The sequence below is a fragment of the Carcharodon carcharias genome, chromosome 5 (assembly GCF_017639515.1).
Source record: "Carcharodon carcharias isolate sCarCar2 chromosome 5, sCarCar2.pri, whole genome shotgun sequence".
NCBI lineage: Eukaryota > Metazoa > Chordata > Chondrichthyes > Lamniformes > Lamnidae > Carcharodon > Carcharodon carcharias.
In genome coordinates, this window is record NC_054471.1 from 24794889 (window position 1) to 25926817 (window position 1131929).

The 1131929-nt window shown below is 44.9% G+C and overlaps 5 protein-coding genes across 9 annotated transcripts; 3 read left to right on the forward strand and 2 right to left on the reverse strand.

Annotated features, from left to right (window-relative positions):
- Positions 1 to 29652: 29652 nt before the first annotated feature.
- Positions 29653 to 31462, reverse strand: LOC121277665 (zinc finger protein ZIC 5-like). The gene is made up of 2 exons (XM_041187267.1): positions 31390 to 31462; positions 29653 to 31019 (listed from the first exon to the last, which is right to left on the reverse strand). Exons 1-2 carry the CDS (start codon positions 31447 to 31449, stop codon positions 30618 to 30620), a joined length of 462 nt encoding a protein of 153 aa, XP_041043201.1. The 5' UTR covers positions 31450 to 31462; the 3' UTR covers positions 29653 to 30617.
- Positions 31109 to 746841, forward strand: LOC121277667 (serine/threonine-protein kinase MRCK alpha-like). The gene is made up of 37 exons (XM_041187269.1): positions 31109 to 32064; positions 278135 to 278226; positions 338066 to 338149; positions 360664 to 360759; positions 383524 to 383672; positions 432398 to 432491; positions 442032 to 442232; positions 449349 to 449597; positions 450961 to 451040; positions 461684 to 461850; positions 464685 to 464807; positions 478980 to 479113; positions 488908 to 489150; positions 491654 to 491764; positions 497685 to 497932; positions 514419 to 514524; positions 519522 to 519646; positions 530804 to 530909; positions 532086 to 532234; positions 544175 to 544266; positions 545491 to 545567; positions 568335 to 568451; positions 649960 to 650040; positions 650630 to 650735; positions 662179 to 662315; positions 668077 to 668216; positions 669089 to 669170; positions 684311 to 684527; positions 686534 to 686596; positions 691949 to 692542; positions 696928 to 697025; positions 697774 to 697858; positions 698544 to 698664; positions 699173 to 699290; positions 702422 to 702545; positions 703436 to 703593; positions 744397 to 746841. Exons 1-37 carry the CDS (start codon positions 31890 to 31892, stop codon positions 744526 to 744528), a joined length of 5274 nt encoding a protein of 1757 aa, XP_041043203.1. The 5' UTR covers positions 31109 to 31889; the 3' UTR covers positions 744529 to 746841.
- Positions 63907 to 64240, forward strand: LOC121277666 (ATP synthase subunit g, mitochondrial-like). Its single transcript, XM_041187268.1, has one exon. It carries the CDS (start codon positions 63907 to 63909, stop codon positions 64228 to 64230), a length of 324 nt encoding a protein of 107 aa, XP_041043202.1. The 3' UTR covers positions 64231 to 64240.
- Positions 746842 to 748835: 1994 nt separating the features above from the next.
- coq8aa (coenzyme Q8A, genome duplicate a) lies at positions 748836 to 823363 on the reverse strand. Of its 5 annotated transcripts, none has more exons than XM_041188760.1 (15): positions 823244 to 823363; positions 806632 to 806833; positions 805405 to 805749; positions 797840 to 797906; positions 790863 to 790937; positions 774025 to 774150; positions 765185 to 765270; positions 764480 to 764620; positions 760630 to 760711; positions 757535 to 757628; positions 753879 to 754020; positions 752635 to 752742; positions 752186 to 752251; positions 750574 to 750660; positions 748836 to 749550 (listed from the first exon to the last, which is right to left on the reverse strand). In XM_041188760.1, the coding sequence occupies exons 2-15, from the start codon at positions 806806 to 806808 to the stop codon at positions 749251 to 749253; spliced, it is 1896 nt and encodes a 631-aa protein (XP_041044694.1). In that variant the 5' UTR covers positions 806809 to 806833; positions 823244 to 823363; the 3' UTR covers positions 748836 to 749250. The 5 variants fall into 5 exon arrangements, with proteins under 5 accessions (XP_041044694.1, XP_041044693.1, XP_041044695.1 ...); XM_041188759.1 differs by having other exon boundaries at positions 823283 to 823357; XM_041188761.1 differs by lacking the exon at positions 823244 to 823363 and adding an exon at positions 818403 to 818549.
- An 80466-nt stretch (positions 823364 to 903829) lies between these two features.
- LOC121278336 (inositol-trisphosphate 3-kinase B-like) lies at positions 903830 to 1083000 on the forward strand. Its single transcript, XM_041188643.1, has 7 exons — positions 903830 to 904854; positions 999802 to 999901; positions 1011151 to 1011364; positions 1013150 to 1013354; positions 1067485 to 1067586; positions 1068035 to 1068106; positions 1081720 to 1083000. Exons 1-7 carry the CDS (start codon positions 903943 to 903945, stop codon positions 1081927 to 1081929), a joined length of 1815 nt encoding a protein of 604 aa, XP_041044577.1. The 5' UTR covers positions 903830 to 903942; the 3' UTR covers positions 1081930 to 1083000.
- The last annotated feature ends 48929 nt before the right edge of the window (positions 1083001 to 1131929 follow it).

Sequence of the window (1131929 nt, forward strand, 5' to 3'; positions counted from 1 at the left end):
ATTTTAGAATGCCCCAGAAAGGGGAAACATCCACTCCACATCTACTTTGTCAATCCCCGTTAGCATCTTATATACCTCAATTAGATCTTCTCTCGTCCTTCTAAACTCTAGCAAGTAAAGGCCTAAACTGCTGAATCTCTCCTCATAAGACAAGCCCCGCATCTCTAGAATCAATCTAGTGAACCTCCTCTGAACCGCCTCCAATTCAACTACATTCATGTGAAGCCCATCCCACTGGAACTGCTCCCTTCTACCCCAGTGCTGGTGCCAGTGCCCCATGAACCGAAACCCATCCCTGGTCTTAAATGGAAGATCCCTTAGTCCTAAACTGTGTCCCCTAGTTCTCGCCACCCCCACAAGTTAAAACATCCTCTCAGCATCCATCCTATCAAGTCCCCTCAGGTCTTATATGTTTCAACAAGATCACCTCTCATTCTTCTAAACTCAAATGGGTATAGGCCCAACCTGATCAACTTTTCCTAGCAAGATAAGTCTCTCACCCAAGGAAAATTCCAATAAGACTTGGGAAAGATGGTATTGCCTGTTATTGAAGAATCCTGCTTTTGACACCATGAAATAGGTGTCCTCATAGTCTAGAGTATGTTAACAGTAAGCTTTTATTAACAACTCATAACTATGTACATATTTACAGTAGAGAGTACTGGTATGCAGCTGACTCGAGTCTAGGTCTTTACCCTTCTTTGTCCATCTCTAGACTGACCCTGGCTCTGGGTCATGTGTCTCCTTACATCACTTTGTGGGCGGTACTGTACTGAGTTCCACATTAACCCTTTATGTACCAAACTCTTTTACTACACCACTCTCCAACTCTTTATCCCCTGGATATAGAGTTATTTTAGTTTAGTTCCAAGTCTTACATTGTTATGAGTCTTGTGCATTAACCTTATTGTTACAACTTTAATTCTATAGTAATATTATTGCTATTACAGTATTAACATTAACAGCATCAACAACATTCTCACTACCCCCATCTCCCCCTTTCAAGTCTTTAACGTTAGAAGTTCAGGCAGCCTGGAGGCTTTATAACCCTTCTGCCACTTGTTGGCCATTTTGTCGGGAGAGTGGTGGGCTCTGGTGTTGGTTGTTCTGGTTGTTGTCATGGAGTTTGGACTGGTGTTTGGTTATGGTTTCATCCGTTTCTTCCATTGCTTGATGTTAAACCACGTCTGTCTGGTTTGGCGGTGTATGGCTGTTGTTTGTCTTGACCATTGCTTGCAGGGTGGATGAAAATGGTATTTGTCTATTTGGAGGTGTTTATTCTTCTTCCTTTGCCAGTTAGGTTGTCTGGAGGCTCGCTGAGGTTGAGGAAGAGTGTTCCTCTGGCAAGAAGGAGATTGAGTAACATGCTCACCCCTGCCTTATGTTGCTGATGGTGAGCAACTGCTGCCAGGTTCCAGCATCCCTTGTGGTTTTGGCACCGCTGGCTGGAAGTTGCCATGTGTACACAATGGTTGGTGTGTCTACCAACTGTACCATCATCATTGTTGGAGGTAAAGGCTCCTCAGACTGTAGATCCTTCTCTGGTACCATTTCCATCAGAGGTGCAATGGTAATCTCGTGTGCAGGAGGTTGGTCTGACCATTGGGGACTTTCCAGGATCTGGAATGATGATGGACAAACTTGCGCCACATAAAGGGAAGAGAGATTACAGTGAGATCAGAGCCTAAGTACTCGTTAGTGTTTGATGACTCAGGACCATGCTGTTCTGGCAGTGGTCGTCTTGACATCTTCCACTGGCTGGAAAGATCAAGGGCTACACAGACATCCCTGGTCAAAAGAGAGAAAGGCTGATTGCGGATGACATCTATCAGCTCAAAGATTTATTCGTCACCTTACCTCAGTGGCTCAAGCATCATGCATGCTGAGGGCTGGGAGTCAGACTCCCCCTCCTCCATATAGCGGAGTGTCTGACATTCGAATCCAGCAACCTCGGAGCCATGTTCCTCCTCCGACAGGACTGTCACATTGGCACCTGAACCTTATTTAAAATGTGTTAAATTACCATTTACCGGGATATCCACATTTCAAAATGAAGAAACACTCGTGTTCCCCAAGAAGCATGGCTGTGCGTTTTCTGGGTCCTCAGTCTCGACCTCATGGCTGACCTTTGGTATGTCTGTGTGGTGCTGGAATTTTGACTCACTCACTTTACCCTAGTGTCCCTGTCTGTGGAATTGGAAGCATTGGCCAGCACTCGCAGGGCACTGATCTCCCCTGTGAGGGCACTTCACACCACAGTGCTGGCAAAGTCACTCTGCTGGGAGTTGCTTTCCCTGACTTGGGTGGTCCCTGCGTTTTTGTGACCTGATTTGGTGGACTGAGGGTTGGTTTCTGCCCCATGAAGTGTTCCCTGCCCTTAGGATGGTCCCATATTGCTCACATAGCTGACAGTCTAAATAGCTGGATTGCCTTGTCTAGAGTAAGACAGCCTCTAGCTTGCAGTTTGCAGGTTTTTTTCTGAAGTCAGCAGCAACGCTACATCTTAAACTCCTTCTCCTCCAAGGACTCCAACTGTGTGACTGGTATGGGCCATGGGTGAATGTAAAGAACATATTTTTATTTTTTGGACTGTGGCATTTAAGATTGGACTGCAGCTTTAAAAACTACCTTGGCTGCAGTTTAAAAGAGAAGTTCACTAGAGCAGGAAGAAGAAAATCTATAACGTTGCTATCCCCTGGAACAGTGTGTGCCAGGTTGGACAGAATGGTGCTGGAAAGGGGACCTGGTTTAAGAGGGAACTGCCTAGCGATGGCATTTTGATTGGCTCCTGACCAAGCGGCCAGGTTCTGTGTGAGGATAGTGCAGTAGATCAGCTCCTAGCCTGAAAAGAGGAAATACCTGAAATCTCTCTCTCCTGTGTTTTTGTAAGGCTCCAGTAATCCTGCCATAGTAGCTAGCTGGCTATTCCTCACATCACTGTATCCTGCTTTCTTTGAGAAACCCCTGTCGGGAGGAAAAGGGGAAAAATCACCAGTAGGGACATTAAAAGCAAGTTTCAGCCAGAGAACCACATACAGCAAATGCTGGGAGACCACCTCGTGTCAGCCAGAACAACCTGCAAGGAATTTGGAAGAAGGCAATCAAAGTCAATCCATCTAATCCTGAACTCCGCATTGGTGCTATTGAACTGTTTTATCTCACCCTTAAAATCCATGTTTTGTGTGTCTTATATATGTATGTGTGTGTGTGTGTGTGTGTGTGTATAGGAGTTAAAGAAGGGGTAGAGTTTAAGTTATAGAGTTAAAAGTTAGCAGTACATATTTCGTTCTTTTGCCAGACAATTACAGACAATTTGTTTAATAAACAGATATTTACTTGTTAAGTTTGCAACCCTGGTGTTTATATTCTGTTAACCTAAATTAAACAGTTAGGTAGAATCGGGACAATCTGGTTGTCTAATCAAACTTGTCACATTTGTCACAGCTGAGGGACCAGTGGGGCTTGATACTACAGTGCACTGTCCCCAGTGAGTGGTGACAGTGAATCCCAGTGGAGCTGGAAGTGTGGAATTGCAGTCCATTTCTGAAGATTTTAAAAAGTATGGGGACAGCTTTAATAGATTTCAGGCTTCCAAGAGGGCGTGGCCAGTTACTGCTGAACAAAGCATCTTCCGGCTCTTGCTGGTCTTTGGCAGGCTTTTCAAAATAGCGGTGGTGTGTTCCTGGCTGAAGAAAAAGCTATGCAATGGCGGCGTAGGTCAGCTGGCTGCTGACTTTATTCATTCAGCGGGATCATGTTACAAGTCAAGACTCTTGAAAAGGAACTGCTGGCTTTCTGTTTCCAAACTTGAACAGTTGCGAGGTACCAGCAATGGACTAAATCAATTATTAGTGATTTCTATTTTTGCCAGACTCGGGAGCCACATGTTGAGACTTGGAGTCTGGGACCAGGTTTAGTGGTGGGTTGTTTTCAAATGGCGCTTCTGACTGAATGACGTTCAAGGGGTTTCTCAGGACTAGCTGGCCTGGAATTTAAAAATTTGATCTCACACTGCAGGCTGCGAGCTCTGCTTGCTGAAGCTGGACTTCCAAATGGGATGCAGTGGAGTCTTCTGCTTGAGTAGAACTTCTATCTTTCTTGTTTGCTTCCAGGCTCTTCTGTCTCTGGAGCTTCTCATTTGTTTTTCTTCCTTTGGTGAGTTTTTGCAGCGTCCGCATCTTCAGTTAAAAATGTCCTTTTTCTTGGTTTCTCAGCATTCTTTGAGGATGAGGGTTTTAATCTGGACACTGCCACCATGAAGAATCCTGCTTCAGACACCGTGAAGTGGGCCACATAGTCCAGCGTATATTAACAGCAAGTCTTTGTTAACAATCATAACTATGTACATATTTACAGTAGAGGGAACAGGTATGGAGCTGACCCCATTCTTGGACTTTACCCAACTTTGTCCATCTCTGCTGACCCTGGCCATGGTTCATGTGTTTTCTTACATCACAGTGTAGGCGCTACTGTACTCAGTCTCACATTGACCCCTTATGTTCCAGAGCCTACTACTACAGCTATAAACCATCATCCAAAGTAAAAATTAATCACTTCTTCTCTGTCGCAACTTTCCTTCTCTCTCTCCACCCTATGGAGGTGGCTAATTGTTATTAATTCTCTGAACTTTCCCTGCTTGTTCTTTCGAATCTCTGTTTATATCATCCTACATACTTTTCATTCTCTTTGCTTTCTCACAGTGTCAAAATCAGGATTCACCTCACCCATCTCCAATGCCAACCCATTCTTCAAAAGCTATGGAGTTCCTTTAGGCTGCCATTCCTCAAACAAACTTTCAATACCTGTCACTTATTCATTCTCTGATCCAATTATTTCATCTTCTCTCGTGCTCTTTTCAACCCATTGGACTTTAGCTCTTCACTTCAGCTTCTCCATGAATGAAAACATTTATTGGCTGTTCATCCCACCTGCATGCTACCATTTCACCATCAGAGGTCGCTGCATCACACCAGTTAAAAGCACACAGTGAACTGCTGTTTTCAATTGCTCTATGTTAAAATTGGATAGAAGGGATAGGTTGCAAAGTATATTTGGCTTTACACTATTTGTCACTTATCTTCATCTTTCTTTCTTTAATGGCCCTGTTCCCTTATACACTGTAAGCCTCTCCAGTCCTGAATGCTTGGGACCAAGCCATTTCTGGATTTCAGAATGTTCTGGATTATAGAATGACATTATAGGACCTAACCCCAAGTGTATGAACTGGAAAATACGGTAGTTCTAAGTATTTACCTGAACCACATAAGAGTGATAAAATGTTATATTGCAGTAATACAAATGGTATTGCTGATTCAAATACTGTATCTTCAATGTTTCCACTCCCAGCTGTACTAAAGTGATGTTGTGAGTTACTTTTTTTTATTCATTTATAGGATGTGGGCTTCACTGGCTGGGCCAGCATTTATTGCCCATCCCTACTTGCTCTTGAGAAGGTGGTGGTGAGCTGCCTTCTTGAACCGCTGCAGTCCATATAGTGTAGATACACCCACAGTGCTATTAGGGAGGGAGTTCCAGGATTTAAACCCAGTGACAGTGAAGGAACGGCGATATATTTCCAAGTCAGGATGGTGAGTGATTTGGAGGGGAACTTGCAGGTGGTGGTGTTCCCATCTATCTGCTGCCCTTGTCCTTCTAGATGGTAGTGGTCATGGGTTTGGAAGGTGCTGTTGAGGGACCCTTGGTGAATTCCTGCAGTGCATGTTATAGATGGTACACACTGCTGCTACTGTGCGTCGGTGCTGGGGGGAGTGAATGTTTGTGGATGTGGTGCCAATCAAGTGGGCTGCTTTGTCCTGGACAGTGTCAAGCTTCTTGAGTATTGTAGGAGCTGCACTTATCCAGGCACGTGGGGAGTATTCCATCACACTCCTGACTTGTACCTTATAGATGGTGGACAGGCTTTGGCGAGTCAGGAGTTGGGTTACACGATTCCTAGCCTCTGACCTGCTCTTGTAGCTACAGTATTTATATGGCTAGTCCAGTTCAGGCTCTGGTCAATGATAATGATGTTGATAGTGGGGGATTCAGTGATGGTAATGCCATTGAACATCGAGGGGCGATGGTAGGATTCTCTCTTGTTGGAGATGGTCATTGCCTGGCACTTGTGTAGCATGAATGTTACTTGCCACTTGTCAGGCCAAGCCTGTATATTGTCCAGGTCTTGCTGCATTTGGACATGGGCTGCTTCAGTATCTGAGGAGTCGTGAATGGTGCTGAACATTGTGCAATCATCAGTGAACATCCCCACTTCTGACCTTATGATGGAAGGGAGGTCATTGATGAAGCAGCTGAAGATGGTTGAGCCAAGGACACTACCCTGAGGAACTCCTGCAGTGATGTCCTGGAGCTGAGATGACTGACCTCCAACAACCACATCCATCTTCCTTTGTGCTAGGTATGATGACTCCAACCAGTGGAGAGTTTTTCCCCTGATTCCTATTGACTCCAGTTTTGCTAGAGCTCCTTGATGCCACACTCAGTCAAATGCTGCCTTGATGTCAAGGGCAGTCACTCCCACCTTGCCTCACCTCTAGAGTTCTTTTGTCCATGTTCAAACCAAGGCTGTAATGAGGTCAGGAGCTGAGTGGCCCTGGCAGAACCCAAGTGGGCATCAGTGAGCAGGTTATTGCTAAGCAAGTGCTGCTTGATAGCACTGTTGATGACCCCTTCCATTACTTTACTGATGATTGAGAGTAGACTGATAATTGGCCAGGTTGGATTTGTCCTACTTTTTGTGTACAGGACATACCTGAGCAATTTTCCACATTGCCGGGTAGATGCCAATGTTGTAGCTGTACTGGAACAGCTTGGCTAGGGGTATGGCAATTCTGGAGCAAAGGTCTTCAGTACTGTGGCTGGAATATTGTCAGAGCCCATAGCCTTTGCAATATCCAGTGTCTTCAGCCGTTTCTTGTTATCATGTGGAGTGAATTGAATTGGCTGAAGACTGGCATCAGTGATGCTGGGGACCTCTGGAGGAGGCCGAGATGGATCATCCACTCGGCACTTCTGGCTGAAGATTGTAGCAAATGCTTGAGCCTTATCTTTTGCACTGATGTGCTGGGCTAGTCCATCATTGAGGATGGGGATATTTGTGGAGCCTCCTCCTCCAGTGAGTCATTTAATTGTCCACCACCATTCACAACTGGATGTGCAAGACTGCAGAGATTAGATCTGATCCATTGGTTGTGGGATCACTTAGCCCTGTCTATCACTTGCTGCTTATGCTGTTCGGCACACAAGTAGTCCTGTTTATAGCTTCACCAGGTTGACAACCTATTTTTAGTTATGCCTGCTGCTGCTCCTGGCATGCCCTCCTGCACTCTTCATTGACCCAGGGTTGATCCCCTGGCTTGATGGTAATGGTAGAGTGGGGGATATGCTGGGCCATGAGGTTCCAGATTGTGTTCGAGTACAATTCTGCTGCTGCTGATGACCCACAGCACCTCATGGATGCCCAGTCTTGAGTTGCGAGATCTGTTCAAAATCTATCCCATTTAGCACGGTGGTGCCACACAACACGATGGAGGGGATCCTCAATGTGAAGGCAGGACTTTGTCTCCACAATGACTGTGCAGTGGTCACTCCTGCCATGGACAGATGCATCTGCGGCAGACAGGTTGGTGAGGATGAGGTCAAGTATGCTTTTCCCTCTTGTTGGTTCTCTCACCACCTGCTGCAGACCCAGTCTAGCAGCTATGTCCTTTAGGACTAGGCCAGCTCAGTCAGTAATGGTTCTCTGAGCCACTCTTGATGATGGACATTGAAGTCCCCCACTCAGAGCACATTCTGCGCCCTTGCCACCCTCAGTGCTTCCTCCAAGTGGTGCTCAACATGGAGGAGCACTGATTCATCAGCTGAGGGAGGGTGGTACGTGGTAATCAGCAGGAGGTTTCCTTGCCCATGTTTGACCTGATACCACAAGAATTCATGTGGTCCGGAGTCAATGTTGAGGACTCCCAGGGCAACTCCCTCCTGACTGTATACCACTGAGCTGCCACCTCCGCTGGGTTTGTCCTGCCAGTGGGACAGGACATACCCAGGGATGGTGATGGTGGTGTCTGGGACATTATCTCTAAGATATGATTTTGTGAGGATGACTATGTCAGGCTGTTGCTCTCCCAATTTTTGCACAAACCCCCAGATGTTAGTAAGAAGGATTTTGCAGGGTCGACAGGGCTGAGTTTGCCGTTGTCGTTTCCGGTGCCTAGGTCAATGCCGGGTGGTCTGTCCGGTTTCATTCCTTTTTTGTGAGTTTGTAGCGGTTTGTTACAACTGAGTGGCTGCTAGGTCAGAGGGCATTTAAGAGTCAGCCACATTGCTGTGAGTCTGTAGTCACATGTAGGCCAGACCAGGTAAGGATGACAGATTTCCTCCCCTAAAGGACAATAGTGAACCAGATGGGTTTTTACAACAATCGACAATGGTTTCATGGTCATTATCAGAGTTTAAATTGCAGATTTTTATTGAATTCAAATTCCACCATCTACCATGGCGGGATTCGAACCCAGGACCCCAGAGCATTGCCCTCGGTCTCTGGATTACTCGTTACTGGGTCTGCTCAAAACACTTCAGAAAAATTGGTGTTTCAAAATAATAGATTTCCTGACTGGAGAGATTACAATGTATTTCCATCCTTAGACTGGGCAGATTTTTGCCACTCTGATGTCATGGTTAAAGGAAACAGATAGGGTAAATAGAGAGACGTTATTTCTATTGGCTGTGGAGTCTAAGACCAGAAGGAATAGCCCAAAAATTGGAGGCAGATCTTTCCGGAGTGGAGTTAGGAAACACGTGCACACACAAGAAGTTGGAAAAGTTTGGGACTCTCTCCCGCAAACAGCAGCCAATGTGAGGTCAACTGGTAATTTTAAACCTAAGCTTGATAGAATTTTGATGACGAAGGTAGTATGGGATACGTAGCAATGGAGTTAGGTCACAGATCAGCCATGATCTCATTGATTGTAATCATTATTCTAAGGTAGACCTCATCAGATTGATCCCTCTGCTTCCTCCTTAACCACCAAATAGAAACTGCCTGAAATCCATTGACGTGCCTGCCTGGGGAAAACATGCACAACTTCAAATTCTACCAACCCACTGCACTGAATTACTCCCAGGCACATTGTCTAGTTCCCCCCCATTCCACTTTTTCTGCACTATTCCCAGAGATACTGTGTACATCCCACCATTCCACTGGTTTTGTCTTATTCCCAGAGAAACTGACCATATCCCACCATTTCATTGTTCTGTATTATTGGTATAGGAGAGGTGGTGTGTCAGGGTAATGTCACTGGACTAGTAATCTGGAAACCCAGGCGAATACCCCACCACGGCCCCTCAGGGAACTTAAGTTCAACTAATAAAAATAATACTGGAATTGAAAGTTAGTCTCAGTATTGGCGACCACGAAACTATCATAAAAACCCATCTGGTTCACTGGTGTTCTTTACGGCAGGAAAGCTTACCCTGGTCTGGCCTACATGTGACTCCAGACCCACAGCAAGGTGGTTGTCACACACACGCAAACAGACACACACAGGCACACAGACAGACACACAGACACACCCACACCCACACACCCACACCCACACCCACACGCACGCACCCACACACACACACACACACACACACACGCACACACCCACACACCCACACCCACACCCACACGCACGCACACGCACCTACCCACACACACACACACAGGTATCTGAGATAAGAGGAGTTAGACACCAATAAAAAAAGGTAAAAGAATAAATGCTGTCTGTAGTAATTGTAAGTTAAACCATTTCTTACTGTTATGGGGATCATGTGACTGTACAGACGAATCAGCCTTAAGCATGGGGTATCTTAGGGGCTAAGCTTTTGAGCCTTAGTCTTGGAACAAGCATGTCACCTCACCAGGAGTCTGTAAATAAATTTTACTGTTTCTTACAAGAAACCAGCCCTGCATTTCAAGTTTATTACAGTGTCCTATGATTGTCCTTGAGGCATAGATTTTAAATGCTGTAGCTGGTTTGGGTGAGCTGGTTTCTTGGATGCAGTCAGATATAGAAGATGCTGCAATTATTATAAGATCTGGGTTCGCTGGTAGGTTTCTGATAGAGTTGACTTCTCGAACCAGGCGTCACACTTATTCCAAAATTGAGAGAGAGGAAGAGAGAAACCTTCAGCCTGCTTCCTCTGCTGAAGACTTTCTTGACACCACCTGTGTCACTTTCAATCTCTCTCTAGTGTCTGGGAAGCCTTGCTTGAAGTACTTCACCCACTGTGTATTTCCAGGAGGTTTTAGGTGTGTCTGTCTATAATGGCCATTGTTTCAATAACCAGCACTTTGCATTTTTAATTTTTCTTCCTTAGACATTTACAACTTTCAATGGGTGTCTGGATTATAGGAAATGTCTCTCACTTCACACTCCCATGAGGGCAAGTCAGAGCTAAGCGATTCCACGACCAACGGATCAGATCTAAGATCTGCAGCCCTTCCACATCCAATCATAAATTGTGGTGAACAATTAAACAACTCACTGGAGGAGGAGGCTCCACAAATATCCCCATCCTCAATGATGGACTAGCCCAGCACATCAGTGCAAAAGATAAGGCTCAAGCATTTGCTACAATCTTCAGCCAGAAGTGCCGAGTGGATGATCCATCTCGGCCTCCTCCAGAGGTCCCCAGCATCACTGATGCCAGTCTTCAGCCAATTCGATTCACTACACGTGATATCAAGAAACAGCTGAAGGCACTGGATACTGCAAAGGCTATGGGCTCAGACAATATTCAAGCAATAATACTTGTGTTCCAGAACTTGCCACACCCCTAACCAAGTTTTTCCAGTACAGCTACAACACTGTCATCTACCCGGCTATATGGAAAATTGCTCAGGTATGTCCTGTACACAAAAAGCAGGACAAATCCAACCCGGCCAATTGCTGCCCCATTAGTCTACTCTCGGTCATCAGTAAATTGATGGAAGGGGTCATCAACAGTGCTATCAAGTGGCACTTGCTTAGCAATAACCTGCTCACTGATGCCCACTTTGGGTTCTGCCAAGGTCACTCAGATCCTGACCTCATTACAGTCTTGGTTCAAACTTGGACACAAGAGCTGAACTCCCGAGGTGAGGTGAGAGTGTCTGCCCTTGACATCAAGGCAGCATTTGACCGAGTGTGGCATCAAGGAGCCCTAGCAAAACTGGAGTCAGTGGGAATCAGGGGGAAGCTTTCTGCTGGATGGAGTCAAATCTAGTACTAAGGAAGATGGTTGTGGTTGTTGGAGGTCAGTCATCTCAGTACCAGGACATCACTGCAGGAGTTCCTCATGGTAGTGTCCTCGGCCCAACCATCTTCAGCTGCTTCATCAATGACCTTCCTTCCATCAAAAGTTCAGAAGTGGGGATGTTCACTGATGATTGCACAATGTTCAGCACCATTCGTGACTCCTCATATACTGAAGCAGTCCATGTCCAAATGCAGCAAGACCTGGACAATATCCAGGCTTGGGTTGACAAGTGGCAAGTAACATTCGCGCCACAGAAGTGCCAGGCAATGACCAACTCCAACAAGAGGGAATGTAACCATCGTCCCTTAAAATTCAATGTCATTACTATCATTGAATCTTCCATTATCAACATCCTGGGGGTTACCATTGACCGGAAACTGAACTGGACCAGCCATGTAAATACTGTGGCTACAAGAGCAGGTCAGAGGCTGGGAATCCGGCAGTGAGTAACACATATGAACATACATATGAACAAACAAATTAGGAGAAGGAGGAGGCCATTCGGTCCCTCGAGCCTGCTCCACCATTCAATAAGATCATGGCTGACTGATTGTAACCTCAACGCCACATTCCTGCCTACCCCTGACAACCTTTCACCCCCTTGTGAATCAAGAATCTGTCTAGATCTGCCTTAAAATATTCAAAGATTCTGCTTCCAACACCTTTGAGGAAGAGAGTTCTAAAGACTCACAACCCACTGAGAGGAAAAATGTCACCTCATCTCTGTCTTAAATGAGCGACCCCTAATTTTTAAACAGTGATCCCTAGTTCTAGATTCTCCCATAACAGGAAACATCCTCTCCACATCCACCCTGTCAAGACCCCCCCAGGATGTTAAATGTTTCAATTAAGTCACCTTTTCCTCTTGCAAATTCCAGTGGATACAAGTCTAACCTGTCCAGCCTTTCCTCATAAGACAACCCACCCATTCCTGGTATTAGTCTGGTAAACCTCCTCTGAACTACTTCTAACTCATTTACATCTTTCTTTAAGTAAGAAGACCAATACTGTGCATAATACTCCAGATGTGGTCTAACCAGTGCCCTGTACAACTAAAGCATAACCTCCCTACTTTTGTAATCAATTCCCCTCACCATAAATTATAACATTCTATTAGCTTTCCTAACTACCTGCTGTACCTGCATACTAGCCTTTTGTAATTCATACACTAGGCCACCCAAATCCCTCTGTATCTCAGAGCTCTGCAATCTCTCACCATTTTGATAATAAGTTTCTTTTTTAATTCCTGCTTCCAAAATGAACGATTTCACATTTGCCCACATTATACTCCATTTGCCAGATCTTTGCCCACTCACTTAACCTATGTCACTTCCTAACCTCATGTCCTCTTCACAATTGACTTTCCTGCCTATCTTTGTGTCACCAGCAAATTCAGCCGCCATTCCTTCAGTCCCTTCATCTAAGTCATTTATATAAATTGTAAAAAGTTGAGGCCCCAGCACTGATCCCTGTGGCACACCACTCATCACATCCTGTCAACCAGAAAAATAACCATTTATGCCAACTCACTGCTTCCTGTTAACTAACCAATCATATATCCATGCTGATATATTACTCCCTACACCATGGGCTTTTACTTTCTGCAATAACCTTTGATGTAGCACTTTACCAAATGCCTTCTAGAAATCTAAACACAGTACATCCACCAGTTCCCCTTTATCCACACCAGATGTGACGCCTTCAAAGAACTCCAATAAATTGATTAAACATGATTTCCCTTTCACAAAACCATGTTGACTTTGCCTGATTGCCTTGAATTTTTCTAAGTGCCCTGCTATAACATATTTCATTATAGCTTCTAACATTTTCCTATGGCAGATGTTAGACGGACTGGCCTATAGTTTCCTGTTTTCTGTCTCCCTCACTTTTTGAATAAAGGAATAATATTTGCTATTTTCCAATCTAATGGAACCTTCCCTGAATCTAGGGAATTTTGGAAAATTAAAACCAGTGCATCAACTATCTCACTAGCCACTTCTTTCAAGACCTTAGGGTGGAGTCCATCCGACCTGGGGATTTGTCAGCCCACAGCCCCAATAATTTGCTCAACATCACTTCCCTGGAGATTGCAATTTTCCCGAGTTCCTCCCTCCCTTCCATCTCCTGATTTATAGTAATTTCCGGGATGTTACTTGTGCCCTCCATAGTGAAGGCCAAAGCAAAATTCCTGTTTAATTCATCGGTCATCTCCCTACTTTCCATTATCAATTCCCCAGACACACACTTTATAGGACCAATGCTCATTTTGTCAACTCTTTTTTATTTAAGTATCTATAAAAACTCTTACTATCCGTCTTTATATTACGAGCTAGCTTTCTTTCATACTCTAATTTTTCCCTCCTTGTTAATCCTTTTGTCATTTTCTGCTGTTCTTTATATTCTTTCCAATCTTCTGCCTGATTCACCTCCTGACTCCCCAAAGCCTGTCCGCCATCTACAAGGCACAAGTCAGGAGTGTGATGGAATGCTCTCCACTTGCCTGGATGAGTGCAGTTCCCACAACACTCAAGAAGCTTGACGCTATCCAGGACAAAGCAGCCCAATTGCTTGGCATCCCATCCGCAAACATCCACACCCTCCATCATCAATGAAAAGTGACAGCAGTGTGTATCATCTGTAAGACACATTGCAGAAGCTCACCGAGGCTCCTTATACAGCACCTTCCAAACCCACGACCATTGCCATCTAGAAGGACAAGGACAGCAGATAGATGGGAACACCAGCACCTGGAAATTCTCCTCCAAGTCACTCACCATCTTGACTTGGAAATATATCACCATTCCTTCACTGTCGCTGGGTCAAAATCCTGGAGCTCCCTTCTTAACATCACTGTGAGTGGTTCAAGAAGGCAGCTCACCACCACCTTCTCAAAGGCAATTAGAGATGGGCAATAAATGTTGGCCTAGCCACTGACACCCATATCCTGTAAAAATGAATTTAAAAAACTCACTCTCTTATCCTTGGTCTGGATTATCCTATTGGTTCTAACTGGGTCTCTTTAAGTTCTGGACAGCGCGTCTGCAATCACCTTCAATTTCCCTAAAATGTGGATGATTTTTAGGTGATATGGTTGGAGAAGTAAACATTGCATTCTGAGCTTTGAATTTCTCCACAAAGGTCAAAGAGTTGTGGTCACTGTGATCTCTCTATCCATGTCGGGCATATATCTCAAAGTATTTGAGAGCTATTAATAAACCTAGAGTTTCTTTTTCTACTGTGGAATATCATTTCTGATTTTTGTTCAGTTTATTGAAGAAGTATCTGTTTGGTCTCTTTATTCCTGATTCCTCCTCCTGATGGAGAACAGCCACTGCCCTGATCTGACTGGCTCTTGGCGGCCTGTCCATACTGGGTAAAGAATTGTGTTAATTTGCCCACCATTATTATGTCAGGTGTGGTTCTCAGGGGATTGGTCTCCAGGAAGCGGGCAGCTGCACCCATGCTGGTAAGGATATCCCCCTTTTGTTTTGGACAGGGGCCCTATACAGTTCACTAGCGTCTTGCTGAATGGTTCTCCAAAAGCCGGCGTCAGAGTTATAGGTGCGAGTTTTATTGCAGGCTGGGGTTTTCCCACAGCCTGGAAGGAGTGGCAGGCTCTGCAAAACCTTACTACATCCCTGAGGAGGTGTGGCCAGTAAAAATGCTGGCTAATGGGAGTTGGGTTCTTCATTTGCCAGCATTCCCACACATCAGAATTTCATGTGCCAGCCTTAATATTTTCCCCACAGTACCTCAGCGGCACCACTACCGAGTGGATCACTGTCCACTCCTTGTTTGCAGGTCCTTGAAGTGGGGGGGGTCTCCACTTCCACATCAGCACCTCATTTTTAATGTAGCGGCGTTCAGGGATTGCCTCTGCCTCAGCTTCAGTTTGGGCTGCCTGAGCTAACTTTTTTAACAATGGGCCGGCTTGCTGAGCCTCAACCAAGGAAGATCCACTTATTACCTCCTCAGTGTCCTCTAAACTCCCCAAAAAGAACTCAGATAACCATTCAGGGGGGGGGTCATCTGTCTGCAGTGCCATTTCAGCCACCTCTGACAGAGTTTTTCTGGCCATAGACGGGATTACCAGGCAGTCAGGGAAAACACCAGGCACTTTCTCCTGCAGCTGTTCTGTCTCCCTGACCTTGGTCGGCTTCTCTGAGACCACTGGGATTGCTACCACTTTTAATCCCACCAGGTCATTGCAGAGGAGCAGCTCAACTCTGTCCACAGGCAAACTGGGGACGACTCTCACGGTCACCGGACCTGACACGAGGTTGTGCTCCAGGTGCACCTGGTATAAGCGGATGGGCATGTACCCTCCTTCAATACCCTTTACCAACACCTTGGCACTTACTGCACTCTCTGGCGGAAAGGTCATGCCTCTTCCCAGCAGGAGAGGTTTGCTGGCCTTTGTATCCCTCAGTATCACAATAGGCTTACTCACCTTGCTCTGGGGAAATGTGGCTACTCTCCCTTTCTGATACAAAATCCTTGTAACTCTCAGGGATATTTTTAACTCATAAGCTGCACTCACAGTAGGTGTGTCTACAGGGCTTTGCTGCCACAGAGGCATAGCCTGGTCTGCTATGGTCCCTGTCTGACTCCCATTTTCTGTGCGGGGATTGTGTGCCCCATGGGTTTTTCCCATAACCCCCAACAATCAGCATGGAGATGGCCTGCCTTGTTAAAACACACAGGCCTGTGGCCTCACTCCTCTTCTCAGCACCATTCTCTCTAGCCTGAGGAGGGTTCCCTGTGTTTCCAGCCGTCCCTTCTCTCCCATGGGTGCTCAGTTTCCCATCGCTCTCCCACTTTCTATCATTTTCAGTTGGTTGGGGGTGACTAGGGAAGGGTTTCCTTTGGGATGAGGATTTGTGGACAAGCTCATAATTATCAGCTAGGCGGCTGCCTCTCTAGCCCCGTTACTCTCTGTTCCTCTGTATAAGTTCTTATTGGGAAGGGTATGGAGCTTTCGAACTCCTTGAGGAGAATTATCTCACAAATGTGGTAGGTGGCTTCAATTTTGAGCACCTGTACTCACTGGTCAAAAGTGAGTTGCTTAAGTCGTTCAAATTCCTGGTACGTTTGGTCAGGTCGTTTCCTGAGGGAATGGAATTTTGGACGGTACATCTCCAGCATTAACTGGCACTCACTTAAAACAGCCCTTTTTACTGCCTCATAGCTTGTTGCACCTTCTTCAGGCAAGAGGGCGTAAACTTTGTGATCTTTTGCTGTCAGCTTACTCTGCAATAGCAGGGATCAGTGATGGGCTGGTCACTTTAACAGCTGAGCTAACCTTTCGAAATAGATAAAGAAGACATCCACCTCTTCTTCAAACTTAGGGATTAAATGGGCAAACTGTAATACCTCAGGCCCTAAGTCTGAGCTAGGGGTGGTTCCCTCACAAGGGATGTCTTCAATGGGCAAAGTGGGATCCTTCCTTCTCAGCTCGAGCTGTTTTAATTTAAACTCCTTTTCCTTTTCTCTTTCCTGGAATTCTCTCTCGTCCTCCTGTTCCTGCCTCTCTCTCTTTCCTCAAATTCCAGTTCCAATTTCCACTGCACAAATCTTCATTTCTCTGCCGCTATTTATCTGTTTCAGTGTCCTCATTTTCCACCTCTAGATGTTTCGACACTCATTTTAAAATTTCCATTTTTCTGGCTTTCAGGCAAAATTCCACCTCTAAATGCCTAGCTACACCTTTTAATTCTTCCAAGGACAGTGCGCTTAACTTCTTGCCAGTTATCTCATCCTGATCCATGAAAGCATTGACATCGAATGTGGATATTTTAGCACTTTAGTATTGCAGGCTCAAGGAAACCTTCTGCAGTTTTTAAATTGCTTTTGAAGCAACAATTTACTTTCCCCACTCCAATTCTTTCACCAGTCTGTGAGAACGATCCCAGACATGGGCCCCCCGATTTTTGTTATGACCAGGTGAGAATGGGTGAACTGGTTTCACACTATTCAAACCCCTGGATGGTCACAACAAAAGTTTAAGTTTCTTTTTCATGAGGAAATGCCTTTTCCAAAAGAATGTATTTAACTATTGAAGCTGTGAGCAATAAGGAACCAATCAAACAAGGTTTCCTTGAGTCAAAGAAAGAGCAAATTTATTAACTGCTAAACCAGAGAAAAATAATAAAAATACAACGTCAAACATTCGGCCCTCGTGCAGTCATTACACACACACACACACACACACACACACACACACACACACACACACACACACACACACACACACACACACACACACACACACACACACACCCTGAAACACATACAAACACACACACACACAGATACACACACACACCCACACCCTGAAACACATACAAACACACACACACACACACAGATACACACACACACCCCAATACACACACACACACACACCCCAATACACATACACACACACATACACACACACACAGATACACACACACACCCACACCTCAAAACACATACAAACGCACACACACACACACACACACACACAAATACAGAAATAAGGGGAGTTAGAGTCCAATAGAAAAAGGTAAAAAAATATACAGTTAAGTGCCCTTTGAATGTCCTTGAGGCATAGATTTTAAAACCTGTGGCTGGGCAGGTTAGCTAGTTTCTTGGATGCAGTCAAATGTGGAAGATATTGCAATTATTAAGAGACCTTGGTTTGCTAGTAGGTTTCTGTTAGAGTTGGCTTCTTGATCCAGTCATTACAATTATTCCAAAAGAGAGAAGGGGAGAGAGAGCAGCCTTCAGTCTGTTTCCTCTGCTGAAGACTTTCTTGACACCACCTATGTTGCGTACAATCTCTCTCCAGTGGCTGGGCAGCCTTGCCTTGAAATCCTTCACCCATTGTGTATTTCCAAGAGGTTTTGGGTGTGTCTGTCTATGGCAACTATTGTTTCAATAACCAGCGCTTTGCATTTTAAATGTCTCTTCCTTAGTCAGTTACGAATTTCGATGGGTGTCCGGATTATAGGAAATGTCTCTCTCTTCACACTCCCATGAGGGTGAGTTGTTTGTTTCTCACCATCACCCTGGAACGTGGCCTTGCATTTTTAAGCAGTTTGCTCTGTCTCAGTTCAAATTGCAAAATTTCCAGTCAGCTAAAAGTTGAAAAATCATATGTTCAAAATTAAAGGGGCATAGAATGGTACCACCAGACCCTAAAAACATTGATCGAGGCATACTGCCATGAGTACCCCCATGACTGGGATAAAGGACTAGGTTTTTTTCTATTCGCAACCAGGGACTCACTCAATGAGTCCATCGGTTTTACACAATTTGAATTGGTCCATGGACAGCAAGTGGGGGGTCCTCTGAAACTAAGGAGAGATTTTTAGAACAGGAGGAGGAAGTCTCCATGTTAGACTACATAATCATGTTCTGTGAGTGACTCATGAGAACTTGTGACGTGACTCGAGAACACTTAAAAATTTCCCAAACAGCTATGATAAAATCGGCAAACATGGCAGGGCCTGAAGCTTTCAGCCAGGTCACGGTTTAAAAATGAGGGGTTACCCATTTAAGACAGAGATGAGGAGAATTTTTTCTCTCAGAGGGTAGTGAGTCTTTGGAACCCTCTTCCTCAAAAGGCAGCGGAAGCAAAGTCTGGGAACACTTTTAAGGCAAAGGTGGTTAGATTTTTGATAAGCAAGGGGGTGAAAGATTATAAAGGGTTAGTGGAATGTGGAGTTGAGGTTACATTCAGATCAGCCATGATCTTATTAAATGGTGGAGCAGACTCGAGGGGCCGAATGGCCTACTCCTATTCCTAATTTGTATGTTCGTATAGCTTCATGACGTGGTAGACAGGCTTTGGGGAGTAAGGAGATGAATTAGTCACTGCAGAATTCCCAGCCTCTGACCTGCTCTTGTAGCCATATTATTGATATGGCTGGTCCAGTTCAGTTTCAGATCAATGGATTCTGTTCATCATCTCTTTTCTATTTGTGGGAGCTTGTTATGCCCAAATTACAAATGAGGAAAGTCATTCAGCCCATCTTAATTCATCTATCCAGAGATATCATAATGTACCTCACTTGCAGCTTCCAGTTGTTTCTTAAATCATTTTAGAGTTTTTGTCTTCACTGCTCTACCTGGGTTTTTCTTCCACACAATAAACTACTCTGGAAAATTCCTCTCAGGCCTTAGGCTGTCAGAAACCAGTCCAAGAGTTCAAATGTGTTTTCTCTAAAGACATCCACCTTCTTTATTCTAGAGGCTTGTTACTCAATTGGAAAAGAATGACTTTAACATCCAGTCTATTCCTATTTCTATATAGGTTAAACAATGGTGTGATTTTGTTTGAGTCCTTTCAAGGCATAAGGGTTGGAATTGGTCCCCTTTACCTGTGGCTGAGGGTGAATTGGGGGAGATGAGGCAGGAAGAAGAATGACCACAGCCTCTCTTACCTGGAGTTACCTCCAAACAGGAGGTGTCCTGAAAGGGGCCTAGATTACTCCCACCTCCTGAGGTGCAAATGCGATTTATGTCCTCTCCAGCTCCAGGAATTCTAGTTGCTGTGCCTCTGGTGAAGTGGCCACAGAGTTATTTCTTGGGGTGGCAATCTGTGATTTGATGTAAATACACCAAGAGCCAAGAATCTCACCAGGATACAAACAGGAGGACACCCATGCAAACTGAGGAATCAGGGGTTGAGGTCAGAATGTCTGGATGTTTTCTTTTTTCTAGAGGTTGATCAATTGGTGAACTTAGATTCTGGAGGAAGGTAACTCAGACAGAATCCTTATAGCACTTCAAGAAGTTGATGGGCAGGCTACTGGGGCATGAGGACAGTAAAAGTAAATTATCCTGGAAATAATGCATGGATCTGCAACCAGCGATCGCTGACGAGAAATTGGAACAGAGCCATTGCCAAAGGGCTCCTAAATTGGTTGTATATCTCAGAGGCGGAGGTAAGGCTGTTTGGTGCACAAGGGTTCAAGAAGTCAAGGGTGGGAGAGGCATGGGAGTTGGGAATGTATGGAGATTGTGGTCTTGGATATACTAACTTAAGCAGGAGGAGGCCATACAGCCCACTGGGCCTGCTCTGCTCAATTAGATCATGGCTGATCTATATCTTAACTCCATTTACCCACCTTAGATTCCTATCCCTTCATACACTTACCTATTATTGATCCCAGTCTTGAACATATGAACTGATCCCAAATATCTACAGCCTCTTTAGGGAGAGAATTCCAGATTTCTATTATCCTTTGTGTGAAAAAGTGCTTCCTCATCTCCTAAACTGCCTAGTCCTAATTTTAACATCCCCCACCAGACGATATAGTTTCTCTGCATTTCCCTTCAATCCTTTATACCAAAGTGGGAAAACTATGCCCCCCGGGAGCTCTCAGCCATGCCAGGGGGTCCAATGACTACAGGAAATAGTTTCAGCTAATTAAGTGGCTGGAGGCGTATGTTTCTCAAGGAGTGTAGGCACCATGTGAGAGAGGAGGAATGGATGTGGAGGAGTGCTGAGGGCAACACAATGTAAGTAACAATAATGTTTGACAGTCCATCCAGGATATGGTTGATGAAGAGCAGTCATGGTGATGGATTCAAATCTGTTTTTGAATTTTAGGATGCAAAGGTAGACTGGTGAAAGATAAGAGAAAGGCAGAGATGAAGAAGCTATTGAGGTCATGGTGCCAAACATTATAGAATATTCTCTATTTACCTGTGGACCTAGATCATGGAAAGAGGAATTTTACTCATTGGGATGTAGAAAGGGGAATATCTACCTGGTTAGGTGCCTTGCGCTGCTCTATTAGATCTCCTCATAATTGGCCTGACAGGAATCGGCTGAGGGTATGATTTCTCCAATATCCATTATAAGATGTCCTTCTACAATTCTTGTGTAGCTTCCAGTGTAACAGTATTTGATTCTGACCTGGCCTTTTAGTGGGTTTTATGGTTAATTTAGCACAGGGGCAGGTGTTTTTCAAGGAGTGCAGCTGCCCTGTGAGAGTTCAGAGTGCACGTGCAGCATTATTGAGACCAACACAATGAAAGCCAAGAAGGCACGAAACAGGGGGTGCATTAGGTTTCATTATTGTAGGGTATTGTTATGTGGTATGATTATCATAATAATTAAGGTTTTACATTTATTTGTACCAAAATTTACCTTTTTTTGATTTTGTTTCCTAAGCATTTATTAGTCTCCCATATAATTTCCATACCCAGATGTGACCCTCCAGCTGAAAAGTTTGCCCACCCCAATCTATATTCAAGGCAATAGCTTATGAACTGAAATCAAAGAGAAAGCAGGAATGGGATGGTGATAAAGCAGCTGCTAATCTCACTGACCTCCTTATGTTTCCTGCAAACATCCCTGGTGACACAACTGTGAAGTTGGTTAATCGATAAACTGCTGTGTGCAAATAAGTATTGATGAAGGGAATGAAGCCCCTGGACCAATCCCAATGGACAGTGATTCTGTTAAACTGGACTTCTCTGGAAATAATCAGCTCACGATCCCCAGATAAAAATAAACCAATCTCTTCCCTGTCAAGACTTTGTTTGTGACTCTGACCCTGGTGTCATTGCATTGGATTAAAGTAGCGAGACTGTAATATCATCGCACCGAAGGCATGACCTCTTGTCCATTGTATTAGCCATGAGGGTTACACAGAGCACATCTGATGAGTAATTAATACATTTCTATCCTTCCTATTGTGCATTATACATCATGCAATTAGGAAAAAAAGGGAATCTTCATTTTCTGTAGCATTTTCCTCTAAACTAATTATAACTGAGCAGACCAGAAAGACCCATCAGATTTGCAAATGCTACTGCAGCTGTTCCATTCAGACTGTGCCTGTCAGTGCCCTCTAACGCACTTTCTGCCTGAGTTAATGGGAAAGCTTGGAACTGGTAGCCACAAGCATCAAGGTGGTGCATTGCCAGTGCCCACCTGTCCCTATAGCTGGAAAGTTTGGTGCCTGCCTGTTATGGGAGGAGAGTTTCCCAATCCCCAACCCAAACCTCAGCCATGTCCCCTTCTGCCCTCTATGCAAACGTAAACTTTTCTGGACAAGAATTCCACTGAGGCTCTTTAAGGATGTGCATGGTGGAATTCCCAGGATCTGCCCCCTGAGGTGAGGGTGAAACAAAGAAAAGGTTCCCCCATGGTATTCACTCCCTGCCCTCACACCAGTTCTCCTGTGTGGAGAATATTGGATGAAATCCTGGCAGAACCACATGCTACATTCTGCCCACTGGCAAACGATCCGCTGGAATTACATCCATGATCTGGGCTGGAATTTCTGCTCTTTCAGCTTTGAAAGGTGATTCAGAGATGATGCCTGAGATTTTACAACAGGTGCAATGGAAGGTGGGTGGGGGAGGTGTGGGAGGGTGGGCTATAAAATTGCGTGTGGTGGGTCAGGTTATGCACCAGCACATCTTCCCAAATTCCAACATCATCACACCAGTCCCAAATTTTACGAGTGGCGGATAGAAAGCCATGTGGGGATGCCGCTGGCATTTTCAAAATCAGCATCTGACAGGTATTTAATGTTAAGGGTAATAGACCATGATTTTACAGGCCCCTCCGGATTTAACAGTAATCGTGCAGGGGACATGGGAGATCAGAGCCTCGACAGCTTTTAAAGGGGGCACAGGGAGGCAGCTGTTGTTATTGTTGTACTTGGCAGCCATGGATTGAGGCTTTTTTCATTCATGGTTGAAAGGATTTGGGCATCAATTAATTTAGGACCAAGGCCCCCTTGAGGAAACTGTGCCCCTGGCAAGGGGCTCACTGGAGAGGGGACTGAGAGGGTGTGGGATAGGCTGCATTGCAACAGCTACTGGCAGGATGTTCCTCTAAGAACGGCAATGTCCAAGTGTTCACTCTGAAGGATGGTTCCTCCAGCGAGGAGAACTTGAGAGGGGGGATGGTGGGAGGCGCACACGTCAGGACAGCAGCAACTTTCAGGCCGCCTGCAGGGGCAGACTCATGGTGGGGAATCAGCAGAAGGCCACAGAGGGGACCACAAGTGTGTGCCAGCGTGGAGAGGAAGGTACCCTGTCGGCCAGATCTACAAAGGATGAGCTACCTGCAAATGTCAGAATGGCAGGACCACCAAAAACTGTGCGTCTCCCGAGAGGCTATCGCTGACCTGTGTGTCATGATGGTGGTGGAGGTGAGCTCCGGTGGTATTGGTGATCATCTGATGCCAGTGGATCTCAAGGTCACTGTGGCCCTGAATTTTTACACCTCAGCTTCGTTCCAGGGGCACACTGGAAATATGTGCAACATCTCCCCAATCAGTTGTACATCACTGCATCAAGGTAATGGCAGAGGCCCTCTTCTGGAGAGCCAACCAGCATATATGTTACCAAACTGACATGGACAGTAAGGTCAAGAGAGCCAGTGTATTCAGTGACAAAAGCCTAAAGTGTGTAGAATTTCAATGTTCCTTAACATTGTGTTGATCCTCACTACTGAGTGAATCAAGATAGTATTTTAGCCAGTCTGGTCCACATATTGTTGAAGTGCAAGTAAATCTAGTACTGCGCATTTCGATAAATCCACAACTAATAAATTGCAGAACTAAAGCTCCTTGTGACCAATAGAATTTGTTTGGATTCATTATTATTTTATTCCTCTCTTGCAGAGTTCTTTTTTGCATGAGTCACTTCAAGGGCCTTGCCTCTCTACTTTTGGTAGTTCACTGTAAAATGATACTAAGAGTAACACCTGAAACAGAATTAACTGCTTCTTGGCCATTTCTGAGTTTCATTTGCCTATTATCCTTTAGGAAAGGAAATCTGCCATCCTTATCCAGTCTGGCCTAGATGTGACTCCAGACTTACAGCAATGCCACTCAATTTAAGGGTAATTAGGCAAGGTGAGAGTGAATACATCAAGGCTGTATTTGATTGAGTGTGGTATCAAGGAGCCCTAGCAAAAATGGGAATCAAGGGGAAAACTCTCCACTGTTTGGAGTCATACTTAGCACAAAGGAAGATGGTTGTGGTTGTTGGAGTTCAATCATCTCAGTTCCAGGACATCACTGCAGGGTAATATCCTCAGGGTAGTATCCTCAGACCAACCATCTTCAGCAATGACCTACCTTCCATCATAAGGTCAGAAGTGGGGATGTTCACTGATGATTGCACAATGTTCAGCACCATTCACCACTCCTCAGATACTGAAGCAGTCCATGTCCAATTGCAGACCTGGACAATATCTAGGCTTAGGATGACAAGTGGCAAGTAACATTCACGCCACACAAGTACCAGGCAATGACCATCTCCAACAAGGAAGAATCTAACCATTGCCCCTTGATGTTCAATGGCATTAACATCACTGAATCCCCTACTATCAACATCTTGGGGGGGTTACCATTGACCAAAAACTGAACTAGATTAGCCATATAAATACTGTGGCTACAAGAGCAGGTCAGGGTCTAGGAATAATGCAGTGAATAACTCACCTCCTGACTCCCCAAAACCTGTCCATGATCTACAAGGCACAAGTCAGGAGTGTGATGGAATACTCCCCATTTGCCTGGATGAGTGCAGCTCCAACAACACTCAGGAAGCTGACACCATCCAGGACAAAGCAGCCCGCTTGATTGGCACCACATCCACAAACATTCATTCCCCCCAGCACCGACGCACAGTAGCAGCAGTGTGTACCATCTACAAGATGCACTGCAGAAATTCACCAAGGCTCCTTCTTCAGCTCCTTCCAAACCCACAACCACTACCATCTAGAAGGACAAGGGCAGCAGATAAATGGGAACACCACCACCTGCAAGTTCCCCTCCAAGCCACTAATCATCCTGACTTGGAAATATATCATCATTTCTTCACTGTCGCTGGGTCAAACTTCTGGGACTCCCTCCCTAATAGCACTGTGGGTGTACCTATATCACAGGACCTGCAGCAATTCAAGAAGGCAGCTCACCTCCATCTTCTCAAGTGCACTTAGGGATGGGCAATAAATGCTGGCACAGCCAGCGATACCCACTTCCTGTAAATTAATTTTTAAAAATCATCTGCTGATTGAGGATCGGGATCACCCGGTGATCAAGGATCAGGATCAACTGGTGGTGTAGGTTCAGCGTCATCTGGTGATTGAGTATCAGTATAACCTGGTGATTGGGATCAATTGGTGATTGAGGATCTGCGTCACGAGGTGAGCAAGAATCTGGGTCACTTGGGATCAATGATCAGGATCACCCAGTGATAGAGGATCAGGATCACTTGGTGATCGAGGATCAGGATCACCTGGTGATAGAGGATCAGGTTCACTCAGGGATTGAGGATCATGATCTCCCAGTGATTGAGGATCAGGATCACCCAGTGATAGAGGATCAGGATCAACTGGTGATAGGGGATCAGGATCACCTGGTGATAGAGGATCAAGATCACTCCATGATCGTGGATCAGGATCACCCAGTGATAGAAGATCAGGATCACTCAGTGATCTAGGATCAGGGTCACCAAGTGATAGAGGATCAGGATCACCCAGTGATCGAGGATCAGGACAACCCGCTGACAGAGGATCAGGATCACCCAGTGATCGAGGATCAGGACAACCCGCTGATAGAGGATCAGGATCACCCAGTGATAGAGGATCAGGATCACCCAGTGATAAAGGATCAGGATCACCAGGTGATAGAGGATCAGGATCACCCAGTGGTAGAGGATCTGGATCAACCAGTGATAGAGGATCAGGATCACCCAGTGATAAAGGATCAGGATCACCAGGTGATAGAGGATCAGGATCAACCAGTGATAAAGGATCAGGATCACCAGGTGATAGAGGATCAGGATCACCCAGTGATAGAGGATCTGGATCAACCAGTGATAGAGGATCGGGATCACCCAGCGATAAAGGATCAGGATCACCAGGTGATAGAGGATCAGGATCACCTGGTGATAGAGGATCAGGATCACCCAGCAATAAAGGATCAGGATCACCTGGTGATAGAGGATCAGGATCACCCGATGATCGAGGATCAGGATCACCAGGTGAAAGAGGATAAGGATCACCCAGTGATAGAGGATTTGGATCACCCAGTGATAGAGGAACAGGGTCACCCCGTGAAAGAGGAACAGGATCACCAGGTGATCGAGGATCAGCATCACCCAGTGATAGAGGATCAGGATCACCCAATGATAGAGGATCAGGATCACTCAGTGATTGAGGATCAGGATCACCCAGTGATAGAGGATCAGGATCACCCAGTGATAGAGGATCAGGATCACCCAGTGATAAAGGATCAGGATCACCAGGTGATAGAGGATCAGGATCACCCAGTGATAGAGGATCAGGATCACCCAGTGATAGAGGATCGGGATCACCCAGCGATAAAGGATCAGGATCACCTGGTGATAGAGGATCAGGATCACCCGATGATCGAGGATCAGGATCACCAGGTGAAAGAGGATCTGGATCACCCGGTGATGGAGGAACAGGGTCACCCTGTGATAGAGGAACAGGATCAACAGGTGATCGAGGATCAGGATCACCCAGTGATAGAGGATCAGGATCACCCAATGATAGAGGATCAGGATCACTCAGTGATTGAGGATCAGGAACACTCAGTGATAGAGGATCAGGATCACCCAGCGATAAAGGATCAGGATCACCAGGTGATAGAGGATCAGATTCACCCGGTGATAGAGTATCAGGATCTCCCGGTGGTAGAGAATCAGGATCACCAGGTGATCGAGGTACAGGATCACCTGGCAGTTTAAAATTGGGATCACCTGGTAATTGAAGAACTGAATGAAGATCTGATGACAGAGTATTGGGATTACCTGTTGATGAAGGATCAGGATCTGTTGGTGATCAAGGATTGGGATAAGCTGGTGAAAGAGTAACAGGATTACCTGGTCATCAAGGTTCAGTTTCACCTGGTGATAGAGTAGTGGGATCATCTGGTGATAAGAGTTTTGGGGTTACCTGGTGATCAAGGTTCAGGATCACTGGTGGTTGAGCTTCAGAATCACCAAGTCATTGAGGATCATCTTCACCAGTGATCAAAGATCAGGATCATGTCTTGGCGTATGGGGATCACCCAGTGATAGAGGATCAGAACCACTTTTTGATGGATGATAGGGATTGAGTCAATTTTCTGTGACAACGTGGTAATCTCATTCCTTTGAGAGAGCAGTTTTCCATAAAAGAGGGCACTTGTATCAGCAGAGAGGCTGGCTCATCAGTGGGATCTAGAGCATTATATATGTCACTGAAGTTTGAAATGTTGCTATTGTCTACAAATAGCCCTGTATGTTAATGCTCTAATATGTAGGGTGGTATATATTGAAAACTGGAAATGTTTGCCAGTGCTCTGTGCTGGTACACTGTATAGAATTAAACAATAGCTAAATGCTATCAGTATCTCTGTACACACCTGAGGGGCAGGAAGGCTCGGGATTTCAAATGTATGACTAAGTTGTCTGTAGTAAATAAGGTGACTTCCTACGGGCTGGGAGTGTGTTCCATATCAGCATATTAAAGTGTTACCTCGGTAATTTCTCAGCAGATCGGAGACTTGTAAATGCAGGAGTGGATTCTGAGGCTTGTCAAATACCCATGGACCGACCGAAAAGAAAACCCAGCAAATAATTATTTACTATTAATGTGGAGTTTCTTCCCCTTTGTGCTCCAAGAACTTGTTTCCATTTTCCTTGTGCCTTCAGAACATTTAACAGGAAAATATTTCGGGGAAAATTGCAGCAAGAACACCTGTGCAGAGGTGCTCAGCACATTTTTATCAGTGGGACCTGCTGTTTTGAAGCAGCCCAGATTAAAGAGGTAAATGGCTCATTTGGGCGTGTGGCTCTTTTTTGAGAAACAAAATCAATAAGTTAAACTAAAAATCAATAAATCAGAGTGGGTGATAGCCCCTGGCGGGGCACTGTAACTGAAACAAAAAAGTGAAAGGCAACTTACAAAATCAGATCAAAATGTCGTTTCTGGGGGTGATGATGTGCCCCAGCCCCTCTAGCGTACCCTCTCCAGGGCCACCCAGCTGTGAACATAGCCACGGTAGAGGGGCGGGCAATCGGGTCGGATGACCCCCTTGACTGACTGTCTGGACCTGTTGTTGGCTACCTTGGCCAGGCCCAGGAGCAGGCGCACGAGGAGGTCCTCCTCCCTCCCCGCCTCCTCCACACCGGGTGCACTTGTTTTCTAAGTGTCCAAAGTGAAATGAAATTTTCTAGTTCAATTACAGTTCCTAATAGTTGTGAAGCACACCACAAATTTACCCTTCATTTGGAAATAATTGCCGTTTACTCAAAAAACATAAGACAAGTTTAAGCTGAAAAACTGAAGTTTGTCTTTCTTTTGTACAAACTGTTGAAATGTTTAACAACTCAGCCACAATGACGGGAGTGTGAATGAAGCTGAAATATCATTCTGGTACAATAGAGGGCACTCCATTTGGGCAGAGCAGAGAAAGTTAAAACTGCATTGAAATATGCTGTACCAGGTCTGCGAGTGCTTGAAGGTGACACTAGCTGTTTAAAACAGAACTGTTTTCTATGCTAAGTGTGCGCATTTGCAAACTAAAAGGTAGGAGTCAGCTTTTTAGTGGCCCGATGCTAGAACTATGGGTATTGCCGGAACACTACTGGAACTGAAGGTTGCTTGCAATCCCACTTTGAAGTCCTTTCCCATTAATGCGCCTTCAGCTGCTTTTTCATCAATTGCAACTTGCAAGTTGGGATTTTTCTGATTGCAGATTCACTTGCAAAATATATGTGCATAAATGCATGAAAAACAGGCACAATGGATAGTTGGTAGTGCATCTAAGGTCAGTTAGCTTCATTCAGCTCCCAGATTGGGCTGGCAACCTTGTGCATATGCCAAACTTCTGGTCTTCCAACTGCCTACACCTTTACTCCTCCAGAATCCCAGCATGCTGGTCCGATCATGTGCCATGGTCTCTCACCCTCAAGATGTCCCAAAGTGCTTTCTCAGCTTTGGAAGTGTAGTCACTGTCATAACGCAGAAAATGCAGCAGCACATTTGCACACAGCAAGATCCCACAACAACCAATCATATTTATATATTTTTTATTCATTCATGGGATGTGGGCTTCGCTGGCTGGGCCAGCATTTTTGCCCATTCCAAGTTGCCCTTTCAGAAGGTGGTCAGCTGCCTTCTTGAACCGCTGCAGTCCATGTGGTGTACGTACACCCACAGTGCTGTTTCAGAGGGAGTTGCAGGGTTTTGACACAGCAACAGTGAAGGAATGGTGATATATTTCCAAGTCAGGATGGTGGTGGCTTGGAGGGGAGCTTCCAGATGGTGGTGTTCCCATGTGTCTGCTGCCCTTATCCTTCTAGATGGTAACGGTCGTGGGTTTGGAAGGTGCTGTCTAAGAAGCCTTGGTGAGTTTCTTTAATGTGATAAAATATCCCAAGACATATCACAAGAACATTATAAAACAAAGAATAATATGGAGCCACATAGAGAGATGTTAGATCAGATGACCAAAAGCTCAGTCAAAGAGGCATGTTTCATGGAGTATCTTAAATGAGGCAAGTGATGTACAGAAGTGTAGGGAGGTTATTCCAGAGCTTAGGGTGAAGATATGGTCACAGATGGTGGAGTGATTATAACTGGGAATGTACAAGAGGCCAGAATTAGAGGAGTGCAGATATCTCAGAGGGTTGTGGGGATGGAGGAGATTAGAGATAGGGAGGGCAAGACCATGGAGGGATTTGAAAACAAGGATGAGAATTTTAAAACCAAAACGTTAATTGACCAGGAGCCAATGTAGGTCAGTGAGCACACGGATGATAGGGGAATGGAACTTGCTTTGAGTAAGACAAGGGCAACAGAGTTTTGGATGACCTCAAGTTTATGGAAGATAGAATGTTGGAAACCAGCCAGGAGTGTGTTCTCATGTGCTAATAGCCAGGTAATCTGTTTTAGTGATGTTAATTGAGGGATAAATATTAGCCAGGAGATAAGGGATAATTCCCCTTCTCTTTGTATTTAGTGCCACAGGATCTTTACATCCACCCGAAGGAAGGTGGAAGAGTTCTCAATGTAATGTTTCATGCAAAAGATGGCACCTCCAACAGCACAGTGCACCCTCAGTACTGTACTGACCCGTCAGCCTGGAGTTTTGTGCTCAAAAGACTTGGCCCCAGAGCCTTGCACCGCAGAGGTGAGAGTGTGCTACCAGGTAAGCCACGGTGAAAGTGGCCTCAATCCTAACCACACTCTGCCAATACTCCAACCCTTCCACTTCCAGCGACCCCAACCAAAGAAAAGAAAATGTGCCTTCACTGATCCTATTCCCCACCGGCTATACCGCTCATCCTCCATCATAGCCACCACCGTTATCCTCGCAGCCTCCTCTTCGCACGTTAGTATTCCAGTATCCCGGCATGCTGGACGGCCGATTCGCACCCTTCAGTCCTCCAGTATCCCGACGTGCTGGGCAGTCGGTGTGTAGCCCCTCCCCCTCCTCTCCATCTCCCAACCTGTAAGTCCTCCAGTATCCCGGCGTGCCGGGCGGTGGCGGTGGCGGTGGGTTGGGTTGGGGGTTGGGTTGGCTTGCGGGCGGGCTGCCCCTCCCCCTCTGGCCGTCAGTCTTGTGTCTCAGTCCCGCAGGGAGCGGTCGCCATGTTGTGTGTTTTTTTTTAATCTCAGAAGCAGCAGCAGCAGCGGCCGGAGCAGCAACAAGGAGGAAGAGGAGGAGAGGAGTGAGATGATGCTGTCGTGAGAGAGGAAAGAGGCAGCCGTTAGATTTAAAAAATATATAAATATATATATATATATATATAAAAATAAAAAAAACCGGTTCATATATACATTGGTTACTCACTGACCAAAACGAAGAGAGAGAGAGAGGGGGGGAGGGAAAAAAAAGACAGACGGAGGAGACCTGATGCGGGAGAAAAACAATATTCGTGTGTGTTTGTGTCTGGGGGAAAAAGGGAAATAAAAGAAAACTTGTCAGGCCGGGTTGGTGGGGGCTGGAATCTGAGAGAGGATAAATAATGAGGATTTTCTCTCTCCCTCTCTGTGAAGTGAAGCCGAGGCGGTTTTGCTGAGGAGGAGCTTTCTCATCATTCATCACCCACCGTAATCGTGTTGTTGCTTTCCCAAAGCCCCTCGGATCTGGGGACACAAGGATGCTGCATCTTCCTGCTCCTGCTGCGGTCTGAACTGTGAAAGGAAAGGGGAGGGGAGGAGGAGGAGAGACTGTGAGAGAGAGAGAGAGAGAGAGAGAGAGGAAAAAAAAGGAGGATTTTAACCGAAATAACCTTCAGCGGCTCTGGCGCTTCCTGCAGCTGGAGGGAGAGGGTAAAATGGGCGAATAATGTGTGTGTCGGCTCTGCAGCTCTCCACCCGGATTATTACACTGCCGCTTCGACCTGGACCTTGTTCTGTGTTTTGTTCAAGGGAGAAGAGATACATAAATAACTGAGTCCGAGACTCTTTCCCCTCCTCCTCCCTCCTCCCTCCTGCCTCGATTGTAATACTTCTGTATAGACGGGGAGGAAAAGCAGGCACATCTGATCCAGAGAGCCAGCCAGCCAGCCAGCCATCCGCCGGGTTAAGGCTGGTCCCTGAAGCCAAGATGTCTGCAGAAGTGCGTTTGAAGAAACTGGAGAAAATGATCCTGGACGGACCTCGGAAAAACGGTGTGGCGGTGAGCATGGAGACCTTGCTGGACATTATCATCTGCCTGTACGACGAGTGCACCAACTCTCCCCTCAGAAGGGAGAAAAACATCAACGAGTTTTTGGAGTGGGGTGAGTTCTGATCTATTTACTACCCCACTAAGATATGCCGCAGCCACTGCATCTCGTTAAAACAAAAATCAACATCTCGATTCAACTTGTTGGGGGTCATTCGTATTTATTGTCATTCAACCACCCCCCCCCCCCCCCCCCCCCCAACAGCCTGTCTTCATTGGGGTGATATATATGTCTGTGCAAGGTATAATTTTCAGTTTATTCTGTAAGGAAGCATTCTATTTTCGGCTGCGAAAGCATTTTAAAAATTGTAGCTTGTGGTGTTTTTTTTGTTCTGGATTTGGGAAGCAGTGTTGCAAATCCCAGCAAAATGTATGGAGGGGAAATAGACACGGATCTTTCACGCAGGCCTACTGCTATTCATGCTGCAGTCCTTTTGGATAGTTTTCCTTTTTAATTGGGTACCGATCCTCTTCTACATTAGGTTACTTTGGGAGTGAAGCACAAACTGCTTTGTGTGTTTGCTGTGCCCTAATGGTTGGTTTCCAAACACAATTGACACTTTCCACCCACCCCACGAATCCTAGAGCGTTACGAAAACTGCAGATTGTTTTAGGGCATTCAGTGCTGTTTCGTTTTGTTACAGAATCCCCTTTTTAGGGGTAGATTGCAGTTGAAAAATGTGATTACAATTTCCTCCGTCCCATGAAATATTAGAAATAATACATTTTGAGTCGTCATTAACCACAGGGTGAACATCTTATCTCGCCTTTTCTGTACTATATTAAGATTCCAAGTCCACAGACTGACAGGGAGTGCTACATCTATTTGCGCGTTCTGTGGTTCCAGTTGCTAATATGACAACTGGTCAGTTAATTGTTTACTGTGACAGCTGGAGCTGGGTTGCGAAGTGAAATGGTAATTTTTCTATTTCTTTAAAATGACAAGGAAAGAGAATTCGTTCAGAAATAGTACTGATAACGTATGCAGTGAATGAATACACGTCATACTTGACTAGTACGCCCTCAAGGTGTTTTCTTCACTATGCTTGCAACCTTGGAGACAGTTGAGGCAAAAAGTACGTGGAGTGCCCTAAAGAATTTATAGCCCTGTTAAACATTTTAGTGGAGTTTGTAACTAACTTTAACCTTTCGTGGTGGTTAAAATATTGTGGAGGAACATCTGCATGAGCTATTTCAAGATACATTTCTAAATAAAACTGATGAGCTTTAAGGCATATGCAGTCATGGGCTTGGAAGGCTCAAAGCTAAAATGCTGAGGGTACAGTGCAGATTCTGTCGAAGGGCTACTAGAAATTTCAGGATATGCTTGTGAAGAAAGGCCTCAAGATGTGTTTATTTTAATTGGCATAATGAAAGTTTAAGTGGAGGGTCTGATGGGGGTTTTCAAAGTTATAAAGATTTTGAGAGGGTAAATAGTGATAGTTCCACTGGAATCAGTAATAGGCAGGTAAATACTCATCTATCCCTAGAAGGAGGAAATTGCAAGAAATGTTCTCACACAGAGGACTGCCAAAATGTGGAGTGCTTGGTTGCAAAAAGCTATGAGGCAGTGTGTAAAGGTCATTTTAAGAGGTTTCTTGTGTAAGTATTTGAAAAGGAAGAGTATTAAAAGATACAGGAAAATCAAAGTAGAGCAGCTAGTTTCTGTTGAAGAACTATCATCGGAGACATGAGTTGAATGTCTATCCCTGTGTCGTATGTTGCTTGTGTTAATTAATAAATCTGTGCCTATAAATAGTTATGAATTGATGATTGCAGCCAATCAGGACACACACTGGTTGCTCCTGTTGTTCATTACTGTTGTTAGGCAGCATGATACAGGGATAAGTGGACCTGCTGCACTAGTTGATAATTTGGGAATTGGTTATTTTTCAAGAGATATAGCAATCCGTAACATACACTGTATTCAGATACGACATACAATGAGTCAAATACTGGTTTTAATTATATGATTTGATTACATTAAATAATCTGTCATTCTCAGCCATGATGTGACAAGAAAATAAAATAAAAATGTTCCTCTTTCTTCCTCGCATGAACACCCTGCTTTTCCCTATTCTTGATTGGGTGCCTGGGATGTGATTAAAGTGGGTATTTGTCTTGGTGTTCAGTTGGCATTAATGAACCATTCAACTAACTCCCTTTATAGTTTGACATTTCAGCGTCTTATTTTTACTGCCCTTGCGATGCACTACACATTTGCAATCCTTTCTCTCTACAGAGAGCTGGCATTGACTTGATGGACCAAATAGCCTCCTTCTATGCCATAATGATCCTATGACTTTATATAATTAGATTCAACACCTTGATATAGATTTGCAAAGGATTCAAAAGAGGCGTAGAATTGGTTTGGCATTGGATATGGAGTCTTGTGAATGTATGGTGCTCAAGTGTATAGGCTGAAACTGAAAGCATCTGGTACAAGTTATTTTAAATGTTGCTGATGGGGTGTTCTGTTAGAAAATTGGGTAATATTTTGATTTGTGAGAACTTGGTAATGTCAAAACGACAATGTATTCTCATTACTCATTAGCTTTATTTGTATGGATGGGTGATATGGTGTGTGTGTATAATGTGCCATTTGCAGTAGTGATCCTGGAAAGTGTGAAGTGTATGAATTCGAGTGCTGCCTTGGTACCTCTATATGGGCATTTGAGGTAACATTTTTCTCTAGCTCTCAGGGAATTAATGCTTGGGTGGGGTGTGTAGTTTGGCTTTTCTTCTGCTGTTGAAAGATGGTAATGTAGCTGCCATCACTATTTTAAACAGATTAATGTAGAGTGGCTATACAGTAGTTAGTGGTGGGTAATAGGATGTGTGAGTGGGAATTTGCCAGTTGTCATCTGAAAGGACAGCTGAACCTTAATTGTAGGCTGACTGAAAGACTGTTTGTTGTTTTATTAAAAAAAATTCTATACTTGTATCCAGATGTACCATGTTGCAAATTACATTGCACTTTAATATTTGCCTGAAAGAAGGCAATGAAATGTAGTTTTATTTTATGTATACTGCAGATGAGAGCAGGGGTGTTTCTATTGCTTCCTCTTCAGTTATGTTTGCTCCCCCACCCCAGAATTTGTCTAGAGTTTACAGTGGGTGATTCAAATTTATTTATCATCAGCATTGTGAATTAGCTGGATGTGATCTGGAAAGATTGAAATGCTAATACAAGGTATTTAAATGGATTTTTATGTTCACTAGCTAGCTGAGAATGTCCATAGATGTACCAAATCATAAGCTGTGATACCTTACTGTAATCAACAAAGAGTTGCAATTTGGATTCAATGTTTTAGAATTGATTTCACAAACATAGCACCTACCCTTAAATCTCATGCTCTTACTAATTCTATTTATATTCAGAACTTGATATGGTCTTATAGGTTACGGGGAGAAGGCAGGAGAATGGGGTTGAGAAACTTATCAGCCGTGATTGAATGGTGGAGCAGACTCGATGGGCCGAATGGCCTAATTTCTGCTCCTGTGTCTTATGGTCTTATGATGTATAATGTTTGTCTGTGAAAGATTGATTTGTGGAGTTTGTTTCTTCACAAAGTCCAGAAGTAGGGCACTGGCAATTTTTGATCTGCAGCTACTGCCCAAAGAAAAACCTGCAGTGCGAAACTACGTTTTCAGCTCTGTCCTACACTCCCCCAACCACCCGTCTACCCATGCACGTTGAAATGATTCAATCATTGGGAGTTTTGGGGGGGAGGGGGTTGGTGTGATGTTGGGGGGGGTTGGGGTGGGAGTTGGCATTGGTTAGAGTTGTGGTTTTAACTAGTGTAGCAAGTTCCTTTTACAATCTGTCTGGAAATTTGTGTGGTCAGTCTCTTTATAATAGCTTCCTGTTTTACTAAAGTAGCTTTAGTTGGCATTTTTAAGTTCTGTTTTTAGTTTAGGAGTCAGTTGATTGAAGGCCATAATAGAGATTCTTAATTTTGATATGATGTCAGTTTGAAAAATTGTGTGTGAATTTCCTGCCTGGAGCAAGAGGCATTTTTCCAGCAGTTTCCCACTGCCATTGTTTTTCTCTGGAAGGTGTGTCAAATGTAATATACAGCACAAAAGCTGCAGTGTATATCAGGAAGTAATACATAGTTGGGAGCATTTTAATATTGTTTAAACTTCAAGATGTGGTCTATCTGCATAATTATAGGTTGATTTTGGGGTGATTCCTTCCAGTTTAATACTTTGGATAAATTTGGAAGAAAGTTACAGAATGAAAACATTTACACTTGGTTTGTACCTTTCATGTCCCAGGATGCCAAGTGAGCTACCAAAGTGCAGCCACTGTTCCTTAACAGAAGGAGAATGGACCCAGTGGTCGAAACGTGATTTGAACTAAATACTGCAGGTTCAATTTCACTTGATCTTGCAGGTGAATAGTATTCCCTGGTTGCATGGGAATACTATGTAAGCAGGGAATACTATTTCCTCCATTGTACCATGTTAAAGGTGAAGTAATGAAAATTGAGAGCAAAGCTCAAGCTGTTGTTTGCTGTTATTTTGGTTTTGAAACATGTTACCACTTTGGAATACACACTAGAATATGTTGCTCCGCATAAGCTATATAAATATGGTTCAGGTTGTGTGATTTTAGTTTTGCTGGTGGGGTGGGTGTCGTGCCTAATACTGCTGGTTGAATTTTGTAGCTTGAATCGAAGTTTGCTTACATAAGTTATTGCATTTCAGAAATAAATTTATTGTATGAAGGCCTTTTGATATATTTCAACATGATAAGTTGCAATATTAGTAGCACCAAACTATAATCACACATTGGATATTTTTCTGGCAGTACTGACTGTAATCCTCATTGCTCTTTAGTTCAGCTGGTGTGATTATCACTGCTGTTCAGATTGTATTTCACATAACTCTACCTAATTCATGGATTTTTATAAATGCAAATAGTTTTTATAAATAGTACTTTGTCATACTATCTGAACAGAGATATTGGGATTTATTTTGTTGTACGTTACATGGAAATGTTCTAAAATAGCAAACTGTACTTTGAGCAGATTTATTAGTTGGCTAGTGAGAACCAAATGAGGTTGACTATAGCAGTATAGCCAGACTACACAGTACACTTTGCACTTCTCCTGTACTATTGAAGATGCTCTAATAGATTTAAGCTTTCTGAGATCCTGTGATTTAAAGAAAGACAAACATGCTTTATAACCAATGAATTACTTTGGAAATGAATTCACTGTTGTGTGGGTAAGAGTGTACATCAAGATCCATCAGGCAGCAGCAGCAAGGTGAATTTTTTTGTGGTGTTGGTTGAAGGAGAAACAGCTGGTACACTGGGGGAGGAGCTCCCCTGTGTTTCTTTGAATAACACCATGTCTACCTGAATGGCAGAGAAAATCAGTTTAACATCTCGTTTTGTGAAAGGCATCACCAACGGTGTAGCGCTGTTGCAGTAATGCACTGAAGTGCTACATTTGGTCATGTGGTTACATCCTGGAGAGGTGCTTGAACACAACTTTCGAACTTGGCGATAAGAGTACTACCTGCTGAGCCCAGAGTTTTAATATTCAGGTAAGATGGCACTGTAGTCTGGTGATATCCCATGCAATAAACTACATTCAAGATATTTACCTGTTATGCTATAGAAGTCAAATCGTTGGCATTAAGGGTAAGAACTTTTGACTGTGCTTATAAATGACTTATAAAATTTTATCCAGTGGCTTTTTCATAATTTTCAGCTTGTTTTAGGCATATCCTGTAGAGTTGTTGGAGATATTTGAGCGATATTAGAAGAGTAAGAGGCGACTTGATTGAAGCATGTATTATCCTGAAGGGTCTTGACAGGATGGATGTGGAGAGGATGTTTCCTCTTGTGGGAGAATCTAGATCTAGGGGCCATTGTTTAAAAATAAGGGGCCGTATATTTAAGACAGAGATAGGCGGAATTTTTTTCTCTCAGACAATAATGAGCCTTTGGAACTCTCTTCCTCAAAAGGTGTTGAAAGCAAAGCATCATTTTGAGTATTTTTAAGGCAGAGCTGGATAAATTTTTAATTAACAAAGGGTGTAAGTTTATCGGGTGTTGAGGTTACAATAAGATCAGCCATGATCTTATTGAATGGCGGAGCAGGCTTGAGAGCTGAATGGCCTACTTCTGTTCCTAATTCATATGACAGGAGACAGGTGGTTTCATATTTTTCATTGTGGCTGTAAGCATGGCCCTAAAATAGTTGGGAATTGTGAGGAAAGTCAGGTGTGTACAGAATGTCTAAATGGTGGAATTTTAAAGAAGCAGAAAAAAATCATTGCTTTCTGAAGGCAGAGTGAACGACATGTGAGTCATTTTTATAACAGCAATTGGCTATTAAAGATAACTGTGAGCAACAAAACTGGTTTTACTGTTATTGGCACATTGACAAAGATATATGACTGATAGCCCTGGTAATGAGATGTGCATTTGCCTTTTGAGGAAGCATTTGGATTCCACTTACATGGGGTCAACCTAATTTAGTCTTTATATTTAATAAGGCATTGTTTTGTCTTGTTCGTTCTTGTCCCTAAGAAAACAGGAATGAAAATTGCCATTTAAGCTAACTCTTGTCTGATTTGTTAGTTAGGCAATTTATACCTACTTTATAGCCAATTTCATATTCTTGAATCTAAGTTTGGCATTGAGCAGGTAAAATTGTGCAGTTGATTTATTGAAGGACGATCAAACTGTATAGTGAAGTATTATTTTAATAGCATTATCCAAAAATAATATTGTTCATTGTACATATATACTTGATATGTCAGTCTGTATACCTGATTAAAATAACACAATTTAAGAATTTTAGTGACTTTTTCTTGTTTCCTATCTCTCTTTTGTTCTCATTTTAAAACTGCCTGCTGTTTATTTCCCTTGGAAGCACAATGTGGCTGCAGAATTCTAAGTGCTGTCAGCACAGTATACCATCAGCCAGCACATGGCATGCGTTGTTACGCTGCTTCTTTATCTAGAGTCGAATAACTTGCGTTGCTGCTGCTGGTCTTGCTGAGAACTAACAAACTACTTAACTCTAATCTTTTTCTAAATTACCCGGCTACTCCTTGAGAACCTTGTTTTTAAGATTAGCAGTTTGCTAGTGATTTTGAGATAACTTTGGACAGCCTCAGTTCATTATCCAATGAGTCCGTGCCACAAGATCCCACATTTTATAGCTCAGCCATGAGAGAGTGTGGGGAGAATATTACTTCGGTCACACTGTGGCTCATTCAGGAGCACATGATGCTAATCCTGAATATCGAGAGCTGGAAAAAGTTCTGTAATCAAAAGTTGACATTCTTTCCCTTGAGATTAAATATTTACCAATGGACAGCTATCTATACCAAAGTCTCAGAGCATTTGAGTTTGACTGTAGTGCATTAAACCTCCATGACACCTTTGCAGCTTTTTGATATGGTCAACCACATTATCTTCCAATGCCTCTTGTCCAGTTCATTGGAACTGTCCTCACTTGGTACCACTCTTTCCTGTACAGTTATTGCCAGGATATCTCCCAGCAAAGGCTTCTCTTTCAAGCCCCACGCTATTACTTCCAGAGTGTCTCAGGATCTATTCTTGACTGCTTCCTTCCTCTCCATATTCCTCGACCACTTTACCATAGATTTACCAACGGTTGTCTCCCACATGTACACTGATAGTACCTAGCTATTTGTACCCCTCTACCACCACTCTTTAATCAACCACTGCCTCTGTTGCTAGGTTGCTTGAGTGACATTCAACCATGGAGCAGCCTCTCTGGGGAAATGTGTGCTCTATTGGTCCCTTTGATGATAGATTGGAAACTTTCAATGTGAGGGCTAGAATGGGGCGCCCGAGTCATTTTCCCAGCACTCTGTAAAGCTGCTGCAGCAGTGCTGCTGTTGCTGAGATATTTGTGCAGAAATATTGTAATTATAATTCTACCCCACCTCCCCAACCCCACCCTAATAAAACCAAACTTGAAGAATCACTGAAAACTCAGCAAGTTTTCATTCCTTTATTTGGTTAGCACAATTTCAGTGAAGGAGGTTTGCATCAGCTGACAAAGCATGTTCTGCGCAAGTTTATTTTTAAATTTTGTAAATGGAAACATTTTAGTGGGTTATTTTTATGAGTAAAGTGCTTATAAATCTGAGAAAGCAGTATAAAGCAATGTTTTTGGCCTGGTTCTCACTTGCTTTTAAACACAGCTTATCCATGTTCTCTGTGGTAGTGCATATCAATGCTAGAGATTTATCAACTCCATATATTTTATTTTTTCTTTTATTTTCCTGTTTTCTCTGCTGGTTTCTTTTGGAAATTGCTCAGTAGCAGTAAGTGTGTGTACTTGGGGAAGGGCTATGCATATAATCTTAGGAGGGTCATTCATTTTAGAAGTTTTGCTTTTGCACTTGTGATTTCCTCTGGGGTGATTGGGAGAAGGAGCTGCTCTGGAACAATGTAGCAGTTAAAGAATTCAAAAATTAGAAAACAGAATGTAAGCAATACATGCTAAAATGCTGAAACATTGAGGCTTATTTTACTTCTTTCATCAGATGTGGACCTTACTGGAAAGGCCAGTTTTTATTTTGTAGCCCTCTCTTGCTTTGGGAACATGTTGGTGAATTAACTTCTTAAACCAGTGCAGTCTGTGTGGTGAATGCCCTTCCACAGTGCTGTTAGGTAGGGGGTGCCAGGATTTTGAAGGAACAGGTGTATTTCCAAGTCTGCACCTTGTGTGACTTGGAGGGGAACTTGCATGTTGTGGCGTTCTCGTCAACCGATGTCCTTATTCTTGTGGAGGCCTCGCTCAGGTTTGGAAGATGCTGACAAAGAAGCTTGACGAGTTGCTGCAATGCATCTTACAGATCAGGGGTGGGCAATGTTTTTGGCCGGAGGGTTACAACTAGGTATGGAAATTGTAATTGGAGGGGGGTGGCCATAAATGTTCAAGAAAATAACAATTATAATAAATTTTGGTCCATAACGCTGCATCATATGCAATAATGCCATCAATGATACCCACTTGGCTTAATGCGAATAATGCAGTTGGTCATCCCTCTTTACAATAATATCAAAGTCCGGTGTCACTCTTTCTCTCCACAGATTGGAGAGCTGAGTGCTCCCAGCCTTTTCTGTTTTTATTTCAGATTTCCAGTATATGCAGTATTTTGCTTTGTCTTGCTATTATAAATACTAATTTACTGTGATCTACAGTATGCTGTTGCAAGATCACCAAGGGAGAACAGTAAAGAAAAAGGGAGAGAAAATGTAGAGAAACCAAAAGGCCTCTCTGAGTGGTGGGTAGTACAGAGATCTGGATCCTCCCTCTACCTCTCGCTCCGCGAGCTGGAATTTAATAACCTCACAGGACATTTTAAAAGAGGTGCTATCAAGTGCATCTGCAATCTGTTCCACATCTGTTAGGTAATACGTTCCTAATTTTCTCAAAGCACAAAACTCTAACCTACAATCACACGTTCTTCACTTTCTCTAACATCCATCATCCTTCTTTCAAAATCTAAACTTTAGCTGTGCCTCTGGTAAGAACAGAAGATGCTTTTGCAACTCTAATTTTCAGAAGTGCATAAACAACTGATCACTGAGATGCTCATCTCAAAATATTAAACTGAGATTGATTGTGGAGACCTTCAGTCATACATAACTTGGGATTTGCTGTAGCTAGCAGTGTTTAGGCTCCGAGATTTCAATCCTTTGTCCACCAGCAGAATTGTGGATCAGGTTTTTGCTGGGTCTACAAGTCCATTATCCTTTGTGCCGTCTGGTTACCAACCCTCCTGCCACCAGAAACAGTTTCTCCTTTTTTACCTAATCATTACCCTTCATGATTTTGAATATCTCAATTAAATCTATCCTTAACTTTCTCTCTTTTCAGGAGAACAACCCCAACTTTTCTCACCTCCCCACTTAACTGAAGTTCCACGTCCCTGGTACCATTATAAATGTGGCTGTAGGAATTTATAATGTTAAAAGGTTGCCAATATGTACACACAGGTGCAGGATTTTTAAATGGATTATGGATATATAACCTTTCTAGTGAGTGAAGACACTCTTTGTATTCCTATGGCAATGCAAATCTCAAGGTCCCAGGTTCAAATCCTGGACTGCCAGCACATTTGGCACCAGACCTCAGTAAGAAGCACCTTCAGTGAGAGAATGAGGAAAATGACAACAAAAAACTATGTAAGAGTTGAGTTGACTATTGATAAAGAGCATTAAAACTTAAGTGTAAAATAAGTTAAAGTTTTAAAATTGCAGTGTATATAACTTGCCAAACCAAAACATCAGCAATCTATTAAGTGATCTTAAACGTACACTGGTGCTGTTCTCACTGCTGCTTCACATGTGCTTGCCTGCTTTAACAAGGCAGCTGCGCGTGCTCCCCAAAAAGTGCCCGCCTCGAGCCTCTGATCATTGGCTAACTCCAACTTACCTGGAAGTACTTCCATTGACCTTGAAGGACTTATCTTGAAGCTCTCCAGGATCTGCATTTTACTTTCACAGCACTCCACATGATATCAAGAAATGGTTGAAGGCACTGGATTTTGCAAAGGCTATGGGCCTTGACAACATTCCGGCAATAATACTGAAGACTTGTGTTCCAGAACATGCCACACCCCTAGCCAAGCTGTTTCAGTACAGCTACAACACAAGCATCTACCTGGCAATGTGGAAAATTGCCCAGGTATGTCCTATACACACACAGCAGGACTAGCCAACCTGGACTATATCCAGGCTTGGGCTGACAAGTGGCAAGTAACAAGCCACACAAGTGCCAGGCAATGATCATCTCCAACAACAGAGAATCTAACCATTGCCCCATGACATTCAATGGTAATACCATCACTGAATCCACCACTGTCAACATCCTGGAAGTTACCATTGACCCGAAACTGAATTGGACTAGCTATATAAATACTGTGGCTACAAGGGCAGGTCAGAGGCAAGGAATCCTGTGGTGAGTAACTCACTTCCTGGCTCCCTAAAGCCTGTCCACCATCTACAAGGTACAAGTCAGGAGTGTGATGGAATACTCTGCACTTGCCTGGATGAATGCAGCTCCCACAACACTCAAGAAGTTTGACACAGTCTAAGACAAAGCAGTTCGCTTGATTGGCACCACATCCACAAACATTCACTCCATCCACCACCGATGAACAGTGACAGAAACTCACCAAGGCTCCTTAGGCAGCACCTTTCAAACCCATGACCAGTACCATCTAGAAGGACAAGGGCAGCAGATAGATGGGAACACACCACCTGGAAGTTCCCCTCCAAGTTACTCAACATCCTGACTTGGAAATATATCGCCATTCCTTCACTGTCGCTGGGTCAAATTCCTGCAATTCCCTCCCTAACAGCACTGTGGGTGTACTACACCACATGGACTGCAGCTGTTCAGGAAGGCAGCTCACCATCACCTTCTCAAGGGCAACCAGGGATGGGCAATAAGTGTTGGCCTAGCCAGGGATGCCTGCATCCCATAAATGAATTAAAAAAAAAGCTCCTAATGCCAATCAGTCAGACATCAGAAACGGTTCTACATGCACACTCTGCTCACACTACATTTGCTGACCCACCTTGTGTGCTTTCTCTGGTGCATCTGCAAGGCTGGATTAGAAGCTCCCATGGGCCTGATGCGGTCCACCAGCTGTAGTTTTCCCAGATGGTGAACACCGCAGCCATGGTGTTTTTTTTAATCGTTATTCTTTCTTGGGATGTGGGCATCACTGGCAAGGCCAGCTTTTTTTGCCCATCCCTGATTGCCCTTGAACCAAGGTAAGAAGAGTGAATCACATTGCTGTGAGTGTGGAGTCACATGTAGGCCACACCAGGTAAGGAGGGCAGATTTCCTTCCCTGAAGGACATTAGTGAAGCAGATGGGTTGTTTTTAATGACAATTGATGGTTGTTTCATGGTCAGCATTACTGAGACTAGCTTTTGATTCCAGACTCTTTATTAATTGAGTTTAAACTCCACCAGCTGCCGTGATGGGATTTGAACCCAAGCCCCCAAATGATTTGCCTGGACAGCCGGATTACGAGTTTAGTGATGCTACCACTATGCTGCCATCTCCCCTGTGCCAGTGGGTAAAGGGAGCAAATGTTTAAGTTGGTGGCCATCAACTGGGCTGCTTTGCTTGGGTGATGCTGAGCTTTGTGAATGTTGTTGGAGCTGCACCATCCAGGCAAGTGGGGGAGAGTACTCCATCACACTCCTCACATGGTGGAAAGGATTTGGTGAATCAGGAGGTGAGTTGATCGCCGCAGAATTCCCAGCCCCTGAATTGCCCATAGCCTTGGTATTTATATGACTTATTCAGTTAACTTTCTAGTCAGTGTTAACCCCCATATAGTTTGATGGTGGGCATCCATCCATGGTAATGTCATTCAGTGTCAAAGGAGATTGTTGGATTCTCTGTTGTTGGAGATGATCATTGCCTGGCACTTGTGTGGTGTGAATGTTACTGTCATTTATTAGGCCAAGCCTAAATGATGCCCAGATTTTGATGCATGTGGGCATGGACTACTTAATTATCTGAAGAGTTGCAAATATGATTGACCACTGTGCAATTCATCAGCGAACATCTCCACTTCTGATCTTATGGTGGAAGGAAGGCAGCTGAATATGGTAGGGCCGATGACACTACCCTGAGGAACTCCTGCTGTCATGTCCTGGAGCTGAGATGATTGACCTCCAACACCCACAACCACCTTCCTTTGTGTTAGGTATGACTCCAGCCAGTGAAGAGTTTCCCCCTGATTTCTGTTTACTAAGTTTACATAACATAAAATGCTACAACAGGAGGCTGCCAAAGGAAAAGAAACACTTGAACTTAAAATTTCTTCTTAGCTGATATCAGAATATTAAGTGCTTAAATCTGCATGTGAGTAGATAAAATCTAGAGTTTTTTAAAAATAACATCATGACTTCAGCTGTACTGCTGATACAGAGAGGCTTGGCAAGGAGAACTAAGAGAGCCTGTTTACTGAGTTTCTGATATTTGTTCTCCAGAGGAAAAATTGTTGTGTTTGAGTAAGCTGTGAGAAAAGAAAAAGTACTCAAATCGGTGACTAATCTAGCAATGCGTTAATGCTGATGGTTTGTATAGACTGCAAAGTCTGGAGCAAATTTGTTTATCTAAGGTTTGGAGGCTTGTTGTAAGGAATTGAGCATTTTGAAGGAGTTCTCATTCAGGTTTTCCATTTATTAATTTCGATGTACAATAGCTTCATGTGCTTTTCAGAAAGCACTAAGTTGCAATCATAAAAATTTCCCTTTTAAGAAATTGTGTATGCGTCACCTGTTTCTTGGACTTTGCTCTAACATGGTGTTTACTAGATGTACATGTAGAACTTGTCCCAGCAAGTTTTGATTTTGGTTGTCGTTTTAAGAAATGAATTTCCAGGACTCCTCACTCTGAGGATTGGCAGTCCTTTCTGCTGCAAAATATCCTTGTCGAGGCATAAGAAAGATGTATTAATGGTTTATTATGAAAGGCACCATCGACTGGAGCCACTAAATAAAATGTTCAGAAAGCCAGTATTGTGGTGGTAGTTTGGGGGGGTGGAGATTCGTGGATCCTTTTGAACAGTGTTGAGTCATCCAGGATGGATTGCATTATTAGGTTTGTAGAGGGATAAATAATAGTACATGGAACTTTAGAGTAGTAGGAGTCCTAATGTGCTTACCAATATGCCAGGTCCCTAATGCAAAGAGGATTATTAACATACTAAGCGGTGTTGTGTGAAAGACTTTTGTCTGTTGATGTTAGCATTGCTGCTAGGGGTTGAATTTGGGTATAGCTCTAGATGAGTTCTTTGATTAAGCCATAAACCGTTTCACAAGAATTGTATAACAGGAATGCTGACACTCAGACTGCCTTATTGAATGCTGACCCCATTATTTCTGCTGTTTATAAAGCTTTTGACTGTTGACAGTGTTATTTATAGTAAAATGTTAGAATTTAATATCATTATGCCATCCACAAGCATTTTTCTAAAATACAAATATGCCAGATTTTTTGGTCCTGCTCTGGAATTACTGGAAACTTGCGCACATAGGAAACAGAGAGGTTTTAGGTATTTTCCCTTTCAGGTTAGAAGCTATTCTGCTGCAGTGCTGTCAAACTATGGTCACCTGGTAAGGAGTCATTTAAAAATTTGCCAGGTAGTTCCCCATTAGACCAGACTCCTCCTCTGCACCATCCTGTCTTTCATGGCACACACTGTTCCAGTAGGCATGTCCATCAAATTGCAGCCATTGTAATTTTTATCCACAGTCCAACAGAAATAAAAAGATATGTTCTTTACACTCTGCTTCAGAGCTAAAGACAGGTTGAACTGTGATGGATTTTAAACTGTTTGAAGGCGTGGAGCAAAGTAGAAGGTCAGGGATAGGTGGGAGCTCAGGAGAAATTGGGCAAAGATGAAATGAACACAAGACATAGGGAGTGTTAAAGACTTAAAAAAAAAGCTGATAGCATAAAGGAAAGATACAGAATATGTTAATAGCAGAACAAGGATCAGCACATTGCGAAAGCAAAACATAAGAACAAGTGACAGATGGCCATTTGGGGGGTGGGAAGGGTGTGTTGGGGGAAAAATTGGATTAAAAAGGGGGTCAAGATGGAGAAGAGAGTTCATAGTCTGAAGTTGTTGAACTCAATGTTAAGCCCACGGCACCTTCTCATGCAATTGTAGAAGGTGCAACACCTGCCCCTCTACAGTCTAGAAGGCTGTAATTTGCCTAATCAGAAGATGAGGTGCTGTTCCTCCCTGTTTGTGTTGGGCTTCATGGGAGCATTGCAGCAGACCAAGGATGGACATGTGGGCACAAGAGCAAGATTGTGAGTTGAAATGGCAAGCAACAGGAAGATCTGAGTCATGCTTGTGACTGAGCAAAGTTGTTCCGCAAACCGGTCACCCAGTCTGTGTTTAGCTTCCCCAATGCAGAGCAGACCGCATTGGGAGCAGCTAATACAGTAAACCAAATTGAAGGAGGTACATGAAGCGCTGCTTCACCTGAAAGAAGTGTTTGGGGCCTGTGACGGTGAAGAGGGAGGAGGTAAAGGAGCATGGGAAGGTGCCAGGGGCTTAACATTTGAGTTCAACAGCCTCTGACCATGAACTCTCTTCTTCATCTTGACCCCTTCTTTAATATAGTTTTCCCCCTTTCCCCCACAGGGTGATCTGACACTTGTTTCTATTTCTATGTTTTGCTTTCACAGAGCGCTGACCCTTATTATACTATTAACATATTCTGTTATCTTAGCTTTATGGCACCATCAGCACCTTCTTTAATCTTTAACATTACCATTAACACAACCATTTGTCTTGTGTCTGTAACATCTTTGCCCAATCTCTCCTGAGCTCCCACCTATCCCTGACCACCTACTCCACCCTGCCCCCAACAGTATAAAATCCAATACATTTTTACCTCCCTTTAGCCCTGAGAAGTCATACGGACTCCAGATAAAACTGTTTCTCTCTCCACAGATGCTGTCAGACCTGCTGAGTTTTTCCAGCATTTTCTGTTTTTATTTCAGATTCCCAGCATCTGCAGTTTTTTGCTTTTTTCCTATCCATGATAATGTGTTACCAGCTACACCATGAGCGCCTATTTTGTGTAGCAACTTTTGATACTGCACCTTATCAAATGCCTTCTGGAAATCCAAGTCCACCACATCTACAGGTTCCCCTTTGTCCACGTTACTAAGTTGTCCAAGTATCCTGTTATAACCTCCTTTAATAATAGATTTTAGCAGTTTCCCTATGACAGATGTTAGGCCAACTGGTCTATAGTGTTCTGCTTTCTGTCTCCTTCCTTTCTTAAAGGTGTACGTTTGCTATTTTCCAATCTGCTAGGACCTTTCCAGAATCGAATGAATTTTGGAAGATGCTAACTGATGCCTATGCTATCTCTGCAGCCACTTCTTTTAAGACTCTAGGATGCAGGCCATCAGGTCCTGGGAACTTGTCAGCCTTTAGGTCACATAGTTTTCCCGGCAGCTTTGGTGATGGTGATTGTATTAATTTCCTCCCTCCTGTTCACCTCTTGATTTTCAAGTGTCTTTCGAAAGTTTTCTAAGTCTTCTACAGTGAAGACAGATACAAAATACCTGTTTTACACTTTTGCTATTTCCTTGTTTTCTATTATTGATCCCCCAGACCCCCTCTAGAGGACCAATACCCTCTTTAGTTACTCTTTTCCTTTTTAAATACTTATAGAAGCTCCTACTATCAGTTTTTATATTTTTAGCTAGCTTTCTTTCATTCTGAGGGTTGAGGAATGATATATTTTCAAGTTATGATGGTGTGTAATTTGGAGGGGAACTTGCATCTGCTGCCCTTGCCTTGCATCTGCTGCCCTTGTTCTTCTAGGTGATAGAGGTCAGAGGTTTGAAAGATGCTGTCGAAGGGGCCTTGGTGAGTTGCTAAAGAGCACCTTGTAGATCAGGTGCTTCCCAAATCTTTTTCCACTGGGACCCCTTTTTGAGGTTTCAAAATTGCTGTGACCCCTCAGAGAGACCTATGAGAGCGATTGGTGGGGGAATGGGGTGATTGGGGCACAGTTTTCCACAGAGTTTTTCGTGTCTTTTTAAAAGCCTACTTTTTCAGTTACTTTTTTTGAAGCAGGAATCAGACCTCAAGTATTTGGGCCACACCCACCATTAAAAAAAAGATTTAAAGGGGTCTCGAAGCTGTTAACATTCAATTGGAGTTCCGTGGCAGCCATTGCTGATGCAGAGCTCGCGACCCAACTGGAGGTCATGACCCCCAGTTTGGGAAGCCTTTTTGTAGATGGTACACACTGCTGTCACACTGCGTCAAAAGGATGGAGTGAATCTTTAGACGGCATGTTGATCAAGTGGCTGCTTTGTCTTCGATGATGTTGAGCATTTTAAGTGTTGTTGGAGCTGCATTTATCTAGGCAAGTGGAGAATATTCTATCACACTCCTGACTTGTGCCTTGTAGATGGTGGACAGGCTTTGGGGAGTCAGGAGGTGAGTAACTTGCTGCAGAATTCCTAGCCTCTGACCTGCTCTTGTAGCCATAATATTTATATTGCTGGTCCAGTTCAGTTTCTATCAATGGTAACTCCTAGGATTTTGACAGTGCGGGGATTCAGTGATTGTAATGGAATCTGCAGAGTTGCAAATGGTACTGAACACTGTGCAATCATCAGTGAACATCACCACTTCTGACATTATGTTGGAGGGAAGGTATAGCTGCTTTTGTCCATGACATTACAGCAACATCCTTTCAGCATGACAGCTTTCAACAACAACTTATCTTTATAAAGTGCCTTTAATGTAATGAAATATCCAAGGCACTTCAAGTGAGCATTATAAAACAAGGTATGACCCTGACCATATAAAGAGTTATTAGGTCAGATGACCAAAAGCTTGGTCAAAGAGTTGGTTTTAAGAAGTATCTCAAAGGAAGTAGAGAGGTGCAGAGGTGTATGGAGGGGATTCCAGAGCTTGGGGTCTAGGCAACAGAAACTACTGCTCCAGTGGTGGAGCAATAATAATTGGGAATGCAGAAGAGGCCAGAATTGGGGGAGCGCAGATATTTTGGAGGCTTGTGGGATTGGAGGAGGTTACAAAGAAAGGAAAATACTAGGTCGTGGAGGAATTTGAAAACGAGGATGGGAATTTTAAAATCAAGCCTGACGGGGAACCAGTGTAGGTCAGTGAGCACAGGTGTGATTGGAGATCAGGACTTGGTGCGAGTTAAGACATGGGCATCAGAGTTTTGGATGACTTCAAATTATCTAGTTAATTAATGTCTTCCTCGTGAGGGATTTCAACTCTTCACTTTTGAAGAAGGCTTAGTCTCTGAATTCCCTCAAAAGCTGTTCTGACTCAGACTGCTTCAATGATTGCACACCACCTGATGGTTCAGTGAGATTGTTTTCCTTGAGATTCACAAGCTGCGCTCAGGCCTCTTATTACCGGCACACTTCCAAATCTTTCGCAGGCGGCTAGCTTCATTAACTTGGCACTGCCCCCTGGATTTTTATAAACTTCAGTTTCCCAGCTGCACTGAGCTATAAATGGCTCCATATCTGAGCCCTAACTTCCTGGAGCCTGCTAACATCTCCTAGAGCTGCAAATCACATGAGGTCCAAACTGCAACCAATCCCCTCTCCCTGCATATGCACGCAGATAAATCAAAGCCAGAGAACCTTCTTAAGCTCCACCCATCTCCATGACAGTGTAGCTTTCAGGGTTCACTACTTTTAAACTAATTTTGTTGTAACTCCCAAAACAAAACCTCTCCCTGGACTGTATTTCTTTGCAGGCAGTGTAGACATCATGTTTCCAGTTCTCCAGCGAAGTAAGCCCACCTGGTGTTTTATGGCTTCATCTCTTCTATTCTGACACTAGTAAACAAACATGGTTAACCTTCTGAACTGCAGTTTTCTTTTAGATGTTCTGGCAATCTCTAAAGCCCACCAGTTAAGTTACTTTACCCTCACAACAACAATCTTCCCAGAACTAAACATTACCTCTAAAATATTAACACAAACTATTAACTAGATATTCTTCATATGACAAAAATAGCAGATTGGGCGCTAGAATTTATTGAGTTACAGGAAATGTAAATACAAAATTACTTACTAAAGTTGTCAACTTTGGAAAATTGTTTTTGCTTCCAAGATATTCAAGTTTGCTGAAAAACTTCCCTGACACAATTCATAACATTAAACTTGTTCTCCACAAAACTGGTGTAAACCAAACATTCTACAATTGCCCTAGTTGTGTTTGTTTTTTGTTGTCATTCTCAAGTATTTCTTCAAAGGGAGTAAAGTTCTTCTCAGGTACATTTACACTACAGCTATACTGTCGCTATGCTTAGTGTAAATGTAAGGATTACTTTTCTTGCCTTATGCTACTGGCAGCTAATTATGCATTGTGCACACCAACATTTCTAAATACTCTGTTCTGGTGGATGAGATTTCTTGGTGGAAAGTTGAAAATTATTCTTAACATTGTAGATGCAGTCATGGAGTGTGGAGAGTGATCATGTTCGTTAGGTGTACTTCATTTTGAAATCAGAGTAGGCCTTAACTTAAGTCTTGCAGCACAAAATTTAGTGTCATAGGACAAAATGTTTGTAGCATACATGCACATTTAGTTCAGCACGTTTCAGAATTTGGCTGTTGTAGTATGAAACTTGTAATTTTGTTTCACCTTTATAATTTTTGATGGCTCACCTGTTGGGAAATTGAGCTTCCCTGTCCTTCCTACTTCTAGCATGCATGCAAGGGCCATCTTATTGTGCGAATACAAACATACGTACGAGCTAAGAGCAGGAGTAGGCCACTCAGCCCCTGGAGTCTGCTCCGCCATTCAATAAGATCATGGCTGATCTGATTGTAAACTCAACTCCATATTCCCGCCTACCCCCGATAACCTTTCACACCTCCCTTTTTCACCTCTTTGTTTATTAAGAATCTATCTATACCGTGGCCTTAAAAATATTCAAAGATTCTGTTTCCAGCACCTTTTGAGGAAGACAGTTCCAAATACTCCCTGAGAGAAAAAAAATCTCCTCGTCTCTGTCTTAAATGGGCGGCCCACACAAAGAAACATCCTTTCCACATCCACCCTTTCAAGATCCCTCAGGCTTTTGTATGTTTTAGTCAAGTCGCCTCTTACTCTTCTAAACTCCAGTGGATACGAGCCTAGTCTGTCCAGCCTTTCCTCATAAGACAACCCGCCCATTCCAGGGATTAGTCTGGTAAACCTCTGAACTGCTTCCAACGCATTTACATGCTTCCTTAAAAAAGGAGACCAATACTGTACACTACTCCAGATGTGGTTTCACCAATGCCCTGAAGCATAACCTCCCTTCTTTTGTATTCAATTCCCCTCGCAATAAACAATAACATTCTATTAGCTTTCCTAATTACTTGCTGTACCTGCTTACTAGCCTTTTGTGATTGGTGCACTGGGGCACCCAGATCCCTCTGAATCTCAGAGCTCGGCAATCTCTCAGCATTTATATAATAATTTTAAAATTCTTCCTGCCAAAATACCTTTCCCCAATTATACTCCATTTGCCAGATCATTACCCACTCACTTAACCTATCTATATCCCTTTGTAGCCTCCTTATGTCCTTTTCATAATTTACTTTCCTACCTATCTTTGTGTCATCAGCAAATTTAGCAACCATACCTTTGGTCCCTTCATGCAAGTCATTTATATAAATTGTAAAAAGTTGAGGCCCCAGCACTGATCCCTGTGGTAGACCACTCGTTACATCCCGCTACACAGAAAATGACCCATTTATGCCTACTCCCTGCTCCGAAAAAGACAGAAAAGTTATGAGCTGGTTAAAATTCAATTAGGATGCATGTGTTGCTTTAAAATAGAATGGAGGATTTAAGAAAATAGTTCTTGAGTATAATTTGACATAGGCACAGTGAAAGAGCACTTTAGATGGAAAGATTTGTTTTTTTATTTCAGCAGGTTCTTTGGGTAAAGCTATCAGTTTTGGGGAAAGTCATGGATTTATTTGAAATAAAGAAAACAAATGACAAAGTTGTTCTCATTTTGTCACCGAAATGTTTAACATCCATCAGTGTAAAAGGTAGCGGTTGAAGTAGTACAGGATGTACTATTGTCTGGTCCAGAGATGACTCATTTTTGGTCAGCTGCCGAATGTTGAGTAGTGACTGACATTGTTCTTCATGTCGATGCAGTTATAAAGCTTGGTTTTTGATTGGCTTTGTGGCACTGGGGAATGTGTGATTGAACACTGAATCTCACTGCAAGGAGGCACTAAGTGCAGACTGTGCCATATCTCCAACCAGGGATTAAGGATAAAAGCAAAGTACTGCAGATGCTGGGAATCTGAAACAAAAACAAAAATTGCTGGAAAAACTCAGCAGGTCTGACAGCATCTGTGGAAAGGAAGACAGAGTTAAAGTTTCGAGTCCGTATGACTCTTCAACGTTTCGAGTCCGTATGACTCTTCATCGGAACTTCTGATGAAGAGCCATACGGACTCGAAACGTTAACTCTGTCTTCCTTTCCACAGATGCTGTCAGACCTGCTGAGTTTTTCCAGCAATTTTTATTTCAGGGATTAAGGATGGCCAATTATCACCAAGGTCACTTACTTTCACAGCATTTCAGTCTCCATCCTTCCTTAACCCTCACTGCTACTGAAACCCTCAAACCTGATGCTGTTTCCCCATCTCCCATCGCCTTTGTAAATAGTTACAATGTAAATAAATGTAAACAAAAAACCATTGCCTCCAGCAAGACCTCTTCTGGAATAAGAAGCTAACGAATCCTGAGATAAAACCGCAATAACAGTTTTCCAGTGGGTGTAGTCACTGGTGGCAGCAGTGACTACACCCACTGGAAAACAGTTTAAAAAAAAAAGGCGGGAAAAGCCTCAACTGAAGCCCAGCAACAGTGCAGCTCAGCAGGTGAAGGACTTCGCAACCAACCTAGCAACCACACCAGAGATGACAAAATAACGAGAGCAGCCCAGCAACTGGCAAGACGAGCAGCGAGGGAAATGACAATTTCAAATCAGGGTGAGAAATGACCACTACTTTGCCCCTCCTTGAGTCATTTCAAAGTATAGAGGGCCCCAGACAGGCTGAGCAATGGCAAAATTGGCGAAGATGCTTTACCCATTACTGCAACGCCTCCGGTCTTGCGAGTAAAGCAAACAAAGATCAAGTTAGCACTTTATTTTATGCCGTTGGGAGCATAGTAGACGATATGCTGGCCAGGCAAGGGTGAACAAGGAGACAACCTCCAAAGAGGATGTTATCGAAGCCTTTGACTCACATTTCAGTCTTTGTAAAAATATTGACAATGAGAGGGCGAAATTTAAGCAGTGCAGTCAAAAACAGGATGAAGGGAGTGACTTATTTATCAATGAATTATGCCGCCTAGATGAAAATTTAGAGTATGGAACACTAAAAGGCGACCTGATCAGAGATAGAATAGTCATTGATATTTTAGTTGAGAATCTCTCTGACTTATAATCTTGGGAAGATCTAAATATTAACAGAGCTGTACAATTGGCCAGACAGGCTGAAGAGCAGAAGCAGAATTAGGCTTTTGTCAGAGAGGTGAGGGAAATTTCCCAGGAACAGCCCAAGGAAATTGTTCAGTTTGTGGATTGTAAAACTGTAAATTTAGGAAGGCAGCAATTGGGGAAATGTTGCCATTTTCCAATGTCCCTGCTGTGGCAGGAAGAAGGTCCACAAGCAGGAAGAATGCCCTGCCTGATTTGTGAGTGCCATGGCTGTGGCAAGTTAGGTCATTTTAAAGTGGCCTGTCATTCTAGGAAATCTGTGTTTATAAGACAAGGAGAAACCTGTTAAGGAATTCAAGACTTTGAAAACCAGGAGAAATAAAGGAAAATAAAAACCAGTGTTGGAGAGCTGACATTGGTGTAAATGGGCATCTGACCAATGGAGCTGGTGTCTCAGTATTATCTGACAAGAGTTCTGTGGCTGGATAAAGTGACACTGAAACCATCCTTTATTTAACTCCAAGGAACACAGGAGGATATTGCAGATTTTTACTTTTATTTGGAGACAGTCTAGAAGAAGTGGGAACAAGACGCACCAAGAATGACCGTGACCACCCCCAATATAATCTAGACCTTAATTTGCCCTTTCAGGAAAGGGTGCAAGAGAATGAAGCCACTGCAGAGGCAGATGATCTGTTGGAAGAAATGGTTCTGTACCTTACTACACTCTTTGACTCCACTGCCTATAAAAGTAAAGTCTTCGTTGCCTTTTTTTGAAGAAGGTAATAGAGTTGAATTTGTCTGCTTAACCACTGAGCCCACCAATCACATGCAACAATTGCAAACAACTAGCCAAAAGCTATTCAGGGAGCATGAGGCACATAACTCCAAATTGGATCAAATAACTAGTGAATGGTCAGAGGTTATTAATCCATAAAAATGTAAGCTGGAGCCCACACTTGGATCTCATCAACAAACCATGGAAGCACATGAGTTTTCTTGCAGTAAAGAAGCAGAAGCTCAAACTACAGAGCTTCGACAGCCGATGAGTCCCTTGGAAAAACTTAGCTGAGCATCAAGTAGAGTTTGAAAATATTAAAATTAAACATGAGTTGATAAAGTCTAATTATCTAAAAGAGAAAGCTGAACTACAAACCCAGCTATTAGCGGTCACACAGACTACCAAGCCACAGAAGGATTTACGCATTAGAAATGGTGCAACAAAAGAACGTGAACATATTGCAGTGCAGGAGTGTGCAAATACTGTACCGCATCAAAGGAAATGGCCATAGTGTCAGATGAAAGAGTTAACTACAGAGCAACTATCTGAAGAAGTACTGACACTGGCTGTGCTTCGTATTACTACTGAAACTCTTGTAGTAGTAAAAATGTTCAACGCTGAAGTTGAACTTTCAAGCAAGTCTGCAGACTAGAATGATATGCTTGAACTTATAGATTCTGGTCCTGAAGTTTAGTCCATTGTTTATGATGGCACAATCCGACTTTCTACAGCTGAGCCTGAGATATCATTGTCTACAATAGAGCAGCCTTATACTGAAGCAAGCATGGGAGTAATACCACTATCTATAGAAAGAGAAATTCCTAAGAGTAGTAGAGAAGTTTTCCTTACCTCGTCTCCAGCAGTGTCTTCGGGATGTTCTTTTTGTTTACCAGATTCATTCTTCGCTCAGGTATTGAATGCTTCCCTTATCGTCACAGCAGCAGTAAATTATACAGGTGCAAAGTTCTTCCTTGTGTCAAGCCGGTGCTTTCACCTTTACCCAGTATTCAATGCAGAAGATGATGAGAGGGAGAATTTTAGTTCATTGCCTTCCTATTCAAGGGGTTGTGATTGTTTGAGTCCTGGAGGGTTCTCTCTTGAATCAGTTTTTCCGTGATTGGTCTTCACTGCCTTTACATTCAGGCCATGGTAAGTGTCACAGCCCAGGAGCCAATTGTTATGAGAGGCTGCTATCCCACTCCACCAAAGTGGACACATCCTCCAAAAGAGGAACACTGTTGGTGGGGGGGGGACGACACCTTTGGCAAAAGTGACTTGGGGGGCAGGGGGATGGTGTGGGTGGATGAAAGTAGGAGTTGGATGGAAACTGTAAATACTACGAGGTTAACAGTTTGTGGGAAGAGTGAACTTGAGAGGCGATGTCGAATAAAGGATTAATTCTACATATGTTTACAAGGTGTTTACTAAAACCCACTTTCACAGCCATATCTCCTTTCTCAGTGACTGTCTCCGTCTCCGACTTACCCCACGTGGATTTCAACTGAAATTCCACCCCTCATGTTTCGAACCCACCCAGGATTACAGGTATCTCCGGGACATAAAACGTTTCTCGGACTGCTGTTCCCGTCACATTCTGAAATCCACACTCAGTGCCATGCACCGCCATATGAACACACTCGACCTCTCCCTCCAGCAGCACCGCCATACCCTTTTTCAAAGCTGCGCGTGCCCCCAGTTTCATTTTATCCTTCGGCTCATCCGACGCCTCAACAAGAAACTTTTTCTCTTTCTCTCAAGTGCTAAGGAACGCAAGCTCCAACAACTCATTGACACCAACACCCATCTAGGACCCTCCACCCCTGCCTGTCCCTCCGTCCCCACCCTTTCTTCCAATCCCAACCCCAGCCGTGTATTCACTATACCCCCTGACCTTCCCCTCTCCGATGCTGAACGTTCAGTGCTTAGCAAAGGACTTAGTTTCATACCCTTATGCCCTCACCTCAGTGAATTTTGGGCTCGGCATGATACTGAACTCTTCTTCCGCCGTCTTCGTCTCCGGGCTCACTTCTTTGGGCAGGAGTCCTCTCCCAGTTCAACGGATCCTTTTACCCATCTCCAATATTCTCCCTCCACCTGGACCCCTCCCTCTGGATTCTTACCTTCTCTCGATCTTTTCATTGAGAACTGTCGGCGCGACATTAGTCATCTCAATTTCTCTGCTCCTCTCACCCATTCTAATCTGTCTCTCTCTGAACTTACTGCACTCCATTCTCTCAGGTCCAACCCTGACATTGTCATCAAACCCGCTGACAAGGGTGGTGCTGTTGTCTGGCGCACTGACCTCTACCTCGCGGAGGCTGAGCGTCAACTCGCAGACACTTCCTCCTACCTCTCCCTGGACCATGACCCCACTACTGAACATCAAGCCATTGTTTCCAGGACTGTCACTGACCTCATCTCCTCTGGGGATCTCCCTCCCACAGCTTCCAACCTGATAGTCGCCCAACGTCGGACGGCCCGCTTCTATCTCCTACCCAAAATCCACAAACAGAACTGCCCCGGTAGACCGATCGTCTCAGCTTGCTCCTGCCCCACAGAACTCATTTCTCGTTTTCTTGACTCCCTTCTCTCTCCCCTTGTCCAGTCCCTTCCCACCTACATCCGTGATTCCTCTGACACCTTAATGTCACATCAACAATTTCCAGTTCCCTGGCCCCAACTGCTTCCTCTTCACCATGGACGTCCAATCCCTCACACCTCCATCCCCCACCAGGATGGTCTGAGGGCCCTTAGCTTCTTCCTCGAACAGAGGCCCGAACAATCCCCATCCACCACTACTCTCCTCCGTCTGGCTGAACTTGTTCTCCCGCTGAACAATTTCTCCTTCAACTCCTCTCACTTCCTCCAAATAAAAGGTGTGGCTATGGGTACCCGCATGGGCCCCAGCTATGCCTGTCTCTTTATGGGGTATGTGGAACATTCCTTGTTGCAGTCCTACTCCGGCCCCCTTCCACAAATCTTTCTCCGGTACATCGATGATTACTTCGGTGCCGCTTCATGCTCTCGTCGGGACTTGAAAAAATTTATTAATTTTGCTTCCAATCTCCACCCCTCCATCATTTTCACGTGGTCCATCTCTGACACTTCCCTTCCCTTCCTTGAGCTCTCTGTCTCAATCTCTGGTGATAGACTGTCCACCAATATCCATTACAAACCCACCGACTCCCACAGCTATCTCGACTACAGCTCCTCACACCCCGCTTCCTGTAAGGACTCCATCCCATTCTCTCAGTTCCTTCGCCTCCGTCGCATCTGTTCCGATGATGCTACATTCAAAAACAGTTCCTCTGACATGTCCTCCTTCTTCCTTAACCGAGGTTTTCCACCCACGGTCGTTGACAGGGCCCTCAACCGTGTCCGGCCCATCTCCCGCGCATCCGCCCTCATGCCTTCTCCTCCCTCCCAGAAATATGATAGGGTCTCCCTTGTCCTCACTTATCACCCCACCAGCCTCTGCATTCAAAGGATCATCCTCCGTCATTTCCGCCAACTCCAGCATGATGCCACCACCAAACACATCTTCCCTTCACCCCCCTTATCGGCATTCCGTAGGGATCACTCCCTCCGGGACACCCTGGTCCACTCCTCCATCACCCCCTACACCTCAACCCCCTCCTATGGCACCACCCCATGCCCACATAAAAGATGCAACACCTGCCCCTTCACTTCCTCTCTCCTCACCGTCCAAGGACCCAAACACTCCTTTCAAGTGAAGCAGCATTTCACTTGCATTTCCTCCAACTTAGTCTACTGCATTCGTTGCTCCCAATGTGGTCTCCTCTACATTGGAGAGACTAAACGTAAACTGGGCGACCGCTTTGCAGAACACCTGCGGTCTGTCCGCAAGAATGACCCAAACCTCCCTGTCGCTTGCCATTTTAACACTCCACCCTGCTCTCTTGCCCACATGTCTGTCCTTGGCTTGCTGCATTGTTCCAGTGAAGCCCAACACAAACTGGAGGAACAACACCTCATCTTCCGACTAGGCACTTTACAGCCTTCCGGACTGAATATTGAATTCAACAACTTTAGGTCGTGAGCTCCCTCCTCCATCCCCACCCCCTTTCTGTTTCCCCCTTCCCTTTTTTTTTCCAATAAATTATGAAGATTTTCCTTTTCCCACCTATTTCCATTATAAAAAAAAAACCCCCCGCTAGAGCCCTACCATCCATTCTTAATTAGCACATTCGTTTAGATAATATCACCAACTTTAACACCTATGTTTTCTATTGTACTATTGTAGTTGACATCTTTTGATGATCTGCTTCTATCACTGCTTGTTTGTCCCTACAACCCCCCCCCCCCCCCCCCCCCCCCCCCCCCCCCCAACCTCTCTGTCTCTCTATCTCTCCGCCCCCCACACACACACCTTAAACCAGCTTATATTTCAACTCTTTCTTGGACTCGAACTCAAGTTCTGTCGAAGGGTCATGAGGACTCGAAACGGCAACTCTTTTCTTCTCCGCCGATGCTGCCAGACCTGCTGAGTTTTTCCAGGTAATTCTGTTTTTGTTTTTAATTCTAATGATAGCTACTGAGCATATGTTCAGTGGTTATGTCACAGTGATGTCACTCACTGAGAGAAGATGACCGAGAGGCATCTCCGAGAGTAGTTTCAGCTACATCTTGGCCTTACTAACTATTTACAAAAGTTAGGTATGTAAATAAATGTGTTTTTAACAAAAGACCATTGTCTCCTGCAAGATCTTTTCTGGAGCAAGAAGCTAACGAATCCTGAGATAAAACACACATAATAGAATGTCCAACCCCTCATAAAAACCCTTCATTCAGTTTCTTTCAATTCTTCTCTACCCACTCTCAAAGACACCCGTAAAACCAACCTCATTGCCATGCCTATAGAGACTATCTCTGACTTGCCTCCTATTACCACTTGAGTCTGACTCTAAACTATGAAGTGCTTTGGGATAACAAAACAAAAACACCTGGAAATACTCAGCAGGTCCGAAAGCATCTGCGGAGAGGAACACAGTTAATGTTTCGAGTCCCTGTGGCTCTTCAACAGAACTAAGGAAAAGTTCTGTTGAAGAGTCATACGGACTCGAAACATTAACTGTGTTTCTCTCTGCAGATGCTGTCAGACCTGCTGAGTTTTTCCAGGTAGTTTTGTTTTTGTTTTGGATTTCCAGCATCTGCAGTTTTTTGCTTTTATCTTAGTGCTTTGGGATGTTTAGTTATATTAAAAGTCAGTTATTATTGTATTGAATGGCGGAGCAGGCTAGATGGGCCATATGGTCTACTCCTTCTATTTCTTGTATTCTTCTGTTTTTGACTTAATAAATATATGTTTTTGAAAAGTAATTACAGGTGGATTCCTGGCAGCCAGCAACAGGGTGCACTAGCAGCAGGAATGGAGCAAACAGTTCTCCTCCATAGCTCTGGGGAATTGAAGATAATTTTGGCATCTTTCCTGATTGAGAGCAATTGACCAAGCACTGAACTGTGAATATTCTTGGTTTATACGGTCAAGTTCATTAATTAATTAAATGAAACCTGTATTTGTAAATCATAACGGGGTAGCATATTTACCAACTAAGTTCTTGGGCAGTTCTTAGTGCTGTTTAAACACACATAAAGTTGACAGTTTTTACTTAATGTGGAAAAGGTTACGTTACATGGATCATAATCTCACCGGCATAAATGATATTTGATATTAGAAAACTGTTTTGAAAAAGTGACTTAGAAACTGAATCCAATTTTGGGGCTTGTAAGGTTGTCTGAATTCATGATAAGTTGTCTCTGTGCCATTTTGCTGAATTCTATTGCGTTGTCACTGAGGCTCTATCCCTTGCTAAAAGGAAGCAAGCATCTCAAGTTAAACTGCTTGAAGTATTCTAATTCCATATGGCAGCCTATGTTGTGACAGGTAACTGGTGTGTAAAGCATACTATTCACCAGTGGGCTTCTGGCACCAGCTGAAACATTTTGCTGCCCCCACCATGCCATTGTAATAACTGCCATTGTACATTCCAGGCTGCAAGGTTGCCTCAGTGAGTTTAATTTTTCTTACTTTTGTATCATTCTTCCATGTTTGGTCTGAATTTAAAGCTGCTTGATGGCTTCAGACTAGTTGTCTTCACTATTTTTCAAGCAACGGCCACTTGGCAAAAAACCTACAATGTGAGAGCCAAATTATCATTGCTTACTACTCCAGTATAAAAAATACATGACACCAACGGTTGAATGCTCTGCTAGTTCTGTGGTGGTTGCAATGGTAATATAACTGTTACTATACAACGCATATACTTAGATATACTTATTAGCGCACATTGTACCATGTGGTCAATGTGACATGTAAAGAAGGCTGACTTCTGATGGGCTTGGTACGCATTTTTTTAATGTGAAAAATAAAATACATAGGAATATAGTGCTGAGTTGGGCTCCAGCTTGCCACGATCCTCTCAGGATAAAGTGGTTACTGAAAATGGATGGATAGAGTCGAGGAGTTGCACATAGTGTCGATGGGAGCCGCTGTTGGCTCGAAGGCCTTTCAATGAAGAACACTGCTTTAGGTGATTCCATTGCAACTTCTCAAAGAATGAAGCAATTTGTGCCCACATGCAGCAAGACTTGGACAACACGCAGGTTTGAGCTGATCAATGACAAATGACATTTGTATCACAAGTGCCAGCCAGCGACCGCCGCCAATGAAAGAGTTTAACCACGTCCCACTGACATTCATTGGCATTGTCATCGCTGAAACTCTCACCATCAACATCATGGGAGTCACCATTGACCAGAAACTGAACTAGAGCAGCTATATAAATACTGTGGTTACGAGAACAGGTCAGAGGTTGGAAATTCTGCAGTGAGTAACTCACCTCCTGACTCCCCAAAGTCTGTTCACCATCTAAAGGCACAAGTCAGGAGTGTGATGGGATTGTTCTGGAGCACAAATAGTACAGCTGAAATGTTGTCAGGACCTATGGCCTTTGCTGTATCCAATGTGCTCAACCGTTTCTTGATAACAGGCAGGGTGAATCGAATTGGCTTGAACCTGGCTTCTCTGTTGGTGGGGACCTTGGCAGAAAGCCAAGGTGGATTGTCTATTCAGCACTTCTAGCTGAAGGTGGTTATGAATGCTTTAGCCTTGTCTTCTGCACTGATATGCTGGCCTGCCATGTCATTGAGGATGGGGATAATTGTGGAGCCTCCTCTGGTTGGTTAGTTTATTGTCCATCACCATTCACAACTGGATGTGGCAGGACTGCACAGCTGTGACTGATCTATTGGATTTAAGAGTGCTTAGCTCTGTCAATGGCATACCGCTTCTGATGTTCAGCATGCATGTAGACCTATGTTGGAGCTGTACCAGTTTGGCACACATTTTAAGTTCTTGGTGCTGCTCCTGACATTGTCTTCTACACTCCTCGTTGAGTCAGGTTTGGTGCTTGATGATAATGGTAGAGCTTACATTATGAGGTTACAGATTGTGATGAAATATAATTCTGCTGCTACTGGTCCACAGCACTTCGTGGATGCTGAGTTTTGAGCTGTTAGATCTGATCTGAATCTATCCTATTTATCAGGTTGGTAGTGTCACCCAGCATGATGGAGGGTATCCTCAGTGTGAAGATGGGTTTTATCAAACCAAATTTCAACCAAAATCCTGGAACTCTTTTCCGAACAGCACTGTGGGTGTACCTACGTCACACGGACTGCACGATTCAAGAAGGCAGCTCAACACCACCTTCTTGAGACAAATAAACGCTGGCCTCACCAGCAACACCCACGCCCCATGAACAAATAGAAAAAAGGGCTGGCCTGCTTTAAAGCCTGTATAATGAGTGATGTAGTACCTGATGCAAATTGTGATGAATTCTAATCTAGTGTAACTGAAACCTGGTGAATACATAACCAGATTGGTAACATATTTATACATAAATCAAGGTTGTGCTGGGATCAGGATTTCTGTATAATCAAATTACACTAGGATTTTTCAGTTGTCTATGCATATTTTGTAGCTCTACTTTAATAACTGAGTGGTATTCTCCCTGGAGTTACCAGATAATTGTTCACCAGACTAGCCAACCAGCTATTAAATTTGGAATTCCTAAATCTATAATGGATTTACCTGTAGAGAGCACTGTCGCATCTGAAAATATCTCTTGTGTGTTTTTATGCTTTGCATTTTGCATCCCATGTGATGAATTACATTTTATGTGAGAGCAATTTTAATTTTCCTTCAAGGAAAAGCATGCTTTAAGGGCTGAATAACATGTGGGGAAGGTTTCTACACAATAGCTTTCTCTAATTAGCTTTGTGTATTTCACATCCCCTAGAAAAATGATTGCAAATGTTCTGATCTTCTAATTGTCTTTCAGCAGCAGAGGCATAAGCAAATTACATTTCAATCTGGTAGATCATTTTATGAAGAAGATGAATATTGGGAGGCTTAACCAGAGTTGCAATTATTAGTTGTGATAGTAGACTGGAGAAGTGCCCAAATCCCCATTTCGACAGAATTACAGTATACCCTCATGTGCTTAGCTAATTATCCTGAAGCCCATTTAGAACATTTAAAACCATCTATTTTCTGGGCTTTAGTAAATGAAATATGAAAGACAGATATTGCACATGCATGATATCACCTACCTGTACTGATTTAAGTAAGATGCAGTGCAAGGAAATGTTGAATGTGTGTTTGTGCTTTGTTGGCCATTTATTTCCACAATGCGAATTGCTACCTACTACCTAGTTTTTGTCTCTGTTTCTACATTTATGTGTTGAAGACTGTATTGGGAATTATAGGCCATGAAAATAGGCTGAATCTGTTCACTGTCATGATGGTATTTGAATCACAGTGCTATAGTTACTGTGACAAGTGATACAGGTAATTTGCTTTGCTTTAAAAGCAGGATTTATTTTTAAAGTCTTGAAACTGATACCTGTTAATGTTCAGATAAACTTGAGTGTACTTGTAGAAAGAGCACAAAGTTAGCATGCAGGTACAACAAGCAATTTGGAAGGCAATTGGCATGTTGACCATTGACCTTTATTGCAAGGGGATTGGAGGTCTCGGGGTCTTTCCCAGAAGCGACATTATGAAGATGGCGGAGGTGGCGCGGCGGCTGGTGCAAAAAGTGGTGACCGGCAGCCTCAAGCTTGCCCTGGTTGCTACTAATTACTCTAAACCACGTCTGGCTACCTTCTGGAAATATGCTTGGGTGGAGCTGAATCCTCCAACTCCTGGAGAAATCCCAATGGTTGTTGAAAGCTTCAACGGTCTTGTGGCATCATTTAAGGCTGGGAATTACAAACAAGTAACTGTAAAGGATGCCCCAAGGAACACGCATGTGGCCACAGAAATTGTGATGTGGTTTTACATTAGCGAGGTCATTGGCCGAAGAAGCCTAATTGGATATAATGTCTGAACTCTATCCTGTGTTGGACCAGCTTTCCATTGTAAATGAATGAATAATATTTCAAATTAAATCAAGCCATTATTAGGACTTAAAAAAAAAGAAGTCTTGTTACAATTGTAGAAGGTTTTGGTGAGGTCACACCTGCAGTATTGCATGCAGTTTTTGTCTCCCTATTTAAAGGATATCCTTGTGGATGCTCCATCGCTGAATCATTAAGACTGAGTTGGACAGATTTTTATGCTTTCGGAATTGAGGAATGTGGGGAGCAGGTAGGAAAGTGGAGGAAGGCAGAAAATCCAGCATGGATGCATTGAATGGAATGGTCTATTATTTTGTGAGTTCTTATTCGAGAAGAGGTTTTGTGATAAAACGATGAAGTGTTAAAGGCAGACTATGAATGTAAATTGTGTTTTGCACTTTATGCTGGAAATCTTCCTATTCCTTCAACAGCAACAATTTGCATTTATATGGCACCTTAAATGTGAAAAACATTCCAAGATGTTTCACATCACAGAATATTTGGGATAAAGACAGGGACAAAGATAGGAGGGGTAAACAAATGTTCTGTCAGAGAGAGCTGTTTTGAAGAGAGTCTGATGAGGAAGGGAAGCAGATGAAGTGTGAGAATGGGCCAAATGAAGGTTTTTCTGCCAGTGGTGGATTGAACAAAAGTAGATGCACAGGAAGTTGGAATCGGGGATAGAGAGTTTGGGTAAGTCGGGAGGAGTGGGGCCAGGAGCTGAAGATCGGAAGGAAAGACACAAAGCTGGGTCAAACTTGGAGATCATTTTAATATGCATTGGAAAATGAGCCTGCAGTGCAGTTGTAGGTAGAAATGTATGTGTATGCATGCACACAAGAAGTTTTGATGTCTTAACGCATATGTGTTCATCTTTATATTCCTTCTCTCCTACACAGTTTGAGCCACACTCAAATTTCTTTGAAGAAAGTCAGTTGAACCCAGAATGTCGATATCCTCTTAAATTGACCCTTGTATGCTTTGTATGAACTATGTTGTTTTAACTAATATCAGTAGGAAATTGAAACCTTAAATGCTTGCTAGCCTTTGTGCAGAAGAATAATGAATTGTATTTTACGTGCTCACCCTCTGATTTAAATATCTAATTGAATTTTGAATTGATTACAAGGCAATAATCTAATAAAGGATTTCTGATAATATAGCCTTGTTACTGAGAAATCATTTGTAGTTGATTACTGTGATTTGTTTTATGGCTGGTGTGCGTGAGGTTAGGAAGGAGATAGGTGATACAGTTAATATTTGGATTTGTGTTTGATTTGTATCAATTGCAAATTTCACTTTAATGTTAGTTGTGTCCTTCAGTTTCGTTGATAACTAATTAGTCCTGTCTAGCAATCTACTTTTGGTGCCTGGTGGGAATGTTAGTGTCACAGGATGTATTTTTACAGTCTGAAGAACATTTGCACAGGTGCGAATGGATCGAAGAGAATTGTTTCCCATGGGGAAATGTGAAACGGTAATTATGACTGCTGTAACCAGTCTTAGCAACTACATCAAAAAAGTTTTAAAAATATGATGCTTTTTAAAACACGTATAGTCACGTTTGGCTGAAAAAGCTTGTCGCTCTTCATAGTCCAACACCCCCTACATTGATATTACACCATATCCTCTAAAAATTGTTCTTGCTGTTTGATATACCATGGTGTGACGGTGAGTCAGAGGCTGGATTTTGGCACACAAAAAGTGATAACAGCCATTTAACATTCTATTACAGTATAAAGACTAAACAAAAAGTTCTGTAAGTCCACCTGATTTGAAATTCTTTGAGCTAGGCCAGCCTTGAAAAAGCAGTGCAAATTTGGGAGTGCTGTTGTCTGATATCAGAAGTTCAAAGCGCACATTTCAAGATTTTAAAAAAATACTGTTTTGTCCCACTTCTGTGGTAGTCCCTAACCTAACCTTAACCCTAATGATTCCTCAACTTATATCACCGAATATGACATCAAGGAACCTCAGCAAAACTGGAGTCAGTGAGAACCGGGGGAAAACATTCCGCTGGTTGGAGTCATACCTAGCACAAAGGAAGATGGTTATGGTTGTCAGGGGTCAATTATCTCAGTTCCAGGAGATCACTGGAGTTCCTCAGGGTAGTGTCCTTGGCCCAACTATCTGCAGCTGCTTCATCAATGACCTTCCTTCCGTCATAAGGTCAGAAGTGGGTATGTTCACTGATGATTTCACAGTATTCAGCACCATTCTCAACTCCTCAGAAACTGGAGCAGTCCATGTCCAAATGTAGCAAAACCTAGACAATACCCAGCCTGGTCTGACAATTGGCAAGTAACATTCACACCACATAAGTGCCAGACAATGACTGTCTCCAACAATAGAGAATCTAACCATCGCCCCTTAACATTCAGTGGCATTACCATCACTGAATCCCCCACTATCAACATCCTGGGGGTTATCATTGACCAGAAACTGAACTGGACTAGCCATATAAGTACTGTGGCTACGAGAGCAGGTCAGAGGCTAGGAATCCTGTAGCGAGTAACTCACCTCCTGACTCCCCAAAGCCTGAGCACCATCGACAAGGCACAAGTCAGGAATGTGGTGGAATACTCCCCACTTGCCTGGATGTGTGCAGCTGCAACAACACTCAAAAAGCTTGACACCATCCAGGACAAAGCAGCCCACTTGATTGGCAACACATCCAGAAACATTCACTCCCTCCACCACTGATGCACAGTGGCAGCAGTGTGTACCATCTACTGCAGGAACTCAACAAGGCTCCTTACACAGCACCTTCGAAACCATCAACCACTGCCACCTAGAAGGATAAGAGCAGCAGATAGATGGGAACACCACCTCCTGAAAGTTCCCCTCCAAGTCACTCACTATCCCGACTTGGAAATATATCACCATTCCTTCACTCTCGCTGGGTCAAAATCCTGGAACTCCCTTCCTAACAGCACATGGACTGCAGTGGTTCAAGAAGGCAGCTCACTACCACCTTCTCAAGGGCAACTAGGGATGGGCAATAAATGCTGGCCCAGCCAGTGAAGCCCACAACCCGTGAATGAATAAAAAAACTGAAAACACTGGAATATTCTTTGAAGCAGGCAGGGCCTGTGAACAGATTAGACTTTTTTCAGTTGTTGCTCAGTTCTGAAACACCATACTTGTTTTCTCCAAATAAGTTGTGTGAAATAATGTAATAGTATTATTGTGTGATGATGGGCGGTTGAATTTGTAAACAGAGGAGCAGAGGGAGGTAACTAAGTGCATAAAGTAGCAACTCCCTTATTGCAAGTGGCTTTGGCATGAACAAAGATAAGTTAACTTGTCAAAGCAATTATCTGGAATTGCAGTTTAGGATAAGTATTTGGAAAAAGTGCCAATTTTTACGGTCTAATAAAAGAATTGCTGAGGAACAGTCACCATTTAGAATTAAGTATAATCGGGAATTACCGCAGTCATTATATAAAGCAAATTATGCACTTTTGGTAGAATTAAAATCTTAAGTATGACTGACGGCTTATTTGGCTACTAATGCATCACACAGATTTGTTTTCTGAATAATTTCAAGTGCTCATGTATATGGACATAATGACCAGCTTGTTTATTCTTTTGACTTAACTCAGTTTTTTAATTTGGCTTTTGGTTAATTTTGTGTGTGTGGTGTGTGTTTTAGTACTTTTAGGTCAGCATTTGTTGCCCATGTGGACTGCAGGGGTTCAAGGATGCAGTTCACCACCACCTTCTCAAGGGGAATTTGGGATGGGCAATAAATGCAAGTCAATAAGGAATGAAACTGGATAGACCACCTGGCATCCACCAAAGTGCCAGAAACTACAAAGGCAAACACAGATCTGTTGATCCTGTAAAGTCCTCCTTACTAACATCTGGGGGCTTGTGCCAAAGTTGGGAGAGCACAAACACACAGACTAATCAAGCAACAGCCTGACATAGTCATTCTCATGGAATCATATCTTACAGATAATGTCCCAGACGCCACCATCACCATCCCTGGGTATGTCCTGTCCCACCGGCAGAACAGACTCAGGAAAGGTGACGGCACAGTGGTATACAACCAGGAGGGAGTTGCCCTGGGAATCCTCAACATTAACTATGGACCCCATGAAGCCTCGAGGCACACGATCAAACATGGTCTTAGAAGCCTCTTGCTGATTACTACGTACCATCCCCCCCTCAGCCTATGAATCATTACTCCTCCATGTTGAACACCACTTGGAAGAAGCACTGAGGGTGACAAGGGTGCAGAATGTACTCCAGGTGGGGGACGTCTATGTCCATCACCAAGAGTGGCTCGGTAGCACCACTACTGACTGAACTGGCTGAGTATTAAAAGACATAGCTGCTAGATTGGGTCTGCGGAAGGTGGTGATGGAAGACATAGTTGACCTCATCCTCACCAATCTGCCTGCTGCAGATGCATCTGTCCAAGACAGTATCGGTAGGAGTGACCAATGTACCGTCTTGTGGAGACGAAGTCCTGTCTTCTCATTGAGGATATCCACCATCGTGTTGTGTGGCATTACCAGAGTGGTAAATGGGATAGATTTCAAATAAATCTAGCAACTCAAGGTTGGGTAACCATGAGATGCTGTGAGCCATCAGCAGCAGCAGGATTGTACTCGAACACAATCTGTAACCTTATGGCCCAGCATATCTCCCACTCTACTATTACTATCAAGCCGGGGGAATACCCTGGTTCAAAAAAGAGTGCAGGAGGGCATGCCAGAAGCAGCACCAGGCAGACCCAAAAATGAGGTGTCAACCTGGTGAAGCTGCAACTAGGGACTACTTGCGTGCCAAACAAGCAGCAAGCGAGAGACAGAGAGCTAAGCAATTCCACAACGAATTGATCAGATCTAAGCTTTGCAGTCCTGCCATATCGAGTTGTGAATGATGGTGGACGATTAAACAACTCACTGGAGGAGGAGACCCCACAAATATCCCCATCCTCAGTGATGGGGGAGCCCAGCATAGCAGTGAGAAAGATAAGGCTGAAGCATTTGCAACGATCTTCAGCCAGAAGTGCCGAGTAGATGATCCATCTCCATCTTCCTGGAGGTCTCCAGCATCACAGATACCAGGCTTCACCCAATTTGATTCACTCCACACGATATCAAGAAATGATTGAAGGCACTGGATAGTGCAAAGGCTATGGGCCCTGACAATATTCCGGCAATAGTACTGAAGACTTATGCTCCAGAACTTGCCGCACCCCTAGTCAAAGCTGTTTCAGTACAGCTACAACACTGGCATCCACCCAGCTATGTGGGAAATTGCCCAGGAATGTCCTGTATACAAAAAGCAGGACAAATCCAACCCAGCCAATTAGAACCCATCTACTCTCGATCATCAATAAAGTGATGGAAGGGGCTATCAACAGTGCTATCAAGCGGCACTTGCTTCGCAATAACCTGCTGACTACGTTTAGTTTGGGTTCCAGTTGGGTGACTCAGCTCCTGACCTCTTCACTGCCTTGGTCCAAACATGGACAAAAGAGCTGAACTCCAGAGGTGAGGTGAGAGTGACTGCCCTTGACATCCAGTCAGCATTTGACCAAGTGTGGCATCAAGGAGCCCTAGAAAATTGGAATCGGCGGGGGGAAAACTCTCCACTGGTTGGAGTCATACACAGCACAAAGAAAGATGGTTGTGGTTGTTGGAGGTCAGTCATCTCAGCTCCAAGACATCACTGTAGGAATTCCTCAGGGTAGTGTCCTAGTCCCAGCCATCTTCAGCTGCTTCATCAATGACCTTTCCTACATTATAAGATCAGAAGTGGGGATGTTCGCTGGTGATTTCAGTGTTCAGCACCATTTGCAACTCCTCAGATACTGAAGCAGTCCATGTCCAAATGCAGCATGACCTGGACTTGGGTTGTCAAGTGGCAAGTAACATTCGAGCGACAAGTGCCAGGCAATGACTATCTCCAACAAGAGAGAGTTTAACCGCTGCCCCTTGATGTTCAATGGCACTACCATTGCTGAATCCCTCACTGTCAACATCATGTGGGGTTACCATTGACCAGAAACTGAACTGAACAAGCCATATAAATATTGTGGCTACAAGAGCAGGTCAGAGTCTAGGAATCCTGTGGCGAGTAACTCACTTCCTGTCTCCCCAAAGCCTGTCTGCCATCTACAAGGCTCAAGTCAGGAGTGTGATGGAATACTTTCCACTTGCCTGGATGAGTGCAGCTCCAACAACACTCAAGAAGCTTGACACCATCCAGGGCAAAGCAGCCCCCTTGATTGGCACCACGTCCACAAACATCCAGTCCCTCCATCACCGACGCACAGTAGCAGCAGTGTGTACCATCTACAAGATGCATTGGTGAAATTCACCAAGGCTCCTTAGACAGCACTTTCTAAACCCACGACCACCAGCATCTAGAAGGCCAAGAGCAGCAGGTAGATGGGAACACCACCACCTGGAAGTTCCCCTCCAAGTCACTCACCATCCTGACTTGGAAATATATCGCCGTTGCTGCATCAAAATCCTGGAACTCCCTCCACTGTGGAGCACCTGGACTGCAGCAGGTTCAAGAAGGCAGCTCACCACCAACTTCTTAAGGGCAATTAGGGAGGGGCAATAAACCCTGGCCTAGCCAGTGATGGCCACGTACCATGAATGAATAAATAAAAAGTTACACCCACAGAGCTATTCGGGAGGGAGTTCTGATGGAAGGCAGAATACAATTAAATTATATATTCTCTTTTACTGATTGACACTGCAAAATCCTCATATAAAGCATTGGAAGACTTCATATACAGTAATTCTTCATGTTGTAGCTACGTTCCTGAAGAGTGCAACTTTAAATGAAAAACATTAAGTGAATCAGAATTTCCCGACAGCCAATGTAAAAGCTTCAGTTAGATTCTGTAGGACCTTTCCTGACAGAAAAAAATTAAAACCTTATATACTTAGAACTTGAGTATTCCTAAATATAGACATTTTGTTGAAGCTTATCATCTTGCACTCGTCAGGACAATCACAAGAATGCCAATGTCAGAGGAAGCAGCAAATTTATACTGTATGAGAAGAGAGTGCTGATTGGTTGGCAAGTGGACTCTGATTGGTAGAGGTGTTGTGGAGAATGCACCAGTTAATGGTGACTGACAGTTAACTGACAAGCATTGTTTGAAATTTTAAACCAGGCAGCTTGACTCTGATTGACCAAGGCATTCCCCAGAGGAATTAACCAGCGAATGGCTGTCACTTACTTTGTTTAGCTAAAACAGGCTCAAGGTGTGTACATGTTCTTTCTGTCTGCGTATCAATATTTGTACATGCACGTGTACCACACTGCGATCTTAAATTGATTATCAGTGTAATTTTTAGCACATTGAGGATTATTTAGCAAATATTGTCCACTTGCGGAATTGCATCTAATGTTGGACATTGTGTTTGCAAAACTCAAAACACAGACTGTACCTTGCCCGTTATGAACAGCGGCTGCAACATGTGATTTGATATGATCTGCCAGTCTTTGGGATGTACGGCCTACATACCTAGCATCACACTGGCACTGAAATTCATAGACCACAATACATGTTTGTGTGATAGGCAAGAAATCTTTTTGGCTTGATGGCAGCATCCTGTTAGTGACTAATACCACTTGTGTTGCTACTGCATAATAGCAGTGTGAAACAGCTAACTTCACCTGTTACTCAAATTTTTGAGATACCTTGCCCTTCTAGGGTAATCTGAGGTTGTCTGAGCACTTTTCAGGGCTGAAAGTGATGGCCTTCGGCCCATTCATGAGCTTGTGCAATATACAGTGCATAAAGAGCAGTTGGTTATTGAAAGAATGTTTCAAACAACTTTTATTTGAAATAGTTAAACTTCAAAAATACTGCAATCCAGGTTGCATTTTTTTCTTCCACAACTCCCTTTTGCTCTCTGCTTCAGATTTCTTACTGATACAATCCTGAACACAGGCTATGTGAGTTAAAGGGATGATGTGTTGGAAGTGAAAGTTGTGGCACTAAGTTTGCACTTACCCTACTGGGACACAAATTTTAACTGGAGTCTCATTAAAATAGGCTTCTCTTCTCATTATAAAATGAAATTAGATGAAGTGTTTTTTCTAAAGAGCTTTCGGTTTGATTGATTCATTGGGAGAGATTTGCATTCGAAGGGAAAGGATTTCCCCCTTTTGCTTGCTTAAGCTGTCCTGATGCAGTCTTGACTGTTTTGACACATCTCCAGTGCTAATTTCAGTTGAGGCAGTTTTGAATTTGAATTTTCCAATTGTGTAATGTCTACTAACCATATTGGCAGGTTGTTCGTTCAACTGTTACTAAGTTAGAGCCAAGTTTCTTTCATATGTTTTCTCTGCATTGTCTATAATCCTGGTTGCCTTGTATTTGATACTACAAAGGTGAATTGCATCTAATGTGCTTATGTTATATGATCTGATTGGTATGTAGGTATCATGCATTTGGATAGCTTGTTTGATCAACCTTCCATTTTAATACAAATAATGCTTTACAATGCATCCTGGAAGCAGACTTACTTCCACACATCTGCCTTTAAGGTGAAAACCGATTTGACCCTCTCACGGTGATGTTACAGATCTCAGTTGCTGTCCCATGTAATTCGAGTAGCATCTTGTAAACTTCATGCAAATTATGATTTCTCCAGCAAGCTGACCTTCAAAAAATACTTGTGGAAGATATGAAAATAATACTATTGGTTTTGTATTATTTTGCACACTCAGGATGTATTCATAAATATGCTCATTGTTACATTTTGTCTTTCTTCAAAACATTTATTAACTGGCTATTTCCTCAAAGCCCTGTGAATTCTGGAACTGTCAGAAATGTGCAATTACCAGTTCTAATAGAACATTGTCGAACAGTGTTTTACTGGTTAAACTGGATTATAGCTGTGAGCCAGCATATTACTGCAGATTAAATAGGGTAGCATAAGCGAGACAATTTATTTAATACACTGATCAGTTATCGCTGATAGAGCACTGGTCTGCAGTAGATGATCCATCTCGATTTACTAAAATTGATGACCTTTGGGGATAATGAGCTGTGAAATTGGATTATGGTAACCTGGACGGTAGAGTAGTGATGAACCGGATCCTCTCCCTCTGCCCTCCATCCTATCAGTTCATCTGAAAGGAAACATGCATAAAGATTTAGGAACCTGGAGAATCCAAGTGGGTATCCATGGGCTTGGAGTGTGAACCAACAGATTACCTTATTAGCATCTTATTCCTGTTGCTAGGCACAAGTAAAAAAAAAAATTCTACAATGATATCACTGTTTGACAGCTAATGTTATCTTTCCAAAGTTCAAGCAAGGAGACCCTAGCAGTTTGTCAATATTATTTTGGAGTCTTCCCACAGGGACGCATTCAAAAATGCAGAATCTGTGTGATCCACCATGTCAGTTTTTTGATATGAATATAGTTCACTAATGTCCTTTTGGGAAGGAAATCTGCAATCCTTACCTGGTCTGGCCTATATGTGACGCCAGACCCACCGGTTGAGTCTTAAATGCCCTCTGAACTTGTGCTTGTTCTTTCTTTCACCCAATAATCTTCAGTTTGATGCAATCAAAAAAGACAATTCCCTGATTTAGATAGCCTTTTATTTATTTTCAATCCTGACAGTGGCCTGTGTAATGGTCCTTTAACATAGGAGACTTGTTTTCAATTGACAAGCCAATGTACATTTAAAGGGCAATTAGGCATGGGCAATAAATGCTAGCCTAGCCAATGACGCCCACGTCCCATGAACAAATAAATAAAAAGTGAGGTAATAAGATATCTCATTCTAAACCCTGTAAACCCTATTTTTGTTTTACCTTGTACTGTTTAAAAACACAATTATATAATTTCGCATAGTGCAAACTATATTTTCTTAGTAATTAATTGAGTGAAAATACTAGCCAGTGGATTCTATTGTATGTTACTCTATAGTACCATAGAAGCAGTGCACGTGCAACTTGAAAGGTTTTTGTATTATAGCTGGGTTTATTTTACTTCTTTCAAGTAAAGCGATATTTCTAGCATTGTTTGTGTGATTTTAGATTTTAAGAGCAAAGGCACTTCCCTAAATTTTTATGATTTTTAATATTCTTTAAATTTACATTGGCTTGTCAATTGAAAACAAGTCTCCAATGTTAAAGGACCATTACATAGGCCACTGTCAGGATTGAAAATAAATAAAAGGCTATGTAAATCAGGGAATTGTCTTTTTTGATTGCATCAAACTGAAGATTATTGGGTGAAAGAAAGAACAAGTACAAAAGCAAAACACTATGGATGCTAGAAATCTGAAATAATAGAAACTGCTGGAATCACTCATCAGGCAACATCTGTGTTCAGGTCGTTGACCTTTCATTGGGGAGACTGGGGAGATGGTGGTTTGGTGGTAATGCCACTGTATGAGTAATCCGGAGGCCCAGGCTAATGCTCTGGGGACAAGGGTTCAAATCCCTTTAATCGTTTAGAATTAAATAGCTAGTCTCAGTAATGGTGGCCATGAAACTATCATTGATTGCTGTAAAACCCATCTGGTTTACTGATGCCCTTTAGGGAAGAAAATCTACTATGCTTACCTGGTCTGGCCTACATTTGACTCCAGACCCACAGCAATGTGGTTGACTTTTGACTGCTCTCTGAAATGGTGTGGCAAGCCACCCCATTCAAGGATAATTAGGAATGGGCAACAAATGCCGGCCATGCCCACATAATATGAAATAATACATCTTTGGGTAGAGATGAGGAATAGTGGGGGAAAGAAGTCACTATTGGGAGTGGTCTATAGGCCTCCTAACAGTAACCACAGTAGGACAAAGTATGCAAGAAGAAATATTGGGTGCTTGTGATAAAGGAATGGCAATAATCATGAGTGATTTTAGTCTACATATAAGCTGGAAAAATCAGTTGGCAGTAGTAGCCTGGATGAGGAGTTCTTAGAATGTTTTCAAGATAGCTTCTTAGAGCAGCACGTTCTGGCACCGACCAGAGAGCTGGTTATATTAGACTTTGTAATGTGTAATGTGACAGGATTAATTAATGACCTCAGAGTAAAGGCACCCTTAGGTAGCAGCGACTGCAATATGATTGAATTTTACATCCAGTTTGAAAGGGAGAAAAGTGGGTCTAAGGCAAGTATTTTAAACTTAAATAGGGGCAAATATGTGGCATGAAAGCTGATCTAGCTGAAGTGAACTGGGATACTGGGCTAGAGGATAGATAAACGGAGAAGCAGTGGCAGACATTTAAGGGGATATTTCAGAATACACAACATATTCCTACTTTAAAGAAAAATTCTAAGGGGGAGAACCCACCATCCGTGGCTAACTAAAGAAGTTAAGGAAAGCATCAAACTTAAGGAAAAAGCATATAACCGCGCAAAGATGCGGCAGATCAGATGATTTGTTAGAATATAAAGAACGGCAGAGAATGACTAAATGGTTAATCAGGAGAAAATAGTGTGAGAGGAAGCTAGCTAGAAATGTAAAAACAGCAAATGTTTCTCTAGGTATTTAAAAAGGATAAGAGTAAGTAAAGTGAGAGTTGGTTCTCCAGAAAGTGAGAATGGGGAGTTAATAGATAATAAAGAAAAGGCGGATGAAATGAATAGATATTTTGCTTCTGTCTTAACTATAGAAGATACAAAAACCATTCCAGGAATAGCTATAAATCAAGAGGTGGAAGGGAGAAAGGAACTTGATGAAATTACCATCATTAGGGAAGTGGTACTGAGCAAACTGATGGAGCTGTGGGATGACAAGTCTCTGGGTCCTGATGGAATTCATCCTTGGGTCTTGAAAGAGGTGGCTAATGAGGTAGTGGATGCATTGGTCTTAATTTTTCAAAATTCGCTAGATTTCATCAGACTAGGAAGTAGCAAATATAACCCCTCCATCCAAGAAGGGAGGGAGGCAGAAAACAGGAATCTATAGGCCAGTTGGCTTGACGTCTGTTGTTGGAAAGGTGTTAGAATTGATCATTAAGGAGGTTATAGCTAGTCACTTCAAAGAGCTCAAGGCAATTGGGAAGAGTCAGCCTAGTTTTGTGAAAGGGAAATCATGTTTAACCAATTTATTGGAGTTCTTTGAAGGAGTAACATGCGCTGTGGATAAAGGGGAGCACTGTACTTGGTCTTCCAGAAGGTATTTGATAAGGTGCACATGAAAGATTATTGCAGGAAATAAAATGGTGTAAAGGGAACATATTAGTGTGGATAGAAGATTAGTTGACTGGCAGAAAGCAGAGTATGCATAAATGGGCCCTTTTTTGATTGGCAGGATGTGACGAGTGGAAGCTCTGCAGGGATCTGTGCTGGGGCCTCAACTTTTTACAATTTATATCACTGACTTAGATGAGGGGAGTGAAGGCATGGTAGCTAAATTTGCAGTTGACACAAAAGATAGGAAGGTAGGTTGTAAAGAGGACATGAGGTTGCAGACGGATATAAATTGGTTGAGAGAGTGGGCAAAAATCTGGCAGATGGAGTATAATGTGGGAAAATGTGAAGTTGTTCACTTTGGCAGGAAGAATAAAAAAGCAGAGTGTTACTTAAAAGGAGAACGGCTGCAAGGTGAAGAAGGTTAGTATGCAGCATGTAATCAAGAAGGTTAATGGAACGCTATCCTTTGTTACCAGAGGAATTGAACATAAAAGTAAGGATGTCATGCTTCAGTTATACAGGGCATTGGTGAGACCACACCTCAAATACTGTGCGCAGTTTTGGCCTCCTTACTTAAGGAAGGATGGAGATATGTTGGAGGTGGTTCAGAGGAGGTTTACTAGATTGACACCTGGAATGAGTGGGTTGTCTTATGAGGAAAGGTTGGACAGACTGGGCTTGTTTCCACTGGAATTTAGAAGAGTGAGGGGTGACTTGATTGAAGTATATAGGATCCTGAATGGTCTCGACAAGTTGGATGTGGAACAGATGTTTCCCCTTGTGGGTGAGTCTAGGACTAGGGGGCACTGTTTTAAAATTGGGGCTTGCCCTTTTAGGATAGAGATGAGAATTTTTTTCTCTCTGAGGGTTGTGAGACTTTGGAGCTCTTTGCCTCAGAAGGTGATGGAGGTGGGGCCATTGAATATTTTTAAGGCAGAGGTAGATAGATTCTTGTTAGGTAGGGGAATCAAAGGGAATGTGGACTTTGAAACACAAACAGATCAGCCATGATCTTATTGAATGGCAAAGTAGGCTCGAGGGGCCGAATGGCCTATTTCTCCTGTTTCTTATGTTTGTATGTTCGTATTGGAAAGAATAAGGTTAGATGTTTCAAAGCTTTGAGGTTGAGTAGTTTTACAGCTTTTGAGGCACTGAAAAAGAATGGATTGGTAATGGCTGTGTGAAATGAGCATTAGTGTAGGGTGGAGGAAGTGCTTGCAGCATAGCGCCTGGTTTCCCTTGATTCAAAGTTGCTTGATTGAAATTTCCTGAAAAATAATATTTTTGAACACAACTTAACTGCTGCACAACACTGATCAAATTGATTAGCTTATTGGATAATTCAAATTACATTTGTGCCAAAGAAAAGACTTATCAGGCAGTCCAAGATTGCTTTTACAGCTTTGGGAGGATTGAGCAGAAAGCCCAGAGGACTGACCTTAGTAATATATCGTTTAAAATGGTGATGAAATGAGACATTAAAGGTAAAATAGGGACTGCTTAACAGAAGGTATATTTTGGTAAGCTTAAAGTACTCTGTTTGCATTAAAACTAGCACTGCAGGAAGTTTAAGAAAAATAGATGAGTGTTATTGCAAATGTATACTTTTCTATATTGGCTTAACAGGGTGGATACTGGGGTGATATTTCCCCTGGCTGATGAGTCTATAAAGGTCATGGTTTCAGAATATATAATCTCAGAATATGGCCATTTGGGACCGAGATGAGGAATTTCTTGACTCAAGCGATAGAGAATCTCTAGAATTCACTACTCGAGAGCTGTGGATACTAAGTTGTCGAGTATGTTCAAGATGGAGATTGATAGATTTTTGATAATAAGGAAATCACGAGATATCGGGTCAGTGTGTGAAGATATAGGTAAGATAGAAAATCGACATGATCTTATTGAATGGTGGAGCAGGTTTGAAGGGCTGAATGGCCTATCCACATTGCTTTTTTTTTTATTCATTCATGGGATGTGGATATCCCTGGCAAGGCCAGTATTTGTTTCCCATCTCTAAGGCCCTTGCACTAATAGGCTTGCTAGGCCATTTCAGAGGGCAATTAAAAATCAACCACATTGCTGGCAAGGTCAGGATGGCAGATTTCCTTCCCTAGAGGACATTTGTGAACTAGATGGGCGTTTACAAAAATCAATGATATTTTCACGGTCACCATTACTGAGATTAGCTTTCAATTCTAGATTTATTACATTTTTAAATTCCACCAGCTGCTGTGGTAGGATTTGGACCTCTGTCTCTGGAGCATTAACCTGGGCCTCTGGATTACTAGTCCAGTGACACTACCACCATGCCAGTGACTCGCCCATATGTCTTAAAATAATTACAGAGCACAGGAGTGTTGAGAAAAGAAATGACACCACTAGTAATTTTCCAATCAGTACTCCAATTCAGCTTCAGTCATTCACGCCAAGGTCAAGGACAGGATTGTTGGGAGCAGGTAAAGTTCCTTCTGTGTAAGAATAGGTCTCAACTACAACTTCCAAGTACCCTAACAGACATTCTAGCATTTAAGTTTTCCTAGTTAACTATCTTTATAGCCTGAGCGAGAGAGAGTCTGTAAGATTGCCAGTTTATTGCCACCTTGTGCGATGCCCTCGTGTACAGTAGAACAGAATAGAGGCCATTCAAGCTGATTTTGAGTCGGACCTTCATCAACAGTAAGAGATTTTTATCCCAATAGGCTGGATAGGTTGAAACTCTAGACTTGGGGTGAAAAAGTCTGTGTTATCCCTTGTTGGTTTTAGTGTTTTTATTCTACTTGTTTTTAATTTAGATTCACATTTTGTTCTCTGTTTAAATTTTAAAGCTAAAGGAAGTGAAAATGTGATACCTTGATTATGTTTATGCTCCTGCATTCATCCTTTTTCATGATTTATTGATTTTTATGAACACTTGCCTATTGCTACATTAGTAACCTTGAGTTCTATAGAAGAAATCCTGGCCATTTGATGGAAGCAAGGCAAAATATCTAGCATTGTGTTTCTCAAATCTACAACTTGACTATCTTCATGTCTAGGAGAGTCATACGGACTCGAAACATTAACTCTGTTTTTCTCTCCACAGATGCTGTTAGACCTGCTGAGTTTTTCCAGCATTTTCTGTTTTTGTTTCAGATTTCCAGCATCCACAGTATTTTGCTTTTATTTTACAATTTTTTTCATGTCTCTTTTCCCAAAGTTAGCTGTGAATCTTCCCAATTTGGTTTTTTTCTGCCTGATAAAGTTTGCATTATAGCATGTATGCAGGTTGTTAGATTACTGTGGGGTTGTGTATGGGTGTTGCAGGGTGACAGTGATAACATGCACTGAATTTTATCAAAGAACATAATCAGGAAGTAAATGGCTACATATAAACCACAAAGTAAAATTGGTGACCTTCAGTTGTAATGAAGTCAACCCTTTTAGAAACAGAAGAAGAGGGATTATGAGTAAGGATATAAAAAAGGTTGGGTAGTTCTGATGATTCAAGGACCATTTTAAACCCTAAAATATTTAGTTAAATCCAACTTGGACTGGGAGGAGAGTGAAGCATGTTAGGATCACTGTGAGGGGAATATCAAGGTACGCAGAATATTGGAGAGACAGATGGTACCATAGTAGGAAATAGTAAGGTATTAGGTGGGTTCAGCATAACAGGGAATGTAATGAAGTCTAAATTAGCATTACAGTGTTTGTATGCGAATGCACGGAGTGAGGTAATTAAGATTGGTGAGTTACAGGCTGAAGTTGACAAATGGGAATATGATGTGGAATAACAGAGGCCTGGCTCAAAGAAGAACAGGACAGGGTATTAAGTATCCCTGATACAAGGGGCCTTAACTTCTGAGCTCCCCAGTGTTGGATTTGGGGGGTACCCCAAAGATGCGCTGGGAAATCCCCTTTGGAAGTTTGTAGGTAAAGTTTGTACAGCAATTGCCCAGAAGTGCAAACTTCCCCAGGGCAATTGCCCTGCATTGGGAACCATCTAAAAATGCGATTTAAATTGCAAACATCGGATGGTTCTGACTATGTTACATCAATAGTTACCCAGAAAAAGTTAGAAGAATTAAAATCGCTTCTAACTTCTGAGTAACTATTGCACAGCGCCCCCACCCAGTACAGGCCTGACCAACCCCCCACCTTGAGCCCCCCAGTCCTCTCCCCTGACCACCGATTTCCACCTCCCGCCCACTGATACTCCTTGACCTCAGTTTCCCCTTCCCTCAATCTCTGATTCCCCCCACTCCCCAAAGCCAATCCACCTTAGACACTTACCTTCTCCCTGGCCTGTTAAGGACCTATAAATTTCAGTGGAATTTTAAACTTACCAGATTTACGGCAATTAGTGCCATAAAAAATGGGGCATGGCCTCCTTCGCTTCGACTCTCTCTGCACTAAGACACTGGGCCAGGGGATGTGTTACACTGGCCTGATCTCGCCCGGCCTGAGTTGGAAGTTGGGCAAGACAGGCTCGGAAAAAAATTAATGTAAATAATTAAAGTAAACAATCCGATGCTGATTGCCACTCCGAAGACGTTCAGGCCCACGGTGTTCAGGAAAGGAAGGAGCGGGGAGGTGGTGGCAGTATTGAGTAAGGAGAACATTGCAGTGCAGGGGAGAGAGAGGATGTCCCAGAGGGGTCAAGGAAGGAATCTATTTGGTTAGAGCTAAGGGGTAAAAAAACACATTTCTTGGTGTAGTCTGTAAACTACAAACTAGTGGGCAAGATGTAGGCGAACAAATTTTTAAACATATTACATAGAAGTGCAAAAATTACAGAGTAGTTGCAATGGGGGACTTTAATTATGCAAAGTTCAATAATGTTCAGCTCCTCTGTTCTTCCTGCCAAAGCCCATAAGCTCATATTCCATCTGCCACTTTTTTGTGCACTCGCTTAACCTGTTTATATCCCTCTGTAGACTCCATGTGTCATCCTCACCACTTGCCTTCCCACCTATTTTTGGATCATCTGCAAATTTTGTGATAGTACATTCACTTAGTAATAGTGTAAAGGACAGAGGGGGGAAAAAGTTCCTTGAGTGTGTTCAGAAGATGTTTCTGCAGCAGTATATTCCAGTAGAGGAAGGAGGCGTTGCTGGACCTGGTTCTTGGGAATTAGGTGGATCACTTGACAGTGGGAGAGCATTGCATCATAAGGTTTAGCTCGGCTATGGAAGAATACAAGGAGCAATACAAACTAAGAATAATTAACTGAGGGAACGCCAATTTCAGTGAGGGTAAGAATCGATCTGGCCCAGATAAATTGGAATCAGATTAACAGACAAAACTGTGACTGAACAATGTGCTGCCTTTCTTTTATTCTTTTCATGGGACGTGGGTATCACTGGCTAGGCCAGCACTTATTGTCCATCCCTAATTGTCCTTGAGTAAGTGCTGGTGAGCTCCTGCCTTGAACTGCTGCAGTCCCTGTGGTGTAAGTACGTCCATAGTTCAGGTAGGGAGGGAGTTCCAGGATTTTGACCCAGCGACAGTGAAGGAACAGCAATATAGTTCCAAGTCAGAATGGTGTGTGGCTTGGAGGGGAACTTGCAAGTGGTGGCATTTCCATGCATCTGCTGCTCCTGTGGTAGAGGTCACAGATTTGGAAGGTGCTGTCAAAGGATCGATCCTTGGCAAGTTGCTACAGTACATCTTGGAGATGATACACACTGCTGCCATTATGCTTCGGTGATGGAGGGAGTGAATGTTGTGGATGGGGTGCCAATCTGTGAGCTGCTTTCTCTTGTATGGTGTCGAACTTCAAGTGTTGTTGGAGTTGCACTCATCTAGGCAAGTGGGGTGTATTCCATCACACTCCTGACTTGTGACTTGTAGATGGTGGACATGCTTTGGGGAGTCAGGAGGTGAGTTACTCATTGCAGGATTCTTAGCCTCCGACCTGTTCTTGCAGCCACAGTATTTATATGACTGGCCCAGTTCAATTTCTGGTCAATGATAGCCCCCAGGATATTGATAGTGGGGGGTTCAGTGATGGTAATGCCATTGAATATCAAGGGGAGATGGTTAGTTTCTTTCATTGTAAATGATCATCACCTGTCACTTGTGTGGCATGAATGTTACTTTCCACTTGCCAGCCCAAGCCTGGATATTGTCCAGGTCTTGCTGCATTTGGACATGGACTGCTTCAGTATGTGAGGAATCATGAATGGTGCTGAACATTGTGCAATCAGCCAACTTCTGACCTTACGATGGAAGGTCACTGATGAAGCAGCTGAAGATAGTTGGGCTGAGGACACTACCCTGAGGAACTCCTGCAGTGATGTCTTGGAGCTGAGATGACTGACCTCCAACAACCACAACCATCATCTTTTGTGCTACGTATGACTCCAACCAGTGGAGAGTTTTCTCCCTGATTCCAGTTGACTTCAGTTTTGTTAGGGCTGCTTGATACCATTGTTAATCCAGTGCTGCCTTGATTTCAAGGGTAGTCACTCTCACCTCATCTCTGAATTTTAGGAAAGATGTGAAGGCATTAGAAGGGTTGCAGAAAAGGTTGATTTCCAGGATAAGGAGCTTCAGTTATATAGAAAGATAGGAAAGTTGGGAGTGTTCTCTTTGGAGAAGAGACGGTTGAGAGATTTGATAGAGGTATTCAAAATTATGAGGGGTCTGGACTGAGTAGATAGGGAGAAACTGTAACTGTTGGTGGACGGATTGAGAACCAGAGGGCACAGATTTAAGGAATTGGATCATTACCTGAAAAGGAAAAGCATGCAGGGCTGTAGTAAAAAGACAGGGGTGTGGCACTAGGTGAATTGCACCTTCAGAGGGCCAGTACAGACAGGATGGCCCAATTGGCCCCCTCTGCTGTAACCATTCTATGAATCCATGGCCTCAAACTTCTAATTAATCTGCATCAGATTTGCTTCAGATAAATTAAGGCCTTTGGAGCATTCCCGCATCATAATCCTTTGATAATCTTAATAGCCATAATTTATAGTTGATTTTATTGCCCAATGTTGCATGGCCATGTGCCAAAACAAACAGAGGCCTGTCAAAATTCACCTTGTTCAGTATTGGTTCCACCCCCTCCCATTTAGACTTGGTATCTTTCAGGCAGTACTGGAGTAAGCTGATAAAACCAAAAAACTGTGGATGCTGGAAATCCAAAACAAAAACAGAATTACCTGGAAAAACTCAGCAGGTCTGGCAGCATCGGCGGAGAAGAAAAGAGTTGACGTTTCGAGTCCTCATGACCTTCAGCAGAACGAAGAGTCATGAGGACTCGAAACGTCAACTCTTTTCTTCTCCGCCAATGCTGCCAGACCTGCTGAGTTTTTCCAGGTAATTCTGTTTTTGTACTGGAGTAAGCTGAGCTGTGTGGAGAAACGGTTTCCACTGGCAGGTAGGTCAGTAACCAGGTGACACAGATTTAAGACAATTAACAAAAGGACCCGAGTGGAGATGAGAATTGTTATGCAGCAAATGGTTAGGATCTGAATTCACTGCCTGATAGAGTGATGGATGCTGATTCAATCAAAACTTTAAAAGAGAATTGGATAAGTGCTTGAGAAAGAAAAGAGAATTACAGAGCTGTTGGGAAGAGCAAGTGGGGCTAATCAGAAAGCTCTTTCAAAGAGCCAGCACAGGCATGATGAGATGAATGGCCTCATTTCTGTGCTGTAATATTTTCTTCTACAGATAAAAACCAAATGATTGGCATTTTTGAAAATATTGGCAACAACATGATGTCCATGTTCTAACCTCAGTAGTGGGGAAGTTATTGGAAGCAATTCTGAGGGACAGAATTAATCTACACTTAGAGAGGCAGGGATTAATCAAGGACAGTCAGCGGTTTTGTTAAGGGGAGGTCATGTCTGACGAATTTGATTGAATTTTTCGAAGAGGTGACCAGGTGTGTAGATGAAGGCAATGCATTTGACGTAGTCTACTTGGACTTCAGCAAGGCTTTAAACAATTTAGACTTGAATGTAGGAGGGTTGATCGGTAAGTTCGCAGATGACACGAAAATTGGTGGGGTGGTAAATAGTGAGGAGGATAGCCTTAGATTACAGGAGGATATAGATGGGCTGATCAGTGGCAAATGGAATTTAATCTGGATAAGTGTGAGGTGATGCACTTGGTCAGGACAAACAAGGCACGGGAATACAAGATGAATGGTAGAACCCTGAGGAGTACTGAGGATCAGAGGAACCTTGGTGTGCATGTCCACTGGTCCCTTAAGGTAGCGGGATAGGTAGATCAGGTGGTTAAGAAGGCATAGGGATACTTGCCTTTATTAGCCGAGGCATAGAACATAAGAGCAGGGAGGTTATGTTGGAATTGTATAAAACGCCACACCTAGAGTATTGTGTGCAGTTCTGGAATCCGTATTATAGGAAGGATGTGATTGCACGAGACAGAGTGCAGAGGAGATTTACCAGGATGTTGCCTGGGCTGGAGGGTTCTGGTTATGAGGAGAGATTGGGTAGACTGGGGTTATTTTCCCTGGAGGAGAGGAGGTTGAGGAGGGACATGATTGAGTTGTATAAAATTGTGAGGGGCATAGATAGGGTAGACAGGAAGGAACTTTTCCCCCTTAGTGGCGGGGGGCGGGGGGTCAATAACCAGGGGCCACAGATTTAAGGTAAGGGGCAGGAGGTTTAGAGGGGATGTGAGGGAGAATTTTTTCACCCAGAGGGTGGTGGGAATCTGGAACTCACTGCCTGGAAGGGTGGTAGAGGCAGAAACCCTCATAACATTTAAGAAGTATTTGGATGTGCACTTGCGAATGCCATGGCATACAGGGCTATGGACTTAGTGCTGGAAAATGGGATTAGAATAGTTAGGTACTTGTTTGACCGGCGCAGACTCATTGGACCAAAGAGCCTTTTTCTGTGCTGTAGACCTCTATGACTCATATGGCCTGACCTGTCTTCCCTCTTTACAAATGCTGGTGGTCCTGCTATATGTTGTCAGCATTTTCTGTTTTCATTATGGTTAAGGCTATCCAACTGAAATTTATTCAAACCTAAAGCTTCTCACATTAACATACTTCTCAATTCAAGAACTGGTGGCTATGCTACTTTGATTCCCGTTGGGGTCACAGGGAAGCAGTGGGAAGGGATGAGAAGGAGAAGGTACGCAGGGTCTGTTATGGAAGTGGCAGCTCCAAAAAGGAATTCCTGATGATAAACATTCACAAACAAGTCATTCCTCTGTGGTAGACTTGGGAATTCGTTATCTGATTGAGACAAGTCTGACCCACTTGAGTGCTGCTAATGAGTGACCAGCCAGTCTGGCTCATTAATCCGATAAATCCTATCATTGGGAACTGGTAGTGTTGCATCAGGTAAGGTAGTCCGAGCTGAAGGAGAAGCAGAAAGCTTCTCTGTGGCCAACTCTAGTAAATTGCATGGCTAAATTCTAGCATATATCTGTGCCAACTTTTGGTTCAACCAATCTCTACCTAAGGCCTAGGGACTTAGTAGGTAGTCTGCATTCTAACATGTCATAAACCCACTCCACCTTGGATTTCTCAGTAGCTGAAATTGTAGATGCAAACATATTGATGTTTATGTATGAAGTAGTAATCCCATTGTCTGAAAATGTAACAAAAACAAATAGAACACAGTTCAAAATTTCTTTCCCATCATCCTGAATCTTCCCTACTACACCACTAATAGGCATGCTTAGGATGAAATACCGTATTGCAATGTTCAGTATGGAATCTCTATATAGCCAAACTCTAGTGAAACTCAACCATTAATTTTTTTTTTTTTAAAAGTCTTTCGCAGGACAAGGCCAGTGGAGTTGAGTCACCTTCCTGAATACAATTAAATGGGCTGCTAGGTCATTTCAGACAGCAGTTAAGAATCAACCCCAATGCTCTGGGTCTGAAGTCACATGTAGACCAGACATATGAACATATGAATTAGAAGCAGGAGTAGACCACTCAGTCCCTCAAGCCTGCTCCACATTCAATAAGATCATGGCTTATCTGAATGTAATCTCAACCCCACATTCCTGTTTACCCCCAATAACCTTTCACCCCCTTGTTAATCAAGGATCTATCTAGCTCTGCCTTAAAAATATTCAAAAGCTCTGTTTCAACCACCTTTTGAGGAAGAGAGTTCCAAAGACTTACAACTCAGAAAAAATTTCACCTCATCTCTGTCTTAAATGAGTGACTTATTTTTAAATAGTGACCCTTAGTTCTAGATTCTCCCACAAGAAGAAACATCCTCTCCACCTCCACCCTGTCAAGACCCCTCGGGATCTTAAAAGTTTCAATCAAGTCACCTCTTACTCTTCTAAATTCCAGCGGACATAAGCCTAACCTGTCCAACCTTTCCTCATAGGACAACCTGCTCATTCCTGGTATTAGTCTAGTAAACCTTCTCTGAACCGCTTCTAATGCATTTACATCCTTCTTTAAATAAGGAAACCAGTACTGTACACAATACTCCAGATGTGGTCTAACCAGTGCCCTGTACAACTAAAGCATAACCTCCCTACTTTTTTTAATCAATTCCCCTCACAATAAATGTTAACATTCTATTAGCTTTCCTAACTACCTGCTGTATCTGAATACTAGCCTTTTGAGATTCACGCACTGTGACACCCAGATCCCTCTGAATCTCAGAGCTCTGCAATCTCTCACCATTTAGATAAGTTTCTTTTTTTATATTTCCTGTCAAAATGAACAATTTCACATTTACCCACATTATACTCCATTTGCCAGATCTTTGCTCACTCAATTAACCTATGTCGCTTTGTAGCCTCGTTATGTCCTCTTCACAAGTTACTTTCCTACCTATCTTTGTATTATCAGCAAATTCAGCCGCCATTCCTTCAGTCCCTTCATTCAAGTCATTTATCTAAATTGTAAAAGATTGAGGTCCCAGCACTGATCCCTGTGGCACATCACTCATCACATCCTGTCAACCAGAAAAAGACCCATTTATGCCTACTCTCTGTTCCCTGTTAACTAGCCAATCTTCTTTCCATGCCAATATGTTAACCCCTACACCATGAGCTATTATTTTTTGCAATAACATTTGATGTGGCACTTTATCAAATGCCTTCTGGAAATCTAAATGCAGTGCATCCACTAGTTCCCCTTTATCCACAGCACTTGTGACCCGTTCAAAGAACTCCAATAAATTGGTTAAACATCATTTCCCTTTCACAAAACCATGCTGAATCTGCATGATTGCCTTGAATTTTTCTATGTGCCCTGCTATAACATCTTTAGTAATAGCTTGTAACGTTTTCCCTATGATAGATGTTAGTTTAACTGGCCTGTAGTTGCCTGCTTTCTGCCTCCCTTCCTTTTTGAATACATGAGTAATATTTACTATTTTCCAATCCAATGGAACCATCCCCGAATCTATGGAATTTTGGAAAATTAAAACCAGTGCATCAACTATCTCACTAGCCACTTCTTTCAAGACCTTAGGGTGAAGTCCATCTGGACCTGGGGATTTGTCAGCCCACAGCCCCAACAATTTGCTCAATACCACTTGCTTAGAGATTGCTATTTTCCTGAGTTCCTCCCTCCATTCCATTTCCTGATTTACAGCTATTTCCGGGATATTACTGTATCCTCTATAGGCTGAAGACTGAAGCAAAATACCTGTTTAATTCATCTGCCATCTCCGTCCTTTCCATTATCAGTTCCCCAGATGAACTTTCTATAGGACCAACGCTCACTTTGTTAACTCTTTTCCTATTTAAATATCTATAGAAACTCTTACTATCCGTCTTTATGTTACTAGCTAGCCTTCTCTCATACTCCAAATTTTCCCTCCTTATTAATCTTTTCATCATTCTTTGCTGTTCCTTATATTCTTTCCAATCTTCTGACCTGCCACCCTCTTTGCGTAATTACATGCTTTTTCTTTAAGTTTGATACTGTCTTTAACTTTTTTAGTTAACCACTGATGGTGGGCCCTCCCTTTGGGATTTTTCTTCCTCATTAGAACGTATATATTCTGTGTATTCTGAAATATCTCTTTAAATGGCTGCCACTGAATCTCTATTGACCTATCCCTTAACCTCGTTTGCCAGTTCAATTTAGCTAGCTCTGCTTTCATGTCCTCATAATTGCCCTTATTGTTCGAATACTAGTCTTGGACACACTCATTTCTTCCTCAAAATGAATGTAAAATTCAATCATATTATGATAGCAGTTATCTAGGGGTGCCTTCACTATGAGGTTATCAATTAATCCTATCTTGTTGCTCAATACCAGGTCTAGTACAGCTTGCTCTCTGGTTGGCTCCAGAATGTACTATTCTAAGAAACTATCCCGAAATCATTCTATGAACTCATCTATGCTACCTTTGCCCATCTGATTTTTCCTGTCTATATATAAATTAAAATCCCCCATGATTATTGCTATACTTTCCTGACCAGCTCCCATTATCTCTTCTTTTATATCCTGTCCTACCATGTAGTTACAATTAGGGGCCTGTACACCACTCCCACAAGTGACTTCTTGCCTTTATCATTTCTCATCTGAATCCAAACTGCTTCTACATCCTGGTTTCCTGAGCTTAGGTCATCCCTCTCTAACTTGCTAATACCATCATTAATTAATAGAACCACCCCTCCGCCTTTTCCTAACTTCCCGTCCTTCCTAAATGTCACATACCCTTCAATATTCAGGTCCCAATCTGTGTCATCCTGTAGCCATGTCTGTGATGGCTATCAGATCATACTTTATTTCTATTTGCACTATCAGTTCATCTGTTTTGCTTCAAATGCTACGTATGTTTAAATGCAGGGTCTTTAGTTTTGTGCTTTTATTATTTTTGTAGCATCTAGCCTAATCTGATTTACTCTTAGGTTTGTACTCTCTGTCCCTTCCTGTTACAGTCTGTTTATCATTTCCCATATTCATGCCTTTCTCTCTTGCCTTGTGTCTACTCTTTGATTTACCACATTTTCCCAAATTTGATCCCTTGCCCCAACTATTAAGTTTAAAATCCTCTCTACTTCCTGAGTTACATGGCTCATGAGGACACCAGCCTCAGCACAGTTCAGGTGTAGGCCATCCCAACGGTACAGCTCCCACTTTCCCCACTACTGATACTAGTACCCCAACAAACTGGAACCCACTTCTCCCACCAGTGTTTGAGTCAAGCATTCATTTCTCTAATCTTATTTGTCCTATGCCAATTTACACATGGCTCAGGTAATAACCCAGAAATTATTACCTATGTGCTTCAGTTTCTTAATTTGGTGCCTGCTTCTCATATTGACTATGCAGAGCCTCCTTCATCATCTTGCCTAAGTCGTTGGTACCTACATGGATCTTGGCCACTGGATTCTTCCCTTGCCACTGCAAGTTCCTCTCCAGCCCTGAGCAGATGTCCCGATTCCTGGCACTGGGCAGGCAACACAGTCATCTGGACTCTCGGTCTTTGTGACAGAGAACCGTGTCAATCCCCCTTACTATACTGTCCCCTACTACCACTACGTCCCTGTTTACTCCTCCCACTTGAATGGCTTCCCATGCCATGGTCAGTTTGCTCATCCACTCTACAGCCCCTGCTCTCATCCAAACAAGCTGAGAGAACCTCAAACCTACTGGACAGTTGCAAAGGCTCACAATCCTACCCTCTGGGTCACCTTACCTGTCTCGCTCGCAGTCACACCCTCCTGTCCCTGGCCAAATCAGAAGGCCCTATCCTAAGTGGTGTGACTGCCTCCTGGTGTAAAGCGTCCAGGTAACTTTCTCCCTCCCTGATGTGTTGCAGAGTCTGTAGCTCAATGACTGAGCCAAAGTTCCTCAAGCCGCAAAAACTTACTGCAGATATGTTTGTCCTGGATCACAATGTTATCCAGGAGCTCCCACATGCTGCAGCCTTGACACATCACCTGTCCTGCCATCCTTAATGTGTCTTAAATAATTACTTAATTATCATAATCACTTATTTATGTAGCTTTCTTATATACTTTATTATTACCACCATTTTATGTACTATTTTAAACCTTAGGGATAGAATAGAATTTACCCACTTACCAGATACTCACTAAACAGCTAGGTCATTTCCCTGTAGTAGAGCAAGAACAAATTCCTAAGGGATGAGAAAGATAGAAAACAGAAATGGACACCTCCTTCCCCAAACTCCCCTTCTCACCAACTCCAAGTCTTCATTCAGTTAGCTCAGCTCCATTCTGTTTGCCTTGGCTGTACTAAAGAGCCCTGAATTTATAGTGAATTGAATTGGGCCTACAATAACCAAATTCAATCAGTTAGCTAATTAACTACTCAGCTCCTGCAGCTGAGAATGTGTTTACCTTGTCTAAACTACAAGAAAAACTGGCTAAGGACAGCAGATTTCCTTCCTTAAAGGGCATTAGTGATCCAGGTGGGTTTTTATGAGAAACTGGTTGTTTCATGGTCACCATCACTGAACTGGCTTTCGATTCCCGACTTTACTTATTTTATTGAATTTAAATTCCCCAGATGCCAAGACGGCATTTGTACTCATGTCTCTAGATTAATCGTCCAGTAACATAACCACTATGCTACACTGCCCCTAGCTTGAACAAAATAAAGAAAATGATTTGCACAAGTCTTGCAAAAAGTCATCCAGCATTGATCCCAGCCAATAACCAAATGGTTAAGGGGCTGAGAAATTTTGTATTTGGTGGAACAGATGCTATGCACCCTTGTAGTGCCAAAGGAATAAGTGCAGCTAAATAGCATGATCTTTTTTAGCTTAACTATATTGCTCGCAATGTTTCAATGAATCCTCCAGTGAAATCTCAGTAAACATAGAGTATTTAACTTTCTGCGTTCGATTAGATGAAATGAACCTTCCACTCCTTTGAGAAGACACCTGCTCTCCACACATGCCTTTTCAGAGATAAAGCTGCAAGAAATTTTTAACATTTGCTGAATTATTCTGGCTTAACTTGCACCATCTAGCTCTTGAGATTTTGACTTTACAGTTTTCTCCTTTTTACATTCCATGCTGATCCCCTCCTTCCCATTTCCAGTACCAGAATAGAGAATCAACCTGCAATTCAATTTAATATCCGACTGCTTAATGTCATACATGACTTGAAGTGATTTCCTCAATACTTTCAGGGCAAAAAGGGAGGATTAAAAGTACCTGGTTTCCTTTGTCAGCAAGGCTGGGGCAAGTAACTCAGTGGCATCTAAGAGATAGGCGGTACATTCATGCACAAAAACTGCATCCCATCAACTCTGCTACAACCGGGTATTTCTGACAATTTTACAGCTACTCCTTCCTTGGTGACCTCTACATTGATTAACCAAAAATAAGGTATCTTATGCGTGCAGGTCCATGCAGGCCTCACGCTTCAGGCGTTACATTTGGTTATAGATGCAACAAAAAAAGGCTTAAATGCTATGTGTTTCTCAGCAGAAAACTGAAACTAGCAAACACATCCCAATTTGCAATCAAACAACTGAACTGATTGTCCTGGATAAAAGCAAAAATACTGCGGATGCTGGAATTCTGAAACAAAAACAAAAATCGCTGGAAAAACTCAGCAGGTCTGACAGCATCTGCGGAGAGGGATACAATTAACGTTTTGAGTCCGTATGACTCTTCATCAGAACCTGCTCTCCTGATTGTCCTGGAACTCTGTTTATTTAACTATCAGATGTTGTAGCCTAAGGGACACAGCTTCATATTGCAAGCAGAATTCACACTATCTTCCCTTACAAACGTATCATTCCACTTACCTCAAGTACCTTGGTGAGTGATTATTAGTAATGATATATTAAAATATTACGTCAAGACCCTTTTTACAAATGCAAACAATTATAAAATCAGATGATGCTGAGCAAATTGAAAGTGATTGGCATAACTCTGCAGGTCTGCCTGAACAAAACAGTTAAAACTTTGGAATAAAAATAAAAATGTTTGAAGTACTCAGCAGGTCAAGCAGTACCTGTGGATAGAGAAACAAAGTTAGCATTTCAGGTTAGAACTGGAAATGGACGGAACCGGTTTAAAGCAAACAAGGGCAGGGGAAGGCGTACAGGAAGGAAAGAACAAAAAGCAAAGAAAGTTTATAACAGATTGGAAGGCAGAAGAGGTTAAATAACAAAAGGGATGATGGTGCAAGGCAAAAAAGGTTGATCATGAGACAGAGAAACAAAATATGGGTTTAGAAGAGGTGCAAATGGCAATAGCAGAATAACCAACAGCTGCTGTCTGAAAAAAATGTTGATATGGATGGCTTCAAGTTTCCAGAGGTAGAATGTGAAAGGCCAGATTGGAATAGTTGGAAAGATCAAGTCTAGAGGTAACAAAGATATGAATGAGGGTTTCGGTGGCAGATGAGCTGAGGCAGGAGCAAAGTTGGGGGATGGCACAGAGGTGGAAATGGGCTGTTTTAGTGATGGCACAGAAATGGGGTCAGAAGCTCATCTCCACATCAAGCATGATACCAAGGCTTTGAACAGTCTGGTTTAATCTCAAACAGGGAGAGATAGTCGATAGCTGGGGAACAGAGTTTGGAGTAGGAACTGAAAACAATGGCTTCAGTCTTTCCAATGCTGAATTGGAGAAACTTTTTGCTTATCGAGTATTGGATGTCAGATAATTTAACAAAAGAGGAGCTGGTGAAGTGGAGCTGTTCAGAGTACATGTGCAGTTTATGCTGCATTTTGATTATGTCACTGAAGGGAAGTTTGTAGGTAAGAAATAGGAGGGGTCCAAGGATAAATTATTGGGGTGGGGGTTTGAAAAACCAAAGGTAAGAATGCAGGAGCAGGGAAAGAAACCATTACAAATGATACTTCACTGTCACTGGGTCAAAATCCTGGAACTGCCTTCCTAACAGCACCATGGGTGTACTGACATGGGCTGCAGTGGTTCAAGAAAGCAGTGCACCACTGCCTTGTCAAGGACAATTAGGCATGGGCAACAAATGCTGGCCTAGCCAGTGACGCCCACATCCCATGAAAGAATTTTTAAAAAACTAATCGTGTGACAGAAGAGCTTGATTTGACCGTGATGGCAAATTGTAAGACCATGTTGTGAGCAGAGATCATGGCAAAAAAGCTGTTGCAGGGAGTGAGTGCTTCAGCCTCCACTCTAACTTAGCAACAGAATAGAGAGTCAGCTCATAGGAACATGCGAATTAAGAGTAGGCCACAGCCTCTTGCGCCTGCTCCGCCATTTGATAAGTTCATGGCTGATCTAATTGCGACCTCTACTCCACTTCCTGTCTACCCCCACACTCTTTGATTCCTTTGTTCGTCAAGAATCTATCTACCTCAACCTTAAAAATATTCAGTGACCCTGCTTCCACTGCTCTCCAGAGAAAAGAATTACACAGATTCATGACCTTCAGAGAAAAAATTTCTTATCATCTCCGTCTTAAATGGGAGATCCCTTATTTTTAAACCCGTGTCCCCGAGTTCTGTCTCTCCCATAAGGGGGCATATTCTTTCAGCATCCATGCTTTCAAGACTCCACAGAATCTCATGTGTTTCCATAGGATCACCTCTCATTCTTCTAAAGTCCAACCTGTGCAGCCTTTCCTCATAAGATAACCTCTTCATTCCGAAATCAGTTGAGTGAACTTTCTCTGAACTCGTGGATGGCAAGTCTCCCTGCCACAAAGCCTTAAATGAAAACCTGGATTAAGCAGCTATTGATGAATCAATTTGGAATGCAACACTTTCTTTTATTCATTTATGGGATGTGGGCATTGCTGGCTAGGCCAGCATTTATTGCCCATCCCTAATAGCCCTTGAGAAGGTGGTGGTGAGCTGCCTTCTTGACCGTTGCAGTCCATGTGGTGTGGGTACACCCACAGTGCTGTTACTAAATTTGGATGCCTAGAACATTAAGGTGCTTCGTATATTAAGTCCTTCCACCATGAGAACATAAGAAATAGGAACAGGGATAGACCGTTCGATCCTCCCGTAGCCTGCTCGGCCATTCAATAATATCATGGCTGATCTTATTGTGTTTCGATTTCCACATTCCCATCTAACCCCCATAACCTTTGATTCCCTTGCCAAAAAGAATCTATCTATCTACTTCTGCCTTAAAAAGATTCAATGATCCCACCTCCACTACCTTCTGAGGCAGAGAATTCCAAAGTTGCACAACCCTCTGAGAAAAAAATTCTCCTCATCCTGTCCTAAAACGACCCCTAATTTTAAAACAGTGCCCCCTAGTTCTGGACTCACCCACAAGGGGAAAGACCCTTTCAACATCCGCCTTGTCAAAGTGGTTCAGGGTCTAGTATACTTCATTCAAATCACCCCTCACTCTTCTAAACTCCAGTGGAAACAAGCCCAGTCTGTCCAACCTTTCCTCATAAGACAACCCACTCATTCCAGTTATCAATCTGGTGAACTGCCTCCAATGCATTTACATCCTTCCTTAAATAAGGAGACCAAAAATACCATAGTATTCGAGGTGCGGTCTCACCAATGCCCTGTATAACTGAAGTATAACATCCTTACTCTTATGTTTAATCCCTCTTGTAATAAAGGATAGCATTCCTTAAGACCATGCTTAAGACAAATGTTAAGCACCGTTCAGTCATGCCAGCTACTGGAAGACAGCACAAGGAGAGTGTCCACTTTATATATCCAAGGGCCTACAATGAGTGACTGCAGGGTAGGAAGCACTCAATACTGAAATGTATGGTAGTCCCTTAAATCCATGGTCTGGAGGATGGTGGCAATTCATTCACAAATTTCACTGAGCTGTGTTGCTTACCATGCCACTCATGTATTTTTGGTTCCTGCCATCTGTCTGCTTGTATACAGTGCAGCTGCCAGCATTTCTGCTTCAGACAAAAGCTTCAGGGAATGAGGGGGAGAAATTTGTCATTTGGAGTGGGGAACAAGAGATTATACAAACGATTAAAAAAACCACAGCTACTACTTTATTTATGCCTGACAAAGATTCACCTGTATGAGTGCTGACTCACCCACAGGTAATTCAGCTTGGTTTTTGGGACAAGATTGTTTCTTTTGTAGATATCTTTGTGCTACGGAACAATCACCAAGTCCCCTGCTTCAGCTCACGGAACGGTTAGTTGGGAGGGTTAATGCACTGTGATTCTGCAAATTAAATTTGTTTGTTTGCATTTCCTTTGGTTACATAATTCAGCAAATTGAAACACCCAAAATAAGTAGTTAGCTACATTCCGAGCAGTATTCAAAACAACTAGTGACAAGACCTTCATTCTTTTTTAAGGGGGAGAGTGGGGAAAGAGAAAAAATTTGAGAGAATTAATTAAATTTAAATTAATTAAACATTTTTAAACTGTAGCAAAAAATAAACCAGACCTTTAGATTGGATCTTACAACCTTTGTAACAGGAGTCGGTTTGGTTACATGGACATCATGTTGTTGCCAATATTTTCATAAATGCCAATCATTTGATTTTTATCTGTAGAAGAAAATATTACAGCACAGAAATGAGGCCATTCATCTCATCATGCCTGTGCTGGCTCTTTGAAAGAGCTTTCTGATTAGCCCCACTTGCTCTTCCCAACAGCTCTGTAATTATTTTTTCTTTCTCAAGCACTTATCCAATTCCCTTTTAAAAGTTTTGATTGAATCAGCAGCCATCACTCTATCAGGCAGCGAATTCAGATCCTAACCATTTGCTGCGTAACAATTCTCATCTCCACTCTGGTCCTTTTGTTAATTGCCTTAAATCTGTGTCACTTGGTTACTGACCTACCCGCCAGTGGAAACCGTTTCTCCACACAGCTCAGCTTACTCCGGTACTACCTGAAAGATGCCAAGTCTAAATGGGATGAAACCCATAAAACTGGGAAAAATGGCATTGAACTTTGAGTATTTATTTTGGTTTAAGTACAAATTTTCATGAATGTGTTGTGCATAAATAGAATGCCTTTACAGATTTTAGCAACAGCATAAAACAATGAAATTAACTTTTTCAGGACTATGCAGCATTCACAAAACAAAAGTAACTAGAATTAAAATAGATGATGTTGTGTGGGGAAAAAGGGGAAAGGCATTATTATCTTTCTTACATCACTCTGCTGAATGGAGTATTTAATGTTTTCCTTTGTTGTCCAAAATTATTTCAAATTGAAATCCTTTTTGTCTTGTATGCCGGTGTTTCCCTCTTTCCCTGCTCCGAGAAAATGACTCATTGTCAAGTCACGATGGTTCAATGATGTAAATTGCCTTATATGTGCAATTAATTCTTTGTGGTGAATAGCAGTGGTAACAGTTCAAATCTTGTAAATGCAGTTGTTTAAATTTCCCAAATGGTCTTGTTTTGTTTACATAGTCAGTGCAGGTCATCACAATCAACCTGTCATCGGAGAGAAATCAATAGCCAGCAATGGCTTAGAGGAAAAGGCACCATTCTCCATGCCTTTGTTAACTCTAGACTTGACAATTCTAATGCATTGTTGGCTGGTCTTCCACATTCTACCCTCCGTAAACTTCAGGTCACCTACAATTATGGAGAAATGGATAGGGACTGGGCTTGGGACACCAGCAAAGTTTCTGACTTATAATGGAGATTAATTTGCCGATGACATATTCAGAGGTATGCATGAGAAACTAATATCATGGTCATGACTATAGAATCTGAACTTTTTTAGCAATGGTCTTGTGAAAGGAATCAGGTTATGATTGATGAAATGGTGGATAAAATTTTAGCTAGTCAGCCAGACTGTAAATTGACAAGCGCCCCGGCATGTGTGGTTCATACAAAGAATTCTCCTCAAATGGTTGAGATATATACTCATCAATTAGTCCATGCGTGAAATTAATTTAATTCCTGTTCTTTATGATAATTCTCCTGTTCTAGAAGATACTACAATTAGTTCCATTTTTTTCTGCACATTTGAATGTTTTGCATGCAGGAAGACAGGCTTTATCAAGGCTCAGATCTCAGCGAAAATTCTTAGAACGCTGAGGCATCGTATGAGACCATCTGAGACAGTTCACTTAAGGAGATGTGGTACACTATAAAATTGAAGGTCATGGGGAATGAAAAGCTGTGGTAAGATAGTGCTTAAAAGTGACATTTGAGGTTCATTTCTCACAATTAATCGCAAAAATTAGAAATGTTGGACCCTGAGCACTTGATAGAAGTAAATGAGATACTTCTGTACCTCAAGTGCTCAGACATTTTGTGATGAGGGTCCTGAGGAGCAGAATACTTAGTTCAAGGACTGGGTAATGATAATCATGGCATACTTAATAGAGCTATCACATCCACAGACCAACTGCCCAGAGTGGATTTTTGCAGAGTCATAGAGTCATTACAGCACCCAAAGAGGTCATTCAGCCCATCGAGTCAATACCAATTTTCTGTGGAGCAATCCAATCAGTCCCATTCAGGTGACATATATTCCAGAGAGGTTTAATGAGTGGAGGATGTGACAATTATAGACATGGAGGAAAAGTTACTGGTGAGTTTAAATATGGATCGAAGGTTCGGGATGATGATCAAGAAGCAAGATTCATGGACTTGCAGAATAGGGTGATAGAGTGGAAAGTAAGAAAGCACAGTGCAAGTACTGATAGTGTCTGGAATGACTCTTGTATCAGAAAATGACCATGAACTGGAGAATGAACCTCCAATAGTGCAAGAGAGAGATCTTGCAGTAGTAATCCCAGCAGATATAAAAATGGAAATAGAGGCTGTAGCATGAACAGATTATACAATGAAATAAAGGCCACAGAGTAATCTCAAAACAAAACTAGAAGCAGAAGCCCTCATAATCATAAAGTTTGGATCGGTGTCATTAAACTTCAGAATAAACTAATAAGCGAGGCAAAACGGAGGGAATTAGATAGTTGGAGTGAGTTTGAAATTTATTCCAACGTTCCAGATAACGGGTAACCAGTTTTGTCACTTATGTGGATTTGTACTTAAAATGTGCCTACTGATTGGACTTATAAGACTAAACAAAGTGAGGCTAGTTGCTCTGATTTTGAAGATACAAATGTGAGTGGGCTATCCCACAGCTGGAAAGTAATCTTAAGATTCTTTTAATTCTTTGACCTAAATTCCCGTGACTATGTGACCATCAACATAAAAGCTGCATTTTTGCAGTGTGACACCATTCAGAGGGAAGTGTTTCTGAAACTGTCCAAAGAGGCAGCAGATGCAAAAGGAAAGCTGTCAAAACTGAACAAGTGCATCTAAGGCCTGAATGCTGTGGTCTTTTTTGGCAGGATCTGAAAATATATTGTGTTCAACTGAAAGCAAATCCCACAATGTTTTATTGGTATCATAAAAAAGAACTTCCAGATATGTATGATGCATGTTGATGATTTCTTTTGTGATGCTCCTGCGTCATTTGAAAAATGTGTTATTGATAAGATTAACAGCGAATTTTAAATTGGGAAGCAGGTTTGTGGGGCTTTTAAATATATTGATTTTTAGCAAAGAAGGTCCCGAATCAACAATTCTATTTAAGAGTGTCGCTCCAATCTTGGTTAATCGTACCAGGTCATCACAGAAAGACGATTTAAGAGACAGAGCAATTGCAAAGTTTGATTGGTCAGTTGAACTGGTTGTGCAGTCAGACTAGATCAGATGCTAGTTTTGATTTGCTGGAGTTAAGTTCTACGATGAAGCACCCTAACTGGAGAATATTTTAAAGGCAAATAAAACATGAAGATTAAATCTGGATAAATGCATACTTAAGTTCCCATCCCTAGGTGACCAAGGACATGGAGCTAACCATTTTTGGCAATGTTTCACATTCTAATCTTCCTGATGGGATTGGTATTGTAGTACAGCATGGGTCAGAATAGGAAATGTTGTCCTTTAGTTTGGGAAGCTAAGAAAATGAAAGAGTTTCTAAAAGGACTGGTTCTTGTGGACGCAGTGGAGATGGGATTCTATTTGTCAGTTTTTTAAAAGTGAGATTTAAGTGACAATAAGTGTACTAAAGATAATATGCCCATTGAATGTTATGTTGATTGTTCATTGTGATTTAATATGCACTCTAAGAAAGGTGTGAGTGAGAAAAAGTTCTGGATTGATCTGGATTCAGCATCCGCAGTTTTTTGCTTTTATCTGGATTGATCTTGCTGGCTTGAAACAAATACTGGAGAGGAGGGAAGTCTCTGAAATTAAATGAGTGGATACAGGTTTTACAGAAAGAAGATGGGTGTCTTGCAGTCCAATTTTGTACCGAATATGGAAGTTTTTGATTTAATTTTTGAAAATTTATACATATAAACTTTAATTTTAATTTAAAGACTAAGAATGGAATCTGATAAATGTATTTATTTGTACTCAGGTTCTGGGCATTAACTGGGGATTCACTTGTGCTCCTATATATAGCCTGGCTGTGTGTTTTGAGGTGCATGTTTGTAACCTGTTCCTCTAAATAAAAGCTTACAAGTGTATAAAGATTAGGGGCAGTTGTATCCTTTACCGCCTGGCTATCTATAATAGAATTCTGTGCCATTTGTGGGTGCCATTTTTTATTGCAATGCGCTGCTACATTTACCTTATAGAATTGCCAATAAAGTCTGATGCTGGCAGAAGCTTTGCAGGGCAAATGCAGCCTAAGAATATCTCTAGTTAATATGCTCCCTTAGGCATGTCCCACATATGTCAAATCACATGCAGAATCAGCCGACACCAAAAAAGTCAGTTTCCTTTGCAGGAGCTAGCTCATTAAATCTAGCCTACAGGCAACCTCTATTCACAGTGTTCAGTTGTTCTGTTTTCTTTCTTTGTGACTTGATTTTTATTCTCCTGGGAGAGTAATTTGAAAAGAGTTGATCCTGTGTAAGTTTACAGTGAGACCCTGAATGCTTTGTTAAGATAATTTATGTCATAATTTATGGTTGCTGTGGATGCCCTTGGTCATTTTGTGCCCTAACTAAATGTTATAATTGGTCAGTCCCTGTTCTTAAGTATGTTAAAAGAAAGAGCTACATTTATGTAGCCCCTCCATGACGACAGAATGTCTCAAAGTAATTTACAGCTAATGAAGTACGTTTGAAGCGTTGGTACTTTCGCAATGTAGGAAATGCAGCAGCCAATTTGCACACAGCAAGCTCCCACAAACAGCAGTGGGAGCATGATCAGATAATCAGTTCTTGTGATGTTGGTTGAGGGATAACAATTGACCAGGGGATAACTCCCCTGTTCTTCTTTGAAATAGTGCTTTGGAGTTAACTGACAAGGCAGACAGTGCCTCAATTTAACATCTCATCTAAAAGATGGCACCATCGATGGAGTGTCAGCCTTCATTTTTCTGCTTAAGTCTGGGACTTGAACCCACAATCTTCTGATTCCGTTGCTAATTGAACCATGTCATATGTTGTAAGCTGACTTCATATTATACACATTTAACTTATGTCTAACAAAAAACCAGTTTACACGTGTATAAAAATGTTAATATTTGACTCCACTGGATGGCTGCATTTGAAATTTGACCTTGACAGACGACACTTGATTTGTTCAGTATGGACCGCTGCTGAGCACATTTTGGGACAGTGTAATGTGCGGCTGAGGTTTGTGGCTGAGATCACACAGTTTAAATGCTAGTGTTATTTGTGGCTGCCATTGAGTCACTAGGTTAGGTAATGTGTTAAAATTAAATTATCAGATATGGGACCATGGTTGCCAAGAACCTCTGACCTGGAAGGTCAAAGACCTTCAATGTCAGCCACTGTAATTCTGCTATTGTGAGGATCCTGATCCATGAAACTTATTCAGGTGGTTTGTGCTTTTCACACTTTCATAGGTTGGTGGGTGTCTGGAATTCACCACTAAGTTAGTGGTTGAGGCTGAAATGCTCAATTCATTTATAATGCTCATCTGTATCTGAAGAGCTGTAACCTACAAGGCTATGGACCAGGAGCTGGAAAGTGGGATTGAAATGAGCGGCTAGTTTCCTTTTTTTGTTTTTGGCTGGCACGGACACAATGGGCTGAATGGCCTCTTTCTGCACCATCTACTGTGCCTGTCCCAGTCTCTGCACATGAGTGCAAAAATTCCACGAAAACTCAGAATCAGCAATATCCCACAAAATATATTGTTGTGTTAAATTAAATGGCGGGTATGGAGTAGTGCAGTGGGCTGTTCGATCCCAGCTTCTCTGTGTTATAGCCTTGGCCAAAGTTGAGTCATAATGCACAAAAGAAAATTGAAGAAAAAAATAGACCATCTTCCACAACCTGTGGGCATCCCAAAATGCTTCACAGTTAATTCACTACGTTTGAACTATCGTCATTGTTGTTAAATAGGCAAATGTGAATTTGAGGTTCCACAATCAGCAATGAGATAAATGATGAGATAAAATTTTTGCGGAGGTTGGGGAATATATGTTGGCTGCCCTACTTTCCTTCAAATATGGGATCTTTTAAGACCACCTCAATAGGAACATAAGAAATAGGAGCAGGGGTAAGCCATTTAACCCGTCGAGCCTGCTCCGCCATTCAAACGGATCATTTTTGATCATCTACTCCTACGCCATTTTTTCCACTATCCCCAAATCCCTTGATGTCATTAGTACCCAGAAATCTATCGATTTCTGTCCTGAATTTGCTCATTGATTGAGCTTCCACAGCCCTCTGGGGTAGAGAAGTCCAAAAAAATCACCATCCTCCCAGTAAAGAAATACCTTCTCATCTCAGTCTTAAATGGCTTGCCCCTTTATACTGATACTGTGTCCCCTGGTTCTTGACTCACCATCAAGGGAAAACATCCTATCCACATCTATCCTTTCGTGTCCTGTAAAAATTTTGTAAATTCAATGAGATCACCCTTCATTCTTTGAAATTCTAGAGAATGCAGGCCCAGTTTCCTCAATCTCTTCACATAAGACATTCTTGCCATTCCAGGGTTAGTCTGGTGAACCTCCACTACATTCCCTCTATGGCAAGTACATCCTTCCTTAGAGAAGGAAACCAAAACTGTACACAGTACTCCAGGTGAGGTCTCACCAAGGTTCTATGCAACTGCAGCAAGACATCTTTACTCCTATACTCAAATCCCCATGTGACGAAAGCCAATATACCATTTGCCTTTCTAATTGCTTGCTGCACCTGCATGCTAACTTTTAGTGACACATGAACAAGGACACCCAGGTCCCTTTGGGCACCGTCACCTCCCAACCCCTCACTCTAAGAAATACTCTGCCTTTCTGTTTCTTCTACCAAAGAGGATAACTTCTCACTTAGATTATATTCCATCTGCCTTGTTATTGCCCTTTCACTTAGCCTGTCTGAATCCCCTTGAAGCTTCCTTGCATCCCCCTCACAACTCAAATTCCCACCTAGTTTGGTGCTATCAGCAAATTTGGAAATATTACATTTGGTCCCCACATCCCAAATCATTGATATAGATTGTGAACGGCTGTGGACCCAGCACTGATCCTTGCGGTACCCCACTGGTAACAGCCTACCTCCCTGAGAATGACCTGTTTATTCCTACTCTGCCGTTGCCCATCCCTAATTACCATTGTGAAAACGGTAGTGAGTCCCTTCTTGAACAGCTGAAATCCATGTGGTGTAGGTATACCCACAGTGCTGTTAAGAAGGGAGTTCCAGGATTTTAACCCAGCGATACTGAAGGAATGGCGATATGGCTCCACATTAGAATGGCGTGTGACTTGGAGGGGAACTTGCAGGTGGTGGTGTTCCCCATGTGTCTGCTGCCGTTGTTCTCCTAGATGGTAGTGAGTTTGGGAGGTGTCATTTCATCAAAAAGCCAGCATCTCCGACCGTGCAGCGTTTCCCTTGTACTGCATTGAAGTTTTAGCCATATTATGTAATCAGGCCCTGGAGTGGCACTTGGATCCATGACTACCTCAATTTAGACAAGAGTGCTATCACTAAGCCAAGGATGACACTTCAAATGAATGCACAAAAGTGCTCATAATAGTACTTTTGATAACTGCAAGACTTTCACTGAGCCGTGCAAATAAAGGAGGTCTCTTGGTTCTTTATTTGCTCTGCAATGAGCTAGTTGATTTCTCCTGGGTTGATAGTTAATATGGTGCAGTCATCTTCAACCACCCTGAGCTGCAGAGAGGAAAATTCAGCTCAAGTTTACAATGCTGGTGTGGCCTGTGCTGAAAACTGTATGGGGTGTGAGGTAAGATTTTATTTCTCTTAGATACTTCATCTTTATTACCAAAGTTGGGGTCCTTACCATTATGCTGAGCCTCCTACTTTAATAGTTGAACTTGTTTTCAAAATGGCTGTGTATAACTGTTTACCATGTGTTTTCAATGTGTGCAATATTACTATAAATGGCCATTCTGTGTGATTGTGTATATTGAAAATACAAGCTAGCCAAATGCCAAGAGGAATTTGTTTCCACGTCTTGTTGATTTAGTTGATGTGCAGCTTGTAGAAGTTAATAACAGTAAGTTTTTTTTCTTTATTCCTTCATGGGATGTGGGCCAGCATTTGTTGCTCATCCCTAATTGCCCTTGAAATGAGTGGCATGGTTCGCCATTTCAGAGGTTAGTTAGAGTCAACTACATTGTTGTGGGTCTGTAGTCGCATGTGGGCCAGACCAGGCATATCTCCTTCCTTAATGGACATTAGGGAACCAGATGGGTTTTTATGACAATTGATAGTTTCATGGTCATCATTATTGAGACTAGCTTTTAATTCCAGATTTATTAATTGAATTTAAATTCCACCAGCTGTCATAGTGGGATTTGAATCCATGTGCCCAGCGCAATAGCCTGGGCCTTGTTTACTAGTTTAGTGACATTACCACTATGCCACTGAATCCCCAGCAGCAAACATCAGGATACAGCTGCACTACTATTGTGTATAATAAGATAAGTTAGTGATTATCCTTGTTTTGAAAGAGTGATGAGAGCCCTGTTGCTCATTTTAAAAATTATTTTCAAATAATTAACTTAACTTTTCATGTAAGGATTAAGTCTGTAATTTTATCAGTTGTTTCCTATTTGAAACACGGTACCACATTGGCTTCTTTCCAGTTCATTAACTTTTTCAAGATGACTCTCAGTGCCTTCAAAATTTTGTCCCCAGTCTCACTTAATATCCATCTCTGAGGATTTTGAACCTTTTGGGTGTTAAGGTTGTTGAACCTCCTCTGATCGATGGCATGTTACTAATGTCTTCCAAGTAGTGCTACTAGTAAAAATTCAGTACATTAGCTTTTAGCTCAGCTTTGACTCCGCTGAAATCTTCATGTCCTCAATAATCTTGTTGTACTGGAAGATTGTTTTTAAACTTCATTTTGGCTTCTATAGTGTGCTCATTTCTAGCTATCCAGAACCCCTTTTTAAAGTAACATTTTTGGATCTTTGCCCTAGCTTGTTAAACTTGCAACATAATCTTGCACATACTTTGGATTTTACTATATCTTGAAGTTTGCTAAACAGAAAGTCAACCTGTAGAGAGTTCTTGAGTGGCTTGGTTTGGAGATTGTTACATTGAAATTTCTGCATGCATCAGACAGCCCACCAAATCTGGAAAAACAACTCAAAGCCTTCTATTGCCAAGCAAATTTGATATTGCTGCTGGTAAATAGCTCAAAACTTGATGACAATCATCAATTAAGTCAGGCTTCTTGCTTGGGCTGGCCCAGTTGCAAACAGTTTTCTTCCAGTGGATTTTTGAGCATTAACTAGATGCTTTTTCCCCAGCTGGTATCTTTTTCTGAGGCACTCAAAACTACACTCTAAACTCACTATTACTTCAACTGAAGAGCAAGCACGAGTTTCTTAAACTCAGTCCCCAGCAGTCTTGTAGTGTTTCTTATCAGAGAGCTTCCCTTTCTGACATACACACTCTGAACTTTTTTTGTCTTTCCCTATGTCTGTTTGTGTATCTTTGGACCCCTGTCACTAGGCAACAGCAGTTTTTTCTACTTTGTTTTTTCCCCCCCAAATCACTGAACTACTAACCCCTTTGTAACCCATCTTTTCACTTCAAGGGTTGTAAAACCTCATTAAAAATGCACGTATACAAACAAATCCAGAAAACCCAAACTTTTTGTTAGGGGACCCAGACTTCGCAGCACCAAACTCACAAAAAAACCTAAATAAAAATGAAACCGTATTCCATCTTTCTTAACACACAGATATAAATATAAATTAAACTTAGTTATTCATTGTTCCTAATGAAATGCTTCAACCTCGCACTCAACATTTAAAAAAAAAAGTTAACTGACAAAATCTGATCCCTTAACCTGAGAATGAATGGTTTATGCATTTTTTTCCCCAAAGAATAGAATCATATGCTTGCACAATTGGTTCTAGGGGCTTATCTCTGACTTTTTCAGTAGTGGTGCCAGACTTCTGTTTCTGCTCCTCGAGGTTTTGCTTTGGGTTGAGCTGGCCACCCAACAAAGAACAGAATTTGCTTGAGATGCTGACAAATGCGATGTAGAGTCTCATTGATTGTCCAAATCAGACCAATGTTGTTTTATGAATATATCTTCAAGCTAATGAACATTTCAGTGCAGAAAGAGGCCAGTTTGCTGTTCTACTATGTGACAGACCCATCTGCTGTATTATCAGTTTCTGGCTCTTTCCCTGTATCCCTCAATATTTGTTTTTGAGTGTTTTGCCTAATTCCCTCAAACGTTGTGAATGATTCAGCTTCAGTAGCTACGTGTGCAATGCATTATTTATTTGATTGACACTTAATGTGACAAAGTTCCTTCTAACTTGCCTTTTATGTCACTCTGCAATCTGGCATGAGCTGCTATACATTAGAGCTGTGCTTGTAAATTGCAACCTTTTCATGAGTAAAAGTTGAACTCATTACATAGAATTCACAGAATTTATAGATTTGTTACAGCACAGAAGGAAGCCATTTGGCCCATTGTATCTACGCCAGCTCTCCGAATGAGCAGTTCACTTAATGCTATTCTCCTGCCTTCTCCCCATAACCCTGAACATTCTTCCTTTTCAGAGAACCGTCTAATTCCCTTTTGGATGCCTCAATTGAACCTGCCTCCATCACACTCGCAGGCAGTGCATTCCAGACCATAACTATGCACTGCATGAAAAAGGTTTTTCTTATATTGTTTTTACTTCTTTTGCCAAATACTTTAAATCTGTGCCCTCTCATTCTCAATCCTTTCATGAGTGGGAACAGTATCTCCCTATCTACTCTGTCCAGCTCCCTCATGATTTTGGATACCTCTATCAAATCTCCTTATAGCCACCTTTTCTCTCAGGAAAACAGCCTAACTTTTCCAATCTGTCTTCATAACTGATGTTCCTCATGCGTAGAACCCATCCTCGTGAATCTTTTCTGCACTGTCTCCAATAACTTCACACCCTTCCTAAATTGCGGTGCTCAGAACTGGGCGCAATACTCTAGCTGAGCACAAACTAGTTAGTATACAAGTTCAGCATAACCTCATTGCTCTTGTACTCTTAAACTCTGCTGATAAAACCTACAGAACTATATGCATTAGTAACCACTCTCTCTACCTGCCCTGTCACCTTCAGTGACATAAGCACATGTACACCTAGGTCCCCCTGCCCCTGCACCTCCTTCAGAGTTGTACCCTTTATTTTATATTGTATCTTCATGTTTTTCCCTACCAAAATGAATCATTTCACATTTCTCTGCATTGAACTTAATCTGCCAACTGTCGCCCGTTCCACCAACTTGTCTCTGCCCCTTTTGGAAGTTCCACACCATCCTCACATTTCACAATACCTCCTAATTTCGTGTTCCGAAAATTTTGAAATTATGGCCTGTGCATCAAGGTTTAGGTCGTTATAAAGTGAGGGTCCCAGCACTGACCTCTGGGGAACTCCCTCCAAACCTTCCTCTAGTCCAAAAAGCATCCAATTAACCACCACATTGTTTCCTATCACTCAACCAATTTCATATCCATGTTGCTGCTACTGTCCCTTTTATCCCATGAGCTGTAACTTTTCCCACAAGTCTGTTACGTAGCACTGTATTGAATGCCTTTTGGAAATAATTGCAGCCATTACTTAAAAATGAAATCATTCTTTTTAAAGAAACGTTGCGCATGAGGATGAATTCAGTTGTTATTTTCAGTGATCTAAGCAAAAGCCTGTATTTGTAAGTAACATATTCCTGTGGAGCTCTGCTTAGTGTAGATCACTGGGTAAATTGGGATTATCTGTCAATCGCCCAACATACTTTACAATTTACGAACATTCGACATATGAAAATAGGAGCAGGAGTAGGCCACTAGGCCCCTTGGGCCTGCTCTGCCATTCAATAAGATCATGGCTTTTTCTTTTTAACTTTTCAGTAATTATAAGAGGTTTTATACTGTAGAGGGTAATGTGGTGTGGAAGAGAGAGTATGGAGGAGAAAACATGACTAGGACAGAGGGAAAGCTGAAGAGAGAAGAGCTGAATCTCATTATATCAAGCAGCACCTCGTTTAAAGAGCCGGCACAGTGGACTGAATGGCACTTGTGTTTATGTATGTGTACTATTTTGTCATCCAGCCTCCTTCAAGCTGCATTCAGGGCGTGAACACTAACACGTTTATTTCACTGTGCTCCTGTCTCGTGTACCACAGTTATCTGGAGGAGGGGGGGAAGAGTAATGCATGAATCTTTTGTACAATCAAATACTTTAAAATGAATTTCAGAGAGGTCTAAATTTGTTTGAAGGGCACGATATCACCTTCATTAATTTAAATGGAAGCATTGCCTTACCACATACAATTGCTGATTGCATACTGGAAGCAGCACAAAACTCCAACAGTGCCTGCTGTTTAGGCAGGTTTAGTTTCCTTTTGTTTGCTAATCATTCCTGCCCTTGCCTATGTAGCAGAATAGAATATTTTCAGTTTGTTGTAATTGGTCCAAGATACTTCAGTGAAATATACCTCAGTCATAGTTACTGTTAATTTTTCGAGTGTCCAATGCACAACATCATTTGCACAAATGTTTTTTCCATTAGTAATAGCTGAATCTGTGTGTGACTGTCATGCCATTGCACAAGGCTTGACATGAAGGCTTAACTTAATTCCACATTGGAAGTTTTCATGAGAGTCTGGTCAATGAATAATGGATGGTTATGTATTTGGAACTCTGCTGCCCCTTACTGTACACATCCAGTGTGTTATTTTCTTTGGTAAGTATCAATAAAAAATTCCCAAAGAACTTCTAAGTGATACAGATTTTAAGAAATATATAAGGTTCAAAATGAACTGAAGCCTTATTATTCTTCATTTCCCTTTCTCTCCCCTTTCACCCTTATTTGGCCTGCTTGTGTGACCTTGCATTCAGTTCAGCCTTTCTTCCCATTCATTCTGTTATCCATTGGGGAGTCATAGAATCATCTTGCCCTACATCACAGTTTACAGTAAATGTTCTGTGCCTGCTATGCCATTAACATGAGAAGATTCCTTGATTTTGTCACTAATAAAAAGATTCATTAATTAACGGTGTCGGCACAAATCAGTCCAACATTTTGGAAGGCAGTGCAAGCTGTGTAAAATCTTTAGAAGTGAAAAGTGCGAAGTCGAGGAAAAGCAAAGTACAGAACTACTTCAATTTTAGAAGAGTTAGTTCAAATAAAAAACTTCACTAGCTGTCTAATTAATTTTGAAACTATCTTTACATTTGAGTCATTCATATTTTAGATGTCGGTAGTTGTTTTTCTATACTGAGTAGAAAAAAATGCAAATTGCAAGGTAATTTTTGTTAACTGGCGTGGGGGAAGAAACGACTCATTTTGCCTTTGGAAGGATGTTGTTGCAGCTGTGCAGTCCTAGCTGTTCGGGTACCAGCAAATGTACTTTGAATTAAGTTGGAAGTCTCAAATAATGGAGCAGTCAGTTTTGCTACTGATTGTTCCTAATGATGAGACTGATGAAGATGTTGTGTTCTATGATGTAAAAAATGTATTTATCCTTCAGAAAAGATCAGTATTTTAGGAGAGCATATTGGCAAAGGCTGATGTAGTTTTATCTCTAATTTCTCTCCTTTGTTATTCTTTTATTTCTTTCTGTTTTTCTGTCTCTTTTACCCCACTCCCATTATCTTTGCATTCTAAGAAAGTTTGCCTTGTACTGATGGAGGACAAGTTTACTTGTACTCTTTGGTGAAAATGAAACTACTCTATAATCATGGGTTTATCCAAACTCGTTAGTGAGAGTAACATCTCTAGTTTATAAAGTGTTTGGTCTCACTGCGCGGTATGGATAAATATAATGCTCAATTAGTATAAAACACACTTCCAAGAAATCTTGTACAGGTGGCAGGGGGGAAACAGGTAATAGTATATTGCACCACTCTTAAGCCCTTGTACGATGTTGACCATGGAACATTGACTGAAAAGTATGTTGGCGTAATAAGACTTTGGGGCCTTGAAGCCCTAGTGTGGTTTTGTCTGCTGTTTTATTAACTGGCTCACTGTGATCACAAGTTTGTCTCTCATCTCTTTTTCCCACTCTCTCTATGATGGCCAACAATCATAGGAAGAACTTTGATGCTTGTAATACCATGAGCTGAAAATACAGAACATCGTTATTTTTAACTTGAAAATTACCTGAATTGATTATATTTTCAAACATTGAATGAGAAAAGCCCATTAAGTGTAACAAACCTGTTCTTTCTAGTTATTTAGTTTGCACTATCATAAAATCTACCCAACTTATTTAACTTTCTGCTGAACGATTCTGCAGTTTCTCTCTGTCTGTCAAAAGGTAAACAGACCAAACTTTCAAAATATCTCAACAGCTTTAAGTGCTGTTATTCTTCCATGAGCATGTGCTTTCCATGACCTGACATTTCTATGGACTATGCAGCTCAGGAGCCAAGAGGTTCCATGCAATATTTGCTTGTCTCAACCTGCATTTATCCTTCTAAACCTCAGTGTCATTTCGAATCAGATATGCACGCAGTTCCTTTTTCCCCAAGCCATAATTCACCACTTGAGCTCTGTGTCTGCTCAACATATTCCATACTACGTAGGACAAATACTTTCGTATATTATCGAATTGCAGCCATATTAGTGATATGAAGGAACCAGAGGATTTCCAGAGCAAGTTACTATTTGTGGGTGCAGGAAGTGGAAGTACGAAAACCAGCTCAATCAGTGCAGCGACTTGTGTTTCTCCATGTGCTTCCTGTTGTCTTAATCATAGGTTTCTCAGTACTTCCTGTGTGTGTGTCATAGAGGAAACTGCAAATTCATTCATTTGGGGACTGTGGCAAATGACACAACCTAAGGAAATCCTGTGGTATAGAAGAACTGTAATGCAATTGTGTTGGTTAATTCCAGCCATTTAAAAAAATGTAGCATGGCCAAGCAAAATTGTGCCCGAGATCCCTTGTGACCTCCTAAATCGTTTTAAATCACTTCATTGAACAAGTTAATATTTTGTTTAGTCATGCAACAAACTGTACACAGGCTCGCAATTAATTCCCACGGTTTGGATAGAGAGAACTTATCATAGTTTCTGAATAATTTGTCATTGAGTTGGAGATTTTAGGGTCATAAAGTTGCAGAAGTGCATTTGACAGTGGCTTAAATTTCTGCTTAATGAAAACTTAAAAGCTCACATTTCCCTGTTGAAAACGTTAATGAGAGATCAGTTTTGCACAGTTCTGTTTGAAGTACAGCAACACAACAGACATATTTAGGTAATAATTTGTTGCATTACTTTTATATTAGGAAATGTAATTCTGTTAGATCTCCAAAACTGTTTCCTTGCTTTATCCTCCTCTTAGTTGAATGGCAATATTAGACTATAGTGACATTGCAATGACAGCTGTTTTCAGCAGATTTCATTTTTTCCTTCGTTTAAACTGTTAATAGTTGCATTTCACTGAGGCTATAATATATGAAGAATGTGTATTGTTTTCTTAATGTAGCAGCAATATGTGATATTAGGGAGGTGATGGTGTAGTGGTATTGTCGCTGGACTAGTAATCCATGGTAATGCTCAGGGTTCGAATCCCGCCACGGCAGTTGGTTTGAATTCAATAAACATCTGGAATTTTTCATTCATGGGGTGTGGGCATCGCTAGCTAGGCCAACATTTATTGCCCACATTGCCTAATTGCCCTTGTTCAACCACATTGCTGTGGGCCTGGACTCACAAGTAGGCCAGACGGCAGATTAGTGAACCAGATGGGTTTTTACTACAATCGACATCATTAGACTTCTAATTCCAGGTTTTTATTGAATTCAAATTCTACCATCTGCTGTGGCAGGATTCGAACCTGGGTCCCCAGAGCATTACCTGGATTACTAGTCCAGTGACAATACCACTATGCAATCTAATGATGAGCATGAAACCATTAGATGGCGTAGTGGTATTGTCGCTGGACATAGCTGCTCGACTGGGTCTGCGGCAGGTGGTAAGGGAACCAACAAGAAGGAAAAACATACTTGACCTCATCCTCACCAACCTGCCTGCCACAGATGCATCTGTTCATGGCAGTATCAATAGGAATGACCACTGTATAGTCGTTGTGGAGATGAAGTCCTGCCTTCACATGAGGTTATCCTTCACTGTGTTGTGTGGCACTACCACTGTGCTAAATGGGATAGATTTCAAACTGATCTAGCAACTCAAGACTGGGCATCGATGAAGTGCTGTGGGCCATCAGCAGCAGCGAATTATACTTGAACACAATTTGTAGCCTCATGGCCCAGCATATCCCCCACTCTACTATTACTGTCAAGCCATGGGATCAACCCTGGTTCAATGAAGAGTGCAGGAGGGCCTGCCAGGAGCAGCACCAGGCATACCTAAAAAAGAGGTGTCAAATTGGTGAAGCTCTGAGACAGGACTACTTCTGCGCCAAACAGCATAAGCAGCAAGTGATAGAGCTAAGCGAACCCACAACCAATGGATCAAATCTAAGCTCTGTAGTCCTACCACATCCAGTTATGTATGGTGGTGGGCAATTAAACAACTCAGTAGAGGAGGAAGCTCCACAAATATCCCCATCCCCAATTATGGGGGAGCCCAGTACATCAATGCAAAAGAAGCATTTGCTACAGCCTTCAGCTAGAAGTGCTAAGTGGATGATCCACCTCGGCCTCCTCCGGAGGTGCCCAGCATCACATATGCCAATCTTCAGCCAATTTGATTCACTCCACGTGATATCAAGAAATGGCTGAAGGCACTGGATACTGCAAAGGTTATGAGTCCTGACAATATTCCAGCAATAGTACTGAAGACTTGTGCTCCAGAACTTGCCACACCCATATCCAAGTTGTTCCATGACAGCTATAACACAGGCATCTACCCGCCTATGTGGAAAATTGCCCAGGTATGTCCAGTACACGAAAAGCAGGACAAATCCAACCCAGCCAATTACCACCCCATCAGTCTACTCTCAATCATCAGTAAAGTAAGGGAAGGGTTCATCAACAGCGCTATCAAGCAGCACTTGCTTAGCAACAACCTGCTCACTGATGCTCAGTTTGGATTCTGCCAGGGCCACTCAGCTCCTGACCTCTTACAGCCTTGGTTCAAACATGGACAAAAGAGCTGAACTTACGAGGTGAGGTGAGCGTGATTACTCTCGACATCAAGGGCACATTTGACCGAGTGTGGCATCAAGGAGACAATGGGAGTCTGGGGGAAAACTCTCCACTGGTTGGAGTCATACCTAACACAAAGGAAAATGGTTGTGGTTGTATGAGGTCAATCATCTCAGTCCCAGGACATCACTGCAGGAGTTCCTCAGGGTTGAGTCCTAGGCACAGCCAGCTCCAGCTGCTCCATCAGTGACCCTCCTTCCATCTTAAGATCAGAAGTGGGGATGTTTGCTGATGATTGCACAATGTTCAGCACCATTCGCGACTCCTCAGACACTGAAGCAGTCCATGTCCAAATGCAGCAAGACCTGGACAATATCCAGGCTTGGGCTGACAAGTGGCAAGTAACATTTGCACCAAACAAGTGTCAGGCAATGACCACCTCCAACAAGAGCGAATCCAACCATAACCCCTTGATGTTCAATGGCATTACCATCACTGAATCCCCCACTATCAACATTCCGGGGGGGGGTGGTGGTTTAACCATTGACCAGAAACTGAACTGGACTAGCCATATAAATACTGTGTCTACAAGAGCAGGGCAGAGGCTGGGAATCCTACAGCAAGAAACTTACCTTCTAACTCCACAAAACCTACAAGGCATAAGTCAGAAGTGTGAATGAATGCTCTCCACTTGCCTGGCTGGATGCAGCTTCCACAACACTCAAGAAGCTTGACACTCTCCAGGACAAAGCAGCCCGCTTGATTGGCACCACATCCACAAACATTCACTCCCTCCACCACCGATGCACAGTGGCAGCAGTGTGTACCATCTACAAGATGCACTGCAGAAATTCACCAAGGCTCCTTAGACAGCAGCTTCCACAAGCCCATGACCACTACTACCTAGAAGGACAAGGGCAGCAGATAGATGGGAACACCACTACCTGGAAGTTCCCCTCCAAGTCACTCACCATCCTGACTTAGAAATATACCGCTGTCCCTTCACTGCCGCTGGGTCAAAATCCTGGAACTCCTTCCTAACAGCACTGTGGGTGTACCTACACCACATGGACTGCAGCAGTTTAATAAGGCAGCTCACCAGCACTTTCTCAAGGGCAACTAGGGATGGGCAATAGCTGCTGGCCCAGCCAGTGAAGCCCATATCCCGTGAATGAATTGAAAAAAGCAATTTGTGTGGTAAAGTAGTTTCAATTGCAGGAGCTTGTTGTCATTTATAGTTTGTTGTGATACTGCTAGTGCCAAAACAATATATCCTAGAAATCTGCCTGTAATAGTTTTTGTTAGTAACCACTTGTAGTGTATTGCATGCTTTCCAGGTTCTGTTGACTTCAGAAAAATATCTTGAACTTTGCTCTTGGTTTGTAATTTTATCCCCCGAGTTAATGGCTTGACTGCTGTAGTCTGAGTTAAGCCAATTAATTATTTTATATGTGGTGTTTATTGTGTTTAAAATTAAGTGAGAGGGTTGTAATTTAATGCAGCAAACAGGAAATTTTCCTCAGCCCCATTCAGTTATCCATTACTATTTGAACCCTAGTAATAATTTCAGCCATATTACTCCCAGCCATCCATAATTCTATTTATATTGCATTAATATGTAACAATTTAGTTTATCGTTGATCGATCTGTCCGCCCTACATATACCAACAAATCCCAAGAATACCATTCTAAATTTCTAAATCTAATTGGGGTCAGCCTTGACTCAATGGGAGGCCATGCGTTACAATAGCCCAAGCCTCGGCTAGCTATTGTCTACAAATACTAGGTTGTTTCTCCATTTGCTAACTTTCTCATACCCAACTTCTTACCTGTTAACACTTATTACACCTGTGATATAATATTGCATGCTTTATTAACTACTCCAAATTCCTCACTCAATTGCTTCACAAAACGCACCATTGTAAAGTATCTGCAACAGCTTCACTTTTTTTTAAGCAATTGGTAACAAATTATGCTTCCTTTTCCTTTTCTCATGTTACCCATAAGGGTATCTAAAGGTATTTTTGACATGTTCAGGGTGGAACAAAAGCACTAAATAACCACAAAAATCACAAGGTAAGGCGAGAGCATGTTACTGTAAACAGTGCAGACAAACAACTAGACTTCCTGCGCTAAGGTCAGGTCCACTTGGTGAAGTTCTTGTCAGCTCGGGTCACGGATTTCCCACGCAAAAGGTTGGTGAGGTTCGTGTTGGCTCAGGTCACAGATTTCCCACGCAAATGGTCGGTGAGGTTCGTGTTGACTTGTATTAGGGTACGTTTAAAAAAAAATGTTCTGTTTTCGGATGTATGGGCATAGGATATTTGACTGTCGTACTGAGGGAGTGCACATGTAAGGAGTGCCATTTTCTGGATGAGGCATTAAAACATAAATTCCTTGGCAGTACTTGAGCTGGGGGAGCTCTCCAGATGTCCTAGCCAATATTTATCACTCAACCACCATTGCTAAAACAGATTAATTGATCATTCTCTCATTGCTGTTTGGAGGAATTTGCTGTACACAAGTTGGCTGCCGGTCACTATGCTTCATAGGAACAGGAGGAGGCCATTTCACCTCGTTGCTAGTTCTGCCATTTAATGAGCACATAGCTAATTTGTGACTTAACTCCAGATACCTACCTTTTCCCTATATTCCTTCATAGCTTTGTCTAATGAAAATCTATGAATCTAAGATTTAAAATTAACAATTAACCTAGCATCAATTCCTATTGTCGGAAGAGAGTTTTAAACTTCCACCACACTTTGAATGAAGGAGTGCTTCCTAATTTCAATCTACCCTATCTGTTCTCCTGAATATCTTGAAAACCTCAATCAAATAATTTCTTAACTTTATAAATTTTGAGGAATACAACCCTAGTTTATATAATTTCTCTCCAAAGCTGAACCCTTAGAGTCCAGGTATCATTCAAGTAAATCTACACTGTACTCCTTCCAAGGCCAATAGAAGTTATGTCCTACCGATTAGGGTACCCTCCCATTATCTGTACTAGCTGTCCTGTTTCTCAGTCAGTTTCATAACCAGGTCAATAATTGCCCTCAAATCCATGGGCTGCAATTTGAGCTAACAGTCTTTTATGAAGGGCTTTATTGAATACTTTCTGGAAGTCCATATAAATAACATCCCTATCAAAGGTGTTTCATTGGCTGTGAAGTGAATTGGGAGATCCTGAGGTGATCTGGAAAATGCAAGTTTGTTTATTCTTTCAACCTTCTGAAATGGGGAACCTGTGTGCAACTAATAGTAGCCTTGCTGTTAATTAATATTGCCAAAATTATCCAGCTGGGTGCACAGTATATTGTCTACTATAAGCTGTTTTGATTCTGTAATTGCAGATTAGTGCTTGGTTGGGCAGTACCAAGGGAGGGATGTTATGTGTATCACCTAAATAATAACATGTCCCTTGACTAACCTACTTTTTGCATGACTAGTAGTAGTAGTTCATGGGAAATTTGATACATATATATATACACACACCAATCAACATCTGAAGGAGATAAGTTAAAATTCCTGGTAACCCTTCATCAGAAACAATAAATCATATGTGCACAATGATCTCTGAAATTTCTTTGTTATATATTGCATAACTATTTATTGCCAGGATTTTGTATTTGGAATCCATATCTCCAAGAACTGTAAGCCTTTTTTTTTAAAAAATGGAAGGACATTGAATTATTTGGACACACTCCTGAGTTTTTTTCACTTTGGCCTGTGAGCAGGCTGCTTTTTTCAAGAAGCCTCATGACTTCAGCTAAATGACCAGCAAGACATCTGTGGAGATGAGTTATTTTGTTTACTTGAGTTAAAATTTTTAAAAAACTGCTGTTGCCAGGCTGTTAGCTCCTACTGATTGGCTGAAAGGTGTTGGTGAGCTGCCTTCTTGAACCGCTGCAGTCAGTGTGGTGTAGGCACACCCACAGTGCTGTTAGGGAGGGAGTTCCAGGATTTTGACCCAGCGACAGTGAAAAAAACGGCAATATATTTCAAAGTTGGGATGGTGAGTAGCTTGGAGGGAAACTTCCAGGTGGTGGTGTTCCCCATGTATCTGCTGCCCTTGTCTTTCTAGATGGTCGTGGTCATGGGTTTGGAAGATGCTGTCTGAGGGAGCTTGGTGAGTTCCTGCATTGCATCTTGTAGATGGTACACACTGCTGCCACTGTGTGCTGGTGGTGGAGGGAGCTTTTAAAATTCATTCATGGGTTATGGGCTTTGCTGGCTGGGCCAGCATTTATTGTCCATCCCTAATTGCCCTTGAGAAGGTGGTGGTGAGCTGAGATGCTGAGGTAAGTTCTGATGATGAGAAAACTACGCCCAACCCAAAGCCCAGTAGGGAGATGTTAAGTTTGTGCAAGTCCTTGCAATGTTTGAGGAAAAGGTAGAAGCTTTCTTCATTTTGTTTGAGAAAGCAGCTAGGAATTGAAGTGGCTAAAAGAGAACTGGACTCTGCTCCTGCAAAGTTGGTTGGTGGGAAGAGGTTATGAGGGTTATGCATCACTTTTGATTATGACACAGTAAAAAAAGCATATATGAGTTGGCCTCTGAGTCATGCAGGCGGAAGTTTTGAAACATAGGGAAACAGCCTGGGCAGACCTACATTGAATTTGAAAGGGTAAATCAAAGCAATTTTGATGGTTGGTTGCGGACATTAAAGGCAGATGCCACGTATGAAGCTTTAATGGAAATAATTCTCCTGGAAGTGTTTAACAATTCACTTCTTTCATTAGAACTCATGTTGAAAACCAGAGGGTCCCTACATCTAGACAGGCAGTGGAAGTGGCTGATGATTATGAGCTGGTCCAAAATTCCAAACCTTTTTTCCGTCACCCCCACAAACCTGAGAAGGATACAAAGTGTGAGAGTGAAAGGAAGGCAGGTAGCCAGGGAAGAGAATGGAGAGCTGGGACTGTCCCGTGAGGCCCTCCTCAGACTGGAAAGAAAAATGCTGAGGGTGGAGATGGTATTCGAAGGCCAAAGTGTTTCTTTGTAACAAGGTGGGTCATCTTTGCTCAGACTGTTGGAAGTTGTGCGGGAAATCCATGGACTTATTAGGATACGTAAGGGCATTTCAAAGAAAAGAGCCTTGACTGAAAATATAACGGATCAAGCTTTAGTTTTAACTATAGCTGTGAGTCCGAATGTGAACAATGCTGAGAGTTCAGGGGAGGTGAATAAGGTACATGAGGGTTTTAAATAATTTTTGTCGAGAGGAGAAATAATCCCATATCCCTCAAATGAGACAGCTAAACATATAATATTAAAAGATACAGAAGCCACTTGAATACTTTGTTGTTGAAAGGCATAACTTTCCCAGCAGAGTGCGTGTTAAAAGCCAAGGTTTTAATAAATAGTATTGGCGGGGGGTATATACCCATATCTTTTTACCGGGCACACTTGGAGCATGACCTAATGTCTGGGACAATGACGGTAGGCACTGTCCAGAAGTTACCTGGGAAATGATTTAGACGGAGCGAAGGTAGTAGCTTCTCCCATAGTTATGGAAAACCCAAATGAGGTTAAAGAGATGGAGCAGTTACTGGAAAAGGTACCAGGGCTTTTTCCTTCGTGTGTGATGACCTGAGCAATGGCTAAGCAATGTTCTTTATCTGAAGTCAAAGTGATACTACAGACAGATGTTTGGTTAGTTGAAACTTTCTTTAAAGACTTGGATGATCCTAAAGAGATTGTTAGCAACTCTGCCCTAATCGAGACTCAACATGTTGATCCAGAGTTAAGTAAGGTAGCACAATCAGCCTAAACTGAAGCTGAGGAAGTTCTGGAATGTTATTATGTTAAAACGGAAATTCTAATGAGGAAATGGAAATCTCCTCACAGACCATCAGGTGGAGAGTAGACAGATTGTGGTACTTCCCAAATATGATGGAGAGATATTATGGATAGCACGTGAAATTCCTATAGCAGGACATGTAGGGAGGGATACAGAAAACTCAAGCGTGGATAAACCAGCAGTCTTACTGGCCAGGTCTTCACAAGGATGTGGTGCAGTTTAGTTAAACATGCTAGATAGTGGGGAAACTACAACCTACAATCAGACCAACACCCTTAATTCCTATACCAATTTTTGGGGAACCATTTAATAGGGTCTTAGTAGACTGTGTGGGGCGAAAGCAGGACACCAGTACATCCTCACTATTATGGATATGCCAACTCAATTTCCAGAGGCCATCCCTTTGAGAACAATTACAGTTAAAGTCGTGATAGGGAAGTTAACCTAATTTTTTACTCAATACGTTTTACTGATGGAGGTCCAGTCAGATCAAGCAGAGCGAGCTCTCCTAAATTGTTAGTGCCTAAATCTGATGGGTCAACCAGATTCTGCATAGATTACAGAAAGGTTAATGCAGTATCAAAAACAGACCTCAACCTAATCCCTTGTTTAGAAGATTATATTGTTTGGGTTGGCAGTGCCACATTCCTTACTAAGATAGATTTATTGAAAGGGTACTGGCAAGTACCTTTAACACTGCGAGCTAAGAAGATATAGGCTTTTGTAATGCCAAATGAGCTATACCAATGGCGGGTGATGCTATTCGGGCTAAAAAGCACTCCAGCCACTTTCCAATGACTAATGAATCAAGTTATAACCAGTGTTCCTTACTTGGACGATGTATTGATTTATACTTGGAAAGATCATTTAAAACAATTGGAAACCTTATTTGAACAATTATGATTGGCAGATCTCGTGATAAAGCTTGCGAAGAGTGAGTTTGTGAAAGCGCGAGTGACTTATCTGGAGCATATTGTAGGGCAAGGACAAGTGTTGCCAAGAACAGCTAAAGTACAGGCCTTGGTGGAATCTCCTGCCCCTAAAACTAAATGAGCAATCGAGACTTTTTGGGATGTGTGTCTTCTGTCGTAATTTTGTGCCAAATTTCACAATACACAATGTATTACTTAAATGGAGAAGGGCTGCATAATTCTGAGATGCAGAGGGAGCTAGGTGTTCTAGTACATGAGTCACAAAACGTTAGTATGCAGGTACAGCAAGTAAATAAGAACGCTATTGGAATGCTATCCTTTATTATGAGAGGGATTGAACATAAAAGTAAGGATGTTATGCTTCAGTTATACAGGGCATTTGGTGAGACCTCACCTCAAATACTGTGTGCAGTTTTGGTCTCATTAAAGGAAGGATGTAAATGCATTGCAGGTGGTTTAAAAGAGGTTTACTAGATTGATACCTGGAATGAATGGATTGTCTTATGAAGATAGGTTGGACAAACTGGGCTGTTTCCACTGGAGCTTAGAAGAGTGAGAAGTGACTTTATTGAAGTATGCAAGATCCTGAATGATCTTGACAAGCCGGATGTCTAAAGGATGTTTTCTTTTGTGCATGAGTCCAGAACTGGGGGTGGGGGCACTGTTTTAAAATTAGGGATCACCTTTTTAGGATAGAGATGAGAAATTTTTTCTCAGGGTTGTGCGACTTTGGAATTCTCTGCCTCAGAAGATGGTGGAGGTGGGGCCATTGAATATTTTTAAGGTAGAGCTAGGTAGATTTTTGTTAGGCGAGGGAATCAAAGGTTATGGGGGTTAGATGGGAATGTGGAAGGCAAACCACAAGAAGGTCAGCAATGATCTTATTGGATGGCAGAGCAGGGTCGAGAAGCCAAATGGTCCACTCCTGTTCCTATTCCGTATGTTCTAAGAGCTGTTCCACTAACAGATTTATTTCAAAAGAAGGTAAAGGTAATATGGACAAGGGATTACCAGACAGCTTTTGAGAAACTGAAGGCAATTTTAACTAATGAACCAGTGCTAGCTGCCCCTAACTTCACTAAACCCTTCAAGATGGCAATCGATGCTAATGACTTGTGTGTGGTCTTATTGCAAGAAGCTGAAATGGGCATAGAGAATCCAGTGGGGTACCTCTCTTTTAAAAAAAAGTTAAATGGGCATCAAAAGAGATACTCTATCGTAGAAAAGGTAATTATTTGAATAGAAACAATGTACAAGGGTATGGGGAAAAGGCAGGGCAATGGCACTAGGTCATAATGTTCATTTGGAGAGCTGGTGCAGACACGATGGGCCGAATGGCCTCCTTCTGTGCTGTTAAAATTCTTTCATTCTGTGATGCTTTTCCTGTACACTTCGTAATGAAAGGCATTTGGAAATGGGGTTTCATTGCTTAAGGGTGGAGGCATGTTAGGAATCCACATCTCCAAGAACTATATGCTTTTTTAAAAAATTGGATGGACATTGAATTATTTAGATACACTCCTAAGTTTTTTTAAAGGTTACAAGTCATTTTGGCCGGTGAGCAAGCTACCCTTTTCTGACCTCAGCTAAATGACCAGCAAGACACCTGGGGAGATAAGAGTTTTGTTTACTTGAATTAAAATTAAAAAAAAACTGCTGTTGCCAGGCTGGGCGCTCCTGCTGACCAGCTGAAAAACACCTGGCCTGGGAGAATTTCTGTCTGAACATGTCTTTTGAACTGTGTGTGTGTGTCTTGGGGGAGAAATCTGTGAAGGAAGATTGCTTCTCTCTTCCCCTCCTTTCTCTCCCCCTTTTCCTCCTTTTTCCTGCACTGCTTGCATTCCAGAGTGGGTATTTATCTTCAGTCATAAAATCCTCATCTCAGTATAATCGCCTATATTTGAAAGCCCATGAGGCTGCAACAAGCAAAAGTTAACAAAGACAGTGTTTCATGGAAGATCCTTTGGGAAGGACTCCCAGCCAACTACTGTGACCAGTGTTCCATGTTTGCATGCTGGAACACCAAATTGACAGCGCCAAAACCGTTTTGTACTTTATCCTTTTTCATAAAGTGCTCCCTTACACCAACCTCTGCAGAGACCTTATTTGTCTTGTACTTTTTTTTGTGTGTGTGCGCACGTACACAGGTACATACACTGGGATTTTAAAAGGGGTAAATTGTTACATTTCTAGATTGCAAATTTTATGTTAACCAGTTTTGCAACTTGTTTTCAAAAAAGAAGTTTTATTTCATAGTAAGTCAATCATTCTGCGTTTATTGAAGGAAACCTGGTTAAAGTCTCTTTTATCCTGGGTCTACAATTGGCCATTTTGGTGAATGAATTAAACAGTTACATTTTTATGGTGCAACCCTGTGGAGTAGTGGGGCTAGAGAAACAGTGCACTCCTGCCATCTCAGTTGTATCAAAAGCCATTAGCTATATTGATAATTTATAAACCTATTTGTTTAATAAAATGGACCTAAAAGCTAAGGTACTGACTGTCTTTCCAGGTGAATGGAAAAGACCCATTGGCACTGTTAGAAGCCATAATTAGCCCGTACCCAACACAGCTCATGTGGACTTTATCAAATATTCCGCCTGAAATGTTTAATCAGCCTTCTTGCTCTCTGCTGACTAACCCCTCCACTTGCAGCATTTTTGTTTATTTCTTTTATCTCTGGGCCAGTTTGATTCCTTTCCTCATTAAAGTCTCTGTGAAGCTTAAATCATTTTTGTTTTGAAATTACAAGTCGAGGACCTAACAGGAGAGCAAACTAACAAATAAACATAATTAATATACAATTACCAGAATTAGGAAGAAGGAAAAGACATATAACATGCTAAAAGGTACTTAATTTGATTGAAAGAACTATAAATTCAAGCAAAGCAAGGCCAAGAAAGTGATGAGGTGCAAAGAGGGAGGCATAATATAAAATATAAAGGTCAAATACATGCATTCAAATATATTGGGAGGAAGGGAAGGGAATAGAGGAAGGCTGACAGTAGGGAGATGGTGACTAAGAACCAAGAAGGGACTAAAAGCCAACAAGTACCCTGGAACTGACAGTATTCATCTTAGGTTTTCATCATGGCTGCAAGGATAGTGGATACATTGGGTTTGACCTTCCAGAATTCACTGGATCCTGGAACAGTTCAGGTGGATTGGAAGGCAGCAAATGTAACTCCACTGTTCAAGAAAGGAAGGAGTGAAAAACCAGGGACCTTATAGGCAATTAACCTGATAAAAATAGGGATAATGTGAGAATCTATTGTTTACCACATTATTAGTAACCACAGGGCACTTTGAAATGTACAATATGATTAGGCAGAGTCAGCACTGACTTATGAAAGGGAAATATTGCTTGACAAATGTGTAAGAATTTTTTGACTTTGGAACTAGAAAGGTAGATAAGGAGGAACCAGTGGATGTAGTGTATTTGGATATGGAAAAAAAGAATTCAATAAGGTGCCAAGCAAGAGCTAATTACACAAAATTAGAGCTCAAGATTGTGGAAAATATGTTAGCGTGGATTGAGGATTGGTTATTGAACAGAAAACAGAGTAGGAATATATGGGTCATTTTTGGGTTTGCAGGCTATAACTAGTGGGATATCAAAAGGATTGGGGCTGGGCTTCAGCTGTTACAAACTACATAAATGACTTAGATGAGGGGATCTTGTGTTATGTACCCACGTTTCCTGTCGATGTAAAGTTAGGTAGGAAGGTAAGCTGTGAGGAGGATACAGAGGCTGCAAAGAGATATAGACAGGTTAAGTGAGTGGACAAGGACATGGCAGATTAAATAAAATGTGGAGAAGTGTGAAGTTATAACTTTGATAGGGAGAATAGAGAAGCAGAATATTTTTTAAGCTGAGACACACTTGGAAATATTGATACTCAGAGGGGATCTGTATTGTCCTTGTACATGAGTAGCAAAATTAATATGCAGATGCTCTTAAGCAATTAAGAAAGCAAATTATATGTTAGCCTTTATAACAAAGGGCCTGGAATTTAAGACTGAAGAAGTCAAGTTGCAATTGTATAGAGCCTTAGTGAGACCACACGTGGTGTAGTGAATGCAGTTTTGGTCTCCTGATCTGTGACTTAATACCATGTATCTGTCTTTGCCCCATATTCCTTAATATCTTTGTTTAACAAAAATCTATCAATCTCAGCTTTTAAATTAACAATTAATCTAGAATCAATTGCCGTTTGTGAAATTTCTACCCCCCTTGTGTTTTTCTTAATTTCACTGCTGAAACGACTTGCTCTAATTTGTAGACAATGCCTGTATTACTCAACTCTCCAACTAGCAGAAGTAACTATCAGTTCCTTTCAATGTCTTGAAAACTTAAATCAAATCATCACTTAACATTCTAAATTCTGGGGATTACAACCCTAGTTTGCATAATCCGTCCCGGTTACCTGAGAGTTCTGATATCCTTCTGGTAAAGCTATGCTGCAAGGCCAATACGTATCCTTCCTAAGGTGTGGTGCCCAGAACTGCTCACAATACTGCAAATGTTGTTTAATCAAGGCTTGTAAAGCTGAAGCATGACGTGTATTCTATTCCTTGAAATATTAAGGCCAATGTTCTAATTACTCTTTTTAATGATTTTCTGTACCTGTTCATGATATTTTAATGATCTGCACATTTGGATTCAAGTTTCTTTGGACTTCTACAATTTCTAGCTTTTCACCATTTTAAAAAGTACCCTGTTCTCTCCTTTTTAGGTCCACAGTGGACAACTTCACAAAATACTTGTGAATGGAGTATTATGTGAGGGCATCATTGTGGTTGAACGTGATGGTCACAGCTGTTGATCCTACTGATGTTTAGGTCCATGTGTGAAGTATAATGAAATACCAGTGTCACATGGGGGACTGTTATTCCAGCAAGAGGAAGAGTGAAAATTAGAAAGAGGGCAAAAAAACTGTCCACAAATGTCAATGAAACCTCATCATTAATTTTTATAATTATTGACAGATCCTCACTCCCTAAATGTAGTAAAATTCCTACGGAGTTGCATCTGTTTTGTATACCTGGCGGATGGTGTGTTGCACAGATGGCAAACGTTTCTGTTCAAACCAGGAAAACTAGGACAGCGATGCAAATAGAAATGTAGGTTAGTGCTGTGCAAAGTCTAATTTGTTCAAACCTAAATGTAGGTTATGTTGCATTGTGCTTTTACAGGCTGTACAGGCTGGAGATTTTTATGAAACAAAAATGTGCTTAACAATTACCAATCTCTGTCTTTCAGCAGATTTGTGTTTTCATTTTGTCAGCCTCATATTTCTATTGAAGCAGAGTTTGTAAATTTTTTTAAATAAAATATTTAAAAGAGTATTAGTTGCTTGAAAATGAGAAATATTATAGTTTATGGGAAGCGTGTGGGACAGTGGTATTAGCCTACGTTACACGTGCAGAGAAAAGCATGGCAGCCTTGATCAATTAAATGGCCCATTCCTGTCCTGTAACATTCCAAGGGGCTGAAGTTTTGATGGATCTGCTCGGTTGGCACAAATATGGCACTCTAGTTGATGCTCACAGACCCAATGACAAGTCTTTGAGATGAAGACAGTAGTATGAATGGGCTGGTCTGCCAGTGCCCATGGGTGCATTTTAAATATACCTGCTCTGATCCACCTTTTTAAGGAGGAGTGACCTATGGTCATTTTGTTAGAAGTTCCCCAAGGACCTTTTCAGACTGAGGATGAAAATATTAAGGTAATGACCCCCCTTTGTTTTGGAATTCCCAGTTTACCAATGGCTGCTGACATTTTCTAACTGTTTGAACCTAACTAGGGCTTTCATTCTCAAATTCAGACTATCATCAAGATTGCTATATCTCACCTTTACGTCATTCCTCTGCTACTGATGTGTCAACTTTGCCTTTGTTATCTCGAATATGACATTTCCAAATATTTTCTTGGCTGGCCTTCTCACTTCATCTTAAAGTTTAGCTTATCAGGATCTCTGGTTCCAGCCATCCCCATGTGAAGACCCAGACATCTGTTGGCTGAATGTTGGCCAAGCTCCATGTCACAATGAAGATAGTCTTACCATACTACACAGTGTTTGGGAAATCAACTCTACATCAGATCAGATCTAAACTTTGCAGTCCTGCCACATCAAGTCATGCATGGTGTTGGCAATTAGACAACTAACAGGAGAAAGAGGCTCCACAAATATCGCCACAAAACGCAACACACCACAAAAGGCTAGGCTGAAGCATTTTCAACCAACTTCAAGTGCTGTGTGGATGATCCATCTCGGCCTCCTCTGGAGGCCCTCAGCATCACAGATACCAGTCTTCAGCCAATTCGATTCATTCCACGTGATATCAAGAAACAGTTGAAGGCACTGAATACTGCAAAGGAAATGAGCCCTGACAGCATTTCAGCAATAATATTGAAAACTTGTGCTCCAGAACTAATTGCACCCCTATTCAAGCTGTTCCAGTACAGCTACAATGCTGGCATCTATCTGGCAGTGTGGAAAATTGCCCAGGTATGTCCTGTCCACAAAAAGCAAGACAAATACAACCCAGCTAGCGCCTCATCAGTCTACTGTCGATAATTAAGGAAAATAATGGAAGCTGTCATCAACAGTGCTATCAAGTGGCACTTACTCTGCAATAAATTGCCCACTGATGCTTGGTTTGGGTTCCACCAGGGCTGCTCAGCTCCTGACTTAATTACAGCCTTGGTCCAAACATGGTTAAAAGAGCTGAACTCGAGAGGTGAGGTGGGGTGCCCTTGGCATCAAGGCAGCATTTGACTGAGTGTGGCATCAAGGAGCCCTAACAAAGCTAAAGTCAATGGGGATTGGGGAAAACTCTCTGCTGGTTAGAGTCATACATAGCATAAAGGAAGATGGTTGTGGTTGTTGGCGGTTAATACTCTCAGCCCTGGGAAAATTGCTGCAGGAGTTCCTCAGGGTTGTGTCCCAGACCCAACCATCTTCAGCTGTTTATCAATGACCTTCCTTCCATCATAAGGTCAGAACTGGGGATGATTGCACAATGTTCAGCACCATTCGCTACTCCTCAGATAGTGAAGCAGTCAGTGTCCATACGCAGCAAGACTAGTACAGTATTCAGGCTTGGGCTGATGAATGGCATGTAATATTTGAGCCACACGAGTGCCAGGCAATGACCATCTCCAACAAGAGAAAATCTAACCTCTCGCCTTGATATTCAATGGCATTACTGTTGCTGAATGCTGCAGTATCGACATCCTGGGGACTACCATTGACCAGAAACTGAACTAGACCAGCCATATAAATACTATGGCTACAACAGCAGGTTAGAGGCTGGAAATTCGCCACCTGATTTCCTGAAACCTGTCCACCACCTGCAAGGCGCAAGTTAGGAGTGTGATGGAATACTCTACACTTGCCTGGATGAGTGCAGCTCCAACAACATTCAAGAAACTCGAAACCATCCAGGTCAATGCAGCCCGCTTGATCACCCCATCTACCATCTTAAACATTCACTCCCTCCATCATTGATGCACAGTAGCAGCAGTGTGCCATCTACAAGATGCACTGCAGCAATTCACTAAGGCTCTTTCGACTGCACCTTCCAAACCCGTGCCTCTACCACCAAGAAGGACAAGGGCAGCAGATGCATAGAAACACCACCACCTGCAAGTTCTCCTCCAAGTCACTGTCAGGAAGATATAATAATTCTCATAATGTTATTGGAATTTATTGTAAAATAGAGTAATTGTGGGATGTGTCTGTGTGTATGTGAGTGAGAGAGAGACTTAATTGAATTAGAGGCAACTGGTCTGGATGCTTTGATATAAAAAGAGAAGTTAGGTTTGAAATGTTAATTAAGTAAACATGGAGGAAGTTTAGAATGTAAGATGAAAGAACGTTTTCATTTTAAATAAACTAGACTAGATTGTTTTCAAAGGAAGGGTGAAATGTGTCACTTAGCCTGGTAAAGTAAGTAAAGCGTGTTTATTTTTCCCAAAGGTTACTGGTAAAACTTAGTGCTATAACAGGTTTTTATAATCAGGAAGATAAAGTCCAAAGACATAGTGAAACAATGGGTATTTGCATTCAAAGGGGAAAATATGTATAAAGGAGCGAAGGCTGTGTATAAGAGTGGGCATTTTAAGATCTTACAAGTGTGAAAAGCCTTCAGCATCTATGCCTCAAGCTGCTGTTTTCAAAGGTCTAAAGTTAAGAAAATTCACTTTGAATTTGAACTGTTCAGGGTATCATGTTTGATGCTGCCAGACCTGCTGAGTTTTTCCAGGTAATTCTGTTTTTGCTTTTTATCATGTTTCTTTGTCTGGTGTATGTCTTACTGTTGCCTTAATGAAAGTGCAACTGGGAGTTAGATGAAGAAGGGGGTTTAACCAAGGGGCAAAGGGAGGAAATAAATAAAATAGCTATAACTAAAGAAATACTACTTGGGAAACTAATGGGGCTAAAGGCCAATAAATCCCCTGGATCTGATTTCCAAAAGGCGTTTGATAAGGTACCGCACATAAGACTATTTAATAGGATAAGAGCCCATGGTGTTAGGGGTAGCATATTAGCATGGATGGAGGATTGGCCAACTAATAGAAGACATAGAGATTAGATAAGGGGGCATTTTCAGGATGGCAACTTGTAACTTGTGGAGTGCCACAGGGATCAGTATTGGGGCCACACTTATTTACAATATATATTAATGACTTGGATGAGGGAAGTGAATGTATTATCGCCAAATTTGCGGATGACATAAAAATGGGTGGGAAGGGAAGTGGTGAGGATGACACAGAGTCTACAGAGGGATTAAGTGAGTGGGCAAAAACTTGGTGGATGGAACATAATGTGGGAAAATGTGAGGTTATGCATTTTGACAGGAAGAATAGATGAGCTGAATACTATTTAAATGGAGAAAGACTGCAGAAAACTGCTGCACAGATGGATTTGCAGGTCCTCGTGCATGAATCCCAAAAAACTAACATACAAGTTCAGCAGGTGATAAGGAAGGCAAATGGAATGTTGGCCTTCATTTCAAAGGGAATGGAGTATAAGAATAAGGAAGTCTTGCTAAAACTATACAAGGCAATAGTTAGACCATATCTAGAACACTGTGAACAGTTTTGGTCCCCTTATCTAAGGAAAGATATACTGGCATTGGAGGCAGTCCAGAGAAGGTTCACTAGGTTGATCCCGGGGATGGAGGGATTTTCTTATGAGGAGAGGTTGAGTAGGTTGGGCCTGTACCCATTGGAGTTTAGAAGAATGAGAGGCAACCTTATTGAAACATATAAGATTCTTAGGGGGCTTGACAGGGTAGATGCTGAGAGGTTGTTTCCCCTTGTGGGAGAGTCTAGGACCAGAGGGCATAATCTCAGAGTAAGAGGGCACCCTTTTAAGACAGAGATGAGGAGGAATTTCTTCTGAGGGTAGCGAATCTGTGGAATTCTTTACCGTAGAGATTGGGTTATTAAGTATACTCAAGGCTGAGATTGACAGATTTTTAATCATGAGGGAATCAAGGGTTATGGGGAAAAGGCAGGAAAGTGGAGTTGAGATCTCATTGAATGGTGGAGCAGATTCAATGGACCGAATGGCCAACTTCTGCTCCTACGTTTTATGGTCTTATTTAGAGGTTATCATAGTAATTTATAGGCCTATATATGTATTCAAAAATCATTTCTCTTATTAATAAATGTTTAGTCTAGTTTGGTAAAATCTATAAGACTTGGTGGCCTTATTACTGAATTCAAGGCACGCAACTCGAAATTTATACAAACTGCAAAACACGTTGTGGCAGTGGTTTCATGTTTCCCTTTGGGATTTGAACAACTCAACATTTATCATCAGCTGTGCCATAACAGTCACACACCATCCTGACTTGAAACTATATTGCTGTTCCTTCACTGTTGCTGGGTCAAAATCCAGGGAGTCCCTCCGTAACAGCCTATTGGGTGTTCCTACAACCTATGGACTGAAGCAGTTCAAGAAGTCCGCTCACCACCACCTTCTCAAGGGCAATTAGGAATGGACAATAAATGCTGGTCTAGCCGGGGACGCCCATCTCCCATGAATGAATAAAAAAAAATCCTAGCCTATCTGACAACCTTTCTGCCCTTTCCAAGTTGTATTTGCTTCTTACACAGTTAGATAATGTTATTTGAGATCATTGCACAGTGACTCAGGTCAGATTAGGCCATACAGTTGAGGAAGACCTTTGGTTTGAGCTGAGTTAGCTGGTCACAGCTGGGACATGGGTAGATGTGTTATAAATGGCTACAATGCCCCTAAGTTAGCATAGGATTGATTCTCCAGATCAATTTACAGTGACTACTGCTGGAACTGTACATGTGTGGACAGACTTGGCATTGATTGCTGTTACAATCAGATACCCTGTTAACACTCCTTACGGTTCATTCATGAATGATAGTATGTGGATGAAGTGCTGCTCTGTGACTAGAGTCCTTGTGTCCCAGTGAGGTAGTTAATGCCTTGAGGAAAGGAGAGCAGTTGGAGTGGGGATTTCAAGTGGAGTCTCTTATTTGAGCAGGAATTGAGTTGTACTGGCACAATTGAGTGATTTTAAAATTGTTTTTATCTGAGGGACGGGAGGAATTCATGTTCCTAAGGTCTTTTGATTGCAAGCATTTTTCTGGCACAATATATATTACTTAACTTGTTAGTGTTAGTAGTTAATTAAGCCATTCAATGCAAACAGAAATATTTTTTACAATAGAACTTTCAAGTCTCCAGTCACATTTTAAAAAATCAAGCCAGTCAATAATTTCTTGCAGGCCTAACTCTGAAAACTGCTCAAGAATTTCTGCTTAGTACATAAAACTTAAAGCTACATTTTTGATTTGGCTTAACATGGAATATGCTGCCTGACACATGGAATTGTGATGAGAGGGCCTTATCCCATGGTCTTTTTTTGAAAATGGTCTGACTGCTCAGAACAGTCTGTTTAATTTGTAAAATGTCCCTCCATAACATTCAGTTATGATGTCAAGATAGATGACTAGATTCAAGAAAATTTTTAAAAAAATCCTGTGTTCTATCTCCAGTGCAGCAGGGATATCTACGTAATAGTGTTGGTGACATGTCTACATCAAACTGATATTCTGTACAATGTTTTCCTCAGATTGGTCAAATTTTGTTTGATAATGCTCCTGTGAAGAGCCTTGGGACAGTTTTACAATTTTAAAGGTACCATATGAATGTTATTGCTGTCACTTCAGACCTGGAATATGGGCACCTTGCCTGAAATAAACTAATTCAATAAAGACTAGAATTTGAACCCAAAACTTACTGGCTTCTATTGTGGAAATCTAGACTGAGCAGCGAATTTCTAGATCAACTCAACTGCTTGATTTGATAAAAGCAAAATACTCCGGATGCTGGAAATCTGAAATAAAAACAGAAAATGCTGGAAAAACTCAGCAGGTCTAGCAGCAGTGGAGACAGAAACAGTGTTAAAGATTTGAGTCCATACGACCCTTCTTCAGAGCTGTAGAGAAGTGGAAATGTGATGAAATTTATACTGTTTAAGTAGGGTGGGGCAGGTGGAGCTGGATAGAAGGTCAGCGATAGGTGGGGACAAAGGAGGGGTTGACAAAGATGTCACGAACTAAAGTAGAAAGGGAGTATCTATCCTTGGCCTTCTGTAAAGTTCCAGTGAAGCCCAACGCAAACTGGAGGAACAGCACTTCATCCTCCAATTAGGCACTTACAGCCTTCTGGGCTTAACATTGAGTTCAACAGCTTCAGACTATTAACCCTCTGTTCCATCCTCACCCCTTTTTTTAATCCCCTTTTTTCTACATTCATTTTTATTTTTCAACCACTTTATTTTTAATTTTATCATTTATCCATGGTTTTATCCCTTTTTTTTATCCCCCCCTTCTATCCCATTTTCTATCCTCCCCCCTCCCCTCCCTTCCCCTCCCCTACAGGGCCATCTGTTACTTGTTCCATGTTGTTCTTTCACAAAGCTACCCTTGTTCTGCTATGATTACATCCTCCTTTCTTACCTTTCTGCCACTATCAGCACCTTTTTTTAAGCACTAACCACTACCATTAACATTCCCTCTGTCGTTTAGTTTATGACATCTTTGTCAATCCCTCCTTTGTCCCCAGCTATTGCTGGCCTTCTACCCAACTCCACCTGCCCGACCCCCCTAAAACAGTATAAATTTCAACACATTTCCACTTTTCTTCGGCTCTGAAGAAGGGTCATACAGACTCGAAACATCAACTCTGTTTATGTCTCCACAGATGCTGCTAGACCTGTTGAGTTTTTCCAGTATTTCCTGTTTTTGCTTGATTTGGTAGGTGCTTTGCATAGGTTTTAAACTAATGAGGGAACCATAATCATTGTTTTGTAACAGAAGTTGTATGTGGACTTGTTAATGAGGGGGTTGATTCTGGTGCTTATAAAATATTACATTGTTAAAGGAGTGGAAAAGCACTTTGAATAGACTGGGATATTTAACTTGTGCAAATGTACTGTAACAGTAAATGAAAGATTTGTATTTGTGCCACTAACTGTTCAATATGAATAAGCTTACCTGCAATAAGGATCTTCTACTTGGAGAAATTTTTCACATCTGCTCCATCTGGACAAGAAATGACTATTACATATAAGCTTCACATCAATAACACTTGCTTTTATATTTTCTTCTCCTCCTGCGGATGTAACAGAATGATGTTGAACTGAAATGAGACTCACCTGCCTTCTCCCTAGCCAGGAATTAAAATGAACTCACCTGTGACCTGTCTGCTACAGGCCATGACCGTTGGCACTTGCAGTACTTGGGTTTGTTCACACCTGAAAACTGTACTTGTTGTCAGCTTAAATGAGTGAACAAAACACGGAGTCTTAACTGGCCTTTATATGTTGTTTCGGAATTGTGAACAGACTTGATTGCTTTTTTAAAATTCCTCATAGCACCTTCAGTACTTGCACATGATAGGCATTGGGAGATTAAAGGCAGTGCATCAACAATAAAATTCCACTTGTGCCAGTTCCTTTTTAAAAAAAAAACATGCAGCTACTGTATTGAAGGAAAGAAAGTCCAAGCTTGGAGCAGTTTTAATATGAATCCAATTTCTCTGAGTTTGCTGTATTTGTTAATGTAAATTTTGAGGTGCACATGCCGTTTCTATTCCCATTTCTTTCTTCGTAATGTGATGACTGTTGCAAAAACGGAGACCAAAATAAACATGCCCGAAGAGCTCTTGTTCTGTTTTTCAATATCCAAGAACAGAATTCAAAAGGCCACTGTGTGGGATATCTTTCTGTTTGACGAATTTGGGATATGTTTACTGAAGTGTTCTGCACTGACACCGCTGCTTGCTCTCCATTCCTTGGAAGGCAAGAATTTGGAGTTGTTGTGCTCCACAAAAATGGCCACCATGTCCTGTCATAAAGAGAAAGAGCAATTTAAACCATCAGCCACTTGTTTCTGTGTAATGGCCTTTTGTGTTGAATTTAGAAACTAGTTAAATTAGAAATGGCACAGAGGAGGTTTACCAGGGTGTTACCAGGGATCAAGGACTTCAGTTAGCAAGAAAGGTTGGAAATGGTAGGAATAAAACCAGAAAATACACAACAGGCCAGGCAACATCTATGGAGAGAGAAATCGAGTTAATATTTCAGGCCAATGACCTTTCATCAGTTCTCCCTCCACAGATGCTGTCTAACGTGCTGCATATGTCCAGCATTTCTGTTTTTATTTCATTTTTCCAGCATCCATAGTATTTTGCTTTTAAAAATATTAGGACTGTTCTCCTTGGAACAGAGAAGGTTAAGAGGTTTTCAAGGTGATAGGTTTTGATAAGAATGAATACTCCTTCTGGCGAGTGTGTCAATAACTAGAGTTCATGGATTTCATATCATTAGAAAATGATCGAGAGGAGAGATGAGAATTTTTTTCTCAGAATTGTCAGAATCTGGGACATTCTCCCTGGAAAGGTTGTGGAAGCTAATTTTGAAAGGAATTTGAACAGGTACTCAAGGATGAGAAATTTACGGGGGTACAAACAAAAAGTGGGGATATGGGAAGCACGGTTGCTCCTTCAAAGAGCCAGCAGAGGCCCTGGGGTCTGAATGGTTATCTTTTGTGCTGTTAGTTTTGATGATTTCCTGCATCTGTAATTTCCTGCATTAAGCTTGAATTAGTATTAGGCTGTGAACCTTTCCTGGCTAAGAAACCAGGTGATCTTATTTTTCTGTTTTCTGTTTGGTGTTCGGCAGTAGCCTAAGGATGAGTCGGCGTATGATTTTAGTCTAGTTTGGGCATTTCTACTTGTTTCCTTTAGTTTATTGATCAGTTAATTTTTGTGCTCATTCCTCTGGATTAACTTTAATAAGCACTTCCTTTCCATATCCATTGTCAACATCTGACAATCCCTATTTGATTTAATTGCATTTTTAGGTTAGTAAAGTGTGAGTTCTCAACCCCAGAAGAATACCCTGAACGTACCAATCTCAGATTGCTGGTGTCTGCTGAGTAGTGGGTGGTTGAAGCTACACTAAGCAGAAATGGATTCAGACTGCTGCTCAGACTTGTTTCACTGAAGAGACTTCCATCATTACTCAGCTATTGATGCTAAGGACCAATATTGTAGCTAACCCATCTCTGCATCATCTGGAAGACTAAGTGCCTCGGTAACCAGACTGGGAAAATGTTTGAGGTGTGGCCTGGCAGATTGCAATACATTTTGAGCATTTCTTCCCCTAACTTGTACTCTACTGTTTTAACATTAAACATTAGAATTCTGTCTTTTTTAGATATATTGCTGCTCTGCAGTAATTGAACCTGTTGAGCAGAGTCCCCAAAAAACAAGAGAGTCAAGGGTTATGCTTAGCAGGCAGGAAAGTGGAGTTGAGACCACAATCAGATTAGCCATGATCTTATTGAATGGCTGAGGAGGCTCGAGGGACCGACTGGCCTACTCCAGCTCCTATTCCTTATGTCCTTATGCAGGCTCTCTGTAATCCAGTCAGTTCCGTTTCTGACTCTATCCTGTAACCCTGGGAATTTATTTCCTTCAAATGCCATCTTCACTTCCATCACCCTCGTAGGCAATGCATTCCAGGTCATTACCATTTGCTGTGTGAAATTCTCCCTCCCCACCCAGATTGTATCCCTTGCCCAAAACCTTTCACCTGTGTCCCCTGGTCCATGACTGTTCAGATAATGGGACGAGCTTTACTTTTTCTACCTTATGTAAACTTTTCATAATCTTATTCGCTGTTTGCTCCAAGGATTACAGTCCCAGCTTCTCCAAACTAGCCTTGTAGCTAAAACCCCTCATCCTGGAACTATTCTGGTAAAACTCCTCTCTACCCTTTCAGAACCCTGATACCGTTCCTGAAATCTAGCGACTAGAAGTGGATGCAGTGCTCAAGTTGTGGCACACCCAACGTTTTGTAAAGCATAACTTCCCCTGTTTTTGTACTCAAAACCTCTATTTGTGAAGCCTGAGATCCCTTTGCCTTACTCTCTCAATGTGCCCTAGCACTTTCAACGATCTATGCACATTAACCTTTAGGCCCATCTGTCCCTGCACATACTTTAGAATTGTACAGATTGTGCCCTGTACATTCAAGTCGAGGTCTTTAACATATGTCAAGATAAGCAGCGGGCCTAGTACCAATTCATAGGGCACTGCACTCTATACCTTCCTCCAGTCTGAGAAACAACTGTTCACCACAACTCTGTTTCCTGTCTCTCAGCCAACTTTGTATCCACGATGCCACTCTCCCTATTATTCCATGGGCTTCAACTTTGCTGGCAGCCCTTTTACGTGTCACTGTATCAAATGCGTTGTGGAAGTCCATGTACGCCACATCAACTGCATTACCGTCATTAACCTGCTCCCCCAAAAACTGAATCAAATGAATTGTAATGGACATGTGACAGCAAGATCCTACAAACAGCATTGAAAGAAATGACCAAATAATCTGAATTTTGTAGTATTGGTTGAAGGGCAAATACTAGTCAGGATACATGGGTGGAGAAGAAGGGGTGTCAGTGAGGGGCACAGGGGAAAGCATTCTTCAAATGGTGCATGGGATCTTTTATACTCATCTGTACAGAGTTGAGCTTTGATTTTAATGCCTGACCCAAAACAATCTCACCTCTAACACTGTACTCTTTCAGTACTGCAGCAAAGTATTGGTCTAGACTATGTGCTTAAGTCCCAAGTGTATCTTGAACCCATAAACTTTTAATTCTGAAGTCACAATGCTACATCTGAGCCAAGCCTGACAACTGACTGGAACATGTGTTCATTGGAGATCACTATGGTGAACCCTCATTGGTGAGGCATATCTGAGTGTCAACATGCTTCATTGTTGGCCATCTGTCTGTAATTTACAATTACCATAGCCCTCCCACAAAATTTAATTTTAAACCTGAATAATAACAATCACAGGATGTAAGATGCATATTCCCTCCCACAGTAGTCTTTTTGCTGTTGACATAACTAATGGGTATATTTTTAAAAATTACACTGCACATTTACATTGTGTAAGAACCATGGTAGTGCTGCCACTTTGACCAAGTGCACTGTACTGCAGCTGACTAAAAGCCACATGTAAAACCAAAAGGACATGTTAAGGCTAGATGCTGCAGGGGCAGGGATGGAAAACCTCAGGATTTCTACAGTAAGGTACCTGTTAACCAGAAATAAATACCCACGTTACAGTTCATGTTGTACCTTTTAATACTGCAGCTGAACTGGATTTCTTCTATAGATTCAATCTATAAACACATACCCGGAATACTGCTGATTGGGTTTGAAAGAAGCTAAGTGGATCACGCAGCAGAAAATTGCTCTTAGACGGGGATATTTATAGGCAGGCATCATTTCTTTTTTTATAAAAAAATCCTTCACACCATTGCTTAGAGAACAGATGTAACATTGCAGGTTTGCAGTTCAAAGTTCTCCAGGGCCAATTGTTAGATCAGATACCAATTTGGCATTTGCAGCTGTCCTCATGATTCTATTAGTGAAAGATGGATAGGCGGTGGTGGGGTGGGGTTGGGGGGAGGTAGCAAGAACAGAAATGTGTTAACCAGCTTCCTTAAGGGATCAGCCAGCAGCTGCTTAGTCCTTGAACTCATCTATCTAATTTTGTAAACACTTACAGCGGTTCCCTCTGCCTGAAAGACAAATCCTGTAGCTCAAAGACGAAGGATGGCGATAGCAAGGGGTGTTGGCCATAATTTTTTGTTGGATATAAAATGAGTACCAATACTTAGAAATGGAGTGATGTTTTTAAAGAATTTGCTTTTAGTATTCTTTTGTTTATTGCAATGGATTGTGGCACATTTTTTCTGTTAAATGAACTTAACTAGTGTGAAGGAGGTGTTCCATAGATAAATTAGTTAAAACCCGTGTGCTTATTGTGAAGCTGGCTTTTCAGACCATATGGTCTACTCCTGCTCCTAAGCCTTGTGTTCTTGCGCTGCATTTGCTTAAAGCTCTGCCTCCCACAGTGGCATGGTAAACTAAATGAGACACTGCCACTGCCCCTGGAGGGTGCCTGACCTAATATAAGAAGTGATTGACAAATGTGCTTGGGAGGCAGTGAGCCTTTAATAGCAAATATAAAGATTGCTTAAGGAACTAGACAAATCTCCTGTATAGGACAGGAGTGTGATTTTATGCAGTTTCCTAATCTACTGATGAAGGTTGCAGTGACAGAACCGAAGCTTCGAACCGTGGCTTTAAGAGAACACTGTACATGAATATTGTGCAGCGTTGGTATTATAGAATTCTCATATTTAAACTCTGGTTCATTTTATTATTAAAATACAGCAGTATGAATTCTATCACCATATTCTGTGGTTTTATTATTAAACAGAAAATGTGGATGCTTGCTGATTTTCCCCTTTGATAATTTGATTCAAATGATTTGTTTTAGAAATGGGGAGTGATATCAGAATTGTTACTGATCTGCACATTGCAATTATCTGCAGTATGCTGCGAATGTGAGAAGAAACATTTAATCTTCCAATTAAACTTTTCTCATATTACTATTTACTTCAGATTTTAAATTTCACTTTTAATTTTGTTTCCAAATTGGCTTGAAGATATCACAAAACCATTTGTACTAGCTTCCTTGATTGCAATACTGAAAAAAATCAAAAGCTCCTTTTTCTAGACCAGATGTTTAAAGTTAAGTGGGTAAGAAAAAGGGCTGGGAAATGTTACCAGCATTTGCAGAGCTGTCTGGGAATTGTCAATATTTACTGAGTTCCCAACAAATGAAAGTTTGGAAACCACCTTCTTTAATTATTCCCTCGCAGCTCAACCCCTTCATACTTGAGGCAGGTCTCATCCTCTGTACCATTTTGAATATGTGTGAACAGTAAGTCCTCATTTTAAGTTGTGGTTCCGTTCCTGAAAATCACAACTTTAAGTGAAGCAACTTGGGTTCCCTTAGCAATCAATGTTAAAGCCGGAGTTAGGTTCCTTCAGATAGTTCTTGCCTGGAAAACCAATGTACACGTTGAAATACTGGACTGTACATGTGCAGCATTGTGCATTCCTGGCTGGAATAACTTGCAAAATAAAATAAAGTCACTGAACATAACACATACTGTATAGATTCAAATTAGAAAACTGATTCGAGTTGCACCCGGGGTTGGAAAGGAGGTAGAGAGAAGTGACAAATGCTTTTAATAAAGGCACATATCAATGTGAGCTTTGTGTGTATCAGAGGTACCACAGACTGAGAGAACATTTGCAAAAATATTTTTCCCCTTTAACTTCAGTTCGGAGCCAAGGACGTGGTTTTCCAGTCAGCCGCTTTAATTGTATTGGATGCCACTTATATAGAGAGCTCAATGTTTTGTTTTCTGAAACCTAAACCATTAAAATGGATCAGACCCAAACTGTACCTGAGAGTTGCTCTGTTAGCAGTTTTAATTCCAATTACATTGCCTTGGCAACTTTGAACAGATTATCTTAACCAGATCTCAGATCTTTTCCAGCCCAAGTTATAAAAAAATACGTTATGTAACTTTATTCTTTCACTTCTTCCATTTTAGATCTGTGAAGGAAGAAAACTGCATAACTGTCAAAGAATGACTATGTTTCATTGTGTATGTTATGTTATGTACTTGGAAGGGGAAAAGGCCTATACATAATTTACCCACTTTCTTACCGAACTCGTCCAATTTCACCGCCTTTTCTTTTCCACTTCAGAGATAAAAAAAAGTAGTAGAAAGCAATCAGGAATTCATTGTCAAAAATTAGCGTCAGACAAGCCTCAGGCCTACTGTTTATTACCACAATCTTACTTTCCTCTGTTGTAACCATAAAGTTTTCCAAAAACGCATCTCAAACCTTCTGAAGGACTGAAAGGATTCAATTCTATTAACTAACAACTGTGCAATTTTGTCCCATAGCTTGATGACCTCCAACAAGCTAACAGCTTGAATATTCTCAATGCCCTTTAATAATTTTAAAATATTAAATCAATTTCCCTGTAACTCTACTCCCCTCCAGTGAACCTAAACTCGAGGCATGAAGCTAGTCTCCATGGCTCAATACACAAAGGCTGCAGATCATCCTTGCCCTTCTCTTGAATAACGATGTCCTCCTTAGGATGGGTGGAACAAATAAAGGTGCTCAGTACTCCCGAAGAGGATGCACTAAAGCCTATATAATCCTATTATCATAACCCTGGCTTTATATGGAACAGCCCAGGAATTAGAATCCATGACCCAGTAACCTGGTCACAGCTGCCTTACTCTTGAGCATGAATATTTCAGGGGAGTTAGTGACCGTCTCCAAGTCCCTCTCCCTTCCTGTCTCTTTCTTATCTTGCACCTGCTCATGCAAGATGAATATACCTGAATTCTGTGCATAAATCTGGCTAACTGCACACTTAACTATATTGAAAGATATTTGTCAGTCTTGGGGTCTATCAAAAATCCAGTTGCACTGTATTTCTTAAAGTGCAAAGTTTTGTATAATCTCTAAATTTATTAGCTTGTTTGTCCAAGATGTTAATACATGCAGTAAATAGGAGATCCAGTGTGGCACTCTGGGGCATTAATGACCAGGTTCCTCTTTGCTTCCTCAGGCAATTGAGGATGAACATTAAATGCTGGAGATACTCATAACCCAAGAATGATTTTTTAAAAGATCCATTTCAAGCCAATTTGCAATCCATCTCTCTATTGCTCTTGGTGATATGGGACTTCATTTTAAGCACAAGGACCTCAAAAACCTTTTTGATAACCTAGGTGGGTGACGTTTCTGGATCTTCCTGATCTGCTATTCACTTCTTGAAGTCAACAGATCAGTTTTGTTAAATGATTTATTATCTTTCTCACAAGTGGGATAAAGATAATGAGTTGCTGCAAACCCTCCACTGTTAGATTTTGAGTTTAAACTCCTTTAGAGCATTCTGAAGAACTGAAAGTGACCAAATAGAAATTAAGGAAGTGTACTACACATTCCACATTTCTTCCTTCTGGTTCAGTAATTTTCAGTTCAACTTGCCCTGGTAACTAGTAACTGAAGAATAACATTAACCAACTTTAATGTACCTCCTTTATTGTTAAAAAAAATGGCCCAGCCATTTAATGGGCTATCAAATATGGAGCAGAAGTTAGAGAGTTAGGGGGATGTGACTGAAGGTTTGTATGGAAAGGTAGGTTTCAAGAGAATTTTCGACGGTGGGAGAGAGGTTGCAAATGAGAGTTTTTGGAGCTGAGTGGGGAAGGCCGAGGATTGTGATGGCTGAACACAGTGCTGACAATGGTAGGACGGGGTAGAAAGGGGGTATACAGAAGACCAGTGTCAGAAGTACAAGCTGAGCTACTCTGCTGCAGGAGGTTGTCGATGTGAGGGATGGACAGTGGAAAATGAAACCATGGAAAGATTTGTAAATGGGGCTGGACCAGGACTTAGAAACTTTTATTAAAAAAAAGTCAACGAGGACAATTATGACAAATTTAGTGGTTTGATTGAACTTACAAGACCAAAACTGTAAATGGTAAAATGATTGGAACCTCTTCTGTTGCTGGTAATCATTTTATAATTGAGATTTGGCAGTAGCAAGTAAACAATATATAGACCCTTCAATTGTAGAATATATTGACGACTTTGAGCATGTAAAGGCGTTTATTATGTTGCTGTACCCTTTTTTCATAACCTGATCTGTAATGCAATTTTACCGGAATAAGCTGATCACTTTATTGAAGACCAGCCATTGCTTGATTCTGTAAAGCTTCAGTTCAGTTTTCTCAATTGTTATTTTTAAAATGGTTTGATTAAACGGGATTAGGTTATCTTGAACTTCATCTATTTCATTAGTTTGATCCTGACAGTGTCACTTTATCCTGCAGTTTAGTTTTCAATGCTTATCTCTGAGGTAATCCCTTGCCTTAAATTCCAAAAGGAAAAACACTATATGGTACTGTGAAACTTAGGTTAAAATTGAGTGCTGCTCGTTTGAACCAGTCAAGCTTTATGAGGAAGTCCTTGTTGGCACAAGGAGAGCTAGAAAAAAATTGACAACAATCTTTACAAGTTGTGGTATCCCCCAATATTAATTGGACAAATTTTTTTTTTTGTTCATGTGATGTCGACATCATTGGCAAGGCCAGCATTTATTGCCCATTCCTAATTTCCCTTGAGAAGGTGGTGGTAAGCTGCCTTGTTGAACTGCTGCAGTCCATGAATTCGAAACACAAATAGATCAGCCATGTTCTTATTGAATGGTAGAGCAGGCTTGAGGGGCCGAATGGCCTACTACTCCTATTTCGTATGTTCGTATGAGGTGTAGACTGTTAGGAGGGGGTTATTAATTCAGTGGCAGTGAGGGAGTGGCGATATGTTTCCAAGTCAAGATGGTGTGTGACTTGGATAGGAACTAGCAGATGCCTGTTAATTCATGTCCTTCTAGATGGTGGATGTGGGTTTGGAAGGCGCTGTCAAAGGAGGTTTGGTGATTTGCTACAGTGCATATTGTAGAAAGTACACACTCCTGCCACAGTGCACTGATGATGTAAGGAGAGAATATTTAAAGGTGGTGAATGTGGTGCCAATCAAGCAGGCTGCTTTGCCCTGGATGGTGTCAAGCTTCTTGAGTGTTGTTAGGACTGCATTCATCCATGTAGGTGGAGAGTGCCCCATCACACTCCTGACTTCTGCCTCTGCAGCCCACCACCCCCAAGAGAGGAGCGAGAGAGATGGAGTGAACAGGCGGGGAGTGAGAGAGGTGGAACGAGCTGAAGAGATGGAGCGGATGGGGGAGAAGAGCGAGAGAGATAGAGTGAGTGGGGAAGGAAAGGAAGCAAAAGGTTGAGCTGAGTTTCAGGTGTGCTGTGCCTGAGATGCAAGCAGTGCTATTCAGGACTTGTTTGGGCACTTTAGTGTTTTTCTAATTTGAATCTATACAATATTTGTTATACTCAGTGATTTATTTTATTTTGCAAGTTATTCCAGCTAGGAATATACAGTGCTGCACATGTACAATCCCCTATTTCAACGTGTACATTGGTTTTTCTGGGCAACAATATCTGTAGGAACATAACTCTGGCTTTAACATTGATTCCTATGGGAACCCAAGTTCTTTCACTTAAAGTTGTGATTTTCAGGATTGCAGCCACAACTTATAGTGAGGACTTACTGTTCACACGTATTCAAAATGGTACAGAGGATGAGACCTGCCTCAAGTATGAAGGGGTTAAGCTGTGAGGGAATGATTTAAAGAAGAGAAAGGTGGTTTCCAAACTTTCATTTGTTGGGGACTCTCAGTAAATGTTGACAATTCCCAGAGAGCTCAGCAAATGCTAGTAACATTTCCCAGCCCTCCTTTTTCCTACCCCCTTAACTTCAAAAATTCAGCATTAGCAAAGGGAAATAGCACTATTATCAGCTTACATAGCCTTATTCACCTGTTAGTGCTCCCATACAGATTTATGAAGATCTATGGCACTCTGGTTGAAAAACCCATGGTTTGGAGCAATGATTTCCATGCCTTGTGTCTTCAGGAGATACATAGATACGTATCATGGGGCCTTCCTGGACCATGTATAAAGTTTATTCCCATTTAATTTTTATGTCTGAAGCTGCTAATTCTATCAAATATGATTGTTCAAGTTTAAGAACTGCCCGTTTGAACCTTTAGGATGTTAACATTCAACAGGACAAAGTATTGAGTAAGAATTATGAATAAATTACCTGGGTTTTGGCGCTGAAATCAGCTGCCCACACATAACCAACATTGGGCTCCCTCATGGATCAGCTCTCGCACCAGCTTTTAAGGCTTTTCACGTATGCCGACAACTTGGCCTTGGCTTTCCAGGCTAAAGTAATTCAGGACATCAATCTTCAAAGAGTGTTTTCTCTATGCCCTCTGGAACCCAACTTTGGCCAAATACTGCTGTTTCAGCCTTCCACCTGAAGAGCTTGAAGGCCAGGGGAGAACTTCATGTCCAGTTCTGTGACTGACTGCTCACTCAAGACCCATCGCCAAAATACGTTGGCATCACTCTTAACCATATGTTGACCTACCAGTAATTCCTCCAGAACACTGGAACCAAGGTCAAGATGAGAGTGAATCTCGTATGGAAACTAGCAGGTATCACCTGAGGCGGCAGCAGCCTACACAGTGCTTCAGTCGCCCTCGTCCACCCAACAACAGAGAACCACTGCTCAGCCTGGCTCAGAAGCCGCCACATAAATGTGGTAGATATTCACCCGGGAAGTCATGAAGATTATTTCTCGGACATTGAGACCAACACAGGTCGAGTGGCTTCCTGTGTTAGCACATATTGAACTTCCTGATCATCCTCCTCAGAGAACAGCACTGGCTAACACCTAATGAAGCACTCCCATTTGCATAGGATCTCAAACAAAAAACCCACACGCTCATATGAAATCCTGAAGCCCCTACCGAACACACTCCGCGCCTTACAAACTGATGACAGCCTCTGGTGCACTTCCTGGCCCAAGTGGTGAAGTCCCAGGTTTTAACTTTCACGGAAAACCTGGACAACTCTCAGCCGCTCGAGGACAGGCTGGGGAAGAGGCGGCCGCTTGCTCCACAAGTAGAACATGAGGAGCAGCTCAAATTGTGACTCTGGCCATCCAAATCAGACCTTCAACCACAAACTGAAATTCTGCCCTGAGGGATCCATTCCTGGTGGCATCACAGTCATTCACGTTGTGCCAGCTGAAGTTGTTGAATGGATTGTTAATCTTGATATTGAACTATAACTGTGTCCCCAGCCATAAAAGCAAAATCGGGATTTTGAGAGGAGGTTTGCATTTAATTCAGGAGCTATAGTGACATCCTTGCTTTAGAAAGTATGTGGTTCAGGAGGAACTCATAAAAACATTAAGGAGCATGGCTGAGGTAAAACCAGAATATTGCTTCAAAAGTAGACAAAGAAAAGAAGACAAGATAGAAAAAAGTGATGAACATTCAGAAATACGTACCTATATGTTAAGTAACCTGTCATCTAGATAAACATTGAGAATATGTAATACAACACTGGATGACCAAATGGTTTACTTCCCTGAATTTGCAAACATTCCTATCATCACAGCTGACAATTCATAGTAACCACATGAATGAGCTCCTCCTATTTGCTTTTAATAAATTTTTGATAAATTCACATCCAGCATCATTCTTGATTATTATTTACTAATTTTTTTTTCTTTTCAGTGATGGTTTCTTGACATATTGGGATTGAGTTTCTGGAAATCTGGGGCTTGTGTTTTCAATAGTTAGCTCCATCCTAGTACCTAAATGAAAAATGTTAAATTTATTAGAACAAAGTGCAAACAAGTATTTGCTAGTTTTATTGTACAGACTTACAAGCTCCTTCAGTCTTACCTTTAATTTTCATTTTGAAAGAATGACATCTTTTTCACCAGAACATCTTTTGAAGCAAAGTAGGAAAAGTTTGTCATTTTATTAAAGCTGAACTAAAAAGGGCACATATGTGAACTTCCACATATAGAGCTCCTTTTTGATATGTAAGCATGGTAAACTTGATTTTTAAATTTGTGTGCAGAAGCTTCTGCAGTCTGGATGTGGGACCCTGTTTGCAAACTTTCAGGGGCCTGTCACTTCTTTATGTAAACTAAACTAAATTAACTAAACTAAACTAAATCACGTGAACATATAAGTGACTTTAGCCTGTTCTTGATGTGAAATAAGCATGTAGGTCAGCTCAAAACCTTACTTCGGAATGAAGGTTTTTGACCTGAATTGTTAATTCTGTTTCTCTCTCCACAGATGCTGCCTGACTTGTTGCATACTTGCAACATTTTCTGTTTTTATTTCAGATTTCCAGCATCCGCAGTATTTTGCCCTTATGTAAGTTAATTCTGTGAACTAAAGTGGTCTAGTTTGTACAACTTCCGAGTTTCAGTTTCTCCACCTAATTCCCTTGACCCACCTGCTCCAACCCACCATTTCATATCACTATTGCAACATGTAGGGCCAGTCTTGTGTCCATATGCACCTGGACAACATTCAGGCTTGGGCTTATAAGTGGCAAGCAACATTTTCACCACGCAAGTGCCAGGCAATGACCATCACCAACAGGAGAGAATCTAACCATCGCCCCATGACATTCAGTGGCGTTAGCATTGCTAAATTCCCCATTATCAACATCCTGGGGGCTACCATAGACCAGAAACTGAACTGGACCAGCCATATAAATACTGTAGCTGCAAGAACAGGTCAGAGGCTGGGAATTCTGCAGCAAGTAACTCACCTCCTGACTCCCCAAAGCCTGTCTACCATCTACAAGGGACAAGGCAGGAATGTGATGGAATACTCTCCACTTGTCTGAATGAGTGCAGCTCCAAAGCTACTCAAGCTCGACACCAGGAGCCCACTTGATTGGCACCCCATCTTAAACAATCCATCCTTCACCATCAGCTCACAGTGGCAGTAGTCAGCACCATCTAGAAGATGCACTGCAGCAGGGCTCTTTCAACAACTCCTTCAAACCTGCAACCTCTGCCAACTAGAAGGACAAGGGCAGCAGACACATGGGAACGCTACCACCTGGAAGCTCCCCTCCAAGCCACACACCGGCCTGACTTTGAACTATATTGCCGTTCCTTCACTGCCGCTGGGTCAAAAACCTGGAACTCCTTTTGGTACAGCACTGTGGGTGCACCTACGCTACATGGACTGCAGCAGTTCAAAAAGGTAGCTCACCACCACCTTCTCAGAGCAGATAGGGATGGGCAATAAATGCTGGCCAACGAAGCCCACATCCCATGAATGAATAATTAAAAAACCTAGTCTGTAATTTATGAGTCAGCCATCACACAGGATGGGCGTACCTCAGAACCATTTGCACCCTGTTACAAAAATATTTATTAGTTTGTTTCCATGATTTCTTCTGTTCCCATGCTGGAGCTGGCTTATTATTTTTCACTGCAGCTGTCCTCATGGCCTCTTTGAATAATATTATCCTATTGATGCCAGTAAGTTTTGGCTTGAAATTTACTCATCAGTTTGAACCTCTGTTCTCTTATTCAGCTGCCATGTTTAATCCTGAAATAATGTGTTTTTTAAAATATATTTATTCATTCACGGGTTGTAGGGCCTTCTGGAAAGGGTAGCATTTATTGGCCATTCCTAATTGCCCTTCAGAAGGTGCTATAAATAGTTTGCACTATTTAACACCTTGGATGCTTTGGTAAGGTCTTTTAGCTGTTGCCTTCCTAGACTGAAGTCAGCAGTTTTTCCAATCTACCTATTCCAGGGTTTGAGCAAAAAACTCAAGGCTGTCCCTCCAGTCCAGTACTGAAGGAGTGCTGCATTGTCGGAGGCACCATCCTTCAGTTGAGATGTTAAACCAAGGCCCCATCTGCCTTCTCGGGTAGATGTAAAAGATCCTATGCCACTATTTCGAAGAACAGCAAGGGAGTTCTTCCTGATAGACTGACCAATGTTTATCCCCTCATTAATGTCACAAAAACAGATGATCTGATCGTTATCACATTGGTGTTTGTGGGAACTTGCTGTACACACATTGGCTACTGTGTTTCCTACAGTACAATAGTGACTTCAAAAGTACATAATTAGTTGTAAAGAGCCTTGAGACATCCAGTGGTTGTAAAAGGCACTGTATAAATAAAAGGCTTTCTTCTTTCTTTAGCCTCCTAGTTCAGCTGCTTAATTACAGAAATCTGCCTTGTTGTTCTTAACATCCACCAGAGAATAAATGTTTCTTTGCATCTTGCTGACAGAAATTGAGCACAGTACTCAGTGCAGTCACATTGTACAATTCAAGCACGACCTTCTCTGGTTTATGTTTAACTGATTGGTAGTATTACTAATTCAGCATTTTGTTTGCTTTGTTAACTGCTGCTTCAGTGCTTTGACATGGTAAATGCTGAGCCAACTAACACCCCCAGATCTTTTTCAGCTATTTTTACATCACAAAGAATGTATGTTGCCCATTTTTCCCATTGTACAGTACCTTACACTGCTAATACCAGTATTAAGTTTCGCATACTGTTCTGCCTAGTTACAGATAATATTAAACTCCTTTAGTAGACCCTGCTGAACTCCTCTCTTTTGTCCTCCAAAGGTTGATATTGGCAAGTTTGATAACTTTGCATTGAGTTTGAGTCCAAGTCATTGTTATCAATCAGAAATAGCAGGGGCCTCAATAGTGTCGTGTGATAGTTCATTCTGTACTCTCTTTGCCCTCTCATTGCTCTTCTAAAAACGTACCCACTATTTTCAACACCTCCTTACTTTTCCCCAAGCCTTTAGGCCAAGTTTCCTTCAAAATCCCCACCTGCTCTGGTCTTGAGCTCTCATTGTTCTTTATTTTTTTCTACTGTTTCCCCACATGTACTCTGGAGGTCCATCTTCGTCCATGAAACCCACCTCCTGCTCACTTGACTCTATGCTGTGAAACTGATGAAACTGATTGAGTATAAAAGCTGGGAAGTCATGCTGCTGCAGCTGTATAGAACCTTTGTTAGGCCACACTTGGAATATTGCTTGCAATTCTGGTCGCCACATTACCAGAAGGATATGGAGGCGTTGGAGAGGGTGCAGAGCAGGTTTACCAGGATTAAGTGCTTTTGAAGTGCGGTCACTGTTGTGACATAGGAAACATGAAGACAATTTCCACAGAACAAGCTCCCACAAAGAGCAATGTGATAATGACCAGATCATCTGTTTTAGGTGTTGACTGAGGGATAAATATTGGCTAGAAAATTGCTCTTCTTCAAAACAGAACTACAGGATCTTTCATATCCTCCTGCGAGAGTAGACTAGGCATTAGCTTACTATCTCATCCAAAAGATGGCATCTCTGACAATGCCGCACTCCTTCAGTATGCCACTGGAACTTTAGTCTAGATTTTGTGTCCAAGTCCCTTGAATGCAACTTGAACCCACACCTTTTGAGAGGCAAGACTGCTATTCCCTGAGCCACAAAAGACACTACAATAACATAGAAGACTGAGGGAAAGGCAAGAACCATTAAGGATGATAAGTGGGATAAAACAGAGGATAAACAGAACTGCTTCTTAGAGGTATTCATTAGAGAAGCTCTTAGCATGATACCTTCCACATAGGCACACACAATCCTAACTATCTACATAGACTTCAAATTAATGACAGGCTTGCAAAACTCAAAACAAACAAATTTATGGGTCTGATGTTATTTATCTTAGGGTATCAAGAGAGACAAGTGATTAGAGTTATAAAGTGCTGATTAGCATTGAGAGGATCATTGAACACGATAGAAGTTTGACTCAATCGAAAACAATTTAATGTGGTACCCTGTACTTAAATTCAAACAGATGACAGATCTAATATGAGAAACTACAAAGTCAATGAATGGACCCACAGAAATGACAATTAAAATAATGGAATCAATCAAGACTCCATGCACTCATCCTACAGTTTGGGAGGAAAAAGAAACCCTCACCCCCCCACATCAGGGAAGGCAACAATTGTAACTAAATCATACTGTAAAAACCCTCAAGGTATTTCCCTCTTCTCCATAGCAGGGAAAATCCTGTTACGCATTCTTCTGAATCACCTACTTTCTGTGGCTGAGGAAGTCCTCCCAGAAACTGGCTTTGGATTTTCCAGAGGAAGCTCTGACATGGCCTTTTTTCTTGGATTTGTCTAGAAACAACATTGAGGACAACACCAAGAACTCTTAAACAAAAACAGAATTACCTGGAAAAACTCAGCAGGTCTGGCAGCATCGGCGGAGAAGAAAAGAGTTGACGTTTCGAGTCCTCATGACCCTTCGACAGAACTTGAGTCCGAGTCCAAGAAAGAGTTGAAATATAAGCTGGTTTAAAGTGTGTGTGTGGGGGGCGGAGAGATAGAGAGACAGAGAGGTGGGGGGGGGTGTGTGTGGTTGTAGGGACAAACAAGCAGTGATAGAAGCAGATCATCAAAAGATGTCAACGACAATAGTACAATAGAACACATAGGTATTAAAGTTAAAGTTGGTGATATTATCTAAACGAATGTGCTAATTAAGAATGGATGGTAGGGCACTCAAGGTATAGCTCTAGTGGGGGTTTTTTTTAAATTTTTTTATAATGGAAATAGGTGGGAAAAGGAAAATCTTTATAATTTATTGGAAAAAAAAGGGAAGGGGGAAACAGAAAGGGGGTGGGGATGGGGGAGGGAGCTCACGACCTAAAGTTGTTGAATTCAATATTCAGTCCGGATGGCTGTAAAGTGCCTAGTCGGAAGATGAGGTGCTGTTCCTTCAGTTTGCGTTGGGCTTCACTGGAACAGTGCAGCAAGCCAAGGACAGACATGTGGGCAAGAGAGCAGGGTGGAGTGTTAAAATGGCAAGCGACAGGGAGGTTTGGGTCATTCTTGCGGACAGACCGCAGGTGTTCTGCAAAGCGGTCGCCCAGTTTACGTTTGGCCTCTCCAATGTAGAGGAGACCACATTGGGAGCAACGAATGCAGTAGACTAAGTTGGGGGAAATGCAAGTGAAATGCTGCTTCACTTGAAAGGAGTGTTTGGGTCCTTGGACGGTGAGGAGAGAGGAAGTGAAGGGGCAGGTGTTGCATCTTTTGCGTGGGCATGGGGTGGTGCCATAGGAGGGGGTTGAGGTGTAGGGGGTGATGGAGGAGTGGACCAGGGTGTCCCGGAGGGAGTGATCCCTACGGAATGCCGATAAGGGGGGGCGAAGGGAAGATGTGTTTGGTGGTGGCATCATGCTGGAGTTGGCGGAAATGGTGGAGGATGATCCTTTGAATGCGGAGGCTGGTGGGGTGATAAGTGAGGACAAGGGGGACCCTATCATGTTTCTGGGAGGGAGGAGAAGGCGTGAGGGCGGATGCGCGGGAGATGGGCCGGACACGGTTGAGGGCCCTGTCAACGACCGTGGGTGGAAAACCTCGGTTAAGGAAGAAGGAGGACATGTCGGAGGAACTGTTTTTGAATGTAGCATCATCGGAACAGATGCGACGGAGGCGAAGGAACTGAGAGAATGGGATGGAGTCCTTACAGGAAGCGGGGTGTGAGGAGCTGTAGTCGAGATAGCTGTGGGAGTCGGTGGGTTTGTAATGGATATTGGTGGACAGTCTATCACCAGAGATTGAGACAGAGAGGTCAAGGAAGGGAAGGGAAGTGTCAGAGATGGACCACGTGAAAATGATGGAGGGGTGGAGATTGGAAGCAAAGTTAATAAATTTTTCCAAGTCCTGACGAGAGCCTGAAGCGGCACCGAAGTAATCATCGATGTACCTGAGAAAGAGTTGTGGAAGGGGGCCAGAGTAGGACTGCAACAAGGAATGTTCCACATACCCCATAAAGAGACAGGCATAGCTGGGGCCCATGCGGGTACCCATAGCCACACCTTTTATTTGGAGGAAGTGAGAGGAGTTGAAGGAGAAATTGTTCAGCGTGAGAACAAGTTCAGCCAGACGGAGGAGAGTAGTGGTGGATGGGGATTGTTCGGGCCTCTGTTCGAGGAAGAAGCTAAGGGCCCTCAGACCATCCTGGTGAGGGATGGAGGTGTAGAGGGATTGGACGTCCATGGTGAAGAGGAAGCGGTTGGGGCCAGGGAACTGGAAATTGTTGATGTGACGTTAAGGTGTCAGAGGAATCACGGATGTAGGTGGGAAGGGACTGGACAAGGGGAGAGAGAAGGAAGTCAAGATAACGAGAAATGAGTTCTGTGGGGCAGGAGCAAGCTGAGACGATCGGTCTACCGGGGCAGTTCTGTTTGTGGATTTTGGGTAGGAGATAGAAGCGGGCCGTCCGAGGTTGGGCGACTATCAGGTTGGAAGCTGTGGGAGGGAGATCCCCAGAGGAGATGAGGTCAGTGACAGTCCTGGAAACAATGGCTTGATGTTCAGTGGTGGGGTCATGGTCCAGGGAGAGGTAGGAGGAAGTGTCTGCGAGTTGACGCTCAGCCTCCGCGAGGTAGAGGTCAGTGCGCCAGACAACAACAGCACCACCCTTGTCAGCGGGTTTGATGACAATGTCAGGGTTGGACCTGAGAGAATGGAGTGCAGTAAGTTCAGAGAGAGACAGGTTAGAATGGGTGAGAGGAGCAGAGAAATTGAGACGACTAATGTCGCGCCGACAGTTCTCAATGAAAAGATCGAGAGAAGGTAAGAATCCAGAGGGAGGGGTCCAGGTGGAGGGAGAATATTGGAGATAGGTAAAAGGATCCGTTGAACTGGGAGAGGACTCCTGCCCAAAGAAGTGAGCCCGGAGACGAAAACGGCGGAAGAAGAGTAACTGGGAGAGGACTCCTGCCCAAAGAAGTCAGCCCGGAGACGAAGACGGCGGAAGAAGAGTAACTGGGAGAGGACTCCTGCCCAAAGAAGTGAGCCCGGAGACGAAGACGGCGGAAGAAGAGTAACTGGGAGAGGACTCCTGCCCAAAGAAGTGAGCCCGGAGACGAAGACGGCGGAAGAAGAGTAACTGGGAGAGGACTCCTGCCCAAAGAAGTGAGCCCGGAGACGAAGACGGCGGAAGAAGAGTAACTGGGAGAGGACTCCTGCCCAAAGAAGTGAGCCCGGAGACGAAGACGGCGGAAGAAGAGTAACTGGGAGAGGACTCCTGCCCAAAGAAGTGAGCCCGGAGACGAAGACGAAGAACTCTTCATTGCCTTAATTGACCTGATCAAAGTACTTGACTCAGTTAATTGTGAGCCTCTGTGGGTTGTGCCCCAAAGATTTGGATATCCATGAAACTTCTTCACAGTCCTGCAATTGCTTCATGATAAAATAACTGGCCTTGACGTGAGATCTGAAACAGATATCTTTAAAATCCGGGGGTCAAGCAAGGCTGTGCGACAGCACACCCCCCCTCCTCACTTTTTAAAATTTCTTTCTTGGGTTGTGGGTGCCTCTGGCTAGGCCTGCATTTTTATTGCCCACCCTTAGTTGCCCTTAAGGTGCTGATGAGCTGCTTTCTTCAACTGCTGCAGTCCATGTGGTGTAGGTACACCCACAGTGCTGTTAGGGAGGGAGTTTCAGGATTTTGACCCAGCGACAGTGAAGGAACAGTGATATATTTCCAAGTCAGGATGGTATGTGGCTTGGAGCGGAAGGTGCAGGTAGTGGTGTTGCATGTGTCTGCTGATCTTGTCCTTCTCGGTATAGAGATCGTTAGTTTGGGAGGTGCTGTTGAAGGAGCCTTGGTAAGTCGCTGCAGTGCATCTTGTAGGTGTCACACACTGCTGTCACTGTCTGTCAGTTGTGGAGTGAGTGAAGGTTGAAGGTGATGGATGTGGTGCCTATCAAGCGGCTGCTTTGTCCTGGGTGGTGTTGAGCTTCCCGAGTGTTGTTGAAGCTACACTCATTCAGGCAAGTGGGGAGTATTCTATTATACTCCTGACTTGTGCCTTATAGATGGCAGACAGGTTTTGGGGAGTCAGGAGGTGAGTTACTCTCTGCAGAATTCCCAGTCTTTGACCTGCTGTTGTAACCACATTATTTATATGGCTAGTCCAGTTCAGTTTCTGGTCAATAGTAAGGATGCTGATAGTAGGTAGTTCAGTGATAATAATGCCATTGAATGTCAAGGGGCGATGGTTAGATTCTCTCTTGTTGAAGATGCTCATTGCCTGGCACTTGTGTTTTTCTTAATTCATCATGGGATGTGGGCGTCACTGGTTAGGTCAGCATTTATTGCCCATCCCTAATTGCCCTTGAGAAGGTGGTGATGAGCTGTCTCCTTGAATTGCTGTAGTCCATGTGGTGTAGGTACACCCACAGTGCTGTTAGAAAGGGAGTTCCAGGATTTTGACGCATTGTGAATGTTACTTGCAAGTTGTTAGTCCAAGCCTGAATGTTGTGTAGGTCTTGCTGCATAGGGACATGGACTGCTTCTGTAAGTGAGGAGTCGTGAATGGGCTGAACATTGTAAAATTATTAGTGAGCATCCCCACTTCTGACCTTATGATGGAGGGAAGGGCATTGATGAAGCAACTAAAGATGGTTGGACCAAGGACACTACCCTGAGGAACTCCAGTGATGTCCTGGGACTGAGATGATTGACCACCAACAACCACAACCATCTTCCTTTGTGCCAAGTGTGATTCCAATCAGTGGAGATTCCACCGTGCCCCCCACCCCACCTCCCGTTTCCACTTACTCCAGTTTTGCTAGGGCTCCTTGTTGCCACACTTGGCCAAATGCTGCCTTGATGGCAAGGGCAGTCACTCTCACCCCACCTCTTGAGTTCAGCTGTCTTGCCCATATTTGGACCAGTGCTGTGATGAGGTCTGGAGCTGAGTGGCCCTGTCAGAACCCAAACTGAGCGTCAGTGAGAAGGTCATTCCTAAAAGCACAGTTGATGAACCCTTCCAGCACTTTGCTGATGAATAAGAGAGGACTGATCGGGTGGTCGTTGGCTTGGTTGGATTACAGTCAGATCAGCCATGATCTTATTGAATGGCGGAACAGGCTCAAAGGGCTGAGTGGCCTACTCCTGCTCTTAGTTTGTATGTTCATATGCAGTAGTGGACAAGAAATATCTGGGCAATTCTCCACATTGCTGGGTAGATGCCAGTGTTGTAGCTGTACTGGACCAGTTTGGCTGAGGATGCAGTTAGTTCTGGAGCACAAGTCTTCAGTACTATTGCTGGAATGTTGTCAGGGTCCATAGCCTTTGCAGTATCCAGTGCCTTCAGCCGTTTCTTGATGTTATGTGGAGTGAATTGAATTGGTTGAAGACTGGCATCTGTGATGCTGGGGACCCCTGGCTGAAGATGGTTGTAGAAACGTCCACAATGCTGTTAGGAAGGGAGTTCTAGGATTTTGACCCTGTGACAGTGAAGGAACGGTGACATAGTTCCAAGTCAGGATGGTGTGTGACTTGGAGGGGAGCTTGCAGGTGGTGGTGTTCCCATGCATCTGCTGCCCTTCTCCTAGGTGGTAGAGGTCGTGGGTTTGAGAGAACATAGGAGCAAGTGTAGGCCATTTGGACACTTGAGCCTGCTCTGCCATTCAACTGGATCACGGCTGACCTTCGACCTCAATGCCATCTTCTTGCATTATTCCCGGATCTCTTGATGTCATTGGTATCTAGAAATCTGTCGGCCTCTAATTTGAACATACTCAGTGACTGAGCCTTCACAACCCTCTGGGTAGAGAATTCCAAAGATTCACCACCCTCTGACTGAAAAAAAATCCTCCACATCTCAATCCTAAATGGCTTACCTCTTATTCTGAGACTGTGTCCCCTGGTTCTAGACCCCTCAAACAGGGAAAACATCCTGCATCTACACTTACGAACCCTGTAAGAATTTTATGCATTTCATCGAGGTCACCTCTCATTCTACTAAACTTCAAAGAATACAGGCCTAGTCTGGCAAACCTGCCATCCCAGGTGAACCTTCATTGCACTCCCCGTATGGAAAGTATATCCTTCCTTAGGTAAGGAGGCCAGAACTGTGTACATAATTCCAGGTGTGGTCTCACCAAGGCTCTCTACTTCTGCAGCAAGACCTCATTGCTACTATCCTCAAATCTGCTTGCAATAAAGGCTAACATACCATTTGGCTTCCTAATTGCTTGTTGAACCTGCATGTTAGCTTTCAGTGACTTATGAACAAGAACTCCTAGGTTCCTTTGGACACCACATTCCCCTATCTCTCACCATTTAAGAAATATTCTCCATTTCTGTTTTTCCTACCAAAGTGAATAACTTCATATTTTTCCACATTATATTCCATCTGCCATGTTCTTAACCACTCACTTAGCCTGTCTAAAACTCCTCGAGGCCTCTTTACACCCTCCTCACAACTCACATTCCTACCAAGTTTTGTGTCATCAGCAAACTTGGAAATATTACATTTGGTCCCCAAGGGAGATCTCGAGGTTCAGTGAGTAGCATCCCTTCCTCCGTGTAGAAGCTCTTGGTTCGTTGGTTCAAGTCCCACCTCAGGACTTGATGGCCATGAACATAATTTTATAACGTGGCCAAACAGGTTAAGTATGAACCTGCAAGTACTTCCAACATGCTGTGGCAGTCAGTAAGAGCAGGAGAGATTCCTGGTCAGCCATGCACTGGAAAGAAAGCTGGAACCTCTACCATGGAGCTACTCATAGCTTTGGGCCACAACATGCATGTAAAAGTGCATGTTGTCACAGCAACTCGGACTCCCTGAGTGAACTATAACAGCACCACACGCACACATATTGAAAGAGAGACCCTGGAATATGTTGAGCATTTCCCATACCTGGGCAGCCACCTTATTCATATTGCCACCATTGACAAGGAAATCCAACAGTGGATCAGCTGCACCAGTTCAGCCTTCTACAAATTAGGGTAGCGAGTGTTTGATAACAAAGAACTTCTCAAGTCAACAAAAGTCCTAGTGTACAGAGCAGTTGTTGTCACCACTCCCCGTACTACAGAGTGTCCTGGACTGTGTATCAGTGACACATCCGAGCGCTAAAGAAGGTCCATCAGCAATGCCTCTGCCACATCCTCCGAATTCAATGGGAGGATAGTTGAACAAACACTTGTGTCCTCCTTGAAGCTAGATCCACAAACATTCAGGCAAAACACCTGCAAAGTCAACTTTGATGGACTGGACAAAGTGGCTGGGTGCCACGTCTTGTTTTCTCAACTCTAAAATAGCCTGCGTTCCAGGGGAGGACAAAGAAAACACTTCAAAGACATTCTGAAGCTCTCCTTGCAGTGCAGTGGCATTGATGTTAATGACTAGGAAGAGCTTGCTGCCAGTCATTGAAAACAACGACAACTCGTCCATCAAGCTGCATCATGCTTTGAGTCCAAATGCTTTAATGATAAGGCACAGTGGCAGCAGAGACGGGAAGAAAATTCTGCACTCCGGATCCTACAACCTCATGCGAGACACGTGTGCCCAAAGATCTGTGGGTCGAGAATTGGCCTGTTCAGTCACATGAACTCACGGCCCTGAGTAGACATCATCCTTGAATTGAGGGGCAACTGACGATAATAGGATACAAGTGTTTTCTTTTCTTTACAATACTGGTGCAATTTCTTGGTGTCCTGTTTAGCATCTGTAGCTGTTGTTTTTTCTACATTTAGTTTCCTCCTCTGTCCATACTTCAGGTGTTTTTTTCATTGATCCTGTCTTCTTAAAAGTGTGCTCTTATTCCTTTTCCTGATCAGTTTTGTGTTAGGTTCCTTATTTGACTTTGGATAGTCTGGCCTTGTTTATCAATTTTTGAAGTGTGCTTGCTTAACCTACGCTTGCTTGTCCTCGATATATTTATCTTTAAAGCTCTTGAGTATGCGTTTGAAGTTGTTCCATTTGTCCTCCACTGAGGTGTCTGCAAACAGCTTCCCTCAGTCAATCTGTTTCAACTCTTTTTTCATACCATTGAAATCCACTGGGAATTATATATATACTGCTTCCAATTTGTGCTGCTTACACCACTTACCTTCAGAATAGTTTTGGAAATGGTGGGGGGGGGAGTCAGTAAAATGGGTAGTGGTGGGTGTAGTTGGCATATTTCTGGCTGGGTTGTATTTGAACTTGGAGCTATAAGGTCATTTTTCAAATGCTATAATTTTAGGACTTTTCACCTCTAAAAGAAAATCAGATTCAGATTCGCATTTTACAACCATATCATATATTTTGAGTAGAAAAAAACCCATACTTGTATAAGAATAGTATTTGTCGAAACTTAAATGACAATATTGCCAAATGTTCCTTGACAGAGCCAACTTTTTAAAGGAATTGTGTTACAAAATTTGTTTACACATGTAGGAATTTTTATAGTTCGTTTTAATTTTTTTTTACATTCTTGGTTTGAATGGTTTGTGGTTTGGAAATTACGGATCCCTCCAGGAGTCACTGATGTATTTTTGGGAACTTTCTATATGGAACTGTCCCACAGGTTAAGGTTCAGCACTTGTGTAATAGTAAAAGTTGTACAGCAGTTAACTCTTTATTCTCTAAGTGATCAGTGTTAAGAAAATTACTTTTTTTCTTTTATTACTTTAAAAGTTTTGATCTCCCTGTAGACTTCTATTTATAAATATTGCTGCTTTGCGTAGAAAACACGTTAAATCACGGGTAAACACATTAAATTTAAACTCTCTTTCACCATGTTTCCTCTTGGTTTAATGACATGCCTTTTATTAATTTTTAAATCTGTTGTTACGAATATCTAGTTCATGGTTCATGTTAATATTTTGAGGTAATTTTAGTTCTTGGAAAATTAAAGTCTATCTGTAGAAAATGGGATAAATGCAACTAAAGCAGCTTGGACTCTATTACACCTATTAGGTTGGGGCTATGTTGACTTAAGGGGTTGCCAGCTAGAAAGGTAAGATTAAACAACAGGTAGGCTTACTTAGCTGGAGAGCTGGAGACCTGATGTCTACAATCCTTGCAAAGAAGTGCAGTCCAGAGAGATGTTTTGTTTTGGGAGTTAGAATTAAATTAGTTTGAAAGCATACAGTAAACCCTGAAAGGCTATGTCATCATGGAGATGGATAGAGCTTAAGAAGGTTCTCTGATTTCAATTTGTTTGTGTATTTGCTGGGAGAGGGGATTGATTACTGCTTCGACTTCGTGTGGTTTGCAGCTCACAGAGAAGCCCTGGGAACTGTCTGCAGACTCCAGGCAATTAGGGCTCAGAAGTCCTGGAAGGCTGAAATGGTGGCAGAAGGCACTGCATCAGTGTCAGGCAGTTAAGGCTCAGAGAAGCCTTGGGAGCCATTATAGCTCAGTGCAGAGCTCAGAGAAACTGTAGTTGGAGAAATCCATTTTTAATGCCATCTTAGAGAAGTCAATGGCCTGCGAAAGAGTTGGAAGTGTGCCAGTAATTAGAGATGCCAGTGCAGCTTTGTCAACCCCACGGAATGCAATCTTAGGAGGAGAGATTGAACCATTGGGAGGTGAGCAGTCATTGAGGCAGGTTTTGAGGGAATTCAGACACTAGATCTTCAAAAGTTGGGTTGAAATCCCTCATGAGGGAGACCGAGTTTTTGCGACTTTTTGAGTCTCTCAGTGAATACTGATATTTTGGTGGGTTGCTGAGAATCCGTGGGACCCGTCTTGGTTGCATCTGCTAATTAGTGTGCAGTGTGGTGTGTTTGACCACAGTTTGCCTGTTAATTCATATTTACCTTATGTTAATCCTGAATGTTAGAGTATAAAATAGATATTGTAGACTGTTTTACTTTTCTGACTTTGTATAGTGATGTTTATTTTGTTTGTAACTGTGGAATCTTGAGGCTTTTTTAAAATTCATTCCCGGGATGTGGGCTTCGTTGGCTTGGCCAGTATTTATTGCCTATCCCTAGTTGCCCTTGAAAGGTGGTGGTGAGCTGCCTTCTTGAACCGCTGTAGTGTCCATGTGGTGTAGGTACACCCACACTGCTTGTTAGGGAGGGTGTTGCAGGATTTTGACCTAGCGACAGTGAAGGAATGGCAATATATTTCCAAGTCAGGTTGGTGAAAAGCTTAGAGGGGAACTTCTAGGTGGTGGTGTTCCCATCTATCTGCTGCCCTTGCACTTCTAGGTGGTAGTGGTCATGGGTTTGGAAATTGCTGTCGAAGGAGCCTTGGTGAATTCCTGCAGTGCATCTTGTAGATGGTACACACTGCTGCTACTGTGCGTTGGTGGTGGAGGGAGTGAATGTTTGTGGATGTGGTGCCAATCAAGTGGGCTGCTTTGTCCTGGATGGTGTCAAGCTTCCTGAGTGCGCTCACCCAGGCAAGTGGAGAGTATTCCATCACACCCCTGACTTATGCCTTATAGATGGTGGACAGTATTTGAGAAATCAGGAGGTGAGTTACTTGTCGCAGGATTCCCAACCTCTGACTTGCTCTTGTAACCAGAGTATTTATATGGCAAATCCTGTTCAGTTTCCGGTCAATGGTAGCCCCCAGGATGTTGATATTGGGGAATTCAGTGCTGGTAATGCCATTGAACATCAAAGGGCATAGGTTGGATTTTTTCTTGTTGGAAATGTTCATTGCCTGACACTTGTGTGGTGTGAATGTTACTTGCCATTTGTCAGCCCAAGCCTGCTGCATTTGGACCTGGACTGCTTTGGTATCTGAGCAGTTGCGAATGGTGCTGAACATTGTGCACTCATCAGCGAACATCCCCACTTCTGACCTTATGATGGAAGAAAGGTCATTGATGAAGCAGCTGAAGATGGTTGGGCCGAGGACACTATCCTGAGGAACTCGTGCAATGACGTCCTGGAGCTGAGATGACTGACCTCCAACAACTACAACCATCTTCCTTTGTGCTAGGTACGACTCCAACCAGTGGAAGGATTTCCCCCTGATTGCCATTGACTCCAGTTTTACTAGAGCTCCATGATGCCACACTTTGTCAAATGCGGCCTTGATGTCAAGGGCAGTCACAATCACCTCACCTTTGGAGTTCAGCTCTTTTGTCTATGTTTGAACCAAGGCTGTATGAGGTCAGGAGCTGAGTGGTCCTGGTGAAACCCAAACTGGGCATCAGTGAGCAGGTTATTGCTAAGTAAATGTCGCTTGATAACACTGTTGATGACCACTTCCATTACTTTACTGATGATCGAGAGTAGACTGATGGGGCAGTAATTGGTCAGGTTGGATTTGTCTTCCTTTTTGTGTACAGGAAATACCTGGGCAATTTTCCACATAGCCGGGTAGATGCCAGTGTTGTAGTTGTACTGGAACAACTTGGTTAGGGGAGTTGCAAGTTCTGGAGCACAAGTCTTCAGCACTATTGCCGAAATATTGTTAGGGCCCGTAGCTTTTTCAGTGTCTAGAGCATTCAGCTGTTTCATGATATCACGTGGAGTGAATCGAATTAGCTGAAGACTGGCATCTGTAATGCTGGAGACCTTCAGAGGAGGCCAAGATGGATCACCCACTTGGCACTTCTGGCTGAAGGTTGTAGCAAGTGCTTCAGCCTTATCTTTTGCTCTGATATGCTGGGCTCCTCCATCATTGAGGAAGGAGATATTTGTGGAGCCGCCTCCTCCACTGAGTTGTTTAATTGTCCACCACCATTTACGACTGGATGTGGCAGGATTGCAGAGATTAGATGTTATCCATTGGTTGAGGGATCGCTTAGCTCTGTCTATCACTTGCTGCTTATGCTGTTTGGCACACAAGTAGTCCTGTGTGATAACTTCACCAGGCTGACACCTCATTTTTAGGTATGCCTGGTGCTGCTCCTGGCATGCCCTTCTGCACTCTTCATTGAACCAGGGTTGATCCCCTGGCTTGATGGTAATGATAGGGTGGGGGATATGTCGGGCCATGAGGTTACAGATTGTGTTCGAGTACAGTTCTACTGCAGCTGATGCCCAGTCTTGAGTTGATAGATCTGTTTGAAATCTATCCCATTTAGCACAGTGGTAGTGCCACACAACACGATGGAGGCTATCCTCAATGTGAAGGTGGGACTTTGTCCCCGCAATAACTGTCAACTTCTACCGATACTATTATGAACTGATGCATCTGCGATAGGCAGGTTGGTGAGGATGAGGTTAGGTATATTTTTCCCTGTTATTGGTTTCCTCATCACCTGCCGCAGACCCAGTCTAGCAGCTATGCCCTATAGGACTCAGCCGGCTTGGTTAGTAATGGTGCTACAGAGCCACTGTTGGTAATGGACATTGAAGTCCCCCAACCATCGTACATTCTGTACCCTTGCTACCCTCAGTGCTTCCTCTCAATCGTGTTCAACATGGAGGAGCACTGATCCTGCAGCTGAGGAAGGGCGGTATGTGGCATCAGCAGGAGGTTTTCTTGCCCATGTTTGGCCTGATGTCATGAGGCTTCATGGGGGCCAGAGTCGATGTTGAGGACTCCCAGCGCAACTTCCTCCTGACTGTATGCAACTGTGCCGCCACCTCTGCTGCGCCTGTTCTGCCGGTGGGATGAGACATACCCAGAGATGGTGGTGTCTGCGACATCATTTGTAAGATATGATTCCGTGAAATAGCTCTCCCAATTTTGGCACTGGCCCCCAGATGTTAGTAAGGAGGACTTTACAGGGTCGACAGGGCTGAGATTGCCTTTGTCGTTTCCGGTGCCTAGGTCAATGGTGGTCCGTCCAGTTCCATTCCTTTTTTTGTGACTTTGTAGCGGTTTGTTACAACTGAGTGACTTGCTAGGCCATTTCAGAGGGCATTTAAGAGTAAACCACGTTGCTGTGGGTCTGGAGTGACATGGAGGCCAGACCAGGTAAGGTCGACAGATTTCCTCCCCTGAAGGGCAGACATTAGTGAACGAGATGGGTTTTTACAACAATTGACAATGGTTCCATTGTCATCATTAGACTTATGATTCCAGATTTTTATTGAATTCAAATTCCACCATCTTCCGTGGTGGGATTCGATCCAGGGACCCCAGGGTATTTCACTGGGTCTCTGGATTACTAGTCCAGCGATAATACCACTACGCCATCGCCTCCCCAAATTATTATTCTTGTGGGTAACTGGGATTTCAAACTTTGTCTACTTTAACAAAAGGTTCCTCGTCCCTAACGGGATCATAACACGGTTAAGGTCAATTGGCTACCTGAAAGATCAGTGGTAGATTTAAACAGATGTTGCTGATTCTGTTTTTACCCTGTTTGTGTCGAGGAGATATCCAGCCAATATTGAATAGATAAGTGTATGTCTTATGGGATTTAACACTCTAATTCTTATGGTAGGACAGCTGATGTGGGGGGAGAGACAAATGACAACTTTAGACATTTTGCTTATTTATATAAAAAATAAATAGCACAAACTCAATTATCTCTTTTTGTAGGTTGTCTTGCCCACTATGACATGGCAATTAAAATGTGCTCTAACCCCTGTGTTAAAATGTATGGAAATGCTAATCAAAAGTTGAGTCTTTTTTATGGCTGACTATAAGCACATAATTTAAGATGTTTTGAAATAATAGTCTATGCTGTAAATATTTTAAGTGTATGTCTGGAACCTTGGAATATAATTCGAGCTTGGATAAATAGGAAAAGTGGCAACATTAGTTTTCTGAAGATTCAAAAACATTTTTTTAACTGAGCACAAGGTTAAGTGTATTCATTGATCACAGAGTGAATTTGACACCAGTTTACATTTAGATTAATGCACGCATTGTTCCTTCTTTTCTCATCTTGGCCTGGATTTTCCAGTCAGTGGTGAAGGAACAGCACCTGGTTGTTCATTACAAAGAGCTGCTCTCAAAGTTTTAGCAGGTCTGTAGTGTAGACTTCCTCTTTTCTGATGTCAGTTTGAATTTGATGCCTTCTACAGGGGATTTGTGGGGTATGTGAACAGGAAAAGCAACAGGCAGGTTGATCATCCAACCAGTTCGAAGGATCCATAAATACAGCAAAGTAGGAAGTCAGAAATTAAGAAAGAAAAATTACAATTCAATTATTACACAAAGCAAAATAAAGATTTGGATTGCACAAGAGGTTAAGGGAACAACTTTATTTTTCTTAAAAGAGACTGCAACAATTAATTTTCTTCTGAGGAAATGAGACTCCACACTTGTACAATTATTTTTTCAGGGCCTGAGAGGTTGTTCAGTAACAATGACTTACTAAGCCCTTAATCCTGAATGAACAAAGTTTTTCATGCCTTTAATGTGATAATAGTGTAATTATTTTAAATTCACTCCTTAACACCACTGTATGGTAATTCAGTGGGCGTAGTCTATAACAGCACAGCATGTGGAGAAGTGGGGTATCACTGACAGCAATTTCTGCATTTCCACGTTTACCTGTGCATGTGCAGATGCCAGTGGATTCTATGGCTTTACCCAGTAAGGATAGCAAGCACTGACAGCCTCACTAATATTATTACTCTGGGCCATTGTTTCTTGGCTGACACAGAGGAGGGACTTATTCCTATGCCTCACTGAACGCTGCTGTGAAATTGACCACTTGGCATGTGAAGACATTCTAAGATAAATTACTGCAATTCCTCCACTAGCAGGGAAGGTGCAGAAAGTTGAAGAACAGCACGCTTTATGTGTCCACATATGAGTGTGCATCCACATCCTGTTCTTTCTAATGAAATGTGATTTCACTCCCATTTTGTGGTCGCAACTTATTGCTTTGATGTGCTTTACTCTAGGTTCCAATTTGTGGGATATGAAAGTAATATTGATTAACTTGTCTCAAATTCTCCCCTTTATTTCTAGTGTAGCCTCTTGCTTCCATTTCTTATTTCTTCCAAGCTACACTCTTTCTCCTCCCCACATTCCTGCCATGCTGAAATCAAGACTACTACCAGGGAACATCCTGCTTTAAATTGTTTTCCTGTGAAATCTCTTATCTCCATAAATTTTTTCCTGCAATCTTCAGGCCTTTAAAACCAAACTTGGTGATACCTAATCACTACTAACATTTTTTTAAAAATTCATTCATGTGATATGAGCATTTCTTGCAGCCTAGCATTTATTACCTATCACTAATTGCCCTTGAGAAGGTGGTGGTGAACCACTGCCTTGAACAGCTGCAGTCTGTGTGGTGTAGGTACACCCACAGTGTTGTTAGGAAGCAGATTCCAGTGTTTTGATCCATTGACAGTGAAGGAATAGCGATATAATTCCACATCATAATTGGTGTGTGACTTGGAGGGGAGCTTGCAGATGGTGGTGTGTCTTGTCCTTGAAGGTGGTAAGGTTTGCAGGTTTGAAAGGTGCAGTTGAAGGAAATTTGGCAAGTTGCTGCAGTGCACAATGCTGCCAATGTGTGCTGGTGGTGGAAGGAATGAATGTTTAATGTATTGGGTGGGATACTGATCAAGCGGGCTGCTTTGTCCTAGATGGTGTGGAGCTTCTTGAGTGTTGTTGGAGCTGTATTCATCCAGGCAAGTAGAGAGTATTCCATAATGCTCCTGGCTTGTAGATGGTGGACAGGTTTTGGGATTCAGGAGGAGAGTTACTCGCTGCAGGATTCCTAGCCTCTGACCTGCCGTTTTAGCCACAGTATTTATATGGCTAGCCCAGTTCAGTTTCTGATCAATGGTAACCTTCAGGATGTTGTTGGTGGGGGAGTCAGTGATAGTAATACCATTGAACATCAAGGAGCAATGGTTAGATTCTCTCTTGTAGGAGATGGTCATTGCCTAGCACTTGTGTGGAGCAAACGTAACAAATCTCTCTCGCCTTGACTTTTAATCTTTTTAACCTTGGTGATGACCCGCATTATGAGATTTCTCAAAACCAGCATTTCATCGGAGGGTTAATCAAGTTGACATACTGGGTTGCAGGAAAAGTGGATCTAGATGCACACCTTTGGAATTAAATGTTTACCACTCTTGAAGGCAAAGAGGAGACATACTGTCTTGCTGCAAGAAACCCTTTGAAAACATGGTTAGAAGTAGATGAATGTTTGTGTAGGTTTTAAAAAGATAGTGCGCCCCAGTTGAAGACTGCATGCACAATTTAACTGGATTAAAACAATTCTTCTCTGTGTTAACACCTGGTGACAACCTTAGAATATTGAACCCCATGCAGTTTATTAAAGTATTCAGGAGGCAATATCCTTATGTGCAGGCATGTATGCGGAACAGTAGAGATCTCGCTTACCAAATGGTAGTTTGGAACCCTGGCATGGCTCCACACTCCATGAATGGTCCAGGCAAGTCAATTGCAACTTGCTAATTTCACCATTTAAGGATAGGGGATTGAAATGTTTGTACTGTCAGCACATGTTGGGCATCAGAAGACAATTGTGAAAAACAGCTTGTGCCAGCAGAAATTGTGCAGCCAGTCATGCAAAGAAGATCCTGAACATTCATGTAATTACAATGTGTAGGAATCTATACCAAGATGTATGTTCCTTCTTTAAACCTGAAATTGGATCTAGTAATGGATAAAAGTAGCAGGTAGTCTTTCACCTATTGGGATCTTGGGTATGGTTTTGCATTGATTGTACAATTGCTAGTTCTTGGCAACTCGTTAAGATTAACTTTGCTACACCGAAAATCCTGGAATCTGTACTGAAGATTATTTGGTTACAATATATATTGAAGAGATTGGAACAGTCAGTTTTGGCTTATCTCCACTGAGCACCTGTTTCATTTGCTAATAGTTCACCTTAGTGAATTAAAATGGTTTGGGGAGAGAGTGCATGAAGAAAGGCAGCCCATCATTGATGTCAGTTTACTGGTAATAACATTTCCTTCTCGAGAGATAGAATTGTTAAGGTGCAGAAGGAGGGCATTCGGCCCATCACGTCTGCACCAGCTCGCAAATGAACATTATAACTTAGTGCCATTCTCCTGCTTTTTCCATATACCGTATTCAAATAATCATCCAATGCCCACTTAAATGCCTCGATTGAACCTGCCTCTACCACACTTCCAGGCAGTGCATTCCAGAGCCGAACCACTTCTGTGAAAAAGTTTTTTTCTCATATTGCATTTGCTTCTTTTGCAAATCTCTTTAAGTATGTGCCCTCTTATTACAAAAGTGTCTGTTGTGTCTAGCCCCGTCATGATTTTGAACACTTCTATCAAATCTCCTCTTAACCTTCTCCTCTCCAAAAATAGTCCCAACTTCTCTAATCTAGCTTCATAACTGAAGTTTCTCATTCCTGGAACCACTCTTGTAAACCTCTTCTCCACTCTCTCCAATGTGTTCATGTCCTTCCTAAAATGTGGCACTCAGAACTGTACACAATACTCCAACTGACGTCTAACTGGTGTCTTATGCAAGTTCAGCATAACCTCCTTGCTCTTGTACTCTATGATACTATTAATAAAGCCCAGGATACTGTATGCTTTATCAACTGCTCTCCCTACCTGTCCTGCCACCTTTAATGACTTATGCACATATACACCCAGATCCCTCTGCTCCTGCACACCCTTTAGAGTTGTACTCTTTAACTTTTATTGCCTCTCCATATTCTTCCTACCAAAATGGATCACTTCACACTTTGCCGTGTTGTGCTTCATCTGCCACTTATCTGCACATTTCACCATCTTGCCTACGTCCTTTTGAAGTTCTACATAGTCTTCTCCACAGTTTTATGATGCTTCCAAGTTTTGTATCATCTGCAAACTTTGAAATTGTCTCCTGCACACCAAGATCTAGATCATTTATATATCAGGAAAAGCAAGGGTCCCAATTAATATCCCAGGAATTACCATGTGATATATAAAAGTAATGTCATTTATTTTCACTATTAATAAAGGGACTACTTCTGGGTATTCCATCTCATATTAATCCCTGGGGAACTCCACTACAAATCTTACTCCAGCCTGAAAAATATCCATTTATCATTAACTCACTGTTTCCTGTTATTCAGCCAATTCTGAATCCAAGTTGCTACTGTCCCTTTTATTCCATGAGCAATAACTTTTCTCACAAGTCTATTGTATGGCACTGTCTCACATGCCCTTTGGAAGTCCATGTACACAACATCAACAGCATTACCCTTATCAACCCTTTCTGTTACCTCTTTAAAAAAAAACATGATTTTCCCTTCAGAAACCCATGCTGACTCTTCCAAATCAATGCACAGTTTTCCATGTGACTATTAATCCTATCTCAAATAATTGTTTTATTTATTGCCCATCCCTAATTGCCCTTGAGAAGGTGGTGGTGAGCTGCCTTCTTGAATGGCTGCAGTCCATGTGGTGTAGGTACAACCACAATGCTGTTAGGAAGGGAATTCCAGGACTTTGACCCAGTGACAGTGAAGGAATTTAACACCTCAGCCATGCCCCTGCCTCCAAATCTCCTTTTTGGTGCCTCATTGGCCTTACTCCTCCTTTTACTACCCTTTTACTATTAATGTGCTTATGGGAGACTTTGAGATTTCCCTTTATGTTGGCTGCCAGTCTTTTCTCAAGTTCATTCTTTGCTTCTGTTATTTGCTTTTTCACCTACTTTCTGCTTGGTTCTCAATTGTATTTTCTACCTGACACCTGTCATATGCACACTTTTTCTTCTTTGTCTTAATTTCTAACTCCTTTTCCATCCAGGGAGCTCTGGATTTGTTTGCCCTACCTTTCCCTTTTGAGGGAATATGCCTTGACTGTGTCTGAACCATTTCTTCTTTGAAGGTAGCCCATTGTTCAGCTACAGTTTTTCCCACCAACCTTTGGCTCCAGTCTATCCAGCCCAGCTCCATTCTTGCCCCATTTATGTTCTCTCTCCCCTAATTAATTGCTCTTATTCTTGATTACCCATGGTCCTTTTCTACTGCCGTTCTAAACCTTATGATACAATGATTACTGTCTCCAAAATGTAGCCCCACGGACACTTGGTCTACTTGGCCCACCTCATTTCCAAGAACCAGGTTTAGCAGTGCCTTTTTCATGTTGGATTGGACACTTACTGCTGTAGAAAAATTTCCTGAACACAGTTCAGGAACTCTTGTCTCTCTCTACCCTTTACACTAACTCTATCTCATAGAAACATAGATAAAAAGAACCAGAGTAGGCCCTTCAAGCCTTCTCCACCATTCATTATGATCATGGCTGATCCTCTATCTCAACGTCATACGTGTGCTCTCCCCATACCCTTGACACCTTTAGAGTCAAAAATCAATCTACTTGACTTGGTCTCCACAGCTTTCTTTGGTAGAGAATTCCACAGGTTCATCATGTCTGAGTAAAGAAGCTTCTCCACATCTCAGTCCTAAATGGCCTACCCTGTATCCTGAGACTGTGACCCCTTGTTCTAGACGCCCCAGCCAGAGGAAACATCATCCCTGCATCCAGTCTGTCCCGCCCTGTCAGAATTTTATGCGTTTCAATGAGATCTGCTCTCGTTCTTTTAAACTCCAGTGAATACAGGCCTAGTCAGCCCAATCTTTTCTCATGTGATAATCCTGCCATCTCAGGAATCAGCTTGGCGAACCTTTGCTGCACTCCCCCAAGTATATCCTTTCTTAGGTAAGGAGACTAAAACTGCACACAGTGTGCCAGGTGTGGTCTCACCAAAGCCCTGTAAAGTTGCATTAAGACATCCTTGCTCCTGTACTTGAAGTTCTCTCGTAATGAAGACCAGCATACCATTTGCCTTATCTGCTTGCTTGCTTTCAGTGGTTGGTGTACAAGGACACCCAGATCCCTTTCTACATCAACATTTCTCAATCTATCACCATTGAAATAATATTCTGCCATTTTCCTACCAAAGTGGATAACTTCACACTTATCCACATTATACTGCATCTGCCATGTATTTGCCCACTCACTCAACCAGTATAAATTACCTTGAAGCCTCTTAACACCATTCTCGCTGCTTGGAGGCTAGGAATCGTGTGAGGAGTAACTCACCTCCTGACTCCCCAAACTCTGTCCACCATCTACAAGGCACAAGTCAGGGGTGTGATGGGATTTTCCCCACTTGCCTGGATGAGTGCAGCTCCCACAACACTCAGGAAGCTTGACACCGTCCAGGACAAAGCAGCCCACTTGATTGGCACCACATCCACAAATGTTCACCCCCTCCACCACCGATGCACAGTAGCAGCAGCGTGTACCATCTACAAGATGCACTGCAGGAGTTCACCAAGGGCCCTTCGACAGCACCTTCCAAATCCATGTCCACTACCATCTAGAAGGACAAGGGCAGCAGATAGATGGGAACACCACCACCTGGAAGTTCCCTTCCAAGTCACTCACCATCCTGACTTGGAAATATATCACTGTTCCTTCACTGTCGCTGGGTCAAAATTGTGGAACTTCCTTCCTAACAGTACTGTGGGTGTACCTACAGTGGTTCAAGAGGGTGGCTCACTACCACCTTCTCAAAGGTAACTAGGGATGCGCAGTAAATGCTGACCCAGCCGGCGAAGCCCACATCCCATGAATGAATTATAAAAAATTCCCACCAACCTTCGTGTCGTCAGCAAACTTGGAAATGTTACATTTGGTTCCGTCATCCAAATAATTGATATATATTGTGAAGAGCTCAGCCTATATTCAGACAATTGAAGTTCCCCATTATAACTAGTCTATAATGTTTGCATCTTTCTATAATTTCCCTGCAGATTTGTTCCTTTACACCCTTCCCACTAGTTGGTGGTCTATCGACTACACCAACAATATAATAGCACCTTTTTTGTGCCATAGCTCTAGCCAAATTGATTCTGTCCTTAAACCCTCTGGGACATATTCTTTCTCCAGCACTGCAATGCTCTCCTTAACCAATACTGCCACCCATAAGACATCGGAGCAGAAGTAGGCCATTTGGCCCACTGAGTCTGCTCCTCCATTCAATGAGATCATGGCTGACCTGATAACCCTCAACTCTACTTTCCTGCCATTTCCCCATAACCCTGATTCCCTTACTGATTAAAAATCTCTGTATTTTTAATACACACCACTATCGATCTTTTACTTAAGCTATAAGAAAAAGAGCCCCTCCTCCTTTCCTTCCTTTCCTATCACTTTTGAATACCTTGTACCCAAGAATATTTCACACCCAGACCTGTCCTTGAGCCAGGTCTCTGTGATCGCCACAACATCATAATTCCACATGGCAATCTGCGCCTTTAACTCAACAATCTTTTTTACTATACTCTGCATACACATATGTGCAGTATAACCTTGATTTAGACTTCATTATTTCTCCCTCACTCCATCTACACCTATTAACTCACTTTTCTCTACTTTAGCAGTATCTGTCTCTCCCATTATTTTGTGCACCCTGGTATTACTCTCTTGTATGCTCTCCTGGTTCCCACACCCCTGTCGAGTTAGTGTAAACCCCAACAGCACTAGCAAAACGCTACGCAAGGAACTCAGTCCCGGCTCTGTTCAGGTGCAACCCGTCCAGCTCGTACAGATGCCATCTTCCTCAGAGCCAGTCCCAGGAATCCAAAGCCCTCCCTCCTGTACTATCTTTCCAGCCACGCATTCATCTGCTTGATCCTCCTATTTCTGTACTTACTTGCACGTGACAATGTGCAATCCGGAATAATCCGAAAATTACTACCTTTGAGGTCCTGCTTGCTAATTTTCTACCTAGCTCTCAAAAGTCTGACTGCAGGACCACATCCTCCTTCCTACCTAAGTCATTGGTATCGACATGGACCACAGCCTCTGGCTGTTCACCCTCACCTAGAAGAATGTCCTGCAGCTGCTCTGACATCCATGACCCTGGCACCAGGGAGGCAACATACCATCCTGGAGGCACGTCTACGGCTGCAGAAACACTTTGACTGTTCCCCTAACTAACGAATACCCTCTTACTTTGCTCTTCCTTTCTTCTTCCTCCCCTCCTGTACAGCCGAGTTGCTCATGTGCCACAAACTTAGCTCTGACTGCACTCCTCTGAGGAACCAAAGCCCTCATCAGAATCCAAAACAGAAAACTGGTTTGCGAGTGGGATCCCAGGGGACTCCTGGAGTACCTGCTTGGTTCCCTTGGACTGCTTGACGGTCACCCATTCTCTTTCTCCCTCCATGCTCCTAAGCTGTGGTGTGGCCACCTCTCTGAACATGCTGTCCACACAGTTCTCCACCTTGCGGATGTTCCACAGTGACTCCAATCCCCTCTTGAGCTCCGAAAACTGGAGCTTAGGTTTCTGCAGATGGCAGCACTTCCTGCACATGTGGTCATCTAGTTCACCAGTACTGACCACGAATTCCCACATATTACAGATACAACGTTAGTATGGTGCGGTGCAGTGCAGCACTGGAATGCCAGTCTGTGTCTGATTGGTGTCTCACCACCAATCTCAGCTGTGGGTCTGTGAGGAAGCCCTGAGCAGCAGCTAGGCATAACTCCACCAGGGGGAAGTCATCATTCTCATTCTCTCCTTCACCCTCCAGCAGCCAAATTGGAACAACATTTGCAACATCTTGTACTTGTTCACCTTCAGGTTGCTATATGACCTCAAACAGTGTTGTCTAAAATGTTGGCTATTAGCCATATTTGGCTCATTGAGAATCCAGATGTGGCTAATTAAATTTGATTAGTAAATAAAGAATGAGTATCTGACACAGGTGTTGGACGTATGATCTCAATACTCAGTTGCACAGCATGTGTACATCTACTTTAACATCTTTGTATGTTTTTTGGTGAAATAGATGATACATCAGAGCTTGAGTGTTTTTTGATCTTTGTGACTACTTCACTTCCTTCGTTACTGAATGGTGGTAAACATTTACGTATTGTATGTAAAGCTTCTTATAAAGTTAATGCGTTTAAAACGGCTGTTGCCAAAGCTACAGCTGTGACGAGTGAGCAATTTCTATTGGACTACACTGTCTGAAAGAGACATCAAGAGAACCGGAAGATAATGGAGTAAAGGTTACCCTTGAATTTTGGGCAAATAGCAATTATGGTTTATTGTAAAACATTTCAGATAGCTTCTCTGATGGCCAGATCTCCCCAAAATTAACAATCTACTAACTATTATGATTCTGTCTCACATGTGGCTTAGGGAGATGTGATTTTTATTTATTTATTCATTGAACATAATTTAACTTCATTCCCCTTTAATTCTTTTGCCAATTATTATAAATCTAACCACTTGCCAGAGTTAAAAGCTTTTTCCAATTTGCTCTGTCAAAACACCTTATAATTCTGATTAACTCTATTAGATTTCCCCTCAACTTCCCTGCTCTAAGGAGAAAAATCCAAAATCTCTCCAAATAACTTGAAGTCCATTATCCCTGGTATCATCCAGATAAACTTCCTCTGTCCTCTTGCCAAGGTCTTGCTATCCACCCTAAAGTGCGGTGAGGAAAATCGTACATAATACTCCATCTGAGGACTAGCCAGTGATTTTTAAAAGTTTAGCATGACTCATGTTTTTTTCTGTATTCAAGGTACTTATTTTCAACAAGTACCCCATGCACTTCCTTAACCACTTTATCAACTTGTCCAACCACCTTCAAGGATTTCTGAATATGCACCCCTAGATCCTTCTACTCTTCCACCCCTTCAACATAGTTCTATGCTGGATCTCCATGCTGCTTCTTCCAACGTGCATCACTTCATTTGTATCCACATTAAATTGCATCTGCCTATTTCATCAGTCTATGGACCTCCTGAAATCTTGTACTGCTCAGTAGTTTGTATGTTGTCAAGTTTTGTATCATTCACAAACTTCAAAATTTTGCTCCCTATACTCAAGTGCAAATCATTTATATGCAGCAAGAAAAGCAGTTGTCCACCTTGATCCCTGGGGAACCCCCACTATATACATCTCCCAGTCAGAAAAGCATTCATTTACCACTAACCTGCCTCCTGTCTGTTGGCCAATTATGTGCAAAAGTTACTGCCATCTATTTTCCAAATAAGTATTATGAGGCCCTTTATCAGATGCCTTTTGAAAGTCCATACATACAACATCTACTCCGCTACCTTTATCAACCCTCTGTTAATTTATCAAAGAATCTTATTTTTCCTTTGTCAAGGAGAAACACCAAACTCTGTATCACTGAAGTGTGCAAACTCACACACAGCTGCTCCATGGTTTTGTTCTTTTCCATTTGAATGTGATTCAGAAAGTGGAGCATTATGTTATGCATACCATTGCTTTGGACTAAAAGATCAGTGTTCTGAAATTGTCTTGCAATTGTTGGTAAGCACCAAGATAAAATTATCTGATGGTTCCAGCCACATCCAGGCAAAGTCAACATGGATTTGTGAAAGGAAAATCATGTTTGACAAACCTACTGGAGATTTTTGAGGATGTAACTAGCAGAATAGATAAAGGAGAACCAGTAGAGGTGGTGTATTTGGATTTTCAGAAAGTTTTTGATTAAGTCCCACATAAGAGGTTAGTGTGCAAAATTAAAGCACACGGAATTGGAGGTAATATATTGGCATGGATTGAGAATTGGGTGGCAGACAGGAAACAGAGTAGGAATAAATGGGTCTTTTTCGGAGTGGCTGGTGGTGACTAGTGGGGTACAGCAGGGATCACTGTTTGTGCCCCAGTTATTCACAATATATATCAATGATTTGGATGAGGGAACCAAATGTAATAATTCCAAGTTTGCTGATGACACAAAACTAGGTGGGAATGTGAGTGATGTGGAGGCTGTTAAGAGACTTCAAGGTGAGTTAGACAAGTTGAGTGAGTGGGCATATACATGGCAGATGCAGTATAACGTGGATAACTGTGAAGTTATCCGCTTTGGTAAGAAAAGCAGAATGGCAGAATATTATTTAAATGGTGATCGATTGGGAAATGTTGCTGTAGAAAGGGACCTGGGTGTCCTGGTAGACCAATCACTGAAAGCAAGCATGTAGGTGTGGCAAGCAGTTAAGAAGACAACTTGTATGTTGGCCTTCATTACGAGAGAACTTGAGTGCAGGAGCTAGGATGTCTTACTGCAGCTGTACAGGACCTTGGTGAGACCACACCTGGAGTATTATGTGCAGTTTTGGTGGTCTTACCTAAGAAAGGATATACTTGCTGTAGATGGAGTGCAGCGAAGGTTCATCAGACTGATTTCTGGGATGGCAGGATTGTCGTATGAGGAGAGATTGGGCTGACTAGGCCTGTATTCACTGGAGTTTAGAAGAATGAGAGGGGATCGCATTGAAACGTATAAAATTCTGACAGGGCTGGAAAGACTGGATGCAGGGATGATGTTTCCTCTGGCTGGGGAGGGGGAGTCTGGAACAAGGGGTCACAGTCTCAGGATACGGGATAGACCATTTAGGACTGGGATGAGGATAAACTTCTTCACTCCGAGGGTGGTGAACCATTGGAATTGTCTACCACAGAAGGCTGTGGAGGCCAAGTCACTGAATATATTTAAGAAGGGAATAGATTTCTAGACTCTGAATGTGTCAAGGAGTATAGGGAGAGAGCGGAAGTATGGTGTTGAGATAGAGGATCAGCCATGATCATATTGAATGACGTAGCAGGCTTGAAGAGCCGAATGACCTACTCCTATTTCCTATGTTTCTAACCTAAAAGACCATGATTCTGTTTTTGTCCATGTTGTTGGATGTAGGTTACTATGGTGATTTAATGTACATTATATGCTTTTAAGACTATTGCAGCGTAAGGCTAACAGTAATGTGGAGATTGGCATTAGTTGGAATGACACTTAAATATTGAATTATTTCTAGTTACAGGTGCTTTCTATTACATCCTAAGTGTCAGTCTCCTGAACATCCACATTTGGCATGTTTAAACGCAGTTGTTTAGACCTTTATGTTAACCCTGAGCTGATTATTCTGAGCAATGAAATCATTCAGCCTGAAATGAAAGTGCAGGATGTTGTAACTGCCTGTGTTAGCCTGTTTAACTGTAAATGGTGAATGGCCTAACCAGATGCCATTCTGCAGCCGCTCAGACATTGTACAGCTACTCAATCAGGTTACAAACTACGTTTGAAAGTAGTTCCAAATTTTGTACATCTTTATTGCTCTTGAATGTAGGGATGTTTAGTGGTTTAGTAAAGTCAATAATAGAAGATGAAGGCCTTGCATAAATTCAAAGTTGTTTTTCTCAGCCTGGCTAATGTCAGATACTTTAATTTCTTTGAGTCGCTCCCAATGTTTTTTTTAGGTTAATTGAAAGCAGAATTTGAAAAAAAAAACAGGAAAGAAATTGTGAGGATGAGCTGCTTGTTTTGTTAGTTGACAGGAATTGGTTTCAAGTTGAAATCAGGGTGATGGAATGGGGGAGCTCTTGTTGCCAAGATGTGGTAAAAGCAGCCAAAGATTAGAGAATTTCCCTATTTTTCAGGCCCTTCTCCTTAAACTTTGCAGGGTTGTTTATATTGCTGTTAACAAAATAAACACCGACTGCAAATGTTTCAGCATTGTCATGTTTTATTTGGCTTTATTGGTTTAACAGTTACAAACCAAGAAATTTGTGCTTTTATTTTGAAAGGAACACCGGCAGTATATTCTTTCAGTCAATGATGAAACACTTCATTTCTTCAAAGAATTTCGCAATCTTTGGGAAACTAGTTTAAAGTACCCAATTTTTGCTAGGGTATTGAGAACATAACTTATGCAATGCCGCCTCCATTTATACTCTCCCTGCTTTGTCCTGTGTCCTGTATCTCTCTTCAGCATCAACTCATTCTATCTGGAAGTTGTCCTGATCCTCAGTTCCATTTTATCCTTCTCCATATCTGGTGCTTTTATTAAAGTTTTTTGTCTTCCTTGCAGGTGTCAGGAATCACAAGCTTCAACAAACCTTGGATACCAGTGCACCTCTGGATCTTTCTTCACCTTTGCTCCTATTTCTTATGTTCTTATGACCCATTGTTTCAGCCTGTTCTTTCCTGTGGAAATGATTTCTTCCCATCTTGATATTTTTTTTCTCTGCTTGCCCAGTCTCTTCTCACCTACATTAATGACTCTTTCGCCACCTTCCATCATTTTAACAGTTTCCTGGTACTAACTAGGAGGGGAAGATGGTGGTGTAATGTCAATATTATTGGACTACTAATCCAGAGGCCAGGTTACTGCTCTGGGAATGTGGGTTCAAATTCCACCACAGCAACTGGTGGAATTTAAATTCAATTAATAAATCTGGCCTTATAATGCTAGTCTCAGTAATGGTAACCATGACAACTATCATTGATTGTCATAAAAACCCAACTGATTCACTAATATCCTTACGGGAAGGAAATCTGCCGTCCTTGGTCTGGCCTACATGTAACTCCAAAGCCACGGCAATGTGGTTGACTCTTAACTATTCTGTGAACTGGCCTAGCAAACTACTCAGTTCAAGGACAATTAGGGATAGGCAACAAATACTGGGCCTTGCCAGTGACACCCACATCCTGTGGAAAAATAAAGAAAAGAAAATCTCCTTTTCAGCATGGACATCCAATTCCTGTACATTTCCATTGTTGATCAGGGTCACCTGAGGGTTCTATGCTTCTTACTTGAACGGAGACCCAAATAGTTTCCATCGACTGCCACTATCTGGTTGAACATTGAACAACCTCTCTAACTCCACGTGCTTCCTCAAATAAAAGGCACTGCTATGAGCTGCTATGTCATCTAGATCCTAGCTATATTTCTTATGGGAGATGTGGAACATTCTTTGTTCCAGTCCCACTCAGATTACTTCCCTCAGCTTTTTTAGTTAGGAAAATCGTGTCTAATTTGCTGGAGTTTTTTGAAGAGGTAACAGAGATGGTTGATGAGGGCAAGGCCATTAATGTGGTGTATATGGACTTCCAAAAGGCCTTTGATACAGTGCCACACAACAGACTTGTGAAAAAAGTTGTATGTCATGAAATAAAAGGGACAGTAGCAATGTGGATACAAAATTGGCCGAGGGATAGGAAACAGAGTAATGGTTAATGGGTATTTTCCGGGCTGGAAGAAGGTTGTAGTGGAGTTCCCCAGGGGTCAGTATTGGGACCCTTGCCCTTCCTGATATATATGAATCATCTGGATCTTGGTGTGCAGGGGACAATTGCAAAGTTTGCGGATGACACAAAACCTGGGAGAATTATAAACTGTGAGGATGACAGTGTGGAACTTCAAAAGGACATTGACACATTGGTGGAGTGGGCAGATAGGTGGCAGATGATGTTCAATGCGGAGGAGTGTGAGGTGATGCACTTTGGTACAACGAACATGGAGAGACAGTAAAAAATAAAGGATACTATTCTAAGGGGTGTGCAGGAGCAGAGAGACCTTGGTGTATATGTACATAAGCCATTAAAGGTGGCAGGACAGGTAGAGAGAGCTGTTTCTAAAGCATACAGTATTCTAGGCTTTATTAATAGGGGCTTAGAGTACAAGAGCTAGGTGGTTATGATGAACTTGTACATGACACTTGTTAGACCTCAGCTGGAATATTGTGTACAGTTCTGGATGCCACACTATTGGAAGGATGTGAATGCGTTGGAGAAAGTGCAGAAGAAGTTTACAAGAATGTTCCCCAGGATGAGACACTTCTGTTATGAGGAAAGATTGGAGAAGTTGGGACTGTTTTCCTTTGAGAGTAGAAGGCTGAGAGAGGAGACTTGATAGAAGTTTTCAAAATAATGAAGGGCCTGGACAGAGTAGATAGGGAGAAACTGTTCCCACTCGTAAACAGATTGAGAACCAGAGCGCACAGTTTGCAAAAGAAGTAAATTGGAAGTAAGAGAAAGCTTTTTTACACAGCAATTAGTTAGGCTTTGGAATGCACTGCCTGTGGTGGACATAGGTTCAACTGAAGCATTCAAGAGGGCATTGGATGATTATCTAAATAGAAACAATGTGCAGGGTTACAGGGGAAAAGGCAGGAGACTGGCACTAAGTTGTAATGTTCATTCATGAGCCAGTGCAGACACAATGGGCTGAATGGCCTCCTTCTTCACTGTAACAATTCTGTGATTCTGAGGTTCTGTGATTTTTTTTGTCCACTACATTGATGACTGCATTAGTGTTGTTTCTTGCTGTCACCCCAAATGGAAAATTTAATCAACTTTGCTTCCAATTTCCAGCCTTCTCTTGCCTTCCCATGGTCCATCATTGATCTATCCCGATGCTTCCATGATTGCTCCATCTCCATTTCTGGGAATAGGCTGTTGATCAATATCCACTATGAGCCCATTAACCCCTTCAGCTACATGATTGCACTTCGTCCCAGCCTGCTCTCTTTATGGACTCCGTTATCACACTTTCTCTGTCTGTCCTATCGGTTCTGATGATGCCAACTTCCATCCTAGTGTTTCTGATGTGTCTTCCCATGCAAGAGCAGGAGATGCAACACCTGCTTTTTTACCTCCTCCCTTCCCAACATCCAGCTGCTCCTTCCAGGTGAAAGAGTGATTTACTTGCATTTTCAATCTAGTATAATGCATTCACTGCTCATGATGTGATTTTTACTACATTGTGGAGACAAAACATAGACTGAGTGATTGCTTTGTGGAACATCTCCATTTGTTCTGCAAGTGTGTCCCCTAACTTCTTGTTGCCTGTCTTTTCCTCTGCCCCACTCCTATGCTGACCTCTCTGTCCTCTGCCTCCTATACTGTTCCAATGAAATTCAATGTAAGCTCGAGGAACAGTACCCCATCTTTCGATTAAGCAGTTTACAGCCATTCCTATTGAGTTTAACAGGTTCGGAATTGGGATCGTAATCTATGATCTAATTTTTTGGACAGCAGCTTTTGGGAATGATTCTGCCATTTCCATTTACAGCTCCTCTACACACATCTTTTCCATATCTATTTTCTCATTGCAAATTCCTTTTGCCTTGTACCATCCTTCCTTTTGCCTTGTACCATCCTTCCTTTTGCCTTGTACCATCCTTCCTTTTGTCATTTAATCTACCCATTTAAGCCTTCCCTTTTGTTTTTGCTCTCCTCCCCACTTTCTCTGCCTCTGTACTTGTTTAAAACCTGTTACGTCTCTAAGTTTTTCCCCTTCTGATGAAAGATCATCGACCTGAAACATTAACTTTGTTTCTCGCTCCATAGATGCCTTCAAACGTGTTAAGTATTTTAAGCATTTTTCTTTTTTAATTTGGATTTCCAGCACCCACAATATTTTGCTTTTCTATTTGTAGATCAATCAGATTGAAGGACGGTCATCCTTATTAAAGTATGTGAATCACTGGGGATCTTTGCATAGATTGTTATTTCCAAGGCTCATGTTGAAAATCAATAAAAACGGATTCTGGATTGAGATTTTGGAAAATATCTAGAGTCATAACGGCACAGAGGGAGGGCATTTAGCCCACTGAGTCCATGCCGGCTCTCTGGAAGTCAGTGCAGTCAGCCCTATTCCCCGCTGTATTCCTGTACCCCTGCAAGCTTATTTCCCTCAAGTTCCCATCAATTTCCTTTTGAAATCCGTAATTGTCTCTGTTTCTACCATGCCTGTAGGCAGCAGAACATTACCACTCGCCATGTAAAAAAAAAAATTCCTCACATCCCACTGTATCTCTTCTCCAAACATTTAATTCTGTGTCTCCTGGACCTTGTACCATAGGCTAATGAGAACAGCTCTTCTTTGTCTACCCTATCTAAACCTGTCATAATCTTACACACTTCTATCAAATCTCCCCTCAACCTTCTTTGCTTCAAGAAGAAAAACCTTAGCTTCTCCTGCCTATCGTTGTAGCTAAAATCCCTCATCCCTGGAACTATTCTGGTCAGTCTCCTCTGCACCCTCTCAAGGACCCTTATATTTTTTCTATTATAATATTGTGTAAATTCTTAATCCAATGGTACGAACCGGACAAATATACAAAGATTAATTAAGAGAGAAAAATTAGAGTGCAAGAGAAAGCTAGCCAGAAATTTAAAAATGGATTGTAAGGGTTTCTATAAATATCTTAAAAAGAAACGAGTTATCAAAGTGAGCATTGGTCCTTTAGAAAGTGAGTGTGGAGAATCGATAGTGGAAAACAAGGAAATGGCAGATGAATTGAACAGGTATTTTGTATTAGTCTTCACTATAGAGGATAAATTAACATCCCAGAAGGAGCTATAAATCAGGAAGTGGAGGAACTTGGGAAAATGACAATCGCCAGAGAAGTGGTACTGAGTAAATTCTTGGAGCTGCAGACTGACAAGTGCCCGGGTCCTGACTGACTACATCCTCGGGTCTTAAAAGAAGTGGCTAGTGAGATAGTTGATGCATTGGTTTTAATTTTCCAAAACTCCCTAGGTTCAGGGAAGGTCCCATTAGATTGGAATATAGCAAGTATAACTCCAAAAAGGGAAGGAGACAAAAAGGGGGAAGTTACAGGCCAGTTGGCTGAACATCTGTCGTAGAGAAGCTGTTGGAAGCTATTATTAAAGAAGCTATAGCAGGACACTTGGATAAGTTCAATGTAATCAGGCAGAGCCAGCATGGTTTTGTGAAAGGGAAATCATGTTTAATAACCAACTTACTGGAGTTCTTTGAGGAGGTAACATGTGCTGTGGATAAAGGGGAACCAATACTATACTTAGATTTCCAGAAGGCGTTTGATAAAGTGCCACATCAAAGGTTCCGTTATCGCGGAAAATAAAAGCTCATGGTATAGGGGGTAACATATTGGCATGCATAAAAGATTAGCTGGCTAACAGGAAGCAGAGAGTAGGCATAAATGGGTATCTTTTAAGGTTGGCAAGATGTAACGAGTGGTGTGCCACAGGGATCAGTGCTGGGACCTCAACTATTTACAATTTATATAAATGACTTGGATGAAGGGATGGATGGGATGGTTGCCAAATTTGCTAATGACACAAAGATAGGTAGGAAAGTAAGTTGTGACGAGGACATAAGGAGGCTACAAACAGATATGGATAGGTTAAGTGAGTGGGCGAAGATCTGGCAAATGGAGTATAATTGGGGAAAATATGAAATTGTCCATTTTGGCAGGAAGAATAAAAAGAGAATCATATTATCTAAATGGTGAGAGATTGCATAGCTCTGAGATGCCGAGGGATCTGGGTGTCTTAATGTGTGAATCATAAAAGGCTAGTATGCAGGTATAGCAAGTAATAAGGAAAGCCAATAGAATGTTATCATTCATTCTGAGAGGAATTGAATACAAAAGTGGGGAGGTTATGCTTCAGTTATACAGAGCACTATTGAGACCACATTTGGGAGTACTGTGTACAGTATCGGTCCCCTTATTTAAGGAAGGATTATAGGTGTTGGAAACAGTTCTGAGAAGGTTTACCAGACTAGTACCTGGAGTGGGTGGTTGGTCTTATGAGGAAAGGTTGGACAGGTTCGGCTTGTACCACACTGAAGTTTAGAAGAGTAAGAGGTGACTTGATTGAAACATTTAAGATCCTGAGGGATCGTGACAGAGTGGATGTGGAGAGGATATTTTCACTTGTGGGAAAATCTAGAACTGGGGGGGTCAATGTTTGTAAATAAGGGGTCGCCCATTTAAAACAGAGATGAGACAAAATTTTTTCTCTTGAGGGTCGCAAGTTCTCAGAGGGTCGTTGGAACTCTCTTCCTGAAAAGGCAGTGGAAGCAGAGTCTTTGAATATTTTTAAGGAGGAGGTGAATACGATTCTTGGTAAGCAAAGGGGTGATAGGTTATTGGGGGTAGGTGGGATGCAGATTTGAGGTTACTATCAGATTAGTCATGATCTTATTAAATGGTGGAGCAGACCTGAGGGGCCAAATGGCCTACTCCTGCTCCTTGTACATATCTAAGTCATGTAGCTAGGGCTTTAACAAACTCATCTGGTGGACCTCTGCTGCACTCCCTCTATGACAAGTATATCCCTCTTTAGATAAGGAGACCAAAATTGTACACAAGATTCCAGGTAAAGTCTCACCAAGGCTCACAATTGCAGCAAGACATCTTTACTCCTGTACTCAGATCCCCTTGTGACTCTTAATTGCTTGCTGCACCTGCATGTTAACTTTTAGTGACTCATGAACAAGGACACCCAGGTTCCTTTGGACACCTGCACTTCCCAACCCCTCACCATTTAAGAAATATTCTGCCTTTGTTGTTTCTACCAAAGTGAATAACTTCACATATTCACATTGTATTCCATCTGCCACGTTCTAGCCGATTCACTCAGGCTGCCCAAGTCCTCCTGGAGCCTCCTTGCATCCTCCTCACAACTCACATTCCCACCAAGTTTGGTGTCATCAGCAAACTTGGAAATATTACAATCGGTCCCCATATCCAAACCATTTCTATAGATTGTGAACAGCTGTGGCCCTAGCACTGATCCTTGCTGTACCCCACAGGTAACAGTCTGCCATCTTGAGAACGATTCGTTTATTCCTACTCTCTGCTCTGTCTGTTAACCAATTCTCAATCCATACTAGTATATTTCCCCCAGTTTCATGTGCTCTAATTTTATTTACTAACCTCTTGTGTGGGACCTCATCAAAAGCCTTCTGAAAATCCAAATACACCACAGCCACTGGTCCTCCTTTATCAATTCTGCAAGTAATATCCTCAAAAAACTGCAACAAGTTTGTCAAACATGATATCCCTTCAATAAATCCATGTTGACTCTTTGTCCTAGCTAATCTTTTCCTTTTCACATATCTAAAGAAGCTTTTATAGTCTGCCCTTATGCTCCTTGCTAGTTTTGCACTCATATTCTCTCTTTCCTTTCTTAATCAGTCTCATGTTCCTTCTTTGCTGTGTTTTAAATTGCTCCCAATGTTCAAGCTTACCACTTTTTTTGGCATTCTAATAAGCCAGTTCCTAATGCAATCTTTAACTTCCTTCATTAATCATGGTTGATTTACCTTTCCCTTTGGCTGTTTATGCCTTAGAGGAATATATATCTGTTGTAGACCATGTAGTATTTCTTAAATACTAGCCATTGCTTGTCTACGATGAAATTTTGTGTATTTTCCCAACCCACCACAGCCAACTTGCCCCCTCATACCTTCATAATTTCCTTCAGATTTAAGACTCTAGTTTCAGAATGAACTATATCGCATTCAAACTTAATGCAAAATTCTGTCATATTATGGTCACTATTTCCCAAAGGCTTCTTTACAGCAAGGTTATTATTTAGCCCTTTCTCATTGCACAACACTAAATCCAAATAGCCTGATCCCTAGTTGGATCCTCAACACACTGCTCAAGAAACCCATCTTGTACACAACACAGGAATTCCTGCTGTAGAGCATTAGTGCTGATTTGGCCTATGTGTGAATTGAAGTCGCCCATTATTACTGTATTGCCCACATTACATGCATCTCTAATTTCCTGATTTATACTGTGCCCAACATTAGCACTACAGTTTGGTGGCCTATAAACAACTCCCACCATTGCTGGCTGTCCCTTGATGTTTCTTAGTTCCACCCAAACTGATTCTACATTTTGACCCTTCAATCTAAGATCCTCTCTTACCAACGTCCTTTGTTAAGAGTGCTACCCCACCTCCTTTTCGTTTTTGCCTATCCTTCCTAAATGCCGAATATCCTTGGATATTCAGTTCCCAATCTTGGTCACCCTGTAGCCATGTCACCATAATGGCAATAATACCCATTTACCTCATTTTGTGCATTCAAATTACCAACTTTTTGTGAATGCCATGTGCATTCAGATAGAGTGCCTTTAATTCTGGTTTTTAAACATCCTCTATTCTGATCTTATTTCATGCTTCCCTGTGCTTTGCCTGCCTTCTATTTTTGCTTTCTACTTTTCTACTTCCTTTTACCAGTTTTGCTTCCCTTGAATCTCCTTCTCAGGTTCCTGCTCCCCCCACCAACCTAGTTTAAACCCTCCCCAACAGCACTAGCGAATCTCCCTGCGAGAAGCGATTAATGAGCAGGACCTCAAGGGACTCCTGCACTACCTGCCTGGTTCTCTCAGACTGCCTGGCAGTCACTCATTCCCTTTCTGTCTCCATGCCCCTAAACTGCCGTGCAACCACTCGCTGAATGCGCTATCCATGTAGCTCTCAACCTCGCGGATGCACCACAATGACTCCAGCTGCTGCTCAAGCTCTGAAACCCAGAGCTTAATTTTCTGCAGCTGGTGATATTTCCTGCACATGTTGTTGCCTAGGTCACTGGTACTGTCCATGACTTCCCACATACTACACCTTCCTCGCAATCGAGCTGCCCTGCCATGTCTTAACTTTATTTTACTTAACTTTATTTTACTTTGGTTTGCTTATATTAATTTTGCTTGGCCTTAACTTAATAAACCTTACAATTATTGATAAACCTTACTCGTACTGTAAATTCACCCAATACTTAACACACTTTACAAGATGCAATAGACCGTACTTAAAGCACCTTTTTCTCCCGTGCACCAAATTCCCACATAATTAACACCAATTGAACCAACTACTTTCAGCAAATTGACAGATAACTGCCACTACCATTCAGTTCCTTGTTTAACGAGATAGTCTGACTAACCTGAAGTTTGTTAGTTCTGTCAGGAACTTGACTCCTAATCTATATTTAAACCTGTAAAAGACTTGATCAGGAGTTACCACATGAACCTAATTCACTATTCACTCCGTCTTCATCTCACTCAGGTATAGCCTCCTGACTGTTGGCCCCTTACTGAAAGTTAGCATTCCTTGTGCCATTCTTCAACACTGAGGACAATCTTTTGGGGACTAACTGAAGAATGGTTGCTGAAAGCTCTACTACCTATTCCAGTGCTATTTTATTTCAATTTTTATCTAATTTTCTGTATTTTATCACTCCTAATTTTGGAAATAAATGCATCATGTCAAACCTCTGGTCTGTATTATGATACATCTTTATCCTTCCCTCCTTCATACTGCAACTAAGGAATCATGTGGCCCCAAGCCCTGGCCACCCGACAGTGTACAGATGACTCAGCTCTGCTTGTGCTTATACTTATTTGCTTGTTTACCTTGTTTGAATTTTAGGATATGGATGTTTGGAAAGGGCTGTTCTGAGCACTTTCTCCTCACTAGTGTTTAAAATCAGAATGCCAAGATATATTTGTGTCTGCAGTTTGAGATCTTTGCCAATTAATGGAAGCATGAATTTCGGCATTGAGCATGGCCCAGATGGTTCATGAAGACAATAACCTTGGCACCCAGGTCCATCCAGAATGAACATGGGAACACTGGATTAGACTATGCTTAATTCAGTACTATTGCAGCAGCAGATTAATTGTTAATCCCCTAGCTTCATATGTTCCTCGGGGATGGTGAATGCAAAGGATTAGATTTGAAACTATTGAATGAGAAATTGAAGCAGAAGATCCTGAGACACCAACAGTCTCAAATGAGGTGGCCCACATATTCCATTGTCCATGTTGGGTAAAAAAATGCATTTTTTTTTGTTTAACAGTTTTACTTCTCCTACTGAGAACTGCAGCCAACTCTCTTCGCAACATTGAATAACCTTTCCGTCTGTTGATTTTTCAAGGACAAACCATTTATAGCAGGAGAGCTGCAGAATGGAAGCCTCATGACTTTGGAATCTGCTGTTTAAAGTCAATCCACAAATCAAAATAGTTCAGTAACATTTCATATGTACTTGTGTAATATAAATCATTTTCTACTTTTATTCTTGCATATTACACTTAATATGGCACCAGTGATGATTTATTAAGGTATTTTTAACTTAAGGGCATATTTTTTCACATGCCAGTTTCTTTTTATTCATTCACATAATGTGGGCATCACTGGCTAGGCCAGCATTTATTGTTCATCCCTAATTGCCTTTGAGAAGGTGGTGGTAAGCCTCCACCTTGAACTGCTGCAGTCCATATGATATAGGTGCATGTCAGGAAGATATAATAATTGTCATAATGTTATTGGAATTTATTGTTAAGTAGAGTAAAAGTAGGACCTGTGTCTGTGTGTGTGTAATTTAATTGAATTAAAGGCAGCTGGTCTGAAAGCTTTGATGTATTAGAAGATAAGCTAGGTTTGAAATGTTAGGTAGGTAGACATAGGTGTAAAGGGAATATTTGCATCTTTAAATAAACCAGATTAGATTGATTTCAAAGGAGGGAGAAATGTGTCATCTAGCCAGGTGAAGTTCAGAAATAGTGTACTTATTTTTCCCAAAGGATATGGGTAAAATTTGATGCTGAGAGATTTTTATAATCAGAGAGGTAAAGTCCAAAAATATAGTGAAAAATTGAAATTTGCCTTCAATGGGGAAAATATGGATAAAGGAGAGAAGGCTGTGGGCAAGGGCAGGAATTCTAAGATCTAAACAAGTGTGAAAAGTCTTCAGCATCTACGCCTCAAGCTGCTGTCTACAAAGAACTGAAGTTAAGAAAACTCACTTTGAATTGGATTATTCAGAGCATCATGTTTCTTTGCCTGAGTCTTTTAAAACCTATATGTCTTATTGTTGCCTTAACAAAAGTGTAACTGAGAGTTAGATTAACTAGGGGATTTAGAAGTTATCATAGTAGTAATTTGTAGATATATGTATGTATTTAAAATCATTTCTTCTATTAATAGGTTTCTTTCAAAACTAAATTAAATCTGTTCTGTTCTGAATAAGTTCTGTTAAAGAGTCATGCGGACTCGAAACTTTAACTGTGTTCCCCTCCACAGATGCTGCCAGACCTGCTGAGTTTTTCCAGGTATTTTTATTTTTGTTTTGGGTTTCCAGCATCCACAGTTTTTTGCTTTTAACTTAAATCTTTATAAGACTTGGTGGTCTTATTACTTCTGAATTCAAGACACACATCTTGAAATTTATACAAATTGCAAAACAGTTGTGGCAGTTGTTTCAAGTCCTTTGGAATTTGAGCAGCTCAACATTTACCATCAGCTGTGCCATAACAAAGTTGGGGGCTCATCTGGGAAATATCTGAGATTCCTTGATTGGTTTGGAGTTGGTGAATCTTAAGGTTATGAGTACGAGAAGCACTTTGAATTCAGGAATTGGTGTGAGTTTTTTTAAAGTGGTGAGACTGCAATATGGGTTTGGTAGTTGCTAAGATTTGCTTGGGAGTTGAAGTTACAACTTTGGCTGGTTTACAAAAGGTAACTAAAGTTAAGTTAATGGAATTGGTGGATAAATTACAATTGGGATTATCTGCAGGGCCAAAGAAAGCAGATATAATTGAAGTGATATCTGACATGAGTGTCACAGCTGAAGGTAGTCAGTTACAAATGAAGAAGCTTGAACTTGAACAAGCAAAGGAAATGAAAAAACTTGAGCCTGAGGCAGCAGAAAAAGAAAAAGGAAGAACATTTCAAAGGGAAAGAAAGAGAATTAGAAATGGCGAGGTTGGAAAAGGAGGAAAGAGAAAAACAGAGAGAGAGAGAGAGAGAATTCCAGCTTAAAATGCTGGCAGTTAAAAAAGAGACACTAGTAGGGGAGGAAGGACTTATTTCCAGACTAGAACCCAGTGGGGAGATGTTTAAATTTGTACAAACTCATCCAAAGTTTGAGGAAAGAGATGTTGAAGCATTCTTTATTTCATTTGAGAAGATAGCTAAGCAGATGAAATGGCCACAGGAAAACTGGACATTGTTGTTACAATCCAGGTTGGTGGATAGAACACGAGGTTTATGCTTTACTGTCAGAAGAAATGAGGGTAAACTATGATGCGGTAAAAAGGGTATTTTGAATGCATATTAGTCGGTTCCTGAGGCATACAGGCAGAAATTTAGTCCATCTGGTGTCACAGTGCACCCACGGTGCTGTGAGGAAGGGAGTTCCAGGATTTTGACCCAGCGACAGTGAAGGAATGACGATATATTTCCAAGTCAGGATGGTGTGTGGCTTGGAGGGGAAGATGCTGGCGGTGGTGTTAATTTTAAAAAATTTCTTTGAGCCTTTTCACACTCATGAAGTGAATTCCATATAAATAACATAGAACTGAAATTGAGAAAAGCCCTTAAATCTAGCTTTTCCCCTGTTTTAATTGCATACACAGGACTGGCATAGACCATTATCACCTTCCTCCTGATTTGGCCCCAAATCTTGAATCTCACTGCCTATATTTAGGGAACCTACTATCTCCTGATAATACTTCAAGTTGAGGATGATTCATTCTTGCGAATGACTGAGTAGAAGTGATATGTCAGTTTTGGCTGTGGGTTTACAGATGGCCTATGGGACCTATCTTACCTGCCTTATATGTTCTCCTGCGGTGAGGTTATCAGCTAGGAGGATTGGTGGTGGATTGTTAGCTGGAGCAGCTGCCCTCTCTTTCTGTCTCTCTTGCCATTCTCTCTTGAGGGTTGCTCTTATTGATTGGAAAATCCTGACACCGCTTTTCATGACATTTTGGTCATGATTGGGCATTTGCTTCCCATGTGTTCCTGTTAATAGAACAGATCTTCATAGAGTCTTTGAGATTGTCTTTAGAATGTTTTTATTGGCCCCCGTGTGAATTGCCTCCCTGGCATACTCTGAGCAGAGTACCTATTTGGACAGTCTTGAGTCAGACATTCTGACAACATGTGCCATACATCTCAACTGATACGAGATTATCATGGCCTCTTTGCTTGGGATGTGTTATCTTGGAGGATGCTTCTGTTTGTTCTTTTGTCCTCCCCACTTGATTCTCAAGATTCTTTTAAGACAGTTTTGATGACATTGATCTAGGGCTTTAATGTGGTGCCTGCAAGTCGTCCAGCAAATGAATTGGTGGTCTGTCCCAGCATTCATCAGCCGTAACCATAGCATATGTAATGTGGCATATTTTTGATTTCTGGTCCTGACTATTACATAGTCTATTAGGTGCCAGTGCTTTGATCTTGGATGATGGAAAGATGTCTTGAAACATCTTATTTGGAGTAAAAGGGTGTTAGTGACCACAAGATCATGTTAAGTGTACAGGGTACAGAGGAGTGCACCATTGGAATTGGAATTTGCAGCTCCATGCTTTCAAGTGGTGTTCGACAAAGGGCATGGTTGCCCCTCATTCTGGTATTGAAATGTCCAAGAAATATAAGGTTTTACTGTGATACAAGTCCAGAGACTTGAGTGCATGATATAGGCTGGCGTTTCAGCGCAGTCCTAGGGGAGTGCTGCACTGTTGCAGGTGGTTTCTTTCAGATGAGATATTAGTTTCTGCCTCAAGTTTACATAAGCAATCTCATGGCACTGTTCAAAATAATTGGGAATTCTCCTGGTGCCCTGGTAATGCTCACCCCTCAACCAACAACAACTATATTGTCCAGTCATTTATCTCATTTGTTTGAGAAACCTTGCTGTGCCCAAATTGGCTGTCGTATTGCCATGTGAGATCAAATTCAGATAAAATTTATGCTAAAATAAGATAGCAGCCAAAGAATGGAAAGGAATGCTCGAGTTAAGTAGTGCCTTCTATACTTAGAACTCTTTATTTGTGGAGTTACCACATTGTGCAGTGAACATGGATTTAGTTAAGCATTCAAAGAAAAGTTCCCTAAAAGCAATCTCAGCGCAACTCTGGCAGCTGTACCATCACAGTCAAAGCTCAAACTTCTCGGTGATTTAATACCAGGATAGGGGGAAGCCATGCCTTTTGGAAAGCATGTAGTTACAAAGTCCAATTGCAACAGAGTATGCCTCCATATGCTGTGCGTTTAACATGATCTTGTGATCACTAATACCCTTTCATGTTGAATAAAATGTTTCCAGACATCTTGCCACATTGTAAAACAAATTATGACACTGAGCCACGTAAGGAGATATTAGGTCAGATGACCAAAAGCTTGGTCAAAGAGAAAGATTTTAATGACGTCTTAAAAGAGGGAAAGCAAGGTAAAGAGGCGGGAAGGTTTAAGTAGGGAATTCGAGCTTGGGGCCCAGGCAACTGAAGGCATGGCTGTCAATGGTGGAGCATTTAAAATTGGGAATGTACAAGAATTAGAGGAGTGCAGTATTGCAGAGGGATATGGTGGAGATTACAGAGATAGGGAGGTGGTGAGTCCATGGAGAAATTTGACAACAAGGATGAGAATTTTAAAATCAAGACATGGCTTGGCTAGGAACCAATGAAATTCAATGAGCACAGGGGTAATAGGGTATTTGGTGCAATTTGAGACAGGGTCAGCAAAGCTTTTTATTATTCATTCAAAGGTTTTTGTTATTCATTCGTGGGATGTGGACGCCGCTGGCTAGGCTAGCATTTACTACCCATCCGTAATTGCCCTTGAGAAGGTGCTGGTGAGCTGCCTTCTTGAACCACTGAAGTCCATGTGGAGTAGATACACCCACAATGATGTTGGGAAGGGAGCTCCAGGATTTTGACCTGGTAGCGATTTTATTCCAAGTCAGGATGGTGTGTGACTTGGAGGAGAATTTGTAGGTGGTGGTGTTTCCATGCATCTGCTGCCCTTCTTCTTCTAGGTGGCCAAGGTCTCGGGTTTGTAAGGTGCTGTCAAAGGAATCTTGGTGAGTTGCTGCGGTGCATCTTGTAGACGGTACACACTGCTGCTACTGTGTGTTTGTGGTGGAGGGAGTGAATGTTTAAGGTGGTGGATGTGCTGCCAGTCAAGTGGGCTGCTATCTCCTGGATGGTGTCGTGCTTCTTGAGTGTTGTTGGAGCTGCACTCATCATGCAGGTGGAGAAGATTCCATAACATCCCTGACTTGTGCCTTGTAGATGGTGGACAGGATTTGGGGAGTTACTGTCCACAGAATTCCCAGCCTCTGACCTGCTCTTGTAGCCATAGTTTTTATATGGCTGGTCCAGTTCCGTTTCTAGTCGATGATAGCTCCCCAGGATTTTGATAGTGGTGGATTCAGCAATGCTTATGCCATTGCATGTTAATGGGAGATGCTTAGATCCTTTCTTGTAGCAGATGGTCATGGCCTAGCACTTGTATGGTGTGAATGTTTCTTGTCACTTATCAGCCCAAGCCTGGTATTGTCAGCGAACATCACTATTGCTGACCTTATTATGGAGGGAGAATTATTGATGAAGCAGCTGAAGATGGGCCTAGGACACTACTCTGAGGAACTCCTACTGTGATGTCCCAGGACAGACCTCCAGCAGCAGTAATTATCTTCCTTTGTGCTAGATATGACTCTGACCAGTGGAGAATTTTCACCTGATTCCCATTGACTTCAGTTTTGCTAGGGCTCCTTGATATCACACTCAGTCAAATGCTGCCTTGATGTCAAGGGCAGTCACTCTCACCTCACCTCTTGGACGAAGGCTGTAATGAGGTCAGGGGTTGAGTAGCCCCATTGGAACCCAAACTGAGTGTCAGTGCGCAGATTATTCCTGAGTAAGTGCAACTTCTAGCACTGTTGACGACATGTTCAATCACTTTGTTGATGATCGAGAGTAGACTGATAGGGCAGTATTTTGGCTGGGTTGGATCTGTCCTGCTTTTTGGAGATAGGACAAACCTGGCAATTTTTCACATTGATAGGTAGAAGCCAGTGTTGTAGTTGTACTGGAACAGTTTGGTTAGCTCTGAGGCACAGGCCTTCAATACTATTGCCGGAATGTTGTCAGGGCCCATAGCCTTCGCAATATCCAGTGCCCTCAGCCATTTCTTAATATCACATGGAGAGAGTTGAATTGGCTGATGACTGATACGTGTGATGCTGAAGGCCTCAGGAGGAGGCTGAGATGGATCATCCACCCAACATTACTGGCTGAAGAAGGTTGCAAGCACTCCAGCCAAAGCTTTGGATGACCTCTACATGGAGGCTAGAATGTGGGAGAACAGATAGGAATAGGTTGGAATAGTTGAGCCCAGAGGGGTTACAAAGGCATGAGAGTGGATTTCAGCAGGTGGATGAGCCGTGGTGGGCAAAGTCAAGCAATGTTATGGAGGTGGAAATAGACGGTCTTAGTAATGGCACGAATGTGAGGTTGGAAGCTCATCTTGGGGTCAAATGTGACACCGAGTTTGGTTTAATCTCGGATTGTTGGGATGGGATGGGAATGGAATTAATATCTAGGGAATGGAGTTTGGAGTGGTGACAGAAATAATGGCTTCAGTCTTCCCAATATTTAATTGGAGGAAATTTCTGCTCATCCCGTTCTGGATGTTGGAAAAATAGTCTGATAATTTAGCAACACTGGAGGAGTCCGAGAGAGGTGTTGGTGCGGTAGAGCTGGGTGTTGTCAGCGTATGTGTGAAAACTAATCCTGTGCTTTCAGATGATGTCACTGAGGAGTATGTTGATGAGAAATAGGAGGGGGCTAAGGATTGACCCTTGGGACACACCAGAGGTGTGGGAGCAGGAAGAGAAATGATAACCATGCCTCCCTCTCTTCACAGACTTTGTTTTTTATATTTTCTGGTTTTTTTTAACACTTCTCACACATTATCCTCTAAACATGTCTCTGTAAGATTTACAATGTACAAGTAACTCCTCTAATCTAATGAACAGCAATTGCCACTCATGTTGCAGCCTTTTCTACACTGGAGAAACCAAATGCAGATTTGGTGAAAAGTTCGCCAGATGATTCTAGCCTCCTGTGGTTTGACAACACTTCAATTCCCTTCCATTCCACTCTGAACTTTCTGACTTTGGCCTCTTGTTCTAGTCAAGCTCAGTGCAAACCTCTGGGACAATATTTTGTCTCTACTTTGAATCATTAGGATCCGTGGTGCGAAGACTATTTTCTAAGGATTTTCATTACTGAAGGTTTTAATGCTTTATTTTGATCTCTTCAAGGTTCTTCACTGCCTGAACAGAAATGATCTTTGTGCATCATTGAGCACTTTTTCATCTCTTCCCCCTCCATGGGCTATTAAAACCATTAAGTGCTTCTTTGTTAACTGCAAGCTATCACAGTCAACTAATGGGTTTAATAGTTCACAAAGCTGGATAAGCACTTGATAGACACAGTTTGCAAAGCTGAGACTTTTAACTGGCACTCTTTCTACCCTACACCACCCCACCCCCCAAATTCCAGCCGAAGAGCTTATAAACCTAGTGTTTTACTGCCAGAGTTAGAGTATCAAGTATGAGTATGAAGGGGATACTGTTGCATACGCATTACTTTTATGCAGATACTTGTGTTCGATCTGTTACTGCTACCTTTGTTCTGAAAAAGCTAATCCTGCAGGTCTGTAGAAAGCTGTGGGAGTACAGTATAATGCTTTTATCATGTGTGCGTGCCAACCTTTTTTACAGCACTGATTACTGGAGGCTTTTTGTGATAATTTGCAGAATAGTCTTTGGCAGTTCCCATCTGTCAAATTAGACAAGAATCAGTACTCTTCTTACATCTCTTCCTCCCAACAAGCGTCATTGACTGCAAATGCCAAGTACTGTGCAAACCAATTCATTAGGTGGGCCAGCTTTTGTGCTGCAGGGCAGTCATACTCATGCTTTTAGAATTAGTCATCATTACAGGGAACTAAGGTTTTCCCTGATTCTGCGTCTACTCATCTTGTGTTCAACCCAAGTTTTGAGTTGGATTTGCCTCGTTACGGATGCTTGCCTGCACCCCAGTCCTTTCAAGTGAATATCCCACGGATCACATTCATGTAAAATCAAAAAAGATTTGCTTTTGATTCAGAATTTATTTCCCTTTCGTCATCCTCCCTACACCATGGCAAAGTTGAGACACAGCCTGTTGGGTAGAATCTTATTAAACTATAGTCCTTTAAGAGCTGTTGATGCTGCAACTAACCAGTAGGTTAGTAGCTGGTAGCAACTACTTGCATTTATATAGTATTCCTCAGAAATCCCAGAGCACTTCAAAGATTGCAAAATGATATGGATGTTTAGTGGATGAGGCAAGACTTGAAAGAATGGAGTCAAGGGGTGGAGGAAGTTGCAGAGATGGGGTGTGGAAGGACAGTTAAGTGACCTGAAGGCAAGGATGAAAGCTGAAAGATTTACTAAGATGAAAGACTGGGAACTAGCGAGGGCAGGAGTGATTGATGATCTGCACTTAGTTTAGTGCTGGATCTGGCTGATTGGGCTTGGAGAGGGTTACAAGGCAAGTAGTCAAATCCAGAGGTGACAAAAGCTGTAGAAGAAGGTTTCAATGCGCATCTCAAAAAAAGTAATTGAGTGAAGTGCTGCAGCTTTTCCTTGTGGGTAAATTATTTGTTAATACGCAATTTTTTTTTGTGATCATGTCAGCACCTTTATTTGTGCACTATATGAATGATTTCCATACCTGCTTACGACCTCGTGAATGAAATTGCCAACCTGTACCAGATTATGGTGTGGGCCCCCACCCAATGTCCAGTTAGTAGTTTGCTGAATTTGAACCCAAATTATTTGATTGTGATAAATAATCCTAGCTAATTTAACTACTAGCTCATAACCCAGGTATACAGTAAGCAATTATGCTGCACCATCACCACTTTACTGAGCAATATTGCGAATCCAGCCCAGACATGGAATCAAACCTGGACTACTCCGTTCTGGATGGCTCAGCAGAATTGGTCTGTGTGTTTTTAGAGAACATTTCAGTCTTATGAGATGTTTAATTTTTGACTACACAAGGATGCATTTCACAGATTGGAGAATGAAGTGGATGTTAATTTCTTTAGATAAATGAGTTTTGAAATGATATAAATTGGGCTTTCAGAGTATAGTCCTTTTAAGTTTGTGAAGAATGTTCAAGGGTTTATCTTTGCTTTTAGAGGACAGAGAAACCTCTAAATGGAAATAGAAGTACATTAGAATAACAAAAGAGTAACTGAATTTATAATCATGTGCTAGATAAATACCACCCTGGATTGCCTGTTAGATCTTGCAGTGTCTCTGATACCCTAGAGCTGACTGTAGTGATCATAAACTTGCAAAGAAAATGCAAAAAAAAGTCAAAATGCTCAAATGTTCCCTTACAATTAAAGTAAATTTACATATGGAAATAAATATCAATCTTCATTGTTTAAAGTAAGGCTGAATACATCACATTCAAAAGGCCTTATCGTAAAGGAGCCTCTAGTTAGCAGTGATCATAACATGACTGAATTCCACATTCAGTCTGAGGGAAAGAAGGGTGAGAAGCGTGGGTCCAAGAGAAGTTTCTTATCCTTGTAATTGCTTTTATTTAAGTTTGAGGGCAAGAGTTGGCAAAAGTGAACTGGGAAAACAGGTTAAATGATAGGACAGTAGGGAAACAGTGACAGACATTTCAGGAAATATTCCATAATTCTCAGCAAAGATAGGAGGAGAAAGATGCAGCATCTGTGGCTGACAAAGGAAGTTTAAGATAGTATCAAATGGAAAGAAAAAGCGTATAACACTGTGAAAATTAGTGATAGCTCAGAAGATTGGACATTTTAGAAACCAGCAAATAATGACCAAAATAAAATAGGAGAAATTATAGTGTGAGAGTAAGCTAGCTAAAAATACAAGAACAGATAGTAAGAGTTTCTATAAATATTTTAAAAGGAAGACAAGTAACTAAAGTGAGTGTTGGCCCTTTAGAGGGTGAGACTGGAGAATTAATAATGGGAAACAAGGAAATGGCGGAATTATTGAACAGATATTTTGCATCTGTCTTCACTGTAGGAGACATCAAAAAACATCCCATGAATACTTGAACATCAGGAGGGAAAAGGGAGGAACTTAAAAACAATCACAATCATCAGGGAAAAGATACTTGGAAAAGTAGTAGAACCAAAGATTGACAAATCCCCTGGTCTTGATGGCTTTTATTCTAGGGCCCTAAAAGAAGTGACTGCAGAGATAGTATTAGTAGTGATCTTCCAAAATTCCCTAGATGCTGGAAGGATTCCAGTGGATTGGAAAGTTGCTAATGTAACACCCCTATTCAAGAACGAAGGGAGATGGAAAGCAGGAAACTAAAGGCCAGTTAGCCAAATGTCTGTCATAGGCAAAATGCTCGCATCCATTATTAAGGAGGCAATAATAGGGCATTTAGAAAATCATAATATAATCAGGCAGAGTCAACATGGTTTTGTGAAAGGGAAATCGTCTTTGATTAGTTTATTAGTATCCTTTGAGGAAAGAACAAGCGATATGGATGGAGAGCCTATAGATATGGTATGCTTGAATTTCCAAAAGGCATTTGACAAGGTGCCACATCAAAGTTTATTTCACAAAATAAGAACTCATGGTGCAGAGTAACATATTAGCATAGATAGAGGATTGGTTACCTAACAGGAAACAAATAGTAGGGATGAATGGGTCATTTTTCTGTTGGCAAGCTGTGTCAGTATCGCAGGGATCAGTGTGGGGCCTCAGCTATTTACAATCCATATCAATGACTTGGATGAAAGGGTGCAAGGTATGGTAGCTAAATTTGCTGATGATACGAGGATCAGTAGGAAAATAAGTTGTCAAGATGACAGTCTTCAGAGGGATTTAGATAGGTTAGGTGAGTGGGCAAAATTTGGCAGATGGAATATAATGTGGGAAAATGTGAATGTGTCCACTTTGGCTAGAATAATAGAAAAGCGGTATACTATTTAAATGGAGAGAGACTGGAACTTTATGCATGAGAGGGATCAGGGTGTCCTGGTACATGAATCTCAAAAAATTGGTACACAGGTGTTGTTAGTGTTTATTGCAAGAAGAATCAAATATATAAATAGGCAACTTTTGCTCCAGTTGTACAGGGCCTTGGTGAAACCACACCAGGAGAACGGTGTAGTTTTGACCTCCTTATTTAGAAGCAGTTTGGAGAAAGTTTGCTTGACTAATTCCTAGGATGAAGGGGTTATCTTGTGAGGAAAGGTTTGAGCAGGTTGTGCCTATACCCATTGGAGTTTCAAAAAATGAGAGGCGATCTTATTGAATAATTTGAGATCCTGAGGGAACTTGACAGGGTTGAGAGGATATTTCCCCTTGTGAGGGAGTCTAGAATAAGGAGACACTGCTTAAAAATTAGGGGCCTCCCATTTAAGATTGAAATAAGGAGAGGTATCTTTTAAAGGATCGTTAGTCTGTGGAATTCTCTTCTCCAGAGAGCTATGGGGGCTGGTTTATTGAATATGTTCAAGGCTGAGTTAAACAAGTTAGGGAGTCAAGGGTTATGGGGGGCAGACAGCAAAGCGGAGTTGAGCCCACAACCAGCCATGATCTTATCGAATGATGGAGCAGGCTCAAGGGGCCGAATAGAATGCTCCTAATACTTGTGCTTTGATTTTATGTTCTTGCGTATTCCTCTCCTATGGCCTGAGCCTTCGAACTACAATGAGAATTTTAGTATAAAGTACATAGAAGTATATTAGATTGGGCACTTAAAGCAACCTTTACAAACCTACCCTGCCCTCATTTGTTTACTCCTTACTGTAGTTACTTTTCCTACAGATTATGTGCATAAAAGCAAGTGGGGAGTGTAGGTTAATGCACATGCAATCAAAGGCAACTGGCTGTTGAGGCCATAATGTCATGAGATAATTTTGTATGAGGGAGACCACTTGGGTCATTTGTCTTCATCCATTGAGATGACCACATGTTGCCATGCTTCAACATCTGATTCTTTCTTCAACAATTCCAAGGTGTTTGCCTCCACAATATGCAAGACCCATTCCATATGTTGATTAAGGTTAATCACCTGTCCACATACAGGACTTGTCTTACAGAAACATTCCAAAGGTAAAACGCTTCTGTCATGGACTTAAACAAATGCAGAAAATGATAACTTAGAAGCAAGATATGACACTCTCATAGTACGGAATATTAGTGGAGGAAATAGGTTGCCACATGTTACTAGACACAGGAGATTAAATGAATGAAGCAACATGCTTCTAAACCTCCAAGAACATGTCTTCACTGTCTCCTTTCCAGGCTGAAAATCTCCAGATTCCCCAATCTTTTTTCATAATTCGGACATCTGATAATGGGAAACAGTCTTAAAGCTTTTTTTTTGAACTGCCTGCAGTGTTTGAGTGTATCTTTATATATTAGTGATCAGAACTAGGTGTAGTTTGGCTAGAGAATTGTAGTTTAATTAATAACTCCTCTATACCGTTCATGGGTGTCTCTGTCACCTAGTTTTCCTTCTGATGTGCAATACAATACATTAACATTAAATTCCACCTGTAATTACTGTGCCTAAATGCATATTTTTTTCACTTATTCAGTTCAGCCCTAAATATTGAGTTGCGTTGTGGACTCAAGTGGTGATTGTGATTGGGCTCATTTGCAGTCTGCAGAATGCAGTTCTTAATCAGTTTCCGGATTGTTTTAGTATCCATTGGCAGCAAAGGATAATTATTGTAGCAAGATGTGTTAGAGCAAATTTCACATCCAACATCCCTTTAAAAGAACAAAGATTTATCACAAAAATTTAAAAAAAAACTTTGATTATTTGTAATTATTTATCTTTCATTAGTCAGTTAGCTTCCTCAAACAGGAGGAACTGGGAGGAGTTACTGCATACATTGTTCTGACACCTTCACACACTGTTGAATAGTTTTGATTAAGCTGAAACATGATGTAGCCTGGTAGTGACTGCAGAATTATCTTTCAGAAAACTGAGCTTGTTGATGTGCACAGGAATTATAACATGGAAACACTTCATTTAGTTCAACCATGTTTATGCTGCAATTTATCCTAAACACATTTACATCAAAAATACCTCATAGCACTATCTATAGGCAATGAAATGCATTGACTCTTTATCATAGAATTATAGAAATGATGCAGCCCAGTAGGAGGCCATTTGGCTGTTCATGTCTGTGCTGTCCCTTTTAGTAGAGTTATCCAATTAGTTCCACTTCCCTGTTCATTACCAATAGCCTTCTAATATTTTCCCCCCGTCAGGTATTTGTTCAATTCTTTTGAACATTGCTATTGAATCTGCTTCTACCACCCTTTCCAGCAGTGTATTCCAGATTACAACAGCTCACTACATGAAAAAAGTTTCCTCGTTCTTTTGACATTTGCCTGAAATCTGTGTCCTATGGTTACTGACCCTCCTACCACTAGAAACAGTTCCTCCTTATTTACTCTTAGCCATTCATGATTTTGAACACCTCTATCAAATCTCCTATTAACCTTCCCTTCTCTAAGGAGAAGAGCCCCTGCTTCCTGCAGCCTCTTGACATCACTTGTTCCTGGCTCTGTTCCAGTGAATCTCTTATGAATCCTCTCTAAGGCCTTAACATTCTTCCCAAAAGTGTGGTGTCTGGATTGAACATATTACCTCAGCTGAGGCCTAACGAGTGCTTTATTAAAGGTAAACAGGCCATTTGTGCAGCAAGTTTCCACGGAAAACAATAAAGTTATATCGCTTCCTCTAAGGACTCTGTTCCATCCTCTTAGTTGCTCATTCTCCATCCCATCTGCACTGACACTGCTGCCTTCCACATCAGTTCTTCAGGTATTTCTTCCCTTTTCCTCAGCTGAAGACTCTCTGCTACTGTGGCTAATGGTGCCCTCGATCATGCCTGTCCCATTTCACTCACTCCTGCTCCTTGCCAGAAACATGAGTTCCCCTTGTCCTGACCTTCCACTCCACCAGCCTCCAAGTACAACAGATCATCCTCTACCGCCCCCAGTGTGACCAAATAGATCTTCCCTTCCTCATTCAAAAGGCAGCCTTTCTTCTGTGGCACCATGGTGTACTCTTCAGCCATCTCCAGCACCAATTTCCCTTCCCATGCCAGGAGATGTGATACGCGCTCTAACATGACCTCAAATTGTTTAGGGCCCCAAACATTTCTACCAGGTTAAATAAATTATTTGTATTTCTTTCCATTTTGCATACTGTATTTGCTGCTCATGAAGCAGGGAACTGTCCCTGTGCACATACGCAGAAGAGAAGAAGCGAAGCAGTGTGAAACTGTGGGTCAGGTGACCTGAATAGGAGCACCATTTGAAAGATGGTGTCCCAGGGAGCAGGACACTGGGAGGGGGACAGGAGAAGGTCCCAAACCAGGGAGTGGGGCAGAAAGAGGTCCCAGAAGAAGGTCCCAGGCAGAGACAAAGACAGCAATAGGAGATAGATCCCATTGAGTCAAGATGAGGAGCAAAGAAAAAAAGGCTCCATGTTAAAGAGCTGCAGGGAGCAAACTTGAAACAAAGTGGGCGGGAGAGAAGCCCAGAAGATCTGAGAGGGCAGCCGAAGGTTGGTGACTCCATGCTATGGGCCGTAAGAGCAAAGCCCTTTTGGAGCAGTGGTGTTCTGCTTTGCATGGCTGCAGATCTGGAAGTATGCTTGGAAGGTGAAGTGTGAGTTTATTTGGAGATCCAAAGGAAAGGAGTCTCAGAAGGTGAGATTGAAACTCTGGAGGTGGATTTTTGTTGAAGCCACCCTAAAGGGAGTGACCTTTGCCGAGAATCCCAAGGTGAGTTCTTCAAACGTGGAGTTTGGAAATCTTCATGAGAAAGACACATTTTCAGTGAGATCTTTGGCTCACAATGTGACAAGCGTCTGGGTTGGTTGTTGAGAAATCCATAGAATTTGCTTTGGTCGCATCAGTCATTTACTTTAGAGTGTGTTGTGTCTGACCACAGTTCACCGGTTAATTCACATGTACCACACACTTACCCTTAATATTAGAGTATGGATAAATACGATAAATTGTTTTTCTGAACTAGTATGTGTTTGTAAAGGTATAGTTGGAGTGAGGGAATAGTGAATACTTGAATAATTTCCTTGTGTTTTTATTGAGATCTTTCCAACCTTTTTGACTGGTGTAATATAGTTCATTTTTCTTGTTTAATAAATGTTTTATTCTTTGTTAAAAGTTCATCAATAGACTCCTGATGTAAATTTGTTCAGTAACTTACCTACATGGTTTGAAAAAAAGCTAGGATCTATCAAGCTAGGTTTCCCTCTGCAATCTGACTTGTCTAATAGTAACATCAGGTGGGATCATAACACATGCCATTTTAATTCCCATTCCCAGCCTGATCTCTTTGTCTTTGGTCTCCTACACTGTTCTAATGAAGCTCAATGCAAGCTTGAGGAACAGCTCAATTTTTAGATTAGCCACACATTGAGTTCAGTAACTTCATATAACTACTGCTCCCATTTTTATCATACAGCGGGTGCTGGTGATGATTCTTTTGTTGCAATTCACGACACCTCTCGATCATGTTTTGTTTCCTCACATGTCCGTTGCCATCCCTTTTGCCTGGTACCATTCCTCTTGTCATTTAAATCGCTCCTGCTTTACACCGTATCACGGACCTTCCCTTTTATTGTCTCCCTCCTCCCCCAACCCTTTTTCCTCATTCAGTTTCCTTTTGTTATCAAAGATGATCATTTCTTGCATGTGTAGAGTCATCTGTTGCGCATTCTGACATGGCTGTGGAGACTGATTGCAGTGGAGACAGTGTGGGCAAGGATGAATTGTCTGATTTTTTGTTGTTGTTGTTGGGACAGCCAGATTTCTAGCTTGCCTTTTGTCCTTTGCTGTCTATATTCTCTGCAGTTTGAAGAAAACAACACCTACTGGAGATAGCTCCCCAGGTCATTCTAGAGTATTTTTCTCCCAGTCTCCTACCTTTGTACTTAAAACAGTTCTTTTTTTCAAAATACTTTTCAGTTCTTGTGACAAGTCACTGACCTGCAATGTTAACTCAGTTTCTCCTCCACAGATGCTTTCTGATCTGTGGAGCATTTACAGTATCTGATAGGAACAAGTCATTCTGTCTTTGGTGGCTTTGAATAAAAGATGTTGGCTAGGACACCAGGAAATAGGAGACATAATTTTTGAAGTTGGACTCTGATGTCCAACTGAATCTCAGTGTAATGGCTCATCTCAGCCATTGACAGTTCAGTATGTCTTCAATACTGCACTGGAACCTCAGCTAGATTACATGCTCAAGTCCTGAAATGTGGCTTGAACTCATAATCTTCTGACTCAGATGAGAGTGCTACTAAGTCAGCCAAGTGGGGTAATTTCTAATTGTTTAAAATTTCACCATCTTAGAATGGGATGTTGTGGGAGTAGGCATCCTTTTTTTGCCTGACTTGTGGGAAAGTTAGCCTATAATATAAGTGAGGTGATTTGGTGGCTGAATTTAGTGCTGTTTTATGGGTGAGGTCAAGTCTAAATGGATGTTAAGTGGCTATGATTCTGAAGCATTAAGAAATGCTGTGACGTTGTTTCTAGAAGATGGTGATGCCACACCATATTGTTTTTCTCCATCTGTATAGACTACAGTGCATTGAGAACTATACAGCTCACGCCTTCATCTGAATGTAACCCACTCGGCATTCACCCAACGCCTCTATCCAAGCTTCACTGGCTCCCAGTGAATTGATTTCAAGATATTTGAGCTTAATTTCAAATGTATCCATAGCCCAGTGCCATCTCATCTTAGTGTTCTCACCTAGTCGCACACAGCCTCTGCTTTGTCAACTTCACTTTCCTTCTTGTCTCTCTTGCCCCCTCTACATTGGCAGCCACTTTTGCAGCAAATGTAGTTCTGTCCTCAGGAACTCCCTCTCCACACCTTCACATTGCCAGGTTTCCTCCCTGTCTTTATAAGCCTAAAAAAAAATCGTTTGTCCTAATGCATTTCTTCCTGTTTCTTTTGATTCTCCTCCCAAGTGCCTATTTTTACATTAGTCCTCTAAAATATTCTGAAATGCCTTGAAGTATGTCAGGAGTGGCTTAAATTGCAAGTCATACTCTGCAACAAGCATTTCAAAGTGGTCTGTTTAAAAAAAACACAATCTACATACTTATCCCAAGGCTTATGAAGACCTTTTTTGCTTTATTATGTAGAACACTGTACTCTTTGTTTTCTGGCAGATAGCAAGCTGAATATGATGTTAGATTAGAATTGTAGTGGTGTTGTCCTCAGTACCAACAATTGTACCGCAGTTTAGTTATATCTTGATTATTTAACTGGACTGCGATACAATGGTTGGGTTCAGAGGACAAAATAAGCTGTAACAATGCATATGGCTTCCTGTAGACAAAATAGAATTTCCTCTCAGCTGCAGTAAATGGTATTTATAACTTAAGTTGTATCCTGCAATTTTAAAATCTAAACTCTGAGCCCTTTGTGATTCACTTTAATTTTGCTGCAGTGTAGAATACACACAGCTTCGAAAGGCAGCTTTTGTTTTTGACCTGTGCTGAACTTTTTGTACTGTGATCAGTGGATGCACGGATCAGACTGGTATATGACCTGCCTTTAAGCTAGGGCAGACTTGTTTCCTCCTTCATATTTCTACATGAGTGGCTGATCTTTTGTGGTGTTGCTAACAGGTAGTTGACTGTCTGAAGCCGGTCTGTTCCAGGGTTTTGTTTCCATGGGGAGATGATCAATATAGACAAATGGAGCCAATTGTAGCTATTCGTAAACTTCTTTGTTCAATTGGAGGACACTTATAACCTTTTTTTGGCACACAGTTCAGGTTTAGCCCTGGCATATTACTAGACCGTCAGCCCAACTCCTTCCTTTACATTTGCTATATCACTCAGACAGCTTTTTTCATTCATTCATGGGATGTGGGTTTCACTGGCGAGGCCAGCGTTTAGTGCCCATCCCTAGTTGCCCTTGAGAGGGTGGTGGTGAGCTGCCACCTTGAACCGCTACAGTCCATGTGGTGTAGGTGCACCCACTGTGCTGTTAGGGAGGGAGATCCGGGATTTTGACCCAGTGACAGTGAAGGAATGGTGATATAAGAAGGCAGCTCACCACCACCACCTCAAGGGCAATTAGAGATGGGCAATAAATGCTGGCCCAGCCAGCGAAGCCCACATGCCATGAATGAATATAAAAAATAAAAAATTCCAAATCAGGATGGTGAGTGACTTGGAGGGGAACTTCCAGATGGTGGTGTTCCCATGTATCTGCTGCGCTTGTCCTTCTAGATGGTAGAAGCTGTGGATTTGGAAGGTGCTGCCTAAGGAGCTTTGGTGATTTTTCTGCAGTTAATCTTGTAGATGTGACACACTGCTGCCACTGTGCATCGGTGGTGGAGGGAGTGAATGTTTGTGGATGGGGTGCTTTGTGCTGGATGGTGTCAAGCCTCTTCAGTGTTGCAGGAGCTGCACTCATCCAGGCAAGGGGAGAGCATTCCATTACACTCCTGACTTGTGTCTTGTAGATGGTGAACAGGTTTTGGGGAGTCAAGAGGTGAGTTACTCATTACAGGATTCCCAGCTTCTGGCGTACTCTTGTAGCCACAGTATTTATATGCCTAGTCCAGCTCAGTTTCTGATCAATGGTAACCCCCAGGATGTTGATAGTGGGGCTTTCAGCAATGGTAATGCCATTGAATGTCAAGAGATGATTGTTAGATTCTCTATTGTTGGAGATGGTCATTGCCTGGCACGTGTGAATGTTACTTGCCACTTGTCAGCACAAACCTGGATGTAGTCCAGGTGCATTTGGACATGGACTGCTTCAGTATCTGAGGAGTCACGAATGGTGCTGAACATTGTGCAATCATCAGCGAACATCCCCACTTCTGACCTTATGATGGAAGGAAGGTCATTGATGAAGCAGCTGAAGATGGTTGGGCCGAGGACACTACCCTGAGTAACGCCTACAGTGATATCCTGGAATTGTGATGACTGACCTCCAACAACCACAACCATCTTCCTTTATGCTAAGTATGACTCTAACCAGTGGAGAGTTTTCCTCCAAATTCTCATTGACTCCAGTTTTGCTAGGGCTCCCTGGTACCATATTCATCAAATGTTGCCTCATCTGTGAGGTTGGGGACTTCTGGAGGAGGCTGCGACCAATCACCCACTCCGCACTTCTGGCTGAAGATTGTTGAAAATTCTTCAGCCTTTTGCGCTGATGTGCTGGGCTCCTCCATCATTGAGAATGGGGATATTTGTGGATACTCCTCCTCTAGTGAGTTGTTTAATTGTCCACCACAATTCACGACTAGATGTGACAGGACTGCAGAGCTTAGATCTGATCCGTTGGTTGTGGAATCGCTTAGCCCTGTCTATCACTTGCTGCTTATGCTGTTTGGCACACAAGGAGTTCTATGTTGTAGCTTCACCAGATTGACGCCTCATTTTTAGGTATGCCTAGTGCTGCTCCTGGTGAACCAGGGTCTTGAAGGTAAATGGGGGATATGTCGGGCCATGAGGTTGCACATTGTGGTTGAGTAAAATTCTGCTGCTGCTGATGCTCCACAGTACCTCATGGTTGACCGGTTTGAGTTGCTAGATCTGTTTGAAATCTATGCTATTTAGCGCCGGTGGTAGTGCCACATAACATGATGGAGAAGTCAGGTCTTTGTCTCCACACCGACTGTGATGGTCACTCCTACTGATACATGGATAAATGCATCTGTGGCAGGTGTGTTGGTCAGGATGAGGTCAAGTATGTTTTTCCCTCTTCTTGGTTCCCTCAGCACCTGCCACAGACCTAGTCTAGCAGCTATGTCTTTTAGGACTCAGACAACTCAGTCAGTAGTGGTGCTACCGAGCTACACTTGGCGATGGAGATTGAAGTCCATCCCCAGATTGCATTCTGCACCCTTGCCACTGTCAGTGCTTCTTCCAAGTGATGTTCAAAATGGAGGAGCACTGATTCATCAGCTGATGGAAGGCGGTACATGGTAATCAGCAGGAGGTTTCCTTGCCCGTGTTTGACCTGATGCCATGAGACTTCATGTAGTCTAGAGTCAATGTTGAAGACTCCTAGAGCAACTCCCTCCATACTGCATACAACTGTGCTGCCACCTCTGTTGGGCCTGTCCTGCCGCTGGGATAGGATAAACCCAGGGATGGGGATGGTGATGGTGATGGTGGTGTCTGGGTCATTATCTGTAAGGCCGGATTCTGTAAGGATGACTGTGTCAGGCTGTTGCTTGACTAGTCCGTGAGACAGCTCTCCCAATTTTGGCACTAGCCCCCAGAAGTTAGTAAGAAATATTTTTCAGGGTGGACAGGCCTGAATTTGCTGCTGTCGTTTCCATTGCTTAGGTTGATTCTAGGTGGCCTGAATCAAACTAAGTCAAAGGCAGTGGTCTGAAGGCTTTAATTATTTAAAGATAATAATTATCTTTATTAGCAGATAAGTTAGGTTTGAAATGTTAAGTGGATAAACATGTGGGAAGTTGAGAATGTCATGTGTAAAACAATGTTTGCATTTTTAAGTAAACCAGACCAGATTGTTCTAAAAGGAGGGGTGAAATGTGTCACCTAGCCAGGTGAAGTTCAGAAACAGTGTGTTTATTTTTCCCAAAGATTACTGGTAAAATTGATACGATGATAATTTTTTATGATCAGGGAGCAAAAAGGCTTGGTGAAACAATGGGAGTTTGCATTCAAAGGGGAAAATGTGTACAAAGGAGAGAAGGCTGTATGTAAAGGCAGGCATTTTAAGATCTAACAGGTGTGAAAAACCTTCAGCATCTACGCCTCAAGTTGCTGTCTACAAAGAACAAGGAAACTCACTTTGAATTGGGTTGTTCAGGGTATCATATTGCTTTGCCTGCGTCTTTTAAAATCTGTGTGTCTTACTGTTGTCTTAACAAAAGTGTAACTTGGAGTTAGAATATTTATGGGATTTAATTATTATATTAGTAATTTGTAGACATGCGTATGTGCTTAAAATCACTTCTCTTATTAATAAATGTTTAATCTAGTTATGTAAAAACCTATAAGGCTCAGTCTTATTACTACTGAGTTCAAAGCTTGCATCTCTAAAACATATAAATTGCAAAACTAGTTGTGGCAGCTGTCTCAAGTTTCACTCTGGGATTTGAACAACTCAGCATTTTTCATCGGCTGTGCCATAACATCATTGACATTTTAGAGGTTTGATACAACTGAGTGGCTTGCTAGGCCATTTCAAAGGGTATATGTGAGTCAACCACATTGCTGTTGGCCAGGATTCACATGTCAGCCAGACCAGGTAAGAGCAGCAGATTTCCTTCCCTAAAGGACATTAGTGAGCCAGATGGGTTTTTATAACAATAGTTTCATGGTCATCATTAGACTTTTAATTCCAGATTTTTATTGAATTCAAATATCACCATCTGCTGTGGTGGGTTTTCGAACCGTTTCCTCAGAGCATTGATACGCTTGATCTCTGGATTACTAGTTTAGTGACAATGCACCACTGCCTCCCCTGTCTCACCTGCCTTTACCTTTGTCATTGAAACCTAATCTATGTTTTCTTTCTTCATTGCTGAACTCTCAAATGCTCTCATTGCTGGTTTCCCATCTATCCTCATATACTATGTCATCCAGAATAGCATGGATCACATCCTCAACCATTGTAATGATCACAACCTCATCGCTTCTCACCTTACCAGTCTATTGGTATTTCTTATGTGAGAACTCAAGTTAAAGTTTTCATCTTTACTTCAAACCCTTCTATCATCTGTCCCTACATTTGTGGTCTCTTCCAGCTTGGTACCCCCTGCATGCACCCTCTAGCCTTAAAACATAACGTCCTCCTCATTTCCTGTTCAACATCTGGTACCTGCTCTTTCAGCCAACTTAGCTCACCCTTTTCAACTGTCGCTCAGACTTTCTGCTTGCCACCTTCGTAATATTCACCTCTCCAGCTGTGCTTTTACCCCTCAGGACTCTCTTCATTACCTGACTCATTGCTCTGTGAAACACTTGGAGACATTTCTATATGGATGAACATGATCAAGATAGTTTTTGTAATTCAATATATTGGAGATTTACACAGGTACTTCATTTACTTCAGAAACACATTTCTGCCCACAAAATTGTTATGGTGCAGAAGGAGGCCATTCAGCCCATTGTGTCTACACCGGCTTTCTGAGCATTTTAACTTAGTATGAATTTCCTGCCTTTTCCCCTGTAACCCTGCACATTGTTTCTATTTAGATATTCATCCAATGCCCTCTTGAATGCCTCAATTGAACCTGTTTCCACCTCACTTCTAGGCAGTGCATTCCAAACCCTAACTACTCACTGTGCGCAAAAGATTTTTCTTACCTCGCATTTGCTTCTTTTGCAAATATTTTAAAATTATGCCCTCTGGTTCTCGATCTGTTTATGAACGGGAACAGTTTCTCCCTATCTACTCTGTCCAGGCCCCTCATTATTTTGAAAATTTTTATCAAATCTCCTCTCAGCCTTCTCCTCTCCAAGGAAAACAGCCCCAACTTCTGCAATCGTTCCTCATATTTGAAGTGTCTCATCACGGGAATCATTCTTGTAAACTTCTTCTGCACTCTCACCAATGCGTTCACATCCTTCCAATAGTGTGGCGCCCAGAACTGTATACAGTATTCCAGCTGAGGTCTAACAAGTGTCTTACATAAGTTCATCATAACCTCCCTGTTCTTGTACTCCAAGCCTCTATTAATGAAGCCTAGAATACTGTATACTTTAGAACCAGCTCTCTCAACTGTCCTGCCATTTTTAATGACTTAAGTACATATACACCCAGGTCTCTCTGCTCCTGCACACCCCTTAGAATAGTATCTTTTATTTTATACTGTCTCTCCATGTTCTTCGTACCAAAGTGTATCACCTCTCACTTCTCTGCATTGAACTTCATCTGCCCCCTATCACAATGTGTCAATGTCCTTTTGAAGTTCTACACTGTCCTCCTCACAGTTTACAATTCTCCCAAGTTTTGTGTCATCTGCAAACTTTGAAATTGTCCCCTGCACACCAAGATCTAGCTCATTTATATATATATATATATATATATATATATCAGGAAGAGCAAGAGTCCCAATATCCACCCCTGGGGAACTCCACTACAAACCTTCTCCCAGCCTGAGAAATATCCATTAACCATTACTCTGTTTCTTATCCCTCAGCCAAATTTGTATCCACATTGCTACTGTCCGTTTTATTCCATGGCCTATAACTTTCCTCACAAGTCTGTTGTGTGGCATTGTGTTGAACGCCTTTTGGAAGTCCATATACACCACATCAATGGCCTTGCCCTCATCAACCATCTCTGATACCTCTTCAAAAAACTCCAGCAAATTTGTTAGACATGATTTCCCTTTAACAAATCCATGCTGACTTTTCCGAATCAAACCACATTTTTCATGTGACTGTTAATTCTATCCTGAATAACCGTTTCTAGATGTTTCCCCACCACTGAAGTTAAGGTGACTGGCCTGTAATTGCTGGGCTTATCCTTACAACATTTTTTGAACAAGGGTGTAATGTTTGCAATTCTCCAGTCCTCCAGCACCTCCCCTGAATCCAGGGAACATTGAAAGATTATTGCCAGTGCCTCTGCAACTTCCACTCTCACTTCAATATTCTTGGATGCATCTCATCTGGTCCCGGCGCCTTTTGAACTTTTAAGTATCGACAGCTTATCCAATACCACTTCCTTATCAATTTTAAAGCCTTCTAACGACTGAGCTTCCACCTCTGTCACCATGGCCTGTGCAGCATCTACCTCATAGGTAAAGACAGATGCGAAGTATTCATCTAACACCTCAGCCATGCAGCTTGTCTCTGTGTAAATCCCCTTTTTGGTCCTTAATCGGCTCTACTCCTCCTTTTACCGCCCTTTTATTATTGATGTGCTTATAGAATACTTTGCGATTTCTTTTTATGTTAGCTGACAATTTTTATTTCATAATCCCTCTTTGCTTCTCATATTTGCTTTTTCACATCCCTTCTGAACCTTCTGTATTCAGCTTGGTTCTCAATTGTATTTGCTATCGGACACCTGTCGTAAGCACACGTTTTCTTTAACTTAATTTCTATCTCCTTTGTCATCAATGGAACTCTGGATTTGTTTGTCTTACCCTTCCCTTTTGAGGGAACATACCTTGCCTGTGCCCAAACTATCCTCTCTTTGAAGGTAGCTCATTGTTCAGCTACTGTTTTTCCCGCCAATCTTTATTTCCAGTCTCTCTGGCCCAGCTCTGTTCTTGCCCCATTCATGTCCGCTCTGTGCCAGTCGATTATTCTTACTCTGGATTGACCAATATCCTTTTCCACTGTAATCCTAAACCTTATGATACAATGATCACTGTCCCCTAAATGTTCCCCTACTGTCAATTGATCTATTTGGCCCAAGGTTGCGCAATGCCTCCTTTCTTGTTGGACACATACTGCTGTAGAAAATTCTCCTGAACACAATTTAGGAATGCTTGTCCCTCACTGCCCCTTACACTACCACCATCCCAGTCTATATACGGGTAATTAAAGTCCCCCATTATAACTACTCTACAATGTTTACACCTCTCTGTAATTTCCTTGCAGATTTGTTCCTCTATATGCTTCCCACTAACTGGTGGCCTATATATTACACTGAGCAATGTAATTGTACCCTTCTTATTCCTTAGCTCTAGCCAAATCGATTCTGTCCTTGAATCCTCTGAAGCATCCTCTTTCTCTAGTGCTGCAATACTCTCCTGAACCAATAACGTCACCCCACCTCCTTTATTCCCTTTCCTATCATTTCTGAACACTTTGTAACCAGGAATAATTAGTACCCAAATGTGCCCACCCTTAAGCCAGACCTCAGTTATCGCCACAACATCATAATCCCACAAGGCAATCTGTGCATTCACATACATGCAGTGTAATCCTGATTTAGACTTCTTTACTTGCTCCCTTACTCCGACTCCATCTATTAACTTACTATTCTCTATTTTAGTGCTATCTGCCTCTCCCAGCATTCTGTGCACCCTGGCATTACTCTCTAATATTCTCTCCTGGTTCCCACACCCCTGCTGAGTTAGTTTAAACCCTCCCCAACAGCATTAGCAAAATGACCCGCAAGGAACTCAGTCCCAGCTCTGTTCAGGTGAAACCCGTCTGGCTTGTGCAGGTACCATGTACCCCAGAGCCAGTCCCAATGTCCCAGGAATCTAAGGCCCTCCCTCCTGCACCATCTTTCCAGCCAAGCATTCATCTGTCTTATCCCCTTATTTCTGTACTCACTTGCACATGGCACTGGGAGTAATCTGGAGAGGTCCTGCTTGCTAATTTTCTACCTAGCTCCCTAAATTCTGATTGCAGGACCACATCCCGCTTCCTACCCATGTTGTTAGTACCAATGTGGACCACAACTTTTGACTGTCCGCCGTCCCTGACAAGAATGTCCTGCAGCCATTCTGTGACATCCTTGACCCTAGCATTAGGGAAGCAACAAACCACCCTAGAGTCATGTTGACTGCCACAGAAACGCTTGTCTCCTCCCCTAACTAAAGAATCCCCTATCAGAACTGCCCTTCCGCTCTTCTTCCTCCCCTCCTGTACAGCTGGGCCACCCCGGTGCCTTGGGCTTGGCTATTGTTGCGCTCCTCCATTGATCAGTCGCCCTCACCAATATCCAGAATGGAAAACCAGTTAGTGAGCGGGACCTCTGGGGACTCCTGCACTACCTGCCTGTTTTTCTTGGTCTGCCTGGCAGTCACCCATTCCCTATCTGCTTGCTTACCCCTAACTTGTGATGTGACCACCTCTCTGAATGTGCTATCCATGTAGTTCTCTGTCTCACGGATGCACCTCAGTGACTTCAGCCACTGCTCAAGCTCTGAAACACGGAGCTTAAGCTTGTGCAGCCGGCGACACTTCCTGCACATAGGCTCGTCTGGTCACGAGAAATGTCCATGACTCCCCAAATGCCACATGATAGTTTACTAGTAAACCTTGCCAAAAAGTACAGTTCCTACTTTATTTTAAACCTTATAAATAAAATACTTACTAGATACTCACCGGACACCAAATAGCTAGCTTCTTCTCCAGCCAATCAAATTGCTTGCTTCTTGTAATGTCAGTTTTTTTTTCACTCTCCTTTCCAAATTGCTTCTCTTTGCCTCTTTCTTTATTTAAACAAAGTTTATTTAGCGTCTCATTCTTGAGAAAAGACGTTTTTGTTTAGATGATTTGTTACGGTTACCAAGAGACCCTAATATGTTGGGTATGACGATTCATAAAAATGCTGCTCAATTGACATCCCCTTTGGTCCTGGGTGCTGACCCTGAAGCATCAACTTTAAAAGCTCAATACAGTTCAATCTTGAGAAAATGCTGTGTTGTCATCCAGTATTGAGCTAGCCTATTGCAAAATCCACTAACATTATTGGGGAATGATTCTCAGGTTAACTGCCCTTCACAAGAGTGGTGTCCAGATTGCAGCCTGCAACTCCTGACGCTTTTGCCCACAAAGCTCAGGCAACTGATTTCAACTTTTTTTAAGGCCTGGAGCTTAGGATAGGCTGTTTTTAGTACTTCCAGGTAATTCTGTTTTTGTTTTGGATTTCCAGCATCCGCAGTTTTTTTGTTTTTATCTCTGTTTTCAGTACTGTTAATTGGTGAATAGATCCTCAATGAGAACACATATATCTTGCGTGAACTTAGTTTGTGTTTACTAATACAAATTTGTATATACTAATATGGACAAGAGCAGAAATAGTGCCTGGTTCAGGACTGAAGCAACAGAGGACTTGAGAGGAACATAAGCAGCTGTAGATACATCTCGACAGTGTGGCAATTAACTCTATATAATCCAGGTGCCCTGACATCCTTTTTGGTCTTGGCTGCTGATCCAATACAGTTGGTACTAGCAAATTTACTGTGTTTGCTGGGTAACATTGGTCAAAAACTAGCAATGGTACCTTGTCACATGTTAGCTTGCAGTTTCTTCTGCATGTGCGACTCTCTGCAGACACTTGGGACTGTTATGTTTTGAATGCAGCAGCTCAGATGCAGAGATTTACTGTGAATCTGATTTGCTGGAGCATTGCTTGGGCCATGGGAAGGCTGCATCCTAATGCTAATTTAGGGATTTCTGTGCTTCCAGCAATCACCAGAGTTAAATCCGCAACACATATGTCCATGTTTCACTTTACCTATGTGTTAATCTTTGGCACTTGTGAGCCAGATTAACTTATTTTAAAGTTGTTTTGAGGACCAGGCAAAATAAAAAGAAAAGATCCTAGATGATTTGGGTGTATTAACAAAAGCGGAGGAATGCTTTCAATGTAAAGTATAACCAATCCTCATTCCTGTAGTAAAGTTCTCTGATTGGATGTTAAGTGAATTCCTGGATTTGCTTGATGTGTGGCGGGGAGCATTCTGTGAAGTTTCAGTTTGTACTTGATTGCTACCTTATGACCTAAACGTTACTTTTAATTTTGGTGCTTCCAAAAATGTTACAGCTAATTAGCGTACAGTTTATAAGTTTACAAAATGTTGTTGATCCATGACTCAGCACTTATTTTCAAGACAACGTTTGCTTTTATTTATGATTTTGACTGCTTTTTGAATCCTTTCTATTACTTGTTGAAACCTTTCATTACTTGGATTTGTTTATTTTTCTTGAAGTGCAGCTTTTTCGTGTGCTATTTATTGCTCAGTGGCCTGCATGTGTAAATTGGTTTTGCTTGTAAATGTAGAGAAAAGGTGCAAGGTTAAAGTTTAATTCTGCTGACTTTTTTTAAGATTGTTCCCCTTGTATAACATACTGTGGAGACCAGGGGAATATTTACATTCACATGTTAGTATATGTAATAGATGAATATGGAAGTCATAGAGTCAAGTTAAAGAGAAAGTTGCATTTTTTCCAGGTGAAGTATCCCCTCTTCATGTCAAATTACTCAACTTGGGATCGGTCCGTATGTTTGCATTGGGTCTTGCTGTGTTGTTACAAGGTATAATTGTTACAACTGCAGCAGGTGTTATTTGCTGAGCAAGCCAAATTCCAGAGAGAAACTTGTCTTACTGATCAGAACCTTTTTTGTTGTATTCTGAAAATGAGGAGAAACCCACTGATCCCAGAATTCCAGTAACACTTTTGGGATTTTAGAAATTAAAAGATCTATTAACAAGAAGTAAAGAAAATTTAAGCGCACAAGATTAAAGTTACACAGTTAAAACAGTCTCAAAAGAACCCACTTGGTTAGAACGCACAAATAAACGCCTTCTTGGCAATACTCCCTTACAGATTTTTAACTCTAAAACTCCAGTAGTATTACCCAAGGCAAAATTGCTGTCACTTTAGTAAAAGTATATCACACAACTTCTCACTCTCCTCCACTCTGCTGTAGCAAGAGTATTCAGAAACAAGACTGCTTTCCGAAACAAAGACTTGCCTGGTTTCTGGATCGCTGCTTCAGATTTCACATTTTCTCTCAGCACAGAGCTGGTCCCAGGATATCTCCCCCACACAGCCAATACAACTCGGCTCAACATCTTTTCCTGATATATCTTTTTTCCCTTTCATCTTGGATTCCATTTTTCTCAAACACCTCTTTTAACTCAAATTTTCCAACTATAAAAATCCTTCATGTTTTCTTATTGCCTCCACTTTGGGGTCAAATAAAACTTAATTTTCCCTCGTTTACTTATGAAACCTTTGTAAGTTATAAAAGCTCCTTGTCACTTCTAAACTCCCCTTTGAAATTTACCAGCTGAAAACTCAAGTCCCAACTTATAATGCAAATTTCAAACCCGACCTAATTACTTGAAATCCAACTTCACCATAGCCTCTCATTACAAACGCATGCATCTAGCACCTTTACCTTTCATCTCTCAGTTCCCATAGACAAGCTGCCTTTACTAACCTTCTTCCACTTCAATTAATCATGGACACACACCCACACAACCTTCTCTACAGAATACCACCATATTCCCCAAAAATATTTTAAAAATTCATCTTCACACAATGCATAAAGGAATGCAGTTGATAACACAATGATGTAGATAGTGTGTGGAATGAAACCTCCTGTGCTTTGTTCACAGAGTAGCATTGAAAGCCTGTGACAGGTTGTTATGAAACATAGTTTTGAAAATCAGTGTTTGATCTGCCTAGTTTCATTTTTATTCAGAATTCCTGCTTGAATTGTGGTGACAGATGCCTGTTTTCATTAATGCAATCCTTGCTAGTCGTGTGCTGGAGTTACCTCTCGTAGCTAAAAATAGAGGATTGTGCTAACTGCAGTGCATGTACACCCTTCAGAAAGTTGGCTTCTAGCAGAATTTTGGGGGAAAAGTAAAGCTTTTAGTTAATTGAAAACAGGCTGTATCTGGATTTGGAATTGCTTGTCAATTGTCAGCCTGGAGAATAAGTGCAAAACAGCACTCGTTGACCTTGTGCTGGGATCCAAGCAGTTTGTTTTCTATTTCAGCATTGTAAAATAAATCCCCATTCAGCAAAAAGCTTAGACCAATAATGTCTGTTTTGTGCCATCATTGGTACTTAACATGCACAACAGCAATCGCCAAGGTTCCTTTGACAACCCCTTCCAAACCTGTGAACTCTATCACCTAGAAGAACAAGGACAGCGGGTACACGGAAAAACCACCACCACCAAGTTCCATTCCAAATCGCGCACTGTCCTGACCTGGAAAGATATTGCCATTCCTTCACTGTCGTTGGGTCCAAATCCTTGAACTTCCTCGCTAACAGCACTGTAGGTGTACCTCCACCAAACAGACTGCAATGGTTCAAGAAGGCTACTCACCATCAGCTTTTCAAGGGCAATTAGGGATGTGCTACAACTACAGCCTTGCCAACAATGTCTGCATCTCACAAACAAATAAAAGAGAAAGCAAGCCTTCATATGGTGTCACTGTGCTAGGAGGTTACCTTGCTTTGTTTTGGAGCTATTGTATATTCCCATAGTAGCTGTGGAATAACTGGAGGAAAGCTTTCTGTAGAATTCAGTGCAGTTCAAGACATCATCTGTAGGGAACCAATTTACATTTATAAAGCTTCCGTCGCATCATCTTCACATTCTGTGGAACTGAGCATCTTGTGGAACTGAGCATCTTGTCGCCTTGTGGGATCCAGCGCGGGGCCAGTATACTGTTAAAAAAGCCTCACAACAATTAAAAAAATAAATGCCAGCTATTTCACAGGAAATTGTCTGATTTAGATCATAAATCTGAATGGTGGAACATTGCATCATAGTAGAACAATACAGTGGGTAAGTGGACCAAAAACAGGAAATGCTGGAAAAACTCAGCAGGTCTAACAGCATCTGTGGAGAGAAATACAGAGTTAATGTTTTGATTCTGTATGACTCTTTTTCAGAGCTAAGCAGAAGTAAAAATGTGATGTCATACGGACTTAAAACGTTAACTCTGTCTTTTTGTCCACAAATGCTGTTAGACCTGCTGAATTTTTCCAGCATTTTCTGTTTTTGTTTCAGATTTCCAGCATCCGCAGTATTTTGCTTTTATCTCAGTAGATAAGTGGACCATCCAGCCTATTCTGCCTGTGCCGGCTCCTTCCTGAACTAACGATTTGGTCCCAGCCCTGCTCTTTTTTCACAACTTTGAAATTTATTTTCCCCTTTAAAATATTCACCCAATTCACAGTTGAATATTTCTGTTAATCTGCTTCCACCACCTTTTCAGATTGTGCACTCCAAATCATCGTGCAAAAAAAAACGGTTTCCTCATTTCACCTGAGTTTCTTTTACCAATCACCTTAAATTGTTGTCTTCTGATTACTAATCCTTCTGCTGCTTTCTCCTTATTACTCTATGACAACACTTAATGATTCGGAACACATCTAACAAATCTGCTGTAAGGAGAGCAGCCCCAGTTTCTGCAGTCTGCCCACATAACTTAAATTGCTTATTCCTGGTACTATTGCAGTAGATCACTTTTGCACCATCTCAAAGGCCTTGTCATTCTACCTTAAGCGGTGCCAGATTTGAATGCAATACTCTAGCTGAGCCCTAACCAGTAGTTTATAAAGGTTTAGAATAACTTCTTTGCTTTTATACTGTGTTAACAAAGCCAACTCATTTACCTTTTTTAACACCCTTCCCAAATTGTCCTTTCATTATCAACAATTTGTGTGCATACACCCCTTGGTCTCTGTGTTCCTGCACCCTCTTTAAAATTGACAAAATTATGTTGTCTTTCCTCATTCTTCCCACCAAAGTGTATTGTTTCACATCTCGGCATTTCATCTGCCATGTGTCTGTCCATTTCATCAGTCTATGTCTTCTGGAAGTCTGTTGCTGTCCTCCATATTGTTTACCACTTTTCCAAGTTTCACATTGTCTGCAGACTTCAAAATAATGCCCAAGTTCAGGTCAGTAATATACATCATAGAGAGTAATGGTCCTAACACCAACCCATGGAGAACACCACTGTATTATTCCCTCCAATCTGAAAAATAACCTTTCACTGCTACTCTGCTTTAGTCATGCTGTCAGTCCCTTTAATCCCATGGCTTTAATTTTGCAAGTTTATTTTATGGTAATTTATCAAATGCTTCTTGATCGTCCAGATACACACAAACCACACTACACTTAACAATCCTCTCCATTACCTCTAATGCTATTGCTAATTACACATTTGTAAATTTCAGAATTAGAATATCCCTCTTTATGAATAGCAGTAATTTTGTTTATTTGAGGACTGTATGTATTATTAATCAACATTGTGTCAGTGGGTTAAGCTGAATGGTGAAATGGAGTTCAAAAATTTCAGATCATAATCTCTGCCTCCATTTTTTGGACAGTAGCTGCTCGTGATGATTCTGCTATCTCTAACTTTTTACAGGTTCTGATGAAAGACCAGACCGAAATGTTAACTGTTTAACTGTTAAATGCAATATTTTAACCTTCTATCCTTAAAAAAAAAATTCCTGGAGATTCCACCTGTACAAGGGAAGTTACATTCTTCTGTTCATTGTGTATGATCTATTCATTCACAAATAAGTTGCAGACTAAGAGCTGCAAAGGAACTTAGTAGGAGCATTCCAGAACTACTTCGTGGCTGTACATAATAAGATCATCCACATGTATTACTGTAAATATTTTTGGTTTTGACCTTATCATTTGCAAATGTCAGAACATTTTTATGTATTTTCGCATTTAAGTTATTGGAGTTTTGCCATGACTGTCTCTTGCTCTCTCTAAGACTATTTTTAGGAAAGGAAAGGCGAGTGGGATATGTTTCTGTGTTGAGGGGTGAGGAAAGGGGAGTGGGATATGTTTTTGTGGTGAGGGGAGAGGATAGGGAGTGGGATATGTTCCTGTGGTGAGGAGAGAGGGAAGGGGTGGTGGGATATGTTTAGAAAAATAGCAGTTGTAGGTCTTCCGGCCCTTCCAGCCTGCTCCACCATTTAAATGATCATGGCTGATCCTCTATCTCAACACCATACTCCCTCTCTTCCCATACCCCTTAAAGCCTTTAGAGCCAGAAATCTATCTCCTTCTTAAATATATTCAGTGACTTGGCCTCCACAGCCTTCTGTGGTAGAGAATTCCTCAGGTTCACCACCCTCTGAGTGAAGAAATTTCTCTTCACCTCAGTCCTAAATGGCCAACCCTGTAGCTTGAGACTGTGACCCCTTGTTGTAGACACCACCACCACCATCCCCCCCACCCACTGCCCCCGCCAGAGGAAGCATCATCCCTGCATCCAGTCTGTCCCTGCCGTCAGAATTTTATATGTTTCTATGACATTTCCTCTCAATTGTGTCCCAGACATGACCATCACTGCCCCTTGGTATGCCCTGTCCCACTGGGAGGACAGACCCAGCAGAAGCAGCGGCACAGTAGTATACAGTTGGAAGGAAGTTGCCCTGGGAGTCCTCAACATCAACTCCAGACCCTATGAAGTCTCATGGCATCAGGTCAAACATGGGCTGATTACCACATACTGCCCTCCCTCAGTTGATGAATCAGTGCTCCTCCATGTTGAACACCACTTGGAAGAAGCACTGAGCATGACAAGTGCGCAGAATGTACTCTGGGTGGGGGACTTCAATGCCCACCACCAAGAGTGGCTCGCTAGCACCACTACTGCCCGAGCTGGCTGAGTCCTAAAGGACATAGCTGCTAGACAGGGTCTGCAGCAGGTGGGGCGAGAACCAACAAGAGGGAAAAACATACTTGACCTCATCCTCACCAACTTGCCTGCAGCAGATGAACCTGTCCATGACAATATCAGTAGGAATGATCACCGCACAGTCATTGTGGAGATGAAGTTCCATCTTCACATTGAGGATACCCTCCATCGTGTTGTGTGGCACTACCACCATTCTAAATGGAATAGATTTGAAACAGATCTAGCAACTCAAGACTGGGCATTCATGAGGTGCTGTGGGGCATCAGCAGCAGCAGAATTGCACTCAAACACAATCTGTAACCTCATGGCTCAGCATATCCCCCAATCTACCATTACCATCAAGCCAGGGGATCAACCCCGGTTCAATGAAGAGTGCAGGGGGGCATGCCAGGAGCAGCACCAGGCATACGTGAAAATGAAGTGTCAACCTGGTGAAGCTATAACACAGGACTATTTGCGTTCCAAACAGCATAAACAGCAAGTGATTCCACAACCAACGGATCAGATTTAAATAAAAACAAAAAAATAAAAACAAAAAAACTGCGGATGCTGGAAATCCAAAACAAAAACAGAATTACCTGGAAAAACTCAGCAGGTCTGGCAGCATCGGCGGAGAAGAAAAGAGTTGACGTTTCGAGTCCTCATGACCCCTCGACAGAACAGATTTAAACTCTGCAGTCCTGCCACATCCAATTGTGAATAGGGGTGGACAATTAAACAACTCACTGGAGGAGGAGGCTCCACAAGTATCCCCATCCTCAATGATGGAGGAGCCCAGCACATCAGTGCAAAAGATAAGGCTGAAGCATTGGCTACAATCTTCAGCCAGAAGTGCCAAGTGGATGATCCATCTCGGCCTCCTCCGAGGTCCCCGGCATCGCAGATACCAGTCTTCAGCCAATTCAATTCACTCCACGTGATATCAAGAAACGGCTGAAGGTGCAGGATACTGCAAAGGCTATGGGCCCTGACAATATTCCGGCAATAGTACTGAAGTTTTGTGCTCCAGAACTTGCCGCAACCCTAGCTAAGCTGTTCCAGTACAGCTACAACACTGGCATCTACCCAGTTATGTGGAAAATTGCCCATGTGTGTCCTGTACACAAAAAGGACAAATCCAACCCAGCCCATTACTGCCACATCAGTCTACTCTCCATCATCAGTAAAGAAATGGAAGGGGTCATCAACAGTGCTATCAAGCGACATTTGCTTAGCAATAACCTGCTCACTGATGCCCAGTTTGGGTTCTGTCGGGGCCACTCAGCTCCTGACCTCATTACAGCCTTGGTTCAAACATGGACAAAAGATCTGAACTCGTGAGGTGAGAGTGACTGCCCTTGACATCAAGGCCGCATTTGACCGAGTGTGGCATCAAGGAGCCCGAGCAAAACTGGAGTCAGTGGGAATTGGGGAAAACTCTCCGCTGGGTAGAGTCATACCTAGCACATAGGAAGCTGGTTGTGGTTATTGGAGGCCAGTCATCTCAACTCCAGGAGTTCCTCAGGGTAGTGTCCTCAGCCCAACCATCTTCAGTTGCTTGATTAATTAATTCCTTCCATCATAACTTCCAGTTGTGGGGATGTTCACTGATGATTGCACAATGTTCAGCACCATTCGTGACGACTCAGATACTGAAGCAGTCCATGTCCAAATGCAGCAGAGCCTGGACAATATCCAGGCTTGGGCTGACAAGTGGTAAGTAACATTTGCACCACACAAGTGTCAGACAATTATCACCTCCAACAAGAGAGAATCCAACCATTGCCCCTTGTTGTTCAGTGGCATTAACATCACTGACTCCCCCAATATCAACATCCTGGGGGTTACAATAGATCAGAAACTGAACTGGACTGGCCATATAAATACTGTGGCTAAAAGAGCAGGTCAGAGGCTAGGAATCGTGCGACAAGTAACCCACTTCCTGACTCCCCAAACTTGTCCACCATCTATTAGGTACAAGTCAGGAGTGTGATGGAATGTTCTCCACTTGCCTGGATGAGCGAGCTCCCACAACACTGAAGAAGCTTGACACTGTCCAGGGACAAAGCAGCCTGCTCGATTGGCACCACATCCACAAACATTCACTCCCTTCACCACCAACGCACAGAAACGGCAGTGTGTCCAATCAACAAGATGCGCTGCAGGAATTTACCAAGGCTCCTTTGACAGCACCTTCCAAACCCATGACCGCCACCATCTAAAAGGACAAGGGCAGCAAATAGATGGGAACACCACCAACTGGAAGTTCCCCTCCAAGTCATTCACCATCCTGACTTGGAAATATATCGCCGTTCCTTCACTGTTACTAGGTCAAAATCCTGGAACTCCCTTCCTAACAGCACTCTGGGTGTATCTATACCACATGAACTGCCATGGTTCATGAAGGCAGCGCACCACCACCTTCTCAAAGGCAACTAAGGATGGGCAATAAATGCTGGCCCAGCCAGCGAAGCCCACATCCCATGAATGAATAAAAAAAGTCCTGCCATCCCAGGAATCAGTCTGGTGAACCATCGCTGCACTCCCTCAATGGCACAGAAACATATCTCACCTTTCCTGTTCCCTCAACACAGTAACATATCCCACTCCTCTTCCCTTTCACCACAGCAACATATCCTTTCTTGGGTTCCTGTGGTAAGGGGAGAGGATAGGGAGTGGGATATGGTTCTGTGGTGAGGAGAAAGGATAGGGAGTGGGTTATGTTTCTGTGGTGAGGGGAGAGGAAAGGATAGTGGGATATGTTTCTGTGGACAGTAAGTGTGTTTCTCTATCAATGAAATAGAAACTACCTTAGAGGCTTTTTCAATAGCTTGGATTGGCAACACTTAAACATAGTGATGGATTTTTTTCACATATCAAATATGCAGCTGACCACTAAATTGTTTCATTTCATTTTTGGATAGCCTGGTGAGAACCTAGAGGCTTCCAAGATAGCCATGTGGCCATATGACTTTGGTGTCATTGCGATGCTATTTTGGCTGATCTGATAGTAACCTGAAATCTGCATACCACCTACCCCCGATAACCTTTCACCCCCTTGCTTACCAAGAATCTCTCCGCCTCTGCCTTAAAAATATTCAAAGACTGTGCTTCCATTGTCCTTACAGAAAGAGAGTTCCAAAGACAACCCTCAGAGGAAAATATCTCCTCATCTCTGTCCTAAATGAACGACCCCTTATTTAAAACCATGACCCCCTAGTTCTAGATTCTCCCACAAGAGGAAATGTCCTCTCCACATCCACCCTGTCACAACCCCTCAAGATCTTATATGTTTCAATCAAGTTGCCTCTTACTCTCCTAAACTCCAGCAGATTCAAGTCTAGTCTGTCCAACCTTTCCTCATAAGACAACCCACCCATTCCAGGTATTAGTCTGGTAAACCTTCTCTGAACTGCTAACACATTTATATCATTCTGTAAATAAGGTGACCAATACTGTACACAGTACTCCAGATGTGGCCTCACTAGTGCCCTGTACAACTGAAGCATAACTTCCCTACATTTGTATTCAATTTCCCTCAATAAACAATAGCATTCTATATTGGCTTTCCTAATTACTTGCTGTACTTGCTTACTAGCCTTTTGTGATTCATGCTCTAGGACTCCCAGATCCCTCTGCAATCTCTCACCATTTAGATAATATGCTTCTCTTTTATTCTTCCTGCCAAAATGGACAATTTCACATTTTCCCACATTATACTCCATCTGCCAGATCTTTGCCCACTCACTTAACCTATCTATATCTGTTTGTAGCCTTCTTATGTCCTCGTCACAACTTACTTTCCTACCTATCTTTGTGTCATTAGCAAATTTGACAACTATCCCTTCAACCCTCTCACCCAAGCAATTTTTATAAACTTGTAAACAGTTGAGGTCCCGGCATGCCACTCGTTACAACTTGCCAGAAAAAGACCCATTGATGCCTACCCTCTGCTTCCTGTTAGCCAGCCAATCTTCCTTCCCTGCCATGAGCTTTTATTTTCCGCAATAACCTTTGATCTGGCACTTTACCAAATGCCTTCTGGAAGTTTAAGTTCAGTACTTTTTTTTCATTCATTCATGGGGTGTGGGCATCGCCATCCCAAATTGACCTTGTTCAGAGGACATTTAAGAGTCAACCACTTGTTGTGGGCCTGGAGTCACATGTAGGGCAGACCAGGTAAGGACAGCAGATTTCCTTCCCTGAAGGAAAGGACACAGGACATTAGTGAACTAGATGGGTTTTTGCAACAATCGACAATGGTTTCAATTTTTAATTCCAGTTTTTTTTAAACTCAAATTCCACCATCTGCTGTGTCAGGATTCAAACCTGGGTTCCCAGAGCATTATCCTGGGTTTCTGGATTACTAGACAATACCACTATGTCATTGCTTCCCCATTCACTGATTTCCTTTATCTACAGCACATGTTACTTCCTCAAAGAGTTCCAATAAGTTGGTTAAACATGATTTACCTTTCACAAAACCATGTTGACTCTGCCTGACGACCTTGAGCTCATCCAAGTGCCCTGCTACAAATTCTTTAATTATAGCTTCTAACATTTTCCCTCCGACATATGTTAAGTTAACAGGCCTGTAGTTTCCTGCTTTCTGTCCCCCTCCCTTTTTGAATAATGAAGTTACCTTCCCTGAACCGAGAGAGTTTTGGAAAGTTAAAACCATTGCATCAGCAATCTCACTAGACACTTCTTTGGGTACCCACATGGGCCCCAGCTATGCCTGTCTCTTTATGGGATATGTGGAACATTCCTTGTTCCAGTCCTACTCCGGCCCCCTTCCACAACTCTTTCTCCGGTACATCGATGATTACTTTGGTGCTGCTTCATGCTCTCGTCGGGACTTGGAAAAATTTATTAATTTAGCTTCAAATCTCTACCCCTCCATCATTTTTACGTGGTCCATCTCTGACCTTGACCTCTCTGTCTCAATCTCTGGTGATAGACTGTCCACCAATATCCATTACAAGCCTACCGACTCCCACAGCTATCTCGACTACAGCTCCTCACACCCCGCTTCCTGTAAGGATTCCATCCCATTCTCTCAGTTCCTTCTCCTCCGTTGCATCTGTTCTGATGATGCTACATTCAAAAACAGTTCCTCTGACATGTCCTCCTTCTTCCTTAACCGAGGTTTTCCACCCACAGTCGTTGACAGGGCCCTCAACCATGTCCGGCCCATCTCCCGCGCATCCCCCCTCACGCCTTCTCCTCCCTCCCAGAAACATGATAGGGTCCCCCTTGTCCTCACTTATCACCTCCACCAGCCTCCGCATTCAAAGGATCATCCTCCGCCATTTCCTCCAACTCCAGCATGATGCCACCACCAAACACATCTTCCCTTCACCCCCCCCCCGGCGGCATTCCATAGGGATCGTTCCTTCCACTTCCTGGTCCACTCCTCCATCACCCCTACTCCTCAACCCCCACCTATGGCACCTCCCCATGCCCACACAAAAGATGCAACACCTGCCCCTTCACTTCCTCTCGCCTCACCGTCCAAGGGCCCAAACACTCCTTTCAAGTGAAGCAGCATTTCACTTGCATTTTCCCCCAACTTAGTCTACTGCATTCGTTGCTCCCAATGCGGTCTCCTCTATATTGGAGAGACTAAACGTAAACTGGGTGACCGCTTTGCAGAACACCTGCGGTCTGTCCACAAGAATGACCCAAACCTCCCTGTCACTTGCCATTTTAACACTCCACCCTGCTCTCTTGCCCACATGTCTGTCCTTGGCTTGCTGCATTGTTCCAGTGAAGCCCAACGCAAACTGGAGGAACAACACCTCATCTTCCGACTAGGCACTTTACAGCCTTCTGGACTGAATATTGAATTCAACAACTTTAGATCCTGAACTCCCTCCTCCATCCCCACCGCCTTTCTGTTTCTTCCCCCTTCCTTTTGTTTTTTCCAATAATTTATATAGATTTTTCTTTTCCCACCTATTTCCATTATTTTTAAATCTTTTATGCCCCCCACCCCCACTAGAGCTGTAGCTTGAGTGCCCTACCATCCATTCTTAATTAGCACATTCGTTTAGATAATATCACCAACTTCAACACCTCTTTGTTCTTTTGTTCTTTTGTCTGTGACATCTTTTGATGATCTGCTCCTATCACTGCTTGCTTGTCTCTACAACCACATCACCCCCCTCCACTTCTCTCCCCCCACCCAACACCACCCCCCCCCACCTTAAACCAGCTTATATTTCACCCCTCTCCTTGGATTCATGCAGTTCTGCTGAAGGGCCATGAGGACTCGAAACGTCAACTCTTTTCTTCTCCGCCGATGCTGCCAGACCTGCTGAGTTTTTCCAGGTAATTCTGTTTTTGTTTTGGATTTCCAGCATCCGCAGTTTTTTGTTTTTATATATATTTTTACTTCTTTTAAGACCCTGGGATGAAGTCCATCAGGACCAGGGCTCTTGTCAACCCCAGCTCCAACAATTTACTCAGTACCACTTCTCTGCTGACTGTAATTTTCCTGAGTTCCTTCCCACTTCCATTTCTTGGTTTAAAGCTGCTTCTGGGATGTTACTTGTATCTTCTATATTAAAACTGATGCAAAATACCTGTTCAATTCATCTGCCATCTCCTTGTTTTCCAGACTCACTTTCTATAGGACCAATGCTCACTTTGTTAACCTTTTATAAATACCTTTAAGAACACTGACTATCTGCTTCTATATTTCTGCTGGCTTTCTCTCATACTCTAATTTTTCCCTCCTTATTAGCCTTTTAGTCATTCTTTGCTGTTCTATTCTGTCCAATGTTCCGGCCTTCCACCTATCTTTTCACAATTATATACTTTTTCTTTAAGTGTGATACTTCCTAGTTAACCATGGATTGTTTGCCTGTCCCTTGGACTTTTTCATACTTGTTGAAATGTATCTATTTTGTGCATTCTGAAATATCCCCTTAGCCACTGCATCTCTATTGACCTATCCCTTAACCTAATTTGCTATTTCACGTTAGACAGCTCAACTTTAATGCCCTCATAATTGCCCTTATTTAAGTATTAAAAACTTAGACTCAGACCCGCTCCTGTCTCCCTCAAACTGAACGTAAAATTCAATTATATTATGTTCACTGTTACCTTGGGGCACCTTACTATGAGATCATTAATTGCTGCCACCTCATTGCACAATACCAGGTCGAGTATAGCCTGCTCTCTGGTTGGCTCCAGAACATCCTGTTCCAAGAAACCTATCCCAAAAACATTAAATGTGCTCCTGATGAAGGCTACCTTTGCCGATCTGACTCTTCCAGTCTGTATGTAAATTAAAATCTCCCATGATTAACATTGTGCCTTTCTGACAAGCTCCTATTATTTCTTCCTTTATGCTCAACCCTACCAGTGGTTACTATTAGGGGGCCTGTGCACAACTCACACATGTGACTCCTTGCCTTTAACATTTCTCATCCCTACCCAAATTGTTTCCACGTTCTGGTTACTGAACTTAGGTCATCCCTCTCTGTTGTGCTAATACCATCATTAACTAACAGAGCTGCCCCTCCACCTTTTCCTTACTTCCTGTCCTTCCTAAATATCCTGTACCCAACCATCTTCAGCTGCTTCATCAATGACCTTCCTTCCATCATAAGGTCAGCACTGGGGATATTCGCTGATGATTGCACAATGTTCAGCACCATTCGTGACTCCTCAGATACTGAAGCAGCCCATGTCCAAATGCAACAAGACATGGACAATATCCAGGCTTGGGCTGAGAAGAGGCAAGTGCCAGGCAATGACCATCTCCAACGAGAGAGAATCTAACCATCACCCCTTGACATTCAATGGCATTACCATTGCAGAATCTCCCACTATCAACATCTGGGGGTTAACATTGACCAGAAACTGAACTGGACTAGCCATATAAATACTATGGCTACAGAGCAGGTCAGAGGCCGAGAACCTTGCGGTGAGTAACTCACCATCTGAATCCCTAAAGCCTGTCCACCATCTACAAGGCACAAGTCAGGAATATGATGGAATATTCTCCACTTGCATGGATGAGTGAGCTCCCACAGCACTGAAGAAGCTGGACACCATCCAGGACCAAGCAGCCCGCTTGATTGGCACCACATCCACAAACATTCACTTCCCCACCACTGACGCACAGTAGCAGCAGTGTGTACCATCTACAAAATGCACTGCAGGAGCTCACCAAGGCTCCTTAAGATGGTACCTCCCAGACCCACAACTACTACCATCTGGAAGGACTAGGATAGCAGGTGCATGGGAACGCTACCACCTGGAATTTTCTCTCCAAGCCACTCACCATCCTGACTTGGAAATATATCGCCGTTCCTTCACTGTCGCTGGGTCAAAATCCTGGAACTCCCTTCCTTACAGCACTGTGGGTGTACCTACACCACATGGACTGCTGTGGTTCAAGAAGGCAGCTCAGCACCACCCTCTCAAGGACAATTGGGATGGGCAATAAATGCTGGTCCAGCCAGCGATGCCCACATCCCATGAGTGAATGAAAAAATATCAAAAATTTAAACAGATAAGTGCTCCCAAGTAATGTTTTTGTAAATATTTATATGTATACTTGTGTCACATATTAACACCTACTTTAAAACATTTTCTGTTCTATTTTAGCCTAAGAAATTACTTGCCTATTGCTGTTTTTATGAAAAGGTGTCACAAATGAGTCTGGTCAAAACTAAATTATACTGTGTCTATTATATCATTGAGATTCCAATAGATAATCAAGACAGTAATTGTAAACAAGATGAATATTGCATGAGAAATCATGTTGGGATTATTAAAACTGCTGAATTACTAAAAGCTGGATTAACAGTTCACCCCTGATATGTTTCATTTAAACTCTGGCACTGTAGATTGATTGACTTGATTTCATAAACGTTTTAGCTTGGTGAGGTCACCAGGTGCACAGCCAACGTCATTGTCTATGCAGTTGTTGTCTACTTTAAAACATGAGCTGTGATCAAATAACCATTAGCAGCTTTTCATTGTGAAGACCTGTATTCATTACTATTAACTTGAATTAGGTCATTTCCTGCACATGGCTTTAGGTATTCTCTTTCGATATGAGGCCCATGTGTATGTTTCTCTAAAAAACTGGCAAAAGTAATGGTGAAACATTGAGGTCACAATAGAATGTCTGACATTACAACAAAGAAGGTACAGCTGATTTACCATTCTGAATCTTGAATCGTACAGCTGGCTGTTAGAAGCAATGCAACCATTCCTTTTCTGACAGCACCCTTAAAATGTATTGATACATGAATAAAAGCTGTTTTATGAAGCAGCATTTTGCACCATCCCATCTTTTTCCAGCAAAAGGATTGTTTAGGATCCATGATCCCATGTTGGATTGAGCTGTTGTTATTGGTTGTGCCTTAATGATTATATGAGTCAATTTGCTTGTAGTCCTCTTCCTGCGATTGAGATACTTTCAGTCATGATACTTTTGTAAATAGATCTTTTGGAAAGATCTCTGGTGCCAAAATCTCAAAAAAAATTGAATTATCACTGAAAAAAATGACACTTGTTTTCAACAAATTTGTTAATAAGGCAGTACATGCTAGGATCAATTGTAATTTTCAAGATGTAGGTCGCCAGATTTTTGTTGGGTAAGGCTATCAAGGGATGCGGAACAGGTTGATGCTGGGAGTTAAGGTACAGATCAACTGTGACCTAATTGAACGATGGAGCAGGCTTGATGATTTGAATGGTCTAACCCTGCCCTTGTATGTAGGGATCTGGAATTGAACTTGTGATCTTAACAATACATTATGATTCCTTTAACCACTAGATTGTTGGAGAGTGTAGCTTTTGTTTTCGTTCCTGTTTTGAGAGGTTTTATGAATCTAGAGTGGTTGTAGCTGTATTCCAATAATCACCTTGACATTGTCATCATAATTTTCTAAATCCAGATCTGATACATAAGGAATCAGCATGCTCAAATTTGTTTATGTGGAAACAACAAAATTGGCACTCCAATTAATGTCTAAGGATATAGAGAGCTATTTGAAATGATGTTTACTGGAAATTATTTAGTCGATCTAGAATGATAAATGCCAGACCTTTCCTATAGTTACTGGTTATTTGTCATGATATTTTGTGGAATTAGAAAATTGCCCTATTGGAAATTCCTAGAGGAGAAGGTAGTCGTCTGGAGACCATTTAATCATATGTGCAATAATCTGGTTGTTATGTATCCGGCTCAATAGAACCAATATATTAGTCAATCACAAATATATTTAAGTCACTAAACTGTTAATCAGAGGTGATCTGACAGATACCTGAAAATGACTATATAGATCGGAAAAGAGAGACATGCTGCCGAGGTTTTTCATCTTGCACTCATCAGGACAAACACAATGCCAGATTTCAAACGATCGCAACAATTTATACTGCAGGAGGAAAGGGTGCCAAATTGACTCTAATTGGCTGAGGCGTTGCCACGGAGAAAACAACAGAGACTACAGGCTTCCCAAGCTCCCGGGTCATGTAAAAAAGTCGCAAGCTCGTGACATGTCTCATTTACACTTGCTAGAAGCAACATGTATTCATACACAGGGGCCCGTTCTCTGCAAATAGATGGAATATGTTCAAGCCTTGTGCTCTTTATGAATTACCTGGGAGCTTAGAGAGCCAATAGTTCTCCATTGCTTTCTCTATGGCAATGCCTCGGCTAATCAGAGTCAACTTGTCAACCAAGCAGCACCCTTTCCTCCTGTAATGTAAATTGTTGTGATCATTTGAAGTTTGGCATTCTTGCATTTGTCCTGATGAATACAAGGCAAGAAGCTTTAGAACATATTTCTCTTTTCAGCAAAATTCGAGTTCTCTACTACCAGTGACTGTGTCCTATAGTCCTTTGAGAACAGGCCTGGAAAAAAGAATTAACATTTTTCTGTTAGTTCATGGTATTGATAGTGAGCACAGAGTAGTTATTCAATTTTAGATATAGTTATTTCCAGATGTCTGTCTTATAGTCTCTGACTTACAGTTTAGTGACTTAAATGTATTTGTGATTGACTAATATATTGGTTCTACTGAGCTGGATACTTAACAACTGGATTATTTCATATATGATTAAATGGTCTCCAGGCGACTACTTTCTCCTCTGGGAATTTCCAACAGGGCAATTTTCTAATTCCACAAAATAACATGACAAATAGCTAGTTTCCTGCATAAACGTTAAATTGGTGCATTCATTTATTTACTTTAAATAGTTACCATGCTGCTAGTCATTCTCAACTGTGTTAGTTCCCCTAGCATTGACTGAGGTAGTTTGTGACTTGTCACAGAATTTCCAACTGTTTGGGTAACCTTATAGAAACACCTATTTTCAGTAGGATTGTCTTGTTTCTGGTACTGGGTTAGTGCAATATTGACTGCATGCTCCATTTTTGAAGAGGTTAGTACTGCTATGGTATGAAATGTTTTGCAGAACCTGAAAGAGTCAGCTCTTGAGATTAAGCACAATATTCATGTGACTTGGAAATTAAAATGTGGCCATAGTCAATGTGTGTTAACTAATATACACTTTCATAACCTGCCTCTTTATGACTGACTTTGATTATACCTTTAATCATGGATGTTGTGCAAGTGCATATTATTAGCAGCTTTAATTTGACTGAAGCTGCAATATATGCCTTTTTAAAATTTGTTCATGGAATATGGGTGTCACTGACGAGGCCGCCATTTATTGCTCATACCTAATTGCCTTTGAAAACATGGTGGTTAGCCGCCGCCTTGAACCCCTGCAGTCATGTGGACTGGTTGCTAAGCAGATTCTGCAAGGGCGTATCTATAATTTCACTTTCTTTACATGAGGATTGCTAGTGTCACCACTTTTCTCCTTGTTACTTTGTTACACAGTGGTAAAGGCTTAGCAGGCTTAGTAATGGTAATATGGCTAAGCTTTAATTTAAGATCAACTTTTCAATCTGCTTGGTTGTGACTGAAAGAATTGGAAAGAAATGCACTGCAATTACTTAAGAACATAAATACGAGCAGGAGAAGACCAAACAGTGTATTGAACCTGCCATGCCATTCATTACGATCGTGGCTGATCTTAGGCTTCAACTCCACTTTCCCACCTGCTCCCTGTATTCTTTGATACCCTGAGAGACCAAAGATCTGTCTTATCCCAGCATTAAATATATTCAGCGAAGGGGCATCCACAACCCTCTGGGGTAGAGAACTCCAAAGATTCACACCCCTATGTGTGAAGAAAACTTCTCCCCATCTCAGTCCTAAATGATCGGCCACATCATGAAACTGTGTGCCCTTGCTCAAGATTCTCCAGCCAGGAGAAACAACATCTCATTATCTGCCCTGTCAAGCCCCCATCATAATTTTGAATGTTTCAATGAGATCACCACTTGTCAAAGTCTCTCAATTTGAAAATGCTGCTCTCTGCATCCTGTCTGTTAACCAATTCTCTATCCAAGTTAATATATCACTTCCAACTCCATGAGCCAATTTCTTGTGTATTAGCCTTTTGTGTGGCACCTTATCGAATACCTTTTGGAAATCCAAATCCACTTCTGGTTCCCTTTTATGTACTGTACTAGTTACAAGCTAAAAAAAACTCGAATAAATTTGTCAGGCAGAACTTCTCTTTCATAAAACTATGTTGACTTTGTTCTAATCATACTATGCTTTTCTAAGTACATTGTTAAGACTTCTTTAATAATAGATTTCAGCACTTTCCCAATGACAAACTGGCCTGTAGTTTCCTGTTTTCTCTCGTCTCTATCTTTTTCTCTCCTTTCTTGAATAGTGGTGTTACATGTGCTACCTTCCAATCTACTGGGACTGTTCCAGAAGCTCGGGAATTTTGGAATTTCGTCATTGCCATGATAAGCTCTCCTGTCTTTGCTTCTAAGGGACCAATTTTACTTTAGCTACTCTCCATTTTATGTACTTTTTAAAATTCATTCATGGAATGTTGGCTTCGCTGGCTGGGCCAGCATTTATTGCCCATCCTTTGAGAAGGTGGTGGTGAGCTGCCCTCTTGAACCGCTGCAGGGGTGTAGGTACACCCACAGTGCTGTTAGGAAGGGAGTTCCAGGATTTGGACCCAGCGACAGTGAAGGAACGGCAATATATTTTCAAGTCAGGATGGTGAGTGACTTAGAGGTAAACTTGCAGGTGGTGGTGTTCCCATCCATCTGCTGCCCTTGTCCTTCTAGATGGTAATGGTTGTGGGTTTGAAAGGTGCTATCGAAGGAGCTTTGGTGAATTCCTGCTGTGCATCTTGTAGATGGTACACACTGCTGCTACTGTGCGTCGGTGGTGGAGAGAATGAATGTTTGTGGATGTGAAGCCGACCAAGTGGGCTGCTTTGTCCTGGATGGTGTCAAGTTTCTTGAGTATTGTGGGAGTTGCACTCATTCAGGCAAGTGGGAGGTATTCCATCACACTCCTGACTTGTGCCTTGTAAATGGTGGACAGGCTTTGATGAGACAGGAGGTGGGTTACTTGTCGCACGATTCCTAGCCTCTGACCTGCTCTTGTTGCCACAGTATTTATATGGCTAGTCCAGTTCAGTTTCTGGTCAATGGTAACCCTCCGAATGTTGATAGTGGAGGATTCAGTGATGGTAATGCCATTGAACATCAAGGGGCAATGGTTGGATTTCCTCTTATTGGAGAAGGTCATTGCCTGACTTGGTATTTTTCTTTGCAACATTATAGACCTCTTCTTTTAATCTAACAATATCCTTAATCTCCTTAGTGAGCCACGGATGGACCTTTCTTGCTGAGTTTTTGTTTTTCAATTAAATGTAATTTTGTTGAACATTTTGATTGTTTCTTTAAACATTTCCCACTGTTTATTTAACACCTTACCTTTTTATCTATTTACCTACTCAATCTTAGCCAGCTGTCCCCTTAATCCTATATATTGGTTTTGTTTTGGTTATGAAATTGGATACAAATTGGCTAATTGGATTCATGTCCACCACCCTGACATGAATCAGAGTATTGGTTAATGGATGTTTTTTGGATTGGAGGAAGGTTTGTAGTGTAGTTCCACAGGGGTCAGTGTTGAGACCCTTGCTTTCCCTGATGTATATTAATGACCTGGACCTTGGTGTGCAGGGCATAATTTCAAAAATTGTGTATGATACAAAACTTGCAAGCATTGTGAGCTGTTAGGAGGACAGTGTCGAACTTAAAAAGAACAAATTACTTGAAATAGACATGTTGGTGGAATGGGTGACAAGTGGCTGATGAAATTCAATGCAGAGAAGTGTGAAGTGATTCATTTTGGTAGGAAGAACACAGAGACAATATGTAATAAAGGATACAATTATAAAGGGGGTGTAGGAGCACAGGTCCTATGTATATGTGCATAAGTCATTGAAGGTGCCAGGACAGACTGTGAGCATGGTTAATAAAGCATACAATATCCTATGCTTTATTAATAGGGGTATAGAATAGAAGAGTAAGGGGGTTTTGTTAAATTTGTATACGCACTGGTTTGGCCTCAACTGGAATATTGCATCCTGTAGTGGGTGCCATACTTGGGACAAGTGTGATGGCATCAGTACAGATGAGTGAGTGCAGAAAAGATTCACATGAATGGTTCCAGGGATGGGGATCTTCAGTTAAGAAGATACTCCCAGCATCTCCAATCCGTTTTCTTTGGAGAAGAGAAGGTTGAGAGGAGATTTGAAAAAGGATATTCAAAATCATGAGGGGCCTGGACAGAGTAGATAGGAAGAAACTATTCCCAATGGTGGAAGGATTGAAAACAAGACAGCACAGACTTAGGGTATTCGCAAAAGAAGCAATGGCGAACTTTTTCACGCTCCAAGTGGTTACAATCTGTTATGCGCTCCTGAGAGTAAGGCAGAGGCACTGAAAAGGGAATCTGAAAAGGCAGAATGCGCAGGTTTATGGGGAGAAGGTGGGGGAATGGCATTAGTTGCATTGTTCATTCAGAGAGCCAGCGCAGAGATATTGAGTTGCATGGCTTCCTTCTGCGCTGTAAAAATTCTTTGTTTCAGTTTAAGATTCTTGTTTGTGATTGGTGTATGTCAATTTGAAACTGAATGTGGAATTCAATTGTCTTATGATAACTATTTTCCAGTGGATCTTTTACTATGACATTACCAATTAATCCTGCCTCATTTCAAAATATTAGATGTAAAACAACTTTACTCCTAGTTGGTTCCACAATATGTTGTTCCAGGAAACTATCACGGAAGCATTGTACAAACTCACTGCATATAAACTACTCCAACAGCGTTTTCTGATCCTTGCTTTTCCCCATCTTCACCCATACTGATTCTACTTCCTGATTTGCTGAGCCAAGACCCGTTTTCACTAATATCCTTATGCTATCCTTTATTATCAGGGCGACTACTCGTTTTCTATTCTGCCTGTCTTTTCAAAATGGTGTGTACCCTTTATTTCCTAATCCAAGTCACCTTGTAACCATGTCTCTGTAATGGCAGTTAGATCTAAACCATTTATCTCAATTTGTGCCATTAGTTCATTTGTCTTATTGTGGATGCTCCACATATTCAGATAGTGATTTCAATTTTACTTTTTCTTACTACTGTTCCCTGCATGGACCTTACTCTCTACACTATTACTGTTAAACTCTGTCTCTCCCTGTCCCTCAGCTTGTCTTTAGCTACCTCAGTATACTTTACCATTGCCTCAACTATTATCTTTGGATTTCTAAATCTCCCTTCACGCGAACCCTCCTCCCATCTGTTAGTTGAAAGATATTTTCCCCTGCTGTTACCATATTTGCTGATACACTCACATGTTTGTATGCTCTGTCCCTTCCTGTCACACTCTGGTTACCATTACCTGCGTCATTACATTGCACTATTGCCTTGTCCTTTCTCTTTAACTTTCCAAATCTTCCCTAACATGAACGCTCCCCATGCACTATAGTCCTAATTATACGACTCACCAGGATACTTGTCCCAGTGCAGTTCAGTTCAGATGGTGAAGACCTTCCCAATGGTATGGCTCCCTGTTCCCCCAGTTCTGGTGCCGCAAAACATATTTCTCCAACACCAATCTTTGAGCCACACGTTCAACTCTGATCTTATTTACCCTATGTCAGTTTGCTTGTGGCTCACATGGCAATCCTGACCTTTGTGATTCTGCTTTTTAATTTAGCCTCAAATTGTTCATACCCTCTCAGCAGAACCTCTTTCTTAGACCTACGTATGTCATTGGTACCCACGTGCACCATAACCACTGGAACCTTCCCCTTCCCTGCACCTCCCTCCAAATTCCAAGATGTTCTTAACCCTGGCACTGGGCAGGCAATACAGTCTACGGGACTCACATTCTCTCTGCTGCAGATGTGCGGACTGACAGTGGCATAGTGATAATGTCACTGGACTAGTAATCCAGAGGCCCAGGCTAATGCTCTGGGGAGATGGGTTCAAATCCCACCAGGGCAGAAATTCACTTAATAAAATCTGGAATTGAAAGCTAGTCTCAGTAATGGTGATCATGAAACTACCATTGATTGTCATAAAAACCCATCTGGTTCACTAATGTCATTTAGGGAAGGAAATCTGCCATCCTTACCTGGTCTGGCCACATGTGACTCCAGACCTACAACAATGTGGTTGACTCTTAACTGCTCTCTGAAGTGGCCCACAAGCCACTCAGATCAAGGGTATTATGGATTGCTAACAAATGCTGACCTTGCCAGTGGCACCCTCATCCCATGGAAGAATAATTTTTTTAAAATCCCCTGAACTATAATGTCCCCCAGCTGAATGGCCCTTTGTACTTTGCTCAACCACCCTGCAGTCCCTGCTCTCGTCCACGCAAACTGCATGAACCGGAACCCCAGGACAATGGAAAAGGCTGGTTCCATTACCTCCCTCACTTGCAGTCACACCCTCCTGTCCCTGGCCACAAACCAAATTAGAAATACCTAGCCTAAGGAGCGTGACTGCCTCCTGGAACAAAGTGACCAGGTAACTTTCCCCTCTCCCCGATGCATCTCTGTGTCCAATGCTCAGATTCCAGTTCATCAGCTGGGAGTTGAACTTCCTGGAGCTGCAGATACTTAGTGCAAATGTAATTGCTGTTGATCACACTGATGTCTACCAGTTTCCATAAGCTACAGCTGCAACATGCCACCTGCCCTGCCATGATTATTGTGTTTCATTTAACTAATTAGGTTTCAGGTTTAGAAATATCACTCAACTCTTTATCTGTTGTTATATTCACTAGTTTAAATTTTTCGCTGCAAATTTAATGCAATACTTATCTCCCAGTACTAGTTTAAACTACCCCCGTTTAGAGGGATAAAGTCTTCAAACTAATCAAATAAAATAATTTTATCATCTCACTTCTCCTTTTTCCTAATCCCCACCTATAACTGAACTGATTAATGGAGGTGATTAAAGAATGGCTTAAGCTAACATTTCCCTCTGGATTTACTTTGCTATCTACCCCTTAACCTCCACACACATGGTCATTATCTTAGCCTTTTGCTAACTGCACGCCTGGGTTTAGGAACTTGCAGTGTGGAGAGTAGAGATCCATATTTTAGCACATTCCATTGCTGTGCTGACTATTAGCAAAATACCACTAAATGTAGATTCCCTATGTACTTGGTTATGGCAAGAGCCTCCTATGAAGATAGCTTTAGGGATGACCCCAAAGCATCCTTGAATAGGTCAAACATACATGCCGACTCATGGGAGTTCCTGGCTATCTAAAATGGAGAAGGTTTATCTGGGAAGGTATGGACACATTGAGAAACTTCGTCGGGAGCATGCATAGGCGAAGTCGAGGCATTGGAGAAAGTGTGCAAAACCTCCAAACACCTCATCTGCCTGGAAAAACTCAGCTGGTCTGACAGCATCTGCAGAGAGGAACACAGTTATCGTTTCGAGTCTGTACGACTCTTCAACAGAACTAAGTAAAAATAGAAGAGAGGTGAAATATAAGCTGGTGTAAGGGAGGGTGGGACAAGTAGAGCTGGATAGAGGGCCAGTGACAGGTGGAGATAGCCAAAAGATGTCATAGACAAAAGGACAAAGAGGTGTTGAAGGTGATGATATTATCGAAGGAATGTGCCAATTAAGGGTAGAAAGCAGGACAAGCAAGGTACAGATAGCCCTAGTGGGGGTGGGGTGAAGGAACCAAAAAAGGCTAAAAGGTAGAGATAAAACAATGGGTGGAAATACATTTAAAAATAATGGAAATAGGTGGGAAAAGAAAAAGAAAACTGGAACATGCATTAGCCAGACCTCCCTGTCGCTTGCCATTTCAACACTCCATCCTGCTTCCATGCCCACATGTCCGTCCTTGGCCTGCTGCATTGTTCCAGTGAAGCTCAATGCAAACTAGAGGAACAGCACCTCATCTTCCGACTAGGCACTTTACAGCCTTCCGGACTGAATATTGAGTTCCACAATTTTAGATTATGAACTCTCTCCTCCATCCCCATCCCCTTTCCGATCCCCCCCCCCTTTTTTCCCCATTAATTTACATAGATTTTTCTTTTCCCACCTATTTCCATTATTTTTAAATGTATTTCCACCCATTGTTTTATCTCTACCATTTAGCCTTTTTCGAATCCTTCACCCCACCCCCACCAGGGCTATCTGTACCTTGCTTGTCCTGCATTCTACCCTTAATTAGCACATTCCTTCGATAAAACACCACCCTCAACACCTCTTTGTCCTTTTGTCTATGATATCTTTTGGCTATCTTCACCTATCACTGGCCCTCTATCCAGCTCTACTTGTCCCACCCTCCCTTAAACCAGCTTATGTTTCACCTCTCTTCTATTTTTACTTAGTTCTGTTGAAGAGTCATACGGACTTGAAACGTTAACTGTGTTCCTCTCCGCAGATGCTGCCAGACCTGCTGAGTTTTTCCAGGTGTTTTTATTTTTGTTTTGGATTTCCAGCATCTGCAGTTTTTTGCTTTTAACCTCATCTGCCTGACTCTTCAAGCACTATCTGCCCTGCATGTGGCAGAGTCTGCAGATTGGGCATTGGACTTATCAGTAATCTCAGACCCCTAAAATTTAATTTTCTTAAACCTACATTAGTGAAGCAAAATGGGTTTTTCTTTCACAAGATATAAGTAATGTATTTTCAGTTATAACAACTTATAATGCACGGTTCAACAAATATGAATGGCGTTGTGATGAGTTCTCAGCAAGTGAATTAAGTAAGATAAAGATTATTTTGCAGTCGAATGTGGAGATAACGAAAATGAAATCTCCCTCACTTTCTCAGGTTGTAGATTCAAGAATATTGATTCATTCTGGAAAGAAGTGGAATTTTGTGTCTTTTTGTCTTTCCCCATCTTATGAAATAACTGAGATTTCTCGAGAGCTTCTTCATGCTTTTATTTGGAACCGGAGAAAGATGTTTGATGAAGGATATGTTGTGTTGCCAGTGTTTATTTTGTAATCCATGTAAAGATTCAGTTTAGCCATGTTTCTAATATTAGATCAGCACAACATGAACTGTGTATTCCATTTTTGAACAAAGTTTAACAATTAAAAATAAAAGTGGAAATTGCTGGAAACACCCTAGGTCAGACAATATCCATAAAGACAAAAAAACAAGTTATGAAACTTTGCAGATGAGGTGTGTTCCCCATTGGAATCTGTCTTCTCTCTTCATAGATGTTGATTGATCAGCTGAGTTTTTCCAACATCTTATGTTTCTATTTCAGATTTCTTTTTTATTTTACTGTGTTTAATAAAAATTGGTGTAATGGAAGTACAAGAAATCAGAAATGGGCTGATCTATTGTGCTTGTTAATTCAGGGCTGCTCCTGGCCTCTGTCTGGGTTAATTTAAATTAATTTAGAACAGATAGGAAATGAAATAATTGAAATTCATTGTGCACCACAACTGGAAGAAAAGGAACACCATGAAAGTAAACCCATGGATCAGGTGACCAGGAAGTGCAGATTGTGTACATTTTGCCAAACTTAAGGGGCTGTTGCAAAATCAGAAAATCTTGCAGTACATTTAGCATGCACAGCAAGTAATGTTGGGCCCCCTAAACAAACTGCATCGGAAACCTATAGTGACTGCTTAAAGCGGCATGTGAAGATCAGTGACAACAGCAGTAAGCTTACCAGAAATGGTCTTTGAGCTGCTTTATTTCCTACTTTTCCTCATCAGATTTTTTAAAAAGACATGTTTTAACAAAGGATTTCAGTATCTACCCAACCAAAGCAGTTCTGTTACTTTTAATCACCAGAACTTTCTCTTAGCCTCCCACTTCTAGTTTTCACAACGATAATTGAAGTGATGTGAGATATGGTAATGTCACTGATGTGGTTAAGGTTAACTCTCCTTTGCACAGCATTTGCACCATGTTGAAATTTTCAGCACTTAAGCCTGTTTTAATAAATACATTTCCAACTTTGTGGAATGCACAGTTTTTTAAATGAAAGTTTTAAATGATCGAAGTTTTTGACTTGAGAGATTGTTTAAAATCTGTAGTGGAGAGTTTCAGAAGGGGCCTTGTGTAATTTAAGTACTGGTTGTTATTCACCTTCATTCCTCCAGAGTATACTCTATGAAGGAATGGCATTGACATTTTTTTCAAGTAACTTTCTCATTCCCTTTTTAAAGTACTAATGGACTTTGCTTCAACATGTAGTGTCATTAAATGAAGCTTTCTCCTTGCTTAATTAAAGGGCAAAAAAGGGGAAATGCTTAACAATAGCAACTTGTATTTATTGAGTGACTTTAATATAGCAACATATCCCAAAGTGCTTCACAGGAGCGTTATCATGGGTAAGGGAAAGGGGAGGAAGCTGTTAGAGTGTAACTTCACTTGGTTAGAGTTTTAATGTAACTTCTTGGCACACAAATGATAATTAGATCACGAATACTGAGATTCTGCCAAATTAAGATATATAACTCCTTCAAAGGCCTGCTTTATATTAAATGTAAAGATTGAAAAGGATATTTGATATAATGGAAAAAAAAGCTTCATTAAGAATGCAAAAAAAATTTGGTTCCCAATTTGTAGCCATAAATCACTAACAAACTGAATATTGCTGAAAAAAGAGAATTTTTGTCAAAGCTTTTCGTGCACTCATCAGGACCATTTGCAAGAAAGCACCAATGTCAGGGGAGGCAACATATTTAGACTGTATGAGAAGAGAGTGCTGATTAGTTGGAAAGTGAACTCTGATTGATAGAGGAATTGTCGTAGAGAATGCATCAGCTGATTGTGACTGACAGCTAATTGCCAAGCATTGTTTGCAATTTAAACCAGGTAGCTTGACTCTGATTGGTCATGTCATTACCCTGGGGAATGAACCAGTGAATGGCTGTCACTTATTTGGTTTAGCTGAAACAGGTGCAATGGATGTACGTGTTCTTTCTGCCTGCAGACAACATGGCCCTATGTATAAATATATGTGGCTTCCAGTACACACAAGTGCACCACACTGCGAGCCCAACTGACAATCCTAAATTGGTTGTCAGCGGAATTCTTAGCACACTTAGAAAACTGCCAGGGAGTTCCTTACCACGGTCTACCACAAACCTACCTTCACTGGTCACACATGCGTTGGGACTCGCTCTATAAGTTTGGTCTTATTGACAACCTCATAAGTAGGGCCTGAGCCATTTTCTCACCTTGCAAGTTTGATGCTGAAATAGGGCGCATCAAAGACATCCTGTGGCATAATGGCTACCCTGATCAGATCGTTTTGCGCTGTATATAATTGGAAACTCATGAATGGGCCTAAGGCAGCTACTTTCCCGCCCTGAAAAAAGCCCATTCTACTTCGGATTACCCTGGAAGGGCAAGTTATCTCAAGAGTTTGAGCAACAGGTGAAGCATGCAGCAGCACCACAAGTGATATTCACCATTAACAGGACACTGTCGTCAAACCAAAAAGATATTCTGCCTATAACACAAATGAGTAATGTGGTGTAAGAATTTTGGTGCAGGTGTGATGCCAAGTATGTAGACCATATGTCCCAAAGACTGGCGGGTTGTATCAAACAGCATGTTCCAACCGCTGTTCGCAACAGGCAGAGCACAGACCGTACCCAACCAGCCTGTGCTTGCCAAACTCAAAACAGTTTCCAACATTATATGTGATTCTGCAATTGGACAACATTTGCTAAATAATCCTCAGTGTGCTAAGAATCATGCTGACAACCAATTTAAGATTGTCACTCTACGTATATTAATACTCAGGTACCCATTCTTTGCAGACAGAACATGCACACACATTGCACCTGTTTCAGCTAAACAAAATAAGTGATAGCCATTCGCTGGTTCATTTCTCAGGGTAATGTCTTGACCAATCAGAGTCAAGCTGCCTGGTTTAAATTTCAAACAATGCTTGGTAGTTATCTGTCAGTCACAATCAACTGGTGCATTCTCCATGGCAATGCCTCTATCAATTAGAGTCCACTTGCCAACCAATCAGCGCTCTCTTCTCATACAGTATAAATAAGTTGTTTCCCCAGACATTGGTATTTTCTTGATGAATTGTCCTGATGAGTGCAAGACAAAAAGCTTTGACAAAAAAAGTCTCATTTTTCAGCAATACTCAAGTTCTGTTTTACCAAACAAACTGAATATCCTGGCATAAACATGAAATGGATGATCTCCAGCTGACCTAGATTAGAATACTGCTATTTCTGTTATAAAATCTAAGCAGGAAAAGTGATAGTGTTTTTTTTCGTGCAGCCTCTTGTTCTGTCCTCCTCAAAGTGCTGAGAACCCTTAAATTGCCAAATGTCATCACTTGCAGGGAATTTGGAAAGTTGCTTTCATAGTGCCCTTTGTCACCAAGACCAAAGACAAAACCTGCAACCTTCCTCATCTACATGGCTCAGTCCCACTGCAGAATTTAAATGCTGCTGATTTTTCCTTTCCCATTGCTTTAGATAATTTTTGAGAATGCTGCTATAGAACCAAACTGATGATGAGGGTGAAATTCAGCTAGGCGTTCCACTTGTAATCACTATCCAGTGACCATTGTTGGAAAGTGAGAGTGTGGACCTGATGAAGGACTCTTCCTGTGTGCTGCCTTCCATGTTTGAATAGCCAGCTGCTGCTCTGTCCGGTCTCAGGTTAAGAATCTCCACTTAGCTGCTGTTGCCCATAAAACTGTAAACCAGTATGAATCAACAACACCTGTAGGAGACGTGGAGAGAAAACTGGGGCATTTTGAAAAAAAAACTCCAAAACCCTGTAGTTAAATGTATTTGGAATTCACAATCCCGACAGCAGGTTGCAATCCTGTATTCACATGAAATGTGATTCACTGTCAAACACAAGTTATGATGTTTGGACTTGTGTTGTTTATGGGCTTCTTAAATTGGGACAGTGTTGATTTGCACTTGCTGACGGCTAAGGATGGGTGATATTGAATGCAACCTTCAGGGTTAATGGGATTTTATCAGTTTTACCAAGAGAAACTGCTGTGAGTTGCTTTGCTCAGTATTTTTATTCCCTACCAAACATTTTTTGATAGAGAAATGTGATGGTTTAGGTTGTTTGGCAGAGAATCGAGCTATCCTTATATGTTCAGTGTTCTATGGGGAGAAAGAATCTGTGCTTGGCCTATGTTGCAGAATGCATTTATTGAGACTCTGAGCTTGACCACATTTGGTGTTCTGTCATTTCAGATATCTTATGATTTGTATTTGTTTAGTTAGCTAGTGTGCTCTTTGCCTTTCACAAAATATGTAGTGTTTTAATGAACTTCTTTTGATGAAACAGAATCAAACTTAAACAGCCTTGGAGAGATTTCAAGTCCATCTCATTTCAGTGCATCCTTACTTTGCTGTTATGGTTTCCTGACGATTTTTTTTACCCTGTTGGATTTATTGTGCTCCAGAAAGTACATCTTGATGTGGCATGATCTCTTCTCTTCCCCCTATAGAGATTTCCTTTCTTATGCTGCTAGGGGGAAACAGTGAGCGAATGTTAGTTGCTAGCTCGCAATGGAGAGGGGAGAATCAGTTAAACTGAGCCCACATACTTCTCTTATTATTTGATCATGGAATGTAAACATTACTTTATTATTCATCACTAATTGTCCTTGAGTAGGTGGTGGCGAACCACCTTCCTGAACTGCTGCCTTGCACGTGGTAAAAGTTTTGTTCTTTTTGTTTATGAAGTGGGATGTGGGTGTTGCCAGGCTAGCGTTTATTACCCATCCCTAGTTGCCCAAGTTCGGAGGGCATTTAGGAGTCAACCACATTGCTATGGGTCTGGAGTCACATGTAGGTCAGACTAGATAAAGACGGTAGATTTCCTTCCTTGAAGAACATTAGTGAACCAGTAGACCAATAGTGCTGTTAAGTGGAAGTTCCATGACTTTGCCATTAAATTTGTAATATCTTACACCATTTTAGGTAACTGAAGAGATCAACAACCACCCATTTACTGATGAGTATCACTTATTCAGTATAAATTTTGCAGGCCTATTTTTGGGCTGTTTCTAAAGGTAGTATTGAGCACTCACAAAATGAGGTCCTGGGACATAGGAATGATGTCAGTGAAGGCACAGAGTTGCCCCTTTTGAATTTTTAGGTACCAGTGTTTACAGCCTTTCCAGGCAAACTGATTGCTACTTGCAAGGCTGAAGTAAAAGGAGATTTTTATTTCTGCTTGACCGGAAGATAGCATGGGTGTGATGTAGAGATGTCAAGTAAAGCAGGAGAAATATCCCTTTAAAAAGGATAGCTTGTTAACAAAAAAAACCACGGCGAATATGCTGAGACTAAAATTGAACTCTTCTAAAATTCCTTGTGCTTTGTTGAAGGAAAACTGATGCATGGTGATGTTTATTTCATCTTCCTGTGTTTGTAAACATGATAAATGTCTGTATGGACCCCTACGGAAATGAATTTGATAAATAGCTAAATTTCCCCTCGTTCTTAGCCTTCCCAAAGAAAAGATAAATTGTGCTACCATCCCTATTTTGGAAGGTGGAACATTTATCTCTCTGGACGCTGCTGTAGATTATGTCACATTTCCCGTGTACTGCACACACCAGTGGGTTGTCTAAGACTTTTAGGTAAAGCTGCACCACAGATCAGAGACCAGGAGCCGTGAAGAAGGTCAAAGGTTGGCTAATGCCCGAGTGAATGCAAAACCAAAAATGCTGTTACAGGACTGTCATTGAATGCCATGGGGAGATGGTTTGATCACCTGCCTGAATGCTATTTAGTTAAATTTGTGCCTGACTGAAGGGGCACAGCTTGCCAGAGTGTTAATCAGCATTCAACTTGTTGGAGCTTAGCTATTGCCACAGTACGCTTCCGGTTTTGGACAGTTTTGTTATTGATCTGTGCAGAGATTGGCTCTCGATTTAAATCTCTTTTGAAAAGCCATTACTATTCAGTAACATAATATTCTCAACGTTGTGATGTTCTGTGCAGTTTCCAGTCCTTTTTTGGGTCAAGCTCGCAGCTGATAGAAGCAATAGCCCTGTATGCCCATGAGAAAAGAATGCACTCTATATCGAGAAAAATGTATATATTCCTCAGCTTGGGGATTGCAAGCACGACAAAGAACTTTCACGTTCATTGCACATCCAACTGATTTAAAAAGTTAGGTTTTTAGAATTGTTTGGCTCCACCCTGAGGCAGATGTAATGACTGCAGATATCTTGCATGTTTGCCCAGGGAACAGGTTGAGATCATAAGAATAAAAGGATAGAAAGGCAGGAGTAAATCATTTGGCCGCTTGAGCTTGCTCCACCATGCAGTAAGATCATGGTTGAACTCCTGCCTCAGCTACATCTTCCTTCACTGCCCCCATGTCCCTTGATTATCTTAGAATCCAAAAATGACCAATCTCTGAATTGAACATTCTCAATGACTGGGCATCCACAGCTCTCTCAGGGAGAAAATTTTAAAGATTCACAACTCTTGGAGAGAAGAAATTTCCTCTCATCCTAGTCCTAAATGATTGACAGTCAGTCTTTGCCCTCCTGTGTTTCTGAATTCCCAGCCAGGGGAAACAGTCTCTCAGTATCTACCCTGTCAAGCCCCTTCAGAATCTTTTATATTTGAATAAGATCTCTTCTCATTTTATTAAACTCTGGAGAGTATAGAAAGATGAGATGTTGCATTTGAACAATGTTGGAGGCCAAGTACAGAGAGATTAGGGTGGGAGTAGGTTCCCCTAGTTCATCAAGCACTGGTTAACTCTCCCATGCATTACCTGTTGTGAACTGGGACTGTTGAAATTACACAAAACTAATTTTTATACCTGCATATCATCAAAACAATTTTTAAAATTCATTCAAGGAATGTGGGTGTCGCTGGCTAGGTCAGCATTTATTGCCCGTCCCTAATTGCCCTTGAGCAGATGGTGGTGAGCTCCCTCCTTGAACTGCTGCAGTCCATGTGGTGTAGGTACACCACAGTGTTGTTAGGAAAAGAGATTCAGGCTTTTGACCCAGCGACAGTGCAGGAACAACGATATATTTCCAAGTTAGGATGGTGAGTAGCTTGGAGGGGAACCTCAGGTGGTGGTGTTCCCATGTATCTGCTGCCCTTGTCCTTCTAGATGGTAACAGTCGTGGGTTTGGAAGGTGCTGTCTAAGAAGGCTTGCTGAGCTCCTGCAGTGCATCTTGTAAATGGTACACAGGTGGTGGAGGGAGTGAAAGTTTGTGGATGTGGTGCCAATCAAGCAGACTGCTATGTCCTAGATGGTGTCGAGCTTTGAGTGTTGTTGGAGATGCACTCATCCAGGCAAGCTGAGAGTAGTTCATCACACTCCTGACTTGTGCCTTGTAAATAGTGGACAGGCTTTGGAGATTCAGGAGGTGGGTTACTCATTGCAGGATTCCTAGCTTCTGACCTGCCCTTGTAGCCACAGAATTTATATGGCTAGTCCAGTTCAATTCCAGGTCAGTGGTAACCCCAGGATGTTGATAGTGGGGGATTCAGCGATGGTAATGCCATTGAACGTCAAGGAGTGATGGCTAGATTCTCTGTTGTTGGAGATGGTCATTACCTGACACATGTGTGGTGCCACTTGTCAGTTCAAGCCTGGATATTGCCAAGGTCTTGCTGCATTTGGACATGGACTGCTTCAGTATCCGAGGAGTCGCGAATGGTGCTGAACATTGTGCAATCATCAGCAAACATCCCCACTTCTGACCTTATGATGGAGGGAAGGTCATAGATGAAGCCGCTGAAGATGGTTGGACCTAAGAAACTACCCTGAGGTACTCCTGCAGTGATGTCCTGGAACTGAGATGGTTGACTTCCAACAACCACGACTATCTTCCTTTGTATGACCCCAACCAGCAGAGAGATTTCCCCCTTGTTCCCATTGACACTAGTTTTGCTAGGGCTCCTTGATGCCACACTTGGTCAGATGCTGCCTTGATGTCAAGGGCATTCACCTCTCCTCACCTCGTGAGTTCAGCTCATTTTTCCACAATGGAACCAAGACTGTAATGAGGTCAGGAGCTGAGTGGCCCTGGCGGAACCCAAAGTGGGTGTCAGTGAGCAGGTTATTGCTAAACAAATGTTGCTTGATAGCACTGTTGATGACCCCTTTCATAACTTACTGATGATGGAGAGTAGACTGATGGGGCGGTAATTGGCTGGGTTGGATTTGTCCTGCTTTTTGAGTACAGGACATACCTGGGCAGTTTTCCACATAGCTGGGTAGATTCCAGTGATGTAGCAATACTGAAACAGCTTGGCTAGGGGCACGGCAAGTTCTGGAGCACAAATCTTCAGTACTATTGCCGGAATATTGTCAGGGCCCATAGCCTTTGCAGTATCCAGTGCCCTCAGTCATTTCTTGATATCACATGGAGTGAATCGAATTGGCTGAAGACTGGCATCTGTGATGCTGGGGGACCTCCGGAGGAGGCTGAGATGGATCATCCACTCAGGACTTCTGGCTGAAGATTGTTGCAAATGCTTCAACCTTATCTTTTGCACTGATGTGCTGGGCTCCTCCATCATTGAGGATGGGGATATCTGTGGAGCCCCCTCCTCCAATGAGTTGTTTAATTGTCCACCACTATTCACAACTCGATATGGCAGGAGTGCAGAGCTTAGATCTGATCCATTAGTTGTGGGATGGCTTAGCTCTGTCTATCACTTGCTGCTCATGCTGTTTGGCACATAAGTAGTCCTGTTGTAGACTCACCAGGTTGACACCTCATTTTCAGGTATGTCTGGTGCTGCTCCTGGCATGCCCTCCTGCACTCTTCATTAAACAAAGGTTGATCCCCTGGCTTGGTGGTAATAGTAGAGTGGGGGATATTCTGGGCCATGAGGTTACAGATTATGTTCAAGTACAATGCTGCTGCTGATAGCCAATAGCACCTCATGGATGCCCAGTCTTGAGTTGCCAGATCTGTTCAAAATTCATCCCATTTAGCATGGTGATAGTGCCACACAAAGCAGTCCATGTCCAAATGCAGCAAGACCTGGACAATATCCAGGCTTGGGCTGACAAGTGGCATTAACATTCAAGCCACACAAGTACCAGGGAATGCCCACCTCCAACAAGAGAGAATCTAATCATCGCCCCTTGACATTCAATGGCATTACCACCACTGAATCCCCTACTATCACCATCTTTGGAGTTACCATTAACCAGAAACTGAACTGGACTAGCCATATAAGCACTGTGGTTACAAGAGCGGGTCAGAGGCTCGCAATCCTGTGATGAGTAACTAATCTCCTGACTCCCCAAAGCCTGTCCACCATTTACAAGGCACAAGTCAGGAGTGTGATGGAATACTCCCCACTTGCCTGGATGAGTGCAGCTCCCACAACACTCAAGAAGCTTGACAGTGTCCAGGACAAAGCAGCCTGCTTGATTGGCACCACATCCACAAGCATTCACTCTCTCCACCACTGATGCACAATAGCAGCAGTGTGCACCATCTACATGATGCACTGCAGGAACTCACCAAGGCTTATTCGACAGCACCTTCCAAACCCACGACCAGTACCAGTTAGAAGGACAATGGCAGCAGATAAATGGGAACACCACCACCTGGAAGTTCCCCTCCAAGTCACTTACCATCCTGACTTGGAAATATATTGCCGTTCCTTCACTGTTGCTAGGTCAAAATCCTGGAACTCCCTTCCTAACACCATCGTGGGTGTACCTACACCACATGGACTGCAATCGGTTCAAGAAGGCAGCTCAGCACCACCTTCTCAAGACAACTAGAGATGGATAATAAATTGAAGGGCAAAGCCCACATCCTGTGTATCCTCATCATGAAGACAGGCCTTCGCTTCCACAAGGACTGTTTGGTGGGCACTCCTACTGATACTGTCATGGACAGATGTATTTGCGGCAGGCGGCTTGGTGAGGATGAGGCGAAGCATGTTTTTCCCTCTAGTTGGCTCCCTCAGTCTAGCAGGACTCAGCCAGCTCAGTCAGTCGTGGAGCTACCAAGCCATCCTTAGTGATGGTCATTGAAGTCCCCCAGTCAGAATATATTCTGCGCCCTTGCCACCCTCAGTGCTTCCTCCATATGGTGTTCAACATGGAGGAGCACTGATTCATCACGTGTTGGGGGACAGTGGGCGCAGTACATGGTAATCAGTGAGAAGTTTCCTTGCTCATTTTTGACCTGATGTCAGGAGTCCTCAAGAGGTCCGGAGTTGATGTTGACGACTCCCAGGGCAACTTCCTCCAGACTGTATACCACTTGCCACCAGCTCTGCTGGGTCTGCCCTGCCGGTGGGGCAGGACATAGCCAGGGATAGTGATAGTGGGGTCTGGTCTCTAATGTTATCTGTCAGGAATAATTCCTGAGGATGACTATGTAAGGCTGTAGCTTCACTGGTCTGTGAGACAAATCTCCCAATTTTGGCACAAGCTCCCAGAACTAATAAGGAGGATTTTGCAGGACCAACAGGCTGAGTTTGCCTTTGTTGTTTCCGGTGCCTATGTCGATGCCGGGTGGCCCGATCAGTTTCATTCCTTTTCAACTTTTTAGCGGTTTGATACAACTGAGTGTGTTGCTGGGCCATTGCAGAGTGCATATAAGTGATTTAGTGACATTTCTGTTGCTCTGGAGCCAGACCAAGTAAGGACAGCAGATTTCCTTCCCTAAAGGTCATTAGTTAACGAGATGGGTTTTTACAGCAATTGGCAATGGCTACATGGTCATCTTGGCCTTATAATTCCAGATTTTTATTGCTTTCAATTTCGCCATCTGCCATGGTAGGAATTCGAACCGGATCCCCAGAGCATTACCCTGGGTCTCTGGGTTACTAGTCCAGAAACGATACCACTATTCCACCACCTCTCCGTAAAGTTGAAGTTAGGGTTGGATGAGTAGAATAGTAAAATATAGATTCACCACAAAATGTCAATTTTTGATGTTCTTTGGGATAAATACAGTGGAAAGAAAAGATCTTGGCTTGGAAAATCAAGGTGTGGAAGCAGTTTAGCTGGAGCTAAGAAACTGTACAGGGCAGAAAACACTTGTGGGTATAGGTCACTTATCAGTAATTGTGGTGTTGGGCAGTGTATAAACTAGGAAATTAGAGATGCATGTAGCAAGAGTAATACGTAATCACAGATGTCAGCTATGGCTTAGCTGGTAGCACTGTATCCTCAAAGTTAGAAGGTTCTGGGGTTTAAATCCTACTCCAGGACTTGAGAACAAATATCAGTCCAGTATAATACTGAGGGAGTACTGCACTTTAAATGGTGCTGTCTTTTGGATGAGCTGTCAAAACAAAGCCCCGTCTGCCCTCTCAGGTGGACCTAAAATATCCCATGATAGTATTCAAAAAAGAATAACTGAGTTATCTCCAGTATCCTGGACATTGTTTATCCCTCAATCAACATCACCAAAAAGAAGTTATCTAATCATTATCACATTACTATTTGTGGGAGCTTGCTGAGTGTTTTTTTCTACATGCTATGTTTCCTACATTAAAACAAAGATTGCACTTTAGTAGTATTTAATTGTGTAAAGCACTTGGGTTGTCCCAGGGTTCTGAAAGCTACTATGTAAATGCAAATCTATTTTTTCTTTTTTTTTGACTTTAACATTCATTTAGACTGGGCAAAGCACTAATATTGTGGAGGACCAGTTTGTGGTTTCCATTCAAAATAGCCTTCTAGAGCTGTATGTCCAGGAACCAATTAGAGAGCACACTATTTTAGATCTAATGCAGTGAGACTGAGTTCATAATTTTTTAGTAAAGGAGCCTCTGGGGAAAAGTGATCATAACACAATAGAATTTAATATTGAATTTGGAGCAGTTTAGGTAACCAGGGCCTTAAATCTGAACAAAGCAAACTACGTAGGGACGAAGAACGAGATGGCTGACGTACACTGGGAAACTAACTGAGAAGCAGTGATCATAGATAAGCAATGGCAAACATTTAAATAATCTATTATAATACGCATTTATTGTCTGATTGGTTGGAGGTTGATTTGGTGGGTGGACCCTGGTGCATGTGGAAATCTAGAGTGTGACCAATGTACGGCTGCCAACATGTTGGGGAGGTCATGACATGGCAGGGGTGGCAGGTGGAATGGATGGGGGTATGTAATAGAGAATGGGGATGGTATAGGAAGAAGGGGGAGAAGATGGAAAAGGGATGGATATGGCACCAAATGAATGGCATGGGATGGGGATTTAAAATAGCACTTGTGAAATAACGAAACTAGTTTCACTGCACATTTTTTGTGGGGCCTCTGCTAGTTAATTCATAATGAAATATTTTTCGCTTAAGGCAGTGCTTCCCCGAACTTTTTCGGCAATTGAGAGCAGGGGGCATGGGGGAAGAGCAGCGGAAAATGGCTTGTCCATAATTTTGAAGACTATGATGGGCCTGGGAGCTAAGAATTATGCCATTAGATTGCGTTCGCAAAGATGGGTGGCAGGTCATAAGATTGGAAAGAATATGAAGAACAGTAAAGAATGACAAAAAGATTAATAAGAGGGGGAAAAGTTAGAGCATTAAGGAAAGCTAGCCAGTAATATAAAGATGGATAGTAAGAATTTCTATAGATATTTAAATAAGAAAAGAGTTAACATAAGTCTTTACTATGGAGGACACAAGTAACATCCCGGAAGTAGCTGTAATTCAGTAATGGAAAGGAGGGAGGAACTTGGGGGAAAATTGCAATCTCCAGGCAAGTGGTATTGAGCAAATTGTTGGGGCTGCGGGCTGACAAATCCCCAGATCTAGGTGGCCTTCACCCTAAGGCCTTAAAAGAATTGGCTAGTGAGGTAGTTGATGCACTGGTTTTAATTTTCCAAAATTCCCTTGTTTTGGGGAAGGTTCCATTAGATTGGAAAATAGCAAATATAACTCCTTTATTCAAGAAGGGAGGAAGACAGAAAGCAGGAAACTATAGGCCAGTTAGCTTAACATCTGCAATAGGGAAAATGTTAGAAGCTATTATTAAAGATGTTATTGCAGGGCACTTAGAAAAATTCAAGGCAATCAGGCAGGGTCAACATGGTTTTATAAAAGGGAAATCATGTTTAACCAATTTATTGGAGTTCTTTGAAGGAGTCCCATGTGCTGTGGATAAAGGGGAACCAGTGAATGTACTGTACTTAGATTCCCAGAAGGCATTTGATAAAGTGCCACATCAAAGGTTATTGCAGAAAATAAAAGCTCATGGTGCAGGGGGTAATATATTGGCATTGATAGAAGATTGGGTAGCTAACAGAAAGCAGAGTGTTGGCATAAATGGGTCTTTTTCTGGTTGGCAGAATGTGATGAATGGTGTGCCACAGGGATCAGTGCTGGGGCCTCAACTTGTAACAAGTTGTTCAAAGAAATATATAAATGCGTTAGAAGCAGTTCAGAGAAGGTTTACTAGACTAATACCAGGAATGGACAGGTTGTCTTCTGAGGAAAGGCTGGACAGGTTAGGCTTGTATCCACTGGAATTTGGAAGAGTAAGAGGCGACTTTAAGATCCTGAGGGTTCTTGACAGGGTGGATGTGGAGAGCTTGTTTCCTGTTGCAGGAGAATCTAGAGCTGGGGATCACAGTTTAAAAATAAGGGGTCCCTCATTTAAGACACAGATGAGGAGAAATTTTTTCTCTAAGGATTGTAAGTCTTTGGAACTCTCTTCCTCAAAATGTGGTAGAAGCAGAGTCTTTCAATATCATTATGGTAGAGCCAGATAGATTCTTGATTAACAAGGGGGTGAAATGTTATCAGGGGTAGGCAGGACTGTGGGGTTGAGGTTACAATCAGATCAGCCATGATCTTATTGAATGGTGGAGCAGGCTTGAGGGGCGAGTGGCCTACTCCTCCTAATTCGTGTGTTCGTATATACCCCCTCCATTACGAGCGCGCTCAAGGAATTCCCCGATTAACCCGTTGGAGCACTGAATTGAATGATCAATTAGGGCACTGCAAGAACAACGAATTAGGACAGTGAAAAGCTGTCCCATTGACGAACTGTTTGGGAAAAAATTCACGTCATGGCCTGTGTCTCTGCCCGACAGTTGCCATTGCTGCTTTGAGCTGACAAATCCAACTGATTGGCCCCATGATTTGCGAACCTATGCTTTAAGGAATAAAACTCTTATGGAAAAGGCCTACTTTGGCTAATAAGAAAAATTTAATATTTTAGTTGATTAAAGGCAGAGTCTTATAATGTTGCTATAATAAATATTAAGACTGAGGATTGGGAAGAGTTTAGAATTTAGCAAAGGAGGACCAAGAAATTGATAGAGAAAGTAAAATAGAGTAACTTAGCTAGAGCTATATAAACAGATTGTAAAAACTTCCCTAAGTAAACAAACAAGAGACTAGCACAAGTTAACTTATAGCTCGAGTCAGGAAAAGTTATAATGGTGAATAAGGAAATTGTAGAGTCATTAAACAAGTACTTTGTATCTGTCTTCACAGTAGAAGACGTAAAAAATATTCCGCAAGTAATGGCGAACAAAGGATCCAGTGAAAATGAGGAATTTAAAGAAATTAGTGTTAGTAAAGGAGTAGTACTGCAGAACTTAAAAGCACACATGAGTTTTAAAAGAGGTGGCTGCAGACAAAGTGGGTGCATTATATTACGATCCCAGCTGATGTTAGTACTGGGCAAATCAGATCCTAGAGTGAAACCTGGCTTCATAGATCCTGACTCTTTTTTCAGAAACCTTGGAGGAAAGTTACTGAACAAATTCACAGGAGTCTGCTGATGAATTTTTAACGCAAAGAGTAAAATATTTATGAAACAAGAAAAATAAACTATATTACACCAGACAAGAAGTTTGGAAAGATCTCAAGGAGACGATTCAAATTCCCACCATTCCTTTACCCAAGCAATATATTTACAGGTGCATATAAATTCAGATAGATAAGCAATTTCCGATAACTATCTTATACCCTAATATTCAGGAGAAGTATGAGATGCATGTGAATTAACAGGCAAACTGTGGTCAGACACACCACGCTCCAAAGTAAATGACAGATGTGACTAAAGCGAATTTCATGAATTCCTCAGCAACCCACCAGACGATTGTCACATTGTGAGCCAACCAGTCTCTCAGAACCTCTCTTTCTCACGAGGGTTTCCAATCTCCACATTTGAAGAACACACCTTGGAATTTTTTCCCACACCCACTCAGACAGCTTCAACAAGGATCCACCTCCAGGGTTTCAATCTTGCCTTCCAAGATTCCTTTCCTTTGATCTCCGTGTACATTCAAGCTGCACCTTCCAAGCACATTTCAGGTCTTTGGTCATGCCAAGCAGAACACCATTGCTCCAAAAAGTCCGCAGTAAGGAGTCACCAGCCTTCAGCTGCCTCCTTGGATCTTCAGGGCTTCTCTCAAGTCCATTTTGTTTCATATATGCTCCCCACAGCTCACTCTTTAACTTGGAGTCTTTCTCTGCACCTGTCATTTACCTTGACTCAGTGGGATCTACCTCTGATCCCTGTCTTTGTCCCTGCTGGGGACTTCTGGGACCTCTTTCTGTCCCACTGCCTGGTTTGGGGCCTTCTCCTTGCCCCCTCCCTGTGTCCTGTTCCCTGGGACACATTCTCTCCTAACCCTGCTCTTGTTCCAGGTCATCTGACCTGCTTCTCACACCGTTTGACTTCTTGTCCCATGGGCAGGCGTACTGGGCTGGTTTCCGGCCTGAAGAACGTAAAAGGACCAACGAGGCCCAGCCAGCTCATGCGAGAAAGGTCCAAAGTACATAAACAAAAAACCCAAACTGCACATGTGGTTATCTGCTGGCCGTTGCATGTGTAGGAGGTCTGATGCTCACTGGGAACTGGAGTTCCTGGCCTCCAAACTCCCGATTAAGTTATGTGTTTTGTGTTTCATCACAGTTGGTTTTGATCTCCCAGAATTCCCAAGATTCTAAATCAGTCCCTGTGGATTGGAAGGGAGCAAACATTATTCTGCTTTTCAAGAAAGCAGCGAAAGAGAAAATGGGGAAATCCTAGGCCAGTTACCCTGATATCAATAGTACGGAAAATCTAGAATCTATTATTCGAGATATGATAACAGAGTGAATGTAATGTATTTGTATTTTCAAAAGGCATGTAATAAGGTGTCGCATAAGAAGCACAAAATTAGGCAGCTGCAATTTGGTTAATCGAAAACAGAGAATAGTAAATAAACGAGACATTTTCACATTTGCAGACTGTAACTAAGGGGTACTGCAAAGATCAGTACTTCAACCTCCATATTTATACACTACAATCAATGACTTAGATGAGGGGAATGAGTGTAACATATTCAACTTAGAGTCATAGAGCCACTCTGATGCAAAAGGAAAACAGAATTACCTGGAAAAACTCAGCAGGTCTGGCAGCATCGGCGGAGAAGAAAAGAGTTGACGTTTCGAGTCCTCATGACCCTTCGACAGAACTTGCGTTCGAGTCCAAGAAAGAGTTGAAATATAAGCTGGTTTAAGGTGTGTGTGTGGGGGGCGGAGAGATAGAGAGACAAAGAGGTGGGGGGGGGGGTGTGGTTGTAGGGACAAACAAGCAGTGATAGAAGCAGATCATCAAAAGATGTCAACGACAATAGTACAATAGAACACATAGGTGTTAAAATTAAAGTTGGTGATATTATCTAAACGAATGTGCTAATTAAGAATGGCTGGTAGGGCACTCAAGGTATAGCTCTAGTGGGTTTTTTTTTTATTTATATAATGGAAATAGGTGGGAAAAGGAAAATCTTTATAATTTATTGGAAAAAAAAGGGAAGGGGGAAACAGAAAGGGGGTGGGGATGGAGGAGGGAGCTTACGACCTAAAGTTGTTGAATTCAATATTCAGTCCGGAAGGCTGTAAAGTCCCTAGTCGGAAGATGAGGTGTTGTTCCTCCAGTTTGCGTTGGGCTTCACTGGAACAATGCAGCAAGCCAAGGACAGACATGTGGGCAAGAGAGCAGGGTGGAGTGTTGAAATGGCAAGCGACAGGGAGGTTTGGGTCATTCTTGCGGACAGACCGCAGGTGTTCTGCAAAGCGGTCACCCAGTTTACGTTTGGTCTCTCCAATGTAGAGGAGACCACATTGGGAGCAACGAATGCAGTAGACTAAGTTGGGGGAAATGCAAGTGAAATGCTGCTTCACTTGAAAGGAGTGTTTGGGTCCTTGGACGGTGAGGAGAGAGGAAGTGAAGGGGCAGGTGTTGCATCTTTTGCGTGGGCATGGGGTGGTGCCATAGGAGGGGGTTGAGGAGTAGGGGGTGATGGAGGAGTGAACCAGGGTGTCCCGGAGGGAGCGATCCCTACGGAATGCCGATAAGGGGGGTGAAGGGAAGATGTGTTTGGTGGTGGCATCATGCTGGAGTTGGCGGAAATGGCGGAGGATGATCCTTTGAATGCGGAGGCTGGTGGGGTGATAAGTGAGGACAAGGGGGACCCTATCATGTTTCTGGGAGGGAGGAGAAGGCGTGAGGGCGGATGCGCGGGAGATGGGCCGGACACGGTTGAGGGCCCTGTCAACGACCGTGGGTGGAAAACCTCGGTTAAGGAAGAAGGAGGACATGTCGGAGGAACTGTTTTTGAATGTAGCATCATCGGAACAGATGCGACGGAGGCGAAGGAACTGAGAGAATGGGATGGAGTCCTTACAGGAAGCGGGGTGTGAGGAGCTGTAGTCGAGATAGCTGTGGGAGTCGGTGGGTTTGTAATGGATATTGGTGGACAGTCTATCACCAGAGATTGAGACAGAGAGGTCAAGGAAGGGAAGGGAAGTGTCAGAGATGGACCACGTGAAAATGATGGAGGGATGGAGATTGGAAGCAAAATTAATAAATTTTTCCAAGTCCTGACGAGAGCATGAAGCGGCACCGAAGTAATCATCGATGTACCGGAGAAAGAGTTGTGGAAGGGGGCCGGAGTAGGACTGTAACAAGGAATGTTCCACATACCCCATAAAGAGACAGGCATAGCTGGGGCCCATGCAGGTACCCATAGCCACACCTTTTATTTGGAGGAAGTGAGAGGAGTTGAAGGAGAAGTTGTTCAGTGTGAGAACAAGTTCAGCCAGACGGAGGAGAGTAGTGGTGGATGGGGATTGTTCGGGCCTCTGTTCGAGGAAGAAGCTAAGGGCCCTCAGACCATCCTGGTGGGGGATGGAGGTGTAGAGGGATTGGACGTCCATGGTGAAGAGGAAGCGGTTGGGGCCAGGGAACTGGAAATTGTTGATGTGACGTAAGGTGTCAGAGGAATCACGGATGTAGGTGGGAAGGGCCTGGACAAGGGGAGAGAGAAGGGAGTCAAGATAACGAGAAATGAGTTCTGTGGGGCAGGAACAAGCTGAGACGATCGGTCTACCGGGGCAGTTCTGTTTGTGGATTTTGGGTAGGAGATAGAAGCGGGCCGTCCGAGGTTGGGCGACTATCAGGTTGGAAGCTGTGGGAGGGAGATCCCCAGAGGAGATGAGGTCAGTGACAGTCCTGGAAACAATGGCTTGATGTTCAGTGGTGGGGTCATGGTCCAGGGAGAGGTAGGAGGAAGTGTCTGCGAGTTGACGCTCAGCCTCCGCGAGGTAGAGGTCAGTGCGCCAGACAACAACAGCACCACCCTTGTCAGCGGGTTTGATGACAATGTCAGGGTTGGACCTGAGAGAATGGAGTACAGTAAGTTCAGAGAGAGACAGGTTAGAATGGGTGAGAGGAGCAGAGAAATTGAGACGACTAATGTCGCGCCGACAGTTCTCAATGAAAAGATCAAGAGAAGGTAAGAATCCAGAGGGAGGGGTCCAGGTGGAGGGAGAATATTGGAGATGGGTAAAAGGATCCGTTGAACTGGGAGAGGACTCCTGCCCAAAGAAGTGAGCCCGGAGACGAAGACGGCGGAAGAAGAGTTCAGCATCATGCCGAGCCCGAAATTCATTGAGGTGAGGGTGTAAGGGTATGAAACTAAGTCCTTTGCTGAGCACTGAACGTTCAGCATCGGAGAGGGGAAGGTCAGGGGGTATAGTGAATACACGGCTGGGGTTGGGATTGGAAGAAAGGGTGGGGACGGAGGAACAGGCAGGGGTGGAGGGTCCTAGATGGGTGTTGGTGTCAATGAGTTGTTGCAGCATGCGTTCCTCTTCACCATGGACGTCCAATCCCTCTACACCTCCATCCCCCACCAGGATGGTCTGAGGGCCCTTAGCTTCTTCCTCGAACAGAGGCCCGAAAAATCCCTCTCCTCCGTCTGGCTGAACTTGTTCTCACACTGAACAACTTCTCCTTCAACTCCTCTCACTTCCTCCAAATAAAAGGTGTGGCTATGGGTACCTGCATGGGCCCCAGCTATGCCTGTCTCTTTATGGGGTATGTGGAACATTCCTTGTTACAGTCCTACTCCGGCCCCCTTCCACAACTCTTTCTCCGGTACATCGATGATTACTTCGGTGCCGCTTCATGCTCTCGTCAGGACTTGGAAAAATTTATTAATTTTGCTTCCAATCTCCACCCCTCCATCATTTTCACGTGGTCCATCTCTGACACTTCCCTTCCCTTCCTTGACCTCTCTGTCTCAATCTCTGGTGATAGACTGTCCACCAATATCCATTACAAACCCACCGACTCCCACAGCTATCTCGACTACAGCTCCTCACACCCCGCTTCCTGTAAGGACTCCATCCCATTCTCTCAGTTCCTTCGCCTCCGTCGCATCTGTTCCGATGATGCTACATTCAAAAACAGTTCCTCCGACATGTCCTCCTTCTTCCTTAACCGAGGTTTTCCACCCACGGTCGTTGACAGGGCCCTCAACCGTGTCCGGCCCATCTCCCGCGCATCCGCCCTCACGCCTTCTCCTCCCTCCCAGAAACATGATAGGGTCCCCCTTGTCCTCACTTATCACCCCACCAGCCTCCGCATTCAAAGGATCATCCTCCGCCATTTCCGCCAACTCCAGCATGATGCCACCACCAAACACATCTTCCCTTCACCCCCCTTATCGGCATTCCGTAGGGATCGCTCCCTTCGGGACACCCTGGTCCACTCCTCCATCACCCCCTACTCCTCAACCCCCTCCTATGGCACCACCCCATGCCCACGCAAAAGATGCAACACCTGCCCCTTCACTTCCTCTCTCCTCACCGTCCAAGGACCCAAACACTCCTTTCAAGTGAAGCAGCATTTCACTTGCATTTCCCCCAACTTAGTCTACTGCATTCGTTGCTCCCAATGTGGTCTCCTCTACATTGGAGAGACCAAACGTAAACTGGGCGACCGCTTTGCAGAACACCTGCGGTCTGTCCGCAAGAATGACCCAAACCTCCCTGTCGCTTGCCATTTCAACACTCCACCCTGCTCTCTTGCCCACATGTCTGTCCTTGGCTTGCTGCATTGTTCCAGTGAAGCCCAACGCAAACTGGAGGAACAACACCTCATCTTCCGACTAGGGACTTTACAGCCTTCCGGACTGAATATTGAATTCAACAACTTTAGGTCGTAAGCTCCCTCCCCCATCCCCACCCCCTTTCTGTTTCCCCCTTCCCTTTTTTTTCCAATAAATTATAAAGATTTTCCTTTTCCCACCTATTTCCATTATATAAATAAAAAAAAACCCCCACTAGAGCTATACCTTGAGTGCCCTACCATCCATTCTTAATTAGCACATTCGTTTAGATAATATCACCAACTTTAATTTTAACACCTATGTGTTCTATTGTACTATTGTCGTTGACATCTTTTGATGATCTGCTTCTATCACTGCTTGTTTGTCCCTACAACCACACCCCCCCCCCCCACCTCTTTGTCTCTCTATCTCTCCGCCCCCCACACACACACCTTAAACCAGCTTATATTTCAACTCTTCCTTGGACTCGAACGCAAGTTCTGTCGAAGGGTCATGAGGACTCGAAACGTCAACTCTTTTCTTCTCCGCCGATGCTGCCAGACCTGCTGAGTTTTTCCAGGTAATTCTGTTTTTGTTTTGGATTTCCAGCATCCGCAGTTTTTTTGTTTTTATCTGATGCAAAAGGAGGCTATTCAGCATACTGAGTTATTACCAAAAACAGGTTTAAGTAGATGTTGAAATTTATGGGTTTTGCCTTCGTGCAAGATGTCCATTACATTTGTCTACAAAAAGATCACTGTACTTCAGGGTTTTTCACTCTTTGTAAAGTGCTTTAGACGTTTCTATCATCACAACAACTTGCATTTATCTGATTTCTTTAACATAAAAAAGCGCCAAAGTGCCTCATAATGGCATGGGCATTGAGCTTTGGAGAGATGTGATGAAGTGTTCTGCCTCTGTAAGTCTGTCTTTCCTTATGTGCACAGTCAATAGAAATAGGTAAAAATGTTTGAGCATGATCAGCCTTTTCTGTACAGATAAAATGGGGAAAATCAAATGCTGGAACTCTGAAATATATACAGATAATAAAAACAGAAAATGCTAGAAAAACTCAGGTCTGGCAGCACCTGTGGAGAGAGAAACAGGGTTAATGTTTCGAGCCCGTATGACTCTCCTTCAGAGCTAGAGAGAGGTAGAAATGTGATGGATTTTATATTGTTTAAGAAGGGGTGGAGCAGGTGGAGCAAAATAGGAGGTCTGGGATAGGTGGGAACTCAGGAGAGATTTGACAAAGATGTCATGGACACAAGACAAAGGGAGTGTCATGAAACTATTAATGTATATAATAGTTTGGAAAATATTTTTCTTTTGAAACAGAGGTTTAGCCTGCGGGTATGTCTTAATTGAATTAAAGCCAGCTAGTCTGGATACTTTGATATGTATCAGTTTTGATATGTAAGAGATATAGAGTGCATTTGCACTTGTTGAATAGAGCATTCAAGAAGTGGGGTGAAAACTTGATGACTTTCTAGCAGCTACCAAGCAATATGTTTATATTATTAATAAAATTGGTATTATAAAGGAGTTTTATTGTAAAGAGGATGGTGAGACAATGAGAATTTGAATTCAATCAGTGGTGGTAGGTATAACTTCAGTAGTTTTCAGGTGTGCAAACAGGCAATCTAAGATCAAAAGGCAGCTGCAAGCTTCTAACTGGCTCCACAGTGAAAAGAACTTCATTTTGAATTTGTAAGGTGAAAATGCTTTGTCTGGTGTCTGATTAAGTCTATGGGTTGCTGTTGCCTTAATGGAGATTAGTTTAGGAACTTGTTAAAAGTTATGATAGTAATTTGTAGCCATGTGTACATATATTTGAACCTGTGTAAATTAATGAAATGTTTCATTTAGTTTAATGTAAACCCTCGAACTAGTGGTCTAATTCCTGGGTTTAGAGTCCCATCTCAAATGTAACATTTAAAATTATTGGTCATGACAGTTGTTTAGAGTTTCCCTCTGAGATTTTTAAAATAACTCTGTTTTGCCAACTGTATTGGTCATAACAGGAGTATTAATGGTAGTGGTAAGGACTAAAGAAGGTGCTGATAGTGGCATAAAGGTAAGATAGTAGAATGTGTTGCTAGCAGAACAAGGGTTCAGTACTCTGTGAAAGCAAAACGTAAGAACAAGTAATAGATGACGCTGTGCACGGTGGTGGTGGGGGTGTCAGAAATTGGGTTTAAAATGGGGTTAAGATGGAGGTGAGAATTCATAGTTTAAAGTTGTTGAACTCAATGTTAAGTCCAGAAGGTTGTAAAGTGCCTAATCGGAAGATGAGGTGCTGTTCCTTCAGTTTGCGTTGGGCTTCACTGGAACATTGCAGCACATCAAGGACGGACATGTGGGCCTGAGAGCAGGATAGCGTGTTGAAATGGCAAGCAACAGGAAGGTCTGGATCATGCCTGCGGACTGAGCAAAGGTGTTCTGCAAAGTGGTCACCCAGTCTCCGTTTAGCCTCCCCAATATAGAGGAGACCACGTTGGAAGCAGTGAACGCAGTAGACTAAATTGAAGGAGATGCAAGTGAAGCACTGTTTCACCTGAAAGGAGTGTGTGGGCCTTTGGACACTGAGAAGGGAGGAGATAGAGGGCCAGATGTTTCACCTTCTGCAATTACATGTGAAGGTGCTATGGGAAGGGGATGAGGAGTTGGGGGTACTGGATCCGGGTGTCATTATTGATGAGAAAAAAACAAGTTAATAGGTAACATTCTGATTAATACACTGATTGTGTGCATGCTCAGTTTACCTCAGGTTTAGCATCTGACTGTGGGTATGTGCCTGTTTAGAAAAGGGGGGAAGAGGCGTTGATACATAGAGTTGCATATTATAAGAGTTTACAGCATAGAATTGGGCTTTCCACCCAACTGGCCTATGCCAGTGTTTTTCCCATCCAACCCCACTCCCTTGTAATTCTGTCGTCCTCGTATACACATCAAGCATTCCTTGATATATGTCAGTACTATCTGCAACAAGCTCTCCATATGACGGCTGTTCCACATTCCTATCACAAGTAATTTCTGGCAAGGACCCAACTGATGGTGATTGCTGTTCAGGATAAGTTACAGAACCGAAGATTTCTTTCATTACATTCTAATTTTGGTGTGGAAAACAGATATGAAATGTACTGGAGGGTTTGCAATGGAAGGCAGATTCCTAAATTCGTCTTGTGTGTACATCACGATTAATCATAGCAGTCTGTATTAAACTTAAATTCTTAGAGATATCTGCACTTTCTTTGGTAACAGTTCAAATGGGCACTTAAATTAACTGATTTTAATATTTCTGATTAGAATTCTCAAAAGAAGGTGGATAATATTTTAGAAACCCTCCATTTAACCCAGTGAATATCTGCTGTGTCTTAACACAGAAGTATAGTCAGGAGTGGCCAATCTTTTTGTCTTTGTGGGCTGCTTAGGTATATATGCTTAGGCTACACATGCAGTTTAAACGAAACAAGTTAATTTTTATGTCATCCAAGGTACTGATAACTGATTTTGTGTGGCTTTGCTCTGAGTCAGCAGGTTATTGGCCCAAGGTTTAACATGAATTTGAAACATATGAATAATCTAGGCTAATTCTATTGCAATCTTGAGGGAGTGCTGTATTGTCAGAGGTACCATCTTCTGGGTGAGATGTTAAACTGCTCACTTACCCCCATGGCCCAATGCCAAGAAGGACAGAATTTTACTGGTGACCTGACCAATGCTCCTCCCTCAGCAGTGAGCATCAATAAGATATTTGCTTACAATAAGCATGATGAGGGAGTAAGTACTGGAGGGACTGACATCCTTGAAGGTGGATAAATCACCAGGGCTGGATGGATTGTGTGCCAGGCTGTTAAAGGAAGCCAGGGAGGAAATAGCAGATGCTCTGATGATCGTTTTCCAATTCTCACTAGATACAGGTGAGGTACCAGAGGATTGGAGGTGTGCGAACGTGTACCATTATTTAAAAAGGGTGCGAGGGATAGGCCTAATAATTACAGGCTGGTCAGTCTGACTTCTGTGGTGGGCAAATTATTTGAATCAATTCTGAGAGACAGGATAAACTGTCAAATTAGAAAGGCACTCAGGAATAGTCAGCATGGTTTTTTTTAGGGAAGATTGTGTCTTACTAACTTAATAGAATTGTTTGAGGAAGTAACAAGGAGGATTGATGAGGATAGTGCAGTAGATGTTGTCTACATGGATTTTAGTCAAGAATTTTTCAAGATCCCACAAGGCAGACTGGTCAGAAAAGTGAGATCCCATGGGATATAGGGGAAGGTGCCGAGTTGGATCCAAAATTGGCTCAGCGACAGGAAACAAAGGGTAATTAGTGATGGATATTTTTGTGAATGGAAAAAGGTTTCCAATGGTGTTCCACAGGGCTCATTGTTGGGTCCCTTGTGTTTGTCGTTATAAACGATTTGGACTTAAATGTGGGTGGCATGATTGGGAAATTTTCAGATGACACAAAAATTGTATGTGTAGTTGATAGTGGGGAGAATATCTTTTGTCTCCAGAATTATATTAATGGTTTGGTTGAGTGGGCGGAGAAGTGGCAAATGGAATTCAATCTGGAAAAGTGTGAGGTAATGTATTTGGGTAGGGCAAACAAAGGTAGGGAATATGCAATAAATGGGAGGAGTTGAGGAAGCGAGAGAGTGCATGTCCACAGATCGTGAAGGTGGCAGCACAGGTGGATAATGCTTTCCTTTATAGCATGAGGTATCGAATACAAAATTAGGGATGTAGCTGATTAGGCCACAGCTGGAATTTTGTGTACGGTTCTGGCCACCACCTCAGGAAGGCCATAATTTCTCTGGAGAGAGTACAGAGGATATTTGCAAGAATGTTGCCAGGGCTTGAAAATTGCACTTATGAAGAAAGATTAGTTAGGCTAAGGTTGTTTTCCTTAGAACAGAGGAGGCTGAGGGGTGACCTAATTGAGGTGTACAAAATTATGAGGGGTCTAGATCGGGTAGATAGGAAAGACCTGTTTCCCCTAGCTGAGGGGTCAATTACCAGAGGGCATAGATTTGAGGTGATTGGTGGAAGACTTAGAGGGGACCTGGGGAAAAGCTTTTTCACCCAAAGGGTGGTGGGCGTCTGGAATTCACTACCTAAACCTGTGGCTGAGGCTGAAATGCTCAAATTTTAAATTTAAAAGGTACCTGGATCTGCACCTGAAGTGCTATAAACTGAAAGGCTATGGACCAGGTGCTGGACAGTGGGACTAAAATGAGCAGCTAGTTTTGTTTTTTTCTCTTTTTTTTGGCCGGCGCAGACAAGATGGGCTGAATGCCATATTTCTGCACTGTAACTTTTCTATTGCTCTATAGTCAGTCATTAATATGTTGTTCGTGGGATCATCCTGCCGGCCTACTGACTGCTGTATTTGCCCACCTAATAACAGTGTCTGCACGTTGTAAAGTAATTCATTGCTTCAGAAGGAAGGTGTTAAATCCTTTCTGATTTTAGATTTATGCACCAATGTGAAAACAGGAAACAGAACAGCCATTTCCAAGTCTCCATGACCCTGAACTTTTCAGCTGCTGCTGCGTCCATATGACGGTGCAACCTATGATACCAACACTGCTCGATTTTGGAAGGTCTGTGGATGTGATTGCACATCTCTTCACTCTGCCATACAGTGTACTTGCACGCCAGTACCCTAAAGCACCAACAAACCATCTGTAAGTGGCTTTGTTACATATGACCCAATTTTCTACAGTGGTCTAATAGCCTATTGGAGGAGACAGAAAATGCTGGAAATACATCAGTCAACTTCTGAAAGAGAAAGGCCAGTTAATGTCACTGATCCAAATCCTTCATGAAAGTTCCAGTTCTCTTGGGCCAGAGTTTTTCCTGTGTTGGACGGCCTTGGCAGGAGCAGGTGGGGGCTGTCGCGGAGCTGCCCGCGATCAGCTCTCCGTACCGCCATTTTACATGGGGGGGCTGATTAAGGCCCGCCCAGCTTAATACATGAGCGGTAGCGCTGGCGGGCGGGGGAGGAGGAGCGACTAGCGCTCTTTCGCGCGTGCACACAAAAGAGCGCTTTAACCTCCCTGAGGCATGAAGCTGCCACGGAGATTGAAGCGCTTTTGCAAAAAACTAAATACATGCAATAAAAAATTTAATGAAACATGTCCACTCATGTGACTCTGTCCCACCAACCGTTAGGTTGGACAGGCAGAGTAAATTTGAAATTAATTAGTTTTAATTAATTGGCGGGTGCACAGCCAACCCCGGCATGCGCCCTTTGAATGAAACATTGCGAGACAGCTCAATGACTTTGAGACGCTTGCCCAACGTCATCACGCATCATCTTACATGTCGGGCCTGGCCCCGAACGCCGACTGTAAAATCCTGGTCTTGATGTCCCACCCCGAGTGCTAATCTCTTCGTTTCTTTTTTGGGTACTTACTGACCTGCTGTGTTGTTGCACCAATATGGAGTTCCTTGGGGTGGTGTCCTGGGCCGAACCATCTTCAGCTTCTTCATCAATGACCTTCTTTCCATCATAAGGTCAAAAGCTGGGATGTTTGCTGATTGCACAGTGTTCAGGGCCATTTGCAGCTCCTCAAATACTGAAACAATCTGTGCCTCCATGCAGCAAGATGTGCACAGCAAAAAGGTTTAGGCTGGCAAATAACATTTGTGCCAACAAATGCCAGGCAATGACCATCTCCAACAATAAAGAGTCTTAACCATCTCCCTTTGACACTGAACCGCTTTACCTTTGCTGAATCTTCCACCATCAACATCCTCCGGGTGCAGGGTTCATCATTGACCAGAAACTTCACTGGATCAGCCACGTAAATACTGTAGCTACAAGAGCAGGAACTCACCAAGGCTGCTTAGCACATTCCAAACCCATGACCACTACCATCTTTCCCCAAGAGCAGCAGACGCATTGGAACTGCACCAGCTGGAATTTCCCCTCCAAGCCACTCATTATCCTGACTTGGCAATATATTGATGTTCCTTCACCCTCCCTAACAGCACTGTGGGTGTGCCTACATCACATGGACTGCAGCAGTCCAAGAAGGCAGCTCACCACTACCTTCTCAAGGGCAATTAGGGATGGGCAATAAATGCTGGCCTAGCCAGCAATGCCCACATTTTATGAATGAATATACAGAAAGGTCAGAGAAAGTAACTCACTTCCTGACTCCCCAAAAATTTCCACCATCTACAAGGGGAATTATCTCCACTTGCCTGGATGAGTACAGCTCCAAAACACACAAGAAATTTGACAACATCCAGGACAAGGCAACCCATTTGATTGGCATCACCGCCACCATTTTAACATTCATGCCCTCCTAGTGGACAGTGGCAACAATGTGTGTACCAGCTACAACATGCACTGCAGCAAACCACCAAGGCTGCTTCTTCACCAACTTTCAAACCTGTGACCCCTACCAGCTAGAAGAAAAGGGCAGCAGATGCATGGGATTTCACCACCACCTGCAAGTTCCCCTCTAAGTCACACACCAGCTGTTCCTTCACTGTCGCTGGGTCAAAGTCCTGGAATTGCCTCCCTAACAACACTATGAGCGTACCTATGTCAGATGGACTGCAGTGGTTTAAGACACAGATCACCACCACCACCTTCTCAAGGGCAGTTAGGAAGGTCAATAAATGCTGGCCTTGCCAGCAACACCCATATTCAATGAAGGAATTTTTAAAAAAGTTCCAGAACTTTTCCATTTTTTATTTTTGATAAATGGATTGTTGTCCTCATAACATAAGAAATAAGAACATAAGAAATGGGGGCAGCAGTAGGCCATATGCCCCATGAAGCCTGCTCTGCCATTCAATAAAATCATGGCTGATCTGATTGTGGCCTTAACTTCACTTTTCTGCTTACCCGCATAACTCTTGATTATGGGGAGGCGGTGGCATAGTGGTAATCCAGAGACCCAGGGTAATACTCTGGGGACCCAGGTTCGCATCCTGCCATGGCAGATGTGGAATTTGAATTCAATAAATATCTGGAATTAAAAGTCGAATGATGACCATGAAACCATTGTCGATTGTCATAAAAAAACAATTTGGTTCTCTAATGTCCTTTAGGGAAGGAAATCTGCAGTCCTTACTTGGTCTGGCCTCCATGTGACTCCAGACCCATAGCAATGTGGTTGACTCTGAATTAGGGATGGGCAATAAATGCTGGCCAAACCAGCGATACCCAACGAATACAAATATAACTCCCTTAGAAATTCCTCCTCATCTCTGTCTTAAATGGGAGACCCCTTATTCTTAAACTGTTTTTGCTAGTTCTAAATTCACCTACTTAGGGAAGCATCCTCTCAGAATCTACCCTGTTGAGCCCTTGGAGAATCTTGTGTTTCAGTAAGACCACCTCCCATTCTTCTAAACTTCAGTGAATACAAGCCCACCCTGTTCAATCTTTCCTCATAACACAACTCCTTCACTCCAGGAATCAACCTAATGAACCTTCTCTGAACTCCTTCCAATGCAAGTATATCCCGCCTTAAGTAAGGAGACGAAAACTGTACTCTGTATTCTAGCTATGGTTTCATCAATGTGCTGTACAGTTGGAACAAGACTTCCCTACTTTTATACTCCATTCCCCTTGCAATAAAGGCCAACATTCCATTTGACCTGCTGTACCTGCATTCTAACTTTTTGTGATTTCAGTACAGGGGCACCCAGATTCCTCTGTATTGCAGTATTCTCAGTCTTTCTTCATCTGCCAAAAGTTTTACCCATTCACTTAACCTACCTATGTCCCTTTGCAGACTCTTTGTGTTATCTTCACAACTTGCTTTCCTACCTATCTTTCTATTGTCAGCAAATTTGGCTAGCTCCCTTCATCCAAGTAATTGATATGGATTGTAACTAGTTGAGGCTCCAGCAGTGATCCCTGCGGCACCCACTAGTAAAAGTTTGCCAACATGAAAATGACTCATTTATTTCTTTTTACTGTTAGTTAGTTAGTCCACTTTCCCACCTGCTCCTCTCTTGATTCTATGAGAGGCCAAAATCTGAATTAGGGATGGGCAATAAATGCTGGCCAAACCAGCGATACCCAACGAATACAAATATAACTCCCTTAGAAATTCCTCCTCATCTCTGTCTTAAATGGGAGACCCCTTATTCTTAAACTGTTTTTGCTAGTTCTAAATTCACCTACTTAGGGAAGCATCCTCTCAGAATCTACCCTGTTGAGCCCTTGGAGAAGCCTTAATTATACTCAACAATGGAGCATCCATAGCCTTCTGTGGCCGACAATCCCAAAGAATCACAACTCTGAATGAAGATATTTCTCCTCATAGGTAGTCAGAGCCTGGAGTGTGATTTTGGATGTCTGTTGTGGTCTTCGTTTACATCCTGGGTGAACCTCTGCCTGTACTGCAGTTGCTAGTTTGATGTGCATTTCCACTTAACTTCCTAAATTGCTTGAATTGGGCACCATGAACAGTGTGCCAATTGCCCTTTAATCTTGTGCTGACTGTTTACTTTTATTTCCTGAAGATGTGCAAAGCTGGTGAGGCTGGCATTTATTGCCTATTCCTTGATACCTTGAGCAAGTGGTAGCAGGTCATCTCCTTGATCTGCTACACTCCTTGTGGTGATGATCTTCCCGTGAAATTAAGAGCATTTGCTCCATGTCAATAACTCTCATTGGTTGCTGCTAAACAATCACAAAAACCAGTAATCAGAAAGCAAAATGAAATTCTCAATCATACAGCAAAATAGCTTTTACGTTTTTCTTGTAATCTCTGCTAGAAATTTCTCTTCTGGGTAAATTAACTGCAGGACTTTCATGTTAATGCTGGTGATTTGTTAAATGGCTTTTATTGCAAGACCTCTGCACCAAAAATAAAATCTTTTTTAAGAGTTCACATTTAGATTTAGAATTTAAAGAAAAGTACTTGCCAAAGAGGGAGCGCAATGAAGGTTCACCCAGGTTTCCTGGGATGGTGGTATTGTCCTATGTAGAGAGATTGTATATTCTCTAGAGTTTAGAAGAATGAGAGGTGATCTCATTGAAACATACAAGATTATTACATGGCCTGACAAGGTAGATACAGGAAAGATGTTTCCCCTGTCTAGAACTAGGGGACACAGCCTTAGAATAAGGGACAGGCCATTTAGGACCGAGATGAGGAGGAATTTCTTCAGTCAGAGGGTGGTAATCTTTGGAATTCTCTACCCCAGAGGGCTGTGGAGGCTCAGTCATTGAGTATGTTGAAGACAGAAATCAATAGATCTCTAGATAGTAAAAACATCGAGGGATATGGGGATAGTGTGGGAAAATGCCATTGAGGTGAAAGATCAGTCATGATATAATTGAATGATTGAGCAGGCTCGGTGCTGAATGGCCTACTCCTCCTATTTCCTATGTTTCTTTGTACTCTGCAGCTTGTGCTTCCTTCTAGATTAACATTAATCTTAAAGAATTGACCTGATGAAAAATGTTTGGATTTTAAAAAGCACAGTATTACGTTCTGAAAGGGATCATAAAAAATTGCCCAGCAAATGCTGAAAACCTGAATAAGACCAGAAAATGCTGGAAATGTACAGCAGGCCGAAAGGGAAAAGAGACCAGTTAGAGCCCAGAGTAGAGGCCCTTGATCAAAATCCCTGACAGAGCTGCTGTGTAGTTCCAAGATTTTCTGCTTTTATTTAGTTTTTAACTGGCTGTATTTCTTTTCCTTATTCTTTTACAAGATGTGGGTGTCACTCGCAATGCCAACTTTTGTTGCCCATCTCTAATTGCCCTTGAGAAGGTGGTGGTGAGCTGTTGCCTTGAATCGCTGTAGCCTATGTGGTGCAGGTATACTTACATTGCTGTTAGGGTGAAGTTGCAAGATTTGGATCCAGCAACAGTTTTTTCCTATCTCAGAATGGTTCCTGGGGAGTATCCTTGAATATCCGAAGTGCTTACAATGCACTGAAAGTGCCGTTTGCCAAGGAATGTAAGTGTTTGCTGCCTGTACTATTCCCACTGCTTGTTAAACTTATGTTTTAAGCCAGATGAAATGTCCACTTTTGGGTATACTCGGAAGTCTGATACCCATCATTAGGAAATGTACAGACGCAGCAGTCTTGCAGATGTTTCACCATTTAAAAAAAACATTTTTCCTACACCTTCCCTTTCTTGTCTTTCCCCATGACTTATGGTAAAGTTGGAGACCCATGCCTGATCATCCACCAGTGAGTGAGCTATCTACATGGTAGCAAGTGGCAGACTAATGGAAACATTAGTTTTAAATGAATTGTGTCTCTTTCGCCACCCTCCTATGTTTCACACATTTTAGTAGATTTAATAATAAGGACTAATTTAAAAAAGAGATTTAATATGGTAGCTGCAGAGAATTGATTTCCTCTGCTGGAAATCCAGAACAAAGGGGCATAATCTTAAAAATAGAACCAGGCCATTCAGGACAGAAATCAGGATGCACATTCCCATAAAGAATAGTGGAAAAATTTTTCAAGACTAAGGTTGTTAGATTTTTGTTAGGAAATAATGTCAAGGGATATGGTGTTATGGTGCGGCGCGTGGTAATTGCCAGGCTGACGAAATCCCAAAGGGAAACTTGGCCAAGCTATGATTTTACAATTTGTATTTATTACAAGAAGGTATGTGCACCGAAGTCAGAAGTAAAGAGTCCTATTACGGCCTTTGGAGTTTTTAAAGATTAAATTAAAACATTTATTGACAAAAGAAAAGAAAACGTACAGAATCACAGAATTGTGACGGCTCAGAAGGAGGCCATTCGGCCCATCGAGTCTGCAATAGCTCTCCAGATGCGCATCATGACTTCGTGCCATTCTCCTGCTTTTTCCCTGTACACTGCTTATTGTCCCTATTCAAATAATCACCTGTTGCTCTCTTGATTGCCTCGATTGAACCTGCCTCCACCACACTTCAAGGCAGTGCATTCCAGACTTTAACCACTCGCTGTGTAAGTTTTTTTTCAGTTCACATTTGCTTCTTTTGCAAATCGCTTTAAATCTTGTTCTTGAGCCCTTGACAAGCAGGAACAGTTTCTCCCTATCTATCCAGCCCCATCATGATTTTGAACACCTCCAAATCAAATCTTCTCTTAGTCTTCACCTCTCCAAGGAGAACGTCCCAGTCTTCAATCTATCTTCATCATTCATGTTTCTCATCCCTGGAACCATTCTTGTAAACCTCTTCTGCATTTTTTCCAATGCAATCGCACCCTTCCTATCGGATGGCGCCCAGAACTGTACACAATACTCCAGCTGAGGTCTAACTAGTGTCTTATATAAGCCAAACATAACCTCCCTGTTTTTGTACTCTATGCCCCTATTAATAAAGCCCAAGATAGTGTATGGTTTACTAACTGCTGTCTCTACCTGTCCTGCCACTTTCAATGACCTATGGACAAATACCCCAGGTCTCTCTGCTCCTGCACTGACTTAAGAATTGCACCCCTTATTTTATATTGCCTCTCCATGTTCTTCCCACCCAAAAGGAATCACCTCACACTTCTCCACATTGAACTTCATCTGCCACCTATCTGCTCACTCCACCAATTTGTATATGTCCTTTTGAAGTTCTATACTGTCCTCTTCCTTGTCAACCTTAAGTATTGACAGTTCATCCAATACTTCCTTCCTAACAATTTTGAACCCTTCTAGTAAAGTTTCCTCCTCTGTCACCATGGCCTCGGTAGTATCTGCTTCCTTGCTAAAGACAGGTGCAAAGTATTCATTTAACATCCCTGCCTCCATGTGTAAATCCCCTTTTTGGTCCTACTCTTTTACCACGCTCTTACTATTTATGTGCCGATAGAAGACTTTGGGATTCCCCATTATGTTGGCTGCCAGTCTTTTCTCATGATCTCTCTTTGCTTCTCTTATTTGCTTTTTTACCTCCCCTTTGAACCTTCTGTATTCCGCTTGGTTCTCAGTTGTATTTTCTTCCTGACACCTGCCATAAGCACACTTTTTCTTCTTTATCTTAATCTGTATCTCCTTTGTCATCCAGGGAGCTCTGAATTTGTTTGCCCTACCTTTCTCTTTTGAGGGAATATACCATAACTGTACCTGAACTATTTCTTCTTTGAAGGTAGCCCATTGTTCAGCTACACTTTTTCCTGCCAACCTTTGGTTCCAGCCTATCTGGCCCAACTCCGTTCTTGCCCCATTGAAGTCAGCTCTCTCCAGTTAATTATTCTTACTCTGGATTGCACATTGTCCTTTTTTACCATCATCAAAAACCTTATGATACAATGATCACTGTCTCCTAAATGTTCCCCCACTGACACTTAACCTACTTGACCCACCTCATTTCCAAGAACCAGGTCTCCCTGCAGATTTGTTCTTCTACATCCTTCTCACCATTTGGCAGTCTATAGACTACACCGAGCAATGTAATTGCACTGTTTTTGTTCCTTAGCTCTAGCCAAATTGTTTCTGTCCTTGAACCCTCTGGGACTTCCTCTTTCTCCAGCACCGCAATGCTCTCCTTAACCAATACTGCCACCCCTCCTCCTTTTCTTCCTTTCCTGCCTTTTCTGAATACCTTGTACCCAGGAATATTTAACACCTAGCCCTGCCCTTGCTTGAGCCATGTCTCTGTTATCGCCACAACATCTGTGCCTATAACTCCCCAATCTTATTTACTATATTCTATGCATTCACAATAATGCACAGTAATCCTGATTTAGACTTCATGACTTTCCCCCTTACTCTGACTCCACCTATTAACTTACTATTCTCTATACCAGTGCTGTCTGTCTCTCCCAGTATTTTGTACTGCCTGGTATTCCTCTCTAATACCCTTGGTTCCCACACCCTTGCCAAGTTGATTTTAAAGGCCTCCCAACAGCACTAGCAAAACACCCAGCAAGGAATGCAGTCCCAGCTCTGCTCAGGTGCAACCCGTCCGGCTTGTACAGATGCCAATATCCCCAGAGCCAGTCCCAATGTCCCAGGAATCTAAAGCCCTCCCTCCTGCACCATCTTTCCAGCCACACATTCATCTGCCTCATCCTCCAATTTCTGTACTCACTTGCAAGTGGCACTGAGAGTAATCTGGAGATTAATACATTTGAGGTCCTGCTTGCTAATTTTTGAACTAGCTCCCTAAATTCTAATAACAGGACTATATCCCCCTTCTTACCTATATCATTGGTATCATTGTGGACCACAACCTCTGGCTGATCAACCACCTCCTGACAATGTCCTGCAGCCACTCTGTGACATCCTTGACCCCAGCACCCAACTCCCTCGCCTCGGGCTGTCAGCCTACCCTCTCGCCTCGGGCCGGCATCCTTCCCCCCCTCACCTCGGTCCGTCAGCCTTCCCCCCTCACCTCGGTCCGTCAGCCTTCCCCCCTCGCCTCGGTCCGTCAGCCTTCCCCCTCACCTCGGGCCATCAGCCTTCCCCCTCACCTCGGGCTATCAGCCTTCCCCCTCACCTCGGGCCGGCATCCTTCCCCCTCACCTCGGGCTATCAGCCTTCCCCCTCACCTCGGGCTATCATCCTTCCCCCCTCACCTCGGGCTATCAGCCTTCCCCCTCACCTCGGGCCGGCATCCTTCCCCCCTCACCTCGGTCCGTCAGCCTTCCCCCTCACCTCGGGCCGGCATCCTTCCCCCCTCACCTCGGTCCGTCAGCCTTCCCCCTCGCCTCGGGCTGGCATCCTTCCCCCCTCACCTCGGGCTATCAGCCTTCCCCCTCGCCTCGGGCTGGCATCCTTCCCCCCTCACCTCGGGCTATCAGCCTTCCCCCTCGCCTCGGGCCGGTATCCTTCCCCCCTCACCTCGGGCCATCAGCCTTCCCCCTCACCTCGGGCCATCAGCCTTCCCCCTCGCCTCGGTCCGTCAGCCTTCCCCCTTGCCTCGGGCTGGCATCCTTCCCCCCTCACCTCGGGCCATCAGCCTTCCCCCTCGCCTCGGGCCAGTATCCTTCCCCCCTCACCTCGGGCCGTCAGCCTTCCCCCCTCGCCTCGGTCTGTCAGCCTTCCCCCTCGCCTCAGGCCATCAGCCTTCCCCCCTCGCCTCGGTCTGTCAGCCTTCCCCCTCGCCTCGGGCCGGCATCCTTCCCCCCTCGCCTCGGTCTGTCAGCCTTCCCTCTCGCCTCGGTGCGTCAGCCTTCCCCCTCGCCTCGGTCTGTCAGCCTTCCCCCTCACCTCGGGCTATCAGCCTTCCCCCTCACCTCGGGCTATCAGCCTTCCCCCTCGCCTCGGGCCGTCAGCCTTCCCCCTCACCTCGGGCCGTCAGCCTTCCCCCTCACCTCGGGCCGTCAGCCTTCCCCCCTCGTCTCGGGCTATCAGCCTTCCCCCTCACCTCGGGCCGTCAGCCTTCCCCCTCACCTCGGGCCGTCAGCCTTCCCCCCTCGCCTCGGTCTGTCAGCCTTCCCCCTTGCCTCAGGCCATCAGCCTTCCCCCCTCGCCTCGGTCTGTCAGCCTTCCCCCCTCGCCTCGGTCCATCAGCCTTCCCCCTCACCTCGGGCTATCAGCCTTCCCCTTCGCCTCGGGCTGTCAGCCTTCCCCCCTCGCCTCGGTCTGTCAGCCTTCCCCCCTCGCCTCGGTCCGTCAGCCTTCCCCCTCACCTCGGGCTATCAGCCTTCCCCCTCACCTCGGGCTATCAGCCTTCCCCCTCACCTCGGGCTATCAGCCTTCCCCCTCACCTCGGGCTATCAGCCTTCCCCCTCGCCTCGGGCTATCAGCCTTCCCCCTCGCCTCGGGCTGGCATCCTTCCCCCCTCACCTCGGGCCATCAGCCTTCCCCCTCGCCTCGGGCCGGTATCCTTCCCCCCTCACCTCGGGCCGTCAGCCTTCCCCCTCACCTCGGGCTATCAGCCTTCCCCCTCGCCTCGGGCCGGTATCCTTCCCCCTCGCCTCGGTCTGTCAGCCTTCCCCCTCGCCTCGGGCCGTCACCCTTCCCCCCTTGCCTGGGTCCGTCGGCCTTCCCCCTCGCCTCGGGACAGCACCCTAGCCCCTCGCCCTGGAACAGCACCCTAGCCCTTCGCCTCAGGCCGTCAGCCTCCCCCCTCGCCTCGGTCCGTCAGCCTTCCCCCCTCGCCTCGGGACAGCATCCTATCCCCTCGCCTCGGGCCATCAGCCTTCCCCCTCACCTCGGGACAGCACCCTACCCCCTCGCCTCGGGCCGTCAGCCTTTCCCCCTCGCCTCGGTCTGTCAGCCTTCCCCCTCGGCTCGGGACAGCACCCTACTCCCTCGCCTCGGTCCGTCAGCCTTCCCCCTCGCCTCGGGACAGCACCCTACTCCCTCGCCTCGGTCCGTCAGCCTTCCCCCTCGCCTCGGTCCGTCAGCCTTCCCCCTCGCCTCGGGACAGCACCCTACTCCCTCGCCTCGGGCCGTCAGCCTTCCCCTTCGCCTCGGGACAGCACCCTACTCCCTCGCCTCGGGCCGTCAGCCTTCCCCTTCGCCTCGGGCCGTCAGCCTTCCTCCTCGCCTCGGTCCGTCAGCCTTCCCCCTCGCCTCGGGACAGCACCCTACTCCCTCGCCTCGGGCCGTCAGCCTTCCCCCCCCCCCCTCGCCTCGGGACAGCACCCTACTCCCTCGCCTCGGTGCGTCAGCCTTCCCCCTCGCCTCGGTCTGTCAGCCTTCCCCCTCGCCTCGGTGCGTCAGCCTTCCCCCTCGCCTCGGTGCGTCAGCCTTCCCCCTCGCCTCGGTGCGTCAGCCTTCCCCCTCGCCTCGGTCCGTCAGCCTTCCCCCTCGCCTCGGGCTGGCATCCTTCCCCCCTCGCCTCGGGCCGGCATCCTTCCCCCCTCGCCTCGGGCCGGCATCCTTCCCCCCTCGCCTCGGGCCGGCATCCTTCCCCCCTCGCCTCGGGACAGCACCCTGCTCCCTCGCCTCGGGCCGGCATCCTTCCCCCCTCGCCTGGGGCCGGCGTCCTTCCCCCCTCGCCTGGGGCCGGCGTCCTTCCCCCCTCGCCTGGGGCCGGCGTCCTTCCCCCCTCGCCTGGGGCCGGCGTCCTTCCCCCCTCGCCTGGGGCCGGCGTCCTTCCCCCCTCGCCTGGGGCCGGCGTCCTTCCCCCCTCGCCTGGGGCCGGCATCCTTCCCCCTCGCCTCAGGCCGGCATCCTTCCCCCCTCGCCTCAGGCCGGCATCCTTCCCCCCTCGCCTGGGGCCAGAATCCTTCCCCCCCCGCCTGGGGCCGGCTCCTTCCCCCCTCGCCTGGGGCCGGCATCCTTCCCCCCTCGCCTGGGGCCGGCGTCCTTCCCCCCTCGCCTGGGGCCGGCATCCTTCCCCCCTCGCCTCAGGCCGGCATCCTTCCCCCCTCGCCTGGGGCCAGAATCCTTCCCCCCCCGCCTGGGGCCGGCTCCTTCTACCCTTTATTGCCCTCCACGTGTGTGTGGTTCCTATTCTTAGTTACCATTTATTTTATCATTCCTGAATTCTGCCATTCAATGTGGTCACTTATGTTTCTTCTTTCACCTCTCTGTGTGTATTTACAGTGATGTGTCAAGGACTCCAGCTACATTGTGTTCTGTTGCTGGGAGTGGCTGCACTCCTTGCCTTACATTGGGAGTGAACAGTGACATGCAGGCACACCCCGAAAAGTTGAAGGCTGTCATGTATGAAGGATCCTAGTCAACCGTACCTGTCCATAGCATTACAACCACGTAAAGATCCAGCTCATATTCGTACAAGTCTAGTAAACCTGAATATATTTTCCTCTCCAGATTGAAACTTTAACTGTTGCTCCCCTGCAGGTGACCCAAATATTTGACACTGCATGGGTTAAAAAATGCTACCTTTTAAATTGAAAGGAATGGAGGTGATCGCAAGGCTGGATGCTCAGGTGATGCAGTTGTAAGAGCAAAGTTCATCCTTTAATTCTGACTTCTACCTGATGTCTGAACAGACATTGCAGCTTATCATTTTTTATTTTCATAACATAAGCCATAAACATTATGGGGCCTAAGTGTCTTTAGTACTTTTCTGCACCCACACTCCCCCAAAACCAGTGACCAACGTCTTGGCAGATTTTGACAGCGCTTTTAAAAATTCATTCTTGGAAAATGAGTGTTACTGGCAAGGCCAGCATTTGTTACCCATCTCTAATTGCCACTTGAGCAACTGGTAGTGAGCTGCTGCCTCAGACCACTGCAGCTCATGTGCTGCCCGGGATCCAGTACTTTGACCCAGTAATAGCGAAGGAACAGCTATATAATTCCAAGTCAGGATAGTGTGGCTTGGAAATAATGATGGTCCCCTGTGTTTGCTGCCCTTCTACTTCCAGGTGGCAGTCACGGGTTTGGAAGGTGCTGTCGAAGGAGCCTTGGTGAGTTGCTGCAGTGCATCTTGTAACAGATACACACTGCTGTCACTGTGCGCTGGGGGATGGAGGGAATGAACGTTTGAGGTGGTGGATGGGACGCTGATCACGTGGTTACTTTGTCCTGAATGGCACTGAACTTCTTGTGTGTTGCTGGAGTTGTATGCATCCAGCCAAGTGGAGAGTATTCCACCACACACTGGACTTGTGCCTTCTAGATGGTGGACAAGCTTTGGGGAGTCAGGAGGTGAGTTACTCTCCACAGAATTCCCAGCCTCTGACCTGCTCTTGTAGCCACAGTATTTATATGGCTGGTCCAGTTCAGTTTCTGGTCAGTGGTAACCTACAGGATTGATAGTGGGGGATTCAGTGAAAGTAATGCCATTGAATGTCAAGGGGAGACTCTTTGTTGTTTAATATTGTTCAGTGTTCTAGTATCCATATTGAAGAATTTACATTCATGACATGATCACTTCATTTATTGCGTGGTCATCAAGAGTTGTTGTAACTCTTGTCACTATAATTGCTATGTTCAATCATGTAACACCGTTTAAATGTGGCAGTTCCCAGACTACTTGGGTGTTGATATCTTGTATGGATTCAATCTGTGCGTCATTTGATAAGGTCATGTCCATAGAACATTTCCTGGCATCTTGTCTGATCGTTATAGGGAGTTTATTTACCAACAGGTCTCCAAAAAGAAAGAATGAACTTGTAATTCTACCTTACGCAACCTCAGTACATATGAAATAGATTTACAATCAGTGCATTACTGAGTTTTACTCTGATATTGATACAGTGGACCCTCCACCCAGCTGACCTCAGTAAGTTTGGTGGTAAGAAGCCTCTTGCCTTCAGTAAATAGCGGTACAGACTGAATATCCTTTACCTGTAAATCCGAAAACCGAATGCATCAATTTTTTGAGCATGGAAAGTCTCTGCCCCGAGCCACACGACCTGAGCTGACACGAACCTCACTGGCTGCACCCGACCTTTACCGCGGGAAGTCTAGTTGTTTGTCAGCGCTTGACATGAACCTCGCCAACACTCTCTGAACCCTCTCCTACAAGCAGAATCACAGAAGGCCCCACGCGTAGGAGCTTGTTAGAGGTGCCCTGGTATTTATTATTCAATGATGCATCTTATTTTTCTAGCCATTCTATTTACTTTAGACTATAGCTAGACTAGGCTTACAGTATTGTAATGTAAGTAAGCCTTGTCTTATGTGCGGTATCAGAAAACCGAAATTATCTGAAATCTGAAATACGATTGGCCCCAAGGATTTTGGATAAAGGAGAATTGACCTGTACGTTTATAATTCTTACTTTCCCTATTCCCCAAAGCATTGATAATTCTCAACATGTGCACAGTAGTTTGCATCTTGATGAATTCAAGTACATAGGATGAGACGTTTTATCTTGCTCACTTATGCTGTTGTCTGTTACCTACATAATTCCTTTTTCAATGATGCTGAGGTTTAAATGCTGGGATGATCACTAAACTAATATGCTGAATGTGACTAGAGCTTGACTGCCTGTTAATATTACTGTGACTAACAATGTCCAAAATATTGCCGGAAAATGCAGCAGAATCCAAACAGATAATTTAAGTGAAGTTACTGGGAATTTTGGAAAGCTCAAAGCAAATTAAAAAGTATTTAACATCTGCTAAGTTGATGGCATCTGCTAGCAGATCGTGACACATGTTGCCAGGAGTGCAAGGAGACTGCAGTGATTGCAGTACTTTGCTTGTGAAGCAGGATGGCAGTTCTTTTCAAGCAGTAGTAGTGGAATAGAATCTCCCATTCAAGATGGAGATGTGGAGAAATCTTTTCTGTCAGGGTCATGAGTCTATGGAACTCTCTTCCCCAGAGAGGTGGAGGCTGGGAAATTCAGTAATCTTAAGGCTGAGTTACATGGATTCTTGATTGACAAGGAAGTCAAAGGGCATAGGGGATGGGAAGGGAGGTTGAGGCCACAATTAGATCAGCCATGATTCTTATTGAATGGCGGAGCAAGTTTGAAGGGCTGAATGGCCTACTCCTCTTAATTTGTATTTTCGAAAATGATGATGCACCCATGCAAAAAGCATAGGATAAAATCAGCATTTCAGTTACATGTTTCAGCATCACCCTCACATCTCATAGCTTGTAAGACCAAGTGTGATTGGTAGATGCTACGGTTTTAAGGTGAAGTGTTAGCTCTGATGACTTTGGCCACTTAAGATTTTCTGCCAGTATCCATGGAAGTGATTTACAAGCAGTTTGTTCGCTCTTCCCAGCTTCTTTTCTGTGCTGTGCTCTAACACTTCGCTCAGCATTCCTTTAATGTGAAGTAATGCTTATGTTTTTGTTCTATTTCAGCCAAGCCTTTCACTGTTAAGGTGAAGCAGATGCGACTCCACAAGGAAGATTTTGAAATCCTGAAAGTCATTGGCCGAGGAGCATTTGGCGAGGTAAGCATTCTCTGGCTTGGTGTCAGCAGCAGTCTTCTGGAAGTATACATGTGCTTGTGTGGAAATCTGTGGCTGTACTGCTCGCCACGTGCTGCTCAGCTTGCATCCGGCTTCAGTTTGGTTGTTAATCGCACTCCAGGGTGATTTGGAACAGGCGTGTAGTTCTTTCTGTGTTGCAATTTGACGCTGGAGTGTTGACTAGTAGTGTTGTGTAGTATTTATTTGCCATTTCAGCCTAATGGAAAGGGGCCAGTGAAAGAAACTATATCCATTCTCCAGCTCACCAAGGCTCTACTTCAAAAACAACGCAGCATGTATTTATTATTGGAGCAACTTGTTGCGTACTCTTTGATTATGCCACTCATAACATAAATATAAAAAACACATGCCCTTTCAAAAACTTTAGATATTTTTTAAATTGAAGGTTGAGACTCCTTTGATTTTATTCCTGTCCTCCAAAGGGAGCAAACTATTGCTACTCTGAACCAATAGCTGGGGGTTGTAGAGAGAGGCCAGGGCTGAGACTTCTCTTGCTTTCTCTTTCCCTGCCTCTGGAGGACTTCTTGTAGCCACATGGCTCAGATCAGGCTTATGGGATATTGGCAGCCAAGCCCATAACTTGCTACCCTGTGGCACTTAGCCTGCAATTATGGTTAAGATCTGACTATAATGTTAAGCATAAAATGTATCTTTTAATGTTCACGCTATCTTAAATGGCATCATTTTGGTATCCTTAAACCTAATTCATACAGTTTAAAATAGCAACCATGATTCCACCATTGATGCCATAAACCTATACAGTGCAGATAAGTGCACAAAGCTTCATCTGCATTTATCAGGAATATTATGGTGGTTCTGTAATCTCTTCTTAAATATATTAAGTTGTATTCCCCCCACCTCTCAGGTTTTTACCATCAGGTTTTACTGTGTAATCTTAGAATCTTATAGCACAGAATGAGGCCATTTGGCTCATTGTTGTGATGGCTCTGTTCAATTAGCCCTAGTCCCTGCCCTTATCTCATAGCTCTGCAGTTTTCCTCCTTAAAGTATACATCCAATTTCCTTTTTAAAATTATTTCCAGTTCTCTTTTTGGAAGCACATTCCAGATCATCATAACTCTCGGCTTAAAAAACAAATTCCCTTCATCACCTCCTTGGTTCTTTTGCCAGCTACCTTCGTCCTCTGGTTGTTTGACAATGGAAATAGTTTCTGAGAAATTCAGCCATTGGGTAGCCAGCTAAAAAGGAAGAACAACCTTCCCGTGTCTGTATTTAAAATGGATATAGTCGTGTTTAGAGATGGGGAGACTGGGGCAATCTTGTTTATGTCCTTGGGGAGGAAGTGGTTGGAATAAAATGAATAAAGCTTATTTTGAAAGCCATGGTGGAAAAAACTAGCAATTGTTGCACAGTACAAATTTCATGAACTTTTTTTATCTAAGAAGGAATGTTATTATCAGCCCTGCTTCAAATTGGTTTGAATTTTTAAAAATGTATTCTTTCATGGGATATGGACATGCTCAGCATTTGTTGGCCATCCCTAATTGCCCTTGGGTGGAGTGTTTTGCTGCACCATTTCAGAGACCAGTTAAGAGTGAACCACATTGCTGTGGGACTGGAGTCACGTGTAGGCCAGATCAGATAAGGATGGCAGATTGAACCCAGATGGGCTTTTATGACACTCAATGATAGTTTCATGGTCACCATTACTGACACTACCTTTCAATTCCAAATTATTAATTGAATTTAAATTCCACCAACTGCTGTGGTTAGATTTGAACCCATATCCCCAGACCATTAGCTTGGGCCTCTGGATTACACTATGCCACCATCTCCCCACGAATGAATTCATTAAAAATGAATAACAGCTGGGATAGTGTGTGTTGTGGGCCATAATGCCATCAAGGATGTTTTGATGGAGCAGAAAATAAAAATGAGGGTAAATTTCCACTCCTATTATTTTCACACAGAAACTCATTGTAGCCCAGATGCTGAATTGCACAATTTTACGCTTCCATTGGGAAGTGGAGGCTGGGTGTGCCTGTGTAGTCCATCACTGTACAGCCCATCATTGAACACCTTGTCGAAACAAAATAACCTTTCAGAATTCAGAAAAGTTAGTGTCAGCTTGACTCACAGTAGCAGACTTCAGGTCTGAGTCAGAAGATTGGGGGTTAGATTCACATACCTTCAGCCTCCGGTTGGTTTTGCATCCCAAGATCAAAGCTTGTTGAATGTCATGTCCTCAATTCTACACACAATACAAGTGCAAATTATCTTATAGTCTGTTACTTCCTGAGGCATGAAACCAGTACCCCTTCCTTTTGAAAAGCCTTGATTTGAACATAGCATAGGAAATAGGAGCAGGAGTGGGTCATTCGACCCTTCAAGCCTGCTCTGCCATTCGGTTACTGTTTGATTTGTTAGAATGGTATCATGAATACACGGGTATCTGAGTTATATCTCATCCAGGCATATAGGAAGCTAAATTTTGGTTTTGCAGGAAAGTGTAATCACTGTTGTAATATTGGCAAATGCAGCAACCAATTTCCAACCAGCAAATGAGATAAATCAACAGATAATCTGTTTTACCATTGTTGGTTGAGCAGTGAAAGTCGGCCAGGATCCTGGGAGAATCGCTGCTCTTGTTTGACTCATGCCATGGGATCTTTTACTTCTCATTCAATAGACATCAATTTGAACACCGTTACCACAGTACATGTCAGCCAGATGATACTTTTCAAACCCTGGAGTTGCATCTAAAGCCATAATCTTCCCACAAGCTGGTAGCCTCTTTGTCATTATTCCTTATTCTTGAAGTAATATTCTTTTTGGTGCTAATAATTTAATTGACATGGAATTCCAGAATTCTTCACAAGAAAGGGAGGAGGAAATAGACATCCAGCAGAAGTTGGAAAGATTTTAGGGAAGTTGCCTGAGGAACTAGATTATATAAAAAATATATTTGGAAGGTGGGGAGTGATGTTAGATGATTGCAATGCTTAGGCAGAGAATTTTAGAGTATAGGACCATGGTGGCTGAAGGCTTTGATTTAATGGTGAAGCAGAGAGTTGGTCCACAATAGCCTTGAGCCGGAGGAACAGAATTTGCACTCTAGGGCAGAAGGTTGGAGGGATAGCAGAGGTAAGCCACAGTGAAGTTGTGGATAAACTTTTAAATGAGGATGAGTATTCTAAAGTCAACGTATAGGAGATAACAGTGAACTCTGAAAGCAGGCAATCACAGGTGAGTACAGGAAAAAGGGATGTTTTAAACACCCAATAATCAGATAGTTTGACAACAGGATTTTGCAGGAAGAAGCCTGTTTTCTCTGTCTATCTGGCAATAGTGATGACATGTCAATTCAGTATCTGATGCTAATATTGGATCCATTGTGGGCATTTGGCATTGTGATTGCTGCTTTCCCAGGGCCAGGTGGCTCTCTAGCCCCAGTCCAAGGTTCTCACTCATGAAAATGAAGCTGCCAGTGGGCCACAGATTGTGTCTTGATATTACTGTTAATCGTCAGTAAATCTAACATATCTTGCTTCGGGTTCCCCCACATTTCTGATCCTTAAATAATTTTGATATGTATTTTCTTTTCCTACCATTATTGGTGCTATTTTCTTTTATCACACTGATTAATTCTGCAGTGAATATATCTTTAGGTATCAACTGTGCTGTAAGGCAACTCAACCTGCTTCAAGCTTGGTTGTTAACTGGAGCTGATCAGACTAGGCATGCTGTATGCCGGAACCGCAGCGTCTGCCTGTGGGCAGTTTTCTTGTACGTGCAATACTTAGCTATCTAAATTTGCTACTTGACTTATTTCACAATGCAGCTAATTAAAGTAAAGCCTTATCTGAAAGTAAGGAAGATAAGAGTGACAAAATAAAATGGAGATAAAGACAGCAATGTGGAAGCTGAAACTGTACCAACACAAAAAGTTGTCAGCTAGCCAAAATCTGTCTATATTTCCTCTGTACTCTGTGCTTCCGTTTTGATTGGGAGCACAAACTTGCTTTAAAAAAAAAGATTTCTTTAAATTTGTCTATGGTGTGTTGTTACTCTCATCAAGGAAAGGGATGCCAACCAGCAGAACTTATATTTATATAGCACCTTTAATGTAATGAAATGTCTCAAGGTGTTTCGCAGGACCACTATAAAATGAAGTGTAGCACTGAACCCCATAAGGAGATATTAGGTCAGACAACCAGAAGTTTTTAAGGAGTGTCTTAAAGGAAGAAAGCTAGGTAGAGAGACAGAATAATGTATGTAGGGAATCCCAGAGCTTGGGGCCCAGTCAACTGAAGACACGACCAATAACAGTGGAGCAATTATAATTGGGAATGCATAAGATACCAGAACTAGAGGAGCGCAGATGTATTGGAGAGTTGTGGGGCTGGAGGAGATTACAGAGATGGGGAGGGGGAAGGCCATGGAGGGATTTGAAAACAAGGATGAGAATTTTGTGGGGAGGTGGTGACCGAATGGTAATGTCTCTGGATTATTAATCCAGAGATTCAGGCTAATGCTCTAGAGACCCAGGTTCAAATCCCATATGGCAGCTGGTAGAGTTTAAATTCAATAAGTAAATCTGGAATTGAAAGCTAGTCTCAGTAATGGTAACCATGGAACTATCATTGATTGTCATAAAAACCCATCTGGTTCATTCATGTCCTTTAGGGGAGGAAATCTGCCACCCTTATCTGGTCTGGCCTACTTGTGACTCCAGACCCACAGCAATGCGGCTGACTCTTAACTGCATTCTGCAATGGCCTAGTAAGCCACTCAGATCAAGGACAATTAAGGATGGGCGACAAATGTCAGTGACACCCACATCTGATGAAAGAATAAAAAAAAATCAAGATGTTGCTTGAACGGGAGCCGCTTTAAATCATTGAGCATAGGGATGACAGGGGAATGGGACTTGCTGTAAGTTAAGACACGGCAGCTGAGTCTTTGATGATATCAAGTTTACAGAGGGTAGACTGTGGGACCATCCGGGAGTGTATTGGAATAGTCGAGTCGAGAGGTATTGTGGTTTCAGCAGCAGGTGAGACAGGGGCGATGTTATGGAGATGGAAATAGGCAGTCTTAGTGATGACACGAGTATGAGATCAGTAGCTCATCTTGACATTAAGGTTGGGAACAGACTGGCTTAATTGTAACCTGTTTCTAGGGGGAGGGATAGAGTCAGTAACTAGGGAGCAAAGCTTGGCATGGGGATTGAAAACAATGGCTTCAGTCTTCCCAGTATTAAATTTTAGTGAATTTCTGCTCATCCAGCACTGGATGTCAGATAAGCAGTCTGATAATTTAGCAACAGGGGAGGAGTCGAGAAAGTTTGAGGTGAGGTAAAGCTGGGTGTCATCAGCATACATGTGAAAACTGAAGTTGTGCCTTTGGAGATGTCTCTGCGAGCAGCGTGTAGATGAGAAATAGGAAGGGGCCAAGGATAGATCCTTGGGTGTCACTAGTAGTAACGGTGCTGGTGCAAGAAGAGAAGCTATTGTAAGTGATTTTCTGGTTAAGATTAGATAGATAGGAATAGAACCATGTGACAACTGGACAACATGATTTAGCTATTATAGAAACATCACTTAAAGATGGACAGGAGTGACAGCTCAATATTCCTGGGTACAGGGTTTTCAGATGAGATAGAGAAGGGCATAAAAGGGAGGAGGGGATGGCAGTTTTGGTTAGAGAAGCAATTACAGCTGTGAGAGGGATGATATGTTAGAAGGATCATTAATTGAGATATATGGATTGAGCTTGGGAACAAAAAAGGGGCAGTCACACTACTGGGAGTGTACTATAGACCCCCAAACAGTCAGTGAGATAGAAGAGCAAATATGTAGGCAGATCTCTAAGAAGTGCAAAACAATAGCACAGTAATAGTATGGGATTTTAATTACCCCAATATTAACTGGGATAGTTTTTGTGTGAAAGGAATGGAGGGAGCAGAATTCTTAAGGGGTATCCAGGAGAACATTTTTGGCCAGTATGTGTGTAGCAAGCCCAACAAAAGAGGGTGTGGTTCTGGACTTCGTTTAGGAAATGAAGCTGGGCAGGTGGAAGGAATGACAGTGGGAGAGCAATTTGGTGGTGGTGATCATAATTCAGTTACTTTTAGCATAATTATGGAAAAGGACAAAGAAAGAACAGGAATTAAAGTTCTAAATTGGGGCAAGGCTAATTTTACTAAGCTGAGAAGTGATTTAGCAAAAGTGGACTGAAAACAACTATTTGAAGATAAATCAGATTAGTGGGTGGCATTCAAAGGAGAGATTCCAGGGGTTGAGAGTAAACATGTCCCCACAAAGAAAAAGGGTGGGATGGCCAAATATAAGGACAAACAGCTTACAGGGTAAGATAAGGCAGAAAAGGAAAGCACTGAAACCCAATGCTACAGAAAACCGAGAGGAGTATAGAAAGTGGAGAAGTGAAATCAAAAAGGAAATTAAGAAAGCAAAGAGAGAGCATGAAAGAATATTGGCAAACAAAATCAAGGGGAACCCAAAGATGTTTTATCAATACATTAAGAGTAAGAGGATAACTAAGGAAAGAGTAGGGCTCATAAAAGACCAAAACTGTAACGTATGTGTGGAGGTGGGGAATGTGGGTATGGTTCTTAATGAATATTTTACGTCTGTCTTCACAAAAGAGGGGGACAGTGCAGACATTGCAGCTAAGAGGAGAAGTGTGAAGTATTGGATGTGATAAACATAGGAGGGAGAGGAGGAATTAAGGGGATTAGCATCCTTGAGAGTGGATAAATCACCAGGGTTGGATGAAATGTACCCCAGTCTGTTAGAAGAAGCCAGGGAAGATATTGCAGAGTGCCTGACCATCATTTTCCAATCCTCACTGGCTACAAGAGAGGTGCTGGAGGATTGGAGGTCTGCTAACATTGTAGCTTTGTTTAAAAAGGGAGTGAGGGATAGACCGGTCAGGCCAGTCAGTCTGAGCTTGGTAGTGGGCAAATTAGTGGAATCAATTCTGAGGGACAAGATAAACTGTCACTTAGAAAGGCATGGATTAATCAAGGATAGTCAGTATGGATTTGTTAAGGGAAAGTCATATCTGACCAATTTGATTGAAATTTTTGAGGAAGTAACAAGGAGGATTGATAAGGGTAGTTCATGTGATATAGCTGACATGGATTTTGGCAAGGTGCCACATGGCAGACGGTTAAGGGATCCAGGGAAATGTATCAAGCTGGATACAAAATTGGCTCAGTTGGCAGGAAACAAAAGGTAATTGATGGGTGTTTTTGCGACTGAAAGGCTGTTTCCAGTGGAATTCTGCAGAGTTCGGTACATGGTCCCTTCTTTTTGTGGTTGATATTTATGATTTGGATGTAACTGTAAGGGGGATGATCAAGAAGTTTGCACAAAAATTGGCTGTGTGGTAGATAGTGAGGAAGGTAGCTGTAGACTGCAGGAAGATATCAATCGACTGGTCAGGTGGGCAGAAAAGTGGCAAATGGAATTCAACCCAGAGAAGCGTGAGACATTTAGGGAGGTCAAACGAGGCAAAGGAATACACACTAAATGGGAGGATAGTGGAAGGTGTAGAGGAAGTGAGGGACCTTGGAATGAATGTCCACATCCTTGAAGGCAGCAGGACAGGTTGATACGGTGGTTAAGAAGGCATATGAAATCCTTCTGTTTGTTAGCTGAGGTGTAGAATGTAAGAGCACAAAGGTCATGCTGGAACTATATAAAACATTAGGGGAGATGAAGAAAACTTTTTTCACCTGGAGTGTTGTAGGGGTCTGGAACTCACTGCCTGAAAGGGTAGTAGAGGCAGAAACCCTCGACTCATTTGAAAGGCGCCTGGATATGTACTTCATGTGCTGTAACCTGCAGGGCTACGGATCAAACACTGAAAAGTGGGATTAGGCTGGGTAGCTCGTTTTTCAGCTGGTGTAGACATGATGGGCCAAGTGGCCTCTTTTTGTGCCATAGACTTTCTCTGATTCTAACAGTGGAGAGGCATTGGCGGAAGATGGTGTGGTTACCCATGTCAAAGGCTACAGACAGGTCGAGGATGAGGAGAGAAAGTCACAGTGACATAAGATGTCGTTTGTGACTTTCATAAGAGCTGCTTCAGTCCTGTGGCAGAGTCAGAAACCTGATTGGAGGGATCCAAACACAAAGTTCCAGGAAAGATGGGAGCAGATTTGGGAGGTGACAGCATGTTCAAGAACTTAGGAGATGAAAGGGAGTTTGGAGATGGAACGGTGAGGTAAAGACTTGGTTTTTTGAGGAAAGGGCGATGACGGGAAATTATAGGAGGGATGGAAAACACCTGAAGAGAAAGAACCATTTACAATATTGGCTATCATTGGGGCCAGGAAGGGAAGTTGGGGTGATCACATTTTTACAGGGAATAGGATCGAGGGAAGAGGAAGTGACTCTCATTGGAAAGATGAACTCTGAAAGGACATGAGGAGAGATGGGAATGAAACTAGAGAAAGATGCAAGTTCGGGGCCAGTACAGTGGGGTAGCAGTGAAGGAAGTTTGGCCAGTGGGCTAGTGGAAGTGTTAAGGAAAATGTATAACTTCAAGCTTATTCATATTTATATTTATGTGTTAAGAAAGGTGGAAAATGGTTTCAATTTCATTTTTTTATGAGCTTGGTGCTGCGAAGTCTTGGGGAGTGGGGGGGGGCTCCTAACAAAAAGGTCAGGTTTTCTGGATTTATTTGTTTACATTAATTTTTAATGAAGTTTGGTAACCCTTGAAGAGATGGGTTACAAAAGGATTAATAGTTTAGCGATTTTTGGGAAAAAGCACAAAGTAGGAAAAACTGCTGTTGCGTAGCGACAGGTGTCCAGTGACACACAGACACGGGGAAAGAAGTTCACAGTGCCATAAGACCATAAGACATAGGAGCAGAAATTAGGCCATTTGGCCCATCAAGTCTGCTCCGCCTTTCAATCATGGCTGATAAGTTTCTCAACCCCATTCTTCCTGTAACCTTTGATCCCCTTACCAATCAAGAACCTATCTGTCTCCGTCTTAAATACACTCAATGACCTGGCCTCCGCAGCTTTCTGTGGCAATGAATTCCATAGATTCACCACTCTCTGGCGAAAGAAGTTTCTCCTCATCTCTGTTTTAAAAGGTCTACCCTTTACTCTGAGGCTGTGCCCTCGGATCCTAGTCTCTCCTACTAATGGAAACATCTTCCCCACTTCCACTCTATCCAGGCCTTTCAGTATTCAGTAATCAGATCCCCCCTCATCCTTCTAAACTCCATCGAGTATAGACCCAGAGTCCTCAAACGTTCCTCATATGTTATGCCTTTCATTCCTGGGATTGTTCTTGTGAACCTCATCTGGACCCTCTCCAGGGCCAGCACATCCTTCCTGAGATACGGGGCCCAAAATTGCTCACAATATTTAAATGTGGTCTGACCAGAGCCTTATAAAGCCTCAGCAGCACATCCCTGCTTTTATATTCTAGTCCTCTCGAAATAAATGCCAACATTGCATTTGCCTTCCTAATTACCAACTCAACCTGCAAGTTAACCTTAAGAGAACCTGGACTAGGACTCCCAAGTCCCTTTGCACTCCAGACTTGTGAATTCTCTCCCCATTTAGAAAATAGTCTATGCCTCTATTCTTCCTACCAAAGTGCATGCCCTCACACTTCCCCACGTTGTATTCCATCTGCCACTTCTTTGCCCATTCTCCTAACCTGTCCAAATCCCCGCCTCCTCAATACTACCTGTCCCTCCACCTATCTACGTATCATCTGCAAACTTAGCCAGGATTCCCTCAGTTCCTTCATCTAGATCATTAATGTATAAAGATGGGGATGGTCTTGACCTTGGTGATTAGAGAGCCCATGAGCTCTTCACACTTATCATTGTAGGTAAGGGTGGAGGGGACAGGGAGGAGGGATTTAAGAAGATAGTATGTCAGAGAAGGAAGACAGGAGTTCTAAGCTGTCTGATAAATACTGCATAGCTACTGGGGAACTGAGTTTAGGGAACTCGTGTTTGCAGTTGAAGTAATAGTGAATTTATTGTGTGGATTTGGGTGTCTCGGGGAGATGCCAGTTGAGGAAAAAGTACCTGGTGAATTCTCAGAAATCCACTGGAAGAAAACTATTTGCAACTTGGGCCAGCCCAAGCAAGAAGCCTTGGTGTGAAGATAGTGCTAAATCTTCACTGGATTTTTGTGTCTGTAAGAGGATTTCTAGGATAAAAGCATGGTATGAGTTTGAATCGTTTTCTTGCGGTTGTATTGAAATCTTTCCAACCTTTTTGTCTGGCGTAATAAAGTTCATTTTTCCCCTTGTTTAATAAATGTTTTAGTCTTTATGTTATAAGTTCATCACACTCTAGTGAATTTGTTCAGTAACTTGTCTCCACAGTTTCTTTAAAAAAAACAAGTTAAGATCTATCAAACCAGGTTTCACTCTGGGATCTGACTTGTCCTGTGTTAACATCAACTAGGATAGTAATAGAAGAGTGGGGATGTGGCAGTGGCAGATAATGGGATGGTCTCGACCTTGGTGGTTAGAGAGCCCATGAGCTCTTCACACTTATTGTAGGTAAGGGTGGAGGGGACAGGGGGGAAGGGTTTAAGAAGAGAGTTTGCGTTAGAGTGAAGAAGCCGGGGGGGTATCTTTGTATTCCAGGATTACCCTGGGATAATAAGCAGAAGGGAACAGTGTTGTTTTGTCAGTTACATTGTTAAGGTTTGTTACTGTCATGTCAATTATATTATTAAAGTTAAGAGAAACAGGTGATGGTATTAATTGTCTTTGAGTACATCGAAATAGGGGATAGCTGGAACACTGAGGAGAGCTGAGAGACTGAACAAGTCAATAAACTCTCTTGATAAAGAAAAGCTCTATGTCATGGTTCTGGCTTTACCAATTAGCTTAGATCCTATTAATAGGCAGGACCTGACAGTAATAAGAACATATGAAACAGGAGCAGAAGTAGGCCATTCGTCCCTTTGAGTCTGCTCCACCATTCAATAAGGTCATGGCTGATCTGTTTGTGTTTTGAGTTCTACATTCCCATCTGCTTCCAATGACCATTGATTCCCATGTCTAACAAGAATTTATTTACCTCTGTCTTAAAAATAATGAGTTACCCCACTTCCGCTGCCTTCTGAGGCAGTGTTCCAAAGTTGCACAACCCTCAGAGAAAAAAAATTCTCCTCATCTCTCCTAAAAGGGTGACCCCTAATTTTAAAATATTGCCCCCTTGTTCTGGATTCACTCACAAGAGGAAACATCCTTTCCACGTCCACCTTGTCAAGGCTGTTCAGGATCTTGTACACTTAAATCAACTCACCCCTCATTCTTCTAAACTCCAGTGGAAACAAGCCCAGCCTGTCCAACTTTTCCTCATAAGACAACTCACTCATTCCAGGTTGGATTTTTATAGTTAAACATCTATAAGGGAGTGTTGCCTGGAAGGTGTTTACTTGTGGGCCTAACCAAATATGGAGTCTTTTGGGGAGGGTTTTCTAAGACTAATTTTCACCTGTGCAATTGTAATCTTGTGTGCATAAGTTTTCTTTTATTATTGTTGATAGAACTTTTAATTTTTAAAATCCCAAAAAGTTTAACTGTACTTCTTGCTGCTGAAATCAGTCTGCTGCCGCTTTGTTTTCAGAATGATAAAAAAGGGTATGGCCCTCTGGGATTTGGTTTACATTGGCTGTGGTCATAACAATACTAAATTTTAGTGACCCATGCATGAGAGCACCTAGAATGCTCTGCACCTTGGAATTCTGCAGTGCTTTTCCGTTTAAGTAATACTCTGCTTTTTTGTTCTTCCTGCCAAAATGAACAACTTCACATTTTTCCACAGTATACTCCTTCTGCCAGATTTTTGCCCACTTACTCAACTTAGCTACATCTCAGATACTGAAGTAGTCCATGTCCAAATTCAGCAAGACCTGGACAATATCCAGACTTGGGCTGACAAGTGGCAAATAACATTTGCACCACACAAGTGTCAGGCAATGACCATCTCCAACAAGACAGCATCCAACCATCGCCTCCTGATGTTCAATGGCAGTACCATCACTGAATCCCTAACTATCAACATCCTGGGGAGGTTACCATTGACCAGAAACTGAAGTGGACTAGCTATATAAATACAGTGACTACAAGAGCGGGTCAGAGGCTAGGACTCGTGCGACGAGCAACTCACCTCCTGACTCCCCAAAGCCTGTCCACCATCTACAAGGCACAAGTCAGGAATGTGATGGAATACTTTGCACTTGCCTGGATGAGTGCAGCTTCTACAACACTGAAGAAGCTGGACACCATCCAGGACAAAGCAGCCTGCTTGATTGACATCACATCCACAAAGATTCACTCCCTCCACCACCGCCGCACAGTAGCAGCAGTGTGTACCATCTACAAGATGCACTGCAGGAATTCACCAAGGCTCCTTAGACAGCACCTTCCAAACCCACGACCATTACCATCCAGAAGGACAAGGGCAGCAGATAAATGGGAACACCACCACCTGGAAGTTCCCTCCAAGTCACTCACCTTCCTGACTTGGAAATATATTGCCGTTCCTTCACTGTCGCTGGGTCAAAATCCTGGAACTCCCTTCCTGACATCACTGTGGGTGTACCTACACCATATGGACTGCAGTGGTTCAAGAAGGCAGCTCACCACCACCTTCTCAAGCGCATCTAGAGATGGGCAGTAAATGCTGGCCCAGCCAGCGAAGCCCACATCCCGTGAATGAATAAAAAGAAAAAATCTGTCTGCCAACTCCTTATGCCTTCTTCACAACATACTTCCCTACCTATCTTTGTGTCGCCTGCTAATTTAGCTATTGTGCCTTTGCTCTCCTCATCTAAACCATTGATGTAAATTATAAAAAGTTGAGGCCCCAGCACAGACCCTCGCAGGACTCCACTAGTCACATCCTACCAATCTGAAAAAGATCCATTTATGCATACTCACTGTTTTCTGCCAGCCAGCCAATCTTCTATCCATGCTAATACATGATCCCCTACACCATGAGCTTTTATTTTCCTCAATAATCGAAGAGTGACATTAGACTCTGAAATTTTAACTCTTGTTTCTTTCCCCGCAAATGCTGCCAGACCTGCTGAGTATTTTCCAGCATTTTCTGTTTTTATTTCAGATTTCCAGCAACCACAGTATTTTGCTTTTATTTTAGGACCTGATAGTGTTTGAAGTGGTCCAGTCAGATCTAGCAGTGAGATGCCTCAACCATTTGGCAGCCCTATCCTTTCATGTCTGAGTCCCTTGGATTTAGAGGAGCAAAGGTGAGGGCCTTACTGGAGAGTGGCCAGGGAGGTGAGAGAGAGTAATGGTTTTATTGAGGATTAGACCATCAAATATGGAGGTGAGGGTGTCCTTGAGTAAATCAACAGCTGCAGAAATGTTACAGCAAATGGAGGACCGACAGCTAGATAGTTGGGATTTTGAAGTGCATTTGTACGTGTTGGGTGCTTGATCCATTTTGATTTAGGAATTCAGTATCACCAGTTAAATATACATGAGGAATGTGTTGCAGCTGTGACTGCACTCAAGCAGCTCAACCCAATCTCTGACAAAGCAGTCCACTTTATTGGCACCTTCTCTATTACCCTAAATATCTTCCTCCTCAACCACTGGCACATTGTGCTGCTGTGTGTAATTTTTAAATTCATTCATGGGACATGGGCGTCGCTGCTAGGCCACCATTTAATGCCCATCCCTAATTGCACTGGAGAAGGTGGTGGTGAGCTGCCTTCTTGAACTCTGCACCTACAGTAGGTACACCCACAGTGCTGTCAAGGAGCGAGTTGCAGGATTTTGATCCAGCGATTGCGAAGGAACGGTGATATATTTCCAGGTCAGGATGGTTTGTGGCGTGGATGGGAACATCCAGCTGGTGGTGTTTCCATTTATCTGCTGCCCTTGTTCTTGTAGATGATAGCGGTTGTAGGTTTGGAAGGTGCTGCCTAAGGAGCCTTGGTGAGTTCCTTTACTATCTATAGGATATGCAGTAGGAACTTGCCATTGTTTGTTTGACTGCATCTTCCAAATCCGTGGTCTTCAGAAGGACAAGGGCAGTTGCCATATGGGAACACCATCTGGTAGTTCCCTCCAATTTGCACAACATCCTGATGCAGAAATATATCGCTTTTCTTTCATGGTTGCTGCATCATAATGCTGAAACTCCTTACCTAACAACACTGTGGGTGTATCTGCACTACATGGACTGCAGGAGTTCAAAAAGGCAGCTCACCACCTTCTTCTCTAGGACAACAAGGGATGGGCCGTAAATGCTGGCTTTGCTAGTGCTACCCAAAGTTCAGAATTTACAATTCAAAATCTGAATTTTCATTCTGACCAGATCGGTGATACAAATGGATGAGTTCACTTCTGGCTGAATTGTTCAAAGCTCTGAATTCCTGAGGCTTAGTACAGTGAGAAACAAAAAGTGAAAAATGATTTCTGACTGAGCATTTTATTAGTTTTACATGGATGATATTGTTTGCTGGTTTTAACAAGTTCGTCAGTTTTTAACAAAAAATCAAAATGACGTGGAAGCTGGAATTTGCTCTCTTTGTAGCGAAGAAGATTGAGGGGAGCTTTGATCGAGGTGTACAAGATTGTAACCAGTTTAGATAAGGTAGACAAAGAAAAGCTGTTCCCATTAGCTAATGGTACAAGGTCTAGAGGACACAGATTTAAGGTTTTGGGCAAGAGATATAGAGTGGATGTGAAGAAGAACTTGTTTATGAAATGAATGGTTACGAACTGGAACTTTTTACCTATAAGAGTGGTGGAAGTGGAGGCAATCAGTGATTTCAAAGGGAAATTAGATAGGCATTTGAGAGGAATAAATTTTCAGGGCTATGGGGATAGAATGAAACTGACTGGTTTGCTCTACAGAGAGCTGGCATGGACTTGATCAGCTGAACAACCATCTCCCTGTTGCAGTAATGAATCTATGACTGTGAGATTGTAATACAATAAGTAACTGAAAATTTTGCAAATTTAAAATGATTGCTAATTTGTAATTCTTACACCTGGCTTTTGCTTTAGAACCAGATGTGGCTGAACCATTGTTTTTATAAAGGTTCATCATAACTTCCTTGCTTCTTCACTTCATGCTTCTACTTATAAAGACCAGGTTCCCGTCTGCTTTTTAATCACTTTCTCAACTTGCCCTGACACCTTCAACATTTTGTGCACATATACCTAAGGTCTGTGTTCCTGCACCCTCTTTAGAATTGCCTCTCCCCATTCTTCCTAATGAAATGCATCACTTCACTCTTCTCTGCATTAAATTTCATCTGCCACATGTCTTCCCATTACACCAGCTTATATGTGTCATCTTGAAGTCTATCACTATCCTGCTTGCACTTCACAGCACTTCCAAATTTTGCGAATTTTGAAACCTGAGGGGATAGACTGGGCCACGGTTTAACATCTCATCCAAAAGTCAATACCTATGACAGTGCAGCACTCGCTCAGTACTGCACTGTAGGGTCAAACTGATATTCATGCTCATTTGGAGAAATGAGGAGAAACTATATCACACAGTGAGTGGTTAAGATCTGAAATGCGCTGCCTGAGAGTGTGGTGGAGGCAGGTTCAATTGAGGCATCCAAGAAGGAATTGGATTAGCATCTGAAAAGGAAGAATGTGAAGAGTTATGGAAAGAAAGTGGGAGAATGGCAATAGGTAAATTGTTTCTACAGAGAGCTGGCACAGACATGACAGGCTTAATGCCCTCCTTTTATACTGTAACCATTCTATGAAGTTCTGGAGTGGGACTTGAACCTGCAAGCTTCTCACTCAATGGCTACCAACTTAGCCACAGTGACAGGATAATGGAACTCATGGGAAAGGCTTTCACAGGATCGGCATGGGCACAGTAAGCAAAATGGCCACCTCCTGTGCTCCAAGATTCAACACAATGGGGATATTTGACCAGTGGTTCTGCTGTTGATCACAATGCAATGACCCCAATCTGGACAGTGTGGACATTGGGTGAGGCTAGGGCGATGCTCAACTGTAATGTCTTGGATGGCGAATTCCTGAAATGTTGGCTTACATGTGAACCGTGACCACTTGTCAGGAGCCCACCAGTACCATGTTCACCTGTGTTGCAGTACCACGTTGAGATAAATTTGGAGCAACAGTAAATAAAAATGATTTTGAGTTTCAGCTGAAAGCAGTTCTTACTTGTATAAATTTTTGTTTGGTATTTAGATAATTGACTATTTCCTGCTGGTTGTGTTGTAGTTTTAAGTAATAAAATTGTGCAACATCTGATTTGGATATCCCTCATGCCGCACATTCCATTGTTCAGTGTAACAAAATTGTGGTCTTGTTGCATGTGAGCTGATTATTCTGAATTCCTGTCATCCACGTTATCACGATTGCATCCCACCAGATGTCGGGATATGCAAGTCAGCCTTCATTACAGTGTCAATACCCTAGAGAATTCAGGAGACTGTGGAAAGATGTAATGACCAGGTGGTGTTTTACTTACAGTCGTATGTGACAGAAATATATATCAAAGTTACAAAACTGGAAGCATGGTATTCAGCCCAATCAACCCGTGTTTACCCTCTCTGTGAGCAATGAGCTGTAGGCATTTCTTTAGCTGCCAAAGCCCTAAGTTCTAGGATTCCCTGCTTTTACCTCTCTCTCCTCCTCCTTTAAGATGCTGCTTAAAACCTTTCTCTTTGACCAAGCTTTTGGCCACCTGTCCTAATATCTCATTATGTGGCGTGGTGTCAGATTTTGTTTGATAATGTTCCAGTGTGGTGCCTTGGGAAGTTTTATGCTGTTAAAGGGGATTATATAAATCCAGGTGGCTGTTGTCCTTCTCATGTCCCTTCAACCCTTTTTCAGCCGCCTATTCAATCTAATCTCGAACGTTGGCATAGTTTCCACTGCAACCCTGTAAGTGAATAGCACATTTGTCTTTATATAAAGATGTTTCGCCTTCCCCCTGTCATAAATCTCTTGCATTTAATTTTGTCTCTCTGGCTCCTTGTTCTTCATCCCCCTAGCTACTGGAAACAGCCAGCTTCTACTTGCTCCATTCTTCCATACTTTTAAATGTGACTATCCTACCATCCCGTAATTGTCAGTTTCTCCAGTTTTTCAGATTTTTATGTACCTCTGTTTCCTCATACAAGGCAGCATCTTAATACTACTACTCTCTTCCAGGTGCTGTTCTGCCCAAAGTTATTGGCACTTTCTGGAGGTGGACAGATTACTAAACCACTACACAGCACTTGCTGTTAACCAGTGTATTGACGTGTGTATATCCATCACTATGTACATAGACATGTTGTCTATGTACATAATGGAGGTGGCCATTTTGCTTACTGTGCCCATGTTGTCTATGTACATAGTGATGGGAATACATGCAAGCCATTCAATGGCTGATCTTGGAGCAGATTATAGTGTTTGTTAATGTATCATTTTCTGCATGTTTTATATTTTACATTCTTTGCATCTTTTCTTGAAGCTTAACAATGGGCATTGATTGCTTTGTCCAATGATGAAATATAAATCTTAAACATAGCAAGCTTTAAATTTATATCATTTCACCTTGACAGGATGTTGTAATTTCCCATGTATGTTGGAGCTGGAGATTATACTGTTCCTGTGAGCAAATGCATGCAATACTGGGAATTGTTTCTTTTGGAAATATTGTGATAAGTTTGAAGGCCTCTCTCTAAGGCCTCTCTCTAAGGCCTCTCTCTAAGGCCTCTCTCTAAGGCCTCTCTCTAAGGCCTTCCCAAGTTCCTAATGGAAAGCGAGCTGAGAAAGACCTTTGAAGATCTGTGATGTTGTGGGTATTTTAATGATGAAAATGTAAACAAAAGCAGGCAGCTTTGGCTGGCACATTAAGAGGCCACCCCTCAGAATATTGCAATGCTGGTCTCACTACTGGCAAGCTCTGGCTTGGGACCTTCATTTGGTCCCGAACCCTGCAGGAAAATCCAGCTAAAGCAGCGCATAGTTTTTTAAAATATTCATTGATGGGATTTGGGCGTCGCTAACTAGGCTAGCATTTATTGCCCATCCCTAATTGCCCTTGTTCAGAAGGTATTTTAAGAATCAACCACATTGCTGTGGGTCTGGGATCACTTGTAGACCAGACCAGGTATGGACAGCAGATTTCCTTCCCTAAAGGATATTAGTGAATCAGATGGGTTTTTATGACAATCGGCAATGGTTTTATGGTCATCATTAGACTTTTAATTCCAGATTTTTATTGATTGAAATTTCGCCATCTGCTATGGTGGGATTTGAACTCAGGTCCCCAAAGTTTTGCCCTGGGTCTCTGGAATACTAGTCAGTGACAACACCACTGCCTCCCCTGAAATTACTGGAAATCGCGTAATGGGGTACGGGCTGAAGGGTGAAGAACATGGAAAGTTGGGTATAGGGAGGACCTGCCAACAGAAAAGTGTTCTGTGTATTCTACGCTCGCCCCCCGCCCCCGCCTGTAGCTGGCCTGATTCATAAGCTTCAGGCAGTGATTGATATGGGGAGGATTAGGGAGGCGAAGAAGGTGATCCGGATGATCCAGGCTACGACTGGGAAGGGAGGAGGAAGGCTAAGGCCACGATTGGGACTGGGGAGCCTGTACATAGCAGCAATTGGCAGTGGTGGGGAAGTGGGAGGGCTTGGGAACCTGAAGGCTTCCTTGTGAGGCATGGGAAGAACACTCCTGCCCCTTCATGCCCGCAAGAAGCTTAAAATCAGTCTCCTCTCGCTGAGGTCCTGCTGCTGGGCAGAAGGCAGCACGGGACTTTACAAGTTGAGATTAAAAATAAGTCATGCCACCAATTTTATCCTTGAGGCAGGACTTTTGCAGGTTAGTTTTGCATGTTTGGTGCAAACCTCGCCCAGGACCTGATTCAGCATTGGAAATGGAGACGGTTTTGATTGGTATGTTTGATACTAGCTCCCACTCTCCCATTAGTGGGGCTTGGGTAAGATAAAGGGATGTGTGTGAGAGAAAGTTCAGGGGTTCAATCAATGGAAGAAGTCTGACACAGGATGCTTCAAACCCTTTAATTTTTGTCTGTAATGCCGCAGGAGATTAACTAATTTCAATCTTTACTGACAACAAAGCAGTTTCCGGGTGGCAGTGGCGATTATAAACCCCATGTTGATGCCTAGGAACATGTGCTGTCGAACTCCCTTGGGACCATATTGTGTTGTTTCAGCTTTTCAATGTCAATTAAACATCCGTCCCATAGGGCTCCAGGGAACTGCTGTAAAAAGCAACTGTGAAGTAGTTTATTGTTGAGCCCCAGAAAACACCATGTTGATATGTAACAGAAAGTCTGGGAGAAGGAAGCAGAAATGGATCTCCATAGCAGTACATTGATTGGTCCATTTCTGCTAACTTTCAGGCCTTGGTTAGAAACACAGCTGTATTCTTTCAGGCTTTTTAAAAAAGTTGTTACATGTTAAACATTTGTTTGTTCGCAGGCACAAATCTTCATGTTAGTCAGATATGAAGCTGGGTAGAATATACTTACTGTAATAACCTGTCTAAACAATAAAGTTTCTCAAGAAACATGGTGCATGCCAAGCAAATTTGCAACCTTTGTAGAAAAACACAAAAAGAAATTGTCATGTTAGGAGAAACATTTCATAAATGTTAGAAATCTGAAAAAAAGAAATACTGGAAATCGCGTGGTGATGGAGGTGTCTCATCTGAAATGTTAAACTGCTGTTTGCTCTTTTCAGATGATGATGGATCCGTATATCTGTTTATACACTAGTAGGATCATTAACTCAAATTGCTTTGAAAAAAAAGCCCCAAAACAATAATTCAGGTGATTTTTAAACTAAGATATTCACCATTTGAAATTCATATGTATAATGATTGAGAAACCAAGAAGCTGGACACCATCCAGGACAAAGCAGCACATTTTATTGGTACCCCTTCCATAAACATTCACTCCCTCCACCACCGACGCGCAGCAGCAGTGTGTACCATCTACAAGATGCACTGCAGAAATTCACCAAGGCTCCTTCGACAGCACCTTCCAAACCCAGGACCACTACCATCTAGAAGGACAAGGGCAGCAGATAAATGGAAACACCACCACCCGGAAGTTCCCCTCCAAGTCACTCAGCATCCTGACTTGGAAATATATCACTTTTCCTGCACTGTTTCTGGGTCAAAATCCTGGAACTCCCTTCCTAACAGTACTGTGGGTGTACCTGCACCACACAGACTGAAGAAGGCAGCTCACCACCACCTTCCCAAGGGCAACTAGGGATAGGCAATAAATCCTGGCCCAGCCGACGAAGCCCACATCCCGTGAATTAACAAAAAAAAAAACAAGATAAAGGGTGCACACCTGTAACCAGGTTAGAACGAGTAAAAGGGAAGACAAGTTATGGGATTTGATGGTATTTTTCAAACCCTGTACCATTTGGATGACTTGGATACCAAATTACAACTTTGGGAAGTGTAGCCCATCAAAACAACTGATTCCAAGTAGCCATGTATAGAAGTTGTTCTCTCATTATAGTCTTCCAACAACTTGTTCAGTAAACATGTCTGTAAATAAAGCAGATTCTATTTATACAGTTAAACCAGTCTTTCTGCTTTCACTGAGACTAAACAACTTTGTAGACATTCTTTTCTCCTCCACTATTTTTTATTCTCTCCCTTCCACATTTTAATACGTGTATGAAAATAGCGGCTCTTATTAGATTGCAGATTCCTAACAGCTAGCAAAATAAAAGCACATGGGACAGGAGGCAACATACTGGCATGGATTAAAGATTGGCTAACAGGCAGAAGACAGGGGTAGGAGTAAACGGGTCATTCTCGCTGTGGCTAGTGATAGTGGCTAGTTGACTCTAATGAGAGGAATCTTATAATTTTGGACATTAGATAATCAACTCAACAATAAATTGTCTTTATTACACGTACTACAACATTGAGTGTGTACCTCAGTCTGGTGAAAAGTAGTACAGTGGCTTCAATGCAACATTTTTTTGTATTTGCTCTTATACATTAAATTCTTATATTTCAGAAAGCATGGTGTCATGACGTATCTATAGGTGCCCCCCTGCACAACATCTCTTTCACGACATCTGGGTGTTACTTTCCAATTCTATTGTCTTATTTCTAAGATGCAGAGATAACACCATACATAATCAGTGCATGGTCAGGCCATTAACTGGTCACCATGTATTTTGCATTTAATTTTCTACATCTCCATTCTATACAATTGTAACAGACACAGAAAAAGATATTCACTATTAAAATACATTGTGCTACAACCGGGATGAGGAGGAGTGTGCATTTGATCTATCCCCACTACTCCACAGGTCACAACATGAGTTTAAATGTTCGATTCTGTTCCTGTGTAATGCCTTGGAATGTTTCACTATGTAAAATCAAGATATATTTACATTCTGGTAACATGGGCACTTCTTTTAATGAAAGTCTAACAGCTGGACAAGGAAGCACCGGTTTAAACTAACAAAAGAGAAATTTGAGGCCATGTTGAAACACCACACAAAATGACCGACACATCGAGGTGAATTGAATGATGGGGTAATGTAGGTCATAACCGTGGCCTTCCACGTTCATATATGTTGTGATGCTGGCCTGGCCCATTCATGATAATGCATTATTCTATGGTCACATGAAATATTTTTCATTAATATCAGAGCTGTTGCACTTACAATTAGATACCTTTCGTAACTTGGATACACCATAGACATTTTGTAAAACCCATAGCAGGTTTATTTGTACATTTACAGCCAGATCCAGGAACATTTTACTCAATTTTTATCACCTTGTAACAGATCATGATTTGGCCTGATCCAAAGTAAATTGGGTCAACTAAGTGAAAAGCCAATCAGGTGAATTTGCACTCCTTACCCTGTTGAATAATTAAAAGCAAATTTAGAAACTCCCCATATGGCTGATGTAACCAATGCTGTGTTTCATGCTATGTGAAGATTTGCTGGCTGTGTTAAAAAATATACGCGTTAAATTGCCGAATGCTGTTCCCACTCAGCAGACGTTGTGAAGAGAAATCTGAATCAAGACTAGTCTAAAGATGTAATGTCTATAATGCTATTGGAAAGTATTTTAAAATAGAGTTTAGTGGTGTCTGTGCCTGTGTGTGGTGTCTTAATTGGATTAAAGCCAGCAGGCCTTGAGGCTTTTTTGTGTAGAAGAGAAGTAGATTTGAAATCGTAATTAGATAAACTCAGGGAAATAGAAGGTGAGGTGTAAAGGGGACAATTTGCGTTTTTAAACATACCATTCAAAAGAGCAGGTGAAATATTACACCTAACCAGTTGAAGCTCAGAAACAGTGTTTTTTTTCAAGCTTAGTAGTAAAGTGGGTATTATGAAAGAGTTTTATTATTAGAAGATTTAAAGTTAAAAAAACCTAGTGACAAAGAGGAAAATATGTAAAAGGAAGAGAAGGCTATTGGTAAAAGGAAGGATTCTAAGATCTAAAGCCTCCAGCTTGTATGCCTCAATTTTGTCTGCAAGGACCAAGAGCTGAAAGAGACTGTTCAGGGTGTGCTTTGCCAGGGGTCTGTTTAAGTCTGTGTTTTACTGTTGCCTTAACGGGAATGTAACTGAGAGTCAGATTAATTAGGGCATTTTTGTAGTTGTTATAGTAGTAATTTTGTAAACCTATGTATGTGCTTACAATCTTTCTTGCATTAATAAATGTTTGATTTAGTTTTTTAAAAACCTCTTGAGACTCAGTGATCTTTTTACTACTGAATTCAAAGCCTGCATCTCACAACATACAAATTGCAAAAATGGGTTATGACAGTTGTTTCAAGGTTCCCTGTGGGATTTGAACAACTCAGCCTTTATCATTGGCTGTATCATAATACTAGCACTTAATTAAAAGAAAAATTAAAATACTAAAGCAGCTCACAAATGCTACTTCAGTGTGCTGCTTCTGAGCGTATGGTTTTTTCTTCCACTAATTAAAGCAGAATTAATGGGTGGCTGGAATGTGACTGTCTTCTTGAATGTTGTGCTGTTTGGTTGGGATGTGATATCATCACCTGGATCTGCTCAATTTGAAATGGTGGACTTATCAGTAAACTCCTAACTTGGATTTCATATTTTTCTTGTCTTATTGCAAATATTTCTGCAGTAAGAGTCACACTACATCAGACTGATGCAATAATTATACTGGAATAATAATTCTGCTCTCTAGTTTATAAAAATGTCTCTAGAATGGTGACCACATTGAGGGGCTTTGTAGTCATAAAAGCAAAAAAGTGAGATCCTTAGAGATCATACCTTTCATTTGAGAAGCAATTGCTGTTAAAAGGTTTACCTCCCACTTTGTTCTATACTTCACGTTCTTAAACTCAATGAGAGTGATGAGATGGGTCTGGTCCTAGGGGTGTTGCAGTTCAAAAATCAAGCATCCCCCGCTTTGAATCATCTTGATACTTTTATAGTGCTGCTGTCTTAGCATTGATTTGCAAGAGGCTGGGTTCCTGGCATTCACATCAAATCCAACTACCCTGGCAACAGAAGCTGTTGTTCTATCTCTCAGAATTTATAGCATTGTTACAGTGCAGAAATAGGCTTTTCGGTCCATCATGCCTGCACTTGCTCACCGAATGAGCACTTTACTCAGTGCCATTCTCCTGCCTACTTCCTGTTACCTTTTATATTCTTCCTTTTCAGATAATAGTCTAATTCCCTTGGATTGAACCTACCTCCACCACACTCTCAGGCAGTGCATTGCAGACCTTAACCACTTGCTGTGTGAAAAAGGGTTTTCTCATATTGCTTTTGCTTCTTTTGCCAGTTTCTCTAAATCTGTGACCTCCTATTCTCAATCCTTTCACGAGTGGAAACAGTTTCTCCTTATCTACTCTGTCCACACCTCTCATGATTTTGAATATCTCTGTCAAATTTCCTCTTGGCCTTCTCTTCAAGAAAAACAATCCCAACTTCTCCAATCTATCATCATAACTGAAGTTCCTCAGTCCTGGAACCATTCTCAGAAACCTTTTCTGCACTCTCTCCAATGTGTTCACATCCTCCCTAAAGTATGGCACTCAAAACTGGACGTGGTACTCCAGCTGAGGCCGAACTAGTGTCTGATACAAGTTCAACATAACCTCCTTGCTCTTGTGCTCTAGGCCCCTATTAATAAAGCCTAGGATACTTAATGCTTTATTAACTGCTCTAAATCTGTCCTGCCACCTCCAGTGACATATGCACATGTACACCCAGGTCCCTTTGCTCTGGCACCCTGTTTAGAGTTGTAACTTTTATTTTATATTGTCCCTCCTTGCTCTCCCTACTACAATGAATTACTTCACATTTCTCCACACTGGATTTTATTTGGCACCTATCCGCCCATTCCACCAACTTGTCGATGTCCTTTTGAAGTTTACGCTATCCTCCTCATAGTTCACAATTCACAAAACACAGTTTCGTAACATTGGCAAATTTTGAAATTTTACCCTGTACACCAAGTTCTAGGTCATTAATATATATCAGGAAAAGCAAGGGTCCCAACACTGACCCCTGGGGAACTCCACTACAAACCTTCCTTCAGCCTGAATAACATCCATTAACTATTGCTCTTTGTTTCCTGTCACTCAGCCAATTTAATATCCAAGTTGCTTTTTTTTCCCCATGAGCAATAAGTTTGCTTACAAGCCTGTTGCATGGCACTGTTTGAAATGCCTTTTGGAAGTCCATGCACACCACATCAACTGCACTGTCCCTCATTAACCCTCTCTGTTACCTCTTCAAAAAAATTCCAAGTTAGTTAAACATGATTTTCCGTCATGAAACCCATGCTGGCCACCTCCCTTAATTAACCCACATTTGTCCCAGATTAGAAATTTCCCCACCACCAAAGTTAAACTGACTGGCCTGTACTTGCTAGGCCTATCTTAACACGCTTTTTTGCGTGAGGGTGGAATATTTGCAACTCTGCGGTCTTCTGGAACCATCCAGAACTAAGCGACCCCACATTCAACGGATTGGATCTGAATGGTGGTGGACAATTAAACAACTCACTAGAGGAGGAGGCTGCACAAATATCTCCATCCTCAATGATGGAGGAGCCCAGCACATCAGTGCAAAAGATAAAGCTGAAGCGTTTGCTACAGCCTTCAGCCAGAAGTGCCAAGTGGATGATCCATCTCGGCCTCCTTTGGAGGTCCCCAGCATCACAGATGTCAGTCTTCAGCCAATTTGGATCACTCCATGCGATCTCAAGAAATGGCTGAAGACACTGGATAGTGTAAAGGCTATGGGCCCTAACAATATTCCGATAATAATGCTGAAGACTTGTGCTCCAGAATTCGCTGTGCCAAGCTGTTCCAGTACAGCTATAATACCGGCATCTACCTGGCCATATGGAAAATTGCCCAGGCATGCCCTGTACACAAAAAGCAGGATAAATCCAACCCGGCCAATTACCGCTGTATCAGCCTATTCACAGCTCGTCAACAGTGCTATCAAATGGCACTTGCTTAGCAATAACCTGCTCACTGATGCCCAGTTTGGGTTCTGTCAGGGCCAATCAGCTCCTGACCTCATTAAAGCCTTGGTTCAAACAAGGACAAAAGAGTTGAATCCTTGAGGTGAGGTGAGAGTGACTGCCCTTAACATCAAGGCAACATTTAACTGAGTATGGCATCAAGGAGCCCTAGCAAAACTGGTGTCAATGGGAATTGGAGATAACTCTCCACTGGTTAGAGTCATACCTAGCACAAAGGAAGATGGTTGTGGTTGTTGGAGGTCAGTCATCTCAGCTCCAGGACATCACCAGTGTCCTCAGCCCAACTATCTTCAGCTACTTCATCAATGACCTTCCTTCCATCATAAGGTCAGAAGTGAGGATGTTTGCTGATGATTGCATAATGTTCAGCACCATTCACGACTCCTCAGGTACTGAAGCATTCCATGTCCAAGTGCAGCAAGACCTGGACAATATCCAGGCTTGGGCTGACAAGTGGGAAGTAACATTCATGCCACACAAGTGTCAGGCAGTGACCATCTCCAACAAGAGAGAATCCAACCATCGCCCCTTGATGTTCAATGGCATTAACGTCACTGAACCCCCCCCCACTATCAAGATCCTGGGGATTACTATTGACCAGAAACTGAAGTGGACTAGCCATATAAATATTGTGGCCACAAGAGCAGGTCAGAGGCTGGGAATCATGCGACGAGTAACTCATCTCCTGACTCCCCAAAGCCTGTGCACCATCGACAAGGCACAAGTCAGAAATGTGATGGAGTACTCCCCACTTGCCTGGATGAGTACAGCTCCCACAACTTTCTAGAAGCTTGACACCATCTAGGACAAAGCAACCTGCTTGATTGGCCCCGCTTCGACGAACATTCACTCTCTCCAACACCAACACACAGTAGCAGCAGTGTGTACATTCAACAAGATGCATTGCAGAAATTCACCAAGGCTCCTTTGGCAGAACCTTCCAAACCCATGACCAGTACCAGCTAGAAGGACAAGGACAGCAGATAGATGGGAGCACCATCACCTGGAAGTTCCCCTCCAAGTCACTCACCATCCTGACTTGGAAATATATCTGCGTTCCTTCACTGTTACTGGGTCAAAATCCTGGAACTCCCCTCCTAACTGCGCTATGGATGTACTTACACCACATGGACTGCAGCGGTTCAAGAAGGCAGCTCACCCCTATCTTCTCAAGGGCAACTAGGGATGCGCAATAAATGCTGGCTTAGCCGGCGAAGCCCACATCCCATGAATGAACTTAAAAAAAACCCTGTAAATCCAAAAAAGATTGAATAATAATGACCAGTGCCTCTGCAGCTTCCACTCTCACTTCCTTCAGTCTTTAAAACTTCATTCATGGGATGTGGGCTTCGCTGGCTGGTCCAGCAATTATTGCTCATCCCTCGTTGCCCTTGAGAAGGTGGTGGGGAGCTGCCTTCTTGAACTGCTGCAGTCCATGTGGTCTAGGTTCACCCACAGTGTTATTCCCTGGCACTTGTGTGGTGTGAATGTTACTTGCCACTTGTCAGCCCAAGCCTGGATATTGTCCAGGTCTTGCTGCATTTGGACATGGATTGCTTCAGCACCTGAGGAGCCGTGAATGGTGCTGAGCATTGCACAATGATCAGCGAATGTCCCCACTTCTGACTGTATGATGGAAGGAAGGTCATTGATGAATCAGATAAAGATGGCTGGGCCTAGGACACTACCCTGAGGAACTACTGCAGTGGCATTCTGGAACTGAGATGATTGACCTCCAACTACTTCCTTTGTCCTAAGTATGACTGTAACCATTGGAGATTATTCCCTTGATTCCCAGTGACTCCAGTTTGCCTAGGACTCCTTGAAGCCACGCTCTGTGAAATGCTGCCTTGCTGTCAAGAGCAGTCACTCTCGCGTCACCACAGTAGTTCAGCTCTTTTGTCCATATTTGAACCAAGGCTGTGGTAATGAGGTCAGGAGCTGAGTAACCTTAATTGAGCACCAGTGAGCAGGTTATTGCTAAGCAAGTGTCGCTTGATAGCACTGTTGATGACCCCTTCCATTACTTTACTGATGATAGAGAGTAGACTGATGGGGCGGTATTTGGACAGGTGCATCTCATCCGGCCCTGGTGCCTCATCAACTTTATGTACTGACAACCTATTCAATGCGTCTTCCGTATCAATTTTAAATGACCACCTCTATTGGAAGCACCTTCTTCCTTGGTAAAGACAGACCCAAAGTATTCATTTAATACCTCAGCAATGGCCTCTGCCTCAATGAGTGAATCCCCTTTATGGTCCCTAATCAGCCCTAATCCTCCTTTTACCACCCTTTTTCTATTTAGCCTGTAGAAAACTTTGGGATTCCCTTTTATATTGGCTGCCTGTCTCTTTTCATACTCCCTCTTTGCTTCTTTTACTTTTTCACCCTCCCTCTATCCCTTCTATATTCAGCCTGCTTCTCATTTGCATTTTTGACCTGACATCTATCATAAGCACATTTTTCCTTTTTTATCTCCTATTTATCTCTTTTTTTTCATCTAGTGAACTCTGGATTTGTTTGCCCTACTTTCACTTCTAAGGGATATATCTTAACTGTGCCTGAACTACTACTTCTTTGAAGGTACCCCATTGTTCAACTACTGGATTTTCCTGCCAACCTTTGACTCTAATTTATTCAGCCCAGATCTGTTCTTACCCCCATTGAATTTGGTTTTCCCAAGTTAATTATTCTTACTCTGGGTTCTATGGTTCTGTGATTGTGTGATTCTCTATTATATTGTATTCTATAACATATATATATATATTCTATATGTGTGGCAGCTGTGGCTCAGTTGGTAGCACGCTCGCCTCTGAGTTAGAAGGTTGTGTGGGTTCAAGACCTGCTCTAGACTTGACTGCAAAAAAATCATGGCTAATACTGCAATGCAGTACTGGGGGAGTCTTTCAGGTCAATTGTTAAACTGAGGCCCTGTCTGCCCCTCAGGTGAATGCAAATGATCCCAATTTCCTGATCAATATTTGTCCCTCAGTCAACATCACAAAAACAGATTATCTGGTATTGCTATTTGTGGGAGCTTGTATGCAAATTGGCTGCTCCATTTCCAGCATCACAAGTGACTATATTTCAAATTCTACTTAAATAGCGTAAAGTGCTTTGTGGCAAACAGAGGTCATGAAAGGCATGCTATAAATGAAAGCCTTTATCTCATATGTTATTCAAGCTGCTAAATCTAGCAAATTTACTTAGGTTGGTGCCTAGTGGCCTTTGCAGTTGCGAGAAGTTGAGGGTTTTAAAAAATCTATTTGGGGAATATTGTGTTGTTCTGTAATGAAGTGTGTGTGTGTGTGTGAGAGAGATTTAATTAAGCTGGGCAGAGATTAAAATGAGATAGATTGACTGGGGGATTTAAAACATGAAAAGGATAGAGATGTTAGGTTTGAGGTACAAGTGAATAGGTTAGATCTAACATTTGCATTTTTAGATAATTTGAGAGTTTGCTTGAATATGAAAGGGTAGTCAGAGTGACAAGAAATACGTTTGCATCTTGCATTGGTAAACTGAAGTTGGGATATTATATTTTATTGACCCAAAAGCAAAGATAGAATGGAGACATGAAAGTTCTGATATTTCGAAGGATTTGAGTTCAAAGAGGTGTGAGAACAATGAAACCTAAGATGAAAGTGGAGGAAAGGAATTTTAGAGTTACCGTGGAGAGCTTAAGGTAGCTGTTGTGCTGTTATGGTTGAGCTTGAGCTGTGAGATGTAGCAGCTGGAGCTTCTTCTTATCGTGTCCACGGATAGTCTATATATGGCCCAGCCAGAACTGGACACATTTTTGCACCTTCTTGTTGAATTCGGCAAGATCTACAACAGTGCAGGGTTCCTCTAGCGATAGACATTGCAGGAGATGTTGCATAGTCTGTGGCTCAGTTCCACATTCACAAGTTGTCGGGCACGTTGTATATCCCCATTTGCTTAGTGACACCCTTGAATGACGTACACCAGTCCTAAGTCTGATAAGGCATTTCCAGGTTACCTAGTTGCAATTAGCTCCTGGGAGAAGGCTTTCATCTGGTAGAATTTCCATCGCTGGGGTTTGTTCGAGACTGGCGAGCCGATCTTTCCACAAGGCGATGCAGGCTTCAGATGGGGTTGATTGTAATGGAACAGCGCTGTTCATGAAGCTCTTCCTTGACTTTAGGTAGCTGGGTGCAGGTGTATGACCATATAGAGGGTGCCTCTCATCTGATGTTTGACGGAGTCGCTCTTTCTTGCTGGCTGCCGTTCTTCTTATTTCAGGGGGAGCGATACCCACCAGGATATATAGGCTGTTGGTGTTTGTTGGTTTTAAACAACCTGTGATAAGTTGGCAGTTTGCATTCAGAATGGCATCCACCTTTTTAGCATGAGTAGATCTTTCCCATACAGGGCAGGCGTATTCGGCAGTGGAATAGCAAAGAGCAAGTGCACTGGTTCGCAGTGTTTTCAAACTTGCTCCCCATTTTGTGTTAGTGAGCTTATTCAGGATGTTGTTTCGTGCGCTCACTTTTGCCTTTCTCTTTTTGATGTGGTTCTTGAAGGTGAGACATCTGTCAAGGATGAATCCTAAGTAGATAGGGTGCTCAGAATGCGTCAGTGTTGCTCCACACCAGGTTACTTTAAGCTGGCGTTTGGCTTCATGGTTTCTGAGGGGGAATGCACAAACTTGCGTCTTTAATGGGTTTGCGCGAAGGTGGTTTTCTTCGTAGTAAGATGTTAGTCCCTCCAAGGCCTCAGAAAGCATTTTCTCCACGGTGTTAAAATCAGTGCTTTGGGCAGTGACACATAAGTCATTAGCATATATAAAACGGCGTGTGACACCGTCTATAGGTTGGTCATTCGTGTAGATGTTGTACAGCAGCGGTACAAGCATGCTTCCCTGAGGAAGACCATTGTTCTGAATACGCCACCTGCTGCACTTCCCACCGAGTTCAACATAGAACCAGCGATTCTGAAGCATGCTGTCTAACAGCTCTGTTAAGTGAATATCTTTTGTCATCTCTAGGATCTTGCAGAGGAGACGTCTATGGTTCACTGTATCGTATGCTGCTGACAGGTCTACAAAAACAGCACCTGTTAGCATCCCTTGCTCAAAACCATCTTCGATATGTTGTGTGAGGTTGAGCAGTTGGCTTGTTGTTGATTTGCCAGGGCGGAAACCTGCTTGCTCTGGAATGATGATCTCATCTACAGTTGGTGCTATCCTATTGAGTATCAGGCGTTCAAACAGCTTTAGGTGTGGCAAAGCAGTGAAATTGGCCGAAAACTCTTAGGATCTGAGGGATCTTTTCCGGGCTTTAATAGTGCTATTACATGTGCCTTCTGCCAAATATTAGGTAGCTTGAGTGTTGCCAGACAGTGGTTGAACAATTGTAGGAGCCATTTCTTTGCTTGCTGTCCAAAATGCTTTATCTACTCCGCTGCTACGTTGTTAAGACCAATTGCTTTCCCGTGTTTTAGACTGGATATACCAGTTTCCAGCTCTTCCGTGGTGCATGGTCCAGTGAAGCCAGGGTCATCGCTGTACTTCCTATGTAGTTGTGTTCTTGGTTGTTTCTTGTTGATTTTTCCATTTAGGAGCAACTGGTGTGCAACTTAGTTAGCAGACACATTTGGATTTGGGCAGCTTTCTTGGGATTGCCTCCAAGTTTGTGTATGAGAAACCATGCCTTCTTGCTGTTTTTTGTAAGATCTGTTGTCTCTATCAAGGTGTCCCAGGTGTTTTGACGCTCTTGAGAGATATTTAACATCACACTCTCACCGGTAGATATTGTTTCCTCTGAGAAGGGGTCAGATTCAAACATTGAGACAGATTCCCCGTAAAGTCCTTAGTGAGACCAGAGATGTAGTGTGCTCTACAACCTCGGGGGATCTTCCTTCTGGCTGTTTTCTGGACAGCTTTTGCAAACAGGTTGTAGTGCTCAGGTAATGGTTTAATGCGTTTAACCTTACGTTCAAGCGCTCGTGTGAGCCCGTTCCAATCGGCCTTCTTAAAGTTGAAGCACCTTTTGAATGTACGACAGTTGGTAACACTGCTGCATTTACCTGGATACCAATAGGACGGTAATAATATAAAAACAAAAAACTGCGGATGCTGGAAATCCAAAACAAAAACAGAATTACCTGGAAAAACTCAGCAGGTCTGGCAGCATCGGCGGAGAAGAAAAGAGTTGACCTTTCGAGTCTCCATGACCCTCCAACAGATCTGTTTCTGTTGAAGGGTCATGAGGACTCGAAACGTCAACTCTTCTCTGCCAATGCTGCCAGACCTGCTGACCAATAGGACGGTGTTGTGTCTGTGATATTGGGTCTGTGACAAGCTTCTTGCAGAGGCCAGTGATGTCGTTGCAGACAATGGCAAGATCTGGGTTATAACTACATTTCCAGCAGGCGCTGTGGAAGGAGGCTGGCAATTTAAGATCGTAGACTCCTTGTACCCCCGTTGGGTACTGTGGCTATTAAAGTCTCCAATGATGATTTGTGGTTCACTGTGTGTGCCAGGTGGCTTGTACACTGAGGTCACTACTACTTAGCTCAGCTCTACAGTTAGAATTTCGATGTTGTCCTCCTCTGTTTTAGAAGTGGCTTCTACAACTGAACCGGCTCTAACAAATACAGCATTGCCATATTGTCGATGAGGTCTTTCAATAACCAGGAACATTCCTGGTATTTTTGGGTGGTTGTTCTCACTTCCTCTGTGTGTCTCCTGCAGGCAGAGGACATCACACTGCAACTCATTGCATAATGTAGCAAGGATGTTTTGTTTAGCTACAGAGAACCGTACAACGTTAGCAGATATAACAGTCAATGCCGGTCTTGAAAAAGACCCATGTTTCTGACATCGACGACTTTCATCTTCAGGCATGATGTTGGTACTTGATCAAATCAGCGGTACGAAAATGTTGTATACACTACTTGCTGTGCATGGTGATGGTAGAATTGGTTGAAACTGGGCCGTGACATGAATGCATCTACCTTGGCCCTAATAGCTGGAGCTATAACTGAAGCTCTATTCTGGGAGAAGATGCAGGTTTGAAGCAGCTATCCAGTCAAGCCAGAAAAATCTTGGTTTGCAAAAAGCAATTTTATTCTGAAGTTTGGTTTTCCACAGCAGAGTAGAAGAGAGTTACAGGTCATGTGGTAAGGCTTTATTAAAGATACAACAATTTGCCTTGGGTGATGTTATGCGATTTTTATAGTTAAACATCAGTAAGGGAATATTTTTTGGAAGATGTTTACTTGTGGGCCTGACCAAGTAGAGTATCTTTTTGGAGAAATGTTTTGCAAGACTAACTTTAATTGTGCAGCTGTAATTTTGTGTGCTTAAGCTTTCTTTTATTCTTGTTAATTAAAACTTCTGCTTTTAATTTTTAAAATCCCAAAAGTGAGCTGAGATCAGTACGTCGTCTTCTCTTTTTCAGAATACAAAAAAATATGAGTCATAAGCCAAGTTTCCCTCTGGAATTTGGCTTCCGCAACAATTAACATTTGCTGTGCTCATAACGCAGTGCACAAAGTACAGTATCGAAGCAGGTATACTTCCCAGTCTTATGCTGTCAGATTGGGAAGCCTGATATATGCATGTGAATTTTGGGAGCTGTCTGAGACTGAGATATCCTAGTCTCCTGGAATCCAAGCTAAAGTCTGATCACACAGAAGCAGCTCCAGTGGCCAACTCAAGGTGCAATCTTGGTGCAATCACCAGGACTTAGAGACTGTCAGCTCAGAATTGTCTTGCTCTCTGAGCTTGTGGCAATTGGGTTGAAAGCTGATGGAGGGAGGCAAAAATTTATAAAAGGTCTTCATGAACTGAAAGTAATAACTTTGACAGGCAAATGTAGTTTTTAAATTGATGGCTTGGGAACTTTTTTTTCACAAAGAACCAAAACTGTCCAGCATCTCATTGGTATACAATGATGTCTTTTCAAGTTTTCCAAAGTATAGTTTCAACAAAAGTTCTGGAATCAATGCTTCACGTTCGGCAGTTTTTGCTCAGTGTGCAAGCACTGTATTCACAGAATCACAGAATTTTAATGGCACAGGTGGTGGTCATTCGGCCCATCGTGTCTGCATCTGCTCTCTAAATGAGCACTATAACCCAGTGCCATTGCACTGCCTTTTACCCCAACCCTTGCACATTGTTTCTATTCAGATAACCATCTAATGCCCTCTTGAATGTCTCGATTGGACTTGTCTCCACCACACTTCCAGGCAGTGCATTCCATACACGAACCACATCACATTTGCTTCTTTTGAAAATCACTTTATATCTGTGCCCTCTCATTCTTGATCCTTTTACGGGCGGGAACAGCTTCTCCTTATCTACTTTGTCTATCCCCCTCATGATTTTGAACATCTCTATCAGTCCTCCTCTTATCCTTCTTCTCTCCAAGGAGAACAGTCCCAAGCTCTCCAGTCTTTCTTCATAGCTGAAGTTTCTCAGCCCTGGAACCATTCTTGCAAACCTCTTCTGCATTCTCTCCAATGTGTTCACATCCTTCCTATAATGTGGCACCCAGAACTGTACACAATATTCCAGCTGAGGTCTAATGAAGGTCTTTTATAAGCTCAGCATAACCTCCTTGCTCTTTTACTCTATGCGCCTATTGACAAAGCCTAGGATACTATATGCTTTATTAACTGCTCTCTCCACCTGTCCTGCTGCCTTCAACGATCTATGCACATATATACCCAAGCCTTTCTGCTCCTTCACCCCCTTCAAAATTTCACCCCTTATTTAATATTGTCTGTCCATGTTCTTCCTACCAAAATTCATCACCTCACACTTCTCCGCATTGAACTTCATCTGCCACCTATCCACCAACTTGTCTATGTCCTCTTGAAGCTCCACACAGTCCTCCTCACAATTAACAACCCTCCGGAGCTTCGAATCATCCACAAACTTTGAAATTGTCCCCTGCACACCAAGACCTAGATCATTAATATATATCAGGAAAAGCAAGGGTCCCAACACCAACCCCTGGGGAACTCCACTACAAACCTTCCTCCAGCCTGAAAAATATCCATTGGCCATTACTCCTTGCTTCCTATTTTTCAGCCAATTTTGCATTCATGTTGCTACTGTTGCTTTTTATTCCATGAGCAATAACTTTTCTCACAAGTCTGTTGTGTGGCACTGTATCAAATGCCTTTCGAAAGTCCATGTACACCACTACGCCACATCAACAGCATTATCCTCATCGACCTTTTCTGTTACCTCTTCAAAAAACTCCAGCAAGTTAGTTAACCATGATTTCCCCTTTAGAAATCTATGTTGGCTCTTCCTTATCAACTTAGATTTTTCCATGTGACTACTAGTTCTCTCCCGAATAATTGTTTCTAGAATCTTGCCCACCACTGGAGTGAAACGGACTGGTCTGTAATTGCTGGGCTTATCCTTATAACCTTTTTTGAGCAAGGGCAATTCTCTAGTCCTGTGGCACTACCCCCGAGTCTAGGGAAGAATGAAAAATTATGGCCAGTGCCTTTGCAGTTTTTACTCTCACTTCCTTCAATATCCTTGGATGCATCTCATCCGGTCCTGGCGCCTTGTCAACTTTAAGTGCTGACAATCTATTCAACGGCTCCTCCTTGTCAATTTTGAACCCTCCTAATGACAGCGTTTCCTTGCCTGTCACCATGGCCTGGGTAGCATCTGCCTCCTTGGTAAAGATGGATGCAAAGTATTCATTTAATACCTCAGCCATGGTTCCTTCGTCCATCTGTAAATTCCCTTTTAGGTCCCTAATTGGTCTAACTCCTCCTTTTACCATCCTTTTGCTATTTATGTGCCTGTAGAAGACTTTGGGATTCCCCTTTATGTTGGCTGTCAGTCTTTTTTCATAATCCCTCTTTGCTTCTCTAATATGCTTTTTCACGACCCTTCTGAACCTTCTGCATTGCTCTTGGTTCTCAATTGTATTTTCCACCTGACATCTGTCATAAGCACAATTTTTCTTCTTCTTATCAATCTCCTTTTTGATCCAGGGAGCCCTGGATTTATTTGTCCTACCTTTCCTTCTCCTTGGAATTTACCTTGTATTCCTGAATATGTTGGTGCAAGATCTGTGAAATTGATCTTCTAAGGGAATCATGTATTTATAAGGGTAGCTTATGACAACGTTTATCATATCTCTCCATAGCAGCCTGACCTACTGAGTATTTCCAGCACTGTCTCTGTTTAATTCAAAGAATGTCACAGTGTGTGTTCCTGCATATAATTAATTTGTAAAAAGCATGACTTAAGGAGCGACTTGATATAAAAAACACGCCTCCAGAAGAGCATAAAAAAAAGCTGGAATTTGTGAACAAAAAATAAACTATTTGCACAAAGGGAGCTTGAAATAATTGCCTCTGGATCTTTGTACATCATCACATACCGACAGTGCTTTAATGTGAAAGTCATATTAGGGCAGCAATATCAGAAATACTTTCCAGCATCCACTGTGCTTTGCTTTTGTAATTTCAGAAATGCTTTGTGTTTGTTTCTTTTCAATTAGTTCAAGAGCTGCTCTTAAGTTTATGGCTGAGAAAATCTGAGCTTTCCATGATGCAAGCCTTTACAAGCTTTAAAAACAGGCTCATAAATCATACAGTAACTGTTTTTCCAAATCTCTGTCCTTTCACCTCTCCTGATTTGCCAGCAGCAGGGGAATTGTAACTGCAGATTGGAAGTTGATCCACTGCTACCAGCCAAAAATAGTTCTGTAAAACGTACATTAAGAGGTGTGTATCCTCTTGTTTGGTCACATTTTCCACACTTAAGTGTGAATGCAGTCCTTCAACTAACAGCTTTGTACTTTGAAACATGGAAAAATATGGAACCAAATGATCTACATTTGCATTGCACCTCTTCATGATTCTTAGGGTATGGCTGTGTTTGGTTGGATCATGTTTATTACCCATACTTGTTTCCCTGAGAAGATGGGCTGTTACCTTGAAGTGCTACAGTCCTTCTCATGTGCTGTGACTACTCTGGACTACTCACAATTGTTATGTAGCTAATACCACAGCTATTTTCTGCACAGAAAAATCCTACAAAAAACCAATAAGATAAATGGTGATTGAAGAGTTTCACTGGGACACTGGGAGAATGCTTTACCAAATGTACTATGGAATCTTTTAACAGCCTGAATAGGCAGGCATGATCTCAGTTTAATGTCTCAATCAAAAACAGCACTGTCTTTTTACGGCAGCCTACATTGTGATCCAATTCTAAAAGAGTGCAGGAACATAGAGACATAGAAGTGTATGTAAACAAATCTTTGAAGGTAGTAGGACAAGTTGGTAAGGCGGTTAAAATTCATAGGGGATCCAGGGCTTTTTAAAATTCACTTCTGTATGTAGGCAGTGCTCCCTGTAAATATGCGCACAGAAACAACATAATATGGCCGTCGGTGAATGCGCACTGGTCTGCGCAGACATCACTCTGCTGCGCCCAGCTTGTTGATTAATCTATAAAGTGCACCCAAAATATGGGCTTTGTAGGAAGGAAATGAATGCTGGTCTTAAGATTTTTAATGTTTTACAACTATAGATGAATGGCAGCAAAATGATTGAATAATTACATTTCCACTAACAATGTTCAAACAGCAAAATTCACAAAAAAGGCAAGAAAAATATTGCTGATGGTGCAACTCGGAAACGTAAAGCTCTGGAGGCATTCAACGTAAGATGCTGCCTGAGTGCCTCCAAGATTTTCTGTTAATTAGTTTGTTGCTTTAAATGATTGACTTTACTTCTGCATTAAAATGGTGCAATTTTTTTTTTCTTGGACATTGAATGAATTTCAATCTAGCGGTGTCAAATCTATGAAATCCTATTTTGCTGCCAGTCTGATACGCTGGGCCAGTCTCAAAGATGGCTGCCTCAATTAATAACGCAGCGTGAGTCTGTAAAGCCATAAACATGGCAGAGAAACACAAGAACTGCGCATGCTTGGCATTGGCAGCAAACACTGCCACACAGAAACACAATATGTGATGCTCAGGCCAGGCACGAATTGTCCCATTTAAGATTGTGTGTGTGCAGGGTCATGAAAAGAAAATGAATGGTACTGTGCATTCAAATGAACAGGCTATGTATGATGTAAAAAAGTTTGAGGGGCTACTCGCAAGGCCAGCATTAATTGCCCATACCAAATTGCCCTTGAGAATGTGGTGGTGAACCCACAGTGCTATTAGGAAGGGAGTTCCAGGAATTTGATCCAGCAACAATGAAGGAATGGTGATCTGTTTCCAAGTCGGGATGGTGTGTGGCTTGGAGGGGACTTTGCAGGTGATGGTGTTTCTATGCGCCTGCTGCCCTTGTCCTTCAAGGTGTTAGAGGTCATGGGCTTGGAAGGGCTTTATAATTAGACATAAGAATACAAAAGTCAGATGGTTATGCAAGCCTTTATAAATCACTTAGGAATCAACTGTAGTATTGGGTTGAATTCTGGGCATCACGTTTTGGAAAGGATGTCAAGGTATTGGAGAGGGTATAGAGGAGATTTACTAGAATAATGCCATGGATGAGGGACTTCAGTTTGATGGGGAAAGTGGAGAAGCTGGGACTACTTTTAAAGCAGAGAAGGTTAAGGGGAGACATGATAGAGGATTTGAAACGCTTTGATAGAGCAAATAAAGAGTACCTGTTTCCAGCAAAAAAAACAGATCAGCGGAGGAAAAAAATTACATGATCAATTATGAAGAATGGAATGTACTGCCTGAAAGGGTGGCGGAACGAGATTTTGAAAAGGAAACCTTTCCTGGTTGTGGCCAGAAAGTGGAAAGAAGTGTTACATTGAATCTACATGATGTCACAGTGGAATTGAAAGATCCTTCACCTCAGATCCAAACACCACCTAAATAAATGAACTGCTCATTGCTCTCTCACTATCACAGAATCACACAGTGCAGAAATGACACTTCGGCTCATCGAGTCTGCACCGACACGTGAGAAACACCTGACCTACCTACCTAATCCCATTTACCAGCACTTGGCCCATAGCCTTGAATGTTATGACGTGCCAAGTGCTCATCCAGGTACTTTTTAAAGGATGTGAGTATACCTGCCTCCACCACCCTCCCAGGCAGTGCATTCCAGTCCGTCACCACCCTCTGGGTAAAAATGATTTTCCTCACATCCCCCCTAAACCTCCTGCCCCTCACCTTGAACTTATGTCCCCTCATGACTGACCCTTCAACTAAGGGGAACAGCTGCTCCCTATCCACCCTGTCCATGCCCCTCATAATCCTGTACACCTCAATCAGGTCGCCCCTCAGTCTTCACTGCTCCAACAAAAACAACCCAAGTCTGTCCAACTTCTCTTCATAACTGAAATGTTTCATCCCAGGCAACATCCTAGTGAATCTCCTCTGCACCCCCTCCAGTGCAATCACATCCTTCCTATAATGTGGCGACCAGAACTGCACACAGTACTCCAGCTGTGGCCTCACCAAAGTTCTATGCAACTCCAACATGACCTCCCTACTTTTGTAATCTATGCCTCGATTGATAAAGGCAAGTGTCCCGTATGCCTTTTTCACCACCCCACTAACACGCCCCTCCGCCTTCAGAGATCTATGGACACACATGCCAAGGTCCCTTTGTTCCTCAGAACTTCCTAGTGTCATGCCATTCATTGAACACTTCTTTGTCAAATTACTCCTTCCGAAGTGTCTCACCTCACACCTTTCAGGGTTAAATTCCATCTGCTACTTATCTGACCATCCCGTCTATATTTTCCTGTAGCCCACTGTAGCCCTCACTGTTAACCACCCAGCCAATCTTTGTGTCATCCGCAAACTTACTAATCCTACCCCTCACATAGTCATCTACGTAATTTATGTAAATGACGAGTAATAGGGGACCCAGCACAGATCCATGTGGTATGCCACTGGACACCGGCTTCCAGTCACTAAAGCATCCTTCTGTCATCACCCTCTGTCTCTTACAACTAAGCCAATTTTGAATCCACCTTATCTAATTACCCTGTCTCCCATGTGCATTTGCCTTCTTTATAAGTCTCCCGTGTGGGACCTTGTCAAAGGCTTTGCTGACATCCATATAAACTACACCAACTGCACTATCCTCATCTACACACCTGGTCACCTCCTCAAAAAATTCTATCAAATTTGTTAGGCATGACCTCCCTCTGACAAAGCCATGCTGACTATCTCTGATCAAATCTTGCCTCTCCAAGTGGAGATAGATTCTCTCCTTCAGAATTTTCTCCAATAGTTTCCCTACCACTGACTTGAGACTCACTGGTCTGTAGTTCCCTGGCTTATCTCTACAACTCTTCTTAAATAGCGGAACCACGTTAGCTGTTCTGCAGTCCTCTGGTACCTCCCCCGTCGCCAGAGAGGAATTAAAAATTTGTGTCAGAGCCCCTGCAATCTCCTCCCTTGCCTTCCTCAGCAGTCTGGGACACAAATCATCCGGACCTGGAGATTTGTCCACTTTTAAGTCAGCCAACACCTTCAATACCTTGTCACTCCCTATATCAAATTGCTCAAGAACCTCGCAGTCTCTATCCCCGAGTTCCATACCTTCATCCTCATTCTCTTGGGTGAAGACGGACGTGAAGTATTCATTCAACGCTCTAGCGATGTCCTCTGGCTCCACCCATAGATTGCCCCCTTAGTCCTGAATGGGCCCTACTCTTTCCCTAGTTATCCTCTGCCCATTGATATACTTATATCTTGGGATGTTTCCTACTTTTATCAGCCAGAGCTTTCTCATATCTCCTCTTTGCTCTCCTAATTGCTTTCTTAAGCTCCACCCTGCACTTTCTGTGCTCCACTAATGCCTCCGCTGATTTGTTTCCATTGTACCGGCTAAAAGCCTCTCTTTTCCTTATCATCATATCCTGAATATCTCTGGTCATCCATGGTTCTCTGGGCTTGTTACTGCTTCCTATCGCCCTAGAGGGAACATGTTGAGCCTGTACCTTCCCCATTTCCTTTTTGAATGCTCCCCACTGCCCTTCTGTAGATTTCCACACTAGGAGCTGTTCCCATTCTACCTTGGCCAGATCCTGCCTTATTTTACTAAAATCCGCTCTCCCCCAATCCAAAACATATTTTTGTAACTTGTCTATTTCTTTGTCCATAACAAGCTTATATTGCACCACATTGTGGTCACCATCACTAAAATGCTCCGCCGCCACCACCTCAGCCATCTGTCTGGCTTCATTCCCCAGAATTAGGTTCAGCACTGTGCCGTCACTTGTTGGACCCTCCACATATTGACCTAAAAAGTTGTCCTGTATTCATTCCAAGAAATCCACTCCATCCAAGCCCTTAACACTATATTTATCCCAATTAATGTTGGGAAAGTTGAAATCACCTAATATAATTACCTTATTGTTTTTACACACCTCCGCAAATTGTGCACATATTTGCTCCTCAATTTCCTGCTGACTATCTGGGGGTCTATAATAAACACTTAACAATGTGGCTGCTCCTTTTTTATTCCTAAGCTCTACCCACAAAGCTTCATTCGATGCCCTCTCTGAGATATCATCTCTCCTTACTGCAGTAACTGCCTCTTTAACTAATAATGCAATGCCTACTCCTCTTTTACTCCAACCCCTCTCTCGCCTGAAGATTCTATATCCCGGAATGTTGAGCTGCCAATCCTGCCCCTCCCTCAACCACATCTCAGTGATGGCTACTATATCACAATTCCACGTGTCAATCCTCACCCTTAACTCATCCGTTTTACCTGTAATACTCCTGGCATTAAAGTAGAGGCCATCCAACCTTGCCTTACTCCCTTGAAACTTAATGCAGCTGTGTTCCGTCTGACCTGATTGTTTTACTGTATTATGACGTGTCCCTATTCTGCTAACATTCTGTATCCCGTCCCCCTGCCGAATTAGTTTAAAGTCCTCCCAACAGCACTAGCAAACCCGCCCGCAAGGATCTTAGTCCTGCTCTAGTTTAGATTTAGACCGTCCTGCTTGTACAGGTCCCACCTTCCTTTGAAACAGTCCCAGTGATCCAGGAATCTAAAACCCTCCCTCCTGCACCAACTCTTAAGCCATGTATTCATCTGCACTATTCTCCTATTTCTGAGCTCGCTAGCACGTGACACTGGGAGTAATCCAGAGATTACAACCCAAGAGGTCCTGCTTTTTGGTCTGCTCCCTGAATTCTTAATGCAAGACCTTATCCCTCTTTCTACCTATGTCCTTGGTACCAACATGCACTATGACCTCTGCCTTATCAGCCCCCTCCTTCAGGGTGCCCTGCAGCCATTCAGTGACATCCTGGACCCTGGCACCAGGGAGGCAACACACATCCTGGAGTCACGTTGACGGCCATTGTAATTTGTTGAACCTTGCTGTATGCAGATGGCTGTTGTGTGCTTAGGTGACAGTGAGTTCCCCTCAGAATTAATTTATAGGTTAAGAAATGCTTTGGGAAGCCATAAGTACAAGAGAAGTGCCATAAGAAAATGCAAGGCACTTTGTATTTAGCCTCACTGAATACGCAGACACGATGGGCTGAATGGCTTCTTTCTGTGATTTAACTTTTTTTTATGGTTCTACACTGAGATATATATGAAAAGCTAATATCAGTAATGGTAGTTGTGTAACTATCGGATTGCCGTAAAACCTCATTGTCCGGGAAGGAAATCTGTCCCCCTTACCCAGCCTGGCCGATATGTGACTCCAGACCAACAGCAATATGGTTCACTCTCAACTGCCTTCTGAAATGGCATAGCAAGGCACTCGGCTGCACCAAAACACTGCGACAAATTACATTTGGAACAAAACTGGATGGACCACACACATTGGTCTTGACATTAGATTTAGACATGACAAAGGTACGTCCAACCCAATTGGTTCTGCAGGATCCTCCTTAGTAACATCTGAGTCATGCAAATTGAGCCTAACCTGGTTAGATTTGAATCATATTCAGAAAGTGAAATAAAGATTTGGAAATATAGGTGAGGTTGAGAGATAAAAGAGATTATTTTTTAAAAATCCAACACTAATTTTTGAAGGAATAAAGCTCCACACTGTGAATGAAAATTAAATTTTCAGTGCTAAAAAAAAGGTTGTTTGGCAATAATTATCACTTATCATGCCAATAAAATTTCACTTACTCCTGAATGGCCAGCTCTAACCTTCTGCCATTTTTAGTCGGGAACTAGTGAGTAATTGCCAGAACATCACAACATTGCATTGATTTCAGTGCTAAATCTCTCAGCAAAGACTTCAACAGCATGCCCTGTAGAGGAGTGCAGTATCTCTGACAGCCACTTTCCATGCCTTACTGCACATATCTGTATAATGTGGGAAAATGTGAAATTGTCCATTTTGGCAGGAAGAATAAAAGAGAAACTAATTATCCAAATGTTGAGAGATTGCAGAGCTCTGAGGTGCAGAGGGATCTGGGTGTCCTAGTGCACGAATCACAAAAGGCTAGTATGCAGGTACAGCAAGTAATTAGGAAAGCTAATAGAATATTATCATTTATTGCGAGGGGAATTGAATACAAAAGTAGGGACGTTATGCTTCAGTTGTATGGAGCTCCAGTGAGACCATGTCTGGAGTACTGTGTACAGTATTGGTCACCTTTTTTCAGGAAGGATTTAAATGCGTTAGAAGCAGTTCAGAGAAGGTTTACCAGACTAATACCTGGAATTGGTCAGTTGTCTTATGAGGAAAGGTTGGATGGACTAGGCTTGTATCCGCTGGAGTTTAGAAGACTAAGAGGCAACTTGATTGAAAAATTTCAGATCCTGAGGGGTCTTGACAGGGTGGGTGTGGAAAGCATGTTTCCTCTTTTGGAAGAACCTAGAACTAGGAGTCACTGTTTGAAAATAAGGGGTCACCCAATTTAAAACTGAGATGAGGTGAAATTTTTTCACTCAGAGGGTAGTGAGTCTTTGGAACTCTCTTCCTCAAAAGGTGGTGGAAGCAGAGTCTGAAAATTTTTAAGGCACAGGTGGATGGATTCTTGGTAAGCAAGGGAGTGACAGGTTGTAGGTGGGATCCAGATTTCAGGTTAGTATCAGATCAGCCATTATCTTATTAAATGGCAGAGCAGGCTCAAGGGACTGAATGGCCTACTCCTGCTCCTTGTTCGTATGTTTGTATGTGGACCTATCTCTGTGAAAACATTGAGTGAAACAAGGTTATGTCATTTCACTGACACTCTTCACTTTCTTCATTGCAATTCTGCAACTCACCTCCAGCAAATTACCCACAGGCACGGGGATAATTTACAGAACCAATGGGAAACAGTTCAACCTATGCCACCTTCAATCCAAAGCTAAAAACATTCCAACTTCAGTCATCGAGCTTCAGTGTGCATTCATAATGGTGTGTGTCCTTAACACATTATTTTTCCAGCAAGATTGGCCCAATGCCAAAATTCATGTACTCTTTTAGAACAAAGGGAGTCATTGCGAAACAATTTTAAAACAGTTGAACATTTATCATAAAGCAGGTCAATACTGCTGTGTACTGAAAGCTCACAATGTGCGAAGACTGTGGATTACAAACTGGCTGGATGCCTCACTGCTATGCAGTTCTTAGGAAAGAATGTCAACAATGCAGTAGAAAGAATACACAATAATATGGTACAAAAATAGACCCTGAACTTGCTATGTTATGTAAATCCATAAATTATGCAATGTTTACAGATTGCCTGATATTGTGACTCAACTCTCTTGATAACACTTTCATCGAGGTAATTATTTTTAAAATGAAAAAAAGCAGAAATGCTGGTAGTACACGATGGTTCAGTGGAACCCGAGCTGGTCACTCCATTTAATCAAAGTTCTAATATGTCTTGTCTAGTTCAGGCCAACCTACTGTGTGTTTCTAGCATTTCCTTTTCATCTCTTTAGTGTCTTTTTTGCAACTGAGCACTACCTCTGATCCTTTAACTTAAGCATTTCTTGACTGTCTAAATCTACACCATTGAAAAATAAATTGAGATGAGCCCTCCTTCTCAATGTGTCAGAGAAGTTCAGGAAATCGTGAAGAGCAAAACCATCATCTTGGCCACTGTCATGAGCGCTGCTGTTTCTATTCCACTCCTCAACCACGTCTTAGATGAACCAGACGACAGTCTTGATGTCATATTCCATCCTGAGCAGAACTTTAAACCCCACATTATAGGTGTCAACTGTGACTCAATTGGTCACAGTCTTGCCTGCGAATCAGAAAGTCATGGATTCAGGTCCCACTCCAGAGACTTGAGCACATAATCCAGACTGACACTCTGTCGGAGTGCAGCACTGTCGGTGATGCATTCATTATGGTAACATCAAAAGTTATTAAGAAAGTATTGCAACTGTGGACTAGAAGTTGGGTTAACAGTAGGCAAGAGGCATAAACCAAAACCACTGTGACTGGTTTGATTGTCTTGTCCAGTGGAGTTTCAGCAGATAGTAGCAAATCAGATCTAGTTAATTTTTCTTAATCTATCAAAGGGGAAGTGACAGGTCAGATTAAGCATCTGGTAATTTGTAAAACTGTTCATTGCCAGTTAAGTCCCTATCAACTTCAGGATGTGTCTATTTCGAACCATTTCCCCACAGGAAATACCTGAGTTGGCCTTGTCACTTAAAGAACCTGGTTTCCCCAAACCTCTGCCTGTGTAATCAGATTGTGTATTTTGCTTGATAAAGCAAATGTGAAGGGCCTTGGGGTGTTTTGTTATGTTTAAGGTGCTGTATTAATGTAAGTTGTTGTATAAACAATTGTTCATTAGTGTTAGTAGCTCTGGGATATTATCAAAATTCTGTAGAATGCAGCCTTGTGTTTTCAATATATCAAAGAGCAGGAGCCAAGGGAGCATGGCTCCTACAATCCTGCTCCTTGGATGGATTCAGGTGGCCTATTGACAAGTGTGCCATATGTCGAGGATTGATTTTGCAAATGAAATTGTAATTTATGCAATTCTTTGAATTCTGGAAAGTAGCTAACACTTGGACACTAGGTGCATTCTGGATGTTCTGCATTGGTTAAGTTGTTGAGACTGTGCTGGGTCTTCACAACAGGGGGTTCTTATAGTTGTCCACCTGGCCAATGAGCCTATGATGGTTTTCTGTGTTCTCGACCTGCCTGTCCTGTATTCACATGTGCTGTTCATGTTTCATTTTGGGATTACTTGAATCAGGAGCCTCCGCTACTCAGCTGGCATCCAAAGATGCATTTAGAAAATTTCAGCTGACCAAACACGTAAAGAGACCTATAAACAAAGGCACTTGGTTTTCAGGTACCAGAGAATTGGTCATAAAACAAGAATAGTCAGTAGACATGACCTTCCAGTAGAATGCTAGAATAGTTTCCCAAAAAAAGGCTTCACAATGCGGACTATGTGAATCAGTCTCATCACCAAGATGTGTCAGAGCAAAAGATCTCCAAAGATCAAGATAATATCTGAATTCCTGTAGGGATCCATAAAATTGATTGGTTCAAGCCAAGATCTGATCTGCTCACAACTAATAAAGTTGCATGGCTGGGATATGGCTGTAGTTCTTGTGGCAGAGAGAAGCAGTGAACATTTCAGGTTGATGACCTGCCTGAAGCACACTCAGTTTTATCCTTTTGTTGGGTTGGCTCCCAGCTCTGGGTTCCTGTTGTAAGTTTCAACTGGCTTTAAGCTTCTGAGATGCTTTTAAAATTTAATATGTTTTTTTAAAAAATGTAATGTTTTCCAGTGCACTCCAAGCAGGTTAGAAATTTAAAGCTGGTTCCTGTTCAAGATTGTGAGGTGGGATTCTACAACATGGTAGAATCCCCATTGCTGTCATTTGCGATCTATCCACCACTTCTCGTAGGACCCAGTACAGCTCAGTCACTCACAGGGATCCTGACTAGGGACTTATACTGGGTGGAAAGGATGAAGAATTTAAATTGGAGGCATTGATGGAGTGGGATGAAAATTTTAAACTGGAGGTGTCAGGGGACTGGGAGCACGTGTAGGCCAACAAGGATGGGTGATAGTTGAATGGAGCTTGGTGTGTGTTAGGGTACAGGCAGCAGCGCCTTTGATGAGGTGAGGTGGTAGAGGAGAGCATGTTGAGTCTGGGGTACAGCAGTAGGTGACTCCTCCGGTACTGAAGCAGTCCATGTCCAAATGCAGCAAGACCTGGACAATATCCAGGCCTAGTCTGACAAGTGGCAAGTAACATTCGTGCCACACAAGTGTCAAGCAATGACCATCTCCAACAAGAGAGAATCCAGCCATCTCCCCTTGATGTTCAATGACATTATCATCACCGAATCCCCCACCATCAACATCCTAGGGGGTTACCATTAACCAGAAACTGAACTGGATTAGCTGTATAAATACTGTGGCTACAAGAGCAGGTCAGAGGTTAGGAATCGTGCAACGAGTAACTCACCTCCTGACTCCTCAAAACTTGTCCACCATCAACAAGGCACAAGTCAGGAATGTGACGAAATACTCCCCAGTTGCTCGGATAAATGCAGCTCCTACAATACTGAAGAAGCTGGACACCATCCAGGACAAAGCAGTCTGCTTGATTGGCACCACATCCACAAACATTCGCTCACTCCACTGCCAACGCACAGTAGCAGCAGCATGTACCATCTACAAGATGCACTGCAAGAATTCACCAAGGCTCCTTAGACAGCACCTTCCAAACCCACAACCACAACCACCAGAAGGACAAGGGCAGCAGGTAGATGGGAACACCACCATCTAGAAGTTCCCCTCCAAGTCACTCACCATCCTGACTTGGAAATATATTGCCGTTCCTTCACTGTCGCTGGGTCAAAATCCTGGAACTCACTTCCTAACAGCACTGTGGGTATACTTACACCACATGGACTGCAGCGGCTCAAGAAGGCAGCTCACCACCACATTCTCAAGGGCAACCAAGGATGGGCAATAAATGCTGGCCCAGCCAGCAAAGCCCACATCCCATGAATTAATAAAAAAAAATTGTTACTGAATTCAAGTTTCACCATTTGCCATGGTGAGATTTGAATCCGAGTCTCTGGAGCATTACCCTGGGTCTCTGGATCACTAGTCCAGTGACAATACCACTATGCCGCCACCTCCCCAAAACAGAGAATCTCCAACTATTACATCTTTACCTGCCCCTATGTCAACGCCAGAATTTCCCAAAATTTAGCATTGACTCGTCTTTCTCATCTCCATGCTGCCTTTGACAACATCATTCACAAATATGGGGTCAGCTTCCACTTGTAGTTTTAATCATAATTGTTTTATAACACTTGTAGAACATCTTGAAACATTTTATTTTGCTAGATGGTGCTATATAAATGCAAGTTGTTGCTGTAACTCATGACACACAGCAATCCTTCTATCTACCGGCATTGAGCACAAGCTACTGAATAAATGATTGACCATTTCCTGCCAATTGTCAAAGAAGTTGTCAGGCAACAAAAATCATGAACTGACAATTCTGTATTAACCTTAGGAACATGATTAGCAGCATGTAAATATTGAGTACGCAAATAATTGGTACTTATAAGAAGCTGACAAAAGACCGACAAGCAAAAGTAATTCAGCCTTAGCTGCTTCCTGATTATAAATTTACAGTTGGGTTAGTTGTCTGATATTGATCTAAATTAGTCGTTTTAATTTTGGATTAGATTCCTCAGACAGCTGACAAATTAACAGGATTTAACAATCAATCTTTTGAATAGATTAAAGTTTATGTACATGTACTTCGAACTATATGCTGTTTCTTTACGAGCTGGTGTAGATGAACTAGTTCCATCACCTTCCTGTGGGTGGATGGTGTTAGAGTGATCAGCCTCGGTTTGTAGAGGTGCTAATCATTCCTTCTGGCTCTTTGCTCCTTGGTGAATTCACCTTCTACATTGGTAGCTTGCTTAACTTTTATCTTCCTTGGCCTATGATTGATCACTCTACTGTAACAATTCTCTCTTTGTCAGGAGATATTCCAATTTTAGTAAGATTTTCTACATACATTAGACAAAGAACTATATTTCCTACTGCAAATACTGCTCGTGTAAAGACAAGGGCAAGAGCTAATAACTGAAGGCTAAGCTTAGTAAGAAGAACACTATGTTGTATATCCTGAGTGTCCAAAGGAACCTTTAGTTCTATTGATCAATCCGAGTTCCACTTAAAATGAATTTTGGCTTTCTGCTGTCAATTATCTCCCACAGCTCTGTTGGTACCCATGATAACCTCCAAAACAGTGAAACACCAGCACCTAGGCATGCCGGGTCACTTATTTACTCCTGAGCTTCTCAAATCTTTGTTCACAAAGGTTCAGATAAGGTGGGACCTCTTTACAGCCACTTAAGTCAGTCATCAGTGGGCTTGATGGCTTGTCTCCTATCTTTGGCAAGAAAAGATTTGTGGAAAGCTTCCTGGTTTAATTCGCATTAATCCTTTTCCAGCATTCAGCTTTGACGGCTGACTGAATTTTGGGGACTCATTCTAAGCCCATTTCTCCGACAAATCCCTGTCTGCTATGCTGTTGGCACCGCCAGCTGTTTGATTCAGTTGTACACGCATAGTTGGAATAAATTAATTTCTCTCTTCCTGAGTGAAGTAACTAAATAAGCACTAAATTTTTTTAAGACATTTAAAAAGCTGTGATCTTATTTTAGAATTTTTCCTGGTTCAGTAATCTACTCAAGGTACACTTCACAATACTTCTTATTGATATTGAACCACAATTATGCAGCCAATGCTGATTATTGCCTTTTCTTCAAACCTGAGAACTTCGTAATTGATTTTGGCTGAGAATTGGTTGGTGTTCTGCTGTAAAACTTGTTTTCCTCCTTTTTCTCTTTCCAATAGCAACAAATTAGCAAATTGCACTGTTGCATTGCACACGATATCCACAGAAAAGTGGACATCTAGTAGTCTGGGACAAAGGGATACGAAGAAAGTAATGATGTGCAAAAAGGGAAGACGATAAAGAAGCTTGGAAGGGATATCAAAAGTGACAGGAAATATTTATAAATAAGAGGAATTAAGAGAAACAAAATGGTAAGAGGGAATATGAGCCTATCAGGGATGGATGCAAGTGAAACTGTAATGGAAAAAGAAGAAATGGTAGACCTGTTACAAAAATACTTTGTGTCCATTTTCGCTGTGGAGGAAGAGAACAAAATACCAGTGGTAAAAGGGAACCTAAAAATAAAATGAGGGGAAGAGCTTATCAGGCATAAATTAAAAAAGGTAATGGAGAAAATAATTGAACTTTGAAGGGTAAAAGAGGAAAGAGGTAGTGAGGTGGAAAGATTTAGAGAGGAATCCCAGAGCTTAGGGCCTAGGCAGCTGAATGCACAGCAACAAAGATCAGCCTGTCTGCTGCAAGATGGATGCTGAACCAGGTCTTTTTGAAGGGTCACTAAAAACTTTGCAGGTGAAGTGCTTTTGACTTATTTTGCCTAGACTGAGTCTTTGGAAGCACTGTGCTGGGTTTTTACAATTGCTTTTTGGAAGTTTACGGTTACAATCCAGGAGGACAGATAAAAACCTGACACAGGTATGAGGATAATTGTTGCAGTGCCTCTTGGTCTGCTGCATGACCAAGACATGGAGCAGATCATGCAGAGGGGCGATGCTCTGCAAGGTGAGAGGAGGGAAGCCCTTTATATAAGACTGTACCTACCAGGGCTTTTCAGAGAACAGGTTTTTCCTATCTTCACCTGACCCAGGAGCAGTGCCTGAGATCACCAAGGAGCAATGTCTGAGGTGACCCAGGTTCAACAGGGAGATGGTCACTGAGCTCTGTCATCTCCTGCAATTTGACTTGGAGCTTCACAACAGGATGAGGACGGCCTTGGTCAGTGTCATGCTGCCTGCCTTAGTACGCCCATGCAGTGCTACCCTAGTGGCTGGAGCATATTTGGTGAAAGGCTGAAGTTGGCTTTGATTTTGGGAAGAGTTCATTTTCTGTCCACCTGTTTGCTAAAGCTCCTCTGTGTGCTGTTTTTTTTTGTTGGTTCATTGTTTCCAGGCCTCCTGATCATGAAACCCAGTATCATCTGTCCAATCTAATGGGGAAGCTGGTGCATTGCTGATCAGTGAGCGCATTTATTTTTCCACCGTAGCTGGCAACCGTATAAATTCCGAACAATGTGCCAAACCTCTGCCACTTAAATATCTCTGGAAAGTACAGTACCGTTTTAGTAGCTTAGTACTAAATGCACAGCCTTTAATGGCTTGGAGCTTGTTTCACATGAGAAAAATGCTGGAAATATTTTACACAAACTGAGCCATTTATGTTCTGATGAAGTGTTTGCCTTTATTTTCTCTGAATCTCTGACAGGATTATATACTTTGAGTAATTGACTGTCATTCATAATCTGTTACAGCTTTTTGATTTTGAGTAACAGTCTTTTGCCTGAAATATATCTGTCTGGCTACAAATCATATGCTTCAATCCCTGCAAAACCTTTCTCTCAAAAAAGCTGCTTTATTTTTTTGAATGATGTTGCCATTTCAAGTCTGGTGCTTTGCGCACATTACTATGAAGCTATGTTGCAATCTACTGATTTGACTTCTCCAATTGGCCACCTGCAACGCCTGCAAAGGTGTGCTTCTTTATTGGCAGTTTGATGGATGAAATCCAGTTCACCTGCTATTGCCTGACAATGGGAACCCCTTGGCTATGCTTCAATTATTCTTCAAGCAGTCCGATTACTACAAGCGAAAGATTTGATCCGACCCATCTTACAGGATGCCAAACACTGCCTGAAGGTCTGGCCATTATTGATTATTGATTATTGAGCTCTGCAGTTCAAAACCACGAGACTGTACTCAAAATTATTTCTTTAGGACAAACCTTTTATTTAATTTAACATTTATTAATGTAATTAATTTTTCTTCCATTTTGTTTTGACCTCCATAGCTCATGACCCTGAGTTATCATTTGGCTATATTGAGTTCAAACAGTTGTTGATTATTTCATCAGACTGGTATGATTTAAACTATCTTATATTTAGACCTGCTGTTAAAATCACACCTTTTTCTTTTTTAAAAATAATGAGCCTGCTTAGTTTATTGCTGGTGTTGCTTTGTGACTTAAGGAATTGTTATGATCCCAGCTGATAATACTGGACAAGTCAGATCCTAGAGTGAAAGCTGGCTTGATAGATCCTAACTTTGTTTTTTTTTATAGAAACTGCCAGTTACTGAACCTATTCACAAGACTCTGCTAGTATACTGTTAACACACAGAATAAAACACTTAGTAAACAAGAAAAGTGAACAATATGACACCAGCGGTGAGGTGAGAGTGACTGCCCTAGTCACTTTTACCAAGACTGGCATCACGGAGCCCTAACAAAACTGGAATCGGGGAAAACTTTCCACTGGTTGGAGTGATACCGAGCACAAAGGAAATTGGCTGTGGTTGTTGGAGGTCAACCATCTCAGTTCCAGGACATCACTGCAGGAGTTCCTCAGGGTACTAGGCCCAACAATCTTCAGCTGCTTCATCAATGACCTTCCTTCTATCTTAAGGTCAGAAGTGGGGATGTTTGCTGATGATTGCACAATGTTCACCATTCGCAACTCCTCAGAAACTGAAGCAGTCCATGTCCAAATGCAGCAAGACCTGGATAACATCCAGGTTTGAGCTGACAAGTGGCAAGTAACATTCGCATCACATAAGTGCCAGACAATGACCATCTCCAACAAGAGAGAGTCCAACCACTACCCCATGGCATTTAATAGCATTATCATCACTGAATCCCCCACTATCAACATCCTGGTGGTTACCATTGATCAGGAAATGAATTGTACTAGCCATATAAATACTGTGGCTACAAGAGCAGGTGAGAGGCTAGGAATCCTGTGATGAAGAACTCACCTCCTTACTCCCCAAAGCCTGTCCACCATCTACAAGCCACAAGTCAGGAGTGTGATGGAATACTCCCCACTTGCCTGGATGAGTGCAGCTCCAAACAATATTCGAAGCTTGACACTCTCCCGGACAAAGCAGCCCGCTTGATTGCCACCCATCCACAAACATTCACTCCCTCCACCACCGATGCACAGTAGCAGCAGTGTGTACCATTTAAAAGATGCACTACAGAAACTCATCACGGTTCCTTAGACAGCACCTTCCAAACCCACGACCACTACCATCTGGAAGCACAAGGGCAGTAGGCACATGGGAACTCCTTCGCTTGCAAGTTCCCCTCCAAGCCACTCACCATCCTGACTTGGAAATATATCGCCGTTCCTTCACTGTTGTTGGGTCAAAATCCTGGAACTCCTTTCCCGACAGCACTGTGGGTGTACCTACACCACATGGACTGCAACGGCTCAAGAAGGCAGCTCACCACCACCTTCTCAAGGACAATAAGGAATGGGTAACAAATGCTGGCCTAATCAGTGACTCCCACATCCCATGAATGAATAAAAAAGATAAAAATGTTGAATAGATTTCAATACAGATGCCAGAAAATGATTCAAACTCTCACCATTCCTTTTACCCCAGCAATCCTTACAGACACAAAACCCCAGTGAAGATTTACCACTGTCTTAATACCAAAGTTTCTTGCTTGGATTAGCTCGGTTTTAAAACAGCCTTCTTTTGGTGGACTTCGGAGCATTCACTCCATGTTTTTCTGCAGCTGGTATCTCTCCCTGACACATTCAGAAATCATAATCTAAACTCACTATTATTTCAACTTCAGAGAAAATACATGAGTCCTCTAAACTCAGTTCCCCAGCAGGCTTGCAGGATTTCTTATTAGAGATTAGACATTCTGCCTGTACTCTCTGGTGTATGCACACACTAACTGTCCGCCCTTCTATGTTTCCATCCCTCTGTGTGCCTGTGGACCCCCATCGCTAAGCAACAGCACAGTTTTTCCACTTTTTTTTTAACTTCACTAAACTGCTAACCCCTTAGTAACCCAATTCTTCACTTCAAGAGTTGTAAAACCTCATTAAAAATGCATGTATACAAGCAGGGCCCCAGAATTCTCGCCACCCAGCTTACAAAAACCTCTAAATGAAATTAAAACCAGATTTAAATTTTCTTAACACCCAAATACAAAATATAAATTAAACTTAAAGCCATACATTATTTGTAACAGAATCTAGTGATTTTTTTTTCTCTTTATGTGCCTTTTTTTAATATCCATTTTAAATTTGTGCCCTTTTATTTTTGAAGATGTCAACCCTGCAATGTTTTGATTGTGTTGCTGAGTAATTTGGAAGATCCATCCATTTATTTATTCTCCAATTCCATAGCGCGCTGGCTATTTAAATTGAAGTTGTATATTCAGTAGAACCTTTCAATCTCCGTAATGTGCTAACTGAATTTTCAAGTGCATTATTTTTCTTGAGGGGCTCTTATATTTTAATGCCATATTCTGATAGACCATTCTTTGTCATGTAGACAGACTCCTGTCCTCTGGCTGCAACTCTACCAAGTTGAACCCACCTTCAATAAATTTCATTTCATTCCTAGCTTTTAAATCCACATTTCATCTTGTGGTCTTTTCAAATAAAGCTAATCAACTCAGCTTATGCCTCTGAGTAAGTTTTTAAAACCTGAGTGAAGGATTGAGATAGTTGCAAGAAAGCACAAGAGGCAAAGTAATAAAAACAAGTCCCTGAGCAACATCATGAGACATGAACCAGTCATTTATAAATTTTTACAGCTTTGAATCCATTCAGGTGCCAGGAAGTTGTCCATTTCCTTTTTGAAATCCCTTAAAGTTTCCTGTTCCACCATGTGCAATGTCAGATTGTTCCATATGTTGAACTCTTTCCCTCAGTTCACTCTGCCGAAATTCCCTATTGATAGCTTTCCTCCTTGAACCTATGTATTAATTTTGCATTATTTTGCCACCACACCCCATGATCATTTATAATGTCCCTCAGCATTGCTTCACGTAATTTTGTTTTACTCATTCATGGGATGTGGGCAGTGCTGGCTAGGCCAGAGTTCATTGCCCATCCTTATTTGCCCTTCAGGAAGCACGCTGTTGTTCAGCCTGGTGTCCTGCTTCTTGGTGTTTACCGGTTGGATGTTAAACAGCAGAGTAAGGGTTTCTTGGATCTCAAAGAAATAGAGATTTCAAAATGGTCACTTGAGTCATGTGATCTCCTTTCTACACAATGATTTCAAAAAGGATGTTTACCTAATGTCTGGAACTAGCTTTGATTTCAGGACTGATAAGGTCCCAGTCGTCAGCTTTTGAGAGAGTTACTATCCATATTGAGGTTCTTTTGTCGGGAAGCCATTGTCTAGGCAGACCCTCTAACTCTACTGGAGGAGTAAGCTTATTAAGATACAAATGATGTTCATTGCCCCTTCAATGGCCGCTTCCTAAAATGGATCTGGGCAGTCCCAGGTGTGAGATGAGCTTGTTAACAGCACTGCAGGCATAACGAGTTTCAATTTACATGTCCCCTGGTTTCGTAATTATAATGTCCATACAACTGGATGTGAAATTCCACGATGATGGCAGGAGGATTCTGTTGTTCTTGTAACTCCTGTTGGTAGTTTTCAGAACAGAGGGCTAACCATGTGGTCATGTGACTTGTAGGAGTCATTTTTTTGGTTCAGCAGAAAGTCCATTTTAGAAATAGGAAAAAGAATTAAAGTTTTGATACATACAGCTTTGAATTTCTTTTCACATCATTATGGACACAATTACATGAGATAATATTCATGAGATACTGCTTTTAATGGAGTGATTTGTTCCATCGACAGACTCAACAGAACCACTCAAAATTCAAAACTTTAACAATTCTTTTTACAGGATTTTCGCTTTAACAGGTATACTAACAAATACAATGCTACTGTATAAATAGCAAATCCAACAGGATGCAAGCACCCTGTAATTATTAGTTAAACTTAATTGCCCAAAGAAAAAAACTTTTGTGTTGATCACTTCAATTTTAACATTTCCGCCCTTGTTTTTAAATTTGTCAGTGGCATCTCTCCTGCTCACCTCTGTAACCACCTTGAGCCCTACAAAGAAAGACTTGCAAAGTCTTTACAGTCCAATTAAGTACTTTTATAGTCTATTTACTGTTGTAATATAGGAAACGAGCATCCAATTAGTTTCATGGTCACCATTACGGACACTAGTTTTCAGTTTATTAATTACTTGAATTTATATTCCACAACTGCCATGCTGGGATTTGAACGTGTGCCCCCCCCCCCCCCCCCCACCAACTCCCAAAGCCTTTGATGGGGACTTGATGGCGTAGTGGTGATATCATTGGGCTGGCAAATCAGAGGCCCAGGTGGTTGTGAGCTGCCTACTTGAACCACTAGCTCATGTGGTGCAGGGATACCCACAGTGCTGTTAAGGAGCGGGTTCCAGGATCTTGACCTAGCGACAGTGAGACTTCACTAGTCTGTCATTAAACAACTCATCCCTAGCCCCTTTTCAAATTTGGAGGTTGCATTTACTATTTTCCCATTCCCTGAAATCTGCTGCCCAGTGACTTTTGGAAAATATCTCCTCCAATCACCTGAGTAACCCAACTGCTAGAAAAAACAAAGTATTTTTGATTAACTCGTTTTATGATCCACTGCCAATTTTTTGGATTTCTCAGAGATTGAAGTTGTAAGGTATGAGATTGGAAGGTGCTGGAGCTCTATCAATACACAGGCTAAATGCCTGGAGAAGTACTGAGCCATGCACATCAGTTAGATCCCAGATACACTACCTAGCCTGTGCTTCGTTAGCTGTGGGTGGCAAATACAGAGTATGTAACAATCTCTGCCAATTGTAAGCTGCCTATAGGGAATAAGGTCTCTGAATTTGTGGGTCCACAGGCTGCACAAATAGTGTGGCACTAAGGCCAGGGTGCCGTTCCTGGATTGGGGTTTGAGCATATTGAGGCAGTATTCCGTAAGGAAGAGGAAGGCTTTTGTCTCTTACTAGTATATCTTATCAGTGCTCAAGATAGATTGTTGCTTTGATCAACAACTACTTGAATTTATATGTGTCTTTAATGTGGCAAAACATCCCAAGGCACTTATCACGGATAAACCTTTTGACACTAAAGCCTTTGATGGGGACTTGGTGGCATAGTGGTAATGTCACTGGGCTGGTAATTCAGAGGCCCAGGCTAATAATTAGAGGATGCTTGCATCAGCGACCTGTTGGATTTGCTATTTATACAGTAACGTTATATTTGTTAGTATTTCTGTCATGGTGAAAATCCTGTAAAAAGAATTGTTAAAGTTTTGAATTTTGAGTCGTTCTGTTGAGCCTGTCGATGGAACAAATCACTCAATTGAAAGTTGTATCTAATGAATATTATCTCATGTAATTGTGTCACTATGACATGAAAAGAAATCCAAAGCTGTATGTATCAAAACTTTATTCTTTTTCCTATTTCTAAAATGGACTTTCTGCTGAATCAAAAAAGATGGCTCCTACAAGTCACATGACCACTGGTTGGCCCTCTGTTCTGGAAACTACCAACAGGATTTACAAGAACAACAGAATCCTCCTGCCATCGTCGTGGAATTTCACATCCAGTTGTAAGGGAGTATGGACACTATAGATCACGAAAGTAGAGGACACATAGATTGAAACTCATTATGCCTGCAGAGCTGTTAACAAGCTCATCTCACAGCAGGTCCATTTCAGGAAGAGGCCATTGAAGGGACAATGAACATCATTTGCATCTTAGTAAGCTTACCCATCCAGCAAAGTTAGAGGGTCTGCCTAGACAATGGCTTCCTGACACAAGAATCTCGATATGGATGGTAGCTCTCTCAAAAGCTGATGACTGGCACCTTATCAGTCCTGAAATCAAAACTAGTTCCAGACACTAGATAAACATCCCTTTGAAATCATTGTGGAGAAAGGAGGTCACATGGCTCCCATGACCTTTTTGAGATCTGAGAAACCCTCAGCTGTTTAACATCCAACTGGAAGCAGGACACCAGGCTGAACAATAGTGGGCTACCCAAAGCCTGTCTCTGCTGGAAGATTTCCTACCATTGCCTGCAGAATTGGCCCAGTCTCTATGTACCAGCTTCATCCTACAGTATCAGCATCAACTGGAAAGAGAACTCTACAACTCTGGTCTTCAGCCAGCTGAACTCTAACTCCTACGTGAAAGAACTCCTCACTGGACTCTGACAATCACGTGAACTAATATTCATTTCTGTGGTTCTTTTACTGTTGCTATCCATAGTTGTAAAATTTTATTTTTCCCCCCTTACTGTGTGTGTGTGTGTGTGTGTGTGTGTGTGTGTGTGTGTGTGTAGTGGAGTGGGATGTTGCGAATACTCCTTCTCTGGGTTTGAATGTAAATAAACTAACTTTGAGTTAATCATAATGCGAGTTTGCTGCAAGTTATTAGTAAGTTGTATCACACAAACTAAGGTTTTGGGAAAACACACCATAGCGTACTTAAAAAATAATTCAAAACACCTTCTGCTTATGGGCAGTTGGTGAGAGGAAAGAAGTTCAGTTTGCCTTTCTCCCCTGTCTGTACCACAATGCAGCCTGTATAATAAATTCAACCTAGATTGCTTTCCTTGATCTGGATACATTAAGTGATATACACAGGTTAAGGCATCATACTGAGTGCTGAACTTTTTGATTGGTGTTGCAGGTGATAATGTTGTAAACCAAGTGCTATATCTGGGTTTGAACAAAATAGAAAATGTTATTGATGTTTTTGAGAAGTTTGAAAGTGATAAGAATTTTCTTTTTTAAAAATCTCACACTGGTAAACACTGATAAACTGCCTTTAATGGTTTGGGCCTCAGGGTAAGGTGTGAGGATGTGAGATGGTATTCGGCTTTTGAAGGCTTTACAACGTTATGACTGAAGAAGTGGAACCTACTATAGATAGGTGGAAGAGTTGTAGTCTGTGCTGATCTAGGGTGGAGTGGGAAAGTGAAAGAGGTGCTTTACTTTGTGTGAAGCTCTTGAAGTAGAACCTTTATAAAAGATATTAACGAAAGGTTAGTTGATTGTAGTATTGCATCTGAGTCATAAGGTCATGGGTTCAAGAGACTTGTAATAATCTAGGCTTGCACTTCACTACATTACAGAGGTAATGCTGCACTGCTGGACTTGCCACATCCCAATGAGGCAATAAATGGAAGCCTTCAGCTGCTCCTCAGTTGGATGCAAAAGATCCCATAGCACTATTTGTAGGAAAGCAGGCAGCTGTTCAGGTGTCCTGCTAAACATTCCTCCCTCAATCAATGTCACATTTGCCTACACAATGGTGACTGCACTTTGAAAGTAATTAATTACTTGTGAAGTGCTTTGAGACACCCTGAAGACCTTTTATTTATAAATGGAACATGGGCATTGCTGACATTCCAGCTTTTGTTGCCCTAATTTGTTGTTTTCCTAATTGAAGGTAGTGCTGATCCGCCTCCTTGGTCCATTGCAGTTCTTGTGGTGAAGCTACTCCCACTGTGCTACCTGGAAGGGAATTCCAGAATTTTGACCCAACAACGGCGAAGGAGCTGTGATATAATACCAAGTCAGGATGGTGTGAACTAGTGGGGAACTTGCAAGAGTGGCATTTCCATGTGTCTGCTGGCCTTGTTCTTCTAGGCGGTAAAGATCACAGGTTTGGGGGGTTCTGTCGAAGGAGCCTTGGTGAGTTGCTGCAGTCAATCTTGGAGATCATACACACTACTGCCACTGTGTGTTGGTGGTGGAGGGAGTGTTTAAGGTGGTGCATGAGGTGCAATCAAGCGGGCTGCTTTGACCTGGATGGCGTTGAGCTTTTGAGTGTTTTTGGAACTGATCTTATCCAGACAAGTAGAGAGTATTCCATCACACTGCTGATTTGTGCCTTCTAAATTTTGGACAGGCTTTGGGGAGTCAGGAGGTGAGTCACCGACCTGACCTTGTAGCCACCACATGGCTGGCCCACTTAAGTTTCTAGTCAATGGTAACCCCCAGGATGTTGATGGTGGGGATTCCATGATGGTGATGCCATTGAATGTTAAGTATTTGGTTAGATTCTCTTTTGTTGGAAATTGTCATTGCTTGGTACTTGTGTGGCGCGAATGTTACTTGCCACTTATCAGCTCAAGCCTGGATGTTGTCCAGGTTTTGCCACACGCAGACGTAGACTGCTTTAGTATCTGAAGATTTGCAAATGTTACAGAATACTGTGTAATCATCAGTGGACATCCCCACTTCTGACCTTTTGTTCAAGGGAAGATCATTGGCCATTGATAAGATGCTATATAAATTCAAGTTCTCATCTATTGCTTTGTAACATGGATATTTATAATCTTCTGGTTTAATTAAGGTATTTTAATTTGAACTAGCTCAGTAATTTGCACCACCTTGTTTTTTTCTTCGTTGCAGGTTGCTGTTGTGAAGTTAAAAAACGTTGAAAAGGTTTTTGCCATGAAGATCCTCAACAAATGGGAGATGCTGAAGCGAGCAGAGGTACATTCACAAGCAGTGGTTATGGAAACTAATCCAATGGTTTTGTGGTCCAGTTTTAAACATACTTGGCCAAACTTAAATGAGATGAATGAAAAGCCTCCAGTGAATGGTGAGGCAGGTACTGGTGCACTTCTCAATTCAATCCCTCTTCAGTCATGAAAAACAAAAAGAAAAGACGTATTTTGGGTCAGATTGTTACTGTGATGATATTGTGGGTCTTATTATAGGATCAATCAAATCAGGTTCAACTGAGGCATTCAAAATGGAATTAGATTGTTATCTGAAAAGGAAGAAGGTAAAGGTTTACAGGGAGATGGTGGGGGAATGGTACTGGATGGATTGCTCATTCAGAGGGCCTGTGCAGACACGATGGGCCAAATTGCCGCCCCCAGTGCTGTAACAATTTTGTGATTGTGATCAGAACGAGCAGACCTAACCTACGGTACTGTCCCATGACCATAGCAGCAAGCATAGTGACAGAAAGATTGAGTGCTTTCTGTTCAACAAATGTAACTTTGTGAACATAGAAAAAAACTTTTATTCATAACCAAGAAGTGATTAATTCTCCCATCAATATATTGCTGAAAAGAGAGACATGAAGCTTTTCATCTTGCAATTAGGACAAATGTAAGAATATCAAATTTCAAACAATTTATACTACAGGAGAAAAGAGTGCTGATTGGTTGGCAAGTCGACTCTGATTGGACAAGGCATTGCCATGATGAAAAGTTTCTGCAACATGTCTCTCTTAGCAATATTTAGATTCACCCATCCTTCAGATGGAAGGATGTGAACTTTGTGTCTTTGTCAGTAAAGCCTAATTTAATTCTAGTGATAACTAGATCTGATGTGAAAATAGAAACAGTAGTAAACCATTCAGCCCTTGAGCCTATTCCGCTAATCAATTAGATCATGGCCGATTCATAACTTAACTCCCACTTGGTTCTATAACCTGAATACCCTTGAAGCAAGCCTGAATGTTCATTTTTAAGCTCCTCTTGTGGTGTGGTATATAAAGACACTGTTTTGTGTGGCAATAAGCCAAACACCATGAAAATCCAAGATTGCCCCCTGTACTGTCTTAGCTGGTTTCTGCTACTGAGGCAAACTGCTACAATTATTGCAGCATTCCTGGGCTAAGCAGGGGCAGAAACTTGTGGACTCCCTGATCCGAATTGTTCTCTTGCGACACCTGCTGGAAAATGCATTGTATATATGCTTGCACACGAACAGGGGAGAGACCTTATTCTGAGTGAGACACAGCCAGAGTGAGTGTGGGTATTGGCAATTTGGTGCACAGTGGGAATTTGGTGCATAGGGAAGAGGTGCTCTTTGTATTTTTTCTTTGCTATCCAACTTCTTAAATCTTCAGAGAGTTGTCTTGCCCTGCTGCAGTAGTAGAGGCTACAAGCGAAAGGAATCACTGCTAAGTATTGGGTAAGGTCGGGTAAGTATTTACTACTTTTATCGCTTATAATTTAAGGTCTTTTTGTGGTTTATAGTTTGTATACTCTTCAGTAACAAGGATCAGGAAAGAAGGGCCCTAGAGTAATTGATTTAAAAGGTTTAATTTAAAGGAATAAGTCATGGTAGGAGAGCTCAAAGCCATGGTGTGCTCCTCGTGCTCCATGTGGGAAGCAGGGAACATTTCCAGTGCCCGGGACCAGCATGTCTGCAGGAAGTGTGTCCAGCTGCAGCTCCTGGAATATCGGGTTTCAGAGCTGGAATGGCGGCTGGGGACACTGAGGAGCATCCGTGAGTCTGAGAGCATCGTGGATAGCACGTTTAGAGAGGTGGTCACACCGCAGATGAAGGGACTTGAGGAAGGAAGGGAATGGGTGACCACCAGGCAATCCAAGAGAAACAAGTATGTAGTTCAGGAGTCCCCTGGGGTCCGGCTCGCAAATTGGTATTCCATTTTGGAGGCTGGTTCCTCCAGGGAGTGCAGAAAGGGCCAAGCTTCTGGCACCTCAAGCAGCCTGTCTGTACAGGAGGGGAGGAAGAGAGGAAAAGCAATACTAATAGGGGAACAGTCAGGGGACCAGATAGGTGCTACTGTGGCCGTCAACGTGACTCCAGGATGGTATGTTGCCTCCCTGGTGCCAGGGTCCGGGATGTCACTGAAAGGCTGCAGGGTATCCTGAAGGGGGGAGGGTGATAAGGCAGAGGTCATGGCACATGTTGGTACCAAGGTCATAGGTAGAAAGAGGGATGAAGTCTTGCATCAAGAACTCAGGGAGTTAGGCAGTAGACTAAAAAGCAAGACCTCTCGGGTTGTAATCTCTGGATTACTCCCACTGCCATGTGCTAGCGAGCTCAGAAATAGGAGAATAGCACAGATTAATACGTGGCTTGAGAGTTGGTGCAGGAGGGAGGGTTTTAGATTCCTGGATCACTGGGACCGTTTCCGGGGAAGGTGGGGACTGTACAAGCGGGATGGTCTACATCTGAACCAGAGCGGGACTAACATCCTTGCTAATGCTGTTGGGAGGGGACACAGAATGTTAGCAGAATAGGGACACGTCATAATACAGTAAAACAAACAGAGGGAGTACGTCTACATTAAGTTTCAAGGGAATAAGGCAAGGCTGGATGACCTCTACTTTAATGCTAGGAGCATTACAGGTAAAACGGATGAGTTAAGGGTGAGGATTGACATGTGGAATTGTGATATAGTAGCCATCACTGAGACGTGGTTGAGGGAGGGGCAGGATTGGCAACTCAACATTCTGGGATATAGGATCTTCAGGCGAGACAGGGGAGGGGATAAAAGAGGAGGAGGCATTGCATTATTAGTTAAAGAATCAGTTGCTGCAGTAAGGAGAGATGATATCTCAGAGAGGGCATCGAATGAAGCTCTGTGGGTAGAGCTTAGGAATAAAAAAGGGTTAGCCACATTGTTAAGTGTTTATTATAGACCCCCAGATAGTCAGTGGGAAATTGAGGAGCAAATATGTGCACAATTTGCAGAGGTGTGTAAAAACAATAACAAAGGGTAACTACATTAGGTGATTTCAACTTTCCCAACATTAATTGGGATAGATATAGTGTTAAGGGCTTGGATGGAGTGGTTTTATTGGAATGTGTACAGGACAACTTTTTAGGTCAATATGTGGAGGGTCCAACAAGTGACGGCACAGTGCTGAACCTAATTCTGGGGAATGAAGCTGGACAGACGGCTGAGCTGGTGGTGGGAGAGCATTTTAGTGATAGTGACCACAACGTGGTGCAATATAAGCTTGTTATGGACAAAGAAATAGACAAGTTACAAAAAAATGTTTTGGATTGGGGGAGAGTGGATTTTAGTAAACTAAGGCAGGATCTGGCCAGGGTAGACTGGGAACAGCTCCTTGTGGGGAAATCTACAGAAGGGCAGTGGGGGGCATTCAAAAAGGAAATGGGGAAGGTACAGGCTCAACATGTTCCCTCTAGGGTGATAGGAAGGAGTAACAAGCCCAGAAAACCATGGATGACCAGAGATCTGCGGGCACATGTAGGCCAGGCCAGGTGAGTTTGGAGTGCTGCTGATATCCAGTTACATTAGGGGGAGGCAGTGGCATAGTGGTTTTGTCACTGGACTGATGATCCAGAGACCCAGGTTTGGGTCTGGGGACCCGGGTTCAAATCCCGCCAGGCAGTTGGTGGAATTTGAATCCAATAAAAAAGTCTCGAATTAAAAGTTTAATGATGTCATTGTTGATTGTCGTTAAAAACCCATCTGATTCACTTATGTCCTTTGGGAAAGGAATCTACCATCCTCTCCTGGCTTGGCCTACATGTGCCTCCAGAACCGCAGTAATGTGGTTCGTTCTTAAATGCCCTCTGAAATGTCTTTGCAAGCCACCCAGTTGTACCAAACCTCTACAAACCACTTCAAAGTCAATAAAAAGGAAGAAAGTGGATGGACCACCTCGCTTTGACCTAGGCGCTGGTAAACGACAATGGCAAAGCCAGCCCTGTCGTCCCTGCAAATCCCTCCTTAATATCTTGTCTCACAGACGGGTCAAGTGGCATAGTCAGACCTTGCAGATCATATCTTACAGGTCAAGTCCCCGACACCACCATCACCTTCCCTGGGTCTGTCCTGCCCCACCAGAGGTGGCAGCACAGTGGTATAGAGTCAGGAAGGAGTTGCCCTGGGAGTCCTCAACATTGACTCCTGACCCCATGAAGCCTCCTGATGACTGCTTAGCGTCCCCCGCCCCTCAGCTGATAAATCAATGCTCCTTCATGTTGAACACCACTTGGAAGAAGCGCTGATGGTGTTAAGGGCTCAGAATATACTCTGTGGTTGGGAGACTTCAGTGTCCATCACCAAGAGTGGCTTGGTAGCACCGCCACAGACCCAGCTGATTGAATCCTAAAAGACATAGCTGCTAGACTGGGTCTGTGGCAGGTGGTGAGGGAACCAACCTGTCTGCCACAGATGCATCTGTCCAGGACAGTGCCTGTAGGAGTGACCTCTGCACAGTTCTTGTGGAGATGATGTCCCATCTTCACATTGATGATACCTTCCATTGTGTTGTGTGACACTATCACCATGCTAAATGGGATAGATTTCAAACAGAACCAGCAGCTCCAGACTTTTTTTTTTATATTCGTTCATAGGATGTGGGTATCGCTGGCTAGACCAGCATTTATTGCCCACCCCTAATTATCCTTCTTCAGGCGGCATTTAAGAGTCAACCATATTGCTGTGGGTCTGGAGTTACATGTAGGCCAGACCAGATAAGGGCAACAGATTTCCTTCCTTAAAGGACATGAGTGAACCAGATGGGTTTTTACAACAATCATCAATGGTTTCATGGTCATCATCAGATTTTTATTGAATCCAAATTTCACCATCTGCAATGGTGAAGTTTGTGCGATATGAACCCGGGTCTCTGGAATACAAGTCAGTGACAATACCACTATGCCACCGCCTCCTTCATGGGGCACTCATCCATGAGGCACAGTGGACCATCAGCAGCAGCAGAACTGTACTAAACTGCAATCTGAAACTTCATGACCCATCATTACCCCACTCTACCATTACCACCAAGCCAGCAGATGAAATCTGGTTCAATGAAGAGTGCTGGAGGGCATGCCAGGAGCAGAACCAGGCATACCTAAAAATGAGGTGTCAGCCTGGTGAAGCTACAACACAGGACTACTTGCATACCAAACAGCATAAGCAGCAAGTGATAGACAGCACAAAGCGATTCCACAACCAACAGATCAGCTCTAAGCTCTGCAGTCCTGCCACATTCAGTCATGAATGGTGGTGGGCAATTAAACAACTCACTGCAGGAGGAGTCTCCACAAATATCCCTATCCTCAATGATGGAGGAGCCCAGCACAGCAGTGCAAAAGATAACTTTGAAGCATTCGCAACAATCTTCAGCCAGAAGTGTCAAGTGGATGATCCATCGTGGATTCCTCCAGATGTCCCAGCATCACAGATGCCAGTCTTCAGCTAATTCGAATCACTCTATGTGAAACGGCTGAAGGCACTGGATAATGCAAAGGCTATGGTCTCTGACAATATTCCAGCAATAGTACTGAAGATTTGTGCTCCAGAACTTGCTGTGTTCCTAACCAAGCTGTTCCTGTACAGCTGCAACACCAGCATCTACCCGACAATGTGGAAAATTGTCCAGGTATGTCCTGTACACAAAAAGCAGAACAAATCCAACCCGACCATGTCAGTCTACCCTCCATCGTCAGTAAAGTGATGGAGGGGATTATCAACAGTGCTATCAAGTGGCACTTGCTTAGCAATAACTTGCACACTGGCACTCAGTTTGGATTCCGCCAAGGTTACTCAGCTCCTGACCTCATTACAGCCTTGGTTCAAACATGGACAAAAGAGCTGAACTCCCGAGGTGAGGTGAGAGTGACTGCCCTTGACATCAAGGCAGCATTTGTCAAGAGTGTGGCATCAGGGAGCCCTGGCAAAACTGGAGTCAATGGGAATCAGGGAGAATCCGCTGGTTGGAGTCATACCTAGGACAAAGGAGGATGGTTGTGGTTGTTGGAGGTCAATCATCTCAGTTTCAGGACATCACTGCAGGAATTCCTCAGGGTAGTGTCCTAGGCCCAACCATCTTCAGCTGCTTCATCAATGACCTTCCTTCCATCATAAGATCAACATTTGTGACCCCGCAGATACTGAAGCAGTCCGTGCCCAAATGCAGCAAGACCTGGACAAACTCCAGCATTGGGCTCACAAGTGGCAAGCAACATTCGAGCCACACAAGTGCCAGGCAATGACCATCTTCAACAAGAGAGAATCGAACCATCGCCCCTTGACATTCAATAACAGTAACATCGCTGAAACTTCACTATAAACACCCTGGAGGCTCTCATTGACCAGAAACTGAACTGTACTAGCCATTTAAATACCGTGGCTACAAGAGCAGGTCAGAGGTCAGCAATCCTGCGGCAAGTAATAGCTTTTCCCTATTTATCTTACCAAAGGCTCTGTTAATGTTGAACACCTAAAGTCATAGAGGTCTACAGCACAGAAAAAGGCCCTTCGGCCCATCGAGTCTGCGCCAGTCAAACAAGCACCTAATTATTCTAATCCCATTTTCCAGCACTAGGCCCATATGTCATGGCATCAGAAGCACACATCCAAATACTTCTTAAATGTTATGAGGGTTTCTGCCTCTACCACCCTTTCAGGCAATGAGCTCCAGATTCCCACCACTCTCTGGGTGAAAAAATTCTTCCTCACATCCCCTCTAAACCTCCTGCCCCTTACCTTAAATCTATGCGTCCTGGTTATTGATTCCTCCACCAAGGGGAAATGTTCCTTTCTGTCTACCCTATCTATGCCCCTTATAATTTTATACACTTCAATCATGCCCCCCCCTCAATCTCCTCTGCTACAGGGAAAATAACCCCAGTCTATCCAATCTCTCCTCATAACTAAAACTCTCCAGCTTAGGCAACATCCTAGTAAATCTTCCCTGCATTCTCTCTAGTGCAGTCACATCCTTCCTATAATGTGGATTCCAGAACTGCAAACAATACTCTAGCTGTGGTTTAACCAGCGTTTTATACAGTTCCAGCATAACCTCCCTGCTCTTATTTTCTATGCCTTGGCTAATAAAGGCGAGTATCCCATATGCCTTTTAGTAACTAACCTCCTGGCTCCCCAAAGCCTGTCCACCATGAAGGCACACATCGGGTGTGTGATAGAATACTCTCCCCTTGCTAGGATGAATGCAGCTCCAACAACACTCAACAAGCTCAACACCATCCAGGACAAAGCAGCCCACTTCATTGGCACCACATCCACAAACATTCACTCCATCCACCACCGACGAACTTTGGCAGCAGTGTATGCCATCTACAAGATGCACTGCAGAAACTCACCAAGGCTCCTTAGGCAGCACCTTCCATACCCATGACTATCTAGAAGGACAAGGGCAACAGGCACATGGGAACGCTACCACCTGGAAGTTCCCTTCCAAGCCATTCACCATTCTGACTGTCGCTGGGTCAAAATCCAGGAACTTCCTTCCTAACAGCACTGTGGGTGTACCTACACCACGGAGACTGCAGCGTTCAAGAGGGCAGCTCACCACCACCTTCTCAAGGGCAATTAGGAATGGGTAATAAATGCTGGCCTAGCCAGCGATGCCCACATCCTGTAAATGAAAAGAAAATTCTAGTGTGCATCATTGTGGAGAGCTGCTGACATCCAGTTAGTTATATTAGTTATATATATTATATTAATTATATCAGTTATATTATAGAGGAGAGTGCAAGAGGAGGACCCCGGGACAGGCAGTCAGCAGCACCTAGAGGAGAGTGTGAGAGGAGGACCCTGGGATAGGTAGTCAGCGGCACAGAGCAGAGGAGCTAGAAAACCAGCGCAAGAAATGGTGAGAGTTCAAGAGCAGAGGTGACTGAGGGTGTTCGATGAGGAGACAGGAGGAGCTCTTTTCCTTCTCTACTTTTCCTCAGAAAGAAGAGCAGCAGCCTTAGTAAGTAGGCCCTGGTGAGTAAACTAGAAAAGTGTAATATATCTAAACAAGTAGCTATACCTGGTTTAGCTGGGAAGCGCCAGGAAGAAGGGAAATTTAGGGCCAATATAGTAAAGAGATATAAATAATCCAATGTATAATAAAGTTAACATAAGGGAAGTAAAGTCAAGACATGGCAGGGTAGCTCAGTCAAGTGGAATGTGTGTCCTATAATGTGAAGTCTTGGACGCTACCAGTATCCTAGGCGACTACATGTGCAGGAAGTGCTGCAGAAACCTGAGCCCCAGGTTTCAGAGCTCGAGTGGCAGCTGGAGTCACTGTGGTGCATCCGCGAGGCTGAGAGCTATGTGGATAGCACGTTCAGAGAGGTGGTGACACCACAGCTTAAGGGCCTGGAGGCAGAGGGAATGGGTGAGCGCCAGGCAGTCCAAGAGAAGTAGGCAAGTAGTGCAGGCCTCCCTGGGGTCCAACTCATAAATTGGTTTTCTGTTTTGGAAGCTGGTGAGGGTGCTAATTCTTCAGAGGAGTGCAGTCAGAGCAAAGTTTGTGGCACCACGAACGGCTTGGCTGTACAGGAGGAGAGGCAGCAGAAAGAAAGAGCAATAGTGATAGGGGATTCATTAGTTCAGGAAACAGACAGACGTTTTTGTGGCTACAGACATGACTCCAGATTGGTATGTTGCCTCCCTGGGGTCAAGGATGCAGGACATTTTTCTGGGAAGGGTGAACAGCCAGAGGTTGTGGTCCACATTGGTACCAATGACTTGGATAGGAAGGGAGATGTGGTCCTGCAGTCAGAATTTAGGGAGCTATGTAGAAAATTAGCAAGCAGGATCTCAAATGTAGTAATCTCCAAATTACTCCCAGTGCCATGTGCCAGTGAGTACGGAAATAGGAGGATAAGGCACATGAATGTGTGGCTGGAAAGATGGTGCAAGAGAGAGGGCTTTAGATTCTTGGGTTACTGGGACTGGCTCTGGGGGAGGTGGCACCAGTACAAGCCGGACAGGTTGCACCTGAACAGAGCAAATGTTCCTTGTGGGGTGTTTTGCTAGTGCCATTGGGAGGGCTTTAAGCTAACTTGGCAGCGGTGTGGGAACCAAGGGAAAATATTAGAGAGGAATACCAGGGTGCACAAAACACTGGGAGAGACAGATAGCACTAGTATAGAGAATAATAAGTCAATAGGTGAAGTCGGGGTGAGGGAGAAACTAACAATCTCTAAATCAGGGTTACCTATGCATAAATGTGAATGCATGGAGTATAACAAATGAGACTGAGGAGTTATAGGTGCAGATTGCCATGTTGAAATATGATGTAATGGCGATAACAGATCTGGCTCAAGGAAGGGCAGAACTGGGTGTTAAATATTCCCGGGTACAAGGTGTTCAGAAAAGATAGGAAAGGAAGGAAAGGAGGATGAGTGTCGGTGTTGGTTAAGGAGCGCATTGCAGTGCTGGAGAAAGAGGATGTCCCAGAGGGTTCAAGGACAGAATCAATTTGGCTAGAGCTAAAGAACAAAAAGATACAATTACATTGTTCAGTGTAGCCTATGGGGACTGCCAACTAGTGGGAAGGATGTAGAAGAACAAATCTGCAGGGAAATTACAGAGAGATGCAAGCATTATAGAGTAGTCATAGTGGGGAATTTTGATTACCTAAATGTTGACTGGGACAGTGGTAGTGTAAAAGGCGGAGAGGGGCAAAAGTATCTAGATTCTGTTCATGAAAATTTTGTACAGCAGTATGTGTCCAATCCAACAAGAAAAAATGTACTGTTAGACCTGGTTCTTGGAAATGAGGTGGGCCAGGTAGATCAAGTGTCAGTGGGGAAACATTTAGGAGACAGTGATCATTGTATTGTACGTTTTAGGATGATGATAGAAAAGGACGATAGGCAATTGAGAGTAAGAAAAATTAACTGAACGAGAGGGCAAGAACGGAGCTGGGCCAGATAGACTGGAATGAAAGATTGGCGGGAAAACTGGTAGCTGAACAACGGGCTACCTTCAAAAAGAATTGGTTCAGGCACAGTCAAGGTATATTCCATCGAAAGAGGAAAGTAGGGCAAATAAATTCAGAGCTCCCTGGATGAAAAAGGAGATAGAAATTAAGTTAAAGAGGAAAAGGCGCAGTTATAACAGGTGTCAGGTAGAAAATACAATTAAGAACCAAGACAGATACAGAAAGTTCAGGGGGAAGGTGAGAAAGCAAATAAGAGAAGCCAAGAGGGATTGTGAGAAAAAACTGGCAGCCAACATAAGGGGAGTCCCAAAGTCTTCTATATGCATATAAATAGTAAAAGGATGGTAAAAGGAGGAGAAGGGCCGATTCAAGGCTTAAAAGGGAATTTACATGGACGAAGGGGCCATGGCTGAGGTATTAAATGAATACTTTGCATCTGTCTTTACCAATGAGGTAGATGCTACCCAGGCCATGGTGACAGACGAGGAAACTCTGTCATTAGAAGGGCTCAGAATTGACAAGGAGTTGCTGTTTAAAAGACTGTCGGTACTTAAAGTTGACAAGGCACCGGGACTGGATGAGATGCATCCAAGGATATTGAAGGAAGTGAGAGTAGAAATTGCAGGAGCACTGGCCATAACCTTTCAGTCTCCCCTAGGCTCAGGCGAGGTGCCTGAGGACTGGAGAATTGCAAACATTACGCCCTTGTTCAAAAAAGGTTGTAAGAATAAGCCCAGCAATTACAGACCAGCCCGTTTAACTTCAATGATGGGTAAGATTCTAGAAACAATTATTTGGGGTAGAATTAGTAGTCACATGGAAAAATATGGGTTGATAAGGAAGAGCCAGCATGGATTTCTAAAGGGGAAATCCTGTTTAACTAACTTGCTGGAGTTTTCTGGGGAGGTAACAGAAAAGGCTGATGAGAGTAATGATGTTAATGTGGTGTACGTAGACTTTCAAAAGGCATTTGATACAGTAACACACAACCGAGTTTTGAGGAAAGTTATTGCTCATGGAATTAAAGGGACAGTGGCAAGGTGGATACAAAACTGACTGAAAAATAGGAAGCAGAGAGTAATGGTCAGTGATATTTTTCAGGCTGGTGGAAGGTTTGTCGTGGAGTTCCTCAGGGGTCGGTATTGGGACCCTTGCTTTGCCTGATATATATTAATGATCTAGATCTTGTTATGCAGGGGTCAGTTTCAAAGTCTGCAGATGATGCGAAGCTTGGGAGTGTTATAAATTGCGAGGAGGACAGTGTAGAACTTCAAGAGGACATGGACAGGTTGTTGGAGTGGGCAGATAGATGGCAGATGAAGTTCAATGCAGAGAATGATTGGAAGAACATGGACAGACAATATAAAATAAGGGGTGAAATTTTGAAGGGGATGCAGGAGCAGAAAGACCTGGGTGTATATGTGCATAGATCATTGAAGGTGGCAGGCCAGGTGGAGAGAGCAGTTAATAAAGCATATAGTATTATGGGCTTTATTAATAGGGGCATAGAGTACAAGAGCAGGGAGGTTATGCTGAATTTATATAAGACACTCGTTAGATCTTAGCTGGCATATTGTGTACAGTTCTGGGCACCATATTATGGGAAGGATGAGAACACATTGGAGGGAGTGCAGAAGAGGTTTACAAGAATGATTCCAGGGATGAGAAAGTTCAGTTATGAAGATAGATTGGAAAGGTTAGGACTGAAGGGGACAAACCAACCATGGTTAACCAAGGAAGTTAAGGATGGTATCAAATTTGAAAGAAAAAACACACAATGTGGCAAAGATTCGTGGTAAGCCAGAGGATTGGGAAAGTTTTTTGAAAACTTATAAAAGATGTTAAAAAAATAATAAAGAGGGAGAAAATTAACTTTGAGGATAAACTAACAAGTAATATAAAAATGGACAATAACAACTTCTTTAAATATAGAAAAAGGAAGAAAGAGGCAAAAGTTAATATAGGCTCCTTAGAGAAAGAGGCTGGGGAAATATTAATGAGGAACCAGGAAATGGCAGAAGAGTTGAATAAATACTTTGCATCAGCCTTCACGGTAGAAGAAACTGATAACATTCCAAAAATACTAAATAATCAAGGAGCAAAAGAGGGGGAGGAAATAAATATAATAACTATCACTAGAGAAAAAGTTATAGCAAAACTAATGGGGCTTAGGCTGATAAGCCCCCTGGACTTGATGGGTTGCATCCAAGATATTAAAGGAAGTAGCTATACAGAATGTGGATGCACTGGTAGTAATCTTCCAAGAATCCTTAACTTCTGGAAAAGTCCCAGAGGATTGAAAAACTGCCAATGTAACACCCTTATTCAAAAAGGGAGGGAGACAAAAACAAGTAACTATAGGCCAGTTAGCTTAACATCTGTTATTGGTAAAATGTTAGAGCCTATTATAAAGGATGTAATATCAGAACATTTAGAAAAACATAATCTAATCAAGCAGAGTCAGCATGGCTTCATGAAGGGGAAATCATGCCTGACAAATATATTAAAATTCTTTGAGGAGGTAACAAGCAGGATCGATAAAGAGGAATCAGTAAATGTAATATATTTGGATTTCCAAAAGGCATTTGATAAGGTACCGCACATAAAGCTACTTAATAAGTTAAGAGCCCATGCTGTTGGGGGTAGCATGTTAGCATGGATAGAGGATTAGCTAACTAATAGAAGACAGAAGTTGGGATAAGGAGGGCATTTTCAGGATGGCAACCCGTAACTAGTGGAGTGCCACAGGGATCAGTGCTGGGGCCACAATTATTTACAATATATATTAATGACTTGAATGAGGGAAGTGAACATACTATTGCCAAGCTTGCTGATGTTATAAAAATAGGTGGCAAAGCAAGTGATGAGGATGACACAAGGAGTCTACAGAGGGATATAGACAGGGTAAGTGAGTGCGCAAAAGCTTGGCAGATGGAATATAATGTGGGAAAATGTCAGTTTGGCAGGAAGAATAGAGAAAGCTGCAGCACAGAGGGATTTGGGAGTCCTCGTGTATGAATCCCAAAAAGCTAGCATACAAGTTCAGCGGGTAACAGGTAAGACAAATGGAATGTTGGCCTTTATTTCAAAGGGAATGGACTATAAAAATAGGGAAGTCTTGCTAAAACTATACAAGTCCACACCTAGAATAATGTAAACAGTTTTGGTCCTCTTATCTAAGGAAAGGTATACTGGCATTGGAGGCAGTCCAGAGAAGGCTCACTAGGTTGATCCCGCATATGGAGGGATTTTCTTATGAGGAGAGATTGAGTAGGTTGGACCTGTACTCATTGGAGTTTAGAAGAATGAGATGTAACCTTATTGAAACATATAAGATTCTTAGGGGACTTGACAGGATAGATGCTGAGGGGTTGTTTCCCCTTGTGGGAGAATCTCGGACCAGAGGGCATAATCTCAGAGTAAGGGGTCACCCATTTAAGACAGAGTTGAGGAGGAATTTCTTCTCTTAGAGGGTAGTCAACCAGTTGATTTCTTTACTGCAGAGGGTTGTAGAAGCTGGGTCATTAAGTATATTCAAGGCTCAGATTGACAGATTTTTAATCAGAAAGGGAATCAAGGGTTATGGAGAAAAGGCAGGAAAGTGGAGTTGAGGATTATTAGATCATCCTTGATCTCATTGAACGGTGGAGCAGACTCAATGGGCCAAATGGCCTGCTTCTGCGCCTACATCTTATGGTCTGTTCTCCTTGGAGAGAAGAAAGCTAAGAGGGGATTTGATAGAATTGTTCAAAATCATGAAGGGGCTGGACAGAGTAGATAGGGAGAAGCTGTTCGGGTTAGTAAACGGTTCAGGAACGAGAGGGCACAGATTTAAAGAGATTTGCAAAAGAAGCAAATGTGACATGAGAATAAACTTTTTCACACAACAAGTGGTTCGGGTCTGGAATGCACTGCCTGAAAGTATGGTGGAAGCTGGTTCAATCGAGGTATTCAAGCGGGAATTAGATTATTATTTAATTAGAAACAACTTGCAGGGCGATGGGGAAAAGTCAGGGCAATGGCACTAGGTCATAATGCTCATTTGGCAAGCTTGTGCAGACATGATGGGCCGAATGGTTGTTAAAATTCTGTGATATTCCAGTGTGAATTATTGTGGAGAGCAGCTGATATCCAGTTAGTTATATTCCAGTGTGAATCATTGTAGAGTGCTGCTGTTAGCCTGGTGGCTGTGCTCTAGTGTGGATCTGCATCTGAAGTGCTGTAACTGCAAAGCTACGGACCAGGTGCTGGAAAGTGAGATTGAAATGAGAGGCTAGTTTCTTTTTCTGACCGGCACAGACATAATGGGCTGAATGGTCTATTTCTGCCCCGTAACTTTACCGTGGTTCTATGGTTCCTCGATGGTGAATCATTGCTGGGGCTGTGTGAAGAATTATGCTTTTTTTGTTGAAACGTTTGTGTGATTCAGCTCATTTTATACAGGTGTAAGAATAATTCCAGTCAGTGCATAGGGGATGGTGTTGGCATAATGGTGTTGTCACTGGACTAGTATCAGTGTCCTAGGGGAATGCTGTGGGATAAAAACAGACCTGAGTTTTTCCAGCATTTTCTATCAGCATATGTGGAGAGAGAAGCAGCGTTCATGTTTCGAGTTCGTATGACTTTTTCAGAGCTAAAGAGAAGTAAAAATGTGATTGATTTTATACTGTATAAGAGGCGTTGGAGCAAGTGGAGCAAAATGGAAGGTCAGGGATAGGTGGGAGCTCAAGAGAAATTTGACAAAGATGTCATGGGCACAGGACAAAGGGAGTGCTAATGATAGTGTTAACGACTAAAGAAGGTGCTGATAGTGGCATAAAGGTAAGATAGCAGAATGTGTTAATAGCAGAACAGGGTCAGTGCTCTGTGAAAGCAAAATGGAGAAGATGGCATGGGTGTGGTAGGGTTTGGGGAATAAAGATTTTTTAAAATGAATAAATAAATAAAAAGAGATTTTAAAAGAAAATAAATAAGAATGAAAATAAAAATAATTTTTTAAAAATTGGATTAAAAATGGTGTACAGATGGTCTGAAGTTGTTGAACTCGATGTTAATTCTGGAAGGTTGTAAAGTGCCTAATATGACAATGAGGTGCTGTTCCTCCAGTTTCCATTGGGCTTCACTGGAACATTGTAGAAGGCCAAGGACAGACATGTGGGCATGAGATAAAGATAGTGTGTTGAAATGGCAAGTGACAGGAAGATCTGGGTCATATTTGCTGACTGAGTGAAGGTGTTCCGCAAAGCGGTCACCCAGTCTGCATTTGGTCTCCACAATGTAGAGGAGACCGCATTGGGAGCTGCGAATGCAATAGACCAAATTGAAGGAGGTGCAAGTGAAGTTCTGCTTTACCTGAAAGGAGTGTTTGGGCCCTTGGACAGTGAGGAGGGAGGAGATAAAGGGGAAGGTGTTACACCTTCTGCGATTACATGAGAAGGTGCCATGGGAAGGGGAGGAGGACGTTGGGGTGATGGAGGAGTGGACCAGGGTGTCACGGAGGGAATGCCTTATGGAATGCTGACAAGGGTGGTGGGGGGAAAATGTGTTTGTTGGTAGCATCATGCTGGAGTTGGTGGAGGATGATCCTTTGAATGCCGTGGCTAGTGGGGTGAAAAGTGAGGACAAAGGGGAACCCTATCAAGGTTCTGGGAGGGAGAAGGAAGGGCGAAGGCAGAGGTGCCTGAGATGGGTTGGACATGGTTGAGGGCACTGTCAACCACATTGGGGGAATCCTTGGTTAAAGAAAAAGGAAGGTGCCAGAAGCACCGTTTTGGAAGGAAACATCATTGGAACAGATGTGACGGAGGCAGAGGGACTGAGAGAATGGGATGGAGTCTTTACAGGAAGCAGGGTCTGAGGAGCTGTAGTCGAGATAGCTGTGGAAACCAGTAGGCTTGTAATGAATATTAGTGGACAGTATATCACCTTAATGGAGACGGAGAGGTCAAGGAAGGGAAGGGAAGTGTCAGAGATGGACCATGTGAAGATGAGAGAAGGGTGGAAATTGCAAGCAAAATTGATAAGTATTTCCAGGCCCAGACGAGAGCATGAAGCTGCACTGACTCAATCCCACCACTGAACACCAAGCCATTGTTTCCAGGACTGTCACTGACCTCATCTCCTTTGGAGACCTTACCTCCACAGCTTCCAACCTCAGTCTCCCAACCCCGCATTGCCTGCTTCTACCTCCTTTCCAAAATCCACAAACACGACTGTCCCGGTAAATCCATCATGTCAGCCTGTTCCTGCCCCACAGAACTCATTTCTTCTTATCTTGACTCCATTCTCTCTCCCCTTATGCAGTCTCTTCCTGTCTATATTTGCAATTCCACTGATGCCCCACATCATTTCAACAATTTCAGATTTCCTGGCCCTAACAGCCTCCTCTTCACCATGGACGTCCAATCCCTCCACACTTCCATCCCCCAGCAGAATGGTCTGAGGGCTCTCTGCTTCTTCCTCGAACAGAAGCCCGAACAATCCCCATCCACCACCACTCTCCTCTGCCTGGCTGAACTTGTTCTCTTACTCAACAATTTCTCCTTTAACTTGTCTCGCTTCCTCCACGGGCACCTGCATGGTCCCCAGTATGCCTGTCTTTTTGTGGGGTATGTGGAACATTCCATGTTCCAGTCCTTCTCAAGCACCCCCCCCAAACTCTTTTCTCGTACATCGATGACTGTATCAGTGCTGCTTCATGCTCTCGTCTGGACCTGGAAAAATTGATCAATTTTGATTGCAATTTCCACTCATCTCTCCCCTTCACATGATCCATCTCTGACACTTTCCTTCCCTTCCTTCACCTCTCTGTCTCCATTTCTGGTGATAGGCTGTCCACCAATATTAATTACAAACCCACTGACTCCCACAGCTACCTCGACTACAGCTCCTCACACTCTGCCTCCTGTAAAGATTCCACCCCATTCTCTCAGTTCCTCCACTTCCTTTGCATTTGTTCCAGTGGTGGCACCTTCCAAATCGGCGCTTCTGATACCTTTTTCTTTAACTGAGGGCTCCCCCTACAGTGGTTGACAGAGCCCTCAACCATGTCCGACCCATCTCCCACACTTCTGCTCTTGCCCCTTCCTCTCCCTCCCACAACCATGATAGGGTCCTCCCTTGTCCTCACTTTTTACCCCACCAGCCTCTGCATTCAAAGCATCATCTTCTGCTACTTCCACCAGCTCCAGCATGATGCCAACACTAAACACATCCCCCCCACCCCCCTCAGCAGCATTCCGTGGGGACCGTTCCCTCCGTGACACCCTGGTCCACTCCTCCAGCACCCCAACTCCTCATCCCCTTCCCATGGCACCTTCCCATGCAATTGCAGAAGGTGCAACACCTGCCTCTTTACCTCGTCCATCTGCACCGTCCAAGGGCCCAAACGCTCCTTTCAGATGATGCGGCACTTCACTTGCACATCCTTCAATTTGGCCTACTGTATTCGCTGCTCCCAATGCAGTCTCCTCTACATTGTGGAGACGAAACGCAGGCTGGGTGACCGCTTTGCGGAACACCTTCCCTCAGTCTGCAAGCATGACCCAGACCTTCCTGTTGCTTGCCATTTCAACACACCATCCTGCTCTCATATCCACATGTCTGTCCTTGGCCTGCTGCAATGTTCCAGTGAAGCTCAACGCAAACTGGAGGAACAGCACCTCATCTTCTAATTAGGCACTTTACAACCTTCCGGACCTTTGAGTTCAACAACCTCAGACCACGGTCTCTCTTCTCCATTTCTAATTTTTGATCAATTTTTTTTTTCTATTTTTAATTTTAATTTTTTTTTAGTTATTTTCATTTTTATTTTTATTGATTTATTTTTAGTTGCTTATTCAATTTTTAAGTCCTTTCCCCAAACCGCGCCCGCCTACCCATCCACAGGGCCACTTATTTCCATGTTGCACTTTCACAGAGTGCTGACCCTTGTTCTGCTATTAACACTTTCTGCTTTCTTACCTTTATGCCACTATCAGCACCTTGTTTAGTCTTTACCACTTCCATTAGCACTCCCTTTCTCTTGTGTCCATGACATCTTTGTCAATCTCTCCTTAGCTGTCATCTATCCATGACTGTCTATCTTGCTTCATCTGCCCCACTCCCTCTTAAACAATATAAAATCAATCACATTTCTACTTTAGCTCTGAAGAAGAGTAATACGGACTCGAAACGTTAACTCTGTTTCTGTCTCCATAGATGCTGCCAGACCTGCTGAGTTTCTCCAACATTTTCTCTTTTCATTTCAGATTTCCAGCATACACAGTATTTTTCTTTCATCGGAATGCTCTGGGAGCTTGGATTCAAATCCCACCATGGCAGATGTTGGAATTTGAATTCAAAATATCTGGATTTAAAAATCTAATGATGACCATGAAACCATTGTCGATTGTAGTAAAAAGCCATCTGGGTCACTGATGTCCTTTTTGGAAGGAAATCTGTCATCCTTACCTGGTCTGGCCTGTGTATGATTCCAGACCCAAAGCAATACAGTTTTGACTCTTAAATGCTCTCTGAAATGGCCTAGCATCCACTCAATTGTATCACAATCGCTAGAAACTCTCTAAGGAATGAAACTGGAAGGACCGCCTGGCATCGACTTAGGCAGTGGCAAACTCATCGCTGTCGACCCTGCAAATTTCTCCTTTCTAATACCTGGGGCTTTTGCCAAAATTGGTAGAGCTGTTCCTCAGACTAGTCAAGCCACAGCCTGACATAGTCATACGAACAGAATCGTACCTTACAAATGATGTCCCAGACACCATCATTGCCATCCCTGGGCATGGCCTGTCCCACCGGCAGGACGGGTCCAGCAGTGGTGGCGGCACAGTGGTGTACAGTTAGGACGGAGTTTCCCTTGGAGTCCTCAACATCAACTCCAGACCCCATGAAGTCTCATGGCAACATGGGCAGGAAACATCCTGCTGATTACCACGTACCGCCCACCCACCACCTCCCCCCTTTCTTAGCTGATGAATCAGTAGTCTTCCATGTTGAGCACCACTTTGAGGAAGCACTGAGGGTGGCAAGGGTGCATAATGTACTCTGGCTGGGGTCTCCAATGTCCTTCTCCAAGAGTGGCTTGGTAGCACCACCACAGGCTGAGCTAGCTGAGTCCTAAAGGACGTGGCTGCTAGACTGAGTCGGCGGCAGGTGGTGAGGGAAAAACATACTTGACCTCATCCTAACCAAACTGCCCATCACAGATGGCATTTGTCCATGACAGTATTGGTAAGAGTGACCACCGCATAGTTCTTGTGGAGATGATGTTCCATCTTCACATTTGAGGATACCCTTTCATTGTGTTCTGTGGCTCTACCATTGTGATAAATGGCATTGATTTCAAACACATCTCGCAGCTCAATACTGGGCATCCATGAGGTGCTGTAGGCCATCAACGGCAGCAGAATTATGAACAATCACAATCTGCAACCTCATGGCCCATCATATCCCTCACTCCACTATTCCCACCAAGCCAGGAGATTAACCCTGGTTCAATGAAGAGTGCAAGAGGGCATGCCAGGAGCAGCATCAGAGATATCTAAAAATGAGGTGTCAATCTGGTGAAGCTATAACACAGGACTATTTTGGTGCCAAACAGCATAAGCAGCAAGTTATAGACAGAGCTAAGTGATCCCACAATCAATGAATCAGATCTAATCTCTGCAGTCCTGCCACATCCAGTCATGAATGGTGGTGGACAGTTAAACAAATAACTGGAGGAGGAGGTTCCACAAGTATCCCCATACTCAATGATGGGGGAGCCCAGTACATCAGAGCAAAAGATAAGGCTGAAGCAGTTGCAACCACCTTCAGCCAGAAGTACCGAATGGATGATCCATCTTGGCCTCCTTCAGAGGTCCCTGACATCACAGATACCAGTCTTCAGCCAATTCGATTCACTCCACGAGATATTACCAAACAGCTAAAGGCATTGGATACTGCAAAGGCTATGGGCCCTGACAATATTCTGGCAAATAGTACTGAGGAAATGTGCTCCAGAACTTGCTGCACCCATCACCAAGTTGTTCCAGTACAGCTACAACACTGGCATCTACCTGGCTATGTGGGAAATTGCTCAGGTATGTCCTGTACACAAAAAGCAGGACAAATCCAACCCAGCCAATTACCGCCCCATCAGTCTACTCTCCATCATCAGTAAAGTAATGGAAGGGGTCATCAACAGTGCTATCAAGTGACACTTGCTCAGCAATAACCTGCTCACTGACACTCGGTTTGGGTTCCGCCAGGCTCACTCAGTTCCTGACCTCATTACAGCCTTGGTTGAAACGTGGACACAAGATCTGAACTCCAGAGATGAGGTGATAGTGACAGCCCTTGACATCTAGGCAGCATTTGATCTTGTATGGCATCAACGAGCCCTAGCAAAACTGCAGTCAATGGGAATCAGGGGTAAAATCTTCCCTGGTTGATGGTTATGGTTGTTGGAGATCGGTCATTTCCGTAGGAGTTCCTCAGGATAGTGTCCTAAGCCCAACCATCTTCAGCTGCTTCATCAATGACCTTCCTTCCATCATAAGGTCAGAAGTGAGGATGTTCGCGATGATTACACAATGTTCAGCCCACCATTAGGAGTCTTCAGATACTGAAACAGCCCATGTCCAAATGCAGCAAGACTTGGACAATATCCATTCTTGGGCTGAGAAGTGCCAGGTAACATTTGCACCACACAAGTGCCAAGCAATGACCATCTCCAATAAGAGAGAATCTAACCACCGACTCTTGATGTTTGATGGCATTACCATCGCTGAATCTTTCACTGTCAACACCCTGGGAGTTGCCATTGAATAGAAACTGAACTGGACTAGCCATATAAATACTGTAGCTACAAGAGCAGGTCAGAGGCTGTGAACCCTGTTGCAGGTAACTCAGCGCCTGAATCCCAAAAGCCTGTCCACCTTCTACAAGGCACAAGCCAGGAGTGTGATGGAATACTCTCCATTTGCCTGTACGAGTGCTGCTCCAACAACATTCGAGAAGCTTGTCACCTTTGAGGACAATGCAGCCTGCTTGATTGGTACTCTTCCCCCTGCCAACAAACATTCACTCCCTCCATCACTGACGCACAGTGGCTGCAGTCTGTATTATCTACAAGTTGCACTGCAGGAACTCACCAAGACTACTCAGACAGCATGTTCCAAATCCATGAACGTTGCCGTCTAGAGGGAGAACACCAACAGATATTCAGGAACACCATCACCTGCAAGTTCCCCTCCAAGTCACTCACCATCCTGACTTGGAAATATATCACCGTTCCTTCACTGTCGCTGGTTCAAAACCCTGGAATTCCGTCCCTAACAGCACTGTGTGTGTACCTACACCACATAGACTGTAGTGGTTCAAGAAGGCAGCTAACTACCACCTTCACGAGGGCAATTAGGGATGGGTAATAAATGTTGGCCCAGCCAGCAAAGCTCACATCCCATGAACGAATAAGGAAAATATGCTTAGATGACCGTTTTTTTTTATATGACTGAAAAATTGGTGCAATTTGTACTGAAGCGGTTGCATTGTGTTGTATAACGGTAAACCTTGCATGCTTTTTCCATTCTTTACCCAAGGGTCAATTAGTTCTTGCATCTTGTCCCTGGAGTCAGCAAAGTGACTTTTTTTTAGCTTGTTAAACAAAAATTCCTTTTTCTGTCTCACTGAGAACCATCCAAAAATGCAAGGAATTGACAGGCTGTGGGGAAGGATTATCTTGGATGCCAACAGAGCTGTGGGCTATATTTGATCCAAGTTAGATGCTAAAAAAAGTTAAAATGTTTTGGCCTGATGTTCAATTTCAAGTACAGCTATCTTTAACTTGTCTAATGTGTGTAATTACATTGGATTGCAATTTAAACGAAGCAATTGAAGCAGATTAGTTGTCTGGTATTTTCCAGCTAGTAGTTTGTCAAATTTCCAAGTGATTTGTGGTGACATATTGCTCATATTTTGGTTTGAAAAAAATCCGATGATGCTCACTGGATAGGGGAAGTAGTTGGGGAGGGAGAGAGAGAACTGGCTAGGGTTTAGTGGATTTATTGCCATGAAGAGGGCCTATTAGTTATAGATTTCCCTCAGTCACAGTAGATCTTACAAGGGAAGCATTTTTAAACCCAACCTTATATTACACTGTTGCATTTTAATCTTGCTTTTATCTACAACAAAAATTAAATAATTGAAGAGGAAAAGGCTCATTTTATGAACTGTAATGAATTTAAACTCTTTAGTTATGAATTGTATGTGAATATTCCCTGGTTAACCATGAACCCTGCATTCCCTATCATTCTGGTAAAGTGAGCTGACGTTCAAGTTAGCACCCTAATCACGTCTCCCATTTGTATCAAAAGACTCACTAGTTATTTGATCTCTCTCCATGTAGCATCCTTGTTGTCCGCAGGCTATTCTGCACTACACTCTAGCCATCCATCTAATTGAGCTAACCAACTTCTAATACCTGCACTGAAAAGCAAAAATTGAAGTTTTTGTGCATTTGAGCCATGTCTGTCCTACTATTCTTGATCTTATCTAATTTTGTCTATAACTTGCATCTTGTTTTTAATCCAGACTGCCTGCTTTCGAGAGGAGCGGGATGTGTTGGTGAATGGAGACAGCCAGTGGATTACCACGTTGCACTATGCATTCCAGGATGAAAACTATTTGGTGAGTTAAAACCTATGGTGTAATTTCTTTTGTGCCAATTTTAAGTCAGTTGGTATTTAATTCATTTTTAAATAATTTGTTCCTCTGTTTAGCTACACTGGACAGCAAACCACTTCCTAGACACAGGATCGACATCTGATCTTTACTAGCTCTTGTCATTATACACTGTAAGCATTGGCAGGGAAGTACCTGGCAGCAGCCTGGGTTGATTCCCTCTGTGGCCTCTCTCTTCCTTTGTGGAGCAATACTTCCTTCCACCTGATACTTTTCTTCCTTCCCCTAACCAACACCCTGTAACAAAGAGAATTGATGGCATGTGCAGTTACAGACAAGAAACTATATCCCATTCTGCAGTGTACCATGCTAGTAGACTGCTTTCTAAGTTGAATTGTCCCTTTGAGAAAATTACTGGCTGTAGAGGGATGATCACTTTTTAAAACTGTATCTCCGTATTTATAAAGATATGGATAGTAATTATGCATTCAGCTTCTTGAGTTAATTTATCCATTTTTTGCACCTTTGTTGTTGTGCAGTTGAACGCCTCCACGGTCATCAAATGGTTAAGTGGTAAAGTTGATTGTAAAAAAAAAAAATTAAATTAAAACAAAAATAAAAAATATGAAAATGAAAGCAAGCACAGTTTACATTAAAGTTATTTGTGTTTAACCAATTTTATTGAGTTTTGGATGAGGTAACAGGGTCAATGAGGTTAATATGGTTGAAGTGGTCGAAATGGACTCCAAACAGGCATTTGATGAAGTGCCACATAATAGGTTTGCCAGAAAAGTTGAAGCCCATAAACTAAAAGGGACAGTGGCAGTGTGGATACGAAGTTGGCTGAGTGACAGGAAACAAAGTGTAGTGGTGAATGATTGTTTCTTGGGCTGGAAAATCATATACAGTGGGGTTCCTCCGGGGTCAATATTAGGACTACAGCTTTTCTTGATCAAATTTAATGACCTAATCCTGGGTATAAAGGGCATAATTTAAAAATTTGCAGATGACACAACTTGGAAATATTATGGTAATAAAAGCAAAATACTGTGGATACTGGAAATTGAAATAAAAATAGAAAATGCTGGAAAAACTTAGCAGGTCTGGCAGCATTTGTGAAGAGAAACAGTTAATGTTTTGAGCCCGTATGACTCTTTTTCAGAGCCCCCACTGAGACTTATTGTGAACTGTGAGGTGGATAACGATTGACTTCAAGAGAACATAGAGAGGTTGGCAGAATGGGCGGACAAGTGTTAGATTAAATTAATGCCGAGTAGTGTGAAATGATATATGTGGATCAGATGAATGAGGAGAGGCAATAGAAAATAAGAGATACAATACTAAAGTGAGTGCAGAAACAGAGACATTTGTGGTATATGTTGTGCAAATTGTTAAAGATGACAGGAGAAGTTGAGAAAATGGTTAAAAAGGCATATGTGATCCCAGACTTTATAAAGAGGACAGAAGCAAGGAAGTTCTGATGAACCTTTAAATCACTGGCTGACCCTCAACTCGAGTATTGTATCTAATTCAGAACACTTCACTTTAGGAAGGATGTGAAGGCTTCAGAGGGGACACAGAGAAGATTTACATGAATGATTCAAGGGAAGAGGATAACTTGAGTTATGTGGATAGATTGGAGAAGCTGGTAGTGCTCTGCTTAGAGAAGAGAAGGTTGAGCGGAGGTTTGATAGAGATGTTCAACATCATGAGGGGGTCTAGACAGAGTAGAGCGTAGATAGAAATTGTTTCCATTGGTGGAAGGGTCAAGAACCAGGGAACACAGATTTAATGTGATTGGCAAAAGAACCAAAGGTGACATGAGGAAAACTTTTCTATGCAGCGAGTGGCCAGGATCTGGAATGCACTGCCTGAGAATGTGATGAAGGCAGATTCAATTGTGGCTTTGAAAAGAGAATTGGATAAGCACTCGAACAGAAAAAAATTACACAGCTTTGGGGAAAGGGGATGGGAGTGGAATGAGCTGAGTTGCTTCTGCAGTGAGCCGGCATGGACTCAATGGGCCAAATGGCCATCTCCTGTGCTGTAACTGTTCTGTGATTCTATTCTGCTGTGGTCTTGCCTAGGTCCTATACAACTGCAACAACATTTCTTCACTTCTGTACTCAAAGCCTCTTGCAGTAAAGACCAACATACAATTTGCCTTTCTAATTGTTGTTGCACCTGCATGTTAGCTTTCAGTGACTTGTGAACAAGGACACCCAGGTCCCTTTGGACATCAACGCTGTAAAATCTCTCACCTTTTAAGAAATACTCTGCATTTCTGTTTTTCCTACCAAGTGGATGACTTTGCATTTTTCACAATTTTCACATTTTGAGCTAAGACGAAGGTGCAACATAGATTAATGGATAATGCCAGGGATAACTGGACTTCATTCTGATGTGATTGTCAAAAAGCTGGGGCTGTATTCATTGGAACAGAAAACATTAAGGGTGATCTAATAAGTATTCATAGGATTACCATACAAAATACAGCACATAAACAGGCCATTAGGTGCAGCCTGTCCATGCCAGTGTTTATGCTCCACTCGAGCCTCCTCTCATGATTTCTCATCAAAATATACTATCATAACCATCTATTCCCTTTTCCCTCATTTACTAGTTCAACATTTTCAGTAGTCTTTGGGTAAAGACGTTTCTGAATTTCCTATTGGGTTTCTTGGTGACTATCTTACATTGATGGCCTCTAGTTATGCTATTCCTCACAACTCACCAAGGCTCCTTTGACAGCTAGAGGCCATGAATATAAGACAGCACCTTCCAAAACTGCGACCTCTACCACCTAGAAGGGCAGCAGATGCATAGGAACACCAGAACCTGCAAGTTCCACTCCAAGCCACACATCACCCTGACATGGAACTATATCGCCCTTCCTTCACTGTCGCTGGTTCAAAATACTGGAGCCCCCTCTCTAACAGCATTGTTTTTTAAAAATTCATTCATGGGATGTGGGCATCATTGGCTAGGCCAGCATTTATTGCCCATCCCTAATTGCCCTTGTTCAGAGGGCATTTTAAGAGTCAACCACACTGAGTCTGAAGTCACATGTAGGTCAGGTAAGGACAGCAGATGAGTTTTTACAACAATCGGCAATGGTTTCAGATTTTTATTGGATTCAGATTTCACCATCTGCTGTGGTGGGATTCGAACCCAGGTCCCCTGGTCTCTGGAATGCTAGTCCAGTGATAATACCACTATGCCACCACCTCCCCTTGCGTGTTCCGACACCACATGTACTGCAGTGTTTCAAGAAAGTGGCTCGCCACCACCTTCTCAAGGGCAATTAGGGATGGGCAATAAATGCTCTCCTAGGCAGCAATGCCCACATTCCAAGAATGAATTTTTAAAAAAAATCATTCTCTTAGTATTCTCTCAATCAAAGTATTTCATGGTTATAAAGGTTTCTGTTAGGTCACCCTTTGGTTTTTTCTAGGAGAAAAGAGACCCAAACCTGTCAATCCTTTCCTGATACGTATATCCACGCCTTTCTGGTATCATCCTTATAAATCTTCTCTGCATCCTCTCCAGTACTGCAGCATCCTTTTTATAGTATGGTGACCAGAACTGCCTGGTCCAACCATCAAACTTTGATACAAGTTTAGCATAACTTTCCTACTTTCAATTCTACCCTTCTAGAATTAAAGCATAGCGTCTGGTAGTACAGAACTTGAGTATTGCTGATCAGATCATTTCGTGCTGTATATCGCGAAACTCATGAACGGGCCTAAGGCTGTCACTTTCGGCCCTGAAAAGTGTCCAGTGCATCTCATTATCTTAGAAGGGTAAGGCTCACAATGTGGCGCATTTGCATGTACTGGAAGCTACATATATTAATACACAGGGCCCTGTTCTTTGCAAACAGAAAGAACATGTACACGAATTGCACCTGTTTCAACTAAACAAAATAAGTGAAATATGTAATAGCCATTTGCTGGTTCATTCCTCAGGGCAATGCCTTGACCAATCAGAGTCAAGCTGCCTTGTTTAAAATTTCAAACAATGCTTGGCAGTTAACTGTCATCAGTCACCATTAACTGGTGCATTCCCCATGGCAACACCTCTATGAATCAGAGTCCACTTGCGAACCAATCAGCACACTCTTCTCAAATCGTATAAAGTTGTTGCTTCCCCTGACATTGGTATCCTTGCAATTGTCCTGAGTGCAAGACGCAAAGCTTCAACAAAATGTCTTTTTTCAGAAATAATAAAACTTAGTGCTTGGTTTTCTCTTTTTATGGCTTGCTAGCCTATGGTGCAACTTTTGTGACTGATGTTATGATGTTTAATATTATATACAGACTTGTGAATATAGTGGTTAGTGAATCAGCACAAAAGGAAATTAGTTTCGTTTTTTTACTGAAAATATTAAGGGATGAATTAGAATACACTTTCCCTAGACACTGATGCCATCCTTCTTCCTGGCAACAGTCTGAGACAAAACCAGATTGTTTGCAGCCCTGCCGTCATATTTGACCCTGAGATGAGCTTCTCACCACATATCTGCATCATCCCTAAGATCACCTATTTTCCTTCGTAATATCCCCTGACTCTGACTCTGCCTCTGCCTCTGCCTCTGCCTCAGCTCATCCACTGCTGAAACCCTCATTTGTGCCTTTGCTACCTCTAGACTTGACTTTTTTTAATTCATTTGTGGGAAGTGGGATCGCTGGCTAAGCCAGCATTTATTGCCCATTCCTAATTGCCCTTGAGAAAGGTGGTGGTAAGCTGCTTCATGAACTACTGCAGCCCGTGTGGTGTAGGTACACCCACAGTGCTGTCAGGGAGGGGGTTCCATAACTTTGACCCAGCCAGTCAAGAATGCATCAGTTACTGGAGAAGGTGGGAGAATGGGGTTGAGAAACTTATCAGCCATGATTAAATGGCAAAGCAGACTCGATGGACCAAGTGGCCTAATTTCTGCTCCTATGTCTTGTGGTCTTATGGACAGTGTAGGAACAGCGATATATTTCCAAGTCAAGATGGTGTGTGGTTGGAGGGGAACTTTCAGATTGTGGTGTTCCCATGCATCTGCTGCCCTTGTCACTCTAGATGGTGACGATCGTGGGTTTGGAATGTGCTGTCTAAGGAACCTTGGTGAATTCCTGCAGTGCATGGTAGTTGATACATACTGCTGCCAATGTGCATCGGCGGTGGGGGATTGAATATGTGTAGATGGGGTGCCAATCAAGCGGGCTGTATTGTCCTGGATGGTGTTGAGCCTCTTGAATGTTGTTGGAGCTGCACTCACCCAGCTAAGTGGGGAGTGTTCTATCACACTCCTGACTTTGTGTCTTGTAGATGGTGGACAGGCTTTGGGGAGTCAGGAGGTAAGTTACTTGCTGAAGGATTCCTAACCCCTGACCTGCTCTTGTATTTTGCTAGTCCACTTCAGTTTCTGGTCAATGGAAACCCCCAGGATGTTGATAGTGGGGGTTTCAGTAATGGTAATGTCATTGAATGTCAAGGGGTGATGGTTAGATTATTCCTTGTTGGAGAAGGTCATTGCCTGTCACTTGTGTGGCGTGAATGTTTCTTGCCACTTGTCAGCCCAAGCCTGGATATTGTCTAGGTTTTGCTACATTTGGACAGGAGCTGCTTCAGTATCTGAGGAGTTGCGAATGGTGCTGAACATTGTGCAATTGTCAGCGAACATCCCCACTTCTGACCTTGTGATGGATGGAAGGTTATAGATGAAGCAGCTGAAGGTGGTTGGGCTGAGGACTCTACCCTGAGGAACTCCTGTAGTGATGTCCTGGAACTGAGATGACTGACCTCCAACAACCTCAACCATCTTCCTTTGTGCTAGTATGACTCCAACCAGTGGAGAGCTTTCCCCCGATTCTCATTGACTCCACTTTTGCTAAAGCTCCTTGATGCCATACTCGGTGAAATGCTGCCTTGATGTCAAGGACAGTCACTCTCACCTCACCCCTGGAGTTCAGCTCTTTTGTCCTTGTTTTGAGCCAAGGTTGTAATGAGGTCAGGAGCTGAGTGGTCCTGGCAGAACCCAAATTGAGCGCCAGTAGCAGGTTATTTCTAAGCAAGTGCTGTTTGATAGCATTGTTGATGACCCCTTCCATTACTTTACTCATATGGTGGTAACTGGCTGGGTTTGATTTGTGCTGCTTTTTGTGTATGGGACATACCTGGGCAAATTTCCACATTGCCAGGTGTTGTAGCTGTACTGGAACACCTTGGCTAGGGGAGCAGCAAGTTCTGGAGCACCAGTCTTCAGTACTAATACTGGAATATTGTCAGGGCCCATAGCCTTTGCAGTATCCAGTGCCTTCAGCCATTCCTTGATATCATATGGAGTGAATCAAATTGGATGTGTGATGCTGGGGACCTCTGGTGAAGTCCAAGATGGATCATCCATTTGGAACTTCTTGCTGAAGATTGTTGTAAATACCTTACCCGTTGCTTTTTTGACTTCCCCATCATTGAGGATGGGGATATTTGTGGAGCTTGGATCTGATCCGTTGATTGTGGGATCACTTACCTCTGTCTATTGCATGCTGCTTATGCTGTTTAGCACGCAAGTAGTCACAAGTTGTAGCTTCACCAGGTTGACACCTCATTTTGAGGTATGCATGATGCTGCTCCTAGCATGCCCTCCTGCACTCTTCATTGAACCAGGGTTGATCCCCTGGCTTGGTAATAATGATAGTATGGGGGATATGCCAGGAGACTGTGGTTGAGTACAATTCTTCTGCTGCTGATGGCCCACAGTGCCTCATGGGTGCCCAGTCTTGAACTGCGAGATCTGTTCAAAATCCATCTTATTTAGCACAATGGCAGAGCCACACAATGCAAGGAAAGGTATCCTCAATGTGAAGACAGGACTTCATCTCCACAGGAACTGTGTAGTGATCACTCCCACCAATGTTGCCATGGACAAATGCATCTACGACAGGCAGGTTGGTTAGGATGAGGTCAAGTATGCTTGTTGGTTCTCTCACCACCTGCCGCAGACCCAGTCTAACAGCTATGTCCTTTAGGGCTCGGCCAACTCTGAGTTAACGTTTCAAGTCCGCATGACTCATCTTAACAGCTACAGAGAAGTAGAAATATGATGGATTTGATACTGTTTAAGAGGAGGTGGAGCAGGTAAAGCAAGATGGAAGGTCAGGGATAGGTGGGAGCTAATGACAAAGATGTGATGAACACAAGAGAAAGGGAGTGATGAGGGAAGTGATAAGGACAAAAGAAGGTGCTGATAGTGGCAGAAATGAATTAATAGCAGAACAAGGGTCAGCGGCCTATGAAAGCACAACATAGAAACAAGTGACAGATGGCCCTGTGGAAGGCTGGGGGTTGGTTGAGGAAAAAGGATTTTTAAAAACTGAATAAAAATAAATAAATAAATAGATATAAAAATAACTAAGAGGAAATATAAAAATTAAAAAAAATTAAAAATGGATTAAAAAAAGTAGAGATGGAGGAGGGAGTTCATGATCTGATGTTGTTGAACTCAGTGTTAAGTCCAAAAGGCTATAAAATGCCTAATCAGAAGATGAGGTGCTGTCCCTCCAGTTTGCATTGGGCTTCACTGGAACATTGCAGCGGACCAAGGACAGACATGTGGGCATGAGAGCAGAAATGGCAAGTGACAGGAAGGTCTTGATTATGCTTGCGGACTGAGTAATGCAGGGGAGTACATCCAGGTGAATACAGTAGTCCAAATTAAAGAAAGTGCAAATGAAGTGCCACTTCACCTGAAAGGAGTGTTTGGGAGCTCAGACAGTGTGGAGTCTTGAGTTGCTAGATTTGTTCGAAACCTATCCCGTTTAGCACGGTGGTAGTGCCACCCAACATGATGGAAGATATTCTCAATGTGGAGACAGGACTTCATCTCCACAAGGAATGTGAGACAGCTCTCCCAGTTTTGGCACTCACCCCAGATGTTAGCAAGGGGGACTTTGCAGGGTTGACAGGGCTAAGATTGCCATTGTCATCATCAGGGCCTAAGCCGGGTTTCACTTGTTATAGACTTCATGGTGATTTGATACAACTGAGTGGCTTGCTAGGCTATTTCAGAGGGCATTTTAAGAGTCAACCACACTGCTGTGGGCCTGGAATCACATGTAGGTCAGACCAGGTAAGGATAGCAGCTTTCCTTCCCTACAGGAAATTAGTGAACCAGATGGGTTTTTACAACAATTGACAATGGTTTCATGGTCATCATTAGACTTTAATTGCAGATTTTTATTGAATTCAAGTTCCACCATCTGCTTCGGTGGGATTCAAACCCAGAGCTTTACCCTGGGTCTTTGGATTACAAGTCCAGTGATAATACCACTATGTTACCGCCTCCCCCTCTGTTCCACTGCACTTCTGACCAACCTCCAAGGTTCTACCTTCTGTAGAAACATAAGAACAGGAAGAGGCCATTTGGCCCCTCAAGCCTGTTCTGTCTCTCAATGAAATTATGGCTGATCCATGACATAACTCCAGAGACGTGACATTGCTTCATTTAAAGTTTAAAATTGACCTAGCATCAATTGCTGTTTTCAGAAGAGAACTCTAAACTTCTACCATTCTTTATGTCATAGTACAGAAAGAGGCCATCCAACCCATTGTGCCAGTGATGGCTACTTGAAAGAGCCAGTTAGCCAATTAGTCTCACTCATGTGTTTTTTTCTCAATAGCCCTGCAAATATTCCCTTCAAGTATCTATTCAATTCCTTTTTAAAAGTTTTGACTGCTATTACTCTGCTTGGCAGTGAATTAAAGTGATCGTAACAACTTGCTGCATAAAAAAAAATCTCATCTCTACTCTGGTTCTTTTGTCAATTATCTTAGATCTGTGTCCTCTGGTTATTGACCCACCCACCAATAGAAATAGTTTTTCTGCACAGCTCAACTTACTCCAGTGCTACCTGGAAGATGCTAAGCATAAATGGGGAAAACCAATTGCTCCATGCAAATATTGAATGAGGTGATAGATGACAGTGATTTTGACAGGCTTCTTTATTTTGGCACATAGCTATGCAGACATTGCACTATAAAATCAAATATAAATTGTGTCTTTTAAGATTATCAAAGGATTATGATGGAGGAAGGCTCCAAAAGCCATAATTTATCTGAAGCAAGTCTGATGCAAAATAGTTAGAAGTTCTTAGATTGAATTTAGCTAAACATTTTAGAGTTTAAAATGGTTCTTGGACATCAGAACAATCCAAACCTTTTTTTTAATCCTTACTCATAATCCCTCTTCTGTTTTTAAAGGGGGTTCCCAGCATTATGACGAAAGGCCACTGTGGTTTCATAGCCATTTATTTCCTAGTTATACCTTAATGTTCTTTAAGAAAATTCAGTGCTTGCTATTGTTATTACCCTCCAATATCCCTACAACAATCTAACTTGCAAATTTTAACAGGCAGAATCAAGCCAAATTCGGCAGATCCAAAAATAATTTTTGTTCGAAGACATGAAAAAATTGAAGTTGATCCTGGACACTAAGTTAGTCAAGATGTAGATTTGAGAAACATAATGCTAGATATTTTATCTCTTCCATCAAATGGCCAGGATTTTGTCTCAATGTTACTAATTTTGCAATGTTCAACTGTTAAGAAAAAGTTGATAAATCCCAGAAAGGAGTAGGAATAAAAGAACATAAGGATAAATCTAATCAAGCTGCCTCCTTCTTTCTCTCCTTTAGCTTCAAAATTTAAAGAGCTCAATGTAAATCTGAATCAGTTAAAACGAGTAGAATAAATGCACCAAGACCTACGAGGGATAATGCTGTCTTTTTCATCCCAAGGCTAGAGTTTCAACCTATATAAGAATAGAAAAACCTGGAAAAACTCAGCAGGTCTGGCAGCATCGGCGGAGAAGAGCAAAGTTGACATTTCGGGTCCTCATGACCCTTCAACAGAACTAAGTAGAAATAGGAAAGGGTGAAATATAAGCTGGTTTGCGGGGTTGGGGAGAGGTGGTGGGGGGGGGGGGTGGTGGGCAGGCATTGTTGGGACAAGCAAGCAGTGATAGGAGGAGATAACCAAAAGATGTCACAGACAAAAGAACAGAGGTGTCGAAGATGGTGATATTATCTAAAAGAATATGCTAATTAAGAGTGGAGAACAGGACAAGCAAAGGTAGCTCTAATGGAGGTGGGGTGAAATAAACCATGAGTGGAATACATTTAAAAATAATGGAAATAGGTGGGAAAAGAAAAATCTATATAAATTATTGGAATAAACAAAAGGGAGGGGGAAGAAATGGAAAGGGGGTGGGGTTGGAGGAGGGAGTTCAAGATCTAAAGTTTTTGAACTCAATATTCAGTCTGGAAGGCTGTAAAGTGCCTAGTCGGAAGATGAGGTGTTGTTCCTCCAGTTTGCGTTGAGCTTCACTGGAACAATGCAGCAAGCCAAGGACAGACGTGGGCAAGAGAGCAGGGTGGAGTGTTGAAATGGCAAGCGAAAGGGAGGTCTGGGTCATGCTTGCGGACAGACCGAAGGTGTTCTGCAAAGCGGGCACCCAGTCTGCGTTTGGTCTCCAATATAGAGGAAACCGCATTTGGAGTAACGAATGCAGTAGACTAAGTTGGGGGAAATAGGGTTTCAACCTATCCAGCCTGATGGGATAAAAGAATCTTATTACTGATTAAGGTCCTACTCAAAATCAGTTTGAACGCCCTCTATTCTGTTCTACTGTGCATGAGGGCATTGCACAAGAAGGCAGTAAACTGGCAATCTTACAGACTCTCTCCCACTCAGGCTGTAAATGTATAAAATTGAAACATTAGAATTGTTCAGTTGGGGTACTTTGAAGCTGTAGTTAAGACCTGTTGTTGGGTAGAGGGAACTTTACCTTGCTTGCAAGCAGCCCTGCCCCTGACCTTGGAATGATTGGCTATTAGCTCTGAGTACTGAGAGTGGAAAATTACTCCTGAAAGGCCTAACCAGAGATTTTAGACTCTGCTCCCCCTAGTCCTAGACTCCATAACCAGCATAAACATAAGTTTAGCCAGAGCTCTGCTGCCTGTGTCTTAACTTGCACTGTCCCATTCACCATTACCCCTATACGTGTCGACCTACTTTGCCAATTAAGTACCACCTCAAATTTAAAATTCTCAATCATTTTGTTTTCACTCACCTCCATGATCTCGCCATGCCTATCTCTGTAACCTTATCAAGTCTCACAACCGTCCCAGATATCTACACTTGGTTAATTTTGACCTCTTGAGTATCTCCAATTTTAATTGCTCCACAGTTGATGGCCATGCCTTCAACTGTCAAACCCTTAGGTTTTAGAAACTGGATATAGCAGTCCTAGAGAATGAGAAGGGAGGTTATGTAGGTTGGTAGAGAATGGTGCTTGAGATTGGGAGCATTTGAATTCCAAAGTTTGTTCAGACTTCAAAACATTTGTCTGTTCAAAAAGCATGTGTTTCCGACTCGTGTGGCGGCCTAAAGAGAACTGAGTCCTTTCAGAGCCATTTCTGAAGGTAAACCAGGTACTGATTAGGAAATGCCAAGTTTGTGGTTTTTAAATGAGGAAGATGGAATTTGGAGCACTGAGAATTGAAAAGGAAAACACTTGCATTTATGTAGTGCTTTTCCTGACCACGTGTCCCAAAACAACTTGCAACCAATGAAGGGCAGTCACTGCTGTAAAGTAGGGAGATGCAACATTAAATATGCTGACAGTAAGGTCCCACAAACAGCAAATTAGATAAATGACCAATTAGCAATGTTGGCTGGAAGAAAAATGTTTGCCAGGGCACTGAAGCATTCCATGGTATCAGAAGGGACCTTGGTTAATGTCTCACCTTAATGGCGGTCCTCTGACAGTAAATCGCTAATCTATCTGAACTGGTCTTTGGAGTGGAACTTAAAGCAATAATCTCCTGAGGCAGAAATGGAAGTGCTAACACTGAGCCGAGGCTGACAACCTATGAGGGAAAGAGTATGTGGGGCATTCTCATTCACAATTAAGAGAAATAAGGGAAAATGTTCAGGCGACTTATGACAAGAGTAATCTTTAATACTTATTTTTTTCTCTCTGGATGGTTTTTATTGGTCAGTTTAAGGGGCACATATGGTTGGTGGGTTTATTTGATGGTTGGTGTCTGGCACATGCAAAAGCAATGGGGTGCACATTAGATTGGGGCATGTGTGGCTGCCAACTTTTTGTGGTGACAGATTGAGAGGATTGGTGGAGAACATATAGAGCAGAAGGTAAGAGGAGCTCAACAACAAAATTACCCTGGCTGGTGAGATTGTTTCCATATGGGATGGGATTGATGGGTGGGTCCATATTTGCATGGAAAGGATTAAATGGCATGGGTGGGGATAGTCTGTGAGGTGTGGAAGAGATGGTGGAATTGGTTAAGTTTGGAAAAATGATGGGAACGATTATTTGATACAACTCATTATTTGAAAGTTATCCTTCATGCTTAAAATGAAGAGTCACAAGATTTGAATGAAAACTTTTTAAAAGAGCTGTCAGGTGGGTTGAAAGAATATACCAGTGTTGATGCTTTAGACAAAGAAAGATGATAATCATAGTCCTTCGGTAGTAGAGAACTTGAGTATTACTGAAAAAAGACATTTTGTCAAAGTTTTTCAACTTGCACTCATCAGGATAATCGCAAGAATACCAATGTTGGGGGAAGCAACAGCTTTATACTGTCTGAGAAGAGAGCGCTGACTGGTTAGCAAGTGGACTCTGGTAAAGACGTTGCCATGGAGAATGTACCTATTAATTGTGACTGGCAGTTAACTGCCAAGCATTGTTTGAAATTTAAACCAGGCAGCTTGGTTGGTCAAGGCATTTCTCTGAGGAATGAACCAGTGAATGGCTATCACTTATTTTGTTTAGCTGAAACAGGCGCAATATGTGTACATGCTCTTTCTGTCTGCAAAGATCAGGTCCTGTGTATTAATATATGTGGCTTCCAGCACACGCAAATGCACCACATTGTGAGCCCAACTGACAATCTTAAATTGGTTGTGAGCATAATTTTTAGCACAGTGAGGATTATTTAGCAAATGTTGTCCAATCGTGGAATCATATGCTTCCCCTGATATTGGTATTCTTACGATTGTTCTGATGAGTGCAAGGCAAAAAGCTTCAACAAAGTGTCTTTTTCAGAAATACACAAGATTACACAACGTCCGTATCCTCCAGAGTTCCTATACAATGTAACTCCAGAGTCATGCCATTGTACAAACTTAGACTTGAGGAAGGAGTGGTTGTAATGTTGCCATGATATTTGGATCCTAAACAAGGACTTTGTCATGGAACAAGATTGGCAGTTTGAAGCTGTTTTCTTCAATAATAGACGTTGAAATTATTACAGGAGCAGCAGTTTTGAGTTGTTAGATCTGTTCAAAGATGCACAGCAGAAATTCACCAAGGCTCCTTAGACAGCACCTTCCAAACCCATGACCATCTAAAAGGACAAGGGGAGAAGATAGATGGGAACACCGCTGCCTGGAAGTTCCACTCCAAGCCATTCACCATCCTGACTTGGAAGCACATTGCCGTTCCTTCACTGTCCAGTAAAGGTGATAGGCAATAGAGCACTGACCCAGCAGAGGTGGCAGCACAGTGCTATACAGTTGAGAGGGAGTTGTCCTGGGAGTCCTCAACATCGACTCTGGACCCCATGAAGTCCCATGGCATCAGGTAAAACATCGGCAAGGAAACCTCCTGCTGATTACCACGTATGGCCCTCCATCAGCTGATGAATCAGTGCTCCTCCATGTTGAACACCGATTAGTGGAAACACTGAGGGTGGCAAGGGCTCAGAATGTACTCTAGGTGGGGGACTTCAATGTCTATTACCAAGAGTGGCTTAGTAGCACCACTACTGTTTGAGCTGGCCGAGATGACATAGCTGCTAGACTGGGTCTGCGGCAGGTGGTGAGGGAACCAACAAGAGGGAAAAACGTACTTGACCTCATCCTAACCAACCTGCCTGCCACAGATGCATCTGTCCATGACATTATCAGTAGGAGTGACTGCCGCACAGTCGTTGTGAAGATGAAGTCCTGCCTTCATATTGAGGATACCCTCCATTGTGTTGTGTGGGATAAATGGGATAGATTTTGAACAGATCTAACAACTCAGAACTGGGCATCCAAGAGGCACTGTGGGCCATCATCAGCAGTGGAATTGCACTTGAACATGATCTGTAACCTCATGGTCCCGCATATCTCCCACTTCACCATTACCATCAAGCCAGGGGATCAACCCTGGTTCAATGAAGCGTGCTGGAGGGCATGCCAGGAGCAACACCAGGCATACCTAAAAATGAGGCATCATTCTGGTGAAGCTATAACACAGGACCACTTGTGTGCCAAACAGCATAAACAGCAAGTGATAGATGGGGCTAAGCGATCCCACAACCAATGGATCGGATATAAGCTCTACAGTCCTGCCACATCCAGTCGTGAATGGTGGTGGACAATTAAACAACTTACTGGAGGAGGAAGCTTCATAAATATCCCCATCCCCAGTGATGGAGGAGCCCAGCACATCAGTGCAACAGATAAGGCTGAAGCATTTGCTACAATCTTCAGCCAGATGTGCCGAGTGGATGACCCATCTCGACTTCCTCTGGAGGTCCCCAGCATCACAGATAATAGTCTCCAGCCAATTTGATTCACTCCACGTGATATCAAGAAATAGCTGAAGGCACTGGATATTGCAAAGACGATGGGCCCTGACAACATTTTGGCAATAGTATTGAAGACTTGTGCTCCAGAACTTGCCGCGCCTGTGGCCAAGCTGTTCCAGTACAGCTGCAATACTGGTATCTACCCAGCAATGTGGAAAATTGCCCAGGTGTGTCCTGTACACAAAAAGCAGGACAAATCCAACCCAGCCAATTACCGCCCCATCAGTCTACTCTCGATCATCAGTAAAGTAATGGAAGGGGTCATCAACGGTGTTATCATGTGGCACTTGCTTAGCAATAACCTGCTCACTGATGCCCAGTTTGGGTTCCACCAGGGCCATTCAGCTTCTGACCTCGTTACAGCCTTGGTTCAAACATGGACAAAAGAGCTGAACTCCCAAGGTGAGGTGAGAGTTACTGCCCCTGACATCAAGGCAGGATTTGACGGAGCATGGCATCAAGGAGTCCTAGCAAAACTCAAGTCAGTGGGAATCAGGGAAAACTCTCTGCGGATTGGAGTCATACCTAGCACAAAGGAAGATAGTTGTGGTTGTTGGAGGTCAGTCATCTCAGCTCCAGGACATCACTGCAAGCATTCCTCAGGGTAGTGCCCTTGGCCCAACCATCTTCAGCTGCTTCATCAATGACTGTCCTTCCATCATAAGGTCAGAATTGGGGATGTTCACTGATGATTGTACAATGTTCAGCACCATTTGCGACTCCTCAGATACTGAAGGAGTCCATGTCCAAATGCAGCAAGACCTGGCCAATACCCAGGCTTGGGCTGACAAGTGGCAAGTAACATTCGCACCACACAAGTGACAGGCAATGACCATCTCCAACAAGAGAGATTGCAGCAATCGCCCCATGATGTTCAATGGCATTACCATCACTGAATCACTCACTATCAATGTTTGGGGGTTACCATTGACCAGTAACTGAACTGGAATAGCCATATAAATACTGTGGCTACAAGAACAGGTCAGAGGCTAGGAATCATGCGATGAGTAACTCACCTCCTAACTCCCCAAAGCCTGTCCATCATCCACAAGGCACAAGTCAGGAGTGTGATAGAATACTCCCCATTTGCCTGGATGAGTGCAGTGCCCACAACACTCAAAGTTTGACACCGTCCTGGACAAAGCAGGCCGCTTGATTGACACCACCTCCACAAACATTCACTCCCTCCACTGCTGACACACAGTAGCAGCAGTGTGTACCATCTACAAGATGCACTGTAAGAATTCACCAAGGCTCCTTCGACAGCACCTTCCAAACCCATGACCACTACCACCTAGATGGACAAGGGCAGCAGGTGGATGGGAACACCACTACCTGGAAGTTCCCCTCCAAGTCACTCACCATCCTGACTTGGAACTATATTGCCGTTCCTTCACTGTCGCTGGGTCAAAATCTTCGAACTCCCTCCCTAACAGCACAATGGAAGTACCTACACCACATGGACTGCAGCGGTTCAAGGGCAACTAGGGATAAATGCTGGCCTAGCCAGTGAAGCCCATATCCCATGAATGAATATAAATAAAATGGCTTCCCTTCCATGTATGTTGAAGGAAGGACTCTGGAATATGTTGAGCACTTCGCATAACTTGGCAGACACCTCTCTCCAAAGGCCACCATTGAGAGGTGATCCAACACCGGATCACCCATGCCAGCTCAGCCTTCTACAAACTGTGTCAAGTTTTTGACAACAAAGAACTCTGCAAGTCAGCAAAAGCCTATTGTACAGAGCAGTTATTGTCGTCACAATCCTGTAAAACTGTAGCGAGACCTGGACTGTATGTCAGTGACTTAAGAGCACTAGAGAAATCCTATCAGCAATGCCCTCACCACAGCCTTCAGATTCACTGGGAGGACTGTTGAACATGCTGATGTCCTCCTTGAAGCCAGCTCCACAAGCAAAACTTCTGCAAAATCAGCTTTGATGGATTTTTAATCAGTGTCTGGATGGCCAAAACTGGTCTCCCCCACCAGGCCAGGTCTCGTTTTCTCCACACTCAATGACCAACGTTGCATGGGAGGACAAAGATACTCTGAAGTTGTCCTTGAAATGTGGCAGCATTGACATTCAGATTGAGAGGAGTTTGGTACCAATTGTTGAAAATGGCGTACAATTGTCCATCTAGCTGCTTTATGCTTTAAATCCAAGCACCTGAATGATGATCCAGAACAGCAACAAAGAAGGGAAGAAAAGGAAGCAACTCCTGCACTTCAGATCCCACTATCTCGTAGGACATTCAACCCCATGTACTCAAAGATCTGCGGGCTGAGAATTGACCTATTCAGTCATGTTAAGACCAATGGCAGAAACCTGAGATCCTGAGTAGTCATCATATTCGAATTGAGGGATTGCCGATGACGACAATTGAGCCCATTGGATGCTTTTTCGACTCAGGAGGAAACAGTTCCCGATTAGACTTCCATATTCTTTGACTATAAACAAATCACAAGGCCATCCTTCTGAAACTCGTATTTATATTCCTGGGCCTGCTTTTACACCTTTTTTCTTTTTCTGAAGTGAGATGTTTTGACTCTGTTAAAGTTGTTAGTGCAAGAATAACTAGAATCCTGCATTTAAAGCAATGCTGTTGCAATAAATTTAACCACAAATGTTTTTGCAGGCCTCTGCTGGTGATCATTGAAACAGAATAAATAAAAAATGTCAGAAATGAAGGCTAACAATTTAGGTTTATGGTATAAGGAGAAATATCACGGTATGGTTAGCAAGCTGGATGACTGGACAAGAAAGGTTTTGAGTTAAATGAATGTTGCTCAGGTTGGAGAATGGTTGAAAGGAAAGTATCCTGTGTTCAGTGTTCTGTTACTTTTGTTCTTGATATTTGCTGTTTGCTTACGATGTAATTTTAAAATTCCATTCATTTGTGGGATGTAACATTCACTGGCTAGGCCAGTATTTACTGCCCATCTCTAAAAGAAAATGGTGGTGAGCCATCTTGAACTACAGCATCCTTGTAGGTACACCCACAGGTGCTGTTAGGGAGGGAGTTCCAGGATTTTGACCAAGTGACAATGAAGGAACAGCAGTGTAGTTCCAAGCCAGGTTTGTGTGTAATTTGGAGGGGAACTTGCAAATGTACCTGCTGCCTTTGTACATTGAGGTGACATTCATTTTTTTCTGATTGCCCAGGCAGTATCTTTGAGCACATGACCTTTTTAAATTATTTTGCCTGGCTGCACACGCATGGTAATTTAAAGGGACTGATTAGTGCGCAGCCTGCATGGCTGTTGTTGTATGGCTGCGCAGCGTAGAGGGAACATTGTTTCTAGGTAGTAGAGGTTGAGAATTTGAAGGGGCTGTTGAAGGAGCTTTGGCAAGTTGCTGCATTGCATCTTGTAGATAATGCACTACAACGACTGTGTGCCAGTGGTGGAGGCAGCGAATATTCAAGGGGGTGAATGTGGGGTGCCAATCAAGTGGGCTGCTTTGCCCTGGATGGTACCAAACTTTGTGTTCTTGGAGCTGCACTCATGCAGGCAAGTGGAGAGTATTCCATCACACTCGTGACTTGAATGTGAATGGGAGATGGTTAAATTCTCTTTAGTTGGAGATGGTCAATGCTTGGCAATTGCCTGGTGCAAATGTAACTTGTCACTTACCAACCCAAGCCTATTTGTTTGCCTGTTCTTGCTGCCTGCATGCAAGGACAGCTTCAGAATCGGAGGAGCCACGAATAGTACTTGTTAAAATCATATCTCTCAAGATCGAAGTTTTCTTTTACAAAATGGAAGGATTTGGCATGACCTGGACATGTGGATGCTTAGCTGGGATTTTTTTTTTAAAAGGTCATAAGTTCACCTTGGAACTGTCAACAAGCAAGCCTCTTCCAAGAAACCACCTGACCTATTTGGAACTTGAGAAAGAGTTGTTTGCCTGTGTTTAACTGCAAAGGGCATTAATTAATGAAGCTGGGAGATAAAAAGGTAATCACATGGGAGAGAGGGAAAAACACAAGTTGTGGACCTGCTTGTTTTGAAGGCAGTCTTGTTGGAGAACAGGCTGAGAGGAAGGCTATCTTGACTGGCTCCCTCTCTCTGCCTTGCCGAAAATTGTGTGTAGCTATCAACCTGTAGCCAGAGAACCCTCATCTGAGTGTAACCAGTCTGCATTTGGACCTGCAAAGCTGAGACCAGTGGTGAGAACTTCCAGGCATCTACCAGGACCAGCTGCCCGTTTGCACATGAGAGAACACCAGGTCGACAGCGTCGAGACCCTGCGGACTTTCCCCTTTATTTTATAATGCCCATTCTCCAAAGCCCATCACTGCAGAGAGAGAGAAATTCTATCTGTTTGTCCTTTGTCTGTGTGTATGTCTGTGTATGTGCTGGGGGAATTCTTTAGGGAGAGATAGTTTATGTTACAATTGTGTGTTAACTAGTACTTGCAACTTGTTAAAATAAATTTTGTTTTAAAATCAATTAATCATTCTGAGCTTTGAAAGAAGCCTGGTCAGAGTCTCTTTTCTTCTGGACATTAGAGATGTGGATACACAATTGGCCATATTGGTGGGAAAATTAAACATTTTATCATGTGACCTGCAGAATAGTAGGGCTTAATAATTTGTGCACTCCTCCCATCCTGGCCATAAAACACTGAACACTGTGCATTCATCAGTGAATGTCTAGGGGGAAAGTCATTGAAGAAGCAGCTGAAGATGGTTTTGCCCTTTGCCTGAAAAAAAAGAATTATTCGATAATTTGAATAAAGCAGTATAAAAAGTGTAGCAAACTGGGAATTTAGGGATAGAATTTCCCCAAGGATTCTCTGATGTGCCTCTGTAATTTTGGTGTAAATATTAGAGAAATGGCGTAAACAGAGTTTTACACAGTTTCTCCCAAGTTTTCCAGTGACAGGAATTAGATTTACATTGTTCTAGAAAAATCCTAGAACAGGCATGATGATTTGATTGAATGAGCTCCTTCTGTACTGTAGCCTTTTATGGTTATTTGATTATATCAGAAAGGAATTTTGGTTCCATACTGCATCCTCCTCCATGTGCAGTAGTGCCACCTCAGTAAAATCTGCCAAAGCAGTGCTCTGTTCTACTTATGAAAGTGGATAGGATGCATATCATGCAAATGGGGCGTTGATGGTGGATGTTGAAATTATTAATCTACATTTGGTTAAGCACAGTTGGTCTTTTTTGACTTTAGCTACTTGTACCAAAGAGCTTTACTTCTGTGAGTGTTGGCAGTTGGTTTGCAGGCAGAAGCAATGAGCTCACTGACTTTGGAATGGAACAGACCAGGAAATGTATTTTGTACGTGTATGTCTGGTCTACATTAAATTTTATGTGTTTGTTGGAGAACCACAATATTTGAGTTAGAGTTAGAAACCCAAAGTGGCAAATTAATGCTTATAGACAATTCCAACAATATGTGATTCAGAAATAAAATAAACATATTTGGCATTCTTGCCTCTGCCCTGATGAGTGCAAGATGCAAAGCTTCAACAGCATGTCTCTCTTCTCAGCAAGATGCATAATTTAAGTAATTTTTAATTTAAGCTATTTATTCAGGTTGATGGAAAATTGACTTTGTATATATGTTCCTTTTAAAACAAGAAGACCATAAGACATAGGAGCAGAAATTAGGCCATTCGGCCCATCGAGTCTGCTCCTCCATTCAATCATGGCTGATAAGTTTCTCAACCTCATTCTCCCGCCTTCTCCCCGTAACCTTTGATCCAATCAAGAACCTATCTACCTCGGTCTTAAATGCACTAAATGACCTGGCCTCCACAGCCTCCTGTGGCAATGAATTCCATAGATTCACCACTCTCTGGCTAAAGAAGTTTCTTTTCATCTCTGTTCTAAAAGGTCTTCCCTTTACTCTGAAGCTGTGCCCTCGGGTCCTAGTCTCTCCTACTAATGGAAACATCTTCCCCACATCCACTCTATCCAGGCCTTTCAGTACTCTGCAAGTTTCAATCAGAACCCCCCTCATCCTTCTAAACTCCATCGAGTATAGAACCAGAGTCCTCAAACGTTCCTCATAGCTAAGCCTTCCATTCCTGGGATCGTTCTTGTGAACCTCCTCTGGACCCTCTCCAGGGCCAGAACATCCTTCCTGAGATACGGGGCCCAAAATTGCTCACAATATTCTAAACGTGGTCTGACCAGAGCCTTATAAAGCCTCAGCAGAACATCTCTGCTTTTATATTCTAGTCCTCTGGACATAAATGCCAACATTGCATTTGCCTTCCTAACTACCGACTCAACCTGCAAGTTAGCCTTAAGAGGATCCTGGACTAGGACTCCCAAGTCCGTTTGCACTCCAGATTTCTGAATTCTCTCCCCATTTAGAAAATAGTCTATGCCTCTATTCTTCCTACCAAAGTGCATGATCTCATACTTCCCCACGTTATATTCCATCTGCCACTTCTTTGCCCATTCTCCTAACCTGTCCAAATCCTTCTGTAGCCTCCTCACCTCCTCAATACTACCTGTCCCTCCACCTATCTTTGTATCATCTGCAAACTTAGCCAGAATGCCCTCAGTTCCTTCATCTAGATCATTAATGTATAAAGTGAAAAATTGTGGTCCCAACACTGACCCCTGCAGAACTCCACTAGTCACCGGCCGCCATCCTGAGAAGGACCCTCTTTGCTTTGCTTCCTCTGCATGACACGAGTGATAGGCCCTGAAGATGCAAGTGAAAGAGATTTTAGTTCTTCATGAATTTTCCACTACTTAAGTCGCTGCAAACAGGTCAAAGTTATTTCCATGCAAATACATTCCTCTTAGCAATGGATTAAATTAGTGATCCTCAGCTTCCTATTGTAAGACACTCAACTCTGATTTGACAATTTAACAATAGTTCTCAGATCCTCCTGGTTTTTTAAAAATGTATTCTTTCATGGGATATGGACATTGCTGGCTAGGCCAGCATTTTTATTGTCTTTGAGAAGGTGTTGGTGACTAACCTTCTTGAACTGCTGCAGTCTTTGTGGTGTAGATGCTTTTAGTGCTTTTAGCAGAGAATTCCAGGGTTTTGACCCAGAGACGATGAAGGAACAGCAATATAGTTCCAAGTCAGGATGGTATGTGACTTGGAGGGGAACTTACTGGTGGTGATGTCCCCATGCATCTGTTGCCCTTGCCCTTCTAGGTGGTAGCAGTCATGGGTTTGCAAAGTGCTATCTGAGGAGCCTTGGTGAGTTGCTGCAGTGAATCTTTGTAGGTGCTACACACTGCTGACGCTGTGTGTTGGTGGTGGAGGGAGTGAATGTTTAATGTGGTGGATGGGGTACCGATCATGCGGGCTACTTCGTCCTAGATGGTCTCAAGCTTCTTGAGTTTTGTTGGAGCTGCACTCCTCCCGGGAATTGGTAGTATTCCATCACACTCCTGATTTGGGCCTTGTAGATGGCGGACAGGCTTTGAGGAGTCAGGAAGTGAGTTACTCTCTGTGAAATTCCCAGCTACTGGTCTGCTCTTGTAGCCATAAATTTCTTAACCCAGGATCACTTGGGCCAGGAGTTCATTGTCTCATTGGCTTAGCATGCATGGCACAAGTTAAATGTTGGATGTTGTTTTCACCAACTGGAAGTTCACTTAACTTTAAGCTGTGTCTCATACAGAGAAATTTAGTTAGTATTGACAGTTATCATTTCCTGTAGTGCAATATCCAAAGGCACATTTGTCACTTAAGCAATGGATAGCCATTGGATAGCTGAATGCAATGCATTCTACATTGATATCATTTTAAAGGGAAGAAACCGGGAGATGGGATAAGTGCCTTTATATCCATTCCACAGCTGTTTCCTAGCCATCTGCCAGTCTGGCAATCAGATTTCTACCATCGATACCAAAACACAGTGCTCTAACCAACCTGGAACTTGAACTGACTGCAGAGTGCAGTAGTATGTGATTTCTTCACCACGGCGTTTCAGTTCTGTTTCCCGAGTCAGATGCAATCCAAACTTCAGCTTTATTCAAGAACTTTAGCATTGGAGCAGAAGATGCTATAATTGTATTGTAAGTGCAGCCTGAGATGGGGATTGAATGAAATATAACAAATTAATAATTGGAAAGTTACTATTCCGCTCACTATTGTTCTTTTGCATCTCACTTTGTTCTCAGTATCTTGTGATGGACTACTATGTGGGAGGAGACCTCTTAACACTACTCAGCAAATTTGAGGACCGATTACCAGAGGACATGGCAAAATTCTACCTGGCAGAAATGGTTTTGGCCATTGATTCTGTTCATCAGTTACACTACGTGCACAGGTAAGATAATCTGAAATGGTGGTTTGATAATTCCATTGACCACAAATTTAACTATGACATGAGAACTTGTCTTACATATTTGTATATTTTTTCTAAAAGGTTATAGAGTAGCAATAACTTTTCTTATTTTATACAAACTTTTAAAATAAGTTTGCCATTGTTTGGATTGCTTTAAGCTTTTGTGTAAGCTTGCGATTATTGGGTCTATACCTAATCATGCCAATTCCAAAATCAGAGAAACTAGCCAAACAGAACTTTTTCTTATTTGTAAAACATGCTTTCATAAAAACATTTTAACTTTTCAAATAATAATCAGCCATGTACATTCAAACCAACCTTTGGTTCACTTCTTTTACCTCACAACCAGCATATCTTTTCATAGGTTCAGGCAGAAACTTCATTTAGATTTGGAGCAGAAAGCTGAGGCTTCAGTTAGGTGAACACTTAGTGGGTTTGATGACTACTAACATTGGTTTGCAGCAAAGAATGTGATGGTGAAGATTGAGAATTGACTTTCTACAGAATGATAAGACGTATAGAATAGACAGTAGGGGTTTGAACTATTTTACTTTTGCTCTGTATCTGACTAAATCTTGGTCCAGATAAAACTTCAAATTGAAAAATATCCCAACATGTTCTGTATGTTGCTATATTGTCTATTTTAAAATGTACAGAGATTGAAGATTGTTAACACATAATAGATCCATTAAAGGCATAGGGGGTCTCAAGAATGTTCAGCTGGATGAGGCTACAATGACATGATCATAGCAATATGGCAACCAGGGATGTTTTTCTATGGAGCTGGGATAGGGAAAGACTAAGTACCAATCTATCTCGGAACGTCAGTGCTGGAGCACCGGTGAAGGCTTTGAATATACACCTCCCGTTTGTGTAAATACAACTTGTTTAGATGTTTCAGCTACGTAAAGGAAGAAAAATGGTAGATCTTTCAGGAATACAGGCAGGACATGTTGGCAGCAAGTTCATCCTTTTTTTTTATACCAGATCTTATCTGTTTTCATTTTACCCCTCAATCCTATCTTTCCGAATGTACTTACTTGCCTTTTGACCCCATTGACTTCATTGTCCCTCCCTATTAACTTATTCCACAAGACTTCCACAAAGTTCCTTCTCACTCTTAATATCCTCATCTTTGATCCTATATTTTGAACACTTTGGCAAAGTGCAGGTTTTGCTAGAATCAGCTTTGGCCACTTTTTGTATTAACAAGAGAGAGGGACCAGTGTGCAATTTTTTCCTGTTGTACAGGGCATATATTTGAGCTTCTGGCAGTGAAGTCCAACTGGCAAATGTTTTCAGGCCTCTTAAAAATATATATTGTTTAGGTTCCTGACCACCATATTATGCCTGTAAGTTTTAGTTTTATAGAGCTGATTTTAAGTGGGGGACTGTTTAGCACTCTGTTCGTTGTTAAAGTTGATGTTTCTGTTTAGGACTAAGATAGGAAAGGCACTTTTGCGTGCCAGCCGAGTTAAATTTCATGTTAGAAGTTCCTTGACAGCTATTTTTCCATAATATTAATAGAAAGTGGTAATTTAACAGGGACAGCTGGTGTAATGATCATATATAGACATTGCTTTACTTGTGAGCTGCACCCACATGAGGTATGCATTACATGTCCCATCAGCAAGGAATTCCAGTGGATCCTTGAGAAGAGAGGTGAAAGCCAAGGTTGCTTGAAATGCAGTGGAGTTGTTGGGCAATATTTAGATTAGCGTAATGCCAAGGCAGCTAAATCATAGACTGCTTTGAATCGTCGATGACAGATGTAGTGGAACTGACCTGGTCTGGTTTGCGCTGAGATGTCTGTACATTCAGGGTGGGGGACTGTTGGGGGGCTCCATAGGATTTATCTGGGCAGTGATGCTACTTTGTCACGTGGCCAACAAAACAATTAAACTTTATTAATCTTGGGACAAAAGAACACTTTTTCAGTCTACTGATGCCTGCGTTCTCACCTCTGCTGTAGAAAAAAAAGCCTCACACTGTAGCGGAATAGAGGGATTGAATTCTCAGCGTGGTGCTGGGTAAGTCGCTTAAGCATAAACATGTACTGTCAGAACTCCCATTACAAAGTCTTTGCTGTTTTTCCTAACAGCAGCTTCGAATTCCTCTCTTCTTCTATCTCTACTTGCCAAAGGCAACAGGATTTGTGTCATGTTGCTGTCCAGTTGTCAGTGTTGGCATGTCCAGTACTAAAAAGGCTGTATCAGTTTTATGATACTCAAAAGCACTGTTGTAAGAATCACAGAATTGTTATGATGTAGAAGGAGGCCATTCAGCCCATCATGTGCACCTCTGAGTATTTTAACTTAGTGCCAATCTCTTGCATTTTCCCCGTAACTCTGCACATTGTTTCTACTTAAATAATTATCCAATGCCCTCTTGAATGACTCAATTGAACCTGCCTCCACCACACTTCCAGGGAGTGCATTCCAAACACTAACTATTCGCTGTGTGAAAAAGCTTTTTCTCATCTCGCATTTGCTTCTTTTGCAAAACAGTTTAAAACTGTGCCCTGTGGTTCTCGATCTCTTTATGAACGGGAAAAGTTTCTCCCTATCTAGTCTGTCCCTCATGATTTTGAAAATTTCTATCAAGCCTCCTCTTAGCCTTCTCCTCTCCAAAGAGAACAGCCCCAACCATTCTCGTAAACCTCTTCTGCACTCACTCCAATGTGTTGACATCCTTCCAATAGTGTGGCGCCCAGAACTGTACACAATGCTCCAGTTGAGGTGTAACCATCGCTTATATAAGTTCATCATAACCTCCCTGCTCTTGTACTCTATGTCCCTATTAATGAAGCCTAGAAGACTCTATGCTTTAGAAACAGCTCTCTCTACCTGTCCTGCCACCTTTAATGAATTATGGACATATACACCCAGGTCTTTCTGCTTCTGCACACCCTTTAAGACAGTACCCTTTATTTTATACTATCTCTCCATGTTCTTTGTACCAAAGTGTATCACCTCACACTTCTCCACATTGAACTTTATCCGCTGCCTATCTGCCCACTCCACCAATGTGTCAATGTCCTTTTGAAGTTCTACACTTCCTCACAGTTTACAATTCTCCCAAGTTTTGTGTCATCTGCAAACTTTGCAATTGTCCCCTGCACACCAAGATCTAGATCATTTATATGAATAAATTAAAAGTTTCACCTTATGGATTTTTGTGACCGCTTAAGTGATATATGCACAAATTCAACTTGTGTATCTTTTGATAAAATATTTGGGCTTCCTTTGATTAAATGATGCATTGAGAATTTCCATCTATACATAGTAACAATTAAAGTCCTAATTCATGTAGGATATTCAGCACTCAGACCATTTGGCCTAACCAATCCATGCTAGTGTTCATGCTCCACTTTAGCCTCCTCTTCATCATTTAAATTTTTTTTCTATTTGCTCCTGGGATGTGGGTGTCACTGACTAGGCCAGCATTTATTGCCCACCCGTAATTGCCCTCGTTCAAAGGGCATTTAAGAGTCATCCACATTGCTGTGGGTCTGGAGTCATGTGTAGGCCAGCAGATTTCCTTCCCTAAAGGATATTAGTGAACCAGATGGGTTTTTATAACAATCCATAATGGTTTCTTTTAATTCCAGATTTTTAATTGAATTCAAATCCTACCACCTGCAATGGTGGGATTCGAACCCAGGTCCCTAGCGAATTCCCCTGGGTCCATAGAATACCAGTCCAGTGACAATAACACTATGCCACCACCTCGATTCCCTTCTCCCTAATATGATTGTCTGGTTTCCCCTTCTACTATACTATTTGCTTCAACCACTCCCTGTGTTAGTGAGTTCCACATTTTCACCACTCTTTGGGTAAAGAAGTTCCTTCTGAATTCTCTGTTGGATTTCTTGGTTACTATCTAATATTGATGACCTCTAGTTATACTCTTCCCCACCAGAGGAAACATTCTCTCTGTGTCCACTCTATCAAAACCCTTTCATAATTTTAAAATCCTCTATTGGGTCATCCCTTAGCCTTCTTTTTCCAAGAGAAAAGTGACCCAGCTGTCAATCCTTTCCTGATATATATACCCATGCATTTCTGGTATTATTGTTGCACATCTTGTCTGCACTCTCTCCAGTGCCTCTATATCCTTTCTACATAACATGGTAACCAGAACATCGTGTGTGTGCTGGAACCAGTTCCACTGCTGTGCACTCTGACCGCAGTTATCTAGTCTTTCCCCAGGTTCTTTTAGTTTAATGTTCATCTAATTCCTTAAAAAAGGACCATATCACTAAGACTGACATCCTGGCGTTGAGAGAAGTGTATCATCAGCGTACACGTGGAATCTGATGTCCCGCCTCCTGAGAGGCAGCATGTAGATGAAAAATAGTTCATATACACAAGTACTAGACTGAGGCTTGAACCCATTAATTTCTGACTCAGAAGTGAGTGTGAAAACAACAGAGAAAAGCTGAAACATTAAAATTGACAGTCATAACATAGCTGTGTACAAAATATCCCAGTCAAGGCCTGGTATTTAATGCTGACTCATAAGCCGAGTGCACTCTCTGTCAACTGGTGGGATTTTAATGGCGATCATCATCCTTCCTGTGCTGGGTGGTTCATGAAGCACAAACTTTCAGGATGACAACGCTTGTGCTTCCACCATTGCCACTCTGCCAATTCCCTTGTTGTTACCTCTCAGAGAGCCACTCCAGACTGTTGTCACCTATGCCAAGGTGATGCAGTCCGAAAGCAGGAACTCAAGGTCCAGACTGGCTCGTGGTTGTCTGCCAAGGTCATCTGCAATCTCCCCCAATGAAAATGTCCCCTTTGTTTAAAATGGGAACACATATTCACTACACACCTTCTTCGGATCCTGAAGAAAATCACATTTAAAATATACTCCCAGCCACCCTGTGTTGTATTCCTGAAGAATCATGGAATCAAAGAATGATACAGCACAGTGGGGGGGCGATTTGCTCTTAGCACCTGTGCCGAATCAATGAAAGAGCAGTTCAAATAGTCCCATTCCCCTGCCTTTTTCCTATAAACCTGTCATTTTTCACCTCAAGTATATATCCAATTCCCTTTTAAATTGTTAATTGAATCTACTTCCCTTACATTTTCAAACAATGCTTTCCATGTCATCATAACTTACTGTGTAAAATAGATTTCTCCTGGTATTCGCCTCTGATTCATTTGCCAATTACCAAAACTCTGTATCCTCGGGCTACTAACCTTCTGATCAGTTTAAACAGTTATTCCTTACTCTTTCAAAGCTCTTCACAATTTTGAACACCTTCATTACATATTCCCTCAACCTTGTCTGCTCTAAGAACAACTTTCCCAGCTTCTCGGGTCTCCCCATATTACTGAAACCTTGCATTCTAGTCAATCTCCTTTGCGTTCTCTCTAAGGCCTTGACACCCTTTCTAAAGTGCAGTGCCCTGAATTGGACAAAATACTCCAGGGACCTAGCCAGTGATTTATAAAGGTCTAACATAATGTCCTTGGTTTTGTACTCTATGGCACCTAGGACTCCATATGTTTTTTTAAAAAACCTTCTCATCATGCCCTGCCACCTTTAAGGTTAGTCTATGTACATCCCTGGTCTCTTTGTTCCTACGTGCTCTTTTAAAATAAAATACCATTGAGTTTATATTGCTTCTCCTCGTTCTTCATGCTAAAATGTACCATTTCACACCTCTCTGTTAAATTTCATGTTCCATGTGTCACCAGTCTATCTTTATCCTCCTGAAGTCTGTTAACATCCTTCTCATTATTGTAAGGTTGAGTTTCATGTCATCTGCAAACTTTGAAATTATTCCCTCTATGCCCATGTCCAGGTAACTAATGCATATTAAAAAGAGCAGTGGGATCACCCTCTAGTGTATATTCACTATGGCATATCGAATTTGCAGCTTTTTAAATTCCTGCTGATAACATTAATCTTGAGGGATATATGATAGGGTTAGATGAAGAAGGGTGGGAGTAAGTTTGTGTGAAACATAAACTACTGGTCTATGGACATAAAGTGGTCTCTTTCTGTATGATAAATACCATGTACCATTGAGCAGCAAACAGCTGCAGAATTGGGGTGGAGCTGCTCTGCACTGTCCAAGGTTGCACCAGTGCTAATTGTTCCATTTCCACATCAGCTATCTTTATAGCACCTAATTGTGACCCAATGTGTTTGTTGGCTCCACAACACTAATTGCTTTGAGGCTCATTGACTTTTCATTCAGCCCTTTAAGAAGGCTGTAGTTATTCCAATAGATGGTGAAGGACCTGATATATAGGTTAATATTTGTTCTTTTTACTGCCAATTTATAAACGTTAATATTTCTTGGCATCTCTGCTGCCCTGTTCAAATCTGCCCTCTTCAAACCTATTCTCTTCTCATGTTGGCAACACGTTTCTACATATAATATATCTTAGAGTAAAGAGCTTTACTTAGAGCTTTACTCTCAAATGAGACCATAAGCTTTTTCTTGGTGATGGAGTTGAGCTGTGGAGCAGCCATGATCTAACAGAATGACAGAGTGACTCTGGACCCCATGAGGCCTCATGGCATCAGGTCAAACATGGGCAAGGAAACCCTCTGCTGATTACCACGTACTGCCCTCCCTCAGCTGAAGAATCAATACTTCTCCATGTTGAACATCACTTGGAGGAAACAGTGAGAGTGGCAAACGCACAGAATGTACTCTGGGAGGAGGACTTCAAAGTCTATCACCAAGAGTGGCTCAGTGGCACCACTACTGACCTAGCTGGCTGATTCCTAAAGGACATAGCTGCTAGACTGGGTCTGCAGCAGTTGGTGAGGGAACTAACAAGAGGGAAAAACATACTTGACCTCATCCTCACCAACCAGCTTGCTGCAGATGCATCTGTCCACGTATCGGTAGGAGTGACCAACGCACAGTCATAGTGGAGACAAAGTCCTGCCTTCACATTGAGGATGCCCTCCATCGTGTTGTGTGGCCCTACCATTGTGCTAAATGGGATAGATCTCGAACAGACTCAGCAACTCCAGACTGGGCATCCGTGAGGCACTGTGGGCCACAAGAAGCAGCAAAATTGTACTCGAACACAATCTGCAATTACATGGCCTCTACCATTACAATCAAGCCAGGGGATCAACCCTGGTTCAAAGAAGCGTGCAGGAGGGCATGCCAAGAGCAGCACCAGGCATATGTAAAAATGAGGTGTCAACCTGGTGAAACTATAACACAGGACGATTTCATGTCAAACAGCATAAGCAGCAAGTAATAGACTGAGTTAAGTGATCCCACGACCAACAGATCAGATCTAAGCTCTGCAGTTCTGCATCCAGTCGTGAATGATGCTGGACAATTAAACAACTCACAAGAGGAGGAGGCTCTACAAATATCCCCATCCTCAATGATGGAGGAGCCCAGTACACTAGTGCAAAAGATAAGGCTGAAGCATTTGCTACAATCTTCAGCCAGAAGTATGGAGTGGATGGTCCATCTCGGCCTCCTCCAGAGGTCCCCAGCATCACAGATGCCAGTCAGCTAATTGAATTCACTCCATGTCATATCAAGAAATGGCTGAAGGCACTGGGTAGTGCAAAGGCTATGGGCCCTGACAATATTCCGGCAATAGTACTGAAGACTTGTGCTCCAGAACTTGTTGCACCCCTAGCCAAGCTGTTCCATACAGATACAACACCTGGCATCTACCCAGTTATGTGGAAAATTGTCCAGGTATGTCCTGTACACAAAAAGCAGGACAAACCCAAGCCAGCCAATTACCGCCCTATCAAAAACAAAAACAGAATTACCTGGAAAACCTCAGCAGGTCTGGCAGCATCGGCGGAGAAGAAAAGAGTTGACGTTTCGAGTCCTCATGACCTTTCAACAGAACTAGGTGAATCCAAGGAAGGGGTGAAATATATGCTGGTTTAAGGTGTGTGTGTGTGTGTGTGGGGGTTGGGGGGGGTGGGTGTGGCAGGGGAGAGAAGTGGAGGGGGGGTGTGGTTGTAGGGACAAGCAAACTGCCGCCCTATCAGTCTTGATTATCAGTAAAGCAATGGAAAAGGTCATCAACAGTGCTATCAAGCAGCACTTACTTAGCAATAATCTGCTCAATGGTTCCTCCAGGGCCACTCAGCTCCTGACCTCGTTATACCTTGGTTCAAACGTGGACAAAAGAGCTGAACTCCCGAGGTGAGGTGAGAGTGACTGCCCTTGACATCAAGACTGCATTTGACAGAGTGTGACATCGAGGAGCCCTAGAAAAATTGGAGGCAATGGGAATCGGGGGAAAACTCTCTGCTGTCTGGAGTCGTGCCTTGCAGAAAGGAAGCTGGTTGTGGTCGTTGGAGTCATCTCAGCTCCAGGGCATCACTGCAGGAGTTCCTCAGTAGTGTCCATGTCCCAACTTCAGCTGCTTTGTCAATAACCTTCCTTCTATCATAAGGTCAGAAGTGGGGATGTTCACTGACTTGTCGCTGGGTCAAAATCCTGGAACTCCCTCCCTAACAGCACTGTGATGTACCTACACCACATGGACTGCAGCGGTTCAAGAAGGCAGCTCACCACCACCATCTTCTCAAGGGCAACTAGGGATGGGTAGTAAATACTGGCCCAGCCAGCGAAGCCCACATCCTGTGAATGAATAAAAAAAGCAGGCCTGATGGGCTAATACTCCTGTTTCTATTGTCCCTAATCCTTCAGTAAGTGGTGGTGTGCTGTCAAAGGCTAAGAGTTTGTACCTTGTTCATTAATAGTGCCATTTGAATTCGGCTGCAATATTAATATTATGTACTATGGACAAAATACAAAATGTGCTAGCTAACTAATAGTAGGAAGCTGCTGCTGGAAGTGATTGTGTGAAGGAGATATGAATTTAAAATTGAAGGTAATGTTCGTAGGAGCTCTGGCCTTGAAGCTTGGCTTGATTGCTGCCTTCTTTTACTGTGATTGGCACGTTGAAATAAAGTTACGTCCCACGTGGGAGAAACAAGTGAAATTGCTGCTAATTGGAATGGCTCGGGTCAGGGCTGCATTAAGCGGGTCAAAGATGTGCTTGAAAGTCACATTTTCAGCTTTGAATGGCAGCAGAACAAAGTTGAAAACAACTTGAGACTTGGTTACAGTCTGTAATTTTGAATTCTGTCCAGAGGATGACATTTGAATTTGTAATCATTTGAGCTGAAATCTTAACTGGAACGAATAAATTACGCTGCTTCTCCTCTGTCTCAAAGGTTACTTTAAAAGTGGCTGTGCTTCACCCCTAGTGCTGGTGTCATTTATTGAGGCACAAATCTACCAAAAGTCACGGCAGTTGCAGGAAAAAAAGGAAAGTTATGTACACAGGTTCTCCACCACCGAAGTGGGTAGTGCATCCTGATAATTGCATGGGGACAGTCCAGTTTAACTGGAAATTATACATCCTTGTTGTTAATCCTTCATTACAATTATTAGAATTTTGAAATTTATTCTTGGAGTGTGGATGTTGTATTTATTGCCCACCCAAAGTTAGCCTGAGAAGGTGGTCATTTTGAACTCCTGCAAAGTAGTTTGATGCAACAGATTGGCTTTCTAAACGCCCTGAATGAGTATTAAAGAGCCAACGTGAGAGTCTGGGTCTGGAGTCACATGATAACTGCAGGGGTTTGCAAAAAGGAAAAGGAACTTAACAAGATCCCACAACAAAGATGTAAAAGATCAGTCATATCTGGTGGCATTGAGTAGGGACACATGTTGAGCAGGAGAGGCAATAGCATAGTGGTAATATTATTGAACTAGTAATCCAGAAGCCCAGGCTAATGCTCTGGAAACACATATTCAAATCTCACCACAGCATTTGGAGGAATTTAAATTCAGTTAATAAACCTGGAATTAAGAAAGCAAGCCTCAGTTAAGACCATTAAGCCACTGTCAATTGTCGTAAAAGCCCATCTGATTCACTAATGTCCTTTCGGGAATGAAATCTGCTACCCTACCTGTTCTGGACGACACGTAACTCCAGATCCACAGCAATGTAGTTGACTTTTAACTACCCTTTGAAATGGCCTAGTTGTATCACACTGCTACGAAGTCTAAAAAAAGCAATGAAACCGGATGGACCATCCAAGCATTGACCTAGGCACTGGAAATGACAACGCACACCCTGCCCTGTCAACCCTGCAAAGTCCTCCTTACTAACATCTGGGGGCTAATGCCAAAATTGGGAGAGTTGTCTCACAAACAAGTCAAGCAACAGCCTGATGTAGTCATCCTCACGGAATCATACTTTACAGACAATGCGCAAGACACCACCATCACAGTCCCTGGGTATGTCCTATGCCAACATTGGCAGCACCCCAGAGTTGGCAGCACAGTGGTATACAGAGTTGCCCTGGAGTTCTCAACATTGGTAGTGGACCCCATGGAGTCTCATGGCTTCAGGCCAAACATGGGCAAGGAAACATCCTGCTGGTTACCACCCACTGTCCCCGCTCCGCTGATGAATTAACACTCCTCCATGTTGAACACCACTTGGAGGAAACACTGAAGATGGCAAGGGCACAGAATGTACTCTGGGGGACTTTAATGTCAATCACCTAGAGTGGCTCGGTAGCACCACTACTGACCGAGCTAGCCTAGTCCTACAGTATTGGTAGGAGTGACCAGTCACTCTGGAGACAAAGCATTTTCTTCACATTGAAGATACACCTCCTTGTGTTGTGTGGCACGACTACCGTGCTAAATGGGATAGATTTTGAATAGAGCTGGCAACTTAAAACTGGACATCCATGAGGTGCTGTGGCATCCATCAGCAGCAGCAGAATTGTATACAACCCACAATCTGTAACCTCATTGCCCAGCATATCCCCCACTCTACCATTACAACCGAGCATGGTTCAATGAAGGAAGGATAGCAGGAGCAGCACCAGGCATACCAAAAAATAAAGTGACAACCCAGTGAAGGTACAACACCGGACAACTTTCATGTCAAACAGGGTAAGCAGCATGAAATAGACAGAATAAGCGATCCCGCAACCAATGGATAAGATCTAAGCGCTGCAGTCCTGCCACATCCAGTCGTGAATGGTAGGGGACAATTAACTCATTAGAGGAAGAGGCTCTACAAATATCCCCATCCTCAATGATGTTGGAGCCTAGCACATCAGTACAAAAGAGAAGGCTGAAGCATTTGCTACAAACTTCAGCCAGAGGTGCCAAGTGGATGATCCATCTTGGACTCCTCTGGGGATCCCCAGCATCATTGATGCCAGTCTTCAGCCAAGTTGATACACTCCACATCATATCAAGAAACTGCAGAAGGCACTGGACACTGAAAAGGCCAAGGGCGCTGATAACATTCTAGCAATAGTATTGAAGACTTGTGCTCCGGAACTTGCCGCACCTCTAGCCAAGCTGTTCCAGTACAGCTACAACACTGGCATCTACCCGGCTATATGGAAAATTGCCCAGGTATAGCCTGTCAATAAAAAGCAGGCCAAATCCAATCTAGCCAATTATCAACCCATCAGTCTACTCTCGATCATCAGCAAAGTGATGGAAGGGCTCATCGTCAGTGCTATCAAGCTGCACTTACTCAGAAATAAACTGCCCACTGAGATATGGACTAAAGAGCTGAACTCAAGGGGTGAGGTGAGAGTGGCTGTCCTTGATGTCAAGGCTGCATTTGACTCAGTATTGCATCAAGGAGCCCTAGCAAAACTGGAGTCCATGGAAATCGGTGAAAACTCTCCAATGCTTGGAGTCATACCTAGCATGAAGGAAGATGATTAGGTTTGTTGAAGGTCAATCATCTCAGACCCAGGGCATCACTGCAGGAATTACTTAAGGAATTGTCCAAAGCCCAGCCATCTTCATCTGCTTCATCAATAGCCTTCCATCCATCATAAGGTCAGAAGTGGGAATGTTCGCTGATGATTGCACAATGTTCAGCACAATTTGCAACTCTACAAATACTGAAGCAGTCCATGTTCATATACAGCAAGACCTGGACAACATTCAGATTTGGGCTAGTAAGTGGCAAGTTACATTCTCTTCACACAAGTGCCAGGCAATGACCACCTACACAAGAAAGAATCTAACCATCTCCCTTTGACATTTAATGGCATTACCATCGCTGAATCCGCAACTATCAACATCCTGGGGGTTCCCACTGACCAGAAACTGAACTGGACCAGCCATATAAATACTGTGGCTACAAGAGCAAGTCAGAGGCTATCATCCAGGATAAAGCCGCCTTGATATGTACCCTATCCACCAGCTTCAACATTCACTCCCTCACTACTGATGCACAGTGGCAGCAATGTGTACAATCCACAAGATGCACTGCAGCAACTCACCAATGCTTCTTGTCCACCTTCCAACCAGTGACCCCTACCACAAAGTAGGACAATGCAGCAGGTGCATGGGGACACCACTAGCTGCAAGTTCCCTTCCAAGTAACACACCATCCTGACTTGGAAATATATCGCCTTCATTATCACTGGGTCAAAATCCTGGAACTCCCTCCCTAACAGCACTGTGGGTGTACCTACACCACATGGGCTGCAGCGGTTCAAGAAGGCAGCTCAGCACCACCTTCTCAAGGCCAATTAGGGATGGGAAATAAACTCTGGCCTAGTCAGCGATGCCCACATCTGTGAAAGGATATTAAAAACAAGAAAGTAAGGGACTCCCCTGCACTTATTCAAGGAGAGCCATTGGATGTTTTGCACTCATCTGAACAGACAGGCAGGACCAGCTTAGACATACACTCCAGTTCTGGCATAAGTCTTGAACCTTCTGGCTGAGGTTAGAGTACCCACCATTGAACTAAGCTGGTAAGAAACCTTCTGTTTCCTACACTACAGCTGTGACTACACTTCAAAAGTACTTCATTGGCTGTGAAGTGTCTTGGGGCATCCTGAAGTTGTGAGTGTTGCTATAGAAATGCAAGTTCTTTCCATAACTCCTGTCACAGACGAGAATTTGTGCAGTAGCCTCAAACGGTACCATTTGTATTCAGGTTGCAACTTCCACTCCCACTAAAGTTAACAATTAAGTACAGCCTTAATTTGATGAGACCCACTCATTAGTTGCATCATAAGATCATCCTAAGAATTGCCATTCCTGATCAAGCCTGTTCCTGCAGTGCAATAATGAGATGATGTTGCATTGTCAGGGGTGACAACCTTTGGATGAGATAAACCAGAGATCCTGTGTACCTGACAAGCTAATATGAAAAATCCCATGTAATATTTCAAGAAAAACAGCAAGTTTTTCCAGTGTCTTGATCAACATTCCTAGCTCAACCAATAACCTCACAAAGGCACATTAGCTGGCTTTGCTGATATAGAATAGCTATTTTTTTGCCTACATCATTGTCATTGCAGTTGGTAATTTATTGTATGTTGCTTGAGCCAAGTTTTGATTTATTGGTGCAAGTGTTTTCCATTTTGTCTTAATTATCTTCCTGTGGTTTGTATGAGTAGCTTCAGGCTTGAGCTTATGATTTTACATCATCCAAAATCTTCAAGGAGATCTCAGTCTTGCAAATGGTTCCATTATTTTCTGTGAATTTCAATGCAGTTCTGTAATATATTTGCTAGTTATTGCAACATTTTGACTATGCAATATATTTTTTTTGTTCAGCGTTTGCATTTGAAAATCATTTACTTGGATTGCAGCTAGTGATCTAGACGTTTTGCTGCATTTATTTATTCATATGTTTAATGTGGAGAACCTTGCTGCTGCCTCTGTAGCCTTGTCATATGGAACTCCCTCTCTCAGTACCGCTACTATCTTAAATACTTCACTGGTTTCAGAAGCCAGCTAAAAACAGTTCTCTTACATAGAATGTACAACAAAGAAACATGCCATTTGGGTTATACAGGTCGGAGGTTGGAAATTCTTTGGGGAGCGAGTAATTCACCTTTGGATTTCCCAAAGCCTGTTCACCATCTACAAGGCTCAAGTCAGGAGTGCAATGGAATACTCTCCACTTGCCTGAATTCGTGCAGCTCCAACAACACTCAAGAAGCTCGATGCCATCGAGGGCAAAGCAGCCCGCTTGATTGGCACCCCATTTACCAAGTTAAACATTCACTTCCCCCACCACCGACACACAGGAGCAGCAATGTGTACCATCTACAAATTGCACTGCAGTAACTCACCACGACTGCTTAAACAGCACCTTCCAAACCCATGACCTCTGCCATCTAGAAGGACAAGGGCAGCAGCTGGATGGGAACACCACCACCTGCAAGTTCACCTCCAAGCCACTAACCATCCTGACTTGGAACTTTCTTATTGTTCTTTTCACTGTCACTGGATCAAAATCCTGGAATTCCCTCCCTAACAGCACTGTGGGTGTACCTACACCACATGGACTGCAGCAGCTCATCACCACCTTCTGAAGGACAATTAGGGATGGTCAACAAATGATGGCCTAGTTAGCGACACCCACACTCATGAAAGAGTAACAAAATACCCCAGATGGTCCTCCTCTTAGCTGACTTCATCTAACCATATCAATGTACACTATTACTCCTTTCTCCCTCATACTCATCTAACCTTTCCTTAAATGCGTCAACTACAACTCCTCTTGGTAGCATGTTCCACATTCTAACCATTCTCTAAGTAAAGAAGCTTCTCCTGAATTCCCTTTCTGGATTTATTCACAACTGTCTTATATTGTTACCTCTAGTTTTAGACCCCACGAATTTCTCTTGAGATTTTGCCCTCTCAGATCCTTCCATAATCTTAAAGATCTTTTAGATCACACATTAGCCTTCTCTTTCTCGAGAAAGGAACTCCAGCCTGTTTAATCTTCCCTGAGAGGTAGAACTTGTTAATTCAAGCACATCACTTGTAAATCTTTTTTGCACGTTTTCCAGTGCCTCTATATCCCTTTTTATGATATGGAGAGCAGAATGTTCACAGTACTGCACTGCTTTTCATCCACCATCCCTCTTTGCCTTCGTCATGTCTATCGTCTACTTTCTCAGATGCTTGAGCTTCTCTTGGTGCAGCCATTGGCAACTGTGGATCTACTGTACAAACTTATCTACTGTTTTAGTTCAGAGCACACAAGCTGACTCGTTCTTGTTGATATGAATGGCAAAATAGTTTTTTGTTAAAGATGAAATTTAGACCCATGGATGAAGTATTACTTAAAGATGACATTCACTTGGTTCCTCAGCAGCCCTGCAGATCTCTCCTGCACAATGGGGTTAAGTTAATGCTGGTGTTAGCGGCTGAGTTGGGAGCACTCTTGCTTCCGAGTTGCAAGGTTGTAGGCTTACATCTCAGTCCAGGGCCTTGAGCACAAAAGTCAAAGCTGACTATTCCAATGCTGGCCTCCTACCTTCCAATTTCCGTATCATTAAATTCGTTAAAAACTGCTGTACCCTAACTCTCGCCAGGCCCTGTTCACTCATCACCACGTGCTCGGTACATGGTGTCCTGGTCCAACAACGCCTTGATTGTAAAATGCTAATTTTTGTTTTCTCTCCTTGGCCTCACACCATCCCTATCTCTATAGCTTCCTCCAGCCCTACAACTCTCTGAGATTTCTGCACTGCTGTAATTCCGACCTCTTGCACGAAACCAATTTTGAATCATTTCTCCGTTGGCAGCTGTGCCTTCAGCTGTTTGGGACCTTCCTTTTCAGTTCTCTGCCTGAACGCAGGTGCGATCCACAGCTCCACAATCTCCACCGTGGGTAGGACAAGGAGGCAAGTCCTGAAGCCACGCCAGCCGGAACAGGGATTGAATCCCGTGCTGTGGCACCAATGTGATCTGCACTGGCCGTCCAACCAACTGGCTATGTAAGAAGTCTAAGTTGCTGTGGTACCATGCAATTTTATATGCATGTTGTAGACCGGAGCTATGAATAGTGATCATAAAAATTCCACTTTTGTTTGTCACATGGCTGACCTGGGAGTTCTCCCACTCTTACTGCCTGTATATTGGAAGGGATTTGCTGATAGATACTCAACCTGTTCGGCTGCATTGTGAACATAACTTCCTTGACCATCAAATCCCGGAGTGGTATTTGAACCTGGAGCTTCTGGCTCAGAGACAGGGACACTACCATCTGCGGTTTTTTAAAACTGCAGTTAATTGCTGTTGTGAATGGTTTACTTTGAACATTATCCACCGAAATAGGGTCAGCTTCCACATACACCAAACTCTACACCTCCAACAAGTCTCCCTACTGCTCATCAACAACTTGCATTTACAAAGACTTTTAATGTATCAAAATGTCTCAAAGTGTTTCACAGGAGTGTTGTCAAACACCAAGCTACATAAGGACATATTAGGACAGGTGGCAAAAACTTGGCCAAAGAGGCAGGCTTAAAGGAGGAGAGAGAAAGGCTTAAAGAGAGAATCACTGCAAGGGGGTCTTACCTGTTTTACCATTTTGACACATCATTGATTTTTTAAAAAATTCATTCATGGGATGTGGATGTCACTGGCTAGGCCAGCATTCATTGCCCATCCCTAATTGCCCTTGTTCAGAGCTAACCGCATTGTGGGTCTGGAGTCACATGTAGACCAGACCAAGTAAGGATGGCAGATTTCCTTCCCTAAAGGACATTAGCGAACCAGATGGGTTTTTACAACAATCAGCAATGGTTTCATGGTCATCATTCCAAATCTTTTTTATTGCATTCACATTCCACTATCTGCCGTGGCGGGATTCGAACCCAGAGCATTACCCTGGGTCTCTGGATTACTAGTCCAGCGACAATACCGTTATGCCACCGCCTGAAACTGTACAGATTAACCCTTTGAGTACTGAATGATTTTTGGAACTTGCATGTTTGTTAACAGCTGAAAATTATTTTCCTTTAATTATACAGAGGGAGGAAGAGAAATGAGATGCTTTGGCTGTGATTAGATTGGTGAGAGTAGAATCAAACAAGGGCAATCCCAGCATAGGGAAGGTTTTGGAGGAAGATAGTGTGGTCATAAATGAACAATTAGTCATTGGTGACCAGACAATTGCTTCTTTCAGTTGTTTCAGTGAGAACTTTACATTTGACATGTGAAGTAAAGTGAAGTTGCACCTCTTGTGTAAACCCATCAATCCTAGTACGTATAATAATGTGTATATGTTACATCATGTAAATATAATTTCTGCTGGTGAAAAATGAAGAACATTCAGCACAACAACTGCAATACCAAATAATTTATCTTTAACAACAATAAAATATATAAAATTTTGACTGACAGCCTGGTTACTTTTAATTTAGAATGGTATGTGTAAATGGTGTTGCAGAATTGAACCTAATGTGTTTTCCACAGGACTACTCATTTTAGGATAAGATTATTATGTTTCTACTTCTCACTTTACCTGTGTAACCTTGATATTGAATAAAACTAATATGAAACTGGGATCAGGCCAATGCTACCTGTTAGACTTCGTAGGCAGTAGCAAACTATGTATTGCCTCTTGTTACAGTGCAGTTCTCCTGAGTTAGTATGCTAATTTGCGATAAATATTAAACCACAAAGAGCAAACATGGTATTAATTAAATTAAAAAGTTGAAACCAGACACTTGGTTTGGCTTGAATGTTTTACACCCCACTCCAACTGCTTTCAGCCGTTCTTAAGCAATGGGGCTTTGCACCTGTTATCCCATCTTTCTCAACATGGCCTTGAGTATTTATTGCCCATCTCTAATTGCCCTTGAGAAGGTGATGGTGAGCTGTCGTCTTGAACTGCTGTAGTCCTTTTGCCTTTAACAGATGTGATTTACACACTGCCTATTTTTATCTAGGGTTGCTAAAAATCCTAACCCAAACTAGTTAAGCACTTGGGTGGATTAGACTGCAGTGCATGTCTGAAAACATAGCACTTGCATTTCAAAATGAAGAAGAACTTAGGCATTATCACACCAATTCATCGCAAATAGCTGATGTGCTCAAAGTTTTTTAAACTTGAATTGCTCCATAACCTTACTCCCTTACACCCCTCTGTTAGTGCTACAATATCTTGGCCAGGCTTATTTACGTGCATCACACTCATCGCTCCTGTACTTTTACCATAGCTTCTATATTTCCACTAGGCTCACCAGGTCAATGCACCAAGGGAGAAAAGAGAGAAAGATTGAAAAGATTGCCATACTTAACACCTGCGTGTGCGCAAGAGTACTATTAGTATCAAGGTTACAGAAGTTGTCTGGTTTTGTTATACTATTCATAGTTTGCTCTTGCTTTAGGTGTTTTGAGCATGCAGGTGCATAAGTCAGTGAAAGCTTGTGCATCAGTACAGAATGTATTCAAAAAGACTAAGGGAATATTGAATTTTATGTTGAGGGGATTGGAATATGGTGGTGGCGCTAGGGAGTATGGCGATGTGGAAGCTTTAGTTGAACAGAGCCTTGATCTGATTCTGTCTTCTATCTAGATTCTGTCTAAATTCCATTCAGTTCTGGGCACTGATATTCTCAAGAAACAGATGCACCAGAACTCTATCAAAGCCATTAGGTAGAGGCTGTTTGGGCAAAATGGCCCATTTCTATGTTAGTCTGACTAATTCTATTTAGTTGGTAGCAAGAAGCAATGGACAGAGAAGGATGAACATAAGAACAGCCCTTCGTGTCTGCTCCACCATTCAACTAGATCAGGGGTATCCTACCTTTTTGTGCAAGGGGCCACATTTCAATATTTCTCTCAATCATAGGGCCGATGACGCTTTGACCAGGGAGAACACTGGCCAACTTGTAGGAGCAGGGCGGGTGCTGGCGCGAGGCTGTAATTGCGGGGAGGGATGGAGGGAGATGGGGGTGGGTTGCTGAAGAGATTGTATGACCACATGGCCTGCAATGGCTCAAGAAGGCACCTCACCACCACTACCTTGAGGACAATTAGGAATGGGCAACAAATGCTGGCCTTGCCAATGATGCCCACACCCCATTAATGAATAAAAAAAGTTGGTGTTTACTTCCCATTTGAGTAATAGCCCCAATTGGGAGCAGTTTAGAAGGAGGACCAAGAAATTGATGACTAGGGGAAAAATAGAGTATGAGGGTAAACTTGCAAGGACCATAAAAGTGGACTGTAGAAGTTCATATAAGTATGTGAAAAGAAAAATATTAGTGATGACAAATGTTAGGTCCCTTACAGTTTGAAACTGGAGAATTTACAATAGAGAACAAGGAAATGACAGAGCAGTTAAACTAATTATTTAGTTCTGTCTTCACGGAGGAAGACACAAATAACTTTCCAGAAATACTTGGAAACCAAGGGTCTAGTGAAAAGGAAGAATTGAAGGAAATTAGTATTACTAAAACAATAGTGCTGGAGAAATTAATGGGACTGAAAGCCGATAAATCCCCATGGCCCGATAATCTACACCCCAGGGTACTAAAGGAGGTGGCCATAGAAATAGTGGATACGTTGGTTGTCATCTTCCAAAATTCTGTAGATTCTGGAACAGTCCTGGCAGATTTGAGGGTGGTGAATGTAACCCCACTATTTAAAAAAGGGAGAAAGAAAACAGCAAATTACAGACCGGTTAGCCTAATATCAGCAGTAGGGAAAATGCTGGAATCCTTATAAAGGATGTGATAACAGGACACTTAGAAAATATCAACAGGATTAGACAAAATTAACATGGATTTATGAAAAGGAAATCATGTTCGACAAACCTACTGGAGTTTTTTGAGGATGTAACTACCAGAATAGATAAGGGAGAACCAGTGGATGTAGTATATTTGGATTTTCAGAAAGCTTTTGATAAAGCCCCACATAAGATGTTAGTGTGTAAAATTAAAGTACATGGGATTGGGGATAATATATTGGCATGGATTGAGAATTGGTTAGCAGACAGGAAACAGAATAGGAATAAAATGGTCTTTTTTAGCAATGCAGGCGGTGACTAGTGGGACACCTCAGGGATCAGTGCTTGGGCTGCAGCTATTCACAATATATATCAATGATTTGGATGAGGGGACCAAATGTAATATTTCCAAGTTTGCTAATGGCACGAAACTTGGTGGGAATGTAAGGGACAAGGAGGGTGTTAAGAGGTTTCAAGGTGATTTAGACAGGTTGAGTGAGTGGGTAAATACATGACAGATGCAATATAATGTGGATAAATGTGAAGTTATCCACTTCAGGAAAAACAGAATGGCAGAGTATTATTTAAATGGTGATAGATTGGGAAATGTTGATGTACAAAGGGACCTGGGTGTCCTTGTACACCAATCACTGAAAGCAAGCAAGCAGTTAAAAAGCCAAATGGTATGTTGGCTTTCATTGCAAGAGGACTTGAGTACAGAAGTAAGGGTGTCTTACTGCAGCTGTACAAGGCCTTGGTGAGACCACGTCTGGAATATGGCGTGCAGTTTTGGTCTCCTTACCTAAGAAAGGATATACTTGCCATAGAGGGAGTGCAGTGAAGGTTCACCAGACTGATTCCTGGGATGGCAGGCTTGTTGTATGAGGAGAGATTGGGCCGATTAGGCCTGTATTCACTGGAGTTTAGAAGAATGAGAGGAGATCTCATTGAAACATATAAAATTCTGACAGGGCTGGACAGACTGGATGCAGGGATGCTACTTCCTCTGGCTGGGGAAGTCTAGAACAAGGGGTCACCGTCTCAGGGCATGGGATAGACCATTTAGGACTGAGATGAGGAGAAACTTCAGAGGGTGGTGAACCTGTGGAATTCTCTACCACAGAAAGCTGTGGAGGTCAAGTCACTGAATATATTTAAGAAAGAAATAGATTTCTGGACTCTAAAGGTGTCACGGGGTTTGGTGAGAGCACGAGATTGCGGTGTTGAGGTAGAGGATCAGCCATAATATATTGAATGGTGGGATAGGCTCGAAGGGTTGAATGATCTACTACTCCTATTTTCTATGTCTAGGCATTGCACCTTTTTTGAATAAACAAAAGTATGTTGGACAATAGCCCCCGGTGCATTTGCCATGGCAAAGTCTGAACCAGCTGACTTGCCAGCCAATCAAAACCCCTTTTCTCATGCAGTGTAAATGTTGTTCCCTTTGAAATTTGTCATTCTTGCTTCTGTCCTGATGAACGCAGCACAAAAAGCTTGACTACTTCTATCAAGTCTCCTCTTAACCTTCTCTTCTCCAAGGAGAACAGTCCCAGCTTCTCCAAACTATCTATACAACTGAAGTCCCGCAACCCTGGAACCATTCTCGTGAATCTTTTCTGCACCCTCTCTAATAGCTTCACATCCTTCCTAAAGCATGGCACCCAGAACTAGATGCAATGCTGCAGTTGAGGCTGAGCCAGTGTTTAATACAGTTTTATTATAACTTGCTTGCTTTTGTACTCTGTGCCCCTATTTATAAAGCTCATATGTTTTATTAACTGCTTTTTCAACTTGCCCTGTCACCTCAAATGATTTGTATACATTTACCTGCAGGTCCCTCTGCTCCTGCACCCCTTTTAGAATTGAACCCTTTATTTTCTGTTGCCTCTGCATGTCCTTCCTACCAAAATGAATCACTTCACACTTCTCATCATTAAATTTAACTTCCACATGTCCGCCCATTCCACCAGCCTATGTCCTTTCGAAAATTAGTACTGTCGCCCTCTCAACTCATAATACTTCCAAGTTTCATTCATTCGTATATTTTGCAGTTGTGCCCTGAACACCAAAATCCAGGTGATTAATATATGTCAGGAAGACCAAGGGTTCTAACGGTTCTTTCTTTAATTGTTTCACATATGATTATTGTCTATGAGATGACAGAACTCTGTGCAATGCCTTCATGGGTGTTTGATCTCACTAACTAGAAGGAGAGCTAAAGTCTTCTCTAAAGGTGAATGTTGTTTCTTTAGGCACTTCTAGGTGTGTAGGAGGGTCTTGGAAAAGCAGACCTCAAGACTCCGTCCCTCTCTGTACCTCTTTTGCTCATGTACCTGGTGCTTGCTGCTTCAACTGAGTTCCATGAAGCCAGATATGAGATTCACGTTGGCAGAATGATGAGAACCTGGCACCAAGGTGGAAGATGGTAGCAGCTCATGAGAGGCATGGAAATACGGGTCTTTCCAGACCTCAGCTTTGAAAGGATACTGTTGGTTGGTGTCTACAGTCAGCAACGCTCACACAATGCTTAAGTATCTTATAACTTCAGCCAGGGACTCTACTGTGCGGAAATAATCTGATTTCAGAGTCTTGGTTTTATAATTTGTAGTTTCTGCCAGATTTATTTTTGGAGCTCCTGGAAAGGCTGAAGTATGCAATCTCAAATTGGCTAGAAAACTGAATGAAGCTGGATTCCTTAGAAAATGGATGCACTCCAAATAGTCCACATTTGTTTATCTGTAAGAAGCCTCAGTATCTCTGTAATTATCCCCTTTACTCGACAGGCATTGGAGTCTGTTAGGAAATATCCCTGTGTAACTATTAGTGACTTATTTTCTTTGTGCGTGATGTGTGTGTGTGTGTGTGTTTACTTTTTTTAAAAGAAATGAGTGGATGCACCTATGGAAAATATGAGGATTATGGATGTAACAGTATTAATCTCTTCTAGTTCCCCTGGGTTTATGCTAGAGTTGCAAAGCTTCTAGCAGTTCTTTTTACGCCTTGTCTATCTGTACCTTTGGGAATGTTAACTTGTCTTCTACAGGCAAGATATGTATCAGTTCCAAGTTAAACCTGGCAGTAACCTTGGTGTATGTATATTATGCTGTATATATAAAACACATATCTCTACAAATTGCTATGTGATTTGTAATGTGATATGTCCTGACTTGAAGTATGTAAACTTTGCACAACTCAGTAAAACTGTAATGTTTTTAAAAATTACTTGGTGTAAACAGGAAGAGCCTTCTTTCAGTTACACATTCTGCCATTCCATTGGCTGTCAGTCTCCCGTTACGAGATATCATAACTAATATTAATTAATTTGAAAATATTATGTCAAAGCATTTACAGATTTGTTGCCAGTTGAATAGAAATTACACCAGGGTATAATGTCGCTGTTTAAAGATGCATTACAGCAAAATGTGACAGAGCCTATAATCTGGACAGATATTCAACTGCAGGTGCATTACAACAGAGATCATGTCTGACCTCACCTCATGTCCAACAGTAATCCCCAGCTAGGGAGAAGGTTGGAATGTTGGCAGATTTATACTGTCATAGAGAGTGCAGAGATCAATTGTAATACACTCCATCCACCCTGACTTGACTGAGATCAGCTATTTGAAGGCATTGACATTTTCTAAAATGATCACAAGAAATTAGAAACCCTTCCTGTTCCTGTATATCCTGATGAGAGAAGGAAAGTGATGATCATGGCAGCTCATTACAATAATTTTGTCTGTTTTTCAATCCTTTTGTCCCTTCATTTCAACCCATGTCAGTGGAAATTGCCACTGAATTGATTTTTTGCATTTAACGTGAAGAACAACTTATTTAACTGTATAACTATTATGTTAAAAGAGATGTCTGGCATGAACTTATGCCAATTACGCTTTGCAACAGACAAAGTTCAGGGTTGCACTTCCACTTTTTAAAATTCTTTCATGGGATGTGGGTATCGCTGGCTAGACCCATCCCTAATTGCCCTTGAGAAGGTGGTGGTGTGCTGCCTTCCTAAAATGCTGCCACCCATGTGGTGTAGGTACACCCACAGTGCAGTTAGGAGGGGAGCTCCAGGATTTTGACCCAGCAACAGTGAAGGAATGGCGATATATTTCCAAGTCAGGATAGTGTGTGGCATGGAGAGGAATTTGCAGGTGGTGGTGTCCCCATGCACCTGCTGCCCTTTCCTTCTAGATAGTAGAGGTCGAGTGTTTGGGTGAAACTGCCAGTATCTGGCTGGAGGTTGTATAAGGTATCCAGGTTGACTGCACCTGCCAGTTTTTTTCTCCTTGAAAAGATTGAACATAGCAAAGGTTTTTAAGTCGGACTGGTCAATACAGTGAAAATGACAAATTGCCATATGCTGAAAATCTGAAGTAAAACAGAACATGCTGGAATGCTTGAGGCCATTTGTCGTATTCAGAAAGAGAAATAGAGTTAATGTTTAGGCCTGTAATCTTGCATCAAACATTAAAACTGTTACAAGTGGTAATAATGGGTTTTAAGTGAGTACAAGGACAGATTAAGGTAGGAGGGGAGGGCAGAACAAAAGGGAAGGTCTGATAGAATGGAAAGCAGGACTGATTTTAAATGACAAAAATGGGTGATGATGTATGGCAAAAGTATAGAAACAAAAGATGGATCCAGAGGAAGCAGAAAATGCTAGAAATACTCAGCTGTTCAGATCAGTCATCAACCTGAAACATTAACTGCGTTTCTCTCTCCAAAGATGCTGCCAGACCTGTTGAGCATTTCCAGCATTTTCTGTTCTTATTTTAGATTTCCAGCACCTGCAGTATTTTGCTTTTGTATGAACCTAGAGGAGCAACAAATGGTGACAGCAGAACCACTACCAGTATCTGCTCTCCGCTCTCTGAAAAATGAGGAGTAGTGGTTATGATTTAAAATTGTTGAACATAATGAGTTTGGAAGGCTGCAAAGTTCCTATTGGAAGGATGCAGTTCTGTTCCTTGAGCTTTAATGGAACAATGTAGGAGACTGAGGATGGGGAGCTCAGAGTGGGACAGAGATTTAAAATAGAAAACCTAGGATCACGTTGTGGACTGAACTGAGGTGTTTAGCAAAACAGTCACCCAACCTGTGCTTGGTCTCTCCATGAGAGAGTGCACGCATTGTGAGTAGCAAATACATTATAGTAAATTGAAAGAAGTACAAATAAATTGCTTGGTCACGTGCAACAATTCACCAGCAACAATTTAAAAAAAAAAAAATACTGTGCTTTTGGTAACACCAACACAATTTTACTGCTTTAAAATTGACATCTAATGCTAATCAAAGTGATGCAGAGCTGCAGTGTCACTAGGTTGTTTTTCTAGAATTGTTTCACATCAAATTCGGTGTGTAGGTGCTGTCCATCACAAAGGCCAGATACTTCCACTCCTATAATATCATCCACCTCAGCACATCTTCCGCTAAAGCTCTCCGTAATCCTTTTATTAATCCACTTCTAAGTTTGATTATTCTAATGGAATTCTTCACTCTTTCTCTAAGCCCTTTCATCTCCCGCTCGTCTTTTAAAATCTTAACCAAGCTGTCGGTCACCCCTCAATACCTCATTATTCTTTGTGTCCAATTATTTCCGATTATGTCTCTATGAAGTGCCATGATATTTTTCTCCATTAAAGTTCCATAAATTATAAGTTGTCCTCGGTTTGGAAAAGTTTCAGCAACCAAACCATAAGGGCCTGTTAATGAAGTAAAAATGTTTCCCTTCAGAAAACATGACTTGGACATCTGTCCCCCCCTGTTCTGTCTCTTCTTTTAAATCACATCTCCTACTGACTGGTGGCGTCATGCATGGTGGATCTCGGGCCTCAGCTTGTTTCTCACTTTGAAAGAGAGCTCAAGGAGAGGGATTGGGCAAAAATGCACTGAGACGCAGCTTGGGATCTTGGGTAAACTGCAGAGAGCCTTGCCTTGATGAGGTGCAAGAACATCCAAATCAGCAGCTTGAACCAGCTTGACACTTCCCAATGATTCCTAGATAATGATTTCAGCTAATAGATTTGAGTTTCTTTATGGGAAGTCATGTATTGAATCCTGCTGCCTTCAGAAAGCTGGTGAGTAACTGTGGAATCTCTTTCCTTTTTGAATGACACTGACGTGTGGCTTGCAGTGTGCCTCTCCCATATCCTTTCAATTGAACTGTCGACAGTTTGTCTCAGTGTTTAGTAGCAGTGGGATGCTAATGAAGCCCTGCATAGTTCTCTGTCTGGTGCACAAACTATGTTGCTGGAATCATTTTACTTGTGCATTCTGAGGGTTTTCTGTGTTGCTGTATCGTGTGTATGCGTCAGTGTGTCTTTTTATTTATGTTGGTGAATTTGAGTTACGTTCCCATGGATTTCAGCTCTGCTGATTATGAAAGCCTTTTGTCATTTTCTGGGAAATGTAAAGCATAGTTTAGTACATTGAAGTAATTTATTTTAATTACAATAGTCAGAATCGTAACTTTCTCCCCTCCCCACCACCACTATTGAATGAGCAGGTTGTATGGCACACTCAATTTTCTGAAGTTTTTTTTAAATCATTCATGGGATGCTGTGGACATCGCTGGCTAGGCCAGCACTTATTGCCCATCCCCAATTGCCCAAGATGATGATGGCTTTCTTGAATCGCTGCAGTCAGTGTGGTGTAGGAGCACCCATAGTGCTGCTAGGAAGGGAGCTCCAGGATTTTGACTCAGCGACAGTGAAGGAACAGCAATATATTTCCAAGTCAAAATGGTATGTGGTGGAGAAGGGGAACTTGCAGGTGGAGGTGTTCCCATGCATCTGCTGCTCCTATCCTTCTAGATGATAGAGGTTGCGAGCTTGTAAGGTGCAGTTGAAGAAGCCTTGGTGAGTTTCTCAAGGCATCTTGTAGATGGTACATACTGCTGTCACTGTGCATCGGTGGTGGTGAATGTTGAAGGTGGCGGATAGGGTGCCAGTCAGGCAGGCTACTTTGCCCTAGATGATGTAGTGCTTCTTGAGTGTTGTTGCAGCTGCACTTATCCAGGCAAGTGGAGATTATTCCATCACACTCCTGACTTGTGCCTTATGAATGGTGGACAGGCTTTGGGAATTCAGGAGGTGAGCTACTCTCTGCAGAATTCCCAGCTGCTGACCTGCTCTTGTAGCCACAGTATTTCTATGACTGATCCAGTTCAGTTTCTGGTCAATGGTAACTCCCAGGATATTGATAGTGGGAGATTCAGTGATGGTAAATTGGGATTTTAACATTTCTGTCCCGCAACTGGCAAGAATTTCACAAGTTTCTAGCTTGAACTTTCAAGTCTCATTTGGTTCATGTTGAAGATTATAACTTGGTGAAAGGTTGCATTTTAATTAGTTTAATGAAGGTGAGGTATATTCTTGGTTGCTTTCTTTCCTTCTCATTCAATCCTGATTTATGACCTCCTTAGTCTATCAAACCAGGCACATTTAAGAGAAAAAAATTGATCTCTGATGTCTGTTTTGTCTATGTTCTTTAACATGTGTTGATTTATAGGAATGTAGTTTTATAACAAAAATGTAGGCGTTCAAATATCAGAAGAAAAAACTGAAATTGGTAATTGAAACCAGACAGTCGTAAGCAGGACCAGCTTTTTGCTGTATTAATGTCAAGCCCCACTCCAGAACATGAGCACTTTATCTAGGCTGGTACCTTAGTGCGGCACTATTATAGGTACCATCCTTCAGAGATGTTAAACTGCTTTACAGCCAATGAAGTACTTTTGAAGTGGAGTCACTGTTGTAATGTAGGAGACATGACAATTAATTTGCGCATAACTAGGTCTAAAATGGCAATATGATAATCAGATAATCTGTTTTATAGTGAATATTGGTTGAGGGATATAATTAACCAAGACATTGAGGAAAACCCCCTTGCTCTTCATAGTGCTATGGAATCCTTTACATTTGCCTGAGAGGGCAAATGGAGCTTCAGTTTAATATCTCATTTGAATCAAGGCCACCTTGACAGTACTGCACTGAACTAGTGGCTTAGACTATGTTCTCAGGTTTCTGGAGTGAGGCTTGAACCCACAATGTTCTATAGATTAGTGGTAAATAATAATGGTGAAGCAGACTTGGGATGCCAAATGGGCTATTCCTGGTCCTATATTCAAAAGATCCTGTGATTGACAAGTCTTTTACAGTAGTTTGGTAATTTATTCATATCATCCCAGTATGTAACCATTTTCTCTCAAATGACTCTCCCCATTATGCTGCTAGTACCTGGTACCAATTGACAATGCAACTAATATGAATACATTAAATTCGATCCTGTTTCTCAATTGCATTTAAAACAGTCATTTTCATCCATTAATTGGGTGGACACTTGGCAAGTTTGATACAGTTGTAATTAAAAACTGTTTAAAAAAAACTAATGCATATCAAGTGGATATTTTATCAGAAATCAGTGCCTTTACATTTTGAACAAACTGTATAACCTTTGATTAGTAATAACTTGCAAAATATAAAATTTGTATCAGTGAGGGAACTTACATTGGTTTCAGCCACGCCTATTAGTTCACAATAATTTATATATTGTTTCTTGGTGCTTCAGATGAGAAATAGTTGCTGAGCAAAGCTGGAGAGGTAGCCAACTTCACGTAGAATCTGAGGTTTCTGGAGATAGGTAGAGAATTAGCAAGTGTAAAGGTGAGGTGAAGTAAGTATAATGGGAGGAGGCTCGTGTGAAACATAAACACTGGCATTGGGCCAAGTGGCTTGTTTCTGTGCTGTAAATTCGATGCATCCAAAACAGTTGAAAGCTTTGTTACCAATGTGGGTGAAGTGAGAGAGGATGCAAAAGCCATTGTCAGAAGAGTTTGGCTGGAAAGTGATTAGTCGTAGGGTAATCTCTTCAATCTTCATTGTAGCCATTTGAGTGAAATATATTGCACAGCACTGGAGTTGATATGTTGCTGTTACAGAAAAGTGACAGCTGAATATAATTGTTAAAAATCTTCAACCCTACTCCCTTGCTGGAAAATGTAGTTGTTTCAACATCGGGTACAGACAGAAATTAGTTAGATTATAATACCCCATTTTTCCAGCAATTGAATGGTCTGTTGACACATTATCTGGACTTGTACATCAAGAGTGGCTACCTGGGTGAAATGCTTGGAAAGCAGATGAATTGTACCGCCAGCACCTACAAGAGAAAATTAAAGCATTTAATTATTTTGAAGATGCATTCTGGCTTGCTATCTCTGTGTTGCTGCAGTACCAAATCTCTCAACCTATAATTGCTTTTTTTTTTAAACTGCAGCCAAATTTGGACTTGTTGCCATTGTACAATAAAGACATTTCGTCTAAATGCCAGAGTGGTCTCTGAACACAGCCACACAGCTATGTAAACAACTGCTGATCTTGGCATGATCTGTGGGATAAAATGTTGTTGCATGCCATGGAGGGCAATGTGAGCCACTGGGATGATGTATGCTTGCTCAGATTATAGCTAATCTACAAAGCAGAACCTGCTAATCATTAATTACATCTTTGAAATCAGTCAACTGCAAGGGCCTGCATTCATTTTGATTCAGGAAATTGCTTCGTTCCAATTGCTGGACTTTTCATTTATAAATCGCTGTGCCTCATAGCAACAATGATTTCATGAAAGATTCTGTTACCAGTGCAGTGAGTCTAATCGACATAATGAGCTTTTTAGCTATAAATTGAGTGCGTCACTTACGAGTTTTAAAAACACTCGACCTTGCCACCTCTTCATTCTCATCATCTCAAACACAGATGAGGCCATTTCTGACCATTTCCTCCAATTTCTCCCTTCCAACCTTACTCCCTTCTGCATCTTCCCTGGGAAAAAAAACTTGCCCCAACTCACTCACTCACTCACCACAGTACATCCATGTTCCCATTGTGTAGCCTTTGACCCTGCATTTTCCATAACATTTCTGCTGTTGTTAATCTGCTCAGTTACACCCTCAATTCTGGCATTGATGTCCTTTTCTCCATTGAAACACTCCCCCACTCTAGTTGTCCTCTTGGAACAGCCCTCCCCCTGCGCCCCCATCTTCAATTCAAGAGGTGCAGACTTAAACACACTTGGCACACATTTCTAGAAACTTGAATTCATCCAAACCCTGCTGCCTGTATTCTAACTCACACCCAGTCCCACTCAATCGTCCCCCTTCATCTGTGTGCTCGATGGCTAATATTGATTCCTGGTCTTCCAACACCTCAATTTTAAATTTCTTATCCTCATCTTCTCTCTCCCCACCCCCACATGCCCTTGTCACATCCTATCTCTAACCTCCTCTAGCCCTCTGAAATAACTATGTTCTCCTTTTTTGGCCTCTTCTGTGTCCCTGATGTGCATCATCCCATCAATAGCTGCTGTGACTTCAACTATCTCGGTCTTCAGCTCTGGAAACCCCCCTCTAATTCTCTTTGTCTTTACACCTTTCTTCACTTTTGAGACCTTCAGTAAAGCTTACTTCTTTAACTGAACTTCTAATTACCTATCCTAATATCTCGTTTGATGCTTTTTCAGTTTTTGTCTCATTCCACTCCTGTGAGGTGCTTTAGGACGCTTTGCTATGTTAATGGTGCTGTGTGTAAGTTGTACAATTTTCACGAATTAAAATTAGGCAGACTCATTGTGGTACCACTTTAGATCAGTATTTAAAATTAAATGAATGTATAATTTTTGTACCTTTTGTACACACCTTGGGTGGATCATCACACATCTAAACTAGGTCAGTGTGAAATTTGGTGCAGCAAGCAGTTAAGAAGGCAAATGACATATTGGCCTTCATTGCAAGAGGATTTGTTTATAGGAGCAAGGATGTCTTAGTGAAGCGGTACAGGGCATTGTGAGACCGCACCTGGTGTATTGTGTGCAGTTTTGATGATCATACCTCAGAAAGAATATACTTGCCTTAGAGGGAGTGCAGTGAAGGTTCACCAGACTGATTCCTGGGATGGCAGGATTATTGTGTGAGGAATGATTGGGTTGGCTAGGCCTGTATTTACTGGAGTTTAGAAGAATGAGAGGGGATCGCATTGAAACATATAAAATTCTGACAGGGCTGGACAGACTGGATGCAGGGATGATATTTCCTCTGGCTGCGGGGGGGGTCTAGAACAAGGAGTCACAACCTCAGGTTGTGGGGTGGGCCATTCAGGACTGAGATGAGGAGAAATTTCTTCACTCAGGATGGTGAACCTGTGGAATTCTCCATCACAGAAGGTGGTGCAGGCATTGAATATATTTGAGAAGGAAATAAATCTCTAAAGGCGTCAAGGGGTAAGAAGAGAGAGTGGGAGTATGTTGAGATAGAGGATCAGCCATGATCATATTGAATGGCAGAGCGGGCTCGAATGACTGAGTGACCTCCTCCTGTTCCTATTTTCTATGTTTCTTTGTTTACTGGAGCTGCATATAGGGGACAGACAGCAGATTTGGCTCAATTTTCCTAGCAATTGTTAACCATCTGATTACTGATCTCCTGTACAATCTTTCTGTCATCAGCCAAGACAAAACATAATTTTTCCCTATTTATTTGATCCACATAATTTTGGAATGACCCAGTTCATAACTGCAACCAGGATGACGATGTTAGATTTGCATGAAGTGATGATCTCTCTCTTTTCCTCTTCTCACATCCCACCATCCCTCCCCTAATCCCTGAGTTTAGCTGCACTTTTGCTCGCCAGTTTGTTAAAGTAAGGTTAAGAAATGTATGCTCTCAGAAACCTTTGTACACATCTATACTGAGGGTGCGGTTTCCTGAATAGTTGTAGATTGCTTCTCACTAAACTCGACAGTCGTTACAGTCATTAATCATTTTATCAGAACGTTGCCAGGCTTCCATGAAATGGAGTAAACTGCCTGAATCAAAGAAAATCCAATTAGTTTCTTCACTGAAATAAAATTAGTGCACATTGCATTTCTGGGTTTGGATATATAACTTAAGTATCATAGATGAACTTTGTGTTTAGATTAAACTTGAGATTTTCCTCCAAATTCCCCCTTCCTTCTTCCTTTATGATTTTTAAAAATTTGTTCATTGAATGGTGAATATTGCTGGCAAGGCTGCATTTATCGCCCATCTCTAGTAGCCCTTGAGAAGGTGGTGGTGAGCTCCCTTCTTGAACTGCTGCAGTCCACGTGGTGTAGATGCGTCCTCTATACTGTTAGGGAGGGAATGTTCCCTTCTCCAGTTTACCGGTTCATCCCGTGTAGCTATCCACTCTTCTTTGCCAACAGTGTTATAAGTTGCTTTTAAATCGGCTTTCATTTGTTACAACTGTGTCGTGGCAGCAGTAGCCTAGAGTAACCTGCTCTTTCTGGGATAAAAATTAAAAAAATTAGATCCTGGCCTAATAGTTCCTTCTAGGTATTAATTGTTCTACATCTAGTCAGACCTCAAAGCTTAAAGTAGGTGCAATGATACTAATATAATTTGCCCACTATACCTGTTGGATGGTTTATATAAATCTTACTGGATGCTGACCTCTAGCAGTTCTGCATTCTTTCAGCACTGCACTTATATGTCAGTCCAGATTTTGTGCTCAAGGATCTGGAGTGGGGCTTGAACCCACAACCCACTGACTCAGAGACAAGAGTGCTACCAGCTGAGCTCTGACTGATAATTTGAATGCTAATACGCTTCTGTGATATATTTAAACTCAAATTCCTGAACTATTATCATCGCCAAATGGATATCTGTGAAAGTTCTGGTGTATGTTTAGTGGGCTCTGGTATTTGTCCAATTGGCTTTCTTCATATATGATGAGTGTTGGAAGGCAGGAGTGTGGGGAACACATTACAGCCGATCCTAATTCTTTCTTCAAACAACATCTGTGCAAATGCACCACTAGCAGTGGTCAGTGGAGTAGGAGATTGAACCTTGGCCATATGCAAAGCATTATATGCTGCATCAACGTTGTGAAAGACATTCCTCCATAATTGACTCTGCAACCAAAGGAGATGGTTGTTCCCTATTTATCTAGTTTAAACCTTTATCATTTTTAAAGACCTCTGTTAAATCTCTTGGCTTTTCCTGCTCCTCACATCTCTTATCATAATTATAGTTTCACATCCCTGGAATCAACTTGATGAATCTACACTATGCACATTCTTTGGCTATAATTTCCATTCTATGATGGATCACTGAAAATAACATGCTGTATCTAACTGTGGCTTAATCAGTGGATTGTATTGTACAAATTCGTTATTACTTTATTATATTCTGTGCCCCCATTTATAAAATTTTACGATTCATTCTAGGGAAATGGCATTGCTGGCAAGACCAGTATTTCTTTCCCATCCTTACTGCCCTTTAGTAGGTAGTGGTGAGATACTTTTTTTGAACCTCTGCAGTCCTTGTGAAGGTGCCCATTCAATGTTAGTGCTGTTAGGTAGGGAGTTCCAGGATCTAACCCAGTGACAATGAAGAGGCAGCAGTATTTGTCCTATGTTAGTGTGGATGTGACTTGGTAAGGAGTATGGTGTTCACACACACCTGCTGCCCTTGTCCTTCTAGGTGGTGGAGGGTATAGATTTAGTGTCCATTATAAACTTTCAAATAGTGAGGAAGAGGTTTGTAGACAAATGAAAAAGACTTATGAAAGTAAAGAGTGTCATAGTTTGGAGTCCTGACAGCGCTATCAGAGAGGTTCAAAATAGAGAGGGGTTCTTTGAACATGCTCAGGATTGCTTTTTAAATCAGTATGTTACAACCCCAATAAAAAAAGACATCATCTAGACTTCTGTACTAACAAAGCAGAGCAAGAAAATTACCTGAGACAAGGGAGCAGTGAGAGACTAGTGAACAAAGCATTAGGTCTACAATCAGAGTAGATAAAAGAAAAAAGTCAAAAACTAAGGTGGAGAATTGAGATAAAGGCAATTTTTGGAGACACAAAGGAGGAGCTTTAGATAGAGATGTTGACAAGTAAAACAGCAAAGTAGCAGTGGGAAATAATTAAGCATACCAGGATAGGGTACAGACTCAAAACATTCGAATCAGGCCAGAATACCATGGATGAATGAAGTCAATAACAGACTTTTAACATTGAGGCTATTAATTAAAAACCTAAGGAAGAGTTTGAAAGAAGCTTGGCTATAAACATAAATGGAAATAGCAAATGATTTTATAAGCGCATCAAACCTAAGACTAGTGAAAGAAGAGATGGGGACTGAACAAATTGAAGATATAAGCACTCTTGTAGGAGAGAATAAAGAAATAACTGGCAGTTTGCTTCTGTATTTACAGAGGAAGATGAAGGAAGGGCTGCAGGAGTAACAGAGGAAGACATGGAAAAACCACTATTAAATATAAACATTAAAAAGGAAATGGCAGCAAGAGGGTTAATGGGACTTAAGTCTGGATAGTTCACTCTCTAATATTGGTTAGTGGGGCGGTGGGAGGAGGTGAGGTTGGTGTTGACAAAGCAGAAACACTAACCATGATTTATTAAAACTTGTTCGCATGCAAGAGTTGTAGCAAAGGACATGAGCATGGCAAATTTTGCAACTTCTTTAAAAAAAAGTATAAATTGGGTAAATATAGATCAGTCAAGCTCTTATTGGAAATAGGAAAAATGGTAATTAAAGCCAGTCAGACCTCAGTTGCATGCATTCTTTCCTCTGAGTCAGGAGGTCATGGATTCAAGCCCCACTCTGGAGAATTGAGCACATAATTCAAGCTCTCCCCTCAGTGTAGTACTGAGGGAATGTTACACTGTCAGAGGTACTGTCTTTTTAGATGAGGCCCCTTCTGCCTGCTCATGTGAATGCAAAGGATCTCTTGCCACTATTCAGAGAAGAGTTCGGAAAATTTTACCAGTAACCTGACGAACATTTATGTCTCAACCAAAACTGCCAAAAATATTATTTGGTTATCTATTTAAGTACTGTTTATGAGACTTTGCAATGTGCAAATTAGCTGCCATTTTTCCCACGTTATAACAGTGACTGTAGTACAAGTTGTTCTTACAGTGCTTTAAGATGTCCTGACAACATAAGCAGTGCTACAAAGTGCAAGTACTTTTCTTCTTTCTTTACTTAGATACAAATAATCAGAGGCATTTGTAAATAAAGTTCACTTTTCACTAATCTAACTATTTTGATGAAATTACCAAGCATGTAGACAAAAGGGGATAAACTGGGTGTGGTATCTTTGAAAACCATTTTGATAAAGTATCGTAGAGGAGACTAAATACAGACATTAAAGTGGTGTTGGCTTGCGCTGAGTGCTGACTGATAGGATAGAAAGCAGAAAGGGGAAATGAAAATTTTTAAGTTTGGCAAAATGTAGGATATGTGCTGGGACCCTTGTGTTCTGTATTGATAAATAAATTGGACATAGAACTTACAATTTATATGGTGCCTTTCACAGATTTTTCATTGTGATGTCCAAAAGCATTTTACAGCTAAGTACGTACTTTTGAGATGCAGTCATTGGTGTAATGTAGGAAGTATAGCAGTAAATTTGCACACAGTAAGCTCCCACAAACAGCAATTAATGTCCTAATCATCTGTTTTGGGTATTAATTGAGGGATAAGTGTTGGCTGGGATACTTCCTCTATCCTTCATTGAAAAAGTACATCCACCTAAGAGACTCAGTGGGTTGTTTCATCTCATTAGGCAAGGAAGAGAGAAGAAATAAGGTTGACAGTAATCCTGAGGTCTGAGAAAATGATTTTTTGAAGCCCAGTATTCTGATTTCTTAGTAATAAACAGGAGGTGAGATAGCATGAATTAAATATTTTCTGCAATAATTGTGCCAATGTTGTGGATAAAATCAGCTTTGACATTTTTGACACTTTAGCTGGATTGCTGTAGCGATGGGGAAGGAAATAATATTTGACATTATAACACAATTACAGAGCTCATCGAAGCCTCAACACTTATAGAATATTGCAGACTAGGAGCATGTGAGTTGGGGCAACAGCTCTCCAAACAGTGAACTCCTAATCTCTGCTCCTCCGTTCAACTATAAATAAACCCCATGTATTTTGATATCGCACCAAACTAGCCGGGCAATATCATTACTATAAAGTGTTCTTAAAGTGCTTTTGGGATTATTTGTCCTTACACTACATGTAATCTTTACTGACTACTTATTCATACATCACGTTCAGTTTTGGCATGCCTGGAATGTTAGAATACAAGGGAAGTATGAGGCCTGTTATGGGTGTAGTGACTTCCTTACACTAAGAGGGACCATTAGCCGTCTATGGCATTGTTTTCTCAGTGAGTGGGGAGTGCCCTCTAGCGTCTTGGACTGCCAGTTATCACCAAATTTAACCTTACAAGAATGCATGTAACACCAGTTGTCAGAGTTTACCATGTCTAGGGGTTTGGGGTAGTTGGGTTTGCGGATTTTATAACATTTGATTTTCATCTTGGAAGGAAGTTCAGGTTGAAGCTAATGATGAGGTGTATATTATTGGGTGGGAACTCTCCACCCCACAGCCTTTGGTGGTGCTGTGAACAATAACATTTTTTAAAAAAGCTCCCTCCAATTTTTTTAGGCCATCCAATATTGTTTGGTTCCATGAATGCTGACTTCTCTAAAATCCAGTCCAGTTGGCTCTTCTCCATCAATCAATATCTATAAGTTATTTAACAGTGTAGAGCATCACAGCCCAGCCCAGTTCTGTATGTCAACAGATGTTCATGTGTATTCACTTACAACAGCAATGGTGACCTGATCATTAGTTTTTTTGCCTTTTCGGATTAGGGCCAGCCAGACCAATTGCAGCATCCTTGCCCCTGTGTTACCTGATATTAGTAATGGTGCTTCCTTCAAGTATTGTCCCCCTCTACTTCAAATTGTCATTATCATCTCTCCCTTCAAAAATACCAATCCCAAACCCCTCTAACCTTGGAAACTACCTTCCAATCTCATGCTGCCAGGCTGGATGGGGCTGTGCTTACCTAGTAATAGACAGAGAATCACCTGCAATGCCTTCTCTTCTCCCTGCACAGCTTAACAGTGGTAGGCTTCCGTCTCATAAGACGGTAGTTTGTGTCGTAGTGATCAACTCAATGGTCAGCGTTGCCTGGTGTGGCTCAGGAGCCCCTCTCTGGCATGACAGTCTCTACTGCATTTACTGCTGAGGAAGACAGTGAGCTGAGAAGGTGCAAATTTGTAGGTCTCTATTTTCTCTGGGCCCTCTTCTCAGCCGGCTCAGCTTCTCGTTTCTGTTCAGCTCTTCCAATGCCCATCCAAACAATGAGGCTCTAGGGGTCATGGGCGATGGTGACCGTCTCCCAAATATCAGCGTCAATATCCGCCACCTTCATATTTCCCTTGTAGGTGTCATTGTAGCAGTGGCTTGGACGCCCAGGAGGTATAAGGCTGTCAACTATCCAATGAACATGGCCAAGCCAGTATTGACGTCGTTGGCTTAGTAATGAGTATATGCTGATGGATTTAGCATGCTCCAGAACCTCTGAGTTGGTTATCTTGCCCTGTTAAGAGATACAGAGGATACATCTGAGGCAGCAAAGGTGGAAACCATTGAAACATTTTTCCTACCAGGTATATGTTGTCCAGTTCTCTCTACTGTGGAGGAGTGGCTGAGGACGCAAGTTTGGTAGACTTGCAGTTTGGTGTTCTCAGTCAGGTTAATGCTCCACATGCTCTTACTCAGTTTGGACATAACAGCTGCAGCTTTTGAGATGCATGTTGATTTCAGCATTGTGACAGATTGCTGGTGATTATGGAGCCCAGATATCTGAGGCTGTCAACAACTTGATAGTTGTCATATTGTCACTGCTGATAGGTGGCAGTATGGTAACATCCTGGACCATGACATTTCTCTTCCTGAGGCTGATGGTCAATCCAAACTCCTTACAGGCGTGAGAAAGTCTGTCCATTTGCTGCTGCAGGCCTATGGAGTTCCCCTGTATCGAGTGTTAGTGCAACATTCTCAGTGTAGAGCAGCTCTCTGTTGAGGACTTGGCACACATTTATCTTGGATCTCAGGCGAGCAAGGCTGAATAGCTTTCCATTAGTTCTGGTATGTAAGTAGACACCCTCTGTAAATGACCTGAAAGCATATGATAACAGCAAAGAGAAGAGAGTTGCTCTATGCTGACAATACCGCATGAACATTCTAAAAAAAAGTGTCGGTGCCAGAACACAACCCTGTTTGACTCCACTACGAATCTCAAAGGGTTCCGATGTTGCCCCATCATTGCTGACCTTGCCCATCGTGTTGTCCTGGAAAGAAGAGATCACATTGAGCAGATTCGGCAGGCAACCAATTTTCTCCAGCAGCTTAAGTTGACCCTCTCTGCTCACATAGTCAGATGCTTTGGTGAGGTCGATGAAGGTAATATATAAAACAAATCTGCATGGAAATTACAGAGAAGTGCAAGGACTGTAGATTAGCAATAATGGTGGACTTTAGTTATCCTAACATAAACTGGATAGCAATACTATGGGAAGAGCTTCTAAAGTGTGTTCAGGAGAATTTTCTAGATCTAAAGAGGCATTGCTGGATCTGGCTCCGGGGACTGAGTCAGGTCAAGTGGATCAGTCGTCAGTCAGTAGGGGAACATTTAGGAAACAGTGATCATAGCTAACCTAAACCTTTGATACTACTGAAAAGGACAAGGAGAAATCTTTAAGTAAAAATACTTAATTGGAGGAGGGCCAATTTCAGTGGGTTGAGAGCAGCAATGTCCATGAGTAAATTTGGATTGAAGATTGGCAGATAAAGTTGTAACAGAGCAATGGGCTGCCTTCAAAGAGGTGATAGTTCAGGAAAAGTCGAGGTACGTTCCCACGAGGGGGAATGTTAGGGCAAACAAATCCTTGGAGAAACCTTAGTTGAAGGGTTAGTCATGAGGGGACAAAAGTTCAAGGTGAGGGGCACAGGAGGTTTAGGGGGGATGTGAGGAAAAACTTTTTTATCCAGAGGTGACGGTCTGGAATGCGCTGCCTGGGAGGGTGGTGGAGACGGGTTGCCTCACATCCTTTAATAAATACCTGGATGTGCACTTGGCACATCATAACATTCAAGGCTATGGGCCAAGTGCTGGTAAATGGGATTAGGTAGGTAGGTCAGGTGTTTCTCACGTGTCAGTGCAGACTTGAAGGGCCGAAGGGCTTCTTCTGCACTGTGTGATTCTGTAAAGAGAAGGAGAGTAAGATGGATAAAGTGATTTGGTAAAGTGTCACATCAAAAGTTATTGCCAAGCCCCTACCAAGCTGTTCCAGTACAGCTACAACAGTGGCATCTACCCAGCTATGTGAAAAATTGCCCCGGTATGTATAGAAAGCAGGACAAATCCAACCCAGCCAATTACCGCCCCATCAGTCTACTTTCCATCATCAGTAAAGTAATGGAAGGGCTCATCAACAGTGCTATCAAACGGCACTTGCTTAGCAATAACCTGCTCACTGATGCCCAGTTTGGGTTCTGCCAGGGCCCCTAGGTTCCTGACCTCATTACAGCTTTGGTTGAAACATGGATAAAAGAGCTGAACTCCCGAGGTGAGGTGAGATGAGAGTGACTGTCCATTACATCAAGACCTCATTTGATGGAGTGTGGCATCAAGGAGCCCTGGCAAAACTAGAGTCAATGGGAATCAGGGGGAAAACTCTCCGCTGGGTGCAATCATACCTAGAGGAAAATGGTTGTGGTTGTTGGAGGTCAGTCATCTCAGCTCCAGGACATCATTGCAGGAGTTCCTCAGGGTAGTGTCCTAGGCCCAAACATCTTCAGCTGCTTCGTCAATGACCTCCCTTCCATCATCAGGTCAGCAGTGGGGATATTCGCTGATGATTGGACAATGTTCAGCACCATTCGTGACTCCTCAGGTACTGAAGCAGTCCATATCCAAATGCAGCAAGATCTGGACAATATCCAGGCTTGGGTTGACAAGTGACAAGTAACATTCATGCCACGCAAGTATCAGGCAATGACCGCCTCCAACAACAGAGAATCCAACCAGCGCCCCTTGATGTTCAATGGCATTGCAATCATTGAATCCCCCACTAACAACATCCTGGGAGTTACCATTGACCAGAAAGTGAACTGGACTAGCCACGTAAATACTGTGGCTACAAAAGTAGGTCAGAGGCCAGAAATCCTGTGATGAGTAACCCCCATTCTGACTCCCCAAAGCCTGTCCGCCATCTACAAAGCACAAGTCAGGAGTATGATGGAATACTCTCCACTTGCCTGGATGAGTGCAGCTCCCACAACACTCGAGAAGCTTGACCGTCTAGAACAAAGCAGCCTACTTGATTGGCACCACAGCCACAAACATTCATTCCCTCCACCAGTGACGCACAGTAGCAGCAGTGTGTACCATCTACAAGATGCACTGCAGGAATTCACCAAGTCTCCTTCAACAGCACTTTCCAAACCCACGGCCGCTACCATCTAGAAGGACAAGGGCAGCAGATAGATGGCAACTCTACCACCTGGAAGTTCCCCTCCAAGTGACTTACCATCCTGTGTTGGAAATATATCGCCATTCCTTCACTTTCGCTGGTCAAAATCTAGGAACTCCCTTCCTAACAGCACTGTGGGTGCACCTACACCACATGGACTGCAGTGGTTCAAGAAGGCAGCTCACCACCACTTCAAGGGCAACTAGGAAGGGCAATAAGCGCTGGCCCAGCCAATGAAGCCCACATTCTGTGAATGAATAAAAAATAACCCCACCATCTCTCTTGACTCCTCCATAGTCTTTAAAATGTCAGACTGCATGTTCTACATCCAGTACTGGATGAGCAGAAACTTGCTTCAACTTAAACATTGGAAGATTGAAACTAATATCTTCGGATGCCCGCATTCTCCAGTCCCTAGCTGCTAACTCCATCCTTCTCTGTTGCAACTGTCCTAGGCTGAACCAAATTGTTTGTAACCTCATTGTTATTTTTTTGATTCATTTACGGGATGTGGGCATTGCTGGCTAGGCCAGCATTTATTGAGGTGAATCCGCAGAAGGTGGTGAGCTGCCTTCTTGAACTACTGCAGTTCCTGTGTTGTAGGTGCACCCATAGTGCTTTTAGGGAGGGAGTTCCAGGATTTTGATGCAACGACAGAGGCGATTATTTCCAAGCCAGGATGGTGAATAGCTCTGAGATGGTGGTGTTCCCATCTATCTACTGTCCTTGTCCTTCTAGGTGGTAGTGGCCATAGGTATGGAAGGTGCTGTCTCAGGAGCCTTGGTGAGTTTCTGCAGTGCATCTCGTAGATGGTACACACTGCTGTCACTGTACGTTGGTAGTGGAGAGAGTGAATGTTTGTGGACTAGGTGCCAATCAAGTGGGCTGCTATGTCCTGGACAGTGTCAGGTTCTTGAGTGTTGTTGGAACTGCACTCATCCAGGCAAGTGGAGAGTATTCCATCACACTCCTGACTAGTGCCTCGTAAATTGTTGTCAGGCTTGGGGGAGTCAGGAGGTGAGTCACTCGTCGCAGGATTCTTCGCCTTTAACCTGCTCTTGTAGCCGCAGTATTTATATGGCTGGTCCCGTTCAGTTTCTGGTCAATGGTAACCCCCAGGATGTTGACAATTGGAGATCCAATGATGGTAATGCCATTGAATATCATAGGGAGACGGTTAGATTCCCTCTTGTTGGAGATAGTCATGGCCTGGCACATGTGTGGCGCAAATGTTACTTGCCACCTGTCAGTCCAAGGCTGAATATTGTCTAGGTCTTGCTGCATTAGGACATGGCTGCTTTGGTATCTGAGGAGTCATGAACGGTGCTGAACATTGTGCAATCATCAGCGAACATCCCCACTTCTGACCTTATGATGGAAGAAAGGTTCATGAAGCAGCTAAAGATACCTGGGCTGAGGACACTACCTGAACAGCTCTGCACCACCTTCTGCGGATTCACCTCAATAAATGCTGGCCTAGCCAGCAATGCCCACATCCCGTAAATGAATCAAAAAAATAACACCAAGGTTATAAACAATTTGGTTTGGCCTAGGACAGTTGCAATGGAGAAGGATGGAGTTAGCAGCTAGGGACTGGAGAATGCTGGAGTCCGAAGATATTAGTTTCACTCTTCCAATGTTTAAGTTGAAGCAAATTTCCACTATTCATCCTTCCCAACACTGAGACCCATTGAAGAAGAGTCATATGAACTCGAATGTTAACTCTGTTTCTCTGTCCACAAATGCTGCTAGACCTGCCGAGATTTTCGAGAATTTTCTATTATTACTTCAGATTTCCAGCATCTGCGGCATTTTGCTTTTATCCCGCTATTTACACCTCTGTAATATTGCCCAACTCTACCGCTGTCCCAGCTTGTCTGCTGCTGAAACACTCAACCTTGCCTTTGTTACCTCTGGGCCTGACTATTCAAACGCATTCCCGAATGGCCGATGGAAGCAATTTTGGCTGTTATGGGAGTCTTGGTCTAGAGGCATGGTTTAAATATTAGAGCCAGAACTTCAGGAGTGAAAGCAAAATACTGCAGATGCTGGAAATCTGAAACAAAAACAGAAAATGCTGGAAAATTTCAGCAGGTCTAACAGCATCTGTGGAGAGAGGAATAGAGTTAACGTTTCGAGTCCGTATGACTCTTCAGAGAGTTAAATTCTTTCTGTCTCTATCTCTTTCTGTCTCTATCTCTTTCTGTCTCTATCTCTTTCTGTCTCTGTCTCTATCTCTCTGTCTCTATCTCTCTGTTTCTGTCTCTTGTCTCTGTCTCTCTGTCTCTATCTCTCTGTCTCTCTCTCTGTCTCTATCTCTCTCTCTCTCTCTCTGTCTCTCTCTGAAGAGTCGTACGGACTCAAAACGTTAACTCTGTTTTTGTCTCCACAGATGCTGTTGGACCTGCTGAGTTTTACCAACATATTCTGTTTTTGTTTCAGGAGTGAAATTAGGAAGTATTTTTTACATAGAAAGGGCGGTAGAAGTTTGTATTCGCTTCCACAAACAGCAATTGACAGTAGATTAATTGTAAATTTTAAAATTGAGATTGATAGATTTTGGTTAACCAGCAAAAAAGGCATATGGGGCAAAAGAAAGCATATGGAGTTAGGTAGCAAATCAGCTATCGGCTTGAGGTGCTAAATAACCTAGTCCTGCTCCTATGTTACTATTTAGACCAATTGATAAGGGAGGTGACCCTTATGGCTCAATGTATATTGATATTACAAAAATGTTCCCATATGCCCAGTTGTGATGATGAGGAATCCTTTCTATGACTGGATGCCAAATGGTGGTACAAGGATGATTCTTGTGGTGAAGTGCCTAACTAAGGCGATGCACAGAGAACTCCTGTAGCTAACTCTCAATCATTGCCCAGGGTAATGCTCTGGGGACCTGGGTTCGAATCCCTCCACAGCAGATATTGATATTTGAATCTTTTTTAAAATCTGGAATTAAAAAGCCTAATGATGACCACCTCATTGCCGATTGTTGTAAAAACCCATTTGGTTCGCTAATGTCCTTTAGGGAAGGAAATCTGCTGTCCTTACCTGGTCTGGCCTACATGTGACTCCAGACCCACAGCAATGTGGTTGACTGTCAAAAAATTAGGGATTGGCAATAAATGCTGGCCTAGCCAGCAACGCCCACATCCAGTGAACAATTTAAAAAAAAAAAATTATGATCCCTGTGGCTAAATCATGATGGAACAAGAATGTTCCTGGTGATTATGTCTATTGGTGATTATCCAGAAATGTATTCAATTTGTTGATTATACAGGAATGTTCCCTGGAGCTGTCATGTGATGATGGTATGGGGATATTCCCCGTGGCTGTCGAGTGGTCACAGTAAGGAGGATATTCTCTGTGGCTGTCAAGTGCTGACAGTATGGGGATGTTCCCTGTAGCTGCTGAATGGTGATAGTAAGGAGGATATTCTCTGTGGCTGTCGAGTGCTGACGGTACAGGGATATTCCTTGTGGCTGTCAAGTGGTGATTATTTAATGATATTTGCTGTGAACTAGATGTCTAATCACTATACAGAGAGCGTTCCCTGTTGCCAGGTGTCTATCACTGATTGTACAGGGAGATTCCGTATTGCCAGGTGTCTGTCACTGATTGTATAGGGAGATTCGCTGTTGCCAGGTGTCTGTCACTGATTGTACAGGGAGATTCGCTGTTGGCAGGTGTCTATCACTGATTGTACAGGGAGATTCGCTGTTGGCAGGTGTCTGTCACTGATTGTACAGGGAGATTCGCTGTTGGCAGGTGTCTATCACTGATTGTACAGGGAGATTCCTTTTGCCAAGTGCCTATCACTGATTGTACAGGGAGATTCCTTGTTGCCAAGTGTCTATCACTGATTGTACAGGGAGATTCCCTGTTGCCAGGTGTCTATCATTAACTGTACAGGGAGATTCCGTATTGCCAGGTGTCTGTCACTGATTGTACAGGGAGATTCGCTGTTGCCAGGTGTCTATCACTGATTGTACAGGGAGATTCCTTGTTGCCAAGTGTCTATCATTGATTGTACAGGGAGATTCCTTGTTGCCAGGTGTCTATCACTGATTGTACAGGGAAATTCGCTGTTGCCAGGTGTCTATTACTGATTGTACAGGGAGATTCGCTGTTGCCAGGGGTCTATCACTGATTGTACAGAGAGAAAATAGAAATAGCCGAAGTTCAGAAGCAGTGCAGCAACTCAATGAAACTGACCTGACAAACCAGCTTTATAAAAAAAATTGGAACTCAGCCTGAAGGTTCTTATTTTTTAAAATCGATCTTTCAGGCCTACAGCTGTGCCTCTGGCTGCTCAGAGAGGACAACAAGAAAATCCATTTAGAGGAACGAGGCATGGCTCACCACCCCCCAGTCACCAGCCCTGGACTCTGGTGTTTGGCACCACCTGCAACCCCCCCCCCCCAGTTCCCAGGCCCTGCATCTATGCAGTGCTTTCCTCTTTGAGAATAGTTATCGTCATCCCGTAATACCAAGTGACTGTGTGCTTGCTATTGACTCAAGCCTATTGTAAAAAGCCATTTATTAGTTGTGCAATGAAAAGCAGCCACTGTGAAATTACACGGCCTTCAATCTGGTAAATGCCAATTACTGTGATGTAAAAATCTTTCCTGTCCCAGGTTCACAAGTAGTAGAACAGATGAAGTGGTGTGATGTGTGCAGGGTATTTTTCTGTTACTTGGAGTTCATTGAGTGTTTGGATTCCTGTTTTGCGAGAGTATGTGCTTAGAGAAAATCTTGCTACTTTTTAATTTCAATAACATTTTTTTATATGGAGTGCAGGTAACTTAATTCAAGGGAAGAACTTGCATTGTATAACTCTTTTCACATCCTCAGGATAACCCAAAGCTCCTAAACCTTTGAATTACTTTTGAAATGTAGCCACTCTTAAAAGGCAAATACAGTGTGTGTAGCAAGTTTGCATGAATGGCAAGTCGCAAATAATCAATAAATCTTTTTTGGATGAATGTTGGACAGGATATTAGGAAAACTGTGTAATCCTTTGAATAGTGCCTTGGGATCTTTTGCCCTCACCTGATATGGCAATGGCACCCCTAAGCATGCAGCGCACGCAGTCTCCACAGGAGTGCTAGCCTAGATTATGTGTTCAAGCCTGAGTGGTGTTGAATCAGAGGTGACAGTGTTATTGCTGAGCCAAACTGACAGCTCTTTTTATAATACCCTGGAACCTGTAACATATAGCTGAACCACCAGAGCAGTATTTACTGCATTTATTTTATATATTTATTCTTTGGATGTAAATGTCTCTGGCAAGGCTGGCATTCACTGCCCATCCTAGTTACCCTGAGAAAGTGGTGATGAGCCTTCTACTTGAAAAGTGGTGGCAGTTTGATACAACTGAGTGGCTTACTAGACCACTTGAGAGGCAGTACAAGTCAAATCATGTTGGTGTAGTCTGGAATTATATACAGGTCAGACTGGGTAAGGACAACTCCCAAATCCCTTGCCAGAAAGAGGTACAAAACATTAAGTTATACCTTTCTAAACAGCTCAAAACATTATTTTATTTTCTGACTTTAACAACATTCTCCTTTTCCCTCAAAGAATTCTAAAATAAGGTATAAACCTGCTTTTGAGCTTCCCTTTTGAATTTGTGTTCACTGCCTTAGCTGGATCCTGGAGTTTACTTTTTCAAGTAAATAATTGTCAAGTTATTTGAAACTATTACAGAGACAGTGATTTGGTTCAGTGAGCAGAGACTGTGATTTATTCAATGAATAGTGGCATCTTTGATGTAAGCCTTTTGAATAGCTAGACGAAGTAACTGAATACAAAGATTTCTTTGCCAAAAGAGGAACAGTTGGCAGGGAACCCAATTTTGGTCTTTTGAATATGATTTCTGTTGGACTGTTAATAAGCAATGTTGTTTTTTGGCACCCTCCATTACTCCAACCATGCTATCCTAAATGACCTTGAGCAAATTGTCCATCTTTTGACCCATGCTCCAATCATCCTGCTAAACGACCTAATCTCTTAGCCTTAAATCCAAATTTTTACAGTATCTTTCTCTCCATTGCTGGGTTCTGCTGACCACTGTCTCAGATCGGCCCCTTGCAGAAAGTCCACACTCTGTAAGCCAGTTCTGTTTTATTTGCCATTGTAAGCTGGTCAGCTATGCTTTGAAGGATTGTTTTGTGTTTTTTCACTCCTCTGATTGCTGCTTTACTCCTTTGATATTTCTATCTGTGTCATTGGAGTGACAGAGGATATTTTCCCTTGCTTTCTCACTCTTCACTGAATATGACACTGCCTTTCGCTACAATTCTGCCTTCTAATCTTATGTGTTTTAAGAATGGAGTGTGATTGTACAACTGCATCTTAATTACTTAGAAGCAAGCAGAAATCAACTTCATCTCTGAAAATCCACTGTTAAAGTTGCTAAATGTAACTTTAATGAAAAGAATTAGCATCTTCCTTTTCTTACAGTCACTGTTCCATTTAGCTTCTTGCCAAAACTGCCACTTGAAACCTTTGCACTTCCTGTCTTCCATCTCTCACTTGCAGAGAATCCCTGTACTTGGAGGTTAACTTTACAAAGAATGGGCAAAGTGGCTAATCAGGATGCATCAAGTAAAGCAGCCTGTTGCTGCTCCACTAGTTCCACAGCTGGTAAACTGAGTAGATTGCAGTTCTATGTTCCTGCCCAGCTGCAGCTTGATTCCATTTTACAGGCAGCCTGTGGTGCAAAGATGGACACATTCATCCCAGCATTGTGCCCATGTGAAGGCAGTCGGAGCTATTGTTAGTCACCTCTATCAAATACATAAGTTATAAAAAAGAGTCCTGCGGAAATACACCTGAACAGGATAATACTCTCTCATTCTGAATTTCAGGAAACCTTTTAATCTTTTAAACTTGTGGGAAAGACATGGTTCCATTCTCGATGTTTACTATTCCTGTTGGTATCTGTCGACATAAAATATTTTGCTTTATTGATGCCAAATTCTACAGTCCTGATGTTGGCATAGTTATGCAATATGTATAGACTTACAATGCTATTTAATAGCTGACGAAGAACTGCCATTACTATGGCTATCATTATTTAAGGAATAAAAACAAAAATCACAGGAAAAACTCAGCAGGCAGCACCTGTGGAGAGAGAAACAGAGTTACAGTTTTGAGTCCATATAATTTCTCTTCAGTGCTGAAGAGAGGTAGAAATGTGATGAGTTTTATGCTGTTGAAAAGAGGAGGTAGAGCACAATAGGTGGCCAGGGATGACAAAGATGCCATGGACACAAGACAAAGGGAATGGTAATAATAGTGCTAAAGACTGAAGCAGGTGTTAAAGACCAGATAGTAGAATGTGTTAATAGCAGAACAAGGGTCAGCGCTTTCAGAGAGCAAGACATGTATTGCTCCTGATACTGAGTGAGACTGACAAGCTTAGTGTACAATCGGTTGTGTTAGAAGCCACCCTTACTTATCATTTTCATATCAGCTTATATAACTAAACTTCTGTATACTTCAATGACGCCATGTACATATACCAAACAGATCTGGAAGGTTGCAGGCTCTGTTGGTCAACATCACTTGGTTAGTTGATCTCAGTTAGATGAACAGCTGGGTACCACTGTTACTCTACTGTCCTCAGTTTGGGGGTGGCTGATAACACGATTCACCATTCTAGGTATATAGTGATTGCTACAGGACATTTTCCTGACTGAGGAAAGGATTGGGGTTGACTGAAAGTAGTTCTTAAGTAGTCTACAAAGACTTGCTCTGTGGGCTGTCATGCCAAATGAATCACTGGCAGCTATAGATCAGTGTGGAACAGTACTGCAGCATGAGGTTGAGCCTTGGGTGGGAGGAAGGGAGGAGAGCAGCCTCCGTTTATAGTCAAGGTTGGAGAGAACACCATGGGTTTTGCTACATTTGGGGTTCTACATAAACACAAGCTGCCGAGTAGGAGATGGGAATGATCAAAAGTGAGGGAAGGAAGTTTAAAGCTGAAGGCATTGGCTTTTCGAAGGCTTTCGAAAGAAGACAGATTAGCAAAGTGGAGTGGCCTCCACTCATTTGTCCATTCCTTCCAAAAAGTGTTTTTTAATGCCTCAATAGACTCTTAAATGAAAAGACTTTGGGCAACTCCTAACTGCATTGGAAAATATAATGAAAGTAGTAGTTTAGGTCCTAAAAGGAATTCAGCAATCATGCCACGCAACCATTTACCTAATAATGGTTGAATTCTGAATTTTTATCTGATTTGCCGCTGGCTTTGGCGGAGGCTTTCGCCTGCTATTGTTCATACCTCTAACAAAGATTCATCCTGTAATCAAATCCTTCATTAATGTATCATTGGCTGTACGCCTGTTTGATGGCTTCACTGAAGGTTAATGTGTCTTTGATTACTTATATAAATTGAGTGATTTTGGATCGGGAATGTCTAGAGGCGGATATAATCTTTCTTACTGTGAGCAACACCATAAAAGATCTATACTACATCAATAATGTTACTTTTAGCCTGTCCTTTGTTGTCTCTCCTGTGTGCTACGTCTAACACCATATCTGTAGACTGAACTATGCTTGTCTTAAAAAAGAAGTGGACCAGATGAGCATGTAACTTAGAAAAAAATCAAAGCTGCAATTTTTTTTGCGGTAGTGTGGTGGGACGAGTTGGACAAAAATGCATGCAGTGATTCTGAGGCACATCCTGTTTGTGTGAGATCGTATCAGTTCAGTACAGGTGATACTTTGCCTGGAGATGAACCTTCTGCAGTCTTTAAAACTTGTTCTTGTCTTGTTGCAGGGACATCAAACCAGACAACATTCTCCTGGATGTAAATGGGCACATCCGACTAGCAGACTTTGGCTCCTGTCTCAAACTCATGGAAGATGGAACAGTAAGTTATGAGGTTATCACTTATAAAGCATTTGTACTCACTTAAATTGCAGACGTGAGCACTGAACTATTTTCCAATGTTTTTTTTTAATCCAAGTTGGTTTGCATGTTTGGATGCAGAGTAAAGATTGTACCATAGCCATGGCAAATTCTTAACCCTAACTTCTGTAGAGCTTCTCCCCTCCTCTGGATCTTAAATTCCCCACCACCCCCCACTTCATCATTCCCATGACATTCCATTTCCTACACCAGCTGTTTTGGAGACCTCACTCTATGCTGAGAGGCCCCAGCTCTCTGAGCTGTCAAATTCAGTGTGCAGCCAAGCAAAAGTAGAACCATTACAACTTATGTCATTTTGATTAAGTAATATAACTTTTTTATTATCCAGTTTGATTTATACCAGTAACAAAAATACCTCACCAAAACATACAGGAATGAAACCTTTCATAAAGCATGATTCAAAAAGTCAGCCAGCTGGGTATTGTCGGAGTTCAATACCTCCTATGCTCAATATCTGCCTGGCCATGGTTTTACACTAGTGCTGCATGTTATGGTGCTCTCTGTTTTTGTGTTAATTTTGAGCTTCTAGTATCCTTACTTAAATAAATGCTACATCTAATTGTATGTGTAAATAAGTGCATATTTTTTATAATAGTTCTTAAACTATAACCTTTATGACAATAATGGGGCTACTTTTGGTAGATGAGCTAGATGAGCTAAATAGCTTCCCCTTTCTGTACATATCTTTGTGATATACTCATGACAAGTTCCTTTTTCATTCCAGCGAACGATTTCTCTACTCAGCAAGGATCAGGTAACACAGGCAGGCAGCACGTGTGTGTCTCACGCTCAAGCCCTCAACTCTGCACACTGTGGATCACGCTGCGCTTTATCAGCACCACAACTCAGACACAGACAGAAATATACCAATACCAATACCACAGTGAACACACTCATGCAAGGCTAAGTACCTCATGTACCCAACCCTTTACCAGGATAAACAACTCACTCACACAACCCTTTAGCAGACAAATGCCTCACTCACACAGCCCTTTACCAGATAAACACCTCACTCACACAGCCCTTTACCAGATAAACACCTCACTCACACAGCCCTTTACCAGGATAAATATCTCACTCATACAGCCCTTCACCAGGATAAGTATCTCACCCACACAACCTTTTACCAGATAAACTCCTCACTCACACAACCCTTTACCAGAATAAATGCCTTATTCACACAGCCCTTTACCAGATAAACACCTCACTCACACAGCCCTTTACCAGGATAAATATCTCACTCACACAGCCCTTTACCAGGATAAACACCTCACTCATACAGCCCTTTACCAGAATAAACACCTCACTCACACAGCCCTTTACCAGGATAAACACCTCACGCACACAGCCCTCTACCAGAATAAACACCTCACTCACGCAGCCCTTTACCAGATAAACACCTCACTCACACAGCCCTTTACCAGAATAAACACCTCACTCACGCAGCCCTTTACCAGATAAACACCTCACTCACACAGCCCTTTACCAGGATAAATATCTCACTCACACAGCCCTTTACCAGATAAACACCTCACTCACACAGCCCTTTACCAGGATAAATATCTCACTCACACAGCCCTTTACCAGAATAAACCCCTCACTCACACAGCCCTTTACCAGGATAAACACCTCACTCACACAGCCCTTTACCAGGATAAACACCTCACTCACACAACCCTTTACCAGAATAAACACCTCACTCACACAGCCCTTTACCAGGATAAACACCTCACTCACACAGCCCTTTACCAGATAAACACCTCACTCACACAGCCCTTTACCAGGATAAATATCTCACTCGTACAGCCCTTTACCAGGATAAATATCTCACTCACACAACCCTTTACCAGGATAAACACCTCACTCACACAACCCTTTACCAGATAAACACCTCACTCACACAACCCTTTACCAGATAAACACCTCACTCACACAACCCTTTACCAGATAAACACCTCACTCACACAGCCTTTTACCAGGATAAATATCTAACTCACACAACCCTTTACCAGATAAACACCTCACTCACACAACCCTTTACCAGGATAAATATCTCACTCACACAGCCCTTTACCAGGATAAACACCTCACTCACATACCGCTTTACCAGGATAAACACCTCACTCACATACCCCTTTACCAGATAAACACCTCACTCACACAACTCTTTACCAGGATAAATATCTCACTCACATAACCCTTTATCAGGATAAACATCTCACTCACATAACCCTTTACCAGGATAAACACCTCACTCACATAACCCTTTACCAGGATAAACACCTCACTCACACAACCTTTTACCAGATAAACACCTCACTCACACAGCCTTTTACCAGGATAAATATCTAACTCACACAACCCGTTACCAGGATAAACAGCTCACTCACACAGCCTTTTACCAGGATAAATATCTAACTCACACAATCCTTTACCAGATAAACACCTCACTCACACAACCCGTTACCAGGATAAACAGCTCACTCACACAACCCTTTACCAGATAAACAGCTCGCTCACCCAACCCTTTACCAGATAAACACCTCACTCACACAACCCTTTACCAGATAAACACCTCACTCACACAGCCTTTTACCAGGATAAATATCTAACTCACACAACCCTTTACCAGGATAAACACCTCACTCACACAACCCTTTACCAGGACAAACACCTCACTCACACAGCCCTTTACCAGGATAAACATCTCACTCACACAGCCCTTTACCAGGATAAACACCTCACTCACACAGCCCTCTACCAGAATAAACACCTCACTCACACAGCCCTTTACCAGGATAAACACCTCACTCACACAGCCCTTTACCAGAATAAACACCTCACTCACACAACCCTTTACCAGGATAAACACCTCACTCACACAGCCCTTTACCAGAATAAACACCTCACTCACACAACCCTTTACCAGGATAAACACCTCACTCACACAACCCTTTACCAGATAAACACCTCACTCACACAACCCTTTACCAGGATAAATATCTCACTCACACAGCCCTTTACCAGGATAAACACCTCACTCACATACCGCTTTACCAGGATAAACACCTCACTCACATACCCCTTTACCAGATAAACACCTCACTCACACAACTCTTTACCAGGATAAATATCTCACTCACATAACCCTTTATCAGGATAAACATCTCACTCACATAACCCTTTACCAGGATAAACATCTCACTCACATAACCCTTTACCAGGATAAACACCTCACTCACACAACCTTTTACCAGATAAACACCTCACTCACACAGCCTTTTACCAGGATAAATATCTAACTCACACAACCCGTTACCAGGATAAACAGCTCACTCACACAGCCTTTTACCAGGATAAATATCTAACTCACACAATCCTTTACCAGATAAACACCTCACTCACACAACCCGTTACCAGGATAAACAGCTCACTCACACAACCCTTTACCAGATAAACAGCTCACTCACCCAACCCTTTACCAGATAAACACCTCACTCACACAACCCTTTACCAGATAAACACCTCACTCACACAGCCTTTTACCAGGATAAATATCTAACTCACACAACCCTTTACCAGGATAAACACCTCACTCACACAACCCTTTACCAGGACAAACACCTCACTCACACAGCCCTTTACCAGGATAAACATCTCACTCACACAGCCCTTTACCAGGATAAACACCTCACTCACACAGCCCTCTACCAGAATAAACACCTCACTCACACAGCCCTTTACCAGGATAAACACCTCACTCACACAGCCCTTTACCAGAATAAACACCTCACTCACACAACCCTTTACCAGGATAAACACCTCACTCACACAGCCCTTTACCAGAATAAACACCTCACTCACACAACCCTTTACCAGGATAAACACCTCACTCACACAGCCCTTTACCAGAATAAACACCTCACTCACACAGCCCTCTACCAGGATGACAGGTTGGATATGCATGTTAGTACCAGTACTACCACTGAGACAGACAGTCAACCAAATTGCACACACAAGCTGTAAAAGCAGCATAGGCCTGACATGAATGCATTATACTTGGCTGGTATTACACTCTACACCCCTAACGTATGCCATTGCATGCAAGCTTACTTCTCCAGCACTGATGTTCATTCAGTCTTGCACATCTTTGTCAGCAGCACTGAACTGACACAGCGGATACACAAGCTGCATTTTATCAGCAACACATGTCTGCTGTACACTATTCATATAATTCATTCTTTAATAAATTTTCAGTGAAGCTTTTCAATAATATATTTTTCATCTAATATTCTACTATTTCATCATAATCTTCATCTCTGTATACTGATACATGTGTGCAGATATAGAGCCTTCCTGCTTACCTCATTGACACAAGTTGGAAAATATATCACAGCTTCTATAGTACATGCAAATATTAATTTTATAGGGATAAGCTCCCACAATCACTGTGTGGCAGTTATGTTTCTGCAGTTTGGCAGTGAAAGAGAAGTTTTATTTTCAAGTATTAAAATTAAGTGTGCTTTAATTCCCATGAGGTATTTTTTGAACCGCAAAGTTGCATGTATTTGCTGGGTTTGAGACACTTCTGCTTACTGTCCGCTGAGTTGTTTCTGCTCGGAGTGCTTGTTGCCACTGGATTTTCCTCTTCCCTCAGTGAATCCTGTACCTAAGTTGAGTGGACTGTGACAAATGGTATGTTGGCATATTTCACTGTGACTTATTGAACTATAGGACTGGCACTTCTCTCCCTAGTTGTAGAGATTTGTATAGCAGGTAGGGTTTTCTATGTGTTATGATATTGGAGGAGATGGTGTACATTGATTCAGTTTTGAATTAGGCTATGTAAGTCACCAAGCTTCCTTCAGTAGTACCTCCCAAGCCCACGATCTCCACCACATAGAAAGTCAAGAGTAGTGGATGCAGAGGAACACCATTGTCTCCAAGTTTCACTCAGAGTCACCTGCCATTTTGACTTGGAAATATATCAACATCCCTCCTTCATCACTAGGTTATAATCCTGGAAGTGTCCACCTAACAGCACTGTGGAAGTATCTTCACCATGCAGACTGCAACGGTTCAATGAGGCAGCTCACCATCATCTTCTCAGACAACTGGGGATGGGCAACAAATGCCAGCAACACCATATTCCAAAGAATAATTTTTTTAAATGTTACATTTTGCTTCTGAAATCAAAGAATCACAGATCTTCTACATACTCTGCAACATAAGTTGTGTGCATATATTGTTACATGTGCTATTTATTAATTTTTTGTAATATGCTAACTCCGATAACTCTGCTGTTTTGAGAAAGACGATTTTGGACAGTTGACACATGTGCCTGGAGAGCTGTTGATGTGGAGCTGAGTGAAGTGTATACATAGCCTGTCAAAACAGATTGTAATTGTTGCTAAATGGAGCAATGGACCTGAAATGAACATTGCAGCAGACCAAGGACGGACATGTGGGCATGAGAGCAGGATGGAGTGTTGAAATGGCAATCGACAGGAAGGTCTGGATCATGCTTGCGGACAGACCGAAGGTGTTCCACAAAGCGGTCACCCAGTCTGTGTTTGGCCTCTCTAATGTAGAGGAGACCGCATTGGGAGCAGCGAATGCAGTAGACCAAATTGAGGGAGGTGCAAGTGAAACGCTGCTTTACTTGAAAGGAGTGTTTGGGCCCTTGGATGGTGAGGAGGGGGAAAATAAAGGGGCAGGTTTTGCACCTTCTGCGATTGCATGGGAAGGGGCTGTGGGAGGGCGTTGAGGGCGGTAGAGGAGTGACCAGGGTGTCCCAGAGGGAACAACCCCATACGGAATGCTGACAGGGTGGGTGAAGGGAAGATGTGTTTGGTGGTGGCAACATACTGGAGTTGGCGGAAATGGCGGAGGATGATCCTTTGAATGCGGAGGCTGGTGGGGTGAAAAGTGAGGACAAGGGGAACACTATCATGATTCTGGGAGGGAGAGGAAGGTGTGAGGGCAGAGGTGCAGTAAATGGGTTGGACACGGTTGAGGGCCCTGTCAACCACCGTGGGTGGAAAATCTCGGTAATGGAAGAAGGAAGACATGTCAGAGGAACTGTTTTGGAAAGTGGCATCATCAGGACATATGTGACGGAGGCGAAAGAACTGAGAGAATGGGATGGAGTCCTTACAGGAAATGGTATGTGAGGAGCTGTAGTCGAGGTAGCTGTGGGAGTCGGTAGGTTTGTAATGAATATTGGTGGACAGTCTATCACCAGAAATTGAGACAGAGAGGTCAAGGAAGGGAAGGAAAGTGTCGGAGCTGGACCTTGTGAAAGTGATGGAGGGGTGGATATTGGAAGCAAAATTGATAAATTTTTTCAGGTCGAGATGAGAGCATGAAGCAATACCGAAACAGTCATCGATGTACCGAAGAAAAAGAGTAGTGGGAGGGGGCCTGAGTAGGATTGGAACAAGGAATGTTCTACATACCCCATAAAGAGGCAGGCATAACTGTGGCACATGTGGGTACCCATAGCCACACCTTTTATTTGGAGGAAGTGAGAGGAGTTTAAGGAGAAATTGTTCAGTGAGACCAGTCATGAAGACCAGCTTGCACACAGCCAGAGTACATCTTTGACATCCCTTGAGCAGCAGACTTGGTTTAATGTCTCATCTCTAACTTTGCAACTCTCCCAAAATATTACACTGAAGTGTAAGCCTAGATTATGAGCTCAAGTTCCAAAGTGGGGCTTGAACCCACAAGCTTCTGACTCAAGATGCAAGAGTTCTTTACGATGTTAAAAGTGGTAAATAGAGTCTGGTTAAACTGGCAAAAAGTCATCGACTCATTTTCCCTCTGTCCAACATACATTGGTTGCTGAAAAAAGAGGCATTCTGTCGTACCTTTTCGTCTTGCACTCATCAGAACAGATGCAAGAATACTAAATCTCAAAGGGTACAATTTTTACTGCATGAGAAGAGGGTGCTGATTGGTTGACAAGTAGACTCTGGTAGAGGCATTGCCACTTTTCAGGACTGAAAGTGGTGACCTTAGGCCCACTCACGATATACACCGAGCAATGGTCTGATTGGGGTAGCCATTAACATGCAGGATAGCTTTGTTTGCCCTACTTCAACATTAAGCTTGCACAGTGAGCAAATAGCTTGGGTCTTATTTACGATATTGCTGATAAGGCTAAGCATGTGGAACGGTAGGAAATGCAATGCGCATATTGACCAGTGAAATAGTGCTTGCAGTAGACAGTGGCAGATAACCCATTGACAGATCTCTCAACCAGCAGATCAAGGAAAGGGAGCTCGTTTGACTGCTCCATTTCAGAGGTGAATTTGAGTGCAGATTGGAGCCCATTAAGGTGCGTGAGGAAATTATTATGTGCAGCTGCAGATTCAAATATGGCAAATGTATCAGCCACATGTCGGCAATATGCAAGGGGGTTGGGGTCATTCCATTAAAGACCTGCTTCTTGTCGAAACTATCTAAGATGTTAGCGAGAACTGGACCTATAGGGGATCCCATGGCAACACCATCTATTTGGGCATACATGGTGTCGTTAAAACCAAATTCAACTGCACGAGTTGCTGAGTGCATAAGTTCAATTCCAGCACGTCTAGATCACCATGATATAGTGATGTGGGGCAAGTGGCTGTGGCCACGATTTTCCGCTCGGTGATTTGGGGGCGGGGCCTGCTCGCCGAGGGGAAAATGACGCGGGATGACATCAGGAGAAACCCCTGACATCATCCGGGTCCATTTAAATCTTCAGGAAGGCGGACGGACAACGAAATCATCTGTCCACCCGCTGACCTGTCAATGGCGTATTAAGACCTTTGGCAGGCTAATTAACCTTGTCAAAGACCCTGCCCATCCAAGCTTAAGGCTGGCGGGCAGGCCAGGGGACCCAGCGGGCTCCAGGTTACTCATGAAACTTCATCCACTGGCAGGATGAAGTTTCATATCCGTTTTTTAAACATTTAATTAACTTTGTTTCTTATTAACATGTCCGATCTCGTGTGACATTGTCACATGAGGGGGACATGTTAATAATTTTAATATTTCTCTATTTTTTGACTTTTCTTACCTGTCAGTAAACTCCCTGAGACAGCACTTTGCCTCAGGGAGCAGCGCACTTTGACAGATGGGGAATCCCTCCACCCCCTGCACAGGAAGCGCATAGCGCTCCCCATCAGGAAGGCTGCTGGGCGGGCCTTAATTGGCCTGCTCACTCAAAATGGCAGCCGGCCCCGTTTCAACGGCGGAGTTTGGCTGCCCACCCACCGCTGAGCCAGTGGGGCCCGTCCGCCATCCTAGGGCAAAATTCTGCCCTGTGACTTAGTGAATAAGTGAGCAATGTCGAACGAGCTCATGGACACGGCGCCATTGGTCTGAATCTTTATTCGTTGATCTTATGAGTTCACCAACTCACACAGATGAGTTCAGTTTTAACAACACCGTGTATGCCCAAATAGATGGTGTTACCATGGGATCCCCTCCAGGACCAACACTCGCAAATACCTTTTGTCAGTTTCCACGAGAAACATGTCTTCGATGGAATGACCCCTAATCACCTACCCCTTACGTATTTTCAATATGTGGTTGATACATTTGCTATATTTGAATCTGCAGCTGCATGTAAGAATTTCCTTACACACCTTAATGGGCTCAAAATTCACGTCTGAAATCGAGCAGTCAAATGAGCTCCCTTCCCTCAACATGCTAGTTGAGAAACTTGCCGAAGGGTTCTTTACTACTGACTGCCACAAGCACAATTTCACTGGTCAATATATGCATTGGGATTACTGCAGTTCCACGCGCTATAGGATTAGCCTTATTAGCAACCTTGTAAATAGGGCCCTGAGCCATTTGCTCACCATGCAAGCTTAATGAAAGCTGTCCTGCAGAATAATGGCTATCCTGATTGGATCATTGCTCGCTGTATATCACGCAAACTCATGAATGGGCCTGAGGCCACCACTTTAAGTCCTGAAAAATACCCAGTCCACCTCGGATTACCTTGGAAGGGTAAGGTGTCTCAGAAATTTGAGAAACAGGTGAAGCTAGCAGTAGCAACATGAGAGTGGTATTCTACACTCACAGGATGATGCTGTAAAGTCACAAAGATGTTCTGCCTATCACACAAATGAAGAATGTGGTACATAAACCTGGGATGTTACTGGTACGATGAAAACAGAAAATGCTGGGGACACTTAGTTGTTCCTGCAGCACCCGTGGACAGAGAAACAAAGTCAGCGTTGCAGGTCAATGAAGCTTCATCAAACTGACCCATCAGAAGTTGCTCATGCATTTACAGCACAAAATCAGTAGGGCTTTGGGGAGGCTTACAATCCATGTCTTCTCCAGTACAGTAGGGAAAATTTATTATGAAGGCATTTTTTTAAAAATTGAGCAAGCACATGGGGTTGGGAGGGGAGGGTTAACACCACCTGGCTTTATTACAATTCCAAGAAATCTAACATTTATTTTTCTAACGCAGGTCCAGTCTTCTGTTGCAGTGGGGACCCCTGACTACATTTCCCCTGAAATCCTGCAGGCCATGGAAGACGGCAAAGGAAAGTACGGGCCGGAATGCGACTGGTGGTCACTTGGTGTTTGCATGTACGAAATGCTTTTCGGGGAGACTCCATTTTACGCGGAATCTTTGGTAGAAACCTATGGGAAAATTATGAACCACAAAGTGAGTGTTTTTCTAAGCTCTCTCCATTCTAACCTGTTGCTTTTGATGTTCCTCCTGTCAGATGTCAGTATGACTGTGGTCAGGTTTAGTTCCAACCAAGTTAATTACAGAATCACAGAATTGTTACAGTGCAGGAGGAGGCCATTTGGCCCATTCTGTCTGCACTGGCTCTCCGAAGGAGCATCAAGACTCCAAGCCATTCACCTACCTTTTCCCTTGAACATTGTTTGTTTCTATTTAAATAATCGTCTAATGCCCTTTGAATGCCTCGATTGAACCTGCCTCCATCACACTTCCAGGCAGTGCATTCCAGACCCGAACCACTCACTGTATGAAAAAGATTTTTCTTATGTAGCGTTTGCTTTTTTGCAAATCACTTTAAATCTGTACCGTTTCGTTCATGATCCTTATACAAGTGGGAACAGTTTCTTCCTATCTGGTCCTTCAGTGGACTTCAATGTCCATCACCAAGAGTGGCTCAATAGCACCATTGCTGATCAAGCTGGCTGAGTCCTAAATGACATAGCTGCTAGACTGGCTCTGCGGAAGGTGATGAGGGAACCAACAAGAGGGAGAAACACACTTGACCTCACCCTCACCAACTGCCTCCCACAGATGCATCTGTCCATGACAGTATCAGTAGGAGTGACCATTGCACAGTCATTGTAGACAAAGTCCTGCCTTCACATTGAGGATACCCCCCCACATCGTGTTGTGTGGCACTACAACAGTGCTAAGTGGCATAGATTTCAAACAGATCCAGCAGCTCAAGACTGGGCATCCATGGGCCATCAGCAGTAGCAGAACTATACTCGAACAGGATCTGTAACCTCATGGCCTGGCATATCTCCCACTCTACCATTACCATCAAGTCAGAGGATCAACCCTGATTCAATTAAGTGTGCAGGAGGGCATGCCAGGAGCAGCACCAGACATACCTGAAAATGAGGTGACAACCTGGTGAAGCTATAACACAGGACTACTTGCATACCAAACATCATAAGCAGTAAGTGATAGAGCTAAGCGATCCCAAAACCAAAGGATCCAATCTCAGTTCTGCAGTTCTGCCACATCCAGTCGTGAATGGTAGTGGACAATTAAACAACTCAATGGAGGAGAAGGCTCCACAAGTATCCCCATCCTCAATGATGGAGGAGCCCAGCACAGCAGTGCGACAGATAACGCTGAAGCATTTGCAACAATCTTCAGCCAAAAGTGCTGAGTGCATGATCCATCTTGGCCACCTCTAAAGGTCCACAGATTCATAGCTGCCAGTCTTCAGCCAATTCGCTTCACTCCACGTGATATCAAAAAATCACAAAGTCTCACAGTGCAGAAGAGGCCCTTTGGCCCATCGAGTCTGCACCGACACATGAGAAACACCTGACCTACCTACCTAATCCCATTTACTAGCACTTGGCCCATAGCCTTGAATGTTATGACGAGCCAAGTGCTCATCCAGGTACTTTTTAAAGGATGTGAGGCAACCCGCCTCCACCACCCTCCCAGGCAGCTCATTCCAGACCTTCACCACCCTCTGGGTAAAAAAAGTTTTCCTCACATCCCCCCTAAACCTCCAGCCCCTCACCTTGAACTTATGCCTCCTTGTGACTGACCCTTCAACTAAGGGGAACAGCTGCTCCCCATCCACCCTGTCCATGCCTCTCATAATCTTGTACACCTCGATCAGGTCGCCCTTCAGTCTTCTCTGCTCTAACGAAAGCAACCCAAGTCAATCCAATCCCTCTTCATAACTTAAATGTTTCATCCTGGGCAACATCCTGGTGAATCTCCTCTGCACCCCCTCCAGTGCAATCACATCCTTCCTATAATTTAGCGACCAGAACTGCACACAGTACTCCAGCTGTGGCCTCACCAAGGTTCTATACAACTCCAATATGACCTCCCTACTTTTGTAATCTAAGCCTCGGTTGATAAAGGCAAGTGTCCCATATGCCTTTTTCACCACCCCACTAACATGCCCCTCCGCCTTCAGAGATCTATGGACACACACGCCAAGGTCCCTTTGTTCCTCAGAACTTCCTAGTGTCATGCCATTCATTGAATACTTCCTTGTCAAATTACTCCTTCCAAAGTGTATCACCTCATATTTTTCAGGGTTAAATTCCATCTGCCAATTATCTGCCCATTTGACCATCCTGTCTATATCTTCCTGTAGCCCAAGACACTCAACCTCACTGTTAACCACCCAGCCAATCTTTGTGTCATCCACAAACTTACTAATCCTACCCCCCACATAGTCATCTATGTCGTTTATATAGATAATGAATAATAGGGGACCCATCTCAGATCCCTGTGGTACGCCACTGGACACTTGTTTCCAGTCACTAAAGCATCCTCTGTCATCACCCTCTGTCTCTTACAACTAAGCCAATTTTGAATCCACCTTATCAAATTACCCTGTACCCCATGTGCATTTGCCTTCTTTATAAGTCTCCCATGTGGGACCTTGTCAAAGGCTTTGTTGAAATCCATATAAACTACATCAACTGCACTACCTTCATTTACACACCTGGTCACCTCCTCAAAAAATTCAATCAAATGGCTGAAGGCATTGGATAGTGCAAGGGCTATGGGCCCTGACAGTATTCCAACAATAGTACTGAAGACTTGTGCTCCAGAACTTGCCACGCTCCTAGCCAAGCTGTTCCAGTACGGCTGCAACACTGGCATCTACCCGGCTATGTGGAAAATTGCCCAGGTACGTCCTGCACAAAAATAGGAGGACAAATCCAAACCGGCCAATTACGGTCCCATCAGTCTACTCTCGATCATCAGTAAAGTAATGGAAGGAGTCATCAACAGTACTGTCAAGCGGCACTTGCTTAGCAATAACCTGCTCGCTAGCGCTCAGTTTGGGTTCCACCAGGGCCACTCAGCTCCTGACCTCATTACAGCCTTGGTTCAAACATGGGCAGAAGAGCTGAACTCCAGAGGTCAGGTGAGAGTGACTGCCCTTGACATCAAGGCCACATTTGACCAAGTGTGCCATCAAGGAGCCCTAGAAAAACTGGAGTCAAGGGGAATCGGGAGAAAACTCTCCGCTGGTTGGAATCATTCCGAGCACAAAGGAAGATGGTTGTGGTTGCTGGGGTCAGTCATCTCAGCTCCAGGACATCACTGCAGGAGTTCCTCAGGGTAGTGTCCTAGGCCCAACCATCTTCAGCTGCTTCATCAATGACCTTCCTTCCATCACAAGGTCAAAAGTGGGGATGTTCACGGATGATTGCACGATGTTCAGCACCATTCGCCACTCCTTAGATACTGAAGCAGTCCATGTCCAAATGCAGCAAGACCTGGATCATATCCAGGCTTGGGCTGACAAGTGACAGGTAACTACACAAGTGTCAGGCAATGACCATCTCCAACAAGAGAGAATCCTACAATCGCCCCTTGACTTGCAATCTCTCCAGTGCATTCACATCCTCCCTAAAGTGTGGTGCCCAGAACTGTATGCAATACTCCATCTGAGGTCTTACTCGTGTTCTATACAAGTTTAGCATAACCTCCTTGCACTTGTACTGTATGTCCTTATTAATAAAGCTGGGATACTGTAAGCTTTATTAACTGCTCTCTCCACCTGTCCTGCCACCTTTAATGACTTATGCACATGTACACCCAGGTTCTTTTTTGATCCTGCACACCCTTTAGAGTTGTACCTTTTGTATTGTATTGCCTCTCCATGTTCTTCCTATCGAAATGAATCACCTCACACTTCTCTGCATTGAACTTAATCTGCCACCTACCTGCCCACTCCACCAACTTGTCTATGTCCTCTTGAAGTTATACACAGTTTGCAAGGCTTCCAAGTTTTGTATCATCCGCAAATTTTGAAGTTGTACCCTGCACACCAAGATCTAGACCATTAATATATATCAGGAAAAGCAAGTGTCCCCATACCGACTTCTGGGGAACCCTGCGCACCAAGATCTAGACCATTAATATATATCAGGAAAAGCAAGTGTCCCCATACCGACTCCTGGGGAACTCCACTACAAACCTTCCTCCAGCCTGAAAAATATCCATTAACCATTACTCAGTGTTTCCTATAACTCAGCCAATTTTGTGTCGATGTTGCTCCTGTCCCTTTTATTCCATGAGTTATAACTTTTCTCTCAAGCCTGTTGTGTGGCACTGTATCGAATGCCTTTTGGAATTTCATGTGCACCACATCAACAGCATTACCCTCATTGACCTTTTCAGTTACCTCTTCAAGAAGCTTCAGAGAGTTAGTGAACATGATTTCCCCTTTAGAAATCCATGCTGGATCTTCCTTAACAACCCACATTTTTCCATTTGACTATTAATTCTGTCCCAAATAATGCATTCTGGAAGCTTTCCCACCACAAAGTTAAACTGACTGGTCTGTAATTGCTGGGCTTACCCTTACAACCTTTCTTGAACAAGATCTTAGCAACTTAAGATATGCTGCTTTATGAGGAAGGAAAGACTCTGCTAAATGGTGTGCATCCATCTCTTGAAAAGCTGTTACTTCACGAGGATGGGAAGGTTGTCATGTAAAATGGTGTGTTGATGTCTGCTGTTTTGAGGCTCGTTATTCCTAATGTGCATGGTTAGGCCAGTGACAGGAAAGGCTAGTGAAAAGAATCCTGGGTTTGTGTATTTAGCAGATCAGTTCACAAGTTGGAGACAGCATAGAAATTGGTATGTTTTGGGAGAGTGGCAGCTTTACAACAGGAGATAGAAAGTGTAATTAAGCCTGATTGTAAGACTCATTGTATAAAAGCTATAAACTTACTCACCACTGTGCCTAGCATGGAACTGTTGAGATGTTTGTGGATTGTTTTAACTTAATTCCCTGTGGTCTGCTGCAGCTTCCTTTTTCCCTTCCTGACACCACTATTTATGTACCTACACCAGATGTACTGCAGTGGTTTGAGAAGGCTGCTCACCACCACCTTCTTAAGGGCAATTACGAATGGGCAATGAATGCTGGCCTAGCCAGCAACACCCACATCCCACGAAAGAATTTTTTGAAACTGCTAGGAAAGTAGTGGTAAGGACGTCAATAATATAGTGGAATCAGCCAATTAGAAAGAATTTATAAATACTGTTTAGGTTAGACGAAGTTAGAAGAGATGGAGCTGTTGGTTATTAGTAAATTGGACTACAAGAATAACCAAAACTTTATATAGCACTTTTAATGTAATGAAATGTCCCGAGATGCTTCATAGGACCAATATTACACAAGGTATGACACTGAGCCACATAAGGGGATATTAGGGCAAATGACAAAAAGCTTGGTCAGAGAGGTAGGTTTTGAGGAAAGTCTTAAAGGAGGAAAAAGAGGTATTTAGGCAGAGTGGTGTAGGGAGGGAATCCCAGAACTTTGAGCCTTGGCAGCTGCAGGCATGGCCACCAATGATGAACCAGTTAAAGTCAGGGATGGTCAAGAGCCTAGAATTAGAGGAGCGCCGACATCTCGGAGGATTGTGGGATTGGTGGAGATTACAGAGATAGGACGAGGTGAGACCATAGGGGGATTTGAAAACAGGGATGAGAATTTTGAAATTGTAACGTTGCTTAACTGGTGTTGTAGGTCAAGAGCACAGGGGTGATGGATGAGCGGGACTTGGTGTGAGTTAAGCCATGGGCAGCAGAGTTTTAGATGACATCAAGCTTATGGAGAGTAGAACATGGGAAGCCGGGTTGGAATAGTCAAGTCTGGTGGGGACAAAGGCATGGATGAGTGTTTCAGCAGTGGAACAACTGAGGCAGGGGCAGAGTCGGGTGATGTTACAGAGATGGGAATAGGCGGTCTTAGTGATGGCATAGTTGTGTGATTAGAATCTCATCTCGGGGAATCAACTAAAATTAAAAGTTGCGGAAAGGGATAATGATGTGACAGACTCATATTTATAGGAAGCGTACTCAGGGCAGACTTTTCAATATCACAGTGCATCACCCGTGCAACTGCTCATACCAAGTAAGGGCAACCAACCTCTTAGCATCCCCTGTTACCATTGTGCTATTGTTTCTTCTTTCTCTCTGTGCCTTCTCCTTTTGCTTTTCTGTTTTCTGGTGTCCTTTCCCCTTCCTGCTTCCCTTTGCCTGTTTTGCTTCTCTATCTTTGTTTCTTTCTCTCTGTATTTATGTTTTATTCTGCTTCTTCCTCTGCTCTGCTCTCCTCTTTCTTTATTTTATCCTTTCAGGTGGAAAATGGCAGATGGCATGGTGGGGAAGGCACTCGCTGAAGATTGCAACTTCTACTGACAGTTTCTTGGGAAAGTCCAGCCTGCAGCCCTTGGCAGATGCCTTCCCATCCCATTCCTCCCCACCTCTGTCTCTTTTACTTACCCCAGCATCCCTTTGCTCCTATCACCTCATGGATTTCTTTTCCTACTACCCAATACACCCTTTCCTTTCCAATGTGCCTCACTTCAATGCTTGCATTACCCATTTTCCCTTCTTACCTGTTTCCTCCCTTTCCTCTATCTCTTCCATTCTTTCTTCCTTAACCTGTCTCCTGTCTTTCACACAATAATTCCAGGGAAAAAAGCTGTGTGTGCCTATGTAATTGTGTAAATATATTAATTTAGTAAATTATTTACCTTATCTTCCAAAATTCTCTCTTGTTCGTTGAGATGCTGTGGGAGACCATCTCTGGGGCCCGTTGCTTGTTGTGGTTTACACACTTAAAGGCTCTGGAAGCCAGGCGAAGAATAAGCTGAGATGAGGGTGAATAGTTAGCCTGCAATCTGTGCTTTCAGTTTGGAACCAGATCTTTATTATTTCCTTAGGATTACCCTAAAGCATTTATATTGGGAACAGCGTCAAAGGTTTTAGACCTAGCTATGCCTTTTTTTATTATTCTTTCATGGGATGTGGGTGTCGCTGGCAAAGCCAGCATTTGTTGCCCATCCCTTATTGCCCTGAGTGGCTTCCTGGGCCATTCCAGAAGGCATTTGAGTCATCCACATTGCTGTGGGTCAGGGGTCAGATGTAGGCCAGACCAGGTAAGGATGGCAGATTTCCTTCCCTAAAGGATCCTCTGATGCTTGAACAACTGATGCCTGGAAGCCTCTTGTTTCCAACTTTGTGATTAACTTCTGTGTTTAACTCTTCCACAACCAGGAGCGATTTCAGTTCCCGGTACAAATTACTGATGTCTCTGAAAATGCCAAAGACCTCATCCGGAGGCTTATCTGCAGCAGGGAGCACCGGCTGGGTCAAAATGGGATTGAAGACTTTAAGAAACACCCATTCTTTGCTGGTATTGACTGGGACAACATCAGAAACTGTGAAGCACCTTACATCCCCGAAGTCAGCAGTCCTACAGACACGTCGAACTTTGATGTAGATGACGACTGTTTAAAAAATTCTGTAAGTTAGTTCATATATTTCTGAGTTTGGAGAAGGGGAATTTAGATTGAAAGAGGGTGAAATTCTAGTTGCTTCTAAGGTGATCCCATTTCTTAGACAATCAGTCTCCTTGTGAACTTGCTTTTGATATGATTTTTCATTAAAGCAGTGGGATTAAAAATATCATTTGTCGTTCTATAAAAAGAAAAAGCTGCAATTCTGAAATAAAAATAGAACATGCTAGAAGGACACAGCTGATCCATCAGCATCGGAATGGAAAAAGATGTTTCCTCTTTTTAGATGCTGATAGATCTTTTATCCAACATTTTTTGTGATGCACTATTTTTCTTTGTATCTTTCTTGTCAGCTTCTTAAGTGCAGGTTCTAATGTTTTTCTGTATTATTCACCCCTTCAACAATATTCAAGTTAACTCTAGTACATATGCTGTTGTTAACGTTCATTGACAAATCTTGGTGAGTTTAAGAGTCAATAAAGGTGTCTGTGAAACTAGGATTAGAAAATAAAATGGAAGGCTGACTAACTTTATGTACAGTCTTTTTCGCATTGGAAATATTTTGTGCTTAATGTCCTGTTTAAGCGCCGTAGGTTTTATTGATAAAATAAATGAGTAGAAGACTCATTAGCACAATGTGTTTTCCAGTATCAAATTAATCTATACGATATTATTCAATTCATCTCAATTCACCTAAACTGTCTGGAGACTGTACTGACAGACCAGCTTTGCATCAGCATCCTAATTGCGTTGAAGTTTCAGAATAAGTTACGATCCTTCACGTCAAAGCAGAATTTTTCTGGCACTTGGTTTTGGAATATGTTGTTTTCCTTATCTTTCTTAATTACTTTCTTCTCAAGCCATGCACACTCTTCACACCTCAAATCCTGTCTTATTGCAATTAAAGCTGTGCTGTTTTGAATAGGGTCAAGGCAGATGTGGGAAGGAAGGGGTTTTGCAAAACCTTGCCCCATATTTACCGGGAGCGAGTGGCGATGGGAAAACCATCGTTCTTACAGCAACATGACAAATGTTACAGCATTACATTACTCTCATGGTGTGATTTAATTCCTTCTGTGAGCTGCTTTGTGATGAGACATTTATTATTTTAAAAAAGCACTATCTTCAGGTGGAAAGGAAGGAAAAGCTGTGCTCCTCAAGGTGTTATAGACTCTCTCATAACCCTTCCTTGTTGAAGCAGGATTGCTCCATCAGGAACTAATTATTAAATGAGAAGAGACAGTTTTACACACATTATCAGTGAGGAAAGGACATGGAAGCCATCATCGGATTTAGCTTGTTTCTCAAAGCAATCTTAAATAGTAGACATGGAAACAAGTCAGTAAAACTTGACTTTTATTCTGTTTCAGGAGACGATGCCTCCACCTACACATACTGCTTTCTCTGGGCACCACCTTCCCTTCATAGGGTTTACATACACTACTAACTGGTAAGTGCATTTTTGTTATGCTGTATGAAGCAGCGTTACACACTTTCAGCTGAACTTTGGACATCTGCTGTAAAACAGTGATGCTGAAGGGGCGTACTTAAATTGTTCAGGCAAAACATGCTAACAGATAGAATCAAACGTGAATAAAAAAGTCTGGACAAGGTGACCAAGGTGTCAGTAAGTCTCACCCTGCTGATATAGCTCTGTTGCTCCTTTTCTAATGCTACAAGCTCATGATACATCTCTATATAGCCCCATTTATTATATCCACCCTGGTTAAAAGGTTTTTCTGTTGGGATTTGGTAGTTGCTGCCATTATTTCAGAAATCTGGCTACAAATCCAGTCTGAACTAAGGGTATGAAAATTGCCTCTTGCTCCTGGAGCCTACAGAGTGAATTTAGAGCCTTCTGAATCTAATACTCTCCCTCAACAAACATTGTAGAATCACAGGATGATTATAGTACAGAAGGTGGCTATTTGGCCCATCAAGTCCATGCTGGATCTCTGCAAGAGCAATTCAGCTAGTCACACTCATTTTTCATAACCCTGCATCTTTTTTTATCCTCAGGTGCTTATACAGTGCTTTTTGAAAGCCACAATTGAATCTGCTTCCACAACACACTCAGGCAGTGCCTTCCAGATCCTAACCATATGCATTAAAAAAAAGTTTTCTCATGTCAAACTTTGGTTCTTCTGACAACCAACAACAACTTACACAGCACCTTTAATGTAACAATGCTTTCCAAGGCACTTCACAGGAGCATTATAAAACAAAATATAACATTGAGCCAAATGAGTGGATGTTAGGTCAAATGACGAGGTAGATTTTAAGAAGTGTCTTAAAGGAGGAAGGAAAGGCAAAGAGATGTAAGAAGGGAATTCCAGAGCATTGAGTTTAGGAACTGATGGCACAGCCACCAAGGGTAGATCAATTAAAGTCGGGAACCCGAGACCAGAGAGGAATGCAGATATCTCAGAAGGTTGTGGAGTTGGAGCAGATGATAGATAGGGAGTGGTCAGGTCCTGGAGGGATTTGAAAACAAGTATGAGAGTTTTAAAATCATGACATTGCCTGACCGGGAGCTGCTGTAGGTCAGCAAACTCAGGAGTGATAGATGAACAGGACTTGGTGCATGTTAAGACAGAGGCAGCAGTGTTTTGTCAAGTTTGCAGAGAGTAGAATGGGGAACATCAGTGAGAAGTGTGTGGGAATAAGCAGGACAAATCCATCCAGCCAATTACCACCCCATCAGTTACTTTCGATCATCAGTAAAGTGATGGAAGGGGTCATCAGCAGTGCTATCAAGCGGCACTTGGTTAGCAATAACCTGCTCGTTGATGCTCAGTTTGGATTCTATCAGGATCACACAACTGCTGACACCTGCCCCTTTACTTTCCCCCTCCTCACCGTCCAAGGGCCCAGACACTCCTTTCAAGTGAAGCAGCGCTTCACTTGCACTTCCCTCAATTTAGTCTACTGCATTCACTGCTCCCAGTGCGGTTTCCTCTACATTGGAGAGAACAAACACAGACTGGGTAACCGCTTTGCAGAACACCTTCAGTCTGTCCGCAAGCATGACCCAGACCTCCCTGTCACTTGCCATTTCAACATACCGCGCTGCTCTCATGCCCACATGTCTGTCCTTGGCCTACTGCAATGTTCCAGTGAAGCTCAACGCAAACTGGAGGAACAGCACCTCATCTTCCGACTAGGCACTTTGCAGCCTTCTGGACTTAATATTGAGTTCAACAATTTCAGATCATGAACTCTCTCCTCCATCCCCACCCCCTTTCCGATCCCCCCTTTTCCAATAATTTATAATTTTTTTTACAACTCTATTTTTTTCTTTTCCCTCCTATTTTTAAATTTATTTCGATCTATTGTTTCATCTCCACCTTTTAGCCCATTTCGGTCCCTTCCCCCCACCCCACCCGCACTAGGGCCATCTGCCACTAGCTTGTCCTGCTTGCTTCCCTTAACGTCCCCATTAGCACATCCTTTAGATAATATCACCACCATCAACACCCCTTTGTCCTTCTGTCTATGACATCTTTGGCAGTCTCTTCTTGGCCTCCACCTATCACTGGCCCCCTATCGAACTCCTCCTGTCCCACCCCCCTCTACCAGCTTATATTTCATCTCATTTCTCTGTGTCTTAGTTCTGATGAAGAGTCATACAGACTCGAAACATCAACTGTGTCCCTCTCTGCAGATGCTGTCAGACCTGCTGAGTTTTCCAGGCATTTTTGTTTTTGTTCTAGATTTCTAGCATCCACAGTATTTTGCTTTGACCACATTACAGCCTTGTTCCAAACATGGACAAAAGAGCTGAACTCAAGGAGTGAGGTGAGAGTGACTGCCCTTGACATCAAGGCAGCATTTGATTGAATGTGGCATCAAGGAACCCTGGCAAAACTGGAGCCCATGGGAATCAGGGGTAAACTCTCCACTAGTTAGAGTTATACCTAGCACTACACAAATGAAGATGGTTGTGGTTGTTGGTCATCAATCAGCTCAGTCCCAGGACATCACTGCAGGAGTTCCTTGGAGTTCCTAGACCCAACCATCTTCAGCTGTTTTATTAATAACCTTCCACCTGCATAATAAGGTCAAGTGATCATACCGCTGATTGCTGATAATTGCACAATGTTAAGCACCATTCGTCACTCCTCGGATACTGAAGCAATCCATACCCATATTCAGGTTTGGGCTAATAAGTGGCAAGTAATAATCATGCCACATAAGTGTCAGGCAAAGGCCATCTCCAGCAAGAGAAAATCCAGTCATCTCCCCATGAGATTCAATGGCATTATCATTGCTAGGTCCCCCATTATCAACATCCTGGGGGTCACCATTGAACAGAAACTCAACTGGACCAATCATATAAATACTGTGGCCATCTAAATACTGGGGAGGTGGTGGCGTAGTGGCAATATTGCTGGACTACTAATCCAGAGGCCCAGGCTAAAGTTCTGGGGACATGAGTTTAAATCCCACCATGGCAGCTGGTGGAATTTGAATTCAGGTAAAAAATCTGGAATATAAATATAAAGCTAGGCTCAATGATGGTGAAACATCATCAATTGTTGTAAAAACCTACCTGGTTCAATAATGTACTTTAGGGAAGGAAATCTGCCATTCTTGCCTGGTTTACATGTGAACCCACAGCAATGTGGTTAACTCTTAACTGCCCTCTGAAATGGCCTAGCAAATCACTTGGCTCATAGGCAGTTAGGGATGGGCAACAAGTGCTGGCCTTATCAGCAATGCCCATCACATGAAAAAATAAAGGAAAAAAAGAAGTGAGAGGCTGGGGCTCCTGTGGCAAGTAACTCACCTCCTGACTCACCAAACCTGTCCACCATCTACAAGGCACAAGTCAGAAGTGTGATGGAATACTCTCCACTTACCTGGGTGAGTGCAGCTCCAACAACACTCAAGGAGCTTGACACCATCCAGGACAATGCAGCCCGCTTGACTGGCACCACATCCATCCCCTTCAACATCCACTCCCTCTTCCACCGATGCACAGTGACAGCAGCGTGTATCATCTACAATACGCACTGCAGAAATTCACCAAGGCTTCTTAGACAGCACCTTCCGAACCCATGACTTCTACCAATTAGAAAGAGAAGGGCAGCAGATGCATGGGAACACCACCACTGGTCTGTTCGCAACCTAGTTGTCAAATTTGACCCCAAGCTAAGCTTCCAACCTCACATTCGCCCCATCACTAACACTGCCTGTTTCCAGCTCCATAACAATGCCCAACTTCGCCCCATATCAACTCATCAGCTGCTGAAACTCTCATTCATGCTTTTGTTACCCTTAGATTTGGTTTATTAAAAATTCTTTCATGGGATGTGAAAGTTGATGGTGAGCCGCCTTTTTGAACTTCTGCAGTCCATATGGTGCATGTAACCTGTGGTACTGTTAGGAAGGGAATGCTATGTTTTTGACCTAGTAGCAGTGAAGGAACAGTGATATAGTTCAAAGTCAGGATGGTGTGTGGCTTGGAGGGGAGCTTGCAGGTGGTGGTGTTCCCTTGCATCTGTTGCCCTTGCCCTTCTAGGTGGTAGGGGTCCCAAATTTGGAAGGCGCTGTTGAAGAAGGCTTGGCGAGAAGCTTCACATTTCTTGGCATTAAATTACATCTGCCACACATTCCACTGGCTTCTCTTTGTTCACTTGAAGTCTATCATTATCCCCTCACAGTTTCCAATATTTTCAAGGTTTGTGTCAGCTGCAAATTTGGAAATTATACCCTGTGTACCCAAGCCTAATTCATCAATATAGGTCAAAAAAAGCAGTGGTCTTAGTACTGACCCCGTGGAAACACTTTCTTCTGGTACAAAAAATAACCATTTGTCAGTACTCTGTTTCTGGCACTCGATCAACTTCATATCCATGTTGCCATTGTCCTTTTTATTCTACGGGCCTCAAGTTCGTTGACAGGCCTTTTATGTAGCACATATCAAATACCTTTTGGAAGCCCATATACACCACATCAATTGCATTACCCTCAACCCTCTCTATTACCTCATCAAAAACTCAATTAAGTTAGTTAAACATGATTTGCCTTTAACAAATCCATTCTAGCTTTACTTAATTAATCCACCAGTGTCCAAGCTACTGTTAATTTTGTCCCAGATTATCATTTCTAAAAGTTTTCCCACCATGCAGCTTAAACTGGCTGGCCTCTAGTTGTTGAGTTTATCCTTACACCCTCTTTTGGACAGGGGTGTATATTATAATTCTCCAGTCCTCTGGCACCATGCCTGTATCTAAAGAGGATTGGAAAATTAAGGCCAGTGCCACCACAATTTCCACCCTTACTTCCCTCAGAATCCTTGGATGCATCCCATCCGATCCTGGTAACCTATCAAAGCCAAAGCGCAGCCAACCTTTCGAATATCCCCTCTTTATTAATTTTTAGCCCATCTAGTATCTCAATTACCGCCCCCTTCATTATGACTTGGGCAGCATCATCTTCCTTGGTAAATGATGCAAAGTACTCATTTAGTACCTCAGGTTTGCCCTTTCCTATGTGTGAAGACACATAGGTCCCCTTTTTGGTCCCTAATTGTCCCACCTGCCCTCTTACTACCTTAATAATATGCCTACGGAGGATTTTTGGATTTCTCTTTGTTAGTCACTAGTCTCTTCTCATACTCTCCCTCTGTCTATCTTATCTCCTTTTTCATCACCCCTCTGAACTTTCTATATTCAGTCTGGTTCTCACTTGTATCAGCATCATGACATCTGTCACATGCACCCTTTTTCTGCTTCATCTTATCCCCATCTCTATCGCCATCCAGCAATCCCTAGCTTTGGTTGCCCTTTCTTTCTCCTTTGTGGGAATGTATGCTGACTGTACACTCTTAAAACAGAACGTTGTTCCTCTACCGTTAGCACTTCCAGCATTAATTTGGTACTCTTAATCAGCGAGAGTACAAAATATTAGCTATGAAAAAAATGGAGAAATTCACACTAGTGCAGTAACATGATTTGGAATAGAAGTAGAAGCAGCTATATTCAGCAAAATCTGCATTTGGGTGTTTTCTATACTTTCTGACAATGTTTTAATGCTGACATCAGGTACCCTCTGGAGCAGAGATATCTGAACAACAACAACAACTTGTATTTATATGGTGTCATTAACTATTCGCAAGAGGGTTATCAGGAGGGTTTGCAGGAGGTTTATCAAGCAAAATCTGACATCAGGTCGTGTAAGGAGTTACTAGGCAGATAAAGAAGTAGGTTTCGAGGAGTGATTTAAAGGAACGTACCAGCCTTAGACTTTCCTTGCAGTTTAAATAATTGACTTAAACCACAAGTCCCAAGTACATAAAAGCAAAATACTTTGGATGCTGGAAATCTGAAATAAAAACAGAAAATGCTGGGAAAACTCAGCAGATCTGAGAGATAGAGGTGCAGAGTGTTTCTGGGGAGTATTTCAGAACCTAGGGCCTCAGCAACAGAAGGCATGGCTACTAATGGCAAAGTGATTAAACTTTGGAATGCACAAGAGGCCAGATTTGGCAGAGTGAGGATACCTTGGAGGGCTATATTGCTGAAGGAGGTTACAGAGATGGGGAATGATGAGGCCAGGGAGGGATTTTGAAACAAGGGTGCAAACTTTAAAACTGAGGCGTTGCTTAACAGTTACTGTTACATTTTAATACTGATACTGCCAATAACTTTTCAAAGATTAATCAGTACACACGTAGGCGTGGAGGTGATGAACATTGCAGCTTCCATTTTATTTTGCTTCAGCAACTGAACTAATAAAGCAAAACGGATTCTGCAACCCCATAATGCACTGGCTTGCAAAGTACGGCAAGCTAAACAAGACATACAATACACAACAGTGACCACTCCATGTTCTTGAGTTTTCCAGTTCAACGCACTGAACTGTAACAGGAACAGAGAGTCTGAGGATGAATATATTCCTTCATATCTGACTTGTGGTTTTCCAAGACATTCTGCCTCTCCTGCTAAGTGGCTGCAGTGTTTTCCAATTGTGATTCTTCTTTCCAGCATCTCTAGTGTTTTGCTTTTTGTTGATGATTTTGAATGAGATGGATATTAGTGGAAAGCCTTGTGTCAAGCCTTTCAGGAGAGAAATGGGTCCCACATCTACCTTTATCCAGAACTCAAAACTGGAGTGCGCATTCTGGATTAAATCCCAAGATTCAGCCATGCACTCTCATACCTTTTGATTTCTTCATTAGGGCACTGGATCAAAAACCTTGTGAGGATTTGTGAACCTTGAGACATTCCACAATTCTGTACAAAGTCACAACCAATCCCATGCATTCCTCATGAGAGTGGAATTTATCATCTTCTTTTCTGATTACTCTGGCACTGCAAAGCATTTGGCGTTAACAACAATGAAAAGACCAAAAACAAAAATACCTGGAAAAACTCAGCAGGTCTGACAGTATCTGCGGAGAGGGATACAGTTGACGTTTTGAGTCTGTATGACCCTTCATCAGAATCAAGAGATATAGAAACAAAATGAAATATATGCTGGTGGAAGGGGGTGGGACAGGAGAGGGCCAGTGATAGGTGGAGTTCAAGAAGAGACTGCCAAAGATGTCATAGACAAAAGGACAAAGGGGTGTTGACAGTGGTGATATTATCTAAAGGATGTGCTAATGGGGACGTTAAGGGAAGCAAGCAGGACAAGCTAGTGGCAGATGGCCCTAGTACAGGTGGGGTGGGGGGAAGGGACCAAAATGGGCTAAAAGGTGGAGATGAAACAATAGATCGAAATAAATTTAAAAATAGGAGGGAAAAGAAAAAAATAGAGTTGTAAAAAAATTATAAATTATTGGAAAAGGGGGATCGGAAAGGGGATGGGGATGGAGGAGAGAGTTCATGATCTGAAATTGTTGAACTCAATATTAATTCCGGAAAGCTGTAAAGTGCCTAGTCGGAAGATGAGGTGCTGTTCCTCCAGTTTGCGTTGAGCTTCACTGGAACAATGCAGCAGGCCAAGGACAGACATGTGGGCATGAGAGCAGGGTGGAGTGTTGAAATGACAAGTGACAGGGAGGTCTGGGCCTTGCTTGCAGACAAACTAAATGTATTCTGCAAAGCGGTCACCCAGTCTGCGTTTGGTATCTCCAACGTAGAGGAGACCACATTGGGAGCAGCAAATGCAGTAGGCGAATGATAAATGAAAAGACAACTTTATGCTGGTGAGATTCTTTGGTCGTTTTTAATCTTGCTGATATCCCCCGTTACGGACTGATACCAAACCTCTGAAACAGCAGAGGTTTGCTTCAGACAGGCCAGATTCAGAATCCATAGTGCCAAGGAGAACCAGTAGTTTATGGCACTGCTCTCCTGAATCATTGCAAGCTTCCATTTGTCCCCTGTTCTTTTGGAGCAACTTTTTAGCATGAAAATTATGCATGTAATGCAAAGTGTCCTTTCTCCCAGTGAGCAGGTTTAGAGGCCTTCTTCTGGCTTTTCTAATCTCTATACAATTGGGACCATGCAGTGCCTGTTGGGTCAGAAGCCAAACCTAAGTAGCACCCTCTCTATATCTAGAGGATGCCCTTGTATGTTTGTTGAAGGGCAGCATACTGGAAGAACCATGGAAGCTTACAGCAAAGAAGAGGTCATTAGTCATATTGTGTCTCCAACTTCTATTTGCTAAACCTCGTCCCATTCCCCTGCAATCTCCTCCTACACCTGTATTTGCATATAGCAAAGCATTCCATACTCCCGGGTGCACAGAAAGGCCTCCTAACCCCTCTCCTCACTTCATTAATTTTAAATTGAGGACCTCTCATCACTGACTCCACAGCCAGGTGAATAATTTGTAAAAGAATGAAAAATGTTAAAACACCTGTTGGATCTCCTTAAGAATACACCTAGCACCTAACCTGTCCTCAAAACTATAATGTTTTATCCCTGACAACACACTGGTGAGTATTTACTATAACCTCAATGCCTTTTCTATAATGGAGCCCAAAATTGCACTTGGTAACCTTAACAATGCCTAATCAATGCTTTGTATAAATTGTTTATTGCTTCTTCACTCTTGCACTTTGTCTACTAGCGTAGCTGATTGAAAATGATTTATGTATGTTTTTTGAGTGAATTGATTTTAACTTAATTGTGTAGTCACACTCGATAGCTGCACCAATTAATCCAGTCCTTGGAATCTCATCAGCCCCTATCAAATGAATTACCAAAATGGTCAGCAACAGACGGTGCTACAGTTAATTGTCGCTTGGATAATGAGCACGATGAAATTCCATCTTTAGGATAAACACTTCAATCTAGCAAATGAACCCGCATTGCTCGACAGAGGGGAGCTCATTCCATAGTGGGAGAGAGTGTGGATCAAAGAATTGAGACTACAAAATAATGTGCTTTTATCTGACCCGCACTCCTTTGATCATGGTTTCTTTACCAGTAGTGCACTTTGATGAAATTAGCTCCACTGAATTTCAACTTCAGTGTGATATTGTTTTTCAATAACTGGGTGATCAGTTCAACTGTTTTCACCAGTTTGCTGCTTTTTTAAAATCCGCAGTAAAAGAATGATAGAGATGCTCAATTCCAGTTCTCCAAATCATGCAATGAACTTCAAGAGCACACCTGTGCAGAGAATATAAAAAAAACTTGCATTTGTTTAGTGCCTATCATGGCTCAGGGTATCCCCAATAAAGTGTAAACAGCCAGTTAAGTAAAAACAACATTTTAATTTTCCCAAAGTAGAATCTTCAATTGTTACAGCAGAGAAGGAAGCCATTTGGCCTGTCATGCCTGTGCTGGTTCTTTGAAATGTCCAATTTAGTCCCACGCCCCAACTTTATTCCCACTACCTTGCAAATTGGTCGTCTTCAGGTGCATACTGAATTGTCTTTTAAAAATTTGTATGGAATCTGATTACATCACCCTTTCAGGTACTGCATTCCAGATCTTAACATCCCTCTATATCTTTGCCAATTATTTCAAATCTATGACCTCTGGTTACTGATCTACTTGTCAGAGGTAACAACTTCTCCCTACTTGCACTACCAAAATGCCTCATAATTTTAAACACTTCTGCTAGGTCTGGCCTTAAGCTTCTCTGCTCTAAGGAGAAAAATCCCAGTTTCTTTGCTCCCTCATTCCCAATGCCATTCTAGTGAATCTGCTCTGCACCGTCTCCAAGGCCTCAACACCTTTCCTAAAATGTGGTGCCCATAAATGGACACAGTACTCGACTGAGGCTTAACCAGTAATTTATAAATGTTTAGCATAACAATATTAATGAAATGGTAATTTGAAAGTGCTTTCAAATTGTCCTAGTCCTGCCAGGTCCTCAAAGCAAAAGACCCTGTCATTCAGCCACAAAGCGATTGTGAAACTGCTGAGACATGCTGCATCTGGTGGCCCATGAGGTCTGTTGTACAGGCATCCCATCAGCTGATCTTAGTGAATGCAGCCAGTTTTACACCAGTCTTTCTGCTAACTGTGTAATGCTGCAACTTGGGGCATTCGCTGTCTGAAAACAGAACTCATTAAATGTAAAAGCACCTCAAATCTATCATAAAATATTGCATGATAAGTTTTACTCATTTTCTCCGCTGTTTGTGGTTAAAGCCTATTGCTGAATATATAACCTTAGACTTTCCTTGCAGTTTAAATAATTGGCCTCAACCACAAGTTCCAAGTACATAAAAGCAAAATACTGCTGATGCTGGAAATCTGAAATAAAAACAGAAAATGCAGAAAAAGCTCAACAGATCTGACAGCATCTGTGAGAGACAAACAGAGTTAATGTTTTGAGTCTGTATGACTCTTCTTCTGAATCGAAACGTTAATTCTGTTTCTGCTCTCCACAGATGCTGCCAGTCCTGAGTTTTTCCAGCAGTTTCAGCTTTTATCCCAAGTACATAGTTTGTCACAGATCTAGATATAATTATTGGTTATTTGTCAGGCACAGATTTAAAATTTAGATATAGCTTGTTCATTTAGCAGGGCTTGTAAGTGAGGAGTTGAGCTTTTTTTCACAAATGCTAGCTGTGTAGTGGTTCCAGCTATTTCCAAATGCTTTGATCTTGTTTTGCTTTACATCAGTAATTCTTTACCTCCCGTGTAGAGGTATTTTCTAATGCATTTGCTTTCTTCTCAGTATTCTGTCTGACAGAAGCAGTCTGAGAGATGCTGCTGGTTCATCCTCGACAGACGTTGATATCAACGTTCAGCGGACATTAGAGGACAGCTTAGCCACGGAAGCTTATGAAAGGAGGATACGACGTTTAGAACAAGAAAAACTTGAACTGAGTCGGAAGCTTCAAGGTGAGGGTTTAGCTGCGAAGGGGCTTCTTGGTTTGGGGCATTGTGGAGTATTATTCATGGTGCCTGGAAAACTGTAATGCTAAGCCACCTTTTTAGGAACATTGGAACAGGCATAGGTCATGCAGCCCCTCGAGCCTGTTCCATAATTAAGTGAGATAATGGCTGATCTGTGACCTAACTCCATATATGCACTTTTGTTTTATAATCCTTTAATTGAACTTGAATTGACCTTCTCAAGGGCAATTAGGGTTTGGCAACAAATGCTGGCCTAGCCAGCGACACCCACATCCTATGAATGACTTTTTTAAAAATCAGTTACCATTTGCAGAAGAGAATTCCAAACTTCTACCATCCTTTGTGTGTAAAAGCATTTCCTAATTTCACTCTTGAAAGGCCTAGTTTTAGGCCTGCCCCCAACCCTAGGTTGTCCTGTACTTCAGATATGTTCTTATTAAGGCTTTGTGTAGCAATGGCATTACTTTACCTCCTTGTATCCTGGTCCTCTAGATATAAAGGCCAGTATTTCATTATTGTTTTTTTAATTATTTTCTGTACCTGTCCATGACCTTTTAATGACCTATATACCTGGACCCCCAAGTCTCCTTGGACCTCCAATGGTTAAAGCTTTCACCATTCCATGAATGCAGAGTAAGAATAATTAACTGGAGGAAAGCCAACTTCAATCAGGTGAGAATGGATCTGGCCCAGATCAATTGGAGTCAAAGGCTGGCAGGCAGAACGGTAATTGAATAATAGGCTGCCTTCAAAGAGAGAGTTCAGGCACAGATAAGGTGTATTATCACGAAAGGGAAAGGCAGGGCAAACAAATCCAGAGCTTCCTTGATGACAAAAGAGATAGAAATTAAGATAAAGAAGAAAAAATGTGCTAATGACAGATGTCAGGTGGACAATGCAATTGTGAGTCAGACTGAATATAGAAGACATAGAGGGAAAGTGAAAAGACATGTAAGAGAAGCAAAGGGACTGGCAGCTAATATAAAAGGGAATCCAAAAGTCTTCTACGGGTATATAAATAGTAAAAGGGTGGTAAAAAGAGTGGAGCAACTAGGGACAAAAAAGGGGATTTATGCATCGAGACTGAGGCATGACTGAGATATTGAATGAATATTTTGTACCTGTGTACTAAAGAAGAAGATGCTACCCAGGCCATGGAGATAAAGGGGGTTTGAAGGGTTTGAAATTGATATGGAGGAAGTATAGGATAGGCTGTCTGTACTTAAAGCTGATAAGGTATTCAACTGGAATATTGTATTCAATTCTGGGCACTGCATTTTAGAAAAAATGTGAAGGTGTTAGAGAGAGTGCAGAAAAGATTCACATGAATGGTCCCAAGGATGAGGAATTTCAATTACATTAGTCGATTGGAGAAGTTGAGACTGTTTTCCTTGGAGAAGAGAAGGCTGAGAGGAGATTTGATTAAGGTATTCAAAATCATGAGGGATATGGACAGAGTAGATGGGAAAAAATGTTCCCTTTGTTGGAAGGACCAAGAAGGCATAGATTTAAGGTAATAGAAGAAACAACTGCGACATGTGGTAAAACATTTTCATGCAGCGAGTGTTTAGGATCTGAACGCACTGTCTGATAGTGTGGTGGAGGCAGGTTCAATCGAGGCATTCAAGAGGGAGCTGGATTGTTATTTGAAAGGAAGAATGCTCAGGCTACGGAGAGAAGATGGGGGAGTGGTGGATAGTGGTATTGTCACTGGACTAGTATTCTAGAGACCCGGGGTGATGCTCTGGGGACCAAGGTTCGAGTCACAGCAGATGGTGAAATTTTAATTCAATAAAAACCTAGAATTAAAAGCTTGATGATGACCACAAAAGCATTGTCAATTATTGTAGAAACCCATATGGTTCACTAATGCCCTTTAGGGAAGGAAATCTGCTGTCCTTACCTGGTCTGGCCTACATGTGACTCCTGATCCACAGCAATATGGTTGACCCTTGAATGACCCTTGAACAAAGGCAATTAGGATGGGTAATAAATGCTGGCCTAGCCAGTGACGCCCACACCCATGAACGAATAAATTATAAAAAGGTAAATTGCTCCTGCAGTTGGTTTGGGAACTTTTTTTAGTGACGGACAGGAACAGTAAAATTGAGAGGCAGGACATTATCTAGTCTAAGAAGCAGCAGGCTTCTCAGGGATTACTTACTGAATAGGAAATCCTATAATTGTGATACTGGTAACCTGCTGTTTCTCACCCAAGTGGTCACTCTTCAAGTGTGAGCCCAGAGAACACAGCCAAGCCAGATCCTTGTTTTCTCCTGTGGTCTCACATAAACCTTCCAGCAAGAATCAGGTAGGAGGAGTGGATCCCTGAATTGTTTGCATTCCCAACCCAGTGATGTTGAGGCCAAATGCAGCCCAGGCTGAGATCGATCAATTGTACAAAAACTAAGAATCAAATTCAGGATCCATATATTTAAATAATGCACAAGTAACTATCAATTTTTTTTTCTCTCCAGGTATTTATCTCACTTTCTTAAACTTACAGATACATTGCCCTTGTCTGTTCCCTTGGCAGTCCATTCTCTCTGTGCAGAGTTGTTGCCCTTTGCTGCACCCTCTCCGATGCCTGACTGTCTTTCTTGATACAGTAGGCAAAATTGTGCATTTTTATGTTGTACAACTTTGTTTCTAGGATGTAATGTTTACTGTACATGAGACAACCATAGGTTACCCAGACCATTCACTTTAAGTTTAAAACAACAAGTGTGGTATCTCATCTTAAAGCCTCTGCATCGTCCACGGTGCAGTCACAGAATTCCAAGAGCACTGACGCTGCTTCACTTGGTTTTGTTTGATAGAGTCGACGCAGACTGTTCAGGCGCTTCAGTATTCAACTATAGATGGTCCAGTAACTGCGAGCAGAGAACTAGAAATTAAAAATTTGAAAGAAGAAGTGGAAAAATTGAAACAGCAAGTAATAGGTAATGTATTCAGTTTTATATTAATATTCACTCCAGTTTGCTGTGTTGAGCGAATTATGTTTCTGTTTAAACCAAGTGAATATTCTGAAGGTGCAATGGATCATGTCAGAACGGAGATTTTTTTTTAAAATGCACTTTGCTCTGCCTGCAAAGATGGTGGAAGTTGAATCTACAGTAACTTCCCAAAGGGAATTGGATAAAGGCTTGAATTGGAAGAAAAATTGCAGGATTAGAGGCAGAGATCAGGGAAGTGGAACTTATTGTATTGCTCTTTGAAAGGGCCAACACAGGCACGATGGGCTGAATGACATCATTCCATGCTGTGCATTTGTATGATTGATTTTTTTCCTTATTAATGTCAGTTGTGAACTAGGTTTTATTTTCTGCTGAGATAGCTTCATACTCCAGAAAGAGCTGTATAACCCTTGACTCCTTGTAGATTAAAAATATGTCTAAGTCAGCCTTGAATATATTCAGTGACCTAGCTTTCACTTCTGTCTGGGCGAGAGGATCCAAAGATGGACAATCTGCTGAGAGAAGAAATTCTTCCTGATCCCCATTTTAAATCGAAGACGCCTCATTTTTAAACTGTGCCCCTAATTCTAGATTTCTCCACAAGGGGAAACATCATCTTAGCATCGATCCTTGTCAAGCCTCCTCAGAATCTTAAGATAAAAGCAAAATACTGCGGATGCTGGAAATCTGAAACAAAAGCAAAAATAGCTGAAAAAACTCAGCAGGTCTGTAAGTGGAGAGGAATACAGTTAACGTTTCGAGTCTGTATGACTCTTTATCAGAATTAAGGAAATATAGAAATGAGATGAATCTTATATGTTTCAATAAGGTCACCTCTGGTTCTTCTAAACTCCAATTATAGGCTCAACCTGCTTAACCTTTCCTCATAAGATAATCCCTTTATCCCAGGAATCAGCCTCGTACGTCTTCTCTGAACCATTTAGCCTAACGTCAGTTGTGTGGGAAAATGATGGAAACTATTATTAAGCAAGCCTTAACAATGCACTTAGAAAAGCATAGTATGATTAGAACAAGCCAGCATGTTTTTACTAAAGGAGAAATCCTGTTTGACAAATTTATTAGAGTTTTTTGAGCATGTAACTATTAGAGTAGATAAAGGGGAGCCAGTTCATATAGTATCCCTGGATTTCCAAGAGGCATTTGATAAGGTGCCACCCAAAAGGTTAATAGGCAAGATAAGGGCTCATGGAGTTGGGGGTAATATTTTAGCGCGGATAGAGGATTGGTTAACAAATAGAAAGCAGAGAGTGGGCATAAATGGGGCCTTTACAAGTTGCAGGCAGTGAATAGTAAAGTACCGCAAGGATCAGTGCTGGGGCTTCAGCTATTTGCAATCTATATTGATCACTTACATTATTCTCTGGATCTTCATATATCAAAATTTGCTGATGATACTGAGCTAGGTTGGAAAGTAAGCTGTTGGGAGGACACAGAGAGGAAGCAAAGAGATATAGACATATTTAATTAGTGTGCAACAAGATGGCAGATGGAATATAATGTAGGGAAGTGTGAAGTTAGTCACTCTGGTCATAAGAATAGAAGAGCAGAATATTTTTAAAAAGGCGTGATACTTGTAGGTGTTGATGTCCAAAGAGACTTGGGCGTGCTAGTACAAGGAACGCAGAAAGTTAGCATTCAGGTACAGTAGGCATTTAGGAAGGCAAATGGCACGTTGGCCTTCATTGCAAGGGAATTGGTGTATAAGAATAAAGAAATGTTACTGCGATTGTACAAGGTTTTGGTAAGACAACTTTTGGAATATTGTGTGCAGTTTTGATCTCCACATTTAGGAAAGGATATACTTGCATTGGAGCAGTACAGCGAAGTTTCACTAAGTTGGTCCCTAGGATGAGGGGGTTGTCCTATGATGAGAGGCTGAGTAAATTGGATTTATATTCTCTGGAATTTTGAAGAATGAGAGGTGATCTCATTGAAACCTACAAAACTCTGAAGGGGCTTGATAGAGTGGACACTGAGAGATTATTTAAGCTGGCTGGGGAATCTTAAAACACGGGGGCACAGTCTCAGGATAAGGAGCCAATCATTTAGGACTGAGATGAGGAGAAATTTCTTCACTCAAAGGGTTGTGAATCTTTGGAATTCTCTAACACAGAGGGTTGTGGATGCTTCATCATTGAATACACTTAAGGCTGGGATAGATAGGTTTTTGGTGTCTCAGGGAATTAAGGGATATGGGGAGTGGGCAGGAAAATAGAGTTGAAGCCCAAGATCAGCCATGATTGTATTGAATGGTGGAGCAGGCTCAGTGGGTCATAAGGTCCACTCCTGCTCCTATTTCGTGTGTTCTGTGAGGATGAAGGCCAGAGTTAGAACGTAGAGAAAGGTGATGGATAGCTGAAGGTAGAGGAGGATTAGACGCTATGATATAAATGGAAAGCAGTGTTAGAGGTCAGTGCATGGGCAAACATGGAGTTGATTTTAGAGGCTGGACAGATAAGGATTAGAAGTTGTTTGGTGATAAATCTGGGATAGAGGCCGAGGATGATGTTAGCATTCAACCTCCTTCCTTCTCTGGTTCACAATATATTTCCAGTAAGCATAAGACACTTCATGATGTAGTACAGTGTATGGAACAGACTTTATTGAAACCTGGGCTGGGGGATGGACCAAACCCAAAGCAGAGAATAGCTTTTCAGTTTCTGTACCTTCTGAGCCCTCTGAACAACTATTGAAAACCATGCTGCTTTACACACCATATTTTATCTACAACAATTCTTTTGAAGACTGCCTATTCATGTAAGCAGTTGCAATTATTTATTCCAAGGGTGGAATTTTATGGCCCCTCCTGCCGGTGGGACTTTCCAGTCCCACCTAAGCCAATCCACTTTTGAATGACTTGCCGTATTTTCCAGCCCCGCATAAAATTCCACCCCTAAGCTACTACCCCCTAAACAAGACTTCCTGCCCTAGCAGCTTCCAATACCTTTGATAAACAGGCTTTATCAGCTGTTATCTTTCTATACTGTGTAATATGACCATAGATTATGTTAATTGCTGCACAAACCAAATCCCAGAGGGAAACTTGGCTTCTGAGCCACACCCTTCTTTTGTATTCTGAAAATGAGAAGAAGATGTACTGATCTCAGCAGCAAGAAATACAATAACACTTTTGAGATTTTAAAAGTTAAAAGTAAAAGTTTTATTGACAAGAATAAAAGAGAACTTAAGCATACAAGTTACAGTTGCACAATTAAGGTTACTCTTACAACACGCTTTCCCCAGAAGACTCTCTACTTGGTCAGACCCACAAGTAAACACCTTGCAGGCAACACTCCCCACACAGATATTTAACCATAAGAAAACAGTAATATTACCTAAGGCTGCTGTAGCATTAATAAAGACATGCCACATGACCTGTAACACTCTTTCACTCTGCTATGGAAACCCAAACTTCAGAATAAAATTGCTTTTTGCAGCCGAAGGCTTTTCTGGCTTGACTGGCTGATTCAGCCTGCATCTTCTCCCAGCCCAGAGCCACAGCTCAGCAGCTGCACCTCACAGCTCCAGTCCAACAGCTCAAACAGCTTGCCACAGTAACTCTAAAATACCTTTTTACGCTTTCATCTCAGGTTCCATTGTTCTCGCACCTCTTTGACACTCAAATCCTTCCAAATATAAGATCTTTCATGTTTCCATCTTGTCTTTGCTTTTGGGTCAATAAAATACAATATCCCCACTTTTAATTACCTATGGAACTCCTGCAAGATGCAGACATGTTTCTTGATGCCTCTGACTTCCCTTTAATATTAAAAAAACTCTCAACTTATCTAAAAATGCAAATGTTAGATCTAACCTATTCACTTGTACCTCAGACCTAACACCTCTATCCTTTTGATGTTTTAAAACCCCCAGACAACCTGTCTCCTGTTAACCTGTGTCTAGACATAACCTATGTATGACTGTATGTTCATCAATCATGCACACACACAGACTTTTTCACAGAATAACACAATATTCCCCAAAAATATACATAAAAAGTCATCCATTTCTCACAAGTGTAGGTAATGGATACCTCTACCTCTGCATATTACCCTGACCCTTAAATTTACACTTTAATCACCCATGGCTGACATCATTACTGTTGTGTAAAATTCTTGTGCAGAGAAATACATGTAAGAAGCTGTGATTCCTTCTCTTGGCGCTTCAAAGCCAATCCGTTTATCTTGGAAAACCTGTTGCTGCATGATCCACAGAAGTTCAACTATTAACCCTTAACTCCCCCAAGATGTCTAATATACGTGTCTCTGGTTTGTCCAGCAGGATGGTGAGAGCACGTTCGAAAGAGAGGAAGGGAAAGGTTGGGAACTAATTGGTAGCTGGAGAGGGTGAAAGTGTTGAGAATAAACCTTTTCAAGATGGTGAAGATTACAGTTTGAAAGAGAGGAGCAGAGCAAGAGGAGAGGAAGCAATTGATGGTGCTAGTGGACTTAGGCCAAGTAGAAGCTGGTTGAGGGGAGAGTGCATAGAAGTGGTGAAGATAATCTATGAGGACTTCATGGAGCTATGGAAGAAGCTGCTGCACGTTGCAAATCAGAGCTGGGGTGCACCTGCTTTTCAGCATGATGTTGAAATGATGAAAGGATTTGGCCTTAGAAAGGGAGAATTGATATTGTTTCAAGTGGTTGGCCACACCTGACAATGAATGACCAGGCCATCTGCTCATTTCAGCGTGGGCCCCACAGATTGGAAGTCTTTTTATCATGATTATTCTGACTCTGAGGAGTGAGTCGTGGAGCAAATAGTCTGATTTTACATTTCTGCGAATATCAGGCAAATCTGATCTTGACATCTTGTCCTTTCATAGTGCATTGGATTGTCAGGTTAGATTATAAACTAAAGCATTGAGCTCGAAAACACAGCAACCTGACTCCGAGCTGAGAATAGTACAAACTGAGCTACCCAAATAGCTCTCTTGTAGGCTAATTACACAGGGAGTAATCACACATATGCACACATGCTCATGCACACATGTCAAAGTAGGTTTTTATTTCTTTCTGCCATGTTGGTGGTTTATTCATTAAATGAAACATACAAGGTACAGAGACCTAAATCTGAGACTGTTCAACTTTGTTGCCTCACTTACTGACCATCCAGGTGCATCTTACATTTCTGTGTTCTGTTGCTGTGAATGTTATTTAAACCTCCTGTACAAGTGATAATTTACAAGGATTTTTCAGTGTCCTATTTGAATGATTTATAGCTTAATAGTTCTCAGCTGTGGAGTGTCGCAGAATCTATGAAAAGGGTTTGCCAGTACATGAAAAGCCTGTAGAGTGGGCAACCCTCAGAGACGGCAGTTGTTCTGTTTTCTCACTAGCGATAGACCTATATACCTCACTCACTTTTGAGAGCTTTTTCTCTTGCATGCTTGCGGAGGAGCATAAGTTGCACTATCATAGGAAATGGGTTTTGGGCACCCTCCATTGTGTCTTCTGGAGGGAAGGAAGGTTTAAAAAAAACAGAGCAATGTTCCCTGCTGGAAGTGTGCATGGATGTGAGAAGACAATCGAGCTTAGCTGTGATGCCCTCACCTTTTGAATACTTTTATAAGCTGTCGTGTGAAGAATCGTGACTTGGGTGAAGTGCTGGAGGGCTGCCAATGTTGGGGAACCTGGGACTACAGTAAATCAGCTGATATGTCCCAGCAGCAGTCACTTTCACCAGGGTATGAAGGGGAGACCTTTGGACCAGTCCAAAAGCTGCAGTAATGTTGACACTGTTAAGTATCAAAACTACTAACAGCACTATGGGTGTACCTACACCACATGGACAGCAGCGGTTCAGTAAGGCCTATATATCTCACTCACTTTTGAGAGCTTTTTCTCTTGCACACTTGCGGAGGAGCACCACCATCTTCTCAAGGGCAGCTAGGGATGGGCAATAAACGCTGGCCTAGTCAGCGAAGCTCACATCCCGTGAATGAATTTTTAAAAGTTAAATGCTAAAGAAATTATTCACTAGGGGGGCTGCCAGCACTTGATTGCTCTTTCTTTAAAAATCTTTAACAGATTGTGTGTGAGACAAATTATAAATCCAACCCAAAATAATGGGATTGGAAAATTGCAGCTGAAAATTCAAGGCACACAAAAGGCAGCCACCCTTAGGTAAGAGTCTCGTCTCCAGTTATCGTTGAGGTTGCTTTAGATAGTACAGTGTGTATGGCCAGCCTGCATCTTGTACATACAGCTGCACAATTAGAAAAGTAACTTGGCAATGCCATACCTAAGGCCAACATTAGTACAGCGAATTGCAGTCACAACTTGTGATCTTGAGTCTTGGGAATGTGGCACGTTGTTGGCTGCATGTGCTTGTGAGATTTTGTTGGAGGTGTTTATAGTTACCTCATGCTATCTCTGACCTGTGTGTGCTTGTAGGAAAGGTGTTGAGGAACTCTGACTTAGTTAGCTAGTGTTGTCATTGCTAACATCAAGGAAATACAATTGGGAAAAACCACAAGAGCTTTCATGGTTCAAAAACTCAAACAAATTTTAGTGAAGAGCTTGATGGATGTTTTTGAAATACTTCTATTTGTGCCAAATTTTGGATCAAGTTGCAATGTAAAATTTGATCAATTTTATGTTGCAGAAGGATATTTGTTGGCCAGTTTTAATTTATTTCACAAAGGAATTAAAAGAATCACCCCTGGATTTTTGGGTCCTCTGCACATCCAAATGTTCGAGCAACTCATCAGCACAATAAATTTCAACTCCACGTTATGTCAGGCGATAACATTGAGTTTCTTTCAACTCTTCTCTTTCACCTTCGCCCTACTTCTCTTTAGCCTGCTTTCCATTAAGCCCCTAGTCTCCGAGAGAACTGAGCGGAGTCCTTCAGAATGAGAAAACCCAGGATGAAATGTGAAAAATTTTTACTGTAATCGCAGCCTGCTGACCCTTGTCCTCTGCATTTTTAGTCTGAGCAGTTTGCACACAACTGGGGAAGGCACTTGTGCAAAAGAGGGGGAACTGCAGAGGTGATGAGTGGTGAGGGAATCATTCAATCTGCGGCAGTGCATTGCACTGACATTAGACATGGGCAGCTGGTGCTTGTGACAAATCAATATAAGGGAAAGGGACATTTGTATAGCAGGGGTTCAGTGCTATTGTCGGTGAATTCTGAATGAATCTGCTTTTTTCAAATAAAAAAAATATTGGCTCAGTTTGTCAGGCATTTCATTCTTAAATCCTATGGGGAATTTGATAAAACATGACATTTTGTGTATTCAGAACACCATGTGTTTTCAATTTTAGGAGAGCGTGGTCAGGGTTTTAACTTTGCTAACTGAGCCTTAAAGTAGTAACTGAATAAGACATGTTCATTTTATCATATAAGGGGAAATACATATTTACTGATCACTCATTTACTTATATAGAATATTGAACAAGCCTGAAAATATTTTAACTGCACTCAAAGGGTGAAATTGGTCTCACCAGTTGTGTAAAACAGGTTCATTGTCGGTCGGCCCTTCAAATTACACGACACACAATTTTCTTTTCCATTAAAGCCTTGAGCAATTGAGAAACAATTGCTGAGCTTTGCCAACGCTTATGAATTTATGCTGTGCTTGTAATACTGTTCCAGAGTCTTATTTTTTCTGGTTCCCTATGATTTACTTTGGGGATCATGTAGAGCTAATGTGACAAAATATTTCCTATTGAACTTTAACTATACTGAAAGATATAGTAATGAATTTTTCAATGAGTAGTCAGCTTCCTTGGTTTGATTTTATTTTAGCTATTGGCCTTAGTTTTAAACTAGGAGAAATCCAACATGGGGACACCTGACTGCCCAGTTTTGGTGTGTTTTTTTGGAATAGCGGGCTGCTTTTGGCACCCCGGCTTCAAAAATGCCCTAATGAACTGTGGAGGGAAGGCAGCAAGGATGATTCTAGGTCTTTCTCAAAGGGTCGTGAGTCTTTGGAACTCTCATCCTCAAAAGGCAGCAGAAGCAGGGTCTTTGAATATTTTTAAGACAGAGCTAGATAGATTCTTGATTAACAAGGGTGTGAAAGGTTATCTGGGGTAGGGTTGAGGTTATGTTCAGATCAGCCATGATTTTATTGAATGGCAGAGCAGGCTTGAAGGGCCAAGTGGCCTACTCCTGCTCCTAGTTCATGTGCTTATATGTCTTCAAAAGCTATGGAAGGACTGAAAGAATTTGATTTGTACATTGAAGGGAAGAAGATTAATCAAGAACTTGGCCTGGTGCTTAAGAAATTCGATCGGGTTAGATGGCAGGCCCGTGTAACAAGAGAGCAGGGGCAGAACTGGAATAGAGGGAGCACTGAACTGGGTGAGCTGCCTTCTGCCACTATCTTCCAAGCCTGCAAGTAGGGTGGCCTTAAGATTTAAGTGAGCTGAAATATTTGGGCACAGTTAGGCTGAAAGCCTCTTTACAGCTGCATGTTTTACACAAAGGTATTTAAATTAGCACCCATCACTTTTCAGTTGTAATTGTTTTCGATTTGTTTATTTTTCTTTAAACAATTGGAACAAGAACAAGGAAAGCTCCCTGCCCAAAGAAACTCTTAAATTGGCTTTATATGTTTTCATACTGGAAATCAAAGTAACTTTTTAGTAATTCTTCCTGTTTGATACTTTCCTTATATTTCTGAAATTTTTAATTTTCAAACAATTTTTTAATCTTTGTTTTTAAAACATTTTGAATACAACATTTGATCGTTGAGGTGGTACAAGACAAAAACCAGCATGCTGGAGAGATTAGCAGTATAATTGCAGACTGTAGCAGGGGAGTTGCCTCAATAGCTGCAAGTCAGCAGGATTGTGTGCCATCTGCAACAAGGATGGCACTGCCAGTAATTCTTTAATTCACAGCACATGGGTATTTCTGGCAGGCCCAGCATTTATTGTTCATCCCAATACAACTGAGTGACTTCCTAGGCATTTCAGTGAGCAGTCAAGAGCCAACGACATTGATATGGGTCTGGAGTCACCTATGGTCCAGAACAGCTAAGGACGGCAGATATACAGATGCAAACTGAACTAGGTAAGTTTTTATAACAACCCAGTAATTTCATGATCACCATTACTAATAATAGCTTTTTATTCCAGATTTCTCTAATTAAGTGAAATCTCCAACTGCCATGGTGGGACTTGAACTCAAGTTTATTAGTTCAAGGCTCTGGATTACTAGTCTAGTAACATAACCATTTTTTATTTGTTCATGGGATTTGGGCATCACTGGCTAGGCCAGCGTTTATTGCCATCCCTACTCGCCCTTGAGAAGGTGGTGGTGAGCTGCGGTTCATTCTGCAGTCCATGTGGTGTACATACACCCACAGATTTTTTTATTCATTGAAGGGATGTGGGCATCGCTGGCTAGGCTAGCATTTATTGCCCATCCCTAATTGCCTTTGTTCAGAGAGCATTTAAGAGTCAACCACATTGCTGTGGGTCTGCAGTCACATGTAGGCCAGACCAGGTAAGGATGGCAGATTTCCCAGATGGGTTTTTACAACAATACACATTGGTTTCATGGTCATCATTAGAATTTTAATTCCAGATTTTTTGTTGAATTCAAATTCCCCCATCTGCCATGGCAGGATTCGAACCCAGGTCCCCAGAGCATTTCCCTTGGCCTCTGGATTACCAGCCCAGCGACAATACCACTACGCATTTGCCTCCCCCTGTGCTGTTAGTGCTGTTAACAGTGCAGTTAGGGAGAGGGTTCCAGGATCTTGACCCCGTGACAGTGAAGAAATGGCAATATATTTCCAAGTCAGGATGGGTAGTGCGTTTGGGGGGGATCTCCCAGGTGATGACGTTCCCACCTATCTGCTGCCCATGTCTTTCTAGATGGTGGTGGTCATGGGCTTGGAAGGCGCTGTTTAAGGAGGCTTGGTGAGTTTCTGCTGTGCATCTTGTAGATGGTACACACCGCTGCCACTGTGCATCGATGGTGACAGGAGTGAATATTTATGGATGTGGTGCCAATCAAGCAGGCTGCTTTGTCCTGGATGGTGTTAGCTTGAGTGTTGTGGGAGTTGCACTCATCTAGGTAAGAGGAGAGTATTCTATCCCACTGCTGACTTGTGCCTTGTAGATGGTGGACAAGCTTTGGGGAGTCAGGAGGTGAGTTACTCGCCGCAGGATTCCTAACCTCCGACCAGCTCTTGTAGCCACAGTATTTATATGGCTAGTTCAGTTCAGTTTCTGGTCATGGTAACCCTCAGGATGTGGGGAGATTCAGCGATGATAAAGCCATTGAGTGGCTGCTGGCTTCTCGCAAGCCTTCATCTCTTTAAGCTTGGAGCCTTTCTCTGCTCCTCACTCAACTCCACTTAACAGGACCTTTTCTAGGTTCCTATCCTTTGACTAGAATGCCTTCTTGGGACTTTTTTCTGTTCCACTCTCCTGGATTTGGGAATTGCTATCTGTCCCTTTTACTCTAGTCTCTCTCTGGAAGCTACTTTCAACCAACTTTAGCTTGGGACTGGCTATCTGTCCCTTCTAGGATGCCTCTGCTTGGCAGTTGCCTTCAAACTGAACTCAAAAACTGCTATTTCTAGTTTCTTGTGTCTGTGGCAAGGACCTGCCTCTCTGGACCCCTGTTGCTAGGCAACAGCCTAGCTTTTCTACTCTTGTATTTGCTTAACTTCTTACAGTCATAAACTCTCATTAGAAATGCAGGCACCTTTTAAAGTGAATCTAAAACTCAACTTGACCTTTGCTTAACACACAGATACAGAAATACAAATCAAACTTAAACATTAAAGCTAAAACTCATTCCTAACACCCACAAATACTGTTGTAACTAATTTAAAGTATCTCTATATCTGAATACATTTCTCTTTGGAGGAAAGAAAGCTTCACAACAGTGAAGGTTTCTTTACAATGGCCATACATCCTCCTCACACGAGCTTAACATCATAAACCTCTAACAATAACTTATTACATACTATACAAATAAAATTTTCATCTCTTATCACAACACATCATATTGTACAATTACAAAAACGTACTTAAACAGAATCAGTAAATGTATAAGATCAGTAGGATTTATGCATCGTAGGATTATCAAAACTCAACTCTTACATTTTTTTCCCTCTTTTTTCCAGTCTTTAACTCAACAAATAATGTTTCATTTAAGTCTACAGCCCAATCATCCGTTTCGTTCACTGCAGGCTTAATTCCATCCTCAAGCTCATTGTCAGAACTCAAATGTGCTCGATTTACGTTTCGACTTAGCAAAGTCAAAATGGCATTTTTGTGAGTTAACATCTCATTTCTTCTGTGGTCAAAATCTCTTTTCACCATTTCAAGGATGTTCTTCCTGCTTGGTTTGATCTTTAAACTTTTTGTGATCGTGTTGTTTCTCCAGATCCCATTTCAAGCAGGTCTTTTCCACTTCTCTTTGAGCAGTGTCAATTACATTCGCCCTTTGGAGTTTCATAGTTCGTTCCAACCCTTCCATTCTTTTACATAACCCACAAACTGTATCATTCCACTCCTTTACAGGTTTTGAATGGACCTTTGCAAACTGTCTACTTGCCTGGATTCCAACTGCTGTATTTTGTGTATTAGCACTGGCAATCACCTGTAAACCTGTGACCTGGAAAAGTCATTTTGCGATATCAGTTCTTTTTGTTGACTATTCTTAATTTCCAATTCTGCAGGCACTTTAGTTGCTTTTGTACTGTCCACTGCATACCACAAACCTTCCCAGTTTGCATTGAAGTTCGAGAATCTCATTGATCTTTTCCCGATGAAGTTCTAACAGTTCATTAGTTTTGATTTTTAATTCTGCATTCAACCAATTATTCTGATTTACCAACAATCTCTTTTCTTGTTCGAGTTATTTTCCATGACACTTCATTAGAAACTACTGATGCTTGAAGTTCATCAAGTTTTAACTGAAGATTGACCTTTGTTAAGTTTGCTTCTGCAAGTTTATCACTTTGACTTTTCAAGTCCTCAGTTAAGTGTTCTACTTTCTATGATTCAACTGATTCTCAGTTGTTCTCACCAATTCTCTTCTTTCATTAGCAAACTCCTCTTTCATACGTGAAATTTGGTTTTCTACGCCTGCTATAGGTGTTTCATTTTTGGCCACAGTAATTTTCTGAAGCTTGTTAAGATTAACATGATCAACCACCTGCTGCATGACAGTCACTGCCACGTCATTGTCTCCACTAGCCAAACCATGCCGAATGGCATCCTCCTGTGCTGTAACTTTTCTATGATTCTATGACTGAATGGCCTACTCTGATCCTATTTCATTAATCGTTCTATTGAGTTTGGTGGGTGCTGGGATGGCAGTTTGGGTTTGGTTGGTGCTGGGGCAGCAGCTGTATTGTTGTATTGGGTTTGGTGGGTGCTTGGACAGCAGTATTGTTGTTTTGGGTTTGGTGGGTGCTGGGGTAGCTGTATTGTTGTATTGGGTTTGGTGGGTGCTTGGACAGCAGTATTGTTGTTTTGGGTTTGGTGGGTGCTGGGGTAGCTGTATTGTTGTATTGGGTTTGGTGGGTGCTGGGGTAGCTGTATTGTTGTATTGGATTTGGTGGGTGCTGGGACAGCAGTATTGTTGTTTTGGGTTTGGTGGGTGCTGGGACAGCAGTATTGTTGTATTGGGTTTGGTGGGTGCTGGGGTAGCTGTATTGTATTGGATTTGGTGGGTGCTGGGACAGCAGTATTGTTGTATTGGGTTTGGTGGGTGCTTGGACAGCAGTATTGTTGTTTTGGGTTTGGTGGGTGCTGGGGTAGCTGTATTGTTGTGTTGGGTTTGGTGGGTGCTGGGGTAGCTGTATTGTTGTATTGGATTTGGTGGGTGCTGGGACAGCAGTATTGTTGTTTTGGGTTTGGTGGGTGCTGGGGTAGCTGTATTGTATTGGATTTGGTGGGTGCTGGGACAGCAGTATTGTTGTATTGGGTTTGGTGGGTGCTTGGACAGCAGTATTGTTGTTTTGGGTTTGGTGGGTGCTGGGGTAGCTGTATTGTTGTATTGGGTTTGGTGGGTGCTGGGGTAGCTGTATTGTTGTATTGGATTTGGTGGGTGCTGGGACAGCAGTATTGTTGTTTTGGGTTTGGTGGGTGCTGGGACAGCAGTATTGTTGTATTGGGTTTGGTGGGTGCTGGGGTAGCTGTATTGTATTGGGTTTGGTGGGTGCTTGGGCAGCAGTATTGTTGTATTGGGTTTGGTGGGTGCTGGGACAGCAGTAATGTTGTATTGGGTTTGGTGGGTGCTGGGACAGCAGTATTGTTGTATTGGGTTTGGTGGGTGCTGGGGCAGCAGCTGTATTGTTGTATTGGGTTTGGTGGGTGCTGGGGCAGCAGCTGTATTGTTGTATTGGGTTTGGTGGGTGCTGGGGCAGCAGTATTGTTGTATTGGGTTTGGTGGGTGCTGGGGCAGCAGTATTGTTGTATTGGGTTTGGTGGGTGCTGGGACAGCAGTATTGTTGTATTGGGTTTGGTGGGTGATGGGACAGCAGTATTGTTGTTTTGGATTTGGTGGGTGCTGGGGCAGCAGTATTGTTGTATTGGGTTTGGTGGGTGCTGGGACAGCAGTATTGTTGTATTGGGTTTGGTGGGCGATGGGACAGCAGTATTGTTGTTTTGGGTTTGGTGGGTGCTGGGACAGCAGTATTGTTGTTTTGGGTTTGGTGGGTGCTGGGACAGCAGTATTGTTGTTTTGGGTTTGGTGGGTGCTGGGGCAGCAGTATTGTTGTTTTGGGTTTGGTGGGTGCTGGGACAGCAGTATTGTTGTATTGGGTTTGGTGGGTGCTGGGGCAGCAGTATTGTTGTATTGGGTTTGGTGGGTGCTGGGGCAGCAGTATTGTTGTTTTGGGTTTGGTGGGTGCTGGGACAGCAGTATTGTTGTATTGGGTTTGGTGGGTGCTGGGGCAGCAGTATTGTTGTATTGGGTTTGGTGGGTGCTGGGACAGCAGTATTGTTGTATTGGGTTTGGTGGGTGCTGGGGTAGCTGTATTGTTGTATTGGATTTGGTGGGTGCTGGGGCAGCAGTATTGTTGTTTTGGGTTTGGTAGCTGTTGGGACAGCAGTTGCGGAGGGATTTTTTGAAACAAGAACTAGCTGATTTGTCTATAAAAGATGGCATCTCTGTGAGGTGAAGTAACAATTATCGTGCTTCTTGTTCCAGATTTTGGTCAGTTGGAGCAGCAGCTTGAAGAAGCGAGCCTCATCAGAAGAGATTTTGAAGATGGCTGTAGGCAAATTAAAGCACTTGAGAAACAAATCAAATCGGCAAAGCAGGAGAAAGACGACCTTCAAAAGGTAATTGCATATATAGGTTCTAATGCTTTGTCATTTGACAGATTGAAAGTGCTAGAATGGTGGCTGCATGTTTGTGAAATATGGTTAACTGTGTTACTTGCAAGTTTTTGATAAAACATGTGCAAGGCCTGTTATTTCCCTGTTGATGATGTAAAACCTGATGGATCATGTTGCTTTCCGTTTGTACTTGCAATATTTATCAACAGCAAAGCAAATGAAAAACTGAGGAGAACCCTGAGATAAAGAGATGCCCTTGTTGAAATTAAAATCACGATGCTGGAAACACAGCAGGACCATCACCTGAAAAGGAAATGATGGCCCAGTGGTTTGGATGGTCTTTCTGATGTTTATCAAAACATAGAGCAGGATGTCAGGTTTCCTGCCCCACCACCCGAAGAGTCAGGGAGCGCATCCTCACCATTATAGCCTCACAGCCATTTAATGCTCCAAGGAGCATTAATTGACCTTCCACCCCTCACTCCCGGTTGGAGAGTTGCTTGCCAGTCTGATTGGTCAGCAGCTCTGTAGTTCCAGCAGTGCCAGTGGCAGCAGTGGCCAGGACTGGGACTACAAGCAGTCCCCAGTTTCTAAGTCCAAGACCAGGTAAATGCGGGGTGTCTCACGGAGAAGAGGTGAGACCTGAGGGGGATGGGGGTCTTGGCGACAAGGCCAGGGGTCGGGCGGGAGCGCCCCTGAGTGGGGGCAGACCTTGGTTGAGGGGGGTGCCCAATGTGGGAAGGGAGCCCTTGAGGGAAGTGCCCCCTCCTTCCCGCCTGGGCCTGAACAGGGTGACCTGCCCAGCTTACCCCCTTCCTCCTCCCAACAGCTTCAAAGTTGGGGAGCAGGTGAGAAGCAGCCCTTGAGTGGTGAATGGTATTGCCCACCTCTCGTAAAATTTCAGACAAGTCGGGGCCAGAAGGGAGGGTGACAGAAATGTTTACTGGGGAATTTTGCCCCCCCCCACCACCAGTGCAAACCCGACAGCAGAGGACCATGAAATTCTGCTCTTTGAAAATTTAAGGCACATTTGGCCCATTGTGTCTGTGTCGGCCAAAAACTAGCAATCAAACCTGATCCTACTTTCCAGCTCTTGATCAGTAGCTCTGACAGTAATGGCACCTCAAACACATCCACATATTTTAAAATGTGATGAGAGTTTCTGCCTCTGCTACTCTTTCAGGCAGTGAGTCCCAGACCCCCGCCACCCACTGAGTGCAACATTTTTCCACAACTCCTTTCTAATCCTCCTAATTACTTAAAACTTATGTCTCAGGTTATTCGACCTCTTTGATAAGGGAAATAACTCCTCCTTACCCATTCTTTCTAGGGCACTTGTAATTTTCTATACCTCAATTAAGTCTTCCCTCTACCTCCTCTGATCTGAAGAAAACAACCCCAGCCTATCCTGTTTTTCCTCACAGTTAAAATTCTCAATTTCTGGAAACATTTTCTGCTTTTATTTCAGATTTTCAGCATCTATGGTATTTTGCTTTTGTAACTTAATGAATCTGTGGATACGCACTCCAGGCCCTTCTATTCTTCTGTGCTTCTCAGTATCTTATTATTTATTCTTCCCTTTACCCTTGCCTTCTTTGCCCTCCCCATGTTCATTACCTCGCACTTTCTCTGGACTGAATTACAGTTCCAACACACCTGACCAGCCCATTGCTATCCTTCTGCAGTCAATAGCTTTCTTCCTCTTTAATCAGCTACATAGCCAATTCTTTTACCTCCAAACTTCTTAATCATGCCCCTACGTTTAAGTCTAAATCATTGATATACACCACGCAAAGCAAGAGATCCAGTACTGAGCCCTATGGAACCCCCTGGAAACAACATTCCTGTCACAAAATTACCCGTCAACCATTACCCTTTACTTCCTGACTCCGAATCAATTGTGGGTCCAACTTACCCCCTTCACATGGGTCCCCTGAACTTTTAATTTTCTGACCAGTCTGCCATGTGGGACCTTGTCAAAAGCTTTGTGAAAATCCATCTAACGTGCTCATCAACCCTCCTTGTTACCTTCTCAAAACATTCAAGCAAGTTAGTCAGCCACAACATTCCCTGAACAAATCCATGGTGACTGCCCTTGATTAATCTGCGCCTTTATAAATAATTTATACCTTCCCTCTGAATTTCTTCCAATAATTTGCTTATCCCCGAGGTTAGGTTGACTGCCTTGTAATTACTCAGGCTGTCCAACTATCCCTTCCTTCCTTCCTTAAACAACCGTACAATGTTAGCAGTCCTCCAGCACCAGCCAAATGCTAAGCTGCTCAAATAATTGGCACCCCATCTAACACCTCAAATGTTCACTGTCCACCACCAGTGCACATTGACTGCCATGTGTAAATGAATGTTGACCTTGCAGATGAAGTCCACATTCCCTGAATGAACAAAATTTTTAAAAATCAACTCTGGAGATACGTTGAACCACTGAAACTGATCAATTGCAGTTCATCGTCACCCGAGCTCTGATCTTTTACTGTCTTGGATCATGCTCCATCCTGTGCAGTGTTCTGTATGCACTATTATTAAACTGCTATCATAGCAGCTGATTTTATAGCTTTTAAACATCTTTTTTGTGGAATTTGCCAATTATTTTGAATTGCGTCAAGACTATTAAATCAAATTACTGATTAGAATGGACACTTTACTGAAACTATTTAGGGAGATATCTATGTACATCTCTCTCAGTCCTGTTTTATGTTTCATAACTAGTATAATGAGAATGCAGGAGTGAAGAAGTGATGAATCTGTACAAGGCAATGGTTAGGCCACAGTTTGAGTCCAGTATGCTATCCTGAGTACCCAATTAGAAAGAAAATTAAAACCACAGGAATGAGAAACTATGATTACGACGAGAGACTTGAGATGTTAGGCCTTTTACCCCTTGATTAGAGAAGGCTAAGAGATTTATTAGTCTTCATAAAATTATGAAGGGTTTTGATGGGACGAATATGGAAGAACTATTTTTGTTGGTTGAAGAGTTAATGCTATGGGGTCATCAATTCAAAATTGTCATGAAGGGAATGAGGAGATTAGTTTAAAAAATAATCATAAGTTGAGGCAGAGACCATTGCAACTTTTAGTAAGAATTGGATAAGCTTTTGAAGCAAAGGAAGATAAAGGGCAGTGGGAGGCTGTGCGGCAGCGGGATTAATTTTGAATTGCTCTAGCAAACAGATGTGTTGAACCGGATGAACTCCTCCTGTGCTACAAACGTTGACGGTTCTTAACAATTTACATTTGATGATGAGAGGGACAGAGGTGAAGATGAAAAGGACGAAGTACGCATATGACAGATGTCAGGTAGAAAATACAAAGGAGAATCAGGCTGAATATAGACGGACCAGAGAGGAAGTGAAGAAACTAATAAAAGCAAGGAGAGAGCATGAAAAGAGGCTGGCAACTAACATAAGAGGAAATCCAAGGTCTTCTATAAGCATGTAAATAATAAAACATATGAACAAGGAGCTACTCAGCTCCTCGAGCCTGCTCCGCCATTTAATAAGATCATGGCTGATTTGATAGTAACCTCAAATCTGCATCCCACCTATCAGCCCCTTGCTTACCAAGAACCTATCCACCTCTGCTTAAAAATATTCAAAGACTCTGCTTCCGCCTTTTCAGGAAAAGTGTTCCAAAGACTCACGACCCTCTGAGTGAAACAATTTCACCTCATCTCTGTTTTAAATGAGCGACCCCTTATTTTTAAACAGTGACCCTATTCCTAGATTCTCCCACAAGAGGAAACATCCTCTCCACATCCACCCTGTCAAGACCCCCCCAGGATCTTATATGTTTCAATCAAGTCGCCTCTTACTCTTCTAAACTCCAGTGGATACCAGGGTGGTAAAAGAAAGATTAGAGCCAGTTAGGGACAAAAAAGGGGACTTGCATGTAGAGGCTGGAGAAATAGTGGAGGTATTGAACAAGTACTTTGCATCTGTCTTTACAAAGGAAGAAGATGCTACCCAGGCCAAGGTAAGAGCGGAGGTAACTGGTAAACTAGAAGAACTTACAATTGAAGGAGGGGAGGTTCTGGAAAGGCTATCTTTACTTAAAATAGACAAGGCACCAGGACCGGATGAGAGGCATCCAAGGCTACTGAGGGAAGTGAGTGTGGAAATTTCAGAGGCGCTAATAATCTTCCAGTCTTCCTTAGACACAGGGGAGGTGCCAGAGGACTGGAGAATTGCAAATGTTACACCCTTGTTCAAAAAGGGGTGCAAGGATAAAGCTGGCAACTACAGACCAGTCAGTTTGACTCAGTGGCAGGGAAACTTCTAGAAGCTAAAGTTCAGGATAAAATCAATAGTCACTGAGACAAGTGCAGGGTAATTAAGGAAAGCCAACATGGATTCATTGAGGGAAAATCATGTTTAACTAACTTGCTGGAGTTTTTTGAGGAGGTGACAGACGATGTTGATGAGGGCAATGCTGTCGATGTGGTATATATGGATTTTCAAAAGGCATTTGATACAGTGCCACACAATAGACTCGTGTGCAAAATCCTAGCTCATGGAATAAAAGGGAAAGCAGGCACTTGGATAAGAAATTGGCTGAGTGACAGGAAACAGAGAGCAGTGATAAATGGTTGTTTTCAGATTGGATGTAGGTTTGTAGTGGAGTTCCCCAGGGGTCAGTGTTGGGACCCTTGCTCTTTCTGATATATATTAATGACCTTGACTGTGGTGTGCAGGGCATGATTTCAAAAATTGCGGATGATATGAAGATTGAAAATGTTGTCAACTGTGACGAGGATAGTCTTAAACTTCAAAAAATATGGACACGGTGGATTGGGCAGACAAGTGGCAGATGAAGTTCAATGCAGAGAAGCGTGAGGTGATCCATTTTGTCAGGAAGAATACGATGGGACAGTGTAAAATAAAGGGAGAGACTCTAGAGGAGGTGCAGGAAAAGAGAGACCTGGTTTATATGTACATAGGTCATTGAAGATGGCAGGGCATGTTGAGAGAGCAGTTAATAAAGCATATAGTATCTTGGGCTTTACTAATAGGGGCATTGAGTACAAGAGTAAGGAGGTCATGTTGAACTTGTATAAGACACTAGTTAGGCCTCATCTGGAGTACTACATCCAGTTCTGTGCACCATACTTGAGGAAGGATGTGAAGGTATTGGAGAGAGTACAGAGAAGCTTCACAAGAATGATTCCAGGGATATAGAACTGTAGCTATGAGGATAGATTGGAGAGGTTGGGACTTTTCCTTGGAGAAAAGAAGGCTGAGAGGAGACTTGATAGAGGTATTCAAAATCTTGAGGTGTATGGACATGGTAAATAGTGAGAAACTGTTCCCACTCAAGAGAACATAAAGAACTGGAGGGCACAGATTCAAAATAATTGGCAAAAGGAGTGAATGTGATGTGAGGAAAAGTTTTTTCACCCAGAAGGTGGTTGAAGTCTGGAACAAACTCCCTGAAAGGGTGGTGGAGGCAGGTTCGATTGAGGTATTCAAAAGGGAATTGGATTGCTACCTGAAAAGAAAGAATGTGCAAAGTTAGGGGATTGGGCAGAGCATTGGGACGAGGTGGAAAGCTCTTTCGTAGACCCAGTGCAGAATAGCCTCCTTCTGCACTGTAAAGATTCTGTGATTCTAAATCTGCAAAAACAGCCTGGGTAAAGTGGAGGAGTGATGCAGTGTTGTTTGTCAGTTTACTTGCTCCAAGGAAGGATACAAAGTGATACAGACCAGCGGAGTCAATGAGGCCAGTCAACTCCTTGCAGCGTCAAAACTGGAGGGATGTAGCTGAGGTTGTGTTCTAATATATAGTGTCAGTCGTGGTTTAGTTGGTAGCACACCACCTCTGAGTCAGAAGGTTGTGGGTTCAAGTCTCACTCCAGGACTTTGAGCACAAAAATTAAGGTTAACACTCCAGGTAGTACTGAGTGAGGGCTGCACTGTTGAACGTACCATCTGTCAGTTAAGACAGTAAACCAAGGCCCTGTCTATTCTATCAGGCGCATGTAAAAGATCCCATGACGTTATTTTGAAGAAGAACAAGGGACTTATCTCTGTTGTCCTGGCCAATATTTACCCTTCAATCAATACCCGAAAAATGCAGGATATCTGGTCATTATCACACTGCTGTTTGTGGGAGATTGCTATGCACATATTGACAAGTTTCATGGAAAAACTCAGCAGGTCTGGCAGCATCTGCGGAGAGGAGCACAGTTAATGTTTCGAGTCCGAATGACCCTTCAACGGAATGTGGTTAGTTGTAAGGTACTTTGAGATGCCTGGTGGTCATGGGAGGTGCTATATAAACGCAAGCCTGTTTTTAATTTTGTGAAGGATGACCAGCAGCTTCATCTCAAAGCCCTGGATCAATCCAAAAAATTCTGTTAGAAGCTGAGCTGCAAAAGTACGCACTGTGCACACTGTGAAGTATTCTGTGACAGTGTTGTAGGCAGGAACTCTGTACTTGTATGTAGAACTGTAAATGCAGGTTTTGTCCTTAATTGGTGAATCAAGGATCTTACAGCATCCATTAGCTTATTGAAGTTGACTTGTTGGTGCGCAGAGACCATTTCTCAAAGTCTGTGCTCCAAACACACATCGTATCTGTGAAGTATCTTTTTTTGTTACAGTTATCCTTTCATCTGCATTCTATTATGCCGAGTAGTTCAGGAAGCAGCTAATTGATGGCACCATTGGGATTCCTTCCATTAGTTGGCTAATATTGGGAATAAACTGAAGGGGTGGTAATTGGCCAGGTTGGATTTGTCCTACTGTTTGTGGTTTGGACATAATGAACAAGGGGAACAGCACTGGCAGGAGTTTCTGGGAGTAATTTGGGAGACACAGCAAAAATTCATCCCTAGGAGGAAGAAGCATACTAAAGGGAGGACGAGGCAACCATGGCTGACAAGGGAAGTCAGGGACAGCATAAAAGCTAAAGAGAAAGCAAACAATGCGGCAAAGAGCAGTGGGAAACCAGGGGATTGGGAAGCCAACAAAGACCAATAGAGGACAACTAAAAAAGAAATAAGGAGGGAGAAGATTAAATATGAGGGTAAACTAGCCAGTAATATAAAGCAAGATTGCAAGAGGTTTTTTTAGATATATAAAGGGTAAGAGAGAGGCAAAAGTGGACATTGGGCTGCTGGAAAATGACATTGGAGAAGTAGTAGTGGGGAACAAAGAAATGGCGGAGGAACTGAATAGGTACTTTGCGTCAGTCTTCACAGTGGAAGACATGAGTGACATCCCCAAAATTCAAGAGAGTCGGGGCAGAGGTGAGTATGGTGGCCATTACCAAGGAGAAGGTGCTAGGAAAACTGAAAGGTCTGAAGGTGGATAAATCACCTGGACCAGATGGATTACACCCCAGAGTTCTGAAGGAGATAGCTGAAGAGATAGTGGAGGCGTTAGTGGTGATCTTTCAGGAATCACTGGAGTCAGGGAGAGTCCCAGAGGACTGGAAAATCGCTAATGTAAGCCCCCCTGTTTAAGAAGGGAGTGAGGCAAAAGATGGGATATTACAGGCAGATTAGCCTGACCTCGGTTGTTGGTAAGATTTTAGAGTCCATTATTAAGGATGAGATTTCAGAATACTTGGAAGTTCATGGTAAAATCGGGCAAAGTCAGCATGGTTTCATCAAGGGGGGGTCATGCCTGACAAATCTGTTAGAATTCTTTGAGGAGGTAATGAGTAGGTTAGACAAAGGAGAGCCAATGGATGTTACCTACTTGGACTTCCAGAAGGCCTTTGACAAGATGCCGTACAGGAGGCTGCTCAGTAAGATAAGAGCCCATGGGGTTTGAGGCAAGGTACTAGCATGGATAGAAGATTGGCTGTCTGGCAGGAGGCAGAGTGTGGGGATAAGGGGGTCCTTCTCAGGATGGCAGCCGGTGACTGGTGGAGTTCCGCAGGGGTCAGTGTTGTGACCATAACTTTTCACTTTATACATTAATGATCTAGATGAAGGAACTGAGGGCATCCTGCCTAAGTTTGCAGATGATACAAAGATAGGTGGAGGGACAGGTAGTATTGAGGAGACGGGGAGTCTGCAGAAGGATTTGGGCAGGTTAGGAGAATGGGCAAAGAAGTGGCAGATGGAATACAACATGGGGAAGTGTGAGGTCATGCACTTTGTTAGGAAGAATAGAGGCATAGACCTGTTTTCTAAATGGGGAGAGAATTCAGAAATCTGGAGTGCAAAGGGATTTGGGAGTCCTAGTCCAGGATTCTCTTAAGGTTAACTTGCAGGTTGAGTCAGTAGTTAGGAAGGCAAATGCAATGTTGGCATTTATTTCAAGAGGACTAGAATATAAAAGCAGGGATGTGCTGCTGAGGCTTTATAAGGCTCTGGTCAAACCACATTTAGAATATTGTGAGCAATTTTGGGCCGCGTATCTCAGGAAGGATGTGCTGGCCCTGGAGAGGGTCCAGATGAGGTTCACGAGAATGATCCCAAGAATGAAAGGCTTAACATATGAGGAACGTTTGTGGACTCTGGGTCTATATGCGATGGAATTTGGAAGGATGAGGGGGGATCTCATTGAAACTCACAGAATACTGAAAGGCCTGGATAGAGTGGATGTGGGGAAGATGTTTCCATTAGTAGGAGAGACTAGGACCTGAGGGCACAGCCTCAGAGTAAAGGTAACTCCTTTTATAACAGAGATGAGGAGAAACTTCTTTAGCTAGAGAGCGGTGAATCTGTGGAATTCATTGCGACAGAAGGCTGTGGAGGCCAGGTCATTGAGTGTACTTAAGACGGAGATAGATAGGTTCTTGATTGGTAAGGGTAAGGGGAGAAGGCGGGAGAATGGGGTTGAGAAACTTATCAGCCATGATTGAATGGCGGAGCAGACTCGATGGGCCGAGTGGCCTAATTTCTGCTCCTATGTCTTATGGTCTAATCTTCCATATTATCGGTTGGATACTAGATTCATAGATTTACTTTGTTGGGGTATGGTTTGGGGAAGGTTAGTTCTGATGCATAGTTCTTCAACACTACAGCTGGGATGTTGTCAGAGCCTAAGCCTGAATTTTTCTCAGCAGGAAGATTTATCCATTACATGACACTTAATTTTCTATTGACCTGTCAAATTGAATGTTGTTTAAGTGGAAGATTTGACATGATCATGGGCAATGTCTTGAGGGGGTGATTGTTGGAAGATTGTTGTGTCTGGTATTACCTTTGCATAGTTTTGAGCTGGTGTACACACAAAAAAATTACCCTTTTCATTTTTTCACCTTCTCACCAAACTGTCAACTTGGATCATAAATGGAAGCAGAAAATGGTGAAAATACTTAGCAGGTCAGGCAGCGTCCATGAAGAGAGAAATAGGTCAAAAACCTTTCGGCAAAAACACAATAGTACAGCTTCTGGAAATCTGAAATAAAAACAAAATGCTGCAAATACACAGCAGGTCAGGCAGCATCAGTTGAGGTTTCAGGTTGATGATCAACTGTGTTACTGCTTTATGGAAGCTTTAACAAAAAAAATGGTTGGTTGATGCGAAAACAGAATCAATTAAAAACAGGTTTTCTTCTATGTGAGGGCCACAATACAAATGTAAGTTATATTGGAGAACATTTAGATGTAATGATATCATAAACACTTTTACACAGAATGGATTTACATTTCCAAGATAGCAGACTCACAGATGGTTCTTAGCACAGTGCATCTGTTAATTCTGCTCTCACACGCTGTTGGGACACATTAACTCGCGTCCATGTGCTGTTGTTCTCCTTTCTTAATGAATCTAAAATGCCCATTAATCTTTAAATGTCTTCAAACTGTGACCTCAATGCAGGACGTGCTCGAGTCCAATGAAAAGTTGAAATTGCAAACCAAAGAGCTTAAAGATGCCCATAGCCAACGTAAACTGGCAATGCAGGAGTTCTCAGAGATGAACGAGAAAGTCACAGACCTGCGTTCCCAAAAACAGAAGCTTTCCCGACAGCTCCGGGACAAAGAGGAGGAGATGGAAGTGGTAATGCAGAAAGCTGAGAGTTTGCGCCAGGATCTACGGAGAATGGAGCGCACCAAAAAAGATGTGGGTTTGATTTTCTGCTTTGGATTGGGATTGTGGGCAAGTTAATGGTTTTGCCACATGTTGCCTTTCAATTAAAGTTCCACAGCACTATTCTTCAGGAACCACAGGTGAAATGTTTTGTAAGGGGACAGAAGGGTTTTGTGTGGGATTGAAAGCTGTTCTCTGCATGGGATTTTTATTTGTCTTTGAATGTTAAGCTTTCTTCCCATTGACTGCATTAAGTAATTTTCTCCCACGGGTTTGTGCTAGACTACTGTAGTTGTTCAGTACCTCGTCCAAGTGGCTATTCTTCACCGTGATTCTCAACAGTGAGTATTGGCAGGCAGTTTGCCTGCTGGTGGACTTCACAGCAAAGCTCAATGCTATCTTCAAAAGTATGCTCACTTTCCAGCAAGGAACACCAGAGCACATCTGGAGCGGGGGCCGTGGCTAATTCTAGACCGTTTCCTCCCTGACGCATGAATTCTCGCACTCCATTGGCCAGCACCATAAAAATGGGAAAGGTTCCCTCCTTTCACCAAGTCAACCACTGGATCATCAAAATGTGTTCATCTAAGTTTACTATCCTTCATGGCTATTTACAGAGAGGTGAATTACACTGATGGGGTATTAACCTCCGACTTACTTATGCAGCTAGTTCTAGCTGTCGAGTCTGGTGTTGGTGGATCATCTCTTCGATGCAGTTAGTAATTTGTAATTGAAACCAAAATATGCGTAACTGATGAGGAAATACTATGATCATGCACAGTATGACTAGATATTGAGTGCAGCACAAGTATCAGAGAATGTCACCTGCACCTAAATACTGCTCAATAGCTATTATAAAACAGCATCTTTCACAAAATTACAATTTTTGCTTTTGCTACATCTGTTTTATTTCACTTTCTCATCATCTCCCCATTATGTTACATTTTTGGGGTGGGAGGTTGGTCGGTAGAAGTTTAAATCTCATCCAAAAGATAGCACCTTGAACAGTCTAGCACATGTCTGAGTTGTGTAGGGACCCATCGCCCTGCTGAAGAATTTCCAGACTGAAAATTCACAATTGGCTTACTAAATCAAATATCATGGTTTGGTTGTTCACAATAGACAGAGTACAGACTGTACTCAACCAGACCTCACTTTGAAAAACCCAAAATAAAATGTCTACTGTTGGATGTGATTCCATGATTGGGTAACACTTGCTGAACGATCCTGAATGTGCTAATTGCTACTCTAACAACAATTTAAGATAAACAGTTGAGTTTGTAAAATGGCTCATTTACACTTGCTGAAAGCAATATACATTCATATGCAGGGACCAGTTCTCTGCAAACAAAAGGAATATGGTCAAACCTTGCATCTTTTTTGAATTACCAGGAGGTTGGGGAGCCCTTAATTCCTTGTTGCGTTGTCTTTGGCAACATCTCGACCAATCGGAGTTGACTTTCCAACCAATCAGCATCCTTTTCTCCTGTGGTATAAATTGTGATTGTTTGAAAGTTGACATTCTTGCGCTTGTCCTGATGAGTGCAAGACAATAAGTTTCGGCAACATGCCTCTCTTTTCAGAAATACACAGTAATTATTGGGTAAGATTGTAGTACATTTCTGGTCACTGCATTACACAAAGGATGAGATCACAATGGAGATGGTACAGCAGAGATTTATGGAGATGTTGACAAAATTGAAGCATTTTAGCTATGAGGAAAAATTGCTGAAGCTAGGTTTGTTTTCTTTGGAACAGAGGAATTTGAGGAGAGATTTAATTAAGATGTAAAAAATTATGAGGGGCCTGGATAGAATGGATAGGATGATTGTGATTGTATAGATATTGCACTGTTAGCAGTTAGTGATTTCACACCTGAATTTGAATCAAATCTCTCCTCTCTGCTAACTTCAGGTATGAACCAAGTTCAACTTCTGAAACATGAGCCTAAAGCACATGATACTGAACTAACAAATTCCCTCATGATGGCAGGTTTTGGGAATGAAAATGTTACTCAGGTGTGAAATAAAGAATGGTTTTCAGTTGGATTTGATGTGCTTTATTTGGGGCATACAGGAGGAAGCTTTCCTATGGTTTGTGGTATATCTGATCTGGGAGCACTCCTTGCTTGTGTCAGAAGACTGTGGGTTCAAACTTTGCTCCAGAACACAAGTATACAATCATTACAATGTACAGAGGGAATATAGTATTTCAGGCCCTACTTTCCTTTCTCCTTAGTGTTGTCTGACCTGTTGAGTATTTTAGCATTTATTTTTAAAATGCTTGCAACCTTTCTTGAACTTGATACAGAGACCGCTATACAATTATCAACTAACTAATTTGAATGTATAAATTTAAGAAAATATTCAAAGTTAGGTCTCGATTGAGACTGTTCAGGTTGTATGTTACTAAAACTCGTGAAGGCTGTCAGTGCTGAGAGGATTTGATGGTTTGACAGTTCTGTTTTTAATTTGGTTATCTCCATGGCTGTTATGTACCTTGTGTATTATTCATGGTATATATTTTCCCCAACCAGTTGGATGTGCAGATGGAACAATCAACAGCAGAAGCATCCAAGGAACGAAAACTGCGAGAGCGGAGTGAACAGTACTCAAAGCAACTGGAGGATGAGCTCGAGGGGCTCAAGGTGAGAAGCTGATATGAAAATTAAAAACATGTTTAATTCCTTGCACTGGTTTGTCTCTGATTCTAGTAGCAGCAGCGAAGAATGATGAGACACTGAGAGATGGCTCGATGTTTCCCAAAGAGAAATGGTAAAATATGACAGCTCAGCCCCAGGCACATGTCAGTGAATTGCAGAATAACACTGAGAGAGAAAGTGAGGAAAGGTGTTCATGACTCTTCTTGGCAGAATAGAAGAGGATGTGGGGACTTAAAGGCAATAAGAGAGGAAGCGTATTGATGTTTTTTTTTTGGAATCAGTGTGGCCTCCTTTCTGCCATAATGACTCCATGACTTTCTTGTATAATCAACTTGTAATCTAACCCTTTGATTCAGATATCAGAAAGGAGGCCATTCAGCCCATTGAATCCCTGCCAGCTCTTGAGAGCAATCCAGTCATTTCCGCTCCGGGCAGTAACCATCAGGTGGTGATTCCTGCCTCCGGGTCCGACTGCCCCTCTATTTGCCACCCGCTCTCCTAGCGGAAGCCTCACTATTTTTAGCTCTCACCGCTCTCCTCGGGCCAACAGCGAGATCATGAGGAAGCCACTGGTCTTTATGAATCCCAGAGAGAGCGGTCCTGTGGGAAGGAGAAAAGAGGACAGTAGGAGTATGTGTGTCTGTATGTCCTAGGCCCACACAGCAGAGCCTGGTCTCCAGTCGCCTTGGCCCACCTTGTTACTAGACCAAGGCCTTACTCCTTGAAGCCTGTGTGGTAGCTGGTGTGCACCACCACCCCATGTTAAAAGAACACGTGCACAGGCATTTTCCATCCCCTTAAAATGAAGTTAGGGACCTGGAACGTATGAACCCACATGGACAACCCCAACAGCGACAGACTGGAACAGCATACTGCTGTCATTGCCTGGGAGCTCAGACGTTTCGACATTGCCTGGGAGCTCAGACGTTTCAACATTGCCTGGGAGCTCAGACGTTTCGACATTGCCTGGGAGCTCAGACGTTTCGACATTGCTTGGGAGCTCAGACATTTCAACATTGACATTGCCGCCCTAAGTGAGACCAGGCAGTAGGGGAAATCCAGCTCAAGGAACAAGGTGGCGGTTACACCTTCTTCTGGAAAGGTAAAAGCCGCAGAAGGTCACTGCCTCCGCGGGATCGCTTCGACATTAAAAGCGAACTAGTTGGTCATCTCAAAGATACCCCTTGCAGGATAAACAAGCGCCTCATGACCCTTCGGCTCACCCTAGCCCAGAATCAATGCACTACAGTCCTCAGCACGTACACCTCAACACTGAGTGCTACAGACGAGTCCAAAGAGGAATTTTACTCCAGCCTCGAACAATCCCTGGCCCGAGTCCCAGTGGATGATAAGCTGATCCTCTGTCAGAGAGACAAGTATAAGGCCTTATGGCAACACCCTTGCTGCAAGCACTGGCACCTGCTCAACTACATCATTGTCTGGCTGAGGGACTGCAAGGACATGCATATGACCCACACTATGACAGGAGCTGACGACTGATGGATGGACCACTGCCTAATTTGCTCTGTCATCAACATCAATGTAGCCCCAAAGCAGCAATGGCAACAGAAACAATGCTGCAGGAAAATCAGCTCAAGGGCCCTGATGAGAGAGCCCTATTCAGCCAGCGCCTCACTGCCAACCTGGCAACTCCTGGTGACGGAGAGATGCAGTGTCCACAGCGCCTGGTCTGCCCTCAAGGCGTCCATCATCAGCACCTGTGAAGAGACGCTTGGTCACTTGACTAGGAAACACCAAAACTGGTTCGATGAGAGTGACCAAGAGATCCAGGAGATGATAAACCGCAAGCGCGAGGCATTTCTGAACCTGAAACAGCAACCCAACTTGAGAGCAAGAAAGCAGCTCTACGGACGGCTGATGGCTGAGGTCCACAAAAAACCTGCAACTCAAGAATAGATGGTGGGTGGAGAAAGTGCAAGAGTTCCAACAGTTAGCCAACTACCATGGTGTGCGAGGTTTCTTTAGCGCAGGCAAGACCACCTACAGCCCAAGCACCCAAGGCCCCACACCATTGCTGGCCAAGAACAGAGAGGTGCTCATCAAGGATAGAGAGGCAGTCAGCGCCTGCTGGAAGGAGCACTTTGAGGATGATCTTAACAGACACGCTGTCTTCAACGCAAGTGTCCTCAACTCCGTCCCACAGCAAGCTTCTCACCACCATCTCAACATAACCCCAACACGGCATGAGGCAGAAAAGGTCATTTGACAGCTAAAGGCATCAGGAGTAGATGGAATCTTCGCTGATACACTAAAGCATGGCGGAGAAGTACTATTGGTGTGAATACATGGCCTCATCTCTCTTATCTGGAAGGAGAGCATGTCAGCAGATCCCAGAGATGGTGTATTCGTGACCATCTTCAAGAAAGGTGACAAGTCCGACTGCAGTAACTATAGAAGAATCTCTCTGCTGTCGACCATAGGGAAGGTCATCGCAAGAATTCTCCTCAATCGCCTTCTCCCTGTGGCTGAAGAGCTTCTCCCAGAGCCGCAATGTGGATTCTGGCCACTAAGAGACAACAGACATGATGTTCACCGCATGGCAACTGCAAGAGAAATGTAGGGAACAAGACCAATCCTTGTACATGGCCTACTTTGACCTCACACAAGCCTTCGACATTCTCAACTGCAAAGGATTATGGAGCATCCTCCTCTGATTCGGCTGTCCCCAAAAGCTTGTCACCACCTTCTGTCTGCTCTGCGATGACATGCAAGCCATGATCCTGACCAATTGATCCACTGCAGACTCAATCCACATTCGGACCAGGGTCAAGCAAGGCTGTGTCATCATACCAATGCTCTTCTCGATCTTCCTTGCTGCAATGTGCCATCTCACCCTCAGCAAGCTCCCCACTGGAGTGGAGCTAAACTACAGAACAAGCAGGAACCTGTTCAACCTCCGCTGCCTACAGGCCAGATCCAAGGTCGTCCCAACCTCTGTCGTTGAACTACAGTATGCAAATGATGCTTGCTTCTGCGCACACTCAGAGGCCGAGCTCCAAGTCATTGTCATCACTTTCACCGAGACGTATGAGGGCACGGGCCTTACATTATACATCAGTAAGCCCTCTGCCAACCTGCCCCCTCCACACCGCGCTCCCCCCGGTTATCAAAATCCACGACGAGACCTTGGACAATGTGAGCCACTTTCTATACCTTGGAAGCCTACTGTCAACAAGGGCAGACATCGACGATGAGGTTCAACACAGCCTTCGGTGTGCCAGCGCAGCCTTCGGCCGCTTGAGGAAGAGAGGGTTTGAAGACCTGAACCTCAAACCCAGCACCAAGCTTATTGTCCACAGAGCAGTAGTGATACCCACCATCCTATATGGCTCAGAGACTTGGACTATATACAGCTGGCACCTCAAAACTCTGGAGGTACCACCAGCGCTGTCTCCACAAGATCCTACAAATCCATTGGCAGGATGGGCGCATTAACGTCAGTGTTCTCACTCAGGCCAATATCCCCAGCATCGAAGAATTGACCACGCTCGATCAGCTCCACTTTCCTGCTTTTCCCCATAACCCTTGATTCCCTTACTGATTAAAAATCTATCTCAGTCTTGAAGCCAGTGAAAGGAGCACATGGCAGCCCTGGCACACCATCCACCCATTACTCCTACCACTGTCTCCCCCACCTGTGACGTTTTTTAAAAATTCATTCATAGGATGTGGGCTCCGTTGGCTGTGCCAATATTTACTTCCCATCTCTGGTTGCCCTTGAGAAGGTGGTGGTAAGCTGCCTTCTTGAACCGCTGCAGTCCATGTGGTGAAGGTACACCCACTTTGTAGCGGGTTGATACAACTGAGTGGCTTGCTTGGCCATTTCATAGGGCAGTTAAGTGTCGGTCACATTGCTGTGGGCCTGGAATCACATGTAGGCCAGTTCAGGTAAGGACAGCAGATTAAAAGCAAAATATTGCGGATGCTGGAAATCTGAAACAAAAACAGAAAATGCTGGAAAAACTCAACAGGTCTAACAGCATCTGTGGAGAGAGAAACACAGTTCACATTTCGAGTTCGTATGACTCTGAAGAAGAATCATACTGACTCGAAAGATTAACTCTGTTTTTCTAAGGACAACAGATTTCCTTCCCAAAAGAACATTAATGAACCAGATGGGTTTTTACAACAATCAACAATGGTTTCATTGTCATCATTAGTCTTTTAATTCCAGATTTTTATTGAATCACCTTAAATCTGCTGTGACCAGAGACTGTAGGACACACATTGGACTCTTCAGTCACCTGACACATTTTTAGTGTGGAATCAAGTCATCCTCAACCCCAAGGGACAGCCGAAGAAGAAAAAGGAATCAGTGTACAAAGAATAGATAATAAATTAGCTGAAGTATAACCTACTTTAGAAACTGACACTTTTCGAACTCAGAATCCAGCAGTTTTCAAATGTAGTTGTATAGGCCTCCTGTAAATATTAATACTCATGGGACCCCCCTGAAAATATTGTTATCCCACAAGGTGCTATCATTTGTGAGAAACTTTTTTTTAATTAATACATCACAAGTAATAAATACACTATTATAGTTTACAAATGCAGAAAAATAAGCAAACCTGATCATTTTGAAAGCCAGATCCAAGGTTTATTTGCATGACCTACTAGTGTTTGGGGATCTTCATTTGAAAAGTAGCCCCCTAATCAGAGCATTTAATAGTTTGAAGTGTTTTTGCTTTTCTTCGGTTCCCAGGTCTTATTCTCATTCGGTAGAAGCAGAAAAAATAGAGTTCAAGTACAGACAGTTCAGCATTATCCCAGCAGAGATCAGTCAGGTGCTTGCTAGAAGTACTGCACTGGGAATGTTAATGAGCAATTAAGTATAATTTTAATGAGCTTAACTACTGGCTTGGCCTAAATAGCCAAGTGGTTATGGTACTGGGTTTGTAACCCCAAGATCAAGAGTTCAAATCTCACAATGGCAAACTATGAAACAATGTAACATCATCTGAAAAACAGATGGGAACGTGTTTGTACTCGAAAGAGTTACAACAGTCACAGAAATCTTATGCTTGGCCTAAATAGCCAAGTGGTTATGATACTGGGTTTGTAACCCCAAGATCAAGAGTTCAAATCTCACAATGGCAAACTATGAAACAATGTAACTTCATCTGAAACAGATGAAAACAGGTTTACTCAAAAAGAGTATCAAGAGTTCAAATCTCACAATGGCAATTAATGTAACTTCATCTGAAACAGATGGAAACAGGTTTGTACTCAAAAGAGTTACATTATATGTAAGGGTCCTTTAAATTTTAGCTTGGCCTAAATAGCCAAGTGGTTATGGTACCGGGTTTGTAACCCCAAGATGAAGAGTTCAAATCTCACACTGGCAAACTATCAAGAGTTCAAATCTCACAATGGCAAACTAGGAAGCAATGTAACTTCATCTGAAACAGATGGAAACGGGTTTGTACTTGAAAGAGTTACATGTTTCTGACCTGAATTAGGGGCTGTGCCTGATTTATCCCAATTTTGTTGATTTGGTTTAATTGTTTTCATTTAAAAGATTATCAAGAGTTCAAATCTCACAATGGCAAACTATGAAACAATGTAACTTCATCTGAATAGGAACAGATGGAAACGTGTTTGTACTCGAAAGAGTTACTGCCAGCTCTTGGTGGCAAGATTGTCCAAGTTGGACTTCAGATGTAAGTTACACCAGATAAAGAATAAACTTGACGTCTTTATGTCTGAATTGGTTACGGTTGATTTTGGCCTCTCTGTTGCCTATAAGTAATAAAACTCAAATTGAAGTGGTGAACCCAAGGATAGTCATAAATAAAATAAGACAATTTTAGTTTTTTTTTACATTAGGCAGTATAAAAAAGTAACCAACTGTACTTTTATATCTCTGAATATATTTTGTTAACAGAAAAAGCAGATTGGACGTTCCCCTGGTGTGAGCAGTACGGAGCATCAGCAGGAAGTGACAAAGCTCAAAGCTGATCTGGAGAAAAAGAGCGTGTTCTACGAGGAGGAGCTGGCCAAACGGGAAGCCCTGCATATGACTGAGATCAAGAACTTGAAGAAGGAACTACGAGATGCAGAGGGACAGCATCTCGCCCTGAAGAAAGAAATAATGATCCTTAAAGACAAGCTAGAAAAAACCAGAAGAGAAAGGTAAGGATGCAGGTTTACTTAACTTGCTCCCGTTGAAAACCTACAGAAGGGCCTGGCTTCTGAACCAGCTGAGGATGTTTATTCGATTCCTGCTGAAATGTCCATGGGCTTGAGAATGAATGCAGGAAGAAAGAAAGAATGTTTAGTTATGTAGTGCCTTTTACATCCTCAGATCGTCTCAGAGTGATTCACAGCCAATGAATTATCTTTCTTCACAATCAGAATTTTAATAACACAGAAGAAGGCCATTCAGCCCTTTGTGTCTGCACTGGCTCTCCAAATGAGCTTTATGACCTAGTGCCATTGCCCTGCCTTTTTCCCGTACCCTTGCACGTTGTTTCTATTCAAATAATCATCTAATGTCCCCTTGAATGCTTCGATTGAAACTGCCTCCACCACATTTCTAGGCAGTGTATTCCAGACTCGAACCACTCGTGTGAAAAATTTTGTTTCTCACATCACATTTGCCTCTTTTGCAAATCACTTTAAATCTGTGCCCTCTCGTTCTTGATCCTTTTACGAGCGGGAACAGCTTCTCCCTATCTACCCTGTCCAGCCTCCTCATGATTTTGAACATCTCTATCAAACCTCCTCTTAGCCTTTTTCTCTCCAAGGAGAACAGTCCCAGCCTCTCCAATCTATCCTCATAGCTGAAGTTTCTCATCCTTGGAACCATTCTTGTAAACCTCATCTGCACTCTCCAATGTGTTCACATCCTTCCTATAGTGTGGCATCCAGAACTGTAGCCAGTACTCCAGCTGAGGTCTATGAATGTCTTATATAATTTCAGCATAACTTTTTGTTTTATTCGTTCATGGTGTCACTGTGCCCTTGAGAACTGAGTGGCTTGTTAGGGCATTCTGAAGTCACATGTAGGCCAGACCAGGTAAGAACAGATTTCCTTCCCTACAGGACGTTGGTGAACCAGATGGGTTTTTACGACAATCAACAATGGTTTCATGGTCATCATTAGACTTTTAATTCAAGATTGTTTATTGGATTCAAATGTCACCATCTGCCGTGGTGGGATTCGAACCCAGGTCCCCAGAGAATTACCCTGGGTCTCTGGAGTACTAATCCAGTGACAATACCACTACGCCACTGCCTCCCTGCTGTTGTACTCTATGCCCCTATTAATAAAGCCCACGACACTAAATGCTTTATTAACTGCTCTGTCCACCTGACCTTCCACCTTCAATGATCTATGCACATATACACCCAAGCCTTTCTGCTCTTGCACTCCCTTCAGAATTTCACCCCTTATTTTATATTGTCTGTTCAGGTTCTTTCTACCAAAATGCATCACTTCACACTTCTCCACATTGAACTTCACCTGCCACCTATCTGCCCACTCCACCAACTTGTCTATGTCCTCTTGTTCCACACCATCTTTCTCGCAGTTCACAACACTCCCAAGCTTCATATCATCCGCAAACTTTGAAATTGACCCCTGCACACCAAGATCTAGATCATTAATATATATCAGGAAAAGCAATGGTCCTAATACTGACCCCTGGTGAGCTCCACAAACCTTCCTTCAACCCGAAAAATATCCATTGACCATTACTCTCTGCTTCCTATTTTTCAGCCAGTTTTGTATCCACATTGCTACTGTCCCTTTTATTCCATAAGCAATAAGTTTTCTCACAAGTCTGTTGTGTGGCACTGTCCCAAATGAGTTTTGAAAGTCCATGTACACCACATCAACAACATTACCCTCATCGACTTTTCTTTTGAAGTAGTTATCAGTTATTAGATAATCAGTTGTTATGTGAAAGCCATTATTTTAAGAGCATGGGGAGAGTGGGAGGGAAGAGAGAGATTCTTCCTAATTGAATCGTTCCTGTTGGAAGGTGAGCAGGGAGTTTCCCTGGTGTCCTGACCAGTACTCCTTCCTCAGTGAATATCACCAAAAAGAACAAATTCACTAATTATTTATTACAATTACTGTTTGTGAGATCTTGCTGTTCATAAATAGACTGCTGTGTTGTCCACATCGTAACAGTGGCTATATTAAGTTGATATAAAGAAATTTTGGACTATCTTGAGAATGTGATACAGTACTATGTAAATTCCACTTTTTTTTTAACACTGCTTTAAAGCTATGGGGAGGAATTTTGAAAGATGCATCAGTTTGGACATCTCACAATGTCTGTATCCATCTTGCATCTCTAATCGGTTAGGAGAATTTTACCACAAATTTGCATGGACTCGCTATTGATGATATCCATTGTCTGCTAAGAACATAAGAACTAGAAGCATGATTGGGCCATTTGACCCCTTGAACCCGCTCCACCATTCAGTAAGATAATGGCTGATTTTCTACCTCAGTTGCATGTTCCTGAACTATCCCAAAATCTATTGATTCACTTAATATCCAAAAATCTGTCAATCTCTCACTTGAATATATTCAACAACTGAGCATTCACAGCTCTCTGGAACAGACAATTGCAATGCTTCACAACCCTTAAGAGTGAAGAAATTTCAAATCATCTCAATCCTAAATGGCCAACCCCTTATTCTGAGACTCTAACCCCCAGTTCTGGACCCCAGGCAGGGGAAACATACTCCCAGCATCTACCTTGTCAAACCCCTTCAGAAAATGCTTCTTTGAGGTCACTTTGCATTCTTCTAAACTCTTGAGAAAGTATACTGAAGTGATTTCGTTTGTGGATTGAAGGCTGCGTAGGTTGAACAGTTTCCCATCTGTTTGTATAGATTTTTTCCACGCCTGTGGGTAATTTGCTGTAGGTGAGGTGCAGTATTACAGTGAGGAAAATGGGGAAGAGAGTTGATCTAATGATTTAACCCCAGGCTTCAGTGAGATAGGATTTGTAGTGGCCCCACTGGTGAGAATCCTCACAGCTTGCATGTCACCATGGAATAGGCAGAGGATGGCGGCAAATTTCTGAGGGCAGCTAAATTTGAGGAGGATACCCCATAAGCCTTTGCAGTTAACAGAGTCAAAGGTTTTCATGAGGTTGAAAAAGGCCATGAGCAACAGTCAGTGTTGCTCCTTATACCTTTCTTGAATTTGCTGTGCAGTGAAGATCATGTCTATGATATCTCTTGATGAGCGAAAACCACACTGTGACTCTGGAAGGAGTTTCTCAGCCACTGTGACAGACAGCAGGGAGACACTTCTCTAGTTATTGCAATTGGATGTCGCCTTTCTTGAGTATAGTCATGAGTATAGTCATGACCACAGCATTCCTGACACCCCCCTGGCATGCACTTTCTACCCAGATGAGGGATACGAGGTTGTGCAGCCATGCCAGGAGTGTATCTCCACCGTATTTCAGAATTTCAGCAGGGATTCCATCAGTTCCAAAGGCCTCGTTTTTTGAATGGTTTTTTTTAACTTTGCTTCAGCCTGGGGTAGTACTGAGACCAAGCTGAACGGGATATTGAGGAATAAAGTTCAGGACATTCGAGGCAAAGACAGAGTTTCAGTTGAGGAGTTCTTCAAGATTTTCTCTGCAGCAGGCACTTACTGCCTCCTAATCTTGATCAGCACCCCCCCCATGCTTGGCTCTCAGCCGCTGACTGGGCCATAGATCGTCTTGACAGCATTGAAGAAAACAGTATATGTCGTTGGTATCCACAAGTTGTTAGATCTCCTGTGCTCTTTCTATGCACAGGACTGTTCTTTATGAGATGGGTTTTATGCTGTACAGCTGCCTTCAGCCACCTGTAGGACTGCTGCTTTTCTCTTGAGCCATGTGATGTTTCCAGTCAATGAAAGCTTTACACTTATGCTCGATTAAGTCCTTTTTCTCTTGATTGTTTTTGTCAAAACAATCACAATGTTTCCTAGAGCTTCACTATGCAGATGGTACTTGTGTGTGCGCTCACACAGAAACTGAGCTCCAGGCCATTGTCAATTCTCTCTCTGAAGCATATGAGAAAATTTGCCTTTCACTAAACACCCAGAAAACTAAGGTCCTCTTCCAACCTGCTCCCACAGCAAAACATCTCACCCCCACCACCTCCCCTCCCTACCCCCTGTCAATTAAAATCATCAACGAGATCCTGGAAAATGTGAACCTTTTTCTGTACCTTTGGAGCCTCCTTTCAATGAAGGCGGACGTAGACAATGAATATGGCAGACCAGAGTCTCAAATTCGAGACTATGGTCATGGTTTACTGAGACAACAGTGATTCCATGCTCTTAAATGCTTCAAAGACTTGGGCAGCCAACTGTAGGCATCTCAAAGCACTGGAGAAGTACCTTCGCAAGATCCTCTAAATCCCGTGGCAAGAAAGGCAGTCCACTCTCAAGCCAACTTACCCAGCATAAAGGCCCTAATCACTCAAAACCAGCTTTGCTTGGTGGGACACGAGGTTGACACCACACTCCCAAAGCAATTGCTCCATTTGGAAGTCAGTCAAGGCTGGAGACTTCCAGGTGGACAATGGAAATGCTTGAGGGATGCACTAAAGCATCCCTGAAAAGGTCAAACCGCTGCTGACTCACAGGATTCCCTGGCTGTTGACTGACCAAAATGGAGAAGCTCATTCGGGAAGGCACCAAACACATCGAGAGACTTCATCAGAAATGTGCAGAGGAAAAGTCGAGGGTCAGAGGGAGTGGACAAACCTCCAAACAACCCTTCTAATCAATCCTTCAAACACCACCTTCTCCCCATGTGGCAAAGCCTGCAGATCAGCCATTTCAGAACCTATCAAACCAGAGTGGCAAGCCATCCTCGACCCCGAGGGGCTGCCTAAGAAAGAGGAAGAGGGAATATACACCTAGTCTGTTCAATATATCCTCTTAGGACAATCACTTCTCCCCAGGAATCAGTCTGGTGAACCTTCGTTGCACTCCCTTCGAGGATAGCATATTCTTCCTTAAGTAAGGAGACCAAATGTGTACACAGCATTCCAGGTGTAGGCCCTCCAAGGCTATATGACAATTGTAGTAAGACTTCTTTACTCTATATGCTCCAATTCCTTAGTAATAGCTGCTGACAGACTCAATACACTTTTATTGTCCTTGAGGAAATTCACTGCGGGTGCAATTCCCCCCTATGCATAATCAAAAGCAAAAAGAGAGAATTACATCAGCAATACCACAACCCGTGTCGCTATAGTGCAGTGCCAACATCACAGCCAAAAAATAGAATAGAGATGGAAAATAGAGAAAGAGTCCTAGGTCTTCATGCTCCTTCCCCAGCATAGATACACCAATGGATACATAACGTGAATATGTCCTCCAAAACATCTATTGTATCAGGTGTATTGAAGGGAATGAGATGAGGCAAAATGTGAAGTTTTGGGAAGCTTTCCTGTACCGGATAGGCACAGTCTGTTGGCCATCCTCGAAATCCTGCAATTCCTCTGCTCCAGAAAGCACTGAGCTGAGGAGACCACCGCTTTTCTGCCTCAGCCCGCCCTTGTATTCAAATTGAATACCCCTGTTGAGCAACACAAACTCAGCGACCTTCACTTTCCAGGCCACGTGGTCGCAGGCTGAGGAACTAATCCATAGAAGGTGGGGAGTTGAGGAAGAGGACTGATGTGCTGGATACCACCAGGTTATAGTTAATATAGCCAAGCTAAAGCAGGCCACTCCTACACAGCTAACCACTGTGCGGAGGCTTTATCTCCCTCTCCAACCAGAGCCTTATTTCAAACCGCCACCATCTTAAAACATTGCAACAATAAACAAATACATTTGCTTTCCAAATTGCTTGCTGTATGTGCATCTTAACTTACTGTGATTCGTGAAGAAGGACACCCAAATACCTTTGAAACTCATTTCCCAGTCTCACCGTTGAAATAAATTCTGCTTTTCCATTCTTCCTACTAAAGTAGTTAATTTTACACCTCCACATTATATTCCATCTGTCATGTTCTTGCCCACTCATTTAACTTGTTAATCCTTTGTAACCTCTTTACATCCTTCTCACAGCTTAATTTCTTATCTAGCTTTGTATCGTCAGAAACTTGGACGCATTACACTTGTTCCCATCTAAGTCACTGATGTAGACTGTATGTAGGCAGACACCCAAGCACTGATCCACTGCCCAGTCATGCATTGCATTGTGAGCAAAGACTTCTTTCACTATATGAAGAAGCCACCATGCCTTGCAGCCTGCAACACCTCCCCCAAAAACCAATTCACCTTCAAATTTCCACACTTCAGATGGAGGCACATTGGTACACTTAATTCCTGGGACTGACCTGTACGAAAAGAGCCGTAACTGTGCTAATAATACCTTGCTGTCCTCGAGCAGTTTTGTTGCAACCTGCAGGTTAATGCTGCTGTAAAGTAGAATTTGTAATATTGGAATCACATGTTGAGTGAATGCTGGAGGACTAGCAGGTCACGGAGTGTTTCGTCTCTCCTTGCAGACGGAATCTCTCAATATGGAGTAGAAAACTAAATTGAAGTCTACAGTCACAAAGACTGAGCTATCTTCACAGGAGTCTGTAACGGCCTCTGTTCCTTAGAAATCTGTTTGCTGTAAACTCGTACAGCTTCACTCAAACACCCATTCTTTTAAACCATCAAAGTCCATCCTGTTTGGCATTTCCATTCATGCACCCAGGGGACCTGCTGTGTTATGTATTTTTGTCCTCTAAATTTGACGTTAGATATTGTTTCTCTCCAAGGATAGAGACCCATCAGGTAATTTTGTAATACTAGCAAATGCAGTTTGACATTTTAATTTAACTTAACTGTACAGTTTATTTGAAATGGTCGAGATATGTTGATATCGACAGATGGAGTGAGAACTTTCAGTTGGGTGCACATTTGGGTATCATGAACCACTTAATAGACATGATGAATTTGTTTGCAATATTCAGCTTTTCACCCATTAACTTTGGTCACTGAATTATCACTGCAAAGGAATTGTCCACTATGTCTTTTTGACTCAATTGGTGGATTTAGAAAATCTTTATTGTTCTCTGTTTCCCTCCCACCCCCATTCCTTCTTGGGGGCTCATTTGAAGTTGCCAGTTAGCCTGGGTTGATTGAAATTGTACTGGGACAGAGAGACACTAAAAATTTGAACCAGGAAACATTTTCAAGCAATGTTGTCACTAGGTGCTTTAGAACTTATTATGCCAATATCCTGTAGGAAGAAACATAGTTGAATGCACTTTAACTTTGTGCAATATGTGGATGTATATTTGAACAGGAGTGATTTATAGGTCTATGAGGAAGGAACTGGAGAGCAGGAATAATTGGATATCTCTTACAAAGAGCTAGCACAGACATGATGGGTCAAATGGCCTCCCCCTGTGTTATGCTATTTTAAGATTTAATCCATTTCTTTACATTGCTTCCACTACTATCACCAGCAGTGGCAGTCTAGTAATAGTAATACTTCACCCTATGTGGGTGAGGAGTTTAGTGGAGAAACTTAATAAAGGGCCAGAGCCGAGTGTAGCCTAAGTTAAGAGTAAAGATGAGTTCAATTTAGAAATGGGGTCACTTGCCTCCTGTGCTTCCATGTTGGGATTTCTATTTCTTCTATCATTTTTTTACCTCCCCCTTCCCCTCAAGGTGAAAAGATTTTGCAGTAATTCTTGAGGCTTCACGAAGGCTCCAATGCTTTTTGCCTCTCTCTATATGGCCACTTGCCCTGGAGGTTTGAGCTGTAACCCATTCAAGTTTTGTGATATTTTGCAAATCTCTCATTAGTCACTTTCCCTGCAAGAGCTTATTTCAGTTGAATTTGAGTTGGCCTCATGAATGCCCATTGAATATAGCTCATTACTCACCTGGCACACAATTTGGGCCTCAGGCTGTACTCCCAGTGGTCGCTGAATCATTCCTCATGTTGCATCTGTTTATTCAATTGAGTGCAAAATCTATTAAATTTGTGTATATTTTATTCTTGGTTAATTTTCAGTTTTGAGGTTTTAAATGTTTTTTCTGGTTTTGATTGGACTTGTTATCTGTGCACCAGTCAGAATGATTTATCATTCCTTTTGGTGATTAGGTGTTAATATGAGGCTTTGCACAGTAATGAATAATGTTTCAATGATGCTGTTCATTCTTAGTCAAAAGTCCAAGTGGCTACACTGCATCTTGTAGCGGGATACGTTTACACATTCGATAATATGATGTGCCCAGCTGTGATTTATGAATTACATTCTGCTTCTGTGAAGCAGAACTCCTTGATGTGAAACTTCAAAGTTATAAGTTAACTGTGACTTCATGAATCACTTGATCTATGTTTGTAAAATGCACTGTGGGTGGTATGCTGATATTCAAGATAGGGTGGCAGTACTGCTGTAAACTCTTGCTCTTTGAGTTAAGTCATGGAGTAGTGACACGCAACTCCTGGGGAGTGTCCTTGGTTCATAGTGTATTTTATATTAAACATACACTATCCATATAAATAACAACATACATTTATGTTGCACTTTTAGCATTGGCACTTCATAATGAGCATTATCAAAGAAAATTCAACACGAACCACATAAGGAAATTCGGAGAGATGGCCAAAAACTTAGTCAAAGAGGTGGATTTTAAGGAAAATTATAAAAGAAGAGACAGGAGTAAAGAGTTGGAGTTGTTTAGGGAGGGAAGGGCCTTGGCAGCTGAAGGCACAGCTACCAAGGATGGAATGATTAAAACCAGGGATGGTCAAGAGGCCAGAATTGGAGGTGTACAAGATCTCAGAGTTGTACAGCCAAATAAGCACTTTTGAAATGTCGTCACTGTTGCAATGTAGGAATGATACCATTCCCTGGCTAGGAGCACAGACATTTTTAAGCAGGTCACCGAGGTTTGGGCATGTGCAGTGGGTTGACACTCATTCCATCTGGGAGAAAAACACCACTTCCACTCTACACCTTTACCAAGTCTCTGTTTTGGAAATGGAAACGGTGGACTCATTTCCCAGCACTCTGTGCTCCAGTCCACTGAAGCACCTGGAAAACATTGGTCTTTCTTTATCAAAACGGAAGATGCACTAGAATCAGCTTGTAGTTATCCTGCACTTGTAACCCTCAAACCCCAACCCACAAACCAGTTTTTAGAAAGCAAGCAGATTTTGCACTGATGTTAAAGGAAGACAGACAAGCATTTATATAATGCCTTTCAGTGCCTCATGGCATCACAAAGGGTTTCATTGCCAATTAAGTACTTTTGAAATGTTTTCACTATTGTAATGTGGGAAATACAACAGCCAATTTGTGCACATCAAGGATCCACAAGCAGAAATGAGCTAATGACAAGATAATCTGTTTTAATGATAATTGTTGAGGGATAAAATCTGATTAGTTTGTCCTGAATTTCTATGATGCCCAGGGAGCTGCTCAATGATGACAGACATTTTAAACAGCAGATAAATCAGCTGCTCATCCTCTTCCCTCAGCCCCTGCTCAGCTATTTGAAGCAATGGTTAGCATTAAGTAGTGTTCTGTTCAGAGAACAAGCTTGGAACTAAATTTATGTATCAGTAAAAAGTAGTGTCCCGTGATTTGCACATGTTGCGCTATGTGTGAAGTCCTAGACGCTCCTGGCGGTCTGGATGACCAAATGTGCAGGAGGTGCCTCCGAGTGGAGCAACTCGAGCTCTGGGTTTTGGAACTTGAGCGGCAGCTGGAGGCACCACGGTACATTCACGAGGCTGGGCTGTTTGTGGAGAACACCTTTCGGGACTTGGCCACCCTGCAGGAAGTGCAAGCAGAGAGGGAATGGGTGACCGCCAGACAGAAGAAGGGGACCAGGCAGGTAGTGAGGGAATCTCGCTCGCAAACCATTTTTCAGCCTTGGAAAACAGTGAGAGCGATGGTTCCTCTGCGGAGGCCAACCAGAAAAAAGATCATGGCACTGTGGGTGGTCCAGCTGCTCAGGGAGGGAGGAAGAAGTGTAGAAGGGGAGTAGACAGGCGCCCTGCAACCATAGGTGTGACTTCAGGGTTACAGATGTCACAGAACGGCTGCAGGGCATTCTGAAGGGGGAGGGTGAACAGCCAGAGGAAGAAAGAGAAATGAGGTCCTGCAAACAGACTTTAGGGAGTTAGGTAGGAAATTGAAAAGCAGGACTTCAAAGGTAGTAATCTCCGGATTATTCCCGGTACCACGTAGTAGTGAGCATTGGAACAGAAGGATAGAGCAGATGAAAGCGTGACTGGAGAGATGGTGCAGGAGGGGGGGCTTTAGATTCCTGGGGCATTGGGACCATTTCTGGGGAAGTGGGACCTGTACAAGTTGGACGGGTTACATCTGAACAGGAACGGGACCAACATCCTCACGGGGGTGGGGGTTTGCTATGCTGTTGGGGCGGATTTAAGCTAAATTGGCAGGGGGCGTGGGATCCTGAAAAGTAGTTCAGAGGGAAGAGAAGCTAAGATGAATTAGGTTGAGAGGGGACATGATAGAGGTGGGTAAGATTATGAGGGGCATAGGTGGATAGGAAGAGGTAGAAGGCTAAGAGGGGAGTTGAGGAGAAATTTTTTCACCCAGAGGGTGGTGGGAATCTGGAACTCACTGCCTAAATGGGTGGTTGAGTCAGAAACTCTCGTAACATTTAAGAAGTATTTAGATATTCACTTGCGTTGCTATAGCCTCCAGGGCAATAGCCAAGCGCTGCAAAATGGGATTAGTGTAAGTCAGATCTTTGTTGACTGGTATGGATACAATGGCCTTCTCCTGTGCTGTAAATGTCTATGAGTGTCGTTTAAAAAATACTATTACTAAATAGAGCAGTTCAGAGGAGTGAGGGGAGCAGGAGTTATCTGTAGCAACGTTGAAGCACATGGAATGAAAGGGACAGGGCAGCATGGATGCAAAGTTGTCTGAGTGTCAGGAAATAGAGTGTAGTGGTAAACAGTTGTTCAACTGGAGGAAGGTATAAAGTGGAGTTCTCTAGGGATCAGTACCAGGATTACTACATTTCTTCATCTATATTAATACCTAGACTTGGATGTGCCGGGCACAATTCAAGATCTGCAGATGACACATAAATTGGAAGTATTGTGAACTGAGGAGGCTAACGATAGACTTAAGAAACCATAGGTGGTGGAATGGACGAACCTATGGCAGATGAAAGTTAATACAGAGAAGAGTGAAATACTGTAATATATTTTGGCAGGAAGAACAAGAGTACAATTCTGAAAGGGGTGCTGGAACAGAGAGACCTGGGGGTGTATGTGAACAAATTGTTGAAGGTGTCAGGGTAGGTTGAGAAAGCAATAAGGCATATGGAATCTTAAGTTTTACAAATAGAGGTGAAGAGTTAAAAAAAACAATGAAATTATGATAAACCTTTATTGTTTCCAGTTCTGGGCACCACACTTTAGGAAGGATGTGAAGTTGTTTAAAGGTTGCAGAAAAGATTTACAAGAATGACTCCAATGATAGGGAACTTAAATTACGTGGAAAGATTAGAGGAGGTATTCTCCTTAAAAAAGAGAAAGTTGAGAGGAGATTTGATAGAGGCGTTCAAAATGATGAGGGGTCTGGACAGAATAGTAGAGCGAAACTGTTCCCTTTGGCGGAAGGGCATAGAACCAGAGGGCACTGATTATATGGTGAATGGTGAAAAACCAAAGGCGATATAAAGAAAAGTATTTTTACACAGCGAGTGGTTCAAATCTAGAAGTCACTGCCTGAGAGCATGGTGGAGGCAGATAAAATCATGGATTTCAAAAGGGAATTGGATAAGCACCTGAAAAGAGAAAATGGCAGAGTCATGGTGGCAAAAGGCAGGGGAGTGGGACTAGCTGATTTGCTCTTGCAGAGAAACATGGACACGATGGGCTGAAGGGCCTTCTGTGCTGTAACTATTCAATGATTCTAGTTAGTCCATCATGGTGAAGATTTGGACCACTGGATAAATCGATCACTACAATCAGAATGTACTGTGTAGTATTCCATACATTGTAACATCGGCAAACGTTTAAGGAACACTAACCTGAGACATAATTAATTACCATTTGGAAAAACTTTATTGTATTTGGCCCCAAGATGAGCTTCCAAATATATATCTGTTCAATCACAAGACTGCATACTTCCAACTCTGATATCTCCTGTCTCCACTCCATCTCAGCTCAGCTGCTGCTGAAACAATCACCCTTGCCATTGTTGCCTCTAGATTTGTACACTTAGATTTGACTATTTCAGCACTCCCCTGGCTGGCATCCTATCTTCCATCCTCCATAAACTTGAGCTCATTTAAAACCCTGCTGCCTGATTCCAAACTCAAGCCTCCTCCCATTGACACATCACCCCTTCCGGTTGAGTAACAACTCAGTTTCAAAACTCTTGTCCTTTTCAAAGTTCTCTGTGGCCCTGCCCCTCCCTATCTCTGTAACCTCTGCCAGGCCTACAACCCTCTTCAATCTCTGTGCTCCTTCAATTCTGGCTTCTTGCATATCCCCGACTATAATCACTCCACTACTGGTGGCTGTGCCTTCAGCTGCCAGGGCCCTTCCCTAAACCTCTACCTCTCTACCACTGTCTCATTTAAGGCATTCCTTAAAATTCTTTGGCCAAGCTTTGGGACACCTGCCTAATATCTCCTTATAGAACCATAGAATGGCTACAGCATTGGAGGAGGCCATTTGGCTTGTGAGTCTGTGCCGGCTATCTGCAAGAGCAACTCAGCTGGTTTCACTGCCCTGCACTTTCCCTGTAACACTGCAAATTTCTTATCTTCAGTTGCTTATCCAATTCTCTTTTGAAAGCCACAATTGAATCTGCCACCACCACACTCTCAGACAGTGCATTCTGGATCTTACCTGCTTGCTGCATAGAATCTTTTTTCTATGTTACCTTTGGTTCTTTTGCCAATCACCTTAAGTCGGTGTCCTTGGTTCTCAACCCTTTGTCAAAGGGAACAACTTACCCGTCTACTCTGTCTAGACCCCTCATAATTTTGAACACTTCTAACAAATCTCCTTTCAACCTTCCCTTCTTTAAAGACTATAACCCCAGCTTCTCCAGTCTAATCAAGTGACTGAAGTGCCTCGTACCTGAAAGTGTGAAGTGATTCATTTTGGTAGAAGGAACACAAAGAGACACTATTAAACAAAAAGGTACAATTCTAAAGGGGTGCAGGAGCAGAGGGACCTGGGTGTGTATATGCATAAATCATTGAAAGTGGCAGTACAAGTTGAGAGAGTGATTAATGAAGCATGTAGCATTCTAGGCTTTATTAAGAGGGGCATAGAGTACAAGTGCAAGGAGGTTATGTTAAACTTCTATAAAATACTGGTTCGGCCTCAACTGGTGTATTACGTTCAACCCTGGGCGCCACACTTTAGGAACAATGTGAAGGCATTAGAGAGAGTGCAGAAAAGATTCACAAGAATAGTTCCTGGGATGAGGAACTTCAATTACATAAATAGAATTGAGAAGTTGGGGACTCTATTCCTTGGAAAAGAGAAGGCTGAGAGGAGATTTGCTAGAGGTATTCAAAATCATGGGGGTCTGGACAGAGTAGATCGAGAGAAACAATTCCCATTGCTGGAAGGATCGAGAAAATCGGGCACAGATTTAAGGTAATTGACAAAAGAAGCAATGGCGACAGGAGGAAAATCTTTTTCAGGCAATAAGTGCTTAGGATCTGGAGTGCACTGCCTGAGAGTGTGCTGGAGACAGGTTCAATCGAGGCATTCTAGATAGAATTGGATCATTATCTGAAAAGGAAGAAGATACAGGGCTATGGGGAGAAAGTGGGGGAGTGGCTCTAGATGAATTGCTCATTCAGAGAGCCAGCACAGATATGACAGGCCGAATGGCCTCCTTTTAAGCTAAAACCATTCGCTGATTCTGGGGAACCATTCTGGTGCATCTTATCTGTATCCTCTCTAAAGCCAGCCTTCCTAAAGTGTGGTGCCCAGAATTGGACACAATACACCAGGTGAGGCTGAACCAGTGTTTTATACAGATTCATCACAACTTCCATGCTTTTGCATGGTAAAGTCCTGAATCCTTAGAAAAATATCCCACTCTCCCCTCAACACAGAAACATATCCTACTTTCCTTTCCTCTATCCTCACCACAGGAAGATACACCACTTTCCTCTCACCTTTTCACAAACAGATCAGAGGAGACGGTGGCATAGTGGTAATATCACTGGGCTAGTAACCCAGAGGCCGAGGCAAAAGCTCTGCGGACAAAAACAATAATAGCTGCAAAAACTCAGCAGGTCTGACACCGTCTGCGGAGAGGAATACAGTTAACATTTTGAGTCCCTATGACTCTTCATCAGAACTAAGGAAAAACAGAAATGAGGTGAAATATAAGCTGGTTGAGGGGGGTGGGACAGGTAGAGCTGGATGGAGGGCCAGTGATAGCTGGAGGTAAAGAAGAGATTGCCAAAGATGTCATAGACAAAAGGACAAAGGGGTGTTCACAGTGGTGATATTAGCTAAGGAATGTGCTAAAGGTGACATTAAGGGTAGAAAGCAGGACAAGCAAGGTACAGGTAGCCCTAGTGGGGGTGGGGTGGGGGGAAGGGTTCGAAATAGGCTAAAAGGTGGAGATGAAACAATGGATGGAAATACATTTAAAAATAATGGAAATAGGTGGGAAAAGAAAAATATATTTAAAAAAAATTTTAAAAATTATAAATTATTGGAAAAAGGGGGATCGGAAAGGGATGGGGATGGAGGAGAGAGTTCATGATCTGAAGTTGTTGAACTCAATGTTAAGTCCGGAAGGCTGCAAAGTGCCTAATCGGAAGATGAGGTGCTGTTCCTCCAGTTTGCATTGAGCTTCACTGGAACATTGCAGCAGGCCAAGGATGGACATGTGGGCATAAGAGCAGGGCGGTATGTTGAAATGCCAAGCGACAGGAAGGCCTGGGTCATGCCTGCAGACAGACCGAAGGTGTTCCACAAAGCAGTCACCCAGTCTGCGTTTGGTCTCTCCAATGTAGAGGAAACCACATTGGGAGCAGCGAATGTAGTAGATTAACTTGAGGGAAGTCCTCTATCCAGCTCTACCTGTCCCACCCCCCTCAACCAGCTTATATTTCACCTCATTTCTATTTTTCCTTAGTTCTGATGAAGAGTCATACAGACTCAAAACCGTTAAGTGTGTTCCTATCCGCAGATGCTGTCAGACCTGCTGGGTTTTTCCAGCTATTTTTGTTTTTGTTTCAGATTTCCAGTGTCCGCAGTATTTTGCTTTTATCTAAATGCTCTGGGAATATGGGTTCAAATCCCACCACTAAGGAAAAACAGAAATGAGGTGAAATATAAGCTGGTTGAGGGGGGTGGGACAGGTAGAGCTGGATGGAGGGCCAGTGATAGCTGGAGATAAAGAAGAGATTGCCAAAGATGTCATAGACAAAAGGACAAAGGGGTGTTCACAGTGGTGATATTAGCTAAGGAATGTGCTAAAGGTGACATTAAGGGTAGAAAGCAGGACGAGCAAGGTACAGATAGCCCTAGTGGGGGTGGGGAACTTAGTGGAATTTAAATTCCATTATAAAAAAACTGTAACCTAAAGCTAGTCTTAGTAATCAGTTGCCATAAAAACCCCACCTGGCCCCTTTAGGGAAGGAAATCGGCCATCCTTGCTTGGTCTGGCCTGCATGTGACTCCAGATCTGAAATGGCCTAGCAAGACACTCATCCCAACAAACGCTGCCCCAAAAGATATCCCATTTATTACCCCACAAGGATATATCCCAAAAGATACCCCACGTATTACCCCACAAGGATATTATACCCTGACTCAAGGCCATATTCTTTTTCTGCACACTTCTGCACAAACCCCACTTACTCTTCTACTTCACAGTGTTAAATATTGCTTGGCACTCCAGCGAAGCACCTTGGGATGATTTATCTTTTAAAAGTGCTGTATAAATTCAAGTTGTTGCTTCTGTTATTTTGAAGGGTAGTATGAAGTACATCAAAGTTCAGTGTTGGGACCACTGCTGTTTTAATATATATGAATAACTTGACCTCCTTTGTGCTGTATTATTCTTTGTTTCTAAGGATATATCCAATTCTCTTTCAAAAGTTACTGTTGAATCTGATTCCAGCAACCTTGCAGACAGCACATTTCCGATTATATGGGTTCATCATAACAAGAATAGGAAATATCATTAACTGGGGCTCGTTGTTCCTGAATTATAATTAATGACCCTGTATCAGGAATTATACACAACTGGAGGGGATGGAGAGCAGTGTGAATTCTTGGATGACATGAGTGACTAATAGGGATTGATCAATGGGATTTCACAAAGCATTGTTGCTGTCCATCAGTACAAACACATGAGAATGTTGAGACTGCACCAATTGTTAGATGTGACAGCTAAGCCTGGGTTACAGGAAAATCAGATTCTTGTAAATGTTGAAAGAGTTAGAAACTTCTTTCCTTGTTCCTTTTAATCTACCCTAGCAGTGCATATTTTATTTTAACCAACTTCTCATGCTAGAATTGATGGTGGACTTGCGCCAAGAGGCACTCTTAACAAAGTGTTACCTTCCATTTAAAGTATTTGATGGAGTTTGGTTAGAAATAACCCAATTTGAAATAAGTATACTTTTTTTTTAATACAGTCAAAACGAAAGGGAAGAGTTTGAGGGTGAATTCAAGCAAAAGTATGAACGGGAGAGGATCATGCTGAGCGAAGACAATAAGAAGTTATCAAATGAACTTGATAAGGTGAGACTGCCCCGGGGTTCTGTGAGACATATTGTGTCTGTATGGTGACCGATTCACGATGCTTGAACTACTGAAGGCAATTGAGTTTTGGATGGAAAGGTTTTGTGACTCCTCATTTTGAATATTTGTACTGATTGATTTTGATTTTACATTCCCAAGTTTCGCATTGTTTTGATTGTGAAATAATTGACCCAGGATCAGTCCTTTGTGGCTGATTTACATTTATGTAATAAACTTCAGACGAAATGATCATTCTTCGCAAGAAATGTCATTTGAGATATCAGTCTGGGGGAATCATTTCATACAGCATGTCCACTAGCTATTTATGTTTCTGTATCCATTCCATGTCTAAATCCAAAAGAATTGTTTATCTGTTGAATATTAAAGCCAATCCTTGCAAGATTCTTGCTTAGTACTGATAGCCTTATTTCTCAAAGGGTTGGTAAAATATTAGCACCTTTCCTTTAGCAAGTTAAATCTTAAGATTATGCAAAACTTGTAGGTGAATTTATGGTAATTCATGAAACTATAAAAAGTAACTCCTTTAAAATTATTTCACAATCAGAATTTAAAATTCTATAAGCTTGGGTTTAATGCCTTAATCAAAAATAATATTTGCTTTAATCTGTGTGCAAAAGCAGAATACATATCCTTGGTGCTCAGCCCATCATCAAGATGCATCTCTGAAATGCATAGAGTCAAAATAAGTTGCAATTAGCTTGCTCTACAATGACAAATTTGAGGAAGTACTGCAGAGGGAAAAATCACTCAAATTTGAGCATATAACCTATGTTTATACTGCTGTGCAGTCTTGAAGGTGAGCTGTGATGGTGTAGATCCCATCCTTCAAATTAAACCAATGTCCTCACTTTCCTATTGAAGATGGTGTTGTTTGAAGAGCAGGATAATCTAAGGCTTTGTTGCCTGGTGGCTGTTCAGATAAACCATGTAATGTGGGATCGGAGTCACAGGCGGGCCCTCCAGGACATGACGTTTTTTGGTTTGCATCTTTTGTGAGAATTCATAATCATTCAGGTGAAGGGTCCACACTGGATTGTTGCATCCTGCACTTTTTCTTTACAGGCGCTGACAGATCTGTGTATTTGTAAAATCTGCTGTTTTTATCCTTTTTGGAAGCATATTGTCTCAAGGCAAGGAATCAACACGCTGAGGTGGGGGTGGCAGAAAAATCCGGTGAAGGCAGAAAATATAATCTAAAAAATTATCTACCATGTAATGGACTACTATCTAAAACCTCTCAAACAGGCTTCTGAATGTGTCTTGTCACTCAATGAGCTACCAGAACACACACACAAATCTGCCAGTTACAGTGCAGTTCGACATCTGTTTTTCACTTTTATTTAATCAATGTGCACACCCTTCCTTCCTCAAAACTTAACTTCTTGTTGTCATGAAGTTTGATGGAGCTTTTATGGTGACATTCCTTTAGATATTTCAAATTGGTGCTTATAATCTGAATTCCCAAGTGCCTATATGAGGCTAGGATTGGAGGAGTACAGATATATCTGAGAGTTGCCAGGCTGGCGGAGATTACAGAGATGAGAAGCGAAGCCATCAGGGAATTTGAAAACAAGGATGAGAATTTTTTAATCAAAATGTTGCTTAACCAAGAGCCAGTGTAGGTCAGTGAGCATTGAAATAGTTTTTATTCATTCATGGAATGTGGGTGTCGCTGGCTATGCCAGCATTTATTGCCTGTCCCTAATTGCCCTGTTCAGAGGGCATTTTAAGAGTCAACCACTTTGCAATGGGTCTGGAGTCATATGTAGGCCAGACCAGGTAAGGGCAGCAGATTTCCTTCCCTAAAGAACATTAGTGAACCAGATGGGTTTTTATGACAATTGGCAATGGTTTCATGGTCATCATCAGACTTTTAATTCTGGATTTTTATTGAATTCAAATTTCACCATCTGTTGTGGTGGGATTTGAACCCAGGTCCCCAGAGAATTACCCTGGGTCTTCTGGAATACTAGTCCAGTGACAATACCATTATGTCACCATCTCCCCAGTTGTGAGAATGGGTGTTTTTTTTTAAATATTTTGCGAAATATTGTGTTGTTTTGTTAAGAAGGCTGGGTGGCTGTGTGTGATTTAATTAAGAGGGCAAGAGGCTAATAGGAGTCAGGCTGCCTGGGTGTTTGGAAACATGAAAAGGTTAAAGGTGTTAAGTTTGAGGTACAAGTAAATAGGTTAGATCTAACATTTGTACTTTAGTTAAATTGGGAGGTTATTGAATTTCAAAGGAGTCAGAGGTGGCAAGGAAGAAATTTGCATCCTGCAGGAGTCCATTGATAAATAGTAGTGGGGTATTATATTTCTATTGACCCAAAAGCAAAGACAAGATTGAAACATGAAAGATCTCATATTTGGAAGTGCTTGAATTTCCAAGGGGTGTGAGAACAATGGGACTGAGATGAAAGGGAAAAAAAGCTATATTAGAGTTACTTTGGATAGCTGTTGGGGAGAGAGAGTTAAAGATAGCAATTGAGCTGGATAGCTGTCGAGCTGTAAAGCTGGAGATGGCTGGAGGTAACTGGAGCTGTTTGAGCTGTTGAGAAGTTTTGGGCTGCAGCAAGCAGTTTGATTCTGAAATGAATTCCAGAGCAGAGTTGAAGAGGGCACAGGTCATGTGGTACATCTTTATTGAAGCTACAGCGGTCTGCCTTGTGTGATATTACTGATTCCATATTTAAATATCTATAAGGGAGTGTTGCCTGGAAAGTGTTTGCTTGTAGGCTTGACCAAGTAGAGAGTTTTGGAGGAATGTTTTGTAAGACTAACCTTTACTGTGTAACTGTAATCTTGTGTGTTTAAGTGTTTTGTTTGTTAATAAAACTTTTACTTGTAATTTTCAAAAACCCAAATGTCACTGCTGAGATTGGGCACGTTGTCATCTTGTTATCAAAATACAAAAAAAAGGTTGTGGCCCTAAGATCAAGTTTCCCTCTGGGATTTGGTTTGTGCAGCAATTAACACCGGCTATGGTCATAACAAATTTGGGGGCTCGACCAGAATTATTAAAATTCTTTGTTTGGGTTGGAGTTTGTGAACCCAAAGGATACGTGTACGAAAAGAATGCTGAACTCAGGAGTTTTGTGTTGAGGGGTTTTAAAGTGGTTAGACTGCGAAATGGCTTTGGCAATTGCTACGACTTTTCTGGGAGGGGAAAATGTATCTGTGAAGTATTTGAAAATTCTGACTAAAACTCAGTTGAAAGAATTAGCAGAGAAAGCGCAGGTGGAGATAAAAGCAGAATTTCATAAGGCTGATATGGTTAAAGTACTTACTCAGCATTTAAAGTTGGTGGAAGGAATACCTGAAAATAGTGAGTCACAGCTGGAGGTAGTAAGACTTCAATTGCAAATGAAGCAGCTTGCTATAGAAAGAGATAGAGAAAGACAACAGCTTGAATTGGAAGAAAGAGAAAATGAAAGAGAAATGAATAAAACTGGAGTTAGAAAGAAAGGAGAAGGAAAGAGAAAAGGATAGATTAAAAGAAATAGAAATAAAAAATCTTCAATGGGAAAGAGAGGAATAGGAAAAGTAAAGCTTGCAAGAGATAGAAATGTGAAGGCATGAACCTGAACTTCAGAGAGAGAGAAGTTAGCAAGTGAGGAAAGAGAGGGAAAGAGATTGGGCAAGCTCAACTCAGTCAGACTATTTAGAGATAGTGGGGGGGGTCAAGAAGGGTGGTGGTGAGATAAAACTGGATGTTGTCAGTGTTTAGGTTCTTAATCTGGAATTTAGATATTCCTGTAGTCCCACTGCTCACTGAGCAATGCTATACAAGGTGTACTAGTAAAAAGTTATTGGATAAAGGCCCCGAACCATAGACATTGTGCCAAATATCTTCATGCTTTAGATGTTAAATGGTCCAAGCTCTTCGCCCTCAAAGGCAGTGTGGAGCCCAATTTAAATTTCAAATCCATGTTCTATGTATCACAAGTTCTGCTACTAACAGATCTGATTTGGATTTGCCCACCAACAAAGCAACTGGGTTGGAACAACCCTGTGCAAGCCACACAATTCAAACAGAACAGACCTGTGAATAAGAAATATAAGAGCTGGAGGACTGAGTCATCTTGGCTTAGAGGGGCTGCATTGCTATGGACCTCTTGCTCTGGGTCACAGTTGGGAACATCTGAGTTAGATCATTGCAACTTCCCATACTCATGAGTTATTGTGTCTCGCTGCCAATGGCATCACTGGCTGGACCAGCGTTTATTGCCCATCCTTAGTTGCCCTTAAGAAGGTGGTGGTGAGCTGCCTTCTTGAATCACTGTAGTCCATGTGCTGTAGGTACACCAACAGTGCTGTTAGAGAGGGAGTTCCAGGATTTTGAACCAGTGAAGGAATGGCGATATGGAGAATGGTGAGTGGCTTGGAGGGGAACTTGCAGGTGGTGGGGTTTCCATACATCTGGTGCCCTTGTCTTCCTAGGTAGTAGAGGTCGTGGGTTTGGAAGGTGCTGTTGAAGGAACCTTGAATTGCTACCATGCACCTTGTAGATGGTACACACTGCTGCCACTGTGTGTCAGTGCTGGAGGCAGAGAATGTTGAAGGTGGTGGATGGGGTGCTAGTCAAGTGGGCTGCTTTATCCTGGCTGGTGTCAAGATTCTTGAGTGTTGTTGGAACTGCATTCATCCAGGCAAGTGGAGAGTGTCCCAGCACACTCCTGACTTGTGTCTTGTTGATTGGGGACAGGCTTTGGGGATTCTGGAGATGAGTTACTCGTCAAAGAATTGTCAGCTTCTGATCTGCTCTTGCAGCCGCAGTATTTATATGGCTGGTTCAGTTCAGTTTCTGGTCAATGGTAACCCCCAGGATGTTGACATCCCTTTGTTAATTTCAACAATATAACTCAAAAAGGTCATCTTGTTACTGCTGCCGAGTGAGGACTGGAAATAACCATGAGTACTTGAGTGGGTAATATATAAACTAATTTGTTGCAACTCTTGCTCTTGCTTTCATGCAGCTCACCATCATGTTTGAGAAGCTAAGTACAAGCAACAAACAGATGGAGGAAGAGTTACGGGACCTAGCAGACAAGAAGGAATCTGTGGCACACTGGGAGGCCCAAATCACAGAGATCATTCAATGGTTAGTACCTTCAAATGTATGTTAGCTCTGTGCAGGTTAATACATGTTGCTGTGTAATGCTGGAGAAAAATGCTGACTTTTATAATTGTTTAAGGATAGTTTTATTCTGGAGTTCTACAGTTAGCACTAATCAGCTTTGCAGTTATAATGTAAATCCAGAGGCGAATGTTTCTCTTTATATTTTAGAATGTACTTGAGAGCTCCATGTTAGTCAGCTGTATGAATTATTAAGTGGCTTGCACTTCTATAATATATTATACAGTATATTTCATTGCACTCTATAGTTTGTTACATTCTGGGAAACTTTGTAGTTCATTAAATACTGGGATTTTTCGATCATTCATTATGCTTTGGGAAATCTCAATAGTTCATTACACTCAATAATTTCTCTATAGTTCATTACACTATGGGAAAGTTAGTTTTTATTATGCTGTGGGAAGCTCAGTAGTCCATTACACTTTGGGAATCTGTAATTCATTACACTCTGAGAAGCTTGGTTGTTTATTACTCTTTGGGAAGCCCTGTAGTTCATTATACGCTGCAATGTTGTGTAGTGCATTACATTCTGGGATGCTCTGTAGTTCATTACACTCAGGGATGCTCTGTAGTTCATTACATTCTGGGATGCTCTGTAGTTCTTTACATTCTGGGATGCTCCAAAGTTCATTACACTCTGAGAAGCTTGGTTGTTTATTACTCTCTGGGAAGCTCTGTAGTGCATTACACCCCAGAGAGTTCTATAAGCTATTTAAAATCTCTCATGTTTTGCAATAGTTGACTACCTGTTGTGTTGTTGTATAGTTCATTACTTAATGAAGAATATTAAGTGGGGATTTTCAGGACTTTGACTCAGTCAAGCTAAAGGAACAGTGATACATGTTCAAGTAAGGATAGTGGGCGATTTGGAGAGAGATTTGGATAATGGTGTTTCCAGGACATGGCTGCTCTTCATCTTCTCTGTGCTAAAACTCAGATATCCAGGCAGTGAAGAATGGATTCCTGTGTTAGTCTTTGTAGACGTAAACATTTAATTAGAGAAACTCGGGGATGCTCTGTAGTTCATTACATGTTGTGTACCTCCAACTACTCTTTTAGCCTGCTCCTTTTTTAAACCAATTAAACAAATAAACTAATTAATTAAAAGCCTTTAAAGGGACACTGTACCAAACCTGCTCCTAGAGATATGAGTACTGCCAATTAATGCCCACCACCAGAATACAAAATACCCCCATTTGATATACAATTAAAAACTTGTGGTAGAGGCCACAGGACTTCGAGGTGGAGGTGCTGTTGAAGCAACTTTGCTGAGTTGCTACAGTGCTGTTACGCTACGTGCTACAGCCCTGGTGTGCAGGTGGTAAAAGGGCTGAATATTGCGTATGCAGCAGGGCCACCCATGAAGCAAAGCATTTTGTCCTAGATTAGGAGTGTTGTGACATCACCTATCCAGACAAATCACATTTATTTCAGCGTGCTCCTGACAAGCTTCTTAGGTGGTGGAGAGGTCAGAGCTGCCTTGTTCCTGTAGCCACAGTGTTGATATAGCTGGTCAGGTTTAGCTTCTGGAGGATGGTGAACACCCCCCTCCATCAATCCCCATCCCCCCCCAATTACACTTGGTGTCCATTTTCAGGATTAAATCTGTGATGAGGTCGGGAGGTAAATAGTGCTGGCGGAATTAAATTGAGCATAGGTGAGTGGGTGCTATCTCATGGCATTGTTACTGAGTCCTTTCATCACGTCATTGGTGATGGGGAAGCTGCTTGATTGAGAAGTATTTGCTGGGTTCATTTATCCTTTTTATGGATTGATGCTGTTACGACCAGTTTCTGGGTGAGTTTCCCCCAATTTGTTATGCTCCCAGATGAGGAGGGATGAACTGGGTCCCCTTCTTTATTCAATCCTCTCAGTTGGTCGCAACAAGGTTAATTTAGAAAGGATCCCTTGAGCCTCATGGACACCTTTTCCCAGTCCAAATGTATTTATGTTTTGGAAGAAGCCAATTTAACCAGGTCTTCTTGAGTCAAAGAAAGGGTAAGTTTATTCGTTACTAAAACTGAGAAAAAAATGGTGAAAACATAACACACATTAGAAATGAGAAGTTGAGTCCAAAAGTAAAATTTAAAAACATATGAATCAGTCTTTGGCTTGTCTGGGAGTAGATGGTGGAACATTGCAGCTGTGAAGTTAGGTGATTCAGGTTCAGCTGACTTTGGCAGTTAAGCAGTTAGTTTGGAGCCACCTGGTTCTGCAGGTTAGCTGAAGGAGTTGTCCTGTTTCCTTTTTGACTTATGGCTTGCCTCCAGCAACAGAGAGAGACTTCTGTTATCTGCAAGCTGCAGGGATACCTAATTGATGTTCTTCAGCTGTGACCTTCACAACACGCACTAGAACACCAGAACTAGCATACACAGATCAGATTTGCAGTTGACCTTTTAACCCTTTTTCTTGTGTATTCCTGGAAGGGAAAAACAGACATGTCTTTCGCTCAGAATCTGCTTTCTTTCAACTCCGATCCTGTCCACATTCTGAGCTATAACTCAACAGGAGATGGTTTCTGTTGAGATGGTAATCTGTCTCCATTGTCTCCGTAACCACAGGAGATTAAAGTTCAGTTTTTTGCATTGCATCTCTTCCTTTGAAGTGTCTCTCTCTGAAGTAGACCTTTTTAGGTGCAACATTCCATTCTCCCTGGACTAGTCGGTCAAGTGTAATCCACATAGGAATTTTCCAGCAAATGGTCACTTTATATTTTCAGCTAGCTTTTGCTTGTTTGTATTTTTAAAAAAATTTATGCCTTCCTTTAAAAAGCTCACTATGCCCGAAAGTAATTTGGGGCAGTGATATCTGTCATGACAATGCACATAACTAAGTTTCCATTTTGTTAGATAGATGCAAGTGTTATAGTCCTAATGAAACAGCTTGATTAAGCCGTCTAGTTCTAAATGTTAGTTCTATGGCTGGGATGTTGTACAGGCCCATAGCCTTTGCTATAACCAGTGCATTCAGCCACTTGTAATATCATTTGGAGTGAATCTGTTTGATTGAACCCTGGTCTTCAATATCTCCAACTCAGGAGGAGGCCAAGTAGGATGCACTAGGTGCCTCTGGCTGAAGTTGCCTGCAAACATTTCCTCCTTACTTCTTTTGCCATGCTGTCTTTACCATGGTTGAGAATAGTTTATGTCCATGGAACATTCTTCTGTTAATTGCATGACTGTCCACCACCATTCTTGACTGAATGTGGTAGGGCAGAGAGCTCTCCTCTAATCCATTGGTTGTGGCACTGTTTTGCCTTGCTTTACAGCCTGTGCTGCTGCTTCTGTTCACCATGCAGAGAGCCCTATGTTTAAGTACAAGAGGTTAGTACTTGTTAAGAAATAATTGGTGCTGCTACCGATTCACCTTTTACACCTTGCATTGAAACAGGATTGATTACCCAGCTTGATGGTGATTGAGAAGCTTGGTGGTGATTGAGAAGTGAGAGATATGCTGGACATGAGGTCTCTGAGGTGTGGTATACACTTCTGATAATCTGCAGTGCCTAGCAATGATAAGTATTGGGCTACCAGATCCATCCTAGTCTTTCACAGTGTGGAGACAAGATTTAGACAAAGACTGGAAGGGGTCGTATATACAAATGCTAATATGTTGTGATATGTCATCAACAATTCAGTTGTTGAGGCATAGTCAAGTAAGTTGTTCCATTGTGTTAGTTACCTCACCACCAGAGACAAGATTAGCTTGGCAGCTCTGTCATTTAGGACTTGGCCAGCTTGGTGAATGGGTGGTGTAGGGGGAAGAGTGGAATGGGTGGCGCGGTGGGAGAGGCGGAATTGGCGGTACGGGGGGAGAGAGAGAGTAGGACTTTTGAGGAGAGCAATTTTTCATCTAAGATGCATGTTTGCAAGGCTGAACAGCAATCTGGAGTGGATCATATATTGAAATAAACAGGCCACCCAGAACTTGATATTCAGTGAATTTTAAAATATCAGCTGCCATGGGAAAAAATTTAGTGCTTGAGTTTTTAGTCTGCGCAGTACAAAGAAACTTCAGGGAGAATATTGGTTCCCACCAACCCAGATATCAGTCTTCAGTAGATTCACTCCACATGATGTCAAGAAACACCTAAGTGCACTGAATACCGAAAAGACGATGGACCGCCACAATATACCAGCTGTAGCGCTAAATACTGGTGTTCCAGAACTGGGGGTCATGAGTTAGCATGGGATTATGAGGGGCCATGGGGGTGGGTGGGGTGAGGGTTTGTATGGGATAGAGGACCTAAAATCTTCCGCAATAACTGGGATAAAGTTCCAGGGAACCGAGGTGGGCCTTCTAAGCATCCCACCTTGGTATTCACCCTATGTGCTGTGTCCTCTTCGCATTTGCTTCATTAGTCAGTGGGCCCAATTTCATCCCCCCCCACCACACCGACATCTGGAACAAAAATCTTGCGATTTAGAGCACTTTTTACCAAGGCCAGTCCAGCAAGGCTGCCTCAGCAGCCAGAATCCGGCCCTACAATCCCTGTTTCTCCCTCCATGGGTGTTGTCAGACCTGCTGAATATTTCCCAGCATTTTCTGTTTTTATAGTCGTAAATGTTGGCTGCTTGACTGCCCCACCTCACCCACCAACCCACCCTCAGCAAGTTCCCTATCCCCAGTGATATACCTGACAGTCAGTATTGGAGCAAAAATATATGGGAGACAAATGGACTAACAGGAAATAAAGACAATACGGATAATGCTGCTCTCTCTCACTAAGGGATACCTTTTGCTATGGCCTTAATTTTGCCCCCTCGTTAGATAATTGGAATAATTCCGATGACCTACATAAGCTAAATATACTAAATCTGCCCTAACATCCCAGCTAAGGAGAGGATATGTGAAGGTGAAACACTGAAAGGAGGATTTTTTTTTTTAAATTCGCTCACTCAACTATTTTTCTTCATGTGAACATACTGCCCTTTCCATTTTTGTCAAAAGATCCTGAATTTCAGTTTGATGTTAAAAGAAAGCTCAATGTTGATCATGGCTTGTGTTGAGTTTGCTGATATTTAAACATTGCTCATGCTGGCTTGGCCACAGCATTACTAGCAGTGGTTTAGGAAATGAGTGTGCATCTCACTGAATATAATGTGCACCTCTGCACAGGGGATTATCTTAATATGGGATTACTGGACCTGATTCAACAAAAAAAATAGCAGTCTAGCCAAGTGAAAACAGATGTTAGACCAGCCACAAGTTAAGTTGGGGGGTGGGGGTGCGCGGGTAAAACAACTTTGTGGTGATACTTATCATATTTGAGGTTTCACTTTGAAAAACAAACCTGTAAGTTCACTCCAGTGTGTAAGTGTGACATCTATAGCATTACAAACTTTCAAATTAATCCCGATCGCCTAAGTGAAATCCTTTTCATTGAGCTTCTGACTTGCTGTGAAAGCCCATAGTCCAGTACTAGGCCCATACTGCCTTGAATTTCGCCCTGTTCTATTGGGAGTAGGTGATTTTAACCCATTGAATACTTGAAATGTTTCTTTAATTCTGGGGAAAATGGCATTTTATATGATTAAATAACTTTTTTTTCTAGCTTGCAATGTGCACCGGCTCACTTGATAGTGCTCTTGCCTCTGAGCTTTAGTTTGGGGATTGAACCCAGAGTCTAGGCTAGTGCTCCAGTAAAGTACTGAAGGGAAGAGCTGCACTGTTGGAAGTGCTGTCTTTCAGAGAGGTGGTAAAGCAAGACCCCATCTGCTCCTGTGGTTCAGGTGGATGTTGAAAACCCTGTAAGATTTGACAGAGATGAGCAGGGAATGCCCCTGGTCTCTTGAGCAACCCTTCTCCCTCAACTGAAAAAGTAGATTAACTAGTCATTCAGTTTATTGCTGATTGTAGCATCTTGCTGTGTACAACATAGTTGCAGTAAGACTATTGGAGATGATCCAACAGAAATAATACTGACTGCACGTCACAGTAATTATTGTATGTGAAGCATTTTGCAATCTGTTATGGTGTCATATCAATGCAGCATTTTCTTTGCAAATGCTTAATGTTGGAACAAATAACCAGCACAAATAGAACATTTCAGGGTAAATTACAACACATGGAATTCCTGCATTATTCCAGGTTTTACTTCAGTTGTTTTATTTGGCAAGATGGCGGAGTGGCAGAACAGAGCCACAGAACATTATTCATATCAGTATAGCAACCTAGGTGGTCTAAATGACCGAGCAGCAACTACTCTAAGGAATTTTTTTAAATGCCTAACCATCCTTCAAAGTAATTAAATGGAGGAGAAGGGGAATGTGATGGGAAACACTCCACTACGGTTCTCATTTGCTTCTTGCTGAATTATGTCTCAAAGTAGACCTAATGTGCTCAATCCTAAATAAACAGGAACAGATGTGCATGTTTTAGCTGTGACAGGTGATGAATAGCATTTTGTTTAAGTATTTATATTTTTTCAATGATTTGGAATGATACATTTTTGTAATTGTGTTCATTTTTATTTTAAATACATTCTCCTTATTGCAACACTCTAGTCATCTAGTCATTAGACAGTCTGGGATCTTTAATGCAATGTTAATTTTATTGGTTTTGAAAATAAACCTCTTATACCCTATTTAGTAAACATCCAAACCAGTACATAACACTGGAACTCATTTCACACCTTGGTAATACCTCTTTTCACGACTGCTTCAGTGTCTGATGATTTGAGCTTTTGTCAGCTTTGAAACTTGGTCATCTTGTGCCACCTTGTGTTCACTAGGAGATTTTCATCTATATCCACATATCTGACTGAAAATCATAGATTGTTACCACACAGAAGGCAGCTATTTGGCCTATGGTGTCCACACCGGCTCCCTGTAAGAGCTAGGCCTATTCCCTTTTGTCTTTGTCCTGTAGCTCTGCAGGTTTTTTTTGTCAGATAATTGAAAGCCACGATTGACCCTGCCTCCACCACACTGTCCTCATAGTTCACTATACTTCCAAGTTTTGTGTCATCTGAAAATTTTTCCATGCCCAAGTCTAGGCCATTAGTATTAATCATCAAAAGCAGCAGTCCAAAAACAAACCCAGGAGGGAACCCTGCCATATATCTTCCTCCAATTCTAAAAGCAACCATTCACAACCACTCTGTTTCCTTTCAATCAGCCAGCTATGTATCCAGGCTGACTGTCTCTTTTATTTAATGGACTTCAACTTGGCTGACAAGCCTATTATGTGGCTCTTTAGCAAATGCCTTTTCAAAGTCCACATATACTACATCAACAGCATTATCCTCATCAACCCAATGTTACTTCACTGAAAAACAAAATTAGTTAAAATGATTTTCCCTTAAGAAATCCGTGCTAGCTGTACTTAATTAATCTACCCTTATCCCTGTGACTCTTAATTTTGCCAGTTATCATTTCTGAAAGCTTTTCCATCATCAAGGATAAACTGAATGGCCTCTTATTGCTGGGGTTATCCTTACACCCTCATTCGATAAAGGATATGTAACATTTGCAATTTTCACTGTCCCCTGTATCTGAGGATTGGAAAATTATGGCCAGTACTTCTGCAATTTCGATCCTTCATCCCCTCTGTATCCTTGGATGTGTCTGATCTGGCCCTGGTAACCTATAAACTTTAATTACCACTAGCCTTTCTAATATCTCCTTTTTAATCAATTTTAAGCCCATCCAGTGTCTACAACTTCGGCAGTATAGTCTTCCTTGGAAAAGAAATGAAAGTGTTTGTTTATCATCTCAGCTATTATCACCTGTAAATCACCTAGTCCCCTAATTATTCCTATTCTTCCTCTCACCATCCTTTTATGATTTATATGCCTTTAGGACTGTTGGATTCCCTCTTATGTTAACTGCCAGTCTCTTCTCATAATTTCTCTTTGGCTATTTCATTTCCCCTCTAATGGGAAGTAATAATAAAGAAAATTCTTGGCTCAGAAAAAATTGTCCCAAAACATTCTTTTGAAAGTGTTTTTTTTTTAAACTTTATTATACAGCTGCAGCACTTACTGTGTCACAAAAACACTGGAATCTGTGACACTGACAAAACAGAATTTATGTACCATCCCCTTGTTGTACTAGTCATCTTCACTTGAGCTAATCAATTCAGAAATGATGGTCCTCCCTCAAATATCTCACTAGTTCATAAAGGGTTCCAGGACTTCTGTCTCCACTAATCCTGCTAGGAGTTCACTCCATGCGCTGATCACTTTTTAAAATATTCTTTTATAGGCTGTCAACATTATTGGCTAGGCTAGCTCCTAATGCCCATTCCGAAGTTCCCTTGAGAAGGTGATGGTGAGCTGCTTTTTTGAACCGCTGCAGTCCATCTGTAGGTATCTTAACAGTGCTGTTAGGTAGGGAGTTCTAGGTCTTCGACCCAACGACAGTGAAGAAACTATACCACAGTTCCTAGTGAGGAATGGTATGTAGCTTGGAGGGCAACTTGCAAGTGGCCGTGTTCCCATGCACCTGCTCCCCTTGTCCTTCTAGGTGGTAGAGGTCATGGGTTTGGAAGGTGCTGTTGAAGGAGCCTTGGTGAGTTGCTGCAATGCATATTAATTCCAGATTTATTGTGAACTAGTGTGCCCAGAGTATTGTGTTGCAAGTCCAGTCACATTACCACAACACCACCTTTTCTAGTGTATGAAAGAGGGGAAAAAAACTTGCAACCAGTCCTAGATTTACCTTTTCCCATACCTCTTATTCTACTGCCACAGTTCAGTTTGAAGTAATATTTACAGTAATTAAAATATAAAACCAACTGATAGTTTTCCCTTCTCACCATCTCCCCTCCTGCTGCTCCTAGCACAAAGGAAGATAGTTGTGGTTGGTGGAGGTCGATCAATCATCTCAGCTCCAGTACATCTATGCAGGAGTTCCTCAGGGTAGTGTCCTCGGCCCAACCATCTTCAGCTGCTTCATCAATGACCTTCCTTCCATCATGAGGTCAGAAGTGGGGATGTTTGCTGATGATTGCACAATGTTCAGTACTATTCATGACTCCTCAGATACTGAAGCAGTCTGTGTCCATAAGCAGCGAGACCTGGACAACATTCAAGCTTGAGCTGATAAGTGGCAAATAACATTTGTGCCACACAAGTGCTGGGCAATGACCATCTGCAATAAGAGATGGTCTAACCATCATCCCTTGACATTACCATCGCTTAATTCCCCCACTATCAACATCCTGGTGTTACCATTGACCAGAAACTGAACATGGACCAGCCATATAAATACTGTGGCGACAAGTACAGGTCAGAGGCTGGGTATTCTGTAGCAAGTAACTCACCTCCTGACCCATCAAAACTTGTCCACCATCTACAAGGCGCAAGGTGGGACTGAGAGAAAATACTCGCCACTTGCCTGGATGAGTGCTGCTCCAACAGCACAAGGATCTCAACACCATCCAGGACAAAGCAGCCTGCTTTATTGGCACCCCATCTACCACTTAAACATTCACTCCCTCCACCACCGACACATAGTGGCAGCAATGTGTAACATCTACAAGATGTAGTGCAGCAACTCACCAAGGATTCTTCAACATCTTCCAATTCTCTACCACCTAGAAGGACAAGGGCAACGGTGTTCCCAAGCATCTATCACCTGCAAGTTCCCCTCCAAGCCACATTGACTTGGAACTATATGCCCCTTCCTTCACTGTTGCTGGATCAAATCCTGGAACGCTTACCTTAACAGCACTCTGAGTGTACCACACCACATAGACTGCAGTAGTTCAAGAAAATGGCTCACTACCACCTTCAAGGGCAATTAAGGATGGGCAATAAATGCTGGCCTTGCCAGCAATGCACAGATCCATGAAAGAATAAAAAATAAACATAGGATATGTGGCACAGACACAGACCTCCTCCCATCTTTTCTCATCTAAATCTACCATCTATTCCCTCCTTCCCCCAGTATTTGTTTAGTTCCCCTTAAATGCATCTTTACTATTTGCTTCAAGCATTCCTTGTAGTAGCGAGTTCCACTCACACCTATGTATTGTTAGTTATCTTACATATCTGTGTCTAGTTCCCTCTGAGCTAACTTCAATGGAGAGGCAGTGGCATAGTGATATTGTCACGGGACTAATAATCCAGAGACCCAGGGTAATGCTGTGGGCACTTGGGTTGAAATCCCACCACGGGCAGATGGTGAAATCTATAAATTTATAATCTTGCTGATTTAGAATCCCATCTGGTTCACTACTGTATTTTAGAGAAGAAATCTGCTGTCCTTACCTGGTCTGATACACGTAACTCCAGACCAGCAATGTGGTTGACTCTTAAATGCCCTCTGAACAATTAGGGACAGGTAATGAACACTGGCCTAGCCAGCAACGCCCACATCCAATGAAGAAATTAAAAAAAAAACTCCTGTCAAGACTGCATAGCCCAACACCAGGGATAAGGTCTCTTTGCTCCCCTCTCTTCACCCACATCTGAGACAAATGAAAAAGTGGTAGCTCTGAAAATTCTGCTGGATGATCAGGAATGTGGATGACTGAGTTACAGCCCTTGGTGCTTCCACAGCACGTCGTGAAGCTTCCTATCATACGATGATAGATTAGAACTCTAATACGTGATGAAACATTGAATCCTGTAGGAACCTGCATTTCTTGGCAAATAAAGGAGTAAATATAGTACATTGTATTCAGTAACTTAAGTTGATCAGTTCCTACCTGACTCACTGAAAGTTAACCATTAGAGAATAGATCTCTCATTCTCAGATTGCAATGTTCCTTCATCTGTAATCAAACCAGAGAAAAGGCTATTGCTTTGCTAATAATTATTTTCAATGTTAATAAAATTGTAATAAAAGTGCTTTATTATTGCCCTAGCCCTGCAGGTTCACAAAGCAAGGGGCCTGTCATTCAGCCACAAAGCAATTGTGAAACTGCTGGGACTTGCTGCAACTGGTAATTCATGAGATCTGCTGGAACAACAGGCGTCCCAGCAACTGATCTTAGCAAATGCTGCCAGTGTTGTACCAGCCATGTAAGGCTGCAGCTTGGGGCACTCACTGACTGAACACAGATCTCTCAAAGTAAAAGCACCTGCTGCTGAATATTGCATCCATTTTATTGATTACCTCATTCACTTCTGAGTAGCGATCAGTGTGATCTTATTGCCTTTGTTTTCAGGGTGAGTGATGAGAAAGATGCCCGAGGCTATCTTCAGGCACTGGCAACCAAAATGACCGAGGAGTTGGAGTCTTTGAGGAATTCAAGCTTAGGAGCACGAGCAACAGTAAGGATCTTTTTTCTTTAACTCCAGGCTGTTAAAATCCATTAACCTTTTCCACTCTAGTCCCAAACTTTAACGAAAATACGGACAAGAAAAGACCAACTGGTACATCGAGCCTGCCCCACACCATGAGAGCTGGTTTATCAGGGCTAAACACTTCTTCCTAAACTCCCCCATGTCCCACCCACCCTGTGTACTCAATCTACCTCTTTCTTAAAGTGTGCTGTCTTCTTTATAGCTGAATCCTCACTACTAGAGTCAGTCCAGAGAAGGTTCACTAGCTTGATCCCAGGTATGGAGGGATTTTCTTATGAGGAGAGGTCGAGTAGGTTGGACCTGTACTCATTGGAGTTTAGAAGAATGAGAGGCGACCTTATTGAAACATGTAAGATTCTAAGGGGACTTAACAGGGTAGATGCTGAGAGGTTGTTTCCCCTTGTGGGAGAGTCTAGGACCAGAGGGCATGATCTCAGAGTAAGGGGTCACCCATTTAAGACAGATGAGTTGGAAGTTCTTCTTTCAGAGAGCAGTGAATCTGTCGAATTCTTTACCGTAGAGGGCTGTAGAGGTTGGGTCGTTAAATATATTCAAGGCTGACAGAGACAGATTTATAATCAGTAAAGGAATCAAGGGTTTTGGGGAAAAGGCAGGAACGTGGAGTTGAGGTTTATCAGATCAGCCATGATCTCATTGATTGGCAGAGCAGACTCAGTGGGCCGAATGGCCTACTTCTGCTCCTATGTCTTATGGTCTTCATGTTGTTTCAACTTGAACTTGTTAGTAATGGAAAAAACTGCATAAATTTCAAAAGGCTAGGGAACCTGAGCCATCCGAAGGAGGTTTGTTGTCACTTATGGTGTACGTCCTTTTACAATATGGTGCACAGGTCCACATAAGCGATTCACCAAACCATAAAACTAGTAAATTCTAGTAAAATGGGTGCAAAACATTTTCACCAGTTAGATTCCTCCTCCTACCTTCATTTGAAATCTAAGCCTCAGCTGGAACTTGCAGCTACTGATGGTAAATTCTGACTGTATGAAAGAGATGCTTCTTGGGAATTGTTTATCTTTTAAAAGGAACAAATTGACAGGATATACTGTAACACATTGTAAATAAATGGTTCTCTTTCTGTCATTTTCCCTTCTATAATTATCTCCATGTCTCTATCTCTCTCAGGATATGCCATGGAAGATGCGCCGGTCTCAGAAAGTGGACATGTCAGCTCGATTAGAACTACAGTCGGCACTCGATGCAGAGATCCGAGCCAAACAGTCAATCCAGGATGAGCTTAATAAGGTCAAAGCAGCCAGCATATCTACTGAGTGGTGAGCTTACTAAATATGTAGAAACTTGTCCAAGCTAAGAAGTGCCTGCTTTTCCCAGTTATGGATCAGCTTTCTCCCAATACATCTTTTACCTGTATTCAAAATTACAAGGCAGTTCACATAAAATCAAGTATCCTCAGGAGAACAACTTTGTATTCTTATAAAAGCTGTGTCTGATACACTATTCCCAGAGTTAAAATTTACCCTCTCATTGTACCATTGGTCACTGGAGATGGTGCTGAATCCTGACACTTACTCTCTCCACTTTTGAAAAAGGAGAAAATCCTAGAGCAGTAAGATACAGAAATTAGTGAAAGCACTATATTTAAGACAATAAAGGTAGAATTAGTTCACAAGTTTGAGAATATATTTCAGAATGTATTTCCTACATATCTTGGAAAGGAACCAGTATCATGAATGAAACAGTCCCTTGAACACCTTCACATTGTAACCTCAGATGAGGTGACCATGGGATCTCAAACCATGGAGCTCAGTCAGAGCTATACTTTTATACCAAAAGAATCCTTTCAATTTAGAAACACGCTCTTTGGGGTTGACAGGCAACCAGAATTCACACATTGTGGAGAAAGGTAGTAATACACAATATTAATATCTCGCTCCAAACATCACACCTTAATGGTTCAGCTGTCACAGCGATTGACTCTTCCTACTTTCCCATCTGTCAGTCTGTATATGTAAACATCTAAAACTGCCAGTTTCAGCCTCCCAGCAGCCATTAAATTAAATTACTGACCCGAGACATTGACATTGGGGAAATATCCACAATGGACATCTCCCCGTAGTATAGCTACATGTGTGTTTTGGTCTTCCTGGCAACAGAGTAAACTTTGCTCAGCAATAACATTTCCTGAAGTGAAGTTTTAAACCACATTTAGTCTATTTAGAATAGAGTAAAATATAATATAGAAATCTTCTGTTCTGTGTCCTGTCTGACAAAATAGACAGGAGTTTAAATGTCTATCGGTAGACCTTTGCTTGATAAAAGGTGGAAAGAATCCTGTGGAACTAATGCGTAGATCTATTAATATGAAGTAGAGCATGTGGAGTGTGTCCCTGTAGGAGATCATCTAGATAACAGTGACCATAACAATCTGGTTCAAAGTAATTATGGAATGAGACCTGAAAATAGCAATGATAAAAGTGCTCAACTGGGGAAAAGCTCGTTTTTGGGATTTTATGAAGGGATCTAGCATAGGTTAGTTAGAAAAGGTGATTCCCAGATAAAACAGTAACAGAGCAATGGAATTCACTTGGGGAAGAGAAAGAGTTTGTAAGCAATCTAGGCATATTCCATTGAAGGGGAAACATAGTGTCCAAAGCTAATGTGTCCTGGATGAAAAAGTTGAAATAAAACAGAAAAGGGCTCAAGACAAAATGTCAGGAGCAAGGTGCAGGCAGATTATAGGAAGAAGAGGAAAGTGGAAAAAGTTCATATGGGAAGCAAGGAGAAGTGTCAGGAAAAGCTTAGCAGGCAACGGTAAATTGAAACCTAAAATATTTTATAAATATTAAAAGTGCAAATGGTTCACCAGAGAAGGCATTGACCAAACTGACATAGGCCAATGACTCAGGATTTAAAGAGTCAGACAGAGATATAAAGCAAAAATTTCAGAAACTTAGGAGTAAGTGCTCTCAGAATGACCTTCCATTGAGCATTTGAGCTATTCAGCCCAGAAAGAATTCATTTTTATTTTTTGCTCTTTGCTTAGCTAGCTGAAATCATTTGGGGTAGTGACAGAGCAGCACAATTGGCCTCACTGAGTAGGATTAGGGAGGACAAAGTCAGTCTGGGCCACTGCTTAGCCTCCATGTCTGACCCATTGGACTCAACAGTAAACAGACCTAGCAACTTCTTGGCCATTTGACAGTGAATGGTGCCGACCCCAGTCCTGGTAACATGTGGATGCTAACCTCCCAGCAATTTCACCCAGCCAAAAGCCTTACATAAGAATATAAGAAATATTAGTAGTCCATTCAGCCCTTCAAGCCTGCTCCGTAATTCATGGTTCATCTGATCAAGGCTTTAACTCCACTTGCTGCCTGCAACTCCCATGTAAATCAAAAATCTGTCTAATTCAACCTTGAATATATTCAATGACCTCATCTGTTCTCTGGGTAGAGAATTTCAAAGATTAAATGACCCTTTGAGAGAAGAAATTCCTCATCTCCATTTTAAATGGGAGATCCCTTGTTTTGAAACTATGCTACCCAGTTCTAAATTCCTCTACAAAGGGAAATATCCTGCCCATATCTACTCTTTCAAACCCCCTCAAACAAATCTTGTGTTTCAAAAGGATCACCTTTTATTCTTCTAAAATCCATTGAGTATAAGGCCAACTTGCTCAACCTTTCCTTGAGACAACCCCTTCATCCCAGGAATCAGCCTGGTGAACCTTCTGAGCTGCCTGTAATGCAAGTGTATCCCTCATTAAAAAGACCAAAGCTATAGACAGTACTCTAGCTGTGGTCTCACCAATGCCTTCTATTAGTTGTAGCAATACTTCCTTACTTTTATCCTCCATCCCAAAATTCCTTTTGCCTTCCTAATTAGTTGCTGTACCTGCATGCTAACTTTGAGATCCATGTATGGGGACATCTAGATCCCTCTTACTGCAGCATTCTGTAATCTCTCTCCATTTAAAATAATATTCTGCTTCTCTATTATTCCAACCAAAGCGGACAACTCACATTATGCTCCATGAGCTCTTAACTTGTGTAGTAACCTTTTATATAGCACATTATTGAATGCCTTTTGGAAATCCAAATATATTACATCTACTGGTACTCCTTTATGCACATTGTTTGTTACATCCTCAAAGAGCTCTAATGAATTTGTTAAACACTATTTCCTTTTCATGAAACCATGTTGACTGTGCTTGATAGTTTATGATTTTTTAAATGTCTTGCTATTACTTCCTTGCTAATGGATTCCAGTATTTTCCTCAGTGACAGATGTTAAGCTGACTAGCCTATAGTTTCCAGCTTTCTATCTACCTTCTTTCTTGAACTGGGGCCTCATATTTGTGGTTTTCCAATTCACTAGGCCCTTTCCAGAATCTAGGGCATTTTGGAAAAGTACACCAATCCCACAACCTGCAGACCAGGCTGCAGAAATAATCAGGCCCAGGAGATTTGTCAACCTTTAGTCATGTTAGTTTTCAAGTACTTTTTCCTCTAATGATAGAAGTTCTCCCCCTTTTGCTCCTTGATTTTCTATTATTCTTAGGATGCGTTTTGTGTCTTTGACCTTGAAGTGAGATGCAAAATAATTAGAACAATTGAATCATAGGCTACGCCACAGAAAGAGGCGATTCAGTCCATCATGTCTGCATCAGCCAAAAAAAACTAGCTGATCATTTTTAATCCCACTTTCCAGCACCTGGTCCATAGCCTTGCAGGCTATAGCACTTCAGGTGCAGTTCCAGGCATCTTTTAAAGGAGTTGAGCGTTTCAGCCTCAACTGCTAATTTAGGCAGTGAATTCCAGATGCCCAATACCTCCTGGGTAAAAAAGTTTTTCCTCATGTCCCCTCTAATCCTTCCACCAATCACCTTAATACAATGCCCCCTGGTAATTGACCCCTCAGCTAGAGGGAAAACAGATCTTTCCTGTCTACCCTATCTTGACCCCTCAATTTGTACACCTCAATTAGGTCACCCCTCAGCCTCCTCTATTCTAAGGAAAACAACCCTAGTCTACCAAATCTTTCCTCAATTTTCAAGCCCTGGCAACATTCTTGTAGGTCTCTGTACCCTGTCCAGCTAGAGCAATTATGTAATATGGTGACCAGAACTATACACAAGATTCCAGCTGTGGCCTAACCTGCATTTTATACAGTTCTATCATTACATCCCTGCTTTTGTATTCACAACCTTGCCCATTAAAGGAAATGTGCTTTCTTGACCACCATACCCATCTGAACTGCCACCTTCAGAGTTCCCTGTGGACACACTCCAAGGTGTCTCACTTCCACTGGAATTTAGAAGAGTAAGAGGTGGCTAATTGAAACCTTTAAGATCCTAAGGGGTCTTGACAGGTTGGATGTGGAGGATGTTTCCTCTTGTGGGCTAATCTAGAATTAGGGATCACTCATTTTTAAGACGGATGAGGAGAATTTTTTTCTCTGAAGGTTGAGAGTCGTTGGAACTCTCTTCCTCAAAAGCTGGTGAAAGCAGAGCCTTTGAATATTTTTAAAGCAGAGTTAGATAGATTCTTGATTAACAAGGGGTTGAAAGGTTATCAGGGATAGGGTAGAGGTTATATTCAGTTCAGCCCTGATCTTATTAAATGGCAGAGCAGGTTCAAGAGGCCGAGTGGCCTACTCCTGCTCCTAATTTATATGAACATGTGTCCTCAACCCCTCTCATATCTTCCCATGTATTGAGTATTCCCTTGCTTTGTTAACCCTCCACATGCATTACCTCTCACTTTTCCTGATTGAATTCCATTTGCCACTTGTCCTCCCACTCAAACCAAACCATTGATATCATTCTGGAGACAACAGCTATCTTCTTGTCATCTGCACATTTCCCAATCATGCTTCCCACATATAAGTCCAAATATACAACAAACAGCAAGGGCCCCAACACTGAGCCCTGTGGAATGCCACTGGAAACTGCTTTCCATTTGCAAAAACCTCCGTTGACCATTACCCATTGTTTCCTGTGGTTGGGCCAATTTTGAATCCAACTCACCACATTCCCCTCATGAGATCACACTTTTCTGACCAGTCTGCCATATGTGACCTTGTCAAATGCCTTACTATAATCCATGTAGACTACTGCTTCTCTATCTTCTTACCTTTTAACCTACTTTCACCAACTGTCTTCATTCCTTTATAATTGCCTTTATTTAGATCAAGACGCTAGTTTCAGGCCTAAGTTTCTCACTTTTAAACAGAATGTGAAATTTTACCATGATACTCTTCCCTGGAATGTTATTTCGATTAGATCATTAATCCTGTCTCATTACACAATCAGATCTAAAATGACCTGTTTCCTGGTTGATTCTGGAATCCATTATTCTAAGAAACTGTTCTGAACATACACCATGAACTCACCCTCAAGGCTACCTTTGCCAATTTGATTTGTCCAATCTATACAAAGATAAAAATCATCCATGATGTTGCAGTACCTTTCTTACAAGTCACTGTTATTTCTTAACTTATACTCTATCCTCTAGCTACATTCTATGTATGGGTCTTATAGACTACTCCCAATAGTGATTTATTTCATTTGCTATTTCTTATTTCTAAACTGATTCTACATCTTAATCTTCTAAGCTAAGTTCATTTCTCACCACTGTACTGATCACATTCTTTATTAGCTGAGCTACCCCACCTCCTTTCTTTTCTTCCTATCTTTCCAAAATGTCAAATATCCTTGACTATTCACTTCCCAACCTTGGTCACTGCAACTGAGTCTCTGTAAAGGCTTTCATATTTTACCCATTTATTTCTATCAATTCACCCATCTTGTAGGAATGCTGCATGCATTCAGATACAGAACCTTTAATTCTGTCTTTATTATTTTTCCCTGCTCTGACCATATTTGCTGGTGCACTTATCTTTGTACACTGTGTCCCTCCCTGTCACATTCTGGCTATCACATGGACTGCAGTGGTTCAAGAAGGCAGCTCACCACCTTCACAAGGGCAATTAGGAATGGGCAATAAATGCTGGTCCAGCCAGCGAAACCCATATCCCGTGAATGAATTAAAAAATTACCCATATCGTCATTCTGCACTATTTGATTCACCAGAACTCAAATCTTAGTGCATTTCAAGTGAAGCCCATCCCAACAGAAGATCTCCCTGTTTCTCAGTACTTGTGCCAATACCCCATGAATTTAAGCCCATTTCTCACACACCAATCTTTGTAGTTCTACTTTTTAAGTTAGCCACTAGCTAACTATGCTCCTTTACCAGACTTCCTTAGTCCTACCTATTTTGTTGACACACAGGTAGATGATGACAACAGGATCCTTCCCCTCCCACACCGAGTTCTTCTCCAGCCCCAAGGAAATGTCCTCAACCCTGTCACCAGGCAGGCAACACAGCTTTTGGGACTCATGCTCTTGGCTGCAGAGAACAGCTATCTATCCCTTTAACTGCACTTTGACTTACTGCTACTACATTCCTTTTTACTCCTCTAATTTGAACGTACCACAGTGCTGTGGTCAGTTTATGCATTCTCCGTGCATGCTCTGCTCTGGTCCACATAAGCTGCAAGAACCTCAAACCTGTTGGATGAGTGCAAGGGCTGAGCTGCCTCCCCTTCTCAATCCCTGTACCTACCTCACTCAAAGTCACATCCTCCTGTCCCTTACCATTGACCAAACCTGAAATACTTGACCTAAGGAGTGTGGCTGCCTCCTGGAACAGTGTCCAGGTAACTTTGTCCTCCTGTGATGCATTTCAGTGCCAGAAACTTGGACTCCAGCTCATCAACTCTGAGCCAAAATTCCCCAAGCTGCATTCACTGCAGATGTGGATGCTATGGATCACACTGGTATCTATCAGCCCCCATATGCTACTGCGACCATCTTTATTGTATTTTGTTTAGCTAATTGGGGTTTCAAGTTTTGAAAAAAAAATCACTGAACACTTATGTTAACTGTTTTAAATAGTTGAGCTATTAATTTAATACAGTACGTGTTTCTCCTTGCTCCTAGTTTAAACCACTGCCAGTTTAGAGAAAGGAAAACATAAAACTCACCATCAAACACCTAATGAGTGCCTCAAGATCTCAGCTCCAAGGGCTCACTGTCTCTTGCTCATTCTCTCAGACTGCTTTGTGTCTTCTAGAAGACCAGAATAGCACCTGTGTCTAATTACACCTAAAATGCCCTCACTCACCAAATTCCAGAATTAACTTCTCTGTCAAGTTGGCCTCCATGAGTTAGCAAAACCTGCCTCCTTTTCTACTAGCAAGTCAGCCCCAGCTGATCAAGTAACCAGTTCTAACTAGTCACCTAACTAACTGCAACTGCCACTTGCAGGTAACTTGTTGATCACTGATTAACGCTATGAAAGAAATGACAAGTTAAGATTAAAAATTTTTAAATGCTAAATGCAAAACTTGACTAGATTTTAGAAAGGGATCAACCCTCAAAAAAACCTAGAATTCCCTCACTCCCCAAATTCACTCCCCAAATTCCCAAGTTAAGTACCTTGTCGAAGCAGTACTCTGTCGAGCACTTTCTTCACCTGAGCTTGGCCTTGCCTCTTGCAGTTGCTTTTCACAGCATAGTGTCTTATCATCCCTCTTCATCTCAGTGATTGTAAGGCATTTATCAATTATCAAGACAAACTATGAAATTGCTTATTATTTAAAATCTTTGGAAAAAGCAATGTCAATTAGCATTTTGACCACTTCTTATCCAGATGGGTTTTTTCCCGACAAAATATACCTCACTTAAATACCTAAAAAAAATTCCAAATGTTTTCTGTGGAGAATGAGTTTTAGAAAATCCAAATCTCATCTTCTGTTTTTATTAATTAGATCATTAACATTTCCTAACGCAGCATAACAAGTGATAATTAGGTGAGATTATTCAATTTGCCTCAAAATTTAGATTGCCTTTTTAAAATTAGCTCTATTACAATGAGGAAAATTCTAATTTGCTGTCTCCCCATCTATCTTATTTGCTTTCTCTACACCACTCTCTCGTTAATTTTCTCCCTGTCTCCTTCTCATTCTCTGGACCTTAATGCACCTACTGAAGTTTATATAGTACCAATAAATAGCTACAACAAATGTGTAATGGGTATTCTCTTTTTTCCCCTCCCACACACTTGTTAAAATTCATTTTTTAAAAATAAAACACCATAAAATTTTACCTTTACTGGTCTTATATTTTGATTTTTTTTTGAGTAGAAACTGCTGCTGTTTTTTTTCCAATGTAACTGGCTAGCGCTGATTGTATTCTGGGAAGTCTGGGATGGTGCATTTGTTCAGACTGTACAGTCCAAATTTGGTTCACAGAGTCATGAGTTTGGACAGAAATATCGAGTCCCAAGTACAGGCTTTGGAAGAGCCTGAGGTCTTCAAGTATAAATGACCAGTAGTCCTATGAGCTGCTTCATACCAATGGCTCGTTTTACTATTGACTACTATAAAACTCTGCCAGACCAAGGGGAATAGTGGCTACAGGTAGAGTGGTCTGGGGACACTGTCCGCTGTAGCCTCAATACACTGAGAGAGGTAGAATTCAGGTTCACAACCGCAGTCCTTTACACATGCACCTTGAATAGCAGGCTGTTTCTCAGCAGCAGCAAGAGAGAGACCCAACAACACCTTGATCTTAAAATTTTCATCCTTGTTTTCAAATCCCTCTATGTTCTCACTGCTCCCTACCTCTTAAAATTCCTCCAGCCCTACAACCCTTTGACAACTCTGCGCTCCTCCAACTAGAATTATACAATACAGGAGACCATTCAGCCCATTGTGTCTATGACTATCCTTTGACAATCCAACTAGTGTCACTCCCCTGTTCTCTCCCATTGTTGTTTCCTCCCCTTCAAATATTTATCCAGTTCCTTTCTGAAAGCTGTTATTGAACCTACTTCCAGCACCCTCTCAGGCAATGCATTCTAGATTATAACATTTCATTACATAAAAAGATTTCTTCTCATTTCCTCTCTGGCAATAGCCTTCAGCCTGCTTCCTCAGATTACCGACTCTCCTGTCAGTAGAAACAGCTCCCTATCAAATCTCCATATAATTCTGAACCAAATAACTTTGACATCTTTCCAAAAGGACTTCTGAAGAGGTAATTAAATGTGGTGTAAAAGAAAAATATCCAGGCTGCATGGTTATCACAGATCTGAAACCAAGAAGTGAGAAGTAACTGGTGTGGAAAAACTCATCTTTAGAGTGTTGAAGCGTTCATGGGTTTTTGCCTCAATAAGGTGATAATTGGAAGATGAATGATCAGTAGTGTATGAAGAAAGTAAATCTGAGCTCAGCTCATTGCTGTTGGCAAACAGCATCAGTGACTGCTGACATTCAGAAGAGGCCCCTGTCACTGTGAATTCTTTATTTGCTGCCAGGTGGAATAGTAAAGTATGTAACTATTTTAGTTTAAAATAAATCCTGGGTTGCTTTGTCATTACTTAATCTAAAAATTCATTTGCACAACCCCTGTGTTTTGGGCAAAAACAGACACTCCAGGGCCTAATAATGATAACAGAATTATATGGATAAAATAATGATACTGCGGATGCTGGAAATCTGAAACAAAAATAAAAATAGCTGGAAAAACTCAGTAGGTCTGACAGCATCTGCAGAGAGGAATACAGATCAGAATACAAATGATATGTGCGCATTCAATCCACATCAGAAGTAGACCGCTCACCATATTGGTCAGGACACCCTCTAGTCATTGTTAAATTGGGTCGTGATAGCACAGTGCACACTGTGGTTAATTTTCCCCAGTGCACAGTAACCAAACCAGCAATCCTTAATGGGACTGCTAGAGGTTGCTCCCCAGAAGGTACGTTAAAAATGTTTTCACTTAATTGAATGTGGAGCTGCTTTTGGTCTGCACTTGGTCCCCTCTTAATTGCCACTCCATATGCTCGAACACAGGAGATAGGAGCAGGACTAGTATGGCCTGTCAAGCCTGCTCAGGCGTTCAGTATGATCATGGCTGATCTTGGGCTTCAACTCCATTTTCCTGTCTGCTCTCCAGATCCCTTGATTCCCTGAGACATTAAAAATCTGTCTATCTCAAACTTAAATATATGCAAAGTTGGAACATCCACATCCCTCAGGTACAGAATTCTGAAGACTGAAGAAATTTCTCCTCATCTCAGTCCTAAATGATCTGCCCCTTATCCTGAGATTATGCCCCCGTGTTCTAGATTCCCCTTAGTCATGTTAAGCACTCACCTGCATCCTGACCAGCCATTTGTGCACCCTCCTGCGACTGGTGAGCTGCCTCAGCATACAAATGAAGCAGAAGGACCAATCTGGCATGGTCCTGCCCACGAGCCTCAGGTACCCACAGCATACATAGAACCCATGTTACACACTCATTTCTAGACAGCAGCACTCTAACTAATGTATTGGAAAGTTGCGGGTTCGAACCCCATTATAGGACTTGACCTCAGGATGTCCCAAAGCACTTCACAGCCGTTGAAGTACGTTAGAAGTGTAATCATTGCTGTAATGCAGGAACGTTGAGTTGATTTCAGCTGATGTGGCCATTGAAAAAACTAACTAGACCATGAGGTACGAGATGACAGAGATCGAACTAAAGAGGGCAGCAAACACTGAAAAACCTAAAGGAGGTTTAAGGGTAGTCTCTGGTCATCTTCGCATTTCATGATGTTCAAAATGAAAAACTGAATTTTTTTTGTCTTTTACAGATTTTTTTTTGAATTTACCTTTTCCTGGACTTCTGTGGCTTTCTTGCTTGACTTTCTGCCAGTTTTTGATGCTAAAATAAAACTGAAAAAAACCTTTAAAAGCTTTTTGGCAATAAAACTGATTTTAAAAGTGGTTGCTTCTCCCCACACCGTAGCCTGAAAACAGCGCTGTGAGTTATGGGTGCTTAGAACCCTTTTCAGTGAGTTATTTTAGATTTTCTTGCCTGAAACATGTATATACCATTTGCTGGCCAAGAAAGTGAGGAGCAAGCCCAGCATTGACCACTGTCCCTGTGTGACTTGGCTGATGGATTGCACCCAACAGCATCCCAAGTGACTGATGGATTGTAACCACGGTGTCCAGACAGAGCCGTGACATTCTAGCACACAGCCATTCTTCAACCTATAACATCACCCCCTGGTTTCTGAATCCACGGCCTGAATTTTACCTTTGGCGGGCGCTCCCGATCGGCAGGCCCGAGAGCAGTCAGGCCCCCCGACCGCGATTTCACTCTGGCTGTCCGATTCACGGCCAGCCAGCATGAAACATGCGCTGAAATGCTCAGCGCTGCCGGGGCGGGGGGGGGGAGGTTTGCAGGCGTGGGTGAACGCTGTGAGAAAGCTCTCTGAAGGCAGACGGCTGCGTCCCAGAGCTGGAGATGTGAAATGCTAAAATAAGGTTTTTAAGAGCTGAAAAAAAGTGTCCATGCATCGTATTCAATCACCTGAAAGTACAGCTGATAAAACTGCTGTTCAGAAACATTTTTTTTTAAGTTTTATCTCATCATGGAAATTTCACCCCGCCCTTGGATGAGGCTAGATGAAAAATGCAAAGGCCACCTGGCTGATTCGCCCGGCCAGGTTGGACAGGCAACGAAAAATCGGAGCCAGCTGAGCCGTTAATGGTCTTAATTGCCCTCCCAATTGTCGGCGAGCACGCTTCCGACTTTTGTGTGCGCCCGCCAAGTGAAATGTCGTGCGAGTGTGCAAGGACATCGGGATGCTCGCCTGACGTCTTCTCCCCTGATTTTACGCCCAATCGGGCCGGGCATGTGCCCACCGCCCCGGGACGTCAAATCCTGCCCCAGGTTACTATGTGAATTGGAAACAGTAGTGGTGGGTACCAGTACTGAGCCCTGAGGCACCCTCCTCAGTACTTTCCCACCACCTATCCATGCTCCCCGCACCCCAAACAAATAGGATCGTTAACCCAGCTTTTTAATGTCAGAGTACAGTAAAACTAACATAAATGGCGAGTTAGTGAAAAACATCATTTTTAAGCCAGTTATCAGAAAGACAAATGTTTTGCGCAGTTTACCAGGTGAGAAAAAGGAGGCAAGGATATAGGACTTGCTCAAGAAATAGTTTTATGTGAAGTTGGGAGAATTGGGCATTTGAGGCACAAGTCTTCTTGGGTTTGAATGACCTTTTCCTGTCCCTGATTCTCCTAATGTCCATACAAAAGCTTGGGTATTGTTTAGCTGAGCTCTCTCCATTTAGTTAGTTTCCTGGGCCCCCTTCTGAAAGGTTTATTTGCTCTTGTTCCAGCAAATTGCAAGATGGTGAGAAGAGAAACCTGGAGCTGCTGACTGAGATCGAAAAACTCAAGAAGGACATGGAGGAAATGAAAGCAGAAAAGGGTATGGGCACGCAGGGAATTGGCTACAGAACTTGCTCATGCTTCAGTATGTTTTTATCAGTCTTCGTGAATATACTTGAGACCTGCAATCTTTTTGTATTTATAAAATTATATAAGTTGAACCAAGATGTCAAGAGAGTAGTCTAGATTCTGGATACTTTATTGCATAATAAAAATTGGCCGAGACTCGCACATTGAGATGGTGAGGGTTAAGGGTCACATGCTGAGCTGGAAACTGGAATTGGTGATGGTTAAGGGTCACATATTGAGCTGCTAACTGGAATTGATGATGGTTAAGGGTCACATGTTGAGCTGGTAACTGGAATTAGTAATGGTTAAGGGTCACATATTGAGCTGCTAACTGGAATTAGTGATGGTTAAGGGTCACACGTTGAGCTGGTAACTGGAATTGGTAATGGTTAAGGGTCAAGTGTTGAGCTGGTAACTGGAATTGGTAATGGTTAAGGGTCAAGTGTTGAGCTGGTAACTGGAATTGGTAATGGTTAAGGGTCACATGTTGAGCTGGTAACTGAAACTGATGATGGTTGAAGTAACTGTATTCTTTTAAAAAAATGTAAATAAATTGAATCCTAGGTTTAGTAAGTCTCCAATTTGATGATGGTTAATGTGCAAGTAGAAGAATTGTTATAATTTGGCTTTGCAATAAGCTGCCTTGGTACTTGGCACTAGTACCAGCACGATCCTAATGAAATTTGAATGTTTCCTCTCAAATTAGCATCTCTTATTCTTTGGTTTCCTTCCACTGTGCAGTAAAGGTGACATTTAGGGATCTGGAATCTATTATTCACTTTGTAATATTGTCCTTTAATTCACAAGGTTTTCCCTTGGCTGGTTTAGCTGTGTCAGGTTGTATAAATTCTATGACAATCCTTTGATAAAGACCTAATTCAAGTTGTTATCTTGGAAGAATGATTTGCAGAAATGACTAGTGTTCATTCATAGAATGGAAGAGCTGATTCAATGTTGAAATATTGCAATTAGGTTTTAAATTTTATTGTTATCTTAGTAGTTTTGAATGTATTTCTTTCTTGTGGAAGGGTGATAAATCACAGTCGCTAAAGTTTAAGACTTTAAGCAAGTTTACCTCCAACATGCTGTGGTGTTTGCTCCTGTGGTCCTCTTGTGCAGGTGGAATGGCCCTCCAGAAAAAGCATAGGCTAAATATTTCTTTAAGTTTAAACAAAACTTGCTGCTGTTTTTCTAGGTGTAAAGCACCAAGATTCACAGAATTCTTTCTTGGCATTTTTGAATACACCTGCCTCTCCTCTGGATCAATTTGAAGTGAGTAAATTAAACTATACAGACATTTAATATATTTATGTGCAACTGTTTCCCTCCTCCCCACAGATCTGATCAGGTTTTTAAAGATGTTTTTAACCCTTTACTAGGTTAAATTGTTCTTGGTGTGCTGCTGAATGTGTGACTGACATTGTTAATGAGTTAGCTCTAGTTTCTCATTGTTTTTCATTTAATTTCTTCCTTCCACCCCCTGCCCTGCCCTCCCTCCACACCATGTGATGCTACTGTTTCACTATTGGGAATAGGATTCTCTGTCTTCTTCTTCTTCTTCACTGGTAGACTTTTGGAATGATGTAAGTTCAGAAGCTTTCAACCAATGAGCCATACTCCTGGGCGGGAGCCAACTCATTGGTTCGGAACAAAACAAAAAAACCGCATCTGGAAAATACAGTCAATTCACGGAAATCCACAAATCCATGCATAACGCTTCAAAATGAGTCTTCAATATGGAAACGCCAGCATGTACAGACTGTAGCTCATCTCCCAGCTAGGAGCAAGCGGTTTTTGGGAACGATAAGGGAACTTAGGAATGAGGTGGGAGATGGTTTCAGAAAGCAGGATTGTCAGCATTTGCCTTGCTCAAATAATGATAATCCAATTCTCACCTTCTAACTTTGCTCTTGACAATTTAGGGAAGCCTGTGGTCTGGGACAGTAGTGTAGTGATTATGGTATTGAAGTCTCCTATGGCACTTCGTGAAATCGAATTCAATAAATCTGGTAATTGTGGACTGCCCCTGCGGATAAAATGCTCATCTATGTCCCTGGACTTGCAGAGGCACTGGCAACAATCTCCTGGGTTTGGGGGAGGTGCCGGAGGAGTGGAGAATTGCAAACATTATGCCCTTGTTCAAAAAGGTTGTAAAGATCTGCCCTGCAATTATAGACCAATCAGTTTAACTTCGGTGATGGGGAAACTTCTGGAAACAATTATTTGAGATACAATTAATAGTCACCTGGAAAAATATGGATTGATTAAGAAGAGTCAGCATGGACTTGTTAAAGGAAAATTGAAGAGGTAACAGAGATGGTTGATGAGGGCAAGGCTGTTGATATGGTGTATATGGACTTCCAAAAAACATTCGATACAGTGCCACACAACAGACTTGTGAGGAAAGTTAAAGGTCATGGAATAAAAGGGACACTAGCAACATGGATACAAAATTGGCTGAGGGATAGGAAACAGAGAGTAATGGTTAATGGGTATTTTTCCAGCTGGAAGAAGGTTTGTAGTGGAGTTCCCCAGGGGTCGGTGTAGGGACCCCTGCTTTTTCTGATATGTATAAATGATCTAGATCTTGGTGTGCAGGGGACAATTGCAAAGTTTGCAGACAACACAAAACTTGGGAGAATTGTAAACTGTGAGGAGGACAGTGTAGAACTTCAAAAGGACATTGACACATTGGTGGAGTGGGTAGTAAGTGGCAGATGAAGTTCAGTGCGGAGGAGTGTGAGGTGATACACTTTGGTACAAAGAACATGGGGAGAGAGTATAAATATAAAGGATACTATTCTAAAAGGTGTGCAGGACCAGAGACCCAGGTGTATATGTACATAAGTCATTAAAGGGGGCAGAACTGGTAGAGAGAGCTGTTTCTAAAGCATACAGTATTCTAGACTTCATTAATAGGGGCATAGAGTACAAGAGCAGGGGGTTATGATGAACTTATATAGGACACTGGTTAGACCTCAGCTGGAGCATTGTGTACAGTTCTGGGCGCCACACTATAGAAAGGATGTGAACACATTGGAGAGAGTGCAGAAGAGGCTTATGAGAATATTCCCTAAGATGAGACACTTCAGTTATGAGGAAAGATTGGAGAAGTTGGGACTGTTTTCCTTGGAGAGGAGAAAGCTGAGAGGAGATTTGATAGAAGTTTTCAAAATCATGAGGGGTCTGGACAGCGTGGATAGGGAGAAACGTTCCCACTCATAAACAGATCGAGAAGCAGAGGGCACAATTTTAAAGTGTTTTGCAAAAGAAGTAAATGCGAAGTGAGAAAAAACTTTTTCATACAGCAAGTAATTAGGGTTTGGAATGCACTGCTTGAAAGTGTGATGGAGGCAGGTTCAATTGAGACATTCAAGAGGGCATTGGATGATTATTTAAATATAGACAATGTGTGGGGAAAAGGCAGGACATTGCCACTAAGTTAAAATGCTCAGAGAGCCTGTGCAGACACGATGGGCCGAATGGCCTCCTTCTACACCGTAACAATTCTGTGATTCTGTGGACTGTTGTAATAACACACTGGTTCGGGGAAAGAAACCTGACACCCTTAGCCAGTCTGCTTTGCTTGTGAGGACAAATGAATGCATCTGAATGCCCTCTGAAATAGGCTTTCAAGCCACTCAGTTGTAAAAATAATTAGTATTAAAAAAAAATTATCTTTTACACGTGAGTGGCTTGTTGGGCTATTTCAGAGGGCATTCAGGTATAAAGTAGCCTAACCTATCTCAGAGCAACGAGGGATGGGCAATATTTGAAGAATAAATTTAAAAATCACAGTTCACATTCTACAAAAGCAAATAATCTTAAGAGAAAAATGTGTTGCAAAACAGTAGAACCTGAAAACGGTTCTTTTCCCCTGGAGTTACAAATTCAAGATTCACTTTGCATTGATACAGCATTAATTACACATTTACCGAAGCTAGATAGGAAACCCCAACAGTCCTATCTATACATGGTGCTTGTAGGATTAAGGCACATCTGCTGCACTTCAGCCACTACAATTCAAAATGTAGCACTTGATTTTGTGTCTGTGATAATCAATGACCCGGTGCTTAAAATTTACAGCTAAGAGTAGCTTCCACACTTTGCAAGCAGCCACAATAATCTAGAATAGTAGTGCAAGGGGCCTAAAGGGACAAGCCAGGTTAACAGCAGATCATCCTGTAAAAAAAAAACTAGTTTGGTGTCAACTGGACTATTGTGTCCAGTTCTGGGCCACACACACGAGAAAGGATGTGAAGACATTAGAGGGGGTGCAGGAAAGATTCAGGAGTTCCAGGGATGAGGAACATCATTTACGTAGATAGATTGGAGAAGTTGGAACTGTCCTCCTTCGAGAAGAGAGGGTTGAGAGGAGATTTGATAGAGATATTCAAATTCCTGACAGGTCTGGCTAGAGTAGATAGGGAGAAACTGTTCCCATTGGTGGAAGAATTGAGGACCAGAGAGCACGGATTTAAGGTATTTGGCAAAGGAAGCCATGGCGACATGGGGAATACTTTTTTTTGCAGCGAGTGGTTAGGACCTGGAATACACTGCCTAAGTATAGAGGAGGCAGCTTCAATTGAAGCTTTCAAAAGTAAATTGCATTATTATCTGAAAAGGAAAGTTTTGCAGGGCTACAGGCAAAAGGCAAGGGTGTGGCACTAAGTGAATTGCTCCTTCAGGGGGCCAGCACAGATATGATAGGCCAAATGGTCTCCTGTGTTGTAACCATTCCATGATTCTATGCTCCAGTCCATAGTCTTCCTCTGAGCAAATGCAATGGAAGGACCCTTAGGCAAATAATGATAACATAGACAAACAATCTCAGAAGCACTGTAACATTAGGTATAAATTTTAACCCAAAGTGAAATTGACTGTATTTTAATTTTTAGGTCCTTGTGAGCGTGACCCATCCTATAGTGCTTTAGCTTTGTCTTTTGTAATACTGTGTTTTGGTGTATTTTAATAAACCCTGTGTTGCCAGAATAACTCAACTAGTTTTGAGAGGTGAGCAGTTGTGCAGAATTCTAATGTAAGATCATTGACCTGAAACGTTAACTCTTTCTCTCCCTACAGATGCTCTCTGACCCGCTGAGTATTTCTGTCTTTATTTCTGATCCCCAACATCTGCAGTATTTTGCTTTTGTACAGTGTACATGTTTTCCTTGGACAACTCTTCTTAAATGTATTTGTAGTGCCTGCCCACTAGCATCACTCCTTATGCCAGTGGCCCGTAAGCTCCACTCTATCTTGTTGGGGAGAATGTCTTCCCAAAATCAGCAATAACAAAAACCAGAACTGTTGGAGAGGAGAATGAGTTGCTTTTGAATGCAGATCAGCCATGATTTTATGGAATGGTGGAGAATGCTCAAGTGGCTCATGGAGTTGGGGGTAATATATTAGCATGGATAGAGGATTGGTTAACAGACAGGAAGCAAAGAGTAGAGATGAATGGAACATTTTTAAACTGGCATACCGTATCTAGTGGAGTGCCACAAGGATCAGTTCTGGAGCCTCAGCAATTTACAATATATATTAATGACTTAGGTGAAGAGACAGAGAAAAATGTATTTAAGTGTGTTGACAATATTAAGCTTATTGTGAATGCAAACTGAGGATGGGCACAGAGGCCCCAAAGAGGTATAGACAAGTGAATGGGCAACACGGTAGCAGAGGGAGTATGATGTGGGGAAGTGTAAGTTTATTCACTTCAGTTGCAAGAATTGAAAAAAAAAATTTTTAAAAGGGGCGAAACTTGTAACTCTTGATGTTCAGAGGGGCTTGGGTTTTTTTGTACAAGAAACACAGAAAGTTAGCCTACATGGACAGCAAGCAATTGGGATGGCAAATAGCATTTTTGGCCATTGCAATGTGATAGGAGTACAGGAATAAAGAAGGCGTGCTACAATTGTACGGGGCTTTGGTGAGACCACACCTGGAAGAGTGTGCCTTGGTCTCCATATTTAAGGAAGGATACATTTGCATTGGAGGCAGCACAGCAAAGGTTGGTCACTGGGATGAGACGGTTGTCTTACAATGAAAAGCTGAGCAAAATTGGGTCTATGTTCTCTGGAGTTCAGAAAAATGAGAGGTGACCTCATTGAAACAAACAAGATTCTGAGGAGGCTTGACATGTTAGACACTGAGAGGTTGTCTGCCCTGGCTGGGGAATTTGGAACAGGGCACAGTTCCAGGAATAGGGGACGAGTATTTAGAACTGACATGCAGAGAAAATTCCTTTACTCAGATGATTGTGAATCTTTGGATTTTCTACCCCTGGGGGTTGTGGATGCCCCCATATATTTAAGACTGAGAGGGACAGATATTTAGTGTCTTGGGGATCAAGGGATATTTGGGTGGGCGGGAAAGTAAAGTTAAAGCCAAAGATCAGCCATGGTCTTATTGAATGGCAGAGCAGACACGACAGGCCACATGGTCCACTCTTACATCTGTTTCTTAAGTTTTTATGGTGAGGCTTTATCCAAATTAAAGGATTGTCAAATATTGATTCATGTACTTTCTGGCCAATGGCTGCAGCCTTGGTGTGTTTTCTCAGCATAGTGTGACAAGGAAACAAAAGTAAATAATTTTAAGTGTATCATTTTAACAGAGTATCTGATTAGATAAGTCTGGGCTACATGATTATTACTTTCCTAAATGAATTCAGTGAATGTTAAGTCCAGTTTTAACTTTGGATGATGTGTAGCAGAATGGATGAGTTTCTGAATGACTGCAGGGCCCAGAATTCAGAAAGTACAGTATTACTCAGGTGAAACTACTCCAGGGCACATTGCCAAAGCACTGACATCACCCAACAGTATTCCAGGAGATCCCAGATTAGCATACCTAATAGAAGGCAGCATTGATTTAAAATCACTAATGATTCAGTGATTTGGAGGAGTATAGATATTGTCCCTTCTGTCACCACAGACTGAAACATCTGTTGGGAGCTAAACTTGTGTTTATTTGGAAAAATATGATGGAACTGGAATTGGTGGTATATCAATGAGATTTTGTAATGTTTTTATCATTGGATGTTTTAGCGACCTGCAATTATTATTGAATGTTTAATCATCTAGCCTGCAGTTGTTATGGGATTTTTGAATGACAGACTTGCTACTGTGGGGTGTTTGTGTAACTGATTTGTGGTTACTGTAGGGTGTTTGAGTTACTGATTTCTGGTTATTGTGGGGTGTTTGTGTGACTGATTTGTGGTTATTGTGGGGTGTTTGAGTGACTGATTTGTGGTTATTGTGGGGTGTTTGTGTGACTGATTTGTGGTTATTGTGGGGTGTTCGAGTGACTAATTTGTGGTTATTGTGGGGTGTTCGAGTGACTGATTTGTGGTTATTGTGGCGTGTTCGAGTGACTGATCTGTGGTTATTGTGGGGTGTTCGAGTGACTGATTTGTGGTTATTGTGGCGTGTTCGAGTGACTGATTTGTGGTTATTGTGGGGTGTTCGAGTGACTGATTTGTAGTTATTGTGGGGTGTTTGAGTGGCTGATTTGTGGTTATTGTGGGGTGTTCGAGTGACTGATTTGTGGTTATTGTGGGGTGTTTGAGTGACTGATTTGTGGTTATTGTGGGGTGTTCGAGTGACTGATTGGTGGTTATTGTGGGGTGTTTGGTGACGGATTTGTGGTTAATGTGGGGTGTTTGTGTGGCTGATTTGTGGTTATTGTGTGGTGTTTGGGTTACTGACTTGTGGTTATTGTGGGGTGTTGGAGTGTCTGATTTGTGGTTATTGTGGGGTGTCTGATTTGTGGTTATTGTGGGGTGTTTGGATTACTGATTTGTGGCTATTGTGGGGTGTTTGAGTTACTGATTTGTGGCTATTGTGGGGTGTTGGAGTGTCTGATTTGTGGTTATTGTGGGGTGTTTGTGTGACTGATTTGTGGTTATTGTGGGGTGTTCGAGTGACTAATTTGTGGTTATTGTGGGGTGTTCGAGTGACTGATTTGTGGTTATTGTGGCGTGTTCGAGTGACTGATCTGTGGTTATTGTGGGGTGTTCGAGTGACTGATTTGTGGTTATTGTGGCGTGTTCGAGTGACTGATTTGTGGTTATTGTGGGGTGTTCGAGTGTGATTTGTAGTTATTGTGGGGTGTTTGAGTGGCTGATTTGTGGTTATTGTGGGGTGTTCGAGTGACTGATTTGTGGTTATTGTGGGGTGTTTGAGTGACTGATTTGTGGTTATTGTGGGGTGTTCGAGTGACTGATTGGTGGTTATTGTGGGGTGTTTGGTGACGGATTTGTGGTTAATGTGGGGTGTTTGTGTGGCTGATTTGTGGTTATTGTGGGATGTTTGTGTGACTGATTTGTGGTTATTGTGTGGTGTTTGGGTTACTGACTTGTGGTTATTGTGGGGTGTTGGAGTGTCTGATTTGTGGTTATTGTGGGGTGTCTGATTTGTGGTTATTGTGGGGTGTTTGGGTTACTGATTTGTGGCTATTGTGGGGTGTTTGAGTTACTGATTTGTGGCTATTGTGGGGTGTTGGAGTGTCTGATTTGTGGTTATTGTGGGGTGTTTGTGTGACTGATTTGTGGTTATTGTGGGGTGTTCGAGTGACTAATTTGTGGTTATTGTGGGGTGTTCGAGTGACTGATTTGTGGTTATTGTGGCGTGTTCGAGTGACTGATCTGTGGTTATTGTGGGGTGTTCGAGTGACTGATTTGTGGTTATTGTGGCGTGTTCGAGTGACTGATTTGTGGTTATTGTGGGGTGTTCGAGTGTGATTTGTAGTTATTGTGGGGTGTTTGAGTGGCTGATTTGTGGTTATTGTGGGGTGTTCGAGTGACTGATTTGTGGTTATTGTGGGGTGTTTGAGTGACTGATTTGTGGTTATTGTGGGGTGTTCGAGTGACTGATTGGTGGTTATTGTGGGGTGTTTGGTGACGGATTTGTGGTTAATGTGGGGTGTTTGTGTGGCTGATTTGTGGTTATTGTGGGATGTTTGTGTGACTGATTTGTGGTTATTGTGTGGTGTTTGGGTTACTGACTTGTGGTTATTGTGGGGTGTTGGAGTGTCTGATTTGTGGTTATTGTGGGGTGTCTGATTTGTGGTTATTGTGGGGTGTTTGGGTTACTGATTTGTGGCTATTGTGGGGTGTTTGAGTTACTGATTTGTGGCTATTGTGGGGTGTTGGAGTGTCTGATTTGTGGTTATTGTGGGGTGTTTGAGTTGCTGATTTGTGGTTATTGTGGGGTGTTCAAGTGACTGATTTGTGGTTATTGTGGGGTGTTCGAGTGACTGATTTGTGGTTATTGTGAGGTGTTCGAGTGACTGATTTGTGGTTATTGTGGGGTGTTCGGGTGACTGATTTGTGGTTATTGTGGGGTGTTCGAGTGACTGATTTGTGGTTATTGTGGGGTGTTCGAGTGACTGATTTGTGGTTATTGTGGGGTGTTTGAGTGACTGATTTGTGGTTATTGTGGGGTGTTTGTGTGACTGATTTGTGGTTATTGTGGGGTGTTTGTGATACTGATTTGTGGTTATTGTGGGGTGTTTGTGTGACTGATTTGTGGTTATTGTGAGGTGTTCGAGTGACTGATTTGTGGTTATTGCGTGGTGTCTGAGTTACTGATTTGTGGTTATTGTGGGGTGTTCGAGTGACTGATTTGTGGTTATTGTGAGGTGTTTGAGTGACTGATTTGTGGTTATTGTGAGGTGTTTGAGTGACTGATTTGTGGTTATTGTGAGGTGTTTGAGTGACTGATCTGTGGTTATTGTGTGGTGTTTGAGTTACTGACTTGTGGTTATTGTGGGTGTGTTGGGAGTGTCTGATTTGTGGTTATTGTGGGGTGTTCAAGTGACTGATTTGTGGTTATTGTGGGGTGTCTGTGTGACTGATTTGTGGTTATTGTGGGGTGTTCGAGTGACTGATTTGTGGTTATTGTGGGGTGTTCGAGTGACTGATTTGTGGTTATTGTGTCGTGTTCGAGTGCCTGATTTGTGGTTATTGTGGGGTGTTCGAGTGACTGATTTGTTGTTATTGTGGCGTGTTCGAGTGACTGATTTGTGGTTATTGTGGGGTGTGCGAGTGACTGATTTGTGGTTATTGTGGGGTGTTTGAGTTACTGATTTGTGGTTATTGTGGGGTGTTTGTGTGACTGATTTGTGGTTATTGTGAGGTGTTTGTGTGACTGATTTGTAGTTATTGTGGGGTGTTCGAGTGACTGATTTGTGGTTATTGTGGGGTGTCTGAGTTACTGATTTGTGGTTATTGTGGGGTGTTCGAGTGACTGATTTGTGGTTATTGTGGGGTGTTTGAGTGCCTGATTTGTGGTTATGGTGGGGTGTTTGAGTTACTGATTTGTGGTTATTGTGGGGTGTTCGAGTGACTGATTTCTGGTTATTGTGGGGTGTTCAAGTGACTGATTTGTGGTTATTGTGGGGTGTTCGAGTGACTGATTTGAGGTTATTGTGGGGTGTTTGTGTGACAGATTTCTGGTTATTGTAGGGTATTTGAGTGACTGATTTGTGGTTATTGTGGGGTGTCTGAGTTACTGATTTGTGGTTATTGTGGGGTGTTCGAGTGACTGATTTGTGGTTATTGTGGGGTGTTCGAGTGACTGATTTGTGGTTATTGTGGGGTGTTTGAGTGACTTATTTGTGGTTATTGTGAGGTGTTTGAGTGACTGATTTGTGGTTATTGTGGCATGTTGAGTGATTAGTCTGTGGGTGTGTGTGAGAGAGACCGACCTGTATTTATTATGGAATGTTTTAGTGAATAGCCTGTGGTCACTGTTGACTGTCTTACTTGTTTGTTATGCAAGAATGATGCAGCACAAAAGGAGGCTATTTGGCCTATCCTTTTCCAATTTTTGAAAGTGCTATCCATTAGTTCCATTTCCCTAACCTTAATTTCCCCAAAACCCTGTAAATATTACCCCATTATATTTATCCGATCCCCTTTTGAAAGAAAGTTGTTATTGAATTTGCCTCCTACAGCCTCTCTGGCAGCACATTCCAGATCATTACCACTGGCTGCAAAACAAAAGGTTTTTCCTCATGTCACCACTTGCCACTTATCTTTAAACCTGTACGTTCTGGTAGCTGTTCCTCCTGCCAATTGAAACAAATCCTTCTTATTTACTGTATTGTTACGATCCTGTTAAGGGGCCATTAACAATTAAAGAAGAACTCTGAGCATCTATCAATTAACCGATAGAACTATGCCACAAGATTTCACATTTTTTAACAAAAACGAACTTTATAGTATCTATGAAGAGAAATTAAACAAATCAAGCACCATTAACTTAACACTATAGATTCTAATGACTTATGCTATAAACTCAGTTCTACTTTTACTTCCTCCCAAGAGTTCACTTATCTTACAAAACCTTGAAGGCTCATTCACTTTTCCTGGGACCGACCCAAAAGGTATGCTACAGCCCTCTGGAATTTACTTTGATTATCCTTAATATTCCAGCTATTCAGTGAGGTACAAATTAGATTTTAGCTAAGCGATCCTCCAGTTTTTCTTTACAGACCTCATAACTGTGAACTCTTCAGCTCCTTGTCCTGGCTTTGGACATACGTAGACTGCTTTGTCCCTGTCTGCTTCCACAGCTTCTATACAGCTCTTTCCAAGCTAACTATTCAAGCTGACTGCTATCTGCCACAAGGCTCTGCATGGGCCACTGTATATTTCTTCCAATAACTGCAAACTGGAGCAAATCTTCCAGCTGCTTTTCCCTCATGAAGCCCAAACTGAACAACTACTTCTGTCAACAAACACACGCACACAAATTAAACAAAAGAACCTTCTAACTCCATTTCCATCTACACTAGCGTGTGGCATGCTTTAGGATGATTCAAACAGAAATGCAAATTAATTATTTTACCTTCAACATAATGCTTTCATTCTGCAATCCATGGGAATAATGTATATTTCTAATTGATGTAATTGTCCTCTCTCCAGACTCCCTGGCTCCAATTCAAGCTAAGGGATGGATCATTCATTGTTCAAGATTTTCACTATCTGACAAACTTTGCAAAATAAAATAGGTTAGCTTTTAACTATAATTAACTCCAAGCTTGTTTGAATTGCATTTTACTTCAGGGCTGCTTAGCTGTTTCTCAATCAGATACCACCATTTATCTGCAGTTAAAAATTTTAATTCGTAAAACTAAAAGTTATAATCTAAACATATTAGCCATTAACTAAATTTTCACAACGCTTATGATTTTGAACATCTCTGTCAAATCTCCCTTTAACTTTTTCTGTTCTAAGGAAAACAACCCCAGCTTCTCTAGTCTATCCACATAGCTGAAGTTCCTCATCCATTCTGGTAAATCCCGTGTACACCCCCTCCAAGACGTTGATGTCCTCCCTAAAATGCACTGCCTAAAATTGGCCACAGTAGCAGCTGGGGTTTAACCAGTATCCTAAAAATGTTTAGCATAACCTCCATGCTCTTTAACCATACCCATCTATTTATGAATCCTAGGATCCCATATGCCTTTTTAAACAAGCTTCTCAACCTGTCCTGCCGTCTTCAAAGATTGTGACAATTCACGTTGGCTCTCTATATCGGCATCCCCTTTAAAATTGTACCACCTAGTTTACATTACCTCAATTCATTATTCCTACTGAAGTGCACCACATCATGTGTCTGCCCATTTTAACATCCTGGCTTTGTCCTTCTGAAGACTTTTACTATTCTGCTTGTTTTTTTAACTACATTTTCTATTTGCTACATTTCTATTATTGGATGTTTGAGTGGTCAGTGGTTATTATTGGATGTTTGAGTGGTCAGTGGTTATTATTGGATGCTTCACTGGCCTGTGATGATCATTGGACCTTTCACTGGCCTGTGGTTATTATACATTTATTATTGGACATTTGTGTGGCTGGCGTGTGATTATTATTGAAACGTTGAATGTCTAGCCTGTGGGACTGGTCTGCTGTTATAATGTCCTTCAGTGTCCTTCAGCTATTAAACCAGGAATATCACTAACTTTGGAAGAAAAAAAAGACCATTGTGCTGCTTCATCAGAACTCTCTGGATTCTTAAAAAATATTTCTCTATCCTGCTGTGGTTGACCAATATTTTCGAAACCACTGTGTACTTCCATTCATTTAGATTGAAGAGCACTTTTTAAGACAGACAGAGCCAGGTTCAAGATTTTTTTTGTACTTAGCAGTTCTGTTTGATGACAAAAGAAGTCAACCGAAATGTTGCTGAAATGTAAACATAGAAATTGTGCAGTACCAGTGCCCGTAGCAGTGTATTTTATCCAATCCCAGCAGGTGGAGATAGGTAGAAGGCAATTAACTCGTGTTTCACACTTCTGTTAACCCCATGTCCCATAGTCACGGGTTATGGAATAATCCCTATTTTATCACTCCTGTCACACCCCATCATGGCAGTTTGAAAAGTGAGTTCAGTTATTTTAAAAAATACAGAAAGAGAAACCTTGCATGGGAAAAGTAATCATGAAGCTGTTAAATTGTAAAAACCAACTACACTTTAGCTCACTAATGTCCAAAAGGGAAGGAAACTTACCTTCCTTACCAGGTGCAGTCTCCACATCAATGTGATTGGCTTGCTTGACTACTTCAGTTAAGATTCATTCAATTACTGCTGCCATCTCACAATACTGGGCGTGGCAGTAAATGCTATCCCTGCCTGTGATGCCTACATCCCAGGAATGAACTTAAAATAAATCTCTTCAGTAATGATTAGTAATAGGGATGATCTGTCGTATGGAACAGTTTGACTTGGGCTGTAAGTGGGGCTTACCTTTGACAACTTGGAATGTTTCTTTTTGGAAAGGTATTTCTTCCATTGTGCCTCAAGGGCATTACAAGTTTAGAAAGGAGAGAAGTGAAAGGAGGCAGCATCAAAATAGTAGTTGTTAATTTATTAGTCGTTAACTTGTGTTTCCTTTCTCTGTTGAAGCGTTCTCGTGCCTGTGTTCCAGCTAGCAAAGGCAGACGTGTAAGATTCTGTCTTTGTTTTACTGCGTGTGTATTTATATACATACATATATGTGTTTGTGTGTGTGTGCATTGCTACAAGCCCAAATGCTTATTTTTGTCAGTGCTGCAGCTACGTGTCCACTGTCCTTTCTCTGCCTGAATTTTCTTCTCTTTCTCTCTCTCTGCAGTGTGCATGTTGCATCTGTTTATTCTTAATTGCTTATGCTGTGCTACTCCAGTCAGGAAGCCATAGTAGTCACGTTGTTAAACCCTTTCAATTATGTCAACATTGAGTGAAAATTTGACTTTTTGTTCAATTTTACAAAACAGTATTTTAAGAAAAACTTAACAGTGAATCTCAGTGCATTCTTCATATCATCACAAGTAAATGTGATTCAAACTAATTTTGCTTCATATGTGCGATACATTTAGGGCTATCACAGTGCCTGTAATGGGATTTTAATGGTAGTGTGTGCTTGTACCTCACTCAGCCTGCTAGTAATGTGGGCAAATTGATCTCTCCTGATTTTCATTTCATGCATGTGTTTTAATGTAAAAACAGAAATTGCTGGAAGTACACAGAGAGTCAAGTGACATTTGAAAGGCTTGATCTAAAAAAAGAAACATGCAGAACAGAACTTAGTTAAGATCAGTTGCAGGAATATTTGTCATCAGGCAACATATAATATTATGACCAAATAAGTAACACTGATATACTTAGCTGAAACTAGAGTGGAATGTAGATACATCTGTGACTATCTCGAATAGAGAGCCACAATCCATTCCATTAGATACAAGCTTAAAATAACTGACCCTGTTTTCTGGTATACGAGCCTTTGTCTTTTGCGATGGCACACATTACCAGATGGTGAACCGAGCCTAACCTGAAATCTGCTGGGCCGAACCTGATTTGATTTTAGAATCTGTGCCTGGCCGTTCTTATTACAGATACAACTTTATAATGGATATAGAGGCACTGGAAAAAGTGCACGAAAACATTTATAAGGATGACACCAGAACTGAGAGACTATAAGTATTGGGAAAGACTCTAGGAAAGAGAAGTCTTTAAGATTATGAAGGGGTTTGAAAGGGTAGATGCGTGGGCTGAGGAGGAGGTCCAAAGCAAGGGTCATAAATATAAGATTGTCAATAATCGATCCAACAATGAACTCAGGAGGAACTTCAGTACTTTGAATGTGATTTGAATGTGAAACTTACTACCAGATGCAGTGGTTGATATCCTTTAGGGAAGGAAATCTGCAGTCCTTACCTGGCCTGGCCTACAAGTGACTCCAGACCCACAGTACTGTAGTTGACTCTTAAATAATCTCTGAAATGGGTTAGCAAGCCACTCAATTGAATCAAACCGCTGCGAAGTCTAAAAGGAATGAAACCAGATGGACCACCAGCATCGATGTAGACACTAGGAATGACAATGGCATGCCAGGCCCTGTCGAGCAGTCCTCCTTACTAACATCTGGGGGCTTGTGCCAAAATTGGTAGAGCTGTCCCAACTGACAGGACACCTCCTGCTGGGTTACCACCTACCGCCTCCCCTCAGCTGATGAATCAGTGCTCCTCCATGTTGAACATCACTTAGAGGAGGCACTGAATGTGGCAAGGGTACAAAATGTACTCTGGGTGGTAGACTTCGATGCCCATCACCAAGACTGGCTCAGTAGCACCACACTGACCGAGTTGGCCAAGCCCTGAAGGACATAACTGTGTAACTGGGCGTTTGGCAGGTGATGAGGGAGCTAATGAGGGAAAAACATACTTGATGTCATCCTCACCTTTCTAGCTGCCGCTGTTGCATCTGTCGATGACATTATTGGTAGGAGTGACCACTTCACATTGCGGATACCCTTCATTGTGTTGTTTGGCACTACCACCATGATAAATGTGATAGATTTTGAACAGATCTAGCGGCGCAAAACTGAGCACCCATGAGGTGGTGTGGGCCATCAACAGCAGCAGAGTTGTACACAACCATAATCTGTAACCTCACGGTCCGTCATATCCCCCAATCTACCATTACCATCAAGCCAGGGATCAATTCTGGTTCAATGAAGAGGAGGGCATGCCAGGAGCAGCACCAGGCAAATGTAAAAATGAGGTGTCAACCTGGACTAGCATGCTAAACAGTGGAAGCAGCATGCCTAAGATAGAGCTAAGTAATCCCACAACCAGCGGATCACATCTAAGTTCTGCAATGCAGTCGCGAATGGTGGTGGACAATTAAGCAACTAACAGCAGGAGGCTCCGCAAATATTCCCATCCTCAATGATAAGAAGGGGTTGTTGACAGTGCTGTCAAGCAGCAGCTACTCAGCAATAACCTGCTCACTGACGCTCATTTTTGGGATCCACCAGCACCACTCAGCTCCTGACCTCATTACAGCCTTGGTCCAAACAGGACCAAACAGCTGAACTCCTGAGGTGAGGTGAGAGTGACTGCCCTTGACATCAAGGCAGCGTTTGACCGAGTGTGGCATCAAGGAGCCCTTGCAAAATAAGAAGTTTGTGGTTGTTGGAGATCAATCATCTCAGACCCACTGCAGGAGTTCTTCAGGGTAGGGCCTCAGGTCCAGCCATCTTCAGCTATTTCACCAATGACCTTCCCCACCACCCCATCATAAGGTCAGAAGGGTGGGTGTTCACGGTTGTTGCACAATGTTCAGCACCATTCACGACTCCTGAGATCCTGAAGCATTCCATGTCCACATGTAGCAAGACCTGGATGATATCCAGGCTTGGCAAATCTCCTGGACCTTGTGGCCTACATTCTAAGTGCCAGGCAGTGACCATCTCCAACAAGAGAGAATCTGACTAACTCCCTATAACATTCAGTGCCATTGCTCAATTCCCCACTGGCAACATCCTGGGGGTTACCATTAACCAAAAACTGAACTGGACTAGCCATATAAATACTGTGGCATCAAGAGCAGGTCAGAGGCTGGGAATTCTGTGGAGAGTAACTCACCACCTGACTCCCCAAAGCCTGTCCACCATCTACAAGGCATAAGTCAGGAGTATGATGGAATACTCAGCATTTGCCTGGATGAGTGTAGCTCCAACTACACTCAAGAAGATCAACACCATCCAGGACAAATCCCGTTCGCTTGATTGACACCCCATCCACCACCTTCAACATTCACTCACAACACTGATGCACAGTAGCAGCAGTGTGTGCCATCTACAAGATACACTGCAGCAACTCACCAAGGCTCCTTAGACAGCACCTTCCAAACCCCAAGACCTCTACCACCTAGAAGGACAAGGGCAGCAGATGCATGGGAACACCACCACCTGCAAGAGCCCCTCCAAGCTACACACCATCCTTACTTGGAACTTTCTCATTGTTCTTTCAGGGTGGGAGGAGACTTGTGTGCAGGAATAAACACCAACAGACACTGTTTGAACCAAACAGCCTATTTGTGTTGTAAACATAAGATATAGGAGCAGGATTCTGCAGTCAGGTTCTTGAGCCTGCTCTACCATTTAATAAGGTCATGGCTGAATTTCTACATCAAATTTACTTTCCCACTCTACCCCCTTACCTTTTAATTCCTTTAGTGTCTAAACATTTCTCCTCATCTCAATCCTAAATGGTTGACCCATCATCCTCGAATGTAACCTCCAGCTCTAGACTCTCCATCCAGGGGAAACAACAACTCAGCATCTATCCAGTCAAAACATTATTAAAAGCTTTATATGCTTCAATTAGATCACCTCTCATTTCTCTAACTTCAAAAGAATATTTGGCCATTCTACTCGACCTCTCCTCATTGGACAGTCTTCTCATCCCAGGAATCAATAGGTGTGGTCTGACCAAAGCCCTGTATATTTGCAGCAAGACATGCTTACTCTTGTACACAAACCTTGCAATAAAGATTAACATACCATTTGCCTCCCTAATTGCTTGCTGTACCTGCGTGTTAACATTCTGTGAATCGCTTGCAAGGACACACAAATCCTTTTGAATCCAACCAAAGTGGATAATTTCACACTTCCCCACATCTGCTACCATCTTGCCCAATCACTTAACTGGTCTATATTCCTTTTTTTTGTCGTCCTCACAACTTACTTTCCCACCTAACTTTGTGTTTTCAAAATTAGAAGAGGTCTCCTCATCTAAGCCATTGATATGGAAACATAGAAAAATAAGAGCAGGAGTAGGCCATTCAGCACTTCGAGCCTGCTCCACCATTCATCATGATCGTGGCTGATCATCCAATTCAATAGCCTGCTCTCGCTTTCTCCCCATATCCTTTGATCCCTTTTGCCCCAAGAGCTGTATCTAACTCCTTCTTGAAAACATAGTGTTTTGGCCTCAACTACTTTCTGTGGTTGCGAATTCCACAGGCTCACCACTTTCTGGGTGAAGAAATTTCTCCTCACCTCTGTCCTAAACAGTCTACCCCATATCCTCAGACTGTGACCCCTGGTTCTGGACTCCCAGAAGGACATTGGGAACATTCTTCATCTACCTTGTCTAGTCCTGTTAGAATTTTATAGGTTTCTGTCAGACCCCCCCTCCTCATTCTTCTGAACTCCACCGAATATAATCCTAACCGACTCAATCTCTCCTCATATGTCAGTCCCGCCATCCCAGGAATCAGTCTGGTAAACCTTCGATGCGCTCCCTCTATAGCAAGTATATCCTTCCTCAGATAAGGAGACCAAAACTGCACACAATATTCCAGGTGTGGTCTCACCAAGGCCCTGTATAATTGCAGCAAGACACCCCTGTTCCTGTACATGAATCCTGTTGCTATGGAGGCCAATATACCATTTGCTGTCTTTACCTGCTGCACCTGCATGCTTACCTTCAGCAACTAGTGTACGAGGACACCCAGGTCTCGTTGCACATTCCCCTCTCTCAATTTATAGCCAGATAATAGTCTGCCTTCGTGTTTTTACTACCAAAGTGGATAATCTCACATTTATCCACATTATACTACATCTGCCATGCATTTGCCCACTCACTCAGCTTGTCCAATTCACACTGAAGCATCTCTGCATCCTCCTCACAGCTCCCCCTCCCACCCAGCTTTGTGTCATCTGCAAATTTGGAGATATTACATTTAGTTCCTTCATCTAAATCATTAATAAATATTGTGAATAGCTGGGGCCCCAGCACCGATCCCTGCGGTACCCCACTAGTCACTGCCTGCCATTCGGAAAAAGACCCATTTATTCCTATTCTTTGTTTCCTGTCTGCCAACCAGTTTTCTATCCATCTCAATACACTATCCCCAATCCCACGCACTTTAATTTTACACGCTAATCTCTTATGTGGGACTTTGTCAAAAGCCTTCTGAAAATCCAAATAAACCACATCCACTGGCCCCCCCTCATCAACTCTACTAGTTACATCCTCGAAAAATTACAGTAGATTTGTCAAGAATGATTTCCCTTTCGTAAATCCACGTTGACTCTATCCGATTCTGCCACTGTTTATATACATTATAAATAGCTGAAGTCCAAGCACTGATCCTTGTGACATTCCACTCATTATACCCTACTATATCCTGTAAATGACCCCTTTATTTACATATTCATTTTTTCTGTCCTTTAACCAATCTTCAGTCCATGCCACTATATTACCCCAATGTCATGAGTCCTAATCTTGTGTAGCAACTTCTTGTGTGGCATCTTATCAAATGCCTTCTGAAAATCTATTAGTTGCACCCTCAAAAACTTCTTGATAAATTTGGTTCTACCTAATCATATAGTGATTATCCAAATGCAACGTTACTGCATTTCTAATAATATAGTCTAGCAATTTTCCTTACTATTGATGTCAGGCTACCCGTTTTCTCTCTCTCTCTCTCTCTCTCCCTCCTTTCTCAAGCAGCTAGGGTTAAATTTGACACCTTCTCAAAACCAGTGCATCCACTATGTCTGCAGCCACCTCTTTTAAAACCTTGGAATGTAGGCCACAGGGTCCAGGAGATTTGCCAGCTTTTAGTCCCATTAATTTTTTCAGTACTTTTTCTTTACTAATATTAGTAACTTTAAGTTTCTCACCTTTTAGATCATTGGTTCCCCACAATTTCTGGTATGTTCTTTTTGCATCAGCCTCCAGTGTAGATGATGCCATTTCCTATTCCCCATTACCTCTAAAGGATCTGCATTTATTTTCACTGCTCTTTTCTTTATGCATACTTGTAAAATTTCTTAGTCTATTTTTAAATTCTTCCTAATAACTCTCTTCTATTTTCTCTCTCCATCAATTTCTTGGTCATATTTTACTGATTTTAAATCCTCCTCATTCCTCAGGTTTACTATTCTTTTTGGCAATGCTGTAAGCTTCCTTCTTTAATCTAAGACTATCCTTTTCATCACTTGCAAACTTAATATGAAATTCTATCATATTATGATCACTCAAAAATTGCGTGTGGCCTATCACTAATGTGAATCCTTTATATAAGTATGTACATATTTTTCCTGTCCACATTCCCTTTTCGGAGTTGTTTATCTTATGGAAAAGTTTTAAAATCACTAATCTAAGACAGAGACTCCACACTCCAATGTTGAGAATTCAATCAGTTTTTAATATAAAACCAAACCATAGAATGGAGGGGTGTGCATGAAAATATTAAGCTGTCTTATGTTTCCAGCATCTTCTGCTTTTATTTCAGTGAGCACACAGACTCTCTCACTCATTCTCATTCATATCTGTTTTCTGAGAGTAACCTTACCAACTCTGGATGTAATCTTGAAGATTTCATCTCATGACTGCAAACCACCTGCCTCACCCAGTCCCAGCTCCAATATTTTTATAACAAATAAACTCAAAGAAAATGGGGGAAAATGTTAATTCCCATGACCCAGGCTATCAGAGCACCCGTGACACAGGATATGGGCACACCCGTGACACGGGATATGGGCATACCATGACACAGGATACCAGTCCTCCCATGACACAGGATATCAGAGCACCCATGATGCAGGATATGGGCACACCCATGACACACGATACCAGACCTGCTGTGACAAGATATCAGACCTCCTGTGATACTGCTTATGAGAACATCCATGACACAGGATATCAAAACACCTGTGACACATGATATCGGACCTCCCGTGACACAGAATATCAGGCCTCCTGTGATGCAGGATATGAGAACATCCATGACTGGATATCAGAGCACCCATGATGCAGGACATGCGAGCACCCATGATGCAGGACATGCGAGCACCCGTGACGCAGGACATGCGAGCACCCGTGACACAGGATCTCGGAGCACCTGTGACACCGCTATTATAACAACAACAGCCCACCCCTCAATGACCTAATGTATTGCTGAAAATTTACAAGCCCCCAACAAACTTTTTTACCTTGCTGAAAAGGGATTAAACTCCAGCTGACCCGAGTCCTGGACAGATTTGAGTTTTGATCCAAATTCCGAGGCCCAGGCTAATGCCTGGAGAAATGTGTTCAAATCCCACCAAGGCAACTGGTGGAGTTTAGATTCAATTAATAAATCTAGAATTTAAAACTAGTCTCAGTAATGGTGACCATGAAACCATCATTGACTATTGTAAAACCCATCTGGTTCACTAATGCCCTTTAGGGAAGGAAATCTGCCATCCTTACCTGGTCTGGCCGACATGTGACTCCAGACCCACAGCAATGTGGTCGACTCTCAACTGCCCTCTGAAATGGACAAGCAAGCCATTCAGTTCAAGGACAATTAGAGTATGGCAACAAATGCTGACCTTGCCAGTGACACCCACATGCCATGAAAGAATAAAGGAGAAAAATGAAGCTATATTTTAGCAGTAGAATGTTGCATTATTCATTTTCTGCTATGAAGGATCAGTCATTATAAAGCATTCGACATTATAAAACATATATCATTCAACTTATCATGAGCCTTATTATTATTGATGTTTTTGGGGACAGACAGGTGTTTCACAATTTGTTTTCTGCGACTTGAAGCGTTATCCTCTTGCTGTTTCACTCTTGTTGTCAACTATGGCTTCTGTTTCCGGTTGCGCTATTGAGAATTTTGCGGTGGTCTGTGAATTGCTATTTAACCAGCAAGGCTTTGGTTCAGTAAAGCTAAAGTTGAATGTGTGCATATGGTACTTGAATGGTGGCTGGGGTGGGGGCTGGCAAGGTGATCTACACAATATCAGCATTTATCCTGAGTACAAAAGCTGCAGTATTCCTTTCGACATCTGCTCACCTGTTTCTACTTTAACTTCAAAGTCAGTGGAAACTGAATATTTTAATTGGAAACATAAATTACTGTAATAATTATTACTTCTATTTTTAAAAAGATAAGTATCAATTGAGATACAGATAGAAATTCAAATGTGGAGCAAAGTATGTGAATGTCAGGCTAAGGACTGGGTGCTGCCATTCCAAGTCAGGTGAACTGCTGACTCTTGTGGTCTAAGATCACGCATGAAGAAAAACTACTTGGGAGTGTTATCATTGGACCGTTGGTGCCTTAGGAATCATATCCCACAACATTTAATGCTTTCAGAGGAGAAGGAGAGATGCTCCTGTCTAAAGATTTTACTAAAAGAAATGTCAGTAGCACTTAATGATCTCCTTCGGATTAGTGGTTCACTTTTAAATTCCAGCACAGGCGATTTATACACAATTTGCAGAGTATGTGCTCCATTCCTTAAGAAATCAGTTTATACTTTACAGTCTATCCCTGTTAATTCAGTCATTATTTGCTAAAAAAAGATATTTCCTGTAGTTCAAATTAATAGTAGAAGTAAAACAGAACAGCAGGTGTTCTTTGCTCAGAGTCACACATTATCCTAATTCGGATATAGATCACTCTTTTGATTCTGGGTCAGATTGATGGAACTCCCTACCTAACAGCACTGTGGGAACTCCCTTACCACTCAGACTGCAGCAGTTCATGTGGAAGGCCTACTGCTTTGAAAGCAGTAAGGATGGCCTATGAATTAGTGGTCTTATCAGTGATGCCCACATACCAAGAATGAACTTTAAAAAGTTCAGATTAACAGATAATTCAAACTAGATAACGAGTTAAGAGGGCTAAACTGTATTGCTGTAGGCTCTGACTGTGGCTAGTTAAGTATATAATACTGCAGTGCAGGAAGTTGCAAGGCAAAGGAATACTGCAACTTTGACATTTTTTCAAGTTATTCAACAGTAGGAGTTGCTCACTTTGAGAGAAAGTGGGGAGACAGTGGTGTTGTGATAATGTCACTGGACTAATAATTGAGAGACCCAGGCTAATGCTTGAGAGACATGGGTGGTGGGATTTGAATTCAGTTAATAGATCTAGAATATAAAGCTGGAGTCAGTAATGGTGACCATGAAACTATCGTCTGACTCACTAATGTCCTTTAGGGAAGGAAATCTGCCTTCTTTACCTGGTCTGACCTATATGTGACACCAGACCCACAGTGATGTGGTTGACTCTTAACCGTCCTCTGAAATGACCTACCAAACCACTCAATTCAAGGACAATTAGGGATTGGCAATAAAGCGCAATAAATGTTGGCCTTATCAATGATGCCCACATCCCATGAAAGATTAAAAATCTAATAGATGAAAGAGATGACAGCATGATGCCCACTCCAGATTCCTTTAATGCATCAGTACATTTATAGGTCTGTGCAACTTGAAATTAGGATTAACGTCTGGTTTCCAAACGAATTCTACCCAATTCTTCACTCCACTTAAAAGCATAAGATGAGCTCATATAGCCCTTTTAAATTGATTATGTTTTGAATGATGTGTTAGTGTCACTAGACTCACAGTCTAGACCTGCCTGCACTCTGCAAGACGTGAGGGCTTGGGTTTGGAGCTGTGGTCTCTCTGCATAATGGCTTCCCAATCCCGATTAGCCCATTTGGGAGAGGCAGTGAGTGTGAAAAGTAAAGCAGGATTACACAGCAGCACTGGCAGAACCAGGCTATTTGCCTCACTCTCAAAGAGAAGAAGATACCTTAAAGATTACAAGGATGAAAGGGAGGTAAATTGTTTTATAGTTAGATCATTCTTGTATTTCTGCATGGGTCACACTGCTTTTAAGTTTAGAAAATTTGTTAGAAATCTGGGTCATCTACATACATATTTAAAGGAGTTTCTTTTCATAGATTGATTCCATTGAGAATTTCAACCTTTCCAATTCTCCATCTGGTGATGAGGTGAAATCACAGATATATTCTCGCTCTCGGTCGCCATCAACAGCAAGTGACGTAGAACCTGTGGAGGTAGGTGCATGGCAGCCTTTGGACTGTTTCCTTCTTTTTAAAAAAAAGGAAGTGTATCTCTTCTACTTTGTATGTCTCTCTTTTCTCCCTGGACGATAAACTTTTTGCAGCTGAGAACGGAGAGGCAAGCAACCCAATCTCAGTCCTTAGCCACAGCCCCTCACAACCTGTGGCTACTACCTCAGGAACAAAGATCCTGTTTTTTTTTCCCTTCTCTCCTCACCACTCCTCACATTGTGGGGTGTTAGCCTTCGCTTAGCATCTCCTTTAGTGTATTGTTTGCAGCATATCTCAACTGTGTTGAAATCAAAGCTCACTGCACTGCAACTTGTTTTCTTTACCACCTCATAACTGGAGCACATTACCTCTCAGGCTTCACTTCTTGTACAATCAATTAACTTTTAAACCCAAAGCCTGCCATCAACTATCATCAGTTTAGAGATTTATCTCATCTTCTCTGCTACTCTTTCTCACGTTGTTAATGTCCCACGGTATAGACTCCTAGCCCTTCAACTCTCATTTTTAGTAATCCAGCTCCAGCAGAGGAAAACAAAGCCATCTTCTTTCTTTTTTAAACACTGGTAGATCTCCTCTGGTGTTGCTGAGAAGGAACACACTATTTGACAATCCCTTTAGGATCACTACTAGGAAAAGAAAAACCCAGATAATTGGAGCCATTTATAAACATGCTGAGATCAAGCAAAGGAAAATTCTAACTAGCCATAAATTTCATGCTGCAGGCTCACTAAAAAAAATTGTTTTGCCGCTAAAGCTAATAGCCATTTGGTAGTACAGAACTTGAGTATTGCTGAAAAAAGGGACATGCTATCAAACCTTTTCATCTTGCGCGCGTCAGGAATAGCTCGCAAGAATTTTCCAGTCATAATGGGGAAACAACAATTTATACTGCATGAGAAGAGAGTGCTGATTTGTTGGCAAGTGGACTTTGATTGGTGGAGGTGTTGCCATGAAGAATGCATGATATCCTGAAATATGTATAATATATAGTTAGAACTGTAACTTCAAGAACTATATTTTCTTTTAAAATTTGGAGGGACATTGCATTATTTGGACACTTGGGAGTTAATCTGGGTTTTTATTAAGAAAAGTCATAAATTCACCTTGGATTATGGTCAAGCGTGCCTTTTCTAAGAAATCACATAACGTGCAGGGCAATTGTGGAAGAGAGCTATTTGTTTATTTGAACTGCAATCACTTCAATTGATGAAAAAAAAGTGTTTTAAAGGCTTTGTTTTAGGGAAGATTGTGCCTTACTAACTTAATAGAAATTTTGAAGAAGTAACAATGAGGATTGATGAGGGTAGTGTAGTAGATGTTGTCTACATGGATTTCAGTAAGGCATTTGACAAGGTCCCACATGCCACAAGGAAAGTGAGATCTCATGGGATACAGGGGAAAGTGGCAAGTTGGATCCAAAATTGGCTCAGTAACAGGAAACAAAAGGGTAATGGTCAATGGATATTTTTGCGAATGGAAAACTTTCCAGTGGTGTCCCACAGGGCTCAGTGTTGGGGCCCTTGCTGTTTGTTCTACATATTAATGGTTTAGACTTAAATGTACGAGGCATGATTAGGAAATTTGCAGATGACACAAAAATTAGCCGTGTAGTTGTTAGTGAAAAGGATAGCTGTCGACTCCAGAATGATATCAATGGTTTGGTTGAGTGGGCGGAGAAGTGGCGAATGGAATTCAACCCAGAAAAGTGTGAGACAATGTATTTGGGGAGGGCAAATAAAGCCAGGGAATACTCAATAAATGGGAAGTTATTGAGAGGGGCTGAGGAAGTGAGAGACCTTGGGGTACATGTCCACAGATCCTTGAAGGTAGTAGGATAGATGGAGAAGGTGGTCAAGAAAGCATATGGAATGCTTTCCTTTCTTGGGCGAGGTATTGAATACAAAAGCAGGGGTGTACTGATGGAACTGTATGAAACGCTGGTTAGGCCGCATCTGGGATTGTATGTATAGTTCTGGTCACCACATTACAGGAAGGACATAATTGCTCTGGAGAGAGTGCAGAGGAGATTTACAAGAATGTTGCTAGGGCTTGAAAATTGCAGCTATGAAGAGAAATTGAATAGGATAGAGTTGTTTTCCTTAGAACAGAGGAAGCTAAGGAGGTGTACCTAATTGAGGTGTACAAAGTTATGAGGGGCCTAGATGGGGTAGACAGGAAAGATTTGTTTCCCCTAGCTGAGGGGTCAATTATCAGAGGGCATAAATTTAAGATGATTGGTGGAAGGATCAGAGGGGACATGAGGAAAAAGTTTTTCACCCAGAAGGTGGTGGGCGTCACTGCCTAAATTGGTGGTTGAGGCTGAAATGCTCAACTCATTTAAAAGGTACCTGGATCTGGATCTGCATCTGGAGTGCTGTAACCTGCGAGGCTACGGACCAGGTGCTGGAAAGTTGGATTAAAATGAATGGCTAGCTTCTTTTTTCTCTTTTGTGGCTGGCGTAGAAATGATGAGCTGAATGGCTTCTTTCTGAATCGTAACTTTTCTATGGTTCAAAGGCCTGGTGTTTTGCTGAAAATCACCTGGCGGAGGAGCTTTACGTTTTTAACCCGTTGTTTCAAATTCAGTTGGGAATGAATTGAGAAGGGGAAAGGCTGCCCAGCTCAAGCTGTCGATGCCTTGCTTGAAATACAGTGTGGTTACCGGAATCCAGCTGGGAACCTCATCTCTGGGGAACTTGTCTATATTTGGAAACCCAAGAGGCTGAGACGATAAGGATTGATCAACGGCTCCAATTTCCTCCACGCTGAAGCTCTGGTGGTGAGAACATCCAGACATCTACTGGGACTAGCGACTCGTCTTGGCACAAGGGAGCACCAGATCGACAGTGTCAAAACCCTGCACACTTTATTAAAAAATTTCCATCAACCACCCATCTCTGCAGAGACCCTGTGTGTGCGCGCTGGGGAATTTTGAAAGGGAGAGATAGTTACACTTCCATATTACAAATTATATGTTAACCAGTTCTTGCAACTTGTTTTAGAAAAGAAGTTTTGTGTCAGAGTGCGGGCTCTGATTCAGAGTGCGGGCTCTGATTCAGAGTGCGGGCTCTGATTCAGAGTGCGGGCTCTGATTCAGAGTGCGGGCTCTGATTCAGAGTGCGGGCTCTGATTCAGAGTGCGGGCTCTGATTCAGAGTGCGGGCTCTGATTCAGAGTGCGGGCTCTGATTCAGAGTGCGGGCTCTGATTCAGAGTGCGGGCTCTGATTCAGAGTGCGGGCTCTGATTCAGAGTGCGGGCTCTGATTCAGAGTGCGGGCTCTGATTCAGAGTGCGGGCTCTGATTCAGAGTGCGGGCTCTGATTCAGAGTGCGGGCTCTGATTCAGAGTGCGGGCTCTGATTCTGAGTGCGGGCTCTGATTCTGAGTGCGGGCTCTGATTCTGAGTGCGGGCTCTGATTCTGAGTGCGGGCTCTGATTCTGAGTGCGGGCTCTGATTCTGAGTGCGGGCTCTGATTCAGATTGCGTGCTCTGATTCAGAGTGCGGGCTCTCGTTCAGAGTGCGGGCCCTCGTTCAGTAGCAAAGGTAAATAATTGGACATTTTGGTAAGCGACTTAAACATTTACACTAATGATACAACCTGTGGAATAGTGGGGCTAGATAAACCGCGCACTCCTCAATACTGGTTGGAACAACATATATATATATATATATATATATATATATAATATATTATATATATATATCATAAAATGAAAAGCTTTGATAGCATGTCTCTTTTTTCAGCAATCTTCAAGCTAAAACTACATATGATGCCTCTAGTACACTGAATATTCATTGAAGACAATTTTTTTAGAATATAGTAAACCTTGGTCCAGCTGACACTATCAAAAGGAGTTGAAGATAGTATTAAATAAGAGGAATAGGCTATAATGTTGCCAAAAAGAGTGAAAAGGTTGAGGTTTGAGAGAATTTTAGAATTCAGTGAAAGAGAATGAAGAGTTTGATAAGGAAAGATGTGTGAGTAGACTAGCAAGAGACATTAAAAACAGATTTTAAATCTTATTATAGGTATATAAATAGTAAGAGCTTAGTGAAAATAAAAGTGGGCTGACGAGAGGCTGAAATAGGTTAAATTATCTTGGGAATAAGGAAATGAACAAATACTTGGTATCTGCTTTCATGATAGACACAAAAATATCCTGGAAATAATGGTGAAAATAATCCAACAAGAATGAATCTAACCGCCACTCCTTGACATTCAATGGCTTTACCATCGATGAATCCCCCTCCATGAACATCCAGGGGATTAACATTGACCAGAAACTGAACTGGACTAGCCACATCAATACTGTGGATACAAGAGCAGGTCAGAGGCGAGGAATCATGTGGCGTGTAATTCACCTCCCGACTCCCCAAGGCCTGTCCACCATCTACAAGGCACAGGTCAGGAGTCTGACGGAATACCCTCTGCTATCCTGGATGAGCACGGCTCCAACAACACTCAAGAAGCTTTACACCATCTAGGACAAAGCAGCCCGATCCACAAACATTCACTCTCTGTACCCTATCCACAAACGTTCACTCTATGCACCCTATCCACAAACATTCACTCGCTGCACCCTGTCCACAAACATTGACTCCCTGCACCCTATCCACAAACATTCACTCCCTGCACCCTATCCACAAACATTCACCCTCTGCACCCTATCCACAAACATTCACTCCCTGCACCCTATCCAAAAACATTCACTCTCTGCACCCTATCGACAAACATTCACTCTCTGCACCCTATCCACAAACATTCACTCTCTGCACCCCATCCACAAACATTCACTTTGCACCCTATCTACAAATATTCATTCCCTGCACCCTATTACAAACATTCACTCTCTGCACCCTATCCACAAACGTTCACTCCCTGCACCCTATTACAAACATTCACTCCCTGCACCCTATCCACAAACGTTCACTCCCTGCACCCTATCCACAAACATTCACTATCTGCACCCTATCCACAAACGTTCACTCCCTGCACCTTATCCACAAACATTCACTCCCTGCACCTTATCCACAAACATTCATTCCCTGCACCCTATCCACAAACATTCACTCGCTGTACCCTATCCACAAACATTCACTCCCTGCACCCTATCCACAAACATTCACTCGCTGTACCCTGTCCACAAACATTCACTCTCTGCACCCTATCCACAAACATTCACCCCCTGCACCTTATCCACAAACATTCACTCTCTGCACCCTATCCACAAACATTCACTCCCTGCACCTTATCCACCAACATTCACTCCCTGCACCCTATCCACAAACATTCGCTCCCTGCACCTTATCCACAAACATTCACTCTCTGCACCCTATCCACAAACATTCACTCTCTGCACCCTGTCCACAAATATTCACTCCCTGCACCCTGTCCACAAACATTCACTCTCTGCACCCTATCCACAAACATTCACTCTCTGCACCCTATCCACAAACATTCACTCCCTGCACCCTATCCACAAACATTCACTCTCTGCACCCTATCCACAAACATTCACTCCCTGCACCCTATCCACAAACATTCACTCCCTGCACCTTATCCACAAACATTCACTCCCTGCACCCTATCCACAAATATTCACTCTCTGCACCCTGTCCACAAATATTCACTCCCTGCACCCTGTCCACAAACATTCACTCTCTGCACCCTATCCACAAACATTCACTCTCTGTACCCTATCCACAAACATTCACTCTCTGCACCATGTCCACAAACATTCACTCCCTGTACCCTATCCACAAACATTCACTTTGCACCCGATCCACAAATATTCACTCCCTGCACCCTGTCCACAAACATTCACTCCCTGCACCCTATCCACAAACATTCACTCTCTGCACCCTGTCCACAAACATTCACTCCCTGCACCCTATCCACAAACATTCACTCTCTGCACCCTATCCACAAACATTCACTCGCTGCACCCTGTCCACAAACATTCACTCTCTGCACCCTATCCACAAACATTCACTCCCTGCACCCTATCCACAAACATTCACTCCCTGCACCCTATCCACAAACATTCACTCTCTGCACCCTATCCACAAACATTCACTCTCTGCACCCTATCCACAAACATTCACTCTCTGCACCCTATCCACAAACATTCACTCTCTGCACCCTATCCACAAACATTCACTCCCTGCACCCTGTCCACAAACATTCACTCTCTGCACCCTGTCCACAAACATTCACTCTCTGCACCCTATCCACAAACATTCACTCTCTGTACCCTGTCCACAAACATTCACTCTCTGCACCCTATCCACAAACATTCACTCTCTGCGCCCTATCCACAAACATTCACTCCCTGCACCATATCCACAAACATTCACCCTCTGCACCCTATCCACAAACATTCACTCCCTGCACCCTATCCAAAAACATTCACTCTCTGCACCCTATCGACAAACATTCACTCTCTGCACCCTATCCACAAACATTCACTCTCTGCACCCCATCCACAAACATTCACTTTGCACCCTATCTACAAATATTCATTCCCTGCACCCTATTACAAACATTCACTCTCTGCACCCTATCCACAAACGTTCACTCCCTGCACCCTATTACAAACATTCACTCCCTGCACCCTATCCACAAACGTTCACTCCCTGCACCCTATCCACAAACATTCACTCTCTGCACCCTATCCACAAACGTTCACTCCCTGCACCTTATCCACAAACATTCACTCCCTGCACCTTATCCACAAACATTCATTCCCTGCACCCTATCCACAAACATTCACTCCCTGCACCCTATCCACAAACATTCACTCGCTGTACCCTGTCCACAAACATTCACTCTCTGCACCCTATCCACAAACATTCACCCCCTGCACCTTATCCACAAACATTCACTCTCTGCACCCTATCCACAAACATTCACTCCCTGCACCTTATCCACCAACATTCACTCCCTGCACCCTATCCACAAACATTCACTCCCTGCACCTTATCCACAAACATTCACTCCCTGCACCCTATCCACAAACATTCACTCTCTGCACCCTGTCCACAAATATTCACTCCCTGCACCCTGTCCACAAACATTCACTCTCTGCACCCTATCCACAAACATTCACTCCCTGCACCCTATCCACGAACATTCACTCTCTGCACCCTATCCACAAACATTCACTCCCTGCACCCTATCCACAAACATTCACTCCCTGCACCTTATCCACAAACATTCACTCCCTGCACCCTATCCACAAATATTCACTCTCTGCACCCTGTCCACAAATATTCACTCCCTGCACCCTGTCCACAAATATTCACTCCCTGCACCCTGTCCACAAACATTCACTCCCTGTACCCTATCCACAAACATTCAGTCTCTGCACCCTGTCCACAAACATTCACTCCCTGTACCCTATCCACAAACATTCACTTTGCACCCGATCCACAAACATTCACTCGCTGCACCCTGTCCACAAACATTGACTCCCTGCACCCTATCCACAAACATTCACTCCCTGCACCCTATCCACAAACATTCACCCTCTGCACCCTATCCACAAACATTCACTCCCTGCACCCTATCCAAAAACATTCACTCTCTGCACCCTATCGACAAACATTCACTCTCTGCACCCTATCCACAAACATTCACTCTCTGCACCCCATCCACAAACATTCACTTTGCACCCTATCTACTAATATTCATTCCCTGCACCCTGTCCACAAATATTCACTCCCTGCACCCTGTCCACAAACATTCACTCTCTGCACCCTATCCACAAACATTCACTCTCTGTACCCTATCCACAAACATTCACTCCCTGCACCCTATCCACAAACATTCACTCTCTGCGCCCTATCCACAAACATTCACTCCCTGCACCCTATCCACAAACATTCACTCCCTGCACCTTATCCACAAACATTCACTCCCTGCACCCTATCCACAAACATTCACTCTCTGCACCCTGTCCACAAATATTCACTCCCTGCACCCTGTCCACAAACATTCACTCTCTGCACCCTATCCACAAACATTCACTCCCTGCACCCTATCCACAAACATTCACTCTCTGCACCCTGTCCACAAATATTCACTCCCTGCACCCTGTCCACAAACATTCACTCTCTGCACCCTATCCACAAACATTCACTCTCTGTACCCTATCCACAAACATTCAGTCTCTGCACCCTGTCCACAAACATTCACTCCCTGTACCCTATCCACAAACATTCACTTTGCACCCGATCCACAAACATTCACTCCCTGCACCCTATCCACAAATATTCACTCCCTGCACCCTATCCACAAACATTCACTCTCTGCACCCTGTCCACAAACATTCACTTTGCACCCGATCCACAAACATTCACTCTCTGCACCCTGTCCACAAACATTCACTCTCTGCACCCTATCCACAAACATTCACTCTCTGCACCCTATCCACAAACATTCACTCTCTGCACCCTATCCACAAACATTCACTCTCTGCACCCTATCCACAAACATTCACTCTCTGCACCCTATCCACAAACATTCACTCTCTGCACCCTATCCACAAACATTCACTCTCTGCACCCTATCCACAAACATTCACTCTCTGCACCCTATCCACAAACATTCACTCCCTGCACCCTATCCACAAACATTCACTCTCTGCACCCTGTCCACAAATATTCACTCCCTGCACCCTGTCCACAAACATTCACTCTCTGCACCCTATCCACAAACATTCACTCTCTGTACCCTATCCACAAACATTCACTCTCTGCACCCTATCCACAAACATTCACTCTCTGCACCCTATCCACAAACATTCACTCACTACACCCTATCCACAAACATTCACTCCCTGCACCCTATCCACAAACATTCACTCTCTGCACCGTATCCACAAACATTCACTCTCTGCACCCTGTCCACAAACATTCACTCTCTGCACCCTGTCCACAAACATTCACTCCCTGCACCCTATCCACATACATTCACTCTCTGCACCCTATCCACAAACATTCACTCCCTGCACCCTATCCACAAACATTCACTGTCTGCACCCTATCTACAAACATTCACTCCCTGCACCCTATCCACAAACATTCACTCTCTGCACCCTATCCACAAACATTCACTCTCTGCACCCTATCCACAAACATTCACTCTCTGCACCCTATCCACAAACATTCACTCTCTGCACCCTATCCACAAACATTCACTCTCTGCACCCTATCCACAAACATTCACTCTCTGCACCCTATCCACAAACATTCACTCCCTGCCCCTATCCACAAACATACACTCTCTGCACCCTATCCACAAACATTCACTCTCTGCACCCTGTCCACAAACATTCACTCCCTGCACCCTGTCCACAAACATTCACTCCCTGCACCCTATCCACAAACATTCACTCCTGTACCCTATCCACAAACATTCACTCTCTGCACCCTATCCACAAACATTCACTCTCTGTACCCTATCCACAAACATTCACTCTCTGCACCCTATCCACAAACATTCACTCTCTACACCCTATCCACAAACATTCACTCCCTGCACCCTATCCACAAACATTCACTCTCTGCACCCTATCCACAAACATTCACTCTCTGCACCCTATCCACAAACATTCACTCTCTGCACCCTATCCACAAACATTCACTCTCTGCACCCTATCCACAAATATTCACTCTCTGCACCCTATCCACAAACATTCACTCTCTGCACCCTATCCACAAACATTCACTCTCTGCACCCTATCCACAAACATTCACTCCCTGCACCCTGTCCACAAACATTCACTCCCTGCACCCTGTCCACAAACATTCACTCCCTGCACCCTATCCACAAACATTCACTCGCTGCACCCTATCCACAAACATTCACTCCCTGCACCCTATCCACAAACATTCACTCGCTGCACCCTATCCACAAACATTCACTCCCTGCACCCTATCCACAAACATTCACTCGCTGCACCCTATCCACAAACATTCACTCCCTGCACCCTATCCACAAACATTCACTCTCTGCACCCTGTCCACAAACATTCACTCCCTGCACCCTGTCCACAAACATTCACTCTCTGCACCCTATCCACAAACATTCACTTGCTTCACCCTATCCACAAACATTCACTCTCTGCACCCTGTCCACAAATATTCACTCCCTGCACCCTGTCCACAAACATTCGCTCTCTGCACCCTATCCACAAACATTCACTCTCTGCGCCCTATCCACAAACATTCACTCTCTGCACCCTATCCACAAACATTCACTCTCTGCACCCTATCCACAAACATTCACTCTCTGCACCCTATCCACAAACATTCACTCCTGCACCCTATCCACAAACATTCACTCTCTGCACCCTATCCACAAACATTCACTCTCTGCACCCTGTCCACAAACATTCACTCTCTGCACCCTGTCCACAAACATTCACTCTCTGCACCCTATCCACAAACATTCACTCTCTGTACCCTATCCACAAACATTCAGTCTCTGCACCATGTCCACAAACATTCACTCCCTGTACCCTATCCACAAACATTCACTTTGCACCCGATCCACAAATATTCACTCTCTGCACCCTGTCCACAAACATTCACTCCCTGTACCCTATCCACAAACATTCACTCTCTGCACCCTGTCCACAAACATTCACTCCCTGTACCCTATCCACAAACATTCACTCTCTGCACCCTATCCACAAACATTCACTCCCTGCACCCTATCCACAAACATTCACTCTCTGCACCCTATCCACAAACATTCACTCTCTGCACCTTATCCACAAACATTCACTCTCTGCACCCTATCCACAAACATTCACTCTCTGCACCCTATCCACAAACATTCACTCCCTGCACCCTATCCACAAACATTCACTCTCTGCACCCTATCCACAAACATTCACTCCCTGCACCCTATCCACAAACATTCACTCTCTGCACCCTGTCCACAAACATTCACTCTCTGTACCCTGTCCACAAACATTCACTCTCTGTACCCTATGCATAAACATTCACTCTCTGTACCCTATCCACAAACATTCACTCTCTGCACCCTATCCACAAACATTCACTCTCTGCACACTATCCACAAATATTCACTCCTGCACCCCATCCACAAACATTCACTCTCTGCACCCTATCCACAAACATTCACTCTCTGCACCCTATCCACAAACATTCACTCTCTGCACCCTGTCCACAAACATTCACTCTCTGCACCCTGTCCACAAACATTCACTCTCTGCACCCTATCCACAAACATTCACTCTCTGCACCCTGTCCACAAACATTCACTCTCTGTACCCTATCCACAAACATTCACTCTCTGCACCCTATCCACAAACATTCACTCTCTGCACCCTGTCCACAAACATTCACTCTCTGCACCCTATCCACAAACATTCACTCTCTGTACCCTGTCCACAAACATTCACTCTCTGCACCCTGTCCACAAACATTCGCTCTCTGTACCCTATCCAAAAACATTCACTCTCTGCACCCTATCCACAAACATTCACTCTCTGCACCCTGTCCACAAACATTCACTCCCTGCACCCTATCCACAAACATTCACTCTCTGCACCCTATCCACAAACATTCACTCCCTGCACCCTATCCACAAACATTCACTCTCTGCACCCTATCCACAAACATTCACTCTCTGCACCCTGTCCACAAACATTCACTCTCTGCACCCTGTCCACAAACATTCACTCTCTGCACCCTATCCACAAACATTCACTCTCTGCACCCTGTCCACAAACATTCGCTCTCTGCACCCTATCCACAAACATTCACTCTCTGCACCCTATGCACAAACATTCACTCTCTGCACCCTATCCACAAACATTCACTCTCTGCAACCTATCCACAAACATTCACTCTCTGCGCCCTATCCACAAACATTCACTCTCTGCACCCTGTCCACAAACATTCACTCTCTGCACCCTATCCACAAACATTCACTCTCTGCACCCTATCCACAAACATTCACTCTCTGTACCCTATCCACAAACATTCACTCTCTGCACCCTATCCACAAACATTCACTCTCTGTACCCTATCCACAAACATTCACTCTCTGCACCCTATCCACAAACATTCACTCTCTGCACCCTATCCACAAACATTCACTCTCTGCACCCTATCCACAAACATTCACTCTCTGCACCCTATCCACAAACATTCACTCTCTGCACCCTATCCACAAACATTCACTCTCTGCACCCTATCCACAAACATTCACTCTCTGCACCCTATCCACAAACATTCACTCTCTGCACCCTATCCACAAACATTCACTCTCTGCACCCTATCCACAAACATTCACTCTCTGCACCCTATCCACAAACATTCACTCTCTGCACCCTATCCACAAACATTCACTCTCTGCACCCTATCCACAAACATTCACTCTCTGCACCCTATCCACAAACATTCACTCTCTGCACCCTATCCACAAACATTCACTCTCTGCACCCTATCCACAAACATTCACTCTCTGCACCCTATCCACAAACATTCACTCTCTGCACCCTGTCCACAAACATTCACTCTCTGCACCCTATCCACAAACATTCACTCTCTGTACCCTATCCACAAACATTCACTCTCTGCACCCTATCCACAAACATTCACTCTCTGCACCCTATCTACAAATATTCACTCCCTGCACCCTATCCACAAACATTCACTCTCTGCACCCTATCCACAAACATTCACTCCCTGCACCCGATCCACAAACATTCACTCTCTGCACCCTGTCCACAAACATTCACTCTCTGCACCCTGTCCACAAACATTCACTCTCTGCACCTTGTCCACAAACATTCACTCCCTGCACCCTATCCACAAACATTCACTCTCTGCACCCTGTCCACAAACATTCACTCTCTGCACCCTGTCCACAAACATTCACTCTCTGCACCCTATCCACAAACATTCACTCTCTGCACCCTGTCCACAAACATTCACTCCCTGTACCCTGTCCACAAACATTCACTCTCTGCACCCTATCCACAAACATTCACTCCCTGCACCCTATCCACAAACATTCACTCCCTGCACCCTATCCACAAACATTCACTCGCTGCACCCTATCCACAAACATTCACTTGCTTCACCCTATCCACAAACATTCACTCTCTGCACCCTGTCCACAAACATTCACTTTGCACGCGATCCACAAACATTCACTCCCTGCACCCTATCCACAAACATTCACTCTCTGCACCCTATCCACAAACATTCACTCCCTGCACCCTATCCACAAACATTCACTCTCTGCACCCTATCCACAAACATTCACTCTCTGCACCCTATCCACAAACATTCACTCTCTGCACCCTATCCACAAACATTCACTCTCTGCACCCTATCCACAAACATTCACTCTCTGCACCCTATCCACAAACATTCACTCTCTGCACCCTATCCACAAACATTCACTCTCTGCACCCTATCCACAAACATTCACTCTCTGCACCCTATCCACAAACATTCACTCTCTGTACCCTATCCACAAACATTCACTCTCTGCACCCTATCCACAAACATTCACTCTCTGCACCCTATCCACAAACATTCACTCTCTGCACCCTGTCCACAAACATTCACTCTCTGCACCCTATCCACAAACATTCACTCTCTGCACCCTATCCACAAACATACACTCTCTGTACCCTGTCCACAAACATTCACTCTCTGCACCCTGTCCACAAACATTCGCTCTCTGTACCCTATCCAAAAACATTCACTCTCTGCACCCTATCCACAAACATTCACTCTCTGTACCCTATCCACAAACATTCACTCTCTGCACCCTATCCACAAACATTCACTCTCTGCACCCTATCCACAAACATTCACTCTCTGTACCCTATCCACAAACATTCACTCTCTGCACCCTGTCCACAAACATTCACTCTCTGCACCCTATCCACAAACATTCACTCTCTGCACCCTATCCACAAACATTCACTCTCTGCACCCTATCCACAAACATTCACTCTCTGCACCCTATCCACAAACATTCACTCTCTGCACCCTATCCACAAACATTCACTCTCTGCACCCTATCCACAAACATTCACTCTCTGCACCCTGTCCACAAACATTCACTCTCTGCACCCTATCCACAAACATTCACTCTCTGCACCCTATCCACAAACATTCACTCTCTGCACCCTATCCACAAACATTCACTCTCTGCACCCTATCCACAAACATTCACTCTCTGCACCCTATCCACAAACATTCACTCTCTGCACCCTATCCACAAACATTCACTCTCTGCACCCTATCCACAAACATTCACTCTCTGCACCCTATCCACAAACATTCACTCTCTGTACCCTATCCACAAACATTCACTCTCTGCACCCTATCCACAAACATTCACTCTCTGCACCCTATCCACAAACATTCACTCTCTGCACCCTATCCACAAACATTCACTCTCTGCACCCTATCCACAAACATTCACTCTCTGCACCCTATCCACAAACATTCACTCTCTGCACCCTGTCCACAAACATTCACTCTCTGCACCCTATCCACAAACATTCACTCTCTGCACCCTATCCACAAACATTCACTCTCTGCACCCTATCCACAAACATTCACTCTCTGCACCCTATCCACAAACATTCACTCCCTGCACCCTGTCCACAAACATTCGCTCTCTGCACCCTATCCACAAACATTCACTCTCTGCGCCCTATGCACAAACATTCACTCTCTGCACCCTATCCACAAACATTCACTCTCTGTACCCTATCCACAAACATTCACTCTCTGCACCCTATCCACAAACATTCACTCTCTGCACCCTATCCACAAACATTCACTCTCTGCACCCTATCCACAAACATTCACTCTCTGCACCCTGTCCACAAACATTCACTCTCTGCACCCTATCCACAAACATTCACTCTCTGCACCCTATCCACAAACATTCACTCTCTGCACCCTATCCACAAACATTCACTCTCTGCACCCTATCCACAAACATTCACTCTCTGCACCCTATCCACAAACATTCACTCTCTGCACCCTATCCACAAACATTCACTCTCTGCACCCTATCCACAAACATTCACTCTCTGCACCCTATCCACAAACATTCACTCTCTGCACCCTATCCACAAACATTCACTCTCTGCACCCTATCCACAAACATTCACTCTCTGTACCCTATCCACAAACATTCACTCTCTGCACCCTGTCCACAAACATTCACTCTCTGCACCCTATCCACAAACATTCACTCTCTGCACCCTATCCACAAACATTCGCTCTCTGTACCCTATCCACAAACATTCACTCTCTGCACCCTATCCACAAATATTCACTCTCTGCACCCTATCCACAAACATTCACTCTCTGCACCCTATCCACAAACATTCACTCTCTGCACCCTATCCAAAAACATTCACTCTCTGCACGCTATCCACAAACATTCACTCTCTGCACCCTATCCACAAACATTCACTCTCTGCACCCTTTCCACAAACATTCACTCTCTGCACCCTATCCACAAACATTCACTCTCTGCACCCTATCCACAAACATACACTCTCTGTACCCTGTCCACAAACATTCACTCTCTGCACCCTGTCCACAAACATTCGCTCTCTGTACCCTATCCAAAAACATTCACTCTCTGCACCCTATCCACAAACATTCACTCTCTGCACCCTATCCACAAACATTCACTCTCTGCACCCTATCCACAAACATTCACTCTCTGCACCCTATCCACAAACATTCACTCTCTGCACCCTATCCACAAACATTCACTCTCTGCACCCTATCCACAAACATTCACTCTCTGCACCCTATCCACAAACATTCACTCTCTGCACCCTATCCACAAACATTCACTCTCTGCACCCTATCCACAAACATTCACTCTCTGCACCCTATCCACAAACATTCACTCTCTGCACCCTATCCACAAACATTCACTCTCTGCACCCTATCCACAAACATTCACTCTCTGCACCCTGTCCACAAACATTCACTCTCTGCACCCTATCCACAAACATTCACTCTCTGCACCCTATCCACAAACATTCACTCTCTGCACCCTATCCACAAACATTCACTCTCTGTACCCTATCCACAAACATTCACTCTCTGCACCCTATCCACAAACATTCACTCTCTGCACCCTATCCACAAACATTCACTCTCTGCACCCTATCCACAAACATTCACTCTCTGTACCCTATCCACAAACATTCACACCCTGCACCCTATCCACAAACATTCACTCTCTGCACCCTATCCACAAACATTCACTCTCTGCACCCTATCCACAAACATTCACTCTCTGCACCCTATCCACAAACATTCACTCTCTGCACCCTATCCACAAACATTCACTCTCTGCACCCTATCCACAAACATTCACTCTCTGCACCCTATCCACAAACATTCACTCTCTGCACCCTATCCACAAACATTCACTCTCTGCACCCTATCCACAAACATTCACTCTCTGCACCCTATCCACAAACATTCACTCTCTGCACCCTATCCACAAACATTCACTCCCTGCACCCTATCCACAAACATTCACTCTCTGCACCCTATCCACAAACATTCACTCTCTACACCCTATCCACAAACTTTCACTTTGCACCCTATCCACAAACATTCACTCCCTGCACCCTATCCACAAACATTCACTCTCTGCACCCTATCCACAAACATTCACTCTCTGCACCCTATCCACAAACATTCACTCTCTGCACCCTATCCACAAACATTCACTCTCTGCACCCTATCCACAAACATTCACTCTCTGCACCCTATCCACAAACATTCACTCCCTGCACCCTATCCACAAACATTCACTCCCTGCACCCTATCCACAAACATTCACTCTCTGCACCCTATCCACAAACATTCACTCCCTGCACCCTATCCACAAACATTCACTCTCTGCACCCTATCCACAAACATTCGCTCTCTGTACCCTATCCACAAACATTAACTCTCTGCACCCTATCCACAAACATTCACTCTCTGCACCCTATCCACAAACATTCACTCTCTGCACCCTATCCACAAACATTCACTCTCTGCACCCTATCCACAAACATTCACTCTCTGCACCCTATCCACAAACATTCACTCTCTGCACCCTGTCCACAAACATTCACTCCCTGCACCCTATCCACATACATTCACTCTCTGCACCCTATCCACAAACATTCACTCTCTGCACCCTATCCACAAACATTCACTGTCTGCACCCTATCCACAAACATTCACTCTCTGCACCCTATCCACAAACATTCACTCTCTGCACCCTATCCACAAACATTCACTCTCTGCACCCTATCCACAAACATTCACTCTCTGCACCCTATCCACAAACATTCACTCTCTGCACCCTATCCACAAACATTCACTCTCTGCACCCTATCCACAAACATTCACTCTCTGCACCCTATCCACAAACATTCACTCTCTGCACCCTATCCACAAACATTCACTCGCTGCACCCTATCCACAAACATTCACTCTCTGCACCCTATCCACAAACATTCACTCTCTGCACCCTGTCCACAAACATTCACTCTCTGCACCCTGTCCACAAACATTCACTCTCTGCACCCTATCCACAAACATTCACTCTCTGCACCCTATCCACAAACATTCACTCTCTGCAACCTATCCACAAACATTCACTCTCTGCACCCTATCCACAAACATTCACTCTCTGCACCCTATCCACAAACATTCACTCCCTGCACCCTATCCACAAACATTCACTCTCTGCACCCTATCCACAAACATTCACTCTCTGCACCCTATCCACAAACATTCACTCTCTGCACCCTGTCCACAAACATTCACTCTCTGCACCCTGTCCACAAACATTCACTCTCTGTACCCTATCCAAAAACATTCACTCTCTGCACCCTATCCACAAACATTCACTCTCTGCACCCTATCCACAAACATTCAATCTCTGTACCCTGTCCACAAACATTCACTCTCTGCACCCTATCCACAAACATTCACTCTCTGCACAATATCCACAAACATTCACTCTCTGTACCCTGTCCACATATATTCAATTTCTGCACCCTATCCACAAACATTCACTCTCTGCACCCTATCCACAAACATTCACTCTCTGCACCCTATCCACAAACATTCACTCTCTGCACCCTATCCACAAACATTCACTCTCTGCACCCTATCCACAAACATTCACTCTCTGCACCCTATCCACAAACATTCACTCTCTGCACCCTATCCACAAACATTCACTCTCTGCACCCTATCCACAAACATTCACTCTCTGCACCCTATCCACAAACATTCACTCTCTGCACCCTATCCACAAACATTCACTCTCTGCACCCTATCCACAAACATTCACTCTCTGCACCCTATCCACAAACATTCACTCTCTGCACCCTATCCACAAACATTCACTCTCTGCACCCTATCCACAAACATTCACTCTCTGCACCCTATCCACAAACATTCACTCTCTGCACCCTATCCACAAACATTCACTCTCTGCACCCTATCCACAAACATTCACTCTCTGCACCCTATCCACAAACATTCACTCTCTGCACCCTATCCACAAACATTCACTCTCTGCACCCTATCCACAAACATTCACTCTCTGCACCCTATCCACAAACATTCACTCTCTGCACCCTATCCACAAACATTCACTCTCTGCACCCTATCCACAAACATTCACTCTCTGCACCCTATCCACAAACATTCACTCTCTGCACCCTATCCACAAACATTCACTCTCTGCACCCTATCCACAAACATTCACTCTCTGCACCCTATCCACAAACATTCACTCTCTGCACCCTATCCACAAACATTCACTCTCTGCACCCTATCCACAAACATTCACTCTCTGCACCCTATCCACAAACATTCACTCTCTGCACCCTATCCACAAACATTCACTCTCTGCACCCTATCCACAAACATTCACTCTCTGCACCCTATCCACAAACATTCACTCTCTGCACCCTATCCACAAACATTCACTCTCTGCACCCTATCCACAAACATTCACTCTCTGCACCCTATCCACAAACATTCACTCTCTGCACCCTATCCACAAACATTCACTCTCTGCACCCTATCCACAAACATTCACTCTCTGCACCCTATCCACAAACATTCACTCTCTGCACCCTATCCACAAACATTCACTCTCTGCACCCTATCCACAAACATTCACTCTCTGCACCCTATCCACAAACATTCACTCTCTGCACCCTATCCACAAACATTCACTCTCTGCACCCTATCCACAAACATTCACTCTCTGCACCCTATCCACAAACATTCACTCTCTGTACCCTATCCACAAACATTCACTCTCTGCACCCTATCCACAAACATTCACTCTCTGCACCCTATCCACAAACATTCACTCTCTGCACCCTATCCACAAACATTCACTCTCTGCACCCTATCCACAAACATTCACTCTCTGCACCCTATCCACAAACATTCACTCTCTGCACCCTATCCACAAACATTCACTCTCTGCACCCTATCCACAAACATTCACTCTCTGCACCCTATCCACAAACATTCACTCTCTGCACCCTATCCACAAACATTCACTCTCTGCACCCTATCCACAAACATTCACTCTCTGCACCCTATCCACAAACATTCACTCTCTGCACCCTATCCACAAACATTCACTCTCTGCACCCTATCCACAAACATTCACTCTCTGCACCCTATCCACAAACATTCACTCTCTGCACCCTATCCACAAACATTCACTCTCTGCACCCTATCCACAAACATTCACTCTCTGTACCCTATCCACAAACATTCACTCTCTGCACCCTATCCACAAACATTCACTCTCTGCACCCTATCCACAAACATTCACTCTCTGCACCCTATCCACAAACATTCACTCTCTGCACCCTATCCACAAACATTCACTCTCTGCACCCTATCCACAAACATTCACTCTCTGCACCCTATCCACAAACATTCACTCTCTGCACCCTATCCACAAACATTCACTCTCTGTACCCTATCCACAAACATTCACTCTCTGCACCCTATCCACAAACATTCACTCTCTGCACCCTATCCACAAACATTCACTCTCTGCACCCTATCCACAAACATTCACTCTCTGCACCCTATCCACAAACATTCACTCTCTGCACCCTATCCACAAACATTCACTCTCTGCACCCTATCCACAAACATTCACTCTCTGCACCCTATCCACAAACATTCACTCTCTGCACCCTATCCACAAACATTCACTCTCTGTACCCTATCCACAAACATTCACTCTCTGCACCCTATCCACAAACATTCACTCTCTGCACCCTATCCACAAACATTCACTCTCTGCACCCTATCCACAAACATTCACTCTCTGCACCCTATCCACAAACATTCACTCTCTGCACCCTATCCACAAACATTCACTCTCTGCACCCTGTCCACAAACATTCACTCTCTGCACCCTATCCACAAACATTCACTCTCTGCACCCTATCCACAAACATTCACTCTCTGTACCCTGTCCACAAACATTCACTCTCTGCACCCTATCCACAAACATTCACTCTCTGTACCCTATCCACAAACATTCTCTCTCTGTACCCTATCCACAAACATTCACTCTCTGCACCCTGTCCACAAACATTCACTCTCTGTACCCTATCCACAAACATTCACTCTCTGCACCCTGTCCACAAACATTCACTCTCTGTACCCTATCCACAAACATTCACTCTCTGCACCCTATCCACAAACATTCACTCTCTGCACCCTATCCACAAACATTCACTCTCTGCACCCTATCCACAAACATTCACTCTCTGCACCCTATCCACAAACATTCACTCTCTGCACCCTATCCACAAACATTCACTCTCTGCTACCCTATCCACAAACATTCACTCTCTGCACCCTATCCACAAACATTCACTCTCTGCACCCTATCCACAAACATTCACTCTCTGCACCCTATCCACAAACATTCACTCTCTGCACCCTATCCACAAACATTCACTCTCTGCACCCTATCCACAAACATTCACTCTCTGCACCCTATCCACAAACATTCACTCTCTGCACCCTATCCACAAACATTCACTCTCTGCACCCTATCCACAAACATTCACTCTCTGCACCCTATCCACAAACATTCACTCTCTGCACCCTATCCACAAACATTCACTCTCTGCACCCTATCCACAAACATTCACTCTCTGCACCCTATCCACAAACATTCACTCTCTGCACCCTATCCACAAACATTCACTCTCTGCACCCTATCCACAAACATTCACTCTCTGCACCCTATCCACAAACATTCACTCTCTGCACCCTATCCACAAACATTCACTCTCTGCACCCTATCCACAAACATTCACTCTCTGTACCCTATCCACAAACATTCACTCTCTGCACCCTATCCACAAACATTCACTCTCTGCACCCTATCCACAAACATTCACTCTCTGCACCCTATCCACAAACATTCACTCTCTGCACCCTATCCACAAACATTCACTCTCTGCACCCTATCCACAAACATTCACTCTCTGCACCCTATCCACAAACATTCACTCTCTGCACCCTGTCCACAAACATTCACTCTCTGCACCCTATCCACAAACATTCACTCTCTGCACCCTATCCACAAACATTCACTCTCTGCACCCTATCCACAAACATTCACTCTCTGCACCCTATCCACAAACATTCACTCTCTGCACCCTATCCACAAACATTCACTCTCTGCACCCTATCCACAAACATTCACTCTCTGCACCCTATCCACAAACATTCACTCTCTGCACCCTATCCACAAACATTCACTCTCTGCACCCTATCCACAAACATTCACTCTCTGCACCCTATCCACAAACATTCACTCTCTGCACCCTATCCACAAACATTCACTCTCTGCACCCTATCCACAAACATTCACTCTCTGCACCCTATCCACAAACATTCACTCTCTGCACCCTATCCACAAACATTCACTCTCTGCACCCTATCCACAAACATTCACTCTCTGCACCCTATCCACAAACATTCACTCTCTGCACCCTATCCAAAAACATTCACTCTCTGCACCCTATCCACAAACATTCACTCTCTGCACCCTGTCCACAAACATTCACTCTCTGCACCCTATCCACAAACATTCACTCTCTGCACCCTATCCACAAACATTCACTCTCTGCACCCTATCCACAAACATTCACTCTCTGCACCCTATCCACAAACATTCACTCTCTGCACCCTTTCCACAAACATTCACTCTCTGCACCCTATCCACAAACATTCACTCTCTGCACCCTATCCACAAACATTCACTCTCTGCACCCTATCCACAAACATTCACTCTCTGCACCCTATCCACAAACATTCACTCTCTGCACCCTATCCACAAACATTCACTCTCTGCACCCTATCCACAAACATTCACTCTCTGCACCCTATCCACAAACATTCACTCTCTGCACCCTATCCACAAACATTCACTCTCTGCACCCTATCCACAAACATTCACTCTCTGCACCCTATCCACAAACATTCACTCTCTGCACCCTATCCACAAACATTCACTCTCTGCACCCTATCCACAAACATTCACTCTCTGCACCCTGTCCACAAACATTCACTCTCTGCACCCTATCCACAAACATTCACTCTCTGCACCCTATCCACAAACATTCACTCTCTGCACCCTATCCACAAACATTCACTCTCTGCACCCTATCCACAAACATTCACTCTCTGCACCCTATCCACAAACATTCACTCTCTGCACCCTATCCACAAACATTCACTCTCTGCACCCTATCCACAAACATTCACTCTCTGCACCCTATCCACAAACATTCACTCCCTGCACCCTATCCACAAACATTCACTCTCTGCACCCTATCCACAAACATTCACTCTCTGCACCCTAGTCCACAAACATTCACTCTCTGTACCCTATCCACAAACATTCACTCTCTGCACCCTATCCACAAACATTCACTCTCTGCACCCTATCCACAAACATTCACTCTCTGCACCCTATCCACAAACATTCACTCTCTGCACCCTATCCACAAACATTCACTCTCTGCACCCTATCCACAAACATTCACTCTCTGCACCCTATCCACAAACATTCACTCTCTGTACCCTATCCACAAACATTCACTCTCTGCACCCTATCCACAAACATTCACTCTCTGCACCCTATCCACAAACATTCACTCTCTGCACCCTATCCACAAACATTCACTCTCTGCACCCTATCCACAAACATTCACTCTCTGCACCCTATCCACAAACATTCACTCTCTGCACCCTATCCACAAACATTCACTCTCTGCACCCTATCCACAAACATTCACTCTCTGCACCCTATCCACAAACATTCACTCTCTGCACCCTATCCACAAACATTCACTCTCTGCACCCTATCCACAAACATTCACTCTCTGCACCCTATCCACAAACATTCACTCTCTGCACCCTATCCACAAACATTCACTCTCTGCACCCTATCCACAAACATTCACTCTCTGCACCCTATCCACAAACATTCACTCTCTGCACCCTGTCCACAAACATTCACTCTCTGCACCCTGTCCACAAACATTCACTCTCTGCACCCTATCCACAAACATTCACTCTCTGTACCCTGTCCACAAACATTCACTCTCTGCACCCTGTCCACAAACATTCACTCTCTGTACCCTATCCACAAACATTCACTCTCTGCACCCTATCCACAAACATTCACTCTCTGCACCCTATCCACAAACATTCACTCTCTGTACCCTATCCACAAACATTCACTCTCTGCACCCTATCCACAAACATTCACTCTCTGCACCCTATCCACAAACATTCACTCTCTGCACCCTATCCACAAACATTCACTCTCTGCACCCTATCCACAAACATTCACTCTCTGCACCCTATCCACAAACATTCACTCTCTGCACCCTATCCACAAACATTCACTCTCTGCACCCTATCCACAAACATTCACTCTCTGCACCCTATCCACAAACATTCACTCTCTGCACCCTATCCACAAACATTCACTCTCTGCACCCTGTCCACAAACATTCACTCTCTGCACCCTATCCACAAACATTCACTCTCTGCACCCTATCCACAAACATTCACTCTCTGCACCCTATCCACAAACATTCACTCTCTGCACCCTATCCACAAACATTCACTCTCTGCACCCTATCCACAAACATTCACTCTCTGCACCCTATCCACAAACATTCACTCTCTGCACCCTATCCACAAACATTCACTCTCTGCACCCTATCCACAAACATTCACTCTCTGCACCCTATCCACAAACATTCACTCTCTGCACCCTATCCACAAACATTCACTCTCTGCACCCTATCCACAAACATTCACTCTCTGCACCCTATCCACAAACATTCACTCTCTGCACCCTATCCACAAACATTCACTCTCTGCACCCTATCCACAAACATTCACTCTCTGCACCCTATCCACAAACATTCACTCTCTGTACCCTATCCACAAACATTCACTCTCTGCACCCTATCCACAAACATTCACTCTCTGCACCCTATCCACAAACATTCACTCTCTACACCCTATCCACAAACATTCACTCTCTGCACCCTATCCACAAACATTCACTCTCTGCACCCTATCCACAAATATTCACTCTCTGCACCCTATCCACAAACATTCACTCTCTGCACCCTATCCACAAACATTCACTCTCTGCACCCTATCCAAAAACATTCACTCTCTGCACGCTATCCACAAACATTCACTCTCTGCACCCTGTCCACAAACATTCACTCTCTGTACCTTATCCACAAACATTCACTCTCTGCACCCTATCCACAAACATTCACTCTCTGCACCCTATCCACAAACATTCACTCTCTGCACCCTATCCACAAACATTCACTCTCTGCACCCTATCCACAAACATTCACTCTCTGCACCCTATCCACAAACATTCACTCTCTGCACCCTATCCACAAACATTCACTCTCTGCACCCTATCCACAAACATTCACTCTCTGCACCCTATCCACAAACATTCACTCTCTGCACCCTATCCACAAACATTCACTCTCTGCACCCTGTCCACAAACATTCACTCTCTGTACCCTATCCACAAACATTCACTCTCTGCACCCTATCCACAAACATTCACTCTCTGTACCCTATCCATAAACATTCACTCTCTGCACCCTGTCCACAAACATTCACTCTCTGCACCCTATCCACAAACATTCACTCTCTGCACCCTATCCACAAACATTCACTCTCTGCACCCTATCCACAAACATTCACTCTCTGCACCCTATCCACAAACATTCACTCTCTGCACCCTATCCACAAACATTCACTCTCTGCACCCTATCCACAAACATTCACTCTCTGCACCCTATCCACAAACATTCACTCTCTGCACCCTATCCACAAACATTCACTCTCTGCACCCTATCCACAAACATTCACTCTCTGCACCCTATCCACAAACATTCACTCTCTGCACCCTATCCACAAACATTCACTCTCTGCACCCTATCCACAAACATTCACTCTCTGCACCCTATCCACAAACATTCACTCTCTGCACCCTATCCACAAACATTCACTCTCTGCACCCTATCCAAAAACATTCACTCTCTGCACGCTATCCACAAACATTCACTCTCTGCACCCTGTCCACAAACATTCACTCTCTGTACCCTATCCACAAACATTCACTCTCTGCACCCTTTCCACAAACATTCACTCTCTGTACCCTATCCACAAACATTCACTCTCTGTACCCTATCCACAAACATTCACTCTCTGCACCCTATCCACAAACATTCACTCTCTGTACCCTATCCACAAACATTCACTCTCTGCACCCTATCCACAAACATTCACTCCTCTGCACCCTATCCACAAACATTCACTCCCTGCACCCTATCCACAAACATTCACTCTCTGCACCCTATCCACAAACATTCACTCTCTGCACCCTATCCACAAACATTCACTCTCTGCACCCTATCCACAAACATTCACTCTCTGCACCCTGTCCACAAACATTCACTCTCTGCACCCTATCCACAAACATTCACTCTCTGCACCCTATCCACAAACATTCACTCTCTGCACCCTATCCACAAACATTCACTCTCTGCACCCTATCCACAAACATTCACTCTCTGCACCCTATCCACAAACATTCACTCTCTGCACCCTATCCACAAATATTCATTCACTGCACCCCATCCACAAATATTCATTCCCTGCACCCCATCCACAAATATTCGCTCTCTGCACCCTATCCACAAACATTCACTCTCTGCACCCTATCCACAAACATTCACTCTCTGCACCCTATCCACAAACATTCACTCTCTGTACCCTATCCACAAACATTCACTCTCTGTACCCTGTCCACAAACATTCACTCTCTGTACCCTATCCATAAACATTCACTCTCTGCACCCTGTCCACAAACATTCACTCTCTGTACCCTATCCACAAACATTCACTCTCTGCACCCTGTCCACAAACATTCACTCTCTGTACCCTATCCACAAACATTCACTCTCTGCACCCTGTCCACAAACATTCACTCTCTGCACCCTATCCACAAACATTCACTCTCTGTACCCTATCCACAAACATTCACTCTCTGTACCCTATCCACAAACATTCACTCTCTGTACCCTATGCGCAACCATTCACTCTCTGCACCCTATCCACAAACATTCACTCTCTGCACCCTATCCACAAACATTCACTCTCTGCACCCTATCCACAAACATTCACTCTCTGTACCCTATCCACAAACATTCACTCTCTGCACCCTGTCCACAAACATTCACTCTCTGTACCCTATCCACAAACATTCACTCTCTGCACCCTGTCCACAAACATTCACTCTCTGTACCCTATCCACAAACATTCACTCTCTGCACCCTATCCACAAACATTCACTCTCTGCACCCTATCCACAAACATTCACTCCCTGCACCCTATCCACAAACATTCACTCTCTGCACCCTATCCACAAACATTCACTCTCTGCACCCTATCCACAAACATTCACTCTCTGCACCCTATCCACAAACATTCACTCTCTGCACCCTATCCACAAACATTCACTCTCTGCACCCTATCCACAAACATTCACTCTCTGCACCCTATCCACAAACATTCACTCTCTGCACCCTATCCACAAACATTCACTCTCTGCACCCTATCCACAAACATTCACTCTCTGCACCCTATCCACAAACATTCACTCTCTGCACCCTATCCACAAACATTCACTCTCTGCACCCTGTCCACAAACATTCACTCTCTGTACCCTATCCACAAACATTCACTCTCTGCACCCTATCCACAAACATTCACTCTCTGCGCCCTATCCACAAACATTCACTCTCTGCACCCTGTCCACAAACATTCACTCTCTGTACCCTATCCACAAACATTCACTCTCTGTACCCTATCCACAAACATTCACTCTCTGTACCCTGTCCACAAACATTCACTCTCTGTACCCTATCCACAAACATTCACTCTCTGCACCCTATCCACAAACATTCACTCTCTGCACCCTATCCACAAACATTCACTCTCTGCACCCTATCCACAAACATTCACTCTCTGCACCCTATCCACAAACATTCACTCTCTGCACCCTATCCACAAACATTCACTCTCTGCACCCTATCCACAAACATTCACTCTCTGCACCCTATCCACAAACATTCACTCTCTGCACCCTATCCACAAACATTCACTCTCTGCACCCTATCCACAAACATTCACTCTCTGCACCCTATCCACAAACATTCACTCTCTGCACCCTATCCACAAACATTCACTCTCTGCACCCTATCCACAAACATTCACTCTCTGCACCCTATCCACAAACATTCACTCCCTGCACCCTATCCACAAACATTCACTCTCTGCACCCTATCCACAAACATTCACTCTCTGCACCCTATCCACAAACATTCACTCTCTGCACCCTATCCACAAACATTCACTCTCTGCACCCTATCCACAAACATTCACTGTCTGCACCCTATCTACAAATATTCACTCCCTGCACCCCATCCACAAATATTCACCCTCTGCACCCTATCCAAAAACATACACTCTCTGCACCCTATCCACAAACATTCACTCTCTGCACCCTATCCACAAACATTCACTCTCTGCACCCTATCCACAAACATTCACTCTCTGCACCCTATCCACAAACATTCACTCTCTGCACCCTATCCACAAACATTCACTCTCTGCACCCTATCCACAAACATTCACTCTCTGCACCCTATCCACAAACATTCACTCTCTGCACCCTATCCACAAACATTCACTCTCTGCACCCTATCCACAAACATTCACTCTCTGCACCCTATCCACAAACATTCACTCTCTGCACCCTATCCACAAACATTCACTCTCTGCACCCTATCCACAAACATTCACTCTCTGCACCCTATCCACAAACATTCACTCTCTGCACCCTATCCACAAACATTCACTCTCTGTACCCTGTCCACAAACATTCACTCTCTGCACCCTATCCACAAACATTCACTCTCTGTACCCTATCCACAAACATTCACTCTCTGCACCCTATCCACAAACATTCACTCTCTGCACCCTATCCACAAACATTCACTCTCTGCACCCTATCCACAAACATTCACTCTCTGCACCCTATCCACAAACATTCACTCTCTGCACCCTATCCACAAACATTCACTCTCTGCACCCTATCCACAAACATTCACTCTCTGCACCCTGTCCACAAACATTCACTCTCTGCACCCTATCCACAAACATTCACTCTCTGCACCCTATCCACAAACATTCACTCTCTGCACCCTATCCACAAACATTCACTCTCTGCACCCTATCCACAAACATTCACTCTCTGCGCCCTATCCACAAACATTCACTCCCTGCAGCCTATCCACAAAAATTCACTCCCTGTACCCTATCCACAAACATTCGCTCCCTGTGCCCTATCCACAAACATTCACTCTCTGCACCCTAGTCCACAAACATTCACTCTCTGTACCCTATCCACAAACATTCACTCTCTGTACCCTATCCACAAACATTCACTCTCTGTACCCTATCCACAAACATTCACTCTCTGCACCCTGTCCACAAACATTCACTCTCTGTACCCTATCCACAAACATTCACTCTCTGCACCCTATCCACAAACATTCACTCTCTGTACCCTATCCACAAACATTCACTCTCTGCACCCTATCCACAAACATTCACTCTCTGTACCCTATCCACAAACATTCACTCTCTGTACCCTATCCACAAACTTTCACTCTCTGTACCCTATGCGCAACCATTCACTCTCTGCACCCTATCCACAAACATTCACTCTCTGCACCCTATCCACAAACATTCACTCTCTGCACCCTATCCACAAACATTCACTCTCTGCACCCTATCCACAAACATTCACTCTCTGCACCCTATCCACAAACATTCACTCTCTGCACCCTATCCACAAACATTCACTCTCTGCACCCTATCCACAAACATTCACTCTCTGCACCCTATCCACAAACATTCACTCTCTGCACCCTATCCACAAACATTCACTCTCTGCACCCTATCCACAAACATTCACTCTCTGCACCCTATCCACAAACATTCACTCTCTGCACCCTATCCACAAACATTCACTCTCTGCACCCTATCCACAAACATTCACTCTCTGCACCCTATCCACAAACATTCACTCTCTGCACCCTATCCACAAACATTCACTCTCTGTACCCTATCCACAAACATTCACTCTCTGCACCCTATCCACAAACATTCACTCTCTGCACCCTATCCACAAACATTCACTCTCTGCACCCTATCCACAAACATTCACTCTCTGCACCCTATCCACAAACATTCACTCTCTGCACCCTATCCACAAACATTCACTCTCTGCACCCTATCCACAAACATTCACTCTCTGCACCCTAGTCCACAAACATTCACTCTCTGCACCCTGTCCACAAACATTCACTCTCTGCACCCTATCCACAAACATTCACTCTCTGCACCCTATCCACAAACATTCACTCCTGCACCCTATCCACAAACATTCACTCTCTGCACCCTATCCACAAACATTCACTCTCTGCACCCTGTCCACAAACATTCACTCTCTGTACCCTATCCACAAACATTCACTCTCTGCACCCTATCCACAAACATTCACTCTCTGCACCCTATCCACAAACATTCACTCTCTGCACGCTATCCACAAACATTCACTCTCTGCACCCTATCCACAAACATTCACTCTCTGTACCCTATCCACAAACATTCACTCTCTGCACCCTATCCACAAACATTCACTCTCTGTACCCTATCCACAAACATTCACTCTCTGTACCCTGTCCACAAACATTCACTCTCTGCACCCTATCCACAAACATTCACTCTCTGTACCCTGTCCACAAACATTCACTCTCTGTACCCTATCCACAAACATTCACTCTCTGCACCCTATCCACAAACATTCACTCTCTGTACCCTATCCACAAACATTCACTCTCTGCACCCTGTCCACAAACATTCACTCTCTGTACCCTATCCACAAACATTCACTCTCTGCACCCTATCCACAAACATTCACTCTCTGCACCCTATCCACAAACATTCACTCTCTGTACCCTATCCACAAACATTCACTCTCTGCACCCTGTCCACAAACATTCACTCTCTGCACCCTATCCACAAACATTCACTCTCTGCACCCTATCCACAAACATTCACTCTCTGCACCCTATCCACAAACATTCACTCTCTGCACCCTATCCACAAACATTCACTCTCTGCACCCTATCCACAAACATTCACTCTCTGCACCCTATCCACAAACATTCACTCTCTGCACCCTATCCACAAACATTCACTCTCTGCACCCTATCCACAAACATTCACTCTCTGCACCCTATCCACAAACATTCACTCTCTGCACCCTATCCACAAACATTCACTCTCTGCACCCTATCCACAAACATTCACTCTCTGCACCCTATCCACAAACATTCACTCTCTGCACCCTATCCACAAACATTCACTCTCTGTACCCTATCCACAAACATTCACTCTCTGCACCCTATCCACAAACATTCACTCTCTGCACCCTATCCACAAACATTCACTCTCTGCACCCTATCCACAAACATTCACTCTCTGCACCCTGTCCACAAACATTCACTCTCTGCACCCTATCCACAAACATTCACTCTCTGCACCCTATCCACAAACATTCACTCTCTGTACCCTATCCACAAACATTCACTCTCTGTACCCTATCCACAAACATTCACTCTCTGCACCCTATCCACAAACATTCACTCTCTGCACCCTATCCACAAACATTCACTCTCTGCACCCTATCCACAAACATTCACTCTCTGCACCCTATCCACAAACATTCACTCTCTGCACCCTATCCACAAACATTCACTCTCTGCACCCTATCCACAAACATTCACTCTCTGCACCCTATCCACAAACATTCACTCTCTGCACCCTATCCACAAACATTCACTCTCTGCACCCTATCCACAAACATTCACTCTCTGCACCCTATCCACAAACATTCACTCTCTGCACCCTATCCACAAACATTCACTCTCTGCACCCTATCCACAAACATTCACTCTCTGTACCCTATCCACAAACATTCACTCTCTGCACCCTATCCACAAACATTCACTCTCTGCACCCTATCCACAAACATTCACTCTCTGCACCCTATCCACAAACATTCACTCTCTGTACCCTATCCACAAACATTCACTCTCTGCACCCTATCCACAAACATTCACTCTCTGCACCCTATCCACAAACATTCACTCTCTGCACCCTATCCACAAACATTCACTCTCTGCACCCTATCCACAAACATTCACTCTCTGCACCCTATCCACAAACATTCACTCTCTGCACCCTATCCACAAACATTCACTCTCTGCACCCTATCCACAAACATTCACTCTCTGCACCCTATCCACAAACATTCACTCTCTGCACCCTATCCACAAACATTCACTCTCTGCACCCTATCCACAAACATTCACTCTCTGCACCCTATCCACAAACATTCACTCTCTGCACCCTATCCACAAACATTCACTCTCTGCACCCTATCCACAAACATTCACTCTCTGCACCCTATCCACAAACATTCACTCTCTGCACCCTATCCACAAACATTCACTCTCTGCACCCTATCCACAAACATTCACTCTCTGCACCCTATCCACAAACATTCACTCTCTGCACCCTATCCACAAACATTCACTCTCTGCACCCTATCCACAAACATTCACTCTCTGTACCCTATCCACAAACATTCACTCTCTGCACCCTATCCACAAACATTCACTCTCTGCACCCTATCCACAAACATTCACTCTCTGCACCCTATCCACAAACATTCACTCTCTGCACCCTATCCACAAACATTCACTCTCTGCACCCTATCCACAAACATTCACTCTCTGCACCCTATCCACAAACATTCACTCTCTGCACCCTATCCACAAACATTCACTCTCTGCACCCTATCCACAAACATTCACTCTCTGCACCCTATCCACAAACATTCACTCTCTGCACCCTATCCACAAACATTCACTCTCTGCACCCTATCCACAAACATTCACTCTCTGCACCCTATCCACAAACATTCACTCTCTGCACCCTGTCCACAAACATTCACTCTCTGCACCCTATCCACAAACATTCACTCTCTGCACCCTATCCACAAACATTCACTCTCTGTACCCTATCCACAAACATTCACTCTCTGCACCCTATCCACAAACATTCACTCTCTGCACCCTATCCACAAACATTCACTCTCTGCACCCTATCCACAAACATTCACTCTCTGCACCCTATCCACAAACATTCACTCTCTGCACCCTATCCACAAACATTCACTCTCTGCACCCTATCCACAAACATTCACTCTCTGCACCCTATCCACAAACATTCACTCTCTGTACCCTATCCACAAACATTCACTCTCTGTACCCTATCCACAAATATTCACTCTCTGCACCCTATCCAAAAACATTCACTCTCTGCACCCTATCCACAAACATTCACTCTCTGCACCCTGTCCACAAACATTCACTCTCTGCACCCTATCCACAAACATTCACTCTCTGCACCCTATCCACAAACATTCACTCTCTGCACCCTATCCACAAACATTCACTCTCTGCACCCTATCCACAAACATTCACTCTCTGCACCCTATCCACAAACATTCACTCTCTGCACCCTATCCACAAACATTCACTCTCTGCACCCTATCCACAAACATTCACTCTCTGCACCCTATCCACAAACATTCACTCTCTGCACCCTATCCACAAACATTCACTCTCTGCACCCTATCCACAAACATTCACTCTCTGCACCCTATCCACAAACATTCACTCTCTGCACCCTATCCACAAACATTCACTCTCTGCACCCTATCCACAAACATTCACTCTCTGCACCCTATCCACAAACATTCACTCTCTGCACCCTATCCACAAACATTCACTCTCTGCACCCTATCCACAAACATTCACTCTCTGCACCCTATCCACAAACATTCACTCTCTGTACCCTATCCACAAACATTCACTCTCTGTACCCTGTCCACAAACATTCACTCTCTGTACCCTATCCACAAACATTCACTCTCTGCACCCTGTCCACAAACATTCACTCTCTGTACCCTATCCACAAACATTCACTCTCTGCACCCTGTCCACAAACATTCACTCTCTGTACCCTATCCACAAACATTCACTCTCTGCACCCTAGTCCACAAACATTCACTCTCTGTACCCTGTCCACAAACATTCACTCTCTGTACCCTATCCACAAACATTCACTCTCTGCACCCTATCCACAAACATTCACTCTCTGCACCCTATCCACAAACATTCACTCTCTGTACCCTATCCACAAACATTCACTCTCTGCACCCTATCCACAAACATTCACTCTCTGCACCCTATCCACAAACATTCACTCTCTGCACCCTATCCACAAACATTCACTCTCTGCACCCTATCCACAAACATTCACTCTCTGCACCCTATCCACAAACATTCACTCTCTGCACCCTATCCACAAACATTCACTCTCTGCACCCTATCCACAAACATTCACTCTCTGCACCCTATCCACAAACATTCACTCTCTGCACCCTATCCACAAACATTCACTCTCTGCACCCTATCCACAAACATTCACTCTCTGCACCCTATCCACAAACATTCACTCTCTGCACCCTATCCACAAACATTCACTCTCTGCACCCTATCCACAAACATTCACTCTCTGCACCCTATCCACAAACATTCACTCTCTGCACCCTATCCACAAACATTCACTCTCTGCACCCTATCCACAAACATTCACTCTCTGCACCCTATCCACAAACATTCACTCTCTGCACCCTATCCACAAACATTCACTCTCTGCACCCTATCCACAAACATTCACTCTCTGCACCCTATCCACAAACATTCACTCTCTGCACCCTATCCACAAACATTCACTCTCTGCACCCTATCCACAAACATTCACTCTCTGCACCCTATCCACAAACATTCACTCTCTGCACCCTATCCACAAACATTCACTCTCTGCACCCTATCCACAAACATTCACTCTCTGCACCCTATCCACAAACATTCACTCTCTGCACCCTATCCACAAACATTCACTCTCTGCACCCTATCCACAAATATTCACTCTCTGCACCCTATCCACAAACATTCACTCTCTGCACCCTATCCACAAACATTCACTCTCTGCACCCTATCCAAAAACATTCACTCTCTGCACCCTATCCACAAACATTCACTCTCTGCACCCTATCCACAAACATTCACTCTCTGTACCCTGTCCACAAACATTCACTCTCTGTACCCTATCCACAAACATTCACTCTCTGCACCCTATCCACAAACATTCACTCTCTGTACCCTATCCACAAACATTCACTCTCTGTACCCTGTCCACAAACATTCACTCTCTGTACCCTGTCCACAAACATTCACTCTCTGCACCCTATCCACAAACATTCACTCTCTGTACCCTATCCACAAACATTCACTCTCTGTACCCTATCCACAAACATTCACTCTCTGCACCCTATCCACAAACATTCACTCTCTGCACCCTATCCACAAACATTCACTCTCTGCACCCTATCCACAAACATTCACTCTCTGCACCCTATCCACAAACATTCACTCTCTGCACCCTATCCACAAACATTCACTCTCTGCACCCTATCCACAAACATTCACTCTCTGCACCCTATCCACAAACATTCACTCTCTGCACCCTATCCACAAACATTCACTCTCTGCACCCTATCCACAAACATTCACTCTCTGCACCCTATCCACAAACATTCACTCTCTGCACCCTATCCACAAACATTCACTCTCTGCACCCTATCCACAAACATTCACTCTCTGCACCCTATCCACAAACATTCACTCTCTGCACCCTATCCACAAACATTCACTCTCTGCACCCTATCCACAAACATTCACTCTCTGCACCCTATCCACAAACATTCACTCTCTGCACCCTATCCACAAACATTCACTCTCTGCACCCTATCCACAAACATTCACTCTCTGTACCCTGTCCACAAACATTCACTCTCTGCACCCTATCCACAAACATTCACTCTCTGCACCCTATCCACAAACATTCACTCTCTGCACCCTATCCACAAACATTCACTCTCTGCACCCTATCCACAAACATTCACTCTCTGCACCCTATCCACAAACATTCACTCTCTGCACCCTATCCACAAACATTCACTCTCTGCACCCTATCCACAAACATTCACTCTCTGCACCCTATCCACAAACATTCACTCTCTGCACCCTATCCACAAACATTCACTCTCTGCACCCTATCCACAAACATTCAATCTCTGTACCCTGTCCACAAACATTCACTCTCTGTACCCTATCCACAAACATTCACTCTCTGCGCCCTATCCACAAACATTCACTCCCTGCAGCCTATCCACAAAAATTCACTCCCTGTACCCTATCCACAAACATTCGCTCCCTGTGCCCTATCCACAAACATTCACTCCCTGTACCCTATCCACAAACATTCACTCCCTGCACCTTATCCACAAACATTCACTCACTACACCCTATCCACAAACATTCACTCTCTGCACCCTATCCACAAACATTCACTCCCTGCACCCTATCCACAAACATTCACTCTCTGCACCCTATCCACAAACATTCACTCTCTGCACCCTATCCACAAACATTCACTCTCTGCACCCTGTCCACAAACATTCACTCTCTGCACCCTATCCACAAACATTCACTCTCTGCACCCTAGTCCACAAACATTCACTCTCTGCACCCTATCCACAAACATTCACTCTCTGCACCCTATCCACAAACATTCACTCTCTGCACCCTATCCACAAACATTCACTCTCTGTACCCTATCCACAAACATTCACTCTCTGCACCCTATCCACAAACATTCACTCTCTGCACCCTATCCACAAACATTCACTCTCTGCACCCTATCCACAAACATTCACTCTCTGCACCCTATCCACAAACATTCACTCTCTGTACCCTATCCACAAACATTCACTCTCTGCACCCTATCCACAAACATTCACTCTCTGCACCCTATCCACAAACATTCACTCTCTGCACCCTATCCACAAACATTCACTCTCTGCACCCTATCCACAAACATTCACTCTCTGCACCCTATCCACAAACATTCACTCTCTGCACCCTATCCACAAACATTCACTCTCTGCACCCTATCCACAAACATTCACTCTCTGCACCCTATCCACAAACATTCACTCTCTGCACCCTATCCACAAACATTCACTCTCTGCACCCTATCCACAAACATTCACTCTCTGCACCCTATCCACAAACATTCACTCTCTGCACCCTATCCACAAACATTCACTCTCTGCACCCTATCCACAAACATTCACTCTCTGCACCCTATCCACAAACATTCACTCTCTGCACCCTATCCACAAACATTCACTCTCTGCACCCTATCCACAAACATTCACTCTCTGCACCCTATCCACAAACATTCACTCTCTGCACCCTATCCACAAACATTCACTCTCTGCACCCTATCCACAAACATTCACTCTCTGCACCCTATCCACAAACATTCACTCTCTGCACCCTATCCACAAACATTCACTCTCTGCACCCTATCCACAAACATTCACTCTCTGCACCCTATCCACAAACATTCACTCTCTGCACCCTATCCACAAACATTCACTCTCTGTACCCTATCCACAAACATTCACTCTCTGTACCCTATCCACAAACATTCACTCTCTGCACCCTATCCACAAACATTCACTCTCTGCACCCTATCCACAAACATTCACTCTCTGCACCCTATCCACAAACATTCACTCTCTGTACCCTGTCCACAAACATTCACTCTCTGTACCCTATCCACAAACATTCACTCTCTGTACCCTATCCACAAACATTCACTCTCTGCACCCTATCCACAAACATTCACTCTCTGTACCCTATCCACAAACATTCACTCTCTGTACCCTGTCCACAAACATTCACTCTCTGCACCCTATCCACAAACATTCACTCTCTGCACCCTATCCACAAACATACACTCTCTGTACCCTGTCCACAAACATTCACTCTCTGCACCCTGTCCACAAACATTCACTCTCTGCACCCTATCCACAAACATTCACTCTCTGCACCCTATGCATAAACATTCACTCTCTGCACCCTATCCACAAACATTCACTCTCTGCACCCTATCCACAAACATTCACTCTCTGCGCCCTATCCACAAACATTCACTCTCTGCACCCTATCCACAAACATTCACTCTCTGCACCCTATCCACAAACATTCACTCTCTGCACCCTATCCACAAACATTCACTCTCTGCACCCTATCCACAAACATTCACTCTCTGCACCCTATCCACAAACATTCACTCTCTGCACCCTATCCACAAACATTCACTCTCTGCACCCTATCCACAAACATTCACTCTCTGCACCCTGTCCACAAACATTCACTCTCTGCACCCTATCCACAAACATTCACTCTCTGCACCCTATCCACAAACATTCACTCTCTGTACCCTATCCACAAACATTCACTCTCTGTACCCTATCCACAAACATTCACTCTCTGCACCCTATCCACAAACATTCACTCTCTGCACCCTATCCACAAACATTCACTCTCTGTACCCTATCCACAAACATTCACTCTCTGCACCCTATCCACAAACATTCACTCTCTGCACCCTATCCACAAACATTCACTCTCTGCACCCTATCCACAAACATTCACTCTCTGCACCCTATCCACAAACATTCACTCTCTGCACCCTATCCACAAACATTCACTCTCTGCACCCTATCCACAAACATTCACTCTCTGCACCCTATCCACAAACATTCACTCTCTGCACCCTAGTCCACAAACATTCACTCTCTGCACCCTATCCACAAACATTCACTCTCTGCACCCTATCCACAAACATTCACTCTCTGCACCCTATCCACAAACATTCACTCTCTGCACCCTATCCACAAACATTCACTCTCTGCACCCTATCCACAAACATTCACTCTCTGCACCCTATCCACAAACATTCACTCTCTGCACCCTATCCACAAACATTCACTCTCTGCACCCTATCCAAAAACATTCACTCTCTGCACCCTATCCACAAACATTCACTCTCTGCACCCTATCCACAAACATTCAATCTCTGTACCCTGTCCACAAACATTCACTCTCTGCACCCTATCCACAAACATTCACTCTCTGCGCCCTATCCACAAACATTCACTCTCTGCACCCTATCCACAAACATTCACTCTCTGCACCCTATCCACAAACATTCACTCTCTGCACCCTATCCACAAACATTCACTCTCTGCACCCTATCCACAAACATTCACTCTCTGCAGCCTATCCACAAACATTCACTCCCTGCACCCTATCCACAAACATTCGCTGTCTGTACCCTGTCCACAAACATTCACTCTCTGTACCCTATCCACAAACATTCACTCTCTGCACCCTATCCACAAACATTCACTCTCTGCACCCTGTCCACAAACATTCACTCTCTGTACCCTATCCACAAACATTCACTCTCTGTACCCTATCCACAAACATTCACTCTCTGCACACTATCCACAAACATTCACTCTCTGTACCCTATCCACAAACATTCACTCTCTGCACCCTGTCCACAAACATTCACTCTCTGCACCCTATCCACAAACATTCGCTCTCTGTACCCTATCCAAAAACATTCACTCTCTGCACCCTATCCACAAACATTCACTCTCTGCACCCTGTCCACAAATATTCACTCCCTGCACCCTGTCCACAAACATTCGCTCTCTGCACCCTATCCACAAACATTCACTGTCTGCACCCTATCCACAAACATTCACTCTCTGCACCCTATCCACAAACATTCACTCTCTGCACCCTATCCACAAACATTCACTCTCTGCCCCTATCCACAAACATTCACTCTCTGCACCCTATCCACAAACATTCACTCTCTGCACCCTATCCACAAACATTCACTCTCTGCACCCTATCCACAAACATTCACTCTCTGCACCCTATCCACAAACATTCACTCTCTGCACCCTATCCACAAACATTCACTCTCTGCACCCTATCCACAAACATTCACTCTCTGCACCCTATCCACAAACATTCACTCTCTGCACCCTATCCACAAACATTCACTCTCTGCACCCTATCCACAAACATTCACTCTCTGCACCCTATCCACAAACATTCACTCTCTGCACCCTATCCACAAACATTCACTCTCTGCACCCTATCCACAAACATTCACTCTCTGCGCCCTATCCACAAACATTCACTCCCTGCAGCCTATCCACAAAAATTCACTCCCTGTACCCTATCCACAAACATTCACTCTCTGTACCCTATCCACAAACATTCACTCTCTGTACCCTATCCACAAACATTCACTCTCTGCACCCTATCCACAAACATTCACTCTCTGCACCCTGTCCACAAACATTCACTCTCTGCACCCTATCCACAAACATTCACTCTCTGCACCCTATCCACAAACATTTGCTCTCTGTACCCTATCCACAAACATTCACTCTCTGCACCCTGTCCACAAACATTCACTCTCTGCACCCTATCCACAAACATTCACTCTCTGCACCCTATCCACAAACATTCACTCTCTGCACCCTATCCACAAACATTCACTCTCTGCACCCTATCCACAAACATTCACTCTCTGCACCCTATCCACAAACATTCACTCTCTGCACCCTATCCACAAACATTCACTCTCTGCACCCTATCCACAAACATTCACTCTCTGCACCCTATCCACAAACATTCACTCTCTGCACCCTATCCACAAACATTCACTCTCTGCACCCTATCCACAAACATTCACTCTCTGCACCCTATCCACAAACATTCACTCTCTGCACCCTATCCACAAACATTCACTCTCTGTACCCTATCCACAAACATTCACTCTCTGTACCCTATCCACAAACATTCACTCTCTGCACCCTATCCACAAACATTCACTCTCTGCACCCTATCCACAAACATTCACTCTCTGTACCCTATCCACAAACATTCACTCTCTGCACCCTATCCACAAACATTCACTCTCTGCACCCTATCCACAAACATTCACTCTCTGCACCCTATCCACAAACATTCACTCTCTGTACCCTATCCACAAACATTCACTCTCTGCACCCTATCCACAAACATTCACTCTCTGCACCCTATCCACAAACATTCACTCTCTGCTACCCTATCCACAAACATTCACTCTCTGCACCCTATCCACAAACATTCACTCTCTGTACCCTATCCACAAACATTCACTCTCTGCACCCTATCCACAAACATTCACTCTCTGCACCCTATCCACAAACATTCACTCTCTGCACCCTATCCACAAACATTCACTCTCTGCACCCTATCCACAAACATTCACTCTCTGCTACCCTATCCACAAACATTCACTCTCTGCACCCTATCCACAAACATTCACTCTCTGCACCCTATCCACAAACATTCACTCTCTGCACCCTATCCACAAACATTCACTCTCTGCACCCTATCCACAAACATTCACTCTCTGTACCCTATCCACAAACATTCACTCTCTGTACCCTATCCACAAACATTCACTCTCTGCTACCCTATCCACAAACATTCACTCTCTGTACCCTTTCCACAAACATTCACTCTCTGTACCCTATCCACAAACATTCACTCTCTGCACCCTATCCACAAACATTCACTCTCTGTACCCTATCCACAAACATTCACTCTCTGCACCCTATCCACAAACATTCACTCTCTGCACCCTATCCACAAACATTCACTCTCTGCACCCTATCCACAAACATTCACTCTCTGCACCCTATCCACAAACATTCACTCTCTGCACCCTATCCACAAACATTCACTCTCTGAACCCTATCCACAAACATTCACTCTCTGCACCCTATCCACAAACATTCACTCTCTGCACCCTATCCACAAACATTCACTCTCTGCACCCTATCCACAAACATTCACTCCCTGTACCCTGTCCACAAACATTCACTCTCTGCACCCTATCCACAAACATTCACTCTCTGCACCCTGTCCACAAACATTCACTCTCTGCACCCTATCCACAAACATTCACTCTCTGTACCCTATCCACAAACATTCACTCTCTGCACCCTGTCCACAAACATTCACTCTCTGCACCCTGTCCACAAACATTCACTCTCTGTACCCTATCCACAAACATTCACTCTCTGCACCCTATCCACAAACATTCACTCTCTGCACCCTATCCACAAACATTCACTCTCTGAACCCTATCCACAAACATTCACTCTCTGCACCCTATCCACAAACATTCACTCTCTGCACCCTATCCACAAACATTCACTCTCTGCACCCTATCCACAAACATTCACTCTCTGCTACCCTATCCACAAACATTCACTCTCTGCACCCTATCCACAAACATTCACTCTCTGCACCCTATCCACAAACATTCACTCTCTGCACCCTATCCACAAACATTCACTCTCTGCACCCTATCCACAAACATTCACTCTCTGTACCCTGTCCACAAACATTCACTCTCTGTACCCTATCCATAAACATTCACTCTCTGCACCCTGTCCACAAACATTCACTCTCTGTACCCTATCCACAAACATTCACTCTCTGTACCCTATCCACAAACATTCACTCTCTGTACCCTATCCACAAACATTCACTCTCTGCACCCTGTCCACAAACATTCACTCTCTGTACCCTATCCACAAACATTCACTCTCTGCACCCTATCCACAAACATTCACTCTCTGCACCCTATCCACAAACATTCACTCTCTGCACCCTATCCACAAACATTCACTCTCTGCACCCTATCCACAAACATTCACTCTCTGCACCCTATCCACAAACATTCACTCTCTGCACCCTATCCACAAACATTCACTCTCTGCACCCTATCCACAAACATTCACTCTCTGCACCCTATCCACAAACATTCACTCTCTGCACCCTATCCACAAACATTCACTCTCTGCACCCTATCCACAAACATTCACTCTCTGCACCCTATCCACAAACATTCACTCTCTGCACCCTATCCACAAACATTCACTCTCTGCACCCTATCCACAAACATTCACTCTCTGCACCCTATCCACAAACATTCACTCTCTGCACCCTATCCACAAACATTCACTCTCTGCACCCTATCCACAAACATTCACTCTCTGCACCCTATCCACAAACATTCACTCTCTGCACCCTATCCACAAACATTCACTCTCTGCACCCTATCCACAAACATTCACTCTCTGCACCCTATCCACAAACATTCACTCTCTGCACCCTATCCACAAACATTCACTCTCTGCACCCTATCCACAAACATTCACTCTCTGCACCCTATCCACAAACATTCACTCTCTGCACCCTATCCACAAACATTCACTCTCTGCACCCTATCCACAAACATTCACTCTCTGCACCCTATCCACAAACATTCACTCTCTGCACCCTATCCACAAACATTCACTCTCTGCACCCTATCCACAAACATTCACTCTCTGCACCCTATCCACAAACATTCACTCTCTGCACCCTATCCACAAACATTCACTCTCTGCACCCTATCCACAAACATTCACTCTCTGCACCCTATCCACAAACATTCACTCTCTGCACCCTATCCACAAACATTCACTCTCTGCACCCTATCCACAAACATTCACTCTCTGCACCCTATCCACAAACATTCACTCTCTGCACCCTATCCACAAACATTCACTCTCTGCACCCTATCCACAAACATTCACTCTCTGCACCCTATCCACAAACATTCACTCTCTGCACCCTATCCACAAACATTCACTCTCTGCACCCTATCCACAAACATTCACTCTCTGCACCCTATCCACAAACATTCACTCTCTGCACCCTATCCACAAACATTCACTCTCTGCACCCTATCCACAAACATTCACTCTCTGCACCCTATCCACAAACATTCACTCTCTGCACCCTATCCACAAACATTCACTCTCTGCACCCTATCCACAAACATTCACTCTCTGCACCCTATCCACAAACATTCACTCTCTGCACCCTATCCACAAACATTCACTCTCTGCACCCTATCCACAAACATTCACTCTCTGCACCCTATCCACAAACATTCACTCTCTGCACCCTATCCACAAACATTCACTCTCTGCACCCTATCCACAAACATTCACTCTCTGCACCCTATCCACAAACATTCACTCTCTGCACCCTATCCACAAACATTCACTCTCTGCACCCTATCCACAAACATTCACTCTCTGCACCCTATCCACAAACATTCACTCTCTGCACCCTATCCACAAACATTCACTCTCTGCACCCTATCCACAAACATTCACTCTCTGCACCCTATCCACAAACATTCACTCTCTGCACCCTATCCACAAACATTCACTCTCTGCACCCTATCCACAAACATTCACTCTCTGCACCCTATCCACAAACATTCACTCTCTGCACCCTATCCACAAACATTCACTCTCTGCACCCTATCCACAAACATTCACTCTCTGCACCCTATCCACAAACATTCACTCTCTGCACCCTATCCACAAACATTCACTCTCTGCACCCTATCCACAAACATTCACTCTCTGCACCCTATCCACAAACATTCACTCTCTGCACCCTATCCACAAACATTCACTCTCTGCACCCTATCCACAAACATTCACTCTCTGCACCCTATCCACAAACATTCACTCTCTGCACCCTATCCACAAACATTCACTCTCTGCACCCTATCCACAAACATTCACTCTCTGCACCCTATCCACAAACATTCACTCTCTGCACCCTATCCACAAACATTCACTCTCTGCACCCTATCCACAAACATTCACTCTCTGCACCCTATCCACAAACATTCACTCTCTGCACCCTATCCACAAACATTCACTCTCTGCACCCTATCCACAAACATTCACTCTCTGCACCCTATCCACAAACATTCACTCTCTGCACCCTATCCACAAACATTCACTCTCTGCACCCTATCCACAAACATTCACTCTCTGCACCCTATCCACAAACATTCACTCTCTGCACCCTATCCACAAACATTCACTCTCTGCACCCTATCCACAAACATTCACTCTCTGCACCCTATCCACAAACATTCACTCTCTGCACCCTATCCACAAACATTCACTCTCTGCACCCTATCCACAAACATTCACTCTCTGCACCCTATCCACAAACATTCACTCTCTGCACCCTATCCACAAACATTCACTCTCTGCACCCTATCCACAAACATTCACTCTCTGCACCCTATCCACAAACATTCACTCTCTGCACCCTATCCACAAACATTCACTCTCTGCACCCTATCCACAAACATTCACTCTCTGCACCCTATCCACAAACATTCACTCTCTGCACCCTATCCACAAACATTCACTCTCTGCACCCTATCCACAAACATTCACTCTCTGCACCCTATCCACAAACATTCACTCTCTGCACCCTATCCACAAACATTCACTCTCTGCACCCTATCCACAAACATTCACTCTCTGCACCCTATCCACAAACATTCACTCTCTGCACCCTATCCACAAACATTCACTCTCTGCACCCTATCCACAAACATTCACTCTCTGCACCCTATCCACAAACATTCACTCTCTGCACCCTATCCACAAACATTCACTCTCTGCACCCTATCCACAAACATTCACTCTCTGCACCCTATCCACAAACATTCACTCTCTGCACCCTATCCACAAACATTCACTCTCTGCACCCTATCCACAAACATTCACTCTCTGCACCCTATCCACAAACATTCACTCTCTGCACCCTATCCACAAACATTCACTCTCTGCACCCTATCCACAAACATTCACTCTCTGCACCCTATCCACAAACATTCACTCTCTGCACCCTATCCACAAACATTCACTCTCTGCACCCTATCCACAAACATTCACTCTCTGCACCCTATCCACAAACATTCACTCTCTGCACCCTATCCACAAACATTCACTCTCTGCACCCTATCCACAAACATTCACTCTCTGCACCCTATCCACAAACATTCACTCTCTGCACCCTATCCACAAACATTCACTCTCTGCACCCTATCCACAAACATTCACTCTCTGCACCCTATCCACAAACATTCACTCTCTGCACCCTATCCACAAACATTCACTCTCTGCACCCTATCCACAAACATTCACTCTCTGCACCCTATCCACAAACATTCACTCTCTGCACCCTATCCACAAACATTCACTCTCTGCACCCTATCCACAAACATTCACTCTCTGCACCCTATCCACAAACATTCACTCTCTGCACCCTATCCACAAACATTCACTCTCTGCACCCTATCCACAAACATTCACTCTCTGCACCCTATCCACAAACATTCACTCTCTGCACCCTATCCACAAACATTCACTCTCTGCACCCTATCCACAAACATTCACTCTCTGCACCCTATCCACAAACATTCACTCTCTGCACCCTATCCACAAACATTCACTCTCTGCACCCTATCCACAAACATTCACTCTCTGCACCCTATCCACAAACATTCACTCTCTGCACCCTATCCACAAACATTCACTCTCTGCACCCTATCCACAAACATTCACTCTCTGCACCCTATCCACAAACATTCACTCTCTGCACCCTATCCACAAACATTCACTCTCTGCACCCTATCCACAAACATTCACTCTCTGCACCCTATCCACAAACATTCACTCTCTGCACCCTATCCACAAACATTCACTCTCTGCACCCTATCCACAAACATTCACTCTCTGCACCCTATCCACAAACATTCACTCTCTGCACCCTATCCACAAACATTCACTCTCTGCACCCTATCCACAAACATTCACTCTCTGCACCCTATCCACAAACATTCACTCTCTGCACCCTATCCACAAACATTCACTCTCTGCACCCTATCCACAAACATTCACTCTCTGCACCCTATCCACAAACATTCACTCTCTGCACCCTATCCACAAACATTCACTCTCTGCACCCTATCCACAAACATTCACTCTCTGCACCCTATCCACAAACATTCACTCTCTGCACCCTATCCACAAACATTCACTCTCTGCACCCTATCCACAAACATTCACTCTCTGCACCCTATCCACAAACATTCACTCTCTGCACCCTATCCACAAACATTCACTCTCTGCACCCTATCCACAAACATTCACTCTCTGCACCCTATCCACAAACATTCACTCTCTGCACCCTATCCACAAACATTCACTCTCTGCACCCTATCCACAAACATTCACTCTCTGCACCCTATCCACAAACATTCACTCTCTGCACCCTATCCACAAACATTCACTCTCTGCACCCTATCCACAAACATTCACTCTCTGCACCCTATCCACAAACATTCACTCTCTGCACCCTATCCACAAACATTCACTCTCTGCACCCTATCCACAAACATTCACTCTCTGCACCCTATCCACAAACATTCACTCTCTGCACCCTATCCACAAACATTCACTCTCTGCACCCTATCCACAAACATTCACTCTCTGCACCCTATCCACAAACATTCACTCTCTGCACCCTATCCACAAACATTCACTCTCTGCACCCTATCCACAAACATTCACTCTCTGCACCCTATCCACAAACATTCACTCTCTGCACCCTATCCACAAACATTCACTCTCTGCACCCTATCCACAAACATTCACTCTCTGCACCCTATCCACAAACATTCACTCTCTGCACCCTATCCACAAACATTCACTCTCTGCACCCTATCCACAAACATTCACTCTCTGCACCCTATCCACAAACATTCACTCTCTGCACCCTATCCACAAACATTCACTCTCTGCACCCTATCCACAAACATTCACTCTCTGCACCCTATCCACAAACATTCACTCTCTGCACCCTATCCACAAACATTCACTCTCTGCACCCTATCCACAAACATTCACTCTCTGCACCCTATCCACAAACATTCACTCTCTGCACCCTATCCACAAACATTCACTCTCTGCACCCTATCCACAAACATTCACTCTCTGCACCCTATCCACAAACATTCACTCTCTGCACCCTATCCACAAACATTCACTCTCTGCACCCTATCCACAAACATTCACTCTCTGCACCCTATCCACAAACATTCACTCTCTGCACCCTATCCACAAACATTCACTCTCTGCACCCTATCCACAAACATTCACTCTCTGCACCCTATCCACAAACATTCACTCTCTGCACCCTATCCACAAACATTCACTCTCTGCACCCTATCCACAAACATTCACTCTCTGCACCCTATCCACAAACATTCACTCTCTGCACCCTATCCACAAACATTCACTCTCTGCACCCTATCCACAAACATTCACTCTCTGCACCCTATCCACAAACATTCACTCTCTGCACCCTATCCACAAACATTCACTCTCTGCACCCTATCCACAAACATTCACTCTCTGCACCCTATCCACAAACATTCACTCTCTGCACCCTATCCACAAACATTCACTCTCTGCACCCTATCCACAAACATTCACTCTCTGCACCCTATCCACAAACATTCACTCTCTGCACCCTATCCACAAACATTCACTCTCTGCACCCTATCCACAAACATTCACTCTCTGCACCCTATCCACAAACATTCACTCTCTGCACCCTATCCACAAACATTCACTCTCTGCACCCTATCCACAAACATTCACTCTCTGCACCCTATCCACAAACATTCACTCTCTGCACCCTATCCACAAACATTCACTCTCTGCACCCTATCCACAAACATTCACTCTCTGCACCCTATCCACAAACATTCACTCTCTGCACCCTATCCACAAACATTCACTCTCTGCACCCTATCCACAAACATTCACTCTCTGCACCCTATCCACAAACATTCACTCTCTGCACCCTATCCACAAACATTCACTCTCTGCACCCTATCCACAAACATTCACTCTCTGCACCCTATCCACAAACATTCACTCTCTGCACCCTATCCACAAACATTCACTCTCTGCACCCTATCCACAAACATTCACTCTCTGCACCCTATCCACAAACATTCACTCTCTGCACCCTATCCACAAACATTCACTCTCTGCACCCTATCCACAAACATTCACTCTCTGCACCCTATCCACAAACATTCACTCTCTGCACCCTCCACAAACATTCACTCTCTGCACCCTATCCACAAACATTCACTCTCTGCACCCTATCCACAAACATTCACTCTCTGCACCCTATCCACAAACATTCACTCTCTGCACCCTATCCACAAACATTCACTCTCTGCACCCTATCCACAAACATTCACTCTCTGCACCCTATCCACAAACATTCACTCTCTGCACCCTATCCACAAACATTCACTCTCTGCACCCTATCCACAAACATTCACTCTCTGCACCCTATCCACAAACATTCACTCTCTGCACCCTATCCACAAACATTCACTCTCTGCACCCTATCCACAAACATTCACTCTCTGCACCCTATCCACAAACATTCACTCTCTGCACCCTATCCACAAACATTCACTCTCTGCACCCTATCCACAAACATTCACTCTCTGCACCCTATCCACAAACATTCACTCTCTGCACCCTATCCACAAACATTCACTCTCTGCACCCTATCCACAAACATTCACTCTCTGCACCCTATCCACAAACATTCACTCTCTGCACCCTATCCACAAACATTCACTCTCTGCACCCTATCCACAAACATTCACTCTCTGCACCCTATCCACAAACATTCACTCTCTGCACCCTATCCACAAACATTCACTCTCTGCACCCTATCCACAAACATTCACTCTCTGCACCCTATCCACAAACATTCACTCTCTGCACCCTATCCACAAACATTCACTCTCTGCACCCTATCCACAAACATTCACTCTCTGCACCCTATCCACAAACATTCACTCTCTGCACCCTATCCACAAACATTCACTCTCTGCACCCTATCCACAAACATTCACTCTCTGCACCCTATCCACAAACATTCACTCTCTGCACCCTATCCACAAACATTCACTCTCTGCACCCTATCCACAAACATTCACTCTCTGCACCCTATCCACAAACATTCACTCTCTGCACCCTATCCACAAACATTCACTCTCTGCACCCTATCCACAAACATTCACTCTCTGCACCCTATCCACAAACATTCACTCTCTGCACCCTATCCACAAACATTCACTCTCTGCACCCTATCCACAAACATTCACTCTCTGCACCCTATCCACAAACATTCACTCTCTGCACCCTATCCACAAACATTCACTCTCTGCACCCTATCCACAAACATTCACTCTCTGCACCCTATCCACAAACATTCACTCTCTGCACCCTATCCACAAACATTCACTCTCTGCACCCTATCCACAAACATTCACTCTCTGCACCCTATCCACAAACATTCACTCTCTGCACCCTATCCACAAACATTCACTCTCTGCACCCTATCCACAAACATTCACTCTCTGCACCCTATCCACAAACATTCACTCTCTGCACCCTATCCACAAACATTCACTCTCTGCACCCTATCCACAAACATTCACTCTCTGCACCCTATCCACAAACATTCACTCTCTGCACCCTATCCACAAACATTCACTCTCTGCACCCTATCCACAAACATTCACTCTCTGCACCCTATCCACAAACATTCACTCTCTGCACCCTATCCACAAACATTCACTCTCTGCACCCTATCCACAAACATTCACTCTCTGCACCCTATCCACAAACATTCACTCTCTGCACCCTATCCACAAACATTCACTCTCTGCACCCTATCCACAAACATTCACTCTCTGCACCCTATCCACAAACATTCACTCTCTGCACCCTATCCACAAACATTCACTCTCTGCACCCTATCCACAAACATTCACTCTCTGCACCCTATCCACAAACATTCACTCTCTGCACCCTATCCACAAACATTCACTCTCTGCACCCTATCCACAAACATTCACTCTCTGCACCCTATCCACAAACATTCACTCTCTGCACCCTATCCACAAACATTCACTCTCTGCACCCTATCCACAAACATTCACTCTCTGCACCCTATCCACAAACATTCACTCTCTGCACCCTATCCACAAACATTCACTCTCTGCACCCTATCCACAAACATTCACTCTCTGCACCCTATCCACAAACATTCACTCTCTGCACCCTATCCACAAACATTCACTCTCTGCACCCTATCCACAAACATTCACTCTCTGCACCCTATCCACAAACATTCACTCTCTGCACCCTATCCACAAACATTCACTCTCTGCACCCTATCCACAAACATTCACTCTCTGCACCCTATCCACAAACATTCACTCTCTGCACCCTATCCACAAACATTCACTCTCTGCACCCTATCCACAAACATTCACTCTCTGCACCCTATCCACAAACATTCACTCTCTGCACCCTATCCACAAACATTCACTCTCTGCACCCTATCCACAAACATTCACTCTCTGCACCCTATCCACAAACATTCACTCTCTGCACCCTATCCACAAACATTCACTCTCTGCACCCTATCCACAAACATTCACTCTCTGCACCCTATCCACAAACATTCACTCTCTGCACCCTATCCACAAACATTCACTCTCTGCACCCTATCCACAAACATTCACTCTCTGCACCCTATCCACAAACATTCACTCTCTGCACCCTATCCACAAACATTCACTCTCTGCACCCTATCCACAAACATTCACTCTCTGCACCCTATCCACAAACATTCACTCTCTGCACCCTATCCACAAACATTCACTCTCTGCACCCTATCCACAAACATTCACTCTCTGCACCCTATCCACAAACATTCACTCTCTGCACCCTATCCACAAACATTCACTCTCTGCACCCTATCCACAAACATTCACTCTCTGCACCCTATCCACAAACATTCACTCTCTGCACCCTATCCACAAACATTCACTCTCTGCACCCTATCCACAAACATTCACTCTCTGCACCCTATCCACAAACATTCACTCTCTGCACCCTATCCACAAACATTCACTCTCTGCACCCTATCCACAAACATTCACTCTCTGCACCCTATCCACAAACATTCACTCTCTGCACCCTATCCACAAACATTCACTCTCTGCACCCTATCCACAAACATTCACTCTCTGCACCCTATCCACAAACATTCACTCTCTGCACCCTATCCACAAACATTCACTCTCTGCACCCTATCCACAAACATTCACTCTCTGCACCCTATCCACAAACATTCACTCTCTGCACCCTATCCACAAACATTCACTCTCTGCACCCTATCCACAAACATTCACTCTCTGCACCCTATCCACAAACATTCACTCTCTGCACCCTATCCACAAACATTCACTCTCTGCACCCTATCCACAAACATTCACTCTCTGCACCCTATCCACAAACATTCACTCTCTGCACCCTATCCACAAACATTCACTCTCTGCACCCTATCCACAAACATTCACTCTCTGCACCCTATCCACAAACATTCACTCTCTGCACCCTATCCACAAACATTCACTCTCTGCACCCTATCCACAAACATTCACTCTCTGCACCCTATCCACAAACATTCACTCTCTGCACCCTATCCACAAACATTCACTCTCTGTACCCTATCCACAAACATTCACTCTCTGCACCCTATCCACAAACATTCACTCTCTGTACCCTATCCACAAACATTCACTCTCTGCACCCTATCCACAAACATTCACTCTCTGCACCCTATCCACAAACATTCACTCTCTGCACCCTATCCACAAACATTCACTCTCTGCACCCTATCCACAAACATTCACTCTCTGCACCCTATCCACAAACATTCACTCTCTGCACCCTATCCACAAACATTCACTCTCTGCACCCTATCCACAAACATTCACTCTCTGCACCCTATCCACAAACATTCACTCTCTGCACCCTATCCACAAACATTCACTCTCTGCACCCTATCCACAAACATTCACTCTCTGCACCCTATCCACAAACATTCACTCTCTGCACCCTATCCACAAACATTCACTCTCTGCACCCTATCCACAAACATTCACTCTCTGCACCCTATCCACAAACATTCACTCTCTGCACCCTATCCACAAACATTCACTCTCTGCACCCTATCCACAAACATTCACTCTCTGCACCCTATCCACAAACATTCACTCTCTGCACCCTATCCACAAACATTCACTCTCTGCACCCTATCCACAAACATTCACTCTCTGCACCCTATCCACAAACATTCACTCTCTGCACCCTATCCACAAACATTCACTCTCTGCACCCTATCCACAAACATTCACTCTCTGCACCCTATCCACAAACATTCACTCTCTGCACCCTATCCACAAACATTCACTCTCTGCACCCTATCCACAAACATTCACTCTCTGCACCCTATCCACAAACATTCACTCTCTGCACCCTATCCACAAACATTCACTCTCTGCACCCTATCCACAAACATTCACTCTCTGCACCCTATCCACAAACATTCACTCTCTGCACCCTATCCACAAACATTCACTCTCTGCACCCTATCCACAAACATTCACTCTCTGCACCCTATCCACAAACATTCACTCTCTGCACCCTATCCACAAACATTCACTCTCTGCACCCTATCCACAAACATTCACTCTCTGCACCCTATCCACAAACATTCACTCTCTGCACCCTATCCACAAACATTCACTCTCTGCACCCTATCCACAAACATTCACTCTCTGCACCCTATCCACAAACATTCACTCTCTGCACCCTATCCACAAACATTCACTCGCTGCACCCTATCCACAAACATTCACTCCCTGCACCCTATCCACAAACATTCACTCTCTGCACCTTATCCACAAACATTCACTCTCTACACCCTATCCACAAACTTTCACTTTGCACCCTATCCACAAACATTCACTCTCTACACCCTATCCACAAACATTCACTCTCTGCACCCTATCCACAAACATTCACTCTCTGCACCTATCCACAAACATTCACTCTCTGCACCCTATCCACAAACATTCACTCTCTGCACCCTGTCCACAAATATTCACTCGCTGCACCCTATCCACAAACATTCACTCTCTGCACCCTATCCACAAACATTCACTCTCTGCACCCTATCCACAAACATTCACTCTCTGCACCCTATCCACAAACATTCACTCTCTGCACCCTATTACAAACGTTCACTCCCTGCACCCTATCCACAAACATTCACTCTCTGTACCCTATCCACAAACATTCACTCTCTGCACCCTATCCACAAACATTCACTCTCTGCACCCTATCCACAAACATTCACTCTCTGCACCCTATCCACAAACATTCACTCTCTGCACCCTATCCACAAACATTCACTCTCTGCACCCTATCCACAAACATTCACTCTCTGCACCCTATCCACAAACATTCACTCTCTGCACCCTATCCACAAACATTCACTCTCTGCACCCTATCCACAAACATTCACTCTCTGCACCCTATCCACAAACATTCACTCTCTGCACCCTATCCACAAACATTCACTCTCTGCACCCTATCCACAAACATTCACTCTCTGCACCCTATCCACAAACATTCACTCTCTGCACCCTATCCACAAACATTCACTCTCTGCACCCTATCCACAAACATTCACTCTCTGCACCCTATCCACAAACATTCACTCTCTGCACCCTATCCACAAACATTCACTCTCTGCACCCTATCCACAAACATTCACTCTCTGCACCCTATCCACAAACATTCACTCTCTGCACCCTATCCACAAACATTCACTCTCTGCACCCTATCCACAAACATTCACTCTCTGCACCCTATCCACAAACATTCACTCTCTGCACCCTATCCACAAACATTCACTCTCTGCACCCTATCCACAAACATTCACTCTCTGCACCCTATCCACAAACATTCACTCTCTGTACCCTATCCACAAACATTCACTCTCTGCACCCTATCCACAAACATTCACTCTCTGCACCCTATCCACAAACATTCACTCTCTGCACCCTATCCACAAACATTCACTCTCTGCACCCTGTCCACAAACATTCACTCTCTGCACCCTATCCACAAACATTCACTCTCTGCACCCTATCCACAAACATTCACTCTCTGCACCCTATCCACAAACATTCACTCTCTGCACCCTATCCACAAACATTCACTCTCTGCACCCTATCCACAAACATTCACTCTCTGCACCCTATCCACAAACATTCACTCTCTGCACCCTATCCACAAACATTCACTCTCTGCACCCTATCCACAAACATTCACTCTCTGCACCCTATCCACAAACATTCACTCTCTGCACCCTATCCACAAACATTCACTCTCTGCACCCTATCCACAAACATTCACTCTCTGCACCCTATCCACAAACATTCACTCTCTGCACCCTATCCACAAACATTCACTCTCTGCACCCTATCCACAAACATTCACTCTCTGCACCCTATCCACAAACATTCACTCTCTGCACCCTATCCACAAACATTCACTCTCTGCACCCTATCCACAAACATTCACTCTCTGCACCCTATCCACAAACATTCACTCTCTGCACCCTATCCACAAACATTCACTCTCTGCACCCTATCCACAAACATTCACTCTCTGCACCCTATCCACAAACATTCACTCTCTGCACCCTATCCACAAACATTCACTCTCTGCACCCTATCCACAAACATTCACTCTCTGCACCCTATCCACAAACATTCACTCTCTGCACCCTATCCACAAACATTCACTCTCTGTACCCTATCCACAAACATTCACTCTCTGCACCCTATCCACAAACATTCACTCTCTGTACCCTGTCCACAAACATTCACTCTCTGCACCCTATCCACAAACATTCACTCTCTGCACCCTATCCACAAAAATTCACTCCCTGTACCCTATCCACAAACATTCGCTCCCTGTGCCCTATCCACAAACATTCACTCCCTGTACCCTATCCACAAACATTCACTCCCTGCACCTTATCCACAAACATTCACTCACTACACCCTATCCACAAACATTCACTCCCTGCACCCTATCCACAAACATTCACTCTCTGCACCCTATCCACAAACATTCACTCTCTGCACCCTATCCACAAACATTCACTCTCTGCACCCTATCCACAAACATTCACTCTCTGCACCCTATCCACAAACATTCACTCTCTGCACCCTATCCACAAACATTCACTCTCTGCACCCTATCCACAAACATTCACTCTCTGCACCCTATCCACAAACATTCACTCTCTGCACCCTATCCACAAACATTCACTCTCTGCACCCTATCCACAAACATTCACTCTCTGCACCCTATCCACAAACATTCACTCTCTGCACCCTATCCACAAACATTCACTCTCTGCACCCTATCCACAAACATTCACTCTCTGCACCCTATCCACAAACATTCACTCTCTGCACCCTATCCACAAACATTCACTCTCTGCACCCTATCCACAAACATTCACTCTCTGCACCCTATCCACAAACATTCACTCTCTGCACCCTATCCACAAACATTCACTCTCTGCACCCTATCCACAAACATTCACTCTCTGCACCCTATCCACAAACATTCACTCTCTGCACCCTATCCACAAACATTCACTCTCTGCACCCTATCCACAAACATTCACTCTCTGCACCCTATCCACAAACATTCACTCTCTGCACCCTATCCACAAACATTCACTCTCTGCACCCTATCCACAAACATTCACTCTCTGCACCCTATCCACAAACATTCACTCTCTGCACCCTATCCACAAACATTCACTCTCTGTACCCTATCCACAAACATTCACTCTCTGCACCCTATCCACAAACATTCACTCTCTGCACCCTATCCACAAACATTCACTCTCTGCACCCTATCCACAAACATTCACTCTCTGCACCCTATCCACAAACATTCACTCTCTGCACCCTATCCACAAACATTCACTCTCTGCACCCTATCCACAAACATTCACTCTCTGCACCCTATCCACAAACATTCACTCTCTGCACCCTATCCACAAACATTCACTCTCTGCACCCTATCCACAAACATTCACTCTCTGCACCCTATCCACAAACATTCACTCTCTGCACCCTATCCACAAACATTCACTCTCTGCACCCTATCCACAAACATTCACTCTCTGCACCCTATCCACAAACATTCACTCTCTGCACCCTATCCACAAACATTCACTCTCTGCACCCTATCCACAAACATTCACTCTCTGCACCCTATCCACAAACATTCACTCTCTGCACCCTATCCACAAACATTCACTCTCTGCACCCTATCCACAAACATTCACTCTCTGCACCCTATCCACAAACATTCACTCTCTGCACCCTATCCACAAACATTCACTCTCTGCACCCTATCCACAAACATTCACTCTCTGCACCCTATCCACAAACATTCACTCTCTGCACCCTATCCACAAACATTCACTCTCTGCACCCTATCCACAAACATTCACTCTCTGCACCCTATCCACAAACATTCACTCTCTGCACCCTATCCACAAACATTCACTCTCTGCACCCTATCCACAAACATTCACTCTCTGCACCCTATCCACAAACATTCACTCTCTGTACCCTATCCACAAACATTCACTCTCTGCACCCTATCCACAAACATTCACTCTCTGTACCCTATCCACAAACATTCACTCTCTGCACCCTATCCACAAACATTCACTCTCTGCACCCTATCCACAAACATTCACTCTCTGCACCCTATCCACAAACATTCACTCTCTGTACCCTATCCACAAACATTCACTCTCTGCACCCTATCCACAAACATTCACTCTCTGCACCCTATCCACAAACATTCACTCTCTGCACCCTATCCACAAACATTCACTCTCTGCACCCTATCCACAAACATTCACTCTCTGCACCCTATCCACAAACATTCACTCTCTGCACCCTATCCACAAACATTCACTCTCTGCACCCTATCCACAAACATTCACTCTCTGCACCCTATCCACAAACATTCACTCTCTGCACCCTATCCACAAACATTCACTCTCTGCACCCTATCCACAAACATTCACTCTCTGCACCCTATCCACAAACATTCACTCTCTGCACCCTATCCACAAACATTCACTCTCTGCACCCTATCCACAAACATTCACTCTCTGCACCCTATCCACAAACATTCACTCTCTGCACCCTATCCACAAATATTCACTCTCTGCACCCTATCCACAAACATTCACTCTCTGCACCCTATCCACAAACATTCACTCTCTGCACCCTATCCACAAACATACACTCTCTGTACCCTGTCCACAAACATTCACTCTCTGCACCCTGTCCACAAACATTCGCTCTCTGTACCCTATCCAAAAACATTCACTCTCTGCACCCTATCCACAAACATTCACTCTCTGCACCCTATCCACAAACATTCACTCTCTGCACCCTATCCACAAACATTCACTCTCTGCACCCTATCCACAAACATTCACTCTCTGCACCCTATCCACAAACATTCACTCTCTGCACCCTATCCACAAACATTCACTCTCTGCACCCTATCCACAAACATTCACTCTCTGCACCCTATCCACAAACATTCACTCTCTGCACCCTATCCACAAACATTCACTCTCTGCACCCTATCCACAAACATTCACTCTCTGCACCCTATCCACAAACATTCACTCTCTGCACCCTATCCACAAACATTCACTCTCTGCACCCTATCCACAAACATTCACTCTCTGCACCCTATCCACAAACATTCACTCTCTGCACCCTATCCACAAACATTCACTCTCTGCACCCTATCCACAAACATTCACTCTCTGCACCCTATCCACAAACATTCACTCTCTGCACCCTATCCACAAACATTCACTCTCTGCACCCTATCCACAAACATTCACTCTCTGCACCCTATCCACAAACATTCACTCTCTGCACCCTATCCACAAACATTCACTCTCTGCACCCTATCCACAAACATTCACTCTCTGCACCCTATCCACAAACATTCACTCTCTGTACCCTATCCACAAACATTCACTCTCTGTACCCTATCCACAAACATTCACTCTCTGCACCCTATCCACAAACATTCACTCTCTGTACCCTGTCCACAAACATTCACTCTCTGTACCCTGTCCACAAACATTCACTCTCTGTACCCTATCCACAAACATTCACTCTCTGCACCCTATCCACAAACATTCACTCTCTGTACCCTGTCCACAAACATTCACTCTCTGCACCCTATCCACAAACATTCACTCTCTGCACCCTATCCACAAACATTCACTCTCTGCACCCTATCCACAAACATTCACTCTCTGCACCCTATCCACAAACATTCACTCTCTGCACCCTATCCACAAACATTCACTCTCTGCACCCTATCCACAAACATTCACTCTCTGCACCCTATCCACAAACATTCACTCTCTGCACCCTATCCACAAACATTCACTCTCTGCACCCTATCCACAAACATTCACTCTCTGCACCCTATCCACAAACATTCACTCTCTGCACCCTATCCACAAACATTCACTCTCTGCACCCTATCCACAAACATTCACTCTCTGCACCCTATCCACAAACATTCACTCTCTGCACCCTATCCACAAACATTCACTCTCTGCACCCTATCCACAAACATTCACTCTCTGCACCCTATCCACAAACATTCACTCTCTGCACCCTATCCACAAACATTCACTCTCTGCACCCTATCCACAAACATTCACTCTCTGCACCCTATCCACAAACATTCACTCTCTGCACCCTATCCACAAACATTCACTCTCTGCACCCTATCCACAAACATTCACTCTCTGCACCCTATCCACAAACATTCACTCTCTGCACCCTATCCACAAACATTCACTCTCTGCACCCTATCCACAAACATTCACTCTCTGCACCCTATCCACAAACATTCACTCTCTGTACCCTATCCACAAACATTCACTCTCTGCACCCTATCCACAAACATTCACTCTCTGCACCCTATCCACAAACATTCACTCTCTGCACCCTATCCACAAACATTCACTCTCTGCACCCTATCCACAAACATTCACTCTCTGCACCCTATCCACAAACATTCACTCTCTGCACCCTATCCACAAACATTCACTCTCTGCACCCTATCCACAAACATTCACTCTCTGCACCCTATCCACAAACATTCACTCTCTGCACCCTATCCACAAACATTCACTCTCTGCACCCTATCCACAAACATTCACTCTCTGCACCCTATCCACAAACATTCACTCTCTGCACCCTATCCACAAACATTCACTCTCTGCACCCTATCCACAAACATTCACTCTCTGCACCCTATCCACAAACATTCACTCTCTGCACCCTATCCACAAACATTCACTCTCTGCACCCTATCCACAAACATTCACTCTCTGCACCCTATCCACAAACATTCACTCTCTGCACCCTATCCACAAACATTCACTCTCTGCACCCTATCCACAAACATTCACTCTCTGCACCCTATCCACAAACATTCACTCTCTGCACCCTATCCACAAACATTCACTCTCTGTACCCTATCCACAAACATTCACTCTCTGCACCCTATCCACAAACATTCACTCTCTGCACCCTATCCACAAACATTCACTCTCTGCACCCTATCCACAAACATTCACTCTCTGCACCCTATCCACAAACATTCACTCTCTGCACCCTATCCACAAACATTCACTCTCTGCACCCTATCCACAAACATTCACTCTCTGCACCCTATCCACAAACATTCACTCTCTGCACCCTATCCACAAACATTCACTCTCTGCACCCTATCCACAAACATTCACTCTCTGCACCCTATCCACAAACATTCACTCTCTGCACCCTATCCACAAACATTCACTCTCTGCACCCTATCCACAAACATTCACTCTCTGCACCCTATCCACAAACATTCACTCTCTGCACCCTATCCACAAACATTCACTCTCTGCACCCTATCCACAAACATTCACTCTCTGCACCCTATCCACAAACATTCACTCTCTGCACCCTATCCACAAACATTCACTCTCTGCACCCTATCCACAAACATTCACTCTCTGCACCCTATCCACAAACATTCACTCTCTGCACCCTATCCACAAACATTCACTCTCTGCACCCTATCCACAAACATTCACTCTCTGCACCCTATCCACAAACATTCACTCTCTGCACCCTATCCACAAACATTCACTCTCTGCACCCTATCCACAAACATTCACTCTCTGCACCCTATCCACAAACATTCACTCTCTGCACCCTATCCACAAACATTCACTCTCTGCACCCTATCCACAAACATTCACTCTCTGCACCCTATCCACAAACATTCACTCTCTGCACCCTATCCACAAACATTCACTCTCTGCACCCTATCCACAAACATTCACTCTCTGCACCCTATCCACAAACATTCACTCTCTGCACCCTATCCACAAACATTCACTCTCTGCACCCTATCCACAAACATTCACTCTCTGCACCCTATCCACAAACATTCACTCTCTGCACCCTATCCACAAACATTCACTCTCTGCACCCTATCCACAAACATTCACTCTCTGCACCCTATCCACAAACATTCACTCTCTGCACCCTATCCACAAACATTCACTCTCTGCACCCTATCCACAAACATTCACTCTCTGCACCCTATCCACAAACATTCACTCTCTGCACCCTATCCACAAACATTCACTCTCTGCACCCTATCCACAAACATTCACTCTCTGCACCCTATCCACAAACATTCACTCTCTGCACCCTATCCACAAACATTCACTCTCTGCACCCTATCCACAAACATTCACTCTCTGCACCCTATCCACAAACATTCACTCTCTGCACCCTATCCACAAACATTCACTCTCTGCACCCTATCCACAAACATTCACTCTCTGCACCCTATCCACAAACATTCACTCTCTGCACCCTATCCACAAACATTCACTCTCTGCACCCTATCCACAAACATTCACTCTCTGCACCCTATCCACAAACATTCACTCTCTGCACCCTATCCACAAACATTCACTCTCTGCACCCTATCCACAAACATTCACTCTCTGCACCCTATCCACAAACATTCACTCTCTGCACCCTATCCACAAACATTCACTCTCTGCACCCTATCCACAAACATTCACTCTCTGCACCCTATCCACAAACATTCACTCTCTGCACCCTATCCACAAACATTCACTCTCTGCACCCTATCCACAAACATTCACTCTCTGCACCCTATCCACAAACATTCACTCTCTGCACCCTATCCACAAACATTCACTCTCTGCACCCTATCCACAAACATTCACTCTCTGCACCCTATCCACAAACATTCACTCTCTGCACCCTATCCACAAACATTCACTCTCTGCACCCTATCCACAAACATTCACTCTCTGCACCCTATCCACAAACATTCACTCTCTGCACCCTATCCACAAACATTCACTCTCTGCACCCTATCCACAAACATTCACTCTCTGCACCCTATCCACAAACATTCACTCTCTGTACCCTATCCACAAACATTCACTCTCTGTACCCTGTCCACAAACATTCACTCTCTGTACCCTATCCACAAACATTCACTCTCTGCACCCTATCCACAAACATTCACTCTCTGCACCCTATCCACAAACATTCACTCTCTGCACCCTGTCCACAAACATTCACTCTCTGCACCCTCTCCACAAACATTCACTCTCTGCACCCTATCCACAAACATTCACTCTCTGCACCCTATCCACAAACATTCACTCTCTGCACCCTATCCACAAACATTCACTCTCTGCACCCTATCCACAAACATTCACTCTCTGTACCCTATCCACAAACATTCACTCTCTGCACCCTATCCACAAACATTCACTCTCTGCACCCTATCCACAAACATTCACTCTCTGCACCCTATCCACAAACATTCACTCTCTGCACCCTATCCACAAACATTCACTCTCTGCACCCTATCCACAAACATTCACTCTCTGCACCCTATCCACAAACATTCACTCTCTGCACCCTATCCACAAACATTCACTCTCTGCACCCTATCCACAAACATTCACTCTCTGCACCCTATCCACAAACATTCACTCTCTGCACCCTATCCACAAACATTCACTCTCTGCACCCTATCCACAAACATTCACTCTCTGCACCCTATCCACAAACATTCACTCTCTGCACCCTATCCACAAACATTCACTCTCTGCACCCTATCCACAAACATTCACTCTCTGCACCCTATCCACAAACATTCACTCTCTGCACCCTATCCACAAACATTCACTCTCTGCACCCTGTCCACAAACATTCACTCTCTGCACCCTGTCCACAAACATTCGCTCTCTGTACCCTATCCAAAAACATTCACTCTCTGCACCCTATCCACAAACATTCACTCTCTGCACCCTATCCACAAACATTCAATCTCTGTACCCTGTCCACAAACATTCACTCTCTGCACCCTATCCACAAACATTCACTCTCTGCGCCCTATCCACAAACATTCACTCCCTGCAGCCTATCCACAAACATTCACTCCCTGTACCCTATCCACAAACATTCACTCACTACACCCTATCCACAAACATTCACTCCCTGCACCCTATCCACAAACATTCACTCTCTGCACCCTATCCACAAACATTCACTCTCTGCACCCTATCCACAAACATTCACTCTCTGCACCCTATCCACAAACATTCACTCTCTGCACCCTATCCACAAACATTCACTCTCTGCACCCTATCCACAAACATTCACTCTCTGCACCCTATCCACAAACATTCACTCTCTGTACCCTATCCACAAACATTCACTCTCTGCACCCTATCCACAAACATTCACTCTCTGCACCCTATCCACAAACATTCACTCTCTGCACCCTATCCACAAACATTCACTCTCTGCACCCTATCCACAAACATTCACTCTCTGCACCCTATCCACAAACATTCACTCTCTGCACCCTGTCCACAAACATTCACTCTCTGCACCCTATCCACAAACATTCACTCTCTGCACCCTATCCACAAACATTCACTCTCTGCACCCTATCCACAAACATTCACTCTCTGCACCCTATCCACAAACATTCACTCTCTGCACCCTATCCACAAACATTCACTCTCTGCACCCTATCCACAAACATTCACTCTCTGCACCCTATCCACAAACATTCACTCTCTGCACCCTATCCACAAACATTCACTCTCTGCACCCTATCCACAAACATTCACTCTCTGCACCCTATCCACAAACATTCACTCTCTGCACCCTATCCACAAACATTCACTCTCTGCACCCTATCCACAAACATTCACTCTCTGCACCCTATCCACAAACATTCACTCTCTGCACCCTATCCACAAACATTCACTCTCTGCACCCTATCCACAAACATTCACTCTCTGCACCCTATCCACAAACATTCACTCTCTGCACCCTATCCACAAACATTCACTCTCTGCACCCTATCCACAAACATTCACTCTCTGCACCCTATCCACAAACATTCACTCTCTGCACCCTATCCACAAACATTCACTCTCTGCACCCTATCCACAAACATTCACTCTCTGCACCCTATCCACAAACATTCACTCTCTGCACCCTATCCACAAACATTCACTCTCTGCACCCTATCCACAAACATTCACTCTCTGCACCCTATCCACAAACATTCACTCTCTGCACCCTATCCACAAACATTCACTCTCTGCACCCTATCCACAAACATTCACTCTCTGCACCCTATCCACAAACATTCACTCTCTGCACCCTATCCACAAACATTCACTCTCTGCACCCTATCCACAAACATTCACTCTCTGCACCCTATCCACAAACATTCACTCTCTGCACCCTATCCACAAACATTCACTCTCTGCACCCTATCCACAAACATTCACTCTCTGCACCCTATCCACAAACATTCACTCTCTGCACCCTATCCACAAACATTCACTCTCTGCACCCTATCCACAAACATTCACTCTCTGCACCCTATCCACAAACATTCACTCTCTGCACCCTATCCACAAACATTCACTCTCTGCACCCTATCCACAAACATTCACTCTCTGCACCCTATCCACAAACATTCACTCTCTGCACCCTATCCACAAACATTCACTCTCTGCACCCTATCCACAAACATTCACTCTCTGTACCCTATCCACAAACATTCACTCTCTGTACCCTATCCACAAACATTCACTCTCTGCACCCTATCCACAAACATTCACTCTCTGTACCCTATCCACAAACATTCACTCTCTGTACCCTATCCACAAACATTCACTCTCTGCACCCTATCCACAAACATTCACTCTCTGCACCCTATCCACAAACATTCACTCTCTGCACCCTATCCACAAACATTCACTCTCTGTACCCTATCCACAAACATTCACTCTCTGCACCCTATCCACAAACATTCACTCTCTGCACCCTATCCACAAACATTCACTCTCTGCACCCTATCCACAAACATTCACTCTCTGCACCCTAGTCCACAAACATTCACTCTCTGTACCCTATCCACAAACATTCACTCTCTGCACCCTATCCACAAACATTCACTCTCTGCACCCTATCCACAAACATTCACTCTCTGCACCCTATCCACAAACATTCACTCTCTGCACCCTATCCACAAACATTCACTCTCTGCACCCTATCCACAAACATTCACTCTCTGCACCCTATCCACAAACATTCACTCTCTGCACCCTATCCACAAACATTCACTCTCTGTACCCTATCCACAAACATTCACTCTCTGTACCCTATCCACAAACATTCACTCTCTGCACCCTATCCACAAACATTCACTCTCTGCACCCTATCCACAAACATTCACTCTCTGCACCCTATCCACAAACATTCACTCTCTGCACCCTATCCACAAACATTCACTCTCTGCACCCTATCCACAAACATTCACTCTCTGCACCCTATCCACAAACATTCACTCTCTGCACCCTATCCACAAACATTCACTCTCTGCACCCTATCCACAAACATTCACTCTCTGCACCCTATCCACAAACATTCACTCTCTGCACCCTATCCACAAACATTCACTCTCTGCACCCTATCCACAAACATTCACTCTCTGCACCCTATCCACAAACATTCACTCTCTGCACCCTATCCACAAACATTCACTCTCTGCACCCTATCCACAAACATTCACTCTCTGCACCCTATCCACAAACATTCACTCTCTGCAACCTGTCCACAAACTTTCACTCTCTGCACCCTATCCACAAACATTCACTCTCTGCACCCTATCCACATACATTCACTCTCTGTACCCAATCCACAAACATTCACTCTCTGCACCCTGTCCACAAACATTCACTCTCTGTACCCTATCCACAAACATTCACTCTCTGCACCCTATCCACAAACATTCACTCTCTGTACCCTATCCACAAACATTCACTCTCTGTACCCTATGCGCAACCATTCACTCTCTGCACACTATCCACAAACATTCACTCTCTGTACCCTGTCCACAAACATTCACTCTCTGTACCCTGTCCACAAACATTCACTCTCTGCACCCTATCCACAAACATTCACTCTCTGCACCCTATCCACAAACATTCACTCTCTGCACCCTATCCACAAACATACACTCTCTGTACCCTGTCCACAAACATTCACTCTCTGCACCCTGTCCACAAACATTCGCTCTCTGTACCCTATCCAAAACATTCACTCTCTGCACCCTATCCACAAACATTCACTCTCTGCACCCTATCCACAAACATTCACTCTCTGCACCCTGTCCACAAACATTCGCTCTCTGCACCCTATCCACAAACATTCACTCTCTGCACCCTATCCACAAACATTCACTCTCTGCACCCTATCCACAAACATTCACTCTCTGCACCCTATCCACAAACATTCACTCTCTGCACCCTCTCCACAAACATTCACTCTCTGCACCCTATCCACAAACATTCACTCTCTGCACCCTATCCACAAACATTCACTCTCTGTACCCTATCCACAAACATTCACTCTCTGCACCCTATCCACAAACATTCACTCTCTGCACCCTATCCACAAACATTCACTCTCTGCACCCTATCCACAAACATTCACTCTCTGCACCCTATCCACAAACATTCACTCTCTGCACCCTATCCACAAACATTCACTCTCTGCACCCTATCCACAAACATTCACTCTCTGCACCCTGTCCACAAACATTCACTCTCTGTACCCTATCCACAAACATTCACTCTCTGCACCCTGTCCACAAACATTCACTCTCTGTACCCTGTCCACAAACATTCACTCTCTGCACCCTATCCACAAACATTCACTCTCTGTACCCTATCCACAAACATTCACTCTCTGTACCCTATCCACAAACATTCACTCTCTGTACCCTATCCACAAACATTCACTCTCTTCACCCTATCCACAAACATTCACTCTCTGCACCCTATCCACAAACATTCACTCTCTGTACCCTATCCACAAACATTCACTCTCTGCACCCTATCCACAAACATTCACTCTCTGTACCCTATCCACAAACATTCACTCTCTGCACCCTATCCACAAACATTCACTCTCTGCACCCTATCCACAAACATTCACTCTCTGCACCCTATCCACAAACATTCACTCTCTGCACCCTATCCACAAACATTCACTCTCTGCACCCTATCCACAAACATTCACTCTCTGCACCCTATCCACAAACATTCACTCTCTGCACCCTATCCACAAACATTCACTCTCTGCACCCTATCCACAAACATTCACTCTCTGCACCCTATCCACAAACATTCACTCTCTGCACCCTATCCACAAACATTCACTCTCTGCACCCTATCCACAAACATTCACTCTCTGCACCCTATCCACAAACATTCACTCTCTGCACCCTATCCACAAACATTCACTCTCTGCACCCTATCCACAAACATTCACTCTCTGCACCCTATCCACAAACATTCACTCTCTGCACCCTATCCACAAACATTCACTCTCTGCACCCTATCCACAAACATTCACTCTCTGCACCCTATCCACAAACATTCACTCTCTGCACCCTATCCACAAACATTCACTCTCTACACCCTATCCACAAACATTCACTCTCTGCACCCTATCCACAAACATTCACTCTCTGCACCCTATCCACAAATATTCACTCTCTGCACCCTATCCACAAACATTCACTCTCTGCACCCTATCCACAAACATTCACTCTCTGCACCCTATCCAAAAACATTCACTCTCTGCACCCTATCCACAAACATTCACTCTCTGCACCCTGTCCACAAACATTCACTCTCTGTACCCTATCCACAAACATTCACTCTCTGCACCCTGTCCACAAACATTCACTCTCTGTACCCTGTCCACAAACATTCACTCTCTGTACCCTATCCACAAACATTCACTCTCTGTACCCTGTCCACAAACATTCACTCTCTGTACCCTATCCACAAACATTCACTCTCTGCACCCTATCCACAAACATTCACTCTCTGTACCCTGTCCACAAACATTCACTCTCTGCACCCTATCCACAAACATTCACTCTCTGTACCCTATCCACAAACATTCACTCTCTGCACCCTGTCCACAAACATTCACTCTCTGCACCCTATCCACAAACATTCACTCTCTGCACCCTATCCACAAACATTCACTCTCTGTACCCTGTCCACAAACATTCACTCTCTGCACCCTATCCACAAACATTCACTCTCTGTACCCTATCCACAAACATTCACTCTCTGCACCCTATCCACAAACATTCACTCTCTGCACCCTATCCACAAACATTCACTCTCTGCACCCTATCCACAAACATTCACTCTCTGCACCCTATCCACAAACATTCACTCTCTGCACCCTATCCACAAACATTCACTCTCTGCACCCTATCCACAAACATTCACTCTCTGCACCCTATCCACAAACATTCACTCTCTGCACCCTATCCACAAACATTCACTCTCTGCACCCTATCCACAAACATTCACTCTCTGCACCCTATCCACAAACATTCACTCTCTGCACCCTATCCACAAACATTCACTCTCTGCACCCTATCCACAAACATTCACTCTCTGCACCCTATCCACAAACATTCACTCTCTGCACCCTATCCACAAACATTCACTCTCTGCACCCTATCCACAAACATTCACTCTCTGCACCCTATCCACAAACATTCACTCTCTGCACCCTATCCACAAACATTCACTCTCTGCACCCTATCCACAAACATTCACTCTCTGCACCCTATCCACAAACATTCACTCTCTGCACCCTATCCACAAACATTCACTCTCTGCACCCTATCCACAAACATTCACTCTCTGCACCCTATCCACAAACATTCACTCTCTGCACCCTATCCACAAACATTCACTCTCTGCACCCTATCCACAAACATTCACTCTCTACACCCTATCCACAAACATTCACTCTCTGCACCCTATCCACAAACATTCACTCTCTGTACCCTATCCACAAACATTCACTCTCTGCACCCTGTCCACAAACATTCACTCTCTGCACCCTATCCACAAACATTCACTCTCTGCACCCTATCCAAAAACATTCACTCTCTGCACCCTATCCACAAACATTCACTCTCTACACCCTATCCACAAACATTCACTCCCTGCACCCTATCCACAAACATTCACTCTCTGCACCCTATCCACAAATATTCACTCTCTGCACCCTATCCACAAACATTCACTCTCTGCACCCTATCCACAAACATTCACTCTCTGCACCCTATCCACAAACATTCACTCTCTGCACCCTATCCACAAACATTCACTCTCTGCACCCTATCCACAAACATTCACTCTCTGCACCCTATCCACAAACATTCACTCTCTGCACCCTATCCACAAACATTCACTCTCTGCTACCCTATCCACAAACATTCACTCTCTGCACCCTATCCACAAACATTCACTCTCTGCACCCTATCCACAAACATTCACTCTCTGCACCCTATCCACAAACATTCACTCTCTGCACCCTATCCACAAACATTCACTCTCTGCACCCTATCCACAAACATTCACTCTCTGCACCCTATCCACAAACATTCACTCTCTGCACCCTATCCACAAACATTCACTCTCTGCACCCTATCCACAAACATTCACTCTCTGCACCCTATCCACAAACATTCACTCTCTGCACCCTATCCACAAACATTCACTCTCTGCACCCTGTCCACAAACATTCACTCTCTGCACCCTATCCACAAACATTCACTCTCTGCACCCTATCCACAAACATTCACTCTCTGCACCCTATCCACAAACATTCACTCTCTGCACCCTATCCACAAACATTCACTCTCTGCACCCTATCCACAAACATTCACTCTCTGCACCCTATCCACAAACATTCACTCTCTGCACCCTATCCACAAACATTCACTCTCTGCACCCTATCCACAAACATTCACTCTCTGCACCCTATCCACAAACATTCACTCTCTGCACCCTATCCACAAACATTCACTCTCTGCACCCTATCCACAAACATTCACTCTCTGCACCCTATCCACAAACATTCACTCTCTGCACCCTATCCACAAACATTCACTCTCTGCACCCTATCCACAAACATTCACTCTCTGCACCCTATCCACAAACATTCACTCTCTGCACCCTATCCACAAACATTCACTCTCTGCACCCTATCCACAAACATTCACTCTCTGCACCCTATCCACAAACATTCACTCTCTGCACCCTATCCACAAACATTCACTCTCTGCACCCTATCCACAAACATTCACTCTCTGCTACCCTATCCACAAACATTCACTCTCTGCACCCTATCCACAAACATTCACTCTCTGTACCCTATCCACAAACATTCACTCTCTGTACCCTATCCACAAACATTCACTCTCTGCACCCTATCCACAAACATTCACTCTCTGTACCCTATCCACAAACATTCACTCTCTGCACCCTATCCACAAACATTCACTCTCTGCACCCTATCCACAAACATTCACTCTCTGCACCCTATCCACAAACATTCACTCTCTGCACCCTATCCACAAACATTCACTCTCTGCACCCTATCCACAAACATTCACTCTCTGCACCCTATCCACAAACATTCACTCTCTGTACCCTATCCACAAACATTCACTCTCTGCACCCTATCCACAAACATTCACTCTCTGTACCCTATCCACAAACATTCACTCTCTGTACCCTATCCACAAACATTCACTCTCTGCACCCTATCCACAAACATTCACTCTCTGCACCCTATCCACAAACATTCACTCTCTGCACCCTATCCACAAACATTCACTCTCTGCACCCTATCCACAAACATTCACTCTCTGCACCCTATCCACAAACATTCACTCTCTGCACCCTATCCACAAACATTCACTCTCTGCACCCTATCCACAAACATTCACTCTCTGTACCCTATCCACAAACATTCACTCTCTGTACCCTATCCACAAACATTCACTCTCTGTACCCTGTCCACAAACATTCACTCTCTGTACCCTATCCACAAACATTCACTCTCTGCACCCTGTCCACAAACATTCACTCTCTGCACCCTATCCACAAACATTCACTCTCTGCACCCTATCCACAAACATTCACTCTCTGTACCCTATCCACAAACATTCACTCTCTGCACCCTATCCACAAACATTCACTCTCTGTACCCTATCCACAAACATTCACTCTCTGCACCCTATCCACAAACATTCACTCTCTGCACCCTATCCACAAACATTCACTCTCTGCACCCTATCCACAAACATTCACTCTCTGCACCCTATCCACAAACATTCACTCTCTGCACCCTATCCACAAACATTCACTCTCTGCACCCTGTCCACAAACATTCACTCTCTGCACCCTATCCACAAACATTCACTCTCTGCACCCTATCCACAAACATTCACTCTCTGCACCCTATCCACAAACATTCACTCTCTGCACCCTATCCACAAACATTCACTCTCTGCACCCTATCCACAAACATTCACTCTCTGCACGCTATCCACAAACATTCACTCTCTGCACCCTGTCCACAAACATTCACTCTCTGTACCCTATCCACAAACATTCACTCTCTGCACCCTATCCACAAACATTCACTCTCTGTACCCTGTCCACAAACATTCACTCTCTGTACCCTGTCCACAAACATTCACTCTCTGCACCCTATCCACAAACATTCACTCTCTGCACCCTATCCACAAACATTCACTCTCTGCACCCTATCCACAAACATACACTCTCTGTACCCTGTCCACAAACATTCACTCTCTGCACCCTGTCCACAAACATTCGCTCTCTGTACCCTATCCAAAAACATTCACTCTCTGCACCCTATCCACAAACATTCACTCTCTGCACCCTATCCACAAACATTCACTCTCTGCACCCTATCCACAAACATTCACTCTCTGCACCCTATCCACAAACATTCACTCTCTGCACCCTATCCACAAACATTCACTCTCTGCACCCTATCCACAAACATTCACTCTCTGCACCCTATCCACAAACATTCACTCTCTGCACCCTATCCACAAACATTCACTCTCTGCACCCTATCCACAAACATTCACTCTCTGCACCCTATCCACAAACATTCACTCTCTGCACCCTATCCACAAACATTCACTCTCTGCACCCTATCCAAAAACATTCACTCTCTGCACCCTATCCACAAACATTCACTCTCTGCACCCTATCCACAAACATTCACTCTCTGCACCCTATCCACAAACATTCACTCTCTGCACCCTATCCACAAACATTCACTCTCTGCACCCTATCCACAAACATTCACTCTCTGCACCCTATCCACAAACATTCACTCTCTGTACCCTATCCACAAACATTCACTCTCTGCACCCTATCCACAAACATTCACTCTCTGCACCCTATCCACAAACATTCACTCTCTGCACCCTATCCACAAACATTCACTCTCTGCACCCTATCCACAAACATTCACTCTCTGCACCCTATCCACAAACATTCACTCTCTGCACCCTATCCACAAACATTCACTCTCTGCACCCTGTCCACAAACATTCACTCTCTGCACCCTATCCACAAACATTCACTCTCTGCACCCTATCCACAAACATTCACTCTCTGCACCCTATCCACAAACATTCACTCTCTGCACCCTGTCCACAAACATTCACTCTCTGTACCCTATCCACAAACATTCACTCTCTGTACCCTGTCCACAAACATTCACTCTCTGTACCCTGTCCACAAACATTCACTCTCTGCACCTTGTCCACAAACATTCACTCTGTGTACCCTGCCCACAAACATTCACTCTCTGTACCCTAACCACAAACATTCACTCTCTGTACCCTATCCACAAACATTCACTCTCTGTACCCTATTCACAAACATTCACTCTCTGCACACTATCCTCAAACATTCACTCTCTGTACCCTGTCCACAAATATTCACTCTCTGCACCCTATCCACAAACATTCACTCTCTGCACCCTATCCACAAACATTCACTCTCTGTACCCTGTCCACAAACATTCACTCTCTGTACCCTGTCCACAAACATTCACTCTCTGTACCCTGTCCACAAACATTCACTCTGCACCCTGTCCACAAACATTCGCTCTCTGTACCCTATCCAAAAACATTCTCTCTCTGCAACCTATCCACAAACATTCACTCTCTGCGCCCTATCCACAAACATTCACTCTCTGCGCCCTATCCACAAACATTCACTCTCTGCACCCTATCCAAAAACATTCACTCTCTGCACCCTATCCACAAACATTCACTCCCTGTACCCTGTCCACAAACATTCACTCTCTGTACCCTATCCATAAACATTCACTCTCTGCACCCTGTCCACAAACATTCACTCTCTGTACCCTATCCACAAACATTCACTCTCTGTACCCTGTCCACAAACATTCACTCTCTGCACCCTGTCCACAAACATTCACTCTCTGCACCCTATCCACAAACATTCACTCTCTGCACCCTATCCACAAACATTCACTCTCTGTACCCTATCCACAAACATTCACTCTCTGCACCCTGTCCACAAACATTCACTCTCTGTACCCTATCCACAAACATTCACTCTCTGCACCCTATCCACAAACATTCACTCTCTGCACCCTATCCACAAACATTCACTCTCTACACCCTATCCACAAACATTCACTCTCTGCACCCTATCCACAAACATTCACTCTCTGCACCCTATCCACAAACATTCACTCTCTGCAACCTATCCACAAACATTCACTCTCTGCGCCCTATCCACAAACATTCACTCTCTGCGCCCTATCCACAAACATTCACTCTCTGCACCCTATCCAAAAACATTCACTCTCTGCACCCTATCCACAAACATTCACTCCCTGTACCCTGTCCACAAACATTCACTCTCTGTACCCTATCCATAAACATTCACTCTCTGCACCTTGTCCACAAACATTCACTCTCTGTACCCTATCCACAAACATTCACTCTCTGTACCCTGTCCACAAACATTCACTCTCTGTACCCTATCCATAAACATTCACTCTCTGCACCCTGTCCACAAACATTCACTCTCTGTACCCTGTCCACAAACATTCACTCTCTGTACCCTATGCATAAACATTCACTCTCTTCCCCCTTGTCCACAAACATTCACTCTCTGTACACTATCCACAAACATTCACTCTCTACACCCTATCCACAAACATTCACTCTCTGTACCCTATCCACAAACATTCACTCTCTGTACCCTGTCCACAAACATTCACTCTCTGTACCCTATCCATAAACATTCACTCTCTGCACCCTGTCCACAAACATTCACTCTCTGCACCCTATCCACAAACATTCACTCTCTGCACCCTATCCACAAACATTCGCTCTCTGTACCCTATCCACAAACATTCACTCTCTGCACCCTGTCCACAAACATTCACTCTCTGTACCCTATCCACAAACATTCACTCTCTGCACCCTATCCACAAACATTCACTCTCTGCACCCTATCCACAAACATTCACTCTCTGCACCCTATCCACAAACATTCACTCTCTGCACCCTATCCACAAACATTCACTCTCTGCACCCTGTCCACAAACATTCACTCTCTGCACCCTATCCACAAACATTCACTCTCTGCACCCTATCCAAAAACATTCACTCTCTGCACCCTATCCACAAACATTCACTCTCTGCACCCTATCCACAAACATTCACGCCCTGCACCCTATCCACAAACATTCACTCCCTGCACCCTATCCACAAACATTCACTCTCTGCATCCTATCCACAAACATTCACTCCCTGCACCCTATCCACAAACATTCACTCTCAACACCCTATCCACAAACATTCACTCCCTGTACCTTATCCACAAACATTCACTCTCTACACCCTATCCACAAACATTCACTCTCTACACCCTATCCACAAACATTCACTCCCTGCACCCTATCCACAAACATTCACTCTCTGCACCTTATCCACAAACATTCACTCTCTGCACCCTATCCAAAAACATTCACTCTCTGCACCCTATCCACAAACATTCACTCTCTGCACCCTGTCCACAAACATTCACTCTCTGCACCCTATCCACAAACATTCACTCTCTGCACCCTATCCAAAAACATTCACTCTCTGCACCCTATCCACAAACATTCACTCTCTGCACCCTGTCCACAAACATTCACTCTCTGTACCCTATCCACAAACATTCACTCTCTGTACCCTGTCCACAAACATTCACTCTCTGTACCCTGTCCACAAACATTCACTCTCTGCACCTTGTCCACAAACATTCACTCTGTGTACCCTGCCCACAAACATTCACTCTCTGTACCCTATCCACAAACATTCACTCTCTGTACCCTATCCACAAACATTCACTCTCTGTACCCTATCCACAAACATTCACTCTCTGCACACTATCCTCAAACATTCACTCTCTGTACCCTGTCCACAAATATTCACTCTCTGCACCCTATCCACAAACATTCACTCTCTGCACCCTATCCACAAACATTCACTCTCTGTACCCTGTCCACAAACATTCACTCTCTGTACCCTGTCCACAAACATTCACTCTCTGCACCCTATCCACAAACATTCACTCTCTGCACCCTGTCCACAAACATTCACTCTCTGCACCCTATCCACAAACATTCACTCTCTGCACCCTATCCACAAACATTCACTCTCTGCACCCTATCCACAAACATTCACTCTCTGCACCCTATCCACAAACATTCACTCTCTGCACCCTATCCACAAACATTCACTCTCTGCACCCTATCCACAAACATTCACTCTCTGCACCCTGTCCACAAACATTCACTCTCTGCACCCTGTCCACAAACATTCACTCTCTGCACCCTATCCACAAACATTCACTCTCTGCACCCTATCCACAAACATTCACTCCCTGCACCCTATCCACAAACATTCACTCTCTGCACCCTATCCACAAACATTCACTCTCTGCACCCTATCCACAAACATTCACTCTCTGCACCCTATCCACAAACATTCACTCTCTGCACCCTATCCACAAACATTCACTCTCTGCACCCTATCCACAAACATTCACTCTCTGCACCCTATCCACAAACATTCACTCTCTGCACCCTATCCACAAACATTCACTCTCTGCACCCTATCCACAAACATTCACTCTCTGCACCCTATCCACAAACATTCACTCTCTGCACCCTATCCACAAACATTCACTCTCTGCACACTATCCACAAATATTCACTCTCTGCACCCTATCCACAAACGTTCACTCTCTGCATCCTATCCACAAACATTCACTCTCTGTACCCTATCCACAAATATTCACTCTCTGCACCCTGTCCACAAACATTCGCTCTCTGTACCCTATCCACAAATATTCACTCTCTGCACCCTGTCCACAAACATTCACTTCCTGCACCCTATCCACAAACATTCACTCCCTGTGCCCTATCCACAAACATTCACTCTCTGTACCCTATCCACAAACATTCACTCCCTGCACCCTATCCACAAACATTCACTCCCTGCACCCTATCCACAAACATTCACTCTCTGCACCCTATCCACAAACATTCACTCTCTGCATCCTATCCACAAATATTCACTCTATGCGCCCTATCCACAAGCATTCACTCTCTGCGCCCTATCCACAAACATTCACTTCCTGCACCCTATCCACAAACATTCACTCCCTGCACCCTATCCACAAACATTCACTCTCTGCACCCTATCCGCAAACATTCACTCTCTGCATCCTATCCACAAACATTCACTCTCTGCGCCCTATCCACAAACATTCACTCTCTGCGCCCTATCCACAAACATTCACTCTCTGCGCCCTATCCACAAACATTCACTCTCTGCATCCTATCCACAAATATTCACTCTCTGCACCCTATCCACAAACATTCACTCTCTGCGCCCTATCCACAAATATTCACTCTCTGCGCCCTATCCACAAATATTCACTCTCTGCACCCTATCCATAAACATTCACTCCCTGTACCCTATCCACAAACATTCACTCTCTGCACCCTGTCCACAAACATTCACTCTCTGTACCCTGTCCACAAACATTCACTCTCTGCACCCTGTCCACAAATATTCACTCCCTGCACCCTGTCCACAAACATTCACTCTCTGCGCCCTTTCCACAAACATTCACTCCCTGCACCCTATCCACAAACATTCACTCGCTGCACCCTATCCACAAACATTCACTCTCTGCACCCTATCCACAAACATTCACTCTCTGCACCCTATCCACAAACATTCACTCGCTGTACCCTATCCACAAACATTCACTCTCTGCACCCTGTCCACAAACATTCACTCCCTGCACCCTATCCACAAACATTCACTCGCTGTACCCTATCCACAAACATTCACTCGCTGTACCCTATCCACAAACATTCACTCTCTGCACCCTGTCCACAAACATTCACTCCCTGCACCCTATCCACAAACATTCACTCACTGCCCCCTATCCACAAATATTCATTCTCTGTACCCTATCCACAAACATTCACTCGCTGCACCCTATCCACAAACATTCACTCCCTGCACCCTATCCTCAAACATTCACTCTCTGCACCCTATCCACAAACATTCACTCCCTGTACCCTATCCACAAACATTCACTCGCTGCACCCTATCCACACACATTCACTCCCTGTACCCTATCCAGAAACATTCACTCTCTGCCCCCTCTCCACAAACATTCTCTCCCTGTACCCTATCCACAAACATTCACTCGCTGCACCCTATCCACAAACATTCACTCCCTGCTCCCTATCCACAAACATTCACTCGCTGTACCCTATCCACAAACATTCACTCTCTGCACCCTATCCACAAACATTCACTCCCTGCACCCTGTCCACAAACATTCACTCTCTGCACCCTATCCACAAACATTCACTCTCTGTACCCTATCCACAAACATTCACTCTCTGCATCCTATCCACAAACATTCACTCGCTGCACCCTGTCCACAAACATTCTCTCTCTGTACCCTATCCACAAACATTCACTCCCTGCACCCTATCCACAAACATTCACTCCCTGTACCCTATCCACAAACATTCACTCCCTGCACCCTATCCACAAATATTCACTCCCTGCACCCTATCCACAAACATTCACTCCCTACACCATCGACACACAGGGGCAGCAGTGTGTACCATCTACAAGATTCACTGCAGCAACTCACCCAGGCTCCTTAGACAGCACCTTCCAACCCCACGACTGCTACCAGCTAGAAGGACAAGGGCAACAGACGCATGGAAACACCCCCACCTGGAAGTTCCCCTCCAAGTCACACACCATCCTGACTTGGAAATATATCACTGTTCCTTCACTGTTGCTTAATCAAAATCCTGGAACTCCATCCCTAACAGCACTGTGTGTGTACCTACACCACATGGACTGCAGTGGATGAAGAAGGCAGCTCACCACCACCTTCTCAAGGGCAGTTCAGGATGGGCAATAAATGCTGGCCTATCCAGCGATGTCCACATCCCATGAATGAATATTTTAAAAAATTATTATAGAAGTCTTAACAATGCACTTGAAAATGATAGTATGATTGGACAAAATCAACATGGTTTTACGGAAGTAAAATCCTGTTTGAAAAATTTATTAGAGAGTTTCTTAAGTACATAACTAGTAGGGTAGATAAGTGGAACCAAAAGGCATTTGATAACGTGCCATGCAAATGGCTATCACACAAGATAAGGACTCATGGAGTGGAGGGTATAGAAGATTCATTAATGGACAGGAAACAAAGAGTAAGGGTAAACAGGGCATTTTAAGTTGGCAGACTGTAACTATTGGAATGCGACGAGGATCATTGCTGAGGCCTCAGTGATTTATAATATTACTATGACTTAGATGAAGAAACAGAGAGTAATATATTTAAGTGTGTTGACGATATAAAGCTAGTTGGGAATGCAAGCTGCAAGGAGGGCACAAAGAGGTTGCAAAGGGATAGAGACCAGTTAAGTGAGTGGACAACAAGGTGGCAGGTGGAAGTATGAGTTTATTCACTTCAGTTGTAGAATTGAAAAGCAGAGTATTTTTAAGAAGGAGTGAAACTTGTAACTTGATGTTCAGAGGGACGTAGATATACTTGTATAAGGAACACAAAGTTAGCATGCAGGTACAGCAAGCAATTAGGAAGGCAAATGGGACGGCCAGTATTGCAAGGGGATTGTAGTACAAGAATAAAGAAGGCTTGCTACTATTGTACAGCTTTTGGTGAGACCACACCTGGAATGGTATATGTAGTTTTGGTCTCCATTTTTAAGATGGATATACTTGCATTGGAGGCAGTATACAGAAGGTTCGCTAGATTTGTCATCGGGATGAGAAGGTTGTCCTATGATGACGGGTCTACATTCTCTGGAGTTTAGAAGAATGAGAGGTTACCAAATTGAAACGCACAACACACAAGACTCTGAAGAGAAAAACAGAAAATGCTGGAAAAACTCAGCAGGTCTAACAGCATCTGTGGAGAGAAAAACAGTTGATTTTTCGAGGCCGCATGACCTTTCTTCAGAGCTACAGAGAAGTAGAAATGTGATGAAATTTATACTGTTTAAGGTGCTTGGAGCAGGTGAAGCTGGATAGAAGGCCAGTAATAGGTGAGGGCGAAGGAGAAATTGACAAAGATGTTATGGACAAAAAGACAAAGGGAGCGTTAATGATAGTGGTATGGGCTAAAGAAGGTGCTGATAGTGGCATAAAGGTACGAAAGCAAAATGTATTAATAGCAGAACAAGGGTCAGTGCTCTGTGAAAGAACAACATAGAACAAGTGACAGATGGTCCTTTTGGGGGTGGGGTGGGGGGAGGAACAGTGGTTGGGGAAAAAAGATAGAAAAAGGGATTTAAAAAAGGGGATAAAACAATGAATTAATTTAAAAAAAAATAAGTGGATAAGAAACAAAATTAATTTTTAAAAAATTTTAAAAAAGGGTAAAGAAAGAGGAGAGAGTTTCATGATCCATGTTGTTTTTTCACAGCGGGTCATATGAACATGAAACATTAACTCTGTTTTTTTCTCCACAGATGCTGTAAGACCTGCTGAGTTTTTCCAGCATTTTCTATTCTTCCTTCAGATTTCCAGCATTCACATTATTTTGCTTTTATCTTAGGATTCTGACGAGGCTTGAGAGGGTAGATTTAGAGAGGCTGCCTCCTCTGGCTGGAGAATCTAAAATATGGGGGCATAGTCTTAAAATAAGGGGATGATCGTTTAGGACTGAGATGAAAAGAAATTTTTTCACTCAAAGGGTTGTGTGAATCTTTGGACTTCTCTACCCCAGAGAACTCTGGGTGTCCCATTGCTGAATATATTTAAGGTTGAGACAGACAGATTTTTGGTGGGATCAAGGGATACAGGGAATGAGCAGGAAGGTGGAATTGATGCTGAAGATCAGCCCTGATTGTATTGATTGGCAGAGCAGGCTGAACGGGCTGTAAGGTCTTGCTCCTCTTTCTTATGCTCGAGTGACGGAAGGTGAAGTTGAGGTAGCAGATTAGCCATAATCTTGTTGAATTGCAGAGCAGGCTCTAGGGCCAAATGACCTATTCCTGCTCCTAATTCTTACTTTCTGGTCTAATAGGATGTGTATTTTACCCTCGAATAGATTTTACACAATGCGAGTATCTGCCAGTTCTAAATGAAATACATCCAAATCTTCAGGAATTCAGTGGGACAGTATTCCCTACTTTTAGTCCCAAAGGAGTGGATGAATGACTTTGGTTTATGGATACTGACACACAACAGATTATACCATTTAAGACCAGAATAATTAATTTTAATCTTCTTAAAGTGAACAGGCCGTTGCAGGAGAATATTTTGCCAGTTGTGAAAGATGTTTGCACTGTAGTTTCCTCTTACTCTGTTGTATGAATTGATTATTCGTGCCAATGATTGCAGCTAATCACCTCTGTTTGAACTTTATTAGGGGATTGACCACCCTCAACGTACAGCACCGACACCAACCATCAGGTCCTCTTACAGCGGTTCCAGTGTCTCAAACCCAAAGGTAGTGCCCTCTACAACTTTAGGCAGCTGCTTCCTCCAAAGTTCAGACTTGAGCTGCTTTGCAAACATTGTGCATGCTCCTGTCTCCCTGCGCCACTGTCTCACCTCAGTCCCTGCCACTGGAGACTGATCTTTCTTTCTGACCTGTAGGTAGAAACTGTAGAAGCAAGCCAACCAACCTCCCTTATGTTCTCGGGGAATTTTTCTCCAATTAGTGCCCCTGTAATCTCACCTGCAGAGCAACAAATGCACAAACTTTGCATTGAAACTCTGGTGCATAAAGGTTACAACATGAAAGCTTAATACATTTTTATGCAATTCACCTGTTTAAATAAATGAGCTTGTGCATCCTTTAAAGTTGCCCAGGGAAGAATTGCATCCGCTAATCTTCGCACAATGTGATTCCCAGGGAGACTTTTTTTTTGGATCTAGTAATCTATATTAAAGGAGAGTTTGGTAATAGCAAAGGATCAGATTATTTCACTGTGCAAACATGTTACCCAGCAGCTTCCAGTCCAAGAAATGAGCATTAAATGCCAATCAGAGTTTGATAACTGTCTATTTTAATGAATAGGTTTCTTCTTTTATAGCCCAAAGCTCATCAGTTTGTCGTGAAGTCCTTTAACACACCAACAAAGTGCAATCAGTGCACGTCTCTGATGGTTGGCCTGGTACGTCAAGGCTGCACTTGTGAAGGTGAGAATAGTCAGTTAGTTCTACCTGACAGACAGTGCTCTCATCGTCGTTCAAAGTGTGAATTACTTGGTCGTTTCAGCACAATAGGATCAATGCAATTTTAACTGTTTCGGTTGAATACGAACAATGGGATTCTTTTTTAAATAATATTGCTAAGTAAATTGTACAATTCTCACTGCTTATATTGGATGATTTGGGGTTTGCCCTCTGTGTGAGGTGGGTGGTAACTATGTTAAAGTTGCTATATAAATGTAAGATGGGAGAGGCAGTGGCATAGTGGTTTTGTCACAACAATAGTAATCCAGAGACTCAGCTTAATGGTCTGGGGACCCAGGTTTGAATCCCACCACAGCAGATGGTGAAATTTGATTTCAGTAAAAATCTGAAATTTAAAGTCTAATGATGATCATGAAACCATTTTCAATTGTCTTAAAAGCCTATCTGATTCACTAATGTCCTTTAGGAGAAAGAAATCTGCCATCTTTACATGGCCTGGCCTACATGTGACACCAGACCCACAGCAATGTGGATGACTCCTAAGTGCCCTCTCAGTTGACCTAGCAAGCCACTTAGTTGAATCAAACTAAAAATTGGAAAGGAATGAAACCACACAGACCACCTGGCACCGACCTAGGCACCGGAAACGACAACGGCAAGCTCAGCCCTGGCCACTCTGCAAAGCCCTCCTTACTAACATCTGGGGGCTTGTGCCAAAATTGGGAAAGCTGTCTCACAGACTAGTCAAGCAACAGCCTGACATAGTCATCCTCACTGAATCATACCTGATAGATAATGTCCCAGACACCACCATCACCATCCCTAGGTATGTCTTGTGCCACCTGCAGGACAGATCCAGCAGAGGTGGTGGCACAATGGTATACAGTCGGGAAAGAGTTGCCCTGGGAATCCTCAACATCGATTCCAGACCCCATGAAGTCTCATGGCAGCAGGTCAAACATGGGTAAGGGTACATCCTGCTCTTTACACGTACCACCCTTCCTCCAATGATGTATCAGTGCTCCTCCATGTTGATCACCACTTGGAGGAAGCACTGAGGTTGGCAAGGGTGCAGAATGTATTCTGGGTGGGGGACTTCAATGCCAATCACCAAGAGTGGCTCGCTGGCACCACTACAGACCAAGCTGCCAAGTCCTAACAGACACAGCTGCTAGACTGGGTCTAGGCAAGGGGTGAGGGAACCAACAAGAGGGAAAAACATACTTGACCTTATCCTCACCAATCTGCCTGCTGCAGAGGCATCTGTCCATGGCAGTATCACTGGAGTGAGCACCGCAAAGTCCTTGTTGAGACGAAGACCTGTCTTCACATTGAGGATACTCTCCCCAGTGTTGTGTTGCAGCACCACTGTGCTAAATGGGATCGATGTCGAAGAGATCTAGCAACTCAAGACTGGGCATCCATGAGGCGCTGTGGGTCATCAGCAGCAGCAGAATTGTACTCAAACACAATCTGTAATCTCATGGCCTGGCATATCCCCCACTCTACCATTACCATCAAGCCAAGGGATCAATCCTGGTTCAATGAAGAGAGCAGGAGGGCATGTCAGGCATACCTAAAAATGAGGTGTCAACCTGGTGGAGCTACATCACAGGACTACTTGCATGGCAAACTGCAAAAGCAGCAAATGATAGACAAAGCTAAGCAATTCCACAACAATGGATCAGATCTAATCTCTGCAGTTCTGCCACATCCAGTCGTGAATGGTGATGGACGATTAAACAACTGACTGGAGGAGGAGGCTCCACAAATATCCTCATCCTCAATGATGGGGGAGCCCAGCACATCAGTGCAAAAGGTAAAGCTGAAGCATTCGCAACAACCTTCAGCCAGTTTTTCTTTTATTCATTCATGGGATGTGGGCTTCGCTGGTTGGGCCAGCATTTATTGCCCATTCTTAGGTGTCGTTGTGAAGGGCACCTAGGGGGACAAGTGCCATGTGGATGATCCATCTCTGCCTCCTCCAGAGGAACCCAGCATCACAGATGCCAGTCTTCAGCCAATTCAATTCACTCCACATGATATCAAGAAACAGCTGTAGGCACTGGATACTGCAAAGGCTATGGGTGCTGACAATGTTTCGGCAAGAGTACTGAAGATCTGTGTTCCAGAATTTGCTGCACCCCTAGCCAAGCTGTTCCAATACAGCTACGCAACAGCAATGTGGAAAATTGCCCAAGTATGTTCTGTACAAAATAAGCAGGACAAATCCAACCCGGGCAATTATCGCCCCATCAGTCTCCTCTCGATCATCAGTAAAATGATGAAAGAGGTAATCAGCAGTGCTGTCAAGTGGCACTTGCTTAGCAATAACCTGCTTATTGACACTCAGTTTGTATTCTGCCAGGGTGACTCAGCTCCTGACCTCATTACAGCCTTGGTTCAAACGTATAAAAAAGAGCTGAACTCCCGAGATGAAGTGAGATGGACTGTCCTTGACATCAAGGCAGCATTTGACCGAGTGTGGTATCAAGGAACCCAAGCAAAACTGGAGTCAGTGTGAATCAGAGGGATATTTCTCGGCTGGTTGGAGTCATACCTAGCACAAAGGAAAATGGTTGGGGTGGTTGGAGGTCAATCATCTCAGTTCCAGGACATCATTGCAGGAGTTCCTCAGGGAAATGTCCTAGGCCCAACCATCTTCAGCTGCTTCATCAGTGACCTCATTCCACCATAAGGTCAGAAGTGGGAATGTTCTCTGATGGTTGCACAATGTTCAGCACCATTCACGACTCATTAGATACTGAAGCAGTCCATGTCCAAATGCAACAAGACCTGGACAATATTCAGGCTTGGGCTGACAAGTGGTAAATAACATTCACATCACACAAGTGCCAGGCAATAACCATCTCCAACAAGCGAGAATCTAACCATCTTCCCTTGACATTCAATTACATTGCCATTGCTGAATCCCCCACTATCAACATCCTGGGGGCTACCATTAACCAGAATTTGACTGGACTAGCCATATAAATACTGTGGCTACAAGAGCAAGTCGGGGGCTAGAAATCTGCGGCAAGTAACTCACCTCCTGACTCCCCAAAGCCTGTCCACCATCTACAAGGCACAAGTCAGGAGTGTAATGTCATACTCCCCACTTGCCAGGATGAGAGCAGCTCCCACAACACTCAAGAAGCTTGACACTATCCAGGACAAAGCAGCCCATGCCTTGGCACCACATCCACAAACGTTCACTCCCTCCACCATCAGCACGCAGTGGCAGCAGTGTGTACCATCTACAAAATGCATTGCAGGAACTCACCAAGCCTCCTTAGACAGCACCTTCCAAATACATGGCCACCACAATCTAGAAGAACAAGGGCAGCAGACACATGGGAACACCACAACCTGAAAGTTCCCTTCCAAATCACTCACTATCCTTACTTGGAAATATATCGCCATTCCCTCACTGTCGCCAGGTCAAAATCGCACAGCTCCCCCCCAAACAGCACGGTAGGTATACCTATACCACATGGACAGCAGCGGTTGAAGAAGGCAGCTCACCACCACCTTCTCAAGGGCAACTAGGAATGGGCAATAAATGCTGGCCCAGCCAGCGAGGCCCACATCCCATGAATGAATAAAAAAAAATTGTTAGTTGTCCAGTATAAATGGTGGGCTGCAGTGGCTAGTTAAGTGCCGGAGTTTGTTGCCCTTGTACCACAATCCCCTAGGAAGAGTGGAACGATGAAGAATAATTCATTCATGTACTCTTCCAGGAGTTTGAAGCTTTTTGTAGCCTCAGAAAAATAGTGTTACCTTGCCCTGCTGTACATAAAAGCTTGATTTTTTTCCTGACAAACGTTGCCTTCATGTTAAGGCACATGGAGTGTGAACTGAATTCAAAACCTGTGGAAAGAAACACCAATGGTATAATATGGATTATTTTGTCTCCTGATGCCTTGCGGCTTTATTTTCCTTTTTCGTCTTATGTTCTCTGATTCTTTCCCTTTCCTTGCTGGCTGTGTTAGAATATTAGTAGCTACTGTTATTAACATATCAGCTGCTGAGTTATCGCATTGCTATTTGTGGTACTCAACACTATTTGCACTGTAACAACTTGCCTTTCCCTCTCCTGCCTCTCAGGTTTTTCCTCTCCCCCAGCCCACACTAGGTTGTTGGCCTTTTCCCCCTTCTCCTGGAAACCAGATCCAGATCCACCACCAGCCAATCGCCGAACCTAATCCCACCACACCAGCCCCCTCGCCAGTGCAAAAAGGGACCAGCACAGCCCAGCTCTCCCCACAGAAGCCCCACATCAAGCCTGCGGCCTCAGGTTACAGGACACCAGCCCACTACCCTTGCTGCTACATGGCCCACACTCTCCCTCCTGTGCTCTGCCATCTTGGACCGGGAGGGGTCCTGGAACAGTTTTAGTGTTAAGGTGGAGGCTTTATTGAGAGGGTTAATTTGTTAAGGTGGGGATCCTATTGGAGGGTTTTATTGAGGGTATGTAGTGTCAAGGTGGGTTTTTTTTTTTGGAGCGTGGTCTCTGTGTCCCTGAGGAGGGGAGTGGAAGTTGGAGAGAAAGCAAGGGCAGGGAGACTGGCCAGAGCCAAGCAGCAGGCCCCACAGACTTGCAGCTCAGCAATGTACCCTCGGTCACCAGGGGAACTGCAGCAATCCCCAGGCACCAGAAGGGGAAGAGCAGTCCCAATGGCCCCTCCCTCGTGGGGAGTTTGGGAGGGAGGAGGGAGAGGAAGGCTGGAGGTCTGAGAGGACAGCAGCCTTGGCCTCTCTACTAGAGAGAAGGGGAGAAGGGCTAAGTTTGGAGAATACTCTGGGGAGGGCTAAGGTGATGAACAGGGGAAGACCCTATAGGAGGTGGAGAAAGTCTGGGGAGTGGTCAGCTGGATGCAAGTGGAAGGCTACTGCAGAAAGAACCTGGGAGTGGGAGGGAATATTTCTGAAGGGGTGGTGGAATCTGATGGGGGGAAGAGGAAGGAGACACAGGGTGAACGAAGATGGGAAGTGTAAGTAACCTGTATCCGTGCAATCACACGCCCACCTGTGTATGTTCATGCACAGACCTTTCTAATGTTTTACCGCAGAGTGTGGCCTCCAATTGCCTTGAAACCCCCTTGCCATTGGACTGAGGCCCCACTTTACCGAGACCGTGTGCTGGTGGACATGCCGTGGCCGCCCCACGTTAAAAAAAATAATTCACAGGCATCTTCTAACTCATCAAGATAAAGCTTGTGACCTGGAACATCAGGACCCTCATAGACAACCCTAACCTTGACAGACCTGAGTGCCGCACTGCCATCATAGCTCGGGGAACTCGGGCTCCTTGACATCAACATTGCTGCCTTAAGTGAGTCTCAACGTGCAGGAGAATGCCAACTGAAGGAGCAAGGCAGTGGGTACCCCTCTTTCTGGAAGGGCCTCCACAGGGCAAGCTTCATCAAAAATAAGCTTATGTGGCACTTCAGCAACTTCCCTGTGGGATAAATGAGCGCCTCATAACAGCCTGGCTCACCTTAACAAGGACTCAGCATGCCATTGTCAAGGGCATATATGCTCCTACATATGAGGCAGCAGACAAAGCCAAGGAGGGATTCTGCACCAACCTTGAGCAATCTTTCGTCCAAGCCCCAGCAGGCAACTAACTGATCCTCTGCAGAGACTTCAACGCCAGAGTCAGGAAGGATGCGAATCTCTGGAAGACTGTGATTGGCAGGGAAGGAGCAGGGAAAGCAAACTCCAACAGAGTCCTCCTCCTGACGAAATGTCTACAACATGACCTTGTCATAACCAATACTGTGTTCTTGGCAGTGAGACAAGCACAACAACTCATGGCAACACACCACACATTGTGTTTAGGGGGAGCTAGTGGCGTAGAGGTAATGTCATTGAACTAGTAAACCAGAGGCCCAGGGTAATACTTTGTCTCAATAATGGTGACAATGAAGCCGCTATCAATTGTTGGAAAAATCCATCTTGTTCACTAATGTCCTTTAGGGATGGAAACCTGCTGTTCCTATCTGATCTGTGCAAGATGTGACTCCAGATTCATAATAATGTGGTTGACTCTTAACCGCCCTCTGAAATGGCCTCGCAAGCCACTTAGTTGTGTCAAACCACTACAAAGTCTAAAAGAAATAAAACCGGATGGACCACCCAGCATTGACCTAGAAACTGGAAATGACAACGGCACATCCAACCCTGTCGGCCCTGCAAAGTCCTGCTTACTAACATCTGGGGCTTTGTACCAAAATTGGGAGGGCTGTCTAGTCAAGCAACCGCCAGACATAGTCATGGTCACCTAACCATACCTTACAGACAATGTCCCAGACACTATCATCAAAATTTCTGGTTATGTTCTGTCCCAGCGCAGGACAGACCCACAAGAGGAGGCAGCACAGTGGTATATAGTATGGGGTAGTTGCCCTGGAAGTCCTCAGCCTTATGAAGTCCCATGCCATCAAATCAGACATGGGCTGGGAAACCTCCTCCTGATTACCACCTACCACTCCCACTTAAGCTGATTAATCAGTGCCCCTCCATGTTTAACACCACTTGGAGGAAACATTGAGGGTGGCAAAGACACAGAATGTTCTCTGAGTGGGGGACTTCAATGTCCATCAGTAGCACCACTGCTGACTGAGCTGGCCGAGTCCCAAAAGACATAGCTACTAGACTGGGTCTGCGGCAAGTGGTGAGGGAAAAAAAACCTACTCAATCTCATCCTTAACAATTTACCTGTTGCAGATGCATCTGTTCATGACAGGGCTGGTAGGAGTGACCACAGCACAGTCCTTGTGGAAACAAAATCCCACATATTGAGGATACCCTCCATCGTATTGTTGGCACTACCGCCGTATAAATATGATAGATTTCGAACAGATCTAGTAGCTCAAAATTGGGCACCCATGAGGCGCTGTGGGCCATCAGTAGCACCAGAATTGTACTCGACCACAATCTGTATCCTTATGGCCCGGCATATCCCCCACTTTATGATTGCCATCAAGCTGGGGTATCAGTCCTGGTTCAATGAAGAATGCAGGAGGGCATGCCAGGAGCAGCACCAAACATAGCTAAAAATGATGTATCATCCTGGTGAAACTACAAAACAGTACTACTTGCGATCCAAACAGCATGCAGTAGACAGAGTTGAGCGATTCCACGACCATTAGATCAGATCTAAGATCTGCAGTCCTGCCACATGCAGTTGTAAATGATGGTGGACAATTAAATAACTAACAGGAGTAGGAGGCTTCACATATATCCCCATACACAATGATGGGGGGCCCAGTACATTAATGCAAAAGATAGGGCTGAAGCATTTGTAGCCATCTTCAGCCAGCACTGCTGAGTGGATGATCCATCTTGGCCTCCTCCTGAAGTCCCCAGCATCACAGATGCCAGTCTTGAGCCAACTTGATTAACTCCACATGATATCAAGAAACGCCTGAATGCACTGGATACTGCAAAGGCTATGGGCCCTGACAATATTCTGGCAATAGTACTGAAGACTTGTGCCCCATATCTAGCAGCACCTCTGGCCAACCTGTTCCAATACAGCTACAACACTGGCATATACCTGGCAATTTTGGAAATTGCCCAGGTATATCCCAACCAATTACTGCCCCATCAGTCTATTCTTGATCATCAGCAAAGTGATGGAAGGTGTGGTCGACAGTGCTATCAAGCAGCTCTTACTCAGAATAACCCACTCACTGACAGTCAACTTGGGTTCTGGCAGGGCCACACAGCATCTAACCTCATCAGCCTTAGTCCAAACATGAACAAAACATCTGAGTTCAAGATGTGAGATGAGAGTGACTGCCCTTGACATCAAGGCAGAATTTGACTTGAGAGTAGCATCAGGAGCCCGAGCAAAACTGAAGTCAATGGGAATGACACCAATGACATTCTTAAGAGCTGTCAAATCAATTGCACTAAAGAGCCCTCCTCACCAAGAGCCAAGCATGAAGGGGAGCTCATCAAGGACTTGGAGGCAGTCTGTGCCTGCCGGAGTGAATATTTTGAAGAACTCAACTAAGACTCTGTCTTCGACTTGAGTACCCTCAACTCCCTCAATATCCCGTCCAGCTTGGCCTCAGTGCTACCTCTGTCTAGTGTGAAGTTGAAAAAGCCATTCAACAGCTGAAAAATGACAACGTTCCTGGAGCAGATGGAAATCCTGCCAAAATTCCGGAACACAGCAGAGATACACTCCTGGGACAGCTGCACAACCTCATATCCCTCATCGGGGAAGAGGACTGGATGCCAGGGGATCTCAGGGATCCTGTGATTGTGTGATTGCGGTAACAAGGAAGGAATTGCCCTGCTGTCTGCTACAGGGAAAGTCGTTGCAAGGGTCCTCCTGAATCACCTTCTCCAAGTGGCTGAAGAGCTCCTTCCAGAGTTGCATTCACCCATTGAGAGGCACCATAGACATGATCTTCACTGTGCAGCAAATCCAAGGAACAGCACTAACCATCGTCCATTGCTTTTCTCAACCCTACAAAAGCCTTTGACTCTGACAATTGTGAAGGCTTGTGGAGTATCCTACTTGGAGCAGTGTTCCTCACTGATGGAACCACCACTGTCCATATCTCAGTGAAGACTGGAGGTATTGTCTAGACTCCCACCAATGGAGTATTGTCAAACAAGATATTGTCATAGCACCAAACCGCTTCTCCATCCTCCTTGCTACAATACTGCGCCTCACCTCCAGCAAACTACCTACAGATGTGGAGATAATTTACAGAACAGACAGGAAACTGTTCAACCAGAACCAAAATCACTCCATCTACTAGTCGCTAGTCGTTGATCTCTAGTATGCAGGTGACGCTTTTGTGTTGCACTCATTTAGAAATGAAGCTCCAGGTCATTGTCAGCTCCTCTGAAGCATATGAGAAAATGGGCCTTTCACTAAGCACCCAGAAAACTAAGGTCCTCTTCCAACCAGCTCCCACGGCAAAACAAAGGTAAACAGTGAGATCATGGAAAATGTGGACCATTTTCTATATCTCGGAAGTTTCCTCTCGATAGAGGAGATTTACCAGGATGCTGCCTGGGCTGGAGGGTCTGAGCTATGAGGAAAAATTGGATAGGCTGGGATTGTTTTCCTTGGAGTAGCGAAGGTTGAGAGGGGACCTGATAGAGGTGTATAAGATTATGAGGGGCATGGATAGGGTGGTTAGGAAGGCACTTTTTCCATTAGTAGAGGGGTTAATAACAAGAGGGCATAGATTTGAGGTAAGGTAAGAGGGGAGTTGAGGAGAATTTTTTTCGCCCAGAGGGTGGTGGGAGTCTGGAACTCACTGCCTGAAAGGGTGGTTGAGTCAGAAACTCTCATAACATTTAAGAAATATTTAGATATTCATTTGTATTGCTACAGCCTCCAGGGCTATGGGCCAAGTGCTGGAAATTGGGATTAGCGCTGTCAGATTTTTGTTCACTGGCGCAGACACGATGGGCCAAATGGCCTCCTTGTGTGTTGTATGAGTCTATGAGACAAAGGCAGACAAAGACGATTAAATTCATCATCACCTCCAGTGTGTCAGCTCAGCCCTCAGCTGACTGAGGCAAAAAATATTTGAGGACCAGGAACCCAAACCCGAGACGAAGGTCATGGTTTACTGGGCAACAGTGATCCTCACACTCCTATATTCTTCAGAGACTTGGACAACCAACTTCAGGCACCTCAAAGCACTGGAGAAGTATCACCAACGGTGCCTTCCCAAGATCCGATAAATCTGGTGGCAGGAAAAGCGGTCCAATAACAGCATCCTCTCACAAGCCAATAGGCCCAGCATCAAGCTGCTAATCACTCAAAACCAGCTCTGCTGGATAGAACATGTCGATCGTATGCCTGGCACCAGATTCCCGAAGGAGCTGATCTACCTAGAACTCAGCCGTGGCAGAAGATTTGCAACAGGACTCCCAGGAGGGGGAAATGCTTTAGGGATGTCCTCATAGCTACCCTGAAGAGGTCAAACATCTTCCTGACTCATGGGGGACTCTGGCTTGTGACCGACCAAAGTGGAAAAGGTTCATTTGGGAAAGTACCGAACGCATCAAGAGACTTTGTCAGGAACGTGCAGAGGTGAAGTTGAGATGTTGGAGAGGCATATACCTACAAATAACCCATTTACCCCCACCCTTCAAGTTCCACCTGCCCTGCATGTGGCAGAGTATGCAGATCGGACATTGGACTTTTCAGCCATCTCAAAACCCACCAAAAGGGAATGGAAGCAGTTCATCCTTGATCCCGAGCGACTGGTTAAGAAGAAAATTTCTGGAACCTTGCTATGTTCAATTTCACTGTCACATTAGCTTACAAAACCTCCAGAGTAATTAATTGACTCCAAAGTGCTTTGGAGTGTCCAGAAGACATGAAATATGCTATATAAGTACAACTTCTTCCTTTGGCTTGTTGGCAGCTTGTCGGCTGTCAGGTTGGAGGTTTGTTGATTCAAGCTGTACTTCAGGACTTGTGCACGCAATCAAGGCTGACGCTGCAGTACTGAAAAAATCAGGTGTTAACCACTGCTAGAAGAAAAGCAGGGGAGTTTTCCCAGTATCCTCTAACATACCTCTCTCTCAACCAGCAAATTCAAAATTGATTAACTGACCTAAAGTTACATTGCTGTTGTGGGGTTCTGCTATATGAAAAATGACTGCCACGTTTGTCCAGATAGCGGTCAATGCACCTCAATATAATTCATTACATGTGGAGGGCTCTGACGTGAGAAAATCTGAGAAATATGATAAGTTACTATATAATTGCATTTTTTCTCTCATTTACATGATTTACCTTCCAATTCTTGTATTATTAATCCTTCCCCATCACTGCTACCTTGTACTTGTGCCTAAATAATAAGATGTTACAGCCAAATGTCATGAGAAATGGCACTTTATGTTGTTATCCTACCTTGCACTCGGTGTAAACTTGAGCTCACACAAAACTCTGCTACCCGTGCCCTATCTTGCATCAAGTCCGGTTCACACATCACCCCTGTACTAACTGGCCTTCGTTGGCTTCCAATTAAGCAATGCATTGATTTTAAAATTCTTATCCTTGTTTTCAGAACCATCTTGCCCCTGTATCTGTATATTCTTCTCCAAGTCCCTAAATCTACAAGATATTTGCAGTCCTTCAATTCTGGACTCTTGAGCATCCCTGATTTTAATCGCTCCATCATTGGTACCCTGCCTTCAGCTGCTTGGGCTCTAATTGCCTCCCTAAAATGCTCTCTATCTCTCCTTCCTCCTTTGAGGCACTTGTTAGAACCTACCTTTTTGGTCACATGATCTAATACCGCCATATGTGGCTCGGTGTCAAATCTTGTTTGATAATGCTCCAGTGAGATGCCTTGGGAGGTTTTACCACATCAAAGGTGCTGTATAAAAGCAAATTGTTATTGTTGGTCACAAGGTTGTTTGATCGATAAAGGTGCTGTTTCATTTTTAGTGTGTGGGTTCTCGTGCCATGTGACTTGCGCAGACAAAGCACCAGCCGTGTGCCCCATCCCACCTGACCAAACAAAGGGACCATTGGGGATCGACCCGCAGAGAGGCATCGGGACAGCCTATGAGGGTCATGTGCGGGTAAGGGAGAAACAATATAAAGCTGTGGGTTCACAGATCCAGCTGTAATTGGAGCCACCTAACCTGAACTAGTGATCACACTTACTAATCACTAAAAGAAGTCAAACTTATGATATGGTATTTAGAAGAAATAATTTCTTGCAGCTAAATACTGTTCCTTATAAACCTTGAAATTTTAATTGAGGTAAAAATTCAGAAAATCTTTATGCACATTTCATTGAAAGATCTTCTAATTTATAGAGGTATACGCTCCATTCTGTTACTTCAAATGCTTTTAGTTAACACTGTCACCTCTGATACAGAAGTTTGTCAAGCAAGTTTGTCCCAGTCCAGGACTTAGGTATATGAACTAGGTTGACACTGTACTGCAGGCACTGTACTACACTGTATTGTCAGAGGTCCCATCATTGAGGAGGTAGATAACCAAGGCCCTTTCTGACTATTCAGATGGACATTGAAGACCCTGCAATACCATTTGTCAGTACAAATGTGGAAGCCCTTTTTATTTACATCTTACTATCTTATTAAAAAGATTAAATTCTCTCACCCACCTTGTCATTTTTACATGGTCTAATTGGTCAGTACCATCTATCAAACTATTCAAATGACAAAAAAAGTGTGTGGTCCAATTAAGGTAAGGTGAAACCAGCACTGAAGCCCAGCAAATTTGCTTAAAACTTTGAAAACAGTTTGAGTAATGGTGATTTAAAGAGAAATTCCCCAGTCATTCTGATGGTAGACCTTAGCTTCCTGCTCCTTCCCAGCCTAAATTCCAACCACCAGCTTTACCCTCGCTAATGTATCCATCAGCAGTTCTCAGGAACCCTCTAGCCAGCTCACTGCACACCTCCGAGCCAGTGCATATTTCCCAGCATCACAGAGTGTGGAGCAATGTTTGTGAGTATCCACTTACAGTCAGGGAGGGAAGGGAAGAAGAGGAAGAAAGTGTTCAGTCAAGATGCTGCAGGCAGCAGGGGACAGTGCAGGTTTCTTGCACCATCTTCTGTTTATCCCCTTCAGTTTTGTATGTTCAGAAGTGCAGATCAGAAGGCCGTCTCCTGCACCGTCATATGAGTGCTTGGAATACCCATTTATCCTTATTCCCATCTCTCAAAATATTGCAGGAGAAAAGAGACATGCTGTCCAAGCTTTTCACCTTGCACTCATCAGGCTACTTTGCAAGAATACCGATTGTAAAGGGAACAACAATTTATTCTGCACAAGATGAGAGTACTGATTGGTTGGCAGGTGGACTCTGATTGGTCTCTGCATGAGTCTGACATGTCCATGCATTGCGCCATTATCAATTAAATGAAAGCTTGGGGACAGCCATTCCCTGGTTCACTCCCCATGGCAATACTTTGACCTATCAGACTCGACCTGCCTGCTTTGAATTTAGAACTATAGAAAAGTTACAGCATAGAAAGAGGCCATTCAACAAATAATGTCTGAGCTGGCCGAAAAAGAAAAAAATGAGAAAACTAACTGCCCATTCCAATCCCACCTTGCAGTACCTGGTCTGTAGCCCTGCAGGTTACAGCACTTAAGGTGCAGATCCAAGTGTCTTTTAAATGAGTTGAGGGTTTCTGCCTTCACCACCAAACCAGGCAGTGAATTCCAAACACCTACCACCCTCTGGGTGAAGAAGTTTTTCCTCATGTCCCCTCTTATCTTTCTACCAATCACCTTAAATCTGCGCCACCTGGTAATTGACCTCTCTACTAAGAGAAACTGGGCATCCCTATCTACTCTATCTAGGCTCCTCATAATTTTATACACCTCAATCAGGTTACCCCTCAGCCTTCTTAGTTCCAAGGAAAACACCCCCAGCCTATCCATCTTTCCTCAAAGCTGCAGTTTTCAAGCCCTGGCAACGTTCTTGTAAATCTTCTCTGCACTCTCTCCAGAGCAATTATGTCCCTTATTGTAATGTGGTGACCAGAACTGTACACAAAATTCCAGCTGTGGTCTAACCAGCATTTTATACAGTTCCATCATTACATCCCTGCTTTTGTATTCTATACCTCATCCAATAAGAGGAAGCATTCCATAAGCTTTCTTTACCACTTTATCTACCTGTCCTGCCACCATCAGGGACCTGTAGACATGAACACCAAGAACTCTCACTTCCTCTACCGCTCCCAATATCCTCTCATTTATTGTGTATTCCCTAGCTTTGTTTGCACTCCCCAAATGCATTATGTCACACTTATTTGGATTGAATTCCATCTGCCACTTTCCCATCCACTCAGCCAAACCATTGAAATCTTTCTGGTGTCAACAGCTATCCTTTTTCACTATCAACTACATGGCCAATTTTTGTCATCTGCAAATTTGTGTCATCTGCAAATTTCCCATATTTAAGTCCAAATCATTAATCTATGCAACAAACAGCAAGGGACCCAACAATGAGCCCTGTGGAACACCCTGGAAACTGTTTTCCATTCGCAAAAGCATCCATCACTAATTACCCTTTGTTTCCTGTTGCTGAGCCAATTTTGAATTCAACTCGGCACATTCCCCTGATTCCATGGGCTTTTACTTTTCTAACCAATCTGCCATGTGGGACCTTGTCAAATGCCTTTCTAAAATCCATGTAGACAACATTCACTCCACTACCGTCATCAATCCTCCTTGTTGCTTCCTCAAAAGGTTTGATTAAATTAGTAAGACACGATCTTCCCCTAACAAAACCATGCTGACTATCCCTGATTAATCAGTTCCTTTTTAAGTGACAGTTTATCCTGTCTCTCAGAATTGATACTAATAATGTGCCTGCCACAGAAGTCAGACTGACCAGCCTATAATTTTCTGGCCTATCCCTCGCACCCTTTTTAAATAATGGTACAACATTCACAGACCACCAATCCTTTGATACCTCGTCTGTATCTAGTGAGGATTGGAAAATGATCCTCAGAGCATCTGCTATTTCCTCCTTGGCTTCCTTTAACAGCCTGGGGTATAGGCCCAGGGTAATGGCCCTGGTGACTTATCCACCTTTGAGGATGTCAGTCCCTCCAAGACATCCTTTCTCACTATACCTATTGTATCTAATATTTCACACTCCTCCTGTTTAACCAGAATATCTGTTTCATCCCTCTCCTCAGTGAAGACAGAGGCAAAGTACTTATTGGGAACCCTGCGTACATCTTCAGCATCAAAGCACAATTTACCATATACAAACCTGATAGGCCCTATCCTTTCCTTAGTTATTCTCTTGCTCTTAATGTACTGGTAAAACATCTTTGGATTTTCTTTGATTTTACCTGCCAATATTTTTTCATATCCTCTCTTTGCTTTCCTAGTTTCCTTTTTTACTTCGCTCTATACTTTCTATACTCCTGTGGGCTTTCTACAGTATTAAGTTTCTTGTGACTTCATGAGCTTTCTTTTTCTGCTTTATCTTACCTTGTACACTTCTAGATAATCAGCGGGCTCTAGATTGGTAGCACCACCCATTTTCTTTGTGGGGAAATGTCTACACTGTACCCGTAGAATCTCGCTTTTGAATGCCTCACACTGGTCTGTCACTGATTTCCCTTCATAAGATCATAAGACATAGGAGCAGAAATTAGGCCATTCGGCCCATCAAGTCTGCTCTGCCATTCAATCATGGCTGATAAGTTTCTCAACCCCATTCTCCCGCCTTCTCCCCGTAACCTTTGATCCCCTCACCAATCAAGAACCTATCTATCTCCGTCTTAAATACACTCAATGACCTGGCCTCCACAGCCTCCTGTGGCAGTGAATTCCATAGATTCACCACTCTCTGTCTAAAGACGTTTCTCTTCATCTCTGTTCTAAAAGGTCTTCCCTTTACTCTGAGGCTGTGCCCTTGGGTCCTAGTCTCTCCTACTAATGGAAACATCTTCCACACGTCCACTCTATCCAGGCCTTTCAGTATTCTGTAAGTTTCAATCAGATCCCCCCTCATCCTTCTAAACTCCATCGAGTATAGACCCAGAGTCCTCAAACGTTCCTCATATGTTAAGCCTTTCGTTCCTGGGATCATTCTTGTGAACCTCCTCTGGACTCTCTCCAGGGCCAGCACATCCTTCCTGAGATACGGGGCCCAAAATTGCTCACAATATTCTAAATGTGGTCTGACCAGAGCCTTATAAAGCCTCAGCAGCACATCCCTGTTTTTATATTCTAGTCCTGTCGAAATAAATGCCAACATTGCATTTGCCTTCCTAACTACTGACTCAACCTGCAAGTTAACCTTAAGAGAATCCTGGACTAGGACTCCCAAGTCCCTTTGCACTCCAGATTTCTGAATTCCCTCCCCATTTAGAAAACAGTCTTTGTCTCTATTCTTCCTACCAAAGTGCATGATCTCACACTTCCCCACATTGTATTCCATCTGCCACTTCATTGCTCATTCTCCTAACCTGTCTAAATCCTTCTGCAGCCTCCCTGCCTCCTCAATACTACCTGTCCCTCCACCTATCTTTGTATCATCTGCAAACTTAGCCAGAATGCCCTCAGTTCCTTTATCTAAATCATTAATGTATAAAGTGAAAAGTTGTGGTCCCAACACTGACCCCTGTGGAACTCCACTAGTCACCAGCCGCCATCCTGAGAAGGACCCCCTTATCCCCACTCTCTGCCTCCTGCCAGACAGCCAATCTTCTATCCATGCTAGTATCTTGCCTCTAACACCATGGGCTCTTATCTTACTGAGCAACCTCCTGTGCAGCACCTTGTCAAAGGCCTTCTGGAAGTCCAAGTAGATAACATCCATTGGCTCTCCTTTGTCTAACCTACTCATTACCTCCTCAAAGAATTCTAACAGATTTGTCAGGCATGACCTCACCTTGATGAAACCATGCTGACTTTGCCCTATTTTACCATGCACTTCCAAGTATTCTGAAATCTCATCCTTCATAATGGACTCTATAATCTTACCAACGACCGAGGTCAGGCTAATCGGCCTGTAATTTCCCGTCTTTTGCCTCACTCCCTTCTTCAACAGGGGGGTTACATTAGCAATTTTCCAGTCCTCTGGGACTCTCCCTGACTCCAGTGATTCCTGAAAGATCACCACTAATGCTTCCACTATCTCTTCAGCTATCTCCTTCAGAACTCTGGGGTGTGATCAGACCTTTCAGTTTTCTTAGCTGTAACCAGTACACTTTCGGCAGATCACTTCTCAGCTTCGTAAAATTTGTCTTTACCCCATTTAGAACTTTTACTCCAGTTCCATAATTATGTTAAATCTAATTGTGTTATGGTCACTATCTCCAAAATGGTCACCCTCTGCAACTTCATCCACCCCCAGCTTCATTTCCTAATACTAAATCTAGAATTGCATTCCTCCTCATTGGGCTTGTTACCTGCAAAGCTTGGCAGTTAAAAATTCCCTGGTGCATTCTCCATGGCAACGCCTCTACCAATCCAAGTCCACTTGCCCACCAATCAGCACTCTCTTCTCATGCAGTGTGAATTGTTGTTCCCTTTACAATTGGTATTCTTGCGAACTGTCTTGATGAGTTTTGTCCTGATGCGTTTAGACTGTAAATGCATCAAGGGGTATGAGGAGAGAGCAGGAGTATGGCATTGAGTTAGAGGATCAACCATGATCATATTGAATGACGGAGCAGGCCCAAAGGGCTAAATGACCTACTCCTGCTTCTATTTTTCTATGTTTCTATGAGTGCAAGACACAAAGCTTCAACAGCATGTCTCTTTTTTCAGCAATATTCAAGTTCTGTACTACCAAACGACTATTTCTCAAAATATACAAATGTTTTCTTCCTAGGTACCTAAACCTGCTGGAGTGAAGAAAGGCTGGCAGAGGGCATTAGCCGTAGTTTGCGATTTCAAACTCTTTTTGTACGAAATAGCAGAAGGAAAGGCTTCTCAGCCAAGTGTGGTGGTTAGCCAAGTTATTGACATGAGGTACGCGTAATTCTTCCTCTTCTGTGTGGTCACCTGCTGCTCTATTCTATTCACAGGGACCCCAGCCAATCCCCATGGAGGGAAAATGTTTCCCTATCAGTGACACTGTACTGATACCCCTTCCTTTTTTAGTGTCAGGTATTGTTCTGTTGGTAGTATTCCCACCTCTGAGTGTGAAGATTGTGTGTTCAAGTCCCACTCCAGAGACATGAGCATAAAAATCTAGGCTGACACTCGAATGCAGTACTGAGATAGTGTTGCACTGTTGAAAGTGCAGCCGTTCAAATGACGTGTTAAATCGAGGCCCTGAAACTCCCTCAAGTGCACTTAAAATACCCTATGACACTATTTGGTAGAAGAGCAGGGAATTTCTCCCCTGTGCCCTGACCAATATCAATCAACACCACTAAAACAGATTGACTGATCATTACTTCCTTGCTGTTTGCAGGAACTTGCTGTGCACAAATTGGCTGCCGTGTTTCTTACATTATAACAGCGACTATACTTCAGTAAAGTATTTTATTGGCTGTAAAGCGCTTTGGGATGTCCTGAGGTTGTGAAATGCACTATATAAATGTCTCTCTTTTTTAAGGTAGTGTGAACATTTCTGTTAAATTAATTTTCATTGCCGTTCAACCTTTTCCCAAGCTTTTAAATCAAAAGATACAGAATCTGCATTTACAGATAAACAGAGCACAAACACAGTTTGTTACCTTGCCTTCTGTTCATTACTGGCCCATGAAGGCCTCCAGATAACTGATTCTTCTTTGCCCTCTGACACTGTCAGCAGATCAGTGAGATATCGTTAAGGGCAGAGTATTGTTGTTTTGTTTTCTTTAAAAAAAAAGTATTTTCTTTTTAATTTCCCCCAGGGATGAAGAGTTTTCAGTTAGCTCTGTATTAGCTTCTGATGTTATCCACGCCAATAGGAAGGATGTCCCCTGTATCTTCAGGGTAAGTGGTAGTGTCGCTATATCCTGAGGTGGGAGGGGAGGGAAGGTTTTTAACAACAGCAGAGGGACAAATTTAACAAATGACAGAGGGATTACAGTGAAACCCTGTCATCAGAATGTCTTGTTACTTTGGGGCTTCCCTAATTTGAGAACATTAAACATTACAGTGCATTTATTAATTTTTATACTTGTAACACTCACTAACAGTGCAGCTTCCTGTACCATCATCAGATTATTTTTGTATGTTGCAGTTACAGTTGCTTACTTTTCCTCTTTTTAATGAATGCTTTCCCACAGTGTTTTTTTTACTAGAGCTAAAGTACAAACACACTAAGAAAAAGATACACGAGTAGCAAAAGACCCCAAATTGACTGAAGATTTATTGTTTCCTCGAGGTTCCTGGCCCAGACACGAGGTTTCTTTTAGCAGTGAGGTCCTTCTGAGCCCATTTCCATAGTTTTCTTCATTTCATAATGTCTATTGCTATCTTTTATTTCCTCCTCTCATTCTCCTTTCCCATTTTCCCCCAATCTTTTCTCTCTATCAATTTTCCCGTTTTACTCTCGATGTTTTACGCTCTTATATTTCTAGCCCTTTATTGAGTTGTCAACCTCCCCTCGTTCTCTCTCTTTCCCATGGACACTCTCCCCTATCACCTCTATCTCAGTCGATTACGGGACAGGAGGAGCTGGCAGGATAACGGAATTGTAGCCCAAGATCAACCATGATTGCATTGAATGGCATAGCATACTCGTAGGGTTATATGGTTTACTCCTGCTCCTATTTCTTATGTGTTCTCTCTTTTCTCCTGTCATCTCTATCCCCCTTGTCATCTCTCCACTGTTGTTGTTGTCTGTCTCTAATTTTCCTTTTGCTTGTCACCCTCTCTGACATGTGTTCTGCCTCTCCTCTCCAATTCTCCTTTTCTTTTCCCTCTCTCTTTCTGCTTCATGCAACTATCTCTTTCTCACACTTGGTCCCTATTCTTTCTCTCTCCTCCTCACTCGCTGCCCTCTGCACCAGTCATGTTCCTGCTTCTACTGATCCTCTCCCTTTGGGGTAAAATAGCTGCTGTGGCACAGGTTGGATTGGCACAGATTAAATGGTCAGTGATTCAGTAGCACATGACTTCAGATTAGATTAGGACAAAACCCTGTAGCATGGCGGGGCAGTTTCCCTGTGGGAGGACGGAATCTGCCTTTTCTACTAGCTCAAGAATTCCCCTAGACACCTGGAAGAACATTAATGTCCTGTACATTGCAGCATTGCTATCAAGGTTACTTGTGATTTCACTGATTTCAGCATCTGGGTTTCTCGGTTGTGTGAAATTGCCCAAAAGTTATGAATGAAGCTGGTAGAGATGGGACCAGTTGCTAACATGTTCCAATAAATGCAGAATTCATGGTTAATTCAATTTGAAGTGGGAGCTTAGAGTCAAATTATATTGAGCCACTAGGTGCTGAGGTCGGGGTTCATGCTTGCAAACCTGTACGTTCATTTCCTAATCTCAGCCACATTATTGGGGGAGAGCGGATATGAGGTGCTAGCTGGAGCTCAGGTTTATACCCTCACCTTCCTTTGGGAAGATCAGAAGCAGAGTGAACCTGAACTGCATTAGTTTACTTTGTATGGGCTTGGAGGCAGGCCTGCCACTGATGGTGCATGGGTTGCAATGGGAAACTTTCACAATAGGGTTTATTCAACCTCAAAAAAACAAAGTGGGAAAGTCCTACTTGAATTGAGGAAATGGGAACCTACTCCATTAGAGTTCTTATTTACATGTTAGGAATTGGTGGAGTCCTATTTGATTATATATTTTGTCCTTTTGTTTGTGTGACATGTATCTACGTCTTCCCATTTTGTGGTGCAGTGTCTCAGTAAAGGATCACTCCAAAAAGCATTTTCTGTCTGCAGCCATTGCTCAAGTGCCATCTTAATTATAAAGTTTTGTCTGCATGACATGAAGCACTATTTTTATGGACTTAATGTATTTGCAAATCAAGTCCTTTGAAATGGCAGCAGAGTTATTTCCTGTGTCTTCTAGATTCCTTGCATGTCATATACCATGGTGAAAAGGAAGGCAAACTGGTTCACAGGCTCCTGTCAGTGCTGCTAAAAGACGATTTGCCCCATGGTTCATATTTTTTTTTCCTTCATTATGTCACCCCCACCATCCCCACCTACTCCGAGTGCCTGAGGGAACTAAGTATCCTATCACTGGTATCTGTTAGTGTGCCTACCAGCTTTGTGTCAGTGATTGCCCCATTTTTAAAGAACAATATGTTAGGCGGTGCCTTCAATAAATGTGTTCAATAGAACAAAAAGGGGCTGTTCACCTACTAATGGGGCTGTACCTGTAATGTGAACCTTTGGGTCTCAACATAAATCACTGGAATTGCCACTGACTTTTCTATATTCTAGTGAAAAGTGCCCCAGTTCTCTTGCTTCTCCTTATAATTTCATAATATTCATAGAAACATTACAAATGGGAATAGGCTATTCAGCCCCTTAAGCCTGTCCGTCATTCCATTAGATCATGACTGACCTGTATCTCTACTCGTTACTCACCTTGTTGCATACAATCTGTTGATCTCAGCCTTGAAAGCTCCAATTGACCTAACATCCGCCACCTTTTGGGGAACAGCATTCCAGATTTCCACTATGCTTTGTGTGGAAAAAATGCTAGCTGATTTCACTCCTAGCTGGCCTATCTCTGATTTTAAGAATTTGTTGTTTCTTCTCGATTCCCCATTCAGAGGAAATCGGTTCTTTGTTTCTATTGTTTTAACAATTTTAAATATCTTGATTAGATCTTCCCTCAACCTTTCACACTCAAAGAAATCCTGGCCCCATAATTTAACCCTCTAAACACTGGTAGCATCTTTGTGAACCTCTCCTGCATCCTTTTCCTGGCCTTGATATGCTTCTTAAAGCAGATACCCAAAACTGAACATAGTATTCTAACTCCAGCCTAACCAGTTATTTCTATGCGTCTCCGATCAAATTTTTTCTATCATAATCTTACACCCCATATGTTAGAATCGAGGATCCCATATGCTTTTTTAACTTAATTTTTCCTGCCATTTTTTAAGATTTTTATATCTGAATTCATATTGCGCCATATTATGATATCCAGAAGCCTACCCACAATTATCCATCCATAATGTTAGACTAGATGGGTTGTTGTTAGCTGGTTTAGCCCTGTTTGAACCACAGTGTTACATTGGCAATCTTTCCAGATTCAGGAGTGTTTGAGAGATTGTTGTCAAAACCTTCATTATTTCTGCTCTGACTTCCCTAGAAAGTTGGAATGCTATTGGGATCCCACTGTCTCCTTCACTATGAGTTCACCAGTGTTTCAGTATTTTACCATTATTTATAAATTAACCCATATAAGTGCTCCAACACCACCTTTTGCACCTTCCCAGCATTGCACTCTTCTGTGAAAATCAATGGCATCTCCTCTGTTCCTTCCACTTCCATGAAAAAAGTTTCCTTTTTTTTGTCTCCAATTAGCCCTACCCTTTCTTTTCATTATTTACTTTTTATGTAAACGTTATAAAATGCTTTGCTGTTTTCACTTAATGTTCCCTGTCATGCTTCAAAGTCCCTACCAAAGCAAAAAAGCTCATTCTGAGCTTTGGAAACTGAGAGCAAACCAGGTGGCCAAAAAGTCCACACTTTCCCGTAGCTTAGGCATTAGTTGTTCAGAAACCAGCCCACATCAGTAGACGACTAAGAATCACATTGTCTCGTTTAGTCAGACTTTTTTCTAATACCTGCTTACCTGGTATTTTGTAATGAGCAATAATTCTTCAACATAAACTGACCTGGAAACAATAATAAAATCTTGATATGCCTATATGGAATAATTCTCAAAAGGTGAGGTCAATGGATCTGATCCAAGTGTGTTATCCATTAGTTGTGGCAAAAGATTTGGGGCATTGTGCACACTGCTGCAGTTTAATACTAATTCACAATAACTCTTCTAATACTGGAATATGAATACTTTTATTCTTTCATGGGATGTGCGCGTCGCTGGCAAGGCCAGCATTTGTTGCCCATCCCTAGTTGCCTTTGAACTGAATGGCTTGCCACACCATTTCAGAGGGCAGTTAAGAGTCAACTACATTGCAGTGTGTTTGGAGTCACATTTAGGCAAGACCAGGTAAGGACAGCAGAGTTCCTTCCCTAAAGGATATTAGTGAACCAAATGGGATTTTACAACAGTCGACAATGGTTTCATGATCACCATTACTGAGACTAGCTTTTCAGTTCCAGATTGTCAATTGAATTTAAATTCCACCAGCTGCCATGGTGGGACTTTAACCCTTAACCCCAGAACATTAGCCTGGGCCTCTGGCTTACTAGCCTAGTGACATTACCACTTGACCACCATCTCCATTATTATCACACAAGCCCATATTTGTGTGTTCTACACTGGGGATAGTTTCCATGTCAAAGCCTTTGGTTCTATCCCTAGGTAAAGCATTTTTGTCACTGAATTGTTTTGCCTGCTGCCACCATAGTTATAGACAGTGGCTTTTGGCCTGATCCAACTTACTGTTTGCCTGGTCTCCTTTGGAGAATGTTGTCAATCATTCAATCAGGTATTAGTTTGAGGATGTTCTCATTGCCTGAGACGTATATTGCCTTACTATAAAAGCTGTCACCATTTTTCAGTTGTATCACCTGGCTACATTGGCTGTGGAAATTAATGAATCTTTGTGAAAGTTGGTCATATTTTGGAGCCCTTTCTAAATTCATCCTTCTTCCTCTCCTCATCCCCATCTTTGGCAAAGGGGCTGTGGTAGTTCAACCCCTTCTCACAGGTAGGCTTCTGATATAGCTTTTCTCTTCTCTGCCTTAGGTTCCGCTTACAGCAGAACCTGGTAGATGGGTTGGGCCCATTAAACAGACCCCGAAACTCCATTCCGCACGCGATCGTAAAACTGCGACACATATTAAGGTATTTTTACTCTGTACTCTGCCTCCTGCCAGACAGCCAATCTTCTATCCATGCTAGTATCTTGCCTCTAACACCATGGGCTCTTATCTTACTGAGCAACCTCCTGTGCAGCACCTTGTCAAAGGCCTTCTGGAAGTCCAAGTAGATAACATCCATTGGCTCTCCTTTGTCTAACCTACTCATTACCTCCTCAAAGAATTCTAACAGATTTGTCAGGCATGACCTCACCTTGATGAAACCATGCTGACTTTGCCCTATTTTACCATGCACTTCCAAGTATTCTGAAATCTCATCCTTCATAATGGACTCTATAATCTTACCAACGACCGAGGTCAGGCTAATCGGCCTGTAATTTCCCGTCTTTTGCCTCACTCCCTTCTTCAACAGGGGGGTTACATTAGCAATTTTCCAGTCCTCTGGGACTCTCCCTGACTCCAGTGATTCCTGAAAGATCACCACTAATGCTTCCACTATCTCTTCAGCTATCTCCTTCAGAACTCTGGGGTGTGATCAGACCTTTCAGTTTTCTTAGCTGTAACCAGTACACTTTCGGCAGATCACTTCTCAGCTTCGTAAAATTTGTCTTTACCCCATTTAGAACTTTTACTCCAGTTCCATAATTATGTTAAATCTAATTGTGTTATGGTCACTATCTCCAAAATGGTCACCCTCTGCAACTTCATCCACCCCCAGCTTCATTTCCTAATACTAAATCTAGAATTGCATTCCTCCTCATTGGGCTTGTTACCTGCAAAGCTTGGCAGTTAAAAATTCCCTGGTGCATTCTCCATGGCAACGCCTCTACCAATCCAAGTCCACTTGCCCACCAATCAGCACTCTCTTCTCATGCAGTGTGAATTGTTGTTCCCTTTACAATTGGTATTCTTGCGAACTGTCTTGATGAGTTTTGTCCTGATGCGTTTAGACTGTAAATGCATCAAGGGGGTATGAGGAGAGAGCAGGAGTATGGCATTGAGTTAGAGGATCAACCATGATCATATTGAATGACGGAGCAGGCCCAAAGGGCTAAATGACCTACTCCTGCTTCTATTTTTCTATGTTTCTATGAGTGCAAGACACAAAGCTTCAACAGCATGTCTCTTTTTTCAGCAATATTCAAGTTCTGTACTACCAAACGACTATTTCTCAAAATATACAAATGTTTTCTTCCTAGGTACCTAAACCTGCTGGAGTGAAGAAAGGCTGGCAGAGGGCATTAGCCGTAGTTTGCGATTTCAAACTCTTTTTGTACGAAATAGCAGAAGGAAAGGCTTCTCAGCCAAGTGTGGTGGTTAGCCAAGTTATTGACATGAGGTACGCGTAATTCTTCCTCTTCTGTGTGGTCACCTGCTGCTCTATTCTATTCACAGGGACCCCAGCCAATCCCCATGGAGGGAAAATGTTTCCCTATCAGTGACACTGTACTGATACCCCTTCCTTTTTTAGTGTCAGGTATTGTTCTGTTGGTAGTATTCCCACCTCTGAGTGTGAAGATTGTGTGTTCAAGTCCCACTCCAGAGACATGAGCATAAAAATCTAGGCTGACACTCGAATGCAGTACTGAGATAGTGTTGCACTGTTGAAAGTGCAGCCGTTCAAATGACGTGTTAAATCGAGGCCCTGAAACTCCCTCAAGTGCACTTAAAATACCCTATGACACTATTTGGTAGAAGAGCAGGGAATTTCTCCCCTGTGCCCTGACCAATATCAATCAACACCACTAAAACAGATTGACTGATCATTACTTCCTTGCTGTTTGCAGGAACTTGCTGTGCACAAATTGGCTGCCGTGTTTCTTACATTATAACAGCGACTATACTTCAGTAAAGTATTTTATTGGCTGTAAAGCGCTTTGGGATGTCCTGAGGTTGTGAAATGCACTATATAAATGTCTCTCTTTTTTAAGGTAGTGTGAACATTTCTGTTAAATTAATTTTCATTGCCGTTCAACCTTTTCCCAAGCTTTTAAATCAAAAGATACAGAATCTGCATTTACAGATAAACAGAGCACAAACACAGTTTGTTACCTTGCCTTCTGTTCATTACTGGCCCATGAAGGCCTCCAGATAACTGATTCTTCTTTGCCCTCTGACACTGTCAGCAGATCAGTGAGATATCGTTAAGGGCAGAGTATTGTTGTTTTGTTTTCTTTAAAAAAAAAGTATTTTCTTTTTAATTTCCCCCAGGGATGAAGAGTTTTCAGTTAGCTCTGTATTAGCTTCTGATGTTATCCACGCCAATAGGAAGGATGTCCCCTGTATCTTCAGGGTAAGTGGTAGTGTCGCTATATCCTGAGGTGGGAGGGGAGGGAAGGTTTTTAACAACAGCAGAGGGACAAATTTAACAAATGACAGAGGGATTACAGTGAAACCCTGTCATCAGAATGTCTTGTTACTTTGGGGCTTCCCTAATTTGAGAACATTAAACATTACAGTGCATTTATTAATTTTTATACTTGTAACACTCACTAACAGTGCAGCTTCCTGTACCATCATCAGATTATTTTTGTATGTTGCAGTTACAGTTGCTTACTTTTCCTCTTTTTAATGAATGCTTTCCCACAGTGTTTTTTTTACTAGAGCTAAAGTACAAACACACTAAGAAAAAGATACACGAGTAGCAAAAGACCCCAAATTGACTGAAGATTTATTGTTTCCTCGAGGTTCCTGGCCCAGACACGAGGTTTCTTTTAGCAGTGAGGTCCTTCTGAGCCCATTTCCATAGTTTTCTTCATTTCATAATGTCTATTGCTATCTTTTATTTCCTCCTCTCATTCTCCTTTCCCATTTTCCCCCAATCTTTTCTCTCTATCAATTTTCCCGTTTTACTCTCGATGTTTTACGCTCTTATATTTCTAGCCCTTTATTGAGTTGTCAACCTCCCCTCGTTCTCTCTCTTTCCCATGGACACTCTCCCCTATCACCTCTATCTCAGTCGATTACGGGACAGGAGGAGCTGGCAGGATAACGGAATTGTAGCCCAAGATCAACCATGATTGCATTGAATGGCATAGCATACTCGTAGGGTTATATGGTTTACTCCTGCTCCTATTTCTTATGTGTTCTCTCTTTTCTCCTGTCATCTCTATCCCCCTTGTCATCTCTCCACTGTTGTTGTTGTCTGTCTCTAATTTTCCTTTTGCTTGTCACCCTCTCTGACATGTGTTCTGCCTCTCCTCTCCAATTCTCCTTTTCTTTTCCCTCTCTCTTTCTGCTTCATGCAACTATCTCTTTCTCACACTTGGTCCCTATTCTTTCTCTCTCCTCCTCACTCGCTGCCCTCTGCACCAGTCATGTTCCTGCTTCTACTGATCCTCTCCCTTTGGGGTAAAATAGCTGCTGTGGCACAGGTTGGATTGGCACAGATTAAATGGTCAGTGATTCAGTAGCACATGACTTCAGATTAGATTAGGACAAAACCCTGTAGCATGGCGGGGCAGTTTCCCTGTGGGAGGACGGAATCTGCCTTTTCTACTAGCTCAAGAATTCCCCTAGACACCTGGAAGAACATTAATGTCCTGTACATTGCAGCATTGCTATCAAGGTTACTTGTGATTTCACTGATTTCAGCATCTGGGTTTCTCGGTTGTGTGAAATTGCCCAAAAGTTATGAATGAAGCTGGTAGAGATGGGACCAGTTGCTAACATGTTCCAATAAATGCAGAATTCATGGTTAATTCAATTTGAAGTGGGAGCTTAGAGTCAAATTATATTGAGCCACTAGGTGCTGAGGTCGGGGTTCATGCTTGCAAACCTGTACGTTCATTTCCTAATCTCAGCCACATTATTGGGGGAGAGCGGATATGAGGTGCTAGCTGGAGCTCAGGTTTATACCCTCACCTTCCTTTGGGAAGATCAGAAGCAGAGTGAACCTGAACTGCATTAGTTTACTTTGTATGGGCTTGGAGGCAGGCCTGCCACTGATGGTGCATGGGTTGCAATGGGAAACTTTCACAATAGGGTTTATTCAACCTCAAAAAAACAAAGTGGGAAAGTCCTACTTGAATTGAGGAAATGGGAACCTACTCCATTAGAGTTCTTATTTACATGTTAGGAATTGGTGGAGTCCTATTTGATTATATATTTTGTCCTTTTGTTTGTGTGACATGTATCTACGTCTTCCCATTTTGTGGTGCAGTGTCTCAGTAAAGGATCACTCCAAAAAGCATTTTCTGTCTGCAGCCATTGCTCAAGTGCCATCTTAATTATAAAGTTTTGTCTGCATGACATGAAGCACTATTTTTATGGACTTAATGTATTTGCAAATCAAGTCCTTTGAAATGGCAGCAGAGTTATTTCCTGTGTCTTCTAGATTCCTTGCATGTCATATACCATGGTGAAAAGGAAGGCAAACTGGTTCACAGGCTCCTGTCAGTGCTGCTAAAAGACGATTTGCCCCATGGTTCATATTTTTTTTTCCTTCATTATGTCACCCCCACCATCCCCACCTACTCCGAGTGCCTGAGGGAACTAAGTATCCTATCACTGGTATCTGTTAGTGTGCCTACCAGCTTTGTGTCAGTGATTGCCCCATTTTTAAAGAACAATATGTTAGGCGGTGCCTTCAATAAATGTGTTCAATAGAACAAAAAGGGGCTGTTCACCTACTAATGGGGCTGTACCTGTAATGTGAACCTTTGGGTCTCAACATAAATCACTGGAATTGCCACTGACTTTTCTATATTCTAGTGAAAAGTGCCCCAGTTCTCTTGCTTCTCCTTATAATTTCATAATATTCATAGAAACATTACAAATGGGAATAGGCTATTCAGCCCTTAAGCCTGTCCGTCATTCCATTAGATCATGACTGACCTGTATCTCTACTCGTTACTCACCTTGTTGCATACAATCTGTTGATCTCAGCCTTGAAAGCTCCAATTGACCTAACATCCGCCACCTTTTGGGGAACAGCATTCCAGATTTCCACTATGCTTTGTGTGGAAAAAATGCTAGCTGATTTCACTCCTAGCTGGCCTATCTCTGATTTTAAGAATTTGTTGTTTCTTCTCGATTCCCCATTCAGAGGAAATCGGTTCTTTGTTTCTATTGTTTTAACAATTTTAAATATCTTGATTAGATCTTCCCTCAACCTTTCACACTCAAAGAAATCCTGGCCCCATAATTTAACCCTCTAAACACTGGTAGCATCTTTGTGAACCTCTCCTGCATCCTTTTCCTGGCCTTGATATGCTTCTTAAAGCAGATACCCAAAACTGAACATAGTATTCTAACTCCAGCCTAACCAGTTATTTCTATGCGTCTCCGATCAAATTTTTTCTATCATAATCTTACACCCCATATGTTAGAATCGAGGATCCCATATGCTTTTTTAACTTAATTTTTCCTGCCATTTTTTAAGATTTTTATATCTGAATTCATATTGCGCCATATTATGATATCCAGAAGCCTACCCACAATTATCCATCCATAATGTTAGACTAGATGGGTTGTTGTTAGCTGGTTTAGCCCTGTTTGAACCACAGTGTTACATTGGCAATCTTTCCAGATTCAGGAGTGTTTGAGAGATTGTTGTCAAAACCTTCATTATTTCTGCTCTGACTTCCCTAGAAAGTTGGAATGCTATTGGGATCCCACTGTCTCCTTCACTATGAGTTCACCAGTGTTTCAGTATTTTACCATTATTTATAAATTAACCCATATAAGTGCTCCAACACCACCTTTTGCACCTTCCCAGCATTGCACTGTTCTGTGAAAATCAATGGCATCTCCTCTGTTCCTTCCACTTCCATGAAAAAAGTTTCCTTTTTTTTGTCTCCAATTAGCCCTACCCTTTCTTTTCATTATTTACTTTTTATGTAAACGTTATAAAATGCTTTGCTGTTTTCACTTAATGTTCCCTGTCATGCTTCAAAGTCCCTACCAAAGCAAAAAAGCTCATTCTGAGCTTTGGAAACAGAGAGCAAACCAGGTGGCCAAAAAGTCCACACTTTCCCGTAGCTTAGGCATTAGTTGTTCAGAAACCAGCCCACATCAGTAGACGACTAAGAATCACATTGTCTCGTTTAGTCAGACTTTTTTCTAATACCTGCTTACCTGGTATTTTGTAATGAGCAATAATTCTTCAACATAAACTGACCTGGAAACAATAATAAAATCTTGATATGCCTATATGGAATAATTCTCAAAAGGTGAGGTCAATGGATCTGATCCAAGTGTGTTATCCATTAGTTGTGGCAAAAGATTTGGGGCATTGTGCACACTGCTGCAGTTTAATACTAATTCACAATAACTCTTCTAATACTGGAATATGAATACTTTTATTCTTTCATGGGATGTGCGCGTCGCTGGCAAGGCCAGCATTTGTTGCCCATCCCTAGTTGCCTTTGAACTGAATGGCTTGCCACACCATTTCAGAGGGCAGTTAAGAGTCAACTACATTGCAGTGTGTTTGGAGTCACATTTAGGCAAGACCAGGTAAGGACAGCAGAGTTCCTTCCCTAAAGGATATTAGTGAACCAAATGGGATTTTACAACAGTCGACAATGGTTTCATGATCACCATTACTGAGACTAGCTTTTCAGTTCCAGATTGTCAATTGAATTTAAATTCCACCAGCTGCCATGGTGGGACTTTAACCCTTAACCCCAGAACATTAGCCTGGGCCTCTGGCTTACTAGCCTAGTGACATTACCACTTGACCACCATCTCCATTATTATCACACAAGCCCATATTTGTGTGTTCTACACTGGGGATAGTTTCCATGTCAAAGCCTTTGGTTCTATCCCTAGGTAAAGCATTTTTGTCACTGAATTGTTTTGCCTGCTGCCACCATAGTTATAGACAGTGGCTTTTGGCCTGATCCAACTTACTGTTTGCCTGGTCTCCTTTGGAGAATGTTGTCAATCATTCAATCAGGTATTAGTTTGAGGATGTTCTCATTGCCTGAGACGTATATTGCCTTACTATAAAAGCTGTCACCATTTTTCAGTTGTATCACCTGGCTACATTGGCTGTGGAAATTAATGAATCTTTGTGAAAGTTGGTCATATTTTGGAGCCCTTTCTAAATTCATCCTTCTTCCTCTCCTCATCCCCATCTTTGGCAAAGGGGCTGTGGTAGTTCAACCCCTTCTCACAGGTAGGCTTCTGATATAGCTTTTCTCTTCTCTGCCTTAGGTTCCGCTTACAGCAGAACCTGGTAGATGGGTTGGGCCCATTAAACAGACCCCGAAACTCCATTCCGCACGCGATCGTAAAACTGCGACACATATTAAGGTATTTTTACTCTGTACAATTAATGCTGCTCCTTCCTCATGGAGATGACACTTCCATGTCTTTGCAACCCCTGGTACGTACTCCTTGGTGATGTAGACCCTCTAAGGACTACTTACCCACTGTAGACCAGAACTGAATATGATGCTTCTCTTGCTCTTCCCCAGTGTAAAACTAAAACTCAACAAGAACCTCTTGAAATACTTCATGGACGTCTTTTTTCTTTCCTTATTTAATTTTTCTTTCTCTACAAGTGCATTGTGACCACATAGCTCATGAGCAGCAATGTTTCAAGTGAACTTGTTTCGCCATGAATAAAAATCCTACTTTGTGCTAGGTGACAACTGTAGTGGGATCACAATTACTCCGTTAATGAAGAGCGATACCAGAAACTGCCAGATAATTGAAGATTCCCAAATTCCCTTTCGTTGGGTGGTTTAAATTAATTTATCTCGCATGATCAGTTTTTCCAAAGCAAGAAGTTCCCAACCGAATATCGCCGTGCAGAGCATCATCACCACAAGGACTGCAACAGTTTCCCTTCACTTCTTAGGGCAACTAAGGATGGGCAGTAAAAGCAGACTTAGCAGCAATGCCCATGCCCTAATTTTTTTAAAGTTCTGGGGATCCCCAACTCCAACTAGCTTATCAATCTCTCAAAATTAATTGAGGGTGCAGTTAACAGGAGACATTTGAGTTTCCATAATTGAGGAAGTAATGCTTGCTCTTAACATTGACCGTGTACATTTTTCTGGGTCGTAGATTTTCCTCAGCTACTCTCCTGTGGGACGTGAATAGCACAAGTTGAAAGATCTCTCCCTAACCCCTGGAAATGTCCAGCATTAATCTATATTACTGAGCTCTGCGAAGATCTATTTTGGAAGAGAGGTTTCCATGATCTTAACAGGACAGCAATCATAATGCTGAATGGCGGATTTCACTGAGCCTCGTTAAAGCTCTTTTTAATATGGGATTATTAACCTCCTGTTCAACTCCTGCTTGGTTTCATCACTCTCATTGTGATGGGGAATATGGAGGGAGGGAACACATTCAGTTCCTCACTGTGGTGTAAATGGTGGGACAAGAGCTGGGTGATTGGAATTACTTCTTTCTTGCAACCCCAACCTCCATGAAGTATGGTAGCAATTACAGAATAGAAGAGGGCCATTCAGCACATTGTGCCTGTGCTAGATAAGATGCTGTGTTTCTGTTATATGTTGCATGTACTAACAAAGACTGTAATCGCTAAACCATGTGATCATGTCATCGTGAAGCAGTGGCATCATAAATGTGAAAACGTGATTTTTGTTTTGTTTAACAAGTCTGGAAAGGTGATGAAAATATATTCGTTTTTTTTAAAATGGCTGCATGTATTTCAATACTATTTATGGTGAACAGATGTCATGTGATTATACAGCCACTTGAGGCTCTCACTTTTCAATGTTTACCAGATCTCATGTTGACCCAGGCATTTCTGCAGTTAGGAAAGCAGATGAATATTAGCAGCATAAGCATAACAGAGTTTGTGCTGTTTATATATATATATATAATATGTACAAAAATGATCTCTGTTTAGTTTGTTGTTTTCTTCCATGACTGAGGTGGCAGGGCTTCTTCAAGGTCAGAACTGGTGGATGTAAAGGACCTCATGGATAAAGAAAATTTCTCACCAGTATCTCAGCCAACATTTATCCCTCAACCAGCACCTAAAAAGGATTAACTGGTCATTATCTGTTGTTTCTGGGAGCTTATTATGAGCACATTGCTGGCATGTTTCCTACATCAGAACAACGACTACATTTCAAAAAGTGCATCATTGTCTGTAGAGCACTTTGGGACATTCTGAACTCATGAAAGATGCTGTGTAAATGTAACTCCTTTTGTTTTGTTTACTGCCACTATTAGAAGTTGGCCCAGAATGAAATCAAGCCTAGGAGTTCTCTTTTTAATTTCCTTCTTTCCTGAGGTCAGTAGTTCACCATAATGATCACTTTTCTCCCTCTTTCTTCTCTCCCCAAACTGCTGTTGCAGCAGTACCTGTCCACAGGTATCTACCAGTGCACTGTACAAGTAACTAGCTCAGTCCATTGGTATTTAATCCTTCCAATCCTAAGGATGCTGTGGCCAATTTTAGTGCCTATTTAGAGCGTGGATCTGCTAATTGTATCACACACTTCAGAGAGCACAACTGAAAATCAAATGAAGCTTTGAAGCCAACAAGTTGGGTTGTTTTTCAGTTCTTTCACATGGATAGCAAAAAATATTGATGTTCCAAAAAATGTGCATCAAAATACTTGCAAGAAAGGCTTAGCTTAAAGTAGGCATCTCTGTGAAGAAGCAAAAGTGTGTGACCTTTCAAGTGGGAAAATCAGTTAAAAGGTGTCCATGACAAATGTGTCTGAAATAGCCAGTGGAATTGATATGTTCTAAGTGCCACCTTTGTAATTGACTCCGATGGGTTTGGCAAATGGTTAGCACTATTTACCCAATATGGATGGCTGCCTTTTATAAACAGGGTGTGTAATGTGTTGGTGTGAACTGTCCATTTACATTATAGACATCTTTGTAAAGATTAATAGGTTTGTATTTTGTTTGTCAGTTACACTCTGAATGTGGTTTACATACGTTTTTGCATATAAGGGCTGGAACTATTTTTAAGTAGGTGCTGGTCTCCGAGGGTGCAGGGCAGAAGGTAGAATGTTAACATTGTCAGCATAAGTCAACCGTGAAGTGGAATAATGAAAAGGATTGAGCAAGCAGGGTTTTCTTTTTAATATAATCTGGTTTGTCTGCAGTCAGCTAAGTTTCAGCAGAGTTTCAGATAATCTAATGGAGTGGATTAAAGCACATGAGGCGAGGGTAAAATAAAATGGCGCAGACAGTTTAACTCTGATCAGTGCTGCCTAGGTTTTCCCTTTAACATCACTTCATTCTTTGCAGGTTACAGCCTCCCAGCTGTCAACATCCAATAATAAGTGTTCAATCCTGATACTGGCTGACAGTGAGAATGAGAAAAATAAGTGGGTGGGACTGCTGAATGAACTACACCGGATCCTAAAGAAGAACAAACTCAAGGACCGATCAGTCTTCGTTCCGAAGGAAGCTTATGACAGTGCCCTGCCACTTATTAAGACAACACAGTCAGCTGCCATTATAGGTAGGAGCCAGCTGATATGCCTTTTCACTGAAGCTGATATCTCTCAGTATATAACGTCATAGGGTATAATCAGCTGCCAGTTTACATAATATAATTTATAAAATAACAATAGGGACTACGCTTCAAAGATTATTATTGACTGTAAAACAGTTTGGGATGTCCTGAGGACGTGAAAGGTGCTATGTAAATACAAATTCTTCCTTTTCTTTTAATTCAACAGATCGAAAACTTATAGTCAGATTTTCCAGTTTTAATTCCTTTCTTCTTAGTGTCATTGTTGGCTCAGTTGTGCCGGAGCATTCCTGAGAGAGTGCCGTCTTTTAGATGAGACAATCAATTGAGGCCCCATCATCTTGTTCAGGAGGAAGTAAATGTCCTGGCCAGCATTTACCAAAGACAAATATTACCTGGTCATTTAGCTCGTTCAGTTTGTGGAGCCTTGCTCTATGTAACCTAGCTGCAGTGTTTGATACCATAAACAAGAGTTGAAGAATTTACAGCACAGAAACAGACCATTCCACCCAACTAGTGGTTATTCTCCCACACACATCCTTCCATCTTACTTTATCACAGCTAAACGACAATAATTGGCTGTGAAATGGTTGCAGGTACCCTGAGAGTGTGAAAGGCATGATATAAACATCAGTTTGTTGTTTCTTTTGTGCACCTCTCTGCTTCCCCCCTCCAACCCCTGCAGCCCCCACTACTTCAGAAGAATGAGTGATTAGACAGTATTGAATAAAAATATTAAATGCTGATAAGAGAATAGAAGATAATTTTTTGATAGTGACTGTTCTATTGTCAAGGGTGATATTCAACAATGAACAATTACTATTGTGTCATTAGTGTGAGTGTAAGCTCAGCTGAGAATTTCAATGGAATATTCATAAGGTGTTGCAGTTAGAAATAGTGGATGATACTGTGTGGTGGGAAGAAAGTCCATCTGCAGCATCGGACATTGGACAGATTCAGTGAAGGTGATTGAAGAATGCCATGTGCCAACAGTCTTCCAACCTTTTAATTGTGAGAGAGAGGGGCAAGGACTTCCCATTGGACAAATTTGTTTGCTTGAAGGTCTTGTTTGCATTTTCTCAGTTTAACCCAAAGTTATTCATAATTTGGAGATTATGTTGTATTTTGTAGAATTAGAATTATAGATCTTAAATCAGAAGATATAGATGACACAATGAGTCTTCATGTTCATTTTCATATTTAGCATTTAGATGTTTCTTTGTGTATGAGAACTATGATACAGCCAACCTCATTAGCTGACAGGTAACTTTTGAAATACAAGAATATCCATAGTAAAATGAGGTGATTTAGATCACCAAGCCCACTCCATCCGGGGCCATGTCTGATCATTCTATCGTGGACTATATTCCCACCCACACAGCCCTTAGACCCCATACTCTAAGGAATAAAGCTCTTTCCGAACCTCCTTTTGAGGGATGACAAAACAGTTAAGCATTGATAATAGTTTCAATTTGAAGTTGGGGCAGCCTGATGGTATTCTTAGTGGAATGCACTAGCTACCTGTGGAGAAACAACAGGTGCTGGCAGCTGCTGCAAAACATGTTAATGAAGCCCAAGATCCAATATCAGGCTGGCCTCAGGCCTCTCAGGTGAAATTATTCATTGTCATCAATGAGCCTGAAAACAGACCACAGCCAATTTCCATGCCAAAATCATTTTGGTCAGTTCAAATTTTTAGTGAGCAGCACAGTTCTGCCTACAATGAGATATTCATTTTGTCAATTAAAATCAGGAGACCCAGAGGACTGCTGATATGAGGAAAAAAGAGAATTCACATTTGTACTGTATTAGAGATAGGTGCTGAAATGTGCTATTAAAGCACAGTGTGTCTAATGTTGAGATTGCCTACTGCTAGCACGATGTGGTTGGTATCTAACACCTTTGTTAAGGATGAAATATTGACCGATAAGAGAAAACCATGATGCAGGTGGCAAATATTAACACCTATTCCCCTCACTGTTACTGTATTCCAGATCATGAAAGGATAGCACTGGGAAATGAAGAAGGGTTGTTTGTAGTGCATGTCACCAAAGATGGTAAGTGGATATCTTTCTTACCCACTTTCACTGAACAATTATACAGTTCCACAAGCAGTAATATTTAGGTTTAATACCAACATAAACAGAAAATATTTTTCACACCTTGTTCCTTATGTTTTTGATCTCCTGTAACTGTTTATTTGTCGTGTAACTTAATGGTAAATTTTCTTCTGGAGTTTTCTCACATGAGATCTTGCAGCTGGAGAAGGTGTGATGATTTAATTCAGGAATGTCCAACCTCTAGCAGTGGAGACTGATATAAATGTGACAGTTCGAATGGGATTGCAAGTAGTTGCATAGAAATGTGAAGCCCTATGCAAAAATATGAGCCCCCTGCCCCAAACTAATAATCAAAGACCCTGCTCCATGCACAAAATCTGAAAGCATCCCGTATCAAATTCAAGTCCCCTTTCAAATCTACACACTGCACATGCTCAGAATGCTCAACTGTAGTTCAGTGTTTGGTGGAACTATTCTCTAAAGTAAGAATTTCCACTTGAAGCCTGGGATTGCTCGCTTTCTTTTGCACTCTCTCTCTCTAACCTTCTCTCCTCGCTCGATTTTGTCGTCTCGCTCATTTTCACTATCACTTGCTTGCATTCGCACTCTTGCTTTCTCTCTCGCTCACTTTCTCTCTCGCTCGCTTTCTCTCTTGCTCGCTTTCTCTCTCGCTCGCCTTCTCTCTCGTTCACTTTCCCTCTCACTCACTTTCTGCCTTGCTTTTGCTTTCAACCTTGCTTTTGCTTTCTCACTTTCTGTTTGTCTCATGATAGAGATCAGAACCTGGTGATCTGACTGGTGTAAACCAGTAGTATTAGCTTCTACTGTCCACAAAACAGAAGTGAGATAATCAGCTAGCTTCAAAATTTATTTTACTCTCCTTTCTTCTCTGCACCACTCTCCCATTTCACTCTATACTTTTCTTTCTCTCACTCACTTCCCTTCCTCTATCTCCTCTGCCTGCTGTTTCTCTCTTCATTCCATCCACTCATGGAGGAGGAGAGGAGCGAGGTGCAGAGGATGGTGAAAGTGGGGTTGTGAAGGGAAGGGGCGAGAAGAATGGGGTCTGCAATGTGAGTTCTTTTCATTCCCAGGCCTATGGGGAGGAAAGGTTTCTGAGAGTCTCAGCATGGAGCAGGATTCACTCTTCATGGTGAGTGGGACAGGTAGGATTCACTCTTCATGGTGAGTGGGACAGGTAGGATTCACTCTTCATGGTGAGTGGGAAAGGCAGGATTCACTCTTCATGGTGAGTGGTACAGGCAGGATTCACTCTTCATGGTGAGTGGGAAAGGCAGGATTCACTCTACATGGTGAGTGGGACAGGTAGGATTCACTCTTCATGGTGGGTGGGACAGGTAGGATTCACTCTTCATGGTGGGTGGGACAGGTAGGATTCACTCTTCATGGTGAGTGGGACAGGTAGGATTCACTCTTCATGGTGAGTGGGAAAGGCTGGATTCACTTTCATTGTGGGTAGGTTGGGAGGTGGTTTCAATCTACCGTCCATTCTGAAATAAAATAACATACGAGCGTAATATACGAATAAGGAGCAGGAATCGGCCATTCGGTCCTTCAAGTCTCCTCCGCCATTCAATAAAATCATGGCTGATCTGAGTTTAACCTCAAATCTGCATCCCACCTACCCCCGATAACCTATTAGCCCCTTGCTTACCAAGAATCTATCCACCTCCGCCTTAAAAATATTCAAAGACTCTGCTTCCACTAGCTTTTCAGGAAGAGAGTCCCAAAGACTCACAACCCTCTGAAAAAATTTTTGCCCGTTTTAAATGGGCTACCCCTAGTTCTAGATTTTCCATGAAGAGGAAACATTCTTTCCATATCCACCCTGTCAAGACCCTTCAGGATGTTATATGCTCCATCAACTCGCCTTTTATTCTTCTAAACTCCAGCGGATACAAGTCTAACTTGTCCAACCTTTCGTCATAAGACAACCGCCCATTCGGTATTAGTCTGGTAAAACTTCTCTGAACTGTATCCAATGCATTTACATCCTTCCTTAAATAAGGTGATCAATACTGTACGCAGTATTCCAGATGTGGTCTCACAAGTGCTCTATATAACAGAAGTATAACCTCCCTAATTTTGTATTCAATTTCTCTCGCAATGAATGATAGCATTCTATTAGCTTTCCTAATTACTTGCTGTACCTGCATACTAGCCTTTTACAATTCATGCACTAAGCCACCCAGATCCCTCTGCATCACAGAGCTCTGCAACCTCTCACCATTTAGATAATAAGCTTCTCTTTTACGGTGATAAAAACAAAAAAACTGCAGATGCTGGAAATCCAAAACAAAAACAGAATTACCTGGAAAAACTCAGCAGGTCTGGCAGCATCGGCGGAGAAGAGCTGACGTTTCGCGTCCTCATGACCCTTCGACAGAACTTGAGTGAATCCAAGAAAGGGCTTTTTATTTTTTTGAGAGGAGTTGAAGGAGAAATTGTTCAGTGTGAGAACAAGTTCAGCCAGACAGAGGAGAGTAGTGGTGGATGGCGATTGTTCGGGCCTCTGTTCGAGGAAGAAGCTAAGGGCCCTCAGACCATCCTGGTGGGAGATGGAGGTATAGAGGGATTGGACGTCCATGGTGAAGAGGAAGCAGTTGGGGCCAGGGAACCCCTTTCTTGGATTCACTCAAGTTCTGTCGAAGGGTCATGAGGACTCGAGACGTCAACTCTTTTCTTCTCCGCCGATGCTGCCAGACCTGCTGAGTTTTTCCAGGTAATTCTGTTTTTGTTTTTTCTCTTTTACTGTTCCTGTCGAAATGGACAATTTCACATTTTCCCACATTTTACTCCATTTGCCAGATCCTTGCCCATTCAGTAATCTATCTATAGCTTCTTCTAGCCTCCTTATGTCCTCTTCACAACTTACTTTCCTATTGCCTTTGTGTCATCAGCAAATTTGGCAACCATCCCTTCATCCAAGTCATTGATATAAATTGTAAACAGTTGAGGTCCCAGCACTGATCCCTGTGGCACACCACTCGTTACATCTTGCCAACCTGAAAAAGACCCATTTTATGCCTACTCTCTGCTTCCTGTTAGCTAGTCAATCTTCTGTCCATGCCAATATGTTATCCTCTATACTGTGAGCTTTTATTTTACGCAATAACTTGTGATGTGACATTTTATCAAATACCATCTGGAAATCTAAGTACAGTACATCCACTGGTTCCTCTTTATCCACAGCACATGTTACTTCCTCAAAGAACTCCAGTAAGTTGGTTAAACATGATTTCCCTTTCACAAAACCATGTTGACTCTGCCTGATTACTTTGAACTTATCCAAGTGCCCTGCTATAGCTTCTTTAACAATAGCTTCTAACATTTTCCCTACCAGAGGTGTTAAGCTAACTGGCCTGTAGTTTCCCGCATTCTGTCTCCCTTTCATTTTGAATAGTGGAGTTACATTTGCTATCTTTCAATCTAATGGGACCTTCCCCGAATCTAAGGAGTTTTGGAAAATTAAAACCGATGTATCAACTATCTCACTAGCCATTTCTTTTAAGACTCTAGGATGGTGTCCATCAGGACCCAGACACTTGTCAGCCTGCAGCTCCCAACAATTTACTCAGTACCACTTCTCTGATGATTGTAATTTTCCTGAGTTCCTCCCTCCTTTCCACTTCCTGATTTATAGCTGCTTCTGGGATATTATTTGTAGATAAATGGGTGGGAAGGGGAAGATTTGCCTTTATACAGCACCTATCACAGCTTTGAAACATTTCAAGGAGCTTTACCATGTGTCACTGTGGCTTTGTGGTAACACACTCACCTGTCACACAGAAAGGTCGTGAGGTCATTCCCAGTCAATGAGAGAGTGTGGTTCACTGTTTGAAATGGCGTTTTCAGATGAGACATTAAACCAAGGCTCTCTGCCCTCTCAAATGGACGTAAAAGATCCCATGGCAGTATCCAAGAAAGAGCAGGGAAGTTCTTCACTGTGTCTTGGCCAACATTTATCCCAGCCAACATCACAAAAACAGATTACCTGGTCATGATCACGTTACTGTTTCTGGGAGCTTGCTGTGCACAATTTGGCTGCTATATTTCCTACAGTGTTTACAACAGTGACTACACCTCAGAAATGAGTTGAGGTGAGGGTGACTGCCCTTAACATCAAGGCAGCATTTGACCAATTGTGGCATCAAGGAGCCCTAACAAAACTGTAGTCAATGGGAATTTGGGGGGAAAACTATCTACTGGTTGGAGTCGTACCTACCACAAAGGAAGATATTTGTCGTTGTTGGAGGTCAGTCACCTCAGTTCCAGGCATCACTGCAGGAGTTCCTCAGCGTGGTCTCCTAGGCCCAACCATCTCCAGCTGCATCATCAATGACCTTCCCTCCATCATAAGGTCAGAAATGGGGTTGTTTGCTGATGATTGCACAATGTTCGGCACCATTTGCGACTCCTCAGATACTAAAGCGGTCCATGTCCATATGCAGTAAGACCTGGACAATATCCAGGCTTGGGTTGAGAAGTGGCATTCACACCACACAAGTGTCAGGCAATGACCATCTCCAACAAGAGAGAATCTAACCATCTCTTCTTGACATGTTATGGCATTACCATCACTGAATCCCCCACTGTCAACATCCTGGGGGATACCGTTAAGTAGAAACTGAACTGGGCTAGCCATATAAATATTGTGGCTACAAGCACATGTCAGAGGCTAGGAACGGTGGTATGTAACTCACCTCCTAGCTCCCCAAAGCCTATCCACCATCTACAAGACATAAGTCAGGAGTTTGATGGAATACCCTCCACTTGCCTGGATGAGTACAACTCCAAAGACACTAGAGAAGTTCAGCACCATCTAGGACAAAGCAACCCACTTGACTGGCACCCCATCCGCCATCTTAAACATTGTCTCCCTCCACCACCGACACACAGTAGCAGCAGTGTGTACCATCTACAAGATGCACTGCAGCAATTCACCAAGGCTCCTTCAACAGCACCTCCCAAACCCACAAACTCTACTACCTAGGAGGACAAGGGCAGCAGATAGATGGGGACACCACCACCTGGAAATTCCCCTCCAAGTCACTCACCATCCTGACTTGGAAATACATCGCTTCCTTCACTGTCGCTGGGTCAAAATCCTGGAACTCTCTCCCTAACACTACGTGGACTGCAGCGGCTCAAGAAGGCAGCTCACCACCACAACAAACGCTGGCCTTGCCAACGACACCCACATCCCATGAATCAATTTTTTTTTTTAAAAGTACTTTTTTTTCCATTGGAATGTCTTGAGGTTGAGAGAGAGGTGTTATATAAATGCACATAAGCAGAATGAAAACTTTCTTTTCCTCCTCTTGGCAGAAATTATCCGCGTGGGTGATAACAAGAAGGTCCATCAGATTGAGCTCATCTCAGGGGAACAGCTGATCGCTGTCATTTCCGGACGAAACCGGCACGTCCGCCTCTTCCCCACTTCTGCCCTCGACGGCCGGGAAGGCGATTTTTTCAAACTGGTGGAGACGAAGGGCTGCCAAACACTGGTATCGGGATCAATGCGCCATGGTGCGGCCACGTGTCTGTGTGTGGCCATGAAACGGCAGGTGCAGTGCTATGAACTCAACCAGATCAAAACTCGCCACAAAAAGTTCAAAGAGATCCAAGTCCCGGGCAACGTGCAGTGGATGGCCGTTTTCAGTGAGCGCTTGCTCGTCGGCTATCAGTCCGGTTTCGCCAAGTACCCGCTGCAAGGAGACGGGGGTCCCATCAGCCTACTCCACCCTGACGACCCCACGCTCTCCTTTATCACTCAGCAGCCCAATGATGCAATCTGTGCAGTGGAAATCTCGGGCAAGGAGTATTTATTGTGTTTCAGTACTGTGGGCATTTATGTAGACTGCCAGGGGCGAAGGTCAAGGCAGCAAGAACTGATGTGGCCGGCTATTCCCACAACGTGCTGTAAGTTTGTTCGGTTCTTCTATTTGTAGACTTGGAGTCTGTCTAGCTAACCGATTAGGGGGTAAACCTAACTCTCAGTCTTGGGCTCACAGCCCAAAGAATACCCTTTGTGTTGAATTAGCCGATCCTGCAGAGGCTAGCACTTAGGGATGCTCCTAACGATCAAAGCAATCACCTTCACAGGAGGAAACAAGATGGATAAGAAACAGCAAACAATGTTTTTAAAAAATCAGCAATTTTCCTTCCTCAAACATGTGGGAATTTCCTTAAATTTAACACAACTGCAACTTTATTTAGATGGCACCCTTAACATAACAAAACACCCCAAGGTGCTGCCCAGAATTCTTAGGCAACATTTGACACCAGTATATGAGGGCACATGAACAAAAGTTCAAAGAGATATTTTTTAAGAAGTGCCTTAAAGGAAGAAAGAGAGGTGGAGAGGTATAAGGAGAAAATTCCGGAACTTGGGGCCTTGGTAGTTGGAGGCACAAGCACCAATGGTGGATGGATTGGAATCAGAGATGCTGAAGAGGCTGGAATTAGAGGATCTCAGAGAGAGCAACAAGACCATGGAGAGATTTGAAAGCAAGGATGAGAATTTTAAGATTGAAACTTAACTGGGAGCCAAAGTAGGTTAGCAGGCACAGGGGTGACAGGTGAACAGGACTTGGTGCGAGTTAGGACAGGGGCAGCAGAGTTTTGGATGACCTCAAGTTTGTGGAGGTTAGAATATGGGAAGCTGGCCAGGAGTGGATTAGAACAGTGAAGTGTAGAGATAACAAAGGCATGGATGGGGGTTTGACCAACAGATAAACTAGCAGGGGTAGAGTCAGAAGCTGTTATGAAGGTGGTCTTAGTGATGGAACGCACAAGTGGTCAGAACCTTAATTTGGGGTCACACCAAGGTTGCGAACAGTCTAGTTCAGCCTTGGACATCTGCTAGAGAGAGACATGAAGTCGGAGGCTAGGGAATGGAGCTTGTGGTGGGGACCAAGGCAATGGTTTTAGTCTTCTTAATATTTAAATGGAGGATATTTCTACTCATCCAGCACTAGATGTCTGTCAAGTAGTCTTAACACATAACATTGCTGTTAATGCACTGAAATATCCAGCAGGCTTTAGTACAGGGCCCTGTTCTGTATAAAGAAAGACCACAAAAACGATTCTCCAACACTAATGAAAAATTATGAGCTTTTCTGCCATGATTACACCTATCATACGGTATTTAGAACTGTTCATCACCATATACACAGATCTCCTGCAGTTCCCCTCATGGTGAGTCAGAAGAGGCACTGTTTATACTGAGAAGAGTATTATACAGTGCTAACATACCATGTATTGTTATGCTGCTAACATGGAACTTTGTTTACCTGTGCATGTCTCTGTTTAAAAATTCCTATTAGCTCCGATGGTATCTTGTTTTGTTGTGAATTTGTGGCAAGGAAGTGGTTGCTTGTTGCCTGTTGGTTGCTTCTTCAAATTTCCGTGCACAGAATGTGTACGAGGGGGGATGCAGCTGAAGAGAGCAGCATCAGCAGACCACCACTGAGGAGAGAATTCTACGTACTGAAGACAGGATGAAGAAGAAAGCAGGCTGAGGCTCGTGAGAGAGAGGAGCCCATTGGATCCCTGAGGGAATGAGAGGGGAGAGCTCAGTGGATTCCTGTGGGCAGCAAGAGAGAGGGGAGAGCTCAGTGGATTCATTTTGGCAGTGAGAGGGGAGAGCTCAATGGATTACTGTGGGCAGTGAGAGGGGAGAGCTCAGTGGATTCATTTTGGCAATGAGAGGGGAGAGCTCAATGGATTACTGTGGGCAGTGAGAGGGGAGAGCTCAGTGGATTCATTTTGGCAGTGAGGGGAGAGCTCAGTGGATTCATTTTGGCAGTGAGAGGGGAGAGCTCAATGGATTACTGTGGGCAGTGAGAGGGGAGAGCTCAGTGGATTCATTTTGGCAGTGAGAGGGGAGAGCTCAGTGGATTCATTTTGGCAGAGGGGAGAGCTCAATGTGGGCAGTGAGAGGGGAGAGCTCAGTGGATTCCTGGGGACAGTGAGAGAGAGGGGAGAGCTCAGTGGATTCCTGGGGACAGTGAGAGAGAGGGGAGAGCTCAGTGGATTCATTTTGGCAGAGGGGAGAGCTCAATGTGGGCAGTGAGAGGGGAGAGCTCAGTGGATTCCTGGGGACAGTGAGAGAGAGGGGAGAGCTCAGTGGATTCCTGGGGACAGTGAGAGAGAGGGGAGAGCTCAGTGGATTCCTGGGGACAGTGAGAGAGAGGGGAGAGCTCAGTGGATTCCTGGGGACAGTGAGAGAGAGGGGAGAGCTCAGTGGATTCCTGGGGACAGTGAGAGAGAGGGGAGAGCTCAGTGGATTCCTGGGGACAGTGAGAGAGAGGGGAGAGCTCAGTGGATTCCTGGGGACAGTGAGAGATGCGGGGGAGCTCAGTGGATTCCCCTGGGCAGTGAGAGAGCTCAATGGATTTTTGTGGGCAATGAGAGTGGAGAGTTCAGTGGATTCTGGTGAATACTGAGAGAGAGGCGAGAGCCCTGTGGATTCCTGTGGCAGGTGAGTGAGAACAGTGAGTTCCATGAATTCCTGTGAGAGAGGAGAATCATCGGAGCCCCACTGTCAATGAGAGAGCGAGAGAGAGAGAGGGGAGCTCAGTGGAGCCCTGTCAGATTAGATCTGTCAGATAAGTGCAGAGTGGAAACCATTTTATGATTGCTACATGTAGGTCCATGTGTTGGATGTATCAGAACAAATAAGCGGAGATTCACCTACAAACAGGTTTTAAGCTGAAGAGAATGCAGTAGCCTTGTGGTCCTGGTAGTGACTGAGCAACGCAGAGATCATGAATTTAAACTCCACCCCGGCGAGTTGTGAAATTGAACTTGATAAATCCAGAAGCCTGTGTGTATATCCAGTCCCACGTTCGTAGGAACTGGAGATGGACAGCAAGTGCTCCCATTCCGGTGTTGTTCAGGCCAAATAGAGTTAGTCAATCTCTCGAGATGTTGTCCGCTGTCTAGTGAAGACAAAGTGACAATAATAGAGCAAATTTACCTATGTACCCAGTGGTAAAGACTACCATCTAATTACAAAGTAATGTCTATTCAATAAATGATTTTACTATTTATTAATCATATGTATTAGCTATTATATCTTAAAGCTGCAACTTTCTATGACGTGTGCCTTGCAGGTGGATGATTTTGCTAGAGTGGGGCATCCTGTGGTGCGCAGTGTTAGTTAGATTCTTCCCTGCACCCTTCAGCCCTTTATGTTTCTGAAAATATGAGCTGGTAACAATGCAACAAGGACAAGGGGCAACTGGAGCCCTCGTGAACAACAGAACCAAAAGTTAAAAGCAAAATACTGTGGATGCTGGAAATCTGAAACAGAAACAAAAATTGCTGGAAAAACTCAGCAGGTCTGACAGTATCTGTGGAGAGGAAGACAGAGTTAATGTTTCGAGTCTGTATGACTCTTCAATCTCCTTAACCAATGGGGTTTAAGGATTGAGAAAGAAACAGGCTGGAGGGTGAAGGAGGGCCAAAGAAGTTGTTTGGTGTTACATTAATAATTAAAATGATACTCTTAATGTGTCAAGATTAATGGGCAAACTCAGCAATTTCTTAAAGAATAACAATTACTGGTTAGTTTAAACATTAATAATACCATGTATCATTAATACATTGTTATCTGTCCAGTAAAATTCAGTCTCTTAGGATAGGGCTTCCTGAAATGAGAGAGTAAAAAGCTTTTGCAGTGGTGGGTAAAGTGGACTGTAGATTGCAGTTGAATACCATGCAGCAGTGTGCAGCACAAGATTTGGAGGTAGCTTAATTTGAAGTTTGCAAGATTACAAAGGGCACTAACAAAGTAGGTCCAGACAAGCTGACAGTGTTATTGAAAAGCTCAAACCCCCAGATTATAAGTGAAAAATGGTGACAAGAATTCAATTGAACTTTACTCCCCACAGTGGCTAGTTGGGTTATGGAATTATTTAACTAACTGTGCAGTACAATTACAGATTCTGTTCTTCCAAACTCAGACTGTATCTGGAGAGAATGTTTGACGTTTATTACACGTTGGAGTAAAGTACTGGTAGGTACAGGCCTCTAGCTGTTGCTGACAGTGCTGAGAGCAGTCCTGTTAAATAGACTGAGAGTGTGGTACAAAAAGTATTCTTGCGCATCAAAGCCTTGTGGCGCGAGAATAATTATTCCCTGTAATATTGGAACTGTTATGCTAAATAATCAGTGTGATAACACCTATTGGGTGAGGCTGTTGTATTTAATTTCCTATTGCATGTAGATATAATTAATTGTGGAGTGCAATTACCCAAAGATGGGAACCTGACACTGTCAGTTGTATTGTATTCCTGCAGGTTACAATGCTCCATATCTGTCTGTGTATAGTGAGAATGCTGTAGATGTATTTGATGTGAACACTATGGAGTGGATTCAGACGGTTGCACTAAAGAAGGTACGCTTGGTTCCTTTTCCCGATCTGCTTATATTCTTTTCCTCCCTCTTCAGTTCCTTGCAATGATATGGCTCCACACTGAGCATTGGCTTCTTGCTTTCTTTCCTCCTTTTATCCTTTTTGCTTTCTTTCTTTCTCGCTTAACTTTCCTCCTTTCTCTCTCCCTCTATCAGAGCACCAAGATCCCCATCTGTAGTGAACGTAACCTGAGTTTACTGACTCCCCCATTATAACTAAATCCCTTTATCTCAGGTATTTTTCTGAATCATCCTGATTGTTTCCAAGTCTTGGTACCCCAAGATGGGAACCCAAACCTGGCTGCAGTATTCTAAATGAGGTTTAACTAAAACTCTAGAACTTCTTTGCTTTTATATTCTGTATCTTGTGATGGTGCCACATTGCATTATCCTTCTAAATCCCTTTTATATCTGTGAGCTAAATGACTTGTATACATTTATTCCATCCACTCTTCAGAGTTTGCCTATTTAGAATGTAATCTTAATTCCAATTTGCATTCTCTGGCCCTACTTCTCCTAACAATTTATTAATACCGTTCCATGTCAGCCCTATCAGTACATTTTAATGTAGCAGACTGCTGTAATGGACTCTCCAGCAGTGGAGCTCTGAGCAGGAGCAGAAACAGAGGGTTGGAAAAGCACCATTTGGGAATTTCATGTGGGGAATCAGATACTATACTGTTTGGGAAATTCTTTGCGGCATTGGTTACAGTGAGCTCCTCTTCTTACAGGTTCGGCCACTTAATACAGAGGGAACACTTAACCTGCTGGGCCTCGAGACAATCAGGTTAATCTATTTCAAAAATAAAATGGCAGGTATGTCTAGCAAATGCTTTTAATGTTCAATGTAAAACAGCAAACTTCCTGTTGAAGTATTTAGTTATTTAGCAGCCTACATTGCTGAACCGCCAGACTGTGTATAGCAGGAGAAAAGCAGCCCCCAGCAAAACACATGAAACATGTGACCTTCGAAGTGTATCACCCACATTGACCTGTGGCCATTCCTGTGAACATCGATGACTCTGGCTCCATTCCTGTGCTTGTGTGTCATGTTCATGTTATCCCAAACCCATATTCTGACTTGTGCTTGAGGTAAGCCACTTTGTATAAAACACAAACACATCATTACTGAATAGTGTTTTGTTCAAATATAAAAACAGAAAGCCAGTCACTTCCTGCTACTTTGCTTGCCCTTTAATTAACCCCGTCCTTTCCCCCGGAGAGAGTTGCCAATGTACAGAAATCTCCGACAGCAGCCGGAATTGACTGATGTCAACATGTGACTTTACGCACCAATGCTCATGGGGGATTACTGAGCATGGTCATGTCAGTGACTAAACACCACAGTTATGACAAAGACCTGGACAGCTCTTAACCAGGTTATTGCAATAATGGTCAATAAGAAAGAAGTTTTCACAATAACTGTGAGTATTTAACTTTTGTAGATCGACCCTCTTGTCATGTAATTGTTTCCGTTGAGCTGTTTCTTTCACTCCCACAGAAGGGGATGAGCTCGTTGTTCCTGAAACATCAGGCAACAGTCGCAAACAGATGGTCAGGACCAGAAGCAAACGGAGATACTCCTTCCGGGTGCCTGAAGAGGAGAGGCTTCAGCAGAGGAGGTGGGCAGAGTCTCCAGTGTCACAGTAAACACACACCCCCCTGTTCCCCTTCCTCGGCCTGTTCCTTCGATACCCGGTGTCCCCCCCCCCCCCTCCCCCTCAACACTGTCAATGTTGTATTAGGTGTGGACTTTATTTGTTTTTGTCAGTACTTTGGAAAGTACAGCTCTGTGCGTCTGGCTCCAAAGGGGTTTGACTTTCTGGGTTTGTGGAATGTTCATGCCTTAGCAGCAGGTGAGACCTGATAGTCTTCCTTTCCAACCCACCCCTGCCCCCCCAATAGCTGGTCCTCGGCCTAAGCTAGAGAAAGGCGAGAGAAATTGAAACAAGTTGTCCCGTGCGTTTTAACATCCAGTTAGAGAGCGACATTAAACAGTGAACACTACCCCACTGAACCAGTGAGAGAAAAGGAGAGCGGGCTAAAGAAACAGGAAAAATAGAGGATGAAGTAACTTTGCCTTTAATTAATTGGAATGTGAGATGATTTTAGATTCCTTTTCTTTTTCAGGGAAATGCTTCGAGATCCAGAAATGAGATCTAAGTTAATCTCAAACCCAACTAATTTCAATCATATTGTACACATGGGTCCAGGTGATGGCATACAGATCCTGAAAGATTTGCCGATGGTAAGTTAGCTGAGAATACGCTGTTCAGGTTCTGTCACTTAATGACAGCAATTTACATTGTGGAATACTGTCTGAAAGAATGAAAATAATTCAAAGCCCTTCATAATTGGGGCCAAATCCTAATGACAAGAGTCATTAATAGCGCATAGTTTCTTTTTAAATGTCTAAGATCAACAGACCTCACTTGTGTAATTTGTTACTTTTTTAATCCATTATTTATTTTTAATTTTCTGACTGTTATACGTTGGGTTTTTATATGAGGCTGCGATCTTTCTGTACCATTCCCACCTGGGACTGATGAATCTCATGCTTTTTTTTTTCCTTCTTTTCCATGACATTTCTTTTCTCCTGTTGCTCCCTGAATAGCCAAGCTCCCCACATCCATCCCACAATAATCACTTCAGCCTGATCTCCACTCCAACCAACTTTGAACACGTTTATCACATGACTGTCCACTCTGCTGAGAACTTCCTCTGCTACGATCCCCCTGTCTGCTCCCCTGCACCAGCCTCTGCCTCCAGCTCGCCACATTCCATAACACCAAGGGTATGGGGTGTGTGCTCACCTCCTCACTAACCAATATGCGGTGCCTTGTGTGCGTGTGTGTGTGTGGGGCAGCACTAATCCAATCAAACCTTGCATCACTCCATCTGCTTCAACCCTTAACAATTCTTTCTGCTTACTGCAAATTTGGTGCAAAGCTCCCAACATTCTCCTCCAAAGATCCGGGTTTCTGATCTCGGTTGTGTGGGTCGAGATGGGATGGGGGATGGGGGCTGGAGGGACTGGTGAGCAGATATCAAGACGGCAAGAGTCAGCAGTTAAGTCAGGCCAATCTGTTCCCTTCTGAAAGGCAAAATAACCAGAGGCACTGGAGCAAATCACCCTACGAGAGGTGATCTTACTGAAACACAGGATTCTGAGGGTATTGATAGGGTGGATATTGAGAGGGTATTTCCCCGTGTGGGAGAGACTAGAACTAGGGGAGACAGTTTAAAAATAAGGGGTCTCCCATTTAAGCTGGAGTTGAGGAGAAGTTTTTTTTTCTCTCTGAGCGGTGTGAATCTTTAGAACCCTTTTCCCCAGAGAGCGGTGGAAGCTGGATCAATGAATATTTCGAAGGCAGAGGTAGATAGATTCTTGATTAACAAGGGAGTGTAAGGTTATTGTGGGGTAGACAGAATGTGGAGTTGGGCCACAATCAGATCAGCCATGATCCTATTGAATGGCGGAGCAGGCTCAAGGGGCTGAATGGCTCCTAATTCATATGTTCACATCTTCTAAGAAATGAAATATTGTGTGGAAAAACTGTTCCAAAATGGGGTAAAGTGAAGATACTCAAAAAGACAAGAATGAACTTGTATTCCTATCGTGTCTTTGATGACCTCAGGATATCCCAAAGTGCTTCACAGGCAATGAACTATTTTTGATGTAGTCACTGTTATGAGAAATGTAGCAGCCAATTTCACACAGACAGGTCCCACAAACAACAACGTGATAATAACCAGATCAGCTGTTTAGGTGACATTGGCTGAGGGATGGATATTGGCCATGACATATTTTACATCCACCCGAGGGGGCAGATAGGCTCTCAGTTTAACATCTTGTTAGAAGCATGTCACCTCCACCAGTGCAGCATTCACTCAGTACTGCACTGAAATATCAGCCCAGATTATTATGGGCTCAAGTCTCTGGGTTTGGCTGGAACCCATGATCTTCTGATTTAGAGTCAAGAGACTGATCCCTTAATACCTTCCAGGTGATTAGCCTGAAAGCTGATTTTCTTGCTGCTCAATATGTTCCCACTTTTGCCTGTTAGTTTAAGCGTCAGCTGACACAGAACCTCTATCTCCTGGTGATGTGTCTTGTGCTATGTTGTGAATAAACCATCAAGATATTCCAAGTAATCTTAAGATTAAAGTCAAGCAAAGCACTGCAGGTACTGGAAATCCAAAATGAAAGCAGAAAAGCTGCAAGAGCTGAACAGGACAGGCAGCATCTGTGAAGACTGGGATAGACTTAATGGTTCGGATCAATAACCAATTCTAATGAAAGGCCATCAGTCTGAAATGTTAACCCTGTTCCTCTCCCCACAAAAGCAGCCCAATCTGCTGAATTTTAATATTAACACCGGCTTCTAAGAGAAAATGTGTGTGATAGAACCAGGGGCTCGTGCTGTAGCTGGTTTGAATTATTTGTGCTTGTTGCCTGTCGCTGAGCTGCAGCTGCTTTAAGACAGTTTCTTACCATTTCGCTATCACAAGCCCCTGTGCTGGTGACAGGCAGTGTACTGCAGCTGGTGCCTTTCATCTACTATTGCCATTTTGCTTAAACAACAGCAGCTTACAAACGTTTTGAGAGCTGGACAAAATAATTTGCTGAGAATTTTGCACAAATTGGAATTGTGGTTGTATTATTATTAGGGCAAGTGTGGCGCTGAGCTCAGATCAGTCAGATCCACTCCAGAACCACTGCTTTTCATCTCTGTCAGGACTCCTCACAGAATTGTGGTGCAAATATCAAGTGTAATCGTGTATGCTATAGCATGGTGGACGTAGCCTAGTCACATACCCCAGGTGTAATAATTGGGCACATAGAATATTTGGACACTTTCACTGCTTTTTAACCGTCTGCTATACTTTCCTGCTAGGGGCCCCCACTAGGATACTAAGCTGTGCTGAGCAGGCGTCACCAGGGTTAGGGACTGACTGACCTGTGCAGAGCTACTTGAGCTCAACCTTTGTGGTGCAATGAATAGCCTCAGCTCTTCCTTCCAGTGATCCCTGCCAGCGAGTGAAAATAAGGGCTGGTTCAGACTACACTGCAGGGCATTGTGTGCTGGTTTTCTTTGCTTTGCCTTGTCTGTCAAATGGTGATTTGGGCAAGGCACTGAAAGGTGTCTGATGCCCCTGGAAGCCCATCCCATCATTGACTGCAGTCTCTCAGCATTTTAGAAATGGATACTTCACAAGTAGCTAGCACTCCTCAGCTGTGAGTGGAACTGACTGGTTTAAAGATTATACTAAGCCTTTAAATAAGAACCTTTAAAGTGACCATCTCTTGGCTCCACCTGTTTAAAATGTTCAGATATCTAAGTTGATTCCTTTCTCCCTCACCCCGTTTCTTTACAGAATCTCCGCCCTCCAGATGAGAAGAGTCGGACAATGTTTAGTGCTTCCGTCAGCATCCCCGCTATTGCACGGTCTCGCACAGAGCCAGGGCGCTCCATGAGTGCCAGCAGTGGGCTGTCATCAAGTAAGATATTTGCCACTCAACCTATTTCTTTACAAAAACCCGTGGGATGATAGACCTGTTGTGATAGGTGCCATTCAACATTGTTAGTGTGCAGTTGCTACTTGCTTTACTCCTCATAGGTTGTAAGATAGCAGACAAACAGGTCTTTGTTCATCTACTTCTGACACTGAGTCTTTTGGAGCTGCACTATCAGGGGAAAGTGCTTACCTGAGCAAGACGTTCTCCTAAATCATAGAACGGATGCAGGACAAAGGCCATTCTGCCAACTGAAAGACTGTTCTTCCTCATCAGAGTGTCTGGGCTTTCTTGTCTCCTTCACTCTACCCAGTGAGGAGTTCATTTTGTGTTTTGATCGCGTGAAGAAGGGATTCCTAATATCTAGATTTGCTTTTCAACACTTTGGCCTGACTGTCAGACTTCACTACAACAACTTGCTTTTAAACACAAGATTTGCCCTGAGGAGCTTCATAAATAGGTGTGAGGGAAAAGTGGAAAAGGAGAGCTGAGAGAGGTGGCTGATCAAAGCCTTGGATATGGAGGTGGATGTTGTTAGGGATTTGAAAGATGAAGAGAAGAAAGGGAAAGTTTAGTGGAGGAGTTTCAAAGGATAGGAGACCTATCTTCCAAATCCTAAAATAGCAAATAGAGGCAAATTACAGTGACACCAGCAAGATTCCCTTAATTGTCTACACAATCATAATTGAAAGGTGAATTCTGATGTGTGTGGGACTTCTCTAGTAAAGCCCCTTATTGTAATATGTTGTTGGATATCTTGTGATTTTATTTTTCTTCCTGAAGTCGCTATTTTCTCTATGAGACATACCCCTACACTGTGCTGTAGAATTGAATTCACTATCTACATATTTCACGCATTGATGATGTTCATACAGGATCCACGGCACAGAATGGAAGTGCCCTTCGAAGAGAATTCTCAGGAGGAAACTACGTCAACAAACGCCAGCCGATGACCTCCCCATCGGATGGCTCCCTATCCTCCGGTGGGATGGATCCTGGAAGCGATGTGCCAACAAGGGAGTTCGAACGTGATGTAATTTTGGTTTTCATACTTCGCCCCTCATCCCGGTTTCTAATTTCTGCTCTAAGATGGTTTAATATGAGAAACCAAGGTTGAGGTACAAACCCATTCCATTTACCAGGATTGATCACCTTTAGCATTTCAACCAACTCCTTCACTCCCACATCTCACAGTCCAACAACCCCCCACCCAGAGTCCAACTTCCTCCACTCCCCCAGCACCAAAGACCAAAATCCACCACCTCCCAAACAGCCCACTGTCTAACTTACCCCCTCCCACACAGCCCACTGTCTAACTTACCCCCCCCACACAGCCCACTGTCTAACTTACCCCCTCCCACACAGCCAACTGTCTAACTTACCCCCCCACACAGCCCACTGTCAAACTTACCCCCTCCCACACAGCCCACTGTCTAACTTACCCCCTCCCACACAGCCCACTGTCTAACTTACCCCCCCACACACAGCCCACTGTCTAACTTACCCCCCCCACACAGCCCACTGTCTAACGTACCCCCTCCCCCACAGCCCACTGTCTAACTTACCCCCCCCACACAGCCCACTGTCTAACTTACCCCCTCCCCCACAGCCCACTGTCTAACTTACCCCCCCACAGCCCACTGTCTAACTTACCCCCTCCCCCACAGCCCACTGTCCAACTTACCCCCCCACAGCCCACTGTCTAACTTACCCCCCCACAGCCCACTGTCTAACTTACCCCCCCACACAGCCCACTGTCTAACTTACCCCCCCACAGCCCACTGTCTAACTTACCCCCCCACACAGCCCACTGTCTAACTTACCCCCCCACAGCCCACTGTCTAACTTACCCCCTCCCACACAGCCCACTGTCTAACTTACCCCCTCCCACACAGCCCACTGTCTAACTTACCCCCTCCCACACAGCCCACTGTCTAACTTACCCCCACACAGCCCACTGTCTAACTTACCCCCTCCCACACAGCCCACTGTCTAACTTACCCCCTCCCACACAGCCCACTGTCTAACTTACCCCCTCCCACACAGCCCACTGTCTAACTTACCCCCTCCCACACAGCCCACTGTCTAACTTACCCCCTCCCACACAGCCCACTGTCTAACTTACCCCCTCCCACGCAGCCCACTGTCTAACTTACCCCCTCCCACACAGCCCACTGTCTAACTTACCCCCCCACACAGCCCACTGTCTAACTTACCCCCTCCCACACAGCCCACTGTCTAACTTACCCCCCCACACAGCCCACTGTCTAACTTACCCCCTCCCACACAGCCCACTGTCTAACTTACCCCCCCACACAGCCCACTGTCTAACTTACCCCCCCACACAGCCCACTGTCTAACTTACCCCCTCCACACAGCCCACTGTCTAACTTACCCCCTCCCACACAGCCCACTGTCTAACTTACCCCCTCCCACACAGCCCACTGTCTAACTTACCCCCCCACACAGCCCACTGTCTAACTTACCCTCCCACACAGCCCACTGTCTAACTTACCCCCTCCCACACAGCCCACTGTCTAACTTACCCCCTCCCACACAGCCCACTGTCTAACTTACCCCCTCCCACACAGCCCGCTGTCCAACTTACCCCCCCACAGCCCACTGTCTAACTTACCCCCTCCCACACAGCCCACTGTCTAACTTACCCCCTCCCACACAGCCCGCTGTCCAACTTACCCCCCCACAGCCCACTGTCTAACTTACCCCCTCCCACACAGCCCACTGTCTAACTTACCCCCTCCCACACAGCCCACTGTCTAACTTACCCCCTCCCACACACAGCCCACTGTCTAACTTACCCCCTCCCACACAGCCCACTGTCTAACTTACCCCCTCCCACACAGCCCACTGTCTAACTTACCCCCTCCCACACAGCCCACTGTCTAACTTACCCCCTCCCACACAGCCCACTGTCTAACTTACCCCCTCCCACACAGCCCACTGTCTAACTTACCCCCTCCCACACAGCCCACTGTCTAACTTACCCCCCCACACAGCCCACTGTCTAACTTACCCTCCCACATGCCCACTGTCTAACTTACCTCCCCACACAGCCCACTGTCTAACTTACCCCCTCCCACACAGCCCACTGTCTAACTTATCCCCTCCCACACAGCCCACTGTCTAACTTACCCCCTCCCACACAGCCCACTGTCTAACTTACCCCCCCACACAGCCCACTGTCTAACTTACCCCCCACACAGCCCACTGTCTAACTTACCCCCTCCCACACAGCCCACTGTCTAACTTACCCCCCCACACAGCCCACTGTCTAACTTACCCCCCCACAGCCCACTGTCTAACTTACCCCATCCCACACAGCCCACTGTCTAACTTACCCCCTCCCACACAGCCCACTGTCTAACTTACCCCCTCCCACACAGCCCACTGTCTAACCTACCCCCTCCCACACAGCCCACTGTCTAACTTACGCCCCCACACAGCACACTGTCTAACTTACCCCCCCCCACAGCCCACTGTCTAACTTACCCCCTCCCCCACAGCCCACTGTCTAACTTACCACCTCCCACACAGCCCACTGTCTAACTTACCCCCTCCCGCACAGCCCACTGTCTAACTTACCCCCTCCCGCACAGCCCACTGTCTAACTTACCCCCTCCCACACAGCCCACTGTCTAACTTACCCCCTCCCACACAGCCCACTGTCTAACTTACCCCCTCCCACACAGCCCACTGTCTAACTTACCCCCTCCCACACAGCCCACTGTCTAACTTACCCCCTCCCGCACAGCCCACTGTCTAACTTACCCCCTCCCGCACAGCCCACTGTCTAACTTACCCCCTCCCGCACAGCCCACTGTCTAACTTACCCCCTCCCGCACAGCCCACTGTCTAACTTACCCCCTCCCACACAGCCCACTGTCTAACTTACCCCTCCCACACAGCCCACTGTCTAACTTACCCCCTCCCACACAGCCCACTGTCTAACTTACCCCTCCACACAGCCCACTGTCTAACTTACCCCCTCCCACACAGCCCACTGTCTAACTTACCCCTCCCACACAGCCCACTGTCTAACTTACCCCCCCCACAGCCCACTGTCTAACTTACCCCCCCCACACAGCCCACTGTCTAACTTACCCCCTCCCACACAGCCCACTGTCTAACTTACCCCCTCCCACACAGCCCACTGTCTAACTTACCCCCTCCCACACAGCCCACTGTCTAACTTACCCCCTCCCACACAGCCCACTGTCTAACTTACCCCCTCCCACACAGCCCACTGTCTAACTTACCCCCTCCCACACAGCCCACTGTCTAACTTACCCCTCCACACAGCCCACTGTCTAACTTACCCCTCCCCACAGCCCACTGTCTAACTTACCCCCTCCCCACAGCCCACTGTCTAACTTACCCCCTCCCACACAGCCCACTGTCTAACTTACCCCCTCCCACACAGCCCACTGTCTAACTTACCCCCTCCCCACAGCCCACTGTCTAACTTACCCCCTCCCACACAGCCCACTGTCTAACTTACCCCCTCCCACACAGCCCACTGTCTAACTTACCACCCCACAGCCCACTGTCTAACTTACCCCCTCCCGCACAGCCCACTGTCTAACTTACCCCCTCCCGCACAGCCCACTGTCTAACTTACCCCCTCCCACACAGCCCACTGTCTAACTTACCCCCTCCCACACAGCCACTGTCTAACTTACCCCTCCCCACAGCCCACTGTCTAACTTACCCCCTCCCACACAGCCCACTGTCTAACTTACCCCCCCACACAGCCCACTGTCTAACTTACCCCCTCCACACAGCCCACTGTCTAACTTACCCCCCCACACAGCCCACTGTCATAACTTACTCAGCCTCCCCCACAGCCCACTGTCTAACTTACCCCCCCACACAGCCCACTGTCTAACTTACCCCTCCACAGAGCCCACTGTCTACTTACCCCTCCCACACAGCCCACTGTCTAACTTACCCCGCCCACACAGCCCACTGTCTAACTTACCCCCCTCCCACTCAGCCACTGTCTAACTTACCCCCTCCCACACAGCCCACTGTCTAACTTACGCCCCCCACACAGCACACTGTCTAACTTACCCCCCCCACAGCCCACTGTCTAACTTACCCCCTCCCACACATCCCACTGTCTAACTTACCCCCCACACAGCCCACTGTCTAACTTACCCCCTCCCCACAGCCCACTGTCTAACTTACCCCCTCCCACACAGCCCACTGTCTAACTTACCCCCTCCCACACAGCCCACTGTCTAACTTACCCCCTCCCACACAGCCCACTGTCTAACTTACCCCCTCCCGCACAGCCCACTGTCTAACTTACCCCCTCCCGCACAGCCCACTGTCTAACTTACCCCCTCCCGCACAGCCCACTGTCTAACTTACCCCCTCCCGCACAGCCCACTGTCTAACTTACCCCCTCCCACACAGCCCACTGTCTAACTTACCCCCTCCCACACAGCCCACTGTCTAACTTACCCCCTCCCGCACAGCCCACTGTCTAACTTACCCCTCCCACACAGCCCACTGTCTAACTTACCCCCTCCCACACAGCCCACTGTCTAACTTACCCCCTCCCACACAGCCCACTGTCTAACTTACCCCCTCCCACACAGCCCACTGTCTAACTTACCCCCTCCCACACAGCCCACTGTCTAACTTACCCCCTCCCACACAGCCCACTGTCTAACTTACCCCCTCCCACACAGCCCACTGTCTAACTTACCCCCTCCCACACAGCCCACTGTCTAACTTACCCCCCCACACAGCCCACTGTCTAACTTACCCCCTCCCACACAGCCCACTGTCTAACTTACCCCCCCCACACAGCCCACTGTCTAACTTACCCCTCCCACACAGCCCACTGTCTAACTTACCCCCTCCCCACAGCCCACTGTCTAACTTACCCCCTCCCACACAGCCCACTGTCTAACTTACCCTCCCACACAGCCCACTGTCTAACTTACCCCCTCCCACACAGCCCACTGTCTAACTTCCCCCCTCACACAGCCCAGTGTCTAACTTACCCCTTCCCACACAGCCCACTGTCTAACTTACCCCCCCACACAGCCCACTGTCTAACTTACCCCCTCCCACACAGCCCACTGTCTAACTTACCCCCCCCCACAGCCCACTGTCTAACTTACCCCCTCCCACACAGCCCACTGTCTAACTTACCCCTCCCACACAGCCCACTGTCTAACTTACCCCCTCCCACACAGCCCACTGTCTAACTTACCCCCTCCCACACAGCCCACTGTCTAACTTACCCCCTCCCACACAGCCCACTGTCTAACTTACCCCCTCCCACACAGCCCACTGTCTAACTTACCCCCTCCCACACAGCCCACTGTCTAACTTACCCCCTCCCACACAGCCCACTGTCTAACTTACCCCCTCCCACACAGCCCACTGTCTAACTTACCCCCCCACACAGCCCACTGTCTAACTTACCCCCTCCCACACAGCCCACTGTCTAACTTACCCCCTCCCACACAGCCCACTGTCTAACTTACCCCCTCCCACACAGCCCACTGTCTAACTTACCCCCTCCCACACAGCCCACTGTCTAACTTACCCCCTCCCACACAGCCCACTGTCTAACTTACCCCCTCCCACACAGCCCACTGTCTAACTTACCCCCTCCCACACAGCCCACTGTCTAACTTACCCCCTCCCACACAGCCCACTGTCTAACTTACCCCCTCCCACACAGCCCACTGTCTAACTTACCCCTCCCACACAGCCACTGTCTAACTTACCCCTCCCACACAGCCCACTGTCTAACTTACCCCCCCACACAGCCCACTGTCTAACTTACCCCCTCCCACACAGCCCACTGTCTAACTTACCCCCTCCCACACAGCCCACTGTCTAACTTACCCCCTCCCACACAGCCCACTGTCTAACTTACCCCCTCCCACACAGCCCACTGTCTAACTTACCCCTCCCACACAGCCCACTGTCTAACTTACCCCCTCCCACACAGCCCACTGTCTAACTTACCCCCTCCCACACAGCCCACTGTCTAACTTACCCCTCCACAGCCCACTGTCTAACTTACCCCCTCCCACACAGCCCACTGTCTAACTTACCCCCTCCCACACAGCCCACTGTCTAACTTACCCCCCCACAGCCCACTGTCTAACTTACCCCTCCCCACAGCCCACTTCTAACTTACCCCTCCCACACAGCCCACTGTCTAACTTACCCCCCCCACAGCCCACTGTCTAACTTCACCCCTCCCACACAGCCCACTGTCTAACTTACCCCCTCCCACACCGCCCACTGTCTAACTTACCCCTCCCACACAGCCCACTGTCTAACTTACCCCTCCCACACAGCCCACTGTCTAACTTTACCCCCCTCCCACACGGCCCACTGTCTAACTTACCCCCTCCCACACAGCCCACTGTCTAACTTACCCCCTCCACAGCCCACTGTCTACTTACCCCCTCCCCACAGCCCACTGTCCTAACTTACCCCCCCCACAGCCCACTGTCTAACTTACCCCCCCACACAGCCCACTGTCTATCTTACCCCCCCACACAGCCCACTGTCTAACTTACCCCCTCCCACACAGCCCACTGTCTAACCTACCCCCTCCCACACAGCCCACTGTCTAAATTACCGCCTCCCACACAGCCCACTGTCTAACTTACCCCCTCCCACACAGCCCACTGTCTAACTTACCCCCCCACACAGCCCACTGTCTAACTTACCCCTCCCACACAGCCCACTGTCTAACTTACCCCCTCCCACACAGCCCACTGTCTAACTTACCCCCTCCCACACAGCCCACTGTCTAACTTACCCCCTCCCACACAGCCCACTGTCTAACTTACCCCCCCACACAGCCCACTGTCTAACTTACCCCCTCCCACACAGCCCACTGTCTAACTTACCCCCTCCCACACAGCCCACTGTCTAACTTACCCCTCCCCCACTGCCCACTGTCTAACTTACCCCCTCCCACACAGCCCACTGTCTAACTTACCCCCTCCCACACAGCCCACTGTCTAACTTACCCCCTCCCACACAGCCCACTGTCTAACTTACCCCCCCCACACAGCCCACTGTCTAACTTACCCCCCCACACAGCCCACTGTCTAACTTACCCCCTCCCACACAGCCCACTGTCTAACTTACCCCCTCCCACACAGCCCACTGTCTAACTTACCCCCTCCCACACAGCCCACTGTCTAACTTACCCCCTCCCACACAGCCCACTGTCTAACTTACCCCCCACACAGCCCACTGTCTAACTTACCCCCTCCCACACAGCCCACTGTCTAACTTACCCCCCCCACAGCCCACTGTCTAACTTACCCCCTCCCACACAGCCCACTGTCTAACTTACCCCTCCACACAGCCCACTGTCTAACTTACCCCCTCCACACAGCCCACTGTCTAACTTACCCCCTCCCACACAGCCCACTGTCTAACTTACCCCCTCCCACACAGCCCACTGTCTAACTTACCCCCTCCCACACAGCCCACTGTCTAACTTACCCCCTCCCACACAGCCCACTGTCTAACTTACCCCCTCCCACACAGCCCACTGTCTAACTTACCCCCTCCCACACAGCCCACTGTCTAACTTACCCCCTCCCACACAGCCCACTGTCTAACTTACCCCCTCCCACACAGCCCACTGTCTAACTTACCCCTCCCCACAGCCCACTGTCTAACTTACCCCCTCCCACACAGCCCACTGTCTAACTTACCCCCTCCACACAGCCCACTGTCTAACTTACCCCCTCCCACACAGCCCACTGTCTAACTTACCCCCTCCCACACAGCCCACTGTCTAACTTACCCCCTCCCACACAGCCCACTGTCTAACTTACCCCCTCCCACACAGCCCACTGTCTAACTTACCCCCCTCCCACACAGCCCACTGTCTAACTTACCCCCTCCCACACAGCCCACTGTCTAACTTACCCCCTCCCACACAGCCCACTGTCTAACTTACCCCCTCCCACACAGCCCACTGTCTAACTTACCCCCCCACACAGCCCACTGTCTAACTTACCCCCTCCCACACAGCCCACTGTCTAACTTACCCCCTCCCACACAGCCCACTGTCTAACTTACCCCCTCCACACAGCCCACTGTCTAACTTACCCCCCCACACAGCCCACTGTCTAACTTACCCCCTCCCACACAGCCCACTGTCTAACTTACCCCCTCCCACACAGCCCACTGTCTACTTACCCCCTCCCACACAGCCCACTGTCTAACTTACCCCCCCACACAGCCCACTGTCTAACTTACCCCCTCCCACACAGCCCACTGTCTAACTTACCCCCTCCCACACAGCCCACTGTCTAACTTACCCCCTCCCACACAGCCCACTGTCTAACTTACCCCCCCACACAGCCCACTGTCTAACTTACCCCCCCACACAGCCCACTGTCTAACTTACCCCCTCCCACACAGCCCACTGTCTAACTTACCCCCCCCACACAGCCCACTGTCTAACTTACCCCCCCACACAGCCCACTGTCTAACTTACCCCCTCCCACACAGCCCACTGTCTAACTTACCCCCTCCCACACAGCCCACTGTCTAACTTACCCCCTCCCACACAGCCCACTGTCTAACTTACCCCCTCCCACACAGCCCACTGTCTAACTTACCCCCCCACACAGCCCACTGTCTAACTTACCCCCTCCCACACAGCCCACTGTCTAACTTACCCCCTCCCACACAGCCCACTGTCTAACTTACCCCCCTCCCACACAGCCCACTGTCTAACTTACCCCCTCCCACACAGCCCACTGTCTAACTTACCCCCCCACACAGCCCACTGTCTAACTTACCCCTCCCACACAGCCCACTGTCTAACTTACCCCCTCCCACACAGCCCACTGTCTAACTTACCCCCTCCCACACAGCCCACTGTCTAACTTACCCCCTCCCACACAGCCCACTGTCTAACTTACCCCCCCACACAGCCCACTGTCTAACTTACCCCCTCCCACACAGCCCACTGTCTAACTTACCCCCCCACACAGCCCACTGTCTAACTTACCCCCTCCCACACAGCCCACTGTCTAACTTACCCCCTCCCACACAGCCCACTGTCTAACTTACCCCCCCACACAGCCCACTGTCTAACTTACCCCCTCCCACACAGCCCACTGTCTAACTTACCCCTCCCACACAGCCCACTGTCTAACTTACCCCCCCCACACAGCCCACTGTCTAACTTACCCCCTCCCACAGCCCACTGTCTAACTTACCCCCTCCCACACAGCCCACTGTCTAACTTACCCCCCCTCACAGCCCACTGTCTAACTTACCCCCTCCCACACAGCCCACTGTCTAACTTACCCCCTCCCACACAGCCCACTGTCTAACTTACCACCTCCACACAGCCCACTGTCTAACTTACCCCCTCCCACACAGCCCACTGTCTAACTACCCCCTCCCACACAGCCCACTGTCTAACTTACCCCTCCCACACAGCCCACTGTCTAACTTACCCCCCACACAGCCCACTGTCTAACTTACCCCCCTCCCACACAGCCCACTGTCTAACTTACCCCCTCCCACACAGCCCACTGTCTAACTTTACCCCCTCCCACACAGCCCACTGTCTAACTTACCCCCTCCCACACAGCCCACTGTCTAACTTACCCCTCCCACACAGCCCACTGTCTAACTTACCCCCTCCCACACAGCCCACTGTCTAACTTACCCCCTCCCACACAGCCCACTGTCTAACTTACCCCCCCACACAGCCCACTGTCTAACTTACCCCCTCCCACACAGCCCACTGTCTAACTTACCCCCTCCCACACAGCCCACTGTCTAACTTACCCCCTCCCACACAGCCCACTGTCTAACTTACCCCCTCCCACACAGCCCACTGTCTAACTTACCCCCTCCCACACAGCCCACTGTCTAACTTACCCCCCCCACACAGCCCACTGTCTAACTTACCCCCTCCCACACAGCCCACTGTCTAACTTACCCCTCCCACACAGCCCACTGTCTAACTTACCCCCTCCCACACAGCCCACTGTCTAACTTACCCCCCCACACAGCCCACTGTCTAACTTACCCCCTCCCACACAGCCCACTGTCTAACTTACCCCCCCACACAGCCCACTGTCTAACTTACCCCCTTCCACACAGCCCACTGTCTAACTTACCCCCTCCCCACCGCCCACTGTCTAACTTACCCCCTCCCACACAGCCCACTGTCTAACTTACCCCCTCCCACACAGCCCACTGTCTAACTTACCCCCTCCCACACAGCCCACTGTCTAACTTACCCCCTTCCACACAGCCCACTGTCTAACTTACCCCCCCACAGCCCACTGTCTAACTTACCCCCCCCCCACACAGCCCACTGTCTAACTTACCCCCCCCCCACACAGCCCACTGTCTAACTTACCCCCTCACACACAGCCCACTGTCTAACTTACCCCCCACACAGCCCACTGTCTAACTTACCCCCTCCCACACAGCCCACTGTCTAACTTACCCCCTCCCACACAGCCCACTGTCTAACTTACCCCCTCCACACTGCCCACTGTCTAACTTACCCCCTCCCACACAGCCCACTGTCTAACTTACCCCCCCACACAGCCCACTGTCTAACTTACCCCCCCACACAGCCCACTGTCTAACTTACCCCCCCCACACAGCCCACTGTCTAACTTACCCCCTCCCACACAGCCCACTGTCTAACTTACCCCCCCACACAGCCCACTGTCTAACTTACCCCCTCCCACACAGCCCACTGTCTAACTTACCCCCTCCCACACAGCCCACTGTCTAACTTACCCCCTCCCACACAGCCCACTGTCTAACTTACCCCCTCCCACACAGCCCACTGTCTAACTTACCCCCTCCCACACAGCCCACTGTCTAACTTACCCCCTCCACACAGCCCACTGTCTAACTTACCCCCTCCCACACAGCCCACTGTCTAACTTACCCCCTCCACACAGCCCACTGTCTAACTTACCCCCTCCCACACAGCCCACTGTCTAACTTACCCCCTCCCACACAGCCCACTGTCTAACTTACCCCCTCCCACACAGCCCACTGTCTAACTTACCCCCTCCCACACAGCCCACTGTCTAACTTACCCCCTCCCACACAGCCCACTGTCTAACTTACCCCTCCCACACAGCCCACTGTCTAACTTACCCCCCCCACAGCCCACTGTCTAACTTACCCCTCCCACACAGCCCACTGTCTAACTTACCCCTCCCCCACAGCCCACTGTCTAACTTACCCCTCCCCACAGCCCACTGTCTAACTTACCCCCTCCCCACAGCCCACTGTCTAACTTACCCCCTCCCACACAGCCACTGTCTAACTTACCCCCCTCCCACACAGCCCACTGTCTAACTTACCCCCTCCCACACAGCCCACTGTCTAACTTACCCCCTCCCACACAGCCCACTGTCTAACTTACCCCCTCCCCACAGCCCACTGTCTAACTTACCCCCTCCCACACAGCCCACTGTCTAACTTACCCCCTCCACACAGCCCACTGTCTAACTTACCCCCCTCCCACACAGCCCACTGTCTAACTTACCCCCTCCCACACAGCCCACTGTCTAACTTACCCCCTCCCACACAGCCCACTGTCTAACTTACCCCCTCCCACACAGCCCACTGTCTAACTTACCCCCCCCACACAGCCCACTGTCTAACTTACCCTCCCACACAGCCCACTGTCTAACTTACCCCTCCCACACAGCCCACTGTCTAACTTACCCCTCCCACACAGCCCACTGTCTAACTTACCCCCTCCCACAGCCCACTGTCTAACTTACCCCCTCCCACACAGCCCACTGTCTAACTTACCCCCTCCCACACAGCCCACTGTCTAACTTACCCCCTCCCACACAGCCACTGTCTAACTACCCCCTCCCCACAGCCCACTGTCTAACTTACCCCCTCCCACACAGCCCACTGTCTAACTTACCCCTCCCACACAGCCCACTGTCTAACTTACCCCCTCCCACACAGCCCACTGTCTAACTTACCCCCCCACACAGCCCACTGTCTAACTTACCCCCCTCCCGCACAGCCCACTGTCTAACTTACCTCCCCCACACAGCCCACTGTCTAACTTACCCCCCCACACAGCCCACTGTCTAACTTACCCCCCCCCCACCAGCCCACTGTCTAACTTACCCCCTCCCACACAGCCCACTGTCTAACTTACCCCCTCCCACACAGCCCACTGTCTAACTTACCCCCCCACACAGCCCACTGTCTAACTTACCCCCTCCCCACAGCCCACTGTCTAACTTACCCCCTCCACACAGCCCACTGTCTAACTTACCCCCCCCACACAGCCCACTGTCTAACTTACCCCCTCCCACACAGCCCACTGTCTAACTTACCCCCCCACAGCCCACTGTCTAACTTACCCCCCCACACAGCCCATTGTCTAACTTACCCCACACACAGCCCACTGTCTAACTTACCCCCTCCCACACAGCCCACTGTCTAACTTACCCCCTCCCACACAGCCCACTGTCTAACTTACCCCCTCCCACACAGCCCACTGTCTAACTTACCCCCCCACACAGCCCACTGTCTAACTTACCCCTCCCACACAGCCTACTGTCTAACTTACCCCCCCACCACAGCCCACTGTCTAACTTACCCCCCCCACACAGCCCACTGTCTAACTTACCCCCTCCACACAGCCCACTGTCTATCTTACCCCCTCCCACACAGCCCACTGTCCTAACTTACCCCCCCACACAGCCCACTGTCTAACTTACCCCCTCCCACACAGCCCACTGTCTAACTTACCCCCTTCCCACTCAGCCCACTGTCTAACTTACCCTCCCACACTGCCCACTGTCTAACTTACCCCCTCCCACACAGCCCACTGTCTAACTTACCCCCTCCCACACAGCCCACTGTCTACTTACCCCCTCCCACAGCAGCCACTGTCTAACTTACCCCCCCCACACAGCCCACTGTCTAACTTACCCCTCCCACACAGCCCACTGTCTAACTTACCCCCTCCCACACAGCCCACTGTCTAACTTACCCCCACCCACCCAGCCCACTGTCTAACTTACCCCCCCCACACAGCCCACTGTCTAACTTACCCCCTCCACACAGCCCACTGTCTAACTTACCCTCCCACACAGCCCACTGTCTAACTTACCCCCTCCCACACAGCCCACTGTCCTACTTACCCCCTCCCACACAGCCCACTGTCTAACTTACCCCCTCCCACACAGCCCACTGTCTAACTTACCCCCCCCACAGCCCACTGTCTAACTTACCCCCTCCCACACAGCCCACTGTCTAACTTACCCCCCCACACAGCCCACTGTCTAACTTACCCCCTCCCACACAGCCCACTGTCTAACTTACCCCCTCCACACAGCCCACTGTCTAACTTACCCCCTCCCACACAGCCCACTGTCTAACTTACCCCCTCCCACACAGCCCACTGTCTAACTTACCCCTCCCACACAGCCCACTGTCTAACTTACCCCCTCCCACACAGCCCACTGTCTAACTTACCCCCTCCCACACAGCCCACTGTCTAACTTACCCCCTCCCACACAGCCCACTGTCTAACTTACCCCCTCCCACACAGCCCACTGTCTAACTTACCCCCTCCCACACAGCCCACTGTCTAACTTACCCCTCCCACACAGCCCACTGTCTAACTTACCCCTCCACACAGCCCACTGTCTAACTTACCCCCCCACACAGCCCACTGTCTAACTTACCCCCTCCACACAGCCCACTGTCTAACTTACCCCCTCCCACACAGCCCACTGTCTAACTTACCCCTCCCTCACAGCCCACTGTCTAACTTACCCCTCCCCACAGCCCACTGTCTATCTTACCCCCTCCCACACAGCCCACTGTCTAACTTACCCCCCACACAGCCCACTGTCTAACTTACCCCCTCCCACACAGCCCACTGTCTAACTTACCCCCTCCCACACAGCCCACTGTCTAACTTACCCCCCACACAGCCCACTGTCTAACTTACCCTCCCACACAGCCCACTGTCTAACTTACCCCCCCACACAGCCCACTGTCTAACTTACCCCCCCCACACAGCCCACTGTCTAACTTACCCCCCCACACAGCCCACTGTCTAACTTACCCCCCACACAGCCCACTGTCTAACTTACCCCCTCCCACACAGCCCACTGTCTAACTTACCCCCTCCCACACAGCCCACTGTCTAACTTACCCCCTCCCACACAGCCCACTGTCTAACTTACCCCCTCCCACACAGCCCACTGTCTAACTTACCCCCTCCCACACAGCCCACTGTCTAACTTACCCCCTCCCACACAGCCCACTGTCTAACTTACCCCCCTCCCACACAGCCCACTGTCTAACTTACCCCCTCCCACACAGCCCACTGTCTAACTTACCCCCTCCCACACAGCCCACTGTCTAACTTACCCCCTCCCACACAGCCCACTGTCTAACTTACCCCCTCCCACACAGCCCACTGTCTAACTTACCCCCTCCCACACAGCCCACTGTCTAACTTACCCCCCCCCCACACAGCCCACTGTCTAACTTACCCCCCACACAGCCCACTGTCTAACTTACCCCCTCCCACACAGCCCACTGTCTAACTTACCCCCTCCCACACAGCCCACTGTCTAACTTACCCCCTCCCACACAGCCCACTGTCTATCTTACCCCCTCCCACACATCCCACTGTCTAACTTACCCCCCACACAGCCCACTGTCTAACTTACCCCCTCCCCACAGCCCACTGTCTAACTTACCCCCTCCCACACAGCCCACTGTCTAACTTACCCCTCCCACTCATCCCACTGTCTAACTTACCCCCCACACAGCCCACTGTCTAACTTACCCCCTCCCACACAGCCCACTGTCTAACTTACCCCCCCACACAGCCCACTGTCTCTTACCCGCTCCCACACAGCCCACTGTCTAACTTACCCCCTCCCACACAGCCCACTGTCTAACTTACCCCCTCCCACACAGCCCACTGTCTAACTTACCCCCTCCCACACAGCCCACTGTCTAACTTACCCCCTCCCACACAGCCCACTGTCTAACTTACCCCTCCCACACAGCCCACTGTCTAACTTACCCCCTCCCACACAGCCCACTGTCTAACTTACCCCTCCCACACAGCCCACTGTCTAACTTACCCCCTCCCACACAGCCCACTGTCTAACTTACCCCCTCCCACACAGCCCACTGTCTAACTTACCCCCTCCCACACAGCCCACTGTCTAACTTACCCCCTCCACACAGCCCACTGTCTAACTTACCCCCCCCACACAGCCCACTGTCTAACTTACCCCTCCCACACAGCCCACTGTCTAACTTACCCCCTCCCACACAGCCCACTGTCTAACTTACCCCCCCCACACAGCCCACTGTCTAACTTACCCCCTCCCACACAGCCCACTGTCTAACTTACCCCCCCACACAGCCCACTGTCTAACTTACCCCCTCCCACACAGCCCACTGTCTAACTTACCCCCTCCCCACAGCCCACTGTCTAACTTACCCCCTCCCACACAGCCCACTGTCTAACTTACCCCTCCCACACAGCCCACTGTCTAACTTACCCCCTCCCACACAGCCCACTGTCTAACTTACCCCCTCCCACACAGCCCACTGTCTAACTTACCCCCTCCCACACAGCCCACTGTCTAACTTACCCCTCCCACACAGCCCACTGTCTAACTTACCCCCCCACACAGCCCACTGTCTAACTTACCCCCTCCCACACAGCCCACTGTCTAACTTACCCCTCCCACACAGCCCACTGTCTAACTTACCCCCTCCCACACAGCCCACTGTCTAACTTACCCCCTCCCACACAGCCCACTGTCTAACTTACCCCCTCCCACACAGCCCACTGTCTAACTTACCCCTCCCACACAGCCCACTGTCTAACTTACCCCCTCCCACACAGCCCACTGTCTAACTTACCCCCTCCCACACAGCCCACTGTCTAACTTACCCCCTCCCACACAGCCCACTGTCTAACTTACCCCCTCCCACACAGCCCACTGTCTAACTTACCCCCCTCCCACACAGCCCACTGTCTAACTTACCACCCCACACAGCCCACTGTCTAACTTACCCCCTCCCACACAGCCCACTGTCTAACTTAGCCCCTCCCACACAGCCCACTTTCTAACTTACCCCCCCCACACAGCCCACTGTCTAACTTACCCCCCCACACAGCCCACTGTCTAACTTACCCCTCCCACACAGCCCACTGTCTAACTTACCCCCTCCCACACAGCCCACTGTCTAACTTACCCCCTCCCACACAGCCCACTGTCTAACTTACCCCCTCCCACACAGCCCACTGTCTAACTTACCCCCCCACACAGCCCACTGTCTAACTTACCCCCTCCCACACAGCCCACTGTCTAACTTACCCCCTCCCACACAGCCCACTGTCTAACTTACCCCTCCCACACAGCCCACTGTCTAACTTACCCCCTCCCACACAGCCCACTGTCTAACTTACCCCCCCCACACAGCCCACTGTCCTAACTTACCCCCTCCCACACAGCCCACTGTCTAACTTACCCCCTCCACACAGCCCACTGTCTAACTTACCCCCTCCCACACAGCCCACTGTCTAACTTACCCCCTCCCACACAGCCCACTGTCTAACTTACCCCCTCCCACACAGCCCACTGTCTAACTTACCCCCCCACACAGCCCACTGTCTAACTTACCCCTCCCACACAGCCCACTGTCTAACTTACCCCCTCCCACACAGCCCACTGTCTAACTTACCCCCTCCCACACAGCCCACTGTCTAACTTACCCCCTCCACACAGCCCACTGTCTAACTTACCCCCTCCCACACAGCCCACTGTCTAACTTACCCCCTCCCACCCAGCCCACTGTCTAACTTACCCCCTCCCTCACAGCCCACTGTCTAACTTACCCCCTCCCACACAGCCCACTGTCTAACTTACCCCCTCCCACACAGCCCACTGTCTAACTTACCCCCTCCCACACAGCCCACTGTCTAACTTACCCCCTCCCACACAGCCCACTGTCTAACTTACCCCCTCCCACACAGCCCACTGTCTAACTTACCCCCTCCCACACAGCCCACTGTCTAACTTACCCCCTCCCACACAGCCCACTGTCTAACTTACCCCCTCCCACACAGCCCACTGTCTAACTTACCCCTCCCACACAGCCCACTGTCTAACTTACCCCCTCCCACACAGCCCACTGTCTAACTTACCCCCTCCCACACAGCCCACTGTCTAACTTACCCCCTCCCACACAGCCCACTGTCTAACTTACCCCCTCCCACACAGCCCACTGTCTAACTTACCCCCCACACAGCCCACTGTCTAACTTAACCCCTCCCACACAGCCCACTGTCTAACTTACCCTCCCACACAGCCCACTGTCTAACTTACCCCCTCCCACACAGCCCACTGTCTAACTTACCCCCTCCCACACAGCCCACTGTCTAACTTACCCCCCCCACACAGCCCACTGTCTAACTTACCCCCTCCCACACAGCCCACTGTCTAACTTACCCCCCACACAGCCCACTGTCTAACTTACCCCCTCCCACACAGCCCACTGTCTAACTTACCCCCCCACACAGCCCACTGTCTAACTTACCCCCTCCCCACAGCCCACTGTCTAACTTACCCCCTCCCACACAGCCCACTGTCTAACTTAACCCCCTCCCACACAGCCCACTGTCTAACTTACCCCTCCACACAGCCCACTGTCTAACTTACCCCCTCCCACACAGCCCACTGTCTAACTTACCCCCTCCCCACAGCCCACTGTCTAACTTACCCCTCCCACACAGCCCACTGTCTAACTTACCCCCTCCCACACAGCCCACTGTCTAACTTACCCCCCACACAGCCCACTGTCTAACTTACCCCCCTCCCACACAGCCCACTGTCTAACTTACCCCCTCCCACACAGCCCACTGTCTAACTTACCCCCTCCCACACAGCCCACTGTCTAACTTACCCCCCCACACAGCCCACTGTCTAACTTACCCCCTCCCACACAGCCCACTGTCTAACTTACCCCTCCCCACACAGCCCACTGTCTAACTTACCCCCTCCCACACAGCCCACTGTCTAACTTACCCCCCTCCCACACAGCCCACTGTCTAACTTTACCCCCTCCCACACAGCCCACTGTCTAACTTACCCCCTCCCACACAGCCCACTGTCTAACTTACCCCCTCCCACACAGCCCCCTGTCTAACTTACCCCCCCACACAGCCCACTGTCTAACTTACCCCCTCCCACACAGCCCACTGTCTAACTTACCCCCTCCCACACAGCCCACTGTCCTAACTTACCCCCACCACACAGCCCACTGTCTAACTTACCCCCTCCCACACAGCCCACTGTCTAACTTACCCCCTCCACACAGCCCACTGTCTAACTTACCCCCCCCACAACAGCCCACTGTCTAACTTACCCCTCCCACACAGCCCACTGTCTAACTTACCCCCTCCCACACAGCCCACTGTCTAACTTACCCCCCCACACAGCCCACTGTCTAACTTACCCCCCCCCCACACAGCCCACTGTCTAACTTACCCCCTCACACACAGCCCACTGTCTAACTTACCCCCCACACAGCCCACTGTCTAACTTACCCCTCCCACACAGCCCACTGTCTAACTTACCCCCTCCCACACAGCCCACTGTCTAACTTACCCCCTCCCACACAGCCCACTGTCTAACTTACCCCCTCCCACACAGCCCACTGTCTATCTTACCCCCTCCCACACAGCCCACTGTCTAACTTACCCCCCCACACAGCCCACTGTCTAACTTACCCCCTCCCACACAGCCCACTGTCTAACTTACCCCCTCCCACACAGCCCACTGTCTAACTTACCCCCTCCCACACAGCCCACTGTCTAACTTACCCCCTCCCACACAGCCCACTGTCTAACTTACCCCCTCCCACACAGCCCACTGTCTAACTTACCCCCTCCCACACAGCCCACTGTCTAACTTACCCCCCACACAGCCCACTGTCTAACTTACTCCCACACAGCCCACTGTCTAACTTACCCCCTCCCACACAGCCCACTGTCTAACTTACCCCCTCCCACACAGCCCACTGTCTAACTTACCCCTCCCACCAGCCCACTGTCTAACTTACCCCCCCACAGCCCACTGTCTAACTTACCCCCACACAGCCCACTGTCTAACTTACCCCCTCCCACACAGCCCACTGTCTAACTTACCCCCTCCCACACAGCCCACTGTCTAACTTACCCCCTCCCACACAGCCCACTGTCTAACTTACCCCCTCCCACACAGCCCACTGTCTAACTTACCCCCCCACACAGCCCACTGTCTAACTTACCCCCTCCACACAGCCCACTGTCTAACTTACCCCCTCCCACACAGCCCACTGTCTAACTTACCCCTCCCACACAGCCCACTGTCTAACTTACCCCCTCCCACACAGCCCACTGTCTAACTTACCCTCCCACACAGCCCACTGTCTAACTTACCCCCCCACACAGCCCACTGTCTAACTTACCCCCCCACACAGCCCACTGTCTAACTTACCCCCTCCCACACAGCCCACTGTCTAACTTACCCCCTCCCACACAGCCCACTGTCTAACTTACCCCCTCCCACACAGCCCACTGTCTAACTTACCCCTCCACACAGCCCACTGTCTAACTTACCCCCTCCCACACAGCCCACTGTCTAACTTACCCCCCCTCACACCAGCCCCCAGTCTACTTTACCCCCCCCACAGCCCACTGTCTAACTTACCCCTCCCCCACAGCCCACTGTCCTAACTTACCCCCCACAGCCCACTGTCTAACTTACCCCCTCCCACACAGCCCACTGTCTAACTTACCCCCTCCCACAGCCCACTGTCTAACTTACCCCCTCCCACACAGCCCACTGTCTAACTTACCCCCCACACACAGCCCACTGTCTAACTTACCCCCCACACAGCCCACTGTCTAACTTACCCCCTCCCACACAGCCCACTGTCTAACTTTACCCCCCCACACACAGCCCACTGTCTAACTTACCCCCCCACCACAGCCCACTGTCTAACTTACCCCCTCCCACACAGCCCACTGTCTAACTTACCCCCTCCCACACAGCCACTGTCTAACTTACCCCCTCCCACACAGCCCACTGTCTAACTTACCCCCTCCCACACAGCCCACTGTCTAACTTACCCCTCCCACACAGCCCACTGTCTAACTTACCCCCTCCCACACAGCCCACTGTCTAACTTACCCCCTCCCACACAGCCCACTGTCTAACTTACCCCTCCCACACAGCCCACTGTCTAACTTACCCCCTCCCACACAGCCCACTGTCTAACTTACCCCCCCAAACAGCCCACTGTCTAACTTACCCCCTCCCACACAGCCCACTGTCTAACTTACCCCCTCCCACACAGCCCACTGTCTAACTTACCCCCTCCCCACAGCCCACTGTCTAACTTACCCCCTCCACACAGCCCACTGTCTAACTTACCCCCTCCCACACAGCCCACTGTCTAACTTACCCCCTCCCACACAGCCCACTGTCTAACTTACCCCTCCCACACAGCCCACTGTCTAACTTACCCCCTCCCACACAGCCCACTGTCTAACTTACCCCCTCCCACACAGCCCACTGTCTAACTTACCCCCTCCCACACAGCCCACTGTCTAACTTACCCCCTCCCACAGCCCACTGTCTAACTTACCCCCTCCCACACAGCCCACTGTCTAACTTACCCCCTCCCACACAGCCCACTGTCTAACTTACCCCCTCCCACACAGCCCACTGTCTAACTTACCCCCTCCCACACAGCCCACTGTCTAACTTACCCCCTCCCACACAGCCCACTGTCTAACTTACCCCCTCCCACACAGCCCACTGTCTAACTTACCCCCTCCCACACAGCCCACTGTCTAACTTACCCCCTCCCACACAGCCCACTGTCTAACTTACCCCTCCCACACAGCCCACTGTCTAACTTACCCCCCCACACAGCCCACTGTCTAACTTACCCCCCCACACAGCCCACTGTCTAACTTACCCCCTCACCGCCGACTGTCTAACTTACCCCCCCCACACAGCCCACTGTCTAACTTACCCCCTCCCACACAGCCCACTGTCTAACTTACCCCCTCCCACACAGCCCACTGTCTAACTTACCCCCCCACACAGCCCACTGTCTAACTTACCCCCTCCCACACAGCCCACTGTCTAACTTACCCCCTCCACACAGCCCACTGTCTAACTTACCCCTCCCACACAGCCCACTGTCTAACTTACCCCCTCCCACACAGCCCACTGTCTAACTTACCCCCCACACAGCCCACTGTCTAACTTACCCCCTCCCACACAGCCCACTGTCTAACTTACCCCCTCCCACACAGCCCACTGTCTAACTTACCCCCCCACACAGCCCACTGTCTAACTTACCCCCCCACACAGCCCACTGTCTAACTTACCCCCTCCACACAGCCCACTGTCTAACTTACCCCCTCCACACAGCCCACTGTCTAACTTACCCCACCACACAGCCCACTGTCTAACTTACCCCCTCCCACACAGCCCACTGTCTAACTTACCCCCCCCACACAGCCCACTGTCTAACTTACCCCTCCACACAGCCCACTGTCTACTTACCCCCTCCACACAGCCCACTGTCTAACTTACCCCCTCCCACAGCCCACTGTCTAACTTACCCCCCCCCACACAGCCCACTGTCTAACCAACCCCCTCCCACACAGCCCACTGTCTAACTTACCCCCACACAGCCCACTGTCTAACTTACCCCCTCCCACACAGCCCACTGTCTAACTTACCCCCCACACACAGCCCACTGTCTAACTTACCCCCCCACACAGCCCACTGTCTAACTTACCCCCCCACCAGCCCACTGTCTAACTTACCCCCCCCACACAGCCCACTGTCTAACTTACCCCACACACAGCCCACTGTCTAACTTACCCCCCCACAGCCCACTGTCTAACTTACCCCCCCACACAGCCCACTGTCTAACTTACCCCCTCCCACACAGCCCACTGTCTAACTTACCCCCTCCCACACAGCCCACTGTCTAACTTACCCCCTCCCACACAGCCCACTGTCTAACTTACCCCCCCCACACAGCCCACTGTCTAACTTACCCCCCCCACACAGCCCACTGTCTAACTTACCCCCTCCACACAGCCCACTGTCTAACTTACCCCTCCCACACAGCCCACTGTCTAACTTACCCCCTCCCACACAGCCCACTGTCTAACTTACCCCCTCCCACACAGCCCACTGTCTAACTTACCCCCTCCCACACAGCCCACTGTCTAACTTACCCCTCCCACACAGCCCACTGTCTAACTTACCCCCTCCCACACAGCCCACTGTCTAACTTACCCCTCCCACACAGCCCACTGTCTAACTTACCCCCTCCCACACAGCCCACTGTCTAACTTACCCTCCCACACAGCCCACTGTCTAACTTACCCCCTCCCACACAGCCCACTGTCTAACTTACCCCCTCCCACACAGCCCACTGTCTAACTTACCCTCCCACACAGCCCACTGTCTAACTTACCCCCTCCCACACAGCCCACTGTCTAACTTACCCCCTCCCACACAGCCCACTGTCTAACTTACCCCCCACACAGCCCACTGTCTAACTTACCCCCCACACAGCCCACTGTCTAACTTACCCCCCCACACAGCCCACTGTCTAACTTACCCCCTCCCACACAGCCCACTGTCTAACTTACCCCCTCCCACACAGCCCACTGTCTAACTTACCCCCTCCCACACAGCCCACTGTCTAACTTACCCCCTCCACACAGCCCACTGTCTAACTTACCCCTCCCACACAGCCCACTGTCTAACTTACCCCTCCCACACAGCCCACTGTCTAACTTACCCCCTCCCACACAGCCCACTGTCTAACTTACCCCCCTCCCACACAGCCCACTGTCTAACTTACCCCCTCCCACACAGCCCACTGTCTAACTTACCCCCTCCCACACAGCCCACTGTCTAACTTACCCCTCCCACACAGCCCACTGTCTAACTTACCCCTCCCACACAGCCCACTGTCTAACTTACCCCCTCCCACACAGCCCACTGTCTAACTTACCCCCTCCCACACAGCCCACTGTCTAACTTACCCCCCACACAGCCCACTGTCTAACTTACCCCTCCCCCACAGCCCACTGTCTAACTTACCCCCTCCCACACAGCCCACTGTCTAACTTACCCCCTCCCACACATCCCACTGTCTAACTTACCCCCCACACAGCCCACTGTCTAACTTACCCCCTCCCACAAAGCCCACTGTCTAACTTACCCCCTCCCACACAGCCCACTGTCTAACTTACCCCCTCCCACACAGCCCACTGTCTAACTTACCCCTCCCACACAGCCCACTGTCTAACTTACCCCCTCCCACACAGCCCACTGTCTAACTTACCCCCTCCCACACAGCCCACTGTCTAACTTACCCCCTCCCACACAGCCCACTGTCTACTTACCCCCTCCCACACAGCCCACTGTCTGATTTACCCCCTCCCACACAGCCCACTGTCTAACTTACCCCCACACAGCCCACTGTCTAACTTACCCCCTCCCACACAGCCCACTGTCTAACTTACCCCCTCCCACACAGCCCACTGTCTAACTTACCCCCCCCACACAGCCCACTGTCTAACTTACCCCCTCCCACACAGCCCACTGTCTAACTTACCCCCCCACACAGCCCACTGTCTAACTTACCCCCTCCCACACAGCCCACTGTCTAACTTACCCCCTCCCACACAGCCCACTGTCCAACTTACCCCCTCCCACACAGCCCACTGTCTAACTTACCCCCTCCCACACAGCCCACTGTCTAACTTACCCCCTCCACACAGCCCACTGTCTAACTTACCCCCTCCCACACAGCCCACTGTCTAACTTACCCCCTCCACACAGCCCACTGTCTAACTTACCCCCTCCCACACAGCCCACTGTCTAACTTACCCCCTCCCACACAGCCCACTGTCTAACTTACCCCCTCCCACACAGCCCACTGTCTAACTTACCCCCTCCACACAGCCCACTGTCTAACTTACCCCCTCCCACACAGCCCACTGTCTAACTTACCCCCTCCCACACAGCCCACTGTCTAACTTACCCCCTCCCACACAGCCCACTGTCTAACTTACCCCCCACACAGCCCACTGTCTAACTTACCCCCTCCCACACAGCCCACTGTCTAACTTACCCCCCCACACAGCCCACTGTCTAACTTACCCCCTCCCACACAGCCCACTGTCTAACTTACCCCCTCCCACACAGCCCACTGTCTAACTTACCCCCTCCCACACAGCCCACTGTCTAACTTACCCCCTCCCACACAGCCCACTGTCTAACTTACCCCCTCCCACACAGCCCACTGTCTAACTTACCCCCTCCCACACAGCCCACTGTCTAACTTACCCCCCCACACAGCCCACTGTCTAACTTACCCCCTCCCACACAGCCCACTGTCTAACTTACCCCCTCCCACACAGCCCACTGTCTAACTTACCCCCTCCCACACAGCCCACTGTCTAACTTACCCCTCCCACACAGCCCACTGTCTAACTTACCCCCCCACACAGCCCACTGTCTAACTTACCCCCTCCCACACAGCCCACTGTCTAACTTACCCCCTCCCACACAGCCCACTGTCTAACTTACCCCCTCCCACACAGCCCACTGTCTAACTTACCGCCCCACAGCCCACTGTCTAACTTACCCCCCCCCCACACAGCCCACTGTCTAACTTACCCCCCCCCACACAGCCCACTGTCTAACTTACCCCCTCCCACACAGCCCACTGTCTAACTTACCCCCTCCCACACAGCCCACTGTCTAACTTACCCCCTCCCACACAGCCCACTGTCTAACTTACCCCCTCCCACACAGCCCACTGTCTAACTTACCCCCTCCCACACAGCCCACTGTCTAACTTACCCCCTCCCACTTAGCCCACTGTCTAACTTACACCCTCCCACACAGCCCACTTTCTAACTACCCCCTCCCACACAGCCCACTGTCTAACTTACCCCCCACACAGCCCACTGTCTAACTTACCCCCTCCCACACAGCCCACTGTCTAACTTACCCCTCCCACACAGCCCACTGTCTAACTTACCCCCTCCCACACAGCCCACTGTCTAACTTACCCCCTCCCACACAGCCCACTGTCTAACTTACCCCCTCCCACACAGCCCACTGTCTAACTTACCCCCCCACACAGCCCACTGTCTAACTTACCCCCTCCCACACAGCCCACTGTCTAACTTACCCCCTCCCACACAGCCCACTGTCTAACTTACCCCCTCCCACACAGCCCACTGTCTAACTTACCCCCTCCCACACAGCCCACTGTCTAACTTAACCCCTCCCACACAGCCCACTGTCTAACTTACCCCCTCCCAAACAGCCCACTGTCTAACTTACCCCCCCCCCACACAGCCCACTGTCTAACTTACCCCCTCCCACACAGCCCACTGTCTAACTTACCCCCTCCACACAGCCCACTGTCTAACTTACCCCCTCCCACACAGCCCACTGTCTAACTTACCCCCTCCCACACAGCCCACTGTCTAACTTACCCCCCCCACACAGCCCACTGTCTAACTTACCCCCTCCCACACAGCCCACTGTCTAACTTACCCCTCCCACACAGCCCACTGTCTAACTTACCCCCTCCCACACAGCCCACTGTCTAACTTACCCCCTCCCACACAGCCCACTGTCTAACTTACCCCCTCCACACAGCCCACTGTCTAACTTACCCCCTCCCACACAGCCCACTGTCTAACTTACCCCCTCCCACACAGCCCACTGTCTAACTTACCCCCTCCCACACAGCCCACTGTCTAACTTACCCCCTCCCACACAGCCCACTGTCTAACTTACCCCCTCCCACACAGCCCACTGTCTAACTTACCCCCTCCCACACAGCCCACTGTCTAACTTACCCCCTCCCACACAGCCCACTGTCTAACTTACCCCCTCCACACAGCCCACTGTCTAACTTACCCCCTCCCACACAGCCCACTGTCTAACTTACCCCCTCCCACACAGCCCACTGTCTAACTTACCCCCTCCCACACAGCCCACTGTCTAACTTACCCCCTCCACACAGCCCACTGTCTAACTTACCCCCTCCCACACAGCCCACTGTCTAACTTACCCCCTCCCACACAGCCCACTGTCTAACTTACCCCCTCCCACACAGCCCACTGTCTAACTTACCCCCTCCCACACAGCCCACTGTCTAACTTACCCCCTCCCACACAGCCCACTGTCTAACTTACCCCCCCACACACAGCCCACTGTCTAACTTACCCCCTCCCACACAGCCCACTGTCTAACTTACCCCCTCCCACACAGCCCACTGTCTAACTTACCCCCTCCCACACAGCCCACTGTCTAACTTACCCCCTCCCACACAGCCCACTGTCTAACTTACCCCTCCCACACAGCCCACTGTCTAACTTACCCCCCCCACACAGCCCACTGTCTAACTTACCCCCCACACAGCCCACTGTCTAACTTACCCCCTCCACACAGCCCACTGTCTAACTTACCCCCTCCCACACAGCCCACTGTCTAACTTACCCCCTCCCACACAGCCCACTGTCTAACTTACCCCCTCCACAGCCCACTGTCTAACTTACCCCCTCCCACACAGCCCACTGTCTAACTTACCCCCTCCCACACAGTCCACTGTCTAACACCCCCCACACAGCCCACTGTCTAACTTACCCCCCCACACAGCCCTCTGTCTAACCTACCCCCTCCCACACAGCCCACTGTCTAACTTACCCCCTCACACAGCCCACGGTCTAACTTACCCCTCCCACACTGCCCACTGTCTAACTTACCCCCTCCCACACAGCCCACTGTCTAACTTACCCCCTCCCACACAGCCCACTTTCTAACTTACCCCCTCCACACAGCCCACTGTCTAACTTACCCCCTCCCACACAGCCCACTGTCTAACTTACCCCCCCACACAGCCCACTGTCTAACTTACCCCCTCCCACACAGCCCACTGTCTAACTTACCCCCTCCCACACAGCCCACTGTCTAACTTAACCCCCTCCCACACAGCCCACTGTCTAACTTACCCCCTCACCCACAGCCCACTGTCTAACTTACCCCCTCCCACACAGCCCACTGTCTAACTTACCCCCTCCCACACAGCCCACTGTCTAACTTACCCCCTCCACACAAGCCCACTGTCTAACTTACCCCCTCCCCACAGCCCACGTCTAACTACCCCCTCCCACACAGCCCACTGTCTAACTTACCCCCCTCCCACACAGCCCACTGTCTAACTTACCCCCTTCCACACACCCCACTGTCTAACTTACCCCCCCCCACACAGCCCACTGTCTAACTTACACTCACCTCCCACACAGCCCACTGTCTAACTTACCACCCACTCCCACACAGCCCACTGTCTAACTTACCCCCTCACACAGCCCACTGTCTAACTTACCCCCTCCCACACAGCCCACTGTCTAACTTACCCCCCACACAGCCCACTGTCTAACTTACCCCTCCCACACAGCCCACTGTCTAACTTACCACACTCCCCCCTCCCACAGCCCACTGTCTAACTTACCCCCCTCCCACACAGCCCACTGTCTAACTTACCCCCTCCACACAGCCCACGGTCTAACTTACCCCCGCCACACAGCCCACTGTCTAACTTACCCCTTCTCCCACACAGCGCCACTGTCTAACTTACCCCCTCCCACACAGCCCACTGTCTATCTTACCCCCTCCCACACAGCCCACTGTCTAACTTACCCCCTCCCACAACAGCCCCTCTGTCTAACCTAGCCCCCCTCCCACAGCAGCCCAGCTGTCTAACTGACCCCTCCCACACAGACTCACTGTTCTAACTTACCCCCTCGCGCACACAGCCACTGTCTAACCTTACCCCCTCCGACACATGCCCACTGTCTAACTTAGATAACCCCCACTGCCCTGCTACTCCTCCCGACACCGCACGGGTCTACTTACCCCCCTCTCCACTACAGCCCACTGGTCGATACGTACCACCCCTCCCACACAGGCCCACGTGTCTAACTTACCCCCACACAGCCCACTGTTCTACTTACCCCCGCCCCACACAAGCCCACTGTCTAACTTACTCCCACGCACGCGCAGCCCACTGGGTCTAACTTACCCCTCCCACACAGCCCACTGTCTAACTTACCCCCTCCCACACAGCCACTGTCTAACTTACCCCCTCCCACACAGCCCACTGTCCTAACTTACCAACTTCAGCCCACGGTCTTCCCCACACAGCCCACTGTCTACTTACCCCCTCCACACACAGCCCACTGTCTAACTTACCCCCCCCACACAGCCCACTGTCTAACTTACCCCCCCCCCACAGCCCACTGTCTAACTTACCCCCTCCCACACATCCCACTGTCTAACTTACCCCCTCCCACACAGCCCACTGTCTAACTTACCCCCTCCCACTCAGCCCACTGTCTAACTTACCCCCCCTCCACACAGCCCACTGTCTTACTTACCCCCTCCCACAGCCCACTGTCTAACTTACCCCTCCCACACAGCCCACTGTCTAACTTACCCCCTCCCACACAGCCCACTGTCTAACTTACCCCCTCCCACACAGCCCACTGTCTAACTTACCCCCTCCCACACAGCCCACTGTCTAACTTACCTCCCTCCCACACAGCCCACTGTCTAACTTACCCCCTCCACACAGCCCACTGTCTAACTTACCCCCTCCCCCCACAGCCCACTGTCTAACTTACCCTCCCACACAGCCCACTGTCTAACTTACCCCCTCCCACACAGCCACTGTCTAACTTACCCCCTCCCACACAGCCCACTGTCTAACTTACCCCCTCCCACACAGCCCACTGTCTAACTTACCCCCTCCCACACAGCCCACTGTCTAACTTACCCCCCTCCCACACAAGCCCACTGTCTATCTTACCCCCCCCACAGCCCACTGTCTAACTTACCCCCTCCCACACAGCCCACTGTCTAACTTACCCCCTCCCACACAGCCCACTGTCTAACTTACCCCCTCCCACACAGCCCACTGTCTAACTTACCCCCTCCCACACAGCCCACTGTCTAACTTACCCCTCCACACAGCCCACTGTCTAACTTACACTCCCACACAGCCCACTGTCTAACTTACCCCCCCACACAGCCCACTGTCCTTATCTTACCCCCTCCCACACAAGACCCACTGTCTAACTTACCCCACCAAACAGCCCACTGTCTTATCTACCCCCTCCTCCCCACAGCCCACTGTCTACCTACCCCCTCCCGCACAGCCCACTGTCTAACTTACCCCCCTCCAGCACAGCCCACTGTCTAACTTACCCCCTCCCACACAGCCCACTGTCTATCGTACCCCCTCCCACACAAGTCCTACTGGGATCTACTTACCCCCTCCCACACGACAGCCCCACTGTCTATCGTACCCCCTCCCCCAACCACCGCCCACTGTAACTAACCCTTCAAGACCCCTACTAACCTTACCCCACCACAGCCCACTGTCCTAACTTACCCCCTCCCACACAGCCCACTGTCTAACCTTACCTCCCCCCCCACACAGCCCACTGTCTACCTTCCCCCCCTCCACACAGCCCACTGTCTAACTTACCCCCTCCCACACAGCCACTGTCTAACTTACCCCCTCACACACAGCCCACGTCTAACTTACCCCCTCCCACACAGCCCACTGTCTAACTTACCCCCTCCCACACAGCCCACTGTCTAACTTACCCCCTCCCACACAGCCCACTGTCTTACTTACCCCCTCCACACAGCCCACTGTCTAACTTACCCCCCACACAGCCCACTGTCTAACTTACCCCCTCCACACAGCCCACTGTCTAACTTACCCCCTCCCACACAGCCCACTGTCTAACTTACCCCCTCCCACACAGCCCACTGTCTAACTTACCCCCCTCCCACACAGCCCACTGTCTAACTTACCCCCTCCCACACAGCCCACTGTCTAACTTACCCCCTCCCACACAGCCCACTGTCTAACTTACCCCCTCCACACAGCCCACTGTCTAACTTACCCCCTCCACACAGCCCACTGTCTAACTTACCCCCCCCACACAGCCCACTGTCTAACTTACCCCCTCCCACACAGCCCACTGTCTAACTTACCCCCACCCACACAGCCCACTGTCTAACTTACCCCCTCCCACACAGCCCACTGTCTAACTTACCCCCCCACACAGCCCACTGTCTAACTTACCCCCTCCCACACAGCCCACTGTCTAACTTACCCCCTCCCACACAGCCCACTGTCTAACTTACCCCCTCCCACACAGCCCACTGTCTAACTTACCCCCCCACACAGCCCACTGTCTAACTTACCCCCCCACAGCCCACTGTCTAACTTACCCCCTCCCACACAGCCCACTGTCTAACTTACCCCCTCCCACACAGCCCACTGTCTAACTTACCCCCTCCCACACAGCCCACTGTCTAACTTACCCCCTCCCACACAGCCCACTGTCTAACTTACCCCCTCCCACACAGCCCACTGTCTAACTTACCCCCCACACAGCCCACTGTCTAACTTACCCCCTCCCACACAGCCCACTGTCTAACTTACCCCCTCCCACACAGCCCACTGTCTAACTTACCCCCCCACACAGCCCACTGTCTAACTTACCCCCTCCCACACAGCCCACTGTCTAACTTACCTCCCTCCCACACAGCCCACTGTCTAACTTACCCCCCCACACAGCCCACTGTCTAACTTACCCCCTCCCACACATCCCACTGTCTAACTTACCCCCTCCCACACAGCCCACTGTCTAACTTAACCCCTCCCACACAGCCCACTGTCTAACTTACCCCCTCCCACACAGCCCACTGTCTAACTTACCCCCCCCACACAGCCCACTGTCTAACTTACCCCCTCCCACACAGCCCACTGTCTAACTTACCCCCTCCACACAGCCCACTGTCTAACTTACCCCCTCCCACACAGCCCACTGTCTAACTTACCCCCCCCACACAGCCCACTGTCTAACTTACCCCTCCCACACAGCCCACTGTCTAACTTACCCCTCCCACACAGCCCACTGTCTAACTTACCCCCTCCCACACAGCCCACTGTCTAACTTACCCCCTCCCACACAGCCCACTGTCTAACTTACCCCCTCCCACACAGCCCACTGTCTAACTTACCCCCCCACACAGCCCACTGTCTAACTTACCCCCCCACACAGCCCACTGTCTAACTTACCCCCTCCACACAGCCCACTGTCTAACTTACCCCTCCCACACAGCCCACTGTCTAACTTACCCCCCCACACAGCCCACTGTCTAACTTACCCCCCCCACACAGCCCACTGTCTAACTTACCCCCCCACACAGCCCACTGTCTAACTTACCCCCTCCCACACAGCCCACTGTCTAACTTACCCCTCCCACACAGCCCACTGTCTAACTTACCCCCTCCCACACAGCCCACTGTCTAACTTACCCCCCTCCCACACAGCCCACTGTCTAACTTACCCCCCCACACAGCCCACTGTCTAACTACCCCCTCCCACACAGCCCACTGTCTAACTTACCCCCTCCCACACAGCCCACTGTCTAACTTACCCCTCCCACACAGCCCACTGTCTAACTTACCCCCTCCCACACAGCCCACTGTCTAACTTACCCCCCCACACAGCCCACTGTCTAACTTACCCCCTCCCACACAGCCCACTGTCTAACTTACCCCCTCCCACACAGCCCACTGTCTAACTTACCCCCTCCCACACAGCCCACTGTCTAACTTACCCCCTCCCACACAGCCCACTGTCTAACTTACCCCTCCCACACAGCCCACTGTCTAACTTACCCCCTCCCACACAGCCCACTGTCTAACTTACCCCCTCCCACACAGCCCACTGTCTAACTTACCCCCTCCCACACAGCCCACTGTCTAACTTACCCCCTCCCACACAGCCCACTGTCTAACTTACCCCCTCCCACACAGCCCACTGTCTAACTTACCCCTCCCACACAGCCCACTGTCTAACTTACCCCCTCCCACACAGCCCACTGTCTAACTTACCCCCTCCCACACAGCCCACTGTCTAACTTACCCCCTCCCACACAGCCCACTGTCTAACTTACCCCCCCACACAGCCCACTGTCTAACTTACCCCCTCCCACACAGCCCACTGTCTAACTTACCCCCCCACACAGCCCACTGTCTAACTTACCCCCTCCCACACAGCCCACTGTCTAACTTACCCCTCCCACACAGCCCACTGTCTAACTTACCCCCTCCCACACAGCCCACTGTCTAACTTACCCCTCCCACACAGCCCACTGTCTAACTTACCCCCTCCCACACAGCCCACTGTCTAACTTACCCCCTCCCACACAGCCCACTGTCTAACTTACCCCCCCCACACAGCCCACTGTCTAACTTACCCCCTCCCACACAGCCCACTGTCTAACTTACCCCTCCCACACAGCCCACTGTCTAACTTACCCCCCCCACACAGCCCACTGTCTAACTTACCCCCTCCCACACAGCCCACTGTCTAACTTACCCCCCCACACAGCCCACTGTCTAACTTACCCCCTCCCACACAGCCCACTGTCTAACTTACCCCCTCCACACAGCCCACTGTCTAACTTACCCCTCCACACAGCCCACTGTCTAACTTACCCCCCCACACAGCCCACTGTCTAACTTACCCCCTCCCACACAGCCCACTGTCTAACTTACCCCCTCCCACACAGCCCACTGTCTAACTTACCCCTCCCACACAGCCCACTGTCTAACTTACCCCTCCCACACAGCCCACTGTCTAACTTACCCCCTCCCACACAGCCCACTGTCTAACTTACCCCCTCCCACACAGCCCACTGTCTAACTTACCCCCCCCACACAGCCCACTGTCTAACTTACCCCCTCCCACACAGCCCACTGTCTAACTTACCCCCTCCCACACAGCCCACTGTCTAACTTACCCCTCCCACACAGCCCACTGTCTAACTTACCCCCTCCCACACAGCCCACTGTCTAACTTACCCCCCCACACAGCCCACTGTCTAACTTACCCCCCCACACAGCCCACTGTCTAACTTACCCCCTCCCACACAGCCCACTGTCTAACTTACCCCCTCCCCACAGCCCACTGTCTAACTTACCCCCTCCCACACAGCCCACTGTCTAACTTACCCCCTCCCACACAGCCCACTGTCTAACTTACCCCCCACACAGCCCACTGTCTAACTTACCCCCTCCCACACAGCCCACTGTCTAACTTACCCCCTCCCACACAGCCCACTGTCTAACTTACCCCCGCCCACACAGCCCACTGTCTAACTTACCCCTCCCACACAGCCCACTGTCTAACTTACCCCCCCACACAGCCCACTGTCTAACTTACCCCCCCACACAGCCCACTGTCTAACTTACCCCCTCCCACACAGCCCACTGTCTAACTTACCCCCCACACAGCCCACTGTCTAACTTACCCCCTCCCACACAGCCCACTGTCTAACTTACCCCCTCCCACACAGCCCACTGTCTAACTTACCCCCTCCCACACAGCCCACTGTCTAACTTACCCCCTTCCACACAGCCCACTGTCTAACTTACCCCCTCCCACACAGCCCACTGTCTAACTTACCCCCTCCCACACAGCCCACTGTCTAACTTACCCCTCCCACACAGCCCACTGTCTAACTTACCCCCTCCCACACAGCCCACTGTCTAACTTACCCCCTCCCACACAGCCCACCCCCCCTCCCACACAGCCCACTGTCTAACTTACCCCCCCCACACAGCCCACTGTCTAACTTACCCCCTCCCACACAGCCCACTGTCTAACTACCCCTCCCACACAGCCCACTGTCTAACTTACCCCCTCCCACACAGCCAACTGTCCTAACTTACCCCCCCCACACAGCCCACTGTCTAACTTACCCCCTCCCACACAGCCGACTGTCTAACTTACCCCCTCCCACACAGCCCACTGTCTAACTTACCCCCTCCCACACAGCCCACTGTCTAACTTACCCCCCCCACACAGCCCACTGTCTAACTTACCCCCCCCCACACAGCCCACTGTCTAACTTACCCCCCCCACAGCCCACTGTCTAACTTACCCCCTCCCACACAGCCCACTGTCTAACTTACCCCCCCCACACAGCCCACTGTCTAACTTACCCCCCCACACAGCCCACTGTCTAACTTACCCCCTCCCACACAGCCCACTGTCTAACTTACCCCTCCCCCACAGCCCACTGTCTAACTTACCCCCCCACACAGCCCACTGTCTAACTTACCCCCTCCCACACAGCCCACTGTCTAACTTACCCCCCCACACAGCCCACTGTCTAACTTACCCCCTCCCACACAGCCCACTGTCTAACTTACCCCCTCCCACACAGCCCACTGTCTAACTTACCCCCTCCACACAGCCCACTGTCTAACTTACCCCCTCCCACACAGCCCACTGTCTAACTTACCCCCTCCCACACAGCCCACTGTCTAACTTACCCCCTCCCACACAGCCCACTGTCTAACTTACCCCTCCCACACAGCCCACTGTCTAACTTACCCCTCCCACACAGCCCACTGTCTAACTTACCCCCTCCCACACAGCCCACTGTCTAACTTACCCCCTCCCACACAGCCCACTGTCTAACTTACCCCCTCCCACACAGCCCACTGTCTAACTTACCCCTCCCACACAGCCCACTGTCTAACTTACCCCCTCCACACAGCCCACTGTCTAACTTACCCCCCCACACAGCCCACTGTCTAACTTACCCCCTCCACACAGCCCACTGTCTAACTTACCCCCTCCCACACAGCCCACTGTCTAACTTACCCCTCCACACAGCCCACTGTCTAACTTACCCCTCCCACACAGCCCACTGTCTAACTTACCCCCTCCCACACAGCCCACTGTCTAACTTACCCCCTCCCACACAGCCCACTGTCTAACTTACCCCTCCCACACAGCCCACTGTCTAACTTACCCCCTCCCACACAGCCCACTGTCTAACTTACCCCCTCCCACACAGCCCACTGTCTAACTTACCCCCCCACACAGCCCACTGTCTAACTTACCCCCCCCACACAGCCCACTGTCTAACTTACCCCCTCCCACACAGCCCACTGTCTAACTTACCCCCCACACAGCCCACTGTCTAACTTACCCCCTCCCACACAGCCCACTGTCTAACTTACCCCCTCCCACACAGCCCACTGTCTAACTTACCCCCTCCCACACAGCCCACTGTCTAACTTACCCCCTCCCACAAGCCCCCCTGTCTAATCTTACCCCCCCCACACAGCCGCTCGTCTAACGTACCCCCCCACACGCCCACTGTCTAACTTACCACACCCTCCCCCCCCACACAGCCCACTGTCTAAACTTACCCCACCCACACAGCCCACTGTCTAACTTACCCCCTCCACACAGCCCACTGTCTAACTTACCCCCGCCCACACACCCAGCTTCTAACTTACCCCCTCCCACACAGCCCACTGTCTAACTTACCCCCTCCCACACAGCCCACTGTCCTAACTTACCCCCTCCCACACAGCCCACTGTCTAACTTACCCCTCCCACACAGCCCACTGTCTAACTTACCCCCTCCCACACAGCCCACTGTCTAACTTACCCCCCCCACACAGGCCCACTGTCTAACTTACCCCCTCCCACACAGCCCACTGTCTAACGTACCCCCTCCCACACAGCCCACTGTCTAACTTACCCCCCCACACAGCCCACTGTTCTAACTACCCCCTCCCACACAGCCCACAGTCTAACTTAACCCCCCCACACAGCCCACTTTCTAACTTACCCCCTCCCACACAGCCCACTGTCTAACTTACCCCCTCCCACACAGCCCACTGACTAACTTACCCCCCACACAGCCCACTGTCTAACTTACCCCCAGCCCACACAGCCCACTGTCTAACTTACCCCTCCCACACAGCCCACTGTCTAACTTACCCCCCCCACACAGCCCACTGTCTAACTTACCCCCTCCCACACAGCCCACTGTCTAACTTACCCCCCACAGCCCACTGTCTAACTTACCCCCCCACAGCCCACTGTCTGAACTAACCCCCTCCCACACAGCCCACTGTCTAACTTACCCCGCCACACAGCCCACTGTCTAACTTACCCCCCACACAGCCCACTGTCTAACTTACCCCCCACACAGCCCACTGTCTAACTTACCCCCTCCCACAACAGCCCACTGTCAACCTTACCCCACCCCCCACACAGCCCACTGTCTAACTTACCCCCCTCCCACACAGCCCCACTGTCTAACCTACCCCCTCCCACACAGCCCACTGTCTAACTTACCCCCCCCACAGCCCACTGTCTAACTTACCCCCTCCCACACAGCCCACTGTCTAACTTACCCCCTCCCACACAGCCCACTGTCTAACTTACCCCCTCCCACACAGCCCACTGTCTAACTTACCCCCTCCCACACAGCCCACTGTCTAACTTACCCCCTCCCACACAGCCCACTGTCTAACTTACCCCTCCACACAGCCCACTGTCTAACTTACCCCTCCCACACAGCCCACTGTCTAACTTACCCCCTCCCACACAGCCCACTGTCTAACTTACCCCCTCCCACACAGCCCACTGTCTAACTTACCCCCTCCCACACAGCCCACTGTCTAACTTACCCCCCCCACACAGCCCACTGTCTAACTTACCCCCTCCCACACAGCCCACTGTCTAACTTACCCCCTCCCACACAGCCCACTGTCTAACTTACCCCCTCCCACACAGCCCACTGTCTAACTTACCCCCCCACACAGCCCACTGTCTAACTTACCCCCTCCCACACAGCCCACTGTCTAACTTACCCCCTCCCACACAGCCCACTGTCTAACTTACCCCCTCCCACACAGCCCACTGTCTAACTTACCCCCCCACACAGCCCACTGTCTAACTTACCCGCACACAGCCCACTGTCTAACTTACCCCCCACACAGCCCACTGTCTAACTTACCCCCTCCCACACAGCCCACTGTCTAACTTACCCCCTCCCACACAGCCACTGTCTAACTTACCCCCTCCCACACAGCCCACTGTCTAACTTACCCCCTCCCACACAGCCCACTGTCTAACTTACCCCCTCCCACACAGCCCTCTGTCTAACTTACCCCCTCCCACACAGCCCACTGTCTAACTTACCCCCCACACAGCCCACTGTCTAACTTACCCCCTCCCACACAGCCCACTGTCTAACTTACCCCCCACACAGCCCACTGTCTAACTTACCCCCTCCCACACAGCCCACTGTCTAACTTACCCCTCCCACACATCCCACTGTCTAACTTACCCCCTCCCCCACAGCCCACTGTCTAACTTACCCCCTCCCACACAGCCCACTGTCTAACTTACCCCCCCACACAGCCCACTGTCTAACTTACCCCCCCCCACACAGCCCACTGTCTAACTTACCCCCTCCCACACAGCCCACTGTCTAACTTACCCCCCCCCCCACAGCCCACTGTCTAACTTACCCCCTCCCACACAGCCCACTGTCTAACTTACCCCCTCCCACACAGCCCACTGTCTAACTTACCCCCCCCCACACAGCCCACTGTCTAACTTACCCCCCACACAGCCCACTGTCTAACTTACCCCCCCCACACAGCCCACTGTCTAACTTACCCCCCACACAGCCCACTGTCTAACTTACCCCCCACACAGCCCACTGTCCAACTTCCTCCATTTTCCAACTCCCCCCAGCCCCTTCCCTCACTGTCCAACCCCCCCCACCCCCCCTTCCCTCACTGTCCAACCCCCCCCACCCCCCCTTCCCTCACTGTCCAACCCCCCCCACCCCCCCTTCCCTCACTGACCAACTCCCCCCCCACCCCCTTCCCTCACTGTCCAACCCCCCCCTCCCCCCCTTCCCTCACTGTCCAACTCCCCACCCCCCCTTCCCTCACTGTCCAACTCCCCACCCCCCCTTCCCTCACTGTCCAACTCCCCACCCCCCCTTCCCTCACTGTCCAACTCCCCCCCACCCCCCCTTCCCTCACTGTCCATCCCCCCCCACCCCCCCCCTTCCCTCACTGTCCAACTCCCCCCACCCCCCTTCCCTCACTGTCCAACTCCCCACCCCCCCTTCCCTCACTGTCCAACTCCCCACCCCCCCCTTCCCTCACTGTCCAACTCCCCCCACCCCCCCTTCCCTCACTGTCCAACTCCCCCACCCCCCCTTCCCTCACTGTCCAACTCCCCACCCCCCCTTCCCTCACTGTCCAACTCCCCCCCACCCCCCCTTCCCTCACTGACCAACTCCCCCACCCCCCCTTCCCTCACTGTCCAACTCCCCCCCACCCCCCCTTCCCTCACTGTCCAACTCCCCCCCCACCCCCCCCTTCCCTCACTGTCCAACTCCCCCCTCACCCCCTTCCCTCACTGTCCAACTCCCCCCCCACCCCCCCTTCCCTCACTGTCCAACTCCCCCCTCACCCCCTTCCCTCACTGACCAACTCCCCCCTCACCCCCTTCCCTCACTGTCCAACTCCCCCCACCTACCCTTCCCTCACTGTCCATCCCCCCCCCACCCCCTTCCCTCACTGTCCAACTCCCCCCCCACCCCCCCTTCCCTCTCTGTCCAATTCCCCCTCCACCCCCCCCTTCCCTCACTGACCAACTCCGCCCCCTTCCCCAACATGCCAAATACCCCCACCCACCTTCCCCCACATTCCAATTGCCCCCCACCCACCTTCCCCCACATTCCAACTCCCCCCACCCCCCTTCCCCCACATTCCAATTTCCCCCCACCCCCTTCCCCCACATTCCAACTCCCCCCACCCACCTTCTGCCACATTCCAACTCCCCCCACCCTCCTTCCCCCACATTCCAACTCCCCCCACCCACCTTCTGCCACATTCCAACTCCCCCCACCCTCCTTCCCCCACATTCCAACTCCCCCCACCCTCCTTCCCCCACATTCCAACTCCCCCCACCCCCTTTCCCCCACAGACATCAGGGAACAAGCTCATTGATCTTCCAAGATCCTGTCCAGCAGAGACTCAATGGGCCAAATGGCCCCATCTCTACTAACTATTCTATGAATCATTTTCATACCTTACTTTATGTTTTACCTTCCCTTTCCTTTCTTTACCTTTCTGGGCAACACTTCCCTTTGCCTTGTTTCTGCTCGTTGTTCTGTTCCCTTTAGCAATGTGACACTAGAATGTTAATTCCTTCCTCCTTCAGTTCTACCTTTTACTCTGGAATTGAAACCCTCCTTGCCACCCTCCCCTTCCCCCAGCCCATTTCTACCCTGCTAGATGATCCAAGTGTAAATTCCCCAGGGGAACATTTTTAAATATCAGAGAAGCCTGAGGCCTGAGCACTTCCCTTTCAACATTATCCATGTTCACAGTGTCGATTAAAAATCCTTCATTAGCCCCCACTGTATTGCCAATTGAAGACATGGATCTTTTGCCTTACATGTAATATATCTGGTGATTTACTTTCACAAGGTCAGTGCATCGAGGGAAGGCCAGTGTTATCCACCCATAATAAACTGTGTGGCAGGCCCCCATTGAATCATCTGTCTATGGAATGACACTTTAACTCAGTGATTTTCCCTGCATTATTCTGCCCCACTTAAGAGACAAATGTTGATCATTCTTTGTTTGAAGATGTTCCCCCTGACAATTATCCCTTTCCAATTTTAGCTTGTGATGTCTGTCTGCCTGCCACATTCTGCTGGCCCGCCCCCATTTTTTGGTTTACCTTGATGTAGTGTTCTGAAGGAGCCTAATCTGTACTGTTTTCTACCTGGTAGACTAAGATTCCCCTCCCAGTCTACATAGAATAATAAGTGAAATAAATAAGAGATACCATTCAGTACTGAGGGTGTGCCATACTGTCGGAGTGGCCCACATTTTGGAGGAGCTGTTAACTCGAGACTCTGTACATAGTGATATCGCATTAATACTTATCCTAGCAAGGAGCAATGTAATTGGGCGTGAGAGGACAGATGGTCTTTTCTGACACTCCCACCTGAGCCTCACTCAGACTAGTGCATATGTGGAACTGCCAGCAAGTGCAATTCCTTCTGAGCTCACTTATCCTTTTAAAAAGCAAAGTGTTGGCCAGAAAGGAAACTGGATCGATATCTCTTTAAGGAAAAGAGCTGGGCCAGAGACAGATTATTGGAGCTGAAAGATGTGCATGCGGTTTCAGGGAATATAGAATTTCTGGGGAGATGAGTCCATTATCAGGAGAGTCATAATATGGACTGTGGGAGGTGGGAGGTGCAGGTCTTGTAGTCCTGGACAAGTAATCCATCAGCTGAGACTTCAACTCTCACTGTTGCAAATTGAGATTTAATAAATATTTGTGGTACCAGGAAAAGAAATGACCAAACTGCTGGATTTTGTTGCTAAATCCTAATGGCTTTCAGGGTAAGGAAAGCTGTTCTCCTTATCCATCTGCCCCTACTCCCACCCTCTCTGGCTGGCTTGTCATTGTCTCAGGGACGGCCAATAAATATTGTCCAGTGTTACTCACGTCCCAAGGACAGCATTATTTAAAAAATGCCTTTTTCTCATTCCGAGTATTCTCACATTGTGTCCTTCTGCCATCGAAATAGAGAAGGATGGCTGCTTGCCTGTCCATGTGGAATGTGGGGAGAGGACAGGGAAACAAATTACAGCAAAGTTGTACTGGTGCAATCGGTGAACCCCAAGCTGTGTAAATTTATTAACCCTCCCTTCTTTTGTTCTGTTTCAGGATTCTGATTCTCCAAGACACTCGACAGCCTCCAACAGCTCCAACCTGAGCAGCCCACCCAGCCCCATCTCGCCCCACAAACCACAGTCACTCTTGCTAGAAAACACCGAGCGTGTCAGCTGGGAAACATGAGACTTCTCCATTCTGAAAGCAATTCCAACAAATCAGCCCTTTACTCCTGTCTTGCTGCACCCAGTCCTACTCTGCTCTCCAATCTGTGCCAGACTCTTGCTGCAGATCTATCAAAAAGACACAGGAACATTGTGGATTTAGGGACAAGGCCTGATCTTGTAAATTTCACACACACATATATCGACACATCACGTGGGAGCTTTTCCCTGCTGACTGCTTTACGTTTTTCTCTCTCTTGTAAAAAGAGGAAAAGCAATTTTTTTTTCCTCTCAGAGTGACGTTAGCTGCTCTTTAGGGTTGTTGTGGGTGTAGCTTACTCTGTTTTATTTTTTTAAAAAATGGGATCTTGGTTAAGTTGTGTAACTGATGTTTAAGGTGTTGTTTCTCATTGCAGCTCTCTAGCCAGGTACAATCTCAAAGAATAAACAGGATCGGGGTCAGGGGGGAGGGAGGGTTGGAATGCAGCCTTGACTTTGTATCATTGCTTCAATCTCTTCCAAGAAATCAAGTGCCAGCAGGCATTTCTTTCTCTGTACTAGTGTGATCAGGCTTCTTTCAATTATTATTTTATTTTGCAATAATGATATGTGTACATCTGCAAACAAATCACCAAACCTTATTTTGCTAAAAGAAAAACACACAAAAAAATTCTTTTGTGATATAGAATATATATAAAGTATATATATATAAAGTTGTGTATAGTTTTACTTGTTGAAACAGCGACTGAAGGAAAGGTTACTTTGTGTGTGGTGTCACAGTCCCTGCTGGTAGTTTCTTATATATAGTTCTTCAGTGTAGTACCCAAAACACAGCAAAAATTTAAAGTTTTAAAAAAAAACACACAGAAGAGGTGGAAGCAGCAACTTTGAAGCTGAGACGAAAAATACTTATAGCCACTGTACTGCAGTAAATAAAGTACAATCTGTAGGTGGAAAATGATTTTATGTTGCATGTTGCAAAATTAAAAACAAAGACTGCACTAGTTTAAGGCTCTGCTCAGTTCAGGGGAGATCTGTTGATCCTGTTTGAATAAAGAATGTCCCTTTCTGTAGTCATTCGAAGGCAGTATTTGATTAAACACCCAAATATCAGAGCAACATTATATATATATTTTTTGTACACCATACACAGCTGACTTATGGTGGGAAGGGGGAATTAACTGCCCTGCCACCTCCTTGTGTCTGCTTTGCCGCATCCTTCCCAGATATTTATGTATTGTTACGCTCAACAGAAAACCCTGGAGTCAGACAGCCTGGGACACTGAATGCTTTAATGGTTATTTTGCTTTGTCAGTAAATAATTCTTACATTCTCTTTGTTTATTCAAAGCCCGTGGGTTCTTGTTTTCCATCAGCTTTTCCATACTTTCTGTAACAGGGAAGAGATATAAAGTTTATTGAGGAGGCTTGAGTATGTTAAAGGACGTTTGACCCGCAGCCAGGAGTGCAGAAACATTTTGACAAGCAGCAAGCATTTCGACGCTGGTCAGTGGACTGGCAGAGGCAGGGGCAACCCTTTGAGTTCTTATGTTTGGGGTGGGTGGAGGGAGGGGAAGAAAAAAATCATTAAAAGAAATACTTCCCTGCTCGAGATGACTGGGTAAAACAAGAAGCCCAGAGTACTCTCACTCCTACACTCAGTCAAACTCCTGGACATCTGGATACAGTAAAAGTGGTTTTCATTTTAAATGAAATATTTCAGATGAGTTTGGCATTGGATTTGAATATGCTTCTTCCCGACGGCCGTCAGGGTCTTGATGACAGAAAAGTGTGTGGGTGGGAAAGGTGGCCACAATCTTTCCTACTCGAGTTAAGATATGAACAGATAAGAGGAGAAACCTGGGAGCTGTCAAACTCTGACTGTGAATTGTAAACATCATTGTGTGGAGAACTGTGAGCAGGAAGGATATGTTTACTAGTGTTGGTGTTCAATGGGTCTGACCTACCTTTGACTATGGCAATTTCATATCATTTATTTTCAAGAGTTTTTAGGGTTTTCCCCCCTTTTGTAAGATTATTGTACAGTTTTGCATGTCTTAGATGTAATCAGTTTTTTTTAATTTTCTTTTGGTTTAGGTTAAAGGCTGACTTCAGTAAATTAATTGCTTGGCTTTATCACTCCTTTTGCCCTTAATGTTTTTAGGGGTTAATTTGTAAGAGAAACTATTGCTGATTGTAGATTCTTTTGCACAAAAATATTTAAGGTGGCCAGTCTGACTATTAAAGACCAGCCACCATGATTTTATGTTGGTGACACACACTAAATATTAACCAAGACTTTGATGTATTTCAATAAAACAGGGAACTGTTACAAATTTGATTGCTTTTGCATTGTTATTGCTTTTAGGGTAAGCTGTGAAATCAGAGTCAGGTATCTCAATGCTCTGGTTTCTTTTGCTTGGGGGTTAGACAATGGAAATCTCGGTTTTAATAAATGAGAATTGAGATCAGTTTGATATAATTTCAAAATGTCCTTCGTCTCCTGAAGGTAACTGGCTCCTGCTGGCCTGACACCACATTCTTTCACTTCCATCCAGGCTAAGTGAAGTTTAGGATAAGGATGTGGAGGGAAACTGTGCATTTATATTCTCCCTAGGGATGTTTTTGTGTGTAGTCCAGTCTGTCTGCTCAATCCCATTGAGTCAAGAAACCCAGAGGATGACTTTGACTGTATCTTTAAGAGATTCACCTGTTTATCTGATGGTTCTTTACACTGTATTTTTGCATGTCTTGTTTTTTGGCCTCCCTTTGAGGATAGTAAATCAGATTCAGTTGACGGTGAACATCCCTTTGCTGTTCAAGTGTAGCTGTGATTTGTAAAAGAAAGAACTTGTATTTCTATCACACCTTTCACTGGATATCCTGAAGCACTTCTGAAACATTGTTCTAGTGTAAGAAGCATGGCAGGTAATTGCACACAGCCAGTTCCCATAAACTACAATGAGATTCAAAACAGATGATTTAGTCATTAGTGAGGTTGATTGAGGGATAAATACTGATAGAAGAAATAAAGCAGGTGATGATGTGGTAACACCAAGCTTGGTAACTGGTAAAAACTCAAGATTACGAAAGGAAAGATGATTAGTGTTACCATACAGAAGAGCAGTAACGAGCTCAAAAAGGTGCCTGTGTTGTAGGAGACTTCAAATAACATGCAACAGTGATTGAAGAGGTGGGTCAAGCCTTAAGACAGTAGGTGGTGATGTTGTTATTGCAAATATACAATGTCATTGAGCAATAATTTAAGTTACTGTAACATGGGAGACGACAGGCAATAAGCTGAAGATGGACCTAATGTCCCTTTTTGAGTGGGGTAATTCACTGAAGGTTTGGATCTAGCCCAGGCTGATGGGATGAGAAGCTTCTTTCTGTGCTGCCTTGAAATCAGTTTGAGGGGGTGGGGTCTCAAGTACAAGTCTTCAGTACAAAGTTGTCTTTTGGTAGTTAATGGTAATCTCATTATTAATACCGAGCAGGACTGTTAGCAGGCGGAAGGGGAAGACAAGTTAATGCAACAACTCTTCCAGAGGCATCTTTATGATATACCAGAAGCAAACTGTCAAAAATTATTGGGCAAAACTTGAAATTGGAAATATTTAGTCACAGTTAAGATTGTCTCAATAATGCCCCTTTTTCTCTTTCCAGCTTGTGTTTCTCCAGCATTTTTGGCTCAGATAGAAGAACTTAATATATAGCCCCTTGAGTCTGCTTCACCATTATGATCTCAACCTATTTTTGTCCCTTTCATGTTCAAAAATCTATGGATCGGTCTTCAATATATTCAGTGACTGAGCATGTACAACACCCTCTAGCATAGAGATAGAAGAAATTTCTCCTCCTCTCATTCCTTATTGGTCAACTCCTTACCCTAGACACTGATCCCGAATTCATTGCTGCAGCTGCCCTCTGGAGTATCTCATTGAAACAAACTCCATAGAGAATACTGACCATTTAATTTAGATAAGGAGCTGGACGTCAGTGTAGGCAGGGTAATTGTTAGGAGAATGTAGGAGGAGCAACTTCTGTAGGAAATTTTAGGACTCCAGATGGGTGAGGCAGGTTTGAACAAGCTCAGAGAACGTGGATGCTGATGGATCTTGGAGACCTAACACCACCAAGAACAAACTTTTTAAAAAGTAACAAAAACAAACACTTTTCCTGGACACCGAGATGAATTACCTGGGCCCAGATCACCAGTAGCACACAGTTCTGTTGTCCAGGAGCACTTGTTTTGATTGGAATGCTAAAATATTGGGGGTCACAATATGAACCATCAAAAAAAATCACTACTGTACAGTAATCAACCAAGTGATCACAAACGTGATTTCTTTAATTGAATCATCATGACAGGTATACAAAAAGAAACTGGTCGCAGATCATTTCTAAAGTAATTCAATCATTCATTATTTCCTCACTAATTCACTTTAATATGGTACAAATTCAAATTATTTTTAATTAATCAGTACAGTAAAATCTCTCAAATATCCCCTCCTTAGGGGGAAGTAGAAACTTTTCCCAAATATAATTCCTTTTTTGCCACTAAAGAACACGCCTGGTTACTCCAATCCTGTGTTCAGTGGAACCCACAATTCCTTTAAACAGGAAGTGAGACTTTTAAAAAAAGAAACACAGTAAGGTGGTTAGTTCATAGGCATCTTCCACTCCCCGTGCCTCCCTTCACCTCTCTCCAGTCTCTGATCTTCCTACAGCCAGGCCATTCCATGTTACGGGCTGGTGCCTCCTTGCTTAGCCTTCCTGCTCCAGTACTTATTGTAGGCCTCCTCAAACAAGTGCTTGCAGGGGATCTGTGCATTGAGCTTGCTGCAGATAAGGAATGAACCAGCCATCTTGCGGTGGAGGGAATAGGTCTCCTCTGGAGGAGGGACTAGTCTATGTTGCAGCATGATGGGGATCAGACTGTGGATCCTCTTGGTGGTGCTCTGATGTCCAAAGTCAAAGGGCACTGTTGAGGAAAAGGCCTCGCCAAGGATCATCACTGCATCAATATGGGCATTTTGCATAACCTTGAATAGAAAAGATGAACATTTCAATCAGAAGTTTTATAGCCTCATCAATCTTAACCATCTGGTTAATTGTTAAATGTACAATTGCATGTACAAGTCTCCAGTATATATCCATCACAGAATCATTACAGCACAGGAGATGCCACTCGGTACATTGTCTGTTCTAGCTCTCCATAGGAGCAATTTACCTAGTGCCATTCCCCCACCTTCTCCCTGTAATAATGCACATTCTTCCTTTCAGATGAGAATCCAATTCCCTCTTGAATGCCTCAATTGAACCTGCCTCCACCACTCTCTCAAATCTGTGCCCTTGGGAACATTTACTCCCTATCCACTCCATCCAGACCCCTCATGATTTTGAATACCTCTATCAGATGATCTCTCAACCTCGAGTTCAAACTATTTTCTCTGTGAGACAATTTTATGCTTCCATCTTTCATGAAAGACTATAAAATTTTTTCCTGCTAGCCAGGTTGAGCTGACTGGTCTGTAACTTGCCCAGTTTCCATGAATAAAGTTAAGTACTACCACTGGTCACACTCCAGTCCCCAACACCCATCCTCAAACCTCAGCAAATACCTCTCTCAACATCTTCAGGAATGTGGCTTCCATCACATCAACCTGTCACTTCATCTTCTTTTGATTTTACTTTAAGTCGTTGAGAGTCTAAATTCAGTTCAAGAGAAAGCAAGATCAACAGCTCACCCTTCCTCTCTCTCACTGAATTCCCTTTTCAGATGTTCTTACTGCCATTCTTTTCATCATTATCCCTCAGCTTAAGCTCGCCCTGCACTGTGATGTATTTTGTTGTCTGCCCTGGGTATAACCAAGGACAGTGATAAAGAGTGGGAACTGATTACTCCCCTCCATAGCACCCTCACCTAAGGAGGACAGACCCATGGGGGCAGATGGTATAATTCAGTGTAAAGCTTCCCCACTTATAACAGCAGCCATTATTAGTCATGTGTGAACATCAATGGACAGGCCCACAGCACTTTGACACTATTAAAATGCCGCTCTTACCTTCGTTTCATAGCCAGTGAGAAACTTCATATCAATCGATTTTCTCAGCACCTGTGCTCTGTCTCCATTGGCTGCAGAGCGCACAATCTGTTGCATTACAATAAACTGGATTTTACACACAGGACAAGAATCATAGTGATTTATACACAGACTCAGCCCGACAGTGGTATAACTGAACTGAACTAGCCATGCAAATACTGTGGCTACAAGAGCAGGTCTGAGGCTAGGAATCCTACAATGTGTAACCCACCTCCTGACTCCCCAAAGCCTGTCCACCATCTACAAGGCACAAGTCAAGAATGTCATGGAATACTCCCCACTTGGCCCTGGATGAGTGCAGCTCCAACAAAATTCAAGAAGCTGGACACCGTCCAGGGTAAAGCAGCCCCTTGATTGGCACCCCATAGAACTATAGAGAAGAGACAGCACAAAAAGAGACCATTCAGCCCATCATGTCAATGGCGGCTGAAAAAAAAAACTAGCTGCTAATTTTAATCCCACTTTCCAGCAGCTGGTCCGTGGCCCTGCAGGTTACAGCGCTTCAGGTGCAGATCCAGGTACCTTTTAAATGAGTTGAGTGTTTCAGCCTCAACTACCGATTTAGGCAGTGAATTTCAGATGCCCACTACCCTCTGGGTGAAAAGGTTTTTCCTAATATTTCCTCTAATCCATCTATAAATCACCTTAAACCAGTGCCCCCTGGTAGGGAAAATAAGCCTTTCCTGTCTATCTAGGCCCCTCAATTTTGTCGACCTCAATCAAGACCCCCCTCAGGCTCCTCTGTTCTAAGAGAAACAACCCCAGCCTATCCAATATCTCCTCATAGCTGCAATTTTCCTGCCCTGGCAACATTCATGTAAATCTCTTCTAGACTCTCTCCAGAGCAATTAATTCCTGTAATGTGACCAGAACTGTACACAAAATTCCAGCTGTGGCCTAACCAGCATTTTATACAGTTCCATCATTACATCCCTGCTTTTATATTCTAGACCTCATCCAATAAAGGAAAGCATTCCGTAGGCTTCCTTTACCCCATCCACCACCTTAAACATTCACTCCCTCCACCTCCGACGCACAGTAGCAGCAGCGTGCACCATCTACAAAATGCACTACAGCAACTCGCCAAGGCTCCTTCGATAGCACCTTCCAAACACACGACCACTACCATCTAGAAGGACCAGGGCAGCAGATAGATGGGAACACCACCACCTGGAAGTTCCCCTCCAAGTCACTCACCATCCTGACTTGGAAATATATCACTGTTCCTTCACTGTCACTGGGTCAAAATCCTGGAACTACCTCCCTAACAGCACTGTGGGTGTACCTACACCACATGGACTGCAACGGTTCAAGAAGGCAGCTCACCACCACCTTCTCAAGGGCAACTAGGGATGGGCAATAAATGCTGGCCCAGCCAGTGATGCCCACTATGCATAAAAAAAATTGCAAAATGTGTCTTGTCAGTGGATTGTACACAGAGTGGATACAATAACATTAACATGAGGGGCAATACATTAAATGCTTCTCTGCTCTTATCACCTGCAATAAATATCTGGGCTGATTTCTGTCGATGATCTTTAAGAAAAAGCATATTTCAAAATCTCGCTCTTACCTCAATGTAAGTGTCAGTAAAATCTTCATCAAACCCTCTTGTGGCTCCAAAGTCCAGTAAGGCTACCTGAAAGTGTAAGAGAAAAATATTACCAGAGAGTTTCTCTGCAATGGTTTCAGGACCTAACTGACTGACAATGCTTCAGGGCAAAAAGAGCAACAAATTTATTCCTCTTCCACCCTCACGGACTCCAACTCCATCTCACCTGGACTCTCCCACTGTATCCTCTCCAGCTCCTACTCAGTTCTCCAGTCTGCCTCCTCTCTCCCGCCAACCTCTCCCATCCACCCCTGTACCTAACTGCTCCGTTAGGGGGCCACAGTGAGTGACAAACTTCAGCAGAGTGAGCAACGATGCTCATGTGTCCAGTGCGGGTTCGTTTGCAATGCCCTGCACCAACCCGAGAGTAAGTGGATCAGAGCATACTGCCCCAGAGAAATGATACCCACCTTGCCAGTGTGCGGATTGTAGAAGAAATTGGACCAATTTGGGTCAGTCTGCATGAAACGGAATTCAAAGAGTTCTTGCAGACAGAGTCTCAGGATGTTCTCACTGATCTGGAACACAGAGAAGGGGGTGAGAAAAGCAGTTACACACAAATAGAGTCAACAGGCACAAGCAGGTATTTCCCCACTATTTATAGCGGCAACACCTCATGGGGTCAACATTCATTCCAGAGAACGTAATTTGGCCAACACTACTGCTGTTCTGAGGGAGTGCTGCAGTCTTTCAGGTTAAAAAAAAAACTTCCATTTATACAAAATAAAGCACTTCACAACAATTAAGTACTTTTGAAGCACAGTCACTGTTGCAACAAACCATTTGAACAAGATGCAATGTGATAATGGCCAGAAGAGTCTGTTTTGTGATGGTGATTGAGGGATAAATGTTGGCCACGACACTGGGGAGAGAGAATTCCCTCATTCTTTATCGAAATTGTGTCGTGGAATATTTTCGTTCAATATAGGGCTGGATATCGCCTCAAATCTGCACCTCTTAACTTGCAGCACTCCCTCAGTGTTACACAGAAAGCAGCCCTGGAATACGCGATCACTGCTCTGGACTCGGCATGATCCCACAACCTTCCTGGCTGACAGGTGAGTGTGTTACCATTGAGCCACAGTGACGCATAGTAAAGCTCCTTGAAATGTTTGAAAGCTGTGATAGGTGCTGTATAAAGGCAAATCTTCTCCTTCCCACCCATTTATCTACAATATTTTCTTTCAGAATGAACAGTGGAGTGAAACCACCTCCCAAACCACCCACCATGAAGAGTGAATCCTGCCTGTGCCACTCACCATGAAGAGTGAATCCTACCTGTCCCACTCACCATGAAGAGTGAATCCTGCCTGTGCCACTCAGCATGAAGAGTGAATCCTGCCTGTGCCACTCAGCATGAAGAGTGAATCCTGCTCCATGCTGAGACTCTCAGAAACCTTTCCTCCCCATAGGCCTGGGAATGGAAGGAACTCACATTGCAGACCCCATTCTTCTCGCCCCTTCCCTTCACAACCCCACTTTCACCATCCTCTGCACCTCGCTCCTCTCCCACTCCTGCACTGAGTCTCAGCCTAACTAATCTGAAACGGGATTTGAACCTACAGCCACATGTCTCAGAGGCAAGAGTTTTAGCCATTGAGACACAGTTGACCCCACTAACAGCACGCGAGGTTCCCCAGGCTCCCAGGATTACTTGGTTTCTGGTCTCTTGGTTCAGTTCCTCTGCTTTGTCTAGTGGGAAGCCGGGCACCAGCTCTGTGGTGAGGATGTGCTTGCTGCTCAGATGGTCGATAACACGCGGCACATAGAAGAAAGCATCGTCCTTCACCAGCTCCCTGCGGGGGGAATGAGAGAGAACGGGTTAATGTCAGACCCCCGGGGCCCCAAAAAACTCCACATCCCAAGAGGATGGCAGAGCCAACAATAACACAAGGAGAGAACAGCACCATCCTGACTTGGAAATATATCGCCGTTCCTTCACTGTCGCTGGGTCAAAATCCTGGAACTCCCTCCCTAACAGCACTGTGGGTGTACCTACACCACATGGGCTGCAGCGGTTCAAGAAGGCAGCTCACCACCACCTTCTAAAGGGCAGATAGGAATGGGCAATAAATGCTGGCCCAGACAGTGACACCCACATCCCGTGAATGAATTAAAAACTACAACAATAACACAAGGAGAGAACAGCAGCGCTCAGCTATAACCAATAACACAAGGAGAGCCAATAACACAAGGAGAGCCAATAACACAAGGAGAGCCAATAACACAAGGAGAGCCAATAACACAAGGAGAGAACAGCAGCACTCAGCCGTAACCAATATGCCACCATCATCAGTGTTTATGGCCCTTCCCTTGACTCTGATGAAGATGTTAAGGAAATATCCTATTCTCAGCTTGACAAAGTTCTTCCTGTCATCCCAAAGGAAGTAAAGATCATCCTTCTGGGAACTTTAATGCCAGGGTTGGCCATGACTCTAATTTCTGGAGTGGAACCATTGGGAAAAACGGGGTGGGAAAAGCCAATGTAAATGGTGTCCTACCAATAAAGTATGTTCAGCATGGCCTCATTATAACAAACACCCTCTTCCATACAGAGACAGCCTAGATCAAAGCATTGGCACTTCTTGATTATGTCATTGATGGGTCAAAAATCTAAGTAATGTCTGTATCACTCGGTCAATGCAGGGAACTGATGCCCGCTGGACAGATCATTGACTTGTTCAATCGGGGTTGAACATCTACCAATCAGCAAGACATTGCAAGGCCAAAAAGTCCCAAGAGGAAGAAGGTCAATGTCCCAGCCCTAAAGCAGCCCCACTGAAGAAAGGAGTCCCAAGTGCAGCTCCTGGTTAATCTGGAAAATCTTCACACACTCAACTCAATTCAGTAACAGAGGGATCAAATAAAGTCAGCTGTACTAAACTCCTGTACCCAGACCATTGGGTTTGAGCATCATGGTCTCCAGGGTTGGTTGAATGAAAACGATGCTGGAATATGTGGCTTCCAAGAACAAAAACAAGCAGCCTTCATTACCTCGCAGAACAACCCTAGGTCACAAGTCAAGAAGGCAGCATTCCAACACCTAAAGGCTGATGCCCAAAGACAAATCCAGTAGGTAAAGGGCATGTGGTGGGAAGAGAAATGCCAAGAGATCCAACAAAACGCCGACCATCATGATATGAAGCTTTTCTGAAGTCACCAGGATCATCTATAGACCGAAGTTAAATGGACTAAATCCTCTTCACTCACAGCATGATGTCTCTCTTCTTAAAGATGATAATTCCATCCATCAATGCTGGAAAGAACATTTTCAACAACTCAGCAATTGTGAATCCACAGTGGCAGCTGACGCTTTCCAGGCTATCCCCCAGTGCCCTGTGGTAGAATCCGTGAGTGAATCACCATTGATGGGAGAGCTGCTACAAGCAATCAAATGGTTGTAAAAGAACAAAGCCTGTAATAAAAACATAAAATGCTGGAAAAACTCAGCAGGTCTAACAGCATCTGTGGAGAGAAAAAAAAGTGAACGTTTCGAGTCCATATGACTCTTCTTCAAAGCCTGCAATGCCGGCAGTATTCCAGCTGAGATCTTCAAAGCTGCTGGGCTTTAGCTCACATCGAGACTCCAGACACTCATCCTACAGTTTGAGAGAAGGAAGAATCCACTCTCTGCACTTCAGGAATGTGACAATTGTAGCTATCTTCAGGGAGGTAAATCACACTGTGGAAGCTATCGAGGTATTTCCCTCATGTCCAGAGCAGGGGAAATCCTGACCACACTTCCTGTGGTTGAGGAAATCCTCCCAGAAACAGAGTGAGGCTTTAGCCCTTCCAGAGGAACCTCGGACATGGTCTTCCTTTCCAGACAAATCGAAGAAAAATGTCAGGAACAACATCAGGAGCTTTTCATCACATTCATCGACCTGACCAAAGCATTTGACTCATTAAATCACTAGACTCTGTGGATTGTGCTCCAGAGATTTGGATGTCCAAGAAGCTTCTTCACAATCCTGCATCTGCTTCATGATGCCTGGAACTGTCTTGAGTGGGAGATTTGAAACAGACACCTTCAAAATCCAGACCGGGGTCAGGTAAAGCTGTGTGATAGCCCTCTATTCTATTTACAATCTACCGGGCATTGGCTATTTAACTAATCCAAGATCAACTGCCTTTTTGTGTCAGTATTAAATACCATCTAGATGGAAAACTCTAACTTCAGTCACCTCCATGCCAAAACTAAACTGACCACCATAGATAGACATGATCTACAGTTTGTGGATCACTGCAGAGACATTGCCCACTCTGTACCAGATTTCCAAGACATTCTCGATCTCTTCAATTCTACATACAAGAAACTCACCCTCTTATTGAATGTTGCCAAATCAAAACTCAAAAAAACCCAGACCTGTTCAGCCAAGTATTTCACCTCCCATAGTGTTGAAGGAGAGACTCTGGGGTATGTTGAGCACTTCCCACAACCTGGCAGCCGCCTCTCTCAAAAGGGCACCATTGAAGAGGAGATCCACACTGCTCAGCACCAGCTCAGCCTTCTACAAAGTGAGGCATCGAGTGTTTGACAACAAAGACCTCCACAAGTCAACAAAAGTCCTGATGTACAGAGCAGTTATCACCACCACTCCCCGCACTGCAGTGAGACCTGGACTGTGTATCAGTAACACATCAGAGCACTAGAGAAATTCCATCAGCAATGCTTCTGCCGCATCCTCCTGATTCAATGGGAGGATCGTTGTACAAATAGTGTCCTCCTTCGACAGCACCTTCCAAACCCACGACCACTACCATCTAGAAGGACAAGGGCAGCAGATATACAGGAACACCACCACCTGCAAGTTCCCCTTCAAACCACTCACCATCCTGACTTGGAAATATATCGCCATTCCTTCACTGTCACTGGGTCAAAATCCTGGAACTCCCTTCCTAACAGCACATGGACTGCAACGGCTCAAGAGGGCAGCTCACTGCCACCTTCTCAAGGGCAATTAGGGATGGGCAATAAATGCTGGCCCAGCCAGCGAAGCCCACACCCCATAAAAGATTTTTTAAAAAATTCAACTTCAAGAATTGCAGATTTGGGTCAAGTGGGAAAGTGAAGGAACATTGCCAACACCATTTACTTCCCCTCTGACCCTCAGTACTAACATCCATAGCTGGAATTATTTATACTCCTCCCTCCAGGAAATCCCTACAGTGAAGTTGCAGATGGTTTGACTTCTTGTGAACACATCTGACTCAAAGATAGTCTTGACTACCTCTGTGCCCCAGATTCCCGGATTGGGGGGGCGGTGGGGGGGTAACAGTTCAGCAGCACACGCACAATCCCAAACATACCTGAACTGCTTGTAACAGGCTGCCTCCCTTTCATAATCACATTCCAACGAAAGCTCACGGCTCATGACTTCGATCATATGCTCAGGAAACAGACCTAACATTAAAAGGAAATGCTTTCAAAATGGCTTCAAATCCACAAGCAACTGACATTTTGTAAAGTCTTCCATTTAACTAGCAAAACGTCCTTTCACAGAGCGCTGGTTAACGGAATGTGACACCGAGCTGCATAAGGAGATATTGGGGCATGTGCCCAATATCCTCTGGGATACCTTTAAGGTCACCACACACAACAACCGAGGGGGTACTTCTGAAGTGTGGTCACTGTTGTAATAACGTAGGAAATGCAGGAGCTAATTGTGCACAGCAAGATCCCACAAAGGTGATAATGACAGGAGTATCTGTTTTTAATTAAGATGGCTGCTGGCTCAGAGCGAGCATGTGTCGCTGGGCATGTTGGTCAATGTGGGACTAGTTTCACGTCTCTTAAACAGGAACATGACTATGAATGTTTTTCTCATGTCCTCTGCAGTTCCTATTTCTCCTGTCATACCCACTTCAGAGACACCCATGGTCTTCTCATCAAAAATTCCAGCCCTGGGATCTCCTGGCGCAACATAAGAGAGGCCCTTACATGACTAGTCCCCAACCTCCACTGCTAGTTCCCAGCATGGAATCTTCAAATGGTTGCAGCAGAAAAGGAGACCATTCAGCCCACTGCATCTGTGCTGGTTCTCTGCCAATACAACTGACCCAGTCCCACCCTGCTGCCCTTGACCCTTAACCTGTAAACCTCTCTGTTCAGATAATTAGCAAATTCCCTTCCGGAAGCCATGATTGAATCTGTCTGAGGCAGTGCATTCCAGATCCTAACCACCCACTACACAGAGGAGGCTTTCTTCACATCAGCTTTGGTTCTTTTGCCAATCACATTAAGTGAGTGTCCTCTAACTCTGGACCTTTCTGCCAATGGGAAGTTTCTCCCTATCTACTCTGTCTAGGCTCTTCATGACCTCTCTGTCAAATCTCCTGTCAACCTTCTATCCCTAAGGAGAATAGACCAGCTTCTCCAGTCTACCCACAGAACTGAAACTCCTCACCCTTGGAACCATTCTTGTGAATCTTTTCTTACACTCTAATGCCTTCACATCCCTCCTAAAGTGTGGTGCAATACTCCATGAGGCTGAACCAGTATTTTATAAAGGTTCACCATGGCCCCCTTGCTTTGTTACTCTGTGCCCAATGATAAAGCCCAGGATTCCATATGCCTCATTAATCACTGTCTTAAACTACTCTGCCGCAGTCACTGATTTGTACACATGTACCCCCAGGTCTCCCTGTTCCAGCACCCCAGTTAGAATTGCACCCTTTATTTTATATTGCCTCTCCTCGTACTTTCTACCAAAATGTATCACTTCACTTATCTGCCCATTCCATCAGCTTATATCCTCTTGGAGGCGATCACTATCCTCTTAACAGTTCACAATACTTCCAAGTTTTGTGTCACATGCAAAGTTTGAAATTGTGCCCTGTACACCTCGGTATTGGTCATTAATGTATATCAAGAAAAGCAGTGGTACAAGTACCAACCTCTGAGGAGCTCCACTATAAACCATCATCCAATCTGAAAAACAACACTTTATCACTACTGTTTCCTGTCACTCAGCCAACTTCATAGTCATGCTTTTTTTATTTATTCACGGGATGTGGGCTTCGCTGGCTGGGCCAGCATTTATTGTCCATCCCTAGTTGCCCTTGAGAAGATGGTGGTGAGCTGCCTTCTTGAACCGCTGCAGTCCATGTGTAGGTACACTCACAGTGCTGTTAGGGAGGGAGTTCCAGGATTTTGACCCAGCGACTGTGAAGGAACGGCGATATATTTCCAAGTCAGGATGGTGTATGACTTGGGAGGCAAATTTGCAGGTGATGGTGTTCCCATGCATGTGCTGCCTTTGTCCTTCTAGATGATAGAGGTCACGGGTTTGGAAGGTGCTGTCTGAGGGGCCTTGGTGAGTTCCTGCAGTGCATCTTGTAGATGGTACACACTGCTGCCGCTGTGTGTCAGTGGTGGAGGGAGTGAATGTTTGTGGATATGGTGCCAATCAAGTGGGCTGCTTTGTCCTGGATGGTGTCCAGCTTCTTGAGTGTTGTGGGAGCTGCACTCATCCAGGCAAGTGGGGAGTATTCCATCACACTTCCTGATGTGAGTTGCAAATGCTGGACGGGCTTTGGGGAGTCAGAAGATGAGTTACTTTCCACAGAATTGCTACTGTCCCTTTTATTCCATGAGCTCAAAATTTGCTCACAAGTCTGTTGTGTGGCACTTTTTCAAATGCCTTTTAGAAGTCCATGTACACCACATCAACAACATTGCCCTCATCAACCCTGTGTTACCTCTTCAGAACACTCCAGAAAGATCGTTAAACACTATTTTCCCTTAACAAATCCATGCTGGCTTTCCTTAATTATTCCACATTGGCCCAAGTGACTTAATTTTCTCCCAAATTATCGAATCTAAAAGCTTCCCCACCACCAACTCCCTCTTTGCCTGGTCTGTAGTTGCTGGACTTATCTTTACACCCTCTTTTGAGCAAGGGTCGAACATTTGCAATTCTCCAGTTCTCTGACACCAACCCTCTATCTAAGAAACTTTACTTCCCTCAGTACCCTCAGATATATCTGATCCAGTCCCCCTACCTCCATGCATATATCCCCTTTTTGGTCTCTAATCAGCCCCACTCCTCCTCTTACTATTTATATTTCACACCGATATACTCCCCCCAAGCCCAAAAAGGGAAAAGGTGAAAACAGGGTCATCTGAACTATTTTTAGGAAACTGTCGGGACACCAGGGCATTGAATAAAAACTGAAAGATTTGGTCACTATATCGGGGATGTATCTCAGTAAAACTCTGGCAGGGGGGCAGGCAGAGGAGACATGGGTCAGACTTGCCCCTACACACCTGCCCCTCTGGTGAAAGCCCATTCACACTAAGAGCGCACAGGGAAATGGATCAGTGAGAACGTGTGTGGATCAACAGGTATTAGACCATGGCAGAGGTGGGATAGATCTTCAACACTGAGGCAATGGCCACTCACCTTCAGGTAAGGCATTGCTCATGTTCATTACTGTTATCAGGTTGGCCACATCACTGGTGATGCTCTGAGCGACTCCGGGATACTGTCGATAAAAACACAGCAATCAGGTCAACACCAGGGCACAACCTCAAACAGCCCGGGTCCTGACCCCAAGCCTCCCGACCTCTGGACCGTGACCGCCCCCCCCACCTTCCCCACAGCCCCGGACCGTGACCGCCCCCCACTTCCCCACAGCCCCGGACGGTGACCCCCCTCCCCACACCCCCGGACGGTGACCCCCCTCCCCACACCCCCGGACGGTGACCCCCCTCCCCACACCCCCGGACGGTGACCCCCCCTCCCCACACCCCCGGACGGTGACCCCCCCTCCCCACACCCCCGGACGGTGACCCCCCTCCCCACACCCCCGGACGGTGACCCCCCTCCCCACACCCCCGGACGGTGACCCCCCTCCCCACACTCCCGGACGGTGACCCCATTCCCCACACTCCCGGACAGTGACCCCCCTCCCCACACCCCCGGACGGTGACCCCCCTCCCCACACCCCCGGACGGTGACCCACTCCCCACACCCCCCGGACGGTGACTCTCTCCCAGACCGCAGCCTGTAAACCCAACCCCAACCTCCCCTCACCAAATACCCTGGGATGTGACCCACCACCCCACACCACCCCCCCCCCACCCCCACTCTCTCATGACCCCAAGAAACAACTCTGCCCCAAACCACAGGCTGCAGCCACCACCCCAGATCCCTGGGCCGTGATTCCCGCCCCCCAGAGCTCAACCATCCACCCTCCACTTTCCCCAAACTCTGGGCGGTAGTAACTACAACAACTCCCATTTATATGGCGCCTTTAACATAGTGAAACACTAAGGGCTGCATTGGAGGATTATATAACAGAATTAGACAGTGAGCCGCATGAAATATTAGATCAGAAAACGAAAAGCTTGGTTTAAGAAATATCTTAAAGGAGGAATGTGAGGCCGAGAGGTTTAGGAAGCGAATTTGAGAGCTTGGGTCATAGGTAACTGAAGGCCAACACCACTAGTGGTGGAACGTTTAAGATTGGGAACGTACAAGACAACGGAATTAGCGAAACACATATCTTAAAGGAATGAGGGGCTGGGAGAGATTACAGAGATAGGGAGGGATGTGGGGCTAGAGGAGATTACAGAGATAGGGAGGGATGTGGGACTGGAGGAGATTACAGAGATACGGAGGGATGTGGGACTGGAGGAGATTACAGAGATAGGGAGGGATGTGGGACTGGAGGAGATTACAGAGATAGGGAGGGATGTGGGACTGGAGGAGATTACAGAGATAGGGAGGGATGTGGGACTGGAGGAGATTACAGAGATAGGGAGGGATGTGGGACAGGAGGAGATTACAGAGATAGGGAGGGATATGGGACTGGGGGAGATTACAGAGGTAGGGAGGGATGTGGGACAGGAGGAGATTACAGAGATAGGGAGGGATGTGGGTCTGGGGGAGATTACAGAGATAGGGAGGGATGTGGGACTGGAGGAGATTACAGAGATAGGGAGGGATGTGGGACTGGAGGAGATTACAGAGATAGGGAGGGATGTGGCACTGGAGGAGATTACAGAGATAGGGAGGGATGTGGGATTGGAGGAGACTACAGAGATAGGGAGGGATGTGGGACTGGAGGAGATTACAGCGATAGGGATGGATGTGCGACTGGAGGAGATTACAGAGATAGGGAGGGATGTGGGACTGGAGGAGATTACAGAGATAGGGAGGGATGTGGGACAGGAGGAGATTACAGAGATAGGGAGGGATGTGGGACAGGAGGAGATTACAGAGATAGGGAGGGATGTGGGACAGGGCGAGATTACAGAGATAGGGAGGGATGTGGGACTGGAGGAGATTACAGCGATAGGGAGGGATGTGGGACTGGAGGAGATTACAGAGATAGGGAGGGATGTGGGACAGGAGGAGATTACAGAGATAGGGAGGGATATGGGACTGGAGGAGATTAGAGATAGGGAGGGATGTGTGACTGGGAGAGATTACAGAGATAGGGAGGGATGTGGGACTGGAGGAGATTACAGAGATAGGGAGGGATGTGGGACTGGAGGAGATTACAGAGATAGGGAGGGATGTGTGACTGGGAGAGATTACAGAGATAGGGAGGGATATGGGAAGGGGGAGATTACAGAGATAGGGAGGGATGTGGGGCTGGAGGAGATTACAGAGATAGGGAGGGATGTGGGACTGGAGGAGATTACAGAGATAGGGAGGGATGTGGGACTGGAGGAGATTACAGAGATAGGGAGGGATGTGGGACTGGAGGAGATTAGAGATAGGGAGGGATGTGGGACTGGAGGAGATTAGAGATAGGGAGGGATGTGGGACTGGAGGAGATTAGAGATAGGGAGGGATGTGGGACTGGAGGAGATTACAGAGATAGGGAGGGATGTGGGACTGGAGGAGATTACAGAGATAGGGAGGGATGTGGGACTGGAGGAGATTAGAGATAGGGAGGGATGTGGGACTGGAGGAGATTAGAGATAGGGAGGGATGAGGGTCTGGAGGAGATTACAGAGATAGGGAGGGATGTGGGACTGGAGGAGATTAGAGAGATAGGGAGGGATGAGGGTCGGGAGGAGATTACAGAGATAGGGAGGGATGAGGGTCTGGAGGAGATTAGAGAGATAGGGAGGGATGAGGGTCGGGAGGAGATTACAGAGATAGGGAGGGATGAGGGTCTGGAGGAGATTATAGAGATAGGGAGGTGAGGCCATGGACGAACTTAAAAACAAGGATGAGAATTTTAATATCAAAATGTTGCTTGATCAAGAGCCAATGTGGGTCAGTGAGCACAGGGGTGATAGGTGAATGGGATTTACGAATTAAGAGAAGTAGGCGACCCGAACCCTCGAGCCTGTTCCGTTATTCAATAAGATCGTGGCTGATCTGACTGTAATCTCAACCCCACATTCCCACCTACCCCTGATAACCTTTCACCCACTTGTTAATCAAGAATCTATCTGGCTCTGCCTTAAAAACATTCAAAGACTCTGCTTCTAGCACCTTTTGAAGAGGAGAGTTCCAAAGACTCATGACCCTCAGAGAAGAAAATTCTCTGAATGGTACAACCCCCACTTTCCCCAGTACTGGTGCCAGTACCCCATGAAGTTGGACCCACTTCTCCCACACCAGTCTTTGAGCCTCGCATTTATCTCTCTAATTTTATGTACCCTGTGCCAATTTACACATGGCTCAGGTAATAATCTAGGGATTATAACCCTTGAGGTTCTGTTTTTTAATTTAGTGCCTAACTCCTCACACAGTCTTTGCAGAACCTCTTTCCTGGTTCTACCTATGTCGTCGGTACATGGACCACGATGACTGGATCCCTCCCCTCCCTTCACTTGCTGTGATCTAAGACATGGGCATCAGAGTTTTGGACGACCCCAAGCTGAGAGGGTAAAATGTGCAAGATCAGACGGATTATGTTGGAATAGTCAGGCCCTGGGGCTGACGAGCGTGTGAACGAGGGTTTCAGCAGCAGACGAGCTAAGGTAGGGTTGGAGTCCAGTGATGTTATAGAGGTGAAAATAGTGGTGCCACAAAAAGGTTGGAAGTTCATCGCAGGGTCAAATGTGGCACCAAGGTTGTGACCAGATAGGCTTAACCTCAGACTGTTGCGAGGGAGAGGGATGGAGTCAGTTGCTAGGTAACAGAGCTTGTAATGGGGAACAAAAACCATGACTTCAGTCGTCTCAAAACTTTAACTGGAAACACAGGGACAGGAGTCTGACAACACAAGCCGTAAGACAGCAATGAAGCAGGTAAGCAGTTCTGAAAGCGGAGAATATGATAAAACCTGAATCTTCATGGCCACTTCCCTTCCATCATTCAGCTTTGCCAGGTGAACCTGGCCAATGGAAGCAGCAGCAAATGGTCGGTCTTCAAAAAACTCCAGCTGATCTTTCCAGTTGGGCCCCAGGTCACTGCTCAGCACCTTCTGCGAAAAGACAAGCCCAGCAATGGGTAAATCAGGAGGAGGAGCTGGGATAAGGTGCAGTAAGTGACAAGGTCACACGCGGTACATAGTGGCCGGGCGATACTGTGACAAGCCTTTGAGGAGTGGGACCGAGGGTCCCTTTTGCCATCATCAGAGCCACAGGTGGAACGAAGCCCTTTCCCCGCAGTAACTCGCAGTAAAGCGGACAGTGAGACTTACCACTGAGGACACGAGGCTGTGCTCCGGCAGCACCGGCTGCCATGTTCCAAGGACTGGGAACGTGTGTCAGCTTCTCCCAGATACAGACTGGGGACTCTGAGTGGAAAACTTTTTTAAAAATGGACTATGATAACGGTGGGAGGAGTATGGGACACTGGGTGAAAGGTGTGGCTCAGTGATTGGGCATGAGGTGGGCACAGGTGGGCATTGCCATCTTTCATTCCATCAAATCAGAAGGATCTGAAAGAATTAGGAGCAGGAGTAGGCCATTCAGTCCCTGGAATTTACTCCACCATTCTATAAGATGATGGCTGGTCTGACTGGGTGTGGGGCGAGCAGTCTTACCATCATCTGTTTGCTGGGCATGAAGTCAGCACTCTGTCGAGCACGTTCAAAAATCTTCTGTAGCTGAGGATTGATGAAGGCATCATCTGGGAAAGACCAAATAAAACAAAATAGATCAAAGAGGCTGAGGTTCATAGCAGGAGACAGTAGGGCTACTTAACTGATCACCAATTAACCTGATCACTTAGAATGCAAGTCAGCAAGCACGTTGGAAATTACACACACAATATCCCACAGTCTGCATGTGCCTTGCACACAGGTTAACACCCAGGCCCCGGGCCCGCCTGTCACCCACAGGTTAACGCCCGGGCCCGCCTGTCACCCACAGGTTAACGCCCGGGCCCGCCTGTCACCCACAGGTTAACGCCCGGGCCCGCCTGTCACCCACAGGCTAACGCCCGGGCCCGCCTGTCACCCACAGGCTAACGCCCGGGCCCGCCTGTCACCCACAGGTTAATGCCCGGGCCCCGGGTCCGCCTGTCACCCACAGATTAACGCCCGGGTCTCATTGCCATCTTTCATTTCATTGAATCAAAAGATCATATGGATTAGCAGGAGTCGGCCATTCAGTCCCTCGAGCCTTCTCTGCCATTCAGTAAGATGATGGCCAGTCTGACCATGGCGTTTAAACCGTTTTCCTGCCTGTCCCCCACAATCCTCAACTCTCTTGATATACGACCAAAGCTGAAAAGACCAATCAATCCCTTTGATAAAAATAAACCCTCTTCTATTCTCAATCTCTGTTCTATCTAAGTGGGGCACTGGTAAACAGTCATTCCTATAGAGGGGCTGTGCTGAGGCTATAACGTGGTATTAATCTTGGGCGTCTCATCGTTTCAGTGGTGCACTATCGGTGCTGCCAGCATTTGGATGTTAAACCAAGGCCCCATCTATCTGTTCAGGTGGATGGTGCTATTGCAAAGAAGAGCAGAGGAGTTCCTCCCAATGCCTCGTCCAATAGTTATCCCTCAAGTAACAATTCAAGAATAGATTATCTGGTCATTATCACATGGCTGTGGGAGCTTGCTGTGCGCAAACTGGCTGCAGCCTTTCCTACATTACATCAGTGACCGCACTTCAAAATTACCTCATTAGCTGCAAAGTGCACAGGGACACCTGGAGATGAGGAAAGTCACTATATAAATGCAAGTCTTTTACTTCAGCAGCAACCTGAAGAATCGTCTAGAGTAGTTTCCATGGATCACATCCCCAGAAATGAGTGTGGTCCAAGGGGGAGGAGGAAAACTGAACAGAGGTTTTAAAGGAACAAAAACAAAAATAGCTGGAAAGACTCAGCAGGTCTGACAGCCTCTGCAGAGAGGAACACAATTGAGAGGGGGGGGGTCCTGGAGTGGGGACAGAGGGCGGGGGGGGGGGGGCCAGGGAGAGAGAGGGAGAGAGGTTTTAAAGGGACCTCCAACTCCAACAGCTCCTTTAACCTTAAACACAGTGACACACTTCAAATGGGGGGGGGGGCAGAGTGAGTGAGGGGCCAGAGGGAGGGGGGGAGAAGAGAGAGAGGGGCCCGGTGGGGGGGGGGGAAGGGACAAAGGGAGAGTGACTGGGAAAGCGCACAGAGCTGAATTGAAGAGAAGGTGAGATGGGATTTGGTGACCAAAAGCTTGCCCAGAGAGATGGGTTTTGAGCAGATGTTTTGAATATGAAAAGGTGGTGATTCTGGAGAATTCTACAGTCCAGGGGTCTGCAGTCTGTGCTGCCAACTAAAGGGTGAAAGAGAGGAGGCAAAGTCCAAACCTTCCTGGGATTGTGGAGAAGGGGTGCAGAGGGGGTGATACATGGCTGGAGGGGGTATGTACGCCATGCAGGGCTGGAGAGGAGCAGCTTCACAATCCAAGGTTCACCTGGGCCTCAGAGCCCTGGTTTAGTAATAAACAGGAGGTGATTTGCTCTATCCTAACTGTGGGCTCATTCACAAAATGGTGGGAGAACACAAATTTAAAAGCGAACAAGGAACGCAAGTTCGATAGCTCAGGCAGAATGCAGCCAACAAGTCTTCCTTATTTTACTAAAACAGGAACTTGAAAAGTGAGATGTGTTTTAAAAAAAAAAAGCAATTCCGCTCCTAAATTGTGGCAGGAAACAGGAAAACGTGCCAGAATCTGAGATCTCACAGCATCTACCCTGAAACAGCAGCATGACTGGGAGCAGACATGTAACTAAATCCCTCTTGCTGGTGAGGCCCAAGACATGTGCACATCCCAGATTACCAGCCTCTCCATTGTGACAGCAATGGTTAGCTTCAGCCTTCTCTTTTGCACAGATGTGCTGGGCTCCTCCATCATTGAGAATGGAGATATTTGTGGAGCCTCCTTCTCCAGTGAGTTGTTTAATTGTCCACCACCATTCAGGACTGGATGTGGCAGGACTGCAGGGCTTAGATCGGATCTGCATGGATATTGATATTCCATAATGCTGCTCACTGAACCCAGAACTGGTAACGAGACAGATCCAGAGGTATCCATGGTTACACAGTTTCTGAAAGTGAACTATGCAGACCCGATTCCTTTTTGTCTTACTTCTTAAGGCTACCGAGATCATGATTTCCTGACAGACTCGTAGTATGATACAGCAGGAAAGGAGGCTATTTGGCCCATTATGCCTCTGCTGGCTCTTTGAAAGTACTATCTAATTAGTCCCACTTCCTGGCTCTTTCCCTTTAGCCCTGTACATTTTTCCACTTCAAATATTGATCCAATTCCTTTTTGAAAGTTATTACTGAATCTGCCTCCACCACCCTTTCAGGAATCCTGTTCCAGATCATTATAACTCACTCAGTCCTAATGGTTTGCTTGGCTACACTCTGGTTCTTTCCCCAGTTATCTTGTGACCAAAGTGCACTCCCTCATCCCTTGCAGCATTCAAGCAAATCTCTTCTGCACCCTCTCTAAAGCCTGACATCCTTCCTGTCGTGTAGTGCCCAGATTTGAACACAATGCTCTAGATGAGGCCTAGCCAGCGTTTTATTAAAGCTGTAGTATAACTTTGTGACCTAATCAGCTATTTATAAAGTCGAGGATCCCATGTGGTTTTTGTTGACCTTTTCAGCTTATCCTGGCACATTCATAATATTCATGTACATACACCCCAGCTCTCTCTGTTCTTGCACCCCCCCACCTTTAGCGCTGTACCCTTTATTTTATGTTGTCTCTCATTGTTCTCCCTACCCAATGTATCACTTCACATTTCTCTGCATTAATTTCCTTTGCCATCTCCCTGCCCATTTTACCAGGCTGCTTGTGTCCTCCTCAAATTTGCTACTATCCTATCGATTGTTTACTAGATTTCCAAAATTTCACCTCATCTACAAATTATTGAAATTTCACTGTATAGTGAAATCCAGGTCATTTTGAGATAAATTAAAGTAGCAGTGGTCCTCATATAAATTACTTGGGGATACCATTGTAGACTTCCCTCCAGTCAAAAAGAACTGTTCACCACTACTTTCTGCTCTCTCTCTTAGCCAACACTGTCAATGGTCCCTTCGTCCCACAGACTATAAGTTTGCTAAATGGGAATGTCTAGGCGTCCTGAACATAGAAAAGGCCAACTCGATTTATTTGATTTTCACACAGGATCTCAAAGGCTTCTAATATTAAAGAGAGGATGGAAATGCCAAGACTGTCTCTGTAACGTCGACCATCTCCACTCCTGTCTCAGCTCATCTACTGCTGAATTCCTCATTCATGCCTCTGTTACCTCCAGACCTGACTATTCCAGCACACTCCTGGCTGGTCTCCGACATTCTGCTTTCTGTAAACTCGGTGTCTCCTAAATCTCTGCTGCCCGTGTCATAACCTGGACCAAATTCCATTCACCCACCTCCCCTGGGCTCGCTGACTTACACCGGCTCCTGGTCCAGCAACACCTCGATTCTAAAATTTTCACCTTTGTTTTCAATCACTCCTTGGCCTTCCCCCTCCCTCTGTAATCTCCTCCGGCCCAGCAGCCCTCAGATATCTGTGCTCCTCTAATTCTGACCTGACGTTAATCACTCCACCATTGGTGGGCCGTGCCTTCAGTTGCTTAGGGCCCTAAGCTCTGGAATTCCCTCCCTGCAACTCTCCGCCCCTTTACCTCACTTTGCTCCTTTAAAGATGCTGATTAAAACCAACCAAACTTTTAGTGATCTAACGCAATAGCTCCCTCTGTTGCTCAGTGACAGATTGTGTTTAATAATACTCGTGAACTGCCTTGGGATGTTTTAAAATGCTAGAGATTAAATATAAGCTGTTTTTTGTGTTAACCCAATGATGAATTGAACCATGTAACAGGAAGCAGCCCATCTTCACAAAACACCTCAGTGACTGAAAAATACCTTGTCCGATTTTCACCAGTCATTAACCAACCTTCATGTTGATGTGAATTGTACCAACATTAGCTGTGTCCCTGTCCACATGCCTACAGGACATGAGGAGGAAAGCAGCATTCAGAACACAAGAGATCCAATTAACTTTTGTACAGAGTGGCTGATGAAAATAAATTGATCAGAAAAAGCAGTAGGTTTTAATAAACCCGCACCCTAGCTGTAAAAGTATTGGAGGGATGTATTTGAGAAATGCCATGCAATGTGAGAAGCAGCTTTGAGCAGCGTCTGTTTACAGCAAATTTTAAACTTCTCACATTTTGACATAATCCTTTCTTAAAGCTCGATTTATGATCGAATTTCTGAACTTTACTGAAGTCTGTAGTTTATTTTACTGCATTCGGCAAAGAATATTACCAGGGTTAAAAGAGTTCAATTGTAAGGACCAGATTACATAGATGAGGCTTGTATACTCTTTGAATATTGATGATTAAATGATGATCCAATTGGGGTGTTCAGATGATTAAATGAGTTAATGGATGCTATTTCCGCTGGCGGGAGAGCCCAGAACAAGGGGCATAATCTAAAAATTAGAGCTAAATACATCCCTCCAATATTTTTACAGCTAGGATGCGGGTTTATTAAAACCTACTGCTTTTTCTGATCAACTTATTTTCATCAGCCACTCTCTGTACAAAAGTTAATTGGATCTCTTGTGTTCTGAATGCTGCTTTCCTCCTCATGTCCTGTAGGCATGTGGACAGGGACACAGCTAATGTTGGTACAATTCACTAAGCTAAAACTGTATTCTGCTATCGGGAAGTTACAGCAATGGGATTACATGTTTGCTTTCCATAGCTTCTCTGACTGTTACACTGCCTGCTAACATTTGGCAATAAACTGTCCTAATCTCTGTTGTGTGCTCTTTCCTCCTGTACATCCAATTGCTCCTTTTCACAATGAACTGACAGTGATGTGTAATCAGATTCAAAACCCTGCGAGGAAGCCAGGAATATAGCTGTAAATACACATCTCGATAAGACTGCACAGCAAGTTTCCATTATAAATTGGCAGGAGTGCACACAGATACAAAATGTTGAATATATTAGCAGATCTCCTGCGGTATTGCCCACAGGAAGTCAAAGGATACAATCAGTTGCAACTTCAAGTATGATGGCGGAGGTAGGCGCTATATCCAAGACTTTTAAAAACTTGAACTGCAGACTCCTTTGCGACCTTCCTTACAGTGAACGGTAGGAAGAGGAGGCTGCCATTCAGCCCCTTGAGCTGATTCCACCATTCAAGCAGAACACAGCTGATCTGTATATTAACTCTGCCTACCTGCTACGGTCCGTAGTCTTATCCAACAGAGCTCTATCAGTCTCAGTTTTGAAATGTTTAATTGATCCCCAGCCTCAACAGCTTTTCTGGTGAGGAAGAGTTGGCAGATTTTCACTACCCGCAGTGTGGGGATGTGTTTCCTGACAACATCCCTGGATGTTTTTAGGTCTTTAGATCTTGAACTCCCTCCTCCATCCCCACCCCCTTTCTGTTTCTTCCCCCTTCCTTTTGCTTTTTTTCCCCAATAATTTATATAGATTTTTCTTTTCCCACCTATTTCCATTATTTTTAAATCTTTTATGCCCCCCACCCCCACTAGAGTTGTACCTTGAGTGCCCTAACATCCATTCTTAATTAGCACATTCATTTAGATAATATCACCAACTTCAACACCTCTGTGTTCTTTTGTCTGTGACATCTTTTGATGATCTGCTCCTATCCTAACACCCCCCCTCCACTACTCTGCACCCCCCTGCAACCCCCCCCCCCCCCCCCCCCCCCAAAACCCCCCACCCCCCCACCATAAACCAGCTTATATTTCCCTCTCCTTGTAAAGAAAGATCAGTTCTGTTGAAGGGTCATGAGGACTCGAAACATCAACTCTTTTCTTCTCCGCCGATGCTGCCAGACCTGCTGAGTTTTTCCAGGTAATTCTGTTTTTGTTTTGGATTTCCAGCATCCGCACTTTTTTGTTTTTACATCCCTGGATCGCTTAGCTCTAATTTTTAGATTATGCCCCTTGTTCTGGGCTCTCCCGCCAGAGGAAATAGCATCCATTAACTCATTTAATCATCTGAACACCCCAATTGGATCATCATTTAATCATCAATATTCAAAGAATATACAAGCCTCATCTATGTAAGCTGGTCCTTACAATTGAACTCTTTTAGCCCTGGTAATATTCTGGTGATCCTGGGCTGCTTCCCCTCCAAAGCCAACCTATCCACTCTAAGATGTGGAGCTCAGAACTGAACCCAACAGCCCAGATCAGATCTGGTCAGAGCTTTACATAATAGTCATCTTGAGGTAAAGGCCAACATTCCATTAGCCTAATTATCTTTTGTACACTAGATTTTGCTAAAATTTCTGTAACTGATGCCCCAAATCTTTCTGCTCATACATAGTTCCTGTCTCGCCATTTAGAAAAGTACCCAGATCTATCTTTTGCAGACAGGAAGTGAAACTCCTTCTGCAAGATAGTGGAGTCTTGAGCTTGTATTCATTTCTTCCTTTAGGTTGGCTCTATCTCAGTGCTCTTGCTGCTTTAGATCACTTGGGTAGCTGCTGTTCCTTATCCTGTGCTGTTTGGAAGGAGCTAGCTCAACATGAGGAAACCATGGAGGTGTTTACTCACTGGTGTCTCTTCCACCCCTCAGGATGGCCATTGCACGCCAAGGTACACTCCAGGCCGAGTTCCAATAACTCGCAGATTGCTGACATGCGACAAGCTTGGCCATCACAGCCCTCCCACCAGGATGCTCCTCTTATCTCTGTTCTTTTCCCCTCATTCAGTAAAGTACATAGTCCACCCAGATCTGTTGCCGTTTCTCCTCCCGTTCTCTATTCCTACATTATTCCCCTGACTCTCTTGATGCTCTGGCAGTCTCCCATTCGAACTCATCATGAGTTCCTCACTTCCGCATTGAGAGCCAAGTGTGACGTCACAAACAGTAAGGTAGCCGAGTAGTTATGGAACTTGACCAGTAACCTAAAAGTTGACAGTTCAAATCTCATCATAGCAAACTGTGAAAGGACATTTTTAAGAATATGGTAATTTGTGAACTGATAACTGGAACAATGATCTTGATGGCAAAACAAAAATTTGTTTACCAACTCCCTTCAGGAAAAGGAACCTGAAGATTGCCTGGCCTAGTTTATTTCAGATTCTAGTTTCACACCAGACGTTGACCAGGGAATTAAGTTAAAATTTTCATCGTGTTCAAATCCCTCCATGTCAGGTAAAGGGGGCTGAAGCCAAGATCAACCATAATCTAAATAAATAACAGACTCAAGAGGGTGAATGGTCTACTCTTGTTCCAATGTTCCTAAGCTTGTTATACAAATTATCTCCACCAAATCTGATCACTAAAGTCAACATATCTCAATTTAATTTTTTCCATTCTAGGGCCTTGACATTGTAGAACAGAAACAGAATTACCTGGAAAAACTCAGCAGGTCTGGCAGCATCGGCGGAGAAGAAAAGAGTTGATGTTTCGAGTCCTCATGACCCTTCGACAGAACATGACATTGTAGTCCTATTTCTAATCTATACTGCCTTAGAGTATGACTCCTCTCTGGGAGAGTAGCATTAACCCAGTAAAGACGCGTGAAGTGTGAAAACACCCAGTGGTACAATTGAGAGATGGGGTCCGTTCAAATTGGTTTGCATCTTTGAGCTGTTGAAGACTAACTGCAAGATTTTCTGGCCCAGCCAGTATCTATCATCATCACGGAAGGGATGGGAAAATTTGGAGAGCGGGCAAAAGTCAACTATCCTAATTTTCCTGTTGGAAAATCCAGGCCAAAGAATGAAAGACTTGCATTTCTATAGTGCCTTTCACAACCTCAGGATGTCCCAAATCTCTTCACAACCAGTAAACTACTTTTGAAGTGCAGTCATAAAATCATAATATCATAAGAAATAGGAGCAGGAGTAGGTCATCCAACCCATCTAGCCTGCTTCACTATTCAATAGGATCACGGCTTATCTGATCGTGGCCACTTTCCTGCTTGTTCCAAATAACCTTTAACTCCCTTGTTGATCAAAAATCTAACTCAACCATGAATATATTCAATGACCCAGCCTCCATTGCTCCCTGGATTGAGAATTCCAAAGATTAACAATCCTCTGAGAGAAGTTTCTCCTCATCTCCATCTTAAATGAGAGACCCCTTATTTTTAAACTATGCCCCCATGAGTTGAAACATCTTCTCAGCATCTACCCTGTCAAGTCCCCTCAGAATTGTACATTATATCCACTCTCTGGGTAAACACATTTCTCCCAAATTTCCTGTTGGGTTTCTTAATGACTATCTTCTGTTTAAAACCTTACGTTATATCTGCATTTCTCTCAATTTAATGTACACATTCGTTGCTCACAATGCCTCTACACTGAAGAAGCCAAATGCACAGTGGACAATCACTTTAGATAAGAAATGCAGCCAGCATCCCTTACCTTGAATGCTGAGCATCTGACCCAGTTTGAGAGCAGCACCTCGCACCTTGCACAGAGTGTTCACAATCCTCTCAGCATTAGCTTCTGACAAGAAGGGACTGCCATCCAAAATCGCTTTCCCACCTGCTGAGGGACAGAATGAACAAACCATTAAAACAAGATAGCAAATTCAAGGGCGCACAGCTGAACACTCAGCCAGCCAGCTCAAACTCTAACTCCTTACATCCACAAACCCACAGGGAGAACACACAAGATCAATAGTGCGGGTCACTGCCAGGGTTAGGAAGAAAACACCTGGGTGGACCGGGAAAAAATGCCATCGGACACCAGGCTTCGGTGTGACAAAGCTGGAGTTTTCAGGAGTGGGAGGAAGAGGCAGGGGAAGGCGCGAGGGGGCAGCGGGGGGAAGGCCTGAAAACAGAGAATGTGTGAGGTTACAGGGATAAGGCAGGGGAGTGGCACTAGGTGGAATGCTCTTTCAGAGAGCCAGACTCGATGGGCCAAATTGCCTCCTCCTGCACTGTCAAGATACTGTGAACTAAAAGGTGTGTGTATAACAGCCTCGCGGAAGCCTCCAGCCACATTTGCAAAAGTCTGCTCTGTCCAGTAACTAAAATTGGAGAAAAGCCATTGGAATTCAACTGTCGAGTGCGTGCTGTGGTAAACCTCCTGGCTTGCTAATTAAATTGAAAATCTATTTTGGCCTGTTGCCTTAAAGGGGGTGTGTAGTTGGGAGTCAGATTAATTAAGAATTTGGGGATTTGTTATAATATTAGGTAACTGCAATCTTATGTATGTGCTTGAAATTTTTCCTTTTGTTAATAAAAGTTTTAATTTAGTTTTTAAAATCTCTAAAAGGTGTTAGTGGGCTCATTACTTAGAAATTCAGTGCCCAAATCTTCTCGTCATAAATACAAATTGCAAAACTGTTGTGATAGCGTGGCCAAGCTTCCCTTGTGGGTGGCACAGATCATCTGCCACGCCATAGAGAGGCAGGAGGGAGGAGACGCACGGGAGGTGAGGGGGAACATGGGAGGGGACAGGAGGGGGGGGGCGGGGAAACACGAGATGCGCGGGGGTGGTTGGTGAGGGGGGAGAGAGACAAGGGAGGCAGGAGGACATGGGAGGCTGGGGGGGGTTCGCGACACATGAGACCTCCGGGAGGCAAAGGGGGGAGAGGGGGGACACAGGAGGCTTCGCTCTCCCTCCTTCCCAGCCCGTCCTCTTCGCTCTCCCTCCCGGCCCGAGATCTTCGCTCTCCCTCCCTCCCGGCCCGAGATCTTCGCTCTCCCTCCCTCCCGGCCCGAGATCTTCGCTCTCCCTCCCTCCCGGCCCGAGATCTTCGCTCTCCCTCCCTCCCGGCCCGAGATCTTCGCTCTCCCTCCCTCCCGGCCCGAGATCTTCGCTCTCCCTCCCTCCCGGCCCGAGATCTTCGCTCTCCCTCCCTCCCGGCCCGAGATCTTCGCTCTCCCTCCCTCCCGGCCCGAGATCTTCGCTCTCCCTCCCTCCCGGCCCGAGATCTTCGCTCTCCCTCCCTCCCGGCCCGAGATCTTCGCTCTCCCTCCCTCCCGGCCCGAGATCTTCGCTCTCCCTCCCTCCCGGCCCGAGATCTTCGCTCTCCCTCCCTCCCGGCCCGAGATCTTCGCTCTCCCTCCCTCCCGGCCCGAGATCTTCGCTCTCCCTCCCTCCCGGCCCGAGATCTTCGCTCTCCCTCCCTCCCGGCCCGAGATCTTCGCTCTCCCTCCCTCCCGGCCCGAGATCTTCGCTCTCCCTCCCTCCCGGCCCGAGATCTTCGCTCTCCCTCCCTCCCGGCCCGTCCTCTTCGCTCTCCCTCCCTCCCAGCCCGTCCTCTTCGCTCTCCCTCCCTCCCGGCCCGTCCTCTTCGCTCTCCCTCCCCGTCCTCTTCGCTCTCCCTCCCTCCCTCCCTCCCGGCCTGTCCTCTTCGCTCTCCCTCCTTCACTCTCTCACTTCTTCTTCTACCCCTAAGGAGGGCACAGACACATTTCCAAAAAATATCCTTCCAGAGAGAGGGAGATGGGAGAAGCACAGACTTTCCTCAATGGGTGAGGGTTTGAGCTATTGGTTACACCTAGAGTGGGCGTGAGAGCTCCCTGGAGCCGGTATTTGTAATGTCCTCAGTGTGACAATTACTGGCAATTTACCATTTCACTGACAACCAGTTCGTTTTGACCAGGCTGCATGGTTTACGCCCTACAGCAAATACTGGAACTGGAGGGTGGACTGAACATAGCCAAGAGTTAGAGCAGTGGGAGCAAAGGAGAAAGTACTTTGCCCTAATGTAACTCAGAATGGCAGCATTCACATCAGGCAGGGTCTGGAAAGGGTGAGGGGCTAAAACGGGGGCTTTAGACATTAAACAGGAGTTCACTTGTCGTAGTGCTAGTCTCCTGCTGGCTGAGACAAAACAAAAAAAAACTTTAAACTGGGAGCTCCTAACCAACCGGAAATAATATATTGGTCTTTCTGAGGCAAGCTTTCCCACAGAAACATGATCTAGGCCCCTTTGAAGTTGTACAGGAGAAAAGGGAATCACCAACTGCATCTCTCAATTACACCGGATCAACAAGCACCCACAGGAACCTGCACAGTCCGAGTGAGCGTCAGTGGACTGACAACCTGAAACAGTCGGGAGGTTTTGGTGATTGAAAGCGGCGGCTCTGGTCAATGGCCATAAGACGTAGGAGCAGAAGTTGGCCATTCGGCCCATCGAGGCTGCTCCGCCATTCAATGAGATCATGGCTAATTTGATAATCCTCAACCCCACTTTCCTGCCTTTTCCCCATAACCCTCGATTTCCTTATGATTAAGGATATGTCTATCTCAGCCTTGCATATACTTAATGACCCAGCCTCTACAGCCCTCTGCGGTAAAGAATTCCACAGATTCACTAGCCTCTGAGAGAAGAAGTTCCTCCTCATCTCTGTTTTATATGGGTGGCCCCTTACTCTGATATTATGCCCTCTGGTCCTAGATTCTCCCAGAAGGGGAAAGCTAGGTTATAGCTGGACAGTCTGAAGAAACATGTGCTCTGTATCTACCCAGTCTCCTGTGCCTCCCCCTCCCCACTATCAGCCTGAACTATGAACTAGCACCTTCTTTTGTCAAGTATTCTGTGTGGCCGCTGGATGTAAATCCTCCATAGGGGCAAGCACAGAATCAGAGTGCAGAAAAGGCCCTTCGGCCATCGAGTCTGCACCGACACGTGAGAAACACCTGACCTACATACCTGACCCCATTTACCAGCACTTGGCCCAGAGCCTTGAATGTTGTGATGTGCCAACTGCTCATCCAGGTACTTTTTAAAGGATGTGAGGCAACCCGCCTCCACCACCCTCCCAGGCAGCGCATTCCAGACCGTCACCACCCTCTGGGTAAAAAAGCTTTTCCTAACATCCCCCCTAAACTTCTTGCCCCTCACCTTGAACTTATGCCCCCTTGTGACTGACCATTCAACTAAGGGGAACAGCTGCTCCTTACCCAACCTGTACATGACCCTCATAACCACAATAATCACACCCCGATCAGATCACCCCTCAGTTTTCTCTGCTCCAACAAAAACAACAAGTCTATCCAACCTCTCTTCATAACTTAAATGTTTCATCCCAGGCAACGTCCTGGTGAATCTCCTTTGCACCTTCTCCAGTGCAATCACATCCTTCCTATAATGTGGCAACCAGAACTGCACACAGTACTCCAGCTGTGGCCTCACCAAGGTTCTATACAACTCCAAAATGACTCCCTACTTTTGTAATCTATGCCTCGATTGATAAAGACAAGTGTCTCATATGCTTTTTTCACCACCTCATTGACATGCCCCTCCGCCTTCAGAAATCTATGGACACACAAGCCTTTGTTCCTCAGAGCTTCCTAGTGTCATGCCGTTCATTGAATACTTCCTTGTCAAATTACTCCTTCCAAAGTGTATCATCTCACACTTTTCAGGGTTAAATTCCATCTGCCACTTATCTGCCCATTTGACCATTATAGGAAGGGTGTCAAATTTGGCAATGCGGAATCGCAATTCAAATCTTCACCCAGACAACCAGCTCTCCTTCAATAAACAACTAAAACTTACTGCATTTACACCATTAAATTAAAATTAAAACTAAACTTTGTGAAGAAAACCAAACTTCAATTCATCACCTATACAAGAAGGGGCAGGAGAGTCAGTGACAGCAGTGACAATAATCTCAGGCAGAGACATGAGATCCTGGCATTACATCCAGTGCTGCAGGGAAGACTAAAAGGTTGAGATATTTTTAAAACTGTGAAGGGTTTTGACAAGGAGCAACAGTCTTCTCTGACTGGGGAAAGGAGGAGTCATTCATTTCAAACCATGACAATGGGAGATTTATCTCTACACTTAGGATGGATCATTGCATCTTTGAAAGGAAGAGAAGTTTTTAAAGCAAGATATAGGGCAGGGGGACAAATGTATCACTTCACAGGCACGATTGACTGAATGGCTTCTATAAAAAAGACTAAGAATGAGAAAGCCGAGTCATTTCTGGGGCATGGAGGGTGGGACAGGTTGGAAATCCAGTCTCTGCGTCACTCAAAGCCAGGCTTTAATGCCTCCTAACACTGTACAAGAAGGTAGACAACAGCTGCCACTGAAATCCCTTAAAAGACCAGACATGACAGTGGGAAATCCAATACGTTTACTTTGCCAATCCCCCAAACGCAGATGCAAGAGTTAAACCCGGGAACAAAGGGCTAGTTTTAGGTATGGGCACACAAAGGGAGCTGTGTAGTCTGAAGAGATCAGCAGAGGGAGAGAAACGAAGGGGTTAAACTGTCCTTTTATCCCTCTGCTGTGCTCATTTACCCAACAATTGCATTTCAAAAAGTATTTCAGTGGCTGCAAAGTGCTTTCGGGCATCCCAAGGTCATGAAAGGTGTTGTAGAAATACATAACAAAAACAGAAATACCTGGAAATATCTGTTTTTGTTTTGGATTTCCAGCATCCGCAGTTCTTTGCTTTTATCTTGTAGAAATACATGTTTGTTCCCAAGTTATTTATTCCCTCAAAAGACATTGAAATATTTGTCCTCTCACTGTTTCTAAAAAAAACCGCCAGGATTTAAATGGCGAAAGCTGTAACGAAGGTCTCGTCCAAGTAACAAAACAACTGCAGCCGACATTTGGCAGCCGGTACAAGTCAGAACAGCTTTTTCCGGGCGAGATTCCCCTTGTCCTCTTGGCAATCGACCAAGGAGATTACAGCAAAGTGACCTTGGAGATAGACCAAGCAACCTTCCTTTCTAAGCTGCGACACTTATGGTTGACAACAGTTCTTCCATCCCACCCAAGCTTCCCCACTAGGCTGTTTACATTGACGGTGTTTTCTCTAACCTCAGCCTCCTGCACTGCTCATGTTCTGCTCATGTTCAGCAAGTTATTCAGATGAAGTTAATAAGAGATCAAAAATACACCAGGCACATTGGGATTGCCCAACTCAGATCCCTGCGAGCCTGGAAACATGCCTCTGCCAGTTCTCTTTAACCCCTGAGCAATCAGATTTCTCCTCTCCCACTGTTCCGAATATATTTCCAAGCCCTGTTTGGGCCCTGCTGCATGGAGTGGACTGGCTGCTTGCTCGTGGGATCGTCACACCAAATGACTGTGCAGAACTGCACCCTGCAGCAGACCTCACCATACCATGGGGCCTGTGCTCACTCCCTCCCTCCCCTGACCCCAGCCTGTACTGTGGGACCTGTGCTCACTCCCACTCCACTCCCCTGACCCCAGCCTGTACTGTGGGGCCTGTGCTCATTCCCTCCCTCCCTCCCTCCCCCGAGCCCCGCCTGTAGCGTGTGGCCTGCCCTCACCCTGCCCTCCGAATGAATAGTAGCCACTCAGAGCACTAGGCAGAATTCCGCCCTGTAAAGGAGGTATAAATGAGAGCAGGTAGAATTTGCAAGAAATATTAAAAACAAACAGTACAGCGGCCAAAAACCTGAGGGACAATAACAAGTGTAAATACAGCTCATAGAGAGTCACCACAATCAACATTGGTTACAGAGCCAACCTTCGGAAAGGGAGGACTGTGCCAATTTAGGCAAGGTTACTGAAGGTCAATCACAGTATGCGTCTCCATTAACACAGGATTGTCAATCTCTCAGTGTCAGCTTTTTCAAACATTTAGAATATAGGCGCCAATCCCCAAAAGCAGCTTACAATACTTGTTCAGTGCTCGTTCAACACTGACAAGGAAGGCAAGGGACGCTGTTCACAGCACAGACGCCAGAAAACTGTACAATGGAGAGCAGATGGTAAGCCTATGCAGGTGCCAAGGTGGGTAGACAGAGCTGAGGTCATTTCAGCCATGATCTAATTGAATGGATGAAGAGGCTCATGGGGGCTGAATGGCCTCCTCCTGACCCTAATGAGACGAAAGTGGGTGGGTGGGGGAAGATAGTTCAGAGAGCGGCGATATATAAATAAGGCTTGTGGGGAAGCAGGAGACTCTGAGGGAGGCAGTGAGAAATCAGCGGAGAAAGAGATCTGATCAAATTTGTGAAAAGAGAGGTAAAATGGTTCTGTTTGGAGGGGGCTTGTGGGATAGTGGTTGGAATTGTCCTGATTTTGTGAATGATGCAAAAGGAGGGGCTCTGCCCCGTTCAGGGTCAAGCAATGGCTGCCATCCTCCACTCTCGTGTGTAGTTAGGAGAGAATAATTGACACTGAGTATCCTGGTTTGACATGGGGTTAATATGAGAAGCCTGCCTCTCCCTCTCGCTCTCCCACTCATAATGTGGGTAGAGAAAGCAGCAGCAAATCTCTGAGCCACACAGCCCAGGAAAGGGCCCACACTGGTTCAGTGTTACCTCAGTCAGTGCCGGATTACGGTCAGGAAAAAAAAACTCACCAGGGTTCATGCTCCTGATTGCTGCGCATCAGACCCACCCTCTGGAAAACAAACACGCCAGGCAAGGCAGGATTGGGCCTGGCTGTGACACCCCACACAGTCAAATATCGTGCCACACACAATTACTCTGCCTCCATTCTTAGTTTCAGTGCATCCAAAACTCCGCTGCCTGTGTCCTTTCTCACACCAAGTCCTGTTTACCCATCACCCATCAGACTTACATTTTTTCCTGGTTAGGCAATGTCTCAACTTTAAAATTCTCATCCTTGTTTATGAATCCCTCCAGGGCCTTGCACCTCCCTACCTTTGTAATCTCCTTCAGCCCCACAACTCTCCGAGATATATGCACTCCTCTAATTCTGGCCTCTCGGATGTCCCCAGTTATAATTGCTCTATCATTGGTAGCCATGCCTTCAGTTGCCTATGCCCCCAAGCTCTAGAATTCCCTCCTTAAACCTCTCTGACTCTCTACCTCACTCTCCTCCTTTAAGACATCCCTTAAAACCTGCCGCTTTGAGCAAGGTTTTGATCTCTCTGCCCAAATTCTCCTGATTTGACAACCCTTTTTTTTTGGTGACAGAATGCTAAGGGATCTGTTAGTACCTTAAAGGGTTGGACTTAATAAAGCTCATAATGATTCCGTCTCAGGGGCTAAAGGCATGCGCAGAACCAAGACCCCAGTCAGAATCCAAACCCTTCTGTGGGTGGGCAGAGTGAAGAGATAAAAATCAGCGTGGTTCTTCTTTATTTTTTCTCCATCTACATCATCCTGGGTCCAAAGAAATCAAACGTTGATAACATCCGACTAAGTTATTCATTCTTCGAGTGAGTCAAGCCTGTTATCAGCAGGACTGAGGCCAATTTGTCAATATTGCAACCTGCTGTCAGCTATTTACAAATCAGACAGCTGGTATCAGGAGGCCAATTCCCACATAGCACACCGACTGAGGAGATCCAAAGGCAGAAGGCTCTGTATTCAGCCTTCTTTCATTCCCCACTACACCGCCCAAATCAAACCCTCTCTCTTCTCTGCTGAAGCCAGTGGGGTACGGGAAGGGGCAGTTACAGTACTTTTAAAAGAAAAATCTGAGATTTCACGATATAAACTAGGCCTTGGACACCAGCACAAAGCAAGGCACGGGCTTCCTCGAATATACCCAGTACTCTGTTGTGGCACTGAATTTGCCAGTGACTGATGTCAGGCTAACTGGCCTGTAGTTCCCACTTTTCTCTCTCCCTTTTTTCTTGAGTAGCAGTTTTAGATTTGTTAACTTCCAAACCACTCCCAGGATCTGTCGAATTTTGTAAAATCATAACCAGTGCAGCTGCTATCTCTGTGGCCTCTCTTTGAGAAACTGTGGACATAAGCCATCAGGTACAGGGGATTTGTCAACTTACAGTCCCATTAGTTTTTTCAATACTCCTTCTTTACTAATAATATTAATTACTTCACTCTGACGAGATCTTCAGTTCCCCCTATTTCTGGTGTGCTTTTTGTATGATCTGCTGGGAAGACAGATACAAAATATTTGTTTAATATCTGTCATTTCCTTATTCCCCATGATATTTCTCCTGTCTCAGTCTCGAATGGTTTACTTTAGCTGCTCTCTTTCCTTCTTACATACTTAATCATTTTTGAAAATATTCCTGGCTAGTTTGCTCACACTTTTTCTCTCTCAGGCATCTGTTACTGGATTTTTAAAAAAAAAAACTCTCCCGAACCTTAGGCTTATTCTCAACATCATAAGCCTCTTCTATTAATCTAATATCCTTAATCTCATTAGTTAGCTGTAAATGGATCACTTTTCACTTCGAGTTTTCATTTCTCAATGTAATGTATAGTTTTTGAGAATTATGAAATATTTCTTTAAATGCTCACTATAGCTTATCAAGCGAAGGAACTGTAACTCTAACAGCAGGGGTGTGCCCTGGAGCACTAGATTAAACTATGCCTGTCTGACATGAGGCCCAATCCCAGAGGCTCTAGATTGGAGGTGAAAATAAACTGGGTTGTCCATCACTCACTGGCACTCCAGCTCCAGCTCCAACAACGTTAGGTATGGTTGCTGTTCTCTCCACATATACACAAACACCATCTGACACTATCAATCGACACCAAGTCACCTTCAGAAGGTACAGTACAATCAGATACTGCTGTTCAAATTTAGAAGTGATGGATTCTAATTTAAGCTCTCCTGTGTTGCTTTCAGTCACATTGACGTTTGCGCACAGGTTTCTACAAGTTTCTATAATAGCACCACTCTCTGTTTGGCACCACAATTTAAAGAATGTGGGCATTTTATTTAGAAAAAGACAGAATATTTCTTTTTCTCTCTCAGAGCCCAAGATTAGGCACATGTGCGTGCACACACATGCACACAGCATGTGCTCACACTACACACAGCACACGCAACCACGGGTGTCCCTGCCCCCCAAGCGCCTGCACACACACACAATGACACCCATGCACGCATGTACCTTATTACAGCCATGGTCCAAATATGGACAAAAGAGCTGAACTCCCGAGGTGAGGTGAGAGTGACTACCCTTGACATCAAGGCAGCATTTGACCAAGTGTAGCATCAAGGAGCTCTAGCAAAACTGGAGTCAATGGGAATCAGGGGGAAAACTCTCCGCTGGTTGGATTCATATCTAGCACAAAGTAAGAAGATTGTGGTTCCAGGGCATCACTGCAGGAGTTCCTCAGGGTAGTGTCCTCGGCCCAATCATCTTCAGTTTCTTCATCAATGACCTTCCTTTCAGCATAAGGTCAGAAATGGGGATGCTTCATGATTGCACAGTGTTCCGCACAATTCTTGGCTCTTCAGATACCGAGCAGTCCATGTCCAAATGCACAGAGAGGCGCAGACAGACTTCCAGGCGCACATGTACAGACAAACGTACACACACACCTCCACGGATGCCCATGCGCTCACACAGGCACCCACGTGCTGTTTCCATTCAGCCTTCCAACATCTGTGGGGTTTTTAAGCCTCGCCTGCCAAGCTGCAGCAGCTGAAGGTGCCTCTCCTCACTGACTCCTGTTTCTGCATTCAGATAGCAGCAGAGTCTCAAGCCAGGGATCCTCTGGGACATGCATAGGCTCCATGGTTTACTAGGTAGAACAAAAGACTCCCACCTACTTAGGTAAAGTGTCTGCAGTCAGATTTAATATTAGTCCTGAAAGATTGTAAAACAGAGGGAGGAGCTTGTTAAGGAAAGAGAATTGGGCGAGAATAATCAGTGAAACTGTTCTCAATGAGGTGGCAAATTTCAACAACTTGCCTTTAAATAGGAAATAATACTGGATGCCAAGTCAAAGGAGGAGCTATTAGAGGGATTGGGTGTGGGAGAGGGAGTGGAGTGGGTAGTGAGCAAAAGCTCAGTCTTAGAGAAGAGTTTTAAGGAGGATCTTAAAGCAGGAGAGAGAAGTGGGACAGGGGAGGGAATTCCATAGCATGGGGCCTAGACCATTGAAAGTATGGTCACCAGTGGTGATGGGGAGTGAGAGTAGCCCAAAGAATTGGAGTCAGAGGGAAGTGGAGTTTGCAATGGGGGTGGGGTGGGGGGGGGGGGGTGTGTGTGTGTGTGTGTGTGTGTGTGTGTGTGTGTGTGTGTGTGTGTGTGTGTGTGTGTGTGTGTGTGTGTGTGTGTGTGTGTGTGTGTGTGTGTGTGCAAGTTAAAGGAGCTAAGAATTTACTTTCTCTTTAAACATCTTCCTCAGCACGTGACAAGGCTTCCATCATTGAGCATATTATAATCCGGTCTGAGCACGAGCTCCCCAAGAACTCACACACAAAAGAAGATAACCTATTTATTTTTATTTTAGTGTCTCTCCAGGAACCGCACCCATTGATCAGGTTCTAGGCCAGGTTTCAACTGTGAACCCATCACTGTAGGCATCTGGGTAATCTCATCCAGCTCAGTTCATGGCCAAGGTAAAAATAATAGTCTTCATGGAAAACTGGGCTGGATCCTGGAATGTGATGCCAAAAACATTGGCTCAAATTCCAAAAAAACTCACCTGTGATTAGAAATGGAGAGTGACTAGTTCAGTCACTGTTAAGTCAGTGGCCAGCATTATGGTGAGATGGGATTGGGAATGGTTTCCACTCTAAAACCTCAAGGTGATCCCTGGAACCAATGCATCAAAAAAAAAAATTTGGTTTAATTGTTCATCGTAAATTGCTGACTCTGATGTAGCCACATCTTAACCATGTCTATAGACGTCTAGGTATCTCTCCACCAGCTCCTAGCAAAGTGAGACCATAGATACACACAAGGATTATGGTAACATCAACAGAGCAGGAGGCTAAATGGGCCACCGAGTCTTTACTGATGAAAGTTGTATAGACGGAGCTGTCTGTTCTCATCCCATTAATGACAGTGGATGGCACTCTTTACCCCGACAGTAAGGAGGCTGTGCGTTCAAGTCCAACTCTGGAGTTTTGAGTACATAATCCAGGCTAACACTCCAGTACAGTACTGAGGGAGTGCAGCACTATCACGTAAGACCTGTTCACTCAATGTCGTAAAAGATTCCGTGGCACTATCCGAAGAACAGTGGAGAGCCCCCCCACCCCCCGGCAACCCCAAACCCTGTGTCTACACCAACCAATATCACAAAAACAGATCATCTGATCATTATCTCCGTGCTGTTTGTGGGAGCCTGCTGTGCACAAATCGACTGCTGCATTCCCTACATTACACAGTGACTGCACTTCAAAATTACTGTGAAGCGCTCTGGGACATCCAATAAGCATTCACGGTAAAGCATTTTCTGTTCTGATGACCATGTGGGTGGCAAGGATTTCTCTGGTATCCAGGGAAACCTGTGCCATCCCCAGTGCGGGCTCAGGCTCAGGCTCCCCCTTTCATCACATGGGAGGATCCTGATATCATGCTTTAGGGGCAGGTGTGTTAAAAATAAAGGAACTTGACTTGAATTCTTCAGAGCCTCTCCTTAACCTCGAAAAGCAAGTCAAGTAACAATTCAAATACTACCCTTCCAATTGAGGCTTTAGGAGGCCCAGACCACCAGTTCTGATGGTGTTGGTTATAGAAAAGATGGGGAAGTCAGGGACGGCTCAGTTCTCCATCTCCCAGTCCACACTGCTCTCAAGCAACATCAGCTGAAGCACAGACTGACCAGCTCGAAGGGATCTTGCTGTGCATCGCAGGCTTCCTACACGAAAGCAGTTACTTCAAAATAATTCACATGTTTCAAGGGCTACCGAGCAGTGAGAAGATAAAGGCAAATCCTTCCTTCTTTTTTTAAACTAGGACCAAATGAGAGCAGGAGGAAGGAGAAAAAATTAAAGGTATTTTTTATTTGAGTTTGTATTTAACATAAACAGCATTACAGTTATCGACTGCACTAGAGGCCAAGTGAAGGGTCATCTTCGAAACATACACAGTCTCGCCTGCACCTTCTCCTCTCTTCTCCTCCCCCAAACCCTTTCCCAAGGTTGGCCAGAGCAACAGGCGGATGAAAGCACAAGCAGAACATATATAGGCACACAGCGAGAACTTTAATAACAGAATGTGATCTCCAGAACATCAGCATAAATCTCAGGATCCCCTGCCATAGAATCAGAGCTTGACTAATTCAATCAGGGCAAACATTGGCGACCACACCTCCCCCACATCCGGGGCCACACCTACCCCCACACCAGGGGGCCACACCTACCCTCCCCCACCAGGGGGCCACACCTACCCCCACCCCCACCCCACCAGGGGGCTACACCTGCCCCCAGCCCCACCCCACATCAGGGGGGCACACCTACCCCACCCAACACTTAAGTGACCACACCTACCCCACATTAGGGGGCACACCTACCCCACCTCAGCGACGACACCTACCCCACCTCAGCGACCACACCTACCCCACCTCCCCACCTCAGCGACCACACCTACCCCACCTCGCCACATCAGCGACCACACCTACCCCACCTCGCCACATCAGCGACCACACCTACCCCACCTCGCCACATCAGCGACCACACCTACCCCACCTCGCCACATCAGCGACCACACCTACCCCACCTCGCCACATCAGCGACCACACCTACCCCACCTCGCCACATCAGCGACCACACCTACCCCACCTCGCCACATCAGCGACCACACCTACCCCACCTCGCCACATCAGCGACCACACCTACCCCACCTCGCCACATCAGCGACCACACCTACCCCACCTCGCCACATCAGCGACCACACCTACCCCACCTCGCCACATCAGCGACCACACCTACCCCACCTCGCCACATCAGCGACCACACCTACCCCACCTCGCCACATCAGCGACCACACCTACCCCACCTCGCCACATCAGCGACCACACCTACCCCACCTCGCCACATCAGCGACCACACCTACCCCACCTCGCCACATCAGCGACCACACCTACCCCACCTCGCCACATCAGCGACCACACCTACCCCACCTCGCCACATCAGCGACCACACCTACCCCACCTCGCCACATCAGCGACCACACCTACCCCACCTCGCCACATCAGCGACCACACCTACCCCACCTCGCCACATCAGCGACCACACCTACCCCACCTCGCCACATCAGCGACCACACCTACCCCACCTCGCCACATCAGCGACCACACCTACCCCACCTCGCCACATCAGCGACCACACCTACCCCACCTCGCCACATCAGCGACCACACCTACCCCACCTCGCCACATCAGCGACCACACCTACCCCACCTCGCCACATCAGGGGGCACACCTACCCCACCCCTCCACATCAGGGGGGCCACCTACCCCAACCCCCCACATCAGGGGGCACACCTACCCCACCTCCCCACATCAGGTGGCACACCTACCCCACCTCCCCACATCAGCGACCACACCTACCCCAACTCACCACATCAGGGGACCACACCTACCCCACCCCCCCACATCAGGGGGCACACCTACCCCACCCCCACACATCAGGGGGCACACCTACCCCACCCTCCCCACATCAGGGGACCACACCTACCCCACCCCCCCCACATCAGGGGGCACACCTACCCCACCCCCCCCACATCAGGGGGCACACCTACCCCACCCCCCCCACATCAGGGGGCACACCTACCCCACCCCCCCACATCAGGGGGCACACCTACCCCACCCCCCCACATCAGGGGGCACACCTACCCCACCCCCCCACATCAGGGGGCACACCTACCCCACCCCCCCACATCAGGGGGCACACCTACCCCACCCCCCCACATCAGGGGGCACACCTACCCCACCCCCCCACATCAGGGACCACACCTACCCCACCCCCCCACATCAGGGGGCACACCTACCCCACCCCCCCCACATCAGGGGGCACACCTACCCCACCCCCCCACATCAGGGGGCACACCTACCCCACCCCCCCACATCAGGGGGCACACCTACCCCACCTCCCCACATCAGGGGGCACACCTACCCCACCCCCCCACATCAGGGACCACACCTACCCCACCCCCCCACATCAGGGGGCACACCTACCCCACCCCCCCACATCAGGGGGCACACCTACCCCACCCCCCCACATCAGGGACCACACCTACCCCACCTCCCCACATCAGGGGGCACACCTACCCCACCCCCTCTCAACCCCACTTTAGAAACAGATGGGATTTAATGTGTTCCAAAATAAAACCTCAAGGTGATTGATCCCTGGAATTAACAGATCAAAACACAGAATTTGGTTTAAATTGCTCAAGGCAAGTCACTAGTTCAGCGCAGTCAAATCTTAACCTGGTTAATATAGACCTCTATATTAATCTCTGAAGCAGCCCCTGACAGAGTAGGGCCATAGCACGAGGAGCAAGTCAATGCCAGTGGAGAATTCCAAATGGCCAATGAGTCTGTATACCTGTAAATGCCGACCCTCCCCTGGCCCCCCCTGTAAATGCCGACCCTCCCCTGGCCCCCCCTGTAAATACCGACCCTCCCCTGGCCCCCCCTGTAAATACCGACCCTCCCCTGGCCGCCCCTGTAAATACCGACCCTCCCCTGGCGCCCCCCTGTAAATACCGACCCTCCCCTGGCGCCCCCCTGTAAATACCGACCCTCCCCTGGCGCCCCCCTGTAAATACCGACCCTCCCCTGGCGCCCCCCTGTAAATACCGACCCTCCCCTGGCGCCCCCCTGTAAATACCGACCCTCCCCTGGCGCCCCCCTGTAAATACCGACCCTCCCCTGGCGCCCCCCTGTAAATACCGACCCTCCCCTGGCGCCCCCCTGTAAATACCGACCCTCCCCTGGCGCCCCCCTGTAAATACCGACCCTCCCCTGGCGCCCCCCTGTAATTACCGACCCTCCCCTGGCGCCCCCCTGTAATTACCGACCCTCCCCTGGCGCCCCCCTGTAAATACCGACCCTCCCCTGCCCCCCCCTGTAAATAGCGACCCACACTACAGGGCTCCACGATAGAACCATCGAAAGGTTATGGCACAGAAAGAGGCCATTCAGCCCATCATATCTACGCTGGTCAAAAAAAGGAAAAAATGGAACTAGCCGCTCATTTTAATCCCACTTTCCAGCACCTGGTTCGTAGCCCTGCAGGTTACAGCACTTCAGGTGCAGATCCAGGTGCCTTTTAAATGAGTTGAGCATTTCAGCTTCAACCACCAATTTAGGCTGTGAACTCCAGACGCCCACAGCCCTCTGAATGGAGAAGTTTTTCCTCACGTCCCCTCAAATCCTCTCCCTATAAATACTGACACACTCCTGGGCAACCCTGTAAACACCGACCCACTCCCCCCGTAAAGGCTGACCCACTCCCACGTATCTCTGTAAATACTGACACACTGCCAGGAAAGCCCCTGTAAAGATTAACACTCCATCGAAAACCCCTATACATACTGACACACTCCTGGGAATCCCATGCAAAACACTGAGATCCCAGCCACTGGCGTAATTCACAGACAGACTCAAATTACAGCAGAGTCAGTCCACGTTCTATTTGAAATAGCGCTGTATACAGTATAATCAAATCCCTGCCCTCATCCCCATCACATATGCTTTTACATCCTTTAATTTACATATTTGTCCCATTCGTTTGTCGGCCTTAGTCACCACTGCTGATGAAGCTCTCCCTGTGACAGTAACTCTCTGTGTGAGAAACATTGCTTCTATGTTCCCTATTTCTTCCAGTAATAATCTCAGTTCCCTGCCCCCACCCTCTCCTTGTTACCTCTAGATGTGACTATTCTAATGCACCCTTGGCTGGTCTCCCACATTTTACCCACTGTAAACTTGAGCTCATCCAAAATTTTGCTGCCCATGTCCTTACTCGCATAAACTCTCATTCACCATCACCCCTGTGCTCGTTGACTTAAATTGGCTCCCGGTCAAGAAACACGATTTTAATATCCTTATCTTTGTTTCCAAATTCCTCTAAAGCCTCACCACCGCCACCCACCCCCCTTTCTGTAATGTCCTCCAGCCCCGAGAAAAAACTCTGAGATATCTGTACTCCTCTAATTCTGGCCTCTTGTACATTCTCAATCACATTGGCTCCACTCTTGTGGCTGGCCCTACAGCTGCCTAGGCCTCAAGCTCTGGAATTCCCTCCCTACACCTCTCTACTTTGCTTTCCTTCTTTAAGATACTCATTGAAACCTACCTCTTTGACCAAGCTTTTGATCACCTGCCCTAATATCACTTTACGTAACTTTATGTCAGACTGTATCTGATAAGACTCCTGTAAAGGGCCGTGTTCACAGTGTTAAAGGTGACATACAAATGTTGTTGTTTCCTAACCAGCCAAAACAGCCTCTCCTTGTGAGTCCCACCCACTTGAATCAGTCTCTGCCCAATGAGTCAGTCACAAACGACAACAGGAACAGGACAGTGTGACGGGCCCCAGACCGCAAGACCGTAATCAACAGCTGCTCTCTCAGGAGCACAGTCCCCCAAACACTGAACATGCTTTCACCTACCCTCACGTTCCTCAGGCCTCCATGTCTTCTTGGCAACTTCTGCTAAGGCTCCAATTCCAAGACCAACAGCCAAACCTGTTTAAAGAGAAGCAAGAGAGAGCACTCAGTCACGAACATCTCCATTTCTCACTAGATTATTACTGGGGAAGTACAATAATCTCTAGACATAGCTCCCTGCAATGGCTCATTGGGGAAGGGCAGCACTCATGACCAGAATGGCATCTGGGGAGTTAGCAGATGTCAGCGTGGAGCTACCTCCAACAGTCAGCCTGGATTGTCATCAGAAAGTGGCCACAGGATCTTTCTACATCCACCTAAGAGCAAAGCCTGGCCTTGTTATCAAAATCTCATCTGAGAGACAGCGCCTTTGACAAAACTCCCTCGATGCTGCACTGTAGTATCAGCCTAGAAAACGATTGGATCAAAGACCGCAAATGAAGTTAGTGGAGAGGTGGTGGGGGCGTCCTCCCCCGGTCAATTGGTTTAGTAATGTCCTTTACGGAAGGAAATCTGCCATCCTGACCCATCTGGCCTACACCTGACTCCAAACCCTCAGCAATGTGGCTGACCCTTGACTTCTCTCTGAAATGGCCTAGCGAGCTACTCAGTTGTATCACTATATTAAGAAACCAAAACTTTAAGACCTAAACCAAAACTTAAAGACTTCACTTCAAAGAGTACTCCAAGCATTATAATTATAGAACATATGATAATAAAAATACTTCTTTACTCATATTCCAATCCCTTTGTAACAAAAGCTAATATACCATTTGTCTTCGTAACTACTTGCTATATTTGTGTGTTAACATTGAGATTCGTGAACAAAGCCACCCAGGTCTCTTTGAATGCAAACATTTCTAATCTCTTGCCATTCAAAAAAATATTCTTTATTATTCTTCCTACCGAAGTGGAAAACTTCACAATTCCCCACATTTTATCTCAGGTGCCATTCTCTTGTCCATTCAGTCAACTTGTCCATATCCCTTTGCAGCCACTTTGTGCCCTCCTCACAACTTACTTTCCCACCTATCTTTGCATCAGCAGCAAACTTGGATATATTACACAAGATCCATTCACCTAAGTCATTAATATAGATTGTAAATAGCCGAGATCCAAGCACTGAACTTGTAGTTTCCCACTAGTTACAGATTTTCAACCCAAAAATGCCCTATTTATTTCTACTCCCTGTCTTTTGTCTATTAATAAGATCATAATTCATAAGAAATAGATCACCACCATCCTTAATCCGTGCCAATACATTTTCCCCAATCCTATGGATCATAATTTTGTGTTATAAACTTGTGTGGCTCCTTCTTGAAGGCTTTTTGAAAATCCAAATATACCACATCTACTGGTTCCCCTTATCTATTTTATTTGTTTGATCCTCAAAAAACTTGTATCAGACTTGTCAAACAAAATTTCCCTTTCATAAACCAGTATTGACTCTGCTTAACTGTATCATGGCTTTATGAGCATTGCGTAACCAGATCCCTAATAACAGATTCTAGCATTTTCCCTACTACTGATGTTAGGCTAAACAGCCTTTAGATCCCTCTTTTCCATCTTCCTTCTTTTTTGATTAGCAAAGTAACGTAAGTTACCTTCTAATCCATGGGGACTGTTCTAGAATTTAGGGAATTCCGTAAGATTAAATCCAATGCATCTACTATGGCTTTTTAAAAATTCTTTCATGGGATGTGAGCGGTGCTGGCAAGCCCAGCATCTGTTGCTCATCTCTAATTGCCCTCGAAAAGGTTTTCTCTTTACATTGCCCCCACCAAGAGGATCCTGCGCCTCCTAATAGGTTCCTACGGCTCCATCAATCTTAATTACAAGAATGTTAGAAATCAGGACAGATGTCACCATCCCACCATTTCTCAGAGGCTTTTCACTCAAAGGGGATGGGTAATTGTTATTTTTACCCTGTGGTAATAGTTAAGTGATAGCACACTGACATTGAAGAAAAACAAAGTGAGGCAGTCGACCTGGTGTAAAATGGAGGGAAGGGGGTGTCCATTCGCCCATTTTGAAAACAAGGCCATTCGCTATTTCCCAACTCACCCCCCTCCCCATGAGAAAATTACTCACAAAGAATGATAAATGTTTCAAATTACATTCTGAACAAGGTAATAGAGAAAAAATGCAGCAGGCTGTGCCTGAATGTGTGCATGCTTCACTAGGTCTGTACTTGCTAAACAGGCTGATTCTTGTCTGACCCACCCTTTTAACTGAACACTCCTAGTCCACAATACCAGGTCCCAGCCACAATGAGCCACATGTATATCGCCACCTTGGCTGACACCTCCAATGTTTCTCTCACAATGAAGGATAATTCAGTTCCTGACATAACCGTCGGCAATTTAACAGGGAGTGTTCAAAATGATGAAGGTTTTCACTGCAGTAAATAGAGAGAGAGGCTGCTTCCACTGGCAGGGAGGTCAGGAACCAGAGGGCTCAGATTTAAGATCATCGGCAAAAGAAGAGATGAGGAGAAGTTTCTTTTAAAAAGAAAACGGTAAGTTATGATTTTCCGGAGAGAAGTGCCTGAAAGGATGATAGAAGCGAATTCAATAGTAAATTTGAAAATGGGATTAGATAAATGCTTCAAAAGTAAAAATTAGCAGGGTAAACGAGTTGGACAAACACAAAGCAACTCTTTCAAAAGAACTGGCAAAGACACACAGTGAGCCGAAAAGCAGCCTTCTGTGCTGGTTCATTCAATATGATTTCATCTAGCTTCCAATAACTCCTATGGTTCTGGGGAAAATCTAGAGCTGAATTTACTGGAGCAAAGTGATTAACCAGGGATCAGGTCAGCCTGGACAGAGCTTGGGAGGGTCAATGGCTGACTGATGAATCACTATCATGATGCTATCAATTTAGGTTTCACACTCAAAGCGAAAAAGAACACAGTCTTCTCTCCCCACCAAAGGGATTATCATCAGAATATGGAATCCATTACCACAAGAGGCTGATGAGACCCAGTCAGTCACACCAACGAACTCAATCAATACTTGTAAAAAGGGACATCAAAGGGTAAGCGCAAGGAAGCAGGAACAGGGTAACTGGGTCTAATGTGGAGTTAGCACGACAACAGACATGATGGGCAGATTGACAACCCAAACTGCAATCTCTATGGAGAACTGCTAAGTAGCACTGGGCCTAGCTACACAGATAGATACAAAGCCGTACCCGCAACCCCCATTCCCCACACAACCCTGGTCACTGTTGAAATCGGCCCAATGGACTTTACTTATTTGTCAAGACGATGGTTTACTGTCAAGTAATTACCAACTATAAATAGAAGAGTTTTGCAAGCCTCCACATACTTTAGGCATCACACTCCCAAGTGTCAAAGTATCGGTGTTGGTTAAGGGATTAATATTGCCCTGAGGGTGCATCCACTGGGTGAGGGAAATTTACAGAATGGCAGGTGTTTATAAAATTCTGACTCCAGGCCAGCATCAAAACAGAACAAAATGTCTGGCTTTCTTGTTTTGTTTTTATATACATTTATATATAATTTTATAAACACCTGCCATTCTGTAAAGTTTCCTCACCCAATGGATGCACCCTCAGTGCAATATTAATCCCTTAACCAACACCTGAGAAAGCAATTAAACGCTACATGACCTCAGGCTATGTTCTCTGGTTATCAAGGCTACACTTCTCCACTGGATCACAGTGGATCACACATTAAAACTCAGCTGGCTTGATCTGCCACTCTGTTGGTTCAATTTTAAAGTAACTCTTTAAGCTGATCAGTTTTTTTCCCAGCACTAGATGCTCTTCACTGAGCCTGTAACTGCTCAACTGATTTTTCAACTTCCTGGCCACAGACTCAAACTCCTGAGCTGAAGTATATTTTCTGCTGTTTCTGGGTCTTATGGTGCCTTCTAACTTTACCACCGTTTTTCTGCCCAGTCACCAATTCTGTGCATCGTCTGGATCTTATTCTCATGGACTACCTCTAGTAGCGCATCCTCCAGTAGTCTACCCTCAAATAGCTTCTGGACTTCACTCACCACCTCCCCACACTCATCTCTGAATTTAGACAACAGGATGTCAATGCTCCACACTGACTTCACCCAACCTACGTCAACTTTATCCTGTCACAGGATCACTGATTACATTCCCTCTTATTATCTCCTCTCTATTACCCTTTATCCAACAGGATTTAGGTATCCTAATAACTGCTACCTGACCGGGCCCGTGTAACTCGAGTTTTCCCTGTGTCTATTCACATGTGCATTTTGCTGTCGTTCCAAGCCTAAACATTATCACATTTTTTTCTCCCCTTTTTGTCCACTTCTTTTCTCTTCACCCCCTCCAAATCCTGCTGTCCTGTCATTGGCTATCTTTTCATATTTCCACTATCAGGTACTCTGCCATTCCAAATCCTACCCTAGCCCATGAGCACACTTCAACTTTCCCGTTCTCCTGCCGCCAGCTCAGTCCATTAGATAAGCCAATAGGTCCCCCCTCTGTGCCTCTCTCGACATCCTCTCCAGGGCCCATCGAGGGACTCGGCACTGGCTCATTATGAGTAGCAACCCCACCCGCCCCATCCCACGCTCTCGCCCACTGGGGGCTAATCTTGCCAAGCTCCTTCCTACACAATTTAGCCCTCCAAGGACACACACACAAAATACTGAGAATGCTGGAAATCGGAGATAGTTAGATCATTGACCTGAAATGTTAACGCTGTCTCTCTCTCCACAGGTGCTGCCTGGCCTGCTGAGTATTTCCAACACTTTCTGCTTTTTTGTTTCCTTCCACTGCTGGCCCCGTGGAACCTGCCAGTGGATAAGCTCTCAATGGCCCTCTCCACATCTCCTTGCAGAGTGTCTGTTCACTTGTAACAAAGCCCTCATCATCCATGAGCTTATTGTGAATGATTACATCGACATCATGGCCTTAACGGAAACCTGGCTGAGGGATGATGGCACCTTTCCCTTAATGAAGTCTCCCCACCTAGCTATGCCTTCCACTTCAAGACCATCACGGAAGCAGTGTGGTGCTTACCACCAGATTACACCTGTGTCTCTACTCCTCTGAGCATCTCACCTTGTTTCACACCTCTCGCCTGTCTTTCAAACTCACCATTCTCCATTGGCCTCCCAAGTATGATAAAAATTTTCTCACCAAGATATCTTCACTGATTCCTTCCCTCAGCCTTCTCATCCTCAGTGATTTCAATCTCCACCTCAACTCATCACATTCTTGCTCCCAAGTTCACAGTCTCTTTATCCTCCCTAAACGTCTCCATGTCAACTCCGCAACCCATATTCACAGCCACCCCCTTAACCTTGCCATCTCACATGATCTTGCTAGTCCCATCGTACCAATCACGAATAAGGCCATCAATGATCACTTCCTCGTATCACTCTACACTTACATCCCCCATCCCCCTCCCAACCCTACCTCCCGTGTCTTCCCTTGAAGGAAATGGCGGACAACTGGTTTAGCCATCCACTGCCAGATCTGGCAGACCACATAAAGTCATTGGATTCTGCTCTCGTCTGCTAAAACTGCTCACTCTTCCAGAAATACTGCAAACCGTATTCTTAAAACCCTTCCATCTCCTGATTATGCAACTCTTCAATTTCAAAATTTTCACCCTTGTTTTCAAATTCCTTCCATGGCCTCACTCCACCCAATCTCTGATCTCCTCCAGCCCTGGTGCCCTCTAAGGTACCTGCGCTCATCTAATTCTGGCCTCTTGGACATCCCCAATTTTTATTGCTCCAGCATTGGTGGCTGGACCTTCATCTGCCTAAACCACAAGCATTAGAATTCACTCCCGATATCTCTCTTTCCTCCTTTAGGACACTGCTTAAAACCTACCTCTTTGACCAAGCTTTTGGTCATCTGATCTGATATCTCCCAATGTGGCTTGCTGTCTGGGATGTTTTACTGCAGTAAAAGGACCAAATCTTGATCAAGATGTTGTTGCATTTGGATCCACTTGTGAGGAAGAACCTAAACTCAACACCATCAATGTAAGATTATCACCAAGAAATCATCTAAAGGAATTCAGGAGAAGCCTCTTTACACAGAGAATGTTGAGAATGTGAAATTCGATACCACAAGGGGAGATGAGGTGAATAATATTGATGCAGTTAAGGGGAAACTAGATAAGCATATGATGAAGTTGGATAAAAAAAGGATGAGAAGGAGGGACAAGTGCAGTATAAACATCTGCATGGATTGATTGGGCGAATGGTCCATTTCTGTGATGCAAACTCTATGCAAGCTCTGACTGACCTCAGGCTGCATCTCCTCACAATCAGCAATTAGACTTTGTGACCCCAAAGATACAGATTAACTTAAGCACAGTTCCATAACAGACAGTGTGGACCAGCTGATACTACACAACAACACATCATCAACCTCACCATCAGCAATGCCATGGGAGATCGGCCAACACTGAAATAACATGGGAACACTGCACAGCTATCCAGAAATAATTAAAACTCTCTACCTAACATCTCTCCACCCAAATCCCTACCTAGAGCTGTCACCAAGCGTACCTAGTTCCAAAATAGCCCCTATCAACATCAATCCTACCTCAGCACCATTCCTGCTAAGCTCTTCAATCATCTCAAACTCAATTTCTTCCACACCATCCTCGGTGGAACCCTGGTTCTTGCCTAACAGAGATAACAGAACTTTCACACCCACCTGACCAGGCAAGACGAGGCCTCAGCTTAATGTCTCACCCAAAGAGCAGCAGCCTCCAACAACGCAGTATTCCCTGTGTGGTTAAACAATGTGCTCAAGCCCTGGACCGACCCCTCAACTGAGTCAAGGAAAGCCAGCCAGCACTAACTTGGAATAATATTGACTCACTTGTCCTCCCCACTCTATGTACAGGGCTGATGCACAAGAATGCTACCATTTATTGTCTTTAACTGAGTGACCAGGACACAGTGATAAACACTTGCCAAAAGGGTCAGGAAACACTCCAAGCTTACCTCCAAAATTGGCCAGCCGACCGATTCTAGTGGATGGCACTTTGCGTTCACGTGCCCGCTCACTCAGCTAGGGAAATAAAACAAAGACAATTAGGTTGTGGAGGGGGGCAGGCGGACAATGGGGAGGGCAAGAGAGAGAAACCCTTTCACAGCCTCAGGATGTCCCAGTGTGTCAACTGTGGCTCAGTTGGTAGAGCAATCAGGGCAGTCATGGGCCCACTCCAGGAACCTAGGAATCTAGACCGACTCAGAGTTACCCCCACCGTGTCCTGGCCAATATTTATCCCTCTATCAAAATCACAAAAACAGTTTCTCTGGTTGCTGTTTAAGGGATCTTGCTGTGCACAAATTGGCTGCTGTTTTCCATTGCAACAGTGACTACACTTCAATAAGTGCAGTAATTGATTGTAAAGGTTTGAGACATCCTGAGGCTGTGAAAGGTGCTACAGAAATGCAAGTTTTTTCTATAGCAAGATGGGTTTGAATGAAGACAGCCCTGAGACCTATCCCTCCCAAATTCCCCTTATAGCATCTAAAGTGTTCTCCTGAATCAGCCCTGGAATCAACCTCCCTGCCCGGTTGCCAAGATTTGTTGAATGCCTTGGGACCTTTTGCTAAACTTAAGGTGCTATATAAATGCAAGTTGCTGTTGTTGAAATTAGGCAGCTGATCAGGTCCTTTTCGAAAGTTATCAAGTATGTACTGAGAAAATTGAGCAGCTTTGGCTATTTTGTTCAGGGGTAGAGGCCTATTTGGCTGACATCCACCAGCCAGTATGACTCTTTTTCTGCTGCTGTATCTACCTCTGGTGCATCTCAGGTTGCAGCTGAGGAAATCCCATGTGCTTCACAAGCTCATTCAGCCCATCATGTTAGTGCCAGCTCTCTGAACCAACCCCACAACGGTAGAGCCCTGAAAATCTCTCCTCTTCCAGTATTGTTTGAATTCCCTCCTGAGCAATCCTGAGCGTGCTAATAGCTACACTAACAACCAATTTAAGATAATGGGTCGAGCTCGTAACTTGGTTATTTACGCTTGCTAGAAGTGACATACATTCATACTCAGGGTCCCATTCTCTGCAAACAAAGGAACATGCTTAAACCTTGCGCCTTTTTTGAATTACCCGGGAGCTTGGAGAAGCTATAGTTCCCCGTTGCTTCCTCCATGGCAACGTTATGACCAGAGGCGACTTGCCAACCAATCAGCACCCTTTTCTCCTATAGTAAAAAATTGCTGTGATCGTTTGAAATTTGGCATTCTTGCATTTGTCCTGATGAGTGCAAGATGAAAAGCTTCAGCAACATGTCTCTCTTTTCAGCAATATCCCTTCCGAATGTCACTTATTGAATCTGCTTCCATCTTTCCTGCATTCAAACAGTGCATTCCAGATCACAAACTCACTGTGTAAAGTAATTCACTTCATCTCTGCATTGATTCTTTTATCAATTATCTTAAATCTGTGTCCTCTGGTTACCGACACACCTGCCATTGATAATGGATTCTCCTCACTCACTGTGAACACATCTATCAAATCTCCCCTTAGCCATCTTTGTTCTATGGGGAACAATCCCAGCCTCTCCAGCTTTCATGGAAAGACGGGCAGAAACCCAGAATTCAAATCCAACACTCTGAATCCCAAAGAATACAAATAGAATTTGACTTATTCAATCCACCAAAAAAAGAGCAGCTCTACAAGTAGCATCTCACAACTTGGGGTTACGTCTATGCGAGTAATGAATGGTTCTGTCTCGGTTTGTCTCAGCTGTAGAGACCTTCACCTCTTAGTTCAAAGGCTATAGAATCCACTAGAACAGCTGGGGGCAAAACTCAGAGACTTCGGGTGACATCTAACGGAAGTACATACTCTCTCTTCAGGCACCATGCCCTGAGAGGGCATTAGGGACCTTGGACTTCCATCTGTGGGTCCATGGTTATGCTTGGTAAGATACTGCAGTGGTTTGCCCACCGCCTTCTGCAGCTTCTGGCTGACCTGGAGACTCTCCCACTCTTACCACCTGCCTGTATTGGAAGGGTTTGCAGGTTGATAATCAACCTGTTTTTCATTTTATGAATGCACCTTCCATGGCTGTCAAGTCTCGGAGTGGGTCTCGAATCCAAAGCTTCTGGCTCAGAGGTAGGGGGCAGTACCACTGTGCCATAGGACTGGAAGTGGATACAAGACGACTTATTCAGTTGCAGCTGCAACTGGATGAGAGAGAGGTTAGCAACTATTGGAAGGTCCTGAGATTGTGAAAGGCACTCTATAGATGCACGTTTTTTTTTCCTCCAATTTTATTGGGCGCACTAATCGCATCTGCATCACCTTCAGTGCCTGAACCGAAGCCGTGCATTACAGCAGCCAGTGCCACACATCTCCTGGGTAGGGCACTGCTGTATCTCATCCAGAGCTCTGCTTCCCATAATCCTATCCCACACCAACACCCACTGAGCCAGACTGTGAAAAGGAGGACTACAAAGAGGCTGAATATTACTGAAGTGAAGGGGAAGAGGCAGCATTTGGCTGCAGACAACAGTTTTCAGTACCCAAAAATGGGTCTGACTAACAAAGAGAAAGAAAGTAATCCGGGAGGGGAGGGAAGGTGTAGGACAGCTGGCGACTATTTCTCTAATACCCCCTCGCTGCCACTGAAAAAAGGTCACCAGTCTTATATGGTGCATGATCAAAGTTAAAACTATTTAAGTGGATAAAATACGTCCACAGGACAGAGAGAAGTAAGGATGCCAGCTGGCTGGAGAACCAGTGTACTAGACTCATTAACCTTTCATAGATTCAAACCTTTTCTCAAAGCACAAAAAAGTTACTTAGTTATTGGACCATAACTTATACTTAATACACAAAAGTCACAGCACTACTGAAAGATAGGCTTGCATTTATATAGCACATTTCATAACCTCTAGATATCCCAAAGCACCTTTAGTCAATAAAGTACTCATTAGAAAACACTGTGGTTGTATTGTAGGAAATGCAACAGCCAATTGGCACACAGCAAGCTCCCAAAGAAACAGCAAGGAAGACTGACGGTGAGCTTCATTCTTAAAGTTCTTTAAAAGGGTCCCTGCTAAAGGCAGCCCAATAAGACAGCATTGCTTGGAATCCAGTTACTACTATCTAAACATAGAATGTCAATAGTTTACTGGGGTGTGTGATACAAGCTGGGAAACCAGCTATCACTGAATGCCCAGAATCAGGCTCCAATTATTTAGCAGGGGATTTGCTGTGGTCTAGTTAGGTGGTCTGCTGTGGTCTAGTTTGTAATTGGCTCCAAGTCAACCTCACTGAATCCTGTACCACTCCAAAGACTCAAGCACAAAGTCTAGGCTAATACTCTGGTGCAATACTGAGGGAGTGCCATCAGAGATACCGTCTTTCAGACAAGGCCTCGTCTGCTGTGTGTAATTTTGATCTCCATATTTAAGGAAGGGTATACTTGATTGGAGGCAATATAGTAAAGGTTCACTAGATTGGTCCCTGGGGCAAGAGGGCTGTCCAATGATGAGAGCCTGAGTGAACTGAGTCTGTACTCCCTGGAGTTAAAAATAATGGGGGCTGATCTCATTGAAATATTCAAGATTATGAAGAGGCTTGAAAGGGTAGATACTAAGAGGTTGTTTCCCCTGGCTGGGGTATCTGGAACAAGGGGATGCAGCTGCAGGGATAAGGGGCTGATCATTTGGGACTGAGATGAGAAATGTCTTCAATCAACGAGTTGTGAATTCTCTACCCAAGAGCATTTGGATGTTCCATCATTGAATATATTTAAGGCTAAGTTAGATAGATTTTTGGTCTCAGGGAATTAAGGGATATGGGGAATGGGCAGGAAAGTGGAGTTGAAGTCCAAGATCAGTCATGAGAACACAAAGACAGAGCAGGCTCGATGGGCCACGTGGTCTACACCTGCTCATATTTGTTTTAGCATTTTTTTTAAAATCACTTTAAAGAATTATTTGGTTATTATCTTGCTAATTGTGGGAGCTTGCTAAAGTTGCTAAAGGTGGTTGAGGCGCTTACTAAATTATAACAATTACATGTCAAAAGTACTTCATTGGCTGAAAAGTGCTTTGGGATATCCTGAGGTTGTGAAAGGTGTTACATAAATACAATTCTTTCTGACTAAAGTTTACTGGTTGGGTCCTCCATGCTCCATAACAGGGTGCTTATAGCCAGGTGATGCTACAAGCACCATGTCACTCTGAATATAAATGTGTCACCACGTGAACGGATGGGTGTGTTATTTAGCTGTTTTCCTGTGTGTATGTGGATGATGAGGACAAGCGATACTTCCAAGCCAGTATTCCGAGTACAGGGAATTGAGGAGATTTAATTGAGTGATGTCTGAAGGAGATGTTAGGATAGATAGAGGAAAACTATTTCTTGAAGTGGGAACTCCAGAACAAAGGGGTCATAATCTTAAAACTAGAGCCAGGCCATTCAGGTGATGTCAGGAAAGGGTAGTGGGAATCTGGAATTCTTCCCCACTGAAATAAAGCTGTTGAGTCTGAAGGTCAAATTAAAAATTTCAAAGCTGAGATCAATTTTTGTTGGGCAAGGGTATGATAGATTACAGAACCAAGGGTGCTGTGGGGGTAGGTGGAGTGAAGATACAGATCAACCATGATCTAATCATGAGTCAGGTTAGGCATGAGGTGCTAAATAGCCTGCTCCTATTCCTAATGTATGATGGCGTATGTATGGTGTGCACATTCATAAGTTTATTTATTTCAATGTGTTTATGTACACATCTGTTTTCCCTGTTTGCATGTGATCCTGCTACTGGTAAATAGTGACAGTAATCATTTCATCAAAATAGACTAAATGATACAATCCTAAAGGGGTGCAGGAACACAGATACCTGGGGTTGTATGTATATAAATCTTTGAAGGTGGCAGTGCAAATTGTTACAAAAAGAATATGGGACCCTCGGCCTTATAGGTTGGGGCACTGAGTACAAAAACAAGGATCTATGCTAAACCTTTTTAAAGCACAGGTTAGGTCTCAACTGGATTGGTGTGTTCAATTCTGGGCACCACGCTTTAGGAAGAATGTCGAGGCCCTAGAGTGGTTGCAGAAGAGATTGGCTGGAATGGTAGCAGGGATGAGGGAATTAAGTTATGTGGAGAGGCTGAAGAAGCCGGGGTTGTTAAGACTGGCAGCCAACATAAAGCTGAATCCCAAAGTCTTCTACAGATAGATAAATAGTAAAAGGGTGGTAAAAGGAGGAGTAGGGTCAATTAGGGACCTAAAAGGGAAATTACACATGGGTGAAGGGGTCACAGCTGAGGTATTAAATGAATACTTTGCATCCGTCTTTACTGAGGAGGCAGCTGCTACCCAGGCCATAGTGACAGACGAGGAAACTCTGTCATTAGAAGGGTTCAAAATTGACAAGGAGGAAGTGTTGAATAGACTGCGGGTACTTAAAGTTGACAAGGCACCGGGACTGGATGAGATGCATTCAAAGATATTGAAAGAAGTAAGAGTAGAAATTGCAGGGACACAGGCCATAATCTTTCAGTCTTCCCTAGACTGAGGGGTGGTGCCAGCGGACTGGAGAATTGCAAACATTACACTCTTGTTCAAAAAATGTTGTAAGGATAAGCCCAGCAATTACAGACCAGTCAACTTAGCTTCAGTGGTGGTCAAGGTTCTAGAAACAATTATTCAGGATAGAATTAATAGTCACATGGAAAAATATGGTTTGTTAAGGAAGAGCCAGCATGGATTTCTAAAGGGGAAATCATGTTTAATTAACTTGGAATTTTTTGAAAAAAATAACAGAAAAGGTTGATGAGGATAATACTGTTGATGTGATGTAGTGGTGTCCATGGGCTTTCAAAAGGCATTTGATACAGTGCCACACAACAGACTTCTGAGAAAAGTTATTGCTCAGGCAATAAAAGGGACATGGATACAAAATTGGCTGAAAAATAGGAAGCAGAGAGTAATGGTCAATGGATATTTTTCAGGCTGGAGGAAGGTTTGTAGTGGAGTTCCCCAGGGGTCGGGATTGGGACCTTTGCTTTCCTGATATATATTAATGATCTAGATCTTGGTGTGCAGGGGACAATTTCAAAGTATGTGGACGATACGAAGCTTGGGAGTGTTGTGAACTGCGAGGAGAATGGTATGGAGCTTCAAGAGGACATAGACAAGTTGGTGGAGTGGGCAGATAGGTGGCAGATGAAGTTCATTGTGGAGAAGTGTGAGGTGATGCATTTTGGTAGGAAGAACATGGGACAGACAATATAAAATATGGGGTGAAATTTTGAAGGGGGTACAGGAGCAGAAAGACTTGGGTGTATATGTGCATAGATCATTGAAGGTAGCAAGGCAGGCGGAGACAGCAGTTAATAAAGCATTTAGTGTCCTGGGTTTTATCAATAAGGGCATTGAGTACAAGAGCAGGGAGGTTATGCTGAAGTTATATAAGACACTCATCAGACCTCAGCTGGAATATTGTGTAGAGTTCTGGGTGCCACTTTATAGGAAGGATGTGAACACATTGGAGAAAGTGCAGAAGAGGTTTACAAGATTGGTTCCAGGGATGAGAAACTTCAGCTATGAGGATAGATTGGAGAGGCTGGGACTGTTCTCCTGGGAGAGAAAGCAGCTAAGAGGAGATTTGATAGAGATGTTCAAAATCATGAGGGGGCTGGACAGAGTAGATAGGGAGAAACTGTTCCCACTCGTAAAAGGATCAAAAACGAGAGGGTACAGGTTTTAAGTGATTTGTAAAAGAAGCAAATGTGACGTGAAAAAAAACTTTCACGCAACGAGTGGTTTGGGTCTGGAATGCACTGCTTGGAAGTGTGATGCAGGCAGGTTCCATCGAGGCATTCAAGAGGACATTAGATAATTATTTGAATAGAAACAATGTACAGGGATACAGGGAAAATGCAGGGCAATGGCACTAGGTCACAATGCTCATTTGGAGAGCTAGGGCAGACTCGATGGGCCGAATGACCTCCTTCTGTGCCATTAAAATTCTGTGATTCTATTCTCCTGAGACCAGAGAAATTGAGAGGAGACTTAACTGAGGAATTCAAAATCATGAACAGTTTTGGATAGAGTAAACAAAGAGAAACTGATGCTAATGGCAGGAGGGTCAGCTTTAAGGTAATTGGCAGAACCAGTGAGTAGCTGAGATTTTATTGTTTATGCAACAAGTTGTTGAGATCTGGACTGCAAAGCCTGAAACTTTCAAAAGGGAATTGGATAAAGAGTTGAAGGGAAAAATCAGCAGGGCTGAGGAAAGAGCAGGGAAGTAGGCTAGTCACCAGAACTTATATAACTGCAGCTGCTTGTTGATCAGAGCTGTGCAGAGTCAGACTAAGAGCTGACTCTAAAATTACACTCTCCACGTCAGCGCAAACTTGGCCAAGTAACTTGAGCCCAATGTTTCTTTTGAAAATGAGTGAACACCAAAGAAGAGCTTCCGGAAGCTTCTATCACCCACGTGGATTTTTCAGGTTTGCGATCGCTTAACGACGTGTTGGGAGTGGCTCAGTCCAACCACACTGACAATGCGGGGTAGAATGAAACATACCATTTGTCTGTAAGGTTTGTCTGTGGGAGTCACTTTGGCCTCTCGGGCCTTGTCGATATCTTCAGCTGTAAGCCCGCTGACAGAGCGGTGGTCTTGATGGAAGGACCGCCTCTGGGCCCCGGATGAGAAGGGTGTGCTCGAGTCCCTGGAGTGTCCAGTGAAGAGCCCGGCTTCTTTCTCGGGAGATGCTGGGTCAAAGGCTGCAGGGTCAACAGCCTCCTGGTGCTGGCGGGCGTCCGCAACGAGGTCTTGTGCTGACCCCTCGGGAGCTTCGCCGTTGAGGCTCCACTTCGAAGCAAAATCCTCGTCTAGTTCTGAGAGGTTCTCTTGCTGCGTCACAACATCCTAGAACGAGAAAGTAAATAAATGACAGGGTATTTATTCACCAGCAAGAGCCCATGGAAAACCCGCGGCTTATCTCCCACACAAACGGGGTGAACCTTCCCTTCACTAATGGTGGTAAAACAGGAGCAGCAGGCAATGTGCCTTTGCAGGAGTTCAGAGAAGGTTCACTAGACTGATTCCTGGGGTGAGCGGTTGTCTTATGAGGGAAGGCTGGGCAGGTTGGGCCTGTGCTCATTGGTGTTTCAAAGAACAAGAGGCAATCTTATTGAAACATAAAAGAGATTCTGAGGGACTTGACGGGTTAGATGTTGGATGCTTCCCCAAGAACTAGGGGGAAACAGGTTAAAAAGGAGTCTCCAATTCAAGGTGGAGGACGAGGGGGAATTTCTTCTCTTGGAGGATCATTAGTGTTTGGAATTCTCTTCCCCAGGCAACAGTAAAGGCTGAGTCATTGAACATATTCAAGGCTGAGTTAGACCAATTTTTGATCTACAAGAGAGTCAAGGGTTATGGGGCCAGCCAGCAAAGTGGAGTTGAGGCCATGCTCAGGTCAGTCATGAACTTATTGAATGGCAAGCAGGCTCAAGGGGCCAAATAGCCTATTGGGACCATCACTTGCAACTTCCCCTCCAAGCCACACGCCATCCTGACTTGGAAATATATCTTTGACCCAGCAACAGTGAAGGAACAAAATCCTGGAATTCCATCTCTCACAGCACTGTGGGTGTACCTACACCACATGGACTGCAGCAGTTCAAGAAGGCAGCTCATCACCACCTTCTCAAGGGCTGTTAGGGATGGGCAATAAATGCTGGCTTAGACAGTGACGCTCACATCCCCCAAACGAATGAATATTTTTTTTTTATAAACATGGTTCTGTACCTGCACCTTTCCTACTGCTGCACCGATAGCATCTTCAGCAGATGCCTGCCAGTCCCTGGCCACTGCCATTGCTTCCCCACTCGACGCTGCAACACGCATCTGCATAGTCTGGGTTTCAACGATGGCCTGGCTCAGCTTGGCTAGGCCCCTCATCAACATGATGACATCGCTCGCCATGATGCGTCTCCAATTTATTCTTCCACTGCAGAAACACAAGACCCAATTCAACATGCAGACCAAATGAGGACCCATCACTGCAAATGACAGCACCCTAGGACAAAGCTGAATTTCTACATCGAACCTTCGCACTCTTCTCAGAGATCACAAAACCCTTTACACACTGGCAATAATGGAAATGGTACTCACTGCTCTGTAGATAAATATGGCATACCTTTCATATCCAGTAGCAATGTGATTGATCAGTTCCACTCTTCAGGTCAACGATAACAACCACTGCTTATTATTTATACAACACTTTTAAGATAATAAAATGTCCAAGGCACTTCACAGGAATGTTATATAGTAAGTCACAGAGCCACGTAAGGCATTATTAGGGAAACAGCTTGGTCAGAGAGATAGGTTTAAGGAGTGTCTGAAAGAAGGAAAGCCAGGTAGAGAGAGATAAAGTGTGTAGGGAGGGTATTCCAGAGCTTAGAGCCTCAGCAACTGAAAACACAGAACAGCAGTAGTGGTACGATTAAAATCAGGGATGCACAGGGACCAGAGCTGGATGTACATCTCAGAAGATTGCAGGAGGAGATTACACAGGTATGGAGGGGTGAGAATTTTAAAAATTGAGGCATTGCTTAACCAGTAGGTCAGTGAGCACAAGGGTGATGGGTGAAGGAGACTTGGTCGGGACACAGGCAGCAGAGTTTTGGATGGCCTCAAGTTTACGGAGGACAGAAGATGGGAGGCCAGCCAGGAGTGGGCTGGAATAGTAAAGTCCAGAGGATAAAGGAGGCACAGATGAGGGTTTCAGCTGCAGATTTGCGAGAGAGGGCAGACCAGGTGATGTTGAGATGGAAATAGGTAGCCTTAGTTATGGTGTAGTTGTGTGGTTAGAAGTTTTTGCAAACAATCTCGTTCAACCTTAAGGCTGTTATCAGGTAGAGGGATGGAGTTGGCAGCGAGCAATTGGAGTTTGTGGCTTCGGTCTTCCAAATACTTTGGTACCAGTCCTACTGTTCCATTTTTATCTGGTTAAAAACCACTTCTATAAGAAATAGCAGGACTAAGCATACAGCCTTTCAAGCCTACTCCACCATTCAATACAATCACAGTTGCTAAAAAAAAAGACATGTCAAAGCATTTTGTCTTGCACTTATCAGGACACTCACAAGAATAACAATATAAGGGGGGAAACAATAATTTATACTGTATGTGAAGAGAATGCTGATGGGTTGGCAAGTGAAATTGCCATGGAGAATGCACCACTGATGGTGATTGACAGTTAATTGTCAAGTATTCTTTCAAATTTAAACCAGGCTGCTTGACCCTGATTGGTCAAGGCATTGCCCTGAGGAATGAGTCAGCGAATGGCTGACACTTATTTTGTTTAGCTGAAACAGGTGCAATGTGTGTACATGTTCTTTCTGTCTGCAAAGAACAGGGTATTAATAAAAAACAAAAATACCTGGAAAAACTCAGCAGGTCTGGCAGCATCTGTGGAGAGGAACACAGTTAATGTGTTCAACAGAACAGGGTCATTCGGACTCGAAACGTTAACTGTGCTCCTCTCCACAGATGCTGCCAGACCAGCTGAGTTTTTCCAGGTATTTTTGTTTTTGTTTTGGATTTCCAGCATCCGCAGTTTTTTGCTTTTATCAGGGTATTAATATACGTAGCTACCAATACTTGACAGCGTGACTGACAATCTTAAACTGCCTGTCAGCGTAATTCTTAGCACACCGAGGATTAATTAGAAAACGCTGTCCAATCGCGGACGTTGGACACTGTTTTGAGTTTTGCAAGCACAGGATGGTTGGTCGGCCTGTACCTTGCCCGTTGCTAACAGAGGCTGGGACATCCTGTTTGATATGATCTGCCAGTCTTTGGGAGATACGGCCTACACTGGCACTGAAATTCATGTACCACATTACTCATTTGTGTGATAGGCAGAATGTCTTTTTGGCTTGACAGCAGCATCCCGTTAGTGGAGAATACCACGTTGCTGTTGTATAGTAGCAGCGTGAAACAGTTAGCTTCACCTGTTGCTCAAATGTTTGCGATACCTTGCCCATCCAGGGTAACCTGAGGCAGACTGGGCACTTTTCAGGGCCAAAAGTAATGGCCTTAGCCCCATTCATGAATTCGCGTGATACACAGTGTGAAACGATCAGGGTAGCTATTATCCTGCAGGATGTCTTTGATGCTGCCTATTTCAGCATCAAGCTTGCACAGTGAGCAAATAGCTCGGGCCCTATTTACAAGGTTGTCGATATGACCAGGGCCCTGATCTGTGCAGACAGAAAGAACATGTACACACATTGCGCCTGTTTCAGCTAAACAAAATAAGTGTCAGCCATTCGCTGACTCATTCCTCAGGACAATGCCTTGACCAATCAGGGTCAAACTGCCTGTTTAAATTTGAAACAATGCTTGGCAATAAACTGTCAGTCACCATCAGTGGTGCATTCTCCATGGCAATGCCATTTGCCAACCAATCAGCGCTCTCTTCACATTTAGAGTATAAATTGTTGTTTTCCCCCTTATATTGTTATTCTTGCGAGTGTCCTGATAAGTGCAAGATGAAAAGCTTAGACATATCACTTTTATCAGCAATACTCAAGTCTTGTACTACCAAACGACAATGATGGTTGATCAATTCCACTTTCCCATCCAATCACCACATCCCTTGAATCCTGAATTGAAAACGCTATCAATCACAACCTTGAATATACTCAGAGACTGGGCATCCCCATGTTAATACAGAGCTAACCCACTTCCCATAGGGAATCAGCATATTCCTCCTGCCCCAATTCAGCAATAGCCAGTGACAGATCACATCAATTCCACCAGGTATAATCCCCCCGTCATCCATCCTCACCCTCCTCCACTCCAATAGCTAAGCCTCAACCTACTGACCCGCATCCTCATTCCCTCTCCATCCTTCAGCCCCACCTTGCCGCCAACCCTGCCAAAACTTGGCTCTCCTCAGGAACACAATGATCCCTATTCCCACTCAAACAGCCTCCCCTCATCCCCATAATCCTGAACATACATGCCCCAAAATTTCACCCACACTGCTGCCTCCCTCCTTACCTTTAAGAAGCCTCATTAAAGCCTATTGCTCTGGTTCACCTTGCCTGAATTTCCAAGTACTGCTCAGGCAACACCCCGGAACCAATTTAATTAATAATCAGAGTGTGGATGACATCAGCAAAAGGGCCAGGGTTATTTCCCCCAAGACACCAACATTTTGCTACCTGAGACCCTAGAACAGTGGATGTATTAGATCCTGTTCAGAGGACAGGGCTGTCACAGCAGAGCAACAGTTACATCCTAAATCTAGGGATTTCCTCAGTTAACCGACACCTCCATCCCAACATTCAACCCCGCCACATGACCACTCGAGCACTGACAGTCACACACCCAGGCCATTCCAACCTACCAACCCCTTTACTGCTTTGTACAGACAGCAATTTCCCAAAGCCTGCGGACCATTCCAGAACTTAGCTGTGGCTCAGTGGGTAACACTCTCGCCTCAGAGTCAGAAGGTCATGGGTTCAAGCCCCACTCTTGTGTGATGCCTGCCTAAGCTTCCTGCTCCATCACATAATCCAGACTGACACTCCTAGTACCGAGGGAATGCTGCATTGTTGGTGGCAAGATGTCTGCCCCCTCTGATGGGCATAAAAGATCCCACTGCAACCTCAGTACAGAGACTCTCCCCAGTTCCCTGGCCAAATATTCAGCCCACAACCATCATCACTAAAACAGAAAGAAGCAAAATGCTGCGGATGCTGGAAAAACTCAAGCAGGTCTGGTAGCACTTGTGGAGAGACAAATAGAGTTAACATTTTGCATCTAACATGGCTTCTTATCTGACCCAAAATAACTCTCGTTTCTCTTTCCACAGATGTTGCCAGACCCGAGTATTTTCAGCATTTCTGTTTTTATTTCATCACTAAAACAATTGCTGTATGTAACTTGGCGGTTGCATTTCCTACATGACACAGCGATAACACTTCAAGAGAACTGCATCGGCTATAAAGAGGTTGTAAAGTGTCTTCAGGAATCTCTGACTTCCTTCAAAGGAGTTGTTTGTGATGAGCGACATGGTTAGAGCAAACTCACAGCTGCTGCTAGTGAAGCAATACCAGGAATTCTTAAAGGGGAAACACTACTTTCATAGATAATCAAGTGCAACAGTGCCTGGAAACACTGCATCCCAAGAATGCTGGGACACACCAAATCTCGGTAGGCTGTCGCTGATAAAAGGAATTAAAAAAGATCGGCATCTGTATTATTTATTCATTCATGGGATGAGAGAGTTACTGGCAAGGTCAGTATTTATTATCCATCCCTAAATTGCCCTTGAGAAGGTGGTGCTGAGCTGGCTTTTTAAAACACAGCTGAGGAGCTTGCTCGGACATTCCAGAGGCCAGTTAGGGGTCAACCACATTGCTGCGGGCGAGGAGTCACTCACGGGCCTGACTGGTAAGAGGACAGCAGATTTCCTCCCCTGAAGGGCATTCGCGAATCAGGTGGGTTTTTATGGAAATCAACAATTTTGTGTTCAACATTACTGAACTATTCCAGATTTCTTTAATGAACTGGATTTAAATTTACCCGGCTGCTGAGCTGGGATTTGAACCTGTCCAAGCTGCTGGATTACTAGGCCAGTCGCATAACACAACAATGCCATTTGCACAACTCCTGACACCTTTCATGATCTCAGAATAACCCAACGCGCCTCAAAATCAATTAATTCCTTCTGAAGCGTAGTCACTGGTGGAATGGAGAAAAGGGATGAAAAAAAGAATGAGGGAAAATAGCAAGAGAGAGAGAAAAAGCAAAAGGGGGAGATAAAGAACATAAGGGGGAGATAGAGAAAATGAGAAAAAGAACACAAATGCCTTGGAAAAACAGCTTCCCAGAGGTGTAAACAGAAAATGGATGACAGCAAAGATACTGACCAAAGAGATGGGTTTTAAGGATGGTCTAAAAAAGGAGAGACACTGAGTGGTTTAGGGAGGGAATTCCAGAGCTTGTCAATGAAGGAATCACCATGAATAGTGGGGCAAACAGAGGAGTTGGAGGTGTACAAGAAACCAGTCAGAAAAAATCCCTGAAGGGGAATTAGAGCGAGAGAAGGTAACAGGCTATGAAGGTATTTTTAGACAAGGGTGAGAATATTAAATCACAGGCATTGGGAGCCAATGTGATAGATTCTCCTGTCATTTCAACAGATGAGTTTTCAGCAAAAAAAATGACTACTTTACAGTCTAAGTTGATGAAGTCTCATGTGACATTAGGCCATGTCTCAATTTGGATAACCGATTGCAAATACTGCATATGAGGTCAGTATTTGAGGAATGAATGGAGACAACGCCTTTGCACCAAACTCCTTTATCCTGACAGCACTTGACACTGTTCTCCCCAAATGTTGAAATCACTTGACAGAGGTTTCTCCATGTGGGTCTGTCCAAGGTTGATTTTCCCCATGTATTTCCCAGCTTGCAAGCTCTGAGGTTAGCTTTCAGATTGCCTTTATATGTAAGTTTGCGATGAGCCCTGTGGTGTGGGATCCTGCGCTCAGCCAGCTGTAGAACACCGCCTTTGGTGTGCGGGAATCCTCTGTGTGAAGCACAAGACCGACCTGGCAAAGCTGAGCTCTGAACAGCAGTGCCCTCGATGCTGGTATGCAACAATTTGCAAGATCCTCGGTGTTGGGGATTTTGTCCTGCCTGAGATTACAAATAGATCTCAGACAGTGAAGATGGAATGTGTCTAGTCGCTTCCCGTGATACCCGTAGTTTGTCCAAGTCCCTCACCCGTAAAGAAGTGATGTAAGAACCACTGCCAGGCAGACTTTGATCTTTCTTCAGAGACAAACACTTTGCTCTTTCCAAAGTCTGAGAGTGAACCTGCCAAACACTGAGCTTGTTTTTGTCGGGTGATCGCTGATTTTGTCATCCAGCGTAGTGTTACTGGAGAGGATACTCCCAAGGTAGCAAAACTTCTATACTGAACAGAGGGGTGTGTTGTTGAAAGTGACTGTGGGATCTTGGAGCATGTGACCGGGGCGGGTTGATACAAGTGAGTACGAGAACATGGTCCAGAAGTACATGGCAAACAGAGCTGGAGCCAATACACAGCCTTGCTCAGTGCCACTGGTGACAGGAAAGTCATCCGATGACATACCTCTTTGTATCACGCTGGCCATCATGCCATTGTCAAATAAGCTAATAACACTGATCATCTTTTTAGGGCAGTCATATTTGTACAGAACCTTCCACAGGTCTTCCCAGTTTATCATAGCAAAAGCCTTGCTCAGGTCAACAAACACCATTTAGGATGTCCTTCCTCTGTTGGTGGGACTTTTCCTGATCTTTGCAGCATGTTAAATTCATGTCCACTTTGCCCCATCCCCGGAAGCCACACTGTGATTCTGGGTTAACAGAGTCAATGAAAATAACCCTTGCAAAAATTTTTCCTGCTGTTGAAAGAAGTGATGTTCCACGACGACTGTCACAGATGCTCTCTTTCCATTTGTAGAGGTGTGTTAGAGGCTTCTTTGTAGTCTTGGGGCAGAAACTAGTGACTTTCCAAACCACACGAGTCCCTCTGTACTTAAATACTTAAGGTGAGATGCTGTCAGCTATCGCCTACTTGCAAATAGAAAAGCTGCTTCATGGCCTTAGTAGCTTCTGCTTGAGAAGAATCAAGAACAAGCTCTTCCAGAATATGGTGCTCTGGAAGTGACTCAGTTATATCATTGCACACTATGGATTGTTGGTTTATGAGGCTGCTGAAATACTCTGTCCAATGAGAGAATCTCATGCCTATTGCTGACTGCCATCTGCTGAATGGATAGGTATCACACCGTTGAGTTTGGGGTCTTTCATGAAGATATTAATTTATATAATGTTATTGGAAATTATTTTAAACTGGACTTAGAGTAGGGTCTGCGTCTGTGAGCGTGAGTGTGTGTATGTCTTAAATGGATTAAAGCCAGCTTAGTCTGGGTGCTTTGATGTGTAGTGGTTTTGAGATGTTAAACAGCAAGATAAGGGTTTTTTGCATTTTGTTGAATAAATCATTGAAAGACTGGGGGTGAAATCTTGCACCTAGCTAGGAGACACCAAGCAATATGTTTATAGCAGTATTAAAATTGGTACTACGGAAGGGGTTTTATTGTTAGAAGAGGTAGTGTCCAAAGGGCCTGGTGATACAATGAGAATTTACATTCAAAGGGTAGGTATATACAGAACAGAGTTACGTGTGTGGAAGTCAGAAACATGTGAAATCTAAGGCTGTAAGCCCTACCACTGTGTCTGTGAAGGAACAAATTGAAAGGGACCTCATTTTGAATCCTTAAGATAAAATGTGCTTTGCCTAGGGTGTCTGTTTAAGTCTGTGTTATTGTTGCCTTGGAGAAAATTACCTGCAAATGATTAATGTGGGGATTTGTTTAAAAGTTATTATGGTAGTAACCTGTGGACATGTGTATATATTTAATTCTTTGTAAATTAATAAATGTTTAGTTTAATTTATATAAAAACCTCTTGAGACTTGGTGGTTTCATTTCTGAATTCAGAGATGCATCTCAAATATGCCACTTGAAAATATAAGTTCTGACAATTGTTCAAGTTTCCCCTTGGGGATTTTAAATAACTCAGCCTTTACTAACTGCTGTGTCATAACAGGGCCATAGGCTGATCACAGACCTTCAAGTCGAGCCTTCAGGTCATTTTAATCAGAAGCCGCTTGAAGTTCACCAGCCTTGTTTTCCCATCACCGGTTCTTCATCTCTATTAGTTTGGCCTGCAGCATGTCTCTTGTGCGATGATATCTAGTGTTCCTTGTCAGATAGGCAAGATCTGTGAGCGACATGCACTTTGTCTGGAAGTTTGTCCACGCCCTGGTCGTTGCTGTCGAACCAGTCTTGGTGCTTCCTTTTACGCAGTCAGATGCTGTGCTGCGAGTAACATCCTTTAATTTTTTCCAAGAATCTTCAATGGTAACATTGTCCTCCAGAATATCAACAATTCCTGTGGCTAGTTTGTTGGCCACGTCTTTAAGAACAGTTACATCAAATTTCCTTAGATTTTATCTTCAAAGGTTCAATGTCCCTGACAAGACGATGGTCAGAGCAGCATTCTGCACCTCTAAGGGAACAGGTAGAGCACACACCCTAAGGGTCTCTCTGTCGTACAATAACATAGTCCAAAATGTGCCAGTGTTTGGGTCTGGGGGGCATCCACGTTGTTTTCAGTTTGTCTGCTCATTGGAAGACTGCATGTGATGGCTACATTAAATTGGCTGCACTTAAAAAGGAATGACCACTGGAGTTTGCTCAGCCAATACTGTGGTGTCCTAGTACTCTTCATGTATTACAGTCAGTGCCCACTCAGGCATTGAAATCACCAAAAATAATGAGTTTGCACTGGTTGGGTACTCCTTTAATTATCTTGCAGAGGGCATCATAGAATGCTTCGTTGACCTTCCCGTATATGTCATTGTTGGAGCATGGTTGCTAATGAGCGTAACATGCTGGTTACTGGTAAAACTTAAATGAAAAACCATTATTGGATTGCTGATCCCCTTAGGAAGTGAGTCAAGCTTGCAGGCTGGTTCAGATCAAATGGCAAAGCCCAGACCCGACTTGTCAATCCATTAGAACGTGTAGCCTGCACCAACCTCATGTTGAGACTCCGCAGCAAGCCTGGTTTTGCTTAAGGAGCTATGTCAATGTTGTATCTGCCCAACATTCTGTCTATGAGGACTGTTCTTCTCATTTTGTTGTCCAGAAGTGTTCTTGCATTCCATGAATCGAGTTTCATACGATTACTTGTTCTTTACATTTCAACTGCGGTGAATGGAAGACCAGCCAGCATTATGAATGTTAACCACCAATAGCATGCTCTACCTGTCCCTGTCATCATTTCCTCATCACAACAGGGCTTGGTTGCGAAACAACCCGCACGCTGAGTATATTTAAGTGAGTGGGGTTTGTGCAAAGCCTCTCCCACTCCCTCACAGCTGATGCTACACTGCTGCAATGTACACCACAAGTGCAGCAACTGAAAGGATGCAGGTTTGTTTTCAGGTTTGTCCTTCTCCTAAGAGCTGCTGAACCGAGGAGCCTCCTCTATCCTTGATGTTGCGGTACAGTTTACTGACACTATCTGTGATCTTCCTCACTGTCAGCTGGGCATGTACCTTTACAAGTTAAATCTGTAGCTGAGGCTTCTGAAATCAGAGTTACCTTCGCCTAGATAGACTGCCAATTGAGCCCTACCAACCCAGAGCTATCTGGTTTAGAGGTGCCAAGCACCCACCTTCACACCTGCATCCCACAGTGCTAAACAGGGATCAGCACATGAAGCTGGGTAGTAGGGGCCTGATTAGGAGAGGCAAGGCTATTGAGACACTGATTATGTGGGACTTTTTGTGAATGAAGGGAGTCTCAACTCCCTTCACCATCCAGTCCTTCCTGAACCTTTGACCCACCCAAGCCAATGTAGGTCATTAAGAAGAGTGATGAGGAATGAGTGGGACTTGGAAAGGAAGGGGCCTTCAAAGATGGGGAGGAGAGGCCAGCCAGGAGAGCATTGCAATAGTCTGAAGGTGAGAGTTTCAACAGCAGATGAGCTGAGGCAGGGCCAGAGATGGGTGATGTTAGAGGAGGAAGTCAGCAGTCTTTATAAACGGGGATAATATGGAGTTGGAAGCTGAGGCAGACATCACTTCAGATGGCCGAGGGGCTGGAAGCAGGTGTTAGGCTGGGTAACAAGGTGATTCAGTTAGCCGGTGCCACACTAACTCACTCCTGAACAGTGCATTAGTGTCATGTGCTGGGAATTGGAGAGTGGCAAATGGTGCATGGCAGGCTGGAGAGAATAAAAACTGTTTAGAAATAGCGGGTAGTGAGTCCTCACCATCAGTTAACAAGATATCGGTTAACAAGAAACAAAATACCAGAGAGGCTGGAAACCTGATATTAGCTGTGGGCACGTTCCATTTGATATAAACCATCACTAGCCACAACATCAAAGCCAGTTCACCCAGCTCACTGTACCTCACCCCCTACTGCCCCCATGTCACAGAATATTTTATATTACAAAGAAATTAACAGTAATGATTTCAAAACCACCTTGTTTTGTTAGGTGATGTGATGACTTGCTCCCTCACCCACTCCCCGCCCCCGGCACCTTGCCTACTCCTGGTCTCCTCCCTGACCCCTAACCCTTCCTGACCACTCCCCCTCCCTAACCATTCCCACACTTCCCGATTCCTCCCCCACCACCCCACCCTGGCTCCCCACTGCCCCACTCCCTGGCCGCTCCTCACTCTCTCGGCTCCTTGCTCCCCACTCCCCCATTCCCTGACCACTCCTCGCTCCCCCTGCTCCCTGACCGCTCCTGGACAGCTCCCCTGGCTCCCTGACCGCTCCCCCCATTCACCTGAGGAAAAAGGTCTTGGTTTAATGTCTCATCTGAAAGATAGCACCGCCTCAGTACTGCAGTGAAGTGTCAGCCTAGATTTTGTGGACAAGTCTCTGGAGTGGGACTTGAACCTACAACGGGACTCAGAGCCCCAAGTGCTATCGACTGAGCCATGACTGAAACCTTCAGCATGCTAAATCACCTCCTGTCCTCACTGCTCTCCTAGTTAGCTTTCACCCATCCCATGTCAGAAATTCAAAATTCTGATCTTCATGCTCATCAAGGTCTCACCCCTACAATATCTCCCATTGACCTGTTCAATATTTATCCCTCCAGACAATATCACTAAAACAGATGATCTGGTCATTATCACCCTGTCATTTGTGGGATCTTGCTGTGTGAAAATTGGCAGCCGCCTTTCCTACATTACAACAGTGCCTACACTTCAAAAGGGCTTCATTTGCTGTGAAGCATTTCAGGAAATCTTGGGCTTGTGAAATAGGAACCTGAGGCTATTCAGCCCCTCAGGCCTGTTCTGCCATTCAACAACACCATGGCTGATCTGTGACCTAACTGCATAGACCTGTCTTTACCCAATATCCCTTAATACCTTTGGCTAACAAAAATCTATCAATCTCAGTTTCAGAATTAACCACTGATCAAGCATCAATTGCCTTCTGTGGAAGAGAGTTCCAAATTTCTACCATCCTTTGTGCATTTCCGCATTTCACTTCCCAAAGGTCTGGCTCTAATTTTTAAACTACACCTCCTTAGTACGAGACGCCAAAACCAGCAGAAACTTTTTCTCTCGATCTACTCTATCTGTTCCCCTTAACATCTTGAAAACCTTGATCAAGTCACCCTTATGCTTCTAAATTCCAGGGAATACAGCCCTAATTTGTGTAATCTACCTTCATAGCTTAACTTTTGGAGTCGAGCAATCGTTCTTGTAAATCTAAATAGATGTGGTGCCCAGGGCTGCTCACAGTATTCCAGGTAGGTTCTAACCAGGGCTTTGCATAGCTGAAGCATGACTTCCAGCCACCTCGCATTCCAGTCCTCCAGATATCATGGGCAACTTTGCATTAGTCTTCCGTTTTTATTATTTTCTGTACCTGTTCACAACAATTTAATGATCTATGTATCAGAACGTACCTGTGATCTCACATTAGCCAACACTGAAATCCATTTGCCAGAGTTTTGCCCATTCAATTAATCGATGAGTATCCTTTTGTAATTTTACAATTCAAAATTACAAGTTTAATACAAGTTTTCTTTCTTTCTCCTGGCTCTCGCTTCATGCATCCCCGCCCCCATTGCTCCAAAACCTGGCCATCATTCCTACAGGCACCCAAGACACAGCGTTCTGGAAATCCTTCCCTAAACCTCTCCGCCTTGCAAGCTCTGCTAAAACCCACCCCTTTGGCCTATACTGGGGCCACCTCCTTCTTTGGCCCCTCCTCCATTTCTTGATGACGTCTCTGAGTCAACCTAGCACATATTTCCATATTAAAATGCACATCAATGCATGCCTCTATTCAGGCAGGGATGTTAGCTTTGCATGTGAAGCCCTAGGACAAGGCAACAAAACGCACTCCCGTAAGCAGTGGATCTCTCTGACTAGCCCACTATTTATTTTGCCTCACCGCTCGTGAAACAAAACACTGTTTTTGTTTGGGATTTCCAGATTGGGCTGGAGGGCACAACATTTTATTGCTGCAAAGTTTATTATTTACAAAGCAAACAGGGATCCCGTCAATCAGACCGCCCTGTACTGGGCAGCCCAGGTCAACGCTCAAAGTGCAAGGTTGAACATTGTGAGAGACAGAAAAAAAATGAGGAAACCAGATCAGAGGGAGTTATACCTCTCAGGAAAGGAGGAACAGCCTGGGCTCTTCTCCCCAGGAAAGAGATGGATGAGGGGTGGCCTGATAGAAGTCTTTAACATTACGAGACGTTTGATCGGGTACATGTTTTCACTTGTGCAGGAATCCAATACTGGAGGTTGTAAATACAAGACACTAAAAACAAGAGAAACTACTTTACACAGAGGGTAGCTAGAATGAGGAACTTGCTACCACCACAAGGAGCAGTTGGTGAATAAAGAGGAAGCTGGATAAACAGAGGAAGGAGAAAGGAATAGAAGGACATGCTGTTTGGGTTACAACAACGATGATAATGCAGATTTATATAGTGGACTTAATCTAATGAAATGTGCCAAAGCTTCACAGGAGCATAATTAAAATGTGACACTGGGCTACATAAGGAGATATTAGGGCAAATGATCAAAAACTTGGTCAGAGGGGTAGGTTTTAAGGACTGTCGCAAAGAGAGGTTTGGAGGCAGGAGAAATCCGAAGCTTAGGGACTTGGTAACAGAAGGCACAGCCACGAATGAAGGAGTGATCAAAGTCAGGCAAAGGGGGCTCAAGTGGACCATAAACACTGGCACAGAGCAGCTGGGCCAAATGGCCTGTTTCTGAGCTATAAATTCGATGTCATTTTAAATCAAGAAGCAGGATTTAAAACGAGACCAAATCTATCGATCCTATTCTGCAGTTGTGGGAGGGAGAAGGGGATAGTAACTTGTACACATGCTTTCACCTACCTCCACTCCCTGGCTGCTACTTATACAGTCCGACGTTTGGATCTCATTCAAGAAAGTGACCTTGAAATAAAGAGGGTGCCCTCTTCTCTATATTTTACAGTAAAAATGGTTCTGGCAAATTCAACATGGATTTTGTGGATTCTCCACCTCCTTGAGAATCCAACAGATTACTGGCTGGCTCTTACTTAGAGAGAAAAAAAATTCATAAATTAGCACAAAACTGCCTTAGAGTGGAATCGTCAGCCCTGTGAATAGTCACTGACACTCTACAGGTCATGGAGATAGAGACTCACAGGGGAGAGAGATGGTTAAAGGGCTGAGGTCATCGCCTACACCTTGATGCTGCTCAAGTTGCTGGCCCTCAGCCCTATTCTTGGAAAGGCTGCGTGTTTGTCTGTCTCTGACACTGGGGGGGGGGGGGGGGGGGGGGGGGGGGGGGGGGGGGGGGGGGGGGGGGGGGGGGGGGGGGTGGAGGAAAGAGAGAGAGAGAGAGAGAAAGAGAAGGAGAGAGAAAAAAAAGAGAAGCAGCAAAACCTGATCATTGCCATCCAGGGCATGGCACTGAGCAGATCTCAGCAGACCATACACCTCAGTCCCTCCCTCATCCACGAGTTACCAGGGAACCTCTATGTCTAATACACATAATCAGCAAAAGCAACAATATCCCCATCCCTCCAGCCCACTTTCCTCAGCCCCCAATTCTCCACTTTCCCCGCATGCCCCCTCCCCAGATACCTCCCAAGACCTCTCTCCACTCAGACACCCCCTACTTCCTTCCATTCCCCCTACCCTCTACTGCCCCCCCGCTTCACTCCAGCTCTGTCCCCCGATTGCTCCACGCCAGCTCTCTCCCCACACCACCCCACCCCTGCACCACTCCAGCTACCCCCACTCCAGCTCTCCTTCCCCCCACCGCACCACTCCAGCTCTCTCCCCCCACGCCTAGCTCCACTCCAGCTCTCCCCCCACGCCTAGCTCCACTCCAGCTCTCTCCCCACCCAGCTCCACTCCAGCTCTCCCCCCCGCCCAGCTCCCCCTCTGCCCCTCCAGCTCCCCCTCCTCCCTCTCCAGCTCCCCTTCCTGCTCCCCAGCTCCCGCTGCCCCATCTCCCCCTCCTGCTCCCCCACCCCCCAGCTCCCCCGCTCTCCCCCCCCCCACCCCCCAGCTCCCCCGCTCTCCCACCCCCCCAGCTCTCCCCCCACCTCCAGCTCTCCCCCCACCTCCAGCTCCCCCAGCTCTCCCAACCCCCTCCAGCTCCCCCATCCCCCTCCAGCTCCCCTGCTCTCCCACCCCCCTCCAGCTCCCCCAGCTCTCCCCCCCTCCAGCTCCCCCGGCTCCCCCACCCCCCTCCAGCTCCCCTGCTCTCCCAACCCCCTCCAGCTCCCCCACCCCCCCTCCAGCTCCCCTGCTCTCCCACCCCCCTCCAGCTCTCCCCCCCTCCAGCTCCCCCGGCTCCCCCACCCCCCTCCAGCTCCCCTGCTCTCCCACCCCCCTCCAGCTCCCCCAGCTACCCCCCCTCCAGCTCCCCTGCTCTCCCACCCCCCCCTCCAGCTCTCCCCCCCACCTCCAGCTCCCCCAGCTCCCCTGCTCTCCCACCCCCCCTCCAGCTCCCCCAGCCTCCGCCCCCCTCCAGCTCCCCCACCCCCCCTCCAGCTCCCCCATCCCCCCCCCAGCCTCTCCCCCCACCCCCCCACCCCCCCCCTCCCCCCCCCCAGCCCCCCCCTCCCCCCACCTCCTCCCCCCCCCCACCCTCCCCACCTCCCCAGCTCCCCCCCCTACCCCCCCTCCACTCCCCAGCTCTCCCCCCACCTCCAGCCCCCAGCTCTCCCCCCACTCCCTCCCCAGCTCTCCCCCCCCCCACTCCCCACCTCCCCCCACCCCAGCTCCCCCAGCTCTCCCCCCCCTCCAGCTCCCCCAGCTCTCCCCCAACTCCAGCTCCCCAGCTCTCCCCCCACCTCCAGCTCCCCCCGCTCTCCCCCCCCTCCAGCTCCCCAGCTTCCCCCCACCTCCAGCTCCCCCAGCTCTCCCCCCACCCGCTGCCCAGCTCTCCCCCCCACCTCCAGCCTCCCCCAGCCTCTCCCCCCCCTCCAGCTCCCCCAGCTCTCCCCCCACCTCCAGCTCCCCCAGCTCTCCCCCCACCTCCAGCTCCCCCAGCTCTCCCCCCACCCTCCAGCTCCCCCAGCTCTCCCCCCCACCTCCAGCTCCCCCAGCTCTCCCCCCACCTCCAGCTCCCCCAGCTCTCCCCCCACCCTCCAGCTCCCCCAGCTCTCCCCCCACCTCCAGCTCCCCCAGCTCTCCCCCCCCACCTCCAGCTCCCCCAGCTCTCCCCCCCACCTCCAGCTCCCCCAGCTCTCCCCCCACCTCCAGCTCCCCCAGCTCTCCCCCCACCTCCAGCTCCCCCAGCTCTCCCCCCACCTCCAGCTCCCCCAGCTCTCCCCCCACCTCCAGCTCCCCCAGCTCTCCCCCCCACCTCCAGCTCCCCCAGCTCTCCCCCCACCTCCAGCTCCCCCAGCTCTCCCCCCACCTCCAGCTCCCCCAGCTCTCCCCCCACCTCCAGCTCCCCCAGCTCTCCCCCCACCTCCAGCTCCCCCAGCTCTCCCCCCACCTCCAGCTCCCCAGCTCTCCCCCCACCTCCAGCTCCCCCAGCTCTCCCCCCACCTCCAGCTCCCCCAGCTCTCCCCCCACCTCCAGCTCCCCCAGCTCTCCCCCCACCTCCAGCTCCCCCAGCTCTCCCCCCACCTCCAGCTCCCCCAGCTCTCCCCCCACCTCCAGCTCCCCCAGCTCTCCCCCCACCTCCAGCTCCCCCAGCTCTCCCCCCACCCTCCAGCTCCCCCAGCTCTCCCCCCACCTCCAGCTCCCCCAGCTCTCCCCCCACCTCCAGCTCCCCCAGCTCTCCCCCCACCTCCAGCTCCCCCAGCTCTCCCCCCACCTCCAGCTCCAGCTCCCCCCACCTCCAGCTCCCCCAGCTCTCCCCCCACCTCCAGCTCCCCCAGCTCTCCCCCCCCCCCCAGCTCTCCCCCCCCCCCCCCCCAGCTCTCCCCCTCCCCTCCAGCTCTCCCCACCACCCCCCCCTCCAGCTCTCCCCCGCCCCCTCCCCAGATTGGGCTAACAGGTTGCCCGGCGGTTTGTTTACCACAGGCTGGCGATCAGCCCTCTTGAGGAGCAGCTGAGGAGGTCCCAGCCTGGGCCACGGACTCACCCCCTCAGTTAAAATCAAACCCTGGCCGCGGACGGAGCCTGCACACCCGTTACTTACAGGGGCAAGGGGAAGCTGCGGACCGCACGGTCTCTGTCTGTATTTGAGACCCTCCTCCTCTGGAGATGAATGCGTCCGATCAGCCTCAGCACTGCAAGACCCTCTCCCCAAACAGCTGCTAAATAAAGCTTACCGGGTGCCCGGGGTGAGCCCTGCTGGTCGCCGCACTTACCGAGCTCCGACTTCTGCTGTCCCGCTCCCGCTCTCGCTCCCGCTCCTGCTGCCTCTCTCCCACAACCGCACTGACCGCCCCCCACCCCCCAACAAACCCCAGCGCCCGCCCAGCGCCGCCGCTCATTGGCTCCCCACTCTTTGCACGGCAGCCTCGCTCCGATTGGAGCACGACGCCCCCGCGCCTCATCACCTCCCGCATCCTAATGGTTAAAGGGCCCGTCAATCGCTGCGGGCCCGGCCAGCACTCGGTCCCCATTCCGCCACGAGGAGGGGGGGGGGGGGCGGGTTTCGCCTGCGCCGGCAACGCCGATTGGCTTCCTCCCGATGTCAATCTCAGGATACCTTCCTCCTTGACTGGTGGGTGTGTGTGCGCGCATGTAAAACGAAATGCGAGTCTCCACGGCTGATTGGTCCAACCTCGCTCTTCGCGCCTATTGGTTGTTGCCCAGCGACGGTGCCGTGTGCTGCCCTCGTGCAACCGCGGCGCTGAGCCAATGATATGCCGGGGAAGAGAGAACTGGGCGGGGCAGGGCCGATGGGCGGGGTTAATGGGTTTGAGTGAGGTAGAGTGAGGGAGCAGTGTTTGCAGCGCTTGCTGTACTGTCCCTTCTGGAACCGTCACGACTGTACCTGACCCTGTGTCTCACCAAGATACATATACCTGTGCCCGTATCTTCATCCATATCACAGTATCTTTACAGCGCAGAAGGAGGCTATTCGGCCCATCGGGTCTGCACTGACTCTCTGAAAGAGCATTCCACCTAGTCCCACTCCCCTGCTTTATCCCCATAACCTTGCACATTCTCGCTTTTCCCTTCTGAATTCCTCAATCGAAACTGTCTCCACCACCTTTTCAGGAAGTGTGTTCCAGACTCCAACCACCAACTGGGCGAAAAATGTTTACCTCACATCACATCTACTCGTCTTGCCAATTATTTTGAATCTGTGCCCTCTGGTTCTTGATGTACTCGAGTGGAACAGTTTTTCATTATTTACCCTGTCCATACCCCTCAGGGTCTTGAATTCCTCTATCAAGTCACCTCCCAGTCTTCTTTTCTCCAAGGAAAACAGTCCCAACCTCTCCAATCTATCCTCACAGCTACAGTTCTTTATCCCTGGAATCATTCTTGTGAATCTCCTCTGTACTCTCTCCAATGTCTTCACATCCTTCCTCAAGTATGGGCGCAGTACTCCAGCTGAGGCCTAATTAGTGTCTTATGCAAATTCAACATGACCTCCTTACTTTTGTACACATTGTCCCTATTAATAAAGCTGAAGATATATGCTTTACGAACTGCTCTCTCAGCAGCTGTTGAGTTTAGCACCTGTACCCATCTCCTCAACCATATCTGTACTCTATCCATAGCCTCAGACATATCCCCAGCTGTACCACATATCTGCACCTGTACCCATTTCTACATCTGTACCTGTATCCTCACCCATGTCAACACATGTACCCTTATCCTCAGGCATATCCACACCTGTACCCATACCTGCACCGGTACCCATATTTGCTCTTGCACCCATCCCACCCCCATCTACACCTGTACCCTGTATCTGCACCTGTACCCATCTCCTCACCCATATCCACACCTGCACCCACCAGCACTCATATCCGCAACTGTACCCGTATCCTCAGACATATCCAGACCTGTATCCGCACCTGTACTCAACTCCTTACTCATATTCGCACTTGTACCCCTATCCTCACTCATATCCCCACCTGTACACCAGTAGCCTTACCCTTACCCACACCTGAACCCACATCCTCACCTGTATCAGCACCTGTACCCATATCCTTCACTATACCCACACCTGAACCCGCATTCTCAGCCAAATCTGCACTTGTACTATACTCACATCCTTACCTGTACCCCATATCTGCATCTGCACCCAATATCAGCACCTGTATCTGTACCCATGCCCTCACCAGTACTCTCCATCCACCCCTGTAATCATATCCTCACACCCATCCTCACTTGTAAACAGTACCCCCCTATCCTTACCTGTACCCATAGGCTCATGTGTACCCCCATCTTCACCCATACCCCTATCCTTATTTATACCCCATATTCTCCCCAGCACCCACATTCACAACTGTACCCATATCTTCACCCTTATTTGCACCAGTATTCATATCTGCACCCATACCTATATTAGCACCTTTTCAGGAAGTGTGTTCCAGACTCCAACCACCCTCTGGGCGAAAAATGTTTACCTCACATCACTTCTACTCCTCTTGCCAATTATTTTGAATCTGTGCCTTCTGGTTCTTGATGCACTCAAGTGGAACAGTTTTTCATTATTTACCCTGTCCATACCCCTCAGGATCTTGAATCCCTCTATCTAGACTCCTCCCAGTCTTCTTTTCTCCAAGGAAAACAGTCCCAACCTCTCCAATCTATCCTCACAGCTACAGTTCTTTAACCCTAGAATCATTCTTGTGAATCTCCTCTGTACTCTCTCCAATGCCTTCACATCCTTCCTCAAGTATGGAGGTGTATTTGCATCTGTACCCCAATTGCCACCTGTAGCCCATATCCTCAGCTGTACCCATATTCTCACTTGTACCCATATCTGCATCTGTATCCATTTCCTTGTCTTTACCCATCCCTGTACCTGTATCTTCACCTGCACCTATATCCTTACCTATACCCCATACCCATACCTTTACCCATTTCTGCATCTGTAACCATATCCTCACCTGTACCCTGTATGCATATTTGTATCCACATCCACCCCTAGGTACCCACCTCTGCACTTGTACCCATATCTGTACCCTTAAATGCATTTGTGCTCATATTTCCAACTCTATCCATTTCTACACATGTACCTGATTGTGTGGCTGCTGAATGTGTACCTGTATCCACCAGTATAACTTACCCGTATCTGCACCTTTACCCATGTCTGAAGCAGTACCTGTATCTGCACCTTCAAAGTGCCTTTTGAATGGTAATACCCAGTCTATGCTCTCTTGCTACTGATTCACAAACCAATATAAATAATCTTTCACTATTTACCCTATCAAATTTCTTCTAATTTTGAATACCACTGTGATAGAATCACATAATGCTTATAGCCCATCATGACTATGCCAGCTCTGTACCACTCCCTTGCCTTTTCCCTGTAGCCCTGCAAATTTTTCCTCTTCAGATAATAAGCCAATTCTATTTTAAAAACCACAATTTGAATCTGCCTCAACCACATTCTCAAGCAATGCAGTCTAGATCCTAAACAGTTGCTGCATGAAAAAGATTTTCTTCATATCACCATTGCTTCTTTTGCCACTTACCTTAAATTAATGCACTCTGGTTCTCGATCTTCTACCAATGGGAACATTTTCTCCCTATCTTCTTTATCCAGATCCCTCATGCTTTTGAAAACCTCTATCAAATCTCCTCTCAACGTTCTCTGCTTCAAGGAGATCAGCCACAGCTTCTCTAATCTATCTACGTAACTGACCCCTTCAACCTCGAATTTAGTGAAAAGCTCCTTGTTTTTTAAGAACTTTCACATAACCTTCAGTTCTCCTTCCTGGTCTGACTCCAATGAATCTTCATTGTACCTTTGTGACTCAAATATATTGGATCATTTACCCCACTCAACATCAGGGTTCTGCGTTTTAATTTGTTCCTTTAAATACCTCAGATGTACAATACGAGTAAATAAACTTTAATCCAAACAGCCACAAAGCTGTTTAGGACTCTGTCAGCCAACGTTTATGGAACTGCAGAATAAAAACAGAGTGCAGGCATCAGGAGATTTCTAGCTATAAATTGCTCGGTGTTGCTGGTGTTGCCCAAGGGCTGTCTGGGTACTGTAGCACCATTGTGACATTTGGCTGCCAACCTATTCATTTAAAGGCATTGCTCAAGCACTTCCCCTGTGGGCCCAGGGAACTCTGGCCATGGCCCAACTAGAAGTCAGTAAAATATAAACTTGAGCGCCAGATCAGAAGAAGCTGGAATGATATTTAGCAGCTGGGAAATTAGACGATGGAGAAATTCAAGGAAATGATTTCATTTTAGGATTTGCAACTTGGTTATATCCAAGGCTCTGATACTTCACACAGTAATGGCATGAAGTGTAATGGTCATCAGCATAGACAGGGAACTGATGTCAGCTGAGGAGACAGTGCCAAATACTCAGTAAAGTTCTGGCCTTTGTTCAATCGATCTCATCAACTGCTACACTCCTGAGACCAGGCTATTGTTCATATTCTCCCTCCTCTATGATGCTATGTCCTATGTTGTGGACAGGGGAAATAGATAAATTGAAACCCCCAATTCCCCTTCTTTTCTATATCTGTATTCAGTGTAGTTTATTTTTGAAAAGGCTAATATGTGTGTTTTCAATTTCAAAGTCACCAGCAGCAGACTTTCATGGGCCTAAACAAGGAGGATTGCTTATTCACACACACTCACCCTAGAAAGTCTAACATTATGTCCACCACACAGCACACACTTAAGAAAGATACAGTTATGAAGGTTATGCACTTCTAATAAGTATTAAGACCAAACATAATCATTGGCAGTTTATGTGGCTTTGAGAGTCCAGTGAAAGAGGGAGGCTTTCCCACTCTGGAATTATAGTTCAGGGAAATTCAGATGGCTGGGGCCAGATCCCGATTAACTGCAGGGTTCCTTCAAAGGAGGCTGCTCAGCAGGTCATGTAGACAGGCACTGGTGTCTGTTGTAACCAGAGGTCCAATTTCTTTGCAGGTGAACTCAGAGCTTTTCGGAAACAGGCTGGATGAGGATTTTTAAAAGACTTTTAAGCCTTGCAGTTCTTGAAAAGGAGGGTGGTACAGCCTTCCTCTGCAGCTGTAGTATTGTTAATATTGATATGTAAACTGCCCAGGTCTCTGCTGGATTTTGGAATAAAAGATTTTAAGTAGCAGAGAACAGTTTCAATCACATGATCAATGACCATTGAAACACAATAGAAGGCAGATTGTAGTCTTTCAATAGTAAAAATTAGTTTCAGTCACGTAACCAAAGGCAACTGATATTAAATAGAAGGTAACTAGTGGTCTTTCACACTTCACTTGTGGATAACTAGCCTCAGTAACTTTCCTTTGTTATGTTGCAAACCTGGAGTCATAGAGTCAAGGAGTCCACTATCTGTGCTTTCGAGTAAGCTATGACAATAGCAAGTATGAAATTCCACAGATGAATGCTGTTTAGGCATGTGCACGGGGAAAGTTCCTACCCATTATAATTCATTTCGGAACTTTCCGGAACATGGTTAGTCTGTTGAAGTTGTAAAAAAGCTCACCCGACCCTCTGGGCAGCCATCCTAACAGTTTATCAGGGTCCATTTTAAAAAGAATACAGTTTTTTTTAAGATTGTAATGTCTTCATGCCCGCACTGGCGTCACACCTGTTTCTCAGGGGCAATGGTACTGCGGCAGTGGGACATAATTTGTCACCTGCCCTGGCCGGTTCCATTGGAGGTGGACAGCATGCAGATTTGGTGCTCCCACCTCATTACCATGATTGTACAATACAGTTAATTGGGTTCCACACTCCTGGATGCCTCTTCATGCTGCTGGCTGCCTCTGCGCTCAGCAGGGGACCAAGCAGCATTTCTCCCACTGCAACAGCAATAGTTTGTAGCTCATTCAGTTATTGCACCATTGTTGTAAGGTACCTTATTCTTAATTACATATGCTGCACATAGGATTAGGTATTATTTCAGATTGAACCGTTTGTTGTAGATGGCTTGTGGACTGGTATTGTAGCTCGAAATATACAATAACAACAAATTATTCTTAAGTAGCACTTTTAATATAATGAAATGTCCCAAGCCCCTTCACTAGGAACATTATAAAACAAAGTATGAGATCAAACCACATTCGGAGATATTAGGTCAGATGACCAAAAGCTTGGTTGAAGAGGTAGGTTTTTAAGGTGTGTCTTAAAGGAGGAAAGTGAGGTAGAGAGGTGGAGAGACATAGGAAGAGTATTCAAAAGCTTAGGGCCCATGCATCTGAAGGCATGGCCACCAATGCTGGAGCGATTAACATTGGGGATTCACAAGATGCCAGAATTAAAAGCATGCAGATACCTTGGAGGGTTGTGGGGCTGGAGAAGATTACTGAGATACAAAGGGGTGAGGCCATGGAGGGATTTGAATGTGGGAAACCAGCCAGCAGTTCATTGAAATAGTCAAGTCTAGAGATAACAAAGGCATGGATGAGGGTTTCAACAGCCAATGAGCTGAGACAGGTATGATATTATGGAAATGGGAAAAGGCGGTCTTATATTGATGGAACAACATTGAGTTTGGAGGTTCATCTTGGGATCAAACATGACACCTGAGGTTGCAAATTGGTTTAATCTCAACTATTTTCCAGGGAGAAGAATGGAGATCTTAGCTTGGGAACAGAGTTTGGAGTGGTTAAAACGGTTAAGCCGTTCGTTCCCAGGATACTTCACATTTTGACTCACACTTATAAAGAGAAAGCTGTGTCAGAACAAACAGATTCTTCAGTTAAATGTGGACTGCTTAACAAGTTATAAAAAAAAGTTCCTTCTCCATATGACTAGTTCCTAGATATTGCATGTGTCAAGTCATGGACGACTCAGTAAAGATTATTGCAGCTAAAATCAGTTTTGGGTTCGAGAATTTTACCCAGCCCTCTGGATCTCTCTCACTAGCTTGCTTCATTTTGCTTTTCTCCCTATATGTGCTTTGAAAACTCTCCTCATACCTCATCTTTTCTACCAAGCAATTCTGGAATCCAGATGGAGTAGGAGGTGTATAAACTCCTTGAAGTTGCATATGCTGACATCAGCTGACCTCTCGTTTACGGACAGTCTTGTAATCATTGCCAGTTGAGAGAATTAAGTCCCTACACTGACATTCAGAACCCTTCGATTTGCCTTCACTCCTGAGGATTTATTTATGGGACACTATTGATCCTCTGTAAGTTTAACAGCTCAGAGCTGACCGTGGATTTATTGGAATTTCAACTGCACATCTTACAGTGAGTTCTGTAGTCTTTGAAGTTAGAGGAGTGGGAGGAGGGGGGAATGTGATGGGGGTGAGTCAGTTCCTGTAAAAGAAGCCTCGCATATCCAGTTACTTTGATGATGAGTTAGTGTTTATTAAAAGCAGGCGATATCTGTTGAAAGGTGGATTAATAGCCAATAGATTGAGCTTCCGGCTCAAGCAGTTTCAATAGCAATGAGCCCTGTCTATATCAGCCTGAAATTCTTGTAGATCTGCTCTTCACTCAGAAGCAATCGATAAGATTGTCAGCCACATCCCTGATCCTGTGCCCTATCCTGGGGTCAGGGGACTTGCTTATGGGTGGAGGAGGGGGGGGTAACAGGCATCTGTGCCATTGTTAGGGTGTCCACTTTGGAAGGGCTGGCAACAGGAGGGTAATATCGGATTAACACCTTATGGTAATGCAGGTGACTGTACTATTTTTGTGATTGTCCAGTTTGGAAGTGGGTGGGAGGGGGATCAGTTTTGGACTGACACCTGTGGTGATGCACTGCATGACTGTTGGGCAATCCAGCACTCCTGCCAGTCTCTGGTGCTGGCACATGTCATACTTAGCGCTGGGATAATGGAGGCAGAACCGGTGGGAGATCCAAGTTGGCATCATTGTACCAGTAACATCTGCAAAGGGGGTGAGGGGGGGTGGGGTGGGGGTGAGGGTCGGTGATGGAAGAGACACCTGCCCTCACTGCCAATGGAGGGAGGGCAAGACCATCCCCCCAATCCGTAACCCCAGCCAAATTCCAGTGTCATTGCCGTCCAGTTCGCTTAAGCTGATTAATGTGAAAGCAACCCCTCTTCCCACCACAGGAATATCAGGCTCAGTGGCTTCAGATACTCTGCCTACCAGGACAACAGTGAAGGGCTGTGATTAATTCAGCAGGCCATGCTGATCCTATTATGTCTAATTACCTGGAGGTTGATAATTACCTGACTAACCCACACTCAGCCACTGGCCAGTCATTCAGCCCTGACTGTGTAGACCCAGTCGGCAGTTCGGCACAGTGGTTTCAGCTGTGTCTATTCACACCAACCCAATGCGAGCAGAGGGCCCAGCCAGATTTCCCCATTGAAGCCCACCTCATTCCATGGGCTGGATCCAAACAGATGTGCCTGTGTTAAGACAACACCTCGCTGGCGAGGTGAAACATCCTAAGGCACTTCACAAAGGCACAGTCAAAAATAAACAGATGTTGAGCCAATGGAAGGACATTTTAGGAGGGCTGACAAAAAGAGATGCAATTTAAGAAGGACCAGGCTCCATCAGTATTGGATAAGTATTGGAGGAGGCTCGAGGCACAGAAACATAGGAAATAGGAGCAGGAGTAGGCCATTCGGCCCTTCGGCCCTTCGCACCTGCTCTGCCATTCAATATGATCTCAACGCCGCACTCCCACCCTCTCCCCATACCCCTTGACGCCTTTAGAGTCTATCTATTTCCATCTTAAATATATTCAGTGACTTGGCCTCCACAACCTTCTGTGGTAGAGAATTCCACAAGCTCACCATCCTGTGAGTGGAGAAATTTCTCCTCATCTCAGTCCTAAATGGCCTACCCTGTATCCTGAGACTGTGACCCCTTGTTCCAGACCCCCCCAGCCAGAGGAAACACCAACCCTGCATCCAGTCTGTCCCGCCCTGTCAGAATTTTATACTTTTCAACAAGATCTCCATCCATCCTTCTAAACTCGTGAGTACAGGCCTAGTCAGCCCAATCTCTCCTCATACGACAATCCTGCCATCCCAGGAATTAGCATGACAAACCTTCGCTGCTCTCCCTCAATGGCAAGTATATCTTTTCTTAGGTAAGCAGACCAAAACCGCACACAATACTCCAGATATGGTCTCACCAAGGCCCTGTGCAATTGCAGTAAGACATCCTTGCTCCTGTACTCAAGTCCTCTTGCAACGAAGGCCAACATACATTTGCCTTCCTAACTGCTTGCTGCATCTGCAAGCTTGCTTTCAGTGATTGCTGTACAAGGACATCCAGGTCTCTTTGTGCATTAACATTTCCCAATCTATCACCATGGGCCGATTGGGCTGAATGGCTTGTTTCTGTGCCATGTCCTTTTTGATCTTGGGCTGGATTTTATGACCCCTTCAGGGTGTGTTTTTGGAAGGTGGGTGGGGGAGGCACATAAAATATGTGGCAGGCAACCGCCTTCACACTCACCCCCGACCCCTTCCCCATAATAGGATCATTGAGTAAGGTGCCCACTAGCCCACCCGCCCTTAGGCCTATTGAGGGCCTTAAGTAGCCAATTATTGCCCATGTAAGGCCCTCAGTCCACCTCCACTGCCATGATAAACTGGGCAGTGGCATGCAGGCCTGTGTGAGAAGGCCGATGTTAATCAATTTTGTTTTTAAAGGCAGGATGGAATTGGGGCATATCAGGGGGTGCCCTGTACACATTGGGGGCACACCCACCCAGGATGTTCTCTCCCCCCACTGGCCTCCAAAGCTCACCTGTCCCCCTCAAGGGTGCCTGATCCCTTCCTGCCCTAAAAACCCCGGTCTTACCTTGCTCTGGAGGCTGTCGACCATGGGTCTCCTTTCAGACCCAACAGCGGCCATGACTGAACTCTGGCACTGTGGGGACTGCAGGAGCAGCTGGCCAATCAAGTTTGTCCGGCAGCTCTAGCGGTCAAATAGCCGTGTTGTTGGAGTGACTAGTTTTGTCATTGTTCAATTTGATTTCCCCACAAAATAAACTCTTTTTTAATACGGATGAACCATGTGAAGAGATCTCCATATGTTTTTGTAAACGAAAGTTTGATTATCCTTTTAAACTTTCAGGTAAATTTTCCAGCGACTCATTTTTTTTTCTAATATATCAGTTATATTCTCGGAAACAATAATACAGATGCTTTATGGAATTGTGTGGTGTTTTTAAATGAGAGACAAAAGTTCTCACAACTAGTTTAAAGGCAGTTTCGATATCTGCCCTTCTTGAACACTTTGGGTGGAATTGTCCCAGATTTGCACTAAGTGCAGCAGTGGGTGGGTGAAACAACGTTCCTCACGCCAGCTGCAATGGCGGCTTTTCACACCGTGTTGTCCCAAGCCCACCATATTAATTATGAATTCCCAGGAAACACGCTGTTTCGAAAGAGGGCAGGCTCCGATTCGCCTGCAACACCATCACCTCAGCGCTTCATCACACCAGACACCACATTTACAGTACAGCCACGCTCAGTGCTTCCAGCCCAGGACTGCAGCAAAGAAGACATGGTCCCGAAAGGCAAGAAGACTCCAGCCCTCGCATGCCCTTTTGGACACCGTGGAGGCTGCTGTAATGTCCTCTACCCCTGCTCGGGCCACAGGAGGGGCAGCTACATTACCACTCAGGCTTGGTAGGCAATGGCAATGGTGATCAGTGCTAACGCTGCACAGAGGTTGGCCATCCAATGCAGATAGAGGATGAATGATTTCATTTGTGCAGCCAGGATATGGCAACCAGCTCATCACTCTAAACTCACACCCTCAGGCCCATCACACGTTCACTGGCATCTCACTCACTGCCAGCTCGAGGGACATCATCACCCATTCTCACACACAGACCCTCATATGTCCATCTGGCCTCATCTCCTCTGGAGACTGCCTCCTCAGTCCTCACCTTCCTGAGACCACTTGCACAGATCAACATGTGTCCCCACACACACCCTGGGATACCCTCCTTCCCCAGTACAACCCTCGCTCTGCAGCCTCTTTCCTCACCTGAGGCCACTTCTCCCCCTTCCCCAAACAAGGCCTAGCCTTGCAGCCATTGAAAAGCCACCCACATATGGCTGATCTGGTAGGTAGAGACCTACCCATGAGCCCCACTAAAAGTGATGCGGTGCTGTCTGTGAAGCCTGGCGCTGATGACTGCGAGCTGACCAAGCGAGTTACAGCCTGCCAGGTATACATCGCTTATCTGCTGTTGTTAAACAGATTGGCGTGTTTCCCTAACAACATGGGCGGACAATCCAGTCGGGGTTGGAGGGGGGACAATTCCGGCGGGCAGGCCTAATAACGATTTGCTGATATATTACAGTGAGGTTCCCCACGTCCGATGGCAGAGAACATGGCCCGCAATCGGCAGGATGAGCGGACAATCGCAAACTGGTTTCAAGCTGTCATGAAGCTGATGACGCCATATTGTCCACTCACACCACTGAACACGCCCGACACCAGCGGGCACTGAAAATCCCGGCCTTTGTCTCGAAAGATAACAAATGGCCCTGAATGGGTTAAGGCCTGGCCTTTAAAGGGCAAAGCCTTAGACTAAATCGTCACCGTGCTGTGACATTTGATGTCTGGAGATAAGTTCTTCAATTCTCAAAAAACCGTTGTATTTCTTCCTCCTGCATCAGTTTTCATGTGGACCTGAAAATCATTGTCACCCCTTCAAATACAAAGAATCCGCCCATGAATCTGCCCAAGAGCTCAGTGGGTTCATTTGCCCAATCACGTCTGTCAATTTAGAAGCTTAAAATTTAATAATGCCCAATGTGTGAATTTACATTCAGAAACACAAAATTTGTTACATGATGAAGAGATTTTTGAGAAAAAGGCTGTCAGTGGAAAGGTTAACTTGTCTGCTTGTAGCGAGGAGGGGGGAGTGGAACATTTTCAGATATACACAATCATGTCATTTTACATAATTTAAAAAAAAAATTCCAATTGAAAGGAAACCAAACTCCATTTTATTTTTTTTGCCAAGCCTTTAAATGCTAAATTCTATCTTTAAACTGGCTCAATATTTTTTTAGAAACAGCAAGATCACACATCTTTAATTTAAACTGTACAAAGGAATAGGAGCATTTTCTTAACTCTCGTCCAATTAAAGCAGTGTTTACAAAAGTTCAGGTTGGGTTTTTAACCAGACACCCTAGCAAGCACATCATCAAGGCTAAAAGGGCTGGATCTTATCTTTTGTGAAACAAACTCCTTAGCTTACAGTATCTTACAGTTGCACAAGTCAGTTTTTAGTCAAAACAAACCCATACTAGCATCCTTAACTTAAAGTGTAATTCAGTATTTTTAAATCCAAATTCTAGGCGCATAATCTTAAATTGAAATGAGCACACTTGACAATCACATTCACACTTTCATGAATCTCTTAAACTTCCACAAATTCACGCACCCTTTCACCCAAACTGAAATCTCAGCATGATATAAAGTTTACTTACGCTCAGTAATTTTAATGTTTAATTTTTCTCCGTGCTGAAGTTGGCAGTATTTTAGACCAAACTCCAAACTTTTCAGCTTCTTCTCCTCAAACCGATTTTTGCATTTCTGATGTTTGCAAACAGCACCTGGCTTTAACAACGTCTCGACAGTGGCTGGGCCATGTGTACTCTAAGCTAGGTAACAGCACTGCTGCACAGGGGCATGTACCTGTCCGCTAATATCTTTGGGTCCAATTATGTCTCCACATAACATACATGGTTAACATACACCCGGCACAGCCTCGAGAATTGGCTGTGCTTTGGGGTCATTAGGGATGGCCAGGCTGTGCTCCTCTGTAAAGCCTGTGCATGTGTGTAAATGCACAGAGTGTGGTGAGGAACGTTGGTGCACTTCAGCTATACATAACCACATGAAAGTATGATAATAATGGAGACCATGCTCAAAAAAAAGGGGCAGGGCTGGACTCCAAATATTCTTGGTTTACAAGATGTTCAGGAAAGCTAAGGAAGGAAAGAATAGAGATGTTCCCATTGGCAGAAAGGTTGAGAACCAGGGGACATTATTTAAAATGGTTGGCAAAAGGACCAGTGGTGACATAAGGAAAGGTTTTGTATGCAGTGACTGCTTAGCACCTGGAATGTACTGCCCCAGAGTGCGGTGGAGGCAAATTCAAAAGGGAATTGGTTAAGCAGCTGAAGAGAAGGAATTTGCAGTGCTACAGGGAAAGAGCTGGCAGTGGGATGAGCTGATTTCCTCGTGCAGAGACCCTCCTGAATGGCCTATTCCTTCTGTGTTGTGACAATGCAATGACTGTTGTTAGGTGGCCGAGCTGTGCTATTAATGATCGAGTTGATCTGCAGACACTTCTTAGGTGGAAACTTTAAGTTTATTTACAATATACTCAGCAGCAACTACACGTGTGCTTTCAACTCCAACTCTATCTCTACACCAACTGCTGGGGTAGCCTGTGCTACTTTCCATTTGGTTACTACAGATCATGTGATCTTCCCTAATAAATACTTTTCTTAAAGGTACTTTACACACTAAACAAAACCACAATTACTACATTCCTCCACCTTTAACTCGGCTATACACATTATATTTACAAGTACATTTTTTTTCAAGACAACACAATATTTACACTGGGTAAGGAACTTACAAGTTCAGTCTTTCAGGTGGTTTCCTGATACGTGTGGAATGTCGCAGCTCCACAACTTCAGATTCTTTGTCAGGAACCTCCTTTTCCGGAGTTGCCTGAACATCAGATGCTTCGGTGGGCACTTGCAGTTCTGTATCCTTAACTCTTACAGGAACATCGGGCATGTCAGTCCTGGGCTGAGTTTCCCAATAGGAAACACAGACTCAGTCATAATCACTGGTGGAACCAAATCTTGGTGATTTATCTCTCTCTTCCTTAAATGTTCCACATGTTTCCGGATGATCCGGCCTTCCACCTCCATGTGGTAAGATAGAGGTCCAGTCACCACACTTATTTCACCCGGTAACCACTTTGGTCCTTCTCCGAAGTTTTTCATGTGTACCGCCTCTCCAATGGTAAATTTCCTCTCGTGACTATGCCAGTTGTGTCTATTTTTCTGCCTTCCCTGACTCCTTTCCACCTTCCCCTCTAAATTCAGCATTATTAAACTCAATCTCGTCCTGAGACTGCGTTTCATCAATAACTCCGCAGGTGTGATACCTGGTGTTGTATGAGGCGTAGTCCTGTAATGAAAAAGAAAGCGTGCTAGCTTGGTTACCTAGGAATAGCCAGTCAGCTTTTTCATGCTTGCTTTGAATGTTTGAACCGGTCTTTCAGCCTGTCCGTTTTAGATCATGTGATCTTCCCTAACAAGTATTATTCTTAAAGGTACATTACACACTAAACAAAACCATAATTACTACAGACTGTTTGATTCTAGCCATCTCAGCCCTGTTTGTTGAATCATTTTGTGCATAGGATGATGGCCTCATTTACCTACTCAGCGCATTGCAGCCATTCAGCTGTGTGAAGCACTTTGGTGGTGTAATGAACTGCTACATTGTTAAGCGATCGTCAGCACAGCAAAGGTAATCTAGACGGGGTACTGGGATGGGGGAATTGTTTTACGAGGAGAGATTGAGTAGACTAGGCCTATATTTCCTCAGGTTTAGAATAATGAGGTAATCTTATTGAAACGTATAAAATTCTCAAGGGGCTTTGTTTAGGATTATGGTGAGAAAATGTTTCTTCTGGCTGGGGAATCCACAACACTCAGAATAAGGGGTTGGATATTCAGGACTGAGATGAGGGGAAACCTCTTCACTCAGACGGGTGTGAATCTTTGAAATTCTCGACCCCAGAGTTCTATGATTCAATATAATTCAAGACAGAGGCCAATAGGTTTTTGGTTCCTAAGGGAATTAAGGGATATGTCAATAGAACAGGAAGGTGATGTTGAAGTAGAAGATCAATCACCATATTATTGAATGATGGAGCAGGTCTGGAGGGTCGAATGGCCCTCTTCAGCTCCTGTTTCTGAAGTTTTTGTGTTTTGGATGGCCACAATTGGTTACCCTCCACACCCCCAAAAAAACACATTGTAATTGGTGTGTAAAGGAAGAAGGGATTAAGCATCTATATAATGCACCCATGATGCCAGGAAGACCCAAAGTGTTTTACAGCCAGTGAAGTACTGATGAAGTGTTGGCAGAAAGAAGACTGTCAATCTGATCACAGCATGGTCTCACAAACAGCACCGGGATAATGAGCAGATCATCTGTCTTTTTGAAGTGATTGAGTGATAAATATTGGCCAGGACAAAGGGTTAAAGGGAATTGTTTCTGCCAGTAATTAGATGCCTTTTTTAGTCACATTGTTAGCCTCCTCATGTTAATCATTACTGTCTTTTTATATATAAATATATGAAGTATGAGGGGAATCCATTGGGTGATAGCAGCTTTAATATGACAGCTGGTCAACACAGCCATAAAATACTTGCACATTAATAGGCACCTGGTCATCTTTGGCCAGTCTGGAGGGAGCTAGCACCATCTCCCAGTGTTAAAGGGCTCCTTCAGTGTCCTGAGACTTGTTCCTGGTTCTTCTCTCTACACCACTAACCCTCCCAGAATCTACATCTCTGACCCGTTTCTCTAATTGTCACCTCACTGCTGTTTATCTTGCCTCTTGACCTTGTAGATCATTTGCCCAGTGGACCTTGACACCACCGCCCCCCCCCCCCACCACCCCCCACCTCCACCCCCACCAACCTAGACTGCCCAGAGCAAAACAAAGCAAAAGTGATATCCAATGATATCAAAACTTCAAGACAGCCAAAATATATGTACATTAAAGTTTTAGAGCACATGGGAAAGAAACACAGATTACATTTAATAAGGGTATAAGCATAGCAAGGGAGATGATGATGTGGTGGTCAAATCGCCGGAATAGTAATCCAGAAGCCCAGGTGAATACTCTGGGGACATGGGTTCAAATCCCACCACAGCAGCTGGTGGAATTTGAATTAAGTTAAGAAAAATGCAATTAAAAAAGCTAGTCTAATGGTGACCATGAAACTATCATTGATTGCCATATAAACCCATCTAGTTCACTAATGCCCTTTAGGGAAGGAAACCTGCCATCCTTATCCGGTCTGGCCTACATGTGACTCCAGGCCCACAGCAATGTGGTTGACTCTTAACTGCCCTATGTAGTGGCATAGCAAGCCAATCAGTTCAAGGGCAATTAGGGATGGGCAACAAATGCTGGTATTGCCAGCAACAGCCACATCCCCTGAAAGAATAAAGAAAAGGCACAAAACTCAGACTAATAAATAGGCGAAAAGCCAATTTTGATGGACCTGGGAAAAAATAATGGACAATATTAGCAAAACTGACGCAGAACAGCAAATGGGAAATATTTAAAATGATGTTCAACAGAGTCCAGGAAGAACAAATTCTGGATTTTTAAAAAGACAAACAAGAAGTGCCATGGATGAATAAAATCACAAGGGAAACGTAGGGATGAAAAGGGACATGCAATAAATACATGGATGGCAGAGGAGAGCAAGACATGGGAGAATATGAAGATTCTAGGGGAGAAGTAAAAACAAAAGGAAGGTAAAGATGAACTCTGAAATTAAATTTTCAAGGAACATAAAACCATATGGTAAACATTCTACAGGCATATCAGTAAAAAAAGGAAGGTCAGGATTTGAATAGGCACTCTAAGGGATGTACAGGATAAAACCTCAGGCAGCATTAGAGAAACAGTAGGAATATTAAATGATGACTTTGCTTCAGTTTTTACCAAGCAGGCAGATCATATGACATGACATCAGAAATTAAGACTTGAACGATATCACCATATTTAAAATAATAAGAGAGGAACTCAAGATAAACTAATCAAACTCAAAGAAGTTTAAGACTCTGGTCTGGATGGATTACATTTTGATTGAATCTAAAGAGATAGCAGAGGCACCATGACACAGATTGAATAATGCACATGCAGCTGATCCATTGCAAGAAGGGTTCGAACCTGTTTGGAGAAACCCCATTGGATTTCAAGTCCAATACTTGACCTCTCAGCCTTCACAGCGACATTGGGGTGTAACGGGTATAAGGGAGGGTTAGCACTTCTCACTGGCTGGCTCACCACACTCTTCGGAGTCACTCATCCTGTATTGGTCCTCACCTTCATCTAGGTCTCATTTGTGGCTCCAAGTAGTTGTTAGCATGCGACAGCGGCCACACCCCAATAAACAATGGGCAGGCCAAACCATGTGAGGGTAGCTGTCAGGTCTCCTATCCTCAGTGATTCAGGGATTTGTCTACCCTGGCATGAGAAGACTTATTCCAGTGGACCGGGTGGATGAAGCTCAACAATCTAATTAGCTCAGCACCATAATGTAGAGCTTGGCAAGACATAGAAAACGTCCAGGCCACCCACTGCATCCGGATCTATCTCTAGTCATTTAGCTGCTCAACCAAGATAGGTCAGGATGAGAGTGTAAGGCTGACGATATGTAACACTCCCTCACTGTAATCCAATATAGTTGCAAGTCAGGTTGAATAATTTATCAGAAGAGGAGGACTGGAAGATAACTTATGTTATGCCTGTATTTAATAGAGATAGAAAAAGACCAGGGAATTATAAACTAGTCAGCTTGACATTGCTAGTGGGGAGTTTTTTTAATCCATTCATGGGATGTGGGCTAGGCCAACATTTGTTGTTCATCCCTAGTTGCCCTTGAGAAGGTGGTGGTGAGCTGCCTTCTTGAACCGCTGCAGCCCATGTGGTTTAGGTACACCCACAGTGCTGTTAGGAAGGGAGTTCCTAGATTTTGACCAAGTAGCAGTGAAGGAACGGCGATATAATTCCAAGTCAGGGTGGTTAGTGGCTTGGAGGGGAACTTGCAGGTGGTGGTGTTCCAATGTGTCTGCTGCCCTTGTCCTTCTAAATGGTAGAGGTCATGGGTTTGGAAAGTGCTGTCAAATGAGCCTTGGTGAATTCCTGCAGTGCATCTTGTAGATGGTATACACTGCTGCTACTGTGCGTCAGTGGTGGAGGGTGTGAATGTTAAAGCGGGCTGATTTTCCTCGATGGTGTTGAACTTTTTGAGTGTTGTGGGAGCTGCACTTATCCAGGCAAGTGGAGAGTATTCCATCACACTCCTGACTTGTGCCTTGTAGATGGTGTACAGGCTTTGGGGAGTCAGAAGGTGAGTTACACTCCACTGAATTCCCAGCCTTTTATCTGCTCATGTAGCTACATTATTTATACGGCTGGTCCAGTTCAGTTTTTGGTCAATAGTAATGCCCAGGATGTTGATCGTGGGGGATTCAGTGATGGTAATGCCATTGAATGTCAAGGAGTGATGGTTGGAATCTCTCTTTTTGGAGATGGTCATTGCCTGACATTTGTATGGTGCATATGTTATTTGCAATTTGTCAGCCCAAGCCTGGATATTATCCAGGTCTTGCTGCATTTGGACATAGACTGGTTCAGTATCTGAGGAGTTGAGAATGGTGCTGAACATTGTGCAATCATCAGCGAACATCCCTGCTTCTGACCTTATGATAGAGGGAGAGTCATTGATGAAGCAGCTGAAGATGGTTGGGCTGAGGACACTACCCTGAGGAACTCCTGCAGTGATGTCCTGGAGCTGAGATGACTGACCTCCAACAACCACAACCATCTTCCTTTGTGCTAGGTATGACTTCAGCCAGTAGAGAGTTTCCCTCCTCATTCCCATTGACTCCAGTTTTGCTCGGGCTCCTTGATGCCACACTCAATCAAATGCAGCCTTGATATCAAGGGCAGTCACTCTCACCTCACCTCGGGAGTTCAGCTCTTTTCAATTCATCAGATCGTGGAATATTTACTGAAGGAGAAAATAGAAACCCATCTAGAAACTAAAAATACAGTAATGAATAGTCAACAGGGATTTCAATAAGGAAAGTCTGGCCTAACCAACCTCAAAGAATTCTTTGAAGAAGTAACAGAAAGAATAGACAAGGATAATGCAGTGGATGTAATAAATCTTGGTTTTCAAAAGGCCTTTGATAAGGTGCCCCATAATAGACCATTGAATAAGGCCAGAGAATGTGCAGTCAGGGACAAGTGTCAGAACGGATTGCGAGCTGGCTTCAAGACAGAAAGCAGAGAGTGGGAGTAAAGAGCTGTTATTCAGAATGGCAGAAAGTGGGAGTGATGTTTCACAAGGACCAGTGCTGGGATCACTGCTGTTCACAATTTACATTAACGATTTGGACTTTGGAATCAAAAATACAATTTCTAAGTTTGCGGGTGACACCAAATTGTAGAGGATAATCAATACTGAGGAGGAATGCATTAAATTATGGGAGGACATGAATAAACTAGCAGTACAGGCAAGGAATTAGAAAATGAAGTTCAGCACATAAATGTGAGGTAATACATATTGCTAAGAAAAATCTGGAAGCCCCATATCACTTAGAAAATAAGAATCTAAATGTGATAGTGGAGCAAAATGATCTGGGAGTACAAATGCAAAAATCTTTAGAAGTTGAGGCACAGACCAATAAAAGCATAACAAAAACAAACTAAGCTCTAGAGTTTATTTCTGGAGTGACGGAATTGAAAAGAAAAGGTTATGCTAAACTTGTATCAGCTTTGGTTTGACTGTAATTCAAGTAATGTGATTGTAGCTCTTGTCAACAGGGTATAAAAAGGACATAGAGGCACTGGAGAGACTCAAAAAGATTTACAAGGATGATACCAGGAGTGTGTGGGTATACATGTCAGAAAAGGATTGTCAGGATGGGCTTCTTTTCTCTAGAAAAAGGGAAGACTGAGGGGTGACCTTGGGAAGGTCTTTAAAATTATAAAACCTTTTGATAGCGTAGCCCTAGGAGGAGTGTGCTTGCACTTGTGCGGAAGAGTAAGAGGGAAAACCAACAATACAAGATAGTCACTGAGGAATCCAATAGGGAATTCAGAAGAAACTCCTTTACCCAGAGTGGTGAGAATGTGGAAGTCACTACCTCCAGGAGTGTTGAAGTGAATAACATAGGTGTATATAAGGGGAGGCTAGGCAAGCATTTCAGAGATAAAAACAAAAAACTGCGGATGCTGGAAATCCAAAGAGCAGGGTTACAGTGATAGAATAATATGAGAAAGGGTCGAGTCAAACAAAAATACTGGCATGGACCGGTTGGGCTGAATGGCCTCTTCCTGTGATGTATATTCTAAATAATTTGATGAAATTTTACCAGTTGGGGTGAAATGTCACAAAAATAAACAAAAAATAAAATGAGCCTTTTGTAGAGAGAGGAGACTGTTTATTAGTTTAAAGCAAGTATGAAGGAAAGCCATTCAGTCCTTGTATTTGAACAGTGTCCATATTCAGTCCCAGAGAGGCTCCTTCTTGCATTCTCCCTGATCACAGCCTCATAAATCTTCCTGTGTAGCAACAGTTTTTCAAAGAGTGATTCATTAAACACTGTTGGAGGGTTGTGAGGTATGGGTTTCGAGAGTAACCTTCATGACAGGCAGGAGAACATTAAGATAAAAACAAAAAAACTGCGGATGCTGCAAATCCAAAACAAAAACAGAATTACGTGGAAAAACTCAGCAGGTCTGGCAACATCGGCGGAGAAGAACAAAGTTGACATTTTGAGTCCTCATGACCCTTCAACAGAATAAGTAAAAACAGGAGAGGGGGGAAATATAAGCTGGTTTAAGGTCGGGGGGGGGAGAGAATTGGGGGGGGTGGTGGTTGTAGGGACAAGCAAGCGGTGATAGGAGCAGATAATCAAAAGATGTCACAGACAAAAGAACAAAGAGGTGTTGAAGGTGGTGATATTATCTAAATGAATGTGCTAATTAAGAATGGATGGCAGGATACTCAAGGTACAGATAGCTCTGGGGGGGGTGGGGTGAAATAAGATTAAAAGGGCATAAAAGGTATAGATTTAAAAATAATGGAAATAGGTGGGAAAAGAAAAATCTATATAAATTATTGGAAAAAACAAAAGGAAGGGGGAAGAAACAGAAAGAGGGTGGGGATGGAGGAGGGAGTTCAAGATCTAAAGTTGTTGAACTCAATATTCAGTCTGGAAGGTTGTAAAGTGCCTTGTCAGAAGATGAGGTGCTGTTCCTCCAATTTGCGTTGAGCTTCACCGGAACAAGCCAAGGACAGACATGTGGGCAAGAGAGCAGGGTGGAGTGTTAAAATGGCAAGTGACAGGGAGGTTTGGGTCATTCTTGTGGACAGACCAAAGGTGTTCTGCAAAGCGGTCACCCAGTCTGCATTTGGTCTCTCCAATGTAGAGGAGACCGCATTGGGAGCAGCAAATGCAGTAGACTAAGTTGGGAGAAATTCAAGGTATTTATAAGGGGAAATGGGGTATGTGGAACATTCCCTGTTCCAGTCCTACTCCGGCCCCCTCCCACAACTCTTTCTCTGGTACATCCATGATTACTTCGGTGCTGCTTCATGCTCTCGTCGCAACCTGGAAAAATTTATTAATTTTGCTTCCAATTTCCACCCATCTATCATTGTCACATCGTCCACCTCTGACACTTCCCTTCCCTTCCTTGACCTCTCTGTCTCAATTTCTGGTGATAGACTGTCCGCCAATATCCATTACAAGCCTACCGACTCCCACAGCTACCTTGACTACAGCTCCTCACACCCCGCTTCCTGTAAGGATTCCATCCCATTCTCTCAGTTCCTTTGCCTCCATCGCATCTGTTCTGATGATGCTGCTTTCAAAAACAGTTCCTCTGACATGTCCTCCTTCTTCCTTAACCGAGGTTTTCCACCCACGGTCGTTGACAGGGCCCTCAACCATCTCCGGCCCATCTCCCACGCATCCACCCTCACGCCTTCTCCTCCCTCCCAGAAACATGATAGGGTCCCCCTTGTCCTCACTTATCACCCCACCAGCCTCCTCATTCAAAGGATCATCCTCCGCCATTTCTGCCAACTCCAGCATAATGCCACTACCAAACACATCTTCCCTTCACCCCCCTGGCGGCATTCCACAGGGATCGTTCCCTCCGGGATACCCTGGTCCACTCCTCCATCACCCCCTACTCCTCAACCCGCTCCCACGGCACCTCCCCATGCATATGCAAAATATGCAACACCTGCCCCTTTACTTCCCCTCTCCTCGCCGTCCAAGGGCCCAAACACTCCTTTCAAGTGAAGCAGCATTTCACTTGCATTTCCCCCTAACTTCGTCTACTGCATTCATTGCTCCCAGTGCAGGTTCCTCTACATTGGAGAGACCAAATGCAGACTGGACGACCGCTTTGCAAAACACCTGCGGTCTGTCCGCAAGCTTTACCCAAACCTCCCTGTCGCTTGCCATTTTAACACTCCACCCTGCTCTCTTGCCCACATGTCTGTCCTTGGCTTGCTGCATTGTTCCAGAGAAGCTCAACACAAACTGGAGGAACAGCACCTCATCTTCCGACTAGGCACTTTACAGCCTTCCTGACAGAATATTGAGTTCAACAACTTTAGATCTTGAACTCCCTCCTCCATCCCCACCCCCTTTCTGTTTCTTCCCCCTACCTTTTGTTTTTTCCAATAATTTATATAGATTTTTCTTTTCCCACCTATTTCCATTATTTTTAAATCTATACCTTTTATGCCCTTTTAGTCTTATTTCACCCCACCCCCCCTAGAGCTGTACCTTGAGTGTCCTGCTATCCATTCTTAATTAACACATTCTCTTAGATAATATCACCACCTTCAACACCTCTTTGTTCTTTTGTCTGTGACATCTTCTGATTATCTGCTCCTATCACTTCTCTCTCCCCTTGTCCAGTCCCTTCCCACCTACATCCGTGATTCCTCTGACACCTTACGTCACATCAACAATTTCGAGTTCCCTGGCCCCAACCGCTTCCTCTTCACCATGGATGTCCAATCCCTCTACACCTCCATCCCCCACCAGGATGGTCTGAGGGCCCTTAGCTTCTTCCTCGAACAGAGGCCCGAACAATCCCCATCCACCACTACTCTCCTCCGTCTGGCTGAACTTGTTCTCACACTGAACAATTTCTCCTTCAACTCCTCTCACTTCCTCCAAATAAAAGGTGTGGCTATGGGTACCCGCATGGGCCCCAGCTATGCCTGTCTCTTTATGGGGCATATGGAACATTCCTTGTTGCAGTCCTACTCCGGCCCCCTTCCACAACTCTTTCTCAGGTACATCGATGATTACTTCGGTGCCGCTTCATGCTCTCGTCAGGACTTGGAAAAATTTATTAATTTTGCTTCCAATCTCCACCCCTCCATCATTTTCACGTGGTCCATCTCTGACACTTCCCTTCCCTTCCTTGACCTCTCTGTCTCAATCTCTGGTGATAGACTGTCCACCAATATCCATTACAAACCCACCGACTCCCACAGCTATCTCGACTACAGCTCCTCACACCCCGCTTCCTGTGAGGACTCCATCCCATTCTCTCAGTTCCTTCGCCTCCGTCGCATCTGTTCCGATGATGCTACATTCAAAACCAGTTCCTCTGACATGTCCTCCTTCTTCCTTAACCGAGGTTTTCCACCCACGGTCGTTGACAGGGCCCTCAACCATGTCCGGCCCATCTCCCGCGCATCTGCCCTCACGCCTTCTCCTCCCTCCCAGAAACATGATAGGGTCCCCCTTGTCCTCACTTATCACCCCACCAGCCTCCGCATTCAAAGGATCATCCTCCGCCATTTCCGCCAACTCCAGCATGATGCCACCACCAAACACATCTTCCCTTCACCCCCCTTATCAGCATTCCGTAGGGATCGCTCCCTCCGGGACACCCTGGTCCACTCCTCCATCACCCCCTACTCCTCAACCCCCTCCTATGGCACCACCCCATGCCCACGCAAAAGATGCAACACCTGTCCCTTCACTTCCTCTCTCCTCACCGTCCAAGGACCCAAACACTCCTTTCAAGTGAAGCAGCATTTCACTTGCATTTCCCCCAACTTAGTCTACTGCATTCGTTGCTCCCAATGTGGTCTCCTCTACATTGGAGAGACCAAACGTAAACTGGGCGACCGCTTTGCAGAACACCTGCGGTCTGTCCGCAAGAATGACCCAAACCTCCCTGTCGCTTGCCATTTCAATACTCCACCCTGCTCTCTTGCCCACATGTCTGTCCTTGGCTTGCTGCATTGTTCCAGTGAAGCCCAACACAAACTGGAGGAACAACACCTCATCTTCCGACTAGGGACTTTACAGCCTTCCGGACTGAATATTGAATTCAACAACTTTAGGTCGTAAGCTCCCTCCCCCATCCCCACACCCTTTCTGTTTCCCCCTTCCCTTTTTTTTTCCAATAAATTATAAAGATTTTCCTTTTCCCACCTATTTCCATTATATAAAAAAAAAACCCCACTAGAGCTATACCTTGAGTGCCCTACCATCCATTCTTAATTAGCACATTCGTTTAGATAATATCACCAACTTTAATTTTAACACCTATGTGTTCTATTGTACTATTGTCGTTGACATCTTTTGATGATCTGCTTCTATCACTGCTTGTTTGTCCCTACAACCACACCCCCCCCCCACCTCTTTGTCTCTCTATCTCTCCGCCCCCCCCACACACACCTTAAACCAGCTTATATTTCATCTCTTTCTTGGACTCGCACGCAAGTTCTGTTGAAGGGTCATGAGGACTCGAAACGTCAACTCTTTTCTTCTCCGCCGATGCTGCCAGACCTGCTGAGTTTTTCCAGGTAATTCTGTTTTTGTTTTGCTCCTATCACTGCTTGCTTGTCCCTACAACCACCACCCCCCCCACTTCTCTCCCCACACCCCCCAGCCCCCCCACCTTAAACCAGCTTTTATTTCACCCCTGTCCTATTTTTACTTAGTTCTGTCGAAGGGTCATGAGGACTTGAAACGTCAACTTTGTTCTTCTCCGCCGATGCTGCCAGACCTGCTGAGTTTTTCCAGGTATTTCTGTTTTTGTTTAGGAGAACATTAATGTTGGGGATGTGGGAGGGTGGGAGGTGAAGAAATAAAATGGGAGAGCTCTGGAATCTCAGAATGTAGCAAAGCACTTTACAGCAAATTTCTTCAGTCACTGTTATAATTGTGGGAAACACGGTGATTGATTTGTGCACTACAAGCTCCCACAAATCGAAATGTGAGCAGCATCTAATCATTTATTTTAGTGACGCTGATTGAGGGATAAATATTGGACAGGACAGCAGGGAGAATGCTCCCTGCTCTTCTTCAAAATAGTGCCATGGAATCTTTTACATCCACCCAACAGGGCCTCAGTTTAACCTCCTGTCTGAAACCCAGCACCTCTGACAGTGCATTACCCCTGCAGTGCTGCACTGGAGTGTCAGCCTGGATTATGCGCTCAAGTCTCTGGAGATGGGATTGAACCTGTGACCGTCTGACTCAGAAATGAGAGTCCTTACTCACACTGAGTCCCATTCCTATCAGCCCTGGCCGGGATTTTCTGGCCCCATTGGGGTCAGGCGTCATGGTTGGCGTGAGCAGACAGTGTGGCAAGAAGGCCAAAAATTACTTTATGCCGTCGCGAAACCAGTTTGTGATCGTCCACACCACCCATCAATGGGGGGCTATGTTTCCCGCCAACGCACGTCGGGAACTTCATTTCAATATACTTGCATCTAATGATAGGCCCTGCTCGCCAGAATCTTCCTTCCTCCATCAAATGTACTGCCCACCTCGGCGTGACTTCTGGATGGCGCAGTTCACTTTGCCTTTCAAAGGTGTGCACCTGCTGACTTGAACTTGGAGGGGAACTCGGAGGTGAGTGCACAAAACCTCGCATAGCGCTTGCGAGCATCATCTGTAGGACATCAAGGAAGATGGTGTGTGGGGGGGTGGTGGGAGGCGCAGGCAAGTCACTTCCTACCGGCTGCCTTTCCGTGTGGTGCTGGGGCAAGGGCTCCAATGCAGCTCAGACCAGGGGCAAGACAGCACAGACAGACTGAAGGAAATTCCCAAGCACGTGCTGGGGCCAGTGGTGGGCGAGTGGGGGATGGAGGGCAAGGGAAGTGACTAAGCACTTGGAAAAGCTTGTCAAAAGTGAACATTCTTCCACAGCTGAGGCCGTGCAGCAGCAGCTCCATTGACATGCTGGGAGTCGGGCCTCTGGAGCTTTTCTGCCCACACAAGCAATACAAAAGCATGGAAGTGCCACAAAGTGCTCCAACAGTGGCAGTCCAGTAGCTGAAGCTGCCACCAATCGGTCAAGTGGAGTGGGGCGGAGGTGGGTGGGTTTCGGACAGCCAATGAGCGCACTACAGATTGACCATCCAAGTGTTGGCCAGGACCCTCCTGCATGTGTGATGGGGCCTTCAGGCTTAACCAAGAGAGGCTCTTAGTACACCCATACTAACCCACACGTCGCTCTCTTTCACCCTGCAGGAGGAGAATATCAGGATCATGGAGCCTGGTGATTTAGCGGTTACAGGGAGCAGAGAAGAAGAAGAGAGCAGTGGAGACACCTGGCTCAGCAAAGGGAGGAGCACCCCCCTCAAGTTGAAGGGGTGACAGGGCTGCTACACACGCAGCTGAAGATCCACAGTGAGCTGTCGCTCGTAGGCACCTCGCTGGACCTTGGGTCCATAGGCGGCTCCTGTCATTCCTGAAGATGACGGGGAACCAGTGTCACCGAAGACTGCGTATGTCTAGGGAACTGGTTGGTCACATCTGCCACTTGCTGCAGGATTTGGCACCGAGGGGACATGGAGGGCACCCACTGTCCGTGGCTGTGAAGGTGACAGCGATGCTCAATATTTATGCCAGTGGCTCCTTTCAGGGCTCCACAGGTGACCTCTGTGGATATCACAAGCCTCCACCCACAAACACATCCAGGACGTCACAGACACCATCTTAGCGAAGGCACAGAACTTTGTGCATTTTACCCAGGACCAGGAAAGCCAGGAAGCAAGAGCGCTGGGATTTACGCAGATCTCCATAGGGGCAGAGTGTCATCGACTGCACTCACGTGGCGCTTAGATCTCCATGGTAACAAGCAGTCAACTACATCAACCGCAAGGGCTTCCACTCGCTGAATGTTCATCTGGTCTGTGACCACCACAAACACATCCCACAGGCCTGTGCACGATTCCCAGGGAGCGTCCATGACTTCTACATCCTTAGCAGGTCTCAGATCCCTGACCTCTCCCAGGGTCCACAGAGGCTGTAGGGATGGCTCCTCAGGGACAGGGAAGGCCGTGGCTGATGACACCCGTGTGGGGGCCTCAGGCTGCAGCAGGGGCTGATGCCATGACCTGGACTTTGGTGGAGCAAACGAAAAGCATTTTGAAAATGAGCTTCTGATGCCTTGACAGGTCTGGTGGAGTCTCCAGAGGGTGTTGCGCATCATCATCATCACTTGCTGTGCACTACACAACCTGGCGCTGCAATGGAGGAGGACCTGGCTGAGGAGGAGGTGGGGAGCTGCACGTATCCTCCGATGGGAATGTCGAAGGGGATGATGATGATGAAGTCGATGATGAGGCCCTCCCACTGCCAGGTGATGCAGGCACGCTCAGGAGGCCCTCATAGCCCAAGATTTGTGGAGGATGGTAACGAGATGCAGTGAGGACTGTCCTGAAATCCTCACCTTGTATCTGTGAATGTTTGACTCCTGTGTGGCTGATGGTAGCGCACATACCCTCAGTGCTCAGGCTCATATCATGGAGATCCTAATAAATAGTCGTTCAATTACAGGAGGATGATGATGACATGCAGTGAGGACACTCTTCACACAGCCTCTGAGAATGTCTGACTCCTGTCTGGCTGAGGGCAGCTCGCTTGTGCTCTGTGATCAGAGTCATATCATAGAGACATAGCCCTGAAACTTTAGAAGCATCTGATCCTTTGTCCGCCTTCAGCACCTGAGCCCTTCAGGAGCAGCGTCACTGGTCACAGGTGCTGAAGAGATGGGGACAGCCCCACCTTAAAGGTGCTGAGAGCACACAGAGAGAATGAAGGAACTCTGTAGCACCTGCCCACAACACTCTGGCAGCAGTGACCAGCACCATCGAGGTGCAGGCATCAGGAATGTGTCCAGGGAGTGAGAGGCTGGACCATCACTTTGGTCTGAAGGCTGCACAGAGCAGAGGGAAGAGGCCCTGGGCTGAGACACCTGCCTTTATCTTGTGCAGAAAGGTATCACATCTGAGTGACAAGAACACTGCTCATCAGAAAAAGGAGCCACAGGCAGGGAGACATCCTTGGGAGTTTATTTATAATAGTGAACATTGTGTACAAGTGATTAATACCCGTGCCCAGGATGTGCAAATACATCTTCTTAACTGTCTCCTGATTTGCTAATTTAGTTTATTTGGTTCGGACTCAAAAGAGTTACATCTTCTTAACCTATGTCTTGGTGCTGCCCGGACATCCACAGTGGAGGTGGAGGCTGCCGGCTGTGCTGACTTTGGCAGGCGTCCTCTGGAGGCTGAGACCTGGAGGGCCCCGGCCTGCTTTCAGGGTCCTGCTGTGTGGCAGTGACACCCTCCTCGGCCTGTAGAGCTGGAGCTGCTGAGGTCACAGGAAGAGGGGATTTGGATGGGCCGGTCACTCCCAGAGTCACCTGGATGGATGGCCCTGGAGCGTGCACCTGCTGATCCTCCTCCCTATGGCTGCCTGAGGGCCCCTGGCTGACTCCTTGAGCGGAAGGTGTAGCTGGAGTGAGATTGAGCTGCCCAGCACCCCTCACGCGTGCACATTGTTGGAGGCTAACTATGGCGTCAGTGATGGAGTTCAGTCCGTGCAGCAGGAGCGAAGTCCTGGACCAGGGTCTCCATGGCAGCCGCCATCCTACCAGTGTTGGCGTTGGTGCATTGGCATGCTGGTGCTATCACCTCAGACTGAAGGCCTCCATCGTGCCTTGCAATCTGAGAAGTGCAGCGGACAGCCCTTCCTGATGTTCCTGAGCTTGCCTTTGCAGCTCCACAACTGAGGTATGACCAAGTCCAGAGGCTCCTCGTCTGTCTTGGACTCAGCAAATGTTTGGCCTCCAGCAGTCCTCTGAGTGCCGGACACCTGGGAAGTCCCTGCCACTGCCTGCTGCTGATCAGACAGTGCGGTGTGCTCACCAGATTGTGACCCCGAGACTACTCCAGAATTAATTCCCACGGAGGTGTGTGTCTCTGCGCTGATGGAGGGTGTGGGTGAGCGCTGTGATGGGTCTTAAATTGGGGTTTCAGCAGATTCCTCTTCCTAGATGTCTTTGGGGCTTGATTCCTGGGTCGTGAACCCCCTCGGCTGTTTTCCAGATGTGCCTGCGAAAGCAAGGAGAGATATTTAGTGCATGGCAGGGGACTGCGGAACAGGGGGACTGACTCACAGCATGGTTGTCTGATATACGTTGCACTGCTGGACCCTCACTCGGTACAGCACCACCAACCTCACCGTCAGCACAGGACCAGTCCAGGTTGCTGCCGACCGGCTGGATGATTCTATTTTCAAAGTCTGTGAGGACCTTGATGTCAGGCATTCCTCCATCAGTCTGTGACCTCTCCCTGTTGTTGTGTGCCAGCTTGTCCTGCATGAATAGAGATGGAGAGAGTGTAAGCAGGATGCCTGCCAGGCCAGATGATAAGTATGACTGGCTTGTGTGTGGGTGATGAGCGGTCCCATGGACAGGATGAGGACATGATCCGCTGGGCAGGTGAAGGTGTGTGTGAGCGACTGAATGGTGATGTTCCTTGAACTGGCAGTGAGTGAGATCCCTGTGGATGTGTGATGGGTCTGTGAGTGTTTGAGTCGGGAGTGATGAGAAGAGTGACTTACCCTGGCGGAACGGAGGAGATCATTCATCCTCTTGTGGCACTGGGTGGCTGTCCTCTTTTGCAGGGTGTTGGCGCTGACCACAGCTGCCACCTCCCCTCATGCTGGGTTAGTGATCTACCTTGCTGGTCCTCACCCACAATGTTTAGTAGGCGTCCGAGGGAGGCGTTGCTAAACTTGGGGACAACATGTTTCCTCCCTTTGGCAGCCATAACTCCCCAGTAGCTTCTGGTGCCTTAGAGAGAGCTAGCTCTGTGCAGGGCCGCCCTTTAAATATGACGCCCGGATTACTGAAGGTCTGAGGCAACAGCAGGGTGGGTGAATCAGAGGCCACCTTGCCAGCGATCCGGCGTTTTTCATGGGAATGATTATTAATGAGGTGGGAATGGGACAAAATGGCGTAAACACCGCCATTGCGGCCAGTGGGTGAAATGACCTTTTTCCCATCTGCTACCGCACTTTGTGTAAATCTGGGACGATTGTGCCCCCCGGTGTTCACTGATTTACCGAGACTCCAGGCTGCACCTTGAATTTAAAATCCTAATCCCTATTTTCAAACATCTCCATGGCCTCCCACCTCCTAATCTCTATGACCTCTTCCAGCTCTATATTACTTAAAGAGCTCTGTCATCCTCCAGTTTTGGCCTCTTACGCATCCTCAATTTTAATCGCTCCGTTGTTGGCCGTGCTACACTGAAGGTTAGGAATTGAACAGGGACTGAACCAGGCTCTTCAAATCAGAACAAAAACAAAAACAGAATTACCTGGAAAAACTCAGCAGGTCTGGCAGCATCGGCGGAGAAGAAAAGAGTTGATGTTTCGAGTCCTCATGACCCTTCGACAGAACTTGAGTTCGAGTCCAAGAAAGAGTTGAGATATAAGCTGGTTTAAGGTGTGTGTGTGGGGGGCGGAGAGATAGAGAGACAGAGAGGTGGAGGGGGGGGGGTGTGGTTGTAGGGACAAACAAGCAGTGATAGAAGCAGATCATCAAAAGATGTCAACAACAATAGTACAAAAGAACACATAGGTTCTGTTTCTGTTTCCCCCTTCCTTTTTTTTTCAATAAATTATAAAGATTTTCCTTTTCCCACCTATTTCCATTATTTTTTAAAAAAAACACCCCCACTAGAGCTATACCTTGAGTGCCCCACCATCCATTCTTAATTAGCACATTCGTTTAGATAATATCACCAACTTTAACTTTAACACCTATGTGTTCTTTTGTACTATTGTTGTTGACATCTTTTGATGATCTGCTTCTAACACTGCTTGTTTGTCCCTACAACCACACCACCTCCACTTCTCTCTCTCTCTCTCTCTCTCTTTCCGCCCCCCACACACACACACACACCCTAAACCAGCTTATATTTCAACTCTTTCTTGGACTCGAACTCAAGTTCTGTCGAAGGGTCATGAGGACTCGAGACGTCGACTCTTTTCTTCTCTGCCGATGCTGCCAGACCTGCTGAGTTTTTCCAGGTAATTCTGTTTTTGTTTTTGTTTTGGATTTCCAACATCTGCAGTTTTTTTGTTTTTATCTTCAAACCAGAGTTACCAGGAACTGCTGCCCCCTGGTGTAGTCATGCTGCCATTACAATAGTCACATCACTGCTGGAAGTATTGCATTGGCTGTAAAACACTAGTACTAAAATGGTGAAAGGTATGATCGGAATGCATGACTGCCTGAGGACCAATGGGCTGAATGGCCAATATCATTCCACATTTCAAGGCTGCTCTCTCTTAATGCAGCAGTTAAGGGAGTTCCTGATTTAACAGGCAAGCTGAATATGGGTTAAATTGGACGGTAGTAAGGGAATTACTTTTAAATGATCAGATAGTTCCCAGTGGGGAACCTGTATTTTCCAGCATTTTGCATTTCCGTATGGACAGGAAAGGTCTGGCTTTGACTCCCTGTCTGTGCCAAGTTGCTCGATCACAGTCAAGGTTAGCAACTGAGGCCAAACAATTGGCTTCCTTTGCCCCTTGGTCAAGAGTTGAGCCAGAGTCCCTAGTCCTGATAAAAGCAAAATACTGCAGATGCTGGAAATATGAAATTAAAGCAGAAAATGCTGGAAAACCTCAGCCACCCTGGCAGGCAGCATCTGTGGAGGGGGAAGAGTCATACGGACTCGAACCGTTAACTCTGTCTCTCTCTCCACAGGTGCGGCCAGACCGGCTGAGTTTTTCCAGCGGTTTCTACTTTAATTCCCAGTTCCCTGATCTTTACCCAGTATCCACTGCCAGAAGGTGAGTCGGTGGGTGGGGGTCGTGTGAGGGCTGGGTCCTGCGCAGTTGCCAGGGTGCCCTTGTGACTGAGAGCCAGCAGACAGACACTGAGCGACTGACTAATGACAGTTCAGAAGTTCCCCATTGACTGTCATGTAAAAGGAGCTTCATAATTACAAGTTTGTTCTTTCTTTCTTACTCGGGCAACTTAATCCCCCCCCCCCACAATCCACCTCCCCCACACCACCCCCCCACCCCCCCGCCCAACCCCCGGCCCCACCCTCCCCCCCTCAATCCCTGTCAAGATCGGAAGACCAGCTAACCTGCAGACTATTCACCCCCCCCCGCCCCCCCCCACCACAAATGCATTGTCCAGCCCAGTCCCACCGTACCCCCTCCTCATCCCTCCGCCCCAGAACTGAGGGAACGTCAATGGAATATTAGGGACACGGAAAGAGGGAAGATCCAAGAGACTCATTCCCAGTGTCACTACAGGAGGACACTTGTCCCGGGAGCCCCTGAGCGTAGGTGCGGGTTTGTTCAACTGTTCACGGCAGCCTCCTGTTCAAGAAATTGTTTGTTATTACCAGGGAGAGGCAACCACGGTGGAATATCAACAGTTTGCTTCTATGTAGCAGTTTTCAGGGGTGTTGGCTGATAAAATTCGAAACCAAACCACATGAGGAGATATTGGGACAGGTGAGCAAAAGCTTGGTCAAAGAAGTAGGTTTGAAGGAGCATCTCAAAGGAGGAAAGCGGGGTAGAGAAGTGGGTTGGTTTGGGGAGGGAATTCTAGAGTTTAGGGCTATACAGCTAGTGGTGAAGCAATTAAAATTAGGGATGGGCTTTACCTGTGCTGCAGTTTCCCCAGAATATCGGTTAGTCAAAGCCTTGTGTGACATCAGCTTACCTTATAGCCTAGTTTCTGTTGTCTGCAATGTGCTGTGTTTGAGGCAAGAGGACGTCTCTGTTTATAAATTAATAAGTAGCACAGAAAAAAAAATCATGTTCAAATGAGCAGACTCCAGACTGAAAGTACAATGCAATCGTGTAGGAGGTGTTTTGTTTCAAATGAAAGGTTCAACCAAGTTGGGCAGTAACAAAATTCAAACAGGAGAGACGGAAAAAAATAGAGTTGGAAAAAAGATTCAGGGTTGTGGGTAATGAGTGATTCAACAGCCACCTGTATTTATCTAGCGCCTTCAACATAGTGAAATGTGCCCAGGCACTTCTCAGAGAAGCCATGAAACAAGCTTTGATACCGAGCCACACAAGGAGATGTTAGGGCAAATGAACAAATGTTTGGTCAAAGAGAAGTGTCTTAAAGCAGAGAGAGAGAGAGAGAGAGAGAGAGAGCTGGAGCGATGGAGAGGTTGACGGAGGGAATTTCAGAGCTTAGGGCTGACGCAGCTGAAAGCCTAGCTGCCAATGATGGAAAGATTAAAAGGCCAGATTTAGAGGAGCTCAGATATCTCAGGGTTTGGAACTGCAGGAGATTACAGAGATCGTGTCGAGGCCTTGGAGGCATTTAAACCCAAGGATGGGAATTTTAAAATTGAGGCATTGGGGACCTTGCCTAAGCTCAGCTCATGTTATAGCCCAGTTCCTGCTGTTTACAGCGTCCTTGTCTCACTCCTAGGCTTACAGATTTCAACATGACACACTGTATGTAAAATTGAAACCTGGGGTCTTCTGGTTCACATTATCCACTGTTACAATCCCAGTTAATGTGCCTACTGGACAAGTCAGATCCCAGGTGGAACCCGGATTGGTCAATCCTAACTTTTATTTTTTGTTTAGAAAGGTGGGAGGTGGCTGCTGAACAGAGTCAGCTGATGAACTTAAAAAATAAAACATTTATTAATCAAGAAAAGGTGGATGATATTGCAATACTCCACCCACTATACCTTTATGGATATATTCAGATTCATAAGGTTAAATAAGTTAGAAAAGTTATCTTACACTCTAATTTTCACAGTAATATACAGTCCATGTAAACCAATAGGCGACCTGTGGTCTGGCACACCACACTCTGAAACCAAGTGACATGTGCCACCCCAAACAGATGCTTTGGATCCTTCATCAACTCCCCCCAGACGCTTGTCACACTGTGAGCCAACCGATCTCACTGAACTCCGTTGTTCCAGTTCAGTTTGTGGTCAATGGTAACCCCCAGGGTGTTGATAGTGGGGGATTGTGATGGAAATGCCATGGATTGGTAAGAGGAGATGGTTGGATTCTCTCCTGTTGGAGATAGTCATTGCCTGGCACTCGTGTGGCACGAATGTTACTTGCCACTTATCAGCCAATGCCTGAACAATGTCTAGGTGCTCAGCCATGCCAACAGAACACCACTGCTTCACATGCCAGTAGTAAAGATTTACAGATCTTCTGCCTGCCTACAAGCCAATTCTGCTTTAAGTCTGTGTCCTGCAGCTTTTTCCCTTTAAGCTTGGAGCCTTTCTCTGCTCCTCATTCTTAACTTCACTAAGCAGGACCTTTTCCAGATTCCTGATCTTTCCCTTTGACTAGAAAGTCCTCTCGGGACCACCCTTCTTCTGTTCTTTGGGGAAACCTGCTTCCTGCAGCTCCCACCTGTCCAGCTTCTTCTAGCTCCTGTTTCCAACATTAGTTTGGATCCTTTCTCTGTCCCGCTCCTATGCTGTTTCCGCTGGCAACTCCTTTCAACTGAACAGAAACTACCTTTTCTGTTCCTCTTTGTCTCTGCGTGGGCCTCCTGTTGCTAGGCAACAGCCTCATTTTTTTTCTACCTTGTGTTTGTTTTAATTCCCCTTCAAGAGTCATAAAATGTCATTAAAATGCAGGCATCTTTTAAAGTGAAACTTAATCCAAGTTCCCCCCTTCTCTTAGCACACCGATACAGAAATACAAATTAAACTTAAACTTAAAGCTAAAACTCATTCCTAACAGACACAAATACTCTCTAGTTCCTAACACCGCCAGCCTGGTCCTCTGCTGAGAATGTTGCCTTGGGGATCATCTTCCCTGCACATTTTCCCATGTCTGTGTGTCTTGCCATGATCTCCAAAGACTGCCAAAGACCTGGATTGGAAGGGGTTAGGGTTGCCAACTGTGATTAAATGTATTCCTGGAGGTTTCATCACATGACTTGCCCCCACATTCCAGCCATTAGTCGACCAACACATCCATCCATGCGACGCATTGGCTTCCTGCACCAACTGGAAAGCAAAAAGACTCATTACCCAATTGGATGATGCTTGACTGTCAGTTAAACGGCCTTTTTCCATTTTCAATATTTGAACGCCTTGTAAAGAGAAATGCTCAAAGTAAATATAACACAACCTTTCTCAATGTCCCGATGATTTTTCTCTGGGGTCGCACACAGCAGTGTCCTGGAGATTGATCTTCAATTCCTAGAGACTCCATGGAGGGTTGGCAACTCTAGGGCGTGACCTTGGCCATCTGCCATGACCCCACCTTGACCCCATCCCAGCATCCTGTGCCAGGGGTCAGAGTGGGTTTGCAGGCCAGATCTCCTCCATTGAAAGCAGGATTACCATTCTAAGTGATGTCAAAGCAGGAGGTGCAGTGGTGCTCATGTCTGCCTGTGCCATGATCATGAGACACATCTCACAGATTCCTCAAACACACAGCAGGATCAGCACTAGGAGGAGGGCGGTGTTCACCAGCTGTGTGTCTGTCTCTAGCCCCCTTATCTCTGATGGATAGTGTGTTGTAATAATAAAACATACCAGTAAGGGTTGCTGCTGTCTCAGTGCACACATTCCACGCAGAGTCCTTCTATCATCTACTCAGGGACTAAGTATACATCACTGTGCCTGGTTCTGTATTATATAGGCGAGTGTCTGAACTGTCCGCAGCTACTGCTCAATCCCTGTGCTCCCTGTGTGTAGTCACAGACAGACAGAGAGAGAGAGAGAGAGATCAGGGCTCCTGGGCTTTCAAATGGCCTTTTCCCAGAATATACATATGAGTGTATATACATACATACGAATATACAGAATATACATACGAATGTACGAATTAGGAGCAGGAGTAGGCTACTCGGCCCTTCAAGCCTAATTCACTATTCAATAAGATCATGGCTGATCTGATTGTAACCTCCAGCTCACCCCCGATAACCTTTCACCCTCTTGCTAATCAAGAATCTATCTAGCTCTGCCTTAAAGACATTCAAAGATTCTGCTTGTACCATCTTTTGAGGAAGAGAGTTCCAAAGACTCACAACCCTCTGAGAGGAAAAATCTCTTCTCATCTCTGTCTTAAATGAGCGACCCCTTATTTTTAAACAGTGACCCCTAGTTCTAGATTCTCCCACAAGAGGAAACATCGTCTCCACATCCACCCTGTCAAGACCCCTTAGCGTTTTAAAGGTTTTGATCAAGTCACCTCTTACTCTTATAAACTCCAGCGGATACAAGCTTAGTCTGTCCATTTTTTCCTCAATATGACAACCCACCCATTCCAGGCATTAGTCTGGCAAACCTTCTCTGAACTGTTTCTAATGCATTTACATCTATCTTTACATATGCAGGCCAATACTGTACACTGTACTCCAGATGTGGTCTCACCAGTGCCCTGTACAACTGAAGCATAACCTCCCTACTTTGGTAATCAATTCCCCTCACAATAAACAATAGCATTCGGTGAATTTTCTGTGCCCGCTGGCATTGGACGTGATCCATAGTGTGAGCGGACAATATGGTGCGACAGGTTTCACGATGGTGTCAAGCCAGTTCACGATCAGTCACTCAGCCTGCCGATGACTGGCCGCATTTCCCACCATCGGACATCAGGAACCTCATTGTGATATATCAGCATATCATTATCAGGCCAGCCCGCCGGAATCCTACCCCCCACCTTGCTGGATCCTCCGTCCACGTCAGCGGGAAAACACACCGACGCGTTTCACAACACCACATGAAAGGTGTGCACTTGGCGGTTGTGCTTTGAGGGGAACTCGAGGTGAGTACACAGTAACATTGTGCAGCTCTCGCCAGGGTTGCCTGTTGGACTTCAAGCTTCAGGGGCATCGGGGGGGGGTCGGGGTTAAGGGCAGCCCTGCCATTGAATATAACGCACAAGCATGGGGGGGGGGGCAGGGTGGGTGAGGGAAGTGGCCACGCATTCGGGAAACCTGTATAAAGTGACCTTCCTCTGCAACTGAGACAGTTCAGGCGCAGCCACATTGATATGGTTGAAGTCGGGCTCCTAGATTACCAGCCCACTCAAGCAATGCAGAGGCATCAAAGTGCCACCAAATGCTCCAGAGCTCCCTCCTTCCCATCTTCCCCCACCCGGCACAGTCTGGAAATTCATGAGCATTTTAGTGGAAGGCAGAACAATTGGACGACTGCGCACGTTGTACAATCTCCTCACTAAAGCTGTCGTGGAGCAGTCACTGCTGGAGGTGCTCACAGCCCCTTGCAATCTCCGCATCCCGGTTTGGACCAGTCTCCCCCATGGTTCAAGCTAACAGGGCAGCTTTGCAATGCAGGTTAGGAGAATGTCTGTGTCTGAGCTGAGAGCACAGCAGGCAGTCCAGTGGGTGAAGCTGCCACCAATCGGTCAGGTAGAGTGGGGTGGAATTGGTGGGGTTTCGGGCAGCCAAGCAGTGCAATAATCTCTGGCCAGCACTCTCCAGGAAGCGTTAAGGGGCTGTCACACTTAACCAGGCCAGGTTCCTAGTGCACCCATGCTAACCACGTGTCTCTATCTTTCATCCTACAGGAGGAGTACATCAGGATCACAGAGCCTGGTGAACTAGCTGTATGTCTGATGGCCTACAGAGTGTGAAGACGATGGAGGAGAGAGTGACTGAGGCTCCTGGCTGCACAGAGGCAGCAGCAGCAACTTCAGGAAGAAGGGGTGGTTGGGGCTCCCACATGTACTGCCAAAGAGCCACAGCGAGCTGTCGCTGGTCAGCACTTAGCGACACCCAGGGTCTATAGTCGCTGCCTTTCATTCCTGCAGATGACCGAGAACCAGTGTTGCTGAAGACTGCACATGTCTAGGGAACTGGTCAGTCACATCTGCCACCTGCTGCAGGATTTGATGCCATGGGGACATGGAGGGCACACCACTGCCCATGGCTGTGAAATTGACAGTGGCCTCAATTTCTACGCCAGTGGCTCCTTTCAGGGCTCCACAGGTGATCCCTGTGGGATATCACAAGCCTCCACCCACAAATGCATCCATGAGGTCATGGATGCCATCTTCACAAGGACACACAGCTTTGTGCATTTCACCCGGGACCAGGACAGCCAGGATGCAAGAGCGATTGGATTCGCCCAGATCTCGGGTTTCCCACAGGTGCAGGGTGCCATCGACTGCACTCACACAGCACTCACATCTCCGTGTGGACTACATCAACCACAAGGGCTTCCATTCGCTGAATGTGCAGCTGGTGTGTGACCACCACAAACACATCCTGCAGGTGTGTGCACGGTTTCCAGGGAGTGTCCACGGCTCCTACATCCTCAGTCGGTCACAGATCCCTGGAGTCTTCCAGGATCCACAGAGGGTGCGGGGTTGGCTCCTCGGGGACAAGGGCTTCCCACAGAGGCCGTGGCCGATGACACCCGTCTGGTGGCCTCAGACTGCAGCAGAGCGACGCTATAATCAGGCTCATGCTGCAGCTCGTAACTTGGTGGAGCAGAGCATCGGGATGCTGGAGATGAGGTTCCAGTGTCGTGGAGCAATACAGTCCACAGAGGGTATCACACATCGTGGTCGTCTGCTGTGCCCTTTACAACCTGGCGCTGCAACGGGGAGAGGAGCTGGCTGAGGAGGAGATGGAGGAGCTGCACGTCTCCTCCGATGAGGAGGATGTCGATGGTGATGAGGGTGAGCAGGTCCTCAGAGGCGGCAATGATGGGGATGAGGCCCTCGCACTGGCCAGGCAAGTCAGACACGCTCGGGAGGCCCTCATAGCTGCTAGATTTGTGGAGGAGGATGATGACAACATGCAGTGAGGAGAAACCTTAGATCCTCACATTGTATCTGTGAAGGTTTGACTCCAGTCTGGCTGATGACAGCGTGAATACCCTCTGTGAGAATGCTCCTGTCATGGAGACGCAGTGGAGGCCCTAACGGTCGCTCGATCGCAGGAGGATGATGACAACATGTAGTGAGGACACCCCATAGATCTTCACACAGCCTCTGAGAATGTCTGACTCCTGTCTGGCTAAGGGCAGATCGCCTGTGCTCTGTGATCAGGGTCATATCATAGAGACACAGCCCTGAAACTTTAGAAGCATCTGATCCTTTGTCCACCTTCAGCACCTGAGCCCTTCGGGAGCAGCGTCACTGGTCACAGATGAAGAAGAGTTGGGGACAGCCCCTCCTTAAAGATGCTGAGAGCACACAGAGAGACTGAGAGAACCCTGTGGTGCCTGCCCACCACATTCTGGCAGCAACGACCAGCACCATCGAGGTGCAGGCATCAGGAATGTGTCCAGGGAGTGAGAGGCTGGACCATCACTTTGATCTGAAGGCTGCACAGAGCAGAGGGAAGAGGCCCTGGGCTGAGACACCTGCCTTTATCTTGTGCAGAAAGGTTTCACATCTGAGTGACAAGAACACTGCTCATCAGGACAAGGAGCCACAGGCAGGGAGACTTTCTTGGGAGTTTATTTACTATACTGAACATTAAGTGCAAGTGGTTAACCCCATGCTCAGGCGGTGCAACTAATTCCCCTTAACTGTCCTAACCCTGCTGCTACATCTTGGTGCTCTCCGGACATCCACAGCGGAGGTGGAGACAGCCTGCTGACTGCGATGCCCTGTCTGTGATGACCTTGGCAGGCGTCCTCTAGAGGCCAAGTCTTGGAGGGCCCCGGCCTGCTTTCAGGGTCCTGTTGTGTGGCAGTGGCACCCTCCTCGGCCTGTAGAGCTGGAGCTGCTGAGGTCACAGGAAGACGGGATTCAGATGGGCCAAACACTTCCAGAGTCACCTGGATGGATGGCCCCGGGTGGGTACACCTGCTGATCCTCCTCCCTATGGGTGCCTGAGGGCCCCAGGCTGACTCCGTGAGGAACAGGGGAAGCTGGAGTGAGATCGAGCTGCCCTGCACCCCTCTCACATACACACTGTTGGAGGCCAACTATGGCGTCAGTGATGGAGTTAAGCCCACACAGCAGTGCAGGAGGGACGCCCTGGACTAAGGTCTCCATGGTGGCCGCCATCCTACCAGTGTTGACCTCGGCGTGTTGGCATGCCAGCGCTAGTGCCTCAGACTGAAGGTGAACAGATTCCTCCATCGTGCCTTGCAATCTGAGGAGTGCAGCAGACATCCCTTCCTGAAGTTCCCGAGCTTGCTTTTGCTGTTCCAGCAACTGTGACATGACCGAGTCCAGAGGCTCGTCATCTGACTCAGACTCAGCAACGTTCTGGCCTCCAGTAGTCCTCCAAGTGCCGGAAACCTGGGAAGTCCCTGACAGCTTGTCCTGCCTGGATAAAGATGGAGAGAGTGTAAGCAGGATACCTGCCAGGCCAGATGATAAGTATGCCTGGCCTGTGCGGGTGGTGAGTGGTTCCATGAACGGGATGAGGACAATGACAGTGTGTGTGAGAGAGTGAATGGTGATGTGCCTTGAATTGGCAGTGAGTGAGGGCCCTGTGGATATGTGATGGGTCTATGAGTGTGTGAGTTGGGAGTGATGAGAAGAGTGACTTACTCTGGTGGAACAGAGGAGATCATTCACCTTCTTTTGAAGGGCGTTGGCACTGATCACCACTGCTACCACCTCTCAAGCCGGGTTAGTGCTTTGCTGCCCATCCTGCGGCCAGAGTGGGGGTAGAGGACATCCTGGTGGAAACAATAAAAGGAGCTTGGGGGACACGTCGCTGAACCTGGGGGCTGGAGACTTCCTCAGTTTCAGGGACATGTCTTCTGTGTAGCAGTGGTGATCTGGAAGCACTGTGCTTGCGGCTGGACTTTAAACATGGCGCCTGTCTGAAGTGGCGAGGTGATGGTGTCACCGACAAATGAGACCCCGCCCACCATGGAAATGGCGTGTTTCCCAGGAATGCATAAATAATGTGGTGGGCGTGGGACAATATGGAGTGAAACCCCGCCATTGCGGCCGGAGGCTAAAACGTTTTACCCACCCACTACCACACTTGGTGTAAATCTGGGATGAATCCACCCATTCTATTAGCTTTCCTAATTACTTGTTGTACCTGCATCCTAACCTTTTGTGGTTCATATAGTTCCCAGTAATGGTGTAAAGAAGCTGGGTGTTGTCTTTACATTCCAGGACGATTCTGGAGGGGGTGGGTTGTTGGCAGAGGCAAATGATGTCTTTAGTACTCTCCTAATGTGGTCCAACCAGATCTGGCAATGAATGGCTAACAGACTGTGAGGCAAACATATTCAAGTCTGCATCCTTTGGACATGAGGGGGCAAAGTTGGGGGCCCATGTCAGGAGAATCGACCAGGGTAACAGTGAGAGAGTAAGGATTTTACTCAAAACAAGGGCATCAGCAGAGAGGTGGCAGTGCAATTGAGCTGAGCTGCAGAGATATTGTGGCGAATGGAGGATCAAAGCTAAGGGGACTGATGAGCGGCTATAAATGATGTTGGCAGAAACACATCCTTCTTGAAGTCCCGGACTTAATTTTAGAGAATGAAGCTGGGCAAGTGGTAGAGGTGTCAGTGGGGGAGCATTTTGCAGATAGTGATCATAACTCCATTAGATTCAAGGTTGTTATTGAAAAGGATAAGGATGGGCCAGAAATCAGAGTTCTAAATTGGGGGAAGGCCGATTTTAATAAGACCAGTTATGATTTGGCCAGAGTGAACTGGAAGCAGCTACTTTTAGGTAAATCTGCATCAGAGCAGTGGGACTCATTCAAGAAGGAAATAGGGAGAGTACAGGTCCAACATATTCCAGTTAAGACAAAGGGTGGGACCAACAAATCCAGGGTACACTGGATGTCGAGGGATGTACAGGATTGGATAAAGAGAAAAAGGGAGGCTTATGGCAGATACCGAGGGCTCAAAGCAATGGAAGCCCTAGAGGAGTATAGAATGTGTAGGGGGAAACTTAAAAAGGAAATTAGGAGAGCAAAAAGGGGGTATGAAAAAACATTGGCAGATAAAATAAAGGAAAATCCAAAGTTATTTTGTAAGTACATTAAGAGTAAGAGGATAACTAGGGAAAGAATAGGGCCCATTAAGGACCATAGTGGTAATTTGTGTGTGGAGCCGGAAGATGTCGGTAGGGTCCTAAATGAATACTTTATGTCGGTGTTCACAAGTGAGAGGGACGATGTAAGTATGGAAATCAGGCAGAAGGACCGTGATATAATTAAATAAATTAGCATAGAAAGGGAGGAGGTTTTAAGTGGTCCGGCAGGCTAAAAAGTAGATAAATCTCCAGGTCTGGATGAAACATATCCCAGGCTGTTGAGTGAGGTGAGGGAGGAGATAGCAGGGGTGCTGGCAATAATTTTCAATATCTCTCTGGCCACAGGAGAGCTGCCAGAGGACTGGAGGACAGCCAATGTGGTACCGTTATTCAAGAAGGGAGGAAGGGATAAACCAGGGAACTACAGGCCAGTCAGTCTAACCTCAGTGGTGAGGAAACTATTGGAAGCAATTCTGAGGGACAGAATTAATCTACACTTAGAGAGCCAGGGATTAATGAAGGGCAGTCAGCATGGTTTTGTTAAGGGGAGGTCATGTCTGACCAATTTGACTGAATTTTTCGAAGAGGTGACCAGGTGTGTAGATGAGGGCAAAGCATTTGACGTAGTCTACTTGGACTTCAACAAGGCTTTTGATAAGGTCCCGCATGGGAGACTGATAATGAAGGTAAGAGCCCATGGAATCCAAGGCAATTTGGCAAATTGAATCCAGAATTAGCTGAGTGGCAGGAAGCAGAGGGTAATGGTTGAGGGTTGTTTTTGTGACTGGATGCCTGTGTCCAGTGAAGTTCCACAGGGATTGGTGTTGGGTCCCTTGCTGTTTGTGGTATGTATAAACAATTTAGACTTGAATGTAGGAGGGTTGATCAGTAAGTTCATGGACAACATGAAAATTGGTGAGGTGGTAAATAGTGAGGAGGATAGCCTTAGATTACAGGAGGATGTAGACAGGCTGGTCAGATGGGCTGATCAGTGGCAAATAGAATTTAATCCGAATAAGTGTGAGGTGATGCACTTGGGCAGGACAAACAAGGCACGGGAATACACGATGAATGGTAGGGCCCTGGGAAGTACCGAGGATCAGAGGGACCTTGGTGTGCATGTCCACCCATCCTTAAGGCAGCGGGACAGCTAGATAAGGTGGTTAAGAAGGCAAATGGGATACTTGCCTTTATTAGCCGAGGCATAGAATATAAGAGCAGGGAAGTTATGCTGGAACTGTATAAAACGCTGATTAGGCCACAGCTGGAGTATTGTGTGCAGTTCTGGAATCTGCTTCATAGGAAGGATGTGATTGCACTAGAGAGAGTGCAGAAGAGATTTAGCAGGATGTTGCCTGGGCTGGAGAGTTTTAGTTATGAGGAGAGATGGGATAGACTGGGGTTATTTTCCCTGGAGCAGAGGAGACTGAGGGGGGTCATGACTGAGGTGTATAAATTATGAGGGGCATAGATTGAGTAGACAGGAAGGAACTTTTCCCCTTGGTGGAGGGATCAATAACCAGGGGGCATAGATTTAAGGTAAGGGGCAAGAGGTTTAGAGGGGATGTGAGGAAGAATTTTTTCACCCAGGGGGTGGTGGGAATCTGGAACTCACTGTCTGAAAGGGAAGTAGATGCAGAAACCCTTGTAACATTTAAGAAATATTTGGATGTGCACTTGCGATGCCATGGCATACAGGGCTATGGGCCTAGTGCTGGAAAATGGGATTAAAATAGTTAGGTACTTGTTTGACTGGCGCAGACTCGATGGGCCAGAGGACATTTTTCTCTGCTGTAGACCTCTATGATAACTGAATCGCTTTTTAAAAATACATTCATGCAGCCAGTATTTATTGCCCATCCCTAATTGCAAACTGAGGTAGACCATTTCATAGGGCACTAGAGAATCAACCACATTGCTGTGGGTCTGGAGTCACATGTAGGCAAGACCAGGTAAGGATGATAGATTTTCTTCTTTAAAGGACATTAGTGAACCAGATGAGTTTTTACAACAATCATTTCATGGTCAGCATCACATATTTTTTTTATCAAATTCAAATTTCACTATTTGCTGTGGGTGGGATTTGAACCCAGGTCCCCAGAGAATTACACAAGGTCACTGGATTACTAGTCCAGTGACAATACCACTGTGCTATCACCTGCTCAGGCTTGTTAGGTTATTTCAAAGGGTCAATTCCAGGTACAAGCAACACATTTCCTTACAGGACATCAGTGAGTCTGATCGGTGTTTATGACAATCTGATTGTTTGCCGGGGTGAATTTTATGTTTCTCAGCGGGGTGAGTAGGGGCTAACCGGAGAGTGCGTGTTCCGCTGACTCCCGCTCTCGCCCCCGCTGACTAAAGTGTGTTGTGGCCAATTAGCGGCCGCTCAGTGGAAAGCTGACCAACCTGGGGAGGGAAGAGTCGGCTGTGTGTCCAATTGGGCCTCCAGGTAGGAGACACCCGGTGGGAGAGGGACCAGGCCGCTCAGTGGAAAGCTGACCAACCTGGGGAGGGAAGAGTCGGCTGTGTGTCCAATTGGGCCTCCAGGTAGGAGACACCCGGTGGGAGAGGGACCAGGCCGTGAAGTGGAAGTCAGCCATGGCCACCCATTTAAAGGCACGGGTCAGTGGTAGCTGCAAAAGTATTTGTCACTTGGGTGAAGAAAATACAAAGAGGATGGTTACATCCATGGACATGCTGGAGCGGCAGCAGGGAACAGCGTGGTTTTCCACTGTGGTGACTACTGTGCCAGCAGGGTCTCGTTCAGGACCCTTACCAGGGAGGATAGGACATCTGAGCCCACCTGCCCCCTACCCCTTCTGAATAAGAAGTGTTCAGAAAAAGACTCAAATTCTACCCTTTCACTCTGTTTGCCTCTCCACAGATGAGGAAAATCAGCTGGCGCTTTGTCAAACAGTCTAACACCCTCTGCTGCAAACAGGAATAGAGCAAGGACAAATGGAAGGGCTTAGACCAAGGATGGCCCCATGGTTTGGCGATGACTCCCTGCGAGTCCTCCTCCAGGCTCTGAGTGATCGGCGCAGTGGCGGGGGTTGGTGGGTTGGGGGTTTTGGGGGGGGGGGGGGCGTCTGCAGGCCAAATGATGAGAAGAGGATACCTCCCTGCCAGACCAAAGCAGCCTGGGTGGAGGGCGCAGAGCATGTCAGCAATCATGGGGTTATCTGCAGGGCCTGGTTACATGGCTGTGAGGGGCTGATTGGCCTTTTTACAATTGCCCGAGGTGAGTGTGCAACCATTTCACAGATGGACCTATATGGAAGGGTGTGAGGGTGTGATGTGCATCAAATGTGGCATTGCCTAGTGCCCAGGCCACTTGCACAAGCTGGTATGAAGCAGGCATGCCATTCTGCATGGCACGGAGGGGTTCTGGGGAGATGGTGGGCTTCAGATATGCAAGACCTGTTGCTGTTAGTTTGCAAGGATCATTACGAAGTGTTGGCCACTGACAACGGGCATGTTGGGCACACAAATGAAAGCATGATTTTTCCACAGAAGATTCATTACATTCACCCAATTTCTTCGGAGGAGAGGGCACATAATGCCCATGAGAACACCCTCACAGCTTCTAGTGACCAGAGAATGACCGCCAAAGTCATCCCAGGTAAAGGGCATAAGGGTCGGCAGCCTTTCTTTTTCATTCACGGGATGTGTGCGTCACTGGCTAGTCCAGCATTTATCGCCCATCCCTAGTTGCCCTTGAGAAGGTGGTGAGCTGCCTTCTTGAACTGCTGCAGTCCACGTGGTGTAGGTACACCCACAGTGCTGTTAGGGAGGGAGTTCCAGGATTTTGACCCAGCGACAGTGAAGGAAAGGTGATATATTTCCAAGTCAGGATGGTGAGTGGCTTGGAGGGGAACTTCCAGGTGGTGGTGTTCCCATCTATCTACTGGCCTTATCCTTCTGGTGGTAATGGTCATGTGTTTGGAAGGTACTGTCTAAGGAACCTTGGCGAATTCCTGCAGTGCATCTTGTACATGTAGGTGCTGCTACTGTGCATTGGTGGTGGAGAGAGTGAATGTTTGTGGATGTGGTGCCAATCAAGCGGGCTGCTTTGTCCTGGACGGTGTCAAGCTTCTTGAGTGTTTTGGGAGCTGAAGTCATCCAGGCAATTGAAGAGTATTCCATCACATTCCTGACTTGTGCCTTGTAGATGGTGGGCAGGCTTTGGGGAGTCAGGAGGTGGGTTACTTGTCACAGGATTCCAACCCTCTGACCTGCTCTTGTCACCACAGTATTTATATGGCTAGTCCAGTTTAGTTTCTGGTCAATGGTAACCCCCAGGATGTTGATATTGGGGGATTCAGTGATGGTAATGTCATTGAATGTCAAGGGGCAATGGTTGGATTCTCTCTTGTTGGAGATGTTCATTGCCTGGCACTTGTGTGGTGCAAATGTTATTTGCCACTGGTCAGTCCAAGCCTGAATATTGTCCAGGTCTTGCTGCAATTGGACATGGACTGCTTCAGTACCTGAGGAGTCACGAATGGTGCTGAACATTGAGCAATCATCAGTGATGATTATGATAGAGTGAAGAAGGTACACCCTCCGATCCTGCAATGACCACATAGGCCAATTGAAGAGGAGAAATTATACTCTTTGATCACACAGCGACCACCGAGACTCAGGCTTCCTTTTAACCAGTTTTATTCAAGCACATGCAAGGGAGCTGCAATCATTCCTAAGGATGAAGATTCAGCTCCCAGATTGATTACATTTCATTACTTTTGTACTTTTTTTTATCATAATACATTTGAGTATATTTGAATACATCCAATCGGTAACCGACACACCGGTCCCATGCTAACTCTATCCTATTGAATACATAGACATGTGATTTTGCGAACCAATTATTCTAAAGGATGTATATATAATTATATTATCCTATCAAAATTAAAACATGTACACAAGGACCTTGGTTCCCACAGCTCAAGACTGTGTTTCATCAAAACCCCCTCTTTGTCCATTGTTCGTCTTCCCATATCTAAGCTAAAACCATCTGCTCCTTCCCTATGTGAGAGGGGCGTACACTTATTCTAAGTTATATCATACTTCTGCCTCCAGTCTCAAGACTGTGCAATGCTCATCTGGTAATCTTCAACTCTTAATATGTTTAGCAGCCATGTCTGTCTGGAGATTTTAAGGGTTTTTCAGTAAATTCTTACAGTGTCCTCTTTTAGCATTTTTAATTTTCCCCGAACAGTCCCCCCTTTTGGCCTTTGGCAAAGCCCAAGCTGGCCACACTTTAAGTTGAGAATTCCTCTTCTGGTCCTTCGGGTGCCAGTCATCCAGACCGCCAGAGAAATCCTAAACCATCTGGTTGTATAACCTAACTTTCCTTTCTCCTGTCTTCTCCCTTGGAGTATGCATAGGTCAAGGAATTGAAGCGCACCTTTGGTTTGTTACTGTCTGTGCCTGGGGAATCCCTTTCCAGGTTTTACGTTGGTGCCAGCAGAGCCCAATAGCCTATAAGAGCATAATTCCTGTGACCATTGTCATACTCATTCTAACAATCTCCCACCAATACATCAATCTTCCGGCCGTAGCATAGGAAGTAGCTGATTGGGCTAACCTCCTGGCCGATTGGGTGCCTAAATCCACTTGTACACGCCCCCTCGCGATTTGCTCTCTAGAAGCTTCTACATACGATTGAGCTATTCTTATGGCTTCCTGCATGGCTAGGCGTGATATTCTGACGGGAGTTTGATCAGTGAACAATGTGTCATCCCACCAAGGGCTAAACAAGTATGCTGTGGTTCTGCCTGGCAAATGGAAGTCTCCTATAGTAAATGGATCGGTCACCTGTAGGCAGCAACTCGAGTTACTAGCACAAAGTAAGTCCCCATAAAGGAACTCAGCCTCGCTGGTCATGAAGCACCATTGAGTTGAGGACACCTGAATTGCCTTAAATGCTTCGTGTATCGGTAAAGCGGTGAATGTAACTTTGCTTGTGTTTGTAAATACCTCCAGCATTTGGCATGAGCACACAATGTAATTTCTTGATTCTGAACAACAATCTCTAGTACTCATCAGTACCGTGTCTTTTACACAGGATATACATCCACGTAGCTTGATGTGGAATACCACCCCCCCACCTTTAACTACCCCTAGGGACTCAAACCTATAGCTGTTCAGGAAAGCCCTGTTTGGATGATGTTCTTGGGGAATGGACATGATAAATTTTATAACTCCATTCACTCCTCCACCTTGGGTTTGTGTAATCACCAATTCCTGTCGCTCCTTGTGTAAATTTATGAGGTTTATCTGGTAAACTGACTCGAACATGTGTTCGGGAATTGTTCCAATCTTGATATCCTCAATGTCGGATTTTACTCCATCAATTAAATCTCGTGCTAGCATATCACATGCCCCCCCTGTGGCTTGTGATCCGGCTGTGTCTGTTATCCCATCTGCAGTCTGCCTAAGGATCTGGAGCAGACACTCTCCTTGTAGCTCCCAGGCTGTCAGGGCATATCCTGTCCCACGTGCACTGTGGTGCAACCCTCGGGCAGTCTCAGCAGCCACCCACATGTTAAGTAGTGTGTCATAAATGATCAGCTGTCCTTTTTTACTAACAGGCAGCTTGGTGTTCATTCTTGATCATGCACAACTTAGAATTATCAGAAAGCAGAGCACGATTTTCTTTAAAAATTAAAAAAATAAAGTTCAGGATTGAGATCATCAGGTTTTAAGTTACAGCCCAAAAGGAACATGAGAGAAGCAGATTTGTTGCTGACATACAACAGTTTGTGGATGGGGAAGGTAAATGTAGTGTGATTATAGCCAAGCCCTGCATATTCAATGCACAATACCTAGCATAACCATGCTCTAATTCCCGGGACAATTTGAAATTTATAGTCATTGACTATCCTCTTCAGTTGGCTTCTAGCCCATTTTATGGAATTCTGGTGGCTGTGACAAGTAGTGTGTAACACTGACAGGAGTCCCGAGATATTGTATGTTACTTCCAAGGAGACCATAGTTACATCATGTAGTAGTGGTTTCGACTTTCCTATCCTGACTATCCTATCTATGGGGGGACTTGCTACATTTGGACATTGAGTGGGTCTTTTTGATATCCACACGTAGTCAAAGTAAAACATCATGTATCAAAACAATCATGCCTAGCTATTACATATTTACATGTTTCTTGACAATCTTGTCCCTCAAGACCTGGTTCCCAAACAAAGAGAGGTAGTCCTGTGCATCTGGCAGTCACGTTAATCTCTTGATACATCCAAATGCTTGTTGATGAAAACCTGGTAGGGGGCACGTACATTCTACATCCCCCATACCACCAACCCAGTCCAGTTCTATTGTCATAAATCCCAACTATCGTTACCCCACCACTCGTGTCTATGCTTATGCTTAGTGAAGTGTTACTGGGTGTGTATTTCCCGCTGGGGTGTATCCTCAGAAGTGTATTTGTCAGTTCATCATTGTCCTTACCCTTGGGTAAGTACCATCATCCCGTGAAGTTCCCGTTGTTACATTCGAGTGGTGTCAATCGAACTGGCTGCCCTGGTACTGTTAAATGTAAAGTACTCTTACAAATCTGTGTGTGATCACATGTGGGGGTCTTGTTTCCAATTGTTCGTTTAATGTGTCTGTGTAGTGACTTGATCAGTAATCCAGGTGTTGGGCTTTCTTATCCATTCCCCACTTCCTCCTTGGGGAAGTAGTACGTACTGCCCAGGGTGAAGGCAGGTGTCATTATTGACTTTGACCATTGGTGCTTCCCATGTCAGCACTGACACACCCATAGCCAGGATCACCGACCTGTGGAAACATTAACATTGGCTCCCGTTGTCCGGGTTACTGCTTGGTGATTCATCATATATCTTTAACTGTGTGTAATGCCTCCATTTATTTCCCATTTTCATACCTACATGTATCACTTGTCATAATTACCTTGTATGGTCCATGCGTGCGAATCCAGTTTGTTCTGGGTTCAGCTTGACCGTTACCTTATTCCCCACTCGGAGGGGTCCGTTGTTACTCTTTGGATTTGTTTGTTTCCATATCCTTAATCATCTGTCAGTCCCTAACTTCCTCTCTCAACTCATGTAATTGCTTACTTAATTCCCTAACATTGTCCTGTATTTTTCCTTTCAAAGGCCCTACACCTCCTCCTCCTACTATAATGCCTTAGGTAATGTCCCTTCCTGTCATCAACTCAATGGGCTGAACCCGGTGGTCCTATTTGGTGTAGCTCGAAGGCTCATCAGAATGCTGGGCAATACGATGGCCTAGCTGTTCCCTCTCTCCTGAATTGCTCTGGCTATAAATGTTTTTAAAGTTGGGTTCATCCTTTCCAGCATCCCTGAACTCTGAGGTGGTAAGGAATATGGAATTTCTGTTTAATCTCCATAAATTTACACATTTCTTTCATGACTCTCCTTGTGAAATGAGTTCGCTGATCTGAATCCATCTGAGTAGGCACCCCCACTCCTTCCAGTTTACTATCTCCTGCTGCTGTCTCATGTCGGGCCTCAATTCCTTAAGTTGTCTACACAACTCTACAATGCACCTTCTTATCCTGTCTTTCAATGGCTCACTATCTTTATGTCCAGTGGCCGTTCTTTCTGGGAGCCACTTAACTCTGCCTCAGGGTGTTAACCCTGTGGTCTTATTTTTTGTAGCTCGCAGGCACCTTAATATAATCGGTAATACACCTATTTAGCCTTTTCCCAGCTTTCCCTTTACCTGTATCCATCTTGTGGTAAATTGTTGTGAAGTATTATTTCTCCTTACATTTCAATTCCTGAACTACAGATTCCGAATAGTTTTACCTCTAAGGTTTTTTTTTCTGACCACGATCATCCTAAGATTCTCTTGATGTCAGTTTCTCTATTGTCTTGATTGTTTAAAATGTTTCCTTACTCTTTAGGCCATATTAACTATTCCATGTCAATGGGGATCTGTCTCTAAATCTTTGCTTATCTCCCCTTGTGAGGTTCCAATGTCTCAGTTGATGGCCAGATTATCAAATTCATTTCCCTTAAAAGTTTGTACATTAGGTCCTCTTTCCCTAACTCTTTCTCCTACTTTCCTCATACCATTTTACACGTGCAACAGCTACCATCTTATCTTGTTCAGGTTGTCTGGAGAGACTTTACCGTTCAATAAAGTATTCTCATAACAGTTTTAAAACAGAAATCAGGCATTGACATGTTTTGCTTCCTTATCTTCTTCTCAAACAACATCTCATTGTCTCAAAAGTAATCCACTAAATTATGTCTGACATTTTTTTAGCATTATCCCAGATTCATTAAAAAATTGGATTTCTGCCAAACTTTGTCAAGGTCTTGAGCTTAGCTTCATATTTTGGGAACAGTCTTACAAATACAAAAGCTTGCAGCATTTGAATTAGTGTCAATTGTTGTCAAAAACCCTTTAAAATGTAAATTCCCTTTTGAGAACATCATCAAGAACCAAACCTCAAATTTTTAAACTTTGTAAGAACTGTAATTTACACTAGCAAAATTGAAACAACCTCTTTCTCACGTGTAATGATTTGTATCCAGATTAGAAGTCCCATATGTTTATCAACACATTCTTTATCTTTGGATAACATCCTCGTTATTCAAAAGTAACCTATTAAATTATACTGCACTTTACATCTCAAGATTGTCCCAAATTCAAATTACAGTGCTGTTGGAATGCAGATTTCCTTTAATATTTGATTCATCTCTTCAAAAGAAACCCCTTTTTATCCGTTGGAACCATCTAGATCGTGTGTTTATATCTTTTGGTTTTCCTAGAAGCCTTTTGAATTTCAGGTAATTTTTTTTTCTCAGAATTTTAGAATACGAACTTGTATGTATTAATCCCAATCAGCCTGGAAGCTGATGATGAGGGTTATTCCCTATTAGTCTGCAAGGGGGTGGTACAAGGGTTGGTTCATCTCAAACAAAGGCAAGCCCTGTTTTATCTCGACAATACCTTCAAATTGTGATTTTTGCCAGAAATCTCAACTCAAACCTTATACTCAAAACCTTGGAATGTTTGAGTATACTTTTCCTTTAATCTAATATGGGGCTTTTGACTCTAAAGTGCTGAACTACACACACAAAAGACAATTCAGGGAAGAAAACACATCAAAGCTCATATACAAATGCTTCCTTGCATACAAACAAACACATATATAAGGTATTTATATTCCTATAATATTGAACTTAACTCTAAACGAAACTTCAAGTAGCAGTGGGGGGAATAAAGGGATCTTGGAGGCTCCACCCATAGGGACAATCAAACTGGCTGAAGCTCACATTTTCTCTGCTCCTGCCTGTCATGCTCATTAACTCCCCTAGGGATATCCCCTTCCTCTCTCTCTCTCTCTCCTCAGCACAAACAGCTCATGAAACTTAGATCAATTCATTTCTTTAAGTTACAAAAAAAATTCAAAGGGGACCTTTCAGGTCCCCATTATCCTTCCACATATTCCCAATATCTGTCGGTGGCCCCTGGGAGAAATTGATCTACCGGTGCAACCGGCGCAACTCGACCAAGATATTTCTGTATTAGTTTAGTGTGTTGCAGTTACAGACTCAAATGAGTACTGTAGCTTTGACGGTTTTATCACTTGTCTGAGCTTTCCACTGCTCCTCGGAGCATGACGGTGGATCGCTCGGCTGCCAACCTTGTTGTTTCATTCTGCTGATCAGCTTTTATGCTTCCTGGCGAGCTGAAGGGATTTGGTTCCTTCACCTCCCCATTCTGCAATGAACTGGAGTTCATTTTTCTCAGTCATACTCACATTCACACATTAAATAGGGACCCACAGTTCCCCCGAGACACTCCGTCTCCCAAGGCTCAATTGCCTCAACTGTCCACCTGAGTCTCCCTGGCTGAAACGTTTGGATCCGGCCTATTAGACCTCCATTCTAGTCTGACATGAACAACCAGAGAGTATCTTTCAAAATGAAAATACTCACCAGATCATTGTTCTGTCTTCACAGAGGTCTGGGCGAATCCTGCTGACTACGCCAATTGAGGAAGGTACGCCCTCCGATCCTGCAATGACCACATAAGCCAATTGAAGAGGAGAAGTTAAACTCTCCGATTCCACAGCGACCACAGGGACTCAGGCTTCCTTTCACCGGTTTTATTCAAGCACATGCAAGGGAGATGCAATCATTCCTAAGAATGAAGATTCAGCTCCCAGACTGATTACGTTTCATTACTTTTGTACTTTTTCTTATCATAATACATTTGAGTACATTTGATTACATCGAATCGGTAACCGACACACCGGTCCCATGCTAACTCTATCCTATTGAGTACATAAACATGTGATTTTGCTAAATAATTATTCTAAAGGATGTATACATAATTATATTATCCTATCAAAATTAAAACATGTACACAAGGACCTTGGTTCCCACAGCTCAAGACTGTGTTTCATCAAAACCCCCTCTTTGTCCATTGTTCTTCTTCCCATATCTAAGCTAAAACCATCTGCCCCTTCCCTATGTGAGAGGGGAGTACATTTATTCTAAATTATCTCTTACTTTTGTCCCCAGTCTGACTCTCAAGGCTGTGCAATGTTCATCTGGTAATCTTCAACTCTTAATATGTTTAGCGACCATGTCTGTCTGGAGATTTTAAGGGTTTTTCAGTAAATTCTTACTGTATTCTCTTTTAGAATTTTTAATTTCCCCCTAACATGGAAGGAACGTCATTGATGAAGCAGCTGCAGTGATGTGCTGGAGCTGAGATGACTGACCTCCAACAACCACAACCATCTTCCTTTGTTCTAGGTATGACTCCAACCAGTGGAGAGTTTTCCCCCTGATTCCCATTGACTCCAGTTTTGCTAGGTCTCCTTGATGCCACACTCGGTCAAATGCTGCCTTGATGTCAAGGGCAGTCACTCTCACCTCACCTTGGGAGTTCAGCTCTTTTGTCCATGTTTGAATCAAGGCTGTAATGAGGTCAGGAGTTGAGTGGCCCTGGTGGAACCCAAACTGGGCATGAGCGAGAAGGTTATTGCTAAGCAAGTGCTGCTTGATAGCACTGCCGATGACCTCTTCCATTATTTTACTGATGATCAAGAGTGGACTGATGGGGCGGTAATTGGCTGGGTTGGGCAATTTTCCACATAGTCAGGTAGATGCCAGTGTTGTAGCTGTACTGGAACAGCTTGGCTAAGGGTGCAGCAAGTTCTGGAGCACAAGTCTTCTGTACTATTGCTGGAATATTGTCAGGATCCATTTTCTTTCCCCTATCCAGTGCCTTCAGCTGTTTCTCGACATCACAAGGAGTGAATTGAATTGCCAGAAGACTGGTATCAGTGATGCTGGGGACCTCCAGAGGAGGGCGAGATGGATCATCCACTTAGCACTTCTAGCTGAAGATTGTTGCAAATGCTTCAGCCTTATCTTTTGCACTGATGTGCTGGGCTCCCCCTTTATTGAGGATGGGGATATTTGTGGAGCCTCCTCCTCCAGTGAGTTTTTTAATTGTTCACCACCATTCACGACTAGATATGGCAGGACTGCAGAGCTTAGATCGGATCTGTTGGTTATGGGATTGCTTAGCCCTGTCTATCACTTGCTGATTACGCTGTTTGGCATGCAAGTAGTCCTGTGTTATAGCTTCATCAGGTCATTATTAGGTATGCCTGGTGCTGCTCCTGGCATGCCCTCCTGCACTCTTCATTGAACAAAGGTTGAGCCCCTGGCTTGATGGTAATGGTAGAGCGGGGGATATGCTGGGCCATGAGGTTACAAATTGTGTTTGAGTACAATTCTGCTGCTGTTCCACAGCGCCTCATGGATATGCAGTCTTGAGTTGCTAGATCTGTTTGAAACCTATCCCATGCCACACAACACATGGAGGGTATCCTCTGTGTGAAGGTGGGACTTTGTCTCCACAATGACTGTGTGGTGATCACTCCTACCAATACTGTCATGGACAAATGTCTATATGTTGTCTAACCCAGGGTCGAATTGGCCATTCCCAATGATGCAGTGGAGTTGAAATGGGCAACTTCTGCTGTTGCTGGCACTGATGATGGTGTTTCACCATTTCTTCTATATCAATGTCTATATCTGGCCACCAGATATAACTTTGTGCGAGCATATTTATTTTCGAGATACCAGGATGCGCACTGTGAAGCTCTGTCAATGGTGTTTCTCTTCCTTGCACAGGATGATGACTCTTGCTTCCTATAACAAGATACCGCCTTGACAAGTCTGTTAGATACACAGACATAGAATGGCTCTAATTCTTCAGAGGCTTGTGCATTGGACCATCCTTGCAATACCTATTCACGGACTCTAGCTAAATTTGGATCCCGATTTGTCCAATTCTTTATCTGTCTCTGGTGAGGAGTCCAGGAAATTGAACACAAGTACCATCTGTTGAGGTACTGATACACGTGTAATACTGTCAGAGATAACTGACGGTGTCTGCATTTGCTATATGCACCCCCAGATGGTGTATAAAAGCGTACTCATATACTGACAAAATCAAAGCCCATGTTTGGATTCTAGCAGAGGCTATCAGTGGAATTGCTCTATCTTCACTAAACAAACCCAACAGTGGCTTATGATCTGACATTATGTCAACCATGCAAATATTGATAGAACTTCTTTGCTCCAAATGCGATATTTAAGCCCTCTTTTTCAATTTGTGAGTAATCTTTCTTGGCTGCAGAAAGGGTTCAGGATACATATCTTATTGGTCTTTCAGATCCATCTTTTACCTTCTGTGACGATACTGCTTCCACTCCACAGGGAGATGCATCTCAAGTGAGTATCAATACCTCAGACAGGTCATGGTGCACTGGCAGACATGACAAGTGTAAAAGCTTCTTGAATTTTATGAGGGCTTCCTGTTGCTGTGCCTTCCAGGACCATCTGTGGCTCTTCTTCAATAATAAGTGTAAAGGTTTTAACTCTGTAGACAGATTAGGTAAAAAGCGACCATAATAATTTATTATGTTCAGAAAAGACCCGAGCTCCGTGATGTTGGTAGGAGAGGGCGCTTCCTTGATTGCCCTGACTTTCTCCTCTAATGGATGCAACCCTTGGGCATCCACTCGATGACCAAAATATATGACTTCAGTTGCTTGGAAAGTGCACTTTTCTTTTTATAAATGTACGCCTCCAAAAATCTCTTCAGAGCCTCTTCCAGGTTGGCCAAATGTTCTGCTTCTGTGGATCCTGTGATCAGGATGTTGTCCAGGCACACTATAACTTGGGGAAGTCCTTGTAGTAGGCTTCCACGGTTCTTTGGAAAATCGTACAGGCAGATGACACACCAGAGACTAGGCGTGTATATTGGTACAGGCCCTTATGCGTGTTGATGGTTACATACCCTCTAGATGTGTTGTCCAGCTCTAGCTGTTGGTAGGCATGGTTCATGTCCAGTTTGGTATAGGATTTTCCACCTGCAGGTTCAGTGTACAGATCTTCAACCTTTGGGATTGGATATTTGTCTAATTTAACAGCCTTGTTCATAGCTAATTTGTAGTCTCTGCAGATGCGAATGGTTTGATCTGGTTTCATCACAGGGACTATGGGTGCTGCCCATTCTGAAAACTGGACTGGCTGGATTATTCCCACCTGCTCCAAACAGCACAATTCCACATCTACCTTCTCCTTTAGGGAGTAAGGCACATGTCTTGCCTTAAAAAAACTGGGATGTTTCAGAATCCACTTATATTTTAGCTTGTACGCCTTTAATTCTTCCCAACTCATCTCGGAATACTCTGTCATACTTCTTTAACAACTCAGGAATTCCTCCTGTTCTGACTTGAAAAATTTCTGACCAGTTGAGTTTAATTTCTTTCAACCAATCACGGCCCAGAAAGCTAGGACCTTCACCTGTTACAACAATTACTAGCAGCTGGGCTGTAGGATACAGGTACAGAGGTGAATCCTTTCACCTGTATTGCCTCTCCTGTATATGTTTTTTAGCTTGTTTGCTCCAAATTCAATGTCTGGATACCTTCTCTGAGGTATTTAAAGATGTGTTCTCCCACCACTGTGGTCAATGTTCCCATGTCAACCTCCATGACTAGAGGCTTCCCATTTACGTGGAGGGTAACGGTGATTGTTTCAGTTTTCCTGGCCTTCAGATTGTGTAGGGAATAAATATCAATATCAGCAGCTTCTGGTTCATTTATACTCTGTGCTTTATTCAACTTGACCTACTGTCTAAGTGGCTGTCTTGACCATGCCCTGCATTGTTTTACAACAAGGCCTGTTTTGTGACTGTAGTGGCGTTCTGCCTCTTTAAATCTGCAGGTTTCAGGTAGATGATTACCTCCACATTGGTAACACTTTTATTTCTGGATAACTGGTGAGCTGCTTCCGGTATTTCTTTTTGTTTTTCTAGTGGTAGGGATTGTGTCCCACTTTGTGGTTGCCTCCCTGGACTTCGTTCCACACCCGATGGTAGGTTCCCATTCTAACTGCAGAACGGCACCATGTTGCACACTCTGCAGAGCCTGCAAGTCCCTCTCAACGCTCTCCATTGCTAGTGCTATCTCCATGGTGTGCTTCAGGTCTGTATTAACTTCTGCAAGTAAACAGCGCTGAATTGCACTGTTGTGTACACCACAAACCAAACAATCTCGCAACATGTCGTTTAGAGTATCATCGAAGTCAGTGCTCCATTAACTGTTTTAACTTTGCGATGTACATTGCAATCGGCTCACTGGGGACACTTACTCTAGAGCTGAATCAATGGTTTAGGCTGAAATTGTCCCTTCATGAGGCCTGCTAGCTCGTTAAAGTGTCAGGAATTTGGCCCACTTGGAGCCATCAGACTAGATTAGGTTTAGGTTTTGCTTCCACAGACACTTAGGAGAATTGCTTTCTGCTTCTCGTCCACTGGTATTTCGTTTGCCACAAAGTAGAAACCTAGGCCCGCTACGCACTGACTCCAGTCCTTGATGGATGAGTCATACGGGTCAGTGATGTAATTATGAAACTGTATAAAACGTTGGTTAAGCCACAGCTGGAATTTTGTGTACAGTTCTTGTCACCACATTACAATAAGGGACATAATTGCTCTGGAGAGAGTGCAGAGGAGATTTACAAGAATGTTGCCAGGGCTTGAAAATTGCAGCTATGAGGAGAGATTGGATAGGCTGGGGTTGTTTCTCTTAGAATAGAGGAGGCTACGGAGTGACCTAACTGAGGTGTACAAAATAAGGGCCTAGATAGGGTAGACAGGAAAGTCTTGTTTCCCCCTAGTTGATGGGGTCAATTACCAGGGGATATAGTTTTAAGGTGATTGGTAGGAGGATTAGAGAGGACAAGAAACACATTTTCATTCAGAGGGTAGTGGGCATCTGGAATCCACTGCCTGGTTTTGTGATGAAGGCAGAAACCCTCAACTCATTGAAAAGGCACCTGGATCTGCAGCTAAAGTGCTGTAACCTGCCAGGTGCTGGAAGGTGGGATTAGAATGGACAGCTAGTTTTTAATTTCTTTTTGACCGGCGCAGACATGATGGGCTGAATGGCCTCTTTCTGTGTTGTAACTTTTCTATGGTTCAATGGTTCAGCCGCTGTATGTGGATGTCTGACTGAGCTCAAAAGCCATCTCTTCAGCAGGTATCCCTTGCCTCTCAGAAGCTAGCCATTCAAGGTTGTGGTGGGCAATATATCCCTGGCCCCCGGGAGTGACTAAGTATGTAGGAGTCATGTAGGAGTCACATACCTGCATAATTCCCTGTCCATGGTCACCAACAAACTGGACATTGATTGAATAGAACTCTTTTCTGTTGAGCAAGGCCCCTCGACATCCCGATGGTGCTTTGGATGCCACATGTGAGCAGTCTGTGACTCCTGGCACTTTGGGAAATCTAGCAATGTTAGCAAAGCCCCTGGCTCTCATTGTCTGCACTGAAGGTGAAGAATGCATGGGCACACTTGACAACTGCACCTGCCACAACCTAGATACAACGATCGGCTGCTGGTGGCGAGATCCTGCAAAGGTCCCCTGCTGATGCCTGGAAGGACACAAATGCAAAAAAATTCAAGGCCACTGTAACCTTCAAAGAGACTGGCACCGGGTGCCCAACAACACAACTGGAAGCTATCACCCCAGACAACATGTCACAGAGTGATGTGACTGTCTACCCGGAGAGAGGCAGTTATCTAAGGGACTGGTGCTCTGACATCTGTAAGTATGTCAGCATTGGCCTATACACTCTGTTGGCAGGACAGTGTCATTCCATGCCCCTGGACACCTGCTGCTGTTGTGCCTCTGGTGTAGATCTGCTGCACAAGAGCAGCAGGGCCAGGACGACAAAGCGCATCTATCCCTGCATTGCTGCCCTCCCCCCGCTCTCCTTCTCTTTTCCTTCTCACTGGAGGAACAGCCTTCCTCAGAGTGCACTATGCCCATGGGGGACAGTGAGCTCCGGGTGCTGCACCGAGTCCACTGTGGCCCTGTCTGCAGGCTCCCTCTCTCCTTATGAAAGACTCAAAGAAATAAAACTAAGAAGGAAAAACTCTTGCAAATGCTCCCACCTGCACTGAGCAGGCTCTTCTGCCAAACTCAGCCATAGTCCCACTTGCAGCTGTTTATATCCATCCTTGCAATGCTTCCTTATACCTGGCACGAATCACTCCCAATGATTTTTCCATGCACCTAGCAAAAAATGGAAGGGGCCATGTAAAACCTCCGTTGATCGCCTTGTTAACAAGTTACATTACTTGATAAGAAGTTTTTAAAAAGCGGTGGGCAGGCTGCCAATTTTGGCACCTACCCAACTTCTGTTTTATTACAGGCCAGCGTGATGACTTCGGATTGGCGGCCCGATGTGATCAGGTTGGATGTTGGTGGGGGATGTGGTGCTGGTGGTTGGGGCAGGGGGCCCTGATTTGCAAACGTAGGATCCAGCCCCTGGTCACCATTACTGATACTAGCTTTTCTTTCCAGTTTTATTTAATTAACTGAAATTAAAGGCAAGAAAGTGACAGGGACCCGGTCTGCGCCCTCATGCCCGATCCCTCGCCTCTGGGTGGGGGAGGGGGCGGTGGGAAATGCAGGGGGTTCACTTGTTAGAAAGCAAATCTGTCACCTGACTGTGTTTGTTGGTGATTGGAGCACTGTTTACAAAGCTTTAGATTTCCTCAACTCTGCTTTGCATCCGTCAAAATGTTTCAATGTTAAAGGAGCAACCCAGTTTCAAAGATAAACGAATGATGTCCTTTGATTGCACCAACCCTGCCTTGTCCAGGATGGCACACTGAAGCTTCTATAGGCAGCCCCACATGGCTAATAACTCATAATCTACACTCCATGTGCCCTATCATTGGCATAACTGTGAGCCTAACAATAACTGCTTAACCACAATATGTAGTATCAAGTAACCACAACAGACATTAAACACACCCTCCCCCTACTCCAAAAACTGATAAACAACAATCTGTAATGTCATTACATTTGGGCAAAAATTAATAGTCAGATTTATTTGCAACAAGAAAATTACACAGAAGCAACATCCCTCAGGAATTCACCAATGATACAGCTATTTGGAAGACAATAACAGCACAATTGGCTTGGAAGGGATTGTTACCCATTTTCCTACACACTTGTTATCTGGTAAGACTTGTAGATAAACGGTAGAAGGATCTGGTACCTAAAGGGTTAACATGAGACAGAGTACAGCACCGCCAATGAGGTGATGTAAGAAGGCACATGGGCCTAGAACTAAGGGCAGTCTAGAGGTAGGTAGAAACATGTAAGGACTTAGTGTGTGGTCCTCTCCATACCTTTACCCTCTACTGTAAATATGTACATAGTTCAGTACTGTTAATAAAGCCTTCTTTGTAACTTCAACAAGACTGCTTCATTGTGTCCAAGCAGTACACATCACGGGTAGCGATACTAGAGCAGATAACTTCACAATACAGTGATGACACGTGTCTGGTGTGGAATGTTGCCCGCTGTTTGGAACTCATGCAGACTGAACTGAACTAAGCTCGTGACTGAATCCCAGTCAAATGGCTTCAGAGTAGTCAAGATCAAGATCAAAGACACAGTTAAAGCACCAAATCTTTGGCATCTCATCCAAAGCCTCACATGTTCAACAAAGCTTTCACCAAGTATGATGTGGTTTGACCCAGGGGAAGGTTACTGCATTGTGACTAGGTTGTAGACCAAACATCCTGGCTCGGTTCAGTAGGAAGACGTGGGCTCCAGTTCTGATTTTACATCAGCCCTCTATATCAGACAACTTTATATTTTAAAATCTTATTTCAGGGTCAGGGATTTCCAGCTTTTTGCTCAACGCAGAATAAACCCCCTCTTGAAAATATGCTGTAAAAACCAACCACAGAAAGGCTGTTTCCATCTATATTACCATCACATTATGAATTTTCCACACAGTGCGAGAGACGATCTCGTTGCAACATGCAGGTTTCTGAGGGGGCTTGCCTTGATTAACATTGAGAGGGTGTTTCCACTGGCTGGAGAGTCCAGAACTAGGGGGGGTCATATAAACATACAACCTCGCGAATTAGGAGCAAGAGTAGGCCACTCGGCCCCTCAAGCCTGCTCCACCATTCAATAAAATCATGGCTGATCTGATTTTAACCTCATATTCCTGCCTAGTCTCAGGATAAGGTGTCAGCTATTTGGGACTGAGATGTGGAAAATCTTCTTTACTCAGGGAGTCTTGAATCTTTGAGATACCCACAGAGGGCTGTTGATTCTCAGTTGGTAAGTTGGATGGATGCTTAGACTTTAAGGGAATCACAGGGCAGGGTAGTGGCACTGAGACGGATTGACCCTGAATTTACTGAATGGCAGAATGGTTTATTCTGCCTCATGATGTTACTTTGGATTGCTTGGAGCCAACATTCCTGATCTACACCCCGACCTTTACTGGGGAGCTTCTCTCCTGTGTCAGGACAATTCACTCATACAATTTTTTTTTCCCTCACTGCCGGGATTTCCTATTTATTCCTATTTATGTTCTGTCGAAGGGTCATGAGGACTTGAAACGTCAACTCTTTTCTTCTCCACCGATGCTGCCAGACCTGCTGAGTTTTTCCAGGTAATTCTGTTTTGGATTTCCAGCATCCACAGTTTTTTGTTTTTATCTCTTATTTTTTTTTCCTATTTATTTGTTGGAGAAGGAAGTTGGGGGAGAACAAGAAGGAAAGTCCACGTGCTTGGTCCATAAGGCACTCTGCACCCCTCCCCCTCCATCCCGCCCCGATGCCCATTAATAGATGCAGAAGCTGTTTGTGAGTTTTCACATGAAATGATGCCTAAGGAAGGCCTGTTCAGCCCTGCAGGAGCTTTGTACCTACCAGGAGATCTCCAAACACCCTCAAGAAAAGGGAGGAAAGCACTAAGGTTTCTAAAGCTCTGATTCAGAAGGTTATGGGCTTGAGTCCCAATCCAGAAACTCGAGCACTTGGGCTGACATCCCAGTGCGGCACTGTTGGAGATGTGGTCTTTCGGATGAGATGTTAGTCCGAGGCCCCCCCTGCCCCCTTCAGGACATAAAAGATATCATGTCACTACTTTAAAGAAGAGCAGGAGAGTTATCCACTGAGCAAAAACAAAAATACCTAGAAAAACTCAGCAGGTCTGACAGCATTGGAGGAGAGGAACACAGCTAACGTTTCGAGTCCTTATGGCTCTTCAACAGAACTAAGGAAAACTAGAAGAGAGGTGAAATATAAGCTGGTTTAAGGGGGTGGGGGGGGTTGGTGGGTGCGGTAGAGCTGGATAGAGGGCCAGTGACAGGTGGAGATAACCAAAAGATGTCATAGACAACAGGACAAAGAGGTGTTGAAGCTGCTGATATTATATAAGGAATGTGATAATAAAGGTACAGATAGCCCTAGTGGGGGTGGGGTGGGGGGAAGGGATCAAAATAGGCTAAAAGGCAAAGATAAAATAATGGATGGAAATACATTTAAAAATAATGGAAATAGATGGGAAAAGAAAAATCTATATAAATTATTGGGAAAAAGGGGGATTGGAAAGGGGGTGGGGATGGAGGAGAGAGTTCATGATCTAAAATTGTTGAACTCAATATTCAGTCTGGAAGGCTGTAAAGGGCCTAGTTGGAAGATGAGGTGCTGTTCCTCCAGTTTGCGTTGGGCTTCACTGGAACGATGCAACAGGCCAAGGATGGACATGTGGGCATGAGAGCAGGATGGTGTGTAGAAATGGCAAGCGACAGGGAGGTCTGGGTCATGCTTGCGGACAGACCAAAGGTGTTCTGTAAAGCAGTCACCCAGTCTGCGTTTGGTCTCTCCAATGTAGAGGAAACCGCATTGGGAGACACGAATGCAGTAGACTAAATTGAGGGAAGTGCAAATAAAATGCTACTTCACTTGAAAGGAGGGGCGAAGGGAAGATGTGTTTGGTGGTGGCATCATACTCTCCCCTTGTCCAGTCCCTTCCCACCTACATCCGTGATTCCTCTGACACCCTACATCATATCAGCAATTTCCAGTTCCCTGGCCCCAACTGCCTCCTCTTCACCATGGACGTCCAATCCCTCTACACCTCCATCCCCCACCAGGATGGTCTGATCGTTCTCCATTTCTTCCTCAAACAGAGGCCTGAACAATCCCCATCCACCACTACTCTCCTCCGTCTGGCTGAACTTGTTCTCACACTGAACAATTTCTCCTTTAACTCCTGTCACTTCCTCCAAATAAAAGGTGTGGCTATGGGTACCCGCATGGGCCCCAGCTATGCCTGTCTCTTTATGGGGTATGTGGAACATTCCTTGTTCCAGTTCTACTCCGGCCCCCTCCCACAACTCTTTCTCCGGTACATTGATGATTACTTCGGTGCTGCTTCATACTCTCATCTAGACCTGGAAAAAATTATTAATTTTGCTTCCAATTTCCACCCATCCATCATTTTCACATGATCCATCTCTGACCTTCCCTTCCCCTCCTTGACCTCTCTGTCTCAATCTCTGGTGATAGACTGTCCACCAATATCCATTACAAGCCTACCGACTCCCACAGCTACCTTGACTACAGCTCCTCACACCCCGCTTCCTGTAAGGATTCCATCCCATTCTCTCAGTTCCTTCACCTCCATCGCATCTGTTCTGATGATGCTGCTTTCAAAAACAGTTCCTCTGACATGTCCTCCTTCTTCCTTAACCGAGGTTTTCCACCCACGGTGGTTGACAGGGCCCTCAATCGTGTCCGGCCCATGTCCCGCGCATCCACCCTCACGCCTTCTCCTCCCTCCCAGAAACATGATAGGGTCCCCCTTGTCCTCACTTATCACCCCACCAGCCTCCGCATTCAAAGGATCATCCTCCGCCATTTCCGCCAACTCCAGCATAATGCCACCACCAAACACATCTTTCCTTCACCCCCTCAGCAGCATTCCGCAGGGATCATTCCTTCTGGGACACCCTGGTCCACTCCTCCATCACCCCCTACACCTCAACCCCCTCCCATGGCACCTTCCCATGCAACCGCAGAAGGTGCAACACCTGCCCCTTTACTTCCCCTCTCCTCACCGTCCAAGGGCCCAAACACTCCTTTCAAGTGAAGCAGCATTTCACTTGCACTTCCCTCAACTTAGTCTACTGCATTCGCTGCTCCCAATGTGGTTTCCTCTACATTGGAGAGACCAAACGCAGACTGGGTAACCACTTTGCAGAACACCTTCAGTCTGTCCGCAAGCATGACCCAGACCTCCCTGTCGCTTGCCATTTCAACACTCCACCCTGCTCTCATGCCCACATGTCTGTCCTTGGCCTGTTGCATTGTTCCAGTGAAGCTCAATGCAAACTGGAGGAACAGCATCTCATCTTCTGACTAGGCCCTTTACAGCCTTCCGGACTGAATATTGAGTTCAGCAATTTTAGATCATGAACTCTCTCCTCCATCCCCACCCCCTTTCTGATCCCCCTTTTTTTCCAATAATTTATATATATTTTTCTTTTCCCACCTATTTCCATTATTTTTAAATGTATTTCCATCCATTGTTTTATCTCTGCCTTTTAGCCTATTTCGATCCCTACCCCCACCCCACCCCCACTAGGGCTATCTGTACCTTTATTAGCACATTCCTTAGATAATATCAGCAGCTTCAACACCTCTTTGTCCTTTTGTCTATGACATCTTTTGATTATCTCCACCTATCGCTGGCTCTCAATCCAGCTCCACCTGTCCCACCGCCCCCCTTAAACCAGCTTATATTTCACCTCTCTTCTATTTTTCCTTAGCTCTGTTGAAGAGTAATAGGGACTTGAAACGTTAACTGTGTTCCTCTCCGCAGATGCTGCCAGACCTGCTGAGCTTTTCCAGGTATTTTTGTTTTTGTTTTGGATTTCCAGCCTCCGCAGTTTTTTGCTTTTATCTTAGAGTTATCCCCAGAGTCCTGGTCAATAGTTACATCTGAATCAAAAGCACTAAAATCAATTACCTGGTTATTTATCTCACTGCTGTTTGTGGGAACTTCCTGTGCACAAATTGGTTGTCATGTTTTCTGCATTACAACAGTGGCTACACTTCAAAAATACTTCATTGCCTGTAAAGTGCTCTGGAACATCGCAGGGTTCTGAAATATTTGATATAAACGCAAAGGGCAGCATATTATGAGGGGGCGGACAGATTCTCCCCCCCCCACCCCCACAGCCCCCCAACAATCCTCACTCCATGCCAGCCCACCCCACGACCATAACACGCTACAGACGGGCTGGATACGGGAAGCATGGAACTTTTGCCCCTCACTGGGGAGAAAATCCCACCCTTGGGAGCTGCCGGCTAATCAGATTAGCCGGCAGCTCCAGCTGCCCTGGCCATGCCAAGGTCACATTATTGGGCACTGCCAGGGCTGCAACATGGAACAAGAAGAAGGCCCCTGGATCCTGGAGCCAGGTAAGTCTGGAGTCTTGGGCAGGGAGGGTTTGAGCAGCTTAGGGAGGGGGGGCTCGAACTCAAGTTCTGTCGAAGGGTCATGAGGACTCGAAACGTCAACTCTTTTCTTCTCCACCGATGCTGCCAGACCTGCTGAGTTTTTCCAGGTAATTCTGTTTTTGTTTTTGTTAGGGAGGGGGGGCTGGGCGGGGGTGATGGGATTTATAGAGCAGGGAGGTAGGAAGAAAGGGGGGAGGGGGCACTACCTTAGTGGGGGGCAGGCTCCTGATGTGCACACCACCACGCCCCCCCCCAACCCCGCCCCCACCCCCCACCCCCCGCCCCACAGCCGAAAACTCCCCCAGCGGGGGACACATAAAATGCAGCCCAAGCTCTTTATTTCTAAGATTGGTGGAAACCCTGGATAAACGCAGGATGTTGGACTCAGGAGGTGACTCCTGGTGGATTTGTTAAGGTGAATGAATGGGAAAGATAATCTGTGAAGGGAGGGACTGTATCACCTGGCACTGACAGTGGCACTACTTCGAAATTTAGTGCAATGTGCAGAACCAGGAATAAATATAGTGAAGAACTCTGACATTCCAGACAAAACCTTGCAGACATGCAGGGAAGACAAGCATTCAGCCAAACAATTCATACTTGAATATTGCTGAAAAGATATTTTGTCAAAGCTTTTCATTTTGCTTTTCATTCATCAGGACAATTGCAAGAATACCAATGTCAGGGGAAGCAAAAACTTTATACGGATTGCACGGCAAGTGGACTCTAACTGGTAGAGGTGTTGCCATGGAGAACGCACCAATTAATGGTGACTGACAGTTAACTGCCAAGCATTGTTTGAAATATAAACCAGGCAGTTTGACTCTGAGGAATGAACCAGAGAATGGCTGTTGCTTATTTTGTTTATCTGAAACAGGCTCAAATTCAAATTTCAGTCCTTGTTGTAATCAGAACATTTAAATATTGGTTAGTGTCACAATTCATGTTTTAGGGTTAGTAATCCAGAGATTTAGCCTAATAAGAAGAAAAGAAAGACTTGCATTTCACAACATATGGACAGCAATATAGAGTCCTCGGCTCATAATGGTATAGGACGCCATTCAGCCCCTCCACTCCATGCTGGATGATCATCACCAGATTATGTTTTTTTAGTAATGTTGGCCAAGATATCAGGGATAGTTTCCCTACTCTTCTTCAAAAAGGTGCCAGGAGATATTTTATGCTCATTGAAGAGGACAGCCAGCTTAACAGCTCATCTGATCTGAAAGATAGCACTTCTGGCAGCATTCCCTCAACACTGCACTGGAGAGTCTGCTTGGATTTTGTCCTTAAGGCTCTGGAGTGGCACTTGAAGCCCCAATTTTCTGATTTTCCTGAGATCTCTGCTGCAGCTTAGAAAGGACTGAGATATGGGGAGTCGGTAGGGAAGTGGAGTGAGGCAGAAGATCAGTCATGATTCTACTGAATGGTGGAACTGGCTTGAGGGGCCCAATGGTCTACTCCTCTTTCTATTTTTTATGTGTGAGCTAAAAATCTATCTGCTGGAAACATAGAGCAGGAAACACAGGCAGTATCCCTCAAATCTTCAACTATGAGTCTTTTGTGACCACAACAAGTAGCCTTGTTTAAAAATAAAAACCACGGTCCATGTCAAAGATTCATATCCATTGACGAAACTATTTGTTGCCCTATATAGTTTTGCTTGCTGTTAGAGACATACCTTTCAGCTGTCTAGAATGTTATGCCAAGTCTACATAAGCTAAATAAAAACAATGTTACATTAAATTTTGGCTTTGTGGGTATCACTCTTTCCTCTGAGTCAGAAAGTTGGCTCTCAAGCCCTGCTCTAAAGACTTGAGCACGTAATCCAGGACCAAGGGAGTGCTGCACTGTCAAAGGTGCTGTCTTTCTGATGAAACATTAAACTGGGGGTCCTGCCTGCCTTTTCATGCCCATGGTACAAGATGAAGAAGAGTCAGGGATCAACATAAAAACCAATGTACTGCTTAATTGGGTGTTTTGTTCATTGTGGGATCTTCCTGTGCCTAAATCTGCTGCTATATTTGCATAACACTAGAAAGAAAAAGCTTCCATTTATATTCGGGACTTCCCAAAGCGCTTCACAGCCAGTGAAGTGCTTCCGCTACACAGTCGCAATGTAGGAAAACCTGGCAGTTGATTTGAGCACAGCAAGCTCCCACAAGTGTTATTCTCTGGATAGTGAGCCATTCCAATGATGTGAAAGGCATTATAGAAAGGTGAACTCTTTCTTTTCTAGAGGTCCATGTTCAGCATTGTATATTCCGCCTGCCCTCAAGTCTGAAAGCATAGCGTTAGTTTTCACACGTACACTGAGGACACCCAGCTCTACCTCACCACCAGCTCTCTCAACTCCTCCACTGCTGCTGAACTACCAGGCTGCTCATCTGACATCCAGTTCTTGATGAGCAGAAATTTCCTCCAATTAAATATTTGGCAAATCAAAGCTGTTGACTTCACTCCCTGCTCCAAGCTCCATTCCCTAGCCACAGACTCCAGCCCTCTCCCTGGCAATAGTTTGAGCCTCAACCAGTCTATTTGTAACCTTATTTGACCCCAGGATGAGCTTCTGACCTCATATGCATGCCACCACTAAAATCGCCCATTTCCACCTCAGTAACATCACTTGACTTCGCCCCTGCCTCAGCTCAGCTGCTGCTGGAACCCTCAATAATGCTTTTGACTTGACTATTCCAATGGACTCCCAGGCAGCCCTCACATTCTATCCTCTGTAAACTTCGGCTCATCCAAAACTCTGCTGCCAGTGTCCTAGCTCACACCAAATTCTGTTCACCCATCACCCCTGTGCTTGCTGGCTTACATTGGCTCCCACTTAAGCAACGCCCCAATTTTAAAATTCAAACCCCTCCATGGCCTCACTCCCCCCTCTCTCTAATCTCTTCCGGTCCCACAACCCTCTGGGGGCTATATATGCGCTCATCTGGTTCCGGCCTTTCAAGCATCAATGAGTTTAAAATCCTGGAACTCCCTCCCTCCCTAACAGCGCCGTGGGTGTACCTACACCACGTGGACTGCAGCAGTTCGAGGAGGCAGCTCACCACCGCCTTCTCAAGGGCAATTAGGGAAGGGCAATAAATGCTGGCCCAGACAGCGACGCCCACATCCCATTAAAGAATAAAAAAAAACTGGTTTTAATGTGCAGGTGGGGTTAATCTATAACAAGGCTTGCGACCAACTCTGGTAAAAGAGGAAGCCGCATATTTGGAAAGTAGGGGCTGAGGATAATTTAATGGTAGAGTGCAGCCATTTCTTCCTTTTACTGTGTGCGCGCCAACAAGACCTCAAGTGACCATTACAGATAGATCCGGTAACCTGAGACAGGATACGTATTTTAATGTGGATGGAAAATCAGAAGTGATGGAAATGGGATTTGAATGGGATTAATTGCCCGCGTCTGTGCAAATCATTGTTTTGGGTAATTCACAGGCAAAAAATGGAATGCAAAACGTCCCAGTTGCAATGGGCTGGTTGGCTGCAAAGCACGGACTAGAGCTGGTACATCTCAAGGGTTGGCTTCCTGAGGGGATTGGTCCTCCTTTCCAAGGTCTTTTATTGGCAACGCCTTTACATGTCAGGAAAGAGGAGGCCATTCGGCCCTTTTTCCCCAACATTGGCGAATGGAAGACTAGACCACTCAGGACAGAGCCAGTTTGCTCATTCAGAGATCCTGCTGCTGAGCTTAATATACCCTGCCTGCTGCTGGCGCACTGTGGCCACAGTGTTTACCTTCCACCCAGTGTTACAGAAAATAACCTGGTGTCACATAACAACCTGTTCAAATTCCAACCAGACCATAAGTAAGATGGCAGATTTGCTCTCTGCCCATTGTCAACTAAACATTGCACCAAGACTTCATTAGCTGGAAACAGGCAGGCTATAGGCCTCCCTTCTCAGGACTCTAAGATGCCAGTAGGTTGATTAGCAGCCACTAACGAGGAGGTGAGGTCAGCGTTGTAATCTGGAGACTCTTCCTTATCTGTTTATACTGGTCAGGGCAAGTCAAAATTGCCCTCATGGAGTTTGGGGATGAACTTGGATCCAAACTTCTCTCACAGCTGTAGAATGCGGAATTGTGGCAGTCTTATGACTGGGATGGGAGGAGTGCGCAGTTTATCTAGCCCCACTATTCTGCAGGTCGCACCATTAGTTTAAAAGTTTAATTCACTCACCAAAATGGCCAATGATTTACCTTCACTACTGTTAAACCCATAATAATAGAGTTTAACAAGGCTTCTTTTAATAAATGCAGAATGATTGATTTATTATAAAACAAAACTTATTTTTTTAAAATGAGTTGCATGAACTGGTTAACACATAATTTGTAATCTGGAAGTGTAACTGTCTATCCGTCTTAAAATTCCCCAACACACACACATAAACACACACACACATGACAAGTAAATAGGGTCTCTGCAAAGATGGGTGGTTGCGGAAAAAACTCTATAAAACAAAGGATAAAATTCACAGGGTTTTGATGCAGTTGACCTGGAGCTCTCTCATGTGAAGACAGATCGCTAGTCCCAGTAGGTGTCTGGAGGTTCTCACCAATGGAGCTTCAGCGTGGAGAAAATTGAGGTGGGCCAATCCTTCGTGTCTCAGCCTCGCAGGTTTCCAAAGACAGACAAGTTCCACTGAGATGAGGCTTGCTATTGCTGGATATTGCTAATCACTCTGTTTCAGGCAAGGTAAGGAGAGTACGAGCTGGGCAGCTTCACTTTCTCGGTTCACTCCCAACTGAGTTAAAAAGAAATAAGTTCAAAACTTAAGGCTTATCTCTGTCAGGCGGTTTCCAGTAAATCACTAGCCTTTGACCTTAAACCAGTTTTTTCCCATCACTTGAAGTATTAGCATTTTGAATAAACAAACAGCTCTTCCCCTTCAAAGGCCATGCTGATCAGTTAGCTGAAGTCATGTGGTTTCCTAGAAAAGACATGTTTGTTCTCAGTCCAAGAAGAACTTGTGATCCTTTTTAAAAAAAATCCAGGTCAGCTTCCAGGCGTCCATATAATACAATGCCTTTCCATATTTTAAAAGGTAGTATTGTTCTGGAAGATATGATTTGAAGAGCAGCATCATGATAGCATTTGAACTCATGATTTATGGGTTGCTAGTTCAGTACTATAACCACTAGGCAACTGTACTGTAGAGTCACATCATATTACTACACTTCATCAGGTCACAATGAAGCACAGCATGCAATGGGTGACATGGGTTTTAATATAATGTGCCATATATTTACAGAGAGAGTTCACAACCTAACCTGGTGATTGACAACATCAACAGGGGGAAAGTATGAAGAAAAAGGAGATCTAAGGAGTTTGAGAGATAGATTCTTATTAAGTAGAGCAGCAACTTGTGTGTTAGCAAATGGGTATTGACTGTAAATCTTGATGAGCGAATACTAAAGGCCTACACACTAGGTTTTCATGGAAAAACTGGCAGAATTCCAGAATCCAATCTCACATCCAGAATCCCAAAGAAATCAAATAGAATTTGACTTATACAACCACCCCAAATTAGCAGCTCTATAAGTAACACCTCACATGTCAGAGTTGTGTCACATCCATATGATGACATTCCCCTTGACATTCAATAGCATAACTATCACTGAATTCTGCACTAGCAACATCCCGGGGTTACCATTGACTAGAAACTGAAATGGACTAGACATATAAATATTGTGTTACAAGAGCAGGGCAGAGGCTGGGAATCCTGTGGAGAGTAATTCACCTCCTGACTCTCCAAAGCCTGTCCACCATCTACAAGGCACAAATCAGGAGAGTGATGGAATACTCCCCACTTGCCTGGATAAGCGTAGCTTCAACAACACTCAAGAAGCTTGACACCATCCAGGACAAAGCAACCCAATTGATTGGCACCCCTTCCACAAACATTCACTCCCTCCACCACCGACGCAGAGTAGCAGCAGTATGTACCATCCATACCATGCACTGCAGCAACACACCAAGCCTCCTTTTACAGCACCTTCAAAACCCACGGCCACTACCATCTAGAAGGTCAAGGGCAGCAGACACATTGAAACACCAAAACCTGGAAGTTCCCCTCCAAGTCACTCACCATCCTGACTTGGAAATATATTGCCGTCCCTTTACTGTCACTGGGTCAAAATCCTGGAACTCCCTCCCTAACAGCACTGTGGGTATACCTGCAGCAGTTCAAGAAGGCAGCTTACCACCACCACCTTCTCAAGGGCAACTAGGGACGGACAATAAATGCTGGCCTGGCCAGTGATACCCAGATCCCATGAAAGAGAAAAGAAAGAGTAATGAATGGTTCTGTCTCAGCTTGTCTCCACTGAAGAGAACTTCACCTCAAGGACTGTAGTTTCCACTAGAACAGATAGACATCATGCTGGGGAGAAAACTTGGAGTCTTTGGGGGACATCTAATGGAAATGTTCCCTGGAAGTTTACGATAAGAACCCACACTGAGTCCTGACTGCAATTGGTTTGGAGAGTGGTCACTAACTATTAGAATTCCACACCTCCAACCAGTAGAATCACCACTCCATGAGCATGATTTGTTTGTCCACATTTCATAGCTCACTCTGATACTGCTGAAGAATATCTAATGGGCCCACCTCATCCCCATTGTTTGCTGGGTGTACGGGTTAAAACCCAGACTCACTGGTTACCTAGTAACTGAATAGAGATGATAGGTTGGTAGATAGATAATTGCTTTATTGAAAAATCGTCACGTCGGCAGGTGCCAAATTGTGATGACAATACAAATAATGCAAGTAATCATAATTCATAACATAGCTATAGACAAGCATTAAAATAAAGATAAATATACAATAATAAAAGGATTACACAATTATGATCATTTTGTTAGAATCATATCTCTCAAGACTGATGTTTTCTTTTACAAAATGGAAGGAATTGGCATGACCTGGACATGTGGATGCTAAGCTGGGATTTTTTTTAAAAAGAAGGCTATAAGTTCACCTTGGAACTGTCAACAAGCAGGCCTCTTCCAAGAAAGCACCTGACCTATATGGAACTTGAGAAAGAGTTTGATTGTTTGTTTGTGTTGAACTGCAAAGGGCTTTAATTAATGAAAAGCTGGGAGACAAAAGGCAATCACATGGGAGAGAGGTAAATAACTTCAGTTGTGAACCTGCTTGTTTTGAAGACAGTCTGGTTGAAGAACAAGCTGAGAAAAGAAAGCTACCTTGACTGGCTCCCTCTCTCTATTTTGCCTAAAATTGTGTGTGACTCTCAACCTGTAGCCAGAGAACCCTCATTTAAATATAAACAGTCTGCATTTAGACCTGCAAAGCTGAGGCCAGTGGTGAGAACGTCCAAGCAATAACTGCTCACTGATGCCCAGTTTGGGTTCCACCAGGGCCACTCAGCTCCTGACCTCATTACAGCCTTGGTTCAAACATGGACAAAAGAGCTGAACTCCCGAGGTGAGGTGAGAGTGACTGCCCTTGACATCAAGGCAGCATTTGACCGAGTGCGGCATCAAGGAGCTCGAGCAAAACTGGAGTCAATGGGAATCATGGGGAAAACTCTCCACTGGTTGGAGTCATACCTAGCACAAAGGAAGATGGTTGTGGTTGTTGGAGGTCAGTCATCTCAGCTCCAGGGCATCACTGCAGGAGTTCCTCAGGGTAGTGTCCTCGGCCCAACCATCTTCAGCTGCTTCATCAATGACCTTCTTCCATCATAAGGTCAGAAGTGGGGGTGTTCGCTGATGACTGCACAATATTCAGCACCATTTGCGACTCCTCAGATACTGAAGCAGTCCAGGTCCAAACGCAGAAAGACCGCATCTCTCCACACCACCTTTGACAAAGGACATGTATTCCTTGTCTGGGACCCCGAGATTGTTAAATGTCCCAGCCATTAAGAATTGAAAGGAAGGTTGCAGGGCTCTTTGTCCTAGCAGACTAGTAGATTCCGGTTGGCCAGCGTGGGTTCTGAAATGCAGATGGCCTTTTTATTGTTCCCTTTGAATTTGCTCTCTGACCCCACAGGGCGTCACTGGGGTCTCTTCAGAGATAATGAGGTGCAAATTTCAATGATATTGCCAAATAGCCCCTTTTGTTCAGATTCACAGACATAGCTTCAGCTATTTTAAAAGGCCATTGTCCATTTTAGAAATTGCCCATGAGGATATATATATTATATATAGTTGTTTGGTAGTACAGAATTTGAGTATTGTTGAAAAAAGAGACATGTCAAAGCTTTTTGTCTTGCACACATCAGGACACTTTGCAAGAATACCAGTAAAAGGAGAATATAAGTTTTCCCCTTATATTGGTATTCTTGTGAAGTGTCCTGATGAGTGCAAGAGGAAAAGCTTCAACATATCTCTTTTTTCAGCTACACTCATATATACATTTCATAAAAATATGGAATGTGAGATCTTAGCCCCCCTGACAGAGAGTGATTAGAATGTAAAATTCACTACTAGAATAAGTGCCAATACTATAGATGCATTTAAGGGAAAATTAGATAAACACATGAGGAAGAAGGGAATAGAAGGTTATGTTGATGGGGGTTAGATGAAGTTGGGTGGGTGGAGATTGACATGGAGCCTATACACAATATGGATCAGCTGGGCTGAATGGCCTGCTCCTGTGCTGTAAATTCAATGTAATTCCTCTTCTGAAAGGGAAAAAAACAACCTGCAAACCCTGCTCTTTGGGCCAAGATGTCCCCATGTCATTTGCTTCTCTGTTCTTCAGATGTGTGTAGATTTAAAGATGTTTTTCAAAAGCTGACAGATGTTGTGAATTTTTTCCATCCAGTTGGAATTTTCTTTCCCACATTAAACACAGTGCGTTTAAGAAGTTATTCACTCCAATGTCACTGGTGCTGTGATCCTGTGAGGTGCAGATGAGAATGAAGCCAAATAGTTTTTCTCTGGATTTGTTTTCGGAGAGACTGGCTCTTTATTTGGTGATGTTAAGATGAAGGATGTTGGTCTGGAAAACGTCATTTGCACTTTTTATGTTCAGCATTGGCATAAAGGTTAGATTTAGTGTAACAGTTCCCTCTACACAGCTCCCCACAGTATTTATTAAAATACAAGACATGAGCAGAAAATCTAGGCCCAGAGAGGGAGTGTCACAGTCTTATTGTCTTTCAGATGAAACTTTAAGCTGAGGCTCCATGTGTTTGTTCCAGTTAACCTAATAGATCCAACGGCACTACACGTAGTAGTCCATGGAAGAAAGACAGGTGGATTCTCTCAGTGTCCCGGTCAACATTCATTCCAACGCAACCACAAACAAGTTTATCCAGTTATTCACTTGCTTGGTCTTTGTTGTGTGTTAATTGGTTACAGTGGTTACCTGACAACAACAAGGCCTGCGCTTCATAGTAATCTACTGGCTGTGAGGCATTTTGGGTGCATGAAAGCCTGCGAAAGGAGTGATCTTAAATGCGAGCTTCCCTTTCTCTCAGGGAACAGCGCTCTCCCAGCGTCACCATAGCACCATCTTCACTCCCAAGTACAATCGCCAATCAATCATGTGGTGTGGGTGTGTGTCCAGTAGGAAGTAAGCCGAGACTGACCCAGGCTCGGTTCATCTGGAGCCCCCATGTCAGCAGCTCAGGCACTCTTTCTGTGCCATCGCTCTGAACAGAGCTGGAACCTTGGTCCTAGGGGTGAAAGAATAAAGGTGACACAGGGCCATTTATATAAATGATCAGAACATACCGCTCTAGTGAAAACCAAAAACAAACAGTGCATTTCTGAAGCCTGTGATGAAGATCAAAGAACCTTTCTATTATTAAGAAACAGAGATTTAAAAATGGTCAACAGAGCTGAGGGGAGCCACAGGTTTGAGGCCCTGGGGCCAATTAGACTTCGAGTAGAGGGTGGAGCAACATGAGGTGAGGGAAGTGTGTTATAACCAGACAGGAAGGTTGGGCAGGGAAAGACCAGCTGGACCTGCCCAAGGCCCTGTGATGATTGCAGCATTATGAACACATGTTTTCTACCCACATACTCCACACGCCCACTGCAACCCCCGCCCCCCCCACCAACATAACTGTGCCCCCACCACCTCACCCCACCACTGTACACTCCACCTGTAATGTCCTGGGCAAGACAAACAAAACAAGAGCCAGTAAGGGAAAAATACTCTGGGAAACTCCTCTTCAATTCCCTTGGGTTATCTGAATCAGTCCAGAAGATCACAAGGAACCAAGTCTACAAAAATCTTGATTTGGTATGATCTGTGCCCCGGGCAGGAGTTGACCCAGCTCCCTCTTTGAAGGCATGTGAATACCCAGACTTGGAATAATCAGAAATGTAATTAGAACGGATGAAATAAAAACTGCAGTGAGAGAAAGAGGTCAGAGAAATGAGAACGAGATTATGCTGCAAAGAACATGCTGCAATACGTGTAAAGTTCCCAACACAATTAAATCTCTTTACTTGTAAAATTATATCTGCCACCCAGTTTAAACTCTTTTCTCTCTGCTCTCTCTTCATCCCCACTCTCCCTGCTCCCTCTATGCTCCCGGGCCATGGACCATTTTCCAAGCACAGTCGGCAGACAAAAGAAAAATTGACAGGTCTCTTCCAGGGCTGCCTTATCTTTGGCCACTAGGAGGTGTGAAAGAGCAGCCATGACTGACTTGTTCTTTAGCTTTGCTTGAGCATTGCCAATTACTTGTTATTTGTGGCTCTTTATCAAATGAATATTGGAAATTATCTTTGTTCTTTATATGCACCTACCCCTGAAACATTTAACTGTGTGTTGGGGGGGGGGGGGGAGGGTTTAGTATATTATACCTCTGGCTCACAAGATCGTGCATTCATAGACCCACCATAGACAGGCTGGTGGAATGGGTGACAAAGTGGCTGGTGGAATGTTAATGCAGAGAAGTGTGAAGTGATTCATTTTTGTAGAAGAATGAGGACAGACAATATAAAATGAAGGGTACAACTTTAAAGGAGGCGCAAGAACTGAGGTGATACGTGTACAAATCATTGAAGGTGGAAGGGTAGGTTGAGAATGTGGTTAACAAAGGCCAGGCTTTATAAATAGAGGGATAGAGTAGAAAGGGAGTTGCAGCCTCAACTGGAGGATTGTGTCCATTTCTGACACCGGACTTCAGGAAGGATGTGAAGGCATCAGAGAGTGTGCAGGAGAGATCCATTGCAGAATTGTTACACCACAGATCCTTCTATGAGTGGGAACAGCTTCTCCCTATCTACTCTGTCCAGGCCGCTCATGATATTGAACACCCCTATTAGATCTCCTCTCAACCTTCTCTTCTCCAAGGAAAACAGTCCCAACTTCTTCAATCTATCTTCATAACTGAAGTTCCTCAACCCTGAAACCATTCTCATGAGTCTTTTCTGCACCCTCTCCAATATCTTCACATTCTCCCTAAAGTGTGGTGCCCAGAATTGAGTGCAACACTCCAGTTGAGGCTGAACCAGTGTTTTACACAAGTTTAGCATAACCTCCTTACTCTTGTACTCAATGTCCTTATTAATAAAGCTGGGATACTGTATGCTTTATTAACTGCTCTCTCCACCTGTCCTGCCACCTTTAATGACTTATGCACATATACCCTAGTAGAACGCCTAGTTCTAGATTCTTCCACGAGAGGAAATATCCTCTCCACATCCACCCTGGCAAGACCCCTCAGGATTTTAAACAAAAACAGAAAATGCAGGAAAAACTCAGTAGGTCTATCAGCATCTGTGGAAAAAAAAGAGTTAACCTTTCGAATCCTTATGACTCTTCTTCAGTTATAAGGACTTGAAACGTTAACTCTGTTTCACTCTCCACAGATGCTGTCAGACTTGCTGAGTTTTTCCAGCATTTTCTGTTTTTGTTTCAGATTTCCATTTCTGCAGTATTTTGCTTTTACCCTCAGGATATTATATGTTTCACTCAAGTCATCTCTTACTTTTCTAAACTCCAGCAGATACAAGCCTAACCTGTCCAACGTTTCCTCATACGACAACCCACCCATTCCTGGTATTAGTCTTGCAAACCTTCTTTGAACTGCTTCCAACACATTTACATCCTCCCTTAAATAAGGAGCCCAGTACTGTACACAATGCTCCAGGTGTGGTCTCACCAATGCCCTGTACAATTGAAGCATAAACTCCCTACTGTTATATTCAATGTTATATTTTATAGTTTATGTTTCCTGTCACTTAGCCAATTTTGTACCTGCGTTGCTACTGTCCCTTTTATTCCATGAGCCATAACTTTGCTCGCAAGCACTGTATCAAATGCCTTTTGAAAGTCCATGTGCACCACATCAACAGCATTGCCCTCATCAACTCTCTCTGTTACCTCTTCAAAAATTCCATAAAGTTAGTTAAACACAATTTTCCCTTAAGAAATCCTTGCCAACCTTCCTTAATTAACCTGCATTTGCCCAAGTGACTATTAATTTTGTCCCAAATTATTGTTTCTAGAAGTTTCCCAACCACTGAAGTTAAACTGACAGTCCTGCAGGAGCTGGGTTTACCTTCACACCCCTGTTTAAACAAAGGTGTAATATTTGCAGTCCCCTGGCACCACCAGCCTAAGGAAGACTGGGAAATTATGGCCAGTGCCTCTGACATAATGGCCATTGTCACAGATGCAAAATATTCATTTAATACCTCAGCTATGTCCCTGCCTCCATCTGTAAATCTCCTTTTTGGACCCTAATTGGAGCTGGTATAGATTTGATGGGCTGAATGTGCTGTAACCATTCGAGACTGGAGTACAATGTCAAGGCTGATGCTCCAGGGCAGCACTGAGGGGGTGGTAGAGGCAGGAACCCTCACAACATTTAAGAAGTATTTAGATGAGCACTTGAAATGCCATAGAATTCACGGCTACCGGCCAAGTGCTGGAAAATGGGATTAGAATGGATAGGGGCTTGATGGCCGGCACAGACACGATGGGCAAAAGGGCCTGTTTCTATGCTGTATAACTCAATGACTCCATGAGTGCTGCACTGTTGGATGTGCTGTCTTTCTGATGAGACATTAGACCGAGGTCCCTGCCTGCCCTCTCAGGTGGTGTAAGCGATTGTATGGCTCCTATTGGAAGGGGTACAGGGGAGTTCTCTATGATATCCTGGCCAATCCCACACCAAGAGCTTCACATTGGTACAAGTGCAAGCATCAGTTTGAAGATTTGGTGGTCAAGTGCCAGCTCGGGGTTTATGGAGCCCACGAGTTCTGGCTCAGAGAGGAAAGTGTTCCTATTGAGACATAGCTTCCATAGTGAGACCACAGGCAGCAGCATCCTTCACAAAGCTCCCAGCACTGCCTTGTGAGCTGAGACCTGCCATTAGCAAGGATTGCCATCAGGTTCAGTCATTTGGTCCTGCTGTACGGAGGAGGGGGACTGGCCAACCTGATTATCTAGTCCAACCCATACAGAGACCATGTGTGAATGAAACCCTGTTTGTAAAAAAAAACGAGGAATAAACTGTTTCCCTCTCCTAAACAAAACTACTAGTTATTTCACACCCACTCCAGGAGTTGCATAACTTCTGTGTAAAATGATGTAATTGTAATGTGTGTGTGTGTACGTTTAATAGTTTATGAGTTTTACAAGTGTGCAGTTGGTGTAACTTTCTCAAGTTTCACATTGTTTGAGTCTCTGCTCAGTGTGTGTGTGTGTGTGTGTCAAAACAGGACTGAGTCTCTCTTCAGAACCAACACTCACTCATTTCCTTCCTGCTTGAACAGCCAGCCACAGTCAGACAGACACACACTGAGCTGCTAACCAACCAGTCACCGGAGAGAGAGAGGGAGAGAGAGAGATCGGAAAATATCGCAACTCAGCAGAGATCGGCAGGCACACAGAGCAGAGTGAGTGGAGCGCAGACTAACTCACACACTGGAGTTCAAACTCAACGGGATCTTCACCGCTTCCATTTCAAGGGGAGAAAAGCAGCGTGTTTGGGAGGGTTTATTGCAATCCCCTCTCTCCCTGGAGGCAAGTTGTGCAGTTTTGCTGTTTTCTCAGTCTGGAGGAAGGTTCGGTGTACTTTACATTTCCGATCGCCTGGATTTTTGCACTGCAAGAACTTCCCTGGTACTCGGAAGGGGATCCAGCTGATACAACATCTGGGTCTTGTTGGGTCCACACACACACACACACACACACACACCGTGCACCTCCCTTTGCTCCGAGTGTTGGATCCGGATTGGTGACTGCAAAGATTTCCACTGGATGCTGAACTTGACCAGGAGGGCAGCCCCTTAAAGTGGGCGTGTGCGTGTGCTTGGAGTTGGACTGAGACTTTAAAGCCAGTTTACCACCCAGAACTCTCTCTCTCACACACACACACACACACAGAGAGTTGGCTAGCATGGAGCTGGCTGCTACAATAAGCTGGCATCACTGAACAGTCTGGCATCTGTTCAATGTGGCAAAGAGACTGACGGAGGAGGAGCAGGAAGGAGGAAAATGACTCTCCAAGCTCTGGGTATCCCGAATCTTCCCAGCTGCCGCTCAGATTTCCCAAGACTCCGTGCCACGTTGTAGGGGACCTCCTAGCAAACCCGCATTCCCACCACCACCGTCGGAGCTGATTTGACTCCCTTGTCCGTCTCTCTCTCTCTCTCTCTCACTCGCTCACCCCGGACCCGACCGGGATGACGTTTTGAATAAATCCGACGGATTTGGCGGCTGTTGGAATGCCCGGACAGATTCCGTAGCTTCGGCAGGTGGCACGGGGGAGGGGGGCAGGGGGGTGGGGGTGGGGGTGGGGGTGGGTGGGGGGGTGGGGGGGGGGGGGAGGGGGTGGTGGTGGTTGGGAGAGAGAGAGAGCCTGGGCTCAGGGAAGGGGAGGGGAGGTTAAAAGGTGCCAGCGAGTGAAAGGCTGGATGTCAGTCTCCGCCGACTGCCCCCGGCAGGCCCTGTCCCTCCCCCACCGCCAGCTGCAGATGCTATGGCTACTTGCACCTTGAGCAGCCTGGGCACAATGAGTAACGACGCCAAGGCCGACTGCTCTCCCCGGGCTGGCAGGCTGGCACTGAAGGTGCCCGAGAGGCAGGTTTCCCGTTGCCAAGTGCGCCTGTCGGCAGGCGCCGGCGTGGGTGGCGCGTGCGGCCTCCAACAGGCCTGGTCCAGCGAGGACCTGCGGGCAGGAAGTGGACCTCCCCTGGGGAGAGGGGCCCCTCAGCTGTTGGTTGCCGGCGATCCCCGGGTCGCCGGAGGACTCAGGCACAAGCTGCCGCCGCCGCCGGAGGACCAGAGGAGCGCGTTCCCCGGCATTCCCAGAGCTGAGCGGCAATTGCGGAGGCGAAGGAGCAGGAGCAGAGAGCGAGAGTGCTCCCAGACCGGCGAGGAGGCCCGCCCAGGGATGGAGGGTGCCGGCAGGACAGAGCAGGAGTGCAAGGAAAGAGCGCCGCTGGCACTGCGGGGCCTCCCGGTCAACAGCAGTCCCATTCCAAGCCAGGAGGAGTGGCTTTGCCGCCGGTTAACCCAGCATTGCACTGCTGGGGATCAGGACGCGGGAGCCAGGCCGGTTGGCCTCAGGACCGCTTCTCCAGTCCGGCCTGGCCTCCCTGACCCATTGCCGCATCCTGCCGGCCCCATCAGCGGCAGCAGCGGCGTGGAGATCCCTCACGTCATCGTGACGGAACACGGGCAGGACAGCTGTGAAGACACCACCGACGATGGCAACCCAAATGGGCCCCGGCTGTTCATGCGGAAGCTCTCCTCCTCATCGGCCTCCTCTGCCGGCTTCTCCTCCTCCTGGGATGAATCAGAGGAAGATATCTCCAGCGACCCTGACAGAGGAGGTGAGGCCAGCTCGGCCTTCCTGCAGACTCTGGACCATCAGCCCAGACCCAGAGTGGTGAGTACAAACCATCCTCTCTCACTCTCGCTCGGGTTCACTCACACTGCTAATGGTTAAGGGAGGGAAGCAACAACAACAACTTGCATTATATAGCACCTTTAACATAGTAAATATCCCAAGGCACTTCACAGGAGCTTTATAAAACAAAGTGTGACATCCAGCCACCTAAGGACCTATAAAGTTAAGTGACCAAAAGCCTGGTCAAAGAGGTAGGTTTTAAGCAGTGTAGTATCAAAGGGAAGCGTGATAGAGAGGCGGAGAGGCTTAGTGAGGGTATTCCAGAGCCTGGGATTTAGACAACTGAAGGCAAGGCCACCAATAGAGGAAATTAAAATCGGGGATGCTCAAGAGTCCAGGATTAGAGGGGCGCAGGTATCTCAGAGGGTTGTGGAACTGGGGGAGATTACAGAGATAGGGAGCTGCAAGGGACTCAAAAATAAAGATGAGGAAATTAAATTCAAGATGTTTCTTATCTGGATAATGAATCAGACCATGGCTGATCTGATTGTGGCCTTAACTCCACTTTCCTGCCTGTCCCCCCATAACCCTTGACTTCCAAGAGATCAAAAATCTGCCTAACTCAAACTTGAATATATTCAATGACCCAGTTTCCAACGGAAGAGAATTCCAAAGGCTAATGATCCACTGAGAGAAGAAATTTCCCCCCATCTCCATTTTAAATGAGAGACCCCTTATTTTTACACTGTATCCTCTAGATCCCCCACAAGTGGAAACACCCTCTCAGCATCCACCCTGTCAAGCCTCTTCAGAATCTTATGTTTCAATAAGATCACCTCTTCTTCCAAACTCCAACTGAATATAGACCCAACCTGCTCAACCCTTCCTTATGGACAACCCCTTCATCCCAGGAATTAGCCTAGTGAACCTTCTCTGAACTGCTTTCATTGCAAGTATATCCCTCCTTAGGTAAAGAGACCAAAACGGTATACAATATCTTAAGTGTGGTCTCACCAATATCCTGTACAGTTGTAGCAAGACATCTCTACTTTTATATTTCATTCCCCTTGCAATAAAGGCCAGGATTCCATTTGCCTTCCTAACCACTTGCTGTACCTGCATACTAACTTATTGTGATTCATGTACCAGGACACCCAGATCCCTCTGGACTGCAGCATTCTACAAACTCTCTCTATTTAAATAATATGCTGCTTTTCTGTTCTTCCTGCCAAAATGGACAACCTCTCATTTCCCCACATTGTATTCCATCTGCCAGATTTTTTGCCCACTGATTTAACTTATCTATGTTCCTTTGCAGACTCTTTGTATATTCCTCGCAATGTGCTTTCCAACCTCTTTTTAAAAATTCTTTCATGGCATGTGGGCATTGCTGGTTTGGAGGGGAACATGCAAGCTGGTGGTTGTGTTCCCATGCATCTGGAGCAGCATATAGATGAGAAATAGGGGAGGGTGGGTGGTGGGCAAGGATAGATGCTTGGGGGACACCAGAGGTAACCGTGTGGGAGAGAGCCATTGCAGGCGGATATCGGGAAATACCAACAGCAACCACACTCTGGGCTGCATTTGTCAAAGACTGTTTAACATGGTTGCTAGTCTCAGCACTGGGGTGAAATTACTGATACAGTATATAGTCTCCTTAGAGCAGAGAAGGTTAACAGGAGAATTAAAAGAGGTGTTCAAGATCATGAAATGTTCTGTTAGAGTAAATAAGAAGAAACAGTTTCCAGTGCTAGGGGAGGTGGGGTAGATAACCAGAGGAAACAGATTTAATGTAATTGGCAATAGAGGGTCAAATAATTAACATTCTGATCTGGAATGCATTGCCTGATTTAATATTAACCTTCAAAAGAGAATTGGATAAACACTAGAAAGGAAAACGATTTCAGGGTTACATGGAGAGGGCAGCTAGGGAAAAGAGAGCAGTTGGATAGTTCATTCAAAGGGCCGACACAGAAATGATGGGCTGAATGTACTCGAGCTATTGGGGATGGGGGACTCCTGCCCCCTGCACCCCACCCCACTGGCTAAGACTTGGGGGGGCCTGCAGCCATAGCTGCCCCCACGCCAGAGAATAACTATTGCTCAGCGTAAGAAACTGAATGTGGAACCTCAGTCTGTTTGTCTCAGAGAGGCATCCAAAGCCTGGGCAGCTCCCAGTTTCTAGATGTTGCAGACTCAAACGGTTATAACTCTTCTATATATACACACATCAATGTAAAATAAACGCAAAGCACTGGAATTCTTTGTAACATCCTGCCATAGTTTCTGCTGTGCCTATTTCAAGGGAAGATTTGTTTTAAACAGAGAGTGCTAATGACATTACTGGGCAGGGGAAGCAGACTGAGAGGAATTCCCATCAGCACAGTCTGAGAAAATTGGATTCACATTCCAGTCCACTGCCATTAACCCTCTGTGGCTTTAGACCAGCTGAAGATAGCCCTCACAATGTTTTCATTTCCTCTCCTGAAGGCACTCACCAGCTTTTGGTTGCAATGTGCATTCCTCCTGTCCTGTCCTTAGCCGGAATTTTCCAGCCCCACCTCCCCCCCCCCCCCACCCTACCCCACCTCCCCCCCACCCCCGGACCCCCCCACCGCCTGCAGTAAGATGCCGCAAGCCATCGAAATTTCCATTCACGGCAGCGGGGCCGGAAAATCCCGTCGGCATGAGGAGCTGGAAAATTCAAGCCCTTGACACTGAATGCCGGTAGGCTATTTGACTGCAGAGGCATCGTACCCCAGGATAACTTTTGGTCCGCGCCCAGGGTCAAGAGTGGGATCCCTAGATTGTTTACACCCCTCTCTAATTTAGGGGCAACTGAGGTTAATCCTAGGCTCTATACAGTCGCCCAAAGGGGGATCAACTTCAGTGACAGAAGAGGGAGTGGGAATTGGAAAGATAGAGCATGGCCTGGAGAGACAGTGTGAGAATGGAACCTGGAAAGAGAGAGTGGGACCTGGAGAGAGCGAGAGAGTGACGGTGGGACCTGGAGAGAAAGAGAGAGTGGGGCCTTCAAGAGTGGGACTTGAAAAGAGGGAGCCTGAAGGAGGGAGTGTGAGAACGGGGCCTCAGGGGAATTTGAGTGGGGCCTCGGGTGTGTGAAACTCTAGAGAGAGGGACCACATGTGAGACTGAGCCATGACTGGGCCCTGAAGAGAGAGAGAGAGAGAAAAAGTGTGAGAATTGGAGAGAGTGTGAGAGTGGGGCCTGGAGAGACAGAATGTGAGACTGGGACCAGGAAACATAGAATGTGAGACTGGGACCTGGAGAGAGGGAACATGAGAGTGGGAGCCTGGAGGGAGAGCCTATGAAAGGGGAAAGGGAGAGTGAAACTGGTACCTGGAGCGAGGAAGTGTGAGAGTGAGAGCCTGAAGAGAGAGAGGGTGAGAGTGGGGCCTGGAGAGAGAGTGTCAGAGTGGAGGCCAGGATAGGGGAAGAGCAACAGCCTGTATTAAATGCCTATAAAATAAAATAACAACAATTTTCATTTTTATTGCACTTTCAACATGGTAAAATGTCTCAAGGTGCTTGAAAGGAGCTTAATCAGACAAAAATAACGACCCAGAATTGCAGGGATAAAGCATTAGAAGACTGAAAACCTGAGGTAAATTTGAAGGCATACAAATAGTTATTTGGTAACACAGAACTTGAGTATTGCTGAGAAAAGAGACATGTTGAATCTTTTCACCTTGCACTCATCAGGACACTTTGCAAGAATAGCAATATGGGGGAAAACAACAATTTATACTGTACGTGAAGAGAGTGCTGATTGGTTGGCAAGTGGACTTTGATTGGTAGCAGTGTTGCACTCTCTTCTCATGAAGTATAAATTGTTGTTGTGATGCCCACGTCCTGTGAATGATAAAAAGGATAGACATGGTCAGTAATCTGGGGCACCAGCAAGGCCAAAAAGAACAGGAGAAAACTCTAGAAGCGTTAAGAAATGATGTGTGAAGGCAGGGAGGAACCAGTTAGGTAACACCTAATTTTGAAAAGCCTTCAGAATGTAAGGAATTCAGGAGTAACTTCTTTACGTAGACAGCAGTCAGAATGTGGAACTTGAGATCACGAGGATAGTCGAGGTGAATAGCAGAGATATATTTCAGGGGGGCTGGAAAACACATGACTGAAAATGGAATAGAAGGTTATGTTGATGGGGTGAGATGGGAGGATAGAGGCCAGTGCGGAGCATATACACTGATAGAGACCAGTTGGGCTGAATGGCCTGTTTCTGCGCTGTAAATTCAGTACAATCCAGGAGGGAAGGTGGGTAAAGAGTTTCACAGGGGCTTGAAGCTTGGAAAGATTGTGTTGGAGTGGAAGATGGCACAATGAATTCAACAGGATAAAGAAGCTTAGGCGGGCAGGGAGACAGAGAGTGAGTTGAATGATATATTCAGAGCAGGGGTGAAGCAGAGGTGAAGGGTCAGCGGAGCAATGAGACCAATAGCATCACAGAACAGGAACAGAGACAAGACTGCTTGTAGCGAGACAGAGAGGTTAGAGGTTAGAGGTGAAGGAGGGGACACCTATCAAAGGTTTCCAACTGTTCACTCCCTATTATTTTCCACAAGTACCAAATACACCACGTGTAAAGATACCCATGGCTGTTTCTGCAGTGAATGGAGAGGGGAGGTTTTAGGAGCTGCCGAGATCACACTGGCCTGTGGGTTGTTTCCATGGTTAGCTTCAGTGCCGTAGGAGCCCAGCTACTGATCTCTGAGCTCTTGGTCTGTCAGGCCTTGCAGCCGTACTTTACGTTTAATCAGCACCTTTCAAAGCACAAACTCCGGAGACTGGTGCTGGCAGAGTAGTTAACTGCACATTCCACAGAACTAAGCAGTTTGTATTTACTGTTTGACTCTTCCATTTCGAATGGAAAGGTAAGCTTACTCCCTTCATTCGTGCCTTCGACTATTCCAACACAATCCTGGTTGGCCTCCCCCATTCTGCCCTCTGTAAACTTGAACTCTTCCAAACCTTTGCTGCCTGTGTCTTTACTCACACAAAGTCCCATTTGCCTATCACCCCTGTTGCTCGCTCCCCTGCATTGGCTCCCAGTTAAGCTATGCCTTCATTTTAAAATTTTCATCCTTGTTTTCAAATCCCTCTCTGGCCGCACTCCTTCCTATCTCTGTAATCTCCTCCGCCCCACAACACTCAGGGATATCTGCATCCCTCCAATTCTGGATCATCCCCAAATTCCTTTGCTCCAGTGGCTGCACCTTCAGCTGCCTAAGCTTTAAGTCCTGGAATTCCCTCTATGTGCCTCTCTGTCTCTTTACTGCTCTCACTTCTTTAAAGCTTTCCTTCAAACTTACCTCTCTTGGCCACCAACCCCCAACATCTTATGTGGTTTGGTGTCAATTTTGTTGGACAGTGCTCCTGTGAAGTGCTTTGGGACATTTTAATAAGTTAAAGGTGTTCTATAAATACAAATTGTTGGTACAAAACTGCTCCAAGTTTTAATCCACAGTTTATTATCTCATTATCTTAGATCATATTTGAACCAAAGCCTTGGGTGCTCACTCCCATTTTTCCAATACAATCTAGTCTTACATAATGTTATAATGTGGAATGATGAGAGTCGGTATGGGGTCCGGGTGGGAGACCCTGAAGGTTTGCCTCCCCTCTGCAGGCTTGTTGTTGCATGCCCCTCTTGGCATCTATACCTGTAATACCCACCTGCAGGATATTGTAATACTGACCCATGGGATATTGTAATGCTGACATTGGGATATTGTAATACTGACATTGGGATATTGTAATGGTGACATGTGGGATATTGTAACACTGACCTGTGTGATATTGTAATGCTGACTTGTGGGAAATTGTAATGCTGACCTGTGAGATATTGTAATACTGACCCGTGGGATATTGTAATACTGACCTCTGGGGTATTGTAATACTCACCTGTGGGATATTGTAACACTATTCTGTGGGATATAGTAATACTCAACTGTGGAATACTGTGGTGCTGACCTGTGGGATATTGATAAACTGACCTCTGGGGTATTGTAATACTGATCTGTGGGGGATTGTAATGCTGGCATGTGGGAAATTGTAATGCTGATCTGTGGGATATTATAATACTGGCCTGTGGGATATTGTAATGATGACCTGTGGGATGTTTTAATACAGACCTGTAGGATATTGTAATACTGACCTGAATGATATTGTAATACTGATCTTTGGGATGTTTTAATACTGATCTGCATTTATATGTTGCTTTTAACATAGTAAAATATCCCATGGTGCTTCACTATAGATTATTAAATAAAATTGGACACTCAGCGACATAAACTGGTGAGGACTGGTGACCAAAAGATTGGTCAAAGAGTTAGGTTTTAAGGAGTGTCTTAAACCTGTACTGAAGCTTGTCAGACCACACTTGGTGTTCTGCTTGCATTTCTGGTCGCCCTAGTATAAAAAAGGTATAGAGGTCCTGGAGATGGTGCAGAAAAGATTTACAGGGATGTTACAAGAAATGAGTGGGTATCAGCAAAGGATTGACAGGCTGAGAGAGAGAGGAAGAGAGAAAGGGAGATGGAAGGAAGATAAAAAGAGAGAGAGATTGAGAAAAAGAGAGGAATAAACAAAAAGAGACACAGAGAAAAACAGTGAGCAAAAGAAAGAGAAAGAGTGAGGATGGAATAGACAGGGAGATAAAGAAAGAGTGAGGCAGCAAAGGATAGTGAGAGAGAGAGAGAAAGGAAGAGCAGGAGAGAGGAAGAGAGTGAGAAAGAGAAGCAGAAAAAGTGAGTAAAATCGAGAGAAGAGGAGGGGTGGAGAGAGGAAGAGTGTGAGAAAGAGAGAAATGCAGATAAAGAGAGTGAAAGAAATGAAGGGAAATAGAGAGAGAGGAAGAGTGAGTGGAAAAACTGCAAGCTTCAGTCAGATTGTGACAGGAGATCATTATCTCTGTTAGTAACTCATTGCAGCCAGTGCATTAACTGACTGGATCCATTCTCAGCACCTTCCTCCTGTCTCCTGTAAAATCTTGACAGGCGAGTACACCACATGGTCATAAAGGCCAGGAGGTCTTGTGCCTGAACTGCCCACCACCCCTGCACTCCACCTGCAGCACACCCCCCCCCAGCCAAAGGACTGGTTACATGTGTTCGTGTGTACGTGCAAGTGTGTGCATAGGAGGGTGCGTGAGTGTATGTGAGTATGTGTGTTTAACAGCGTATGTGTATGAGTGTGAACATGTACGTGTGTATGAGTGTGAAGTTTGTGTATGCACGTGTGTATGAGTGTGGAGTTTATCTATGTGTATATGAGTACATGTGAGTGTGTGTGTGTGTGTGTGTGTGTGTATGATTGCATGAATGTGTGTTTAACAGTGTGTGTGTATGTGTGAAGTTTGTGTATGAGAGTGTGTATGAGTGTGGAGTTTATGTATGTGTGTGTATGTGTGTATATGAGTGTATGGGTGTTTGTGTGTATGTGTGTGTGTTTGTGTGTGTGTGTGTATGTGTGCATATGACTATGTGTGTGCTTGTGTGTGTATATGTGTGTCTGTCTGAGTGTGTGTATATGTGTGTGTGTGTAGGAGTGCGTATATATGTGTGTGTGTATGACTGTGTGTATGTGTATGTGTATGAGTGTGTGTATGAGTGTGGTGTATATGTGTGTATGAGTGTGTGCACGTGTGTGTATGAGTGTGTGTGTATGTCTGTGTGTATGTGTGTGTATGAGTTTGTGTGTATGTATGTGTGTGTGTGTATGAGTGTGTGTGTATGTATGTGTGTGTGTATGTATACATGTGTGTGTGTGCATCAGTGTGTGTATGTAGTATGCATGTGCATGTGAGTGTGTGTATGTGTGGGCACATGTTTTTGTATATGTGTATATGAGTGTGTGTGTGTATGGGTGTGTGTGTGTATGTATGTGTGTGTGTTTGTGTATGTGTGCGTATGAGTTTGTGTGTGTGTGTGTGTGTGTGTGTGTGTGTGTGTGTGTGTGTGTGTGTGTGTGTATGATTGTCTATATGTGTGTGTATATGAGTGTGGAGTTTACACCAGTAAACTTTGGCTTTGTTGAAGCTGGCCTGACCCTCCCACTGTCAGACTGTGAGTTGCTGTCCCACAGTGGAAAGACCAGACTTTTTTCCCTCCGATAACAGTCAGTGGTGTTGATGTTCTGTGTGATGTGTCAGTGCTGGCCTTGACGCGGGCCCCTCTTTATCTCTCCTTCTCTGTTAATTTTTGTCAGCTATTTTTATGTTGAAGCCCAGAGCATTTTGGGCTGGTTGGAAAATTATTTGTTTTTAAGCGACTTTTCAATTGTCAAGATGCGAAATTAATAGATTCGTCAGGGTGCACCAGGATGAGCATAAGCCAGCACAGAAAGTAGCTAGAGAGATAACCCACAGCTTAAAGCTTGGCTTTTATCTCGGGCTATAATTATTCCAGCTTGATAATAATTTGCATAACCTGCAGCAACCAGTGTTGTCTACGCTTTCAGGTTTCCTATACAACTGGGAGAAGGGGCCTGTATCTTCATGAACCCTCACTGCCTACACTCCCTGTGGAAGACCCAACTCTGCATCACTGGTCCTTATCACATTGCTGGTTGTGTGAGCTTATTGTATCTTTATTACAAAGAGATTCAGAGTATGAAGTCCTACTGCAATTATACAGGGGCATGGTGAGGATACACTGGGACGACGGCATGCAGTTTTGGGTCTCCTTCCCTGAGAAAGGATATACTTACCTTAGGAGGAGTACAACAAAGGTTCACTAGACTGGTTCCTGGAATTAAAATGTTGCCCTATAAAGAAAGATCAGGGGAGGCAGTGGCGTAGTGGTATTGTCACTAGACTGGTAATCCAGAGACCTGGGATAATGCTCTGGGGACCCAGGTTTGAATCCCCCCACGGCGGATGGTGGAATTTGAATTCAATAAAAACCTGGAATGAAAAGTCCAATGATCACCATGAAACCATTGTCGATTGTTGTAAAAACCCATCTGGTTCACTAATGTCCTTTAGAAAAGGATATCTGCCATCCTTACCTGGTTTGGCCTACATGTGACTCCAGACCCACAGCAATGTGGTTGACTCTTAAATGTCCCCTGAACAAGGGTAATTAGGGATGGGCAATAAATGCTGGCCTAGGCAGCAATGCCCACATCCCATGAATGAATATTAAAAAAAGATTAGGCCAATATTCCCTGAGGTTTAGAAGAATGAGAGGCGATCTCATTGAAACATATCGAATTTAAGGGGCTTGACAGATATGGATGCTGAGAAAATGTTTCCCCTGGCTGGACAATATGAACAAAGGATTGCCCTCTCAAGATAAGGCCAATTAGAACTGAGATGAGGAGAAATTTTTTCACTTGAAGAAAGACTTGCATTTATAGAGAACGGTCGACACCAATGTAAGAAACAGAAGCCCCCACAAGCAGCGCTGTGATAATAAGCAGATCGTCTTTTTTCAGAGGCTGGTTGAGAGGTTAAAACCAGGGGTGACTCCGCTTCTCTTCTTCAAAGTAGTGCCACAGGATCTTCCACAGGGCCTGGGTTTAATACCTCACCTGAAAAGCAGCACCTCCTCAGTACTGCACTGGAGCATCAGCCTGTATTTGTGTATTCAATTCCTGGGGCGGAATTTTCCAATCGGGAGACTAAGTCCAGAGGGAGGCGGGAAAGTCAATGTGATTCCCGCTGGGTGGTGGGTGGGTGAACGTGCGTGATCTTCCGTCTTTGAGCTCATTAATTATGCAGCTGTGAGGATCTCGGCTAATTTGGTGGAGGGGACCAGGCAGGAAGTCACCAGCCCCACCATTATCTCATGGGGTCGAAGGTCCTGGAGCCATATTTAAACGGCACCCGGACAGACATTCAATGCAGGCCTGGAGCTCCACATCACTCTTCCAGAGTCCTTACAGCCACAGCTCATACTGGAGAAGCTGGCAGCTGTGAGCAACCACGTCCCGGAGACATACGAGGGCACCTCCGGCATTGCCAGTCGCTCATCTCTAGCCAACAGCACCGCCGGCGATACACCCAAGGTCGGGCCAGTGCTCACTGTTGCAGTGAACCCTGTTCACCAGCCTCGAGCTTCTAGAGGCCCCGCTGCCTCTTGTTGCTCAGGCCCTTGCTCCTCCTGGCCGTGTGCCAACCTGCGACAGGGCCTCCATCTCCTCCTCTGGGTGAGAGCCATTACCAAGGCAGGGTTACCCGCAGCCTGCATCATCAACGCCTCAGTGTATGTGTGAACAAATTGAAGTGATACATTTCGTCAGTTCTAACTGGCCTTATCTTGAGAGGACAACCCTTTGTTCATATTGTCCAACCAGGGGAAACATTTTCTCAGCATCTATATCTGTCAAGCCCCTTAAATTCGATATGTTTCAATGAGATCGCCTCTCATTCTTCTAAATCCTAGGGAATATTGGCTTAATCTTTTTTTTAATATTCATTCATGGGATGTGGGCATTGTTGCCTAGGCCAGCATTTATTGCCCATCCCTAATTGTCCTTTACAGGTTCCCCTCTATCTCAAAGCCAGCAGGCTTACCTGGCCTCTGTCTAGACATGGCATCCCCACCCCACTCCTTCCAGGTAAAGGACATCCTGGAAGACCAGAAATTCCAACATTTTATCCTGGTATCAGGAAGCAGACAAATGAAGTGCTCCCACCCACCATGCTTCTTGCTGATGGCAGGAGTGGGAAACTCCACCCCTGGAGCGGGACTTAAACCTAGAACTTTCTGACTTCAAAGAAAGACTGAGCCACACACTAGCAGACAGCCTAGTGTGCATCATTGGGAGAGGTGATGGCATAGTGGTATTGTCACTGGACTAGTAATTCAGAGACCCAGGGTAATCCTCTGGCAACCTGGGTTCAAAACCCACCACAGCAGATAGTGAAATTTGAATTCAATAAAAAAAAAGCCTGATGATCATGAAACCATTGTCAAGTGTTGTTAAAACCCATCTGATTCACTAATGTCCCTTTAGGTAAGGAAACCTGCTGTCCTTACCTGGCCTGTGACTCCAGACCCACAGTAATGTGGTTGACCCTTAAGTGCTCTCTGAACAAGGGCTGTTAAGGGATGGGCAATAAATACTGGCCTAACCAGTGACGCCCACATCCCATGAGCAAATAACAAAAAATCTTTGGAATTCTCTAACCCAGAGAGCTGTGGATGCTCAGTGTCACGTATATTCAAGGCGATGGTTGATACATCTTTGGATGTTATGAAAAGCAGAGGATATAGGGTAGTGCAGGAAAGTGGAGTTAAAGCCAAAGATCTTATTGGCTGGCACCTGACTCTCCTATTTTCTTTTAAAAAACATGCATAAATTGACTGCCCTATTTCCCTGTGTTACACCGTGATTACACTTCAAACATACTCAATTGGCTGCGGTGCCCTAAGGTTGTGTTAGGCGCCATATAAATGCAAGTCATTTCATTTTATTGACTCCCATTGTTTTAAACCCTTAATAAAGATAAGATAGTGGGGAGTTTGGATAAAAATAAAATCATAAATGATTGCCCGGATGGATTTCTGAAGGGGAGGTCCTGCCAATCTAATTTATTGCTGTTTGCTAAGGCTGTGAGTGAGGAGGTTGGTGCTGGAAAGGCAGTGGGTGCGGTGTACTTAGATATCAGTAAAGCCCTGGATACGGTGTCTCTGGAAAGAATAAACTGTATAGGGAAAATGAAGGCGGCCTATTGATTATAAATAATAGCTGTCACAACAATACCTGCTCAGTAGCAGCAAGTAAAGCAAATTAGATGTTCAAATGTACTAAAAGGTCAATATTGAACCAAAATAGTGAGGTAATGATGCTGCTTAATAAATCATTGGCATGGCTGCACTTTGTATGTTCTGTTTTCCACAGCCCATAAAGGATAGTACAGCTATTATAGCAGGAGGCAGCAAGGTAGAACGACTGAGAGATTGGATTAAATCTTGCCTTGCCCGGAAGGGTGGCGAATTCAAAACTATTCTGCGCAAACATCACCGCTGAGTTTAATTGCCCCTGGTTAGTGGAAACCAAGCAGAGGGCTTGATTTAGGGGAGTTGGTGGTATTGTCACTGAATGGGTATTCCAGAGACCCGAGGTAACGCTCCGAGGACCCAGGTTCAAATCCCACCAACGAACCCACAAAAAATTTGAACCGTGAAAAATCTGGAATTAAGGCCGGAATTTTTCAGTCGGTGGGCGGACTCGGCCCGGAGTGGGCGGGGATGCTTGCGGAGGTGATTGTCTCCGCGCCGCCATTTTGCGCAGGCGGGCCTTAACGTAAGGCGTGAGCGGCAGCACTACCTGTGCGGGCGGAGGGGGAGGGGGGGAGGAGGGAGAGTCGGGGCCAGCGCTCTTTCAGCCTCAGGGAGCTTGAAGCGCTTTTTAATATTAAATGAAGCATGTCCCCTCATGTGACTGTATCGCATGAGACGGGACGCGCTTTTATGTTTCAGAACGATTTCTCATTTAAGTGGGTAAAAAAAAACTTTAGGGAACCTCATCCTGCTCGGGGATGAGGTTTCCTAAAAAAAACGTGAAGGCCGCTTGGCGGGCGTGCAGCCAACTCCGGCGCGCGCCTGCCGAACAAAACATGGCGAGACAGCGCCATGATGTCGGGATGCACACGGGCGTCATCGTGCATCATTTTACACACCGGTGTGTCCGGTCTGCCCCATGCTCGCTGACTGAAAAATTCAGGCCTAAAAGTCCAATGGTGACCACGAAACCACCGCCAACTCTTGTAAAATCCCATCTGGTTCACTAATGTCCTTCAGGAGAGGAAATCTGTCGTCCTTACCTGGTCTGGCCTAGCTAAGGCTCTGACATGTGACCCCAGACCCACAGCAATGTGGTTGACTCTTAAATGCCCTCTGATCCAATTAGGGGTGGGCAATAGATGCTGGCCTAGCCAGCGACGCCCACAGCCCATGAACGAATTAAAAGAAATTAAATGGAGTGAGGAACTTTCTCAGTTCTCTCCTGCCTCAAGCAGGTGGATCCTCTTGAAGTGTGCAGATGTGATAACGCTGCGGCTTGGTGATCTGTTTTTTTGACTGAGTGGGGGAAGCAATGACAGCTTCACGATTGAAGTAAACCTGCTGGGAGCTGGGTTGAGGGGAGGCCAGAGGAAGCCCAGTAAGGGAGTTTTCACAATGCTTTTTCAGGTGGGATCAGGAATTCTCCTCCACTCCTCCCAAGGTAATCTTGGGCTTCTACTTGCTCCTGACTGCTCAGGCCATTCCCCACAGGGGTTCCTGGCAACCACCTCCCACCGCCCATTCCCACTCCCACTGTCAATTCCCAATCCCACTGCCACCAATTCCCAATCCCACTGCCTCCAATTCCCACTCCCACTGCCACCAATTCCCACTCCCACTGCCACCAATTCCCACTCCCACTGCCACCAATTCCCACTCCCACCGCCTCCAATTCCCAATCTCACCGTCACCAATTCCCTCTCCCACTGCCTCCAATTCCCACTCCCACCACCTCCAATTCCCATTCCCACTGCCTCCAATTCCCACTCCCACCACCTCCGATTCCCTCTCCCACTGCCTCCAATTCCCACTCCCACTGCCTCCAATTCCCATTCCCACCGCCACCAATTCCCACTCCCACCGCTTCCAATTCCCACTCCAGCTGCCACCAATTCCCACTCCCACCACCTCCAATTCCCACTCTCACCGTCTCCAATTCCCAATCCCACCGCCACCAATTCCCACTCCCACCGTCTCCAATTCTCAATCCCACCGCCACCAACTCCCACTCCCACCGTCTCCAATTCTCAATCCCACCGCCACCAATTCCCACTCCCACCGTCTCCAATTCCCAATTCCACCGCCACCAATTCCCAATCCCACCACCTCCAATTCCCAATCCCATTGAGACTAATTCCCAATCCAACCACTTGAATTCCCGATCATGCTACTACATATTCCCAATCATGCTGCCATGAATTCTCAGTTCCACCTCAGTGAATTCCCACTCCTAGGAGATGGGAATTAGACCCTAGGAGTCAAAACCTCTCCACTTGCTCAACATGTGAACCTGGTATTAGCCCAAGGCATACACACAGAATGGTCCCACTGTGCATTAAAAGAGGAGACATTGTTTCACTGAGCGGGTGGTCAATGTATTGAAGAGATTCCCTAGAGAGACGCTGGAAGTAGTGTCAATTCATTCAAAGGCATATTACAGTCTTTCAGAAAATTACATTTGGGGTACAGTATGTGAATAATTTGAGACATGTCAATGAATGATACAGTATAGCACAGTAGGAGGTCATTCAGCCCATCATGCCTACGCTAGCTTTTTGAAAGGACTATCCAATTGGTTCCATTTCCTGGATCTTTCCCCATTGCTCTGTAAATTGTTCTCCTTCAGTTATTTATTCAATTCCCTTTTGGGAGTTATTATTGAATCTGCTTCCACTGCCCTTTCAGGCAGTGCTTTCCAGATCAACTCTCCGATTCAAAAGTTTTGCCACTTCTCCCTCTCTGTTCAATTATCTAAATCTGTGTGATCCAGTTACCAACCAGCCAGTGGGAGTAGTTTGTCCTGGTTTGCCCTATCTAAATCCTTCTTGATTTGGAACAGCTCTATCAAATCTTCCTTAAGCTTCTCTGCTCCAATATCAATCAGTGTGGGCTAACCTGAGCTTTATAAAGTTCGACATAACTTCCCTGTTTTTGTACTGAATATCTTTATTTATGAAGCCCAAGATCCCATATGCTTTGCTAGCCACTCTCAATCTGTCCTGTCACCTTTAGATCTATGCACCTAAACCCCCAGGTCCCCCTGTCCCTGTACACTCTTTAGAACTGTCTCATTTAGTCTATTGCCTCTCCCTATACCTTCTGCCAAAATGCATCACCTCACACATCTCTGTATTAAATCCAATCAGCTGCGTGTCCGTCCATTCTATTGGCATATCTATGCCCTGCTGCCCTTGATTAGCATCATCCTCACTGCTTTCCACCCGACAGTTCTGTCGAAGGGTCATGAGGACTCGAAACGTCAACTCTTTTCTTCTCCGCCGATGCTGCCAGACCTGCCGAGTTTTTCCGGGTAATTCTGTATGTGCAGTTACTCACTGGATAAACTGTCTGGGACAGCAGTGAAACTATATTAGTTATGAGAGAAAGAGGGCTGTGTAGTTCTGGTGCCTTGGTTAATCCTCATTTGCAGTACCATTTACAGCTGCAGACAGGATATTGAAACTTCAGGAAAACAATTAGAGAAACATTAGAGAGTTAGCAGAAGAATTGAGAGGACATGACTACCAGGAAAGGCTAAGTCCGCTATGACTCATTTCTCTGTACAGAGAGAGACTAAGAGAAGACCTAATAGAAATCTTTAAAGCTAATGTAGGAGTTCGATAAGGTGGAAACCGTTTCCACATGGTAGTTGCTAACAGATCAAATTAAAGAATTTCTTTGCTCAGAGAGTGGTCAGAATGTGGAACTCACTGCCACATGGAGTGGTTGAGGCAATTAGTGTTGATAGGAACATTGGAACGTGAAGAGGCCATTCAGCCCCTTCAGCCTGTTCCACCATCCATTGAGATCATGGCTGGTCTGCGACCTGACTCCGAGTGCCTGCCTTTGCCCCATATCCCACACTCTCTTTGCTTAACAGAGATTTATCAAACTCTGATTTAGAATGAACAACTGATCTTGCAACATATGCCATTTGTGGAAGAGGGTTCCAGACTTCTACCATCCTTTGCGTGTGGAAGTGTTTCCTAATTTCATACCTGAAAGGTCTAGTTCTAATTTTTAGAATATTCTCCCTCTTCCCAGACTGCCCAAATGGCAGAAATTGTTTCTCTTCAGCTATCCTATCTGTTCCATATCATATCTTGAAAACCTTGAACAGATCACCTCTGAACCTTCTAAATTCCAGGGAATACAACCCCCAATTTATATAATCTCCACTCATAATTTAACTCTTGGAGTCCAGGTAAATATAAGCTGCACTCCCTTCAAGGCCAGTATATCCTTCCTAAAACATGGTGCCCGGAACTGCTCCCAGTATTCCAGTTGGTGTGGAACCAGGGCTTTGCCTAGCTGAAGTATGACTTGTACCTCCTAGCATTCTAGTCCTTTAGATATCAAGGCCAACATTTGATTGGACATTTTAATTGTTTACTGTACCTGTTCATGACATTTTAATGACCTGTGTGCTTGGACCCCCAAGTCTCTTCGGAGCTCTACAGTTTCTAACTTTTCGTTATTTAGAAAATACCCGATTCTATCCTCTTTAGGTCCAAAGTGGATGATCTCACATTTGCTTACGTTGAAATCCATTTGACAGCTTGAGGTGATGTAGTAGTAATGTCACTAGCCTAATCTTCTAGGGAGGTGGGTTCAAATCCTAGCATGGCAGCTGGTTTAATTTCAATTCTTTAATAAATCTGGAATTGAAAGCTAGCCCCAGTAATAATGACCATGACCTATCATTGATTGACCTAAAAACCCATCTGGTTCACTAATCTCCCTTAGGGAAGGAAATCTGCCATCCTCACCCAGTCTGGCCTATATGTGACTCCAGATTACAGAATCAATGTGGTTGACTCTGAAATGGCCTAGGAAGACAATCAGTTCAAAGGGTAATTAGGGATGGGCAACAAATGCTGACCTTGCCAGTGACACCCACATGACAATAAGTAAGAAATATGTTGACCCTTCTTGCTCATTGATCAATACCTCTGTTGAATTTAAGGTGAAGCTTGATGCATGTCTGAGAGCAAAAGGAATAGAAGGACCCAGAGGTAGGGTATGAATGGGTAATAGAGTAGGAGGAGGCCCATGTGAAATATGAAATGTGCAATACCAGCTGTACTGTCGATTCAATCTGTGAATCTGATCCTTTCTTCCAAGAATCCTTAAATTCTGGAAAAGTCCCAGAGGATTGGAAAACTGCCAATGTAACACCCTTATTCAAAAAGAGAGGGAGACAAGAACAGGTAACTATAGGCCAGTTAGCTTAACATCCATTATTGGGAAAATGTTAGAGTCTAATATAAAGGATGTAATAGCAGAACATTTAGAAATGCATAATATAATCAAGCAGAGGCAGCATGGCTTCATGAAGGGGAAATCATGCCTGACAAATTTATTAGAATTCTTTGAGGAGGTAACAAGCAGGATAGATAAATGAAAACCAGTAAATGTAATATATTTGGATTTCGAAAAGGCGTTTGACAAGGTACCGTACATAAGGCTACTTAATAAGATAAGAGCCCATGTTGTTGGGGGTAGCATGTTAGCATGGATAGAGGATTGACTAACTAACAGAAGACAGAGAGTTGGGATAAGGGGGGCATTTTCAGGATGGCAGCCTGTAACTTGTGGAGTGCCACAGGGATCAGTGCTGGGGCCACAATTATTTACAATATATATTAATGACTTGGATGAGGGAAGTGAATGTCCTATCGCCAAGTTTGCAGATGACACAAAAATAGGTGGGAAGGCAAGTGGTGAGAATGACACAGAGTCTACAGAGGGATATAGACAGGGTAAGTGAGTGGACAAAAACGTGGCAGATGGAATATAATGTGGGAAAATGTGAGGTTATGCACTTTGGAAGGAAGAATAGAGGAGTTGAATATTATTTAAATGGAGAAAGACTGCAGAAAGCTGCAGCACAGAGGGATTTGGGAGTCCTCGTACATGAATCCCAAAAAGCTAATATACAAGTTCAGCAGGTAAGAGGTAAGGCAAATGGAATGTTGGCCTTTATTTCAAAGGGAATGGAGTATAAAAATAGGGAAGTCTTGCTAAAACTATACAAGGCAATAGTTAGACCATATCTAGAACACTGTGAACAGTTTTGGTCCCCTTATCTAAGGACAGATATACTGGCATTGGAGGCAGTCCAGAGAAGGTTCACTAGGCTGATCCCAGGGATGGAGGGATTTTCTTATGAGGAGAGGTTGGGTAGGTTGGGCCTGTACTCATTGGAGTTTAGAAGAGTGAGAGGCGACCTTATTGAAACATATAAGAATAGTAGGGGCTTGACAGGGTAGATGCTGAGGGGTTGTTTCCCCTTGTGGGAGAGTCTAGGGCCAGAGGGCATAATCTCAGATAGGCCGAAGGGCCTTTTTCTGTGCTGTAGGCCCCTATGACTCCAAGACTCTATGACTCAGAGAAAGGCGTCACCCATTTAAAACAGAGATAAGAGGGAATGTCCTCTCTCAGAGGGTAGTCAATCTGTGGAATTCTTTACCGCAGAGGGATGTAGAGGCTGGGTCGTTAAGTATATCCAAGGCTGAGATCGACAGATTTATAATCAGTAAGGGAGTTGAGGGTTATGGGGAAAAGGCAGGAAAGTGGAGTTGAGGATTATCAGATCAGCTATGATCTTATTGAATGGCGGAGCAGACTCGATGGGCCGAATGGCCTACTCCTGCTCCTACGCCTTATGGTCTTATGGTCTTATGGTCTACCCACTGCCTTTACAGATAGAATGCTCGCTGTCCCTGAATATCTAACACACATCCACACAGCAGTTACTCCGAGGATGTGGGCAATGCCACATCTATCACCTATCTGGGCCTTGCTTCATATAGGTTATTTTTGTAACTGGATGGTTTGCTAGGCCTTCAGGGTTAACCATTTGTGTGGGGCAGACATCGCATTTGGGCCAAACCAGGGAGGATGCTAGGTTTCCTTTGCTGAAGGATGACTGATAGAATGGTTCTATTTATGGTGCTGACTCACAATAGGCCACTTTTATTAAACTCTGTTTGCAACGTAACCTTGTGGGAGTCTGAGATCTCAGCCTCAGGGAATGCTTGTCCAGTACCAGAGCCACTAAAGTACCCTTCCCTGTACAAAACAACTTGTATTTAGATCATGCTTTCAATGTAGTGAAACAAGAAAGACTTGCATTTATATAGCGCTTTTCACAACCACCGAATGTCTCAGTGTGTTTTACAGCCAATTAAGTACTTTATGAGGTGTATTCACTGCTGTAATGTAGGAAACACAGCAGCCAATTTATGCACAGTAAGCTCCTACAACAACAATGTGATAATGACCAAATCATCTGTTTTGGTGATGTTGGTTGAGGGACATCCATTAGCCAGGACCGCAGAGGTAACCCCCTGTTCCTCTTCAAAATTTTGTCGTGTGATCTTTCATATCCACCCAAAGCATGCAGGTTGGGCCTCAGTTTAATATCGCATCTGGAAGACAGCACCTCTGACAGCGCAGCATGACCTCAGTACTGCCCTGGAGCGTCCGCTTTGATTTTAGTGCTCAAGCCCTGCACTGAGACTTGAACCCGGAACCTCACGGCCAGAACCTGACATTGATCGGGTGGTCGCAGGCGCGACCCAAATGCACGTGGAATTGCGTGAAATAACGTCAGGCGTGCGTCCTGAAGCCATCGCGCATGTAGGTGCCACGCCCACCGACAATTAAAGGGCCAATTAAGGCCATTAAAAACCCTGTTGTCCACGATTTTACATTGCCCGTGTGATTCTGCACTCATCGCACAGGCAAAACGGGCAAGCGGGCAGCCCACTTTTCACAAAGCCTCAACCATGGGCGGGATCACATGCCCGGGGTGAGATATAACAAAAAGGGTTATTTGGGGGCTGATGTTTTATGGGTTCTGTCAGGTGCTGGAATGTGTTGCCGAGACACAGTTGGCGTATTTTTTCCTGTTATTTAATCTGTACAGCTTGGCAGCGAACTGAGGCAGCTCCGCAGCATCTCCCATCAGGGAGCCTGTTGGAAGCGGCCACCCAAACCCTTGCTTTTGTTGGCGCCTACCCCTTTCCCTGCCCCCTCGCCAACGCTGAGGCTTTTTAAAAATTGGCCAGCCAGCGTCAAATTGCATTTGGGGGGGGGGGGGGGGGGGGGGGGCGGGGGGCGCGATTGTGGGCAGAAGCTCATTTGGCATCTGCTTCTGGGCCCGCCGACTTGGTGCACACGCCAAGCGGGAAACTCAGGCCCATGAGTTTGAGGCCAGAGAGCTGCTGATTGACCCGCAGCTGACAAAGCAAGGTAGGGAGGTCTGCAGGGAGGTTGTCGGTGTCTGGAGGTTTAAGGAGGGAAGTCCAGAGCTTCGGGCTCACATGACTGAAGGCTCGACCACCAATGGTGGAGCGATTAAAATCAGGTCAGGACACATCGATTAGGAGGTTAAGAAAGCACGTGGAATCCTTTCAGTTATTAGTTGAGGTGTAGAATATAAGGGCAGGGAGGTTATGCTGGAACTACATAAAACGTTAGTTAGACCACAGCTTGAGTACTGAATGTAGTTCTGATCACCTCATTACAGGAAGGATGTAATTGCATTAGAGAGGGTACAGAGGGGTTTTACAAGGATGTTGCCAGCACTGGAAAATTGCAGCTATGAGGAAAGATTGGATAGGCTGGGATTGTTCTCCTTGGAACAGAGGAGGCTGAGGGGAGGTTTGATTGAGATGTTGAAAATTGTGAGGGGCCTGGGGAGAGTGGATGGGAAGGGCCTATTTACTTTAGCAGAGAGGCCAGTGACCAGGGGGCATAGATTTAAAGTGATTGGTAGAAAGGTTAGAGGGGAGATGAGGAAAATCTTTTCACCCAGAGGGTTGAGAGGGTCTGGAACTCTCTGCCTGAAAGGGTAGTAGAGGCAGAAAGCCTCAGCTCATTTAAAAAGTATCTGGATATGTACTTCATGTGCTGTAACCTGGAAGGTTAAAAGAGGGTAGGGGAGCTGTGGCATAGTGGTATTGTCACTAGACTAGAGACCTAGGGTAATGCCTCTGGGTGCCTGGGTTCAAATCAAGAGAAATTTGGTATTAAAGGTCTGAAGATGACCACAAAACCATTGCTGATTGTCAGGGGGAAAAACCTAATGCCCTTTAGGGAAGGAAATGTGCCAGCCTTACCTGGCCTACATGTGACTCCAGGCACACAGCAACATGTTGACTCTTAAATAAATTACAGATGGGCAAAAAATGCTGGCCTAGTCAGTGATGCCCACATCCCATGAACAAATTAAAAAAGGGCCAGGGCATGTTAGGCTGGGTGACTCATTTATTGGCTGCACAGACATGATGGACCAAGTGGCTTCTCTCTGTCCCATGAACGTTCCATGATTGAATGATTTTATCAAGAAGCTAGAGTTGAAGGAGCTCAGAGATTGCTCAATTACAATGTCTTATCTTATCTCTGACAAGGGCCAATATTGTCATAAACAATAAACTGCTTTGAAACAGAAACAGAAGGTTATATAGTCAAACACTGGTGACAAATTGTACATAGCCAGATTGGATGAATAACCTGCAATAAGGTGAATCTGCATGAGGATTATTTGAATGGTCATTATTGAACGCCTTGTAGTGTCAGGTGCTTATCCAGTGAGACATGGCTTGGGCCTGATGGAGTGGAAGACATGAGGGAAGAGGTTAGTTAGAGCTTGGAGGCAGTGTTAAACTGGCTGCTCATTATGGCTGGTAGCATAGTTACATTTCCCCTGTGAAGGACTCTTGAGGTAAATCAACATGTGTGACTTGAGGGGTTCACAAATACAACCAGAAGTGTTCAGTGCCCAGGTTTTGACTGGCAATCACCCCATGCACATGTACATGCCTTCCGCAGCCTCAGGACCAATGAAGCACTTTTTGAAGTGTAGTCACCATGGCAGCCGATCTACATACAGCAAGATCCCACACAGAGTAATGGCTGCACCACCCCAAGTTATCCGGAATTTTTTTTGAAGTGATGTTGATTGAAGAATAAATATTAATCCCTGGATCTTTTACATTCACCCAAGAGGGCAGGTGGGGTTTAACGTCCTCGTTCAAAAGACAGCACCCCTGACAACGCGGCACTGAGGGAGTGGAGTGTCAGCCTGGATTCTCCGCTCAAGTCTCTGGAGTGGGGCGTAAATATCCTGTCCTTTGATTGCAATTTAAACACTGTATGACTGTACTTTAATAATCAAAGCAGCTTTTGGTCTCACTGAGATTCCAGTCACCAGAAGCTGACATTTTAGACTTCCCGTTTTAGCCACAGATCAGAGATCACCTCCTCACGTTAAATGTCACCATGACCACAATGGATCATGGAAACTGCCCCCACCCCAGCCATCACCTCTCCATCCCTGCTCCACTACCAACTCTGCTTTACCCTCATCCATCACCCCCCCCTCCCCACACCCCACCACCCCACCAACACCTTTGTGACATTTCAGCTGGAGGGCAAATGGAGAAGAAGGAATCCTTGTAAAATGCAGGTGGCTGATTGTGAATGAAAAGCAACAAGGTTCATGCAATTGTGCAACAGGAAGACCAACTCTGTTAAATCTCACAGGGAAAAAGGCTCACAAGGGGATTTTCTTCTCTGTGTTACAAAAATCTAGTGAGCGCTGATTATCAATAAACTAAACAGCCATCTCTGTTTTTGGGCCTTCAGGCCATTTGGCCCAACTGGTCCATGCTGGTATTAATGCTCCACACCAGCCTCCTCACATCCCTCTCTATCTAACCCGAGCAGCATTGGCTCCGATTCCAATTCTCCCTTATGTGCTTATCCAACTTCCCCTTGAAAATGCCTCAACTACTTCATGTGGCTCTGAGTTCCACATTCTAACTACTCTCTGGGCAAAGAAGTTACTCTCAATTCCTTATTGGATTTATTAGTCACTATCTGATAGCTGTGGCCCCTAGTTCTGATCTCCATCACAAGTGGAAATGACTTCTCTATGACTACACTTTCGAGCCCCATCATAATCTTACAGACTTCTAACAACCATCCCTTAGCCTTCCATTTTCTAAAGAAATCCCAGGCAGATAAATATTTCTAGTCTTGTGGGGGCAAGATATTCACCCCCAGATCCTGCCCCTGGATCAGTTTCCAGCAGGCAGGATCTGGGTTGAAGGACTTACTACCACCACCACCCCCACTCCCCCCCACACCAACCACCCCCAAAATCCCCCCTCCTCTACTCCTACCCCCACACACTGCAGCTGTGATAGAGTTGATTTTCCAGGCAACTTTACTTGGTGGAAGCATTGGACTTTATTTACAAGACAACAGCAGCAACAACATGCGTGCATCAAACTCTATAATTAAAGAATAACTCTCTCCTAGAGGTTCCCCGCGCTGCTAACTCATTGCTTTACACTGATCATGTGATCTTACAACACAGGATTATTCTTAAAGCTACAGTCCTATTTTTATCCAAACTATAATTACTCCCCCTTTAGCTTTTCTGTACATTTTGTATTTACATTACAACATTTGCACAGATCATGAAGTCACGAGTTCAGTCTTTCAGGAAAGTCGTAGCTCCACAACCTCCGACACTTTGACAGGAACCACATTCTCTAGAACCACATTAACATCAGGTACCTCATTAGGCACAGGCATTTCAGTGTTGTTCACTCTGACAGAGACATCGGGCATGTCTATCCTCGATTGGGGAGCTTCAACAGGAACTATAGGCTCAGCAATGGTTACAGGTGGAACATCATTTTGTTGGGGTATCTCCCTCCTTCTTAAATGACCCAGATGCTTACGGGGTGGTCTGGCCCTCCACTTCCATGTGGTATGACAATGGTCCAGTCATAGAGCTTACTTTACCAGGTAACCACTTCGATCCACCGAAATCCCTTACATATACTGCTTCTCCAACAGTACATTGTCACCCACAACTATGCGAATCATGAGTTGCTTTTCCCCACCTTCCCCTCCAAATTGATTGTGTCCAAAATCGACGCCTCATCGGTGTTGCTCCTGTTGTAGTTGGGGGGAGGGGTGGGGGGGGTTTGTTCTGTAGTGAAATAGGAAACAAGCAAGTTTAGTTTCTAACGGTTCACCTGTTAACTTCTTCATTCCCACCTTAAAAGTTTGTACTGCTCTCACTCCATAGTGGGACGCTTCACAGGTTAGCACCAATTGCTTTGTCTGGTTATAATGCACTAACAAATTTGACGAGTGCAAGAGCTGTTTTACTTTCATGAAGGTTTCTTCTTGGGGTGACTCCCAAACCCAACGCTGGTTTTCCTTTTCTTTGCGAAGCTCACTTGCTTCATCTTGAATTCGGTCAGTCAGCTGAGTCTCCTTGAGTTTCTTCTGCTGTTCTTCCATGTCGTTGGTTAAAGTCGCCTTCACTTCTTCAGGTTGCTGAATGGCTACACACTACTTTTTCATCCAGTTGCAGTCCTTGGATTCTCCAGGCTCTTTCTGAAGCACCTTCCCTTGTTCCTTTTCCAACTCAGGAGCTTTTCCAGCTTCCTTTCTCACTGGCCAATCATGGTTAATTTCCCTCAACTAAATTCGACCTAGAAGACTTGGTCATCCACCTTCTAATACCATCACTGGTAGATGTGCCGATTGATGTCTATAATGAACAGTTACTCTGGTGATGCCTTTGACCTGGATTTCTTGGCCTGTGTACGTTTTCAACTTGGCAGAGGTTTGTTCCAAATCTAACTGTTGATCACTAAGATAAAAGCAAAATACTGGAAGTCTGAAACAAAAACAAAAATTGCTGGACAAACTCAGCAGGTCTGACAGCATCTGCAGAGAGGAAGACAGAGTTTGGACTCGAAACGTTAACTCTGTCTTTCTCTCCACAGATACTGTCAGACCTGCTGAGTTTTTCCAGCAATTTTTATTCTTGTTTCTAATTGTTGATCACCTTTATTTAAATGTCTGAAAGTGTGTTCTCCTGCTGCAGTGGTAGAAGCACCCATGTCTGCTTCCATTTTTAAGGGTTTACCATTCACTCGCACTGTAAGAAATATTGGCTCTGTGTTCCCAACTTTCATGTTGAATGATGAATAAGTGTCAGAATTGGCTGTTTCTGGCTCTTCCACACTATATACTTCACTGGAGTTTGTCTGTTGCCTGGGAGCCTGTTTTAATCTCACTTTGCAATGTTTCAATTTGTGACCTCTTTTATGACAAAGATAACACTCCACCTTTTTAAATTGCCAATCGTTAGGAGCATGATTGTTTCCACGTCGATAAATATTTGTCTTTGAATTTGCTGCTGAGCTGTTTCCTCTAAATTTTCGGTTAGCGGGGGCTGTTCCCTGTTCCGCGGCGGAGTCCCGGCTTTTCACTTCACTTTCTGCTGACCGTTTCTGCCCAACCAGGAAAACGGAGCTATTTTGTGCACCTTGAGTCACTTGTGAACCCCTTATAGCACTTTCCATCACAAGCGTATTTCTAACGCTTTCTTAAAATCAAGATTCACTTCAGCCACCAATCTTTGCTGAATAACATCCTCCTGTACGCCACAGACCAAATGGTCCCTGAGCATATCATTCAGGGTTTCACCAAATCACAATTTTCCGTTAGTTGTTTTAATTTCGCCACATAAGGAGCAATGGTCTCCTCAGGAGCTCTATTCCGTGAATTGAACCTGAACTTCTGCATTGTGACTCGGGGCTTGTGTTGGAAATGTCCCTTAACCAGGTCGACTAATTCACTGAAAGTCTTCGAATCTGGGGCACTGGGGGGCTGTCAAGTTTCAATTAAACTGTAGGTTTTACTCCCACAAATACTCAGGAGAATCACTCTCCTCTTTTCCCCCTCCATGATTTTGTTGGCTTGAAAGTAGAACACAAGGTGTTCTATTTAGAGACCAGTCGTCTGTGTGTGGCTCAAAGGGATTGATTCTGCCAATTTACGATGAGTATATCTTCCTTTCTTTTTACTGATCTTAGCTACTCACAATCACTGGGCGAGGGACAGTACCGGATCCCATCTTTGTCGCCGGTTTGTTATAGAGTTGATTTTCCAGGCAACTTTCCTTGGTGGAAACATTGAACTTTATTTACAAGGCAGCGGGAGCAGTTCCATGCATGCATCTATAACGAAAGAAGAACTCTCTACTCGAGGTTCCCTGCGCTGTTAACTCATTGGTTTACACAGAACATGTGATCTTACAACACAGGATTATTCCTAAAGCTCGAGTCCTACGTTTATCTAAACTATACTTACTGCAGCAGGTGTCCAATTAATGTAAGTAAATGGCCACTTAAGGCCAATTAACAGAGACCGGAATTTTCCAGTCATCCCACAAGTCCTCTGAGGTGTCCTGGGACTAGGCCAGATGCCTGGAGGTAGCCTCTTGAAGGCAGACCCAGGTCCTTTAGGGAAGGAAATCTGCTATCCTTACCTGGCCTGTGGTGGGAGGTGGGGGACCAGCACTCCGGGCAGGCTTAGAGCTCCTCCCTGCCTGTCTGGCCACTGCTGCCACCACAGTCCATCCATCTGATGGTGGCCCATGGCCATTTTTGAACTTAGAGCTTTTTAAAGTTGGAGACAGGATGCCTCCAAATGGAGGCCCCTCCTTCTCTCTTGTCTGAACTGCAGGCTTCACCTTCTTCTGTCCTGGAGGGCCTCCTATTGGCTCTCCATCTTCGGGAGTCCGCCAGTTGACATACTTAATTGGATGGCGAGTGTGCCCTCCGATGACTAATTGGCTAATTTGGGGAAAACCGCTGCTGGTGCAGTGTGTGGAGAGGTAGGTGGTCCGGGACCCCTGTTTGAGCCCGACATTGGCATCCTGACCCAAAACCCCAAATCCCTTTTGTCATTCTTGCACGGGGGTGTTGTCATTGCCGACGGGGCCAGCATTTGTTGCCTGTCCCTAGTCGCTTTGAACCATTTCGGAGGGCAGTTAAGAGTCAGCCACGTTGCTTTGGGTCTGGAGTCACATGTAGGCCAGACCGGGTAAGGATGGCAGATTTCCTTCCCTAAAGGGCATTAGTGAACCAGATGGGTTTTTCAGCTTCATGGTCACCATTACTGGGAATAGCTTTGAATTCCAGATTTTATTAATTGAATTCAAATTCCTCGGTAATAAGATTTGAATCCATGTCCCCAGCGCATTAGCCCCTGGATTACTAGCTGAGTGTCATGACACTACCATCTCCCCATTCTGCCTAAAGTGTGTTTCCACGGAATAATCTGCCTGCCCCCACCAATGAGGAATTAAGCACATACATGGAAGACCATAAGGTTTTGGGTGTGGGGTGCAGTTTCTCAATGGGCAAGGGCCCATGCTGGCTGCTTCTGGTGCCAGCTCACTGACTGACAGTATCACTTCAGAGTGGCAGTCTGTGTACTTGAGGATGGCCAGAGAGAGGGAGGTTGCTCCGATGATGCTGGATTCTGTAAGGAGCTGTGCTTCAAGGACTGAAGTTCATTCTGAATGGTATTGTACATAAAAGGAAATCTAACCTCCTCCTCATACAGACAGTAACACAGCCAGCCCGCAAAAAGAAACCAGAGTTTTCTGCTCTCATTTTCTCTCCTATTATCTTCACTTGCGCTCACATTCTCTCTTTCTCTGTCTTTATTTCGCTCCCTACTTCTTTCCTTCTTTCTTTCGTTGTCTTTGTTAATTTCTATCCTTTCTCATTGCCTGTCATTCATTCGCATTCCCTCATTGCCTTTTTTCTGTTCTTCCTCTTTCCGTCTTTTCTTCTTTTGCACCCTTCATCTTTCCTGCTAGGGCAAGTCTGGGAGGCTGTTGTGGCCTGTCTTCATTTACTACCAGTAGGCTGTGCTCTGCAGCATGTGACCTTTGTACTGTGGGCCGGGGCTGGGGCTGAGGGCGAGGCCCGATGGCCAGGGCTGAGGCTGAGGGCGGGGCCTGATGGCCAGGGGTAAGGTCAAAGGGCAGGTCCGAGGTCAGGGCTGAGGCTGAGGGCCAGGCATGAAGGCCAGGGATGGGGCTGGGGTCTAAGTCAGGTCCAGGTCCAGGTCCAGGCCGGAGACTGAGGGCCATGGTTGAGGATGGGCTCACAAGAGATGGGAATGAAGGCCCATTTCTCCACCACTTAGGAAAAACAACATAAAAAACAAATGGTGCACAGAACATGATTGTGTCGCAGGAGAGGAGAGGCATGTGAAGTCATTGAGTGTGAGCTGTGCAGTCAGGAGATTACAGCTGACGATAATGGTTTTTTTTTTGAAAAAGTGACTTTTAAATAATGTGGTTTTGGCAGAAAAAAAAGGTGAGAATTTTCTGGCAGCTCTATTAAGGAAAGTAAAGTTCGGTCACGCAGTCCCCTGACCCAGATAACTTGGTTTCCCTTCAGAGGTAGAAAACATCTTGACATCTGGGGAGCTGACAGAGAGAATTAATCAGATGAAGGAAGGACCTTTTATCTGCCTTGTTATTGTCGTAAACAATCAGGAAGCCAGTGGCAACAGTCAGATGGCTTTTCTAGATTGTACAGCCAGGGCTCCTTGATCAACAGACAGTGTTTGAGGCCGACAGTTACTCACAGCAGATGTTTACCAGTGAAAAGGGGCAGCTTCCTGCTTCCCTGTCAACACTGTTTTTCTTCTTCGCTTCCCCCCATTCGACTCTCCTGTCTTTCCCTGTCCTTTCCCTTCGCCTCCTCCCCCCTCGTCCCCTCCTCCCCTCCCTCTCCTACTCCCCTCCCTGCCCCCCTCTCCTCACTCCTTCACTCCGTCCCTCCCCTTGCCAACTCCCTCTTCCCCTCCCACTCTCCACCTTCTTTCTCCTCTCTTCTCTCTCCTCCCCCCTCTCCTTCCCAATCGTCCCCTTTCCTCCCCTCTGCTCCTCTCTCCTCCTCTCTCCTCCCCACTCCTCCCATTTCCTCCCCTCTCCTCCAGTGAGTTCCAGATTCCCACCACCTTCTGGGTGAAAAAATTCTTCCACACATTCCCTCTAAACCTCCTGCCCCCAGGTTACTGATCCCTCCACCAAGGGGAAAAGTTCCTTCCTGATTACCCTATCTATGCCCCTCATAATTTTATACACCTCAATCATGTTCCCTCTCAATCTCCTCTGCTCCAAGGGAAAATAACTCCAGTCTATCCAATCTATCCTCATAACTAAAACTCTCCAGCCCAGGCAACATCCTGGTAAATCTCCTCTGCACTCTCTCTAGTGCAAACACATCCTTCCTATAAAGTGGATTCCGGAATTGCACACAATACTCTAGCTGTGGCCTAATCAGCGTTTTATACAGTTCCAGCATATCCTCCCTGCTCTTATATTCTATGCCTCGGCTAATAAAGGCATAACCACCTTACCTACATGTCCCGCTACCTTAAGAGACCGGTGGACATGCACACCAAGGTCCCTCTGATCCTCGGTACTTCCCAGGGTCCTACCATTCATCGTGTATTCCCGTGCCTTGTTTGTCCTGCCCAAGTGCATCACCTCACACTTATCTGGATTAAATTCCATTTGCCACTGATCAGCCCATCTGACCAGCCCTTCTACATCCTCCTGTCACCTAAGGCTATCCTCCTCACTATTTACCACCTCACCAATTTTCGTGTCATCCGTGAACTTACTGATTAACCCTCCTACATTCAAGTCTAAATAGTTTATATATACCACAAACAGCAAGGGACCCAACACCAATCCCTGTGGAACCCCACTGGATACAGGCATCCAGTCACAAAAACAACCCTCGACCATCACCGTCTGCTTCCTGCCACTCAGCTAATTCTGGATCCAATTTGCCAAATTGCCTTGGATTCCATGGGCTCTTACCTTCGTTGTCAGTCTCCCATGTGGGACCTTATCAAAAGCCTTGCTGAAGTCTAAGTCGACTATGTCAAATGCTTTGCCCTCATCTACACACCTGGTCACCTCTTCAAAAAATTCAATCAAATTGGTCAGACATGACCTCCCCTTAACAAAACCACGCTGACTGCCCTTCATTAATCCCTGCCTCTCCAATTGTAGATTAATTCTGTCCCTCAGAATTGCTTCCAATAGTTTCCTCACCACTGAGGTTAGACTGACTGACCTGTAGTTCCCTGGTTTATCCCTTCCTCCCTTCTTGAATAACGGTACCACATTGGCTGTACTCCAGTACTCTGGCACCTCTCCTGTCCTGTTGGGGTGCCTTCAAGCCCAGTCCCTGTACCCCTAGGAGAGGGGAGCTGTCCTGCTGGTGAGGCCTGGGGGTTTCAGTCCCTGTACCACTGGGAGAGGGGAGCTGTCCTGCTCATGGTTTCTGACATGAGCTAGCTTTGTAAAATGGGCTCTGCTGTACAAACTGGTGCGACTGTTTCAGAATTGTCCACAATTCATCCGGCTCCATTTGGCCCTGCTGTAATTCCATTGCGAGTTGCGTAGAATGTGCAGCACAGAAAGAGGCCATTCAGCCCAACAGGCAGTCCATGCTAGTGTTTATGCACCACTTGAGCCTCCTCCTACCCTCTTTCATCTCACCCTATCTATATCCTGCTACTCTTTTCTCCTGTGTGTCCTTATCTAGTTTTCCCTTTAATGCATCTATACTATTCACCTCAACTACACCTTGTGGTAATGAGTTCCACATTCTCACCACTCTGGATAAAGAGACATCTCCACATCTTCCCTATTGAACCTCTTCATAATTTTCAAGACCTCCATTAGGTGACCCTCGGCCTCCTCATTTCCAGAGAGAAAGGGCCCCTACCTGTTGCATCTTTTCTGATCAGTATAACATCAATTGGTTAATGTCCCTGGAATTGAACCTCTCCTGACCTCGTTCTTTGTCTTTTATCAAGTGGCCTATTTTTAACACTTGATGGCAGTTGGTGTTGACATTTTTAAACTGCTGTCGCCAAAGTGAGTTCATGTAGAACACACTCATTGAGCAACTCATCAAAACAAACAATAGACCATGTTATTGGCGGTCAGACATGGGCTGGAACCAATGAGGTCACATCAAGAAGGACACAAAGCCCAACACAACAGTGAAGGACAGTTTTACACCTCAGCCCTGAGCACACTGTGACCCTCATGTCTGAACATCAACTTCAATGCCGGTACGATGCCAGGCATATAGGCTATATGTCCCGATGATTGAATCAAACAAGCATGTTCCTTCAGTTGTTTGTAATAGGCAGAGTACAGACCGTACTCAAACAGGCCACTCTTGCAAAATGCAAAACAAAACGTCTACTGTTAGGTGTGATTCCGTGACACTTGCTGAGCAATCCTGGGCGTGCTAATAGCTACACTAACAACCGATTTAAGATAATCAGTCCAGCTTGTAATGTGGCTCATTTACACTTGCTAGAAGTGACATACATTCATATGCAGGGTCCCACTCTCTGCAAACGAAAGGAACATGCTTAAACCTTGTGCCTTTTTTGAATTATCTGGGAGCTTGGGGAAACTATGGTTCCCCATTGCTTTCCCCATGGCAACGCCTCAGCCAATCACAATCGACCTGCCAACCAATCAGCAGCCTTTTCTTCTCTGATATAAGTTGTTGTGATCGTTTGAAATTTGGCATTCTTGCATTTGTCCTGATGAGTGCAAGGTGAAAAGCTTCAGCAACATGTCTCTCTTTTCGGTAATAATCAATATCAGTGTCCTCAGACTTTAGCTGTAGCTCATTTTCAAAAGCAAAGGACTGTGGATCCTGGAGCTCTGAAACAAATGTAGAAAGTGCTTGAAACATTCAGCAAGTCAGGCATATCCAAGGAAAGAGTGGAACAGGAAGTTAACATTTCGATTAACTTAGGTCTTCAAGCAATTCTGATGAAAGGCCATTAACCTGAAACATTGAATGGAACCATCTGCTTTCACCAACAGCAGGAATCGTGGCGGGCAGGGGGAACAAGATTTGGCAGGAAGCCAAAAGTCAGTTTCCTGACGGCGGGAAATTAGTTTGGGTTTTGTTCTCCCGACTTTCATGATGTCTTAAAGGTGCGTTGAGTGTCCTGCAGGAACTCCATTTGCACCTCATTAAAAGGCCAACACAGCAGAATCTTACTCCCCCTCCAAATACAATGCCCACCCGCCCCCCCCCCCACAACCCTGACGGCCAAGGGGAATTTAGAATGTTCTGTTCCATGACCGGACGGAGGTGGTGTGCACCTGGCGAGGTAGACCTCTTCCTGAACTTGGAGGCGAGTCGGCCTGGCTTTTGCCTTCCTTCCACGTCATCACCGTGAGACATCGGCTGCTTGTAGCGCAGGGGAGGGGTGATACTGAGGCAGGTGGTGGGGGGGGTGGTGGGGGGGGGGGTGGGGGGAGAGAGTGGAAAGGTGGATGGCTGCCTGTGTTTACATACGCAGCCCCGACGTTGGTGCCTATGAGGTGATGGTGTGGCCAGCTACTTCCTGCCGAGATTTGACGTGCCCCTCGCGGCTGACTAGTTAATAAGTTGAACAGCGCAAGATTGCCCGTGTCCCGCTGCACCGCTTTCCGGTGGAAGTCACTCCGGCTTTTACTCCAGCCACCGGAAGTAGACTCCGGAATAGAAGAATGCACCCGTTAATTCTGTTTCCTCTCCACAGTTGGCACGTTTTCTGTTTACCTTATTTTCAGAACTGTTTTGACCTCATGTCTGACCCGACCCGACTGTACCCGTCCACCTCCCCACCGTGGCTTTTAATACTTGGGAATTGCCCAGGCCTTTTCTCAGCTGCTAACAAGTTGTACACAAACGCAAAAAACCCCAAGCCCCATCGCAAACAGCTACAACATTGAACCAAAACTGGAGGGAAGAGCTTGGTTAAAGGAGAGAGCGTTCAGGAGCTATTGAAAGCAGGTGTGAAGAAATGGTTGAGCAGAGGAATTCCAGAGCTTAGGGCCCAGGCAGCTGAATGTACAGCCAAAGGTGGCCTGAAAGGAGTGGGTTGCAATAAAGATCAGAGTTATTGCAAACAAGGATCTTAGAGGTTTGTGGGAATGGAGGGGATTACAGACATAGGGAGGGATTTGGGACTGGGGGAGATTACAGAGATAGGGAGGGATGTGGGACTGGAGGTTATTTGAGATAGGGAGGGATGTGGGACTGGAGGAGATTACAGAGATAGGGAGGGATGTGGGACTGGAGGAGATTACAGAGATAGGGAGGGATGTGGGACTGGAGGAGATTACTGAGATAGGGAGGGATGCGGGACTGGAGGAGATTACAGAGATAGGGAGGGATGCGGGACTGGAGGAAGGTACAGAGATAAACAGAGTTGTGGGATTGGATGAGATCACAGAGATAGGGAGGGATTTGGGTCTCAAGGAGGTTACAGGGATAGGGAGGGACGTGGAACTGGAGGAGATTAAAGAGATGCGGAGGGATGTGGAGCTGGGGGAGATTAGAGAGATAGGTTGGGAGGTGGGACTGGAGGAGATTTCAGAGATAGGGAGGGATGTGGGACTGGAGGAGGGTACAGAGATAGGGAGGGATGTGGGACTGGAGGAGATTACAGAGATAGGGAGGGATGTGGGGCTGGAGGAGATTACAGAGATAGGGAGGGATGTGGGACAGGAGGAGATTACAGAGATAGGGAGGATTGTGGGACAGGAGGAGATTTCAGAGATAGGGAGGGATGTGCGACTGGAGGAGATTACAGAGATAGGTTGGGATGTGGGACTGAAGGAGATTACAGAGATAGGGAGGGATGAGGAAATGGAGATTACAGAGATGGGGAGGGACATGGAGCTGGGGGAGATTACAGGGATCTGGAGGGATGGGGGATTGGAGGAGATTACATAGATTGGGAGGGATGTGGGGATGGAGGACATTACAGAGATAGGGGGGGATTTGGGGTTGGAGGAGATTACAGAGATAGTGAGGAATGTGGGACTGGGGGAGATTACAGAGATAGGGAGGGATATGGGACTGGAGGAGATTACAGAGATAGTGAGGAATGTGGGACTGGAGGAGATTACAGAGATAGGGAGGGATGTGGGACAGGAGGAGATTACAGAGATAGGGAGGGATGTGGGACTGGAGGAGATTACAGAGGTAGGGAGGGATGTGGGACTGGAGGAGATGACAGATATAGGGAGGGATATGGGACTGGAGGAGATTACAGAGACAGGGAGGGATGTGGGACTGGAGGAGATTACAGAGATAGGGAGGGATGTGGGACTGGAGGAGATTACAGAGATAGGGAGGGATGTGGGGCTGGAGGAGATTACAGAGATAGGGAGGGATGTGGGACTGGAGGAGATTACAGAGACAGCGAGGGATGTGGGACTGGAGGAGATTACAGAGATAGGGAAGGATGTGGGACTGGGGGAGATTAATGGGATAGGGAGGGAGATGGGGCTAGAGTAGGTAACACAGATGAGGAGGGATGTGGGACTGTAGGAGATTACGGGGATAGGAAGGGATGTGGGACTGGAGGAGGTTACTGAGATAGGGAGGGATGTGGGACTGGAGGAGGTTACTGAGATAGGGAGAGATGTGGGACTGGAGGAGATTACAGAGATGCAGAGTGATGTGGACCTGGGGAAGATTAGAGAGTTGGGTTGGCATGTGGGACTGGAGGAGATTACTGGGATAGGGAGGGATAAGGGGCTGGAGGAAGTTAAAGAGATGGGGAGGCATGTGGCACTGGAGGAGATTACAGAGATAGGTTGGGATTTGTGATCGGAGGAGAATACTGAGATAGGGAGGAATGTAGGACTGGAGGAGGGTACAGAGATAGGGAGGGATGTCGGATTGGATGAGAACACATTGATAGGGAGGGATTTGGATCTGGAGGTGCTTAAAGAGATAGGAAGGGATGTGCGGCTGGAGGAGATTACAGAGATAGGAAGGGATGTGGGATTGGAGGAGATTACAGAGATAGGGAGGGATGAGGAAATGCAGATTACAGAGAAGGGGAGGGATGTGGGGATGCAGGACATTAAAGAGCTAGGGAGGGATTAGGATCTGGAGTTGATTACAAAGATAGGGAGGGATGTGGGACTGGGGGAGATTACAGAGATAGGGAGGGATGTGGGATTGGGGAGATTACAGAGATGTGGAGGGACGGAGGGCAGGAGGAAATTACAGAGAAATGGAGGCATGTGGGACTGTAGGAGATTACAGAGATAGGGAGGGATGTGGGACTGGAGGAGATTACTGGGATGATGAAAGAAATGGGGCTGGAGGAGGTTACACAGATGGAGAGGGATGTGGGACTGGAGGAGATTACGGATATAGGAAGGGATGTGGGACTGGAGGAGATTATTGAGATAGGGAGGGCTTCAGGATTGGAGGAGGTTACAGAGATAGGGAGGGATGAGTGATTGGATGAGAGTAGGAGGGATGTCGGACTGGTGGGGTCTACAGAAGGAGAGAGGTATCTTGGACCAGGGGAGATTACAGAGATAGGGAGGGAGGCGAGACTGGGGGAGATTAAAGGGATAGGGAGGAATTTGCGTCTGGAGGAGGTTACATGGATAGGAAGGGATGCAGAGCTGGAGGATATTATTGAGATAGGGAGGCTGTGAAACAGGGGGAGATTACAGAGATAGGTTATGATGTGGGACTGATGGAGATTACAGAGATAGGGAGGGATGTGGGACAGGAGGAGATTACAGAGATAGGGAGGGATGTGGGACTGGAGGAGATTACAGAAATAGGGAGGGATATGGGACTGGAGGGGACTACAGAGATAGGGATTGATGGGTCTGGAGGAAGTTACAGAGATGGGGAGGGATGTGGGATTGGATAAAATCACATAGATAGGGAGGGATTTGGGTCTGGAGGAGGTTACAGGGATAGGGAGGGATGTGGGGCTAGAGGAGATTATCAGAGATAGGGAGGGATGTGGAACTGGAGGAGATTACACAGATAGGGAGGAATATGGGTCTGGAGGACATTACAGAGATAGGGAGGGATGTGGCGCTGGAGTGAGATTACAGAGATAGGGAGGGATGAGGAAATGGAGGAGATTACAGAGATCGGGAGGGATGTGGAGCTGGGGGAGATTACAGGGATAGGGAGGGATGTGGGATTGGAGGAGATTACACAGATAGGTAGGGATGTGGGTCTGGAGGAGATCACAGAGATAGAGAGGGATGTGGGGCTGGAGTGAGATTACAGAGATAGGGAGGGATGTGGGACTGGAGGAGATTACTGGGATGATGAAAGAAATGGGGCTGGAGGAGGTTACACAGATGGAGAGGGATGTGGGACTGGAGGAGATTACGGATATAGGAAGGGATGTGGGACTGGAGGAGATTACTGAGATAGGGAGGGCATCTGGATTGGAGAAGATTACAGAGATAGGGAGGGATGAGTGATTGGATGAGAGTAGGAGGGATGTCGGACTGGTGGGGACTACAGAAGGACAGAGGTATCTTGGACCAGGGTAGATTACAGAGATAGGGAGGGATGCGAGACTGTGGGAGATTACAGGGATAGGAGGGATGTGGGACTGCAGGAGATTACAGGGATAGGGAGGGATGTGGGACTGGAGGAAATTACAGAGATAGGGAGGGATTTGGGACTGGGGGAGACTACAGAGATAGGGAGGGATCTGGGACTGGAGGAGATTACTGTGCTAGGGCGGGATGTGGGATTGGAGGAGATTACAGAGATAGCGAGGGATGTGGGACTGGAGGAGATAACAGAGATAGGGAGAGATGTGGGACTGGAGGAGATTACAGAGATAGGGAGGGATGTGGGACTGGAGGACATTACAGAGATAGGGAGAGATGTGGCAATGGCGAAGATTACTGACATAGGGAGGGATGTGGGATTGGAGGAGATTACAGAGATAGAGAGGGATGTGTGACTGGAGGAGATTACAGAAATAGGGAGGGATGGGTCTGGAGGAGATTACAGAGATAGGGAGGGATGTGGGACTGGAGGAGACTACAGAGATAGGGAGGAATGTGGGACTGGAGGAGATTACAGAGATAGGGATTGATGGGTCTGGAGGAAGTTACAGAGATGGGGAGGGATGTGGGATCGGTTAAGATCACATAGATAGGGAGGGATTTGGGTCTGGAGGAGGTTACAGGGATAGGGAGGGATGTGGGGCTATTGGAGATTATCAGAGATAGGGAGGGATGTGGAACTGGAGGAGATTACACAGATAGGGAGGAATATGGGTCTGGAGGAGGTTACAGGAATAGGGAGGGATGTGGGGCTAGAGGTGATTATCAGAGATAGGGAGGGATGTAGAACTGGAGGAGATTACAGAGATAGGGAGGAATATGGGTCTGAAGGAGATTACAGAGATAGGGAGGGATGTGGGACTGGAGGAGATTACAGAGATAGGGAGGGATGTGGGGCTGGAGTGAGATTACAGAGATAGGGAGGGATGAGGAAATGGAGGAGATTACAGAGATCGGGAGGGATGTGGAGCTGGGGGAGATTACAGGGATACGGAGGGATGTGGGATTGGAGGAGATTACACAGATAGGTAGGGATGTGGGTCTGGAGGAGATCACAGAGCTAGAGAGGGATGTGGGGCTGGAGTGAGATTACAGAGATAGGGAGGGATGAGGAAATGGAGGAGATTACAGAGATAGGGAGGGATGAGGAAATGCAGATTACAGAGAAGGGGAGGGATGTGGGGATGCAGGACATTAAAGAGCTAGGGAGGGATTAGGGTCTGGAGTTGATTACAAAGATAGGGAGGGATTTGGGGCTGGAGGAGATTACAGGGATAGCTAGGTATGTGGGACTGGGGGAGATTACAGAGATAGGGAGGGATGTGGGACTGGAGGAGATTACAGAGATAGGGAGGGATGTGGGACTGGAGGAGATTACAGAGATAGGGAGGGATGTGGGACTAGAGGAGGTTACAGAGCTAGGGAGGGATGTGGGGCTGCAGGAGATTACAGAGATAGGGAGGGATGTGGGTCTGGGGGAGATTACAGAGATAGGGAGGGATGTGGGACTGGAGGAGATTACAGAGATAGGGAGGGATGTGGGACTGGAGGAGATTACAGAGATAGGGAGGGATTTGGGGCTGGAGGAGATTACAGAGATATCAACGTATGTGGGACTGGGGGAAATTACAGAGATAGGGAGGGATGTGGGAATGTAGGAGATTACAGAGTTAGGGAGGGATGTGGGACTGGAGGAGATTACTGGGATGATGAAAGAAATGGGGCTGGAGGAGGTTACACCGATGGAGTGGGATGTGGGACTGGAGGAGATTACGGATATAGGAAGGGATGTGGGACTGGAGGAGATTACTGAGATAGGGAGGGCTTCAGGATTGGAGGAGGTTACAGAGATAGGGAGGGATGAGTAATTGGATGAGAGTAGGAGGGATGTCGGACTGGTGGGGACTACAGAATGAGAGCGGTATCTTGGACCAGGGAGATTACAGAGATAGGGAGGGATGCGAGACAGGGGGAGATTACAGGGATGGGAGGGATGTGGGACTGCAGGAGATTACAGGGATAGGGAGGGATGTGGGACTGGAGGAAATTACAGAGATAGGGAGGGATTTGGGACTGGGGGAGATTACAGAGATAGGGAGGGATGTGGGACTGGAGGAGATTACATAGATAGGGAGGGATGTGGGGCTCGAGGAGATTACAGAGATAGGGAGGGATGTGGGACTGGAGGAGATTATTGGGATAGGGAGGGATATGGGGCTAGAGGAGTTTACACAGATGAGGAGGGATGTGGGACTGGAGGAGATTACGGAGATAGGAAGGGATGTGGGACTGGAGGAGGTTACAGAGATAGGGAGGGATGTGGGACTGGAGGAGATTACAGAGATAGGGAGGGATGTGGGACTGGAGGAAGGTACAGAGATAAACAGAGTTGTGGGATTGGATGAGATCACAGAGATAGGGAGGGATTTGGGTCTCAGGGAGGTTACAGGGAAAGGGAGGGATGTGGAACTGGAGGAGATTAAAGAGATGCGGAGGGATGTGGAGCTGGGGGAGATTAGAGAGATAGGTTGGGAGGTGGGACTGGAGGAGATTTCAGAGATAGGGAGGGATGTGGAACTGGAGGAGGGTACAGAGATAGGGAGGGATGTGGGACTGGAGGAGATAACAGAGATAGATTGAGATGTGGGACTGGAGGAGATTACAGAGATAGGGAGGGATGTGGTACTGGAGGAGATTACAGAGAAACGGAGGCATATGGGGCTGGAGGAGATTACAGATATAGGGAGGGATGTGGGACTGGAGGAGATTACAGAGATAGGGAGGATTGTGGGACTGGAGGAGATTTCAGAGATAGGGAGGGATGTGCGACTGGAGGAGATTACAGAGATAGGGAGGGATGTCGGACTCGAGGAGATTACAGAGATAGGGAGGATTGTGGGACTGGAGGAGTTTTCAGAGATAGGGAGGGATGTGCGACTGGAGGAGATTACAGAGATAGGTTGGGATGTGGGACTGGAGGAGATTACAGAGATAGGGAGGGATGAGGAAATGGAGATTACAGAGATGGGGAGGGATATGGAGCTGGGGGAGATTACAGGGATAGGGAGGGATGTGGGATTAGAGGAGATTATATAGATTGGGAGGGATGTGGGGATGGAGGACATTACAGAGATGGGGGGGATTTGGGGTTGGAGGAGATTACAGAGATAGTGAGGAATGTGGGACTGGGGGAGATTACAGAGATAGGGAGGGATGTGGGACTGGAGGAGATTACAGAGATAGGGAGGGATGTGGGACTGGAGGAGATTACAGAGATAGGGAGGGATGTGGGATTGGAGGAGATTACAGAGATAGGGAGGGATGTGGGACTGGAGGAGATTACAGAGATAGGGAGGGATGTGGGATTGGAGGAGATTACAGAGATAGGGAGGGATGTGGGACTGGAGGAGATTACAGAGATAGGGAAGGATGTGGGACTGGAAGTGATTACTGAGATACGGAGGGATGTGGGACTGTAGGAGATTACAGAGATAGGGAGGGATGTGGGACTGGAGGAGATTACAGAGACAGCGAGGGATGTGGGACTGGAGGAGATTACAGAGATAGGGAAGGATGTGGGACTAGGGGAGATTAATGTGTTAGGGAGGGAGATGGGGCTAGTGGAGGTTACACAGATGAGGAGGGATGTGGGACTGTAGGACATTACGGGGATAGGAAGGGATGTGGGACTGGAGGAGGTTACTGAGATAGGGAGGGATGTGGGACTGGAGGAGATTACAGAGATGCGGAGTGATGTGGACCTCGCGAAGATTAGAGAGTTGGGTTGGCATGTGGGACTGGAGGAGATTACTGGGATATGAAGGGATAAGGGGCTGGAGGACGTTAAAGAGATGGGGAGGCATGTGGCACTGGAGGAGATTACAGAGATAGGTTGGGATTTGTGATTTGAGGAGAATACAGAGATAGGGAGGAATGTAGGACTGGAGGAGGGTACAGAGATAGGGACGGATGTTGGATTGGATGAGCTCACATTGATAGGGAGGGATTTGGATCTGGAGGTGCTTACAGGGATAGGAAGGGATGTGGGATTGGAGGAGATTACAGAGATAGGGAGGGATGAGGAAATGCAGATTACAGAGAAGGGGAGGGATGTGGGGATGCAGGACATTAAAGAGCTAGGGAGAGATTAGGGTCTGGAGTTGATTACAAAGATAGGGAGGGATTTGGGGCTGGAGGAGATTACAGGGATAGCTAGGTATGTGGGACTGGGGGAGATTACAGAGATAGGGAGGGATGTGGGACTGGAGGAGATTACAGAGATAGGGAGGGATGTGGGACTGGAGGAGATTACAGAGATAGGGAGGGATGTGGGACTGGAGGAGATTACAGAGACAGCGAGGGATGTGGGACTGGCGGAGATTACAGAGATAGGGAAGGATGTGGGACTGGGGGAGATTAATGGTTTAGGGAGGGAGATGGGGCTAGAGGAGGTTACACAGATGAGGAGGGATGTCGGACTGTAGGAAATTACGGGGATAGGAAGGGATGTGGGACTGGAGGAGGTTACTGAGATAGGGAGGGATGTGGGACTGGAGGAGATTACAGAGATGCGGAGTGATGTGGACCTGGCGAAGATTAGAGAGTTGGGTTGGCATGTGGGACTGGAGGAGATTACTGGGATATGAAGGGCTAAGGGGCTGGAGGACGTTAAAGAGATGGGGAGGCATGTGGCACTGGAGGAGATTACAGAGATAGGTTGGGATTTGTGATTTGAGGAGAATACAGAGATAGGGAGGAATGTAGGACTGGAGGAGGGTACAGAGATAGGGACGGATGTCGGATTGGATGAGCTCACATTGATAGGGAGGGATTTGGATCTGGAGGTGCTTACAGGGATAGAAAGGGATGTGGGGCTGGAGGAGATTACAGAGATAGGGAGGGATGAGGAAATGCAGATTACAGAGAAGGGGAGGGATGTGGGGATGCAGGACATTAAGGAGCTAGGGAGGGATTAGGGTCTGGAGTTGATTACAAAGATAGGGAGGGATTTGGGGCTGGAGGAGATTACAGGGATAGCTAGGTATGTGGGACTGGGGGAGATTACAGAAATAGGGAGGGATGTGGGACTGGAGGAGATTACAGACATAAGGAGGGATGTGGGATTGGAGGAGATTACAGAGATAGCGAGGGATGTGGGACTGGAGGAGATTACAGAGATAGGGAGGGATGTGTGACTGGAGGAGATAACAGAGATAGGGAGAGATGTGGGACTGGAGGAGATTACAGAGATAGGGAGGGATGTGGGACAGGAGGAGATTACACAGATAGGGAGGGATCTGTGACTGGAGGACATTACAGAGATAGGGAGGGATGTGGGACTGGCAGAGATTACTGACATAGGGAGGGATGTGGGATTGGAGGAGATTACAGAGATAGAGAGGGATGTGTGACTGGAGGAGATTACAGAGATAGGGAGGAATGTGGGACTGGAGGAGATTACAGAGATAGGGATTGATGGGTCTGGAGGAAGTTACAGAGATGGGGAGGGATGTGGGATTGGATAAGATAACATAGATAGGGAGGGATTTGGGTCTGGAGGAAGTTACAGGGATAGGGAGGGATGTGGGGCTGGAGGAGATTATCAGAGATAGGGAGGGATGTGGAACTGGAGGAGACTACACAGATAGGGAGGAATATGGGTCTGGAGGACATTACAGAGATAGGGAGGGATGTGGGGCTGGAGTGATATTACAGAGATAGGGAGGGATGAGGAAATTGAGGAGATTACAAAGATCGGGAGGGATGTGGAGCTGGGGGAGATTACAGGGATAGGGAGGGATGTGGGATTGGAGGAGATTACACAGATAGGTAGGGATGTGGGTCTGGAGGAGATCACAGAGATAGAGAGGGATGTGGGGCTGGAGTGAGATTACAGAGATAGGGAGGGATGAGGAAATGGAGGTGATTACAGAGATAGGGAGGGATGTGGGGATGCAGGAGATTACAGAGATAGGGAGGAATGTGGGTCTGGGAGAGATTACAGAGATAGGGAGGGATGTGGGACTGGAGGAGATTACAGAGATAGGGAAGGATGTGGGACTGGAGTAGATTACAGAGATAGGGAGGGATGTGGGACTGGGGGAGATTACAGCGATAGGGAGGGATGTGGGTCTGGAGTTGATTACAGAGATAGGGAGGGATTTCGGGCTGGAGGAGATTACAGAGATAGGGAGGGATGTGGGACTGGGGGAGATTACAGAGATAGGGAGGGATGTGGGACTGGGGGAGATTACAGAGATAGGGAGGGATTTGGGGCTGGAGGAGATTACAGAGATAGGGAGGGATGTGGGACTGGAGGAGATTACTGGGATGATGAAAGAAATGGGGCTGGAGGAGGTTACACAGATGGACAGGGATGTGGGACTGGAGGAGATTACGGATATAGGAAGGGATGTGGGACTGGAGGAGATTACAGAGATAGGGAGGGATGTGGGGCTGGAGGAGATTACAGAGATAGGGAGGGATGTGGGACTGGAGGAGATTATTGGGATAGGGAGGGATATGGGGCTAGAGGAGTTTACACAGATGAGGAGGGATGTGGGACTGGAGGAGATTACGGAGATAGGAAGCGATGTGAGACTGGAGGGGGTTGCAGAGATAGGGAGGGATGTGGGACTGGAGGAGATTTCAGAGATAGGGAGGGATGTGGGACTGGAGGAGATTACAGAGATAGGGAGGGATGTGGAGCTGGAGGAGATTTTTGGGATAGGGAGGGATATGGGGCTAGAGGAGTTTACACAGATGAGGAGGGATGTGGGACTGGAGGGGATTACGGGGATAGGAAGGGATGTGGGAGGAGGTTACAGAGATAGGGAGGGATGTGGGACTAGAGGAGATTACAGATTTAGTGAGGCAAGTGAGGCTGGGAGAAATTACAGAGTTAGGGTGGAATGGAGAGCTGGAGGAGATTACCGAGATAGGGAGGGATGTGGGGCTGTGGTTGATTACAGAGATAGGGAGGGATATGGGTCTGGGGGAGATTACAGAGATAAGGAGGGATGTGGGGTGTAGGAGATTACAGAGATAGGGAGAGATGTGGGACTGGAGGAGATTACAGAGATAGTGAGTGATGTGGGGCTGTAGGAGATTACAGAGATATGGAGGGATGCGGGGTTTGAGGAGATTACAGAGATAGGGAGGGATGTGGGACTGGAGAGATTACAGAGATAGGGAGGGATGTGGGGCTGTAGGAGATTACAGAGATAGGGTGAGGTGTGGGCTTGGAGGAGATTACAGAGATAGGCAGCGATGTGCAGCTGTAGGAGATTACAGAAATAGAGTGGGATGTTGGACTGGAGGAGTTTACAGAGACTAGGAGGGATGTCGGACTGGAGAGGCCTACAGAGGGAGAGAGTTATGTTGGACTGGGGGAGATTACAGAGATAGGGAGGGCTGTGGGACTGGAGGAGATTACAGACTTATGAAAGGATGTGGGACTGGAGGAGATTACAGGGATATGGAAGGATGTGGGTCTGGAGGAGATTACAGAGCTAGGGAGGGATGTGGGACTGGAGGAGTTTATAGAGATAGGAAGGGATGTGGGTCTGGGTGAGATTACAGACATCGGGAGGGATGTGGGACTGCAGGAGATTGCCGAGAGAATGAGGGTTGTGTGGCTGGAGGAGATTACAGAGATAGGGAGTGATGGGGGTCTGGAGGAGATTCCAGAAATATGGAGGGATGTGTGGCTGGAGGAGATTATAGAGATAGGGAGGGATGTGTGACTGGAGGAGATTACAGAGATATGGAGGGATGTGGAACTGGAGGAGATTACAGAGATAGGGAGGGATGTGGGACTGGAGGAGATTATACAGATAGGGATGGATATGGGGCTGGAGGAGATTACAGAGATAGGGATGGATGTGGGACTGGAGGAGATTACAGAGATAGGGAGGGATGTGGGACTGGAGGAGATTACAGATAGGGAGGGATGTGGGACTGGAGGGGACTACAGATATAGGGAGGGAATTGGGACTGGAGGAGATTACAGAGATAGGGAGCGATGTGGGACAGGAGGAGATTACAGAGATAGGGAGGGTTGTGGGGCTGCAGGAGATTACAGAGATAGGGAGGGATGTGGGACTGGAGGAGATTACAGAGAAAGGGAGGGATGTGGGACTGGAGGAGATTACAGAGATAGCGATGTATGTGGGACTGGGGGAAATTACAGAGATAGGGAGTGATGTGGGACTGGAGGAGATTACAGAGATAGGGAGGGATGTGGGACTGGAGGAGATTACTGGGATGAGGAAAGAAATGGGGCTGGAGGAGGTTACACAGATGGAGAGGGATGTGGGACTGGAGGAGATTACAGAGATAGGGAGGTATGTGGGACTGGGGGAGGTTACAGAGATAGGGAGGGATGTGGGACTGGAGGAGATTACAGAGAATAGGGGGGATGTGGGACAGGAGGAGATTACAGAGATAGGGAGGGATGTGTGACTGGGAGAGATTACAGAGATAGGGAGGGATGTGTGACTGGAGGAGATTACAGAGATAGGGAGGGATGTGGGGCTGGAAGATATTGGAGAGATAGGGAGGAATGTGGGACTGGAGGTGATTACAGAGATAGGGAGGGATGTGTGACTGGAGGAGATTACAGAGATAGGGAGGGATGTGGGACTGGAGGTGATTATAGAGATAGGGAGGGATGTTGGACAGGGGGAGATTACAGGGATAGGGAGGGATGTGGGGCTGGAGGAGATTACAGTGATAGGGAGGGATGTGGGACTGGAGTAGATTACAGAGATAGGGAGGGATGTGCGGCTGGAGGAGATTACAGAGATAGGGCGGGATGTGGGACTGGGGGAGATTACAGAGATAGGGATGTGAACAAATATTCGTAATTCTTACATCACAATGAGCATTTTAAATAATATCTTAATGCCTCTGTTCGGTTCTTGATCGGAGATCTGCTACATTCTTCGTTCCTCGCTGTGTGTGTGTGATATTTTATCTCTTTGTCCCCTCTGCATTTTCTGATTACATTACTTGGCCTGTCTGCCTCTCTGGTCTCAATTCAAATGGAGAAATTCCACATCCAGAACATTAACTTGAGGACGTCCTGGTGCTCCCTGTTTTATTTTTGCCTCGGATTTCGACCGTCGGCAGGACACGATGGATCTGGGTCAGAGAGGCACAGGGAAGGAGTTGACAAGGGGCCGATTACACTCGCAGTCAGATATTTGGGCTGGCCGTCTGTAACATTTGGAATTTCAGCTGCCACTCTAATTCCCAACACAGACTTCTCCCGCTATCAAAAACCTAGCCATTCCATGACTGAAGTCTTCTATTTCTGGTTAAGTGTCTCATCTTCCAGCTATGTGGATTCTGTGTAGGGGCCCCACTGTGAACTAACGCTGCCCACCAACTTCATTCGTTCTGAATTAGCTAGATTCTCTCTCCCAAAGTAACATTTACTTTCAGGAACCAATCCTCACCACCTCACTCCTGCCCCTCCTCCCCCACCACCCCCCTGGCACTCCAGTCCTCACCCACCCCCTTTGAATTCTTAAGGTTTCCCGGCAGCTGAGGTGTGGCTCTGTGCATCGGGTTCTTGCCTCATTCTGAAGGCTGTGGGTTCAAATTCCATTCCAAAGACCTGAATGTACAATCCAGGCTGACCTTCACAGTACGAAGGGAGTGCTGCACTCTCGGAGGTGCTGTCTTTTGGATGAGACTTTAAACTGAGGCTCTATCTGTCAGCTCAGGCAGAGCTAAAAGGTGCCTGTGGTACTATTTTGAAGAAGGGCACGGAGATTTGCCTGATGTCCTGGCCAATGTCACTAAAATTTAGGCGTGAAGGGATCTTGCTGTGCGTAAATTGGCTGCTACCTATTGTTTGGGCAGTATTTTGGGACATTGTGAAAGGCACGAGATAAACACAGGTTTTCAATACTGACTGAGCAGAATTGCAGGTTCAAATCCCTGTTAGCTCCCTCGTGAGTGTCGTGTGCTGAACTGAACTGGGAAAGGGAATATATGGGACAGAGACCCTCAGTCCTCCTCTCCCACCAGCAGCTGTGCATCTCTGGGTAGAGGCAGCAAAAATAACATTTAATGATGAAAATAAAAGGTGAATTTAGGGGGGAAAAGGTTGGGAAATTCCTTCCTGACTGCCAAATACGTTCAACAATGTACATTTAATGCCCCACCTGTCAAGAACACGGTCTCCTCCAGGAACCTCCTCCAGGAGTCTCCTCTAGGAATCTCTTCCAGGAATCTTCTCCAGAAATCTCTTCCAGGAATCTCCTCCAGGAATCTCTTCCAGAAATCTCCTCCAGGAATCTCCTCCAGGAATCCCCTCCAGGAATCTCTTCCAGGAATCACCTCCAGGAATCTCCTCCAGGAATCCCCTCCAGGAATCTCTTCCAGGAATCTCCTCCAGGAATCTCCTCCAGGAATCCCCTCCAGGAATCTCCTCCAGGAATCCCCTCCAGGAATCTCTTCCAGGAATCTCCTCCAGGAATCCCCTTCAGGAATCCCCTCCAGGAATCTCTTCCAGGAATCTCTTCCAGGAATCTCCTCCAGGAATCCCCTCCAGGAATCTCCTCTAGCTCCCTCTGTAACCTCTGGGTGAATCCAGATTTCCCAGGCCTGATTGCAGCTCAGTGACTGGAATCTGTGCCCACAGGTGGCGACAGGACTAGGTTTGACTCTAATAACCTCCGCCCTCCTGACAGCACTTTCTCTTGGGCTGCCCTTCTATCTCTTTCTTGCTCTGCCTGTCTTTCTTCACATCTCCACAGCTTCTCCACCGTAGCCCCTTAAACAGACTACAACGACCTGACTCTCTGTGACATCTGACCGCGCGCCCCCACCCCCCCCCCCCCACCCCCACTAAAACCCCCACCGTAGGATGTGAGGCCTGTTGAAAGGCTGAGTTTTATTTAGTCTGGAATGTTTTATTTATCAGGGAATGAGGTGCTTTCATTCTGAATGACTCCTCCTGCACTCCAACTCAAACTCAACCCCCCTCCCCCCACCCCCATGATCCTCAGCACCGTCTTAAAGGCACGCCAACAACACATAAAACAGAAATGGCCAGGAGAAGTGGCTGATTGCTTATGGTGACCTTTCTCGATGACTCACTTGGGTAAAGATGCCATTTGACCGATTGCGTACGGATCAGCGCAGGCCAGGTTCAATTCCTGGTCAGTTAGTCCATTCAGCCAACAGGAGTGCCACACTGGGGCTCAGGAGGAGGGAACCCACCAGGGTGCAAGTCTGGATTCCAGCCTCTGTTGGTGCGTGGTAATGCTTTCCTAACATTTTTGCGGTGTGACCCTATTTTAATGCCTCAGACTCTGTGTGACCCCAGAGTGAAATTTTTGGTGTGTATGAGAATGGCGGGGGGGCGGGGGGGAAGCTTTAGTTCTTGACCGGTAGTGGCCAGGGGAGTGGGGGCTGGTGGGGAAGTTGATCAAAAGCTGTGCAGTAACCTTGTGAATAATAGTGAGAGGGCTCTTAATATGAATGCAATAGGAACCTGCTTATTAACGTCATAAGACTCTGATTAATGTAATAGGATCCACATTCCTGAAGGAATGAAAATGTGGTTGGATTATTAATGTACTTTAACTCTGGTTTTTAATGTAATAGCATCCTGATTATTAATCTAATTGGATCCTAATTATTGATGCAACAATTTGCTGATAATTAAAGCAATGGAACGTGTGTAATTAATGTAATTAGACCCTGATTATTAAAATAATATTAAGGGCAAAATGAATAGAGAAAAGAAAGGCTTGTATTTAGGTAGCGCCTTTCATGACTTCAGAGCACTTTACAGCCAGTGAAATATGTTTAAAGTGCAGTCACTGTTGTAATGTAGGAAGCGCAGGAGCCAATTTGCATAGCAAGCTCCCACAAACAGCAATGTGATCATGATCAGATAATTTGTTTTTATGATGTTGAATGAGGGGTAAATATTGTCTGGAAATCCCAGAGAGCTCCCCTGCTCTTGTTCAAAATACCACCCCAGGATTTTTTACACCTGGCCAGTCAGGGCCTCGGTTTAGTGCCTTATACAAAAGACACCACCTCTGACAATGCAACATTCCCTCAGTAGTGCATTGGAACATCAGCCTAGATTCTGTGCTGAATCCCTGGAGTGGGAATTGAACTCACGACCTTCTGACTTAGAGGTAAGGGTGCTATCCACTGAACCACAGCTAACATTAAAACGAAAGCTCTGAACAGAGTTTTGTCAAACTCAATTTGCCTTTCAGAAATCTCTAGCTGTCCAATCACATTATGATTTTGTAAGTCACAATTGAATCTGCTTCCACCATCTTTACAGACCATTGCATTCCAGTTCTTGATTGTGAGGCACTGCTGGTTCGATGACTGCAACCAGCCATATCTTGCTTAAACCCAACACCCAGTCACTGAACCACAAGTATCCCCCCACCCCGCCCGTGCACCCCCTCCCCATAACCCTTCAGAAAAGGTAAAATAACAAGCTTGATTCAGCTCACCTAGATCATTCTTTTAGAAACATCCCTGGGTCGCTATGCATAGTGGCATCATAAGCACATTCCTGACTCGTTCCACAGCTCCTGGCTTCAGGTGAAGTCATCACAGTATGGGAAGAGTGCGGGAGTAGGGAGTTGAGAGGGAGGATCAGCCATGATCGTACTGAATGACAGAACAGACTCGAAGGGCTGAGTGACCTACTCCTGCTCCTATTTTCTATGTTGTTGATAACCTGTTTACAGTGCAGTCACACATAGCGACAAGAAAGAGCTGGAGGACAGGAGGAAAGGAAGGACTAACAGAACAGAGGGAAAAGAACTCACTCAGAACGCCATCTCAGGACATTGCACAGCTCTTTACTGCCAATGAAGTCCTTTTGAAGTGTAAGCACTGTTGTAAACATTGGGATAGGCAACTACTAATCCTTGCACAGCAAGCTCCCACAAACAGTAATGAAATAAATGTTTGGTTGTGTTGGAACGAGGGATAAATATTGGCCAGGATACCAGGGAGAACTCCTCGGCCCAATAGCACCACAGGATCGGCTTTTGTCCACTGAGGTGGCAGCTGGTACCTCAGTTTCAACAACTCAATCTGCTGGAAGGCACCCCTGCGAGTGTGGCACACCCTCAGTACCTACATTACAGCTAGGGCTACACTTCAAATGTACTTCATTGTCTGCAAAGCACTTTGGGAGGTCCAGAGGTCAGAGGAATGGTTGAACTGCAAGTCTTTCTTACTGCACTGGGGGTGTCGGTCTGGATTTATGTCCTTCAGCCTCTGGACTGAGACTTGAACCCATGACTCTCTGGCTAAGAGGTGACCATGGCTGGAACCCTAATCTGAGCTTGGTGTGACCATATGGCCTTGAGATACGGGGAACAGTTCTGCTGAGGTGGCAGCAGGTGGCTGAACCATGGGAAAGGCCTATAGCTGAGGATCACTCCCATCCACACAAGGGATTCTCTGAGCGTGTGGGACCTGCGTTGAATAATAGATTCAAGATTGTGCCATAGAATTTGCTGAGACACTGCTCACTGCTGGGGAAGTGAACAAAGCCCCAGCTGCCACCCTACCCATCCCCACCTCGCCCCTCTGAACCCCTCCTCCTCCCCATCCCTGATCCCTCTCCATACCTAGCCTTCCCCCACCCCATCCCCTTATTCCCTCCTCCTCCCCTCCCCCTCCCCTCTCCATCCCCACACCCCCCCAAGCATTCTTTCTCCCCATCCATCCTACACGCCATCCCATTCCCTACCCCTCCCTCTCTGCCCCCACCCCTCCCCATTCCCTACCCCTCCCAGTGCCTCCTCCTCCTCGCTGTCCCCTGTACATTCCTCCCCCCCCCCCCCCCCCCACCCCCCTCCAACACCACACTGCACCCGCTCCACCCCCCCAACATTAACTTTCACTAAAGCCTCATTGGGAGGGTTTCAGCAGCTTGGTCTGCTTCACACCAGCATGACACTGTGAGCGTTACCACGGTTACACCACGGCAGTGCTGGCGTTACCACGGTTACACCACAGCAGTGCTGCCTTCACCACGAAGTTACGCTAACAAGGCAGATTTTAAATATAAACAGGAAAAGCCTCTTGTCCTGTCACAATGCGCTGCACGAGGTAGATTTCAAAACCTCTACCCACCCCCCACCTCTCTCTCTCTCTCTCTCTCTCTCTCTTAGCCTCATTGGTTCTCCATTTTTTTGCCCTTTATCTCTCTCTCTTTCCTATTGACTGCTGCTTCTCTCAGAATTAAATAACTAGGTAACCTGTTCCTAGTGTTGTTGGATGAGGGCTAAACATTGTTTAGTGCAACACAAGGAGCTTCCCTGCTCGCCTTCAAAATTGTGCCGAGGGACTGTTTACATTGACCTGAGAGGCCAGGCGGGGCCTTGGTTTAACACAGCACCTCTGGCAGCGCAGCACCCGCTCAGCAGTGCACTCACCCTGCATTCTGTGCTCAAGTCACCGGACTGGGCCCATGAAGTCGCAACCTCCTGACTCCAAGGTTGTCCACTGACAATCAAATAAACAAAGCACATTGTTAAAAACGCAGGATTTATTTCAAAGCCCCTGTGGTGCATTCCCACCTGGAATTGCTTGCTGTGTCCAGGAGATTAACATTTAATCTGTGGAGAATCCCAGGACAATCCTGGAGGGTTGGCAACCTTACAGCATGGGGAGTGGGGGTTATATTGTTCATTCATAGCACGTGAGTGTGGCTGGCAAGTGAAACCTTTATTCCTCATCCTTAATTGTCCTGTTGATCGTCAGTTTACTCTGTGGGACACCTGTACAGAGAATCCGGAAAAAGCACGATTCCTGAATTGTCAGAGTGCCCTAACATTCTCCGAGGAGGTCAGTGAGCTTCCTGAATCTAGACAAACTGGTGCCTGACTTGGACCTCGTTCATGCTCAGTATTGTTGGATTGATGCAGCCTCATTACTGTCCGCCGCAGAGAGAGTAAAAAAGGCTGGTGGTCTGCATGCCCACACACTACCTTAGAGCTCGCACTCTCAGCACTGCCATCTTATTATCCCCAACTCCCTAAGCCTCCGAAGGACCTGCCCACCCAAAACAGCCCATCCTCTCCATGGATTTACAGCAGGCTACTGTCACATTCCTTCCTCAAAACAGGGAAGAGAATCAGCCCTGGGGTATTTGTTGTTATAAAGGTTGATGTAGGAAATTGTAATGGTTGGGGGTGGGTGCTAGAAATTTAACAATTAAGCACTGCAGTGTAATATTTTTAATATACTGTGGACATTTTAAAACTTCCATGGTTTGGTGTATGATCATATAGGCAGTACAATGGAAGGGCAGAGTAATTTTTTTCCCCCCAATAACACACAATAAGATTATCACAGTAATAGGCTGGTGTCTGTGTCTAATGGAGAGGTTTATCACAGTTCAGACTGGGGTCTGTGTATAATGGAGAGATTTATCACAGTAACAGACTGGGGTCTGTGTATCATGGAGAAATTTATCACAGTAACATACTGGGGTCTGTGTATCATGGAGAGGGTTATAATAGCAATAGATTGGGTTCTGTGTATAATGGAGAGGTTTATCACAGTGACAGACTGGGTTCTGTGTATAATGGAGAGGTTTATCACAGTAACAGACTGGGGTCTATGTATAATAGCGAGGTTTATCACATTGATGGACTGGCGTCTGTGTATAATGGGGAGATTTATCACAGTGACAGACTGGGGTCTGTGTATCATGGAGAGGGTTATCACAGTGACAGACTGGGGTCTGTGTATCATGGAGAGGGTTATCACAGTGACAGACTGGGTCTGTGTATATTCAAGAGGTTTGTCACAGTGACAGACTGGGGTCTGTGTATCATGGAGAGGATTATCAAAGTGACAAACTGGGGCCTGTGTAAAATGGAGCGGTTTATCACGGTGACAAACTGTTGGTGTAAAGTGGGGGGGTTTATCATAGTGACAAACTGTTTGTGTAAAATGGAGGGGTTTATTACAGTGACAGGCTGTTTGTGTATAATGGAGAAGTTTATCACAGTAACAGACTGTTTGTGTATAATGGAACGGTTTATCATAGTAACAGACTGTTTGTGTATAATGGAGCAGTTTATCACAGTAACAGTAAATTCCAACAGGCTTTACAGCCAATATCATACTTTTTTTATGTGTAGTCGCTGTTGTGAGAAACCAGGCAGTATGTTTAGGCACAGCAATATTCAGCAACAACTATTTGCATTTATATGGCTCTTGTAACACTTGAAAAGTCCCAAGGACATACAACAGTAATGGAATCAGTAGGCAGATAACCTACATTGTTGGTGCAGAAGGAATCTGTGTTGGTTGACTCTGTGTTGGTTGACTCTGTTTTGGTGTTGGTTGACTCTGTGTTGGTTGATTCTGTTTTGGTGTTGGTTGAATCTGTGTTGGCGTTGGTTGATTCTGTGTTGGTGTTGGTGTTGGTGGAATCTGTGTTGGTGTTGGTTGACTCTGTGTTGGTGTTGACGTTGGTTGACTCTGTGTTGGTGTTGGTTGACTCTGTGTTGACGTTGGTTGACTCTGTTGACGTTGGTTGACTCTGTGCTGTTGTTGGTTGACTCTGTTTGACGTTGGTTGACTGTGTTGAAGTTGGTTGACTCTGTGCTGTTGTTGGTTGACTCTGTGTTGACATTGGTTGACTCCGTGTTGACGTTGGTTGACTCTGTGTTGGTGTTGGTTGACTCTGTGTTGGTGTTGGTGGAATCTGTGTTGGTGTTGGTTGACTCTATGTTGGTGGAATCTGTTTTGATGTTATTCGTTGAATCAGTTTTGGTGTTATTGTTTCAATCCGTTTTTTCATGAAAGTTTGAATCTGTTTTGGTGGTGTTGATTGAGTATGTTTTTTTTGTTATTGACTGACTCTGTTTTGGTGTTTTTTTGCTGAATCATTTTTAGTGTTTTTACAAACAAAAGACATGCGAATTAGGAGCAGGAGTAGGCCACTCGGCCCCTCGAGCCTGCTCCGCCATTCAATAAGAGCATGGCTGATCTGATTGCAACCTCAGTGCCACAATCCTGCCTACCCCCGATAACCTTTTAGCCCCTTGCTTAGCAAGAATCTATCTAGCTCTGCCTTAAAAATATTCAAAGATTCTGCTTCCACCGCCTTTTTAGAAAGAGAGTTCCAAAACCCACGACCCTCTGAGAGAAATAATTCTCCTTATCTCTGTCCTAAATGTATGACCCCTTATTTTTAAACAGTGACCCCTAGTTCTAGATTCTCCCACAAGAGGAAACATCCTCTCCACATCCACCCTGTCAGGATCCTCAGGATCTTATGTTTCAATCAAGCCATCTCTTACTCTTCTAAACTTCAGCAGATACAAGTCCAGCCTGTCCAGCCTTTCCTCATAAGACAACCTGCCCATTCCAGGCATATCAATCTAGTCCATCTACTCTGAACTGCGTCCAATAAATTTACATCCTTCCTTAAATAAGGGGACCAATTCTGTAGACAGTATTCTAGATGTAGTCTCACCAACTAAAGCATAACATCTCTGCTTTTGTATTCATTTTCCCTCGCAATTAATAATTATAACATTCTATTAGCTTTCCTAGTTACTTATTGTACTTGCATACTAACCTTCGTGATTCATGCACTTGGGCACCCATATCCCTCTACATCGCAGAACTCTGCAATCTCTCACCATTTAGATAATAAGCTTCTTTTTCATTTTTCTTGCCAAAATGGATAGTTTCACATTTTTCCACATTATACTCCATTTGCCAGACCTTTGCCCACTCACTTAACCTATCAATATTTCTTTGTAGCCTCCTTATGTCCTCTTAACAACTTACTTTCCTACCTATCTTTGTGTCATCAGCACATTTAGCTGCCATTCCTTCAGTCCCTTCATGCAAGTCATTTATATAAATTGTAAAATGTTGAGTCTCCAGCACTGATCCCTGTGGCACATCACTCATGTTACCTCCTACATCCATGAGCTTTTATTGTCCACAATAACCTTTGATGTGGCATCTTATCAAATGCCTTCTGGAAATCTAAGTACAGTACATCCACCGGTTCCAATCCATTGCACATGTGACTCCTTCAAAGAGTTCCAATAAGTTGGTTAAACACGATTTCCCTTTCACAAAACCATGTTGACTCTGCCTGATTGCGTTGAATTTTTCTAAGGGCACCTTTAATAAGAGCTTTTAACATTTTCCCTATGACAGATGTTAGTTTAACTGGCCTGTAGTTTCCTGCTTTCTGTCTCCCTTTTTGAATAAAGGAGATATATTTACTATTTTCCAATCTAATGGAACCGTCCCCAAATCTAGGGAATTTTGGAAAATTAAAACTAGTGCATCAACTATCTCATTAGCCACTTCTTTTATGACCCGAGGATGAAGTCCATCAGGAAGACCCAAGGGCTTGTCAACCCATAGCTCCACAATTTGTTCAATCCCACTTCCCCGGTGATTGTAATTGTCCCGAGTTCCTCCCTCCCTTCCATTTCTTGATTTACAGCTATTTCTGAGATGTTAAATGTATCCTTTATAGTGAAGACCGATGCAAAATACCTGCTCAATTCATCTGTCATCTCCTTACTTTCCATTATTCATTCCCTAGACTCACTTTCTATAGGACCAACACTCACTTTGTTACAAAAACAGAATTACCTGGAAAAACTCAGCAGGTCTGGCAGCATCGGCGGAGAAGAAAAGAGTTGACGTTCCGAGTCCTCATGACCCTTCCATGACTCACTTTGTTAACTCTTTTCTTATTTAAATATCTATAGAAACTCTTAGTATCCGTCTTTATATTTCTAGCTAGCTTTCTCTCATACTCCTTATTAATCTTTTTATCATTCTTTTCTGTTTTTTATATTCTGTCCAATCTTCTGACCTGCCGCCCATCTTTGCGTAATTATGTGCTTTTCCTTTAAGTTTGGAACTGTCTTTAACTTTTTTAGTTAACCACGGATTGTGGGTTCTCCCCTTGGAATTTTTCTTTTTCAGAATATAACTATTCTGTGCATTCTGAAATATCCCTTTAAATGTCTGCCACTGAACCTCTATCGACATATCCCTTAACATTATTTTCCAGTTCACTTTAGCTAGCTCTGCTTTCATACCCTCATAATTGTCCTTTTCTAAGTTTAAAATATTAATCTTGGACCCACTCTTCTGTCCCACAAACTGAATGTAAAATTCAATCATATTATGATTGCTGCTACCTAGGGATGCCTTCACTGTCTCTTTAAAATACCTCCTTAAAGGTCTGCTACTGCACATCTACTGTCCTACCTTTTAAACTAGTTTCCCAGTTCACCTTAGCGAGATCTGCTTTCATACCCTTATAATTGCATTTATCCAGGTTTAAAACATTAGTCTTAGATTCACGCTTCTCCTGTTCAAACTGAAAAGAAGTTCTATCATGTTATGATTGCTGTTGCCTCAAGGCTCCTTTACTATGGGGTTATTGATTAATCCTGTCTCATTGCTCATTACCAGGTCCAGAATAGCCTGCTCCATGTTTGGCTCTAGATCATACTGCTCTTAGAAATTGTCCCAAATTCACTCTATGAACTCATTTTCCAGGCTGTCTTTGCCAATCTGATTCATACAATCTAGGTGCAGGTTAAAGTCACCCATGATTATTGCAGTACCTTTCCAAAGCACCCCATTTATTTCTTCCTGTATACTCTGTCTCACCATGTAGATACTGTTAGGGGGCCTATAAAATATACCCACAAGTGAGTTCTTACCTTTCCTATTTCTTATCTCCACCAAAACTGATTCTGCATCACGCTCTTTAGAGCTACTCACTACTGAACTAATGACATCCTTAACAGAGATACCCCACCAACTCTTCCCAGCTTCTATCTTTTCAAAATGTTAAATATCCTTCAATAATCAGGTGCCAGCCTTGGTCACCCAGCAACCATGTCTCTCTGATGGTATGATATCAAGTCATACATATTTATTTCTATCTGTGCTATCAAAATATCTGAAGTTAAAGCATCTGATGATGACTATTAAACCATTGCTGATTGTTGTAAAAACACATCTGGTTCACTAATGTCCTTTAGGGAAGGAAATCTGCTGTCCTTACCTGGTCTGGCCTACATGTGGCTCTTAGAAAAATGCCACCTGAACAAGGACAATTAGGGATAGGCAATAAATGCTGGCCTAGCCAGCAACACCCAATTCCCATGAACGAATAAAAAAAAGTCATCCATTTTGTTATGAAAGCTGCATGCATTCAGATAGAGAGCCTTTAACCCTGTCTTTTTTTTAACCATTTTTGCAATCCTTAACCTTATCTGCTGGTGCTTTTTAAGTTTGTATGCTCTGTCCCTTCCTGCTACACTCTGGTTATCATTACCCAATGTTCTTTTACCTTGTTATCTCCCAAAATTTACTACATCTCCTCTTTTGATCCCGACTATTGTACACCTTTGCTCCAAAAAGGATTTGACGATCAGCCCAATAACTATAGGCCAGTAAGTTTAACTTCAGTTGTGGGGAAACTTCTAGAAGCAATAATTCTGGACAAAATTAATAGTCACATGGAGAATACAGGTTAAAGAAAGCTAGCATGATTTCTTAAGGAAAATTGTGTTTAACTAACTTGCTGGAGTTTTTTGAAGAGGTAACAGAGAGAGTTGATGAGGGCAATACTCCAAAGTTGGCCTCACCAATGTCTTATACAACCTTACCATAACATCCCAACTCCTATACTCAATACTTTGATTTATGAAGGCCAGTATGCCAAAAGCTTTCTTTACAACCCTGTCTACCTGTGTTATTGGTTGAATCTGACTTGATGTTATTGGTTGAATCTGACTTGATGTTATTGGTTGAATCTGGTCTGGTGCTGTTGGTTGGGGGATAAATGCTGACCTGAATAAGCAAAACCCACCTGTTCTTTCTTTAGAAATAAGAGAATGAAAGATTTGCATTTACATTACACTTTTTACAACCTCAGGGCATCCAAAAGCAATGAAGTACCAAGTGTAGTCGCTGTTGTAATGTAGGGAAATAATGGTGTGTGTCTTCCACATCCACCTAAGAGATCAGACTAGGTCTCATTTAACAGTTCATCTGAAAGAACCTCTGACAGTGCAGCTCTCCCTCACTGATGCATTTGGAGTGACAGCCTGGATTAGGTGTTCAAGCCTCTGGAGTGGGACTTTCCACCTTGAGCTAGCCTGCCCCAGGGAGTGAAAAACTTATACTGCTGATCAGAACTTGTGTCAGAGATGAGCTGAGCCACTTGTCAGGTTGAAAATAAAGCAGCAGAAAGTTTACATCTGTTGTTAGACCAGCACACGCTGGTGATGCTATCAAAGCCACAATACAGCATGGCTCCATTTTCTCACTCCTGTCATCGTATCCTCAACACCAGGTGCGATGGAAAATTCCCCCAAACCCACTCTCCAAAGCAGAAAACTAATTGGCCAGGCAAGACCCAAAAAACATCAGTAGCAGGGGAAGCGGGGTGAGCATAGGGGAGGGGTGGGAAACAGGGGTAATGAACAGGGTGACAGGAAACGCAATAAATCTCCTGTAAGGTCCTGGCAACTGTGACAAAACAGCCGCTGCGCTGACTGTGGGTTTGCAAAGGAACCACCGGAGCTTTCTATTTTTATGCTGGGGTTTCCACTGATGTCAGGGGAAAGCAGGAAGGTCAGCCAACATTTCAAATTCTGCGACCTTGAGAGTTCTCACTGAGCAGTCAGCTTAAATGGAGAAATAAGCCGTCAGCTCCTGTGGAAACAACAGGTCTTTCATTTTCAGTTCTAGTTTACAGCCTTCAAAACAGGCCATTCGAAAACAAAAGTGCAAGAAATATTTTGTGAAAGTGGTCCACATCCGCAAACAATGAGTGGAATCTCCCATTCCGAAGTCTAACCTTGCTGGCGGGAGCGTGAGCTGGGATGCTGGGATGGCTGACCAAGTGCAATCTGGCGCTGGTCAGCTTATTACTTATGCGTCCGCAGGGAGTGTGGCGGGGGAGAGCAGGAGGTCGCCCTCCCCGTTGTTACCTCATGGGGTCAAAGGTCTGAGTGCCCTATTTAAAGGGCACCCGGACGGCCTCCTTCGCCCCTGCCCACCTCTTAGCCTGACTCTCAGGTGCCGCCTCTGCTCCACCCTTCAACCCCAACCCCACACCCACCCCCCATCCCCTCCCCTCCCAGCCCTTGTGCAGCTCGGGTTACCGGCACCTGATATGAATCGAGTTGTGAGCAGCCTCCAAGGAGGCGAAAGCCGCACGTACTCAACCCAAGGTCACAGAAAAAGTCAAGCTCGCCAGGTGCACACCCCTTACATACAGTCGTAAAGCTCAACGTCCCAATTTCTCACTAATTCCGGCGAGGTGGCCTGTTAATGAGAATTAATGACATGCTAATATTTGCCAAAGGGCTTCCTGACATTGTTTGCCGGGAATCCCGATCAGCCTTTAACCCACCTTTACGGTCCCGAGATCAGAATTCTGACAGTTCATGCCCCCGTCGGGAAACCGATCTTTGGCCTCCTGCCAGATTAAGTTGGTGCTTCCGCCATGCTTCCCGCTTCTGGCGGGACCGGAGGATTGTGCCCGATATTTCTGTTGACTCTTCACTCGAGAGTTTTGAGTGACAGGAATTCAGCTTCTTACGCCCAGGCGGCCGGCTGTTGCTTGAAGGGGTATTAACGCAGACTGGACCGCTCCAACGCAGGCGCGATGGGCTGAATGGCCTCCTTCTACATCCTCTGATTCCCCTCTTGCACCCACACTGCAAGAGGGACTGAGTTGAGATGGAAAATGGGTGCAATCTGCCATATTTTCAGGTATGTCCAAGGTGAGCTGCGGCACTAATCCTGCTGTCCCGTCCTTCCATCTGGGATCAGGAAGAGCATGACGGAGATCCAGGGTTGCAGTGTTGTTGTTGCAACTTCACCTGACAGTTGCTTAGTCTGATTTCTCTGCTGGATTGGAGTCACACCCTCCCACCCAATACACCCCCGCCCTTCACACCCCACCCATCACGCTCCCACTTTCACATGTCCAGCCTTTGAACCCTCAACCTTCACACGCCCACTCTCCAAGTGACCAGCCTTCATTCCCCAACACATCACGTCCCCATGTAGCACACCCCCACCCTTCACAACCTCACCCACCCCCTCTTGTAATAGCCCCCTCTTGTGGCTATTTCTGTATGTATGTATCTGTAGTCAAATCAGAATAAACTAGTTTTCAGTTGATACTTTGAAACTCCCTGTGTCTTTTTTCTGTCCTGCAAAGATTTTGCAGCCCAGCAATGAGGTGGGATTGTGGAAGTTCTTAGCCCAACAAATTTGGGTTGAAGAAGCTTCCAGAATACCAGTGGTTTGTGAGGGACTTTTTTTTTTTGTTGAGAAATAGTTTCAAAAATCCAGTCTTAATGAAAAGGCTCTTTGTAACCGTGGACTAACCTTCGAGGATGGCTGCATCAACTGGTATTATTGGGTGACTGGACCAAGAGTCTTTTGGCGCACATGTGGAGCAGCTAGAGATGTATTTCACTGCTAAACCCTAGCGCAGTGTTCCTGATAATTCAGCAATAAGACTAGACTTATTGCTTAAGCCTTGCTCTTGGTCCCTTCTTTGTTCTATGCTGTGATCCAAATACGCTACAGAGTTTTGAAAAATTTCACATTTGCCCAAACTTAAATGTTGGAGCACCTCTTTCAGCCTGTCATCATGGGCCTGCCTGTTCACAGTATCACAGTATCTTTACAGTCTTTACAGTGCTGAAGGAGGCCATTTGGCCCATCGAGTCTGCACTGGCTCTCTGAAAGAGCATTCCACCTCATCCCACCCCCCTGTTTATCCCCATAACCTTGCACATTCTCTCTTTTCAGACAGCAATTCGATTCCCTTTTGAATACCTCAGAATACTTGGGTTTAGTCAAACTAGACTTCGGTAAATTCATACCGACTTTGGCAATCTTATCGCATCCATTGAATGGACTCTTGAGGAAGGGTGTTCCATGAAATTGGACAAGGGAGTGTGACAAAGCATTCACGTTGTGTAAAAGTCAATTGGTGGTACAAATCCTGTGCATTACGATGTGCCCAAAAATATTAAGCTAGCATGTAATGCCGCTCCATTCTGCGATCTCTGGTGTGTTGCATGGCGGTGAGGAGGGACTGAATGTGCCCTCACCCGCCCTCATACCAGTGAGCAAAATGATGCTCAGAACGTGAAACGTTAGCCAGGATTTTCCCCTTGGCAATTTGGTGGGGGGGGGGGGGGCCTGCTCGCCGACGGGAAAATGAGGCGGGATGACATCGGGAGGAACCCCCGACATCATCCCGGTCCCTTTAAATTTTTAGGGATCCTGATAAAACATGAAACCTCATCCACTGGAGGGATGGCGTTTCATGTCCGTTTTTAAAAAGGCTAATAAAGTTTACGTCACTTTTATTATCATGTCCCATCTCGTGTGACGTTTCTCTATTTTTAGACTTTACTTACCTGTCACTAATCTCCCTGAGACAGGACTTTGCCTCAGGGAGCAGTGCGCTCTTTTGTGCGCATGCGTGAAAGAGCGGACTTTGATAGATGGGGAATCCCTCCCCTCCCACCCCTGCACGGGGAGCGCATAGCACTTCCCATCAGGCAGGCCGCTGGATGGGCCTCAATTGGCCCGCCCACTCAAAATGGCGCCAGGCCCCGTTTCGGTGGAGGAGTTCAGCATCCTAGGGCTAAATTCTGCCCATTGTCTTTGATCTTGGAGCATGAAGATTTCACAAGTACTTGTGCGATTGTAGTTTCGCAGGCATAAGCCACTTTAGCTACAGCCTGAGTGCAGAGATGGGCTTTAATTTTGTCAGCTTATCAGCACGGCATGAAATCTAGATAATCGGAAGATCATTGTGATGCTGAGGTGATGTCTGGATTACCATTCCCTCAGAGGTAGAACCCAACTGTGAAGATGTCTTTCTTTTTCCATGGCGATGAGTTGCCAGTCACAGCAGATGACATTGTTAGAAGAATTCGTAGGGAGCCTGTATTGGCAGCGGAATATGACCATGTCGCAAATGGGTGGCCAATGCAGCCACTGCATTTAACAATCAGGCCTTTTTTTTTAATGCCTAAGAGTGAGTTGTCTGTTGATAACGGCTGTTATGTGGGGGAGCCAGAGCTGTGATGTCTGAAAGGTACAGATCGCAGTTGCTGTGTGATCTTCATGATCAACACTCGGGGATGAGCTTGGCAAAGAGTCTAGCGAGAAGCTATCTTTGGTAGCCAGGGTAGATAAGGACACAGATAAGACACACTGAAACAGTGTAGAGCATGTCAAACTGTAGAGAAGAAGCCGGCATTGGTACCATGGAAACTGCCAGCTAGAGTGTGGCAGAGGCTGAACGTGGATTTTACAAGATTTAAAAGGCGACAGCCATTCATTGTGATAGATAATAGAGGAGATAATAGATAATAAGAATAGATAGAGTGGACAGGACAAAATTGTTTCCCTTGATGGAGAATTCTAGAACCAGGGGACATAGATTCAAGAGAAGTGGCAGAAGGTGTAGGGGAGACATGAGGAAGAACTTTTTTACGCAGAGGGTAGTGGGTGTCTGGAATTTACTGCCCAAGTTGGTGGTAGAGGCAGAAACTCTAAACTCTTTTAAAAAGTACCTGGATCTACACCTAAAGTGCTGTAAGCTGCAGGGCTATAGGCCGGGTGCAGGAAGGTGGGATTAGAAAGGGCACCTGGGACAAGATGGGCTGAATGGCCTCCTTCTGTGCTGTAACTTTTCTATGGTTCTATAACCAGTCGAAGTGTGTTGAGGGGTTTTCGATGAATCACAGAACTAGCAAAACTTGAGATATTTTGTGTAGTTTGTTTTCTGCTTATGGGTTCCCAGATGAATTTCTGTCTGGCAACGTAGCTCAGATTTGTTCAGAAGAGTTTGTAAAATTCATATGAATAAATGGGGTAAATCACACTAGAGTTCCACTGCATCATCCTGCTTCCAATGGATAGCAGAGCGCACAGTTGTTGTTCAGCCACTGTTAAGTGTGCTCTTGTTAAACAAATGTTAGATACAAATTGGAAGAAATGTCATTGTCAATGAATCACTAACTATTTATCGTAACGCACCTCACATTACTACAGAAAGACCACCAGCTGAATTGTTTCTTAGAAGACAGTCTGGAGTGAGGTTTTCATTGCTGCGGCCACATTTAGCGCAGTCAGGAGAAAACAAACAACCCCAGACAGAAAGAGAGTCATGGTAGGGGTAGAGCGACAGAAAGAAGTCTGAAGTTGAACCAGAAGGTTAAAGGGAAAGAACACCATTATAAGTGGTTGAAGTGGTTACCAGGAAGAGTCGTGAAAATAAGTGGTCCTCACATGTATTTGGTCAAGATGTTTAGTAGTGGAAAGGTTAGGTTTGTACATATAGATCATGTTTTACCTTCAGAGGTTCATGAAGGAGAAGGAAGTTGGGAAGAATCACTGAGTCTGATGAATTGGATGGTTGGGATACGAGTAGAGTACTAATAGTTACTTCAACACAAGGTGTTGCCTGAAACTAGTTCAGATCTGAGTCAGAGTCAGACCTGTCTGGTGAGGTGGAAAATTCAATTGAAGTTCAAGTGTAAATCAGTTTTTATTGGAGAAAGCTTCCCCTCAGACTCAGGTCCAGGTCAGTCAGGATCCTTCCCCAAGTCCTGAAAGTTTGGGTCACAAAAGGAGGCATCCTCTTAGGAACAGGAAGCTAGTGGTTAAACTTGATTTGTAAATAAATTGTATGAAATTTAAACTTTTGTGTAAAGTTTTTTATTAAGGAGGCAGACGTGTAGTAGCACCCTCTTGTGGCCATTTGTGTATGTATGTATCTATAGTCAAATCGGAATAAACCAGTTTTCAGTCGGGTACTTTGAAAGTCTCTTTGCTACACACAGTCTCTTTTCTGTGCTGAAAAGATATCAGCCCCCTCACCCATCACATTGCACTGTCCTGGATGCAAAACATCTTTACAAAATGAGCAAGAAAGGCCAGTTTTTCACCCGGGATGCTGAAATTTACAAGCCATTTTTACTGACCATGAATTGTACCCGAGTTCACAAGCAGCTGGAATTTATTAGATTGTCAGCAGGGAGTTTTCTGCACATTGGCCTTAAAGGGACAGTCCGAGCGAGGGGCTAAATTCTACAGACAGGCTGCAGGCTGCAGACTCCCCTAGATCTATTGGGCCACGCAGTGTTTGCATAATCAGAAGCTGAGGAAGGACATTTGCTCCAGATGTAAATGCATATTTGCAAATCCATCTCCCTTACTGCTGGTGCTTGTTGATTATGATGTTGATTTAGATGAGAACCTAATCATAACTTTGCATGAGTAAGCCGATTAATAAAATACAGCTGCAAACCGGAATCAAAGAGAACCCACTAAAAATCCGACCACTCACCAAAAAATATTTGTGAGGTGAACAAATGTGTATTTCTATAGAGCCTTTCACAACCTCAGGACACCCCAAAACACCTTACAGCCATGTAAGCATTGTAGAACTGTAGTCACTGATGTAGAAACTGCAGCAGCCAATTTGTGCACAGCAAGCTCCCACAAATAGCAATGTGATAAGTGGGATCAAACATTTGCCCTATTAAACCCTCACACAATTGTAAAGATGTCTATTAGGTTACCCCACCAGCCTTCTCTTTCTGGCAGAGAAGAGTGCAGCTGGTTTACTTTCCCAATAGGCAGAGCCCCTCAGTTCTGTTATAAAGCTCGTAAATATTTTTTGCACCCTCTCCAATGCATTGCTATCCTTCTTACAGTATTGAGACCTGAACTGTTCATTCTCCTTCAAGTTCTTCAGCCAAGGCTCTATACAAGACCAACAGAACTCCCTTTCAACTCTATTCCTTTGGAAATGAGCTTGGATGCCCAGTTTGCATTTTGCAGTGGCCCTTATTGCCTTGACCTTCAACCCTTTGTGATTTGTGTATTCTGTAGCCCAGATCTCACTCTACTCCGCACTGATTCCCAAGGACACAGTGACCTCGTTCTACTCAAATGAGCTGAGCAATTCTGAGCACTGATCTCCCCTGTCAAACACCTACAGCCACCAATTGTTCTAAACAGATGTAAAATAATGTTTCCTTTTGGGATGTTGACTTAACCTTTAAAGTCTTGGCAGAGTAGTCGGTTTCTTGGATTAAACAAACCTTTTTTTTTCAAATGAGGAAGCATGTTAAAGCAACTCTCTCAGCAATGCCTGGTATGCAGGCCAGCAACTCTCCACTCCCAGATTTGTGCCCCTGGTTCTTGAGAGGGTACATTCACCAGTCCTGGTGTGGGGGGCCTTCCTGCTGAGAGGGCAATGTTCCGATGCTTCTGCAGTTGAAGGGCCTCCAGTCCTCGGCCTCAAAGATGAAGGGTGACTGTTTGTGGAGGAGGGGGGGGGATGGACAGCCAGTCTCTGAGGAAGCACTCTCCTCAGTAAGGAGACAGGAGGGAAGTAAACCAGATTGGAGAGACTAAAGAGGCTGGGATTGTTCTCCTTATCACAGAGAAAGTTAAGAGGAGATTTAACTGCAGTGTATGGAAATGATAACAGATGTTGGTAGATGCAACGTCAAAATTAGAACAAGAATAGAGGTATTTTAATGTGTTTTTGCACAGCATGTGGTGTCGCTGGCTGGGCCAGCATTTATTGCCCATCCCTAACTGCCCTTGAGAAGGTGGTGGTGAGCTGCCCTCTTGAACCGCTGCAGTCCATGTGGTGTAGGTACACCCACAGTGCTGTTAGGGAGGGAGTTCCAGGATTTTGACCCAGCGACAGTGAAGGAACAGTGATATATTTCCAAGTCAGGATGGTGAGTGACTTGGAGGGGAACCTCCAGGTAGTGGTGTTCCCATTTATCTGCTGCCCTTGTCCTTCTAGATGGTAGCGGTTGTGGGTTTGGAAGGTGCTGTTGAATGCCAAAAGTAATTTTGTGAAAACAAAAGATGTGTTAACAACAGGAAAACTCAAACTTGTAACAATGACACACACTAGATACTCCGACACACGCACTGCACACACTAACACACACTGCACACACCGACACACACTAACACACACTGCACACACCGACGCACACTAACACACACTGCAAACACTAACACACACTGCACACACCGACACACGCACTGAACACACCGACACACACTGCACACACTGCAAACACTAACACACACTGCACACACCGACACACGCACTGAACACACCGACACACACTGCACACACTGACATACACTACACACACTGACACACACTGCACACACTGACACACACTGCACACACTACACACACTGACACACACTGCACACACTGACACACACACTGCACACACTAACACACACTGACACACACCAACACACACTGCACACACTGACACACACTGCACACACTAACACACACTGCACACACTAACACATACTGCACACACTGACACACACTGCACACACTAACACACACTGCACACACTGCACACACTAACACACACTGCACACATTAACACATACTGCACACACTGGCACACACTGCACACACCGACACACATTGCACACACCGACACACACACTGCACACACCGACACACACTGCACACACTGACACACACTGCACACACTAACACACACTGCACACATTGACACAGACTGCACACACTGACACACACTACACACACCGACACACGCACTGCACACTCTGACACACACTGCACACACTAACACACACTGCACACACTGGCACACACTGTACACACCGACACACGCACTGCACACACTGACACACGCACTGCACACACCAACACACACACTGCACACTCTGACACACACTGCACACACTGACACACACTGCACACACTGGCACACACTGGCACACACTGCACACACTGACGCACACACTGCACACTCTGACACACACTGCACACACTGGCACACTCTGCACACACCGACACACACTACATACACCGACACACACACTGCACACTCTGACACACACTGCACACACTGACACACACTGCACACACTGCACACACTGGCACACACTGCACACACCGACACACACCCTGCACACACTGGCACACACTGCACACACTAACACACACTGCACACTCTGACACACACTGCACACACTGGCACACACTGCACACACTAACACACACTGCACACACTGACACACACTGCACACACTAACACACACTGCACACATTGACACAGACTGCACACACTGACACACACTACACACACTGGCACACACCGACACACACACTGCACACACTGACACACACTGCACACATTGGCACACACTGCACACACTAACACACACTGACACACACTGACACACACTGCACACACTGACACACACACTGCACACACTGACACACACTGCACACACTGACACACACACTGCACACACTGACACACACTGCACACACTGACACACACACTGCACACACTAACACACACTGCACACACTGACACACACTGCACACACACTGCACACACCGACACGCACTGCACACACTAACACACACTGCACACACTAACATGTACTGCACACACTGACACGCATTGCACACACTAACACACACTGACACACACCGACACACGTACTGCACACACTAACACACACTGCACACACTGACACACACTGCACACACCGACACACGCACTGCACACACTTACACACACCGCACACACCAACACACACTGCACACACTGACACATACTGCACACACCGACACACACTGCACACACTAACACACACTGGCACACACTGCACACACCGACACACGCACTGCACACACTGACACACACTGCACACACTGACACACACTGCACACACTAACACACACTGCACACTCTGACACACACTGCACACACTGACACACACTGCACACACCGACACGCACTGCACACACTAACACACACTGCACACATTGACACAGACTGCACACACTGACACACACTACACACACCGACACACGCACTGCACACTCTGACACACACTGCACACACTGACACACACTGCACACACTAACAAACACTGCACACACTGGCACACACTGCACACACCGACACACGCACTGCACACTCTGACACACACTGCACACACTGACACACACTGCACACACTAACACACACTGCACACACTGACACACACTGCACACACTGACACACACTGCACACACTGACACACACTGACACACACTGCACACACCGACACGCACTGCACACACTAACACACACTGCACACACTAACATGTACTGCACACACTGACACGCATTGCACACACTAACACACACTGACACACACCGACACACGCACTACACACACTAACACACACTGCACACACTGACACACATTGCACACACTGACACACACTGCACACACTGACACACACTGCACACACCGACACACACTGCACACACCGACACACACACTGCACACACCGACACACACTGCACACACTGACACACACTGCACACACTAACACACACTGCACACATTGACACAGACTGCACACACTGACACACACTACACACACCGACACACGCACTGCACACTCTGACACACACTGCACACACTAACACACACTGCACACACTGGCACACACTGCACACACCGACACACGCACTGCACACACTGACACACGCACTGCACACACCAACACACACACTGCACACTCTGACACACACTGCACACGCTGACACACACTGCACACACTGGCACACACTGCACACACTGGCACACACTGCACACACTGACGCACACACTGCACACTCTGACACACACTGCACACACTGGCACACTCTGCACACACCGACACACACTACACACACCGACACACACACTGCACACTCTGACACACACTGCACACACTGACACACACTGCACACACTGCACACACTGGCACACACTGCACACACCGACACACACCCTGCACACACTGGCACACACTGCACACACTAACACACACTGCACACTCTGACACACACTGCACACACTGGCACACACTGCACACACCGACACACACCCTGCACACACTGGCACACACTGCACACACTAACACACACTGCACACTCTGACACACACTGCACACACTGGCACACACTGCACACACTAACACACACTGCACACACTGACACACACTGCACACACTAACACACACTGCACACATTGACACAGACTGCACACACTGACACACACTACACACACCGACACACACCCTGCACACACTGGCACACACTACACACACTAACACACACTGCACACTCTGACACACACTGCACACACTGGCACACACTGCACACACTAACACACACTGCACACACTGACACACACTGCACACACTAACACACACTGCACACATTGACACAGACTGCACACACTGACACACACTACACACACCGACACACGCACTGCACACTCTGACACACACTGCACACACTGACACACACTGTACACACTAACACACACTGCACACACTGGCACACACTGCACACTCCGACACGCACTGCACACACCGACACACACACTGCACACTCTGACACACACTGCACACACTGCACACACCGGCACACACTGCACACACCGACACACACACTGCACACTCTGACACACACTGCACACACTGGCACACACTGCACACACCGACACACACCACACACACCGACACACACACTGCACACTCTGACACACACTGCACACACTGACACACACTGCACACACTGGCACACACTGCACACACCGACACACGCACTGCACACTCTGACACACACTGACACACACTGCACACACTAACACACACTGCACACACTGGCACACACCGACACACACACTGCACACACTGACACACACTGCACACATTGGCACACACTGCACACACTAACACACACTGACACACACTGACACACACTGCACACACTGACACACACACTGCACACACTGACACACACTGCACACACTGACACACACACTGCACACACTGACACACACTGCACACACTGACACACACACTGCACACACTAACACACACTGCACACACTGACACACACTGCACACACACTGCACACACCGACACGCACTGCACACACTAACACACACTGCACACACTAACATGTACTGCACACACTGACACGCATTGCACACACTAACACACACTGACACACACCGACACACGTACTGCACACACTAACACACACTGCACACACTGACACACACTGCACACACCGACACACGCACTGCACACACTTACACACACCGCACACACCAACACACACTGCACACACTGACACATACTGCACACACCGACACACACTGCACACACTAACACACACTGGCACACACTGCACACACCGACACACGCACTGCACACACTGACACACACTGCACACACTGACACACACTGCACACACTAACACAAACTGCACACTCTGACACACACTGCACACACTGACACACACTGCACACACCGACACGCACTGCACACACTAACACACACTGCACACATTGACACAGACTGCACACACTGACACACACTACACACACCGACACACGCACTGCACACTCTGACACACACTGCACACACTGACACACACTGCACACACTAACACACTGCACACACTGACACACACTGCACACACTGCACACACTGACACACACTGACACACACTGCACACACCGACACGCACTGCACACACTAACACACACTGCACACACTAACATGTACTGCACACACTGACACGCATTGCACACACTAACACACACTGACACACACCGACACACGCACTACACACACTAACACACACTGCACACACTGACACACATTGCACACACTGACACACACTGCACACACTGACACACACTGCACACACCGACACACGCACTGCACACACTAACACACACTGCACACACTGACACACACTGCACACACTGACACACTGACACACACTGCACACACCGACACACGCACTGCACACACTAACACACACTGCACACACCAACACACACTGCACACACTGACACACACTGCACACACCAACACACACTGCACACACTAACACACACTGCACACACTGACACATGCACTGCACACACTAACACACACTGCACACACTGACACACACTGACACACACTGCATACACTGACACACACTGCACACACCGACACACACTGCACACACTGATACACACTGCACACACTGACACACACTGCACACACCGACACACACTGCACACACTGACACACACTGCACACACTGACACACACTGCACACATCGACACACACACACCGACACACACACACACTGACACACACACACACCGACACACACTGCACACACCGACACACACTGCACACACCGACACACACCGACACACACACACTGACACACAGTGCACACACCGACACACACACACACGACACACACTGCACACACCGACACACACACTGACACACACTGACACACATACACACACTAAATACACTGCACACACCTACACGCACACCTCACTCTCTCTCTCTCTCAGTCAACTTTGCATCCATGTCACCACTGGTTTCAGCGTTCCTGACCAGACTGTCATGTGCCACTTTAACAAAGGTGGGAGAGAGCAGGTTGTCATCAATACGGCTTTGGGCCTGTGATGTGGGAACTTAAGTAAGGTGCTCCAGTTCAGCAGCACGTTAACAAGGTGACCAGTTACAAGACTGCAGGAGGTGAGGAAGTGACAGGAATATCTGGCTCTCTGTCTGTCTGAATCTAAATTGTGGAATCCACTATCGGTGCCTGGGAGATTGAGGGGAAAGCAGGCAGCCAGCTAAAATGAGCTCTTTATTTAAGGATGTTTGAATAATGTATGCGCGTGTTTGTTGAGAGAAATATTTCAGTGAAAAGGAAATCCCTAGGTATGCCAGCCAGCTAAATAAAGTCGTGGGTTATCATGTAATTATCACCAAGGAACATTGCAATATTTGAGGCAGCATGCCAGAAATAATGCAAGTAAATATCGTACTCCCTTACCTTCCCTCCCCCTCCTGTTTCTCTCTTTCTCCTCAGTTGGACTCGTCTAATTCAAGCCGCATGGACCCTCACTCGATACCAAAGCAGCCGCTTGATTGGCACCACATCCACAAACATTGACTCCCCCCACCACTGACGCACAGTAGCAGCAGTGTGTACCATCTACAAAATGTACTGCAGGAATTCACCAAGGCTCCTTAGACAGCACATTCCAAACCCATGACCACTACCATCTAGAAGGACAAGGGTGGAAAATAGATGGGAACACCACCACCTGGAAGTTCCCTTCCAAGTCACTCACCATCCTGACTTGGAAATATATCGCCGTTCCTTCACTGTCACTGGGTCAAAATCCTGGAACTCCCTCCCTAACAGCACCGTGGGTGTACCTACACCACATGGACTGCAGCGGTTCAAGAAGGCAGCTCACCACCACCTTCTCAAGGGCAGTTAGGGATGGGCAATAAATGCTGGACCAGCCAGCGACTTTAAGAAGTCAACATTAAGCCTCTTGTGTTGGTGGAAGCATCATCACCCCTCATGTCAGAAGGTTGTAGGGTTCAAGCTTTACACATGTGCCTTCAGCATGTACCCCAGGGTGTGGATGTGACTTTGGGGCCTGCTCTGTGGTCACACAGCCTGCCGACTGCATTCACTGTCAAACTGGGAATAGCAACCCTGGGTGATTGGCAACAGGGGAACCTCACCCAGGCTCAGTGTCCTGGCCAGAGGAGGAGCTGGGTGCAGCAGCCATGGCTCAGTGGATGTCAATCTCACCTCGTGAGTCAGAACGTTGTGGGTTCATGTCCTCACTCCAGACACTGCTCCCTCACTGCTTGCCCCCTATCTCCCATTCCCTGCTGGCAGGCGCATGGGCTGTTACGTGAAGACAGGATTGAATTGGCCTACGTTGGCAGCCCCCCCAAGGTTGAACAGCCCGCTGTGTCACTTTTTGCCTGGGGTCATTGGATGAATATCTGCCTAAAGCAGTCGAGGAGGCTTGTGGAATTGTGCTTGTTTGAGTAAGAGGTCGCCAGGAGAAAGGAGAGTTTAAAAAAGAAAGGAAAGTTTTGCATAAGTTTCAGTATGGTGTAAAGCTGTTCCAGAAGGAGCTTCTAAAACTCCGATCCTAGCCCAGATAAACAGCGAGCAGCATCTATCGGAAAGATACAAGCCCTGAATTCCTCGCCTCAGACTCTCTCGCTCTCTATCTCTCGCTTTCTCTCTCGCTTTGTGTTATCAGTCAGCTCAATGTACCCTTACTGGTCTAAATTAAGCCTCTTGTTCCACTCCGTGTGTGGAAAATTCAGCAGCAGCTGACCTAAGGGCTATTTGCATGTCACTGAGAAAGGCACTTTGCATAATGGAAGGACATTATTCTTAAATGCCTTTCGGAGCCACAGAACAATATGCAAACCCCAAGATTGAGGATTGAGTGACTTTTGAAAAAGAATGCAAAGGCTTGAGTCTATAAAATAATTTGTCAAGTCTTTCACAATTAAACCTATCATCTTAACACAACAAATACGTCATAAAAGTGACCACACTCCAAAAATACTTCAGCAGCTTTAAAGATCTTGAGCTGGTGATGGGGCAACGATATGAACACACACGGCAAAGAATGATTGGTTTTATGCCGGTGAGCACAGTAGCCGTTTTGTAGAGAGCAAGATCCCATCAACAGTAAAATAAACAACCAATCAAGCTGAGAGAGGAATGTCTCTCTGGGGATCCGGGGAGAGAGTTGGAACCTCTCATAGCATAATATAGTACAGCAGGAGGCCATTCAGTCCATCATGCCTATGCCAGTTCTTTTAAAGTGAAGTAGTCCCATTCTCCCTGCCCTTTATCCATACACCTGCAAATTTTGTTTTCTTTCTTGGGATGTGGACATTGCCAGCATCTGTTGCCCATCCTTTATTACCCGTGAACAGAATGGTTTGTTAGGCCACTTAAGAGTCAACCACATTGCTGTGGGCCTGGAGTCACATGTAGACCAGTCTGGGTAAGGACAGTAAATTTCCTTCCCTAAAAGGCATTAGTGAACCAGATGGGTTTTTACAACAATCGATGATGGTTGGCATGGTTACCGTTACTGAGATGAGCTTACATTTCCAGATTTTATTAATTGACATGGAGATTTGAACCCATTTCCCCCAAGCCTCTAGATTACTAGTCCAGTAACATTACTGCTGTGCCACCAGCTTCCCTTTTAAAAGTTGCTAATGAAAGACTTTTGTTTACACAAAGCGCTTTTCATGACCACTGGATACCTCAAAGAGCTTTGAACTGTTGTAATGCAAGAAACTCGGTAACCAATTTCACAAACGGCATTGTGACAATGACCACATATCCGCTTTTCATCAAATCATAGAAAGCTTAAGCACAAAAAGAGGCCTCTTGGCTGAAAGAAAACCAGCCACCCAGACTGATCCCACTTTGCAGCGTTTGATCTGTAGCCCTGCAGATTACAGCACATGAAGTACATATCCAGACACCTTTCAAATGAGTTGAGGGTTTCTGCCTTTACTACCCTTTCAGGCAGCGAGTTCCAGACCCTCTCAACCCTCTGGGTGAAAAACATTTTCCTCATCTCCCCGTTAATCTTTCTATCAATCACTTTAAATCTATGCCCCCTGGTCACTGATCTCTCTGCTAATGTAAACAGGCCCTTTCCATCCACTGTCCCCAGGCCCCTCACAATTTTGTACATCAAATCTCCCCTCAGCCTCCTCTGTTCCAAGGAGAACAATCCCAGCCTATCCAATCTTTCCTCATAGCTGCAATTTTCCAGTGCTGGCAACATCTTCATAAAACCCCTCTGTACCCTCTCTAGTGCAATTACATCTCTCCTGTAATGAGGTGACCAGAACTGCATTCAGTACTCAAGCTGTGGTCTAACTAATGTTTTATATAGTTCCAGCATAACCTCCCTGTCCTTATATTCTATACCTCGGCTAATAAATTAAGGGATTTCACATGCCTTCTTAACCACCTTATCAACCCTTCCTGCTACCTTCAGGGATCTGTGGGTATTCACTCCAAGGTCCCTCACTTCCTCCAATTTATCCTGTATTCCTTTGCTTTGTTTGAACTCCCCAAATACATCACCTCACACTTCTCTGAGCTGAATTCCATTTGCCACTTTTCTGCCCACCTGACCAGTCCACTGATATCGTCCTGCAGTCTACAGCTATCCTCCTCACTATGTACCGTGTGGCCAATTTTTGAGTTGTCTGCAAACTTCTTAATCATTCCCCCTACATTCAAATCCAAATTATTAATACACACAAAAAGCAGGGGACCAAGTACTGAACCCTATGGAACCCCACTGGAAACAGCCTTCCTGTTGCAAAAACACCAATCAACAATCACCCTTCGTGTCCTGCCACTGAGCCAATTTTGTACCCAGTTTGCTACATTCCCCTGGATCCCACAGGCTTTTATTTTTTTAACCAACCTACCATGTGGGAACTTGTCAATAGCCTTTCTAAAATCCATGTAGAACACATCAACTGTACTACCCTCATCAATCCTCCTTGTTACTTCCTTAAAAAAATTCAATCAAATTAGTCAGACATGACCTGCCCTTAACAAATCCATGCTGACTGTCCTAAATTCATCTGTGCCTAAATGACAGTTTATCCTGTCACTTTCAGTGATGTTGGTTCAGGGATAAATATTGTCCAAGAGTCCAGGAATAACTCCATTGCTCTTCTTCAAAGTAGTGCCGTGGGATCTTTTACATCCACCTGAGAGAACAGATGGGGTAGCATCCAAAAGGCGGCACCTGCAACAGTGCAGCATTCCCTCAGTACTGCAATGGTGTTATGGCACAGCCGATGGTAAATGCTGAGCTGTTCAAATCCCAAAGGGAAACTTGAAACAACTGCCACAACTTGTTTTGCAATTTGTATAAATATCAAGATGCTTGCCTTGAATTCAGTTGTAATAAGACCACCAAGTCTTATAGGTTTTTACAAAACTAGATGCAACATTTATTAGTAAGAGAAATGACTTTAAACACATACATAGGTCTACAAATTACTATCATGATAGCTTCTAAATCCCCTAATTAATCTAACTCCCAGTTACACTTTCGTTAAGGCAACAGTAAGACACAATAGATTTTAAAAGACCCAGGCAAAAAAACATGATACCCTGAACATTCCAATTCAAGGGGAGTTTTCTTAACTTTAGTCTTTGGAAAACAACAGCTTGAGGCTTAGATGCTGAAGGCTTTTCATGCCTACCCTTACATACAGCCTTTACTCCTTTATAGATATTTTCCCCTTTGAATGCAAATTCCCATTGTTTCACTATGTCTACGGACTATATCTTTCTGATAATAAAAGCCTCTCACAGCATGAACTTTTACCAGTACTCTTTGGGAAAAATAAACACACTGTTTCTAAACTTCATCTGGCTAGGTGACACATTTCACCCCTCCTTTGAAAACAGTCTAGTCTGTTTTATTAAAAAATGCAAATGTCCTTTTACCTTACATTCAAAACCTCCTCCATGTTTAACATGTTTACCTCAAAGCCTTCAGACCGGCTGCCTTTAATCCAGTTAAGTCTCACATACACACACACACACACAGACACACACACACAGACACACAGACACAGACACAGATACACCCACACACACACACACACACACACACACAAACAGACAAACACATCCAGCTATTACTCCAATTTACAATAAATTTCAATAACATTATGCAAATTATTATATCTTCCTGACACTGGAGTATCAGCCTGGATGTATGAAGGCTTTTTGGAGCAGGGCTGGAAGCAGGCAAAGCAGGTCACCCACTCCGTCACAAAGGCTGTCAAAAGGACAGAGATTGTAACTTGAGCGATTTAGTGTGACCCTGAACTGACATGTGTGTGATAAGCAGCAAACTTAAAAATACTCATAGAGGGACTTCCTCTTTAGAGCTGTGTTGAGTAAACAATGGTCAGACGCCAAAGAATTAGCAATGAAATGAGACGGCTGATTGAGCAGGAAGTCCCCTTGCTAATAACAGAAACCTTGGTGATTACTCTCTGTGGCTGCTGAGTGGCCTCATATAGTTTATTTCAAGACGCAGAGTAGAGTCCCTCCCATCAACATGGGATCTCCATGCTGGGAGTCCGTCCAGGGCCAGGACAAGCAGGGGAAAAAACTGGTTAAAATAGTCCCCCAGCCATTCTACTCTCCATCCCTCTGGGTTACTTACCTGTTACTCTCTCTGACTGCACGTACAACCCTCTGAAATCTCTGTGCTCCTCCAGTCATGACCTTCATGTACCACCTGGAAGGGTGATGATAGTAAATCCCACTCTGGGGCTGGAGTGCAGGAACCTACACTGACTCTCCAGTGCAGTATCGAGGGTGTGTGATCGGATGTGATATCTTTCGGATGAGACATTAATCCATGGGCCACGGTTACCAACTGTGATTTAATGTACTCCTGGAGGTTTCATCACATTACTTGTCCCCACGCTCCAGCCATTAGCCAGCCAACGTATCCATGCTTGTGATGCACTGCCTTCCTATGCCAACTGCAAAGCAAATAGACTCATTACTCAACTGGACGGTGTCTGGCTATCAGCCAAACAGCCTTTATTCCCCCATTTTCAATATTTTTATATCTGGCAAAGAGAAATGTTCAAAGAAAAGGACAAAAAAGCCCAATCTTTTTTCATGGCCCGGTGATTTTTCTCCAGGGTTGCACACAGCAATGTTCTGGAGATTGATCCCCAATTCCTGGAGGCTCCAGGCCAATACTGGAGAGTTGGCAACCCTACCGAGGACCCATCTGCCTGCTGAGGTGGGGATCTCATGGCACCATTCGAAGAGGAGCAAGAAAGAGATGTACCCTTGATGACCCTCCAGTATTTACTCCTCAATCAACATTATTAAAAAATGATTTCACTGGCCATTTATTGCAGTTTGTGGGTGCTTGCTGTGCACAATTTGCCCACTTTTCCTATATTTCAACAGTGACTGCACTTCCCAAAAAGGCTGTAAAGTGCTTCCGGATGTCCTGAGGTTGTGAAAAGCAAAACAATATAATCCCTATCTCCTTTCCTTCCTGTCTTATACTCAGTTTGGTACATTTTCAGCTGGGCGCCACTTTATCCCCGGCGTTGTTAATTATAGTTCAGTCGTGCTGACTTGGCCTCTTCAATACCCCTCATCCAAACAGCCATCTGAGCCCCACCACCAGGCACCAACAGGCTATTCAACTGTGTGGGGTGTGGGAGTGAACCACTGTCTGGGTGCTGGTCCCACCCTGTGGAGTGCTGCATTGTCATGGGTGATGTCTGGTGTTCAACTGAAGCCCTGTTAGGAACTGGATTGGAACTCACGACAACTAAGCCTAGGGAAGAGCTGGAGAGTTCCCTCCGGCTGCTATTTATTATCCGGCCGATCATCTTGTTAGCTGCTGGTTATGGAATCTTGCTGTGTACAGTTTGCCTCAAAAGCGAGAAGGACTGTGCCTCACATCAAGAGTTAGTCATCGGGCATGAGGCAATGGCACATGCTGAGTATTCTTTGACTGGTTTTTGTTTCTTTCTTTCCCTAATTGCAGTACAGCCAGTGGGTGAGCTGTGGGCTGGCTCCCTGGACTTGTTCAATCTCGCCTGACCTTTAACGCGTTGCCTAGAGGCCACTTCCTTCAGTGTGTTTTTGAAGATTAAATCATCCAGATCTCTTGTTTCAAATACACAAACTCAAACCCTCCTACCTCCCCCTCTCACACACACTGCTCTGAGTGTGCAATCCATCAGAACAGAGAGAGAGAGAGAGAGTGTCAGTGAAGCCTCACCTGCAGACACTGTATCCAGTTTAAGTATCTCACTCGCTGACTCAGTGGCCATCTTAAAACAGATATCTTTCATGTCATCTGCCATCTTCATGTATGCTCACACACACATACAGGCAAAAACACACCCAATGTACACTAACACACATCTACAGACACACGCATACCCGTGTACACACACATATACAGACACACACCCCCCCCCATGTGTATTCACATATATATGGAGACACACGCACATCCTTGTATACCCACATATACACACACACGTACACACCCATGTACACTCACACATATATGCAGGCACATGCACACCCTTATACACACACACACACACATAAATACAGACTCACACACATACACATCCATGTACACCCACATATATAGGCACATGCACTCCAATGCACAAGTACACATATATACAGACACAAGCACCCATGTACATCCACATATACAGATGCGCACACGCCCATGTACACTCACACATATATAGACACAAACACACCCTTGTACACCCACATATACAGACACATGCACACCCATGTACATTCACACAGACACACACACACACACACCCATGTACACCCACATATACAGACACACGCACACCCATGTACATTCACACAGACACACACACATACACACCCATGTACACCCACATATATAGGCACACGCACACTCATGTACACTCACACGCATATACAGACACACGCACACCCATGTACATTTATACCATACATATAGACACAGGGGAGACAGTGGCATAGTGGTCATGGACTAGTAATCCAGAGGCCCAAGCTAACACTCTGGGGATAGAGTTTCAAATCCCACCAAGGCAGCTGATGGAATCTAAATTCAATTAATAAATTTGAAATTAAAAGCTAGTCCAATAGTTAGGGAAGGAATTCTGTCATCCTTACCTGGCCTGGCCTATGTGTGACTCCAGACCCACAGCAAAGTGTTGACTCTTAACTGCCCTCTGAAATGGCCGACCAAGCCACTCAACCACATCAAACCACTACAGACTGGACAAGCAACTGCCTGACATAGTCATCCTCACAGAATCATACCTTACAGATATTGTCCCAGACACCACCATCACCATCCCTGGGTATGTCCTGTCCCACCAGCAGGACAGGCCCAGTGGAGGTGCCGGGAGGGAGTTGCCCTGGGAGTCCTCCACATCGACTCCAGACCCCTTGAAATCTCATGGCATCAGGTCAAACATGGGCAAGGAAACCTCCTGCTGACTATCACATACCGCCCTCCCTCAGCTGATGAATCAGTGCTCCTCCATGTGGAACACCACTTGGAGGAAACACTGAGGGTGGCAAGGGCACAGAATGTACTCTGGGTGGGGGACTTCAATGTCCATTGCCAAGAGTATCTCGGTAGCACCACTGCTAGCCGAGCCCCAAAGGACATAGCGGTTAGACTGGGTCTGTGACAAGTGGTGAGGGAAAAACTACTTGACCTCATCCTCACCAACCTGCCTGCCGCAGATGCATCTGTTCATGACAGTATCAGTAGGAGTGACCACCGCACTGCCCTTGGGAAGACAAAGTCCCGCTCCACATTGAGGATACCCTCCATCGTGTTGTGTGGCATTACCGCTATGCTAAATGGGATAGATTTTGAACAGATCTAGCAACTCAGGACTGGGTGTCCATGAGGTGCTGTGGGCCATTGGCAGCAGCAGAATTGTATTTGAACACAACCTGTAACCTCATGGCCCAGCATATCCCCCAGTCCACCATTACCATCAAGCCAGGGGATCAACCCTGGTTCAATGAAGAGTGCAGGAGGGCATGCCAGGAGCAGCAGCAGGCATACCTAAATATGAGGTGTCAACCGGGTGAAGCAATAACACAGGACTATTTACATGCCAAACAGCATAAGCAGCAAGTGACAGACAGGGCGAAGCAATCCCACAACCAACAGATCAGATCTAAACTCTGCAGTCCTGCCACATTCAGTCGTGAATGGCGATGGACAATTAAACAACTCACTGGAGGTGGAGGCTCCACAGCTATCCACATCCTCAATGATGGAGGAGCCCAGCACATCAGTGCAAAAGATAAGACTGAAGCATTTGCAACAATCTTCAGCCAGAAGTGCCAAGTGGATGACCCATCTCGGCCTCCTCTGGAAGTCCCCAGTATCACAGATACCAGTCTTCAGCCAATTCGATTCACTCCACATGATATCAAGAAACAGCTGAAGGCACTGGATACTGCAAAGGCTATGGGGTCTGACAATATTCCTGCAATAGTGCTGAAAACTTGTACTCCAGAACTTGCCGGGCCTCTAGCCAAGCTGTTCTAGTACAGCTACAACACTGGCATCTACCCAGCTATGTGGAAAATTGCCCAGGTATGTCCTGTACACAAAAAGCAGGACAAATCCAACCCAGCCAATTACCGCCCCATCAGTCTACTCTCCATCATCAGTAAAGTAACGGAAGGGGTCATTAACTGTGCTATCAAGCAGCACTTGCTTAGCAATAACCTGCTCATTGACGCTCAGTGTGGGTTCCGCAAGGGTCACTCAGCTCCTGACCTCATTACAGCCTTGGTTCAAACATGGATACAAGAGCTGAACTCCCAAGGTGAGGTGAGAGTGTCTGCCCTTGACAACAAGGCAGCATTTGACCGAGTGTGGCATCAAGGACCCCTAGCAAAACTGGAGTCAATGGGAATCAGGGGGAAAACTCCTCTGGCTGGAGTCAAACCTAGCACAAAGGAAGATGGTTGTGGTTGTTGGAGGTCAGTCATCTCAGCTCCAGGACATCACTGCAGGAGTTCCTCAGGGTAGTGTCCTCGGCCCAACCATCTTCAGCTGCTTCATCAATGACCTTCCTTCCATCATAAGGTCAGAAGTGGGGATGTTCGCTGATGATTGCACAATGTTCAGCACCATTTGAGACTCCTCAGATACTGAAGCAGTCCATGTCCAAATGCAGCAAGACCTGGACAATATCCAGGCTTGGACTGACAAGTGGCAAGGAACATTCATGCACACAAGTACCGGGTAATGACCATCTCCAACAAGAGAGAATCTAACCATCAGCTCTTGATGTTCAATGGCATTACCATCGCTGAATCCCCCAGTAAGCGACATCCTGGGTGTTACCATTGACCAGAAACTGAACTGGACTAGCCGTATAAATACTGTGGCTACAGGAGCAGGTCAGAGGCTAGGAATCCTGCGGTGAGTAACTCACTGCCTGACTCCCCAAAGCCTGCCCACCATCTACAATGCACAAGCCAGGAGTGTGATGAAATACTCCCCACTTGCCTGGATGAGTGCAGCTCCCACAACACTCAAACAGCTTGACACCATCCAGGACAAAGCAGCCCACTTGATTGGCACCCCAACCACAAACATTCATTCCCTCCACCACCAACGCACAATAGCAGCAGTCTATACCATCTACAAGATGCACTGCAGGAACTCACCAAGGCTCCTCAGACAACACCTTCCAAACCACTACCACCTAGAAGGACAAGGGCAGCAGATAGATGGGAACACCACCACCTGGAAGTTCCCCTCCAAGTCACTCACCATCCTAACTTGGAAATATATCGCCGTTCCTTCACTGTCACTGGGTCGAAATCCTGGAACTCCCTTCCTAACAGCACTGTGGGTGTACCTACACCACATGGACTGCAGCGGTTCAAGAAGGCAGCTCACCATCACCTTCTCAAGGGCAACTAAGGATGGGCAATAAATGCTGGCCTAGCTAGTGACGGGTGTTTACAGCCATTTTGGGACTAATAACAGGAAATTCTCCTGGAATGATCAACAGTGGAGGCAAAAAAAAACCTCCTGGAATCTTTCGAGAAGAGACCTGATGTTGCAAAGAGATGGATGGGCCGAGTGGCCTTTCCTTGTCCTGTTTGACCTTGTGAGAGGTGGAAATTTGCAGGAACTTTTCTTCATAAAGAAAGTGGCGTTTGAAAAACATTACTCAGAGAGGGAGTGTCAGGCAGACAGAAAAGGAACCCCTTGTACGGGTACCTACGTGCTGACTAAACATGACCAGTTTTAAATGATCTGTGTTTGCTGGGGAAAGGGTGGGGACAGACAGTGTGTGCTAAAGCGTCCAGGGCCTTTGACAAGCTCAACACTTGCAGGTTGGGCTCTGAAGTGTCAAACCATTGTTCTGGGGGAGGGGAGAAGCTCTTTAAACTGATCCGAGAGAGGCCCACACATACCACAGCAAGCAAGGCAGTGGTGGAAAAAGTGATGTCACTTGGAACTGGGCCAGAGAGTTGGGGGGGGGGCGGCGGTTGTGGGGGGGGATGTTCCTTCTCTGCAGCTGTATTTGCAATGCTGCCAGGGCGTGTGTGCGGCTGTCAAACCTCACTGCCACTTGCAGGCTTCCAGTTGGCCTGAACATTGAAATCAGCACAGTTCAGACATTGCCTTCATTCTTTAGCCCTTGAGCCTCTTGCATTGGCTTCTCCTGCTGGATACCAGGGCCCAGTCACATTTCACTGCTGGCTTCAGAGCCTGACTGCTAAAAATAAATCCCACTCGCCACATTATAATTGGAGGTAGCCAGAAACAGGAATTTAAAGCAGGGAGTGTAGCAATAATCCTTGAATTGAACCCTCAACAACATTTCCTAATCCTTTTCTCGACAACATTCCCTGATCCCAATCATGACAACGCTCCCTGATCCCTTTGCCGACAATATTCCCTGATCCCATTCCCTGACAACATCCTCTGACCCCAGTCCTGACAATGTTCCCTGATCCAATTTCTGATAATATTCCCTTATCCCTTTCCAAAAAAAATTCCCTGACTCCGTTGCCTTGACAACAGTTCCTGGTCCAATTCCTGACAACATTCCCTGATCCCATTTCCAACACCAACACCTGACTTCTTTTCTACGGCAACATTCCCTGAACCCGCTCCCGACAACATTTCCTGACCCCACGCCTGACAATACCCCCGATCCAATTCCTGAAAACATTCCCTGATCCCTTTCCCAAAAACATTCCCTGGCCCCACTCCTGACAACATTTCCTGACCCCACTCCCAACAATATTCCCTGATCTAATTCCTGACAACATTCCCTGATCCCATGCCCGACAGCATTCCCTGATCCAATTATCACCAAGACTCTCTGATCCCATTGCTCCAACCCTTCCTTATCCTGCTCCCAGCAGTTTGAAATCCAGTAAAATTAGCTGAGCTAGGTCCAGTAAACTCCCTGTTGATTGGTTTAAAATATTTATGCATTACTGACATGGCCACCCCTCATTCCCCAGGCTACAACTGAAGGTCTTGGTAGGCCATCTCCGACAGCAGCTAAGAGTCATTCATCTTGGTGTGGGACTGACGTCACACTTAGGTCAGACTGGATAATGTCCTTCTTGACATTGGTGAACCTGTTGGATTTTATAACAGTCCGACAGTTCTTGCTCTTGCCTACTGATCGTCAGGAGGTGAAAGGGAGGGAGGAACTTAAAACAACTATAAGCACTAGGGAAAGAGTACTGAGAAAAGTATTAAAACTAAAAGCTAACAAATCCCCAGGTCCTGATGCGCTTCATTCTAGGGTCTTAAATGAAGTGGCTGCTGAGAAAGGAGATGCATTGGTTTTAATGTTCCAAAATTCCCAGGCTTCTGGAAAGATCCCATCAGATTAGAAAATAGTGAATGTAACTCCTCTATTCAAGAGAGGAGGGAGACAGAAAGCTACAGGTCAGTTAGCTTAATATCTGTCATAGGGAAAATGCTAGAATCTATTATTAAGGATTTTATAGCGGGGTACTTAAAAAATCTCAACGCAATCAGGCAGAGTCAACATGGTTTTGTGAAAGGGAAATTGTGTTTGACTAACTTATTAGAGTGCTTTGAGGAAGTAGCAAACAACGTGGATAAAGGTGAATGTGCCGTACTTAGATTTCCAGAAGGTATTTGATAAGGTGCCACATCAAAGGTTACTATACAACCTAAGAGCTCATGGTGTAGGGGGTAACATATTGGCATGGATAGAGGATTGGCTATCTAACAGGAGACAGGCAGTAAGGATAAATGGGTTAGTTTCAGGTTGGCAAGCTGAGGCCTCAACTATTTACCACCTATGTTACTGACCTGGACGACGGGACCTCAGTACGGGTGCTAAATTTGCTGATGGTACAAAGATAAGTAGGAAAGTAGGTTGTGAAGAAGACATAAGGGGCAGAATTTTGCCCTTGATGGGCCGGTGGGCCGCACCGGCTCGGTGGTGGGCGGGCAGCTGATCGCCGCCACCAAAACGGGCCCCGCTTACATTTTAAGTGCGCGGGCCAAGTAAGGCCCGCCCAGCGGGTCACCCGATGGGAAGCGCTATGCATTTCCAGTGCAGGGGGGATGGAGGGAATCCCCAGCTGTTGGAGTGCGCTCCTTCATGCATGTACACGAAGCAGAACCCATCTCCCTGAGACTAAGTGCTGCCTCAGGGAGAGCGCTGACAGTGTTTGAAACTTTAAAAATAGAAAAAGAAAAGAATTATTAACATGTCCCCCTCATGTGACAATGTCACACGAGATGGGACAAGTTAATAAATATCACAGACACTTTATTAAAGTTTTTTAAAACAGAAATGAAACCTCATCCCGCCGGTGGAAGAGGTTTCATGTATTATCAGGATCCCGCTGGGGCTCCTGGCCTGCTCGCCAGCCTTAAGGTTGGATGGGCAGGTCCTTCAATTGATTTAACTATCCCGTCAATGGCTTCAATTGGCCATTGACAGGTCGGCGGGCAGACAGCTGATTGCGCTGTCCCCCCCGCCTTCCTGAATATTTAAATGGGGCGGGATGATTTCGGGGGATTCCTCCTGACCTCCTCCCACGTCACTTTCCCCTCGGCGAGCGGCCCCCCCCCCCCCCCCCCGCCCCCCCCGCCGCCAAGCTCACTGACGGTAAAATTCTGCCCGCGGAGTCTGAAAAGGGATATAGATGGGTTAAGTGGGCGAGCAAAAATTTGTCAGATTTTGTATAGTGCGGGAAAATGTGAACATTGTATGTGAAGTTAGTATGCGGTTACAGCAAGTGATTAGGAAGAGAAATGGAATGTTCTCAGTTATTGCAAGGGGAATGGAATATAAAATTCGGGATGTTTTGCCACAGTTGTATAGGCTATTGGTGAGACCACATCTGGAGTACTGTGTACAGTTTTGGTTTCCTTATTTAATAAAGGACATAATTGTATTAGAAGCAGTACAGAGGAGGTTCACTCGACTTATTCCTGGGATGAAAGGATTATCCTATGAGGAAAGGTTGAACAGGTTGGGCCTATATGCGTTGAAGTTTAGAGGAATGAGAGGCGAATTATTGAAACATATAAGATCCAGAGGGGGCTCCAGAGAAAATAGACCCAATTTACTCAGCCTCTCATCATCGGACAACCCCCTGATCTCAAAGACCAATTCATTAACCTTCGCTGTACCTCCACCGATGATATACTTGCAATGGAGATGGTACAGCGAAAGTTCACTAAATTGGTCCCTGGGATGAGGGGGTTGTCCTATGATGAAAGGCTGAGCAAATTGGGTTACTTTCTCTGGAGTTTGGAAGAATGAGAGGTGATCTCATTGAAACCTACAAAATTCTGAAGGGGCTTGATAGGGTAGACACTGAGAGATTGTTTCCACTAAAACATGGGGGCACAGTCTCAGGATATGGGGCTGATCATTTAGGACTGAGATGAACAGAATTTACTTCACTAAAAGGGTTGTGAATCTTTGGATTCCCAGAGGATTGTGGATGCTCCATTGTTGAATATATTTAAGGCTGGACTAGGCAGATTTTTGGTGTCTCAGGGAATTAAGGAACTTGGGGAGCGGGCGGGAAAGTGGAGTTGAAGCCCAAGATCAGCCATGATCGTACTGAATGGCAGAGCAGAGTCAAAGGGCCGTGTGGTCCACTCCTGCTCCTATTTCTTATGTCCTTGCAGAACCTGACAGGCTGGATGCTGCCAGAATGTTTCCCTTGTGGGAGAGACCAGAAATAGGGCTCACAGGTTAAAAATAAGGGGTCTCCCATTTAAGATAGAAAATTTGGACAAAGTTTCAAACTGGCATGGAGGGGATTTGAACACACTTTCTCTGTATTATAAGTTCAGTGACCACTGTGGTACCGTATACCCAAAGGCTAAACTCACTCCTATTCAGTAAATGAAACAAATTTTCCTACTTTTCAGCCTGAAAAGCCACATAAGGAGCAAAGGTTCCGTCCAACACAATTGGTTTTCTTGACATTATTGCATGATACAGCATGATACAATGGGATGCTATTCGTCCCATTGTGCCAGTGCTGGCTCTTCAAAAGAGAGATCCCACTCCTAACTGCTCTTCCAATATTGTCCTGAAAATTTTTCCTTATACAGGACTTATCCAATTCCCTTTGGAAATTTGCTATTGAAGCAGCTCCCTCTGCCCTTTCCACATTCCAGATCAGAACAACTCGATGTGTTAAGGAAATTCTTCTCATCTTCCCTCTAGTTCAATTGCCAATTATTTTGAAGCTGTGTCCACTGGTTACTGATCTTTTTGTTTCCTTATTTATTCCCTAAAAAGCCCTCATAATTTTGAAGCCCCCCCCACCCCCCCCCCCACCGACTAGCAAATCTCTCCTCAACCTTCTCTGCTGTAAGGAGAACAACCCCAGCTCCTTCAGTCCCTCCGTGTAACAGAAGTCCTGTATCGCTTCTATTCTAGTAAATCTCTCTGTATCGCCCAGTGAATGCTGCGTAGCCTATGGACTGTGACTGAGCATGAGGGAGTGCAACCAGGCAACAGGGTGGAACGACCCTTGTGGAATGTAATTGCTGCTCCGTTAGCCCCTCCTATTGAATGGGGGCCTGTCTCCACCCACATGAGATCTAAACCGTGTGGTATTTCACAGAGAAGCTGTAGATCTATCCCTCCACCCCGCTTCGTCTTCATACTTTGGCAGTTTAAGCCTGGGAGCAGAATGCACGCAGGCTGCAGGGCTCTCCTGATGGCTGAGGCACACTGATCACGCAGATCCCAGTCCTACAACCGCGCCACATCAGCAGGGATTGGCAGGGCTGTTCGACAAAGGGGCTGCTTCAGTTGGATTCGGGGGAGAGGGCGGTGTAGGCAATGTCGCTGGACTAGTAACCTGAGTCCCCGGCTAATGCTCTGGGGAAAAGCGCTCAAATGCCACCACGACAGCCGGTGAATGGGAGTTCGATCAATAGAACTGGTACCTAACTAGTCTCAGCAATGGCAACCATGGTAACCATCGCCGATTGTTGTAAAACCCATCTGGTTCACTGATGTCCTTTAGGGGAAGGGAATCTGCCACCCTTACCTGGTCTGGCCTACATGTGACTCCAGATCCACAGTGATGTAGTTGACTCTTAACTGCTCTCTGAAATGGCCTAGCCAGCCATTCAGTTCAAGGGCAATCAGGGATGGGCAAGAAATCCTGGCCTTGCCAGCGACCCCCACATCCCATGAAAGAGTTTTAAAAAAAACCTCCCCTGGGCTGGGGAGAGGAAAAAAAAAATCAGAGAACAACAACAACAACTTGCATTTATATGGCACCTTTAACTTATTAAAACATCCCATGGAGCGTGGTTCAACAAAATATGACACTGAGCCACGTGAGACAGGTATTAAGACAGATGACCAAAAGATTAGCCAGAGAGAGAGGTTTTAAGGAGTGTCTTAAAGGGGGAACGCAGAGGAGAGAGGCGGAGAGGTGTAGGGAGGCAAATCCAGTGTCTGGGGCCGAGGCAACTGTAGGCACAGCCTCCAATGGTATATTCAATGACCCCCTCCTCCACCGCCTTCTCAGGTAGAGTTTCAAAGTCGCACAACCCTCCGAGAGAAGAAAATCCTCCTCAGGCAGAATTTTCTACCTGTCGGGTGGGTGGGCCTGACCCAATCTCCGGTGGGCGGGGAGCCGATCCCTGCCGGAGAAGTGGGCCCCGCCGCCATTTTACGTGGGCGGGCCTTAATTGGTGTGACGTCCGGCGGGAAGCGCTGTGCGCTCCCTGTGCGGGCGAGGGGGATTCCCTAAAAACGAGAGTGTGCTCTTTCACACATGCGCACGAAAGAGCGCACATCTCCCTGAGGCTAAGTGCAGCCTCAGGGAGCTCACTTCCACAGTGAACAATATTAAAAATAGAGAAAAAAAAATCCCTAACATGTCCCTATCATGTGACAATGTCACATGAGATGGGACATGTTCATAATTTACAGATTAACTTTACTAAAATTTTTAAAACCCTACATGAATCCTCATCCCGCCGCTGGATGATGTTTCATGTTTTCTCTATTCCCCCCCAGGGCTCCTGGCCTGTTCACCAGCCTTAAGGTTGGACGGGCAGGTCCTTTAATTGTTTAAAGGATCGTGTCAGTGGCCTCAATTGGCCATTGACAGGTCAGCAGGCCCGCAGCTCATTTTGCTGCGTCCCCACCTTCCTGAAAATTTAAATGGACCGGGATGACGTCGGGGGTTCCACCCGACATCACCCTGCGTCATTTTACACGTCGGTGAGTGGGCCCCACCCCCTGCTCACCGACAGCAAACTTCTGCCCCTCATCTCTGTCTTAAAAACGCGACCCCTAATTTTAAAACAGTGCCCCCTAGTTCTGGACTCACCCACAAGAGGAAACATCTTTTCCATGTCCACCTTGTCAAAACCATTCAGGATCTCATATACTTCAATCAAGTCACCTCTCACTCTTCTAAACTCCAGTGGGAACAAGCCCAGTCTGTCCAACCTTTCCTCATAAGACAACCCACTCATTCCAGGTGTCAATCTAGTAAACCTCCTCTGAACCGCCTCCAACATATCTCCATCCTTCCTTAAGTAAGGAGACCAAAACTGTACACAATATTCAAGGTGCGGTCTTACCAATGCCCTGTATAACTGAAGCATAAACTTTTCTCGTCCTTACTTTTATGTTCAATCCTTTTCTTATTAAAGGACAGTATTCCATTAGACTTCTTAATGTCTTGCTTTACCTCCATACTAACTTTTTGTGATTCATGTGCTAGAACACCTCGATCTCTCTGCACTTCAGAATTCTGAAGTTGTTCTCCGTTTAAGTAATACTCTGCTTTTTATTCTTCCTACCAAAATGAACAACTTTACATTTTCCCACAATATACTTCATTTTCCAGATCCTTGCCCACTTACTCAACCTATCTGTATCCATCTGCAACCATCTTATGCCCTCTTCACTACACACTTTCCAACATATCTTTGTGTATCTGCATATTTAGCTACCATGTCTTCACTCCCCTCATCTAAGTCATTTACATAAATTGTAAAAGGTTGAGACCCCAGCACAGACCCCTGCGGGATCCTTCACTCATCACATCCTGACAATCAGAAAAAGACCCATTTATTCATACTCTCTGCTTTCTGCCAGCCAGCCAATCTTCTATCCAGGCTAATACGTTACCCGATACACCATGAGCTTTTATTTTCCGCAATAATCTTTGGTGTGGCACCTTGTTAAATGTCTCCTGGATATCCAAGGACAGTACGTCTACAGGTTCCCCTTTATCCACAGCATGTTACACGTTCAAAAACCTCCAATAAGTTGGTCAATAGCCAATGTAGCTCATTCAGCCAGTGTTTAAACACTGGGACACATTCAGCCAGTGTTTAAACACTGGAATGCATCCAGCTAATGTTTAAACAGTGGGACAGATCCAGGCAATATTTAAACACTGGGACACATTCAGCTAGTGTTTAAACACTGGGACACATCCAGGCAGTGTTTAAACACGGACACATCCAGGCAATGTTTAAACATTGGGGCACATCCAGCCAGTGTTTAAACACTGGGACACATCCTGCCAGTGTTAAACACTGGAGCACATCCAGGCAGTGTTTAACTGCTGGAACACATCCAGCCAGTGTTTAACTGCTGGAACACATCCAGCCAGTGTTTAAACACTGGGACACATCCAACGTGCGGACACTGGGACTCATCCAGCCAGTGGTCAGTGGGCCACATCCAATCAATTCTTTCACTTTTCTAAAGGCTGGGGCTGGATGTTTTCCAAATCCGTTGAATTGGAATTGGTTGCAGGGCTGATATGGTCCTGTATATGAAGACAGGGAGCCAGGAGCTGAGGCACTGATAAGGAAGAGAACATGATACTAAGCATATTTTGGGGAATGAGAAAGGAAGAAAGATCGTGTGAGACTGAGGTGGGGAGAGAAAGGCAAGAAAAGCATTTCCAATCCCTCTGCCCACACCCACCAAACCACAGGATAGTCAACGTGAGGGATAGGCACTCAGACAGTGTTGCTGAAGCAGGCACCGGGAGCTATACCTGATGAGCATCCATTTTAGAGTTAGAAAGACACTAACTGTTATTTTTATTGGCTAGGTGGCGGAAAAAGGCTTTCTACACTCAGGGATTATCTGTGGAGTGGCCTGGTGGGACAGGAGAGAGGGGAGTGAGAGATTGAAGAGAGGTGATAGAATAATGGTCTCTGGAAGGAGTATCCTAGTATATCTGTGTGAAAAAGAGAGGAAAAAAGAGGAAAGGAGAAAGAGACAGAGAGAGAAAGAAACAATAAAGAAAAGTGGGTGGAAACTGTGTGTGAAGCAGGCGTTCCTGTAAGTGCAATGAGCTTTAAGCTGCATCACTTGCTCAATAAAAACAGCAGTGCCTAATAATAACAATAATAACAGCAGTAATAATCACTTGCTCAATAATAACAGCTGTGCCTAATAATAACAATAATTACAGCAGTGCCTAATACTAACAATAAAGCAGTAGTAATAATCACTTGCTCAATAATAGCAGCAGTGCCTAATAATAACAATAATTACAGCAGTGCCTAATACTAACAATAAAGCAGTAGTAATAATCACTTGCTCAATAATAACAGCAGTGCCTAATAATAACAATAATAACAGCAGTAATAATCACTTGCTCAATAATAGCAGCAGTACCTAATAATAACAATAATTACAGCAGTGCCTAATACTAACAATAAAGCAGTAGTAATAATCACTTGCTCAATAATAGCAGCAGTGCCTAATAATAACAATAATAACAGCAGTAATAACTACTTGCTCAATAATAACTGCAGTACCTAATAATAACAATAATAACAGCAGTAATAACTATTTGCTCAATACTAACCGCAGTGTCTAATAATAACAATAATAACAGCAGTAATAATAACTTGCTGAATAATAGTAGCAGTGCCTAATAATAACAATAATAACAGCAGTAATAATCACTTGCTCAATAATAACAGTAGTGCCTAATAATAACAATAATAACAGCAGTGTCTAATAATAACAATAATAACAGCAGTAATAATCACTTGCTCAATAATAGCAGCAGTGCTTAATAATAACAATAATAACAGCAGTAATAATCACTTGCTCAATAATAACAGCAGTGCCTTATAATAACAATAATAACAGCAGTGCTTAACAATAACAATAATAACAGCAATAAAGCTACTTGCTGAATAATAACTGCAGTGCCTAATAATAACAATAATAACAGCAGTAATAATAACTTGCTGAATAATAACAGCAGTGCCTAATCGATGGGCGATGTGCAGTCAGATGTTCTTCAAAATAACAGCTGCATGGTCACCGAATGTGTGAAGGGGGATTGCACCTTCAGCAGGACATAATGATGCTAAAAGGCAAATTCTGGAGTTCCCTTTGTCCCAGGGTCTTCCTACTTCCCAATTGGATAATAGTGGAATTCCAAGACCGCGTTAATTCACAATCTGGTTAAAGACGTCAATGAATTCACGAATGTCATAGAGTGATGGAAGTTCCTTATTTTTGTGGTTGATCTGGACCCAGTGCTCTATAAAACCAACACTTGCAAACCTACATGCTGCTTGTCTGCAGGGTGCCATGTGCCAAATGCTGCAGGGTAAGGGTTATCAGTCGCAGTGCGAGCATCTCTGGTGACACTCACTATACTACAGGCTGTGGGTTACCAGTTGCATTGGGAACATCTCTGGTGACAGTCACTGTGTTACATGAAAAAACTCAGCAGGTCTGGCAGCATCGGCGGAGAAGAAAAGAGTTGACGTTTCGAGTCCTCATGACCCTCCGACAGAACTTGAGTTCGAGTCCAAGAAAGAGTTGAAATATAAGCCGGTTTAAGGTGTGTGTGTGGGGGGCGGAGAGATAGAGAGACAGAGAGGTGGAGGGGGGGGTGTGGATGTAAGGACAAACAAGCAGTGATAGAAGCAGATCATCAAAAGATGTCAACGACAATAGTACAATAGAACACATAGGTGTTAGAGTTAAAGTTGGTGATATTATCTAAACGAATGTGCTAATTAAGAATGGATGGTAGGGCACTCAAGGTATAGCTCTAGTGGGGCTTTTTTTTTATTACATAATGGAAATAGGTGGGAAAAGGAAAATCTTTATAATTTATTGGAAAAAAAAAGGGAAGGGGGAAACAGAAAGGGGGTGGGGATGGGGGAGGGAGCTCACGACCTAAAGTTGTTGAATTCAATATTCAGTCCGGAAGGCTGTAAAGTCCCTAGTCGGAAGATGAGGTGTTGTTCCTCCAGTTTGCGTTGGGCTTCACTGGAACAATGCAGCAAGCCAAGGACAGACATGTGGGCAAGAGACATGTGCCCACATGTCTGTCCTTGGCTTGCTGCATTGTTCCAGTGAAGCCCAACGCAAACTGGAGGAACAACACCTCATCTTCCGACTAGGGACTTTACAGCCTTCCGGACTGAATATTGAATTCAACAACTTTAGGTCGTGAGCTCCCTCCCCCATCCCCACCCCCTTTCTGTTTCCCCCTTCCCTTTTTTTTTCCAATAAATTATAAAGGTTTTCCTTTTCCCACCTATTTCCATTATATAATAAAAAAAACCCCCACTAGAGCTGTACCTTGAGTGCCCTACCATCCATTCTTAATTAGCACATTCGTTTAGATAATATCACCAACTTTAACTCTAACACCTATGTGTTCTATTGTACTATTGTCGTTGACATCTTTTGATGATCTGCTTCTATCACTGCTTGTTTGTCCTTACATCCACACCCGCCCCCCCCTCCACCTCTCTGTCTCTCTATCTCTCCGCCCCCCAACACACACACCTTAAACCAGCTTATATTTCAACTCTTTCTTGGACTCGAACTCAAGTTCTGTCGAAGGGTCATGAGGACTCGAAACGTCAACTCTTTTCTTCTCCGCCGATGCTGCCAGACCTGCTGAGTTTTTCCAGGTAATTCTGTTTTTGTTTTGGATTTCCAGCATCCGCAGTTTTTTTGTTTTTATCACTGTGTTACATGATATGGGTTATTAATGGCACTGGGAGTAAGTCTGCTGCCAGTCACTATGTTACCTGGTGTGGGATACCAGTCATAGTGGAAGTACCCCTAGTGCCAGTCACTAGGTTAAAGGGTGTGGGTTATTGATGGCAGTGGGAGTATGCCTGGTGCCAGTCACTATATAACTGAGTGTGGGCATCATGATGCTATTAATGTATATAATATTTTGGAAAATATCTTTCTTTTAAAATAGAGGTTTAGCCTGTGGGTATGTCTTAATTGGATTAAAGCGAGCTAGTCTGGGTGCTTTGATATGTACTAGTTTTGATATGCAGAGAGATAGTGTGTATTTGCATTTTTTGAATACAGCAGTCAAGGAGCGGGGTGAAAACTTGATGCCTTTCTAGCAGCTACCAAGCAATATGTTTATATTACCAATAAAGTTGGTACAATGAAAGGGGTTTTATTGTTAAAAGGTGAAGTTCAAAGAGGTTGTTGGTACAATGAGAATTACAATGGGGGCTGCTAGGTATAACTTCAGTAGTTTCCGGGTGCACAGGCAGAGGCAATGTGAGATCAAAAGGCAGCTGCAAACCTCCAACTGGCTCCACAGTGAAAAGAGGCTAATTTTGAATTCATAAGGTGAAAATGCTTTGCCGGGTGTTTGGTTAAGTCAATGGGCTGAATTTTACTCCTGTTGGGGGGGAATGTTGAACAGTGGGCGCGCAGAGGCTCGCCTCCAATCAGAGCACCTGATTGGGGGCACGCTGCCATTTTAAGTGGGCGGGCCAATTAAGGCTCACCCAGCGTGACATCCACACGGAAGCACTATGCACTCCCTGTGTAGGCGGGGAGGGGGATGCCTAAACCTGAGAGTGTGCCCTTTCGCACATGTGCATGAAAGAGTGCACTTATCTCCCTGAGGCAAAATGCTGCCTCAGGGAGATCGGCTCTACTGTAAAAAATATTAAAAATACAAAATAAAAAAATCCCTGACATGTCCCCTCATGTGACACTGTCACAAGAGTTGGGACGTGTCCATAGCTTTTAAAAACACTTTAATTACATTTTTTAAAACCTGCATGAAACCTCATCCCAACCGTGGATGAGGTTTGATGCTTTTTCTAATGCCCGCCAGGGCTCCTGGCCTACCCACCAACCTTAAGGTTAGACGGGCAGGTCCTTTAATTACTTAAATGACTCTGTCAATGGCCTCAATTGGCCATTGACAGGTTGGCGGGTGGACAGCTGATTCTGCTGAGCCCTCGCCTACCTGAAAATTTAAATGGGGCGCGGTGACATCGGGAGTTCCTCCCGACATCATCCTGCGTTATTTTACACATCGGTGAGCAGACCCCGCCCCCTGCTCGCCGACGGGAAAATCCTGGCCTGTTGCTGTTGCTTTAAATGGAGATTAGTTTGGGAATTTGTTAAAAGTTATGATAGTAATTTTTAGCCATGTGTATATATATTTAACCTGTGTAAATTAATAAACAGTTTCATTTCATTTAATGTAAAACCTCGAGAACTAGTGGTCTGATTCCTGAGGTTAGAGTTGCATCTTAAACAAAACACTTACAATTATTGGTTATGACAGTTGTTTAAAGTTTCTCTCTGGAATTTTAAAGTAACTCCGCTTTACCAACTGTATTGGTCATAACAGTGGGTCATTATTAGCAGTGGGAGTGTGTCTGGTGCCAGTCACTGTTTTACAGAGTGTGTGTTACCGGTCCGGTAGCTATGTGTCTTTACTAACCACCTCTCTCGCTCTTTGTTTCAGAGTAAATCCTGGAGGAAGATCAAGAACATGGTGCACTGGTCGCCCTTTGTAATGTCCTTTAAGAAACGGTATCCATGGATACAGCTAGCGGGACACGCTGGTAGGTTCCGGCACTGTACATGTTACTGCTCCCAGGGCATGCACACTCTGGGATTCCATTTGGGGGTCACTCTGCTAACAGGATGTAACAATGCATTTTGCACTCATTAGGGATCTGATTCACAGCCATCCTGAAACTACTCAATGACCCATTAAGGAAGCTCACTGTTTCATCCTGTTCACCCACCTACAGTTTTTGATTTATTCGTCTCACGACTCCCCATTGGATAATGTTTAATTCTCGAGTGGTGAGTCTTGCAGCTGCAATCATATCTTAGGGGTGAGCAAAGAACCACACAAGGGCGTGGCCAATGGATCAGCAATAGGAACAAGAAGCTTGGAAATGTTTCTCACTCACTAGCTCAGAGCTTCTGAGGTCGTATATATTCCCTAATTGTTGAACCAAATGGTACTGTTGAACTCAAAGACAAGCATTGATGCTCCCACCCTATGCATTTCCCCACCTTACACATTTTCCCACCTTACAGTTTATCCCACCCTACACATTTTCCCACCTTACAGATTATTCTACCCTGCACATTTCTGCACCCGATATATTGTCCCACTCTACTCATTTCCGCACCCTACACTGTATCCCACCCTATACATTATCCCACCTTACACATTCCCCACCCTACACTGTATCCCATCCTATACAATATCCCAGCCAACACATTATCCCATCCTACAAATTCCCCAGCCTACACATTTTGCCACCATACACATTATCCCACCCTATACATTCCCCACCCAACACATTATCTGACCTTACGCATTTCCCCATCCTATACCTTTCCCCACCCTACACATTATCCTACCCCATAAATTCCTCACCCTACATATTATCCCACCCTACACATTTCCCCACCCTACACATTATCCCACCCTACACATCATCTCATCCTACACATTATCCCACCAAACCCATTTCCCCAACCTACACATTTCTCCACCCTACACATTAACAGGGGAGGAGGTGGCCTAGTATTTCAGGGTAATGCTCTGGGGACCTGGGTTCAAATCCTGCCATGGCAGATAGTGGAGTTTGAATTCAGTAAAAATCTGGAATTAAAAATCTAATGACAACCATTTTCGATGTTGTAAAAACCCATCTGGTTCACTAATGCCCTTTAGGGAAGGAAATCTGCTGTCCTTACCTGGTCTGGCCTACATATGACTCCAGACCCACAGTGATGTTGCTGACTCTTAAATGCAACTAGGGATGGGCAATAAGTGCTGGCCTAGCCAGTGACATCCACATCCCATGAATGAATTAAAAAAAAGTTATCCCATGCAACCTATTTTCCCACTGTACACTTTTCTGCACCTTACAGATTATCCCACCCTACACATTATCTCACTCTGCACATTATCCCATCCTACACATTTCACCACCTTACACATTTCCCCACCCAATGCATTATCCCACCCTACACATTATATGACCCTACACATTTCCCCACCCTACACTATTTCCCCACCCTACACATTTCCCCAACCTACACATTTCCCCGACCTATTCATTATCCCACCCTACACAGTTCCCCACCCTACACATTATCTCACCCTACACAGTTCCCCACCCTACACATTATCTCACCATACACAGTTCCCCACCCTACACATTATCTCACCCTACACAGTTCCCCACCCTATACATTATCCCACCCTACACAGTTCCCCACCCTACGCATTTCCCCACCCTACACATGTCCACATCCTACACATTTCCTCACCCTACACAATATCCCATCCTACAAATTATCCCACCCAACAGATTATTTCACCCAATACATTATCGCACCCTACACATTATCCCATCCAACCCATTTCCTCACCCTTAATAGTTTGTTTTATTCATCTATGACCTTCTTTTTTTCTCTTTGAATTTCAACAGCTAAAAAATTCAACTCCTCATTTATCTCCTAATGCAAGTTCCTATTCATGCCCTATCTACCTGTTCACCTCCACTTCAAAAAAGCCTGTGTTTACACCTAATCCTTTGATGGTTTAAACCTTGCAGTCTGGTAGTCTTCAGTTTAATTAAATTAGTCACACACACACAAACATACACACAACTCCCCCAAACCTGCTTCACAGTATCCCACAGTAATATTGGAAAAAATGATATTTTCTTTACAATGTATATTTCTCCACCCTACACATTTTCCCATCCTATGCCATTTTCCCATCCTATATATTATCCCACTCTACTCATCCTCTACATTATCCCATCCTACACATTTTCCCATCCTATTCATTATCTCGTCCTACTCAATTTACCCATCATGTAATTATCCCATCGTACACTATTATACCATTCTAAACATGACCCCATCCTATACTTTTATCCCATCCTACTAATTACCCATCCTACACATTATTCCATCCTGTACATTATCCATCCTACACATTATTCCATCCTGTACATTATCCATCCTACACATTATTCCATCCTGTACATTATCCATCCTACACATTATTCCATCCTGTACATTATCCACCCTACACATTATTCCATCCTGTACATTATCCATCCTACACATTATTCCATCCTGTACATTATCCATCCTGTACATTATGTTATGACATGGCAGATGGTAAATGGCGAGCTGTTCAAGAGGGAAACTTGAAACAGCTGCCAAAACAGTTTTTGCAATTCGTATAGTATGGGGAGCAGTTTTGAAAGCAGGAAATGATTTCCCCAACTACTTGTGATGATTTTATAGTAAAGTAAACATTTATTAAAAGAATGAAGGGAAAAAAGCAAACCACAATTGCATTTATACACAAGAATGGCTTCACACAGTAAACATTACTTTAAAACAGTTCCACAAGATCTTAACTACCCTCAGAACTAACCTTCCCCTTTACTGTTCAGCAACTATCCTTCTAGATTTTAAAATCTATAGAGCTCCTGTAATTTTTACCACACAGTGCCTTGGAGTGTCCTCTGAGGCTGACAGCAACTGTGTCTTCTGGCCTGACCTTGTTCACACTGTCTTCTGCGAGTTCAGACCCTGCTGTCTTCTGGGAGATCTTGGCAAGTATCCCCCCACATAGGCTTCAATATTTCCTTAAATGCATTCCTTCCCTTTGATCTCTCTATTATGTCAACTGGTCTCTTCAGAAATGCTTTCTTCCCAAAATTGATTAGGACTATTTTTTTTACTTTAGCTCTTATACTTGTAATAACAAACTTACCCTATCTTTACCTTTCTTACACCTTTTGCAACCCGCATATATCCATCCCCCTTTGAACTACAACAACTCAATTCAAAAACACTCCTGTTATTGCTTTGTGTAAAACTCTGATTGAAGTTCCTCTTGGTTCATTAACATATTAGAACAACTTCTTACTGTTGAATTTAGACCCTTACCATCACTCGAGCTCTTAATCGAATTACAGCCTGACTTCCAGTACAGAAGAAAATATGCCAGGGTTATTGCCAGAAGAGAAATGTTACAATTTCTTGTTTTCTTGACACCTCCCCCTGTTTTTTTTTAGAAATTGAACTGTCATAATTCAAAAAGATGGTTTCATTTTCTTAACCGCTTTCCCATTACTCGTGACTTATCTCTATACAATAAACGATTACATTATAAGATGCATGCATTATCATGATAATACACCCAAGGTTTCAGTAAAAGTGGAGTCCACTTCAGCCTTTTTTCCCCAGGTCTCACATGTCCAATCATCTTTACGCCTTAAATCCTTGCTAATGCACCCACAGTTAGGTTTTCACATCCAGCCACATGTATAGCTTGCAAGCTAAACGGTTGTAACGATAAACTCCATCTAAACAATCCCGCATTCCTATTTCGAAACCTTTACAAAGATCTTAATTGTTTCTGATGAATTGGTGGCAACATAGATTTCAAAAATATTGTAAAGCCAACACCAAACTTAGTGTTTCTTTCTCAATAGTGGAGTAATTTTGTTAATGAATATTTAACTTCTTTGAGAAATACCCCACAGGCTTTTTGATACCCTGAGTTATCTTCCTGCACCAATGCAGCACCAACATCTGCATCACTTGCATCGATCGCCACTTTAAACTGGTCGGTATAATTCAGTGTCACTCAAACTGGCAGTGTTGTCAACACAGTTTTCAGATTTTTGAATGCATTTTGGCATTCTGATGTCCAGTTGAACTTTTTGTCCTTTTTTAAGAGTTCTGTTAATAGAGCAACCGAGCTGCTAAAAGTTGGACAAACTTGCTGTAAAAATCACTCATGCCCAGAAATTGTAAAAGTTCGCTTTTTGTTGAAGGCACTGGGAACTCGTCGGTCGCCTTTACTTTTACATCTCATGGGGCTATCTTACCATGTCCGACAATATGGCCCAAATATGTGGATTGTGCTTTCACAAATCCACTCTTAGCCAAGTTCACCACCAAATTAGCTTCTTGTAGACGATCGATTAGTTCTCTCAGGTGCTTTAAGTGATCCTCCCATGTTTGACTGAATACTACCAGATCATCAATGTGCACAGCACGGTGACTCAGACCAGCAATAACGTTATTCGTTAGTCTCTGGAAGGTTGCTGCTGCATTTTTCATACCAATCGGCATAACTTTGAACTGATAGAGCCCACCTGGCGTTACAAAAACTGGAACCTCTTTCACCCTTTCTAATAGAGATACTTGCCAATATCCTTTCAGCAAGTCAATCTTTGTAATGAGCTTTGATTGTCCCACTTTGTCAATGCAGTCTTCCAAATGTGGAATAGGATATGAATCTGCTTTCGTCACTGCATTCACTTTTCGATAATCCACACACAGTCTTCGTGTTCCATCCGGCTTCAGCACCATCACAATAGGTGAACTCCAATTCCTGTAACTCAACTCAATAATGTCATCTTTGAGTATAAATTCAATTTATTTTTTCCACTTGTGATAAATTTGCTGCATTCAACCTATAAGGATAATGCTTGGTTGGTACAGAATTCCCCACATCTACATCATGTACAGCTACCTTTGTTTTTCCCAATTTATCCCCACAGAGAGTTTTACATGACTGCAATAGCTCTCTCTCAAGTCACTTCGATTCTTATCTGGAAGGTACCTCAGTATTTCATTCAAACTCTTAAGCACTTCCTCATTGTCCAACTGAATTCGAGGAAAGTCCATTTCAGAATCTTCCGCCCCTACTTACTTTTCCTGATTCATCACTACTAATACTTCTTTTTTTGTTACCCTTCCTATCGAAGTACTTTTTCAGCATATTTATTTGACATACCCTCTGGGTTTCTCTTCTATCTGGAGTTCTTACTAAATAATTCACTTCACTTAATTTCTTTTCAATTTGGCAAGGTCCACTGAACCTGGCTTTTAATAGTTTGCCTGACACTGGCAACAAAACTATCACTTTTTTCTGCAGCTACAAAGTTTTTGTCTTCCTATCTGCTTCTGTCTTCATCACCTGCTTTTTTAAAAAAATATGTTCTTTAGCTAATTCACAGGCTCTGTTCAATCTTTCCCTGAACTTTGATACATAGGCCCGGAGTGTGGTTCTGAATTCTTACCCACTAACTTCTCCTGAATTAGTTTGAGTGGCCCTCTCACTTCATGACCGTTGACTCATTAGGTGCATCTCTAATAGCGAATAATAAGAACGGAATTCCCCTACTCCAGCCATGTGGGTAATCCTGACTATATGACCTAATCATAATCTTTAGAGTTTAATGCCCCTTGAGATTCAGGATGATAAGCTGACAATTTAAACTGCTTTATCCCTAGGCTGGTCATGACTTCCCTAAACAACTGTGACATGAAATTTGAACCCTGATCCTACTGTATTTCTTTTGGCAAACCATTTCTGGTAAAGAATTTGGTCAATTCTTCTACAATCCTTTTGGCTGTGATATTTCTCAATGGTATTGTTTCCAGGAATCTAGTGGATATATCCATGATTGTCAGCACATACTGATTTCCACTTTTTTGTTTGAGGTAGGGGTCCTGCACAATCAATTAGGACACTAGTAAAAGGTTCCTCAAATACTGGAATAGGGATTAAAGGTGAAGGTTTTATTACTGCTTGAGGAATTCCAATCACCTGACACTTGTGACATGTTCGACAGAACCTGACTACATCTTTATGCAGTCCAGGCCACTAAAACTGTTTCTGTATTTTAGCCTGGGTTTTCTTTATTCCTAAATGCCTCCCTACTGGAACGTCATGAGCTACTCTAAGAATTTCCTTCCTGTATCCAGATGGTATTATTACGTGATCCATATCTGCCCACCTCTCATCTACCGGAACATGAGAAGGTCTCCACTTTCTCATTAATATATTATCCTTGAGGTAATAACATTCTGAAATACGCTTTGCCGCTGTTTCTGAGGAAGCTGTTTGGTACAACCACCTTATTTTTTGGATCTTTTTGCTGTAACTCTATCAAATTCCCTGAGCTAAACACTTCAGTTTTGTTCTCCTCCATTCTCTCTTCCTGAACAATCTTATCAAAGGTAGTATCAGCAATTCACCCCAGTCTCTTTGCCCTGTCCTCTAGACCCCTCCACCACCCATCTCAATTTATAAGCCTATGATCGTGTTACCATACAGTCTGGAAACAAACCAGAACGTTCCTCCTGCAACACCTCTATGGATTGCTTTTCCACAGGCTGTTCAATTACTGTGGGCATCACCAACAGCTGTGACCCAGCTACATCATTTCCTAAGGTAAATTGAACGCCTGAAATAGGCAATTTCTCCGCCACTCCTACAATCACTTCACCTGTTTTCAAAATGCTGTTCAAATTCACCTTACCCAATGGAATACTTTTTGTTTCTCCATTAATTCCCCTTCCCTTTCCTGCAAACCCTCTGAACAACAAATATCACTACCCCATAACATCAAGGGCTGACTCACCCCTGTGTCCCTTAAAATTTGTATATCTTTGCCACCTCCACCTTATACACAAGAAAAGACTTTTCCCTCACAGATGAATCTTTAAACATGTCTGCAACCTGCCTTTCAACATTCCTGTGAACAGGCTGTGAACCCATTTTCACACCGTTGGCTAATACTTGTGCTTTCTTTTCTGCTTGAACAAATCCTCCCAGTTTGTCTTGTTCTAAAGCTCCTGACTTTACAGTAACTTTCGTATTCCCTACTAATCCAAAAGTTTTCCCACATAGCCCCAGCACATTGACTTTGTATGGCCAATCTTATTACAATGAAAATGTTTAAGCTTTCTTACATCTCTCCCACTTCCAGCACCATCCCTCCAAGGCTGAGGTGAAATCTCCTTAGAATCTCCAGCTGCTCCTTCTCTTCCTTGACTATCTGCCTTCCTCTCACCTTCCCATTTTCTATCCTTCTCAGATTTAAAAGGGTGTCGAAGAAAAGGTTTTGATTTATGGACCAGCTCATAATCATCTGCTATCTCTGCTGCCCGCCTAGCAGTTTTAACACTTTGTTCCTCCACATGGGCTCTTGCTACTGAAGAAAGTGAATCTTTAAATTCTTCCCAAAGAATTATATCTCCAAGAGTTTCATAGGTTCCTTCTATTTGTAATGGTCTGATCCACCTGTCAAAATTACTTTGTTTGACTCCTTCAAACTCAATATGAGTTTGTGCAGGATATTTTCTCACATTTCGAAATTTCTGCTTGTGTGCCTCTGGAACCTACTCATCGGCATTCAAACTAGCCTTCTTCACTGCATCATATTCTCCAGACAGTCCCTCTGACAGCAATGCATATACCTCATTAGCTCCACCCATCAACCTAGACTGTAAAAGCAATGTCCAAATTACTTTTGGCCATTTCATCTGTTTAGCTATCTTCTCAAATGAGATAAAGAATGCTTCAACATCTCTTTCTTCAAACTTTGGATGAGTTTGTACAAATTTAAACATCTCCCCACTGGGCTCTGGTCTGGAAATAAGTCCTTCATCACCTACTGGTGTCTCTTTTTTAACTGCCAGCATTTTAAGCTGAATTTCTCTCTCTCTCGCTCTCTCTGTTTTTCTTTTTCCTCCTTTTCTAACATTGGCATTTCTAATTCCCTTTCCTGTTTTTTTCTTCTCATTCCCTTGCCTTACTTCTTCTCCTGCATTTCCACCTGTTCCCTTTGAAATGCTTGTTCCCTTTCCTTTTCCTCCAATTCAGTCTTTCTCATTTGTAGCTGAATTTGAGCTCATTCCAATGACTCACCCCTTGGAGATCTCAGTCTGTCGGATATTCCTTCTAATTTCAAGTGCTGTGCTATACCTTCAAATATGTCTGATTTCCTTACCCTGCAGGTAATCCTAATTGTAACTTAGCTTCCAATTCCGTCAACTTGGCTTTGGTTACCTTTTGCAAACCAACCAAGGTTATAACTTCAATTCCCAGACAAGCCTTAGCAACTGCCAAAGTCATGTTGCTGTCTCCCACTTTAAAATCTCACAATACCACTCCTAGTTAGCATACTCCTCACCCTCGTTGTCTTTAAATTCACCAATTCCAAGCCAATCAAGCAATTATTCTTTCAATATCCCGCAAAGAGCCCCCAATTATGTTATAGCATGGTGGATGGTAAACGCCGAGCTCCTGAGGAAGCTTGAAACAGCTGCCAAAATGGTTTTTGCAATTTGTATAGTTTTTTTTTATTAATTCACGGGATGTGGGCTTCACTGGCTGGGCCAGCATTTATTGCCCATCCCTAGTTGCCCTTGAGAAGGTGGTAGTGAGCTGCCTTCTTGAACCGCTGCAGTCCATGTGCTGCAGGTACACCCACAGTGCTGTTAGGAAGGGAGTTCCAGGATTTTGACCCAGCGACAGTGAAGGAACGGCGATATATTTCCAAGTCAGGATAGTGAGTGACTTGGAGGGGAACTTCCAGGTGGTGGTGTTCCCATTTATCTGCTGCCCTTCTCCTTCTAGATGGTAGTGATCGTGGGTTTGGAAAGTGCTGTCACAGGAGCCTTGGTGAATTCCTGCAGGAATTCTTTACCACAGAGGGCTGTAGAGGTTGGGTCATTAAGTATATTCAAGACTGAGATAGACAGATTTTTAATCAGTGAGGGAAGCAAGGGTTATGGGGAAAAGGCAGGAAAGTAGAGTTGAGGATTATCAGGTCAGCCATTGAATGGTGGAGCAGACTCAATGGGCTGAATGGCCTACTTCTACTCCCACGTCTTATGGTCTTAACTTAACTACCCTCAGAGCTAACCTTCCCCTTTTCTGTTCAGCAACTATCCTTATAGATTTTAAAATCTATAGGATTCCAATAATTTTTACCATACAGTGCCCTTTTTCCTTGGGGTATCCTCTGTGGCTGATAGCAACTGTGGCTTCAGGTCTGGCCTTGTTCACACTGTCTTCTGGGAGTTCTGACAAGCTACCCTGTTGTCTTCTGGGAGAAAGCAGCTATGCCCTCACATAGTATTTCCTGGAATCCATATAGGTGGAGGTAAGAGATAACAAGGGAGAGGAGACACTAATCTATAGGCCCCCTAACAGTAGCTATGCTGTAGGACAGAGAATAAATCTGGAGATAATGAGGGCTTGTAAAAAAGGCAGTACATGAATCATGGGTGACTTTAATCTTCATGTAGATTGGGCAAATCAAATTGGCAGAGGTAGATACGAGCAAGAATTCATTGAGTGTATTCAGGGCAGTTTCCTAGAACAATATGTTGTGAATCCAGCCAGGGATCAGGCTATTTTGGATCTGGTAATGTGTAATGAGGCAGGTTTAATAAATGATCTCAGAGTAAAAGATCCCCTAGGAAACAGTGACCATAACATGGCGGAATTTAGCATTCAGTTTGAGAGTGAGATACTTAGTTTGGAAACATCTGTGCTAAACTTAAATAAGGGTAATTACAATGGTATGAAGGCAGAGTTGGCTGGAGTAGATTGGGAAAGCAGTTTAGCAGAAAAGATGGTTGATGAACAATGGCAGACCTTTAAGAAAATTGTTCATGACTCTCAACAAAGATATATCCCAGTGAGGAAGGAGGACTGTAGGAAGGGGATAAACCAACCATGGTTAACCGAGGAAGTTAAGGATAGTGTCAAAGTGAAAGAAAAAACATACAATGTGGCAAAGATTAGTGGTAAGCCAGAGGATCGGGAAAGATTCAAAAACCAACAGATGAACAAAAAAATAAGAGAGGGAGAAAATAAACTTTGAGGGTAAACTAGCAATTAATATAAAAACAGACAATAAGAGCTTCTTTAAATATATAAAAAGGAAGAGAGAGACCAAAGGACCAAAGTGAATATAGGCCCCTTGGAGAATGAGGCTGGGAAAATAATGGGGAAACAGGAAAAGTTGAATAGATAATTTGCATCAGTCTTCATGGTAGAAGACACTAATAGCATTCCAAAATTACTAAGTAATCAAGGGACAAAAGGCAGGGGAAGAAATAAATACAATAACTATCACCAGAGAAAAAGTACTAGGGAAACTAATGGGTCTAAAGGTCAATAAGTCACCTGGACTGGATATTAAAGGAAATAACTGCAGAGATAATGGATGCACTGGTAGTAAACTCCCAAGAATCCTTAAATTTTGGACAAGTCCCAGAGGATTGGAAAACTGCCAATGTATTCAAAAATGGAAACAACAAACAGGTAACTAAAGGCCAGTTTATCTGTCATTGGGAAAATGTTAAACTCTGGGGACATAGATTCAAATCCCACCATGGGAGCTACTGGAATTTAAGTTCAGTTAATAAACGTGGTGCAATAGCAAACTTGTCTCATCATTTGTGACCCTGAAACTATCATCAATTGTCATAGTGACCCACGTGGTTCACATATGTCCTTTAGGGGAGGAAATCTACCACCCTTCCCTGGTCTAGCCTACATGTATCTCCAGGCCCACAGCAATGTAGTTCACTCTTAACTGCCCTCTGAAACAGTTTGGTAAGCCACTCCATTCAGGGGCAATTAGGGATGGGCAACAAGTGCTGGTCTTGCAAGTGACACCCACATCCCATGAAAGAATAATTTAAAAAAAAGGAGACCAAAACTGTTCAGGTAGCATCCAAATCTGTATGAAGCAGTGCACCTGGACCTGTGGAAAGTCACTGACAGAGTGACACACAAAAGGCCGCTTCACAGTGGGACATGGGTAAAAGCGGAGGTGGGTTGGGAATTGGCTGAAAGAAGGTGAAGAGCAAGAATTAAGAGATTGAAATCAGCCAGGTTGGGAGTGGGGTGGGGTGGAGGGTGCAGGGAGGCACTGAGTGGACAGGCCTGGGGAAGCCATATTGTTTCTAATCCCTGTCCGTGCCTTCTCCAACACAGGTAGCTTCAAGGCGGGAGCAAATGGCAAAATCTTGAAGAAGTACTGCGAGTGTGAGCAGCGCTGCCTGGACCGCCTGATGGGTGATGCACTGCGCCCCTATGTGCCGGCTTACCATGGCGAAGTGGAGAAGGATGGCGAGAGGTACAACCAGATGGACGACCTACTGGCAGATTTTGACCTGCCATGCGTCATGGACTGCAAAATGGGAGTGAGGTGAGTTGCCTGGCTCCTCATCGTTAGGAAGAGGAGGAGGCCCATTCAGCTCTTGGGCTAGATCCCACCATTCAATTAGATTGTGGCCAATCTCTACGTCAACTCTATTCACCCACTTTAGCGCCAGATCCCTTAAAAGTAGGATTGACCACTCAGTCACCCCAACCCCTAACCCTCCCTTCAATCATGCATATCATTCACATTGCCCCACTCAGGCTAATGGCACTGGCACCTCACCCCACTGCCCTGTCCCAGTGCCCCTTTCTCCCGCTAGTCGTGATTTCTTACTGCCGTGCCGCTCACACTTTCCGCTGGCCCTCGCAGGACCCAGCACGCTCTGGCTCTGCTCACCGCAACCCCCCCCCCGACCCTGCCGCACCCCCCCACAAATGTCACCCGCCACACCGAGGCACATTCCCTGCAGCTTTAGTATTGTCACTGGAGCTGGTCCCCTTGCGCCCGTGTGTGTGCCAACAACTGCTCCGCCGGGGACAGGGATTTGGAACTCGAACGTGAGCTGGCACCGATCGGTGACCATGTATGTGGAGAGAGTTCCTCCTTCCCCTCCCACAGAGTCACCGGTGGGCGGTGGGTACATAGCATCTGATCAACATCTCTGGACCTACCTGCAGTGGACCAAGGCTAATGTTCAGAACATCTCTGGGATTTGTCCTACTGTATGTGGTGGGAAATTACCCACCGCCAACCCCCCCACCCCCATAGACTGAGACCACTTCTGTTTTCTCACAGTGTTTAACAAAGCATAATTTCACATCTTTGTAATGAGCTTAAGCCCATGACACTCCTCCGCCCACCCACCCCAAGGTGTGGGCCCCGATGTTCTGCACCTTGTGCACCCTGCTATCCTGGGCCTCGGGCAGGAGGGTAGGGGTTGGGCCATTGTGAGGATTGACATGTTTGTGACCAATGGCGGGACTGTGGGGGTGGGGGAGGTGCAGGCAGGAGGTTGAAGCTTCAGCCAGACTTGACCACCATAAGACATGGGCTTATTGGCCAGTACCTGCAGAAATAAAGGAAGGGAGGGGCAGGAGCGCGGAAGGGAGAGGGGGTGGGGATAAGGGAGGGTGGGGAGAAGGGAGGGGGTGGGGGCAAGGGAAGGGGGAGGGCGAAGGGTGTGGGTAAGGGGTTAAGGGAGGATAAGGGGGGGAAGGGAGAAGGGAGGGGTGAGGGGTAAGGGAGGGGGGAAGGGGGTAAGGGAAGGAGGTAATGGGGAAGTGGGGATGGGTGAAGGTAAGGGGAGGGGGAAGGGGGGAGGAGAGAGGGGAAGAGAGGGACAGGGGAGGGGGAGGGAAAAGAGGGACAGGGGAGGGGGAGGGAAGAGAGGGACAGGGGGAGGGGGAGGGAAAAGAGGGACAGGGGAGGGGGAGGGAAAAGAGGGACAGGGGAGGGGGAGGGAAGAGAGGGCCAGGGGAGGGGGAGGGAAGAGAGGGACAGGGGAGGGGGAGGGAAGAGAGGGACAGGGGAGGGGGAGGGAAGAGAGGGCCAGGGGAGGGGGAGGGAAGAGAGGGACAGGGGAGGGGGAGGGAAGAGAGGGACAGGGGAGGGGGAGGGAAGAGAGGGACAGGGGAGGGGGAGGGAAGAGAGGGACAGGGGAGGGGGAGGGAAGAGAGGGACAGGGGAGGGGGAGGGAAGAGAGGGACAGGGGAGGGGGAGGGAAGAGAGGGACAGGGGGGGGGAGGGAAGGGGAAAATATAAAATTTCCTTCCTCCCCTTGCCGTCCTGTCCAATGGCCCACGCTCACCTTGCCAATTGCTGTCTTCACAGGACATACCTGGAAGAGGAGTTGACCAAAGCGAGGAAGAAGCCCAGCCTGAGGAGGGACATGTACCTGAAGATGGTGGAGGTGGATCCTGAGGCACCGACAGAAGAGGAGAAGACCCAGCGGGCTGTCACCAAGCCGCGATACATGCAGTGGAGGGAAACCATCAGCTCCACAGCCACGCTAGGCTTCAGGATCGAAGGGGTCAAGGTGAGTGAGCCAGAAACTGCTCTAACATGTCTAAAAACCGAAAACACAGCAAATCTTCAGCAGCTCAGGCAGCATCTATGAAGCGAGGAACAGAGATAATGGCGGGCCGGGGGAGGGGCGGTGGGGGTGATGACTTTCCAGGCTCCTTGGAGGCGGGTTTGGATGCTGGATGTGGGCTGTGGGATGGGGGCCAGGAAAGTCATGGAAAACCCCATCGACCCACCTCTGGCCGTGTTTCCCAGCAGCGGGCTGTCAGTGGAATCAGGAAGCTGCTTGCTGAAGACAGGCAGGCAACCGGGGCTCTTAAGGCCTCAATAAGTGGCCATTTTCAGAGAGGGGTGCAGGCTTATCAGTCTCCCAGGGCCCCAGCCCTCCCACCCTTACTGTGTCATCGGCTGAGGCACCTGTCGGCATAACGGTTCAGAAAGTGGACCATCCACGGTCACACCAATTCCTGTGGAGGCTTTAGCCCTCTACACTGACGGCCCTGACTGCTCTGGGCCTACTACTTAAACATGTCATCTAAACCCTTGAGTTGTCCTCTTGCTCTCCCTCTGCTAGAGCAGTGCTCTCCTCTCCCAGTGAGGCTGCCGGCCAACAATCCCTTAAGGCCCACCTCCCCTGTTTCATGTGTCACCTGTGGCAAATTTTTTTATTCATTCATTCACAGGATGTGGGCATCACTGTCTGGGCCAGCATTTATTGCCCATCCCTAATTGCCCTTGAGAAGGTGGTGGTGAGCTGCCTTCTTGAACCGCTGCAGTCCATGTGGTGTGGGTACACCCACAGTGCTGTTAGGAAGGGAATTCCTGGATTTTGACCCAATGACAGTGAAGGAACGGTGATATATTTCCAAGTCAGGATGGTGAGTGACTTGGAGGGGAACTTCCAGGTGGTGATGTTCCCATCTATCTGCTGTCCTTGTCCTTCTAGATGGTAGTGGTCGTGGGTTTGGAATATGCTGTGTAAGGAGCCTTGGTGAATTCCTGCAGTGCATCTTGTAGATGGTACACACTGCTGCCACTGTGCGTCAGTGGTGGAGGGAGTGAATGTTTGTGGATGGGGTGCCAATCAAGGGGACTGCTTTGTCCTGGACGCCGTCCAGCTTTTTGAGTATTGTGGGAGCTGCACTCATCCAGGCAAGTGGGGAATATTCCATCACACTCCTGACTTGTGCCGTGTAGACGGTAGACAGGCTTTGGGGAGTCAAGAAGTGAGTTACTCATCACAGGATTCCTAGCCTCTGATCTGCTCTTGTAGCCACAGTATTTATATGGCTAGTCCAGTTCAGTGTCTGTTTGTAATAACCCCCTGGTTGTTGATAATGGAGGATTCAATGATGGTAATGCCATTGAACATCAAGAGCTGCTGGTTAGGTTCTCTCTTGTTGGAGATGGTCATTGCCTGGCACATGTTTGAATGCTACTTGCCACTTGTCAGCCCAAGCCTGGATATTGTCCATGTCTTGCTGCATTTGGACATGGACTGCTTCAGTATCTGAGGAGTCATGAATGGTGCTGAACATTGTGCAATCATCAGAGACCATCCCCACTTCTGACCTTATGATGGAAGGAAGGTCATCGATGAAGCAGCTGAAGATGGTTGGGCCGAGGACACTACCCTGAGGAACTCCTGCAGTGATGCCCTGGAGCTGAGATGACTGACCTCCAACAACCACAACCATCTTCCTTTGTGCTCGGTATGACTCCAACCAGTGGAGAGTTTTCCCCCGGATTCCCACTGACTCCAGTTTTGCTAGGGCTCCTTGATGCCGCACTCGGTCAAATGCTGCCTTGATGTCAAGGCCAGTCACTCTCACCTCACCTCGGGAGTTCAGATCTTTTGTCCATGTTTGAACCAAGGCTGTAATGAGGTCAGGAGCTGAGCGACTCTGGCAGAACCCAAACTGGGCATCAGTGAGCAGGTTATTGCTAAGCAAGTGCTGCTTGATAACACTGTTAAAGACCCCTTCCATTACTTTACTGATGATGGAGAGTAGACTGATGGGGTGGTAATTGGCCGGGTTGGATTTGTCCTGCTTTTTGTGTACAGGACACACATAGACAATTTTCCACATAGCCGGGTAGATGCCAGTGTTGCAGCTGTACTGGAACAACTTGGCTAGGGACGCGGCAAGTTCTGGAGCACAAGTCTTCAGTACCTTCCAAACTCATGACCACTACCATCTAGAAGGACAAAAGCAGCAGATAGATGAGAGCACCACCACCTGGAAGTTCCCTGCAAGTCACTCACCATCCTGACTTGGAAATATATTGCCGTTCCTTCACTGTTGCTGGGTCAAAATCCTGGAACTCCCTCCCTAACAGCACTGTGGGTGTACCTACACCACATGGACTGCAGCGGCTCAAGAAGGCAGCTCACCACCACCTTCTCAAGGGCAACTAGGGATGGGTAATAAACGCTGGTGTAGCCAGTGATGCCCACATCCCATGAATGAATAAAAAAAAATATTGTCAGGGCCCATTGCCTTAGCAGTATCCAGTGCCTTCAGCCATTTCTTGATATCACGTTGAGTGAATCAAATTGGCTGAAGACTGGCATCTATGATGCTGGGGACCTCCAGAGGAGGCCGAGATGGATCATCCATTCAACACTTCTGGCTGAAGATTGTTGCGAATGCTTCAGCCTTATCTTTTGCACTGTTGTGCTGGGCTCTCCAGCAGTGTATGAGTGTAAGGTGTGTCAGTGTGTATGTAATTTATGTGTGTGTGTAATTTGTGTATGTGAGTGTGTGTGTGAGATGTGTGAATGTGTGCGTAACTATATGTGTAAGGTGCATGTAAGTGTGAATGTAATGTGTGTATCAGTGTGTGTATATGAATGTGCATGTATCAGTGTGTGTAAGGTATTGGAGAGTGTGTGTGTAATGTGTGTATGTGAATGTGTGGAAGGTGTGTGAGAGTGCGTGTAAGGTTTGTGAGTGTGTGTGTAAAGTGTGCGCAAGGTGTGTGAGAGGGTGTGTGTAAGATGTGTGAGAGTGTGTGTGTATAAGCTGTGTGGGTGTTTGTTGGGTGTGTGAGAGTGTGGGTAAACTGTGAGACAGTGTGTGTAAGGTGTGGGTGTGTGTGTGTACGAGTGTGTGTAAGGTGTGAATGTGTGTGTAAGGGGCGTGTATGTATGTGTGTAAGGTGTGTGAGAATGTTTGTGTGTAAGGTGTGTGAGAGGGTGTGTGTAAGATGTGTGAGAGTGTGAGTGTATAATGTGTGTGGGTATGTATAAGGTGTGTGGTTGTGTGTAAGGTGTGTGAGAATGTGTGTAAACTGTGAGACAGTGTGTGTAAGGTGTGGGTGTGTGCGTGTAAGGTGTGTGAGAGTGTGTGTATGTGGAAGGTTTGGGAGAGTGTGGGTAAAGTGCATGTGTGTGTGTGTCTGTGTATGGTGTGGGAGAGTGTGTGTAAGGTGTGTGTGTCTGTGTAAGGTGTGGGAGAGTGTGTGTAGGGTGTGTGAGAGTGTGTGTAAGGTGTGTGTGTCTGTGTAACGTGTGGGAGAGTGTGTGTAAGGTGTGTGAGAGTGTGTGTAAGGTGTGTGTGTCTGTGTAAGGTGTGTGAGAGTGTGTGCAAGGTGTGTGTGTCTGTGTAATGTGTGGGAGGGTGTGTATAAGGTGTGTGTGTCTGTGTAAGGTGTGTGAGAGTGTGTTGAAGGTGTGAGGGAGTGTGTGTAAGGTGTGGGAGAGTGTGTGTAAGGTGTGGGACAGTGTGTGTAAGGTGTGTGTGTCTGTGTAAGGTGTGTGAGAGTGTGTGTAAGGTGTGTGTGTCTGTGTAAGGTGTGGGAGAGTGTGTGTAAGGTGTGTGTGTCTGTGTAAGGTGTGGGAGGGTGTGTATAAGGTGTGTGTGTCTGTGTAAGGTGTGTGAGAGTGTGTTGAAGGTGTGAGGGAGTGTGTGTAAGGTGTGGGAGAGTGTGTGTAAGGTGTGGGACAGTGTGTGTAAGGTGTGTGTGTCTGTGTAAGGTGTGTGAGAGTGTGTGTAAGGTGTGTGTGTCTGTGTAAGGTGTGGGAGAGTGTGTGTAAGGTGTGTGTGTCTGTGTAAGGCGTGGGAGAGTGTGTGTAAGGTGTGTGTCTGTTAAGGTGTGTGACAGTGTGTGTAAGGTGTGGGAGAGTGTGTGTAAGGTGTGTGAGAGGGTGTGCAAGGTGTGTGTGTCTGTGTAAGGTGTGGGAGAGTGTGTATAAGGTGTATGTGTCTGTGTAAGGTGTGTGAGAGTGTGTTTAAGGTGTGTGAGAGTGTGTGTAAGGTGTGGGAGAATGTTTGTAAGTTGTGGGAGCGTGTGTGTAAGGTGTGTGTGTCTGTGTAAGGTGTGGGAGAGTGTGTGTAAGGTGTGTATGTCTGTGTAAGGTGTGTGAGAGTGTGTGTAAGGTGTGTGTGTCTGTGTAAGGTGTGGGAGAGTGCATGTCAGGTGTGTGTGTCTGTGTAAGGTGTGTGTGTCTGTGTAAGGTGTGAGAGTGTGTGTAAGGTGTGTGTGTCTGTGTAAGGTGTGGAAGAGTGTGTGTAAGGTGTATGTGTCTGTGTAAGGTGTGGGAGAGTGTGTGTAAGTTGTGTGCGTCTGTGTAAGGTGTGGGAGAGTGTGTGTAAGGTGTGTGTGTCTGTGTAAGGTGTGGGAGAGTGTGTGTAAGGTGTGTGTGTCTGTGCAAGGTGTGTGAGAGTGTGTGTAACGTGTGTGTGTCTGTGTAAGGTGTGTGAGAGTGTGTGTAAGGTGTGTGTGTCTGTGTAAGGTTTGGGAGAGTGTGGGTAAGGTATGTGTGTCTATGTAAGATGTGTGAGAATGTGTGCAAGTTGTGTGTGTCTGTGTAAGGTGTGGGAGTGTGTGTGTAAGGTGTGTGCGTCTGTGTAAGGTGTGTGTGTCTGTGTACGGTGTGTGACAGTGTGTGTAAGGTGTGTGAGAGTGTGTGTAAGGTGTGTGAGAGTGTGTGTAAGGTGTGTGAGAGTGTGTGTAAGGTGTGTGTGTCTGTGTAAGGTGTGGGAGAGTGTGTGTAAGGTGTGTGTGACTGTGTAAGGTGTGTGAGAGTGTGTGTAAGGTGTGTGTGTCTGTGTAAGGTGTGGGAGAGTGTGTGTAAGGTGTGTGTGTCTGTGTAAGCAGTGTGAGAGTGTGTGTAAGGTGTGTGTGTCTGTGTAAGGTGTGTGAGAGTGTGTGTAAGGTATGTGTGTCTGTGTAAGGTGTGGGAGAGTGTGTGTAAGGTGTGTGTGTCTGTTAAGGTGTGTGACAGTGTGTGTAAGGTGTGGGAAAGTGTGTGTAAGGTGTGTGAGAGTGTGTGCAAGGTGTGTGTGTCTGTGTAAGGTGTGGGAGAGTGTGTATAAGGTGTATGTGTCTGTGTAAGGTGTGTGAGAGTGTGTTTAAGGTGTGTGAGAGTGTGTGTAAGGTGTGGGAGAATGTTTGTAAGTTGTGGGAGAGTGTGTGTAAGGTGTGTGTGTCTGTGTAAGGTGTGGGAGAGTGTGTGTAAGGTGTGTGTGTCTGTGTAAGGTGTGGGAGAGTGCGTGTAAGGTGTGTGTGTCTGTGTAAGGTGTGTGTGTCTGTGTAAGGTGTGAGAGTGTGTGTAAGGTGTGTGTGTCTGTGTAAGGTGTGGAAGAGTGTGGGTAAGGTATGTGTGTCTATGTAAGATGTGTGAGAATGTGTGCAAGTTGTGTGTGTCTGTGTAAGGTGTGGGAGTGTGTGTGTAAGGTGTGTGCGTCTGTGTAAGGTGTGTGTGTCTGTGTACGGTGTGTGAGAGTGTGTGTAAGGTGTGTGAGAGTGTGTGTAAGGTGTATGAGAGTGTGTGTAAGGTGTGTGTGTCTGTGTAAGGTGTGGGAGAGTGTGTGTAAGGTGTGTGTGACTGTGTAAGGTGTGTGAGAGTGTGTGTAAGGTGTGTGTGTCTGTGTAAGGTGTGGGAGAGTGTGTGTAAGGTGTGTGTGTCTGTGTAAGCAGTGTGAGAGTGTGTGTAAGGTGTGTGTGTCTGTGTAAGGTGTGTGAGAGTGTGTGTAAGGTATGTATGTCTGTGTAAGGTGTGGGAGAATGTGTGTAAAGTGTGTGTGTCTGTGTAAAGTGTGTGAGAGTGTGTGTAAGGTGTGGGAGAGTGTGAGTAAGTGTGTGTTTCTGTGTACAGTGTGGGAGAGTCTGTGTAAGGTGTGTGTCTGTGTAAGGTGCGGGAGAGTGTGTGTAAGGTGTGTGAGAGGGTGTGTGTAAGATGTGTGAGAGTGTGTGTGTATAAGGTGTGTGGGTGTGTGTAGGGTGTGTGAGAGTGTGTGTAAACTGTGAGGCAGTGTGTGTAAGGTGTGGGTGTGTGTGTGTGTACGAGTGTGTGTAAGGTGTGAATGTGTGTGTAAGGGGCGTGTATGTATGTGTGTAAGGTGTGTGAGAATGTTTGTGTGTAAGGTGTGTGAGAGGGTGTGTGTAAGATGTGTGAGAGTGTGTGTGTATAAGGTGTGTGGGTGTGTATAAGGTGTGTGGCTGTGTGTAAGGTGTGTGAGAGTGTGTGTAAACTGTGAGACAGTGTGTGTAAGGTGTGAATGTGTGTGTATGGGGCGTGTATGTATGTGTGTAAGGTGTGTGAGAATGTTTGTGTATAAGGTGTGCGAGAGGGTGTGTGTAAGATGTGTGAGAGTGTGTGTGTATAAGGTGTGTGGGTGTGTATAAGGTGTGTGGGTGTGCATAAGGTATGTGGGTGTGTGTGAGAGTGTGTGTATGTGTAAGGTTTGGGAGAGTGTGGGTAAGGTGCATGTGTTGGTGTGTCTGTGTAAGGTGTGGAAGAGTGTGTGTAAGGTGTGTGTCTGTGTAAGGTGTGTGAGAGTGTGTGTAAGGTGTGTGTGTCTGTGTAAGGTGTGTGAGAGTGTGTGTAAGGTGTGTGTGTCTGTGTAAGGTGTGTGAGAGTGTGTGTAAGGTGTGTGTGTCTGTGTAAGGTGTGGGAGAGTGTGTGTAAGGTGTGTGTGTCTGTGTAAGGTGTGGGAGAGTGTGTGTAAGGTGTGTGTGTCTGTTAAGGTGTGTGACAGTGTGTGTAAGGTGTGGGAGAGTGTGTGTAAGGTGTTTGAGAGTGTGTGCAAGGTGTGTGTGTCTGTGTAAGGTGTGGGAGAGTGTGTATAAGGTGTGTGTGTCTGTGTAAGGTGTGTGAGAGTGTGTTTAAGGTGTGTGAGAGTGTGTGTAAGGTGTGGGAGAATGTTTGTAAGTTGTGGGAGAGTGTGTGTAAGGTGTGTGTGTCTGTGTAAGGTGTGGGAGAGTGTGTGTAAGGTGTGTGTGTGTCTGTGTAAGGAGTGTGAGAGTATGTGTAAGGTGTGTGCGTCTGTGTAAGGTGTGTGTGTCTGTGTAAGGTGTGAGAGTGTGTGTAAGGTGTGTGTGTCTGTGTAAGGTGTGTGTGTCTGTGTAAGGTGTGAGAGTGTGTGTAAGGTGTGTGTGTCTGTGTAAGGTGTGGAAGAGTGTGTGTAAGGTGTATGTGTCTGTGTAAGGTGTGGGAGAGTGTGTGTAAGTTGTGTGCATCTGTGTAAGGTGTGGGAGAGTGTGTGTAAGGTGTGTGTGTCTGTGTAAGGTGTGGGAGAGTGTGTGTAAGGTGTGTGTGTCTGTGCAAGGTGTGTGAGAGTGTGTGTAACGTGTGTGTGTCTGTGTAAGGTGTGTGAGAGTGTATTTAAGGTGTGTGAGAGTGTGTGTAAGGTGTGGGAGAGAGTGTGTAAGGTGTGGGAGAGTGTGTGTAAGGTGTGTGTGTCTGTGTAAGATGTGTGAGTGTGTGTGTAAGGGATGTGTGTCTGTGTAATTTGTGGGAGAGCGTGTGTAAGGTGTGTGTGACACTGTGTAAGTTGTGACAGAGTGTGTGTAAGGTGTGTGTGTCTGTGTAAGGTGTGTGAGAGTATGTTTCAGGTGTGTGAGTGTGTGTGTAAGGTGTGTGAGAGTGTGTGTAAGGTGTGTGAGAGTGTGTGTAGTGTGTGTGTCTGTGTAAGGTGTGGGAGAGAGTGGGTAAGGTGTGTGTGTCTGTGTAAGGTGTGTGAGAGTGTGTGTAAGGTGTGTGTGTCTGTGTAAGGTGTGGGAGAGTGTGTGTAATGTGTATGTGTCTGTGTAAGGTGTGTGAGAGTGTATGTAAGGTGTGTGTGACTATGTAAGATGTGGGAGAGTGTGTGTAAGGTATGTGTGTCTGTGTAAGGTGTGTGTGTCTGGATAAGGTGTGTGTGTCTGTGTAATGTGTATGAGAGTGTATATAAGGTGTGTGAGAGTGTGTGTAAGGTGTGTGAGAGTGTCTGTAAGGTGTTTGTGTCTGTGTAAGTTGTGGGAGAGTGTGTGTAAGGTGTGTGTGTCGTGTAAGGTGTGGGAGAGTGTGTATAAGGTGCGTGTCTGTGTAAGGTGTGTGAGAGTGTGTGTAAGGTGTGTGTGTCGTGTAAGGTGTGGGAGAGTGTGTATAAGGTGTGTGTCTGTGTAAGGTGCGTGAGAGTGTGTGTAAGGTGTGTGTGTCTGTGTAAGGTGTGTGAGAGTGTGTGTAAGGTGTGTGTGTCTGTGTAAGTTGTGGGAGAGTGTGGGTAAGGTGTGTGTGTCTGTGTAAGGTGTGTGAGAGTGAGTGTAAGATCTGTGAGAGTGTTTATAAGGTGTGTTTGTCTGTGTAAGGTGTGTGAGTATGTGTGTAAGGTGTGTGTGTCTGTGTAAGGTGTGTGAGAGTGTGTGTGTCTGTGTAAGGTGTGGGAGAGTGTGTATAAGGTGTGTGTGTCTGTGTAAGGTGTGTGAGAGTGTGTGTAAGGTGTGTGTGTCTGTGTAAGGTGCGGGAGAGTGTGTGTAAGGTGTGTGTGAGGGTGTGTGTAAGATGTGTGAGAGGGTGTGTGTATAAGGTGTGTGGGTGTGTGTATGAGTGTGTGTAAGGTGTGAATATGTGAGTAAGGGGCATGTATGTATGTGTGTAAGGTGTGTGAGGATCTTTGTGTGTAAGGTGTGTGAGAGGATGTGTGTAAGATGTGTGAGAGTGTGTGTGTATAAGGTGTGTGAGTGTGTATAAGGTGTCTGGATGTGTGTAAGATGTGTGAGAGTGTGTGTGTATAAGGTGTGTGAGTGTGCATAAGGTGTGTGTGTCTCTGTAAGGTGTGTGAGAGTGTGTGTAAGGTGTGAGAGAGTGTTTGTAAGGTGTGTGTGTCTGTGTAAGGTGTGTGAGAGTGTGTGTAAGGTGTATGTGTCTGTGTAAGGTGTGTGAGAGTGTGTGTAAGGTGTGGGAGAGTGTGTGTGTCTGTGTAAGGTGTGTGAGAGTGTGTGTAAGGTGTGTGTGACACTGTGTAAGGTGTGTGAGAGTGTGTGTAAGGTGTGTGTGTCTGTGTAAGGTGTGTGAGAGTGTGTGTAAGGTGTGTGAGAGTGTGTGTAGTGTGTGTGTGTGTCTGTGTAAGGTGTGGGAGAGTGTGTGTAAGGTCTGTTTGTCTGTGTAAGGTGTATGAGAGTGTGTGTAAGGTGTATGTGTCTGTGTAAGGTGTGGGAGAGTGTGTGTAAGGTGTGTGTGTCTGTGTTAGGTGTGTGAGAGTGTGTGTAAGGTGTGTGTGTCTGTGTAAGTTGTGGGAGAATGTGTGTAAGGTGTGTGTGTCTGTTAAGGTGTGTGAGAGTGTGTGTAAGTTGTGTGTGTCGTGTAAGGTGTGGGAGAGTGTGTATAAGGTGCGTGTCTGTGTAAGGTGTGTGAGAGTGTGTGTAAGGTGTTTGTGTCTGTGTAAGGTGTGGGAGAGTGTGTATAAGGTGTGTGTGTCTGTGTAACGTGTGGGAGGGTGTGTGTAAGGTGTGTGTGTCTGTGTAAGGAGCGGGAGAGTGTGTGTAAGGTGTGTGAGAGGGTGTGTAAGATGTGTGAGAGTGTGTGTGTATAAGGTGTGTGGGTGTGTGTAGGGTGTGTGAGAGTGTGTGTAAACTGTGAGACAGTGTCTGTAAGGTGTGAATGTGTGTGTAAGGGGCATGTATGTATGTGTGTAAGGTGTGTGAGAATGTTTGTGTGTAAGGTGGGTGAGAGGGTGTGTGTAAGATGTGTGATAGTGTGTGTGTATAAGGTGTGTGGATGTGTATAAGGTGTGTGGGTGTGTGTAAGGTGTGTGAGAGTGTGTGTAAACTGTGAGAGAGTGTGTGTAAGGTGTGGGTGTGTGTGTGTAAGGTGTTTGAGAGTGTGTGTAAGGTGTGTGTGTCTGTGTAAGGTGTGTGAGAGTGTGTGTAAGGTGTTTGTGTCTGTGTAAGGTCTGTATGTCTGTGTAAGATGCGTGAGAGCGTATGTGTCTGTGTAAGGTGCGTGAGAGTGTGTGTAATGTGTGTGTGTCTGTGTAAGATGTGTGAGAGTGTGTGTAAGGTGTGTGTGTCTGTTTAAGGTGTGGGAGAGTGTGTGTAAGGTGTGTGTGTCTGTGTAAGGTGTGGGAGAGTGTTTGTAAGGTGTGTGTGTCTGTGTAAGGTGTGTGTGTGTGTGTTAGCTGTGTGAGAGTGTGTGTAAGGTGTGTTAGATTGTGTGTGTAAGGTGTGTGAGAGTGTGTGTAAGGTGTGTGTGTCTGTGTAAGGTGTATGAGAATGTGTGTAAGGTGTGTGTGTCTGTGTAAGGTGTGTGAGAATGTGTGTAAGGTGTGTGTGACACTGTGTAAGGTGTGGGAGAGTTTTTGTAAGGTGAGTGCGACACTTTGTAAGCTGTGTGAGAATGTGTGTAAGGTGTGTGTGGCTGTGTAAGGTGTGTGAGAGTGTGTGTAAGGTGTGTGTGTCTGTGTAAGGTGTGTAAGAGTGTGTGTAAGGTGTGTGTGTCTGTGTAAAGTGTGGGAGAGTGTGTGTAAGGTATGTGTGTCTGTGTAAGGTGTGTGAGAGTGTTTGTAAGGTGTGTGTGTCTGTGTAAGGTGTGGGAGAGTGTGTATAAGGTGTGTGTGTCTGTGTAACGTGTGGGAGGGTGTGTGTAAGGTGTGTGTGTCTGTGTAAGGAGCGGGAGAGTGTGTGTAAGGTGTGTGAGAGGGTGTGTGTAAGATGTGTGAGAGTGTGTGTGTATAAGGTGTGTGTGTGTGTGTAGGGTGTGTGAGAGTGTGTGTAAACTGTGAGACAGTGTGTGTAAGGTGTGGGTGTGTGTGTCTGTGTAAGGTGTGGGAGAATGTGTGTAAGGTGTGTGTGTCTGTGTAACGTGTCTGAGAATGTGTGTAAGGTGTGTGTGTCTGTGTAAGGTGTGGGAGAGTTTGTGTAAGGTGTGTGTGTCTGTGTAAGGTGTGGGAGAATGTGTGTAAGGTGTGTGTGTTGTGTAAGGTGTATGAGAGTGTGTGTAAGGTGTGGGAGAGTGTGTGTAAGGTGTGTGTGTCTGTTAAGTTGTGGGAGAGTGTGTGTAAGGTGTGTGTGTCTGTGTAAGGTGTGTGAGAGTGTGTGTAACGTGTGTGTGTCTGTGTAAGGTGTGTGAGAGTGTATTTAAGGTGTGTGAGAGTGTGTGTAAGGTGTGGGAGAGAGTGTGTAAGGTGTGTGAGAGTATGTGTAAACTGTGAGAGAGTGTGTGTAAGGTGTGGGTGTGTGTGTGTAAGGTGTTTGAGAGTGTGTGTAAGGTGTGTGTGTCTGTGTAAGGTGTGTGAGAGTGTGTGTAAGGTGTTTGTGTCTGTGTAAGGTGTGGAAGACTGCGTGTAAGGTCTGTATGTCTGTGTAAGATGCGTGAGAGCGTATGTGTCTGTGTAAGGTGCGTGAGAGTGTGTGTAATGTGTGTGTGTCTGTGTAAGCTGTGTGAGAGTGTGTGTAAGGTGTGTGTGTCTGTTTAAGGTGTGGGAGAGTGTGTGTAAGGTGTGTGTGTCTGTGTAAGGTGTGTGAGAGTGTGTGTAAGGTGTGTGTGTCTGTGTAAGGTGTGGGAGAGTGTTTGTAAGGTGTGTGTGTCTGTGTAAGGTGTGTGTGTCTGTGTAAGGTGTGTGAGAGTGTGTGTAAGGTGTGTTAGATTCTGTGTGTAAGGTGTGTGAGAGTGTGTGTAAAGTGTGTGTGTCTGTGTAAGGTGTGTGAGAATGTGTGTAAGGTGTGTGTGTCTGTGTAAGGTGTGTGAGAGTGTGTGTAAGGTGTGTGTGACACTGTGTAAGGTGTGGGAGAGTTTTTGTAAGGTGAGTGCGACACTTTGTAAGCTGTGTGAGAATGTGTGTAAGGTGTGTGTGTCTGTGTAAGGTGTGTGAGAGTGTGTGTAAGGTGTGTGTGGCTGTGAGAGTGTGTGTAAGGTGTGTGTGTCTGTGTAAGGTGTGTGAGAGTGTGTGTAAGGTGTGTGTGTCTGTGTAAAGTGTGGGAGAGTGTGTGTAAGGTATGTGTGTCTGTGTAAGGTGTGTGAGAGGGTGTGTAAGGTGTGTGTGTCTGTGTAAGGTGTGGGAGAGTGTGTATAAGGTGTGTGTGTCTGTGTAACGTGTGGGAGGGTGTGTGTAAGGTGTGTGTGTCTGTGTAAGGAGCGGGAGAGTGTGTGTAAGGTGTGTGAGAGGGTGTGTGTAAGATGTGTGAGAGTGTGTGTGTATAAGGTGTGTGGGTGTGTGTAGGGTGTGTGAGAGTGTGTGTAAACTGTGAGACAGTGTGTGTAAGGTGTGGGTGTGTGTGTCTGTGTATAAGTGTCTGTAAGGTGTGAATGTGTGTGTAAGGGGCATGTATGTATGTGTGTAAGGTGTGTGAGAATGTTTGTGTGTAAGGTGGGTGAGAGGGTGTGTGTAAGATGTGTGATAGTGTGTGTGTATAAGGTGTGTGGGTGTGTATAAGGTGTGTGTAAGGTGTGTGAGAGTGTGTGTAAACTGTGAGAGAGTGTGTGTAAGGTGTGGGTGTGTGTGTGTAAGGTGTTTGAGAGTGTGTGTAAGGTGTGTGTGTCTGTGTAAGGTGTGTGAGAGTGTGTGTAAGGTGTTTGTGTCTGTGTAAGGTCTGTGTGTCTGTGTAAGGTGCGTGAGAGTGTGTGTAATGTGTGTGTGTCTGTGTAAGCTGTGTGAGAGTGTGTGTAAGGTGTGTGTGTCTGTTTAAGGTGTGGGAGAGTGTGTGTAAGGTGTGTGTGTCTGTGTAAGGTGTGTGAGAGTGTGTGTAAGGTGCGTGTGTCTGTGTAAGGTGTGGGAGAGTGTTTGTAAGGTGTGTGTGTCTGTGTAAGGTGTGTGTGTTTGTGTAAGGTGTGTGAGAGTGTGTGTAAGGTGTGTTAGATTGTGTGTGTAAGGTGTGTGAGAGTGTGTGTAAGGTGTGTGTGTCTGTGTAAGGTGTGTGAGAATGTGTGTAAGGTGTGTGTGTCTGTGTAAGGTGTGTGAGAGTGTGTGTAAGGTGTGGGAGAGTTTTTGTAAGGTGAGTGCGACACTGTGTAAGCTGTGTGAGAATGTGTGTAAGGTGTGTGTGTCTGTGTAAGGTGTGTGAGAGTGTGTGTAAGGTGTGTGTGTCTGTGTAAGGTGTGTGAGAGTGTGTGTAAGGTGTGTGTGTCTGTGTAAGGTGTGTGAGAGTGTGTGTAAGGTGTGTGTCTGTGTAAGGTGTGGGAGAGTGTGTGTAAGGTATGTGTGTCTGTGTAAGGTGTGGGAGAATGTGTGTAAGGTGTGTGTGTCTGTGTAAGGTGTCTGAGAATGTGTGTAAGGTGTGTGTGTCTGTGTAAGGTGTGGGAGGGTTTGTGTGTCTGTGTAAGGTGTGGGAGAGTGTGTGTAAGGTGTGTGTGTCTGTGTAAGATGTGTGAGAGTGTGTGTAAGGTGTGTGTGTGTCTGTGTAAGGTGTGGGAGACTGTGTGTAAGGTGTGTGAGAGTGTGTGTAGTGTGTGGGTGTGTCTGTGTAAGGTGTGGGAGAGTGTGTGTAAGGTGTGTTTGTCTGTGTAAGGTGTATGAGAGTGTGTGTAAGGTGTATGTGTCTGTGTAAGGTGTGGGAGAGTGTGTGTAAGGTGTGTGTGTCTGTGTAAGGTGTGGGAGAATGTGTTTAAGGTGTGTGTGTCTGTGTTAGGTGTGTGAGAGTGTGTGTAAGGTGTGTGTGTCTGTGTAAGGTGTGGGAGAATGTTTGTAAGGTGTGTGTGTCTGTGTAATGTGTGGGAGAGTGTGTGTATGGCGTGTGTTTCTGTGTAAGGTGTGTGAGAGTGTGTATAAGGTGTGGGAGAGTGTGTGTAAGGTGTGTGTGTCTGTTAAGGTGTGTGAGAGTGTGTGTAAGTTGTGTGTGTCTGTGTAAGTTGTGGGAGAGTGTGTATAAGTTGACTGTCTGTGTAAGGTGTGGGAGGGTGTGTGTAAGGTGTGTGTGTCTGTGTAAGGAGCGGGAGAGTGTGTGTAAGGTGTGTGAGAGGGTGTGTGTAAGATGTGTGAGAGTGTGTGTGTATAAGGTGTGTGGGTGTGTGTAGGGTGTGTGAGAGTGTGTGTAAACTGTGAGACAGTGTGTGTAAGGTGTGGGTGTGTGTGTCTGTGTATAAGTGTCTGTAAGGTGTGAATGTGTGTGTAAGGGGCATGTATGTATGTGTGTAAGGTGTGTGAGAATGTTTGTGTGTAAGGTGGGTGAGAGGGTGTGTGTAAGATGTGTGATAGTGTGTGTGTATAAGGTGTGTGGGTGTGTATAAGGTGTGTGTAAGGTGTGTGAGAGTGTGTGTAAACTGTGAGAGAGTGTGTGTAAGGTGTGGGTGTGTGTGTGTAAGGTGTTTGAGAGTGTGTGTAAGGTGTGTGTGTCTGTGTAAGGTGTGTGAGAGTGTGTGTAAGGTGTTTGTGTCTGTGTAAGGTCTGTGTGTCTGTGTAAGGTGCGTGAGAGTGTGTGTAATGTGTGTGTGTCTGTGTAAGCTGTGTGAGAGTGTGTGTAAGGTGTGTGTGTCTGTTTAAGGTGTGGGAGAGTGTGTGTAAGGTGTGTGTGTCTGTGTAAGGTGTGTGAGAGTGTGTGTAAGGTGCGTGTGTCTGTGTAAGGTGTGGGAGAGTGTTTGTAAGGTGTGTGTGTCTGTGTAAGGTGTGTGTGTCTGTGTAAGGTGTGTGAGAGTGTGTGTAAGGTGTGTTAGATTGTGTGTGTAAGGTGTGTGAGAGTGTGTGTAAGGTGTGTGTGTCTGTGTAAGGTGTGTGAGAATGTGTGTAAGGTGTGTGTGTCTGTGTAAGGTGTGTGAGAGTGTGTGTAAGGTGTGTGTGACACTGTGTAAGGTGTGGGAGAGTTTTTGTAAGGTGAGTGCGACACTGTGTAAGCTGTGTGAGAATGTGTGTAAGGTGTGTGTGTCTGTGTAAGGTGTGTGAGAGTGTGTGTAAGGTGTGTGTGTCTGTGTAAGGTGTGTGAGAGTGTGTGTAAGGTGTGTGTGTCTGTGTAAGGTGTGTGAGAGTGTGTGTAAGGTGTGTGTCTGTGTAAGGTGTGGGAGAGTGTGTGTAAGGTATGTGTGTCTGTGTAAGGTGTGGGAGAATGTGTGTAAGGTGTGTGTGTCTGTGTAAGGTGTCTGAGAATGTGTGTAAGGTGTGTGTGTCTGTGTAAGGTGTGGGAGGGTTTGTGTGTCTGTGTAAGGTGTGGGAGAGTGTGTGTAAGGTGTGTGTGTCTGTGTAAGATGTGTGAGAGTGTGTGTAAGGTGTGTGTGTGTCTGTGTAAGGTGTGGGAGACTGTGTGTAAGGTGTGTGAGAGTGTGTGTAGTGTGTGGGTGTGTCTGTGTAAGGTGTGGGAGAGTGTGTGTAAGGTGTGTTTGTCTGTGTAAGGTGTATGAGAGTGTGTGTAAGGTGTATGTGTCTGTGTAAGGTGTGGGAGAGTGTGTGTAAGGTGTGTGTGTCTGTGTAAGGTGTGGGAGAATGTGTTTAAGGTGTGTGTGTCTGTGTTAGGTGTGTGAGAGTGTGTGTAAGGTGTGTGTGTCTGTGTAAGGTGTGGGAGAATGTTTGTAAGGTGTGTGTGTCTGTGTAATGTGTGGGAGAGTGTGTGTATGGCGTGTGTTTCTGTGTAAGGTGTGTGAGAGTGTGTATAAGGTGTGGGAGAGTGTGTGTAAGGTGTGTGTGTCTGTTAAGGTGTGTGAGAGTGTGTGTAAGTTGTGTGTGTCTGTGTAAGTTGTGGGAGAGTGTGTATAAGTTGACTGTCTGTGTAAGGTGTGGGAGGGTGTGTGTAAGGTGTGTGTGTCTGTGTAAGGAGCGGGAGAGTGTGTGTAAGGTGTGTGAGAGGGTGTGTGTAAGATGTGTGAGAGTGTGTGTGTATAAGGTGTGTGGGTGTGTGTAGGGTGTGTGAGAGTGTGTGTAAACTGTGAGACAGTGTGTGTAAGGTGTGGGTGTGTGTGTCTGTGTATAAGTGTCTGTAAGGTGTGAATGTGTGTGTAAGGGGCGTGTATGTATGTGTGTAAGGTCTGTGAGAATGTTTGTGTGTAAGGTGTGTGAGAGGGTGTGTGTAAGATGTGTGATAGTTTGTGTGTATAAGTTGTGTGGGTGTGTATAAGGTGTGTGGGTGTGTGTGAGGTGTGTGAGAGTGTGTGTAAACTGTGAGAGAGTGTGTGTAAGGTGTGGGTGTGTGTGTGTAAGGTGTGTGAGAGTGTGTGTAAGGTGTTTGTGTCTGTGTAAGGTATGGGAGAGTGTTTGTAAGGTGTGTGTGTCTGTGTAAGGTGTGAGAGTGTGTGTAAGGTGTGTGAGAGTGTGTGTAAGTGTGTGAGAGTGTGTGTAAGGTGTGTGTGTCTGTGTAAGGTGTGTGAGAGTGTGTGTAAGGTGTGTCTGACACTGTGTAAGGTGTGGGAGAGTTTTTGTAAGCTGAGTGCGACACTGTGTAAGCTGTGTGAGAATGTGTGTAAGGTGTGTGTGTCTGTGTAAGGTGTGTGAGAGTGTGTGTAAGGTGTGTGTGTCTGTGTAAGGTGTGTGAGAGTGTGTGTAAGGTGTGTGTGTCTGTGTAAGGTGTGAGAGTGTGTGTAAGGTGTGTGAGAGTGTGTGTAAGTGTGTGAGAGTGTGTGTAAGGTGTGTGTGTCTGTGTAAGGTGTGTGAGAGTGTGTGTAAGGTGTGTCTGACACTGTGTAAGGTGTGGGAGAGTTTTTGTAAGCTGAGTGCGACACTGTGTAAGCTGTGTGAGAATGTGTGTAAGGTGTGTGTGTCTGTGTAAGGTGTGTGAGAGTGTGTGTAAGGTGTGTGTGTCTGTGTAAGGTGTGTGAGAGTGTGTGTAAGGTGTGTGTGTCTGTGTAAGGTGTGTGAGAGTGTGTGTAAGGTGTGTGTGTCTGTGTAAGGTGTGGGAGAGTGTGTGTAAGGTATGTGTGCCTGTGTAAGGAGTGGGAGAATGTGTGTAAGGTGTGTGTGTCTGTGTAAGGTGTCTGAGAATGTGTGTAAGGTGTGTGTGTCTGTGTAAGGTATGGGAGAGTGTGTGTAAGGTGTGTGTGTCTGTGTAAGGTGTGGGAGAATGTGTGTAATGTGTGTGTGTTGTGTAAGGTGTATGAGAGTGTGTGTAAGGTGTGTGTGTCTGTTAAGTTTTGGGAGAGTGTGTGTAAGGTGTGTGTGTCTGTGTAAGGTGTGGGAGAGTGTGTATAAGGTGTGTGTGTCTGTGTAAGTTTTGTGAAAGTGTGTGTAAGGTGTGTGTGTCTGTGTAAGGTGTGGGAGGGTGTGTGTGTCTGTGTAAGGAGCGGGAGAGTGTGTGTAAGGTGTGTGAGAGGGTGTGTGTAAGATGTGTGAGAGTGTGTGTGTATAAGGTGTGTGGGTGTGTGTAGGGTGTGTGAGAGTGTGTGTAAACTGTGAGACAGTGTGTGTAAGGTGTGGGTGTGTGTGTCTGTGTATAAGTGTCTGTAAGGTGTGAATGTGTGTGTAAGGGGCGTGTATGTATGTGTGTAAGGTCTGTGAGAATGTTTGTGTGTAAGGTGTGTGAGAGGGTGTGTGTAAGATGTGTGATAGTTTGTGTGTATAAGTTGTGTGGGTGTGTATAAGGTGTGTGGGTGTGTGTGAGGTGTGTGAGAGTGTGTGTAAACTGTGAGAGAGTGTGTGTAAGGTGTGGGTGTGTGTGTGTAAGGTGTGTGAGAGTGTGTGTAAGGTGTTTGTGTCTGTGTAAGGTATGGGAGAGTGTTTGTAAGGTGTGTGTGTCTGTGTAAGGTGTGAGAGTGTGTGTAAGGTGTGTGAGAGTGTGTGTAAGTGTGTGAGAGTGTGTGTAAGGTGTGTGTGTCTGTGTAAGGTGTGTGAGAGTGTGTGTAAGGTGTGTCTGACACTGTGTAAGGTGTGGGAGAGTTTTTGTAAGCTGAGTGCGACACTGTGTAAGCTGTGTGAGAATGTGTGTAAGGTGTGTGTGTCTGTGTAAGGTGTGTGAGAGTGTGTGTAAGGTGTGTGTGTCTGTGTAAGGTGTGTGAGAGTGTGTGTAAGGTGTGTGTGTCTGTGTAAGGTGTGAGAGTGTGTGTAAGGTGTGTGAGAGTGTGTGTAAGTGTGTGAGAGTGTGTGTAAGGTGTGTGTGTCTGTGTAAGGTGTGTGAGAGTGTGTGTAAGGTGTGTCTGACACTGTGTAAGGTGTGGGAGAGTTTTTGTAAGCTGAGTGCGACACTGTGTAAGCTGTGTGAGAATGTGTGTAAGGTGTGTGTGTCTGTGTAAGGTGTGTGAGAGTGTGTGTAAGGTGTGTGTGTCTGTGTAAGGTGTGTGAGAGTGTGTGTAAGGTGTGTGTGTCTGTGTAAGGTGTGTGAGAGTGTGTGTAAGGTGTGTGTGTCTGTGTAAGGTGTGGGAGAGTGTGTGTAAGGTATGTGTGCCTGTGTAAGGAGTGGGAGAATGTGTGTAAGGTGTGTGTGTCTGTGTAAGGTGTCTGAGAATGTGTGTAAGGTGTGTGTGTCTGTGTAAGGTATGGGAGAGTGTGTGTAAGGTGTGTGTGTCTGTGTAAGGTGTGGGAGAATGTGTGTAATGTGTGTGTGTTGTGTAAGGTGTATGAGAGTGTGTGTAAGGTGTGTGTGTCTGTTAAGTTTTGGGAGAGTGTGTGTAAGGTGTGTGTGTCTGTGTAAGGTGTGGGAGAGTGTGTATAAGGTGTGTGTGTCTGTGTAAGTTTTGTGAAAGTGTGTGTAAGGTGTGTGTGTCTGTGTAAGGTGTGGGAGGGTGTGTGTGTCTGTGTAAGGAGCGGGAGAGTGTGTGTAAGGTGTGTGAGAGGGTGTGTGTAAGATGTGTGAGAGTGTGTGTGTATAAGGTGTGTGGGTGTGTGTAGGGTGTGTGAGAGTGTGTGTAAACTGTGAGACAGTGTGTGTAAGGTGTGGGTGTGTGTGTCTGTGTATAAGTGTCTGTAAGGTGTGAATGTGTGTGTAAGGGGCGTGTATGTATGTGTGTAAGGTGTGTGAGAATGTTTGTGTGTAAGGTGTGTGAGAGGGTGTGTGTAAGATGTGTGATAGTTTGTGTGTATAAGTTGTGTGGGTGTGTATAAGGTGTGTGGGTGTGTGTGAGGTGTGTGAGAGTGTGTGTAAACTGTGAGAGAGTGTGTGTAAGGTGTGGGTGTGTGTGTGTAAGGTGTGTGAGAGTGTGTGTAAGGTGTGTGTCTGTGTAAGGTATGGGAGAGTGTTTGTAAGGTGTGTGTGTCTGTGTAAGGTGTGAGAGTGTGTGTAAGGTGTGTGAGAGTGTGTGTAAGTGTGTGAGAGTGTGTGTAAGGTGTGTGTGTCTGTGTAAGGTGTGTGAGAGTGTGTGTAAGGTGTGTCTGACACTGTGTAAGGTGTGGGAGAGTTTTTGTAAGCTGAGTGCGACACTGTGTAAGCTGTGTGAGAATGTGTGTAAGGTGTGTGTGTCTGTGTAAGGTGTGTGAGAGTGTGTGTAAGGTGTGTGTGTCTGTGTAAGGTGTGTGAGAGTGTGTGTAAGGTGTGTGTGTCTGTGTAAGGTGTGAGAGTGTGTGTAAGGTGTGTGAGAGTGTGTGTAAGTGTGTGAGAGTGTGTGTAAGGTGTGTGTGTCTGTGTAAGGTGTGTGTGAGAGTGTGTGTAAGGTGTGTGTGTGTCTGTGTAAGGTGTGGGAGACTGTGTGTAAGGTGTGTGAGAGTGTGTGTAGTGTGTGGGTGTGTCTGTGTAAGGTGTGGGAGAGTGTGTGTAAGGTGTGTTTGTCTGTGTAAGGTGTATGAGAGTGTGTGTAAGGTGTATGTGTCTGTGTAAGGTGTGGGAGAGTGTGTGTAAGGTGTGTGTGTCTGTGTAAGGTGTGGGAGAATGTGTTTAAGGTGTGTGTGTCTGTGTTAGGTGTGTGAGAGTGTGTGTAAGGTGTGTGTGTCTGTGTAAGGTGTGGGAGAATGTTTGTAAGGTGTGTGTGTCTGTGTAATGTGTGGGAGAGTGTGTGTATGGCGTGTGTTTCTGTGTAAGGTGTGTGAGAGTGTGTATAAGGTGTGGGAGAGTGTGTGTAAGGTGTGTGTGTCTGTTAAGGTGTGTGAGAGTGTGTGTAAGTTGTGTGTGTCTGTGTAAGTTGTGGGAGAGTGTGTATAAGTTGACTGTCTGTGTAAGGTGTGGGAGGGTGTGTGTAAGGTGTGTGTGTCTGTGTAAGGAGCGGGAGAGTGTGTGTAAGGTGTGTGAGAGGGTGTGTGTAAGATGTGTGAGAGTGTGTGTGTATAAGGTGTGTGGGTGTGTGTAGGGTGTGTGAGAGTGTGTGTAAACTGTGAGACAGTGTGTGTAAGGTGTGGGTGTGTGTGTCTGTGTATAAGTGTCTGTAAGGTGTGAATGTGTGTGTAAGGGGCGTGTATGTATGTGTGAAAGGTGTGTGAGAATGTTTGTGTGTAAGGTGTGTGAGAGGGTGTGTGTAAGATGTGTGATAGTTTGTGTGTATAAGTTGTGTGGGTGTGTATAAGGTGTGTGGGTGTGTGTGAGGTGTGTGAGAGTGTGTGTAAACTGTGAGAGAGTGTGTGTAAGGTGTGGGTGTGTGTGTGTGAGGTGTGTGAGAGTGTGTGTAAACTGTGAGAGAGTGTGTGTAAGGTGTGGGTGTGTGTGTGTAAGGTGTGTGAGAGTGTGTGTAAGGTGTGTGTCTGTGTAAGGTATGGGAGAGTGTTTGTAAGGTGTGTGTGTCTGTGTAAGGTGTGAGAGTGTGTGTAAGGTGTGTGAGAGTGTGTGTAAGTGTGTGAGAGTGTGTGTAAGGTGTGTGTGTCTGTGTAAGGTGTGTGAGAGTGTGTGTAAGGTGTGTCTGACACTGTGTAAGGTGTGGGAGAGTTTTTGTAAGCTGAGTGCGACACTGTGTAAGCTGTGTGAGAATGTGTGTAAGGTGTGTGTGTCTGTGTAAGGTGTGTGAGAGTGTGTGTAAGGTGTGTGTGTCTGTGTAAGGTGTGTGAGAGTGTGTGTAAGGTGTGTGTGTCTGTGTAAGGTGTGAGAGTGTGTGTAAGGTGTGTGAGAGTGTGTGTAAGTGTGTGAGAGTGTGTGTAAGGTGTGTGTGTCTGTGTAAGGTGTGTGAGAGTGTGTGTAAGGTGTGTCTGACACTGTGTAAGGTGTGGGAGAGTTTTTGTAAGCTGAGTGCGACACTGTGTAAGCTGTGTGAGAATGTGTGTAAGGTGTGTGTGTCTGTGTAAGGTGTGTGAGAGTGTGTGTAAGGTGTGTGTGTCTGTGTAAGGTGTGTGAGAGTGTGTGTAAGGTGTGTGTGTCTGTGTAAGGTGTGTGAGAGTGTGTGTAAGGTGTGTGTGTCTGTGTAAGGTGTGGGAGAGTGTGTGTAAGGTATGTGTGCCTGTGTAAGGAGTGGGAGAATGTGTGTAAGGTGTGTGTGTCTGTGTAAGGTGTCTGAGCATGTGTGTAAGGTGTGTGTGTCTGTGTAAGGTATGGGAGAGTGTGTGTAAGGTGTGTGTGTCTGTGTAAGGTGTGGGAGAATGTGTGTAATGTGTGTGTGTTGTGTAAGGTGTATGAGAGTGTGTGTAAGGTGTGTGTGTCTGTTAAGTTTTGGGAGAGTGTGTGTAAGGTGTGTGTGTCTGTGTAAGGTGTGGGAGAGTGTGTATAAGGTGTGTGTGTCTGTGTAAGTTTTGTGAAAGTGTGTGTAAGGTGTGTGTGTCTGTGTAAGGTGTGGGAGGGTGTGTGTGTCTGTGTAAGGAGCGGGAGAGTGTGTGTAAGGTGTGTGAGAGGGTGTGTGTAAGATGTGTGAGAGTGTGTGTGTATAAGGTGTGTGGGTGTGTGTAGGGTGTGTGAGAGTGTGTGTAAACTGTGAGACAGTGTGTGTAAGGTGTGGGTGTGTGTGTCTGTGTATAAGTGTCTGTAAGGTGTGAATGTGTGTGTAAGGGGCGTGTATGTATGTGTGTAAGGTGTGTGAGAATGTTTGTGTGTAAGGTGTGTGAGAGGGTGTGTGTAAGATGTGTGATAGTTTGTGTGTATAAGGTGTGTGGGTGTGTATAAGGTGTGTGGGTGTGTGTGAGGTGTGTGAGAGTGTGTGTAAACTGTGAGAGAGTGTGTGTAAGGTGTGGGTGTGTGTGTGTAAGGTGTGTGAGAGTGTGTGTAAGGTGTGTGTCTGTGTAAGGTATGGGAGAGTGTTTGTAAGGTGTGTGTGTCTGTGTAAGGTGTGAGAGTGTGTGTAAGGTGTGTGAGAGTGTGTGTAAGTGTGTGAGAGTGTGTGTAAGGTGTGTGTGTCTGTGTAAGGTGTGTGAGAGTGTGTGTAAGGTGTGTCTGACACTGTGTAAGGTGTGGGAGAGTTTTTGTAAGCTGAGTGCGACACTGTGTAAGCTGTGTGAGAATGTGTGTAAGGTGTGTGTGTCTGTGTAAGGTGTGTGAGAGTGTGTGTAAGGTGTGTGTGTCTGTGTAAGGTGTGTGAGAGTGTGTGTAAGGTGTGTGTGTCTGTGTAAGGTGTGAGAGTGTGTGTAAGGTGTGTGAGAGTGTGTGTAAGTGTGTGAGAATGTGTGTAAGGTGTGTGTGTCTGTGTAAGGTGTGTGTGAGAGTGTGTGTAAGGTGTGTGTGTGTCTGTGTAAGGTGTGGGAGACTGTGTGTAAGGTGTGTGAGAGTGTGTGTAGTGTGTGGGTGTGTCTGTGTAAGGTGTGGGAGAGTGTGTGTAAGGTGTGTTTGTCTGTGTAAGGTGTATGAGAGTGTGTGTAAGGTGTATGTGTCTGTGTAAGGTGTGGGAGAGTGTGTGTAAGGTGTGTGTGTCTGTGTAAGGTGTGGGAGAATGTGTTTAAGGTGTGTGTGTCTGTGTTAGGTGTGTGAGAGTGTGTGTAAGGTGTGTGTGTCTGTGTAAGTTGTGGGAGAATGTTTGTAAGGTGTGTGTGTCTGTGTAATGTGTGGGAGAGTGTGTGTATGGCGTGTGTTTCTGTGTAAGGTGTGTGAGAGTGTGTATAAGGTGTGGGAGAGTGTGTGTAAGGTGTGTGTGTCTGTTAAGGTGTGTGAGAGTGTGTGTAAGTTGTGTGTGTCTGTGTAAGTTGTGGGAGAGTGTGTATAAGTTGACTGTCTGTGTAAGGTGTGGGAGGGTGTGTGTAAGGTGTGTGTGTCTGTGTAAGGAGCGGGAGAGTGTGTGTAAGGTGTGTGAGAGGGTGTGTGTAAGATGTGTGAGAGTGTGTGTGTATAAGGTGTGTGGGTGTGTGTAGGGTGTGTGAGAGTGTGTGTAAACTGTGAGACAGTGTGTGTAAGGTGTGGGTGTGTGTGTCTGTGTATAAGTGTCTGTAAGGTGTGAATGTGTGTGTAAGGGGCGTGTATGTATGTGTGTAAGGTGTGTGAGAATGTTTGTGTGTAAGGTGTGTGAGAGGGTGTGTGTAAGATGTGTGATAGTTTGTGTGTATAAGTTGTGTGGGTGTGTATAAGGTGTGTGGGTGTGTGTGAGGTGTGTGAGAGTGTGTGTAAACTGTGAGAGAGTGTGTGTAAGGTGTGGGTGTGTGTGTGTAAGGTGTGTGAGAGTGTGTGTAAGGTGTGTGTCTGTGTAAGGTATGGGAGAGTGTTTGTAAGGTGTGTGTGTCTGTGTAAGGTGTGAGAGTGTGTGTAAGGTGTGTGAGAGTGTGTGTAAGTGTGTGAGAGTGTGTGTAAGGTGTGTGTGTCTGTGTAAGGTGTGTGAGAGTGTGTGTAAGGTGTGTCTGACACTGTGTAAGGTGTGGGAGAGTTTTTGTAAGCTGAGTGCGACACTGTGTAAGCTGTGTGAGAATGTGTGTAAGGTGTGTGTGTCTGTGTAAGGTGTGTGAGAGTGTGTGTAAGGTTTGTGTGTCTGTGTAAGGTGTGTGAGAGTGTGTGTAAGGTGTGTGTGTCTGTGTAAGGTGTGAGAGTGTGTGTAAGGTGTGTGAGAGTGTGTGTAAGTGTGTGAGAGTGTGTGTAAGGTGTGTGTGTCTGTGTAAGGTGTGTGAGAGTGTGTGTAAGGTGTGTCTGACACTGTGTAAGGTGTGGGAGAGTTTTTGTAAGCTGAGTGCGACACTGTGTAAGCTGTGTGAGAATGTGTGTAAGGTGTGTGTGTCTGTGTAAGGTGTGTGAGAGTGTGTGTAAGGTGTGTGTGTCTGTGTAAGGTGTGTGAGAGTGTGTGTAAGGTGTGTGTGTCTGTGTAAGGTGTGTGAGAGTGTGTGTAAGGTGTGTGTGTCTGTGTAAGGTGTGGGAGAGTGTGTGTAAGGTATGTGTGCCTGTGTAAGGAGTGGGAGAATGTGTGTAAGGTGTGTGTGTCTGTGTAAGGTGTCTGAGAATGTGTGTAAGGTGTGTGTGTCTGTGTAAGGTATGGGAGAGTGTGTGTAAGGTGTGTGTGTCTGTGTAAGGTGTGGGAGAATGTGTGTAATGTGTGTGTGTTGTGTAAGGTGTTTGAGAGTGTGTGTAAGGTGTGTGTGTCTGTTAAGTTGTGGGAGAGTGTGTGTAAGGTGTGTGTGTCTGTGTAAGGTGTGGGAGAGTGTGTATAAGGTGTGTGTGTCTGTGTAAGTTTTGTGAAAGTGTGTGTAAGGTGTGTGTGTCTGTGTAAGGTGTGGGAGGGTGTGTGTGTCTGTGTAAGGTGTGGGAGAGTGTGTGTAAGGTGTGTGTGTCTGTGTAAGGTGTGTGAGAGTGTGTGTAAGGTGTGTGTGTCTGTGTAAGGTGTGTGAGAGTGTGTGTAAGGTGTGTGTGTGTCTGTGTAAGGTGTGGGAGAGTGTGTGTAAGGTGTGTGTGTCTGTGTAAGGTGTGTGAGAGTGTGTGTAAGGTGTGTGTCTGTGTAAGGTGTGTGAGAGTGTGTGTAAGGTGTGTGAGAGTGTGTGTAGTGTGTGTGTGTGTCTGTGTAAGGTGTGGGAGAGTGTGTGTATGGTGTGTTTGTCTGTGTAAGGTGTATGAGAGTGTGTGTAAGGTGTATGTGTCTGTGTAAGGTGTGGGAGAGTGTGTGTAAGTTGTGTGTGTCTGTGTAAGGTGTGGGAGAGTGTGTGTAAGGTGTGTGTGTCTGTGTTAGGTGTGTGAGAGTTTGTGTAAGGTGTATGTGTCTGTGTAAGGTGTATGAGAGTGTGTGTAAGGTGTGTGTGTCTGTGTAAGGTATGGGAGAGTGTGTGTAAGGTGTGTGTGTCTGTGTAAGGTGTGGGAGAATGTGTGTAATGTGTGTGTGTTGTGTAAGGTGTATGAGAGTGTGTGTAAGGTGTGTGTGTCTGTGTAAGGTGCGTGAGAGTGTGTGTAAGGTGTGTGTGTCTGTGTAAGGTGTGTGAGAGTGTGTGTAAGGTGTGTGTGTCTGTGTAAGTTGTGGGAGAGTGTGGGTAAGGTGTGTGTGTCTGTGTAAGGTGTGGGAGGGTGTGTGTGTCTGTGTAAGGTGTGGGAGAGTGTGTGTAAGGTGTGTGTGTCTGTGTAAGGTGTGTGAGAGTGTGTGTAAGGTGTATGTGTCTGTGTAAGGTGTGTGAGAGTGTGTGTAAGGTGTGTGTGTGTCTGTGTAAGGTGTGGGAGAGTGTGTGTAAGGTGTGTGTGTCTGTGTAAGGTGTGTGAGAGTGTGTGTAAGGTGTGTGTCTGTGTAAGGTGCGTGAGAGTGTGTGTAAGGTGTGTGTGTCTCTGTAAGGTGTGTGAGAATGTGTGTAAGGTGTGTGTGTCTGTGTAAGTTGTGGGAGAGGGTGTGTAAGGTGTGTGTGTCTGTGTAAGGTGTGGGAGGGTGTGTGTGTCTGTGTAAGGTGTGGGAGAGTGTGTGTAAGGTGTGTGTGTCTGTGTAAGGTGTGTGAGAGTGTGTGTAAGGTGTGTGTGTCTGTGTAAGGTGTGTGAGAGTGTGTGTAAGGTGTGTGTGTGTCTGTGTAAGGTGTGGGAGAGTGTGTGTAAGGTGTGTGTGTCTGTGTAAGGTGTGTGAGAGTGTGTGTAAGGTGTGTGTCTGTGTAAGGTGTGTGAGAGTGTGTGTAAGGTGTGTGAGAGTGTGTGTAGTGTGTGTGTGTGTCTGTGTAAGGTGTGGGAGAGTGTGTGTATGGTGTGTTTGTCTGTGTAAGGTGTATGAGAGTGTGTGTAAGGTGTATGTGTCTGTGTAAGGTGTGGGAGAGTGTGTGTAAGTTGTGTGTGTCTGTGTAAGGTGTGGGAGAGTGTGTGTAAGGTGTGTGTGTCTGTGTTAGGTGTGTGAGAGTTTGTGTAAGGTGTGTGTGTCTGTGTAAGGTGTGGGAGAATGTGTGTAAGGTGTGTGTGTCTGTGTAAGGTATGGGAGAGTGTGTGTAAGGTGTGTGTGTCTGTGTAAGGTGTGGGAGAATGTGTGTAATGTGTGTGTGTTGTGTAAGGTGTATGAGAGTGTGTGTAAGGTGTGTGCGTCTGTGTAAGGTGCGTGAGAGTGTGTGTAAGGTGTGTGTGTCTGTGTAAGGTGTGTGAGAGTGTGTGTAAGGTGTGTGTGTCTGTGTAAGGTGTGGGAGGGTGTGTGTGTCTGTGTAAGGTGTGTGAGAGTGTGTGTAAGGTGTGTGAGAGTGTGTGTAGTGTGTGTGTGTGTCTGTGTAAGGTGTGGGAGAGTGTGTGTATGGTGTGTTTGTCTGTGTAAGGTGTATGAGAGTGTGTGTAAGGTGTATGTGTCTGTGTAAGGTGTGGGAGAGTGTGTGTAAGTTGTGTGTGTCTGTGTAAGGTGTGGGAGAGTGTGTGTAAGGTGTGTGTGTCTGTGTTAGGTGTGTGAGAGTTTGTGTAAGGTGTGTGTGTCTGTGTAAGGTGTGGGAGAATGTGTGTAAGGTGTGTGTGTCTGTGTAAGGTATGGGAGAGTGTGTGTAAGGTGTGTGTGTCTGTGTAAGGTGTGGGAGAATGTGTGTAATGTGTGTGTGTTGTGTAAGGTGTATGAGAGTGTGTGTAAGGTGTGTGTGTCTGTGTAAGGTGCGTGAGAGTGTGTGTAAGGTGTGTGTGTCTGTGTAAGGTGTGTGAGAGTGTGTGTAAGGTGTGTGTGTCTGTGTAAGTTGTGGGAGAGTGTGGGTAAGGTGTGTGTGTCTGTGTAAGGTGTGTGAGAGTGAGTGTAAGATCTGTGAGAGTGTTTATAAGGTGTGTTTGTCTGTGTAAGGTGTGTGAGTGTGTGTGTAAGGTGTGTGTGTCTGTGTAAGGTGTGTGAGAGTGTGTGTGTCTGTGTAAGGTGTGGGAGAGTGTGTATAAGGTGTGTGTGTCTGTGTAAGGTGTGTGAGAGTGTGTGTAAGGTGTCTGTGTCTGTGTAAGGTGCGGGAGAGTGTGTGTAAGGTGTGTGTGAGGGTGTGTGTAAGATGTGTGAGAGGGTGTGTGTATAAGGTGTGTGGGTGTGTGTATGAGTGTGTGTAAGGTGTGAATATGTGTGTAAGGGGCATGTATGTATGTGTGTAAGGTGTGTGAGGATCTTTGTGTGTAAGGTGTGTGAGAGGATGTGTGTAAGATGTGTGAGAGTGTGTGTGTATAAGGTGTGTGAGTGTGTATAAGGTGTCTGGATGTGTGTAAGATGTGTGAGAGTGTGTGTGTATAAGGTGTGTGAGTGTGTATAAGGTGTGTGTGTCTCTGTAAGGTGTGTGAGAGTGTGTGTAAGGTGTGAGAGAGTGTTTGTAAGGTGTGTGTGTCTGTGTAAGGTGTGTGAGAGTGTGTGTAAGGTGTATGTGTCTGTGTAAGGTGTGTGAGAGTGTGTGTAAGGTGTGGGAGAGTGTGTGTGTCTGTGTAAGGTGTGTGAGAGTGTGTGTAAGGTGTGTGTGACACTGTGTAAGGTGTGTGAGAGTGTGTGTAAGGTGTGTGTGTCTGTGTAAGGTGTGTGAGAGTGTGTGTAAGGTGTGTGAGAGTGTGTGTAGTGTGTGTGTGTGTCTGTGTAAGGTGTGGGAGAGTGTGTGTAAGGTCTGTTTGTCTGTGTAAGGTGTATGAGAGTGTGTGTAAGGTGTATGTGTCTGTGTAAGGTGTGGGAGAGTGTGTGTAAGGTGTGTGTGTCTGTGTAAGGTGTGTGAGAATGTGTGTAAGGTGTGTGTGTCTGTGTTAGGTGTGTGAGAGTGTGTGTAAGGTGTGTGTGTCTGTGTAAGTTGTGGGAGAATGTGTGTAAGGTGTGTGTGTCTGTTAAGGTGTGTGAGAGTGTGTGTAAGTTGTGTGTGTCGTGTAAGGTGTGGGAGAGTGTGTATAAGGTGCGTGTCTGTGTAAGGTGTGTGAGAGTGTGTGTAAGGTGTTTGTGTCTGTGTAAGGTGTGGGAGAGTGTGTATAAGGTGTGTGTGTCTGTGTAACGTGTGGGAGGGTGTGTGTAAGGTGTGTGTGTCTGTGCAAGGAGCGGGAGAGTGTGTGTAAGGTGTGTGAGAGGGTGTGTAAGATGTGTGAGAGTGTGTGTGTATAAGGTGTGTGGGTGTGTGTAGGGTGTGTGAGAGTGTGTGTAAACTGTGAGACAGTGTCTGTAAGGTGTGAATGTGTGTGTAAGGGGCATGTATGTATGTGTGTAAGGTGTGTGAGAATGTTTGTGTGTAAGGTGGGTGAGAGGGTGTGTGTAAGATGTGTGATAGTGTGTGTGTATAAGGTGTGTGGATGTGTATAAGGTGTGTGGGTGTGTGAGAGTGTGTGTAAACTGTGAGAGAGTGTGTGTAAGGTGTGGGTGTGTGTGTGTAAGGTGTTTGAGAGTGTGTGTAAGGTGTGTGTGTCTGTGTAAGGTGTGTGAGAGTGTGTGTAAGGTGTTTGTGTCTGTGTAAGGTCTGTATGTCTGTGTAAGATGCGTGAGAGCGTATGTGTCTGTGTAAGGTGCGTGAGAGTGTGTGTAATGTGTGTGTGTCTGTGTAAGATGTGTGAGAGTGTGTGTAAGGTGTGTGTGTCTGTTTAAGGTGTGGGAGAGTGTGTGTAAGGTGTGTGTGTCTGTGTAAGGTGTGGGAGAGTGTTTGTAAGGTGTGTGTGTCTGTGTAAGGTGTGTGTGTCTGTGTAAGGTGTGTGAGAGTGTGTGTAAGGTGTGTTAGATTGTGTGTGTAAGGTGTGTGAGAGTGTGTGTAAGGTGTGTGTGTCTGTGTAAGGTGTATGAGAATGTGTGTAAGGTGTGTGTGTCTGTGTAAGGTGTGTGAGAATGTGTGTAAGGTGTGTGTGACACTGTGTAAGGTGTGGGAGAGTTTTTGTAAGGTGAGTGCGACACTTTGTAAGCTGTGTGAGAATGTGTGTAAGGTGTGTGTGGCTGTGTAAGGTGTGTGAGAGTGTGTGTAAGGTGTGTGTGTCTGTGTAAGGTGTGTAAGAGTGTGTGTAAGGTGTGTGTGTCTGTGTAAAGTGTGGGAGAGTGTGTGTAAGGTATGTGTGTCTGTGTAAGGTGTGGGAGAGTGTGTGTAAGGTATGTGTGTCTGTGTAAGGTGTGTGAGAGTGTTTGTAAGGTGTGTGTGTCTGTGTAAGGTGTGGGAGAGTGTGTATAAGGTGTGTGTGTCTGTGTAACGTGTGGGAGGGTGTGTGTAAGGTGTGTGTGTCTGTGTAAGGAGCGGGAGAGTGTGTGTAAGGTGTGTGAGAGGGTGTGTGTAAGATGTGTGAGAGTGTGTGTGTATAAGGTGTGTGGGTGTGTGTAGGGTGTGTGAGAGTGTGTGTAAACTGTGAGACAGTGTGTGTAAGGTGTGGGTGTGTGTGTCTGTGTAAGGTGTGGGAGAATGTGTGTAAGGTGTGTGTGTCTGTGTAAGGTGTCTGAGAATGTGTGTAAGGTGTGTGTGTCTGTGTAAGGTGTGGGAGAGTTTGTGTAAGGTGTGTGTGTCTGTGTAAGGTGTGGGAGAATGTGTGTAAGGTGTGTGTGTTGTGTAAGGTGTATGAGAGTGTGTGTAAGGTGTGGGAGAGTGTGTGTAAGGTGTGTGTGTCTGTTAAGTTGTGGGAGAGTGTGTGTAAGGTGTGTGTGTCTGTGTAAGGTGTGTGAGAGTGTGTGTAACGTGTGTGTGTCTGTGTAAGGTGTGTGAGAGTGTATTTAAGGTGTGTGAGAGTGTGTGTAAGGTGTGGGAGAGAGTGTGTAAGGTGTGTGAGAGTATGTGTAAACTGTGAGAGAGTGTGTGTAAGGTGTGGGTGTGTGTGTGTAAGGTGTTTGAGAGTGTGTGTAAGGTGTGTGTGTCTGTGTAAGGTGTGTGAGAGTGTGTGTAAGGTGTTTGTGTCTGTGTAAGGTGTGGAAGACTGCGTGTAAGGTCTGTATGTCTGTGTAAGATGCGTGAGAGCGTATGTGTCTGTGTAAGGTGCGTGAGAGTGTGTGTAATGTGTGTGTGTCTGTGTAAGCTGTGTGAGAGTGTGTGTAAGGTGTGTGTGTCTGTTTAAGGTGTGGGAGAGTGTGTGTAAGGTGTGTGTGTCTGTGTAAGGTGTGTGAGAGTGTGTGTAAGGTGTGTGTGTCTGTGTAAGGTGTGGGAGAGTGTTTGTAAGGTGTGTGTGTCTGTGTAAGGTGTGTGTGTCTGTGTAAGGTGTGTGAGAGTGTGTGTAAGGTGTGTTAGATTCTGTGTGTAAGGTGTGTGAGAGTGTGTGTAAGGTGTGTGTGTCTGTGTAAGGTGTGTGAGAATGTGTGTAAGGTGTGTGTGTCTGTGTAAGGTGTGTGAGAGTGTGTGTAAGGTGTGTGTGACACTGTGTAAGGTGTGGGAGAGTTTTTGTAAGGTGAGTGCGACACTTTGTAAGCTGTGTGAGAATGTGTGTAAGGTGTGTGTGTCTGTGTAAGGTGTGTGAGAGTGTGTGTAAGGTGTGTGTGGCTGTGAGAGTGTGTGTAAGGTGTGTGTGTCTGTGTAAGGTGTGTGAGAGTGTGTGTAAGGTGTGTGTGTCTGTGTAAAGTGTGGGAGAGTGTGTGTAAGGTATGTGTGTCTGTGTAAGGTGTGTGAGAGGGTGTGTAAGGTGTGTGTGTCTGTGTAAGGTGTGGGAGAGTGTGTATAAGGTGTGTGTGTCTGTGTAACGTGTGGGAGGGTGTGTGTAAGGTGTGTGTGTCTGTGTAAGGAGCGGGAGAGTGTGTGTAAGGTGTGTGAGAGGGTGTGTGTAAGATGTGTGAGAGTGTGTGTGTATAAGGTGTGTGGGTGTGTGTAGGGTGTGTGAGAGTGTGTGTAAACTGTGAGACAGTGTGTGTAAGGTGTGGGTGTGTGTGTCTGTGTATAAGTGTCTGTAAGGTGTGAATGTGTGTGTAAGGGGCATGTATGTATGTGTGTAAGGTGTGTGAGAATGTTTGTGTGTAAGGTGTGTGAGAGTGTGTGTAAGGTGTGTGTGTCTGTGTAAGGTGTGTGAGAGTGTGTGTAAGGTGTGTGTGTCTGTGTAAGGTGTGGGAGAGTGTGTGTAAGGTGTGTGTGTCTGTGTTAGGTGTGTGAGAGTTTGTGTAAGGTGTGTGTGTCTGTGTAAGGTGTGTGAGAGTGTGTGTAAGGTGTGTGTGTCTGTGTAAGGTGTGTGAGAGTGTGTGTAAGGTGTGTGTGTCTGTGTAAGGTGTGGGAGAGTGTTTGTAAGGTGTGTGTGTCTGTGTAAGGTGTGTGAGAGTTTGTGTAAGGTGTGTGTGTCTGTGTAAGGTGTGGGAGAATGTGTGTAAGGTGTGTGTGTCTGTGTAAGGTATGGGAGAGTGTGTGTAAGGTGTGTGTGTCTGTGTAAGGTGTGGGAGAATGTGTGTAATGTGTGTGTGTTGTGTAAGGTGTATGAGAGTGTGTGTAAGGTGTGTGTGTGTCTGTGTAAGGTGCGTGAGAGTGTGTGTAAGGTGTGTGTGTCTGTGTAAGGTGTGTGAGAGTGTGTGTAAGGTGTGTGTGTCTGTGTAAGTTGTGGGAGAGTGTGGGTAAGGTGTGTGTGTCTGTGTAAGGTGTGTGAGAGTGAGTGTAAGATCTGTGAGAGTGTTTATAAGGTGTGTTTGTCTGTGTAAGGTGTGTGAGTGTGTGTGTAAGGTGTGTGTGTCTGTGTAAGGTGTGTGAGAGTGTGTGTGTCTGTGTAAGGTGTGGGAGAGTGTGTATAAGGTGTGTGTGTCTGTGTAAGGTGTGTGAGAGTGTGTGTAAGGTGTCTGTGTCTGTGTAAGGTGCGGGAGAGTGTGTGTAAGGTGTGTGTGAGGGTGTGTGTAAGATGTGTGTGTGGGTGTGTGTATGAGTGTGTGTAAGGTGTGAATATGTGTGTAAGGGGCATGTATGTATGTGTGTAAGGTGTGTGAGGATCTTTGTGTGTAAGGTGTGTGAGAGGATGTGTGTAAGATGTGTGAGAGTGTGTGTGTATAAGGTGTGTGAGTGTGTATAAGGTGTCTGGATGTGTGTAAGATGTGTGAGAGTGTGTGTGTATAAGGTGTGTGAGTGTGTATAAGGTGTGTGTGTCTCTGTAAGGTGTGTGAGAGTGTGTGTAAGGTGTGAGAGAGTGTTTGTAAGGTGTGTGTGTCTGTGTAAGGTGTGTGAGAGTGTGTGTAAGGTGTATGTGTCTGTGTAAGGTGTGTGAGAGTGTGTGTAAGGTGTGGGAGAGTGTGTGTGTCTGTGTAAGGTGTGTGAGAGTGTGTGTAAGGTGTGTGTGACACTGTGTAAGGTGTGTGAGAGTGTGTGTAAGGTGTGTGTGTCTGTGTAAGGTGTGTGAGAGTGTGTGTAAGGTGTGTGAGAGTGTGTGTAGTGTGTGTGTGTGTCTGTGTAAGGTGTGGGAGAGTGTGTGTAAGGTCTGTTTGTCTGTGTAAGGTGTATGAGAGTGTGTGTAAGGTGTATGTGTCTGTGTAAGGTGTGGGAGAGTGTGTGTAAGGTGTGTGTGTCTGTGTAAGGTGTGTGAGAATGTGTGTAAGGTGTGTGTGTCTGTGTTAGGTGTGTGAGAGTGTGTGTAAGGTGTGTGTGTCTGTGTAAGTTGTGGGAGAATGTGTGTAAGGTGTGTGTGTCTGTTAAGGTGTGTGAGAGTGTGTGTAAGTTGTGTGTGTCGTGTAAGGTGTGGGAGAGTGTGTATAAGGTGCGTGTCTGTGTAAGGTGTGTGAGAGTGTGTGTAAGGTGTTTGTGTCTGTGTAAGGTGTGGGAGAGTGTGTATAAGGTGTGTGTGTCTGTGTAACGTGTGGGAGGGTGTGTGTAAGGTGTGTGTGTCTGTGCAAGGAGCGGGAGAGTGTGTGTAAGGTGTGTGAGAGGGTGTGTAAGATGTGTGAGAGTGTGTGTGTATAAGGTGTGTGGGTGTGTGTAGGGTGTGTGAGAGTGTGTGTAAACTGTGAGACAGTGTCTGTAAGGTGTGAATGTGTGTGTAAGGGGCATGTATGTATGTGTGTAAGGTGTGTGAGAATGTTTGTGTGTAAGGTGGGTGAGAGGGTGTGTGTAAGATGTGTGATAGTGTGTGTGTATAAGGTGTGTGGATGTGTATAAGGTGTGTGGGTGTGTGAGAGTGTGTGTAAACTGTGAGAGAGTGTGTGTAAGGTGTGGGTGTGTGTGTGTAAGGTGTTTGAGAGTGTGTGTAAGGTGTGTGTGTCTGTGTAAGGTGTGTGAGAGTGTGTGTAAGGTGTTTGTGTCTGTGTAAGGTCTGTATGTCTGTGTAAGATGCGTGAGAGCGTATGTGTCTGTGTAAGGTGCGTGAGAGTGTGTGTAATGTGTGTGTGTCTGTGTAAGATGTGTGAGAGTGTGTGTAAGGTGTGTGTGTCTGTTTAAGGTGTGGGAGAGTGTGTGTAAGGTGTGTGTGTCTGTGTAAGGTGTGGGAGAGTGTTTGTAAGGTGTGTGTGTCTGTGTAAGGTGTGTGTGTCTGTGTAAGGTGTGTGAGAGTGTGTGTAAGGTGTGTTAGATTGTGTGTGTAAGGTGTGTGAGAGTGTGTGTAAGGTGTGTGTGTCTGTGTAAGGTGTATGAGAATGTGTGTAAGGTGTGTGTGTCTGTGTAAGGTGTGTGAGAATGTGTGTAAGGTGTGTGTGACACTGTGTAAGGTGTGGGAGAGTTTTTGTAAGGTGAGTGCGACACTTTGTAAGCTGTGTGAGAATGTGTGTAAGGTGTGTGTGGCTGTGTAAGGTGTGTGAGAGTGTGTGTAAGGTGTGTGTGTCTGTGTAAGGTGTGTAAGAGTGTGTGTAAGGTGTGTGTGTCTGTGTAAAGTGTGGGAGAGTGTGTGTAAGGTATGTGTGTCTGTGTAAGGTGTGGGAGAGTGTGTGTAAGGTATGTGTGTCTGTGTAAGGTGTGTGAGAGTGTTTGTAAGGTGTGTGTGTCTGTGTAAGGTGTGGGAGAGTGTGTATAAGGTGTGTGTGTCTGTGTAACGTGTGGGAGGGTGTGTGTAAGGTGTGTGTGTCTGTGTAAGGAGCGGGAGAGTGTGTGTAAGGTGTGTGAGAGGGTGTGTGTAAGATGTGTGAGAGTGTGTGTGTATAAGGTGTGTGGGTGTGTGTAGGGTGTGTGAGAGTGTGTGTAAACTGTGAGACAGTGTGTGTAAGGTGTGGGTGTGTGTGTCTGTGTAAGGTGTGGGAGAATGTGTGTAAGGTGTGTGTGTCTGTGTAAGGTGTCTGAGAATGTGTGTAAGGTGTGTGTGTCTGTGTAAGGTGTGGGAGAGTTTGTGTAAGGTGTGTGTGTCTGTGTAAGGTGTGGGAGAATGTGTGTAAGGTGTGTGTGTTGTGTAAGGTGTATGAGAGTGTGTGTAAGGTGTGGGAGAGTGTGTGTAAGGTGTGTGTGTCTGTTAAGTTGTGGGAGAGTGTGTGTAAGGTGTGTGTGTCTGTGTAAGGTGTGTGAGAGTGTGTGTAACGTGTGTGTGTCTGTGTAAGGTGTGTGAGAGTGTATTTAAGGTGTGTGAGAGTGTGTGTAAGGTGTGGGAGAGAGTGTGTAAGGTGTGTGAGAGTATGTGTAAACTGTGAGAGAGTGTGTGTAAGGTGTGGGTGTGTGTGTGTAAGGTGTTTGAGAGTGTGTGTAAGGTGTGTGTGTCTGTGTAAGGTGTGTGAGAGTGTGTGTAAGGTGTTTGTGTCTGTGTAAGGTGTGGAAGACTGCGTGTAAGGTCTGTATGTCTGTGTAAGATGCGTGAGAGCGTATGTGTCTGTGTAAGGTGCGTGAGAGTGTGTGTAATGTGTGTGTGTCTGTGTAAGCTGTGTGAGAGTGTGTGTAAGGTGTGTGTGTCTGTTTAAGGTGTGGGAGAGTGTGTGTAAGGTGTGTGTGTCTGTGTAAGGTGTGTGAGAGTGTGTGTAAGGTGTGTGTGTCTGTGTAAGGTGTGGGAGAGTGTTTGTAAGGTGTGTGTGTCTGTGTAAGCTGTGTGTGTCTGTGTAAGGTGTGTGAGAGTGTGTGTAAGGTGTGTTAGATTCTGTGTGTAAGGTGTGTGAGAGTGTGTGTAAGGTGTGTGTGTCTGTGTAAGGTGTGTGAGAATGTGTGTAAGGTGTGTGTGTCTGTGTAAGGTGTGTGAGAGTGTGTGTAAGGTGTGTGTGACACTGTGTAAGGTGTGGGAGAGTTTTTGTAAGGTGAGTGCGACACTTTGTAAGCTGTGTGAGAATGTGTGTAAGGTGTGTGTGTCTGTGTAAGGTGTGTGAGAGTGTGTGTAAGGTGTGTGTGGCTGTGAGAGTGTGTGTAAGGTGTGTGTGTCTGTGTAAGGTGTGTGAGAGTGTGTGTAAGGTGTGTGTGTCTGTGTAAAGTGTGGGAGAGTGTGTGTAAGGTATGTGTGTCTGTGTAAGGTGTGTGAGAGGGTGTGTAAGGTGTGTGTGTCTGTGTAAGGTGTGGGAGAGTGTGTATAAGGTGTGTGTGTCTGTGTAACGTGTGGGAGGGTGTGTGTAAGGTGTGTGTGTCTGTGTAAGGAGCGGGAGAGTGTGTGTAAGGTGTGTGAGAGGGTGTGTGTAAGATGTGTGAGAGTGTGTGTGTATAAGGTGTGTGGGTGTGTGTAGGGTGTGTGAGAGTGTGTGTAAACTGTGAGACAGTGTGTGTAAGGTGTGGGTGTGTGTGTCTGTGTATAAGTGTCTGTAAGGTGTGAATGTGTGTGTAAGGGGCATGTATGTATGTGTGTAAGGTGTGTGAGAATGTTTGTGTGTAAGGTGTGTGAGAGTGTGTGTAAGGTGTGTGTGTCTGTGTAAGGTGTGTGAGAGTGTGTGTAAGGTGTGTGTGTCTGTGTAAGGTGTGGGAGAGTGTTTGTAAGGTGTGTGTGTCTGTGTAAGGTGTGTGTGTCTGTGTAAGGTGTGTGAGAGTGTGTGTAAGGTGTGTTAGATTCTGTGTGTAAGGTGTGTGAGAGTGTGTGTAAGGTGTGTGTGTCTGTGTAAGGTGTGTGAGAATGTGTGTAAGGTGTGTGTGTCTGTGTAAGGTGTGTGAGAGTGTGTGTGACACTGTGTAAGGTGTGGGAGAGTTTTTGTAAGGTGAGTGCGACACTTTGTAAGCTGTGTGAGAATGTCTGTAAGGTGTGTGTGTCTGTGTAAGGTGTGTGAGAGTGTGTGTAAGGTGTGTGTGGCTGTGAGAGTGTGTGTAAGGTGTGTGTGTCTGTGTAAGGTGTGTGAGAGTGTGTGTAAGGTGTGTGTGTCTGTGTAAAGTGTGGGAGAGTGTGTGTAAGGTATGTGTGTCTGTGTAAGGTGTGTGAGAGGGTGTGTAAGGTGTGTGTGTCTGTGTAAGGTGTGTGAGAGTGTGTGTAAGGTGTGTTAGATTCTGTGTGTAAGGTGTGTGAGAGTGTGTGTAAGGTGTGTGTGTCTGTGTAAGGTGTGTGAGAATGTGTGTAAGGTGTGTGTGTCTGTGTAAGGTGTGTGAGAGTGTGTGTAAGGTGTGTGTGACACTGTGTAAGGTGTGGGAGAGTTTTTGTAAGGTGAGTGCGACACTTTGTAAGCTGTGTGAGAATGTGTGTAAGGTGTGTGTGTCTGTGTAAGGTGTGTGAGAGTGTGTGTAAGGTGTGTGTGGCTGTGAGAGTGTGTGTAAGGTGTGTGTGTCTGTGTAAGGTGTGTGAGAGTGTGTGTAAGGTGTGTGTGTCTGTGTAAAGTGTGGGAGAGTGTGTGTAAGGTATGTGTGTCTGTGTAAGGTGTGTGAGAGGGTGTGTAAGGTGTGTGTGTCTGTGTAAGGTGTGGGAGAGTGTGTATAAGGTGTGTGTGTCTGTGTAACGTGTGGGAGGGTGTGTGTAAGGTGTGTGTGTCTGTGTAAGGAGCGGGAGAGTGTGTGTAAGGTGTGTGAGAGGGTGTGTGTAAGATGTGTGAGAGTGTGTGTGTATAAGGTGTGTGGGTGTGTGTAGGGTGTGTGAGAGTGTGTGTAAACTGTGAGACAGTGTGTGTAAGGTGTGGGTGTGTGTGTCTGTGTATAAGTGTCTGTAAGGTGTGAATGTGTGTGTAAGGGGCATGTATGTATGTGTGTAAGGTGTGTGAGAATGTTTGTGTGTAAGGTGGGTGAGAGGGTGTGTGTAAGATGTGTGATAGTGTGTGTGTATAAGGTGTGTGGGTGTGTATAAGGTGTGTGTAAGGTGTGTGAGAGTGTGTGTAAACTGTGAGAGAGTGTGTGTAAGGTGTGGGTGTGTGTGTGTAAGGTGTTTGAGAGTGTGTGTAAGGTGTGTGTGTCTGTGTAAGGTGTGTGAGAGTGTGTGTAAGGTGTTTGTGTCTGTGTAAGGTCTGTGTGTCTGTGTAAGATGCGTGAGGGCGTATGTGTCTGTGTAAGGTGCGTGAGAGTGTGTGTAATGTGTGTGTGTCTGTGTAAGCTGTGTGAGAGTGTGTGTAAGGTGTGTGTGTCTGTTTAAGGTGTGGGAGAGTGTGTGTAAGGTGTGTGTGTCTGTGTAAGGTGTGTGAGAGTGTGTGTAAGGTGCGTGTGTCTGTGTAAGGTGTGGGAGAGTGTTTGTAAGGTGTGTGTGTCTGTGTAAGGTGTGTGTGTCTGTGTAAGGTGTGTGAGAGTGTGTGTAAGGTGTGTTAGATTGTGTGTGTAAGGTGTGTGAGAGTGTGTGTAAGGTGTGTGTGTCTATGTAAGGTGTGTGAGAATGTGTGTAAGGTGTGTGTGTCTGTGTAAGGTGTGTGAGAGTGTGTGTAAGGTGTGTGTGACACTGTGTAAGGTGTGGGAGAGTTTTTGTAAGGTGAGTGCGACACTGTGTAAGCTGTGTGAGAATGTGTGTAAGGTGTGTGTGTCTGTGTAAGGTGTGTGAGAGTGTGTGTAAGGTGTGTGTGTCTGTGTAAGGTGTGTGAGAGTGTGTGTAAGGTGTGTGTGTCTGTGTAAGGTGTGTGAGAGTGTGTGTAAGGTGTGTGTCTGTGTAAGGTGTGGGAGAGTGTGTGTAAGGTATGTGTGTCTGTGTAAGGTGTGGGAGAATGTGTGTAAGGTGTGTGTGTCTGTGTAAGGTGTCTGAGAATGTGTGTAAGGTGTGTGTGTCTGTGTAAGGTGTGGGAGGGTTTGTGTGTCTGTGTAAGGTGTGGGAGAGTGTGTGTAAGGTGTGTGTGTCTGTGTAAGGTGTGTGAGAGTGTGTGTAAGGTGTGTGTGTGTCTGTGTAAGGTGTGGGAGACTGTGTGTAAGGTGTGTGAGAGTGTGTGTAGTGTGTGGGTGTGTCTGTGTAAGGTGTGGGAGAGTGTGTGTAAGGTCTGTTTGTCTGTGTAAGGTGTATGAGAGTGTGTGTAAGGTGTATGTGTCTGTGTAAGGTGTGGGAGAGTGTGTGTAAGGTGTGTGTGTCTGTGTAAGGTGTGGGAGAATGTGTTTAAGGTGTGTGTGTCTGTGTTAGGTGTGTGAGAGTGTGTGTAAGGTGTGTGTGTCTGTGTAAGGTGTGTGAGAGTGTGTGTAAGGTATGTGTGCCTGTGTAAGGAGTGGGAGAATGTGTGTAAGGTGTGTGTGTCTGTGTAAGGTGTCTGAGAATGTGTGTAAGGTGTGTGTGTCTGTGTAAGGTATGGGAGAGTGTGTGTAAGGTGTGTGTGTCTGTGTAAGGTGTGGGAGAATGTGTGTAATGTGTGTGTGTTGTGTAAGGTGTATGAGAGTGTGTGTAAGGTGTGTGTGTCTGTTAAGTTGTGGGAGAGTGTGTGTAAGGTGTGTGTGTCTGTGTAAGGTGTGGGAGAGTGTGTATAAGGTGTGTGTGTCTGTGTAAGTTTTGTGAAAGTGTGTGTAAGGTGTGTGTGTCTGTGTAAGGTGTGGGAGGGTGTGTGTGTCTGTGTAAGGTGTGGGAGAGTGTGTGTAAGGTGTGTGTGTCTGTGTAAGGTGTGTGAGAGTGTGTGTAAGGTGTGTGTGTCTGTGTAAGGTGTGTGAGAGTGTGTGTAAGGTGTGTGTGTGTCTGTGTAAGGTGTGGGAGAGTGTGTGTAAGGTGTGTGTGTCTGTGTAAGGTGTGTGAGAGTGTGTGTAAGGTGTGTGTCTGTGTAAGGTGTGTGAGAGTGTGTGTAAGGTGTGTGAGAGTGTGTGTAGTGTGTGTGTGTGTCTGTGTAAGGTGTGGGAGAGTGTGTGTATGGTGTGTTTGTCTGTGTAAGGTGTATGAGAGTGTGTGTAAGGTGTATGTGTCTGTGTAAGGTGTGGGAGAGTGTGTGTAAGTTGTGTGTGTCTGTGTAAGGTGTGGGAGAGTGTGTGTAAGGTGTGTGTGTCTGTGTTAGGTGTGTGAGAGTTTGTGTAAGGTGTGTGTGTCTGTGTAAGGTGTGGGAGAATGTGTGTAAGGTGTGTGTGTCTGTGTAAGGTATGGGAGAGTGTGTGTAAGGTGTGTGTGTCTGTGTAAGGTGTGGGTTAATGTGTGTAATGTGTGTGTGTTGTGTAAGGTGTATGAGAGTGTGTGTAAGGTGTGTGTGTCTGTTAAGTTGTGGGAGAGTGTGTGTAAGGTGTGTGTGTCTGTGTAAGGTGTGGGAGAGTGTGTATAAGGTGTGTGTGTCTGTGTAAGTTTTGTGAAAGTGTGTGTAAGGTGTGTGTGTCTGTGTAAGGTGTGGGAGGGTGTGTGTGTCTGTGTAAGTTGTGTGAGAGTGTGTTTAAGGTGTGTGTGACACTGTGTGAGGTGTGGAAGAGTGTGTGTAAGGTGTGTGTGTCTGTGTAAGGTGTGTGAGAGTGTGTGTAAGGTGTGTGTGTCTGTGTAAGGTGTGGGAGAGTGTGTGTAAGGTGTGTGTGTCTGTGTAAGGTGTGTGAGAGTGTGTGTAAGGTGTGTGTCTGTGTAAGGTGTGTGAGAGTGTGTGTAAGGTGTGTGAGAGTGTGTGTAGTGTGTGTGTGTGTGTCTGTGTAAGGTGTGGGAGAGTGTGTGTATGGTGTGTTTGTCTGTGTAAGGTGTATGAGAGTGTGTGTAAGGTGTATGTGTCTGTGTAATGTGTGGGAGAGTGTGTGTAAGTTGTGTGTGTCTGTGTAAGGTGTGGGAGAATGTGTGTAAGGTGTGTGTGTCTGTGTTAGGTGTGTGAGAGTTTGTGTAAGGTGTGTGTGTCTGTGTAAGGTGTGGGAGAATGTGTGTAAGGTGTGTGTGTCTGTGTAATGTGTGGGAGGGTGTCTGTATGGTGTGTGTATCTGTGTAAGGTGTGTGAGAGTTTGTATAAGGTGTGGGAGAGTGTGTTTAAGGTGTGTGTGTCTGTTAATGTTTTTGAGAGTGTGTGTAAGTTGTGTGTGTCTGTGTAAGGTGTGGGAGAGTGTGTATAAGGTGCGTGTCTGTGTAAGGTGTGTGAGAGTGTGTGTAAGGTGTGTGTGTCTGTGTAAGGTGTGGGAGAGTGTGTATAAGGTGTGTGTCTCTGTGTAAGGTGTGGGAGGGTGTGTGTAAGGTGTGTGTGTCTGTGTAAGGAGCGGGAGAGTGTGTGTAAGGTGTGTGAGAGGGTGTGTGTAAGATGTGTGAGAGTGTGTGTGTATAAGGTGTGTGGGTGTTTGTAGGGTGTGTGAGAGTGTGTGTAAAATGTGAGACAGTGTGTGTAAGGTGTGGGTGTGTGTGTCTGTGTATAAGTGTGTGTAAGGTGTGAATGTGTGCGTAAGGGGCGTGTATGTATGTGTGTAAGGTGTGTGAGAATGTTTGTGTGTAAGGTGTGTGAGAGGGTGTGTGTAAGATGTGTGATAGTGTGTGTGTATAAGGTGTGTGGGTGTGTATAAGGTGTGTGGGTGTGTGTAAGGTGTGTGAGAGTGTGTGTAAACTGTGAGAGAGTGTGTGTATGGTGTGGGTATGTGTGTGTAAGGTGTGTGAGAGTGTGTGTAAGGTGTGTGTGTCTGTGTAAGGTGTGTGAGAGTGTGTGTAAGGTGTGTTAGATTGTGTGTGTAAGGTGTGTGATAGTGTGTGTAAGGTGTGTGTCTGTGTAAGGTGTGTGAGAATGTGTGTAAGGTGTGTGTGTCTGTGTAAGGTGTGTGAGAGTGTGTGTAAGGTGTGTGTGACACTGTGTAAGGTGTGGGAGAGTTTTTGTAAGGTGAGTGCGACACTGTGTAAGCTGTGTGAGAATGTGTGTAAGGTGTGTGAGAGTGTGTGTAAGGTGTGTGTGTCTGTGTAAGGTGTGTGAGAGTGTGTGTAAGGTGTGTGTGTCTGTGTAAGGTGTGTGAGAGTGTGTGTAAGGTGTGTGTGTCTGTGTAAGGTGTGTGAGAGTGTGTGTAAGGTTTGTGTGTCTGTGTAAGGTGTGTGAGAGTGTGTGTAAGGTGTGTGTGTCTGTGTAAGGTGTGGGAGAGTGTGTGTAAGGTATGTGTGTCTGTGTAAGGTGTGGGAGAATGTGTGTAAGGTGTGTGTGTCTGTGTAAGGTGTCTGAGAATGTGTGTAAGGTGTGTGTGTCTGTGTAAGGTGTGGGAGGGTTTGTGTGTCTGTGTAAGGTGTGGGAGAGTGTGTGTAAGGTGTGTGTGTGTCTGTGTAAGGTGTGGGAGACTGTGTGTAAGGTGTGTGAGAGTGTGTGTAGTGTGTGTGTGTGTCTGTGTAAGGTGTGGGAGAGTGTGTGTAAGGTGTGTTTGTCTGTGTAAGGTGTATGAGAGTGTGTGTAAGGTGTATGTGTCTGTGTAAGGTGTGGGAGAATGTGTTTAAGGTGTGTGTGTCTGTGTTAGGTGTGTGAGAGTGTGTGTAAGGTGTGTGTGTCTGTGTAAGGTGTGGGAGAATGTTTGTAAGGTGTGTGTGTCTGTGTAATGTGTGGGAGAGTGTGTGTATGGTGTGTGTTTCTGTGTAAGGTGTGTGAGAGTGTGTATAAGGTGTGGGAGAGTGTGTGTAAGGTGTGTGTGTCTGTGTAAGTTGTGGGAGAGTGTGTATAAGTTGCGTGTCTGTGTAAGGTGTGTGAGAGTGTGTGTAAGGTGTGTGTGTCTGTGTAAGGTGTGGGAGAGTGTGTATAAGGTGTGTGTGTCTGTGTAACGTGTGGGAGGGTGTGTGTAAGGTGTGTGTGTCTGTGTAAGGAGCGGGAGAGTGTGTGTAAGGTGTGTGAGAGGGTGTGTGTTAGATGTGTGAGAGTGTGTGTGTAAAAGGTGTGTGGGTGTGTGTAGGGTGTGTGAGAGTGTGTGTAAACTGTGAGACAGTGTGTGTAAGGTGTGGGTGTGTGTGTCTGTGTATAAGTGTCTGTAAGGTGTGAATGTGTGTGTAAGGGGCGTGTATGTATGTGTGTAAGGTGTGTGAGAATGTTTGTGTGTAAGGTGTGTGAGAGGGTGTGTGTAAGATGTGTGATAGTTTGTGTGTATAAGTTGTGTGGGTGTGTATAAGGTGTGTGGGTGTGTGTGAGGTGTGTGAGAGTGTGTGTAAACTGTGAGAGAGTGTGTGTAAGGTGTGGGTGTGTGTGTGTAAGGTGTGTGAGAGTGTGTGTAAGGTGTGTGTCTGTGTAAGGTGTGGGAGAGTGTTTGTAAGGTGTGTGTGTCTGTGTAAGGTGTGAGAGAGTTTGTGTAAGGTGTGTGTGTGTCTGTGTAAGGTGTGGGAGAGTGTGTGTAAGGTGTGTGTGTCTGTGTAAGGTGTGTGAGAGTGTGTGTAAGGTGTGTGTGTCTGTGTAAGGTGTGTGAGTGTGTGTGTAAGGTGTGTGTGTCTGTGTAGGGTGTGGGAGAGTGTGTGTAAGGTATGTGTGTCTGTGTAAGGTGTGTGAGAGTGTGTGTAAGTTGTGTGTGTCTGTGTAAGGTGTGTGAGAATGTGTGTAAGGTGTGTGTGTCTGTGTAAGGTGTGGGAGAGTGTGTATAAGGTGTGTGTGTCTGTGTAAGTTTTGTGAAAGTGTGTGTAAGGTGTATGTGTCTGTGTAAGGTGTGGGAGGGTGTGTGTGTCTGTGTAAGGTGTTGGAGAGTGTGTGTAAGGTGTGTGTGTCTGTGTAAGGTGTGTGTGTCTGTGTAAGGTGTGTGTGTCTGTGTAAGGTGTGTGAGAGTGTGTGTAAGGTGTGTGTGGCTGTGAGAGTGTGTGTAAGGTGTGTGTGTCTGTGTAAGGTGTGTGAGAGTGTGTGTAAGGTGTGTGTGTCTGTGTAAAGTGTGGGAGAGTGTGTGTAAGGTATGTGTGTCTGTGTAAGGTGTGTGAGAGGGTGTGTAAGGTGTGTGTGTCTGTGTAAGGTGTGGGAGAGTGTGTATAAGGTGTGTGTGTCTGTGTAACGTGTGGGAGGGTGTGTGTAAGGTTTGTGTGTCTGTGTAAGGAGCGGGAGAGTGTGTGTAAGGTGTGTGAGAGGGTGTGTGTAAGATGTGTGAGAGTGTGTGTGTATAAGGTGTGTGGGTGTGTGTAGGGTGTGTGAGAGTGTGTGTAAACTGTGAGACAGTGTGTGTAAGGTGTGGGTGTGTGTGTCTGTGTATAAGTGTCTGTAAGGTGTGAATGTGTGTGTAAGGGGCATGTATGTATGTGTGTAAGGTGTGTGAGAATGTTTGTGTGTAAGGTGGGTGAGAGGGTGTGTGTAAGATGTGTGATAGTGTGTGTGTATAAGGTGTGTGGGTGTGTATAAGGTGTGTGTAAGGTGTGTGAGAGTGTGTGTAAACTGTGAGAGAGTGTGTGTAAGGTGTGGGTGTGTGTGTGTAAGGTGTTTGAGAGTGTGTGTAAGGTGTTTGTGTCTGTGTAAGGTCTGTGTGTCTGTGTAAGATGCGTGAGGGCGTATGTGTCTGCGTAAGGTGCGTGAGAGTGTGTGTAATGTGTGTGTGTCTGTGTAAGCTGTGTGAGAGTGTGTGTAAGGTGTGTGTGTCTGTTTAAGGTGTGGGAGAGTGTGTGTAAGGTGTGTGTGTCTGTGTAAGGTGTGTGAGAGTGTGTGTAAGGTGCGTGTGTCTGTGTAAGGTGTGGGAGAGTGTTTGTAAGGTGTGTGTGTCTGTGTAAGGTGTGTGTGTGTGTGTAAGGTGTGTGAGTGTGTGTGTATGGTGTGTGAGTTTGTGTGTGTAAGGTGTGTGAGAGTGTGTGTAAGGTGTGTGTGTCTATGTAAGGTGTGTGAGAATGTGTGTAAGGTGTGTGTGTCTGTGTAAGGTGTGTGAGAGTGTGTGTAAGGTGTGTGTGACACTGTGTAAGGTGTGGGAGAGTTTTTGTAAGGTGAGTGCGACACTGTGTAAGCTGTGTGAGAATGTGTGTAAGGTGTGTGTGTCTGTGTAAGGTGTGTGAGAGTGTGTGTAAGGTGTGTGTGTCTGTGTAAGGTGTGTGAGAGTGTGTGTAAGGTGTGTGTGTCTGTGTAAGGTGTGTGAGAGTGTGTGTAAGGTGTGTGTCTGTGTAAGGTGTGGGAGAGTGTGTGTAAGGTATGTGTGTCTGTGTAAGGTGTGGGAGAATGTGTGTAAGGTGTGTGTGTCTGTGTAAGGTGTCTGAGAATGTGTGTAAGGTGTGTGTGTCTGTGTAAGGTGTGGGAGGGTTTGTGTGTCTGTGTAAGGTGTGGGAGAGTGTGTGTAAGGTGTGTGTGTCTGTGTAAGGTGTGTGAGAGTGTGTGTAAGGTGTGTGTGTGTCTGTGTAAGGTGTGGGAGACTGTGTGTAAGGTGTGTGAGAGTGTGTGTAGTGTGTGGGTGTGTCTGTGTAAGGTGTGGGAGAGTGTGTGTAAGGTGTGTTTGTCTGTGTAAGGTGTATGAGAGTGTGTGTAAGGTGTATGTGTCTGTGTAAGGTGTGGGAGAGTGTGTGTAAGGTGTGTGTGTCTGTGTAAGGTGTGGGAGAATGTGTTTAAGGTGTGTGTGTCTGTGTTAGGTGTGTGAGAGTGTGTGTAAGGTGTGTGTGTCTGTGTAAGGTGTGTGAGAGTGTGTGTAAGGTATGTGTGCCTGTGTAAGGAGTGGGAGAATGTGTGTAAGGTGTGTGTGTCTGTGTAAGGTGTCTGAGAATGTGTGTAAGGTGTGTGTGTCTGTGTAAGGTATGGGAGAGTGTGTGTAAGGTGTGTGTGTCTGTGTAAGGTGTGGGAGAATGTGTGTAATGTGTGTGTGTTGTGTAAGGTGTATGAGAGTGTGTGTAAGGTGTGTGTGTCTGTTAAGTTGTGGGAGAGTGTGTGTAAGGTGTGTGTGTCTGTGTAAGGTGTGGGAGAGTGTGTATAAGGTGTGTGTGTCTGTGTAAGTTTTGTGAAAGTGTGTGTAAGGTGTGTGTGTCTGTGTAAGGTGTGGGAGGGTGTGTGTGTCTGTGTAAGGTGTGGGAGAGTGTGTGTAAGGTGTGTGTGTCTGTGTAAGGTGTGTGAGAGTGTGTGTAAGGTGTGTGTGTCTGTGTAAGGTGTGTGAGAGTGTGTGTAAGGTGTGTGTGTGTCTGTGTAAGGTGTGGGAGAGTGTGTGTAAGGTGTGTGTGTCTGTGTAAGGTGTGTGAGAGTGTGTGTAAGGTGTGTGTCTGTGTAAGGTGTGTGAGAGTGTGTGTAAGGTGTGTGAGAGTGTGTGTAGTGTGTGTGTGTGTCTGTGTAAGGTGTGGGAGAGTGTGTGTATGGTGTGTTTGTCTGTGTAAGGTGTATGAGAGTGTGTGTAAGGTGTATGTGTCTGTGTAAGGTGTGGGAGAGTGTATGTAAGTTGTGTGTGTCTGTGTAAGGTGTGGGAGAGTGTGTGTAAGGTGTGTGTGTCTGTGTTAGGTGTGTGAGAGTTTGTGTAAGGTGTGTGTGTCTGTGTAAGGTGTGGGAGAATGTGTGTAAGGTGTGTGTGTCTGTGTAAGGTATGGGAGAGTGTGTGTAAGGTGTGTGTGTCTGTGTAAGGTGTGGGAGAATGTGTGTAATGTGTGTGTGTTGTGTAAGGTGTATGAGAGTGTGTGTAAGGTGTGTGTGTCTGTTAAGTTGTGGGAGAGTGTGTGTAAGGTGTGTGTGTCTGTGTAAGGTGTGGGAGAGTGTGTATAAGGTGTGTGTGTCTGTGTAAGTTTTGTGAAAGTGTGTGTAAGGTGTGTGTGTCTGTGTAAGGTGTGGGAGGGTGTGTGTGTCTGTGTAAGTTGTGTGAGAGTGTGTTTAAGGTGTGTGTGACACTGTGTGAGGTGTGGAAGAGTGTGTGTAAGGTGTGTGTGTCTGTGTAAGGTGTGTGAGAGTGTGTGTAAGGTGTGTGTGTCTGTGTAAGGTGTGGGAGAGTGTGTGTAAAGTGTGTGTGTCTGTGTAAGGTGTGTGAGAGTGTGTGTAAGGTGTGTGTCTGTGTAAGGTGTGTGAGAGTGTGTGTAAGGTGTGTGAGAGTGTGTGTAGTGTGTGTGTGTGTGTCTGTGTAAGGTGTGGGAGAGTGTGTGTATGGTGTGTTTGTCTGTGTAAGGTGTATGAGAGTGTGTGTAAGGTGTATGTGTCTGTGTAATGTGTGGGAGAGTGTGTGTAAGTTGTGTGTGTCTGTGTAAGGTGTGGGAGAATGTGTGTAAGGTGTGTGTGTCTGTGTTAGGTGTGTGAGAGTTTGTGTAAGGTGTGTGTGTCTGTGTAAGGTGTGGGAGAATGTGTGTAAGGTGTGTGTGTCTGTGTAATGTGTGGGAGGGTGTCTGTATGGTGTGTGTATCTGTGTAAGGTGTGTGAGAGTTTGTATAAGGTGTGGGAGAGTGTGTTTAAGGTGTGTGTGTCTGTTAATGTTTTTGAGAGTGTGTGTAAGTTGTGTGTGTCTGTGTAAGGTGTGGGAGAGTGTGTATAAGGTGCGTGTCTGTGTAAGGTGTGTGAGAGTGTGTGTAAGGTGTGTGTGTCTGTGTAAGGTGTGGGAGAGTGTGTATAAGGTGTGTGTCTCTGTGTAAGGTGTGGGAGGGTGTGTGTAAGGTGTGTGTGTCTGTGTAAGGAGCGGGAGAGTGTGTGTAAGGTGTGTGAGAGGGTGTGTGTAAGATGTGTGAGAGTGTGTGTGTATAAGGTGTGTGGGTGTTTGTAGGGTGTGTGAGAGTGTGTGTAAAATGTGAGACAGTGTGTGTAAGGTGTGGGTGTGTGTGTCTGTGTATAAGTGTGTGTAAGGTGTGAATGTGTGCGTAAGGGGCGTGTATGTATGTGTGTAAGGTGTGTGAGAATGTTTGTGTGTAAGGTGTGTGAGAGGGTGTGTGTAAGATGTGTGATAGTGTGTGTGTATAAGGTGTGTGGGTGTGTATAAGGTGTGTGGGTGTGTGTAAGGTGTGTGAGAGTGTGTGTAAACTGTGAGAGAGTGTGTGTATGGTGTGGGTATGTGTGTGTAAGGTGTGTGAGAGTGTGTGTAAGGTGTGTGTGTCTGTGTAAGGTGTGTGAGAGTGTGTGTAAGGTGTGTTAGATTGTGTGTGTAAGGTGTGTGATAGTGTGTGTAAGGTGTGTGTCTGTGTAAGGTGTGTGAGAATGTGTGTAAGGTGTGTGTGTCTGTGTAAGGTGTGTGAGAGTGTGTGTAAGGTGTGTGTGACACTGTGTAAGGTGTGGGAGAGTTTTTGTAAGGTGAGTGCGACACTGTGTAAGCTGTGTGAGAATGTGTGTAAGGTGTGTGAGAGTGTGTGTAAGGTGTGTGTGTCTGTGTAAGGTGTGTGAGAGTGTGTGTAAGGTGTGTGTGTCTGTGTAAGGTGTGTGAGAGTGTGTGTAAGGTGTGTGTGTCTGTGTAAGGTGTGGGAGAGTGTGTGTAAGGTATGTGTGTCTGTGTAAGGTGTGGGAGAATGTGTGTAAGGTGTGTTTGTCTGTGTAAGGTGTCTGAGAATGTGTGTAAGGTGTGTGTGTCTGTGTAAGGTGTGGGAGGGTTTGTGTGTCTGTGTAAGGTGTGGGAGAGTGTGTGTAAGGTGTGTGTGTGTCTGTGTAAGGTGTGGGAGACTGTGTGTAAGGTGTGTGAGAGTGTGTGTAGTGTGTGTGTGTGTCTGTGTAAGGTGTGGGAGAGTGTGTGTAAGGTGTGTTTGTCTGTGTAAGGTGTATGAGAGTGTGTGTAAGGTGTATGTGTCTGTGTAAGGTGTGGGAGAATGTGTTTAAGGTGTGTGTGTCTGTGTTAGGTGTGTGAGAGTGTGTGTAAGGTGTGTGTGTCTGTGTAAGGTGTGGGAGAATGTTTGTAAGGTGTGTGTGTCTGTGTAATGTGTGGGAGAGTGTGTGTATAGTGTGTGTTTCTGTGTAAGGTGTGTGAGAGTGTGTATAAGGTGTGGGAGAGTGTGTGTAAGGTGTGTGTGTCTGTGTAAGTTGTGGGAGAGTGTGTATAAGTTGCGTGTCTGTGTAAGGTGTGTGAGAGTGTGTGTAAGGTGTGTGTGTCTGTGTAAGGTGTGGGAGAGTGTGTATAAGGTGTGTGTGTCTGTGTAACGTGTGGGAGGGTGTGTGTAAGGTGTGTGTGTCTGTGTAAGGAGCGGGAGAGTGTGTGTAAGGTGTGTGAGAGGGTGTGTGTTAGATGTGTGAGAGTGTGTGTGTATAAGGTGTGTGGGTGTGTGTAGGGTGTGTGAGAGTGTGTGTAAACTGTGAGACAGTGTGTGTAAGGTGTGTGAGAGTGTGTGTAAGGTGTGGGAGAGTGTGTGTAAGGTGTGTGTGTCTGTGTAAGGTGTGTGAGAGTGTGTGTAAGGTGTGTGTGTCTGTGTAAGGTTTGTGAGAGTGTGTGTAAGGTGTGTGTGACACTGTGTAAGGTGTGGGAGAGTTTTTGTAAGGTGAGTGCGACACTGTGTAAGCTGTGTGAGAATGTGTGTAAGGTATGTGTGTCTGTGTAAGGTGTGTGAGAGTGTGTGTAAGGTGTGTGTGTCTGTGTAAGGTGTGTGAGAGTGTGTGTAAGGTGTGTGTGTCTGTGTAAGGTGTGTGAGAGTGTGTGTAAGGTGTGTGTGTCTGTGTAAGGTGTGTGAGAGTGTGTGTAAGGTGTGTGTGTCTGTGTAAGATGTGTGAGAGTGTGTGTAAGGTGTGTGTGTCTGTGTAAGGTGTGTGAGAGTTTGTGTAAGGTGTGTGTGTGTCTGTGTAAGGTGTGGGAGAGTGTGTGTAAGGTGTGTGTGTCTGTGTAAGGTGTGTGAGAGTGTGTGTAAGGTGTGTGTGTCTGTGTAAGGTGTGGGAGAGTGTGTGTAAGGTGTGTGTGTCTGTGTAAGGTGTATGAGAGTGTGTGTAAGGTGTGTGAGAGTGTGTGTAAGGTGTGTGAGAGTGTGTGTAAGGTGTGTGAGAGTGTGTGTAAGGTGTGGGAGAGTGTGTGTAAGGTGTGTGTGTCTGTGTAAGGTGTGTGAGAGTGTGTGTAAGGTGTGTTTATCTGTGTAAGGTGTGGGAGAGTGTGTGTAAGGTATGTGAGAGTGTGTGTAAGGTGTGTTTATCTGTGTAAGTTATGTGAGAGTGTGTGTAAGGTGTGTGTGTCTGTGTATGATTTGGGAGAGTGTTTGTAAGGTGTGTGTATCTGTGTAAGGTGTGGGAGAGTGTGTGTAATGTGTGTGTGTCTGTGTATGATTTGGGAGAGTGTGTGTAAGGTGTGTGTGTCTGTGTAAGGTGTGTGAGAGTGTGTGTAAGGTGTGTGTGTCTGTGTAAGGTGTGTGAGTGTGTGTAAGGTGAGTGTGACACTGTGTAAGGTGTGTGAAAGTGTGTGTAAGGTGAGTGTGACACTGTGTGAGTGTGTGTAAGGTGAGTGTGACACTGTTTAAGGTGTGTGAGAGTGTGTGTAAGGTGTATGTGTGTGAGTAAGGTGAGAGTGTGTGTAACATATACATATGTAACATGTGTAGCTGCTGCTTGTGAATGTGTGTACATGAGTACACACATGTGAATGTTTCATGAGTGTGCAGCTTGCGAACCTCCAGTATTCCCGATAGGAACATCGAATGGTTACAACAGAGAGGGAGGCCAATCAGCCGGTGCCAGACCTCTGAATGAGCAATGCTCCTCATACCTCTGCCTATTCCCTGTAGTCCTGCAAGTTTTTCCTCTTTAAATAATGATCCAATTTGCTTTTGAAAACCACAGTTAAATCTGCCTCCGCCACACTCTCAGCCAGTGCATTCCAGATTCTACAAACCCACTGCATAAAAATGGTTTTCTCCACGTTGCTGTTGCTTCTATTGCCAATCACCTTAAATCAGTGTCCTCCAGTCCTCGATCCTTCTGTCAAGGGGATAGTTCTTCCCTATCTACTCTGTCCACACGCCATCATATACCCTGCACTAAACCCTGCTGACCTGTCACCCCTGCCCTCACTGTCTTCCATTGGTTCTCCAGCCCTGCTGACCTGTCATCCCTGCCCTCACTGTTTTCCATTGGTTCCCAGCCCTGCTGACCTCTCACCCCTACCTCACTGTCTCCCATTGGTTCTCCAGCCCTGCTGACCTGTCATCCCTGCCCTCACTGTCTCCCATTGGTTCTCCAGCCCTGCTGACCTGTCATCCCTGCCCTCACTGTCTTCCATTGGTTCCCAGCCCTGCTGACCTCTCACCCCTACCTCACTGTCTCCCATTGGTTCTCCAGCCCTGCTGACCTGTCATCCCTGCCCTCACTGTCTTCCATTGGTTCCCAGCCCCGCTGACCTCTCACCCCTACCTCACTGTCTCCCATTGGTTCTCCAGCCCTGCTGACCTGTCATCCCTGCCCTCACTGTCTCCCATTGGTTCTCCAGCCCTGCTGACCTGTCATCCCTGCCCTCACTGTCTTCCATTGGTTCCCAGCCCTGCTGACCTCTCACCCCTGCCCTCACTGTCTCCCATTGGTTCTCCAGCCCTGCTGACCTGTCATCCCTGCCCTCACTGTCTTCCATTGGTTCCCAGCCCTGCTGACCTCTCACCCCTGCCCTCACTGTCTCCCATTGGTTCTCCAGCCCTGCTCAAGGGGCCCACATCCCTGTTGCTTTTTGAATTTGGTCCTGCTGTATTTCCATCCTCCCTTTTCTCTACTCCGCTATCTGCCGTAGGCCTTCCAGACAGAACTCCCTCATTCTCCGGAACTCTGTCCCTAATTCCCTTGCCTGGTCAGCTCCCTCCCAGCCATCCACACCCTCTTTAGCTGCCTTCACGAAGTCTCTCTTGCTGTGTGTCCAGTGTCTCCTGACACCTTATAAAGTCTCACCATGTTTAAAATGACTCAGTAACTGTGTAATGAAGTCATACTCTTGGGGATCAACCTTACCAACATGAAGCTATTTGCCATCCAGCTGTCTGGGTCAGATCAGGTCAAGGTGAAACTCTTCCCCATTGAATCCATAAGGGAGGTGTTGTTGTCACTGGGCTAGTAATCCAGAGACCTAGAACAATGCTCTGGGAATCCAAATTCAAATCCCGCCATGGCAGATGGTGAAATTTGAATTTAAAAAAAAAGTCTGCAATTTAAAAAAAGGCTGATGATGACCATGAAACCATTGCTGACTGTTGTCTAACAAAACTGATTGGATTTTTCGAGGAGGTGACTCTTTGTAAGGTCCTGCCTGGGAGAATGGTCAAGAAGGTTCATGGAAGTCCCATGAGATTCAGGGCAATTTGGCAAATTGGATCCAAAATTGGCTTAGTGGCAGGAGGCGGTGGGGGTGATGGTCGAAGGTTATGTTTGCGATTGGAAGCCTGTGGTGACTGGTGTACCACAGGGATCAGTGCTGGGACCTTTGCTGTTTGTAGTGCACATCAATGATTTAAACGTGAATATAGGGGGTATGATCAGTAAGTTCGCAGGTGACACGAAAATTGGTGGTGTCATAAATAGTGAGGGGGAAAGCCTTAGATTACAGGATGATATAGATGGGCTGGTAAGATGGGCGGAGCTGTGGCAAATGGAATTTAATCCTGAGAAGTGTGAGGTGAAGCATTTTGGGAGGACTAACACTGCAAGGAGATACACAATAAATGGTGGGACCCTAGGAAGTACAGAGGATCAGAGAGACCTTGGTGTACACGTCCAAAGATCCCTGAAAGCAGCAGCACAGGTAGCTTATGTGGTTAAGAAGGCATATGGGATACTTGCCTTTATTAGCCAAGCCATAGAATATAAGAGCAGGGAGGTTATGTTGGAACTATATAAAACACTAGGTAGGCCACAGCTGGAGTACTGTGTGCAGTTTTAGTTGCCACACTATAGGAAGGATGTGATTGCACTGGAGAGGGTGCAGAGGAGATTCACCAGGATGCTGCCTGGGCTGGAGCGTTTCAGCTATGAAGAGAGACTGGATAGGCTAGGGTTCTTTTCCTTAGAGCAGAGAGGGCTGAAGAGGGTCCTGATAGAGGTATACAAATTGTGAGGGGCATAGATAGAAAAGATCACAGAATCCCACAGTGCAGAAGAGGCCCTTCAGCCCATCGAGTCTACACCGACACGTGAGAAACACCTGACCTACCTACCTAATCCCATTTACCAGCACTTGGCCCATAGCCTTGAATGTTATGATGTGCCAAGTGCTCATCCAGGTACTTTTTAAAGGATGTGAGTATACCTGCCTCCACCACCCTCCCAGGCAGCACATTCCAGACCGTCACCACCCTCTGGGTAAAAAAATTTTCCTCACATTCCCCTAAACCTCCTGTCCCTCACCTTGAACTTATGTCCCCTCATGACTGACCCTTCAACTAAGGGGAACAGCTGCTCCCTATCCACCCTGTCCATGCCCCTCATAATCTTGTACACCTCGATCAGGTCGCCCCCTCAGTCTTCTCTGCTCCAACGAAAACAACCCAAGTCTATCCAACCTCTCTTCATAACTTAAATGTTTCATCCCAGGCAACATCCTGGTGAATCTCCTCTGCACCCCCTCCAGATAGGAAGAAGCTTTTCCCCTTATTGGAGGTGTAAATAACCAGGGGGCATAGATTTAAGGTTAGGGGCAGGGGGTGTAGAGGGGATTTAAGGAAAAATGTTTTCACCCAGAGGGTGGTTGGAATTTGGAACATACTGCCTGAGGGGGTGGTAGAGCAGGAACCCTCACAACATTTAAGAAGTATTTAGATGAGCACTTAAAACGCCATAGAATTCAGGGCTATGGGCCAAGTGCTGGAAAATGGGATTAGAATGGATAGGGGCTTGATGGCTGCACAAAGACGATGGGCTGAAGGGCCTGTTTCTGTGCTGTATAACTCAATGACTCCAGCACAAATAGGGGAGACACCAGAATTATAAAAGGAGACATTTGGCCCCTCAGTGATATTTTAATTCTTCTTCTGTGGGGTGCTACTGAGGAAGTGCTGCATTGTTGGAAGTGCTGTCTTTTGGGTGAGATTTTAAACGGATGTTCCGTCTGGCCTCCAAGGTGGCTGTAAAAATGTATTTTGAAGCAGAGCAGGGGGTGTTATCCCCGGTGCCCTATCCAATATCCCTCAATCGGAAAAAAAGGCAATACCTGGTCATTATTTCATTCTGTTTGTGAGAGCTTGCTGTGTGTAAATTGGCTGCCACATTTCCTACATCACAACAGTGACCACACATCAAAGGCACTTTATTGGCTGCAAAGCACTCTGGGATGTCCTGAGCGGTGAAAAGTGCTGGGAGATGCACCTTCTTTCTTTCTCTGTAGGAAGTGGTGTGCTTCCTCCTCATGAGTGCTTCCTACACCCCTTACTGGTCTGGCCTTTGTCTCCGTGGTTACGATGCACAGGGGCTTAAAGACACCTGCGTTTCCACTCTGACTCTAAGTTAAGCTGATGGGCCCTTTCTTCAGGGCTTCTGTCTCCTTCCACTCACGCACACTCACAGGAATGTCTGTTGCTGACATTTCTGTTTGGAAAAGCAGTTGTACGTGACAGCAGCTGAAGGAGGTCAAGTGCCAAGATGGGCCGGCAGCACAGACGCAGGCCTAATTTCATAGCCAGACAAAAAAATAAACAGCAGGGAATATCCTTTCCTTTGTTCCAACTGTTCATTGCGGGGAGGAGTGTGGGCGAGGGGAGGATAATGGGGAGGTGATTTGATGCAGTTTATTTCAGTTAAGAGTTAGGATTTCCAACAGAAACAACTTGCATTTATCTAGCATCTTTAATATAGGCAAAAGGTGCATTTATTTAGTACTTTTCACCACCACCAGACGTCTCAGAGCCCTTTGCAGCCAATGAAGTGCTTTTCTCCTGCGGCGTTGTCCCCGCTGTAATATAGTGAGGACAGGAGCTAATTTGTGCTCAGCAAACTCCCACTAAGCAGCAACGTGATAATGACCAGATAATCTGTTGGTTGGGGGGATAAATGTTGGCCAGGACATTGGGGATAACTCCACTGCCCTTCTTTAAAGTAGTGCCCTGGGATCTTTTACATCCACCCGAGCAGGCAGATGTGGGCTGTGAGAGAGGGGCCCCTTCAGAGCTTGGATTGAGCCTACCCTTTAGGCCCCAGAGGTGAAAGGTCAGTGCCTTATGCTGCTGTTCATTATTTATTCTTCATACAGAATGAGGATGGGACGGTGAACCGTGACTTTAAGAAGACGAAAACCAAAGATCAGATTGAGGATGCATTCAGGGACTTCACCAAAGGAAACAAGGTTATTTTGGTAAGTTTTTTTTTGGAGTTTGTTTTTTCCTTTTGCGTGGTGTAGAGGGCCTGGGGTGGGCCTTGGGCTGGATGGGTCGGCGGGGAAGGGGAGGTGTGGTTTTAGCTGCAACGTGGGTGAAGAAATGGCGATACCTCTCGAATGCAAAGGCGGGAGAGTGGGTCAGGGCCGTGGTCACAGCCTCCTCGATTAACTGCTCATGAATTGGGAGGGTGGGGGGTGCTGGTCAAGAATCTTGCTGGGAGAAGCTCGCTCTGAGGGGAGGGGTGAGGGTGAAGGAGGAAGGGGCACTGGGAATCCAGGTGAGGATGGATGGGTGACAGGGGTAGGGAGGGCCGAGGAAGAAGAGGGCAGATTGGGGGGAGTGTGAGAGGGGGGGTGTGTGAGAGCGCGGGAAAAGTAAGGTGGGCTGTTCACTCCAATGATTCCCATGTTGTGTCTGTTCCAGGAAAAGTACCTCGATCGTTTGAAGCTGATTAAGGACACTCTGGAAGCCTCTCCTTTCTTCAAGACTCATGAGGTGAGCTGAGATTGGTATTTTTTGTGAGACTTCCCAAAGAGTAATTGGTAAACAGCTGGGGGTTGGGGTTTGCCAAGGAGACATTGGTGACAACAGTATTCACCACACTTCCATTCCCCTGGTCACCGAGTCTGCTAAGATAAACTGGGAAGATTTTGCTCTCCAGCATTCTCTCCTTATAGGCCCTGAGTCTTGTTGGTGTCACACAGACACAATCTCACACAGTCTCTCACACAGACACAATCTCACACAGACAGTCTCTCACAGAAACAGTCTCTCACACAGACACAATCTCACACAGACAGTCTCTCACACAGACAGTCTCTCACACAGACACAATCTCACACAGACAGTCTCTCACAGAAACAGTCTCTCACACAGACACAATCTCACACAGGCAGTCTCTCACACAGACACAATCTCACACAGTCTCTCACAGAAACAGTCTCTCACACAGACACAATCTCACACAGACAGTCTCTCACAGAAACAGTCTCTCACACAGACACAATCTCACACAGACAGTCTCTCACAGAAACAGTCTCTCACACAGACACAATCTCACACAGACAGTCTCTCACAGAAACAGTCTTTCACACAGACACAATCTCACACAGACGGTCTCTCACAGAAACAGTCTCTCACACAGACACAGCTGGTCACACAGCCAGTCAGTCACAATCTGTCAGTCAAAGTCTGTCACTCACAGTCTCTCACATAGAAACAATCCCTCACACAGAAACAGTCCCTCACACAGACACAGTCTCACACATAGACAGTCTCACACAGACACAGTCTCACAGACACAGTCTCTCACACAGGCACAGTCCCTCACACAGACACAGTCCCTCACACAGGCACAGTCTCACACATAGACAGTCTCACACATAGACAGTCTCACACAGACAGTCTCACAGACACAGTCTCTCACACAGGCACAGTCCCTCACAAAGACACAGTATCACACAGACACAACCTCTCACACAGACACAGTCCCTCACAAAGACAGCCTCACACAGACACAGCCTCTCACACAGACACAGCCTCTCACACAGGCACAGTCCCTCACAAAGACACAGTCTCACACAGACACATCCTCTCACACAGACACAGCCTCTCACACAGACACAGCCTCTCACACAGACACAGTCCCTCACATAGACACAGTCTCACACAGACACAGTCTCTCACAGAGACAGCCTCTCACACAGACACAGTCTCACACTTAGACACAGTCTCACACAGACACAATCTCTCACAGAGACAGCGTCTCACACAGACACAGTCTCACACTTAGACACAGTCTCTCACAGAGACACAGTCTCACACAGACACAGTCTCACACTTAGACACAGTCTCTCACAGAGACACAGTCTCACACAGACACAGTCTTTAACACTGGGCTAAATAATGCACTCGGTGATGGGGAGCGGTTTCCACTTTGTGGTTTGTATTATTGGGCCCTGATGATGTTGGCCACCGTTCAAGACATCATCACGCCAGTTTACTGTAAAACCGTACGCAGGAAGGTCAAAAGGTCTGGAACCTGCCCGCCTTATTTAAATATCAAGTTAAATGCCAGTTGATGCAATTTACAAGCAGTCTGACTGGAATGATACAGCTAGAAGGCAATCGTCCGCCTTCAAAGTGAGATTCATGCCAGGTGAGAATCCCGTTTATTTAAGCACAACCTTGTTTTGATGGGTTATTAAACTGCAGCTGAGAGCAGAGTCTGAGCTTTGCATTTCAATACCTTTGAGTGCAGGGACTGCTCTAGTGGTTATTCCCCCCTCATTCAGGGGGCCCTTTTGATAGTTCATTGAATATTCTCCTGCCCATGACCCAGAGGTGAGGGGTGAATATTCTCGGAGACAGATGGGGATTGTGGTCCCTGTCGGAGACACAACCTCCAGCAAGGAGGAGCCGAGGATTATGAGGAGGAGGAGGGTGAGAGAATTAAGAGATCAGAGGGAGCCTCAGGCTGCTGTAGAGCCTCAGGAAGGGGACAGAGTAGCGATGGTCAAGAGGAGCCTAGAAACCCTTATACGCAGCACCAAGGGTATATAGGCAGCGACTCAGCTCCCTGAAACTGGGTGAGACTCAGTGCAGAAGACGACTGAGGCTTTCAAGGGTGACTGTGACACCACTTGGTGAGATGCTCGCGGGGAGATCTCCTCAAACTACCTTGGGGGCCTCCCGATGTCAGTCGCCCTGAAGGTGGCAGCAGCAGCTGAACTCCTTCACCACAGGCTCTTTCCAGGAAGGCTGTGGGGACCTGACTGGGATAACACAGCACAGGCTGCACACCATTATGTCAAGGTGTTCACAGATGCAATGTTCAGGCAGCCGGCAATGACCATCGGCTTCACCCAGGGTGCCCAAACCCCGAACGAGACGGCCCGTGGATTTGCAGCCATTGCTGGTTTCCCCAGGGTGCAGGGAGACATTGATTGGACACATGGAGTCATCAAGGCTCCTGAGGGACAGCCCTGCGCGTTCATAAACAGACAGGGATTCCACTCAGTCAACATGATGCTAGTGTGTGACCACACGCAGTGGGTCGTGCAGGAGAATTGCAAACATTGTTCAGAAAAAGGTTGTAAGGATAAGCCCACATCAGTCCGTTTAACTTCAGTGGTGGGCAAGATTCTAGCAACAATTATTCGGGACAGAATAAATAGTCACATGGAAAAATATGGTTGATAAGGAAGAGCCAGCATGGATTTCTAAAGGGGAAATCCTGTTCAACTAACTTGCTTGAGTTTTTTGAAGAGATAACAGAAAAGGTCGATGAGGATAATACTGTTGATGTGGTGTAGTGGTGTACATGGACTTTCAAAAGGCATTTGACACGGTGCCACACAACAGACTTCTGAGAAAAGTTATTGCTCATGGAATAAAAGGGACGTGGATACAAAATTGGCTGAAAAATAGGAAGCAGAGAGTAATGGTCAATGGATATTTTTCAGGCTGGAGGAATGTTTGTAGTGGAGTTCCCCAGGGGTTGGTGTTGGGACCCTTGCTTTTCCTGATATATATTAATGATCTAGATCTTGGTGTGCAGGGGACAATTTCAAAGTTTGTGGATGATTCGAAGCTCCGGAGGGTTGTTAATTGTGAGGAGGACTGTGTGGAGCTTCAAGAGGACATAGACAAGTTGGTGGAGTGGGCAGATAGGTGGCAGATGAAGTTCAATGTGGAGAAGTGTGAGGTGATGAATTTTGGTAGGAAGAACATGCAAAATAAGGGGTGAAATTGTGAAGGGGGCACAGGAGCAGAAAGACTTGGGTGTATATGTGCATAGATCACTGAAGGTGGCAGGATAGGTGAAGAGAGCAGTTAATAAAGCATTTAGTGTCCTGGGCTTTATTAATAGGGGCATAGAGTACAAGAGCAGGGAGGTTATGCTGAAGTTATATAAGTTAGACCTCAGCTGGAATATTGTGTACAGTTCTGGGCACCACATTATAGGAAGGATGTGAACACATTGGAGAGAGTGCGGAAGAGGTTTGCAAGAATGGTTCCAGGGATGAGAAACTTCAGCTATGAGGATAGATTGAAGGGGTTGGGACTGTTCTCCTTGGAGAGAAGAAGGCTAGGAGGAGACTTGATAGAAGTTTTCAAAATCATGAGAGGGCTGGACAGAGTAGGTAGCAAGAAGCTGTTACCACCTGTAAAATGAATCAAGAATGAGAGGGCACTAATTTAAAGTGATTTGCAAAAGAAGCAAATGTGACGTGAGAAACTTTTTCACACAACGAGTGATTCGGGCCTGAAAGTGTGGTGGAGGCAGGTTCTATCGAGGCGTTCAAAAGGGCATTAGATCATCTAAAGAGTGGATGATCATAGTGCTCATGGCCTAGAAGGACACTTCTACGGTCTGCACCAGAGCACACAACACCTCTGATATACCCACCAAATCTTCACAGACCTCACGCTGAACATCCAGCATCTGCCGCCTTGTAGACAACTTCAGGGGCTCATCATCCGACTCGGAATTAGCATCCAGATCACCTCAGACACTCCTCTGACTGGCCGAGGCGTGCTCCACCGCACTCTCTACCAGCTGAAGTGCCCCCACTGGTGTGTGCATGCCCCTTGTCTGATGCACTGATCGCTGCTGAAGTGCCAGTATCTGTGATTGTGCTGGGTGCAGAGAGACGATGTGACACTGCACCTTCCGAGAGGTCATCATCGGAGGAGGAGGAGGAGGAGGAGGAGGAGGAGGAGGAGGAGCAGGAAGGCTGCTGCATGGACCATGTGCAGCCTGTGCTGAAGAGGCTTCTCCTGTGAGAGAGAGAGATCAGTAAGGGGGTAACTGGGCATCACATTACTTGACACATGCCCGCATCACATAACTCACATAAACCTTTACATGGCCTGACAGGCATGAATGAGCTCCGCAGACGCTATGAAACCTTGCATGATGGTGTGAAGTTTCTGAATATGAATCTTGTTAAGGCTACAATGTGTGAACTTTGTTCACCAAACACATTGCACATTTCCTAACCTCCTTTAAACCAACTCAAGCCATCTCCCCTTATCAAGCAGTCTGATACTTTTGCCATCTCACCAGAACCAGGCCTCCCTCCAATCTTGGCACCGCCTAATTCCTGGACGAGTCAGGCTCTGGCAGAGCCAGCAGTCAGGACTTCAGTGTTGGATATACCCTGTACGGGCTCGCTCTCGAGCGCTGTGGGCTCGCTTCTCCTGAAGAGATTTGACACAGATTTCATCAGCAGTTTCAAACTATCAGATGTCATGTCTCAACCCCACTACCAGAGCACACGCCTGACTGAAGCCTGTGCTTTGGCATCATAAGGTGATTGCGCCAACCACCTGCCATTGAAGTAGATCATTGCTTGGAATTCACCATGACATGATCTAGGAGAGTTGTGCTCTTGTAGAAACATGCAACTTTGGATGAGCAGCTAAACTCGAATGCCTATTACTTCCGCTAGTGTGACCTGTATCACACTGGACCAATATTGTTCATACTGGTGCCTTACTCACCCTTGCTGACCTCTTGAGGTCATTTGGCTTTTTATGGCATTGGGACCAGGTCCTCCTCACAAAGCCAACACTACTGACCTAGTCAGCCACCAACTCCCATACAACATGAGTGTGCCAGGGCTTCCTCCTCTTCACAGCACTCAGAATTAGCTAATCAACTGCCCGCAGGAGGGCACCAAGGGTGGCCTCACTGAATCTGGGGTCAGCCTTGCCCTTTTAAGAGGTCCCCTCCCCATGCTCTGATGATGCAGACATCTATGCATGGAAATATGTCATTAATGTACAACTCCTCGATGTCTAAAGGTGAACATTTTTGCCACCAATGGAGACTAGGAGAGAAGGAATCTCGTAAGGGGCCAGGAAACAGGGAATCTCTAAGGAGACTGGGAGCGGGGGAATCTTTCAGGAGACTGGGAGAGGGAGAGAATCTCTCAGGAAACTGGGAGAGGGGAAGTCTCTTGGGAGACTGGGAGAGAGAGAATCTCTCAGGAATCTTAAGTATGTAAAAAGAAAGATTAGTGAAGACAAATGTAGGTCCTTTACAATCTGATATGGGAGAATTTAGAAAAGAGAACAAGGAAATGGCAGAGCAGTTAAACAACTACTTTAGTTCTGTCTTCATGGAGGAAGACACAAATAACTTCCTAGGAATGCTAGAGAACCAGGAGTGTAGTGAGAAGAGGAATTGAAGGAAATTAGTATTACTAAACAAGTAGTGCTGGAGAAATTAATGGGACTGAAAGCTAATAAATCCCCAGGGCCTGATAATCCACATCCCAGGATACTAAAGGAGGTGGCCATGGAAATAGTGGATGTATTGGTTGTCATGTCCCAAAATTCTGTAGATTCTGGAACAATTCCGGCAGATTGGAGGGTGGTGAATGTAACCCCACTATTTAAAAAAGGAGGGAGGGAGAAGACAGTGAATCACAGACCGGTTAGCCTAACATCAGTAGTAGGGAAAATGCTAGAGTCTATTATAAAGGATGTGATAACAGGACACAGAAAATATCAACAGGATTAGACAAAATTAACATGGATTTATTAAAGGAAAATCATGTTTGACAAACCTACAGGAGTTTTTTGAGGATGTAACTGGTAGAATAGTTAAGGGAGAAGCAGTGGATGTCGTGTATTTGGAATTTCAGGAAGCTTTTGATAAAGTCTCACATAAGAGTTAGTGTGTAAAATTAAAGCACATGGGATTGGGGGATATATATTGGCATGGATTGAGAATTGGTTAGCAGACAGGAAACAGAGAGTAGGAATAAATGGGTCTTTTTCGGAGTGGCAGGCGGTGACTAGTTGGGTATCGCAGGGATCAGTGCTTGGGCCCCAGGTATTCACAATTATCTCAATGATTTGGATCAAGGAACCAAATGTAATATTTCCAAGTTTGCTGATAACATGAACCTTGGTGGGAATGTGGGGGATGAGGAGGGTGTTAAGAGGCTTCAAGGTGATTTAGACAGGTGGAGTCAATGGACAAATACATGGCAGATGTGGATAAAGGTGAAGTTATCCACTTTGGTAGGAAAAACAGAATGGCAGAGTATTATTTAAATGGTGATAGGTTGGGAAATGTTGATGTAGAAAGGGACCTGGGTGTCCTTGTACACCAACCACTGAAAGCAAGCATGCAGGTGCAGCAAGCAGTTTGGAAGGCAAATGGTATATTGGCCTTCATTGTGAGAAGATTTGAGTATAAGAGCAAGGATGTCTTACTGCAGCTACACAGAGACCACACCTGGAATATTGTGTGTATTGAGTTTTGATTTCCTTACCTAAGAAGGGATATACTTGCCATAGAGAGAGTGCAGCAAAGGTTCACCAGACTGATTCCTGGGATGGCAGGATTGTCGTATGAGCAGAGATTGGGCTGACTAGACCTGTACTCACGAATTTAGAAGAATGAGAGAGGATCTCATTGAAATGTATAAAATTCTGACAGGGCTGGACAGACTGGATGCAGGGATGATGTTTCCTCTGGCTGGGGGGTCTAGAACAAGGGGTTACAATCTCAGGATACGGGGTAGACCATTTATAAAGCATGGGAGCAGAAATTAGGCCATTCGGCCCATCGAGTCTGCTCCACCATTCAACCATGGCTGATAAGTTTCTCAACCCCATTCTCCCGCCTTCTCCCCGTAACCTTTGATCCCCTTACCAATCAAGAACCTATCTATCTCCGTCTTAAATTCACTTAATGATCTGGCCTCCATAGTCTTCTGTGGCAATGAATTCCATAGATTCATCACTCTCTGGCTAAAGAAGTTTCTCCTCATCTCTGTTCTAAAAGGTCTTCCCTTTACTCTGAGGCTGTGCCCTTGGGTCCTAGTCTCTCCTACTAATGGAAACATCTTCCCCATGTCCACTCTATCCAGGCCTTTCAATATTCTGCAAGTTTCAATCAGATCCCCCATCATCCTTCTAAACTCCATCAAGTATAGACTCAGAGTCCTCAAACGTTCCCCATATGTTAAGCCTTTCATTCCTGGGATCATTCTCGTGAACCTCCTCTGGACCCTCTCCAGGGCCAGAACATCCTTCCTGAGATACGCGGCCCAAAATTGCTCACAATATTCTAAATGTGGTCTGACCAGAGCCTTATAAAGCCTCAGCAGCACATCCCTGCTTTTATATTCTAGTCCTCTTGAAATAAATGCCAACATTGCATTTGTCTTCCTAACTACCAATTCAACCTGCAAGTTAACCTTAAGAGAATCCTGGACTAGGACTCCCAAGTCCCTTTGCACTCCAGATTTCTGAATTCTCTCCCCATTTAGAAAATAGTCTATGCCTCTATTCTTTCTACCAAAGTGCATGACCTCACACTTGCCCACGTTGTATTCCATCTGCCACTTCTTTGCCCGTTCTCCTAACCTGTCCAAATCCTTCTGCAGCCTCCCCGCCTCCTCAATACTACCTGTCCCTCCACCTATCTTTGTATCATCTGCAAACTTAGCCAGAATGCCCTCAGTTCCTTCATCTAGATCATTAATGTAAAAAGTGATAAGTTGTGGTCCCAACGCTGACCCCTGCGGAACTCCACTAGTCACTGGCTGCCATCCTGAGAAGGACCCCCTTATCCTCACTCTCTGCCTCCTGTCAGACAGCCAATCTTCTATCCATGCTACTACCTTGCCTCTAACACCATGGGCTCTTATCTTACTGAGCAGCCTCCTGTGCGGCACCTTGTCAAAGGCCTTCTGGAAGTCCAAGTAGATAACATCCATTGGCTCTCCTTTGTCTAACCTACTCGTTACCTCCTCAAAGAATTCTAACAGATTTGTCAGGCATGACCTCCCCTTGATGAAACCATGCTGACTTTGCCCTATTTTACCATGCACTTCCAAGTATTCTGAAATCTCATCCTTAATAATGGACTCTAAAATCTCACCAACGACCGAGGTTAGGCTAATCGGCCTGTAATTTCCTGGCTTTTGCCTCACTCCCTTCTTAAACAGGGGGTTACATTAGCAATTTTCCAGTCTTAGGACTGAGATGAGGAGAAATTTCTTCACTCAGAGGGTGGTGAACCTATGGAATTCTCTACCACAGAAGGCTGCAGAGGCCAAATAACTGAATATATTTAAGAAGGAAATAGATTGGGTGGACTCTAAAGGAGTCAAGGGGTATGGGGGAGAGAGCGGGAGTATGGTGTTGAGATAGAGGATCAGCCATGATCATATTGAATGGTGGAGCAGGCTTGAAGGGCCAAAGGACCGACTCCGGCTCCTATTTTCAATAATTCTATGCTTCTATGAAACTGGGAGAGGAGGAATCTCTTGGGAGACTGGGACAGGGAGGAGAATCTCTCAGGAGACTGGGAGAGGGAAAGAATCTTTTGGGATACTGGGAGAGGAGGAGAATCTCTTGGGAGACTGGAAGAGAGAGAAATCTCTCCAGAGACATTGGAGAGAGAGAAATCTCTCCGGAGACCAGGAGAGGGAGAATCTCTCAGGAGTCTGGGAGTGAAGAAGAATCTCTCCGGGGACTCGGTGGTTGGCGGGGGGGGGGGGGCGGTGCTGCGGTGCGGGGCGGGAGAAATCTCTCGGGAAACTGGGAGACGGAGAATGTTTTGGGAGAACTGGGAGAGGGGAGAATCTCTCGGGAGACCGGGTGCGGTTAGAAAATACTTTTGGAGCTGCCGTTACTTGAGGTATAAATTGTGTTTTTACTGAGTGCTGATAAACAAGCTGGAATAATTGGGCTGTCAGCAGTGATGGAATGTGCCTGAGATTTATGAGAGAGGGGGAATGTGGGAGAACCAAAGACTTGGCGAGCTCTATTTGCAACAGACTGATTTAAAGTGTTGCTGTTTATTTTCTTTCTGGCAGTAATCTCTCATCTCTGTTTATCTGTTTCTTTCACCATGTCCATGGTTACTGCTTGTCCACTCACTCTCCTGTGGTTTCCTAGGAGATTTGGGAGTTTAATGTCCCTGCCTCCCTCCCTGATGGTACTCCTGAGGATAGGATCGCACTGCTCCTGGGCTAGAGAGAAGCCAGGGCCCTGTCCTCGAGCCACCCATCCCCACCCCGCTGGAAAGCAAATGCTGCTGGACTCTGGGCAGCGACCGGAATGCGGGCTTAGCTTTGAGTCCTGCCACAGTTGAATAGTCTGTTAACGCCCACTTAGATGAGGGCCCAGGAAGGCAGCCCAAGGTAATTCCATTCCTACACAGTAACCAAAGCCCAGCAGGGCCTGTTGCGTTCCTGTGAAGTGGGTAGCACTCTTACCTGTGAGCCAGGAGGTTATGGGTTCAAGTCTCGGTCCAGGGACTTGAGGACAATAATCAGGCTGGGCACTCCAGTGCAGTACTAAGGGAGTGCTGCACTGCCAGAGGTGCCGTCTATTGGATAAAATGTTAAACTGATGCTTATCTGCCTGCTAGGTGTTAATGTCTTTGTCAATTAAATGGTTTAAATTTATTAATGTCATGTCAATTACATTGTTTCGGTTAAGAGAAACAGATGATAGGTATTACTTGTCTTTAGCACATATAAATAGGTAATAAGTTACAGTGCCCCACCAGCGGCTGTCAGCCCCTCTGATTTATTGATTTTTAGTTTAATTTATCGGTTTTTGTTTACTTAAAAGAGTATAAATAGGGGATAACCGGGACACTGGGTAAAATGGGAAGAGAGCTGTGGGACTGAGCAAGTCAATAAACTCTCTCTATATATTGGCCTTGGCTTCAACAATTAGCTTGAATCCTATTAACATTAAGGTGAAGAGAGGGCTTTAAACCAAATAGAGGGGAGAGGCTTCTAGAGACGGGATAAGTAGGCTTACAAAGCAAAAGGATATGGCTGCATTGCAGGGCAGCTGCTTAGGTAATGATACCCAGAGTGTGACAGGAAGGAATAGAGTGTACAAACATTAAAAAAAGCTGCAAATAGGGACAAAGGGGGAAAAATGGTAAAAAGGCAAAATTAATGGCTCTTTACTTAAATGCATATAGTATTTGGAACCAAATAAATGAATTAACAGCACGAATAGAGGTTAATGGGTATGATCTTATAGCCATTACAGAGACCTGGTTACAAGGAGATCAAAGCTGGGAACTAAATATTCAGGGATATGTGAACTTTCGAAAGGGCAGGGCAAGAAGGAAAGGGTGGTGGGGTAGCTTTGTTAGTATGAGATGGAATAAGTACGATACCAAGAAAGGATCCTAGATTGGAAGATGTGGAATCTATATGGGTGGAGGTAAGAAATAACAAGAGGAAGAAGACACTGGTGGGAGTAGTCCATAGGCTCCCTAACAGTAGCTGTCGGACAGAGAATAAATCAGGAAATAATGAGGGCATGTAAAAAAATGTATATCAATTAAGGGTGACTTTAATTTCCATGTAGTTTGGGAAGTCACATTGGCAGAGGTAGCCATAGCCAAGAATTCATAGTGTATTCGGGACAGTTTCCTAGAACAATATGTTGTGAATCCAACCAGGGATGAGGCTATTTTGGATCTGGTATGTGTAATGAGGCGTGTTTAATAAATGATCTCAGAGTAAAAGATCCCCCAGGAAACAGTGAACATAACATGGTAGAATTTAGAAACTTAGTTCAGAAACAACTGTGCTAAACTTAAATAAGGGTAATTAATTACAATGGAATGAGGACAGAGTTGGCTGCAGTGGACTGGGAAAGCAGTTTAGCAGAAAAGATGGTTGATGAACAATGGCAGACGTTTTAGAAAGTAGTTCATGACTCTCAACAAAGATATATCCCAGTGAGGAAGGGGGATTTTAGGAAGGGGATAAACCAACCATGGTTAACCAATGAAGTTAAAGATAGTATCAAGGTGGAAGAAAAAACATACAATGTAGTAAAGATTAGTGGTAAGCCAGAGGATTGGGAAAGTTTTAAAAACCAACAGAACATGACTAAAATAGTAATAAAGAGGGAGAAAATAAATTTTGAGGATAAACTAGCAAGTAATATAAAAACGGGCAGTAAGAGCTTCTTTAAGTATATAAAAAGGCAGAGTGAGGCCAAAGTGAACATAAACCCTTTAGAGAATGAGGCTGGGGACATAATAATGGGGAACTGGGAAAAGGCAGAGAAGTTGAATAAATACTTTGCATCAGTCTTCACAGTAGAAGACACTAATAGCATTCCAAAAATACTAAATAATCATGCGGCAAAGGGGGAGGGAGGAAATAAATACAATAACTATCACTAGAGAAAAAATACTGGGGAAACTAATGGGGCTAAAGGCTGATAAGTCCCCTGGACCTGATGGGTTACATCCTAGGATATTAAAGGAAGTGGTTACAGAGATAGTGGATGCATTGATAGCAATCTTCCAAGAATCCTTAGATTCTGGAACAGTCCCAGAAGATTGGAAAACTGCCAATGTAACACACTTATTCAAAAAGGGAGGGAGACAAAAACAGGTCAGTTAGCTCAACATTTGCCATTGGGAAAATGTTGCCGCTTATTATAAAGGATGTAATAGCAGAACATTTAGAAATACATAATCTAATCAAGCAGAGGCAGCATGGCTTCATGAAGGGGAAATCATGCCTGACACTTATTAGAATTCTTTGAGGAGGTAACAAGCAGGATAGATAAATGAGAACCAGTAAATGTAATATATTTGGATTTCCAAAAGGTGTTTGATAAGGTACCGCACATAAGGCTACTTAATAAGATAAGAGCCCATGTTGTTGGGGGTAGCATGTTAGCATGGATAGAGGACTAGCTAACTACTAGAGACAGAGAGTTGGGATAAGGGGGACATTTTCAGGATAGCAACCTGTAACTTGTGGAGTGCCACAGGGATCAGTGCTGGGGCCACAATTATTTACAATATACATTAATGACTTGGATGAGGGAGATGAATGTACTATCAGCAAGTTTGTGGATGTCATAAAAATAGGTGGGAAGGCAAGTGGTGAGAATGACACAGAGTCTACAGAGGCATATAGACAGGTTAAGCGAGTGGGCAAAAACGTGGCAGATAGAATATAATGTGGGAAAGTGTGAGGTTATGCACTTTGGCAGGAAGAATAGAGGAGCTGAATATTATTTAAATGGAGAAAGATTGCAGAAAGCTGCAGCACAGAGGGATTTGGGGGTCCTCGTACATGAATCCCAAAAAGCTAACATACAAGTTCAGCAGGTAAGAGGTAAGGCAAATGGAATGTTGGCCTTTATTTCAAAGGGAATGGAGTATAAAAATAGGGAAGTCTTGCTAAAACTATACAAGGCACTAGTTAGACCACACCTAGAACACTGTGAACAGTTTTGGTCCCCTTATCTAAGGACAGATATACTGGCATTGGAGGCAGTCCAGAGAAGGTTCACTAGGTTGATCCCGGATATGGAGGGATTTTCTTATGAGGAGAGGTTGAGTAAGTTGGGCCTGTACTCATTGGAGTTTAGAAGAATTAGAGGTCACCTTATTAAAACATATAAGATTCTTAGGGGGCTTGACAGGGTAGATGCTGAGAGATTGTTTGCCCTTGTGGGAGAGTCTAGGACCAGAGGGCATAATCTCAGAGTAAGGGGTCACCCATTTAAAACAGGGATGAGGAGGAATTTCTTCTCTCAGAGGGTAGTTAACCTGTGGAATTCTTTACCGCAGAGGGATGTAGAGGCTGGGTCGTTAAGTATATTCAAGGCTGAGATAGACAGATTTTTAATCAATAAGGGAATCAAGGGTTATAGGGAAAAGGCAGGAAAATGGAGTTGAGGATCATCAGATCAGCCATGATCTCATTGAACGGCGGAGTAGACTCGATGGGCTGAATGGCCTAATTCTCAGACGCCTTATGGTCTTGTGGATGTAAACAGATCCTGTGACACTATTTGGAGTAGAGCAGGAGAGTCATGCCCAGTGTCCTGGCCAATAATTATCCCTCAGTCAACATTATTGACACAGATGGTCACACTGCTGCTTTGTGGGACCTTGCTGTGCATAAATTGTCCACCATGTTTCCAACGTTACAAAAATGGCTATACTTCAATAGGTTTTTCATTGGCTTCAAAGCGCTTTGGGAGTGTGCTGAGGTTGTGAAAGTCATTCTATAAATACTGTGTTGGTTGAGGCTGCCTGTGTTGACGGCATCTGTCCTGTTGTATCCCAGGTGATCGGAAGCTCCTTGCTCTTTGTACATGACAGACGGGACCAAGCCAAGGTTTGGATGATTGACTTTGGCAAAACGACGCCCCTGCCGGAGGGCCAGGTCCTGACCCACAGGATAGCCTGGGTGGAGGGCAATCGAGAGGACGGTTACCTCTGGGGACTGGATCACCTCATCTCCATCATGACAGCTATGTTGCAGGAGCAAAACTGAGATGGAGCCAGAACTTCCTTCCAACAGCTGAACTGCTCCTCGTTCATCAGTACATGCCGCACTACAGAACGTTCTAGAACAAGCCCGCCTACCCCCACCCCCACATTGGGAAAACACAGAAAACAGGCTGGGCTGTGATATGACGTTAAACTGCCGAAGCCAAGACTCTAGATAATGGGATTCATGTTACCTCTCCTCCATCTCCTTAACCTTCCCTCCTCCTCCTTTTCCTTCTGTGTCCTACTTTCCCTACCCCTCCCCTCCCCCTCGCACTTCCATTCCCTCAGTTACTTGTTGGCAGAATCTGTCTCAATATGTAGGAGTCGGCCCCTGAGGCTCAAAATAACAAGGGAGGAGTGAGTCGGATCCTCGAAGGCAGCTCGAGAATGTTCCAGAAGTTTAATCGCATGAGATCCTGAGTGTCGCCAACGTCCCTTATCTTCTTGATTTAAACACCAGTGCCATGAATTGAATGACATTGAATTTTACTGCACAGTAACAGGCCATTCAGCCCAACGTGTCTGTACTGGCATGAGCCTCCAGTGAGTCTTTGTGCACATTGACTATTGGGTAGAAGATGGAATTGTCATCTGGTGGATGAAGGAGTTCTTGGGCTGGTGTCGTTCATACGGAGAGAAGTAGGGTTTAGAACGGGCTCCTAAAGGCTTGGAGCCTCCTTTTCAGTTTCTGTTTGCACAGGTCACACAGACCAGGATCAGTTCACACAGGCCGGGCTCAGTCCATAGGCCGGGTCAGTTCCCACAGGCCGGGGTCAGTTCCCACAGGCCGGGTCAGTTCCCACAGGCCGGGGTCAGTTCCCACAGGCCGGGTCAGTTCCCACAGGCCGGGGTCAGTTCCCACAGGCCGGGTCAGTTCCCACAGGCCGGGGTCAGTTCCCACAGGCCTGGGTCAGCCCCACAGGCCGGTGTCAGCCCCACAGGCCAGGTCAGTTCCCAAAGGCCAGGTCAGTCCCACAGTCCAGGGTCAGTCCATACCCCGGGTCAGTCCCACAGGCCGGGGTCAGTTCCCAAAGGCCAGGTCAGTCCCACAGTCCGGGGTCAGTCCATAGGCTGGGGTCAGTCCACAGGCCGGGTCAGTTCCCACAGGCCGGGGTCAGTTCCCACAGGCCGGGGTCAGTCTCAGAGACCGGGGTCAGTCCCAGAGACCGGGTGAGTTCCCACAGACCGGGGTCAGTCCCAGAGGCCGGGGTCAGTCCCAGAGGCCGGGGTCAGTCCCACAGGCCGGGGTCAGTCCCAGAGACCGGGTCAGTTCCCACAGACCGGGGTCAGTCCCAGAGGCCGGGGTCAGTCCCAGAGGCCGGGGTCAGTCCCAGAGGCCGGGTCAGTTCCCACAGGCCGAGGTCAGTCCCAGAGGCCGGGTCAGTTCCCACAGGCCGAGGTCAGTCCCAGAGGCCGGGTCAGTTCCCACAGGCCGAGGTCAGTCCCAGAGGCCGGGGTCAGTCCCAGAGGCCGAGGTCAGTCCCAGAGGCCGGGTCAGTTCCCACAGGCCGGGGTCAGTCTCAAAGACCGGGGTCAGTTCCCACACGCCAGGGTCAGTCCCAGAGACCAGGGTCAGTCCCAGAGGCCAGGGTCAGTCCCAGAGGCCGGGGGCAGTCCCAGAGGCCGGGGGCAGTCCCAGAGGCCAGGGTCAGTCCCAGAGGCCAGGGTCAGTCCCAGAGACCAGGGTCAGTCCTAGAGGCCAGGGTCAGTCCCAGAGACCAGGGTCAGTCCCAGAGGCCAGGGTCAGTTCCCACAGACCGGGGTCAATCCCAGAGACCAGGGTCAGTCCCAGAGGCCGGGGTCAGTCCCAGAGGCCGGGGGCAGTCCCAGAGGCCGGGGTCAGTCCCAGAGACCGGGGTCAATCCCAGAGACCGGGGTCAGTCCCAGAGGCCGGGGTCAGTCCCAGAGGCCGGGGGCAGTCCCAGAGGCCGGGGTCAGTCCCAGAGACCAGGGTCAGTCCCAGAGGCCAGGGTCAGTTCCCACAGACCGGGGTCAGTCCCAGAGACCAGGGTCAGTCCCAGAGGCCGGGGTCAGTTCCCACAGACCGGGGTCAGTCCCAGAGACCAGGGTCAGTCCCAGAGACCAGGGTCAGTCCCAGAGGCCGGGGTCAGTTCCCACAGACCGGGGTCAGTCCCAGAGACCAGGGTCAGTCCCAGAGACCAGGGTCAGTCCCAGAGACCAGGGTCAGTCCCAGAGGCCGGGGTCAGTCCCAGAGGCCGGCGTCAGTCCCCACAGGCCGGGGTCAGTCCCAGAGGCCGGGGTCAGTCCCAGAGGCCGGGTCAGTTCCCACAGGCCGGGGTCAGTCCCAGAGGCCGGGGTCAGTCCCAGAGGCCGGGGTCAGTTCCAGAGGCCGGCGTCAGTTCCCACAGGCCGGGGTCAGTCCCAGAGGCCGGCGTCAGTTCCCACACACCGGGGTCAGTCCCAGAGGCCGGGGTCAGTCCCCACGGGTTGAGCCCAGCTCACACACACTGGCCCTTGGTAACATTCCCCAAATCCTAGGCAGACTATAATCACAAGACTTTGGCTGAAGCCACTCTCCCTGTCAGGTGAGGGGTTAAAGGTGGCAAACAGGGAGGTGGTAGGGTTGTGCCAAACCATCGCTCCCCACTCCTGGTTTCTTACGGCCGCTCCACTCTTCCTGTGCAGGGCGTGACACAGCGAGTGTCAGGTCACTCACCCTATAGTCTAACCAGGTCGCCTGCCCTCACTCAGTCACTTGCAGTTCCAGAGATGGCCTTAAAGGAGCAGGGGTGGAGGGCACTGCAACACCAGGGCTCAGCTGCTGGAAAACAGCACATACAGGAAAATGGCTCTTATCCAAAAGAAACTCTAGACAGGGAACAAGGTGAGCTGCTCAACTGGGAAATTTGCTCTTTCCGCACGGGGGCCTTTCCCGGCTCTGGTGCCAGAGTTGTGTTGTGTCGCCCTCTGCTGGCTTGTGTTAGCACTGCAGACTTACACAACTGTCCAATCATCCTCTACGTGTGATGTCTGAGGCTCTGAGCTGGGGGGGGCGGGGGTACTGGGGGGTGGGTGGGTGGGGGTTGTTGTGGGGGAGAAGGGGGAGAGAGGGAGGGGTGAGTATTTCCTCTGTGCAATGAAACCTGACCTTTTGTGCTAATCTTTCCGACCATCACACGAGGAAACCCCTCGTCCTTTGGCAACAGCATTTAAGTCGTTCCATTATTGGTTCTTTCAACGACACAGTAGGCCCAGATTTTCCCAAGTAGTTCCTTGGTCCCCCGGCAGCCACTCACCTCAATTGACCTAAAAGCCTAGGGAGCAGACTTCATTGCACCACAGACCTGCCAAAAAATATCCTCCCCCCCCTCCTTAAACCAGCTAGGGAGGGTTAGCACATTATTTCTGGATGCCTCACCCAGCCCCGTTCTCCCCACGCTCCTATTGGTCACCCCAACATTGACCCCGCACTTCGCCCGCTCGACTGGACGGCTCCTGACAGTCGGACCAGCTCGCGCGTTGCCGATATAATTAGCAACAAAGGCCTTGCGAAGGAAGTGAAGGATAGAGCCACATCACCTTTTTATCATCCCTAACTTTCGCTTTTCTCCCCCTGGGGGAGGCGGGGGAGGGAGGTGGTGTCTGGGTTGGTGGGGGGGTTGGGGTGGGGGAGGGGGCGATGGGCACGGGGCTAAGCGGGAGGAATGGAAAACGGCTTCCACAGGCCGTGGTCAGAGTAGAGGGAGGGAGGGGATTTCTGGAACCTATGGCGCCCGCGTCGGGTGAATCCTGTGATTAGGCCAGGGGCAGGAATCTGGAAAGTAGAGGGACTGCTGGCCCCTTAGCAACCGGCCAGGAGCCAGTAAGCTGCTAGGCCTAGCACGGATATAGACTAATGGCATGCCAGAGGGAAAAAACAGCAAGAGCTGGGAAATAAGGATACTGGACCGAACTGGTCTTGTATACGTTAAGATGGATCACCAGTAAAAACTGGGAAATAAGAGCACCAGTCCGAACTGTCTTCCTCTTCTGGGATCGTGCAGGAATCCCCCTCACTGCCCTGGATGTGGTCGTCTAGATTTAACGCCCCTCACTTTCGACAGAAAAATCTGTCTGCTTGGCAATTTTCAAGCGGAGTTCCCCCCCCTCCCACCCCCCCAGGGCAATTGGGCAATTCGCCTGAGAATAAGCCCTCTTCAGCCTGCCGAGTCTCCCCTTTCACCAGTCAGTGTTACAATCCAGTATACCCCCCCCCCCTCACCCTGAGCCACTCCCCACCCCCCCCACCTCCGCTCCAAGGCAAAATCCAGGATACAATCCCTCTGTTCCTGAACCCCCCACGCAAGCCTGAGGCAAGTCCAACCCGAAAAAGTTATCAGCTTGCAGGATTGTTTTGTGGAATTGTAAAGATCTAACCCCAGCCGTGCAACTGCCCTGGAGTGTTTAGCGGGTGGTGGGGTCAAGGGGACTGGGGTCAGGGAGAGGACAACAGCTCTGAGCCTCCAGTCCCATGTCCCGTGCTCGCAAGGGCCCCACCACGGCTCCAAATGTGTAACTGTGCTTCCAACGTGAGTGTGTCCTGCGAGTCACACGAACGGCTTCACTTTGACTGCAGTGAGGCGAGGCGGCCATTTTGTGACGGGCCTTTAATGGAAGACACTGTGGGGTTAGTGAATTCCCTCCACTTTTTCCAACTGGGCCAGGCTTTTCTTTCTACAGGATTATTGGAAAATTGTAGACAGGGTGGGGGCAAGGCCAAAGATCAGTCTTAAAGATTCTTTAAAGTTTCTTCTTGTAAAGATTACTTTATTGTTTATCGGAAGGTTATTTATTGCGATACATACAAGGAGACAACATTGTGATCTAACGTCATGGGTATATCTGCCCTCAATGACCCCAAAAAGGGCACTAGGAGCATCTGAGTTAGTAGTGTTTAGCCAGTGTACAGAGTATGCATTAAATCTATTATCGATATAAACCTTTTGTGTTTTCTGCATGTTGGTCACACTCCAGACGTCACACCCCCCCAGACAGCACACTCCCAGACAGCACACTCCTAGACGTCTCATCTCCAGACGTCACATTCTCCAATGTCACACCCCTAGGTGTCACACACCCCCAGACATCACACTCCAGATGTCACACTGCCAGACATCAAACTTCAGATGTAAAACTCCAGATGTCACATCTTCAGACATCACAAACTCAGACGTCACACACCAGACACAACAATCTTGATTTCACACTCCAGATGTGACACTCCAGACATTGCACTCCAGACTTCACACTCCACATGGCACACCCAATACATCAAACCCCCAGACATCACATTCCAGATGTCACATTCCAGATGTCACACTGCATACATCACTCCCCCAGATGACACACTCCAGACATTGCTTCTGACTGCCCAGGAATTTCCGGTTATCTGGAATTGTCTGTTTCGACCACTTCTCCATGAGGGTGTATTTTTAAAGAGATAGTCCAGGTCAGAAGCAGCCAAGCTTATCCATCTGTCAGTGAGCAGCACTACACGAGGTCCCTCAACAGATAAAAACAAGAGGAGGAGAAAGCCTTCCAGTGAAGAGTGAAGCTTCACAGAGGTTGTGAGTCAGTTGGGAAGGCAGCCTTTCCGAAATAAACCTCAGCTCAAGATGCTGACCATATTGCATTTCCAACTGGAAATAATGAATCACTAACACAGCAACCCAGTTAAACAGTGGAATTGGCAATTGGAGGAGTATTAAATCTATTGAGTTGATTTGGCTCGTCACTAGATGTCTGGCGCTCCACTCATAGCCCTGCTTGGCTGTGATGCCAATACTGAAACTCCCTGCAATGGAAGAGATGGAGACTGGGAGGCAGGGTGGTCAAGTCACCATACGGCAGGTGGAAAAGGAACTATGACCATGTGTGCTTTCTATCACGCTCTCTCTCTCCCTCTCTCTCTCGCTCCATGCCTACCTCCACCTGGAAACCCCTGACAGGATATCCCAGTGGAAACCGTGAGCCAATGTGAGGTTAATTGTGTTCCCTGGTTAATTGTGTTCCCCAGTTAATTGTGTTCCCCGGGTTAATTGTGTTCCCCGGTTAATTGTGTTCCCTGGGTTAATTGTGTTCCCCGGTTAATTGTGTTCCCTGGGTTAATTGTGTTCCCCGGTTAATTGTGTTCCCTGGGTTAATTGTGCTCCCTGGGTTAATTGTGTTCCCTGGTTAATTGTGATCCCTGGGTTAATTGTGTTCCCTGGTTAATTGTGTTCCCTGGTTAATTGTGTTCCCAGGTTAATTGTGTTCCCTGGGTTCTGCTGAGCTGAGGTTGATGCCAGTCGGTGTGACAGCCTCTTTCCCTGCTCACTGCCCCAAAATGCACAAAGCCATGGGTTGCCTGTTTCCTCACTCAATCTCACACCCGCTTACATTCACTCACACGCTCCCTTGTTGTGCAGCCTCCCACTCTCAATTACTCATGCTGTCTCTGTCCTTCCACCTCTCCTCTGCATTCTCTCACTCCATCTCTCTTTAGAACTGCCTCCCTCTATCTCTACTTTGCACTTTCTTGTTCCTAAGCTCCCTAAGTGTCCCTCTCCCTGTCACATGCTCTCTCTCTGTATGCTCACTCTCCCGCCTCTCAATCCTTACATCTCTGTCCTCTCAAGTGTGCTCTATCGCTTGTAACTTTTTTTCGATCTCCTTCCTTTGACTGTTCTGCTTCTGTGTTTCAAAAGCTCAGTCTCCGCCTTTCCTTATCACACATTCTGCCCTGTGTCCTCTCTCCTCCACACTTTGAGCCTCACGCTCTCTCTCTCTCTCTCTCTCCCTTTTACATGCCTTTCCTCTGTAATGTCAGATTCAAGCACACATACTGCGCAAAGGTTATAAAACAGGATCTTTTATCCCGCTCGCATCAAATCATCATAACCATTAATGGATTAGCTGAATTTAGAGAAACAAACTTTTTACAGTGGACGTTCACGGCCACAGAGCTCCAGGTCCACCTGGACACCATCAACAGCATCTCTCCTGATCTCCACCCGGCCGGGGAGCTGAGTTCCACAGATGGAGCTTGAATTGCTCATTTCCTGTCACCACAGTCACCCTGTCTCCCCGACGGGAAGGGGATCTCCCTCTCTTCCCGTAGCCTCTCAAGCCCATTAAGTGCCGTCCAGGCAGCCCACCTCGGTCTCCGGCAGCTGCTCGCCTGTCCACTGTCACTCCCCAATTCTCCTGCCGCTGCCGGAGGCTTCACTCTGGCCTACTTGTGGCCTCAGCTCCTCAGTGTTGCCACTCCCCCAGTCTCCAGCTTCTGCTCCAGCCCCTTGCTGCTGCCCTGCTCTGCTCACACTCTCTCTCTCTCTCTCTCTCTCTCTCTCTCTCAGGCTTCCGGCTTCCCCTCCTTCTCCGGCTCGCCCTAAGGAGGGGCCCAGGCTCTGCCCCCACAGGGCCGAGCGAGCTCCCTGCCTGGGTCCTCTGAAGGCAGAGACCCGGTGCCCCACCCGCAGGGAAGGCCCTGGAGTGGGCGCGTCCCAGAATCCGGCCCGGCACCAACGTCGGACACCGGGGACGCTAAGGTCCCGCTCGCCTCCCCCCCCACCGCCCCCCCCACCGCTACCCACTTCCCTGCCTGAGAGTTGCCGTCCCGGCAACCAGACCTGCCTCACGGTGACCGAGCAATCGGATAGTCGGCAGGTTTGACTGAGCTGCGTTGACCAGCATATTCGATCGACGGTGGGTGCGGCATTCTCACCCTGTGCCCAATGGTCCGGGCTGATGGTAAGAATTGGGATGATACCTGGCGCTTACGTGAGGATGGCCTGTTCGGCCCCACGTCCCTACTGGTACTTTCAGTGGGATCCAGGCTTTGTAATGGATCAGCGGCCTAGGGGCCCTAGGCCCGATCACGCCTCCAGAAAGCGTACGATCAGCTGCACTTGTCGCTTCAGTTGGAGCCTCCCTGTCGGAAATCTCGGCACCTCCTTCCGGCTCCCCAGAGTCGCACTGGGTGCACCCCCGGAATCACTGACACACACACACACACACACACACGTCCCAGGGTTCCTCGCTGCTATCCGACTCCCCTCCACTGGAACCACTGACCCTTCAGGCTCAGTGCCGCGGGTTGCTGCTCTGCCTCCACGTCCACCGCCAGGCTTTCGGCCTTGAGCGACTCCCCTCTGGGAACCGCCTCCTGAGGCTTTCCTCTTGCTACCGGGTTCAACACACACAGGCGTGGCCACGGCTGTCGAGCCATTTGCTGACTTTGTGGAGCTCGGGATCCTGGACACCGTGTACCTAATTCCGACCCCTGATTTTCCCGTTCTGGAGGAATACTCCTGTGCCAGTCGGAAGGCTTGCCTCGCCAGCCTTGTGATGGTGAAGTGTCTTCCTTTCGCCCTCCTCTTGGACACCACCTCAAATGCCTTGCACGATGAATCACAGAATTGTTACAGAGCAGAAGGAGGCCATTCAGCCCATCGTGTCTGCACCGGCTCTCTGAATGACCATTTCACCAACTCTCCTGCCATTCTCCTGCCTTCTCCCCGTATTCTTTTCAAATAATCATCCAATGCCCTCTTGGTTACCTCGACTGAACCTGCCTCCACCACACTTCCAGGCAGTGACTCCCAGACCCGAACCACTTGCTGAGTGAAGAAGATTTTTTCTCACATCACACTTGCTTCTTTTACCAATTACTTTAAATCTGTGCCCTCTCACTCTCTCTCGATCCTTCTGCCAATGGGAGCAGTTTCTCCCTACCTACTCTATCCAGACCCCTCATGATTTTGAATACCTCTATCAAGCCTCCTCTCAGCCTTCCTTTCTTGGAGGAAAACGGTCCCAACTTCTCCAATCTATCTTCATAACTGAAGCTTGTCATCCCTGGAATCATTCTCGTAAACCTCTTCTGCACTGTCTTCATTGCATTCACATCCCTCCTAAAGTGTGGTGCCCAGAAAAGTCCACAGTCCTCCAGCTGAGGTCTAACTAGTGTCTGTACAAGTTCAACATAACCTACTTGCTCTTGTGCTCTGGGCCCCTATCAATAAAGCCCAGGATACTGTATGCTCAGCAATCCATTCGTCAACATGGCCATCTCCATCTGAATGTGTGCTAAGGCCAAGGAAAAGATCCTCAGGAAGGACTGGGTCTCTCCCAGACAAGATACAGTGTGGCGCGTTCCTCGTGGAGGAATGTGAGGTACTATTGTAAACATAGACCAGCTCCAGAGGATGCACAGGCCACGTTCGTTTACTCTTAGAAGGCAAAGTGCACAATCGGTCAAGCAGATCACGGCTGAATTGTCCGCACTGCCCATTGCCCTCTGGTTGGTAGGGGTGTGCTGCTCTTGGCAGTGCCATACACCTTTGCACAGCTCCTGTAGAATCTTACCCTCAAAGTTATTCCCTTGGTCACTGTGAATCCAACTTGGGATACCGAAACAGCCGCACCAATCACGCTCTAACACTCCGGCTATACTTGAGGCCTTTTGGTCATGGGTGGGAGTGGCCTGTGTAAACTTGGTGAAAGGATATCCAGAAGTATGAGAACCTGCTCCATCCCATTGCTAGTAGGATCGAGGACCTCCAGAGGCCCAGTGGTAAACAGGGATCCCATGTCGGGGTGAAGCTGTTCCCTGCTTTGGCAAAAATACATCTCTCACAATTCCGACAGTAGTCCTCAATGTCGGCAGTCATTCCCGGGTCAGTAACACCGCTCCCTGGTCAGTGCAGCTGTGTAATCCGACGCTTGGTGTCCCGCCTGATCATGAACCGCTGTCAACACTTGACGCTTGAGACTTCCGGGAAGGATAATTGGCTTCTCCTCTCTTCCGTTGTCGTGAACCAGCCGATAGAGAATGGCACCCTCCTCCCTGATCCTCTTCCAGCACCCCTGCAGTTCCCATGCCCATGTGGACCCCTTCATCGCATGGCGCTGGGTTGGTGGATGTCGGGGCTTTCCAGTGGTGATGAAGTCCACCCATCCCTTCTCCGACCGGTTGAAGCTGCCTGAGGTGCTCTTTTCAGAGGGATGGCAGAGCTGAAGCCGTTTGTGGCTCTACCTCTCTGGGTTGAGTTTGAATGTGATTGATAAGCACAGCGGTGACACTCGGACGCCCCCCGCCCAGACTCCATGCGGGATTGGGGTGTGGATGCTGCTATTTGCTTCAGGCATGGGCGTGGTACTGGTAAAGATGTGTTCCCTTCCACGGTCAGGGCTTTAGCGTTTCCATTTCCTTTGCCGGGCCGGTACCTCCTCTGGTGACAGGTGAAGACTGTCGTGGTGTTGGATGGGGGTTCCTGCTGGCTGCGGGGCCTGAGGTTGCTAGGGACAGCCTCGCTGAGGGTACCCGTTACAAGCCCAGCACCTCATGGAAGTATCCCTGGGATGGGAGCGGCCATAAGGCTTGCCGTGGAGATAGGATCTCAAGGGTTGGACTTGTGCTGGCTGTGCAGCAACCTGTCCTGCCTGCTTCTTCAGCCTGAGGCCTACATCCCCCGAGCGTGCTGACAGCCACCTCCCCGCCGGGGCGGCCTCTTCCCTCAGGAGCCCTGCCTTCCCCCAGGGTCCGGGTGATGTCATCTCGCGCCTGACCGGAGGACGGTCGGGGCTTGTCATCAAAGTCTCCGTAACTCCCTCCCGACGTCTCCCTCCCCGACTGCCTCAGCTCTCGCCCTCTGCTGGTGAAGAGCAGGTGCCCCGCAGGGAGTGCCCTTCAGTGGGAGGGGGGTGGGGTGGGGGCGGGGGAGGTGGAACCCAGAATCCAGCCCCATACCGACATCGGGCACCCAGGCACCGAGGTCCTGCTCACCTCCCCGGCTACACCTCTCTCCTGGGTTCACAAGGTCAAGTTATGGGGATGGGCATGATCAGGCTTTTCAGGGCCGTCCACTTCCAGAGGATGAATTAAAAAATACAGTCGCTCTCCTCCCCCAGGAATTTACACCTGATTCACTGAGAAGCGGGGTCAAACTGTGAGTTAGCGGAACGTTGCACATTCGAGACGTCACATGTATCTTGTTTAAAAATGATCATTTCTACCGTGTTATATTTATTTCTAGGTTGTGCACGGATTAAGTAACACTAAAAACGGCTGCATTCAGTTTAATTCACCATTGTGCGTAGCATGTTTTCACTGTGCCCAGCTGTACAAACGTTTGGTTAAATTCCGTGTGTCGGATTATTCTCGCTGTGTCTCGCAGGAGGCTGTAGCAGGATATGAAACACTCTGTTCCGATTGGTGCATTTAATTGACAATTTCCTGCTTGCTCTCTGGTGCCCCCTGTCAGTAGGAGGTGATAGAGGCCGAGTGACAGCCTTGCTTCAGGGAAACTGTACCAGAGTAGCACACTCGTGCCTTGAGTTTGTAACGAAAGTGCAGAAATAAACATTCAGCATCAGTAATTCATTCGTGCTTGCTTTTATTTTTAAACAGCCTGCTCACAAACTTGGTGTCACATTTGATCCCGAGATCAGTTTTTGTCCTCCTATTCACGCCATTGCTAACACAACCTATTTCACCTCTGTAACATCGCCCAACGTTCTTCCTGTCTCAGCTATCCTGCTGCTAGCTGTTTATTAAGTCCTTTCAGGGGATGTGGGCATTGCTGGCAGGATCAGCAATTGCTGCCCATCCCCTAAGTGCCCCCTGAACTAGAGAACAGTTAGAAGGAAGTCAACCACATTGCAGCAGCAGCAGGTCTAGAGTCACCTGTAGGCCAGACCAGGGAAGTACAGCAGATTCCTCCCCCCCCAAGGGGCATTAGTGAACCAGATGGGTTTTTACAACAATTGATGATAGTTTTATGGTCACCATTACTGAGACTAGTTTTATATTCCAGATTTATTAACTGAATTTAAATTCCACCAGCTGATGTAGTAGGATTTGAACCCTTGTCCCCAGAGCGTTAGCCTCAAACTTACCAACCCCGTGACATTATCAATACACCACTACCTCCTCCTAATGCAGCTGCCTACATTCTACCCTCCATAAACTCGAGTTCATCCAAATCCTCGCTGCCTGAGTCCTAACTTGCACTAAGCCTCATTCCCCTGTCACCCCTGTGCTCATGGACCTACTCGGGCTCCCAGCCAAGCGATGTTTTGATTTTAAAACTCCCCCTGTCATTGTTTTCAAATGCCTCCATGGTTTTACACTCCCCTATCTCTGTAACCTCCTCCAACCCCTCCACCCTCTCAGATGTGTTTTACACTCCCCTACCTCTGTAACCTCCTCCAACCCCTCCACCCTCTCAGATGTGTTTTACACTCCCCTACCTCTGTAACCTCCTCCAACCCCTCCACCCTCTCAGATGTGTTTTACACTCCCCTACCTCTGTAACCTCCTCCAACCCCTCCACCCTCTCAGATGTGTTTTACACTCCCCTACCTCTGTAACCTCCTCCAAGCCCTCCACCCTCTCAGATGTGTTTTACACTCCCCTACCTCTGTAACCTCCTCCAACCCCTCCACCCTCTCAGATGTCTATGCTCCTCTAATCCTGGAATCTCGAGCATTCCCGAATTTCACTGCTCCGCCATTGGTGGCCATGCTTTCAGCTGTCGGGCCCCAAGTTCTGGAATTGCCTCCCTGCACCTCTCCACATCTCTACTTTGCTTTCCTCCTCTAAGACATTCCTAAAAACTAACGCTTTGACCAAGCTTTCAGTCACCTGGCCTCATATCTCATTATGTGGTTCGGTGTCACATTTTGTTTTATAATGTTCCTGTGAGCGCCTAGGGATATGTTCATAATTTAAAGGTGCCATATAAATATAAGTTGTTGTTTTAAACAGTCCTCGGATTCTCTGTTAATCACCCTTTAACCCTCAGTAACATTATGAACACATCTACCTGGAGTCAAACTGAACTAGTTTAATAACAAGAAATCAGTAGGAATGTAGATTAGTGGAGTGATGGGGAGGGGAGGGTGATGAGGAGAGCAGGTCAAGGAAGAGAGTGATGGGGAGGGGAGGGCTATGCAGAGACTAATGGGGAGAGTAGGGGGATGAGGAGAGTGATGGTGAGGGGAGGGCAATGCAGAGACTAATGGAGAGAGTAAGGGGTTGAGGAGAGTGATGGGGGGGAGGGCTATGCAGAGACTAATGGGGAGAGTAGGGGGTTGAGGAGAATGATGGCGGGGAGGGCTATGCAGAGACTAATGGGGAGAGTAGGGGGATGAGGAGAATGATGGGAGGGGGAAGGCAATGCAGAGACTAATGGGGAGAGTAGGGGTTTGAGGAGAATGATGGGGAGGGGGAAGGCAATGCAGAGACTAATGGGGAGAGTAGGGGGATGAGGAGAGTGATGGGGGGGCGAGGGCTATGCAGAGAGTGATGGGGAGAGTAGAGGGATGAGGAGAATGATGGGGGGGAGGGCTATGTAGAGAGTGATGGGGAGAGTAGGGGGATGAGGAGGGTGATGGGGAGGGGAGGGCAATGCAGAGACTAATGGGGAGAGTAGGGCGTTGAGGAGAATGATGGGGGGGAGGGCTATGCAGAGACCAATGGGGAGAGTAGGGGGTTGAGGAGAATGATGGGGGGGAGGGCTATGCAGAGACTAATGGGGAGAATAGGGGGTTGAGGAGAATGATGGGGGGGAGGGCTATGCAGAGACTAATGGGGAGAGTAGGGGGTTGAGGAGAATGATGGGGGGGAGGGCTATGCAGAGACTAATGGGGAGAGTAGGGGGTTGAGGAGAATGATGGGAGGGGAGGGCTATGCAGAGACTAACGGGGAGAGTAGGGGGATGAGGAGAGTGATGGGGAAGGGAGGGCTATACAGAGAGTGATGGGGAGAGCATGGCAACGTGGAGAGTGATGGGAGGCAATGCAGAGAGAGATGGGGAGGGGAGAGCAATGTGGAGAGAGATGGGGAGAGATGCTTCTGTGGCCACAGATGTGACTCCAGGATGGTACGCTGCCTCACTGGTGCTAAGGTCAAGGATGTCACTGAGTGGCTGCAGGACATTCTGAAGGGGGACAGTGAACAGCCAGAGGTCGTGGTCCATATCGGTACCAATGACATAGGTAAAAAGAGGGATGAGGTCCTGAAAGCAGAATATAGGGAGCTAGGAAATAAATTAAAAAGCAGGACCTCAAAGGTAGTAATCTCAGGATTACTCCCAGTGCCACATGCTAGTGGGATCAGGAATAACAGAATAGACCTGATGAATGTGTTGCTGGAGAGATGGTGAAGGAGGAAGGGACTTAGATTCCTGAGGCATTGAGACTGATCCTGGAGAAGATGGGACCTGTACAAACTGGACAGCTGCACCCCAGCGGGGCTGGGACCAATATCCTCGCAGGGTACGCACTAGGACTGTGGGAGAGGGTTTAAACTAGAATGGCAGGGGGATGGAAACCTGAGTGGGGATACACAAGAGAGGGAAACAAAGATAGGAATGAAAGACAGAAAAGTAAACAGCAAAAGAGGAGCTAGCAGCAAATAGGGCTGTAGTACAAAAGGGTGTAAAAATGTTAAAAAGCCAAGTCTGAAGGCACTGTCTCTGAATGCATGGAGCATTCGCAATAAGGTAGACAAATTAACAGCACAAATAGGTATAAACGGGTACAATATGATTTTGATTACAGAGACATGGCTGCAGGGTGACCAAGGCTGGGAACTGAATATCCAAGACTATTCAATATTTAGGAAGGATAGGCTAAAAGGGAAAGGAGGTGGCGTGGCAGTGTTAGTTAGGGATGAAATCAACGCAGTAGTGAGAGAGGGTATTGGATCAGAAAATCTAGATGACGAATCAGTCTGAGTGGAGCTAAGAAGCAACAATGGCAGAAATCATTAGAGATAAGATAGGGAACAGCATTTAACAGGATAAAAACAAAAAACTGCTGATGCTGGAAATCCAAAACAAAAAATAAAAAATACCTGGAAAAACTCAGCAGGTCTGGCAGCATCGGCAGAGAGGAACACAGTTAACGTTTCGAGTCCTCATGACCCTTCAACAGAACTAAGTACAAATAGGAAAGGGGTGAAATATAAGCCGGTTTAAGGAGGTGGGGGGTGGGGGGGGGGAGCGGGGAGATGGTGGTGGGGGGGGGGGGGTAGGTAGTGGGAGAAGGGGGTGGTGGTTGTAGGGACAAGCAAGCAACGATAGGTGCAGATACCCAAAAGATGTCACAGACAAAAGAACAAAGAGGTGTTGAAGGTGGTGATATTATCTAAGGAATGTACTAATTAAGAATGGATAACAGGACACGCAAGGTACAGATAGCTCTAGTTGGGGGTGGGGTGAATTAGGACTAAAAGGGCATAAAAAATATAGATTTAAAAATAATGGAAATAGGTGGGAAAAAAAATCTATATAAATTATTGGAAAAAACAAAGAGGAGGGAGAAGAAACAGAAAGGGGGTGGGGATGGAGGAGGGAGTTCAAGATCTAAAATTGTTGAACTCAATATTCAGTCCGGAAGGCGGCTGAATGTTCAGAGCTCAGCAAAGGAGTTAGTTTCATACCCTTACGCCCTCATCTCAATTAATGTCGGGCTCAGCACGATGCTGAACTCTTCTTCCGCCACCTTGGTCTCCGGGCTCACTTCTTTGGGCAGGAATCCTCTCCCCGTTCAACGGATCCTTTTACCCATCTCCAATATTCTCCCTCCACCTGGACCCCTCCCTCTGGATTCTTACCTTCTCTTGATCTTTTCATTGAGAACTGTCGGTGCGACATTAGTCATCTCAATTTTTCTGCTCCTCTCACCCATTCTAACCTGTGTCTCTCTGAACTTACTGCACTCCATTCTCTCAGGTCCAACCCCAACATTGTCATCAAACCCGCTGACAAGGGTGGTGCTGTTGTTGTCTGGCGCACTGACCTCTACCTCGCGGAGGCTGAGCGTCAACTCGCAGACAATTCCTCCTACCTCTCCCTGGACCATGACCCCACCACTGAACATCAAGCCATTGTTTCCAGGACTGTCACTGACCTCATCTCCTCTGGAGATCTTCCTCCCACAGCTTCAAACCTGATAGTCGCCCAACCTCGGGCGGCCCGCTTCTACCTCCTACCCAAAATCCACAAACAGGACTGTCCCTGTGGACCGATCGTGTCAGCCTGTTCCTGCCCCACGGAACTCATTTCTCGTTATCTTGACTCCCTTCTCTCTCCCCTTGTCCGGTCCCTTCCCACCTCCATCACGCACCAGGATGGTCTGAAGTCTCTCTGCTTCTTCCTCGAACAGAGGCCCGAACAATCCCCATCCACCACAACTCTCCTCCGTCTGGCTGAACTTGTTCTCACACTGAACAACTTCTCCTTTAACTCCTGTCACTTCCTCCAAATAAAAGGTGTGGCTATGGGTACCCGCATGGGCCCCAGCTATGCCTGTCTCTTTATGGAGTATGTGGAACATTCCTTGTTCCAGTCCTACTCTAGCCCCCTCCCACAACTCTTTCTCCGGTACATCGATGATTACTTCGGTGCTGCTTCATGCTCTCGTCGGGACCTGGAAAAATTTATTAATTTTGCTTCCAATCTCCACCCCTCCTTCATTTTCACATGGTCCATCTCTGACACTTCCCTTCCCTTCCTTGACCTCTCTGTCTCAATCTCTGGTGATAGACTGTCCACCAATATCCATTACAAGCCTACCGACTCCCACAGCTACCTCGACTACAGCTCCTCACACCCCGCTTCCTGTAAGGACTCCATTCCATTCTCTCAGTTCCTTCACCTCCGTCGCATTTGTTCTGATGATGCCACTTTCAAAAACAGTTCCTCTGACATGTCCTCCTTCTTCCTTAACCGAGGTTTTCCGCCCACAGTCGTTGACATGGCCCTCAACCGTGTCCGGCCCATCTCCCGTGCATCCGCCCTCACACCTTCTCCTCCCTCCCAGAGACATGATAGGGTCCCCCTTGTCCTCACTTATCACCCCACCAGCCACCGCATTCAAAGGATCATCATCCACCATTTCCGCCAACTCCAGCATGATGCCACCACCAAACACACCCCCGGCGGCATTCCATAGGGATCGTTCCCTCTGGGACACCCTGGTCCACTCCTCCATCACCCCCTACTCCTCACCCCCCACCTATGGCACCTCCCCATGCAAACACAAGATATGCAACACCTGCCCCTTTACTTCCTCTCTCCTCACCGTCCAAGGGCCCAAACACTCCATTCAAGTGAAGCAGCATTTCACTTGCACTTCCTTCAACTTAGTCTACTGCATTCGCTGTGGTTTCCTCTACATTGGAGAGACCAAACGCAGACTGGGTGACCGCTTTGCAGAACACCTTCGGTCTGTCCGCAAGCATCACCCAGACCTCCCTGTCGCTTGCCCTTTTAACACTCCGCCCTGCTCTCTTGCCCACTTGTCTGTCCTTGGCTTGCTGCATTGTTCCAGTGAAGCTCAATGCAAACTGGAGGAACAACAACTCATCTTCCGACTAGGCACTTTACAGCCTTCCGGACTGAATATTGAATTCAACAATTTTAGATCTTGATCTCCCTCCTCCATCCCCACCCCCTTTCTGTTTCTTCCCCTTCCCTTTTGTTTTTTCCAATAATTTATATAGAGTTTTCTTTTCCCACTTATTTCCATTATTTTTAAATCTATACTTTTTATGCCCTTTTAGTCTTATTTCACCCCACCCCCACTAAAGCTATCTGTACCTTGAGTGTCCTGCTATCCATTCTTAATTAGCACATTCTTTTAGATAATATCACCACCTTCAACACCTCTTTGCTCTTTTGTCTGTGACATCTTTTAGTTACCTCCTCCTATCACTGCTTGATTGTCCCAACAACTATTCCCCTCCCCTTCTCTCCATCCCCCCCACCCTTAAACCAGCTTATATTTCACCCCTTTCCTATTTGTACTTAGTTCTGTTGAAGGGTCATAAGGACTTGAAACGTCAACTGTACTCTTCTCCGCCGCTGCTGCCAGACCTGCTGAGTTTTTACAGGTAATTTTTATGTTTTATTTTTTGTTTAGCATTAAACAGGAAATTAGAGATGCGAGTAACAATGGTGCTACAGTAATCATGAGTGGGCACATCGACTGGGCAAACCAAATTAGCAGTAATACTGCAGTGCATGAATTCCTGCAGTGTGTACAAGATTATATTTAGACCAGTACATTGAGAAACCAACTAGGGAATAGGCTACACAAAAACAAAAATACCTGGAAAAACTCAGCATGTCTGGCAGCATCTGCAGAAAGGGATAAAAACAAAAAAACTGCGGATGCTGGAAATCCAAAACAAAAACAGAATTACCTGGAAAAACTCAGCAGGTCTGGCAGCATCGGCGGAGAAGAAAAGAGTTGACGTTTCGAGTCCTCATGACCCTTCGACAGAACTTGAGTTCGAGTCCAGGAAAGAGCTGAAATATAAGCTGGTTTAAGGTGTGTGTGTGGGGGGGCGGAGAGATAGAGAGACAGAGAGGTGGAGGGGGTTGGTGTGGTCCTACAACCACACCAACCCCCTCCACCTCTCTGTCTCTCTATCTCTCCGCCCCCCACACACACACCTTAAACCAGCTTATATTTCAGCTCTTTCCTGGACTCGAACTCAAGTTCTGTCGAAGGGTCATGAGGACTCGAAACGTCAACTCTTTTCTTCTCCGCCGATGCTGCCAGACCTGCTGAGTTTTTCCAGGTAATTCTGTTTTTGTTCTGCAGAAAGGGACACAGTTAACTTTTCGAGTCCAAATGACCCTTCAACAGAACTAAGTAAAAATAGAAGAGAGGTGAAATATAAGCTGATATAATGGGGGGGACAGGTAGAGCTGGATAGAGGGCCAGCGATAGGTGGAGATAACCAAAAGATGTCACAGACAGAAGGACAAAGAAGTGTTGAAGGTGGTGATATTATCTAAGGAATGTGCTAATTAAGGGTAGAAAGCAGGACAAGCAAGGTACAGATAGCCCTAGTGGGATGGGTGAAGAAATCGAAAAAGGCTAAAAGGTAGAGATAAAACAATGGATGGAAATACATTTAAAAATAATGGAAATACATCCATCCATGTGATGTGGAGGATGTTAAGAGACTTCGAGGTGATTGAGACAATTTGAGTCAGTGGGAAAATACATAGCAGATGCATTATAACATGAAAAAGCGTGATGTTTTCCACTTTGGTAGGAAAACAGAATGGCAGAATATTATTTAAATGGTGAAAGATGGGGAAATGTTGATGTAGAAAGGGACCTGGGTGTCCTTGTACACCAACCACTGAAAGCAAGCATGTAGTTACAGCAAGGAGTTAAAAGGCAAATGGTATGTTGGCCTTCATTGCGAGAGGACTTGAGTACAGGAGCAAGGATGTCATACTGCAGCTGTACAGGGCCTTGGTGAGACCACGCCTGGAGTATTGGGTGCGGTTTTGTTCTCCTTACCTAAGAAAGTGTATTCTTGCAGTAGAGGGAATGCAGCAAAGGTTCACCAGACTGATTCCTGGGATGGCAGGATTGTCGTATGAGGAGACATTGGGCCAACTATGCCTGTATTCACTGGAGGTTAGAAGAATGAGAGGGGATCTCATTGAAATATATAAAATTCTGACAGGGCTGGACAGACTGGACGCAGGGATGATGTTTCCTCTGGCTGGGGGGGTCTGGAACAAGGGGTCACAGTCTGAGGATAAGGGGTAGGCCATTTAAGACTGAGATGAAGAGAAACTTCTTCACTCAGAGGGTGGTGAACCTGTGGAATTCTCTACCACAGAAGGCTGTGGAGGCCAAGTCATTGAATATATTTAAGATGGAAATTAATAGATTTCTGGACTCTAAAGGTGTCAAGGGGTATGGGGGAGAGAGCGGGAGCATGACACTGAGGTAGAGGAACAGCCATGATCATATTGATTGGCGGAGCAGGCTGAAAGGGCTGAATGACCTACTCCTGCTCCCATTTTCTATCTTTCTATGAGAGCAGGGCAATGAGAGTGATGACAGGGAGGGTAATGGGGAGAGTGATGGGGAGGGGAGAGCAAAGCAGAGATTGATGGGGTGGGGAGGGCAACGAGGAGAGTGATGGGGAGGGAGGGGAAAGTGATGGGGAGGGGAGGGCAACGAGGAGAGTGATGGGGAGGGAGGGAAATGAGGAAGGTGATGGGGAGGGTGATGGGGAGAGTGATGAGGAGAGTGATGGGGAGGGAGGGAAATGAGGAGGGTGATGGGGAGGGTGATGGGGAGAGTGATGAGGAGAGTGATGGGGAGGGAGGGAGGGAAATAAGGAGGGTGATGGGGAGGGTGATGGAGAGAGTGATGAGGAGAGTGATGGGGAGGGGAGGGTGATGGGGAGGGTGATGGGGAGGGTGATGGGGAAGTGATGGGGAGGGTGATGGGGAGGGTGATGGGGAGGGTGATGGGGAAGTGATGGGGAGAGTGATGGGGAGGGAGGGGAGAGTGATGAGGAGAATGATGGGGAGGGGAGGGTGATGGGGAGGGTGATGGGGAGGGTGATGGGGAAGTGATAGGGAGGGTGATGGGGAGGGTGATGGGGAGAGTGATGGGGGAGTGATGGGGAGGGTGATGGGGAGGGTGATGGGGGAGTGATGGGGAGGGAGGGGAGAGTGATGGTGAGAGTGATGGGGAGGGTGATGGGGAGAGTGATGGGGGAGTGATGGGGAGAGTGATGGGGAGAGTGATGGGGAGAGTGATGGGGGAGTGATGGGGAGGGTGATGGGGAGGGTGATGGGGAGAGTGATGGGGGGGGTGATGGGGAGAGTGATGGGGAGGGTGATGGGGAGGGTGATGGGGAGAGTGATGGGGAGAGTGATGGGGAGAGAGGGGAGAGTGATGGGGAGAGTGATGGAGAGGGTGATGGGGGAATGGTTGGGGAGTGATGGTGGGGAGGGTGTTGGGCAGGTGATTGATAGAGGAGGGCAATGTGGAGAGTGATGGATAGAAGGAGAACATAGGAACAGGAGGAGGCCATTCAGCCCCTCGAGCCTGTTCCACCATTCAATGAGATCATGGCTGATCTTGTGGCCTAACTCATATCCCAGCCTTTTCTCCATATACCTCAATACCTTCAGTTAACAAAAATCTATCAATCTCGCATTTAAAATTAACAATTGATCTAGAATCTAACCATTTGTGGAAGAGAGTTCCAAACTTCTACCGCTCTTCATTGTGTTGAAGTGTTTCCTAATTTCACTCCTAAATGGCTGGCTCTAACTTTTAGACTATACAGATTCGCCAACCAGCAGAAACAGTTTCTGTCTATCAACCCTAATTGTCCTCCTTGATATCACAGAAAATTAAGTCTTGAAAGTGAGGTTTCACTCTGGTAAATCTACACCGCACTCCCTCTAAGACCAATATATCCCTCCGAAGATGTGGAGTCCAGGACTGCTCACAGTATTCCAGGTGTGGTCTAACCGGGGCTTTGTATATGTGAAGCAGAACTTCGAACTCCTTATATTTTGATTTTCTTAGGCCAGCATTTGAATCGTCTTCTTGATTATTTTCTGCTCCTTTCATGACACTGTAATGGTCTATGTGCCTGGACCCCAAATCTCCTTGAATTTCCATGTTTCTACCTTTTCCCTGTTTAGACAGGACCCTGTTCTATCCTTTTTAGGTCCAAAGTGGATTATCTCACATTGACATACAATGAAATCCATCTGTCACAGATTTGCCCATTCACTTAATCTGTCAATGGCTCTTTACGATGTTGTGCATCCATCTATGCTGCTCACAATGCTGCGTCAAATTTGGATATGTGCATTACTATTCCATTATCTAAGTCATACATAAATATGGTGGAATAGTTGAGGCCCCAACACAGAAACCTATGGAATACATTAGTCACATTCTGCCAATTAGAGCGCCTGCTCATTATCCCTATCTCCGTCTCCTGTCACCAATTTCCTAACCAGGTCAATAATTAGCCTTCAATTCCATGAGCTTCTTTAGCTAACAGGCTCTTATGAGGCACTTTACCAGATGCTTTCTGGAAGCCCATATAAATAACAGCCATAGACACTCCCATGTCTGCTACTTTAGTCACCCCTTCAAAAAATTGAATCAGGCTCATCAGGCGTGACCTACCCTTTACAAGTCCATGCTGGTTCTGTCTGATCAGCTGAAAATTTTCAAGCTGTTAATTTATGACTCTAGTCATTTCCCAACTACAGGCGTTAGGCTAACTGGTCTTTAATTTCTCTCTCTCAACTTTCTTAAATAGTGGACTAATGTGCATGGTTTTTTTTAACCCAAAAGAGCAGTTCCCAATCAAGAGAACTTCAGACCATTATAGTCAGAGCATCTGCCATGTTCTCACCTACTTCCCTTCAAACCCTGGGGATTTGGCGTTCTTTGTTGACATTATTTTCTTCATTACTGTTATTTTGCTTAAATTAATTTTGTTAAGTCCCTGTCTCTGATTCTATTTTATGTCCCGTGGACAGGCCTGTGCCCGGCCCGATCGAGTGTAAAATAGCGCACGTTCACGTTGGGCGAGTGTCCCGACATCATTGCGCACTCCAGCGGTATTTTGGTCAGCGGTCGCGCATGAGAGTTGACAGTGCGCCTGCCGACAACGAAGAGGCCTATTAAGGCCACTGAAGTATTAATTAAGAGAGATTTTTCACTGCCTGTTCAACTTTAGTCGGTGGGCGGGGGAATCGTCCAGGTGGCCTTTGCATTTTTGAGGAAACCTCATCCATGGTGCGGATGAGGTTTCCGATGTTAATTGAAAAATATAAAAATGTTTTGACATAATTTTAGACTCATAGACTCATAGATGTCTACAGCACAGAAGGAGGCCATTCGACCCATCGTGTCCACGCTGGTCAGCAAAGATCTGACTACACTAATCCCATTTTTCAGTGCTTGGCCCATAGTCCTGGAGACTATGGCAACACAAGTGAATATCTAAACACTTCTTAAATGTTATGAGAGTTTCTGACTCAGCTGTCCTTTCAGGCAGTGAGTTCCAGACTCCGTTCACCCTCTGGGTGAAAAAATTTCTCCTCAACTCCCCTCTTAGCCTTCTACCTCTTACCTTAAATCTATGCCCCCTGGTTATTGACCCCTCTACTAATGGAAAATGTGCCTTCTTATCCACCCTATCTATGCCCCTCATAATCTTATCCTCCTCTATCAGGTCTCCTCTCAACCTTCTCTACTCCAAGGAAAACAACTCCAGCCTATCCAATCTTTCCTCATAGCTGAAACGCTCCAGCCCAGACAGCATCCTGGTGAATCTCCTCTGCACCCTCTCCAGTGCAATCACATCCTTCCTATAATGTGGTGACCAGAACTGCACACAGTACTCCAGTTGTGGCCAAACCAGCACTTTATACAGTTCCAGCAATAACCTCCCTGCTCTTGTATTCTGTGCCTCAGCTAATAAAGGCAAGTATCCCATCTGCCTTCTTAACCAACTTATCTACCTATCCTTCCTTCAGGGATCTATGAATATGCACACCAAGATCCCTCTGATCTTCAGTACTTTCCAGGGTCCTACCATTCATAACGTAATCCCCTGTCTTGTTAGCCCTCCCCAAGTGCATTACCTTACACCTTTCTGGGTTGAATTCCATTTGCCACTACTCTGCCCACCTGACCAGTGCATTGATATCCCCCTGCAGTTTGCAGCTATCCTCTTCACTATTTATCACCCGAGCAATTTTCGTGTCATCCGTGAACTTCTTGATCGTACCCTCTACATTTAAGTCCAAATTATTTGTGTACACCACAAACAGCAAGGGCCCCAGCACTGAGCCCTGCAGAACACCACTGGAAACAGACTTCCAGGCACAGAAACATCCCGCTACCATCACCCTCTACATCCTGCCTCTCAGCCAATTTTGGATCCAATGTGCCACTTTGCCTTGGATCCCATGGGCTCTCACTATCTTGACCAGTCTGCCATGAGGGACCTTATGAAAAGCCTTGCTAAAGTCCAGATTTTTATTATGCATATGCTCATGTGAGTGAGTTCTATGTGGGGACTTTCTTTCAGAGTTTCCAAGTCTTTATTTTTGATTTTAAAATTCTTCAGCTCCCTGAGGCAGCTCCCTTTCATTGCGCACCCCCCGGACCTGCGCAGGCTTCAGCTCTCACCCTCCTCCCGCCCCCAGCCGGGGATTAATCGGCCAGGCAGCATGAAATCGCGGTTGGGGGCCGATCGCAGGCGGCGGACTGTTTCCCCACTGCGCCCTGCGGACCTGCCCACTGCGCCCACCTGACCATCTGAAAACACTGCCCGACATTAGGTTCTTTACTGAGCTCTTCCTCTCCTGTAAACACTGACCCATTTTCCAGAATACTCACTTCTCTTCATTGACAATACCACAGGTTTCAGTTTTCAGCCTACACTGTTCCTGACCTTTCTCATTTTCTTAACGGAACGGTATAAATGTTTGTGCTGATTCTGATATGCCTCACAAGTTTCTCCGCATACTCCCTATTATAGCTCTTACTCTCCGTTTTGACACCTTTTGCTGCATTTTCCACCTTACCCATTCTCCAGAATCTGTGGTGTTTTTTACATTCTGTATGTTTTTTTTAGTTTTATGTTGTCTCTTATCTCCTTAGTTGTCCATGGCCATCTTTCCCTTCAGGAGTATAAACTGGTCCTTTTCAACATCCCCCACTGATCTTCTGTGGCTTTACCCATTAACAGACTTGCCTAGTTTACTCTGCACAGTCTCTGTCTCATTGCATTGAAGTTAGTCTTACCTAAATCTAGAACCTTCGTAGCTGTTTTGCATTTCTCCCTTTCAAACACTACATTGAATTCGATCATATTATGATCATGATTAGAATCACAGAATTGTTACAGTGCAGCAGGAGGCCATTCAGCCCATCATGTCTGCACCAGTTCTCTGAATGAGCACCTTCTCCCACCTTCTCCCCATAACCTTGCACATCCTTCCTTCCAGGTAGCACCATTAGGCTGTTAACTAACTCCACCTCATGACATTTTACCAAATCCAATACGGCCTGTCCCCTTGCTTGTTCGAGGACATATTGTTTCGGAAAACTATTCCAGACACAGTCAGGAAATTTACTACATTTCTGATATGTGCTAGTCTGTTTACCCCAACTGATACGGTAAAACTGATATGATAAAATTTCCCCAGTAAAATCTCTCTGCTTTTTCTACATAATCTTTGCATTTATACAATCTAACACTCCACAGCTGTCAGCAGAGACTCTATACATAACTTTTATACAATCTAACACTCCACAGCTGTGAGCAAGGGGCCTATACATAACTTTTATACAATCTAACACTCCACAGCTGTCAGCAAAGACTCTATACATAACTTTTATACAATCTAACACTCCACAGCTGTGAGCAGGGGGGCTATACATAACTTTTATACAATCTAACACTCCACAGCTGTCAGCAGAGACTCTATACATAACTTTTATACAATCTAACACTCCACAGTTGTGAGCAAGGGGCCTATACATAACTTTTATACAATCTAACACTCCACAGTTGTCAGCAGAGACTCTATACATAACTTTTATACAATCTAACACTCCACAGCTGTCAGCAGTGGGGCTATACATAACTTTTATACAATCTAACCATCCACAGCTGTCAGCAGAGACTCTATACATAACTTTTATACAATCTAACACTCCACAGCTGTCAGCAGAGACTCTATACATAACTTTTATACAATCTAACACTCCACAGTTGTGAGCAAGGGGCCTATACATAACTTTTATACAATCTAACACTCCACAGTTGTCAGCAGAGACTCTATACATAACTTTTATACAATCTAACACTCCACAGCTGTCAGCAGTGGGGCTATACATAACTTTTATACAATCTAACCATCCACAGCTGTCAGCAGAGACTCTATACATAACTTTTATACAATCTAACACTCCACAGCTGTCAGCAGAGACTCTATACATAACTTTTATACAATCTAACACTCCACAGTTGTGAGCAAGGGGCCTATACATAACTTTTATACAATCTAACACTCCACAGCTGTCAGCAGAGACTCTATACATAACTTTTATACAATCTAACACTCCACAGCTGTCAGCAGTGGGGCTATACATAACTTTTATACAATCTAACCATCCACAGCTGTCAGCAGAGACTCTATACATAACTTTTATACAATCTAACACTCCACAGCTGTGAGCAAGGGGCCTATACATAACTTTTATACAATCTAACACTCCACAGCTGTGAGCAAGGGGCCTATACATAACTTTTATACAATCTAACACTCCACAGCTGTCAGCAGAGACTCTATACGTAACTTTTATACAATCTAACACTCCACAGCTGTGAGCAGTGGGGCTATACATAACTTTTATACAATCTAACACTCCACAGCTGTGAGCAAGGGGCCTATACATAACTTTTATACAATCTAACACTCCACAGCTGTCAGCAGAGACTCTATACGTAACTTTTATACAATCTAACACTCCACAGCTGTGAGCAGTGGGGCTATATATAACTGTTATACAATCTAACACTCCACAGCTGTGAGCAAGGGGCCTATACATAACTTTTATACAATCTAACACTCCACAGCTGTGAGCAGGGGGCCTATACATAACTTTTATACAATCTAACACTCCACAGCTGTGAGCGGGGGGCTATACATAACTTTTATACAATCTAACACTCCACAGCTGTCAGCAGAGACTCTATACATAACTTTTATACAATCTAACACTCCACAGCTGTGAGCAAGGGGGCTATACATAACTTTTATACAATCTAACACTCCACAGCTGTGAGCAGAGACTCTATACATAACTTTTATACAATCTAACACTCCACAGCTGTGAGCAGGGGGGCTATACATAACTTTTATACAATCTAACACTCCACAGCTGTGAGCAGGGGGGCTATACATAACTGTTATACAATCTAACACTCCACAGCTGTCAGCAGGGGGCCTATACATAACTTTTATACAATCTAACACTCCACAGCTGTGAGCAGTGGGGCTATACATAACTTTTATACAATCTAACACTCCACAGCTGTGAGCAGGGGGCCTATACATAACTCTCACTTCTGTAAAATCCCCACTTTGATTCAACTCCCATACACTTCAATGGCTTTCTTCCCAGTATCATTCCAAAGTTTATTCTTCATCAGTTTGAACCCATAGCCACTCCTCCCACTCCTCACCTCTGATACCCCCCTCACGCCCCACCAACACCCTAAAAAATAACTTTGAAATGATGTGGTGGACATTTACCATTTCTTTTCTATCTCAGACTCTGTCTCTCAGTCTCTGCCTGTGGTATAGCTACATAATTTTCATCTTTCAGGGTTCATATAAGGTCTACCCTGAGGTATCTCAGCACGGTACCTGATGTGGAAATGGGCAATGCAAACACTCTATTAAATGGCGTTGTCATTTTCACATGGTCCATCTCTGACACTTCCCTTCCCTTCCTTGTCTCAATCTCTGGCGATAGACTGTCCACCAATATCCATTACAAGCCTACCGACTCCCACAGCTACCTTGACTACAGCTCCTCACATCCCACTTCCTGTAAGAACTCCATCCCATTCTCTCAGTTCCTTCGCCTCCGTTGCATCTGTTCTGATGAAGCTACGTTCAAAAACAGTTCCTCTGACATGTCTTCCTTCTTCCTTAACCGAGGTTTTCCACCCACGGTCGTTGACAGAGCCCTCAACCGTGTCCGGCCCATCTCCCGTGCATCCGCCCTCATGCCTTCTCCTACCTCCCAGAAACATGATAGGGTCCCTCTTGTCCTCACTTATCACCCCACCAGCCTCCGCATTCAAAGGATCATCCTCTGCCATTTCCGCCAACTCCAGCATGATGCCACCACCAAACACATCTTCTCTTCACCCCACCCTGTCGGCATTCCGTAGAGATCGTTCCCTCCGGGACACCCTGGTCCACTCCTCCATCACCCCCTACTCCTCAACCCCCGCCTATGGCACCACCCCATGCCCACGCAAAAGATGTAACACCTGCCCCTTCACTTCCTCTCTCCTCACCGTCCAAGGGCCCAAACACTCCTTTCAAGTGAAGCAACATTTCACTTACATTTCCCCCAACTTAGTCTACTGCATTCGTTGCTCCCAACGTGGTCTCCTCTACATTGGAGAGACCAAACGTAAACTGGGCGACCGCTTTGCAGAACACCTGCGGTCTGTCCGTAAGAATGACCCAAACCTCCCTGTCGCTTGCCATTTCAACACTCCACCCTGCTCTCTTGCCCACATGTCTGTCCTTGGCTTGCTGCATTGTTCCAGTGAAGCCCAACGCAAACTGGAGGAACAACACCTCATCTTCCGACTAGGCACTTTACAGCCTTCCGGACTGAATATTGAATTCAACAACTTTAGGTCTTGAGCTCCCTCCTCCATCCCCACCCCCTTTCTGTTTCTTCCCCCTTCCTTTTGTTTTTTTCCAATAAATTATATAGATTTTTCTTTTTCCCACCTATTTCCATTATTTTTAAATATTTTTAAATCTTTTATGCTCCCCCCACCCCCATTAGAGCTATACCTTGAGTGCCCTACCATCCATTCTTAATTAGCACATTCGTTTAGATAACATCACCAACTTCAACATCTATGTGTTCTTTTGTTCTGTTGTCTGTGACATCTTTTGATGATTTGCTTCTTTCACTGCTTGTTTGTCCCTACAACCACACCAACCCCCTCCACTTCTCTCCCCCCACCCAACCCACCCACCTCCCCCCCCACCCCACCCCACACACACACACACACACACCTTAAACCAGCTTATATTTCATCCCTTTTCTATTTCTACTTAGTTCTGTCGAAGGGTCATGAGGACTCGAAACATCAACTCTTTTCTTCTCCGCCGATGCTGCCAGACTTGCTGAGTTTTTCCAGGTAATTCTGTTTTTGTTTTGGAACAAAGAAGATCATTCAGCCCCTCATGCCTGTGTCCGCTCTTTGAAAGAGTTGTCCAAATAGTCCGATTCCCCCTGCTCATTGGCCATAGCCCTGCAATTTTTCTTCTCTTCAAGTTTTCATTCAATTCCCCGTGTAAACTATTATTGAGTCTTCTTCCAGTGGTTATTCAGACTGTGCATTCCAGATCTGACCAACTCTCTGTGCAAATACATTTCTCCTCATCTTGCCTCTGTTTCATAGGGACGTAGAAACATAGGAGCAAGACTAGGCCATTCGGCCCCTCGAGCCTGCTCCACCATTTAACTGAATCATGGCTGATCTTCCAACTCAATGCCATCATCCCACACTATTCCCATATGCCCTCATGTCATTGGTATCTAGAAATCAATCGACCTCTACTTTGAACATACTTTGTGACTGAACCTCCACAGACCTCTGGGGTACAGAATTCCAAAGATTCACCGCCCTTTGACTGAAGAAATTCCTCCTCATCTTGGTCCTAAATGGCCCTTATTCTGAGACTGATCCCCCTGGTTCTGGACTGCCCCAACCAGGAGAAATATCCTTCCTGCATCTACCCTATTGGGTCCTGTAAGAATTTTTTACGCTTCAATAAGATCACTTCGCAATCTTCTAAACTCTACAGAATACAAGGCCAGTCTCCTCTGTCTTTCCTCATTGGATAATCCCGCCATCCCCGGGATTAGTCTGGTGAACTTTCGTTGCACTCCCCCTATGGCCAGTATATCCTTTCTTAGGTAAGGAGGCCAAAACTATACACAAAACTCCAGGTGTGGTCTCATCAAGGCTCTCTATGACTGCAGCAAGACTTCCTTATTCCTGTATTCAAATCCACTTGCAATAAAGGCTAACATACCATTTGTCTTCCTAATTTCCTGCTGCACCTGCAAGTTAGCTTTTAGTGACTTATGGACAAGGATACTCAGGTCCCTTTGGAAATCAACATTCCCCTATCTCTCACCATTTAAGAAATACTCTGCATTTCTGTTTTTTTCCTACCTAAATGCATAACTCCACATTTTTACACATTATATTCCTCATATTCTTGCCTTCCCACTTTGTCTATCTAAATCCCCTTAAATCCTTTTTTCATCCTCCTCACAACTCACATTCCCACCAAGTTTTTTCTCATCAGGAAACTCGGAAATATTACAGTTGGTCCCCGCGTCCAAATCATTGATATAGATTGTGAATAGCTGGGGCCCAATCCTTGCAGTACGCCACTAGTCACAGTCTGTCCACCTGCGAATGAACCATTTATCTCTACTCTCTGTTTTCTGTCTGTTAGCCAATTCTCAGTCCATGCCAGTATGTTTCCCCAATCCCATGCACTCTAACCTCCTGTGTGGGACCTTACTGAAAGCCATCTGAAAATCCAAATACACCTCATCCACTGGTTCTCCCTTATCTATTCTGTTAGCAACATCCTCAAAAAACTCCATCAGGTTTGTCAAACGTGATTTCGCATTCATAAATCCATGTTGACTCTACCCAGTCCTACCATTATTGTTTAAGTGTCCAGTTATCACATCCTTTAGAATAGATTCTAGCATTTTCCCTACTACTGTTATCAGGCTATCAGGCCTGTAGTCTGTAGATCATCAGATCCATGGGACTTACCAACTTTTAGCCCCATTAATTTCTCCATCACAGATTTTTAACTAATACAAATTTCTTTCAGATGCTCAATCTCACTAGTCCCTTGGCTCCCCAATATTTCAGGGTTTGTTTTCAATCTTCCTCCGTGAAGAGAGACAAAAAGTATTTGTTCAGTTTCTCTGCCATTCTCTTGTCACAATCATTACAAATCCTCCATTCCCCTTTGTAATTGGCCCACATTTGTCCTTACTAACCTCTTCCTTTTTACATACCTATAGAAGCTTCTACAGTCTGTTTTAATGTTCTTCGCTAGTTTACTTTCATATTCTATCTTCTCTTTCTTTATCAATTTCTTGCCTTCCTTTGCTGAATTTTAAAATGCTCCCAATCATCAGCCTTACTGCTTTTTTGGCGACTCTATAAGTCTCTTCTTTTGATCTAATACAATTTTTAACTTCTCTTGTTAGCCATGGTTGGATCATCTATCCTTGCTGGCTTCTTGTGGTTTAAAGGAATGAAAATTCGTTGCAAACCATGTGTCAATCTTTAAATGTTAGCCATTGCCTGTCTACATTTTGCTAATTTTGCCTGTGGTAACTCTAATTATCCCTGTGGTAATCTGATCTTATTTTACCTTATTATCTAAGACCTGTGTCCTCTGGTTCTCACCCCCACCCCCCCCAACACCCCCCCCCCCCTACAGTGAAGACATTTCTCCTTATTTACTCTATTGAATCACCTCCTGTTTTTGAACATCTCTCTCAATTACTTAGAATCATAGAATGGCTACAGCACAGAAGGAGTCCATTTGGCCCCTCATGTCCTTGCTGGCTCTCCACAAGAGCACATCAGCCAGTCCCGCTACCTTGCCCTCTTTGTGTAGCCCTGCAAATATGTTTTCTCTTCAGTAGGTGCTTCTCCAATTCCATTTTGAAATTATTGATTGAATCTGCCTCCACTGCACTCTCGTTCCAGGTCCTAGCCATTGACTGAGTAAACATGTTTTCCCTCATGTCGCCTCAGCTTCTCCGCTCTAAGAACAACTCCAGCTTTTCTAGGCACTGAGAATGATTCAGAGAGACTTCAGCCAATAAAACAGGAGACGTTGCAGTAACTGGAGTGGAAAAGGGTTCATTTGGGAGTAATGAAACCATGACGTTAGGTCAAGGGGACAGGAGTGGGAAGGGGTGGGAAGGAGTAGGCATGGGAATGGGTGGGTAGAGAGACAGTCGGGTCTGTTTGCTTGGGTGAAGCCAGATGGACTGAAGGGCCTTTGCCACTTGTAATCTTTCCATTAACAGTGAGACACAGGGAGAGTCGCTCACTGTCCATTCACCACAAGGTAGCGCTGCAGCTTGAGTCTGAGCTTTACCATCAAGATAACCAGAGTTGTTACCACAGAAATAACTAATCACAACAGAGATAACTAGTTACTGCAGAGATAACCAGAATTACCACAGGGGTAGCTAGTCACCACAGAAATAACTAAAGCTACCACAGGCATAATTAGAGGAATAACTAGTGTTACCACAGGGATAACTAATCGCCACAGATACCTAAAGTTACCTTGGGGATAACTAGAGCTACCACAGGAATCACTACAGTGGTAACTTGAATTACACAGGGATAACTAGTCACTACAGGGATGACCAGAATCATCAGAGGATGACCAGTCACCACCACATCTCCCTGACCTGTGTTTGTGTTAAGTGGTCTCTATAAATGTAGAGAGAAGTGCACCAACTCCATTGTTTATAGATTGACTGTATCCCATGAGTCTTTGGAACACTCTTGGCTCAGGCCAAGTTTGTCAAGCATCACTCCAAAGTCAGAGTTCTCCCCAGTATTCTGGTCAATATTTATCCCTCAATCAACAGCACAAAAAATGGATTATCTGCTCATTACCACTTGCAGTTTGAGGGGGTTTGCTGAGTGCAAACTGGTTGTTGTCTTTCCTACATTACAACAGTGACAACACTTCAACGGTACCTCACTGAAGGGAGGGCAGGTTCACCAGTCTGGCCTGCTGGCAGCTTAGAACTATAAAACCACAGAAAGGCTATGGCACCGAAAGAAGCCATTCAGCCCATCACATCTGTACCAGCCAAAACAAAGAAAAGAAGAAACTAGCCGCTCATTTTAGTCCCACTTTCCAGCACCTGGTGCGTGGCCCTGCAGGTTACAGTGCTTCAGGTGCAGATCCAGGTACCTTTTAAATGAGTTGAACTGTTCAGCCTCAACCACCGATTTAGGCAGTGAATCCAGACACCCACCACCCTCTGGATGAAAAGGTTTTTCCCCAGGTCCCCTCTAATCCTTATACCAATTATCTCAAACCTATGCCCCTTGGTAATTGACCCCTCAGCTAGGGGGAAACATCTTTCCTGTCTACTCGGTCTAGGCCCTTCATAATTTTGTACACCTCAATTAGGTCACTCCTTAGCCTCTTCTGTTCTAACGAAAACAATCCCAGCCTATCCAATCTCTCCATGTAGCTGCAATTTTCAAGTTCTGGCAACATGCTTGTAAATCTCCTCTGCACTCTCTCCAATGCAATTGTGTTCTTCCTGTAATGTGGTGACCAGAACTGTACACAAAATTCCAGTCGTGGCCTTACCAGCGTTTTATGCAGTTCCATCATTACATCCCTACTTTGATATTCAATACCTCGTCCAATAAAGGAAAGCATTCCTTTACCACCTTACCCACCTGTCCTGCCACCTTTAGGGACCTGTGGACATGCACTCCAAGGTCTCTCACTTCCTCAACCCCTCTCAATATCCTCCTGTTTATTGAGTATTCCCTTGTTTTGTTAGTCTTCACCAAATGCATTACCTCACACTTTTCCAAACTGAATTCCATTTGTCATTTCTCTGCTCACTCAACCAAACCATTGATATCATTCTGGAGACAACAGCTATCCTCTTCACTATCAATTACACGGCCAATTTGTGTGTCATTTGCAAATTTCCTAATCATACCTCCCACATTTATGTCCAAATCATTAATATATACAACAAACAGCAAGGGCCCCAGCACTGAGACCTGTGGAACACCACTGGAATCCGCTTTACATTCGCAAAAACATACATCGACCATCAGCCTTTGTTTCCTGTCACTGAGACAATTTTTGATCCACCTTCCCCTGTATCCAATGGGATCTCACTTTTTTGACCAGTCTGCCATTTGGGACCTTGTTAAATGCTTTACTAAAATCTATGTAGACAACATCCACTACACTACCCTCATCAATCCTCCTTGTTACATCCTCAATAAATTTGATTAAGTTGGTAAGACACGATCTTCCCCGAACAAAACCACACTGACTATCCCTGATCAATCTGTGCCTTTCTAAATGACAGTTTATCCTGTCTCTCAGAATTGTTTCCAATAATTTTCCCACCGCCGAAGTCAGACTGACTGGTCTATAATTTCCTGGCCTATCCCTCACACTCTCTTTGTGGGTGGTGTCTAGCTCAGGCATGTAGCGGGCGTTATGAACAAGCGTTAAAGGTGGCAGATAGTCCAGCATAAATTACATCTGGGACTAACTCGTTTACAGAGGACATTCTGCAACCCGGCCCTGTTTTATTTCATTGCATCCAGGTTCCACTCTCAGCTGCCAACTCCTCCTCCCTCAATTCCCCTGCTTCCCACACTCAGTTTTCCTTCAACCAGTTTCCCCTCCCCACTTCCCTCAGTTTTTCCCTCCCTTGGATTCCCCTGCTCTGCTCCGTCACTCTCCCTTCCCTCACTTTCCCCTTCCCTCTCTCTCGGATTCCCCTCCCTCAGTTCACTTCCCTTGGTCCCCCCTGTTGGTTTCTACTCCCTTTCCATCAGTTTTCTCTGCCCCCATTCCCTCAGTTTCCTTTCTCTCTGTTTCCCTTCCCTCAGTATCCTCCCCCAGTTTCCCTTCCCTCAATTTCCCTTCCCTCAGTTTCCTTCCCACAGTTCCTCTTCCCTCAGTTTGCCTCCCTCAATTTCCCTTCCCTCAGTTACCATTCCATCAGTTTCCTTCCCTCAGTTTCCACTTCCTCAGCTTCCCTTTGCTCAATTCTCCTCCATCAGTCCCTCTTTCCTCAGATTTTCCTACCTCAGTTTCCCTTCCCTCAGTTTGCCTCCCACAGTTTCTCTTCCCTCAATAGCCTTCCCAGTTTCCCTTCCCTCAGTTTCCCTTCCCCCCAGTTTCCACTCCCCCAGTTTCCCTTCCCTCAGTTTCCCTTCCCTCAGTTTCTGTTCCTTCAGTTTCCTTCCCTCAGTTCCTCTTCCCTCAGTTTCCACTCCCTCAGTTTCCCTTATCTCAGTTTCTCTTTCCTCAGGTTCACCTTCCTGAGTTTCCCCTTCCTCAGTTTGCCTCCCTCAGTTTCCCTTCCCTCAGTATCCTTCCCAGTTTCCCATCCCTCAGTTTCCCTTCCATCAGTTTCCACTCCCCTAGTTTTCCTTCCCTCAGTTTCCCTTCCCTCAGTTTCCGTTCCTTCAGTTTCCGTCCCTCAGTTTCCTTTCCCTCAGTTACCACTCCCTCAGCTTCAATTATCTCAATTTCTCTTTCCTCAGTTTCACCTTTCTGAGTTTCCCCTTCCTCAGTTTCCCTCCCTCAGTTTCACCTTCCCTCAGTTTCAACTCCCTCAGTTTCCTTCCCCTCAGTTTCCACTCCCTCAGTTTCCCTTCCCTCACTTTCTCCTCCCTCAGTTTCCCTTCCCTCGCTTTTGCCTCCCTCAATTCCCTTTCTCTCAATTTTCCCTCGCTCAGTTCCCTTTCCCTCAGTTTTCCTTGCCCTCAGTTTCCCTCCCCTGTTTCTCCTCCCTCAGTTTCTCCTTCCTCAGTTTCCTCTTCTTCAGTTTCCACTCCCTCAGTTCGCTTCCCTCAATTTCCCTGCCCTCAGTTTCCCTTTCTTTCAGTTCCCTTCCCCCTGTTTCTGTTCCCTCAGTTTCCATTCTCTCAGTTTCCTTTCCCTCAGTTTCCACTCCCCTAGCTTCCCTACCTTGTTTCCCATTCCTCAGTTTTCCTCCCATCTGTTTCTTCTCCCTCAGTTTCCCTCCCTCAGGTTCTCTTTCCCTCAGTTTCCCTCCCTGAGTTTCCCCTCCTTCAGTCTCCCCTTCCCTCAGTTTCTCCTCCATCGTTTTCCCTCCCTCAGTTTCAACTTCCCTCAGTTTCTATTTCCTCAGTTTCCTTTCCTTCAGTTTCCCTTCCCTCAGTATTTCCTCCCTCAGTTTCACCTTCCTGAGGTTCCCCTTCCTCAGTTTCCATCCCTTAGTTTCCCCTTCCTTCAGTTCCCCATCCCCCTTGGTTTCTCCTTCCTCAGTTTTTCCCCCCTTGGTTTCCCTCCTGAGTTTCCCTTCCCTCATTTTCCCTTCCCTCAGTGCCCCTTCCCTAAGTTTCCCCTTCTTCAGTTTCCCTTCCCTCAGTTTCCCCTTCCTCAGTTTCCCCCTCAGTTTCCCCTCCCTCATTTTGCCTCCTGAGTTTCCCTTCCCTAAATTTCCTTTCCCTCAGTTTCCACTCCCCTACCTTGTTTCCCATTCCTCAGTTTTCCTCCCATCTGTTTCTTCTCCCTCGGTTTCCCTCCCTCAGGTTCTCTTTCCCTCGGTTTCCCTTCCCACAGTTTCTCCTTCCTCAGTTTCCCCTTTCTCAATTTCACCCCCTCAGTCTCTCCTCCCTCAGTTTCTCCTTCTTCAGTTTGCCCTTCCTCAGTTTCCCTCCATGAGTTTCCCCTCCTTCAGTCTCCCCTTCCGTCAGTTTCTCCTCCATCGTTTTTCCTTCCCTCAGTTTCAACTTCCCTCAGTTTCTACTTCCTCAGTTTCCTTTCCCTCAGTTTCCCCTTCTGATTTTCTCCTGCCTCAGTTTCCCTTTCCCTCAGTTTCCCTTCCCTCAGTATTTCCTCCCTCAGTTTCACCTTCCTGAGGTTCCCCTTCCTCAGTTTCCATCCCTTAGTTTCCCCTTCCCTCAGTTCCCCATCCTCCTTGGTTTCTCCTTCCTCAGTTTCTCCTCCCTTGGTTTCCCTCCTGAGTTTCCCTTCCCTCAGTTTCCCTTCCCTCAGTTTCCCTTCCCTAAGTTTCCCCTTCTTCAGTTTCCCTTCCCTAAGTTTCCCCTTCTTCAGTTTCCCTTCCCTCAGTTTCCCCTTCACTCAGTTTCCCCTTCCCTCAGTTTCCCCTTTCCTCAGTTTCCCTTCCCTAAGTTTCCCCTTCTTCAGTTTCCCCTTCCCTCCGTTTCCCCTTCACTCAGTTTCCCCTTCCCTCAGTTTCCCCTCTCTCAGTTTACCTTCCCTAAGTTTCCCCTTCCTCAGTTTCCCCTCCCTCATTTTGCCTCCTGAGTTTCCCTTCCCTCAATTTCCCTTCCCTCTGTTTCTCTTCCCTCATTTTCCCCTCCCTCAGTTTTCCCTTTCCTATGTTTCCCTTCCCTCAGTTTCCCTCCCTCAGTATCCCTTCCCATGCTTTCTCCTCCCTCAGTATCCCTTCCATCACTTCTCCTTCCTCAGTTTCCCCTTCCCTCAGTTGCCCTTCCCTCAGTTTCACTTTCCCTCAGTTTCCCTTCCATCGGTTTCTCCTCCCTCAGTATCCCTTCCCTGATTTTCTCCTCCCTCAGTATCCCTTCCCTCATTTTCTCCTTCCTCGGTTTCCCTTCCCTCATTTTCTCCTCCCTCACTATCCCTTCCCTCATTTTCTCCTTCCTCAGTTTCCCTTTCCTCACTTTCTCCTTCCTCGGTTTCCCTTCCCTCACTTTCTCCTTCCTCAGTATCCCTTCCCTCATTTTCTCCTTCCTCGGTTTCCCTTCCCTCAATTTCTCCTTCCTCGGTTTCCCTTCCCTCACTTTCTCCTTCCTCAGTTGCCCTTCCCTCAGTTGCCCTTCCCTCAGTTTCCCCTTCTGTCGGTTTCTCCTCCCTCAGTTTCTCCTCTCTCGGTCTTTTCTGTTACGCTGCCCTCGGTTTACCTCCTGGCTCTCAGGACCTCTTCCTGGAGGTTTGCAACTGAAAGTGACAGGAGAGCCAAACTTCCTGTGGTAAATGTGCCGACATTTTATAGAATGAGAGAAACTTACAGCACAGAAAGAGGTCATTTGGCCCATTGTGTCTGAGTTGGCTCTGGGAAACAGCAGCCCTGCAAACCCACTTGTTGTCTATATCCCAGTTAGCTTCTCAGTCTGGAGAACTTGTCCTTATCCCTTTGAAAATTGGTTCGGAAATCAGCTTCCACCACCATTTCAGATGGAACCATCCCAGACCCTGAAACAGTTTCTCCTCATCTCCCCTCTCAATCTTTTTCCAACAAGATAATATTCAATTTCACACTGACCTATTGCGGTTAACATCTCTCGCGGAGAAAAATCATAATAAGCATTTTTAATGAGAAGCAGCAGAGCACAGATAAAAACAGTCACTTGGTAGCACAGCAGCTGAATGTTGCTGAAAAGGGAGACATGTTGCTGAAGCATTTTGTCTTCCACTCATCAGGACAGATACAAGAATGTCAAATTTCAAACACTCACAACAATTTATACTTCAGTAGAAAAGGGTGCAGATTGGTTGGCAAGTTGACTCTGATTGGCTGAGGTGTAGTCATGGAGAAAGCAACGGGCTCCCCAAGCTCCCGGGTAATTCAAAAAAGGCACTAGGCTTGAACATGTTCCTTTTGTTTGTAGAGAACAGGTCCCTGTTGTTGGCTGATTGAATCAAACAAGCATGTTCGTTCGGTTGCTGGTAATAGGCAGAGTACAGGCCATGCTCAACTGAGCCTCACTTGCAAAATGCAAAACAAAACATCGACTGTTAGATGTGGTTCTGCGGCTGGGCTGCACTTGCTGAACAACCCTGAGTGCGTTAATTGCTACACTAACAACAATTTAAGATGATCGGTCAAGCTCTTAACATAACTCATTTATACGTGCTAGAAACAGCATACATTCAGATACAGGGGCCCACTCTCTGCAAACAAAAGGAATATGTTCAACCCTTGCACCTTCCTTGAGTTGCCTGGGAGCTTGGGGGGACTATAGTCCCTTGTTGCTTTCTGCATGGCAATGCCTCAGCCAATCAGAGTCGACTTGCCAACCAATCAGCACCCTTTTCTCCTGTAGTATAAATTATTGTGATCGTTTGAAATTTGGCATTCTTGCATTTGTCCTGGGGCATGTAAGACAAAAAGCTTCAGTAACATGTCTCTTTTCATTAACACAGATATAGTTATTATCTCATTATGACTGCAATATTATCCATCTCACACTGGCATACAGCAGAATACAGAAGGAATATCTCTCTCTTACTGAACTCTGCAGAGCACAGATACAGCATTCATCTGACACTGAATCCAGAACTGGATAGTTGCAATATCTATTTCACAGTGACCTGCAGCAGAGCACCAATACAATACACATGTCACACTGACTTACAGAGTGCAACCAGTACAATATCCTCCTCAAGCACAGCACACTACAATATCCCGCTCATTATGAACTACAGATGGATACAGACAAAACATTAACCTAAAGCAGTAAACAGGGAATTGACAAAATAGCATCACACCATCACCAGGGCAGAGCACAAGTACAATATCCAATTCATAAGGCATACAGAATGGCATCGATATGATATCTATCATACAGTGACACAAAAGTCCCAACGCATGCATGGACCAGTGAAGGTAGGCTTGCGGTAGGCCATGGTAGAGAACCCCCTGGCAGATTTCACAACTAATACATCAAGGAAAGGGGGTTTATTTGACTGCTGTAGACCCGCTGCAGCACTATACCATAGCAATCCAGACCCGCCACCACTGCATGAATCTGCATTCATTGAGATTATGAACTTGACAACTTGCGCGGTTGAGTTCAGTTTTAATGACACCATGTTTGCCCAAATGGATGGTGATAGGTCCAGCTCTCACAAACATCTTTGTTGGGTTCCATGAGAAAAGCGTCTTTGATGACACCCAACCTCCTACCTCATGCATATTTCCGATACTTGGATGCTACATTCGCTATATTTAAATACGCAGCTGCATGTAACAATTGCCTTGCATGTCTTAATGGGCTCCATCCTGCACTCAAACTCACCTTTGAAATGGAGCAGTCAAATTAACTCTCTTTCCTTGACATACCAGTTGAGAAATCCCTCCCTCAGCTGATGAATCAGGTCTCTTCCATGTTGAACATCACTTGGAAGAAGCACTGAGGATGGCAAGGGTTCAGTACTCTGGGTGGGTGCTTCAATGTCCATCAACAATTGTGGCTCGGTAGCACCACTACTGACTGAGCAGGCTGAACCCTAAATGACATAGCTGCTAGACTGGGTCTGCGGCAGGTGGTGAGAGAACAAACAAGAGGGAAAAACAAATATACCTGGAAAAACTCAGCAGGTCTGGCAGCATCTGCTGAGAGGAACACAGCTAACGTTTTGAGTCCGTATGACTCATCAACAGACCTAAGGAAAAATAGAAAAGGGGTGAGATATAAGCTGGTTTGTGGGTGGGGGGGTAGGACAAGAAGAGCTGGATAGCGGGCCAGTGATAGGTGGAGATAACCAAAAGATGTCACAGACAAAAGGACAAAGAGGTGTTGAAGGTGGTGATATTATCTAAGGAATGTGCTAATTAAGGGTAGAAAGCAGGACGAGCAAGGTACAGATAGCCCTAGTGGGGGTGGGATGGGGGGAAGGGATCGAAATAGGCTAAAAGGTGGAGATAAAACAATGGATGGAAATACATTTAAAATAATGGAAATAGGTGGGAAAAGAAAAATCTATATAAATTATTGGAAAAAACAAAAAGGAGGGGGAAAATTCAGAAAGGGGGTGGGGATGGAGGAGAGAGTTCAGGATCTAAAATTGTTGAACTCAATATTCAGTCCGGAAGTCTGTAAAATGCCTAGTCAGAGGATGAGGTGCTGTTCCTCTAGTTTACGTTGAGCTTCACTGTGAAAAACATACTTGACCTCATCCTCACCAACCTGCCTGCCACAGATGTATCTGTCCATGACAGTATCGGCAGGAGTGACCACTGTATAGTCATTGTGGAGATGAACTCCTGCCTTCACATTGAGGACACACTCCATCGTGTTGTGTGGCACTACCACCGTGCTAAATGGGATAGATTTTGATCAAATCTAGCAACTCAAGACTGGGCATCCATGAGGTGCTGTGGGCCATCAACAGCTGCAGAATTGTACTCGAACGTAATCTCATGGCCCAGCATATCCCCCACTCTACCATTACCACCAAGCCAAGGGATCAACTCTGGCTCAATGAAGTGTGCAGAAAATCATGCCAGGAGCAGCACCAGGCATAGCTTAAAATGAGGTGACAATCTGTGAAGTTATAACACAGGACTACTTGCGTGCCAAACAGCATAAGCAGCAAGTGATAAAGCTAAGCGATCCCACAACCAACGGATCAGATCTAAACAGTCATGCCACATCCAGTCATGAATGGTGATGGACAATTAAACAACTCACTGGAGGAGGAGGCTCCACAAATTTCCCCATCCTCAGTGATGGAGGAGCCCAGCACATCAACGCACGGATGTTAGTCTTCAGCCAATTTAAATTCACTCCACGTGATATCAAGAAATGCCTGAAGGCACTGGATACTGCAAAGGCTATGGGCCCTGACAATATTCTGGCAGTAGTACTGAAGACTTGTGCTCCAGCTATGTGGAAAATTGCCCAGGTATGTCCTGTACACAAAGCAGGACAAATCCAACCAGGCCAATTACCGCCCCATCAGTCTACTCTCCATCATCAGTAAAGTAATGGAAGGGGTCATCAACGGTGCTATCAAGCAACAATTCCTTAGCAATAACCTGCTCATTGATGCCCAGTTTAGGTTCCACCAGGGCCACTCAGCTCCTGACCTCATTACAGCCTTGATTCAAACATGGAGAAAAGAGCTGAACTCCAGAGGTGAGGTGAGAGTGACATCAAGACCGCATTTGACCGAGTGTGACATCAAGGAGCCCTAGCAAAACTGGAGTCCATTGGTAAACATGTGAAAAACTCTCCACTGGTTGGAGTCATACCTAGCACAAAGGAAGATGGTTGTGGTTGTTGGAGGTCAGTCATTTCAGCTCCAGGGCATCACTGCAGGAGTTCCTCAGGGTAGTGTCCTCGGCCCAACCATCTTCAGCTGCTTCATCAATGACTTTCCTTCCATCATAAGGTCAGAAGTGGGGATGTTCACTGATGATTGCACAATGTTCAGCACCATTCGTGACTCCTCAGATACTGAAGCAGTCCATGTTCAAATGCAGCAAGACCTGGATAATATCTAGGCTTAAGCTGACAAGTGGAAAGAAACATTCGCATCACACAAGTGTCAGGCAATGACCATCTCCAACAAGAGAGAATCCAACCATCACCCCTTGATGTTCAATTACATTACCATCACTGAATCCCCCACTATCAACATCCTGGGGGTTACCATTGACCAGAAAATGAACTGGTCTAGCCATATAAATACTGTGGCTACAAGAGCAGGTCAGAGGCTAGGAATCCTGCGATGAGTAACTCACCTCCTGACTCCCCAAAGCCTGTCCACCATCTAAAATGCACAAGTCAGGAGTATGATGGAATACTCCCCACTTGCCTGGAGAGTGCAGCTCCCACAACACTCAAGAAGCTTGACACCGTCTAGGACAAAGCAGCCTGCTTGATTGGCACCACATCCACAAATGTTAATCCTTCCACCACCAATGCACAGTAGCACCATCTACAAGATGCACTGCAAGAATTCACCAAGGCTCCTTTGACAGCACCTTCCAAACCCACAACCACCACCAACTAGAAGGACAAGGGCAGCAGATAGATGGGAACACTACCACCTGGAAGTTCCCCTCCAAGTCACTCACCATCCTGACTTGGAAATATATCACCGTTCCTTCAATGTCGCTGGGTCAAAATTCTGGAACTCCCTTCCTAACAGCACTGTGGGATGTACCTACACCACATGGACTGCAGCAGTCCAAGAAGACAGCTCACTACCACTTTCTTAAGGGCAACTAGGAATGGGTAATAAATGCTGGCTCAGCCAGTAAGTCCACATCCGAACAAAAAAAATCTGACAGGAGATTCTCTACCACGGTCTACCACAAATCCCCCTTCACTGGTCAATATACGCGTTGGGATTCTTACAGTTCTACACACTATAAGATTGGCCTTATCGGTAACTTCATAAATAGGGGCCGAGCTATTTGCTCACTGAGCAAGCTTGATGCTGAAATAGGGCAGATCAAAGACATCCTGCAGGATAACAGCTACCCTGATCAGATCATTTCACACTGTGTATCACGCAAATTCATGAACGGGCCTAAAGCTGTCACTTTGGCCCTGAAAAGTGCCGAGTCTGCCTGATTACCCTGGAAGGGCAAGGTAACAGGTGATGCTAACTGTTTCACGCTGCTACTATGCAGCAGCAACACGAGTGATATTCACTACCAACAGGATGCTGCTGTCAAGCCAAAAAGACTTTCTGCCTATCACACAAATGAGTGATGTGGTAAGTGAATTTCAATGACAGTGTGATGCTAGGTATGTAGGCCGTATGCCCCAAAGACCAGTGGATTCTATCAAATAACTGTTTGCAATGGGCAAGGTTCAGACCATACCCAATCAGTCCATGCTTGCAAAGCTCAAAACACAGTATCCAACATTAGATGTGATTGGGCGAATGGACAGTATTTTCTAATTAATCCTCAGTGTGCTAAGAATGACGCTGACAACCAATTGAAGATTGTCAGTTGGACTCGCAGTGTGGCACTTTTACATGAACTGGAAGCTACACATGTTAATACACAGGGCCCTGCTCATTGCAGACAGAAAGAGCAAAACAAGTGACAGCCATTCGCCGGTTCATTCCCCAGGCCAATGTGTTTACAAATCAGATTCAAACTGCCTGGTTTAAATTTTAAACAATGCTTGGCAGTTAACTGTCAGCCACAATCAACTGTGCATTCTCCATGGCAACACCTCTACCAATTAGAATTGACTTGCCAACCAATCAGCACTCTCTTCTCATATAGTGTAAACATGTTGTTTCCCCTGACATTGGTATTTTCTTGCAAATTGTCTTGGTGAGTGCAAGACAAAAAGCTTTGACAAAAAAAGTATTTTTTTCAGCAGTAAACAAGTTTTGTCTTACCAAATGACCAAGAGTAGCAATCCTGGTAAACTTGCGCTGTGCCCTTTATGATGCATCTACATCTTTAAGCAAGCACCTAGACTTGTCCACAATATTGCAATTGAAGTCTAGCTAGTGATTTATAAAGTTCAGGCATGACTTCTTTGTCTTTATATTCTGTGCCTCTATTTATAAATCTCAGACACCCATAAATTTTTTAACCACTTTATAACTTTGTCATCTGGTGACCTTGCAGAAAGATTAGAAGGGCTCCAAAGCAGCAAAGAATTTTTAAAAATTATTTATTTTAAGGATTTGGGTGTCGCTGGCTGGGCCAGCATTTACTGCCCATTCCTAGTTGCCCTTGAGAAGATGGTGGTGAGCTGCAGTCCATGTGGTGTAGGTACACTCATAGTGCTGTTAGAAAAGGATTTCCAGGATTTCGACTCAGCAACAGTGAAGGAAGGGCGGCATATTTCCAAGTCAGGATGCTGAGCGGCAGACAGGGAGACAGGAGACCTTCAAAGAATAACAAGGTTTGGCACATTATGTACACAGAAAATGCAGCAGTAAGGTACTGAACAGCAATCCCGTGCGCAACAGATTGCCACATGCAACCAGATACCACTTGTCCAACATCTATGCCTGGGAGGCTACAAAAAACTTGCCAAATGAATGAAGATCTGTTTCACATCGGAATGTTAAAAAGAAGACAAATTCTCCATGGATTCTGAACTTGAAAAAGAAAGTGGTCTTGACCAAAAGGATAGCAAGAACTCAGCCAAAGAGGCTAACATCTTTCTGTTTCAAAGTCAGGCGGGGTACAAAGACAATATGCTTTTACAATTTTATCAGGAGAAAAATGATGAGCTATTAAGGATTGAACCCAATTGACTTAGTCAATGAAAACTTTAAAAGTTTGACTCAGCTGAAACACAGCTACAAATCCTTTGAGAAAATCACACACATGAACTTCACGTACACATGCAGACACATCGGCTTTGAGAAGAGGCTTTTCTAGACAGGAAAACAGGCGATAATGCTGTGGCTGCATTTCAGAACAATATATTTTGATCCTCAAGAAACTCTCAAATAAAGACGCCTACAGATGATAGGTTATCTTAAAGGCAACAGCTTTACTTTAAATTAGAGATTTAGATAAACAAATCAGTCAGCTTTGCACGACCATCAATGGAGTCAAGACCTTAGATATGTTTCCTCATAACTGACACAAAGGCAGAAACTACGCTTCATACTTTTGATTGTAAGTTATAATTAGTTCATTTTTTGTTTGAATATCCTGCATGTATTTTTAAGTGGATTTGAATCTTTAATTTCCTTCTAAGTAAATTTGTACTTTGTATTTATACATAGCTGAATTAGTTTACCTTACATTTGCACTATGGAATATTCAAAACATTACTATAATGTAATCCAAGATTTAAGTTTATAATAAAGTATTATGAAGTAATCATTATAAAAGCTTATAGTCTCACTCTGTAAACCTCAAGGGCCCTAATTTTTCTAGGAGTCTCTAATGGTGAATTCTAAGTTCCGAGAGAGGTGGACTCTTCAGAGAGTTAATTTCTCCTAAACATTTCTCCTGTAAGGTACATTTTATTCTGAGGTATCTTTGTTTACTCTAAAGACTCCCGGGAGAGAGGACATTTTATCTTAAGACCAAAGTCTATAGCTAGCATTGCTAACTTAAGCTCTTAAGATGATTTAAAATTTCTTTTAGTTGAGAATTTAAACTGGTAATAAGTTAGACTTAACATATTTACTTTGCTGGAGGGGAAAGATAGCAAAACCCTAACAGAGCTGTGTTGGCAATGAGCCACCTACTGTAATCCAAGTTCAGTGCATCCAAAACATTCCTGCATTGGAACACAGGAAATAGAAGCAAGAGTGGGCCATTCAGCCCCTCTTGCCTGCTGTGTCACTCAGCTAGATCCTGGCTGATCTTCCACCTCAACACTATTTTCCTGCACTATCCCCATATCCCTTGAAGTCTTTATTGTCCAGAATCTATCAACCTCTTTCTTGGACATGCTCAATGACTGAGCCTCCACAGCCCTCTGGAGTAAAGAACTCCAAAGATGCATCACCCTATGACTAAAGAAATTCCATAAGACATAGGAGCAGAAGCAGGCCATTCGGCCCACTGAGTCTGCTCTGCCACTCAATGAGATCATGGCTGATCTGATAACCCTGAACTCCACTTTCCTGCCTTTTCCCCATAACCCTTGATTCCCTTACTGATTATAAATCTGTCTATCTCAGCCTTGAATATACTTAACAACCCAGCCTCTACAGCCCTCTACGGTAAAGAATTCCACAGATTGACTACCCCCTAGAGAAGAAATTCCTCCTCACCATTGTCTTAAATGGGTGGCCCCTTATTCTGGAATTATGCCCTCTGGCCCTAGACTCTCCCACAAGGGGAAACAACCTCTCAGCATCTACCTTGTAAAGCCCACTAAGAATCTTTTATGTTTTAATAAGGTCGCCTCTCATTCTTCTAAACTCCAATGAGTACAGGCCCAACTTACTCAACCTCTCCTCATAGGAAAACCCCTCCATCTCCGGGATCAACCTAGTGAACCTTCTCTGGACTGCCTCCAATGCCAGTTTATCTTTCCTTAGATAAGGGGACCAAAACTGTTCACAGTGTTCTAGATATGGTCTAACTAGTGCCTTGCAAGACTTCCCTATTTTTATACTCCATTCCTTTTGAAATAAAGGCCAACACTCTGTTTGCCTTCCCTATTACCTGCTGAACTTGTATGTTAGCTTTTTATGATTCATGCACGAGGACCCCCAAAGCCCTCTGTGCTGCAGCTTTCTGCAGTGTTTCTCTATTTAAATAATATTCAACTCCTCCATTCTTCCTGCCAAAGTGCATAACCTCACACTTTCCCACATTATATTCTATCTGCCAAGTTTTGCCTGCTCACTTAACCTGTCTACATCACTAGACTCCTTGTGTCATTCTCACCACTTGACTTCCCACCTATTTTTGTGTCATCTGCAAACTTGGCGATAGTACATTCACTTCCCTCACCCAAGTCATTAATAGCACTGATTCCTGTGGCACTCCACTAGTTACAGGTTGCCATGCTGAAAATACCTCCTTATCCCAACTCCCTGTCTTCTATTAGTTAGTCAATCCTCCATCCATGCTAATATACGACCCCCAAGACCATGGGCTTTTATCTTATTAAGTAGCCCTATGTGCGGTACCTTACCGAACGCCTTTTGAAAATCCAAATATATTACATCTACTGGTTCCCTTTATCTATCCTGCTTGCTTCCTCCTCAAAGAATTCTAATAAATTTGTCAGGCATGATTTCCCCTTCATGGAGCCATGCTGACTCTGCTTGATTAGATTATGTATTTCTAAATGCTCTGCTATTACATCTTTCATAATAGACGCCAACATTTTCCCAATGACAGATGTTAAGGTATAGTTACCTGTTTTTTGTCTCCCTCCCTTGTTGGAGAAGGGTGTTACATTGGCAGCTTTCCAATCCTCTGGGACTTTCCCAGAATCTAAGGATTCTTGGAAAATTACTACCACTATCTCTGTAGCTACTTCCTTTAATATCCTAGGATGCAACCCATCAGATCCAGGGGCCTTATTGGCCTTTAGCCCCATTAGTTTCCCTAGCACTTTTTCTCTAGTGAGGTTATTGTATTCATTTCCTCCCCCACTTTTCCCCTTGATTACTTAGTATTTTTAGAATGCTATTAGTGTCTTCTATCGTGAAGACTGATGCAAAGTATTCATTAAACTCCTCTGGCATTTTCTAGTTCCCCACTGTTATTTTCCCAGCCTCATTCTCTAAGGGGCCTATATTCACTTTGGTCTGTCTCTTCCTTTTTATATATTTAAAGAAGCTCTTACTGTCTAGTTTTTTAATTACTTGCTAGTTTACCCTTAAAGTTTATTTTCTCCCTTTTTTTGGTCATCTGTTATTAATTTTTAAAACTTTCCCAATCCTATTATTTACCACTAATCTACGCCACATTGTACATTTTTTCCTTCAATTCGAAGCTATCCTTAACTTCCTTGGTTAACCATGGTTTGTGTATCCCCTACCTAGAATCCTCCTTCCTCACCGGGGTATATCTTTGTTGTGAGTCATGAATTATTTTCTTAAATGTCTTGTTGTTCATCAACCGTCTTTTCTGCTAATCTCTTTTTCCATCTATTCCAGTCAACTCTGCCCTCATTCCTTTGCAATTACCCTTATTTAAGTTTAGCACAATTGTTTCTGACCCAAGTTTCTCACTCTCAAAATAATGCCAAATTTTACCATGTTATGGTCACTGTTTCCTAGGGAATCTTTTACTCTGAGATCAGTTGTTGAATCTGCTTCATTACATATTGCAAGATCCAAAACAGCCTGATCCCTGGTTGGGTCCACAACGTATTGTTCTAGGAAACTGTCATAAATACACTTTATGAACCATGGCTGTCTCTGCCAATTTGATTTTCTCAATCTACATGAAGATTAAAGACACCCATGATTAATGTACTGACTTTTTTACATGCCCTCATTATCTCCTGATTTATTCTCTGTCCTACAGTATAGTTACTGTTAGGGCGTCTATAGATTACTCCCACCAGTGTCTTCTTCCCCTTGTTATTTCTTACCTCCACCTATATGGATTCCACAACTTCCGATCCAAATCATTTCTTGCTATCATACTCATTCCATCTTGTACTAACAAAGCTACCTCACCACCCTTTCCTTCCTGCCTGTACTTTTGAAAGTCACATACCTCTGAATATTTAGTTCCCAGCTTTGATCTCCTTGTAACCATGTCTCCATAATGGCTATAAGGTCATATCCATTAACCTCTATTTATGCTGTTAATTCATTTATTTTGTTCCAAATACCACATGCATTTAAGTAAAGAGCCATTAATTTTGGCTTTTTACTATTTTTTCCCCCTTTGTCCCTAATTGCAGCTTTTTTTATATTTGTACACTCTGTCCCTTCCTGTCACACTCTGGGTATCATTACCTAAAAAGCTGCTCTGCAATGCTGCCATATCCTTTTGCTTTGCAAGCCCACTTATCCACTCTCCAGGACCCTCCCTGCCCCCCATTTAGTTTAAAGTCCTCTCTACAGCCCTAGTTATTCAATTTGGCCTCATCTCAGTCTTTAATGGCCTACCCCTTATTCTCAGGCTGTGTTCCATCGTTCTAGGCTACCCCCCAACCCTGACCCCCACCCCAGGAAGGGGAAACATCCTTCCCATATCTACCCTGGTTCACTGAAATGGAAGATCAGCTTAAACCTGTTATATCTCGAGTTCAAGTACAAATGACACTAAACAGCGCTGGGACATTCTTCGGGTCAATAAATCTGCTCTAACTATTGGTTCAAGAAAGGAGAACCAAAGGAAAAGAGTAAAAAAAACAAGACAGTCCTGTCAGTGTCAAATTCTTCCTTGGCTTACAGTGATAGACAAGGTTATTGGAAGACATTATCGTTTCAGGAAATCAGAGGGTGATGTGGCTGTCATGGTTAAATAGCTGCAATCTGTGCAAGCAATGAAATGTAGATGTGAGGCTTGCAGAAATGCTAATATGTGAGGATAAAGAGCAGCTACGAATGCTAGGTATGAATCATGATTAGTAAATATTGTTGGTAGATAAGTGATAGAGATGTGTGAGGCTAGTGGTGCAGTTGCGAGGATCTGGAGATGTATTCATTGACTTTGACCACTTGTGTGAGAACAAGGAACTTCTTCCTGCACTACAGATCCTTGCGGCTAGATGCCTGTCATTGACTATGATGATTTCCTTGCCATACATCCTTTGCAATATCTGTCTGGGGGACCTCCTAGTTCCCTGTAGATCTTTCCTCTTCCTCACCTCTTCCTCTACTGAGACCCCCAGTGCTACCCCTCAGACCTTGGAGCACACCCTGTTGCACCATTAGTCACTCTCCTTGCAGATCAGGCTCTCTTCTGCAGCCATTTCCTGCACCTGCTCCAGCCAGTGTGCACCTCCCCTTTAAGAGGGCAGCCTAGCTTTAGGCAGTGCTAGCCTTGCACAAACTTGAGCCCCTCATGGAGGTGAGCAGACATTCAACGTCATATTGAGCACTGAGCTAAACACAACCTTCATTCAACTGAACAGGTTGCATGGAGTTTGCGAGCTGCCTGCATCGGAAGCAATAGGGCTAATCACTCACCACTATCCTCATGCCTGTTTCTGGGGACTATCAAAGTTCGCCCTCTCAGCCTCCTGGATACACCACAATGGCTCCCACCAGCTTTGGTCCAAACATGGACAAAAGAGCTGAAATCCCGAGGTGAGGTGAGAGTGACTGCCCCTGACATCAAGGCCGCATTTGACCGAGTGCGGCATCAAGGAGCCCGAGCAAAACTGGAGTCAATGAGAATCCGGGGGAAAACTCTCCACTGGTTGGAGTCATACCCAGCACAAAGGAAGATGGTTGTGGTTGTTGG

Coding starts and splice junctions, on each gene's coding strand:
- LOC121277665 (XM_041187267.1), bottom strand. CDS start 31,449: ATGCAGCATCCTTGTGTCCCCAGATCCGAGGGGCTTTGGGAAAGCAAC. Junction 31,020..31,389: donor AAAGCAACAACACGATTACG/GTGGGTGATGAA, acceptor CTCTCACGACAG/CATCATCTCACTCCTCTCCT.
- coq8aa (XM_041188760.1), bottom strand. CDS start 806,808: ATGGCGAGCGATGTCATCATGTTGATGAGGGGCCTAGCCAAGCTGAGC. Junction 764,621..765,184: donor TGCCCAGCAAACAGATGATG/GTAAGACTGCTC, acceptor GTCTTTTCGCAG/AAGGTGCTGAGCAGTGACCT. Junction 760,712..764,479: donor AAGTGGCCATGAAGATTCAG/GTTTTATCATAT, acceptor TTTTATCGACAG/TATCCCGGAGTCGCTCAGAG.
- LOC121277666 (XM_041187268.1), top strand. CDS start 63,907: ATGGCGGAGGTGGCGCGGCGGCTGGTGCAAAAAGTGGTGACCGGCAGC.
- LOC121278336 (XM_041188643.1), top strand. CDS start 903,943: ATGGCTACTTGCACCTTGAGCAGCCTGGGCACAATGAGTAACGACGCC. Junction 1,011,365..1,013,149: donor GACTGCAAAATGGGAGTGAG/GTGAGTTGCCTG, acceptor CTGTCTTCACAG/GACATACCTGGAAGAGGAGT. Junction 1,068,107..1,081,719: donor CTTTCTTCAAGACTCATGAG/GTGAGCTGAGAT, acceptor GTTGTATCCCAG/GTGATCGGAAGCTCCTTGCT.
- LOC121277667 (XM_041187269.1), top strand. CDS start 31,890: ATGTCTGCAGAAGTGCGTTTGAAGAAACTGGAGAAAATGATCCTGGAC. Junction 568,452..649,959: donor GTGACGTAGAACCTGTGGAG/GTAGGTGCATGG, acceptor GAACTTTATTAG/GGGATTGACCACCCTCAACG. Junction 684,528..686,533: donor ACAGTCAGCTGCCATTATAG/GTAGGAGCCAGC, acceptor ACTGTATTCCAG/ATCATGAAAGGATAGCACTG.